Source organism: Panthera pardus, unplaced genomic scaffold, assembly GCF_024362965.1.
Source record: "Panthera pardus isolate Hobbes unplaced genomic scaffold, ASM2436296v1 HiC_scaffold_1, whole genome shotgun sequence".
Lineage (NCBI taxonomy): Eukaryota > Metazoa > Chordata > Mammalia > Carnivora > Felidae > Panthera > Panthera pardus.
Genome location: NW_026526654.1, coordinates 85,315,112 through 86,269,762, shown reverse-complemented (window position 1 = coordinate 86,269,762; position 954,651 = coordinate 85,315,112). Strand labels below are relative to the sequence as shown.

General features: G+C 44.3%; 5 protein-coding genes, 5 long non-coding RNA genes and 1 pseudogene across 32 annotated transcripts; 2 read left to right on the top strand and 9 right to left on the bottom strand.

Annotated features, from left to right (window-relative positions):
• Positions 1–47,199: 47,199 nt before the first annotated feature.
• LOC109266157 (uncharacterized) lies at positions 47,200–54,813 on the bottom strand. Of its 2 annotated transcripts, none has more exons than XR_008421570.1 (3): positions 54,467–54,813; positions 47,873–48,010; positions 47,200–47,326 (listed from the first exon to the last, which is right to left on the bottom strand). It is a non-coding gene; the product is annotated as an uncharacterized LOC109266157 (long non-coding RNA). The 2 variants fall into 2 exon arrangements; XR_008421568.1 differs by lacking the exon at positions 54,467–54,813 and adding an exon at positions 52,333–54,042.
• An 18,612-nt stretch (positions 54,814–73,425) lies between these two features.
• Positions 73,426–75,181, bottom strand: LOC109266155 (methylglutaconyl-CoA hydratase, mitochondrial-like; annotated as a pseudogene).
• Positions 75,182–98,556: 23,375 nt separating this feature from the next.
• Positions 98,557–102,811, bottom strand: AMER2 (APC membrane recruitment protein 2). Of its 2 annotated transcripts, XM_019447953.2 has the most exons (2): positions 101,055–102,811; positions 98,557–100,676 (listed from the first exon to the last, which is right to left on the bottom strand). In XM_019447953.2, exons 1-2 carry the CDS (start codon positions 101,953–101,955, stop codon positions 99,772–99,774), a joined length of 1,806 nt encoding a protein of 601 aa, XP_019303498.2. In that variant the 5' UTR covers positions 101,956–102,811; the 3' UTR covers positions 98,557–99,771. The 2 variants fall into 2 exon arrangements, with proteins under 2 accessions (XP_019303498.2, XP_053756880.1); XM_053900905.1 differs by having other exon boundaries at positions 98,557–102,811.
• Positions 102,812–110,502: 7,691 nt separating this feature from the next.
• LOC109266152 (uncharacterized) lies at positions 110,503–114,101 on the bottom strand. 4 transcript variants are annotated; one of them, XR_008421566.1, is made up of 3 exons: positions 112,562–114,101; positions 112,286–112,482; positions 110,503–110,792 (listed from the first exon to the last, which is right to left on the bottom strand). It is a non-coding gene; the product is annotated as an uncharacterized LOC109266152 (long non-coding RNA). The 4 variants fall into 4 exon arrangements; XR_002079595.2 differs by having other exon boundaries at positions 112,286–112,643; positions 113,809–114,101; XR_002079596.2 differs by having other exon boundaries at positions 113,809–114,101.
• Positions 114,102–170,303: 56,202 nt separating this feature from the next.
• Positions 170,304–210,700, bottom strand: MTMR6 (myotubularin related protein 6). 4 transcript variants are annotated; one of them, XR_002079593.2, is made up of 16 exons: positions 210,525–210,700; positions 199,415–199,531; positions 195,612–195,774; positions 193,102–193,259; positions 192,205–192,333; positions 189,119–189,253; positions 188,351–188,464; positions 186,803–186,935; positions 185,734–185,843; positions 185,182–185,307; positions 181,833–181,882; positions 181,200–181,400; positions 178,887–179,018; positions 178,674–178,800; positions 172,776–172,965; positions 170,304–170,381 (listed from the first exon to the last, which is right to left on the bottom strand). XR_002079593.2 is itself a non-coding variant. In XM_019447952.2 (15 exons), the coding sequence occupies exons 1-15, from the start codon at positions 210,546–210,548 to the stop codon at positions 172,906–172,908; spliced, it is 1,779 nt and encodes a 592-aa protein (XP_019303497.2). In that variant the 5' UTR covers positions 210,549–210,700; the 3' UTR covers positions 172,620–172,905. The 4 variants fall into 4 exon arrangements, 3 of the variants coding, with proteins under 3 accessions (XP_019303497.2, XP_019303495.2, XP_019303496.2); XM_019447952.2 differs by lacking the exon at positions 170,304–170,381 and having other exon boundaries at positions 172,620–172,965; XM_019447950.2 differs by lacking the exons at positions 170,304–170,381; positions 172,776–172,965 and adding an exon at positions 174,242–176,468 and having other exon boundaries at positions 210,525–210,699.
• A 12,989-nt stretch (positions 210,701–223,689) lies between these two features.
• On the top strand, positions 223,690–273,452 carry NUP58 (nucleoporin 58). Of its 4 annotated transcripts, none has more exons than XM_019447948.2 (15): positions 223,690–223,982; positions 228,666–228,808; positions 232,398–232,547; positions 233,233–233,370; positions 236,988–237,098; positions 242,610–242,634; positions 243,735–243,800; positions 244,116–244,290; positions 247,480–247,559; positions 249,554–249,672; positions 250,101–250,183; positions 252,885–253,086; positions 258,469–258,567; positions 260,173–260,268; positions 273,048–273,452. In XM_019447948.2, exons 1-15 carry the CDS (start codon positions 223,876–223,878, stop codon positions 273,128–273,130), a joined length of 1,677 nt encoding a protein of 558 aa, XP_019303493.2. In that variant the 5' UTR covers positions 223,690–223,875; the 3' UTR covers positions 273,131–273,452. The 4 variants fall into 4 exon arrangements, with proteins under 4 accessions (XP_019303493.2, XP_019303492.2, XP_019303494.2 ...); XM_019447947.2 differs by lacking the exon at positions 273,048–273,452 and adding an exon at positions 261,511–263,669 and having other exon boundaries at positions 223,691–223,982; XM_019447949.2 differs by lacking the exons at positions 258,469–258,567; positions 273,048–273,452 and adding an exon at positions 261,511–263,669 and having other exon boundaries at positions 223,691–223,982.
• Positions 273,453–275,777: 2,325 nt separating this feature from the next.
• LOC128776489 (uncharacterized) lies at positions 275,778–287,209 on the bottom strand. The gene is made up of 2 exons (XR_008421541.1): positions 287,029–287,209; positions 275,778–277,898 (listed from the first exon to the last, which is right to left on the bottom strand). It is a non-coding gene; the product is annotated as an uncharacterized LOC128776489 (long non-coding RNA).
• A 179-nt stretch (positions 287,210–287,388) lies between these two features.
• Positions 287,389–923,014, top strand: LOC109266145 (phospholipid-transporting ATPase IB). 12 transcript variants are annotated; one of them, XM_053900808.1, is made up of 39 exons: positions 287,389–287,484; positions 287,968–288,604; positions 298,012–298,149; positions 388,693–388,837; positions 438,199–438,298; positions 438,761–438,859; positions 439,878–439,923; positions 440,561–440,601; positions 445,568–445,641; positions 447,501–447,570; positions 448,585–448,712; positions 449,940–450,051; positions 456,389–456,554; positions 461,488–461,615; positions 462,453–462,530; positions 465,455–465,543; positions 469,809–469,853; positions 471,761–471,836; positions 479,252–479,357; positions 480,382–480,464; positions 483,262–483,311; positions 485,792–485,861; positions 486,793–486,877; positions 487,861–488,000; positions 490,332–490,470; positions 499,601–499,665; positions 592,270–592,442; positions 661,830–662,013; positions 666,953–667,063; positions 718,623–718,697; positions 726,381–726,503; positions 728,385–728,463; positions 743,028–743,089; positions 743,513–743,569; positions 744,955–745,062; positions 835,425–835,513; positions 841,597–841,701; positions 879,380–879,471; positions 885,442–887,274. In XM_053900808.1, the coding sequence occupies exons 4-39, from the start codon at positions 388,737–388,739 to the stop codon at positions 885,537–885,539; spliced, it is 3,447 nt and encodes a 1,148-aa protein (XP_053756783.1). In that variant the 5' UTR covers positions 287,389–287,484; positions 287,968–288,604; positions 298,012–298,149; positions 388,693–388,736; the 3' UTR covers positions 885,540–887,274. The 12 variants fall into 12 exon arrangements, with proteins under 12 accessions (XP_053756783.1, XP_053756797.1, XP_053756788.1 ...); XM_053900822.1 differs by lacking the exon at positions 298,012–298,149; XM_053900813.1 differs by lacking the exon at positions 287,389–287,484 and having other exon boundaries at positions 287,924–288,604.
• On the bottom strand, positions 579,584–582,320 carry LOC128776487 (uncharacterized). Its single transcript, XR_008421533.1, has 3 exons — positions 581,621–582,320; positions 581,388–581,513; positions 579,584–579,700 (listed from the first exon to the last, which is right to left on the bottom strand). It is a non-coding gene; the product is annotated as an uncharacterized LOC128776487 (long non-coding RNA).
• LOC109266148 (uncharacterized) lies at positions 785,729–787,221 on the bottom strand. Its single transcript, XR_008421535.1, has 2 exons — positions 787,152–787,221; positions 785,729–786,601 (listed from the first exon to the last, which is right to left on the bottom strand). It is a non-coding gene; the product is annotated as an uncharacterized LOC109266148 (long non-coding RNA).
• SHISA2 (shisa family member 2) lies at positions 903,044–910,293 on the bottom strand. The gene is made up of 2 exons (XM_019447946.2): positions 908,957–910,293; positions 903,044–905,275 (listed from the first exon to the last, which is right to left on the bottom strand). The coding sequence occupies exons 1-2, from the start codon at positions 909,288–909,290 to the stop codon at positions 904,722–904,724; spliced, it is 888 nt and encodes a 295-aa protein (XP_019303491.1). The 5' UTR covers positions 909,291–910,293; the 3' UTR covers positions 903,044–904,721.
• Positions 923,015–954,651: the final 31,637 nt, after the last annotated feature.

The following is a 954,651-nucleotide window of genomic DNA, read 5'->3' as shown; positions in this document are numbered from 1 at the left end:
AGACCCAAAGGTTCTTCTGGCCCCAAACAGATGCTTTCACCACCAGATTTCCCCTCCGTGTTAAAGTGCTACAGAAAAATCCCCGTTAAGATACAAACTCGTTAGCAGGAACAGGTGACCTGTCAGCATTACCCCTCAGCAATGGCAGGTGATTAGACTTAGGGACTTCAGAAATCCACTCATCCCACAAATCCTCACTGGTGCCTGTCTACTGGTGGATGGTGAGTGCTGGGGAGACCACCGACAAAGAAACAGCCCAGGCCCCTGCCCTGGGAGCCTAACTTTGACTACAGAACAGACTATAAACAAACGAATAAGAGTCAGGCAGTTATTCTTGCTATAGAGAAAAATAAAGCCGTTTAGAAAGGCAAGTGTTGGAATCTCAGAGAGTATGGAAGTGCCATGAATTCTCTGCTGGAACCGGCTGACACTACGTCCAGTTTTTCTGACGGGCTTTTAGGTCTAATCGGGTATATGGGTCTGAGGGTGCCTTTCTGAGTTTGTTGCCTCATCAAGCAACAAACTTGTTTTCAGCAGTTTTTACAGTGGGCAGAGGAAGTTGTACTGCTTTCGTGCACACAGAGGTTCGGAGGGTCCAACAGTGTTGACGGATCGTCAGCCAGCAGATACTGATGTGAGACTGGGCTCCAAATGCATTAATCAGCTGGGCAAGACGTTCCATCTCTGATTCTGGTTTCTCCGGTTGTCAATATGGGGAATAGTACCCACCTCAGGGGTCGCTGAGAATATTAAATGAGACAATGTATAAACATCAGAGGGCTAGCTAGCTGTTCCAGTAACTTCTCACTGAAGCCACTGGCCTTTAGGAGAATAGCCCTGGGGCATAGCCTTTGAAAGCTGAGGTTGCTTGATTGTAGGATTAATTTTCCTTTCCAATTCTTGCCACTCATTGGTAATTGATTCTTTCCCTACAAAAAGAAGTCGGCCGTGAGCGGGGGAAGCCTAATTTACTGAGGCACCCTGCTAGCCCTCTACCCACATGATCTCTTTGTCATAGCTACCACTAACCATTGTACAGATTCAAGAGAGGATCCAAGAGGTCAGTCTCCTCGCCAGCAGCACACAGCACATTACGTGGCGGAGGGAGGATTGCGATCCTTCACCCTCAAAGCCCCGATGTTGCCCACGGCCGTGGCCTCCTTCAGGGCACGTGCTACTTTAGGCAGCAACAAACCACTGTGAAGCGAAAGGAAGAGGTTCTCATCGTTGGCCATTCTTTAATAATAGAATAGCTGTACCGTTGGTGGAATGCACCTGGTGTAGCCATTCTGGAAAACAGTATGGAGGCCCCTCGAAGTTAAAAGAACTGCCCTGGGGCGCCTGGGTGGCTCAGTCAGGGAAGTGTCTGACTCTTGGGTTGGCTCAAGTCCGCGATCTCACGGTTTGTGAGTTCCAGCTGTGCTGACAGCATGGAACCCGCTTGGGATTCTCTCTCCCCCTCTCTCTGTTCCCCCCCTCAAAATAAATGAGTAAACTTAAAACAAATAGAACTGCCCTATGATCCAGCAATTGCACTACTAGGTATTTACCTCCAAGAATACAAAAACACTAATTCAAAGGGATACCCTCACCCCGGTGTTTACAGCAGCATTATCTACAATAGCCAAATTATGGAAACAGCCCAAGTGTCTACTGACTGATGAATGGATAAAGAAGAGGTGATACACACACACACACACACACACACACACGCGCGCGCAGTGGAATACTATTGGCAATAAAAAAGAAGAAAGTCTTGCCACTTGCAAAGACATGCATGGAGCTGGAGAATATTATGCTAAGCGAAATAAGTCAGTCAGAGAGACAAATACCATACGATTTTGCTCATATGTGGTGACTAGAGGGCAAGTGGAGGAGGGTGGGGAAAATAGGGATGGGGATTAAGGATGCACTTGTAGAGACCACCGGGTGTTAAGTGAAAGTGTTGAATCATTCCATTGAACACCTGAAACTAATATTACAGTGTATGTTCCCTAACTGGAATTCAAATAAAAACTTGAAACAAATAATAGCAATAGTATGTGGTTATTTTCTTGTACAAAAATAAAAGGGAGATACGACTTCTAGCTCCTGGGGCCAGACAAATGTATCTCCGGGGTCAGAGCAGCGAATTAGAGAGAAGAGCTGTACCCAAGCTGCCTGTCCCCCCTCCCCCCACCCCCAACCCTGACAGGTGCCATGGAGAGCCCGGATCGCCCTCTGGACATCAGGGGGTAGAACAGGGGACACCCTACCCTCGGTCCTCCCTGGCAAACCGCTTCCCAGAGGGGCCTGGGCAGTGCTTCCGTGGGGTGTCCATTGAAGGCTGCTTCCCACAAAGCAACTCCACTCATCACCCACTTCCCAAACGTAATAATGTGGAAGACACCCAGATGGCTTTACACCAGACATTGTCAGAGTCCGATGCCTAGAAATAGGTCTTTTGAATAGACCCAGAAGAAGAAACCATGGGAATCTTCCAAGGTTCCAAAGCAGTTTTTAGAGCAATCCCTCCATATGGGGTGAGACTTTAAAATGCGTGACAATAGCTGGGCATTAGATGCATCTGAGAAACAGGAGAAATGAAATTGTAGGTCGATGAAAAGAAAAGAGTTTGGGGGATAAAGTTGCCCAAAGGAAGGGTTCTATTTAAATTAATGTGTGCAGATCTAAGAATAAGCTTCTTGAATGTTCCACTTAGACTGAGAGAGAATTTAACTTGCTTCCTTCTCTTCTAGGTTCAAAGCTGCATCTGTGGTTCACTTCTCTAAGCATTCATACTTAGTTTTGTGGGGCGATGTTATTTAAAGTAATATTTTCTGCTATATGTGTTGGAATCCATTTTTACTTTAAACTTTTGGAAACTCTAATGTTAGTTGTCAACAAGGCCTGAATAAATCTGTTTATTGTTTTATTAAAATCACACTTTGGTCCGGAAAGAATTTTAGGTGGCATATATAAATACATCCAATCCAAGAGAACAAGAAAGAGAATTAAAAACAGGCAGATGAGGAAAACATAACTCAAGGGAAATGAGAACAGAAAAGATGAACAGGCATTCATATATTTATATCTATGTAAATGCATACATTTATATCTGTTTTCATCAAAACTCTTTTAGCACTAACTCTGAAAGCAATGTAAGCAAACCGTGCAAAAATGAATCTTTAGCCTATTTAAAATAAGTAGAAAGTCATGATGTATTTCATGAAAACTCTATTATATTTGGAGGAAGAATGGAACTGTGATAAGGCGAGAGATCTAGAAGCTTCCAGAGTGCAAACCATTACAATTATTTCTTTACATTGTACATATTTGTAAAATGTACAATTTATAAAATTTTAAAATTTTTTAAATGTTTATTTATTTTTGAGAGGGAAAGAGTACAAACGGGAGGGGCAGAGAGAGAGGGAGACACAGAATCCGAAGCAGGCTCCGGTCTCTGAGCGGTCAGCACAGAGCCCGATGTGGGGATTGAACCCGCGAACCGCGAGATCATGACCTGAGCAGAAGTCGGACACTTAACCGAGGGAGCCACCCAGGCGCCCCTGTGCACTTTTGGAACATTTACTACCTTTTGTTTCATGATGATAGGAGAAAAATGTAAAATAGCTATACTGTGTGAGCGGTGTGTATATGTGTAACTGTTTTTCCGCTAGCACTAAAGTCACTTCCTAGAGCAAATAAAATCACTTTAGAGACCCAAGGATGCACAAGTAAAGTGTCTCCATTTCCTCTGGTTCTAGTCTACTAGGTAAGTCCTGTGAGCACTAAGTACTTGTTAACTAACTTGCTGATTGGCCTTTCTTCTTCTTTTATTCCTGTGAATGACTTTAATGTTTTCTGGGTGGATGTTTCCCCCATGTCTGTTGTGGGCCTACTGTGAGAGCTCACTGAGAGGAACATTTCTGGCGTCAGCCACGAATTTGTCTGTGAAAGCATTTAGATAGTGCTTCTGGATCGGAGATTGACCTTCGCCCAGAGAATTAGGAAAAAAAAGCCTGAAGGGGGAGAAAAAGAGGCAGGAGCAGGGGAGGCCCCGCGGGGATGAATGGCAGCCCAGGAAAGATAACGGGTAATAATTCAGCCACACCTGGGGGTGCTGACTAGCTCTCAAGTAAGCAGCTCACAAATGGTGGCCGGACACTAATGATACCCCCTACCAGCAGGCACTAGATGCAATGAAATATTTGTTCACTTGTCTGGAGATCTTGCATCTTGTGATGGACACGCTCCTCTGTTAGATGTTATCATTTATAAAATTTAGTTAATGGTTACTCTTGTTAATTCTTTTCTCAGCTTCTGTGATCGTATATGGCTAAGTCATTAGGATAAGGATTTCTTCTGCATTTGAAATACTCAGAAATGCATCGTGTGCCCTTCCTGGATTCCCAATACACAAATAACGGCAGGCTAATTATGGAGGGAGTTCTTTATTCTAGGCTGCATACAGACACAAATACAGGCTTTAGAATCTCTCCGAATTTCCAAAGGTAATACTACTCCTATGAATTGCTCTAGTGCGTTATTGGGACTTGAATTAAATGAAAGGAAATCAAGGGGGGGTGGTTAATAAAGACTCACTCATGTCTACTGTCCTAAATTCTTCTAGGCGTCGAACAAGCATTTTATCTTGGGATCCTAATTAAAGTCACTTTTCATCATTTTCATTGTGTACCCCCGAGAAATAGGCTCATAAATAAAACTGACAAGACCTGACAGTGTTATTAACCACCGATGTCAAACCTGATCATCATAGCACAGAATCCCCCCATGATAGGCTGCTACGTACAACCACCTCCCGGCCCTCGGTCTGCCAGGTGGATACGGAGGAAGGAGAAACCAGATGAATAGAAGTTTCTTTGCAAAACGCAGCCCTTTACAAAAAGCCCTTATCAATCGCCGGTCAGATTTTCCCCAAGAGCATTAATTGTGACCAACCGTGACCAGGGTGCTGTTGCTGTTAACAAATCGAGCTTCCTCACTTTGACTTTGGCTCCTTCCTGAACTTGACAACTGTTTACTGGGTGATTCTGTTTGAAGAAAGATACCAGGCACACGGGGATTTTTCCTCACGGCCATTGTCCATTAGGACATGAAAATATAATGAGAAGATAACAAACATGTGTAAATCTACTTCCTGTGAATTAAATTGTCATTTGAGTGTGACTTTAAGAGAACAATGCGAAGCATTCTGTGAAAAATTCCTTTATGAAGCAAAGATTCCAATTGTGTGGCAAATAACAGTCAATTTGCAAACTGGAATTTGGGTATAAAGACCCACATTTGTAAGATTGAGAGGTTGCAGGTTTCTTTGTGAAAGTTTCTCTAGGTACTAGGTGGTGAGGAAGGCCTTGGAGACAGTGTGGGACCTGTACAAGGACACTGGATGGGGGTGGGGTGGGGAGAAGGCCACAGAGTGGAACATGGGACCCCAAAGAGCGTGAGACCCCATGGCACCAGTTTAGAAGGGTCCTCCGATCTAAGGCAGAGGGGTTTAGATTCAATGACCATTGTCACCCTCAAGGAGCCGGGGGTTGGCATAAAGGGTCTTTAGTCAAGACTATCGTCTTGACAGGCATGCGGCTGAAAGCAGCGGACAATGCTGGTGGTCCGGGAAGTGACACCATGGGGCGGGGGGGGGGGGTCAGGGCAGGGGGGAGACTCAGATTCAAGGAACCCGGGAGAAAGGAGTCGGGCTCAGGGACGCAGATGCGGAGGAAACGGAGAGGCGGCTGAGCCACAGCTCTCTGCTGGCCGCTCCGTGCCACACGCTGTCTGGATTCCACTCGTTCTCCAAGTACCGCAGAGGCAGGCAGGTGCCTCACTAAACATGCAGAGGAACCAGGGCCTCTGAGAGCAGCCTTTCCGGAGAAGCATCTTTACATCACTGGAAACAGCCTCCAATCGACCCGGGACTGTTTGCCCTGGAACCATGAGGGAAGGTGACCAGGCTCTTACTGCACAACTTGGGGTTACCTGGCGCCGTCGCCTTTGTTCGGCTCTCTCCATACGCGCGACTTTGCGACACAATTTGATCTCTTCCTTTCCTAGCTTCCTTCAAATAATCCACGTGGAACCCTCAGCCATGAGCTTATCGAAACCCTTTCTGGACCGGTTCAATTTTTAGCCTGCGCGCATTCTTGGCAATAATGAGTTGTATCTTCTTCGCAATCATCGTAAAATGTGCAATCCCCGCCCCCCTTGTCTTGAGAGGGCATTAGCGCGTCACCCTCATTCAGCCCTCTGCTTACTGCCCTTCATTCATTCATTCATTTGCTCGATAAGCATTGATCCAGTGCACACCACGGGCGGGATTCTGCGCCATGCACGGGAGGAACAAAGCAACGTGCTTCCAGCTCTCGAGGAACTCAGAGAGCACTGGGAAGACAGACACTGTCAAGGGAAATCTGACACTGTAGCTGGAAAGCGAGCAGGAGCGTCTGAGCAAGGTGTCACAGACGCAGCGAGGAGAAGTGCCTTCCCAACTAGTGCGCGATGCTTCACGACCCTGCCTGCCTCTTCCACCCTAGATGTTTTAGATCTTGATGGTCTGGTACTTCCTTTTTTGTTTTTCAGTGTAAATAATCTGTATCTTTTTATCCAGCCCCTTATGAAAGCTTCTTTAGACTCGACTTTTCAAATGTCCGACGGGTCATATCCGTCTTGCCACTTGACTTGAAATGGAAGCATCTTTCAAGTGCGGACACAACGCTAGAAAAAGTTAAGAGGTGGTGCCCTCCGGCTATTTCGCTCTTAGGCATCAACCTAATGGATAATTTTGCCACATGCCCTGTAGATCTGATCTTGGTTTCTTTGGAAATCCTCTTGAATTGTAACTGTTGAGAACCTAGCACTCCAGAAAAGTTCTTTTCTTCCCAAGAACTGATTGTGTGTGTGTGTGTGTGTGTGTGCGCGCGCGTGCCTGCACGTATATTTCTGTCTGTCTTCTCGGTGTGCCGAGGCTGAAGTTGGCTAGATTCTTTCACAAATACTAAATAAACCCCCTGCCCAGAATGCGTAACTTAAGAATGGCGTCCGTGACAGCTGACGTTCTTAAGAGGATATGTGTTTCCTTGTAAGAGAGTTGAGTGGATGTAAAAGATACCGGTGACGGGCCCGCGGGAAAAATCCCGGGGTCACCTGGGACACCAAGCAGTATAGTGTCGGCGACTGGCTGACTTCGACTTTTCCACTCTGACTCTGACGTTTGTGATTTCATTCCATGGACACTGAAAGCTCTCTGGCTGCCCCGACAGGAGAAAGCTCCCGAAAGCATTCGACGGAGTGCTGTTACAATCCCTTTGAGTCCCTTGCTCCAAGGCGTCGGGAGCCACAGACCGTCTTCCCGCTGCACCTGTGGACGCGCCACAGACCTCCTTTTGGAAATGAAGAAATCACACCTTAGGAATCTTCTCCCACGTCTTTGTCTTTCAGGAGCACAGAAGGCTCCATATTCAGTCAAGACGTGTTTATGGCCTGAACAAAGACAAAGCAGCGAAAATATAAAATTAGACACATTGATTCATGCCATTTAACTAGCTATCTTCATGCTTTCGGTCCGTTTACCTACACCGACATGTTCATATTTATCTTTTCCATCCCACTTAAGATCACTGGACGTATTATACGCTTATCTTTTTGTGCATTGCCCCTCCCCTCCCCCACCAGGAAGACCAGTGTCTTTTGTCTATTTTGTTCTGTTATACTTTGGCTCCTAGAATACTTGATAACTGCTCAAAAAATATTTAGTGAATGAATTCTGAATTTCAAAATGTAGGGCTTGCTCCTCAATCCTCGTGAACGTATAAGGAGAAAGAAACTCGGTGTCTGTGACGATTCCCGATGAATTTAGAGGACGCTCAGAAACAAAGATGATGAGTAGTTAGTGGACATACGCTTTTGTTTTCTAGCTACGGTCCCTACTTAAGGAAACATACCAACAATGCAGACATCCTCAGAACAGAGGATCCACTGAGGATTCTCTATATCTGAGTACAGGACTGAAAATCCGTATGGCTTAACGCCAGATCCTGATCCCTGCGTTAAGTCATCTAAGATGACGTCTCTTAAAAGGCAGCTGCATCTGATAATGGATTCGGGAGCAATAAATGTCGTAGACAGAAGACGAGGGTGTTAAACGGAGCAAATCTCAACAGCTTGGAAGGTTGTGAATCGCAGATCAAGTTCTGTCAGACTTGACAGTGTTCTGGCACGAGTGGGCACGCAGCTGTACACCTACCGCCAGGGCCCCGCCTCCCTGCGGCCCTGAGGTCCCCTGAGCTCCAGGAGCCGGAGGAGGAGGGGCACAGCCTCACCGTTCTCAGCCCCCCAGCCCAAACACAGAGCAACAAGGCTGAGGGAGGAGAGAGGCCGAGGTGAGGCTGCGAAGGAGTCGCTGTCTGCTATTTCGTGCAAAGAGCGGCCCCCCCATGCAGACGGCCTCAAAGCCACACCTGAGTCCCAACGTGGGGGAGGAAATGGACTCAGATGAAGAAGGCCCCGAGTCCAGCTGGTGGACCAAAGTGGCTACCGGGCGAAAGTGCACCCCAGGCATGCCTTCCTCGCCCCCCAACCGAAACCTCCATCGGCCTGGCCCTGCCCTTCTTCCGCAGCAGCGAGCCCCCTCCCTGTCGGGTTCTCGGCCAAGAGGAGGAAGAGGTGACCTTGACCTCCTGCTCTTGGGAGATCTTCACCCTGAGGAAGGTTTCAGTGAGACTAAGTGGGCCATGGTGTGACTAAAACCCCAGCCAGCCCATCAGAATTTTCTATGAATACGCAGCTTAGGGTCTCACTCTGAACTTCCAACGTGCTGAGCTCACTGCCTCACTCTCTTCGTGGGGCACCGCAAACCCTGTGTCAAGAAAACCCTCTAGCCCTCCTGACCCACTGGCTTGGCTGAGCTTAGGACCCCTGCCCTCCCAGCCCGGGGCGTCCTGCTCGGTCGAGCATCTCCAGCACGGCTCCCGCACAGCACTGATTTCACTGTTTAATGACCCGTCGGTGCACCTCTCCACCTCCCTGCTCCCCCTGCTCCTCCGACCGAACTACTTACTAGAGGGCAGGAGTCACCCAGAGGTCACCGATCTGAAATGCAAAGGCGCCTAGCACACCGCATTGGATGGTTGCGGAAAAAGAGAAAGAGATGTGTGTGCGTAAGTGTTAAGAAAATTCAGAAAAACCCCTTCCACCAAAGTTTCTCAGGGTGGATGCATTTGCACTATGCCTTGGAAGATGAGACTGGCTGTGGGCAGGTGGAAATTGGGGAGAGGGAGGGGGCTCTGAGAGCAGAGAGTGTAACAAGAAAGCCTGTATAGGGTAGCACCCCTTGGCTCCTGCCTCTTGCCCGCTGAGGTGGTCTCGAGCAAGTTACTTAGTCCCTGTGTGTGTTAGTTTCCTCCTCTGTGAGACGAGAATGATGTTGGATCTGTTTCACCATGTTCTGAGGATCAAATGAGCTAACATTTGTTTAGGCTTAGAACAAAGCTTGGCAAACGGTAAGCATTTATGTAAATATCAGCCATTAGCAAAACTATTATCATCATAAGTCCAAATAAGAAATGTGGCAGGAACTCAGAGACAGAAGAATGGAAACAGTCTGGAACAGACCTGGCTGAGGCTGTCACTGCTGCTTTATTTTTTCCTTTCCTTTTCTTTTCTTTCTTTCTTTCTTTTTTTTTTTTATAGCCTAACATTCTAGATTTTTCTGCGTGTCACTTTCAAAGAGAGTATTCCAATGTTTCCAATCCATCCCAAGATTTCGTTGAGAACAAGAGGGTCATTGTGTCCTCATGAAGAAGTCATTGGATCTTTTTATTTACGTTTCTAAAATAATCTGTATTTTGACACCAGGCAACGTTCCTCCCAATTTCATCCTTGATTGGAAAAAAGGCAGAGAACAAATCAATTATATAACACACACACACACACACACACACGTTAGGGCAATAAAAGAAGGCAAATCATATTTCTCTGAAGATCATGGTTACATGAGATGTATAAACTGGCTAAACTAAATTGTTGCAAATCCCGTTTGTCTGTAATTTTTTTTCTTTAAATGTCCCGGTTGACGTAAACCCCATTTGCATTTACATGATCATAAAAAATCACGAGAAAAATATACTAATGCAGATCGACGTAAATATACAAGATAACAATAATAGACAATAGTGTATCTATGTTTTCCTTAATACCTTCAGCTAAGCCCACATTAGCCTAATTGCTTCGGTTTTTTGTCACTCATTTGTCAATGTCTGGCCCCTTTCTTCAGTTGTTTTCTTTTAGAAAATAAAAGCAAGTTACATAACAGTGTTGGTTGCACCCCAGAGACCATAATGATGAACCCAGAGGCCGGCAAAATGAGAGGAAAAGCCAGTGCTGTGGGCTGACCCCCAGCTCAAGGCTTAAGTTGTGCTCAGTTCTGGACCTGACTTTGTCTAAGTCTGAGAATTGAAACTGATCTACTGTGATCTTGTTTGCCAAGTCTCCCTAGAGCTCCCAGAGCCAGGTAGCTGATCCAGGCACCTGCCCCAAATGCCCGGGTTCCCCTCTCGCCCTCAGGCTGCCGGGCAGGGGGCTGTCAGTCTCTACCCTTCCTGGACGGAGATGCCGTCCATTCTCCCCTCGCCCACTCTGCGTGACGCTGCAGAAAGGGGGTTGCTTAGGTCAGCAAAAGGGTGGGCTTTGAAGTCCAGCCGGCACTTACCAGTTTGAGACTTGAGGCCATTCCTTTGGCCTTTGAGCCTTAGTTTCTCTTTCCTAAAATAGATCCATATGGTAAGTATCTTACGAATGTCTTCACTCAAGTGAGGAAGTAACCTGGAAAAGAGGAAAGAATCGAGACCCCAGACAGGGGATCCAAGGAGAAGAGCAGCAAAGGGGCCTTCCGGGGAGGGCTGGTGCAAGATGACAAAGCATCCCTGGGTGCAGAGGGCAGTCCAGCCTGGGGCAGTGGCCAGCCTCAAAGATGGAGCCTAGGGCCCTTGGCTCGGTGCCCGCCTCCGGGCCTACTTTCATTTATTTATTTATTTATAAATGTTTATTATTTTTCAGAGAGAGAGACAGACAGAGCGTGAGCGGGAAACGAACAGAGAGAGAGGGAGACAGGATCCGAAGCAGGTTCCAGGCTACGAGCTGTCAAGACAGAGCCCAACATGGGGCTCGAACTCATGGTGCCGAGATCACGACCTGGGCCGAGGTCGGTAGCCACCCAGGTGCCCCTGTGCCTACTTTCAATGAGTGAACTACTGGAAGATGAGCCCCTGCCCAACAAGGGACTACAGCAAGACAGAAGGAGACATGAGATCTAGGGAGCAGCAAATGCACAGGGAAGGGCAGAAAAAGTCAGACGTCAGCAATAGCAGCCTGGCCATCATCACCCCAAATGATGGATGGAGACCCTGAGGAAGGTCATGGCCAAGGAACCCTGGAACTCCCTGGTCTTGGCAGAGGCTATTGGAGAATATGAGGAAAATCAGTAATCCGTTGATAAGCCAGGGAATTATTGACTTGCAGAAAACAAAAAGGAAGGAAGGAAATTATCAGAGCACACTAAATATTTAACCGTGGGTAATAGTTGCAAATGCAAGGGCACCTGGGGGGCTCAAGGTGGTTGGACACCTGACTCTTGATTTCAGCTCAGGTCATGGTCCAGGGTTGGGCCATCTAGCCCCACGTCAGGCTCTGCACTGAGCCTGGCGTCTGCTTAGGATTCTCTCTCTCTCTTTCTCTCTCTCTCTCTTTCTGCCCACTTCCCCCACTTGCTCTCTAAAATAAAATAAAATAAAATAAAATAAAAATAAAATAAAATAAGGGCATCTGGGTGGCTCAATCAGTTAAGCATCCAACCTCGGCTCTGGTCATGATCTCACAGTTTGCGAGTTCAAGCCCCACATCGGGCTCTGTGTTGACAGTTCAGAGCCCGGAACCTGCTTCAGATTCTGTGTCTCCCTCTCTCTCTTTGCCTCTTCCCCCAGTTGTGGGCTCTCTCTCTCTCTCAAAATAAATGAATTAATGAATTAAAAATAAAATAAAATAAACTTTAAAAATAGTTACATAAGCAGATAAAGGTGAACAGTGAACACAGATTTAATTTAAAATTATAATTATTTTGAGGGGTGCTGAGCTGGCTCAGTCGGTAGCGTATGTGACCCTTGATCTCAGTGTTATAAGTCGAGCCCCTGTTGGGTGTAGAGTTTACTTAAAAATAAAATCTTGGGGCGCCTGGGTGGCTCAGTCGGTTAAGCATCCGACTTTGGCTCAGGTCACGATCTCACGGTCTGTGAGTTCGAGCCCCGCGTCGGGCTCTGTGCTGACAGCTCAGAGCCTGGAGCACGTTTCGGATTCTGTGTCTCCCTCTCTCTCTGCCCCTCCCCTGCTCGTGCTCTGTCTCTCTCTGTCTCAAAAATAAATAAAAACATTTTAAAAAAATAAATAAATAAAATAAAGTCTTAAAAAATAAATAAAAATAAAATTATAACTATTTTGAACAAAAGGAGAAGAAAAAGCAGAGAATATGATGGTGGATCAGAAGTACAGAAAGTCAGTAAGTCATGTTGAAATTGATTTTAAAAACCAATATACATACACTCTTTAGAACTGTGGTCATGTTTAAGTTGTCAGAACAAACATCTCAAAGAGTTAAAACTGGTTGAAAAGAAAAAGGTGAACAGTGAGCACAGATTTAATGGGGAAAAGTGAAAGCAGGGAATGGTTTTATTTTCTTCTGGGCCTTCCACGTTTGAATTTTTAACCTATGTGCGTACATTACCCTGATAAAAATAAAGGCTAATTTAAAATCCTCACTTTAGGGGGGCGCCTCGGTGGCTCAGTCGGTTAAGCGTCCGACTGCAGCTCAGGTCACAGTCTCACAGTTTGTAGGTTCGAGCCCCATGTCGAGACCACGTCGGGCTCTCTGCAGACCCCTCAGAGCCTGGAGCCTGCTTCGGGTTCTGTGTCTCCCCCTCTCTCTGCCCCTCCCCGGCTCATGCTCTGCCTCTCTTTGTCTCTCAAAGATAAATAAATGTTTAAAAAAATTTAAATCCCCACTTTACCAGATTGTTACACGGGTTACTGACGATATTTACAAAGTGCTTAGCACAGGGACTGGCACAGAAGGACAGGCTCTCATGGGGACAGTGGTCGTCATTACTGTTGCTGGTAACAGCTCATGAGTTGGTCCAAATAAATATGCAACTGGTTACTTACCCCGTGCCAGTGCACTACTCTGAGTTCTGTCCGTGTATGCGAAGGACATTTGCAGAGTGCTTTTATTTCTGTTACAAAATGTTTGTGTTTGAATGCTAATGTTTTTTATTGAGGTAAAGTTTGCGAAGTCGGGTTTTATAATTATATTCCTTGGTAGGATTTAGATCACTCTTTTTCTCTTTAATTTTTTTTAATGTTTATTTATTTTAGAGAGAGACGGGGCACAAGCGGGGGAGGGGCAGAGAGCGAGGGAGACACAGAATCCGAAGCAGGCTCCAGGTTCCGAGCTGTCAGCATGGCGACCCATGCGGGACTCAAACCCAGGAACCTGAGCAGAAGTCGGCTGCCTAACTGACTGAGCCGCCCAGGCACCCCACCTTCTTTTTTTTTTTCGAGAAAGAGAGTGAAAGAAATGTGTGCAGGGGAGGGGCAGAGAGAGAATCTTAAACAGGCTCCACATCCAGCTCGGAGCCCAACATGAGGCTCGATCTCACGAGTGCGAGATCATAATCCGAGGTGAAACAGAGTTGGACATTTAATTGACTGAGCCACCCAGACAACCCTTAGATCACTCTTGAGTAGGGAATTTTACCACCGGATCTTTGTTGTTAGTGAATGAACTTTAATTTTGTAACCTCTTAGAGTTGTAAGCAAAATTTTTGAGAACGTGTGTCAAAAGTAAAGAATCTATACTTTTCGTGAGATTTTACGAGGTTATGAGACCTAAGAGGGCCCATAAAATGTCTCTGGAGAATACAATATGTTGATATGACTTTTAATAAGTTTTGACTGCTGCAGTACAAAACCTTTTTTAAACCCAAACTTTACATTTCAAAAGAGACTAAAAAACAATTCCATTTGAGGCTTGATGGACCTAATAATTCCGTGACTCTCGTTTTTCTGGTGTCACATCAACCGAGGGAAGTTAATAAAGAGAAGTGGTCTTCAGACCAAGCATCATAAGTGACCAATGGCAGAGTGTTGGTCACCTACAAGACAGGGGCTTTGGCTACCTGTGAAGAAAACAAAGGTACGAAAAGTAGTAGGTTTGTTTGCCCATGAGCATGCACGTGTAAAGGCGGGAGTCGAGAGGGGAAAGAAATTAAGAAAGAGAGAAATTGAGAAAGAAAGAGTCTAAAATGTGGAAATTTCCTTAAACCTAATTCTACCTCTTTTTAAAAAAAATTTTCTTAACATTTTTATTTATTGTTGACAGAGCATGAGCGGGGGAGGGGCAGAGAGAGAGGGAGACACAGAATCCGAAGCGGGCTCCCGGCTCTGAGCTATGAGCCCAGAGCCCGATGTGAGGCTCTAACTCACCATCCGTGAGATCATGACCCGAGCCGAAGCCGGATGCTTCACCGACTGAGCCACCCAGGGGCCCCTAATTCTACCTCTCTTGTCTCTGAATTAATCTATTTCTTGGACAGGTAGATGTTCACTTACTTTTAAAAAATCTTCCGGGGTGCCTGGGTGACTTAGTCGGTTGAGTGTCCGACTGTTAATTTCGGCTGGGGTGGTGATCCCCGGGTTGTGGGATCAACGCCCGTGTCAGGCTCTGTGCTGGGTGTGGAGCCTGCCTGAGATTCTCTCGCTCCCTCTGCCCCTCTGCCCCTCTCCCCAGCTCAGGTGCTCTCTCTAAAATAAAGATACATAAATCTTTTATCTGCCTTCAAATCCTCGTGTGATCTCTTCTACAAATGAGCATCAGAATCCTCACAAAAAGGTGCTTGGCCTCTTTCACACCCCAAACCTTGTGGCGCGAAGTCTGCAGGAGCCGTTGCTCAGCGAGCAGGTCATAAGCGGGTGCACGGGCTCTGCCCGGCCTGGGGCTGGCCACTCCGAATAGATGTGGTTTCTGTCTTCTCGGAGCTCGCGACCTGTTGGAAAAGTTCGTCACACCAACAGCTGTGAAACCACACTGGCCGGAAGTGCTGAGAGGGAGGGGACATGGTGTGTGGAGAAACCCAGCGGGTGCTTTGAGGCAGAGCAGGGACTCAGGAAAGGCTTCCCTGGGTGAGTGGTGCTCCAGCAAAGAACCACAGGACGCTGCAAGGAGGAGGCAGGAGTGCTCATGACAGGATGCGCGGCTTCTGCCAAGTCTCGAAGGAACTGGGGGCCTTAACTGTGTCACACTGGGGAGGTGGCTACGATGAGGCCAGACTGCAAAGCAAGAGACCAGAAAGAGTTTTCACTGGTGATCAGACCCCAGGTTCCCCGTGTTCTGGGCACCCCAGGCAGGGTCACTCAGGGGGAAGCACAGGCAGGTGGGGAAAGCCAACTGTGGGCGGGGGGGTTTTCTTGTGGTTTCCGTGGGAAGGAGCGGGCAAGGCGGGATAAGCGGGTTGAGGATTGGTTTGCTGTGTCTGCAGGTAGAGCCCTCATGAAATTCGTGGTCACTGCACCTATTAAAACACGCGGTTGGGGGCTTTCTAAAGTCTCCAGATGGTTGGCGGTGGGTCAGGGCTTACCTGGGACCAGCTAGCGGCCATTTCTGTAGACGTTACAACATTGAATTACAGAAATGACGAGTGTGGTTTTATTGTTGAGGGCGAGGTGACCCAGGAGAGGTGGGCAGGCTCAGAGCACCAAGCAGACAATGTTACAGTTACCTTCTTAACCACGAACACTTTGAAGATGACTGGGGAGGTGGGGGGAGGTATTCTGAAGGAACAGGCCCGCGCAGTGTGGAGACGGGTCATGGAAATTGTGAGTGACCACTGAGGCCTTTAAAATAGTTCGGGAGAGACGAGCCACGGACAGCACAGAGCCTACTGGGAATCTCTGTCTCTGCCCCTACCCCCTCGTGTGCACACGTTCTCTCTGTCTCTCAAAGTCAATAAATACACTTAAAAAAAACCCAAAACACTCTGGGGGTTATATTAAGTTGGCCAAATTCACATGGCTGGTTGAAACTGGTTTACCTCCAAGCTTACACATTCTTCACGACTTTTCCCTGTGTTAGTCGAGAGAACATACATGAAGCAAAAAATTCTCCCTGAAGACAAGCTTGCTCTGATGAAAGCATTTCCTAGTAAATAGAAATTCCCTGATAAAGCCTGAAGAGAACTGAGCTAACACAGGAATCATTCTTTTTTTAATTAAGGCATAGTGCCTACAATAAGCCACACAAATCTTACATGTGGTTTGATAAGCTTTGACAAACGTGCACACCTATGTAACTGCCACCTACACGTTAATTACACGTTAACTACACGTTAATAAACGTGTAGAGCATTTCTCTGACTTTAGAAAGTTCCCTCCCCACCCAGAAGTGGCCACTATTTTGTTTCCTAGCCCCATAGATTAGTCAGCCTGTCTTCCATTGTGCCGGCCTTATTTTGCTGAGCATCATGTTTCTGAGTTTCATCTACGATGTGTATCAGGAATTTGCTCCACTTTACTGCTGAGTTGTAATCATCTGTAAATGGATGCTTAATGGATTTTAGCAGGCTTTTGCATATCATTATTAATAGCTTCTCAACTGAAGGAACCTCATATTTTAAATTTCTCATGTTTGCTGGGATCCTGTTCCTTTTATACAACACAGACCGTAGAATTAAGATATGAATTTCTCTTCTTCCTCCTAGTCACTCATCAATATACTGACAATATCCCTAGGCCAGAATTGCGGGCACTAATTGATGGGTTCAGCTCCCCATTGTTGATAATTAAGGCCATCTGCTTGGAACTGGGATCTGTAGGGAGACTAAATCTCCATCACAAGGTAAAGCTTCTATAAGCTTCGCTGATGTTAACAGATTGTGAGAGTGGGAAGTAAGCGTTTCTGTGGGTGAATTGCAAATGAAGGCAGCTCTACAATGAGGAAAACTGTAACATTTTGCCCTAAAAAAATTAAGAATGTGTTTTTTGGAAATAAATATATATGCCGTTATTTAAAAGGGCATTATGACCCCTGAAAATGAAGCCACCCACACAAACACTGACCACCACACACGTGCTAAATAAAGATAAGGTCTAAGAAGATTGTGTCATCAGAAAGAGGGCACAAAATCTCCAGAATATCACCAGGAATAAAAGATCAATATATCATAGTCATCTTATATCTATATATTAATAGCAAATGATTGAAAATGACACTTAAGAAGCAAATATTGTCATCTTAGAGCAACCACTAAAAACTAATGAAATTAGCTTAAAGGCAATAAAGGAACTGCACAGTCTGCTAAAAAAAAAACACACAAAAAGCAGGGTAAAAAAATCAGGAGTAGAGTAATTTAAAAAAGAGCGAGAGAGAGGTGACGAATAGAAAACTGGCAGACTTAAAATAATTCACATCAAGAATTAAATGTAAGTGGATTAAACTCTCCAATCAAAAGACAGAGATCGGCAGATGGGAATATAAAAACAAAACCAACCTATATGCGGTCTACAAAAGATGCTCTTTAAATGCAAATATGCAAATGAGTTTAAAGTAAAAGAACAGGAAAAGACATAGCATGGAAACAGTCAGCATGAGAAAGCCCAAGTAGCTATACTGTAGGAAGGACTTTTACTGGAGACAAAGAATTTCAAAATGATTCCAAGATCAAAAAGCAGGAATATAGAACATTTACAAATGTGTATGAACCTGATAACAGAGTTCCAAAACATTAAACATTGACGAAAAGGAAAGAAGAAATAGACATATCCATGATTTTTGCTGGAGATGAAACCATACTCTTCTGGTTAAGGACAGAACGTGTAGACAGAAAAGCAGTATAGTGAAAATTTGACCAACATTGATAGAGTAAGCAGGCAGAAAATCAGTAATGATAGATAAAGCCTAAACAACATCATCGGCCAATGACCTAATTGGCATTCACAGAACACTTGCCACATGGCAATACATTCTTTTCAAGTGCATATGGAATACTCACCAATATAGAATATCTTAGCCATAAAAACAAATCTCAATAAACATAAATGTAATGGGATTGCTTAGAGTATCTTCTCAGACCACAACAGAATTTACCAGAAGCCAGTAACAAAAACTCCCTGGAAAATCCTCAAATATTTGGAAACTAAACATGATTCTAAATAATCTCTGAGGAAAAGAAGACATCAGAATTAGAAAATATTTTGAGTTGAACAAAAATGTAAGCACACAGTGAAAATGCTTACAGGAAACTTTATAGCATTAAAAAGCTTATATTAGAGAAGAAGAAATGAATAAATCCAGTGATACAAACTTTTTTCTTAAGCAAATAATTAAAGAGCAAATTAAACCCAAAGCAGGTAAAGAAATAATAGAGGTAACAGTAGAAATCAATTAAACAGAAAATAGACAAACTAAAGAGAAAACCAATGAAATTGGAATCTGGTTCCTAGCAAATCTCAATGGAACATAAACTTTTAGGTAAACTGGTCAATTACAAATGCACAAATTGCCAATGAAATGAAAAAAAATGACAGAGGATTCTCACTATAGTTCTACACTCACTAAAGATTGGACAATAAAGGAATGTTATGAACATGCCAAAAAATTCAGTGCCAGGCGCACCTGGATGGCTCAGTCAGTTAAGCCTCTGACTCTTGATTTCGGCTCAGGTCATGATCCCAGGGTAGTGGGATCAATCCCCAAGTCAGTCTCCGTGTTAAGCTTAGATTCTCTCTCTCCCTCTTTCTCTGTCCCTCCCATATTCGTGCTGTCTCAAAAAAAAAAAAAAACAAAAAAAAACAATGCCATATGAAATATACAAATGCCTAAAAAGACACAAATTACAAAAACAGACTTGGAAAACAGGAGACATAACAAAATGTTTAAATTTCCATCTGCTTTCATGGTAATTCTATCAAACATTTAAGGAATAACTGATACCCATCTCTCACAAATTACAGCAGAAAAAAGAGGAGGAAATACTTTACTGCATTACTCTTTAATACCTAACAAAGACATAACAAGAAAAAAACCTATATACCAATATCCATCGTGGACATAAATGTAAAAACCCTTAAGGAAATATTAGGAAAAAAACTGAACCCAGAAATATATTAAAAGCATCATGAATCATAAACAAATAGGGTTTGTCTAAGAAATGTAGTATTGGGGGAGCCTGGGTGGCTTAGTCGGTTAAGCATCCGACTTTGGCTCAGGTCACGATCTCGCGGTTTGTGAGTTCGAGCCCCGCGTCGGGCTCTGTGCTGACAGCTCACAGCCTGGAGCCTGCTTGGGATTCTGTCTCCCTCTCTCTCTCTCCCTCTCTCTCTGCCTCTCCCCTGCTCACGCTGTGTCTCTCCCTGTCTCAAAAATAAATAAACATTAAAAAAAAATTTAAAAATAAAGAAATGTAGTATTGGTTTAATATATGAGAATCAATTCATGTAATTCATCATATTAATAGAATAAAGGACAAAAACTATATGATCATCTCAACAGATGCAGAGAAAGTATTTGACAAAGTTCAACACCCATTCCTTTTTATTTTAATTTAATTTTTTACATATTTTTATTTATTTTGAGAGAGAGAGAGAGAGAGCAAAGGAGGGGCAGAGAGAGAGAGGGAGAGAGAGAATCCCAAGCAGGCTCCACGTTGTCAGTGCAGAGCCCAACGCAGGGCTCAAACTCATGAACCACGAGATCATGACCTGAGACTTACCCAACTGAGGTACCCAGGCGCCCCTCAACACCCATTCCTGATAAAAACTCTCAGCAACCTCAGAGTAGAGTGAAATATCTCCAACCTTGAAAAAGAGCATCAATGAAAAACTTAGCATGAGCATCATACCGAATGTTGACAAAGTAAATGCTTTTATCCTAGAACATGAACAAGACAAAGATATATACCCTTGCAACTTGTATTTAGCATTATTATTCAGCTGGAGGTCCTAACCAAGTGAATAAGCAAGAAAACATATAATAGAGCATAGAGTTTTTAAAGAAGTAAAACCAAATTTACAGTCAACATGATCACATATGTAAAAACTCCTGAGGTGGGGGTGTATGGTTGCCTTATTTGGTTGAGCATTTGACTCTTGATTTTGGCTCAGGTCGGGATACCAGGGTTGGGGATCAAGCCCTGAGGGGGACACTGCACTGAGCACAGAGTCTACTTAAGATTCTCTCTCTCTCTACCTCTCTTCCTCCTCCACTTCTCTAAAATAAAAAAAAATAAAAATAATCCTGAGGGAATATACAAAATCTACTAGAAATAATAAATGAGTTTAGCAAGACCTCAAGATAAAAGATCAATATGCAATAATGATTTTATTTCTATGCATTAACAGCAAACAATTAAAAATGACATTTAAAAAACCAATACATTTACAACAGCATAAAAAAAAATCTTTAGAAATAAATTTAATGAAAGTTGTAGAAGATTTTTACAACGTTGAGAGAAATTAAAGAAGACCTAAATAAATGGAGAGATATGCCATGTTTAAGAATTAGAAGATTCAATATTAAGATATCAATTCTTCCCTAATCAATAGATTCAATGTAATCTTTCTTTCTTTCTTTTTTGAGCGCGACACCCATCGTGGGGCTTGAACTCACAACCCTGAGGTTAAGAGTCCCATGCTCTACCAACTAAGCCAGCCAGGTGCCCCAGATTCAATGCAATCTTAATCAAAAGCACAGCAGGCATTTTCTTTTGGAAACTGACAAGTGGATTCTAAAATTGACATGGAAATGCAAAGGGCCAAAAATAGTCAAACAATTTTAAAAAGAAGAAAAAAGTTGGAAGAGTTAAACCACCTGGTGTCAAAACTACCACGATCCAGAGTGTAATATAGGCCCACCAATCAGTGGAGTAAAGTCCAAGAATAGATCCAAACATATATAGTCAATTGGTTTTTCACTCAGGTGTCCAAATAATTAAATGATTTAAATTATGGAAAGGATAGTCTTTTCAACAAATGGCTTTGGAACTGTGCCGTACTGTCCATATTGGGGGGGGGGGGCAAAAAGTCTTGACTCTTTTACCATATGCCAAAATTAACTCAACATGGATCATAGACCTAAGTTTAAAAGCTTAAGTCTTTTTTTTTTAATCTTTATTTATTTTTGAGAGAGACACAGAGTGTGAGCGTGGGAGGAACAGAGAGAGAGGGAGACACAGAATCTGAAACAGGCTCCAGGCTCCGAGCTATCAGCACAGAGCCCAACACGGGGCTCGAACTTGCAAACAGTGAGATCATGACCTGAGCTGAAGTCGGCCGCTCAACCAACCGAGCCACCCAGGTGCCCCTAAAAGCTTGAGTCTTAAAACCTTTAGGCAGAAAACATGGGAGAAAATATTTGTGATATAAAATCAGGCAATAATTTATTAAGACATAAAGGCACGAAACAAAAGAAAATATTGATAAATTGGATTTCATAAAAATGAACATCTTTTCCCCTTCAAAAGACTCTCTTCAGAAAATGGGGAAAAAATTTGCAAAGCATCCAACAAAGGGCTTGTGTCCTGAACATAGAACTGTTACAACTTACCAATAAGGAGACACACAGTTCAGTCGAAAAATGGACAGAAGATTGAAACAGACACTTCATAAAAGAATATATATAAAAGGCCAATAAGGAACGAAAAGATGTTCAATGTCACTAGTTAGCAAAGAAATGCAAATTAAAACCACAAAGAGATACTGCTATATACTTCCTAGATTGGCGGAAATTTAAAAAGCCTGACAATATGAGGTATCTGCATGGGGATGAAGCTATTGGAATTTTCGAATATTGCTAGTGGTTATACTATAACAATACTATACTATACTATACTATACTATACTATACTATATCCCCTTGAAAAACAAGTTGGTGCTTTCTTAAAAGGTTAAACACACACTCAATATTCATCCCAGCAATTCCACTCCTAGCTATATAACCAAGAATGAATACATATATCTACACACAAAGATACTGTAGACAAATGTTCATAACAACATTATGCTCCATTGCCCCAAACTGGAAACGATCAATATATTCATTAAGTAGTAAATCGGTGAACAAGTTGTTGTATATCCGGACAACACAACACTGCTTGGTAAGACCATGGAATGAACTACTGATACATGCAAAAAAACATGGATGAAACTCAAAAATATGCAAAGTGAAGCAAACCAGACACAAAAGCCAACAAATTATTCCATTTGTATGAAATTCTAGAGAAGACAAAATCATAGGGACGAAAAGCAGATCAGTGGTTGCCTTGGGCCAGAGCTGGAAGAAGAGATTGACTGTTGAGAGAACGTGAAATTCTTCTGATTTTGGTGGGGTTTGCGTGATTGTATACATTTCCCAAACTCATAGAACCATACTCTTAAACTCTGTGAATTTTATTGAATGACAATGTATCTCAAAAGTTGCCAAAAAAAAAAAAAAAATCTATATGCAAAAAATCAGTATCTTTTCTTTCTTTCTTTTTTTAATCAGCCAGTAGAAGACCCAGTGGAAAAAAGGACAATATGTTGGATATCCTGTCTTGCCCCCCAGATTCATTCTCCACCTGACTCCACCCTGTTCCCCACCCAGATAGGCTTAATTATATTGCCTGTTGACTGTATCAATGGGCTCTCTTATCCTTTTGCCTCTGGTTGGGTTTGGCCAATGGAAAGCTCCAGCAGGAGATCTGAAGGAAAGGATTAGGGGAGGTAACATTTTTTTTTTTTTAATGGTTATTTATTTATTTTGAGAAGGGTGGGAGGGGCAGAGAGAGAGGGAGAGAGAGGATCCCAAGCAGTCTCCACACTGTCAGCGCAGAGCCCGATGCAGGGCTCGATCTCACGATCTCACAAATCAAGTGAGGTTGTGACCTGAGCCAAAATCAAGAGTCGGATGCTTAACCCACTCAGTCACCCAGGTGCCCCGAGATAGCGTGCTTATTTCTTCCTCTACCACTGTCCTCTCTGCTGGAACCACAGTGGGCCAGTGGTGCCCCTGGAGGAAGAGTATGACTCCTATCTGTAATAAGGCTGTGCATGTGGGTTACAGCAACTCCTTGCCCTCTGCCATCCATGCCCAGGTGTGAAGATGACGAAGGACCGTACAACTGCTGCTACTTTCCCGAAGGTACTACTCTGTGCTCTTTGTTCTTCTATACCTTGTTCACATATTTGCCAATACAACTCTTCTCTTATCTCCCCAAGCCATCCAACTGAAATGGGACCATTTGTTTTCTTAAGAGAACCCTTACTGGTACAGAGTTCGCTCACAGCAGCACCAAAAAAATAAAAATCCCACTGGAATTCACAAACTAGAAATTGCAGAAGTCATGTAAAAACACTTCAAAATCAACAGCAACAAAAGACTTCAACAAATGGAAAGATCTCTGTGTACTGGAACAAAAAGACTCAACACTGTAAAGATGTCAATTCTTCCATAGTTAATTTATTATTTTTTTAAAGATTTTTATTTTTTGTCTCTATACCCAACGTGGGGCTCAACTTTACAACCCCAAGAACAAGAGCCTCATGCTCTACTGACTGAGTCAGCGAGGTGCCCTATTCCACAGTTAACTTATAAATCAAATGCCAACAGGTATTCTTACTGTTTTGTTGCTACTGCTGTTATTGTTTCATTTTTTAATTGAATGTGCCAGTTTTAATATTTATGTTGAAAAATAAACAAATAAGGATAGCTAGAAAACTCTGAAAAAGAAAAGCAAATGTTAAAACATAAAATTATCATTAATGTCTTAAAAACCTATGGTACTGGCATGTGAATAGGAGACACCAATGTCATTGAACAAAAAGCCCAGAAAATATACATGAATACTTATGAGACATTACAATAAAACTTGCATCTGGCTCGCTTGCTTGGTGCACCATGCACCTTTTGATCTCAGGGTGGCGAGTTCAAGCCCCACATTGGGTGTACAGACTAGTTTAAAAAAAAAATGCATCTAGGGGCACCTGGGTGGCTCAGTCAGTTAAGCTTCCAACTTTGACTCAGGTCATGATCTCACAGTTCGGGAGTTTGAGCCCCCTGTCCGGCTCTGTGCTGACAGCTCAGAGTCTGGAGCCTGCTTCAGATTCTGTGTCTCCCTCTTTCTCTGCCCCTCCCCTACTGGCACTCTGTCTCTCTCTCAGAAATAAACATTAAAAAACATTTTTTTTAATTGCATCTCAAATCAGTGGGGAAAAGGACTATTTAATAAATGGTTTGGAGACAACAGGGAGCATTCTGGGGAAAAAAATACAGTTGAATCCATGCAGTTCAACATACATGAGGACAAATTCCCAATGAATCAAAGATTTAAGTGTAAATGTGGAGTTGGAAAATATTAAAGGTAATTATGAGAGCATTTGTTATAATTATGGAGTGGTAAAAGACTTTCTAATTATAATTTAAAACCCAGAAGTAATAAAAAATTTTTAAATCTTGTATTACCAAACACCACTGGAAGTAATAATGTTGAAAGGTAAAGTGGGAATCAAACAACATACTCCTGAGATCTATAAGAAAAAAAAAAAAAAGACCAAAAAAAAAAAAAAAGAAGAAGAAGAAAAGTACAGAAAAGAAAGGCCAACAATTCAATAGGAAAATGACCAGAACAATTAACAGAAAAAGAAATGCAAACGAGTTTTAAACAGAGAAAAGATACTCGCAGTGCCTGGGTGGCTCAGTCAGTTAGGGGTCCGACTTTGGCTCAGGTTATGATCTCACGGTTCATGGGTTTGAGCCCCACGTCATGCTCTGTGCTGACAGCTAGGAGCCTGGAGCCTGTTTCAGATTCTGTGTCTCCCTCTCTCTCTGCCCCTCCCCCACTTGTGCTCTGTCTCTCTCTCTCTCTCTCTCTTTCTCTCTCTCAAAAATAAAAATATGTAAACAAAAAAAAAAAAAAACAGAAAAGATAACTCAACTTTTCTCATAATAAGAGAACTGCAAATTGCAACAACACTGAGAAATCGCTGTCCACTTATCAGGTAGGAAAGCTCAAAACCATGGTAAAGTATTCCTGGTGAGGCTGTGGCCAACCGGGTTCTACCACGCACACTGCTCTTAGGAGTGCAAATTGGTACCAGCTCTCTGCAGGGCTCTTGGTGCTATTAGAATTCCAAATGTATTCACTCTTTGTTCTAGCTATCTTCTTCCTGTAAATTTACTCTGTAGATATATTTGCACAAGTGAGAAATTATGTCTACGTAAACTTTCCACTTCAGTATTATTTTTAATAGCAAAACCCCCAAACAAACTATCTGACAATGGAGAACCGGCTGAATACATTATGATGTATGCATACTTTGCAGCCTAAACCAACCTGGAAAATGTGCTCTGTGTGCTCATTGGCATGGAGTTAATTGGAAATGCTAATTGAAAAAAGCAAGGTTCTGAAGGATTGTAGTGTGTAAACAAGAAAGGTAAGTAAGAATATATATCTCTGAAGTTGCTTGTATATAAACACAACGCTCTGAAAGGATAGGCAAGAAACTAGTCACGGTGGTTGCCTGAGGGACAAAGGTGAGGGGTGGTGACAGCTGGGTGGATAAGCGACAGAGGTGGGAAGGAGGCTCGTCATCATATACTTTCTTATATTTCCAAAGGTGCCGAGCCCTGGAACTATATCCCCTATCCACAATTTTCAAAATGTAAAGACACATTATTCTTAACAGCGAAACCCCGGACTGACAGATATTAGTATGTTACTTCAGAAAGACTCCTTAACTTAACAATGGGTTCATCACATTCACTGTCCCCCATGTGGTACAATGAATGTTTTCTGTCCTCATGTAGCAAAAAACAGACAAGAGCAGGTGTTGTAGCCTTTGCTTCCCAGCTTGGTTAATGAGATGTGATTAGATACATTTATTCTTGGGCTCCTAACCCCTCACAGGACTCTGACCCACGAGAATTGCCCTAGGTATGATTCTCTCTCTGCTCATTGGCTTTGAGTCTCTGCATACACTGATTTTCATAGCCTCAAAAGTGTGCGTTTCTGTACTTCCTTATTCGGACAAGTACAAAGGTGTGATTTTGTACTTCTGTAATTTGGACAAGTTAATATACACGGTTGCAACATTGGCAACCCCACCGAACAACTCAACACCATTGACGGTAATAATACGCCATTAGTTAATCTTGACAGCCCGTGTTTGATGCTTTTCATTTTTCTTCTTCTTCCTCTTCTCCTTCTCATACTCCTTCTCCTTCTCCTCCTCCTCCTCCTTCTTCCTCTTCTTTTTCTGCTTCTTTTTTACAGAAGAACCGACTTCACTCTGCCTTATTTGTGCATAAGACAACCTTAAATTTTATCTGCAAAAGCATCTAAGACTAGATGGTTCTCTACAGATCATTGGTTGTCTAGCAGATGAGCATTCAAACCTGTAATTGGTGAAAATCATGAAATGAAAGAAAAGCTCCAAAATAGGGAAGAGAGAAAAGGGTAGGATTTAGGCAAGTGAATTTATTTTCCCTCTTATTTGGGAAACCATGGTGACCCAAGAGATTTGATTAAACCACATAATATGCCAACCAACATAAATCGGAACCATCTTGGAAGAAATATATCCTTTTGACCTATTCAGTTCCTTTTCCTACCAGGCAAAATTTTCCCACAGAAATCAATCTGTTTGCCAGTCACAATCAAAATTTTCTATAAACCATAATACAATGGACAGATTGGCTGTCCAGTGGAAATGACCTTTTAATGCATGGTCTAGCCTTGTTTCAAATGCCTTAGTGTCACTGGGCATGGGGTTACAATCCTCAGAACTTCTGGGAAAATTTGAAAGTGAGGTTATAAATTAAATCATGGGTCTCCAGCCCAGAATTTTGGTGATTCCATCCCAGTTCAACTCCACCCAAGTGGATAGCCTATGAGCAGCATTTTTAGGAAATAAAAGCTAGTCTATATTCACATTTTTGTGATCTGCTTTCCCATCCATTTACACACTGAAATGGTTTTATTGTGCTGCCTTCTTTGAAAGAAAAGAGCATTTTGCATTCGTTAATGAGGCAGAAAATTCACCACACATTTGTAAATAATCACACCCTTCCTGGGCTTGCTTTTTTTCACGACTGCATTCTTAACATGATGACTGTGTTCCTGAAAAGCTGTGTATTGATTTAATTTTTAAACCTCTGATGAATCTTGTGTTAGTGAAGACGAGGATTTGAAGATCTGTTCTGAATTCTTTGTAATATGAACAGACCTTCCCAATTGATCTTCCTTGTAGGGCTGGACCTTTTTAGAAGGGTTTTCTTAAACAGAATGATTTCAGATTGTCAATTACTTACATATGTAACGGCATTAGGTCCTAAGATTAAGGCTGTGTACCTTTGAGTATAAACTTCATACTTAACGTGAATTTCCAGCTGACCTCAAGAGAATATAAAGATGTATTATTAACATTATGTATTGATTATATATTTCACATAGTTATTTTATAGTTATATATTTATATAATATATAAAAAGATATCATTATGTACATTATATAATAATAAAATAGCTATTATAAATTCAGCAACACTTTAAAAATTATAACATAATTAATTTTAAATTCTATGTTTAAAAAAATTTTTTTTCATTTTCTTTTGAGAGACAGAGAGAGAGAGAGAGAGACAGAGCATGAGCAGAAACAGAAAAAATTCTGTTTTTTTAAAGATAACTAATCAAAGATACAAACACATGTAATTTAAAAAGTTTAATTGAATAGGTGGCTATGTCTGCTCCTGATCACAATATTCACTTTCAACCATTTGCTTTTTTTCTTTTTTTTGTAACGTTTATTTATTTTTGAGACAGAGAGAGACACAGCACGAACGGGGGAGGGGCAGAGAGAAAGGGAGACACAGAATCGGAAGCAGGCTCCAGGCTCTGAGCCTTCAGCCCAGAGCCCGATGCCGGGCTCGAACTCGCGGACTGCGAGATCGTGACCTGAGCTGAAGTCGGACGCTTAACCAACTGAGCCACCCAGGCGCCCCCCATTTGCTTTTTAAAAACCACTTAATTGAGGTATGATGGCCAGGCAAAACCTGCATATATTTAATGTATACAATGTGATGAGTTTAGGGCTAACTATATACCCCTAAAACTATCCACAATGGAGGCCATAATTGATTCATCACCTCCAAAAGTTTCCTTCTGCTTCTTTATTTTATTTTATTTTATTTTTTCCTTTTGTGGTAAAGGCTACTTAACATAAAATCTACTCCTTACCAAATATTTAAGAATATAGGACAGTATTGTTAACTACAGGCTCCCTGTTGTACAAAAAATCTCCAGTTTATTCATCTCGCATAACTGAAACTTTGTACCCTTTCACCAACACCTCCCCATTTCCTCCTCCCCCCAGCCCCTGGCAAACTCCACTCTACTTTCTGGTTTCGTGAGTTTGGCTATTTTGGATTCCTCATAAACGTGGGATCACGCAGTCTTTGTCCTTTCCTGCTCGGTTTGTTTCACTTAGCGTTCCTCCAGGTCCAGCCATGTTGTCTCAAGTAGCAGGATTTCCTGATTTTTTTAAGGTGCAATAATATCCAATTCTGTGTATATGCCATATTTTCTTTATCCATTCATCCTTCAACGGACGTTTAATTTGTTTCCATCTCTTGGATATTATAAATAATGTTGCGATGAATACAAGAGCACAGATATCTCTTTGAGATCCTGACTTCAATTTCTTTGGATATATACACATTAGTCGGATTATGGATCAAATAATAACTTTATTTGTAATTTTGTTGAGGAACCTCCCTACTGTCTTCCACAGTGGCTGCACCAATTTGCATTCCCACCAACAGTGCATTTTCTTCTCATTGTCACCAACACTTGTTTTGTTTTGTGTGAGAATAGCCATTCTAACAGTTGTGAGGTGACATCTTGTGGTTTTGATTTACATTTCCCTGATAATTAGAGCATCTTTTCATATACATGTTGGCCATGTATGTCTTTTTTGGTGAAATGTCTATTCCGGTCTTTTACCCATTTTTTAAATAGGGTTATTTGGTTTTTTGCATTGATTCGTAGGAGTTCTTTGTATATGTTGGCTATTAACTTTTTATCGGATATTTAGCCGTTTGTTTTTAGTGTTCTAGTAGTTGGTTTTCATTAATCATAATCATACAGTTATTTCTTGGTTTATGAATCTTGCAGTGTAACTATTGACTTTTTTGCTATGATAGATGAGCATATTATTTATCTATCTATCTATCTATCTATCCCCTCCTCACCTATTCCTCCCCTTTCTTCCAGTTATAAGTATCACTATTTTTCGTTCTTTAACTGGTAATAGAAGTTAATATAAACATTCATATTATACTGTCATTATACTCAGTAATGTTACATCTGGTGAAATGTATAAAAGGATAGCCCACTTAAGCCTTTTCCTTTGAGATTAGCAGAGGCCATGACATTGCACCACAGAGAGAGAAGTATAATCATATGACTTAGCAATATGCTATATAGACAGACTCACTATATATATAATGGGTGTGCATATACATACAAACATTTGCACATAGTGTATATGTATATAACCAAAATAGCATAAATGCTATTTATTGATTTTAACTTTTGGATTCAATCTAGAGGTAAATTACAGAGAACCTCATCATGGTTGTATAAATTCTGTATATATGGTATAATTATACCTAAATGATTTTTAAAGCCCATAAAATCAGAATGTTTATATTTGAAAAAATATAACAAAAGATTTGAATTTTATTATTTATTCACTGACGGATAATGTTTGATGTATATATTGTATATATAACAGCACTGCAACCCTCAGATGTCACTGGTTTCCGAGTTGTTAAATACCAGTTTACTGATGGGCTTGTTAGCAGTACCTCAAGAATTTAAGTATTTTCTTCTGTCTTTTTAAAAGGGCTTATGTCTGACATCCTTATTAGATTATAAGCATCTTAAATTCAGGAAGTGGGTTTCGTATAGCAGGTAATTAAGAAATGCTTATTGGTAGGCCAATATCGTACTTCCTGAGGAATTTTATATACTTAACATTCAAGCGATTAAATTCCGATAACATTTCTCAGAATAGCTGAGGGAACACTGTGTACAGAGATATTCTAGGTGATGTGGGAGGTATAGAAAGAAAGAACTTCCAGTCCACAGTCCTGAGGTTCACCCTGTATGGTTGGAGAGGCGGCCAGGGAAACAAATCATGTCTTGTATCATAATAGAGGCATGAGCCAAGTATGTGGGAGAAGGACAATTAATTCCAACAATGAGATCTTGGAGGACTTTGTGAATGAGATGGCATTTAAGCTGAGCTTTTAAAGATGAGTAGGATTTTGATAGACAGACAGGAAGAGAATAGGTGTTATAAAGTCCAGGGAATTCAACCAAAGGCAGATGACTGCTCACCAGCTTTTACAATCCCTTTCCTTCCATGGAATGCAGTTGTCCCTGGAAAGGGGCTACCCTTCCAAAGTCTGTATTTCCCAGCTCCTTGTTGCATCTAGATATGGCAGGTCACTGGGGGCACCGCTGCCGGGTGGCTCAGTTGGTTAAGTGCCCAACTCTAGATTTCAGCTCGGGTCATGATCTCACAGTTCATGGGATCGAGCCCCGAGCTGAGCTCTGTGCTGACAGTGCAAAGCCCGCTTGGGATTCTCTGTCTCCCTCTCTCTCTGCCCCTCCCTCTCTTGCTCACATATGCACTTGCTCGCTCGCTCTCTCTCTCTCTCAAAATAAATGAATAAACTTAAAAAAACATGGATATGGCATGTCATTAGTTCTCACCCAGAGAGTGTTAGTGGAAGGGATATGTGTCAATTGAAGCAAGGCTTAAGAAACAGGTGTATTTTCCACCCTCCCTTTCTCCATCTCCTGGAGAAAAAGGAACCAGAGATGGATGAATCCTGGGCCCCCAAGTCACCCCAGGAACAAAGCTGCTGACCAACTAGAAACACTTGCCTTGAACTGTCCCAATGAACAAATTATACACTCGACCTCTACATTTGGACATTTCCACATAGTAGGTCGGTCTAAAGGTGGATGGAGTCATATTCCCTGGAATAAAGCTGGAGCTGAATCTTGCACCCAGGACCTGGAGGGAGAAGAAAGCACGAAGTGAGATAAACAGGCTGCAGTCCCATCATTACAACACACAACATTTGTGACACAAAGGGGGGGACACATCAAGAGACCCTTAAGACAGTAAGTTTCTAATCAACTGAAATGTTGAAAGAAAAAAAATATACTTATCTCCTTCGCTGCACATTTCCCTGAAAGGATATTATCCACTGGGGTAGGGGAGGCAAAACAGCCATGGCCTAGAGGTTGAGAGCAAGAGGAGAAAAATGTGCCCCTAAAAGGATGAGCCTCCACCCAAGGCCCCGGTCTGCAGCTGAGAACCCTTAGTTCTTAGTTTCCCTGGGGCAATCAATGGCTGCCCGTAACACTGAGAAAGACTGGATAATTAAATGCTGCGTAAAACTCTCCTCATTTCTAAGAGCTCACTGGGAAACCCCTACCCAGAGTGTCACTCTTAACAGACAGTACTAACAGTGTAAGTAACAGCCACTGGGGCTTTCTGGGCAATTCGATTGATGGGCGATGGGAAGTAATTGGACTCCCTCAAGGAGACCAAAGTCCATGTAGGTGACAGGCCCACCTTCTGGAAGATTGGCCCGAAATTCAATCAGAAAATAAATGTCAACTCTGATCATATCACTGGATGAAAGTTGACACTGACCAGTTAACATTTAACCATTGGCCTTTAGGATAAGTCGAGAAGAAGCTTTTAAATAAATAGTGACTATTCCACTCTCAAATCAAATGTCTGTTAAGACTTGTACATACAACTGCACACAAATCTACATAATTACCCACGATCCTGAAGCCTACACCAATAATGTATGTTGACACAAAGCACCCAGGGCTGTACGAGCATCCAGACACAATTGGGATCTACCACCTGGGTTTGAGAACCACTAGAGTAAATAGATAGCGTTTATTGTAATGATTTATGGAGAGCCACATTGGTAAGCACTTTGGAAAGAAGAGTAACCGACTATCTGTCCCATCCCTCGGCTTTTACTTCCCTTCTGAGGAAAACGGTGAACCATACTAGCCAACGGTCAGCCTAGAGGAGACAGGCACGGAGAAATAAACCCAGGATCTACTTTGCCAAGGGCACGTTTCTGCCCAAACCACGACTTGCCATGAGATGGAGTATTTTCATGAATCGCTGGCTTTACCTTTTTAAAAATACCTGTCATTTTAAGGAAAAGGCTGCAAAGATTTTGAGACTAGCATTCTCTAATAAAGGACAAGGAACTCTGTGTATCTGGATGAGGTTTGTGTATCTGTTGAGTGACGAGCTTTCGCGGTAGCTGGAAATCCGGGGCCTGGATCAAGGGCAATTGTGACTTCCTAAGCCCAAATAGGCAGAGCATGTTTACATTAACGCATTTAGACCACAGTGAAATGAGGTACTTTAACAGCATCGATACAGGCATCGTGGGCTTTCTACGTCAGACTGCTGTCAACAGTATTCGAGGAAGGGACACAACTGTGCCGTTAAGGGGCGGGAAGTCAGTGGGCAGGGAAACCATGAAGCAGCCTCGAGGGGGACTTATGAGAAAGAGAAGACAAGTACCAAGATTGGGCACGGCACATACTTTGAAATATGCTTTGATGTTTCTAACACAATGCCAGGATACGCACGTGAACTAGAACCAGGAGTCTGACTGCCATCATCAGGCGGATGGATCTAAGCAAGCAGCTGGGGAGAGAAACATCAATTGCCCAAGGATATGTCTATCGCGGCATTTTAAAAAGAGCTATTTTCTTCTGATGCATTTTATAAAATAGTTCACGTAACAAACTTCAGAAATCAGCAGGCCACCAGATGTCCACCCAGCCCGCCAAAGTGACACTGGCCCATCTGATATTTATGGATTTGCCGTCAAGAGAACAGAGGCCTACCTATGTCTAAGCACTAAAAGTTATAAATCAACTTAAGAAACAGTCAAATAAAATGTATCTATTACCTTAAAATATAGCTTCATAACAGAGGAATAGGAAAATAAGTGTCTCAGAGCTATGATTTATATATGAGTCAAGTCCGAAAATCACTATTTAGGTTTTTAGCATTAAGACATTAACACAGGAGTGCCTGATTGGCTCAGAAGGAAGAACATGGGATTCTTGACCTCAGGGTTGTGAGTTCGAGCCCCAACTTGAGTGTAGAGATTACTTTAAAAAAAGACATTAACATAATTTCTATTGTTTGGCAATAATAATCTAAGGGATCAAAAATAAAATTTAAAAGCATCAAAAGTATTAAAAGTGTGAAAACTTTCAATATATTATTAAAGTGTAGAGTAAATGAAAAAATTAAAGTATTAGTTTTTTTTGAGAGAGAGGGAGAGAGTGAGAGACTGTGAATGGGGGAGGGGCAGGGAGAGAGGGACAGAGAGAACCCCAAGCAGGCTCCGTGCTAAGGGGGGGCAGGGTGGATGGGGGGGAGAGGGTGTGCCGGCTGGGAAGGTGAATCTGTCTGCCACGGTCGCTGTGCTCCTTCCTGCGTGCGTCTGAGCAACTCGTGAGCACATTCAGAGCTGCTGCGGAGAGAAGGAGGACAGTGGGTGAGCCGCACTGCTGGAAGATGATGGTTCATTACCCAAAACTGACTGCAGTGTGCTGAGAGGGAACCTTCGACGCGTTAGTGAATTTGCCTTTTATCAGAATGCTTCCTCTCCCTTCTCCCACCGCCCCCGATTCTCCCCGGGATCTGGAGCCATCCCCATCCCCAAAGTCAGCCACGGCACCCCCCAAACCTTCGTGGCATTAAGATGTAAGACGCGGATTCTCTGGGGCCTGAACACCACCGGCCACGAGAGCAGATACGTCGGCTTATGGTCGTGCTGTGTCCGTGCCGAGCGCCCCGACTCAGAAGCGCCCGTGTGTTCCTTAACACATTCATCTGTGGGCGAGCGTCGCACCCAGGCCAGCCCAATCCCCGTCAAGTCTACGCAGGCACCGTCTACACCAGCACTATGGCAGAGAACTAGAATACAAGCCGCATGTCTCCTTTTGAGTTTTCTTTTTTTTTTTTTAAATTTTTTTTTAACGTTTATTTATTTTTGAGACAGAGAGAGACAGAGCATGAACGAGGGAGGGTCAGAGAGAGGGAGACACAGAATCCGAAACAGGCTCCAGGCTCTGAGCTGTCAGCACAGAGCCCGACGCGGGGCTCGAACTCACGGACTGCGAGATCGTGACCTGAGCCGAAGTCGGCCGCTTAACCGACTGAGCCACCCAGGCGCCCCTCCTTTTGAGTTTTCTAGAAGCCGTGGTGAAAACTAAAAAGAGGTAAAATGAATTTCAGCACTTTGTTTCTTTAAGCCAAAACATCCACATATCATTATTTTAACACGTAATCAATATAAAGACTATTAACGAGGTATTTTACATTCTTTAAAAAAAAAATCAAACTCAGATTTTATAATCGGGGGGTAATTTCACGCTTACTTCACATCTCAATTCAGACCGGCCACCTTTCCAGCACTCAGTCGTCACATGTGGCTGGTGTGACATGTTAGACAGCACAGGCCCGGACATCCACTCCCGGAACCCATTTTCTGGAATGAATGTGAACACCTTACAGCGGATAGTAATGGCTACCGTTTATTAAGCATTTATTTTACCAGACACCATAACAAGCGTGCTGTGCTAATTTTCTCATTTTGTTCACCCCCAGGTAATATTTCTTGGCCTATTTCAGAGCTCAGAAAACAGGCCCGACAGTAGTAGTTACTGGAGCAAGGCAAAAAGAGATCTTAAGCCCAAGAATCCTCACTCCACAGCCGGGGATGCCATGCCTTTGGCACGCCCTCAGAGTTCTCTGCTGTGCTCAGATTCCCCAGACACACTGCACAAAAAAAGGGAATCCGGAGACAAGAAGTTTATTTTCACGGCTTTGCCCTCTACTGACTCATTTTCGTGAGCTCCATTGTGGATTTCCCCTCGTCGGCTCTCCCACCAAATACAAATGTCCCTCCACCCCTCTGCCCCTCCCACCCCCCAGTGCAAGAGCCAGCTGAAATTCTGCATGAGGATTAATTTATTCCTAGTGAAGGCAGCCAGGCATGTTGAGAAATTACATCCTGTTCTGATGCATGAATAATGAACTTGGAATAAGGACACAGTTACTTGTTAGTCTTGGTCGTAACCAGACAATTTGGATATGCAGCAGAAGTTTCATCAGATCTGTGGATCATGCCAATGTAAAAAAAAAAAAAAAAATGGGCAAACTTTGCAGGTTAGATCATTGTTCTAATAGCACCCACCAATGTGGACTCTTGATAGATCGTGCAGATCGATAAGGTACACAAAAAAGAAAGATTTCAACTCTCCTGCTCACCTGGAGACTAGAAGACACAGGGAATGCAGATATCTATTAATAGCATCGAATAAAAAAAAATCCAGGGGCGCCTGGGTGGCTCAGTCGGTTGAGCGTCCAACTTCGACTCGGGTCACGATCTCACGGTTTGTGAGTTCGAGCCCCGCGTCAGGCTCTGGGCTGATGGCTCAGAGCCTGGAGCCTGCTTCCGATTCTGTGTCTCCCTCTCTCTCTGTCCCTCCCCCGTTCATGCTCTGTCTCTCTCTGTCTCAAAAATAAATAAATGTTAAAAAAAAAAATTAAAAAAAATCCATGGGGTCAGGTTTCTTTTGTGTAAAGAAAGCATTTACAGATGAATGATTTTTTTCTGCTGTGATTAAAAATAAAGAATTATGATTTTGAAAAGAGCCCTCTATCTCTTAGAGGTACATGCTGAAGTCGTTACAAATGAAAGTATATGATGTCTGGGTTTGCTTTAGAATAATCTGTCTAAGTGAGGGGGCCACATATATCTGAGACAAGACTGACAACACGTTGACAATGGTTGAAGCTGGTACATGGGGTATATTATATTCTTCTCTGTATTTTGTATATGTTTAAAATTTTTCCATGATAAAAAAGTGTTTTTTAAATTTTTTTAATGTTTTTTCATTTTTGTGAGAGAGAGAGACAGAGCGTGAATGAGGGAGGGGCAGAGAGAGAGGGAGACGCAGGATCCGAAGCAGGCTCCAGGGTCCGAGCTGTCAGCACAGAGCCCAATTCGGGGCTCAAACCCACGAACCACGAGATCACGACCTGAGCCAAAGTCGGTGTGGTGTGTAACCGACTGAGCCATCCAGGCGCCCTCATGATAAAAAAGTTTCAACAAACCGATCAAAGAAGAAAAGATATCCTCAAAAACAGCCCTTCACTGGTTTACCATTAGAAATGGTAAATGGTACCCCTTGGTTTTCTACCTGTTTGTGTGATCATTGTCACTTTAGGACAGGATTCCTCGGCCTCGCCACTTTCGGGCCTGGATAATTGCTGTGGGGCCTGTCCTGCTCGAGCTGGGACATTAGCAGCAGCCCTGCCCTCTCTCCACCAGATGCCAGGAGCTAGCGAGGGAGCATCTCCCACCTCTCCCCCCAGTCCTGTGACAACCAAGATCAAAACAGCTGCAGACATTGCCAAAAGTCCCCGGGGGGAGCGGGAACGTGCAAACCCACCCCAGATGTGCACCATCGCGTTAGACTGTGAACAATTTGAGGAGCGTTTTCGACTTCGGGTTCCTGGTGACTCCAGCAAAACTGGTACATAGTATCTGATAAACGCTCCAGCCATTCGCCTGGAGACCGTACCAGGAGCTGTGGGTAAAGCAAAGTAAAAAAGAAAACAAACGTACAGAAGGCAGTGCTGGGTGATGGTCAAGTGGTGACAAGGGCATATAAGCTATTCTTGAGAGTAGGGCTTTTAAAAAGATCTTTCTAGGGGCGCCTGGGTGGCTCAGCAACCGACTTCGGCTCAGGTCATGATCTCGCGGTTTGGAGGTTCGAGCCCCGCGCCGGGCTCTGTGCTGACAGCTCAGAGCCTGGAACCTGCTTCCCAATCTGTGTCTCCCCCTCTCTCTGCCCCTCCCCTGCTCATGCTCTGTCTCTCAACAATAAATAAATGTTAAAAAAAAAAATTAAAAAAAAATCTTTCTAACTGATCTGGTTTGTTATTATAAGTAAGTAGAACTTATTAACTGAATTTATAAGCTACAATTTTTAAATTATGTTGTATACAAGAAGTTGATTTTATATCTTATATGAAATTTTTATATTTTCTATAAAATGTGTGCATGACTGGTATTTGACTTCACTATTATTGCTCTCAGTTATTCAAATTTGAATTAAGTCAATTCTGCTTGGTCTGTGATATATTCAAATATCATAATAGTCACTTCTTCAGCGATCTCAATTATTTAAAACAGAATTGAATAACAGAGTGTTATAAGAACAAGGCCTCAAGCAGTCCATATAAGTAATACAAAGACCCTGAATTCATTTCTCCAGGAACAATGGATATACCCTCACTCAGAACTGAGTTACTCTTACTTTGCATATCGTTCTAACAAGGTTGGTGAGCTATTTCTTTCTCATTAAAAACCAAGTTAAGGCAGGGAGCCGGGCGGAGAATGCCGGAAACGAATACACTAAAAGAAGCAAGAAGTAATACTTGGTAGTCAAATACTTGGTAGTCAAGAAAGAGGTAAAAAGCAACATAAACACTCGACAGAAATAACACCAGCAGCAACAATAAAAACCAAACCTAGGGGCGCCTGGGTGGCTCAGTCGGTTGAGCGTCCGACTTCGGCTCAGGTCACGATCTCACCGTCCGTGAGTTCAAGCCTTGCGTCGCGCTCTGTGCTGACTGCTCAGAGCCTGGAGCCTGTTTCAGATTCTGTGTCTCCCTCTCTCTGACCCTCCCGTTCATGCTCTGTCTCTCCCTGTCTCAAAAATAAATAAAACGTTAAAATAAATTAATAAATAAGTAAATAAATAAATACCAAAACTAGTGTGTGATGTCGTTATTAAATGCACTTCATATCCTTTAAATATTACAGCACATTCTAACCAACGGTCATTAATTCATTAACCAGAACAGAGAATAAAAGGCACATAGCAAATATTTGTGGAATAAATGTCCGTGACAATATGTCTCCGCCATTAGGAAAAAATGTAGTTGTGTTCATTATATTATGATTATAGGGGCATAAAAGCCAGCAAAACAATTTAAAAATATTCTCACTGCACCCAAAAAAAGGATTAGAGGAAAGTTTTGTTCTTAGGGTGATAATAAACCTTATTTATATGGAAACCTCTTTTTTCTAGGACTGTTGTTAACACGAAAGATTATTGGGGCTTATTCTAGAAATAAGAAGTTGGTTTAACATTTGAAAATCAATGTAATTCATTATATTAACAGAAATAAATGAGAAAAGTCATATATCCATATATGCTAAAAAAGCATTTCATAAAATTTGAGACCCAGTCATAAAAAACACTCAGGGGGGTCTCCTGGGTGGTTCAGTTGGTTAAATATCTGACTCTTGGTTTCAACTCGGGTCATGATCTCACGGTCGTTGTGAGATTAAGCCTCTCGTCAGGGCTCCACGCTTGAAGCTGAGCTGCTTAAGATATTCTCTCTCTGACTCTCTGTCTCTCTGTCTCTCTCTCTCTCAGAGCCTAGGTGGCTCAGTCAGTTAAGCCTCCGACTTCAGCTCAAGTCATGATCTCACAGTTCGTGAGTTTGAGCCCCGCGTCAGGCTCTGTGCTGACAGCTCAGAGCCTGGAGCCTGCTTCAGCTGCTGCGTCTCCCTCTCTCTCCCCGTCCCCTGCTTGTGCTCTGTCTCTCTTTCTCTGAAATATAAATAAAAACATTTTTTAAAAAAATTAAAAAATTCTCGCTCCCTCTCTATCCCTCTGTCCTCCTCTCCCTCTTCCTCTGCCCCTCCCCCATTGGTGCGTGCGCAGGCTCTCTCTCTCTCCCTCCCCCCTCGCCCCCAAAACACTCAGGAAACTAGAAATAAAATATATTTAACAAAAAACCTAGGATATCGCACTTAATGATGAAATATTAAATGCTTTCCTTATCAATTAAACAAGAAAAAGATATCCATTTTTATTCACATTGGTACCCCACATTGGGTGTAGAGATTACTTAAAAATAAAATACTAAAACAAAAAAATGCCCACTACTAATCAGTCACTTTTCTTAATAAAAATCAGGAAACTGGCCTCAAAAGAATTCCACCCCATGTTCCACCTATTAGGATTATAGGAACATTCATTGGGGGGAGGATAGACCAAGTATATTTAGTGGAATCTCAGGATACTTAGGGATCTAGAAAGAGTGACATTTGAACTACACCCAGGGAATTGTAAACATTTTTAAGTGCTTCAAGGTATTTTTATATCTCTTTCTAAACAATATTCTAAAAACATAAGCTTTTCTTTAAAGATTTTATTTTTAAGTAATTCCACACACAAAGTGGGGCTCAAACTCACAACCCCGAGATCAAGAGTCACACGCTCCACTGGCTGAGCCAGCCGGGTGCCCCAAAAGATAAGCTTTTAAAGCAGAATATCATATATAATCTATCCACGACCAAAGAGTTCTACAGCCAGGCTAGAGGTCACAGTCACTTAAATTGCATTTGATATATTTAGAACTAGCTATAAAATTATTTATTCAATAAGCATGTTGAACACTTACCATGTTCAAGGAACAACAACAGACACTGTGAGTGTAAGAGGTTTTGTAAGCCTTTGTCTTCTACTCCAATGTCTTATAATCTATTTGGGGTGATGGCACACACAGGTAGACAGCGATAACAGTAATGAAAATAATAAGTAGCTGGCATTTCTCTAGCACTTCTTATATGAGGGACATTTTCTATATGTTATTTCACTTAACCTAGTCCTCAGACAACTCTAAGAGGTGGGTGCTCTTGTTTAACAGACGTAGAAACAAAACTCAAGGAGACCACACTGTACCCCTAAAGTCACTCTGCCAGAGAAACCAGGACGGGAGGTGTTCTGTGTATTGCAAAAGCCTGACTTTTCAACCAGCAAGTAGGCCGTGGTGAAAAAAGAGCCAGGAGTCTGGCATCAGTTGGAAATGATTTGGATTTTAGGGGAAAACGTGATCAGGTGGCCCAATAAAGAAAGGCTTTGGGCTGGAAACCCAGCAATGTTGAACGTATTCTCAGAAGGCAGAAATAAGTACACGGAGAAAGAATATCAACAATGCATGAAGGCAGAAAATTCCAAGGCTGGTTCAGGAGATAGAGTATCAGCAAATCACGGATTCATGCTAAGAGGGTGGGACGGGGTCAGGTTATGGGGTAGCAGAAGTTAAAGCACGAGTTTGGAAATTATCACGAAGGTGCTAATGAATTGAAGCTTTTCAGTGGGTATATATGAAGCAAGACTCCTTTACAGTCATAATCCAATATGCAAAATGGATTAAAGATGGGGAGAAACTGGTTAGCTGCTGGTCCTCAGTCCTAGCTGCATATTAGAAACACCTAAGCAGTTTTGTTTTTTTTTTTTCTTTTTTAATGCCAATACTGGGGCCTCAGCCAGGTCCAGAATCTCTGAGGTTGGGACCAGACATAGAATGTTTTTAAAGCTCTTCTAGGTGATTCCAATGTGGTATCAGAGCTGAGAATCACTGAGATTATTGCAGTCATGCAGTGTATGTTTTTGAGCTAGGGTGATAGCAGGAGAAATGATCGAATGCCACAGACATGATGGAGGCAGAGGAGGAAATAATATTTGGGGAGAAATTATTTTTTAATTCAACTTATTTAAACTAAAACAAAAACAGGGGCGCTTGGGTGGCTCAGTCGGTTGAGCATCTGACTTCGGCTCAGGTCATGATCTCACGGTTTGTGGGTTCGAATCCCACATCGGGCTCTGTGCTGACAGCTCGGAGCCTGGAGCCTGCTTCGGATTCTGCGTCTCCCTCTCTCTCTGACCCTCCCCTGCTTGCGGTCTGTCTCTCTCTCAAAAATAAATAAGCAGTAAGAAAATTTTTAAAAAATAAAAGCAAAAACAAAAACAGTTCACCCATTTCTCTCACCCTCAGTCCCCTGTCTCTGGTAACAACTAATCTGTTCTCTGTATCTGTGGGTTTGGTTTGGTTGATTGGGTGATTGATTGATTGATTGATTATTCCACATATAAGAGAGATCATACAGTATTTGTTTTTTTTCTTCCTGACTTATTTCACGTAACATAATGTCCTCAGGTCCATTCATGTAGCCTGTCGTGAATAGCAGTATTTCCTTCTTTTTTATGGCTGAGTAATTTTCCACTGTATATATGTACCGCATTTTCTTTATGTATTCATCTATTGTTGGACACTTAGGTTGTTTGCGTATCTTGTCTATCGTAAATAATGCTGTAGTGAACCTGAGGGTGCAGATATCTTTTCGAGTTAGTGTTTTGTTGTATCTGGATTAACTCCCAGAAGTGGAATTGCTGGATCGTATGGTAGTTCCAGTTTTAATCTTTTGAAGAACCTCCATACTCTTTTCCATAGTGGCTGTACCAGTCTCCATTCCCACCAACAGTGCCCAAGGGCTCCCTTTTCTCTACAGCCTTGCCAACCCTGGTTATGTTTTGTTTTTTTGACAATAACCATTCTAACAGTTATGATGGGATCTCATTATGGTTTTGATTTGCAGTTTCCTGATGATTAGTGATGTTGAGTATCTTCCTATGTACCTGTCGGCCACACGTATGTCTTCTTTGGAAGAATATCTATTTTTTCCCATTCCTTAGGTTGCCTTTTCATTTTGTTGATGGCTTCCTTGGCTATGCACTTCATTATGATTTTGATTACATTTCCTTCATCATCGGTGATGTTGAACATCTTTTCATGTGCTTACTGGCCATTTGCACACCTTCTTTGGAAAAATGTCTATTCAACTCTTCATTTTGACTTGTGTCTTTTATGTAACAAGTCCCTTTTAAGATACGTATATTTTCTCCCATTCTATGGGTTACCTTTTTTTCCCCTTCTTTTTTGGTGGCATCCTTTGAAGTACAAAAGTTTTTTCTTTTGATGAAGTTCAATTTTCTATTTTGTTTTTGTTTTTGTTTTTGTTGCTTGTGCTCCTGGTGTCATGGCTAAGAAACCATGACCTAATTCAAGTTAATGAAGCTTACTCTGGAGTTTTCTTTCTTACATTTAGGACGATGATACATTTTGAGTTAAGTTTGCATGTGGAGTGAGTAGAAGTCAAACTATTTTATTTTAATGCAAATATTCAGTTGTCCTGACACCATTTGTTGAAAAGACTGTTCTTTCCCTGTTAAATGGTCTTGGCACTATTTTCAAGAATTAATTGACCGTAAATGGAAGGGCGTGTCTCTGGGCTCTGAATTTAATTCCATTAACCTCTATGTCTATCTTATGTCAGTCTCATACTATCTTGATTACTGGAACTTTAAAGTAAGTTTTGAAATTGGGAGGTGTGAGTTCTCCAACTTTATTCTTTTTCAAGATTGTTTTGGCTATTCTGAGTTCCTTGCATTTCCATATGAATGTTAGCACCAGTGTGTTAATTTCTGGCCAAAAAAAAAAAAAAAAAGGTAGCTGGGATTTTGATAAAACTGTTAAATGTTAAATCTATGGATCCCTTTGTGGTATATTGCCATTTTGACAATATGAAGCCATTTGATCTATTAACATGGGATGTCTTCCCTCTTAGTCTTCTTCAAATTTTTTCAACAATGTATCATCATTTTTTTAGGGCACAAGTCTCACACTATTTTGTAAAGTGATCTTATGTATTTTATTCTTGTCTTATGCGACTGTAATGGAATTAGGCTTTTTAAATGTTTACATTTTTATTTTGAGAGAGAGAGAGAGAGAGAGAGAGCGAGCGCACACAAGCAGGGAAGGGGCAGGGGAAATCCCAAGCAGGCTCTGCACTGTCAGCACAAAGCCTGACGTGGGGCTCGATCTCATGAACTGTGAGATCATGACCTGAGCTGAAGTCAAGAGTCAGATGCTTGAGCCACCCAGATGCCCCTGAAATTGTTTTCTTAATTTTATTTGCAGATTTTTAACTGCTAGTATACTGAAATACAACTGATTTCTGTGTATTCATTTTGCAACCCATACAGGTATATACGCTTGTTGAGTCATTGAATCTTACGTGTAAGATACAATGCATTTGCCTGCATAAAGCTTACCTCGGTAAAAAAAATTATAAGGTTTTAAAGAAAATAAACAGGACTGGTTATTTTTAGCATGAGATTGTTCTACTAACTGGAAATACTGAAGGTTTATATAATTGGACCGATTAAGGAGGGCTCGTCCGATGGAGAGAAGGAGGTTGTGGTATTCTATAGAGCACAGCTAATGGCTGTTAATGGAAAAATAAAGTCATTCCATATTGATACTTCAGAGAGTTAAGACAACTCCGTAAATCAGTAACCATGGTGATAGAAGAACGCGTAGGCTGTGACTCTCATTACCCTGGCACGTTCCTTGTCAGAGCAATCTCGCAAACGAAAAAGGCTTTTGTTTTCTCTGGTCATAATTGATGAGCACCCAAGTCCCAGAATCTCCGGGCCCCGTGTTCTCTCCCGTCTTTTTGCATCTTGAGGCACCTTGAGAATGAACAGAGCATCTCCACTGTCTCTTTAACCACATCGTGAACACTGAGACTCAGCTGTTTGGTAATCACCGAGAGAAGTTTCAGCTATCAGTCAAGAGATAAGGCTCTTTTGGTGCAGATCTTGTGAAAATATAACACCTATTAGCAAGTGTGCTTACCTACTGGGGCGGGCAGATCCGTCTTGTGTAGTCGTAAATTTTATTTCCTCTCCAGAGTTCGTGCCCTGAGAAACCCTAGCGAACGCTTGGTACCTAGGCCACGTTGCCCATGTTTCTAGAGTTTACAAGGAAAACTTCAAGACCAAAACCTCCTGGAGACATTGATCTTCGAGCCCTTATATTTGAAATTAGAGGAATGAGGACCACAGGGGGTAAACTAGGCCTCAGGGGCCACATGTGTTTTGAATATTTCATCGTAGATATTTCAGGATAATTCATCTTCAAGGTTCTTAGGCCTCATCAGACTTAGGTCTTACACTAAGGTCTAAGAAAATACTGTGTGAAACTAGCCAACGTTCATTGAAGACTATCTATTTCTCTTCAGTCTCCTAATGTGAGCTGCTGTCACGTAAATAATCTAGATATTCCTGAGATGATTACAAATAATCACCCTTCAAGTACACTCTATAAAAAATGGTATTAACATTTGTTGAGTGACTGTGTTCCATGCATTGTTCTGGTGCTTTTAAACCTGGTCCCAAGTTTAATGAAATTTGACAATAATGCAAACAAATTTAGTTTACCCGCCAGACTTATTCAATAAATTTGTGTTCATTAAGAAGACAAGCGAAACATCATTGATATATACATATTCCAATATTTTCTTTCTTAACATTGTTTTCAGCTTCCCCCACGTTACCACGAAGACATCAAAACCCTACTATCGCAGTTCTGTCCTTCTGATTTTCCCACTGAAGGACAAGAGAAGAAAATTCCATATCTGTCATCTAAAATCTATTAGTAACTGCTTTGGCTAAGCCTCGAAACTAAGATGCCGCGGATCGATTACACAGGAATGAGCTGACATTTGCTTCCTGCCAGGAGGCAATCCAGACAGATATAGAGAATTGGTTTTCTGAATGTAGTTACAGAGAGCACAATATTTACCTTTGTAAGGATCTGAGACTTAGGGAGCTAGTACGAAAAGCTGTATGTTAAAAATAAGGACTTAGGTTTTGGGGAATCACGGAAGGCCCACTATGTTTCTTCGATACTATCCTTTTGGCCAGCTTATTTGAATCTGCCGAAACAAAAAGAACGTTCTCTCTTACTTCTGGCAGAGTTGCACAGAAGGAAGGGGAGGAGCTAAATCCTCAATCCTCTCCCAGAACCTCCAGAAGAGGAAATATTGAAATGTGAAAGCTGAAAGAGCCCTTAGAAGCCACACCAGCCACAGCCCTTATTTTATAGACAAAGAAACGGAGGCAAAGGTTGAATGCGACTTTTTTTTAAAGCTTTTAGGCCCTTTATCGTCCCTTCTGCCTGTGTGCCACTTACAGAATACATCGAGAAGTTTCGCTGGTGGGACTGGGATTCAGGTCCTCTGCGATAGAGTTGAAACAATTGTAAAAATGATTTTTCTTAGATGTATGATAACAAAATATCACAGAGTGCACACAGGACTGTGGACAGCAAGAGTCAGCATATTCCATTTTCAGAGAACAACTGTCTCCACCATGGCCCTCTAAGGAATTTCAGGTACATTCAGATGAACTGTCTTTTATCCCAAATGCAATTTCCACCACTCGGGGCAATCTACTAAGGTAAGGTGCCCTGTGCCTCACAGCTCTGGGATTTGCCAGCTACAAACAGCTAGCCATAGGCTGGCTTGCTTTTAAGAATAACACTTGGCTTGGGGCACTTGGGTGGCTCAGTCAGTTAAGCGTCCGACTCTTGGTTTTGGCTCAGGTAATGATCTCACGGTTCGTGGGTTCAAGCCCTGTGGCAGTCTCTGTGCTGAGGGTGTGGAGTCTGCTTGGGATTCTATCTGCCTCCTTCTCTGTCTCTCTCTGCTCCTCTCCCCCCTCAAATAAATAAACTTAAAAAAATACCACTTGGCCCAAGCACAGACCTCTAAGGCAACATCCATCTACAGTCTTAGTATAAAATGAAATTACACTTTAAAGAACTTTTCCTACGATGTGAATTGTGATCTATTTCTACATACCAGAGATTCATGGCAGATATATAACTCTTAAATAAGAAAAATATGCTAAGCTATAAATATATACGCTTACAAAGTACATGCATATACAGACACTTATTTAGGAAGCTCTGCATTTCTTTTGGAATAATAATTAGGTTTATACTTCAGCCTACTTATTTTAACAAAAAGAGCATATGCCTTTCTAGGAATATACTTAACTCATAACCTGTCACTAAAGCAACTGAGTTCAATCTTCTGTTGTCCAGAAAAAAGACCAGTTTACTTTCTGAGACACCCAAAATACTGCACGTCCCTTTTACCAAAAGTCTGTATTACATAGGAGAAATCCAAAATTTCAGTTTTTCAGATCTTAGAGCAAAAGCAAGTCTCCAAGCAAAAGATATTGTTCCTGGTTGAAGCAATGAATTTCAACAGTATTCACCATGTTTATTTTCTGGAAATTGGGACACAAACACACAGCCCTCGGATTAGAGGTTGCAGGAAAAGTGGACTTTCTTATTTCTCTTATTTTACGAGCGAATAAGGTTGAATGAATGACTCATCCTGTTATGACTATAGCACATTTAGTGAATATTTTCACTGGTAATGAGTCATAACACAGGTTCCAACACGAGGAGTGCTGCTCACGCACGATGTGAATGTTCTGGAGTCTGAGACTATGTGGCGCTACTGTCTTAGTGCTGCCATCTACCGGAGACTCCTGTCTCTGCAATGTTGACCAGATGGTTTTAAAACTCAGATGGCCTCTGAATAATTAACCTCACTTCTCCAAAAAGCCGGTGTTGCTACTTTGGTTGCTCCCGGTGTGTTTGCAGCGGAGAAAGCCTGGCTTTCTGATATATGAAAGGAAAATCACGAGGAATCAATCGTGGAGTGGAAGGCATCATTCCTGCTGTCTTGCACAACAGCTAATGGAAAGAGCCTCTCCTGATGTAAACACGCTACCCTGGCTTCTCCTTCCCTTCGGCCGTTTTACTCTGAAACAGGATCAGAGCCCATGAAATCCTGTCTCAGCCCTCCCACCTGCCTCTGCTTCTCTCTCTGCGTCTAGCCTCTGAAGCCACCACTGTCCCCTTTCCTCGACTCCCGGATGCTGCCTGCCAGCCTGGCCCCAGCGAGTGGGCCAGGTGAAGGTTCGGAGAGAGGCTCTCGGGATGTCAGCTTGCCTGATGCGGTTCTGTGGTCGAGGTCATGGGCACGCTCACCATCGGTGGTACTTCCCTCCCCCCTCTGTACAGGTTCCAGGCCATTTCAGGGGAGCTCACTGGGGAGGGCACACTGTGGTCTGCTCCAGGGGCCGGCTCTGACGGCGTCCTCCCGTTCGGCCTGTCGTAACTCAGTGGCAACGCGGGAGACGTCCTCAGAGGCCCCGCTCGCAGTCACCAGCTCACCTTGTAAAGCCTCGGCTGTCACCAAATGTAAATACTGGGTAAACGTCCCATCATAGGAGGCTGCTCAAGAAAGGACTTGCCGTGGAAATGAGGAGAGGAAGTGCTTGTCGGTCAATCCAGGCACCGTCCTCAAGGTTCAGAAACTCAGTGACCTGCGTTCCAAGGAGAGATGTGTGTGGGATTGGTGGTTTACTTTTTATCCTCACTGCACCTCCTCATACAGCCTCGTCTCACCCTTTCTCTATCCCCCAACTACAGAAACACACACACAAATGCAAACACAGACACACAAATGCACGTGCCAACACACACAGACGCAGAAACACACGCAAATACACATACGCATAACACATACAAACACACCAAATGCGCACATACAAACGCACAAATGCACACACGCACGCACGCACACACAGACACTCCTCTCTCTCCTCTGCCTTGAAGCCAAATGCAGGAGTCCTTGAATGACACACAAAAGAAGTTTTTAACGGGAAACTGCAATCTTTGAAGAAGGGAGAAACCTAATAATACAAATTATTTGTGGAAGTTTAATAAGCTGCATCAGCCAGAACGGAGACTGGACCAAGTAAATGTCTGTCTGCATCTTCCTTCTAGCCAGCATTCAGTTAACTGTGCCAGCTACTCAACTGGGCGCTGGGGATGATTCAGACACTTCTCCCGCCTCTCCAGCGACTCACGTGTCACGAAGGCTTGCAGCCTCTGGATTCTTTCTCACGTCCTTTCTCCCGGCAAACATTGACTGGCTGACGCTGTTAATTGCCAAATGTGAACTAATTCTGAATGCACGAGCCTGAATTCTCCAGGCGATTTTGTTTCTAGAAAGGAAAATACAGATGCGAAAAGACAAAGGAAAGAAAGCTTTACAGTGCACAAACACGAAACAGAGAAAGGATGGAATAAAAATGATCTATTCTCATAAACCCAGAGGACGAGGAGATGGGCAGGGGGCCCGTAATGGAAATAGAGAAGTCAGCAGGGCTAGTGTGAGGGGCGAGGTGACATGTGCACTTTGAGACGGAATGACGTGAAGTGACAGGGAGACATAAGTGTCATTGACTGGCAGACCTTCAGATGCGAGGGGTGGGGCTTGGGTCGAGAGTGGATGGGCAGACTAGAGACGGTATTCGGGAACAATCTGTAGGAAGGGGAATTAAATCGGCGGGGCGTGAGATAAAAGAGGCACCATGATTTAATTAAGGAGAAAAGGTCATTTCCTCCAAACACCGTTGGTCCACATCGAATAAGCCATGGGAAGGCCGTCCTGAGGCAAAACTCTGGGCCAAATCCTTCCTTCCGAGCAATGAAGGGGGAGAAGAGGGGCATGGTGTGAAAAGGCAGGGAGTGGGAGTTCTGGCCTTAACTGGGGGGTCACTACAGCTTCACACAGCTCGGGAGGGGCATGCTCTCCTGAGTGCCTCCATAGCCTGACGCGGTTTTGCTGCCTTGTGTTGGGGCGGCCCCCACGGAGCCTCAGTCCCGGGTCCTGAGGTGTTCAAGGCTCCGAGATCACCGAACACACCATCAATGTGATGAGGGAGCGTAAAGCAAGCTGAGGGCAAAGCACAGCTCGCAACCCCTCACCCCCACCCGGGTGGGATGTAGGTGACATTCCTCAGGCACTCCCGGCTGCCCAAGGGCAAACGAAAGGGCAAAATCAATGGTTAACTGACAGAGATTCCAGTCATGCAGGACACGGGTCTCCATCAGTTAACAAATGTCTTCGTAAAACTACAAGAAAAAGGCAATCTTATCAATAGCCTAATCTCCAGAAACCTAGAGACTCACTTTCCTGGAGCCCCAACATCACCCTCTCCTCCGGAGTGCTGTAGGGAACAAGGACAAGAAGGAAATGGCGGGTAAAATTAAATTTCTTTATAACCTACAGCCCATTGACAAATACTTGAGGCAAAAAGAGTCTAACATTTCTCCAGGAACCCCCTACCGCCTTAATAGTAATGCCTGACTGGTGGGAAAACAACCTTAGCCTGACAACAGCAAGGATCCTTTAGCATATGAAAGTCCTTTTGCCTCAACCTCCCCTAACTGCACAGTGTATAATCAGTCGCTCTTCACAACCCCCGTGCAGCTCTTTCTGCCCACGGGTCCTGCCTCCATGCTTTAATAAAATTGCCTTATTGCACCAAAAACGTCTCAAGCATTCTTTCTTGGCTGTCGGCTCTGGACCCCCGCTGCTCCCAAACTCCATCAAATGGACAAAGAACTCAACCACACAAGACACGAGGTGCACACTAGCTGAAATCAAAATAGCCTTTTGCTGTGCTTGTATTGCCAAATCAGGACTTTGGCGGATGAGGTTCATTTCCGTGCCCTTTGTCTTGCCGATGCCCCACCTGACAGCCCCAGCTGCCTTCTGGAAAACCCAGCACCTCCATTCACACATGACACCGTTTCTCTCAATTTCCTGAAGAGTCCGCAGCTCTCTGCTCCGGCTCCGCTCTTCCCCATCGCCGCAGGCTGACCTTCGTGCCCTCGTTACTGGCTCAGGCTTTGCAGAGTCTGGGTTTCAATCCAGTGCAATCAGAGCGAGCCGAACGTCTGAGCCAGCTCAGCATGGGGGCTGTGACACCGGGCCTGCGTTCTATCGCCATCTCCATCAGCAAAACCCGTCATCGTCTCCATCGTCGCCTGCGTTCTCTGTCATAGAGGAGCTGTCAGCCCGCGCGGCCCCGCTTTGCCTCCACCTCCCCACGCACTGTGGAGCGGATTTCTGGGAGCTGCTCGTTCTCCTTGATCAGTGTAGCTGCACGAAGCTCACCCCACTTCCTGCCATCTCCAAAGCAAGGCTGTGCACGGCCCCCTGCACCCCAGTGGGCATTTGTCCTTAAACCACCTGATGACGCTTCTTGGTCTCAATTACTTCTCAGGCAAGTTTTCCATTCTTGATTAAATGCGCCAGAGGAACTCCCCCAAACCCAAAACAAGTTTTAGGTCTGGGTTAATCCCTTTCAGGAAAGACTCTGTTCCTATAAATGCTGATGATCTCATTTCAGCAACATTTATTAGGTGCAACTTGTATGCCAAACTAAGAAGGCCACAGGATAATGGGAATGTCTAGATATATATTTAGAAATCACAAAATAGATATTTTGCTATCCAAGTTATTCAGGGATGCATTACTATAGCAGAAAGAGGCCCAAATTAGGGATTATTGGGGATTCTAATCCCCATTCTGCCAATCAAGGCTACGGGAACTTTCCATGCCTCTGCTTCTTCATCTGAAAATACAGGGGTCGGACCTGATTTCTTGCTAATGTTCCTTTACGTTTTACCATGCTGGGATTTTTCTTTTAATTGTTACCTTCTTATGTGATGTGGTTTAGCAATTAGGAACTCCCAAGCTCCTATTTGACATCGGTGTTTGAGCCGTTAATAATGGAAACACTGATTCCCCTCAGATCAGCTTTGCAGATAATCTTGTGTTTTATGGAGATGTCAAAGAAGGAAGCGCTGTGCCAGAACGTCTGCAGAAAGCTTCGTCTTTCTGCAAGGTCATGATGTTCTAGGTGCTCCTGTGGCCTCTTATTTCACTCGGTAAGAATCTTATTTTTATTTATTAGCCAAAGGTGATGTGGTAAATTCCACAGTGGCTTATCCTCACTTCTGAGTTAGCATTTTTTTTCAAATCTGTGCATCCTGTTTCCTGGGCAAATTCTCCAGGCAGAGTTTGAAAAAGCACTTTTAAGAAGAATACAAAGCAGGGGTGCCTCAGTGGCCCCGTTCGTTGAGCATCCAGTTCTTGGTTTCAGCCCAGGTTATAATCTCACTGTTTGTGAGCTCAAGCCCCTAATCAGGCTCTGCCCTGGTAGCACAGGGCCTGCTTGGGACTCTCTCTCTTCCTCTCTCTGCCCCTCCCTGCTCTGTCTCTCTCAAAATAAATAAATAAATAAAGGCACTAAAAAAAAAAAGAAAAAAGAAAAAAAAGGAAGTTTAAAAGGCAGTCCTCCAAGTGAATCCCAGACCCAGGGAAGGGGGTGTCTGCACTGACTCCCACAGTTCAGGGTCCCCAGCGCTGCAGTGGGGGTGAGCCTGGCTCAAGAGCAGCAACTGGCCTGCGGGTGGGTCTGTGCCATGATGAGCCGCAACTTCTAGACCAGGTGTTGCCAACAGCTTGGGCACATGCTTCCCCAGCAGCAGTTCCGGTTCCCAGGAAGGGTTCTCTGTTTCCCGGGCCAAACTCTGACACCCGAGAGCTTGCTCCAGATGGGCTCAGGCCTCAATCATCCTCTCCCTCTATTTCCCACGCGTTCCCCTATTTGGGGCAGGTTCTCCTGTCAGAACCACCCCCCCTCCCTGTGCAATGGAGACATTCATCCACCCCCAGGACCTTCTGAAGGCACCTCCTTCTCTAGGTCAAGAAATAAAATCCAAGCGCTTGATTTTGTGAGAAATAAGCCCACTGCCCCAATCAAAGGAGGGACACCGAGACTCAGAGCACAGTGAAGCAAGGCTTGAAGCAAGGCTTTAATCAACGTTCTTGCAAGACCGGGTGTCTGATGAACAGGCCTGCTCCGGGCACTTGCAGCAGACAATTTATCTCCTAGTATGCAAGTCCCTCCCCCTAGTATGCTCAGCCTCATTGGCTGAGCACTACAGAGGCAAATCCCTCCCCTGATTCCTCATTGGCTGAGCACTACACAGGTAAATCCCTCCCCTGGTTCCTCATTGGCTGAGCACTACAGGGGTTACAGCCTTACCAGGAAGTCACCTGTGCCCACGTAAGGCAAAAAGTAGGCTGACTGGAACAAATGTACATTCCTTGAGGTGTGGCAGACACTTCAGTTCTTTGGCGCATGCTCATTGCAAAGCCCGCGAAAACTAAGCCCTCGAAATGAAGGGGCAGGGATTAGAACCAGGAAGTGAAGTGTCCAAGCCTTTGCGACTCTGGTTGATGCATAGGTTGTAAGGTTGTAATAGGTTGTAAATCTATTGTAAATAGGTTGTAAACCTTTTGTTAACTAGACAGCACAGCTTTTATTTGGTATTTGAAAATGAATCCTCTCACTTCTCACAATTTCCACCTTTCACAAATAATTTCTAAATACTTGGAGTTTTGGCACCAATAATTCAACGCATGCGTAGGATTTGAAAAACCCATCAGCAAAACGCAACAAAGTACCTCACAGGTCCTGTGGAAGGCTGTGTTGTACTTCACCGATTCCTTTCTCTTTCTTCTTGTATTCATTATTTACTCAACAGACATTTACCTGAGGCCTTCCTGGGTATAAGGCACTGAGGTTTCAAAGACAGAGAAGAGTTGGTTATGGTGGGAGAGACAGACATAAATACAGTACACCACAACTGTTACTGGGCAGAAGTTACAGCAATGGTCCCTGGGGACTGGATCCAGGTCCCCCCCCCCTGGCTCCCGCATTCTGTAATTGTTAAGGAGTTGTGGTTCTGCTTTACAGGGGAGAGAGCAGAGGCTCAAAAGGGTCACTCAATTCCTGCCTTCCAGGTAGAAGTGGTAATGATGTGGAAATGTTAGGGTTCGCAGCCTACTCTTGAGATGTCTTCCGTGCAAAAAGGTAGTTTTATTAAAGCATGGGGACAGGACCCTTGGGCAGAAAGTGCCGCACTGGGATTGTGAGGGGTGACTGATTATATACTTGGGAACTGGGGGAAGTAAAGACGCGAAGTTTCCAAACGGACTTTCATATGCTAAAGACTCCCAGGATCCTGGAGGCCTAGTTATTGTCAGGCTAAGGTTGTTTTTCCCTCCAGCAAAGCATTGACTTTAAGACAGTGGGGAGTTCCCGGGGGAAGGTCACACTCTGCCCGCCTCGAGTCTTTGTCAGTGGGCTGTGGGTTATAAGGAAATTTAATTCTATCTATATCTCTTTTTGCCTCTGTTCCCACATCAGTAACATTAGCTTTGTCCTTTGGTCCACATCTAACACTGACGTCTCCTCTCTGAGATGCGGAAGTTTGCCCTGATCGTGGCATGCTGCTGTTAAAAAGAAATCCACAGGCTTTTCTTTTTCGAAAATGGGTGTTACTGAGACCAAGATCCCAGACCAGGGCTTACCAGCTCAGCTGATTGCAGTTTTAACCTCCCGCAGAGATGCGCTTTTAACCCCACCGTCAGGAATTGTTTAGTCGAGGCTGGTGAGCCAGGTTCTGGGGCCTTCCCCATCCCCTGAAGGAAGGTGAGGTGAACGACTTGGTAAAACCCCCACCTTTCCCCCTAAGGGAAAGGGGCTTGGCCTGGAACAATCCCTTTTTTTTGCTAATCACTTTCTTGCCACACCCTCCTTCTAAAAACCCTCCAGATTTTACAATTCCTCTGAGTTCCCCTCTCCTTGCCAGGTGGGATGCTGCCTGATTCTCGAATTCATTAATAAAGACAATTAGATCTTTAAAACGTCCTCAGTTGGGTTTTTGTTAGTTATTTAACACTGCTGAAGACCGCAAGCCTGCTGGATCCCTTTCCCCGGTCGAAGGGTCAGAGAAGACAGAGGAACACCGTGTATGGGGGCTGGAACTCAGGGTCCCGTGGCTCCTGCACCTGCGCCGGTAACACCCCTTGGGCAATGGGTTGCTCAGAGAATCTGCCCCTTTCTTACATTATTCAAAAAGTAAAACCAAGGAAAACCCCTGAAGCTCTTCTAATAAATTCACCCAGACTTTCATTCCGTGAACACTCATTCATTGAACACGGGCCTTGGGAATACAGAGATTGATAAACTTGTCCACCAGCAGCTGGAAGCCAACACAGACCGCCTCTCAGTGCAGCGAGGAGACTGAGGAAGCTTGGCCAGCCCACACTCTTGTTCTGAGCCCGAAGGCAAGAGCCTGCTCCACTCACCAAGTCCTTCCAGGGCACCTGTTGGGGACCAGAGTCCTCTGACGACGGCACTCCACTCCGCGATGCCCTATGTCTCTCCAAGCCTTGGTCCCAGCATTCCTGGCAGATGAAGGAGACAGTCCCTTGAACTGGGCATCGTCACCATCAAGCTAACACTCGGAGGACGTGATTGGAAGGGGGCTGGCGAGAGGGAGGCCCCCGGAGGTCCCGGCCATCTGAACGCATCGTCGTCACAACACCCGGTGCAAACCAAGAATATCATCTCGGGGAAGATCCCTCAGAGAATATCAAGAAGACGAGCAGGAGGGGGAAGGGGACGTGTGCTCCCTGGGTCCTAGGTCTCCTCTTCTCCATTCCATGAGCTGAAGACATGGAGGTGACGGTTGGGAGAGGGCGGGCAAGAAAACGAAGGGGCAGCCAGAGCAGCAGGGCCAGAGAGCCTTACCTGGATGGTTCCACACCGTGATGGGGGGCTGCCGAGCTCTCTGCCTTCCTGAAGTTCAAGCGATGCCTGTTTCGTCTTCACGGAAGGGACTCTGATCAAAACACAGGTGTCGGGGTGCCCGGGTGGCTCAGTCGGTTGAGCGTCCGACTTCGGCTCAGGTCGTGATCTTGCAGTTCGGGAGTTTGAGCCCCGCATTGGGATCCTGCTTCGGATCCTGTGTCTCCCTCTCTCTCTATCCCTCCCCCACTCGTGCTCTGTGTCTCTCTCAAAAATAAATACACATTTAAAAATTAAAACAAAACAAAATCCCACAGGTGTTGAAGGATGAATAGGAGCTCATCAGAAGTTAGATATAAAAGAGCATAAGATATGGGATGGGGACAGGAGGAAGGTGATATGGAAGGGTCTAAGTTTTCAGTGAGAAGCCAGAATTTATTTTTAGGAAAATCAATGTTCAAATGAATCCAAGAGGAGAGATTCTGGAGGCAGCCAATTGAGTTCACGGCTTCTGACCTGCTGAGAGGTGGTCTGGTAATGACACAGGATAAGAAGTCGGGTCAGTTTGGGGAACAAATCTGAGATACACTTGACACAGCTCAGAACAAGTTGAATAAGGAAGGTGAAGGGCGAAGGAGACGAGGGGTGTTTTTAGGAAGAAGGAAATGAGCTCCATTTTTAACATGTTCGATTTGAAACACCTAACGATGTCCCTCAGGAAGAGGAAATACGGGAATGTGACTGCAGCTCAATTTAGAATAAAAATAAAGCTTGAGGTATTGATTTTGGAGTTGCCGGGGTATACGGTGACAGTCGTAACTGTTTGAAGTAGGTCAGACCGCTCAGAAGGAGCATATAAAGTAAGGAGAGAAAAGGACACTTTCCCAGGTAATAAATGAGAAGAGAGAGGTCAGTAAGGGGATGACAGTCCCCAGGTTGAGGAAGAGAATCAAGAAAAAAGGGGCCATGGAACTCTCAACCCAACAGATAATAATAACACAGGGCGGGAGAGCTGTGCAGCCTTAGAGGGGGACCGCAGGGCCCCAGGGCCAGCTCCTCAAAGCACGGGAGGGCGGGCTGCAGGGTGCAGGCACAGACTCACACACACACACACCCCCAAACAGACACACACATAGACAGAGACACACACAGCATCCAGCCACACGGCAAGGCCTCCCTGGACACTCCGGGGGAGAGGTTCCATCCCACCCGGCCCAGTTTATCACAGCAGCGGATTGTGGCCCTTCACGACCTAAAACCAAAGTACTCTGCACGGAGCTGGTGCCCCACACGTTGGAAAGGTTGGAAGACACCTGCCAGGCCGGTGTTGACAACAGGGAGGCGGACGGCAGGGGTCTTCGTTCCCCTGGGTAGCACAGCCTTCCTTTCCCTACATGCAGATCTTCATTTTATCCACTCTGCAAGGCCCGTTCTTAAAATCTTTCTCTGACCCCTCCAGCTCGATGGGATCTTTCCCCCCAAATCCCCAATCCCCTCAAATATTTATTGTCCTAATTTTCCTCTGACTCTCAGTGCTTGCTGATCAGGCTCTGTCCCCCTCTATTATTACTAATACTTTACGTACTACTGTAATCCTCCAACTAGAGTATATGCCCCTCCCACATTATATCTGCCACATGCACATGTATAAACTCAGTCGTGTGTCTAAATCGATGACTTTCCCGGGCATTTGGACATCCAGGAGCCTCTAGAAGTTTCCAGACTGAAGAGGGGGCCGGCGGCCTTTGAGAATCAGGTCACTCACACCCAGCCTATTTCTGAAGCCTCTTCCCTCTCAGGGGGGCCTCAGGCCAAGAGTGACAGAAGCCCAGAGCAGTATGAGGATATCCGGGGCTCGGAAATTAGAATAGAGCACTTGCCTCGACTATGAGGGCGTGACTGACTCAGCCATTCGCCATTCTTCACGTATTACGATCTTATTAGTACTCAAACGTCCTGAGCGTGGCAGCAAAATTGGGAGATCACGTCACTTTTTAGTTTGATTCCCAGTAAAAGAAGGCACAGACAGAAAGGGAAGAGGGAGGACCGGCCACGAAGACCGTTCTCAGACCACCACACACGCCACACTCTACGACAGTGGTCCAAACCGTGGTTGTCATCTTGGCCTGAATCCTCGCACTTGTATATATGTAAGTTATATATACATTTTTACAAGGGTTGCTGCGGTGTGCGTTCTGCACACAGGAAGGGGGCTCGGTGCTGCCACAATTCTGCTGCCTTGGTAACAGCTCACAGTGTAGGGGCACAAGTCTTGCCCAGCTAAATTCCTTGTTTAACTATCTCCGTTAAAGCAGATACACGTTTAGGGTTCTTGCAAATAGCCCAGGGAGGCAAACTGGTGTTTCCTCTTAGCTCTGCAAAATTTTCAGTGGAACGGATCAGAAATTCAATTAAATACAGGTAATTCAATTCAGACAGAGAGAATCAGGCTGATGGCACATCAGGACACTACCTTTATTATAGACAAAGCCACTCCTGGAGAATGTGCCTTCTGTCTGTGGGACAGTGGGCTTCCTTACGCCTGACCCCCAGTGGGGCAGCTGGCCCACCGGGTCCACGCCCCGGGCGGACGCCGGTAAACTTGCGGCACAAGGAACCGTGTGGAGTGTGTCCTCCCACCAAGGAGCCGGGGCGTCGAGGGGAGGAGGAGAGGACTGGTCTGCGCCTTCCCACACCCCCCATCGGGACACAAGGGCTGTCGAAGCTTGGACGAAGGCACCCCCCTGCACGTGGAGACTGAGAACATGGAATGTGCAGGTTTGCTAAATGAGACAAGAGTTTCACCTACCGGCACACAGCTTCCCTTCTGTGTTCCACCAGCCCCTTTTGCTTTGGGGTAAAAGAGGCGCGGAGGGTCAGGTTCCAAGACACCAAATGACCGAGACTGCAGGGCTGTTCTGAACGAACAGTGGGTTGCTTTCAAGAGATACGCAGCTTGTACTCATATGCCTTCCCCCAAATCGTCTTCATCCCGCTCCCTAAAGAGAAAGACAGGATTTGAGTGGTGGTGAGCATCCCAGAAACGCCAGCATGGGATGGGTGACGATGGGCCCCGGGACTTAGTGGGAGACAGAGGGGCTGAGAGGGAAAGCCGCTGGACCAGAGGAGCTGGGTTCTGACGCTGGCTGCGTGTGTGCATGTGTGTGCGTGTGTACGTGTGAAGTCCCTTAACCTCTGGAGCCACTGCTTCTCAAACTTGAGGGCACTTGTCACCTGGAGAATTTGATAAAAATGCCAAGTGCGGAGTTCTACCACAGGGATTCTGACAAAGATCAGGGACCCAATTTTTAACCAAGTGCTCCCCGTGTGAGTCTGACGCGGGTGACCTGTGGACCAGCGTTGCAGAAGCTGCATTTGGCCTCGCGTGGGGTAGCTCAGGGTGACGCCTTCCTGTGTCCCTGCCAGGGCCTCAGTGGGGATGAAGAGACACCACTGACGTAAGCCCATGTAGTCAATTTAAAGTCCTGTACAACTGCAGCATCATTCTGTGAATAAAGCCTCTGTTATTCCCCAGAAAACCTTTTGTGGCCCCCACTAACATGGTCTAGATTCTTCCCTAGGCGTACAGAGTATGTGGCCACAGAGTCTTTTGTGATTTCTAAGTCGCACTCTGTATTCTAATGTCCGTTACCTTCTTGATGTGTTTTTCTCCCTCTATTTTCCCCAAAGTCAGACGCTGCCTTTGCATGTTGGGTCTCACGTGCTATTTGTCAGCCACATCTCGATTCACTTGCGTTTCTCTTCAGCAGATTCTTTTTGAGCTCCTGCTCTGTCGGCCTCCTGGAGAAACCCATCACTCAGAGACAGAGCGGGCAGTAGAGAGGTTTGCAATGGATTCAGGCCACCCCAGCCATACGGAGTCCCCACTGGGACTTCTCCCGGGCCACAGGACTTGTCCTACCTCAGTCGGTGGTGCTTTTGCTCCTGGCCCCCAGGGCCTCTGCACTCACTGCCCTTGGACTGTCTCTGGCCCTGGGTTGAGCTGACACGGTCCAGTGCCAGCCTCTCAACACGGGGCATGGGGTCACACCTTCAGTCTTTGCCGGTCCCCAGAGGAACGGGCTGGCAGGCAGAACATACCGGACCTCAATTCTGCGCTTCCCAAACTCCTCAACGGAAGACACACACATCGTCCATGTTTAATAGAATTCTCATCTCTTCCTCTTGTTCTGCCGTGAATCTACTATATTGCCTCCTCCCACGTGTCAGCCAGCTAACAGACTGAAATAAATGTTTGCCGAATGGACAAATCGGTGAATAAATGAACGGAACTGACAGGAGAGAGCCACTGATGTGATATCTAATCCCCGAGCTGTGTGGGGTCAGGGTGGGGATAGAGGCCACCATAAAAGTCCCCCGAGAGTGGCCTCGATCCTAGTGCAAAAGTAAATGCCACCGGGGGCTAATTACATCTGAGCCTTGGAGACTGTGTAATATTACCATGCTTTAAGTTATTGTCATTTTCCCATTTTAAAAATACATATTCACAGAGTCCTTTTTCTGTTAATAACACCCTTTTCTGTTACTTTGTGGCTGGGATGTATTCAAGCCAAGTTAACAGAGAAACCTGGCAGTTCCATTTTCCTGCGTTTGGGGGACGTTTGAGCCAAAAGAATTGTGACATCCTCATAAATACATAAGATATCTGTGGCTCGGGCATCTTGGAACAGAAGTGTGGTGTGGGAGGTGGCCAAATTGCTCATGCAAGGTGGAAAGGCACTCACATCCTCCTCACATGTTTGTCGAGGATTGACTCTGCACAGGGGACCTAACAGAGCGAGGGTGGTAGGAGTTCCAGCGAACAAGACGTCCTCGCCTTCATGAGATCATTGTCTCGAAAGAAAGGCAGACGGATCCACAGGCACATAGAATACCCTGTAACACCAGGTTCTGTTTTGTTGTGTTTAATCCGGGGGGAAAAAATGATTCTCCTCCCAGTGTCGTGAGACTCGAGGATGATTTTGAAAACTCTATTCATACTCGACACCTACTAGAACACTCCCACGGGAGGAGGTTCGTTCCTGAGTCACAGAAAACACGAAGAGGCAGATGGAACTAATAACAAAAGCTGGAAGATTCTATGGGTGCAGGGTCCGTCTTCCACAGCTGCCATGCAAGACAGCTGTGACGTGGGAAGGCAGGGTATCTTCACATGGGCTAGACCTCAGGGCTAAAGGAGTTTAAAAAGCAAGATTTGATATAAAGTTGGTTTGGAAGACGATGTTGAAGCAACATATCGTTTAGCTCCGTTACTTCTCAAAGTGATGCCTGGGGCGCCTGGGTGGCTCAGTCAGTGAAGCGTCCAACTCTTGATTTCAGCTCAGGTCATGATCTCACGGTCATGGGATGGAGCCCTGAGTTGGGCTCTGTGCTGATAGTGCAGAGCCTGCTTGGGATTCTCGTTCTCTCTCTGCTCCTCTCTCTCTCTCTCGCTCTCTCTCTCAAAAATAAATAAACTAAAAAAAAATGGACGTGCAGAATCTCAGGTCCTATTCTAGATGTACAGAATAAGAATATGCAGTTTTTAAATGTTTATTTATTTTTGAGAGAAAGAGAGAGAGAGAGAGACAGAGCACGAATTGAGGAGGGGCAGAGAGAGAGGGAGACGCAGAGTCTGAAGCAGGCTCCAGGCCCCGAGCTATCAGCACAGAGCCCAATGCGGGGCTCAGACCCACAAATTGCGAGATCCTGACCCGAGCAGAAGTCGGAAGCTTAACCCACTGAGCCACCCAGGCGCCCCAGAATGTACATGTGTAGCAACATCTCCAGGTGATTCACGTGCTCGTAACAGCTTCCGCAGTGCTGGTCTAGATCCACAAAGATAGAGCCCAAGATAGATTTGGAAAGTCTAGGTCTGGAAAGAAGCTATAATCTAGGACACAGCTGGAAAGAAGATAGAGGGTAGAGACAAGGGTTGGAGGAGACAGAACATGTAAAGATTGCTATAAAGGACAGTCTGGAGGGTGAAGCCATCTCTTGTCTAGGAAACCTCTTCACTGCATTTTCTGAGACCCTGACAGTCTGAAATCATCTGCCTAAACTATAATAATAGCTAACACTTACATAGTACCAGACACACTTCCAAGCAGTTTACGTGCAGCAACTAACTTCATCCCCACAACCCAGAGTGGTGACTAATATTCTCCCATTGCACAGGTGAGAAAACTGAGGCGTTGAGAGGAAGTGCCTCTCCCAAGCCCATACATCTAGCAAGCCCCAGAAATAGGCTTTATTATTTTTTAAAGTTTATTTCTTTGAGAAAGAGAGGGAGGGAGAGGAAGGGAGAGGGAGAGAGAGTTTGTGCTTGAATGTATGCGCAAGCAGGGGAGAGCACGGGGCGGGGGGGGGGGGGGGGGAGGGACAGAGGGAGAGAGAGAGAGAGAGAGAGAGAGAGAGAGAGAGAGAGATTGAATCCCAAGCAGGCTCTGCACTGCCTTCACGGAGCCCGAGGCGGGGTTGAACTCACCAACTGCAAGATCATGACCTGGGCCGAAATCAGGAGTGGGAGGCTTAACCACTGAGCCGCCCGGGAGCCCCAGAACCAGGCTGTAAACCCAGGCGGTGCCACCCCTGCCTCTGTAGCTTTTTATGGCCTTGCTCTTATGCCTCGTAGGATCTTAAGCTGCTTCTATCAGCTTCTTGTTCTTACTGTTTCCCTTGGAGGGTTTTGTCTGTTTGTTTAAGATAACCATCCTGGGATGCCTGGGTGGCTCAGTCGGTTTAGGACCAACCCTCGATATGACTCAGGTCATGATCTCACCCTTGTGAGATCCAGCTCAGCCTCGGGCTCTGTGCTGACAGTGCAGAGCCTGCTTGGGACTCTCCCTTTCTCTCTGCCCCTCCCCTGCATGCATGTACTCTCTCTCTCTCTCTAAATAAATACATAAACTTTTTGAAAAAGAATAAAAGGAGGCGCCTGGGTGGCTAAGTCAGTTAAGTGTCCAACTTCGGTTCAGATCACGATCCGAGGGTTTGTGAGTTCGAGCCTCAGGTCGGGCTCTGTGCTGACAGCTTGGAGCCTGAAGCCTGCTTTGGATTCTGTGTCTCCCTCTCTCTCTCTCTGCTCCTCCCCCATTCACACTCTGTCTCTCAAAAATAAATACATGTAAAAAAATAAAAATAAATTTTTAAAGCTCACTACCTAGAGATAAGCTTTGCTAACATTCATTAATGGGTTTTTTTTGGGGGGTGGGGAGGGGGGTTGCCTGGGTGGCTCAGTCGGTTGAGCATCCAACTTCGGCTCAGGTTATGATCTCACGGTTCGTGGGTTCAAGCCCCGCGTCAGGTTCTGTGCTGACAGCTCGGAGCCCGGAGCCCGGAGCCTGCTTCAGATTCTGTGTCTCCCTCTCTCTCTGCCCCTCCCCCACTTTGCTCTGTCTCTGTCTCTCTCAAAAATAAATAAAATGTAAAAAAAAAAAAAAAAAAAAAAAAAGAAAGAAAAGAAAAGAAAAGAAAAAAAGGATCACATCCTAACTCTGCTGTTCCAAGGAGGAATAAGGGGAAGACGCTGGTGTGTCCTGGGCCATTTCATCCTCCGGCTTCGTGCCCTCCCACCTGTCACTGTCATGTACAAATTGGCAGGCTCCAGGCTGAATTCAGTGTGTTTTGCTTCACCATAAGTGTTTTAAAACTCAGACATTTTCATACAAAAATCTGCATATTCACACTGCTCGCTCCAGATGGCCGCGGTACCCACGGCTCCCTGGCCTGCTTCATTTGTACACACTCAGTCTCCCCTTTGTCCCCGCCTCCAAATGTGAGCGCCGTGAGAATGTGTGTCTCCATCAGGCATCTGGGTTGTTCCTTGAGCCTAGTGCCACGCATCGGGATGGAGGAGCTGTCGTTGATGCTTCTCGGCCTGGGCACCTTGGGCAGGAGCCAAATGGAGAGGAGAGGAGAGGAGAGCAGGGCGCCAGAGGAATGGCCGAGGAGGGGAGAGCAGAGGAATCAACGAGGGGAATCCTAGACTTCGCAGGGGAGGCTTTTGCGAAATGACTGTAAATCAGGGTGATTCAAACACAAATCCTTACTTAGGAGCAAGCTGTTGGGAAAGCCCTGGCGTCTTTGAGTCAAAGCCCATGCAGTCGTCTGTGGAAACGTGCCATGTTCTATCAAGGAGCTGATTTCTTAATAAGTGAATTCATTTTCTCCCGTAACATGCTCCCCTTCATTCACCATCTGTCCCTTCGAACGTGCGTTGGTGGATCCCTTCCAAGAGGTTCGCAGGTTTAGAAGTGGGATGAATGCGCGAGAAAACGCTTCACTGCCAGGAGGGCTGTTCTGTTCCCCACCCTCACCAGTGTGCCAGCGAACGTGTCCTTACCTGTCCTGTGCTTCTCAGAAGCACGAGTACTCATGACACGTGGGTGCAATACCACAGTCGGCGTTTTAAGGGAATATGGTCGTGCTCTGTCTGCGGTACCAGGGAAGCTGATTGCACTGTGACTCACCATTGGCCGGACCAAAGCCTCCGTATTTCCCACCTGTCGGTTGGGTTCTGGAATGCAGGTGCAATAAGGCAAGATTTAACAAGACTGGTGACTCAGCTCGCTGAGTTGTTGCCTAAGTTCAAAAAACAAATCCCCACGTTAACACAAGTGATTATTTCGGTCCGCTGGAGGGAATTCTGTAAGGATATTAAATGTGCCTGCGCCTTGCTTTTCCTACTGGGAAAATATCCAAAGGGAAGAAGTCAGAGGCAGGGTATCATTTCTGGAAGGAAGAAAACCGAACCTCCTGTATTTGGACACTTAGACTTTAATTGGGCCTTAAACTTGAAATGCTATCATTTCTCTTGGTCTCAGATTCTCCCTCTCTCTCTGCCTTTTGCGCTTCCCTCTCTCTCTTAAGCATTTCTTTGAACTGTGTATTTGGTACCATTTATGCCACTTAGTTGTATCCTTTAAAAAAAAATTTTTTTTTAATGTTTATTCATTTTTGAGAGAGAGAAACAGAGCGCAAGTGGGGGAGGGGCAGAGAGAGGAGGAGACACAGAATCCAAAGCAGGCTCCAGGCTCCCAGCTGTCGGCACAGAGCCCAACATGGGGCTTGAACCCACGAACCGTGAGATCATGACCTGAGCTGAAGTCGGATGCTTGACCGACTGAGCCCCCCAGGCGCCCCAAATCTTCATCTTCATACGCTCACTTGCATAGCACCTCCAGAGTATCTAAAAAGCTTTCGGACAGATGCTTAATCTCATGTGATCGTCTCAGAACCCTGTGAACCAGGAGCTACTATTTCCATTTCATGGGGAACCTGAGATGCAGCAAGAGAAAGAAACTTACATGGGACAAATGGCCAGTGGCAGAGCTGAGATTTAAAACTGAGCCCTCTTGGGGCACCTGGGTGACTCAGCTGGTTAAGCATCCGACTTCATCTGACTTCAGCTCAGGTCATGATCTCACAGTTCATGGGTTCGAGCCCCGTGTCAGGCTCTGTGCTGGCAGCTCAGAGCCTGGAGCCGGCTTCGGATTCTGTGTCTCCCTCTCTGTCTGCCCCTCCCCCACTTGTACTCTGTCTCTCAAAAATGAATACATGTTAAAAAAATTTAAAAAAAAAAGCATCCAACTTCAACTCAGGTCGTGATCTCACGGTTTGTGAGTTCAAGCCCCATATCGGGCTCTGTACTGACAACTTGGAGCCCGCTTGGGATTCCATCTCTCTCTCCCTCTCTCTCTGCCCCTTCCCCACTGTCACACACTCTCTCTTTCTCTCCAAGTAAGCTTTAAAAAATAAAAACTAAAACTAAAAATGAGATTTCCTGTGTGCTTCCTTGCATGTTAGAGTGTTTCGATGGATATAATATCAAGAGCTCTACACGCAGACTTCCTGGAGGTGAATCCTGGCCCTGCCATTTACCATCCGGGGAGCTTTGGGCCCGTTACACAGCCTCTTTGTGCCTCCCTCTTCATCTGTAAAATGGAAGTAATAATGTCTACATCATAGAATCACCATGAGAATAAAATAAGCTAACACACGGAAAGCACGTATGAAAGCGTGGACAGGACCCCGCACTTGCCTGTCACCAACCTAACACTGCTGGTGAAGGTTCAGCATAAAAGGCAGTATCCGCACCAGAATCGTATGATCGGGTGTCCATAGCTAAATGACCAGGAAGGAAGAAAACTCAGCAGGTTTTCTGGATATCAGTTTTCCTTAGCTCTCGTCAAAATGCAGTCCAGGCTAGAATTAGCAGAGGCCTGGGATTCAAATGCTTTAAAAGCTGGTGAGGGTGTCCTGTGAACTGCTTGTTTAAACAGCACATATAGTAGATGGAAAGAGGGTCCATTACTGCAGGCTCTTATCTCTTGCAAGGTTAAGAAGCTGTCTCTTCTAGAATCATTAGTCAGTGAAATAAACGGTGACAATAGCTTACATTTCCACTTCAATCTTCTTGCACAAAAAAAAAAAAACACAAAAAACCAGTTTAATCTGATAAGGCAAAATGCTAACATCTTTCAAAGCTCCCATTACACAATTCAAAGAGAGTTTAGGAGTTTTCTTTATTTCTCTTAAATTATTCATAACATAAATCTTTGAAATATTTAAACTCCTTTCTCCAGTAGTCAAAGGAGAATGCTGATGGAAAGCTCTCTGTGCATGCCCAAAAGGGACAGATCGATGCTTGCGGATGGGGGAGGGGGCAGGGGGAGTGGCACCGCAGCCTGGAGCGGGAATGGCCTCCCCATAGAACCTTCAAAGGCTTTCATTCTGCGCGCTCTTGCTTTCTGGGACTGGGAATGTCTTCCTTTTGAGATCCAGGTTTTACCAAATGGGATTTACTTCTTCTAACGTTGTTCTCAAGGAAGAGCCTTTAACAAAACACAAGCAAAACATGCGAAGAAGTGGGACCGTCCTCCTACAGCAAATGAAAAGTCGCTCATTAGCAAAACACCGGGGTGCTACCATCCAGACGCCAGTGCAGCTGGCACCAATTCTGAGAGGAGAATGATTCATTACCATGGTTACTGATGCCCGAAATATTACCTTCTGCAATCAGCACACACAAAGATCCTTTAAAGAGAGTGTAAAAATTAGAGCACTGTAAACAATTAGTGAAAATTGCCGGCGGGCACGGAGGCTGAACTTACACAATGCTGCTTTCAGGGCCGAAAACCAGAGGGGACCACTGCGGCACCAGCAAATCTTGCTCAAGGCAAAAAAAGACACTCCTGTTCAGGGAGCCAGCTGCAGGCCTCGCCCACAAACATTTCTGTACAAATCTGTTATCAGTCACCAGGACGGGTTAGGAACAGACCTATCTAGTTGGTAATATTTGTACCATCAGATTCTAGTTCATTAGACACATAATTTCATTAAAAAAATTTTTTTTTTAACATTTATTCACTTTTGAGAGACAGAGCACGAGCAGGGGAGGGGCAGAGAGAGAGGGAGACACAGAATCCGAAGCAGGCTCCAGGCTCTGAGCTGTCAGCCCAGAGCCCGACGTGGGGCTCGAACCCACAAACCACGAGATCATGACCGGAGTGGAAGTCGGAGGCTCAGCTGACTGAGCCACTCAGGTGCCCCTAAACGCACAGCTTTTTAAAGCTTTAAAAAAAAAAAAAAAAAAAAATTAATAAACCTTATTTAAAAATTTTTTTAAATTTTTTTAAATGTTTATTTTTGAGACAGAGTCAATTTTTGAGAGACAGCGCCCCAATAAACCTCATTTTTAACGCCAGTTTTAAGTTCCCAACAAAAGTGAGCAGAAAGCACAGAGATTTCCTCCCCCCACATTTGTACAACTATCAACATCCCCTGCCAGAGTGCTACATGTGTTGTAATTGATGCACCTATAAAAACTGATGAACTTACACTCACACATCATTATCACCCAAAGTCCATGGTTCACATTAGTGTTCGCTCTCGGTGTTGCACGTTCTACGGTTTGGGGCAAATGTATAATGACACGTATGCACCATGATAGCACCCTGTGAGTATTTTCACTTCCCTAAAATCGTCTGTGCTCTGCCTCTTCATCCCTCCCCACCCCCACTCTCCCATCCCTGGCAATCACTGATCTTTTCACTGTCTCCACACTTTTGCCTCTTTCAGCATCTCTTATAGTTGTAATCATACAGCATGTAGCCTTTTCGGATCGGCTTCTTTCACTTAGTGATAGGCATTTAAGTTTCCTCCGTGTCTTTTCATGGCTCGATAGTCCATTCACCTACTGAAGGACGTTTTGGTGGCTTCCGAGTTTTGGCAACTCTGCATAAGGCTGCCATAAACAACCGTGCAAGGTTTTTGTGTGGACAGAAGTTTTTGACTCCTTTAGGTAAAAACCAAGGAGTGTGACTACTGGATCGTACGGTAAGAGTATGTTTAGTTTTGTAAGAAACTTCCAAAGTGGCTGCACCATCTGTACTCCCATCAGCAATGAGTGAGAGGCCCCCAAGGTCGGCGTTTGCAAAGCATCTTGGAAAATGCTCTGTGTCCTAACACTAATATTACAGTCCAGTGCTGTTGCTTCTTAGTAATAAGATAGGGATGCGAAAGTGGGAGGAAAGGAAGCGTGGTTGTTAAACGGCAGAAGTTTGCCTTTCAAACTGCAGTGGACTCTCTTCCAAGTCTTTAAATAGGAAACTAGATTAACTTCCATAAAAAAAGCTTTCACTGAGTGGATGAGTCATTCCCATACATATCTTATTCTATTTAAAGAACGTCAACACCTTGAGGCAATCTGTGCTTTCCCAAAATCTGGTCCAAACTCAGCAAATCCCAAAGCCCCACCCTGCTCTGCTGAAAATGGCGGCAGTAAAAACTCGGTCATTCAGATCTCTGATTTACTGAAATGTACCTTCCACCGCGTAATTTCTTCACAAAGAGGTGGCTAAATCAATTGGTAGTATAAACAAGATAATAACCTATAAGGAGCAGGCACTTTTGCATTTTGCAATGTAATTTGCAAAGTCAGTTAAAACGTTGATGTTTGGGGCACCTGGGTGGTTCAGTCGGTTGGGCGTCTGACTTCAGCTCAGGTCATGATCCCGCAATCCATGAGTTCGAGCCCCGTGTCGGGCTCTGTGCTGACAGCTCAGAGCCGGGAGCCTGCTTCCGATTCTGTGTCTCCCTCTCTCTCTGTCCCTCCCCCCTCTTGTGCTCTCTCTCTCTCTCTCTCTCTCTCTCAGTAAACATTAAAAAAATTAAAATAAAAACCATTGATGTTTACCATCTATTCTTTAAAGAACAGTGATTCATCAGTGCTTTATTAGCCACTAGTATGGTCTCAAGTGGATGAGATTTGATAAATACATGCATATATGCATTCTGTATATACATATGCAGAAATACAGATAGAGATATAATGTGATCGCCACATGAGCAAGATTTTTTTGTTTTTTGCTTTTTTTTTTTTTTTTGGTTTATATTGTCCATTGTTTTATCCCATATTGTCCATTGTTTTATCCCAAGCACCTGGAAAAGTTGTAGCACATAGAAGACCATATACAAATGTTTATACATATTTGTATATGGTCTTCTATTATCTACATTGCCTTCAAATACACACGCACGTTGGCACACAAGAATGAATGAATGTGAAGGCTCTCTCTCCTCTTTTGAATTCAAAGAGTTGTTGACAGATTTTTGTGAGTTTTCTTTTTCTGAGTGCATGAGCTCTGTAAGGCTCCATGAAGGCTGGAACAGGGTCTCATAGTTCTGTGTATTTTTAGTCTCATCAGATTCTTGCTCTCAGCTTCGCCAATTTCTTTCTGGGGTCCTGGGTCCTGGGTTCTCACTGGGTCCTGGCCTGGCCCTGTGGGCTCCTTCTGCTTCGCCCCGGATCTTGTGTCTCCAAACCCAGTTGGAAAGGGCCCTGGCTTCTTCTTTGCTTCTCTTCGATGTGCTTCTTTTAACCTCCAAAGAGTAACTAAAGGTGATATAACTAGCTTTTCCACAGTGCCAGTGGTTGATGTGCAATTATATGCAACTAACAGCTGACAGGGAACAAGGTCAGCTGTAGGCACGGTCAATGAAAGCAAACTGGCCAAAAGGCTGGGAACTGGCAAAATCGATGGGCTTATCCTTATGTAGCTCCCCAAACCGATTTCACCTGAGGGGACTGATCTAGCCGTCCCTACCCCTGATTTTTTTCTCTTTAGAAGAATTACGTAGGTTCCTGAGATTCACGGGGCCTGAGTTCAGTCGTGTGTCTGCCGGGACTTCAGGGCCAAGGCGTTAAGGACAGGTGTAAGAATTACAAGAAACTTCACAGATACAGGCTGATGATGGGGGCCTGCCCCGTTTCCCACAAAGTGAGGCTGGGGCTTGGCAGGTGTGGCGCTCCTGTAGGGACCCTCGTGTCGCTGCCTCAGTATCCAGGACACCTCTGCCTAGGGAAGAAATCGAAGAACAAAGGAAATTTCCAGTCCTACTCTTCTTCCTCAGCATGATGGCGTAGACAAGGGCGCCGGCTTGCAGCCCATCCCAGATGGATTAACATCTCTGCTCGATACTTACCACTGCGTCATTTCAGGAAAGTTGCGTAACTTCTCTGAGCTTGAGTTTCCGTAACTGTTAAGTGACAAAAGTAATCGCCTACCTCATAAGGTTGTGACAAGGATCGGCTGCCAGTGATATAGTGCGTGGGGTCCACTGGAAGCCCCTGGCGATTCTGTCTCAACTATTCTCCTGATGTGTTCTAACATGCTCTCCTATAAGATGTTACCGTCATAACAGCGACTGGACAGACCGGCCCTGCGTGGGCTGCCTCCGTTCACTCCTCTTACCCACCCTGAGCGGTCTAGACCTTGGCACTCTGACCCATCTCCGGTGGCTGACCCGACTCCACGATGCAATAATGTGAAACATACATATTTCATTAGAGATTTTTATGAGGATTCAGTGCAGACGTCTCAGCACCCAACGCACAGCAGAAACAGTAGAATTTCCCCATTAAACACCCTAGTTCTTTCTTCGAAAGCTTCCCTGGACCGTAATCAACCTCACCTCTTCTCTTGAAACACAGACTCTAAAGACTTTGCCTGATGCCGGGACCGAGCCAACCCCACCCTCGGCTTTATGCCCCACATCTCCCAACACGGGGCTGCGGTCGGCAAATCCCTGCCTGGCCCAACGGCTGGTGTGGTTCCGAAGCCCCACAACCGTGGCCTAATCACGTCTCTCTGTCCTCCTCTCTCCTGTCCTCCAGGAAGGAAGAAACACAAGGCAAACCTAGTGTGAGAAATGACATTCATTCGCAGTGTTTCTGGGGCTGCTCAAGTTTGCATGGCCAAGGGGTTCAGGGCTGCCCACGCCGGCCCCTGATTCTAAAGCCTTAACTTTCTGCTCTCTGTGTTTCCCTTGGGCTTCGAGCAGACAACTGGTTTTTCTGTCCCATCCTGCACTGGTGCATTTTAAGGAGAATATTTAAGGAGAATCCAAATCGACTCCCTCCATCAGTCATGACATGAAGTGAACCAGAGTTCGAGGCCCTTGACTTCCTAAGAGTAACTGAACAAAAGGGATGGTTTCTCGGCAGACCAGACCCTCTCTCCCTTTCAGCCTCCTCCCTGGCTTACCTCTCCGGCCACACCCTGCGGGACTGGATCACACCTGATACCCTTCTGTGTGGTGGTAGGAGGTACGCTGTAAGCTTTACCCTCCTTACTGCTCAGAGTTTGAATCTTGAGTTCCCCAACTTGCCATTGGGCACGTCTCCCTATCTGTAGAACATGGATAGTGTTACCTTCCTCAGAGGTTTATGGGTAAGATCCAATGCCTGGAACAGCACACATTCCCCACAGAGTGGCTATTGGCTCCTGATCTGGGCAGAGCTGCATTTGGGGATCCTGTGCCCATCTGACTGGCTTCACGATGAGGGTCAGGTGGAGAGGTCGGCATGCCTGCCCCAGAGGCTGGCTCCGCCAGCACTGGGGCACATTCCTTTCTGCCTGGCTGGACGTGGGATTTCATCCTTCACACCCTTTGCTTTCCTCAGATAAGGAAAAACGGGCCAGTGGTTCTCAACTGGGCCAACCATATTAAGTCCCGCACCCCTCACCCTCTGGAGGCGTTTTTGGCTGTCTCAGCTGGGAGGGGGTGGGGTTACCCCCTGCACCTGGTGGCGGGTGAGACCAGGGATGACGCTAAATATCACACAACGAACAACAGGACAGCCCCCACAACAAAGAATTAGCCAACCCAAAATGTTGATCCCGCCGAGGTGGAAAACCCTGGAAACAGACCCCGTGTCCAGAATGTATGCGCTCACAGATAAAATGCCATTCTTTATGAAGGGGGGGGGGAAGCTGTTGGAGGCAACTATGTACAAAGTATGCTCATGGACAAATTCTCTGAAAAGAAAAACAAGAATTACCACCGGGAGGGGATGATATCAGATGATCTCAGATGGTTCTCTTGCGTTTTAAATCTTCCTATCGTGTGGTTTGGGCCATAAGTAAAGGAAAGAAACGAATCGTCCCAGACGGTGGCACAGGATTCGGCTACTAATTTAAACAAGATAACCAGCACTTGGAAATTCACTGACCCTCAAACTCTCTCCATTCACCCAGTGGGCCAATTTGTCCCCACCCAACTCACTTTGCAAATGCACGAGATAGAATCACACCAAGAGAAATCAACATTTAGAGGGGCAAGAAAATCCATCCATGCGAAAATAATTTCAGTAGGGTTTTTAATATTCATTTAATTTTTACTTCATTGTTCACTAAACCAGAAAATGACAGCAATCGCCGTGACTGGTTAGGTCACTTGGGCCAAAAAAATTTCTGGTTTGCCTGGCTTTTCCTTTTCAAATTTTTTTTTCCTTTTTTCTTCCCAGAAACTGTTCTTAACTGCCAAGTCATTAAAAACTGCCGAACCAATCTGTGCATAAAACACAACTGAAGCAGAACAGGTCAGAGGGAAAAAAAGGATGCACTGAAAACATCTTCTACATTATACGACGGATGGTTTCCATAATAACAAAAGAAAAAAGAAAATAGGACATTTATAATGAAATGAAGTGGCTGAACATCAGAAGACATTCTTAAACTGAGGTGGAAAAAGACTCCAACACATAAGACAAAAGGCCAATCAGGGCAAGACGTATAAAAGTCCTATTCACTGAAGGCCAAAGAACGGCTTAGCTCCCAACATACTATTAAAGAACCACTCACACCCCACATTTCTCCTTAGCTGAGCGTGGGAGACACAATAACTGCTCTTAGTCACTGTCAGCACGGGGGGGGGGGGGGGGGTAATTTGCATGTGATTTCCATACAATCTTTTTGCAGGCAGATTATGGCATTCACAAGTCTGAACTTTTCATTTTATTTTTTTTCAAAGAGAAGGATCCATTGACCAGCAGTATGGACAGCTGTTGTTATTTCTGCCCCTAACCGCTGGATGTTTGCAAGCTCCCAAATGGTCCTTTTGATTTATGTTTTAACACTCTGATCAATGCAAGGAAACGTGAAAACCTAACCTTTAATCTTGAGATGGTTGAAATGGAACGAGCTTAGCTCTCCACGAGAAAATGCCAAAGTTACGAAATTATAAACTACATTATTTATGGAAGAGGAGTATGTCTTGACAAAAATTAGCTTTAAGGCAGAATTCTGTAATGGGTACAGATTATTTGATCTGCCCATTCTATCCTGTCTAGTCTTGCTGTCATAATCTGTTTATTTATTCATTGATTCATTTATGCCACACTCCACAAATGCTTCCAGGAAGTGCGCGTGTGCGCGCGCGCGCACACACACACACACACACACACACACACACACACACACACAGAATACTTGAGGTGATAAAGCTGAGGAAAAAGAATGAAGCCAGGGAGAGATTAGAATATAGAATATACACCATGAAGTGTTGTGAGTTCCTATGGTGGGTAACAAATTTGGTGACAGTCTTCTTAATAGCCAAAGCAAAAAGCACATTCCCATTATTATAAGGTTCACAGAAAAAGGAATGGTTCAGTTGTTCAGTGTTTCTCAACTATGAAACCTGAGAGAAAATTCTCTATTGTGCCTTGTGATGGCAGTTTCTTGAGGGATTTGTTAAGTAATCTAACAGTCGTGTTTTCTGTTTCATTACTTTCTGCACTTACCTGTATTGTTTTCAAAATAGGTAATAGAACACAATTTTGAAAAATCACTGCCTGGGGCGCCTGGGTGGCTCAGTCGGTTGAGCGTCCAACTGTGGCCCAGGTCATGATCTCATGGTTCATGGGTTCAAACCCCACATCGGGCTCTGTGCTGGGCTCTGTGCTGACAGCTCGGAGCCTGGAGCCTGCTTTGGATTCTGTGTCTCCCTCTCTCTGCCTTTCCCCTCTTGCACTATGTCTGTCTCTCTCTCTCAATAATAAACATTTAAAAAAAATTTTTTAAGTTATTTCTGTGGGGCGCCTGGGTGGCTCAGTCAGTTAAACGTCTGACTTTGGTTCAGGTCATGATCTCACAGTTTGTGACTTAGAGCCCTGAGTTGGGCTCCCTGCTGTCAGCACAGAGCCCGCTTCAGACAGATCCTCTGTCTCCCTTTCTCACTGCTCGTCTCCCCTCTTGCTCTCTTTCTCTCTGTCTCAAAAATAAACATTTTTTAAAGAGTTATTTTGGGGGCACCTAGGTAGCTCAGTTGGTTAAGCATCTGACTTTGGCTCAGATCATGATCTCACAGTTCCTGGCTTCCATCCCCGTTGGGCTCTGTGCTGACAGCTCAGAGCCTGAAGCCTGTTTCAGATTCTGTGTCTCCCTCTCTCTCTCTGCCCCTCCCCTGCTTGTGCTCTCTTACTCTCTCTCAAACATAAATAAACATTAAAAAAATTTTTTTAAAAAGAATGGATAAATTTTGATATAGCCATACATGGGAATACAGGATAACAGTTGAAATAAATAGATGAATTAGATCGACATTACTAACATGGATAAATATCAAAAACATTGAATTTAAAAAGCAAGTTAGAAGGTGATATGTATAGTGTGATTTAATTAATACAGGAGTTTAAATCTCCTTGAATAATACTATATGGTGTCTACAGAAACCTATAATTAACGAAAACACATAAACATGGATAACAATGATGCAGAGCAACTTCAGGATAGTGATTCCTTCCGGGACGGTCATGACACTTTGAACTCTACACAGGCATGCAGGGTAGCTGGGAGCTTCCACTCTATCTGTAAGACTTTTCATTTTTTTGGTAGATAGAAATAATTTTATTTTGTATTGAGGCACAGCAGGCATACAATCCATATTACTTCCTCGAGTGTGTGATATATTAGTTATTCACATTATAAAATTAAGGGCAGAAAGCCTTGTATGCAGGGGATATTAAAAATGTGTGTCTAATTTTGAATCTGTCTCTGACAGCACCCACGACCAGCTTTATAAATCTGAATGCATACGACACGAGACACATTTGGACAAAGTATTCATATGGGTCCACTCCAGATGCTAATTCACTCTACAGATAACTCACTCTTCACCTTGGTCATTGGCACTCCAGGGTCTGAGGCACATGTGGATTTAAAAGACACTTCTGGAAGTACATTTATTACACTGGCCTTGTAAAGATTTCTGTTTCTTCTATTCTCCTTTAGAGCGAGGAGACCTTTTCTCTTTACAAGCAAGAAGACCTTCAAGCTTGTCTTTTGTTGGAAGAGTCTGAGCATAACAAGCTTCTTCTATGGCGAATCCTGTTACTAAATCAATCTCCATCCCTTGATTAATTGCTAATTTTGCCATTTTTATTGCAACAGGTCCCTGAGGTAAAAACTTTCCTGCCAGGTCCAAGGCCTTGCGTGGGCTGGGCAGCATTCCTGTCCTGGTTCTGTTCTAGAACGTGGCGGATCAAGCCCACTGCTTTGGCTTCTTGGCCATCGAGCACACGAGAAGATGAAGTCTTTGATGAGGACCATCCCGATACCGCCTGGCAGTGGCTGTGACCCCCCTGCCTCTATTTCATTCATCACCGCTCTCATTTTGGAGACAAAAGGACCAACTTCACTGGGATTCACTTGGACTCTCTTCTTAAGGTCAGCAGCAGCACAGAATATTCCTGGGACTTCATTCCTATTACCATCCGCGCTTTTGAATCAGATTTGAAAGCATCCACAGCTTTTGAGAGCATTTTTATCAGCTTTTACTGAATGGGTTTTTGGCATAAGCTCTGTTTATCCCAAGCACCGCAGTTCCTCGGTTCTCCTCTTCCAGGTACCGAACAGGCTGCTGGTCCTCTGTCCTCACCTCAGAGCGGTACCCCTCCATGAGGCCGACCCCCTGGCTGATGGCAGGCACCCAGCCCCACCCTAGATGCCTGGCCCACCCACGGGCCGTCAAGGAACCAGGCAGTGCCCCCCCTCCCAACCTGTGGGGCCAATGCAGGTGCCCAAGGTCCCAGGTGTCCCCGAGGCCTTGTCTAAGACTTTCTTTACACAAAGATATGAAACAGATACGGTAAACCAACGAACAGTCTAATTTTTCTTGTGGGCACTTGGGTGTATCATCTTTTTCTCTGAACTTCTCTGTGTATTGAAATCTTTAATATTTAAACATAAAAATTTTAAATCATGAAGTTTGGGGACAGAGCTTGAAGGATCTAGAATGCCATGCCTAGGGTTCTGAACTTTATTCTTTACGCATTGAGAATGTTTGTGCAAACTTAATTAAAAAAAAGAAAAAGCGAGCAGAGGACAGACTGGTCAGAGCTGTGCTCTAGAAAGATTACTCTACCAGGCACATAGAACTTCACTCTCTTGTTCTTCCCATGATACGTACTTAAGTCCATCCGTATCCTCTGATGTCTTCCCTGCCTAGACTCAAAGTTGTCCCCCCACCAGGCTCAGTGTTTCTTGTCTCAGCTGCAGATGCGTGGTGTGGAAGATTTTGGCTATTGTAAGGAGTGAATGGGAAAAATTGAGACCGAGGGCGGGGATGAGTTCGGGAATCAAGAAACATCGCTCCTATTAAGAACACCCTAAGGGGAGCGACATAAAATTAAAACTCAAAGCAGATTCTGTGCAAATCCCATGCCAATTCCCTGGTGGCCCAGCTTTTTCTTTTCTTTTTTTTTTCAACGTTTTTTATTTATTTTTGGGACAGAGAGAGACAGAGCATGAACGGGGGAGGGGCAGAGAGAGAGGGAGACACAGAATCGGAAGCAGGCTCCAGGCTCCGAGCCGTCAGCCCAGAGCCCTACGCGGGGCTCGAACTCACGGACCGCGAGATCGTGACCTGGCTGAAGTCGGACGCTTAACCGACTGCGCCACCCAGGCGCCCCAAGCTTTTTCAAGTCCTGGCTTAGCTACATGTGATTAAGGGGAGCACATCAAATCCAAAGAGGCACACATGTCACAGACCCTCACTCGTTCCTCATCGGGGATCATTCCAAAGTATGTCATTACATTCTTCCCAGGAGTAAATTTGCCTGCGCAGGAGGCTGTGGGCCACGTCAGCTGCTCGACTGGGGACTGCCTATGTCAGAAACGAGTGCCTTCAAGGGTAAGTCGGGGGAATTTCCCACTCTGCACCCTGGCTATAACTCTGCTGTGGGTGTATCCCTTCCTTCCTTCTCCTTCCTTCCTTCCTTCTCTTTCTTTCCTTCCTTCCCTCCTTCCCTTTTTTCTTTCTTTCCTCCTTTCCTTCCTTCCTTCCTTTCAGTTTATTTATTTTTGAGAGAGACAGAGGTAGGGACACAGAATCCAAAGCAGGCTCCAGGCTCTGAGCTGTCAGCACAGAGCCCGACGTGGGTATGGAACCCGTGACCAACGAGATCATGACCTCAGCCCAAATCAAGAGTGGGAGGCTTAACCCACTGAGCCACCCAGGTGCCCCTGCGCGTGTATTTCTATCAACATTTCCTTATCCTCCAGCGCGGGCCAGGAAGTGCTGCTTAACAACAACAACAACAACAACAACAACAACAACAACAAAAGTTTCATAACGGTGCTGACGGACTCAACCAGGTATTTGTGCTAACCTTGGGGCCCTCCTCACAATCCTTTTATTCGTATTTTGCTGTCTCCTCTTCTCGGTGCCGGTGCCGGCGGGGCTGTTTCAGACGGCCAGTCATCCGAAGTTCCTCCCTGGCTCGGGCGGCAGAAGGCTCCCCTTTCCACCTGACGAAGAACATAACGAGCCCTCCTCGTCCGAAACCAATGCCTGGGGTTGGCACTCCACGTCCTTCCCTCCGCCTTCAAGGAAATCGGGTTAGAACCCGTCCCCGCACCGTCCGCGGGGCGGGCTCTTCAGCGCGCTGAAATCCCCCTGCTGCAGTGATTGGGTCAGAGGCGATCACATGTCCTGGGGCCAGCCAATCAGAGTACTCCAAATCTGGGCCTTGGTGATTGGTTGGAGGATGAGTTTAAGACCCAAATTGGTCTGGTCCAGCTCCTTGTCAGCGCTCGGGCACGCCCTCCTCCGGGAGGAAAACGACTCCTTTTTCCCTTGTCAGGGACTGGGCAGTGGTGTCCGAGAATTGGAGCCAACATTAGCAGAGGGAGGGAAAGAAACCGAGTTCTGATGGCATTGTTTGAACTCCCAGGTGCCGCTCAGGCCTTGGACTTTTCACTACATGAACCAGTTCCTTTTTCGTCCCAGGCAGTTTGAGCAAGGTTTTCTGTCACCTGCTGTTGGCCAAGCGTGACAGCTCCAGTGTCCTTTCACACGCCCCAAAGCGGCCTCTGCAGTTCACCACACAGACCCTGTCACCGTCCTTCTCGCCATCAGCAGGTGGCCTGCTCCTCCTCCGCAGAGAAAGGGAAACCATCCTGCACAAAGTCCACACTTCTCTCTGAGTTCTCGTGCATCTTGACCACCATCTTTGTTGAACTGTCCTCGGAGGAGTACTTCCTCCTGTGCAGAGTGAGCTGGACCCTTTTGCTCTGGATCCTGTCCCTCTCTGCTCCGGATCCTGTCCCTGCTGCCCTCCTCTGGGACTTAGCCTTATCAAGTACTCCTTCTTCCTTTTATCTTCAATCTCTCCTGCCCCAGTGGCTCTTTCTCTTGTGTCTATGGACTAAAAAAGAAAGAAAAGAAGGAAATTAAAAGAACTTTCCTTCTTCCTGAAAATCGGCCTATCATCCTTTTTCCTTCCTTTACTTCACAACGTGTTCGCTTCAAAAAATACTCGCTACTCCCTGTACTTTCTTATCGTTCATTCACTTCTCAATTCACTGCTGCAATTAGAATTCTGCCCCCCTACTTCCCTGAACCTGCCAAGTGCAGTGGCCTAATTTCAACACTTCACTCCTCTGTAACAGTTGATTCTGCTGCTGTGTCCTCTTCTAAATGGACCGTTGAGCACTTCCCTCATAGATGTTACTGCTTTTTTTCGGGGCTTCTTCCTCCATTTCCTATCGCTTAAGCCAACAAATGTGTTGCCTTTTCTGGATTACAAAACCTGTTGGAAAATTGACGGGGCCTATTGTTTGTTTCCCTAGAGGCATGTACTTTGCAGGGTATTGATCAAGGTTGTTAGTAACAAACTGAAAAATATAGTCCAGCTGGTGGAATCAAAAGGGGCTTGCCTAAGAGCACAGACAGTTCACATAAAGGTCGGGAGTGCGAAACTTCCAGGAACCCCGCACACGCAACGGAACTGCTCTGCCTCTGCCCAGTGAGAAGGCTCCTAAATCAAAGCCACCGCCAAGCTGCTGGCACCAAGCAGCTCTAGCGGGAACTGTGCCGGCAAAGCGGTGCCCCGCACCCTGTGCCTCTCTCCGCATGCAATTCTGTGCGGATCAAGTCCCTCATGAGGGCAAGTGTCTTCAGACCACCCGGTTTCCAATCAGGGTCTCTCCCAAGCTCATCCTTCTGGCAGAGCCTCAGTCTCATGCGGAATCCTGGCTTCAAAGGGAGTGAGAGATGTGGCTTCCACCTTTCCTGCTGGGGGCACTGTAGAAAGAGGCTAAGCAGACAGCGTTGGGCTAATCAATCAGCTGTTATCACCATGTACGTGTAAAGGCAAACTTCAAACACTGAAGAAACACATTTTAAATGTTGATGTTCCCGAGTGCTTTAGTCATGATTTCTTTCTTTCTTTCTTTTTTTTTTCTTTTGGTTACAAGTGTCAGATCACAATCGAAATTGCCTTTGTTATTATTTTTTTAATCTTTATTTTTGAGAGAGAGAGACAGAGTGCAAGCGGGGGAGGAACAGAGAGAGAGGGAGACACAGAATCGGAAGCAGGCTCCAGGCTCTGAGCTGTCGGCACAGAGCCCGACGCGGGGCTTGAACTCATCAACCCTGAGATCATGACCTTAGCTGAAGTTGGATGCTTAACCAACTGAGCCACCCAGGCGCCCCTGAAATTGCGTTTCATAGGAGAAGGAATTTATTGGCTCAGACAAGAAGTTCAAGAACAGAACTAGCTTTGTCAGAACATGTCCACTCAGGGTCTCTGTTATTGTCTTCGCTCTGCTCCCCACTGCTTCTCTCTCAGGCAAGATGCTCCTGCAGTGACTAGCTGGCCAACAGCAATTCCCTGTTCATATCCTACTTGTACAGCAACCCCAGCAGACAAAGAGCCTCCTTTCCCAAGTAGTTTTAGCAGAAGACCCAGAGTGACGTCTCCTTGGACTAGTGAGTCAGTGAATCTCTCAACCTCGTGAATCAGCCATCGTGACCAGGTTCGCAGCACTCCGATGCACCACGTTTGAGTGATGTGTCCCATCTTAGGTCCAGAATGTGGGGCCATCCCTATATGAACACGTCGAACTGAGGGATTGGAATGGAGGTGCTTTCCAGAGGAAATAGTGTGTTGGTACCCAGAGGAGGGAGAATGGATCCTGGAAAGGCAAATTTAAGAGCTGTCCCTTCCACCAGAATTCTGCATCCTGCCTTCTGTTCCAGATTTCCTTGGGATAATCTCAACTACTTCTGTGGTTTCAACTACTGTCTGATTTAGGACGCTCTTGTCTGGAATAAACCTTACTTTGATTTTTTTTTTTCATCCAGTGAAATAGAAAATTCAACAAAAGACAGTGCATTTGAGGGGCACCTGGGTGACTCAGCTGTTAAGCATCTGACTTCAGATCAGGTCTTGATCTCACGGTTTGTGAGTTTGAGCCCTGCTTTGGGTGAGCCCTGCTTCCCTCTCTCTCTCTCTCCTTCTCTCTCCCCCCATCCATCTGCCCCTTGTGGGATTCTCTCTCTCTCTCTCTCTCTCTCTCTCCCTCTCTGCCCCTCACGCACTTGTGCCCTCTCTCTCTCTCTCAAAATAAAACAAAACAAAACAAAAACAGTGCCTTTGAAAGGAATTTTTTAAAAGGGATTTTTTAGAAGGAGGAAGGGCACAGTCTTTTTTTCCCCCTATTTAAAAACATGTTAAACGACATTCTGAAATGACTCGAAGTGCTTCTGGTCCTCTACTAAAAATGGAACTGTTCGCTGTCAGATAATCCAGTTTATTTTGCCCAAATGGTGGACACAGACATTTTTGTCCACAAAGGGAATATTATTTTTTAATTTTTTTAAGTTTGTTTATTTTTTTGAGGCGGGGAGGGGCAGAGAGAGAGGGAGAGAGAATCCCAAGTGGGCTCCAGACTTGAACTCACGAACCATGAGATCACAACCTGAGCTGAAATCAAAAGTCGGTCACTTAACCGACTGAGCCACCCAGGGGCCCCCACAAAGCGAACATTTTTTAAAATATATTCTTCTTCTTCAGGAATAGGCCTCTTGATCCTTGGGATCTTCAATTGCGATATTTAATTATTCATTTATCTCATTTAAGGAAGGTTCAATGGTCATATCTAATCTCAGTTGTCTTAATTCCCAGCAAGCATGATTTTGAGCAATTGCCAGGGTTGTATTTTCTCTTCCCTTAGTGTAGCTTATCTTCTGGGAAGGAGGCACACAGATCTGAGTAGGTGACTACCTTAATACCAGTTTCTTTAAATGTGTTCCAGGGATAGAGGAAAAAATGCATTATGACCTGGTGTTCTGTCGGTATCCAAAGCAGGATCTCCACCCAGATCCAGGTTCTTTATTTCGTTTTAATTTTTTTTTAACGTTTATTTATTTTTGAGACAGAGAGAGACAGAGCATGAACGGGGGAGGGGCAGAGAGAGAGGGAGACACAGAATCGGAAGCAGGCTCCAGGCTCTGAGCTGTCAGCACAGAGCCCGACGCGGGGCTGGAACTCACGGACTGCGACATCATGACCTGAGCCGAAGTCGGCCGCTTAACTGACTGAGCCACCCAGGCACCCCATCGTTTTAATGTTTTAATTTATTTTTGAGAGAGAGAGTGTGTGAGCAGGGGAGGGGCAGGAGAGAGGGAGACAGAGGATCCGAAGCAGGCTCCACGCTGATAGCAGCAAACTTGATGCAGGAATTGAGCTCACAAACCGTGAGATCATGACCTGAGCCGAAGTCGGATGCTCAACTGACTGAGCCACCCAGGCGCCCCTCCAGTTTCCTATCTTTAAAGGGCATTTTTATCTCAAGGTCCTGAAAACATCACAACTCAACACACCTCGAATGAACTCATCTTTAACATTTGCTTTTTGTTCAATATTCCCTATTTCAAGTAACTAGTAGCTATCTTTCAACAAATTAGAAATTTCTGAATTGTCTGTCATCTCTCTCTGCTTTCATATCCAATGGGTCATCAAGTATTGCTAGTTCCTCCTGAATCTGCCTTGAACCTGTATCTTTCCATCCTCCTCTGCACGAGCCTTAAGTTTTTTAAGATTTTTTTTTAACATTTATTTATTTTTCAGAGACAGAGAGAGACAGAGCATGCGCAGGGGAGGGGGAGAGAGAGAGGGAGACACAGAATCCAAAGCAGGCTCCAGGCTCTGAGGCATCAGCACAGAGCCTGACGTGGGGCTCGAACTCACAAACCGCAAGATCATGACCTGAGCCAAAGTCGGACACTTAACCCACTGAGCCACCCAGGAGCCCCTGCACAAGCCTTAATTAAGAATGCCCTTTTCAGGAATTGTGGGCGACTTATTTGGACATATGGCAAAAGCCTGAAATGCTCTTCTGCATTCCATCTATCACTGGAAAGGAGAACCAGACAAGGAGCTGACTTCATTCAGCTCTGGCTTTAAACCTGCCCCCTCCCTTACCACGTCATCTCACTCACCAGAGGGAAATCACTTTTCCTCTTCGGACCTCAGTTTCCTCATTTGTGAAAGGAAGGGGTTAGACTACATAACCTCCAAGCCCTTCCAGCTCAACAGTTCTGGAATTCTAGTTCCGACAACCCTGTCCCTACCCCATTTATCTCACGGGGTTAGTGTGCAAGTTAAAATTACTGTACTTTCAGTGCCTGTTGGAGGGAACGCTGATGAATTCACACTAATTAATCCTATGCCTAGGGATTTAAAACCTAAGAAGCCAGGGGCTTCCAGGAGAGTCACACGTATTCAGCCCAGGGAGCAGAGCTACTGGACCCCTGTCCCGTCACTGGGGTGGGCTGGGGGACAGCTTCCATGCAGGCCTGGAGAGGTGGCTGCAATCACATAGGCAAGACCTTCAGAGAAGGTCACGGGCCTGAGTCATTATTAGCAGGATCACCTGAGCAGTCTATGAAAGACTCCCCCCAACGCCCCCTTTCACTCCTTTGTTGTTTTCTCTCAATTACTTAGGCAGCAAGGGTGGGGAAATTGTTTTAATAGCTGGCACCAGATTTCTATCAGGGAGACACCTGTTTAGGAAAACCCCTGAACCAGCCTATCGGCCTATGGGGGATAGTGGGAGAGCGTGTTCATCTAGGAGACTGGGAGAGAAGAGGAAAATGGGAGCTGGCAGGGGATAGAAAAAGAAACCCAAATGGCCAATGAGTATGGAAACAGCTGCCAGGTCTCCCAGCTAGTGGCTGCCTGGTGAGGAGCACAAAAACCCTGTTCGCCTCCAGGTGGGATAGACTTTGCAGTGAAGTATATTCTCCCTGTGGAACCAGGCGGAAGGAGCTTTCCCCCAAACTACATCCTTGCTTAACTGGATCTCCCGCCATTTGAAGGATGTTATTTAAACCCAGAGGACCAGGTAACCCCAGTGATCACTTACCTTACGTTAGTAACATAACACAACTGTACTTATTACCTTCTGAGTTTTTTAAATTAAAAATGTAGACGGGAGCCTGCGTGGCTCGGTTGGACAAGCATCCGACTTCGGCTCAGGTCTTGATCTCACAGTCTGTGAGTTCAAGCCCCCTGAGCTCAAGCTGACGGCTCAGAGCCTGGAGCCTGCTTCGGATTCTGTGTCTTCCTCTCTCTGCCTCTCCCCTGCTCATGCTCTGTTTCTGTCTCTGTCTCTCTCTCTCTCAAAAACAAACATTACGCATTTCTTAAATTTAAATTAAAAATGTATTAACCTTGTATTAAGCCTGTGTTTGCTACTACATATCACACTAGAATCCACTGAGATTTATTATGTCAGTGCTCTTGCTGTGATTATCTAGCAGCTCTTGGGAAAGGAAACAATATAAATAGATTTATCCTGATGTCAAGTAGGGAGGATAGTTGAAATTACCGGTCATGGTCCTGAGTTTCCGTAAAATACCAGTAAATCTCACATGAGTCTGGGGACTTCATGACCGTGTGAAGGGCAAGGGCCCCCAAGCTTTTCCTATCACAGCCTTCATAGAAAACAATGATATTTATGCAGCACTGGGGGGCTAACCCGAGGGGAGCCAGGGACAACGCACTATATGGGGCTTGGTAAAAACATTACATTTTGTTCATATCACATCACACAGTTACGTCAAGAAAAATGAGCTAGGAAGTATCAGAGAAAATATTTACAACTGCCTTTCTGTAAAACTCTTCTGTTAAAGGACTTCACTGAGAAATCAGAGCTCCCTCCCCATGCACGCGGCTTTCCTCTCAAGGTTTTAAGCCTTAGAGGGTCCCACCCTCCTTTTCTAACCCTTGATCGCCTCCATCCAGGAGGAAACATGTTCATCCAAATGGGTGATAAAAAATTGAAAACCGTTTTTGCAAACCTTTCAAACATTTATAACAGTTGGAATTAAGTTGAAAGGGTCTACCAGCTCCGAAGTTTTTGTGATCAGGGCACATGGACCTCAGACCCACCGGGACTTGGACCCGCCGATGGCCCCTCAAGCGGGAGCTGTCCCTGACGGATCTCACGTATGCGAGCAGTCCCTCGGAGGACACTGGGTCCGCTGAAAGTGCCCTTGGCCAGAAGCCTGCTAACTGGGGGGACAGAGATCGGGGCCCCGCCGAGCCCTGCCTCGCCTCACACCGGGCTGCCCCTCGGCTGCGGAGCCCTGCTTCTTGCCCTTTTCCAACACAGACTCCCCCCACCCCTGCTCTCCACCCTTCGTCCATGGAGTGGGCAGCAGAGGCAGAGACGGGGTTCCAGGCGCTGGATCCCCCTGCTTGCATTTTCCGGCCCTGCAGGGGGTCCCAGGCTTTTCATCCGTTCGTGAATACCTCGGGATGATGTTAGGCTCTCTACCCCCTGCCCGAGCCACTCTGTGGATCCCCCAACCAGGGTATGGCCAGCCACTCTGGGCCCTACAGGAGATCAGCGCCACCAAGCATACCTCTGAGAATATCCAGTTAAAGCCACAAGCAGGGGGTGGAAAAGTAACTCTGAAGGTTCAGAGAAATAGCCTCATAAAATAACAGAAACGAGTGTAGCTGGTAGATCAATTGGGCGTGTGTGTAAGCTGTGAGACTTTAACTCATAACTCGTATCAATTTATTTATAGCTACTATAACAAAAAATATTGTTAAAAAAATTTTTAACGTTTATTTATTTTTGAGAGACGGAGACAGAGCATGAGTGGGGTGGGAGTGGGGGGCAGAGAGAGGAGACACGGAATCCGAAGCAGGCTCCAGACTCTGAGCTGTCAGCACAGAGCCCAACGGGGCTGGAACCCACAAACCATGAGATCACGACCTGAGCCGAAGTCGGTCACTTAACCGAGTGAGCCACCCAGGTGCACCCAAAAAATAACTCTTGAAATAATGTTTATTTTTGAGAGAGAGACAGAGACAGAGAGAAAGACAGAGAGAGCAAGAGGGGCGAGGGGCAGAGAGAGGGAGACCCAGAATCCGAAGCAGGCTCCAGGCTCCAAGCCCGATATGGGGCTCAAAACCACGAACCATGAGATCATGACCTGGGCTGAAGTTGGACGCTTAACCGACTGAACCACCCAGGCACCCCCAAAAACAACTTTTTAAAAGTGTTATTTGGGCCTGATAAAAATTAAGCCACTCCCCGCCCCCCCCCTTGCATCCCTGCAATACTGCAGTCTAATTCTGATGCTAGTCACTTGGAGTCAGCAGAGATTCCACAGGTGAAGGGCATGGTCCCCAACTGTCCTCATTTCAGATGCCCGCTGCAGGTGTGGTCACCTGCACTTCTGACCAATTGGCTACCAGTTTGGGGGGTTCCCAAGACCCCCTCAGGTTGGATAATTCATTAGAATGACTCCCAGAACCCAGGAAAGTGCTGTACTTACAATTACAGTTATTAAAAAAGGATACAAATCAGGACCAGCCAAGTGAAGAGTCACATAGGGCAAGGTCTGGAGGGTCCTAGACACAGAGCTCTGTGTCCTGTCTCGTGGAATTGGGGTTGTCATCCCTTCCGGAACAATGATGTGTTTACCACCAGGAAGCTACCCTGAGAAGCCTCCGTGTCCAGAGATTTTATTGGGGTTTTATTACATAGGCACGACTGATTAAATCATTGGTTTCAAAGTTGAACTGAGTAAATCTCCAGTCTCCTTCCCCTCCCTGGAAGTGGGGGTGGGGGGGGTCAGGCTGATGTCACAAGGTTCGGGGCCCAGGCTTCTAATCACATGGTTGGTCTCTCGGGCATAACAGGTCCCATCCTGAGTCACTTCCTTAGCATAAGCTTAGGTGTGGATAAGGGGCCCACCACGAGTAACAAAGACATTCCTATCATCCAGGAAATTCCAAAGATTTCGAGGTTATCTTTCAGGAAGCAAGAACATACATCAGACAAACCCTATTATAACCCCTAACAACGCTGGTTTATGGATACAAGACTCTCAGGATAAGTCTCCCGGACAAATCAGGTATTATATGGATTTTCCACTAAAGGAGGACAAACGAATTGTTGGAGATATAATTCTGAGCTAAAAGTCAATATGAGAGAAAGTTATTAGGAGAACAAAGAACAAAGGTGGCAGGAAGAAGGAAAGAGTAAAACCAAAATGTACAGTCATAAAGGATTAAAAAGACGCAAGTCCTTGGGGGTGGGGAAACTCTAGACCATCAGAAAAAATGGAGCCCAAGTAGGGTTTCGCCTCTTTATTATTTTTTTAAGTAGACTCAGTACCCAGTGCAGAGCCCAATGTGGGGCCTGAACTCACAACCCTGAAATCAAGACCCGAGCTGAGATCAAAAGTCAGTTGCTTGACCGACTGAGCCACCCAGGCACCCAGGGTTTCACCTTTTATTCCTATTTAAGGCTGAGAGATGTCACTGTCAGAAGACCAATATTCTCTTGAACACAGTGTTGGATTTGGACTTTGATGGGGCTCTCCACTTAGAAGAAATCTCCCTCACACCCACCAGGCAGGCACAAATTGATGGGTATGGTCATGCATCAGACCTGGTGCATATGTGCCAGACTGAGAAAACAAGATATGACAAGAATCTTCTGCAATGCAGTCCCATGGGCAAAAGAAAGATTTAGAAGCTTGTTAAGAAAAACACATTGCCATCTGGAAGTAAGTACAAGGCATAGATCTAGGAGACATTGGTGTCTTCTGGGAAACACTGAGGTGCTAGCAGAGAAAGGTCTTTTTAGATTATCCCCGTCTTCTCGCCTGCCCCCTTGGAGGGTCGGGTAAATGAAGGAAGGGCCAAAGATGTCAAATGTACAGGCCTTCGTTTTCCTCAAAGTGGGAGCCTTGAAAAACAGCCCTGAGTGCATGTGAGGGTTTTTTTCATGTGCATTTCATGAAAAGTGTATAATTCTGTACAAAAAGGAATATGCAATTTTCCTAAACACTGAGACCTTGCTTGGATCTGTTTGATACATTCTTCACCAAATATTAGTATCTGTAGACTCAACATTTGGATAACTGCCTTTTTTCACATAAACCTTCACTGATAAGTGAAGAATATTATTCTTAAAACTTTTAATATATACATCAATATTTGATCCATTCTAGGATGCATATTTTCACACAATTTTCCATCTCTAAAGCTGGGTACATCTTTGAATCAGTGGTGTCTTACAATTATAATCGCCAGCATTGTTTTTTCTTTTATGATACATAAGAGAATGTACATCTGTAGAACCTTAGATTCGATGAAATATGGACAATTGCTTAAAATGTTACTAGACAAAACGTTGAAAGTTTAAAGAACCCCAGTTGTCCTGAGTAGCTTGAATCCTTTCAGAACATGACAGGAATTAAGTGTCCAAATTCTAGAACTGTTAAAGAACTTTAAAAAGTGCCTTCAGGCATGGGAATCTACGGCTTTCAGATATCATATGCTTCTCCTTTAATCTTTTAATGCGACAAGTTATAGTAATAGACTTTTTTAAAATGTTGAACCATATTTACGTTCCTGGAGTAAACCCAACTTGATATGATGAGTGTTGGTTTTACAGACTACCAGATTCAGTTTTCTTTTTCTAAATTTCATTAAAGAGAAAGAAAGCGCACACACACAAAAGTGGGGGAGGGGCAGAGAGAGAGAGAGAGAGAGAGAGAGAGAGAGAGAGAATCTTAAGCAGACTCCACACTCAGTGTGGAGCCCAACAGGGGGCTCTATCCCACCACCCTGGGATCATGCCTGAGCTGAAATCAAGAGTCGGATATTCAACCAATTGGGCCACCCAGGCACCCCTGGATGCAGTTTTCTGATCTAATATGGAAATGTCGAATTCCATGATAGAGATACATTTTTACTTTTCCTCAGATACATGCAACAATGAATGGTTCTTCCTTCTCTTAAAGAGATTGTGTTAGGGACACCTGGGTGGCTCAGTTAGTTGAACATCCGACTCTTGTTTCAGCTCAGGTCACGACCCCAGGGTTGTGGGATTGAGCCCCACGTCAGACTCCATGCTGAGCACTGAGCGTGCAGCTTGCTAAAGATTCTCTCTCTCTGCCCCCTTCCCCGCTCACGCACACCCTCTCTAAATAAATAAATAAATAAATAAATAAATAAATAAATAAATAACTTTTTTAAAAAAGAGAGAGAGGCGTGCCTGGGTGGCTCAGTCAGTTAAGCGTCTGACTTGGGCTCAGGTCATGATCTCAAGGTTCGTGAGTTCAAGCCCCGTGTCGGGCCCTATGCTGACAGCTCAGAGCCTGAAGCCTGCTTTGGATTCTATGTCTCCCTCTCTCTCTGCCCCTTCCCTGCTCATGCTCTGTCTCTCTCACTCTCTAAAATGGATAAATGTTTAAAAATAAAATAAAATAAAATAAAATAAAATAAAATAAAATAAAATAGAGAGAGAGAGATTGTGTCAGATTAGAGTTACCTGATCATTAGATGTTTGGTAGGACATTGGTTCTGCTATCTGGTTTTACTGTTTTGTCTGGAGGGGGCGGGAGAGTTTTCACTGCCGATTCCCTTGTCTTTATAACAGTTTTGGGACTTTTCATGTTATCTATTTCTTCCCAAGCCACTTTCGGCAATTTATATATTTTTTGGAATTTGTATGTATTGTCTAAATGTTGAAGTTATTGCCATAGCTTTATAGCACTTTTTCTCTTTTTATCGATGCCACAACTGAAATTATGCCCATCTTCCCATTCTGAATCTTTCTCTTTTTTCCTGATAAATACTATAAATGTTTTACAAAAAAAAAATCAATTTTTGTATTTGTCGATCCACTTTAGAGTATCTTTGTTTCCAGTCTCGTTACTTTCTGCTAAGTTATATTACTTCTCACTTAGACTTTCTATGGGTTTATTCTGTTATTCTTTTTCCAACTTCTTACATTAGATTAAAATGGATCCTTAACTCATTAATTCTCAGCCTTTTATCTTTTCTAATGTAAGCATGTTGGGCTGTAAAATTCCTTCTAAGGGGGCGCCTGGGTTAAGCGGCCGAATTCGGCTCAGGTCATGATCTCGCGGTCCGTGAGTTCGAGCCCCGCGTCGGGCTCTGTGCTGATCGCTCCGAGCCTGGAGCCTGTTTCAGATTCTGTGTCTCCCTCTCTCTGACCCTCCCCCGTTCATGCTCTGTCTCTCTGTCTCAAAAATAAATAAACATTAAAAAAAAAATTTTAAAAAAAAGTCAAAAACCATTTAAAAAAAATAAAAATAAAAAATAAAATTCCTTCTAAGTAATCTTTGGCTATATTTCATGTTTGAATATATAATGTCTTCATGATTGTGCACTTCTAATTGTTTTCTAGTATCCATTCTCATTTATTCTTTGATCCACAAGGTATTGAAAGGCACATTTAAAATTTGTCCCAAATGTATGGAGTGGTTTTAGTTATCTTATCTCTACTAATTTCTAGCATACTTGTAGTAAAAGAACATATTCTGCATGTAACTGATTTTTTTTTTTTTTTTTTTTTGGGAGAAGCTTTAAGACTTACTTCATTGCTTAGGATGTAGCCAATTTTAATAAATGTTTTATTTGTACTTGAAAAGAATGTGGATTTTCCAATTGTTTGTTCCAGGATTACATGTGTCCAAAAGTCTTTCTCAAGTCTTTATCCTTACTGATTTTGTGACTGCTTGATCTTCCAATTACCAAAACGTTCTACAAAACAGCTCATCCACTCTGATTGTGGATTCAACTGCCTATTGTATGGTCCCCAGTCCATTCTTAGGCCCTGGAACCAAAAGTTGAAAGTTCTAGGCCTCCAGGAATCAGTAGTAACACCCAGGGATTTCTGGCCTCCCTCCTTTGATAGCTCAATATGCATATAGAGAAATAAAACTAAACATTGGCATTTTTTAAGTGTTCTGTACAAGAAAATTTTAAAACTCTAAATTTCTGTATTGCCAGAAACATGTAAGATCTCTAAGCCTCACTTTTTCATTGAAAAATGGAAATAATAACATCTGAGGTTGAGATTCCCCAGGAAATGACACCAAGACAGAGATTTGTACTCAGGGAGTTTGTCGGGAAGCTTTAAGTGGCCTTAGCAGAGAGTGTTATGTCTCACTCGTGTATACCCACCAAGCTGAGCACGGACCTAACACAGCAAGTAGTCGATGGTTGTTAACTAAACCAAATGACATGAATCTCTTTTCTGATACATATAATGGATATAACTTTTTCATCAGAGGAAAGCTGCAGTTAGACTGTGGCATCAGACCTGGGACCACTGGAGGACCTGGCCAAGAGTTGTCCTTGAGCTTCCCAAGAGAACCAGAATCCCCTAGTAAGTTCCTATGCCCCCTGGGCAACAAAGCCAACGTGGAGGCAGCTTCCGACACCGAGAACAACCATCAAGGACTCTCAATTATTTCTAAAAGGCCACTTTTATACAGGGTATAGGGAATCTAGAAATCTCAGGAGCTAAGAAAGAAATTAAGCTCTCAAATCTTAGACCTAGAAGCCAGAAAAGCATAAAATCTTAAATGATCTAAAATGAGAACCCCCTCCCACCTGGGGGATAACTAGGAAAACGGAATGTGTCTGTAGCTTTGGGTCCTGGTCTTTTCAGACTTCTATCCTTTCTCGGGAATATCCCTTTCCCCATGTGACTGCTGGCTCACGAGCACCTGCCATGTCCTGGAGGGTGCAGGAGTCTGTGAGCACAAAGCATGGCGGGATAGAAAAATTCAAGGGCCGTTTTCCATTGCTTTGTTCTCTTTATGACATTGACCTCTTCCTTCTGAGACACAGGTTTTCACTCCCCTTTGGTTCAGTTGCTTCTTTGGGATTCTAAACCTTCAGGTTAAAGTTCTCCACGCGTTGAAAACAGCATGAAAGGCTGAAATCGTGTATGCTCTTAGAACTCTCCTGTGAAGGCCCACATTGGAGACTGACATCTATCAGTGAGTCTAGTGTGGCCAACTACTCCCTCTGCGTCAGAACAGATGGGTTTCTCTGCGTTTGGCTGCTCTGTCACATGAAAATGGTGCTATCATTAAATCCCAGAATCCCACATCCCACTCAGGGCAGAGCAATATTCACTCTATGAGAAGTATTCAGCAACTGAGGCTGATTCAGTACATGGGCCTTGCACGTCCGTGGCTTGAAATGGTAGAGGCAATTGCTCGCTGACTTAAATTATTTTCTCTCGAGCCCATAGAGTTACATTTTTTTTTTCCGTGTTAAACACATCAATGATTTCTCTCCGCTAAGCGGGTGTGTACTCAACCACCCAGCCACCTGCCTTCAATCATGGTTGCTCTCTCTCTCTCTTCTAGCCCCTTGTTTGGTATCTGGGGAGGGGCGGGGGGAAGCGCCTTTCTGATTTCAGCGCCATCGTGTCTGTTCACTGCTGGTTTAGATGCCAACACTCCAACCAGCTCAGCTACTGTCCTTGATTTCTTCCACAAAGACTACGCTTTTCCCCTTAGTCTCTCCTAATTATATGTAGGCTTTTCATTTCAGAATAACCTGTCTCAGAAGATCATGCTTCAGACCACCTCTACTCCCTTCTGTTTGCTTGTTTGTATATAAGCATCCTGCACCACTCCATACCTCATTCCCAATCCAAGAAATCCGTATTTATCTCTATGCACATAAAAGCAAGTTCTCTGTTCAACTCCAGCTCATGAAATTTTAATTTTTATAAATGCTTTTTTTAATGTTTATTTATTTTTGAAAGAGAGAGAGAGAGAGAGAGAGAGAGAAAGCACAAGCAGGGGAGGGGCAGAGAGAGAGAGAACAAGACACAGAATCCGAAGCAGGCTCCAGGCTCCGAGCTGTCAGCGCAGAGCCCGATGTGGGGCTTGAACTCACAAACTGTGAGATCATGACCTGAGCCGAAGTCAGATGCTTAACCGACTGAGCCACCCAGGCGCCCCTGAAATAATCCTTTTTTATTTCTTTTACTAATAACTCTTTGCCCCACGATCCTTCCTATAAAAACCCTCTATTTTGTACAACTGCTCAGAGCGTCTACTTGCTGGGAGGGAGTGCTGCCTAATTCACGAATTGCTTAATGAAGTCAATTCGATCTTCAAATTCACTCAGTTGAATTTTGTTTTTTAACACCCCCCCCCTCCAAAAAACAGAACAAAATAAAAACCAGAAAACAACTCTTTAAAAGACTCCCGTCGGGGCGCCTGTGTGGCTCAGTCGGTTAAGCGTCCAACTTCAGCTCAGGTCATGATCTCGCGGTTTGTGAGTTTGAGCCCTGCGTTGGGCTCTGTGCTGACAGCTCGGAGCCTGGAGCCCACTTCCGATTCTGTGTCTCCCTCTCTCTCTCTGCCCCTCCTCTGCTCATGCTCTGTCTCTGTTTCAAAAATAAATAAAAACATTAAAAAAAAAAGTTAAAAAAAAAAAAAACTCCAGTTGGTTGGTCCTAACACTCACAGCAGATTAGCCGGCCTCATGTGTGCTTATGAGAAATGGAGATTTTCTGAGCAAAAGGCTCAGAGATCAGATCCACATCAGAATAACAAGGCTTTCGAAAGGCAAACAACAGTTTTTCACTTGTTTACAAAGTGTGAAAAGAAATACGGGCCCACTGTCGGTTTTTTCCACCAATTTCACGCACACGCGCACACACACACACACACACACACCACACACACACACATCACACTGCCATTACCACAATCATTCGAATCAGTTCTAAAAACTGAAAAGGGTGGAAATAAGATTGATCCCGAAAAAATAACCCACAGAATTCACTTTAAATGTAAAGGAGCAACAAAATTTATTGGCTGAATTGAACACAACAGTTAAAATGGCAGTGTTGTATTTTCATTTTAAGATGTCTGAATGAAACAAGAAAAGTGCTATTAGTTCAAGCTTCTTACATTCATTAAAAGAGTGGCTATCAAAAACAGCAACATGCACAATGATACATATGCACAAAATGGAATTATATCAACAAATATACAAAATACCCAAAATAAAATATTTACAGGCTTAAAAATATAAACATTGGTTCATTTATCCCATTAAATCATTGGAGGAAGGAGAAAAGATCCTATTGCTATCTGGAATCCTCTTGTAAAACAAGTTTTAAAAACATAGAGTAGTTCTAGAAGACAATTTTTGATGTTTTGGGGGGGACTTAACATTCTATTATAAAAATAATATCTATAAACCTACTAACCATTTTCCTCCTGTGCACAAAAATAATACAGCCAAAAGCTTGTCCTCAAAGACATGCCTGACTTTCAGGAAAACTAATTATAGAGATGGAGTTTCTCATTTGGGTCTTCTTTGTCATTATTTTCAAATAACCTGCAATTCCCTATAGTACACTGAGATATTTCATATAAATAACTTGGTCAAAACCTGAAGTTAGCAATGAGCCCGGCAGAGAGCTGGAGTCGAGTAAAAATGACAAAAATTTACTTTGCCTATAGCGTCAAAACCATTTTCCCTGACGTTCTTGATAGAACGACCACTCTCGGATCCTTCGCGTTCAGATAACTTCATCCTAGAAGCAGTAACAATGTCATCTATTACTTTGTTAGCATTTCTCTTCCTTTCTTTAGAAACAACTGTGCAGTGGGGGATAAATGGTTGCAGTGTAGATATCTGAGAAGGTTTACTAATTCCTTTAGGCTGCCTAGGGCCATCTCATGGCATGTCACAAGGATTTGCTGTGTTTGTGCTCTGTGCCCCTATGCGGTTTGACCAGGTATTTTTAGTATCTCTGCTTTAGCTTATTAGATGATCCAGGTAGGTATCTGAGAAAGTTTAATATGTCTCTGACAGCCAGTCACCTAGGCTGTATTTTATTAAAAATATTATCTTCCCACACAAAGCAGAAAGTTACTCTACCAATTATTGAGTAGTTACCAAAAAGGACCCCAGTTGACGATTCAATAGAATGACCACCTGTCACCGAACTCTTCATTACATCTTATTAATACGAGGTCTAAAATCCATTTTAAAAGCATCTCGCCAAGCGTAGGCAGGTCATCGATTAGTAAAATAACCTTGTTAATTGTGACCATGTTACAATTTCAAATGGATTGTCCCTAAATACAGGAGTATGAACAGAAGCGGAGTGGAAGAAAACTCAGCTTGCAACCCGCTGGGTTCACTACTGAAATTGTTTTTGGTTTTGTTACTGACAAAACAGACAGCAGATTACAAAATCTTTAGGCAGACCTGCTTGTGTGTAGCTCGAGAATAACCGGGGAATATAGTCCACAATTTTGACTGGCCCAGGTGGGGAAAAAACCTGCTAGACTCTGAGATCTTTTAGACTTGCATGTATAAAAGCCATCAAAGAATTAAAAACCAAAAAACCAAAAAACCAAAACAAGTTCACTTTTAACTCAAATAGTCAGAATTGTCATCGGTTGAATGGTCTCCACAATTATAAAAATCTGGTTTGGCTCTCACAGTTCAGAACTCTGATCAGTTTCTTACTTAAAACGACTTATACAAAAATGGAATCACATGGCTAAAAAAGAAGATGTGTAATTAAAGCAGGAGCTATAGAGTTAGGTTTCTCATTCAAATTCTGTCCATTACGTACGAAATGGGCGACTCTGGACAAGGTATCTCACCTTTGCGCGCATTATTTCCTTCCTCTGCAGGATGGAGCTAATACCCACCCTGCACGGTTCTTGTGGACCGTGGCGATAACAATGCACAGAGGATCGTCCCGGCACAGAGTCGACACCTGGTATATGTTAGTTGTTTTACTTCAATATACAACCCTCAAATTCCCGGTGGCTGACTTTCTAGGTCTTCAGTAAATATTAGTTGAATGAATTAATGAATCAGAAAATAGGCGCCAGAATTCAATGGCCACAGACAGAAGGTAGGATGCGCTACTTTTGAAAGAGCCAGGAGCTTGTCTCCGAAGTGCAGAACTGTATCGACGCGAGGGATCGCTCAGCTAGTTCCTACTTAAACAAGCCACACGGAACACCCAGAGCAAGCCTGGGCTGGGTTGATGATAGAAAACCACGTGCAACGTGCCCGGAATGACTGAAATCCTACAGGGAAGAAATATTGCCATGACAACAGAAGAGATTTCTGTCTATATTTTTGATGTTAAACCCGAGAAAGAGAGGATACCGTCAAAAAAAAAAAAAAAAGCAGAGCGTTTGCCTGTTAACTGCACAGCAGTGCCCGTCTCTCTGCCAGTGATGGGAGCCCCATCGTCTCAGACACAAAACCAATTCTCAGCTTTATGGCTTGGGTTGGCTTTTTTTTCTATTGGAAGTGAGCCGGTCATGCCATGAAGTAGTTTTTAGCTCTTGTGTCACCCTAAGTTAGTGAAGACTTTATATTCCTGTCCCAGACACTAGGGGAAAAGAGAGAAAGGGAAAGAAGGGAAGGGGGAGGGGTAAAGATGGAACGGGATGGAAACAAACATAAAGCAGGGATGAAAGATGGCACACGAGGGGAGTAATATTGCCTAGCCCTCGATAAAAGAAAGATGTTTTTAGGGACTGTGAAGAAAGTCCCATCACGGTACGGCTATGTGTGAACTCCAAGCTGAAGGGGGTTCTATGAAGTATCAGATACAGTATATGCCCCATGAATACAGGTTGCTTTGAATTTAAGTACTTATCGGTCATAAAATGCGCCCAGTTTCAGTTCCGGAGGCTTCGTGGCCATTTTAATCTGTCCTTTTTCAGTTTGAGAAGGGACTCCTTTCCGTAATCATGAAACTATCATTCTGAATCGCTCCTTGAAAGCATTCTCTGCAGTGAAAGAAAAACATTCCTTATAAGTGGACTATTCTCGCAAGAAGCCGACTCCTCTATATCATCAGCACAGTGCAAAGGCTTTGAGAAGCAATTTATGCCAGCCGTCAGGAGATGCTCAGGGCCAGACGCTGCCCGCCCTTGAGGGGGAACCACACTTACCACCTGACCGTGTTACAGACACATCTTTCTATGAAGCAAACGCTTGCCTCTTGCTTTCCCGCACAGGTCTGTATGTCACCAGTCGGCCATGCCAGCGTGTGGTCCCAAGCTGTCGTGCATATTTGTGCGTGGGGAATCAAAAATCCCTAAGGCCGAGTTTCCACGAATAAGAACTATGTTGTTCATCCCTTGGGCTGCCTGGAGAGGACGGAGGGAAACGGGTAGGGCCCAGGTATTTGGGTTCCCCCTGTTACTTCATCCGGGTACTTTAAACCAGCCATTGCCACTGGTGAGAAGAGGCAACTGTGATGCTTTCTCCTTATGTTTAAGAGTATAAAATTCTTTAATTAGTTTCTTAAGAATGCTTAGTTGCTTAAGAATGAGCACAAAGTATATGCAAATATATTGGAACACGCCTCAGTAGAAACGGAGCACAGGGGACCAAGGCCAGATTGTCATCATTCAGGGGAGAAATCTGGAATGACTACCCTCAGGAAATGTGTTCCACTACGCAAGTGTCAAAACACTCCACCCTCGCGAGAAGTGTCCCCTTACTGCCATCTGAGGGCACCAAGTAAACATGGTGGCTACGGAGAGAGCGGGGAGAAAGCTGCTTTAATTACTCACTGCATACAAAGTGAATGGTAAAAAGTCTCGGAAGACTAATCTGACAAAGATGTAAGGAATGAAAACTCAGAAAGATCCGTATAAGAAACCTTGATTATCTAACACAGCCTTTTTACCTTGGTAACTGTGTGAGCAAAGGGTACTTTGAATATTATCCATTCAAGTGCAAATACTTCAAAACTTACTTCTGAGATGAATGAAGAAACCCTTAAAACTCAGTAAAACGTCACATTCATCAACGTGAAACGTTTTGTATTTACATAGGCAGATAATTTGTGGAAAACGTATCTAAAGGAAGCCCTTAATGTCCTCTATGTCACTGTTGTTATTAGGTGAAATAATAAAAATCTATTTCCTCTTGCAATTATCGAAAATGCTATAGTAAAATTTCTCCCGGTCAGTGCTAATGGAAGAATAAAAGCATCCAACTGCCATTAGAACTGATGCCAGAGTAGTTCAAGTAACATTGTGTGATGTAGACATTAAAGTCAGGCTGTCTTTGTGCAGAGCCATTAAACTCACTGATAAATGCAGGGCCAACCATTGATTTGACTTTCTCCTCTCTAATTTGTTCAGCTCTCTGACTAAACAGACTTAATCAACCAAGCATCTCAGAATCATACACAACATAGCAAAGGTATCATCAGCCCACATTTAATCCTTCCCATTAAAAAAAAAATCAGCAAATATGGCCAATTTAGGAAATGCATAATAATAACTGGACTATAAATCTATTAAAATGCTAAAAAAAAAAAAAAGCCAACTCTTCAATCTCCAAGAACATGAATGAAAGTAGCCCTTGGCACAAAAAAAGCAACTATGATTCCTTGCCTATGGGTGGACAAGGTTACGATCCAGGCTTCCTGCATTGGTCCTGATTTCCCATCAACCTACTGAGGCCATTTAATTAATTGCCTGCATCCTTCATTTTGACTAGCGTGGGTGGAATTCTTAAAGATATAGAGGTTTTGGGTTTTTTTTTAATGGAAAACATACGGGAAAAAAAAGGAAAAAAAGAGAAAATATTTTACATCTTGCATAACTGGTTAATTGCCAGGCAAGAGAAAATGAAGGTAAACTTTGCTGACACTTTCCTTTACTTATAAAAGAAGACACAGCATCGCGGTGGAATCGGAGAAAGGAGTCCCAGAACTGTGAAAGCAAAAATAGTTTGTCCCAGTGCTTATAAAAGAGATTTATCAATAGATTGCCTTTACTGTTACAATATTCTCATCAGTACTTCAGGTACACTTAACTTTCCTGTACAGTTGAACAAATGAGCAAACAGAACTTTTGTCATGGATTCACACAGAGGAGACTACAACCCTCACAAGCAAATGCACGAGAAGAAAATCAAGATCCTTTGTTTTACAGCTAGGAATGAAATTTACGTTCTTTACATTCGCTGGGGGACGGGGGGGGGGGGGGGGGGGGGGGGATGAATGCAGCTGGAGTCTAACTAGCACTATCGGGGTGAAATCAAATTTAAATCCGTTTCTCAAGACAGAATGTGTAAAATATTTCCAAGTGTGCAGTAGATGCCTTTGTGTGTTAGTTTGTGCACAGTTGAGTGCATCAGCACGTGTGCGTGCGAGTGGCTTTATGAATTCCTGGTGGTGGGTTCAGAGTGCTTAAGGCTATGTCTGATTATAGGACCTCATCTATAGAAGGAAATTAAATATTAAAACAGTACTTTGAAATGACATTAAGGATCTGACACAATGCAATAAAAGCCAGTAATCTGACTAATAAAGAAATTCAACAAATCTCTACCACCTCTTCTAATTGAATCACTGCAAATTTAAAATGGGAACGATCTGCTTTATGCTACTGGCTCAAACTTGTTTTCCTTTGATGTCTGTTTATTTCGTTCCTTTCGTACTGTTGAAATAGGTTTCCGTATACTTAGCTTGCCTCTTTCTTTCCTTTATGACACAGAACACAAGCTTTAAAAACATGTACCATCAGTTCATTACTTAGGCAATCTCTCTGGAAGATGGGAGCTATGTAGCTCATATAGTGTATGAATATTATGCCGTTCACATGCATGTAGTTTTGCTTGAGAATATCTAGTCATCCTGACACCACGAATCAACTCCTAGTAGGAGCTCTGGTCTTTTGATTACACACACTGAAGAGCATTTCAGAGAGGATATTACATAATCATTAGAGGCTAATAGCGTTCTAGGAGCTGCTTCAGTTAATCACTCAAAGTATCCAGGCATATGGTAACCTGTTCTGAAATAAATGTTTCATCTAAAATAATAGGAAACATACATATAAGGAAGCCACTTTTCAAAAAAAAAAAATCTTGGCATAGAATGTTTATGATACATATGCTTGCCAGTGTCATATTCTCAACATACCTGTCCCAATCACAAGTCTATAAAGCAAAAGTCAACTAACATGAAAAACTGTGTTTTTCTCTTGTTTTTTCTTTATATGTTCCTCATTTGGGACTCCCTATATTGTAGGATAGTGGAATCCAAAATTTTTATAACCAAGGTAAAAATCTCTGATAAATAGTCTCTTACCCAAGACAAGACAGAACCATTCCTCTGGGAGGTCAACACAATAGACTTTTCTTTTTTTCTTTTTTCTTTTTTTTTACCCCTGCATTGAGAGCCAGAGAACCCATATAAAACAAAAACAGAATTGCTTTAGGTTACAGTACATAAAAGAACATCAATAGTTCAGGGACAGTTATCATAACTAGTTATAAAACCAGATTTTAAATTCAAGGTTACTGATAGATTATAAAATGTTAACAGCTGGATAAACTGTAAAATATGCATTATGTACACATGAAAAGGTTACAGTTTATAAATGCTAAAATACTGTGTCTCTTGGCATTTTAGAGAAATCTTTCCCTGATCCTAATTTCTTCACTGGGTGGGAAAGAAAAAGGAGAAAGAAAGAAAGAAAGAAAGAAAGAAAGAAAGAAAGAAAGAAATCCTGCTCTGTTGAGCTTTTTACTTCTCTCCAAACAAATGATCTAGACCAAGCAAACCAAACTGCTCCTTTATGGTCCTGGTGGTAGATAGTGACCTATTTGCATACCCAGCAACTGAAAGTAGGCAAATTTTCTGCCAATCACTGATCCCCTCTGCTCATCAGGTGAAGACCAGACTCTTTCAGCTTTGGGGGTGTTTCCCACACAGTGGTACAGCAAAGGGTCTTGTCTTTTCTTTCTTTCTTTCTTTCTTTCTTTCTTTCTTTCTTTCTTTCTTTCTTTCTTTCTTTCTTTCTATCTCTCCCTCCCTCTCTCTCTCTCTTTTTTTTTCCTGGAAAGAAAAAGGAAAAGAAGGAAGGAAGGAAGGAAGGAAGGTGTCTTGGGAGAGGAGGGGCTCCTCTGGGGTTGGCAGTGGTTCCTCCAGGCCCTCTTTGCACCCTGCCTGGCACGGCCAAGTATCACGGCATGACGCTTACTTGGGTTTGTTTGGGTAAGTCCTGTTTTCTGCAAAGGCAAGTAAAGGTGACTTCCAAGTGTTGAGCGCATCAAAGCAAAAAAAGGAAAACCAAAGATTTTTTTTTTTTTTAAGGTAAAAAAATTAAAAGTGCTTGAAAATAATTCTCAGGAAACTTATCTTGAGAGGAGAATCCCATGTGTAGCACCCCCTCCACGCTGTATCCTGCTGCCCCTGCTGGCCGCACAGGGACCTCCTGGGTCTAGGCTCTGGAGCAGGGACGGTCCTAAGAGCCTCCGTTTAGGGGGAAGCAAAACTTATTTCAGTGGTTCCCAGGGAAAGTTGTATTCCTTGACGTGTGGTCCACGCACGTCGGCCTCGGAGACCTCACAACTTTTTGGCAGTGTCGTGGCACGCCGCTGCCCGGATGGTGGTCCCAGCCAAGCCCCTGTTGCTGACCCTGCGGACCAGCACTTTGGAAACCGGGATTTTTGTTCTGGGCATCTCACTCCTGACCGGTTGCTGGTGCGCTACGGGATGGCTGGACGGGAGGTTCGCGAGGTGCTTGATGCTGATGGGGATTTTAGAGTCCTTCAGCAGGCTGCCTGGTGTGCGCAGCGGGCAGGTGATGGTGACCGGGGACACGGGCTTTAACCGGGACAAGCAGGCCGTCTCCTCGCTGGCGGGGACGACGGCCGGGCCCGCATCCGGATCGGAGTAGAGGTCGTAGAGCGCGTCCCCGCTGTAGCTATCCCGGGGGATGGCCGCCTTCCTGCCGCCGCCGCCGCCGCCGCCGCCGCCGCCGCCGGCGCTGTCCTCCTCCGGGCCCGGAGTGGTGGAATCCCAGTAGCCCTCGTCGCTGTTGGGGACGCCCTCCTGCTGCTCCTTCTCCGGGGGTTTGGGCTCCTCCTTGGGATGGAGCTCCATGGGAACCCGGTTGAGCCTCCGGTGCTTGCCCAACGGCACGTCCTTGGCCCCTTCTGCGCACCTGGCGTCTTTGGGGGTCTCCGGCCCCACCTGGGCGTCCAGGGCCGCCGCCGCCGCCGCCGCCGCCGTGGCCGCTGCCTCCTGGGGCCCTCGGGCCTGGTCCTCGGTCTGCGACAGCATGTCCCAGAACTCCTGGAGATAGGTGTCGTCCAGCTCGTCCGGGCTCGCCATCTCCTCCCCTCCGCCCTGGTAGGCCACCACGCCGGGGTTCTTTTTAGACAGGGCTGGCTTGCCAGGCCCGGGGGCATGCTTGTCGCAGCTGGGACCCGCCTCGTCCTCCGGGTCTGCAATAATATCTCCGCAGCCTGTAAGAGAGTCAAAGCTTTTCAGTGAAGTCACGTCAGAAAACATCAAACAAATACGATCGGCCGACGGGTCTGAGGGCGGATCGACAGAGGAAGGGTCGGGGGCGGCCGCCGCCCGGCCGCCGCACTCCGCGTCGAGCAGGGGGACGGGCGGTGCCGGAGCGTCACCTGTCCTGCAGGCTTCCTCGGCCGGGTGCGCCTCCTCCCCCGCGCCCGGCTCCGGGGGTGCCCGGGGCTCCTCGGCGCGCCGGTGCCCCGCGGCGTCCTCTCCCCGGGCGCCCTCGGCCCGAGGCGCCGCGGGGCCGGGGGCCCGTCGGCGGTCCGGCGCGGGGGCGCGAGCGGCGGGGGCCGGCCCCGGCTGCCCCCCTCCGGGCTCACCTGCTGCTGGCTCTGGCGGCGCGTCCCCGCGCGGCTGCTCCGGCTGGCGCGCGGGCGCGGGCGCGGGCGCGGGCGTCTCCTCCTTGACGCACTCCAGGCTGGCGGTGAGCGAGCCCGGCAGGACCAGGCCGCCCGGCGCCCCCGCGCGCTCGCCCTTGGCCTCCGCCTTGGCCCGCTTGTCCTTCTTGGGCCAGCGCATGCTGCTGAAGAGCCCCTTGAGCCCCCTCTTTTGTTTGCCGCCGGCCCTGCTCGCGTCCGCGGGCTCGCCCCGGCCGCTGTCCGGCCGCCCGTTCTTCCTCAGCAGGGAGAAGAAGCTGTGCGACTTGGCCACGGCGCTGGGGGCCGCGGAGCCCCCGCCGGGGCCCGCCGCCCTGGGGGCGCCCCCCGCCGCCGCCGCCGCCGCCGCCGCCGCCGCGCCCGGCCGGCCCCCGCCGCCCCCGCCGCCGCCGCCGCCGCCGCGCGGCTCCTCCTTCTTGCCGCTCTCCAGCACCAGCACCTCGGCCAGGCCGTCGTGGGTCCGGCTCCTCGCCATCCCCGTCGGACCCGAGCCTTTCGCGTCCCCTTTGTTTTTGACCCCGAAAATGCTGGGCATCGCGCCGCCCGATTTCCTCTTCCTGAACAACTTGAACGCGGCCTTGTTGATCCTCCCCGACGGCTGCTCGGCGGCCGGCGTCTCGGCGGCACAGTCGCAGTGCGAGTCCATGTCTGCCGCGAGGGTCCCGGCCGCGGCCGCCGCCTTCCTCCTGCAGCCCCCCGCGGACGCGCGGTCGCCGCCGCCGCCGCCGCCGCCGCCGCCGCCGCCGCCGCCGCCGCGCCCGCTCGTCGCCATGGAAACCGAGCGGGCTAAGCCGCTTTCGTCAGCGGTGCGCTCGCGCCAGGCCCCTGTCATCGGGGTCTGCATCAACCTGAGCCGCTCGAGCCGCCGCCGCCGCCGCGAGAGACGCACGCATCCAAGACCCTCTCCCCTCCCGCCAGGGGCTTACATAACTCCCCAGCCCGCTTCGGAGCCGGCGCGGCGCGTGTGTGCGGCGGGGGCAGGCGACGGAGCCCCGAGCCGGCTGCGCACCCGGGAGGCGTCATGGTGGCGCTCGGATCCCGGCCAGTGTTGCCCGCCGCCCTCGCGGTCGTCCTCTAGAGATGCTCCTTCCGCAAGCCCGCTCGTGGATCACGGAACGCCCCCGGCACGGACAAAGAGACGCGAAAATTCGACCCAGCAAAATGGTTCCTCCTCCCCGCGCCTGTCCCGGGCCTCATGAGTCTCTCTTTGTGTGTGTGTGTGTGTGTGTGTGTGTGTGTGTGTGTGTGTGTGTGTGTGTGTGTGTCTTGCCCCCAGCCTGTCGTGTCTGGCCCTACCGTTTGGGCCCCAGGCAGCCGCAGGCAGGGAGCGCGTCCGTTCGCCTCTGCGGCTCGCCCGCCGCTGAGCACAAGTCTGCAGGTGGAGGTGGAATCCTCGCTATTGCGGTTCTGATTCTGGCCGCAAAAACGCCAGCCCTCCGTCGAACACCAAGCAGCAACGCTCCGCAAGGAAAGTGCAGCAGTTCTGCAGGGTGGACGTGGACTGGTCCTTAGGGACAGCCATAGATTTTTATCTCAGACTCCAGCTCCTGGGGCTCGGGCCACGGGAGCCACCGCCTGGCCCGCACTGGGCCACGGCGGATGAGTGCAGAGTGGGACGCCCTATTTGAGAATCTCGGGTCCGCAGGTGGTCCTCGGAGGCCAGGGCCTGCCGCCTTCTTTTTCATTCCGCAGGACACGAGCTTTACTCCTGTCCCCCCCCCCCCCCCCACCCCACCCCCCACCCCGTCCCGTTCAACACCCCCAGGCCTTCCTGCAGCCCTCTCCCCCTTCCGGGCGGGGAAGAGCCTGGCAGCATCCCTGAGGGCCCAAGAGTCTCTGCGGCTGCTCCAACCCACATGATCTGGGGAGAGGAAAACCTTGCCCCGGAGAACCGCCCAATCTGGGGATCTTTTCTTCAATCTGACTTGGAAGGTGACTGCTAATATTGTAACCTTCACACCTAATTCCGTGATCCTGGCTGGGGGGTTATTAGCAATAAAAGAAGAAATGTGGAGAAGCATGTACACACACATATATAACATATACATTTACTATTATTTACGAACGTGATAAATACGTAATAATACTTCTTTGCCATTTATTTTATTCATAAATATTATTTAGGAATACGTAATGTTTACATCAATGTGAATAGCCATGTTTCCCCTAATCATCTCGAGATTCATTTTTGTTGTTTTTTGTTGTTGTTGTTAGAGACAGACAGGTGGGGTGGGGGGAGGAGAGCCCTCACACTCGCTGAGCAGGGGAGGGACACAGGGAGAAGGAGAGAGAGAGAGAATCCCCAGCAAGGTCCACACCCAGCTCAGAGGCCAGCTTGGGGCTCTGTCCCACAACCCTGGGATCACGACCTGAGCCTAAATCAGGAGTCCGACTGAGCCACCCAGGTGCCCCTCGAGCATCCTTTTTTATGAGCTTTGCATTTTACCCCGAAACTCCATTCTCTGTGGGTTGGAGTCGCAGTTTTGCTACTAACGCGTTGGCCATCGCAGCTCCTGTAGCACGGAACACAGTCGGTTTGGATTTAGGCCTTGGGGTTGTTAGTTGCACACTTGCCCTTTTCTATTGATTTCGATCAAGAACACTGTTTCGTAAAATTTAAAGAGCAGGGAGTTTGGATTCAGGAGAGGTTTTCATTCTCGCATTTGAGTCCAACCGGGTCTCTGCAATTACTGGCACACGTCTCTCCTGGACAGGGTGTAACATTAAGACCCAGGTCTTTTGCCAGTTCTAACTGCCCACGTGCCATGAGGAATCAGGTTTCACATCACCGCAGGGAGGGAAGAGCTATGAAGGTCTGTAAAGCGAAACGCAAGTGTTATTTCTCCACCAGCCTTTGGAAGGCGGTTGAAAACCTTTCTCAGTTCTTTTATACGCATCCTGAAATTGCTCTGACTGATGGGTTACGACGACGTCACTGTCCGTCCACAAGCATTCATGACAGGAATCTGGGAAAAATGAAGCACTCTATACAAACTCTCCCCTGCTCTCTCCCCAAGCCTGGCGCTGGGAGAAAGCGGACTGCTTATCTACTGCAGAGCTCTGATCTCCCAGGACTCCAATCTGAGTTTCATTAGCATGACAATCCTTGGGTCCCCCTGGAAAAATGTGGCCAGGACTCTGGGATGGATATCATTCCCTTTGAGACACAGAGACTCCAACAAAAACAAAGGGACAAAGCAGTCTTCGGTCCTTGGCCCAGAGGCAGAAGAAGGCAACACACTCAGAACCATCCAAAGGCCTCCAGCAAGGGGAGCTTTAGAAGTCAACATGTGAATGGGGGTCTTCAAATGTCCTCTAACCTAAGGTCCTTGTTACAGGGACTGTCAAAAAGGAGAGTGTGGCCAGCCTGCAAGGACCTTACTAGAAGAACCAGACACTCGGGGAGAGCACCCCTTCCCGGGGCCCAAGAGCCAGCAAGGGAGGTGGATGGTTAAGAGTTCCAGGCAGCCTGCTGGGTGGCAGGTTTAAGCCAAAGGTCATGGTTATGAACCATGGCAGGGGTTTACTCAACCTTAAATCGCTCTTCACAGTCAAGAGTGGGGGAAGCAAAATCTGCATCTGCACAAAATGGTGACTTTAGTCCCTGAAAGACAGATCATGACAGTGAAGATAAGTTTACCAGAAGCATCCCTGTAGGGGGTTATGTTTTCCTCTTTCATTCCTTCTCCCCAACTCCACCGTTGTCCCCACCCCCACGCTGCCACTTGAAAGAGCAAACAGAAAATTCAAGTAGAAAGAAGCTGAGGAGAAATGTTTCAGAAAAAAAGCTGTTCCGGGGGCACCTGGGTGGCTCAGTCGGTTAAGCGTCCGACTCCGGCTCGGGTCGTGATCCCGTGGCTCGTGAGCTCGAGCCCCGCGCTGGGCTCTGTGCTGATGGCTCAGAGCCTGCTTGGGATTCTCCGTCTCCCTCGCTCTCTGCCCCTCCCCCGCTCGTGCTGTCTCTGTCTCAGGATAAATAAATAAACTTTAAAAAACATTTTAGAGAGTGACTCTGTGGCTTAGTCAGTTAAGCTTCTGACACGAGCTCAGCTCATGATCTCATGGTCCATGAGTTTAGAGCCCCTGTACGGGGCTCTGTGCTGACAGCTCCGATCGTGGATCCTGCTTCAGATTCTGTGTCTCCCTCTCTCTCTGCCCCTCCCCGACTTGCACTCTGTCTCTCTCTTTCTCAAAAATCAACAAACATTTAAAAATTGTTTTAATTAAAAAAAAGAAGAAGAAAGGAAAAAAGCTGTTCCAGAATGATAGGATACTTCACAAATGTAAACAGCAAGCTGCCTTTGCTGGAGACATGTGCATGCTTTTTCTGTTTTGGCACAAGGGAGTGTTTGTTATTCAGTCACGGCTTTTCTCTCTGGGTAGAGAGCATCTTTGGAGGAAGACAATCAAAACAAGAGACAAGATAAGAGAAACACAGGAGAAATCATTTGAAAGCTTACCATCATGATCATCATCAAATTCCTCTTCAGGGTGCCTTCTGACCAGCCTAGCTCCAGCCATTGTCCTAAACTCATTGGGTGGAATTTTCTGAGGGGGATCACCCAGAACACTCTGCGGAAAAGGCCATGGTGCAGCAGCCACCGTGGACCTCCCCTTGTCACAGCATTCCCATTAAGGAGGCCACAGGACTTACCTTACATTTGCCTAAGGTCTTTAAAGCAATAATGCTTAATCAATGTCATTTGGAAATGATGCTTGAACTGCGACCAACACTTCCTGGCTCCAGACCACTCAGCCTGCTCTGGACCCAGCCCAGTTGGCAACGCTGGCTTCCCCTTCCTGTCCATCTCTGCCCCCAACCCCACCCCACCATAACTATCCTCTAAGGCGAGCTGAGTGAAGACCCTCAGATATCTTTGTTAAGGGGCCATCCGGAAGAGCCCCAGCTTTGCCAACTTTGACCCTCATCCAGCAGTTAACTCTGTCCATGTAACCACGGCCTGTCCTCGCCCTCCAAGGGATGCCATGGGCAACCACAAGCTGAGAGAGACCACAGGTGAAGCGCCCAGTGGCCAGGGGAGAACTATGTGAATGCCCCTTGGCAGGGAGCTTGGCCCAAGGGCCCATGCTACTGGCATTTTTCTGTGCCCTCCTTTCTGTGGAACACAAGGCTCTAGGTGACAGCTGGCAGAGAAGGACTAGAGAGCTCTAAGCACAGTAAGCCTGAGCTGGACCGAGGTTCTTATGTACTCTTGTGCATATTTTGATTGCTGATCTGGCCTGAGCACCAGCTTTCAGTGTGGGGTAATAGCTGCTCTGGGTATATGCTTACTCAGAGGAGAAATTCATTTCTAATTAGTAACATGCAATGTGAAAAGCCCAGTCCAACTCGTAATTTTCCACATTAACCCTGGAACACAGCTGAGGCTGCTGAGGGGCAAGGGCTTATCTCAAGAGAACACAGAATCCCATGTTGGCTCTGGGATGATGGGAAAGCTCAGGGGGTAAGGTGTTCTGGGTTCCACAGGTCACCACTCAGGTGTCACCCTGGCCCAGCCCCTGTGGGTTTGTACCCGGATCATAGAGCAAGGGGGTGTGAAGAAAAGACCAGATAAAAGCAAAATGAGCACCTATCTGTAATGTTTGTGGGTCTCAGAGGCACGGGCTGTGCGGAAGCTGGTATTTGGGTCATTCCTATGCTTCTCTCATAGCTTCTGCTTCTCGCTGGCAATCATTGGCATCCCTTGGCTTCTAGACACATCATTCCAAACCACCTCCTTTTTATTCTTTTTAAAAAATGTTTATTTTTTTTTAAATGTTTATTTATTTGAGAGAGAGAGAGAGAGAGCAGGGGAGGGGCAGAGAGAGAGGGAGACACAGAATCCGAAGCAGGCTCTGGGCTCCGAGCTGTCAGCACAGAGCCCAACGCGGGGCTCGAACTCACGAACCGCGAGATCATGACCTGAGCCGAAGTCGGACGCTCAGCCGACCGAGCCACCCAGGCGCCCTGAAACCACCTCCATTTTCACGTGATGTTCTCCCCCAAGTGTCTGTGTCTCCTCTCTTCTTACAAGGACACCAGTCACACTGGAGTAAGGACCCCTCTCCAGCCTCACCTCGTCATGTTATATCTCAGTCACAATTGCAAAGATCCTATGTCCACTTAAGGTCACATTCACAGGTACCGGGGTTAGGACCTCCACACATCTTTGGAGCCACCGTTCAACCCACAATAAGCACCGCTGCCAGCAAGGGTGCCAGCATCCACCTCACTTTTATCCTTCAGCCCGGTCACCAGTGCCCTCGGCACAGACAGTATTGTGGCTGGACTCTCTTCGACAGATCCAAACTGGGTATGGGTCGCTCCAGCAAGTGTAGGCCCTCGGTAGATGTCAAGGTCACGGAGGGCGCTCCTGGGGTCGCCAGCAATGAGGGGACGGTACCACTGGCAGCCGGAGCAAACAGGAAAGAAAATGGCGTGGTCCAAGAAGACTAGATGTTGGCGCCCTAGACGTGAGACCGCTGGCGTCTCTTGGCATCATCCGGGAGGATAAGAGGGCTGCCCGAGTCCCCATGCGGTGGACGGGATAGACTAAGAGAAACACCGTGGCCACTGTTCTCCAATTTCTGCGCATAAGCCAGGGTGGCCCGAGAAACCCGTTACCCCGTCACCGCGACTCAGCTCCTCCCCATAGCTCCCTTTTCTCCTGGGTCACTGTTTGGCCAGAGCCCCTCTTAGAAAATATTCTGTCTCAGATTGCAGAGTGGGGTGGGATGCCCTCAAGCTGTCAGCACCAAGGCGGGCACGAGGAAGCCAAAACCAGGCAGAATGAGGCCAGACAACAGGGGCCCGTGTGGACGGGATGCCAGGGTGTGGGGCACGGGTGAAGGCACATCAGGGAGCGGCCAGACTCAGCAGTGGGGATCGTCTGATCCTCGCGAGGGTGGAAACCACAGCCAGACTCCAAGAGGAGGCCCACAGGTGTTAATGGAGGACGCAAGGCACAGGAATTCAAAAGTGAGAGCCCAGAGGGTCTGCAAGAAATGAATTAAAGCCCAAGCACCCGGCCCCTTGGGGGTAACTTTCGCTCGTCTTTAAGGAAATTCTACTGTGTGACGCAAAGCAGCCTCACACACAGGCTTGGCGCGGCCCTTTCCGCAGGTCCACAGTGAGCACGAAGCAGCCCGTGCAGCTAAGGGAGGCCCCCCTGTCCAGGTTCCTCCTTCCCACCTGGTTTGCAGCCACATGAGCGAGGTGCTCTCTGCCAGGGCATCTCCTCATTGCCACCACGATGCCTTCCGGATCACCGGCTCCCTTTCTCGGCTGTTTCAACTTCAGTCCCACAAACACCAAGCTCCCCTGCTTTCCCGGGCCACTCTGGTTCTGCCGCTGCCCCACATCATAACACCTGCTCCCCTGTCCCTTCCGTGATGGCGCAGGGGACATACATAAGGGCTCCAGACAGACAGCAGCAGGGTCCTTTCTGGTCTCGGCTCCCAAGCCCCCCCCCACCCCCCGCGACACGGGGAGGCGTGTGTCATACCCACTCCTTTGTGGCAGGACCCCCTTCTTAAAGACCCTGCCATTCCTTCTCTCCAACTTCTTTTCTCCCACTCCCCAAAGCTTGGGGGTCTTAAGTAGTCTGGGCCAGCAAAATACACATGTGTTCTCTTAAGTTAGTTGCTTAGGTTGGGACCTTGGCCCTTCCAGTTTAAATGACCCTGCCTCGTGCAAGTAAAAAACTCTTATACTGGAGGATACTGCCATGGGCTTCAAAACTTTATTTTGCACTTCACTTGTTTTCGTTTTCTGGCTTCTGCATCTCTGACGACCTATTCGTGTCTAATTTCCCAGCCCTGTCCCATCCCAAACCTCCTACACACAACGCACAAACACTTGCTCTCTAGCGTAGTCTATATTCTGGCAAGTCTGAGCAAATTCCCCGAACGTATCGTTGCCCATCGGCTTGGTACACACTGTAGCTATCACTTGGGGCACGGGAGCCCCACTTTCGCAGCTGACGTACCCCATGCATTCCCCCACGAAGTGGCTGGGACCCCGGTTTCTCTGTGTGTCTAGGAGCTGTAGCAGATTCCCACGATAGGCATTTTCTGCACTGCCTCAATCATCGTGGTGGCCCAGGGCCCACTTCCCATAAGTTGACTCGAACCTAGAGGGGCAGAAGATGCTGTTGACAGGGAGGAGGACTTCCCTCTGTGATAAGCAGAGCCCCCAGCCAGTGGCACTGCGACAGGTGAGGAGCTTTGTCATCTCAATCAGAGGCTGATGACTCACTTTCGGGGCCACAACCTCCCCATTGTGAGTTACACGGGTGTGTGTGTGGGGGGGGGGGTTTACTTCCCTTGGAATTCTAAGCGTTACTTAGGATGGTCTTAGCTTCTGTACCGGGTCCCCCCAAATGATGACTCAACCCAACAAGTGTATGTCTTGCTCAGGTACCAGTTCGAAGTAGGTATTCAAGTCAATGGGGCAGGGGTCTCTTGCGCGTGCTCACTCAGGGTCTCGAGCCTCACATGTCCCCTGGGGTCTTGTGGCCGTCTGCTTCTAGCCAGTGGGAGGCAGAGACCCCGGGAGAAGCTTAGACTCAGGCACCGTGCCTATCCCTTCCTGTCGCGTTCAGAGGGTTACGACCAGTCACATGACCACATCTAGCTGCAAGAAAGGGTGGGAAATCTGGTCTCCCCGTGTGCCTGGCCACATGGCTATTACTATGGAAGGAGAGATTAGAGCGGCCAGCCAGCAGAATCTGCTGCCTATGGGCCCACTCTGCGGCCATGCTGGGGCAAGGAAGCCTTCCCCATCTCGCAGTGGGTTCACTTTCCTTCATGCTCCCTCCTCCTACAAGACGGCACATTCGATCTCCAGACCCTCCCCTCCAACCCCATTCCAACCTCTATCGCCCACTCCCAGCTCCCTTCGTTTCCTTTAGCCTTCTTCTGTGGAGAGAACATTTTCTGGCTAAAGCAATTACATTTAGGGGCGCCTGGGTGGCTCGGTCGGTTAAGCGTCCGACTTGGGCTCAGGTCATGATCTCACCGTCCTTGAGTTTGAACCTCGCGTCAGGCTCTCTGTTGTCAGCGCAGAACCCACTTTGAATCCTCTGTCTCCTTCTCTTTCTGCCCCTCCTCCCCTCAAAAGCAAATATTACATTTTTTTGTAAAAAAAAGCAAATACAGGGGCGCCTGGGTGGCGCAGTCGGTTAAGCGTCCGACTTCAGCCAGGTCACGATCTCGCGGTCCATGAGTTCGAGCCCCGCGTCAGACTCTGGGCTGATGGCTCGGAGCCTGGAGCCTGTTTCCGATTCTGTGTCTCCCTCTCTCTCTGCCCCTGCCCCGTTCATGCTCTGTCTCTCTCTGTCCCAAAAATAAATAAAAAATGTTGAAAAAAAAAATTAAAAAAAAAAATAAAAAAGCAAATACAATTAGCAAATGTTTGAAACGGACTTAAGTTAGTGCTGACTGCGGTTATCGCCACCTCTAGACTGCCTCCATTAGCATTTGTTGAGTGTCTACTGTGTGCTGGGGACTGTCATGAATAATCTATGACACTGCCCTCGAGAGCAACCAGGAGACTCCCCAGTGTGAGCCTTAGTTCAGTGTGAAACTCTCCAGCCAAATGGCCTCACGGCACCTTTGTTTCCTCCCAGGTGCTCGGCCAGTATGATCAGCCCTCCGCAGCTTAAGTGTTCTTTTTTCTTCCTTTGGAAAAAAAAAAAAAAAATCTATGTTTTCCTCCATGATGGGTTAATCCCCAAATAGCCAGGCTTACTTTAGTCCCAGATCCTAACCGCCTACTGGGTTTTCTGCGTGGGCTTCAGTTTCAGTCCCTGATCCGGCTTCACGCGGCTTTCATTTATGTTTCATTTCCATCCACCACAACAAGGTTACTTTTTTCCAAAGAGAGAAATCTCAGCAGATGTATTCATTCTGAAATGTTTCCTGGACACACACCAGTGAGCTCATTAGCCCAGGCTAACCATGAGGTTTACCCTCCCCCCTCCCTGCCTCTTTTCTTCTTCGTCGTCGTCTTTTTTTTTTTTTTTTAAATTTTGCAGTAGAGAGCAAGATCATAGGTCCCCTAGCAGCTCCTTCCTGTATGTGCAGGGAGCAGTGACTGAAATCACCCTCAAGAAGGAGGGCTGTGCTCTCTAAACACGCATACTTCGGAGTATCTGCTTTTGTTTAGCGAAGACTGAAGCTCAAAAGGGAAATTTCTAGGTCAGCTGTACTTTGCTCTAATAAAGGGAAAGTCTAGCCAAAAAGAACAGCAAAACTCCGGCCTCAGCTTTTTGGAGTGTCTTGTCTGATTACCCAATTATTATATTACAGCTCAGATTAGGAAGGGATTAGCCCCCGAGGTCGGACAGATGGAGAACACTATTAAAATACCCCATGTGGGGTTTCAGAGTGGGTAGCAAAGTGACCACCTGTCCCTGTTTCTTGGGTCAGTCTGTCCTCATTTAGAGTCCCAAGATCGCTGTCTTTGATGCCAGTGTGGAGAAGCTGAATAGCACAGGAAGCAAGCTGGGCCCCACTCCCCCAACTTCTGCCCCTCCTCTTTCTCTTTCCTTATCTTGTGCCCTGCCCTAGAATGACCGGGCAAGAAATGGTCAGCTGAATTGCAAGTGACTTTGGGGTTGTCATCTCTTAGGGCCCTTGGGAACAGGTCTGGGACATTGTATTAGTCAATAACAGACAGGAAGGTTTCCATCCCAGATCCCCTTTTCCTTTGTTAACTTCTGAATAGGCACCTCCTCCTTTCTCGAGCTTTTGTAATTCAGGGGCCGCATTGGGCTGTTTCTTGAGCAGTGAAGGAAGGTCTGTCCTGTGTCTTTGTGCCTTTTCACCCCTGTGTTTGGGGAGATCGGGATGGTCTCTGTACCACCTTGCCGGGCAAGGAAGCCTAGTGGCTTGGGCTTTGGGTCCCAGGCTTGAATTCGCAGGCAGAAAGGTGCTCTAAGCGGTTCATTTAATAATTAATAAGCCACTTAGCTCTTCTGCTTCAAGTCTTTTATCTTACAGGAATGGCGATGCTGACCTCAGAAGGATGTGTTCAGAAACATTAATGGCTGATGAGAAAGCATTATGCCAAGTAAAATATGTTGGTAATCTCGACACTGTAATGATCTAGCCAGATGAGTACATCTTCCTAATGAATATATCTAGCTCAGGTCAATTCAGGAAAAGCATACCGAACACATAGAGCGGCTCCTTCCTCAAAGACTTGGCCCCAGCACGACAGAACATAGAATCTTAAAGTTGACAGGGTCATCAATACCCAAAGTCTACAGACAGCCACCATTCATGATCGGAATTCTCCAGGAAAGCGGGTTTCGCCACATCCAGAAGCAGCTTACCCCACGTTTGGACAATTCCATCACAGAGTTTTCTTGAAAAAAAATAGAGTTGAATTACTTTATGTCTTCACAGCTTCTCCCCCTTAGTCCTGCTACTACTCTAGTGCTGACCAGCTCAGACAGGCCGGGTATTATTCCACAGGGTTCTCACGCATTATTTCATCCCCACAATAATCACAGGGGGTTGGCTCCCCTGGTTAAGCAGAAAAGGAAACCGGGACAAAGAAGTAAAATGATTCGCTCAGATCTAATGGCTGGTAAACAGTGTGGCACCATAGTCTACCTTTTTTTTTCTTCATGTTTTTCATTGATTTTTTGAGAGAGAGCACAAGCAGGGGAGGGGCCGAGAGAGGGGGACAGAGGATCCAAAGCAGGCTCTGTGCAGACAGGATGACAGCAGTGAGCCCGATGCGGGGCTCGAACTCGGGAACTGCGAGATCACGGCCTGGGCCAAGGTCGGACGCTCAATGGACTGAGCCACTCAGGCGCCCCCATCGTCTACCTTCCTTATCACTCTTTCGGTTATCCACTCTGAGACGTAGCGGCTTCAAACGACGACCATTTATTTGCTCGGAAATTTGCGGCTCAGATGCTTTGTCAGGGCTTGCAGTGCGATGGCGGCTAGCCCTGGACCCCAAAAGCGAGCATTTCAATCAGCAAAGCTGAAAACTGCATAACTGTTCAGGTCCAGCTTGAGAAGTTACATACCACCACCTCCACCAAATTCTATTGGTCAAAATAAGTCCCAGGGAAGCCCAGACTCAAGGGGAGGATGACTAAACTCGATGTCTTTGTTAAAGAGTGGCAAGATCATAGCGTGAAAAAACATGTGACATGAGAGAGAGCATGGTGACCATCTGAGGAAACACCATCTACCAAACCCACCGTTTATTTCTTCTAGAAAATAAGTTTGCATGTACTTCCAAATGATGCCTCTTCTGGAAACTGCCTTTCGAGTATTCTCTGAGACTTAGGTTTTTCAGGTGAGCCTTTGGTTCTTGAACTGTCCCTTATCATCCTAGCCTTCTCCCGCCATGTACCCCACAATGTAATGGCACATCCCAGGGTATGCCTAGGCGGGTGGAGAGCAGAATGACCATGGCCTCGTGTCTGCTAGATGTGGATATTGAATCAAGTGGGAATTTTTGACTGCCACACGGCATCGCGTAGAAATTCTGACCCCTGAAATTTGTAGCCCCTCACTCCGTACCTGCGCAGTTCTTTCGAGGGACCCAAGTTAAGTTCCATTTTGCAGAATCTGGCCTCGCGCTCTGATTCGTCGGGCCTTTCTAGATCCTGATTTGGGGTTCCGCTGTCTTCACGCTCCTTCCCAAACCTACGTTTGACTCATGACTTACCTCTTCCTTCCACACCGGCTTCAAGCCACTGACAAGACTCCGGGCCCATTCAGGCACAAGAAGAGAGTGCTGGGGAACACCTCTGAAAAGACAACCCCTCTGCGCATTGACATCTCGCCATCGATCTGCAGCTCTGCAAGCCGGTGGGCGGATTTATTCAGGCAGCTGTGGATTCACCACCTCGTCCTGCTTTTCATCCAACCCACCTTTTTACACTTTGTCTCGGGAGGGTCAGAAGAACCACTGCCAGCACTTGAACCAGGTCCTGGAGACTCCCTCCTCTTTGCATTTCTCTGGTAATACTGGCAGCCAGAGAAACTAGGTCAGCCCGAGTTTTCTCACCGAGCCCCTGCTGACTCCTGGCGATCACAGCCTCCCCTTCTCAAATCATCCTGTTGACCCCCCATGCTGGACTCTCTCCCACCTCCTCTGCCTCCTGCCTGTTTCTGAACAGCAGCGCACTGTTCACCCATTTACAGCCTTCCCTGTCCTCTGCAGAATTCCCCCGGGATCATCTCAGTGGTGCAGTCACCAAGCTAAATCGCAGCTCCCCCTAGAACCTGATCCTCTTAGGAATCTGGGTCAGGAGACGTAAAGCTGCCCACTGTTTCCAACAAATGTGGGCTTCTCTGCTCCCCGGCAACATGGATGGCATAGCACAGCCAGTGCAAGAAAGGCAGAGTGGACCTTCAGACCGCTTACGGTATAGTTCAAGGGGAGGCATGTCTGCTAATAACAATAATATAAAATTAACTACAGTCACTGCGTTTAGGGGGTGGAAGTGAGACATTGCAAGGTGCATAAGACACACGATTTCTACGTGGGCAGAAAAAAAAGGTTCCTGGAGGCAGTGGCGTGTGGAATAATTCCTAAATAGCAGGTAAGTTCTGGCGAGAGCACAGAGACGGGCCTCTCACACGGCTGCCTGTTTGCAGACATTCGTGGAAACAACCAGGTGGCGATGTAACAGATTCCTTTAAAATGCTCGCGCCATTCGAGCTATAGGGCTTTCGGTGTCCGAGGAATTAATCCAAACACGACGTTATTCCAACTGTAATCATTTAAATGATGGTGTCCTTTCACGGAACACCGGGCCACCATCAAAAGACTGTTTGTGAACGTGAACCCGATATCAGCTCAGGGCCCGAGGAGGCCCTCCCCTTGTCTCTCAGATATCTGATTAACACACCTCGATTCTCCTCTCCACCCTTTGTGACAGTGCAATTCTTTCCCACTAATTGTGCAGATCGCCAAGAGCTTCCTTCCTTCCGAGCGCTTCTTTCCTGTCCGGGGCCGCCTCATTCAGCTTCCACTCCCCACAGGCATGTTGTGATTTGGGTGATTTCCCCTCGTTGAGAAGACCCGTCAAGGGGGCTCAGACCATGCAGCCCGGCTCCCTCTCGCCCTCACGCACTCGCTGCCTCAACTCCCTGCACCAACTGACAAAGTATGCCCCCTGCTCCTCCCCAGAGCTTTTTTCTCAATAATGGCCAATTTTCCCCTAAAAGGAATTCTTCTATCAGTTGCTAAGAATATACATTTCCCTCTCACATAATTGTACGAAGAATTTTTTATGACGTGAGAAAATGCTTAAGATAACATGAGCTCGGCAGGAAAAAAGCAAGACACAATCGTAAAATCAGACCCAGTATAATCTCAACTGGGTAACACAATGGGCCTCGAAGAGCAAATTGAGCCCAACAGTAGCCGTGGCCGTCCCTGGCGATGGTGGGCTGAGATTTTTGTTCTCCTAAATACACGCTGCTGCATTTGCCAAGTCTTGAAAGATAATGAAGATACTTGGGGCCCAAGTGCTGGGGAGAGTAATGTCACCTTTTGGAAAAACTGAAGTCGAGAAGTGAGGAAAAGCCAGCGCGGGGCAGGGAGGGCGGGCTACCGAATGATGCCTGAATGATGCCCAGCCCTCCTTGCCCTGCGCTGCTGACCGCCAGCCTCCGAGGGAAAGCTTGACTAGTTATCTGACTTCCCATCGTGTTGCCAGACCGGCTCCGTGACACTCGGAGCCTCGGCAGGATTTCTGGGAGGCGGGGGCAGCGGCCGGGTCGGACTGAGGGGCGCACCTGCTGGTCTGCCCGGGCGCGCGCGGCCCGGTCCCTCCCCGCGGGCTGGCGAGGCCGGTGCGGTGCGCGGTGTAGCCACAGAGGCACTGAGGGGCAGCAACGTGTGCTAACGGACCGAGCTCTCAGCCCTTGTGGTCAGCGACGGTCCCTCTTAAGTTAAACATTGCAGGGGGACCTGGGGGGCTCCGTCAGTTAAGCATCCGACTTCAGCTCAGGTCATGATCTCACAGCTTGTGAGTTCGAGCCCCGCGTCGGGCCCTGTGCTGCCAGCTCGGAGCCTGGAGCCTGCTTCCGATTCTGTGTCTCCCTCGCTCTCTGCCCCTCCCCCGCTCATGTGCACTCTCTCTCTCTCTCTCTCTCCTTCAAAATAAATAAACATTAAAATAAATTAAAACAAAAACATTAAACATTGCAAAGCTGGACGTGACATCTATGATGACCAGTCCTACGTTTAATCACTACTATTTAGTCAGTAATTTACTGGGCCCAGGAAAGGAAAATAAGACAAAAGGCCTGTCCTCGAGCTGCTTGTAAAATCTAGAACGGGAGATTCTGCACATGACCAGATGGGACAAGAGCCTTGAACAGTACAGCACACAGGAATTCAGATCCTCTGACGCGGGGGGGGGGGGGGGGGGGGGGGGCAGGAAACGACCACTGCCTGGGGCAATCCAGGAGTGCGTCCACGAAGCAGGCCCAGAGGTGTTCAACCGTGAAGGATGAGGGTCCTGGTGAGCACACACGGGTGGAAGGCTTTCTAGGCAAAGTGCTAGCGAAAGGGACAGGAATACCACGGGGACAGGAAAGAATCAAGCATATCCAAAAGTCATGAGTGGTGGGGCACCTGGGTGGCTCAGTGGGTTAAGCACCCGACTCTTGGTTTCAGCTGGGGTCATGATCTTGTGGTTCATGAGTTCGAGCCCCACGTCCTGCTCCGGTGCTGATGGTACGGAGCCTGCTTGGGATTCTTTCTCTTCCTCCCTCTCTCTCTGCTTCTCCCTTGCTCTCTCTCTCTCAAAATGGATTAAAAAAAAAAGTCACGAGTGGTGGTTGAGCTGGAGGGTAAGATCCACACAAAGGAGTCATTACTGGAAGAAAAAACTGGAAGGTAGATGAAGATCTGTTGAAGGAAGCTATAGATGCAAGTGAAAGAATTTACTCAATGGGCTGAGGGTTTTCGAGCAGGAGAGTATAGGAGCTTAAGAAAGTCTACTGTCTGCTGCAGGTAGTTGAAGGAGGCAAAGCCAGGACTTAGCCAGGATCCCTCCCTGAGCCTTCTTCTTGGAGATAAGAGTCAAAGTAAGGGGGCGCATGAAATTGCCGAGAAAGGATACTACAGAAGCAGAGAGGAGGGAAGGAGAAAGCCCATAGTTAAGGAGTTACAAGAAGAGGGGTTATCAAGACAGTTGGTGGGTATCGTTGCTCGACTGACCTCTGACTTGCTTGGAACTTTATGCCACCTTGACACACAGCTGTCTTGACAATGTTCCGAATGACCTTCTGGCTTGCTTGTCTGGGTATTCTTCTCTACTTCATTGGACGCTCTGGTGCCCAAGGAATATAATTTCCTGTGGCTGAGAGAGATCCTTGACAAAATTTCTGCTGTAGCATTTGGTCCATGAGCTTGTCAGTCCTCAAGTTTGTTTAAATCAGTTGATAGCTTGGCATTTTTAGGCTTCCGGAACTCTGTGAATAGTATTTAGGTCTTCCAGACTATCTCCAAGTCATTCAAAGATATTCAAACCCTAGACTGGTTTGAATATACCTTTTAGTATTCTTTGGTTTGTGATGGTGCTTTTCCTTTCGTGAATACTAACTTCTAGGGATTGTGTCATGCTGTATTTATGTATATCGAGATAAATAAAAAGGTGCCCACCTGGCAAATAATCCAATCATGTACGCACTGTGTACAAAACCCACTTACTACAGACCTCAGCCGTCGCTTCCTGAGTTCAGATCTTTCTTCGCTTGTGATGGGGTTACCTCCCAGTAAACCCATCATAGATTGAAAATATCACAAGTTGGAAATGCATTTAATGCACCTAACCTACTGAGTGTCAGAGATTAGCCTAGCCTACCGTAAAGGTGCTCAGGACACTGACATTAGCCTCCAGTTGGGCAAGGTCATCTAACACGAAGCCTATTGTATAATAAAGTGTTGAATACCTCACGTAATGTGTTGAATACTGTACCCAAAGTGACAAATAGCACGGTCGTGTGGGTTCAGAACGGTTGTCCGTGTATTGGTGGCTTACTCTCGTGCTGGCTGCCAGTCCTGGCGAGGGGCTGCGACTGCTGTCCAGCATCAGGAGGGAGAGAGGATCTTTACTGCATATCCGTCGCCCAGGAAAGGACTGAAGTTCAAAATTCAAAGTTCGGTTTCCAGCAAATGCGTATGGCTCTCACGCCACCGTAAAGTCAAAAATCGTTAACTCGAACCATCGTAAGCAGGGAGCATCTGGGGAGGGTGTGTTCGACCCCGAGAGAAGAAACCCCATCCTAGATGACGAGTCTGTGAACGGTTCAGGGTTCAGACTGCAAGGCAGGGCCAGCTTCTGGGCATGTCCCGCTGCACAGGGCCCGTGCTGGGCTAATGGCCTGCTGCTGCGTCTTGAAATCGTTAACACTTTTTGAACAGGAGCCCTGCGTTTTCATCGTGCACCGGGCCCCGCAGATTATGCAGCCGCAGAGCTAAACACATGTGTCAGTAATAATGGAAAAGGTCAGAGGGGTCTCTGCTGGAAGGAACGTTTGAAATGGCTCTTTAGGTCAAAGCAATGCTGCGTTGCAAGGACGTGGCCCCGTGGGCTTCCCGCAGTCATTCACTGAGGTCAGCTTGGGGAGGGCCAGGGGCTCGCCAGACCTCTCTGGGGCCTCTACCTTTGAGCCCGGCGCCTGGCAACAGCTGCTCGCCCCGAGTGGGTGAAGAATTTAGCTGCAAAAATCTAATTTGGGACTCCCTAATTAAGCTAATGAAGTCAGATCATTTTAATCTCTTCTTGGTCTAGCCCTATGTCTAATCCCCGAGTAAATAGATAATTGTGACTTTGTGACATATGTGCCCTATTTTGGGATCGATGAGCCGAGCGACATCTTTCTGTGACTTTTTTTCTTCAAGACTTTAGGCAAGGAACTGGTTTTCCTCAGCCAGATTGGGGCAAAACTAGCCAGACTGATGCCTTTAAAATGAGTCAATCATGCTCCCGTTTTACCACCTTTTACTATAAACAAGCTGTGCCCAAATTGCCCCTTCATCCCGAAAGATCCTAGATGATCCTCAAATTTCTCTTGTGTAATTAATAATAAATAATTACCATGTACAGATGTCTCCTGAGACGGGCTGAGGTTGATAAAATGGAGACCAAGCCGGCTCTCTCCTTTGGCCTCATAGTTTATAAACTAGGAAAATTCGCTAGTTCACCTTCAAAACAGTATCACGTTGTCTTCCTGGGACACATACATCCTCGTAACATTGGGAAAGCCTCTAAAACCCAGAGACTGAAGGCACCGTTCTGTGTAGTCCCTCCATCTTCCTGCCAGTCCAGATTGTTGTTACTGAACTATTTCCCCTGTCTTTTCAAATAACTGAGAGACAGTCATTCTTCCCCTTTGGAGTTTATTGATTCATTCACCGAGTCTTTACCGTATTAATATTAATATCAGGCGATTTTCAAGTATCACCTATCCCTCCCTTCAGAGGGTTTTGTGTTTCACCCATGCAATTTGATTTCTAAGCATTATTAGAAAATACAGGCACCATTTACAAACAGTCCAACTGGTTAGCAATACCACCACTAACGATAAGGGGTAATGTTCATTGGGAGCTTGCTCAGCACATCCGGCCCTATGCTGAGCGCTTTGTTTAGATTATCACTTAACTTCTCGCCATCACAAGAGGTGGGGACTCCCGCCGTTGGAAGTGAAGAAAGCGAGCACAGACTTCTCTGTCCTCACCCAAGGTGCCCAGCCGGCCCGTCGGGGAGCATCTGAGCCAGGCGGTTCCAGGGCTCCAGGAGCCCCTCAGGTTCTCTTGCGAAGGAAAGATCTCTGTCCTATGGCCTCCGACTTCCCTCCAGCTCAGCTAAGTGTACAGGCAGGGTTGCCACTGGAAAACACTGCTGAGACAGTGTGATGGTCAGCACATGGCATCTCAAATCGTGGTGGAGCCCCGACTTGCCGTGTGCAAGGCCGGAGGCGCCATTCACGGGATACAAAGGTCAGGAGAACACAGACCCGCCTCAGAGAACATACGGAAGTCTTCCAAATCTCCTCGCAGAGACAGCAACCAGCCATCCCGGGTTGCCTGAGGCTGAAAAATGTGTGACTTTCCATTTTAAAAGGAAGACCTTAGCCACACCAGGATGAGTTGGTCACCCCACTAGTGGAAAAGTGGTATCCTGTGTATTTTGAGAAGAAAATCCATGCAGCCCCATTTGTGGACCCTATCTAGACAATCTTGTGGTTTCTGTTTGCCTTTCTGTGTGCACCGTAGGGCCGCAGAGGCTGAATGAGCCCCGTAGGCAAGCAGCGTGCTCAAGACCCACACCTTGAATATCGCGAGTCCCTGAGGACCCCAGAGTGAATATGGCCGGGCTCCAGGAAAGACAAGCTCAGAGGAAGACCTTCCAGAAGCCCCGTGGATGGGAGTAAGGAGAGAACGTGGGTCAGAGCTGCCTGCCTGAATGGGAGTGCTCTGAGAGGAGAATTGCCCCGGGAGCACCATTTGCCCCTTCTTTCTGGACTCACCTCTACCAGCCCATAATTCTCCCCAGTGACCCTCGACTCTTTCAACAGCAGGCAGGAGGGACCAGAGCCACTCCAGTAACCCGCCCCCCCCCATTCTCCTACTGGTGACCCCAGCAGCATTGTTGTTAGAGTCTTGGCCTGTCCCCCCACGCTCGGCTGTCTCACGTTGGGGCAGCTGGACAAAGTCCAATAGGGCGACATACTGGCTACTGGAGGGAGTACATTTTCTCTCAAGACTGAGGTCGCCATCTCTCTCCAGAGAAGCCTTTGAACATTCAGGTGGGAACCGATATGGTGGAGGGTTTCCGTGAAGGCTTGCGAAGGACCCCTGAGCAACTTTTCTGGTTTCTGAACAGAGAAACACAAAACGGCTCTTTCTTTTCTTTCCTTTTTGCTCTTTGTTGAATAGCTCCTTGTTCACAAGCCTTTGGGCATGCGTTCAGTTCCTATGACAATGCCTATGGCGGAGCCAAACTGTGAAATCAGACCCATTGTCAACCACAGATGTGCTGCCAGAGCCTGGGTGGGGTCGCCCGCCGAACCAAAGTGGCATCAGCTGAGCCCGCGACAGTGGTGAGCTCTGTGCTATTTACCACGACATCACAACAGTCCGGATGGGGCGCTTTTCACTCAAGGTTTGAAAATCCTCAGCAGAGAAGATTCGAGAAGGCAACTGAATTTGCGTCGCTGAACTTAGTCTGATTTCAGAGAGAGATGGTACTTCACTGCCATCGGGTCATTTGCTGAGCCAAGAGCAAGAACTTAGGGCGGGACAGGTGACACATGGCGGGGTCCTCTGGGAGACAACAGATGCACGAGTCGGATTAACGCTTAAGCTGATTTAAGATTCATATGAGCTCGGTTGAAGTGTGTCAGTAGACTAATGTGTTTTTACTTCTATTTTAATTCTGAGGTTGAAATGCGAGCAGTTGAAAACAAGCATGAAATTAATTTCCCTATAATCTCTCGGTAGGAATATGACATCGATATCATTGCTTGCATCGAAGGAGCATTTGGCTCAATAAAAATGGAGTGTCAGGCGCTACATTAATCCTGTGGAAGGGTGAATCTCCAAGTAAAATAATTGTCCCACTTAATTTTTATTCCCTAGTCATCTGTGGCCACGGCTGGGCTGCAAATTTCATGAGAGGAGGGGCCAAGTCTAGTCTGTATCTCTTATGCTTCACACAGTGCCCTGAACGTATGTAGTAGGCACTCAATAAATATTTATCAAATGAGTGAACGTAGTGTAAATGACGCGGGATCTCCACCCTTAAATTGTGGTAAAGGAAACAAATACAATGTGGCCATAAAGGCTTTGGAGGGTCTGGAGTGGGTGGGCTGGGAAGTCCCTTCCAACTGTGGGAGCATCTCTCCTGTAGAAAGAGGGGCTCTGGAGGCAGCTCTAGAAGATAAAGCAGGGCCAGGCTGGAGGGGGAAAGGGAACTCTTGGTGGGTCTTCCCCACGACTGACAATCTGAATCTGTCTTCTTCCAGGATGCTGGCCCAGCAGTGCCCAGCCTGCCCTCTGTCGGGCCCCCTGTCGTCCAGGTGCGGTGTGGCTCTGCCTCAGGGCGGGCATCTGGGGCAAGGACGTAGGAAGGAGAACAGCCATCATGAGTCTGCCTGAAATGTGTCCTTTGCTGGGGACACATTTGCTGGTCCCAGCAGCAGAAGCCAGCACCCTTCCCACCACCCATGGACAGGCAAACGCCTCCAAACTTGGAACTCAAATCCTAAAGTGTTTGAAGTTTATTTATTTATTTAGTGTGTGTGTGTGTGTGTGTGTGTGTGTGAGAGAGAGGGAGAGAGAGCAGGGGAGGGGCAGAGAGAGAGGGAGAGCGAGAGACAGAATCCCAAGCATGGAGCCCAATGTGGGGCTTGAACCCACAAAGTGTGAGATCATGACCTAAGCTGAAACCAAGAGTCAGGGATTTAACTGACTGAGCCACCCAGTCTTTGTGCCACAGTTTGCTGCTATGGTACCCCAGGGAAATGCCAACCTGCTGCTCTTTCAATGCCAACCTGCCGTTCATTGGTTCTACGCTTCCCTTCTGACCAATTACCATTTCCCAATGTTCATCCTTCGTCTCAAATTCTCTTCCTCTTCTCTTCCCACCTACAGTCCTCCCCTCTCTCCTCTGGCGTCCCTCTCTTCCTTTGCTTCCTTCTCTGTCTCTCCTTCCTCTTCATAGCACTGAAAACTCCTTCAGATTCTAGGTAACAAAAGAAAAAGACTGGGGTGCCTGGCTGGCTCAGTCAGTGGAGCGTGCGACTCTTGATCTCAGGGTGTGAGTTCAAGTCCCATTAGGTGTAAAGATTGCTTAAAAATAAAATCCCTAAAAAAACAAAAGACCCCTAAGGCAATGTATACCAAAGCAAAAAAGAAAAAAAAAAATCCAAAAGTGTAAAGTTAAACCCATAAAAGTGGGGCACCTGGCTGGCTCAGTTTGTAGAGCATTGACTCTTGGTCTTGGGGTCATGAGTTCAAGGCCCACGTTGGGTGCAGAGATTACTTAAATAAATAAGTAATTTTTTTAACTAAAAAATTTTTTTTAAAACCTTAAAAGTATTAAAAAAATCATAAGTGACCTTAATTAAAAATGTACCAATATCCATTCATGATAAAAACTCTCAGAAAACTAGGAATAAAGGAGAACTTCCTCAACTTGATAAAGAACATCCACACAATATCTGCAGCTAACGTCACACTTAACGGCAAGAAACTAGAAGCTTTCGGGCCAAGATTAGGAACAAGGCAAGTGTGTCCCTTCTCACTCCTTCTTTCCAACATTGTACTGGAAGTCCTACTTAATACAGTACGATGAGGTACAGAAATAAAAAAATCTATCAACCAGGAAGAGAGAATAAGATTGCCTTTGTTCCTAGATGACATGGCCATCTGTGTAAAAAATCTGAAGGAATCAAACAAAACCTCTTGGAACTAATAAGCAGTTATAGAAAGGCTGCAGCAAACAAGGTTAATACATAAAAGGTCAACACTTTTCTATATATCAGCAGTGGACAAGTGGGATTTTTAAACAAAGGTGCCTAGCTGGCTCAGTAGGTACAGCGTTGTGACTCTTGATCTTGCGGTCGTGAAGCATCTAGCCCCATATTGGGCCTAGAATTTACTTTAAAAAATGAAATAAAAAAACCCAATGCCAGTTATGGTAGCACTCCCCCAAACGAGGTCTAAAACAATACCTAAAAATGAGGTATATACCTAACAAAATATGTAGAAGATCTCTATGAGGAAAGATACAAAACTCTGATGAAAGAATCAAAGAACTAAATTAATGGAGAGATAGCCCATGTGCATGGATAGGAGGATCCAATATTATCAAGATGTCATTTCTCTTCAACTTGATCTGTAGATTCAATGCAATCCCAATAAGAATCCTAGCAAGTCATTTGAAGATATTGGCAAGCTGGTTCAAATGTTTATATGGAGACGCAGAAGACCCAGAAAAGTCAACACAATATAAAGGAGAAGAACAAAGTCAGAGGGCTGACGATCCTTGACTTTGAGACTTAGGGTAAAGCTACAGTAATCAAGACAGTGTAGACCTGTTAAAAACAAAACAAAACAAAACAAAACAAATAGATCAATAGAACAGAATAGAGAGCCCAGAAATAGACCCACATAGAGTCAGCTGATTTTTAACAAAGGAACAAAGGCAACACAATGAAGCAAAGATAGTTTTTTCAATAAATCGTACTGGAACTGGACAGCCACAGGCAAAAACATGAGCCCAGACACAAATCTTACACCCTTCACAAAAAATAACTCAAAATGGACCATAGATCTACATGTAAAATGCAAAACTATTAAACTCTTAGAAAGTTTAACTGATGTTGGGTATGGCAATGATTTTTTAGATCCAACACCAAAGACACCATCCAGGAAAGAAGTAAATGATAAGCCGGACTTCACTAAAATTAAAAACTTCTGCTCTGCAAAAGGAAATGTCAAGAGAATGAGAACGCAGGCTACAGGCTGGGAGAAAATACTTGCAAAAGACACAGCGGATAAAGAATTGTTGTAAAAAACACACAAAGAATTTGTATAACTCAACAACAAGGAAAGGAACAACTCATTTTTTAAAAAATAGGCAAAAGTGATAAGATACCTCACCAAAGAAGATGTGCAAATGGCAGATAAACACATGAAAAGATGCTTCACATCGTATGTTGTGAGGGAGCTGCAGACTAAACAAGGGTGAGATGTCCCTACACGGCTATTAAAAATGGCCCAAATCCAACATGGGCATCCCCAAATGCTGGTCACAACAGGAACGCTCGCTTACTGCCGATGGGAATGCAAAATGGTGCCGCCACTTGGGAAGACAGCTGGGAAGTTTCTTACAAAACCCAACATACTCCTACCAAGTGACCCAGCAATTACTCTCCTTGCTATTTACCCAGATGAACTGAAAATTCACATCCACCCAAAGACCTGCCCGAACATGGAACTGCCCAAACTTGGAAGTAACTAAGATATCCTTCAGGGAGTGAATAAACAGGGGTACATCCAGACAGTGGGATCTTATCCAGCAATAAAAAGAAATGAGTCATCAAGCCGTGAAAAAACATGGAGGAAACGTAAATGCATATGACTAAGAGAAAGAAGGCAGTCAGAAAAGGATATATACTGCCTTGATGTCAACTATCTGACATTCTGGAAAAGGTGAGAGTATGGAGACAGTAAACAGATCAAGTGGTTGTCAGGGGTCAGTAGGAAGGAAGAGATGTATAGGGACAGCACAAAGGATTTTTAAGGCAGTGACACTACTCTGTACGATGCTATAATGGTGGATACATGTCATTATACATTTGTCAAAACCGATAGAAGGTATAACACCAAGAGTGAACACTAATGGAAATGACAGTCTTCGGACGATAACTATGGGCCAATGCAAGCTCGTTAATAATAACAAATACATCATTCTGGTGCAAGATTTTGTTAGTGGAAGATGTTATTGGGCAGGTGGGGGCAGGAGGTATGTGGGAAATCTCTGTATTTTCACTTTTTTTTTTTGCCTCAAACCTAAAAGTACTCTGAAAAAATAGCCGATCAAAAATATATAGTGAGGCAAGGAAGCTATTATGATTTGATTATGTGTGGGAGAGAGCCAAAGCATAAGAGACTCTTTAAAAACTGAGAACAAACTGAGGGTTGATGGCGGGTGGGAGGGAGGGGAGGGTGGGTGATGGGTATTGAAGAGGGCATCTTTTGGGATGAGCACTGGGTGTTTATGGAAACTAATTTGACAATAAATTTCATATATTGAAAAAAATAATAAAAAAAAACAAAATAAAATATTTAATTTTTACACCTACAGATTTCTGGAGATCATGCTATGATGATGATAAAAATAAAAATAGAATTCTCCTAAAAAAAGATTTGATTATGTGAAAATGAATAATTTCTGACAGTAAATATTACCATACATAAATGAAATGAAGATTATCTCTTAAGATAAAACTGGAACACCTTCCGCATTTAAAAGTGAAAACGTTTAAAGACAAAACATGCTCAAACGATAACATTATCACATTTATTTGTCACCGTTCCAAATGGAGGACCCCCACGTCCGCAACATTTGCTCTAACACCGAAGGCCTTTCCCTAAAGCACTACCATCGGCTGGTTGTTGCAGCCTGAGGGCGTTCAGCAGGACACCGATCCCGCCTACGTTCTGCTCTCGGTCCTGAATGAAGCCTTTCCCTCCGCTCCCAGAGCCAGAGTGCCTGCTGGTTTTCCCATCTTTGCCGGAAAGGTCTTCCACAAAGTACTTCCTTTGGCTCCAGTGTTAGCCAGCCTCTGGGCATTTTTGTATTTCGGATTGCAGAGACAGGTGTAGCGTTTCACTGCAGGCAGCTAATCACTTCACTTGCTTCCTACCTACTTTCATCGTTCTGGATTTAACTTCTTTTTTTTTTTTTTTCTTGTAATTTTCTTTCTTTATTTGGAGAGACGGAGAGAAAGAAAGCAGGGGAGGGGCAGAGAAGCCGGGGGTCTCCTGGGAATGCCCATTGCTGATGGGGTTTCACAATAACCAGATTTCGGTGTAACCTTCTTCCTCAGTTCTTTACACTTGGGCTCCTGATTTCCCCAGGTCATCCCCCCAGGAGCATGCAATTCAACCAGAACATCTTTGTTTTCTTTCACTATCTTTTTTTTTTTTTTTTTTTTTTTAATTTTTTTTTTTTCAACGTTTATTTTATTTTTGGGACAGAGAGAGACAGAGCATGAACGGGGGAGGGACAGAGAGAGAGGGAGACACAGAATAGGAAACAGGCTCCAGGCTCCGAGCCATCAGCCCAGAGCCCGACGCGGGGCTCGAACTCACGGACCGTGAGATCGTGACCTGGCTGAAGTCGGACGCTTAACCGACTGCGCCACCCAGGCGCCCCTCTTTCACTATCTTATCGAAGCTCCCCGCTACTCCCCTTCACGGGGCCGTGGGGTCCTGGGGGCTGCCACACACGTGTCACCGGAGTAATTTCTCCCGCGTGACAACTGTCTTCTTTTAGCAGCTCTGAAAGCTACAACTTCAGGGGTGTTCTTCCAAGCCACAGATCCGAGCATTTAAGGTCCGAGGTCTCCCGGCCAGTGACGGCCAAGCTGAGATTCATCCCCTCCAGCATCCCAGAGCTTTCATGCCGCCAGATCAGTTCCTGCTCCAGCGATGAGACCCTGTCTCACATTCTTTGCATATGTCCAAGCGGATCATGAGTGAATCATTTCCTTCCACCCGATCTTTACTCTCCCTTTCTTAGGAGGGCACACTGTTTCCCTGAATCAATTTCTTTAATCTGGCCTCTGGCCATGTTTTTCTGCTCTGAGCGCCTTGCAGATGATCTGCTGCTGCAGAAACAAATCACCCCAAAGCACGGGGGCTTCAGACAACCCTCTCTGTCGTGATTCTGTGGTTCTGCGGTCTGGCGGGGGGGGGGGGGGGGTTCTTCTCCCGGCAGGCGGTTCACGCTTCCGCGTCCACGTGGGTGTGGGCTGGCCTGGGAGGCCTGAGAAGGTCCCTCGCACACGGCAGGGCGGGGGCCCAGAGTCCGCCGGAGGGCTTCGGTTCACACGCTCCCCGCGAGCCCTCTTTCTGTGCACATGTTGTCAAGCTCCAGGGCCGCCCCGCGTGGCCTCTCTCCAGCAGGCCGGCTCGGACGTCCTCCCAGCACGGTGGCCGGGTTCCAAGAACACAGAGATGAGGCCCTCAGTCTTCCCAGGGACAGGGCCACGGAGACCCTGTAGCCGCACTCCATCGGCCAAGTGAGTTTCAAGGCCGGCACAGACTCACGGGCCGGGGCAGGTGCCTTCCGCCTCTAGGTGACAGCGGCATCCAAGAGCCAAGAGGCCGTGGCCCTCTTTAATCGGCCAGCGGGTCACAGTCCTGGCCTCAAACTCGCTACCCAGCGGGAAGGACGCACAAACGATGGCCTCTCCAGCCCTGTGCGTGTCCTCATCAGACCCCCCCATCCGGCGGCACTGGTGTTCAAGCCTGCCCTGCAGCTGTCAGGACCCCTGAGGGAGGTTCCCTGAACAGGACTTTGCAGATCCCGGCACCTCAGTTACACGCGAACTGCTCACCTACTCCCTCTGCCGGGGAGGCCGGCTCTGCCTTCTTCTTCAGGTGAAGGACCGTTCCCCCTGTCACAAGCAGCCGGTGCGTCTCCAGCTCAACGTGCCTTCAGGCTAGAGAGCCACTGACTCGCATTTATTACAGGGGTTCTAGCCGACAGTACAGTGAACCTCTTCTAGGGAGGTGCTCCCTGCCTTCCTCACTCTAGGTAAGGCCTTGTGATGGTTAATTTGATATGTCAACTTGCCCGGGCCACGGTACCCCAACAGTCGGTCAAACACCAGTCTGGATGTTTCCGTGAAGACATATTTTAGATGAGATTAACATTTAAGTCAGTAGGCTTTGATTAAAGTAGATTACCTTCCATGACATGTGGGCCTCGTCTAATCAGCTGAAGGAGTCAAAAGACTGAGGCTCCCTGAAGAAGCGGGAATTCTGCCTCCAGTCTGCCTTCAGATTCAAGCTGCTGCTGTAACTCTTCCATGGGTCTTCAGCCTGCCCTGCAAGAACCATCTCACCTCACGGTGCCCTTGGGATCTAACGTTGGTGCTTTTGGGGACTGGCAGGTATTCAAAGCTGACTTTTGTTTGGGGCAGGGCTCTCTCACCCACAGGCACCTTAATATGGGCACTGCCCCCTCAGGCTGGCCATTTGGTACCGCCCCCAGCCCCACAGGTTCCGGATTTCCAGCCACACAACCCCCATCCACAAATACACACTCTCTGTTACTACTGCCCCCAATGTCGTTGCCTGTGGCTTTCTCAGATGAAGTCCTTTTAAAGATGGCTCCAGTCTGGCTCTCTCTTCTATGTAGACCACATCTCATTCTAGCCCAATGCCCCAGGAACAAGATAGATGGTATTCCTTGACTTTGGGGTCCCTTCATTTGTTTCCCTCCCAAATTCTCCCAAGAGACACAAGTAGGTACATTTGACTGAGGTGGTAATCTGGGATGCAGTGGGGACAACTGTGGATGCTGATGTTTCCTGGGGATGAGGTCTAGTGCTGTTTCTTGGCTAAGGATTACCAAAAGGGCAACCTGTTCCACTTTTTCCTATCATCCTTCCTCTCTGCCACGTATGCAACAGGTTTCTCCAGACTAGAGCCACCACTGTGGGCCTCTCCCAGAAGGCCCAAAGGTATGTCAGGGCCTGATATGCCTGTCAAGGACCTTTTGGCAGTAAGTAGCAGAATATCTGACTAAGAGTAGCTTGAGCAATAAGGATTTATTATTACGTATAAGTATAGAGGTAGAAAATTCCATGTTGATCCAGTGGCTTGATGATATCAGGGCTCTAGGTCAACTTCTCTGCATTCTCTTGATTTTTTTTTTTTTTTTTTTATCCTCTTGGTCACAAGATGGCTGCTACAGTTCCAAATATCACATCATCCACCATAACATACAAAGCCAGGAAGGAGAGGACAAATTCCGGTCACGTACCTCTGTTCGCCTCAGAAGGGAAAATGTTACCCAAAATTCTCTAGCAGACTTTCCTTTACATCTCATTGGTCAGGGCAGGGTCACACACACCCCTCTCCCCCCGCCCCCCAGTTCCCTGCTGCCCAAACCCAATCACTAACAAAGGGAATAGGTTAGTCTGAGACTCCTCATGATTCATCCTCTGGAGCTGGTTCGAACTTCCTTCAGGCAGCCAATCCCGGAACAAAACTGGGATTTCGTTCACCGGGGAAAGAAATGACGGAGTGTCGCTAGACCAGCACGCTGTCCTCACAGGCTCCAAAGATAAATGCCACCTCCTTCTACTTCATGACTCTGCCCAGGGCAAGTCATGAGACAGCATGTATCAGTCCTTGTCAGGGACAAAACAGTCACACGCGTGAGTGGATTCTGCCGTTTAAATAGGCTTGTTTCTGCATCCGATGCCCCTCTGAGGTCCCCGAACGGGCTGAATCAGAGAGCAGGAGACACCACAGGGCCCACGCAGGTCCCCAGGCTGCAGGGTCCCCGCCCCTCCCCTGGGCCTCGCTGCCAGCGGGCCCTCCCTCTGACTTCCCTGGTCGGCCGGAGAGGGGCGCTGCTGAGGACTCACCGGGCTGCGAGGTCAAAACAGAAACGCAGATGTCATTTAGGGGATGCCCGGGAGGCAGTGAAAATCAGCCAGAAGCAAGGCGAGGGCTTCTGACAGTGGTTGTTAGACGCCGCCCCCGCCCCCCACTGGGGAGATTGGGGTGGGGGGCCGTCTCTCTGGGTGGAAGCTAGAAGGAGGAGAAAGGAGGTGGAGCGCGGGGGTTGGGGGGGTGGGGGAGCAGGGAAGGAGAGAGGAAAGGGCCCTCCCCGTCTGGATTGGCAGGGCAACTCTTGGAGATTTTACTTCCAGTTCTGTTTTCTACTGCTTTCTGGTTTCTGTCCAACACTTCAGCAGGTCAGGGTGTGGCTTGTTTTAATTCGTTCGCGTATCTGGCAGGCCCTGGGTTTGGGGGTTCATTTAATTTCCACCACCCACCGAGCCTCCCCTTGGGGAGTTTGAATGGGAAACACAAAGAGGGAGCTAGCAGAGAATAAAGGCAGAGCAGCGCAGGACTGAAGGCAGGCTTCGGAGGCCAGCGGGGCAGGGGCCCGGGGTTTGCAGGGAGGAAGCAGTGGCCAAAAGAATCATGAGAGAAAGAAGTCGCTCTGTGATCAAGATGAGCTTGCTAATGTCAGGAACGGAGGTGCCCAGGCCGGGACGGAGCTCAGCCGCTTTCGGGTGCCCGGGGGACCAGGCCATCCTGTCGGGAGAGCCGCTTTGCCGTGCAGAACGAGGAAGCCGGCCTCCTACCCTGTCCTCCGGGGTCCCCTGCCAGGTGGCACCTACCTCACCTATCCCTCCTTACACACAGTAACCAGATGAGTCCCTTTCGAGAGCACTGAAAGGGCTCGTTAAGATCACTGGTTGGCCCTTGACTGTTCTTTATCCTTCGAAGTATTGCTTCTCGATTTTGACCCCAAATCAGTAACATTTTTCTGACCGTGAGCTGTGTTCCAGCTCATGATGCCGTTGTCGGCAGGGCTCGGGGACGGATGGTGTGCGCCTGCGTGCCAAACTATGGATTCATTCATCGGTTCACCCGTTCACGCAACACGTATGTAATCTGCACCGGCTGCCAGGTTATGAGGTTTCTGGGATGAGCAGCGTGGCATTAACGTGTCACCGTTCGATCCGGAATATTTTACGCCTCAGAAAACAGCATAGAAAAGCTGAAACCAGAAACAACAGAAGTATAGAGGAAGAAAGATTAGAAGGACGTTCGATGGCTTCTGGGGAGGAGAAAGGACCCCAAGGCCATCTGCTTCCTGGTGGGGATGGGAGAGAAATTCAGGGATCCCCTGGATGTGTTTGGGTCCTTCCTGGGCAGACGACAGCGCCCATCCTCAATGCCACCAGGTCGTCCCCAGACCGGTGGGCAGGCCTCAGGACAACCCGAAACTCTCCCCCCAGAAACGCTAGTATAGAGCCACCCCTTGGCCCTGGGGCTTCTGGCACGTGCAGGCCAACCCCAAATTAGGCTCTGTGTGCTCCTGACGGGGGGTGTGGAAGGCTCCGGGGCAGCTGGGACAAGGCCTGCATTCTGGACAGTGCTGGCTGTGTGTTTGGCTTTCAAAACTGAAAAGTAATAAAGGTATTTGAGGCCAAGTACGACTATAACGCCGTCGTAAAGGATTAATCCAAAAGAGCCACCTAGATGGGAGAGCTTTTGTGTGCCAGCGTTTCAGATGCATTCCAAGGGAAGGAAATGTGACTTCTAGAAAGGTGCCAGGGTTTTTTAGAATGAGGGATTGTGCCAAAGCATTTGCCGGTTATACTTTGAATAATCAAGAAGGGTCTGCTGCCACTAATTGGCTGATTCAAGGCCAAAATCAAAGACTTGAATGCTGGGTTCAAGTGCACATCACTTAAACTGTATTTTTAGGAAGTGGCGTCATTCAGGGTCCAATTGATTCATGTGTTCTATCAGAATCCTTCCAACCTGACATGAGAAATATGCTCTAGGCACACCTTCAAAAGGAAGAATGATTTTCCTACTTTTTGCCCTACTTTTTGGACATTATACTCCAAGAATTATTATGTGCTCCTATTTGCTATTTTTATATCCCCACTGCCTGGACTGTTGACACCCTGCATGGGACCCACCCAAACACAGTGGCAACTGTCATCGTCTGTGAAACGTCTATCCCACACCTCCCTCAGCAGCTCATGCTTAGGACAATGAGGAGGGATTGTGCCCCGCTTGAATGCCCTCACCAAGAAACATGGATCCAAGATAGAAAATCCCCAGCGGGAAACAAAGCCTTGGCTTCAGACTCACAAACCTTAAAAGAAATTATCTTATTAATCCGAAGAAAACAAAATAGGGCACAAAAATAAAGCACTGAGCTGTAAAGACTCCATGATGTTTTTTGACTCTCCACAATAACAAAATTCTCCTCACCACGCTGGAAGAGCTAACCTGGCCTTCCAGAATGTATTATGCCCATGGAGGGGGGGGGGTCTCCTGAGGGGAAATTGGCCTAGCTCTGTTTTCCCTTATATTTTGTATGCTGACACCCAGATACTTCTTTTTGTCAGGCAGAAACAGCCATTGGTCTGCGGGGACAGAAATCACCACTGGTTTCCCCGGAAAGTCTCTTTGGTACTTGCCCCCCCCCCCCATCCCAAATGGGAGAGAAGAGGCGGCCCGTTATCTGAATGACAAATGGGGAGAAAATACCCAACAGCCCGCAAAACAACTCTTGCTTCAAAAAGGGCTCTTGCATCTCACCCAGTTGGAACTATCGTTTGTCACTACCCGCAGGACGGACTCAGTAAGTTTTGTTGAATGGGTAACTCAGCGTTCGTGTTCATCGCGGAGACTTGTCCTGGCCCAGCTAGCTGCACCCAGGCCCCTGTAAGTGACATCACCTGTACAGGGGGCGCGGAGGTCCTACCGGACGGGCTGGAGAACGAGTGACAGAAACCGCACACAGCCATACTAGCTGTGTTCTAAGTGGTGAGATTCTGGGAATAAAGCCCCTCTCCCGCTTACAACCTTCTGGTCATTTCCCAGTTTTCTGAGGACGGTCAAGTCTGAAATCCTTAACAGGGTCCATAGATCCCTGAAGACATGGCCCTTGGCTCTCTGTCGTACCCCGACTCCTGCCACTGTCCCGTTGTCCCCTAGGCCTCAGCCGCCTGGCCTCAGTCTCCCCACACCCCAGCTCCTCCCACCCCGTCCCGCTTCCTGCTCCGCGTGAGTTTGGCGCTCAGTTCACAGCTTACCAACCCTGAGAACCATCTCGAAGAAGGTCCCCTGCTGAACAGTCACGTACCCTGCACTTTCACAGCACGTCCCTCCATCGGAAACACGTGCTCATTGGGATAGCGGTCCTCTCCTTTTAAACCGTAAGCTTTGTGGGGCACCTGGGTGGCTCAGACCGACTCGGGCCCAAGTCATGATCTCACGGTTTGTGAGTTCGAGCCCCGCGTCGGGCTCTGCGCTGACAGCTCGGAGCCTGGGGCCTGCTTCGGATTCTATGTCTCCCCCTCTCTCTACCCCTCCCCTGCTCACGCTCCGTGTCTCTCCGTCTCTCGATAATAAATAAACATTAAAAAAATTTTTTTAAACCGCCAGGAACAAAACGATGGCTTCGGTAGCTGACTCATTTCATTATGTCCCGTGGTCTACCAAGAAATAGCCACTCCGGGAATTTTTCTCATAATACTATTGGTTTTACCGTCTTAATTACTTTTTAATATCAGTCTATGTCATTAAGAATGAATGTTCTCAAAGGCTCTCCGTCAGAAAAGCGCCCTGGTGCTTAAGCCCCTTAAATAAGCCATTTCTTTAATAAATAATTTCCACCTACCGAGCATAATGGTGTAGATCCTCTGACAAGAGAATAAACAAGGCGTCTGTTGGAGCCTGCTTTTTGCCAGGTTTACACTGAGAGGCTACCCCCCTCCCCCCATGGGACTGGCAGGGGCATGTCCCAAATCTCCCAGTTCTGTGTAGGGACATATATGGCTATAAAACCAGGGGCGACTGCTGTCCTCCTGGGCCTCACCACGTGCCGGGCACCCTGAGAGGCGGGACTGACCAGGGAAACCACCACATGTCCACCGCTCTGCTGAGGGACAAGAGACCTCAGGGAGGGACCTACCCCCCCTGCGCCCCGGCTTTCTCCTTCTTAAAGCCGGGGTTATATTACCACCTCTCTCAGGGGGCTGTAGGGATCCAGCGGCAAATTCACGTCAAATGCTTAGCCCACGGGAAAGTTCTCGACGTGAGTTGACTCGCGTTACCGTTTCACAGCCCGTTGCATCACATCTTCACAGCAAACTCAGGACGGCTGTGTGTGGGCGCTGATTTATCACATCCCCATTGCACAAAGGAGGAAGCTGAGGTTTGGGGGCAGGGGTACAAATCAACTTCCGGGAGGTCAGCCCGACCCCGTCAGATTGTCGGGGCGACGCTGGGACGCTCACACATATTGATCGGTCCTCCAAGCCCCGACCTTCATCCCGGCTGGGACCTGGGAGGGGGAGGGGAGGTGAAATACCAGAGCCAGCGGCCCCCCAGCCCCCCTTGCCGCTCGGGGAAAGAGCACAGCAGGGATCGGGGCTCAGCACCGGCTTTAAACTGGGAGACTGGTCTTTCTGGGCTTCCCGTTCTTTGACTCAGATGAGAATAACACTCCTGCTGAGCATAACCTATAGGCTTCTGGTGATGAGCCCCAGTACCCACGTAGCAGCCCCAGGACATTGATCCACTCTCCTTCCTCATGTGCAACATGGGAGTGAGCGCACCCCCTCCCTGAAGGAGCTCTGTAACCCTAACACCTCACCCCTGGCGGCGGGGAGCGCACTTCTGGTCCCCCCCCGCCCCCCGTCCGTGGCACTGTACATGGCTTGGCCCTGTGCCCCCAGCGCAGGAGGGAGAACTAGGACCTACCCAGGGGTCTTTTCCAATTCTGTCTCAGGCTTCATCCCTTTCCATGCACAACACTGGTGCTGACAGAGCGGAGTAGAAACCAACTTTTCCTCTCCAGGGGTGGCTGTCTATACAACAGCCCCGGGGCCGTGCGTCCGGTCGGCTGGCCTATTGCACGTCTGGCGTGAGACCTACACGCCTAACCCTGATCTCATGAGCGCAACTTCAGGGAGGAAATACAGGCCTGATGAAATACTTCTGGAATACGGATTCCGCAAGCTTTGATATAAAATAATATTTGTGCAATGTTCTAGGCTTTGGGTGAAAAGTGAAACATGAGGGTCATAAATATATCATCTAACTCGTTAGGCCAGCCACGGTGCTCGTGTCACATGAAGTAGGTCTATGGCTCTGGGCTCCATTCATCACATTATTCGGCGATTATCTCGAAGCCAGTAGAGTCCTTTTCGTGGGAGTGATGATTAAAGATGAAATTTATAACGAGGACGCGCGGAAGTCCATCTATACTGCTGATGCTTAAGGATGTGCCGGGCGTGTGAAACTTAGGATATGGCTTTTGGGTTTCCCCCCCGTCGCTGTGGCCCAGGATGTAAACTGTACTGGGATGCGCGGCCCGTGTAGCCCTCCCCGCAGTTACGCAGAGAGAACTGGCCTCTGCAACTTCTCCGCTCCTGAGCCGCTCTTCCTCAGGAGGCCCGTGCCCTGCAGGGAAGCAAAGGCGAGGATCTCAGTTTCCCGGGACTCGGTAAGTTCAGTCTCAGGTAATCACGCAATCACTTAAGCTTTCGCTCTATGCTCAGTCTCTTAAGGAACATTCTGCGTCTCTCTAATATTTCCCCCTCCTCCTGCTCTTCTCCAAGATGGTGACGGAGAGGTAGGGATGGCTCATGACAGTGTGTGGTGCTAGGGGAATCTCACCTCCCCTGGAACTTTCTGGGGGCCCTCTGGCCGCGAACACAAGGGGGGCTAATGGGGCCAATTCCAGATTTGCGGTGGATCCCAGGACCTGTCTGGATTGGGAAGCGTTGGCGGGGTGTGCCAACACCCTCTACAGGGGTCCTTGTTGCTGCCCCTGGTGCTAAGTGGGCTTCCACCTGTCAGGGGGCTCTCATCAGAGACGTGGGCATAGCCGCGCCCCGCGCACACTCTCACAGGGCCATGGCCTCGTGCCACGACCAGAAGGCATCACGCTGGGACCAGTGATGACTGCAAAGATACCTTCGCAGAAAATGCATCTGTTCCTCGGCAACGGCAGTGGGAAGACTGACGTCGTTATAGGCAATGTATCCTACGGCAGATGGCTTCTCAAGGACAGTGGTGCAAATGAGGACGGGCAAAGGGTCCTGGGCCACAGTGTCGGCCCCTCTCGCTCACAGAGGGAGGCGAGCAATCAATTTAGTGTTAAAATGACCTGAGGAAGTGAGGATCCCAGACATGAGCTCTGCCATGGAGCCTTCTTCGGCACCTGATGAGCGGGCAGAACAAGGGCTCACCCCCCCTCCTCCTACAGCGCGGGGCTCGTGGTTCCGACACCATCACTCGTGCGTCCACACGTACCGCCAACCCCACCATGGCCATGGCACGGTCTTTCCCCACGCGATCACCCCACGTTCCCTCCCCCTGATCCTCCCTCAGAACGTGGAAAGGGGCTGAAGTTCTCGTTGTCTTTTGAGCCAAGTCTCCTCCCGGGGCCAGAGGGAAGGAGGCCAGCTCCTCCAGTCAGTCCCGAGTCAGGAGCCAGCAGGGTTCAGGGGAAGCTCACGCCGCCCCCTCCCAGGCTTGCCAGCCCCCCTCCTTCCTGCCCTCCGGTCTCATTGCCGCACAAGACACGAACGCCCTCCTTGACCGAACTTTGGCCAGGCTCCACAGCCCTCTTTTCGGCCAGGCTTCATCTTTGGCCCCTGTTGTTGGTCTATGGAGTCCAGTGTTACTGAAGATTCTAAGTCACTTTATTGAGAGGCCCCCACCCTTGATATCCAAGCAAACTCCTCTTCCCCGCCCACCCCCTCAACTTTGGTACCGAACCAAGTTCCTCCTGGTAATTTTCCATCCACGGTCTCATCCTGCCAGTTGGTTATAAATCCCCACGGTTCCTACTGTATTCCCAGTTGCATCCGGTCTCTGTCCCCTACCGCAGCCCAGTCCTTCTGCGACTGTTTTGAATAAACTCCTTGTGCCATTTTCACGTGTGTCAGAATAATTTCCCTTTAACAGTTCCGAGACCGCCCCCAAACTTACTCTCTGGAAATTACTGTTTGACTTTGCTCACGGTGCAGGGAAGGCGTGGTTGAGCCACCCGTCTCCGGTCCTCGAGCGTCAGGTGAGGAGAGAGAGAGTTGAGGCCACCTTCCAAGCCAACGTCGTCACTCCCACATCTCCTCCCTCCAGGTCTCCAGCCCCTCCCTCTCCACCTGGCATCTCATCGCTGAGGGCCCCTCCCTGTGATATTGGGTCTCTGGGCGCCGCGATTTCTTACGACCCAACAGAGGGACATTCTACAAAATACCCGACCAGTGCCCCTCAAAACCACCGAGGTCATGAAAAGCAGGGAAAGGCTGAGAAATTGTCACAGACCAAAGGCGGTTAGGAACACACGGCACTTACATGGAATACAGTAACCTACATAGGATCTTGGAACAGAAAAAGAACATTAGGAGGAAACAATAAAATCTGAGTAAAGTATACAGGTAAGTAGTGACATACTCAGTTGTGACAGGTAGTAATGTAAGAAGTTAACAACAGGGGACACTGGGTACAGGGTCTGGAAGTCTCTGTGCCATAGACCTAACACTATTCTAAAATCAAGCGTTTTTTAGGGGTGCCTGTGTGGCTCAGTCGGTTAAGCGTTCGACTTTGGCTCAGGTCACCATCTCACAGGTCTTGAGTTCGAGCCCCGCGTCCGGCTCTGTGCCGACAGCTCGGAGCCTGGAACCTGCTTTGGATTCTGTGTCTCCCTCTCTCTCTGCCCCTCCCCCGCTCACGCTCTGTCTCTCTCAAAAACAAACATTAAAAAAAAAGTTCAAAAAAAATGTTTTTATGTTTATTCATTTTTGAAAGACAGAGAGAGACAGAGCACAAGCAGGGGTGGGGCGGAGAGAGAGGGGGACACAGAACCCGAAGCAGGCTCCAGGCTCCGAGCTGTCAGCACGGAGCCCGACGCGGGGCTCGAACTCACGAACCGCGAGATCGTGACCTACCCCGAAGTTGGACGCTCAACCGACTGAGCCACCCTGGCGCCCCCCCCAAAAAAGTTTTTTAAACCAAACGTTTTTTAAACAATTAGATGAACCTAAGCTACAGCAATATAATGGCTTACCATTTATATAAGACTAAGGAATGGAAAAAAACAAAAAACAAAAAACGTCTAAGCTTAACGACACCTGGATCCTGGACCTCCAAGAGTAGTGAAGGTGACACAAATAGAATCAGAAGCTGGTAACGACTTTACCAAATGCTAATTACCTCACATTTGAGACTTAGGATTTTGAAATTTTCAGTGACAGGACACGGAGTAATTAATTATACAAGATTAACTAGACCATGATTCAATTTAAATTTTGAGTTTCAGATGGTGTTCCTTTTTCTGCTGGGTAATCCCGGTTGAATACGTCTCTGAACCGTGAATGGCATTTGCAACGACACCGAAGGAATTTGAATCAGACTGTTCTCCTCCAGCGAGATGAGTTCTTTCCGGAAAGGATGGCCAAGGAAGTCGTGTCTCTTGGCTACCTGATGAAACTCACCAGCAGCAGCAACTGATCTTAGGTTACGGGAGTGGAAAGGGGGACTTAGAGTTTTGGAGCTCTCACTCCAAAAGTGCTGGTGGGGATGATACCGGTAATGCTGGTGGGAGCAGACGCGTTTTCCCACAGCGGCTCCCCAGAGGAGATAGTACTCCAACGCCCACTTGGCCATGGCAACGGGGTTGTTGACTTCCAGTCACGCTGCCATTTGAGTGGCAGCTCAGCGGGGAACCAAGCTCAGCACAATGAAGGTCCTGCTCTTCAGAGCCTACTCAGTCATAAACATAGCTCTTTTCCCAGGCCTTCTGAAGAGAGGAGAGGCCAGGCCCAGGGTGCTGTGAAAAATGCCCCTTCTTTCCGCCATCCCACGGTTTCATTTCCTATCGCTGTCTTTTTCGATGAGCAAAGCATTCATATACTAAAAGGGGTAATATCATGGTTTTGACAGAGTATTTGATTTTGCATTCCCCGTGGTGAGGACAAAGGTTCTTTTTATCACATTCTAGCGCAGCGCACAAGAGGGAGGCCGGCAGGGAAAAGGCGACATGTGCAGTGAGGGGGTTAGTTTTCATTCCGAGTACACTGGGAAGTCATCGGAAGGTGCGGCCATTCAAGGACAATGTGTGCTGGCGAACTTAAGAGACCTGCCCGGAACCGGGGGTGAGTTTATTGGCTCTGTCTTCTCCCTCATAAATTTTAATGACATGTTAGAAAATTGGGGTCAAGAGAAACAATTTCCCAACGTCTTGATTTCCTGAAGGGTTTACCCTACAAGCAGCTATTTTCAGGGGATCCCGCTGTAAGACAGAATCAAGGCTCAATTCAGGAAAAGGACCTTGGCACTCTGGGCCACCATGCAGCAATTTCTCATTCAATCAGTTATCAAGTGCTGATTCAATACTAGCAATGCACTAAGCACTGCGCTAAACATCAGGAATGATGATGATCAAGGCCCAGCCCCTGCCCTTAAGACGCCCGCAGCTTCGTGTTGGAGACAGGAAGAGTGGGTATGGTTGGGAAAGACTCATTGCAATTTCGGCTGGCTTTTAAGTGTTTTTCAAACTCACCCCAAGTGAAAACAGCTACAGAAGGATACCCCGATTGTCTCTGGTTTTGAGATCCTGCAGCTTTTCATGTGTTGAAGTCTCCTTCAATCATCTTTAAAGTCTGTATGATTTAGGAACAAGTTCTTTGGCTGACGCTACTGAATTTACCAAAGTCAACACCTATCCACTCAGCTGCCTGAGGAAAGTTGGGACACTGACAAAGTTTCATGTGGTGACTTCCTGTGCATCTTTCTATATCATTTACACTGTCTTTAAAATCCCAAACTCACTCATTCTCTCTCCCCATTCAGTCTTCTCAGGAAAGAATCTAAGACTTACCCACATTGAGATTTAAGGAAATGTTGAAGCTCAAAGTATGTTTCAATAGGGGCAAAGTTTTGTTGTTGTTTTTTTTTCTTTTTAGTTTTGGCCTAAGATCCACTAAAGTCCATGGTCAGTTAATACATGTTGAATAAAGGAATAAATGAATACACAAGCAAACAAAAAATAAAATAAAATAAAATAAAATAAAATAAAATAAAATAAAATAAAATAAAATAAAACAAAACAATAAGACGTATTAGAAAGAGTGTAAGGAGGGATGCCTGGGTGGCTCAGTCGGTTAAATGTACGACTTCAGCTCAGGTCATGATCTCACAGTTTGTGGGTTCAGGCCCCACATTGGGCTCTGTGCTGACAGCTCAGAGCCTGGAGCCTGCTTCAGATTCTGTCTCTCTCTGCCCCTCCCCAGTTCACGCTCTGTCTCTCAAAAATGAATAAGTCTAAAAAAATGTTAAAAAAAAAGAAAAAGAAAAAGAAAAAGAAAGAGTATAAGGGGAGGCAGAGTTAGGCAAATAGAACAACAGCATCCCGTGACTCCAAGTAAGGTTGTTAAGCAATTAGCTAACAAAAACAAAGAAAAGAGATTACAACAGCTAAAAATCAGAAACAAAGATCATCCATCACAGGAGAAGACAGTTTGCCACCTGATCCAAACACATATATACACACCATGCTGTCCTTCATTCATTTTGCCAGACTGGGAAAACCTTCCCATGGCCTGAAGTCAGCCCACAGGTTAGCTGGTGTTTGGAGCCACTGGGCTGAAAGATGACCCTCCTGACAGGAATGCTCTCTCTTTTTTTTTTAATTTTTTAAATGTTTATTTATGTTTGCTAGAGAGAGAGAGAGAGCAAGGAGGGGAGGGACAGAGAGAGAGTGAGACACAGAATCCAAAGCAGGCTCCAGGCTCCCAGCTGTCGGCACAGAGCCTGACACAGAGCTCGAACCCATGAGCTATGAGATCACGACCTAGCTGCTTAACCGACTGAGCCACCCAGGAGCACCAGAAACTCTCTTTTTTTTTTTTTAACTGGTAGGGATACACAGCATGATGTGGAAGCAACAGAATTTTGCACCAAATGTGTACGCTGCTCTTTTCTTGGAAGCTGAAGCCTCTTTTTTGTCATCTCTGCCACAGTAAAAGTAAGGACCATTAAACTCATAGTCTCCTGACGCCTTTGCTCAGGAAGAGGTTCCACCCTGTTTGTTCCAGGCGATTCCATTGCCTCCTAAAATTGATCATATCCAGAGATGAATTAACTCTTGATTTTCTTTTCCAAAAAGGAACACTTAAAAGTCTTAAATTATTCAACTTGCACCAACGGATATTGACTCCTTGACACTGTGTTGTGTATTTGTGCCCCACCCCCCTCACCTCTACTTCATCTAAGTGCCTCTTAACTTTAAGACTTAAGTAAAGCTGTTGCTTCAGCTTCCAAACTTCTCTGTGGGATGGCATTATATGGTCGACTTCCCAGAGTGAGGAAGAAAACCAATACCACCATCAATGGGGGGATAATATCTTCTCAGTGAAGACAGCTCTGTCTACTTTGGGATGATGGCAAACTCTTTGTTTCAGACCAGGTAAAAACAATTTGCTGGTACAGAAGCAAGCTATCAGTTTTTATATATTTATCTTGCATTTAGCCACTTTGCTGATTCTTTATCAAATGAAATGGTTCTTGAGTTGGTTATCTGGTGCTTTCTTAGATAGACAACAATATTGGTTGCAATTTTTTCCTCCTTTTAAATAATTATAATATATCTTATTTATCTTTGATATCTAATTGTATTGCCCAGAACTTCCAGGCAATGGTGAGTAATAATTATGGCAGACATCCTTGGGGTTCCTCCACAGTTTTAATGGAAACACCTCTAGAGTTTCATATTTAATGTTGTTTAATGGAGTTACAGATTCTATCCCAAATGTGAGCCTTAATCTCCCTAGTGTTTTAAAGATTTTTCTTATCTCAATCGGGCAAGAAGAGCCTTAAATTTCACAAATATCGCTTCCACATCTAACAAGATAAACTGTTTCCTTTGTGAGTTATTGATTTGGTTTATTAATATATTTTAATGTAATTATTCTTGTATTTCTGTAATAAATCCTACACAATCATAATAAATTATTCTTTAAATGTGCTATCAAATTTAATTTACTAGTATTTTATGTAGGATTTCACATCTATGTTAAAAGGTGAGTCTGGCCTACAATTTGGGGGGAAAATTAATTTCTTTTTTCTTCTTTTTTAGGTTTAGGTTTATTTATTTTTGAAAAAGAGAGAGAGAGAGTGCGTGCACACACATGGGCAGGGGAAGGGCAGAGAGAGAGGGAGACAGAGAATTCCAGGCAGGCCCTGTACTGTCGGCCAGAGCCAGAGGCAGGGCTCGAACCCTTGATCCAAGAGATCATGACCTGAGTGGAAACCAAGAGTAGGACACTTAACTGAGCCGCCCAGGTGCCCCAGGGGAAAATAAATTTAAAAAAATTTTTTTAAACTTATTTTTTATTATTGGTCTATTCAAGTTTTCCATTTTGTCCAGTTAAAGATTTTCCTGTCTATTAACATTTACTGTTTTTAAATAATCTTTTAAAACTCCTCTACGCTTATTCATTTCCTCCTTCATTCAACAAACAGCAATTGAATTTGCCTTTATAGAGTCAATTCATAATAAGGTGTCTGCCACAGAGACTCCACATTTTAGGGATTTAATCACTATGCCTGGCACTGATTTAACTGCTGGTGACAGAGCTGTGAATGTGCCTCGAGAAGGCCTTTCCGATAAGAGCTTACTTCCTAGTGGGGGAAACCATAGATGAAGTAAACAGATTGACTGCAGTGACAAAAAGATGGGAAGACAAGACCATGTGATGGAGATGAGGAAGCATGCCTGTCTGGAGCATGGTGGCCAAAGAAGCCGAGATTTCATGAGAAGCAGGCTTCCAAAGGCCAAGGGGCCAGCATTGCCAAGCCTCCGAAGTTAGAAGAAAGCAGAATGAAGAACAAAAAGAAGGACAGGAAGAAAAAGCAGATAGGTAATGATCAAGGAGGCCGAGGGGCAGGCACAGGTGAGATCACTCAATATGGGAAGATACTGGAGGGTTTTGTGAGTGGTTGGACATGATCCAACATACATTTTAAGCAGATCTATTTGGCCGTTATACAAAGTGTTGGGGCAGAGAACAAGAGTGGCAGCTGGGCGACTAGCTGGGGGTTCAGTGGCTGCATAGGCAGAAGTGAAGGTGTTGCCCTATCCCTTTTCTCAGAGTATTCGAGTTGTCTTTTTCTCCCTTGGGCAGCCATGCTGGAAGTTTGCCTACTTGATTGCTCTTGTCTAAGAAACAACTCTTGCGTTTCTTGACTTACTCTTCTAATGTTCTCTTGTTAATAATTCATCAGTGGTGTTTTGACCTCCAGGATTTTTTTCTACTTTTCTCTTTACTTTTTGCCCTCTTGCTCTTTTCTGATTCTTAGCTCATTGTTTGTTGCTTCCTTTAAAGTCAAAAACATTTAGAGATTTCAGTGTATCCCATAAATCTGATAGGAAACAAAATCTTCGTTTCACCAGACATTACCTTTTGGGGTACTGATGGCATCATATCAATGACCCAAATGTCACTAGATCAAGGTTCCATGTGGATAATTGTCATTCTTTCAAGGAATTATCATATGAAACACAACTTGCCTACTCTATATTATTGTTTTTTATTTTTTTAATGCTTATTTATTTTTGAGAAAGAGACAGAGTGTGAGCCGGGGAGGGGCAGAGAGAGAGGGAGACACAGAATCGGAAGCAGGCTCCAGGCTCCGAGCTGTCAGCACAGAGCCCAATGCAGGGCTCAAATTCACGAACTGTGAGATCATGACCTGAGCCGGAGTCGGACGCTTAACCGACTGAGCCACCCAGGCGTCCCTTGCCTACTCTATGTTAAATGCAAATCCCAGATACTTTCCCACCCCCCTTTGCGTTAGGACATGGACACTAGACTCTAAGTTAGAAGCCAGTGACAGGAAGAACCAGTGGCTGTGCAGAGTCCTGTTGAAATGAAACAGCAAGAGCTGCACACAGTGACAGAGGAACGTATAGAAGTTGACAGCAGAAAAAGTTCCACAAACATGTTCAATATTCCTAGAAAACCAGATATGGGGAGCAATGAAAACTTGCCATTGGAGGTGCCAACAGGGAGATCATGGGGGAACAAGAAGCTAAGGCCACTCCTTCTGATGGAGTCTCTGTTTTCTCAGTGGGTGGAGAGGGTAGGCAAGCCATCACCTGCCTTGTGAGGAAGGGGGCACAAGGGAATGTTGGAGGGTTGAGGACAGGTGACATGTGGGCCCACACTGAAAGGGAGACCATCAGCTACTGTGATTGGTAACTTTTGAGACTTCTTGAACATTTGAAACTTCCTTGACATTTCAAATTTCTGTAGCAGTAAATCCCCATAGCATGTGTGTGCTTTTGTTTCAGAGGATGTAAGAATAAAAGCTAGATGGGGCGCCCGGGTGGCTCAGTCGGTTAAGCGTCCGACTCCGGCTCAGGTCATGATCTCACGGTTCGTGAGTTTGAGCCCCGTGTTGGGCTCTGTGCTGACAGCTCGGAGCCTGGAGCCTGCTTCAGATTCTCTGTCTCCCTCTCTCTGCCCCTCCCCTGCTCATGCTCTGTCTCTCTCAAAAATAAAGATTTTAAAAATTATTAAAAAAAAAAAAGAATAAAAGCTAGATAAACTACATCCCACTCTAAAGCTGGTACTGAGAGAGAACCCCAGGTAGCTGGAAAGGTTCATCAGATGCCCAGGGTCTGCAGAGGGGGGCAAGGGTCGCTCAGATAGATAGACTGAGCAGGCTGAGAAGTGGGTCACCTAGCAGGGACCACACTCCCTACATTCCTAAGCAAAGCAGAACCACCCTCCTAGATATGGCCTCATCTTGCGTGAGGAAATTGGACTTAATATGTTTGGAAATTATTTGAATTTCACTAATGCGGACCTCCAATTTTTTTTTTCTCCCGTCTATCCCTATAATTGCAAAAACTGGTGAAGGATTTTACATATTCGCTTTTGCTTCTATTGAATAAACATGTCCTTTCCATCCAGAGCACACATTTTTAGTGTTTCCCCATCAGGGACCTCTTCTTTTCTCTATGGTTCAAACGCTTATCTTTGAATGTACTCCTATTCTATGGATGAGTTGGAAAGAAGTCAAATACATCAATATTTGACATGACTAAAAGCATGCTTTTCCTGTCAGAACAACTATGCTTTACCACCAAAAGTGAATCCCAGAATTGAAAGTCCTTCCCTGCATGCCTCGGACAATCGCTTCTCACCTTGTCCTTTGGCTTTCTGATGACTGACTGTCACTCCGAAAAGAGGGAGGCAGTCTCGTCTTGCACATTCCCTACAATGTCAAATCTCTATGACAGATATCTAGGTATAAATTAGATCTAAAAAATGAATGCCGGAGACTAGAACCCTAGAAGAAGGGGTTTCACCACATTACTATTTAGGAAAGGTCATTTGACCCTCATTTTCATCTCCAGGTGAACTATGAGTTCTACCCAAGAAGAAACAGACACAAGAAGTCCATATTCCAAGAGTGAACTACTACATTTGATTTGGGATGTGAAGTCACATCATCGAGTGGAGATGTTTGCACTTCTGCATTTGAGCCCTGGCATAGGACTCTAAGATAATTCTTTTCTTTTTTTTTTTTTTTTAATTTTTTTTTTTTAACGTTTATTTATTTTTGAGACAGAGACAGAGCATGAACGGGGGAGGGGCAGAGAGAGAGGGAGACACAGAATCGGAAACAGGCCCCAGGCTCCGAGCCATCAGCCCAGAGCCTGACGCGGGGCTCGAACTCACGGACCGCGAGATCGTGACCTGAGCCGAAGTCGGACGCTTAACCGACTGAGCCACCCAGGCGCCCCTCTAAGATAATTCTTTAAGTAGCTCATTCCCATCTATTTTCCAAACGCACTACTAAAACCCTTGTGGAGAACAACTGAGCATTCTCCAGGTCAAACCTTGAGACCATAAGTAAATAGAAGACGACGAAAGTAGATAAATTCAAATAAATAAGAAAAAATATTTAGAGCTTTGATTTTAATGGGGCCCGTATGAACTCAAATCAAGAGACAGAAGCTGGAAGAGATAGCCGTTCACAAGTAAATAATGTGGCCCGAGGACAATGAAGATGGTTTAATTTAAAATGAAAACAAATTTTTTAAAATGTTCGCTTATTTTTGAGAGAGACAGACAGGCAGACAGAGCATGAGCAGGGGAGGGGCAGAGAGAGAGGGAGACACCGAATCCGAAGCAGGCTCCAGGCCCTGAGCTGTCAGGAGAGCCCCATGCGGGGCCCGGACACCCGAACCGGGAGGCCATGACCTGAGCCGGAGGCAGACGCTCAACGGACTGAGGCACCCGGAAGACGGTTTAATCCTAGAATCACACAGAACATTGGCCTTATACTCGAGTATTTTTCTTTATCGCAACTTATTGTCAGGGAGAGGTTTCCGAAGGCGAAGGTTCTTTTCAGGGCGAGTCTTCTTCACCGCTCTGTCGCATTTCACATTGTGGATCGTTCTCCTTTCCAACCTTGCTCCTTCTTGACTTCCCGTGTGTGGTTGTCCATTCGACAAGTCCCGCGGCGTCCACCAGACACTGAGCCCCGGAGTGACGTCACACACACCAACACCCCTGTCCTCATGGGGCACATCTGTTCAAGGAAGCCAACGGGGAGTTTAAGAGGCCTATGCTGCAAGTGGCTCCAAAGGGTGGGCAAAAACAGGGGCACACGGGAGCCAACGTCCGCTCCCACCCACTCTCACCCCTGTTCCTCAGGCAGCCCCTGCCCTGGGGCCTTCCCACCCGATGGCCGACTCCTCATCCCCTGCCCGTCTCTGTTCCCACAGCACCCTTTTCACCCCACGCGACCCACGGCCTTCCCTCCTCCTGACCCCTGGGTTTCTTCGCCGCAACTACCAGCTGCTAGCACACAACATAAATTACTCTCGACGGTCATAGTTCGTTGACTGCCTCCTTGCTCCCTGGCAGCTCCTTCTGAGTCTCCTCCAGTATCTGCCGCCCTACCCATCCCTGACACGTTCCCTTGGGTGTCCTACTCCGTCCCTTTCAACGACGATTCGGTGCCTGGGGCACGTTAGATATGTGGGCATGGAGGAGACAAAGACGGAACCGGCCTCGGTCTCTGTCCTCGAGGAGCTCATCACGTCCTTGAGGCAGACGTGTGCACGCTTTCACTACACGCGGATTTACCTGAACTCCTGGGAGATCACAGGTGAACCACTCAGCCCTGGTCGGGGGTTGCGGGAAGTCCTCCTGCTGGATCACGGGCCCGAGGATTCGAACTGGATCACGGAGCGAGGACGAGGGCTACCCTGGCAGAGCCAATATGCTCCCCCAATTCCAAGCACGTCTCACTTCCCCAGCACGCACTGTCCTTGGGTGGCTGCATTTTCCAACGACCGCCCAGCACACTGGGAGCAAAACCAAGCACCTAACCGAGGCATGAACATGCCTGTCTGTCCTCCTCTACCTGCTGCACCGCTCTCAAATGTGATCAAGGGACTCGATCGGGAGTCCTTTCCTGAGGAAGGCAGTACTTAAACAGAAAGCTAGGAAAATAGAACTTTCCAGAACAAACGCCCTCTTAGGAAAAAACACACGAACAAACGAACAAAACAGTGACAGGAAGTAATACGGTGGGATACAGGAAATAGGGGTACTTCCGGGGCATTCTCAGCCACACCCTTCCCTTTCCTCTCAAAGTCTGGGGAAAGAGTTGCATTTAACTGATGTTAGACACTTCAATAAACATACGTGTATTGAACCCTCTCCTTCTTGTATGCTCGTGATTCACAAAACTGCCAGGTACAGACCTCTTTCCTGAGCTCCAGACTCTTTTTTTTTTTTTTTTTAGTGTTTTATTTATGTTTTGAGAGAGAGCAATTGAAGCGGGGGAGAGGCAGAGAGATTGGGAGACAGAGGATCCGAAGCAGGCTCCACACTGATACCAGTGAGCCCGATGTGGGGCTTGAACTCACAAACCATGAGATCGTGGCCTGAGCCGAAGTCAGACACTCAACTGACAGAGCCACCCAGGTGCCCCGGAGCTCCTGACTCTTAAATCCAACTTCCTACTAACAATCTCTGCCTGTGTTTCCCAGAGTGCCTTATATCCTTCACATGAAAAGCAGAACCCGTATTCTTCCCCATATACACCTGCTCTTCACAACTTTATTTCTCAACTTGGTCAATGACACTACCGTCCCTATCAGCAATCCAAGAGGCATCCGAAATCCCTCCTTCTCCACTCTGCCCATTGAATTGGCCAGCAAGACCTTTCCACTTTCACTCCCGCCACTCTCTCCACTCCTTCCCCTGTGTAACATCTTGGCAATTAATTTTTTGCTTTGGTCTTTCATCATCTTCTCCTGAACTCCTGCAAGAGCTTCTTCTTCGACACTTTCTGTCCCAGACCGGGTGTCCCCCTTTCTCCCCCAAGCAGAGCTTGATTAGAACCCGTGAGTAGGTTCTGTTGACGTTGGAAGTACTCAAGGCAATAGGCATGAGGGAGCTGGGAGAACGGTGGAAGAAAAGCCCATATAAAGATGAGTGACCAAGATCACCTCTGTGGGTAGCTGGGGCTTGATCCCATTCTCAGGCACATGTAGATTTCATCTTGGTATTATTCGTGAAGAGACAGGAGAAGCATTTACCCACGGGCTTCCATTCCTCACCATGAGGGTGTCAAATCTCCTGCACTTACGAGGCAAGGTGAAGGGGTGTGGGGCCAGGCACCCGAAATATCTGCCACCTACTCAGTTGAACCCACCTTTGTTTAAAATGTCTTTCTAGAATATAAATCTGATTATGTAACCTCCCTTGCCCAACTTATAATCCTCCAGTTCAGCGAGCTTGCAACATGGCACCCATACCCATTAGAACAGAGTATACAGCCTGCGCGATCTGGCCACTGCAGCCTTCCTGACCTCCCCTCACACCTACCCATTGCCCCCAATGCCCTGGCCATACTAGAGGCTGGACTAGTCATGATTCTTCTCTTTCCTCCATGTTTGCTCACTCTTCTCATCTTAAATGTTCTTCTCCACCTGGTGAATTCTTACTCATCATCTAAAACTCAACCCAACTACCATTTCTCCTCTAGCACCTTCCTGACGCCTACCGCGTACTCCCAGCTTGGCCCCCAAAGAAAGACCTAAAGCTCCCCCTCCTTTGCTCCTATAACAAATAATTCCAAGGCGATGTTACAGGGGGAGTAATGTACACGCTCTGTAATTCCGCCTACCCTCTTGTATTATCTGCCCCGGTCTCGTGAGACCCTTGAGGGCAAGGAACTACTATACCTCCTTCAATTTTGTATGTTCAGTGCCTTGAACAGCGTTGGACCCATAGGGCATTCACTAAATATTTCTTGAATGACAACACGGATTCGTCACTTATGATGGATCAGCCTCTTCGCTAACTGTGTAATGCATGTGTCACTGAAATGCGTGCAGGCATCAAAAGCTGGCCCAGATAAAGTACACCTGAGACCCTGCCATCACGTGCTCATGGAAGGATGACACGAAGAGATACAAAGCAGCTAAAGGTTCCATCTCTCAACTGCCTCCACGCACTGCACACACACAGCAGCTTTCTCTCTTTTCTTCTGGCATCTGGCCCTTTACACTACGGGAGACCAACTGCTGTAAATATTACTGGCCCAGAGTCCCCAGAAACTTGAAAATGGACCCTAAGCCAGAGGCTTCGGACACAGCACGGGGACAGGGCAACTGGAGACAACGGCGATGCAGAACACGAAACTGGATGGAAACCTTCAGTGGCAACAACAGGGGGAAACAGGGCCAAACCCGAGATCTTCGCAAAGAGGACAGCACTTTGTAGCAGCTGCACGGGAAGGAGGAGCATTAAACATTTATTAATATTGCCCATTTTCAGAAACCATTTGGCCAAGAGCCACCTGGCCTGACTCCTGGCCCCAGCCCCGCCTGCTAGGAGGCTGGCTTCCGAGCACACGGGCCTTCTAAGCGGCGTTCTGCCGAGGGGCACAGGGCTCCAAGCAGCGTCAGCTACATCCCCGCTAGGATGCGATGTCCTTACTCTCTGGTAGCAACATACAAATTTAAAAATCCTAACTCGCTTCCAAGCTCTAGAAGATACTAAAATATTTAGATTCAATACTTGCCTGGAATTATGAGGAAGGGAAGAGAGAGTTTATCAGAGGAGAGCGAGCGATCTTAGCAAACTGGAAAAATAACAGGCTATCTGAAAATTAAAGGCATCCTTCTTGGTATGTATCAATATTTTAACATGGTTCCCTTTAGTTTCCTTTCTTTTAACTCCATCTGAAATTAGGAAAAAAAAAAAACCCTAAAAAATTCTGGGCCTGTAAAATAAATAAATAATTTCTGGGCCTGGGTATTCATCTCTGCAGCCAATCCATAAAGGCCTCTTGTACAATTGCTGGGTGCCTGGAGACGGGCTCACGGGTTTTGGATAAGACGAGGAAGACACTCTTGCCATCAAAAGTCCAGGACCAAAACCCCCATGAGACATTTTCCCCCTTCCATGTACATTCTATAGGCTATGCTCATTTGGGTTTTCTAAATCGGTGATCTTTAGTGTATTTTAACTCTTTTCATAGAAAAGTTATATAGATAAGACATATTTTTCTCCCAATTATGAGTGTGGTCTGTAGTCATGCTCTCTAGTCACTCACCCCCCATTCAGCCATAAAGCTGGCTGAAGTCTGATTTCTGCCCCCACAGTCTGATAGTGAAACTGTTCTTGCCAAACCACAAGGACATAGACCATTTCTACTCTTTACATGAAATGACCTTTATGGCATTTGACACGGTAGATGAAGTTCTCAGACCCTTCCTCCCTGGAGCCTGTCGGTCTCTCTGGTTTTCCATGTTCTCTTTGTCTTGCTATTTTTTCTTTAGCTTTTCTTCTTTTTTCCTTACTTCTCAAGGTCTCAAGCTCTGATCTCTTATCTTATTCTAGGACCTCTGATAAATTTTATGCACACACGTATCTGAATCCTCCGCTAGAAACTGGGGGCTTCCAGACTTCCCTTTTATAACTGAGGTCTCTCCTCTGAATACCAGTCCCATATTCCCATACTCATAAAATATCTTCACTTGGATGTCCCATAGATCTCTTCAGTGCAATATAACTAAACCCAAGAGCATCTTTCCCCCACCTTACTCTCCCCTTCTCTTCCCCACCTAGGTGAATGGTAGTCCCATCTTTAACACAGTTACCCTAATGAGAAATCTGGAAGCCATCACTGACTGGTGCCCGTGCATACTCTCAGGCCCTCAGCAATGATTATTGGTCAGCAAGCTCGTCTATTCTAGCTCTCTCCCTATTCAGCTCCCCCCTTATCCTTCATCAAAATCTTTTTTTTTTTTTTTTTAAGAGATGGGGTGAGAGCACAAGTAGTAGAGAGGGAGACAGAGAGAATCTTAAGCAGGTTCCACACCCAGCACAGAGCCGGATGCAGGGCTCTATCTCACAACCCTGAGATCATGACCTGAGCCAAAATCAAGAGTCTGACGGTTAACCTACTGAGCCACCCAGGTGCCCTTCCTTCATCCATGTCTTACTTCAGGCTTCCATAACTTCTTTCTTGGGTTATCTCAGCAGCCTCCTTTTGACCCCCACCGGTCCAGAGCAATCCCTCCAAAATACAAATCTGACCTTATGTCCCTCTTGTTTAAAATCAAAACTTCAAACTGTCTTCCCGTCTTCTTTGAATTAATACCCAATATCAACTCTTACTACTTTCTAGTCATACTTTTCATTATGATCATATTCTGAACTATTCAGAGCTCCCCATAAAACCCATGTTCTCCCATATTTCTGTGCTTTTGTTCTAAATGGATAACATTCCCCTCTTCTTTACCTGGCCAAAACCTACACATCCATCCTAAACCTCCTCATTCATGCAAACAGTTCAAAACAAAGCCTTTGATGGCCCCTCCCCAAGCAGAAGCAGGGTTTCTCTATGCTATGATAGCAACAACTCACAGCAGCAGCAAAAATAATAAAACAACAACTAATATTTACTTAGGGCTAAACAGTCACAGTGGTTCTTAATTCTAAATGTGTATAAGAATCATCTGGGAATGTTAAAACGCTATCCAAACGTTGAAATGGTATCCAATGGTCTCCAAAGCCCATTCCAATATTCAGATGCATCAGATTTGGGACTGAGATCAGGAACCCACATGTTTAACAAAATATTCAAACCGATTCTGATGCAATTGATCTAGGAACCATATTTTGAAAAACACTGAACATCTAACCGGCTTCCTGCCAATCGACTCAACACATTGCCACCAAATTACTATTCATAAAATACCTCTTATAATTTTAAAACATCAAATAGTTGGCACCAAAGACAATTGTGAGCTTCACACATATCTGTCAATTACCTTAAGCCCACTGGAGTGGTATTATCTATAAAGAAACAGAAAGTTATGGAGATTAACCTGATCAAATTCACAGATAGGAATGACAGGATTCAAGTTTCGGCCTTGTTCCAGGATACCGTATCTTGAATCATTCACTGCCATATAAAAACGATAACCAAAAGTCTCAATGAGTCCCCATGACAGTCAACTGAATGAGATCCTTGGCCTGGATTTAAAGGCCCTTAAGGGTCCTGCCCCTTGTGATGGTTAATTTTATGTGCCGACTTGACTGGGCTTATCTGGGCAGATAGCAGATAAAACATTATTTCTGAGTATGCCTGTGAGGGTATTTCCAGAAAAAATTAGCATCTCAGTTGGTGGGCCTAGTAAAGTAAGAGTTCTTCCCCTTTGTGGGTGGGTGTCACCCAGTCCACTGAAGGCCCAAATAGAACAAAAAGGCAGAGGAAGGGTGAATTTGCTCTTCCTTCCTGACCTGAGACACATGCCTTCTCCTGCTTCAGCTATCACACTGAGTCTGGAACGTACACCATCAGCCTCCCTCCCCCCCTTTCTCATGTCTTTGGACTCAGAACAAAGTATGGCACCAGCTTTCCTGGTTCAACACCAATAAGACAGCAAACTGTGGGGCTTTTTGGCCTCCATTACTTCATGAGCCAATTCCTAAAATAAATTCATATATATATATATGTATGTATGTAAATATATATATTTATATGTAATTTATATATATTTATTAATTTCTATATATAATATAATTTTATGTATTTATATATTTATATATAATATATATTTATATATACATTTTTCATATACGTATGTATGTAAATTTATATATATATATATACATATATATATATATGTATATGTATATGTATATGTATATATACACCCATACCCACACCCACAAACACATAGGCATACCTCAGGGATATTACAGGTTCAGTTCCAGACCATTACAATAAAGTGAGTATCACAATGAAAGTCAAATGAATTTTTTGGCTTCTTAGTGAGGAGCCAAGATGGCAGAACAGCATGAAGTTTTTTGTGTCTCACGTCCATGATACACAGCCAGAGCAACACTAAACCATCCTGCACACCTAGAAAACTGATCTGAGGATTAACACAACAATCTGCACAACCTGAACCACAGAATTCAGCAGATATGTGGCGGGGAGAGGTGAACTGGGGGAGAGAGAAGCTGCAGAGGGCAGAGAGCCACTTTTGCAGGTGGAGAGAAGATGGAGATGGGGGGGAGGAGAATATGGGAAAAGCACCCCCTCCAAAAGCAGCTGGAGAGAAAGTGGAAAAGTGGAAACAGCCGCAGGGACTGAACTAAAAAAGGGAGAAAGGAGAGGGTTTAAATTCCATTAAGACTATAAATAAGGGAAGCACAGAGTCTGCAACTCCGCAGCTCGATACCTGGCAGTACTCTAGTGGGACGGGCGAATCCCCAGGAGCAGAGTGGAGTCCGGGGGTCTTCAGGCCACACGGGGAGATGTGGTTCCCCTGCTGGAAGGACACCTGGTAGAGACTGTGTGGGCCCCCCAAAGGCAAGGCCCCAGTGGACCCAGGAGAACAACCACATTCACTGGTGCTGGAACAAGGTCGTTAAGGGTGAAGCCTGGTACCAGATGTGTGTTGTGATTTTCCATAATCCCTGAAATGCTGCTGCTACGCTATCGTGTGAACTTTTTCTGGGGCGGGCTGGCACCCGGCCGCAGTCTCTGGGCGTCAGCAGCAGCACAGTCTTGCGAACGTTCCTGGGGGCAGCCAGCACCTGGCCGTTGCTCGGTGAGACCCTCCCACAGAGGGGCGGGGCGGGTCAAAGCCACAGTCCCTCAGAAGTAAGGGGCTGGGGAAAAACAGCCACATCAGAGACAAGACTCGGGAGGGAGGGTCTGCCTGGGGCGTGGTCACAGACTGTGTAAAAGCGGGGAGTGGACAGAAGCCGAAGACAGAGGATGGGTGGGTGATTGCTAGCCAGGAAGAACAGAGTTCCAATACTAGAGAATGGGTAGCTGGATGACGCCATTTTCACCGCTCCCACGCATGCGCATACGCACCTATGAGCGCCACAACAATCGACCCCAGTAGGCTAGCAGCGCCATCTAGTGGAGAACGAAGACATTACACTGAGCCCGCCCAACTGGGCCAACCTCGCTCTTCAAGAGCACAAGTCTCACCGCCTGCTTAGTTTATGGACTATAAAGCACTTCACAGTTTGACTTCTAGGGGAAAACAAAGTAATTTCAGTCATATTTCAATCAAACCCTGCTGTTGCTTTAACTACTAAGTTTGTGTAATATTGCAAATCCTTTGCTGTCCCTTCAACAAGCTTCACAGCATCTTCAGCAGGAGCAGAGTCCATCTCGAGAAACCACATTCTCTGCTCAGCGGTGAGAAGCAGTCTTCACCCCATCACGTTCTATCACGAGACACAGCAATGCTGTCCCCCTTCAGGCCTCACTTCTAGTCCTGGTTCTCTCACTGTTTCCACCACATCTGCCGTGATTGCCTCCACTGATGCTCCGAGACCCCAGAGTCATCCCCAAAGGTGGGAATCCACTTCTGCCAAACTCTTACAAAGGATATTTTGACCTCTTCCCGTTGTTCTTAATGGTTTTCCATTTCAGGAGGGATTTAATTTACTTTGCCCAGGTCTATCAGAGGAATCACCATCTATGGCAGCTAGAGCCTTATGAAATGTATTTCTTAAAAAATAAGACTGAAAGTCAGAATGATTCTGTGATCCACGGGCTGTGGAATGGATGCTGTGTCAGCAAGCTGAAAACAACATTCATCTCCTTGTGCGTCTTCAGAGTTCTTGCGTGACCAGATGCATTGTCAACGAGCAATAGTATTTGTAAAGGAATCTTTTCTTTTTTCTGAGCAGCAGGTCTCAACAGCGGGCTTCAAATATTCTTCAGTAAACCTTACTGTAAGCAGATGTGCTGTCATCCAGGCCTTGTTGTTCCACTTATAGATCACAGGCAAAATAGATGGAACGTAATTCTGAAGGGCCCTAGGGTTTTGGGAAGGGTAAGTGAGTTTGGCTTCAACTCACAGTCACCAGCCGCGTTAGCCCCTAATAAGACAGTCAGCCCGTCCTTTGAAGTTTTCAATCCAGGCATTGGCGTCTCCTGTCCAGCTCTGAAAGTCCTCGATGGCATCTTCTTGCAATAGAAGGCTGTTTCATCTTGTTGAAAACCTGTTGTGTAGTGTAGCCGCCTTCATTGCTATCTTAGCTTAGCTCTTCTGGATAACGTGCTGCTTCATCTTACAATCTGATGTCATGGAGCTCGTTTCTTTGCTTAAACTTCAGGAACCCGCCTCTGCCATCTCGTACTTTTCTTCTCGGCTTCCTCACCTCCCTCAGCCCTCACAGAATTGAAGAGAGGTAGGGCCTTGCTCTGGATTAGGCTTTGGCTTAAGGGAACGCTGTGGCTGGTTTGATCACTGAAGCTTTCTCTGTATCAGCAATACAGTTGTTTCACTTTCTTATGATTCATGTGTTCACTGGAGGAGTACTTTTTTAATTTCTTTCAAGAATGTTTCCTTCACATTCATAACTTAGCTAATGTTTGGCGCAAGAGGCCTCGTTTTCGGCCTGCCATGGCTTTCGGCTTGTCTTCCTCATTAAGCTTAGTCATTTCTAGTTTCTGATGAAAGTGAGAAACATGTGACTCTTCCTTTCACTTGAACAACCCAGAGGCCCCTGTAGGGTTATTCACTGGCCTAATTTCAATATCGTTGTGTCTCAGGGATCAGGGAGGCCCAAGGAGAGGGATAGAGATAGAGGAAGGGCCAGTCAGTGGAGCAGTCAGAATACACATAACATTTAGGTTTAAGTTTGCCATCTTACACCAGCATGGTTCGTGGGACCCCCCACCCCAAATAAACTACAATAACAACTTTGACATTCACTGATCACAGATCACCATAACAAATATAATGATGAAAAAGTTTAAAACGTTGCAAGAATTACCAAAAAATGTGACCCAGGGACACGAAGTGAGCAAATGTTGTTGGTGCCAATAGACTTGCTCTCCATGGGGTTGCCACCAACCTTCAGTGTGTGAAAAAACACAGTATTTGCAAAGCAGTAAGGCAACGTGCACTAGAACGAGGTATGCCTGTATGTCCTGACGGTTCTGTGTCTCTGGAGAACCCTAACACACACAGACTTTGGCTCTAGAGAAACAGAATTTTAGGGATGAGTTTTCTGAATTGGCTCTTGGGTTTCTGGAATTGGCTATTAGGTTTAAAAATGTTAATGAGGGGCACCTGGGTGGCTCAGTCAGTAAGGGTCCGACTTTGGCTCAGGTCCTGATCTCACGGTTCGTGAGTCTGGCCCCGAGTCGGGCTCTGAGCCTGGAGCCTGATATGGGTTCTGTGTCTCCCTCTCTCTCTCTCTGCCCCACCCCAGCTCATGCTCTGTCTCTGTCTCCCTCAAAAATAAGTAAGCATTTAAAACAATTTTTAAATGCTAATGAATCTATTTCCAGTAGTTAAGAGAGCATTGATAGTTCATGGTGTGAACTGTCTATAGAAAGATGCAAAATATCTGAATTGGATACTTCTGATTAGCCCCTTACAAGAAACAAGGCAGTAAATGACTCTGTATATGATACCTTGGAAACTTTTTGGAAAACTAAGGCATACAACAACATTGGTCAGTTGATCTTAGAACTCTAAGAAGACTTAGTAAGCCCTGCCCTTTATATTACAGGTGAGGAGAGCGAGACTCTATGGGGAAGAGTCTTGCCTGGGGGGACCACCGAGGAGCTAGGCCTGGGTCCTGCTTCTCCTGGCCCTTGGGGTCAGCGCTCCTTCCACACGAAAGACTGTCTCCTTTCATTCATCAAGAAAACAAAAACACCTTGCTTTTAGTAAGAAGGAGTTTTATGGAGCGACGAAGATATTCTAAAACCGGATTGAGGTGAGGGTTGCGCAAGTCTATAAATGTATTAAAAATCATTGAATTGCCCGCTTAAGAAGGTTGAATTTTAGAGTATTTAAATTATACCTCAATAAAACGGTTAAACAATGAAACCTTGCCCTTAGGGAATGGAGTTTGGTCAGAAGCAGGCTCTATCTAGCACACAACAGACAGCGGTAAACTGAAGATATTGCCTATTCTGTTTCCTCCTCCTCCGGCTGAGGTCCCTGTTCCTCCCTTAGTATCAGCCTCCCTACTTGCTGCTACTAAAAGCTAAGCTTCCCAAGGGCAGAGACTTTTTATACCTTGTCCCCTTCTAGATCGCCAGCTCCTAGAATAATCCTAGAGTAATCTCTGGTACATGGTAGGCCTGTCAAATGTTTGCCGCATGGATGGATGAATGAAAAATATGCATACCTTCATTTTCTTACTGTGTTCTCTACTGCATAGAATCTGGCTTCTTTCTCCAGGGAGGGGTTGACAACTAGCCCAAAGTCCACAGATACTTGGGGGTGTGGGGGCAGAGCTGGGGTCAGCCGGGCTCCAGAGGCTGTGTTCTTAATCACTGCCCTGTACTGCCTTCCATAAGCACTGAATAAATGTTAGCTGCTGTTATCACCAAATCTGCAAACAGCCAGTTTCCCTACATCCCAAGAGATAGCCACATTGGCTCATATCATTTCCTCATTGAAGAGGACGTGTGCATTTCTTTCTCTAAAGAATAAGAAGGGTTTTGGAGCCACGGAAGGAGTGTGAATTTTGGAATCGGAAAAGTAAAGTATGAGTCCAAGCTGCTAGCCGTCGGAGTAGACACGTCGCCTAACTGCTCCAAGTTGGTGCCTTCACAAAACGAGGAAGATGCCACCATCCGTGCAGGGTTACCGAGAGACTTCCATGAAACGATGTCTGTGACGTACCCAGCACCCTACCTGGCATGCACTAGACACTCAGCTCGTGCCAGATGCCCGAACGACAAAGAACGTCCCACTTGAAGTGGGAAAAGCAGCAAAGGAAAGGACAGTGAGAAGGTAGCACGAGTGAGACTAAGATAGAACAACAGAGGGAAGAACTCCACAGGCTTATAGAAACGTTAAACACACGCACCCAAACCCTGAGGACAAGAAAGGCACGTTAAAAACTATGTTTTGGGGATGACTGGGTGGCTCAGTCAGCTAAGCGTCTGACTTCGGCTCATGTCATGACCTCACGGTTCATGGGTTTGAGCCCCGCGTCGGGCTCTGTGCTCACAGCTCGGAGCCTGGAGCTGCTTCAGATTCTGTGTTTCCCTCTCTCTCTCTCTGCCCCTCCTTGGCTGGTACCCCCGTCTCTCTCTCTCTCTCTCTCAAAAATAAACATTTAGGGGCGCCTGGGTGGCTCAGTCGGTTAAGGGTCCGACTTCGGCTCAGGTCACGATCTCACGGTCCGTGAGTTCGAGCCCCGCATCGGGCTCTGGGCTGATGGCTCGGAGCCTGGAGCCTGCTTCCGATTCTGTGTCTCCCTCTCTCTCTGCCCCTCCCCCGTTCATGCTCTGTCTCTCTCTGTCTCAAAAATAAATGAAACGTTAAAAAAAAAATTTTTTTTAATAAACATTTAAAAAATACACAAAAAAATAAATGGATGCTTTGGGGAGTGGAATACAAGTGAGGTGAAAGGGAAAAAGACCAAGACAGGGACTTGTATGAGCTCACGCTGCTGCCGTATCCCTGGAATCCGGACACCCACGGTCCTGCAGCCTGCACTCTCGTGTGTACACATGTCCCTCACACTCACCCATGGGCACGAGAGCGAAGAAAGGCCAACTTCTCTGCCCACTCAACTTTTGTTCCCAATCTCCCTGATGTTTTGCTCCCCTATCTACCAACTGCTCAAAAAATCTACCTCCTGCTGGATCCACTGAGCCTAAAATCTTCAACCGATTCCCTTAGGCCCTCACCTGCCACAACTACTTAGCCACCAGTCCTACTTTGCCCTCCACAAATGCCAAGACCGCTTGCCAAGGGCCTGTTTCTTGACAATTAGTCCAATGTCGGCTATTTCTAAAGAATACGCCATTAGATAAATTAAAGACTTCAGGATTTATACCTTCCTACGGGAACTATCTTGTATAAGAGCATACAGTTGGATCTGTTAAGAACAGAGAGCAGAAAAGCTAACAATTTCATCTGTCAAGCTCTGGAAAATTAAACTGACAAACAGATCTGGGCAAGCAAGATCCCACTGTTTAGATTTTTGCTGCCCAATACGGTAGGCACATGTGGCTACTGAGCATGTAAAGTGTGGCAAGTTGAAGCTGGTAGGTGCCTAAATATAAACTATATCAAATTTAGAAGACTTAATACAAAAATATGTTAAGTATCCATCCGTAACTTTTATATCAATCATGTGTTAAAATGCTAATATTTTAGATGCATTGGGTTAAATAAAATGTATCATTAAAATTAATTTCTTCTTTTTCTTTGTACTTTTTTAAATGTGTTTCCTAGAAAAATTTTAAATTACATATAGGGCTTGCATTATATTTCTATAGCAGAGTATTAATCCGGACTTTCCTCACAACTCTTTCCCATGCTCTATTTCACCAAGGAGCACTCCCTGATAATAACGTCTGATGATCCAGGAACCTGAATAGGAGCTTCTCACTCAACCAATTTCACACTCTCGTGTGCTCTTCGACTTGTCTCCCACTTCATTTCCTTTACAATATTCTGTGTTTGTTTCAGATGGCTACATGACTAGAATTTCTCATATATTTTATGCGATCCTTTTACTCATGTTTATTATTTTAATTTTCATATTTTTGGTAACCATATATATCAAAACACAAATTTGAGATGAGTTGGAAGGATGATGGCTCAGTTAATGCAGTTGAGATATGCTTTTGTCTCTTTTTCCTTGCTGAAGTGTCAGATTTTCATGGCGGTCACTCTTCCTGTAGTTTACCAACCTATACCATGCCAACACGAGAGAACAAAATACTAGCAAACTGAGTTCAACAGCACGTTAAAAAGATTATAGACCATGATCAAGTGGGATTTATTCTTGGAATGCAAAGATGGTTCAACATACAAAAATCAGAAAGAAGAGGAAAAAACTGATTATCTCAATTGATGCAGAACATTCATTTGACAAAATTCTATGTCCTTTCATAATAAAAACACTCAGCAAACTAGGAATAGAAGAAAATTTCTTCAATATGGTAAAGGCCACCTATGAAAAACTCATAGCTAACACCATACTCGATGGTGAAAGACTGAAAGCTTTTCCCCTAAGATCAAGAACAATATAAAAGTTCCTGTTTTGGGGGTGCCTGGGTGGCTCAGTTGGTTGAGCATCTGACTCTTAACTGTGGCTAGGGTCATGATCTTAGGGGTGTGGGATTGAGCCCTGTGCCAGGCTCTGCTCTGGGCATGGAACCTGCTGAAGATTCTCTCTCTCCCTCTGCCCCTTTCTTCTGTTTGTGCACTGTCTCTCTATCTCTAAAGTAAAAGAAAAAAGTTCAATAACAAAATAAAAATAATTTTAAAAAAGAATGCCTGTTTTCACCATTTCCATTCAACCTACTACTGAAGGTCCTAGCTGGAGCAAGTAGGCAAGAAAAAGAAACAAAAGGCATCCAAATTGGAAAAAAAAAAGAAGTATTTCTGTTCACAGATGACATGATCTTACATGTGTAAAACCCTAAAGTCTCCCCCTCACACATAAAACTGTTAGAGCTAATAAATGAATGTAGCAAAATTGCAGGAGACAAAATCAACAGACAAAAATGAGTGGGGGTTTTATATGCTAGCAATGAACAATCTAAAAAGGAAATTAAGGAAACAATTCCAGTTATAATAGCATCAAAAAGAACAAAATACTTAGGAATAAACTTAACAAGGAGGTACACTGAAAACTATAAAATGTTGGTGAAAGAAATTAAAGGAAATTCAAATAAATGGAAAGACATCCTGCGTTCATGAATAAGAATCTTAATAGAGATAAGATGTCAACACTATCCAAAGCAATTTAGAGGTTCAATAAAATGCCCATCAAAAATTCCACAGCGCTTTTGCAGAAATAGAAAAGCACATCCATAAATTCACATGAATCTTAGGGGATCCTAATAACCAAAGAAACTTGAGAAAAGAACCAATAAATAACTTTAAAAAATAATAAGTTTAGACAATATTAATTCAAATTATTATTACCACAGGGCTTTCTTTGGTCTATTTCTTTTTTCCTTATACACACACTCTCTCTCAAAATAAACAGAATAGAAAGACCCTAAGAAGAAGAGATGGGGACTCCTGGGTCCCCACTGGATAATCGTAGCTACCTCTGTTAGTCTGAGTTCTACAGAGAACCAGAAGCAAAAGGATACACACAGAGAAAGAGATTTATTACGAGAAACTGGCTCACATGATTACGTGGGCTGAGAAGTCCCGTGATCTACCATCCTCAAACCGGAGACCCAAGGAAAGCCAGAAACATAATTCGGTCCGAGTCTGAAGGCGTGAGACTCAGGGGGACCCAATAGTGTAAACTCCAGTCCTAGGGCTAGAGAAGACCAGTGTCCCAGCTGGATCATTCAGGCAGAAGAAGAGGGTAAGTTCTTTCTCCTTGTGTCATTCTCTTCATACCTTCAATGGACTGGAAGATGCCCACCCACATTGCTTTACTGAGTCCACCGGTTCGAATGCTATCTCCTCCAGAAACACACTCAGAACACTCCGAATGATGTTCAGCTGAGTATCTGGGTATCCATGACCCAGTCAAGTTGACACACAAAATTAATCACCACAAGCCCACCCCTTGTCAACTTGGGCCCATACATACCTTGTTAAACCATACTTCTCTCCAAATAAAGAAAATAACCGGATCCTAATTCTGCCTAACATGACACAACTCTCCTGCACACAACTGAAAAATGACTAGCCCCTTCCCCAAAAGAGGAAATAAAATCCTTGAGTGATGTTTACTCTTCTCCTTGACGTCCTTAACTTAAATACTACGATATGACATTAACAACACTTAGATACTATGATATAGTGAATACATGAGACGCTATATAATGAGGGAACAAGACAGGAAAGAAAACAAGGATATTTGCTTCATATATATACTCACACAAATGTATTCATCAATATAAGAAGGAAATACTCATGAAAACGATAGTCCTCAATCTGTAACTGGTCACATGGTCATTTCTGGCATTCGTAAGCACCTCTTCCCACTACCCATTCTGTAGTCCTTTTGCCTTCAGCCAGCACCTCAGCTGGTCATGGTTCTTCACCTGCTGGAGTGACCCAAACCTATATTCCTTTAAAAAAACATTTGTTTTTATTTATTTACTTAGAGAGACAGAGAGAGAGAGAGATGGGAAGGGGCAGAGAGAGGGAGAGGGACAGAATCGCAAGCAGGCTCTACACTGCCAGCATGGAGCCTGATGCAGAGCTTGAACTCACGAACTGTGAGATCATGACCTGAGCTGAAATCTAGAGTCAGACACTGAACTGACTGAGCTGCCCAGGTACCTCTCCTGACTTCTCCAAACCTATATTCCTGAAGGGTCTGCATCATCAGTAACTGACTGGATAGGGTTCTTGTCGTTTTCCACTGACCTTAATCACAGGCCATGGTACTATTAAGAGAAGCCCACAAGGATCTGCTGTACTCTAGACACACTCTTCCTCACCTCCGCTGTGTGACAGCAGTCCACTTTCCTCTTGGTAGTCGGGACCAATCGCCCAGCCAACACGGTAACTCCCTTCTTTGCCTGTTGATTCAGAGGCAAGAGGAGCCCAACACGGGCAGGTGGCAGTCTTCACGTCCAGCTCATGAAATCATTGGTGTGTTTCCTGGTGGAGGCATTCCTCCCTCTCAAACTAAGACTATGTAGGCCAGCAGAGCATGACATCATGGGAAGAGAAAGCAAAAGCTTTGCTAGCGGGTCACTAGGAGTAATAGTGAATAATCCTATTACTCCTAGAGGAGTAATAGTGAGCAATTCCTGAAATCATGACTCCTGGCTATGGGAGAAAAAGCAACATATATTGGACACTGATCCAGAGCATGCCCAGCCTTCTGGAGAACCTTGTCCCAGCCCCGCAAGGTATTGCCACCGAACTGGCACTACAACTGAATCTTCAAAGGGCCGTTCCATTGTCCTATCAGGCCAGCTGTTTAGACAATGCAGCAAGGCCAATGAATTCCATGAGCATAAACTTTTCTGCTTGCACAGATCAAGCAAGAATTTAGTAGGTTTCCTATCCATTTCACTTCTGGAAACACCATTATCAACTAGCCAATGCCAGGGGTCTTTATGAGTCGACCACTCTAACTGCCGTTTTGACTCTGCTGTCCGTTACAGTAACCACACCTACCTTGCCTTTGGCCTGAGTGCAACCACGTGACCCCCGCCACCCCTAGATCCAATTAGTCCCATTAGAACTTCCACATATTCATCGGTGTAGCTGTAAAGGTGAACGGGGAGGACAAATTAAGTCCCTCCTGGCACACGCTTGCAGCATAACTGAGAGAATTTCATACATTTCAATTTAAATGTGACTAAGGGAATAAAGATCTGAGACCAGCAGAACTGGTTCTCCACCCAAAGTGGACAGTCAGGTGGAAAATGAATGTGAGAGAGTGCAATGTGACAGTTAACATCAGCTATAGTTCATTCCCATAGAGAATTCCTCTCTACATGAAGAAATATCGACACCATATCTTAAACTATAGAGTCAAAAAGAAGGAGCTTAGGATGTATGTTGCGGTGATCTTAGGAAGACGTTACTTCCAGGGGAAAGAAAGTATCTTGAAAGGTGGAGGTATTGGGAAAGAAGAAGACAGCTAAAGATAAGCCTTTTACCAAGACAAGATAATATAAATAAATCCGAAGACAGACAACAAAGGCACATTTATTAAAGAAACTGTACTTCACTATAGCAACAGAAGAGGAAGTTCTTAAACTAGCAATACATGCTAATTCTTCCATTCTTCTTCATAGGATCACCTGCTACAACTGTTCCAAGAAAATCCTACACAAACGCTTATGAATAGCAAACAAAAACAAGCATCCATGGGAAGTTATTATAAAAAGCAAGCAAAAACGAGAATTAAAACTTTTCAGTAGATGAAATCCCAAAGATAAATGCTACAAGTGGAGGCAAACTGTAGCAACACGACAACATGCATTAAAATATAATTAAAAGAAGTGCTGATATGATAAACAACCACTAATCATAAATTCAAAAACTCAGAATAGAAATGAACAAAAAGATGTGAAACAAGAATTAACAAACTTAAAAGAGAAACTGAAGCAGGGCACCTGGGTGGCTCAGTCAGTTAAGCATCTGACTTCAGCTCAGGTCATGATCTCATGGTTTGTGAGTTCGAGTCCCGCGTTGGGCTCTGTGCTGACAGCTCGGAGCCTGGAGCCTTCTTCAGATTCTGTGTCTCCCTCTCTGCCCGTCCCCTGCTCGTGCTCTGTCTCTCTCTTGCAAGAATAAATAAAACATTAAAACAAAAGGAAAGATACTGAAGCAAAAGAAAACAAATCCAGAAACAAAGATTAAATTTTAAGTTTCCAAAAGGAGAATATGAACAACTAAGTGCACAATAAACAGCATAGAGGAAAGAAATAAAAGATGTAAAAAATTAAACAGAAACGAACAAAAAATGGTAAAACGAGAAACTGATACAGAAAACTAAAAAGATCTAATACTTATGAAATTTAAGCCCCTGAAGAAGAATAAAACAATAAAACTAATATATATTTTTTAAAGTTTATTCACTTCTTTTGAGAAAGAGAGGGAGAGAAAGAGAGAGTGTGTGTGAGCAGAGGAGAGGCAGAGAGATAGAGGGAGAAAGACAATCACAAGCAGGGTCTCTGAAAAACTGAGCACTAAAAGTCAGGCACCCCTAAAACCAGTATTTAAAAAATGATTCTAGAAAACTTTGCTGAAATAGAAGACCTGAATCTGTATGTTCAGCTGGGCCCCAGTGTACCTGGAAAAACTGACTAGAGGAGGTAACTAACTGCAAGATACTAGTTTATAAAATGACTTGACTTTATTTTTTTGAATATGTTTTAATGTTTATTTATTTTTGACAGAGAGAGAGAGACAGAGCATGAGCGGTGGAGGGGCAGAGAGAGAGGAAGACACAGAATGTGAAGCAGGCTCCAGACTGCGAGCTGTCAGCACAGAGCCCGATGTGGGGCTTGAACTCACAGACCACGAGATCATGACCTGAGCCAAAGTCGGATGCTTAACTGACTGAGCCACCCAGGCGCCCCAAAATGACTTGACTTAAAAAAAAAAAACAAAAAAAAAAAACAACTACAGGGGCACCTGGGTGGCTCAGTAGGTTGGGCGTCCCACTCCAGCTCAGATCATGATCTCATGGATTGTGAGTTCAAACCCTGCATCGGGCTCTGTGCTGACAGCTCAGAGCCTAAGGCCTGCTTCAGATTCTGTGTGTCTCCCTCTCTCTCTGCCCCTCCCTTACTTGTGCTCTGTCTTTCAAAAATAAATAATTAAAAAAAATTAACCCCCCCCCCACACACATGCACACAACAAAACCCACTGGGCTTCCAGGGAAAGGACCAAGCCGCTTATAAAGAAAAATATGGCTGGCATCAGACTTCTCAACAATAAATAAACAACATTTCTAAGAAACCCCAGGAAAGAAAGTATACACAAAGGATTTTATATCCAGCCATACTACTCTTAAAGAATAAAATTTATATGAGAATGCAAGCTGGTGCAGCCACTCTGGAAAACAGTATGGAGGTTCCTCAAAAAACTAAAAATAGAACTACCCTAGGACCCAGCAATTGCACTACTAGGCATTTATCCATGGGATACAGGTGTGCTGTTTCGAAGGGACACATGCACCCCATGTTTATAGCAGCACTATCAACAATAGCCAAAGTATGGAAAGAGCCCAAATGTCCACCAATGGATGAATGGATAAAGAAGATGTGGTATATCTATATACAATGGAGTATTACTCGGCAATCAACAAGAATGATATCTTGCCATTTTCAACTACATGGATGGAACTGGAGGGTATTATACTAAGTGAAATTAGTCAGAGAAAGACAAAAATCATATGACTTCACTCCTATGAGGACTTTAAGAGACAAAACAGATGAACATAAGGGAAGGAAAACAAAAATAATATAAAACAGGGAGGGGGACAAAACAGAAGAGACTCATAAATATGGAGAACAAACTGAGGGTTATGGGAAGGGTTGTGGGAGGGGGGATGGGCTAAATGGGTAAGGGGCACTAAGGAATCTACTCCTGAAATCATTGTTGCACTATATGCTAATTTGGATGTAAATTTTAAAAAATTAAAAAAAAAATAGAATGAAAAAAAAAGAATAAAATTTATAGAAAATATTTAAAACATGCAAGAACTAAAGACTGTACTTGCAAGCTCTTCTAAAGAATCTTCAAGGGGATAAGCTCCACTGGGGAAACTTTGGCAAAGACTGGTGTTGAGCATTGGAGACATTTAGTGAAAACTTCTAGAGTAGAAAAAAACGAGATGAGGGTGGAAGGATAGTTTGATAATGTTATATGCTCTGACAAAGTGGAAATAACACAGAAGGGAGACAGAAAAGGAAGAATAGAATAAGCTCATTGACACACAAGTACCACATGGGAGCCAAGGATTACTATATACAGTGGACAATCCAAAGAGCAGAAACCTAAGTAAGGTAAAAAATGAGCTAGGTGCTTCATATAAAGTATCACTAAAGAGGCAACCACTCGAACCTAAGTCCAAATATGTAATTACTAAAAGAAAGGTTTAAAAATATTTTTAAATGAAAAAGACCACATAGTAAACAGATAAAGTAAACATAGAAAGTTGAAGTAAGTGTACACACAATAAAGTTATAAATTATGCAAAGTTAACACCAAAGATGAATCCATGTTAATATAAATAAATGAAATAAACTGAACATTTATTTGATAATAAAAAGGATCATTTACATAGGCTCAAAGGACTTTCCACAAAATACTAATGTTATTAATTTTAAAGACAAAAAGAGTGATTTTACTTTGAAGAAACCTGGAACACACCACTTTAATCAAGGTTCATAATTAACACCACCAGTAGCAGAATAAACTGATTTCACCTGATAGTACAAAATAACTGGCCTGTATTCATCATGAAATTCAAGAAAACACTGAGAAACTTTCCTGATTGAAGAAGCTGAAGAGACTGGAGAATCAAATTCAACATGTGGATTCAACAACTGGATTGTCTTTTTATTTTATTTTTATTTTTTAATGATTTTTTAAAAATATTTATTTATTTATTTTTGAGAGAGCTAGAGACAGAGCACAAGCAGGGGAAGGGGCAGAGAGAGACAGGGAGATGAGAATTTGAAGCAGGCTCCAGGCTCCGAGCCATCAGCACAGAACTGGCATGGGGCTCGAACCATGAACCAAAAGATCATGACCTGAGCTGAAGTCAGACTCTCAACCGACTGAGCCACCCAGGCGCCCCTGGATTGTCTTTTTAAATAAAGGTAATTTGGGGGACAGTTGGAAAATTTAAATGGGGTCTGAGAATTATAGAGTGGTTATGTTAACTTTCTGGTTTTGATGGCTGCATTACGGTTATATAGAAATGCCTTAGTTTGTAGGGAAAATACACTTAACGTGTCTAAAGGAGTAGGGGCAACATGTCGGCATCTTACTTTCAAAGGGGTTCAGGAAAAATGTTTCTTCTGTACTTTCAACTTTTCTGAATACTTGAGATGGCCTCAAAATGAATAATAAAAATAATAGTAAAGAAAACTCTGAGAAAGAAAAGTGCCAAGGCACAGTTCTACCATATAGCTTTGATAAATACAGTTGTACAGTTTTGGTACATGAACAGACACACCAGTGCTAAGGAAGAGAATCCAAAAGTACATAAACATGATGTCTCAAATCACTGATAAGAAGATGAATTTACTAACAAATGACTAAAATAACCAGATAACCATTTGGGAAAAGATAAATTTGAATCCATATTTCTTTTTATATCCAGAACAAACTCCAAATGAACCAGAGAGTCAAATGAACAAACAAACAAACAAAAAAACTCAGCTATAAATACTAAAAGAACATGGGTGAATTATTTTATAACCTAGGATTAGAAAGTAACTAACTCAAAACAAGAAGCAATATAAAATGAATAGAATTCTATCTCCAAAATCTAAAACTCTTTTGCATGGCAAAAAGCAAGAAGCAAATGACAAACAAGGAGAATATATTTGCACATTACATCATAGAGAAAAAGTCAGTCTCCCTGAAGTATAAAAAACTCTTAAGAAAAAACAGAACTTGTTCAGAAAAAAATGGGCAAAAGACATGAACAGGCAATTCACAGAGAAGTGCAAATGACCTTAAATATATGAAAAAGAAAAAAATATATTGATGCCTTATCCATCAACCTACAGCATCGTTACCACACCTTAGCTAGCTAGCTAGCTAGCGCCCCCCCGCCCCCCTGCCGCCACACACACACTTTGAACTACTTGGTAAAATGGTATGTCTGAAATCTGTTTTGATATATGCCAACAACAAAAAATGGCAGAGTATCAATCAAATGTGATTAGCAAACTGCCATTAATAACTGACTCTAGATATATACACAAAGGCTTATTACACTACTCTTATTTTTGAACTTTTGAACATCTGCATAATAAAAAGTTTAAAAAAATAGGAATGAGTTGAATTCACTAGTTTAATAAAATCTATACCATGGAGTAAGTACTATGTAGCCATGAACGAGGACTGAGCAAGCTCCATCTGTAATGATCTGAAGTAATCCTCAAGATTCAGTGATATAAAAAATGCAAGATACAGAATAGTATAGAAAGTAAGCATCTTTTGTTCAAGAAAAAAGCAAATAAATATATATGTACATACATCATATATGTATGCACATTTAATTGCAAAAAAAATATTGAAAGGGTAATAGAAACGAATAAAAGTGGCTGCCTGTTGTGGGGGGGGATGGAAGAGTAGTGGGGAAAAAAACAGGGCGGAAGGGAAAGGAATAAAAGCAAGACTTCTGCATATACCTTTTTATAGAAATTGGAATTTTGAATTATGTTTTACCTCTTTAAAAATCCACTAAACCAAAAAGAGAATTAGCAAATCCTAAATTTGAAAACAAAATATCTTAGTTGTATTTCAAATTAGCACAGTTGTTCCTTTTTTTTATTGCACTTTATAGATAACCACATTTTTTTTTTTAATTTTTACAAATTGAAGGTTTGTGGCAACCCTACATCGAATGAGTCTATCGGCACCATTTTTCCAACAGCATCTGTTCACTTCCTATCTCTGTGTTGCGTTTTGGTAGTTCTTTCAATGTTTCAAACTTTTCATTATTATTATATTTCTTATGGTGAGCTGTGATCAGTGATTATGACTCACTGGAAACTCAGATGATGGTCAGCATTATTTAGCAATAAAGTGTTATTAAGGTATATACATTATTTTTATAGGCGTAATTCTACTGCACACTTAATAGACTATGGTATGGTGTAAGAATAACTTTCATATGCATCGGGAAACCAAAAAATTCATTTGACTCACTTTATTGTGATATTTACTCTGTTGTAGTGGTCTGGAATCAAATCCCAGTACCTCTCAGGTGTGCCTGTAATGTGAACAGAGAAATTATTTCAAGTGACTTTTGAATATAATTCTCTTTATGTCCTTGGTAGGATATACACAAGGATAAAGAGAACTGCAAAGAAATCTTAACTTTTATTCCGTATTTCTATCATTAGTAGTAACACATTGCAATTGTGAAACTATATTTTGTATACTGTAGTATATTGTAGAATAAAACAAAAAATGTCAAGAGATGCCTGGGTGGGTCAGCTGGTTAAGCGTCCGACTCTTGATCTCAGCTCTGGTCTTGATCTCAGGGTCGTGATTTCAAGCTTTGCTTCGGACTCTGCAGGATATGGAGCCTACTTTTAAAAAAAAGGTCAATATACACATGCTATTAGAAACCAGGATTTTTAGTATAAGGAAAAAAGAAATAGACCAAAGAAAGCCCTGTGGTAATAATAATTTGAATTAATATTGTCTAAACTTATTATTTTTTAAAGTTATTTATTTAGTTACTTAGTTTGTTTATTTATTTTGAGAGAGAGAGAGAGTACAATAGTGAGAGAATCCCAAACAGGCTCTGCAGTGGCAGCACAGAGCCCAACATGGGATTCAAACCATGAGATCATGACCTGAACTGAAATAAGAGACGCTTAACTGACTGAGCCACCCGGCACCCCTAAATTTATTATTTTTAGAAGTACAATTTTCTAGTTCTGTCCACTAAAAGGGCCTGGAAGCAGTGACGCTCCAGGAGCAATGAGCACATGTGATGTCCAGAGTTTGGTGTTAAATATTATTCCCCACTAACAGGAACAAAGGTTCCTTGGAGAAATGGCCAATCCCAAAACTGGAGCCAGGAAAGCACAAGATGGGCCTGGGACATCTACTCATGTCAGAATCCAAAAATGTGCTCTAAACTACTTGGTACATGAACGGACATGAAAGGAACTTGAAGGACCTCTTCTGCACAGACAGTGTGCAAAAAGAGCCTTTACGCAACTGATTAGAAAAATACACATCCCTACAGAAAAAGAGAGAAAACTAATTTTTGGAGGTATTACAACTCCTTACTCTGAAAATTAGTGATTAAAGGGAAAGAATTAAGCATTTATCAGGCCCTTTTCCAGAAGAATTTTCCCATTTGATGAGTGAAAGCACTTCTTTAAATACCATCAAATAAATGTAAAAGTGAAAAGACAATTTAGAAAATCAGCATTTTGGAGCACCCAATGAAATAACTGATCCAGGCAAACATTATCAAATGGACAAGTTGTTAGGGAAAGGGATATTCATTTTGATGTCAAAATATCACCTGGCAGATGGGGCGCCTGGGTGGCTCAGTCGGTCGTGTCCGACTTCAGCTCAGGTCATGCTCCCGCGGTTCGTGAGCTCAAGCCCCGCATCAGACTCTGTGCTGACAGCTTGGAGCCTGGGGCCTGCTTCGGATTCTGTGTCTCCCTCTGTCTGCCCCTCCCCCACTCACGTTCAGTCTCTCAAAAATGAATAAACATTTAAAAAAAAAAAAATCACCTGGCAGAGAATTGGCTAAGTGCAAAGCCGGGGTGGGGGTGGGGGGCAAATGTACCTTTAGAAGGAGAGATCAACCAAGTGATCGAATTTATCATCAAAACAGTGGAACAGGCTGATTATTATATCCTCCTGAGTAAGGAGGTACAGGAAGTCGTAAGATACCCTACAGTTGGTCTGGTTCAAGATGTCACTGCAAAGGGTGAGGGGACTGTTCAACGTCAGAGCCTAGAGAGGTACAAGCAAATGCAATGCATGAACCTTAACTGTAGATAGTGCAAAAATAAGTAAAAGGCCCTTAGGAGACCATGAGGGGCTGGAATCTAGATGAAATCAGAGGCTTATTAACTTCTTAGGTGTGCTAATGGTTTCCTCATTCAGGATGAACTAGGTTATGCTACAGTAACAGAGCCCAAACTCTTGGTGACCTAAAACAAAGGTTTCTTTCTCACCCATCTTGTGCAGCAATGTTTCTTAAGTACGATGCATCCCAAATTACTGCTCTTCATGGGAAAGTAATTCTGCGTTTCCTTTAAGAACAGGAGAGACGCTTACTGACCGGGGTAGGCGATTCAGAATGTGATTCTCCTACCATTCTGCAACAGAAGCTCCACAATATTGTTAAGTGCAAATGCTTCTGAAGGTTGCTTTTGGTTACACATTCCACGCTTTGACAAGAGTTGCTGTGCAAAGGGGTATTTGACTTGCTTGGAAATAATTAGAGTAGCACTAATACCATTTAGAAAAATGGCAGAAATTCGTGTTTTATTTTCTGATAAGTACAATAGTATATATCCTTTTCTTAAGATAGTCAGTCATCTTAGTTTACAGACTTTTTCTAGATACAGCCTTCTAAAGCGTATAGTTCTGTACTTGTAAAAACAGGCTCTACGTTTTAACCAACCAAAACATGTTAATGCGAGTTGTACTACTGCACGGAAAAGCCAACAGAATAGCCAAAACACGGCCAATGAAAATGGATCGACATCACTGATAAAAGCCTGCAACTTCTCCTTATATAGTTTTGTAAACGATCAGAATTTCATCCAACTTAGAATGCCAACTGAATGAATTTTCAGTACTCTAAAGCGGACCTGGAAAAAAAAAAAAAAAAAAAAAAAAGAGGTCAAAAAAGGCTATTCAAACGGCCGGAACGCAGAACACCGACAACGGTGAACACTGGTGAGGATGCGGAACAACAGGAAGTCTCATCCACCGCTGGTAGGAATACCACCGGCTCCCCCACTTTGGGAGACGTTTTGGCACTTTCTTACAAAATTAAACAGGCTCCTCCCCCACAACCCAGTAATTACACTCCTTGGCATTTAGCCAAAGGCGTTGAAAACTTCTGTCCACACAAAAACCCGCACAAGAGATGTTAATAGGCAACTTTATTAAAAACTGCCGTAACTTGGAAGCCACCCAGGTGCCCTACAATAGGTGAATGAATCAACCGTGGTATATCCAGACACGGAATATTATTCGGTGAGGGAGCGATCAAGACATGAAAAAACCGAGAGGAACCTGAAGTGCATTTATTAAGTGGAAGAAGCCAATCTGAAGGCTGCATACCGTATGATACCTACTATGCAACGCTATGGAAGTGGTAAAACTATAGAGACGGGAAAAAGATCAGTGGTTGCCAGGGGTGGGTGGGTAGGGAGAGGTGAATAGGCAGAGCACAGAGGATTTGGGGGGCAGTGAAGATACTCTGTATGATACTATAAAGGTCATCATACATTTGCCCAAAGCCCACGGAATATAGGACACCAAGACTAAATAAACCCTAAGGTAAACCGTGGACTTTGAGTGATAACGACGTATCAATTTAGGTTTATCAGTTGTAACAAATGTACCACTCTGGTGGGGTACGTGAGAAATTTCCGGACCTTCCTCTCAATTTTGCTGTGAACCTAAACTTCTCTTTAAAAAATAGTCTTTCAAAAAGGAGGCGGGGGGTTCCTGATACTACCCGCCCTGCCCTGCTACTCCACTAAATAAAGAGAATTAAAAAAAAAAAAAAAAAAAAAAAAAAAAGACTTCCTTCCATCTTTTTTAGCCAGGATTCCCTGAGCTACTCTGGCTTAGCTAACCTGTTCAAAACACCCCCATATAAACTCCTTCCTGCAAGTCACTTTCCTCCTCACATTTACCTCCAGATCTGCCTTTGGCAAGACATTTTACCAAATGTATACACTTACTGGACACTGCCTTCCACCAAAATTAAGTGACTCAACTACATCTGCTGAGCCTTTTAGCCCACTGTGCCTATTTTAAATATTTTGGTAATTATCTTTATGTAAGTTATTATTTATCAACATCAACCTTTGGGAAAATGAACTGAGGAAAGAAAGAACCATCACAACTTGATGCCATTTGTTTTTTGTGGGTTTTTTTACAGAAGAAAAACATTCAAAGTAAAATATGAACATTTAATTACCTTTAAATAACGTATGTAATAATTTACATGCTATACATTCCCAAACACACTGAACATAAATTCAATTTTATAAGACACATACACAATCTGCTTTTTGCCAGCATATACGCTGTAGGTCACTTCAGATGTTAACTGATTTCTCAGTCCATGTGTGAGCACATAAATACACATATATATGCCTGAAGGTGAAGATAAACCAAAAACGTGTGAATATGAGAAGTCTGCCATGGAAGATTCTAAAACCACAATCAGTTAACTGGAACCAAGCAACAAGGCACAAAAGCTTCCCTTTGTGGTCACAAAGATTAAGGTTCCTGTCCCAGTGCTTAATTAAGTATGGAAATAGGCTTGGCTAAATCACAAACTATATTTTATAGTGCATTTCTGTCACTGTTTAAAAAGGAGTATTTTTCTTCTTACATAACGCATTACACAAAAGCATTGGAAAAATAAACAGGATTAGGTAAGTTCCCATACAATAAAGCTTTTTTTTCCCATGTGAAAAAGATACTTGTTTATGCTCAAAACTAATAAAATAGATATAAGCATAGTAAAGAGAAGCATTAGGGATCTTACGCAGGTTTCCTACTCTCCCTGAATCACATCTCTTGCCAGCCGTGTACTTAAACCTTCAGTTTTAAAGCCAGCTGAGTGAAGACCGTCAAATGCATGTGATTTTTTTTTTTCATTTAAAGATATGTTACTAGCACACAGAAACAGTTAACATAACAAGGCAAACAGAAACCTCCTAGCATTTAAGCTGTTTTGCTAAACATTAACTTTGTACTAGGCTATCCTTAATTTTCCTTTTCTTCCCCTATGTTAACGGATAAGATAAAAATGTTCCACATAGAAATGGCTGCTTTAAAATTCATGCAACCAAGCAAAATCTAAACTACCTGTACTAACTTCCCTTTTTTAATCCCAAAATTTTAAGGAAACTGAAAGTTTGTTTTAGGAAGAGCAACTCATTGAAAGATAAAACCGTATATATCTATATACTCTTCACTGTCTCTAAGAACAGTTTTAGAGCCTTAGCTTGTTAAAGTTACACAGTTAAAAAAGGAATAAAGCCAACCACAGAGCATCAAAAGAATGCAGTAATCCATACATAAAAGACAGTCAAATATGTTTACACGTATTCAAGAAATCAGTAATCTAAGTTGTAAGTAATGTCATCAAGTGTAGCACTGCACAAACTGGAATCAGAGTTAAACCTTCAGTTTCATTAATCTTGAATATGGAAGTGGGACCAGCCAACCATGAACTTAACAGGGGACTTGTACATCTGTTTATACAGGAGTATTGTAGCATGCAACCCCTGCAGTAATGAGAGTGCAATTCTTTACAGATAAAACAAGGCTGACCAAAAGAAAAAAACAAAAAAACCTTGCTCTCGGCTATAAAACCTAAGAGTAAAGAATAAATTGAGATTTTTAAGGCTTTCTTAGAAGTATTTTTCATGGCACTTCAACATTAAACATCACTACTAGGCAAAATATGTAAATACTCATGGTTACATAATTATAAGTCCATGCCATGTCAATTATTAAGTAAGGGAGAACTTGGTCAATTAAATTAGAGTTAAGGAAAGTTATTCATGTTTGGCTGTAATTAACATACCAATCATACAGAAGTGTCAATTCACTAGTATACAGTACAAGTTGTGTTCTGAGTAGATCCACCCATACCACTCGTTTCTTAAAGAACTGAAAGTCATTCCTTGCCGGAAATGCAACGAAATGGACTTACTTCTCCCACAACAGCAGTTATTACCCTTTCTTCGACTACTCGACTCCAAAATCATTATCAGACAAATTCCTTTTGGTCATGCGCAAAGACCATTCTCACAATCCATTCTTGCACTACAGTCAGTCCAGAAAATACTCTATGCATCTAACAAGTCATTCTTGCCACACCATACTCTAAGCTGACCACACCGGGTTCCGATTTGGAAAACTCCTCAGCGTATTCACTGTAACGATTATCTGCGGGGTTGCTGCCCTCTATAGTTCGAAGAGCATGATTCACAGGTAACAGAGTTTGCTCCTTGAAACACAAGGAAGTTTTGAGGGTAGGTGATTCAGGATGAACTGAATGTATCAATTCCTTGGTGAGAATTCCATCTGTTGGCTTATTTTTACATTGTTTAATTTTCTAGAACAAATCCAAATTTGAAAAAAATTACTAATTGCACATACTACACGTTCAGTACAGGTTAGATGAAAGAAGAAACCAAGCTTTTGCAAATGTTCTCTTTATGAACAATACAAAGTTAAACCTCAAAAAATTAATAAAATCTACTGCAGAAGAGTAAGACATCATTGAGAATCCTGTTTATACAACTTTTATAGTGAAAAATGGTTATTACACTCGACTGCAAAAGATCCTAAGCCTTCATATTTGAAAAGGATATACATTACCTAGAAAGTATTAAAAAAAAGTAAACATTTTATAATGAAACACATGTGTTTGAGACCTTCACCCTGAATCACAACTGTATAATAAACACACACTTACTTACATAAAGGTTTTATTGCCTAAAGAACTTTCTTACATGGTTTCACTATAATGGTTTGTTAGGTAAGCACAACCAGCTTTAGAACACAAGATTAAAAAAACAAAACAAAACAAAACAAAACAAACAGAACACAAGATTTTAGAAGTATTCTTTGGCAAAGTATCACGCTCTCCAAATCTTTGGACCGCTCTCCAGCCAATCTGCTTGTGTCACCTACGTCTTGGGCTTGCCTCACTTTTTACACATCCTCCTACTGCTTCCTCAAGCGGTTATTAGTTACCTCCTATTCTGACAGATGACTAAGGAACAGTCCTGCTTGATTGGCAGACACGACAGTCTGAGTTACAACTGTCTACGATTTTTAAAGTAGGTACTTGCTGATCCTTTTTGCTTCTATATGATGACTGACAAAAAGATGATACGAAAGTCTTAGAGTGGAGAAGAACTTCTTAAACAAGATACAAAAGAAGGCATAGAACATAAAGACTCATCAATTTGTACACAAAACATATCATAAATAAAATGGAAAAGACAAAAATGGACTAAATGATGCCACTTGTGATAGATAGATAGATAGATAGATAGATAGATATGAAACAAAGAATTAGCATCTGGTATATAAAGAACCCTTACGGATCAATAAGGAAAAGGCAAATATGCCAACAGAAAAATGAGTGGAGGTTGGAACAGGCCATTCACAGAAAAGGGAAAACCAAATGGCCGGCATATATATGAAAAGTCATTCAACTTCATTTGTGATCATGGAAATCCAAAACTGAAAACAAATGAAATGTTCTGCAGTAGCTGAATGGAGAGACTGTGATATATGCATATAAGAGAATATTATACAGTAGTTAATAATAAAACGAATTAAAGCTACATGTATCAACATGGATAAATTTCAAACAATGTCGAGTAAAATGAAGCATGACGATATAACAACCTTTATATACTTTTAAAACGTGCAGCTCCTCAAGCCGGGTGAAGGGTACATGTGCAATCATGTTGCCTGTTACTTTTATACCTTATTAGAAAATATATTCTTTTGTATTTTTTAATAAATATTAAAAATAATATTTTAAATCATATAAAACAGTCTTATAAATTCTGAATAAAAAGACAGACAGAAGTATAAAAATATGCACAGGAATAATTAACGCTAAATTCCGCCCAAATTATGTGGGGATGGGCTGAGCAGAAGTATACAGGATCTTCAAATATATCCCATTTCATTTCTTTAAAAAAAAAAAAAGTGCTGAGGTATGATAAATATTAAAATCTCAAAAAGCGTGAAAGATACCCCAATATTTATTACGTTCATATCTCTACTTTTCTGATGACCCCTGAACAACACAGGGGTTGAAGGAACCAAACCTCCCTGCAACCAAAAACCCACATGTAACTTCTGACTCCCCCAAAACATAACTACTAATAGCCTACCATTGACTGGAATCCTTATCAGTAGCATAAACAGTCAACTGATACATATTTTGTATGTTACAATGTATTATATACTATATTCTCACAATAAAGTAAGCTAGAGAAAAGAAAATGTTATTTAGAAAGGCATAAGGAAGAGAAAGTATATTTACAGTACTGTGCTGTATTTGTAACAAAAAAAATCCACTTATAAGTGGACCTGTGTATTTCAAACCCATGTTGTTCAAGGGTCATCAGATATTGTACATCAGCTGTACAGTATTAGTATTTCAACATTAAAATTCAGGGAAAGCAATTCAAACTTAAGAGGTTTCTACATACCAATTTACACTTCCAACGTAAGGAAATAAACTAACTTAATATTCCAAATGTATTATATTAAGACACTTCAGAATACTTACAGATTCTAAGTCTTTAATATCTTTCTCTAACTGCTTATTTTGCTCATTCATATTCGTAATTATATTAAACACAGACTGTCTAGGATGCAATGTTCGGTCAAATTGGTGGTACATGTTTCTCCAAAACCTTTAGGACAAAACCAAAAAACAACAGCTCAATAAATTGTGTTTGAAAAAAAAACAAGTATAAATACCTCAATGATGCCAACTTACTTAAAATTGAAAGATACTGTATTTGGCTCCAAAACTGTAAATTTTGGAGATTTGGAAGTGTAGAGAGGATTTAAGTACTTCTTCTGGTCATCCAGGAGAAAAGGCCACAGGGAGTAAGTCTTCTCCTTTAACCTTGGTGTAACGAGAAAAACAAAGAGCTTTCTCACAGATGCTAATAATCCTTTTTTATAGATCAGGCAATTCCTTCCCAAGTAGATTGCAGTTTTAATTTTTCCTTCTAGTCACAGTCTAACCTCACCTTGTCTCTGCATTCTGTATTCTCCCTTTCCACTCATAATCATGAAATAAAACCATGTCTCTTTGAACATAACACAGGTCTACCATTTCTCTCACAACCATACACGTTAAGAGATTCCTTTCAACTCCCACAACTTCGTAAACGTGGTCTCTGTGACACCTATCTCAAATCACTATACACATGTATACAGAGGAAGATACTTGTATCACTCTTTGCCTCATTCTTTTAACCCTCCATAGGGGCCGTAGTACAAGTAATTGCGGAGCAGGGACAAATTTAAGTGGGAATGAGTACAATAAAAGGGAATTGGGAAAAATCAAGTCGTTATTCAACAGTAAAAACACACCAATTATATTGCAATTTTAAGAATACGTTAGGTGAAGTAAGTGGATAAAGAGTAGAATGGTTTAGATGGTACGTTTACGAAATAAACATAAAATAGATAGGAGTACAGGGAAAAGGGGAGAGTTTGCTCATTTTTCTATGATCCCTAAGACGGGTAAGTTCTTAGAGAAAGACTAATAGGAAATACATGCTTTTACTACCATCTTCCTTTTTGACAGGATGTTTGGCACTAACTGAGGGCAGTTTTTCCTAAAATAGCTCTGTACTCAGCATCATCTGCTCCAAATTGTGATAAACTGAATTACCACAGCGTGGAGCTCGAGTCTTAATGGTCTTTGATTTGTTCATCTCTGTCATACTTGATTTCAGCTGCAATTCCTTTCACACATCTTTAGAATCTTCCACGTGCTCTCAGTCCTGCTTTTGAGTTGGTTGAGAGTGAGAGTGTGTGGCTGTCTTCAAATTACTATCAGACTTAGCTTCTCTAGTCCTTGGATACGCAAGAATCTATACCTGCTCTTTATTGGCTTGTAAGAAACCTAAACGCAGAAACTCAACCTAAAAAAAATGTAAGAACTTCTCACGGCCTTATCCCACCCACATCTCCTTTGCATCAAAATCTAGCCAGAAACCCCTACTCCCAAAGACTGGTTAGGAAAGAACAGATAGGAGACCCAATTCAGGGACAGACACACTATAGCTAACATATTTTCCCCAAACAATTGTCTGCTTAGAAATGTGAGAACTGTGGCACCGGGTGGCTCGTCAGCTGAGTGTCCAACTCTTAATTTTGGCTCAGGTCATGATCTCACGGTTCGTGGGACAGAGTCCACGTTGGGCTCTGTGATGACGGCAAGGAGCCTGCTTGGGATTCTCTCTCTTTATCTCTCTCTCTCTCTGCCCCTCCCCTGTGAGCAACTGCGTGCTCTCTCTTTTTCTCCCTCTAAATAAATAAACTTTCAAAAGAATTTTTAAAAAGTTATTTTTTTTAAATGTTTATTTTTGAGAAAGACAGAGCATGAGTGAGAGAGGGGCAGAGAAAGGGAGAGTCAGAATCCGAAGCAGGCTCCAGGCTCGGAGCTGTCAGCACAGAGCCCGATGTGGGGCTCGAACTCACAAACCATGAGATCATGACCTGAGCTGAAGTCAGATGCTTAACCAACTGAGCCATCCAGGTGCGCCACCCCACCCCCCGCCCCCCAAATAAAATTATTAAAGAAAAAGAAATGCAAGAAATATAAAGCCTCATCTTACCTTAAAACCAACAGTTGTAAAATTCTTTACCAAACCTTAAAGCTTAGTGATCAATACTTTGTAGGAAATGAAACAGTGTAAGGCTTTTCTGTTCTAAATATATATTCAGACTAGAAAGGAACATGAAGGGGGTTTCCAGGGTGTTGGCAATACTTCTTGTTCTAGGTGCTGGTTACATGGATGGATGAGTTTTAGATGTGCTGAGCTTCGCACTTAAGCTATATGTACTTTTCCATGTGTATGCCACATTTCAAAACAAATTTTTTAAATGTGTTTTTACCATTAACCTGAGGATGTGAAAGATCTTCAGAAAGTACTTAGCTTCGGAAATACAGACAATAAAATTCAGTTCTATTACAAACTGTCAAGTTATTTTATTATGTTCAACCATGACCTATGTTAGACCTCAGCTAAGTAGGAAAAAAAGCCAGTCCATTTGAAGCAAACCATCTTACTTGAGTTCTTCTCTTTCCTTCTGACAATTTCCAAGGAAGTTTCCAAATTGGCATGAATGAATATGTTCATGGATCTGAAGGAGAAACGCTTCATTGAATTCAAAGGCTTGTGGAAACTGTTCGGTCAAATGCCACACACATTCCAAGAACTGAGTAAACACCGGTGAGACTTCCTTTGGGTCACCATCCAAATGGCCACACCTAACCCCCCAGAAAGTACAAGCTTTTGAAAATGCCTCTGAGAGAAGACAAGTGTTCAGGTATTATTAAATTTAAACACACACACAAACACACGAACCAAAAACTTTGTGATATTGGCATTAAAAAAGTATATATATATATTTTTTTATTAAAGCAATTTAAACCTGAGTTTTTCAACCACAACTTTAAAGGGTATGTTATCTTCTAAGTACCACAATCCAGACAGAAGGAAGGTAATGAATTGCCATAAAAATTAACAAAGGTATGAGAATTGAAAGAAGTAACAGAAAAAAATTAAATCAGTTTTCATACAAAAAACAGCACTCTCACCTGCTTCTGGACATGTGAGCTCATGAAGAACAGAAATATTCTGGCACTCTAAAATAGCTTTATTAATTTTACAAAATATATAAGTGTAAAAGTATGACTCACCTCTCTGAAAACTTATGTCCAAAAGAGATCCAATCCTTTTCTATTAAAACCTTAATAAGAAAAAGTAAAATGCAATTTACAACTACTTTCAATTTCTTTTGTTTAAAATGGATTAAAAACTATTATTTTAATAACAGCATTTACCCTTTCAACTTATGGTTGCAAACAGAACAAAACAATTTTTTTTTTAAGTTTTTTAATGTTTATTTATTCTGGAGACAGAGAGACAGAGCGTGAGCAGGGAAGGGGCAGAGAAAGAGGGAGACACAGAATCTGAAACAGGCTCCAGGCTCTGAGCTCTCAGCATAGAACCCGATGCGGGGCTTGAATCCATGAACCGCGAGATCATGACCTGAGCCGAAGTGAGACGTTCAACCAACTGAGCCACCCAGGTGCCCCCAAATTTTTGTTTAATTATAGGCAAAATATAGAAAGAACCTGGATTAAGGGTTGGTTTAACAAAGAGTAAAAATGATGCATAAAAGAAACGGTAGTCCTGTGACTTAATCACTTCAGTTGTATCTATTACATTTTAAATGAAAAGTACATGCTATAAAGCACTAGTACATTTACATTTTTATGTGTAATATCTGCATAGTAAAAAAACTAAGAAAATATAAATCAAAATGGTAACAGTGGTTAACTGTGGGTGGTAGACTGGGATATATGTTTTAAACCTTTTGGCTTATTGTACATTACTTATATGGTGCTTACAAAAAAAAAAAATACACACACACACACACACACACACACACACACACACAGAGGGAGACGGGGAGAGACAGAGAGAGAGAGAGAGAGCAATGAAAAGTTTATATTCAAATTCAAATGTTGATATCAACCTCTCGAATGAACGGTCTTTATCTGTTTTCTCTGTCACAACTCTACTGAAGAGACAGGCTTCTGATTTTTTTCAGTCTAATCTATGTAACGTATCTTCTTAGTATACCACGTAATTTCATTATCTAATCACCAAGTACATTTTCAGTATTAAAACTGCCACATTTAGCTTCTCTGATTTTGTTTTAAGTCTCTCCAGAAGGCCATGTAATGTGATGGGGAAAGATGCAGTTTCTGGAGCCATGTTGCATGGGTTCAAATCCTAGCTTTGCCACTTCCACACTTGTGTGACCGCAGGCAAACGGTCTTCAGGCTGGAGCCCCAAATTTTACTGCAGGCCCTCTGCCTTTCCTCTCCACACCCACATCTAAAACTTCACTCAGTGTCTTTCTCACGAAACTTAGTCATCTGTTTCTCTCAGTAGAAAGAGCAAGACAGCAGCACCATCCATCCTGGCAACTGAGTCCAGATCTGGGAAATCATGCTGGACGGGTCCTCCTCTCTTCTACTGCACATTTAACCCAGGAGCAATTCTTACGACTCTACTTTCTCAATATTCCTGGAGGTTGAACCCCACCCTCTTGTATCTGTGTGGGACTGCCCTACTCCTGGCTGTCTTTTCTCTTCTGAGTTAGCTTACCAGTTTCTACACTGGTCTCCTGCCCTCCATCATCCACTCCCCTCCACCTGGAAGACACCAAGCCACCTTTTTACAAAGATCTAAGCAAGTTACTGTTCCCTCTATTTAAAGCCCGTTAATGGCTCTCACTACCCAAAGAAGGTGAAGGTCAAATTTCAGTCTTCTCTTCCTGAGGCTTTCATCTCACTATATTCTTCTGCACCCAAGTAGCCCACTCTGACATCCTGAGCCCCAGTCATCACGCATACCTGCAGTCCGCTAACGGATCTATGCTTTGGTTCTCATTGCTCCTTTTGCCTGGGAAGCTCTCACTCTGTCCCAGGGCATTTATCACATGACTTCATTTGAATGTCTAGCAAACAATTAAAGCCAGACATGGCACAGAAAATATTCCTCACCTTACACTCTCAAGGTAAGCTGCACATAATTTTATCAGGAGCACTTCCATTCAGCCTATCCCAGATTCGGTATGTTAGTGCCACCAAATAATGGTGCTGAAAGGGATCTGGTGATGGTGAACTTCCCTCTGTCTTAAAGATGGCACTACGTTTAATAATTCTAACTAATGACAACTTTCTACCTTCGCTTCATTTACTTTACTTGCCATGAGTTAAGATGCAAATTTTGAAAATCTAATCACGTTAAAAGACAAAAAACAGGAGCCAGGGCTTTAGCTTCACAGAGCAGAAAACCTAGAGGCGCCTGGGGGGCTCAGTCGGTTAAGCATCCAACTTCAGCTCAGGTCATGAGCTCGTGGTTTGTGGGTTCGAGCCCCGCATCAGGCTCTGTGCTGACAGTGCAGAGCCTGGAGCCTGCTTTGGATTCTGTGTCTCCCTCTCTCTGCCTCTCCCCTGCTGGTGCTCTGTCTCTCCCAGTCTCTCAAAAATAAGTAAACATAAAGAAATAAAAATAAAAAAAAATAACAAAGAAAATCTATTCAACTAGAAATTTAATCTTCAGATATAAAACATGCTTCCTAACGTGTAATTACAATTAACAAATAAAGGAGTTTTAAACAGAAAGTTTCCTCTAGAATATAATTTTTTTAATGTTTTCATTATTTATTTTTGAGACAGAGAGAGAGGAAGAGAGAGTGCAAGCAGGGGAGGGGCAGAGAAAAAGGGAGACACAGAATCTGAAGCAGGCTTCAGGCTCTGAGCTGTCACGATAGAGCCCAACGTGGGGCTCAAACCCACGAACTGCGAGATCTTGACCTGAGCCGAAGTCGGATGCTCAACCGACTGAGCCACCCAGGCACACCTAAAAAATAATTTTTAAGTACTCTTATTTGTGCCTTTACTATATCACTCATATTAGTTAGATAAAAATGAGGGAGAAAATACTGAATATTTCTACTATAACATTTTAGGAAACAACTATTAAATTTAAAAGTTGTTGGGTCACCGGGTGGCTCAGTCGGTTGAGTGTCCGACTTCAGCTCAGGTCATGATCTTGTGGTTCCCGAGTTCAAGCTCTGCATTGGGCTTGCTGCTGTCAGCCTGTCAGCACAGAGCCTGCATCAAATCCTTTGTTCCCTCCCTTCTCAAGCTTGCTCCCTCTCTACAAATTAAAATTAATTAATTAATTTGAAACTCGTTTTCAAAGAGGTGGCACAAATTGAAATCAGTCTGATTCAAGGTTTTTGAAACTCAGCACTATATATATTTTAAGCCAGAAAATTCTTTGCCGCAGGTGCTGTCCTATGTGGTATAGAGTATGAGCAGCATCCTGGCCCTCTACCAGCTAAATGTTAGTTAAATCCTTTTCTCTGTAACAATCAAAGCTGTCTCCTAACATGGCCAAATGTCTCCTGGGAGGACAAAATCGCTCCTATTTGAGAATCACTGGTCCAGCCAAATCACTCCTTACCATGAATCCTTTGATTGTCCTGTAGTAGGAATCCAGTAAGAGAGAGCCAAGGGAACAGACCTGGGACGTCCTATCCCAACCATCAGAACAATGTACCAACACACTTGCGCTTTCAACCGTTATTGCCTGGAAAGAAAGGTCACATACTTAGATTACAGCAGAATACATTTTAGTGACATCAATTAAGTTCTATTTAAAAACGACACTAGCAAGTATTGCATTTCACAGAAGAGCAAGGATTGCAATGGTAATGTCACGGCATAATTTCCAAAAAGAAAAAAAAAAAAAGGCAAAACACAATAAAAACCCAAAGCATACCGACAAAAACCAAAACCAAAACCGCTGTGTCAAAGTATCTGGGGATTTCTTTTTAAGTCCCTACATGAAGTGCCACGTGATCTTTTAAAGCTCAAATGAAAGGAAGCCTCATTAAGCAGGTAACACGTAATAAAACTTATCTGACTGGAAAAGATACCAGGTCCCAACAGAATAAATGTATTCCTTCCCAACCAGTATAAACCCCCAAACCAAATATGAGAAAAGAAGAGTTACTTTGGCTAAGAAGATTGCTGCATCCATAACAGCTTTGATATGGCGAAGCCATCCTGAGCTCTCCAAACCAGAGTAGAAATCACTGACAGAAAGCCCTTTGGTACCATTAACTAGAAAAGAAGGAAAAAATTTTCAATTAGAATGAGGCTACAGTCTCCACTTTTCCTCCTCAAGCTCTCTCTGAGTTAAATGAAAAAAAGAAGAGGACAAAATAAAAAGGACTCTATAAATGAAAAGATGCTAGGAGAAGCTCAATAATGGATTTTGGGGGTATGTTTTTCTGTCATTCTTCATGCTTAAGTAAAGCTCCAATCTCCTCTCAAAAAAACTTAAGTACAAAGTGTTTAATTAAAAAGTCTGATTTTTTTTTTCATTAAAGAATTTTAAGTTTATTTTTGAGAGTGAGCGAGCGAGCGAGCACGAGTCAGGGAGGGGCAGGAAAAGAGGGAGAGAGAGAATCCCAAACAGGCTATCTACGCACTGCCAGTGCAGACCAGCGCAGGGCATGAACTCACGAACCATGAGATCATGACCTGGAGTCGAAATCCAGAGTTGGACATTTTACCAACTGAGCCATCCCAGTGCCCCTGATATTTTAATTTTTAAAATTCCACACCATGACTGGAAAGACACCTTAGTACTTAAATAGAGCATTACTATGATCAATTAATCAATCTAACAATAGCAATTTCTGTAACACCATTAGAACTTTGCTGTCCAATACAGGAGCCACTATCTACCTGAATATGGCTATTGACATATGTTTAGTCCAAACTGAGATGCACTGTAAGAGTGTAAAATACACACTAGTCAATTTCTAAGACTTTAAAAAAAAACAAAAACACCTAAAATGTGTCATTACTAATTTTTATACTGATTACACGTTAACACAATGTTTTTAATATATTAGGTTAAATAAGTACATTGTTAAAATTAATTTCAACTTTTTTTTTTACTTTTTTGAATGTATAGGAAATTTTTAAATTACCTTAATTTTAAATTTTATAATTGGACTAGCATTATATTTCTATTAGACAAAGTTGCCTCCAAGGCAAGCAATAATTCATACCTTCCAATAACTTCTGAAGGCTGGACCGCATGACATGAATATTTTCAATTCCAACAAACTGAAATCTAATATTAGAATAGTTGTCTTCATTTTCATAACCTTTTCCAGCTGCTCTGTTGGCCATTGCATTCAGCTAAAATTTAAAATTTTAGAAATTGAGAGATAAATTGCTTTTATCTTTTAATTTAGTTCACCAAAACATCATGAAAGCACTAAATGAACCATATTTTACCACAGAGTTTAAAGAACACTTTAAAACTGAATATGCTACCATTTTTTAATGAATAAAAGTGTCACATATGTTATTAACAGTAAAAAGGGCCACTAACAACACGATTGCTATATAATGGAAAGTTCAGACAAGAAGTTCCCCACAAATAATTTATGAAACTAATTCACTTATGTTTGTAGTCGGTTTTCCATACGTTTGCAGTATTTCAAAATTTAGAAGAAGAAAGAAATATCTCTTATCTGAATCCTAAATGATTCAGAGATGAGCAGAGCTGGGAAGTTTTTCTGTTGCAGAATGAATGAGACCCACTTCAGAGCAAGCCTGTGGAGCCCTTGACCATCGGAGAGCCACAGGGACCCTGAAGAATCAGATCTGAAATGCACGTCAGGTTATTCGAGGTCCTCCACATTAGAGATTACTGGAGGCCCACATGGTACATACCATGGCACGTAATCCACGAGCCTGATACATCTCCAAGAACTGGGCCAAACTAAGGAGAAAAACAGACTGCCAGTAGGCCCAATGTCTTTGGTCACTAGATCAAATGTAGAAGCTCATTTAAGATTTGGCATGTTTTCATTCTTCCAGACTAGGATTTCATATTACACATTATTACTGTTTACTAAGTATTCTTATCAACTTGGATGAAACAAAACCTAAATTGAAAGAAAAAGTAGCTTTTCATCCAGTGGATGGGGGCCCAGTTTGGTAACGAGAACAGTTCAATTCTAACTGCTGGCTCACTGGTGATTCCGCACCTAAGGTGAAAGTTAGATAGTAAAACGCTTCCACATTATTACTACATAAATTTGAGTTCATCAGGTGAGAGTCAGAGATTAAAATGCTTCCACATCACTACTCAAGTTTAACTAGTATAACAAAACAAAGAGAGAGGGCTGTTTTCTGTGTGGAAGTCAATTATACAAATGAGAGGTATAAGGTCCTGAGGAACAGATTGCCCTCAGGCCTCATATTCAGAAAGTCTTGTGTTACAACAATCGTTTATATCTAATATCATCTAAAAGTAGTTCTGACCTATGAACCCACCTAGATGAAACAAGGAAGTAAAATAAAATTTGTCTTACGATATCACCAACATTCCAGACTTCTAAGAACGTCTTTTCTTGTTAAGATAAAAGATCAAATTATCAATTTCTAATTTTTAATATTTCTTAATTTACTCAAATTAATCTTCAAATTAATCTTCTGTTTCTTCCATTATCTTTTGTGAGAATGCACAATGATGAGAATAACTTCTAGAACAACTACCGTTCCTTTCAACAAAACTGCCTAAAATCGTGTTCTATATCGCTCACTCGCTTTTTCTCATCGCTTTCTCTTATTTTCTCATCATTCCAGATTTTTGAAGAAATCCTCACTATAATTCTGCCAATGTCCTTTTGTGTAGCCCACCAGCTCTGCATGCGATGCTATAATAAAAATTAAAAGTGATGTTAGCTATTACCATTGAGGATTTTAATTACTTTAGTTTCAGGATCCAATATGCATTAGTTGTTTAACGGTGTTTATAAAAAGGAAAAGGGATTCTGACGTTTGGCCCAATGATCAAAATTTAACCTAACATTATAGATGCCTAACAGAACAACCGTTTCCTGTTTACTATTTATAATTCTCTAGTTCAATGTTTCTTAAGTTGAACTCACTATTTTCCTTATTTTCTTGAATATTTCAATTAAGGCCCATTATTTTAACAAAAAGTATTTTGACAATTAAAAATTCTACCAAAAAAATTTAGTAAGATTTTCTAATTTTTCACAACACACATACTATTTAATATTTCTTCACAATAACATAAGACTTACACATCAACAAGAGCTCTCAATATAAAGTTCAGCTTTTCTAAATTTACATATAAATCAAAAGACATAAGAAATCACACATCTGGGAAACAAGTCTCCTAACCTGGCATCCTTTTAAAGGCTGCTTTCCTCAGTATCATTAGCCTCAGTTACTTTAAAACTAGGATTCAGATAGGTCGATTATGGGCAATTAGATCAAATCTCACTAATTAAAGTAACAAAGATAATGAAACAAACAGACTGTACTGTATTCAAGACACGTACTTTGGGCCTGGTATCCATTACATACATATAGCGATTGACTGGGTTGGCTTTACTAATGGCTTGAAGCAAATGTTCATCCTCCAGGCACCTGGCACTGAATCCTGATAGTGGCTGACTACATCGACAAATGGCAGCCTAATTTTAAAAGGACAGAAAACAGATTATTCAGAGATGTCTAAAACATGTCTAAAAAATGCTTAAAAGAAAAACAAAAGTTAAAATCAAACATGTAATCTGTTTAAAAGATGGCAAGACAATTAGAAGATGTTAACTCTAAAATACTATTAGAATTAAACGCTTTTTTTAATATCTTGGTGTTATGTAAATTTTCCCAATATTTTCTTCTAGTAAGAAACTGAAATGCTTCCTTGCCTAGTTTGATGAAAAATTCCTAAATTCTAAGAAGCAACACTTGGTCAATTCTCTATCATGTAACCTACTAAGATACTTGCATTCTATGCTCTAGATTATAAAATACTTTGAACTCAAGTTCAAGTAGGAGATTAGTCAATAAAGGTAGAACAAAATTTTTAAAAATAGCAACATTTGAGCTTTTACTTTCCCAAAGCTTTTAGATCTCTACTGAGAAATCAGATCTTAATATAAAATGAGACATAAAGTAAGAAAAATGAGTTTCAGTTTAAATTTGAGTTAAAACATAGTCAATCTAGGAGGGCAAACATATCTGTAAGAAGTAGTGAATGTTGGATTAGACATTTTAAAGTCTTAAAGAAAGATTGAAAGATTTAGACCCATATACTTTTTCTCCAATCTCATCCATACCAACTCCAACTTAACCCGACCCAACATTCCAACCACAGTGTTTAACATGAAGGAAAAAGAGTAACATAAATTCACACATTCACATATTTTAAATTCATACATAAAACCATGAGAATCTAATAAAATAGAAGAAAATGAGGACTGCTTTACAACATTCTTTTCAGACACACTTTCTGATTTGTTAAATTGGGCACTGAATATCTATTTTCAGCCAAGCTTTCCAATAAATACTGTATACAAATGTGGGTGTGTCAAATAGAGGCCATACCCAGTCATAACTCCCTACGACTTTGTTATGAAGAGTAGATTGAGAATTTCTGTTTAAAGTTTTACCTTTTACCTCTGGTTCCCTTCTAAAATTGAACTAAAATTCTAATAAAGACATCTAAAATGTATAAAATCAAAAAATCAAAGAGAATGGAAAAGAGAAAAGTACAGTAGAAATATTAATAAAATTTCAGTAAATGAAAGCAAATTGATAAGTAATAACCAATTTACTGGAACAAAGAAAGCTGCCAAGTTGTTATAAGTCCACAAGAACCAAGTATTCTGAGCAGCAAAATTTACCTCTGATTTACCTCTGAAAGCTTGACCCAGAGTATAACTGAAAATAGAACTGGCTGAATATCTGTATGGGGACTAGTTAAGGCTCCCACATCTTCCCTCACCCTGAAGACAAAGTTTATCCTATGAAAAGGATTAACCCCAAGACTCTGGACAATAGGCACAGCTGTGGGTGTAACCCTCAAAAAACAGGAGGATGGGGCGGTTGGGGGGGGGGGGGGGGCACCTGGGTGGCTCAGTCAGTTGAGCATCCGACTTCAGCTCAGGACCTGATCTCATAGCTCGTGAGTTCAAGCCCCACGTCGGGCTCTGTGCAGACGGCTCAGAGCCTGGAGCCAGCTTTGGATTCTGTGTCTCCCTCTCTCTCTGCCCCTCCCCTGCTCACACTCTGTCTCTCTCTCTCAAAAATAAACAAACATTAAAAAATAATTACAAAAAAACCCCAGAAAGAATCCAAAGATAGAGATCACACATGCACACAAACTTCTGAACAGCTTTGTAGTACCCCACTTTTAAATATGAGAGGGCAGCTAAGAATCAGGTATTCTGAAAGGCATGAAAAACAAACAAAAAAATAAACAGAAAAAAGGAACTCTGAGCCACAGACAACTAATGTGGGAAGCAAAATAATATCTTCAGAGAACCCAGTCATCACGGCCAAGAAAAGTGTCTAAAAAGTTCAGGAAATACAAAAGAGTTCTTAGATTTAAATATAGTATAGCAAAAATAAAGAAGTGGACTAGAAACGAAGTCGAGGAAATGTAAAAAATAGAGATGGAAAATAGGAGAGAAAATGAAGAAAAACGGAAGTTTACAGAAGCCCATTAGCCCATTTGCCAACACACACACACACACACACACACGTACAAAGGAAAGTAAAAGAAGACAGGAAGTTACTAAAGAAATGGAGAAGTAATTTCCCCAAAGCGAGTTCCCAAAGAGAATTTTTAAAAACACGCCAAAGCACCTCACTGTGAAATTTCAGAACACTAGGGGGAAAAGCAGATTCTAAAAGCTTCCTGAGGAGAAACAATCAGGTCACAAAGGACTGGGAGTCAGAAGTGGCATGGGACTCCCCAACTTACTAGCTGTTAGATCTAGGAAAAGTGGTTTACTCTGCTAGTCTCCCCATCTGAAAGTTACAGGTAGTTAGTAGAGGCTAACTTATCAGATTGTCGTGGGGATTTCATGCATATGAAGCATCTAACACATAGTACCTCGGGGCCTACTATTACAAGCTACAAAGAAAACTCTGCGGTAATGGGCAATCCCTATTACAGCATCTCAGTACAAAGATGCCTCCTCCCCCTCTTCATATTGCAGAATCCTTCTGTTTGAAGAGCTTTCTACAAAAACTGAGAGCCTGAAATACCCTTGGTTTTCTTCTTTTCTTAGCTGGCTTCTCAAGACTGTGGTTTCCCCCAATACACGCAGGATGAAAAGAGAACCACAGGAAAGAAGAACCTATCTGTGCCTTAATCCTAGTACTTTCAGGTCCCTATGAGAAGGAAGGAAAGACTGAAGGAGGGCGGGAGAGGAAAGAAACATGACAAGTAGGAAAGGTTCTGTATTTCAGGCTACTTTTGTCTTTCAAAAACGTAACCCAGAGTTCCCTATCAGCAACGTTATAATAATGATCTCTTGATGTAAAAGCAAGTGCTCTTTAGGGTGCTTAAACCTGAAGAGGGGTTACACGTCGTTTGTAAATTAACAAAAGAAAAAAGAAAACCTTTTCTTACCTCTTTATGTTCATGATAGTAGGAAAGAACTGGGAATCTTCCCTTGCTCCGGAACTTGGAACTACCAACAATTATTGGTTTACTTGCTATTCGGGGAACATAAAGTTCTCTGGGGTAAGTTTCACAAATCTGTAAAAAAACAAGTGAAACATAACCATTCTTCTCACCATTCAAAAACCATGAGGTTGAAAACCACCTTCAAAAAACTTTCAAACTTATTAAATGCAAGTGCGGTACACATACGGACAGACAACTTGCCGCTGGGACACTCTCGGGCTCTGGGACTAACATTTTCTGAATTTCTCCCAAAAGGTTGCTACGTCGAAGTAAATCAGAGAAAGACAAATACCGCATGATTTCACTCGTACATCGAATTTAGCAACGAAACAAATGAGCAAAGGGGAAAAAAGAGAGACAGTGAGAGACAAGCCAGGAAACAGACTCTTTACGGAGAACAAACTGATGGTTACCGGAGGGGAAGGGGGGGGGGGGGAAGGGTTACACAGGTGATGGGGGTTAAGGACGGCACTTGTGAGGAGCCCCCGGTGTTGTAAAGAAGTGTTGAGGGGCGCCTGGGTGGCGCAGTCGGTTAAGCGTCTGACTTCAGCCAGGTCACGATCTCGCGGTCCGTGAGTTCGAGCCCCGCGTCGGGCTCTGAGCCTATGGCTCGGAGCCTGGAGTCTGTTTCTGATTCTGTGTCTCCCTCTCTCTCTCTGCCCCTCCCCCGTTCATGCTCTGTCTCTCTCTGTCCCAAAAATAAATAAAAAACGTTGAAAAAAAAAAAAAAATTTAAAGAAGTGTTGAGTCACTGTGTTGTACACCTGAAACTAATATTACACTGTACATTAACTACCTGGGATTTAAATAAAAACTTAAAAAAAAAGGTCGCTAAGTTACCTTGTATTCTCGGTTGGCATCAGACAGCTGCCAGTTTGAATTTGGCACTCCCATCCTCTTATATTCCTCGGCAAGGTCAATGAGCTGCCAGCCTCGGAGTCGCTCCGAATCGTTTTGTTTGGGATTGTAAGAGAATGCATAGAGATCTTCATATTTTGCTGTAGTATACAAAACACATAAATGTTAAGCTGCTACTATTATAGGATTTATAGTTAAAATTCTACAAATAACAGTTTTTCAGTTGTTGTTTTTTTTTAACGTTTATTTATTTTTGAGAGAGAGAAAGACAGAGTGTGAGCCGGGGAGGGGCAGAGAGAGAGGAAGACACAGAATCCAAAGCAGGCTCCGGGCTCTGAGCTGTCGGCACAGAGCCCGACGCGGGGCTGGAACCCACGAACTGTGAGATCACGACCTGAGCCGAAGTCGGACGCTTAACCGACGGAGTCACCCAGGCACCCCAACAGTTTTTCAGTTTTATCCCTTCGTTTTTCCTTTAAAGTTTTCAGAGATAACTAATACCTGAACATATTTGAACTGAATATTTTCTCAGTCTGTTAATTCACATGATTATATCTAAAGGGATATCAATCTGAGATTCAATTTATATCATCAGCAAAAGCTAATAAATAATATTTTTATATTATCATACCCTAGTGTAATACTTCTTTTTAAAAGTAAACTTCTAATGACGTACACACTTCTCACCCACCACTCTTCCCAAACGAGATGTGAAATGAAAACACTAATGCTACGTTCCTATACATTCCTATTCCACGCTACATTCCACGTACATTCCTATAGGACAGTGTCCACCAAAAGCCGCAATGGTTGTACAGAGCTCCGGACAGCACTTGTTCCTGAACAGCGTTGAGCCCCTAAAGTGACAGAACCATCTTTACTGTAAGATTTGGCGTAACCTGGGACACTGGGATAAATGCTACAGGCTTTATGTGTTAGCAGAGAAGGGCGTACATACACCTGCTCCTAGGTCACTACGGTCCGGGTGTTCAACAAAAAAGTACATTTAGTAACCAGTGTGCTTTGTCTCCCTGGAAAGGTCTATGTAATTCAAGTCAATGTTGAGGGAAGGAAGCCTCCAGATCCTGAAGGCGTAAGTAGTAATAGGATTCTTCTTTTGGGCCTACATGCCTCTCACTCCTACCTCTACTAAAGTTGGATTCACCCTCCCTTTCTCCTTTGGTGATCTCCCTTATGTTCCACTCTGGGTGATTAAATATATTAGTCCCGCTGCTACCAAAGGAGCCCGACCTTCCTTAACTTCTCATTTAGCAACCAATTTCCAAGTCATTGGGATACCTTATTTGTGGGATACCCACTTGAAAAAAAAAAAAAAAAAAAGAAAGCTGTTCTGTTGGCTACCAACAAACTTTAAAAACATTAACATGAATCTATGCTTTTTAAAATCTGTACTCTAAGTGCTTCATTTTTTCTTTACTCTTACCCCTTCTTTGGAAACCATTCTTACAAGTCAGATCAGAAGTAGCTAATTATTTCTAAGCCAAATTTTTTGGAATAGAATGCACAAGAACTTGACTTAAGAGTTAAAGTATCTACCCAAAGGATACAAAAATACAGATTTGAAGGGGTACATGCACCCCAATGTTTACAGCAGCATTATCAACAATAGCCAAACTATGGAGAGAGCCCAAACGTCCATCGACTGACGAATGGATAAAGAAAATGTGGTGTGTGTGTGTATATATATATATATATATACACACACACACACACACATATATATATATATATACACACACACACAATGTAATATTACTCAACCATCAAAAAGAATGAAATCTTACCATTCGCAACAAGGTGGATGGAGCTAGAATGTATTATACTAAGTAAAATAAGTCATTCAGAGAAAGACAAATATCATATAATTTCACCTATATGTGGAATTTAAGAAACAAAACTGATGAACATATGGGAAGGGGGGGAGAGAAGAGAGAGAAACAAACTACAAGAGATTCTTTTTTTTTTTTTTTTTTTAATGTTTTTATTTATTTTTGAGACAGAGAGAGACAGAGCATGAGCAGGGGAGGGGCAGAGAGAGGGGGAAACACAGAATCTGAAGCAGGCTCCAGGCTCTGAGCTGTCAGCACAGAGCCTGACGCGGGGCTCGAACTCACGGAGTGTGAGATCATGACCCGAGCTGAAGTCGGACGCTCAACCGACTGAGCCACCCAGGCGCCCCATACAAGAGATTCTTAATGACAGAGAACAAACTGAGGGTTGATGGAGGGAGGTGGATGGGAGATGAGCTAGGTGGGTGATGGGCACTAAGGAGGGCACTTGTTGTGATGAGCACTGGTAGTATGTAAGTGATGTGTCAAAGAATTGTACTCCTGAAACCAATATTTCACTGTATGTTAACTAACAGAATTGAAATTAAAACACACACACACAAGAGTAACTTAAAGTATAAAGTAACAATGAGATTTAATCCATCACAAAATTAAGTAAGCTTTGGTCTCTCATAACAGTACCTTGTTTTGACAGTTGTAGCAGGGAATTGTAAATATCATGGCAATCTCTTTCTCTGGGAACAATGAAATGCACAATCCTGAAGTTCTTGCACTGAATCACAAGTGGGCATCCAGAAGTAGTCAAAGCTAGTTTCTCCACTAAGGCAATATGGTGATGCAATATCTACAGCATGAAAAAAACATTTGATCAGCGTCGTAAAAAAGTCAACATCGTATTCTCTTCCAGAGCGCATACGTGTTAGAAATGCCCTCTTCAACCAAAGTCCTCAGACTTTGTGACTGAATGCCTGAGCCAGAACTATGCTCTGATACTTCTCCATCGCTCCGCACATTCAATACATCATCAGACCCCAACAACCGCGTCCCCTACATCTCTCTGGAACCTACTTCTCTCGGTGTCCACTGTCACTCCTCTAGCTGCAGTGCTCCCATTGTTTCTCACCTGAGTAACTGTAAGTCACCGCCTACATGCTCTCTCCCTACCTACTCTTACCTTCCTCTAATCCATCTTCTACAGGGCAGGTGATGACTATTAAAAAATGATTTAGAAAACAGCAATCTGGTCATGTCATTTCCCAGACTCTGGGTTCTAGACTCATTTCCAGCCCCTCCCCGCATCGACTTCGAGTGACAAGGGCCCTTTCTGCATCAACCTCCTTCACACACACTCAGTTGTTCTTACTAACTGGCAAACTGTAGGTCTGCCTCTTCACCTAGGAACTTCTAGTATTATTTCTGGCCTTTGCTTAAACCTCACCACCAAGAAAAACAGCCTGACAACCCCCATGGCCTTTCCCATGGGAAAAGTTAGGTCCTCTCCATTTTCTTATCCCTTATCAGCCTATACTTTTCCATCACGGCACTCAGAACACGAGTAATTCCTTGTATACAGTGAATGTCTATTTCTCCAGCTAGATGTTGGGAACTTCATACAGACCAATACCACAGCTAAGTTGAGCAACGTTCTATCTCTAGCACCTAACACAGTATCTGGAGCATTGTAGTGACCCTGCTCAATTAGAAAAAGAAAGTCTCAACTGTTATATCTTATACATCCAAACTTAAAATCTGACCAAACCAGCAATACAGGTGTCACTGCTTACACCTCCCTTACAATGTTTCCTGACTGAATGAATAGAAAGTTCTACTATAAACTCAATACTTGATGGCATTTTAAAGATATAATTATCACTCATATGAGTTCTAATATTCTGCTTGCTACTAAAAAAAGTTTTCTTTTTCTCAATACCATTCCTATTAATTTAAAGCATTTTTTAAAATGTTTACTTAAGAGAGCAAGCAGGGTAGGGGCAGAGAGAGAAGAGACAGAGAATCCCAAGCAGGCTCTGCACTCGGTGAAAAGCCCAACACAGGGCTCAAACTCATGAACCGTGAGATGATGACCTAAGCCAAAATCAAGAGACCGACAGTTAACCAACTTAGCCACCCAGGCACCCCTACTTTAAAATATTTACAGAAAAGTTTTCGGGAAAATAAAAGATCTCAAGAGTTATAGCAGATTCCTGAATGATAAAACTCAATCATGACAAGAAATAAATTCATCCCAAATTAATCTAAAACTTTAATGTAAGTTCCAATAAATAATTCCAAATGGCTTTTTGCCTTTTTCTGTGGGAGGGTAAGAGATGGCTGATTATTTATATACCATACATATGTATTATATAATTATAAAATTACATGCTGGTATTATTAATCACTAATTATATATTTTTTCTAAAGTTCACATGCAAGATTAAATCTATAATATAATCAAGAAAAGCTTAAAAAAGACTAATGAGGAAAGAATTTGCTCTACAGACATTAAAAGTATACATCACACAAATATTTAACACACACTACACATGTACAGCTCACACTTGTGGCTAACATTTAGCACTGTTAACATTGATATTAGCAGGCCTGTGCCAAGTTACTCAAAATGGTCTAATACTAACATCTAAATAGAGAACAAGAGACAACAGCTACTGTAATAATGTCACTATCGCGATTCTAATTACGACCCAAAATTATTTGCAAGAAAATGCTGCAGAGACCGGCTCTGTCACTAACTAGTGACATGACCTTGAAAGAAAAATCATCTGTAAAATGAGAAAAAAGAGAAAAAGTTGGTAAGTCTCTAGATCTAAAATGTTCATTTCTGTGGATCTACTATACGAAATAGATTTCATTCAGGAGAGACATATGGGAATATACTGATAAGAAGGCATTTTAAAGACAATAATAGGAGAGAACAACACTGATATTTTTTCACTGCCCCGAAACTATGTTCTCAACATCCGCAAGAAGAGGTTGAGGGGAAACGTGCACATGTATCGCGAGGAGATGGGTAACATACTGAGAAGGTATTAGGACAGACGGACAAAGGAGGCGTAGATAGAGTGGGTGGTAGCATGACTAAGGATTTTACAAGGCCCTCCTGGCAGCTCCCGGGCCAACACTGCATGGGGAGGAGGTCCAGTGCCTCTTGGGAACACAACTTCTCCGAGATCAACATCTCAGGGAAGTATCTTGACTTACTGCAATCACGTATCAACTGGATGGCCTTCCTGGGAAAATCAAGAGTACAATCAAAGAGAGATTGTATTAAAAAGCTAGAGTCAATCAAGGAATGTGTTACCGGTACAGTGGAAGCAATATATCAAAAGAACAGGACAGGGAGCTTAAAAGCAGGCCCTCCCTTTATCTATCACAGTTGATAGTACACATTAATGCAATGAAACTGTCAGTAAATGGTGCCAGTATCCATATGAAAAGAACATGAAAATGAATCCCTAAGTCATATCATCCACCAAAATATTTCCCAGATATATTAACAACTTATACTTGAAACACAAAATGTAAGTTTTTGGAAAAAAAAAAATAGGAGACCCTTTATGACTTTAAGAATCCCTTAAGTCACAAGACAGCACAAACCATAAAAGAAACAATGGAAATCTAATACATTAAAATTTCAAACTTTAGTTGCAAGACGTATACACATACAAGACAAGCCACACACTGGGAGAAGTTATCTACGACACATACACCTGACAAAACATTAAAAACCAAAATTCCTATAAAGCCAGTAAAAGGATAAACAGCCCAACAGAAAAAGAAAAGGAAACCTAAAGGCCAAAATATCTGAAAGGACAACTTTCTCATAATCAGTAAATTAAAATCACAATTGCACATCCACCAGAGAGGCAAACATTGTAAAGCTGACAATGTCAATGTTGCTGATGATGGTGGACCATGAGTCCCACTCTACTGAGAATATTCTGAAACAACTATTTTGGAGAGGTGCCACACTTGGTGAAGGAAAATATGCACTTATCTTAGACCCAGTAAGTTTACTCTCAGCCAGATACCTCTGAGACACTCTGGCACATATACAGGAAGAAATATATATAAAATATCCATTACTGTACTGTTTGATCTATAATCAATCCACTTAAAAAACACTGTAATTGCAATTTGGTATAAAAATACCACGGAATATGCCATTTGATCTATTAAACATGGGCATGTATTATTTACATTTTTAAAAATTAAAAGGAACAAGTAGGTATTTTATAATTATTTATGCAGATAAAAAGAGTCTTGCTATATTCTATAAAAAATTTCCACATTCCACATGGTATCTTTGTTTTATTAGGAGGGAGGGTAGAGAATAGGTTGTTGAATTTTGTTGAAAGTAGGTAACCAAGGATTAAATTATTTGTACATGACCAAAATAAAACACAGCTATAGGCCAAGTCCATTATTATAAATATGGTAAGCAGCACAGCAGATGTCCTTCTTACCCAGGTTTCTTTCTGATGAGAGTCTATAAATAATAGATGTGTGGCTGTAAGATAGAGTGTTCCTGTTAGAGACTTGTTGCTGGTACTGAATCGGTCAAGTAATTTCACTTGCTCAACCTAAAAAAAAAAAAAAAAAAAAAAAAAAAAAAAAAAAAAAGATGTTATCTCTCATTTCACAAGTAACACAAATTCTTTGTTATCCCAGGATTTAAATGATCAGCTCCAATTTTTTTTCCTCCTTCTGTTCAAACACACGAGTTTATTTAATGTTGAACATTAAATTTCACCTATCTCGGGGAATAGGTACACCATCAGTAACCTGGGTACTTTTTAGAGTTAAAATTATAACCGATACAGGAACTCCGTAAAAAAATATTAACACAGATACTAAGTGGAACAGAAAGGAAGCATGTGGTATAAACAGAAACAGTTTTCATACCCAAGAGTCCATAAATTTTAGGTTGGCAAATTAAGTAATAAATACAAAAGGTCATTTACCTAGGGTCATGGAGGTAAACTACCAGAAAAATTAAATCAGGAAAGTTAAAATGGTTGCAAACTCCAACTGAATTGCTCTATTCTCTTCACCACTCCACCCAAGCCCATGTTTTGTAGCCACCCCTGTGCTTTTCCTCATACCGTTCTCCCTTTCTAAGACAGTCTCGTCTGCTTAGCTAAGTGCTAAGCACTCTTCAAGGCTCACTGATGCCCAGTCTCTTAACCCGAGTCCTTCTCAGAAAATTGATTAATGTCTCAGCTTTGTAGTTCCTCCCGGCTCTGAACGCCCCGTCATGGATTATGTCACACGCTGCTTCCGGGCTGTCTAGTGGATGAGGCAGTGAGGTACCTAGGAGTTCTTTATTAATAGTAAACACCCACGCATGCGCACGCGCACACGCTGGGTTGCCATTGGGGAATGGGGTTAGAGTTGGCGGGAATGTGCAGGATGCTACTGTTGTGAAAACACAGTATTTATGGCTGTGCATGCTCATGGGGACGGGAAAAAAGTAAAACAACCATAACCAACTTAAAATTTTGATCGGCAGCTATAAGAGTAGGCTGTGGATAATTCTTTAACTTGTGTGTCTTCAAAACCGGATTACTAACAGTTATCTCATTAATTCTATACTTTTCCCATACATATTTTGTTCCTTACTAAAACTGAAGAAACAAATGCCCCCCATTATGAAATTATGATCTTCAGTGTAATAACTACCATGTAAAACACTAATTAGCTTCCCCCAAAGAAACTTCCTTCCAGGGTTTTGCACTCATAACAGTTGCTGTCCAAATAAGTCAAAATTTAAATGTAAAAATAAAGCACCTGTTTTTGATAGAAAATTTTATTTGCAAGATTAAGGCAATGAATTGAGTTTTAAGTCTTTCTTCTGGAAACTTATAGAGATATGATCTAATTTATATGGCTCAGTTCTCACAGTTGATTTGACAGGCAAAAACTGCCAGATCATCACACTCCCTGTCCTTTATAAAAGACAATAGGAAAACCTCCTTCTTATAAACCCGTATGAAGATTTCTCTTGGAGATCAGATTTGTTTAGGACCACTCCTTCCTTAGATAAAATTCCAACTTCATTATGCAACACACTTTGAATCCACACTTAAATTTAAACACTTTTAAAACAATGGGTCAATTACTGTTTACCCCTCTTCCAGCTTGAACTTGGCTGTAAGGGCACTGCGGCCAACCAACAGCAATGACCCCAGTATAAAATCTCACCTGCCGCATCTCTGAAGCAATGAAAGCGAAGTGCCAATGGCACTGAAGAGAACTGATGAATATACTTGGAAATAAAGGTGACTATAAAGTGTCGACACTACTCACGCAAACAATTTGTGCCACTTCACACGCTACTCAGAAACGATTAAAAAAAAAAAAAAGGATATTGGCAAGTAGTTTAAAGGGAGTAGGGGCTGATGTTGTTATTACCATTTATTTAAATGAACAGTAAGTTCTTTTTTAAGTCCACGTGAAGAGTTTTAATCTGTGGATTTTTAAAAGGTCACAAGTATTTCTTGTTATGCTCCAATCATAAGCTGTAATAATTTCTTGACAAGGCACCAATTCTCTACACACAATTATCCACATGCAAAACGATCACACCACTTTTCATTTGAATGTTAACCCTCTTCCCTCCATCCCCCACCTGGGGCTCTTGTCCACTGTCATTGGGTTAGCCTATACGTTAATGATTCCCCAAACTAAATGCCAACTCTGAGCTCTCCTGAATTTACACCGTCTGTTATACATATAATAACAATAATTCCTGACATAGTATTGAGGTCTTATTATGTGGCCAGTACTATGATAAGTGCTTCACATACATCATTTCATTGCTTTTCACGATTCCTATGTGGTAAGTACGATCAGTGTCTGTATAAAAAATGAGACTTAGAGAAGTTAAATGTCCCAACACCACACAGCAAGTAACGGCCAGTAAGCGGAACAGCACTGAACAGGAATAGTCTGATTCCTGAAGTAGGACACCTTCCCACCATGCTAAACTGCTCTACTTGTGTCTAAAGAGTTGTTAAGCATGTGAAGATGAAACTGATTTTCCCTCACCCCTCACAAATAAGTTCCCAATCCTGTGTTTCTGAACTGAGTGAATATTAACCCGTCCTCATCCAGTCGCCCACATGAGAAATCTGGGACTCATCCTATGATCCCCAACGTTCAATTAATCACTAATTCCTACCAACTTTATGGCTTGCATATTCTAAAAATCTGCACCTTCCACTACTATTAGGGTAGTTCCTACAATATAATGAAATCATCTGTTCACGTGTCCATCTCTCCCACTCAAGCTGTAACATACCCCAGGGCAAGAACTCTTATTTTTTTAATAAAGTTTTTTTTTTTTTTTTAATGTTTATTTTGAGAGAGGAATCAAGCACAAGCAGGGGAGGGGCAGAGAAAGAGGGACAGAGGATCCGAAGCAGGTTCTGCGCTGACAGCAGAGAGCCCGATGCGGGGTTTGAACCCATGGACTAGGAGATTACGACTTAACTGTATGAGCCACCCAGGCACCCCAAGAACTGTCTCTTATTTATGTCTGACTACCTAACGACTAGTATAACATTTGACACAATAAATGTTTGTTAAACGAAAGTGAACAGCCACAGAGAAATTTCTCACGGGGGGAAAAGAGAAGGTGCCCACAATTTACGAGTGGTCTCTTTTGCTGAAATCATCCAAGAGATTCATTACGTAAAATTCTTCTTTGTAACATTATACTGTCCCTAAGGTCTCTCTGCCACCTTTTCCCTACGCAGTAGGTGAACAGTAGACACTCATTCAGGGGTTTACAACTAAATGAACAAACTTAAAATCAGTGGAAAAACTACTAATAGAGTTCAGCTTTTTTGTTTTTAAATACATGTGTGGACTCTCAGTCTGCAATTCCCAACTCATCACCCAATTAGGACAAAGTCACTCTTCTTCTAGAGCTGCGTAACACTACACGGCTCTTTCAGGCTTGCTGTCTATCAAGATTAGAAATTCAGGTGACAAATACTCTTCCTGGGGCACCTGTGTGGGTCAGTCGGTTGAGTGTCCGACTCTCGATCTCAGCTTAGAGCTTGATCTCAGGGTCATGAGTTCAGGCCCAGTATTGGGCTCCGTGTTGAACGTGGATCCTACTTAAAAACAAACAAACAAAACTCTTCCTAACACTCCAAGCCTATTTCTTGATTCCCCCTAATTTCTATATCCAAAATTATCTGAAACTCCATTTATTAGATCTCTAATTCTGGCTACCTACACACAAGTCCCAAAGCCTACCTGTTCCTCCGAATCATCTCCAAAACTCTACATAAATCTAAATCCCAAGCCCCACTGAACTACATTCAGTCATCTCAGAAGATGGAGACCAATATAAATATAAATACATATACATAAACATAAATACATATGTATAAATACATACATATATTCTTTAAATACATATATGTAGAAGAGGCACACCGACCCAATATTTAAAGAATCTGTATTTTTATGAAGCTCACCGGGTCATTTTTATGCAGCAGGTATTCCTTCTAACTTCAACTCCAAATTAATGCCTTTTGCTCTTAACTCACATTAGGCTAGGTTCCTTCCCTATCTTTATGCTCTTTTCCCAAATATTTAAGGCCCCATCTCGTGTAGTCCCCCCACTTTTTAAAAGAGCTTCTTACAACTCTGGCCCCTTAAAATATGTAACTGCATTATGGGCATGTACATACACTCCCCTGCCCTCCCCCCCCACACATACACACACATCTTTAAAGAACATAGAAAAAGGGGTACCTCGGTGGCTCAGGTAATGATCTCTCGGTTCATGAGTTTGAGCCCCACGTCAGGCTCTGTGCTGACAGCTCAGAGCCTGGAGCCTTCTTCAGATTCTGTGTCTCCCTCTCTCTCTGCATCCTCCCCCACTCTCTCTCACAAGATGAATAAACATTAAAAAAATTATGAAGAGCATAGGACGAACATGAACATAAATATACATTATAGAGAGAGTTTACTAAAAAAAAAAAAAAAAGAGTTTACTAACTCATTCAACACAATTTTACTAGCTATCAATAAAGGTCAATTTGTCTGGGCCTCGTTTTCTTTATCTGCAAAATAAGTACAATAATCTCTCCCTCGAGGGCTGCAGTAAGGTTGGATAATAAATGTAGGTACTTTACCCCAAGGTTGCTTGAAAAACAGTAAGCAATAAAGTGCTCAAATGTTTGCAAAAATTACTACTGTTATTAAGTTAGTAAGCTGATAAGGTAAGTTGAGCCCTGACAGTCCTCTATATTAAAACGATGTCAAGTTCACATGGAGAAAAGGAGGAGGAGGCACACCGACTCAATATTCTAATGTGTGCTACAGCTGGAAAAAACTATGTTTTCCTAATATAATATTGAAAGCAAAGCTCAACAAAATTTTCTTAACTAATACACAGGAAATACAGAATTCTCAATAGAAGAGACAGAACACAAAAGGGGGGGGGGGCATAACATTTATTTGATGAAAAAGAAACTCCCGTTAAAGTAGAGCATCTGTGATGCTGTAGATAAAAGGATACAAAGGGAGGATTTTAAGCACCGTAGCCCATGATCGGATACGGTTTTTAAGATCTTTCCAATGGCAACGTGGAGAAAATGTTGAGTAGAGAAGAGATGGGAGGAAGGAAACCAGGTAAGAGGCTAATGGAGTGATCTAAGGGTGCCTGGGAGAGACGTAATAAGTCCTGGGTTAAGCCACAACAGACAGGATAAAGAAGCCCATCGTGAGATAACAAAACTGAGGTGAGGAGGAAGGAGAAGTAGAGAAATAGAGGCTTCTTGAAGATGTTAATCTCGTCAGACCGGTTGCCATTCACTACGATAAGGTATAAAAAGAAATATAAATCTGAGGGAAGAGAGATTATATATGACTCAGTTGAGGATTATTTACCTTAGTAAATGAAAAATTATATTCACATCAGAAAATATAATAGAAAAATCATTACATGACTGCCTCAATATGGCAATCGCTATATGGATGTGACAGATAATAAAATGAACCTGAACATTAGTCCAAAACGTTTATACGTTTATTTAGTACTTTAGGTTCCGGAGAAACTTTAGGTTCTGAGAAAATTTACGAATTATTCTGTTCTTTGCTACAAATCCTAAGGTAACTGTAAAAAAAAAAAAAAAAAAAAAAAAAAAGGAAATCAGATCTTTTTCTTCGCTAAAGTTATCAGCATACAAATTTCAAAGCAGAGACTCAGCCAACTTCTAAACACCAACTGCTGCCTCATATTTCCCTTTTTCACCAAGGAACTAAAAGTACTTCACAGATGTTGCGACAGATCTTTCCCAGTGTTTTCCTGGAAACGTTTTAAGTCAGGTATTTAGGGAACCACAACTCTTTCAATTGACTAGCACTGAGGCCCTACAGAAATAGTGTTAGGATCCTTTAATTATAGGTATTGCCACGCGCAAAAAGACAGTGGGGAAGAAGGAAAAGGTTTTGGGAACAGAATAAACAAAGAAGAAATGGTGCCGGGAGAACACAACTGGAGGGTATGGTCATTATGGTGAGGATGGGAAACGCCAACACATTACTTTGAGGGCACGTAAGCTGAATTGTTGCCAACTTCGGGCCTGCACTGAAAGGTCCCCGAATGGTCTCAACAGGAAGTTCAAATTTCAGCTGATTACAAAGCTGGAAAGGAAAAACGCAGGGAATCACACATACGCAGAATCACATCTAGAAAATCCAGACACCGAGTGGCCTCTGGGACAAGAAAGGACCAATGGCTACCCTCCAAGTTCTGCATCAAACAGCTGTACTTTACAACTCCCTGACAAAGGTTACTGAAGCAGAAAATGCACTGTCGGGGTTTCTCGGACTTGTCGTGAGCCACCCCTATAGCCAGGCACCCATTGGGACTCTTAGTATCCACACGCCGCAGCACTGACGTCTTTCAAAAAGAAAGAGCGTCAAGCTGCCTTTGTGAGGTGGGAGATGAACCTCAAAAGGGCAGTGACTGCCATCTTTCTTTGTTCGTGTACCCCCAGTTCCCACAATAGCGTCTAGCTGAATAAATCACCAATGAGACCGATTATAAATCCAGGGACGCTTTTCAATCCTGTCTTACTTTGCTTTTCCGCAGCATTGGACACAGCTGACTTTTCACGAATGGCTTCCTGTCTCACTCAGTAAAAGCAAAGATTTCACATCAGCCTTCAAGGCCTGCCCCTTTGCCCCACTTTTAATCTACTAAAGTGCTCTCTCCTTCACTCACTCTACTCTAGCCACACTGGTCTTCTTACTAGTTCGTACTAAGCAGGCATGCCCAGCACGGGGTTTCTGCCCTTGTTGTTCCCTCCTCTGGGACTCTCCCAGCCACCCCTTCCCAGCCCCTGTCCCTGTGCAGACGGCTTGCTCCCTCATCACTTTCAGGTCTCTACTCAAGAGTCACTATCTCTGTAAAGACTTCCCTAACTACCCTACTTACAACCATCCTCCCCCAACCCCACTCTGGCACTCTCCACAGCAGTTACTATCATCTACCATGTTACATATTTGACTCATCAATCTTGTTTGCTGTTATGTCTTCCCCAACGGGCAGATGAGTTTTATAACGGCAGGGACTTTTGTCTGATTTACTGACCACCGTTTCCCCAGTGCCTAAAATATACAACCCTAAAGACAAGGAGAGAGCAGAGGAAGAGGAAGCAAAGAAGGAAATTAGAATAGGGAAAACTGTTCCCTTCCTGTGACTTGCCTCTTCCCGTTTTATCCCTAATACTCTTTCTCTGACTCCTCTTCTCCTGCTTGCCCCCCCTTTGTAAGTATTCTCAGGGCTCTAACCTTCACACTCTTCTCCACAGAGCCTCTACGTGTACTCCTTGCAGAAACTCATCCATAAAAGAAAAAATCAATGATTACCTAAACACTGACAACTCCCAAATCTTCTTCGGGACCACACTCCTCCCCTGACCCTAGACCCTCATAATCGGCCACCCTAGACCCTAGACCCACATAATCTGCTAGACACAACCGGACCACCTAAGTTCCTCTCCTCCATCCCCTACTTTCCTTCCATTTCTACTCATGCTGACCTACCTCACTATTCAAATCTCTTAATTAGACCATTATTCTGTGGAGAAGAGGAGTGTTATGGTTAAGAGAACAGGACTGGTATCAGAAAGATCTAGATTCGGGGCGCCTGGGTGGCCCCGTCGGTTGAGCGTCCGACTTCCGCTCAGGTCATGATCTCGCGGTTTGCGAGTTCAAGCCCCGTGTCAGGCTCTGTGCTGACAGCTCAGGGTCTGGAGCCTGATTCGGATTCTGTGTCTCCCTCTCTCTCTGCCCCTCCCCCACTCACATTGTCTCTCTTTCTCTCCTTCAAAAATAAATAAATATTTAAAAATTTAAAAAGAAAGAAAGAAAGAAAGAAAGAGAGATCTGGATTCACATTTCCACCTCTTACCTAGTAGAGCTAGCTGTTTGAGTCAGGACAAGATATTTAATCCTCTGCAGGCTGGGGTTTTCCCACCTGTCTAACGGGATAATATTAGTGAGTCAAAATGGCATTTCACATGGGGAAAAGCATTCAGGTGCTCCCCACAAACTATTGGTTCTTATTTTTAGTCATTCCCAGTTTTGCATATCTTCCCCTCTGTGTAACTGATAACATGTGTTTGTATACATACGTGTATGATCTTACATTCTAACGACAAAACGGGTAGCAAGCTAAGAACAAACTAGGCGTTACTTTTGGAATAATTCACTTGAATCCTAGTGAGGTCAGATTTTCATAGGACACTCAAATCTTTAGTAAACTCTAGAAAGCAGTCTTCCTTATAGAACTTAGGAAAAACATTCTTCCATTACATTCTGTAAAGTTCCATTCACAAACAGCATGATATCATTCGACATCAACAGATGATGTCAGCCAAAGCACTGGAGCCTGGCAGGGAAAGGAGAAAGACTGTATAAAGAAGTGTCTCTGCTTATTTCCCATTGTTTCTTGGCAAGACTATCTCATTATGGCAAAATTAGAACTCAAAGCGATAGGCATAAGCTTGGAAATGGTCTTTCCGAAATTCAAATTCACACCTGACATCTTTAGTGGTACAGTTCGTAAACCAAATGTGACCAAAATAGGATGATATTCCTGAATTTTATAGCTATAAAGCCATTTAATCAGTACTCAGCCTCTGGTTAGTAAGCAATAATAATAAAAAACCTCACAATGACCATAAACTATACAAAAAAAAAAAAAAAATGCCACATATTATTTACTTATGTCAAAAAGAGATTTGGGGGAAGAAAAAGCTCTTAGAATTACTATTAGATTCATTTCTGATTTAATATTAATACATTTTAACAATTAGATTAAAACTAGAGAAGAAAAAAACATTATGTAATCTTTGGAATTAGACAAACCTTGGCTTCGATCTTGGCTCTACCCCTCATTAGATAATTGGGCAGATTACTTCAACTCTCCAAGTCTATTCCCTCATCTGTAAAGGTTGATAATGTACCCAATTGGCAAGGTTATTCAAGAAATTAGTGACAATTTTGTATAAAAAATATATTTGTGAAATTGTAAGTACGGTAAAGAAATACTGCACAGTTGGCTCTAGAGACATAGAGTTGCTCAAGAAATGGTCATTATTACTTTCCAAATACAGCGGTCTCGACACAGAACAAGACAATCGTTACATTCGACTACAATCAGTTCTTGATCATAGTGACTAAACTGCTAAATTCCAAACAGCTAAGTCAACTTAAAGCAATTCATTTTTAGTTTTGAAATACAATCATTTTTGCAGTAAATTAACCATGTCCAAGTGAAGGCTACGCATACTAGTATAAGAATGCAATAGGCTATGTTCATATCAATCTTTTAAGACTAAGCCATGATTTAAGAAAATATTACAGTAAACGCAATGATCAGAATGTAGAACGAGCTCCAAATCTATCGTGCTTACTACTACATAACCGGTGTCTGTACGATGCCTGGCACGTAACTGGGACCTGGTAAATATTTGTTTAATTACAGTCTGTCTATAGCCACTTAAGATTATTCCAGAGTACTGGTGGTCCAATGCTAGAAAAAGAATTCAAAGTAATAAAAGAGCACAACTTGAGAAGCAATTTTAATAGAAAATTAAATTTTGCTTCTTAAAAAGTCGTAAGAGGACCTGGCTAAACCATCAGCATAGGCCCACTGTGAAAAGCTACTATATAATACACATTCAGAACTTTGGAACCAGGACAAGAACCTGATCTGATGCATACCTCAGCCTTCTTTTCCACCTCTGCATTTTCTACTAGTTTGGTTATTTACTTAATTAGCCTTCTGTTTTCAAACTTTAAGTACCAGCAACTTGAAGAATTACAGAGTTGCTTTACTATTCTTCTCTTTAAAAAAAAAGATTTTTTTGAAAGGCATTAGTTTTTAGCGTCTTCAATTTTACTATAGTATGCGCAGTCAAAAACAAGCTCCAACAAAAATCCGTGACATCTAACAAAGGTTTGTGAAACATTTTAATGGCACAGACCTCAAACTCTCCATGGGACAAATGAAGATAAGGCATGTCTGCTATTTTTCTAAATGAATGGTAACTTTAGGATGTGAGGCAACTGAACAATGGTTTCAGGAAAACACGAAGTCAAGATTCCCAGTGGGTCCCTCTTCCTTGTGTTGTTAGGCGCCCAGAGGTCTTCAAATCATGTTATTCAAGTCTTGTCTCGGTTTGTTTTCTCCCTCCCAAGGCTGAAGCTGAACTTAATTGCTGGTAACGTAATTCGGTAACATTCTGATGCTATCCCCTTCAGTTTTAACATTTGTAATGGAATTATAAGAATATTGTGTGTTCTTAAAGGTAAATGCCTTTCGCACCCAAATGTTAAGCATAGGATTTAATAAGCTCAACTAAAAAAGAGTTTCATCGGACACTTTAAAATATGGGATGCCATTTTTTTCTTCTCCGTAACTGCTCTGTTAAACTAGTCACACTAAAGACAATGAAGTTTTGAAGCACAGAGACGGAATGCCAAATTTAAACGACTGGAGACCGAGACAAGCAAGTGAGGTGGCGCAGAGCGCTGATCGCAGCGTCTCCAAAACTTCCATCAAGAATCCGTGACATGGGACAATTCAACGTGAACAAGGAAAAGCTTACACAGCACCGGAATGCTGGTTTGAGGACCCACCCGTTTTCCGGTCTATGGGCGGCGAATGGCTGGAAGCAGCTGGAGCTAAAACAGCCCCAGTTCTGCCCCCCAAAGAGTGTAGCGCTAGAGGGCGGCGACCGATTTCATGGGACTTAACCCCCCAGCAGCCCAAACCATCCAGACCCCGACACCCAGGGCTGAAGCGAGACTGCCACTCCCGTAGGTACAGGAGGCCTCCGCACCCACCTCGGCCCAAACTGCCCCTACCCTCCCAGACTAGGCCCGGGCAGGCCCCCTCGGGCCTGGGGCCGGCCCCCCCCCCGCCTCCCGCGCGCGGCCGGTCCTTAGCCCCGGTCGGGCCAGCCGAGCTCCCATCGCCTCGTCCCTCTGCCGGCTCAGGCCATGGCCAGTGGCGAACAGCTCTCCGCGTCCGACTACCTTGGTCGTACGGATGTGCTCCATTTCGAGGAGACGGCCGCCGGCAGCCAGCCTCACGGGCGTACCATGGAGCGACAGAACCCCGGGCGGACACAACCACCCAGGTCCGGCAGGAACTATCAGCGGGCCAGCGCCGCGGCCCGTCAGCCCGCCCCCTCAGCCCGCCCCCTGGCAGCGTCAACCGCGCAGGCGCAGCCGGCGTGCGCCGTCTCCAAGAAACCCTTCCCCAAACCGGCGGCCGCGAAGGGGGCGGGGACCGGCGGGGCAGAGCGTCCTCTGGGGGAGAGCGGCGTCTCCTTCTTCTGAGCCACCGTAGATCCTACAGCGCCCCCTGCTTGTGGAGGCTCGCCAACCCCTAGCAGAAGGCGTCCCTCTATCGGGCACTTGGCCAAGGACAAGACATGGAGGCGAGCTCGGTGGTTCATAGACTTTTCTTTGCTCGGGAATGGACTGTGTGGACGTCCTTGTGTGAAGAGAATTTAGTGGGTGAGGGCGAGACAAGACGTCACTGAAGTCCATTACCCTGCCAGTGGACAGCACCAAATTTCAATACTTTCTCTTTAGGTGCTGTTGTACTAGAATCTGTTCCGAGGAAATCATCAAATATATTTAGTGTAGCCTTATTTGAAACAATCAAAATTCCCCATACTACAGAATTAGTTATATAAAAGTGTAGTATGTCCGTACACACCAGCATCCATTAAAAAATTATGCGGTAGATCCTAACAAGTAAAAGCTGAACAAACTTGAAAATCATCAACTTTCCCTAGACCTGCAAGAGAACTGAGGTCACCGGGAATATCACTGCCCCCAGAATTAGAGAGGGGCAGGCAAATACAGACAATCACAACTAAAGGAAACAGACCCACAAGCAGCAACCTTCCTGGGCACCAAGGCCGGGCAGTTTCTTTTACCTAGTAAATCATGTCCAAATACCCAGAAAAACTTACAAGACATACTAAAGGGCAGAAAACAGTGTGAAGAGACACAGCAAGCATCAAAACCAGACTTGGATATGACAGGGATGTTGGAATTATCAGACTGCAAATTTAAAACAATTAGAGTTACTGTGGGAAAGGGTCTTATTTATCTGGACAAAGGAGACAACACGCAAGAACGGATGGGCAATGGAAACAGAGAGACGAGAGTCCTAAGTAAAAACCAAAAAGAGATAGTAGAGACAAAGAACACTGCAACAGAAACGAAGAATGCCTTTGATGGAGTTATTAGCAGTCTGGACATGGCTGAGGAAAGACATCTCTTTCCTCGGAGAGCTTGAGAATATTTCAAAAACTAAAACTTCCAAAACTAAAACACAAAGAAAACAAAGACTGAAAAAAAAAAAACCAGAACAGAATATCCAAGAACATGGATGCAGGACATCTACAAAAGGTGTAGTATGCATGTAAAGAACATCTGAAGAGGAAAGAAAGGAACAGAAGCAAGTATTTGGAACAATAATGTCTGAAAATTTCCCCCGGTTTAATGTTATATGTCAAACCTCAGACCCAGTAAGCTCAGAGAACACCAAGCAGGATAGATGTCAGAGAAACTACACATCATTCTCAAACTATAGAAAATCAAAGATAGAGAAAAAAAAGTCCTGAAGAAGCCAGAGGAAAAGAATAGTTTACCTATGGAGAAGCAAAGGTTAAGTATCACATTTGACTTCTCTTCAGATGTGAAGAGACCGCACAAGCAAGAGAGCAAAGTGAAATAAAGACTTCCTTAGGTAAATAAAAATTGAGTAGATTTGTTGCCGATAGAGCTGCCTTGGACAAAATTGTTAAAAGAAGTTCTTCAGAGAGAAGGAAAATGATACAGGTCAGAAATTTGGATCTACGTAAAGAAAGGAAGAACATTAGAGAAGGAAAAAGTGAAAGTGAAATAAAAACATTTCCTTATTCTTTATTGATCTAATAATAAACATTTTGTTCAAAATAATAGCAACAATGTATTTGAGTGTGTGTGTGTGTGTGTGTGTGTGCACGCACGCACGCACACATGCTTAATGTATAAGTGAAATGAAGGACAGCAATGACACAGGGATGGGAGGGAGGAAGGAGGAATTAGGATTATTTTGTTATAAAGTACTTGCACTACCAAAAAAATTTATACTGTAGAGGAATATTACATAACAAAAATGTTGATTCTGTATTACTGAGTGGAAAATAAGCTGGCTATGGAATGATAAGATCAATGTGACTGTGTTTTGTAATTTTTATGTATACCAACAAAAAGTTTACATTTCTAGATGGGAGGATTGCAGGTGGTTTTTGTAATTCCTCTATTTCAGTGTTTCTCAGCCTCCAGTGATTTTGCCCCTCAGGAGATATTTGGCCATACCCGGAGATATTTTTGGTTGTCACAACTGGGTGCATGGGTGGAGACGCTACTGACATCTAGTGGGTAGAGGCTAGGTTTGCTGCTGAACATCCTACAATGCATACCTACAGACACACACCTAACAAAGAATTGTCCAGAAACATGTCATTAGCGAAGAGATGGAGAAACCCTGCTTTACAGTTTCCCGATGTTCTATACTAAGCAGGTTTTTAAATTTTTTTTAACGTTTATTTCTTTTTGAGAGATACAGAGACAGAGTGCGAGCAGGGGAAGGGCAGAGAGAGAGGGAGACACAGAATCTGAAGCAGGCTCCAGGCTCTGAGCTGTCGGCACAGAGCCCGACGTGGGGCTCAAACTCACGGACCACGAAATCATGACCTGAGCCGAAGTCGAACGCCTAACCGACTGGGCCACCCAGGCACCCCTATACTAAGCAGTTTTGATGCAATTTGAGTTTTGGGTTTAAGAGTGAATGCTAAGAAAGAATTCTTGAGATGTTTTTGGTGCAAAAAGGTGATTTTATTATAGCACAGGAACAGGACCTATGGGCAAAAAGAGCTGTACTGGGGTTGTGAGGAGTAACTGACTATATACTTTTTAATTAGTGGGGGTTAATGATAGCGTAAGTCTCTAAAGAACGTGGAAGCAAGGCTTTCAGGACCTTGAGGGGCTAGGTTCTGTTAGGATAAGGTTACCTTTAGTCTTTTAATAAAACGTAAACACTAAGGCACTAAGGCAACCACGAGTTCCTTAAGGAAGATCACACTCTGCATGTTTCATGTATCAGTGGGCTGCAAGCTGTAAGGAAATTTAAGCTACATTTCTCTTGCCCTTGTTTCCCTCATCAGTTTCACTTGTTGTAACTAGAAAATGCTGCTTGTAAAACATCATTATAATTTTTACATCATCTTTCTTACCATGTTTGATGTTGTAGGTTTTTTCTTCTTTCTCTTTTTTAATGTTTATTTATATTTGGGGGAGGGGGTGGTGTGGGAAGGGGCAGAGGGAGAGGGAGACAGAATCTGAAGCAGGCTCCAGGCTCTGAGCTATCAGCACAGAGCCCTATGCGGGGCCCAAACTCATGAGCCCTGAGATCATGACCTGAGCTGAAGTTGGATGCTTCACTGATTGAGCTACCCAGGTGCCCCTACATTTTCTTTTCTGGTTAAGAATTTGCCAGCATTTCATTCACTTATTTAATTCAACTTGTCTTGGTGTTGCTTTGTCTTATTTTGGTTTGGTTTTTTTTTTTTTTTTAGGTGCCTGCTGTGTTTCAGACAGATTACCAAAGCAAATGAGATGCTTGTTAAGCACAGCAGTCTTTGTGGTGAAATTACTTACTCCTGTAAGGTAAGTATGAAATAAGATTGAGCAACCTAGAGTCCTGGTACAATAGCACATACAAAAGAAACACAAATCCTGCTTCCAACAAGAAAGGAAGAAAGAAAGAAAGAAAGAAAGAAAGAAAGAAAGAAAGAAAGCAAGCAAGCACATTGAAAATTAATGTAGGTCCTTACTGAAGACCTTTTGGGAGATGAGAATAGGGCAAATTATATTGAGTGACACACATCACGCCTTCCTTAATAAAACCTCTTTTTATGATTTTTCCCATGTTTTTGTCATTTTCCCCACTTCCTGTTCCCAGACAGTTTACCCTTACATATCAGGTTGTCTATCCTCCACCTTCTTTTCTCTTGTCATTTCTCACTTTTTCTCTCTTACTGATTCTAATAGAGAGGGAATAACAATGATAATACTTACTACCTGATAATCAGGAGTCAGAAAGTGTACCAGATGCTTTACCTGTATTCTGAGGAAAATACTTTCCTCAGTTTAAAAATGAGGAAAGTAAAATACAATGAAGTAACTTGCCCAATATCATGCAACAGAGAAAGCCTAGATCCATGACGTGAAGCCAGACAGTCTGACTCTAGAGTCTGTATTATTAATAATTATTCTATATTGATTTTCCACAATCCATAGAGATGTTCCATTTATGATAATATGATAGGCTAGGAAATGACCCTGCCTTAAAAAAAAAAAAAGACTTAAAATAACAGGCAAAGTAGAAATCAAGTTCTGTAAAGCACCAGGTAACAGACAAGATAGCGAGGCCTTACTATGCAAACTATAAGGGAAAGTATATACCCAGAGAGGTAAGCGGGAAACTGGAAATGTGGCAAAAGGGCCATTTCCAAACCAGGTGCCCTTAAAGGATGCAAAATTCAGAAGTCAAAAATCTCAGGCCCACTCAGGTGGGGAGTTTAATGAGGCACTCTCTCCCTACGTAAAGCCAGGACCGTATGGAAACTCAACCAACCCAAACCCTAGAATATAGCAGGAAATGTGCATTGACACGGAGAAAAGAAGGGGGTGCAATAATTGCCCATCTTGAAAATATTACAACCACAAAAAGGTTATCAGATGGATGTACAGCCTAGATTCATACGACCTAAAAAAACTTACCCCGAATGTCAAGCTGTGAATGCAGCTGAAAGTACCTGGAATCAGTAATGCCTAGGGCGCTTTTTACAATAAACACAAATCCTTTTATAGTGAATTCTACTTCTACTGTGGGTTTCAAATAATTCTCACAATTAGTTTTCCAAGGAAAGCTGTGGTGATTCGTCAGAGTAAAAAATAAGTAGTACACAAGGAAACAATTCTCAGGAGATAATTGGCAGTTAACAATGCAATAGCAATACAAGATTTTATAATTATCAGGCTTTGTTTCTAAAACAGCTATGCTCATTTTGTTTAAAGAAATGAGACATGTAAAATATCTGCAGTATAGGGGGGAAATAATTAAAAAAATATTTTTTGTTTATTTAGTTTTGAGAGAGAGACAGAGACAGAGACAGAGCATGAGCAGGGGAAGGGTAGAGAGAGAGGGAGACACTGAATCCGAAGCAGGCTCCAGGCTCTGAGCTGTCAGCACAGAGCCCAACGCGAGGCTTGAACCCAGGAACTGTGAAATCATGACCTGGGCCGAAGTCGGTTGCTTAACTGTCTGAGCCACCCAAGCGCCCCGGGGAAAAATAATTTCTGAATGATATAGCAAATATGAAGAACCAAATCTAACTTCTATAAATTAAATACAAAAATTGGAATGGAAAGCTCATTGGATGGGTTTAACAGATTAAGCAAATTAGAAGAAATAATTAGAAAACCAGAAGTTACTAGAAAAAATTATCCACAAAGGAAAGGAGTACAGAGAGACAAAAAGATTATAAATATGACAAAAGATTCAGGAAAAATGAAGGAAAGAGTGCAAAGATCTAACATAAACCTAATCACAGTTTCACAAGAATAAGAGAGAGAAGAAGAGAGACTGGGCAAAAATAACATTTGATGAGATAATGCCTGAATTTTTTTTTTTTTTTTTTTAGAATGCATGGAAGACACCGATCCACAGAATAAAGAAGGCTACAAATTCCAAGTTTGATAAAAAGAAATCCATGTCTAGATACATGATAGCGAACTACAGATTCACTATGGTGACTTTGTTATGGCAACACCAAAGACAAAAATGGAGATCTTAGAAGCATCCAGAGTAAAAGTACAAATTACTTCCAGTAGATCCGTAATTACATTTACAGATGACTTCTTATCAGCAATAGTAGAAGGCATGTACCAAACATTGCAATGGTATCTGCCATTTACTGGAAGAAACAACTAATAATCTAAAATACTTTTTGCAGGCGTGCCTGGCTGGCTCAATTGGTAGAGTATGTGACTCGTGATCTCAGGGTTGTAAGTTTGAGCCCCATGTTCAGTGTAGAGATTAATAATAAAATCTTTAAAAAATCAAATAAAATAGGGAAGCCTGGGTGGCTCAGTCAGTTAAGCGTCCAAATCTTGATTTCGGCTCAGGTCATGATCTCATGGTTCATGAGTTCCTGCCCCACCTGGGGTTCCATGCTGACAGTGCAGAGCCTACTTGGGATTCTCTACCGCCCCCGCTCCCGTCCCTCTCCCACTCTCTCTCTCTCAAAATAAATAAATAAACTTAAAAACGTTTTTTTAACGGGAAATAAATCACTTAAAAAATAAAATACTTCTTCCAGGAAAAAATATCTTTCAAAAAATGAAAGTAGGGGGAAAAAAACTCAGACATCTTCCAAAAGACAAAAACAGAAAGACTGAGTTTGCCATGACCCATGTTACAGCAAATTCTGAATTGTATTTCAGAATAGGGAAAGTGATCACAGATGGGAGATCTAAGATACAAAAGAAATGAAGATTCTTTTTTTTTTTTTTTTACATTTATTTATTTTTGAGACAGAGAGAGAGCATGAACAGGGGAGGGTCAGAGAGAGAGGGAGACGCAGAATCTGAAACAGGCTCCAGGCTCTGAGCTGTCAGCACAGAGCCCGACGCAGGGCTCGAACCCATGACCGCGAGATCATGACCTAAGCCGAAGTCTTAACCGACTGAGCCACCAGGCGCCCCGAAAATTCTTTTTAACATAAAGAAATGAGAGGCGCCCGGGTGGCTCAGCCAGTTAAGCTTCTGTGTTTGGTTCAGATCATGATCTCACAGTTTCGTGAGTGGAGCCTCGCATCCGGCCCTGCGCTGACAGTTCAGAGGCTGGAGCCTGCTTCAGATTCTGTGTCTCTCTCCTCATCTTTCTGCCCGCCTCCCCCACAAACTCATGCTTTGTCTCTGTCTCTCAAAAATAAATGTTAAAAAAATTTTCAAACACAGAAATGAGTAAATGTAAATATACACGAACTGCTTACAACAATAATAAAGTTTTGCTAAGTTGAACAATAATTCAAATACATGAGTTAGGAGTGAAATAAAGTATCCTAGTATCCTTGCATTACCTTGGAAAAGAGTGGGAGTGCTGGTTAACTTTAGCCTTAAAAAGTTGTGTTTAGGGGCGCCTGGGTGGCTCAGTCGGTTAAGCGGCCGACTTCAGCTCAGGTCATGATCTCGCAGTCCGTGAGTTTGAGCCCCGCATTGGGCTCTGTGCTGACAGCTCAGAGCCTGGAGCCTGTTTCAGATTCTGTGTCTCCCTCTCTCTGACCCTCCCCCGTTCGTGCTCTGTCTCTCTTTGTCTCAAAAATAAATAAACGTTAAAAAAAAAAATTTAAAAAAAAAGTTGTGTTTATATGTGTTATTTGCTAGAGTAACTGCTAAAATAATAGAAACAGCATATAAGTTCCAATGTAGAAGGTGAAAATGGAATTTTAAAAAGATGTATTTGCCACAGCATAAAAAGAATATTAGATGTCAACAAATTTAACAAAATATGTGTAAGATATTTATAGAGCATGTTACAAAACTCCATAAATGGATGGATAATAGGTATACAGATATGCAATCTCAATCTTCTCCCTCTCTCTCCACACACACACACACACACGCCTAAATAAATGGGAGGGTATACTATATTCATGGAATAGAAAACTCATTTTTAAAATATATCAATTCTTCCCAAACTACTCTATCTACAAATTCAGGGTATGCCCAATCACTACCCTAACAGTCTTGGTGTGCGTATGTATTTTGGGTGTGGTGGGGAGTTGGCAGTACATATGTGTGATAAGCTGATTTTACAATATATATGGGAATGTAAAGGGCTAAAAATAAGTTTGAGGAAGAACAATAAAGCAAGATTTTCCCAAGGGGATTTTGGAGACATTATAAATTTACAGTAACTTAGGTAGTGTGTTGCAAGAATAGGGCGGATAGGCTTGTGGAACAGAATGAAAGTCCAGAAATAAACCCACATATATAGATATTTGATTTATTAAAAATGTGATATTGGAGATCAGTGTGGGGAAACCCTCTTTTCAGTAAATAGGGCTGAGAAACTTTGGTTTCCATATGGGTATCTATATGGGTAAAAAGATGAAATTTGATCCTTACCCCACACTATGCATTCCCATGTTGATTAAAGACTCAGGTGCAAAAAAGCAGCATAACAGACTTATGGAGGTTAGGTGAGAATAGTCTCATGACTTTATTATGGAGAAAAATATTTAAATAAGACCATAAAAAAACATTTACATAGTAAATTGAACTACATTTAAATTGTATATTTCTATTCCTAAGAAAAAAAGACAATAAGGCAGTACAAAGCAATCCAGTTTGTACAAAAGACATTTTTAACATATATAGTCTACAAAGGATTCATATTCAGAAAATATAGAGTTCCTATAAATAAATTTTAAAAAGGCAGAGGCTCCACAGAAAAATGGGTAAAACATTCGAACAGGACTTCACAACATAGGATATCCAAAAGTTCAATCACTATATGTAAAAGTATTTAACTCTATTATTAATCAGGAAAGTGTTTTGGCAAGGATACGTAACAGCATGGACTCTCAGACCATAGTTGCTGTGGGAGTATAATTTGTTACAAAGCTTTTCAAAGGTTTACCATCACCTTACCTAGTTGAACATGTTCATAGCCTATGAACCATCAACTCACTCCTAAATGTGGACTCTAGAGAATCTTAAGCATATGCAATAGTATGTTATGTATATTATGTATATGCAATAGTATATTATAGAGTATTATGTGTAATAATGTTTTTAGTACCCCATCTGTAATAGCCCAAAACTATGAACAACAGCAAGAGTAAAATAGGTGGGTAGATAAATGGTGATACAGTCATAAAATGGAATAATATGCAGCAATGTTAATGAATATTCAGTTACATATAACAGCAAAGATGAAAATCATAAATATAAGGTTGAACAAAAAATGCAAGACACAAAACAACCATATGCTATGATTCCGTTTATGTTATAGTTCAAAAATAGACAAAACTATGTTTAGGGGTGAACACAGAGGTGCTAAAACACTAAGGAAAAGTAAAGAATATATTCTTACAATCATCAGGAAAATGGTTACCATTGGAGTGTGATTGAGGAAGGGCATAAAAAGAACTTCTAAGTTGCTTGCAGCATCCAGTTTCTTGATGTGGGTGGTGGTTACAATATGGGCGTTTCATGACGTGGATGTTTAGTTTATAAACAGAACTTGTATCCTTTCTGCATTCTTCTGCAAGTATGATATTTTCGTAACTGGGAAAAGTCTATGAAGTAGGACATTTTAACTTCTTTTCAAAGTAATATATACTGTTGTTTTTTTTCTAAAGTCCAAGGGTAGGGGCATCTGGGTGGCTCAGTTGGCCAAGTGTCTGATTTTTTATCTCAGCTCAGGTCTAGATCTCAGGGTTGTGAGTTCAAGCCTCACATTGGGCTCTAACACTGGGCATGGATCCTACTTTAAAATAAACAAACAAAAAAATAAACAAACAAATATGCAAGAGTAGCATAAAGCTTGTAACAAAATTTGGTTATCCCCTGCTTCATCACTGTTCCTACTTCCCCAAAGCACTCATTCTGATTTTTGTCTTTTTCTTGTTTTTACTTTCGTATGTCTAAGTAACATAGTTTTAGGACTCTTTCTTGACTTTTTCAGTTTTAGGTAATTTTTTTCAGTTTCTTCCTTCACTTAAGGTCAGAATTTAGCTCTTGTAGAAAATCCCCTGCTCCCAGATTTGCATTTCCCCTTCCTCTTGTGCTATTAGAGTTTTAACACCTTAAAAAAGTTGAATTCACACTCATGTTTTCATTATTATTCTTATAGACTCTTCACTGTGATTCCAAATTAAGTACTCCACTTACATTTCCTTTCTTATACAATTGAATTTTGTTTTCAATTGCCTCTTTGAGTAATTTGCCTAGTTTTCTTTCTCTCTCATGTTAAGTATTCTCACACTAGATCCAGTATTCCTTCATGGTTAAGTCCGACAGATAATCTCTCAGTTCCAATGTTTTTGCTCGAGACATCTGTCCAGAGGTCCCTAGATATCTCTAAGAGTCTCTTCTCTTCTTATTCCAGGTTGTTCCAGTTGTTCTCTAGGCCTACTGAATTATCTTGGGACTCCCCTTCACCAGTATATGGTGAAGCCAGGGAAATGTCTTGATTAGTCTTTTGTGTTGAATTCCCAGATCTTATGTTGTATTCTTCTTGATTTGCTTACTTTGTTCTGTTCTGTTTTGGTGGAGTATATTATTTAATGACTTCCTGAAATAAGGCAAAAGACAAATCTTTGATGGATAGTTTGGCTGGGTCTAGAATCCTGTGCTGGGAAAAATTTTTTCTCTTAGGATTTTGAGAGCTCCCAGAAACACATCCTAACTTCCACGGTACCTGTTCAGAAACCTGATGACTTCCTGGTTTCCCTTTGGAGGTCCCCACTTTATTTTCTCAGGAAGCTTTTTGGATCTCTTCACCCCCATGATCTGAAATTTTAAAACAAGAAACTTGGTTTTCTCCTCTATTTCCATCCAGTGTTTTCAGAACATGATGAGCTCTTTGAATATTTTGTTTAATGTTTTTTATTCTTGAAAGAGATAGAGCATGAGCAGAAGAGGGCAGAAAGAGAGGGAGACACAAAATCTGAAGCAGGCTCTAGGCTGTGAGCTGTCAGCACAGAGCCTGAGGTGGGGCTTGAACTCACCAGCCGTGGTATCATGACCTGAGCTGAAGTTGGACCCAGGTGCCCCCATGCTGAACTCTTTCAATCTAAAAACACATTTTCTTTAATTATGGGAAATTTTCTTATATTATTTCTGAGATAATTACTGTTTCTTTCTATTATTTTTTTCTTTTTTTCTCCCTTCCTTCTGTTATTGTTCTTCCCATTTCCCTCCCTTTCTCCTTTCTTTTTCAAAAAACATTTTTTTAAATGTTTACTCATTTTTGAGAGGGAGAGAGAGACAGAGTATGAGCCAGGGGAGGGGTAGAGAGAGAGGGAGACACAGAATCAGAAGCAGGCTCCAGGCTCCAAGCTGTCAGCACAGAGCCTGATGCGGGGCTCGACCTGAGCTGAAGTCAGACACTCAACTGACTGAGCCACCCAAGCGCCTCTCTCCTTTCTTTCTTCTATCAGATGTGAAAAGTCCTGGTCTGACTCTAATTTATTATTCTTTTATTCCTATTCTCTAGGCCTTTGTCTCTTTTTTTAATGTTTATTTTTATTTTGAGAGAGAAAGAGAGAGAGCGCGAGTGAGCAAGGGGGGCAGAGAGAGAGGGAGAAAAAGAGCCTGTCCGCTCTGTCAGCGCAGAGCCTGATGCAGGGCTCGATCTCAAGAACTGTGAGATCACAACCTGAGCGGAAACCAACAGTCAGACGCTTAACTGACTGAGCCACCCAGTCGCCCCCTTTGTCTTCCTAATATATTTTCTGGGAAATTCTTACGACTTTATAATACCACCCTTATGGAGTAGGAGTTGTTCTCCCCTTCTTGTGGGGCAGTGTTTCTATATAAATGATTTGGAATGCTTCTGCACAAGATATTTTTCTATTCTTCCCCATTTATTATTTATTCATTCACTTACATCAGTGTGGATTTACCAATGTTCATTTTAAACTTTTGGTTATAATCTGTTATTTCCTTAGTTTCTTGTTCCAGCTTTGGCCATCAGTAAATTTTTCACTTGGCTCCTATGTCCTTTGACATACCTCATCAACATAGGCAGGGCTTTTTTGGTTTCTGGTTTTTTGAGCACTTCCTTACTTTCTGGCACTACAATATGCTCTAGGCTCATCTTGCATCTTTTCCACCCCAACTCTTAGAATTAATAATTTCTCAAGGAGGTCCAGTCCCTTTAATTGGAGAATGATAATAGAATCCAAGACCTGGGCACTAGCTGTTCCTCCCAGGCTAAGAGTTCGTTTGGTTACCTACATTTCCCTTTTTCCTTTTTCTAAAAATTTTTTGTAGCACTCTGTTCTGATTTTGTGGATCTCGTTTCTCTAGGCATAAGATAAAATAAAAATAAAGTTACTTGTTTATTTTTGCTTCCCAAATTATCTCCATTCCTTCCAGTTTTGTTTTGGTTTCTGACTTTCGCGTCAGACCTGTTCTCTAGTATCTGATGCTCTTTGACCATCCTTTCAATAAAATGTTACTTAGAAACAATCTTTGTAGGAGAGTTTGACATTTGACGAGCCTCATGCAGAACGAAGAGGTAAGCATTTTGTTGGGGATCCCCCATACCACTACCTGAAGGTACTATGCGTTTGAACGGGCACAAGGAATTCTAGAACAGTTGTCTTGTTGGTAGCGGCAGCAGAAACTGAGTAGAGAGCCCGTTAGGCACCACACACAGGATCGAAAGGATCCATACCATCTGCTCCTCTGCACTAGCTCTCTGCACAAACTCCTACCCAGCAGGACACGCCGCAACACTTGGACTTGACCACAGCCTTTGATCGCCAGGGAGTTTGCGCAGCACCAACAGGGTCAGCCACAGCGCCCCCCCCCCCCCCCGCAGCGGACTCTCTGAAACGCCGCGGAGCGGATGAATTATTATCGATCGATTACCGAAACGTCAGGGAGCAGACACGCTCCCGGTACTTCCCCGGGAAGGGGCGGTAGCCAACTAAAAACTGAGGTCGCCTCCTTTACTATAAAGGCGCCTGGAATGCTCCATAGGGTCTTCCTCACTCTGGGACTCCGCGCATCCCTTTTACCAGTAGGGAAGGACATAAGCAATAATTGCGATTCAACAACCATAAAGTACAGATTACGTCAACACGTATCCCAATACAGAGCTAAAAAGAAACGGTCCGCCTTGCCTTTAACGCCGGACGCCACCTCCGTAAGAGAGCCGGCGGCACGCCCACCCCGCCCCCTCCCAGGGTGCCTTGCGCGGCGCGCCGACCCACCCCCCCCCCCGTCCCAGGGTGCCTTGCGCGGCGCGCCGACCCCCCCCCCCCCCCCCCCCCCCCCCGTCCCAGGACGCCTTGCGCGGCGGCCTCGCTCCCGGTGGGCTACGTGCGCGCGGCGGGCGCCGGAACGTGCTCTCGCGTGGTGGCCCCACCCACCTCGGCCTTCTCAGCCGCCGGGACTTGAAGTTCCCGCCAGGTCGCGGCTGGGTGAGAGCGATGCTGCGCGGCCCGCCTTGACTGTGAGGAGAGAGGAGCGTCCCCGGCCCCTTGCAGCTTGCTGACGCCTCCGAGCCCCGGCAGCCATGTCCACGGGGTTTTCCTTCGGGACCAGCACGCTGGGCTCCACCACCGTCGCCGCCGGCGGGACCGGCGCAGGCGGCGGTTTCTCCTTCGGGACTGGGGCGTCTAGGTAACCGCACCTCCTCGCTTTCCCCGGCCCGGGTCCTCCCCTTCGAGGCTCCGGTGGATGGGCCCGTCCCTCCCTCTTCCCCCCGCCCCCCGGGTTTCCTTCCCGGTGGGCCTGGTGGCAAAATACTTGCCCAGGGCCAGCTTCGAAGCCCTGCCTTATTTCAGCGCCCTGCCGCCCACCCCGGCGGCCTGGTCGGCAGGAGGGCGGATGGTCTCGGGGCTGTGAGGTCCCCCAGAATTTACGATGGTTCATACTCACACATTGTTCCCACGGAGGGGGTCTGGCTGCGTGGAAGGGCCTGGCATGTCCCGCCGAGCCCCAGCGGCGCGGCAGCCCGAGGCACGGAACGAATGGTGAACGAATGAACGGCACTGGGGCTTACTCTGGGGTTTTAGAAAAAGACAGTGTAATAGAAGATTTTAAGGAGCACAAGTCAGAGTTCCTCCCCGAGAATTCAGATTTCATCGCAGGAGACACGGTGTGGGACTCTCCAGGGCTTAATGATGTTGTGGGATTTTAAACGAGCTCAGGTCTTTGGACCTCATGGGACCCTCTCCTTTGTTGTTTCTTGTTTTAAACACTTGTTACAGCATTTATTGGTGATGATTTTGAACACGATGTGCAGATGAGTGTACATGAGCGAGTGTTGTGTTGTAATGACTTACACTGAAAAATGTAGCGTATTTCTCGTTTTTGTGCAGCCTGCTAAACCACCAGCTCAGATGGCGAAGTAAAGCTAGCAGAGGTCCAGAGACCATTAAAATCGTTAAAGATCATTGTCGTGATGAGACATGGAGTCTTTAGAATTCAGTCTTTTTAAGGTAAAAGTGGAGGAGTTCCTTAAATCCGGAAGAGCGCGTAGAACGCGTTACACGGCATCTTGTGAAGTTTGAGGAATGTGGTTGTAGATTAAAAGGGCAAAAAAAGAATCTTCCTTGGGTTAAAAAAAAGGGGGGGGGGTTGGGCAGACTACATAGTCAAATATAAAATCTGGGAGTCTCTCTCCTTTAATACCTCCTTTTCTTTCACTCTGCACACATAATCAGCAAGGCCTGCTAATTTAAAATTTTTCTAAAATATCTATTTATTTTGGGAGACAGAGAGAGACCGAGCACGAGCTGGGGAGGGGCAGAGAGAGAGGGAGGCACAGAATCCCAAGCAGGCTCCAGGCTCTCTCTGGGCTGTGAGCACAGAGCCCAACGGGGGGCTTGAACCCACGGACCGTGAGATCATGACCTGAGCCGAAGTCGGAGGCTTAACCCACTGAGCCACCCAGGTGCCCCTCTATTTTGTTTTTTTTCAAATGCTGGTTGTGATCTGCTAAATTGATGTTCTACTTCTGATGGGTCCTAATCTTAGGTTGAAAAACACTGCTGTAGCAACTTGGGCATTTTCTTAGTTCCTCAGGTGGGCTTGGCCCAACCCCTTCCCCTTGGGTCAGTTCCCGCTGATTGGAATCCCCCCGCCACCTCCTTGAGTGCCAGGCTAGTGTCTACTGTTGGGACTCCAATGCTTACCTATCCAGAGAGGTCTTTGCAGCTCTGCCAGTGTAGACGAGGTTTCCACCCTCATAGCACCCTGTCACATAGCACTTAACCACGGTTGTAGTCAATTCATTATATTTTTTTTATTAAATTTTTTTTTAACGTTTATTTATTTTTGAGACAGAGAGAGACAGAGCATGAACGGGGGAGGGTCAGAGAGAGGGAGACACAGAATCAGAAGCAGGCTCCAGGCTCTGAGCCATCAACCCAGAGCCCGACGTGGGGCTCGAACTCACGGACCGCGAGATCGTGACCTGAGCCGAAGTCGGCCGCTCAACCGACTGAGCCACCCAGGCGCCCCAATTCATTGTATTTTTTGTTGACTTGTTTATATTCTGATCCCAGCAACGGAACGGAAGCTCCATGAGGGCAAAGACCGTTTCATGTCGTTTTTTTGGGTAGACACAGTGAAGCTCAGTGCGTATTTTTTGAGTGCATGAGTGATTGATTCATTCTCTCCACTGCCTGGAAACTTCCTGAAGTCAGGATCTGAGTCTTACCACTGTCCTCAGTCCCTGTGACAGTTCCTGGCACATGACAAGGGCTTTCATAGATCCTTGTTGAATGACCGAGTAAAGGAATTCTGAGTCATGAGCTGGAAACATGTACACAGTCTTCAGAAGGGCTTAGATAAATGAATGAAAGGAGAGAACATCTGACGTCTGTCTCGTGGAGTACTGGTTTGAAGGCCTAACTACCCCAAGAGCCATCTAGCGATTTGGTCTCTAGGTAAATCGTTTCAGCAACGTTACTGTCCAACAGTTCCCACGTCTGGAAAAGGGGTATCATCTATGTACCTCACAGAGGTGTTGAATCGGATAAAGCATGGAAAGTATTTAGCATCACACCTGGCGCTTGGTAGGTGCTCAGTAAGTGTTACCTCCTGAGTCCACATTAGGGCATGCTGGAGAAGTTAAAAGAATATTCCTGATCTGCTGGAGTCAACTTGGCTTTTCTGTAGCACGTCTTAAAGAGACTAGCAGATAATACCAGGTTGAGGCAAAAATTGGTCATGTCTGGGGTGGCTTTTGGTTTTCATTAAGTAAATTTCTCTGCCACAGAGAAATTTCTCTTGCTTTTCTGAGTAAGAAGATACCACTTTGATATATTTCTTTGGTAATGTTTTCAAATTTCGGTATGAAACACTTCATTGTGTCTTCAGTTATCAAGACATTTTAAATATTTTAATTGTCTTTTTAGACCTACCTTGGCTGTACTTCTTTTGTGTCTTTACGGAATGGCAGTAAAACCAAATGGGATCACTGATTTATTTGGGAGACAGGGGAGCATAATAACCATTTTTTTAATTTGATGTTTGCAAAATTTGCCAATAGTGTTTATTTAAATATCTTTTTTTTTTTTTAATGTTTATTTTTGAAAGAGAGCAGGTGCATGCACTGGGGTGAGGAGGGGCAGGGAGGGAGAATCCCAAGCAGGCTCCGTGCTATCAGGAAGCCTGATACCTGGCTCGAACTCCCAAGTCACAACATCACGACCTGAGCCGAAATTAAGAGTCGGACACTTAACCGACTGAGCCACCCAGGTGCCCCCTAGAATACCATTTTAATGCAGTTGATTAAGTGTTTAGGATTTATGCTTTGTTGGTGAAACTTTGCAACCCTGTTCTGCCAGCCCTCTGTACTGCACACCTGGGACACACATACACCTGTGCTCACAGAAATCATTTTAAAATCAGTGATAAACTAAGACAGAGGGTGTAGTCTTTTTTTTTTTTCTTCCCTACTCAGTGTCGATGACTGATTTCAAGTTCTACCTTCTTAGTAAGCTCGTCTCTATTCCCCTTACAGTGATTAGCTGGCATAATACCTTGTACATAATGTGTTTAATTGAATTTATAAGTGTTCCTTATGATGACAGTAGTAACATTTAATCTCTTAATCTTTCAAAAAATCTGTTAAGTGGGCACTGTTACTCCCATTTTGCAGATGAGGAAATAGAGAATCATAAACACTAAGTAATGTCACACAGGTACCAGGACACTGGGGTGCTGGTACTGGAACCCAGCCGTAACACTACTGCCTTCTTAAATCGAAACATCCCAGACTTTTAAACTTTTTAAAACTGACCTTGGCTTCTCTTATGGTGATTATGTCTGTATGGAAGGTGAGGGAGAAGTAATAAAGGTACGTATACAGGATGAATGGGATCTCCCATTATGTTACATGTTGATATATTCTCTCCTACACAATTTTTGAAGTGGCAAATTGTCAGGATTTCTTGTTTATTTTCATAATTTGCTCTCCCACCCATAGATAGCAAATTTGAGCCCCCGAGTTTTGATAAGAACAGTTGAAAGTTGTGAACTCTGTTCATATCACTTGTTATTATCAGCTGTTCTTGTTAAGCTTTCAAAAACTCTGGATCGAGGGTAATTTTGCTTTGCATTTTACTCTTGCCAGGTTACCTTGAGTCCTTCTCATCTTCTCACCCCCGCCCCCAGTTCTTACTGCTGTTTTGGTGGCAAGATACCTGTGTCCTCTGCCCCCCCACCCCAACTCCATGAATGTGGTAATATAGCAATAGAGAGGTAGTGAAGACCGCTTAGAATAACTTTTCTATTTCTGGGTATGTTATTTTTCTTTACGTTATTATTAGTTGGGGAAGAACAAATGCTTTTGGAAATGTGGACTGTACATGAGTCATTCCAGAAGAAAATGATCCACATTCGTAGCATTTCCCTAGCCATTTAAAAGTATGCTAGCTTTTTTTTTTTTGAGAGGGAGAGACAGAGAGCATGAGCAAGGCCGGGGCAGAGAGAGAGGGAGACAGAACTCCAAGCAGGCTCCAGACTCTGAGCTGACAGCACAGAGCCTGACGCGGGCTCAAACTCCTAGACCGCGAGATCATGATCTGAGCCAAAGTTGGATGCTTAACTGACTGAGCCACCCAGCCCCCCCCCCCCATTGTATTTTTTAAGGCTACTTTTATATGTGACTTATTTTTAAAGGGAACAGGAAAATATTTGAGTTTGGTTGGTTAAAAATGTTAGTTCCTTTTGTATTCTCTGGAGGCATATTGAATATGTTAAATGAAAGAAGGTAATTAACCTTGAACTTTTATTTTTCTTAAAGAAATCCTGGCTCTAATAGACTCTCTTTTGGTTTTTCTTTGTAACAAGCAACCCTTCGGCGGGGCTCAATTTTGGAACTCTTGGAAGCACTGCAACTCCTGCAGCTACATCCGCTTCCTCAGGTGGTTTCGGAACTGGCCTCTTTGGACCGAAATCTACCGCTGGGTTCACTCCGGGAGGAACAAATACAGGTAAGGAGGCTTGTCACATTTGCAGGGAGTAGGTGTGGGCTATTCTTCAAGTTCTGTTCTCTGTCCCTTCTCTTTAGTTCTGTTCTCTATCCCTTCTCTTTACAAGGATTGTCATTGGTGACAGACCGAGAAAACGGTAAATACTAAGATGAAAAAATACATTGGCATGTGGAATTAAGGACCAGTGATAGGCCCGTGTTGGTTATAATCTATTTAAAAGAATTTTTTTTTAATGTTTCTTTCTGAGAGGCAGAGAGACAGACAGACAGAGCATGAGTGCGGGAGGGGCAGAGAGAGGGAGACACAGAATGTGAAGTCGTCTTCGGGCTCCGAGCTGTCAGCCCAGAGCCCGATGTGGGGCTCGAACTGGTGAACTGCGAGATCATGCCCTGAGCCGAAGTTGGATGCTTAACTGACTGAGCCACCCAGGCGCCCCAGTTATAATCTATTTTTGTGTAAAGAAGGAAAACACACACATTTGAAGAATTAAATAAGATCTCTCATAAGAAAAAAAATGTTTTTGTAACTTGACACAAAGATGGTAATGCAGCGTTTTACCTTAGTCAAGATGAGTTTACCAATTTGGACTTAATTGAGCATATGTGGGACAGTTAGCATCTGTTTTACTGTAAAATTATAATTTGCCTTCCTAAGAGATGTTTTAAGATTTTGTATTATTAAAACAACTGTCTCACTGGGAAAAGGTAGACATTTTGATAATAAAAAGTTGTTTGTTTTTTAATACTTACGGGTATTTTATTATTAAGTTAAAAATATGATTCACTGGTACTGCCATTTAAACAGTTTACTTCCTTGTTGACTTTTTATTCTCTACCCTCAGGGCCTCTTGGTCTCTGTTACCACCTTTTGCGTTGACCTTCCAGCTTTGATTGCAACATTTCACAGCCACACATAGAAAATGTAAGAACTGCAGGCGTAGATGTGACACCAACCAGGGAGCTTCTTGAAATAGCTCTGCGTGCCAGTGTTTTGCTCAGAGTAGCTTTTTTTTCTCCTTGCCTGATTTTGTTAGAAGCAGTAGTTGTTTGCATTTTATAAATTTTATTTCCTGATTAATCAAAATTATATACAGCTTGCAATATGAAAACCAGTGCTATAGGAAGAACGTTTGTGTTAGTGGTCATGGTGGGAGATACTGGTCGTCTGAGTAGTGTTATCACACCCTGAAGATGATTCCAAGTCTGCCCTTGTGATAAACCCCCAAAATGCCATCTTCCGCTGATGAATTAAATTTTATTTCTTTTTTTGTCTCCAGGAATAGCAACAACTATAACTACAGGATTAACTCTGTGTAAGAATTTTTGAGGAAAGATTCCCAGATCTGTGGTTTTCTACTCTGCTCGTAATATCTCACAGAGCTGGGGTATAGAAGGAAGCATGTAAGGAACCTAACAGAGATCACAGACACTCATCACAGAACCTTTCAGTACTGGCGTGTTTTAAAAAGTCAGTGACTTTTTAATTCAGAAAAAAGGCCTTAAATACAGAAGTGGTTTTTCTGTGGAAATTTCACATTACAGTTTGCAGTTATTTGAGTCCTTGTAGTGAAGAAAGCACCACACTACATAGCTCAGAAGTCTTGGAATTAAACCCTGCTTATACCTCCCAAGTCGTTGTGAGGTCTTAGGTAGTCATGTAATATCTGGCAGCTTTTAGTTCCCTATAAAGTGAAAGTATTAGACTAGAAAGTTTTTGACTTCCTTCTGGCTCAAAAATACCCTCGTTCTCTGCAGTGAGACGCCAAATGGAACATGAGTAACTAGAATGGCGATTAATAATGTCAAAGGAGAGGAATGAATGAAAGGACAGCGAGGAGCCTCAATTAAAATTAAATTTATTAATTAAAGTTAAACCCAAAGTTGAAATAAATTCAAGATTGGTGGACTTTTTTCATTTGGATGCTACTCACCTGGGATCAGGAGAAAGCATCGCACATGTGTTTACTCCCAGCGGTTTGGACAGGATTGGCTTCAAGGACAAGCAGTTGCATTCTTTCATTTTCTGAGATTGTCGGACCCGTGCAGGATTTCAAAGCACTGTACTCTGGCAGGAACTTCTGGTTGTGGTAAGGACAATCCAGAAGCTTAGTTTCTGGCTTCTTCGTGCTCTCAGGAGAAGCCAAAATGCAGGTTGTTATACATGTCTTCACTTAGTAGTTTTGAGCAGCTGCTGCTTCCGAACCGCGTGGCCTTAGGCGTGCATGACGGTTTGAGCATTTAGTATTAGCTGTTGGTGTGGCGATGGTACTGGTGGTGAGGGCGGGGCGGACGATGTCAAGAACTACAGAGTGTGTGAGCAGGGCATTCGGTGTGTTCCGAGGTGAAGGTGACAGGCAGGTGTAGTAATATGTTCTTGTGTGATCTGATAAAGGCCGTAACAGATGTATGAAAGGCACCAAGGAAGGAAGAGAAAGAAAAGGGTAGAAGTTTATTTGGGGGGCAGGAGACATTATTCCTGATGCAGGAATGGAAAGTGCAAAGGCCCAGTTACAAAAGGACGGGGAAGTACGAAAAATAGTCGGTTCTTAGAGTTTTGGATTCAGAGGTGGGAATGGTACGGAGAGGGGATTTGAGGAGCAAGTTGGGACAAGATAGGAAAGGTGGTTGTGTGCCAGCCCTTTAGGCTGTAGCGTAGAGATAGTAGAGAGCTAACGGGAGCCTTCAGTCCGGGAGAATCAGCAGGGCATTATTTTTTGTTGGTATTCTCGCTTGTTTTTAAAGTAACTAACTGATTCGAAGAATAGATTAGAGGTTAGAAGGACTGACAGCACAGAAACAAATCAAGAGGTTGTGATAATAGTTCTGGAGAGGGAGATGGCCTGAGCTAAGGTTTTTGAAGATGCTTGTAATCCAGGGATATTTCTGCAGGAGCATTGACAGGGTTTGTGGCTAGTAGGATGTAGGAGAGAGGAGGGGCCTCAGGGAGGGTCGTGGTTTCTGGCACGAGCAGCTGAGAGGACCACGGCAGGGGATTTAGGAGTGCTTCTGTCTAGGGGGATGCAGAGGTGCCGAGGGACATCCAGGCAGAGCTAGCCAGGGAGACTCCAGGGGGTGTAAATTTAGACCATGTTTCTGTGGTTGAAATTCTGCGGTTGGGAAGTAAGGAAGCAGGCCTGGTACCATAGGCAGCCTCATTTAAGAAGTGAACAGAGGAAGGAGATGGACGGAAGGAGACTGAAAGGAGTAGCGGGAGCTGACAGAAACCCAGAACACTAGGCGGTACAGAATGCTGGTTTAAAGAGCCTTGGAGGGGAGGGAGACTTTTGTGCTGAGTATAAAGGAAGGGTAAATGCTATTTTAGGTACCTTCAGGGGTAGAGCTGAAAATGGATTTCAACATTACCACAGTGACTGGACTTTTTTTGCTGTTCTTAAATCACAGGGCCGTCTTTTTTAAGTGTGCACCCTGGTTTGGTCCCACCTTTTGTGTTACTTTTTCGTGCACATACAAGTACACGTATCCTTGTTCTGTCTGCAGGAGTAGATGGACTCTGTCTTTTAGGGATCCTGATTGAAACTGGTATGGTGCACACTTACGGTAAAATAGGAGCTGTTTGTCTGTTTGCACAGGAACGCCAGCCACAACATCCGCATCTGCGACGGGTTTCAGTTTAGGATTCACTAAACCTGCTGCATCTGCCACACCATTTGCTCTGCCTATTGCTTCTACCTCAGCTACTGGTCTTACTCTGTCGTCTGCTCTGACGTCAACTCCTGCAGGTGAGGCACCATGGGAGAAGCCGCCTTTTACGGTTGAATTGAATAGTTTTGTCGTTGGTGAACATAGGTATCCACCTTTATTATCAAAGATAACTTTGGTTTCGGAAAGTTTTTATTTCAACCATGAGGCGGTTTTGACCTAGTAAACTACTGATTTGTGAAGAAGGTCATCACTGGTCCTTAAAGCAGGAGGGACCATCTTGGAGGTCAGTCTCTATTTACAGAGCAAAGCAGGGACAGAGTGAGAGGCAAAATGTAAAATTATTAATATCCACTTTGTTTTCAAGGAGCATTTTGGTGACAGGGAAGGGTAAAGAGTTTGCATAAATACTGCCTGGCTTAGGATTCATTCCATTTCAAAGGCGAAGTTGGTGTCCTGGGTGGAAAAACTCCTTATTACTGTCCGGAATCAGTTACCTGATACCATTGTAGTATTACCCAGAACTCTTCTTTCTGTCACTGGGTTTTGCTCTGAAGGTAGGATTTCTCTTTGTTCTTAGGTATATATATAATTTCATCTTTAATGCATAGTTTTTCCTAAGTGAATTTTATCATGGACATGAAGGGTTGTTTGTTGTGTTTTTGTTTTTTTGCTTTTTGCATTTCTTGGGAAGTGTTTTTATTTTCTCTGGTGTTCTTAGAAATGATGTTTCCTTATGAAGCCTTACAATTTCATTTTTTACAGCATCTACAGGATTTACCCTAAATAACTTGGGTGGAACAACAGCCACGACTACTACTGCATCAACAAGCCTCTCTCTAGGGGGAGCCTTAGCTGGTTTGGGAGGTTCGCTTTTCCAGAGTTCGAACACAGCAACATCAGGTAATTGATGGTGTTTACATTCCAGAAATAGTAACTATTTATTTTGAAATTTACTTTATCTCTATTTCAGCCTTTTGAACAGATCATTTTATCTCTTTAACCTATAGATTTTTTGTTCAGTATGAACACTGAATTAAAAAATAATGTTTTTCATACATAATTAGACATCTTAGCTATGTAGAAATAGATTTTTCTGCTCAATATTTTTATTTATTTATTTAGAGCACATGAGCAGGGGAGGGGCAGAGAGGGAGAGAGAATCTCACTCCGTGCTCAGTGCAGAGCCTGACGTGGAGCTTAATCTCATGACTGCAAGAATGACCTAAGCTGATATCAAGAGTTGGGCACTTAACCGTTTGAGCCACCCAGGGGCCCCTCAGTATTGACTGACTAGATAAGGAAGCAAAGAGGGGCCTGTTTAAGGAGGAGTAAACTATTCTAAAATTTTTTTTTTTTAATGTTTATTTATTTTTGAAGGAAAGCAAGACAGAGTGTGAGCGGGGGAGCAGCAGAGAGAGAGGGAGACACAGAATCCGAAGCAGGCTCCAGGCTCTGAGCTGTCACCAGCTCTGACGTGGGGCTCAAACTCACGAACTGTGAGATCATGACCTGAGCTGAAGCTGGTTGCTTAACTGCCTGAGCCACCCAGGCACCTCAGGAGTAAACTATTCTAGGGAAACTTGTCTTTTTAATAAAAGACAGTTGCTTAACTTGAATCATTTAGTATCTAAATTCATTGTAAGACAACTTGACCTTTTAAGCTCTGGTTGTAAGAATGGCTTTCCATTAAAGACATCAGGAAAGGGTATTAGCATGTTTTGAAAGCAAAGTTTTAAAACACAAGTATTAAATTTATTATAGTCAGACAAAATGCTAAAGTATCAATTCACTTGGCAGAGAATACTTAATGTTTTCTATCTTAGATTGAGTTTTCATTTCATGCTTATTTTGAAATGGGCCTTATGTTAAGGATTCTACCTTACCATGTTTTGAATATTAGGAATGTATAATAGAGGAAACATGATAATGTATATAATGTAACACAGTAATATAATACAGGACAGCCATTGGGGCTATGTGGAAGTGAGAAAAGCTTTCCTCTGATTTGAAGACATTGTATAATTATCTCACATAGCAATATAGAATCAAGAATTTCTGTTTGGGGCGCCTGGGTGGCTCGGTGGGTTAAGCATCTGACTTGATATTGGCTTAGGTCTTGATCTCACGGCTGTGGGATCGAGCCCCGTCTCCGGCTCTGTGCCAAGCATGGAGCGTCTTTGGGATTCTTTCTCCCTCTCTCACTCTCTCTGCCCCTCCCCTGCTTGTATTCTCTCTCTCTCTCTCTCTCTCTCTCTCTCAAAAAAAAGGAGTTTCTGTTTCCTAACCTAATTTATGAGTTAGGAAAAGTTGATAACGTGTTGGGGCGCCTGGGTGGCTCAGTCGGTTAAGCATCCGACTTCAGCTCAGGTCTTGATCTCACGGGTTCGTGGGTTCGAACCCCGCGTCGGGCTCTGTGCTGACAGCTCAGAGCCTGGAGCCTGCCTTGGATTCCGTGTCTCCCACTCTGTCTCTGCCCCTCCCCTGCTTGTGCTCTGTCTCTCCCTGTCTCAAAACTAAATAAACACTAAAAGAAAAAAAAATTTTTTTTAATAAAAAAAAAAGAAAAGTTGATAACGTGTTGAAATCACAGAATTTCCAATACGTTCATTTATAATGGCTATTTGATTTTCAGAAGTTTTGCTGAACACCTAATATGTGTCTAATAATTGGTATGTGGGAGAGATGGAGTATGACCTGATGTTTTCTATTAGTTATGGTTCTTTTGTGTCCTCTATTCAGATACTAAATTCAATGAAGAAACTCTGGGTCAGTGGAAAAGGGAAAAAGGAGTTTGAGTTCGTCAGGATAAGCTGTAGAAATTTGTGGTGTTCAAGTTTGCTTTGATCTTTCAAACACTTTATCTTTGTCACTATTGTCTAACCTTTTAGGTACTCAAAATGTCTTCAAAGAAACAAATCAGTGGATGACTATAACGTACATTTCCTTGCAGGATAAATATTTAAACATCTTTTCTAAAGGTTCCTGTGAGAGCAAAACACAAAAATAATAGGGGAGGTTGAGTTTTGTTTTTGTGTCTGCTGATGAGTTTTTAGGTCTGTTCTAATTTTTCTTAGGCTCTAGACACACATCAGTGCTTAATTTATGGTTATGCTAACCTAAAGATGCCATTGACTTTAAAAAATTAACGTATGTTTAGCATTGTTTTTTTCACACATTGCCAGTGTTTGAATCCAGCTTTCAGTCTTCCTGTGCTCAGACCCAGTACATCCTACTGTTTCTCTAAATAGCATACTGTCCGTATTGTCAGCTTGGGAACATATGGACTTCTGTGATTTACCAATGCAAGGTCTCTAAAATTTTGCTACTTGATTCACAAGCATACATTAATAATTTAAGATTAACAGTCTAGCCCCTTCAATTCCTTTTGTCAGTCAGGTGGGATTTAAATACATGAATTTTCTTTTCTTTCTTTTTTAAGGTTTATGAAAAGAACTTGGGAGTATGCAGTTTTGATGATGTTTGAACTGTAAGGCTTCCAACTGTCAGCTCTTTAAATTTCATTAATAGTAAAACTATTTGCTTTATATTAATACTGAAACCTTACAAATCATTACTGTTTTATTTATCTGTCCGTCCCCACCTTCACTGAGGTATAATTGAGAAATAAAATTGTAAGATATTTAAAGTGTAGAGCATGATGATTTGATACATACATATACATTGTAAAGGGATTCTATCAAGTTAATTCACACATCCAGTACTAGGTAATTTTAAAAGTATACGATTCCAAAGCCTGGTTGGAAGACGTGAAGCGTTCACCTGAAAGTGTACAAGCTAAAACTGCTTTTGTAGAGAGGGTTTAAAAAGCAACAGATAAAATGGATTGTTCACATGTATTGAATTAACTAACCTACACTCTCTGATCCTTCTGGTAAAGAAAAATTGCACTTGATCTTAGCCAAAAGGCCGAGAAGCGATGGTAAAGAAAAATTGATACAGATCCGTAAATACAGAGAACAAAGTGATGGTTGTCAGAGTGGGTGGGGTAGGAGGATGGGCAAAATGGGCGAAGGTGAGTAGGTGGTGCAGGCTTCCAGTTGCGGACTGAACAAATCTCGGGGATGAGCGGTACAGCCCAGGGAATATGGTCAGTGGTACTGTAATAAGGTTGTGCGGTGACACATGGGGTAGCTACACTTGTGAACATAGCGTGATGTGTCGACTTGTCAGGTCACCATTGTACACCTGACACTAATGTGACATTGTGTGTCAGCTACACCTAAAAAGATTGCCTAAAAAGTAAAGAAATCAAAATTACATCATCAAACTCCTTATACCATCGGATCCCAGCAAGACTATCAGTCTTTGTCCAAAGCATACTCTAGACTTGTTCTTGTTATTTGCTTAAATCAAGTATGAAGAAAATCCAGGATCCAACTTAAAAGCAATTTGAATGCTTTGGTCATTAAGGTGAAATTATGAAGAGTTTCAGTGAAAAATGAGGCAGTGGATGTTTATCCCTCTGGGCTTATAAATAATATTTGGTTTATTTGTAGGACTTGGGCAGAATGCTTTAGGCTTGACTTTGGGAACCACGGCAGCTACTTCAACTGCTGGCAGTGAAGGCCTTGGTGGTATAGATTTTAGTAGCTCATCAGATAAAAAGAGTAAGTAATGTTACTATAATTTTATGTTCTTACAGTGACTTAAACTCCTGTGTCTGGAAGATGTTAGTTACATATTAAGTAGTAAAGTTTTGACTTTTAAATTTGATTGTATTTCCCAAATGACGCATGTGGTGTGTGTTTAAGATTTTCTTTTTGTAGAAAACTGAGATTTGTATGTGCATATGCCTTACGTAGCTATCTTCATGTGTGTATTAATATATATTCTTAAGTTGGGATCATGAGCACATACTATAGTTGACACTTGAACGACACGCTTTGAACTGTGCAAGTCCACGTCTGGGTTTTCCCAATAAGTAACAGCACCGGAAGTGTGTTTTTTCTTCCTTATAGTTTTCTTAATAGTGTTTTCTTTTCACTAGCTTATCTGATTGTAAGAATACAGTGTATAATATACGTAACGTACGTAGTGTGTGTTCATTGATTGTTTATGTTATTGGTAAAGCTTTGGGTCAGAAGTAGGTTATTAGTAGTTAAGTTTTGGGGAGTCACAAGTTATATGTGGATTTTCAACTGCCTGTGAGGTTGGCACCCCTTAACCCCTGTGTTGTTCAAAGGTCAACTATATTCCTTTATTTATAACCTGTTCTTTCTCATGTGTTCTATCAGAAGTATTTGCCAACTCAGTAATTCTTCAGAAATATTTTAATGTAGCTTAATATCAGTTTTATGAATGGATGTATCATTAGCCATCATTCTATTATTAATATTTGTTTTTAGGTCTTCTGGGAAGTATCAGTGTATCGGGCATCTTTATAGGGAAAGGCAACATAGTATTGTACTTTAAAGATGTACACTCGGGCTGAAATTGCCTGGGTTCAGGTCTGCTCAACTGTTTACAAGCTCTGTGACCTTACTCAAGTTGTTTATGCCTCTGGGCTTTAGTTTCTTTATCTGTAAAGTGGGCCCAATGTAACAGTACCTACTTCATGGTGTTGGTCTGAGGATTACTATTCATAAAACTTCAGCAGAGCCAGGCAAACAGTAAATGCTGTCTAGGTGTTTGCTTTTAGTATAACTTTTCATTCATATTTTCAGTTAATTTTTTAGGACAGATAACCTAGAAACTGAATCATTGGTTTGGAGAGAGAAACAATTTTGGAGACTCTTAGTGTATATTGTGAAATTACTTTCCAGAAAGGTTTTACCAATTTATTTCCCACCAGCCAGTATGAAGATGCCCTTCTCGGGGCGCCTGGGTGGCTCAGTCGGTTAAGCGTCCGACTTCAGCTCAGGTCATGATCTCGCAGTCCGTGAGTTCGAGCCCCGCGTCGGGCTCTGGGCTGGTGGCTCAGAGCCTGGAGCCTGCTTCCAATTCTGTGTCTCCTTCTGTCTCTGCCCCTCCCCCATTCATGCTCTGTCTCTCTCTGTCTCAAAAATAAAATAAATGTTAAAAAAAAAAAAAAAGAAAAGAAAATGCCCTTCTTGCTATGCTCCTGCCATGCTGGGTATTCTTTTTAAAAATTGTCAATCCAGATTCATTTTCAAAAGTTTTTTAGTGTTGCTGGTTCCATGTGTGTGATTGTTTTGTTTTGCAATGTCTCTTCTGCCTCTGATGAAAACATGTTCACTAGGGCATATGCATGCACATTGCATTAAAACCCCATGAAGAATTAAAAATGAGGCAGTAGATGAAGGTGTAAAATGTGCTGTGTCCATATGTGAGAATTTTTTTGTCTTGGACATGGTTATTTTTTTAATTTTTTTTTTTTTTTTAACGTTTATTTATTTTTGAGACAGAGAGAGACAGAGCATGAACGGGGGAGGGTCAGAGAGAGGGAGACACAGAATCCGAAACAGGCTCCAGGCTCTGAGCGGTCAGCACAGAGCCTGACGCGGGGCTCGAACTCACGGACCGTGAGATCATGACCTGAGCTGAAGTCGGCCGCTTAACCGACTGAGCCACCCAGGCGCCCCGGGACATGGTTTTTATTGTGAAGAGATACTATGCTAGGGTGAAGTACTATCCTAAAAGTTGGCAGAATCCTTTTTTTTTTTTTTACGTTTATTTTTATTTTGAGAGTGAGAGAGCATGCATGTGCACGAGCTGAGGCAGGGCAGAGGGAGAGGATCCCAAGCAGGCTTGCTCTCGATCTCACGAACCGTGAAATCATGACCTGAGCCGAAATCAAGAGCTGAATGCTTAACCAATTGAGCCACCCAGGCACCCCTGGCAAAATCCTTTTAAACTTAGAATATTTAGGATTGTTTTTCTTTGAATGAAAATTGACTAATTTCTTTTTTTTTGTTTTAATGTTTTATTTGTTTTTAAGACAGAGACAGAGCATGAGTGGGGATGGGGCAGAGAGAGGGAGGGAGACACAGAATCCGAAGCAGGCTCCAGGCTCCGAGCTGTCAGCACAGAGCCCGACGGGGGGCTCGAACTCACAAACCGTGAGATCATGACCTGAGCCAAAGTTGGACACTCAACCGACTGAGCCCCCCGGGTGCCCCAAAAGTTGACTAATTTCTAAACATAGGGGTGTAGCTCTTGTTTTTAGTTTTCTGTGTAGCGACTCCATACTTAGAAAAAACCTTAGATATTTTAGCAGCTTCTTTTTTTACTCAGCTAGAGCAGCTTGGTACCCTCCAACTACTTTCATTCATGAAACTGCTTCTCTCTTTATTGTAATTGCTTTTAGGCTCCACGTGAAAGGGCTGAGTGAGGCAAAGGAGGAAGAGAAATGTAAGGAGTTAATCTCCCCGCTTTTTCCTGGGCCCTCCCTCCCTTGTCTTCCGCCCACAACCTTGGTGAGCGTTGAGCCAGAGGAATCGTGGAATAAGCGCACGTGACTTCATGTGCCACCTCTGGTTCCCTGTCGTCTGCTCCTACGTGTCAAGGGGTTCTTTTTTAACCTGAGGCTTTCTGTCTTTCTAGTGGCTACATCAGTTAGCCTGGACCTGCGTTACTGGATTTAATCAGATCAAGAGTGGTAGGAAGCAAAGTTGTGTGAGGAGGCGCGGTATGGAGCTGGGCCTGGGGATGACGATGATCTTAGCCCTTTTCTGAGGAACTGCTGGAAGACCAGCTACAGAACAGGACGAGGAGATTGCAGAGGTCACCAAGGGCCTTGGGTGCCACGTTGAGGAGCTTTGGATTACACTGGGGACGGCTGAGACCTCGCAGGGCTGCGATGTGGGTGATGTGACCTGAGATACGTGTTTGAAGAAGACGGTTAGGAGAGCCACGTGGGAGATGGTGTGCGGGAAGGCAAGAGCAGACGCGGAGCTCTAGTAGGACGCTCTCAAAGCAGCCCACGGGTATTAAGAGGGGCAAAGCTACACGCGCTAGTCCGCCCGCCCAGAGTGAGCTAAAAGCAGGCCTAAGTTTTATATACACAGGTTTGTCCGTGTGTAAACTTTTGTAAATATAATAAGAATGGAATGTCAGAGAGCAAAACAGTACTTGAGTCAATAAAGAAGTTGAACTATCTAGAAAAAAATTAAATCCCTACTTTATATTGCTGTGTCTCATCAAATTGGAGACACCCATCTGGAGAACGTGGGTACCGGTTTCAGAAACGTTCAACTGTGAAGGAGAGAAATCTTAGCATCTGTGCAATACAAAATAGGGAAAAAGAAACTATAGTTGGATTAAAGAGGTAAACAAAAGAAACCCCATGGACAAAGGAAGAAGGTAAATGACAAATTGGGACTAAAATGCTTCATTTCTAGATGCTTATATTTTCACATTTTAACATCTGAAACTGAGATGTATCTTAAAAGTAGGATCTAATTTTAGAAATAGACACATGAAATACATGAGACAAAGAATTATATACTTAATGTTGAAATAGCTCTTAGAAGCAATAAGAAAAATACCTCAGAGATACCCAAATAACCTGAACAGACTGTTCACAAAAGGAGAAATATACTTGTTTAACTAACATTTGAAGTATTTTACTTAGTACTGTCAGAAATAGGAATTTGCATTATAATGAAGTGGCATTTTCCACTTAAATACCAGCAGTGATTTTTTTTAAAACATAAGTTCATTGTTGAGAGTGTGATGGGAAAGGTACTTTTTTTTTTAATGTTTATTTTTTATTTATTTTGAGAGAGAGAGCATGAGCAGGGTAGGGGCAGAGGGAGAGAGAGAGAGAATCCCAAGCAGGCTGTGCTCTGTCAGTGCGGAGCCCGACGTGAGGCTCGATTTCACAATCCGTGAGATCGTGACCTGAGCCAAAATCAAGAGTCAGACTCTTAACTGACTGAGCCACCCAGGCACCTTGGAAAAGCTACTCTTATTCATAGTAGTTGGGAGGATAAATTGGAACAACTGTGTTAAAGGATCAGTTTGATAATATGTCAGAGGCCTTCCCTGAAATAATCTTTGACCTATAAATTCTTCTTTTTTGGAATACAAATAAAGTAGTGAACAAGTATTTATGGATAACTATATCGACTGTAGCGGCATTGTTTATGTAGTGAATGGTCATATGTTAAGAAGAGGGTTGGGCATAAAGGTTCCGATACAGCTACATCATCATATCCTATGGTCATTTAAAGTCACGTTAAGTGACATGGAAAACTTATAACGTGCTGAAAAAATGTGTTGAAATATTACTTCTAGTAATCCTGACTGCTTTTAAAAATGTGTAAGTACAGAAAAAGCCTGGAAGACGAACCACTGAGGTTCTTTGGTGGGATTCAGTTTTGTGTGTTCCTATATATTTTTTTAAATAAGCGGGTCTTGGGGCGCCTGGGTGGCTCAGTCGATTGGGCATCCATCTTCGGCTGAGGTCATGATCTCGCGGTTTGTGAGTTCAAACCCTGTGTCGGGCCCTGTGCTGATAGCTCAGAGCCTGGAGCCTGCTTCAGATTCTGTGTCTCCCTCTCTCTCTGCCTCTCCCCTGCTCACCCTCTGTCTCTCTCTGTCTCTCAATAATAAATAAACGTTAAAAAAAATTTTAATAAGTGGGTCTTTATAGTGACAAATTTTGGAAGAGCAGAAAGTAAGTCACTGCATTTTGCTGAAGGAGCTTTTTTTACTTTTCTGCTTATATAGATATATGCTATTAATGATAACTACTAAGTAGGTGTAATTAGAAAGTTGTTGCTATATCTGCACACATTAAAGACTTCATTTTTAAAAAAATTTGCTGCTTTTGTAAAATATTTAGAGATGATCAGGTCATCTGATATATTTTAATATTCTAATCTAAAAAAGTGTCAAGTAGAACTTTCAGGAGTTAAACTGCTAGGCCGGAATATTTCTCATGGAAGACCGTTGAAAGAGGAAGATTCGGCCCTTGAATGAGATAGATACAAATCAACTATATAACTGTCTGTTTATATGTACACAAACATGTCTCCGTAACGTGCTCTGTTTCAAGTTGGTGACACGTCATGGCCTCACGTGCTGTTTAAGAGGCAGTCTAAGAAATGCTGAACAGTTTCTGTATATACCTTAGCTTGCATTAAATTGAAACTTCTATTTGGAAGACATTGTTGAATGACCTGTTTTTACATGAAGCTTCTTGAATTTTCTAGGTGATAAAACAGGAACAAGACCAGAGTAAGTTTACAGTCTAACTTTTAAAATATTTTAATTGAGTTTTATTTATTAAATAGTAGGCAAATGGTATGGTTGGAAGTAAATGAAACCATATAGGCATTTAGAAGAAAAATTCTTTGCATCAGTTTTTGTCAAAAATAAATAATAAACCTATGCTCTGGAAAGATTATGGGATGGTCAAATCTTCAAGTTTTAATCATTTGGAAAACTTACAACCAATTCTTTCCAGAACACTTTATGCCCAATTTTATATCTAAACATACCTTTTAGATGTAAGTTACTACACCAGTACCATTTATTTTATGATGATGAAGAGGGAGAAGAGCCTCCATATACATCGTATGTTCGAAGATCATTATTTTTACTACCACTTGTATTTTCTCACCTACTTTTTACATTAAATAAAACAGTTGTAAATAAATGATCAAGTTCATGCCTCTAAAACATCTTGTGTATATTTTAGCCCTATTACATAAATAGGAAGCTGAAAGAGACTGAGATTTGCCTAGAGGTTATAGCAAGGAGTTAGTAGCAAATCTGTGACTGAAATTTAACTGGTAATTACATTATGGCATGCCAAATTTCACTTATTCCTATCCTCATTACACATGTATGATTTCCTTAAGCTATTCCTAGGTCTTATTTTATTGAAAAACAAATTGAAATTATAAAATAAAGTAAAATATTTGGAGCATCTCATTATGAGAAGTTTTGTAGACTCTAAAGAATTTTTTAATATTTTTTAACCGAATGAAATGACAGTCGTAGAATTTTTGAGCCGGGACAACTTAATTCAATATTTAATCTGTTGTATTTTCTAAATTTTTTTCTTAAACATTTAGTCAAATGCATTTATGTTTACTTGTAATAGGTGCCAGTCTTTTTAGAAAAGATCTCTCTATGTCAGGTGAATTGTTAAAGTTATTTTAAAGGTCAAGAAATTTATAGTTGTTTATAAAGAGCTTTGAAATCATTCATGAAATGTATAAATGGGGAATATTTGCTTTATCTTCTTCTCTCTTAACATACTCTAGTGGAACTCAGCCGTCAGCTTTTTATTACCTCAATGGCTTTAATAACATCTGTGGCATTTTTCTTAGGGATAGTAAAGCACTGAAGGATGAAAATCTACCTCCTGTCATCTGCCAGGATGTTGAAAATCTCCAGTAAGTGTGTCAAACATAATTAGATAAGTCATTTTGAAGAATGCTAGAATATATTTTAGGGGGAACATCTCTTTCTCTTAAACGTTTTAACTTGGGTAAAAATTTTAATGTTTTTAGAAACTAGAGAGAAAGCAGAACAGGACTTAAATTTTTGTTAACTGTCATTCTCAAAAAAGAATGTGAACTGTAGTTGAATTTTTAATATTTCCTTCTTAAAACACCAGGACTCTGGCCAGCCTATTGTAAGGGTACTTTTTTTCTATAGGAAACCAAAAGTGTATTTTTTTTTCAATTTAGTTTTATGTATCTTTTTAGGAAATTTGTGAAGGAACAGAAACAGGTACAAGAGGAAATAAGTAGAATGTCTTCAAAAGCAATGCTTAAAGTACAAGAAGATATTAAAGCTCTGAAGCAGCTTCTGTCACTAGCTGCCAGTGGATTACAGAGAAACACTCTCAATATTGACAAGTTGAAAATAGAAACTGCTCAGGTAAATGAACTTACAGTCGTTTTACTGTAGGGTTTTGTTTTGCCATGTTTTTTTCAAATGAAATCAGTCTTTTATAAAATCAGGATTTACTACGTATAGCTTGTACGGTTTTAAATTGCTGTAATAATAATAGTTGCTAGTTTGTATTGAGTGCTTACTGTGTATGAGGCAGTGTTTTTTTGTTTTTTAGTTTTTATTATTGAGAGAGAGAGAGAGAGCGAGAGCACGAGGAGGGGAGCGGCAGAGAGAGAGGGAGCGAGAGAATCCCTAGCAGGCTCTACACAGTGTGGAGCCCGATGCAGGGCTTGAACCCATGAACCATGAGAGCATGATCTGAGCCAAAGTCAGATGCTTAACCAACGGAGCCACCCAGGTGCCCCATATGAGGCGGTATTTTAAGCAATTTATTAATCCAGTTTAGTTTTCATGACAGCTCTGTGAGGTAGGCACTCTTATCTTCCTTATATAAATAAGACAGTGGGCAGAGAGCTTTGTTAATAAATGGAAGAGCTTGGTTTCTGACCCTTGTAATCCAACTCTAGAGTTGATGCTCCTGACGAGTTTGCTTTCTAAGAGTGACCACTGGCTAAGTTGCTGCATTACACAAGCTAGACAGAAAAACGTTTTTTTAAAAGTCTGTCAGTGATTAAATAAAAACTATATCATGCTTTGTAAATATTAAATATATACAAAAATACATACTTTGTGTGTGTGTGTGTGTGTGTGTATATATGTATATATATATATATATCGTTCTTATCTATTTTGGTGGGGAAGAATGATGGTAGATGATTTACTTTTATATTTTAAGTAAAAATATTAAAGTTGCTTATATGTCTTTTTTGTTTGAAATATGATTGACATATAACACTACATTAGTTTCAGCTGTGCAACATAATGATTCAATATTTATTTTTATTGCAAAATGGCCATAACCAATCTAGTTAACATTTACCACCATGCTTAGCTAAAAACCTTTCCCACTTGAGATGAGAATTTTTAAGATCCACTCTCTTAGCAACTTGCAGATATATAATACATTATTATTAACTGTCGTCGCCATGCTGTACATTATATTCCCCGGTCTTATTTATTTTAAAATTAGAAATTTGTGTGTGCTTACCTTTAAGTCTTTAAGTCAACTATTGGAGAATACTTTCGTGATATTTTTAATGAAAATGTGTTACTAAAGTAGCTATTCTAAACTATGATGTTTAAAAGGAATTCAAGGGGCGCCTGGGTGGCTCAGTCGGTTAAGCGTCCGACTTCAGCTCAGGTCACGATCTAGCGGTCCGTGAATTCGAGCCCTGCGTTGGGCTCTGGGCTGACGGCTCAGAGCCTGGAGCCTGCTTCTGATTCTGTGTCTCCCTCTCTCTCTGCCCCTCCCCCGTTCATGCTCTGTCTCTCTCTGTCTCAAAAATAAATAAACGTTAAAAAAAAATTAAAAAAAAAAAAAAGGAATTCAAAGCCTTTGTTGTCTGCTTTCAGAATTCCTGGTTGCCTACACACATTGGTTAAATACAAATAAAATATTCTCCCATGTTTCTTTTTCTCTTATTCCTCGTGTGTGTGTGTGTGTGTGTGTGTGTGTGTGTGTATGTATGCACATATATATGTATGTATATGTCATATCTAGGAGAAAGAAAATGTTATGCCTCTGGTGGAGAATGATTAGACTCTGATTAAACATTACATGAAGTCACAAATTTCATATGTGAAATGTATGAAATTGTACAAATTCTATGGAAAAGTTCATTAACACACTAATAGAGGAGGCAACTCAGAGGTGAATGTTACAATGGGATCCGTTGTGACTTTAGTACCAGATGATTCTATTCATAAATATTTGGAATACTTTTTATGTACTCGACTTGCTAATAGTCTTTCAGAGATAAAAACACAACCCGAAAGGCACTAAAAGACTAAAAGAGCAAATGAAATAATGAAAGTTTGGGTAGAATATAAAGGTGGCAAATGAAGAAGACGATGAATCAAAGAAAGCTTCCTTAGGGCTAAAGTCCTCTAAGTTGGGTTTAGAAAATTTTGTAGATGATATCAAAGAAATTTGATCTAAACTTATGTTATTTCTAATTTACGGCAATTAGTGCTCTACCCACACTTCAGTGAATTATCTATTGAAAAAATATTCTGATTCCCTTAGTGAAGTTATCAATCTTTAACGCCAAACCCTTTTCTTCAAAGAAAGCCTTTTGGGGAAATAAAAGCAATTCTGAGGTGAGGAGCAGTGTTGTGGTTGCAAACATCAGAACCTTGTGGAAGCAAAGTCTTTTAAATACTTCATTTTGGGGGGGTACATAACTCAAGAGTTTAAACAAGAAGTGTAGTTAAACTTCTTTCTGGGTAGGGTAGGTGCCAGATGCTTTGTTGCGGTTATATCATTGAGTCCGTGGAGTCAGTGAACATTTTTAAGGATCTGTTTTACCACTTCAGCAGAAGTGCTGGGATCAAAATACACATGATATACTAGTGAGAGTGAATTAAGTCAGTTCGGTACTATGTTCTAGGTACAAGGTATGACTGAGGCACAAAGGCCTCAAGAGGGCACTTTTTAAAAAATGTTTATTTATTTTGAGAGAAAGAGTGTGCATGTTTGCACGAGGAGGGGAGGGGCACAAAGAGAGAGAATCCCAAGCAGGTTCTGCACGGTGAGCCCAGAGCTGGATGTGAGGCTTGATCTCATGAACCATGAGATCATGACCTGAGCCAAAATCAAGAGTTGGATGTTTAACAGACTGAGCCGCCCAGATGCCCCTTAAAGATTTTTAAATAATAGCAGAGTCTTTTGCTGTGGATGAATTAACTTCACAGATTGTATAGACGTCCATAGTTCTTAAAATAGATAGCAGCTCATTATAAATTTATCATAACCTTCATTAAAAGTATACTTTGGAAAGAGGTTTTGGCAACTTGTAAAACAGGTTAAACATGACGTGTTCTCGGAGCATGAGCGTGGCATTGTGTGAAGTTTCAGTCCAGAGATCATTGGTATTTTTAACCTGGCTTTTAACTGGTTAATCTTTCTTTCTTTCTTTCTTTCTTTCTTTCTTTCTTTCTTTCTTTCTTTCTTTCTTTCTTTCTTTCTGTTTTTCTTTCTTTCTTTCTCTCTCTCTCTCTCTCTCTCTCTCCCTCCCTCCCTCCCTCCCTCCCTCCCTCCCTCTGATCTGTTAGGAGTTAAAGAATGCTGAAATAGCTTTAAGAACCCAGAAAACACCACCTGGACTCCAACATGAAAACACAGCTCCCGCCGAGTAAGTTACTGGATTTTCTCACTTTAGGAAAGCCAAACAGTACAATATATAGGCCAAGAATTTGTAGTTTACTATGTAGCAAGCCTGGGTTAATAAGCACTTGACACGGATTTCTCCTTTTAATTCTCACAATAACCCTAAGAAGGCAGTTCATTATCTTCATTTTATCGAAGGGTAAGTGATGGCTAAGATCTGAGCTTTTAACCAGGGTTATGCAGTGATACTTCATTTGTATGTTATGGCCTTTTCCACTGCATTAAATATTGCAGATAGTAGATATTTTTACCAACAAGGACTTTTTAATTTAAAAATAATTTTATGATAATCCCTTCCTTAAACAGGGCGTTCTAGAAGTAGTTTAACCCTTTTACTTGTTTGCATAGCTTTATTCACACAGGTAATAAATCATCAGAAGGAGCAGTTAGAAAATGTAGATAAGTTAAAATAAAAAACATCCACCTGCAGTCTTCTCACCCAGGATGTGTGTCTGTCTAGTTGCCAAGTGGTATCTATCTTGTCTCTTTATATTTTTTCATGTTGCTAGAGCTAATGATAGCTAATATTTATCAGATGCTTACCATAGGCCAAGCAGTGCACTTAGCACTTGACATACTTTATCTCATTTTCCACGAAACCTCTACAGCTGTCACCATCCCAGTCTTCGAGATGAGGGGCCCGAGGCATGAGGAGTGGTGGAGGTCTGACTCCTAGTTTCTCACCCCTTTTTTCTTTTAACTTTTGATGGTGACATAATTTCAGACTTAGAGAAGAGTTCAAGAAGGAAACAAAGAATTCCCATGTATCTTTTATCGAGATTCCTTATATGTTAATATTTTTACTATGTTTGTTTTGTTCCCTGCTCTAATATATATACATATTTCCACCCCCCCCCCCCGAACAGTTTGAATTCTTTGCAGACAGATGCCCATTATGCTAAAGTACTTCAGTGTGTATTGCTTAAACATAAGAACATTCTGTTACATAACCACAGTTCAGTGATCAAAATCAGGACATGTTAACAAGGACAGTGATACTCTGATTATCTTATTCAGATTAGCATGGGCTGTGTTCCTCACCGGCCTTCTAGTAGTTTATCCTTCTCATTCGTCATGCTGCCATCAGAGCTGGTTTTGAAATGGGGTGAATTGTATCATTTTCCATTGCAAAAAGCTTTCGTAGTTGCCCATTTCTTACAGAATTACATACAGCACGCTTTGTATACCATTCAAGGTCCCTTTTATTTATCTGGCATTCTCTGGTTAAATTTAGCAGCGTAGTAGCAGTAATTACATGCTTTCCTCAGGCACTATAGTGTTTTCAGATTATAAATATAAGGACTGTAAGTACTTGTAAAATCTGGTTGACAATTGCACTTTTTAAAAAAACTTTTTTGAACTTATTTAGACTTACAGAAAATTTCCAAAAATGATAGTACTTCCTTATATCCCTTACCTTTCTTCCCTTAATGTTAAAATACTGTGTAACCACAGTATAATTATCGAGAATAGGAAATTAACATAGGTGTGGTGTTACTAATCAAGCAACAGAACTTACTTGAATTTTACTGACTTTTCCACTAACGTGCATTTTTTTCTTCCAGTCTCCTGTTTTCCACTAACGTACTTTTTCTATTCCAGGTTCCCATTCACTTCTCATTCATTCATTTCTCCTTCATCTCTCCCAGTCTGTAACAGTTACTCAGTCTTTGTCTTTCATAACGTTGATACTTTTAAAGCATAGAAAGTTATTTTGTAGATTGTCTCTTAATTGGGATATTTCATGATTGGAGTAATTTCATGATCTATTTTTGATACCTTGATAACTCACAAGTTTTGGTTCTGGTTTCAGTAATATCTATGCCATATCCTTATGTCCTCAGACTAAGTCAAAGGCCCTACTTAAATGGGGGCATATGTTTATTTACTGGTTATTTTAATGCAAAGAAAATAGCATTTTTAAAACTTTGATCTGACTTTGTAAATGTTTTTGTATAGCTACTTCAGAATCTTGGTTCAGCAGTTTGAGGTACAGCTTCAGCAGTACAGACAGCAGATTGAAGAGCTAGAAAACCATCTTGCCACACAAGCAAATAACTCACATATAACCCCTCAAGGTAACATGCTTTCTGTGGTGATTTTTTTTTTTTTTTTTTTTTGATAGCACTGTTTTTTAGTAAGAGAGGTTAAGGTGTTGTCACATAATATTCTACATAACTGCTAGTGGTTGTCTTGAGCTGCTATACAATTTCCTTAAGGCTTGTATTAGATATTTATTCTCCATAAATAGAAAATGCTTTATTATGAACTGTTATTATGCTGACCAAGGCAGAAGTTTCAGGGCCTTCTCCCCTCCCCCTGATGACTGATTCAGACACCCTGCTCTCAGTCAACTCGCTGTGCTCTCTTCTCTCAGTCATGGAAATATTGACGTGGTCTTGTGCCTCCTACACTTTTAGTACCAAAAACTGCACTCAAGTCATAGAAAAATAATACTGATTATGTTACATGTATATTTGTGTGATAATATAACTTTCTTTTATAGATTTGTCAATGGCTATGCAGAAAATTTATCAAACATTTGTAGCTTTAGCTGCACAACTTCAGTCTATTCATGAAAATGTAAAGGTAAGTTTTCATTACCAGTTCATGGATCTGTGTATCTAGACCCAAGTGAAGTATTCATTTGCGGAGCAGAAGCATTCATGCTAATTATAGGAATAGCTAAAATTACATATAAGTGATGAAGACTAAAACTAAAACAATCCACAATCATGCTCAGATACAATCACAGATAATATCTGTTGTTTTTTCAAAAAGATCCAAGTGTTCTATGCAATCAGCTATCTTAACTTTTTTCAGTAGTATATTGTAAACAATTTTCTGCGTTGATATACATATTTCTTCAATATCATTTTTAGTAGTTACATAGGATTTCAGTGTATATATATATATATGCGTAGTTTCCTTAACCCATCCTCTTTGTTGGACATTTAGGTTGTTTCCATGTCTTTACAACTAGGAGCAGCACTACAGAAAAGAAACATTCTTAGTAGCAAAAGTATTTTGTGCTGCTTTAATTTTAACATAGGTCTTATTATTTTTTTTTTTTAATTTTATTTTTAATGTTTATTTGAGAGAGAGAGAGAAACAGAGACAGAGTGTTAGCAGGGGGAAGGGCTGAGAAAGAGGGAGACAAAGAATCTGAAACAGGCTCCAGGCTCCGAGCTGTCAGCACAGAGCCCAGTGTGGGGCTCAAACCCACGAACTGCAAGATCATGACCTGAGGCAAAGTTGGATGCTTAACCAAATGAGCTACCCAGGCGCCCCATAAATTATACCAGCTTTGAAATGAGCATGCTTTGGAGCTTTTGCTTTAATATATTTAAAATTCTAAACCAGATTTTTAAAATAGTTTTAAAGGAGGAATTTTTATCGAATTTTCTTGAAATTAGTTTATTAAAGTACTAAAGATGATTCTCTGTTGGTACTTTGAAGTATGTGTTGTACAGTTTTTTTTTTTCCCTTAATTTTTATTATGAAAGTTTTCAAATAGACACACAAAAAGAAGGGCACTGTTGTAATGAATGCCAGGTACCCACTCTCCGCTTCACCCATTATCAGGATCCTGCCTTGCTTTGTCAGTTCCCACCCAGGGATGCTTTTTTCCCCCTGGAACATTTTAAAGCAAATTCCAGACATGTCATTTGTAAGTATACATGCTTTTTCAATGGCAGTTTCTCCTCTCTGGTATTCTTATTTCTTTTTCTTTCTTTCTTTTCTTTCTTTTCTTTCTTTCTTTCTTTCTTTCTTTCTTTCTTTCTTTCTCTCTTTCTCTCTCTTTCTCTCTTTCTTTTCTTTTGTTTTTTAGTAATGTACATTGTAATATACATTCCCAGGAACCAAAGAATGTTCCATGATCAGATATGCCATTTATTTTCAGTTGCATTTAGTGACCAAAGTATAATTTCTAGCTTCATTTACTTACAGAAATCTCACAGGAGGTCGTTTTTTAATTTTTGTTCCTTTTGTATTGTTTTTCATGAGATAATCTGCTGAAGCAGGTTTAAACTACCTGAGCCAGCCAGGCCCCAAGGACATTAACAAAGCTGGACATTTTATCAATTAACTATATAAATCAAGGCTGATAGCTGTTCTTTTTTTCTTTTCTCTCCTTAAACCAATTGTCTTTCAAGTCTCTAAGGCAGGTGATTATTTTCCAGTGTCTGAAGCAGAACAAATTGATGGACTACTAATGCCAAACATTGTATGGCTATATTCATATAGTTACACAGAGAAGAGGATGGATTAGGGGGAGATCACTTCTAATAAAACTCATTCTTCTGACATCACATACTCTACTTCTGACTGCATTTTCCCCAGTTTTCAGTTCTTGGCAGGCCTGCTTCAGTACATTAAAGAGGTAGGAAAGTCTGGAACCAGAACATCAAATACTGACATCCACACAAAAGGGGATGATGACTTTTAAATACTATAAATAGCAGTAAGATTTCTAAGTGTTCTACCTGTTAAGACCAAAAAGACATTACTGCTGAGAATGGTAGGAAATCTGAAAATCCTATATCTTTTTAAAAAGTTGTTTAAAACTGATCAAAATTTGATTAAACCCTTAATGAAAGTATCTAATAATTCTGATGTGAGTTAATGGCCTTAATCAAGGCAGATGCTGCATTGGGTGAACGAGCCCACTTGATGAACGTGGTAATTTTTCTTTCTTACTCTGAAATTATAAACTCACTCCCCCTCCTCGTTTGGTTATGCAAGCTCAACATGAGTCATTCTTGTGGTAAAATAGTCAAACAATATTGATAAAGTGAAAACCCTTTTTAAACCCTCCAAGCTGTCTCTGCCGAAGTCACTTATTTTAACACGTGTCACCCAGGCCTTTTAAAGAAGGCATTTAGCACATACATATGTAGTACATGTTTTCAGCTTTTTGCATCTGAAAGTTATCAAGAGGTTGGATGTTGGAGGGGGCAACAATCGTGAAAAACTAGAATATTGAAAGTGGAATTTTAGATGTTACTAGCTAACTCGTTTTAAAGAGGCCTCGTGGAGCCAGAATGTTTTAGGCAGTTTATTGTAAAGACATGACAAAATTAGGGAAGAAAATACTCAAGAGAGCATTAGAGCTTGCATGCATCATTTCACATTGCATGCATTAGTAGCACTTTGATTTGCCCTTTAGGGGGAATGTATAGCATTGGCAATGTCTTTGATCTTCTTATTTCCTACTTAGATTATTCCCGTATTACCAGATTCAACACAGAACTTGATTGATTAACCTTTTCTTTTTTCTTTCCCTTAGGTGCTAAAAGAACAGTACCTTGGCTACAGGAAAATGTTCTTGGGAGATGCTGTAGATGTGTTTGAAGCCAGGCGAGCAGAAGCCAAGAAGTGGCAGAACGCACCCAGAGTTACTACCGGACCCACCCCTTTCAGCAACATGCCAAACGCGGCAGCCGTTGCCATGGCTGCAACTCTTACACAGCAGCAACAGCCTGCTACAGGTCTGAATGCATTCAAGTTATAGCTTCTTACTGTTAAAATGCAGAACATTTATGTGCATTTTTATAAGTCTTCCTTTTGTGTTAGCACTGAAAAATTTCTATGAGTAGCTATTCCAGTATAATCTAAAAATTATGATGGACACAATTATAAACATATACCTGATAAAAAATGCAGGGTAGTCTTAGCAATAATTATTCATCAGTTAGATACTGAATATTGTGAATTACTTAATGTTATTTGCTGTATTGCTATAAATACCCTTTAGAACATGGTGTTTCACTACCGAATTACATTTAAGAATAACACGTTCTAAAATCGTGATTGTATCATTTATTGTTTTAAAGTCAAAGCTAATTCAGCCATTATTGCATTTCTCATATATGATACTGATAGATGGTGCATTCTTGTTTCCTCATACATAGTGATTACAGAGTACCCACATTTAGGATGAAGTACATTTTTATGACTGAAGGTGTGTTGAAGATCAGTTGGTTGTTTTTATGTATAATGACTAGAAACAGTACAGGTTCTTTTAACCAAATTCGGACGAAAGTACATGCTAGAATTATTTGTACCTTTTCAGAATGAACAGAACAGTAGCAGGAGCAGGAAAAAGATGTTTTGAGATGCTCTGGATTGCACATTAAGAAGTTTGAACTGGGAAAGCTGGGCAGATGATGAAAATAATTGGTGAGATACTAGAAAGCAGATAATTTGAGTCCTTGGTTTAATTCCACTTCTGACAAAAGAAACATTTTTTGTGGTCTAGTTCTGCGGTGTGGAGTTTGGTCCTGTGTCTTTGGGAGATTGTTATCTTTACTCCTACAGTCTCCTTTTTGTCAGGCTTGAAGTATGACAGAGAAAATACAGTCTTAATGGATATTGATTTTTTTTTTATTCATTCAGAAATTTTTGAGTAATCCTTATTATTATCCTATAGCGTGTGTCTTTCTGAGAGTTCCATATAGTCCAAGAGTAAATTACAATACAAAAAGTAAAAAAAAAAATGAAAAAAACAGACATACCTAGATTGCATTCAGGCTGCCTCTACTAGGGAAACATTCTCTGGTTTTCACTATTGGCGGTTTAAAAATTGTTCTTCACATTTGGAGATGCCAGAATCGACTTACCGTCAGTGAATGGCTGGTGATTGGTTTATGCCAAATCCTCCACATTCCGTGGCTGGACCCGTGTGAATAGTGGCTCATAGTGGCGCTATCTACTAGTTCTCCGTGGCTGGAGTGTAGGATTCCATTCTCGAGTTATGGAGGAAAAAAGTCATTATGGAACTGATTCCTATACTGACTTGATAATCATACTGATTCAGTATAGGAATCAGTCCCATAATTGTGATTATCAGTTCTCATGATTATTTAACCAGCTAATCAAGCCAACATAGTACCAACTTACCTTTCAGAGCCAATATTAATCCTAAAAAAGATCAGATAAGCATGGGTTTTGGTTAAGTGTCCTTTAAAACATAAGGGATTTCCATTTTAATAAATAAAATTAAAAAGTCAGTTATTTAAAATGTCATGGGATAAGTGAATTTTATATTCTGTGGTATACAGCTAAATTTGAAGCAAAACCACTTGTCAGGGTTGTTACGTTTTGTGTTTTGGGTTTTTTTTGGTTTTTGTTTTTGTTTTTTAATTCCTTTATGTAGACAGTCTCGAGAGGTTTGTAGGTTTTCACTCATACGTTTTATGCTCATGGACATATGAAGATGTATGTTCATTCTACAAATATGAGTGCCTACTATGTGCTAGGCTCCGAGGGTACAAAGGTAAACAGTGAGCTGAGTATGGCGTTTGCTCTCCGTGGTGATGGAGAACGTTGGCTTAATTTAGAGTGATCATCTTGCGGAGCCTTTGCTCATTTAATTTCCTCTGTGACTTTTGCCAGGCTTCAGGGCAGCTGCGGCCCCCTGCAGTTGTGAAGCCTCTATGAGGGCTTCCCCGTTTACATTTTGAGTTGTGTGATTTTTAGAACTGAGAAGTTAAACAGTAGTAATAAAAATTTTGCTTTTTGTCTTCTGTTTCTCGAAGGCCTTCCCAGCTCCATATAGTGCATTCCTTTACGCGTCTTGTAGTCAGAATGTTCGTTATTTCAGTCCTGTCACCACTGCAGCGAGACGGATGAGGTCTCCTAGATACAGACCGCTTTGATGAGTTACCGCCTGTTGAGAAATATTGTGCTTTGTATTCACTCGGTGACTTAATCTTTGTGTCCTGTGACTTTGAGGATATCTTTTGCTTTTTAAGTGCAAATAATTTTAAAGACCATCTAGATTCAGTTAGGTAAGGCTTGTGTGCTGTTTTTATGTATCACTGTTGATGTGCAAGATTTGAATTGTCAGGGGTTTTGCTTTTAGTTGCATATGGATTCTTCATTAATATAAAAAATGCAGACAGCTTTCTTAGGCTGCCACCTTCTGAAGGTGGTTTCTCTTGGAGGTGGAGGTATGGGTTTAAGTGACTTCTTAACTTTGGTGTTTTTAAGTGAAAAAAATATAATAGGTCTTAGGCCTGCGTGATTTATGGTTATTGTTTCTGAAGGCTGAAGAAAAAACTGACGAAAACCAGCGGGCTAATTATGTGTGAAATAAGCATCAGAACATGGATAAATTACACATAAGTAGATCTTGAGTACACTTGTCCATCAGTGCTTTTGAAGCCTCTTAAAAAGCTTAAGACATTTTACATTAGGATTACCAATATAATTTTAACCTAGCATAGATTGTTCTAAGCTAACGTACTGGGATTAAGTTTTGCTGTTGTGTTTTGACACTTTTAAAAAAGTTCTTGATGTTTACATAAGAAGACTATTCTCGTGTGACTTAGCTGCTATTTTTAAGGAGAGCTGAGACATTTTGTTAGAGTTCCTAATTTCTAGCTTTTAGTGTAGGTTTGGACATTTAAGATGTAGTGTTAAATAGGAAACGTTAAGTATTTCATTTTAGTTTCTTGTAGTTTTCTGGTTTTGTTGTATTTAACAACCAAAGGAACATTCCCCGTTAAATCAGTAAGTAAACTTTTTCAAATTGGGGGAAAAGGCATTTTTTGTTTTTAAGAAAAAATTATTTTTAAAATATGACCTAGGAATAATCATACTAATGACATTAGATATTTTGAGTAATTATTGAAAATTATCAAAAAATTTTAGCACTTTAGTCCTTTTCCTGTGAATGCAGTTTTACTTTTAAGAAAGTAGAATTTATTCTGGAAAATATGAATTACAGTGCTGAACTTGATTTTGTTGTGTGTGAATATGTTATCCGGTAACTTTTGTAAAATGTTACTCTACGTGAAGATTTCACTTTGGGCAATTATTGGGATATATTACTACTAACTTGGTTTTATTTATGGAACTAAGCCTCTCATTGAATGACTATTCAGATTTTGAAACAGATTTCTTGAATTGTTTACGTGACTTTTGCCTGAAGGATTTAGATTCTGCTTTCTAATAGTGAAACTAATTTATATGGTGGCCAGAGTGTAATATATGCTAATACTTTGGCGTGGGAGATATTTATCATGTTTTTGATATTAAAAAATGTTATACATTTGCCTACTAGTTTTATAAATGATGTTGCCTTCAGAATTTGTGTGAAGGTACAAAACTCAAAGTATCATGTACCTGTTGTGCAATGGAAAGTCTTGTCATTGTCAGAGTTCTTGATGACCTATATTCTGAATATTGATGATTAGGGTTACTCTTAAAAACAGACCCACACACAACAAAAAGCATGTTATTTGAGTAACTCTTAACGACTTGTAGGGTTGAGGGCTGTGGTGTGCGTTGTTCTTTAGGGCCTTCCACCAGCAGTGCCTCCTATAAACATGTGACACTTAAGTCTCTCAGTGTTAAAGAAACTGGACGTGTGTTTTCTACGTATTATTTTTGTTAGAAATAAGAAAGTAATATGCTTAGTTTCTTTTTCTTACAGTAACATTTTACAAAAGAGCTGCTAGGCAGGTATTTTATTCTCAAATTGATCTCAAACTGGATGTAAAAATTTAAATCCTTTTTTAATTTATTTTTTCATAGTAGTATAAGAACTCTGGCTGCTATTAGTTCTTACTTTTTATTTTCTGGGTAGAAGCTATTTGAAAAGTCCAGTTTCTGTCCTAGGGTAGCAAAATATAGTTCCTCGGTTTTCTTTTTCTTTTTCTTTTTCTTTTTTTTTTAATGCTTTGTAATTGTACACTACCTTTTGAATATACAAACCTCATTCTTCATTGAACAACTTGAAGGCTTTGATTTTTTTCGAAGAGTTTAAATTTCAATCTGTATATTACTTTGGCAGTTCCCTCAACTTTGAGATGCACTGATCACTGTGCTTGAAAAAGACAAGACTGAAGATTGTACTATGAGATTTATTGAATAATTTTCATAAATTATTTATCAAATGAGAGATTTTTAGATTTTTGTATTCTGCTTAGTTAAAGAAAAAGTAGTTAACAAAAGAGAGGCTAGTAAGTTTGATGCTATTCTTGCCAAACAGACTCAGACAAAATCTTTAATGAATGGGAAAAGGATGACTAATAATTGTTCTGCATCTGAGTACATTTTCCAAAATGTTGGAAAGAAACTTCTGAATTGAAATCTTGAATGTATTGAATCTGTCAAGGTACACAGCGGTGCCTTTGTAAATGTTCATTATCTTATTTAATCAGGTGATAAGTGGTGTAATGTAGCAGAGCTTAATAATAGACTCAATTATCACTTTTTGTGAACAAGTTGGAATTGTCATGTTACTGTGTAATTGATTTGCTTTAAAATGAACAATAAATTTAATGAAATAAAACATTGTCTTGTTTTTTATCTACTTATTGTATATATCATTTATATTTCGTATAAAAAATGCCTAGTTTTTTTGGTACTTACTCTTATGAAGTAACATGATAGTTTTGCCACGTTAGCGTCAGTCTCTGATCAGTTGAGACTTGACTCTAACGATGAGGAGCTTGTTTTAAAAAAAAAAGTAAAAACCTTTTACTGATTACACCAACTAATTTTATCAGAAAACAAGTGGGGAGATCTAAAATCATTTTAGAAAGAAAACCAAAAGAACTATAATTTACAATACATTAAAGATTTCAAATTATTTAGTAGGTTAACATAACATCTTTCGATGTGCTAAGCCTCTTTTAATTGTCTAGTGTGAACAAGTTACTTAAAAACTTTTTTTTTTTGGTTAGGTAAATCAGGCTGGGGAGATACCTGAAAACTGGCTTTTAGCAAATAGAATTTGTTAAAATTAATCACTGTTTATTTTAAAAATAATTTCATAAAGAAATTTTAATCTTGAAAGAGTAAGGCAAATTTGTTTTTTTTCCCCCCCATTTTTTTTTTTTTTTTTTTTTTTTTTATACCAGGGCCACAGCCATCTCTGGGAGTTAGTTTTGGAACACCATTCGGCTCAGGTATTGGCACTGGCTTGCAGTCAAGTGGCTTAGGTTCTTCAAACCTTGGAGGTACACTTTAACTTTTCTAATATTGCCTTGGACTATTATACATTTGAATTGATACTAGCCTGTAAAAAATTTCTAAGAGGGTCTGCTATTTTGGTAGTTAAGGTTCCATCTGGCAAAAATAGCTCTCCAAACATAATCAGTGCTTTTTAGTATTAGAATTAGAACTTAAATCATTTCATCTTCAGTGAATAGTAAATAAAAAAAGAATAGTAAAATTAATTGGTAGGGATGTTCGTATTTTCAAAGCAATATGCTAAAATATGAACTTGCAAATTACTTAGTTTTAATAAATTTAACTTAAAAAAAAAAAACCAGTAGTCTTAATCACATCATTTTAGAGTCCAAACTGCTTCTGGACATCTAATCATTATCTTCTTTTTCTGTAAATGAACACTTTAGATGAGAAAATAATTTTATTATAAATTGGACAGTTCAGCTTCTGTCTTTTGCTAAGCATTTTTGGCATAGCTGCCTTTATGCGTACTTGTATACATAACAATTAATAATTTTATAAGTTAACTCTAGTAAGGTAAGTCTTCTGCCAATCATCATGCTACATATAAATGTATTCACAGTTCTGTGGTATGGGTATTTGACAGTAGAATGTATTTTGACAAGCATATTGTCATATAATGAATATATTATTTCCACTAAAATATATCATCATAAGAGTGGAAGTCTGTGAGCAATCAAGGTTACTTAATATAGTAAACTCTATTGGAATTACTAGAATTATAGTAGACAGCATATTTCCTATAATCTATAATCCAGTGTGCCATCATATTTCTTAGCGTCATAGGCTATAATACTGTCTCAGACTCCTTATTTTAGATAGACTATTGCAGAGTAGCCTAAGAAGAATTTGAATTTTATTTTTAGATCACTTGACTTTGAGGAGAATGGAGACAAGTCTTTAAGTACTTAGCAGAATCTCTTCTTGAACTTCATATGACGAAAAATATTTTTGTATTTAAATCATGACTAGTACTATTAAGAAAGAAAAATGATCTCCCACTCGAAATTTCTCAATTGTCAAATCGGCTGGTATGTGGCAGGAGCCTGTGTTGCTGAGTAGATTTAATGTGATTAACCGTTTTGTAATTATGCAGTTTTTCAATGGTGAAGGTTCTTAAGTGAAAAGGTTTTGGTAAAAAGCAGAGTAAAAGTTGTCTTATGGTACTTGGTGTTTAAATTCTTGTGCATGTCACGCTTACTTAGGAATTTAGTTTGTTTTTGTTTTTTTTTTTCCCAAAATGAAATATCCCTGAGTAGATGTGTTTATATCTGTTTGACCTAACACCATATTTCAGTGGTCACTAAAATTTCTAGTCAATCTGGGAGAGAAAATACTAATACGATCTTGTTCTTTATAGCTTGTTCTGTATAAAAATTACTGATGGGTCTTAAACTTAGTCTCAATAGATCAAAATGTTCATTTCAGAATTAATCTGATTCTTCAGAAGTCTGATGTGCAAGAGTAAATAGCAGGTTTGTGTAATAGCACTGTGTTTATTAGACCTGTGATAATTTTAGGTTTTACTTGTCAGTAACCTTTAATCTCTGTTTTACGTACCATTGTATATTTCTCTATTACCCTTTCACTAGGATTTGGAGCTAGCTCTGGTTTTGGATGCAGCACCACAGGGGCCTCCACATTTGGATTTGGAACAACAAATAAACCCTCAGGAAGTCTTAGTGCAGGTTTGTGTGTTTTTGGCCTGAATTTCAGGCAAATTTAAAGATGCAAATTATGTAATTTAAAAGTATAACGATTGTTATTTCCAGTAGCCAGAAGCAATCCCTGATTCAGTTTGTACCCCCCACAATGAAGCGTGTAAGCCTAACTAATCATACAGTTTTATCTCTCTTGGAAACTAAAAGTCAGGTTTGTGAAATATCTCCAACAAGACTTATTAGTTTGAGACAATAAGTAATGATATCCTCTTTTAACTAAGTAGAGATTCTTTTGAACCCAAAGACTAGTTTTATGGTTAAACAAGTCTCTTCATTATTACACAAATGGTCCCATTGTTGTGAAAGCTTTAACCCAGTGTTTGTTTGTTTAGGAGAATGACTTCTCTCCCAAAGAGATGTTCTTTAGTTGCAAGTCCCTTTGGTTTTAAAAGTCCTACTCTTATAATGGATGATTAATTGGGTTCTTTGTTCATTTTTGAAATAGGTATGTAATCTTTTGACTCCTCTAGTAGAAAATCCCAAATTTCTTCTCCATTTTCTCTATATTTGTAAATAATGCCTTCACTTATAACGTTTAGGGATAAGTAGCATGTCTAAAATAATGACACAATACTTACTGTGTTTAAATTGAGGGAATTTTAAGGCAACTTCATTTAATATTAAGTGGTATTTAAAATCAACAGTTCCCAAAGAGTAAGATAATAGAATTCAGTGATATGGGGATTATAATCTAAATACGGTACTATTAATAAAGTAGGCAGTGATAGCATTTGATCTTAGTTACGCAAGGGTTCCTATAAAATCAGAACAGTGGGTACTACTCTTTGGGGTGTTCATTGTCCTGAAAATCATGGGTTGAGGCCTTCTTGGAGGACTTAGGATTACAGGAGTGGGTCCATCTTCTACATGTTGACGATATGTTTCTGGAGCGGCTGAGAAGGAAGGCACCATGGCGTATCTAATTACCAGGAAAGTATCCGGCAGCTTGAAGTTTTCTAGAGTTCAGTTATTTGTGCTAAGGTTTCTCTTGGCTTGGGTCACTAAACTTAGGTCTCTAAAGGTGCCTCTTAGTTGTTAGCTAAATTATTTTCCTATAAAATTCCATGTTACAAATTTAGTGTTCTAATATATTGGCTATTTTCATAAATATATATTCTTTTAGCTAGAAATTGACCTCTTGTCCCCATTCTTTATATTTGTTTTTGTGTTTTAACTTCTGATGTGAATATTTTCTTCCCTAAACATAAGGCTTTGGCAGCTCAAGTACATCTGGGTTTAACTTCAGCAATCCTGGCATCACGGCATCAGCTGGTTTGACATTTGGGGTGTCCAATCCTGCCTCTGCAGGTTTTGGAACAGGAGGACAACTCCTTCAGTTGAAGAAACCTCCAGCTGGAAACAAAAGAGGAAAAAGATAAACATATGAGTTGATGTGGTTGAGAGAATTCATAGCAGCATCGTTCATTCTATGAGTCTATTTTTCTAAAATTGATGCAGTAATTAAATTGCATCCCAGGAGATTTATAAAGTTTTGATATTTTTCCCTACTCTGGAATCTGAACTGTGTTCTTGTTTGCCATGGTAGACATCTTTTTTTCTTGTGAATTTGAAACCCAGTTGTGTATTTTTCGTTATTTTTTGATGGTCAGTGTGAGCAATGTTCTGATTACATCACTGATAAGTAAAGCCTATTTAACCTAGTGTCATAGCAATGTTTTTGTTGATAAGGTTTACATGATGTGAATATATGCACATTTGTTTCTTACACAGATGGTATGAACTCTTAAGTCCTATACTAGAATCAGTTTGTTCCTTGATAAAGGCCTTTTGAACTACACTGCAGGGCATCTTGTGAATATGTATGTAAATATATACAGAATAATACACACAGTTGTGTGTTCACATAAAATATATATTTACAGACCTACAACTTTTGCCTCAGACTTGTTCCCCTTTTCTAAGGGTATTCTGTTTTTCACCTTTTAAGCTTCAAAGCCTCAGTGCTTGTAGAGTGATGAGCTAGAGGTACCAGGTCATTGCAGTTATTTAATTTACTTACAGACTTAATGAAATGGTTACTGGTGTAAATATTTGACCAACTCCGCTTCGTTGCCCCCAGGCTTTTCCATAGCAGCTGCTCTGAATGAGGAGTGCTGTAAGAATCATCCAACAGATTTTAACAACTTTTATTACCCCATACACCCTCACATTTGCCTGTATGAGATGTTTTCTCATATCCGAGATGAACCTTCAAGAGCATATTTGAACTCCAGGCTGATGTCTGGGGGCAAAGAGCTATTAAGCCAAATTGATTCTATGCAGGTGAAGGATGCACTATTACTTTAGTGGAAACTTTTCTAGCGATTCCAGTACAGAGTTCTTTCTTATAGGGCTATTGATATTGACACCAAATGGAGTGGTTTATCAGCCTCTTAATGTCTTAAGTAAGTGCTTAATTTGGAATAGAGAAACAATATATTTTAAGAAAAAAGTATTCTTTGTAGCAACTATAAACTACCCCATTTTAACAGTGAACAGAGCTCCAGGTAAAAACACATAAGGCATGTCAGATTGCATCTGTGCACTATTTGTCTATATTAGTATTAGTGACATCGAGTGGGTGAAAAAGAAGGCCCTTGGAAAGAGAACTGCCTTAGCTATGATTTCACACAGAAACCATTAAGTAGACCTACTTTATCTTTCAAGTACAGTTTTCAAATGGGATGTGAACATGGAATTTCATTGAAAATAGTATAATTTTTTATATAGAAGGTTTTGTACATAATGTGCATCAAGTGAATATTTTCAGAATCATTTTCACCAAGGCACCTTTTTTTCTAAAATAGGTATTACACACACACACACACACACACACACACACACACACACACATATTTTTAGTATAATGTTAGTTGGGTTTGATTACTAAAGTGTTGTTAAATCTGTTTTATTTATCCGCATATAGCAGTGATTGGCTTTTTGGAATTGAAACTTTTGCGCCTTGATGCATTAAAATAAGGAAAATGCTTTGTTTTGGAACACTGAAGTTTTTATTTTTGCATTCTTCTCTAAAACTGCAATCCCCAGATCCAGATTTTGGGGAAGGGTAGGAAAACGTGGGATTTTTGTGTTTTGAATTACTGTCAGAATTAAATACCCAAATATAGCAAGCTTTTTTTTTTTTTTAAAGGACATTGCATTGTGCTGCAAAAATCTGAATATTTATATTTCTTAATTTTGTTCTTTATATCTTATACATTTTAATATGTTGAGCCACTGGAAATTTGTAACAGATCAATTTGTGATAGGAGTTTAATGTGTTGTCATTGTCTCCAATGTCTTCACTCTGTCCTGAGCGTATCATTATGTAAACAATAAAATTTATTGTGTCAGTTGCTTTGAATCTTTATAGGTGTCAGTAGTTGTTCTAAATATGTAATTTTCTTATTATTGCTCTTTTATTCTCTGTGATTGGTTTTTAGTGTTTTGTTTTTACCAATTTATATATCTTGCTTTTTAGAAAAATTGTAGAGTGAACACAAGATAGAAGGATATTGGGTAAAATGTGAAAGTCCCCTTCAGCTTCCAGGGCCTGATCCCACTTTCTTCCCCCTGAGTATCTTTTCTTCATATTTCGGTGTGTATTCTTTCGAACCCTTTAAAAAATGGCCCTTTTCAACATATGCATATAAATATTTCCTCTCTCTAGTTTTCTCACATTTATCATTCTCTTAGGTCCTTCTTTTTGTAACAAATGGGTTAAAAGAAATCTGTGTACTTTCTGATTTGTCTTCTTTCTCCTTTAACCATAGATCATCAACATTTTTCCATGTCAGTGCATGTAATTTACTTTTTATGTACCATCCCGTGGCATGGATGTACAATGAATTGTTTAAAGTATTTTCTGTGGTTGGGCAATTAGGTTCTTTCCAGTATTTCTGTTTTACAGAAAAAGCTGTATGTGGCTCTTATGTTTAATGTTTCTTTGGGATTGATCCTTGAAGAGGAATTGCTGAAAATGCATATAAATTGTATTTTTTAATGCCAGATTGCCTCCCCAAACTGCTGTATAAATAGTACACTTCTACAGCATGTATGAGTACCCATTTCCTAGTATTCTTTGCAACCCTAGATATTATCAATCCTCATAATAACTACTTGTGAGTTGAACATTTTAATATATATGTTAGTCATTTGCATGTTAATGTAATTGCATGTTGGTATCCTTTGTCCATTTTTATTTAGTAGGGTTTTTTTTGTTTTTTTTTTTAATGCTCTCTGTAGATAATGTACGTTAATGTTTCTCTTATGAGGTAGTTTGGACTCTTGGAGTCAGCTGGGTTCAGACGCTTGCCTTGAACCTGTGTGATCTTGGGGAAGTTAATTCACTTTTCTAGAGCTTAAGCTTTATCATCTGAAAAGTGGGGATAATAAAGATGGGTAGTTGTATTAATAATAGAATCTTCTATAAAGCACTTGGATGGCATGAACCCCTGATACTTTGCAAGTTTCACTGTTCTTGCACCAGTACCCCACTGCTGTAATCAGTGTCCTTGGATGCTTTGTTTTGGTACCTGATGGGGGAGCTGCCCCATCTTGTTTTTGTTTTTGTTTTTGTTTTTGTGCGGGGTGGCTATTTTCAGACACTTACTCTTTAAGATAAGCTTGAGTACCCATATTTTTCTTTCAGAGATCTTACTGGGATTTTGATTGGGTTTATACAAATGAAATCCATTATGATCTGGGGAGAGTTGACACCTTAATATGTATGGCATGATAGGTGCATATATTAGGACTCTTATTCTTTCTGCAAGGTTTTACAGTGTTTATCAGATACCTGTTTAAGCTTTTACTAACTGCGTCTTGGTTTTATTTCTGAGTGTGGATTTTTATCCTGCACTTGGTACAAGGTCATTCACGTTATTACAGAAGCAGGTTAACTGTTCTTTTGTGATGATACAGTAAACCCAAGTTAATGTCTTACTAATCTCAAATATTGTGGGAATTTGAATAATGCTTTTAGAAATATTGTAATGGGATTTTCATGTGTGAAATACTTAGGTTTGAATGATTTATCACATTTGCTTTGACATCCCCTTCCTCCGTGCCTTGCCCTGGTCTCGCCACGCATAATCCTGGCTGCACTGTCCTTTTTGGAACACACGCCACGAAGTTATTTAGGGGATACAGCCCTGGGACTTGGTAACAGGGGGTCAGTGTCCTGGAAAATCTCAGCTGGAGGGCCTAATTTCAATCTTCACAAAGTCACCTTTACCTGTAGGTGTCTCCCATTTATTGAGTGTGTAACACGTCTGTTCTGGGCTCCACACTCGCAACTTAATATACCCTACCCTGTTTAATCTCGATATTACCCTGTAAAGCAGAAAACTCCCAATTACTAGATGAAGAAACTGAGGCTTATTCTATGCAATTTACTGGAGGTCACATGTCAAGTCATGGAGCTGCGGTTTTCTGCGGTGACAGGAATGGCACGCTGATTTTCATGCCTAAGCCCTCAGAGTCTCCCAAGGTAATGTCATTACATGATTTATATGGAAAATTCCAGGTATACAATAAACCATGGATCAAAGCAAGGTAAGTACAAGGGGCTCTGGCACTTGAGGGAGGCATCCTAGGGAGGGTGTTGGGTGAGGAGGTAGCAGGTGCGGGGCTTCTGGAGCCACCTTTCCCACTGCTTCCCTATGAAGAAGCTCATAGAGAAGCATGAGGGGCAGTCTGCCCACCTTAGGGTAAGGGGGAGCAGATTGGACTATCTGAATCTTCGGAAGGTAAGAAGTTTAGCAAGAAAGCTTTTCCAGGAAGGCTTGCCTGACTGCTGTAACCCGAGAGCACCACATGCTCAGAACGGGTGAGACTCGATCCTTTTCTTGCCTTACAGAGAGATGAACCTTACCTGGCACAAGGAGACCATGGAAATGGGCGAGAAGTTCGGGTGCTGAGGGACAGCAGCAGATTGAGGAAAGAGTAGGGGTTACTGGACAAGTTGGTCCTGGGCCAAATGTGGTTTTTTTTTGCCTCTTCCTCCTTTACTCAGTCTAATGCACTCTTTCTCTGCTACCTAATCTGTCAATGAAGAACAACAAAAAACCTACCAGGCTCACAAAGGTCGCAGTCCTGAAGACCAGGCTGTAAATTTAATTTGCAGAGACCTTGTTTTTGTCGTCCTCAACCCTTTGAATCCCCTGGTAGCAAGTCGGTTAAATTCAGTAAAACATTTGTTAATATTTGCTGTGTGCAAGTCAGTGCTGGGAATTTAGAGGAATATAAATAGCAATGGGGTATTTTCTGTGCTCAGTAATGTTAGCTAACATCAGTGCTAAGCGGAGGCAAGGGCCTGCTCTTAAGAGCTTTCCATACATGAACTCATTTACTCCTTAGTCCTATGAGGTAGGTACTATTATTTCTTTTTTACAAATGAGAAATTAGGCACAAGTCACTAGTAAGTGAATGGGCCAGAATTCAAGACCAGGCTGTTTTTCTAGAGTTGAGGATTATAAGTAAGTATACTCTAATGTGAGCTTTTTATTAAGTGATAGGATAAAGATACAAAGAAAATTACTGAGTGCCCAGAGGAGAAATTAACTTGGCCCGGGGAAACTCCCAAGAAAATTGTAATAGGTGGCTTTGAGCAATGAATGAATAGGATTTTTTTTTTTTTTTTTAATTTTTTAAAGTGTGTATTTTTGAGAGAGACAGAGCACGAACGGTGGAGGGGCAGAAAGGAAGGGAGACAGAAGCAGGCTCCAGGCTCTGAGCTGTGAGCACAGAGCCCGAGGTAGGGCTCCCACCCACTAAAGGTGAGATCACGACCAGAGCCAAAGACGCTTATCCTACTGAGCCACGCCCCCTGGCTCCCCTGGGGTTTTTTTGTTTTAGTTGGTTTTTTTTTTTTTTTTTTAACGTTTATTTATTTTCGGAGAGACAGAGCACACTTGGGGGAGGAGCAGGGAGAGAGAAAGAGACCCAGAATCTGGAGCAGGCTCCAGGCTCTGAGCTCTCAGCACAGAGCCTGAGGCAGGGCTGGAACTCACGAACAGTTGAGATCATGACCCCGACCGAACCGAAGTCGGATGCTTAACCAACTGAGCCACCCAAGTCCCAGGAGCCCCTGTTTTTAATGAAGTATTAACAATTTGAATTTGAAGAACCACAGATTTATTTAATTAAAGATAATTTTACATTTGAACAAGATAAAGGGAGAAAATAAAAAGCAACAAATACCTCACTTTCCAGAGGAAGATTCTGTTAAATTTCTCTTCTTCTGTTCCTGTTTTTCTTCATAACTGCATAGCATGTATGTCCACACTCTGTTTCATAACCAGTTTCTTTTGGTGAATATTTCGACTGTTTATATATTTTTTGCTATTAGAAATAATTTTGGTAGGATCAGTGAAAATGGTATCCAGTTTCATTGATATATTTTCTTTATGAGTTTCAACATTTTTGTGTAGGTAGTAACCAGCTTTTAAAAATTATTTGTAAGAGCTCTTTGGATGTAATCCCTTCCTATCTGTAGAGATGTTTGGGAAAATTAACAATTTTAAACCTTTAGTCTTGGAGCCATGTAACTTTTTAATGAAAATTATGGCACTTAAAATAATTTCTTATGTATTGCAGATGTTTTGCAGTTAATCATTACACCTATTTATGGTTTATTTTTGTGCTGAGTAGAAATCTTAAGTTTTAAAATTGCCCAAGTTTATCGGTCTTTTTTTTTAATGACTTCTGGGAAAGAGTGAGAAGTCAATGAGAGGGAAAAAAGAATTAAGACAGTTTAAGTTTTGTTTTATTTTGTTTTGTTTTGTTTGTTTTTTAAGAGAATGTGAGCTGGGGAGAGGGGAGAGAGAGAATCTTAAGTAGGGTCTCTGTTCAACATGGAGCCTGACGCGAGGCTTGATCTCATGACCCTGGGGTCATGATGTGAGCCAAAGTCAAGATTTGGACCCTCAACCAACTAAGCCATCCAGGTGCCCCTAATACTTTTAAAGTTTTACAATTTGTAGTCTTTCGTATTTGTTTACCATTAAAACTTCCTAATTGTATGAAGTTGTCTTTAGAAGATTCAGCTAGGTGGCTGGTGCCAGACTGTAATTGGAGAATGGCAGACCTTGAAAAGAGTTGCAGTGACATTAAGATAGGTGATATGATCATTTCCCTTTTAGAGATGAGAGAAGCAGCTAATTTGCCCCAAATCCTGCAAGTCCTAAGTGAGGATGCTAAGACTCAAAGTCTGATATCCCTGGTGTCATTCAAGTGAAGTCTTTTAGAACTTCATTTTCAAATGATGGCACGTTCAGCTCACTGTCATTTCCAAATTTAATGCATTCTGTATTGTCACATATTCAGAAGGCAGAAGAAAAGTTAAATCCCTGTGGCCAGTGCATTTTTTTTTCTTTTTAAAAATTTTTCTCCTAGATAGACGGGAGAACTTGATTCAAGGACACCAACTCTTAGATAAACAACATGAGTGACAAGTTCTTATCTTACTTGGTGAACTGTATAGGTGCCACTATGAAAACTAAAACTATCTTTTAACTGTATCTTCTAGATTGAGCCCTTGTTTGATGTAATCATTTTATCTTATTTTTTAAATAATCTATTAAGAAGTTTCTAAAAACTACCACTTTAGATTCCTTACACAGTGTTGATCCTACGTGGTCTTATTTGTATTTTTTTTTGCCCTAAAACTGTAATTGTGCGTGAAGTGTGTGTATCTGTGTGTGTCTGTATATATACACAGATATAATTCAAATTATTTGTATATAAAGAAAATTGAAAATGTATCATTGAAAGTCATTCCTATTTTTGATGATATGTAAACATTTAAAGATATATTTTTATATATTTTGGTGTATCATTATCCCCTTCTACCTGACTTAGTTATTAGTTTAGGGAATTTCTTACTGTTGAAAATAGCAGAGGGGCGCCTGGATGGCTCAGCTGGTTGAGCCTCCAACAGATGATGATCGCACAGTTCGTGAATTTGAGCTCTGTGCTCAGCACAGAGCCTGCTTTGGACCTTCTGTTTCCCTCCCCCCCCCCCCCCCCCCCCCCCCCCCGCCCACCTCCCCGCTCATTCTCATGCTCTTTCTCAAAAGTAAATAAACATTAGGGGCACCTGGGGGGCTTGTGGATTGAGCATCCAACTTCAGTTCAGGTCTGAGCCCCACATCGGGCTCTGTGGTGACGGCTCGCAGCCTGCTTCAGATTCTGTCTCCCTCTCTCTCTACCCCTCCCCTACTCGTGCTCTGCTTTCTCTCACTCTCAAAAATAAATAATAAAACATTAAAAAATAAATACTAAAAAAGAGAATATAGCAGAATTTATTATTTTCATGTTTAATTCTTATTTTTTATCAAAATCACACGACACAGTTAAAAGAGTCATGTTTCCATAAGTCTTGTTAAAAAAGCAGTTTCCCTTCTCTCTGTTTGGAAGTGACCTTTTTCACCCCTTAAAGCTTTTGGCCAATTCTGTTTTCAGTCCCACTTTCACCTCTTCCTGCAGTCATCAGTAGCTTCCTTCTCAGCTTTCCCCACCATGGTGAAAGTCAGCTCTCTTGATCTGCTAGTCAGTTACTCTTCCATTCCAGCTCCTAACATTTCTTTGCTATTAACACAGGGGGTTTCTGTTTGCAGGGACATCTCCTTAGTTTGCATGGCTCATATTACTTCAGATACAGGCAAAGCTGCTTTAGTAAGAGACCTGAAAATACAGTGGCTTGAACAAGATGGTTTATTTCTCTTTCCTGTGATGGCCCAATAGCAGTCCAGGGTTGATGTGGCTGTTCAGTTCCAAAGAGAGGGCCTTACCTTAATTGTCTTGAGTACATATTGTATTGAATCTGTCTTATTCCTGATACGGATATAAACTGACCTAGATTGGATTTATCCCAGCAGTGACTTGTATTCTCTTTGGTCTGTGATGTAGTTTGCATTACCCTTTCTTCAAAATAACTGTCCTTCACTAGCTTTCACTTGAACTCTCTTTTGGATGCTGCTCTTGATTTTGACCTTCGTGTAACTTTAGGTTCAGAGGTTGCAAACTAACTAGGGAGCTGTCTCTTGATCTGTTTGGTCCACAGAATGTGTGCTGATTTTTAAAAACCAGATTTTACACGAAATCCCCAATCTCTTATTTGTGAACAAACACAAGCAGACAGATCTGGCAGCAGCGATTGCCACCCTCCCCCCCCCCCCCCCCCCCCAGGGAACTTCCCCTTTCAGAGGTGTCATTGACCCTCCAATTGACCCCCGTCCCCACTGCTCCCTGCCTTCTCTTACATTTACCTCGCTTGTTGAATTACCTGCTGCACCAGTTTCATCATTTGCTCTGTGGCCCACAGGCTTGGTCCCTTACCTTTCTCTCTAACTATCATACGGGTCTTCTCTACACTCTCCTCCGCTAGGGCCGTGATGGGGAAACCAACGCACAGAGAGCCAGGCTCCCAGCCTTCCTCATTCACAGAGATGTGAGAGTGACGATGGCTAGTCCACTCAAATGATCACTAGGAAGGAAAACCTATTCATCGTCTGGCAAGTTTCTCAGTGCTGCGGAAAGCTTCTGACCTTCGACCATCGCTTTGAAAGCAATGACTCCCCAAGTGGAGCTCTGCAGTGCCGGGAAGCTGACAGCAGGGGGCAGAGGAGATGAGTTCGCTCCTGCCAGAGGGCTAGTCAATTTCTTGCACAGTGTCTGTTTCCTGACCTGTTGTTTCATGGCTTGAAGTTCTATAATGGGACTCATTTGTTTGTGTTTTACTATTTGGTAGCTGTGTTAATAACAAATAATTCTTTCCAATCATAGTGTGCATTTTCTACAGTAGCTGAACAAGGGATTGGTCTAAAGAAAAACGGTCTTTTAAATAACTTAGCCCGAAACAATAATGCGCTGAGCATTTATTCCTTTTGGTTTCAAAAAGAACTCCTCCCATGTGATACACTTTTATTTGCAGTTGGTTTAGAATTAGTGATTCTCTATTTTTCAAGTCTATGCTCTCTGATAATAGCAAACGTATTTAGTGAACACCTATGATAAGCCAAGCAGGAGAGTGTGGTAAGTCATTATGCCTTGGTTCAGAATTAGTATTTCAATCTGCACTGCCCAAAATGGTAGCCATTTGCCATACGTGACTACCGAGCACTTGACATATGGCTAGTGTGACTGAGAAACTGAATTTAAAATCTTCATTTGAATCAATTTAAATTCGAAAATGGACGTTCAACTACATATTGGGCAACACTTGAGGGTGTTTGGAACAACCTAGATATACGATTCTACTCTTTGATTGTAAATTTTATGAAATCGACATGCAGGTCAAGTAGTTCCAAAGCAAATTTAGCATTTGAGAAGCTTTTAGGTATAAAATCCACACTGGAGTTTGAAGACTTGTCATGAAAAAAGAATAAAATATTTAATTAATATTTTTATTTTGATTTCATGTTGAGATGATAATGTATCAGGTTAAATAAAATCTTAATTTCATGTGTTTGTCTTGTTTTAATGGGGCTCCTAAATTTTAATTTAAATTAATCTAATCTACATTTTATTTTTTTTTATTTATTTTTTTATTTTTTAACGTTTATTTATTTTTGAGACAGAGAGAGAGAGAGAGAGAGAGAGAGAGAGAGAGAGAGAGAGAGCATCAACGGGGGAGGGGCAGAGAGAGAGGGAGGCACAGAATCTGAAACAGGCTCCAGGCTCTGAGCTGTCAGCACAGAGCCCGAGGCGGGTCTCGAACTCACGGACCACGAGATCGTGACTTGAGCCGAAGTCGGACGCTTAACCGACTGAGCCACCCAGGCGCCCCTGTAATTTACATTTTAAATTACATATGAGACTTGCATTATATTTGTTGGACGGTGCTGCTTTAGACAGTACTAACCACGCTCCTGGGGCCATTTCTCTCTAAAAGAGAAAGAAACCGCAAATTGTTAATTTGTTTCTCTTTAAAAAAGTCTCTGTGTCAGTTCTTACAACAGCCTCCTACTTGGCATCCCTTTCATTGTATCTACCCCTGTGAGTCATCGGAATTCTTCGTTACCCGCCTTGAAATGCAGACAGGGTTCTGTAAAGCCCATGCTCTCTGGTACTTTTTATTCCCAACGCTTTAGCATAATCTGCAAGGTCCGTCAAAGCCTGGCGTCTACTTTCCCAAGCCCTCTTCTGCTCTTCTGCTGCTCTCACACACCGAGGCCATTCCAGGCTACTAAGTTCTTTCCTGCCCTCTGCTTCCTTTGCCTGGAATAGAGGTTAGCCTCTCAGTGCCCTCTGTCCTCGTCCTCCCCATCTCCTCTGGCAAAGTGAACATACACCTCTGCACTCCAGGAGGACTTTGGACCTTGTGACACAGGCTTACCACATATACTTCTGTCACTCGAGGAGGTATTCGTCTCCCACATTCGATTCTGTGATCCCAGAACAAGAGCCCTGTCTGGTTATTATTTTGGTTTGTTTTTGTATCTTCAATACTTAGCATTTGATCGGACTCCATAAATATCTACGAACTGAGTGATTACTACAGTGGGAAAGGGGTTAATTCAGGGACCCACTGTGGACCTTACTCTGCAGAGGGGTTGGAACCATGCCCTCCACCACTCGGCCAAGTTATTTAAGTGCCGCGTTAGTGGAATAGAGATCATACCTATGCTACAGGTTGACTGTGAAGATGAAAATTTACGTATATGAGGTGCTTCAGCAGGTGTCCAGCAACAAATATTAGAATTGTCACCATACGGTCTAAACTATTTTTCTTTTTCTCTCAGGCAACAAATCACAGGTTTTAACAGGATTTCGAAAACCCAGTGTTACAGAAACCAATGAAATAGGAAGAAAAATCCAGTTCTGAGCAGTCACTGAATCAACAAACACCGACTTTGAAGGAACTTCTGATTATCATTTTACCAACGTCACTATTTAAGAATAGAACTGTAAGGCTTAATGAGTTTGGCCAAGGTGTTTTGAATTCGGTAAAGAAAACTTGCCCTTGATGTTTAAGGATGATCTAATGGATCATAAACCAGTTACGGAGAAGGTTTAAAAACACTACTGGGAAGTAGGCCACTAATTCAGTGTCTATAAGGAATCGTGGAAGGTTTACAGATGGGTAGGAAAAGCTGATACAAAATGGAATTGACCAAGTACAGTGAATTAAATCTTTGTTAATGTAATTATGCAACTCATTCGTTTTTAAAAAGCAGCTTTCCTGAGATATAATTTATATGTCCCATAATTCACCTATTTGAAGTATACATTCACTGGTTTTTAGTGTATTCACAAAGTGAGGCAATACTACAGTCTAACTTTATTTTTATTTTTTTAAATTTTTTAATGTTTATTTTTTAAGAGAGAGCGAGAGAGAGAGAGAATAGACACAGAATCCGAAGCAGGCTCCAGGCTCTGAGCTGTCAGCACAGAGCCCGACGCGGGGCTCGAGCTCACGGACCGCGAGGTCACGACATGAGCTGAAGTGGGTGCTCAACCGACTGAGCCACCCAGGCGCCCCCCCACCCCCTCACAGTCTAATCTGAGAACATTTTTCCCCCCTGAAAGGAAACTCCATACACATTAGCCATCCCCTTCACCAGCACTTCCACCACAAGTCCTAGGTAAACTTTCATCTCCTTTCTGTTTTGAACATTTCATGTAAGGGTCACTGGCAGCTTTAACATTTTAGCATAATGTTATCAAGGATCATCCATAGAGCAGGATGTATCAGTTCTTCACTCCTTTTTATTGCTGAATAATATTCCATTGCATGCATATAACATGTTTTGCTTATTCACTCATCAACGGACATTTTGGGTGTTTCTGCTTTTTGGTTATTATGCATAATGCTGCTATGAACATTTATGTACAGGTTTTCGTGTGGACACGTGTTTTCACTTCTCATGGGTGTGTACCTAGGGAAGGAATTATTGGGTCACATGGTGACTCTCTAACATTTCGAGGAACTGTCGAATTTTTCCAGAGTAGCTGTACCGTTTTATAGTCTTACCAGCAATGTGTGAGGGTTCCAATTTCTTCATATCTTGCTATTGTCTTTTTAAAAAATTATAGCCCTCTTAGTGGGCGTGAAGTCGTATTTCATTGTGGTTTGAATTTCCCTAATGACAGATAACGTTGGCCGTCTTTTTCTATGCTTATTGGCTATCTGTATATTACGCACTTGATTCTTATGAAGCATATACCATTCCTGTGTTCATTCTATTAACAAATGTTTGTTGAGCAACTATTATGGGCCAGACACCTTTCTAAGTGTTGGAATAGGTAAGTGAATACATCAAACAGAAATTCCAGCCCTCGTGGCACATATATTCTAATTGGAAGACATGGGCTATATAAAAAGTAATATGTTCAATACGTAGAATTTTAGGTGGCGAGAAGTGTATGGGAGAAACAAGGTGGAAAAGAGGAACAGAGACTGCTGGGGTGAGGCTTACAGTGCTATGAGAAGTAGCTACAGGACGCCTCACCTAGAAGATGGTATTTGAGTAAAGGTAAGAGGTGATGATGCAGGGAGCCAAGCAGAGTCATGGGCAAAAGCAGGCGGTGGAAACAGTGCAAACGTCTCAAGGCTGGAGGACTCATTGGCCCAAAGAGCATCAGATGTATGGCAGGAATGAAGAGAGGGAGGAGAGTAAGAACCTGCGGGAAGATCAGAGGTAAAAATGCCATCGGATTGTGTAGGGCCTTGGAGGCCATTATGTGGGCTTTGCCTTTCAGCACATTATGTGGGCTTACTTTCACCACAGTAAGTCCGGTTAGCATCCATCACGACACATAGTTACAATTCTTTTTTCTTGTGATGAGACCTTGTAAGAGCTACTCTTAGCAACTTGCAAATGAACTGTAATCGCCATGCTGCACATATACATTCCAGGCTTGGAATATGTATATGTGTGTGTGTGTGTGTGTGTGTGTGTGTGTGTGTGTGTATATATATATATATATATATCTATATATCACGTTTTCTTTATCCACTGACGGACACAAGTTTCTTTCATGTCTTGGCTATTGTAAATAACGCTGCAATGAACATGGGGTTGCCACATATCCTTTCAAATTAGCGTTTTGTTTCCTTTGGGCAAATACCCAGAAGTAGAATTTCTGGGGCATCTGGTAGTTGTATTTTTAATTTTTTGAGGAACCTGCATACCGCTTTCCACAGTGGCTGCATGAATTTACATTCCCACCAACAGTGCGCAATAGTTCCTTTTTCTCTACCTCCTCACCAACACTTGTTGTTTCTTGTTTTTGTTTTCTCGTCACACCATTCCAACAGGTATAGGGGCAATATCTCCTTGTGGTTTTGACTTTCATTTCCCTGATGTTGAGTGACATTGAGCACATTTTCTTGTACTTCTTGGTCATGTGTATGTCTTCACTGAAAATGTCTGTTCAGATTCTCTGCCCGTTTTCTAATTGATTTTTTGTTTGCTATAGAGTAATGAGGTTTTTGTTGCCTTTTTTTTTTTTAATGTTTGTTTTTGAGAGAGAGAGCATGCACGCCTGTTCGGGTGCTTTCACATATGTGAGCGGGGGAGGGATAAAGAAAGAGGGAGACAGAGGATCCCAAGCAGGTGCTGTCAACGCAGAGCAGGGCTCGAACTCATGAACCTGAGCGGTGAGATCATAACTCAGCCAAAGTCAGACGCTTAACCAACTGAGCCACACAGGTGCCCCGTGGTATGAGCTTTTTAAAATATGTTTTAGATATGAATCCCTTATCAGATATATGATTTGCAAATATTTTCTCTCATTCAATAGGTTGCCTTTTCATTTTGTTGATGGTTTCCTTTGCTGTGCAGAAGCTTTTTGGTTTGAGGTAGTCTCACCTGTTTATTGTTTTGCCTTTTGTTGCCTTTGCTTTTAATGTCAAATTCAAAAAAATTCATCACCAAGACCAATGTCAAAGAGCCTACTGCCTATGTTTTCTTCTAGGTGTTTTATTGTTTCAGGTCTTACATTCAGATCTGTAATCCACTTTGATTTAATTTTTTGTGTATGATGTAAGATAGTGGTCCAGTTCCATTTTTTGTGTGTATGGTTGTCCAGTTTTCCCAACACCGTTTATTGAAGAGACTTCCCCTTCCCCATCATATATTTTTGGCTTTTTCTTTTTGTCGTAAATTAATTGACCATGTATGCCTAGGTTTATTTCTGGGCTCTCTTTTCTGTTCCGTTGGACTATGTGTCTTTTATGCTAATGCTATACTGTTTTGATTACTATGGCTTTGTAATACAGTTTGAAATCAGGAATTATGATGCCTCCAGCTTTGTTCTTGTTTCTCAAGGTAGCTTTGGCTATTTGGGGTCCTCTGTGGTTCCATACAAATTTTAGAATTGTTTTTTCCTATTTCTGTGAAAAATGCCATTGGGATTTTGATAGAGGTTGCACTGAATCTGTAGATTGCTTTGGGAAATACGGACGTTTGAACAATATTAATTCTTCCAATTCATGAGCATGCTATATCTTTCTATGACTTCCTTCTTGCCAAGATGTTCAGAGATGCCTATGTGTGCATGCATGTAGGTGAGGGGATATTAGTTGTCACAATAACTGGGGACCAGGGATGCTCAACATTTTGCAATATACAATATGTCAGTAGAAGCTGTGCTAGAAGACACTGGTGCAAAGACACAGGAGGTGAACTGAGACACCATTCCTGCTCTCCGACTAAGAAATGAGGGGTACTTGCATCGGGCTGGGGCACTGTGGGTGATGAGGAAGCTTGATGATTCCGTGTATATTTTGAAGCTGGAGTTGACAGGACTTGTGGACCGATGGAATATGAGGGGAAGACTGAGAGAAGAATGAAAGGTGACTTAAGGATTTGGGGAAAAACGGAGTTGACGTTCCTTGGAAGGGCAAGGTTGAGGGAGCGGTGGGGGAGAAGGAGCGGCAGAATCACAGGTGCGGTCAGCTATTGTAAGTTTGAGACGCCTCCGGACATAGCAGTGGGCATCTGGTAGTAGGCAGATGAAAAGAGGCATCTGAAAAGAGATTCGGTAGGCATTCAGTAGGCATCTGAAAAGAGATTCTTGAGGGGGTGATTTAAATTTTGGAGTTTTACTAGGCCAGGTGATTAACAAAAGAGGGAGTTAGAAAAGGGAGAAGCCGTGGGGCTTTCCAACAACAAAAAAAAAAAGTCAGAGTGATGAGCAGGAGACAGCCAAGGAGACTTAGGAAAACTGTCCAGTGAATTAGAAGGAGAAAGAAGGTAACATTGAAGTCAGAGGAAATCTCCAGTCACCTTTGGCAGCATGGGTGGGTGCAACGTCGGGGAGGAAGATCTGCCTGGAGTGGGGTCACAGGGAGGGGGGAGATTCCCAGCCTTCCCCTGATAGCACGTCCTCCCTGCTTAGTACAAATATAAACTCTGGACAGAACACACAAACACTACTTGCGGATGTTGAAAAATACACAACCGAAGGCAGTTGTCGAACAGGGGCCAGTTTCCTTTTTCTTTTCTTTTAATTTTCGTCTTTTTTCTCAATGCTCCGCCCCCAGGGCAGGCTCTACTAGCTTCTCAGTGCATTTCAGGAGACTAAAACTCCAGTAGAAACGTCCCAGTCTTTCTGGCCAGAGGATTCAGGTAAAGGAAGCCCACCAACTGGAAAGAGAGAGTGTGTGTGTTAGCCTGGTGAGAGCGTGCGAGCAGGGGAGTGGCAGAAAGAGAGGGAGAGAGAGAGAATCCCAAGTAGGCTCCACGCTGTCAGCGCAGAGCCCAATGTGGGGCAGGATCCCACGATCCTTGAGATGGTGACCTGAGCCGAAACCAAGAGTGAGACGCTTCCCCGCCTCACCCACGGAGCCACCCAGGCGCTCCCAAATTTCCCTTCCTACCGTCAGTGTTTGTGAGGTTCTGTTTTTCTGCATCCACACTAGAAACGATAATGAGAGATTCCTTAATTTTTGCTGGTCTAATCGGTATTAAACGGTATCTGTGGTGGTTTCAATCTTTACTAAATGACTAATAAGGTTGAGAATATTTTCATATGTTTATGGGCCATTCATATTTTTCTTTCCAGTTAAGTATGTGACATCTTTTGCCCATTTGTTTTCCTATTGGGTTGTTTACCTTTTTCTTATTAGCTCATAAATTGTTAACTGTTCATTCTCTGTTGGTTAAATAAGTAACAAATGTTTAATCACGGTTCGTGGCTTGTCTTTTTCATCTAGAGTGTCTTTTGATGAGTGGAAGCTCTTACTCTTAATGTAGTTAAAATTATTCGTTATTTTCTTTTATGATTTTATGGATCTTTGGGGGGGGGTGTTTAAAAAAAATTTCCCTACTTAGAAGTCATAACAATACTTGGTCTTTCCACCTGAAGCTGACTCATGAGTGGTGTGAGAAACAATTTCATTTTTTTTATATGGCAATTCAGCACCATTTATGGAATAATCTATTATTTTCCCAGAACCTTCCCGGCACAGGTTAAGTTTCACACACGTGTGTGCCTCTTTCTCACTATTCTGTTCCACTGGTTTATTTATCTCTCCCAGTATCAATTCTGTATTGACTTGTTATAGAAACTAAATCACAAACTTAATTGTTACAACTTTATAATATGTCTAGTAGGTTCATTCTCCTATTTTGTTCTTTCTTTTGGACTATGTTGTTTATTCTTGGCCCTTTTCTAGGAAGACGAACATCTGCTTTTCAAGTTTCATGGAAATTCCTGTTGGAAACTTGTTTTAAATTCCATTGACTCTATGGATTAATTTATGCATAATTATGTCATATAACACTGAATTTTTCCATCAATGAGCATGGTATGAGGTTCCATTTTGGGGGGCCTTTTTAATGTCTTTTAATAAAGCTTTATAACTTTTTCCCATAATAGGATTTGCACTCTCTCTATTTGTATAATGAATTTATATTCAGCAAACTTGCTAAACCCTTATTCTAATAATTTAATTGTATATGTGTTACACATTTCTACCTTGACAGTCATATCCTGTGCAAATAATCCATTTTGTTTTTTCCTTTGCAGTCCTTTGATCTTTCACCTGGTTTTATTCTCTTACCCTCCTGGCTGGGTGCACTGGATAATGTTAAATAGGAGGGGGAATAATAGTGTTCTTGTCTTTTTCCTGATCCGTATTTCACCGTTAAAGTTTTATTTTTTTTAAAGATTCTCTTTATCTTTATTTAGGATATTATTCAAAGATTTTTTTTAAAAGATTCTCTTTATCTAGGTAAGCAAATTCCCTTGTGTACATTAAAAAAAAAATCAATAGGTATTGAATTTCTTCCTTTTTCTGCATCCATTGAGATGAGAAAGATTTTCTCCTTTAATCTGTTAATGTACTAAATTTCATGTATTTATTTTCTATTAAACTACCTTTGCGTTCACAGGATAAACCAAACTTGGTCATAATGTGTATTACCTTTTTTTATAAAGTACCTCCGTGCATGCACATGTGTGTGTCTGTCTCTGTATCTTTCTCTCCACTCTCCCCATCCCACTATTTTATTAGTCTTTTGAAGGCATAAACTGTTGACTTTGTTGATACTTTGTATGCCGTCTTTTTTTTCCTATTTCACTAATTTCTCTTCTTATCTCTGGGCTCTTCTCTTTTCTTTGAGCTTACTCTGTTGCTCTTTTCCTAATTTCTAAAAATGGACATTTAGCTAATTACATTTTTGGTTATTTTTCATTTCTTGTTTTTTTAACATAAACATGAGGTCTCTAAATTTTCTTCCTGTGTCAATTTTGGATTATCCCACAAGTTTTGATAATTTTTATTAATGTTCAGTCCTAAGTATTTCTTGTCCAGCGTGCATTCTTTGTCTCTACATTTCCGACCATATCCTTTAAAACTAAAATTTGAAAATTTTATTTTTATTTATTTTATTATTTATTTATTTTATTTTATTTATTATTATTAATGTTATTTATTCTTTAAAATTAAAATTAAATTTTTACATTTAAAAATAAAAGTTTTATTTACGTCGTTTATATCTTCTATGTTTTTGTACATTTATTTGTTTGCTTTCGGTACACTTGACCTATCGACAATGAAATGATGAGCAGTTACACAGCACTTGCTAAATACTGGGTGATGTTTCGGGCTCTTGACATTAGTTATTAGGGAATTATTTTATTTTATTATTATTTTTTAACGTTTATTTATTTTTGAGACAGAGAGAGAGAGGGACAGAGAATGAACGGGGGCGGGGCAGAGAGAGAGGGAGACACAGAATGGGAAGCAGGCTCCAGGCTCTGAGCCATCAGCCCAGAGCCCGACGCGGGGCTCGAACTCACAAACCGCGAGATCGTGACCTGAGCTGAAGTCAGACGCTTAACCGACTGAGCCACCCAGGCGCCCCTAGGGAATTATTTTAATCATCCTTTAAGGTGAATACTATCATTACCTTCATTTTACCTATGAGGAAGTTGAAAGTAAATAAGTAATTTGTCCAAGATCACACAGCTAATGAGTACCAGAATAAGGAATCATACCTGACACTCTGGTTGCACAATGCATGCTCTTAACTGCTATATCATACTATGTGTCAATAACTCTGGTATTCAAATCCCATATTACTGATGTATCTGTCATTTTCACACTGAAGTTCTATCAAGTTTTCATTATACACATTAGGGCTATTATGTTAGGTGAATTGAATCTTTTATCATTAGGCAGAACCCTCTTACCTCCAGTGATATTACTATTATCTGTTTTGTCTCTTATTAACATGGTCACTCCTGCCTTCTGTCTATATCAGCATGATGTAACCTTTCCATCTTTTGCTTTCAAACCTTTGGTGTCCTTATATTTTTGGCATGTCTCTTATAAATAGCAGTTAGCTTAATCATTAATTTTCATTTTCATTTTTATTGGTATATGTGTATCTTATAGATTCAGATACTTAGTGCTTTTCAATATCTTTATTCTGTAGGAGCTTTGTAATTAAAAAATTCCCCTTTCACGAAACTGAGAGTTGTTAAATTTTCACTGGAAGGACCTCTTAAAATATGTTTGTTCTGCCAGGACTCTTTGAAGGGGAAGAAACACACAGACACACACACTCAAGCCCCCTATCTGATTTTAACTTACTGGGTATGCTACATTTGGTTAAGTTTCATCAAATCTCTCCATAAAACTTTCAGAGGCAAAAAAATTCAGTTAAATTTTCAGAGGCAAAAAAATTCATGTATCAATCCCATCAGGACTTGGAAAGTGTCACCTCACCCAGTTTCATTGGAAAATCATAATTAAACCTTCAGCTTCATTTGTAGCCTAGCCAAAAATAACACAAATATCCTTTTAGCGGCACATCAATTTGCTTTTCTTTTTAAATTTTATTTTACTTAATTTTTTTTACCATGATAAGTTTATGTTACTTTGTTTTTTTTAATCTTGATAAGTGTACATTTAATTCCCATCCCCTATTTCTCCCATGCCCCCACCGACCTCCCCTCTGGTAACTCTCTGAACTCTATAGTCAAGAGTCTTGTTTCTTGATTTGCCACTTTCTCCTCCTGTTTTTTTTTTTTTTCCTTTGCTTGTCTTTTTTGTTTTTTATACTCCACATATGAGTGAAATCATATAGTATTTGTCTTTCTCTGACTTATTTCGCTTATTATACTCTGTAGATCCAGCCATGTTGTTGCAAATCACAAGATTTCATTCTTTTTTTATGGTTGAATATTATTCCACTGTATATAAGTACCACATCTTCTTCTTTTTAAAAATGCAATTTATTGTCAAATTGGCTTCCATACAACACCCAGTGCTCATCCCAACAAGTGCGTTCCTCAATGCCCATCACTCATTTTCCCTCTCCCCCAGCCCCCCCATCCATCCTTAGTTTGTTCTCTATATTTAAGAGTCTCTTGTGGTTTGCCTCCCTCCATCTCTGTTTGTATTTCTCCCCCTTCCCTTCCCCCATGGTCTCAAGATCCACATTTGAGTGAAAACATATGACATCTGTCCTTCTCTGATCCACGTTGCTGCAAATGGCATGATTTCATTCTTTCTCATTGCCAAGTAGTATTCCATTGTATATATAAACCCCATCTTCTTTATCCATTTGTCAGTTGATGGACATTTAGGCTCTTTCCATAATTTGGCTATTGTTGAAAGCACTGCTGTAATTGAGGGATCAGAAAAATGGCGACCCCCCAGTCTGTCCTTTATGGGCCAGGTGTTCCAAATCACTCTGTTCAAGCCGTCCTCACTGTGCCACGGGCACAAATGAGGTGATTTGTCCTACTCTCCCGATGCCCATGCCCTGGTGCTTGGCTGGGATTCAAACTCCTGCTCCATGAGCCCTGGTACTGGGGGAGTGCTGCCCCCACGCCACCCACTATATGGTCTCTGGCTGGCAGGCAGTCTTTGTCTTTTGAGCAGATAGAACCCCTCTTCTTACAGCACTCCAGGGAGGGTATCACTTTCTCCTACTGTGGACTGCACCCCTAACCTAGCCATGGAGCCTGGGGCTGGCTCCCCTCCTCTCTAGGTGCACGATCAGGGCAGCCGGTCTGGATCTCCTTGGGTTGATTTGGTTCCGGGCACTCTGTGCTTCCTGGGTGTGGTTTTCTGTTTCCTTCCCCAAATTCAGGAAGTTCTTAGCGATTATTTCTTCAAATAAATTTTCTGCCCTCTTTTCTCTCTCTTCTCCTTCTGTGATCCCTGTAACGCTAATGTTAGTACATTTTTTGGTGTTCCTGTGTTTCCTAAGTCTATTTTCATTTTTAATGTTTTCTTCTCGCTGCTGTTCAGCCTGATTGCTTTCTAGTACTCTGTTTTCCAAGTTGCTGATCCATTCTTCTGCTTCCTCAAATCTACTATTCATTCCATCTAGTGTATTTTAAATGTTTTTTATTGAGTTCTTCATTCCTGATTGGTTCTTTCTTATGTTTTCTCTTTGTTAAGGGTCTCACTGAGGTCTTCCCCTGTATTTTTATGACTATTGCCTTAAAGTGTCTGTCAGGAATATTACTTAGCTCTGTTAGTTAGCTCTCTTACGTGATTTTGTCCTGTTTTTTTCATTTGGGACGTATTCCTTTGCCTCCCATTTTGTCTAACTCTCTGTATCTCTTTCTACGTGTTAGGAAAGTCAGCTATGTCTCTTGCTCTTAAAAGTAGTGCCCTGCAGTGCAATGTTCCCTGTTCACCAGAACCTCACGTTTCGAGGGTGTCCTATGTGTTGCATTCCTCCCACTGTCGTGACTGAGTTGCATTCGCCTTCAGTCCAGTCATGTGCGATGGATCTCTTTGTCTGGTACGGGCAGGGTTTGGTCCCTGTGTTGTGAGTTGGCTAGTCTGGGGCCATCCCGGGCTTGAGTTGAGTCAGAGCAGGTGTTTGCTAGAGATAAGGTAGCACTGAACTGCAGAACCCTTTCCCTATGTTGAGAAGTTTCCTTGGGGGGGCTGGGCCTGCATTCAGACCAGATGAATGGCCCCTACCCCCTGCTGGGGCTGCAGTCAGACTGACACGTGTGGTTATCTTTTCCTCTCCCCGGGTAGGAGTCACTTTGAGGTTGTGTTGGTGACTGCGGGGGCTGCCTGCACACTGCCAGGCTTACGGCATTGCTTCGGACGGGCCCTTGCCGAGGGCCTTCTGGAGGGGGCAGGTCTGCAGGAGGTGCGGGCGGGTAGTGGTGTTAGCAAAGTTTGTGCAGGTCTGCTGTGGGAGAGGATGTGGAGCTTGGGGAAGACTTCGTAAAGCTGTAGCTGCAGGACTGGAGGTAGTGAGTCCACAGGAGAACGCAAGGGCAGGGAAAATGGCGCTAGCGAGGTTTGGGTAGGTCTGCTGTGGCAGAGGACCTCGAGGCAAGGCCTGGCTGGAGGGGCGGGGGGTGTCTGAGGTCACGGGGGTGGAGCACACCGTCAGCAAGTTAAGCGGTGGGTGTGGGTGCCGCCCTAGTTTCTGAAGGTGTCCCTGTGCCTAGGCTGAGGGGCAGTGAAGGGAAATGGCAGCTGCCAGCAATTTTGTTCTTGGAGAGGTGGGCCAATGAGCCCCGTGCCTCCAGTACGCACTCTGAGATTAGTAAACGAATGTCCCTTCCATATCCCCCGGGGGGTTTTCAAAATCCTCCTTCTGTGTTATATCTCCATGAGGCTGTTTGTTGTGTTGTCTCTCTCTCCCTCTTTTTTTTAATGTTTATTTTTTTTTGGAAGGAGAGAGAGAGACAGAGCATGAGCGGGGCAGGGGCAGAGAGAGAGGGAGACACAGACTCCGAAGCAGGCTCTGGGCTCCAACCTGTGGGCACAGAGCCCGACGCGGGGCTCGAACCCACAGACCGCGAGATCATGACCTGAGCTGAAGTCGGACGCTCAACCGACTGAGCCACCCAGGCGCCCCTGTTGTGTTGTCTCTTTAAGGGTGGGGACTCAGTTTCCCCTCGTCCTCCCAGCAACCCCAGAGCCAAGCCCACTGATTTTTAACATTCCACGTATTAAGCCCCGCTGGTTGTAAGAACTCAAAAAATTATGTCTCTGGTTTTCAGGATTTGTCTTCCCCATGCAGGTTCCTCGCATCTGGGGTGCCTAGTTTGAAGGTCTGTTCCTTTCCTCCCTCCAGGCCTCCGGCATCACTCGCTCTCAGGGACGGTCACATGGGTCCATTTAGCTCTGGACCATGTCTCTTCCCTTTCGACCCTCTTCCATGTGGCCTCTTCTCTAAATTTAGCTGTAGAGGGTCTGTTCTACCAGTCTTCGGGTCATATCCTGGATTAGTTACACCGATGGGGGTATTATCTAGTTGTATCCACGGGACGAGGTGAGCTTAGGGTCCTCCTACTCTGACATCTTTCTCAGAAGTCCTTTACCGGTCTTTTAAGCGAGAAAACAGTTGAACGTAGCTCTAGAAATATTTCTTTAAAAATATTTAAAAGCTATTTTCCATCTATTCATTTTCTCAGCGTTCTTTTTCTGGAACCTCTATTAATCAGATTAGTTTTCTAATTAGCTATCCTTTCTCTCTTATTTCTCTAAATGCCTGACTGCCGGGTGTTGTGTGCACGAAATATGCAGACGTGTCTGTGTGTGTGTTTGGGTCTGTGTCACAGTTTGTATCTGTGCTTGTGAGTGTACGTACATGTATGCACGTGTCCTTGTATGGACGTGTCCCACTCATGGGAGTGTGTGTGCACACATTTTTGTGCGTGTGCATGTTTGTGTAGACTATCTGGAGCGTCCCTGAGTTTGTTTGCAGTCGTTCTTTCGACCTGCCCTCCCTCATGCCGATGGCTCTGAGATCTGAACCTTTCCTGGGTACTGGGGGTGGGGGGGAGACAGGCTCTGTCTTTGACTCTGTCCCATTCTATGCTCACCTGGAGGCTGTCGTTTCTTCCAGCCTGCAGAGCCTTGTCCAGGGTGTAAAAGATAATGTTCAGAAACAGACGTAGGTTCTCTACGGGAATCTAGATAGAATAAAGATCTACACCATAGGTGGCATTTCCAATGAGTGTGAAAAAAATGGCTAATTCAAGAAATGGTGTGGGCATTCCTGTTCGCCATTTAGAAGACAACAAAGCGGGACCCCCTGCCTTGTTCTAGAAAACAACATAAACTCCAGATGGGATGAAGAGTCAAATATGAAAAAGGGAACACACAAAAAATACCAGAATAAATGGATCATTGAAAAAAAGTGTCACCTGGAGATAAAGAATGCCTTTGAAAAATGTCACGAAATCCAGAAAGCTGAGGGGCAAAACTGATAAGCAAGCTGCCTTCCTGGACATTACGTTTCTCGGGGCTGGTTGACCTCGCTCCCCATGATCCTCTCCCTCCTTGGATGCTAGTGGTCCTGCGACTGTCCTGCATGGGCTAGCCGCTTCAATCCACACTCCTTTCACTGAGAGTCCCCGCAGGCTGGGCCGCTGACCACACCTTGGCCACTCAGACTCTGTCTGAGAAGTGTGAATCTGGAGTCGGGGTCCACGGGGTCAAAAGCGGAGCCCTTCCCAAGGCTCTGATGTTGCCAGTTGCCTGTGGTTATGTGAGGGCCCATGTCCTCTCATGAGTTCCGTATCTCTTTGGGGCGCCTGGGTTGCTCAGTCCATTAAGCGACCGACTCTTGATCTCACCTCAGGCGATGACCTCACGGTTCACGGGTTCTAGCCCCGAGTCGGGCTCCACACTGGCAGTGCGCAGCCTGCTTGGGATTCTTTCTCTCCTCTCTCTCTGCCCCTCCCCCCACTCTCTCTTTCTCTCTTTCAAAATCAATAAATAAACATTAAAAACATTGTGTTTCTGTTTAAGTTAGCCAGAGCCAATGTTTGTGGCTTCCTCTCAGAGAACTCTGGTAAATGGAGAGCTGGATGGGGTGGGGGTGGGGGGAGCATCCCTGCCTTGCTCCTCCCCACTCCTCCCATAAAGCACTCTAAACCAGTTGAAACGAAAGTAACAAAGTGGGAAAATATTTACAGTAAGAATAAATAAATAAAGAACATTAAGGGCCAAGTCACAAACTGAAAACACTACCAATAAATACATGAGGCAATGGTTAGTCTTTCTAATGAGCAAAGGTATGCAGACTTTAAAAAAAAATCGAGTGTTGCAAACATCTATTAGGCTTTCCTGGTGGCAGAGTAAGCCACAGGCTGTATTTTCCAAGGCACGGTTGATTTTTCTTTCAAGTTTCTTTCTTTTAAGTAGGCTCCACACCCAGCGTGGGGCTTGAACTCACGACCCTGAGATCAAGAGCCGATGCTCTATCACCTGAGCCAGCCAGGTGCCCCTCAAGGTAATCTTTTCTAAACTGCAAATCTCGATTTCCTTACCTTCTGGACGTTTGGTTCCGTTTCCCAATGCCTTGTCTATTGACCGGCTGGCGGCAGGCTTGCCCCTTGCGTCCAAGCTGCACCCGCTGCACCGAGGGGGGCTGGCCTGAGTTGGGAACGCCGTGGGGCCAGGTTGGCCTGAGGATCCCTGCGCATCTGCTGGGGGCTCTCAGCCAGCCGCGACCCCCGCCCCAGACCTCTCCCCCCGCTCCTCCCCCTGGTTTCCCCCCCAGACCTCTTCCCCTGGCCCCGCCCCCAGACCCCTCCCCCTGGCTCCCCTCCCCCCACCCGTCTCAGCAACCCCCCCCCCCCCCCCCCCCCCCCCGCACACGGACCGGTCCGAGGCTCAGAGCCGCATCCCCCCCCTGGTGCTGCCGGCGTGGCTCTGTATCTGGAGCTTTACCGGAGCCCACCGTGCACCTCTGTAAAATTGCCGGCACTGCCCGGGGGCCGCGGGTAAGGAAGGGGTGGAGCGGAGTGCGCCGGGGCGTGCGATTGCCAGGTGGCCGCGGCGGCGGCGGCGGCTGGGGGGCAGAAGCGGAGAGGGAAGGAGGATCAGGAGCCCCAGGGCAACGCGGGTGGCGGGGCGAGGCACAGGGCTGGCGCGTGGAAGGGCTGGCCTGGGCCGGCGGGGGCGTGCGTCGGTCCCTGCACCCGCGTACGTGCGCACGCAGGGGGGGGGGGTGGTGAGGACGCGCGCGGCCTGCCGCGGTGTCCGAGCGTGCAGGCGTGGGAGTGGGGAGCCCCCGAGCGCGGCGGCGGAGCTCCAGGGAGAGGCACGGCTCCGGGCTGCAGGCGGCGTCCAGGGCGCGGGGGCGGGGTGGGTGGGAGGAAGGGAAGGGGCTCGGTCTCTTTGCCCTAACTCCTGCCTTTTCTCTCCTGCCTCCCCCTGCTCTTCTGCACGCACCCCGCCTGTGCTCGTTTCCTCTCACGGCTCAGGACACGCGCAGGAGGACCGCAGGCCTGGTCGCCCCCTTGAACACGGCGGGCTGTTGCCGGGAGAGCCGCCCGGGGACGCGACCGCGTCCTGTGGATGAGGGGTGCCGGCACCCGGGCACGCGCAGTGGTTACCTACGCTTAGGGGCCGGATTCCACGTTCCGCCCGTGAAACGCGCGCCCCGCTCTCCAGAACGGGAGGGGATGTTTACTAGGCATATTGGACAGACTGGTTTTCCGAAGTAAAGTCATAACTGAGATGCTGTATGTTGCCGTTGTGCTCGGATGCGCACTGGTGATGCTTCATCTGGTGTGCGCGCAGCGCGCCTCCATCATCACAGAAGCGGGGCGCAGCGCGGTGGGGAGACCTCGGACACCTCCAGCCGAGGCCACCTGCCACTCCCCACCTTCCAGGGCCCTCCGGACTCCACTTCTCTCCGTCCCAGCTTTCCCACCTGGCTCCTGTCTGGGGGCAGGCCTGCAGAGAGCTGATTCCTGTCCTTCCCGACGGGGACAGTGGCTTGGGGTGGCCTGAGTGCACTCTTGTTACTCTGCCAAAACGCAGCCTAAAGCATTCTGATTGTTAAATAATTCAGAAAACGTTCATCTGTCTTTGCTGCTCCTGTGAAACTCAGATCAAGTAAGTAGAAAAGAGCAGGGGAAAAAAATGTTTAATGTGATGTGAACATTGATCTTTCTAAAGGATCTGTAGCCCACAGAAATGATAAATCAGATAGCCAGCCAAATATTATATGTTAACTTCTCAAAATGTTGTCTTGAAGTTATGTTAATGCAAGTAATTCTCTAATATTCAGGAATCAGTTTGCCAAAAGGGTATTTTGGGGGCTTTATGTCAGTGAGGTCCATCCATATTGTAGCCTGTATTAATACTTCTTTTTCATTGCTGAATAGTATTCCAGGGAAGGATATACCACATTTTCTGTATCCATTCAGCGGTGGATGGACGTTTGGGTTATTTTCAGTACGGGGCTATTATGAATCACATTTGTGTACAAGTTTTTGTGTGGATGGATGTTTTCATTTTTCTTAGTGGATTTCTAGGAGCAAAATTGCTGGGTTTATAGGGTGAGTTTTACTTTCATTTTTAAAGTTTATTTCTTTTGGGAGAGAGAGAGTAAGAGTACCAGTGTGAGCAGGGGAGAGGCGGGGAGAGAGAGGAAGAGGAAGAATCGCAAGCAGGCTCTGTGCTGTCAGCGGGCAGCCCAACTCCGGGCTCGATCCCGTGAACCGTGAGGTCATGCCTGGAGCCGAAATCAAGAGGCGGACATTAACCGACTGAGCCACTCAGGATCCCCATGTTTAACTTGTTAAGAAACTGCCAAGGGCACTCCAGTGGTAGCAGGTGCAGCCTATGATATCGTTAGCCCTCTCCCTCCAAACCCTTGCAGCGGAGAGACGTCGGGTCATAAAAGATGACAAAGCAACAGATGTTCATCTGACGAACTCCAGAATTCAGTCAGCTCTGAGTTTTAACTCATATTGTGTAGGAGAGGGCATGTGTTCAAAGCTGTAATTACTTTTGGTAGTCTTTGGTCCACAGCTGCGGAAGACAATGTAGATACTTGATTAAAGTCTTCCGTTCTGTTTATATAAAACTATGCTTTGGGTTTGTGTTACTATGACGGTCTAGAAACACTTTTTTTTTTTTTTTTGGTAACTTCTCCTCTGTTGAAACGACCAATTTGGAGGGTACGATAATTATGGATGGGGCCACTAGACACGGAATTGACAAAAGCTCGCATTCCGGCCCCACTTAACTACCTACCTGTGTGATCTTGGGTAAACTCTTGAACCTTCCTAACCCCGAGTTTTCTCATCCACAAATTAAGGAGAATCACGTCCTTGTCTGTTTGTATTGTTTTGAAAACGAAGTGAGGAAATGCAAGTCAAGCATTTAGCTCATTGCCTGGTGCAGAGTAAGCACTTAAAAAATGCCAGCTATTTTTATCACTATTATAAAACTAGCTCATCTGCTTTCACACTTGTTCAGTTGTCATCAAGTTGCCGGGTTAGCTGTTGAACTCCCCAATACTCAGCAGCTGTGTTGCGTTTCCTGGCGAGGTGCTTTGCTCTGTTATTGTGACATCCCTTCTGGTCCCCAGTTCAGCTTGGCAACCACCGCTTGCTTTGATCACTCTGCTGTTCATCCCTTGCAACTGAAATTGTAGCATAGCAACGACGTTAGGCTGATAGACTCACTATATTCCTACGCTTCATTTAAGGAACACTTTCTTATTGTAAAATTGTAAAAAATTTGAAAGAGCATGAGATGGAAATAGAAATCACCATCCAGGAATAATGAATTACAGTTAACATTTTAATACCGCTCTCCTTAGATATGGATACACACACACACACACACACACACACAGTTCATATATATGTATATTAAAAAATAGGGCGCACCTGGGTGGCTCAGTCGGTTCAGTGTCTGACTTCGACTCAGAGTTTGAGCCCCATGTCGGTCTCTGGGCTGACAGCTCAGAGCTTGGAGCCTGCTTCAGATTCTGTGTCCCCACTCTCCACCCACCCCTACTCAGGCTCTGTCTCTCTCTCTCTGTCTCTCAAAAATAAACATTAAAAAAATTTAAAAAATAGATCACAACATATATACAGTTTTATGTTGCCCTTTTGTTCATTTAACACTGTGTTATAAATAATTTCTCAAGCCATTACACATTCTTCAAAAAGAATTTTAACTTACTTGCTCATGCTTTTGTCATTGGGCTTGTTTTCCAGGTTTTTGCTATTATAAGATATGAGTATCCTAGTGCAAGCATTTAAAAACATTTTAAGGGGCGCCTGGGTGGCTCAGTTGGTGAAGCGTCCGACTTCGGCTCAGGTCATGATCTCGCGGTCCATGGGTTCGAGCCCTGCACCGGGCTCTGTGCTGACAGCTCGGAGCCTGGAGCCCGCTTCGGATTCTGTGTCTCCCTCTCTCTCTCTGCTCCTCCCCCATTCATGCTCTCTCTCTGTCTCAAAAATAAATAAACATTAAAAAAAACATTTTAAAAGTTGAGGTAAGTTTACAGTGAAACATGTAGATCTTAACTGTACAGTTTGATGTGTTTTGAAAAATGCACACACCCAATATCCATTCCTTTATATAAAAAAAATTAAACCTGTCATCCCAGGAAGTTCCCTTGAGTCTCTTTTCAGTAAGTCTTTACAACCTGACCCTTAGAGGGGTTTTTCGCCTTTTCTCAAACTTCATTTAAAGAGAATTGATAAAAGAAAATTTCCTACAGATGATTTACAGATCTGCTTACTAGATCAGGTGGGTTTTTATTCTGTAATTCATGAATCAGGGAGCATTCACTCCAGCAGATAGAAAACAAACAGCTTTAAAAAGGCAAGAGATTGTTTTTTTTTTTACCAAGGTATCATTGGCATAAAACTTTATATTAGTTTCAGATGTACAACATGATTCAATATTTGCATACATTATGAAATGATCACAAGGGGGCTAGCTAACATCCATCACCACACAGTTACAAATATTTTTTCTTTGATTTAAGATTCGTTCTTTTAGCAACTTTCAAATATGCAATATAATACTTTTAACTATAGTCCCCATGTGGTACATTACATCCTTATTTATTTATTTATGTAATACTGGAAGTTTGTACCTTTTGATCCCCTTCACACATTCCACTACCCCCCCATACAAGCATACCTTGTTTTATTGTCCTTTGCTTTCATGTTTTATTTATTTTTGAGAGAGACAGGGACAGAGACAGAGAGAGTATGAACAGGGGAGGGGCGGAGGGAGAGGGGGACAGAGGGTCAGAAGCAGGCTCCGTCCTGACAGCCGCAAGCCCCGTGCCGGGCTCAACTCCCAAACTGCGAGATCATGACCTGAGCCGAAGTCGGGCGCTCAACCGACTGAGCCACCCAGGCGCCCCGTATTGTCCTTTACTGTGCTTCCCAGCTAATGGAGGTTTTTACGAATGGCAAGTCTGTGGCAGCCCGGTGTGGAACTCGTCCATTGGCACCACTCTCCCAGCACCACCCCCTCCCTTCGTGTCTCTGTGTCACATTTTGGTAATTCTTGCAACACTTCGGACTTCTTCATTATTACTACGTTTGTTTGGTGATCTGTGTCAGTGATTACTGTTTGCTAAAAGCTCAGATGATGGTTGGCATTGGGGGCAATAAAGTATTTTTGAATTAAGGTATGAATATTTTTTAGACATTGCGCTCGTAACAGACTACAGTATAGCGTGAACATAACATTTATGTGCACTGGGGGACCTAAAATTTCATTTGACTCGCTTTATTGTGATATTTGCTTTATTGCAGCGGTCTGGAACCAAATCTGCAATATCTCTGATGTATGCCTGTATGCGTGAGATTTCTGTGACTTAGTTCACTTAGCATAATGCCATCAAGGCTTATGCATGTCAGCAATGGCAAGGTTTCCTTCTTTTTTTATGGCTGAGTAATAGTGCGTTCTATATAATATATTACATGTATATTTTTAGAATATGTAATATATATTACATATGTATTTAGAATATATGATATATAATAAATATATACATAGTATAATAAATATAATATAATATATAAATCTCTACATCTCTATATCTCTATCCTTATCTATCTATGTATCCATGTACCTATCTACCTATAAAGTTGTTTCCATGTCTTGGCTATTCTGAATAATGCTGCAATAAACTTGGAGGTACAGCTATCTTTTTGAGTTAGTGTCTTTGTTTCTTTCACATAAATACCCAGAAGTGGAATGGCTGAATCATCCCACATGGTAGTTCTGTATTTAACTTTTCGAGGAACGTCCCTACTGGTTTCCACAGTGGCTGCACCAGTTTACATCCCCAGCAACAGTGCCCGGGCGTTCCCTTTTCAACAGATCCTCACCAACACTTGTTTCTTGTCTTTTGGATAATAGCAATTCTAAAAGGTGGGAGGCGCTATCTCGTGGTTTTGATTTGCATTTCCCTGATCACTAGTGATGATGAACACCTTGCAAGGAATTTTCATAGACCAAAGTGAGCAGGATTGAGGAAGTTTGGACGGGGCATTTGCAAATAGGTTAAAGCAGGGTTACTTTCCTTACAAGGAGCAAAGGCACTTCTTGGAGCTGGGTTAGGTGATCTGTGCCGGGCAGACCAGCGCTGATCAGTTGACCTAGGCCTTTCTTTTCTGGGGGAGCCAAGCACAGAGCATAGACACTTAAGTTCTGGTTTGCTTACATGGGGCTTAAACCACGAGGATCTTGAAGTTGGACCTAACCTGGTTACTTTAATGGAATTATACTCTATTTACTCTTTTTTATCTTGCTTCCACTCAGCATTATGTTCTTTAGATTCATCTGTGTTATTGTATATATTGGTGATTTATTCCTTTTTATTCCTCAGTCATAGCCCATAATATGAATATATCACAATTTGTTTATACATTTACCTGTTGATGGATATTTGGGTTGTTTCCAGTTTGAGGCTATCATGAATAAAGCTGCTATTAACATTTTTTTAAGTTTTTTAAAAAGCTTATTTACCTGTTTTGAGAGAGAGAGAGAGAGAGAGCGCACAAGTGGGGGAGGAACAGAGAAAGAGGGTGAAAGCGAGAATCCCAAGCAGGCTCCACACTGTCAGCACAGAGCCCCACGCAGGGCTTGAACCCGCGAACCGTGAGACCACGCCCTGAACCAAAATCGAGTTGGACACATAACCACCTGGGCTACCCAGGTGCCCCACCGTTATTACTATTCATTTGTAAGTCTTTTTGTAAATATGTGTAAGTTTCTCTTGGGCAAATACGTAGAAGTGGAATTTCTGGGTCATAGGGAAGGTGGATATGTGACTGTGTAGGAAGCTACGAGTTTTTCAAAGTGGTTATGGCATTGGACGCTCCCACCGGCCAAGTATCGCCACTCCTACAGTATTTGGAGTTGTTAATCTTTATTTCTAAGCATCCTGCTGTGTACTGATACGTCATCGTGTTTGAATCTGCATTTTCCTGATCATTAACGAATTAGATCTGTCTTGGGAGTATTGAGTTGTAGGAGTTACTCATATATTCTAGAAACAGGTCCTTTGTCAGATGTGTGTGCATTGTGAATGTTTTCTCCTGGACTGTGCCTGCCTGTTTATTTTCTGGGTGTTGTTTTTTGATGAACGTAAGTTTTATTTTTGGTGATGTCTGATAAAAGTTTTTTCTTTTATGGTACTTTCCAGGTCTTGTCTAAGAAATGGTTTCTTCTAGAAGCTGTACATGGCTAGTTTTTTTACACTCACGTTTATGATCCATTTTGAGTTAATTATTGTGTTATGGTTAAGGGATCAAGGCTTATTTAATTTTTTTCCACATGAACATCAAGTTTTAGCACCATTTATCGAAAAGACTTTATTTTCCCTATTGAATTGTTCGGGTGCCTTTGTCAGAGTTATTTAGTGGTATTTCTGGACTCTCTATTCTGTTTCAGTGACGCGTCTGTGTACATGTGTCTACACTACACTGTCTTGATCAGCATTAGCACGACAATAAGACTTGAGATCAGGTAATGTCTTTGATTGTCTTCTTTGGGTCCCTTGTTTTCAATGTGGAGGTCTTGCACATCTTTCGTGAATTTTTCCCCATGTATTTTATGATTTTGGCGCCCTTATGTTTTATGAAAATTAAATTTATTTGCTGCTGGTTTTGATAGATTGGATTTCCCCAAATGGCTGCAACGGTGTTTCCGATCCTTACGTTCCACCAGAATCTTGCCTCTTTTCCATCAAGAGCTCGAGTCTATTTCCTGTCCTCTCGAACGGACTGGGCCTTTGCGACTCCGTAACAGGTTGTGGTGGGAGGGAGACCGCAGGCGCTCCGAAGCTAGGTTAGAAAAGGTGACATAGCCCGACTCGGTCTCCTGGGACTGTTGGAAGCCAGCCACCATGCTGTGAAGAAGCGTCAGCTGCCTGGAGAGGACATGTTGAAGGACAGCAGAAGACAGCCCCAGCTAAAAGCCCAGCTTCAGCCAGCGTCACACGCCAGACACAGGTGCTAACGAGTAACGGGAAGGGGAGGGGGCCTGCGACACCCGCCCCTCCGGTCATCAGGAAGATAGTGACCGTTCTACTGAGTATTCCTTGTTCTATGTCCAATTTGGGAAAGTGCTCTCCAAAAACGATGTAAACATTAGCGGAATTTGGAGTCATCAGAATGCATTTACAGAATGCTGAATACGACTGCGTTAGAAGAATAAGGTTTTCTGTTAAATCCTCTTCTTTCCTGGATCTGTTGCCCAATACTCTCAGGGTTGCTTTTTAGCCTGTGTGTAAATAACAACAGGGAGAGAGGAAGGAGGCCTTATGAAGAAAGCCTAAAAGGAAATTGGTCTGGGGACAGAGGGAAAGGAAAGTGGTGAGGGATTAGTGGTGGCTTCCACCCCGACTGTATTGTCCCTTAAGCCGGCGAGGAGGTACACCGATGAACACTGTATGCATATCTATATCTTTTTATTAATTTTTATTTTTTAAATGTTTATTTTGAAGGGGAGAGAGGCAGAGCGTGAGTGGGGGAGGGGCCGAGAGAGAGGGAGACACGGAATCGAAGCAGGCTCCAGGCTCCGAGGCATCAGCACAGAGCCCGACGCGGGGCCTGAACTCACAAACTGTGAGATCATGACCTGAGCCAAAGTCGAATGCTTAACAGTCACCCAGGCGCCCCTATCGATATCTTTTTATATGGTGTACATATGCCATTTCCTTTTCAAAAATGTTTCCCTATGTATAGACATAGGTCTATATACATATGATATACGTATATATGTATACACGTATGACCATTTTTTCATGTGTAAACATTTTAAAAGGAAATGGGGGTTTTCGTTCGAGGAAAGGCGCTTAAGAAATGGGGTCAGGTCTTCATTTGTATGAAAGAACTTCAGAAGGACACAAGCCGGTTGTTTTCTAGAACCACGAAGATTAAGAACGGGCTTGAGTGAAAACAGAATTTTAGGTGGTTATAGGAAGGGAAGGATTGCTTGGCCACCCTAGTTCTTGAGTGTTGGGAGTGTGCTGCCCAGAGAAGTTGTGCAGATTTCGTTCCTTGGAAAACAGGGTCAGCCTTTCTGCTGTCATCCCATACCATACTGTCTCCGGGAGACCGGGTCTGTCGTTGGCTGACCTCACTGCTTAGGGAGAGGGCACACAGAATAGAGAGGATGGAGACAGCTGGCTCTCAGGGACGGAAAACTCGGATCCCCTTTTCCTTTACGTCATCCCTTAGGACAGAAAGGACTGCTCTTAGCTCAGTAGTATTTATCAACCCACAGTGCCAGGAGCTGGGTGTGTCCTTCTTGGTCTAGCTCTTGAGGGTTTTTTCCCTTCTGCATGCTGCTGCTGTCACCTGACTTGTGAATGCCTGGGGGGGTGACTCTAGAGAATGGAGGCGCAGGCTCTTTCTTGACAAGCCTTTGCTTCTATAGGGTAGACACAAAATGCATTTCTCTATTGTATACATACAATATTTCCCTGTCGCTGTCTGTTTTGCATTGGCTCCTTTTTTTTACAAGCGTTTTGGTCTCCTTTTGTTCTAGCCTAGGCTGCCCCTGACAAGCGTAAAAGCATTTCTCTGAGAGGTCAAGGACAGGTTATTGACTGATCCATACTGGCATTTGCGTTCTGAGACTAGTAACAACTAAATACTGGTCATCGGCTAGCTTCTGTCCTTTGTGCAGGTGTATCTTTAGAAGACTTCAAAGGTAAGATTTAGGTCTGGATCCTGTAGTCAAACGCCATCCTTAACTAACTTCCCCAGAGAGATACCCGCCCGTCAGATCAGGGAAGTTAACCACGGCAGTCAATGAAGTGACACAAGTTCAAGCGAGGCGCCCATCTATTGGCCCTCGAACCTACGACGTCATCTTCACAGTGGGCCAACTGGACTGTCTACAAAGTTGTCAGGACAGATTTGGTTATCGGAAGATACACACAAGAAGAAACAGAAGCACTCCCCCGACTTCATGATAGGGATGCAGGAAATCAGGGGAAGGCACTGAGCCAGTCTGTGGTGGGCAAGGCAGTGGCCTCTATTCAACCTACTCAGCTTCTTAAAAATTAAAAATAACTTCTATCTACTCTTTCTTTTCCCACCTGGTTATGGGCAGAAAATTTTTCATCTTAAAATTCGGGGTGGAAAAAAGCCCTCTTTTTCACCCGAGTCCTCTCCCGCTCTGCTTAAGCTCTCAAGGGGGTTGTTCTCCGTAGGAAATTGAATCATTAGTGACAAAGTTTTTGACAGACTCTGCTGGGACGAAGTTGCTTCGCGATCACCCTCAGCAGCTAAGACCCACTGAGAAAACATCTTCCACCCTGAAGCTCTCAACTCCACAACCGAGAAAGTTCTCTTCTTCCTCAATACCATGCTGAAGATTCACACTTCTTATCAGAAACACTTTTTTCCCCCCCTGAGGGCCCAGAATGGGCAGGCAGGGAATCCCACCTGAAGCTAAGGTTGCCAGTCTGTCCATCCCTTCTGCACGTTTTTCTAGGAAAATGCGGGGCAGAGGCTAGCCAGGAGGAGCTGGAGGGATGCCTGGCCTTTTCTCGTGGGGCACCGATTCTTTCTGCTGAACTCTGTTCCTCTGCTGGTCCGTCCCCGGTAGTTACGCTAAATTTAGTGTAATGATCACATCAATAAACAAACGCAAGGTCAGCCTCTCTTACAATCATGTTTCTCTTTCACTCTGAGGTCGGAATTTCATCAGCTACTAAACATTCAGCCTTTTCCCCCTCTCTTTATGGAACTGTGCCCAGAAGGACCAAGTGGGGTTTGAACGCTGAGTAAAAACAGTAAGGAATGGACCAAGTGACCTTGAACAAATCACCTCACCTGCCACTGATTTTGTTTCCTATGGAAGGTGTGTCGGTGTGTGTGCGCGAGTGTGTGCGTGTGGGGTGAGCTAAGCGAGCTAAGTATTCGTAGGGGCTCCTCACAGTTTTAACGTGCCACTAACTAGAATTCTAGGCGGGCTGGGGGCCCGGAGTCTGGACACCCAGGTTTTCTGTTTTCCAGACCCCACACCTTAGAAGTACCTGTTCTTTGCAGCCGATCCCACCACAATGTACACAGAACAGAAAGCGAGAGAAGCCGGCAGAGTCAGGAGTCCCGAACGATTCACACGGGACAAGCGCACCACCTAACAAGGGGCAGGTATAAGAGGCAGCGGGCAGGGGCAGAAAAGGGCACCCTGAGGTGCGCTCGCGCCCCAGAGGAGCCCCCTAGCGCACCGCCCCGTCCCCCCACCCGTCCCCTCTCCGCCACCTAAGAGCCCCCCGTGCTGCGGAACGTTCCAGACTCTTCCCGGCCGCGGCCGCGGCCCGCTCCGCCTCCCGCCGGGCTCCCCGCCGGAGGGCCGGACCCCTCCCCCGCCGCCGCCGCCGCCGCCGCCGCCGGGCCAGCGAGGCCCGCAGCGGTGGCGTCCGCGGGCGCTGCCGCATTGGCCGGCGGCTGCGGCACGGACGGCGCAGCCTCCTCCTCCTCCGCCGCCGGCGGCCCCGCAGTCCGGCCCGGGAGCGCGCCCACCCATGGCCCTCGGGCCGCCGTCCCTGCGCCCAAGCCCGGCGCGCAGCCTCCGCCGCTCGCCCGGGGCCGCCTAGCCCCCGAGCGGGGCGCGATGCCGAACGCCTCCCGCCTGGACAGAGCGCTCAGGATGTCCCTGCCCCGAAGGTCGCGGATCGGCTCGTCCGTTGGTGAGAGGGGAGGGGCGCGCGGCGGGGAGGGTCGGCGGGGCGGGGGGGGGGGGGGAGGCGGGCGCGCGGAGGGGAGCCGCCGCCCCGCCCTCCTCCCGCCTCCCGCCGCCGGTGCTCGCACCTGGGGGTGGGGGTGGGGCGCGCCCGCGCCGCCGGGGGGGCCGCACGCCGGGCGAGGGGCGAGGGGCGAGGGGCGAGGGCGCCGGGGACCCCACTCCGCCCGCGGGGCCGGGCTGCGGGTGCGCGCGCTCGGGGTGTGTGCGTGTGCGCCGCCGCGCGCGTGCCCGGCCGCCCCTAGGCGGGGGGTTCGCCGTCCCCCGCTGGGTGGGCGCGGAGACCGTCGGGCGTCGGCGGGGCCGGTCTCGCCCTGCGCGGTGTTTGCTGCAGGGCCCCGGGGAGCCGAAGGGCCCCCACGAACGTTCGTCGCCACCTGGGCCCTGGGGACTCGCGCGCGCACCCGGCGGCGACGCACCGGCTCTCGACCACCCGCACGGCCACCGCACACGCCCCGCTGCGCTCGGGCGCCCGGGCGTTGGGGCGCCTAATCCTCTAAAGCCCGACACCCCGGTGCTTCCACCCCGGCACCCCCGGCCCCTCCCGTCCGGACGCTCGCATTTTGTTTCTTACAGACTATATTTAGAAAGCAAAGTCGCGTTAAGCTGGATGTTACGTGATTATGATGCACGATGGGTTACCTAGACCCTCCCCCCCGCCCTAAGGAGAAATCTCTTACCATTTCAGGGCGCCCTGCAAGTTTCTGGGTAGATCTTTGATTGGAGGAAGGGACAGGGTCTGCACTTTGGGGCTGGGGGCGTTTGGAATTTCTGTGCAGTTTTTGTCGTTTGTTTTGAGAAAGTAGGCTTCTAAAAATAAGTGACTTTCCCATTTCTCTGGTTGAGTCATGTGAGATGGAAACGGCAGACCAGTGTTTCCACGTTATCGTCCGGGCGCCTTCAGACTGGTTGGAGGAGAAGCCCAGTGCGAGAGGATCGCTGGCCGAGACTAGGCAGTGCCGAGCGCGGGCTGAGGCAGGGAGCCCCGCTGGGAGGGGACGGCGGCCATCCGGGGGCCGGATGGTACCTGTGACAGTGCTTAGGTGGAGCGGAACGGGGCGGAGGGGCGGGGAGAGCGGGCAGGGCCGCCGCCATATGTTGGAAGGCAGAGGCAATAGCATTGTTCCTGATACGGATTGAGGCTTCAGTAAACAGAGAATCAAGGGTGGCTGGGAGGAGAAAGAGAGTGGAAGAAGGTGCCACTGTGTGACGGTGCCGTCGCACAGAGCCCCGCTCTTGCGCGAGTCCTGCGTTGGCTTTAATGCTGTGTTGTCGCTGTCTTGGAGGCCTTAGTGGGTTTTGAATGAGGGGCCTGCAGTTTGATTTTGCAGCGGGCCCTGCAAGTTACGTAGCCAGGGTGTATAGATGTGGCCCAGGAGGGAAAGGTCCTTGGACGGAGCCCTAGGTGTGGTGACATTTCAAGGTTAGGGCAACCGCCAAGGGGCTGAGAGGATGGTCGAGGGGAAGCCCGGAGAGGTCCTCTGAAGCTCAGTGAGCCAGCCGTGCGGAGGGCAGGAGTGCTCAGCTGTGCCCAGTGCTGCTGGGAGCCCAGGAAAGGCACCACCTGCCGACAGTCCGTCATGGAGGGCACGGGTGACCTTGCACGGAACTGTTTTGTGGCCGCGTGGGCGAGAATGTCTACAGAACACCTTCAGAGAGACTTAAGGGGACAGATATTGGAGACAGCAAGTACAGAAAACTCTTGGCTGAATTTTGTAGCAAAGGGGGAGAGAGAGCAATGGAGTGGTAGATGGGGGAGGGAGGGGAGCTGTGAGTTCCAGGGAGGTTGTTTTATTTTAAGACTAGTATTGCAATCGTGCAGTGGATGGTGTGAATGTCAAAGCAAGAGGTTTTTAGGGAGAAGGGAGGACAGTGATCTGAGATCAAGAGTGAAGAGCAGGGTCAAGGCAGAGTAACAGAGACAAAAAGTCCAGAGGTGGGCGAGATAGGGCATTTGCCGATGAAAGGTCGCAAGTTCCAGAAGACAGGAGGGTGCTAAGAGGTGGCATCTATGTGAAGAATTTGCATATGGTGGGAGGAGGAAGGGGGCCACTCCTGTGAATGAGGGTACAGGCCTGATAGGCTGAGTTTGGATGATGATCAGGAGGGAGGGAAGTGCTGGGGCTGGGGGTGCTGCAAGGGGAGGGCCGGTCCATGCTGGAGGGTTAGCCCAGGAGTGTCCTGAGCTTTGAAACTGGTTTGCAGTTGACAGAGGTGCGACACCATGAGTGGGACATTGCCATCAGCAGAACTGGCACTATCACCACCCATTCTGCAGAAACTCTTTTTGGTACTTTACTCCTTCATGTGGAAGAGGTTCTTCAAAGAACCTTTTCTTCTTTCCTTTTCTCTTTGCTTTTCTTTTCATTTCAAACAAGTCTTTTTTTTTTTTTTTTTTTTTAAGCGTTTATTTATTTTGAGAGTGAGAGAGACAGAGTGCAAGCAGGGGAGGGGGAGAGAGAGAGAAACAGAATCCGAAGGAGGCTCCAGGCTCCGAGCTGTCAGCACAGAGCCCAACGTGGGGCTGGAACCCACAAACCACAAGCTCCTGACCTGAGCTGAAGTCGGATGCTCAACCGACTGAGCCACCCAGGCGCCCCTCGAAGAACCTTTTCTAAAATGAAAGGAAACAAAACAACAACCTGTTAGAATTTGGGTTAAATTTGCATTAAGTTTATAGATTAATCTGGAGCGAGTAGACATTTAAAAAATGTTGTCCCTTTAACCATAAACATGGTATTCTCATCATTTATATATGTCTTCTTTTATGTCTTAAAAAATTTTTTTAATGTTTATTTATTTTTGAGAGAGACAGAGCATGGGTGGGGGAGGGGCAGAGAGAGGGAGACACAGAATGTGAAGCAGGCTTTAGGCTCTGAGCTGTCAGTACAGAGCCCAGTGCGGGGCTTGAACTCACCAGCCGTGAGATCACGCCCTGAGTCGGATGCTTAACCGACTGAGCCACCCAGGCGCCCCTGGGTCTTTTCTTAAAGTGTCGTAATTTTCTCCATAAATTTCTATGCATTTTAAAAGGTTTATTGCAAGATACTTCTGTTACTAGAATAAATGAGCTTATTCAAAAAATACATTTTTAATTGGTTGTTGCTGACGTCTAGGAAACGAATTTTAATGTTGACTGTTGTATCAACAACCTAGTGAACTGTCATAAATTTTCGAAGCTTAGGGTTGCTTTAATTTTGTGTGTGTAGACGTTATCTGCAAATATTAATTTCATTTCTTCCTTCATAATTGTTATAACTCATATGTTTTTCTTATTTGATTACATTCATTAGTACTGCCAATAAAAGTTTGACCAGAAGGGCCATTCTTGCTCTGCTCTTAGAACATTAATGCTTCCAGAACTCTCTGTTGAGGAATGGTGCTGGAGTCCGCAGCTGTTCTGTAGGACTCTAAGGAAGCACTCTGTACTTTAGGGCAGAGGCGGGTTTATTGTGCATTTTAAGACACTGGTCAGGGACCAGCGGAATGCTTAAAGCTACCTGGGTGGTTGTGAGGTCTTTCCCTTTCCTCTTTCCTCCCTGGGTCTTTGTGTTCAGGAAGAGTGCATCCCGGCCCCCGTATCAGAATGGCCATAATAAAAAATAGTGACCTCAGCAAATCCTGGCAAGGACGCAGAGGAAGCGAATCATTCCGACATTGTTGCTGGGGATGTAAAACGGCACAGCCACTCAGGAAGAATGTTTAGCAGTTTCTTTTCTTTCTTTCCCTGTTTTGATCGAAGCATGGTTGACACACAATGTCACATCAGTTTCAGGTGCACGACACAGCGATAAGATGTGACATCTCTGTGTGTTACGCTGTGCTCACCACGAGTCTGGCCCCCGACTGTCACCACTCAGCGTGTTGACTCTGTTCTCTATGCTGTACCTTTCACCCCCCTGACTTACTCATCCAGACTTGTGGAAGCCTCTCCCTCCCGCCCTTCTCCGTCCGTTTTGTCCGTCTCCCACTCGCCTCTGCTCTGGCAGCCACCAGTTTGTTCTCTGTATGTATGGGTCTGTTTCTGCTGCTTTTGTTTTTTAGATTCCACAGATAAGTGGAATATGGTATTGTCTGTGACTGCTTTCACTTAGCATAACACCCCCTAGGCTGATCCGTGTTAGCAAATGGCAAGATTTCATTCATTTTACGGCGGGGTATATTCCATGGTATGTATGTATACGTATGTATATATATTTATCCGTCTCAATGATCAGTACACAGTTGTCAGTGGACAGTCAGGTTGCTTCCATTTCTTGGCCATTGTAAATAATGCTGCAGTGAACATAGGAGTTCTTCTGTCATTTTTGAATTAATGTTTTTGTTTTCTTTGGCTAAATACCCAGTAGTGGAATTACCGGGGTATATAGTATTTCTGTTTTTAATTTCTTGAGGAAACTCTGTGCTTTTTTTGTTGGCACCATGCTGCACCAATCCACGTTCCTGCCAACGGTGTACAAGGTGTCTCTTTTCCCCACACCCTCACCTACGCTTGTTATTTCTTGTCTTTCCGATACCGGCCATTCTGACAGGCTGGTAGAGTGACATCTCATGTGGTTTTGGTTTGCATTTCCCTGATGATGAGTGATGTTGAGCACCTTTTTAGGTGTCTGTTGGCCACCTGGATGTCTTCTTTGGAAAAATGTCTATTCAATGCAAATTAAATAAATAAATAAATTATTAATAAAAAAAGAAAGACAAATGTCTGTTCAGGTCTTCTGACCATTTTTAATTGGATTTTTTTGGGGGTATTGAGTTGTATAAACTCTTTATTTTATTTTATTCATTTTATTATTTTTTATTATGACATTTATTGTCAAATTGGTTTCCATACAACACCCAGTGCTCATCCCAACAGGTGCCCTCCTCCATGCCCATCACCCACTTTCCCCTCCCTCCCACCCCCCATCAACCCTCAGTTTATTCTCCGTTTTTAAGAGTCTCTTATGGTTTGTCTTCCTCCCTCTCTCTTTTTTTCCTTCCCCTCCCCCATGGTCTTCTGTTAAGTTTCTCAGGATCCACGTAAGAGTGAAAACATATGGTATCTGTCTTTCTCTTATGACTTATTTCACTTAGCATAACACTCTCCAGTTCCATCCACGTTGCTACAAAAGGCCATATTTCATTCTCTCTTTGCCACGTGCTATTCCATTGTGTGTATAAACCCCAATTTCTTTATCCATTCATCCGTTGATGGACACCTAGGCTCTTTCCATAATTTGGCTATTGTTGAAAGCACTGCTGTTAACATTGGGGTACACGTGCCCCTATGCATCAGCACTCCTGTATCCCTTGGGTAAATTCCTAGCAGTGCTATTGCTGGGTCATAGGGTAGATCTATTTTTAATTTTTTGAGGAACCTCCACACTGTTTTCCAGAGTGGCTGCACCAGTTTGCATTCCCACCAACCGTGCAAGAGGGTTCCCGTTTCTCCACATCCTCGCCAGCATCTATAGTCTCCTGATTTGTTCATTTTAGCCACTCTGACCTGTGTGAGGGGATATCTCATTGTGGTTTTGATTTGTATTTCCCCGATGAGGAGTGACATTGAGCATCGTTTCATGTGCCTGTTGGCCATCTGGATGTCTTCTTTGGAAAAATGTATTCAATGTAAATTAAATACATAAATAAATTATTAATAAAAAAAAGAAAGAAAAATGCCTAATCAAGTCTTCTGACCATTTTTAATTGGATTTTTTTGGGGTATTGAATTGTGTAAACTCTTTATATAATTTGGCTATGGTAGTTTCTTATAAAGCTGAACACACAACCGTCATTTGACATGGCAGTTGTCCTCTTGGGCATTTATTTCAGAGAAATGGAAACCTGTCTTTACACAAAAACTTATGCGTGAATATCCATAGCAGCTCTATTCATAATAGCCAAAATTTGCATGTCTTTCCATGGCTGAAAGGATAAACAAGCTGTGGTATATCCATACCATGTAATACTACACAGCAATACGCAGGAGCCAAATACTGGCAAACACCACCACTGGGGTGGGTCTCCAGGGAGTTGTGCTGAGTACAAAAAGTCTAATTACGAAGCCTACGTGTCACCTTATCCTGTTTATATGACATTCATGGCAATGTCATATAAACATATATGACATTCATGGCAATGGCAAAATTATAGGAATGGAGAATAGGTTGGCGGTTGCCAGAAATGAAGGAGGGTGTACGGGCAGGAAGGATCAAACGGCAACATGAGGGATCCTTGGGGTGGTGAGAATGTTCTGTGTCCTGACTTATCCGATAGCAGTGCCCTGGTGGTGATATTGTGCTATAATTTTGAAAGATGTTTCCACGGGGGAAAGCTGGGCAAAGGGTACACAGAATCTGTGGGTCTTACAACTGCATGTGGATCTAAAATGATCTCAAAACGTTTCATGAAAAAAAAACAACAAGGTAAACTGTAGTGATTTTTCGTCAAAAGAAAATAATTGTCAAGTTTCAGATCTTGTAATAAACTCTCAGTTTAAGACTGGACTGAAATTATTATGGTTTCATTGATAGGATGTTTCCTCGGGGAAATTGCATTGTACATCACCTGTTTCTATAACACGGCAGAGCCTCTGTGTTGGATAAGCTCTGTGCTTGACGCATTACCTCCTGCTTGATGTCATCCTGGCGGGGTCTGGGGCAGGGGTACTCCGTTGAGATTATTCTCATTTTTTATAAACTCGTAGTGAAGGGATCAAAGGCCACCGTCTGCTTCAAGATGATGCGCTCAGCTGCGTACTATTTAGTAAAATAATTCTGGGATTATTATTTTTTGCTCATGAGGTATCTTTGACTCCTGTCTTCATCTGGATATTCAAAGGTACTTTTGCCAATTCTCCCTTTCTCCAAATATGTGTTCGGTGTCCGTGTGGCTCAGATATTTCACCAGGTGATGGGAATACGGAGACTGACCAGGGGTGGCCCCCCGGCCTGTCTGGAGCGTCCCGTTGGCCCAGGGAGGAGCCTTTCAGTCCGGTAAGGGGGACAGAGCGGAACCGGAGCTGTTGATTTTAACAAATACGTACTGAGTGCCCACCGCGTGCCGGGCACCGCTCCCGGTGCTGGAAACGCAGCGGTGAGCGGGGCAGGTGCTCTCTTATGGAGCCTGTGGCCCTGGTGGTTGGATACAACACACGGGGTCGGCGTGCACAACTCTTCCTCTGCCTCACCGTGGCACGCATGGCCCGTGACAGCTCGTGGAGGGTAACACTCGCGGGCAGCGCGCACGGATGAGTGACGAATCTGCGAGTGTGTGTATGGGTGTGCAGGGTGAGGTGAGCTGTGAGGACAGAACGGAAGAGAGAGTTGTTTTTTACAGACTGTGACGTCAGAGGTATCTAGGAAAGAAGCTGCCTCCCTGTTTTATTAAATTTAGGGATTTGGGGGGCGCCTGGGTGGCTTGGTCGGTTAAGCGTCCGACTTCGGCCCAGGTCATGATCTCACAGTCCGTGAGTTCAAGCCCCGCGTCGGGCTCTGTGCTGACAGCTCAGAGCCTGGAGCCTGTTTCAGATTCTGTGTCTCCCTCTCTCTCTGCCCCTCCCCTGTTCATGCTCTGTCTCTCTCTGTCTCAAAAATAAATAAATGTTAAAAAAAAAAATTAAAAAAAAAATTTAGGGATTTGGCTTAAATGACAGAAGATTAGCAATGGAGAGCGGGTGGCCAGCCAGCGCACAGACCAGAGACGGAAACCGGAGGAGGACGGCAGATCTTCCAGAAGCTGTCCCCGGTGTCCTCCTCCCAGCCCCACCCTGGACCCATCCATGTCCTCTGCCCTCTCCTGGTCCTCAAAGGTGGTTTTTTTTTTTGTTTTGTTTTGTTTATAAAGAGTTCCCGTGTGGACTCAGTTTTCCCATAACCACCTGCCCCACGTTTCAAGGGGCCAAGTGGGAAAATGAGGGCAGCGGAAAGTGGAGAGAGCTCTTCTGTTAGAATGTGTGCCGGGAGGCCTAGTTGGCTGGCGTGTTGAATTAAGAACGTGCAGATCATGACCTGCGGAGTGAGGAGGCGAAGGCCACTTGCCTGAGGCTGGCAGGGGGCTCCCTCGGCCCCCAAGCGCCCGCTTTGGGAAAGTGAAAGCCCTCTGGGTCGTTTTGACCAAAGGTGAGGTTTTGGTACGCTTACACAAAGGGAGGAGTCACCAGAGTTATTACCCGCAAAGCCCAGAAATGGGGCTGGGGGTGCAGTGAGCTGGGGGGAGGGCAGTCCTCCATCGGGGGGGGGCATGAGCGAGCCGGAGGCAGAGAACAGGGTAGCAAGCACCTGTTTCCTATAAGGTGGTCAGGGTGGAGGGCACTAACTTCTGACGGCCTTAACTCGAAGGGGTTTTTTTAAAAGATGCCTCGGGGAAGGCACGGTGGGAACTTTCGGGGCCCTCCCAAGCTCAAGTCCATCCGTGAATGTCCAGACCCTGGGTATGAGCAGGGGAGCCATGCCGTAAAATACCCAGGCGGCAACTCGGAAACACTAACGTTGTCTTTCATCACGAAGGGCGGGACGGCGTCTCGGAAATGGCCAGAAAGACAGTTCAGAGACATTCCTTGCCTCTTGGTTAATTTCTGACAGGACCAGCTAATCCCCCAAGTCCAGTGTGCTTTTGGCCACCTCCGGTGCACGTGGTTCAGTATCACACCCAAGCCGAACAGAACAGGTTCTGTGTTTGTTTTCTGTTCCTCAAATGGAAAGACTTAAAGCGTTAGGCCTAATTGCTGCTGCTTCTGTTTTCTCTGTCTATCCTGTGGGTACTCAGAGCTCTGACTGAGCTCTGTCATGGATTAATTTTGGACTTGGTCTAATGGTCTAGATTGTGTTTGGAACTTTCTTAAAAAAAATTTTTTTTAATGTTTATTTATTTTTGAGACAGAGAGAGACAGAGCATGAACGGGGGAGGGTCAGAGAGAGAGGGAGACACAGAATCTGAAACAGGCTCCGGGCTCTGAGCTGTCAGCACAGAGCCCAATGTGGGGCTCGAACCCACGGACCACGAGATCATGACCTGAGCCGAAGTCGGACGCTTAACCGACTGAGCCACCCAGGTGCCCCGTGTTTGGAACTTTCTTGATGGCAGTATGCATCGGGGTTCAAATACCTAGCTTTAGGATCAGAGAGAATTGGATTCAGTTCTGTATGACGTTGGAAAGCTTCCTTTATTTCTATTATAGGTGTGAATGAAAATAAAATTTTGTACCCCATGGGGTGGTTGTGATTAGTAATATGTATAAAAGTGCATGCCTTGGGGCGCCTGGGTGGCTCAGTTGATTGAGCATCTGACTTCAGCTCAGGTCATGATCTCGCAGTTTGTGAGTTCGAGCCCCGCGTCAGGCTCTGTGCTGACAATTCAGAGCCTGGAGCCTGCTTCCAAGTCTGTGTCTCCATCTCTCTCTGCCTCTCCCTTGCTCATTCTCTGCCTCTCTCTCTGTCAAAAATAAATAAACTTAAAAAAAAAAAAGTGCATGCCTTAATTATTTGATACATTAAGAGAACCTTGTGATGCAATCACGCTTGTATTGACAATATACAAGGTAAACTCGTACCCTGCATGACCGCGGAATTGACAGAAACTTCACCTCTCACCATTTCGCCCGGCTAAATCTCACGATGGAGGCCTGCGTAGGACATGAGTGTATGAAGTCACCACTCGAGCATTTAAGGATTCTTCGCGTGTCCTTATCCGGGTGTATGTGATCACCCGCCAAGCACTCTGATATACGTAGAGAATTCATCCTCCAGAGTCTCTGGAGACTTTCCCCTTCTGTTCATTTGTCCTACCGTCAAGGCCCTTTTTTTCCCCTACAGGTGGCCGGTAAACACCCTAGTTGACGGCTTCAGTTGCTTAATAATTGACTTAACTTTTACAGCGGATGTTTTATTTTAAACCCTTATCTGACCGAGGTGCCAGCGAGACTGACGTTTAAATTCTAATTATTCTCTAAAAAGCTTTGCAGACACTTAGGGGAGGATGTGCACAGAACACCTTTAAAGGTGAGCCTCTGCCTTTCCTTCTTGGATCTTTACATTTACTAAATATAACCTGCGGTCAATGCAGCACTAGATACAAGATCTTATTTACATCCATTTAGGCCGGGGAAAGTGCTCAGGGCCGATGCTAACAACTGTTAAGAAAGTCTAAAAATAAAAGTGATGTCATGTTCATGCCCTGGGAGTTCTTCCCCGTCGTTAAGGGCAAACTCCGGAATAAGACCTGGGAGAGAGCCCTCACCAGGACAGAGCACCAAGGAAGCCAGGATGGTTGGTTGCCCATGCGAAATACCCTGACGACCTGTAGGGACACGGTCACACGTGGACACCTGGGTCTTTCCTGCAAAGATGTGTTCATGAGGGTGCACGAGTAGTACTGTTCATTCATCAGTAGTGATTGTGGAGGGCTCCCTGTGTCAGCACGAACGTGTGTGTGTGCGCGCGCCCGCGTGTGCATGTCTCTTCCTCGGACAGTTCATCTCTTACTTTGCTCATTGCTTGTAAGAATCAGAATCCGATATAACATCACCTGTCACCCGAAAAAAGTGACCTAATCTCAGTTAACTTTGAACTAGAGATTTTACATTTGCAAGTAGACTTTCCAGACTTTTGTAATCTCATGCTAAATAATAAGCAAATGTGACATTTCACACATTTCGGTGATGCGTTTGGGGGCCGCTTCTCCCTCTTCTGTCCCGAGGGGTGCTGTGTGAGCGGTGATCAGCACTGGGGATCCCTGGATTACTGTAAATATTTTAAGCACATTCCCGAGACTGGTCGTACGGGAAACTAGAGTAAGCAAATACTACACGGAGTGAGGACCTCTCTGCTCTGACATTTGGAACCTCATTCCAGATCCTAAGTTCAGGGACGGTCGCTTTTTTTTCACCGGCCTTCAGTGATGCCTTCATATCATGGACAAGCTCATTCACATTCAGAGGGAGACACTGCAGACTGGCAAGCTGTTCAGCTTCGTGCCCCACAGGATCAGGCCTCTTATGAGCTATTTTTAGCCACGTAATGATTATCCTTATTTAAGACTCTTCTCCATTTTCTTTTTGCTTTTTTTTATTTGCACCGAGGAAACAGAACTTGGGTTTTAAAACTGCAGAATTTTTGTCTTTGGACCCCCAAAGAAGTAGTTACTGTTTGTCTAGCAAACAAACTAAGTGACCTTTTGTTCTTGAATCTCAGGAGTCTCGCTCCACAGCTGAGTTTAACCGAATTGCGAAGAGTGTAGGATAGTGTGAGGGGTTTCTGTGGTGTCCCCCGCCCCCATGGTCCCTTCCCCAGATTACCCGTGCTGCTCACTTGTGCTGCTGAGAGTTTTAGAAATACGCTCTCGGGGTCTGCCCTACGTTCATGCTCATGATGACCTTCCTGATGCTTGGAAATACCTTCCTGATGCTTGGAAATACGTCTGTTCCACTCTATTTAACTCTTCCACTCTCTGATTTTCAGATGTCAGGGTGTGGGCAGATATTCTGGAAGGGAAGACACCACTGTGGGCAAGTGACTGAGGGGGCCTCAGGTAAAATAAAGTGCACAGGTAGGGGCTGTTAGTGTATTCCAGGTGAGGAATAATGAGGGCCTGATCCAGGGAAGCATCAGAGATGCAAAGAGAGAATGACTGGGGAGCACAGCTGAGTTGGAATGGACGTGGTGTAGAGTTGGAACCAGACAAGTAGAAAAGTCTATCCATCTTGCCTGTCCATTATTTGTCCTTTGAGAGCCCAGGCACTTTGCAGAAGCGGGCAATACTTCAGAGAGTCAGACATTATCAGAGTCAAAGGTGACCCTGTGCCATCCAAGATGGCGGCCACCAGCCGCAGGGGCCTACTGGGCACTTGAGAGTCAGAACCCAGTGTAGTGTGCACACTGCATTCTGAAGGCTTAGTGGGAAAAAAGAATCTGAGACATCGCATTAGTAATAGATGGTGTTTCTTATATATTGAAATCATACTTGGGATTGGTCAAGTTAAATAAAATATGTTATCCCAATTATTTTCCATTTCTTTGTCTTTTTTTTTAAGTGTGCCTATGAGAAAAGTTCAGATCGTATATGTAGCTTGCGTTGCATTTCCATTGGACAACACTGTCATAGATCATCTTGTCCAAGCACTTGTGATTGACTATTCATGGAATTGTAGACTTTCAGCAATAAAATGATCTGGGAGCCCAACATCCTCCCCTCTGGGGGAGGAAACCAAGGCTCTGACAAGTTACATTCTGGAACCTGCCTGGTGTTTGAGGGGTGGTGACAGCCTGGGGTCCATGTCTTTCTACTCTTCCAGTATTCTTTTCAGGCTTATTTTGTCTTTCTCTGGCACTGAGTAAATCTCTATTGGGCACAATGTAAGCGATCCACCTTGAGTTTATTTTGAAAATTAACTGGGTCACAGTGCAATATGACCAATATATTTGGTTTTGCTTTCCACAGTTTCAATCACCACAAGTCAGAACATCATCTGGAAACAGATGATTCTCGTTTTGAGCAGTTGGTAGAGGGTCCACAGTAGCCTAACGCTGCGTCACAACGCCTGTGTCACTGACCTCACTTCATCTCATCACGTGGGCATTTTATCATGTCCCATCATCACAAGAGGAAGGGTGATTGCAGTGTAAAAAGTTATTTTGAGGGAGAGGCCACATTCACATTAATTTTATTGTGGTCTATTGTTGTTACAATTGATCTGTTTATCAGTAGCTATTAGTCTCTTACTGTGCCTAATTTGTAAATTTAACTTTATCACAGATATATATTACATACAGGAAAAACACAGTGTATATATATATATATAGGGCTCAGTACTATCCACGGTTTCAGGCATCCGCTGGGGGTGTTGGAACGTGTCTTCGTGCATAAGGGGGGCTACTGTACTTGAGATCCCGTTATATTTCTTTGAACCTAATATCTAACAAAACCTACTTGCTTGAGTCTTTGTCGTCTGAGATCGTCAGTCAATATTTGCAGAGAGGATCTTCAAATATTATGCACCTGCAATTTATATTAAATGAACTTTTGGCCCCGTGCTGCACGGTCTAGAGAGAGAAGCTGGCAAATCTTACCCACCCATATGACAACCTCCCTCATGACCAGTGGGCATTTTGGTAGCAATTTCCTCTTCCCGGACACCGGTCAGCAATTAGAGTCGAGTTTTTCAAAGACACGTATCTTAAAAATGTTCCCCTCTGAGTGTATATTTTCTTCATAATGTAGTCCTCAAATGGCTGTCCCCCCGAAACGGAGAAAGTAAATACAGAAGCAAAAGTAACCCGAGGGCCATGTTCAAACACCATTAGGCTGTCCATGGCCCTGAGTCTTGCTGGGAAGGCAAGGTAGGTGTTGTTACCGGGGGATAAAGCTAGGCTTTTTAGATCGTCCCTGAACTTTGAGTTTTTGGGAATTTCTTTTAACATCGATGAAATCGTGGGCTGTGATACCAAATGCAGTGTGGGTAACCGAGAGGATACTTGTGCTGTCGTTAGTCTGGTATCTTGTTCCGTCGGCGTGTGGTTGTTTTGCTTGAAGGGGAAGATCTGACTCTCAAGCTGTGTCTGTACGATAGAGAGCTATGTTGTCTGCAGTCTGTGGTCTGTTTCAGCAGAGGTCTTGGCCTTAGGAGCATGGCTGTGGGGTATGACTGCAGATACCCTGGGTAGGAGAGGTATCCCGTGGTTCTACGTCCACCATAAGGCTCTTTTAGGCAGAGTGTGGACAGGATGTATCAACGCGGTGCCAGCAATACCACGCAGGGCAGATGAGACCTCGGATGTGGCGATGGCCGTGTGAACTCAGTGCTGCGGCATCACGCTGTGAGGTCAGCACGGTAGTGTTGCATCGTGACAGATGTCTAATGACATGCATCCACCATTATAGAATCACAGAGTATTGTCACTGCTCCTCAGGTCCCCTGGGCTTTACCTGTTTATCCTCCTCTGTCCCCGGCCCCTGGCTACCACTGATCTTTTTAGTGTCTCCATCGTTTTGCCTTTTCCAGAATATCATTTGGTTGGAATCCTACAGGACATAACGTTTTCAGACTGGCTTCTTCGCTTAGTGATTTGCATTTAAGACTCATCCATGCCTTTTCACGGCTTGATAGCTATTTTTTAAAATCATAATGGTCTGTTGCCTGGATGGACCACAGTTTATTTATCCATTAAGCTACTGAAGGATATCTTGGTTGCTTCCAAGTTTTGGCACTTATGAATAAACCTGCTGTGAAGGTCTGTGTGCAGGTTTGTGAGTGGACATATATTTTCAACTCCTTTGGGTAATCTGATCGTATAATGAGAGCATACTTAATTTTATAAGAAGCTGCCGAACTGTCTTCTAGAGAGGCTGTGGCATTGTACATTCTTACCAGCAGTGAGTAAGGATTCCTGCCGTTGCGCATCCTCACCAGCATTTGGTGCCATCGGTGTTTTGGATTTTAGCCGTTCTAATACTTGCTGTCATTTGCAATTCCCTAATGACGCGTGATGTGGAGCATCTTTTCATATGCTTATCTGACATCTGTATTTCTTTTTGTATCTAAATACAAAGAACTCTTCAATGTTTGTTTCAGAGAGAGAGAGTCAGAGAGACACACACACACACACACACACAGAATCCGAAGCAGGCTCCAGGCTCTGAGCTGTCAGCACAGAGCCTGATGTGAGGCTCGAACTCATGAATGGTGAGATCAGACCTGAGCCGAAGTCGGATGCTTCACGGCCTGAGCCACCCAGGCACTCCTACAAAGAACTCGTCAAACTCAGCAATAAGAAAACATAGAACTTGATTTACAAATGGGCAAAAGATTTGAACCAGTGGTTCACCATGAAAGATATGTTTTGCAGATACCTTCTCCCAGTCTGTGGCTTGTCTTTCATTCTCTAAGTGTCTTTTGCAGAGCGTATGTTTTCCATTTTAACAAAATCCAACTTATCAATCATTTACCTTCACAGATTATGCTCTTGTTGTTTCAAGTTTTCTTCGATAATATTTTTTCTTAGCTTTTTGAAACTTACATGTGTAAAGTTATTCTTCTAGAGGATACTTAAAATTTTTTTTTAACGTTTATGTATTATTTTTGAGAGACAGAGACAGAGCACGAGCAGGGGAGGGGCAGAGAGAGAGGGAGACACAGAATCCGAAGCAGGCTCCAGGCTCCGAGCTGTCGGCACAGAGCCCGGCACGGGGCTCGAACTCATGACCCACGAGATCATGACACTGCGCCACCCAGGCGTCCCTGGAGGGTACTTTTAAATTTTTTTTTTTTTAATGTTTATTTATTTTGGAGACAGAGAGAGAGCATGAACGGGGGAGGGTCAGAGAGAGGGGGAGACACAGAATCCGAAACAGGCTCCAGGCTCTGAGCTGTCAGCACAGAGCCCGACGAGGGGCTCGAACTCACGGACCGCGAGATCATGACCTGAGCCGAAGTCAGCCGCTTAACCGACTGAGCCACCCAGGCGCCCCTGGAGGGTACTTTTAAATTGTGAGTAACACATACTGTTTTTTCCTCCTAACACAGGCGAGAATTAATGAGTACATGAATCCTTTTCCTCTCCACTCTTGGCCCCGCAGACAAAAAGAAGACTGAAGCTTGGCTGTCTGACTCCCTCCCCTACTGCCTTCTCTGCTGAAATCACCTGAGTTGGCTTCTGAGCGTGTTCACTGTTTTCTTTGCTCACCAGGCTTCCTTGTGTACCACTCTTCTTGTTGGAGTAGATCCCCCAGGATCTCCCAGTGACCAGCTGGGAGTGTAAAGGGTTTCTCCGTGTCCCTGAAAATGCTTTTATGTCATCCTCCCAATTAAGCGACAGTTTTGCTGAATACAGAGGTCTAGCCTCCAAACTCTTTTCCTTCAGTGCTTTAAGGAGATCGCTTCATTATCTTCCTGTACCCAGATTTGCTGATGAGAATCTACGTCCATCAGACTCTTGTTCCTTTGCAGCTAAGCTATTTTCCTTTTTGATTAGTTTTTAATGATATATGTGTCCTTGGTGTTCTCAAGTTTCAATCTAATGGATTTTCTTTTGCCCATTAGTTAATTGCTCGGTGCTGGAGGGCCCTTTCAATCTAAGAATGCTATCTTTCTTTTGGGGGGACGTTTTCATCTTGCCTTGTCAATCACTGCCTCCCCTGTCCTCCCCCCCTTCTGCTTGCAGCTTCCTTTACATCAATGTTGGCACTTCTGTGTCCCCCCCCCCCCAGGGGTTTCTTAATTGTATTTATATTCCTTATCTCCTAATGCCCCATTTGGGCGTTGCCTGGCGTTCACTGATGCACTCTTTAGCTTTGGTTTTCCTTTCTTTTCATTTTTTTTCTCCTTGGTTTTTAATATCTACCGACTTTTTATTTCAACATTTATGTATTTCATTTCCAAGGTCTCTAATTGATTCTTTTTTTTTCAAAACACTCTAGTATTGTGTAAGGTCCTGAACACTCTGTTTTCCTGGAGGATGTGAATTACACGTTTCAAAGTATTTTTCTGATTGTTTTATTATTGGAGTGTGAGTTCTGTTTGTTTTTTCCGTTTCAAGGTGTTCATGCACCATGTAGTTCTGTGTGATTCCAGAACTCATTTTTTAAAAGTTGGTTTATTTATTTTAAGGGGGTGGGGGATGGGCAGAGAGAGAGGTGTTTTTTGTTTTGTTTTTGTTTTTCCTCAGTTGAGGGTCCCTGGAGGGGGCTAAGCAAAGCTGCGGGGGATCGGGGATCATCCACACTGTCTTCAGTTGAGTGCAGAGCAGGTGAAACGTGCTAGCAGGTGCCTGCAGGGATGGTCTGCTCAGCTCCTCACTCCTTCCACATAAACAGCTCTGTGTCCCACGAGCCGGAGGAAGCTCTCTGCCAAGGAAAAGTGTGGGTCAGTTTCCAAAGGGCCAGAGTTTCAGTGGTTTAACCCTGGCCAGGTGTCCTATGGGACCACATTAGCCACACAAGTAGTCTATCCTGTGTTTATCCTCTCTTTTCTTTTGCTTAGATGCACGCCTGCTGGTTGCAGAGGGGAAGTCACGCACAGCACTCTCTTTTTGTTTGATCTGTGCTGTAGCTTAGGCTGAGCACAGTCCCGACTGTAGGCAGGGATACAGCCCAGATGACTCTAGTCGGACCTTTTGGGTTCCGACCCCGACACATCCTCGCTGGGCGTCCATGAGGAAGTTAGTTCCCTGACTCCATGAGCCCTGCTTTCCTCGTCCATAACATGCAGGTGGTAATAATACCTCACTGACTACAGAAAGACCTTAAATATAATAACATATATGGAGCACCTACCACTACCCGAAACTTAATGTCATTCATTGATTATTGTAAAATTAAGAATTAAAAACAATGACGTGATATGCTCTTGTAATTATTTCGAGAGTAATATGCTAGGGATTATAGGGCTCTGACCCTCCTCCATTTTATTTTGTCCATAACTAGATTGTTAACTTTTCTTCATGTAATATGAGCTCTGTATGGATACCAAAGTCTTTGTCTGGAAAGTCAAATGACAATCGTAGTGGGCTTAATGAAAAATTTTTTTAAAATGTTTATTTTTGAGAGAGAAAGAGAGAGAGACAGCCGGGGGGAGGGGCAGAGAGAGAGGGAGACACCGAATCCGAAGCAGGCTCCAGGTTCTGAGCTGTCAGCACAGAGACAGATGCAGGGGTCGAACCCACGAACTGTGAGATCGTGACCTGAGCCGAAGTTGGTCGCTTAACTGAGCCACCCAGGCACCCCATAGTGGGCTTAATTTTTAAAGAGCATTGCAATATTCTGCTCACATCACCAAATGCATGGGAGAATTTGCCTCTTGTGAAACAAACCAGTTTCCCACCTTATTATGGTGCTTTGGAAAACTTAGAGGAATGCAGGGATCACATACCCCCCTGCGCCCACCCCGGTTACTGGAAGGGATATGGGGCGTGCCCAGTTGGCCCCATTGCAGACTTGCACTTTTAAACCAAAATTATGCTGAGCTGAGTAGCAGTCTGAACATTAGTAGGAATGGATGTTTTTCCTCTTGGAATCCAAATTGTCATTTTCTCTCATCACTGTACATGGAAGGTGTGACCACCCCATACACTCCAGACTCTGCAACAGTTTAAGGGTGGCTCTCTCTCTTTTTTTCTTTTACAACCTTGATTTCTGCCGCAGAGCACATCTTTCAGGGACCTTCTGGCCTCTCAGCTGATCTTGGAAATACATGATTACATCGTAGTGTCTCCGGACCCTCAGGGGAAAATGTTCCCACTCCTTTTGCACTGGAAATAAAAAGAACAGGTCCATTCTGTGCTTGGAACTAAGGCACTAAGTAACCTGAGGTGCTTGGAGAGAATTTCTCAGGACAGTGTGAGCAGCTGTGAACCTCCCGCTGTGTGTTCTAGCAGGAATTAAAATCGTGCGGACGGTTTTGCGTGGCACAGGGTCTAAATGAACATGTTTCCACATCTTAAACTTTTCCGTTTTCCGTTTACATGTATTCGTGTGTTTTTTTTTAATGTAAAAAAATTGTTTTTCAGAGAGAGAGCGTGCATGGGGGGAGAGAGTCAGAGGGAGAGAATCTTTTTTTTTTTTTTTTTTTTTTTTTTTTAAATTTGAGAGCGAGAGTGCGGGAGAGGGGCAGAGGGACAAAGAGAATCTCAGGCAGGCTCTGTGCTCAGCATGGAGCCTGATGCTGGGCTGGGTCCCACTACCTTGGGATCATGACCTGAGCCCAAATCAAGAGTTGGACATTCAACCAACTGAGCCACCCAGGTGCCCCTCTACGTATTCATTTCTTTTTTTTTTTTTTAAAAATTTAATGTTTGTTTTCAAGAGAGAGAGAGAGAGAGAGAGAGAGAGAGAGAGCGTGAGTGGGGGAGGGGCAGAGAGAGAGGGAGACACAGAATCCAAAGCAGGCTCCGGGCTCTGAGCTGTCGGCACAGAGCCCGACGCGGGGCTCAAACTCACGAACCACGAGATCATGACCTGAGCTGAAGTTGGACGCTTAACCGACTGAGCCACCCAGGCGCCCCTCTACGTGCTCATTTTTAAACACTTGCCTCTGCCTTCGTAGGTCACTCAGCGGTGGGCTGTGGGTCATATGCACGTTGTACGTTGGCTTTAGCACTTTTCTGCTGTAGGAGGTGAAGCCCTTTGTTCGCCTCGTACTGTCTAAGCTTCTGGTTGGTGGGCATTGGGTATTTATGTACACGTTCACGGCCTTAGTGCTTCACTACTCTCTAAAATGGGTATAAATAAAACCCCTTTCGCTAAGTTACTGTTGAAGTGCTTGAAACATTACTTAGAGCTATAGCTTCCTAAAAGTCTAATGATAATTTAGTAACCGTAAGAGTGTTTGTCCATGAGAAGAACTTAAGATAGGTGTTTCTTTTCTGTTACCTGAAAATATTTTCTATGTTAAATGCAATGTAAATGTTTCTATATATTAAGATTTTTTTTTTCTCTTCACTAATATTTTAAGATACGTCTGTGGGTCCCGGTTGTTCCGGAAGAGACTTTTTGTGTTGTCTTTCTCAGTGTGAGAATCTAAGAAGGGAAGGAAGGAAAGGAGGTTGTCAGGCAGGCAGGAAGGGTCTTGCCCTAGAGAAAAGGTGGAAAACTTGCTGGAGGGCAGGTCAAGGACACTGTGGTGCCCGGTGGTCGGGAGAGGGGGAGGAGCGGCCTGAACGCAGGAGCGGTGGGCGGAAGGGAAAGTGGAATTGCGTGAGGGCAGGTGTGCATGGAGAGTGTGCTTGAAGGGAATGTTGCTCTCCCTGTTCGATGGGAAGTAGGTTCACCAAGGTGGCCTGGAGATATCCGAGGGAAACCGATGAAGAGCGAGGGCCAAGCTCTGCCAGGTGATAGGACAGCCTTCTGCTGCTAACGTGGGATTAGAGGAGCACAGGACAGACTTCCTGCCCCCAGTCACAGACTATGGAGGATGAAATTTCCGTTTAACAGGATGCGAGAAGATACACAGTTTAAGGAAGACAGTGGCTCTTCATGAGGTTTGAGGGACTATAGGGAGAGAAGTAACCGTTGGTTTGTTTTCAGGAACTGAAAACAGGCACATTTGGAAATGGGAAATCTCAGCATTTTATTTTATTTTATTTTTTTTAACATTTATTTATTTTTGAGACAGAGAGAGACAGAGCATGAATGGGGGAGGGGCAGAGAGAGAGGGAGACACAGAATCAGAAGCAGGCTCCAGGCTCGGAGCCGTCAGCCCAGAGCCCGACGCGGGGCTCGAACTCACGGACCGCGAGATCGTGACCTGAGCTGAAGTCGGACGCTCAACCGACTGAGCCACCCAGGCGCCCCGAAATCCCAGCATTTTAGATGTAAGGAGAATGAAGTAGAAACTGGTGGAGTTTGTAATGTTAAAAGAGGAACGTGATCGTGCTGTGTCTGGTGAGCTCCGGGCTTAAGTGAGGTCAGCAACGGTGGGAGAGGAGGTAGCCGCCTGTGGTCTACGCACTTTGTGCGAAGTGTCCTCAACTGGGTCTAGGTTCACGTGCAGATCTTCAGTCCCGTAACTTAGGTCAGTGGCGAATCAGCTAGAGGGCTACTGGGAGCGACATACACGAATGATGTCGACAGGCGTAGAGGCTGCCTGGGGGAGCCCGCGTTTGGTGTTTGAAACCTTCCCGTGTATAACGCGTGACCTGGCTACTTTGTGGATAAAGGAGACACGATAGTACACAGTTCCTGTCTCCCGGGAATTGACCATCTGGTTGGGGGAGATAAGACCCAGACATGTGAGGAGGAGGTAATAAAAATAAAGAATATTTGGAGACAACAGCAGGGCACCCACAGGGCGTGATGAATTGCGGAATGAGTCACGAGGACGGTAAATGAACGCTGGAAGCAGAGCCTGGTGATACCGTGCTTTTCAGAGCAGGATTTGAGTGAGGTGGTTATTGTTTGGCTTTTTAAAAAGTCAGGGCAATTAAGGTGTAATTTACATACCACGGAATTCACCCTCTTTAGGTGTGTCGCGTGGCTCCGTGATGTTGACAAATGCACACACCTGCGTGCAATCTAGACCCCGACCAGTTTTCATTCCCCCCAAAGTCCTCCCTTGTCCTTTCGCGGGCAGTTCCCTGCCCCTCCTCTCTCCCAGCTCCGGACAAGCACTGTTCAGATTTGTTCCTCTGTTTTGCCTTTTCCAGACAAATGGCATCCCGTGTATGTTGCAGTCTTTTTTGCGTTTGGCTTCTTTTGCTTTGTGCTTTTGAGCTTTACCCGTGTCTGTCGTTTCTTTCGTTCCTTTGTACGGCTGACCGGCATTTTGTGGTATGGATGTACCACAGTATGTTCATCCGTCTTCCCGGTTCCTTGAGTTAGGTTTCAAAGGATGGGCGGATCTAGATGGAGGTGGTAGTGGCGGGGAGGGGACAAGGTAACTCAGAGGTAGAGTGGCATGATTTAAAATAGAGCAACTTTCCGAGATATATCCCGAGCAGCAGTAAACCAGAGAGGAAGCCTCCTGAATAGGCAGCTTTATCTGCATTTTTATTATTGATCAACCCAGCTTCAGCCTTTCCTCCCCCTTCACAACCAGCCGGCAGTAATTTCTCCCTGCCCTGGACCCTGTCATTCTGTCCACTCTCTGCCCATCTGTTGGCCCCTTCATCCCTCCATTCTTCCATCATTTATTCACTTGTTCTGTTCATTCATCACTCAGCCTTCAAAGTGCCGGGCACTGAGTTAGAATCAGGCGAAACAAATTAGAAATCAAAATCCCTGCCACCTAGAAGTTCTTAGTCTAGTGGGGGACATGACAGGAAAGCCAACAATTAATAAAACCCCTCATCACGTAATGATTTGAATTATTTAACTTTCGATGTGGGTTCTGTAGGGCATGAAGAAGGCACCCTCCGTGTTGGTGCCTTGAATATCCTGAGATCAACACGTATAAAAGATAATTTAAGTTGCAGCCATTTAGATTAGTTTTGGTCTTTGGGAAAGGAAAGAAACCCACTTGGATACATGTTTATTTTTTGCCCTTCTTGGATGCCATCGGGGAGAAACTTTGGCCAAGATGGGGAGCCTGGAGCAGGCTGATTTAGTGGGTGTGGGGCTCAGGGAAGGTCACAGCTTCCAGCAGTTGCACGTTGCTTGAAATCTACTTGTGGTTGAGAATATAGTTTGAAAAATGCCAACAAGCAACAATCCATCGTAATGCGCAATGGTTAAGTCAATGATTAAAAAAATAAAACCATTAAATTCTACCGCGTGGAGGTGGATGGACAAAGGCAGCCAGGGTATCCCTGGATTCACTCGTTTAGTGCTGAGCCCGGGTGCTGTGAGCTGTAGTCAGCCGTAGACCCCTGCCATGGTGGAAGTCCGTGGTGTGGTGCTAGTGATGGACGGGGAGCCCCGCTCCAGCAACTGTGACACTCTGGTTGGAAGGAAATTCTGTTGCTTTTACACTTACCGTGCCTTTCCTTTGCGCCTGTGCACATGTCCCTGCAGACCCCAACGGAGGGACTCCTCCTCCATGGGGCCCTTCTTGGTTGATCAAGATTAACGGGCGTTTCGTTCGTTTGCCTGAGCCACGCTGGCATTTCATGTGTCCCACTTGTTAATCCTTGTCTACTTTCAAACTTCTCAGAATTATTTACATGCTGTTTTCTGTAGTAGACACTTTCATGGCTGTATTTCTCATTGCGGGTTTCTTTGTCTTATTTTCTTTGGATTAATTTCAGAATTATAGAAGGGTTGCAAAGATAAGACAGGTGTTTGGTATGTCCTCTAAAAAAAAAAAAAAAGCCAGCCTCAAAATAGGTTGACAAATGCTTCATCTGCTGTTTTACGAGGACTCTAGCCTGGGAGACAGTGTTATCAGATCACTCTCAAAGAACTTTCTCGAACCTTGCCAGTTTATAGGGGATTATACGCAAAAAGGGGAGGGGTGTGGGTGCTTGAAAGCAGCTCTCCAAGGTATGATTGCATGTCACAAGTAGTAAAACCTGTTGTTTTGTAAAAATTAAGGATTTGTTATAAATTTGTTGCAAAAACTAAGGATTACGGATTCCCTGGTAGATGCACGAAAGACCCTTGGTTCGTTTTCACACATTATGTTTCTACCATATCTGATTGTTCAAAAATATGGCCTGCATGCCACCACTTAACTGCTTTTCTGGTTCTTCTTGTTTTTGGTTTCTCTTTGAGGTCACTTGAGACAGTCATCAGGCTGACATCAGCCCCCTACTGCAGTTTGAGTGTAAGTTCGTCACCCAGCTTCCCTGATTTTAACGTCTTGCTTAACCGTGATGCATTGGTCAAAACTAAGAAACTAACATTGTTGAAATACTAATTAACTAAGCGACGCGTTTTATTCGGATTTCACCAGTTTTTGCCCTAATGTCTTTTTTTTTTTTTGTTCCTAGATCCTGCTCAGGATCTCACACTGTTTTTAGTGGTCATGGCTCTTTTGTCTTCTCTGATCTGTGACACTTGCTGTCTTTCCTTATTTGAAGAGTACTAATCAGTTATTTTACACAATGTGCTTCAGTTTGGGTTTGTCTTCAATTTGGCGTTTTCCCCTGTGATTAGTATCTGCCGAACTGTCTTCCAAAGTGACTAGTATTAACATTTTGCGTTCGTATTTCCCCCAGCAGTGAGGGTCCCTGTTGCTTCTTTGCATTTGGTATTGTTGATTTTACCAACTGTAGTAGGTGAGTGAACAGTGGTGCCTCATCGGGACTTTAGTTTGAACTTTGAATTTGAATTTTATTTTTAATGTTTATTTATTCTTGAGGAAGAGAGAGACAGAGTGTGAGTGGGGGAGGGGCAGAGAGCAAGGGAGACACAGAACGTGAAGTAGGCTCCGGGCTCCGAGCTGTCAGCACAGAGCTGGACGTGGGGCTTGAATCCACGAACCGCGAGATCATGACCTGAGCCAAAGTTGGACGCCTAACCAACTGAGCCACCCAGGCGCCCCCGCTTTTTTTTTTTTGAAAGAGAGAGAGGGAGGGGCGCCTGGGTGGTGCAGTCGCTTAAGCGTCCAACTTCAGCCAGGTCACCATCTCGCGGTCCGTGAGTTTGAGCCCCGCGTCAGGCTCTGGGCTGATGGCTCGGAGCCTGGAGCCTGTTTCCGATTCTGTGTCTCCCTCTCTCTCTCTGCCCCTCCCCCGTTCATGCTCTGTCTCTCTCTGTCCCAAAAATAAATAAAAAACGTTGAAAAAAAAAAATTAAAAAAAAAAAAAGAAAGAGAGAGAGGGAGCAAGTGAGCCAGGGGCAGAGAGAGAGAGAGAGAGAGAGAGAGAGAGAGAAGCAGGGCTCACCGGAAGCGGGGCTCATGTTTTTACCTGAAGTGGGACTCGAGCTCACCCAAAGCAGGGCTCGAATTTACCTGATGTGGGACTCAAACTCGCGAACCGTGAGATCATGACCTGAGCCGAAGTCAGATGCTTAACAACTGAGCCACCTAGGTGCCCCTGAACTTTAAAAAACATTTTTCAATTTTACTTTAAGTAGGTGCGATGCCCAATGTGGGGCTTGAACTCATAACCCTGAGATCAAGAGTCATGTGCTGTAACCGACTGAGCCAGCCAGGCCCCCTGTCTGATACTTTGTGAGCCTGCTGTTTGACTTTGTCAGCTGAAGGGGGTTCATCTGGGACCCATTTCATCTTGTATGGGCCTTAACTGTAATGGATGCTTATTGAAAATCTCATGTAAAAGAAAATATTTTCCCTCCACCCTTCTAGGTTCTTGGCTGAGACCCCTCTCCTTGTAACAAAAGAGCAAATTAACAGGAGTGAACAATTTTGTGTGTGTGCCCTCACAGGAGCCCCACAAAGATGGGAGCCTGGGCGGGCAGCCAGGGGACCAGTGCCCGAGCTAAGGAAAGGGCTGGGGCTTCCAAGAGGGGAGGCGACTCACGGGGAGGCGAGAGGAGAGGGAATATTTGGCAAAGGCTCCCCCTCAGGTGATGAAGTTACTTCTGGCAAAAGCTCTCTTCTGGGTACCGGCCCCATTTCTAATAGAAGTTTCCCTTCCAAAGGCGTCGCCGCTGTTCTGTTTTCAGAGCTTTTCCCGTGTCTGCAGTTTCTCAAAATAATCAACTCAAAATAATGCTTATTTCCAAGAGGCACGCTCTGGGGTCGTATACTCTGCTGCCTTTCACTGACGAGGGAAGAGTCTGGGCTTCCACGGCCGGCAGACTTGAGGTTGAGGTCCCACACTCCGGTCACGAGATCTTGGGAAGTCTATGAAACCTTTCGGACTTAGTGCCTCGACTTATAAAACGTGAATACGATCTCACGATCATTGAGAACAACTAGATGCACGGCACCTAGCGTTCAATAGTTACTCCATAAGTACTGCTTTTATTGTTTTGGTTATTGTCAGTTGAGTGAGTGAATAGTTGAGTGAGCGAATGGTGTAGTTGTCGCGACCTTGTAAGTACATCTTAATAATAGATGAGAAAGATTCTAGTGGACGGTTTGGGTTTTCTGGGTCTCCTTTCTCGGCTGCAGAGGGGTGGGCTTGATCTCTGCAGTGTGGTTAGGCTGAGAGATGGGGCCAGTCTAGGGGGAGGGGAGCTGGGAGCTCCTTAGAAATCAGTGGTGGTGCGGGGAGGTTGGCCTCAGGCGGACATCGGACATCGGACATCGACAAGGGTGTTGCTCTCAGATAAGTCTTCTAGCCAACGGTTTGCTTTGTGTGGTTTTGGGGATTTGTGTTTTATGTTACCATAGAAAACAAAGCCCTTGCCTCCCCCTCCCCCCCAAAAAAAAGAAAAAAAAGAAAGGAAGAAAGAAAAGAAAAAGGAAGAAAACCAAAAACTAACACAAAAGGAGACTTCAAGTCTAATCCCCTGAACCCTCCCGAGCCTAAGGGGGAGACCCCGTCAGAAGAGGCAGATAAGCAGAAAACAGGAGGTTGCAGAGACCAGTTACTGGCCAGGTTGATGACACAGGAAAGATCCAGGCTTCACAGGCTTGACATGCCCTTGGGCCACCTCTCAGTAGACCACTGGTCCCTCCACACTCTGTATCCCCTCCCAGTGGAGTCCCTCCACGCTCCCAGTGGCCAGTTACCCAAGCCAGAGATCTTGTCTCCAGCCTGAGGGGATCTCTCTCTTAGAAGAGGGCCACGGGTCCCACTTGTCGTCCTCTCCCGTGGCTCTGTGGCTTCTGTCTTGGCCTGAACATCTAGTAATGACCCCAGATGGCCTGTGACCACGAGGGTGCTCGTAGATGCATTAATGGCTTCGTGTTTGCACTAGCTTTACCTTGGTGTTTTTAACACTGACCGTGTAGTTGCAAAGCCTGACGCTATGAGCCTGTGTGTCCTTTCCTTTCCACTTTCAGACCAGGCAACTGAGAGAAAAGCTTGTGTGTTTCTTACAGGACCTTACGAAGCCACTAGAGGACTCCAACACCACCAATACCTGGATACTTTTTTCTCAAGTCCTCTGTGGGTGGCAGAGATCCAGAGACGCACAGGGACCTTTGAGCCCGCTCGCTTTGCTGCCATCGAATGATCACTGCAGTTGCCCAGCTGGGCTTGGTTGGGGGGGGGGGGTGGACCTCATTGCGTCTCGCCCACCTTGAGTCAGCTCCTTTCACACTTTAGGACTCGCGACTTGGACTATCCCACTTCTGGGAATCAGTTTCTCTCTTCATTGGTATTCACGGTGTCTTCACTGGTGTTCATTCATCAGCCTGGGCTGCTATAACAAAATTTCATACATTGGGAGCAGACGTGCACGCATTTGTCTCCGTTCCGGAAGCTGAGGAGCCCAAGATCGAGGTGTTGACCAGTTTGGTCCTCCACTGAGGGCCTGCTTCCTGACTTACAGCCATCCGTCTTCTTGCTGGGCCTTTACATTTTGGAGAGGGAGAGAGAGCTCTAGTATCTTTTCCTCTTTTTTTGAGTTTATTTGTTTAAGTAATCTCTATGCCCAACATGGTGCTCGAACTCACAACCCTGAGATCAAGAGCCACACGCTCTACTGTCTGAGCCAGCCAGGTGCCCCTCCTTTCCTCTTCTTATAAGGATACTAATCCCATCATGGAGGCAGCCATCCTCTGGACATCCTTAAACCTAATCACCTCCCATAAGTCCCACCTCCAAATACCATCATAATGGAGGGTAGGGCCTAAAGACAGGAATATTGCGGGGCACAAACTCTGTCCATAACAATGGGGATCTTTCATATAATCTCCTGGAATTTTCCTTTATAATTGGTCATTATACTTCCATGTGTATGATTTTCTGATTGTCACCACCGCAGGCCATGGGTCCGTGGGGACAGCCCGTGTCCCCTCTGACTCACTGTTGTGTCCCTGGTGCTTGGTATATAGTAGATACTCGATAAACATTGTTGAATGAATGCCGGGGGCTGAAAAAACACAAATTTGAATGCGACTTGGTTCCTGTTCTTGAGGAACTCGGGAGAGGACGGAGATCTTTACAGAATATTTTCCGTACCACGTGATAGATTTCATTAAAAGATATGTGTGATGCTGAGAGGCGACAGGGAAGAGAAGAGTGTCCGTGCCCCCTGGGGTGGGAGAGATCAAGGAAACTTCACAAGAGGAAGTGATGCTCTTACAAAGTGTCCTTATGTAACTGAAACGATGACTGTGAGATGAAATAAGGCCGGGGACAGACGTCATAAACCAGGCTTTGTGCATTTGTGTAACTACGTGTGATCAGATTGTTACTGTTTTCGGCCTTTACCTCTGCTTGAAAAGTTCACTGCTGGGGCGCCTGGGTGGCGCGGTCGGTTAAGCGTCCGACTTCAGCCAGGTCACGATCTCGCGGTCCGTGAGTCCGTGAGTTCGAGCCCCGCGTCAGGCTCCGGGCTGACGGCTCGGAGCCTGGAGCCTGTTTCCGATTCTGCGTCTCCCTCTCTCTCTGCCCCTCCCCCGCTCATGCTGTGTCTCTCTCTGTCCCAAAAATAAAAAAAAAAAAAAAAAAAAAAAAACAGTTGAAAAAAAAAATTAAAAAAAAAAAAAAAAAAGAACAGTTCACTGCACTTCACAGCGGCGATCCCCAAATGCCAGTTTGTGGACTGGCTGAGGCACAGTCCCGGGACACGGAGCCTGGGTGCCCGATCCACACTTTGAACCAGCTCCCCAGGGTATCTGACATACCACGGAGAATGGGGACCACTGACGGGAGCTGTGGCTCTCAAGCTGAAGCAAGCACCAGAGTTCTCTTGCTTCAAGCTGTTCTTTACTTAGCGACGAATGCAGTTGAGGCTGGACTGTGATGGACAGACATGACTGCTTTCCGGCTGGGGATGGGGTGAGGGCAAAGGCATATCAGCCACAGACTGGCTTCGTGGCCACCAGGCCACTGCGTTTGAGGATCAGGGTGTCTTTCTGCGTGGGGCGAAAGGACAGGACTGATTTAAAGGTGCCCTTTAAAAATAGCTCCTCTGCTACCCTGGTGGGCCATGGTGCGAGGCGCTGGGTCGGCCTCCCAGCAGGCATACGACTTACTGGTCCAACCTCTTTCGTTGCCTTTCAGGAGGGAGTAGCTGAGTCAGGCTGGGCACCAATTAAAAGGACTGTAGAGGGGCTTCCTTGGTGAGATGGTTCTTTTTCTGTGGAGTGGTCCACCTTGGCTGGTAATACTGGGTTAGAAGACACTGGTTGAACCCAGCAGTGAGAGTAGAGCATCGATTGTGCTGGAGAACATATGGGGGAAAAAGTATCTCTAAACACAATTCAGACGGCCTTGTAAATTTTATATCTACCTTTGCCGGGAACTCACTGGGCGACCTTGAAAAGGTTTCCACCTCTTCTGCATCCAGACTTTTCACTCGGACCAGGCTTCTGCACGGGGAGATTGGGAGCCACCTCTGTCTGTGTGGCAACCACATTTCCCCCCAGCCTGAGGGAACACGTGGTCTGGAAATATTTTTTTCTGACCTGTTTCTTTTTAATTGAAACTTGTCTACTAATTTGGTTCCTTTGGCAGCCAGTGGCATGGACGTTGGGGGGTTTGCAAGAGTGGAGAGCTTGAAGTTGAGAATGTCCAAGGAGATCCTATGGCCGGGTTGCTCTAACCTAATGAAAGTTACCAGTTGGCTGTGTTTATCACGGGTAAGACACATCCTAAAAGCATAAGGGCTGGAGGGGGGCTGCTGCAAGGAATCCATTCATTCATTTATTCATCCCTCTCTTTGGATGTTTACTGGTTACTTGCAATGTGCCAGGCACTGAATTAGGTGCCGGGGATATCCAATGGAGGATGTAAACTTCTGGCCCCGTGGAAGACAGACAGGTGGACAGGCTCTTCCGGAGCAGTGGGTGAGTGCCAGAGCGGGGAAGGTAGAGGGAGCACATGTGAAAATCAGCCACCCGGACCTGGCGGCCAGAGAAGGGTTCCAGGAGGACACAGTGTCTGAGACTGAATGAGGACCGAGTCATGCCTGGGAGGGGGCTGGGGCTGCCGGGAGAGCTCAGGGCCAAGGGGACAGTGTGAGGAGCTGAGAGAAGACTAAAGCCTGCGAGGAGGGGTGCTCCGGGCTGGCTGGTAGTCGAGAGGGAAGACAGAATCGGCTGGAAGGCCTGGCCTCGTTACACGTTTTGACTCTTCATCGACAAGGCGACGGAGAGCCCTCGGAAGGATTTTGAAGGGCCGCAGTGAGAATTCTGCACTAGAGAATTCTGCCCCTGGTTTCATTGTGGAGAGCAATTTGGAGGTGGGAGCGGTTAAGGAAGCAGCAACGGGAGGGCCATGGGGGCGAACCTGGGAGAGTGGCCGTGCGGGTGGAAGGAGGCAGATCGCATGTGAGAAACTTGTTGGGAGGCGGGCCGAGGGAGAAAGAAGGGCAAGCTCCCTACCGGGGCGTCTGGGTGGCTGAGGAATATGGAAGAAGAGAGAGAGAGAAGTGCTTTTATTCCTTGGCCGTGTTGGTTTGAAGTGGCTGCAGGACGATGCAGAGCAGGTGTCTCCTGGGTGGTTGGATCTGCGGGTGTGGCCCGTGGACATGAGATTCGAGGCGTTGACTGGTGCTCCTGGGACGTGACGCTTCAGCGAAAGATGAGGAGGCAAAGGAAGGTGACAGAATGTGTCCCGAACAGAACTTTCCTGAACGTCCCCATGGAAGGGACAGGCAGGGGAGGAGAAAGCTAGAAGTGCTGTGGAGAAGCGGCCAGGGAAGTTGGAGGACACCGGAGGCGGGAGGGGCTTGCTCCAGACGGAGAGTGGCCAGCAGGGCTGAGCGTGCCAGGGCCCCAGGAAGGCAAAGGCTGCAAAGGTTGGATTCAGCAGCAGGACGTGTGGAGACCCTGAGGGGAGCAGCTGGGTGGAGGGCCGGGGACAGAAGCCCGAGAGCAGCGTCCGAGAGGACAGGGATAGGGGAGAAGCCAATGGGCAAGTGTAGACGGTGCTTTCAAAAAGCGCATCTTCGGGGCGCCCGGGTGGCTCAGTCGGTTGAGCGTCCGACTTCGGCGCGGGTCACGATCTCGTGGTCCGTGAGTTCGAGCCCCGCGTCGGGCTCTGTGCTGACGGCTCAGAGCCCGGAGCCTGTTTCGGATTCTGTGTCTCCCTCTCTCTCTGCTCCTCCCCCACTCATACTCTCTCTCTCTCTCCTTCAAAAAACAAACATTAGAAAAAAAAAAAAAAAAAAAAGCTCGTTTTCAAGGGAGGGATGAGAAGAAGCTGTTGAAAAATGAGTGAAAGTACAGAAAATGGAGCCTGGAAGAGGAATGCTACCTGTCACGTCAGGACCGGCCCTGCCCTTGTGGGCTGAATTAAAGCTCGAATTCACAGACATTATTGGGAAGAGCCACCTGCCTCAGTCAGCTCTCCTTCCGCCCAGCTCTGCCTTCTTCCAGACGGTGCCCTCAGCTCAGGCCTCCAGCAGCCTGCACTCTCTGCTTCCCGTCCCTGCGCGCGCTGGGCTTCTGGGCGGCTCCCCCGGGCCCCTTAGGATCTGAGTGGGACCCTTAGCACCCAGGCCCTGCCCGGGCTCGTCACCCTGCACGCCAACCGATAAGGCTGGTTCAGGCCCACACCTTCTGGATCGTGCGTTTTGAATAAATGCACAGAATCCTAAACATCACATATCACAAACAAACTCGGGATGTTCCGTGCAGTGTTTCATTGTGGTTTTTAGGCTGGGCAGTCAGTTACTAGTACTGCCAAGTGTGCATTCTGGGTGGGGAATGTTCTGGGGAAACCATAGAAAAGGTGTGTTACCCACAGGTACACAGCCTTCCCTCCTTCCCTTTAGCTGTTTTTTTTTTTTTTTTTTTTTAAACGTTTATTTATTTTTGAGACAGAGAGAGACAGAGCGTGAACAGGGGAGGGGCAGAGAGAGAGGGAGACACAGAATCGGAAGCAGGCTCCAGGCTCCGAGCCGTCAGCCCAGAGCCCGATGCGGGGCTCGAACTCACGGACCGTGAGATCGTGACCTGGCTGAAGTCGGACGCTTAACCGACTGAGCCACCCAGGCGCCCCAGCCTTTAGCTGTGTTTTGATTCCCCTGCCCCTGGCTTCTCTCATCCTGGCTCCTGGCCTGTTGGATCACGACTCATTCATTCATTCATTCATTCATTCACTCTCTCCGTCCACAGAAATATGTTGAGGATCTGTGTGCCCGGCTGTGATTGGCACTAAGGAGTCAAAGGTGAACAAAATGGGATTTTTTGCCCTGTGAGGGTGATGTGACAAATGCTCCCACACGACCAGGCACACACCCTGCAGTGGGAACTGCACAGAAGGCCTGGGAGTGTACCAAGGGCAGGGCCGGCCTCCCGGAGGAGGCAGCATTTGAGTCTAGCTTGGAGACGAGAGTTGGATTTTACCAGGTGGCTCAAGCTGAGCCTATACTTGGAATCCCCTTGTGCCTCTCCCGAACCCGTCTCCCTGCTCTGCACCCACCCCATCCTTGGAGGGTCAGATTCTGGGTTAAAAAGTTTGAGGAGCCAGGATCATCACCCTTCCTCGGAAACGTCTTATGTCTTTCTTCCAGGCAACATATTTCAATTTTAACAGCCATTGTATGGCTAATGCGTCCCCCCGAGCAGTGGCGTTCACAGGGTGTGTGTTCCCCGGCTGCTATATTGTTGTGCCTCTCACAAGGTCATGCCACCTGCTTGATTGGTTGCAGCCCGTTACCACCGCTGCCAGATTGTCGGCAAAGCGATGGCCATGTTGAGAAGGGACACTTGGCAGGCAGCGGGGATCTGTGAGGGACCTTAAGAGCACCGTGACTGGGTCGAATTCACAAACATAGAAAAAAAGTATCTCAAGGGTCATGCTGATATTCTCAGTATCAACGCCAAATTTCGCTAGAGCAGGTCTTCTATCTTTAAAGCTAATTACACTGGGGGAAATTGATAGCCCCGGCAGGTAATTGATGCCCCGTAATCCTGACAGTATGATATGGTTGGTTTTGTTTTTGTTTTGTTTTTTTTTTTTTTTGGTGACATAATTTAAAGAATAATTTACAGAGAAAACAAAACCTGGGCATTCTTTCCAAGAGGCCTTCTTCAGATAAAGAGGAAGAATGTCTTTGAATTCTGATAATCAAGTTTTGTTTCTAGACTGTATTGCAGACAAATTAGTCTCGGAGGGATGGGAAACCAGGCTTTGCAAAGGATGGGGTGTACGTGAGCCTTCGAAGATTCCAGCATGCAGCACGGCTGATGATAAACATTTGTCAAGTAATGAGAGAACAAGTGAAGGGGGTTTCCCTTTGATTGCAGGGGTCAGGCTGCCCTGAAGGCCGACGGTTACTATGACCACAGCGGTTTTCTGCTTTTGAATTAAGGCCGGGAACGCCCTCTCCAGTTAGGACCTACAGAAGTACAATCAATGAACAGCAGCTGCTGCTGGTTTCCTCTCTTCTTCAAAGCTAATTATTCCCATCTTAGGACTTGGCAAAATCTGTCTTCATGGGGAGGCTTAGTTATGTTCGCCACCCGGAACTCTCCGGAAATCATACATTCTCAAGTAATTGCGGGACACCCTCTGGTGAGCAATCCAAGGTGTCTTTACTCTCCACGCACAGACGCAGTTCTGGCTCTTTCTTGTAGGTCTTAGTTGCCTGGTTGCACCCTGGTGGTTCAGGACCGGGTCCCTATGCAAGGAGGCATCGTTCTCCTTCCCAAGGAGCTCTGGGGGAGCCCTGAGGTCCGGACAAGGCTGATACGATCAAGTAGAGGAGATGCTGTGGTTCATCTCCTCATTCTTTCGGATCCAAGGTCCCCTATGAAATGTCAACACCCGGGAAAGACTCCGTCCCCATTTGGCAGAGCTGATCGACTCGAGAGGACCGTGCGAGAAGGAGGTGCTGATGATACGTGGGCTGCAAGGAAGGAGGGAAGCCGTGCCCTCTGGGGCAGGCCAGGAGACAAGTGAGCCCCATGGCTTTGCTTCTTTCCCACCCTGTGCCCGGAGGCTTCAAGGAGGAGGCGAGTTGACTTTTATGCTCCCTGTGAAGACCCTTACTCACTAAGCGTTAAAAATCCACTGAATGTGGCAGCAAACTTGTAAAGCCAAACTCTTCGTAATTATGTGTATTTTGGAAAATGCAGTTAGAATTCGTGACGGTAATACTGAAATGTCATCTAAATCAGAAGCTTGTGTTCCAAATATCCAGTGAAGGTAGAAGGAGTAAGAAAAGAGGTGTCTTCACTGTCACCTTTGCCTCGTATCGAGGTCTAGGGAAATGGGGGTGGGATTAGAAAATGGGGATGGTTTGGGGCGCCTGGGTGGCTCCGTTGGTTGAGCGTCCGACTTTGGCTCAGGTCACCATCTCGCAGTTGACCGAGTTCAAGCCCCGCGTCGGGCTCTGGGCTGATGGCTCAGAGCCTGGAGCCTGATTCAGATTCTGTGTCTCCCTCTCTCTCTGCCCCTCCTCCACTCATGCTGTCTCTCTCTCTCTCTCTCTCTCTCTCTCAAAAATAAACATTAAAAAAAAAATGGGGACTGTTTGATCCAGAGGAGGAGGATACAAGGGCATTAAGAGGAAAAGGATCAGCTCTTGAAATGTCACAGTAGGGAAACAACCAAAAGGCCCACAAGAAAGTGGATTAAAATCGAAGAGAATGTTTGCCATTAGGGAGAGCTTCCTGCCTGTGCTACATTGTGAGGTTGGATTGGGCTTTTCAAGTAAGCCCATCGTCTCTCCTTCTGTGAATAATTTGAATATATCGGGTGGAAGGCATCACACCGGGGCTGTGCGGCCACCTAGGCGTGTAAGACAGGGTCTCTGGCCTGGGGGAAGCACAAAGGGGCGTGGTGTGGAATGGCTTGAGTTGAGGGGCATAGACTGGGTCATCTCTCAATACCATTCACTGGAGAGAAGGAAGTACTCTTACAGCACTTTTCAAAAACCAGTATGGCAAGGAATACTTTGGCTCCGAGGTTTGTAACTGGCCTGGCTTCTGTTAATCAGTCTCCGTTCCCCCAGGTGTCTCCATAACCTTTCCCAGTGTTCTCTGGGCTTTGGATCTGGCCCCGATCGCCCTTCTCTCTCTCTCTCTCTCTCTCTCTCTCTCTCTCTCTCTCCTTTGTTTTTCAGGTTCACAACAAAATTGGTTGAAGTATAGAGTTCCTTAATCCCGCCCCCTCACTCTCCCCCACCGTCAACCTCTCGCACCAGAGTGGTACCCAGCAGTGACACTTCAGTACTGGCCAAAGTCCGTGGGTTACGTGAGGGTTCTGTCTTGTCGATGTGCATTCTGTGGGTTTTGACAAACGGATAGTGACGGGTCTACCATTATGGTATCACGTGGGATAGTGTTACGGCTCTAATATTCCTCCGTGCGCTGCTTACTCATCGCTCCCTCTCCCTAACCCCTGGCACCCACCGATCTTTTTATTCTCTCCAGTTTCACCTTTTCCAGAATGCTGTATGCTTGGAACCATGTACGGTATGCAGCCTTTTCTGATTGGGTTCTTTCACTTAGTGGTATGCACGTAAGGTTCCTCCCTGTCTTTTCGGGGCTCGAGAGCCCATTTCTTTTTAGCGCTGAAGAGTATCCCAGCCTCTTTTTCAGGCCCCTCTGAGCTCCCCTCAGGCCGCCTCCCAGGCACAGAGATAGCGGTAGAGGAGATAGGGATGTCTAGAGGGTCAGTGTCTTCTGGACCCTGAATTTGAGAGTCGCTCCTGGAGAAAAGAAAAATCCCTTTAAAGATCCATGCCTTTGTGAAATTTATGAATTTTTTGAATCCTCTTTGGACGCGGAGATGAATTCCTCGTTAAGGGTAGGACCCTACCTTTGTAGCAATCGGGGGCAGTTCGCTAGTTTCAGGCTCTGAGCACCCAGGAGCAGGATGACTGGAACTCATTCCCACTCTTGCCTCCCCCCGCAGACTCCTCCCTGTCCGGCCCTGCTTTCTGTGTTGGCTGCTAAGGTCTGCCTGTGGCCGGCAGGCTGCTGCTGTCGGGCACCGCACAGTGGCCTCGGTTCCGGGACATGAGCTGTCCCATCAGATGAAGGGGGCTGGCCTGGATGCAGACTGCCTTTGTTGTCACACAGTTGTTGGGATCTGCCTAATTTATTGAGGTGGAGCTGGTATCTCTTGTGGCCAAAGACAACACTCCCGCTGGAATGAGAGAGGGCCCTCTTTTCCTCTGGAGTTGAAACGTTTGATCGGGTTCCCAGAATAAGTTGGCCCTGCCCTCTGGGGTTCCGGTGCGACAGGATAGGGGGCCATGGAGATGCCTGCTGTGAAGATCCTGTTTCTTGTGTGTTAATCTTGTTGAAAGACATTTTTTCCCCCCAGTGTGCACCCAGTGGATATTTACTGGTGACTAGGTTTGTAGGAGAGCAGAGTAAAAATTCTCAAAGTATACTATTAGGGTCTTATTAATGAGTTCTGTTTATGGATTATGTATATGCTAAGCCATTGCCTTAAACTCTTGTCTCTCCCAAAATAATCTTAGCCTTATTTTCAAAGACTGTCTAAGGGGGAAATCCTCCTGTCTCTTAATGTTTTGGGACAACCCGTCATGGTGCCTTGATTTGATAGTTGAAGGAAACTAATTGCACATCTAAGAATTTTAATTTCTGATTATAGATGCAGGACGATACTGTGATTCTCCTGGAGTGTTGCAAAAGGAACGGCTCAAATATAGAAGTAATGGGCTTTTTGCACACATGCAAGGAATTATAATAACACTTGGAGGAAGAAAGCGTTGTTGTGTCGCCTGATTTTAGTACCTTCAATTATAGTTTGCAGAGTCACATACCGTCTCGTGGAATTGTTATTCAAAACCCTTTCTTCTTTACTTTTCTGTCCCCTGCCTGTGCTGGCATTTATGCCCTTTTCTATTTTGATCTTCCTGTAAAGCTCTCTTTTCTGAAAACGGTTTCTGGAAACATCACCACCGGCTAGACCAGCAGGCTGGCTTTCATCCCGTCTCTGCCATGATACGCTCTGTCTACTGAAATATTGACTTAAAGTCTGCAGGCTTAGTAATAATGTCTATTGTGTCTATTTACAGAAAAGGAATTTGCCACGGCTTCATTTCCTTTTGGGGAGGAAGGAGATGGTCACAGACATTTGTATATCACTCCCCGCATGATCTTTATGAAGCATGACAAACGTAAAACAAAGTGATAAGATCTTGGGCATCCAGGGCTCAAAATCCAAGATTAAAAAAATCTAAAGACCAGGGCAAATAGCTAAGCTGAAATAGGAAAGAGATGGTAAAATCGATAACCTGGAAGAGTAAATGGAAAAAGCGATTCAAGAGAACGATCGTGTTTTGTTTCAGGTTCTTGTAAGGATTATTCCTGACTTTCAAAAAGACAGAAAACACTAAGCCAGGCACCACGAAGCTTGGGTCAAATACGGTCCCGCCTTTGAATCAGCGATGATAACTGGGGAAAAAGATAGAAAAAAGTTGAAAAAAAAAAATTAACGTACAGCCATGAAACAGGATGGACTGCCTTACCATCAGGAGGGACCATTGACAGCAGAAGTAATAGAATTTTCGTGTTGCGCTGGCACCTGGTTACTTTTTCAGCCAGTTGCAGAGGTTAGGGTATTTTCTGACTCCAAATGGCCAAAGAGGCTGAGCCCATTAGCATAGTGCTTCTCCAAAATAAATGAAACGTGAGGGGGAGTCTTGTGCACGGCTCCCGCTGAAGCGATTTGGTTCACAAGACAACTAAAATAGAGGCTATATTTTACGTAAGATATAGGCTACTTTGGAAACTGAAAACGCACCTCAGCAGGCTCAAGGGGTGTGGGGGGTACGCCTCCCACAGGCAGACGGCCGGCCCGTGGGGCAGGCACAGGTGCGGGTTGTGTGAAACTGCTCGGAACGGGAGGAAGGAGCACTGTGCGGGCACTGTGCGGAGTTCCGTGGGGAGCACTGCAGGGCTGTTTAATGATGGCGGCCGTCTACCTGACGATTCCCGCCAGACGGTTGGTGTGCCCAAAGCCCTACTGAAAACAAAGATGTTGTTTACTGTACAAAAGCTACAGCATAAGCCACAGTATTCGGGGACTGGTGGCTAGAAGGATCTATTGAGCAATGCCCTTACTTCCCACTGACAACATGATTTGATTGTTCAGAGACCATCTGCCTTCCACAGCCATAGGGCTGTGCTCAAAATGTATTAGGTGCCAAAGTAATCCAGTTAAGGGAAGCAAAGCTCCGAACTTCTCACTGTCCATATCCGCTCCTGGCCAGGTGGCTACTGGAGGGCTCCTTGAGGCCTTTGGACCTCAGCAAGAAACAGAGGTGGGCCACCTCAGGTGCCGTGTATCAAGTTATATCAGCAAGGAGGAGGCAGGGGCCTTGGGGAATGAAGCATCATAGACCCACAGGGGGCCAGTACAGCCAACTGGTCACCCACTGGCCTGTCCTCTCTTGGACCCCACAGGGTTCGGGCAGGACACGCACGGGTGCACCCCATAATGCCAAACGGATCTGTTTGTTAATTCAGTATACCAAAACAAAAGTTAACTTCATGCTTGATTTTATGTGAAGCGCTCTAGCAAGTCAAGTAGTTGTAGTGAGAGTATCTTTTATACCTGCCGTCAGACTTGTTTTTCAGAAGATTTGCAACCTGATTGGTAATGTGATCATCTAACTTAAAAACTAAGTGAGTCTAGTTACTATTTCTGATTCTGATTTAAGCTCAAATGTGGCATGGGGTTCAACCCACTTTCCTTTTTTCTTCTCTTCTTCTTTTTTTTTTTTTTTAATGTTTATTTATTTTTGACAGGTGGGGGAGAGGGTCAGAGAGAGAGGGAGACACAGAATCCGAAGCAGGCTCCGGACTCCGAGCACAGAGCACCATGTGGGGCTCAAACTCACGAACTGTAAGATCATGACCTGAGCCAAAGTCAGAAGCTTAACCGACTGAGCCACCCGGGCGCTCCCCCCTACCCCTGCGCCCGTCCCCTGCCCCCCCACCACTCTTTTTCATTTTTAATTGAGGAAATGGAGGCCAGAAGTGTTCTGTGACTGGTCCAAAGTCCGCAGTGGTTTAGAGGCTGAGCAGGACTGGAGTCAAGAACTTTCTCCTCCTTCACGAACCGAAGAACTGGTCACCATTTCAGAATAAAGGCTCTTCATTTCCTTGAAGCCTGCTCTATTTTTATTCCTCGATAACTCTGTTTTACTTTATTTACTTTATTACTTTATTTACTTTATTTCTTAGGTTACTGCTGAGGTTTATCATTCTCCCGCAGGTTGACTGAAAATCTTGTAAAAATTGGTGGCTCGTTCTTGTTATTGAATGCAGCGATGTGAGCAGGAGGGCAGGTCAGGGTCGGCCGTGTGGGGTGGTCACCATAGACAGCAGCACCGCTGACAGCTACAGCCAGAGGAGCCGTGGTGGTCACTGAGCCTTTCACTTTCCAAGTGGGAAACTGAGACCCATAGAGGCCAAATAGCCTGTCAAAAATCAGAGCTGTGACTGGAACCTGAGATGTGTGTGGCTGAAAGAGCGCATGCGTGTGCATAAGTTGGGGAGGGGCAGAGGTGGGGGGAGAGAGAGGGGGAGAGTGAGGGAAAGAGAGAATCTTAAGCAGGCTCCGTGACCAGCCTGGAGTTTGACTCGGGGCTTGATCCCACACCCATGAGTTTATCACCTGAGCTGAAATCAAGAGTCAGACACTGAAGTGACCGAGCCACCCAGGTGCCCTGGCACCAGAGACTCTTGATTCTGTGACTGTGTTGTCACAAGGACTATATTTCTAGACAGAAGTATCAATTGTATTAAACCACAGAGATAAATATAATCAGTTTTAGGAGTTTAAGCGGTCTGGTCTTCGACCCAGGATGCAATGTGCAATGTCCTTACCGGTCCCTGGAATCAGCTTACGTATATGCCTCTTTTCCATGAATTGAGTGCTTCCATCTATCTAATTGAGGCTTCCTGCATATTAATAACCCTAGTTATAATATCGATTCCATGCCTTGGAACCACACGTGGCGCTGAATTTCATTGCCTGATTTGTGGTTAATTACCTAAATGTACATTTCATTCTGAGCGTTGCCCTCGGTTCCTTTTGGTCTCTTCCCCCCTTTTGTGCCCCCACCACCACCCAGCTGTTATGTCATCTCTGCATTTGTTCTTTTATCAGTTCCTGGTGGCACAGGGTTGTGTCAAGCGGGTGTGGTGCAAATAATTAGCCAGGAGGGCACACATACTTGAAATTTGCCAGGGAGGAAGCAGAGGAGCATGGTGCCTTCACAGATCGAGCAGGTGCTAAAGACGGGTGGTTTCTGGGAAAACTGACGCCCTGAGCAAAGAGACTATGACAGCCATGAGGGTTGATAAGCTTTTTCGTTAGATTCACATTTCTACCACCGTAGATCCCATAGCACAGAACGTTGTTCACGTTCATATGCTTGCCTCTGAACATGATGAACTCATCGTAAGTCCCATGTGTGCATTAAATTGCACCCATCTCGGGGCGCCTGGGTGGCTCTGTCGGTTAGGCGTCCGACTTCGGCTCAGGTCATGATCTCGCGGTCTGTGAGTTCGAGCCCCGCGTCAGGCTCTGTGCTGACATCTTGGAGCCTGGAGCCTGTTTCAGATTCTGTGTCTCCCTCTTTCTCTGACCCTCCCCCGTTCATGCTCTGTCTTTCTCTGTCTCAAAAATAAATAAACGTTAAAAAAAAATTTTTTTTTAAATAATTGCACCCATCTCACTTCCGCACGTGTTCTCCTTCTTGACAAATGGTACCGCCATTTATCCCGTTATGGAGCACGAGTTCTCGGAGGAACCCTTGACTGCTCTCTCTCTCACCCCACGTAGAACCCGTCCGCAAGGCCTGCGGATGCTTCTTTAGAAATATTGCCCCAGGTAGGACCGCTTCACAGCACCCCCACGATTAAGGCTCCCGTCCAGGCGACCATCATTCGAGTTAAGTCTGCACGGGTCTCCTCACAGCTCCCTTTCGCAACCACGAAAAACCACGTATTTTTCGCAACCATAAAAGGAGCCTGATTGGTCCTTTTATGATTGAGTCAGACCATACTATGTTCCTGTGCGAATACTAAGGCGGCTTCCTACTCCCACTTGGAGTAGAGTCTAAAAAGCACCATGGGAGAGGGCCTCCTGACCAGGCCTGCTCCTACCAGTCTCCTCCCCTTGACCTGCACTCCAGGCACACTGCCTTCCCTGCTGTTTTTCAAATACACGAAACAGTCCTTGTCTAGGGACTCTGCACTAGCTCTGAATCGTGGGTGTGCTTTTCTCACTGGGCTCCTCATTTCCTACATCTGAAATTGAACTCCTTGGTCACTGTCCATGTGCTTACCTTTAATTTTGCTCTATTGCATATGTTATATATGTATTTGTTTGTTATTTGCCCCCCTGAACAACTTGCAGTCTTCATGAGATGGGCTTTGGGTTTTGTTCACTGTTTCTTCTACAGAAAACAACTATTTGTTAAATGAACAATTGGGGTTATCTGAGAACCGTATTGCAGTGGTTAAATTCCTCTTAAAGCCAAAAGCTCTGTTGCGTATTGGGGCTGCAAGGGCACTGGCAACATGGAAATGGTAAAATACTAGGGTTTTTTCTCATTGTCAGTGGGTTCGTTTGTGCTGCTGTTGACCCCACTCCTACCTCCATTTATTTTATAAAAGTTTATCTCTAGTTGGGGCGCCTGGGTGGCTCAGTCGGTTAAGCAGCCGACTTCAGCTCAGGTCATGATCTGGCAGTCTGTGAGTTCCAGCCCCACGTCAGGCTCCGTGCTGACAGCTCAGAGCCTGGAGCCTGTTTCAGATTCTGTGTCTCCCTCTCTCTGACCCTCCCCCGTTCATGCTCTGTCTCTCTCTGTCTCAAAAATAAATAAACGTTAAAAAAAAATTTAAAGAAAAAGTTTGTCTCCAGATTTTATATGAAAGTCTGGGGGCGCCTGGGTGGCTCAGTCGGTTGAGCGTCCAACTTCGGCTGAGGTCATGATCTCATGGTTCGTGGGTTCGAGCCCCACATCGGGCTGTGTGTTGACCGCTTGCTCAGAGCCTGGAGGCTGCTTCAGATTCTGTGTCTCCTCTCTCTGCCCCTCCCTCGCTCACGCTCTGTCTCACTTTGTCTCTCAAAAATAAATAAACGTAAAAAAAAAATTTATGTGAAAGTCTCTTGGATGTCCCAGCACCAGAGTTAGATGGTGAAAGCCCTGGATGTGTGTTTTCCTGTCGTGTCCTAACATCCGTTGACAGCAGGCGTAGACAGTGCGCCATGATTCGCGACAGGCTTGATGTCCACGTGTTCACCTCCTTTACAGAAATTTTAGAGTTTGTATTACTCTCCCCGACTCCTCTCAAGATGAACAGGTTTTAAACCTCTCTGGAAGCATTAGCAGGAGGCCATCACCATCATTATTTGGTTAGTTTGTTGTATCACAGGACTTATAAACTGCCCAGGAGAAGCATAAATTGTCGATAGTTCTTCCAGAATGACTACCTTTATTCATGTTTAAGATTCATGTCTGAAAGGCTTCTTTTAGCTTTCCTGCTTTCTTTTATTCATGGGAGGTACTAAAAGCAACTCGTTGGGGTACATGGGTGGCTTGGTCAATTACGCATAGGACTCTGGATTTCGGCCCAGGTCACGATCTCACAGTTTCGTGAGTTTGAGCCCCGCGTCGGGCTCTCGGCTGACCGTGTGGAGCGTGCTTGGCATTCTCTCTCTCTTTAGGAGTCTCTCTTTCCTTCTTTCTCTGCCCCCCCCCCTCACATGCACACAAGCGTGCATGCTCTCTTTCTCTCTCTCAAAATAAATAAATAAACCAAAAAGAAAGTAAAAGCAACTTCTTTTCAGGTTGAAAATACTGAGACATACGTGAGTTAAAGGCAGTTGAATGAAATAGTAGCTACACCCATACTGTGTCCTCATAAACCGTGTCCCAGAAAAATGTGATCCGAGCTCTTGAGCAACTTTGCTGCTTGAGATTGCCATGTGGTTTAGAACTTGGGCCACCATCGCGGGCGGTTTAGGAGACTGGGCTCCAGATTAAGTGACGCCATTTATCGGGACTTTAATTATGAAGTGTTAGGATATTTAGTTGATTTCCGCTTGTCTGAAAGTATGTCTTTGTCCCCTGGGACCTTCTTTTGCCCCCAGTTTTCCATAAATTTGCGGCTATTTCTAAAGGCGGGCGTGAGTCGCTTTTTCCCAGTTTAGGCTGAACCAGACATTCCCTTCCACCTTTAGCCTGTTGTACATGAAGGCGTGCTCTAACCACACAGGGACCTTTACTTTTATTTTACTTTGTTTTCTGCCGTTTCTCCAGAGGCATGGCCCTGTGTCCTGCCTTTGGGGCCATGGTCTGACGCTGTGATCTTGGCCAAGTTGCTTTGAGATTTTGGCACTCAGTTTCTTCATCTATGAGATAGGATTAGACAGTCTTTAAGTGGATTCATTCATCACCAAATATTTATCTTCTACCATTTTCTCAGGTGCTGGATAACTTTGCATTGATTGGTTCATTTGTTCATTGATATTCTCACTTGTTTCAGAAAGAACTGAAGGAAGCTGGGTAATAATATTTGCTTTCACAGCGTACAAAGCACCTTCGCATATATCATCCATTTGATTATAATAATAGTCCTGAGAGGCCGGTGGTGCTGCTTCATGGTACAGATGGGATAAAAGGTCTTTCCAACAAGCCATAGTTGATGATTGTCGGGGAAGGGTCATCAGGAGGACGTGACCACTGGTTGACCTGTGATCTGGGCCCGACCCTTGGCGGCTCCTCACGTCCTTGGAATATGGCTTCCACGTGCCCTCCCTGCTCCCAGGAGGTGCCCCAAGGACCTAGCCTTGAGATAGTGATACGGCGTTGGGAACCTCTGCACTATATGCTGACTGAGCCCCATTAAGGCCTCTTTATAAACTGAAGATTTAAAAAAAAATGCTTATTTGTTTTGAGAGAGAGAGAGAGAGAGAGAGGAAGGGCAGAGAGAGAGGGAGAGCGAGCGTCTCAAGCAGGCTCCGCACTATCAGCACAGAGCCCGACGCGGGGCTCTGTCTCACAAATTGTGAGATCATGACCTGAGCTGAAATCAAGAGTCCGACGCTTAACCGACGGAGCCGCCCAGGCGCCCCTACACTGAAGATCTGATGGGCAGGCGCAGGGAGGTGCTTGCCTTGTGGCCACCCGCCCTGTAGGTGAGCCCTTGCTTATGGAACCTGCCGCCTGCCAGGCTGTGGGATCCGCCTCTCTCCTCTGCCTCTCCTCGCCATCTGTGGACAGCAGGGCAGGGGTGGGGGGCAGTTTCAGATGTCCTCTGGGCAGCTCCAGATGCTTCAAATCTACGATTCCATGGTCCCAACCGTTCAGCTCAAACTAGAATTACTTTAAGAAGCTCGTTCGAAGTGGAGATTTCTGATTCACTGTGGGGGGTGGACCCCAAGAACCTTCATTTCTAAGAAGCCACGGTGGCAGTTCTGGTCGGGGGTCTGCTGCCTGCACTTTGAGAAACGCTGCCTTCTGGGCGAACACAGCGCCCGCACAGCACAGATGGCCATCACACGTTTACTGGCTCAATCTGCGGGCAACGAAGCTGTGAGAAATAACCAACAGAAATAGAATGAAAACGTTCACGCGTAGATAGACAGGTGACACCCGTAACACTGATGGAATGGGGAAGTCGGCTTTGCCGTGGACCCAGACACTTGCAGTGTTCTCAAAGTAAATTAACTGGTGCTCAGCGTGCTGTGCTCTTAGGCCCCCCTCCTAGCACCCCAGGCCTTCAGATTTTACCTTGCACACCTCTCATACCACCCACACTGCTAATCCACTATCATTTCCCCTGTTAACCAACAGCCTCTTCCAACCCTCTCTTTCCTTCCGGGGCCTGGCGTAGGAAGCCGTCAGCATCGCCCTGCCTGGCGCTCCTGTGTACAGATCCTCCACTGCGGAGGAACGGGGACCTGAATTAGAAGATCCCAACCCCTCTGGAATAATACATCTAACGTGTGCACAGACCCCAGGGAAGCTCTGTCTTAGAGAGGGGTCAGCTGAGATCTTCTTGCGGTCTTTAAAAGGCTCTGTGGAAAGGACAACTCTATAGAAGTTCACGAATAGGGTTTCAGCCGCGCCGCTCCCAGCCCTCCCTCCACTTGGGAGCTCTGATCTCCTCGGACCAGGCCGCTCCCCCTGCCTCTTCCCCCGTTTGCCGTGTTGGAGGACTTTTGTTTAAGTTAAATCATGGCTGTCCTACAGGTAGCGTTCAGGAGGGAGCCGGTAAGATGTTACAGTCCATTCAAAGCATCATCCAAAGAAGACGCATTTCTAGATCAGGAATACTGAAGTGTATATGCGTATAGAGGCAAAATTAGCATTTTTCTGCAGAATGGGGAGGGGGGTGTAAGTTGAACTGCCTGCCATCTGGCAGCATTTCCTTGTCTACAGGCAAGAATTACTTTGAATTGCCTTCAGTTGTCTGCAATTCACAGAACTCAAAGACAATGAGAAGCGAGAATCAACTAACCTGGAAAGACGTGAGCTGGACATTTCATGGTTTTCTACTGCAGCACAAATTTTGTCCACTTTGGCTTTATGCACTTACGTTGAACAGCCCATTTGCAGGAGGCAATTTATCCTAAATTGGGCTGCTCTGAGATTTCTCACCCAAGCCCTTGTGTTGAAACAGGAGCACAGAGTCTAATGAACGGAGGGGAGGGGTCCTTAAGGTAGTGGACTCGATGGCAGGAGGGGAAGGAGGAGAATGCAGGTGGGGGAGGGCCTCAGCAGGTGGTCTCCCAAGGTGACTTTGCTGCCACCCTGCCGCCCATCGTCCTGGGCCTACTGACTTGACCCTCAGTCACCGAGGAGTGGGGGGGCTCAAGATGGGGCACGTACCCCTACGTTGTCCAAATCATAAAACTAATCAGGAAGTTGAACCACCACCCCGGGTACTCTCTCGCTAGGCTCTCCGAGTTTGCAGTCATAGAGGAAGTGCTGTGATTCGAATAGGGAATAGTAATGGGAACTGTCAGCAAGTTTGATTTTTTTTCCCACCAGCTGCAGCGTATTTAGTACAAGCATTGACCCTGGGTAGACTTCTAAAGAACTATTAAGACGATAGGGAACTTATATTTATTACATTTAATTGGAAATATAAGCTTGGCACGTAGGAAATACGAAAGGACTAGAGCAGTAGAGCAGTAAATAAATGATAAATGCAGGAGGTGGTCAGGGAAGGGTCTGGTTCCCTGTGCATCCTTCTTAACAATCCAAATAATGGGCCGTCTTGGCTAGGATTCTGCCACCAATTGATGGGAGCAAAGAACTGAGGCAGGTGTGTGAAGAGTTCTAGAAAGGACTCTCATAGATTACTCATGGAAAAGCACGACTGTGTGTGCCTATGTGCGTGGCTGAGTGAATTAAATCCTCTTCTCAGAGTTCTAAGCTTTTATATTGAAGGGTCTCTGTGGACAGACCAGTCACAGAAGCAAAGCCTTTCTTTCTTTTTCTTTCTTTCTTTCTTTCTTTCTTTCTTTCTTTCTTTCTTTCTTTCTTTCTTTCTTTCTCTTTCTTTCTTTCTTTCTCTCTTTCTTTTTCTTCCTTCCTTCCTTCCTTCTTTCTTTCTCTCTTTCTTTCTCTCTTTCTCTCTTTCTTTCTCTCTTTCTCTTTCTTTCTTTCTTTCTTTCTTTCTTTCTTTCTTTCTTTCTTTCTTTCTTTCTTTCTTTCAGCAAAGCCTTTAAACCAAAGCTTTAGGAACATGTGACATCATTTTCAGGGTGGGGAGCGGCCCAAATGGGATTCCTCTTTTTCCTTTCAGACCTGTGCCTATCTTTGTGTAATTTATTTATTTTTGTTTGTTTTTAGAATCATTTGAAAAGAACTGCTTTAGAATTAATCAGCTGGAGGAGGGTCGATACCGGCAGGGTCACCAACGGGCCGAGGGGCGATGAAATCCAAGGATGGAAGGGGACAGGTGGGTCAGGGGAGGGGGGCGAGGTTTCAGTCAGAGCAGAGACGGGGCTTCGGAGGAAGGTAGGTCTTTGTCTGCATTTTATTTTATTTTTAAAGTTTATTTATTTATTTTGAGAGGGAGAGAGAGAGAGTGAGCACGAGCAGGGGAGGGGCAGAGAGAGAGAATCCCAAGCAGGCTCCACACTGTCCATGCAGGGTCCCAGCTCAAGGCTTGATCTCACCAGCCAGGAGATCATGACCTGAGCTGAAATCAAGAGTCCAACTCTTAACCGACTGAGCCACCCAGGGGCCCCTTTTGTCTGCATTTTAAACCTGTTTTTTCCTTTCCTTTCCTTTCCTTTCCTTTCCTTTCCTTTCCTTTCCTTTCCTTTCCTTTCCTTTCCTTTCCTTTTCTTTTTTTTTTTTAACAGCGATGTGCTATGCCAAGAATTATTCCATTGAATACTAGATATGCTTTTAGATGCAGTGTGTGAGCACTAGACAAAATTTTTGGTGATAACAGAGATGGGCTTAGTATTTAATTTGTAAAGTTTCATGCTTTAATTAACATGGTCACGGATAGTTTTCAGGGAACATCCGGAATGTTGATGGTTGGAACGGAGATCCAAACTGGGGACTTGAACATACGGGGCCCTTTCAAGTCTTCTTCTTTTAGTGAAATTCAAGCTTTAAATGATGAATTTAAGTTTTAAAGATTTAGCTGGTGTACCTATAAACAGCTCGGTACAAACTGCTTTTTTTTTTTTTTAATTTTTTAAATCTTTATTTTCAAGACAGAGAAGGAGAGAGAGACAGAGTGCGGTGGGGGAGGGGCAGAGAGAGAGGGAGACACCGAATCCGAAGCAGGCTCCAGGCTCTGAGCTGTCAGCACAGAGCCCGATGCGGGGCTTAAACCCACGAACCGTGAGATCACGACCTGAGCAGAAGTCGGACACTTAACCGACCGAGCCACCCAGGCGCCCCCAAACTGCATTTATTTTTAAATTGCTTCCTTGGGATATCTCGCTGAAGTTATTTGATTTAAACTGCCTTCCCTTTATTTCCAAAACTTTGATTCAAGTTCCAGGACTGAATATGAATACCTAGGATTTTTTCTATTGTGTAACGTGCATTACAACTCTGGATGGACGGAAATCTCATTCTTTAAAAAAATATTTTTTAATGTTTATTTATTTTTGAGAGAGAGAGAGAGAGAGCGTGAGCGAGCAGGGGAGGAGCAGAGAGAGGGAGACACAGAATCCGGAGCAGGCTCCAGGCTCTGAGCTGCCAGCACAGAGCTGGACGCAGGGCTCAAACCCATGAACTGTGAGATCACGACCTGAGCTGAAGTCGGACGCTTAACTGACTGAGCCACCCAGGCACCCCATCATTCTTTAAAAATATGTCACTACTAAACATCTTGGTAAAGAATGCACAGGTCAGGGGCGCCTGGGTGGCTCAGTTGGTTGAGTGTCTGACCCTTGGTTTTGTCTTAGATCACGATCTCATGGTTTGTGAGATTGAGCCCCGAGAGTTGGGCTCTGCCTGCTTGGACTTCTGTCTCTCCCTTTCTCTCTGCCCCTCCCCTGCTCATGCTCTCCCTCTGTCTCTCTCCTCCCCGCCCCCCCAAATAAAGAAATAAACATTAAAAAATGCACAGCTCAAACTTGATTTCGCATAGAATAGTCCCTTAGTGGTTCTGGTACTTTAGTGGATGACCAGATAATTACTTAGTGTCAACCAAGAAAAAGAGGCAGAACTGAAATAAAATAAAAGCAGTTGTTTGGGGTCTGAGAATTGCGATTTGGAGGCACAGATTTGGGTAACAAATCCCACATTGCATCCCACTAGGGAGCCAAAGTCAGGAGTTTTTAAATATTTTTTTTTCATATATGTATTTTTTCATGTATTTTGAAAGAGAGAGAGTGTGTGAGAGTGGGCACGTGTGTGAGCTAGCAGGGGAGGGGCAGAGAGAGAGAGAGAGAGAGAGAGAGAGAGCATCCCAAGCAGGCTCTGTGTTGTCAGCTCAGGGTCTGATGCGGGGCTCAATCTCACACACCATGAGAGATCGTGACCTGAGCTGAGATCAGGAGTCTGACGCTTAACCGACAGAGCCACCCAGGCGTCCCAAGGCCCATCTCCTTAATGCCCTCCCGACTCCCTTTCAGAACCCCTTGATGTAAGGGACTCCATTTTCTTTCACCTTTCACATTAGGAACGCATCTTGTCTTCAGAGCCTTGTTCTTCACTGTGTGTAACGCATAGCAACTATAGTTTTTACATTTGTCTATGTATTTCTCCATAGCTTATGGTCTCTCTTTTCCTTTCATTTTTTTTTTAATTTTTTAAATGTTTATTCATTTTTTGAGACAGACAGAGCATGAGTGGGGGAGGGGCAGAGAGAGAGGGAGACCCAGAATCCGAAGCAGGTTCCAGGCTCTGAGCCATCAGCACAGAGCCCGACGCGGGGCTCGAACTCATGAACCGTGAGGTCGTGACCTGAGCCAAAGTCAGATGCTTAATCAACTGAGCCACCCAGGCGCTCCTCTCTTCCTTTTAAAGAAGTAAGCCATATGGCAACTTGAGAATTACACAAGTAACTATTACTTTGTACCTGCACAGCACTAGAAGTACACAGCAGACCCCCCAAAAGAAGGAGTCTGATCTATGACTTTGTACGGCGGGCTCTACTGGGCGTCGTGAAAATCTCTGGAGGTGAAGCGATTGTATAGGACGCGTTTGCTGCTAAATGTGGAGCCTGGCGTATTTAACCTCTGACTGAGGTTCCCTGTGAGGATATTTGGGTCTTTTTTGCTCCTTTAGGATTCACCATCTTTGTCCGTATCATGGCGTACCTCGAACTGAGCCCCTTGTTAAATCCCCCTGTAATTGCCGCCAATTATAAAGTGGTGATGATGAGCAATTATTGGGAGGTGATTAAAACAGGCCTGCAGGTACAGGGCTCACACTTTGCTTTCTGGTCCTCGGGAAGGACGAAGCCACAGAACTGTCCTTTTCTGGCGCATTCCTTAACTGTAGTGTTAGTTAAGTAGACAAAACACTTCCGAATCAAGGGGAATATAGAGAATTCCTTAAGGACTTAATAAACACCTTCAGAGGCTCTCTGAGAGCATGTATTATTTACCTGTGGATTTTGACAGAAGCATTTGTCTGTAGACTGAGATGCTTCTTTTAAAAGCGTGGGCTTGGGGGCACCTGGGTGGCTCAGTCGGTTAAGCGTCCGACTTCGGCTCAGGTCGTGATCTCGCGGTCCGTGAGTTCGAGCCCCACGTCGGGCTCTGTGCTGACACCTCAGAGCCTGGAGCCTGTTTCAGATTCTGTGTGTCCCTCTCTCTCTGACCCTCCCCCGTTCATGCTCTGTCTCTCTCTGTCTCAAAAATAAATACACGTTAAAAAAAAAAAAAATTAAAAAAAAAAAAAAAAAGCGTGGGCTTGTTTTTCATGCCTCATGTAAGGGTGCCGCTGAGGTTTGAGAGTGCGCGTGCTTGGTCCGCCATACCCTCTACCTAGAGGTTTGTCTCCATAAGGCCTGTGACTCAAAGTCGTCCTGTCATTGTGGGCTTGTCGGTAAGTGTCCCTACCTTCCCTGTGTTGCAAGTCAAAAAAAGTTACCCAAAGGTATTTAAATAAAGGTCACAAGCAGGTCCCGTTAACGGTCCTCTATTTTCAATAAAATTGCGAACTTGGCCTTCACCCTTCTTCCTTCACCCTCTGCCGCCACCACAAGGACTAATATGCCCGGGCTTCCGCACTCTGGTTCTGGGAGAGGGGAGCGCGTTGTCCTGTGGGACTTGGGGGGGCTCCTGAGTGGGGAGGGCTGGGGCGTGGAGCGGGAATGGGGGTCAGCTGTCATAGGCCGGGGAGAGAGAGGAGGCCTTTCCTCGAGGCCCAGCACAGGCTCACCGAATCCTGTCCTGCTGAAACTGCTCTTCAGTCTGTAATGTGTGTAATGCCACTGATTGATTATGTGATTCTGACTTGAGTCCCTCTTCCTGTCCTGTGGCGTTTCTCTTATAGCTGATGGGTCTAAAAGCACCTTTAACCTTATGGCCTCTGTAACCACATTGTCAAGCAGGGTGCTTCTGGATGTCAGCGACCTTCCAATTTAGGAGTGACTTGATTGGTGATTACTTTCTTCTGTCTCCCCCTCTGCACTTCTGGGCAGAATGTTCCAGGTCTCTGCACACAGGTTTAACTGCTGTTACTCTTTTTTTTTTTTTTTTTTAACGTTTGTTCATTTCTGGGACAGAGAGAGACAGAGCATGAACGGGGGAAGGGTCAGAGAGAGGGAGACACAGAATCCAAAACAGGCTCCAGGCTCTGAGCCATCAATCAGCACAGAGGCCGCCGCGGGGCTCGAACTCACAGACCGCGAGATCATGACCTGAGCCGAAGTCGGACGCTCAACCGACTGAGCCACCCAGGCGCCCCTTAACTGCTATTACTCTTAATGTAAAGTGTATGGCACAACAGATTGAAGCCCCTGTAGGATTTCCTGGAGACTGAATCGTAAAGAAGTCGGTTAAAGTTCTTTTTCAGAAACAAGTTCGCTTAAACCAAGTCATTTTATCGAATGGTCTCAGTAAAGACATGTGGTCGGTTTTTCCCTCCTAGACCCGCGGGCGTTCCAGTGATGATTGCGGCACTTGAGCTTGTGTTTTAGCTATTAAGGGTTCTTGATGGTTCCAAACGCAGCCTGCCTCCTGAATGTAAGCGACCGTCAGAAGCACGGGCCTGAACTACGTGCTCTGTGAAAGTCTCTGCGGACGGGCCTCTCTTTTCCTTCCGCTCCCGTCAGCGTGTCTGTGTATGTGCTCCGTTACCGCTGTGTTTCCAATATACATCTTTCCCATTGGCCTTTCCTCCCACTCTTGTCCAAGATCAATCCTTCCGTTTAAAAGCTAGAAACTTGCCCCCCCCCCCCAAAAAAAAAGTATGGAGGACACACAGTGCTTTCTCAGTGGAATCTATTGAGATGTGGTTTAATGGAGGGTGAGAAGCTGGACAGATTCCTGGGACCATAGTCCAAGTTGATTCTCTTTTCTGATTGTATCCCCACCCCCACCCTAGTTGAGCTTTATTGTTGAACCTGAATAAAGGAATCTCTCGTTATTTTAAGGCCTTTCCCGTTAAATCTTAACGTTTTAAATTTGGAGGGTGTGGGAAGGATAAAACTTGACTCTCTAAAAAATTAGGTATTTGGGTATAATTCCATTTTGTTTCTTGTTTCCCATAACCCCAAGGGTCCCTCTTATTGGAAGCATTAGAATTTTACTCCTCAGGTCTCCTTGGAAGGCAAATCTTTGATAAAGTGTGGGACATTTGAGTTTGTCCTGGCAACCACCTGTTTGTTCTCTGTATTTGAGTCTAGTTTTGTTTTGTTTTGTTTTTTACATTACACACATAAGCGAAATCATATGGTATTTCTTGTTCTGTGACTTGTTTTTACTTAGCAGAATGACCTAGGTCCATCCATGTTGTCACGAATGGCAAGATTTCATTGTTTTTCATGCGTGTGTCTCACATCTTCTTTTTTTTTTTTTTAATTTTTTTTTTTTAACGTTTATTTATTTTTGAGACAGGGAGAGCCAGAGCATGAACAGGGGAGGGTCAGAGAGAGGGAGACACAGAATATGAAGCAGGCTCCAGGCTCTGAGCTGTCAGCACAGAGCCCGACGCGGGGCTAGAACTCACGGACCGCAAGATCATGACCTGAGCCGAAGTCGGCCGCCTAACCGACTGAGCCACCCAGGCGCCCCTCACATCTTCTTTATCCAAGCATCTGACTGTCTATGCCGTTTCCATGTCTTGGCTCTCGTAAATAACACTGCAATAAACATGGGGGTGCATCGATCTTTTCAAATTAGTGTCTTCATCTTCTTTGGGTAAATATCCAGAAGTGGAATTACTGGATCGTATAGTATTTCTATTTTTAATTTTTTTTTTTTTAGATTCCAGGGGAAGTAGGCAGTGAGAGTCTAAAGAAGACATCAAGCATGTTCATTCTTTGGAAAGATTCCTCCAAATCTGGTTGTGGTCTGCAAGGAGGAAAACCAGGCAGCTGAGTGGACGGGTATTCTTAATGCTAGAGCCATTTGTGCTCCTTGAGCGTTCCATTTTAAGTGTGTTAATTATTCAAGAAACTGGTAAATGTAACAGACTGTCAAGTACCGTGTGGGAACTTGGGGTCGTGCAGGAACTTGGCGCATTCAGGATGCACTCATTGCTCCCGTGCCGGCGTGCAATAGTAGAGGAGGCAGGAGAAGTCACTCTGCCTTGTGTGATTTCCACGGGTGTTCAGGTTTATCACGTAGGCCAGGAGGGCCCTGGGAGGTGGGAGGTGCTGTCACAAGCCTGGAGTGATGGGTCAGGTGTCGGTGACGAGGGAGGCAGTCTGGGCAGGAGTCAGCAGGTGTGTGATGATCCAGCCGGTGAGGATGAGACCCTGGAGAGGGATGGCTGGGGGGAGGGGCTGGGCTTCTAGAAATGAAACCTGTGCGGTGCCTCCAAGACAGAAAATCAGTGAGGGCTCCGATGTTTGTGGTTCGAGAGCTTAATATAAACACCAGATTCGATGAGGAAAGCTCAGTTTGGATTTAGAGCGTTGGAGAAGTATGTGGGACCTCTGCGTGGAGATGTCTGCTAAGCAGCTGGAAACATGGGCTCATGTCCATGAGTGAGGTCTGGGACCCAGACCAGCTCAGAAAAGGACGGCGTAATCTTGGGTGAATGTGCAGCCTGGGTGGGAGCTGAAAACAGAACGGTGGAGCCTCACATGTGGGGGGATGGTCAGAGGGGGACATTTGGGTGGAAAGAGAAAACAACAGATTCCTAGAAACCCAAACAGGGACTGTGGTAACACGGAGGAGATGTTACTTTATGAGGCTGAACGCTGCGGAGGGGTTTGTAGGAATGAACATGTGGACAGCTGGATTTGGTAGGTAGGGGGTTGCCCTTGATCTTGGGAAGAGTGATTCCAGAAGACGGTAACAAGGAAGCACTGTAGTGGGTTGAGGAACGGTGGTTAGACATGAGGGTTGTTGGGGATGTCCTGAGAGATGAAAAGGCGGAAGGTTATGGTACAGAATTGAGCGTACTTAACAGGAATGGAATAGTTGGTGCGGTCTCTACTTGCGTGTGTATTCTTACCTCAAACGTATTTTACAAAGTAGGCACTCCTTGTATGTGTAATACATGTGCAATACATATGCGTCTATAACATGTAAATTACTCAAATGATATACACATAGATGTAAACCTGTCTCTTGACTATTTTGATTAAAAAAAGCCTTTGAACGGACCGGAAAACCTCAACACTTAATTTTATATGCTTTCTCTAAACGGATTTTAATTGACACATTCTAATGGGGACCTTTACTTTGGTCGGGGGAAATGCCACGTAGTCACAGTGGAATGGGAATTGATGCCTCCTCCCCCTCCCCCGCTCTAGAAAACAACCCGAGGTTATCTGAGATCCAGTTTTAGTACTTACTTGGTTGCTTCTAATTAGGCAATGGTCTTGCTTTCATATGAGGAGCTTCTGAGTAAAATGTGAACTCGTAGCATTTTTTTAAAGTTTAATTCTTCATTGAGATATAACCTACGTACCGAAAAGTGCATGACTGGTTTTTTTTTGTTTTTAAAAATTTTTTTTTCAACGTTTTTTATTTATTTTTGGGACAGAGAGAGACAGAGCATGAACGGGGGAGGGGCAGAGAGAGAGGGAGACACAGAATCGGAAACAGGCTCCAGGCTCCGAGGCATCAGCCCAGAGCCTGACGCGGGGCTCGAACTCACGGACCGCGAGATCGTGACCTGAGCTGAAGTCGGACGCTTAACCCACTGCGCCACCCAGGCGCCCCGCATGACTGTTTTTTAATGAGCTGTCATTCGTACATCAAATTCACTTCTTTAAAATGTAGACTTCAGTGGCCTTTAGTACCTCCTGAAAGCAGCTATCGCCACTATCTAATTCCAGCACATTTTTATTCCCCCCCCCACCCTCGCCCCCAAAGGCAATCCCATACTCCCCTACCTTCCCTGGAGCCCCTAGCAATCACTAACCTATTTTCTGCCTCTATGGATTTGTCCGTTATGGACCTTTCCCATAAGTGGAATCATCTACTATGTGGTATTTTGTGTGGGGCTCCTTAGCATGATGTTTTCAAGGGCCACCTGTGTTATAGGATGAATTTGAATGTGATTTACTGGTGGTCAGATAATATTCCATTGTACAGACAGACCACGTTTTGTTTATCCACGCCCGTGAGTGACTTTTAACGTTCTCATTTTTAAAGCTTCGGGGCCTGGTTTGTGCGTGTAGAAGCACGTAGGGGCCCGCACAGAGGCTGTGCCATCAGCTTCGCCCACATCACTGGGCACTTGGGGTTCCTATGCTGATTGACCTCGGAGGCCTTGGGCGTCTGCATGCTCGTGTGCCCACAGCCACGGGACAGCTTTGGGTTTTATCTGCACTGAATCCCAGGCGAGGGTGTTTCTAGGGACCCTAGGATGGAGCAGAGACCCCATGCAAAGTGTCCGTTGACTTTCGTCCCCGGGGATCTGCAGACTTGCATAAATGTGGAATGAGCCCCCCCCCCCCGGTGTGGATATTGACTAGTTTGGGAGCTTTGATGGTTCCTAGCAAATACTTGGGGCTGACATCTGGTCATATGTGTATGTGAGCTGAGCAGGGTGTCTCCGAGGCCTGGTGGAGTCTCCTGGGCAGGGACGCCCTGGCCGAGAGCCGGGCTCCTGCCGATCAAGGTCATGTCCCTGAGGTTTGTACTAGTGGACTAGCCTGCTCATTTTCTTTCTGTCCACTTTTTCTGTGGGCGATGTGACCCTGTTTACATCTCTCAAAAGGAAGCACTCCCAGAAAAACCCCTTTAGGATTCGTAACTAAGTGGGCTTGTAGGGATTTACGCGTTCTTAGGTGGGTAAATGTTCTTTCATAGAGCCTAACACCCTTGCTTTTATATTTTTCCCCCTAAGTATACATATTTGACGTCTCAGTAAATGACGCAGACAGTTTGTGACCGAAGTTCCCCAGCACTCATTCTAAGCTCACGAGGTGCACCCAGACATTGGGTTTTCTTGGCTGCACCTGGAAAAGGGGGTCGTCAGCTTTAGGGAGGTTCCTTGTATACTTTGTCAGTTCAGGGGAAATCTAAACAAGTCCAGGAATGACTTCTAATTGTTTTTTCCTTTTGTTTTTATTTTTTATTTTATTTTTTTAATGTTTATTTTTGAGAGAGAGAGAGAGAGAGAGAGAGAGCATGAACAGGGGAGGAGCAGAGAGATAGGGAGACAATCAGAAGCAGGCTCCAGGCTCTGAGCTGTCAGCACAGAGCCCGCCGCAGGACTCGAACTCACGAACCGTGCGATCACGACCTGAGCCGAAGCTGGACGCTCGACCGACTGAGCCACCCAGGCGACCTGCTTTTTTCCTTTTGTTTAAAAAAAATTTTTTTTTATTCTTTATTTTTGAGAGACAAAGACAGAGCATGAGCAGGGAAGGGGCAGAGAGAGAGGGAGACACAGAATCCAAAGCAGGCTGCAGGCTCCAGGCTCCGAGCTGTTAGCACAGAGCCCGCCTCGGGGCTCAAACTCACGAACCGCGAGATCATGACCTGAGCCTAAGTCAGACGCTTAACCGACTGAGCCACCCAGGTACCCCTTTTCCTTTTGTTTTTAAACCATGCGAGGTCTGAGCTCCTGAGCTTTGGCCCCATGTCTTTCTGTGACTATATGGAAAAGGCATTTTGTAATGTGTTTATTCCTTGACTTGGGTGTGTGTGGATGGGGGGAGGAGGGAGGAGTGGTGGCGACTTGATGTGAAGATCTCAGTTGTGTCCTGCAGTTCATATTGTTTCTAGCCTGTTTTTGAAGCGTTCCTTGCATATATGAGAGTAAAACGCACATGCTTGATTCTTGAGTTTTTGACTGCAGTTCTTAATTGCATACAGAACTCTCAGGCATTGGAAGTGGGAAATAGAGGGGCGCCTGGGGGGCTCAGTTGGTTCAGCATAGGGCTTCGGCTCAGGTCATGATCTTGTTGTCTGTGAGTTCTAACCCCACGTCCGGCTCTGTGCCGACAGCTCGGAGCCTGGAGCCTGCTTTGGATTCTGTGCCTCCCTCTCTCTCTCTGCCCCTCTCCCGCTCACGCTCTGTCTCTGTCTCTCAAATAAATAAAAAACGTTAAAAAATTTAAAAAAATCTGTTAATTTTGGAACTACCATTTGGCCAGAATGTTATTTATTTTTCCCCTAGTTTTAGATCACAGGATAAACTGATCTCATGAAAAGTTTTGCACAGTTAAATAGAAAGAACCGCTCTGTGCATGTGTGTGTGTTCACATGTGCATGTGTGTGCCTTTTCTGACTAAATTTAAGCTGTTCGCTGTCTTTTTTTTTATTGGTTCACGACCATAAAATTTAGCACTGGAGATTTCAAATTTACCTTCAGTTATGGTGCAATAATTCGACTCTGAAGATGTATCCATAACCTTCCAATTAGGGTCAGAATTAGTCATTTGGATTCAGAGCAATATTTCGACCATGTAGACATTGTTAATAACTGCTTTAACTGTAATTTAAAAACTCAGATGTTTACATATTTTGCTTTTTTTCCTCCCGGGGCTATGCTTAAGCTAAGAAATCAGATGGCTTTTCCACAGATCAAAGGCCTATAAAATTAGTCTTCAAAGCCTTTGAAGCTGCAATATTTCAGGAAATAGTGTAAATAAAATCCATCGACTCTTTTTAAAATAAAGCTTTTCCTGGTATTGCTAGGGATTTGTATTTAGCATTTCTAAAAGTTTCCTGATGGTAAAAACCTCACCATTAAACAGGATTAGAGCCTCATGTATTTTTTAAAGTCAGGATTACAAGTGGATTTTAAAGAAAATACATTAAGGGAAACTTGTACTTTATCTGAAGCCTAAAAGAATGGGTAGGGGAAGAGAGGCTGAAGGAGTGTATAATCTGCTTTAGAGAGAAAGTGAGACAGACTTTAAACAAGCAGACACTCTGGGATCTTCGTAATTCCCAAAAGGATTCTTCACCATTGGGCAATCTCCAGTTTCGATACAGGACACGTATGTTGATACGATAAGGCAGCCTTAATTTATGAATCCGGTGTTAAGAAGGCAGTTTTTTTTTTTTTTTTTAACATTTATTTATTTTTGGGACAGAGAGAGACAGAGCATGAACGGGGGAGGGGCAGAGAGAGAGGGAGACACAGAATCGGAAGCAGGCTCCAGGCTCCGAGCCGTCAGCCCAGAGCCCGACGCGGGGCTCGAACTCGCGGACCGCGAGATCGTGACCTGAGCTGAAGTCGGACGCTCAACCGACTGAGCCACCCAGGCGCCCCCAGTTTTTAAAAAATAAGAAAATAGAAAGGAAAACAACCTTCCTATTTTAATCTTGTTCTGATCCTAAAATGTTCTTTTAGAAAATGAAATTAAGAACAGGAATAAAGAAGAAATAAGCCGTTTATATCCATAAAGTCTAAAGAAGAGAAGTACTGTTAACATTTTGGAATATGAAGGAATTCTTAAGGAATATGAAGGGTCTTAAGGCTTTTCCCCAGTTTGTTATATTTGTTATTTTTCAGAGTCACCATTTTAAAATCTGAGATGAATGAATGTGTCTAAAGCATTCTGTGATCCTTTAGTGGATTTTTAACCAGGAGGTGGGGGGGGGGGGGCGGAGGGGAACAGGTAAACTTTGAGAAAAAGGAAGTTCTGGGTAGGAGATTTGCAACCGAGGGAAATTCAGTAAATATTTAAGACCGAATCCTGTCTTCAAAACGTATTTTCCAGGGGCGCCTGGGTGGCTCAGTCGGTTGAGCGTCCGACTTCGGCTCAGGTCATGATCTCGCGGTCCGTGAGTTGAAGCCCCGCGTCGGGCTCTGTGCTGACAGCTCAGAGCCTGGGGCCTGTTTCAGATTCTGTGTCTCCCTCTCTCTGACCCTCCCCCGTTCATGCTCTGTCTCTCTCTGTCTCAAAAATAAATAAACGTTAAAAAAAAAAAAATTAAAAAAAAAAAAACAAAAAACGTATTTTCCAAAGAACTCTTAAGGGTGTTATCAACTTTTTCGGATGACTTCTATGGAGGGTTTTTATTTTTTATAAATAGTCAAAGACCATAGAGCTGAATTAGAAAATATAGTTCCCCAGCTTTGAACCAAGTTTGTTAGCAAATTTGGCCTAGTTCATGCTGTTTTGTTTTTTAATGCTGGATTTTTATTTCTAGGTTGCTAATTATTTCATTAGTCTTTTTATGGAACGATTATTTATCAACATGGCAGGGTATGTCACAAACTGGAGATAAGTGAGAAAATTGGGGAGACGAGGAAATAGGAGAAAGAATAAGACAAAATCAGTAGTCAAAATACAGTTGGCTCCAATCCTTTGAGCAGCCTAAGCAAATAGGAGGCATGATCAGTCGGGAGAATTAGTGTCCGTGAGAAGACAGAGACACTGAGCTATTTGGGATACGGAGTCCAGATTTGAATTTCTCTTGGGAATCCCAAAAGGTGCTGTGATAAGGGACCAGAGCGTTTACAACATCCCTAAAGAAAATGTCGTGAATGATGTGTTGGCCTGGGAACGTACCGGTCCGTCACGAGCTCCCCCAGCGCCTGGTGTGTGCCGGGACAGGGCAGGGGCGATTCTGGGGCAATTCTGGCAAACCATCTGGCTCAGGCAGTGTTGGGGGCCTGGGTGCTGCAGGGTCTCCCTAACGGGGAGACAGTGTCCAATCTTCCGAGGAGGTGGGAGGTGCCAGGGGATGGAAAAAAAAAAGTCACAAAATGGAACTTGACTCACCCTCTTACTGATTTCCACAAATGTTACCCGTATGGGGCTGTAGAATCCATCAGGCTATTTGACAGAAGAAGAAAGTCTTAATTTGCCATCCCCTCGAAGGTCACCTTGCCATTGCCCCTGTACCTCCTTTGTGACTTGGCAGGCTTTTAACAGGATTTTTTTCCTTTTCTCCTCATTTGTTTCGGGTTTAGGGTTTTGTTAAATGAGTTTTGGGTCTTACGTTTTCTTTGCTATAAATATCCACCCAAAGCCATCGCGTTGAGAAATCTTTGCAGCCTGGAGTTTTCGGGATTAAAATCCAAGAGCCATTTTACCAGCGGAGGTTAACCAGGGAGCAGCTCTGCGGGGTGCTTGTCTGCCCCTTCTTAAGTGACGGGATGGTGGTGCCTGCCTCGATGTGGCTGAATTCCATGTGGAGGTGCACTTAGTGGGACCGAGCTCTGCTGGGGTGCTGGGGGAGCCAGGGTCTTGGTTGTAGGCTCTCCCCATAACTTCTCCCTATAACTTGCTCCCAGGCTCAAAGATGAATCCTCAGATGAGACTTGGAATTAAAGCAAGCCAAGAAGGCTTCTATTCACCTAGAAATTTTACTGTCATCTAGCAAGATATACCCATGACTATCCTTCCACTGTTTCCTTTGCTAATTTGGTAGATAAAAAGTTAAAAAAAAAATTTTTTTTTTTTTTCCATGAAAAGTGGCTCCCACTCCTCTTTCTGCTATTATGCCACGTAAATTGGAACAGGACCGTTTCAGGGCATAATGTAATTCTCTCAGATTATCTTGGGGATCCGCTTTGAGCTCTTAATGCCTAGACACCTATGAACGCTTACGGCTGCTTTTGTGTTCACGCAGCCCGTGTAAAGGACCGAGCACCATGCCCCTCATCTACGGCTGTAGGAGATGCTGTTCCATAGGTAATAGACTCCATCTACAACGCTGTCCTAATGTAGGTGCAGCCTACACAAGGCACGGGTGACAGAGGACTAGGAGAAGAGCAGCACTACTTTGAGTAGATAGAATCCTCTGTCTTGTGGATCTAAGGGATTCTTCGTCCTGTAGCTTGAAATGTAGCAAGATCAGCTTAGGCGGTTCAAAGAATTTTTCTTTCTTTTCGTAAAGGTCAGCCAAATATATTTTGAATATGTTCAGAGCCCTGAACTAGTTTTTTGTTTTTTTTTTTTTTTTTTGGCAATGAAAATATTTAGGTGAAACCTGAAAATGAAATTAGATGGTATGCCGGAAGCCAGAAACCCAGAAGTTACACGTGAACGTGGACCGATAATATTCTGTCTTAGAATAGGTTGTTTATCTCAGTGAGCACCAGAAAAAGGAAAACCATGGGCTCAAAACTAGAAGCTGCTGATTGGGGGGTCACAATACTCACGCTATTTTAAAATTGCTTTTTCTTAATTTGTTTCTTGGACGAGGAGTTTGAATATCGTGCTGAACGGTCAGGTATTTAGTTTGCTTTTGCGGTTTTTAGAACAGTGATGCAATGGCTACTAAAATACCCAAATCTAGGGAATGTGAATTGGGGTCGAACTTTCTAGACCACTGCTTTTTAATTGGTAAAAGTTATAACTGCTGAAAACTGTTGTGGGGAGAAGAATCGAAAGCATCCTTTGTCAAGATCTGTTGCTTTTGGTAATTGAATGGTTTTGTCCCCACCTTACAGTTGGGACAGTGGGAGGGCCTTGAGTACAGAACTGACCTCAGCTGATGCCAAGGCGGGGGTGGGGGGGTTGGCACTATGCTGTGAAGTGTTACCGGAGCTTTCCTGCTGAACTTTTTGGTTTTCTTTTCTTTTCTTATTTTTTAAGTTTATTTTTTATTTTGGGGGGAGGGGGGAGAGAGAGAGAGTACGGGCACACACTCGCAGGGGAGGGGCAGAGAGAGAATCCCAAACAGGCTCAGCACCATCAGCGCGGAGCCTGACGTGGGGCCCGATCCCACAAACTGCGAGATCATGACCTGAGCTGAGATCCAGGGTCGGATGCTTGACCGGCTGAGCCACCCAGTTGCCCCACCTTGTCTGTGACCTGTTTCCTCATTCACGTTTTCAACCTGGACAAGGTAGGACTCAGATTTTTGCAATTCAAATACAAATTATCCTCTCCTATATACTTTGTATAAGTAGTATTGGGAAAATTACCATAGTCAGCAAACAGTATTGATGGGAAAATTACCATAGTCAACAAATCAATACTCAACACGAAAATGTCCTTATATATAACTTTTTTCAACCATTAGACTGGATTTTTCAGTTTTATTTTGCCCTGAGAACCCCAAGGTAGGTATTTTTCTTGTACTATTATGTGTAACAAATGAAACCTACTGAATGCAAATTAAGAATTTCAAGCTGTAAAGACCACGGTTAATCTTAATGGCAGGTGGAAAAATTTTTTAACATTATAAAAATGTTAAACGGGGCGCCTGGGGGGCACAATCAGTTAAGCGTCCGACTCTTGGTTTCGGCTCAGCTCGTGATCTCCCATCAGGCTCTGTACAGATGGTGCGGGGCCTGCTTGCTTGGGATTCTCTCTCTCTCTGCCCCTCCCCCGCTTGTGTGAGTGCTCGCTCCCTCTCAAAAAGAAAATAAATTAAAAAAAAAAAAATTAAAGTCTCTTAAGCAGGAATACTGTTCATTTCCTGGAGATTTGTTGAAGGGAAGATACGAACCGTATTGGATTTTTCCCCACCTGCGACCTTTGCGGACCACAGAAACTCTTAGAAAGAGGGCTGTAAATTTCAGATCAGGTGATTTGGGAAGAGAGGCAGGAGTGAGTGAGTGCGTAGTTCACAGTGATGACCCGGAAATGCAGTTAAATAAACGAAACCGCCTCACCCCGTTTAAGACGGCTCTTGTGACATACTGAAAAAAAACCCAGAAAATAACACATGTTGGCAAGGATCCGGAGCCCTCGGAGCCCTTGGGCGCTGTCCGTGTAAGACGGTGCTGCTGCTGTGGAGAAGCAGCCGGAGGCTCGCTCAGAGTGCCAAGTGTGAAGTCCCCACGTGAGCCAGCGGCTCCGCTTCCGGGTGTAGACCCCAAAGAATTAAAAGCCGGGTCGTGAAGAGACCCTCGCACACCCAGTCACAAATAGCCGGAAGGTGGAAGCAACCGAGGTGTCCGTTGATGGCCACAACGAACGTGGGGTTGTTTCATCCAGGGGGATGTTATTCGGCCTCAGCAAGGAAGGAAATTCGGACCTGCTGCAGCCTGGATGGGCCCGGAGGGCGTTGTACGAAGTGAACTAGGCGGTCGCAAGAGGCAAATACTGTAGGATTCTGTTTATACGAGGCACCCGGAGGAGTCAAGTTCCTGGAGGCAGAAAGTCGGGTGGTGGCTGCCAGGGACAGGAAGAGAGGGGAATGAGACATATTGGCCAGCTGTGCAAGAGGAAAGGGGTTCTGGAGATTGCTGTGCAACAATGGGAACGTACTCATGTTAGGAGGGGTTTAGATGCTTTACCACAATTGGAAAACTATACATGTAATTTATGGTGTGTGCCTGTCGTGATTTGATTTAAAGTTTATTACTATTTTCTTAAATGTTTATTTATTTTTGAGAGAGAGAGAGAGAGAGAGAGAGAGAGAGAGAGAGAGAGAGAGAATGGGGGAGGGGCAGAGAGAGAGGGAGACACAGAATCCCAAGCAGGCTCCAGGCTCTGAGCTCTCAGCACAGAGTCTGACCGCAGGGCTCGAACCCATTAACTGTGAGATCATGACCTGAGCTGAAGTCAGTTGGTTAACTGAGCCACCCAGGTGCCCCATGATTTGATTTAAATAGTTTAATGAGGTCAGTGCCTAGATTGTAATCTGCTCCCCCATTCCCTATCCTCATCCCCTTATATAATTTTTTTGCTATCTTCTTATAAATACTGTGTAACTTGGGGGTGCCTGGGTGGTTCAGCCGGTTAAGCGTCCAACTTCAGCTCAGGTCGTGATCTCGCAGTTTGTGAGTTCGAGCCCTGCATCAGGCCCTCTGGCTTCAGTTCTGTGTCTCCCTCTCTCTGCCCCTCCCCGTTTGCAGTCTCTCTCCTCTCTCTCTCTCTCTCTCCCCCTCTCTCTCAAAAAAATAAACATTTAAAAAATTTTTAAAAATACTATATAGCTTGTTTTCTTCGTTGTCTCTTTTCCCTCTAGAGTGTAAGCTCCATGAGGGCACAGACTTCTGTTTTGTTCTATAGCTCTGGTGCCAGAAAGGGTGCGTTGGCACATAGTGGGTATCAGCAGATATCTGTGGAGTGATAGAATATTGTAAAGTCAAGTCACTTGAATGACAGTTGCATTTGGGATATTTAATCTTAATGTCTTTTTGAGATTTAACATAAAGCATACAACTCTAGAGTAGATCACTCAATAAATACTTATGCGTCTGTATGCCTGTGGTCAATGCCCAAAGGAAAACGCAGACTATTCCCACCTTAGAAGATCCCTTATGCCCCTCTCCAGGCAGCGCCCTTCTTGCCGGATGTAGTCACTGTTTTAGCTTCTATCACCCCTGCATTTATTTGCCTTCACACTTCAATTAAATGGCATTTTACGGATATACTCTTTTGTCTGCCTTCTTTCAGCCAGCGTGATGTCTGGGAGATCCAGCCATGTTGAGTGTTTTCCTGGGTGGCAGATCGCTGTTGGTTTATCTGCCCCTTGCTGATCAACATCTGAGTTTTTTTCTGTTACGAAAAAGATTCCCGTATATATTTTCGGTGGACATAACTTGGGTGAAATACATAGGGGTAGAATTAACTCCTAGGATAGACCTATCCTTTAGAAACCGCCCAGTGGTTTTCCCGGGTGGTAGAAACGATTTACATTCTCACAGCCCTTGGGCCCCATTCTGGTGAACACGACGAGTGCTTCTCTTTGGAAGCCATGCTTGTGGGTGTCTGTCTAGTGCATCCTCTGTGGTTTTCACTTGCATTCCTCTAACGAGTAAGGTTGAGCGTCTACTCACGTGCTTATTGGCCACTGGAATACTCTCTGCGAAATACCTGTTCCAGCCTTTTGTTCATTCATCTTGTCTGTACATCTTGTTCTGTGTGCAGCCTTTATTTTGGGCACAAGTCTAGTGTCAGATACACGCATTGCAAATATCCTTTTCCAGCCCGCGTCTTTCCTAAAATCCCGTAATGAATCGAAGTCCTTAAGTCTGGTAAAATCAAATTGATCAAGGTTACTTCAAAGATTACGTTCTGTTTAAAAAAAAAAAATGTTGCCTGTCTTGGAATAATTTTAAAACCCTTAATGCAGTTAGCACAATAGAATGAACTCATATTAGACACTCATTTGAAAGGGACAAAGAATTAAGTTTAAGCAAGTTCAGAACCCAAACCTCTTTAAGGATAAGACCAAGACACGAGGCCTCTTTTTAGGTGACGTTTTGCATACACTTTTTAAAAACTGAACTTTGTTTTGTTCAACGTTAAGAGAATCTGGTCTGACGGCCACAGTAGGGGGACAGTGACTTGGGAGCGAGGAGATTGTTTAACTTGGACTCGGAACCTTTGTCTTCTCTCTCCTTCACAAATCGTGGGCCTAACGCTTTCTGTTTGCCCCTCACCTTTCCTTCATGGACTCTGTTATAAACTTTTATTCTACTGTTTTTCTAATGTTTTTTTTTTCCCTTGTTGTTTTCTAATGTGCTAACCCAATAGGAGAGCCCAACAAGACGTTGGAACGTAGCATCTGCTGTACAAAATTAATGGCTGGTAAAACCTGAGGTTGCTGTACTTTGGGGTTCTGTTGAAATTGTTCCCCAACTTTCCCTGCTGCTAGGATTCTTCCTTAAAATAGGGTCGTGAAGGGACTCCACCTTGCGGTTCTGCCAGTGCCCTTTCTGGAGCCCGTATTTCTGCTTGGAGTGTCTTTTCAAGTGAGTTACCTGGTACGTGGTTTTGGAGGAGTGGCTGGGGAAAGCTTTCTATTTTCCTAGGTAATATTTACTTTAACCTTTTTACGCTCGGGTCTCTGCACAGATAACCATTCTCAGAAACAAGTGCCCGTTTGTGAACACTTTCTTTTTGCTTTTGCTTTGTAGGCTTTTTCCCTATGTTCACACCGTCCGATATGGGTGTTACAAATTTTGTTGTGGTTGATTTGCCGTTTCACTGGTTTTTTGTTCCCTTCTCTATTTCTCTACTTTGTGTTTAATTGGCTGTTTCTAGTTTCTGAGGACCAGAGTGTAGCTCATTCATTCGAGACTTCTTTTCCTTTTCAGCGTAACCATTTAAGGCTTCCATTGCCTCTAAGCCGCGGCACTCTATGTATCCAACATCTGTCTTGTTTTTCTCATTTAACAGTCTCTCCTTCTACCATCACTGCCACCGCCCGGCTTCAGACCCTCTTTCCGTGCTCAGGATTCCTTAATCTCTGGTCTGGATTGGACTTCAACCTCTGTGTACGAATGCCTGAATGTATACCAAAGATTTCCCCCTGAAGGCTTTACGGCAACTACAAATTGACCCGTCTACACAGCAAAAGCCCAACAACAAATTTCCTCTTCTTTCTCCGTCATGCTTTTCTCCCTTTGCATCCTTTTCACCCATGCAGACACGCAGACTCATTCTTTCCACAGTGGTTGATGGTGTCCCTTTGACCGCTCCTGCCTCAACCCGGTCCTTCCTGGCCCCGCTTTTCCTCTTTCAGATGTTCCTTCCGATGTGTCCAGTGACTTAGTGGTGTTCCAGGATTCTCTGCTGATTTCAGTTCTGCCGCTGCCTCCTTCAGGCCACCGTCTCTTGCATGGTGGGTCTCCACGGCGATTTAACCTGTCCCTTACCTTCCCCGTGCTCCCCAGGATTCAATCTTCTCCGTCTCCGACCCGAGCGGGGTGGCCTCGCTCAACGCCGGCAAGCCTGATCACACCTTTCACTCCTCGTCTTCGGTTATTTCCTCACCTCTCAGAGGGCTTATGGTGTCCAGCTTACGTCACATGGATTTCGAGGCCCTTCAGATTTGGGTTTCTACTTCCTCCTCCTTCCACGCGTGGCACGTACCTGCGTCGTGGCCACGTGGATCTTCTTGAAGCCTCCAGAACAGGATGTTGCATATTGGTTACTGCCTTGGAGAGATCACGTATGTTGTTGCCCTTACCCAGAATGTCTTATTGCACCCTCTCTGTTCGTCGTCTTTAAACGTGGGCCTGTTTACCCCTCTGAGACCTCTCGTATTGCCCTCCTTTGCCTTGGTTAGGAGGCCACCTGACACGCTCCCGTGGACCGTGGCACCTGAGCCCCTTGTACACTTGATGCTGTCTTTGGACATCGCTTGTGTACAGGTCTCCTTTGACCCTGAGCTGGGGGATCCAGGAAGGGCGGTGTCCGTCTCCTTCATCTTTGTCCTAAGTGCCCCGCATTGCTCTGAGCACAAGCGGTCACTAGTTACGTTGGCGGGACCGAGGTTTGCTGACTTTAGTCAAGGATTTAAAAATCTTCTGCCGCCTAAAATACACATCTTCACGTATTGATGGAACTCTCACTCTGCTCCTTAAATAAGACCGTATGAGAGAAAGACAATTGAAATTCTAAAATGGGCCACGCAAAGGTTATAGAGGAGGACTCTGCTCGGCGAGGAAGGCTCACGTAAAACATGGGTGGGGGTGGGGAGGGGGGGAGCACGAGCGCGGCTGGGGGACTTAGTGGAAGCCCAAGTGGATGTGATGGGCCAAGACTGTGGGATGGTCTGGAGCGGTACGCTCCCTGGAGAACCGTCTGTGGCCTTTCAGGTCGGCAGTGACGAGGAGCTTGGGTTCTGATTTCCTCCCCAGCTCCAGCAGCTATGGTGACCTTGAACAAGTTAACCAACTTATAAGATTCCCGTGCGTAAAATGAATTTCACGCCTACCTCCTGGAGTTGCTATCGATGAGCAACGTGTGCTCCAGATGTCAGTGTGGGTATGACTCCCACTTTGGTTTCTCCTCTGTTCTGGCCGGCCTGCCTCCTCTTTCTTTTTCCGCCCTCGTCCGCGTGTCCACGCCTCCCCTCCTCCTGGCCACTCGCAGAGAGACGGGCTTGGCAGTTTCTAAAGGCCTCCTTCATCACTCACGGTGCTCACAACCCAAGGCGATACATTTTTGTATACCTCCCTTACCTTTCACCGACATAATCCCAAGACAAATGAGGGAAGCAGTTGTTGTGACTATTTTCGGGCGTCTCAGACCACTGCCCTGCCTCCTGGCCCCAAACTAGAGCTTTATTTTCTTTTTTAAAATTTTTTTTTTCCAACGTTTTTTATTTATTTTTGGGACAGAGAGAGACAGAGCATGAACGGGGGAGGGGCAGAGAGAGAGGGAGACACAGAATCGGAAGCAGGCTCCAGGCTCTGAGCCGTCAGCCCAGAGCCCGACACGGGGCTCGAACTCACAGACCGCGAGATCGTGACCTGGCTGAAGTCGGACGCTTAACCGACTGCGCCACCCAGGCGCCCTGAGCTTTATTTTCATTCAGTTCAAAATATTTCCTGCGTTGTCTTCCAGTCTCTTCTTTTACCTACGGTTTAGAAGTGTGTTTAATTTTCAAACGCTTAGGTGTTTTTCAAAGAGCTTTCCACTGTTTCTGCTCATGGTCAGGACATATTTGTATCATTTCAGCCCTTTTAAATGTGTTGAGACTTGTGTAGATGGCAGTTCACCTTGTCGAATGGCCTGTGCGTATTTCTCCTTTGCTGGGTAGAACATTCTCTAAGTGTTGTCAGATTGCTTTATAGTGTTGTTCGTATCCTGTATTTCACTATTGATTTTCTTTCTTTGTTGTATCAGCTACTGAGAAGTATTGTAGCCTCCAATATAGTTGTGATATTGTCTATTTCTGCTTGCAGGTCTAAGGGTTTTGCTTCATAGATCTGTTATTAGATGCATAAATGTTTAGGACTAAGTCCTCTTGGTCAATTGATGTTTTTATGATTATGAAAGGTGCCTTTTTTTATTTATTATTTTTATTATTTTTATTTTTTTAATGTTTATTTATTTTTGAGAGAGAGAGAGAGAGAGAGCGAGCGCCAGGGAGGGGCAGAGAGAGAGGAAGACACAGAATCCGAACCAGGCTCCAGGCTCCGAGCTGTCAGCACAGAGCCCGATGCAGGACTTGAACTCACGAACCGTGAGATCATGACGTGAGCCAAAGTTGGGTGCTTAACTGAATGGGCCACCTGGGCACCCCAACAGGTGCCTTTTTAAAAATGTGTATTTATTTTTGAGAGAGAGAGACAGAGACAGAGACAGAGTGTGAGTGAGGGGGGTGCAGAGGGAGAGGGAGACACAGAATCCCAAGCAGGCTCCAGGCTCAGAGCAGTCAGCACAGAACCCAATGCCAGGCTCAAACCCATGAAGAATGAGATCATGAAGTCAGACGCTTAACCGACTGAGCCACCCAGGTGCCCTGAAAGGTACCTTTTACCCTGATAATACTCTAGTTCTAAAAATCTATTTTTACTGATACTGTGACACTTACTAGAGGTTTCTTTCGGTGGTCTGCTTCATATCATTTTCCATTTCCATTGAACCTATCTGTGTTCTCTATTTAAAGTGGATTTCTTGCAGATTGAATAAAAAAGATCCAACTAGAGGCGATCTGACAATTGAATAAATTGAAGTATGTGGCCCACTTACAATGAATGTAGTTATCACTGTGGTTACATTTAGGTCGGTCATCTTCTTGCTTTCTACTTCTCTAGCCTCTTCTTTGCTCTTTACTTTCCTCTCCTATTGCTTTTTAAAAAAGTGTTAACTGTGCATTTTATGTATTCTGTTTTATCTCCACTCTGGATTTATTAGCTGTAGTTCTTTGTTTGATATTTTTAGGGGTTGTTTCAGGATTTCCTATGCGCATCTTTTCACTCGTTGCTTTCTATAAAATAACAATGTAGTGTCTTACGTCTAGTACAAGAACCTTATTACACAGTATGTTTTTATTCACTCCCCTTCTGTCTGTTGCACTGTCCATTTAGTTCTAAGTATAATTCCCACAGTACACTTGTATGCTACCGAATAATTTTTAAAAGATTTTAAAGGAAGTATCTCACTTGCCTGTATATTTCCAGCTTTAGGCCTTCCTTGTTTTTGTGTGGGATTGTTTTCTATCTAATAGTCTTCTACTTTAGCCTACAGAACTTCCTTGAACTTGCAGTACATAAATTCTGCCAGCTTTGGCCTCTATGAAAAAAACCTTTTTCACCTTCACTGTTGAAAGATGTTATTGATAGGGAATCCAAAATTAACATTTAAAAAAACCCCTCAAAGGCGTTCTGTGTTCTTTGGACTTTCATCATTTCTAATGAAGAGTCTGAGAAAGTTCTTATCTTTCTTCTCCAATATGCACTATGTCTTTTCCAGGCTGACATATTTTTTGTTAGTCCTGGTTTTGCCATTTGCCTATGTTATGCCTTGATATGTTTTTGTTTGACCTGCTTGGGGTTCATTGAACTTCTGGACATTTTGGGTTTATCGTTTTCATTAATCTGAAATATTTTTCCTTTCCCTCCTTGCACCACCCCCATTTTTGTGCCTGGAACTCCAGCTATATATACTGTAGATCCCTGATGTTGCCTCACAGGTCACTGAAGCTCTGTTGATATGTGTTTCTCGGTGCTTTGGTTTGGATAGACCCTCAAATTCATGAATTCTTTGCACTGCAGTGCCTGATTGGATTTTAACTCCACCCGGCATCATTTTCATTTCAGATATTCTGGTATTCATCTCTAGAAGTTCTATTTGTTATATCTCATTTCTTATTGTACCTCCCCCCCTCCCCCCTTAAATCCTTGAACATATTGCATCTACTTATAGCAGTAAGTTTTTAACACCTTTGTGTAGTAATTCTACATTGTTCTCACTTATGGGTCTGTTTCCGTTACTGAGTTATTTTCTGAGTATGGATCCTTTGTTCCATACAGGTTTTCTGTTTCTTTCATGTCTGGTGATTTTTGACCGAATATGATACATTGTGAACTGAGAGCTAGATTTTAATTCCTGTCAGGAGTTTTGGACTTTGCTCTGCTTAGTTACTTGGAGATTGATTTGATCCTATTTGGGTAGTTTTGAAGCTATTATGCAGGGGGTCTAGAGTAGCTTTTCTTATAGTTCTCTTCTAGTCTCACAGCTAAGACATGATTCCCAGTGTAGGCAGTGAGGCCTCTCTACTTTGGTTCATGGCACCTCTGACAATTTCCTGGCTTTGTGTGAACTCTGGAAATTTCCCCTCTGACAGTTCCTGGGCAATTATTCTTTCCCTGGCCTTGATGAGTTTTGCCATATGTATGTGCAGGTTGGAAATTAGCCAAAGGTTCAAGGTGACCCTTTTGCAAATTTCTGGAGCTTCTGTTTTGCATAGCTCCCCGCTTCTACAGCCCTGTAAATTTCCTTCTCTGCCCTGTAAATTCTCAGCATTTTGGCCTCCTCACACTGCGATCTTTGTCTCCTCAATTTAGTGAGGTTGTGAGGTTTTCGTTTGGGTTCTCTGCTCACTGCACTTTGGTCCAGAATTTGTTTTCAGGTAGAAAGATATCATAGGGTTCACCTTGTTTCTCTTCTCTCCAGGATTACTTACACAGCCTGTCACTTGATATCAGAAAATAATTTTTTTTCCTATATTTTCTCCAGTTTTCTGATCGTTTAGTGGGAGGGTGCTAGTCTGGACCTCCTTTTACCCCCCGTGGTCAAAAATAGAAATCCCAATTGGTCTATTTTAAACTTTCAATTTGTGAGATACGGTAATCTCAATTTGTATTTGGGAATTGATGTGTCCTTTTTGTCTTCCAAATTAGCTCAGACTTGTGGGCTTACCATGGTACAGTTTGAGGGAGCCGACTGCTTGGACGCCCTCTAACTTGAGTTGTTCTTAGGGCAGTGGGAAGTCACATCACACCAAAAACAGAGACCTCATGCTGCGTTCAGTTTTCAAAATCTCAATGTAGCGTTTATACAAGACAGAGGATAGCCGTTACCCTTTTAAACAAATACATCTTCATGAATGTAAGAGGTCCATGAGTTTGCCTTGGAGAACTTAGCGGAAGCTCTCGGCCTAGCATAAGCGGTAGTCACACAAGTGACTATTGTGACACGAGGTATGGACACTTACCGCTGGCACCTTCCCTGTTGGGGGCAGTAAGAGGATGTTGCTTCTGTTCTTTGTGTGCCATGGGGCATCATCTTGATTTTTTTTTTTCCCCCACTGGATTCTATTCAGGTGCTTTTCTTTCCTTATAATCTTATGACTGGTTTTTATGTCCACTTGGCTGTGACATTTTTGTATAAATCAACCATCAATATAATACGCTTGAAAAGGAGGCTCTTAAAGATTGATATGCTATTTGTTTTAAGTACGTAATAATAATTCACTGGCTATAAATGCATGTAGAGGCACAGATGTCTTTAAGATCTACTACTGTATTTTGTTTTAAACATTTTATATTTTTAGGAAGATACCAAATATTTAAAATGGCAAACTTTTCTTTAGTTTCATCAGGAGATATTAAATGAAGTGTTTAAAGTTGCTTAAAAATGCAGTTTTGAGAAATTAACAGTTTTGAAAAACATTTACCAAAACATAACAGGAAATTTGGGGATTGAATACATTTGGGCAAAACATCAGGACCCCTAGGAAAGTGTTATACAGACTTTTCTTAATGAGTCAAAATAGTGATTGTGAACATTAGTGATTATTTGGTATTTATTTAGTCTTCCTTGCGTTTATGGCTGGGGTTTTCGGGCTATGCTCACTGTCTAACCTATGGCCTCAGGGTTGCTGTGCTTGGTACATGTGTGGGGCCTGTCTAGTTCTGTGCCCTTCCTTGCTGTGCCCTTCCTTGCCCTGACTGACCAGTGTGACTGACTGTAACGATTTTTTTCCCTCTGATTGTCTCTAATCTGAGATAAGGGAATGTCTAGTTTGTTAATCTTACTAGAAACAAGGATAACCAAAATGTGTGCTTACCTTTAAGGCAGGACTAAGGTTCTTTTATGAGAAAACTGTTTTGATTTTGGTGAAAAACTCTAACATCAACTTGGGTTTCTCTATAAGGCATTTTGGTCCCTACATCACAGCTGGAGGGGTGTTTGCCAACAGGCTAAGTTATATGGCTAGGAAAGGGCTAGTGCTCAGCTTTCGGATGCAGTGATTTTGGGTACAGATCTGTCGTCCCTGTTAAATATTCCTTAAGCTGATATTGAAATTACTTTTCCTCTTTGAGATACAAGTTGAGTCTGAGGGGTGGGGAGGGCTGTGGGATATGTTGACAGGTAAGAAAATAATGGAATCACAACTGCTAAGCCAGTGCTGTAAAATAGAAATTTAACTGAGCATATTTGTACTTTAACAGTATATTTCATTTAATTCCGAATATCCCAAATGTTATTTCAGCATGTAGTCAATATACAAAATTGACACCATTTACTTCCTTTTTTAAATACAAAATAATAAAAGTCTGCTGTGTATTTTCCACTTATAGCATATTTTGATTCTGACTAGCCATATTTCAAGCACTCAGTGGTCACATGTGGCTACCATATGGGACAGCACAGCGTTAGTCTCTGGTTGTTATCTGATCAACGTTCTTATGATTCAGAATTTATACGTGCACACACAAATCGGGATCTGAGGAAAGTGTTCAGAAGTGCCATTTTAATGCACTTTGGATAGCCATAATGAAATAGTCTTTGGTTTTTTGGTTATTCATAATTATCAGTACTCTAGTTGGGGTGTTTATACCTGTTGCGAGAATTAACAAGATCTTTGTGATGCGGTGCCTCTCGATAAAAACTTGAGGGCAACGTTAAATGTAGTAAACATTTTCAACATAAACTGTGAACAGCACAGTAGGTAGAGAAGAGTTTATCAAGTTAGTTAATGTGCAAGTGATTTTTTTTTTTTTTTTTTGGTCAAGGAAAATGGGGGATTTAACCAGAATTCTAAGGTATGGGAGTAATGTGGTTAGAAGGGAATGGCGGACATGTGGAAGGTCCTTGCGATCCAAGACGCAAAATCGACATTCTAAGTGGACCAGCTTAGAAGAATTCCTGGTTGGAATATAAAATAAGAAAATACAGAGGAGTCCTTGGGAATGATAACTCTTGACAAAAAGGGGGTTACAGGAGCTGATGTTTAGATATTTAGCAAGTGCTCTCATAGGATTGTGATGTTTTTGTTTGACTACAGCCACATCACTTAATAGAATCTTTAAATTAAACACTTTATAAGAACAAAGTTATCTTTGGTACCTATATCCGGCACCTCTAAGGAGAGCGTATCAGTGTTTGGGGTCGGGAAGATGGAGAGATTTGTTCTTGGATTTCGTCAAGCTGGAGGTGGATTTGGGACTTTGGATTAGACTTGAGTTAACACCTGGCGTGGCTGCTGCGACGGCGACTGTTGCATTAACAATGTCAATGTTGGGTGTGCGGACTTTCCCTAGAGTCGGTAGCTTTGTGTTGATCCTAAGGCTGAGTTTCTTACCTATGGGAGCAGCCACTTGGCAGATGTGTGTTCGCACAGCAGCGGGGATGGTGACCACACTGATTCGGGCACACGGATTATATGGAGTGAGGCTCTCGTGACGATAAGTCCTTGTATGTTTCATGTAGTTACACTGTATATCCCCTTCAAGGAATTCTTTTTTTGGGGGAATTGCTGTTAGTAAGTTTTATCTTCCTATAAAGCAGACTCTGTTGCTTATTATTATTATTAAAAAATTTTTTTAATGTTTATTTTTATTTTTGAGAGAGGGAGACAGAGCACAAGTGGGGGAAGGGCAGAGAGAGGGAGACACAGAATCGGAAGCAGGCTCCAGGCTCTGAGCTGTCGGCACAGAGCCCGACACGGGGCTCGAACTCACCGACTGTGAGATCATGACCCGAGCCGAAGTTGGACGCTTAACTGACTGAGCCACCTCAGTCGCTTATTAGATCATTAGCTTTGCCTTGTGAATGTTTGCTCAATGTTTTTTCAAATGTCTGATTTTAAGTTGTTCTCAAGGTGAGCATAAAATTGAAAACGGAAAGTAAACAGGTCTCATTTTGAAAGTTACTTAGGCCCAACTAAGATGCTGATGGGCACTGTTCTAGCACATTTATTTTCAGAAATTATATTTTTAAAATCTCTTAGGGTAAGTTGTTCAACCTGGCTGGCCAAGTAACTTGAAACATGTGCAGCTTTGTCGCAATGTGGCTGCGTTTTCAAACCCTATTTTCTCATTCAGCATATTGTGTCATGTTGCCAGAACTTTGTGTTTTCCTATATTCTTAGGTTTGGGCCACATTTAGACACAGGTATTTGTTTTATGGTCCTCATGACTCTGATGGGTAATGCATGGTCTTCTGCATGTTCCAGAAATGCAGATGCGTGCCAAGGCACCACTCAGAGGACCAGACCTTCCCTGGTCGCCTTGTGGGACTCAAACACACTTTCGCGGCGTCATTGTGTTTACATTAAATGTACATGTTCGCTCAGGCCAATAACGTTCTGTAAGTTCTTGGATGACTTTTTAGTATTACAGAACATCTTTGCAAAACAATATTGTCTAAATTCAAAGCCTGATCATGGAAGCAGACAGACCTAGCTCCGCACTTTGGATGTTATTCCCTTTGAGTTAAGTGAACTCCATCAGGTAGTTCGAAGTTTCTCAATTGTCTCATCTGTCAAAGGGTGTTGATGACCCTCACAGGGTGGTTGTGAATTAAATGTGAGTCTGTGTGGAAAGCATCTGGCAGCTGGGATGGGGGGGAGGTCTTAGGAAGTGGAAGTTTAATTATTAGCATACAGTCACTAATGTCTTTGGTTTTATAGTATCCTCCTTATTTTATTATAGAACTTTGTAGTTTACTCACCTTTTTCAAACCCAAGGTCTCAGTTTTAGCATTATAAAAGTATTAGGTAAAGTAGGTGTTATCTTCCTTGCTCAGATGAAGAAGTCAAGTCTCATAGAGTAAACTTTAAATTGTAGGTAAAGCGTTTGTGAAATCAGTAAAATGATGCTCAAAGCCTGGCTTACTGAAGGACAAAATGTTTACTTACGGTTACCGTGAAAAGAAGCAATGACATGTATAATGTTGACATTGCCAGGTGATGAATGAACCTTAGCAACAGAGTTGAATATTTGCTAAGACTTGTTAAAGCAGGTTGAATTCATTGAATCATTCAAACGGCAAGTACCAAACACGTGTACCAGGCACCATAGGGAGAGCAGGGAACCTGAAAATCTTAGCTCACGGAGCTTGCATTCTAGAGGGGTGGGCCGATGACCCGTGGATAAGTAGTATTTACAAGAGTTATCACCCCTCTAAAGAAAAGAAGCCTGGATAGCAAATGACCAAAGGAAAGAACTACCGTAGATGACACAGTTCCAGAAGAACTCTTTGAAGATGGGACATTTGAGCAGAGACCCAAGACGTAAGAAAGCAGAGATGTGAAATTGTCGAGGAAGGCAGTCCCGGCTTAGGATAACCCCTAGGCGGGAGAAATAGTAGGAGCTAAGGAGCTGAGGTGGGGATAAGCTGGACATCTGTGAGGGACAGAAGAAAAGACCAGTGTGTCTGGAATAGAGCCTTGTTAGTCTCTGGTGGGGAGTTTGCTCTCTACTCGAAGTGTGGTGGAAAACCGTTCCACCAGATCTCAGGTTACATTTAAAAATAGGAGTCTGGCTCCTGTGTGAAAGGTGGTAGGAGGATGGGTTGGGAAGTTACTGCAGTGTCCGGGCGAGGAGGGGTTGATGATCTGGGGAGGTAGCAGCTGAAAGAGCGAGAAGCCGTCTGACTCAGGATCTGTTCAGGTTAGGAGCAGGGGTAGAACTGATGGGATCTCCCGACCAACTGGATGTGGGATTGAAAGACAAGCCGCAGTATTTGGGAAGTAATTGCAAGGAAGGATGCAGAACTACTTCTGATTCAGGTCAGTCATCCCTGGAGGGATTCCCTGCCCTCCACAGTAGAAAGACAAGCCATCTATTCAGTTGGAGCCCATGGTAAATGCTAGAGATTCTAGGGAAATGAGATTGTCCTTGACTCCAAGGACCCCCAAAGCAGGGCTTTGTGAACATTGAAGTTACTCTCTAAGAGAAGGAGGGAGTTGAAAGCCAACAGAGGAGGAAGTTCTGGCAGAGCAAGTTTCCCGGGGGAGATGCAGTTTGAGAATGGAGAGGAATAGGCGGGATGGAGGGTGCTTTTGGCTTTTATGAATGTCTTCGCCTCTTGTCCCTGGAGTGACGAATGAAGTTACTTGTCGTCATCTTTGTCATTACCTATTTGGAATGTGTGGCTTAAAATAATCTTTTTTTACATTCATGAACTTATTTTCATTCTGTCTACAAATCGGCAGTGACGAAACTTAGAGGTGCATGTCCCATGAAATATGCAAATGGAAATTTACATAAATAATTTCTACTGCAGGAAGTTAAAAGTTGAAAAATATTTTCTACGCCCCTGAAGTTCACCGTATTAAAGTAAACCAAGCCTTCCTCCTTAGACTTCAAACTGTGTTGTCTCAGCAGAAAGTGATAAAATCTAATCAGAATAAAATAATCCAGTGTCTGTTTTTTATTCAGTGCACGAGTACTCACTGTTTTGGTTTCTGGCTGCTCATGTGTTGAGTCGGCTGCTATATTGCTTCCACTGTAGGCTGAACTCTGTAGGTCATGGTTGCCCGAAGATAGGTTTTCATGGGGAGAAAGGCATTAGCAGGAATAATAGAATTTCAGTATACACGCTGTGGTCAGGGGGGATGCTTCCAGTCACCCTCTAGTCCCCTTGGCCTCTTCTGTGTACTGTGTCTCAGTGCCTGGAAGTCCCCGGGTCCAGATCTGTCTGTCTTTTGAAAGCACAGACTAAGGCTGACCTAGCAAACCTTGATGAGGAGCTCTGTTGCAACCAAATGACCCCAGAGTTTGTTGACTCGGTCTTTATGGTGTGAGAAACGTAGGGGCGTTTCGTGTTCGTTGACGGGAACTCCAGACCTTCTCAGAAGTGGGAGGGAGTCTGTTGGGAGATGAATGTTGCCAGCGAGGAAGAGAAGCAAGCTGGGAAAGGTACGCACCGGAAGGCACGCTCGCAGGTGCATGAGCTGGGGAGGCAGGGTCCCAGCACGGGCCCTTCTGTGTCTGCCGTCTCCTGGCTTTTGCTTCCCAAGTGAAGGAAGAAGTAGGAGCTACAGGTGTCACGCCATGAGAAAAAAGACCTGAGCTTGTTCAGGAGCTGCAAGCAGTCCAAGAAGTCTCAAGTTCAAGTGATGGCCAGAGCAGTAAGAGATAGAGGCTGAACCAAGAAGGCCTGATATATTCTGGGTAATGATTTTTAGGTGAAGCCTCTCTACCTAACGAAGATTTGAGGCAATACATATCAAACCATGCCCTGAAAAGCATTTGTATTTTATTTGCATTTTTCTTAAGAAAGGTCTTTTCAAAAAATTTATTTTTTGAGAGAGAGAGAGAGAGAGAGAGAGAACGAGCATGGGAGAGGCAGAGAGAGAGGGAGAGACAGAATCCCAAGCCAACACTGTGTGATCAGCATGGACCCCAACTCAGGGCTTGATCTCAAGACCGTAGGATCATGACCTGAGCTGAAATCGAGAGTCAGATGCTTACCCGACTGAGCCACCCGGGCGCCCCTCTTAAGAAATTGTCTTCACAGAGTAAGTCCACATGACCTCATCCCTCTCTCTGCCAACCTGCGTTAGTGTGTGACGCTAACATGAGTGATGTCCGTGTGTCAGGGCTGATGGTCAAAAGTGAATTATTTCCTTATTGACTGTGCACTTCTGATATTGGTCTCGTGAAGTACTCGTTAAGGCCTTTACTGCTGGCTTATCTTTGCCCTCCAGATCCCCTGCTTTGGGTCTGTCTGGGGTATGGTATGGTCTTATTTCTTGTGCTCGATCCTTGGTTGCTTGGCAGTCTCTTTGCAAGTGTCGTGTGTGTTTCACTCTGTGGTTGGTACTTTTGTCAACTCACTGTAGAGCAGTTCAGCCATCGCCGTGGTTATTCAGATGAAACCAGAAACTATGCACGTTTCTGTAAAGGGGAAAACGCAAGCTGCAGCCAGGGTACATTAGATCCAGGGACCACGGGCGCTGAGATGGGGTTAGGAGTAGGAGAGGCTCCTTTGGGGCAATGCCTCTGAAAGATGTAGGTGGGGGTGGGATGGGGTGGGATTGAGCAAGGAAAGCCTTCTTGTAGCAATGCTCATCTGCTGCCTGTGATGGAAAAGAGAGAAGGCAGCAGAGCTGGGCTGGAAGAGCCTTGGGCTGTGACGCTGACCCATTGGAAACCTCCAGAACTGGGCTTGGCAAGTTACAGCCTGCGGGCCTGTCACCATCTTCATTAACAATGGCTTGGACTTAACTGCAGAATTTTAGGAGATACTCTGGTCTTAGTAACATTGCATTTACTGAACTTGTGGAGTGGCTGTTTCCCCCCTCCCCCATGTTATAAGTCCATTTTATCTCCTTGCATGGAGGTCCATTTCAGAGGGCGTCCCTAAATTCTGTAGAGGGTAGTCCATTGATTAGTGCTGTCTTCCTCCAACCCCCACATCATGAGCTATAGGTGTGTAGAACTGAGTCAGATTGTCAGCAGAGTAAAAGGAAGGTCTGGAAAGGGTACAGGATTCTCTGGTTGTGACCACCCTTGCTGCTAGTGCATTGACAAAGGATTTGAAGAGTAGAGAGTGCTACAGAAACTTAGTTATGGTCCAGGATTGTATGTCAGACGTCACTGAGAACTTGGGACAATTCTGGCAGGCTTTTGTAACATTCAGTCCATTTAAGTAGTGTCTTCAGTGGACTGAACTCTTGTCTGAGAGTGGTAGGCAATGCTTCTATCATTTGGGCCTCTCAGTTCCCTCATCTTCAAAGAATTATTGGTCATAAGAATATCCTACTACCTAGACAGGGTATTTCATTGTATTTGCTTTACAGTTTCATGGTCCACTGTGAAAGTCCTTTCATTCAAGGGGAAACTAATTGCTTAAGTGATCAGAAATCCATAGGTAAAGGAAGATCATCAGAAAATGACCGGCCTCTGGTCTTTCCCCTCCCTGTCATCCAGTCAACTGCCAGGCTTTGTTCATTAATTCCTTTGATCTGCTTCTAAAATTAGCTGCTGTCCTTCTGGTGCCCAAGGCTCTCTTAAAACTAGAGACCCTTCCCTGTGTGAACACCTTCCCTGATCTGTAGCTCCATTACACCATTTCTGACTCTACGTCTGTGTAATTACGTACATGTTTTCACTTCTAGGTCATCTAGCTTCTTACACCTTGTCTGTCAAAATGGTCCTTCCATTCCCTACTCTTTGCTCTGGTTTTCAGAGGCAGTGTTGTGTAGGGAAGCAAAAGTTAGGAGCTTTTGTCGTTCTTGTGTATCTGGGTGCGGAGGGGAGTAGAATACAGTCCTAAGAGGGCATCCTAGAAAGCTGCGTGAATCAAGTGGCTCACAGCGCATGTTTGCCCATGGCTTTGTCTTACTCTGGATGTCCTTCTCCATATTTACCCTTTGGAGCTCTTTACGTAGAGCTCAGTTGCTGGCTTTGTAGTGAGAGACCTCTGAAATCTCTCCAGTACGACCCCCTTACTACTACAGCTGGAAATACTAGTTTCTCTTAGACACTACACACCCATAGCATTCAAGGTCTCTTTTCCTGCTCCCACAGATGCTGAGGAAGAGTAAGATCAATAAGGCATAGTCTATACTTTTCCAATTAGAGATCTTTTCAACCAGAAAGACACACAGGGTAATTATGACCTGGAAAATGCACAGACGGGACAGTTGGGTATGGTTGTTGGAGGTTGTGTAAGACTGAGAAAAACATTCCCTGGAAGAATTCCCTGCCTGGCCATGTCCGAGGGTCCTGTAAGTAGAGGGGGGACCTCCAACCCAACCTGGGGATGTGTGGTGAGCGAAGACTTCTCAGAAGAGAGTTGTTGGGAGGCAAACACACTAAGAGGAAGAAAATGCAGGTGGAGGAAGACCTTTCACATCCTGTGCTGTAGTACTCTGCACAGATTGGTTTCCTCACCACATTGCAAGTTCTCTGAAGGCAGGGAGAGAGTTTTTGATTTTGACGTTGTGCACATCGAATGTTCTGAACTTCGGATGAATGAATGACTTCCGTCTGCCTCCATCTTTTTGCTTGGCTGCTTGACTTACTGATTTCTTCTGTATGTTCCTGCCTTCAGGGCACTTGACTCTCTAGGGACTTTGTTTTCCTGGGTTAAGCACCCAGTCCTGTAATCACCACCACCACCACCATGTTGCCTGTGAGCCTGGCATTTGGGGGGAGTTGTGTTTTTAATGTGTAGACTCTGGGGCTATACTTTCAGTTAAAGAAAAAGAAATCAACCCAAACCTAATAAGGATACAAGACCAGCAACAAATATTTGTCTATTTTTGGAAACTCCTTGAAGCCCCACCCTCAAATTATTTATAACGTAGGTCATATAAATGACTCAAAACGAGTAAAATTCAACTTACAGATACAAAGCTAGTTGGTGAATCACTCCCTGTTTTCTTTATCTCCAAAATGAACATGCTTGTCATGAGTGGTTTGAGAATTCTATGGGTTAACCCATACAGAGTGCGTAGACCAGGCTCAACGAAAGATTGTGCTTCTTACCGTCACTGTGCATGACCTGTCAGTGACACGGCAAAGACAGCTAATTGAGTTGGCGACACGAGTCGGTGGAAGATGCCGGGATTTCACGGATCCCGTCCGCGTCTCTTTGGCCTCGCTCCTCCTTTATAAAGATTTTCCCATATTTGGAACTTTCTCACCTCTGTGTCTGAGAAGAAACGGGATACACAGAATGGCACGTCAACAAGAAAATCAGGGGAAGCCATCCCAACTGGGAAAGAATGTGTTGTATCCGTGGAGTCGGGAGTGAAATTGGCCTCCTGGTGGACCCTTTCAAATCTGAGTGCCTGTAATGTCGAAGGCTACATTAAGATTGTTGATAGAAGTAAAGAGCGTTAGCGTCACATGACCCGCGGTGAGAAGCACACAGGGTGGGCGGATTTACTTGTGAAACAGCACGATAGTTGGAGCAAATGAATGTGCCTTTCTCTTGTACTTGAGATGTGACTTCTATGCACTCAGTGCCTCTGCCTCCCTGGGGAAGGTTTAGAAGATCCACCGCGAGAAATATCAAGGTGTCTTCCCCTTATGCTTTTCAAAAATAGCAGGGACGGACAAGCCAGCCTCTTGTTAATGAGATTTTGCGGATTAATTGTCCTCTCCGTTAAAGGGTTTACAACAGACCTGGGAGGGCTTGGCTGTCAGCATTTTCTACGTTGAAGAAGAGTTGGGTTTGCAAAGGGTTGTTTGGAATCCAGAAAGAATGAGGTCAGGGACGTACACTGAAAAGCTTGCCTGTCCTTTTGATCTTTAGGAGGTGGAAGGGGGGGTGGTGGTGATGGTGGGGGGCTTGGGAAGGGAAGAAATCCATCTGAAAAGAAACATCTTAATTTTTCTCTCTCTGGGGAAAGTTTCCCCAGTCAAAGAGGGGAGATGTGTGACATATAACTGAGAGGTAAGAAAAAGTTTCCCTTTCCTGAATCGCCCACCGGTACTTTTCGTGTGGTCTGGGAGCAGGTTTAGAAGCTGCTGGGCCCTTCCGGGGCTGCAGAGAGATGACTGATGATGCGGGACAGGCGGGCTGGTTCTGAGACGACACTCCGTGAATCCGAACACCTTTGGCCAAGGTGTTTTGCGTCTTCCGAATGCTTAGGACAGGCAACGTACAACTTCAAAGAAAACTGCACCTCTCCTAGGATTAACTATTCAAAGCCTGCCTTCATGCATATAGTGAAACAGTAGTGAGCTTTTTAAGGTTGGTGCCCTTAATTTGCACCCGGTTTCCTGGCCCCAGGAGTGATGAGTGTCCATCCCCTAGCAACAGGGAGTTGCAACAGAAGTCCCTGGGCTTGTAATTTTAAGCCTCGGCCAATCTGGCCCGTCATATAGAAAAATCCTCTGAATTGACTGTTGCGAAACCTAGCCTTTCTTTTTGGTCGTTTTCGCTTTGGTATATTAAAGAGATTTCCTTAAAAGCACATTTGCCTTCACTTACATTAACGTTCATCATTTGTGAATTACTAAATGATCTAAGGTGTGAAATGCGTTTCGAGGAACCAGAAGCCTGCTTTGCAATGTTGTCCTAGGTGGAAACAAAGCCTCAAATTACTGTGGCTCCATTTCACCCCTGGGTGCCGGAGCCAAGTAGGTTGTATATAACGTATCGCTGGCACGTGTCTTTGCTCGCACGCCATTATTCCTGGAACACTCTGCTTTTTCCACACAGCCAAATCATACTATCCTACTCATTTTTGTAAGCCTGGTTCCGATGCTTCCTCAACAAAGTCACCCTGGTCTTTGGCCTTGGCAAGACTGGCAGTCATCTTTGTCTTCTGGTCTCCTGTATCTCGGTCCCCTGTATCTGTCCCCTGTATCTCGGTCTCCGTTTCTGTTGCTTCTGCTGAAGCGTGAGCCTGGGCCTTCAACTGTGCACTCCTATGCCTGGCAAAATGCCTTAGGTCTAGGAAGGGCCCAATTCCCGCTTGGATAAATTCAACATTCAACAGTATTTTAAATCCTCAAGAGGCCGGGGCCAGTGTCTTCCCTTCTCTGTCCCTGACAAAGAGAAAAGAGAAGCCGATAAGTATTGGCAGTAAAAAGTGTCCCTTTCTCTTTGTGTTTCTTTTAAATTCCTGGACAGAAACGGATCACAGATGCTATACTCGGAGAGCTGTGGTTTGTGCAAAGCGGGGTCTAGAAAAGGCCTCCAAAACGTGTCCGCCGTGGCTAGGACCATCGCATTTCGCATTTGTACCGCATCTTCATTATGTGTGTTTGATTAGGAGCAGTAATGGCTCGAGGGCTTCCCCGGCTGCTGGACTGCTTTGTGTCATTGTGTTCTGAAGGATTATGAAACATCTTTGTAAATATGGAGTGTAAAGGCCAGAGTTGAACTTGAAACCTTTGGGGCAGGGGAGGGGTGTGTGTGTGCATGCACCCACACATACGCATGCACACACACGTGCCTCTGGTTACAAAGCTCTCTGATGATAGTACTGTTTTCCTGGAAACTTCTCTGGAGGCAAAGAGAACCATCTTTTACATACTTTTTAAGTGCATACAAAATTAGGAGAGAAGACCCAATCCACTTAATTCCAGTAACAAAAGGCTGAAGATCCTGTTTGCTATTTATATGTCCTGTTTTGTTGCCGTGGAAGATATTTAATGTTTCCTTGAGGTGGGAGTTGTGATGTAATCAGGTTGGTAAGTGGAAAGAACTTCGTGTGTATGAAGGGTCAGCAGACTGTGTCCGGTGGGCCAAATCTGACCTGTGAGTGAGGAACGGTTTTTACATTTTTAAGAGTTTTGTGTTTAAAAAAGAGAGGCGTATGTAGCCCAAAGTCTATAGTGTTTACTGTCTGACCCTTCACAGAAAGTTTGCCAACGTTTGATTTCTACCATCGATTTCTGTTTTGCGGTTGAAGAGACCAAAGCTAGCTGGTGTCCCGACTTGCTGAGGCCCGTAAAGGCAGCCTGTTCTAATGGAAGGAGCATTGGATTCAAGTTTCTGCAGATCTGGCTTCTCTAATCCTACCTTGCGTTTGACCTGATATACTTCTGTGATTGTTCGTAACGTCTCCCTTTTGGTTCTGTCATTCTAGCGTTCACCAAGTAATGTCTGCAGTTCGGTTGTAATACCAAGTACCCACAGTGAGCTCAGACTTCGCAGGTTCAGGGCACAAGTTTTCTAGAAGACTGCCCTCGCTTCAGACAGGAGCTGCAAGCTCAGGGATGCCTAGACCACTTGTACTTCTGACCAAATGGCTACAAACTCAAGGGTTTCCATTACCCCTTCAGTTTCAATATATGCTAGAATAACTGAGAACTCAGAAAAGCACTATATTTAGGATTACAGTTTTTATCATAAAGGGTGCAAATCAGGACCAGCCAAATGGAGAGAGACACTAGGGTGAGGTCTGGGAGGGTCCCACATGTGAAGCTCCTTAGGACATGTCATCGGAGCTTTGGTGTCCGTAGTGTTTATTGGGCTTTCGTTACATAGGCATAATTAATTGGACCATTGGCCACATGATTGAATTCAGTCTCCGGTTCCCCTTCTTCCCTGGAGTTGGGAGGTCAGACCCCAACCTTCTAATCACATGGTTGGTTCTTCTGGTCAACCCCCATTCTAAAATAGCCTAGGGGCCCACCAGGGTCACCTCATTAGCATAAAATTGGGTTATGGTCCTGGGGCCCCACCGTGAATAGCAAAGACACTCCTGCCCCTGGGGTAGTTCCAAGGGGTTAGAAGCTCCCCCAGGAAGCCCAGACAGAGACCAGCCAAACTCTTTATTCCACAACAATGTCCAGGGTCTGACTTCCCACAGAACTAGTGACAGAGGTTCTAGAAAGAGGCTTGCCCCTTTAATAGGTTTCTGACTTAGGAAGACTAGAGTGTTTCTTTCCCAAGAATTTCTACTGTGAGGTCGTGAAACTTTTTTGCGAGGGAAGTGGACTAGATAAGTCACCAGCATCTTCTGGAGTTCTGAGTTAGAGAAAAATACTGCAGTTCAGAGTGAAGGATTTTATTTCTATGTTGCTTAAGGCAATAAAATGCTTAGTAAAAATTTGCCTTCTATTAACTCCCCTTCATGTTGAACTCTTTGAGGTTCTTAACTCCCTGGGCCTATTTAGTTCACACTAAAATGTATATTAGATAATCAACAGTCATAAAATAATGTATGATTAATTAGATAAGGAACAGATTTCAGAAACCCGTTAAGGTTTTTCCTCCTCTTTCCAGAACCATCTCCATGGAATTAATTTATGTAATGGGGAGACATGAGGCATTGTCCTCACTTCTGTCTGCTCACCTGCCAGTGGGAGGTCCAGCGTTGTCCCTGCTTCCTAGCTGGTGACTTCACATCCTTGTTGCCACAGATATATCGTGTGAGTTAAATGAGACATTTGGGCCATTCAGCGACATGAAAATACTATAAGGACACGAAGAAAGTGAGTGGGAAGAGATTAACAGGCAAGCTGGAGCCACGGGGTGGCTGGGGTCCGTGGGAGAGTCGTAGGGATCCGTGACATGTGTGGCAGAACTAGGCTGCTTTCCTCTGCCCCTTCCCTATTCTTCACCCGTCCTCTGTGCCTATCCTCTTAAAATTCTTTCTCCTATCCTGGCAGAAACTCTGAAGGAAGGAGGGGCTTCTTTATTTAGCCAATCACCTTCCAGCTATTTCTGGGCTTTATCCAAACCAACCAACCCCAGTGTTGCCACAAAAACATTCCTCTGTCAAATGCGACTTCTCTGGGTGTGGGTTGTGGCATCTACTGGCACTTGTGCCAGGGGCATCTAAAGCCTTGCCCCCGCCCCAGGGTGATCTATACGTAAATAGGTATTTCTCCCTCCTCTTTAACCTTACTTGCATATCCGTCTTAAAGGAAACAAATAGGTTCTCTGTGCTCCCTCACGGTACTGATTAGCACTTCTGGTTATTCAGGAGTGGGTCAAGGAACCCAGAGACCCCAGTATAGCTAAGATCTGGGAAGGAAATTACCCAGAATCCAGAAAGCTGTTGGGACAGTTTCTGTTGCTCTCCCTGAAATGGTTTCGTCTTTATTTCAAAAGAAACCCTCTATTTCGCTGCCTACTCCATGGGTAGAAGATGGCCATCCAGAGACCCAGAGTGTGTATGTTAATAGAGCAGCCACATGCAGAAACCTGTCAAAGTTTCCAGAAGACTCCTCTAATGGTCAAACTTGGGTGAAGTCACTATCCCTGGTGCGAAAAGCTGTGATGCGAGGGGATGCCTGGGTGGCTCAGTTGGTTAAGCGTCTGACTCATGGTTTCAGCCCAGGTCATGACCTCACAGTTCATGAGTTCGAGCCCCATGTCATTGGGGCTGATGGCACAGAGCCTGCTTGGGAATTTTCTCTCTCCCTCTCTCTCTGCCCCTTCCCAGCTTGTTCTCTCTCCCCCTCTCTCAATAAACAAACAGACAAACAAACAAACATTAAAAAAAAAAGCTGTGATGCATGCATCGACCCTTTCATAGACCTGTCCGGGGCTCCCTGGCCTGCATATGGGAAGGGAAAGGTTCAGTGACCACACAAGGGAGTCTGTGGTTCAGCAGCTGGGTAGGCATCCTCAAAAGGGACCTGCTACATTAGCTCTTTATCTATATTTACAGACTGGCTACTGTGTGCTAGGCATTATTCAGGATGACAGGGCTAGAACCACGAGCAAGACAAAGTCCCTGTCCTCATGCCCTTGGCCGTCAGCTGTCTTGTCGGCGTTTCTTGTTGTGTAGTAGGCAAGCTTAGTGCTTGTCCCTTTTCCCACTCTCGTTTCCCCTTCTTCTTTTTACCTTGGTTTCTTTCTCAACAGATATTTATTGAACTCCCACTGTCTGCTGACACTGTGCTTGTTTATATGGGGGAGTTGTAAGCATATACTCTAATTTTGCACGGTGGTATTTTCAAAATGCATTAACTCAGGATTCATCTTGGGAGTCTGAATTTGAAACCTTAGTCATGCTGTGCTTCGCTATATATGGTGTAGTGTTTTCTTTAGGCGATATATTTTCGACAGATGTGTGGTATTTGGAAGAGATTAATGCTTTTCTCCAAAGCAGGACTTGGTTAGGATGAGGCCACTGAGGTAGAAGAAAGTTATTGGCGTCCCGGGGAAGGTGGGGGGGCACTATAATGATTGCTATCCAGAATAAAATTCCAGGCCGGCCCTGACGTAGCGTAGAAAGGTGAACTGGCCTCATGCATGGTAGATGCTTGGGAGACATTATTTCATGTAATTCTGTCTCTAATCGTGTAATTTGTTTGCACCCCAATATTCGTTATCCAACACTTAACTTCTTGTTTGGGGAAAATGGTTTCCATTCTCATTTCTATCACTAGTGTTTTTTTTGTCCCAATCTTCTCTTCTTCAAATTCGAATTACCCAATGTTCTTTTTTCTTTTTTTTTCTGGCCCACACATTCAATCCCAAAAAAGTCTTACAGGGTTTCCTTTTGAGATCGTTCTCCTGTCTGTGCGTTTTTTTTTTTTTTTTTTTTTTGCCCATTCTCCATTGAAGTTTTGCTTTTTAACCTCTTGCTTCTAGACTGTCGAATTAATTTCCTACCTGATCTCCTTATCTACAGATCCTCTCCTCTTTCTGCTTTTACTTGTACCTCGCTACCAGCTGCACTTCTCCCCTGCTTAGAAACCGGCTGTGGCTTCAGATGACCTTCAGGATGAAGTTTAAATTTCTTTGCCTGGCATTTAACTCCTCCCCAGTCCTCCCCCCCCCCACCCCCCCACCCCCCAGCTTCCTTTCTGTTTCCCACTTTGGACCCCTCAGTGCTCGTTTTTGTTTGTTTGGTTTCATTGGCTTATACATCTGGTCTACTTGGGCCTTTGCCTAACTTCTTTCTAGTTCCTGCCCCCAACTGTCCTTGTCCTCTTTCTTAACAGAAACCTTACCCACACTTTAATGCTTGTATATCTGTCCTCCAACTCTTTTTTTCACCAGCTCCCCTCACGCCCAAAGAGGCTGCTGACCCCTGACCCTCCTTAGCACCTTCAAGCCCACTCTTAGTCACTTGTCCTGAACCGTAGTGTACTGGTAACCATAGTTCTACCTTAGTACCTTAAACTGGTTAACATTTTGACAGTGGGCGCTAGGCCTTTGTTTGTTTGTTTGTTCCCAGCAGCATCCAACAAGTGATTCTCAACTGTGGCTGCCCACTGGTATCCCTGAAGGCACTCGAGAACAGAGTAAAAGACGTTGGAATCTGTGGGGGTGGGGCCCAGGGCCTATATAATTGTGGGAGCTCCCTTGGTGATCATGTGCACCAGGGTCAAGAGCCACTGAGTGAATACAGTCTAAGCAATGGACTGTTCTGACCCATACAAGCATATGGCGTTTGAGCCCTCTGTGCGAATCATTGCATCTCTGCCTGGAGAATTCAAAGCGACCCTTTAGAAGACTTGAGTGAAAATGACTTATTCGACTAGCAAACGTGAGTGCCCGTTATGTGCCAGGTACTGTTCTAGGTGCAGAGATCACTGTACTGAACAAAACATGTCCCTGTTGTCCTGGAGCTTCTGCTCTTGGCCGTGGGAAGACGGACCATAAAGAAATATCAGGTAATGATGATTGAGGCTGGAGGTGACTAGAGCAGGGTAAATGGGCAGAGAAAAAAAGCGGTATTTTTATGAAGGGAATGGTTTTGAAACTAGCCTATCTGCCTTAATTCAGCAAGTGCTTTAAAACCCAGCGTTCTCTGACTGAAGTGTGGGAGCCCCGGCCGGGCTCTCAGGCCAGTCAGTCTTGAAGTGGGAACTTTTGCTCTCTGCTGCCCCTTGTCAATAAGCAGAGGGCAGAGCAGTCCCCTGTGAGGCCAGACGAACCCTGGAGAGTGGAGGCTGGAGGCAGGGAGCGAGAGCATCTGAGGAGATGGGGGTCCCCAAATGGGGAGCAGCTAAAGCGTTGTGACCGGGGACCCAGCTGTGGATACTCCTCAGGATAATACGCCCGCTCTCAACCGGTTTTATGTTTCGGTTGTTCCCCTCATGTGATCACGATGAATAGGATTATAATCACTTTCCACAGATGTCAACACTTTCTCGTTCAAGATTTTTCTCTGTCAATGAATGTTCGTTGCAGCTGTGAAGTAGGTGTTTGCTGCAATGAGATGTCAGTTTCTTAAAGAGTATACATCGTTCATTTCTTTGATAGGTGGAAAGCATGGCAGTTGGTGCGAAGATGCAGGTTTGGAAAAGGAGAGGAGGCCTCCTCTGCAGGGCACTTATTTTTCTGTGATCCTTTACTTCAGGCATCCCTCCCTGAGGGTCGGTTCTTGAGGTGGGTTGCCCCTGGTGATAAGGGATACACTTGGCCGTTGGCGACGGGGGTGTGTTCCGGTGTAGCCGGTCCAGTAATGGGCGTGTCATTGTTCTCCATGCTGACACCTGCATACGTGGAGGTTATGGCGTGGGGGCGGGGGGGGGTCGGTTGGCCCACAGAGGGGCTTGACTGTAGGACTGAAGTCAGCTCTTAAGGGGATACACTTGCGTGTGCCTTAACCACAGAAACCGAACGGGCGCCATGAAACGCAAGATCACGCAGCCCTCCGTGAACCGGGATGGGTAAAGCTACCTCCCTCAGGTTGCCAGGCACACCTAGGGGGAAGGGCAGCCGGTGCGTTCAGGATCACGGGCGGAGCCGAGCCCATCACCCCCGAGGGTTGGGAATTTCCTTTGTAGGGCACGGAGGTGTGCTTTCGCCGTCCCTTTCCGCGGCGACCAATGCAGAGCACAGCCCCCTTGCTGGCATCTTTGTCCTAAAGTCAATCAGAGCAGCCGAGAAAACCGAGTTCCGGACAGCGCTCCCTGGGCCCGCAGGGGGAGCTCACCGGTGGGGGGGGGGGGGGAGGCCCTGGCCCCGGCCCCGCTGTCCCCGAGGCCCCTCCCCGCCCCTGCAACGGGCAGCGGTGCCCCTGACAGCCAGGCCTCCGGCTGCAGCGGGGCGGGAGGGGGCGGGGCGGAGTCGGCCGCGGGAGAGGCTCCCTCCTCGGCGCCCGGGGGCCCGGGGAGGGGGCGGGGCGCGGGAGGGGGCGGGGCGCGGGGGGGGCGGGGCGGAGCCGGGAGCAGCTGCGGCGGCAGGTCTCCAGGGGGAGCCAAGGTACATAGGCGGGCCCGGCAGCGCCCAGAGAGAGAGCATCCTTCCCAGCCGGTCCCTGCGCGCCAGCCCGCACCCCGTGCTCGCCGCCTCTTGCCTGGCGTGACTTCTTTGTGTTTTGTTTTCTGCCCGCACCCCGTCTCTGCAGGACCTGTTCGTCCTTCTTCGGGCTACAAGAAGGCGGAGGATGAGATGTCCCGGGCCACGTCTGTTGGAGACCAGCTGGATGCACCAGCCCGCACCATTTACCTCAACCAGCCGCATCTCAACAAATTCCGTGACAACCAGATCAGGTAGGGGGGAGGCGGCCGAGAGACACAAGGACAGTTGATTCACGGCTGGGATGGGGTTCATCTTGCTCTTGGCGGCTTTTGCACACACCTAGCCAGCGGTCTCCACCCTCCGCCCCCATCTCTTCCCCCAGCCCCTTCCACTCCCCTCCCCCGTCCCCCTGGAGCCTGACAGTCTCTACCTGCTTCCAATGGGGTCATGTGAATACAGCCTTTACCTTTCTCTTCCTGGGCTCTGTTCTGTGCTCAGGCCCTCTGTGAGCCCCGAGGAAGTTTTTATTATTGTGGCCCTGACAAAAATGAGGTCTCTTATCTTTTCGTCCCTGGGTTCCCTTCCAAGAATTCCTCCTAGTCCTGTTTCGAGCTACATGAGAGCTCTCCTTACCGATTTGCAGACCATAATGTAGGGAAGTGCTTTCTAAAGGACTCCCACAGGACACAAGGACTCGCACTCAGCCCTAAGTGGTCCCCAACATTGGTTACGAGGTACTTATATGCTGGGAAACTTTGTGCGGAGTTAGCTTTCATCCATCTTTCTGCTAACATTTAAGTGTCTGCTTTTTGCTGGCTACCGTCTCGGATGCTTTAGCTGGACTTGGTTAAGGAATCATCAGAACCTCTTAAAGAACGTTACCTTCAGACTAAGAAACTGAGATGTTAAATAATGTCCCTGTGCTCCTATGGTGTCTAACTAGCACCCACCTTCTCAATGAAAGCTGAAGTTCTTTCAGCTGTGCGAAGCTAGATCTTTAGGCACGGGTGTTAGCAGGTGTTTTACATTTCATTAAACTTTCAGACGTAGACAACTTTATACGAGTGACTTCGGAGGATGTGGTTCTGTGAATGGCTCAGAACACCATGCACAGGTATAGAGAAGTTAACTGATCAGGTTACACGTAGATTATTGACAAGCTTGAATTGCAACCCAGTGTTTCTCAAAAGCTCTGGTGAAACTTCGTTGCGTGCTTAAAATTAAATACTTGACAGCAGCACTAGCCCTTACGCAGGCTGCTTAGCCGGACATCCCTATTGAAAAAGGTTTGGCCGTTGGGCATGACTGTAGCTTGATAGAGTTTGTGGTAGAATAATGGCGCATGTTATATGGAGGTGACCCCTCCATTGATTAAGGGACTGTTAGGTTGTTTGGGGCTAGATTATTAGTGTTAGCTTATTAGTGTTAGGCTTTATTTTGGGTTTACAAAACAGATGAACATAGGGGAAGGGAAGGAAAAATAAGATAAAAAGACGGAGGCAGGGGCACCTGGGTGGCTCAGTCGGTTGAGCGTCCGACTCTGGCTCAGGTCATGATCTCACGGTTCACGGGTTTGAGCTCTGAATTGGGCCCTGTGCTGACAGCTCGGAGCCTGGAGCCTGCTTCGGATTCTGTGTCTCCCTCTCTCTCTGCCCCTCCCCTGCTCGCACTCTGTCCCTTTCAAAAATAAGTAGACCTTAAAAAAAAATTAAAAGAGGAGGCAAACCATAAGAGACTCTAAAATACAGAGGACACGTTGAGGGTAGCTGGGGGGGGGGGGGGTGTGTGTTGGGTGGGGGGGGATGGGCTAAATGGGTGATGGGCATTAAGGAGGGCACTTATTGGGGTGAGCACTGGGTATTAAGTGTCAGTGGCGAATCACTAAATACTCCTGAAATCATTATGACACTATATGTTAACTAACTTGGATTTAAATAAAAATTTTTAAAAATTGGAACAAAAAATGACCATTGGGACATACTCTTCACTTAAAAACGTAGCCTAGAGGAATAGCTGAGGTCCCGATAAGAATGAGCGGGCTCGGTTTAAAACGCAGAGCGTCCACCGCAGTGAGTTTCTGCTTCCCAAACTCACACGCTCTAATCAAAAAGACGACAAGCATTGGGTGTTGGTAAGGACGTGGCGAAATTGGAGCCCTCCCTACATTGATGATGGGCATGAACGGTGGTACAGCTGCTTTGGAAAGCAGTTTGGCAATTCCTCAAAAGGTTAATGCAAAATTACCATGTGACCCACCAATCCTCCTAGGTATGTCTCCCCAAGGGCAATGAAAAACTGTGCACACAAAAACATGTGCACAAACTATAGCAGCGTGATCCTAACCGCTCCAAAGTGCAACCCAAATGTCGGTCAACTGGTGAATGAATAAACAAGGTGTGGTCTATCCGTATAAGGGAATACTATTGGCCGGGGAAAGGAATGAACTACATTACCTGCTACGATATGGGGTGAGACTTAAATATGATGTTAAATGAAAGAAGCCTGTCCCAGAAGTCCTCATTCCACTTACAGGAGATGTCTAGAGGGGCAAATCTATTGAGACCTGGATTAGTGATCCCTAGGACGAGGGAAGAGGTTGAGAAACGGGAGTGACTGCTAATGTACACGGGGTTTCGTTTGGGGGTGATTACACAACTCTGAGAATATACTTGAAACCGTTTGGAATCCTGCATTGCCAATATAGTTGCATTTCTTCATACCTTCTATATGTTTCCATTCAATTACTTTTAAAAAGATGGAAAGATTACTTAAATATGTTCTATTTTTTTTTTCTTTGCTTGATTTCGAGGCTCAAGAGATCTATATTTCACTATGCTACACACTTTAAGCAGTGAATGTGTTAGGCCCAAAAATATATACTATATAAGGATGTCGAATTGAAGAATTTTCTTCTTAAACCTTAGGATGTTTTCAAGTAGTATTTTTGCTTAGTTTTTCTTGATTTCTTGGGCTCTGGTATCCATTTAAGCATGCTTAAAGTTGGGAAACTAAGGGTCTTGATATTTGTTTAAACTTCCTATTATATGGAAGAGGATTTAAAACATTTTTTTTTTTTTTTTACATTTATTTACTTTTGAGAGACAGCACTAGTGGGGGAGGGGCAGAGAGAGGAGGAGACCCAGAATCCATCCGGAGCAGGCTCCAGGCTTCGAGCTGTCCGCACGGAGCCTGACGCAGGGCTCAAACTCAAAAGCCGTGAGATCATGACCTGAGTGGAAGTCGGACGCTTAACCGACTGAGCCACCCAAGCGCCCCTGGAAGATGAAGATTTTTAAGAGCTTTGGTAATGTGGATTCACTACTTGTTCCGTAATCAAGATGCAAAACTATCTTTTGAGGCTGATCTTACCAGATTTTTCAAGTGGCTACCCGTTGTACAGTTTCATTTGTACTTTTGGGGGTAGAAGGAGGAGTTAAGTATGGGAATATACACTGGGGTTGGTTAGGAATAAAATAGATAGGTACGGAATAAAATAGATAGGTACCAACTCTTCTATTTAAAGTCTTGTATAAGAATATCATTGCATTAGTTGAAATAAATCCCATCGAATATTAAAAATCATACAGTTTGAGTTCATGGCTTCTATTGGGAACGCAGATTTCAGAAAACACTGAATAGGGTCTAAGAGATTAAAATGTGGCCCTTGCTGTTCCGTAAAATGGCTTTTGAGTATTTGTTTCGCCTCAAGTCTATATTTAGGGGAATTAGTAATGGTAATGTGACTTCTAGTTCATTGAGGGACTGGCTATAAAACTGCTTGCCATTAAAGCTTAAGGATTTTACAAAATGTTGAGCCACATTATTTTAGCATGTTAATGTTGCTGGAGTCGTCTTCTAAAAATCCTTAATTCTTTAAATAAGGCTTTTTATCTTGACTATGAAAGTTTGCTAAAAGTCAATAAAACTGTTCAAAGGAATATTTTCATAAAAGGGGGTTGAAAAAGGATTTTTTTTCTTAATCTTTCTTGAGAAAGGGTTTTAACTTTTTTGGGGGGTACGGAGGCAGGGGCGTGGAGTATTCATTACTGATTACTTCCAAATCAGTGTTTGTAAAAGAGCCCACGTAGGACAGGTGAGACTCACGCTAGCCCATGAGTCCAGGGTACTGATTTTGTGGCTGTTACATAGACCTCAGGAGGCTGGTGTTCCCACTGACCTTCTCCACCGCACGCCCTTTATGACTCAGAGTGGAGAACTGATCATGGAGTGAACTGATCACGGCAGTGGCTCTGTGACTGTCTTTATGGCCACCTGGCATTTTGATTTCAGAAAAGAGATCCGAGTTTGCTGAAGAGGGATGTGGCTGTCGGGCATTGGGGAAGGTTGGTGAGGGGCTGCATGGTACAATTCAGGACAGACCTTGAAAGTCTAGAGTTAATGTTTCAACTAGTCTATCCAAGAAAGAGACTGGGCCTGCTGAACACACAGTTAAGGTCACTGCTGGAGTTGACTGTGGCCCTGGCACCCCTGGGGGATATGCCAGACACGGTAACTCCAAATTCCAAGCAGTTCCTTGAAGTTCTGGGATGATCTGCACCATATTGGTAGATGGCTCTCTAAACCTTATTATTGTTCTCCATTCTGAAAATACTGCCAGTGATTGATTTGAAGCTATGGTAGCTTGAAGTTTCCATTGTTGAAGCCAGTGAATTTGGATTCTTACAATTATGAGGAAATAGGACATGGTCTTTTTCTCCTAAGCACTGCTTTTCCTAGGGCCTTAGTTATGAAGACAGTACCGCTTCACCTTCTAGAAATGAGTAGTAGTTAATGGAATATTGCAAGGTTCACACATACATACATATGTAGGATTGTATATATATATCCACCTAACAAGATCCCTTTTTTTCTGGTGTACAATCTCCTTTTAAATATTTTAATTTTTTTTTTTTTATCTTAGAATGTGAGCAGGGGTGGGGGGGGGGGAGAGAGAGAGAGACAATGAATCCCAAGCAGGCTTCACGCTCAGCGTGTAGCCCCACTTAGGGCTTGATCCCACAACACCTGGGATCATGACTTGAGCTGAAATCGAGAGTCAGATGCTTAACCGACTGAGCCACCCAGGCACCCGCCTCATTTTAAATATTTTAATAGCTTTATTGGGATATATTTTACATCCCATATAATTTGTCTACCTAAAGTATATAATTCAGTGGTTTTTAGTATATTTAGAGTTGTACCACCATCACCACATCCATTATGGTTTCCTCCCCCTGGGCCTGAACAACCACTCATTTCCCCTCTCTGTAGATTTTCCTCTTCTGGACATTTCGTATGAATGATATCATTGCCTCTTAGGTGTTTTAACTGAAATATTAAATGCTTCTAGAAAGTTTGCTACTTAGAACAACCTGGTGGTGAAGCTTTAATTTTGTAAATCTAAACTCTCAAAAATGTTGAAAGTTAAACATTTTTTTCCAGAAAATACCCTGAAATTTGCGGATCGTTGGGATCTCTTTGCTGAGCAAATGGATGCAATCAAGTTCAGGTGTATGCCGTCTTTTCGTGGGATTATCAGCACGCCATTTGTACTAGGTTCAAGGCTACAAGGGAGTTTGAAATGAGGTCTTCAAAGCAAGTTAGGAATGTTTACAGATACTGTGTTTTGAATGAGTCATTTCAGGTGGGAGTTCCAGCTAACAAAAATCTTCATTAAAGCAATAACTTAGCTCGGTCAAGCTATCGCATTTCTTCTTGGTTTGTCTTAAAGGAAAACTGCTTAATATTGCTTTTGCCAAGAGAAGTTTAAACTAGAATTTTGCCTTGCTAGAAAAAGGGACACACTTAAGCTGCTTAAAACGTAAAGAAACAGGGGCACCTGGGTGGCTCAGTCGGTTGAGCATCCGACTTCGGCTCAGGTCATGATCCCGTGGCTTGTGAGTTCGAGCCCCGCGTTGGGCTCTGTGCCGACAGCTCGGAGCCTGGAACCTGATTCGGATTCTGTGTCTCCTTCTCTCTCTGCCCCTCCCCCACTTGTGCTCTGTCTCCCTCTGTCTATTGAAAATAAATGTAAAAAAAAAAAAAAAAAGCCAACGTAACAAACAATATGAGGTTCCTAGTAAGAATCATAACTGCCTTTTACTCATGTAAAGAAGATTGTTTGAAAAACCAAAGTTGACAAATCTGATTTGGGAGCGCTTTTGTCAAGTTTGGCCAAGGTAAAATGTATAAAAATCCTCATCTGAGAAGATATGTGGTAAAAGCACGTGTGTTACCTACCTTGAAACGGCTTCAAGATGTTCTATGTATCCTGCTGTTATTGAGCTGTTTGTGTATTTTTACTTTGTATATATTGAAGATGTGCAACATGATTTGACGCATATATACACATAGGTAAGTGATTAGTCAAGTTACTATCCTCTCCTCACTCAATCGTTTCTTTTTGGCTTAGAGGTGGATATACTTGGTTAATCTCCAAACCACGCACTGTAGTTTCTGCACGTGAATGTCACAGCGTGTTGAGAGTCCCTAATTTGTACATACCAGCAGCCACGAATGCCTTAGAAGTTTCTTGTGATTAGGACGTTATCAGGTTTTCCACCCTTGGACGAGGCTTTTAAGGCATGGTGAAGACTGGGGGACTCTTAGCGCTGTCTTTCAGGTAGCTATTGAGCGCATTAGCTTTCTTGAAATGTATTTTTAGAAACAAAAGCATGTCAGCCTCGGGCTAGTTTTGTGATGTTTTGATGTTTCTAAGGAAACCGCAAATGTCTAGGAGAACAGGCTCACGGGTGATCTATCAAGTGGACCCTTGTATGGGTGGATGAGGAGTATATCTTGACTTCCATCAAAGTCCCATCTGTGCCATTGTCATTGATGAAAATGGGTAAAGGCATTTCGTCTGAGAGTTTGAGTCAGTAACTTATTTCCCTTCTTCCCTATTTCCCAATTTTATTAAACCTCCCTGTCCTCTTTGAGCTGGGGTTTCCGATTCTAGCTGATAAAAAGAATTGAGCATCAGGATTTGTGAAAAACAAGTTAAAATTGAACCAGAGTTAGAGGAGACTGAGGACCTAGGACGACTAAATGTGGTATGAGTTCTGAATCAGATCTTGGAACAGAAAAAGTGCATGGGTGGGAAAACCGAACTTTGAATAAACGATGTGGCCAGACTAGTACTGTGCCAATGTTCTTCTCATATTTACTTTAGTAATTTCTTTGAGCTAGTTGTCATCCAATATTATTAGTTTTGATCCTTGTGCAATGGTCGTATCAACATCGTGGGGAAATTGGGTGAAGGGTATATGGTAACTCTTTGTGCTAATTTTGCAACCCTTCTGTAAAGACCAACTTCTCTCAAAGTATTGGAAAAAAACCATGGGGCGCCTGGGTGGCTCGGTCGGTTAAGCATCCGACTTCAGCTCAGGTCACGATCTCACGGTTCGTGAGTTCGAGCCCCGCGTCGGGCTCTGTGCTGACAGCTCAGAGCCTGGAGCCTGTTTCGGATTCTGTGTCTCCTCTCTCTGCCCCTCCCCTGTTCATGCTCTGTCTCTCTCTGTCTCAAAAATAAATAAACGTTTAAAAAAAAAATATTGGAAAAAACTAGTGGAAGTGTCTGGGAGAGTAGGAACTGAAAACTATACCCCTGTCTTTGTGTTGGTGCTTTGGGAAATATCGAGTTCCTTTATTGGAGACGGACATGGTTTTGGATGGATGATGGTCAGAAGAGAGAGACGGGACCCATCTCTTGGCCTGTTTGTTGTGCTAATCGGATGGGAGAACTCTCACTCCCTGGGTGTCAAACAACATTTCCTTAGACGGCAACACGGAGAGTCCGTTGGCATAACAGCCGACCCACTTGTACAGAACTTGAAAAGTCGGCAGCAAAGTGACTGCAGAAAACTCTGTGGTCAGAGTTGAGTCACGTGAGATTTTGTGTCGTTCTCTAGAAAGTAGCCTCTAAGTGTTCATTCCACTTACGGCTGAGTCACTCAACGGACAGCATAAAGCTTACTCAGAAATGCTAATCAGCATCCCTTTGAAGAGGGACAATGCTTACAGAGAACAAAAGGAGAGGTCTGACCATTGTTGGGGTCAGACACGCAGTGATGTTTTACAAAGAAATTTCCTGAAATCCATGACGTTGAGTTTGATCATTTAAATGCTGAGCTACCCTTTTCTCTTAAAGCTGGCTCTTCAAAACTTGAATCGCCGGTTTTTAGCTACCCTTACGGTTTTCTAGGACACACAGTTAGGAAAGGGTTTGGGGTTAGGTTGGGATGTTGTTGGTCAGTCTGAGGGTTATTGTATATGTCCTTCCGTATTTGTCACATAAACGGTCACTCGGAAGGCGACTCTCAAAGAGCGTTGGCCGGTTTCAGTTTCAGGACCGCCTGCGACCAGATAATCCACTTGAGAGCGGGCTTTGTGCTCTCATAGAAGTCTCAGATTTAGGCCCGTGGTCTCCCGTTTTGATCGCATGTCCCATTAGTAAAACTACCATGAACGTTTGATATGTATATTTAAGTATCTGTGTATATGTTACTGTCATTAGTTATTATCTCAAGACACAGCATGTATTTACCAAGGTTCTTGGTTAAGAATTATGGATGTAAATCCATGTTAATAATGATTATTTTGAATATTTTTGGGTGACTTAATCCAATTTGATTAAATCCTCCTAATGTTGAACTTAGTAAGATGGATTGAAGGGCTTTTATAAGGAAGAGAAGTGTCAATTCAGTTTTTTTCCTTGTTGTTTGCTTACTTTAAAAAAAATTTTTTTTTAATGTTTGTTTACTTTTGAGAGAGAGAAAGACAGCACAAGCAGGGGAGGGGCAGAGAGAGAGGGAGACACAGCATCCAAAGCAGGCTCCAGGCTCTGAGGTGTCTACACAGAACCTGACACGGGGCTCGAACTCACAGACAAGGAGATCATGACCTGAGCTGAAGTCAGATGCTCCACCAAGTGACCCACCCAGGTGCCCCGCTTACTTTCTTGCTTTCAATCTGTGGTTTGTTTCATTACGGGATTCTTAAGCCACGTATTCTTCTTGGGAGGTTTAGTTGAGTTGGAATTGGATACATTACTCCATGAATGCCCCTAACTGGACACAGAAACTGAAATATGTAGTGATAAGCAGAGTGGACAGATGGGAAGGGGTGCCACCGTCGCTCCCTCGTCAGTCCTCTCAGGCCGCCATGAATATACATAGCCGAGGTGGCTTAGCGTTCTCTCCCCTAAGTGTTATTTTTCCTGCATAGTAAGAGGCTGGAAGTCCAAGACCATTAGTGGCAGCATGGTCAGGTTCTGGTGCGGACCCTCTTCCTGACTTGCAGACAGCGCTGCCTTGTTTTGTCCTCACGTGGTGAAGCAAGAGACCCAACTCTCTGGTGTCCCTTCTTATAAGGGTACCAAGCCGTCACGAACCCCACTCTCATGACCTCATCTCGGCTTTATCACCTCACAGAGACCCCTGTCGCCCGAGTATCCTCATACTGGGGGTTAGGGCTTCAACATACCAATTTTCACGGGACCCAGTTTAGTCCACTGCACCCCCTACTCTCTATCTCCCCCTTAGGGAGCTTTCCCTCAAACCTCGTTACATAGGACCAGGTGGGGACACCGGTGCCAATCCACTCAACAAACGGTATTAAATCAAATGGTTGGGAGTGCATCTACATAGAAGCTGGTGACCTCTTCCCACCTTCTGCTTTGGAGCCACCAGCTTTGGGCTGTCTTCTCTTCTTTGGAGAAACCTATCTGGTCTGACTCATTCCGGTTTTGACTTCAGACCTCAGCAACCCTGAGACCGATCACATCAATGGGACTTAGCACCATTTCTAATCCTACCCTACCCCCCAGGGGCTCAGAGGTGTAGGGGCGCCTCTGCTGGCTGAGTCGTGAAGGCGTGGAGCCCTTTGTCCCCCTCTTCCAGCAGCTCTACTAGGAAGTCGCTCCAGCTGTTGTCAGCTCTTCCTCTGCCTTGAGATACGTTCCGTTCCAAGATATTTGGCTCAGTAAGTGGGAACTAGAATAATGTACCTTGTATGTCGGTAGGAATTTGATGGCAGTACGTATGTAACCCAAGGTATGGTATTTGGTATAGTGTCCAAAGAGTGGCTGAAAGTCCAGGCTGGTTATTATTCCCGTTCTCTTCTGCCAGGTGTGTTGCTTACTATCCGATTATTTGAGGCCTAGAACATTCAGTTGATGAGCTATGGGTGGGGGGTGAGGAAAGGAAAGTGTATTTGAGTACTACCCTGGGCAAAGGACAGAGAGTACCTGGGCAGTAAATATGCAGGTTAAAGAATAGCAAGGTAGGGGCACCTGGGTGGCTCAGTCAGTTGAGCATCCACCTTCAGCTCCAGTCTTGATCTCACACTTTGGCTCAGGTCACGATCTCGTGTTCTGTGAGTTCGAGCCCCGCATCAGGCTCCCTGCTGTCCGTGCAGAGCCCGCTTAGGATCCTCTGTCCCCTTTGCTCTCGGCCCCTCTCCCGCTCACGCTCTCTCCCTCTCAAAAATAAACATAAAAAAAAGAAAAGAACAGCAAGGTAGATTTTGCATGTTAGGGGCTTTTGTATATTTTTCCTATATTTTTCTGCAACTTCTACAGGCAAGCGTGCTGTCCCGAGAGCGTAAGACCGGGCTGAGAGGTGTTCAAGTGTGCGTGTGTGTATCATCGTAGCTTCAAGAAATTGGTGCCTGCGTTTGGCTGTGTTGAGAGAACAGGGTCCCGTGTAAGTTCACGTTAAAGTCACTGTGACCTCCTCCTGCGACCAAATACCAGTGAAGGTTCTTGACTACGGGACGGTGAAAACCTTAAACCTGGTCCAAATGGAGAAGTAGAAATGTTCTGAGTTACGAATGTAGAATCTGGAGCTCTCTCTCCTTCCCTCTTTTGTCCCTCCTTCCTTCCTTGTCCTGGACAGTCGGCTTTTCAGCCATTTGGACTCTGCTTTGACCATCCCTAAGGAATACTGTGCATGATGTTTAATTTGAATACTTAATTGTAGATGGAATTCTATAAAGGAGTGTTCTTATCCTATCAAAAATACGACTCCTTTGTTTCTATTCCAGTAAAAGGTGTGGAGGTCTCGAAAGCATTACTGTCTAGCATATGAAATGTGTTACAAAACCCTGACGATTTAAAAATAGAGCTCTTTATTTTCAGACCGTAAGGTTATTTGCTGAGTAGTATCATAATTACTTCCCCAGTATTCCATCTTTGTTAAAACTGCCTCATATTAATTTTTAATGTTCCCTTTACAAATTAGAGTTCCTCAATCATTCCAGTGTTGACGTATCGGTAAATTGAATTATTTCATAGAATGACTGTGCCAAGGGCAGACGGAAACATCCACTTCTCTCAGTCTTACTGTTTTGCCTGCTACCTCTTTCTGGTTTTATTGCCACTTGTATTTTTAGAAAGTTTGTTCACTACATAGGCTTAGACATTACAAGAGAAATAATTTTATTATTTTAAAAATCCTATTTTTTGAACATTTGTCCAGTTTTGAGAGACAGAGCATGAGCAGGGGAGGGGCAGAGAGAGAGGGGGACACAGAATCTGAAGCAGGATCCAGGCTCTGAGCCGTCAGCACAGAGCCCAATGCGGGGCTCGAACCCACCAACCATATGAGCCGAAGTCAGGTGCTCAACTGACTGAGCCACCCAGGTGCCTCGAGAAATAATTTTAAATACAGGAGGGAATGAGTGTGCGTACCATACCGTAGGTATTCTCTATATGGAGGTCTTGATGTGGGTTAACCATCTTTGTAGGCCAAGCAGTGTAGATATTACCAAGTTGTGGAACTCCAAAGGAAAAAAATAACCTGATGGGAGATCCCTACTCATGCCTTTACCAGTTTTCTTCCACCACTTTGTGTAACTGTATTCACATGTGTGTGCACCCTGAAATTCTTAATGCTTGTAATTCATTTGTCCTACACATGAACATGTATCTCCGTTGGGAACTCATTAACTCATCTGGTAAACCAGTCTAGTCCATGTTTAGCTGACGGGGGAGTCCTTCCTTTACGTTGAGACTTCTCTGTGATTCCCCCCTATGAAAAGCAGAACTTGGCCCATAAGCAGCTGTAAGTAGTTGTGGTCACTATAACAAAATATTCTAATATCACATCTGAATTAATATTAATGAACTGTCATGCATTTAATGGTGCCCTTAATGTTTAGTATAATAATCATAGACGTCTGTAGAGATACGGTTTTTGGTACGGTATGAGTTTTGAGAAAATGTTGACACGGTGAGGGGTGGTCAGTCAGTAACCAACAATACTTTCATAGATTTCTCTTGCAGTTTGTCAGGATCACGCTGTTTCTAGTTTTGGGGTCCATTTGGTAGTATCTTTGGATGGTACATGGGCACACCACACTGTTGAAAAAAAAATAATTTATCATATGTCCTACACTTACTTGGACAAGCTATTTAAAAAAAATTTTTTTTAATGTTTATTTATTTTTTTTTGACAGAGACAGAGCATGAGCGGGGAAGGGGCAGAGAGAGGGAGACACAGAACCCGAAGCAGGCTCCAGGCTCCGAGCTGTCCGCACAGAGCCTGACGCGGGGCTTGAACCCACAGACCGCGAGATCATGACCCGAGCCGAAGTTGGACGCTCAACTGACTGAGCCACCCAGGCGCCCCAGGACAAGTTATTTTTAATACAATGGTGGCATTTGCTAGAGAGTAAAATACGTGTCTTCTAGAAATAAACTCATGATATTTAAGAATTTTGGAACAGTAGAATAGCTTTATAAGAAACTTAGCAGATTTTGATTTTAAATCCTAATACTTATATAAGTAGTTTGAAAATACCAATTTAACATCCTTCCCAATCAAATGTTTTCTCACATAGCTGTTGAAGATAAATTGATGGTTTTTGAACTACTGTGCTAAGGGACCTGATGAATTTTGATATTTTGGGATACGACCATTAGAAAAAATATAACTGGGGTGCCTGGCTGGCTCATTTGGTGGACCGTGCAAGTCTTGATCTCAGGGTTGTGAGTTTGAGCCTCGTGCTGGGGGTAGAGATAACTTGAAAATAAAATCTTTAAAGAAAAGATAGAATTATGTCTAGCTTTTAAAAGAGACTCCTATGCTGTTTACTTTCTGGAAACTCACTGAATATTTAAAAAATTAGAACAGCATAAAAATGGGGGCGCCTGGGTGGCTTAGTCGGTTGGGCGTCTGACTTCGGCTCAGGTCATGATCTCGCGGTTTGTGGGTTCCAGCCCCGCGTCGGGCTCTGTGCTGGGGCTCGGAGCTTGGAGCCTGCTTTGGATCCTGTGTCTCCCTCTCTCTCTCTGCCCCTCCCCTGCTCGCAGTCTATCTCTCTGTCTCTCTCAAAAATAAATAAACATTAAAAAAAATTTAAGAAAGAACAGCATAAAAATGGGTCCACATACATCCATGGAATAATGTTTACCAGATAAGAGAGCTGAGGTTGAGTTCGGCAGAAGTGCTGTAGCTATTTAGTAACTTCCAAGATGCAGTCTCTGCTGGGCAAGACTAAAAAGTGAACGGTCTCTGGAATCTCTTTGCCAAGGTTTATGGACCTAAAAACGATCCAGTGCATTTTTGTGGAATCCTCGTAGAATGCCATCTGTGCTTATGTATATTTTGCCCTCCGTTTGTCATTCTCGTCCTGTTTGCATGCTACCTGCCGTGCTGTGCTTCTCTCCTGTGGCATGCGTAGAAAGGTAACTTGATTGGTGAGACCACAGTCTATGGATCATTTTTTTCCTCTAGACTTCACATTGTATAAGAAAAATCTAGGTTTATTTGGTCTGGGGCAAGGCTGATTTCTGTTTGAAACTAACACTCCAGGGGAATTTTTTGAAGGGGGTCCTCATTTACAGTCCTCCCTATCCTCCAGTGCATATTCCATAGGATTATTGTGAAGGCTAATTAAATGAGTTAATATATATAAAGCACTTTAAACGGCGCCTGGCTGAGTGCTTTACAGATTTTGGTGTTCCTGTTGTTTGCGTTTTAGATTATGTATTTGGCAAAAACTCTCCTACCAAACTTGTTACATAGCGCCTGAGATGAAAACAACGAGGTTTTGAATTGCATTTAAAAGGATTAAAAAGATAATGTGCAAACTGAATAGGAGGAGTGTATCTTAAGGGAACAAACACAGACATTCTCTTTGTGCAGCAACCTGATTAAGATCAACTTTAGTGTTTGCCTGAGGTTCTCACGGATAACTTTAAATTATTAAGTGTTTACTGGAAAAATGGTAATGGAAAAAATGAGCAGTTGTAAGCTATGTTTTTTAATTTTAAATTTTGAATCGCCAGAGGGGGAAGGTACTTGGGTCAAGTAAACCAGCAAAGGAAAATTGGTATACGAGTCTTGTGCCCGCCAGTGACTACCTGAATGACTTTTCACCCATAATTTCTCTGAGCCTGTGTTTCGTCACTTGTCTGGCGGGAAGCATCCTTGCCTTGCAGGCATGTCGTGAAGCTAAACAAGGTTACAAATGTGAAAACGTCTAGAACGTAATGCGCCATGGATATGGGTACGTCCCATAACCTATCAGATCGGCTTACTCCTCTTTCTCATGGTGGTAAATACAGGTAACTTGAAAGTTACCATTTGAACCGTGTAGGAGTAAACAACTCAGTAGTGTGAGGCACGTTCACATCGTTGTTACTCTTTTCATCTTCCCCAGGGGAGACTTAACGTCCACGGGACCACTCCCCGTTTCCCCCCTCACCCTGGCTCCTGGCGACCACCGTTCTCCTTTCGGTCTCTGCGAACCTATTCTCCGGGTTCCTCGTGGGGTTCTCCTCCACTGTGGGGAGTTCCCGTTCTCTATCAAGTGATCAGTTTCTACTCGTGAATCCTTCTACGATTGATCTCCTGCCTTGTTGTGCACCACGGTAAACGCCATTAAAATAGATACAGAGGTTTAGAGGAAACTCACACGATTTCTTTTCCTTCCTGCTTCTGGGTGTGGTTGCCTTTATTGTGCCCATCCTGCCCCAGTGATCCTGGGAATGTTGGAGGATTCTGGGACCAGGATGGAGAAGGAGGGCTGCCGAGGGAATGTGGTGGGATTGGCATGGGCTTTTAAGCCAGATCTGCTTTGTCAAGTAGGGGGTTTCTACGGCACTGTCTCAGGCCCTGATTTCTTCACTTCTACCGTGACCCCCTGCCTCAGTGCCCATTTCCTTCCCATCTAGGTTGTTGGAGGTCATGGGTCCAGAGGCAGTTAAGGTGCTATACTACATCTGTTTTGTCTTCAGTAAGGCACATGAGGCTGGCTGTTCTCATTGTCTCCCAGGTTGACTGTCTCCTCTCCCCACACCCCTTCTCACCCTGCATTCTGGCTGCAGGGAGAACTCCCTGGGCCTCTACTCACAGTGCTTTCCCCGGAGTGCTCTCTTTTCCTACTAATGCTGGTCCACGTAGTGAGCTCTGTCTTTTAAGGCTCGGTTCTCCTATCTCTTAAGAAGCATTTTCATCCTTGTCCTGCATCCCCACCCTTCGGAGGTTGAGCGACCCCTGCTTGTGCCACAGCTTCGCATGGACTTTTCTGTTGTGGAGCTTAGCCTGGTGCATCAAATCTATTTTTGTGTCTCTGACTCTCCAGCTCTGCTGTCTCATCCTTGATGGCAAAGTCTGTCTGTTTCATCTTGTGTTCTCCCAGCACCAGGCACAGTTCTGGCCAATGGGAAATGGAAAATCTTGGCTGCATGACTTTGCTCTACAGGTGAAGGTCAGAATTGCACGGAAAATTAGACTTGGCTTGATGTGTTGTTCTAAGATTTCCGTTCACGCTTAATTGCTTATTGAACAAAGTAGAACCCCCAAAGCAGTTACTTAAGCCTCAAAAATTGATGTATTGTGTGGTTTTGATGTGCTTTTATATATAAAATACTCTTGCAAAGGGGGCTGCTGAGTTAAATGCTTTTAATGTCAATTCTTCAGATTTAATAGACTGATATCTGCCCTCAAATGCAGGTGCCTTTGGGACTTAATGTGATTGCTGGCATCCTTACTCCTTTATATTAGTTGAAGTTGAAAGTTTCTTCATTCATCAAATTTATTTTTAGTACCTGGTACACACGAGTCCCTGCGCTTGGGGTTGGGGATGCGGTGGTGGGAAAGCGAGGCTGCCGCATTTGTGAGTCTGATCTTCTTGTTCCATTTGTTTCTCCCCTTTCCCCATAGTTCTCTTTAGCTTTTCGGTACCTTTGAGAAAGGGGACTTAGAGAACGCACGTGTAGCCGCTGCTGTGGGATAAGTTCGTTGCCCCTCTGCTTTTGGGCGCGGGTCCTCGGCCTCTTAAAAGAGGAGCCCCTCCGGGAGAGTGAGAGCGGCCCTCAGGTGTGTTCCCTCGAGGCCGGAGGTGGGAACGGTGCACCTGCCTGAGGTGCAAACAGTGCAACCGCCTGGAGGTCTGCCTGCCTTCCGTTATCACTGCGCACCAGCAGCTGGAAGCGGCAATGGCAGGAAAGATGCTCTCCCTGAACAAGTCTTCCGTCGAGCTGAGTTCTAGACAATGGCTGTGATGATTAAATTTGAAGGTTTTCTGTATATGTAAAATTACACATCTATATGCTTCAAATAAACGTTATTTATTCATTCATTTAAGAGAGAGTGAGTGCGTGCGTGCAGGAGGGGACAGAGGGAGAGAGAGAGAATCCCAAGCGAGCTCCACACCCCATGTAGGGCTCGCTCCTATGACCCTGGGATGGTGACCTGAGCAGAAATCAAGAGTCAGATGCTCAACCAACTGAACCATCCAGGTGCCCCGAGCACATTTTTATTCTAAATAAGTATTGTACTCTACATGGAAGTCGGCACATACAGGTAACCCTCTGGCCCCCAGTATACAAAGACTAGGTTTCATAATTATCTTACAATTGATTTTTCATAACTATTCATGGTTTTAAAATCAAAAAGCAAATAAGGAAAAGAAAATGTAACATTAGTGGTATTATTTACTAGTTGTCTAAATTACTCCTTTTACAGACATTTTGGTTTTGTTAAATTTCACATGCTAGTTTCTTTTTATTTTTTTTAAATGTTTATTTATTTTGTTGGAGAAAGAATGAGCGAGCACGAGCAGGGACGGGGCAGAGAGAGAGAGGGAGACACAGAATCTGAAGCAGGCTGCCAGGCTCTGAGCTGTCAGCACAGAGCCCGACGCGGGGCTCGAACCCACGAACCTGAGCTGAAACCAAGAGTCGGATGCTCAGCCGACTAAGCCACTCAGGCACCCCTTTGTTTACTAGTTTATTGACCATTATTGACATAAATATCATAGCAGCCTATGACCAAAGGATTAAAGTTCAAACTGTTATGGTATAAAAATGATTGAATAAGAATAGTTGTGCTTCTCTCTGCCACAATAAAAATTTACTGACATGATTACGTACAATTTAATGAAGATAATGTTTGCTGTCAGGCCTTTGATTCCTGGTCAGGTTTTTGTTTTTATTTCATGATTGTTACTGAAAGTAATTTTGTAAATTGAGGAGGGGGCTGTTTTAAAAACAACAACAACAACAACAACAAAACCACTTACCCTGGGTGTCAGACACCCTGGGTAAGTGGATCACTGCTGGCAGCTGGCGTCATGGCGAGCCAGCCTTGACCTGGCTCTGGACTGTCACTGTGTCCCTGACCGTGAACCTGCAGCTCCTCCCGCCCCTGTACAGATGGATTTAGATGTAGCACGGTTTCTTCCAGGCCTTTTCAAGGTCTCTTCTAGTTGTGAAATCCTGTGTTTGAGTGGATCCTGAGCTGGAACGTGGCACGGGCAGAGCAGTGTTTGGGTTGACCTATTGGCCAGTTATTGCTGTCATCCTTACTCCTGCTGGTCCCCAGTGCCTGAGGCGGTGGGAGTCAGTTTCTCTTGCCCATTGGTAAAACAGTTCAAGGTGGTCCATGGATGTGGTCATCTCTTCCCTGCTGCTTCAGTCCCTGAGACTAGGAGTGAGGGAGTTATTCTAGATTTCCCTCTGCACTTGGAAGGAAGATGTATTCTCTATAGAATGCAAAGTTCATTTGTTGAGACTTCTTAATTACATTTTTCAAGTCTATATTCTTAGTCTATCCAATTAGTCTGGTAATAGAATTATTCTCCCGTTACAAAGTTTTTGGTCAATTTGCTTAGGACTTTCGTTTTACATGTTTTCATGCTATGTCCTTTAATACATGGAATTTGTCCTATTGGTGGTAACATAGCTATAATTAGTATTTTGGCCTATGTTTGTTATTTTGCTCTCAAACTTGACTGCCTGTTAGTACTACAGCCTTTGCTTGTTTTTTGTTCATGTTTGTATTGTATGATTTTGCTCATAAATTTTTCTGTGTTGAATAACAAAATCCCTTCAGAGATCCTTCTTCTATTCAGTAGGTGCTCTTGACCTATTTTTATAACTTTTTGATCATTTTGTTGGTTATTGTTGTTTGCTTACCTTTTCCTTGACTCTTGGCTTTGGCCAGTGAAATTCATTTTGGGATTACTAAACAAATGGAAGGAACTAGGGGTAGAGCCATTCATTTTGGCCACATTGACCATGTAGGGTCTGTGGGATGGGCAGGCAGGTACGTCCAAAGAGGGCATGTGGTAGGGGTTGGGGGCGGATTTGGTGACCACGGGCACACTGGTGGTAATTTGAACCTTGGAAGTGGAAATGATTTGGATGTTGAATAAGGCCAAGGGCAGAACCTTAGGGAAGATCCCTGTTCAAGGATCCATCTGTGAAAGAAAAGGAGCCATCCGAGGTGGAGGGTGGTGACCAGAAAAGGAGGGCTGCAGAAGCCCGGGATGGCCCTTCAAGGAGACAAATAATGGCGTTAGGTGTGGACAAGAATCCCTTTGCTGTGATGGGTCACTGAGTAGTTCCTGTTAATGAGAGCATCAGAGGCCAGGGAGTGGTAGGTTAAAGGCTAAATGGGAGGTGGGGAGGACGGCAGGGTGGAATTGTCTTCTTGAATGGAGTTGGCAGTGAAGGGAGATGAGGAAAGGCTGAAAGAAGGGGAGGAAGGAAAGGATTTTATTTTAAGAACTGTCTTGGGGCTCCTGGGTGGCTCAGTCAGTTAAGCCTCCGACTTTGGCTCAGGTCATGATCTCCTGGTTCATGAGTTGGAGCCTTGTATCAAGCCCTGTGCTGACAGCTCAGAGCCTGGAGCGCTTCAGATTCATTCTCTCTCTCTCTCTCTCTCTCTCTCTCTCTCTCTCTCTCTCTCTCTCTCTCCCCCCCTCCCTCTCTCTCCCCCTCCTCCGTTCCCTCTCTCCCTCCCTCCCTCTCCCTCCCTCCCTCCCTCCCTCTCTCTCTCCCTCTCCCTCTCTCTCTCTCTCTCAAAAATAAATAAACATAGGGGCGCCTGGGTGGCTCAGTCGGTTAAGCGTCCGACTTCGGCTCAGGTCACGATCTCGCAGTCTGTGGGTTCGAGCCCCGCGTCGGGCTCTGTGCTGACGGCTCAGAGCCTGGAGCCCGTTTCAGATTCTGCGTCTCCCTCTCTCTCTGACCCTCCCCCATTCATGCTGTGTCTCTCTCTGTCTCAAAAATAAATAAACATTAAAAAAAGAAAAACTGTCTTCCTGGGGACGCCTGGGTGGCTCAGTCATGTAAGTTCTGACTCTTGATTTTGGCTCAGGTCATGATCGCACAGTTGTGAGATTGAGTCCTGTGTCGGGCTCCATGCTGGCTGTGGAGTCTGTTTAAGACTCTCCCTCCCTCTCTCCCTCCCTCTCTCCCTCCCTCTCTCCCTCTCCCCAGGCCCCCTTTACATGTGCACACACTCTGTCTTTCAAAAACACCTGTCTTGCCGACAGTGGTGGAGAAGGGAGGTAGGATAGGTTAAGGGCATTGGGCCTGGGGCATCAGATCCCGAGCGCAGGTGCAAAGGTGGAATGGTCCCTTTCAAAGATAGGACGGAAGGGGCTGAGGCTGGATGAGCTGGCAGCCTGGGTGCTATGAGGAGCGAGGTGAATCAAGTCCAACTGACAGCTTCCGTGTACCCCATGTCGTGGGGGTGCACAGCCTCGAAGTGAGGGGGTAGGGGTAGGGTGGAGAGTTTGAAAACACGGAAGGGTTGGAACAGCCGGTGGTGCTTGGGAAAGGGCACAGAGAACTTAGGTGATGTTGGGACAGTGACATAGGTACTTTAGGTGCAGACACCCACTTAGTTTTGCATTGCTGAATAATATACTTTTAGTTTTTCAATCTTTTGGTGGGGGGGAAAACACCAAAGAAAAAATCAGTCTGAGTCTGTTGCTCTTTGTGTGTCGTAGGTATTTCCAAGTGGGGGCTTTGTGTATATTGGGTGCGCACGTGCGTGTGTGTGCGTGTGTGTGCGTGTGTGTGCGTGTGTGTGCGTGTGTGTGCGTGTGTGTGTGAAAGCTTTGACCTTTCTGCCACTGCAGAAGATTCTTGCTGCCAATGTTGGGTCATTTATAAATATTTGAGTAGGTTTGCTGGGAGCAAAACCATGCTGCAAAGGGTATAAAAGCTTGTTTGGCAGAGATGAATGTTGGAAGGATTTATGATAACGGGAGAATATAGGGAACACAGCCTATTGTTTTTTTTGTTTTTTGTTTTTTTTTGATTTGTTTTCGCATTTTTCTGTTTTGTTTTTGAGGGGCAAGGATTCTTGGTATCTGCCGGTTTTTAGAAGAGGTTTGCTGTTCTCCTATTCACCGGACCTTCATCTGTGTTTCCAAAACTGACAACCTAAGGCTAAAAATTGGTCCGAAGCTTCTGATGGTTTTATAATTGTTCTTGAACACAGCTAACTTTACTTTCCTGTTCACTTTCTCAGACGTCTTCTGTCTGAATCCTCCTAGCAGTGAGTAAGGTCGACACTGATGATTTCAGCACAGTGATGTCCCTCCCCCCTCTGGCAACCACCAATCTGCTCTCTCTGAGCCTGTTTTTTTTTTTTTTTTTCCTTCCAAGTAGAAGTGAAACCATATAGTATTTGTCTTTCTGACTTCTTTCGTTTAGCATAGTATCCTCTAGGTTCATCCTTGTCATTACAAACGGCGGGATTTTCTTTTTTTCATGGCTGAGTAATATTCCACTGTGTTAATATACACCTGCCACCTCTTGCTTATCCGTTCTTTGATCACCGGACACTTGGGCCGGTCCATATCTTGGCCGTTGTAAGTAACGCTACGGTGATAGTGTCAGCTTTTTTTTTTGCTAGACGGTTTTAAGTTTTATGTAGTAGGCTAATTGTACAATTCAAGACTTGATGCAATTGCCCGTGCCCTCCGAATGAATAGTTGTTGAAGAGGAGACCACGTGAGGTGGAAAAAAAGATTGTGAGCATCTGCGAAAATGGAAATGGTTGAGTAAGTTACGCAGCCCAGTTGACCTCCGTCTCCCTGGAGCCACCGGTTCTCTGCCACCTCCCACTTGCTTGTTAGACAAGTGAAGAGGTTTTCTATTGATTCTGACTCCTTTCAAAGCCCTGCATGAAACCTGCATGAAAATGAAGAAAATATTTTGTTCATTATATTGGTTAGCTCCTTGTTCAAATATTAGTTAGCTCCCGGCAGGAACAGTTTTTAGTTAAATTTGGGGGGGAAAAAAAAGCAACTTAATCGAAATGGACCTCAGCTTACTCACTAGAGAAAATGAAGCTGATCCCACCCTTGAAGGGATTTTATTTATTTATTTATTTACTTACTTACTTACATCCAAGTTAGTTAGCATATAGTGCAACAATGATTTCAGGAGTAGATTCCTTAGTGCCCCTTCCCCATTTAGCCCAGCCCCCCTCTCTCAACCCCTCCCGTAACCCTCAGTTTGTTCTCCATATTTATGAGTCTGTTTTGTCCCCCTCCCTGTTTTTATATTATTTTGCTTCCCTTCCCTTGTGTTCATCTGTTCTGTGTCTTAAGGTCCTCATCTGAGTGAAGTCGTGTGATTTTTGTCTTTCTGACTAATTTCACTTAACATAAGACCCTCTAGTTCCATCCACGTAGTTGCCAATGGCAGGATTTCATTCTTTTTGATTGCCGAGTAATACTCCATTGTGTATATATACACCACATCTTCTTTATCCATTCATCCATCAATGGACATTGGGGCTCTTTCCATACTTCGGCTATTTTTTTTTTATTTAAAAAAATTTTTTTTTTACATTTATTTATTTTTGAGAGACAGAGCATGAGCGAAGGAGGGGCAGAGAGAGAAGGAGACAACAAAATTCACAGCAGGCTCCAGGCTCTGAGCAAGTGTTCAGCACGGACTCCGATGCGGGGCTGGAACCCACGAACTGCGAGATCATGACCTGAGCCGAAGTCAGACACTTAACCACCTGAGCCACCCAGGCGCCCCCATACTTTGGCTATTGTTGATAGTGCTGCTGTAAACATTGGGGTCATTTGCCCCTTCGAAACGGCATCCCTGTATCCCTTGGATAAATACCTAGTAGTGCAATTACTGGGTCATAGGGTAGCTCTATTCTTAATTTTTTGAGGACCCTCCATACTGTTTTCCAGAGTGGCTGCGCCAGTTTGCATTCCCACCAGTGGTGCAAAAGAGATCCTCTTTCCCTGCATCTTCAACAACATCTGTTGTTGCCTGAGTTGTTAATGTGAGCCATTCTGACAGGTGTGAGGTGGTATCTCATTGTGGTTTTGATTCGTATTTCCCTGATGATGAGTGATGTTGAGCATTTTTTCTTGTGTCCGTTGGCCATCTGGATGTCTTCTTTGGAGAAGTGTCTATTCCTGTCTTTTGCCCATTTCTTCACTGGATTATTTTTTGGGTGTTGAGTTTGATAAGTTCTTTATAGATTTTGGATACTAACCCTTTATCTGACATGTCGTTTGTGAATATCTTCTCCCATTCTGTCGGCTGTCTTTTAGTTTTGCTGATTGTTTCCTGGGACTTTTGAAGACTAAATACACGAGGCAAAAAGAGCACACACACAGATATGCACAGGGAACAGTGCCTGGGACACTTGGGATTTTCAGTCAATGTTGGCCTTGTTATCGCTAAAATGGGAGGTGATGAGGCTTGCGGTTACCATGCGCTAGGAATGCTAAAGCCCTTTGAACTCCGGTTTTGAGAAATGTTTCTATCAATCTTAAGAACAAAATAGTTATTAGCAAATAAGTTTATTTGGGAATAAGGGAATTGCGATTCAGGACACGCAAGCTATGGAAAACCATAGGCAGGTCTGAAGCTGAAGGGTCAGCTTTTATTAGATTTTAGAGATAAATCAACACAGATTAATTGCCCGCTTTGAGAAATTCTTTTAAGTCCCAGGCAGGCCCTTAATATCAGAAAAAGATGGAATATTGTGCAATATTAAAGACACTGAACGAGCTTTTATTTCTTGTGAAGATTATAGGTTTCACATATCAATGTAATACCCATTTAGACTGAGTTACATAGAGTAACTAAAGTTACTATTTTTCAGGTTTGGTTTAGTTATTCAAAATAATGGTTAGTTTTAAGACTAATCGTTGCCTACTGAACTTCTGACTAGGGGGAATAAGTTTGAACAGCTGAATGAAAATTGAATTAAGTTCTTTTTGAATTTAAGGGGAGGATAAAGTTTTTGTTTTTGTTTTTGTTTTTTTTTTCGGATAAAATCTTAGGAATATTTCTGATTTTATGATATTTTTCCTTTAACGAGAGAATTGGTGGGTTGGTTCAGCCGATGAAAGCTAATATCTATAATTTAGACCATTGTTTTTTCGTGGCCTACTTTCCCTATTGAAGATAGGGGTGTAAAAATAAAATTTCATTCTCTGGTATTTGTTCATCGTAATTGTTGCCCATCTTACCTGACTTATAAGCTATATACCCACGTGCATGGAGGCACACACTGAAAACAAATTGACCATGTTGGGTGCCCACTGTGGCCAGATATGTGCTCTGCATTGGGGATCCAAAGGTCAATAGGTTGGAACTTGCATGATAGGAGAGAGAAACAGATGATGGGTGTATGTGAGAAGAGTCTAGGAGGTCAGCAAATGTAGCGTTAGCATTTGTGTGCCTGATGGGAATTTTGGATGGCAGACCTTCATTAATAGAATTTGACCTTTTATCTTTAAAATTTCTCCTAAAAGAGAGAAATCGGGAAGCTTTGTAGTTTGTAAAAGGACCCCATTCCTTCAACAAGCATCCTTCTCACAAACTGTTCTTGTTCTGCACAGGCAGAGCTGTTTCTGGTAGTCACATTCTCAAATAATGCTGCAGATTCAGTCTCTCAGGCATGGGCCCTGCTTTTTTTCTTGCACTGATGGTGTGTCGGACAGTTAGACTTCTCTATAAAAACTTTCCTTTTTGGTTGTAGGATTGGCCGTGTGGATAACGCTGCCTTTGTTAACACTATATTGAGCCAAGCTCGGAAGTAGGACGCAGCTAGTTTCAAAAGGTTTTTGCTTCCCCTGCAGGTGTGTTGAAGTACAAATTTGAAGGTAGAGGTTTTGGAGGATAGATAAGAACGACTATTTGTAAGAGCTAACGTTTGTTGAGAACTTCCTGCATGCCGAACACGATTTCTGTTGACCCAGTATTGAACTCTGCTATTTTACGGTGGCTGAAACTTAGGCACAGAGTGTTAAAATAACTGGCCCAGGATTCTTAGAGTGTTGGGGAGGAACATTTTTCCTTCTACCTTCTAGATTCTTTGGTCTAATTAAGTGGACATAATTAGGTTAACAGGAAAACAATTAGTTTTGTGCTTAAGGGAGACCCATAAAAATATGGGACTCCAGTGTAAGTCAGGCAGTTGAAGCTTTGTATGCCGTCGTAAGCTAAGGAATGGGATAGAAAGTAGGGGACTCAAAGGGGAGGAGGGTGATCCATAAGACAATAAGAGCAGATGTTTGGTCATTAGACGTTTGCCCCGCCACGCACATAGGTCATTCAGATAAAAGTTATCTCTGGTAATAACTTGCTCTCTGAGCCAGGCTCCCTATTTAAATTCTTTTAGGTAGTTAAGGGAGAGAGGGAGGTTCTTCTTGAGTGCTAGGTCTTGATTGCTTTCAGCTCAAAATAATCTATATGGCCAAATGGTATCTTTTGGGCTCCTGTATTATGCTTTCCTTCATAGCAAACCTAGCAGTCTGGCTGCAGAGCTCATGCTCTTAGCCACGATGCTACATCCATTACTGGAATGATACGGAGTCCTGCATCCAGAGGTAATTCACATGTGGGTCATACTGATATTTTGTTCAAATCAGAACATGAGGACATTGACACTTGGCCTAAGGAAAATCAAACTGAGATCTTTTACTTTTGACGATAAAATAGTGCTACGTGGGAGGGGATAAATGTCCCCCAAGATCCATTCCCAGTGGTTCATCCCCATGCTAATTATCACCCCCTTTTGAGCCTAAGGAGGTGATATTATTCAGGCCAACTAGATAGAAACCTACAGATCCTCTTACAGTGACTGGCATAGACTGAATGTTTGTTTCCCTCAAAATTTATATGTTGAGACCTCGTTCCCAATGTGGTGGTATTTGGAGGTGGGGACTTTGGGAGGTGATGAGGTCATGAGGGCTTTAGGGATTAGTGCCCTTTGATAAAAGTGACCCCAGAGAGCTCCCAATTCCTTTTACCCTGTGAGGACAACGCTGGAAGACAGCTGTCTATGAACTAGGAATCTAGCTCTCCTCAGACAACGAATCTGTGAGCTTTCAAAACTGAGAACTAAATTTCTGCTGTTGATAAGCCACCCAGTTTGTGATTTTGTTGTTGTTATTGTTGTTACAGCAGCCTGAATGAAACAAGGTGGTATCGTGGCACCGAATAGTGTCTATAACATTTGGGGAAGTCTTGGTAGCCTAGTGTATTACAATATGGGGGGGGGGGGACCCAAAAGAATATGGACTTTAGAAATGGGTTATGAAGTTGTAGGTTTTTGACCCTACTACAGATGTAGTTGCCAGTTCTTAATTACATCCGTGTAATGTTTTGGAATATGAGATTTGCAACTAAACATACTTGAGTCTTGGCCTGGCTATTGACTAGCTATGTGATCCCAGGCAAGTGCAGTACCTTCTTAGAGAGTGTTTCCACTTTTATAAGTCAGCGCCCAGCGAACAGATTTGTTCCAAAAGTTAATTGCTTGGCAGATGTTAATTACTAAATTGGATGGCAATAATTCCTCCTATGGGCACGGTCTTCCATCATTGAGGAACTATGTAGCTCTTTTCTCACTCTGCCAAAAAAGTACCCATTCTTCTCTCCAGTGTATTCTTTCATTTAATATTTGTTGAATACTTGAGTGTCTTGATTTAGTTAGGAAGATACAGTAAATTGTAAACTTCAGTTTGTATCAAGGGCAAGCAAGAAAATAAGGGAATGTAGGGTACAGTCAGGGTGGTGTGGGGGAAGATCAGCCAGATACCTCTCTGGAGGTGATACATGGGTCAAGATATGGGGAAGGGAAGGAGCCGGCCACTTAGAGAAGAGAGGTGGGGAGGGCACCTCTCTCTTCTGGGCACCTATTCTCTTCTGGGCAGAGAATAGGAGCAGAAAATGGAGTGGCTGAGCCTAGTGAGAGCAGCTGGTGAGAGCCGGGGAGCCACCACCACCTTCAGAGTTACCCCAGCTGTTCACAGCGATGTGTTCTCACCCCCATGGTCCGAGGGCAGGATAGCCCAGACTCCCTAATGTGACCGTCCCACGGTTCACCAAGGATATGCATCCTAGTGGGGAAGAGTTAATTATTTCCTCACAAAGCCTTCCTTTTAAATACTTCCAAAAATACTGTCCCCTTCTGTATGGTAAAAATTCCCTTTTCCCTGAACTTGGAAAGAAGGCTCAGTGTAGTGAATGAGATGCCACACAAGTTACTAAAAATTACCAAAGAGCGTGTCCACGGCCCTTGTTCCCCTAGAGAAGTGAAGTGAACTCTAGATGATAGAGCTCTTCTGAAGGTTTAATTGAAATACTGAAGTGTGATAGGAGAGGACATGCACAGAAGCTTTGTCTCATTTAAAAAACACTTTTAAGCTTGTCAAAGAGATTTAAATGACTTAAGCTCAAAGTCCTTGGTGTTACACTGTGTGCTCAGATCAAGTCCGTGAGGCTGTTTCTGTGGAGGGTTCGTGCAACTCTGGAGAAGCGAGCTAAAGTAGAATTAAAGTGGAAATAGACTGTGAGAGTAATACGTGATACTTGAGGCCCAACAGAGAGTATTGGATTGAAATGTTTATATTTTGATTCTTTTGAGGCATAGATAAATTCCATATGCAGTTTTTGACTTGTATGCTTTAGGTATTCACATCTGAAAACTTAAACGTTCAAGTTTATTTGCCTCTACCCGTGTTTGTATTCCTTTGACCTATTTGACTCCTACCCTGACACTTTTAGTTGTGTGTTTGGGTAGGAAGGGGGAGTCCTGAAAAGCAACATAATGTGGGACACCTGGGTGGCTCAATTGGCTTAGCATCCGACTCTTGGTTTTGGCTCAGGTCATGTCTTGTGGTTTGTGGGTTCAAGCCCTGTGTCGGGCTGTGTGCTCATAGCGTGGAGCCTGCTTGGGACCCTCTCTTCCTCTTCCTCTGCCTCTCCCCTGCTTGCGCGAGCACGTTCTCTCTCAAAATAAGTAAACTTAAAAAAAAAGGCGACACAGTTGATGTGTTTTAACACCTACCCAGGAGTTGCTTTAATCAGGTAGAATAAGGCAGACGCAGAAATGATGTCAGAAGGAAGAAGCTTGTACTCACACTTCCCTAGAAGCAGGAGGCAGGACGTGCCATGCAGGGCCACCTAGGGAAACACCGTGTCATTCTTGTGGCATGATACGCAGATTTCGGCTGGGATTGTTTGAATGATCTCAGCAGCTCTGGGACATGGGACTGCCCCTGGTTGCCTGGTGTCTGACTCTGGGACGACACCAGGGCAGGCGTGATGTGTGAGAGCTCAGTGAAGCAAGTGCTTGGTGGGTGGGGGCTTCCGGTTGGTTGGTTTGCGTATGCAGGATGTGGTCCTGGGAAAGCTGCTTGCTACCTCTAGAGAGAAGGAGGGATGTGATAGCTATGGTAGGGAGCTAACACAGCTACCTCTGAGAGGGGAAGTCTTCCGTGATCGGTGATGCCTTCCGTGATCGGTGATGCCTTCGATGCCAGGACATCAGGAATACAGAAAATAAGAACTATAGATAGAACGTGACGGGAAGCCTTTAGTTAGCTGTAATCAAAGTGAGACCGAATCCACAGACGTTGAATAGCTTGTACTGGAGCAAAACACAAGGCCCAGGGCTGAAGGGGTGAGCTGAATTTCCTCGGACTTGAGGGAAGGGGTTGCTTTCCCCCCCTGGGCTCTGAGGAGAGGTCGTGAAGGATGGTTGGGAGAGCCAAGGGTTTCAGAGGGAAGTGTGATTGCAGGAGAAGGGAAGAGAAATGCGCATGGTGAGCAGTGGTGGCAAGACGTGCCTGGATGCAGGGTGTTGGACCCTTTTTAGTTCGAGGCTGGGGAGCATTAGGAGTTTATCAGCAGTGTGGAGGAGGAGCCAAGATGGCGGAAGAGCATGGAAGCTTTGTGTGTCCGGCGTCCATGAAATACAGCCAGACCCACACCGAACCATCCTGCACACCTAGAAAACTGATCGGAGGACTAACACAGCAATCCGCACAACCTGAACCACACAATTCAGCAGGTATGTGGTGGGGAGAAGTGAACCAGGGGAGAGAGAAGCCACGGAGGGCAGGGAGCCACTTTTGCAGGTGGAGGGAGGACGGAGACTGGGGGGCGGGCGGGGGGGGGCAGAATACGGGAAAAGCACCCCCTCCAGAAGCAGCTGGAGAGAAAGTGGAAAGTTGGAAACGGCCGTAGGGACTAAACGAAGAAGGAGTTTATCAGCAGTGTGAGGCCAGACCCCATGCCCCTCACTTGGCCTCCTGACACTACTGTTCAAAAGCAAAGCACTTTACTCATTTCCAAATACTAGTGGTTATTTGGATCGTGGGGGTTTTTGAATGTGAAAGTAGTCAGCATGTCAGAAAGGAGTCAGGTGCCCTTGTATGGGATAAATTCCAGGGCGTTAATTAGCAGGCATGAGCTGATGAGGGTTTCCAATAGGCTATGATGGCCTTGGGAGTGGGGGGGGGGGGAAAGGAAACAATGGGGGGCATTTGGCTATATTAATTTATCCAGAAGAGACTTCAGGCTGGGAGCTTCATTGTAATCTCATTGTAATGTTACTGGCAAAATGGAAGTCCTATGAAATATCGAAGCCTGGAATGCTGCAGATGGGCCTATGCTCATTTTCTGGTGAGGGGCTCTGTTACTGGCTAGTCTCAAATGGGATTGGAACCCATCAAAAGGAATTTAGAGTCTGGGGTTTAGCAGATCTGGGTTTGAATCCTCCCTCTGCCATTTTTGGAGGGGGGGGGTGGTGGTGGTGATAAAGGATGAATTAAGCTGCCGGCAGTAACTGTTACGTTCAGAAGAGAATGGTCAAACTCAAGAGCCGCGACTTCCTCTGCCTGAAACACTGACCCATTTCTGCGTGCCCGCTGGGCTCAGGTGTCACTTTCTCCATGTCCGGGTTGTGTTATATGCTTGTTGGGGCTGTGGTACCTATCACTGCACTGTGTAATTGCCTGTCTGCCACAGTGTAGACTGGCTGTCTCTAGACCAGCCTCGTGTTAAGTATGACGGTGTAGATATAGTGTTTCGTGGATATTGTTTTGCCATTCCATTTCAAGAGGCATTGTTGGGGCACCTGGGTGGCTCAGTGGGTTAAGTGTCCGACTTCTGCTCAGGTCATGATCCCGCGGTTTGTGAGTTTGAGCCCCGCGTGGGGCTGTCTGCTGTCAGCACAGAGCCCGCTTTGGATCCTCTGTGCCCCTCTCTGCCCCTGTCCTGCTCGTGCACATGCTCGTTCCCTCTCTCTTTCAAAAATAAATAAACATTAAAAAAAAAAAGGAGGAGGCATTGTTGAGGAACCTGAGTGGGGAAGTTTTAGTTTATTAGTTTGGAGAAGAGAGCACTCAGGGAACATCTGCGACCATGCTTTCAGAGGTGAGGGCTCTGGGCTGCCTTGGCAGGTGAACATACTGTCTCAGATGTCCAAGCAGGGCTGTGATGTGGGGTGACACATGTGGGTCTGTGTTCTGATACTGGGGCTAGAGAGGTGTAAGATGCCATCTAGCTTCACCCCCCACCCCCCTTTCATTGTACAGTTGAAACAGAGATTGTGTAACTGAGACACTTCCCCAGACTGGTGTGACAACTTAGGGACAGTTCAACCAGACATCTCCTGGTCGCTTTGGGTAGCATCTCCAGAACTGGGTACTGGTTGAGGTCAAACTGGTGATATATCCAAGTGGGATAGCCCCCAGGGGGGCCGAATAAAGAGGGAAACAATCTTCCCAGGTGTAAGGATGGAGAGGGAGGTCAGCATGGAGATAACAAATGAGCTGTGAAATAGTATTCGTAAAGAGCTTTCTAGTTTTTTTTTTAATTTTTTTTTCAACGTTTTTTATTTATTTTTGGGACAGAGAGAGACAGAGCATGAACAGGGGAGGGGCAGAGAGAGAGGGAGACACAGAATCGGAAACAGGCTCCAGGCTCCGAGCCATCAGCCCAGAGCCTGACGTGGGGCTCGAACCCACAGACCACGAGATCGTGACCTGGCTGAAGTCGGACGCTTAACCGACTGCGCCACCCAGGCGCCCCAAGAGCTTTCTAGTTTTAAGAGTTGTCCTGAAGTGGACGTTTGTTCTTTGGGTGAAATACTGAGCATCGATTGTCTGTTTGGACCATTGGACCCAAATCCATAAGAACCAAGCATCTATTTTCACAGGGGGCCAGAACAAGACCTCATTTGCTCCGCAGAAAGAAATAACTTCCTCTCGGAAGCAGTAAGATGTGAGAAAAATACTTAGACACTCTGGATTCCTTCTCTTGTGGGTCTTTCAGAATTTGAATGCTTGTCACCTACCCTACAATGCTGAAATGGATGGTCCCCCAGTGAATTTTGAAGAAAATTGAAGACCTCGGGTTAAGAAAAAAAAAAAAACAACAAACCACATGGATGGAGTCTGAATACTTAACTAGTTTAGGGTGCCATGCAGCTATGAGTTTGTCGTTGGCATTCGGTAAATACTGGCATGAAGATGAGCGGGTCTGTGCATCCTGGGCCCAACAGAACAGCTCAGGGCCAGACATGGCGTGTAGATGTTTTAAGAGATCTTCTCAGATAGGATATCGAGATCGTGAATTCATCATGCTCTAAGAGACTCCATAGAGCACCCAGGTATGTTATGTGCTGGAAAGCATGTTAGAAACATCCGATTGGGGATTTGCAGTCACTTTCCTGTACTTCATGCCAACGGAATATTTTTCAGTGGTGTTTTTTTGTGTCCCACCACCTCCCGCATAGTCAGGTTTTGGACTGAATATTGTCGGTATTCGATGTTGTGTATATGAAAGGTATGAGGATTCAGCATTCGTAGAATTTTTCGAAAGTTGGTATAGGATTTTGAAAGGGCACGACTGAATTGGTACCCTAGTTTAAAATTCTTCTTCATCTGCCATCTATTCCATAGGGTTTTTTCTTGTTTTTTTGGAGTTGTAGTTACAAGGGATTATTCACTAAGAGCAAATTTTATTTTCCTTTCCCTTTTAGAAAGAATATGTGCCATTCAGACTGTCACTTTGTAATGTGATGGGAAAGGCCACTTACGATCAATACTCCCCTTCTCATTCCTTCTAAAATCTTTGCTTGGGTCGGCCAGTGCGAGGCCATCTGAAGCTGCTAACTTTGGCCCGTGTTCTCAGGATCACACTATTGATGAGGATTGACAGTTACTAAGGGAACTTCTGTATCTTCCCCTATGTAGGGTACTATCCCCATGGCAGTCCCTTCACCAAGAATAGTTGTCTTAAATTTAAACTTAAAACTGTGTCTCAGTTTTAAGGTGATTGGATTGAGTGTGTCTGAGACTATCTGCTTTGGCCCCTAATCTCAGGCTTGCAGATAATAAGACTTATTTTCTTTAGGTTTGTTAGCAAGGTCTCTCTCTCTCCTTCCCTCCTTCTTTCTCTCTCTCTCTCTCTCTCTCTCTCTCTCTCTCTCTCTATCTTTTTTTTGTCACAGCTATTTTCTTATCAGTGGACATGGCTGGCTTGGATCTTTATCTCTATTTTAAGAGACCTACTGGCATACATGTTTTCCTCTTTCTTTCAGTTTCTTTTATCAAAGCCACAAACACCCCCTTGATTCATTTTTCTTTATAAGGCCGTTGTTTTCCCCCTTGGTTTTCCATCGCTTAACCTTAGAGTCTGGAGTTAGTTACAAAGTCTGAATTGTAAAACCCTTTTGCATCGTACAGCTGGTAACGCGGGTCAAAGACACTTTCACATGTGGAATCGTGCATTAACCTCAGAGACTTCTTAAAATACAACCCACTATGACTACTTATCCTTTTATTTTAGTTCGCTCTCAACGCTTCATTTTTCTTGGCTTTCAGTAAATCCAACCTAGAGATACTTTATAATATATGCTTTCCTGGCTCTTAGCTCCTTAGTTGTGCTGAACCTTGTTGATGATGAGAGCCTGTCCATTTATTTCCCTTTCAGAACTGTTGCCATTATGTAACATTATATATTATATAACAATAAGATATTGTTATTCATATCAGACATTCTCTTATCTTTCTTTTCTGTACAGGTCGTCCTTCTTGCCGTAGAATTATAAATTAGCCATACCTTTCTGTTTCTTTTTTTTTTTTTTTTTCCCAACGTTTAATTTTTTGGGGGAGAGAGAGAGAGAGAGACAGACAGACAGACAGACTGACTGACTGACTGACTGTGCGAGCCGGGGGAGGGGCAGAGAGAGGGAGACAGAATCCGAAGCAGGCTCCAGGCTCTGAGCTGTCGGCACAGAGCCCGACTCGGGGCTCGAACTCACAAGTTGTGAGATCATGACGTGAGCCGAAGTCAGATGCTCAACCGGCTGAGCCACCCAGGTGCCCCGTTTAGCCATACCTAAGACCTGTGACCTAGAAAGGAAAAAAGTCTTCACTTAAGAGTGTAGAAAGGTTAAGTGGCTTCTACAAGCTGGAGCTGGGATTCGAAACCAGCTTTCCACATTCCCTGCCTGTGCCTTTTTCTCTTTTATTATCCAGAGGAAACTAGATCTAACAAATACTTGATTACTTTTCAATATAAAGGGCCATTGCGTTCAGCTTTGCTTAAATTCTGATTTTGTGTTTATCGTGGATAATACCTAATTCTGCTGTCCAGAGTCTTTCCTGATTTCATTGCTGAATGTTGCCTGTGCTCCAGTTCAGTGCCCTTTTGAGGGGCTCTGACATCTTTTCACCCCTGATCTCATCGTACGGATGATTTAACAGATGTGATGTTTGTCATGCCCTGAACACAAACCACTGATATTTCCACACTTTTCGAATTTGATCGATATGTGGAACTGTCTGTGTTCAATCCCAACCTCAGTCCATGCTGACTCCCTGGGGCTATGTGCCACCTGCCCAACCTACCGTGGATCACACCAGGAGGCCATGACATGTCTCTGTCATTTGCTTATCTCAGAGAATGGCATGAAGACGGGTGCCAGCCACCACTTTTGTCCCAAGTACTTGGGAGCAGGAATGGTCGTGAGATGTGGGTCTGGCCAGTTAGACGTGCACGGAGGGCATCTGGGGACAGATAGATCACTTCGTGATAGAGGCACACGGCCTTTCTCCTCCTGGAACGCAGCCGGGCATCTGAAGGGGGAGCCACTGTTTTGTGACCATAGTGTGGCAGAATGTAAGGACACCCAGGATATGGACATTTGTGGAGCTGCTGTGTTAGTGCTGGACTGCCTGCCTCTGGGACTTGCGTTCTGGGAGGAAAATCCCCTCTCTCCCCCAGGCGGCTGCGGTGACTTTAGGTGAATTTCTGTTTACAGGGAGCAGAATTCGATTCCTAATTACGAATGTTTTTTGTTTTAACCAGAGCATCTGCTTCTTTTCTAAGAGCTCGCATGCATTCACGTTTGCCTTTCAAAAACTCGGTTTTTGGCAGTAGTCCTTACCATTCTCCTTGGCTTTCAGTAAAAAGGATTTTCTCGGTAATGGCGTCTAATGTGCTTTTCACTTGAAAATTTGCAAGATTGAGAAATTGGCCACCATATTGAATAGATACTGTGGATCGGTCTTAGATTGACTTTCTGTGTTATGACTGCAGTCATGTGACCACTTTGCCACTAGCCCTTAATAATGTCCATTCCTCAAACTAGACCTTCTTTATCAAAACATGACTGGGGCTACTAATTGGAATTACTAATCATGCCAAAAACTGTAGAAAAGTGCAGGTGTGTTTCCCTAAAATGATGACTTACACAGATCAAAACACCAGTCGCTCATCTGAGAATTTGTACCACAGCATAAGGCGTATATGTATATGGCTTGAAGAAAAATCATTAGAGGTCCTTGAGAGGGAACCACCTGTTCTGTAGTATTTCATCTAGTAATCATGTTCAAATCTGCAATAACCATTTTTTTAAAAACAGATAGGGAAACTTACGTTCTTTAGCGTTTCTATTTGTGGTGTGAATTTCCCAGGGAGAACAAGACAATTTTGGAAAAGAATATCAAGGTAGAAGTTAGTTACCTTACCAAATGTCAGGACATATACAAACCTACTGTCAATCAAAATGGTAGGGGAATTGATGAAGATACCGTGGCACTGAAAAACGTGCCAATGTGTTACAAAGTGGTATTTCTATCAGGTGGAATAGATAATTATGCTGGTATCATTTATGAAATAATATGCCTGTCTGTCAGGGTAAAGACAAAATTGAGCTCCTTCCCGTATCAGTAAGAGTAAATTCTGATTGCAAAAATTAAAGACTGATATTGATATCTATATAAAGAGGGGCACTTGGATGGCTCAGTTGGTTAAGCGTCTTACTCTTGACTTTGGCTCAGGTTATGATCTCACAGTTCACTGAGCCCCACGTTGGGTTGCATGCTGAGAATGTGGAGCCTACTTGGGATTCTCTGTCTCATTTTCTCTCTCTCTGTCTCTCTGTCTCCCCCTCTCAAAATAAATAAACTTAAAAAATATCTATATAAAGAGAATCTTGGAGACTACATTTCTATAATGGAAGGATGGAGAAAAATTTAACACCAAACCAAGGTGCTGTAAATTTTGGGGGGACATAAGCGTTGTCCAAAACCTTTTTGTAAGTCAGAGATTCCATTAAAAAATTCACTATACAAACGAGTGGTCTAGAAATGCATTTTATAGAGTTAATAATTAGCTACAACCAAGAATTATTACAGACAGACACTGGACAGATCACCAAACTAATAGGAAAATAGGCAAAGTGTATGAGGAAGTGATAATGGACCAAAGCCATGTGGCGTGCAAATGTATGAAAATATGCTCGACTTTGTTGTAATTGAGGAACTGCAAATTAATTTGGCAATATGTATTATTTGGCAGAAGACTGAGTACTGTAAAATGACAATACCTGTTATTGGCGGGGATATGAAGATAAAGAATACTCCTGTATATAGCTGGTAGAAATGGGAACTTCTACAGTTCTTTTGGGAAATAATTTGCCGTCTATTAAAATAAAAAATTTATGATCCTTTTGGAACAGAAAAAGGATATTAGCAGCTGAGGAAATCTAAAGTATGGGCTTTAGTTAATAATTTTAAAAGCTACATGATCCTTAGATTACCTTAAGTGGAATTAAGAATCTATCTCCTAGAAGTAAACTCACCGGCAATCGTGGATCTGCAAACATGGCTATTTAGCATGACCTGTTCTAGGGTGTACAAGTCTGGAAATAAAGTAAATTCTCACCATAGGATGAATAAGTCAATGGAAGGATATTATATCGTCGTTAAAAATGAATTAGAGCTGTGCCCTTGACTTGCAAGGATTTTTGCAGTGTTGAGAAGAGCAAAATTCAGAAAATGGCATATTGTCCCATTTTTGTGGAACATGGCAACTATATATGAACATGTGTCCATGTCTGTGTATGGCTTTATACACTTTAAAATTATGGAAGGGTATACAGGTTATTAAAATAGCCATATATAGATGGTTTATGTATATGTATTGGGTTATGTATGTATCCACAGAGGCAGATTGACTTGACCCTAATGGAGCTTAAGGTTCAGGATATTTGCTCATTCTCAGGCCCTGGGAGGGAGCCGCCCACACGTTTATTTACATGGCCACTGATTTTTGTATAAGAAGTAGATTGAACCCGGATTGGGTAAGACGAGGGTCTCTTTTCAGTTGGACTTCACCCCTTTATCACACTTCCTCTTCTGTTTGATGGCACTGGAGTGGCATTGTAGGGTTTAGAGATCTATTTACGTGGCGTGCAGTCACTTTGGCGACTAAATTATTAACTATGTCCCAGTATAGGAGTAAGGATCAGAAATGCTTCTGTTGCCAGCACCTTGCTTGGGGTTGTGGGAGGACAGTGTAGGGTTAGAAGTGTGTGGGTCATATTGGAGGGACGGTGTTCGGAAGGCATGGGGCCAGAAGCTAGTCTGTAGGAATTTCTTCTAGATTTTAAGTTTCATTCATAAAAGAAATTTGACAGAAGTTACTCTGAATTTGACAAACAATCAAACATTTCATGAGATCACTGCTGTTCATGAATTGTGAAGTGAAAGAAATATCAAAATTTCAGTGAACAGTAACTTCTTAACCATTATTACAGGAAAGAGTGAATTGTCTTTTATGAAAACTGTTACAGAATTGTCCAGTAAGAAGTGATCTCAGCAAATGAAATAAAAGAATACTAGGGAAGTAGTATTGTAGAATACTAGACAGTTAATAAAAATACTGTATTTTCTGAAAGTTGCAATGCAGTATATTTCAGGTTTTATGAATTATGTTGTGATTCTCCCCCATCATTCTAGATAAGTATTGTTGTTTTTTTTTATTTGTATTAAAGCGGGATTCCCCAAGTTGTATGTATATTGTATACAAATTATATCCAGACCCCACAAGTCTGGACCTAGCTGTGGGTATATAATGAGTACACTAAATGAAAGGATGAGAAAACATTTTAGGATTACCTAGGAATGAACCACAATACATTGTATTTTTATATTAAATCTCCATGAGTGAATATACAAGGACCAATTATTAAACTGAAAAAGCAGCTTTAAAGTTCTTCTCTAAACATTGTTTTTTCTGACAGTTTGCCTTAGAAAATTCCTGAGGATCTTGGTTTTCCTCTGGCTCTGACGTGTGGCTCCTGTTTTCATTGCAGAGAACATTGCTGGCCAGAAGGGGGCACTGTGCTGTCAGTCTAGGTATGCAGGGAGCTCTGCCTGCAAAGCCCGTAAAGGTGGTGAAGAGAATAAATATTGATAGGGCTTTCCAGAGCTCCGGGTGTGCTAGAGGAAAAGAAATTACTTTCTCTTCCTGCCTCCCACCCCCCACCCCACGCTTTCTCTCTCGCATGCATGCACACTGAGTGATGAAATGCATATATTACAGATTGTGCATTGGGTAGACATGAATAGGGAAAAGCTTGCTAGAGAAGATGACCCCTTGGGCTGTTGGCTCAGAAGCGGAGAAGGATGTGGTTTGATGAAAAGAAGAAAGAAAGATGTTCTAGGAATTTGGCAGGGGATTAAAAGAAGCGAGAGAACTTAAACTAATACTCTTTGCCATAAAGTGATTTCTGTTTAAGGGGGAGGAACTTTACTCTCATTTTTCCTGTGGGCTGAGTTACAGGATAAAGACTCCTGTGCTGAAAGCCAGACTGCTCTTCCCAAAGGAATGACTATATAAAAGTTTTATGCTCTGAGTGTTGCACTGATATTTGTTTCTTGTTAGATTCAAGTAGGGTAGATTAGAATTTCCTTCCTTCTGTCCATAGCCTAGGGCCGGGTTGTTGCTGGCGGAAGGAAGGGGCCGTAGGGAATAATATCAGATACGAGTGGTTCCTACAACATTTTATGGTGGGAAGCAGTGTAAGAATGAATTAGGTCTTTAACCTAATTTCATGTTCTGATAAACAGCTTCTTATGTATGCTATTTCTAAAATTAGCCAAAAATAAAAGAACTGATGGTCCCTTGACAATTAAGTCTGGATACTACTAACCTTTATTTAAAATATTAAGTTATTATTAAAGTAATACACATGAGTTGTTAAAAGTTGAAATAGGTGTGGAAGCTTACCATGAAAATCAGTAGTCTCCCTCCTCATCTCTCCCATTCTGGTTCTGTTCCACCAAAGGCAACCACTTTGAACTCCTTCTGCTTTTAATTCTTTTGTGGTTTCCACCATACTTCTTTTTTATGTTTATTAAAAATTTTTTTAACATTCAGTTTTGAGAGACAGAGCACAAGCAGGGATGGGGCAGAGAGAGAGGGAGACACAGAATCCAAAGCAGGCTCCAGGCTCTGAGATGTCAGCACAGGGCTCGACGCGGGGCTCGAACTCACAGACCGTGAGATCATGACCTGAGCCGAAGTCAGCCGCTTAACTAACTGAATCCCCCAGGTGCCTCTATATTTCTTTTCTTTTTTTATTTTTTTGAGAGAGATAGCATGTGAGTGGGAGAGGGGCAAAGGGAGAGAGCAAGAATCCCAAGCAGGTCCACGCTCAGCCTGGAGCCTGACGCAAGGCTCAATCTCATGACCCAAGGATCACAACCTGAGCTTTAAACCAAGAGCAGGACACCTCTGTTTCCGCCATAGTTCTAAATAGGTTTAGAAATAATCTTTCTGAATTCTCTTGTAGATAAATATTTAACTTCTGACTTTGGTGCCAAGTACTGACATAGTATATCATGTTTATTTTTTTCCTAGTGTAACTTGCCTTTTCTTCCTCATTTTTCTGCTACATTTTTTTTTTTTTACATATACTTGTTTTTCCCTTCAGATCACTATTATACAACCTCTCTATATATTGAAAAAAAGATCTCTCAGAATAGTGTCTCAGTTCTATTTGTTTTTCCCCCCAGAGACCTCTTTCTCAGGTAAACTGGCTGTTGTGTGGATGTATTGTAAAATGATCATCTTAGAACTTTCTTGATGTTTTGTTGAGTTGAATTCACTATTTTTTTTTGATAGTGTGTTAGTGTGTTGTTTTATTTATTGATTAATCCCTAATATTGTTAAGCCCATTTTGCAGTAAACAGTTTCCTAAGAAAGCTTACATGAAAGGTAAATTTGAGTGTCTGATAGTTTGGCTAGGTATAGAAATCTAAAGTGTTGCTCTAGCTGAATTTATGTTAAATTCAATGTGATATTTTTTCTCCTTTATAAATAAGTTATTTTTACAGTCTTGTGTTTTTAATAGAAGGATATTTGGTATTCTATAATTTCAGATTTTTGAATAGGTCTCTCGTTTTGGGTACTTAGTGAAGCCTTTCAATCCAAAACTTTATATCTTAGAATTCTGAGAAATTTTCTTGTATATTTTTTTAAAAAATGTTCTCTTTGTCTTACTTTTGTAGAGCTTATAATGGTTGGATATTGAGTCTCACATCAGTGCTCTTAGGTCTCTAATTTTCATCTTTTTTTCTATTTTTTGATATATATTCACTTTTATATTTCACTTCTATGATTGGATTATCTTAGGCTGTCATACTTGTAATTCCTAATAACTCTTTCATTCTGTTACATTTAAAAAGTAGCGTCTTACCCTGGTTTTAGATGAATGTACTCTCTTCCTACAACTCTGAGGATGTTAGCATTTTAAAAAGTACCCTTGGGGTGCCTGGGTGGCTCAGTCGGGTAAGCGTCTGACTCTATTTCAGCTCAGGTCATGATCTCATGGTTCATGAGTGCGAGCCCCGCGTGGGGTTCTGTGCTGACAGTGCAGAGCCTGCGTGGGATTCTCTTTCTCTCTTTGCTCCTCCCCTGCTTGCTTGCTTGCTTGCTTTCTCTCTCTCTCTCTCTCTCTCTCTCTCTCTCAAAAAATAAATAAACCAAAAAAAAAAAAAAAGTATTCTTCTTAAAGTTTGCCGCATTGTGTTTCCTCAGATCTTTTCTTTTTCTCTTTTCATCTTTGAATGTCTTTTTCATAATTGCCACTTTCTGCACATACTTGGTAATCTTCCAAAAAGCATAGACAACTGAGTGGTGCTTTATGAGCATGGGTCAGACAGCAAGCTCTGCTTTAGGAAGGACTTTGAAACATTGAGTATATGGAGGATTTTTTTTTCCTCTTCCTGTGAGGTTTCAGTGTTTGCCTAGGGCATGGTCTTTAGCTCTCCGGCCATGGGTATAGGGGTTTCATTTTATGTATATGCCATGGAGTGCCCAGATATTTGGTCAAATATTATTCTGCGTGTTTCTGTGAGGGTGATTTTGGATTATATTAACATTTGGATCATACAGTAAAGCAGATTGCCTTCCCCAGTGTGGGTGGGCTTCATCCAATCAGTTGAAGGTCTAAATCGAGCCATAAGGCTGAGTAGAGCGGGAGCCCCTCCTGCCTGACAGCCTTTGAACTGGGGCAGCGTCTTTTTTGCGTCTTTTTTTTTTTTTTTTTTCCTGCCTTCAGACTGGAATTCCACTACTGGATGTCCAGCTTGCTGACTGTGGGTCTTGGGACTTGTCAGAATCTATAATCGTGTGAACAATTTATAACCTCTCTCTCTCTCTCTCTCTCTCTTTCTCTTTCTCTTTCTCTCTCTCTCTCTCTCTCTCTCTCTCTCTCTCTCCATATACCTCCTGTTGGTTCTGTTTCTCTGGAGAATCCTGACTAATGCAGTGACCCTCTTGTTAGAACTGAATTATTACTCTCTCAAAAATGGACTGACTTATCTTCTCAGAAAATAGTTTTCAAAGTAGAACCTGTTCTTCTGTCTCAGCCCAGGGCCTTCCCCCAAGCAGTGTTGCCCTCTGGAGGTGTTCCCTTGCTGCGGCTCCTAGAGGCTCGTGCCCAGCTTTCTCGCCAAAAGCAGACAGGAGTCTATTTTAGGAAGAAAAAAAAAATCTCCTCTGCTGATGATTCCATTTCTCATTTTGAAAAACATGGTTGTATATTTTTACATTCCTTTCTAATTTATGGTGCCTGGGTGGATGAGGACGATAAATGTGTGTCCATTTAACAATTGTGAGTCAGAAACCAGGTCCTTAACATTTTTTTTTTTAATGTTTATTTTTGAGAGACATAGAGCACGAGTTGGGAAGGGGCAGAGAGAGAAGGAGACACAGAATCTGAAGCAGGCTCCAGGCTCCGAGCTGTCAGCACAGAGCCCGACGCGGGGCTCGAACCCGCCAACCGTGAGATCATGACCTGAGCTGAAGTCGGATGCTCAACCGACTGAGCCACCCAGGTGCCCCGAAACCAGGTCCTTTTTGGATTGAGCCTTTATGTGTGGGGCTTTAATAAAATGCTCTGTTCCTCATGTCTCTGTGAAGTTTCAGGTAGGCAACTACACGGGTGTGTGCACTTTATGCAAAGCTGAGCTGTATACATGGTTCCTCATGCATACCAGAAAGTGCAGAAAACCTAGCAGAAAAGCTTGAGTTAAACTTACACGTTTGAATAAAGCTTTGCAGTTACGGGTGAGTCACAAAAATGATATCGCTCGCCTTGGGTTTTGATATCCGTAAACTTCTTGGACTCTTCGTAGCACACAGGACTGACCGATTTTGCTTTATTATCCAGACCTTGGTGAACTTTTTGTGCATTCCACACTAGTGAGCCCTGCGTACTCCTCACCACACCTCCTGCTGATTTTCCTGTTTATCCGTGGCTAGGATCCCATGTAGACCTGGCTCGTCTTTGGAGTTCCTAGGCTCTGCCTGCTTGGGAAGTGACCTTTTTTGACTAGTTTTAACCTCCTCCTGGAACGAGCGATACCCCTGCTTCCATGGAGCCTGTGCAGGCTTCAGGTGCTTCTACTGTGATGACTCTGTTTCAGGGTCCTGTCACACCTTGTTTGACTTGTAGTATGTCAGCCCCCAGAGCAGCCTTAAATATCCCTTTCGATTGGGTTTATTTCCCTGGGTTTGGAAAGACCATCGTGAATTCTGAGTGCAGGGCCAAAAGTATGATTACATGCAACAGACTTCGACCTGTTTTGCTGGTCCTGGGGTGGCAGTAGGATTGGGCTTCGTTTGTGACTCCTGTACCTGTTGGTGTCGAGGTCAGGTATTTTCATGATATTTGGTGTTTCTTTTTATTCGAGATAGAATCTCCTTGAAGGTGGTCCTTTTCGCTTTGCTTTGAAATGAGAGTCTCCCAGCTCCCCTTCCTTTGGCTTGATCTCCAAGTTCACAGGTTTTCAGGTAAAGCAATTGAACCAAACCTACTTCTCAGTGATGCTACATCTGAAGATAGTAGCTGTAAGCAACCAGTGTCTTGCATTTGGAACTGTGTATCTCAGAGTTGTCCATGGGCGAAGATTTGCCTGGCAGCGTGCTTTGTGCTCAAAATGTTGTTGTGTCTCCGTTCTCTTCTCCCCTGGCCACATTTTCATCGAAGTATGGAAATAAGCGCTTTGTGCCCAGAGGCATTTATTGAACGATGCATTATGTGTTACAGAAAAGAACATGCAAAAAAGGTCTATGTCAGCCGTCATAAAGTGCTATGAAGAAGTGTGTTACTAATGCCGCTGGCCCAGATCCAATTACTACATTCTGGGAACAGGCTATGAGATAAGGCAGTATCTAGCACCTTTTCCCCAGCTCTGGAAGAAGAAACAGGAAAAGTGTTGAAAATAGAGATTTTCAAAAGTGTTGAAAATAGCGTTTTCATATGAGCTTTGCAACTGGTGGAATTGTAATAGTTCAGGAAAATGATGTGAACGTTTTTAGTGAAGTGGTCCTAGCCCTGTTTATCGGCAGGGATTTCTATATTGGAGAGGATTTCCTGAACATAATTTGGGGGGGAGGGGTGTTGGTTGGCAAAGCATCAGGAGCTAGATGGGGAGGGCCATAGGCTTTGCTGTCCATTGGTCCATCCTCTTGGCTGTGTGTATACCTAAGGGGGATTTACTGCTCCCATTTCAAAGCCGAGTGTTAAGCTAGTTTAATTTCTGGGTTTCTGGAGGCTCGTTTTAGGGGCAAGTTACACTTGGATTAGTTACTGCATTTTAGATTTGCCTTTAGAGACCAGTTGTCAATTTCGGTGTTTCTCACAGCCAGAAAATCCTAACTCAAGCGTCATGTCTGGTTTTTTTTTTTTTTTTTTTTTTTTTAAACGTTTATTTATTTTTGAGACAGAGAGAGACAGAGCATGAACGGGGGAGGGTCAGACAGAGAGAGAGACACAGAATCTGAAACAGGCTCCGGGCTCTGAGCTGTCAGCATGGAGCCCGACGCGGAGCTTGAACTCACGGACCGAGAGCTCATGACCTGAGCTGAAGTCGGCCGCTTAACGGACTGAGCCACCCAGGTGCCCCATGTCTGGGTTTTTTGTGCTGAGTTCTGGCGATGAGACTTCTGGAATGCTTTGTGATGTGTGGCCAGCGTAGCCCCAGACCCACGTGTTTGCCAGGCCCTGTTTCCTGTAGGGGTCGTTTCCCATACTCTCCAGGTGCTAAGAGTGCCCAAGGGGAGCATGCCCCCCCCCCCCAGACACGTGACCCCTGCTGAGCCAGGTTTCCCCAGGGGAGGGGGTTTGCAGGTTGCTGCAGTTGTCAGCTCTTGTCTTCTTGGAATCCAGAGACCTCGGGTTCTCGAGATGAAAAGGCCGGTGTCTGACTCAAGAGGTCTCTCCGTACTTCTGCGCGTGGTTCCGCCCCCGTTGGCCCTTCCCTGCCTCTCCCACGGGAGCGCTCACACTCCCCGCTTTGCCCTTGCTGTTCCCTGCTTCTGTGGCGCTCTTCCCTGCTGTGCCCATGTGGATGTTTCTGCTGCTTCACCTCCCTCAGGGCTTAGCACAGCCTTCACCTTCTTGGTGAAACATGCGCTGACCTTGCCGTTGAGGATCAAGCCCCTTTCCCCAGGCCCCGCTCGCGTGCCTCTGTGTCCCTCTTCCCCGACTGATTTTCCTCCACGGTGTTTACCACATCTATTCTGTCCTGTTTTGTTTTCAAGCTCATTTTTCCTCTAGAATGTAATTCCCACGAGGGTATGCAGTTTTGACCGGTCGGTTCCCTGTCGTGCCTGGCACAGTGCTAGTACCCGGATGGGGCTCAGTGAATATCCGTCGAAGGAAGGTCAGATGGATGTTTGACGAGCCCCTGGTCATTCCTCACGTCGCCCAATTTTGGAAGACGCTGCTCTAACGTGTTTAGAGGGCATCCGAGTGAACCACAGGAAATGCCTGTTTTCTCCTGGTCACTTCTCCCCATTCCCCAGGCTCTACGATGTGCTAACTACCTAGGGCTGCCTGGAGCCAGTGCCCGTCCTTGCCGTGAACAGCCATGTCCGCAGGTGTGCTGACGTGTGGTTTGGGTGGGCATCTTTTGGGGCCGACTCGTTCACCTGGGTGAACAGACTCTTCTGTTGGGAACCTCCTGAATTGGCCCGTTTCACCCTGTGTATGGTTCTTAACCCTGGTACGGGGACCGGATGGTAGAGGTCTCTCCTCCTTGTTAGGTCTTGTAGTGTTCACCTGGACTGACTTCAAAAACGAGATTTGAGCAAAGCTACCTGTTCAAGGGTGGTTGCCGGTCAGGGTATGGTCCTTGGACCGGCACCGTTGACCTCACTGGGAACTTGTTGGCAATGCAGAATCACAGGCCCACTCTAGACCTACCGAGTCAGAACGTGCACGTATTGGGTAGTTTTACGTGCAACTTGACCCGGCCGTGGTGCCCAGGTGTTTGGTCAAACATTATTGTAGATGTTTCTGTGAAGGTGTTTTTGAATGAGATTAGCATTTAAATTGGCAGACTGTGAATACAGATGATCCTCTACTTTGGGTGGCCTCATGCGGTTAGTGGAAAGCCTGAACAGAACGAAGTCTGCCTTTCCTGGACGAGAAGGAATTCCGCCATCAGACAGCCATCAGACGTGAAAGAGCACGTTCGATCTTCCCCTGGGTCTCCGGTCGGCTGGTCCACCCTGCAGGCTTTGGACTTGTCAAGCCTCCACAATTGGGCGAGCCAGTTCCTTAACAGCTCTCTTTCCCTGTCTCTGTGTATACGCTTCTGTTGCTTCTGTGTCTCTGGAGAACCCCAACGAATCCATTTTCACAAGATCCCCCCAGCAATTTATATGCATCTTTAAGTTGGGGAGGCACTACCCTAAACTCTTCTGGTGGAAGGATTTTGAGGTGCTTGCCTTTAGCGGGTTGTAGTTGTGTGTCTCTAAATCTGTACCAGGACACCTCAGGGTTGTCTGTCAAGACCATCGTTTTCAGGCTACGCAGTAGCCATCTCTTAGACCCATGTCGGTTTCTCTGAATTACTGATGACACTCATTCTGTTTCAGTATGAAAATATCTTAGACTCACTTTTCTAGTCTGACTAGAATAAAAGTTAGTATGTTTTCCTCCCGCATCTTACCTTTGGTTTTCTCACATAAATGGGATCTCTGTCTACTCCAAACCTTGACGGCATTTCAGAGACAGGCGGGTCCTCTTACGCACACTTAGTATCTTACCGAATTGGGAAACGTTCACGCGTAGACAGGGGCGCGTACCGTCAGTGTGGGTGTGTCTTTTCCATACAGATGGAATCTGGGGTTTATAGTCACACTACTTTATAAGATGCTTTTTAGTCTTCAAGTGTATGAATTTTCCTGTTTTCTTTATGATAAATGTTGTTTGCTTTGTTTCAGTGGTCAGTACACCATGAAATGCGTGATGTTCCGTTTGAATTTGTCCTCTAAACTGTAGTTGGGAGAACTTTATACCGTAACTTTATACGACATGTACTGTCGTGTACATGAACTCGATATATTTTCCCTACTCTTTAATGAGCTTGATTGCAGCTAGTTCTGTCTGGCAAAATTTTACAGTGACGTCTTATACCCCAACGGGCTACATATAAATGAATGGGGGCTCCATGCAAACGTATTTTCTAGCTAGTTCAGTGATATCCCTTCAAGTGTCAGAATCTTTAAGTTTGAACGGTCTTAGAAGTGGTTTTCATGTAATTGTCTATATTTAATACTGTAAGCAGACGAAGGCTAAAAATAATTCTCTGAGGATGACTCCAGTGTGTATTGTGAAACACAAGGCTGATGCACCATGGGGATGATCTTTTCTGAGACAGTAGCAGTAAATGGTACATGGGACAGTTTCCTGTTTCCTCAAGTGACCTTAAGATGCTATATTTTTTGAGTTGCCCGGTTTTATTATTTTGTTGTTGGGACTTATAGCAGTATATATGCCCCTAGTGTTCTGTCTCCTGAGGCATTTGCTCTATTTTGGTGTTTCTGATTTGTTGTGTATTTGTGTGTTGTGTTGTTCTGCTGGATAATCTTGCTATCCTATATTTCAGTTAAGAGTTGGCTCAGATAGAACTACCCCACGATCCAGCAGTTGAACTGTTAGGTATTACTCAAAGGATACAAAAATACAGATTCAAAGGGGTATATGCACCCCGATGTTCATAGCAGCATTATCAACAATAGCCGAACTATGGAGAGAGCCTAAATGTCCGTCGACTGATGAATAGATAAAGCAGATGGGGTATACATGTATACACACACACACACACACACACACACACCCCATGGAATATAACTCAGCCATCAAAAAGAATGAAATCTTGCTATTTGTGATGACGTGGATAGAGCTAGAATGTATTAATGCGAAGTGAAATAAGTCAGAGAAAGACAAATATGATTTTGCTCCTAGGTGGAATTTAAGAAACAGATGAACATATGAGAAGGGGGGGGATAAAGAGAAGAAAGGGAAACGAACCACAAAAGATTCTTCATGATGGAGAACAGACAGGGTTGATGGAGGGAGGTGGGTAGGAGATGGGCTAGATTGGTGATGGGTATTATGGAGGGCACTTGTGATGAGCACTGGGTGTTATATAAGTGATGAATCACTGAGTTTTCTACTTCTGAAACCAGTATTGCGCTGTATATCCCCTAACTTAAAGTTTAAAGAAATACTTAGACAATAAAAAAGAAGAGTTGGCTCAGAATTAGGTCTTCAGAAGGCAAACTAGGAGCCAAGCGGGTACTTCTTATTGGTAAGCCTTTGAGCAGCCAAAGGAAATCTGGTTCATTTGGCCCCTTCAGCTTCTCACTTTATGCCTTTGGATTATTTCATTGTTCATTGATTATCTGCTATGTAGTGGGAACATAGGAAGTTGAAGTAAGCATCTTAATGTTCCCAGAATCTATTTTGGGGATGGATAAATATACAAAGCAAAGCAGAGACCATATAATGTAGGGACAAACACCATCCTGTGGGCTTGGAGGAAAAAGAGTCTGTGATTTGACCAAATTTAATGGCATATATAAGTTTGAGGGGGTAAGATGGGAAGGGCAGTTTAGTTATGGAGAGACCATTTGGGTGAGAGAGGATGTCCCAGGTGGAAACAAAAATGGGAACATCTACAGATTCAACACAATATTTATCGAGATCTAGTGGCATTCTTTACAGAAGTGGAAAAAACACTGCTAAAACGATATGGGACCACAAAAGACCCTAAATAGCCAAAGAAATTCTGAGAAGGAAGAATACAGTGAAAGGCATTACACTTCCTAAGTTAATGCTATACTCTAGAGCCATAGTCATCACGACAGTATGGGCTTGGCATAAAAACAGACAAATAGATCAACAGAACTGAATCAAGAGCCCGGAAATAAACCCAAGTATATATGGTCCATTGATACTTGGAGAGGGAGCCAAGAATTCTCAAGGGAGAAGAGACCATCTTTTCAATAAGGTGCTGGGATAATTGGATACTCACATGTAAAAGAATGAAACTAGACCCCCATCTTACACCACTTACAAAAATTAACTTGAAGTAAAGACTTAAGTGTAAGACCGCAAGCCATGAAACTCTTGCAGGAGAACATAGAAACAAGCTCGTTGACTTGGGTTTTGGTGATGATTTTTTGGATGTGACGCCTGAAACCCAAGCAACAAAATAAAAACCAAGTGGGACTACCTCCAAGTCAAAAGCTTCTGCCCAGCCAAAGAAACCATCAATAAAGTGAAAAGAGAATCTGTGGAATGGGGAAAATGCATTCGCAAACCAAATATCTGGTAAGGGGCTAGTATATAATATACATAAGAGACTCCTACAACTCGATGGAAACAAATGTCAGTTAATAAATGGGCAAAGGACCTGAGTAGACACTTATCCAAAGAAGATGGACGAAAAGCCAATAGGCACATGAAAAGATGCTCAGCATCTCTAGTCATTAGAGAAATACAAATTAAAACCATAAGGACCTATCCCATCACACGTATTTGGATAGCCAGCATCAAAAAAAGATAACAAATGCTGGCATGGATGTGGAGATATAAACTGGTGCAGCCACTGGGGGGAACAGTATGGAGTTTCCTCACAAAATTAAATAGAACTACCCTGTGACCCATCAGTTCAACTTTGGGGAATATATCCAAAGGAAATGAAAACACTAAACCTGAAAAGATATCTCCACCTCTATGCTCATAGCAGCACTGTTTACACTAGTCAAGACATGGAAACAGCCTAAGTGTCTGTTGATGGGTGAATGGATGAAGAAGTTGTGGTATATGCATTAAAGTGGAATATTACTCAGCCACAGAAAACGAGGGAGCCCTACCGTTTGAGATGTGGATAGACCCTGAAGGCACTTGAAGTGAAGTAAATCAGAAAATGAGGACAGACTGCATGATCTCACACGTAGAATCTAAAGAATCCAAACCCAAACTCCTAGAAAAAGATGAAACCTGTAATCACCAGAAGTGGAGGGTGGGAGGAAGGAAATTGGATAAGGTGGCCAAAAGTTACAGACCTCCAGTTAGGAGATAAACAAGTACAAGGAATGTAACGTACAACATGACGACGATAGCTACCACTGCTGTATGATAGATATGAAAGTTAAAGTTCGCTTGTGCCCATATGAGAAGATGGGTGTTGGCTGAACCTGTTGTGTTCACCGCTTCACGATAGATGTAAATCAGAGCATCATGCTGTGCACCTTAAGTGATACAGTGATGTATATCAATTATTTCTTAGTAAAACTGGAAAACGATTCCAAGCAAGCGTGAGTAAAGGATGTGATAGGAGTGGAGTTTTTTCAGGTGTGGTTGACCAAAAATAAAGCCCCCACCTGTGGTGGGTATCCAGAGGGATACCTTCCTGGTACCCAGGGCATACTTTATGGAATTAACTTGCTGCATTGAATCGATGGCTTTCTATTAAGAACTATCATGCATCACAAATCATGGAGTAATAATTCTACCCCGCTTGTGTGAATTACCCAAGGTATTTCTATCTGTCTCAGTGTTCGTATCTTCTGTATTTGGAATGTGTACCTCTTTCTGTTTTGCGATCCTTGAGACATGTCTTCCTTTAACTAATATTCTTGATGTGCTTACTATAGCTCCCAGAAGGTGGACAAATTTCCCTGCTCACACTGTGTGAATAGTAAATGTGTCTAACTTTGAAAACAAAGATCCCATTGGAAGATCTTCTTGTCAGGTGTGTCCTTTTACAAAATTTTGTAAAGGGCCAGCATGGCAATTTTCTTGTCCTGAAGTTTGAAATACTTTATTTTTAAAACCACTTGTAAAATTCTTGAAACTTCATCTTCTTGCTTTTTAGAACTTAGGTTTGTAACCGACGCTATCATTTTTCTTTGTCCTTTCAGTACGGCCAAGTACAGCGTGTTGACGTTTCTACCTCGATTCTTGTATGAGCAGATTAGAAGAGCTGCTAACGCCTTCTTCCTCTTCATTGCCTTATTACAGGTAATGTTTTTAAAAAAGTTATTTAAAATTCATAATGCTAACTACATGCAAAAAGAGACTTTGCTCAAAGGTCACGTAACTGAAAAAGTGTCATGATGCTTGGATGTAATTTGTCCCCTTATCCAGTCATTTTTCCATGAAGAAACATGATCTTTGCATAAAGGGAGACTTATCTAGATATTGCTGGGAGGACAGTGGCAGTTACTAAAAAGACGCCTTGAAAAATGGCCCTAGGGTGATACTTTTAACCCCCTTTCTGTTCTAAACACATAGCAATGTTGGATAAAATTCTTAAAATACGTAAAACATGTACTTAGTTTTTAAAATGTAATCATTTTGGTTTAACAAGTGGAACAGAACTTCAAAGAGTGGTGAGTGTCCTATTTTCTTTTACATAGAGAGGATTTTCATTTAAAAATTTTAATTTTGTCAGCTTCCCTCTTTTGGTCTCTTGTCTTACAGCAAATTCCAGATGTATCTCCAACAGGAAGATATACCACCCTGGTGCCATTGATCATTATTTTAACAATCGCAGGCATCAAAGAGATTGTAGAAGATTTTGTAAGTTTTTGCTTTCATACAATAAAAATGTTGTATAAGTTATATAGCTTATAACTTATCTGTTGCTTTGGGTTTTTTGTTGAAGACCGGAAACTGGTCGATAGCTTAACTAGCCTGTCAAGGCCCACGATGGTGTTTTTGGGGAGGGAGCGTGGACACACAGTGTCTTAAATCCAATGGCACAGAAGTAGTTCAAACTCTATTTTCTAATGTTAGCTCTGAGGCCCCTCTTTGATTTTCATCACTAATGTTCCTTGTGTCCTGCTTTAGAGCTTGTTAATTTGGGCCCTGAAAGGATTATATTGCTGCCTACTATTGCAGCATTGGGCTGGCTGTGGCTGAGGTAATTTTATGAGTCTTTTCCTCATATTAATCTCCGTGTATTTCCAAGTTCATTGGCTACAGCCGTATTCATGCTTTCTCCCCTTTTCTCTCTCCACCTGTGGTCTTGTCTGCATAGTCTTTCTCTTCGTCTCCACTCCTCACTCCCTCAACCCATTTCTCTCTCTCACTCTCTCTCCCTTCCTCCCACCCCCACCCCCACCCCCAGCGGTGTCTGTGGCTCTCTCCTTCTCACACACACATACACTCACACACACATGTACATTTTTCTGGGAATAGGGAAACAAATAAATGGAATACAAATCAAAGGAAACGTACTTTGTGCCTGAAGTACCCTACCAATAAAATGAATTCGGTTGTTGTTGGGTTTATCATCCTGAGTAATTTTTTAGTCGAGCCTAAAACAAACAAGGAGTGAGAAGTTTCATACTTCAGAGTGCTCGCTCCTTGTTGGAGCCAAAAGGTCATGGTTTACACCTGCATCCACATTTGCTACATTTATCTACTGAATTCAAGCGACGCTGGGTCACAAACCACCGAGCTGAATTTTATAGCATTAATGTTGCTGCCAGTCGGTTTCCTCGTGTCCTGTTTCTTTCCTGATCTATTGTTTGTTGTTTCAATTATTCATTTGGAACTTGTGAATCTAAGAACGTTCTTTTCTTTCTTGTAACAGAAGCGGCATAAGGCAGACAATGCAGTTAACAAAAAGAAAACGATAGGTAAGACACCAGGCTGAGTCACTTTTTCCACTGGAAAACCTAAGACCTGCATTTAAGGCATTTTAAATTAGTAGCTAATGGTACCGAGATAAGTCGAGGGAAGTGATCTATAAAACATTTTCAAGAGCAAAATTACAAACCAGTCCAACAAAAGTGAGTCCTGGCTCTTGAGATTTGAACAGAATTGGTGTATTTTCAAAAAGGTGGTAATTTTCAGGAGCTAGACATATTTTATGTCCAAGAATTCACATCCTTGATTTGTAATTGCGCCCTACCTCTCTCTTTTACTCTATTGATTTCTAGAACATTAGATCTGTGGGGTTGTCTGTGTGTGTGTATGTGTGTTTTTAAATCTCGTAACAACAGGGTGATATTTTTCTCCTGGGATAAACAGGACTAGATTTAACTTATATGCATATATCTATATTTATGTGTACACATTCTTCTACATATGGGACACAGATTTGGGCTCCATTTTGGGGAGTGCTGTGGTATATATACCTTTATGTCTAACGATATGATCATGTTGGAAGTAACAAGTGGAATTGTAAAAGGAGCGTTTTAGATTTTGGAAAGCTGGTTTTATTTTGATTATATCAACCGATGTTGATTGAAACATTTTTTTTTTCTTTTTCAGTGTTAAGGAATGGTATGTGGCATACCGTTATGTGGAAAGAGGTAAAAACGAATTTTAAAGATACGCCGGAAAGTACTGGCTTGGGGACTTAGAATCAATTGATAGTATTGATTGCAGTAGATAAAGTTCAGGTTAAGACATCAGTCCTTTCCCATGGAAGTTTTACATTGTGGAGCTTCCCACGAGGTTTACTTAGAACTGCTCCTTGTTGGCTCTGTTCCCCGCCGTCTTCTGGAAAGTACCCACGGTGTCAGTTCAGTTGTGAAATTCATTGCTCCCGATGGATATTTCTAGAATATCAAAGCAGTCTCTAGCTTCTGACTCCAATCCAAGAGACCTTCTCCCTGGTCTCTGTTCTCCTAACCTAAAACCAGTTTTTTAAAGATTTTCTAACTTCGGAGAGTCTCGCTTCTAACATCTTTGGTGGGAAGAGTTTTAGGTTTAAGATTGACTGTAGAACATAAATAGATGGAGTGGGGGTTGGAGACCAGTGTTGTTTCAGTCCTGAGGTTGGGTGGCACGACCCAAGTCTTAACTTGACGATACTGACAAGGTTTGCCTCCGTGTCCCTAGAAACCTGAGGTTGGGAGGGTTTGGGGCTGGTGAGCGTTTCTTGGCAGTTCATGGTGATGAATAGAAAACCTAGAAGAAATACGCTGTGCCATCTGGGTATCTTGCACCTGATAAAATTAGCTTTTGAAGTGAGCCTCTGTTTTACCTGGACCATCTTAGTGGTCATAAGATACTTTTGGGGGTGACTCTCATGACTTCAGAATTTGAAGCTGATTAACATGATTTCAAAAGGAAACTGCGTTTTAGAGGGCTAACTTAACGATAGTTTCTGCTGTTACACATTTAATAAGCAGTGTTTAAAAATGCCTCTAGGGGCGCCTGGTGGGCTCAGTGGGTTAAGCAGCAGACTTGGCTCAGGTCATGACCTCACGGTTTGTGGGTTCAAGCCCCACGTCGGGCTCTGTGCTGACGGCTCGGAGCCTGGAGCCTGCTTTGGATTCTGTGTCTCCCTCTCTCTCTCTCTCTCTCTCTCTGCCCCTCCCCAACTCGTGCTCTCTCTCTCTCTCTCTCTCAAAACTGAAAAAACATTAAAAAAAACCCTTTTTTTTAAAAATGCCTCTAGAATTTTTTACTTTGCAAAATGTCTGTGATATAGTGCCTGTAGCCCTCAGTTTAGTTTTTTTTTTTTTATTTTGTTCCAAGAGACCTATTAAGTCCCTTTATAGTGTTTTGTGATAACACTTTAACCTTGGTAGCAACCTAGAAATCCTGTATTGCAAATACTAATCGACCTCCCTCTTACTTGGAAGTCTGTGATTCTTGGTCAAGTGGTTTGAAATTCTTGACTTCACAGGTTAGAAATGCTCCCAGTGCTGTTGAGGGGTGGGATTTCCACTGCACTTAGGAATGGCCTCTGTTTCTCTAAGATTCCTATTGCCCGCCCCCGCCTCTTCCCCCGCCCCAGATAGCCATGAACTGGATTTGGGATGTTTACACTACTCGAAACAGTAGAAAGTGGAGTGATGATCTCTGAATTCCGGGTCCAGGAGGGGATGGCCCCACTGACCCCTAAAGCTTGCTACTGTTTCCCACACACACATTTGAAGTTAGAAAAAAATCCCAAACCGAATAACTCTTCTATGCTTTGCCACATACATTTTTAAATTTCATTTAAAACACTTGTGCTTGTTTAAATGGAGCTCTTAGCACGTACTAGAGACTGTGTTAGGCGCTGGGGACGCAAATAACAGTACGGCATGGCCCCTGCCCTTGAGAAACTGCCTACAGTGGTTCTCAGCCCCACTTGGTGTGGGGCATCCCAGCTGCCCTAACGCTGACTGCTGCCCGGGCTGCAGTCTTAAGAAAATGTCTGATTCTGAATTTCCACAGGGCCCTCGAATTTGCATTTGTAACAAGTTCCCAGGTGAGGCCGCTGCGGCGGGTCCAGACTCCTGCCCCAGCACCCCCACGGGTAGTGGGAGCGGCAGGCAGCTGAATAGAATGCAGTGCACGTACTGAGCTCCATGTAGGGGCGGGCTTGGGGAACACACGGGAGGGACTACTAGTCCAGCAGTTCAGAGGAGCGGAAGCTTCTCTCACGGGATGCGCTGGTGTTCTTGCGAAGGATGAACGGGAGGTAACTGGAGAGGGAAATGCTCTTCAGGACAGACGGAGGTGGGTGGGCGGGAAGGAGGTGGGTGGGCGGGAAAGGCGGGCACATCTACACGGTGGCTCAGAGCAAGATTGAGAATAGGGGAGAAGACAGGGGAAGCGATCTTTAAGCTTCCCAGAGCCATGAAACTCCCACCTGGAACGGTAAAGCCGGGGTCGGCAAGTCCCCGGGCTGTGGCTGAATAGTGAAAGCTCTTCTGTGCCTCTCGAGAGCTTTGGTTGACTTGAGGAGACCTTTGAGCTTGTCCTTCAAAAATCAGAGACTTGAGGAAACCCCCTGAGGCTAGAGTGGATTCAGGGGTTCAGAGGGGGGGGCTCTGTCTCGCGTTAATTCTCATTCTGGGTAGTGTCACATGCGCAGGAGACAACCAGGCATAAGAACACCAAATAGAAAACCATTTTCAAACACGTTTCCAGCTAAGTCGTTTTTCATGCACATGAAACTTCTTAGTACTTTGTCAGTGGGCTACAGATGCCTCTGTATGGAAATAACTAAGATGGGGGGGGCCCTAATTCCCCTGTCCTCCCACCGGGTTCACAAAAATGCCACTACCTTTTTCTTATGAAAACATGACCAGGTTTCCTTTCTCATTTTTAACTAAGTGCTTCTTCTGATTTTTTTTTTCTATGCAGTTAAACTCTTCACATAACATACGTTTACGTTTAAAACCATTTTCAATTTTCATAAGCATTCCTTGCCTTTGAACCGATGGTTGTCGCGATAGCTCTATAGCCTCTGTTCTTTGATATTCTTTTTAAAAAAAATTTTTTTTTACATTTATTTTTGAGAAACAGAGTGAGACAAAGCGTGAGCCGGGGAGGGGCAGAGAGAGAAGGAGACACAGAATCCAAAGCAGGCTCCAGGCTCCGAGCTGTCGGCACAGAGCCCGATGCGTGGCTCAAACTCACCACGAGATCGTGACCTGAGCCGAAGTCGGACGCTCAACCGACTGAGCCACCCAGGCACCCCTGATATTCTTTATCATGGAATACGGGGTATACTTTGGTGCCCGCCCTTTGCCGCTAGGTTGATATACAGTGGTTCTGGAATTTAACTTTTACCACCATTCCCTATATCGAGCGCGGTTCCTTACTTCACACGCTTTGGTGAGTGATACAGAGCACTGGCAGGACACCTGTTTAGCAGACCTTCCTTCTCCTACTAGAAAGTTAGATACAGGCACCTGCCAGGGGCATTCTCCCAGCCTGCAAGATCCAGCACTCTTTCATAAGCATCACTTTCATAACTACTCCGTTTGAAGTTCCTGATTTCCGAGAGAACAGAAATGTGTGTTAGAACAAGAAGGAAGACCTGGTGCCCATTTTGAGTTTTGAATTTGTTAATGTGTGCTGAGAGCGGCCTTTGTTCCCGTGCTGTCAAAGAATCGTGGCATCTCTGACTTTGACACTCCCAGTGTTCGTTTGGTGTCACTCCTGCTGGTAGAGACTGGCACTCGGCACATGCCTGTTTCATGCCGAGTGCTTGTATATATGTCCTTAGTCATTGCATCAGCCCTCCCAGGTTAAGGTTGTTCTTTCCCCAGTTAAAAAAAAAAAAATTATTTATTTTTGAGAGAGAGTGAGCAGGGGAGGGGCAGAGAGAGGGAGACACAGAATCCAAAGCAGGGTCCAGACTCTGAGCTATCAGCCCAGAGCCTGACTCCGGGCTCGAACTCACAAACCGCGAGACCATGACCTGAGCTGTGGTCGGACGCTTAACCGACTGAGCCGCCCAGGCGCCCCGAGGTCTTTCCCCATTTTGTAAGTGAAGACGCTGGGGCTCGGAGAGGTGAAGGGCTTTGCCAAGATTGTCTAGTGTCTGTGAGTCTCAGATTTGAACCTAGGTCGGCCTGACTTGAAAGCCCAGACTCTACCTACCTGGGTGCTTCTGTGACGTTATTTAAAGGATTTCCAAACCCTTGGCCATGGTGTTCACGGTTGGCAGATTAGGGCCTCTTTCCTTACCTTGGGGTCTTCTGTCCAGCGGAGTCTGTTTCCTAAAATGGTCTCTGACTTTGGCTATGACTTTGTTTTCGTTTGTTTTTTTTTTTTTTTTTTTGGCAAGTGAGGCTATACAAATCTTCCCCGTTGTATGTGGTATGTTTCCAGGGGACCTTTCAGGTGCCCTGTTCGTGGGTGAATTTAGTATTGCCTTGCAGTCAGACCACGGGCCAGTTGCACGGTTTTGAATCTGGGGTCTAACGCTCATTGGCTGCTGTGTGATGTTGATCGCGTGATTCCTCTTTGAGCCTCAGTTTCCCTGTTTGTTAAATGGAGAAAATCTGTGTTAACTCAATTGCTCCTTAAAATAACCCCATGAAATGTGTGCCGTGAACCTCATGATATACACAGATGCACAGGGGGTTTACATCGCTTGCTCGGAGTCATATAGGGACAGTGAGGAGTCCAGCCGGGGGATTTGAGCCCGGCCTTCAGGCTGGCTCTGGAGCTGTACTCAGCCACCCCCCCACTACCGTGTAGAGCTATGGGATTGTTGTAGAGTTCAGGGGTGGAATTTGCAACTGGATGGAATCCTCATGAGCAAAGGAGACCTTGATAGTTGTTCTGACCCGTGTTTCCTTACTCTCCCTTTCTGTTTTTGTTTTGTTTTTCTTTTTCATTCAGCATCCACTGCAGAGAGGCCATATTACCATTTGTAGTGAAAGACTTTGCTTCCGTTCTTGTCAAGGAAAATAATTTGGGCCTGTGTCTTGAATTTCAGGGCATGATTATACAGTAATGTTTTCTTCAAATATTTAACCACCTTAGTCACTGTTTGTGCTTGCCTTTCATGCTCCTCTGACCCTGTCCCTGGTTTTCTAGGTGGCGGTGGGAGACATTGTGAAGGTCGTCAATGGGCAGTATCTTCCAGCAGACATGGTCCTGCTATCCTCCAGGTCAGCTGTGCTAACGGGCACGTTTTTTGAAATAAACGTTACGAACAATAAAGCATTAAATGGTGACTGCGGGAATCACAAGGCTCCTTTTTGCTTCCACCCTCCAAGGCACCAGCCCCTCTCTCTCTCTCTCTCTCTCTCTCTCTGGCCTGTTCTTCTGTGACTCGTAATTTGGCTCTTTTTTTTTTTTTTTTTTTTTCCCTGCCTCGATCCCGTTTTCTTTCTCCTATTCATTCCCGTGTACTTTTGCAAAACTCTTTTATGTTTATTGGTTCATTTTAGTCTCCTGGCTATTGTGGGCTATTTGTCATTCACCGGAAACATTCCAGAGCAGGGGAGGGATTCCTTCAGGGTACCCAGCTTGCAGCATCTCTGAGACCTGAGAACCAGTCTCCCGGTGGGTCCAGCCAGGAGTCTTCCCGTGGAACCTAGGGTCTCCTTTACTAGCTGCTCAGAGATCTGGGCCGTTTTCGCAGCATAGACACGACTGCAGATAGTGTTGCCCCTCTCTGTCTCCGCGTTTTGTCCCCCTTTCCACCCAAATGCCATTGCCACATTCTCCACGTAGTTTCGTGCTGGAAAGGTATCCCCAATCCCTACGTGACCTGAATCACGGACCGTGTAGTCCTTGACTTCTCCTTGGCTTAATACATAAAAGTGAGTATCAGAGAAAGGATGCTAAAATTAGGATATGAGTAAACTTCTGTTCATGAGTTCAAGATTAAATTATATGAGGAGACTAAAACTTCCTGTATTTGTGTACTGTGGGGAGTCCTAGATACTCACACCGTTTGCATTTTCTCTGACTACAGACAGTGCTGCTTTTATTGGACCTGATCACATATTGGATTTTAAGCCTTAGCGTGAATTGTCTTGCTCGAGCTCAAAGGTGTGACGATAGAGTCCTAGGCCTACAGAGGAGGAAAAATACCAAATACATAGGCAGGATTCACGTCTGTCCCTCTTGATTAGTAATGGCAGAAATAGTGAAATGTGGATCATTTGACAGTTTGGGCTGTGAGTTTTCACCGTAACCCTCAGAAAACCTGGTTTTAATGTGAGATTGTCCCAGCTGACCATGTGTTCCTAGGCTGCTCACTAGTGTTTGAGTCTGTACGTTGTGCTAAGCTGTCCGCTGAGTCTGTCATCACATTTAATATCCCCCCTTGCTGTCCCTGCTATTTACATGAGAAAACAAAGATTGAACAACTTCTAAGTCCATACGCGCCACCAATGTAGCAAGAGGAGATTTGGACTCAGCCAGTGGCTTGCAGGTTCCGTTCTCTTAACCACTATGATTAGAAGTAGAAGTACAGTATCTTCTATGCTTCTTCTTCTTCATATGTTCTGTCCTTAAAAGTAGGTGTTTGGATTAAAAAGTTACCTGTTGACACAGTAAAAGGCACAGGGAAGGCTTGCCAAGCCTGTGTCTTGATTTCTGAACGGTGGCTGTAACGTTCTTCAAGAGATGTGTTTGTTCTGGCTATGCCTAGGGTAGCTCTTTTGGTCGGGAGCAGACTGAGTCTCAGACTCTAAGGGTCATCTGGACACAGTAGTTGGGTCTTAGCTGGAACATCTTGTGTTTCCCTCAACCCACCAATCCCCTTATCATTCTTCTTGAGTTATTTCTGTTGCTTAAGGTCAAGCAGCCATTATGTGGGGCCCATAATGGTGGATACTTGGGCAGACCACTTGATATTGGTGTTGAGCCCCAAAGAGGAGGGTCTTTCTGGTCAGTTACTACTGAAGTGGTTGAAGGGCCAGTCAGCAGACACACTTTCTAGTAGAGACTTTATGAGCTGGGAATTTGGGGAAGGGATCTTACTAACCTTTGGCTTTTGAAATTTCTCTCTTCATAGTGAACCTCAGGCGATGTGTTACGTTGAAACAGCTAATCTGGATGGGGAGACGAACCTTAAAATTCGTCAGGTAAAGTTACCTTTTAAGACTTGTGCGGCTACGGAGACCCCCCCCCCCCCCCCCAATTGCCAATTTGGTCTGCTGTACCAGTCAGTGCTTTTCCTAGAGATAAAAAAGGAATCCCTGGGAAGAATGTGGCTTTTATTCTGAAGGGAACCTCTTCATAGTGACAGCAAAATTAAAATAGTGAGCTTCATCCAAGGATGAGTCACGAAGGGTATCTTGCCTTAATTTACGTCCTAGATTTCTGCCTGTTAGTGCAGATGGAAAGACATCCTGTCAGCTAGGTTGAGTCACGTGGTGGAAAGGGCAGCATCTACATGGGGATATGGAGTAGACAAGGTGTGGGTACCTCACTTTACACTATTGTTTTAACTGAGACTTTAATTCTAGAGAGTTATATGTTAGGGATGAAATTTCTGTGCCTTAAAACTGCTCTTACCATATGTTTTCATTCTAGAATGAAAAGTGGTCTTTAATATAGTATAAGCTGTAAGCATTTGACATGTACATTTTCTGCTGCATAAAGTTGAATTTGATAGTTCCGTCCACGTATTTTTCTTTTCTACCTCAGGTATTTGATTTAGGTAGTTTTTTTTTTTTTTTTTTTTTTTTCTGTTTAAAGAAGAGTTGCTAAGTGCTAGATATGATACTCAGATAATACTATATTAAAAGGCTGCTTTATTCTGTTTTTATGACTTGTGTTACAATAGAACTGAAAGAGTGTTCACTCCGTAAGGTGTTTGAGTACGTGGTTACTTGAACATGGATGTTCCCAGCACAGTCGTAGAATCTGAACTTTGTACTTCACTGAAATCTTTGGAAACTTTTGCATTAGGTTGCTACAGCGAAGGCTGCCTGTAGAGTCTGTCTTGAGGGACCGGTGGTTTGATTTGTTAGCCTCCCCAGTTATTCCATTTTTGCTGATACATTATTTCTTTTGGATTACCAATGGGGTTGCTGAATGCTGTCCCTAAACCTGGAAGATTGTGTTCACGTTCCTCTTTTGGTTTAACATTTTAGGGTTTGAGTCACACTGCTGACATGCAAACAAGGGAAGTATTGATGAAGTTATCTGGAACCATAGAATGTGAGGGACCCAATCGCCACCTCTATGACTTCACTGGAAACTTGCACGTAGATGGGAAAAGGTATCACTTTTCACTTTGCACTTAGTTTTTATTTTTGTTTCTGTGTTGTTGTTTGTTTGTTTGAAATGGAGCTTTGGAAACTATCAGTTTGTTTTTTGATTTCATAATATCTTAAAATAATGAGATTTTATAGGTTTCGCTTAGATATGAGAGACTGAGCTTTTCCCAAAACACAATTTCAGTCCATATAAACCTTCCCTTAAATTTAAGGAAAGAACTGGTTTTTGTCAAGAAGAACAGCCTGAGGGTCTGAAATGAGGTTAACAGCATGGACTGTTTTTTCTGTGTGTATTACCTACCAGGGAGGAGAGACGGTTTGGGCTGCATAAAATTGTCCAGAAAAGCAGAAGAGAAGCATTGAGGGGTATAAGAGCCAATCTGTTTATTAGAGAAGCGTCCTTTTGGTTTTTTTTGGCTAGCATTCTTCTAAGTAGCATTTGTGTTTATGAAGTTGAGTGGAAGGAAAAGCAATTACCCTTTTTTTTTTTTTTTTGAATATTCACGCTCTGTTGTCTGTATTCTTTTGTCTTTGTCCTCTTGACATTTGTTTGATTGTTAGAGAGTCATTTTTGTCCTTACGTTGATGCGCAGTGTCTCCCTTCTGCCCATCTTTAATCTGCGTGCTCCTTATCCATGCTTCCCACCTTTGCATTTTGAACAGACCCAAAGGGAAGGATCTGATCATGGGAATCAACCCAAAATAACTATGACAGCTGTGACTGCTTTCTTGGTTTTCATTTAGCATGCAGAACCATTCTGTGTTCCAGATCTTCATTTTGAATTTCTAAATTATCACCCAGTCCCTTATTTAACCATTAAGTCATCCTTGACAAATTTGATATTATAGCTCTTTTGCTTTTTTGTTGTAATAGTCTCTAAAATAAACTGGGTTTTCCAAATGAATAAGCTTCTGGTTATTTTAGCAATTTCCTTATTGGGTGTGGAGTTTCATAACTGGGTTGTAAGAGAACACGATTCCCTCTAACATTTTTGTAGGAAAAACAATCTATATTTTTTTCCTCGTGGTGATAAATGGATAGGATGACACTTTTTTTTAGATTAAGGCATTGGTAACCTTTACTGCCCCTGTGTCTCAGTGAAATAATTCAAATTTGACTAAAAGGAACAATCAAATTAATAGACTAATTGTGGGTTAATGTTTAAGGGAAAAGCTCATGCTCATGTGTCACACTATCATTAAATATAAATGTTGTTTCTTATTTTTAGCCCTGTTCCCCTTGGGCCCGACCAGATCTTATTAAGAGGTACACAGCTTAGAAACACTCAGTGGGTCTTTGGCATAGTTGTTTATACTGGACACGACACCAAACTCATGCAGGTAAAACATTTCTATGCTGAAAAACAATGCTGGTTTTAGAATTGATTTTTTTTCTTTCCGCTTTTCTAGAGTAGAGAGTGCAAATGCAGGCGTTGCATTTGGGAAGCGCAAGTTTGTGACCTAAATTTGGAAAGGACGTACCTGATTCCTTGGGTAGTTTTTCCTGGATTTCTGTGATCGTATCGCATGTGTATTATCTCTTGCCTGAAATATCGATGGTCTTTGTTTTCCAGACTGAGGGGGACAAACAGTTCTAACTTATTTTATCTTCTGCACTTAAGCGGGGATTCATTCTAACTTCCTTATTTCACTGCTTCTCTTCCTCACCCTGTGAATTAGGATTTTACAGTAAATTGTCCTTTTAATTGGTAAAATTGGTTATTTTTGAGTTAATGTTTATTCTTCATACACCAAAAAAAAAAAAATTAAGTTGAAATGATTTTGCTCTTTCTCCCTGATTGTGATTTTTAAATTATTATTTGTGGGTTTGAAGCAGCCCGCATTTGTATTATGATGTGTTTCGCCAGACAGGTTTTGAAATTCTGTAGAAATCAGTGTCCTGATGTGTCATTTCTTACATTGCTTTGGTTTTGTTTGGCATCTTACTTTGCTAACGGTTGCTGTTCATGAGAATCGGCTTTTTGGCTTGTCTGCTCTTTAGTTTCGCTTCCGAAGCATATATTTGACTGTACTTCTTCGTTCAAAAATATTTAGTGACCACTGTGCACCGAGTCTTGAGCTGGCCTGTATGGATGCAAGAGTGAAAGGCCCAACTCACCCTCTGGGAGCCACATGGACTAAGGAGTAATGGGGAATTACCGGGTAGCGCAGTCAAGTCCTGTGGGTGACTGCAGAAGGGCCAGGCCCCCCAGGATTGGGGCCGTTAGCGACTCCGTGCTGAAAGCACATTTTAGATGGAGGGTTAGAGAGAGGGGTGCTCTTGAGTTGGTCCGTTCTTTTAATCAGATGACGGAAGAGGAGAGAGTTAACTGTTGACTAGAGCAGATGACGCGTTGGAGCCCACGTCCGCCCCAGCTGGGAAATGCAACGGAGTCAGGGTGGCGGGAGGTGGAGGGTGAGGAGGCTTCAGAGGCTCGTGAGGCTCGAAGGCTGCTGCAGCTGCTGCGTGACAGGCCGTGTGGAGTGCTCGTCCTGGGGTTTCTTGGGCAGAGAGACCTGAGAGTGAACCGGGAGAGGGGGAGGCCGACGATAGGACTGTGGGAGGCAGGGAAATACGGGGCCGAGAGACCACGCATCTGGCGGTCGGAGTTATGGTCGTGAAGACGGGATGATGGCAGCCCTGGGGCCAAGATGGATGCCTTAAGCCAAATGCTCACCTCCTGGGAGCGTGGGGGCCATGGCCGAGAGGTCGGTGGACTCGCTGAGGGAAGAAGCAGAAGGCGGTGTAGCCGAATGACGTGAGTGTCACGGGGGAGCGTTTTAAGGTGGCATCAGAGGCATAAAGCGTCAGAAGTGCCACCAGCTTCCGAGGCCGAGGCGTGTAAGCACCCTCTGCTTGAGGGGGCTTCAGGGAAGGAGTGCCCTCACCTGGGTAAGGAAAGCTCCCAGCGGAGGAGGAGGAGGTCGCGGAGAAGTTCCGGGCCTGGGATGGAATGGCATGGCGTGTTGGAATGGCGGCGGGGGAGGGGGGGGTGTACGAGAGGGTGGGGGTCCGTGGCAGCCCGAAGAAAAAATAGTGAATGCTGAGGCCCTTCTTGGATGGCTCATGATCCTTCGGTGAATCCGAGAGGCGTCTCGTCTGTCCTTCCGGCTGGGTCCTCACCAGTCCAGAGCTGATTAGAACACTCCACTAACCAGCTCACTTCTGTTTTGTTTTGGTTTTTGAAAATTTTTTAATGTCTATTTTTGAGAGGGAGGGAGAGAGAGAGAGAGAGAGAGAGAGAGAGTGAGTGGGGGAGGGGCAGAGAGACAGAGGGAGACACCGAATCGGAAGCGGGCTCCAGGCTCCGAGCCGTCGGCACAGAGCCCGACACGGGGCTCGAACTCGCAAACCGTGAGGCCGTGACCTGAGCCGAAGTTGGCCGCTTAACCGACTGAGCCACCCAGGCGCCCCAGATCACTTGTGTTTTGATGGTGACGTGACAGAGGTGACAAAGAGCTCAAGTTTGGGGCCCCGAGACCTGTGTTTAGATTGTGCATGTTACAAATTTCACCCCTCTCCGAGACTCCTTGTATGCCGGTTGTTTTTCTCAGGGTGACATTGGTAGTGTAGCTTTGAAGCTAAGGTGTAAGAGATGATTAAGTTATGCCTAAAAATGATCCCATCATCTTGTTATTGAGCAAGGTGTGCACAGTTACCTCATGAAGTTTGCGTCTCGTGAGATGGGCGCTTCTCATCGCACCTACACGTGATAAACCCATGCGAGGCTTGTTACGTGTTGACTGTTAGAGTGCAGAATGATGGAAAGCCCCAGAAACATCTGTGCTAGATGCACCGCGCCTTTAGGACTGGAACAACAACTAAAAATAAGGAGCTTTTAAGTGGAATATAATCTAACACCTGTAGCTGGAAACCGTTCTGCTTGTGAACTAACGTTTTTGTCTGTACGTGCGCTGCTTGGCCACAGAGAGGAAGCACAATTGCTTTAGGGGTCTGCTACTTTTGTGTTCGTTCTTTAAGCTCTTCCCGCAGTGTCTTCCACTCTTCAGAGTTCCCTTGTTTCAAGTTGGGTGTAGTTACATGTGGAAATATTTTCAATATTACAGTTTCTATTGGTTGATTTAATGGGAAAGGGGTATTATCACATTCATTACAGCAAATACTTAGTGCCTTCATTCATTGTTCTAAGCAATTTGCATGTACTAAATCGTTTATTCCTCACAATGGCTCTATGAGGAAGATACTATTGTTGTGCCCACTTTCTAGATGAGGACGCTGAGACCGAGTGTCTAAGTAAGTTACTGAAATGACATACCCACCTGGTAAGAGGGAGACTTGGGATTCGAACCTAGGCAGTATGGCTCCGGAGGGCATGTTCTTGCTAGTTGCTCTGTTGACTACTCTGTTAGGAGAGAAGAAAACGTGTGAGATTTAGGTCAGTTGGAAGCTTTTTCAGACTCTGACATTTTGACTGGTTTCTATTACAGAACTCCATTACTCAGAAGTAGCAGCGTTTCCTAAGAATTTTGTAGAAGAATTTACTATGCTAGTCAGAATTAACATTACACGCTCATCTCTGCAAGTTGAGATGTTCAGGGAATGGGAGTGAGTAGGCAGAGCTCGGCTCCGCACGAACTACGTGTGATTGAAGCTTTGGGCTCTAATATCGGACACAAGATAGCTTTTCCTAACCCTGTTCACTGGCCAGGACTCAACAGTTGGAAAAGATCAGAAGCCAAGAAACTAATGAAGTCACAGAAATGATGTGTATTGTAATTTTTTTTCTCTCTGTGCCTCCAGTGAATGTTTGTTAAAAACGATACGATCTTGGGGCTCCTGGGTGGCTCAGTCGGTTAAGTGTCTGACTTTGGTTCAGGTCATGATTTCATTGCTTGTGAGTTCGAGCCCCACATCAGGCTCTGTGCTGACAGCTCAGAGCCTGGAGCCTGCTTTGGATTCTGTGTCTCCCTCTCTTTCTGCTCCTCCCCCGCTCACACTCTGACACACTCTCTCTCTCTCTCTCTCTCTCTCTCTCTCACACTCTCACTCTCACACTCTCACACTCTCTCTCTCTCTCAAAAATAAACACGAAAAGATAAGATCATGAGTTTTAAAAGATTGGGATAGGGAGTCTTGGAATGGGTCTCTTGCTCTTTCCATAAGACCAGAGGTGATATGTTGTCCCCATCAACCTGTAGATGGGATTTGATTTTTGATGGGTCAACCTTCACTAATAGACTTCCATTTAGATTCTAAAGGAAATTTTAAAGTCTGTAAAGGACAGGAGTGCCTGGGTGGCTCAGTTGGTCAAGTCTTCGACTTGATTTCAGCTCAAGTCACGATCTCACAGTCATGGGATCCAGCTCTGCATGGAGCATGGAGCCTGCTTGGGATTCTCTCTCTCCCTCTCTCTCTGTCCCTCCCCCATTCATTCTCTCTCTCTCAAAATAAACATTTTAAATTCTTTTTTTTTTTTTTTTTTTTTTTTTACTACTTATTTTTTGAGAGAGAGAACGAGAACGTGCATGAGTAGGGGAGGGGCAGAGAGAGAGAGGGAGACACAGAATCCGAAGCAGGCTCCAGGCTCAGAGCTGTCAGCACAGAGCCCGACGCGGGGCTCGAACCCATGAAGCGTGAGATTGTGACCTGAGCTGAAGTCGGAAGCTTAACTGACTGAGCCACCCAGGTGCCCCATAAAATAAACATTAAAAAAAAAAAAGTCTGTAAAGGACAAATAATTCAGAGAACTGAAGTGAAAGGGAGAAAAGAGGATATAAAGGAAAATGCTGCTGGGCTGTTTAAATACTTAAACACTTCAAAATTGCCAGTAAAACGATTCCCCACCCCTACAGGAAACCAGATCATGAGGGTAGCATTTGTGGGTTTGGTCACAGTTTCAGCGATGTTGTGGCAGAGTATTCTCTAGGAAACATAGGGATGGATTGCTCCCTGTTTTCATCTTGATTTTATTATGTTGTGACTTGATCCATGTTTTTATTTTTGGAGACCTTTTCATCCTAGGTTTTTTTTAATGATCAGATGAAAGAAAAATAGTGAAGAGTCATGAGTTAAGTTTTGAACAAGGCACCATTTTTAAGGCCAGTGAGTGCCCTTCAAGCTTTCAAATCCCCCGATTTTCACAAACCGGTGTTTGCACCTGAGAGACCAGGGTCATGACTCCTGGAGGGAGACTTGCAGACTGCAGCCTGCGTCCATCTGCCCCTATCCAGTTCCTGGCTCCTGATTTAATCCAGGGGCGGCTCACCTCCAGGAATGGACTAGTACGATCTTCGGGGTTACTATATTAATTCCCTATCACTGCTCTGCTGTAACAAATTATAGGGACTCAGTAGCTTAAAACAAAATGAAGTCGTCATGTTATCTAGTTCTTTAGGTCAGAAGTCTGCTATGAGTCTCACCCATGTCACGACCCCTGCAGGACAACATTCCTTTCTAGAACACTCCAGGAGGTTCTAGAGGAGACTCTTTTCCTTGCTCTTTCCAGCCTCCTAGAGGCGTCCTGAACTTCTTGGTTCATGACCCCTGTTTTCCATTGTCAAAGACGGCAGTATTGTACGCCTTGGACTAGTCTTGTGTCTCCCTCTGACGGTAGCCAGGAAAGGATCTCTTCATTTTCTGGTTTTAAGGGCCCACGTGATTAAATTGGACCCACTTGGCTAATCTAAGATAATCGCCCCAAATCATGTCCTTAATTTAATTGTATGCAGAGCCCCTTTTATCATATAAAACAACGTATTTACAGGGTCAAGGTATTAGGGCATGGACATCATTGGGAACCGTTCATTGTTTCGCCCGGCGCAATTAGAATCAGAGAATTTTTAGTTAAGATGACTTCAGGTGCATAACCGTCCAGTGTGAACAGTTCTACTGACTCTTCCAGTGCTAAGAGGATGTAGTCCCAAATTTTCTACCTGATAAGCAGCGGTCCTTGAATCCGGCTTTAACGAATCTTTCTAAACTGACTTGCCGACACTGGCCTCTGTTTGAGCTGGGATGGTTTCCCCACTGGCAGTCAGGAGTTAGACCGTACGTGTTTGTTGATGGTTAGGCTGTCTTTCACTTTTGTCTTACTTTCCTGTCTACATTTTGTTTATAATTCAAGACTGCACTCAGATTTCTCACGACCACTAGAGTTTTCCTCATGTACCTGCTTGTTCCTTGTTCAGTTTTCCAAATGAGCCCTTTGTCCATTTTGACACCTAATCATGACAACACCTATTTTGCATTTTCGATGTCTGTGTGTCTGTGTAGGTCTTTTTTTCCCTCCATTTTGAGGGGAAAATATATACTTGAAAAATAGTTCTTTGTATTTTAATTGTAGAGCTATATTTGGACATTCACTCTAGATTCTTATGGTGCAGAATCTTTAAGTTTCTCTTGCATTAAAAACATCCTGTTTTAAACTGACTTTAAATGATTTAGAACTTGTTTTCTGAGATTGCAAAAGTAGCCAATTTTGTACTAAAATGTAATCCTAAGTACAGATTGAAGCATGAAGAGTTGAAATGTGTTCTTTATCTCAAACATTGTTGATTCAGGAGTGCGGTGCACTTTTTAATTCCATTGGCTATTGGGAAAAAATACAGTCTTTTACTTTTTATGTGTTGAATTTGGTTAACTTACCTCCTTTTCTCCCCACTCCTTAACCTCAAACCTGTTCTGTGACTCTTACTGATTTTCACTGCTGTTGTACAGAATTCCACAAAAGCACCTCTCAAAAGATCGAATGTTGAGAAAGTGACCAATGTGCAGATCCTGGTGTTGTTTGGCATCCTCTTGGTCATGGCCTTGGTGAGCTCGGTGGGGGCCCTGTACTGGAATGGGTCTCAAGGTGGAAAGAACTGGTACATCAAGAAGATGGGTAAGTGTCTGGATGGAGTGCTTGTTGAAGTAAGATTAAACCAGTTTTGGAGAAGGGTGGCCATGCTATCCTTCATTCTTTTGGCTCCTCTCTATAAGGCCAGCCTTTTTGGAAGATTAGGAGTCATGTGATGAAATGAAGATTGACATATTTGGGGATTGTTTTTTATTCAAATGATTATATTTTTAATGATTTTTTTGAGTTACTTTCTTAGTGGTTGCTCTTAGGGATTAATGTCTCAGTTTATGGGCATCTGCCTCTAATACTAACTTAATTCCAGTAAAATACAGAAATTTTACTCCAGTATGGATTCCTTTCTTTGCCTGCTTTGTGCTATTATCATATAAATTAGGTCTATGTTATTAACCTAGTAATACATTGTTATGGTTGTTGCTTTATATAATCTAGTGTCTATTAAGCAAAAAGAAAAAAAATGTAGAGTTGTTTTACATTAACCTACTTATTTACTATTTCTGGTACTCTTTATTTCTTCCTGTAGATTTGAGTTACCAGCTTGTGTTATTTCTTTGCTTCATAATAGCTTGGTCCTCTCATTCCTTTGTGCTGTCCTATATTACATCTGTATATAAGTCCAACGGTGCAATTTGCCGTGTTTTTTTAAATCCAAAAGAAAGGATAAAGAGAAGTACCCGTGTAATTACTTGTACTGATATCCTTTGTTCATATGGATTTAATTCCTGTCTGGTGTCCCTTCCTTTCATCCCGGAGAATTTCCATTGGTATTTCTTGTAAGGCAGATTGGATAGCAACAAATTCTGTTTTCATCTTGGAATGTATTAGTTTCTCCTTTGTTTTTGAAGCAGAGTTTTGCTGATACAGGATTCTTGTCGAATTCTTGCTTGGTGTTCTTTTCCTACCAGTACCTTGCACGTGCCATCTCACTGCCTTCTGGCCTCTGTTGTACTGATGAGAAGTCAGCTGTTAATCCTACTAAGTTTCCCCTTGTATGTGAGTGATTTTCCTGTTGCTGCTTTCAAAGTTGTCCTGGGTTTTCAGTAATTTTGAGTTTCTTTCATTTGGAGTTTGGTGAGCTTTTTGGATGTGTCCATTAATATTTTTCATCAAGCGTGGGATGTTTTTTAGCTACGATTTATTCAAATATTGTTTCTGCCACATCTTCGCTTCCTTCTCTTTCTGGCAGTTCCATTATGCACGTATTGGTCCACATGATGGGACTTTATTAGGCTCTGTTAGTTTTTCTTATTCTGTTTTCTTTCTGTTCTTCAAATTGGGTAATCTCTATTGATCTGCATTCAAGTTTGTCTGTTACTCTCCTCTGCTGCCTCACGTCTGGTCAGCTTCATGGGGATTTCTTTAATTTCAATGATCATACTTTTCTGTTTCACAATTTCCATTTGGTTCTTCTATCTTTTTATCAGTGTTCTCTGATCAGTCATTGTCCTCGTACTTTCTTTTAATTCTTTAAACAGTTTCTTTTAGTTCTTTATAATAGCTTTGAAGTCTTTGGTCCATCATTTGGGTCCCCCTCAGAGGCATTTCTTTTTGTCTCGCTTCCTTGTATGTTTCATATTTTTGCTGTTGGTTGTTGAAACCTGGGTGCTTTAGATAATATGTTGCAACAATTCAGGACGGTTTCCTCTTCCTCCTGGGGTTTGTTGCTGTTTTCTGTTTACCTGTTTAGTGACTTGCCTGGAAAAATTCTGTAAAGTGTTTTCTCCTGCCTCTTACTGCTCAGTTTTAGTCCCATGTTTTTAAAACTGTTGAAATGTATAGTTTAAGCTATATCAAGGTTTTTAGTATATTCCTATTTGTGCTGCCTTTAGCCCTTACCTAACTTGAATGTTTTCATCCCTGCAGAAAGAAACCCTATCCTCATTAGCACTCCCTCTTCTTGGTTTTATCTTTAAGCCTGGATTCCTAGGGTCAGCGTAGCTTAGGGCTCATGCAGTGATTGGTCAGAGGTTGTGCTTAAACGCCTTGAGATAGTAAGGTCGTGCTAAAACTCCTTTGTTGTTTGATCTGTGTGTGGCTGTGGAATACCTTCAGTGTTTGGGGAATTTAAAGTCTGACCATATTCAGCCGGGGACTGGTAGTTCGTAAGTCTCTCCTAAGCAAGTGCAGCCTTGTGCGTGGACGTGATTTTCTGGACCACCAGGGTGGAGTGTGATCTTTCCAAGGTTTCTTCGGTCATTTATTTCCACAGATATCCCTTTTTGATTTCTAGCTGGCCTTCTGTTTTGTTTGCTCCTACTAGTACCGTGAGATGTACGTCTTCCCTGATGGTTAGCCCCTGGGATCCCTATTCTTTGTGGCAGTGCCCTTGGCATGGATGTTTTCGTGCTGTGTTCCAAATAATGACATCTCCCTCAGGCTAGTCCTGTCCTGACAACCTGCCTTCCTCTGGCGTCGCGGCCTGCCTCACCCTGGGATAGAATTTCTCATGGAGCTGGGGTCGGGGGCATGAGAGCCGCAAGTCCCGTCTACCCACCCCGAGCAGGATTTGAGCATCATGGCTCAAAGGGAAAGAAGAGGGAAATAGCCTCTGACTTAAATGCCAGACGTTTCCACTTAGATTAAGTAGATAGTTTTAAATGCATGCTTTTGAATTTTTTTTGTAGGCACTGCGATTAATTTCCAAGCACTTTAACTACTTGTTTTTGATAATTTTGTCCAGTTCTATTGCTTCTTGTTTTGAGAGATTTGCTAAGCTTCTTATAGAGCAATTCCAGAAGACAAATCAATTTAATGACAAAATATTTTGAGAACTAAATGTGAACTTTAAGACTTTTGAATCTTTTCTTGAAGTTTTTGTTATTCCTGTCTTTAAATGTATTTTGGTTAAACCGTCAAAACATTTTTTTTCCTTTTCTAATTATCTCCTGCAGAAAAATCAAACCCTTTGAACTGCTCAGGGGAACTATTGTTGCAACGTTTACAAGTATGACTGGGGCTCGGGTTGTAGGTTGGATCAAAACCCTTGGTTTTGTTCTTAAAATTTGGCTTTGGACCGTATTAGATGTCTAGCTTCAAATATGAAGACTGATACTTTCTGTACATACATAGTTTCAAAATATCATGATCTGGATAAATAAACAGCATTGGCCACTATCTTGGTATACAGGGTTTGTGGGAACTGGCACTTAAATTGCCTAATGTCGGGGTGCCTGGGTGGCTCAGTCGGTTAAGCGTCCAACTTTGGCTCAGGTCATGATCTCGTGGTTCATGAGTTCAAGCCTCCCGTCGGGCTGTGGGCTGACTGGTTGGAGCCTGTGTCTCCCTCTCTTTCTGCCCTTCCCCCACTCTCAAAAATAAATAAACATTAAAATAAATAAGTAGCCTAATGTCAAATTCCAGTACTAGGTGCATGATTTGTGGTGGGAGAAGGGTCTCTCTGTCCCACCCATAATGCTCTCTGCTTTGTTTTCCTATGGAAAAGTTGGCGTAGCTCTGGCAAGAGCCGTCGGACTTCACATTCGCGTTGTCGGTCTCGGAGCTGTGACTTCATCTTCTATCAGCTTCTGTCCTCGCTCACCTCCACTTGATTGCTTTTGTTTGGCTGAATGAACTTTTATGCATAGGGTCTCTCCTGAACGTACTCTACTTACGCTGTCTGTGATGATCCGAAGCAATTTTTGGCCTGTGTTGAAAGCTGACATTTTAAATTTCTTAATACGCGATTCTCATCGGCAGCTCTTCCTGAGCAAATTAAACCTCGGGGACGTTTGTCGACTATTGGTACTTCGAGATGCTGTTTAGCAACTATAGGATTCAAAAGAACAAGATAGCAAAGTGACATGTTAGAAAGAAAAGAAGCATTTGGCGGGGAAAATGGAAGCCTTGGTGGGTGAGAAGAAGTGAAGGGTTGGGGCGAAGGTCACAACAGCCACTGACCAGCTTGTGCCTCCTCCCTGTCATCCTTCACCAGCCCTTTATCTTGCCATCACAACTACCCTCTAGAACTCTACAGATGAGTCAAACCACCACCATTGGACTAATGTCCTGGGGAGGAAAAACTCAACTGGGGCTTCAAGTCCCTACAAACTACTAATCTCCAATCCTAGCCTTTGCTTTCTTGAAACACCCATTCCCCTCAAGAGGCATTTTTAAATCCAAACCTTCAGCCGGCTGCAATCCTCCCTCCCCCCTTGCCAAGTGAAGATCCTACCACTTTTTCCTTCAACCGGAGTGTCATGCTCATTAGGAAAAGAACTTTGCTCTTTTGAAACGGACCTCTTTTCCCTCTCCTGGTCCCTTTTCCTGGCCACACTGACCCTACTTCTGCTTTGGATTCTGTCCTCTAGGGGTCTTGTTCCATCCTTAGGGGTCCTCCTCTGTTAAGATTTCCTTCTCTTACCTTCAGTAAATAGGCTCAAGTCTTCCTACCTCTCTCTCTCTGCCCGCCACCATTGACACTTGGTTTTTTTGTACCTTACACACTCTTTGGAGGATTCCAAATAGACTCTGACCTTATTAGCGAGGCCGTAGATATTCCTTACAGCCATTTGAAATGCCTACTTTCTTTTCTCCATCCTTTTTAGTTAGCTGGCTTGTCTCTTTCTGCCAAAATTGGACTAAAGCCTCCTCCGGATGGCCTTCAGCGACTATGCCTTCCCATTGAAAAACCTCCTGTCTGGGTTTCAGCAATGCCCTACGAACTCCTCCTTCAGTAGATGTAGCCTGTTGCATGGACAGTGAGGGGCGTGCTGGCTCCTGCTTCCTCTCCTCCCCACAACCTCCTGTTAGAAGCCAGCTCTCTGGTGGAAGGGATCCTATTAACAGTCTTGGTATGCACTGTATGCCACGTAGTAGGCGCTCACAGTGTTGTAACTCGAAGCTCTCGATTTATACATACACCACGAACGTCTTCTAGAAAAGTTCCACAAGCATAAAGGAAAGGGAAACCGAGTGGAGACGAACTAAAGCTCACAGATGCTCTGCTTTTCTTCCACAGACACGACCTCGGATAATTTTGGCTATAACCTGTTGACGTTCATCATCTTGTACAACAATCTGATTCCCATCAGTCTGTTGGTGACTCTTGAGGTTGTGAAATACACTCAAGCCCTTTTTATAAACTGGGTGAGTATCACAGCAGAGCTTCAAAGTTGGGTGACCGGAGCAAGGTCAACCAGCGTTTGCTCCCGTTGGCTCAGAGCCTCTCAGGCGAGCTCGCAGAAAAGGAAGAACGTGGTTAATTTAGGATTGGGTCTGGGACTTAAACTGGCCAGACGACTGGCAGGGGGTCTCTGGCAAGGCTGTCGCTGAGCCGGTGGTGGCAAGGACTAGATGCCTGGGACCTCCGCCTCCCGGTCTGTGAAAGGGGAGGACGTGGGTGCCCATTCAGGGGGTCCTTGTGAGGATTAAGTGAGATAATGGAGGCAGAGTGCTCAGCGGGCGCATGTCTTCGGGCGAGTGGGGACGAAGCGGCTGCAAATGCGTTTACAGTCTAATTAGTGCCGCAGGAAAGGTCTCGTAGGTGTGTCTGTTTTAGTGTTCACCGTATTATCAAACTCACCGTGACCATATACACTTGGATTCTGTTGCGAGAGTGGAGGTGGAATTTTTCGGGAGCTCCCATGGCCATTGAGCAGTGAACTTCAGCCAGTGCTTGTAGACTGGGCGCCTTCCTGTGCATTGTTATTTGATCTTGCCGGCAACCCTGTGAATGAGGTACTGGCTGATCACAAGCATGGGTTGGACTGGGTCATGCAGTGATCGTCTTGCAACCAAATCTTCTGTGTATAAATTGCATATTGTCTTCTATCACAGTGTTCTCTATACTAATGGCCATTGTACTTCCCCACCCAAATGAGCATTTATACTATCAGTTGTAGCCGCTTTTCTGCATTGATCTGAGTGAAGGACTGATGGTATTTATTTTCTGAAGCGTCCTCCCCACCCCCCTCTCTCTCTCAGGACACAGATATGTATTATCTAGGAAATGACACCCCTGCGATGGCCAGGACCTCAAACCTCAATGAAGAGCTGGGGCAGGTGAGAGCTTCTCTGGGAACTTTGGTAGTGGTGACACGAGCATCTGGGGAGGCCAGTGCTAGAACCATCAGACATTTTGGAAAAATAGTTCTCTGGGAATGTGGTTTTGATGTCTGAAGATATATATCTATGTTTATATACATCTATATATAGATATATAATATTGAAAGTACAATATTATTAAATAGAAATGTTAGTTGGTTTTCACCTGCTTTTTTGAGGCATCGGTGTATTTTATTACCTAGAAGGTACCTGCAAAAAAATTAACACAAAAACTAAAGTGCAACATTAGTTTGGATATTAAAATTGTGTATCAGGAGGAAATGATGGGGCAAACCATGATTCAGACATGCAGGTATTGGGTAACCTTACAAAACATGAGGGAACTAATTTGCAGGGACGTAAATCTATTACATTTCTCACATGTTTTAGATTTTGTTTCTGGAACATTCCGGGGAACGGGTTTCTTTTCTGCTCTCACCTTTGAAACCCCCGTTGCCTTTAATGAGTTGTGTTTGCGTTTTATCTTCATCCTGTGTTGAAATTACTGTAAGGAAAGCCCTCTTTTGAGCACATTGGAATTAAAGGTTGTAATTTCCTTTTATACATCTTATTTAAACCTCCCAACAGCCCTGCAAGGTGAGTGCTATATATATGTCAGACTAAATTTGCCTCCTCTTTGAATGCTTTTTTAGTTTTTCAGTAAAGTTAATCTCTCTTCCACGTCTCCATGACCGTCTCTCCAAAAGTAAAAACAGTAAAATGAGAGACACGATAGTGACGTGGTATCTATTTCTGTCCTGAACCTTTCGAGTCTATTCGAGGGTGTGGATGTGCCCAATATGAAGTCTTTGGTTGCCTTGGTCATAGTTTAACACGGTGCTCAGTTTACCGTTGTTCTCAGGACCCGTTAAGTTGGATCCGAGTAATTGATGGATTACAAGTGCTCAAGTTGTACCCAGGGTAATAATTCATCCTGATTGGGAACATGGGAAAAGTTTGCTTGGGGTCAAGCTACCTAGTTTTGACTTGGAACTTAAGGATAAGTTAAAATTCAACCGGCAGAATGAGAGCAAATCTTGATAATTCCTTCTTAGAAAGCTTTCATTTTTAACATTGTGATATAATATTTTAATTTTTAAAAAAGAGGGGCAGAAGGAAACTCTGCTTATTGGAAGGCTGATTCTACTGAATTTTTTATACCCCTAGACCTACTGCGTGTAAAAACTTACTTACAGGGACACCTGGGTGGCTCAGTCGGTTGAGCATCCCAATCTTGGTTTTGGCTCAGGTTCGTGAGTTCAAGCCCCTCACTGGGCTCTGTGCTGGTAGCACAGAGCCTGCTTGGGATTCTCTCCGGCTCTCTCTGCCCCTCCCCCACTCACACTGTTTCTGTCTCTCTCAAAATAAATAAGTAAACTTTAAAAAAAAAAAAAAAACTTATGGTTGAAGCATTAATTACCCATACTTTACTGATTTTTATTTCTATGTAATATTTGACTCCTTTAGAACATTACTAATTTTCCTTTACTTGAAGACCCTTTGATTGCTTTAAAAATAATTCATAGTGCATTTGCCTCTATCGTTTCATTAAGAGAAAGTACAGAATAAATATTCACACATTAATCCCTCTTCCATAAAACAGTAAAGCATGGCTTCCCCCTTGTGATCCCTGGAGTACATCCAGTAGCAATCATGGCCGCTCTTTAGAAAACCATCGAGAAACTGGAATTTTTACAGGAGACAATTCTGTTAATTATTCTCCCTTCACCAATCCATGACCTCATTTCCCAGATGTTCTGTATCTTCTGGCCAAACTCTTTGTTTCATAGATGTGGAAAGCGGGGCCCAGAAGGAGGAGGTGACTTTTCCAGAGTCCACATTAACTAGTTTGTGTCCAGAGCCTGAACTGGGCAGCCATCCCCCTATGCTCTTGAGCTCTTTGCCCTCTTCCCCATCACATGATCCACTGGAGAGAACATAACTCGCACAGCACATGTGCATTTGGAGTTCATCTCTTTTCCATTCAGCTAATCGTGACCTCTAGAAATTTCTCTTTTCACCTTTGTATATTGGGAGCTTTGTGTGTTAAATCTGTAAAACTTTGTATCTCAGAAGGTTCTATAACCTATAGCACGTCTATGCTGCCTTTGTGTCATCTTAACTGTTACTATGATGGAGGACCTCCATGTTTGTTCTGTGTTGTTTCAGGATATGCTTTCTTAATCCAATTAGGAGTGGAGTGAGAAAAAATGTCTTGAGGGTTGCCCAAGTCTGAGCTTGTTGTCTTGATATATTGAACGCTTAGACCAGGGTGCTGTATGAGATCGTGGGACTGTCCTGGAGAGTGATGTGTCCTTGTGGAAGGACCTAGTGCTTGTGCTTAGAGACGGATGTGGCAGCAGGACTGTTATCGAGGCCCCTCCTTTGCACGTTTCCACACAACTGCATTCTAGGCTTGGTTAGTGGACAAGGTTTTCTTGTTTTGTTTGTTTTTTAATTAAAAAAATATTTATTTTGGGGGGAGGTAGAGAGTGAGCAGGGGAGGGGCAGAGAGAGAGGGAGACACAGAATCCGAAGCAGGCTCCAGGCTCTGAGCCATCAGCACAGAGCCCGACGTGGGGCTTGAACTCACAGAGAGCAAGATCATGACCTGAGCCGAAGTCGGACACTTAACCTATTGAGCCACCCAGGTGCCCCAGTGGTCTGTGCATTAAACGTATTTATATATTTAATATATAATTATAAAATATGTTGTAACATTATAATATATATAATTATAAAACGTGTTTTACTTGCTTTGAGGGAATTTACCTTTTAAAATTAATGGAGATTTTTGAAAAATAGAGAAGGAAAGACTGTATTTATTTGTGTTGATATCTTACTACAGTTTTGATGTACATTTATTCCGTTCTTTGATTTAGGTGAAATACCTATTTTCTGATAAAACTGGAACTCTTACATGCAATATCATGAACTTCAAGAAGTGCAGCATTGCTGGGGTAACCTATGGGTAAGTTTGTTTATCGCTTAAAATTTGATCTGCATTCTTCCAGCAAAACAAGTTTATTTTTAGTTGCTTAGTCAAATACCTTTTTGGTATTTGGAAAGGATATTTGTAAGAGATTTAGATACGTAGTAACTACTGAATGGGTTTAAAATGTAATGGGTCCCAACTTTGAACAGTTAACACAGTTTATTTCTGCAAATATTTTTCTGGTAAGAAATCCCTGGATTTAATGTTATAAATTTAATTTTAAAACTTTAATTCTATAAATTTAACTTCTTTAAATTTATAACCTAATAATTATAAATGTCTTACTCCTATTTTTACCTGAATGCCATTTTTTTTTTTTTTTTATTGATGTATAGCTGACATGTAACTTTGTTAGTTTCAGATGTATTACATAGTGATTCAATGCTGGTATATATTGCAAAATGGTCCCCACAGTAAGTTTAGTTAACATCTGTCACCCCACATAGTTACAAAATTGATTTTTTCTTGCGCTGCAGCTTTGAAGGTCTATTCTTTTAGCAACTTTCAAATATGCAGTATAGTATTTATTATTAACTACAGTCACAATGTTGTAGGTTAAATCCCCATGACTTATTTTATAAGTGGATGTTTATCTTTTGCACCTTTCACCCATTTTGACCACTCCCCACCCCTTGTTTCTGGCAACCACTAACCTGTTCTCTGTATCTGTGAGCTTGCTTGCTTTGTTTGTTTGTTTATTTTGATTTCACATAAGATCATATGGGATTTGTCTTTCTCTGGCTGGCTGGTTTCACTTAACAATACCTTCAGGGTCCATCCATGTTGTCACAAATAGCAAGATTTCCTTTTTTATGGCTGAGTAATATTCTCTTGTACATATGTACCATATTTTCTTTATCCTTTCATCCATTTATAGACAGGATGTCTTGACTATACCTTGACTATGTAAATAATGCTGCAGTGAACATGGGGTGCAGATATCATTTTGAGTTTGTGTTTTGATCTTCTTAATACCCAGAATCTTTCATAAATACCCAGAATTGGAATTGCTGGGTCATATGGTAGTTTTATTTTTAAGTTTTTGAGGAACTTCCATATGGTTCTCCATAGCAGTTATACCAATTTATAGTCCCACCAGAAGCACACAAGAGTTTCCTTTCCTCCACCTCTTTGCCAACACGTCTTATTTCTTGTAACCATTCTAACAGGTAGGAGATGATAGCTCATTGTGGTTTTGATTTTCATTTACATGATGGTTAACACATCTTCGTGTACCTGTTGGCCATCTGTTTGTATTCTTCAGAAAAATGTCAATTCAGATCTTCTGCCCATTGTAAAAACATGTTTATTTTTGAGAGAGCAAGTGAGCATGAGTGGAGGAGGGGAAGAGAGAGAGGGAGATAGAGGACCCAACGTGGGCTCTGCGTGGACAGCAGAGAGCCCGATATGGGGCTCGATATCATGATCTGAACCGAAGTCAGATGCTTAACCCATTGAGCCACCCAGACATCCCTCCTCCTGCTCATTTAAAAAAAATTTTTTCAATGTTTATTTACTTTTGAGAGACAGAGACAGAGTGTGAGCGGGTGAGGGGCAGAGAGAGGGAGACACACAATCTGAAGCAGGCTCCAGGCTCCAAGCTGTCAGCACAGAGCCCGACGCGGGGCTCGAACTCACAAACTGTTGAGATCATGACCTGAGCCGAAGTTGGACACTCAGCCGACAGAGCCACCCAGGCTCCCTCCTTCTGCTCATTTTTAATCAGATTATTTTTTTTCTATTGAGTTGCATGGGTTCTTTATATATTTTAGATATTAACTCCTTACCACGTATATGATGTTCAAATATTTTCTTTGATTCAGTAGGTGGCCTTTTCATTTTGTTGATGGCTTCCTTTGCTGTGCAGAAGCTTTGTAGTTTGGTGTAGTCCCACTTGTTTATTTTTGCTTTTTGCTGCCTTCGCTTTTGGTGTCAGATCCAAAAAAATCATCACCAAGATCAGTGTCTAGGAGCTTATACCTGTATTTACTTCTAGGAGTTTTATGGTTTCAAGTCTAACATTCAAGTCTGTAGTCCATTCTGAGTGAATTATTGTGTATGGTGTAAGATAGCTGTCCAGTTGGTTGAAGAGATTTATTTATCCATTTATTGAAGAGATTGTCCTTTCTCTGTTATGTATTCTTGGCACTTTTGTCAGAAATTAAGTGACCATATTGCATGGGTTCATGTCTGGGCTCTCCTTTCTGTTCCATTGATATATGTGTTTGTTTTTATGCCAGTGCTATCCTGTTTTGAGTACTGTAGCTTTGTAATATAGTCTGAAACCAGGCTGTGTCATGTCCCTGGCTTTGTTCTTGTTTTTCGAGATTGCTTTGGCAATTTGGGTCTTTTATAGTTCCGTACAAATTATAAGTATTTGTTGTTTCTGTGAAAAATGCTATTGGAATTTAAATGGGAATTACATTGACTCTGTAGATTGCTTTGGTTCGTACGGACATGTTGACAGTATAAATTCTTCTCATCCATGGACATGGAATATCTTAATATTTATTTGAGTCTTTATATTCTTTCATGTCTTACGGCTTTCAGTGTGTCAGGTTTTGCATCTCCTTGGTTGAGATTTTTAAATTTCTCTTCTGGTGATTCATTGTTAGTCTGCAGAAATACAACCGACCTTTGCTAAATTCATTTGTTTTAATGGTTACTTGGTGGACTCTTACAGTTTTCTATATATAGTATCCTGTAATCCACAATTAGTGACAATTTTACTTCTCTCTGAATTGGGTACCTTTTATTTTTCTTGCCTGATTGCTGTGGCTGGGATATCCAGTGCTGTGTTGAATAAAAGTGGCAAGAGTGGCCATCTTTGTTTGGTTCCTGATTTTAGAGGAAAAGCTTTCGGCTTTTCACTATTATGATGTTAGCTGTGGGCTTGTCACATGCAACCTTTATTATGTTGAGGTACGTTCCCTCTATAGCCATTTTGTTGAGAATGTTTGTCATAAATGGATGTTGAATTTTGTCTAATACTTTTTCTACATGTAGTGAGATGATCATATGATATTTATCCTTCATTTTGTTAGTGTCGTGTGTCACATTGATGGAATATAGATGTTGAACCATCCTTGTATCCTGGAATAAATCCCAACTGATCTTGGTGCATGATTTTTTTTTAACGTATTATTATATTCAGTTAGATAATACTTTATTGAGGATATTTGCATCTGTGTTCACCAGGAGTACTGGCCTCTAATTTTCTTGTGGTGCCCTTAACTGGTTTGGGTATCAGGGTAATGCTGACCTTGTAAAAACAGTTTGGGAGGTTCTCGCCTTTTCTGTTTTTAGGAAGAGTTTGATAAGCATTGGTATTCTTCTTTGAATGTTTGGGAGAATTCACTAGTGAAGTTGTCTGGATGTGACTTTTCATTGTTAGGCTGTTGATTACTGACTTGATCTCCTTACTAGTAGTCAATCTAAGATTTTCTATTTCATCATAATTCAGTCTTGGTATGTTGTAGGTTTCTAGGTATTTGTCCATTTATCTATTTCTTACATGTTCAATTTCTTGGCATATAATTATTGATAGTATCTCTTATGAGCCTTCATATTTCTATTGTATCACTTCTTCCATTACTGATTTTGAGTCCTGCTTTTTTCTGCTGAGTCTAGCTAAAGGTTTGTCAATTTTGTTTATCTTTTTAAGAACCAGCTCATAGTTTCATGGATCCTTTTTTTCCCCTCTATTTCATTAATTTCCGCTCTAATCTTTGCTACTTTCTTCCTTATGCTAAGGAAGTTAGTATTCAAAGGATGTTGTCTCATTTGTTCTTTTTCTAGTTTTTTGAGGTGCAAAACTAGGTAATTTGGGATTTTTCTAGATTTTTCGTACAGGCATTTATCGCTGTGAACTTCCTTCTTAGAATTGCTTCTGCCACATCCCATAAGTTTTACTATGTTGGATTTCCATTTTCTTTTGTCTCCCCGTGTTTTTTTTTATTTATTTATTTTTTTATTTCTCTTTTGATTTCTTCTCTGACCCCATTGGTTGCTCAGTGGTGTGTTGTGTAATCTCCGCATAGTTTTGAATTTTCAGTTTCATTCTGGTAATTGAGTTCTGGTCCTACCATTATGGTTGAAAATGATGCCTGATGTGACGTAAGTTTCCTTGAATTTGTGAAGATTCGTCTCGTGCCTAATACATGATCTGTCCTGGAGAACGTTTTGTGTGGGTGCCTCTCTTGATCAGTTTTATGAACACTCTGTTTCCCTTTCTCTGGCAGTCATTTTCCGGAATTGACAAGAGAACCATCCTCAGATGATTTTTGGTAAGTGGATTCTAGCACTGCTTGATGTCTTAGTGGGAAGGGTTTTGGAACAATTCTCTATTGTCATTTTCGCTTAAATATTTTGTTAATAAAAGTTTCATATTTCTTTTTCCAAGAGAGAACCAAACTAAAGTTAAACATGAATATGCTTTTAAAAGTAATAGCGGAACTACACGAATTTAACAAGAAATAGCCAGTCCTTCCCTTGATACCTTCCATACTTCCTGCTTCCCAGCATAATGTCTTCAAAGTTGTGTCATACGTATTGTAGCCTGTATCAGAATTCTATTGACATGAAAGGCTGAGTCATATTCCATTGTATGTATATACCACATTTTGTATAACCCTTCATCTGTTGATGGGCATTTGGTTTTTTCCTGCTCTTGCCTGGTGTGTTTAATGCTGCCGTGCACATTGGTATAGAAGTATCTAGTCTCTGCTTTTAATTATTACGGGTATATACCTGAAAGCGGGATTGGCGGGTCGTGTGGTAGTTTTATGTTTGATTTTTTGAGGAGCCACCAAACTGTTTTCCACAGCAGCTCCACCGTTTATATTTCTGGCAGCAACACGCATTTTCCCCACATCCTCATAACACGTGTTAATTTCTGTTTTTGTTTTCATGTACACAATAGCCATCTCAATGGGTGTGAAATGGTATCTCATTGTGGTCTTGATTGGCATTTCCCTTAGGACTAGTGATGGTGTGTGCTCATGTTTTAAGATTTATATACTAACAAAGCTGATTGGTAGGGCTACATGGGCAGGGGAGACCACGCAGTTGATGACTGACTGGCTTCCCTGTGGGATGATCGGCCGGGACCTGCAGTTTTAGTAGAGGATCCTTGGATGTCAGCCTCGGTCTTCTATGTGATCAGTCGTCTTCTCATGAGGAGAACTCTCCAGGCTGTAAATCTGGCTGTGGCTGTTAAAGGAGCTGAGTAGAGGCAGAGAGTTGATGGTCACGAAGGATGCACTTAAGACTCCTGTCCTGGGAGAGTTCCCTACCCTACCGGCTTGTGTGCCCCGTGTTGCTGGGTCCAAGGCTACTCTGATTTGACTTCTCCAAACTATAAACCTTCCATGGCTTTCTGAGTTCCAAAAAGTTCAGTTATCTGGCTGCATGGGATGAGGGGGAAGGTTCCTGGAGGCAGACTCTTCCTCAGATGGATCTGGAACCCCTCCTGCTTCCCACTTTCCCTTTATCGGATAGGCACCTCAGGCTGCCATTTGCTCAGCTTCCGCAAGATTCTGCAAGGGGCATCAGTTGGTATTCTAGTCTCTTCACCGCACAAGCTGTTGGTTTGTGCTCTGCTAAACTCCCACATCCAGAGTTCAGGCTGACCTTGGCTGTGGTCACTTCTTCCGTCGTCTTTGTTTCCAAGGAGGGGTTTCAGGAGGAAGTGGGGATACAGGAATATATTTAACCCTTCACATTTTCTTCAGTGTGATAGCACACTGCCATCGTATCAAGTTTTATCGTTTCCTTTCTCACAATATTTGCCTCCTTCTCCCTTCTACGTATGAGTTCTGACCATAAATGAATGCCTAGATACAATACAATAATTGTTCTATTTTACCTGCTTTGAGGTAAATACTCAGAAATTTTCCCTGGTAGACGTTAGAGAACAGCGAAAATGACAAAGTGTTGACCCCTGCCTCTGTTTTTTCTTGTAACTATGTCGTTGTTTATAATGAACATATAAAAAAACTCTGCTTATAATAAGGCTAAAGATTTTCTACCTCGAGGTCTGAAATAATATGCATTATTCCAAATCTTTAAAAGTTTAATATAAATCTATAGGCTTTTTAGGTGTGATTCTTCTTCAAGACAAATTCTTACTAGGTGTGGGTAGATTTTAGAGAAGTTTTTGAACTGAATAAGTATTTTCTGTTCTCTCTCACAGCCGGATACCTCCTCCCCCTAGTGACTCATGTGACTTTGATGATCCTAGGCTCTTGAAGAACATTGAAGATCATCATGTAAGGCCACTGTTTTGCTTCTAGAATGTTACATAGCTCATGGTGTACTTTTATTTACGTGTATGTGTGCTGCCTTGAAATTTATAATTTTGGACCTTGGGGAGGAGATGTGGTTTTACTTTTCTGGAGTTAGTATTCAGGGAAGTGATCTGAAATAAATGATCTGTGGTTAACACTCTGCATGGTAACGCAAAACTGAATTAAATATGTGGTGGAGCTCCAAAGTCTCACGTCAAGATGAAGACGAGTCTCAATATGGAATTCGCCAACATTTCGGATTTCTCCTGCTTTTTAAGATTTCTGCAGTACCATTTCTTCACGGTTGTGCATCTAAGAGGTCATGCATTTTGAAGGACACTTGCTTTATGCTTGGACCAGGAGAATTTAGGGAAGAAAAGGAGGGCAGAAGAGCATGTTGCATTCATAGCATCCTACCGTGTGCCAGACATTTGACGCGTATTTCCTTTAGCGCTGGAGTCACCCCGGAGAAGTGATAGGAAGCTGCATGGAAATATCGACTTGGCCAAGAGTTACCAGCAGACAAAAGTAGATATGAGACTCAGAACCTAAGTCTGGTTGATTCTTAACTCTGACATCACATTATCTCTACTATTCTAACAAACCGGGATTAACTACAGGGTCGCCTAAATTCATTTGAAGAGCTACTTTGAAAAATACCAGCTTAGAAAAGTCTTTAGGGATGAAGGCATTTTGCAACCCGTTTAAAGTTAGGTAAACTTGAGCAAAATTAAAAGTTTATCATTCCAACATTTTGTTAAGATGCAGATCTATTTCAAACTTTCTCTAAATTCTCAGTGAGGAAATTTCCTGTTCTCTGCTGCACTTGCCCATTTGTTAACGCTGAAATCTTCCTAGGCACGATTCTCAAATGCGTGCATGTAAGGCACCCACGCCCACTGGCTGGGATGCGGACTTTCTGCCTCAGTCCCCGGTGGTGCTGATGAAGTGGTCCCAGACCACCCAGTGGATGCTGCTGAAGTCCGTGCCCTGTATCATAGTCACAGGCATCGATGTGTTCTCTTTTTTTTGAATTAAAAAAAAAAAAATTTTTTTAACGCTTATTTATTTTTGAGACAGAGAGAGACAGAGCGTGAATAGGGAAGGGGCAGAGAGAGAGGGAGACACAGATTCCGAAGCAGGCTCCAGGCTCTGAGCTGTCAGCACAGAGCCCAATGCGGGGCTCGAACGCACGGACCGCGAGATCATGACCTGAGCTGAAGTCGGACACTTAACCGACTGAGCCACCCAGGCACCCCCTTTTTTTTTTTTTTTTTTTGAATTTTGATAGTAGCCGTAGGTCCAGCTGCTAGGCTAGAGGTCCTCCGAGCTGAAGAGTGGCATCTGAGAAGAAGCTTCTGTGGAGGGTGGCAGCTTAATCACGGATATCCAAGGCTTCATGGGCACAGTGAGGGCTTGCTTTCTGAAAGAGGACTCCAGCATTCCCGAATAGTGTTTAGAGGGTATTTAGGTGACTAAATGTGTCTGTTCAAGTTGGGGTGGAGAATGGGAAAGGAAGAAGGTGGAAGGGTGACCTAGAGGCTTGGGGAACTGCACTTAGTCTCCTTTCAAGTTTGTTTTCCTGGCCCAGATCAGTGGGTGAGGAAACAGCAGAGCAAGTGAGGTGAGCCTCGTGTTCGGGGTCCCTCAGAATCCCAGGGAAGGCTCAGAAACGGCACGCGAGTGGATCCGAATTTAAATAAGAGACTCATTCATCTACTCATTCATTTAGCAAACAGCTTAAGGGCCTGGTTGATATCAATCACCTTGCTAGGTACTGGGGGAAGACACGAGTAAGAAAACATTCAGGGGATTTTTATTAGTTGGGGAAACAGATGTAAAATCATTAGGAGTCATTGTTTACCTTTGTGGCGTGGGTGGGGGGTACGATACCTCTCCCCAAGAAAGCGATTTCATTTTGTGTAGATAGAGGAGTCTGATCTCTTTGGTGGGTGTTGGGGCTAAGAGAATCGTTGAAATGTGGGCATCGTGGGCACCCACAGTGAATGGTAACTCGCATTCACCTAGAGTGTGGGCTGGTGTAGAAAATCAGTGCACAGGGGGCAAATCCTCATTTGGAGAAGAGATCGTGGGGAGACACTCTACATTTGCTGCTGGGATCCCCAATTTTGAAATCTTGCAATACCGAGCTCAGTTAATTTGTATATACGTACAGATGTTCTCTTCAAAGCTGAACCCGTGCATGGGTGCTGTTTCTGACCATCGGTCGCGTGCTCGGTCCTCTTTTGGCATTCGAGTGGAGACCTGAGATGTATCAGGATCCTCTAACAGGAGCATTTCCTGCCCCGGGGCCAATGGCATGCATTTCTGGAAGGAACCCTACTCTCTGGAGAAGTTAGTGCTGCTTTTTTTCTCCCATTGCCACCTCACCATCTGCCGTCCTGAGCCAGATTTCCTTTCATTCCAGTGGGAAGGCCGTCGAGAGTAGTGGGGCAGGGCCAGCACTATTTTCATAAGGGAATCCCTGGCTCAGTGAGGTAATCATAAGCATCGATGAACACATGGAGACTTTAAAAATTTTTTTTTTTTTAACATTTATTTATTTTTGAGACAGAGACAGAGCGTGAACGGGGGAGGGGCAGAGAGAGAGGGAGACACAGAATCGGAAGCAGGCTCCAGGCTCTGAGCCATTAGCCCAGGGCCCGACGCGGGGCTCGAACTCACGGACTGTGAGATCGTGACCTGAGCTGAAGTCGGACGCTTAACCAACTGAGCCACCCAGGCGCCCCAAACACATGGAGACTTTAAAGGGTATTTTAATAATCTGGACACTCACAGTTCACTGAGGGTGTGATACAGCCATGGACTGGAGAATTTATTTTCTATTATTTTAGCAAAAGCCTACTTGCCTATGTTCACCACTTTTTAAAGGTGTGCTTGAAGCCTTCTAGGGTATTCTACATCTTGGCTACTGTGTTAATTACCCCACTGACATTTAACATGTAGCTCGACTATAAATAATGAGGACCATAGGCTACAGTATTTTTCTTTCAGAAAATCGGGATTAGATTTAATGTACTTCATGGATTTTTAAAACATTTTAAGTACAGAGCCTCTTAGATCACTTGGTTATTTTGCCAAAATAGGATTGAGGAGAGGGAAGAAGCATTTCGGGATTTTAGCCTATGGATATCCCACATTCCTATCTAAATTGTCTTGGGACCGTTGACTAAAATTAAAGCATTTGGGCCAAGAAAACCTTTGCTTTCCTCCCAAGGGAGTACCTCCATATGCTACAGATATTTTGTTTTTCCTGGGTCATCATTTCTGATTTTCTGGGTCCTTTAGGACTATATTTTAAGCTTTGTGTAGGCTGATAGCCAAGGTGGAATTTGCCTGTTAAAGAATCCACCTACGGAAAATTTCAAGGAACAAGTTCATGTGGTCCTTTGTTTACATTGCTAACCAATGGCTTCCTATTTGTGGGATAATTTCCCAAAGATTTACCAAGGAAGAACACCTAGGGGTTTTTCTTTCTTTTTTGAGTCATTATGCCTAAGACTTTTGAGCTTGAGTCTTGAAGAAGAAATTATTTGTATATGTATTTAAGTACTTTATAGCTGTGATTTGGCATGCCAATTTTAGACATGCCTACTTTTCTATGTTTTACATTTATCAAATACTCATTTCTAGATATAGAAAGCATTTTGTGCAGATTAAAATCTATTAAATGGAGGACAGGTATTTTATGATTATGAGGTACCTTAAATAGGCGAATTCATAGAGGCAGAGCAGAATAGAGGTTATTAGGGGTCGGGGAAGGTGAGAATGGGGAGTTACTATTTGAGGGGTACAGAGTTTGGGAAGATGGGAGTTTTGGGTGTAGATATAGTCGTGGGTACACAGCAGTGTGTCTTTAATGTCCCTGAATCCTGCCCTTACAGATGGTTAAAATGATAAATAGTATCTATTTCTCCACATGCAAAAGCTTCAACTTCTAAAAAGATACATATACATGCATGCGTGCCTTGTCCAACAATCATTTCTTCGAAGTTATAAAAGCCTTTTCTTGGAAGTTGCAGAAAGGAAAAAGTTTATTTGCAAACATGCAGCACTCGTTTCAAATATGTTACAAACCTCTTATCCATAGGCTGTGCATGGTTTGCCTCCTTTCCCTCATTTATTAGAGAATGCCAGGTTAACTAGAAAATCAACGTTAGAACAGTTTTGTTTTAGGGATTTTTTTCTTTGTGGATCTTTAAGAATGTTGTCTGGCCTACCACTCAAAGTGGAAACTTAATTTGAGTGTGTGCGCGACTGTTCTTATTAGCTGTCAGAAAGATTTTACTATTTGCCATGAATCAAAGACCCTCTTTCCCACTACACTGTGGGATGAGATGTTGTGTCAGATACGATAGTTCTCAGAGGCAGGAGAAAGCGGTCTTTTCTTGTCCTCCCGCATGCTACGTTTTTATGTATCGTGTGTTTCTAGCTCATTAAATCGTTGAATTGTCTGTGGAACCGGTTGTTGCTGAGTACCATTTATATCAAAGAGAGAAAGCAATAAGCTCGGGTCAATTAATTACCAGTGTAAGGCACAGTATGAAAGCCAGAGTCGTCCTTGGGAGCCTGTAAATACTTCCTTCAGTTCCTGCCGCCTAGGCCAATATTGCCAAAGACCAGGCCCAAGACCTAATGGTCAAAGTGGCGGAACTTCTTAGAAAGCTGAATTGGAAGCCTCACAAAGTCATCCGCATCAAAGTCTGGTAGGATTGAGACCCTGGGACTAGCGTTGGGCTCTTCTGGGTAGATGCACCTGAGAACCTGAGACCCTAGGTTCCTCTGTAACTTCTGGGCCTGCGGACGTGGCCACCTGCCCTTAGGTTAAAGAACAGACAAGGTGTAGAGGAAAGGCTAGGACGGACGATGGAAGAGAAAGAGCAGGGACTCACCCGTCTGGTGAGTCCGCTCTCGGTATACTGATCCAACGTAGAACATGCTAGCTTCCTTCCCCCTGCTCCTTGACCAGGTCTCGGCTAAAGCAGGTGGTCTTGTGCAAAGTGCTGATCTTCCTCCGGGTCTGCCCCCACCTCCCACCTGAGCCACTAGATCAAGCCTGGGGGCACATTTCAGCACAGCAGACGGGGGTGATGATGGCCCGCTAGTTTGGAAGAGGGGTTATTCACCAAAGGGGCTGCAGGGCCTGGTAATTGCTACCAGTGAGAACTGGGAGAGCGTGACTGAGAGAGGGACATGATGGAAAGCTGCACAAGAGAGAGACTGTTGGAGTGTGGGACTCTTCTGCTGCTCTCTCTTGGAGAGCCAGTTCTCTGAGCCGCTGTGACGACTCTTAGAAACTTGGAAGGAGTGGTGGCCTTTATATAAAAAGCAATTGATTTTCACTGCAGAAACACTTAGAGAATACAGAGTATTTTTTTTAACCCCCTAAATCGCTTCTGTCCTTTGCTGCCAAGTACTGTTAACATTTCCGTCTATTCCTTTCTGTTATCTTTCTCTGTGTGCACATGTGAACACACACAAAAATTCACTGCAGATGCCGAGATTGTGCTGCATGTAAAGTTTTTACTAATCCTACCTTCTCAAGAAATTAACAGTATAAATGTATCTGCAAACACTGATATTCCTGGAGATGGTCACCTTTAATTTCAGCAAACGATTCCCTGATATGTCGGAGTCACTGGAGGTGATTCCCCAGCACCCTTTGCCGTGTAGACCTTGGGGAATTTGTAAATCCTCTAACTTACTTGATTTCACTGAACTGTAGTTGAACGTGCATTTTCTTTTCCTGAAGGCGGATGAGAAGTAGCCATGTGAGCGGTTATGATTCGCTGCCACATGGCTGCTCTTCAGTCTCATTGACGGGTCAGGGGAGAAACTCAAAATGCTTTCAGATACCGATCACTGTCCGTTTGTGATTGAGAAACTAAAAACAAAAACTCTGCAGAAATCAGAAAACATAGAGTTGCCTGATCAGTGAAAAGACAAATCTGTCTCAAATTTATAGCCAGCTGCCTATCAGAAAGTGAAATATAAAAGACCTTGGCGTTAAAATAACGTGAGGACAAGGAGGCCCGGTATCACCCCTGGCTTTGAACATCGCCCTTAGAGTGCTAGCCTGAGTGGGCCAGTAAGAACTCAAGTGTATACGTTAGAAAAGAAAAGGAAAATGCCGTCATCTGTGGGTGATGTAATAACTGTCTGCCTTAAAACCCAGGAGAGTCAGCTGAAACTCGGAGAGCTGGTAAGGGGTTTATTACAAGCGACATTAAACACACTTACAAAACTCAGTGTTGGTCCTTACATCTGAACAGACTCTTGTGAAATATAATAGAAGTAAGATCTTATTCATAACATAAAAAGCAATAGATAAGACGTCTAGTACAGTTCTCACATACAGTAGGCATGTAGGTATTTTTTGAATGAATAAAAAATTAACAAGATTAATAAAAATATGCCAGGGCCTATAGCTAGAAGTGTTAGAAGCCTTTAATCAATAGGAAAGCTTTCTGTATTCTTAGATGGGTAAACAGTATTACGATGGCATTTCTCCATTATTTCTATAATCTAATCCCAATGAAAATCATGAGTGTGTGTGTAGGATGGGAGAAATATATTAAATACATATCCAGGATGGCTTTTTTTTTCCTTTTTTTTTAAGTAATAAGGATGCACTGCCTTACAGCTTTTAAGCAATTATGAGGTTAAAGAACAGACAAAGTGTAGAGGAAATGCTAGGACGGACAATGGAAGAGAAAGAGCAGGGACTCACCTGTCTGGCGAGTCCGCTCTCGGTATACCGATCCAGCGTAGACTTGAACGCCTTCTGTCTGCTGGGCCTGGGGTTACGTTCTTGAGGAAGACAGATGACCTTCTGGCATGCCGGGGTGTCCCAGATGTGGGGAAGCCGCACGTGAGCGGCAGGATTGTTCGAGGCGTTTGGAACAAGCGAGGCGGGGTCTGGGGGAAGTCTAGGAGGGGCGCGTGCTGCCTCCTCGCTCTCCTCTGACCCCGGGGTTAGTCCATTAAGAACGATGTTCCGAGACGGGTGGTAGGGGACTTCTCAGGTGAAGTGACTGTCGAATGGAAGCAGAGAGGATGAGTAAGAACTGGCTGTGAGCAGGTGGAGGGGGCAAGGAGCAGCGGGACAGGCGGACGCCTGTCGGAAGACCTACGGACCAGACCGGCTGGTGGAGCACCCAGGAGGGGAGAGGCGGGAGGAGGTGGAGCTGGGTGGAGAGCAGCTGCCACCCAGGGGGTGGCATCGTGGGGGACGTGGGGTCCACCCTAGGGCCTCGACCTGTGTTCGAAAGGGGGCGGAAAGCCAGTAGCGGGCTCTAAGCAGGGGATGGCCGAATCTAACCCTGCTGTATGTCAGCGGTGTTTTAACAGATGATCGCCTTGCCTTGTGTCTGTAGCCCACAGCTCCGTGCATACAGGAGTTCCTCACCCTTCTGGCCGTGTGCCACACCGTCGTCCCTGAGAAGGATGGAGATAACATCATCTACCAGGCTTCCTCCCCAGGTGAGGGCTCTGGGCCGGGTGTGCCGTGCTATCCCCTTTTCTGGAGGCTTGGCTGTCTGCATTTCCTTGCGGAGGGTGCGGTAGGGCGGTCGGCTTCGCGAAGACCCCGCTGTTTACCTCTGGCCTCGCGCAGTGTACAGGTTATGGTCACAAGCGATGAAGCCACAGAAAGGTGGCGCTGGGCCCTCCTGACTCTGTAACACTGTGACCACGACGGGTGGCCCCAGGCCATCTTGCAGCTCCTAGCAGAAGTCCCTCGCAAAAATAACGTAGCAATCACTATTGCTCATAATAAGAGACTACATGCAGTGGAAGAGAGCGATCAAATCATAATTTCAGCTTGGAACATACCTGTCTTTGAGTCCTCTGAAAATTTGAAGTGTATTGTGAATGTTGTGCCATGTATGTGTCAGTGATTTTCAGTTTACCAGAACATTTAACCTGAACACTACTATTCAATTCTCCAATAATTTTGAGTAAAGGAAAAATCATCATAAAGCAAAAAAAAAAAAAAAAAAAAAAAAAGTCCCTGCACTGGACAAAACTCTCAGGGGAGGGTGGCCTGGCTTCCCTGTTCACCCTCTGCCCGTCGTAGATTCTCCAGCTGCTGATGAAGCTGGGTGCTGACTCTCGACCCGCTTCCTGGAGCTCTGAATCCTACCATACTAGAAGTGAAACGCTGCCTCGCTTGCTCGGACGAGATGGGTTAGTCAGGAAGCCATGGGAATGTAGCTTAAGTTCCTTAAGGAGAACTTGACCCCAATGGAGGATAGTAGGTACACCAGCACTCTTGTCCCGACGATCAGCTTTAGGTCCTGTCTTTCCCGCCTGACGAAAGTGCTGCCTTCAGGATCCTGGTGGCGGACTGAGCGAGCGCCTCCTAAATCCTGAGTCCTTACCCTTGTGTGCTTAGGCCGGGCCTCTCTAGCTGCTGCCCATCTGCTTAATGTGTAAAATAATACGCGCTCCACAGAATTCTGCCATTACCTGCGATTAGTCAATGCCTCGTCAACTCTATTGACAGATGAAGCCGCTTTGGTGAAGGGAGCTAGGAAGCTGGGTTTTGTCTTCACCGCCAGAACGCCCTACTCGGTCATCATAGAAGCCGTAAGTGACGAGCCCGGGTACCTCTTGACATTGTATGTCGCCTCCTTTTTTGAAGACTGTGTTTGAAATAGCGTGTCTGATGTAAACATGATAGCTACATTTCTTCTTTTTTTTTTTTTCCCCCCTCCCGTGAGGATTAGGCCCCGTTGCGAAACTGCAGGCATGACGGGATTCTGTCAGCTTATTCATGGTGTGTTGCGGGCATTTTTCTCTCAGAGACGCTTGTCCATAAGTCTTGCATGTGCTGGTGTGATTTGTAGTAAAGAACCTAGCAAGCCTGCTCTTGGTTTTGTCATAGGGAAATAAGTGCGTGGCCCACTTGTCCTGAGGACAGGATCTGTGACTCTGTCCCTGTAACCTTGGCACGTAGAGTTCTTGCCCAACACAGCCCTTGGTGCATTAGCTTCGGTCTCCCTGGCCGGGGGAGAGGCGAGTTGGTGCTTAAGATCTTTGTTATTTACACGAGTTTTTCTTTTCCCTACAGTCAAGGGATTTGTTTATTTTATGATTGTTTTGTTTTCTGTTTGTTTGGGTTTTTTTGAGTTTGGCTGCTCAGGAAGCCTGAGGGAGAAATTTGGTGACAGGAAAAAATGGAAATCAAGTGTAACATCCAGTAGGGACCCTTGAGGCAGGTAACGGGGGAGATCGATGGTTGGGACTGGCAATGCCCTGGCATTTTTGATGCTGACCGTTAGAAGGGCTGCATTTCGCTACAGTCTGTGTTGATGAGGGGCCTGGAAGCAGTCACTGCCTTCTCTCTCCTCTGCCTTCCTGCACCCCTCAATTTGGGGAGGACTGACGGATTATAACGGTTTTTGCCTTTATGTATCTTGTGTCTCTGGACCTTGCTGATGCACTTGAAATTCACTACTAACTTACATAGCTGTTATCGTTCTTAACTTGGCAGTGCTCCATTTTTTTTTCTTGTACTTAGAAATGCGAAACCTAGAAAATACCAGACCTCGACAGAGTGCCCATTTCTTGGCGTTTTCGGGTTCCTGTCTTCTGGAGGACAGAGATGAAATCATAATCATTTTTACTTCACTTTAATCACCAGCAAGTCTCGCTTAGGGAAAGGTACAGTCATTAGAGGTGGAGCAAAGCAACGGACTGAATACAGAATTTCCTTTGTGGAAGGTTTTCAAGCCTTCGCCCCCCTCAGTCTGGGGAGACTCAGAACCTTCACTGTACGATCTGCTGTCGCACGGGTGCTGCTGGTTTCTGTGCATTACGGCGATGGGGACTGGAGGCGGGACGGACTGACAGGGCACGAGTGGGAGAGACAAGGAGACAAGGCTGCTTCTGCTTTGCTCACAAGAGCGGCTAAATACAGGGAAGCCAGGGAGCCCACTGACCTTGTCATCACGGTGGTAGATGTCGGTGAAGAGTGGATGGGCACCCCTCTGTCGTTTTATTAGCCCATTAAGGCCACGTGTCTGGGAGTGCATGAGACTCTCTGACTAGTTCAGGGCCATAAATAATACCTTCGCGATCCCGTTCAGCCAGAGTGTCCTCAAACCTCACCTTCTCAAGTGGGTTACCAGCTGTTGCCATGAGGTGGCCGCTACCGATCATCTTAATGGTCGAGTCCGTGGGATGCACTTGGTTGCCCAGTGGTTGATCTGAGAGCAGAGAGGGGTTAGCACCTGGCAGTCACAGCGCTTGGGCCGATTTGCGGGGTACTGGTGGGCACGCTTCTGAGTGGGCCTCGGAGGAAGTTGGGACAGCCCGAGGAGAAAGAACCGGATGAGGAGGGTCACTGGTTGTATCTCTGGGTGTGAGGGGAGTTGTGCAGAGGAGAGTAATGATGCCTCAGGCTTCCCTGGATAATTGGCTTCATTCATTCTCAAGCCTGAGGGACACGTTCGTGAGGAGGCCACACGCTCAGTGGCAGAAATAAGATTCTGACTCCTACCTATGGAACTTCAAGGCCCACGTGCTTTTCACCGTGATGTATTGGGGAAATAGAGAGCAGGTTTGATTAAGGAGTTTGGCAACGGTCCACACAGCCTGGAACCTTCCGGGAAAAATCGAGAACATTGAGGTTCCAGCTTTGAAGAACTTGAAGAAAAATAACATTTGATGAATTGCTCTAAAATCTTATGCAGATCCATAATCCTTATTTCTAAATCGCGAATCCAGGAAGCTTTGGATTCCAAAAAAGTTTTCTCCTGTATTTGGGGAATAGGCATCCGGCAGCAAAACTTAGCCAGAACTGACATGAGGCCGTTTATGGTCTTAGGAATCTCCGTGTCCTACGTTTTGCTGTGGAAAATTGATGTGTTGGATTTTAGGGCGTTGTGGCCACATAAGCCTCTGGGGAAATCATGCCACATGGTGTATGTGTACATTTTTAATAAAATGTATAAAATTCTGAATTCAGAAGCATGACTGGCCCCAAGGTTTCAGGTGTTCTTGGAAGGGAGTGTCAGCCAGCTGTTGTGATGTCCTAGAGAAGAATGAGAAGCTTCTACCAGAAGGGGGAGCTATGACCCCACCTGACTGGCTTGTGGAAACCCTGTACCTGTTGAAAAGGCCTTGGCAGGGGGATAGAGATGGAGAGAGAATGAGGTGGGGAGGAGGGAGAGCGGGAGAGGTAATCGATGTGTATGTATTACATAGAGGGAGGGTGAGAGGGATATGTGTGTGTGGATTATATACAGAGAGAGAGAGAGCGCTGGGAGGAGGAGGAGGGACGGGGAGATGTGTGTATAGAGAGGTTTACGATTGGGGAGACTGTTGTTTTGAGATTTTAATACTTGGCACCTCAGGTAAGAGCCTGTTTTTCTTCCTTTAGATGGGACAGGAACAGACATTTGGAATCCTTAACGTCCTGGAATTTTCTAGGTATGCTTCTCCTTCATGCGTCGGAATAAAATACTTCCATATATATTTAACAGCTTCATCAGAGTGTTTGCAAGATTGTATGATCCGATTAAATACAGCACTTAGGTATTAAAGTTAGTGAGTAGATCTCCACAGTCCCTCTCCTGTCTGGAATTTGGGACTTTCTGTAAAGAGAGTGACGCAGGTCATTTTCCTGTGCGTGTGCGTGTGTGTTTTCCCCGAGTGAAGCACTGGGCTCCCATAGCCTCCTGTTTCTGTACATTTCCAGACCCGCTGTTCCGGCATCAGCCGCGGACACGTCTGCACAGTTTGGAGTGTGTGGTGGGGAGGGCCTTATTTCTGTTGGTTTTTCCCAAGTCCCGTGAGGTGGTGCCTCGTGCTTTAAGCACTCTCATGCCAGACCTGGGGCGCTGGCAAGCCAAGACAGGTAAGATCAGTCCATCCCCGTCGGAGGCTTTGTCTGAGTTGGGCAGTTGTTCTGTCTATATGCCAGCTCGTTCTTCCCCAGGGTGGTTTATCTGATTTTCAGACCCAGGAATATTTGTTGATTATTTGCTTCCCTAGATCATTCCTGGTTTGTCCTTTTGAAAAATCTTAATGTTTTGTTTCTTGCCTTCTCAACACTGTCAGTACGAGAGCAAAGTTCTTTTGCTACCTCGAGAGCCTATTTTCCAATTATGAAACTTTGGGTTTTTTTAATAACCATTGTTAAATGATTTCACACCTTGTTTATTCTGTCTGCTTTATAAGCTGTTTGAAAAAGATCAGTTAAAAAAAATTTTTTTTATGTTTATTTTTGAGAGAGAGAGAGAGAGAGAGAGAGAGAGAGACAGAGTGCGAATGGGGGAGGGGTAGAGAGAGGAGACACAGGATCTGAAGCAGGTTCCAGGCTCTGAGCTGTCGGCCCAGAGCCTGACACAGGGCTCGAACTCACGGACCATGAGATCGTGCCCTGAGCCGAAGTCGGACGCTTAACAGACTGAGCCACCCGGGCACCCCTGAAAAAGATCAGTTTGTAACCCTCTTGTAGGAAATGCTTTCCAGCCCTAGTCTTTAGTTTTAGGACTGAAAACTTTGGTGGGTCAAGAGCCCTTGTGGCTGTGTATTCAGAGGGGAAGAACGATGGTTGGTAACAGCAGTGGTTCATAGAGGGAGTAGGAGACAGTGTCCCCGTGGGTGGAGGTGAGGAACATACTAAACATTGCTCCGGACTTTTTGTGCCCCGTCTCTTACTGGTGTCCTGGAAACTGTGCTGTTATGCGGCCGTGTTAACTGGGACCAGCAGTTATTGGCGGGACGAGGAGGAGGAAAGGGAATTAAATTAAAGCAGGTGAATATGGACGTGAGAATGTTTTAAAAACTTATGGGAGAACCTGCGGGAATAAAAGATCACCTATAGCTGTGGTTCTGTTTCTTTTTAGTGGACTCCTCTTTGTCCCAGCGCCACTTAACCGTGACCACACTCCTTTGCGGTACCTGGTGGCAGTCCTGCTTTGCGCATTCAGACACCGAAGTGCTGGGCAAACAACTTTGCCACGAGTACCCGGCTACTAGGTGGCCGAGGGAGAATTCAAATCCAGGCCAGGCAGAGTGCTTAGGGTTAGGGGGTGGGAACTTACACAGAGCTGGAGAGAGAATGTCCCTTAGTCTCAGGAGCTCATAGTCCATTGGAAATCCCCTTGCTGGGGTGGGTGGTGTGGGGCCCGCTGTGGTTAGGACGTGTTTCAGGAGGATGGGATGTTGTCTGCGAGAGGCGTGGGGCAGGAGCCGTGGAGGGGGTGTGTGCCGTGTCTTCCGGTGTGCTGGAGGCCTGCTGGTGAACGGGCGGGTTCGTGCGAGATAGACCAGGCTGCAGAGGTGAGTGGAGGTCAGCAAGAATTGGAACCTGTAGGCAGTGGGGAGCCACTGAAGGCTCCGTGAGTGACCATGAGTCATGATGAAAGACCAATGTAGGAGGGTCCGTGTCGGAGTGGGGAGGGCAGCAGTGAGGCTCACCTCAGTGCTGCGTGAGGCATGTCCTACGACTTTGTAATTGCTTTCTACTCCAGTTAAAAGAAGACCCAACAAGGGGCTTTTGAGTTCAGCGGATGTCTACAGAAGCTTCCACTCTGTTGCTTACTGGGCAGATTACTCATATTTTGAGCCGTAGAACAAAAACACTTTTACAGAATATCGTCAGGAGTAAATTAGATGTGCGTAGCGGACGGTCAAGTTTTCTGTTTCTGCTCTCCTGCTATACATAACTATATTTGTGAGTTTCCATGGCAGGGAAAAAAATAGGTTTATATCCGTCGTGTATAATAAAAAGAGTGGGAGGTATACAATGAAAGCCCACCTTTGAAGGAAAAGTTAAGGAAAACGGAGTTTCTCCATTTTTAGGGCTACCAGGCCATCTTTTGATGTGTTTGGTGCTTAATCATAGGGCATGGGTCCTACACTACAGACCAGTGATAACTTTTTTTTTTTTCCTACCCTTACAGCGACAGAAAAAGAATGTCTGTGATTGTTCGAACTCCTTCAGGCCAACTTCGACTCTACTGTAAGGGGGCTGTAAGTACTGGCCGAGCGTCTCGTGTAGCAGGTGCCCTTGGTGGCCCCTTTGTGAACCTGCTTCTCCTGACCGCTGTCGTCATCGTGCCCTGGAAATTTGCCCAAGGTTGAAAGGCTCTTTCAGATGGGCCATGAAATTGACTTGGTAGTAAAGGCCTACTGAAGACAGTGGCGGTTCAGGCCAGCGTGGCAACCGTGGCCCCTGAAAAGCTTCCTTTTAGCCAATAGGTGGTTTCAGAAATAGCACTTTGCCGTGTGATGCGAGATCCTTAGGGTGTGACTTGTGATTCTCGTTTTATCAGCATTATGTTGTGACTTCAGGAAGATGGAATGGTTCATAACGACCTGTGATGATCTTTTAAGTATTTGTGTGTGTGTGTGTGTGTGTGTGTGTGTGTGTGTGTGTGTGTGTGTTCGTTCTCAAACAGCTATTCGTAGTTGTTGTGTCCTGTGTTTTCATCACAGAGAGCTTTTCTGGGCTGTGTTGCTCAGTGTTTCTTAGCTGAAGTGGGTTCAGGGCCTAGTGGCTGGTGCACGCCATGGCTGGGAGCTCCTGCAGGGGCAGGAAGCAAGAGTGTATTTGTGCAGTTTAGGGTGTGCATGGTACCCTTTCCGCTTCTGCATAAAGATGTTATACACATCGGTACATATTTTGCAAATTTGGGTAAATGTAGGTACCATTATACCTCTGACAGTTCTCTTGACGCTTACGTAGGTTCTCCCCAGAGTTTTTGTCTGGACACATCCATACCCAGTTTGTTTTCCAAAGCTCATGAGTGAATCTGTCTGAGAACTGTATTTCTACCTGCCCGTTCAAGTACTCTCAAGTATTCACATTGGATAAGCATCATTAAAACAAAGCTAGGTTTAGAATGCTGACCGGAGGGTTTACTTAAAGGTTGGCCAGTCACAACGTTTCTCTATTTTATAGGATAATGTAATTTTTGAGAGGCTTTCAAAAGACTCAAAATACATGGAAGAAACCCTGTGCCATCTGGAATATTTTGCCACGGAAGGTCAGTGAAATTTGGAAATGTTATTTTTAACCATTGAAGTTCTACTTTCGAGTGTTTGCGGCTGATGCTTGGGGGTGAGCGGTCATGGTCTGAATGGACGTGTCCGTTTTGTGCCGTACTTGGCTTGCTTCCTAGGAGTATACTTTCCTAGGGCCAACCCCTGCCCCCACCCTCCACATTCTGTGCCCACGGCCCTGATGCGATGTGCACCAGAGTCCACGCAGAGTTACCTGCACGACTCTGTTCGCTCTTCCCCTGAAGGACGAAGGGAGCAGGCAGACCAGCTCACGGTGTGTAGAATCATTCTGTAGTCATTATTCCCGTTCTCAGAAAACCCATGTCCTCACTTCCCCGTCCCCCTCTCGTGATCCTTGTCACTCTGGCTTATCCATGACTTGAGGAAGCAGTAAGTCACTGAGCCCACAGAGACTGGGAAAGGAGTTCTCCGAAAGGATGGCAGAGATTCCAGCAAGGGAACATGATGAACGTTGGAGCCTTGCCTACGTGCTGGCTGCTGCTTTCTTGGCTTCGTGTGCTCCTGTGGCTATGAGCGTGTGTGTGCCTGCATGCGTGTGCACGTGCACATGTGACTGCTTGGAAGCCTGGGTCTTCCACATGGTAGCCTGTCGGGCTTTTATTGCTATCCTGCCTCCTCTACTTCTGATACCTGCCCACGGCACACGTGCGTATAGATCGTGCCCAGCTCCTGTACGTCTCTGCCGTAGGGAGTTCACGTTCACGGCTTCTCGCTTCTCATGGACTCTCAAACGTATCCTCGAGGTGGTTTATAGCAAAATGCAGTAGACTTGTTTCTACCTTCCCTTTTTCGATGAGTGAAAGTTGAATTAGAGTGACCTAAAAAGCAGATCGTTTCTTGAATTTTTTTTGAGTATGCGGGTATAAAATGGAGCCACGTGATGTCACCTAGGAGGGAAGGCGTCCTGCGTCTTTCCATCGCTGGATACACCATGGCTGTTTTGCAGGCTTGAGGACTCTCTGTGTGGCTTATGCTGACCTCTCTGAGCAAGAGTATGAGGAGTGGCTTAAAGTCTATCAAGAAGCCAGCACCATCTTGAAAGACAGAGCTCAGCGGTTGGAAGAGTGCTATGAGATCATAGAGAAGGTAATTGCACGGGATACACTTGTTACCTGCCCAGTGAGGGGGCTCCACCGTGTATTGAACAAAGTCTTTGGACAGGAATCCTTTTGCTGTAGAGCGGAGAGCGTGTGTGCATAGGGGAGGGGCAGAAGAAGGGACAGAGAGAGAGAGAGAGAGAGAGATAATGAACGAATCTTAAGCAGGCTTCATGCCCAGTGCTGTCTGTCCAGCGCTGAGCCTGGCGCAGAGCTTGATCTCATGACCCTGACATCATGACCTGAGTCAAAATCAAGAGTCAGATGCTTAACCAACTGAGCCATGCAGGTGCCCCTTAACCATTAGCTTTTAATGATGTCTTTCTTTGCTTTAAGAAGCACTTAGGTTTCTTTTTCTTTTATTAAAGTTTATTTATTTATTTTGAGAGAGAGAGAGAGAGCGCGCACAAACAGGGGAGGGGCGCAGAGAGAGAGAGAGACGGGGAGACAGAATCCCAAGCAGGCTCTGTGCTGTCAACATGGACCTTGATCTGGGGATCTAACCCACAAAGCACAAGATCATGACCTGAGTCAAAGTCAGATGCTCAATTGACTGAGCCACCCAGGTGCCCCAAGAAACACTTAGTTTTTACGGGCTACCTGAAAGGTTGAACCAGCTTCCGCTAAGTGTTAATGGTATCTTAAGAAGTATCAGGTCAAAAACAATGTCAGTGACTTTCTGGGTTTGCCTAAGATTAGGCACCCTGTTGACTTACATGAGTTACATGAATCAGACTCCATAGGCTGGTTGGACATTGTTCATTCTGAGAATTTTCACACTTATTCTAGTAACAGCTGCTTTTGCCATTGCTGCTTTGTATTGCCTACTTTGATTTTTGTTGTTGTTTCTGTTCTTTTCAGTTTAACCCAAGGCGTCAGGTAGCTTTCTAGGTATTAGATTCCCTCCCATCTGGGAGCTGGATTTCACCTTTTTCTGTTTCATGTCGGCAACCATTGGCCCATCCAATTTCCAGTTTCTAGAACTCTGGAGTCATTAGCTTTTATCATTCTTTGTGTTTTTTTAAAAGACTCTTGAATTTTTTTATACCCTGTTTTTAGTTGAGTTTTATATTTACTTACGTGTCACTTTAATGGAATTTGGTAGGAGTAGAACCAAATTCAAGTGTACATTGTTTCTGCTTTACTGGAAATAACCAAAATTACTTTAGAATCAGAAAATGATTAAGTCGGGGCACCTGGGTGGCTCAGTCAGTTAAGCATCTGACTTTTTTTTTTAATGTTTATTTTTGAGAGACAGAACGCAAGCAGGGGAGGGGCAAAGAGAGAGGGAGACACAGAATCCAAAGCAGGCTCCAGGCTCCAAGCTGTCAGCACAGAGCCCGACGCGGGGCTCGAACCCACCTGCAAACCGCGTGATAATGACCTGAGTCGAAGTCGGATTCTCAACCGACTGAGCGACCCAGGCATCCCAAGCATCTGACTCTTGATCTTAGTTCCGTTTTTGATCTCAGAGTTGTGAGTTCAGGCCCTGCATTGGGCTCCATTCTGGGCATGAAGCCTACTTAAAAAAAAAAAAAAAAAAAAGAGAAAGAAAAGGAAGAAGACGGTTAAGTAGGTGACGTGCCCATGGGGCACCCTTTGCACCAAGCACATAGTGGATGCTTTTCCCACAATCAGGTAATCAAGCTAAGGTACTCTGTCATGGAGAGACTCAGGGGAGGTAGGTAAGCAGTTAACAGGCTCTCTGGGCAGGGGCTGTGGAATCTGCCAGACCAGCAGGCAAGGTACAGGCTGCTGCTGTCTCCACATCCCCGTGCATTCACACCCATCCTCGCTGTGAACTAACCCTTTGTGGGCCTGGAAGAAGTTTAACAATCGTAAAATCTTAAAATCCTTTGATATTTTTTTCTTTGGCTTTTAAGTTGTTAGCATCCACGGCCTCTTAGCTTTGTATTGCCAGATGTGCGTTATCGTCTAGAATCAGTTTTGCTTCCGTGTTAACTATTGTATGGTATGTCCTTGGCTCATCAGTGGAGAGGGGAGGGCTCACGTACTGTGACTATCCTCAGGACAACTTGCTTGTATGCTTTACCGCTGGGTGATTTCTATTTTAACATGCCCGTGGGCCGGGAAATAAATGATGAATACTGGCTTGCCTCTGTGTCTCGAGTGGTTCTAACACTGCAAACAGTTTTGAAACTCAGCACATGAAGCATCATTCATTATTTGCAGACAAAGGCTTAATGTACAGGAAATAAGAGAGCCGTCAACATTCTGACTGCCTTTCTGGGTCAGTCTTGTGGTTGAGGCTGCTCTTAAGCGTGTACCGATCTTTAACTGACGTTATTTTTCAATCCAGAATTTACTGTTACTTGGAGCCACGGCCATAGAAGATCGCCTTCAGGCAGGTGTTCCAGAAACCATAGCGACTCTATTGAAGGCAGAAATTAAAATATGGGTGTTGACAGGAGACAAACAAGAAACCGCAATTAATATAGGTAAATGCATTTTAAAATTTCCTGATGCTGGTTTTGTATTGTTTTTAAAGTGTCTTGTAGAAGTGCCTAGGGCTTCCTCAAAGGCATTGACAGGTGATGTTTTAAGGCCAAGGAAAGTCTACCTAAATCAAATGAAGATGCTCTTGCGAGCATTATCTGCCTGTAGTAAACACTGAAACTCCTTCTCCCTGAAATGTAGAACATAGAATTCTATAGAATATAGAATTCAAGTTGTGAAAACTTTTTTTTCTCATCACTTTCTTCACAAAGTTTTAGCCTGAGGCTAAGATGTTTTCACTGAGTTTATTTATTTAATTATTATTTTTTGAGAGGCAGAGTGAAAGTGGGGGAGGGGCAGAGAGAGAGGGAGACACAGAATCGGAAGCAGGCTCCAGGCTCTGAGCTGTCAGCACAGAGCCCGACGCGGGGCTCGAACTCACGAACCATGGGATCATGACCTGAGCCGAAGTTGGATGCCCAACCGACGGGACCACCCAATCCCTCACTGAGTTTAATATGCATTATGATTTTGGATAATTATGACCACTGGGATGATTTTACCAACCGATGGATTTTCTAAGAGCGCTGTGTCCGTCTTTCCCTTCCCTGCCTGGGTGGGTAACCTCTTTGCTTGCTAAACATCACAGAAAGGAAAATTGAAGAAAGGGAATTTTAAGTCCACATAACTTCATTTATGTTAAAGAGGCGCATTTTGAGTTTGGAAGGAGTTGAAATGACTCATTTTAGGAGGTCTCCTTTCGATCGCTTAAGTTCCCTTGAAGTCCTCTGCCACTTCGAGTGTCATTATGTAGCACCAGCCCAGGTGCGCATGTGATCAAATGAGTATGTGAGACCACGTGACTTATAACGTCTTTATGGAAACAGACTCTGGGTTACAGCTGACTTCGGAAAGGAACATACTGGAGCATCCAGGTTTAGGTTACTGTTATCCTGTTTGGAGCGGTCGCCTTGGAATGTTATCAACTGAATCCCATGGTGGCCCTTTCCTTAAACCTTCTGTTTTGAATCAACTCTCCCAGATAACCACAGTTGTAGTCAGTACTTACCCTTTGAAGTGATTTTTTTTTTTTTTTATAGGCAAGAGTCATTTAATCATTTCTTAGCAAGGTTGTGACTAATCAAATGCAATTTGGGCCCCCACACCACCGAAATTAAAGTCCCAGGCGAGTGACAGGTGATTCATAACCATCTCTGAAGCTTCAGGTATAGACATTACCTATTGATTTGTGTTAGTTGTCCGTCAAATGCGTGTTTCTGGACAAAAGTAGGATGATATTTCTGTGCAGATCCCTCACTATCACTAGAAAATAAAATTCTGTAGCTTGTAGCCCTTTGGTGATGTCAACATTTTTTAAAAAGAAGGTAAACATGTGCTTTTGGGATAATGCCCCTCTCTCTCTATATGTATGTGTTGTCCCTTCAGGTATGATTTCCCATAAAATTTGGGTTAAAATACCTGCTGCTATGTGGTTCCTTTTGTTCATATAGGGCACATAAAGTTGACCGCTGCCCCCAAATACTGAAAATTTAGGGGTGTGCTCTCTGCTCTCTTAGAGCAATATCAAAAGGTAGGTAAAATTGTACTACGGTGATAAGATCTGGAAAACAGAGGTTGAGTGTTCCTGCTGGACTAATGACCTTTTTATGCCCCTAGCCCCAGACGACTTCCTTAAGTGCTTTCTTGTGTTTGCTGTAAGAAGAGAGTGTGAGTGTGCTGGCCGGAAAAAGGCCACTGTCCCTCTCACGGCCTCTCTGCAAAATCACCCTGTCCTTAGGCAGCACCCACGTCCTTTCTCCTGCTTGTCCCTTTTGTCATACCTGAGCATATCAGGGTCTGGAGGAGTTTAGACTACACGCAAATGAAAGCAAAGGCTTAAAAGTCAACCCAGAAAAAAAATGGATTGTAATTCCTAAAGGAAAGTTTGACTTGAAGGCTGTGAGGCTTGTCTGAGGCTTATGAGATAATTGAAAACCTATCTGAAGAGTTTGTAAAAATCATGGTGATAGTATTTTGTGCTTTTTTATCAAAGAGAGCGTAGCAACATTTGTAGCTTGGGGACCAGGAGTATTCACAGCCATTAGATATTTTAAAATTGATCTTTTCTTAGCAAATCCTCTACAGGACCACATGGAGATGATGCATCCTGTTCATAGATAAGCTGATGGCTTTACCAAAGTCTTGTATTCTGGAGTTTTTTTCTACTCACATATTTTTCTAGTGTGTCAGAATTCAAGCAGATCTTTGGTGTTACTAAGTATGCATCCAACCGCCATGGAACTGATGTTCTTTGAAAGAACTCTGTCTGAGTTACTTTTTCACTTTGCATTCAGAACTCACTGGGAATCCTGGGTGGTGTTGGGTGGTGTTGAGGGAGTAAATGTCGCTTTCTGACTTAGGATTTTGGTTGAGCCCGCAAATGATGCAGAAGGCTCAACAAAGTGTAGACATCCAGACGTTGTATTAGACGTGTCCACGCCAGGCCACAGGTGACAGCTACAAGCAGCATGAGGTCGTGCTCCAAATACAGTGTAGATTGTATGCCTCTGTACTCATCGCATGTTCCTCGTGGCCCCCAAAATATGAGCTGTTACTGATCCATAATACTTGATGTCCTTTACATTTTAGTGCATTTGGTCTGCATTTTCAGGGATTCAGGGGATATTTGGGAAGAAGATCCAGTGTCTAGAGTTATACTTCTTTGTGAAGGAAGGAGAAGAGAGCAATTTTTTTTTCTATTTTTTTAATTTTATTTTTAATTTTTTAAAATTTACATCCAAATTAGTTAGCATATAGTGCAACAATGATTTCAGGAATAGATTCCTTAGTGCACTTTACCCATTTAGCCCATTCCCCCCTCCCACAACCCCTCCCATAACCCTCAGTTTGTTCTCCATATTTGAGTCTCTTCTATTTTGTCCCCCTCTCTGTTTTTATATTATTTTTGTTTCCCTTCCCTTATGTTCATCTGTTTTGTCTCTTAAAGTCCTCATATGAGTGAAGTCATACGATTTTTGTCTTTCTCTAACTTCATTTAGCATAATACCCTCCGGTTCCATCCACATAGTTGCAAATGGCAAGATGTCATTCTTTTTGATTGCCGAGTAACACTCCATTGTATATATATACCACATCTTCTTTATTCATTCATCCATCGATGGACATTCGGGCTCTTTCCATACTTTGGCTGTTGTTGATAGTGCTGCTATAAACATGGGGGTGCACGTGTCCCTTCGAAACGGCACACCTGTATCCCTTGGATAAATGCCTAGTAGTGCCATTGCTGGGTCCTAGGGTAGTTCTATTTTTAGTTTTTTGAGGAACCTCCATACTGTTTTCCAGAGTGGCTGCACCAGCTCGCATTGCCACCAACATTGCAAAAGAGATCCTCTTTCTCCGCATCCTCGCCAACATCTGTCGTTGCCTGAGTTGTTAATGTCGGCCATTCTGACAGGTGTCAGGTGGTATCTCATTGTGGTTTTGATTTGTATTTCCCTGATGATGAGTGATGTGGAGCATTTTTTCATGTGTCGGTTGGCCACCTGGATGTCTTCCTTGGAGAAGTGTCTATTCGTGTCTTTTGCCCATTTCTTCACTGGATTGTTTTTTGGGCGTTGAGTTTGATAAGTTCTTTATAGATTTTAGATACTAACCCTTTATCTGATAGTCATTTGCAAATATCTTCTCCCATTCTGTTGGTTGCCTTTTAGTTTTGCTGAGTGTTTCCTTTGCTGTGCAGAAGCTTTTTATTTTGATGAGGTCCCAGTAGTTCATTTTTCCTTTTGTTGCCCTTGCCTCTGGAGACGTGTCGAGTAAGAAGTTGTTGCGGCCAAGATCAAAGAGGTTTTTGCCTGCTTTCTCCTCGAGGATGTTGATGGCTTCCTGTCTTACATTGAGGTCTTTCATCCATTTTGAGTTTATTTTTGGGTATGGTGTAAGAAAGTGGTCCAGGTTCATTCTTCTGCATGTCGCTGTCCAGTTTTCCCAGCACCACTTGCTGAAGAGACTGTCTTTATTCCATTGGCTATTCTTTCCTGCTTTGTCAAAGATTAGTTGGCCATACGTTTGTGGGTCCATTTCTGGGTTCTCTATTTTCATTGATCTGAGTGTCTGTTCTTGTGCCAGTACCACACTGTCTTGATGATCACAGCTTTGTAGTATAGGACAAGAGAGCAAATTAATGGAATATCTGCCCAGTGCCAGCACTCTGCTAGGAGTGCCTTCTGAACACGGTCTTCAGTCTTTACATCTCAACGGTCTTCTGGCTCAAAGGGGAAGTTCAGTGTTTATGAAAGTTACGTTGTATTTAATGACCAAGCTAGTATGAGGTCTCAGGGCCCCTCAGTTCTGGTGCAGGGCTCATTTTACACGGATTCACATAGCTTCCTCTGAAATTTGAAGACTGGGGGAGAATGGTACAATATATCATCTGTTCCAGGCGGCTCGTTGTTATTATATGGCAGTGTCCTGAAATTGGGATGTCTTATGATCGTTGACTCTTACGGTTTAGTAACATTTTCTTAGTGGTACGTAGAGTAAGCGTTCACCTTTGGAGATGACGCTAGGTGTTTGGGGTTGTTCGTTTTCTTCAGTATTTATCTGTCATACTTTAATACATATTTCTAAAATGTAACTTTTAGTTCATACCTTGGAAATATTTAGTCAAATTAAATTCCAGGGTATTTATGTCTCTGAGGAGCCAGTGAGTACTATACAGACAGTCATCTTGCCTGTGGGTTTTAGGTAGTTTGGAACTGGCACGGTGCCAGAATCCTGCTGCACCAGGCTTGAATTTGTGCTAACTAGCTATGTTTCAAGGAGTTGGCAATTTTCTTTTTTAGCTTAAGAACTTGGCATCCGTTAGTCTAAAGTGAAATTTCAGATGTAGCCTTTGTGAATTGTGTCATTTCCTTATTACCACTGGATATAACATCTATTCAATAGATGTGAAGTCCTCAGAATCTGTGATTTTTTTTTTTTTTTCTAATGGATATAGGATGAGTGAGAAAAAAAATCCTAGTGTGATTCCATTTTAAAGCCATTAGGCGGGAAAGAGCTTTCATTGTAAACTATTCCTAAGTTGTAATTCCGCACCCTACTCCCCCACCCCTCATTTTTTACTCATCATTTAATGCTTCTGAGCCATGTCTTACAATCTTAGAAGTTTAATTTTTAGAAAGTAAATTATGGTGCCTGCTTATCCTATTATTGCCCGTTGCAAGGAAGACAGGTGTCTGTTTTCAGTGAAGCTGGGATGTTGTTTGGCGGTGATCTCAGGCTGAGTGTGTTTTTTTTTTTCCCACAAAAAAGTCAGATACGTTATATCTTGATCACCTGCAGCTGGTGTTGTTGCCAGACATTCTAGTACAGACTTGGGGGACCCGCATTCCCTAATTGGGGCGCGAGTTCATCCTGAGCCAAAACAGAGTGAAATAGATGATAAAGTACTAACTGCACAGCACAGACATTAAGCATGACTGGTGTTACTAATAGTTACCGAGTGAACGTTGGCTATACTGCGCCAAATACTGTGCTGAGTCATTTGTGTCTGTTTTATATTTGATTCCCCTGAGACAGCCATCATTTCCCCCTTTTAAAGATAGAACTGAGGCACAGAAATACCAAGCAACTTATTAGCCTACATCACAGAGGTGGGAAGATGCTGAAAATCTGAGCATGGACCTGTGATACTTGATATTTACTTCCCAGAAGGAAAAATACCTGAGCCAAAAAAGAGAAAGGAAGGCTTCGAGGTTTCCAACTTGAGCCTTCAAGGGTTAAAAAAAAAAAAAAAAAAGTCTGAGCATAGAATGGGTCAGGATGGCCCAGTCTGTGAGGCGAGGCTGAGGTCCTGTGCTCTTACGTGGAGTAGCCTTTTCCTGAGAAGGATCTGGAGGGAAAGGTGCCCAGGTGTGTGGTTTTGGGGATGAGCCCTGGTTCTCTGGATGATGAAGGACTCTGAGCTTCGTTGGCCCCCTCTGGAATAGATTAGGAATATCCTCTTTCATCATCCATTCCTGATGTCTGGCAGTGCGTTTCATACATTTATACTCAAGTATTGGTCAGATTCTCTCTGAAAATAGTTAGGACCAACAACACACTTACTAAGGGTTTGGAACCAGCCTGAATTTCAGGGATGGGTAGGTTGATGAATCTGAGCCTAAGATCCATGGTTAGTAAGGATAAAGTGTACCTAACCCTCCCAGAAATGTCTCCAGAGAAATCTGGATTTAGGTGTCTTTGACGATGTGAGTTTATCTCAAAAAAAAAAAAAAAAAAAAAAAAAAAAAAGAAAAAGGGACCGATTTCAGAATCTGAGAGATTTGGTTTGGTGATACTTCCTAGCGTGGATGATTATTTTCTTAAAATGCAGTCCTGCTCTAAGTACCATAGAATCTGAAATATTTTGATTTCTTTGGATGTTGATTATACTCAGGTAGCAGAAAGACTAAACACTTTCGTAGCGTGCTGTTAATTTCAGCTGTAGTAAAAAGTAAAATCCCAGAGGTTCTCTTCCTAGTGATTTTATGGCCGTTTTGTTAGATTGCAAGATTAAAGAGCTAGACCTCAATTTACAAGTGCGGATTGACATTTCATACCTGGCCCTTCTCCAGGAGTTGATCTCATTTTATCCACAAACATTAGAAATCAAGCACGCCAAACTGGGGTTGACATAATTTAATTTGCCACATTAGCTAAGTCACAATTAACTGTGTTAGACTTCCGTGTTCTGTCTAGTGCAGGTGTTTTGTGTGATAATTCTCTACGCAGAATCTCACTTCATTTTCTAAATTGAAAAAAAACGCGTTTCCAGAAACCTTGAGTTCTGTATATTTAAATTCGCAGAAGTGTCGGTGGCTTTATTTATTGCCCTGTTCCCTGAAACGGCTAGAAAAACATTTAAGAGTTTTTCCATAATATCTTTGTGCAGCTTCAGTTGTCAAGCGGCATTTTGCGTCGACTGAAAAATATAAAATAAATCAGCAAGTTAGGGCTTAAAAATTATAGCTCGCTTCTACAGCTGTTGTTCAAATCAAAATCCACCAGCAAATCCTTTTGCGTTAGTTATACTAAATTTGTAACAGTCTATGTTGCGTGACCTTACTGGAAGTCTCTGGGGTATACAGAAGGAGTGAGCCTACCATAGTGGGAAATAATTAAAGTTGCAACATCGCCTTTTGTAAATGAAAATAAAGTGTAGACCTCCCTTCTGAGCCTAATCTAAGAACTTCGAGGAAAGAAGAATACGTTTGTAAAATTTTAACGGTCAACAAAGACTTCACTTATGTCAATCCTATGAGGCAGGACTTTGAAAGGCATTCTGGGAAAGTCTGATTTTTACTCATCACTGCTGTTAAAATACAGACTTGAAGAAGTTTGAAAATGTGTAGAAAATTGTTAAATGTTTCCGCCTGCCCTCCCCCCCCCCTTTTTTTTTGTCTTCTAGGTTAAACAGGTACTTGCCCATGTGGTCTTACGATTTTAGATTCTTCAGTTTGTTTTAGTTTTTAAAATGATGAGAAGTGGTTTTAACAAGTGAAATAATCTCGTTCCCTTGAGGTAACCATTGTTAACGGTCTGGACTATATCTTTATGGTATTGCTTTTAAAAAATATTCTTCTGAAATATCAAATATTCTTCTGAAATGACAAACGTTAGTGAAGGATATACTTTGTACATTCCAAAATAAACATATTTATTGTCTCTTTCCTAAAAAGAAAAAAATAAAAACCAAAAGGCTTTTCCTGGTCTTAATTTTTCTGGGTGTCTTAAAGTCTGTTTGGTGCCTTTTAATAGGGTTTCCTCCACATCAAAAAAAAGCCCCGCTGAGTAGAATTGTCACATAAATGCAGTAGTTCTGGGACTGTCCCATTAGTTAAATGCTTGTCTCCTTTTCCAGTTAAATATAGCATCTGTAGGAACGGATATTTTAGCTGTTCTGTGGAGAACGATCCAGGCTCCTCCTCGCTTCAGGAATAGCTCTGGTTAAGCCCCTTCCTTGAGATTGTCACCCAGGCACTGGCTCGAAGATTTTAATTCTCCTTGCCGATGATTGGTTTCCTGTCTCCGTAATCATCAATCCTTTATCTTTAGGTGCTGAGGGTGGGGGGAAAAACTTGCTGTGAGGGCCAATTTTCTAGGTGGGAGGATTCTTTCCTTGCCTTTTCTCAATGAGCTAGATTGCGACGAAGGTTGGTGAAAAGCGCCAGTTCTCTCAAGGGGCACTGAAGAGGGGGGACGGTATAGCCTGAAGAGAGTAGACTCCTGACAGACGTCTGGGTCCTAGGACCTGCTGGAGGTGCCTCCTTCCCACAGTGCCTGGATTTCAGGGGGCCGGGCTCTCCTCCTGGTCTGTGGGGTCACCGAGCATCTCCAGATGTTTGGCAGTAGACTGCAAAGCCTGAGTAGGGAAGTGGTTCAGAGAAAACCTGTTCACCTCCTGGGAGGAGAAGTCGAAGAGCCACTTGCTTAACCTATATAGAGAGAACTCTTTAAAAATAGGATGGAAACGATCGATAGGGATCAGTGTGGGAATACATACTTTTTTGTTTCAGGGGAATTTTCTTTTTTAAACTGCATTTGATTCTTGAAATGCACCTTGCTTTGAACTTGGGGGAGGAAGAGAGATTCCCCGGTTGTGTGATCGTAGTCCTTTGAAACCTGATGTGAGAATTACCTGCTTTGTTAAACAAACACACGAGGGCTCTTGATAGTACGGTAGGCTCCTTTATGCCGATTTGCAAGCACCGTTAACGTCCATGTGTCTCCCTAACGGTGCTGTTTTTTACGGATAATCCAAGGCTTATCCTGCCGTCCTCCAAAGATGAGGAAAACTCCACGGAAAATTGACAAATGTGTATTTTAGCCTTTGGTCACGGAAACCTTCCCAACCAGTTCTATCTCAGTGGTCTGCAAGAATCAAAATCTGCTCAAAGAACTCTCTTTTCCTGCTCCTCACGCTTGTGCAATTCTTCTGTGTTCCTCGACAGGCTTAAAATGGTGATAAGGAAGACCCAAGAAGGGAGGATGAGTTTACACAGCTATTGGAAAGTGATGAGTTCGTGGAAGGAATGATAAACTCCCTAATGTTGCTTCTTCCTCTTATTCTAGGATATTCCTGCCGGTTGGTGTCACAGAATATGGCCCTTATCCTATTGAAGGAGGATTCCCTGGATGTAAGTCGTTTTTCAAACGTTGTATGTGTCTTGTACCGTATTAAACTCTTCATGTATTTATCACTACTATAACTGATGAGGGTGTTTTTTTTTTTTGTTTTTTTTTTTTTACTAAAAATTATAAAACTACTCTGTATATTGTTATTTATGAACAGATGTCGTAATCTCTTATCTTTAAACACCAGAATAGTAAATTTGGAGCACTGCTTAAAGGTACTTCTCCTTTGTGCATCTAGAATTGTGCATTTACGATGTTGACAGGACCTGTTACGATTTACGTTAAGTGGGGACGGTCGACTCCAGAGTTACCAAGGAGACTTGCAGGATTTTCTTTCTAGCACAAACTTTAACATAGAGATAATATTCAAGTGTCCAGAGTTGTTTGAATTTATATAGGAATAGGCTGCATTCCCCCAACATTCCAGTGCCACTAGCTCATGCAGAATTGAACAGCATGGTTCTCTGAGCATGTCATAGACCTGTACCCACCTGGGCGTGGCCTAAAGCTTCTGATGAGACCACGGGAACCGATCTGGGGCTAAACAGTGACCTGGGAAGTAGTTTGATATGAAGACATCAGCTGAACAACGAAATCCCATTTGTCAGGACTCGTAACAAGGGCTTGTTATTGCCTGGAACCCAGGGCCACCCTTCAGGCAGTGTATTTAAAGCCTCTTTTAGGAGCAGATGACAGGGTTAGTGAAAAGGATGAGATATAGTACAGAGATGTTTATAGTCGGAGACCGGGGAGGCCGTGAATCCTACCGTGAATGCCAACACACAGAGCGCCTCTTCAGGTGGCGCGTCCATGTGCCCGCGATGCTGTTCGATGGCTTGGGAGCTTCAGGATCGATCTCAGGGTGCCTCTTACCCTTGTTTGTGTCACTGCCTGCCAGAAGCCCAAACCTACCGGGTCATCCCTCCCCTCCTGGACCCTAATTCTCCAGCCCCGGGGGTAGTGAAGAACCTCCCTTCTACCCAGTGTTGGCTTCTCCCAAGCACCCCCATCCCACTTGCCTTTATTCTTGTCTAAAGAACTTCTGATCACTAGAAATAATATATATTATTATTAATAAATATAATAAAAGTATATCAACTGTGACGAAACACATGTAGAATTCGCGATCTTAGGCATTAAGTACACAGTTCAGTGGCATTCAATATGTTGTTGTGTCATCACCATCTGTCTCCAGAACTCTCTTCGTCTCACAAAATTAGAGCTCGGTCCCCCTAAAACAGCAGCTCCTCACTTCCTCCCCAGTGAGCCCCTGGCTCAACCACCATTCTGCTCTCTGTCTCTGAATTTGACTACCCTGGTATGTCCGCTAAGTGGAATCATACCATATTTGTCTTTTTGCGACTGGCTTATTTCACTTAGCATAATGTCCTCAACTCATCTATTTCATAGCCTGTGTCAGATGGTCCATCCCGTATGACTGGATGATATCCTGTTACATGTGTAGCTCATGTATGGCTTATCCGTTTGTTTGTCAATGGCAACTTGGGTGGTTTCTGCCTCTGGGCTGTTGAGAGTGCTGCTTCTACGAACGTGAGCGTTCAACTCTCTCTTAAAGACCCTTCAGTTATTTGGAGCATCGGCTCAGAGGCGGAGTTGCTGGATCATACGGTAGCCTTGTGTTGACTTTTTAAGGGACTGGCTCGCCGTTTCTATGGCAGGTGCTCCGTTGCACATCCCCACCAGTGGTGAACGAGGGTTCCAGTGTCTCCACGTCCTCACCAACACGTGTCATTTTGTGGGGTTTTTTTTTTTTTTTTTTTGTAGTAGCCATCTTGGCGGGCACGAAGTGGTATCCCACTGTGATTTCGGTTTGATTTCCCTAAATGGTTAGTGATGTCGAACGTCTGGTCGTGGGCTTCGTGGCCATTTGTAGATCGTCTTTGGAGAAATGTCTAGTCAGTCCTTTGCCTGTTGAGAAAATTGGATTTTTTGCTTTTTCATTTTTGTGAAACACTTTCTATTGGGTCTGGCTCGCTCGAGTCCCTTAAAGTGTGAAAATATAAGGTTCATAGAGCTAAAAATCTGATTTTTTTTTTAATTTTTTTTTTTAACGTTTATTTATTTTTGAGACAGAGAGAGACAGAGCATGAACGGGGGAGGGTCAGAGAGAGGGAGACACAGAATCCGAAACAGGCTCCAGGCTCTGAGCTGTCAGCGCAGAGCCCGACGCGGGGCTCGAACTCACGGATCGCGAGATCGTGACCTGGGCCGAAGTCGGCCGCTGAACCGACTGAGCCACCCAGGCGCCCCAAAATCTGACTTTTTAAAAAAAACTGGTCATGTCAAAGACAATGCTTTTCACAGGTACTCTGTAAATGTTTGAATGATTGGACCAACTTTAGATCATTTTCCAGTTACCGGCTAGAACTTGTGTTTAAAAGGTCACGCTGATGAGGCAGTGGCTATCTACCACATAGGTACCTCTGTCTGTCTGTGGATGGGCTGCATGCAAGGTGTCTTTAGGAGGGAATCGAAACTGAGGAGAACAGCTTGGTGGTAGAGAGGAGAGGGGAGAGCTGGTGCAGAGAGGGGGACTAGAACCGTGGGGGAGCCAACTAGCCTGTGAGGACACCCAGATGTCTATGCCAGGAGCTTACTTGTTGGCCGATGATCTTCGGGTTCCAAGGCATCCACGATCTTAAACCAAGCCTATTATGTGATGGTAACTCAGAAGTGAGCCTGTATTTTCCTTTTATGCCAAGTGTACTCTGGGACCCGAGAGATGGGCTTTGACTCTACCCGGCACTATGAGGCTCTAAGTACAAACTGGGAATTTTTTTTTAAATGTTTACTTCTTTTTTGAGAGGGGAGGAAGGTGCAGAAAGGGAGGGGGGCAGAGGATCCAAAGCAGGCTCCACACTGACAGTAGAGAGCCTGATGCGGGCTTCAAGTCACGCAGTGTGAGATCGTGACCTGAGCCAAAGTCGGGCGCTCCACCAACTGAGCCAGCCAGGCGCCCCCACATCGGGACTTTTGGTTGACCTAGATCATGGAGTGATTTGTGAGGCCGGACAGGTTTTGGGGGATGTGACTGGCTGCCCTTGGAAGCCTGTTAAGAATTCTTCTTTCTAACCAGTGTTGAACGTCTGGTTTTAGTGTAATGACTTCCACCTACTCGGTATCTGCTGAACAGAGGTACAATTTCTATGTATTTTTTTGTTGCATCCTCCAAGCCCAGGGGGTATTCCCTATTTTTGACTAGAGTTCTTGTGCCCTTCTCCCTCATTCTTTAGTTGGGTTGAAGGCATTCCTGTTCTCAAAATATTTCATTGGTAGGTGTGGAATAGGAGTCCTGGGGAAATAAATTAGGTGTGTACCAGATCCCTGTGGAGCTCCCAAGTTGAGCTTTTTAGGCTGCGGGGCTCTGAGGATGAAGCAGACCAGACAGGGACAAAGGAAGGGGCCCAAGAGTTAGAAGCATTGGGCCTAGGTCCCCTTACTTCGCCTCACATATAAGTGGGAGAGAATAACGGGGATTACCTCAAAGGGCCAGATCTGGCATCCATCACTTCCACTTGACCGACAACTATGTCCGGGGTAGAACTCCAAATGCTTGTAAATGATCAGGATTTATCTCTCTGCTTTGACTTAGTCACCTGTTGCCAAAACAACATCTAAGCTCTGTAATACAGATGAGATCGGGGGTCTTTGAAACCGGGCCGGGAGGGTGGTGGATCATACGTACCCCAGGGGAGCACTAGACGATGATACGTTAGGATGCCAGAAGAAAATGTGCTTTTTCTTAAGTTTAAAAAAAAAAGTGCCGTGAAGTCAGCTTCATTGATGATCACATATAGGTTGGCACTGGCACACCCAATCCTATTTCAGGTGCCCTGGTTAGAAATGGGCCTGGGAGGGGGCGCCTGGGGGGCTCAGTCGGTTGAGCATCCGGCTTGGGCTCAGGTCATGATCTCATGGTCCGTGAGTTCGAGCCCCACGTCGGGGTCTGTGCTGACAGCTCGGAGCCTGGAGCCTGTTTCAGATTCTGTGTCTCCCTCTTCCTCTGCCCCTCCCCTGCTCACGCTCTGACTCTGTCTTTCAATAGTAAATAAATGTTAAAAAAAAAAAAAAAAAAAAAAGGAAATGGGCCTGGGAGGAGTGGGTAGGAGGAGGGAGGCATGGAGTGCAAGGAAGAAGAGTGGACACTGGGGCAATCACTCTTTGGTTTGCGAAATATTGCCCTTTGCGTGTACTGGTTAAGTGGATTTGTGGGCCACGTTTAGTTTTGGGAAAACTGACTCTCCCAAGATACCAGCTTACGTGGATCCCTGTTTAAAACAAAAAAAGGATTGGGGGTAACACTAGTGTCAGCAGAAGCCACACCGATATGGCATGCTAGTTCAGGCTTTTCTTCAGCTACTGGATGAGTTGAGTCAGTTATCAGATCTCCCAAGTTAAACAAATTTCAGAATTACTCAGGAGGCCATTGTCATTAATCTTGAATCTTTTCAAAAACGTATATGGTGTCTTGAAATGTTAGCTGTGGTGACTAAAAAAACCCTCTCAGGATTCATGAGGCTTTTAAAACTGAGAATGAGGAGTATGAGAATAAAATTGTACAGTTTTGTTAGCAGTGGATAAAAACATCTAATATTCAAGTTACTCTCCAAATTTCACAAAACCGGCTAGCTATCGACTGAAGACATCCTTTGATACTTGACAAGAAGCGCCACGCCTTTTTGGGGAGCATTTGTGTACCCTCCAGTAATACAGATAAAATAACACAGCCACAATTAAAACAAAGATGCACGGAAGACCTACAGAAAATCTTGCCGGGGTTTTCTGAGGAACAGGTAATTGAGCAAAGTGTGAGATGTAGGAGATTTGTTCCATATTTGGGTGAAAGTGTAGCTGTTTCTAAAATGGGTTAACTTAGGGGGTGCCTGGGTGGCTCAGTCGGTTGAGGGTCCGACTTCAGCTCAGGTCATGATCTCACAGCTCGTGAGTTCGAGCCCCGTGTCAGGCTCTGTGCTGATAGCTCGGAGCCTGGAGCCTGTATAGGGCTGTCCTCAGAGAGGAGGGTTTGCTTTGGTTGGCAAAGAGGAGGGGATGGGATTTGGAGGTCAAGGGACTTGGAGCCCTTCAGTTTGATACACTCGTCCCCATTGGAGTCTTTCAGATTGAGACATCTGTCTTAAGGTCCCATGTTTTCCCAGTCATTGCCCTGACTTCCACGGGAAGGGACCTAGTAAGTCTGTAACTACAGCCTGCATAGAATTCTACAACGTGAGCGTTTTTATCATCCCCAAAAGTTTCCTCGTTGTCCCTTGGCAGGCAGCCCTCCTCATCCCTAGGCAACCACAGACCTACTTTCTGTTAGGTTAGAATTTCATATGAATGGAACCAAACAATAGGTTCTGTTATTGTCTGGCTTTTATTCAACACGGTAATTTTGATGTTCGTTAATGTCGCTGGTTGTATCAGCTGATTCCTTTTTATTGATGAGCAGTATTTCATTGTATGGATGCACCACAATTTATCCATTCTTCTGTTGGTGGACATTTCAGTGATTTCCAGCTAAAGGCTATTATGAATAAAGCTTCCGTGAGCACTTTTTGTACGGGTTTTGTGTGGACGCATGTTTTCATTTCTATCGGTTAAGTCCCTAGGAGTGGAATTGTGGGGTCATAAAGAAATGTATATTTAGCTCTGTAAGAAACTGTCAGTTTCCATTTTATTTTACTACTAGTACTGAGAGTTTTCATTGCTCCCCATTTTTTTTTCAATATATGAAGTTTATTGTCAAATTGGTTTCCATACAACACCCAGTGCTCATCCCAAAAGGTGCCCTCCTCAATACCCATCACCCACCCTCCCCTCCCTCCCACCCCCCATCAACCCTCAGTTTGTTCTCAGTTTTTAAGAGTCTCTTATGCTTTGGCTCTCTTCCACTCTAACCTTTTTTTTTTTTTTTTTTTTTTGGTGCATGGGTGTGAGGTAAAGATAGAAGTACAGTTTATATCCCATAGGGCTATCTAGTTTTTCCAGCACCATTTGTGAACAATACTATTATTTCCACATAGAATTACCTTGACTTGATCGTATCTGTGACTCGATTTTTAGACCATCTATTTATTCCATTTATGTATACATCTTTCTTTATGCCCAGTTCCTCATTGTCTTATAGTACCTTTGTAACAAGTCTTGGATCCTCGAATCCTTTTTCAAGACTGTTTATTCTAGGACCTTTGGCATTTCTGTACACATTTGAGAATCAGGTTGTCGACTCCCCCAAAAGCTTTGCAGGATTTTTACGGAGGTTGCGTTAAATATATAGAAAAATTGGGGCAATTTGACATTTTAATGGTATTGAGATTTCTAATCCACAACATGATATATCTCTTATTTACTTAGGTCTACTTTAATTTCTCTCAGCAGTATTTTGTAGGTTTTAATATATAGGGCTTGCATACATCAAATATTGTGGTTTTGTTTTCTAGCTGTAATTTAAGAATGATTTGGCTGTTCTCTTAGGCATTGATGTTTTCTTTTAGATCCTTTATTTATGATTTGTAAAATTTCTGGTAATTCCATTTCTTTGTCATTTCTGGGTCCAATTTCTCTTGGTTATAGGTCACTTTTCCTGTCATTTATTGTATGCTGTTTATTGTTAATATTATACTTAGTATCTGGAGTCTGTCATTTTTCTTTAAAGAGTATTGAGTTTTGGCAGGCAGTTACTTGTTCACCTATAGTAGCCTTTACTCTGGAACTACTTTAGCTTTACTACTAAGATGCAACGTTAAGACTGCCACCTAAGACTGTAAATATTCACTTTAGTTTCTCTGCGGTGGATGGATAACGTAAGTTATCTCCCAGTATTGTATGAATGCTGGGAATTTTTCACCTTACGGGCCTGATAGTTCTTTTGTCTGTCTGTCTATCCGTCTATCCATCCGTCTATCCATCTATCCATCCATCCATCCATCCATCCATCATCTGATTATTTACATCATTTTAAAAATTATATTATTTTTTTATGTATAGGTTTTTTCCCGATATGGTCTCTCTCTGTACACATGCATAACTTAGTGTTTGGTCAGAGTCACAAGGGAACCCTTCTAGATTTCTCAAATTCTTTCTGTGTGTAGTTTCTCTTCATAATGCAACTTTGCAAATTCCAATGACCTAGAATTCTCCAGCTGTACCTCCAATCAGAAAGCCTCAGCTTTCTGGTTCATCTCATTCACTTGATCTCTTTCAGGGATCATAGTCCTTAGTTGCCTATTGTCCTGTGTCTAAAAACAGATGTTTCCTATCTTTGTTTCCAATTTTCTAGTTGTTTACAGGTCTGGTGCCTCCGTTACTTTATGATGCCTAGAAGCAGAGTTTGACAAATCCCACTTCTGCCTCTGTCAGACCATCTTTGATACATACTGATTTCAAGTGTAAAGGCCGCTACCACTTGGGTTTTTCTTTTGCAACTGTTTGTTGCCCCTAGAGGTTGGCCAGTTGTCTCTGATTTTGGGAACTCTATGAAAATAGCTGGCTCAGGAGAAAAGCAGAGGGTTGATAGGACCTCCCGGTCCCAGGGAAGAAGCAGGAAGGAGGATGGCTGGAAAAGCAGAGGAAGACCATCGTTGATGTTAATTTAAATAAATGTTTTGGTACTCTTTGTCATGGACAACTAGCATCTTTTTCCCCACTAGTGATGAGATCAACATCACTTCCTTGAAACCCAAGCAGGTGAAATAGTGAATCTCTGTTTCCCATCTTTGGACTGTTTGTTGGAACCACTTCTGGTACCAAATACAGGACTTGGCAGACTTCAATGCAGGAAATACAGACAGATCTGATCAGGAGATAAATACCCCACACATTATTTGAACAGAGTGATTTTAATGAAAAAAAATTGTGAATTAATTTTGGAGTTGTTAATCAGACAACTGAAAGTCTAAGAAGAGAACTCGGGGGCAAATAACAACCCCCAGGAAAAATCTGAGCCCACGCTGTTGTTGCAAATAAAGTTTTATTGAACATTCCCATTTATTTACACATTGCCCATGTGTGCTTTCATACTACGGTGGTAGGGTTGGTTAGAAATTCAGTTAGTGACTTTTGGCACACAAATCCTAGAATATTTACTATCTTGTCCTTTTTAGAACAGTTTGCCTGCTCTAAGGTACCTTGTAGTGGCAACTGAGGGAAGCAGGTACCGCTCATAGGCTGAGGGAACAAAAGGAAAAAGATTGGACTCATTAATACTTTTAAACTTCAAAGAGGGGATTCTCAAAGCTGATACTGGGATCTCTGAAGAGTGGGAGATGGCCGGCTGGTCCAGAGTGTCTGCATTTTGGGTACAAGACAGTGAAGATAGTTTTTGCAAGTGTTGCAGAAATCTGAAAACTGGATTCATCTTCTGCTCTTGGGAGGAACTGAGCTGCCTGGGGGGGGGGGGGGGGGGGGAGCAACTCACAAGGCAATTGCAAAGGGACCCGAAACCCACAGGAGACCAATGGGAAGGAGCAAGTTCCTTTTCCAAGGGCAGCTTCTCTCGGCCGTCTCTTGCGCCACCTACTGGCAGAGCCTAGCACAGAGACCTCTGGCGAATCAGGAGCGTGGTGCATAGAGTTCCTGTTCCAGGATCACAGACTACATGCGGAAAGGCAGTTTTGAGGCTAAGGGTTGTTAACTCGACAACTGGCACAGAAACTAATTTCAAGTATAAAGAAAGTTAAAACGGTAAATTACTGGGAAAGCTGAATGAGCAGAAGTCTGCATGTCCCAGGTAGGTAGGTAGGTTTCCGGTTCATGCATCTGCACGTTTATTCTCAAGGTCAGGGCACTGTTGTTGCTATCCCAGAAGACTTGAGAAAATCACTGCTGATCTTCTGGCTTCCCTACCCCTGTGAAGCTGGCACTAGGTGGTGGAATGTAGGATGCTTCCTCTGCAGATAAAGGAATAGCTGTCTTCATTCTGTCTTCTAAATCTTAAGCAAAGGTGTCTTGTGGATGGAATCTATCCTGAATCCTGCTAATAAGGGAGTCTGGGAAATACTGTTTTTAGCTTTACAGTCCTTGCAGTATAGAGAAGAACATGGAAGAGAATGGGAATAGACGGTGAGAATCCATCAGTAAACTATCTAGTACTGGCTAGTTCATAGGCAAGAAGCGGGAATCAGCACACAGAATGCTATAGGATCTCACGGATGTGGCCAGTTTTATAAAAAGCCTTTAACATACAGTAGATTTTTTTACTTTGTAATGACATGCAGAGTCACCGTGAACATTTTGTGGACCACTGAGAAGTCTATTTTGTTTCTGTTGTTGTTCTCATGGCAAAGAACTTAACAGTTGTCAGACTTAAAGGTGATGAAGAATAGAATAGTGGCTAAGGAAGCAGGCTTTGGAATGCTTGGCTGGGTTCAAATCCTGTTATCTGTGCTTAGAAAAGTCTTTGACCCACAGTGATTTCTCCTAGTAAGTCACAGTTACTATTTTCTGTTTTTCTTTTACAAGAGCCCACTTTCCCAATTTCATCTTTTCTCTGACAGGTGTCTCCATGGTTAAGTTATTTAAAATACATTTAATATATGTAAGCACATTCACATATTCATACCCACAGGCATACTGTCATTATTTGTTGCTTCAAGTCGAAGATGAGATTGCATTCTTTTCTTTATGGCTGATTAATATTCCTGTGTGTGTGTGTGTGTGTGTGTGTGTGTGTGCGCGCGCACGCGCGCGCACGGGCGTACCATATTTTCTTGATTCATTTATCTGTTGATGGATCTGGGTTGCTTCCATATCTTTGCTATATATTTCAGTAAATATGGGGTACGCATATGTTTTTGAATTAGTGTTTTTCTTTCCTTTGGGTAAATATCCAGTAGTGGAATTATTGGCTCATATGGTCATTCTGTTTTCACTTTTCTGAGGAATCTCCATATTGTTTTCTGCAGTGATCGCGCCAATTTACATTTATACCAACAGCGCCCAAGGGTTCCCCTTTGTCCACATCCTTACCAACACTTCTTGTCTTTTTGATACTAGCCATTCTGACAGGCATGAGGTGGTATCTCATTGTGATATTGATTTGCATTTCGCTGATGATCAGCGATGTCGAGCACCTTCTCACGTGTCTGTTGGCCATCTGTAAGTCAGTCACAGAGATGAAGAGTTTAGCGTAGAGGATATGGTTGTTAACGTTGTAATATTTGGGGACACCCAGTGACTACACTTATCACAGTGAGCACTGAGTAATATATAGAATTGTTGAATCAGTGTTGTATACCTGAAACTAACACAGCATCGTATGTTAATTATACCTCAATAATAAATAAAAAAGAAGATGAAGGCGAGAGGATAATGGCTCTTTTTGGATGGAGAAAACACTTGAAAAAGATACGTTTAGAAATGCTTGTATTGTTATGGGACTTCCAGCAGAAAATGTGGGTTGCATATCTTAAGCCATGGACTAAGCAGCCTCCAGAAACAAAAGCTCATGTGTGTTGAGTGCTTCTTCATGAGCGCCTGACACTTAGTGTGAGTTCTCGCTCTTAAACTTCCTAGAAATTCTTAAAGGTAATGAAGCTCTCCTCTTTTAAGGTTGGTGTTCAGATATTTTAAAAAAATTCCTCCCCATTTTTTTCCCCTGCCATCCTGATAGTATTTACCTACTTGGTAGGATCCCCTTATAGCTGTATTTGTTCTTCAACATCTTTCCGTGGTGTACTAGAAATTTTGGTTGAGCAAGTTTTTTCCTGATTTTAGACATGTTCAATTAATAATTATTTTAATCCTTTAAAGGTATTGAACATATAAAGGACAGAGAGACTATCAAGTGTTATCGAGGAACATAAAGCAAGATGAGGGGGACATGTCAGGCAGAAAGGGCAGAGGTGACTATGTTATGTAGGTTAGTTAGGGAAATTCTCTCTGATATGATACCTGAGCAGATGTGGATGATGAGAGCCCTGGGACTATCTGGACAGGGGACTGCACTTCTCACTTTGCCTGGAACAGTCTCAGTTTATACTGTTGTCCTGGCAAACCCTCATCATTCTATATCTGGGGGCCTAGTGTCCCAGGAAGGTGGTTTACCAAGTGCAAAGCCCCAAGGCCGATGCCTTCCTACTCTGTTGAGCCGCAGGTGGCTGAAGTGGAGAGGGAGAGAGGGAGTCCAAGAAAGAGCAGGGACTTCACCTTGTAGTTTTGTAGGTGGTTGTTATGACTTGTCTTTTATTCTGAGTGAGATGGGTGGTCACTGGTGGAATCTGAGCAGCAGGGATACACTGTGGTAGATGTAGATGTGATGGAGGTGAGAACAGAAGCAGCGGGCCCACTTGGCAGGCTATTGTACTAATCCGGGTACCAGGTGATTGGGCCAGTTGGATCCAAATGTCGGCCGTGTTGGTGATGGAAGGTGGTGAGATTCTGGGTGTAGCGTCTTTTCACGGTAAAGCTAACAGGATTTGCTGGTATATTGAATGTGGGATATAAGAAGGATAGGACTCCAAGGGTTTGGATCTGAGCAACTGGGAAGATTGAGTCGCCATTTCAGAGATGAAGACTGCAAGAGGAGCAAGTATGGTTGGGGGAATTAGAAGTTGTTTTGGGGTGTGTTAGGTTGAGGTGGTGATGAGAGATTGTTAGGCAGATGAACCTATAAGTCTGAGATTCAGGGGACACGTCTAGGATGGAGAGAGATCCTTGGGAGTAGTAAGTGTACATTTTAAACCATGAGACTTGATGGGGCGGTATATTTTAAACTATAGAGATGGCAAAGAGTTGAGAACTAGGCTCTAGAGGAGTTTCATTGTGTAATAGCTTAGGAGATGAGAGCCAGCAGAGGAGACCAAGTGGGTGTGGCCATTAAAATAGGAAGAGAAACAAAAGTTTGGTATCCTGGAAACTTCATATAGAAGTAAGGTTCAAGAAGGAGGAACAACTGTATTGGTCGCTGCTTTATGGATCCAGTAAGATGGGGTCTGAGAATTTGTTATTGGAATCAGCAATGTGGACGTCAACAGTGACCTTCCAAGAGTTGTTTGGAGTGGGGGGGTGTTGCAGAGATGAATGCCTGATTGGAGTGGATTCAAAGGACTGGGTGGAGGAGAAGAATGGGAGAAAAACTGTGTAGAGATTTCTGTGAGTTTTACTGAAACTTTCGACAGATCTTTGGTTAGTATGGTGACCTATTTCCTTATTCTGTTAAGCAAATTAATGGGTCACTTATTCTTCTATTAACATATCACAAATTGTGATTTTTAAAAACAAACTTGGTCAATAAAAGGAATATTAACATTTTCTGCTTAAGTGAAAGTGGTAGACATTTGTTTCAAATGGTCTTGGAATAACTGAATCGATCAGACCTTTAAATTTAACGTACCAAACTCTTTATCATGTAACAGTCATGCTTTTATTTATGTTTTTCACAAAATACAGCTGGTAGTACTCGTCTGTTCGACTGTAGCTATGTCAAAAATCATTCCCATCCAAAATGGGCTTATTTATGGTCATCCATGTCGATGGAATCCAGCCTTGGTTGGGGGTGACTTTGAAGGCTTTGTCCACCTCGAGTGCTAATGGTATCCTTGGAAGCATCAAAAGCACAGAGAATAGGAAGGCATAACCTGTCAGGGAGCCTGATGGCTCTTACCACTGCTGGCTGTCTAGATGAAGATAATTGGTAATTGCGTGGTATATAATAAAGACAGATCATGAAAAATGCTTAATGATGGCAGTTCTTAGCCAGAGATAACAACCTTCTTTTCTTGACAATGCAGCCAGGGTATCCTAGGAGGAAAAGTTACATTGGAGGCTTAAATCCGTCAGATGCCTTCATCGATGAAGTTTATTCTGTGTCAAATTTCTCAGCACTGTTGTTCCTGTATGAGGCAACTTAGGTAGACCTGGGCATGTTTTGTTTGGAATGACTTCCAGGTTGTATCTAAGACAGAACCTTTGATGTAGTTCACTTGATTAATGGGAGTGTAATGATCACCCTTTGTTCTGAGGATAATTTAGATTTTATGGCAGTCTACTAGTTTTAATCCTAATTGACTCCCTTTTCAGAATTAATCCATCTAATGTAGAAAATAGGTATAAAGGGCAAAAGAATAAAATTACTTAGAATCCCGCTACCCAAAGAACTACAGTTAAAAATTTGGCTTAGTCTAAGAACTTCTTTTCTGAGGCAAGAAGAAGTATATATTTATATCTGTGTATACATATGCACACACACAGTATTTATAAATTTCTTTGCATAGATACTTATATCTATGTATTTGTATCTAAATATGTTTATATACTTATCTATAAATATTATATATTTGTGTATCTACATATTTATACATGATATTTATTTTTTGGCTCTTTTCACGAATAATGCAACATGTGTGTAGTATGTATATAGCCATTTAAAAAATGAAATTATACACAACATTCTTGTTAACCTGTTTTTTTCCTCTCTTAACTGGAATGCTGTTTCTAGACCAATCAATTTGTAGCTGCAGCCCCCTTTTCGAGAATGACATAGATTCCATTGTGTATATTTCCATGGTTTATTTAACTCTTCACTGATTGTTGGACATTGAGGTTCTCACCTTTCATGTTTGGGAACATAATTGGTTTTCTGCTATTTATTTTCTTAGAGTAAATGCCTAGAAGTAAGGATCCTAGATCAAGAGAAATAGACCTCTTTGGAAAGAGATTATCCATGCACATGGGCACACACATACAGGTGCATGTATTCATACATTCTTCTTTGTCCTCTTCTGCCAACTTATCTTCAATTTTAGTGAATTTAAAAAGTTTTCCACACTGTGCACAAATAATAAAAATGTTGGAAATTTAAGTATCTTCTCAGTATTGCTTGTGGAGTTAAAATACTCTGAATTGAGATTATATTTAATATGAGTTAAATTTGAAGCTATTAAAGCAAAATAAATTCTTAATAGATGGTCGCATAGCTTATAGCTTGAAACAGTGATGAATTTTTAAAATTTTTTAAATGTTTTTTTATTTTTGAAGGAGAGAGAGACAGAGTGTGAGTGGGGGAGGGGCAGAGAGAGAGGGAGACACAGAATCCGAAGCAGGCTCCAGGCTCTGAGCTGTCAGCCCAGAGCCCGACACGGGGCTCAAACTCCCAAACTGCGAGATCATGACCTGAGCCGAAGTCGGACGCTCAACTGACTAAGCCACCCAGGCGCCCCGAAACAGTGATGAATTTTTAACTTGTGTGGCTCGTCTTTGCTTTTCCTATTGGGTGTGTGGTGCTAGGTGACCCGTGAAATGTAATAGCTATCACCGATTCTGTTTGAATGACTATTTTCTTTTAAATCTTTCATGATGAGAGCGGTCTTAAATGCATGATTTAAGAACATGTTGAAGAATAATTCATCGGCAGATAGATTATTATGTAAGTAGGAACATGATTATCTTTTAGAGATGAACTGTCTGCTTTCAGTAGAGAAGTTCTTGATTTATTAAGTTACCACAGTCTCCATTCAGCATAATGGTCTAGTTCGTACTTGAATTTGAATTATAAGCCTACTGGAAAATATTTTGGTCCAACTGAGCATATTTACTTGGCCTTAACATTACTTGGTTCAGATGTGTTGCTCTTTGTTACCTGGAACTTAAATTTAAGAACAGTGTAAAATAAAATGATAGATTTAAAAAACCATCTTCCGTAAGAGGTTGGAAGTGAACATGTTTTTCTGTGCTGTCCATTATGATAGTTGCTAGCCACAAGTGGTTATTCGTCACTTGAAACATAACTGGTTTGAGGAAACACTGATTTTAAGTAACCCATCTTGTAACTAGAGGCTACCATATGAGACAGAATAGTGTAGATTGTTTTCAGTCCCCTTGTGGAGGGGTCAGCAAAACTCCATGAGGCCAAGTTCAGCTCACCACCTGTTCTTGTAAATAAAGTTTTATTGGAATACAGCCGTGCTCATTGATTTATGTTTTGTCAGTGGCCGCTTTAGTGCTACAGAGGCAGGGCTGAGTGGTTGCAACACAGAATACATGGCTCACCAATTCTTACTATCCTAGACTGTTGACTGTCTGGTCCTACACAGAAAGACTGTTGGCTCCTGTCCTGCCCAATGAAAGAGAAATTGGCCCAATTCTACTTCCACAGTTGTTTGTTGCATTTTCTAAAACGCGCTTTGAAATGTTAAGCATTGTGGGAGAAAAATGGGGTCTATGGCTAATTTGGGGGAGATACAGAGTTATAAATAAGTAGGTTTTTCTTTAAGTTTATGCAATCTTTAATACATTTATTGTATTATAAATCTTAAAGAATTAGAGAATATTTGGTTAACCAAGCTTGACCCCTGAATTTCTTTTTTGATGAGTAACTCTTGGGATGGGGAACACAGATTTAGAAGTGGTGCCTTTAGAAGTATGGAGTTTTCCTCTTGGTTGATGTAAGAATAAAAACTGTATGAAAGAGAATGCTCAGAAAATAGAGAAATGCATGTTTAATTTTTAATTTATATTAAATCAGTAAATATTTGAGTGCTTTTAATTGGCCAGATTGCTATTATTATAGACAGTTGTAAATGACAACATATTCTCTACTCAAGTTTCTATTTTAGTGTAAATAACCGTTAAATCTTGACTTTGCCACAAAGGAAAAGTGTGAAGTGCTAAGTACATATAGCTAGGGAAAGAGCAAACTTTCTGTAAAGGACTAGATAGTAAATATTTCAGACTTTGCATGCTACGTGCTCTAGGTCACAACTGTTCAGTTTTGTCATTGTTATAAGAAAGCCATAGCTGATACACCACTCACGTCATACGTCCTTATACGTGTGCATCAATGTACCATATGTAAATACATACATACGTCTTTGTGCTCACATTAAGTATTCGGTAAAAATGACTATATAAGTCATAAAGTGTCAACAAAATTTTAGAGAACTGGTTATCAGGCATTTCCCGTTCTGTGAATACAGCGTACTGAACCAACAAATCAGTGATTTAAAAAAAGATTATAAAAAGGTTGCATTCTTGGAAATTTAAAAACTGCACTTATAAATAATTCAGGAGTCAAAGAGGGAATCACGTTGTAAATCAGAAAATATTTAGAACTGAACGATTAAAAAAATGCCTTGCATCAAAACTCATAGGAATATCTCAGGTAAGTCTGTAGCCTCCCTATTATACTGTAAAAAGAGAAAGGCTTAAAGGTAATGAGCTGTATCTGCAATTTAAGATGTTAGTAAAGAGCAAGAGAAGATCACCGTAAGTAGGGTCTTCAGAAAGACTCTAATGAGATAAACACAAACACATAAACAGAAAAAATTTCAAAAACCGCAATTTTGGGGAACGAGAAAAAGCTACGATAGAGAGCAGTGCTTATAATAATAGAATACTTTGAACAACTTGATGTAAACAAACTTGAAGCTTAGATGAAATGATTAATTACTTAGGAAAAATATAAAACCGTCGGAATCGTACTCAAGGAAATAGGAAACCTGAATCCCCCTACAACTATTAAAGAAGTGGTATCACTACGTAGAATTTCTCCTACAAAGAGAACACTAGATGCTCTTGCAATGCATATGGTCCGGTTTCGTCAAGCATTTAAAAGAACAGTTGCAATTTTATACATAGCCTTCCAGAAAATAAAAGTCAGTCCTTTTCAGTGTAGTTTGATGCTCATGTAACCTTCACCTCAAAACCATTCGGGGCAAAATGGTAAACATTACAGGCCAATCTTAGCTGTACACTGAGGGGTAAAATTCTTTACTGGATTTGGTTTGCCATTCTCTCATTAATGTAAAAAAAAAAAAAAATCATACATTGTGATCTAGTTGTGTTTAATTCCAGGAATGTAAACATGTGTTTCCTTTAAAAACAAATCCTGATAATATACTTCATCTCATTAACAGATAAAAGGGGGAAAAAACCCATACAATTTATCTAATTAGATGCAGAAAAGAAAAAAAATTGAAGGAGCAATTTATCAGTAAGCAACAATAGCAAAAAAACTTGGCGTCCTGGAATAGGAGTAATCTTTCTTAACCTGATAAGGTGCATCCACCACAACCTACGTGAGACATCCTACTTCCTGGTGAAGCGATAGAACATTTCTTTTAAAATACTCATGAGATACACATGTTCCCTGCCAGCAGCCCCTTTTGACATTTTACTAAAGGTGTTAGCTTCAGTGTGACAAGATAAACAAAAGATAAAAGGTATAAGGATTAAAATAAACAATTTTCCAGGCACCTGGGGGGCTCAGTTGAGCGTCCCACTCTTGATCTTGGCTCAGGTCATGATCTCATGGTTCATGAGTTTGAGCCCTGTATCGGGCTCTGTGCTGGCGGCCTGGAGCCTGCTTGAGATGCACTCCCTCTCCCACTCCCTCTCTTTCTGCCCCTCCTTCACTTGCGTGCGCGCTCTCTCTCTCAAAATAAACTTTAAAAAATAAAAGACAGCTTTCATGAATATGATAATGAGTGTCTATATAGAAGATGCAAGAAAATCAGATGAACCATAATTAGGAGTTAAGGTAGACTGGTAAAATGGTTTGTAAAAGGGAAAAAAGACATTACAGAGAATTGAAGGGCCATTACTTGTTTTCCTTTATCCCATTGCCTGAGAGAAAAACCGCCCTCTGGAATTTTTTATACTTTTGCTGTACCTGCGTATGTATCCAAAAGCTATATAAAAACTTATTTTGGATTTTTCCGAATGAAATCCCGTTGTTTGTATCTTTGTGCTGTCTGCTTTTTTCCACTCATATTTTTTGGCATTGAAATTCATAAATTTAGTTCTAGTTACTTGCTGTACAGAATTTCAAGCTTGGTGGTAGACATTTTGGATTATTTTGCATTTTTCATATTCTCGGAAGTGCTGTTGAAAACATCGTAGGTGCTTGTCTCTTAGGTACATGTGTAGGAATCTCTCAGGTATGTGCCCCGAAACAGCAATTGAGCTACTCAGTATTCTCTAATTCCTCACCAGGATGGTTCTACCAATTTCCCTCTCTCCAGGAGTGTGTGCAGATTGTTATTGTGTTTATTGCTTCGTATCCCCATCGATGCAGTTCCTCACCCTCCTTTTTTTGTGGGTGAAATTGTTCTAGACCAACCCCTTTGCTCCCCAAATGGGTGAACATGAATCCTTCCCTTGTTTTCTATTCCCTTTTTTTTTTTTTTTAGTTTTTATTCAAATTACAGCGAGTTAACATGCAGTGGAATATTAGTTTCAGGCGTACGATTCACTGGTTCAACACTTCGTCACCAGCAGATGATTCAACACCGTGCTCCTCACAAGCGCCCTCCTTAATCCCCATCACCTGTTTCCCCTCCGATAACCATTCTGGTTTCCCTTCATCAGTGACGACTTCATGAAGTCTAGGTTTTAAGAGCAGTAGTATTTGGTAATAGAAGGTACAGCTTATCTTGTCCGATTCTCCAAGCCCCTCCGTAGTTAGCTGTTTGGGGATCTCAAAAGAAAGTGCTCCTTCCTGGATGCCTCACTCCTGGAACATTGATTTTTGTCTCTGAATCACGAGTACCAGGAATCCCTCTTGGTTCCTTGGAAAAAAACCCAAAACACAAACATGAGCAAAATCTGATAGATTGAATTAGCTCATAGGGTACAAATTGCTGTGGCCGACTGGCACATGTGGGTCCTGTTGAACGTAATCACCGACCCTTCGACACGTGTGGCGGCGGCTGCCAGAGTCCGAAGCCAGGATCTGAGCGGGAGGGCGGTGCACGTGTAGTTTAAGGAATAACATAGAGATTAAATGTGTAATTGGAAATGATTTTGCAGAATAAAACTGAAGTCTGGTGTATCTCGAAAAGGAAATCACTGCAGACATATAAATCGCTTCCTGTTCGGCTGAATTACAATTTTAGCAGTAGACGAGACGGAACGGAGAGGTCTCCACCAAGAGATTCAGCTAGGGCTAAAAATCCTGCCGCGTGGAGGTAGAAGAGCTATAATGCCAAAGTGAATAGAAAAACAATGTCATTTCCTTCAAGTTAAACTTTTTGATTATAGTTGTATGGCGAGTTTTTATTTCATGGCTGTATACAGCTTCTTTATCGTTGTCTAATAGCATTTGAAGGCCTTTTACTTGCTATTCATGTGGCATTTACAAAGTTGGATACTAGATTTCAGTGTTAGGGGCTGATTATTTTTACATCTCTCTTTAAATTGGGTATTTTCTGTCCCATTGAATCCATGAGTTATAGCTTTTGTTATTGCAGTTCTCTCCACGGAGAATCGACAGGATAGTTTTGTGTGTAGGAAATGATTTGAAAAGTTTGGCAGAATAAAACTAAAATCTGCTTTTAAGGACAGAGGGGAGGACTTCGGTATTGACCCTGCAGACTCCATTCTTACTTGGCGTGACCTTGCCTTTGTTGTTGACGGTGGTTTTCTTACACATTCCTTGAATTTATTTTTGTTAGAATTCCATTATGAAATTTACCTAATTACTTACATTTTTCCATAGTTTCCTTTCATTCCTGCAGAATTGGAAAAATCAGAGCAGCCCTGAGGGGAATGTTTTAAGAAACACCCTTTTTTTTTTTTTTTTTTAATTCTTTCTGGGCTTGCCCTCCTCTGTCTCAATATCTTTACTTAAAATACACATAGTAGATAAAGACTCATAAAGGGAAAGGGAGGAGAAGGCTTCTTACATTTTTGCAGGATAGCAATTGGTGATGTGATGTGTGTTTAGGATTTAATATGCTAAACCTTTTTTTATCTATTTAATCTCCTTATGATGCATTGTTTATATTAGCTAATTTGTGGGTTGCCATATTTATATTATTGACTTAAATCATATAGAAATTGATTATTGGCTTGTAAGCTATGTGCAAGTCCTCAGCAAATAAGCATGTTATATTCATGAGAGCAGTGTTAGAATTTGTGGCTAGATGCCAATCCTATAAAAGCAGCTTTAGGAGCTGATAGACCACATGAGCACATACAGATTTTGAAAGGAGATTTCTCAACATACTTAAGATCTTGATGGCGTAAGTCCCCGTAATTAATTTCACTTAGATTTCTGGTTTTGTCTCTCAGTACGTGGGCATCACTGGCACTACTCTACACTCAGGACTTCAGTAAGTTTCTTTTCTTTTTAAGTTTATTTATTTAGAGAGAGCGTGAATGGGGGGTGGGGGGGGGGGGGAGAGAGAGAGAGAATATCCAAAGCAGATTCCTTGCTGTCAGTGCAGAGCCTGACATGGGGCTTGATCTCACAAACTGTGAGATCATCACCTGAGCCAAAATCAAGAGTCACCTGAGTAATTTTAAATGTTAAAATAGAACAGGCAGGTTGAGAGTGACTTTGGTAACTGGCCCAAGGTTGGTTAGGAGCGTGTGCTTACCTGTGTGAGTGTGATCCTGTGGGCTGCCGCCTGAACGGTGAGCTGAAGAATCTGGGAGGACAGCGTTGGGAGGGAAGAAGTGGAACAGACACTGGAATAGTCAGTTCATGCAAGGTGTTGTTACTCCTCCAAGAGCACCTTGATGTTATCAGGAAAGATCTGTTGTCTTCGGGGAGGGAGTGTGCCGGAATGGGTATCAGGACAGGGAGGTGGCGTGCAATTGGCAGGATGTTGGCGACCTTAGGTTTACCTTGTGAGTGTACTTGTTTAGGGTACTTGAAAACAATCTCATTAGGAAACTTGTTTGTTTTAAGCTCTCGAGCAGCGAAGAGTTACATTAACGTCAATAAACTTCGGTTGAATAGGGAGACCACGCCCTTCTATAGAAATTGTAGGATTTCAGGTTTTGTTAAAAAAAAAAAAATTAAAATTTCCTTTTTTGGCAGGATTCCCTAGGTGAGGCAGGGAGATTTCACGCTGCTGGTAAAAAGGTGATGCCTAGTGGTAGTCAGTAGGTGCCTTAAGACTTTGCTGGAACATGCAGAATAGCATTCTTCTGGACTACATCCAGAATTTTTATTAGGTTCTTGGATGATGGGAACGAGCTTGCTTAACCAGCCTCCCAGCCTTGAAATGGAAAGAACTCCCAATTCTCTAAATGGCAGCAATGTAATTAAAGACTTGAACTTGGGTTTGTTTTCCAGTAATGGCAGGTGAGGTTACCCTAACCAGCTTTCATACTGAAAATAAGTAAAACTGTTGAATATAATATTTTTAAAAGCATTGAAGAAAAGACAAGACAGTAAGGGATTCTCAGGAAAAACTGAAGGGATTGTGGGAATCCAGAGAGGCATATGGGATGCCTGGGATGATGAAGCTGCTGGGGGCCTTGGCAGGCCACAGTCCCAGAGTGAGACTGAGCCACAAGTAAGACTCATTTCCTGTGGGTTTGATGCCTGAGTTCTCTGCACGTGTATGGTCCAGGGACCCTGAAGCCATTCATCTCTAGTAGTAAAGTCAGTTGTTTTTATAGGAGGTCATTTTAATTCTAAGTGCAAAAAAAATGAGTTCACTGTCAAAAATAATAAAGCACAGGGGAAAAGATCCCTCAAGCAATTAGCACACATTAGAAACAAACTACAAAGATTAAAGATAACAGAATAATCAGATATAGAATGTGAAACAACCATACTAGGTTATAAAAAAAAAAATTGAAAATAAACCTAAAGATATCTGTAGGGAGCGGTAAACTATAGAAGATAGCATAGCAAATGTGGGAAATGATTGAATAGAATTTCTGGAAACGAAAAATACAGTAACTGGAAAATTAAATATATCTGGAGAAATAGAATAAGCATAAAATTTCTGGAAATGAGAAAATGAAAAATTCTAAGGATTTAACAGCATATTAGATAACACTCAAGAATGAGTTAGTGAAGTGAAAGGTAGGTAAGAAGGCTCTAGGACAGAAGTCAACATTTTTTTTTTCTGTGAAGGGCCAGGTAGTAAACATTTTAGACTTGGTGGGCCATGTATGGTCTCTGTTGTATATCCTTCTTTATTTTATTTAGGTCTTCAAAAATGTAAAAATAAATTCTTAGGTTACAAGTCATGTTAGGAACAGGCCATGGGATGGCTTTTGGCCCGTGGACGCTTCTTCCCTGGCTCCAATATAGAATACAGTGTAAAGAGGAAGAAGAGGAGAAAATACGGAAGAGGCTGAGGTATGGAGGACAGAAAGAGAAAGTTTGCCATGTACTTAATCCATCCTAGAAGGAGAGAGGAGAAGAATAGACCAGAGAAGTATCTGAGGAAATAAGAGCTAGGAATTTTCCACAAGCGATAAAGGCACTTTTCCATAGATTTGAAATGTACAGTAAATCCTAAACAAGATCAATGGAAACATGATCACCAAGAAACATCATTGTGAAACTTCAAACGTCATTTGGTATTTCCAAACCCCAAGCACAAAGACAAGATTTTGAAAGCAGGAGGCGACATAAGGGAAAGGTTTAGATTACTTCTGTGGGAGAGACAGGTGACTTCCTACCAGCAACACTGGAGCTAGAAGATAGTGGAATGGGATTTTCAATGCTGGAAGGAAATAACTGCCAACTGAGAGTTGTAAAGTCAGACGAATCTTTCAAGAATGATTTAAAATTTAAACACAGAAACATAGGTGAGAAAGCATCACCAGCTGACCCTTATTAGTGGAAAATTTAAAAGTTGCATTTTACCCAGAAAGAAAACGATCCTGGGTGGAACATCGGAGTTGTGCAAAGAAACAAAAAAGCAAAGTATATGTTAAATACGCGATAAGACCTAGATTACTATTGAATGTATCCGACACTATCTGTAGGAGGCAGTGAAGTTGATTTGGAATATAATACAACAATAGCCTACAAGTGGAGAAGAGAAGGAAGTACGTGTTTAAAATCCTCCCATTTAGAAATAGTTTTCAAGCACAAACAGCTTTACAGTTGGTAGGAATCTTAAGACGATAAACTATTGACTCAGTTTTTAATAGGATAATAGAACAAAATGTTAGAAATGGGCACTGTGAAGCATATTGCTTGATTCCTGTAATAAAGGGGAGAAAAGGGAAATCCGTGAACCAATTGTAACTTTTTACTGTTTTCAGTAAAGTTGTGTGAAACTATAGAGGGAAAAGAAACCTGAATTAATAGCAAAACCTTCAACGTACTGTTACGATGATAAGTAACTTGGAGGGAAGTTGAGTTGAGAATTGAGCAGTGTGCTTTCAGATGGGAAAAGAAGGGTTATTGAGGTCGCTGTCTGGGTTCTGTTTTAGTAGCCCCCTTGCTGTTGGAGTTCTTGGTCCCAGCATCTTCTCCAATAAACCCTTCATCCAGGGAATTCTTCTTATCCTGGTCATCTTTGATCTGTGCTCTTCTCCAGGACACAAGAAGGTACTTTGAGAAGTGTCAGGAGATGTTTCCTTCATAATTAGGAAAGACATTCTTTGTATAACTGTTATGTATTAATAAGCATGAAATCTGCAAAGCGTGTCAGATGTCAGATTTTTTATTCACAGGGCTACGTGTTGGTAGAGACACTGGAGGACAGATTAACCCTGAGATTTGGCCTATTTTTGATGGAGTCTGCCCATTTCTCTATTTTTTGTTTTCTTCAACCTTTTTTGCTACGTAGTGCTTTCTTATTTTCTTGGGTTTGTTAGAGTTAAGTGTACTTATTTTAAAATATTATCTGAGGCTGATAATGTCTGTAAATGTTGATCTTGGACGTTCATGAGATACCTTACAGAGGTGAGAGATCAGCTCCTTTCTCTTAAGTGCAGTTTTCTTGGGTTTTATTTAATGTATTCTTTTTATTGAAACATAATTCACATACAAATACAAATTTATCATAATGCATTCTTATTCTTGTATTATAAGACACATGCATTTGGAGTTTTATGTTTAAAAGTCCCCCCCCCCCCCGCAAAAAAAAAAAGACAAAAAGGAAATTCTTTCTCTAATCTTGTAGATTTTGTTTTCAATTGCATGCATGTGGCAAATAACTCACTATCTGTGAGTTCAGCACATGGGGCAAAATATATTTGCTGTAGGCTCTTTTCTCTAGGAACCTCATTAGGTCATTGATAGTTCTGAGTTTGTTGTAATGACCACGAGTAAATGATCCAAAATATCTTCTGTATATCCTCCCAGCCATCCTACCGTTTTAGACTGAGCCCATTTTTCTTCATTCTGGCTTAATCCTAGCTTGATGTTTACCAAATCCAGTCTTGATATCACCAAGAACATTGGCAGTGAGGGGTAGGAGGAAGGTAGGATTGCTTATGTGACAATGGATCCCTCTCTAGCAATGTGGAGCTCCGTTTTTTGTTGTTTTAAGTATCAAAAAGTTGTAGTCAGAAACAGAAATAGTAGAAAGCAAATTTGTGCTGAATCTTGAGTAAATTTACCCCAAAGTTTGATGTCTTTAAAATATATAGTGGGCCCTGAATTTTGTCCTGTGGTTGTGATTCAACCACACGTTGTGCGTTATTTTTTTTTTTTTTTTAACGTTTATTTATTTTTTTGAGACAGAGAGAGACAGAGCACGAACGGGGGAGGGTCAGAGAGAGAGGGAGACACAGAATCTGAAACAGGCTCCAGGCTCTGAGCGGTCAGCACAGAGCCCGACGCGGGGCTCGAACTCACAGACCACGAGATCATGACCTGAGCCGAAGTCGGCCGCCTAACCGACTGAGCCACCCAGGCGCCCCTGTTGTGCGTTATTTTTATACGTTAAGACCTTCAGGGAATTCATGTGCCAAGTGGGAGATGTGTCAGTAAAGTTAAGCAGATTTTTGGCAACTGGCAAATTTAGTTTCTTAAGACAAAACAAAGAAAGAAATAGGAATAGTCAGGATGAGATAAGCACCCAGGCCGAGAGAGATGATGAGAAGAAGTAAGGAGAAGAGACATCAGAAGAAAGTGGGAATGTTGAGGGGCCCTGGGTGGCTCAGTCGGTTGAACGTCTGACTCTTGATCTCGGCTCAGGTCATGATCACACGGTCATGAGATGGAGTCCCATGTCAGGCTCTGTGCTGGGTGTCAGGCCTGCTTGGGATCCTTTCTCTGCCTCTGCCCTTCCCCTGCTTGCACCCTCTCTGTCTCTGTCTCTCTCAGATAAATAAATTTAAAAGACATCATTTCTTGGTATGAGAGAGCTTTAAAATAGTTTGCATGTAAGTGGTGTTTAGGACACTCACTGAGTTGAAATCTCTAAGAAGCATCTTGTCCAGTGGAAACCTTTTTTCTACTTGAGTAGCATAACCATGTTTCTTTCCTCCTGCTGGTCTGTGTGAGCCCCTGATGCATGGCACTTAGGGCTTTGGAGAGATCACGGGTTAGGCCAACGGGCTATAGTTCTTTTATTGCTCGTGGTTTATGGATACAGTAGAGGAAAAGGAGAGAAATTTGGAGGAAATTTGCTTATGCCTGTGATGGGACTGGCTGTGTCTCCATTGCACACACAGAACTGCTGGGCTCAGAAATGACTTCGCAGAGTTCGCCCAAGTAAGTAGAATTGTTGGGACCGTCTCTCCTGGCTCTGAATGCTTGTGTGTTTGTTTCTCACTGTATCTGAGCTGTTTGAGTTAGACGAGCTGATTGAGTTGGAACCGTAACTGTCTGATTTTTTAACTGTAGATGAGTAAGCACTTTACCTTTTTCAATTTCATCTCAATTTGTATTTTGCTTTGTTGTTTAGGAGACCAAGTTAACCTTCCCGAGATACTTAATGTTAGTCTTGTTACGTGTTTTCAATGGCACCTCTATTGTGGAGTTTTGTGTGAAGGTTGAATGATGTACTTTCCCAGCACAAATTACAATATTTCCCCCAAATTATATGTACTAAAGGCAACTGAAGTTTGTGTGCAATTATGTGTTTATCACATTGGTGATTGGCTATTAGCTGGCTAAGTGCAAGTTGTGTGAATTATGCTTGCCTAGGGGTGGTCTTGCCTATGTGAGCTGCTTTCCTGAAATAGTCAATTTACCCAAATAAAGTCATTAGTGCAATTTTCCTGATGACCACCTCTGAGGTTTTTTGTTTTTTTTTTTTTTTTACTTTTTTCAGCTCCCGTAACTTTTATAATTATATCATTTTAAAAGAAATCCCTTCCATCTGCAGGAGTGCATTGCTTATGGCCTCCTTGAATCAGCCGAGGTCTATGAGGTTTTTTGCATTTGAACTATAAAACTATTTTTGCATACAAATATGAAAAGGTTGTGCCTTTCTTTCATGGCGTAAGGCAACTTCATGGCAACAGTGGATTGTGTGCAATCTGTTCTACGTATCACACTTTGGGGGACGTGGACTTTAGGCAGGCAGGGGTGGGCAGTGAGAAAATGTACACTTAGTGTTGGAAGGAAAAAGATTGGTTATAGATGCAAAGATGGTGTTTCCTTCGGCAAACAGAATTGGAGACTCTCTGTCAGCAGGGACACCGGCTGGAGTCCAGGAATCAAGAGACATGAGAAGTGGTAAATCATACGAGAAGATTTTTTACTTTATCAGATCCCTTTCTGAGGAAGGGCAGATGCAGTCTTTGAAATCACCAAGTGTTTGGAAAAGGGTACAGAGATGCAGTGGGACAAAAGTGACTTAAAATATATACTCTTCACGTGCGCGGTTTTCTGCACAGTGTGAAGTAATTGTCTAAAATTACAAGCCCTACGACAGTGATTGAACTCCAGCTGCTCATTGAGCCTTTCGGGTTTAAAAATACACAGGCCTCAGCAATTCAAAGATTATTAAATGACACCTTCTTGTGGGAAGCCCCATTAATGTGTTGGGGCAGTGGGTAGCGAAGGTCTTTGGGGAAGCAGGGGTGATGGGTGTCTCATTACAGTTTTGCTACTGCAGAGCTCTTATGGGTTGCTGCTCCTTCCCAAGAACCGAGATTTTGTCAACACTTTATTCCAGAGGACGTTTAAAAAAGCAGAGATCTCTTGCATCCCTTGACAGTTAGATTTTGCGTTGATCTCTGAAGAATAGAAATTAAACGAAATCGCTCATGAACCACAGACATGCATTGGTCCATAACTTGGTTATTTTCATTGAACCCCCACAACGGCCTATGATGGGACTGCCTCTGCTGGCTCCGAATGTTTGTTTGTTTTCCACTGTGTCTGAGCTGTTGTGAATTTTCAGATGTTTTAGAGTCAGATTGCCTCTAAAGCAGTTTTGAGTTGCCATTCCAACTTGAAGGGTTAAATAAGAGGTTTTATTCTTTGGTTCAGTGAATGTATTGAGCACCTGCTGGGTACGAAGTACACCTAGAGGCACTGGGCATAAGTGGTTAAAAATGACCTCGATGGTCCCTTACGTGGAGCTCCCAGTTTCACTGGAGGGACATGGACAGATGAAAATAAGTGAACCAACAAGATAACATAAATGCCTTGAAGGACAAGTAACAGGCTGGGATAGTAAGGAGTGATTTGGGGGGTAAAGGAGAGCGCCTTCTGATCCAGTGATCAAGGACTCTCTGTAAGGAGGTGACTTTTGGCCTGAGAACCAGCGGTGACAAGGTAGGGCCAGGACAGGAGCATGCAGGCCGGAGGAAACGGCCAGTGCGGCCCTCTCTGCTCCAGGTAGTATACTGGCGGAACACAGAAGCTGTGATGAGGCCGAGCCTAGCGAGCGAGGCTTCCTAGTCCTGGAGGCGGTCAAGAAGCAAGCAAGGGAAGAGCACGCCACACGGGGTCCTATAGGACGTGGAAGGAGGCAGGACTGTTCTAAATGCAGTGTGGCCTCTAATCGATGGTACTGTCATTTCCCGAGATGGGGAAGTTTCTGCACGTGGGTGGGCAAGGCGTTCTCTCCTTTGGTCACTCTGATTGAATGTCTAGACCTCGGTGTACCGATGTATACTCGGTTCTGTTGGGTTCAGACTTGACTATGACTCACAAGTTCTCTGAGTCAGGATGTATAAGTGGATGGATTATCTGGCCGTGAAAATTCTTTGTCTAATAAAGAGGAAGAAATTCAAATATATCACTGAAGAAAATCAGCAAAACATGAAGGAAAGACAAAGGACCAGAGAAAATCTTTAGGAACAACCACAAAACATAATAAAATGACAAAAAATACATACCTATTAATAATTACTTTGAATGTAAATGGACTAAATTCTCCAATAAAAGACATAGGGTAACAGAATAGATTAAAAAACAACAACAACAACAACAACAAGACCTGGGATGCCTGGGTGGCTCAGTTGGTTAAGCGTCTGACTTCAGTTCAGGTCATGATGTCGTGGTTTGTGAGTTCGAGCCCCACACCGGGCTCTGTGCTGACAGCTCAGAGCCTGGAGTCTGCTTCAGATTCTGTCTCTCTCTCTGCCCGTTCCCCCACTCATGCTCTGCCCCTCTCTGTCTCAAAAATAAACAAACACTAAAAAAAAAACAAAAAACAAACAAACCATGTATATACTGCCAAAAGAGACCCACTTTAGACCTAAAGACATCTACAGACTCACAGTGAGGGGACGGAGAAACATTTATCATGCAAATGGATGTCAAAAGAAAGCTGGGGTAGCAATACTTATATGGTACAAAATAGACTTTAAAACAAAGACTGTAACAAGAGGCAAAGAAGGACACTATATAATAATAAGGGGGACAATCCAACAAGGTATAACAAGTGTAAATATTTATGCATCCAATATGGAAGCACCGAAATATATAAAACAGTTGATAACAAACATAAAGGAACATAAATGATAATACAATAAGTGTAGGGGACTTTAACCCTCCACTCACATCAATGGACAGATCATCTAAACAGAAAACCAACAAGGAAACGATGGCTTTGAATGACACTGGACCAGATGGATTTAACAGGTGTATTCAGAACGTTGTATCCTAAAACAGCAAAGTACACATTCTTTTCAAGTGCACACAGAACATTCTCCAGAATAGATCACGAATTAGCCTACAGAGCAGCCTCAACAAACGTGAGAAGATCGAAGTCATTCCATGCATCTTTTCTGACCACAATGCTATGAAACTAGAAGTCAACCACAGAAGATAACGAACACATGGGGGTAAATAATATGCTGCTAAATAGTTAATGGGTCAACCAAGAAATAAAAGGAGGAATTAAAAATTACATGGAAACAAATGAAAATGAATACACAACAAAGATGTGTATTAGATGCAGCAAAGCTATCCTAAGAGAGAAATTTATAGCATACAGTCCTACCTCAAGAAGCAAGAAAAAATCTCAAATATCCTAACCTTACATCTAAAGGAGCTACAAAAAAGAACAAACAAAACCTAAAACCAGCAGAAGGAAGGAAATAATGAAGATTTGAACAGAAATAAATGATATAGAACCTAAAAAAAAAAAAAAACCCAGTAAAACATATCAATGAAACCAGGAACTGGTTCTTTGAAAAAAATAAAATTGATAAACCTCTGTCTACACTTATCACAAAAAAGAGAAAGGACTCAAATTACAAACAAGAGAAGAGAAATAACACCACAGAAATACAATTAGAAGAGAATATTATGAAAAAACTATATGCCAACAAATCGGACAACCTAGAAGAAACGGGCAAGTTCCTAGAAAACCTCTAAACCAGCAAAACTGAAACAGGAAGATATAGAAAGTTTGAACAGATCAATAATCAGCATAGAAATTGAATCAGTAATCAAAAATCTCCCAACAAACAAAAGTCCAGGACCAGATGTTTTCACAGGTGAATTCTACCAAACATTGAGTTAATACCTATTCTTTATTCTGAAAAATACAAAGGGGAGGATAACTTCCAAAGTATTCTGTGAGGCTAATGTTATCCTGATATGAAAGCCAGAAAAAGGCACTAAAGACACTAAAAAAGAGAACTACAGGCCAATATCCCTGATAAACGTAGATGTAAAAATCTTCAATAAAATGCTAGCAAACCAAATTCAACAGTACATTAAAAAATCATTCACCACGATCAAGTGGGACTTATTCCTGGGTTGCAAGGGTGGTTCAATATTTACAAATCAAACAACATGATACATTACGTCAATAAGAGAAAGGATAAGAGCCAGATTATCATTGCAATAGACACAGAAAAAGCATCTGACAAAATACAACATCCATTCTTGATAAAAACTCTCAACAAAGCAGGTTTAGAGGGCACATACCTCAACATAATAAGACCCATATATGAAAAACTCACAGCTAATGCCATCCTCAATGGAGATAAACTGAGAGCTTTTCCACTAAGTTCAGAAACGAGACAAGGATGTCCACTCCCACCACTTTTATTCAACATGATACTGGAAGTCCTAGCTACTGTAGTCAGACAACAAAAGGAAATGGAGGGCATCCAAATCAGGGGGAAGTAAAACTTTCACTGTTTGCAGATGACATGATACTATAGGTAGAAAACCCCCAAAAAACTCCACCTGAGAACTTCTAGAACTGATAAACAAGTTCAGTAAAGTTGCAGGATGAAGAAGCAATGTACAGAAATCTGTTGCATTTCTGTCCACCAATGACGAATCAGAAGCAAAAGAAAGCAATCCCCTTTACGATTGCACCAAAACCCGTAAGACACCTAGAAATAAACCTAACCGAAGAGGTGAAAGATCTGTACTCTGAAAACTATAAAACAGCGATGAAAGAAATTGAAGATGACACAAAGGGAAAGATTCCATGCTCACGGATTGGAAGGACAAATGTTAAAATGTCTACAGTACCCAAAGCATTCTACGCATTTAATGAAATCTCTATCAAAATACCGGCAACATTTTTCACAGAACTAGAACAAACAATTGTAAAATTCACATGGAACCACAAAAGACCTCGAATAGCCAAAGCAATGTTGAAAAAGGAAAGCAAGGCTGGAGGCATCAAAATTCCAGACTTCAAACTAAATTACAAAAGTGTAGTGATCAAAACAGTATGGTACTGACACAAAAATAGACACATAAATCGATAGAACAGAATAGAAAACCCAGAAATGAACTCATAACCATATGGTCAAGTAATCTTCGACAAAGTAGGAAAGAATGGGAAAAGGACGGTCTCTTCAACAAATGGTGATGGAAAAACTGGACCACTTTCTTACACCATACACAAAAATAAATTCAAAATGGATGAAAGACCTAACTGTGAAACCTGAACCCATAGAAATCCTAGAAGAGAACCCAGGCAGTAATTTCTCTGACATCGACTGTAGCAACTTCTTACTAGATACGTCTCCTGAGGCAAGGGTAACGAAATGAAAAATTATTGGGACTACATCAAAATAGAAAACTTCTGCACAGTGAAGGAAATAACAAAACTAAAAGACAACCTACAGAATGCAAGAAGATATTTGCAAATGACATAACCAATAAAGGGTTAGTATCCAAAATATACAAAGAACTTATAAAAACACCCAAAAAATGAATAATCCCGTTAAAAATTGGGCAGAAGATAGGAACAGACATTTCTCTAAAGAAGACATACAGATGGCCAACAAACACATAAAAAAGTGCTCATCGTCACTTAGGGAAATGCAAATCAAAACTACCATGAGATATCACCTCATACCTGTTAGGGTGGCTAAAATCAACAACACAAGAAACGACACATATTGGCAAGGATGTGGAGAAAGGGGAACCCTCTCGCACTGTCGGTGGGAATTCAAACTGGTGCAGCTGCTCTGGAAAACTCTACGAAGACCCCTCAGAAAGTTAAAATGGAACTACCCTATGGTCCAACAATCACATTGTGGGGTATTTACCCAAAGAATACAAAAATACTGATTTGAAGGGTTAGCAGCAGCATTTACAACAGCCAAGGTATGGATGCAGTTCAAGTGTCCATCATTAGATAAATGGACAAAGAAGATGTGGGGTGTGCATGTGTAATGGACTATTATTTGGCCATGAAAAAGAATGGTATCTTTGAATTTGCAAGGACATGGATGGAGCTAGAGAGTGTAATGCTGAGCGAAATAAATCCGAGAAAGACAAATATGATTTCACTCATATGTGGAATTTAAGATACAAGCAAGGGGGGAAAAGACAAATCAAGAAACAGGCTCTTAATTATAGAGAACAAACTGATGGTTACCAGATGGGAGGTGGGTGGGTGTGTGTGTGGGGGGGGGGGGGGGTTAAACAGGTGATGGGGATTAAGGAGCGCACTTACGATGAGCACCGAGGTATGAAATTGTTGAATCACTATATTGTACATCTGACCTCCGGATAGAAGAATTCTATAATTTACATACCTAAAGGCATTGTAGGGTGTGACTAGGTCTGTGTGACAGACTCCTGCAAAGGCTGGATGGACACTCCTATGGCTCCCACCCTTGTTGAATTAGGCGCCCATGCTATCGGCCTCAAATAATCTTTATAGCCCTTCACTTTAGACCAACCTTTTTCTGACCCACAGGTTTTTGTTTTTTTCCCTTGAGGTTAATTCCTTCAGCCAAATTAATGTCGAGGCCCAGTGGCCCGGGAGCCATTCATTGTCTTTAATGTAATGTCATGCAACTTTGCTTCGATCCTTGATGTCGATCATACTGCATTTTCAAGTTCTAGAATCTCCAACCTCTGAAACGCCACTCTAGGGCTCTGTTTCTGCTGTCCACACTTGCAAATACACCACCTTGATTTCATTTCTTCCTGCCTTTGTTCATCCTGATCCGTTTGTGAATACCCTTCCCTCCTCTCCTAACTCATTTTGAGCCACACTGGCTGCACTAGTCTGTTCCAGCTGCTGTAACAAAGTACCATGGGCTGGGGGTCTTAAACTACAGAAATTTATTGTCTCTCAGTTCTGGAGCCTGGAGGTCCAAGATGAAGGTGTCTGCGGGATGGGTTCCTTCTGGAGGCTCTGAAGGAGAATTTGTTCTCAGCTTTCCTCGTAGCTTCTAAGTTGGCCTGAGACACTCCTTGGCTTGGAGATGGCCGTCTTCTCATCGTGTCATCTTCACACTGTTTCCCCGCTGTATGTGTCTGTGTCCAGATTTCCCATTTTCCTAAGGACAGCAGTCATTTTGGATTAGGGCCCCCTTGTGATGACCTCTGCAAGGACTCTACATCCAAATAAGGTCAGATTGTGAAGTACTGGGGGTTAGGGTTCTAACAGAGCTTTTACTGTGGGACACGATTCGCTGTCTCTTCTCCGGTTTCTCAGCGCAGATGTTAAGTGGCCAACATCTTGGTCTCTTGTTTGACCCTTGGGGATGGTTACCTCTCCTACAGGACAGTACGATCTTGCTGTGGCTTATCAGTCGTGTCCCTGTAACTCTTCCATCATGTTTATCCTCTGATTTGTCTGTCACTCTCACTAGTGCATCGTCGTCTTGAGGACAGGGTCCGGGATCAGCTCGGTATCCTCTCCCTGGGCACTTAGAGAATGCTCACAGGGTAACTGTATGGTATCATCGAGTGTACGTGTTGGCTAAACACTGCCGTGGTCTCCAGTCCAGGCATAGTTTGACTCAACAAACTTATTTTTTGGAAGAGCTAGTCCTATAATTCAAGAGAATAGAGGTTTTAAAATTTTTTTAGAAATTAAGACCAGTTAAAACGATAGAATGCAAGCTTAGGTGACGTCAAGTATAAAAGATGAAAAATAATTTTTTTCTTGTGAAATTAAGGCTGCGGTAGGTTCAGTTTAACAACCATCACCATACATAGTTACAAAAATACTTGTGATTAGAACTACTTTCTTAGCAACTTTCAAATAAACACTGCAGTGTTAATTAAAGTCACTATCCTGTACATTACACCTCTATGACTTATTAATTTTGTAACTGGAAGTTTTTACCATTTGATCCATTTCACCCACCCCTGATTCCACACCTCTAGAAAGCACCAGTCTGTTCTCGGTATCTGTGATCTGATATTTTTTTAAGTTTGTTTTTACATTCCACACGTGACATCGCCTAGTATGTCTTTCTCTATGTGCCTTATTTCACTTAGCAAAATGCCCTCAAAGCCTCGAGGTCCATGCATGGTGTTGCAAATGGCAAGATCTCCTTTGTTATGGCTAAATAATATTTCATGGTATATGCGTGTGTGCATTTTGCACACGGCAATGAACTTGAGGATGCAGATACCTTTTCAAGATGGTGATTTCGTTCTCTTCAGATATCTTTCTTTCTTTCTTTCTTTCTTTCTATCTATCTATCTATCTATCTATCTGTCCATCCCACCACTGGACTGCTGGGTCACGTGACAGTTCTGTTTTTAACTTTTTGAGGAATATTAATACTATTTTCCATGGTGGGTGCACCAATTTAAATTCCCACCAACTGTGCACAAGTGTTCCTTTTTCTCCACATCCTCACTGATACTTGTTTTATTTTTTGATAACAGCCATTCTGACAGGTGGTAGGTGCCCAGGTGCCGCCTCATTTTGGTTTTGATTTGCATTTCCCTGATGATTAGTGATGTTGAACATCTTTGCATACACCTGTTGTCTGTCCGGATGTTCTGTTTGGAAAAATGTCTCTTCAGCTCCTCTGCCTATTTTTTTTAATTGGATTGTTTCTGCTTGTTTGTTTTGTTAGTGTTTTTGTTTTTGTTTTGTTTTTGCTATTGAGTTTTACGTGTTCTTTATATCTTTTGGATATTAGTTCCTTATCATATGTGATCTGAAAATATTTTCTCCCATTCAGTAGGTTGCCTTTTCACCTTGTTGATGGTTTTCTCTGCAGCAGCTTTTTGGCTTCACGCAGTCCCACTTGCTTATTTTTGCATTTGTTGTCTTTGCTTTTGGTGTCAGATCCGGAAAAAAACATCACCAACATTGACATGGAAGAGCTTACCACTTATGTTTTCCTCTAGGAGTTTCATGGTTTCAGGTCTTTAATCCATTTTGAGTTCGTTTTTGTGTATGTTGTAAGAAAGTGGTCCAGCCTCGTTCTTTTGCCTGTGGCTGCCCAGTCTTCCCAACACCATTTATTGAAGAGACTCTGTCCCCATTGTATATTCTTAGCTCCTTTGTCATCTACTAATTGGCCATATGGGCGTGGGTTTATCTCTGGGCTCTCTGTTCCATTGCTCTAGGTGGCTGTTTTGGGGCCATACCATACTGTTTTGATAACTAGCTTTTTAGTATAGTTTGAAGTCGGGGAGCTTTGTTGTTATCGATACTGCTTTGGCCTTTTGGGGTCTCTTGTCATTCCATACGAATTTTAGGATTGTTCTATTTCTGTGAAACTTGACATGCCATTGGAATTTTCGCAGTGATGGCGTTGAATGTGGACACTGCTTTGGGGAGTAGGGACACTTCAACAGTATTCTTCCAACCCATGAGCAATGGAATATCTTTCCCTTTATTTGTCTCTTCTTCAGTTGATTACTGTCTTGCAGTTTTCAAGGTACAGGTATTTCCCCTCCTTAGTTAAATATTTTTCCTAAGTATTTTATTCTTTTTGATGTAATTGTAAAATGGGATTATCGTCTTAGTTTCTCTTTCTGATAATTTATCAGTGTATAGAAACACCATAGGTTTTTGTATATTGATTTTTGCATCCTGAAAGTTTTCTGAAGGGTTTTTTTTGTTTTTTTTTTTTTTGGTGGAGTCTTTAGGGTTCTGTCTATATAGTCTCTTGTCCCCTGCAGATAGTGACCCTTGTATTTCTCTCTTTTTGATTTGGGTCTTTTTACTTTCTCTTGCTAAATTATTTTCTTTAATCAGTCATTTGATCTTGTAGATGGTCTTCATAAATGCCTTTCTTCCAGTCTTCTTTCGGAATATTCTTTCATTTTGAAACACTAGCTCAAAATATCTTCTTTTATCTGCTATTTGAAGAGTTGCCAAGTATTTCGCAGTAGGCTACACGATCCATATGATATGTTGAAAACCACGTGGGTTGTGGAGAGACTGTTCTGGTGTGAATGAGATGGCATGAACCAGTAAGAGGGCCCATCCGAGTGTCCTACGTGCTCACCTTTCCTCAACGGTCACCCACCCCCTCTCCCACCCACCGACTTTCCCTCTGCTTTCTCTCTCTGCTCAGGCCAGCGTGGCTTCAATTTTCCTGCATAAAACCCCTGACCTCCAAGGAATAAATGCTGGTTTAACACACAGCATAAATGGCCCTGTTTTCTATGACAACTTTAAACTAATACTTGTATTTTGATAATTGAGAGAGAACTTCAGATGTGGGGAGAACGGGGTAATGTAATATTGCAGTTCCTATGGCAGCCGCAGTTTAATTTTATGGCAAGATCAATGACTTTAGAAATGGTGATGTATTTATAACACTGAAAGCTTTGTGTTGGCAATTCCTTTCAAAGAAAGCGATTCTCATTATTCTATCGTAGACGTGCCCACCACCCTCAGGCTGTTAAAGACACTTTGTTTTGTTTTGTTTTGTTTTTTCTTTAACCTTCCCTGAGCAGGGGACGGGGAGGGAAAACCAGGCGTAGGATTCTTTTGTGCTTGCTTCTAGTGTTTTATTTCTAAGTGAATTGAGACCATATGGTCCTATAAACCCAAAGCTAGGTGGTTCAGAGATTTAATTTTGTGGCCTTGAAATGTTTCTAGTTTTGCCCGCAATTAGTGGAATATAATGTGCTCACAGAACAATTTATAACTCACACACCCCACTGGCGAAAGAGCCCGCTCCAGGTACTGTGATGTATCCAAGAGAAGTGGGAGATCTCCACAGAGATGACTAATCGGTGGAGACTAAGCCCTCTCCCTTGTTCGTGTGACAACATTCGTCGGGTGTGACGCTTACTTCGCAGTGTCAGGTTTCCCCGCCTATATGCTCAGCCCTAATCCTCGCTTCCCGTGCATCCGTGTTCATACCCTCACGGATGAAGCTTGGCTTCAGGCTAACAGTTTGAAGTGACGGAGCTGTGGTTTGCTAAAGGCAGCTTTGGGCTGCTTATGTTCGCTTCTGAATAGGAAGAGCTTCCAAATATGTCCTGGAGGGAATGGTTCTACAGGAAATCTTGAGACAGCTCTTATGTTGATACATGTAAAATATGCTTCTTAATAATACATGTTCGTGATAATCAGATAAATGGAGTGTTGACTGATAACTTGAGCAATGTGATTGGCTAATGAACAGGATGTTTATTCTCTATTAATACTCTGGACATACCAAAGGAAACTGCATCATCTGTTGAAAAAAAGGTCCTTGGGGTCCTATTTTTCAGCCTTCATTTTAATTTACAAGAGCAGGGATTGCTTCTGGGACCGACTTGGAGTAGTTTCTGGGGATGATGTCTGATTTAAAGACCGTTGGCTGTGCCAGGGGCTATAGGCTTCACCTGTGAAATGCCAGGGTGCCTCTCTTGTCAGAGCTTAATTACATTATTTGCATCTTGAATTGTTGAAGGTGGGTTGTCTGAGACGTTGAGAGAGATCTGCTTTTTAGTTTCTGACCAAGCAAGGGAATGATGGTTACATGAGACACTACCATACCTGTGCTTTTCGCGTGGGGAAGAGCGGTCTTTGGAACTTAGGTTAGTGCCGTCCGGCAGGACATTCTGTGACGATGGAGTTGTTCCTTTGTGCCGTGTAAGAGGACAACCCCTGGTCACGTCTGGGTAGTGCAACTGAAGAACTAATTTTGTAATTAAATCGAAATGTAGGTGTAATAACGAGCCACAGGTGGCTGATAGCTACCATCGTTGCACAGTGTGGACACAGAAGACTGAAGACTGTTCTACCTCAGTGGTTCAGAATACATTGAGTGTACTTGGCTCCTCTCCAGGGTAAATTTATGTCTGTGGTCTTAAGTTGATTTGAGAAGAGGCTTATTATGCGTTTGGGGTCATCTAAACTTGATGCAGCATTATTTTTTTGTCAACGGCTGGTTGATGATCGTGTTGATCCTACAAGAAAATGCTTGCTGCTTACATGTGAAGAAGAATTTGGTGGGCTCCGGCTTCATTCACAAGGTCAAGAGGACAAATGCTATGCCCGCATTAGGCGTTATGCTTTCTCGGTTGATGCTTTTACCATACGGTGACCCGTGGACGTTGTTCGTGTGTTTAAAGGTATCTTAAAAATGCTGCCACCGTCAATGTAGGAGTCCTTCCTCCACTTCTTCAGCTTTCTGTATTATTCTCAAATCCCTTGGTTTTTGCCCTAAAACTCTTCTTCTTCACCCACCAAAAAAAAAACTCCTTCGACCACGGCTGGGGTTTACCTGGTTGGCTTGTGCAGCAGGCCACGAGTGAGATCATAGCGTAAGAGCAGCTCATTGGGGGAGACACAGAATCCCAAGCAGGATCCAGGCTCTGAGCCGTCAGCACAGAGCCCGACGCGGGGCTCGAACCCACGAACCGGAAATCATGACCTGAGCCAAAGTTGGACGCTCAACCGACTGAGCCACCCAGGAGCCCCTGTAATTCAGCCTTTTAAGGGAAAGCACAGAGTCATGGGAATATAGTGTCTACGAATGTTTCACTGACTCCCGAAGTCCTGAAGAAGAAGATCCTGAAGATTTGTTCAAGTCTCTGCCTATTCCCATTAGCAAAGCAAAATGAGGTTAGATTTCTCTTGAGCCTGCTGATAGACTCTCTGGCAACTTTCAGAGAATGATCTACATCTAGTCAGGTGTGCTGTCTTTTACAAAGGCAAGGTTTTGCTTCTTAAGTATACACAGCAAGTAAGTAATTACTGCTCTTTCAGAATGGCATGTAAAGAAATTTCTTCCTTCCTGTAGGACTCATTTTATATCCATATTCTCTGTTCATGAGTATGTTTTTAAGGGGATTCATCTTCCAGAATGATTTCTAAGAATCTAGGGGTGGAGAATGTACATCATCAGCCTCAGAATATCTCATTTGAATTCCAGCCTTGCTTTTTTTTCCCCCCCAAAAGAGAAAGAGAATGCACCAGGGAGCATGCATAATATCAACTCTTTGTCGTCTTCAGAGGCTTACATGGGGGCATCAAACTTAATTTCTTACTATGCCCTTTCAACCACAGCAATAAAATAAGCATGGTGAGCTTCATTACGATGATGATGTCGTACCCCCCTTAGGCAGGCATGTCTGTGGTGCAAACACCTCGCAAATATTTTTTGTGTTGTTGACGGAAAAGCCACCCGACTATTTAAAGTGGGCAGGGGGGAGAAATGAACTTTAATGCTGTATCTACAAATCTCCTGGAAACTTCACCAGGAAAATGTAAGAATCTAAAGCAGATTAACTCAGTCAAGCTTGACACACACGTGAGCCGTCTCTACTTTCCGTTGGTTGTTTCAGGAGACAGCATCTCAAAATGAGTTGTCAGAAGAGCCGTCAGCGTCTCTCCAGGGACTGTTACTACAATCAGGAACTGTGCTCCTGATGGAGTAGGCCTCAAATAAATTGGACCCATGAATATTAATGATTTCTTAAAAGTCATACCTAGTAACTACATCACTAGCCCTTCAGAATGGGGCCATTATGCTCTATCTGTGCGAAGTGCCGTTAGAGTGAACGTGTTTCTCGGGCCCAGAAAGCGACCGTTCGCAACTAAGCTTCTAACAAGTTCTGCTCCCGTCCTAAAACTGAGCTACACAAAAATTCACAATGCCTTGAGTCATAGTTAGTCTTAAGGCTTTTAAATGATGCCTGAAATGATCTCTCGCGACTCCCCTCGGAAGTTTGAACTGATGCAGTTTTCTTTTAAATGCCCCTGTGCCACATGGTGGCACTCGAAAGTAAGTCTATGTGTCTTTGTCCTGCCCTCCCTCCTGTGGAGGTGGGGGTGGTGGGTGGTTCGTTGCCAGTGACAGATCTCTGCGAGAAGACCTGTACCAAGCACTTCTTGCGCTGGCCTTCTCCAAAGCGGTTCAAGTTTATTCAGAATTGCCATTTTCCCCCATAGGATATATATTTTTTAATATGAAATTTATTACCAAATTGGTTTCCATACAACACCCAGTGCTCATCCCAACAGGTGCCCTCCTCAATACCCATCACCCACCCTCCCCTCCCTCCCACCCCCCATCAACCCTCAGTTTGTTCTCAGTTTTTAAGAGTCTCTTATGCTTTGGCTCCCTCCCTTTTTTTTTCCCCCCTTCCCCTCCCTCGTGGTCTTCTGTTAAGTTTCTCAGGATCCACATAAGAGTGAAAACATATGGTATCGGTCTTTCTCTGGCTGACTTATTTCACTTAGCATCACACTCTCCAGTTCCATCCACGTTGCTACAAAAGGCCGGATTTCATTCTTTCTCATTGCCAAGTAGTATTCCATTGTGCATATAAACCACGATTTCTTTATCCATTCATCAGTTGCTGGACATTTAGGCTCTTTCCATAATTTGGCTATTGTTGAAAGTGCTGCTATAAACATTGGGGTACAAGTGCCCTGATGCATCAGCACTCCTGTGTCACTTGGGTAAATTCCTAGCAGTGCTATTGCTGGGTCATAGGGTAGGTCTATTTTTAATTTTTTGAGGAACCCCCACACTGTTTTCCAGAGCGGCTGCACCAGTTTGCATTCCCACCAACAGTGCAAGAGGGTTCCCGTTTCTCCACATCCTCTCCAGCATCTATAGTCTCCTGATTTGTTCATCTTAGCCACTCTGAGTGGCCTGAGGTGATATCTCAGTGTGGTTTTGATTCGTATTTCCCTGATGAGGAGTAACGTTGAGCATCGTTTCATGTGCCTGTTGGCCATCCGGATGTCTTCTTTTTTTTATTTTTTATTTTTTTTTAAACATTTATTTTTGAGACAGAGAGAGACAGAGCATGAACAGGGGAGGGGCAGAGAGAGAGAGGGAGACACAGAATCTGAAACAGGCTCCAGACTCTGAGCGGTCAGCACAGAGCCCGACGCGGGGCTCGAACTCACAGACCATGAGATCATGACCTGAGCCGAAGTCGGATGCTTAACCGACCAAGCCACCCAGGCGCCCCCGGATGTCTTCTTTAGAGAAGTGTCTATTCATGTCCTCTGCCCATTTCTTCACTGGATTATTTGTTTTTTGGGTGTGGAGTTTGGTGAGTTCTTTATAGATTTTGGATACTAGCCCTTTGTCCGATATGTCATTTGCAAATGTCTTTTCCCAGCATTGCCATTTTAACTCTCTGGTCTCTGACCACCAATCAGCCTCCCGGAGGCTTAGGACCACGAAGGCTAACCTCCTTGACACTTACCATAGTGGTTAGCAATTGGTTTACAAGCCATAAAAGCCATTATCAGATCATTAGCGAGGACTCTTTTTTTTTTTTTTTTTTTTTTTTGGAAGGCTTAAAGGTATCTCCTGAAATTGCTCTGAGGAATGTCCCTTCTAATTTAAAAGAAGTACAGGAGCAAAACAAGGAAAAAAGTTAATTTGCATTAACCTGTGTGTGCTGTTTCAGTGTCATCAGCGTGGGCAACTTGTGCTGTGTGCCAGGGACTTTGCTCTGTGCTGGGGCACAAAATCAGAACCTGCTCATGGATGGAGTTCAGTCTAAGGGAGGAGGACCCACATATCATTTTATTTTTTAATTTTTAATGTTACTAAATAAACGCGGGCACACCAGTGGGGCAGGGGCAGAGAGAGGGAGAGAGAGGAACCCACCCAGATGTGTGATTTGAATTCATGAATCGTGAGATCATGACCTGAGCTGAAATCAAGAGTCGGGCACCTAACCAACTAAGCCACCAGGCCCCCCGGGGACCCACATACCATTTTAAAAGTGAAAACTCATAACCAGATCATGAGAGTGCCGTGGAAATAAAGGGGAAAGCAGGACAAGAACATGCTAAAATAGGGGACTGTTAAGCCTGACAAAATGAGTTGGAGAGGAAGCACGCGGGGGAAAATGAGGAATGAGAAACCATTCCGTAAAGGATATTGAGTAGTTTGGGGGATGTTTCGCTAGATATTTCTACTGCAGGCTGTAAATATGTGTTCCGTGTGAAAGGGCAGTTGTGGCTAAGTGAGCCTGAGGGCGAAACATCTCAGATTCCCCTTTTGGAGACACTCAGAGCACATAACTGTTTTTTAAAGTGTCTGAGATGTCCCCCCCCCCGCCAAGAAACCAGCTTACGTTGATCTCATCCAGTGTTGCCTGAATGTAGTCGCGCACGGAATCCTTGTGCTGTTGCTCAGAATGATTTCTGATCAGAGGCTCAGGAAGTGTTGCCTGCCGGTGGTGGACGAGGGGCTGCAAAACTTGGCCCAGGCGAGACGCTAGGGAGTATTCTAGGCCACGCTCCAATTTTGAATGTTTCCTTTGTGTAAAAACGTTACAGTGTCTTCACATCCCCTATCAGAGGCAGAATTGCTGTAATTACTCTGAGGCCCTCTGCTTTGGAGAGACATAAAAGCAAGCGGCTGGCCCCTGAGTCAGCAGCATAAGCTATCTCGATACTGGGGCCATTGCTGTAAATGGAACTTTTGCACAATTCTTTAAGCAAGGAGAACTCTCCCTAGTGTCCTGTGGGGATTCGGCGAAGCTTCCTGTCCAGATTTGCATGCCCGGAGGCTGGATGAGGGCAGGGGAAATGATGGTGCCGGGATTACAGAATGATGGAGATCCAGTGCTGAGACCTCAGGGATTGGCGGGGAAGACGCAGAAAGAGCTGGGTCGTGGATTTGGAGGATAGAGAAGGAATATCTTGGAATTCGGAAAGCTTTTCGTCTGGGGCAACGTAGTATCAAATTCTCTCACTCAGATCAGGGCCTTTTAAAAAATTCCCTGCTGTGTCTCCCCCTAGAGGCTTGCCTGGCACAGAGTAGATGTCAAGAAATACGAGTTGACTGATTAAATTATGTTTTATAATGTACAAAGCCCTTAGTATTAATGACCGCCTGCAGTGCACGAGTAATGTCTTTGTTTTGCCATGCTTGTGCAAACCTCATGAAGTCCCATGGTGACTTATGCTGCCGCATTTAAGGTTTGTTAATTGTCGCCTTTAGGTTATTTGCTACCTCGAATTTATCTCATGTTCTTGGTTTTCCTGAAGATGCCATCGTATTAGTTTTTAATTATAACACCAGGGGACACAAAGTAGATAACAGCAAGCTGTGAGATGTAAGCAGCCGTGAACCCCAGCACCCAAGACGGGGCTCCTGCTGAAGACGGCACCGTGTCCTCCTGTGTTCCTACCCCAGTCCTGAAGTTTGTGTTTTTAAAAGCCAGAGAATAACAGCTTTAGCCACGTTACATATGTCTTCTTCAACAACATCCCGTTTAGCTTTGCTCGTTTGTGAGCGTTGCGAAACAGGCTGTATGTGTTCTACTGGAGTTTGCTCGTGATCGCTCAACGTTCTGCTGAAAAACGTGTAGTTCCTTTTCCCTGCTGAAAATGAAGATTGCGCCGTGGGATAATGTTTTCATCCTTTCTCCTGGGATGGACATCTGGGGTGCTCGCAATCTTCTGTTTCGAACGGCGTCTTCCCAAACATCCTTGTATGTGGCCCTAGCTGTGTACAGGTTTCTCTGTGTTGACCCCCGAGTGGAATTCTGGGTAATCGTGTTTGAGCACATTCCACTTTACGAGACGATGCCAACTGCTCTCCAGAGTGGCTGTGGCAACTTACATGCTTTCCTGCATTAGAGTTTCTGTTGCTTCTCCTCTCCAGCCCTTGGGATTTGTAAGAGGACTTCATTTTCGCCGGTCTGTCTTTGGCTTCCTCCCGTGTGAAGTGCTTGTTAATGTCTTTTGCTGGTTTTTCTATCAGGTTGTTTCTAATTTTGTTCCTGGTATGTGTAGACGTTCTCTTATATATTTCGAATGTTAAAATTTTATTAATTGGTGTGTGCGGCAAATATCTTCTCCCACCTTGTGGCTTGTCTTGCCCTCTCTCTGTGGTTTCTTTCGGTGGGGGAAAGTTTATAATTTTATGCAGTCAGATCAGTCGATGGTTTTCCCTCTGATGCTTGTTCTTTCTGTGTCCTAAGAAACCCTTTCCTTGAGATCATAGAGGTAGTTTGCTGTATAGTTTTATACATTATTTTTGGTGTTTTTCACACCTAAGCATTAAATTGATTTTTGTGTAGGATGTGAAGACACAGTCTGATTTTATTCTGTGGGCACGAGCGATTGCTTGTACCTTTTGTACAATTGTACATGTACCAGTAATTGAACGGTTATCCAGTCTTTCCCTGATAATCGTAGACACCAGCCCTTTGCAGTCACATGCCCATATGGGTACATATGTTTCTGACACTTTTGTTCTCTTCGTCGACACTTGCCTCTTCTGTATAAGTGCTCTGTTGGGGTTTTGCATATAATTGCACTTAATCTATGGGTCATTTTCTGAAGAAATGACATATTTTTTTTTTTACATTTTTTTAAAAGTGGGTTTCACATCCAATGTGGCACTTCAACTCATGACTCTGATGTCTCGAGTCATATGTTCTACCAAATAATCCATGACATCATCTATTTAGTATTTCCTTAATGTCTTTCAAGTGAAATTTTTAAAATTTCTCCTTAAAGGTCTCCCATAGAGTTTTAGATTTATTTCTGGATACTTTGTGTTTCTGTGCTATGATAATAACTTTTCAAGAATTTCATATATATATATATATATATATATATATATATATATATATGATACACATATATACATATATGTATATATATGCATGTGTATATGTATTGCTGATATTTCTAAATGGAATTTATTTTAGCATTCTATTTTGTAATTTAGGAACCCTACTAGACTCTAATATTAATTTTAATATGTAGATTCCTTTGGAATTTTAAAAGTAAATAATAATACAATCTTTCAATGATATTTGGGTACATCTTTCCAGTCCTGGTGGTTTATTTCCCTTTCTTGACTTACCTTGTGGACGAGGGCCTTCTAGCACGTTGATGGATAGAAGCAGTCAGGGGGCTACTTTAGGTTTTTTCTGATCTGAATTCTCATGTCTCACTTTTAAGGATGATGCTTATTGTAGATTTTCTATGGATTCCCTCCATCATGGTAACACGAATGGATACTGAATTGTATCAGATAGTTTTTCTGTATTCATTGAGAAGATGTTATGATTTTTCTTATTTAATCTTTTGATATTTGAATTACCTTTGGCTGATTTTCCAATATTGAACCAATATTGGCATTTTCAGAAATACTCAACTTGGTGATGGTGAATTACTTTTTTGTATTCATTATTGATTTTTGTTTGTCAATATTTATTTAGAATTGTATGCCTATATTTGAGTATAACTTGTCTATAATTTTTGTTTTCCTAGGTTTTCCTTATTGAGTTGTGATACCGGAGTGCTGTCACTCACAAGGGAATGTGTTCTCTGTTTCTCTCTGCTCTGACTTAGTTTGGATAAAGCTGGGATGATTTCTTACTAGAACTCACCTGGAAATTTCTTTGTGGAAAGATTTAAACTATTGAGTCAATTTCCTTAATCGTTATAAGATTTATCAGGTGTCTTTTCCTTTGTAAGTCAGATAATTACGCAATACTTTTCTCCACCCCCTCCGGGTTTATTTATATCATTAATTTTTCAACTTCATTGGCTTGAAATTGCTCAAAGCTATGATCCTCAGCTTTATGAAGGTAGCACTTCTCATTTCCATTCAATTTATTGCCCATTTATTTTAGATCTTGTTTATTAGAGCAGTATTACTAAAGAAAGGAGTTTGCTAGATTTTTCAAAGAACAAACTTTTGGCTTTCTTTGGTAGCCATTTTTGAGTTAAGTTGTACATGTTTTTCTCTGTTGTCAATTACAATACAAGTATGGTTCTTATCATTTCTAACAAGTTCTGTCTTCACGTATAGAAGATATTCATCATGTAGCTGACAACTTGGCTGTAAGTGATTTTCTCTGGTCATCTTTCATTTTTATTTCAGTCAGTCTTTTGTTTGTAATTTCTTTCATTGTTTTTAAACTTAGAAAATCATCTTCTGTCTAGATAAAGATTTAAAAATTTCCTTTAACTTAATCGTACATCTAATAAAACTCTATTTTGAATTTTAATCTGACCTATGATGTAAAATAAGACTGCAAACAATGACTCAGAATTCCAGCTTCCTGATCAAATCTGCTGAAGCTCTTTCTATAGAGAACTTCACCCGGTCCTCTTTTAGACGTACTGAGTCCTAAATTTGGGGACGGGGTTGGGTGGTGAAATCCCAAAACGTTTGTTTCTTAAAAATATCACAGGTAGTTCTTTTTTTTTTTTTTTTTAATTTTTTTTTCAACGTTTTTTATTTATTTTTGGGACAGAGAGAGACAGAGCATGAACGGGGGAGGGTCAGAGAGAGAGGGAGACACAGAATCGGAAACAGGCTCCAGGCTCCGAGCCATCAGCCCAGAGCCTGACACGGGGCTCGAACTCACAGACCGCGAGATCGTGACCTGGCTGAAGTCGGACGCTTAACCGACTGCGCCACCCAGGCGCCCCCACAGGTAGTTCTTGATGTGCAACCAGATTTGGGGACAACTCACTTAACTGTATGTTTCCAGTTAAAGGTGTATTTTGTTGTTCCAGCAACAATCATGCAGCAAACTTTTCTTTTACTGATGGTGGAGATTCTTCCCTGCCGTGTGTTCAACTCCAGGGTATCCACGGACTGTCTCCGGGCTCTGCAGTGTGACCTTATTAACATCACAGACTAAGGGAGGGTAGTTATAGAATATGTTCGCCTGTCAGGTGAGGCTGCTCTTCCTTACTCTTATTTTTAAAAAACATTTCTCATCTCTCGGGGTATGTAGTATGCGTTCCCATTTCAACACGCCATTCAAAACGGGGTCTGTTGCACATTTTCACCTTTTTCGCGTACTTTCCATCCCTTTCTTGTTCAGATGACTTCTGTGTGTGCATTTTCGTTAGTCATGGAATTTTCTTTCGTTTTCTCTTCGAGTTTGTGAGAAGAATGGCATTTTCTTGATTTTTCCCTGGCTGTCACCGGTGCCTAGGAAAGCTGTCGATTCTCATTTTCGGTAGAGTGGTGCATTTGGGCTCCATTAGACTTCTTCCAGTTCCCGAACTGAGCCACTTGTCCTTCAGTTGGGCTGCTGTTCCTTTTCTACGTGGTCCTCTCCACTGCCTCGCCCACTCCCGCTCCTGATTATTCCCCACGCTCCCGGTTTCAGCTGCACGGTCATTCCACCAAGATGTCGTCTTGGAGCCTCTCACTAGGTTCTGTGCTCTGCTGTATACTTCGTAACGACAGCCCGTTTTCCATCCTGATGGCTTCTTTCAGTGCGACTGCTTACCTGGTGTCGCTTATCCCTGCCTGCCTGTAAACTCCTTGGGGGCCAGGGACATTTTGGTCGTTTTGCTGCTGTCTCCCAATATGTAGTGCATGGCACACAGTGGGCACTCGAAACATTGGTTAAATTAATGCATGAACCTATGTTTTAGCAGCATCCGTTGGGCAGTGTGGAGACTGTGGTGGAAGAGGAGAATGTCAAGAGGCCCAGAAAGGTCCGTTGCAGTTTTCCAGGCAGAGGAGAGTAGGAACTTTAGGTGCACTTACCCGGGATGGAAAATAAGGATTAGATTTCCGAGTGAAGAGGTGTGATTGACTTTATTTCGGTGCCAGTTAGATGCAGGTGTAGGAGAGCAAGCTGGGTGGATTGAGGCATCTGCGGAGAAGCTGGTCTTGGGAAGAAAGCTGGGGAGAGGTGGTGATACTTGCTTTCTCCGTATAGCCCCTGAAGATAAGGCACGAAGGGCCACACTTTGGAAATCATTGTTTCCCTTAAAACCTAACAAAATGGTCTTGGGCTACAAATGGAGAGCGTTTCTATTTTCCTTATTTGTGCTCTCTGGTGAATTGCTTTTAAAGACTGTGACATATTTTGAAAATCGTTCTTATGATGTTAAGCCGCTGCACTGCATCATTAGGCTGTCTTTTGTCCTTACGAGGTGGAAAATGTGGAAATTCCATCTCCAGACCCCAGCTAATGTGTGGTTTCCTTTTGCATGGACAGATCTTTGAAGGAGGGAGCCCGTATCTGCCCCTCGTCTGTGCCCATGGCTCGTAGGCATAGAAGGCTGCCTCTCTCTTCCTCGTCTTTCTCACTGGGGTCCACTTGTAGGCCTCGCTTCAAGTGACGTTGTGCAGGTGGCTCACTGAAATCCTCATCAGTGATGTGGTTTCGGCGATGCTATGACCCTGAGAAGTTTTCAACAGGTAGCTGCTCTATTTAGGGTACCTTTTTGCACCCTGCTGTATTCAAGAGAAGCCTCCAACATCGGCACCAGGTTCAGCATTACGTTAATCGCCCGGTTGACGGAGGGTAACGTAAATGGGTGGAAGGAGGCCAGGACTGACCTCTCGGCGAACCTAAGTGTTTTACTGCTGGTGTGTGAGGTGGGGGACGACTTGGAAAAGCCTTACATTCTGCATCGGTGAAGGGTGCTGTCACCAGTGACGCATCTAATTTCCTGGCTTCCCCAACAGAGTTCTCAACATCATTAGAATATTACTGCTGGAGTTGACGTCGTCAGGGCCAGAGATGGGAGATAGTGACATTTTGCAGTTGTTGAAATGCCCCCCTCACCCCCGACTGCGATGTCCTTCGTGGTGGAGAGGGAGAGACACAAGTGAGGAGTGGCCGAGCAGCTGTCAGATCTTCCTAACTGGGAAGAGATCCCTTCGATTCCTTGCAGCAGCAGCATATTGCTTCCCAAGTTCATGGCCCCAAACACATCACTAAAGGAAATAATCAACCATTAGATCTTGCAGCATAATTATCTGACTATCCATTTTGTTTGTAGTTTGAATGAATCCTTGCTAAGCTTTATTGTGGCGGAGGTGGCATGCACCCTGTGTAATTTGTTTTTGTTCTAGAAATACTTGTGTACAGACGGGCAAGATGAATGGGGAGTGCCAGCCATTTTGCCAGCTCGTCGGCTGTCACTGTTTAGGTCACTCGATGTCAGGGGATGTTATAAACAGACCCTTCTTTCCAAATGCAACACCACTTGCTATTTCTAAGAGGCTACCAACGAATGGATTAGGAAATAGCAGGAAATCATAGGCAGAGTCAGTGCCTGGTTTGAAATCCTGACTCCGTCCTGTGTAGGCGAGGGGCCCATTACTTAAGTGGTCAGTGCCTCAGTTTCCTTTTTTTGTAAAATGGGGCTAATAGTGGTACTGCAGGAAGGTTATGAGGACTAAATAGGTTCACGCACGGAAAAGCCTGAAGAATCGTATCTGGTAAAGCATAAACACTGAAATGTTAGCTTACGTTATTAGGAAGTCATTTCTAAAATGTAGCTCTCACTTAGTGACCAGAATGCTAACTTAAATGATTCTTAGTGAGTTGTACGATTTAAATTTTGATTATTTTTTTTCATTGAAGGTCCTAGTGGATTCATATCACTAAAATCCATAATCTGTTACATCTGTTACATTCTGTTACGTTAATTGAGGCTATCAGGTGTCCAAAGAGGTCGGAGGAAAGCTTAGAGGAGCTAAACTTGCTTTTTAACCCCAGAGAGCCATGGAAAGTGAACCGAGGGCTGATCTTTGGCATTCGGGTCAGGAAAGCAGGGTCTGAACACAAGAGGAGGAAATAAATGCTTCTCTTCCAGTTGCTTGGACTGGAGACGCGTGGGTTGCTGAGAACGGGTGAGTCTCAGAAGCATCACGATTTAATGAGGACACAACAAGACACCAGAGAATCCTGTCCCTCCCGTCCTAGAAACTGCCTTCGTGCCTCAGCGTCCCCTTCTGTAAAGTGGGAGTTTCCATGCTCAGAGGGCTGCCATGGTGAGATGGGCAAAGTCTGTGACTGCCGTGGGCCAGGACCGGAGAAGACAGAAATCCAGATTTTTACATAAGAGCTCAGATCTTGACATGTTGAAAAGTAATGTTTTAAGGGTTTGGTGCGGCCCAAATAAGTCCTGTCCTTAGCTCAGACCCAGGCTTAAGGCCGCAAGTTTTCCATCTCTGAAATGAGAACAAATTGCTGGTTTTACGTGTGGCACACCAGTTTATTGAAGATCACAGGTCATTTTACTAGAATCTTTGAGTAAAATGATATCTGGTGGACTAGCTGAGATTGTTACACGATGCCTGGTTTCGGTTATTTGGGACATACCTATCGTGTGAGTCGGTACTTAATTCAGGTAATATGTTCTCCTTAGAGTGTGCAGTTGCTGCATGTAAAACTTGGCCCAGAAGCTGCAGAGTGCCGTCCCGTAAAATATTAACTTTTGCCTCTTAGGACCTATTAGTTTTTTTTTTTTAACGTTTATTTATTTATTTATTTATTTATTTAAAAAAAAATTTTTTTTTTAAACGTTTATTTATTTTTGAGACAGAGAGAGACAGAGCATGAATGGGGGAGGGTCAGAGAAAGGGAGACACAGAATCGGAAGCAGGCTCCAGGCTCTGAGCTGTCAGCACAGAGCCCGACGCGGGGCTCGAACCCACGGACCGTGAGATCATGACCTGAGCTGAAGTCGGACGCTTAACCGACCAAGCCACCCAGGCGCCCCAACGTTTATTTATTTTTGAGAGAGAGAATGAGAGAGCGCGTGCGGGTGGGCAGGGGCGGGGGAGGGGCAGAGAGGGAGGGAGAGAGGCGCCGCCGAGCAACGTGCTGACAGCAATGAGCCCGGCGCGGGGCTCAAACTCGTGAACCGCGAGATCATGACCTGAGCTGAAATCAGGTGCTCCACTGACTGAGCCACCCAGGCGCCCCTGGGTTCTATGAATCTGATAAAGGAAACATTGCTTCTGGTTCTTCTGTTCTTTCACGTGTAAGTGGCAGTGTCATCTCCTAAAGAACGTGCGTTTTAGGGCTCGGAGTCTGGAGTGCGGGAAGCTTCGGGAACCAGAGACAGCAGAGTGTGTTGGACCGCTGGCACCCAGCCCACCGGTAGGATGTGCCTGGTATCTTCCGCGTGGGTGCGAGTCGGTGCAACTGTGAGTGGCTGTCTCAGCCGACGGCCTTGTGGTGTTTGTAGCAGATGCCCCACGTCGTGTTACTTGGAGAAGTTCTAAGGATTTGCACGTTTACCACATAGGCAGATACACATCCAGAATTACCTGTGTCCAAACAAAACGACCAGACATTCGCCTTTCCCAGCTGACGTGTGTGGCTGCTGCTGCTTTAGCCGTTAACGATTTAGCTGTAGTTTGGTCTTCCCATTTTCTGGGTAAGATTCCCAAGACACCCAGTCACAGGTTTCACCGCTTCCTGACAGTTCCCAGTCCAGAGCAGATCCTGCTTCCGTGAACCTTTCTAAAATCACGTAACAGAACCCAAATCTGGAACGGGGCACCCCCCAGCCCTCCGCAGCCTGGTTCTCTGATTGCAGCAAGCCAGTAAACCCCAGTGTGGTTCTGCCGGTCTGTCCCAGTGGGCATTGAAACCTATGTAAGATCTCATGGATAGTATCACGCAGGTGTTTACTTTTTGGTACTTGTGAAAATCAAAGGCAGAAGACGTAGGAAAGTTTGTAAAGGAAAGTTAATGTTACAGGCTGAATGATCCCTTTGAATAAAAGCTGTCTTACAGACCGTCTCCCTTTCAAGGTTGGGTATGTGGCGCTGCTAAGGCGTGTGGGAAAGCCGGTCGGTGTCTACGGGCAGAGGTCACGTGATTCGCTATGGCTGTTGCAGGTAGGAGGAGGGCATGACCTTCTGAAACCTAGTTAGAAGAAGCTCTTTCTAAAAGCTGTAGATTGTGCTGATTATGATCCTCAGCAGGCTTCAACCTGCCGTCCGAGTCTGGAACTGTAGACAAATTAAGATCAACAAACATTCTGAGGTCAAGTTTCATTTAATTAGAGTTTGCTGCCAAGTCATGGTTTGGAGCCCAGCCTCCGAGCCAGGTGCCTTTTGACCGTCTTCAGTCTGAGCCGCGGAGAACCCACAAGGAGGCTTTGCTTTTTCTCCGGGCCAGCTCCCTATCAGGCCAAATCCCAGGGGCTTGCCCAGGGGTAAGCTGTCTCTCTGCCTCTGGGTATAGAATGCTTTGCTGCTAATGCACGAAGGCAACACAGAGCGCATAGAAGGCAATAGAAGTGGGTTCCAGTTTGGTAGGCTTTTCCTAAAACCGAGAAAAAGGATTTCTGGTCCTTTCTCGGGGCAATTTAAAAAGAAAAATAAGCTGACTTTTAGTTTTTCAGGTCACTTTTCGAGGAAACATGCAGAGTTCTCTCTCAGGCACTGTTATCTCCCTTTGTGAGGCAAACAGGAAGCTTTCCCTTGCCAGCTTTATTATGTCATTGAATTAATAATGTTGTAAAGACTAGATCAGAAGTCAATTTGGCAGCTGTGCCTTTAGGGAAATTTTTGGAAGAGTGACCTTCCATTTTTAATAAGCATGTTATTGCATTTAGAATTAAATTACCGAGAGCCAAGCTACCCTCTTGAATTTGCTATTAGCCATTTTTTCCCTTTTATTTTTAATGAACTAGAACAAGTTGAAGCCAGTCGTTTCTAACCGTATGCAGTAAGAAAGGAACTCCTCATCTTTTACTATCAGGCCCTTTATTTTAGGCAAGTTTTCCTTCTCTAAACGTTGGGATTTTAAGTCTCCTACAAGGCATCAAGTTCTTTTTTTTTCTCATTGTGGAATGGGAAAACTTGGTACGTTACTTTTACATATGGGTGCTTCCTCGTGCTTGAGTTTTCTTCCCTAAAGTGAAACCTACAATCTTCCTTGAAGTGATGTGATTCTGAAATTCACGCAGAACATACACGGACCAGGGCGTCTAGTAGTGTATGCTGTAACAACAGATCTGGGGAAGAGGTTTAGCCCATCAGATACTAGAACCTAAAACATTCGTCCTTAAGGCGATACGGTGCTGGGCTGACGTAAAATTGTAGAAACCCAGAGGGCGGTTGAGAATCACTAGCTAGCAAATTTGGTCTCTTTTATTTTCAAATAATACTCCTGAGTAAGCCCTGAGAATTGCTCCTGAATGATGTCGGCGTAGAAAAATGGCAATTTGGAGCCAGAATTTAGAAACCTAAACCAAATAAAAGGGTGCTCCCGATTCACTGAACATGACAGATTCTCAGACTGTGGGAAACACAGTGAAAGAATAAAAAGATAGTGTGCTCAGGCATGAAGCCATCAACCAAATCACAGATCCAGAAATACTCCCTTATTGTCACAGGGCCTTTTTGAGAGCAGAGCCTGTCGGGTAAGTCGTCTGATTCTGGCACCTAACACACCTACTTAGTAAAAGCCCACGTTTGCTGAGGTAGCTTAATGAATGCTGTAAACGAAAACGGCAGTGCATGAACTAGCCTGTGTGGATGTGTAAGCAAATGTACAATTTTTTTTTTTTTTTTTTTAATGTGCTGGGGCAATGACATTATGGGTGCTTTTAAAGAAAAATCCCTTGACTGTATTTTCAGCAAATTGGGGCGAACGGTAAACTTACATGACTAAACCTGCTTTTTATTTTATTTTATTTATTTACTTTTAAGTTTATTTATTTTGAGAGAGACAGTGGGGGTGGGGCAGAGTGAGAGGAGGACAGAGGATCTGAAGCAGACTCCATGCCATCAGCCCAGAGCCTGACGCGGGGCTCGAACTCTTGAACTGTGAGATCATGACCTGAGCTGAAGTCAGACGCTTAACTGTCTGAGCCCCCCAGGCGCCCCATATACCTACTTGTTAGCCGACAGAAAGTCTTTGACCCCAGCGATAAGTATATTGCTGTATGTATTTCTCAGGTTGATGCTAACGACCCTATTATAATAACAGACATGATTCGTTGAGTGCTTACAACACGCTGGGCACGTCTAAAAGAATTATCTTTCCTTATAGCAAATGTTTGAGATGTATTGCATTTTTTAATATGTGTTAACAAGAAATCTGTAATGGTAGCTAATTCGTGTGCATACATGGGCCTGGGAGATACAGGGAGAGTTACCTTTGTATGTATGTATGATTATTTACATTCTTTTACTGGAATGTAAATGCCTGGGGGCTTAACAATATTATGAAACACAGGTTCTCTGACATAGGAGTATAACCTGGCCCCACCTATCAGATATTGACTCTAGGAACCATGTGTTTCTATCCTCTTTCTGAAAAAATCTGTCTGGGGGCTACCCCTACCTAGTTTAGGTACGATAAATAGATAGATAGATAGATATAAATATATATGTGTGTGTGTGTATATTACATATAATATATAACATAGTGTTCATTATATATATGTAATATAGTATATATTATATATAGTGTATATTATATATAACATATAATGTATGCATATAACATATAGTGTATATATATTATATGTAGTTTTTATTACATTATATATATGCTATACTTATACTATATTAAATATATATTTAAATATATACTATATTAAATAAGTAAATATAGTATATAATATACTATATTAAAGTTTTTATTTAAATTCCAATCAGTTAACCGTCAGTGTAATGTTAGTTTCAGGCGTACAATATAGTGATTCAATACTTCCCTATAGTACCTGGTGCTCATCACCACAAGTACACCCCTTAATCCCCATCACCTGTTTAACCCTTCACCCCACCCACCTCCCCTCTGGTAACTATCAGTTTATTCTCTATAGTTAAGAGTCTGTTTCTTGATTTGCCTCCCTCTGTGGGTTTTTTGTTTTTGTTTTCGTTTATTGGTCTTTTGGTCCCGGTTAGGACAGATACACAATTTTTGGTTTTGACTGTAATGACTCATAGATCACTGAGTGGAACCTAAGATTTTTCTCTTGCTCATTTGCCTGTGATCTATCAATTACACACGAAATAAAGTGAAGTTTGCTTTAAGAAAAGAGTGGGGAAAATGATTAGGAACGTAAGCAGGATTAAATCCCTTTGCATAGCTCTGGAGAGACCATCTTTCCTTGTATCACTTGTGTAAAGCAAAATTTGAAAGATGTGAGATCTAGTATCTGAAACACGCATGGGGGGGGGGGGGCTACCTCCAGTGCTTTATTTCTAACACCCGGATGGGCATTGAAATTTGATTTAGTGCGTTCTGTTGCATTCTGTAGGGGTGATGAGTCACTTTGTTGTTTGTTTAAAGATAATTAAAAAAATAGGGCAGCAGATGTTAAAGCGAAAAGAAAGGATTAAATGCTAATTGGAATGATTGTGTGAAGCTGTGGTTTACATGCATGGCATCGTGTATTTGATGGGTGGGGAAAGCTAGGGCAAACAGTGAGGATTGTGTACTTTGAGCACTTGTTTCCAGGACACTTGAGGCCAGAGGGTAGTGGTTTACACAAGAATTCCGAGGTCAGACTGCTTGCATTTGAACCCTGGTTCTGTTGCTCCCTCGCTCTGTGACCTGGGGCCAATCATTTAAACTCCGTGCCTAGGCTTTCCTGTAAAATGGTGTTGTTAATAACACCCACCCCATAGGATTATTGTGAGGATTAAATGAGTTCAGATATGCACATTCCTTAGAAGAATGCATAGCGTATTGTAAAGACCGTGTATGTTGCTTACCGTTAACTTGCTATGGTTAATGGACAAAGGTTTACTAGGACACAGAGGAGGTTCACAGCATCAGAGGTGAAGTTATTTTGGGGTTGCATCCTTGGCAAAGTTTAGTAGGTGCCCCAAGATGGTTCCTCGTTTTTTAGAAAGAATTTATAGGCCTAGCATGTGATTGATTTAAGCCTCAGTGCTGACTGACTCTCTATGGGATCTTGATACCCTGATTAACTTCATTGTTTTCCAGCTATACCTCTTGAACTTTTTTTTTTTTCTCCTTAATTTTACTGCACAGGAGAGCGGTCTTGCTAATGTTTAGGTTCTTAGGTATAAAAATAGAACATTCTTGAGATGGTCTGTGTAACTGACAAAAACCTGACTGGAAATTAACCACTGCAGAGCCACTGCCACTGAAACGATTGTTCTGGGAAGCATGAGTTCACAATATAGAGTGAATTAGTGATTAATCTAATCTGGAAAAAAAAAAAATGAGCCCTTGACAACAAATAAACCTTACACATCAAGGTACTTAACATGTAGTTGTCTTTAGGCTGCAAATGCCCCTTAAAACTATCAGTGGATCTGACAAGATGCCCTTAAAAATCTTAGAGAAACCTGGGTCTGTGCTGAGGTTGTATTCTGGTGCCGTGTAATATTTGCACGTAACATCCTTTTATACTACAGAAGAAAATCCTTATACATAGATACTGGCTTTTTTCCAAGCACCCTGTCGGTGAACAGAGGGCAGCAGACCAAATACAAAGGAAAAGAGGTCATCTGAGAACTTAAACAGCAGGCAGAGAGCGAGGTGGACATTGACCTGCTTCCATCGGCTTGTGCTTTGTGCTGGGTGCTGCTAGACAGTCATCCCAGGGAATGCACACACGCATCCCAAATAGGATGTGGTGGCTCTGTTTGGCTTGCTGAAGACATCGAGGCTCAGAGGACGTAAGAATCTTGGCCGAGATCACAAGCACAGAAATGGCAGAGCCAGGATTCAAATTCAGCTCCAAGGTTGATGAAGCTCCTGAATATGTAGGCTTTAATAACATTCGACTAATGCCTCCAAAAGTTAATTTGGTGCAGATGGGACTTTTGCATCGTTATTAATTCAGTTTTTTTCTCCCGCATCATTTCAGGTTCCTTATATTCATAAAATTTGGATTGAACTTTTTATTCCATTACTGAGCAAGTCTCATTTCTGAGTTTGTAGGTGGGGAGAGGTGTTCTTCAGGTCACTCGAAATGGAGTCACAAGAGTACCAATGTCTCCATTTAACCTCATTACCTGCTGTAATATTCAAATAGCCTTGTAATCCACTTTCTTTTATTTTCACTGAAGACAGATTGGGCTACTGGCTTTTATCCCTTAATCTCCAGAGTTGCATCCTGAATTCCCTATTTCAAGCTTGCAGACAAGTTTTTTTTTTTTGTTTTTCCAGGATTAGAATCTTCCTTAACCTAGACCCATTATTTAGTAATATAAAGAGATAAAGCATCTTTTCCCTCGTTTTCTGGCGAAAGGACTTTATTGCAACCCACAATGTGCAGAACTAATAGGAATTTTACCTGTTTTCTAGCCCTCTGCTCAAGGTCGAAAAAATGTTTGGAGGTCTCCTTAAATGGGAATCTTCGCCCACTACAGATGATTTAAAACCTTTGTCAAACCTGTAGCTTTTAGGAATTATCCTAGCAGAACGAGGTTAGTAGGGGAGGGGGTTTGGATTCTGAAGTTTAATTAGAAATTACAGAAGTTACAAGATGAACGATTAAAATAGTAATTTACTTTCTTGCATGTTGAATGAAAGGCCTGAAACGCTGATTAGGTGGTAGGAGAGAGTATGAAATTAGATAGAATGGCGGTAGGATTTGAGATTTTATTGTCGCCTTCCTCACCCCCACCTCCAGCAGCGTGGCAGTGGGTCACGTGACTCTGCCCTTGAGGTTGGTTGGACCATGGATGCCATCGTCGGGAGGTGTCTGTAGTCCTGCCTGCTGTGTTCTGACCTAGACCAAGTCAAAGTCAGACTATGCCAACAAGAATGCCTGAAGATACAAACTTTCAGTTGCAAGAGTGACTTCTGAGGATCTAACGTGCAGCGTGCGACCGTAGTTCAGATGGTGTTGTATTCTCGAAGGTGGCTGAGATCTTAAACGTTCCGAGCACCCAAAAATAAATGAAAAAGTTAACTGTGTGAGGTGTGATGGATGTGTTAGCTATCTTGATCTTGGCCAATCGCTTCACAGCGTGTATCTCTATCAAATCACGTTGTACACTTGAAACCTACACCGTCATATTTGTCAGCTATTCCTCGGTAAAGTTGGGAGAGAATTTTACAAAAGAATGCCTTGAGAAACTGCTCACGACCGAGAGCGCAGTTGCCAGGTGGAGTTGGAGAGCCAAATAGTTGGGATCAGTTTGACTACGATGAGTCAAGTGAAGGTGAAACTGGGTGGGATCCAGTAGATCTAGAAAGGCCTCCAGAGAGAACCAGAAGCACCATCAAAGAGCTGTGAAATGTTTGTCCTCATTTCCTGTTGCTGCCGCAAGTTTCTGGCTTCCTGAGGCTTGGTGTTCGTTTTCTCCTGCATATAGTGACTGTGCACCCTTTCCTTTGAGGGCGTCCGCTTCTCGGATGGTAGAGAGCCTTTCCTGTGAGGAGAAGGACGTTTAAAAAGACGTCTGCTCCGTGCACCCCGGAAGATCCGCACTTTGGTCTAGAATGTTAGAGAATTAAGAAAATAATTTCCCGAGGCATTAGAGACAAGCTAAGGCTGAGAGACGGGAAGTAGCCGGGGCGTGAGTTCCTCCAGAGCTCACGTGTCTAAGGCAATAGGCCACCACGAAGGCTGCACCCTGGAAGTCTCTGTGCTCAGCGAGGTGCATCTCTCAGGAGACAGAGCACTTTCCCTCTCGGGCCAGGGCAACTGGTTTCTGGTAAGCATTGATTTTGCGAGTTAATATCCAACTCTTCAGGACTGTGTCATTATACCTAGAAATCGTGACAGCTCACTCAAATCTTTTGAGTATTTTAGGAAACATAGGTCAGGATTGGGGCAACTTAACGATTTTTATCAGTCATAGAGATGCTGTGTGCAAACTTTGATTCCCTAGTGTATGACTTTCGTTCTGGCCTTAGCAGCACGTGTGAAATGTGGACAGGGTTCTGGGGCTCATGGGGAGGAACGCTAATGTGTTTGCACGGTGGTGCTGATCCGAATCCGTTCATGCCTCCTGTCATTCAGTCTTGAATTCCAGAAATCATGGATTTTAGAATTGTGTACAATAACCACCTTGGCTAGGTTCTTTAGTCCGGGGCTAGGTTTTTAAGCCTCATATGTTCATAAAATGTGTGACAGAGATTTTTAAGATTATTAATGATGTTTCTGTCCTTTTCTTTTTATTGGCCGATGCGAATGGCATCAGGGGATTACAAGCCAAACTTATAAAATATCTATCCCGGCCAAGGCTGGTTTTTGCCTTTACGTTTCCAAGTATTGACATGGTAGGACACAAGTCTTAAACTTAGTGGGAAGAGGCTTTTCTTGGCACATTTTAATTGTCAAATCTTAAAAACGTTGGTTTGTAAATTATTCCAGGTTAAACTTTGCTATCTGACATATTGGGGTTTATTATGGTAATTATTTGGAATTTGGGCTTAAAAGTGAGTATTTTCCCTCTTCTCGTGTGTATGTGAAACTCTCAGCCTTGTGATGACACCAAGCTTCAATATGCCAAATGAACATGAATTTTAACTTTGCTTTTAGGGAGATGAGGGCAAGGGGGTAAAACTTCCAAATGGATCTGCAACTCGATTAAGGCTTTCTGGGTAGAGGCAAGGCTGAGATGATTCTAAAACTACTTCTGGTGTCTCTTTCTGTAGAAAGACCGTTCTGTTCAGTCCGTTCGTACGAGGATTAAGCTTTGGTTGGTTGCTTTTTACTATTGGAAGAATGAAAACAAAATTAGAGGTATTTTTCTTTTTCCAGCTGACTTTTTTTTCATTGAGGTGCAATTAACCATTTCAAAGCAAATAATTCAGTAGTGTTTCGTACATTCACAGTGTTGTGCAACCATCGCCTCTGTCTAGGTTCAAATTATTTTTATCACCCAAAAATAAGACCCTGTGCTCACTAAGTATTTACTCCCCCACAATTCCCCACCCCTGGCAAACAGCAGTCTGTCTCCTGTCTCTCGTTCACTTAGTAACTAACCAGTGCTGCCTTCCTTTGTGTTCGATGTTTTCCTAGTGTACCTTTTTGATCCTATCCTTGCTTTGGTCTGAATGTTCCTGTCCCCCTTCCCCTGCTCCCCCTCACCCCTACCCCCTGCTTTCATGTATTGACATCCTAATTCGCAAGGTCATGGTATAATGAAATGGGCCTTTGGGAGGTGATTTGGTCATAAGGATGGAACCTTCATCATGGGACCCAGAAATCCTCACCCAACAATGTGTGGGCACCCTGATCTTGGACTTTCAGCCTCCAGAATTGTAATATGTTTCTGTTTTTTATGAGCTACTCAGTCAGTGATATTTTGTTTTAGCAGCCTGAACAGACGAAAACACATCTCATTTCCTTTTCCGTATATATTTTTTTATTTACTTAGTGACTACTGTGGGGATTACAATCAACTTAAATTTCATACAGTCCAATTTGAATTGGTGGCAATTTAAATTCAGTAGCCTAGAAAAATTGCTCCCATACAGCTCCACATCTCCTTTATATTGCTGTTGTAGCAAATTTCATCTCTGGACACTGTATGTATACCCATTAACATAGACCTATAATTATTTTGTGCATTTATCTTTTAAATGACGCAGGAAACAAAAAAGAGCTGCAAATCAAAAATACGCTACTATTGGATTTTATGTTTTATGTGTGCAGTTACCTTTAGTGGAGCTCTTTACTGTTTGGTGTTCTTTCATTTCAGCCTAAAGCACTGCTTTTTAGTATTTTTTGGGGGGCAGGTCTAGGAATGAATTCACATTTTGTTGATCTGGGCATGTCTTCATTCCCCCCGCCTTTTTTTTTTTTTTTTTTTTTTTTAGTTATCTCTGCACCCACTATGGGGCTTGAACTCAACAACCCTGAGATCGAGTCATACTCTCTACTGACTGAGCCAGCCAGGTCCCCCTTTCCTAATTTTTTTAAATGGTAGGTTTGCCAAATACAAGATTCTTGGTCAGGTTTTTTTTTTTCTTCCAGAACTTTAAATATAGTCATTTTACTGCCTTTTGGCATCCATAGTTTCCAATGAACAATTGGCAGTTAATTTTTATTAAAGATGCCTTACGCATGACGAGTAGCTTCTCTTGTGTGGTTTTTGAGATTCTCTTTATTTTTGTCTTTGACAGTTTGATTGTAATGCTTGTTTGCATTTGTAGGTTGGATTATAGATTTATAGATTTGCATTTATAGATTTATAGGTTGATTATAGATCGCTTTAAGTCTATCCTGCTTGGAGTTTGTTGAGCTCTATGGACCATGGGATTTTTTCAGCCATTTTTTCTTCAAATATTTTTTTCTTCTCCTCTGTTCTTGTTTTCTCCTCCTAAGACGGTCATATGCAAATGCTGCTATGCTTGATGGTGTCCTACATGTCCTTCTGGCTCTGTTTATTTTTATTCATTCATTCTTTTTTCTTTCTGCTCCTTAGTCTGTATAATTTCAGTATATTTTCAGTATCACTGAATCTTTTTCCTGCTTGTTCAAATCTCTTATTAAACCCTTCTAGTGAATTGTTAATTTTAGCTACTATACTTTTCAGCTCCAGAGTTTCCATTTGGTTTCTTATTATTACTCCTATCTCCTTACTAACACTCTCCACTTTGTCATACATTTTCCTGATTTCCTCTGTTTCTTTGTTTCCTTTAGCATTTTGAGCATATTTAAGACGATTGAAATCTTTGTCTAGTGAATTCAGCGTTTGAGCTTCCTCAGGGTTGACTCCTTTCGATTTTATTTTTCCCTCACAAATGGGGCATTTTCTCTTGTTTCTTCGTGTGCCTTATACTTTCTTGTTGTTGGAACTGGTTATTTTAAATGTTACAATGTGATAAACGTGGAAATCGGATTCTCCGCGTGACAAGGGTTTGTGGTTGACCGTCAAGTGCTGCCGTTTGTTTAGTGACTTTCCCAATCCATTTTTGCGAAGACTGTGTATTCTTGGTCCCGTGTCATCACTGAAGTCTCTGTCGCGTCGATGTGCGGTGACTGAAGTCTCTTCTCTGTTTTCTCACTGGTCATCCAGTAACCTTAAATGAGATTTCCTTAAATGTCTGGAGTCAAAAGGGAAATAAATGGTTTCCCTGTCTTTGAGCTGGAGCACCCCTTCAATGTGGAAGGTGGGTCATCCACAGCTCTGCTTTTGCCTCCTGTTGTGCCAGCACTGACAGAACCACTAGAAGTATAAGTCTGGGCCTCGTCGGGTCTTTTCTGAGTGTGCGTCAGTCCTGGGCACATGTACTACACTATAACTTTCACGGTGTATGTGGTGACCCTTCCAAGCTCTTACTCATTCCAGAAACTTCCTCCTCAGCCTTTTGCTTCCCAGGCTTTTGGGTCCGTCCACTGCTTGCCCCCTCTGCTGTCCCGTGTCCTGGGTGAGCGTGGGGAGCATATCTTTAAATCTTCCATAAAGTGCCACCATCACCTGGAAAAAGCCACTGCCCGGGAGAGCAGGGCGGGGCGAAACAAAGGTCCGACTCTGCACCAGTCCCTCAAGGAACCACAGGATAAGTCAAAATGCACCACTGTAGTATTTTAAGAATAAGATCCATATGAGCCCCTTGGCATCAGCAAGCTGCCCTAGGAATGTCGGCCACCATGCTCTTGGCCACGGTGTGGTGCTGGGGGATGGGGGTGGGCAGGCAGGTAAGCAAAAAGGCCACAGTGGTCTGTTCATGGAATTCAGCCACGTTTGTCTTCACTAAGCACTCCCCCAGTTATTGCAGGTTTTTAAATTAAATCCCAGAGTTCCAGAATGTGATCGTGTCGGGATTTTCATCTTAATCATTGCTTCCGTGGAGGGACTGTTTCTCAGAGCACCCTAGTCCATGGTTTTCTGGGACGTAGCTTGGGACTCACTTGCTTTTTCGGTCATTTTTTTAAAACCGATCATTTTTTTAAGAGCGGTTTGTGGTTCACAGGTGAATTGGGGGAAAGGTACAGATTTCCTGTGTGTCCCCTACCCCCACACATGCAGAGCCTCTCCTACCATCACCACCACCAGAGTGGTATATTTGTTACAGTCGATAGACCCACATTGACTCATCCTCGTCCCCAAAGGCTGTAGTTGTGTCAGGGTTCTCTCTTGGTGCACATTCTGTGGCTTTGGACCAATGTGTAATGCCAGGTATCGAATAGAGTCGTTTCACTGCCCTGAAGATCCTTTGTGTTTCATCTGTTCTTCTCGCCTCCCCCAACCCCTGGTAAACGGTGATTTTTTTTTTTTTTTTTAACTGTCTCCATAGTTTTTGTTGTTTCCAGGTGTCCTATAGTTGGAATCCCACAGATTCTCCGATTGGCTTCTCTCACTTAGGTAATACACATTTAAGATTACTCCGTGTCTTTTCATGGCTGATAACTAATTTCTTTTGATCACTGAATAATATTCCTTTGTCTGGATGTATCCCAGTCTATCCATTTACTTACAGAAGGACGTCTTGGTTGCTTCCAAGTTTTAGCAGTTACGAGTGAAGCTGCTATAAACATCCAGGTGCAGGTTTCTGTGTGGACGTAAGTTTTCAACTCCATTGGGTAAATACCAGGGACTGCAATTGCTGGGTTTTATGTAAAAGTGTGTTTAGTTTTGTAAGAAACTGCCAAACTGTCTTCCAAATTGGCTGAACCGTTTTGTGTTCCTACCAGCAATAAATGAGAGTTCCTGTTGCTCTAAATCCTCACCAGCAGTTGATGTTGTCAGCATTCCAGATTTTGGCCACTCTAAGAAGTGTGGGTAATTACTTTTTGAAGGATGATAGTCCCACTTCATACAAATCTGAGTGGTAATATTTTTATCTAAACATGCTGTTATTAAAGCAGCCTTTCAGAGCCTGGGAAGCGTTTCCTGCCTGGGAGTTATTAAGTAGGCTGTTCTGTACAGCAGCCACTTGCCCCACTGTCAAGGCCATGCAGCTGTGTGGATTGAGTCGGAGGTGAAGTGTGCTCTTTGCTTTCTCTCCCGCCGCTGGTTTCTCAGCTGATTCTCCGTCAACCTTCTCCCCGTGTCGTAGCTTCATGCCCCTTGCTTCTGCCTTCTTCGCTCCGCTGTTCAGTGTTTTGACCCATCTAATATTTTGTAAGCACTACTTTGATCTGGTGACTTTTAAAATACATTTTAATAACTTCAGAAGGAAGCTTCAACTTCTGGGACTCACCTTCAAGATGCTTTAAAAATCCAGCCTGGTCTTATTTGCCCACCAATTCCCATTGTATTTCTGTGTATTCCCGCTAAATAAAGAGCGTCACCATTTCTGGTGTAGAAACTGAGGGTGCCCCTTCTGTGGTTTCTTTTACTTCAGTTTTCCCCTTCCACACCTTTCTCTTCTTCACGTGCCCACAGTCTGCCTCTCTTTCAAAAACCTAGCCCCGATGTGAAGGCTTTGTTAAAGTTAATATCTACTTAAAAAAAATCCTTATTACTTAACCTTACTACTATTTGGTTCTTAATACTCCGGTCCCTTGTAGTATAGTTATTTTTGGAATCTGATTTCCAGATTTATCACGTTAGAACATTTAAAATGACCAGTTTTGGGGGCGCCTGGGTGGCTCAGGCGGTTGAGCATCCGACTTCGACTCAGGTCATGATCTCACCATTCATGGGTTCAAGCCCCACGTCCAGCTCTGTGCTGACAGCTCGGAGCCTGGAGTCTGCTTCGGCTTCTGTGTCTGCCTCGTCTCTCTGCCCCTCCCCTGCTCACACTCTGTCTCTGTCTCTCTGTCTCTCAAAAATCAATAAACATTAAAAAAATTTTTTTTTGAAATAACCCAGTTTTCAACAACAAATTACAAGGCACACAAAGAAACGAGAGAATGTTCCATTCATGGGGAAAAAACAAATTGAAAGACATCATTCCTGAGGAAGTTCAAACACTACACTTAGTGGATATAGACTATAATTCAATCTATGTATTCTGTCCCTTCTCTTAGACTTTCAGATGTATGAAGATGGCTAGGGTACTTGGGTGGCTCAGTCAGTTAAGTGTCTGACTCTTGATTTCGGCTCAGGTCATGATCTCACTGTTTGTGAGATCGAGCCCCACATTGGGCTCTGTGCTGACAGCACGGAGCCTGCTTGGGATTTTCTCTCTCCCTCTCCATCTCTGCCCCTTCCCCACTTACACATGCACATGCATGCTCTCTCTCTCAAATAAATAAACTTAAAAAAAAAAGACATATGAAGGTAGCATGTATTGGTTCATTTGACATTCCCTGAATTTCTTGGCATAGTGCCCTACTGTTTTAAATGTTTATTATTTGCCAAATAAAGGCATATTTGAGTTTAGCTACATAGAAAGAAACTATTTTTGTAAGAATGTTTTATCATCTTATAGCTGTCAAACCAATATATCCGATAGTGTGATTTTAAATGGAAATAAACTTGCCGAGCCTGACTGGGAGAGCTCTTAGTTTGGTTTCCTTTGACTTCCTGAGGTAAAAACTGGTAGCACCTCTCAGTGTCTTCAAGGATGTTCCTACTGATACTTTAATTAGAAACTTCTAGATTTCCTTGCAGGCTACTTGTGTGCTTAGATGCATTATTTTATCTAAACTCTTTACCTGGAATCACAACTTGATGGTTTTCCAACTTGATTTGGGTCCCTAACACCGAAGGCTTGGACCATATGTGAAATCACGATGCTGTTCCCTTGTCTGTGTCATTCCTGAAAGTTTTTTAAACTTCATTTCTTATTCACATTTCTATCAGATGTCATGCCTTAGTCATACCCTCAGCCTCTGGAAAGAAAGCAAGGGGCAGGGTGTCCAATGGGGGACCTTGTAGGTCTTAGCCTCCGCCGTGCATGGGCATCTCCTTGGAGTTAGTGTCTGCCTGGCTGACTCTCCTCTCTTTCTTTCCTTCTTTGCATGCTTTAGTCTTGTTTGAGGATTCTAGCTTGTTCCTAGAGGGGTAATACAAGATATCCAGGGACACTGATTCCATTTCAGCTGTCCTTCCAAGATACCCTAGCAACAGTCTCTTAGGTCTTCTGTTTTTTCCATCACAAACCTTTTCCTCAGTATTGGACTCCTCTCATGGCATCACCTTAATGTGTTGCTGTGCTAGCAGGGTCTTTCCATTTCTCTGTGAGGCTGGGATTGAGGGTAGGAAGATCGTCTTTACAAACACAGTTAGCAAGGGAAGTTAAACCACAACTGTAAGGGATCCATTTTTTTTTTTTTTTAATATATGCTTTTTTTTTTTTTTTTTTAAGGCACTTTTTTTTTTTTCCCCTCACTTCCAAACTTTTAATTCTGGCTCCCATTTATTTTCTTCATTTTCTAAGTTTGTTTTGTAGCAGTTCTGGAGCCACCTATGCCCGTGGCCAGGAACCGGCTTTATTCCTCTTTGAGTAAAGACAAAGTTGACTCTAGGATAGGGTCAAAATCCGTACCAGTAGGTCTCAGTTCTGCCTTTTTGAGCTAATCCATTCAATCTAATTTCCCTTGCATATGATAGCTATTAAAACATTTCGAGACTGTGAACATGCTTATTTAAGACCGGAAAAGCCCAGGTCACAGAGGAAGAAGGAGGCAATTACAGAGTAGGAGTGGACAGACTTGAGTGGTTTGGGAGACTCTGGGAGATGCAGATAATATAAGGCATTGCTGGGAAAGATGAAAGGAGCGGGGCAGAGACAGAAATGTTTGTTCATCTGGTAGTTTTTATGATCAGTATTCCCTGAAAAATAATTTCTGCAGGTTCCTGCTTCACAATGAAAATAGGAAGAGTGTTGTCGATTGAAAAAGCTCAGGATTCCTGCATTAGCACTGCCTTTCCATTCAGCCGCTGCTGCTTTCCCCCCAGGCCAGAGGAGGCAAGGAGAGCGAGAAGGGGCAGGCCTCGTTCTTCTCTCCCTCTGGTTGCCCTGTGGCTTCCAGACGTCACCGTCACCAGAGCCCTGTAGGACTTCCCAGTGCCCCCTGATGGCCTTCCATACATTTGTATGGGATTCTACGTGATAATTGCTGTTTAACTGCACACAGATTCTGGACGGGTCACGAGATTAACCATGATGTGGCAAACGAGACCAATTGCTGTAGCTGCAAAGCAGTGACTCTGGTTTCTGTATTCCGCTCAGGAAATCGAGTCTCATTACTCTAATCCTGTCCTGCATTAATACCGATGTAATTATAGGGCCAGAAGTTAAAAAAAAAAATTCCAAAAAATGTAAGACTGAAAGTCCTGCAGCCTTACTGACTAATTGAGCCTAATTTCATGATAGTTTACAATTGCTGTCATTTGTAGATAGCATTTATTGCTCCCCGTGTACCCTGCACGTTCTTCCAGTAGGTTCGCTTTCTTACCCTGGACGCTAATTTAATCGTGACTCTCCATCTACCCCATCAAAACAGCCATCGGTGAGTAAGGAGAGTGGTTTAGACGGATGAAGGATGACTCACAACAATGGAGTTTACAAAAAGAAAAATGGTGACAGAGCTAACTTATAAAAAGAACCCCATAATCCAAAAAGTGTGTTTATTTGCTTGTGTGGTCCTAGTTATGTTTAGTTTCACATAGGGACTGGGGAAAAGGATGAAAATGATGGGGAACGTGGTGCAGAACGTTCGGTTGAAAATGATACAGTCCACATGTTGCTGTGTCATCATTAAGTGTGTATTTTTGAAACAAATTGATTTTTTTGTGGCTCAGCAGATGATAGTCAAGGGCTTGACTGCAGTACGGAATCCCATTTGGTTTTGGTTGCACTGTGGCTATAACCCCCATAAGAATGAATCTTAGGAATGAATTAGAAATTTTTGTGATGTAGGGGCACCTGGGTGGCTCAGTCAGTTAAGTGTCCGACTTTGGCTCAGGTCACAGTCTTGCGGTCTGTGGGTTCGAGCCCCGGTTCGGGCTCTGTGCTGACCGCTCAGAGCCTGGAGCCTGCTTTGGATTCTGTGTCTGCCTCTCTCTCTGTCCCTTCCCTGCTTGTGCTCTGTTTCTCTCTCTCTTAAACATAAATAAACATTAAAGAATATTTAAAAAAAGAAATTTTCGGGACGTTGATGTCTTAAGTTAAAACCCAGCCATTAAAGGACCCCCATTTTCTGCCTAAAGTAAGATTTCTGCATTCGGAGAAGCCACCAGACCTCCATGTCTTTTTAGGTTAGTGTGAACAAATTCATCCTGCTTTGGCATCTTTCCAGGGTTCCCACTGAGGGTCCAGATGCGTGCCCCCATGGAACTGTCTGTTCCATGAGGACTTTCTTCTGTCTTCAGCCATGCATAGGATAAAGCATGCAAATTAGGTTTGTTTTTTTTTTTAAATAAATTATGCCACCTCCAATAGTTTGTTGTTTCCATTCTAGCCGGTTTTAGGCCTTTTGAATTGTTGTTTGAAACAAATTGGTTTTGAAATCTCCCCGATGCCTGTTGGCCCACATTTTTCAGTAGGTGAAGGTCAGAATGGGTTCCCTACCACAGCTGCCCTCTCATTTCTTTCTCTCCGGGTAGGTAGTGTATTTGCTGCTTTTCAATCCCTGCAACAGACTGGAGTTTCTTATTCTTTCTCTAACGAGTATAAAACTCCCTTCGGACTCGGCGAGCAAAGCGAGAGTGAAACCTTCACGAGAAAGAGTGTTGATTGACCTGTTCTCCCACCCCCATGTCCTCACCACTGCATTCCTTCCAACATCGTGGCTATCAAGAAAGTGAAACTGGAATAATTTTTCAAAATTGCAGTGTGACCATGGTAGCAAATGGAATAGAGCCGGAAGCAGTGACGAAGCAAAGAGTTGCTTGTGGGCTGAAACCATGTGTATGTCGTTTCCCCCCGGCCTCCAGAAGGTGATCTTCCTGGGGAGCTTTCGAACATACAAGATTCACTCGTAATTTCTCAGAGTCATTTAAAAGCAAACGGTGGTCACCGAGTGAGTATAAGGCAGCCATAAAAGGATGCTTTATTCTTTCTCTTTTCTCTTTACTTCTCCGTTTTCAGGGGAGTATTCTGTAACCAAATGGGGCGATCCTGCTTTTTTCCTCATTCCTCCGTCCCTAAATTCCAATCGCTCCCCTGAGTGTGCTTGCCACCTTGTTAGCATTCAGGTTTTATGACAAAGGGGAGCGTATGAAATAGATGTGGTTCTCTCGAGGTGAAGGAGAGGCCCCAGCGGGACAGAATTTCGGGAATGGCAGCAATGTGCCCGTCTGTCATGTTGGCTTTGTCCCTAGGATTGCATCGCGTGACCCGTGGAGCCAGGTGGCTGAGCAGGAGCCGGGTTGCATTTCTCCAGGGCTGCTGTGCTACAGTTGTCACCCTCAACTGCTTAGAAATGTCTAACATTCTTGCTTTCCAGAGGGCTTCCTGTGTTTACACATTGATGCTGTTGAAATCCGGGCCGGTCGATAGACGGGTTGTAGAACAGGACGGACGGAACCAAATCAGGCCAGGTGCAGAGCAGCACCTTGGGGAAATGCCTCCAATTATTTTCAGACGCTGGCACCTCTGTGGAAGCTACACGCCTTATGAAGTAGCTTTCTCATGTTAGGATTTGCGGAAATGTGCGGACACGACCTTCTCTAGTTAACGTCTTGTGTGTCTGTGATAGACTGTGGAATCATTCCACTATAACTAGGGAAGGACTATGAAAGAAGAATATTATACACACAAATTTTGGAAGGTGTGGGTGATCATTTTGTTCTGCTGAGTATATTTGAGAGAGCGACGGTGTTCGAAGAGCACTGAAAGTAGTTCCCCAGGCTCTGCTGGAGTTCATGAGTTGGGTCAGCTCACCTTCAGGAGGCAGGCAGGCCACAGAATGCTTCCAGTGGATGGATACCGAGGCCTCAAAAAAGAACATTTTATTTTATTTGGTCATTTATTTTATTTTATTTTATTAAAAGAAAATCTTTTTTAATGTTTATTTATTTTTGAGAGAGACAGAGATAGAGTGTGAGCTGGGGAGGGACAGGGAGAGGGGGAGACATAGAATCCGAAGCAGGCTCCAGGCTCCGAGCTGTCAGCGCAGAGCCTGACGTGACGTGGGGCTCGAACTCGCGAACAGCGAGATCGTGACCTGAGCTGAAGTCGACCGCTTAACCGATGGAGCCCCCCAGGTACCCCTATTTTATTTTTATTGAAGTGTAGCTGACACACGGTGTTACATTGGTTTCAGGGGTACAACATGGCGATGGGACAAGTCTACACATCACTCAGAGTGTAGCTTCTGTCACCATACCGTATTATTTTAATACTGTTGACTATATTCCTTGTGCTGTGCTTTTCATCAAAAAGAACATTTTAAGTGGAAATCCCCCAATTAGTGCTTTTCCCCTTTGATTTATATTAAAAAAAAAAAGTCGAATTGATATAATTAACTTACCTGTTTGTTTAAAAAATCAGTAGTGCCTTGGAGGGTAAGTATTCTGACAAGTAGATAAAGGTTATAAGACGATCTGATTGGCGGTACACATCAGAGGATTAAAATGTCAGGTTAAGAAATATGTTTCTGGCTTGAGAACTTAAACGTATCTTAAAATGCCCTTAAATTTCACAGGTATCCGAGGAAGGATGAGCTAGATTGTTTTTGTTTTGTTCTTTTCCTCGTCTGGCTTAGATATTTCTAACTTGGCTCTACTCAGTAGCTCTCCCTCCGAGTTGGGTTGTGCTGGAGACGTACAGACTGCTGTGTGAGGTGGGGGATGGAAAGGAAACGAGTCATTTCAGGGCTCTGTTCCGAAGCGTGAGATCTAATCTGGTTCAGAGACCACACGTGAATTCTACCTTAGGACATTCGAATCATTTCTCTGGCAACTCGGTTTATTGTATGTGAGCGTATCAGAACACCCTGCTGTCTCTCCCCAACCTCACCGTGCTTCATCAGACATCTCTTGTTTTACGTGTGCCACAACAAAAAGCTTGAATTTTGCCCAAGTGAAAAGGAAAAAGTAGAGAGCATATTAAGTGACTCTTTTACGTCTTACGCATTTTTCTCTAGAAAATAACTACGTTTGTATTTGACCCGGTGAGACTGTGAACTTACTAGTAAGGGATGAAAACCTCTCATTGGTAGAAATTCAACAGGAAACTCAATTTGACAAGTTAAGACTTGCACACAAAAAAGTGTCTTCTGTAAGAAGTTTTGTTTCTTATTTTTTAAATGTGATTGAGTGTGTTAGAAAGCCTCTCACTCCTTTTTGTGTGTGTGTGTGTGCTTTTCTTTTCCTAGTGCTTTGGTGTGAGGGCAGAGTCCTATAGTTCTTCTCCCTTCTAGAGAAAGGGAAAAGCCTCCCATCCAGATCTCTTCCAGCTGGACTTGTAGCCAGCTGGTTTGCCTTGCTGTGCCCTCTTGGCACACCGTCTTTTGCCCCACTCCATCAGGACTCACCTTTAACAAAATTCTTCTATCACGACACCAACTAAGTCTAGAAATCTGCTACTCCGGTTGCCACCAGGTACATGTGGCCATTTAGATTAAGTAAACTTAAAATTTTTGTTTCTTAGTTGCACTAGCCACATCTCAAATGCTCAAGACTCACACGTGGATGGTACAGAAGATCATTTTCATCGTCACAGAAAGTTCTATCGGACAGTGCTGGTCTAACACCCTGAAGAGTTTCCTTTTTTTTTTTTTTAAAGACTGTAATGTAAGCCCTTAGCCTGGCTTCCAAACTTTCCCAAATCTTGTTTATGTGTACAGATTGAATATAATTTATTAGAAGGTTATCAGAGAAATCGTTGTGCTCAGTCAGGGGAGACTTGGTGGAAAAGGAGAGGCATCTTACTCCTTTTTTTAAAAAATTTTTTTAACTCTCTTTATTTACTTTTGAGACAGAGAGCATGAGCAGGGGAGGGGCAGAGAGAGAGAGGGAGACACAGAATCCAAAGCAGGCTCCAGGCTGTCAGCACAGAGCCCGATGAGGGGCTCGAACTCACGGACTGTGAGATCGTGACCTGAGCCAAAGTCGGACGCTTAACCGACTGAGCCACCCGGGCCCCCCCATCTTACTCCTTTTGGAACAATGAATGGTGCCCCAACAGGCAGGAGGTAGTAGAAGAAGGTTCTGGGGAAATACGTGAATGTGAATATCATTTGGGGTGTAGAAGACCTCTGTCTGGTGAGGTATAAGGTGAGGAAGGGGAAACAGGTGAGAGACCGATGGCCTGTATCCTCTGTTAGGGATTTATACAGGCACGTGTCTTCTCATGGTCTTCAGCACCCAACCATCTTTAATCTCCTCTGTCTTCAAAAAGAGAACATGAAAAAGTTGACTCAGTAATTGCAGAGAAGACGAACACGAGGCTGTTAGTGGATAAACGTGTACTTGAAGGAGAGGAGAGATGGTGGGAGTTTCGAGGTCCCGAGATCTGGGGGGATCACGGTGTGCCTCTGGTGCAAAGGAGAGAGGGAGAGAGAGCAGGAGAGACAGAAACACAATTTAGGGGTATGAGGCTAGCGCTGCCTTGAGAGCAAGTCCTTTGAATCGTGACCACAGCGCAGGAGTTTGAGAAGCTTAGGGTGGAGGGAAGATGAGTCACGACAGCCCAGGTTCCACGGGGTGCAGTGGCTAGAGAAGTGGAGGTGCAGGTAGTCTATGGTGGCAAGAAATTGGCCCTCAACTTTACGTCCCTAACACCCGCAAAGCACTTAATGGTTACTGGGTTGCTGCGAAACACTTGTGGCCTGTGTGGGGGAAGGTCGGCCTCCCCAAACCGAACAGCCGTGGAGCCTGGTACCAAACAGATTTCCACGTGAGGGGGGGAAAGGTAGAGGTCCTTAGCGATTGGGCTGGCGGCAGGTGGAGTGTGTGGCCAGGAGCATTGCTGAGTTTACGGAATGAAAAAGCCCCACCGGGGAGTTGCTGAGTTTATTGAATGACCTAGACCCAAGGTGCCAAAGTAAGCATTGCTGATTTGGCTACTGGCGTCTGCCTCCCAGCCCTGGCTCTGGCCTGAGAGCGGCTCCAGTGGATGGGGTTCTCTTGAGGCAGGAGGCCAGGACTGCTAGAACCAAGGAGAGGTGGCAGCCGCTGTAGTCATCCCGGGAAGCCGAGGCCGGGAGGTGGCTGGCTTTCGAGCACATGTGTGACGGAGGGATCTGGACTCCGAAAAACTCTACGGGAGGATGGCTTTGGCAACAGGGTGGCTGGTGAGCTCTCCTTTGAAATCAAACCCATTACTGAATGAGTGGTTGCTCTGCCCTAAGTCACTGCACCTCTCAGGTCGTTTCTGAGAAGAATAATTCTTACTCGACCAATCCGTCGTAGGCTGACGGGACAAAAAGCAATTTTTGTGAAAGCATTTTATGAGTTGTAACATGCCATAAAAATTCAAGTTACTTGTAAATTGGATTGCGGAGGGTAGAGATCTGAGCAAAGGAAACCCGGTGAAGGTATCTTTACAATAATCACAGGGAATTAATGAGAACATGAATCCAGGCTGTGACAATGGTGGGGGGGGGGGGGGGGTGGGGGGAGAAAGAACAGATGTAAAGCTTTCTACTAAGGATGTAAAACTTGGACCGGGAAGCCAATTAAGCACTAGGGGGAGGCAGCGGGGTGAAAGGAGGAGGAGGACACCAGGATTCCGAGTTTGAATGACGGAGAGCATAGTGGTAGCGAGACCTGTCGTGCAGGGAAAGGCCAGCGGTGGAGGGATGGCCTTTGTGTCGGGCTTATGGGATTCCAGGCACCGCTGGAACACCCTGCCAGAAACGGCTGGGAGAAATCTGGTTGGAAACCCAGAGGGATAATGGAGGCTGGGGTTGGGTGCTGACCTCTAGAAGCAGTGTTGGCGACTTTGGACTCGAATGCTGACACCAAGGCAGAAGTATCAGAAGAAGACCAAAGTCACACTCTTGGGGATGATGCAACTTAACTTCCTCTGGTGTTAGGGTTTCCTCAATGCGTGTGTAGCTTCCTCAGCCTTCCTGAATCACGGCATTTAGCACCACGTGTTCACTTGCTCAAATTCCTGACATACGCTTAATTCTGGGAGGGAGGGATTGCATTCATCTTGTGTGCTACCAATCCTGCACGTAGGTTGAAATGCCTAGAAGCACACAGTAAACATTGGCAGATATTCTTTTGAATGAATGCATGTTCTGAAACTAAGGTCATTGTGATGAAAGATCAAGAGAGCCCTGGCTCGAAGGTACAATCCTGGACCCGTTCCAGGTCAAGTGATATTAAATGAGACCAGTTGATATTACTAGTGTCTTTCTTCCCTAACGCTCTGCAGATTGAGAATGTGAGTTGAGAATACAGGTTGTTGATTGTGGATTAGGAAGACATAAAAATAGCAGAAGGTGAAGGGGATTAGGACAGCATCAGTATCCCTGAAATCCAGGGTAGTTGGAGTGGTAGGTCAAGCCAAGAAAGACCTGAGGGTGAGTCCTCGGTGGTTTATGGAACAAAAGACATTTTGAAAACAAAGCAGGCAGTGTTGACGGGGGTGGAAGAAATTGAGAGGGAAGGAAAGGGAAATTTCATGCTGTAGGTTCTTGGGTATGACTATGCTAATTGTGTGGTTTTTAATGGGTTGAATTGTGTCCACCCCAAAAGACATGTTGAAGTCTTAATCCCCAGGGCCTTAGAACATGACCTTGTTTGTATACAGGTACACTGCAGATAGGATTAGTTAAGATGAGGTCATGCTGGAGTCGAGGAGGCCCTGTGCACTGACTTGTGTCCTTATGAGAAGAAGTGACACGCATGTACATAAGAGGGGGAGCAGTGGCAGAGACAGAAGTCCCTGAAGCTGCAAGCCCCAAATTGCTGGCAAGTCACCAGAAAGTAGGAAGGCACTAGGGCCTGGGAAGTATTCTCCCCTACAGGTTTCAGGGAGAACATGGCCCTGCCGACACCTTTGCTTTCAGACTTCTAGCCCTGAGAAGTGGGAGAAAATTTTGTTGTTGTTTTCAGCCACCTCATTCTTGGTCAGTTAGGGCAGCCCTGAGAGACTGGCAGTGGCTAAGAGGAAGTGAAAATGAAGGTCATGGAGACCAAGGTGGTATGAGATATGGTTGCCATGCTCAAGGTTTGAAGAACAGTGGAGAGGGATGGAGGGAAGAAAACCGTGTCGAGCACTAAAAGTCTCAGATAAGGGGAGTGTCCTGTAGCCTCCATACCCATAGCTAAGTGGCCACATAATCACGAGCTCTCCATACCTCAGTTCCTTTGAAAGTAAAGCAAGGGGCTTCACCATCATCAGGAAGGTGACTTCTACATTCCCGGTTTTATATATCTCCAACTAGGTCTGTTAGTTCCTGGCCATTTGGGTTTAGGTTGCAGTTGGTATGGATGTTTGGTTTCTTTTGCAGGTATTGTAATAGGGGCTCTGTGCATCTTAAATAGGACCGATGTCTTCAGGTTGAATGAGTTCAGTGTGCCAACCACTCCCTGCCTAAATTCTCATTGCAGAAAACACGAGTGGTATGCCCTGGTACATATTTCTGAAGAGAGGGAAGCAGTTGGTATTGAAGTGACCGGTTCCTTTTGCAAGGGCATCCATGAAAACTGGGAAATCTAGACTGCTTTCCAGAGAAAAAGAGTCTTTGAAGATTGGGAAGCTGGGGGAAAAATTAAAAAAGAAAAGCTGTGCCCAGCTTACCAATATTGAGGGCAGAGGAGTGGCATAAGACCGGCATAAGACCCTGTGGGTTCCTTGCTTTGTCTCCCAAGCCTGCAGCCAGTTTGGGTATGGGGGAAAATGAAGGTGTTTAGTGTGTTCCCCTAGAGCTCCCGCATTGGAAATGAACTTGGGATGAGTGCTAATGTTTTAGATTTTTCTCCTATTGGTTGCAAAATGAAATGTTTGTGCACCCCTCACTTGGTGTTGACCTTGGTATTTCCACGCTCCTGATTTTCGCAGATTGACAGGTACATAATTTTGGGTAACAGCGTGACCTGTGTGTATTCTTCCAGTCCTGACCGCCGTGGGGTTCGGGGCAGTGGTCCCTGTCATTCAGTCCACTTCTAGGGAAGTCAGCCTGCAGGGAGCCCTTCGTGCAGTTTCCAGTGTTGTTACAGGAATGGCACTTGGCTCCTAGTGGGAAGGACAGGTTTGTTTCCTTCTCCTGCTTAGATACAAGTGTTCAATTTTTTGCTTTTTCTTTCCCTCCTCCCCCTTATCAAAACAAAGCAAACTAGTCTTTGAGAACACCTCAGAACGATTTATTTGCTGAAGATGCATGAAAACAGTGATCTAAGAGGTCGGGAAAAAAGAAACCTCAGTGGTTCCATCCTTGTGTACCTTTTAAAACAGATGGGAAGAGAGGACGACTTTGGACTGAGTGCTTGGGGTGTGATCTTGTTCACCTTCTGATAGAAGAATGAGTCTTTACCAAGTGACTGTGTTTGGCTAGAACCCAGGCCCAAAAGAACACTCTGGTCTTTGGCAAATGCATAGAAGAAAAACACGTCAAAATGAAGCAGAAGTACCGTATATCAGTTTCTATGTGTGTAACTATAGCCGAAGGAAAGCAAAAATTAAAAAAAAAATGACGGCCATTCCTTCTAATTTAGACTGTATTGGTAAGAAGTGCCATGGAGCTTTGCTGAAGATGCTAGAAGACTTAGACAAGAGTCGGTATCAGCCTGACTCCACTTCCAAAGTCTGTCTTCCCGACCTTTCTGGTGGGTTCCTCTTGTCAACTGGATCCTTCTTCCACACGCCTCTCCAAACACCTTATGGTTTGGGGAGGTGGAAATCAGGAACAAAATCCTTTCCCAGAGTCTGGCTCCGGGACCCTATCACCTTCCAGACTGAGTGACTGGAGCGGCCTGGTGGTTGTTTTTCTTAGTTGTATTGCTGCTTTAATTGGCCTCAGTTCCCTTCATCTGTCATGAAAACTCTTAAAACTCATACGAGAGTAATTTTCCCCACCTTCTTTATTGCGGGTTATTTTCTCTCCACGGGGCACGCTGCTGGGGATTCGGCCCGCGCCCTCCGGTGCCCTCCTCCGCTGGCTTTCTTCGGGAGGCGGTCGTTTGGTGAGTCTGTGCAGGCTGACCGATTGAGTTACACCCTGAGGAATGTTGAACCTGGTTCTCAGCTGCAGGATGTCTTTCCCGAAAGTTCTTACAGTGCGGGGCCTGCTTTGAGGATTCACATTTGTGTATTGGTTTACAGCAACGTGAAAGCCTTCTCCCCACAGTGGATGGGTAAGTTACGTAAGGAACGTGACATAGCCCTCTCCCGGGGCCCGGAGCTGAGGACAGGCCAGGTCCTTCTGGCTGGTTTCACATGTATTTATGACTTTCTTTTATATCTAATAGTCTTGCCTTGGATTTAAAGGAGAAATTCTTAAAAAAAATTTTTTTGTTAACGTTTCTTTATTATTGAGAGACAGAGACAGAGCGTGAGCAGGGGAGGGACAGACAGGGAGGGAGCTCTCAGCTCTGTGGCCATGTGCTGTGCCGTCAGCCCAGAGCCCGATGCGGGGCTCGAACTCACAAATCGCGAGATCATGACCTGAGCCGAAGTCGGACGCTCAACCCACTGAGCCCCCCAGGCGCCCCTCCCCCCCCCCCCCCAAGGAGAAATTCTTAAGGAAAGATTCTGGGTCATTTCCTGTAAAAGGTTGGAAGCTCTAATACTTTAAATTATAAAAAACAAGAAGAGTAAACATTAAGTCGATCTCCAAATACTGCATTCGATAGGACGTAAATTGAGAGCAAAAGGCCACAAACAGAAAAATGACCTGCTAATAGCACAATCTGAGGTTATTTTAGTAACGTGTGGAGGAGGAAGTAGACAAGGGAAGGATTAGGAGGCAGGCCCTCTCTGAACATATTGCCCTTAGGCACGAAGCTTGTGGCCGCCGCAGCGTCCAAGGTGAGGCTCTTGGTTGAGAGCGGAGGTGAGCAATTTGCACTCTGTCTCTACACCAGGCCTGTGTCTACGGGCTGCAGTGGGCCCCGTTGCTGGTTAAGTCTTCTGTACACATAAGATCCTCAAAATGCTTGACTCGGTAGGAGAGTAATACGCTTCTACTGGATTTAGTGTGTACTTTCGTGGGCGTGTGTCAGTATATGTGTGTGTGTTCGGGCTGCAGATCTGTATTTTATTTTTGTCATCAGAGCTCGGAAGTGATGGTAGGGATGAGGCCTTGTCTCCGTTGAATTGCCCAGAAGCCATTGCTTTCCTATTAGCAGGAAGAGGATAACGTGCGATTACAGACGGTGGTGTCGGCAAAAGCATTTTGTGTTGGTTGCTCAGAAAAAGAGAGTACGCTCGTGAGCACTGAGTGGTATATACAGAATTGTTGAATCCCTCTATCACATACCTGAAACTAACATAATACTTTGTGTTAACTCTACGGGAATTAAAATAAAAACTTAACAATAAAAAAAAAAAGAAACAAACTAGCTTGTGTAGGAAAAAAGGTATTTGCCGTTTTGGGAAAATGCTGGGTGAATCATCATTTCCTTTTTTTTTTTTTTTAATTGTGAGTCCCTGATCATGCTTGATTTTTGTGTCAAACCGATGGTCGGTGAGCCGAATTCGGATTGCAGTAGTGTTCTGCTTGGATGGCGTTGTGAATAATGGCAGGTGGTACAGGACATACCCCAGTCGGCCACTGACCCCGCCCCACCTTCATGTCCGAGCTGTACCTTTATTACCTGTCTGGTGCCCTGAGATCATTTACCTACATGGTACCCAACGCATATTTTCAAATTCTTTCTCAAACAGAAGCAAACAGATAGTAAGGCGTACGTCTGTTCAATGTATATTTGTATTTTGTCTCTCCAGATGTCTTCTGACAATGGTTTAATAAGAGCAGTGACACACTCAAAATTGCTAAAGAATAGATTAAGAAGGTTTAGGGCAAGGATTATATATTAACTACCTAATTAGCCCTTAAATCTGTGGCACTGATCTTAATGACTGAGTTTAGCAGAGTGGGAAAGCTTGTATGTTTCCTGTTTCCTGAGTGAACAATCCTGGTATTGAATGATTCTGGCTTAACCTTTTTCGATCTCCCTGGAAACATTTTTGCTTCTAGGTTTCCCTTACTCCTCAGACGTTGCTAAATTAGCACGGGCTTTGAAAACCCCCCAAAAGTCCTCTCCATTTCACATGCTTCTCATATTTGTTCTATTGAAAGTGTTGATCGCAAGACAAGCTCAAGTCTGAGCCCGGATGGCATTGATCTGATTGATTCCTCTGTGTGCTCTCTCTGTGGCCATGGGCCTTCTTCTGGAAAGACCATATCGAGTTCGTCCACTGTTGTGAATGAAAATAATCAGCTGGCGAAAGCATAGAATTAGAAACCTCTTGGTATATTTATTTCTGTGTCCCAAGAATTCTGATTTAAAGCAGACTTTATTTCAAGTAATGTGAACAGTAGGTCGTTCAGGAGTCTCAGATGAATCAATGTTTTCTTCCCTTCTCTCCAAGAAAATCTATTTAAAGCAAAGGTCAAATCTGTGCTGGATTTAGAACCTATTAAATGTAAGTCTGGAGAACAGGGCCACTTCTTTTCTATTCTTTACATACTTTCAAGCACTAGGGACACTCCGGTCTTCTGCAAGCCATCATTTCCCACATTTTTCTGGTGTTTGTACTTGGGTTTTTTGTTGTTCTGGAGGATAGGGTGTTACCCGGAGCCTCTGGACCCAGTGAATTTGAGCCCTTGTGAGTCTTTGAGCTTATGTGATTTAGGAGTAACTTAAACCTTTAACAATTGCCTCGGAGGAGTTGATTAGGCTTGAAGTGTATCTAAGAAAGATATATTAATGCATGTATTAATGTGACACATTTAATTGACATGCTCCGAAATTGAACTCCTATGTGCCCTTCCTCTCTCTCCCCCTTCCCTCATCCCTCTGTCCTTTTCCATCTCCATGAAGGTTGTCAGGCTGTTGCCCGTATTACCATCCCCACGCACTGCCCTCACATTGTTACCAAACCCTGCACGTTTTACCTCTGAAAAATCTTCTTTCACTTCCTCAGTCCAGGGCTTGCTGTAGGTGTGGGTGTTGGCATGGTGTCCGAACTTGTCCCTCAGCTCCCCGTGGCCTTTCGCTCAAGAAAGATTCGGATAAATCAGTGCCCTGAGGGGCATAAATCGGGAGAGGGAAATGGGTGTGCACAGGGGAGTGTGCTTTTAAGTAGAGTCACCGAGAAGGATCTCATCGGGGAGAGGGGACGAGCCATTGGAAATCTGGGAGAGAGCTGGAAGGGAGCAGGAGGGCGTATTTGAGGAACACCAAGATGTCAGTGGGTGCCGTGGTCAGAGCCACAGTTCGGGGGGGTTGGGCCCCACGGGGCAGGGTGAGGCCCTGGCTCTTGAGAAGCTTCTGAAGACTGAACCGAATGACAGGATCTGCCTTTCTTGTTACCAGGACTCTGTTATGTTGAGAAAAGAGAACAGGGTGGGGGTGGGGAAAGGGCCAAAGCCGGGAGGCAATTTAGGAGTTTGCTATGATGGTGTAGGAGAGGGAAGGTGGCTTTAGCAGGGCCTTGGTGAGAGGTGGTCAGGTTCTATATGTATTTCAAAGACATAGGTCACATTGTTGACTGATGGATTGATTATTTAGGGTGTGCAATAAAGGAATAAGAATAAGCCCAATGTTTTTGGCTTGAGTACCTGGAAGGTTGAAGGAGGGAGTAAGGAGCCCAGTGTGGACATGATGTTTGCAGTTCCTTATAAGACAACCAAGTGGAGATGCCAAGTGACGTTGTTGGATATTCGGGTCTGGAATTTGGCGGAGAAGTTCTACCTGGAGATATAAACTTGTGAGTCTGTCATATTTAAGGACGTAAGACCAGCTGAGATCCCCAAAGATACACGTAGGAAATGTCCTTGAACTGAGCCTTGAATCATTTTTCTTATAGGATTCAGAAATTCAGCTTTCTTAATGTGGGATATCCCCTTTGTCCCAAGCCCAGGTTTCAGGGGCATTTCTAGGTGTTCTTCTTACATACACGGACAGGTGAGGACAGTTGTCAGGCCACAGTCCTGCAGAGTTGTTTTCAAAGGAGTGCCCTTCTGTCCATTCCTAATCTCTGCTAAGCGTTCCAGTGTTAAATTTGCCTTTTGGTAGTTTTCTCCTGCTCCTTGCCCCTCCCCTGTTAGAGTCTATGTCTCTGTCATGGATGTTATTATTCTTTTCTTCACAGTCCCCTATATTAGCCCTTAGCCTGTGTTCTCATTCATGTGCACCTGGTGGAAGGCAAGGGAGTTCTCTTTTTGTCCCCACGACTTTGAATATCACCTGCATGTAACAGCATAGCGTTTGTTGAATTGAGTTTAATTTCTTAAGGCTCACAAAAGTGGTTTCTGTTTTATATTATACACACACGCATATATGTATGTATTATATGTCTACACATACCCATATATACACATGGTATTTGGTATTTTATAATAAATATTTTATATATTTTATGTTTTTTCTAGGATATCATGTATATCGTGTATGTGTGTGTATATGTGTGTGTGTGTGTGTATGTGTGTGTGTGTGTGTGTGTATTATTTATTTTCTTCTCAGAATAACTTTTCATCTCTTGTCTCAAGCATTTAGTACTAAGGCTTAGGAGCCCAAAAATGTGTACATGAAGAAAGAAGTTCTTATAGGGGCGCCTGGGTGGCCCAGTCGTTTAAGCGGCCGATTTCGGCTCGGGTCATGATCTCGCGGTCCGTGAGTTCGAGCCCCGCGTCGGGCTCTGTGCTGACAGCTCAGAGCCTGGAGCCTGTTTCAGATTCTGTGTCTCCCTCTCTCTGACCCTCCCCCGTTCATGCTCTGTCTCTCTCTGTCTCAAAAATAAATAAACGTTAAAAAAAAAAAAAGTTCTTATAGACACATTCAGAGTTATTCCTTCCATCCAATATGCCATCTTATGCAAAAATTTCAGTACTACAGCTGACACTTCATTTTTCCCTATAGAAATTCTAGCCATCTGGAAAATGTGTGTGTGTGTGCGCGCGCGCGCACGTGTTAAAGGTGAAATCTCTACTGAAAGCAATTTCAGGAGCTTCAGGAAATCCTCATTCCTCTGGACAGCTTTTGGGTTTTCAATCTGGGAATTTGCATGTTCTCTCAGTTTTACTAGTTTAATTTTAGGGGCTGAACCTTCATCAACTAGGTAGAATAAAGAATCTGGAACCGTGCCTGGATTGGCAACGGCCCACGACAGCTGTAACGAGAATGTGGGCAGAGCCCCGGTGGGACCTCGACTTGTGTCCAGTTAGAAACCAAAGAACACGGTGCTCATCGAGCTGGGAGCGTGGGGCCCCGGCCGGCAGGGCCAGGGGCATGGTGGGAGTGCTAACGTAGCTCTCTGTCTCCCCACCCCCCCCCCCCACCCCGACCCCATCACCAGCAAGCTCTGGCCCGCCCTAGTGATTTTCGTTCCCACTTTCAATGGAGAAGTGGGTCAGAGCAACCACAGCACATGCCCACTGACCAGTGATACTTGGCCTCCCAGTGTTGGGGTGACAGTAGGGACCGGGTGGCACCGTGGCCGGCAAGCATTTGTCGGGGATGGTTGGATGTTGCTTCGCAGGAACCACGGGTCTAGGCCTCCCAGAGACTGTAATTTTTCAAGAGACACCGGCTGTCAAAGCTCTCGTGGCTTTTAAATTTTGGATAAAAAATTTTTTTTGCCAAATGTGGGATGAATACTTAACCTAAACTCACCGTGTTGGTTATGTTTCCTGGCCGCTCGAATCAATTGTCAGGACCTTTTCTCCAGTTGGGCATAAACTGCTGTACTTCTGCCCGTAAGCCAGTCTCGGTCTCCTTGGCCGACGCCCTTGTCCGGCTTCCGATGGACTCCTGCTTCTTGAGCCCCGCCGGACTTCGTTTGTGGCACGTAAAACTCACGGCAGGTGTGAGGTATCTATTTGCTTCATACCTGTTTCCTCACGAGCGCGTAAGTGCCTCGAAGAGAGCTTTTGCAGTTCTGTGCGTGGCTGCGTCCTCACATTTGGCGTCCCACGGCCACTTCACGTGTGAGTGGTCTGCCAAGCTAATGTCTCAAGTGCCTTAACAAACTATGAATAGAAGGCCCTTGTCACCAGACGAGTGCAGTGGTGTGCAGAAGGGACAGCAGGAGCAGAGAAGAGATGATTCACACCAGACAGTGAGCGATTGTTCTGGCCAGGGTCAGGAGTTCAGGAAGCAGCAAATATTCCCCCCAGAAGGGGTGGCAAGCGTTTTCTCAGCACCTGCTGTATGCTGAGTGATTTGTTTGTTTGCTTTCTTCACCCAGAGGGAGTGGTAAGGAAACTGCCCAAACGGTTTCTTTTTCCAGTCTTCGGCCGGCATTGATTGAGGGGTTACATGATCCACAAAGGACAAGCGGTGGCTGCCGGAAGTTCGCTCTGAGCTCCGCAGACTTCGGAGGGACTTCTGATAGCGGTGTCCCCAGAGAGCAGTGCGGGGTAGTCCAGGGCCAGAGAGGCTCCCTACTCCACCCCCCACCCCCCGTCCCCCCCCCGGCGTTCAGACCAGTACTTACAGGGAACGGTAGGTTGCTCTTGAGCCAAAGAGCCACCTGTCTGTACGCAAAGTGGAAGTATCTGCTGTCCCCCAGTCACAGACCCCTCCCCGCGTCCTCCCACATCCGTTTCCCAGCCACTGGCCTCTTTTAGCAGGCCAGACAGACCCTGGCTACCCTCCCCATCTCCTCTCTTGCCCTCTGACCATTCACCAGACACCACGCATCCTTCTCGTGAAATGCGTTTCCTGGTTTTGTCTCTGTGACCCCAGTCAGAGGTTAGACTCTCGTCATCTGAAGGCTCCTTGCTGGTCCGCTTCCTGTCCCATTCCGTCATCTCTGCTGTCAGTGGGTGAACATCTGAGTGTGGTATTTTTATATGTAGAAGCCGTTGCTTTGCATTTGGTGTACAAATGCTTCCTTCTGTCCTCCCAGCCTCGCCACCCCCCTCGGCACCTTCCCAGCTGTGCCCGTGGTTCCCCAGCCTTACAGGCCTGCGTCGGTACCCGCTGCCCACAGTGGTCTTTGGCTGTCGTGTGCCATTGTCGATGTTTCTCCTTCCTTTGCTCTGGGCCTCTCCACCCCTACAAACCTGTGCACATAATAAGCTCTTAATGGCTAAAGATTCATTAAAGGTTTTTCTTTTTTTGTTCTATATTTCAATGTAAACTTCTGTCTCCGTGGCCTTGAATCCTTGTCAGTCTGTGTAGACAAGAGAATGGTGAGGGGTGTTCCAGCCTGACTCCCGGCCTGCCCCCCGCCCCCCCCCCCCCCAGTTCGTTAATGGATTCTGCACAACTGGGGAAGCCTTCTGGCCAGGCGTATGTGCTGAGAGTTCCTCCTTGCCCAGTCATCAGTGTGGTGATCTCCAGTGGAAATGGGACTTATTCTACACATTTTTGCTTACTTATTTGGTTTTGTTTTAAAAATCCATGTGTAATAAAATACACCACTGATTTTATTCCCAGTTTTAAATGTGCTACCATTGTTCCACATAAACACGAAATATTTTCCTAACATAGCAGGGGATTTGTATACAGCTGTTCTTTCCTCTCATATAACTCTCTCTCTCTCCCCCCGACTCCTACTGATTCAAGGAAAATCGAAGAGGTCCCACTGGTAGGTGCTTTCCAGAACTTGTCTGAGGTGGCTCAGCCACAGCCGGGGAGCTGTGGGTGGTGGGCCAGTCTCAGCAATTTGTGTGTCGTCTTTTTGCTCCAGTGGGTCCTAGTGGTGAGCCAAAGGTCACAGTTTCTTCGTGTGGCTAGAGCCTTCATGATTCCCTGTTCACTACCTCAGACCACAGCTGCCACATGTGGATTTGGGATTTTTTTTTTTTTTTTAATATACTGTCATGTGCTGTTTGCATGAGTCACACACAGCCTGGGCACATTGTAATTCCTCTGAGAGTTAAGAAGATTTTAGGAGTAGTAAGTGTCGTGGCTGTACTATTGAAATACTAAAGTTAAAACATTGAGTCCTTAAGGGCAGGAAATTAACTAGTTAAGATTATTATGTTCATTTTCCTACACGGCACCTGTAAGGGTTATTCAAAAAGCGAGCATATGGTTTTAAGGAATTGGGCAAACCGTAAGAGACTCTTGGGTACCGAGAACAAACTGAGGGTTGATGGGGGTTGGGGGAGAGGGGAAAGTGGGTGATGGGCAGTGAGGGGGGCGCTTGTCGGCAGGAGCACTGGGTGTTGTATGGAAACCAGTCTGACAATAAGTTATATAAAAAATTGGTTTTATCGTAAAGCAAGGGAGTAGCTCAGAAATTGAAATGACTTTGCGCTACTTATGCTATGCTTTCTATGATGACTTAGCAGATACCAGCATTCGTCACTTGAGCCACATGTGGATCTTTGGTTTGCTGTTGGTACTTTATCGTTCCGTGTAAGATGGCACTCTGTCTTCCTTTGCTAAAGTTTATGTGACATAATTAATCACGCGGTTCATTTCAACTACTTTGCAAATTTTAATTGTCTGGGGATGATTTTCTGCAGTAGTTTCTTTTTAAATTTATAAACGTGATCACCATTGTGTTTGGTCTGGGCATTTTAAAATAACTCCAAGTGTCGAGCAGATTTTAGAGATGGCTAAATAGGTGGTGGCTACGAATACGCCGAAGGTCAAAAATGTAAATCCCCAAAGGTCAGAAAATTAATTAAGTTAAAGTGTTTGTGTTCATAGTAAAATTATTCCTAGTTAGGGTGATATTAACCGTGGCAGTGATTCATTGCGTCTCTGAAGTCTACGGTGACTCCCAGAGATCCAGTCTGGACAAATGTATGACAAGCAATCGTTCATGGAATTATGGAGGGTCATTTTATACACAGCTGCATGATCACTGACAAATGCTGATTTTGCATTCTTCTTGCGGGAGGGTCACACTTTGAAATCGTTTTCTTAGAGGAAAAGGGTTATCTACTTGAAGAAGAATTCCCCATTTTAACAAATTGAAAAAAAAAAAAGATTCTCAGTCCATATTCAAATAGCGATGCTTTTTAGAGCATATAAATTATTTTTGAGATCTCCTCATATATAGCCATTCAAGAATATATTTGTTTAGCATGTAAGACGATTCCCGGTACTAAAATCAAAATACAGCTTTTTGAATAAAGTAAGCCTGCTAGGTTTGCTATTTAATATCCTTTGTGATAACGAAAGTGCATGTTTTCGGGGAATTCTTTAACCTGAATGATTTGAGCTCAGCCACAACTGTTAGTCAAATGGTCTTTCAATAAATAGCAGTGATTGTAGTCTTCAGACATTTTCTAGGCCCTGAAGGCTAAAAATAAGTGGACAGTAAATGGTCCCCCCCCCCCTTTAAATAAATGGTACTTGTTCATTTACAGCTGCTGCCAGTTTTCTGCCATATTCCCCACCTCCTGTGTCCCCCTTCTCACGCTGTCTGGGATGCCTTTCCACGAAAACGTGGGTCTTCTAGAGACGAGAGATGTGAAAAGAAGAAATTTGAAAAGCAGGATATCCCAGCTCTCCTGAAGAGGAGGGGTTCTTGGGGCTTAGCAGCCTGCACAAGAACGGCCCCTGTGTACTCCCTGAATTATTCCACTTTGCTTACTTGTGTGTCTTAAAATCCCCCCAGACAGAATTCGTTTAATTCATTAAGCATTAGGAAATAGTCAACACCATTAGTCATTAGGGAAATGCAAATGAAAACCACTAAATCTGACACTGCACGCCCACGAGAAGGGCTGAAATCGAAAAGACTGATGGTGCCCGTGTGGACAAGGATTGCGGGGAGCAGCCAGGGCGTGCACATGGGCCTGGGAAGAAGGCGAAGTGCCTCAGCCGTGTCTTTTTAAGTCGGAAACAGCCCCTCCCGGTCTCTTTAAAGTTAGATGAACACTTGGGGCGCCTGGGTGGCTCAGTCGGTTGAGTGTCCGACTTCGGCTCAAGTCATATCTCGCAGTTCGTGAGTTCAAGCCCCGCATCGGGCTCTGTGCTGATGGCTCAGAGCCTGGAGCTTGCTTCAGATTCTGTGTGTGTCTCTCTCTCTACCCCTTCTCTGCTCATGCTCTGTCTCTCAAAAATGAATAAGTGTTAAAAAAAAAAAAATTAAAGTTAGATGAACACTTGCCCTGTGTGTCTGTGTAGGTGGTAGGACAGAGTGGTTCCAATCTTAGGTGTCTACCCAGGAGAAGTAGGAGTACGTGTCCACACAAAGACTCAAATACTTACACTAGCATTATTCATGATCTCCTAAAACCGGAAGCAACCCAGATGTGTAATAACGGGTGAGTGAATTAAACAAAATGGGGCATATTCATACAGTGGAATACGACTCAGAAACAGAAAGGGATTGATGAGTGCAGAAACACCGGACAGATCGCAGAGCCTTAGGCTAGATGAATAGGCCAGACAGAAGACACTGTGAACTCTGATTCTATTTATATGGCATCCGCAAAAAAGCAAAACTATAGTGACAGAGTGGATTGAGGATTGCTAGGGAATGGGTTGGGGGTGGGGTGGGGGTGGGATTGCCTGCAGAATGGCAGGACGGAACGTTTTTAGGGTAATGGAAATGTTCTATGTGTTGGTTACGGACAGAGTCACATGACTGCGTACCTTTGCCGAAACTCCTTGAATTGTGCATTTAAAATGGCTCAACCTTATATTAATTATAGCTCAATGAAGTCGATTAACCGAAACAAAACCTCTGTAGAGGCTTGTCTGTTGCTGTGAATTCAGTAAATTGAGTTGGTTTACTCTCAGAAGATAAAAAAAAATTTTTTTTGTCAGCAATAGAACATTTTGTGGGAGGTGGAGATGGCCAGTGTAGAGAAATGCTTGAGGGGGGGTGACAATAAGAGGTGACTTGAGGGTACCAGACAGGTACTTGGGTACATGGAGGCAAGAGGCCAAATTATCTCTTAAGAAGGTTTGCTCAGTGCCTGTGAAATAACATCCTATCCTCCTTGAAATTATTAGCATTCTAGGAAATCCTTGAAACATTACACACTTAACAGAGATTCCTCTTACTTTTTAATGAACCTCATTAGATTAGAACAAAGCAACATCCAGAGCAGAAAGGTATCAGCTCTCCAGGCATCAACAGCTGCCAGTAGGGGCCATGAGTAACTATCTTGTCTTCCCAGCCTTGACTTTCTTTATTTGCCTGTCATGGGTTTGCCGGGTTTGTGCTTTGTCTTTTAAGTGTTACAAACTTTCATATCCATTAGGATTTATAAATGCCAAAGTATTGTGCGTGTCAATGCTGTCAGGAAACAGGTGTGATTATATTGGAAGTGAAAATGATAGTAAAATAAAGGCAGTGGCAAGAATAAGAAGAATGCTGCTGTGGCTGTTCTGACAGTCTGGGCAGCGGAAATGGGTGGAAGAGTGGTAGAATGCAGTGGCGAGAGAAGTGACATATGACAGTGGGCAAGAGACAAGAAAAACAGGCGGCTGGAATGGAAAAACAACAAAACCCTTTTGAACCCCTGGTCTAGAGGATGAGCATCACCATTAGATCCTCATTAGCCCGAGGTTAATCCAGGAGAAGGGAGTTTGTTCTCGAAGGCGTAGTATGATTTGGCCGAATTGCTGCTCGTGAAACTTGAACCATCCTGGCTTTCAGCATGGTCAGCTCTGAGCCCGTTGGAATTTGCAGAACATCAAAGTGGGGTCTGAGGCAGCTGCTGCTACCTCAGCGTCTAAGAAATTCCTCTCGACACTTGCCAAGCTCACGGGGGGAGAGGGTTGCCTACCTCGACATTTTTCAATGTTGCTGGAACGGTTTCATTTTGAGGAGAGATTCCTGCTATCTGCAGATCGGTAGAAATGCATCCAGATTCTAGAAATCTTCATCTTTCCGGGTTGATTAAACCCGGAGTGATGAACCGGAGAGCCACCTTTCAGATCCCACCTGCGCATAAATTCAGATTGAACTTCAGCTGTACTTCAGATGAACCTGCGATCTGTGAGCAGACAACCATTTCCTGAGATCAAGGGTAGCACTGTCTATGCTGTTTATATAATTAAAAAAAAAAACAACTGAAAATGGAAAGGCCAGCGTAGAGCTTACTGATAAGAGATGCAGGGCTCCCAGTACAGCTCAACCAAGGGAGCGGTGAGTGTTTGCTGCACCTACAGGAACGGTCTGTAGTTGCCCTCGCTCGCTTTTGGCTATAAACCGTGTGTGTTTTTAATTGCAAAGGAAAATAAAATTGTAGAACGTGTATGAAACCCTGGAAATAGATTGTTTAATATTAATGCCTAAAAGGCAAATTCTAGCGAAGGGTTTTGGAATGTTCTGTATCTTTCTGGGAATGAAACTTCTAGTCCCAACTCCCCGTGCCCCTCATAACAGCTAAGTCCATTGTAACTTTCAGTAATTGGTTTTTTATTAAAATAAGAGACTGCAGTATAAAGTTTAGCGACTAGGCTAAATAGGCATTAACAGGCCCTGGGATCCAACCACAATTTGTAACATCGTTCCTTTGGGAAAATAGATTCTAAGTGCCCAATAACCGACTTACAAATAGACTTTTGAATCATAGTCCATTTGAGAATAAGGAACTGTTTGTGATAGTAATACCTTCGATTGGCTTGCTTGAGAACTGCACAGAAGGGACCTATATTCTGCCACACATGTGCAATGAACCCAACCAGTCTGGGTTTGATCAAAGATTATTGCTGAGTGGGCATTGGAAGGAACTGAAGTGGAGGCTGGAGACAAGTCAAGGGTGGAGTTGGGAGGATGGGGAGTTAGGAGAGGTTTTAGTGGGAGGGAAGGTTTTCAATCTCAAAGGCAAAGGTGCGATTCCGTGTAGATGAAGTGAGAGAACAGGACGGTTTGGATAGGAGCGGCGGTTAGGAGTCGAGAGCGTGGCAGGCAAAAGGAATAAGAAGGATCAACCAGAAGACAGCCTCTTAATTATAGAGAACAAACTGAGGGTTGCTGGAGGGGAGGGGCAGGGGGATGGGCTACATGGGCGATGGGTATTAAGGAGGGCAGTTGTGATGAGCCCTGGGTGTTGTACGTAAATGATGAATCATTGGGTTCTACACCTGAAACTAATATTATACCGTACGTTGACTAACTGGAATTTACATAAAAACTTGGAAAAAAGGGAAAGGAAAATGTACCAGGAAGGCCAAATGGCCCACGTAGTAACAGTCATGTTTGCTTCAGTCTCTGCAAAGGGAAAACGTGACTGCTGCGTTTCTACGGTTTGCAGCTCAACTCGGCCAAGGGGTCATCATTCACTTCCACGGGCATCTCCTGCTCCAAGAGGCCTTGTCCTGCCTCCCCTCTCCCTGCGCCCCCGTATTAGCAGCCTTCTCTTCCACGTTCGGTACTAAGCGCGGATCTGTCCTACGGCTACTATGTTAGGAGGCTCATTCCGGGCAGTAAACATGATGGCAGTTGTCGTGTGCTCAGTCTGTGTGTTGCCTTGGTCACAGGCCACGTCTTTTCGTATCCAAATCCATTATGCCAAGAGTAGTGCTGCATCACCGGTGGGCTCAAGGGGTCGTCTTTTGTCTTAGCTTGGTCCGTTGGCCCCAAAACTGGGTGGCTTAACCAACAGAAATCTATTTCTCATGGTTCTGAAGGCTGGGAAGTCTAAGATCAAGGTGCCGGCAGATCCATTGGCTCCAAGGACATTGGATCCAAGGGCTCTCCTCCGGGTTTGTGGAGCAGCTGTCTTCAGCTGTGTCCTCCCGTGGCTGGAGGGGGGAGAGTGGGCGGGGTAGAGAGAGAGAGAAAGGGAGAGAAGGAAGAGACTCCCTCGTCTCTTCTAGTAAGGGCACTGATCTCATTGGGAGTGCCTCCCCCTCTTGACCTAGTTACCTCCCAAAGGCCCCACCTCCAAATAACCATCACATTGGGGATTAGAGTTTCAACATATGAGTTTTGGGGAGATACACACAGTGAGTCCACAGCACTTTTCCCAGTACGACTTGGAAACCTGTCAACTCAGTGTCATCCATGTTTCCCAGGCCACTGTGGGCTGTGGCAGACGAGGCTCTCAGGAAGAGGGGCCATGTGTGCGACTCTGTGTCCCTGCCTGCCACTGTTGAAACTCCACCTCCCTTTCGGGTCCTTCCCTATAACTGCTTGACTGATTGTGGGGGCAAGGGGAGGACTGTCTGTGTCTGAGGAGCATGGTTTCCTCATTAACCGTATTTCTGCCATTCCCATTCCCAGTGCTTGGCACCCTCCCTGCTCATGCCCCAGAGCCTCTCATGCTCGCGGGCGGTCAGCTGCCAACCCTTAGGCTGAGGAAGAAGGCTCCAGTCTGTCTTTATGAGCAGGACAGAAATAACCCTAAGTGGAGAAAGTACCCTCCGTGATCTTACCGCTGTCGCGTATCTCCATTTGTACTGTGCCTCCTTAAAACACAGCCACAGGCAGGGGTCTCCTCATCTCAGGGATTTGAATTCTTCAACCTTTTCCTCCATAAGTCCAGGGGGTGGGGTGGCAGCGAGGGTAAGTTTCGCTGGGCTAGACGGTGCCTCCACGACAGTATTAGCACGTTGTCCGAGGACCAGTTCCATACATCTTGCCTCGTCCCTTTCAGTAAGATATTTTCCAGGAGGTTTTTCTGTGCCCCCTGCATCGACCTCTGGCCAGCACCCTCTCCAGAATTGCCCAGACTTGTCTGAGTTTCCCGGTGCACACACCCAGGCTGCCACACCGGGATTTCTCTGAGTGGGTGGGATTTTCTTCTTTCCACCCAGATTCTAAAGGGCAGGCTGTTGGCACAGATGAGGTAAACGTAGACGTTTTATCTGAGATTCAGAATTATGCAACTAATCGAGAGTTAAAAAATGTGTAAAGTTTCCTTTATTTTACTGAAAGTCAACTTTTATTCTTCGGGCACTGTTCTATCCATTATGCCTATGTCGCTACGCTGACAAGGAAGGCATTGTCAGCAACAATGGCATTTATTCACTGCCCAAAGTAGCCCAACTGTGTATTTTCCTAGATGTAGGGTAGTAACCAGAGGAAGAATGGGCTTCATTGAGTGCTTATTATCTGCCAAGCTCAGTGTTAAGCAGGTTGCCCTGATTAGCTCATTTGTTTATAACAAAAGTGCTGTGAGGTAAGTATTCTTAGCCCCGTTTTACACTTGAGAATCGTTGTTGAAAGAGGTTAAGTAACCCGCCCAGGGTCACAGAGGTAATAAGTGGAGAGCTGGGACCAGTCCCTGGGCCATCTGACTCCAGAACGGGGCCCTAGGCCACAATTATGCCTCAAATACATCTTTCCGATAAGTGTTGTTGGAAGTCTCTTACTGAGAATGAAAACTGAGCCGTAAGACAGTAGAACCTGTTTTCCACTTTGTGGTAGTAGCTGATGCTCGGTTTAACCAGCGGTGGAAAGATTCCTGTCCATTTGACATGTTTCTTGAAGACGGTAATTTATGTTATCGTGTGGATCAATTATATGTAAATGTAGCTTAATAGCCAAAGGACAGTCGTCCAGACGATAATTTCAGCAGACTTTTGTGTTTCCCCGATTCATTTAAACCGTATATTTTTGTGAGCCAGAGATTTTATTCTTCTGTTTGAAGCAGATATCCTACTCGTAGTCATAAATTCACCGGGAAGTCAGACATACTTTTTTTTTTTTAATCCAAAGAATGATTCTATGCTTTAGTTCTATCTGATAAGAGACATCACACCAAGGTGCTTATTTAGGCTGGTACTAATATCTTAAAACATATTATTTTAAAGTGTTTAATTTGATTAAATATTTTCTGGAACGTGAAAAACATGATCAGTTTGTTTCTTCTTGTGACGACCCATGGGGAGAAATGGTTTAATCTGAAGATCTCAGCAGAGAAGAGAAATTAATCTTTTGTATTAACTTTATATCCCCTAATACTTTTTGGAGGCTTTAAAGATTATCTTGTGCAAACTGAGAAATGTTTGCCATTTAAGTTTTAGCACCTTTATCTTTTGGAAATAAAAAAAAAAAAAAAAAAAACACCACCACCCATTTGTTTGTATGGAGTCTCCTGTTCTAGAGGCACTGAGAAAACTCCATATGGAGTATAAAGGAGTGGGGAGAAAAACTGTCCTCAGAACCTTAGCAATTAAAATTCCAACGGAGAAGAATTTGGATGCCGTAGCTCGGCCTGGACTGTAACTAGAGTAGGTTATTTTAAATGTCAAATGTAAATATCATTAAAGGGGATACGTTCATCCATACGACAGACCTAGCAGGCATTCCAGCGAATTCCAGACACGCGCCACATCGGACTCTGTATGCGTTACATTAGAATGGGTATGGCACTCTGTTTTTGACATATTAAGCACCTAAAATTTGAAATACTAAACACATGCCCCCCGCCCCCCAACTCTCGTTTCAGGCAACAAGGGCAGCCATTACGCAGCATTGCACCGACCTTGGGAATCTGTTGGGCAAGGAGAACGATGTGGCCCTCATCATCGATGGCCACACCCTGAAGTACGCACTGTCCTTTGAAGTCAGGAGAAGCTTCCTGGATTTGGCGCTTTCGTGTAAGGCGGTCATATGCTGCAGGTAAGCAGATGCAGACTGTGCGGGGTTCGCGTTCCAATGGGGCTGTAACCTGTGCTCTTATTAAAAAACAAAACAATGCGGGGCGCCTGGGTGGCGCAGTCGGTTAAGCGTCCGACTTCAGCCAGGTCACGATCTCGCGGTCCGTGAGTTCGAGCCCCGCGTCAGGCTCTGTGCTGACGGCTCGGAGCCTGGAGCCTGTTTCCGATTCTGTGTCTCCCTCTCTCTCTGCCCCTCCCCCGTTCATGCTCTGTCTCTCTCTGTCCCAAAAATAAAAAAAAAAAACAAAAAAACAAAAAAAAAACGTTGGAAAAAAAAAATGCATGGAAATTCTAAGGGTAAAGTTTCATTTGAAAAGGAAAACAAGCGAAATAGAGGTGCCTGGGTGGCTCAGCCCGTTAAGCATCCAACTCTGGATTTCTACTCAGGTCATGACCTCACAGTTTGTGAGTTAGGGCCCGAGTTGGGCTCTGTGTTGATGGTGTGGAGCCTACTTGGGATTCATTCTCTCTCTCTCTCTCTCTCTCTGCCCCTCCCCTGCTTGTACTCGTTCTCTCTCTCTCTCAAAATAAATAAAAACTTTAAACAGATTAAAAAAAAACCAAGCAAAATAAAAATACTAATTTAACCATCCATTCACAGATTTCAGGTAAGGCAGTTAGTGGTTTTTACAGTTTTGTTTGTTGTCTCCTGAAAACATAAGAGAAGAGCTGGGGCCTCCAGTCTTACTCGCCCTGGGAGAGTAACTGGAATAAGTCTGCCCTGAGCAGGTGTGGCAAGGCCCTAGCTACTTGGTTCTTTGGTTCTGGATGTCTGGGCTCAATCTCCAAGACTCGAGGAATTTGGATGCCTCTTTTCTGACATACAGTAGGTATTTCTATTCAGTAAGGAGGTTTGGTGGGGGCCACGCTATACCAGCTTTTGTGTTTGGACCCAGCCAGATGACTTTGTTGTTGTCTTTTAAGCTTTCATTTGAATTCCAGTTAGTTGACACACAGTGCTGTATTAGCATTCAGGTGAGGGACTTGGTTGTTTTTTCAGGAAATCTGGGAAGGTTTCTGAGGGTGGGCGTTGCTACTTTCCGCGGGCTACTGGCCATGCAAGGTCCAATTCTGATAGAGATTTGAGGGTCACGATTATAAAGAAAATACTAGAAAGATGAGCGGCACCACCTTGGTTGTGCAGCAGACGACTTGAGAGCTGAGAGGAGAGCTTTCCATCTCCGAAACTACTGTCCTTGGGCAGTGCCTGGTACATGGTTCAGTGCACCGTCCAAATCCTTGGATTAATAATCTGATCTGTGCTTGCTCTTCTATTTTAGGGTTACACGTTTTTTATACGTTGTTTCCTTGGGTTTTTTCTCAGAAATCAGTTATCAGGATGCTTTTAAATTCCTCACCGCATTGATGCTTCAAGAAGGCCTCTTGTGGGTTCAAGCGTCGTCCGTTCAGAATAATGGCTGTCACAGTGACAGTGCTGTTTCTGCCTGACTAAAAGGCCCTAGTGACATCATCTGCCACACCTCTCTACTCAGACCTCTCGTAACACTGCCTGTTTGGGATGGCCGGCAACTCTGGGGGACAGCTACAGGAAAGTCTCTCCCTTGCCTCTCCAACCTTGCTCCCCACTCTAGTGAGTCTTGGGATTCTTCTTGGAGACCAAAAAATCTGTTGCCATTTTCCCGTGAGTACACATACTCAGAACCCTGAACCGTCTTCGGATGCTGACAGCATCGAACCCTTGAACCCTTTTCATAATTTGGAACACGTCATCAAAGGCCAAGGAGAGCCGGGGTGGCGGCCGGTGGGGCCTCCGTGGTGGAGAGGAATGTAGCTGTTGTGCTGTGGTTGTAGGATGTTCAAGGACCCCAGGGTGAGGAACAGATTCAAAAGTGTTTACAACAGTGAATAGGAGCTGCGTGTTACCTCTACGTCCGGAAGCTTGGCACGGTAAGAGGGACCCAGAATAGTGAGGAATGACTAAGCATCTGGACGTGAAAGGCCAGGCTTCCGAGTTTTATAACGGTCTCCCTTTCTCTCTCTCTCTCTCTCTCTCTCTCTCTTTTAAACAATTTTCTTGAGATACAATTCACCTTTAAAGTATATAGTTCAGTGTCTTTGAGGCTGCTCACGACGTGTTGTAACCATGACCACAACCAATTTCAGACTATTTTTAACCCTCTTTTCTCCTGTTAGTCAATCCCCATCCTCCTCCACCCTCCCCCACCCTCCCCCAGCCTCGCTCAGTGCTAAACAACCACGAATCTGCTTTCTTGTCTATACAGATTTGCCTATCTGGGACATTTCGTATGAATACAAGGATATGAGATGGGGTCTGCTTCTGGCTTCTTGCACTTAACGTAATGTTTTCAAGGTTCCTCCGTGTTGCAGAATATATCAGTACGTCGTTCCTTTTCGTAGCTGAATAACGTTCCGTTGTATAGATATACCACTGTTAGTCATCCGTCTTGATTACCCTTGGATTGTTTATACTTTTTGACCACTATGAGTAATGCTGCAACGGAGATTCATGTATACGTTTCGTATGGACATCTGTTTTCGTTTCTCAAGGAGCAGAAATGCTGTGTCAGCTCGTATGTCTATGTCTGATCTCTGGAAGAACCATCAGGCCGGTTTCCAAAGTGGCTACACCCTTTTACATTCTCACCAGCAATCTGTGACTGTGCCAGCTTGGCCATATCCATCTACTTGTTATGTGTCTTTTTCACTGTTTCGCCCAGTGGGTATAAAGTGGTATCTCATAGTTTTGATTTGCATTTCCCTGATGGCTAATAGTAATTAATTATAAAACATAGATAAAAGAGAAAAATTGAAATACTAAATCAATTGAAATATTAAAAATGAATCATGTTGAGCATCCTTGCATGGGCGTAACGGCCATGCCAATGTCTGTTCGAGTCCATTTTTAAGTTGGATTATTTGTCTTCTTGTTGAGTTGCAAGAGTTCTTTATGTTCACCGTATATATACGACTGTCTTATCAGAAATAGGATTTGCAAATATTTTCTCCTGTTCTGTTGGTTGTCTTTTCATTTTCTTGAAGGTATTGTTGGCAGCACAAAAGATTTCAATTTTGATGAAGTCCACCTTATCTGTTTATTCTTTCATCCTGTGTTTTGGTGTCCTGTTTTACTTATTTAATCTTTTTTTTGAGAAAGAGCACACCTGTAGGTGCGTGGGTGTGAGCAAGCGGGGGAGGGGTGGAGGACAAGGGCAAGAGAGAATCCCGAGCGGGCTCCACAGCCAACGGGGCACCGGATGCAGGCTTGATCTTACAACTGTGAGATCGTGACCAGAGCTGAAAGCAAAAGTCAGAGGCTTAACTCACTGAGCGACCCAGGTGCCTCTATCCTGTCTTTTTTTTTTTTTTTTTTAATTGGTTTTTGAGAGAGAACAAGCACTGGGGGGGCGGGGAGGGTAGAGAGAGGGGGAACAGAGGATCGGAAGCGGGCTTTTTGCTGACAGCAGCTAACCCGACGTGGGGCTTGAGCTCACAAACCGCGAGATCATGACCTGAGCCAGAGTCTGACGCCCAACGGACTGGGCCACCCAGGAGCCCCCTCTATCCTGTCTTTTTGAAGCAGCTGATACTGTGCTTTCTTCCCTGGGTTCCATTTGGGCACGTTAGCTCAGGGACGTGGCAAATGGCAAGAAGTGGAGAAGGAGTAGTGGTGAAACGCTCTTTTCTCATAATTTCCCCTTTGTGTCTGTGCCGTAAAGCTGCCGACTTAGGTACCTGGTTTCTGCGAGGCCCACAGCACTAGGGGGTTGTTCCTCTAGTTCCACCCGGAGCCAGAAGTCATGGTGAGGACGTCCCTCTCCCTTGCCAACCGCGAGTGGGTCAAGGGGCCATCACCCTGACTTGTCGGTGAGCAGAATCAAGCAACAAGAAACAACATGGGCAAGTCTGGTAAACTAAATCAAAGCAAACGTGCTCTCACTTCATGGTTTTTCAAAGGGAAATCAAAACGAGTCCGTTTGGATTCTCCGGGGAGAGCAGGAATGCCTTCAAGGCTTTACAGGAACACGCCGCTTCCTTGCCAGGTGCTTGATACTAAAGAAAAACATCTTCTCCCCCTTCTTTCTTTGGCTGCTTTCAGAGGGCTTTGTGTATCACATAAAGCTGTGCACTCAAAGACTTCACAGGAAGGAGTTCCAACTGGAATTGGCACAGAAAGAGGAAATTTCAAATTAAATACTGTTACTGTCTACAAAATAGAAACACTAATTGAAAAAAGGAGAGCGTATCACTTTTGCTACTCTAGGAAACATTTCTTGGCTGGTTTCACACTCAAGATTTTAAGAACATCAACACCTACTTTAAAAAAAAAAAAGCACTCGTGTACTTCAGATGTTGCTTACTATTCGTTGAGAATTTAACCGTAAATTAAATTTAACGTGACTTCAAACATAAGGTTGACCTTAATTCTCACTTTTCATCTTTAAAATGTAATCACTGTAAAAGTTCCCCCTTTCTCTAATAATAGAAGAAAATAATTGCTTTCGGAAAATAACCTCAGTGAGCTCGTGAAGCCCCGTGTCCTGTCAACGTTGATTCCGAGACTGGTGGGTGTTGTATAAAAACTGATAACACCTTTAAGCGAAAACAATATTTTAGGCAGAAAACAGGAAATAATGTAAGAATTTGTTACCTATTTTGCGGACACTAGACTCACACACATTTAGCTAATCATACCTTATTATACCCAAAATATTTTCCATGTAGTTAAAAATCCTAGAAAGGTCATTACATGGTCAGCAAAACAGGTACAGGTCAGAAATCTCCTGAGGTTTACTGTTGTATCTGCCAGGGACCCTGCCACATTATCTATCGAGGTAAAAACTGGTTGGTCTAATCACATTTTTGTCGGAGGCTTGATATGTGCATCGTGTGTCTGGGAGAATAGTGACATGGTCTGTGCCTGTTAAGAGCAAAGAGTAAATAAGAGTATATGGCAGGACTCACGTATCTTCTACTTTACATCTTATGTGGGCCCCGACTCCTTGTAAGCAGGGCCTCAGAGAAACTAGCAGGTCCCCGACTCCAGTGACCTGTATCTTGCCATATGCAAAGATTCTCAATTTCTTTCTTGATTCCTCCTCAGCAGCTGAAGTCAGTGGCTCCCCCCGCTGGATTCTCATATGTTTCTGTGACTCCTCTTTTTCCTACATGTCTTCCTTATGGGATCTTTTCAGCAGCCTTTGAAGTGTCCTGTTTCCAAGGTTTTGCCTTGGCCTCGTCATACCACCCCCCCGCCACATCTTCCCCCTGGTGCGTTCCATTTATTTTCAGGGCCCCATTCATCCTCTCCGTTCGTGAGTCACGACACCAGCTTTATCCTGAACCATCTAGAGAACTTAAACAATTTTTGTCCTCAAAAATTTAAATACAGGATTATCCTCTGACCCAGCAATTCCACTGCTAGGCGTATAACCCAAAGAATCAAGAACGGGTAATCAAGCAGATACTTGTATGTTGATGTTCACAGCAGCGCTATTCACAACAGCCAAAAGGTAGAAACAACCCAAATGTCCCCTGATGGATGAATGGATCAACAAAGGGTGGTATATCCATACAGTGGAATATTATTTGGACATAAAAAGGGAAAAGCGTGGATACACATGGTACAACATGGTTGAGCCTCAAACACATACCTAGTGAAAGAAGCTGTTACAAGAGATCACATTATATGTTTCCATTCATATGAAATATTCAGAATAGGTAAATTCATACAGACGAAGGCAGATTAGTCGCTTCCAGGGACTACGGGAGAAGGAACATAAAGTGATTGTTGAATGGGTACAGGATTTCCTTCTGGGGTGATGAAAACGTTTTGGAACTAGATGGTTGCACAAGGTTGTGAATATACTAAATGCCACTGAACTGTTAACATTTTTTTAGTTTTATTTTATTTTATTTTTAACGTTTATTGATTTTTGAGAGAGAGAGAGACAGAGTGCAAGCAGGGGAGGGACAGAGAGAGAGGGAGACACAGAATCCGAAGCAGGCTCCAGGCTCCGAGCTGTCAGCACAGAGCCCAACGTGGGGCTCGAACTCGTGAACCATGAGATCATGACCTGAGCCGAAGTCAGGCACTTAACCAACTGAGCCACTCAGGCGCCCCTGAACTGTTACATTTTAAAATGGCTAGTTTTATGTTATGTGAACTTTCTCTTAAAAAAACAGTAACAAATGAAGGGGAACCTGGGTGTCTCAGTCGGTTAATCGGCTGACTTTGGCTCAGGTCATGACCTTGTGGTTCACGAGTTCGAGCCCTACATTGGGCTCTGTGCTGATAGCCCAGATCCTAGAGCCTGCTTCGGATTCTGTGTCTCCCTCTCTCTCTCTGCCCCTCCCCTGCTAGTAATCTCTCTCTCTCTCTCTCAAAGATAAATAAAACATTAAAAAAATGAATAAAAGAATTCATCCATTTAAATGTATGTTGAATGAACAAAACAAAAGTTTGAATGAAAGTGCCCTTTGTTTGAATTAAATCTTTGTGGAAAAGAAGAAGAAGAAAAAAAAAAAAAAAAGACAAGACTGCTTCCCAGGCTCTACCCAGAACAATGAAATCAGAACTCTAGGGATTATACGAGCCACCCGTCCCCAACTTTGATTCTAGTGAGTATTTGGGGTTGAGAGGAGAGGACTTCCCCAGTCTGTCAGCATGTCCAGCATAACCCCTTTCTTCAGCACCCCCGTGTCTGAGACTTTTTCACACTGACCTTGGCATACCTTAAATTCAAAATGTGTAGGCTGAATTGGTCACAATCCCTGGTCTATGCGCCTCCTCCTTTCTTCTGGGCTTCCCCACTAGTTTTTGGAGTTTTCTGTCCCAGGTGATGGTACCACGCACCTCACAGCTACCAGAGCCTTTTGGTAACATAACAGGCACTGTTCTGTATTGGAGGGACCTGTAAGAAACGAAACCATAGAGGGGTGCCTGGGTGGCTCAGTCGGTTGAGCATCCGACTCTTGGTTTCGGCTCAGGTTCTGGTCTCACGGTTCGTGAGTTTGAACCCCGCATCGGGCTCCGTGCTAACAACAGGGAGCCTGCTTGGGATTTTCTCTCTCTCCCTCTCTTTCTCTCAAAAAAGAAAGAAAAAAAAAACCAAACCTGAACCATATAAGTAAATTATTGTATTGAATCAAAAATTGCACTCTCTTCATTTGTTGATCCTTGGTAAATATTGTCTTTGTTTTCATAAAGAAGAAATAAAGGCCTCAGAAAAATTAGTGTCTCGCCCATGACTTCACCTAAAATAGTAAGGGAGGCATTGTCAGTTTATCCTGGATACGAACAGTACCAGGGCCCGTGCTCTTAAATCATGTAGTCGGCTCTGGCAGCTAATTTATGGTCATGTGTTGATTACTGTCAGGACTCGAGTTTTATATGAAGTTTTTGCTTTGAACATGTTCCACCTGAAGAATTTGTGTGAACCTATTTAGCATAAAGTCTGGTAGGATTTGTCTTTCTCCAAGGAGTCACGTAGGAAATGTGTAAACCATTTTTTACATGTTCAAGAAGGAGTTCTCTGTTCTCTGTTCTTTCCTCCCTGTGTCCTTGGAACTACCGTCTTTCACGTTCTCTCATTTTTCCTTTTCCTCCGACGTTCTTGAGTTTTGTCAAAACGGAGATAAATTTTGTGGGCACAGACCTGGGATGGGGCGGGTCTTTGGCCTCTTGAGAACATTCAGAAATTGAAAATGTTAACATGTATCGTCAGGAAGAAAGTCATGAAAGAATCGTCAGGGCTCCCCTTGTGAGGAAGTTGTGGCCCCGCCACGGTCCCCCACAAGCGCGGGTGATGCTCGTTGTCCCCAGTGCCACCATATTAGCAGATGTGATTTAGGACTGTATACCTCTGGGCAGGAGGTGGAGCGGGAGGAAAACACCACAGCAGGGTGGATGTGCAAATGAAGGGTTTCAGAAGACGTCATTTATTTTCTTGGGTGTGTTTCGACTTCTGCCTTTCAGGGTAGATTCAAAGATAAACATGTGTGAACCTACCATGATACCATAGAAGTACGGCAAAGAGAAAGAAGCAGATTGGGCACAGCAAACGTTTCTAAAAAGCTTTTTGGGTTTATTTTTCTAACTTGAAGAGTGATTTATATTTCTCGTAGGGAAAAAATAGAAAATTCAGATAAGCGAAAAGAAAGAAATCAGAATTCACAATCCCAACTAGAGTTCATCACGGTTAGCAGTTGATATTTAAATCTAGATCTCTCTCAGTTAAAATAATTTTTATCAGAAGTGGTTTAGATTACTTACAATATGTGAAGCGAAAAAGGTTATAAGCCTTAAAGATGGTTATAAAGGTTTAGTTTCTATGCGAAATCATGATATAAAATGTTTTCTAAAAGCTTGCTAATCTTCTGTTATGAAAACACCATGATTAATCTATTCCTATTGTTGGGTATTTGGGTTAACACGTTATTTTTTTACTGTTAGGAATATCGCTACCATAAGATTTTTATAGCTAAATCTTTGCGAAGACACTTGATGATTTCCATAAAATAGCAATTCAAGAGTAAGCCACGTAGAAATTGGCAGAAGTGTTTGTACCCTTCACCTAAGAAAGGGAAGTTATTTGATTGGGAGTGAGGGAGATGTGGTCAGGAGCTCACTCCCTGCTGGGACAGATGTGTTCCCCTCGTTCGGCCAGCTTGGTCTGGGGTTTATTTTCCCCACCAAGAACGGGGAGCAATTGAGAGATTACTTTGTGGCAGGATGCATACGGGGTTGAAAAAGAAATCACAGCATTTTTAGTCAGGGACAGTGTATCATCTCCACGGCTGGTTCGACCTTATACTTGTTTTCCGGACTCTCGGAAGCCTGTGACTCACTTAGCCTGCATCCCCGAACCTGTACACTGGCCCTACCTTCAGACTACTTAGGGTGGAAAAGAACTGGCTCCTTCCCCTTGGTCTCCACTCCAGCTTAGCTTTTTACATTAATGAGGCATGATGGATAATAAGAAATCTTAGAACATTATGCATTTTGCGTGTGGTATCTTTCAGCCTGTGAACCACACACAAGAATTCTATCCAAACAGAGTTCAGACACACTAATTAGAATTGTACCACCAATTGTGTTTTGGTTGGCGTCCACATTGGTAGGGGGCCAATCATACACTTGCAAAAATAAAACTTTTCTTTAGTTTCTTTCATGATACGATTTCTCAGCATCATACATGTTTAGTTAGAAGTCAGCTTCCACCTTTGACATTTCGTTCCAGAGAACATTATTAACTTGTCGAGGGTGTAAGCCTATCCTTGGGTTGTTTGTATTACAGCTTAGCATGTATGCCCGTTTGTTGATTAAATGCAATTAAGGTAGAATTCATTCTTAGACAGGGTTTTGTTTTGTTTTGGTATTTTTTTTTTCATTGAGCTCTAAAATGAATGCTATTATTTGAGTGATTGTGGCAATTTTATTTGGTCCTAACTGGCCTTTTTGTTGCTGTGCTCAAAGTGAGTGTGCTCAGATGTTATGATTCCTCAGCAACATGTTGAATAAAAACAACGTCCAAAAAGCCCGCCGTTTAAAAAAATGTTTTCCGTCCACAGGTTTCACCATTATTTACTCAGAATGAAAATTAGATTGATGTAGATTCTGTACCATAGAGAAATCGCTTATTTAATCGTTGTATAGACTGGCATATGTGGGAACTTGGCAATCTTAATAGAACAAGGAATCCCTTTCTGAGTAATTCTAGCTTAGAAAAAAAAAAGCCATTTTATTAAACATTTTGGAATCAAAGCCGATTTTGATGACACGTTTAGAAATGGAGGACTGTTTTCGTCTTAAATAACTATTGCGGGATGTAATTTATACTAGTCACTCTATAGTATCAACTCTTGACTATGAAGGATTTCTGGGTTTTTTTTTTTCCTCCGGCTAAAAGTGACATATTATCAATATTTATCTGTAGCTCCTAGAGGTGAAAAGTCGAAAGATAAATTAACCCGTCAACTTGGTTACTTGTGTCCTGAACTGGCAAACTGCTTTGGTGGGAAGATACAGTACTTGTGACAAAATAGAAGCAAATATTTTAGTATAAGATTTAAAATACAGAAAGTTCTTCTGTAGGAAAATCTGTTAGATAATCCAAATTAAAAGTTAGCACCTGTGACATGTTGACATGACAGAAATCTCTAGCAGGGGGCATTTAGTAATATGGTTTGATCTTTTAATAGTGTGCTGTATAATTGTGAGCACGTTTCTTTTTATTTATTTATTTTTCAGTATATGACATTTATTGTCAAATTGGTTTCCATATAACACCCAGTGCTCATCCCAAAAGGTGCCCTCCTCGATACCCATCACCCACCCTCCCCTCCCTCCCACCCCCCATCAACCCTCAGTTTGTTCTCATTTTTTTAAGAGTCTCTTATGCTTTGGCTCTCTCCCACTCTAACCCTTTTTTTTTTTTTTTCCCTTCCCCTCCCCCATGGGTTTCTGTTAAGTTTCTCAGGATCCACATAAGAGTGAAACCATATGGTATCTGTCTTTCTCTGTATGGCTTATTTCACTTAGCATCACACTCTCCAGTTCCATCCACGTTGCTACAAAGGGCCATATTTCGTCCTTTCTCATTGCCACGTAGTACTCCATTGTGTAGAGAAACCACAATTTCTTTATCCATTCATCAGTTGATGGACATTTAGGCTCTTTCCATAATTTGGCTGTTGTTGAGAGTTGTGAGCACATTTCTTAGGAAATTTTTTTTTTTTTTTTTTTTTTTTTTTTTTGGTTATAAAATGGGTGTTACCATACCACTTTTCTTCTCTCGCAGAGCTGTCCTTCTGAACGGTTCTGAGACGTGGTTTTTGTGGTAAAAGTTCCCCTTGGTTTCTGATCTTCACACTGTGTTGTCGACACAGATACAAAATGGACAATGGAAGTAACGAGGCCCTTCCTTCTCGTCAGGCACTAGTCTAAGAATTATGGTAATCGGGCCTGTGTGATCTCCCATCTCTCCGCTCTGCCGCTTTCAACACATTGGGACCCAGATGAGGCGCCAGGAGAGCTTGTAGACACATCACTTTTCAAGTTTTTTCCTGTGTTTCTTCCTCTTCCTCTTTTCATGAATGATTAATTCATCAGCGCGTGTCATTTTTGACAACAGTGCTCTGCCAAATGAAACAAGGTGATGTTAGGTCAAACCGTGGTCCAAAATTCTGAAGTAGAAGCTCATAATATTTGGCATCTTTCCTCCTAGAAAAACAAACCAGGAGAAAAAAAAAAAGTCAAGAATAGAGCCTAACTAAACATGTGGAATGTGTCATGAATATTTATATCCCCAAGTCTTGCCTTGTGATAGTATTTGTGTTTAAGGTGGGTTTTTTTTTTCTTTTTCCTGTGAAATAGTTCAGAATGTGTTTCATTAATACAAGTGTCATGTTAACTTTCATTAGGAAAAAATTCCTTCTTCTGACAACATTGACACCTTTCTGATGGAGCATATGCAAAGTAGCTCTTACGTTAATTGGTCCCAAAGAAAATTATGTTTTCCAGTTTCCTGCCTATACATCTGACACTTTCCCTCATTTAGTACCTGCTCAATTATCGATGCTTTTTCCCTTTCCTGATCTTGACAGCCAGTATTCCTCCTATGACTTTGAAAACCATAAGGAATACCCCATCCTGGAAGCTTAACTGTCCTCCAGTTTGAACAGGAAGTACCAAGACGACCGTTAGCAACTATTCGCGGACTGCAGCCTTCTCTGGTTTGTTTGTTGATTGGTCGGTTGGTGGTTTTTCCGGCTTTATTGAGGAATAATTGGTATACAGGAAATTGCATCTAATTAACACGTACAATTTGAGTTTGAACGTATATATACACTCGTGTTACCGTCATCACAAGCCAGGTAATGGACCTGTCCATCCCGTCCAAAAGTTCCCTTGTGTCCCTTTGGTTTGGGTAGTGTTTTTGTGGGTTTTTGGGTTTTTTTTTTTGGATTGTTGTGTGTTTTGTTTTTGGGTGCAGTAAGAGCACTGAGCAGGAGCTCCACCTCCTAATAACTTATTAAATGCACAACACCTTAGTGTCAGCCGTAGGCACTGTGTGCTATGGCAGGTCTCTGGAACCTGCTCTCGAGTGACTGTACCTTTCTACCCATCGAGCGATGGCTCCCAGTTCCCCTCCCCCCCAGCCCTTGGTGACCACCATTCGTGGACTTCTATACCTTTGATTATTTTATGTGCCTCCCATAGACGGACTCGTGCAGTGGTACTTGTCCTTCCGTGACTCACTGACTTCACTTAGCACAATGTCTTCCAGGTCCGTCCGTGCTGTCACCATGGCAGGAAGGCTTCTCTGCTTGAAGTGCCTCTGATTCAGCTTCTTACTTGTTTAACTTTAGAGAGGAAATACCTGGCAAGAAAGGAATGTTTCCGTTTGTTGCGTCTCAGAATTCTTCCTATTCTATTTAGCCCCATTTAGGGCCACAGGTAAATTGGCAACATGAGATACTTCAGGTTGATGGAGCTAACTTAAGTTGCCAAATTTTGGAAGTTGGGCTTGGTTTGAATTTTATGGTTGGCGATTTCTGAGCTTGATTATCATTGCCATCTGCACCGCTTTGCTGGGTCAGCAGAGACTAAGAGCTTCTGCTGAAAGATTTGGTTTCTGTTGTTTCTTGTTAATCCGCTAACTGAGCTCTGTTGGAGTTCGGGGGCTGAGCGGTCCTCAGTGGCTTAGTTCCTGATAGGCCAGCAAATGGGAGAGACGCAGGCAGACGGACAGACGGATGGACAGACAGACAGCTCCTCTGTCTCCCGCTACTCCATCAAAGTCTTGACACCTGGGTCATCTGAGAAAAACAGAGTGAGCATTTTTCTCCCACTAAGCAAGGATTCATGGCGGTGCCCTTTCACCACTTGGACATACCGGTCATTAAAGACCAGAGTAAATACACCAGCGTGAAGATAATCCTTTCTCAAATATACAAGTGCCAAGTTGAAACCATCTGTCAATCGTTTGTGCATTTTCCCCTTACTTTTATTTGTCTTAGTGGGTAGGTATTGTTTGGAAATATTGGAGCTTGAGAAATTAGCAGTCCTCTGTTATCACGGTATTTTGCCAGTTCACAGATAACTAAACCGTTAAGTTCATGTTTTCTCTTTGTAGAGTCATGACAAATATATATTGGGTATTTCTTTTTCCTGCAATAGAAAATAATGACAGGGATTGATGCTTATTTGTAGATAATTGAATACATGGGCATAGGGGTATGTTCAATGGTTTTTCAAGCTCCGTGCCTCACATCAGGATATGAATTTTGAATGGTCAAATCTGGGAACAAATATAAGATTAACATAGAAGGTAGCGAAGGCTTTTTTAGAAACGGAGAAAAGAATAAGTGGTGAGTGATGTTCATTTATTTGAACAACACTTGGGATTTGAATTTATATCGCTCTGTGGTTGTAGTTGTGTATTAACACGTGTCTGTATAAACATAGCTACTTAAAGAATAGTATCTGACGGATGCTTTAATACCAACACCTCATGAAGGTTAAAGATAGTTATAATGATAGAAGCTAAAGAAACAAGGTAGGGGTTTGTTGCAGTTTTGTGTTTCCTCTGTTTGAAAACAGCTGCAAAGAGTCTTTGGTATGATTCCATTGTTGGGTGCCTTGCATTTCTATATTATACTTAAGACCGTCTCAAGTCAAAGATTTCTTTAGATTAAATATTACGGTGTTCAGATAAATTGTGAGGAAGAAAGAGGACTTTTCCCACATCTTCTAGACCTATTTTAAGGTGATTTCGATGCATCTTATCCTGTTATGTTTTTGGAACAAGCTGGTTTCCGCGCGATGGACCCGGTAACTGCGTCGCCCCCAGTCGGCTCGCTGGCCCGCCCAGGCTCCGCACGGTGGCCCAGCCGAGGAAGTGTCTCCTGATGAAGGTTGATGCGTAAGCCCAAATGGCACGGCCTCTGCCTGCAAAGAGGACTGTGGCGGGAGGGCCAGCCCATAAAGGGCAAATGGCGGCGCAGATGACAGCATTAGGTGCCGTAAAAGTCAAATCTGGGAAGCGAGGGGGCATCGTTAGCTCCAGGGGTGTGTGTCTGGTGGGGAAATACTGATGATGATACTGTGGCGCTAACACTCAAGTCGTCACTGTGTCCAGACCGCCTGTGAGCATTTAACATCTCTTACCTCGGAAAATCCTTCAAGCCGTCCTGCAGAGAAGAATCTTAGGGTCCGTCCTTTAGAGTTTGGAGAGCAGAGGCACAGAGGACTGAGGACGTTACCCTGAGTCCTGTAGCTGTAACGAGTAGGTCCAAGGTTTGAACCCCGGCAGCCCAGCTCCAGAGTTGATGCTGGAAGACTGCTCTCGAGATAACGGTGAGGAGCTGAAGAAGGGTTCAGAGCAGATGAATGGAGCTTGCATGTGCTTAAGGACGATTCAATATGAAGGCCAAAAACAGAGTGTATCTGCGAGGTGCGAGGCCCTTTCGATTCTTCAACTCGGCGACAATGGGGACCTCAAGTAGGGTGGTGGTAGCCTGAGTCTCTGACACATAGTAGGTATTCAACAAACTGTTGGGCTGGATTTCTAGACTTCCTGCAATGGGTTATGATCCAAATACGCGGTCATTAAGGAGTTCGAATCAGTAACTTTTAGCGAGGGAGTGAATGTAGGAAGATTGGTAGGATGGGGGAGACGTTAAGCCCTTAATGATACGGCCCTTAACGTTACAGACGTTAAGCTGTAACACGGGCCATGGCAGAGGGGATGCTGGTGGAGGGATTAATTTCCAGCATTTCTAGGAGCTGCATCATCTCCAGCAGCTGCCGAGTCTGGTGCAGGTGGGTGCTCTCGAGTCCAGATTCCCCCTGGACTAAATCTAGTTAGCATCTATGCAACACGCGTTCTGGATCGGTCACTCTAGTTTGTGCTGCTCCGGTAGGAAAATGAGTAAGAGAGACTTTGCTGATGGTCTCCCTTCACATACGTCTCTGGTGGAAGAAAGTACTGTGACTAAACGGAGTGTGACTTTAGAAAACACACAAAACCACGCGTGCAGAAGACAAGAACGGATGGAACATTAAGTACCATAAAGCTGGAAGTTCAGTATTTGTTACTGGCATTTGTCTCCTCAGGGCAAGGTTTCTCATGAAGGTGAGCTCCCTTTGTATCTTGCAGATAATGATGGAAGTTTTCAAACATGGCGGGCGGGGGAGGCGGCAAACACTTGCCTCTTAGATGAACCAGGCTGGATTTGAGAAGGGTGAGACTTCGGAAGGACTATGAGTATCACAACTGGAGCAATCTAGAAGACTAGATGCCATGTCCTTTTGGGACACGAGTCACAGTGGCCATCTTCACTCATAGAACACGTTTGTCACCTTTTATTTATTTTTACTGCAGAAGGAAATGCGAATGTCTCCTAGTTGACTTTGAGGCGGTACTTCCTTTCCCGTGTTAATTTTCCCGACGTATAAAGTAGTGCCTTAAACAGCCACTCAAAATGCATGCTCTCCTCTGTCAACTTATTATTGCTTCAATAGCGTGTATTTACTGGTCTGCTGTTGGACTTTAGGTTTCTGAGCCAGAGTTGTTTGAGCAGTTCCCCCACTGGAGAAAGGTTCTCGAACTCCTCTTGGTTTGCACAGACACGGCGGGTCTGCACCTTCAAGGTGTCGAAATGATCCTCGCCGGTTAGTGCCATGGCCTCTAGGACTCCAGACCCCAGTCTTGGAGGACACTCCTCTTTCTAGATACACACTCAGAGGAGGAAGAAGTGTTGAGGAAGGTAAAGGTTTCTCCATAACGCAGTCCCTTTGTCAAGATGAGTGGGAGGCAGGGCTTTGGGTGAGGTCAGACTTGCTTGAGTAGTAAGGCCCCTTAGGGTAGGATCCATAGGCTACCCGTAGCAAGGCCAGTCCTGTTGGTTCGCTAAAGCTCTGAGGGCCCAAAGGGGCGAGAGATGATATGTGAAAAGGATCTAAGTGACTCCCCTAGTGTTAGGCCACGTCAACAGACATAGTGAAAGTAAATCTGATTCAAGTGCTAAGGACTTAATTATGTCCTCCCCAAATTTATATGAAGTCCTAACCCCTAATGTCACTGTATTCGGAAGTAGAGCCTTTAGGAGGTAATAAAGGTAAAATGAGGTCTTTTAGGATGGTGGGATCCCGATCCTGTAGGATCAGTGTCCTTATAATAAGAGACACCCTGTCATGTGAGCATATGGTAAGAAGGAGCCATCTGCAAGCCAAGGAGAGACCAGAAACCACATTGGCCGGCATCTTGATCTTGGACCTCCAGCTTCCAGAGCTGTGAGAAAATAAATTTCTGTTATTTAAGCCCCCCAGTCTGTGGAACTTTGGTACGCCTGCCTGAGCTGACTAATACGCTAAGTTCAGGTTTCTGCATTGCCCAAGCTAATTAATAAAATCCTTACTGTAGTTGTTTTTCAATCAGCTGGAGTTGCCTTAATCAGTTCTGGGTTTGCGAATGTAAAAGGATTGGAAAGGGGGTCATGAGTGAGGTGAGGGATTGGTGAGAAGAATTGCGTGAGTAGGGGATGATAGCCTTGAAAAGTAAACCTGGGAATGCTTCGTATTTCAAACTACGCCATTCCAACAAAGGATAAGTCATTTTATGTGATGAGAGCAAAAGTAAGGAATATCATCGTGGAACTAAAAATTTAGTATTGTGTTTAGCTTACTGCACCAGTCTTCCCTTAAAACTATCCTAGGATTAGCTTGATTTGTTTGATTTTAAGGTAAATTTAGCAACTCGATCCCTAAAATTATAGATGCTGACCAGTGTGCGAAATTCCCTCTTTTCCCAAAATGATGTCTGTTTCTCCTTCATTACGTTCCTAAGCTTTGTTCATTCCATATTTCAGTTTTGATGTGAGGTTTAAAAAACAGAAATTGCTTCTTCCGTTTCCAACTTGAAAGGCATTTTGACAATTGTGTGTAACAAATGCCATCATTCTCACTGGGTCTGTTGTTTCTGATAGGACAAAGAGGCACGTTTTGCTGGCCTAGAAATTCTTGCCAGTTTTCATGCACTGTACCGTTCGAGCATGTCTTTATGTATGAAAGGAGAGTGATTTAGAACAAATTTATGTTAGCCCGATTCTCAAAATCCTGAAGTTAACCAGGATTACTTCGAGTGCTACAGCTTTCATGCAGATATTCTGCAGAAAAATTTAAAGATCCTCATTGCCCTGCATGGAGATCCTCAGTCACGATTCTAGAAGAGCCCAACCTGAACCTAGTAGCTGTGAGGGACTTGTGAGTTCTCCTGGTTAGACCTCAGTACTTTGCTGCTATCCCAGCAAACTGAAAAGTCTCCGAAGGATTATTTTAAATGTAGGTCACGTTGTGTTTCTTCAGATGAAAATCAAAACGAAATCTGCATATATGCTGAATGAATTAAAGGTATGCGTTACAAAAAGATTTCCCGTCAGATACTTCTGTGGGGCTCCTGCTTTGTCCTGGGGATGAGATTATACTGTGGGTGGCAAGATCAGCACAGCCCCCGTCTCTGTGGTGCTCGTGGTCTGGAGGAAGACCTGGATGGTAAAAACCGTGGATTGTACAATTTGAATTGAATCCTTTACTCTCTTGTATTTCTGTGTACAGAGTCCTTGATCTTAGGTAGATTGACTTCTTAGATATGCTAGCTTCTCTAATGCTGTGCTACTCTTAATGTTCAGCTTTGATTGGCCCAAAGTTTGGCTAAAAGAGAAGCTATATGTCTCTGCCGAAAACCCTTCTAGAGGCTTCTCATGGCTCTGAGAATCAAACTAAAAGGACTTAATGGGAGAGTGCTTCCCCATCGCTTACCATGCCCCAGCCACATTGGACTCCTTTCTGTCGCTCTGCAATCCGAGCGGGCTGCTGGCTCAGGACCACCATGAGACCTGTTCTCTTTGCCTGTAAAGCCCTAACCCCTGATGCCACATGGGAAACACGGTCCCTTGATTCAGGTCTCCCCTCAAATACTAACTTGTCAGTGAGGGTGTCCTTGAATACCTGGCTAAATTAGCGCCCTTCCTCTTTCCTCAGCTTTAGTTTGCGTGATAGCGCTTATCCCTACCTCACACACTGTACTTCTGTTTAATAATTGGTAATCTGTCTCCACCCAATAGAATGCAAGTTCCATTAAAGCAGTGATTTTTGTCTCTTTGGTCCTCTGCTCCATCCATGGTGCCTAAAACGATGCCCAGCACATAGTGAGTGCTCAGTAAGTATTTGCAAATGAATGAATGGTGTGATACCCTCCCTAAACCTTTATTTTTCTGGGAGACAGCCAGCCCCCTTCTCGTGACAGTTGCTGAAGTTATGCCAAGAGCACTGATGGTACAACAATGAAGAGAAAATGTTGGCAGAGTCAAATTTTTTCTCTTTCCACTATTCTTCCTATTTGGGAGCACCCGCTTAGGTGGTCTACCCACCTGTGTGTAAAAAATGGCCTCCAATGTGAAAGAATATAAAAGTCCTTGGAGCAAACAAAGAGCCTTTTGTATCAGAGTTAGCATGTAATGCTGAGTTTAGGATGCTCACAGGATCTCCACATGGGCACTAGAAACAGAAAAAAAAAAGCATAGACTGGACATGTGAACAAATGCTTCCTTTGAAAGTAACACAACTTACTTTTCCCTTTCTCGTGCTCCTATCCCTTCATAAAGGCGAAGCTGGCTTTATTGACAGCTAGTACCACTGAATGCTACTGTAAAGTCAGTTTATGAAGCTAAAGTTTATTGAGCAGCTACTATGTTGCCTGCAGTGAGGCTAGAGAAGCAAGCTGGGGCTCAGGCAGGCAGGTCTGTCATCACGTAGGGATTTGTACTTTGTCCACAGTACAGCGTGCAACCTTGACATTTTCTCACCAAGGAACAATGTGATCAGACATATATTTTTTAATGACTGCTTTACTGAGATGTAATTCACATGCTGTACAATTCACACATTTGAAGTGTACAGTGTCATCCTTTTTGGAATATTCAGAGTTGTGCAACTATCACGGGAGTCCATTTTAGAACATATTCGTCACCCCCAAAATTTCCGCGCCTGTTAAACACTCTGGATTCCCCTCTATCCCCAGCCTTAGGCAACTGCTAATCTCCTTCATGTCTCTAGATTTGCCTATTCTGAAAATTCCAGAAAAATAGAATGATATGTGGTCTTTTGTGACTGGTTTCTTTCCCTAAGCATAATGTTTTCAAGGGTCATCCACGGTGTGGCATTTTACTTCTTAGGATGGGTATATCACATGGTTTTTTTCCCATTCACTCACGGATGGACATTTGGGTTATTTATACTTTTTGACTGCTATGGATAATGCTTCTGCGGACATTGATGCATCAGTTTTTGTATGGATGTACGTTTCCAGTTGAGTATATACCTAAGAGTGGAGTTGCTGGGTCATGTGGTAACTCTGTTTTCTAAACATAGAGGAACCGCCAGACTGTTTTTCTAAAAGGACTGGATCATTTTACATTCCCATTAACAATGTATGAGGGCTTCAATCTCACGATTTTTGCCAAAACTTGTTATCATTTTTTTTTTTTTAATTATAGCCACCCTAGTCACTGTGAAGTACAATCTCATTGTGGTTTTGCTTTGCATTTCCCTAATGATTAGTGACGTTGAATGTCTTCTCATGTGCTTACTGGCCATTTGTGTATCTTCCTTGAGAGAGATCTACTTAAGTCCGTTGCCCATTTTTAAATTAGGCTGACTTTTTATTATTGAGTTGTAAGTGTTCTTTATATGGTCTGGATACAAGTATTTTATCAGATATATAATTTTCAGATATTTTCTCCTGCTCTGTACGTTGTCTTTTCCCTTTCTTTCTCTCTTTCTTTCTTTTTTTAAATGTTTATTTTTGAGAGAGAGAGAGAGAGAGAGAGTGAGAGAGACAGAGCATGAGCGGGGGAGGAGCAGCAGAGAGAGAGGGAGACACAGAATCCGAAGCAGGCTCCAGACTCTGAGCTGTCAGCATAGAGCCCAACGCGGGGCTCAAACACACAAACTATGAGATCATGACCTGAGCCAAAGTCAGATGCTCAACCGACTGAGCCACCCAGGCTCCCCTGTCTTTTCTCTTTCTTGACGGCATTGTTTGCAGCACAAACAAAAGTTTCTAAATCCGATGAAGCCCGCTTTCCCACTTGATCTTTTGTTGCATATGCTTCTGGTCATGTCTGAGAAGCTATGGCCTGCTCCAAGGTCATGAATATTTACACCTATGTTGTCTAATAAGAGTTAAAGCTTAGGGGCGCCTGGGTGGCTCAGTCGGTTAAGCGTCTGACTTCGGCTCAGGTCATGATCTCACGGTCCGCGAGTTCGAGTCCCGCATCGGGCTCTGGGCTGATGGCTCAGAGCCTGAAGCCTGCTTCCGATTCTGTGTCTCCCTCTCTCTCTGCCCCTCCCCCGTTCATGCTCTGTCTCTCTCTGTCTCAAAAATAAATAAACATTAAAAAAAAAAAAAAGAGTTAAAGTTTAGCCCTTACATTTAAGTCTTAGATCCATTTGAGTTAATTTTTGTATATGGTGTGAGGTAAGGTCCCGTTTCGTTCTTCCGCATGTGGCTGTCCAGTTGTTCCAGCACCACCTGTTGAAGAGACTGTGCCCCATTGAATGGTCGCAGCCAGGTTTCTGTTTTTAGAAGTACACTCAAACTGGTGGCGGTATGGCTTAAAGGAGGGGTAAGAGTAGAGGAAGGGAGATCAACTGGACAAATACTGTTTAGCCCTTATCCTGTGTTCAGTATTACTTCTAGGCACTGGGACTGTGGTGATCAACAATAGGGCCGGGTGTAGCCCAGCCTCGTGCTGATACTGAGGATTAGGATGCAAATCTATAGGAAAAAGAAAAAAAGCAAAGGAAATGATTATGAATTGTGAAAAAAGAAACAGGGTTGTTGTACATACAAATCGTGTAGCTTATTGAGTACATAAAATGTGAATTTCTTTGTTTTTTTCCCTTTAATTTCAGAGGCGTCTCCACCCTTGGGTTGAGTATGCCACCTCACGCAAGTGGGGCAGAGTGGACTTGGGTGAATAGCCTCCCGTGGAAAGAAAGACGTCGTTAGTGTCATTGTGCCCTGCATGCTACTTCCCCCCCCTCAGAGTTTGACTTCGTGTGCTTGTTCACCTGCTGGCAGCATTTCCAGGCTGACAGACTGAAAGAATGACCACTCCATCCATCCATTCATTCATTCATTCATTCATTCGTCTTTATTAGATCAGGGTAGCTTGGATCAGGGAGGCAAAGAGAAGAGGAACACAGATTTGAGGGAGGTGTAGATGTAAAGTGGAGAAGACTTTGTAATCAAGTAGGAAAGGTAAGAGTGAAGAAGGGGGAATGGTCAAGAATGGGGTCAGGGATTCTGCGTTTCGTGGTAATGACAGCAACTGAATGCTGAGGATGGGCTCTCTGTTAGCATTTTCCAGGCATGTGTCTGTGCTGCTCAAAAACTCCCCCCAAGGTGGGCACCACCAGTACCACCATAGGACAAAACCAAGGCTTGGGGAGATTAAGCAGGTATCGCCAGAGCAAGAGTGGGCAAGCATCCGACTTCGACTCCGGTCACGTTCTCGGGGTTTGTGGGTTCGAGCCCCTCATCGGGCTCCGTGCCGACAGCTCAGAGCCTGGAGCCTGCTTCCGATTCTGTGTCTCCCTCTGTCTCCGCCCCTCCGCTGCTCGTACTCTGTCTCTCTCTTTCTCAAGAGTAAACATTAAAAAATTAAAAAAAAAAAAGAATTGAGCTTAACCTTGCTTATCTTTGGCATTTTAACTTCTTTCTCTTACTACGTGACGTATGTTTTTAGTTATAGCTCTTCAAAGTCCAGGCTAACGAGATAGAGGAGAAAATATTGTCTGTAACACCTGGGGCTAGGTGAGAGTAGATGACAGGGGGACTCCGGAGTGCGGTACGTATTGCCTATTCCTCAATTATGTCACGTGTGCCCCGGCACTTGACTTCCTCGCTGTTGGAACTGGTTAGATCACTGGATTTTAATTTGTGTGGTGTGGTGCTCTTTTTTAGAGCAGGATAATGACATTAGGAAAGTTGGATCGAGGTGATTTTTTTCATCATAGTAACGGAATACAGCAACAATTTCACAACTGAGCATTTGTGTCATTCCTTGAGTTGGAGCAAGCCTCAAATTATAAAACGTATTAGGGAACATTTTAATATCTCTGAGACTGGGTTCAGAAAAAATGTAAGTAAGTAAGAGTCTTTCATTTACTGTTTTTTTTAACCTTTGTTTCCTTTTTGTGGACCTATTATTCCGAATCTTGTGCTCCTTTTTATCACTCTTGTGGTGATGGATGCCAGCTGGTACACACAGTTGTTATTTTGATTCCAATCTGCTGTGTCTTGGGGAATATGGACTTTTTGCTCTTTGAGCTACAAAAATCGGTATGTACTAAAAACAAAACGAGAGAGAGAGATTGCTAAAGATCCAGCAGCCATCTAGGAAACATCTGCCAAGAATGCCGATACATAGGCCCAGCCTCCTGAGACAGAATGTGAATCAGGAAAAGAAAACCAGGTTTTGGGGGTGTGTGTGTGTGTGTGTGTGTGTGTGTGTGTGTGTGTGTGTTTTAAGCCAAGAATAACAAATGAAAGATCAAAACACACAAGATTAAAATTGTTTTGAGTTTTTTTTAAAGTTGGTCAGAAGTCAAGGCTTAGAAGCACGTACCATTTTATTTAGTGAAAAATGAAATTTGGGATTGTTTCTTCTCTCTCTCTCTCTCTCTCTTTTTTTTTTTTTTATGAGCAGGGGGTGGGGGGAGGCACACGTGTGAGCTGGGGAGGGGCAGAGGCAGAGGGAGAGAGAATCTTAACCACAATGTGGAACCTGATGGGGTGGCTCGATCTCATGACCGTGAGACCGTGACCTGAGCTGAAATCGAGTCCGGTGCTTAACTGACTCAGCCCCCCCGGGGTGCACTGGATTGTTTCTTCTGTTGTAACTGGCTTTTGGCATTGGTTGGAAATAGCAGAATGAATGAATGAATGGACACATGGCCAACGCTGGTGCAAAATGGCAGAGGACCTGAAAGGGAATGGGCCATCGTTCATGTAAAACACACCTGTGTGCACGTGGATACCCAGGGACATTTTCCGTGTCTTGCAGGGTTTTAAAAGATTTTTGCCCTGTTCTGCCTTTTTGAATTTGAACTCGTGGATCAAGCTCGTAGGTCAGTTTCTGTGAACGCTTTTCAGCCTGGACTACCTCAGCTAAGCTCTTAGGTTTCGTGAATCCAGTTCAGTGCCAGAGGAAGGCTTTATGATTTGGCTCTGGGCTTTCCTTACGAATGCCTTCCCATTTCATTTCTTCCAAAATAAAGCACTTCCATAGCATCGCACCCCTGTTCTGGTTGGGCAGCTGCTTGTGCTCCTGCAGAGATTGCCAGAAACACTGTAAGTGGTCCATTCACGAAGGAGAAGGAAAATCAGATTAACTGTTGTTTTGGCCTGATTGATTGACTTTCTCAAACCCAGGGAGTGGGTTTTTCTAGGGGGCCACAGCCTGCCTGGGTGTATGCGGACAGTCAGTGAGAGGAACCGTCCTAACAGCTCTGAGGGTGAGGTGAACATTGCCTTTTAAAGTTGTTTTTTTTTTATATAACGTTTATTCATTATTGAGAGACAGAGGCATGAGCAGGGGGGAGGGGTAGAGAGAGAGGGAGACATGGAATCTGAAATAGGCTCCAGGCTCCGAGCTGTCAGCCAGAGCCCGACGCAGGGCTCGAACTCGCGAACCGTGAGATCGTGACCTGAGCCGAAGTCGGTCGCCCAACCGACGGAGCCACCCAGGCGCCCCAAACATTGCCTTTTAAATTGGAAATATAGGTTACATAGGTAGAGCGATGGATAAATAATTCCTGGGAAGGCATTCCAAGAACATTTACTACCTCTCTGACTTCAGCCACTGTAATTTCAAAATGTGGCTGGTGACAGTCTCATTTTCCCAGCTACTCCATGTCAATCTTTGGCGTTTTGCCTTCCTCCCTCCTCTTACCCCTCGTAAGAAGAATTCCCCATTCGCGGTTATTGATTCTTACTGGTTTTTTTTTTTCGTTTAAATCTCACTTTTTTCATCTCTTCATTCGGCCTTCAGCAAACTGTGCTCCAGCCTCTGCTCAGAACCTTACGTCCCTTCTCTTATGAAACCCTCATCATAACCCTGCAGAGGCAGGTTGAACAGCTTGTCCCGGAGCTGAGAACAGAAGCCCAGGTTGGGCTTCTATACCAAACAACTCAGCCTTTTAGGGGGACCATCCCGTGGCTTTCTGTATTCACAGATGTGTACAACCATCATCACAGTCAATTTTCAAACACTTTCGTGTCCTCAAACAAGAAATCCTGTACACTTAAAACCCCAGCCCCCAGCCTGAGCAGCCACTAATCCACATCTGCCCCTCTAGGTTTGCCTGTTCTAGACCTTGTGCATAAATAAAATCATAATACATGGTCTTGCAGGGCTAGCTTCTTTCACTTAGAATGTTTTCCAGGCTTATCGACGTCCTAGCACATATCACCATTTCCTTTGTATGTTTCAGTAAAATTCCATTTTACTGAATGGAATGGGTACACCCCATTTTGTTTGTCCGTTCGTCGGTTGATGAACGTTTGGGCTGTTTCCACCTTTTGGCTATGACGACTAATGCCACCGTAAACATCCACGTACAAGCCTTTACATGGACATCTGTCGTCACTTCTCTAGGAGGCCACTTGTGGAGCCGCTGGTAACTGGATGCTTACCTCTTTGAAGGGCTCTCAGGCTGTTTTCCCCAGAGGCCGTACCATTTGACATCCCCGCCAGCGGTGTGCAAGGGTCCCGCCTTCTCCCCTTCCTCGCCCACCTGTTCTTGTGTGACTTTGTCAGCACAGCCGTCCCAGTGGGTGTGAGTGGTTTGGCGCTATGGGGGCTGTGGGCTGTGGACCCCTGGCAGCACTCACCTCCACTCACATGCGCCTTCCTTTCCTTCTTGATGGCAGTGGGAGTCCCTTCTCCTTCCAGCCCCCCATCGATGTTGCCCTCCCAGAGCCTTGCTCAAGTACTGTTTGGTCCTACAGCTTACCTGACCAGGATGCTCAGGGGGTTCCCCCCTTTCCTTCAGGGTGCTGTCTGCATTTCTTTGGGGTTACGAGCACTGCTGTGGCCTTGCATTCCTCTCTCTTCTTCTGGACAGAGTGGAGACTCTAACTGACGAGACTGGTGTATTTATTATAATCTGCTTGTGCTAAGTATGTTCACACTTGTGAGCCTTTGTTCCTGCAATTCTTATAATTCTTCTTCTCTTCTATGAGACCCTTTCTGCCAGATGTTATGGATTTCTTCCACGTTCCTTCAGTACTTACTATTACCGACACACACACACACACACACACACACACACACACACACACACGGCACTAATTTATTGCTTTGCGTTTCTTATTTAGGCTTTCGTCTGTATATACCAAAAATGCATCTAACAGCCACAATAAATGCCACTTCGTCACTCCCTGGTTACAAAACTGAGCCTTCCCAGCGCTGTTGAGGACCCCTCTGTACCTAAGATCACACCTCCCCCCACTTCTGTTCCCACAGAGGTGACTCCTCTCGTCAATTCTGTTTGGTCATCCACTTGCTTTCTTTCATGGTTTCCGTCTCTCTGTGAGTGATATCATTTCCCTGTACATGTATTTGAACTTAGAGCAAATGGAATTGCACGGCAGTATCACTTAGTTTGTTCCAGGCTGTTTGAATTTAATCCACGTTAATTCACGTGGCCTTAAGTGTATTCATTCTCGCTGCCACCTGAAGTTCCATTGAATGGATATTAGCACAACTTCTTTTATTATTCTCCTGTCAATAGGCATTTGGCTGAGAAAATAGTAAATGTCTACTCGTGCACATGTGCAAATACTTTTCTAGGGTATGAAACTTGGGAGTGGAATTGCTCGGTAGTGCGGAATATGCATTTTCAACGTCACTAAATAATGCAGCACTGTGTTCTTAAGTGAATTGCCAACAGTTTATAAAAGTGTTTCCTCATCTACATCTTTGCCAAGACCTGTGTTTTTAAGGTGTTTTAATCTTACCAGCCTTGCAAGTGTGAAACGGCTTATCTCCTTGTTCCAATTTTCTGTTTTCTCACTTGCTAATGAGAGGACTTTAGTTTTCGTGCCTTGTCTCAATCTGATATTAACTTAGCTATGAGAAGTTTCTTTTAGTTAGCATTGGCCTAGCACATCTTTTTTTCTGTCCTTTTACTTTTGGCTTCTCTGTATTCTTTTTAAACATCGTCTAGCTGGATTTTGTTCATTTTTTGTTTCTAACTCCAGTTGGAGGGCCTGTGTAGCGGAGAATTTTGTCCATTTCCACAGTGTTTGGGGTGATTGTCGTTTGGGGTCTGTGAAGAATGGGAGAAATGAATTTGCATGCGGCCATTGTTCTGGGCAGCATTCCAAGATGGCCCTAGGGTTCTCTACCATCTGGTGGACACCCCCTGCATAATCCCCAAGACTGGGAATGTAATGCTTTTACTTCCACGATTAGGTTATGTTTTATAGGAGAGTGGACTTTAAGAAAGGGAGATTATGTGAGTGGGTCTGACCTACCACATGAACGTTTTAAATGTTGTTCTAAAGGTCAGAGATGGGGAAGCCAAAGAAATTTAAAATGTGAGTAGGCTTTGATGGGTGGTTGCTGGTTTGAAGATGGAGGGGGTCTGTACAGCATGGTGACCTCCAGGAGCTGGTAGTGGCCCGAGATGCAACCAGCGAGGAAATGCGGATTAGCCCTAGGAGACCACGGTCAGGGAATCCAGTCGTACGGGACCTGGACTTGTGACCTACGAAACTGCGAGCTAACAAATTGGTGCTCTTTGAGGCAGCTAAGTTTGTATGGCTTTGTCATGCGGCAGTAGAAAACTAATACAGTCGTGTGCCATCTGAGAGAGCTTTGGGACAGCGTTCAGGCCTTTCCAGAAGGTAGTTGGGAATAAACACCTGTATTTGAGAGAAAGATCTCGCCCGGGGACAGATTTACAGCTGTTGTTACAGAAACGTAACGTGTAAATGAGATCGGTCAGAAAACGAGCCGCTACACGGAGCACCTTGGGCAATACTCACATTACCCGCTGTGGAATTGTGAATGAGGGTCTGACGGGTGAGGAGTCAGAGCTCAGAGCAGCGTGAGTTGCAAAAACTGTGTAAGTTTTATCTCCTTGGGAAGTTACAACGGGGTTGAGAGCTGAGCACATGTTACCGTACTGACCGTTTCGGAAATATACAAAGGCCCCCGTCTGCGGCTGTGTCTCCATTTAAACCATCCACCTCGATCTCTTACGGTCCCACAGCCTGAACAGACGGCTGCCTTCTCCTCCGGTCATTTAGTGGGAGGAGGGAAGAGAAACAAATGCCCGTTATCGAGCTCCCTTTTGGCAGAAATACGTTAAGAATGGAAAAAAGGAAGAAAACCAGACCCGTGTCTCTTGGTGTCATAATGACTGGAGCTTGGGTATACCGAGGGTCTGGGCGGTCAGCTCATCAACATAAGGGCCACTGATGCAAAGTTCAGACTGACTTCCTCCGGCACCAAGCCCAGGAAACAACGGACTGCCCCGGTTTCGAGGTGCCTTAAACAAACACGTGTTCCCTGAACGAACACGTGATTGAAGTGCTTACGAGTCAGCAGCCCTCGCCCTAGCGCCTGGAGGTTAAATGTTACCCAACGCAGGCATTTCCCCTGCCCTCTCCGAGCTCACCGTCTATCAGGCAGGGCGGCATGCACACCAGCACCTTGCAAAAAAGCGGTTCAATATGCTGGCTTCTCTCTTGTGTTGCTTCTTTGGGGGCCGTTGCTCACCTGGCACACACACCCTCTTCCGCCAACAGGAGAAAACACAGGAAGACACTAGCCTGGCAGTAACATACCGTTCCCTTAAATCCTCCAGTTTCTCTGAACTGTTCTGGGCTCTGTTTCTTGTCCCCCGCGGACCCGTCCAGTCAATCGTACCGCAGAGCTCCTCCCTTGCCTGTGAGGATGGACCCAGACGTTTGGGGCAAACTTGAGTGAGGAGCCCGGTGCCGAGCTTGCAGACCGGGGTTAGAAACGGGTGGCGGCTGACCAGCGTGGGATCTAAGGTCCTTTTCAGGCCCAGGGTTCAATTTTGCTGACTCGGACCCTCTGAGGTGGCCATTCCCAGACCAAAGACCAGTGGCAAGGATACCAGGGAACTTTCTCTGGTGTGGAGGCCAGGAGGGAGGGAGGATCGAGGGAGCGAGCCCGGTGTTCTCAACACCTGTGGTCACCTCGTGCTGTGGGTCGAAAATTGAGGGTCTATTGGAGGTGGCCAGGCTCCTGAGTGTGACTGCCAGACAGATCCAGCCAGACCGGCCTGGTGACCCCGTGTTTGACCAGAACTGTCCAACGGCGTGGCGCTCTCGCCTGCCCTAGCCGTGGACGCTCTGACCCTGCCCTGCCCGAGGCTTTCCTGGGTTTATTGCTAGAATGATGTGCTTCGGCTCAGTTGACTTCCGGAAACGGCTTCCAGCCTCGCTTTTCCTTTATCTCGCTCTGTTGCTTTCTCTACCCTGGCTCTGTTCCCGACGTTCGCGGTGTCCGCAGCTCATCATTCCTGTGTGAGTTCCTGCATTGTAAATGACCATTCTGTTTCTCGTGGCACAGAGAAGTAACCAGCCCGAGGGGGAAAACAGCATGAGTCCCTGTGTGGTTAAGGCTAAAAAGAAATCAGCCTGTTTTTTTTTTTTTTTCTGGCTGAAGTCTTGTCTTCATAAGGACCCCAGAAGATCAGTCTTAAGACCTCATGGCTAAATGTCACGTGCTGTGGCAATGACACTGATACCAGCACATACTGAGTGCTTATCATGTACCTGACGTTAAACTAGAAGGTTATTTTTTAAATTTTTTAAATTATTAAAAAAAATCTTTTTAAGTTTATTTCTTTGGAGGGGGGGCAGGTAGGGGCAGAGAGAGAGAGAGAGGGAGACACAGCATCCAAAACAGGCTCCAGGCTCTGAGCTGTCAGCACAGAGCCCGACATGGGGCCCGAACTCATGAACTGCGATATCATGACCTGAGCTGAAGTCGGACGCTTAACTGACTGAACCACCCAGGCACCCCTAAACTAGGAGTTTTATATATGGTGTTTATTACATTTGCAGGGCAACACCAATTTTCTGATTTCAAACAAACAAACAAACTGAAGCTCAGGAAGAATAACTTGACAAGCAAATGCTGATAGAAATCCATTGAATGCAAAGCGAAGGTGAAATACTGTAGCCTTATTTATTTCAAAGTCATCGGTGGTATGAGAATTATTTTCCAAAGAGAATCATTTTCTGATTTGCGTAGAATAGATTATAATGTTTCGTGTACCCGAGCAGAAGCCCCCTTGTGTTGGAGGAGGTAGATGAAGGCAGCAGAGGGTGTCTCTGTAACTAAGAGTATGACAGGGGCGGGGCTGGGGGACAGGCAGGGCGGGGCCTGGGAGGTTGGGGGTTCGGGGAGTAGTTGCCTACTGCCGAGCACTAAGTAGCTGAAAACAACACAAATCTATTCTCTTACAGTCCTGGAGGCTCCAGGGGAGTGCAGGCTCCGGGAGCTCTTGAATTCTAAAGGAGTTCTTTAAATAATAAATTCCCTGACTTGTGGCCCCTTCTTCCATCTCCAGAATATATCACTCCACTCTCTGCTTCTGTCATCACATCGTCTCCTCCTCTTCCGAAGCAAAACCATCCTCTACGGACACTTTGTGATGACATTTAGAGCCACCCAGATAACCCCAGATGATCTCTCCCTCTCAAGGTCCGTAGTTATAGCCGCAAAAATGCCTTTTTGGCCAGATAAGGTAACGTTTACAGGTTCAAGGGGTTCCGATGTGGACATATTGAGAGGCTGCTCTTGAGCTTGAGAGCACATAGGAATTGATCCCTTGCAAGGAGTTCTTTTCATGAGAAGGTGCGAGCCCCAGGGGTCTGGAGGAGATCCCAGAAACAAGGCAGGAGTGCTGGCAGGCTCTACAGGGAAGGGCAGTGAAGAAGGGCCCTGAGGGGTGGGGGTAGGGTGCATTTACGTGTGCCTCTTGATTTTCCTTTCCTTTGTGTTGATTTTCAGTGTAGTAATCTGGTATCTTTAATCTGTAATCCCCATCTGCCTCCAGCCGGGGCACAGGTGTGTACAGAGGGGGTAAGCACAGCCACAAAGTGGGGGTGGGGGGCACATTTTCCCTCAGATCTCAGAAAAGAGCATTGACCTGTAAGTTAGCCTGACTATGTGGCATGACAGAGAACTCAGGTCTCCTGAATTTTCAAGGTAAACTGTTGGAAGACATCCGAACTGAATCTTTGCGTGACAAACTTTGATAGTCTGAGAAACGTTTATTGGAACATTATAGGAAGAAGTTTAGAGAAGTTTTTTTTTGTTTTTGGTTGTGTTATTATTTGTATTCTCTCTTGTCAAAGCCAAAGCATCCACCACATGGCAAGAGCTGTGTTTGCAATATTGAAAAGCAGGGGCGCCTGGGTGGCTCAGTCGGTTGGGCGGCCAACTACAGCTCAGGTCGTGATCTCGCGGTCTGTGAGTTCGAGCCCCGCATCGGGCTCTGTGCTGACAGCTCAGAGCCTGGGGCCTGCTTCTGATTCTGTGTCTCCCCTCAATCTCTGCCGCTTCCCTGCTTGCTCTCTGTCTCTCTGTCTCTCTCTCTCTCAAAAATAATAAACATTTAAAAAAATTTTTTAAAGAAAAAAAAAGAAAAGCAAATAACGAGGCCACTGGACAACATGAGAGCCTGTGCCCTGGATGATTGGAAACGCTCATGGCGAAAGCCGGCCATTATCTGGAATAAACTTCCCCGGAGGGAATTTTTCAGACTCACTCAGGGGACCGCTAATAAAACACAAACTATAAAGTGTCCTCCAGCAACAAAAACACGTGGGATGTTTTTCTATATAATATTTCACATTAAATGTAATTGTAGATTAACTTTTATAGAGAAAATATTTGTTCAAGCCAGAGATGCTTAAATCCTTTCATTTCCTCAAGTATGACAAAGCACTGGGAATATACTCCCCTTTGTAATTTCCTACTGATTTGCCCCAGTTACGGACAGAACATTAACTCTGCAAAGTCTGCACTTGGGAAACTGCCCCAGACGGAAATCTTAAATTGGCCAGACCCTGAATCTGGAGTTGAGGCCTCTGTGCTCTGGTCCCAGCATCGAGGCCCACCCTCGCGGGTGGCTCACCAAGCGTGGCTTCCCGGCCTCACGGTGCTGTCCCCGGGGCGGGGTGAGGGCTAGGTCATCCGCAAGACTCCTTCCTGCTCTTAGCTCACACACGGCTCAGCTATCCCAGAACCACATGCCCGATTTAATTAACACCCAGACCTGTTTTTATAGTCTTTATGAAACATTAAAGCTTGGACTAATGTTTATTAGTTGATGCAGTCTATTTGTTAATAAACAATAATAATTGGCAATGTCTTATTACTGAGAATTTCACAACCTCCAAATTCCCAGCGTGAACAAAGTTCGAAACTAAAGGGATGAGACGAACGGAGTTTGAAGGGCAGCACGCCTGGCTTTGAACCTGGCCTCTACCGCTTACGAGCTGTGGGCCTTCATCAGGGAATTGGCTAGAATCTCGCGTTTTCTCCCGTGGGAGGTGGGGACATCTACCGGCAACTGTCAGGTGCTTCAGTGCCCTACGTGGCTGATGACATCGCCTGTTTAATAACGGAGGTCGACGTAGCATCAGTGTTGCTATTTTGTCTACACGGGGCCTCGCCTCTCGAGTAGAAGCCACCGATACTTAGAGGTCGAGTTACTTTTCAGGACAACTTAGGACTTGATCCACGAGACGGGCAGATGAGCTGTCCCTGCCTGAGGGAGAAGGTAGACGTGGTGTGTGATAAGGTTTGCATCACACTGTCGCCAGCAGACGTTAGAGGTGGTCGTCTGAAAACGGTGGGTGCGGCCTCTGAGCCTCCGAAACGGGTCTGCTGTGTCCTGGGTGCCGTGGCTTCGTGTGACCAGAGCCGCTTCGGTCCTGCCTCCTGTCTTGTGCTGTCCCCACAACTGTGGGCTCTCAGGTAGACCTCCCCACTGCCGCCACATCAGTGAGCGTTGGGGAAGTTTGTAATTAGCACATACACTCAAGCATAGAAACGTGTGCCTCAAACCTGTTCAGTTAGTTGTGATGGCACTCTCCCTGGGACGTGGCTCCTCTCTTTTTTTTTTTTAACTTTTTTTTTTTTTTTTTAACGTTTATTCACTTTTGAGAGACAGAGAGAGAGAGAGAGGGAGGGAGACACACAATCCAAAGCAGGCTCCAGGCTCCGGGCTGTCAGCACAGAGCCTGACACAGAGCTCGAACTCACCAACGCGAGATCAGGACGTGAGCCGAAGTCGGACGCTCAACCGACTGAGCCCCCCCCCCCCCCCCCGGCGCCCTGGGACGTGACTGCTCTTAATAGCACCTCTGAAAACTGTCTTTCAGAGTTCCAGTGCCACTTCGTTTCAGGCCCTGCCAGGTGGATGTTCTCTTCCTCTTGCATTCATATATCCTCAGCGCTGCCCTTCGGAGAAGTCCTAGATTTCAGCCGGTTTGTTGAGTTATTCTTACAAGGCTATGCCCTTGAGTTGCTTCTGTCGGTTCCCCTGTGCTCCTCCTCGTTTCTTCCGTTTGTGGACATAAACTGGGCACCTTCACTTACTACCTTGTAAGACGGAATCAAGGGGACCTTGCTTTGACTTCTGCTCTGTTCTCTCACACTCCCTGTCCTCTTGGTGCCTGTGTCCTACAGAGAACTGGGGAGGGGGGACCTGCCGCCGTGTGGCCGGACCAGGCGCCGTGGATGTGCTTTCGTGTGTCCTCACTTCACCCTGATTCGTACCCCTCAGGGCAGGCCTTGATATTCCCACTGAACTGGGGGAAGTGCACGTAAGTAGTTTATGATCAGAACTCAGGTCTGAGTCCAACCCACTGTATCAATTACTTGGAGTCTGTTGTGACATCTGGATGTTTTTCTTGGTGTGGTATTATTATTATTACTGTTATTATTGTTATTGCCCTAGCAAGGCTTGGATGAAGTGGGTCCTGGTCCTACGCTTGTTTGGCTTGTCTTGCTGGATCTGTTTCTTCGCCTTTGCTCTCAGATGACTTTGTTAAACTGAAAAACCCAGAACTGGTGATAAAAGATCTCGAAAAGACTTAGGTGGCCCTCCGACTTCCCACTTCATCAATTACGATTAAAGGGAAATTGTTGAGGATGCTAACGGCAATGTGAAAGAAAGCGCTTCCCTGCACACACACACAAAAACAAAAACAAGTACGATGGTTGAATTTGGTGGCTTTCCCCCCCGAGTCTTTAACGTGCTCGTGTGGGTCGTGTCAGAAGGGAATGTAGCGTACGTGCTTCTGAAACTTACTCTCGTCCGTCCACATCTGACTTAATTTGTTGGAAAGCAAAACTCAGATCGAGGCGGATTTGTCTTCAACTCCATCAAATTGATTCTACAGAACAAAAGGGACTAGTGGTCCGCGACTGTTAGCTGGGCGTGCAAATGCCCGCTGTGTGTCAGGACTACCTGCTGTAATCGTGGCATTCTCTGCTTTTACGGCGGGCGTTTAAAATGTAGTAAACACGTGCAACAGGGCTCCTGTGGTAGCTTCTGCCCTTCTCAGAAGTTGCAGCCTCCGGTGATAGGCAACCTCGCACCCTCGCAAAGAGTACCCGGTGCTGAGTTCTCCTTACGGGTTGACATTTTATCCTGTGCTCTGTATTCTTACTTTGCAGTTTTTCGTGTGTCACAGACCTAACGTGAATGCCATAAAGAAGGCCAAAGTAGACTCCCTGCTCGACTTCCTTATCCCAGAAGAGCTTACTATGGAAGGTGGGGGTTGAGGAGTTGTTGGATTTTTGTGGTTTAACTGGTTAAAGGAGGGAATACAGATAACTGTGAAAGCGGTAATTGTTAAAATATTTGCCAGTTGGATTCTCGTGCCTGTGGTTTTCCCCATCCTCTTCCCAGACGTTGTGGCCATAGAATGCTTTTAATTTGGAGTGACCCCCTTCCAGTCTTGTACTTTCATTTTTCTGAGTCAAGGCACTAAGTCCTCAAGAGCCGATGGAAGATACTTAGCAACACCCAGAGGGTTGGTGGAAAATCCCTCCGGTGTAATGAAATTCACAAAAAGCATATAATGCTCCTTTCAATTTTTTTTTTTTTAAATGGAAGGATGTACAGCAGAATCTAACACACAACACACATACCCACGAGAAATGGGGCTCGTTCCGTGACTCACTGAAGGTGTCACTTAAAACTGGGAAAACACATTGTTGTGTGCACAGCAACCAACTTGTTCTTTCTACTCGAAGATATGCCACAAAACTGTGAACGTCTGCGTTCAAGACTTGATTTCCGTTATCCTGAGGGTTGTGAAAACTTTAGGCTCTGAAAATGAACACGATCGATTTGTAGGTGACAACATAAAACCGGACGACTAGACTTTTTTCCCAGGTGGGCTGCGTGTCCTCTCAACTCCGGTGTCCTGGAGAGGTCCCCAGCGTCATGTGCCACTTATCTGTGCTACGGGCTTTTCCCCTCCCAGCCTCCTTCCCGTCGCTCCTCTGCTCACATACCTCAGACATACTGTTCTATCGCCCTCACGTCGGGGATAAAACTGAGCTTTTCTCTTCCCAGCCCAAAGAGCTGGGCTTTTCCCAAGAGGAAAGAAATCCCTACTCCGAGTCATTGGTATTAAAGGAAAGAAGCAACTCCCCCCCCCCCCCCACCAAAAATAGTGTTTGGAAGTAAGGAGTCCTGATGGTCCCTTGCAGGCTGTTCCTTCCAATGTCACAGCAGAGGCGAGCAGCGTTGCATGATTGGCAATCATCTGCACCGGGACTCCCAGGACCCAGAAGATGTGGTCGTGGCCACATAGCAATTCCATCACTAGCCACCTACGATGCCTTGAGCAAGCTGTTCACACTTCAGGCCTCCGTTTCCTGCTCGTGAAATCAGGGGGATAGACTACATGATCTCCAGGGAATTATTTGTTGTTGTTCCAAAAGTCTAGATATTATTTAAATTTTAAGACCTAAGATAAATAAATGACCTGTCTCCTGAATTTATTTTTAAAATGTAGTTCATGGCCAAGAATATTCACTGCCGTAAAGGAATCGTTTGAAGAAGTGCTCTTTTATTTTCTGTGGGACTGTATTTGACTTGAAATGTTTTATTTTTCGTTGTGTCCTTTCAATGGATTTCAGCATGTCTATGAGCTGAGTTGGTGTAACAAACTAAGTGATAACAGAATGGATATTGTTTTTTACGAGTCAATCAGTCAGGTCTCGAAGGGATAAAAATTATGAAGAAAATACGCAATTTATCCCGGTAAAAGAACTAACTTCTGCCTGAGAAAACATATCATACCCTGTATTATGGCATGACGCTGATTTGTCCCACAGGTGTGAATAAACCTGGAAAGCATAAACATTTGGAAGTTATTGAAAATTTATTGAAAATGTAGTACGAAACTTCCACCCTTCCTTTGTTCCCATCCAAAATACAGAGTTATTGTAGTTGGCTAAGGTTTTTCTTAAATCTCAGAGGTGTCATTTCCCCACATGTGAGAAAATTGAACGGGTTGGATCTAAGACTAATAGTACATGCCTTTATGGTGAAATATAGACAATGGGAGGTGTGTGTCATAGAAGTCTTCAATGCCTAATAAGGAAATAATCTGACTAACAGCAGGTGTTTTGATTAACAGAGAAGGTAGTTTATAGCGTAATAAAGAACGGCATGAAGGATTATATTGCCCAAAGAAACCAAGACAGATTTTGGGGTGGGGGGAGGGGAGTAACTTCTCCTTCCATGCCCCTGTGAAAGTAATACATATTGTTGAACTTGAAAAACAACGAAGGAAATAGAAATCACTGACGGTGTCCCCATCCTCAGACAACTACTGTTTCTTGTACTTGTTTGCACGTGCCTATATGTGCGTGCGCGTGTTTTATTTTTCGTGACGTACTCTGGAGCATGCATTTTTCATCAAGTTAAATAGGTTGTAAACGGCAAGCAGAGATTAGAAGACCCAATTTATATTCTTTCCGTTAGGAATCTTTAGCTTTTAATTCCTGCTAATTTAGTAGTTATTTGTTCTTTTCGTCATACTTTGTCCACCGTCTCACTTACTGGATTTCAGTAGTTTTCTTTTCCAAAGGGTTTGGTGTCGTGGGTATTGAGTCACTTAATCTATTTGATATGTGGGCCCACTTAAAAAGAAAAAATCAGCCATTAAAAAAAAAAAATCAATTGTGGTCCAGAGAGGTAGCTTGAGAGTTTATCGGTTCCATCTCCTTTCTTCAGCCAGAACTGCCCAGATGCTCTCTGTTTTAAGGACCTCCTGACAATAAAATTGTAAACCACAAATAGTGTTTAACACCCTTTGATGTCAGCCAACTATTCCTTCCGCCTAATTTCAGTACCTTATGGCACAGCTTAACCCCCTTCCCTTTTGATTTTTCTCCATCGGAGGTAGGGGCACCTGGTTACCTCTTTTGTAACATTGCCTTTTCCCAGTGAACAAATAAGAGCCAGTTACCCTCTAACTTTCTCTTCACGTTCAATTTCTTCTTTTAGTCCTCTTTTACCATGACAAGCTTGCCACGAAGACCACAGGCGTAGCGCCCAACATGTGGTGTACGTTCAAACGTGAAGATGTGGGTAAACTTCGGGATTGGTTGTGAGTTGTTGTGTACATGAAGCATCGCCTTCCATCCTAATTCCCTTCTCCCCATCCCAGTCCCCATTTCTGTTCCTGGTTAGTACTACTTGGAAAGGCCTCTGTGGCTAGCCAGGAGTAGGAACCGGGCCCATAGCTAAGATAGCACTTGGAAAGGCTATCTGTAAGTACTGAATGAAGTCCTTAGCCAAGGGCCGTTCTCCATCTCTAGTCTGTGCCCGTAGCATCAGAAGTGGGTAGTAAACCGAACAGAAGATGTTAGGTAACATAGATGTCTCTCTTTTCCGACTGACGCTCATGTGGTACCTTACGGTTCACAAAGCACGTAGGGTCTTTGCAAGCATTTATCGAGGTTCTACTGCACCCTACCACTGGGTGAGATACTGGACCTCCAGGGTTTTTTAAAGCAGCTCTTACCCTCAGAGTTCACAGTTCAGTAGAGGGGACAGAATGTAACAAACCATCATGAGCCATCGAGGTAAGCCTTCTAACAGGTAAGATCAAGGTGCAGCGGTGGCAGAAAGGAACAAGTGATCGGTCCTATCTGACAGTCAAGGGCGACTCAAGAAAAGATGGCCGACCTGGGTTCTAGCACAACACCTAAAATGTGATTTCACTTACTGAGTGATGTGGTCCCATTCCTCCACTAGAAGGTGGGTATTGGACCTTCCATCTTGGAAGTCCTAGGTTGCTGGTTGCTGTAGCCGGGTCGTTAGATGTGAAGGGAGGAGCAATGTTACGTGTACGTGGAGAGTTAGGGGCTATGTCTCAGAGGACACTGAGTGAGAAATATTTTTTAAGTTAGACAAGTAACCAACAGGAGGAGGAGGAGAACTGAGAGGAAGGTGAATCAGGAGGGCAAGGAAAATAGGAAGCGTCGGTAGCCTTCCAAGGGGGAATGGGTGGTAGCCCGGGAGAAGGCTAGACAACCGTGGGGATGGGGCCGTGGTAGGGATTTTGAGAGCAGGAGTAAGGATGGATGTGGTTATAGAAGGCCTCTTTTGAGATAAACCCCACATGGGTCACGTTTCCATTACCTCCGAGTGCATCGTGATGGCAAGACGCCAATAGGTGGTCACTTGGAGACACTTGGAGAGTGGTCTTGAGACACGGTCCACATAATTAGCTGGAATGACAAAAAACAAGTGTGACCGAGGATACAACCTGCATTTAGGGCCGGTGAATGTTATCTGTGATGAACCAGATTGTAAATATCCTAGGCTTTGTCGTCTCCCCACATCTCTATTCTATTTTTACACAGAAGCAGCCAAGGATAACACATAACTAAATGGAGGTGGCTGTGTTTCAGTACAACTTATTCACAAGAATGGGCAGTGGGTTGGATTTGACCATGGGTTGTAGTCTTCTGACTCCTGATCTAGACGGTGGAGTCTGCATGTTGGCGACTGTAGTTGATTGGAGGCGTGGACCAGAGTACATGCTCTCTGGATATACCTCACACAGAGCCCTGGGGAATGCAGACCAGCAATCGTAGAGGAGGACAAACCGGCAAATGAAACTGAGATCACTGTCAAGCCAGAGTGGGGAGAGGTTTTCAGTGTTAGGGGGTGTGCATCACAGTCAGCTGACATAACCTAAGTGCTAGGATAATGATATTCGGTAGGAGGGAAGTTTTTGTGGCATGATAAGGACAGAAGTACTCTGAAAGGTAAATACAGGGCGAGCAAGTAAGGGCATGGGTTTGTTTTTGTTGTGGTTTCTGTTTTTTTTAACCCCAAATGTAAATATAAGGAAACAGACCCTTGCAAAGGTAGATTACGCAAGCCAGCGCCAGAACACGGACTCGCGTATTTGCATCTTGCAGTTGTGTGCGGTTTTTAAAAACCATGCCCCCACCGCCACCAGGCCCTAGCTCATTCTCTTGATTATTTTGTGACATCCCAACTTAAGAGGATCCCTTCTGGTTGGACCAAGAAGAATAGCTACCTGTAGGTCTGCCAGTATGCAGATAGAGCCGCCCTTCTAGAAGTAACCTATAGCCGACCCCGCTCCTGTAAACCATCCCGAATACTTGCAGAGACCAGGCAACGCTCTTTGTAAACACGACACTCCTCGCTGAGTCTGAAGACCGTCTCCTGCCCTGGACCGAGAGCATCAAGTGTGCTAGCTCCTCATTTAATCTGGGCACCAGCCCTCTGATTTCAGAAGTATTATTTCTCTCTGATCCATGAGGAAAACCAAGATGCCACCCCCCCCCCCCCTTCCCCCAGTAAGTGGCGGGCTGGGATTTAAACTCCCATGTCGCTGAGACTTCTCACAAGTAGAGGGACAGGGACTGCCAATCTGGAGCACAGGCACGGTATCCCCGTTGTCTTGTCCGATCCTACGGTCTCTGCCTCCTCCAGCCCCATGTCTTTTTCCGACAGTCGCTATGGTTTAATCTTTAGGAAGGTTGCAGGGCTGTGGAATTTTGTTACATCCCATATTTTCATTCTGAGGTCTACCGCCATGGCTGGGCACGAGAACTTAGCCGGTAGTAAATGATAAAAATGTGTTGCGATGGGAGGAAGGTGGGGAGGCAAAGCGTGTGGGTGTGGGGGAGACACAGAAGAGGAAGGAAAAGGGATTTGTGAGCAGGGTAGGGAGAGGGCCGGGCCTGGAGGGCCCTTCGAACGTGTCTGTGTCCCCTAAACACATCTGTTTTTAGCTGGCTTGCTTCTGCTAACAGTTTCTCAATTTACATATGGAAGAACTACAGGCAAAAAGACTGGAATCGAGGGCTCATACCACTTGGCTCCCCGCCAGCTTTGATTTCAAGCTGACAACTTTCTGGAAGTAACACAAGATTTATAGTTGTTTGTTTCCCCTAATGAGGTGGCAAGATAAGGCTGCATCTGTTACGGCTGCTCAGCCCAGGGTATGTGAACATTGCTCTTCTTTTTAAAAAGAAACACGAAAACGTAAAACTTTCGAGGTCTAAAAGTGGTGTAGATTAGCACGCTGGTAATTGGGCTCGTTGCACGTCAGCTGCTCTCACCTGGTTGGGGAGTGCTGGTGTGGAAGGTGGGTTGGCACAGGAAGTTGGCGGGTGAAAGCTCTTCCTTTTCTCTTGAGCTCTGGAGCAGGAGAGTCACGCCACGCGTTAAAGGAGGGGAAGGACATGGCCCGGTGTTTCTCTCCGATGTCTGAACAAGCCCTTCCTGGTCAGAGCCTGGACGCCACCCTCCGTGGCGCTTGCGAACAGGTCGCTAGGCATCTTGGCGGTGTGTCAGGGGGCGATGGGGACAGCCGTTCATCAGAGGCCTTCCCCGCATCCCGCACGACTGCTTCTCTGTCCTGCCTGGAGCTTCTTGACCTCGTGCTCTTACTTGCAAGGGAAATTCTGTTCTCCCTTGGTCAAATCATATGGAAACAGGGACAGAAAGGCTTAAAGTGTGAAACCTGTGGCCGTTTCTTTCTTACGCTATAACCGGGTAAACTGAGAGATGAGAACAGCCTTCGCATAGCACAGGAGGAGGCTTTCTTTTTCTTTTCTTTTTTTTTTTTAATAGCACTTTTTGACCTTATTCCACTGCAAAATAAGTTCAACTTGGTTTGGAGAAGAGCCACACAGATGGAAAATCGTAGAAAGACAGTAAATAAAATGTAACAAAAATGGCAAGTTTACCACTTGGAGCTTGATGTTATTGGGTTTGTATGCTGTCTCCCGTTTTATTTAAGGAGAAATAAACTTCACGTTAATGAAGTTGGCAGATGATCCCAAATCAGAGGAGATTTCAAAAACGTGGAAGGGCAGAAATATTATAATTATGCCTTTAGGAGATTAAAAATATAGGCAGGAAATAACAAAATGAGATACAGCTTGTAAAATGCACACTCATGCAACTGGGGAAAAATAATGTGAAATGCAGAAGCTCAATGAACAGAAGAAATATGTAACAAAATGCCAAAGAATAACAGTACGTGCCGGTATCCACCGGACCCCGAAGTATACTGCCGTGGACGGACCATTGGGGGCCACCTACGCTGCTCATCCGCAATAAAGAGACGGTTTGGCCTGCAGAAAGGACAGTCGGCGGTGTTTATTTTGGTTTCCATAATTTCCCTGTTGAGGAGCTAAGGAGACCAGAAGGCGGTCGCTGGTAGAAACCGACATAACACCAGGGAGGATGGGAGTGTAACAGCAGAGGTGAGGAAGGGCTGAATGCAGACTGATACTGGGGTTGGTCAACAACAGATGGGCCTCAAGGAAACCTAGGAGGCGAAATCAGGCTGAAGATCCAAGGAGGAGGCAAGAGAAGTTGCAGATGGCTTCCCGCGGGGGCTTGGTGGAGCAGGTGTCACTGTGATACCCACAAGAGGGTTAAACAAGCAGGTCCAGGTTGGCAGGAAAGATAGTCTCACGTATGTTGATTGGTGGAAGCCAAGGGGCTCTTCAGCTGTAGGACTTTCTAGTATGCAAATGGATGTTTAGTCCCGCTGGATGAGTTGTAAGCTAATTTGATGTGTCAGTGATCGATACAGAATGTCAAGTCCTTCTATCAGGTTGACCTTTACATTTTATCCTAGAAGGCCGAAAAATGTGAGCATCTCAGACATCTGGCCAAAACAAGAAAGCCAGTCTTTAAGTATTCCTTTCTTTCCATAAGACAACGCTTATTCACTTTTCTTAAATATAGCTATAGTAGACCTGTTTTAAAAATCAGACACGAACACACATGACTTTTCGGAACTATGTAAGAAAATAGCTATTTTTAAGAATAAAATGAGTTCTTGGACCCCCAGGTGGCTCAGTCGGTTGAGCATCCGACTTCGGCTCAGGTCGTGATCTCACGTGCACTGACAGCCCAGAGCCTGCTTCGGATTCTCTGTCTCCCTGTCTCTCTCTGCCCCTCCCTGCTCTCTCTCAAAAATAAGACTAAACAGTACACATTTTTAAAAAAATAAAATGAGTTCTCATATTTTAGTTTTACAGGCAAGACCTTTGTCTGAAGAGAGAGTTTAAAAAAGTTGATTTTTAAACTCTCTCTTCAGACAAAGAGAAGTAGTTGAACTTCTAGAAGATGATGGAAATGTGGATGAGTCCAGGATGTAAATTTCACATTCTAAGAATGCTGATGATGTGTGAACCTGAAATCAGATTGTTGCTTAGTTTCTCAAAATATTGGGATTGCTAATCTCCCTTGGTCATAATTAGCAGTTAATGAGCAGAGTATCCAAAATAGAAGTGTCCCTGAGACAAATGAAACATACACGCAAGCAAAATTTTCCTGAATTTAAAAGCTTAGGGAAGTTTAGTTACTGATTCAAGTAAAATGCAGCCTTCACGAACTGAGGGCTCAATGTCATGACATATGCGGGAAGGCACTGGACCCAGGAATCAGGAGAATTGTGTTCTGAGGCGGGATCTGCCCCTTTCACTGAGTTTTGACAAGGCTCTGGAGATGCCTGACTCTAAGTCCACCGTACCTCAGGGCAGGATCCTGCCTTCTTCTCATTCTTTGTGGTAGGAGGGCTAAGTGATTACCAATGGAAATCTCAGCAGCCTTTCTTAGGGATATTTCTGAAAGTCAAATTCCTCAACGTGACTCTGAGGTATATAAGATGGGGTACATATTTAAAATACCTTGTTAATGTCAGCAACGACCGTGTGACTCAAGCAGGTAACAAATAGGGACACACGTGTGCTTCGTCACAAGATAGTTATGTGGCAAGGCAGGGGCTCGTTAGAAACCAAGGCTTTGACTTGCTTGAATCCCACCCCCCCTACTTTTCTTACTGGTGGTGAATCTTTTGGATCATTTATTCTGAGGAATATGCACTGGGACCTCATAACCAGGGATTTTTTTTTTAGAGAAGATGGAAGAAACAGTGGTTTGGAAAAGGCCCTTGGAAGTTTAAGAGAAGGCCACTGCTGCCCTTCTAATCTCAAGGACATGACATGGGGGCAACGTGTCGTGCACACAGGGGCGGGCGTGGCTTTGTGGCACAGGCTTTCCTGGGGGAGTCAGGTTCTAGTTTGGGAGGTGGGGGATTTTTGAAGACGTGGAAGATGGTAGGGGGCGTTATGGGCTGACTTGTGTGTGTGTCCCGTCCAGTAGGCCTCCCCTTCCATAAAGGGGAATTTTGAACACAGGCACATGGGAAGAACACCATGTAAAGACAAAGGCAGAAATCGGCATGATGTTTCTGCAAGCCGAGGAAGATTGCTGCTAAACCACCAGGAGCTGAGAGAGGCAGGCATGGAGCAGGTTCTCCCTCACAGCCCTCAGAAGGAGCCTGCCGACTCCTTGACCTCAGGCTTCCAGCCTCCAGAACCGTGAGACCAGACATTTCTCTCGTCTAAGCCATCCAGCTTACGCCATTTTGTGGTGGCAGCCTTAGGAGATGAATACGAAAGGAGACGGTGTCCCGAAGGAGAAATTCTTGTAGGATTCTAACAGTGGTGGAGGTTGGGGTCACAGGAAAGGAAGCTCAGAGAGCAAGCTTGAGGATGCGGACGAGATAACAAGATTTGCTCCCACTGTGGGTGGCCACAGTATGTGAGGACATAGCTTCGCTTTGACATGTGGAATCTACCGGTCACATTTTTCACGTGTGGTGCTGGGGGTTGCGTCAGGTTCTGGCAGACGTGGGACTGGAAAAGCTTAAAGAAACATCAGGCAAATGCGTCTTGAGGTGTCGAGCAGCACCGCCGACCGTTCTGCAGCGATTTGTTCTGAAGCTTTCAGCAAGTTGATCAATTTCATCCACTTCACCTGTTGCTGAGTTTTTCTGAACCTTAGCAAGAATGCTAATTAGTTGTGAAAACCTATATTGATGAATGAGGTGAAGGTCCCCCGAGGAACATGTATCCCATCAGTTAACAGTTGATTTATTCGTTGACGGAATGTCCTTGGAAAGCATATTGCGGGTTATGAGGAAAGTTTTTGAAACGTCGTAGGATGTAAGCTAATCCTGTGACCACATCTATTCAAAGAAAAAGCATATACTGCCTTTTCGCATAGTAGAAACTTTTAAAGTCATTTATTGCTTTCTATTGTGGCTCTGGTTTCATAATTGTTATCAAGCAACATGCCCCAATATGTGCCTTGACCTTATAAGAGGGAAGAGACCGCGGTCCATTCACCCCAAGTATGAATTTTCTGGAGCAGTTGCCCGATTCTTTCTGGTTCCTCAGCTTAAAAACCACTCTGAAGGCAGTAGATTTTATTTAGCCCCGAAGCTGTAGTTAGAACATTTTTCTTCCTTCCCCTCTGTTTTTGTCCCTAGTAAAATAAACGGAGATACGTGGCGCTCACCCGCCCTGCTCGCTCTTTCCTGCTCCCCCCCCCCACATGTGTGTGTTAGCCAAATATGCAGGTTTGTGGGGTCAAGAATGCCAGCGGGAAATGCACGCTGCACATACAAATGTGTTTTCAGACATTTCATTTAGAATGCGCTTTCCTTAGCCCTTTTGAAGGGACAGAGATGGAGGAAAGACAAATGTCGTTTTTATGCACTTGGTTCCATATTTAGACATGATGAGATCATTTCGGTTTCATCGGTGATGTTAACAACTAAAAGATAATAGCAGGCTGATACTTAGAGTGAGAATTAAGATGGCCTCATTGATCCCAACCCAGCTGTGTCCTTATTATGTGACCTTGGTTAGAAATCTCAAAAGCCACTGTGGTGAGAGGAACGTGCATCAGACTGTGTTTGTAAGAACAAGCTCATTACAAGGCATACAGGGAAGTTAAAAGTATGTTCATCCAGAGGGAGATACCTGAGTTTTCTTATCTTTGCTAATTGGACACGGGTTGCATTTTCAGAGGAAAAGATGTTAGATACATTTTTAAGACTGTGGTGCCATTTCCCTGCAGACAATACAAAGGGCAGTCGTTAAGTCAGAGAAAGACAGAAAGCGTATGATAGCACTTATATGTGGACTTTAAGAATGCCGAACTCCTAGAAACAGAGACTAGAATGGTGATTATCAGCGGCCGGGGAGTAGGGAAAAGGGGAGGTGTTGGTCAGAGAGTATAAACTTGCAGCTGTAAGACGAATAAGTTCTGGGGATCTCATGTACAGCATGGCCATTAAAGTTAACAATGCTGTGTTACATGCTTGAAAGTTGCTCAGAGAATAGATCTTAAATGTTCTCGCCACAAAAAAGAAATGGCAATTATGTGATATGATGCAGGTGTTCCCTAAGACGACGGTGGTAATCATTTTGCAGTGTATCTGTACCAAATCAACATGTTGTATGCCTTAAACTTATACAATGTTACATGTCAGTTACATCTCAGTAAAGCTGGGGGAAAGGGAAATTAACACCTTTGGAGAAAACTACAGTGATTTTATGGTTCTGTTATGTGACTGAGAGGAATACACACACACACACACACACACGCAGGAGAGCACTAGAGCAGGGACCCACCTGTTCTGATTTGACTTTGGAATCGTACGGATTAGGCGGGAGTGTTGATGGCACAGGATTCGCCTCCCCACTTGTTGTCCTGGGGCTAATGACAAACCATGTCCATTAGGCTGCAAGCTGATTTGTGTCAATGCAAAGTGTCATGCTTGGTGAGAGGGAAGCCAGCCCAGAACGTAAAGTAAATCGTACCATTAACTTGTCTCTATTTATATCCTGTTTTGGTTCTAAAAACCAGACATAAGATGCTTACGTTTGATTTGGCATAATTCTCAGGACTATCTTCTGAGGACTTGGGAAATCTCATTTGCTTGGTCTAAATCCATCAATGTCCTGAGCTATGTATCTGCTCTGTGACTGAGTGTGGAATTTCCCTAGTGACTGGGGACACGCTGGGGTGTTTGCATATAAAGGTAAATATGAATTCAGCCAAGATCTAGTTCATACAAAGGTATGGTAATGGGGTAATATTTAAGGAGTGAAGCAAATGTTGCACGAGCGAAGTAAGTGCCAGGATCCATTTCGAGTAGAACTTTATTGCTTATGCTTTTTAAATATGATTGTTTTTAAGCAAACAAACACAAGCCCGAGTTTCATCCTCTAGTTCAGTTTCGTAAGGTTATTTTATGTGTATGTGTGTGTGTGCCTGTATGTGTGTACGTGTGCACCAAAAAGGATATTTTAGTAAAAGAGAAATAGTGTAAGAATAAATTTCTCTGGTTTTGACAGAATGCTAAGCATAGGGCTGACTAAATCCTGTAAAGTTTGTGCCCTGTGTTGTTTTCACCACACTGTGGGTGTGACCTCTCCTTCTCCTGCTGTGACCCTTTATCAGAGTGCCATTCAGTACCCGGGAGGGTCCCCATTGCGTGTACTCTCCAGAAGAGACTTTAAAACCCAGGTAGTGTAATCCGTACTCCTCATTTTTCTAGCCGCAGGTGCGATGCTCAGCGACGTTCTCTGTGTCATTCTCCAGGAGCTAAGGGTAAAGCCCACTCAAGACTAAAAACCTAAAAACGGAAGCTCCAGTGACAACACGGAAGACTTGTGTAGCGCGTTCAGGGATTTGCATACTGACATAAACTTAATGCAGAATGGATGTCAGGTCGTGGGCGTCTTCCTTGGTTATTTGACTTGGGAAATGAGAAGGGAAAATAAAGTAACAAAGCGGTTAAAAGAATTTGAATTTCAGGGGCGCCTGGGTGGCTCCGTTGGTCAGGCATCCAACTTCGGCTCAGGTCATCATCTCGCGGTCCGTGAGTTCGAACCCCGAGTCGGGTTCTGTGCTGACAGCTCAGAGCCTGGAGCCTGCCTCAGATTCTGTGTCTCCTTCTCTCTGCCCCTCCCCTATTTGCGTTATCCCTCTCCCTTTCTCTCTCTTTCTCTTTCTCTCTCTCCCTCTCTCTCTCTCTCTCTCAAAAATAAACATTAAAAAAAATTTTTTTTTTGAAACTTGAGTTTCAGCTCAGACTTTATGGTCCCTTTTTGTACACATAACAATATCTTTTTTTTAAGGGAAATGTTTAAGGTCACTTTGTGTACTATAGGTGTTCAAATATTTATTAAACTATTTTCGTTAGTTAGAAAAACAGTTAACCCAGGTTGAGTCTAGAATGTTCCTTGCTCGTTCACTGGAGGGCTGATGATCAGGTACTGAAAGGAAACTTTACCAGCACATCCTTACTCTTGGACAGATGTTACATATGCCTCAATAACAATAGCAGCAAAACATTTCCTCAATAGCTAAAATTCTGACCCCTTCTAGTTGAAGGATATTTATTTAGAAAGAAGTGCATTTAGGGGCGCCTGGGTGGCTCAGTCGGTTGAGCGTCCGACTTCGGCTCAGGTCATGATCTCGCGGTCCGTGAGTTCAAGCCCTGCGTCAGGCTCTGTGCTGACCGCTCAGAGCCCGGAGCCTGTTTTGGATTCTGTGTCTCCCTCTCTCTGACCCTCCCCCTTTCATGCTCTGTCTCTCTCTGTCTCAAAAATAAATAAACGTTAAAAAAAAATTTAGAAAGAAGTGCATTTAAGACTAAGCTGTATAAACAGGTCAGAGTGAAAGGATTTTTTTTTTTTTTTTTTTTTTTTTTTTTTACAACCAGAGTCAAAATGACTGGAATAATTCATACGTATTTCTTAATTCTGTACTTCAACATCGTGGTGTCACCCCCAGCTTTTCTGCCTGTGCTTTCTAGATACCCCTGTGACCAAAGTTCCTTAGCTCGGGTGCGTTTAGTTCCAGCGGGGAGCGTCCCGGCGCCCACTGAGGGTCCTGTTCATTCTGTGCTAAGGTCCTCTGCTTCCCTTGTAAAATGAGAACCTTCTTCCTTGTGTTTCCTGATCTCACCCAGGAGTTTTTTCAGTTTTTTGTTGTTTTTTTTTTTTTTTTTTTTTTAACAAGGGAGGATGTTACCATCTTTGAGAAGACTTAAGATGGCAGTTTCTGTTTTTCTCTACACATATAAGAGATCAGAAATGGGAATCGGTAGAAACTTACATTTGCCTCATCTACAACCCGTTTATTCTATCCATGAGGAGTAATGAGGGATCAGAGCCCATTAGAGCCTGAATGTTTGGGAAAACGTGCCTATGTGGCCGTGCTCTTTGGGCCCATCGATCTTCATGAGAGGGAAAGAACTATGGGAAGGTCAGTAGAAGAGTCAGTTCTCGGGTTTGTATTTCCAAATGTTTGTGGTGCTTCCACATGAGAGTTTAAAAACATGAAGTGATTCAATTTTAATTTTATAAAATTATAAAATTGTGACTTTTCAGCAAGCTGACATTTTTAGCTGGCTTGGTTCAGATATTTTCCTACAAATAAATTAGTTTTGTTTATTCTAAAGAGATTCATTGGGTTTTTAAAAATGGATTGAGCTAATAGTTCAGAAAACCTGAGAGTTAGCTACTAACATGTTTGTACTTCATTCTGATTTGAGAGTCAGTTTGGTTTAAATTCCAGCTTAAAAAAATTAAGGAGAGGGGCGCCTGGGTGGCTCACTTGGTTAAGCGATTAAGCGTCCGACTCTCGGTTTCGGCTCAGGTCATGATCTCCTTGTTCTCAAGTTGGAGCCCCTCTGATGCTTGGGATTCTCTCCTTCTCTCTGTGCCTCTCCCCTCCCTGCCCTCCACCTCTCAAAATAAATAAGTAAACATTAAAAAAAATTAAGTAGAGATACACTTGGACCAGATGTTGGCTCTGTTTTCATGACAGTCTGGATAGATGGTATTATTGAACACTGTGAATAGACTAAATAATCTCAATCAAGAAAATCCACTCCTAGTAGAGAAATTATTTTTCAGTGGAAGGAGGTGATAGGATTTTTCCCCATGTTATTTCACGTGGAAGATTTTTCAGCAGACTGGTCAGAGTTCTGCCCAATTGTTTTGAAGGTTCCTAAGAACCAACCTGATTTTTCTCCTCACTACACGTCTGAATTTCCTTAAGCTTTTGGAACCTTTTTCCGTTTTAAATGTTACACACACTCTTCGCTTTGACCATTGAATGAAATGTTTTGACATTTAAGGGGAAAAAATCCTATAAGCATTAATCAACGTAAGATATTTGTTGCTTTTTCATTCGACCCCATCCAGCTTTCATCCTGACACGCACCATCCTGGAGGCACCGGCGGCTGGTGTAATCGTTCAGTACAGAACGCGGTTTGATCTCTTTCTTGTGCTTTCAGTACTGGTAAATTAATCAAAAGGAGTTACTGCTCTGCTGGGCATTAGCATGGGTTTAGATGTTTCTGCTTCAGGGCCTGTTCATCAACGAAAATGCTTTTAAGCCCCAAATGGAGAGTAAACAGTATCGTTGCGGCCGCTTTGAGGTGAGCCATTACTTGTGACCCGCTTACGTTGGGGAAGAGGCCCGTTTGTATTAGCGGCTCTTCTGGTTTGGGTTGTAGCATTTCCAAAATGCTTTTTCTCCTTTTATTTTAACGTCCTTAGTCTTTGCGAAGAGCCACTCCTACCGTCATCACCGCACATTCATACCAGAGGCATTTCGATCTCGATACGTGGAAATCAAAATGAGGAAACCCTGGGGCGCCTGGGTGGCTGGTCGGTTGAGCGTCCGACTTCGGCTCAGGTCATGATCTCACGGTCTGTGGGTTCGAGCCCCGCGTCGGGCTCTGTGCTGACAGCTCAGAGCCTGGAGCCTGTTTCAGATTCTGTGTCTCCCTCTCTCTGTGACCCTCCCCCGTTCATGCTCTGTCTCTCTCTGTCTCAAAAATAAATAAACGTTAAAAAAAAAAAAAAAAAATGAGGAAACCCAGTTTGGTCCCATGCCAACATTCCTATGAAGTTTGAAATCTAACGTGTGTCATAACCAGCGTTTGTCGTTAGAGGACAATGAAATTACACTACCAACTGAGACAGAAGTCATCATCTGTAATACACAGCGGTTCTTTGGGGCATGTGGGTGGCTCAGGCGGTTGAGCATCTGACTCTTGATTTTGGCTCGGATCATGATGCCCTGATTGGGATCCCATGCTCAGTGTGGAGCCTGCTTAGGATTCCCTCCCTCTCTCCCTCCCTCCCCAACCCCCCCCCCCCCCGCCCCTCTCCCATGGGCGCACTCTCTCTCAAAAATAAAAAAATAAGAGCGGTTCTTATTAAAATTGTAGTTGGTTTTTTTTTTTTTCCCATTAGACAGAAGTCGATACTCTTATTATCATTGGCACTCTTTGTGCCAAGCATTGTACTAGGTGCCAAGATCCAAAAGAAAATAGTCTTTGCTTTCCAGGAATTAGTCCCTTGAGAAAGACACATATATGAGTCATTTCAGGGTGATGAGGGGTGTGTGCCCATTGAGGGATTGACCAGGGGGCTCTAGGTTAGGTCGAGAGGGTGGGTCCTCTCCCAAGGAGGAGATGACGTTGAAGCTGGTCTTCAAAATGAGTGGAAGGTAGTGGAGGGGTGGGGGGAGACAGGGAGTTGGAGGAGAAGATTTGTCAGGAAAAGCAGGGCAGTAAGACCATAGGTGGAGGGGGTAGGGTGGGGCATGGGTGTTGTCAGGGAGGCAGTGTCTGGAAAGGAGCTCCGTGAGGCACGCGGTGCTCAGGAAACTTTTTTTTTTTTTAAGAAATTTATTGTAATTTAATATAGTGGTCTGAGTTCAGAGAAATAAAGGGGAAATTATGTGTTTGAAACATTAACTTTGCAGCCCAAATATGGAAGAGACTCAAAAAACCAGAAAATAAAAATAAAACCAGGCATACACAGGAAAGCGGACAATTCTAGATATGGACATAATGCTCCCCTCAGGGCCCATTACTATTACATGGTTTTAGCAGTTTTGTGGAGGTATAATGGATATGCAAAAATGGCAGGTGCTTGGTGTGTACGATTTGGTGAGTTTGGACAAACGCAAATACCCATGAAACCATCACCACAGTCAAAGTAATGGACGTGTACTCATCACCTCCTAAAATGTGATCTGGAATGGTGATCTACCAAACCTAGGCTTGTTCCTGGAGGGGAACCCTGAGGAATTCAAGAAAGTGCGGTAAAAAGATTGGCCTTATGAACACAGCAAGGCTGTGGTGTAGACAGGAGTTGGGGTGGGGGTGGGGCAACAAACCCATGGTGTTTCTTCAGATTTTCTTTAAAAATGAAAAGGAAATTAAAAAAGGAAGTTCTGGTCATGACTGAGAAGAATTACTTGAGATAACGGTACATTGTCTCCTTCATTTCTGATCGGTGACGTCTAAGTTTGCTTTAAAAATAATTGTTTGCATGTAAAGAGCTCCTACCTGTGTATAGAAAATTTCTGTTTTGAACGAGTTGCTCTGGAAAAACATAGAAGCCCTTTTGGGATTACATTGGTAGTTCGGTAAAGTAACGTAGCTGGAACACATCTGTTTTTGAAAACTGAGCATTTGTTCTGTTTGTCCAGGGTCTAAAGTTGAAGTGCGTTTTTGGACTACACCACAGCATCCTGGAAAACTGAAACGGGGCCTGGGCACACTGTCTATCGGGGTGCCGGTGAGCTCCCAGCCAGCACTGCTGTCCTCAGGGTACAAACTGCACATTTTTCTGGTGAAATTTACCTCACTGTGTAAATGTGATTTATTTGGCGGGGCGGGGGGGGGGGGGGGCGGTGCAGGAGGCGGGAGGGGGCCTATTTCTCCTACAACCTTCTCTGGATTTATTTGAAGGTAACTAAGGTAATCCCACGCCCTCGGCTTATTTTGAATTCAGCCTCATCAACAGATGTTTAGTGAGGCTGGATGGTGCCTTTAATGAGAGGGCTAGAGGCACGGTGCGAAGAAACGTCAGCATCTTCTTTCTTTTTCTGTATACTTTGGTATTTAGAACGTTGAGAGGTAGCTCTTTGAGTCTAGAAATATCTTGCAGTGTAATATCAGTCAAATGGCTACAGTCAAAGGCAAAAGTGGTCACAAAAGCTTTCGGGGAGGAGTTCAATTGAGGAAAGTCTCCGGGGGCATTTAATCAGCTTTTGTTTTTAAGAACTTACGTGCTTTTTCATCGTAAGAGTAGTACACGTTTCTGACGTGAACCGGAGAGAACAAAAATGCAGGAATAATTCACCTAAATCCATTCTTGTCAGCGATAGCCACTTTCTAACTTACTTCCTCCTGCGATTGTATCTCTGCGTGTACACGTGTATGTCCATTTAATGGTGCACGCCCCAAACTGGATGCCACTGCACCTGCAATCGCCCAGCTTGCTGTCTTCATTCAATAGTGCACAGTGGGTGTATGCCCGTGTTCCATGTGGGCACATTTTAGATCTTCAGCATTCTCTTTTTTAAGATTTTTTCTTAACGTTTATTCATTTTTGAGAGACAGAGACAGAGCACGAGTGGGGGAGGGGCAGAGAGAGCGAGGGAGCCACAGAATCCAAAGCAGACTCCGGGCTCTGAGCTCCCAGCCCAGAGCCCGAGAGGTCTGCGTTCCTAATGGCGTGGGGCTTACAGACGATGCTCTCGGGCTGTCTGAGGACTATCACCTTGTCTCCTGATCCGTTCCTTTCTTAGCATAAATTCTTGCAGTGGAGTTGCCCGTTCAGAAGTCAAACGGAGTTATGTATATGCACGTCGGTAGTATATCAGGGTGCTTATTTACCTCCGCATCAACTTGTGTATCTGTAGTGTGTTCAGTTTTTGACAAACTCTGTTCACGCTGTTCCCTTCCCTTCTCCTGAGCTGCTCTTTCGTCGGCTCTGCCCACCATCTCCTCCGGTTCTCTCAGAACTAAGAGGAAGACCTCTGTGGGGTTTTTTTGGTTTTTTGGTTTTTGTTTTTTTTACTGGCTCACCACCCTCCACTGTGTCTTTGGCTGCTCTGTCAGGCTCCAGCAGCCCTCAGCTCAAGTGCACCTGGCTGGAGTGGTGCATGAATAGGTCTTAGGTTTCCTGCTGGAGCTCACAGGACTGGCCGCAGCAGGTATAAGAACGCCGTCTGGGCCGCGAAGCCCGGAAACCTGGGAAGTGGCGTCACAAACAGACCTGTACGATGCACGTTGGGACTTGCAAACCGAGTGATACCACTCGAGGGGCGTGGCCCCACAGCTGCCTTTGGCTCAACCCATACACCTTTCGAAAACCCTTTTTCGCTTATTCAGCACCCAGCTCAGTGCTGATTCGTATGAATGTTGGCCAGACACTCTGGTTGTGTGGTTATTCGCTTCCCGTTCCCTTTTAATGAATGCGACGCTCGGCCTTTTAGAGCAATTTACGTAGCAAACTTACGTAGCTGTGAATTTGGAGACTCGTTCCAGGTGGGGTAAGAGTGTCCACAGCCATTGTGTGAGTGCCAGCCACGAGCCTTCACTACCAGCCGATAAAGAGTTCCAGAACGTAGAGAGAAAACTGGCACACGTTGGGGTACGTTGCAAAGCAGCGAGGGTGGTGCTGGCCTCCGTGGGGGGGGGGGGGTGGGATCGCAGAGGAAACGTTATCCTCGGCGTAGAGGGATGGTCCTGCCATGTCTGTAATGAGGTTTCCTAGCTTCTGTTTGGGACACGTGTTGTCAAAAGTACTGGCAACCCCACGAGAGGCTGGGAATGTCCTGCAGCGAAGCATCTCCCTGCCTGTGGGAAGGGTCTCCTCTGCCACGGTGCTTGGTGGGTGGGTGTGCACAAAAAGAAACACCACCTGTGTCAAAACTTAGCTCCCAGAGTTAAGGAAAAGTCTGCTTCCTGAGTGAACATAGCATCTGGGAGAAATAGAGAGGGGCTGTTTCCTAATTGCCATTCAAGTGTGTTAAGCCAAGGGTCCTGCATAGTTTTCTCTCCTTCATTCACTCGGGGACTTGAAAAGAAATCGTTCCCCTTGCGCGTAGCATCACGTGTGTACCACGTATTCCAAGAGCAGTACCGTTTGACTCGGTCAGCATTGATAGCCCCACCTGATCACCGTAGCACCCCAAAAGCGTGAGGCTGTCATTACAAATCTGACTTAATTTGCCCGATGCATTTTTAAATTTTTTTTTCAACGTTTTTTATTTATTTTTGGGACAAGGAGAGACAGAGCATGAACGGGGGAGGGGCAGAGAGAGAGGGAGACACAGAATCGGAAACAGGCTCCAGGGTCCGAGCCGTCAGCCCAGAGCCTGACGCGGGGCTCGAACTCACGGACCGCGAGATCGTGACCTGGCTGAAGTCGGACGCTTAACCGACTGCGCCACCCAGGCGCCCCTTGCCCGATGCATTTTTATCGGTTGGCTAGTTTGCCCCACTCTGTGTGGCTGGATTGCTGAATATAGTTTTCTTTATTCTGTTGATGGCCTGAACTTCATTACCAGCTGATAGGGAGTTCCAGAATGTAGGAAGAAAACTGGCCAAGAGTATTGGTGGCTTACTAAACTGACTGGCCCTGGCCTCTGCTTTGTTCCTGATGAGATTATCAGAGAGCAAGTCACACAGAGTGTGCTCACTGCCATGGTCAGTGCCCAGGCCCATAAGGCCGTTATCTTTCCAGGAAGCTGTGGCCTTCTCTATTTGCTCCTTAGGAAAATTTCAACTTTAAACATTTCAAATCGAAAAACCCTATGTGATTTTTTTTTAAAGCTTTTACTAATATGATTTAATGGGCTATAGCTAGCTTCTTAAAATCAGTCAAAACTGTCTTTTCAATAATGTTGAAAAATATTTTTCTTTGAGTAAAAATTAGTCTCTTCAATTTTAAGATAATTTCACTTGCAAGTTTGGAGCTCAATAAAGTCCTGGGTTAAGTAAGTGCCCTGGAGAATTGTCTGATGTCAAAAAGTAGGCAAAGAGGTCCTAGCTTTAAAATTTGTTGGGATCTGGGGCACCTGGGTGGCTTAGTCGGTTAAGCGTTCGACTTCAGCTCAGGTCATCATCTCACAGTCTGTGAGTTTGAGCCCCGCATCGGGCTCTGGGCTGACAGCTCAGAGCCTGGAGCCTGCTTCAGATTCCATGTCTCCCTCCCTCTCTGCCCCTCCCCTGCTTGTGCTCTGTCTCTCTCTGTCTCAAAAATAAATAAAAACATTAAAAAAATGTTTTTTAATTTGTTCAGATCAAATATTAACAAATTTGTTTTAATTGAATTTTTGTATTATTTTATCATCATTTCAGAGATAAAGTGCTTTCGAGATTTTATTTTTTACCATAACAACAGATCATCTGTGACGTAAGAGAATACGTAATTACAGATTTCATTGGGATTTTTAGGTTAACTGAAAATGGTCATGTGTTGGAGGGGGCATTTCTGTTTTTGACTTGTTCACTGGTATTATTTGACATAATGAGGCTTCTTTGAAATTTGTCTTCTACCGATTTCTGTCCTTTTTCTTTGGGAAGAGTAAAATGGATTCTAGACTCCCGTTTTATTAATTACATTCCTATTGGGCTATTTGCTGTTTTGTTTCATTTTGGGAAACCAGAGTAAGCGGAAAAACTATTTCTAGTACATGAATGAGAAAGAATCATACTCCCATGTTTGATCCTGCTCGAGGGGGAGAGCATCCTTGTGACGGCTAAGCGTCTCTTGAGTTTATAACGTGTTCTAGTGAGCAGCTGACATGATTTTAAGACAAGAGGACAGACTAAGCTGATCACACAGTCCTAATCATTCAAGAAAACTCTGATATGATTACAGTTCCATCTCTTGAGGCAGGCTTTCCCCACTTTGACTCACGACCGCACCGAGGGACAGAGCTATGGAGGGAGGTGTGCTGACCCTCGTTTGTTCTTTGTTCCCACGCGTTCCCTGCCCCAAACCTCCACGGGCTCCATTTCCCTCCGCAGCATCTAGCACAACTGCTTCTATCGTTTCTGCAGTGTGACCCGTGGAGGTAAACTTGGCAGTGGACCCTGTGTGCCAAACACTTTGGGTGTATGGACAGTTAAAAACGGAAGACGTAATCTTTATCCTGCAAGAACGCACAATCTTATTTGTGTTTACATACGTTCACAGTCAGTATGTCTGGATAGTGGAGTGAATTATTGTGCAATTTAACGGGTCGGCATACAAAGAAATTAGGTAAAATTATACATGAAAGCAATCAGATACAGGACGTTAAGGTGGGGGGTGGTAAATTCAAATAAGGACACATCAGCCAAAATTTTCTTCCCTGCTGTTCCGCATCCCACCTCCACCCTGAAACGCCGGGAGGCCCTGAAGTCAGGAACTTAGGGGAGGACCTTCCCAGCCAGGACTAGCATGGAGCCTGGATGGCGTCCTCAATGGAGAGGTGGTGAGGGGTGGCTGGCACTTAATCCAAGAGTCAGGAAGAAGCTAAGAGAGGGGTTTTCCCCATCTTTCAAAATGCTTACCCACTGATAGCGTTCCTTTGGTCTTTGTGACTCTTCTGTGAGACACATGGCAGGGGTGACTCCCTCAAATGGAAAGCAGAGAACCGAGAATCGGGATCAGGTAACCTCGTGGGGCTCTCACCGTGCTGGGAGTAGATGATCCGTGCCCGTCCCCCAGCCCGGCCTGGCCGGATTGCTCAGCGGAAGTGTGCGACACTTCCCGAGTGGGGGTGTGTGCACAGTAGCCGGGAGTGTAGCTGAGTGGCTAAGCGGGCAGACCCTGGAGTGCGACGGCTGTGGTCACGTCCTGCCTTGGGTCGGGCTTTGTGACCTTGGGCACAGTGCGCCAGCCTCCCTGGCCTAGTTTTCCCACCCTTGAGTCGGTCAGGATGGCCCTGCCGATTTCTCGGAGTCGCAGCGAGGATTCAACTAGCTCGGTCACGGAGGGCCAAGTACCGTGTGTTCAATCAGCCACAAGTCTTTTATTATTATCGCTATAAATAAAATAATAATAAAATATCAATTTTGCTTCCAACTCGAAAATATAGGTTTTAGTGCTCGCTTTGGCAGCGCATATACTAAAATTGGAAAAATGAAAAGCTTCGCGGGATCCCTTCTGGGGATGACACACAAATTTGTGACGCATTCCATTAAAAAACCAAAACCAAAACAAAGCAGCGTAAGTCTTAGAACCTAAGAAATATCAGAAACCCTCATTGTTGGCCACAGAGGAGAGAGAAAAACTGGAGCGGCCGCCTGCCTAGATGAGAAGAGGCAGGAATCCCATTTATGCCCCTCTCTGGGGGGCCCTCCCACTCGAAGCCTTCCCCCTTATTCCTCCTCGTTCGTGTGGTCACGCGGGGCTGTCACCTGTGTCCTCGCCTCCCCACAGTGTGAACAATGAGCACTCTGAAACCCTGGGCGTGAACAGACTCTCCAAGGGATGGGGAGGGTGGGAGCTGTTGGAAGAAGGATGGAATTTTCCCCACATGTAAGTTATCATCACCTCGGACCTCGGGTCACGGAATCTGGTTCTGGGCCTTATACCACTCTGAGTGTGGGCCATATGATTTTTAAAAAGGCACCTGGGTGGCTCAGTCAGTTGAGCGTCCGACCCTTGGTTTTGGCTCAGGTCATGATCCCAAGGTTGTAGGTTGGAACCCCAACCTACACGTCAAGCTCTGTGCTGAGCCTGGAGCCTGCTTAAGATTCTCTCTCTCCCTCTGCCCCCTCCCCGCTTGCTTTCTCTCTCTCTCTCCCTCTCTCTCAACCTCTTATATCAAACTCCCTTATCTGAGGCTGCGTTTGGTTGATGACTCCCATTTTAGCTGGAAGGTGGGTATGATTGCAAGATTTAAGCATTTCTCGCCATCTCCTTTGTATTTCTAGCTTTTTATGGGACGAGAGCCCTTGCTGAATGCGCTCCTGGTACCTTTCCTCGACTCCTCAGGTCTCCTGGCTGGAATCTTCTTCATCCTAAACTCCCCCCTGGCCCTAGCCCTGGTCCGAGTGGGCATGTATGTAGCTAGCTCTGGTCTTGATCTCCTCGCCAAGCTCAGCATCAGGCCCTCCGCCCCGACAGCAGCATTGATCTTTCTCACTTGTCCACCGCAGCTGCCAGCCAAGGTGGACGGGGCAGATGTTGGTAGCGCTGACCCCGCCTATCGAACCACATAAATGGCAAACTGGACTTTCAGGTGGTGGCTGTTGCTTAGAGGAGGTGGTAACCTGATTAATGTGGTTGTTGGTGTATTAATCGACTCTGAAAAGTATAGGTACCAGGTGGACTTGAAGGTTGAGGTTTGGGCTTCTCTGAACAGGTGTTGTAACGAACAAGTCACTTTCATCTTTCTTTTTCTTTGATCAAAACTGAAAGATGATCATTATTTAGTATGATAAGTGTGTTCTCGAACATGAATTGGAAACAATGAAAATGAAGAATAAGCACAAGGAGAGCTGTGTTTGAAGTCCAAAAACAATCATTTAAAAATGGGTAAATTCAACAGGCATTTGTTACCTATTGTATTTGGTGCTACGGGTTTTAAGGATGAGTAAAAGAAATCCCTAAGACCAGGTAACTCATAGCCTAATTATGGAGACGAAGTACCACACAGCAAACTATATTCCAGACCAGACTTTGTCCAAAGAAGTGTTGTTCTGCTAGTGTTCAGTCAGTCAGGAGAGCAAGTCACAAATTAAACTTGCAGTAGGTCCGGTCTATTACTCTTAGACTTGGCTGCTACAGTTGATTTCTCCTGTGGGTGCACGGCGTCTCGGGCTCACGTTCTTTCTTTATGCAGACCCGCACGTGGTTGGTCACGAGGCCCAGGGTCGCTCCTGCCCCACACCAGGCGCTCCTGCCCCATCTGCCTGGTGTCTGTCGATCTTTCTCGACCGCTTTCCAGGACTTCAGCGGATTTATAGAACCAGCACGTTCATCTTCCTGTTCTGCTTTAGCAGCGGTAGAATGCTGCTGCCTGCCTCCCTCCCCCTGATAGACTTTATTTTCTGGAACAATTTTAGGTTCACAGCAAAATGGAGTGGAATGTACAGAGATATTTACAACACATGCAGCGCCTCCCCCCCACACCCCCCCCCCCCCGTCCCGACAATGGTACATTTGTTACAATTGATGAACTACATTGACCTGTCCTTATTACCCAGAGTCCATTGTGCACATTAGAATTCACTCTTGGTGTAAATTCTCTGGATTTGGACAAATGTACCCCCAGAAAAGCGTGATCATTTCTCGCTATTGAGATCAAGAATTAGTGGCTTATTAAATACGGGCTTTAGGTTTGAGAAGGGGTGTGTGGTTCTTGGAGAAAAGAGTTTTGTCTGACTTCTCTGCATTTCTACCCAACAAATTCCACTCCCAGATTTTCAGATTGGAGAGAGTGGGTGCATGTGGTGCTGGTCACTCTCATCCCTGTGGCTCTTAAGGCTCTCGGTTGCTTGCATGAGGCCTGGGGTCAAGGTCAAGAGGCACACAGGCTGCCCCGCTTTTTCCAGGGTACAGATAGTTACAGTTTGGCTTATTTCTCAGGTTGGTAATCTGGTGACCTTTGCGCCAGGTGACAGGTGAAGGGCAGGTCTAATTAAAATCAGTCTATTAAGCATCTCGGTCGTCATTTATTTTTAGTGGTGCATGAGCTCATGATGTGTTGGCCCTGAAGGAGCTATAAGCTTGCTCTGAAATGTCAAAACTCAAAGCCTTCTCAGCTTTCCTCTCGGTTCTATTTCCTATTCCCACTATCCCCACAGCAAAGGCCAGGCACGCTGTTTTGAAATACTAGTGAAATTTGCAGTGGAGAACAATAAATGTATGTTAACCCCGAGGAAGGCAGACACTCCTGAGAGAGTTTGGGGGGCTTTAATAAAGCATTTCAAGGAAGCAGAGTATCGAATTAATGCTTTTTGTGCTAAAAACATTAAGGTATTTAAATGTGTTATTCTAATCCCTGCTTCAGCCTGGGAACAGAAGGATCTAATATCTCTTATTTAAATCCCAGCCTTCCTAGTCTGGGCCCTTCTTTTCAGCCTAGCACAGGAAGAAACAGGCTATAGGCAGTTGACTTCAGTGAATAGAAACCTGTGTGTAATTGACAACGTACGACCTATTAAAATTTTATATCAAATGCGGCTGCCCGGATCTTAACATATTCTGTATTGTTTAGTGGCGATGTTAGGTTTTCAGAAGCTAGACTCCTGTCTGAGCGCCATTTTAATTGTTCTGTTTCCTGGACACGCAATAAAATTGTCATGGACGCAAGTACAGATGCATAAATCCTGAACCCCCAAGCAGGGGATACTTATTTCAAAGCGAGCCCTTTCTGGTTGTGGAGTAAACTGATCTTGGGCAGACAGGGTGTCCTCCCTTTCTCCAGAGCCACTCCGAAAGCCTCAGCTGCACAGGCAGCATTTATGGCCAAAGCACAGGATCAGGTTATAAGGTTTTTGTTCGGTGAATAAAGAATATCAGGTTCCCTCACGACTCACAACTGTAGGATGGCTGGTCTCTACCTCCTAGGCTGGGAGGAAGAGAATGCTCACGGGACAGTGAAGGCAGTCTGCAGTCAAGTAGTAATTAAGATCAGTGGTAAATATATCGCCCTGTCCCCAGATCACTCATTAGGGTTTTTTCCGCCTTTAAAATTCTTGTTTGTCGAGAAGTTTTTTTTTAGATTTTGGAATCAGGATTGGGGGCCATAGAAGGGTGACTTCAGGTGACTAGACTATTTAGTCGTAAAATTATTCATGTTGAAACTCTGGGTCACACATCCAACGTGAAAGTGCAGAATACTTTAAGATACTGGCAAGATTGTTTTTCAGAGTTTGATACTAAAAGGAGAATCAAGACCACATTTTGTACACTGTGTTTGTATGTGTGTGTGGTGTGTGTGTGTGTGCGCATGCACCAAACACTGAGATAATCAGCAACCCCTTTAAGCTTTAGAATTAAATACTGGAGGAGTTAAATGAACTTTTTAAGCAAGGAAACTACTGGTAGTAATTGTTAATATATTGTTATAGTGGCAAATTTATATAAATAGCATTTTTAAAAAGCTCTCACCTTCTCTCTCGATTCCAGGCCTGCCTGGCTGCCCCTCCTGAGAGAGGGGCAAGGAGAGAGTGTGAAGGAGGGCTCATCTCCTCTTTCTGGAAGTCGAAGTCTATTCTGGTGGCGGAAACATTTAGCCTTAGTATTTTTGAAAAAACGAATACTTAACACCATGTCGAAAAGAGTCTTTGTACTTTTAGGATGCTTTGGAGATTTTAAGCTTTCTGCAGTTTAAATTTAATATATGCCCAAACATGTGTGTTAAATTCCTAAACTGACTGGGGCATCTGGGTGGCTCAGTCGGTTGAGCTTCGGACTCTTGATTTCGGCTGAGGTCACGATCTCACGGTTCATGAGTTCGAGCCTTGTGTCGGGCTCTGCACGGATGGTGCGGAGCCTGCTTGGGATTCTCTCTCCCTCCTTCTCTCTGTGCCCTTCCCCACTCACTCTGTCTCTCTGTCTCTGTCTCTGTCTCTGTCTCTCAAAATAAATAAACTTAAAAAAAAATTTACATTCCTAAAATGACTGTGGAATTGCACCACCAACATATACAGCAAGATGATAGCACAGCTGCCTGTTTTTGGCCTTACGTGGCACAGTCAGACTTGTCACATTGCGCCAGTAGCCTGCGTTCAACCTTCAGTGTACCTGAAGGGGGACAACCTCCATACAGGGAACGTTATCAAAACATCTCCAAATAAGCGATGCCTCCTGAGCTCTCCGATTAGCGGCTCAGCAGATCCTGTGACCATATTGGCCTGTATTTCTCAAGGGTGGCTGGATCAGATGAGGGCTCATAGTTATTTCGTGCAGATTTGTATCACCAATCGTGAGATCTAGGTCGATCATTTTATTCAACCAGCAAGTTAAATGCTTACTCTACTGGGTACTGTGTTCAAAAGTTAATAGGGCAAAGGTCTGGAGGAATTGGGGCTCGCGAGAGAGTATAATTTCAGACTGAAATCACCGTGCAAGGAGCAGATATGTGGCGAGGTGCTTACACACAGACTTTGTTCGGATGGTTTGCGTCGCCCGATATCCCCGAGACCACTCGAAAAGACCCGGTAAGCCAGTTTGTGCTAAGCCCTCAAAGTGCTGACGCAGGATGATACTCAGGGGCTTACTGTTGGCTTCTCATAGTCAGAGCATTCGGATCGAAAGAGCAGGCTTCTGGGTTAGCCCTTCCCAGGCGAGCCCTGTGTGAAGCCAAGGATTGTTGCCCTGCTACGTGTCATTAAGAACTGTCGCAAAAAGCCTCTAATGAGCCTATAATGTTTTTAAGGATGTTAGTAGAAAACAGAACCAAGAGCCCTGGCATGTTTGGCCAGGAAGTTTGCAAGAAGTGCCCACTGGCATTAGTGGTCAGGAGAAGTGGGGTGTTTTGAACTCCTCTCCACGGGCGATGGAATGAGATCTCGCAGAGGTGCACAGTTGCTTTTGTACTTCTTCCAGTCTCTCCGTCTGTGAGTAGGAGTGCTCTTTCAGGATTACACACCGGTAGCACGTTCCCATTTATATGGAAGTTGATGTACTTTTAAGTAGAACTGTAGTTTTCCTATTATTCATAATTACGGTTAGAGAGGTAATTAGTCCTAGAACCATGATTTTGGTAGGTAGTCACCATTTATGAATGTCCACTGGGTTAGCATGTGGGGTAGGGGATGGAGAGGGAAGGATGGAAAAGAAGGAAAAGGTGAAATCGAGGGAGACAAAGACATTCCCCCATAATGGGAAAATCATCACACTGGATGCACTGAGTTTACTTTAAGAGAGATACCCGCTAAATAGTTTTGGGATCAATTCTTTTTTTTTTACTTGTTTTAAATTAATATGTTTGTTTTTGAGAGAGAAAGAACACAGAAGGGGCAGAGAGAGACAGAGAGAATGAGAATGAATCCCAAGCAGGCTCTGTACCATCAGTATGGAGCCTGATGTAGGGCTTGAACTCAAACCGTGAGATCCTGGCTTCAGCCAAAGTCGGACGCCTAACCAACTGAGCCACCCCGATGCCGCCTGGGATCGATTCTTGAAACGTCGGTGTCCGTGATGTTCCTGCTCGTGGTCTGTCATCCTCTCTGCTCTTTTATGAGGCAGCTCTTTTATAAGGTTGGGGAAAGGACAGTAACTTCCGTCATCCGGCATTTTGTAGGAAACCGCGTCTTTGATATTGCCACGGTGTGGTCCGAAATTTTTAAGGATGGAGAGAAATCCTGCCACAGGAGGGCCTCCATAACACCTCAGATGGGGGGGGGGGGAGATGCTAGGGTGGGTGGAACCCTTCACCGCCGAAGCCGCCGAAGCCGGACACGCTCATCCCTGAAAGTCTGTGAATGTTGCTCATTTAGAACTGGGTCTATGGTGCTACCCTATGTATGCAACCCATTATCTCACGGATGGTATTTTTTCTCTATACGCACTCCTTCTGCTTTCGAGAACGTGCTCCGCTCTAGTCCCGACCCTATGAGGCTGCCTCGTGGTCAGGCATTGAATTTTTGCAATAAAACCTGAACTGTGGTTTCAGTTACGTCTTTGTGAGGTGCCATCCCTAATGGCTTCCTCCTGTAGAAGATAGCTCTTTTCTATGTGTACGTTCAAAAAAAATTTTTTTAATGTTTATTTCTTTTTGAAGGAGAGAGAGAGAGAGAGAGAGACAGAGTGTGAGTGGGGGAGGGGCAGAGAGAGAGGGAGACATAAGAATCCGAACCAGGCGCCAGGCTCCAAGCTGTCAGCGAGGCTCGAACTCACGGGGCTGTGAGATCATGACCTAAGCTGAAGTAGGATGTGGATGCTTAACCGACTGAGCCACCCGGGTGCCCCTCTGTGTGTACATTTTTATAATAAGGGAGCACTTGAGTCTAATTGAGAGCCCCTGAGTGAGTTTAAATGTCACTTCTTTGTGCCTATACGTAAACTGACCTCAGGTACCTACTGGGTCTGCCCAGACACACCCTCTTGGCCCACCCTTCCCCTACAGCCTCTCATATCTGTCCCTCTGCTCTAGGGACTGTCCCAAGCTGCCAACGTTATTTGCTTTTGGAGCTAGGGGCTACGATCAGATGCACTAAGAACTGAGACATGAGATTAAATTTGAGAGAGTCACACATTTTGGGTCAGAGCACAGAGATAGAATGTTCCAGAAGGGGAAAGCTTTCCAGGAGGCCTGGACAACTGGTCCTGTATCAAGTGCACTAAATGCATCTAAGGAACAAACACAGGTCAGGACGCATATTGGTCAGCCAGGGAGGCACTTATTAAACAGACACATAGGATAGTTCAATTGTTTTGAGATTTTAGACACTTTTTTTTTTTTTTAAATTTCAAAGAGAGAAAATGTCGGAGTGGGGTTGAAGGGCAGAGGGAGAGAGAGAGAAAATCTCAAGCAGGCTTCATGCTCAGCATGGAGCCCAACGCAGGGCTCAATCCCAGGACCCTGGGACCACGACCCAAACCAAAATCAAGAGGCAGACGCTCAACCAACTGAGCCACCCAGGCACCCCTGGATGTTAGGCTTCTATGTTAGGTGTTTGTGTATCTACAAACAGATTTGTTTTTTTAAGATGTCGCAATTTTTGAAACTTTTAAGATTACTGACTGCTATAAGAAATAAGGTGTAATATTTTAATGTTTTTTAACTAAAGAGTTTCATAAGGATGTTATCTTTAAATTAATAGGGAAAATGGACATTTTCACAAATTAAATCACAGATGTTGGTCTCTGTGACATTAAAAACAACTTATAAAGTCCTATAGACCAAATTTTGGTTAGTATTTCCTCCCTCTCACCCTCTTATGTGAGACACTCAGATTTGAAGACTATTTTAAACGACATTCCAACCCTAGTTTGTACGTACTAGTTGAGGGTTAAAAGCAAAGAAGAGGGCACCTGGATGGCTCAGTGGTTAAGTGTCTGACTTTTGGTTTGGGCTCAAGTCACGATCTCATGGTTTGTGAGTTTGAGCCCCACATCCGGCTCTGTGCTGACAGTGCTTGGGATCCTCTCTGCCCCTCCCTGGCATGCTGTCTCTCTCAAAATAAATAAATAAACTTAAAAAAAAAAAGCATAGAAGAACATACAAAGCTTGAAAGAAGGGGATGAGATTCAGTGTTCCTGCTAATTGTTAAATGTCACCTTCTGAAACTTTTACATGTATCTTCTGCTTTGGAAATGTAAGCCGAGCTAATTAAAACATTTGAACAAGAGAGATCTTGTGATCTTGTCCAGGTCAGTGTTGACTACTTTGGTGTTGTCCAGAGGCAAGCAACATCACCATCACCTGGGAGCTTGTTAAATGCACAACTTGTGCATCAGAACCTGTATTTTTACAAGCTCTCCAAGTGATTCTGATGCTCACTTAAAATTTGAGACCCGTTGACCTAGGCCAGTGGCTTCAAACTTCGTTTTCCGTCATAGGGACTATACAGAATAAATAAATTTAAGAGTCCAATTAGTAAATGTGCTTAGTGAATCTGGTTAATGAGTAAGTGTTGAAGTTCTCTTGGGTGCCCCTGGGTGGAGGGAGTTTCTTGCAACTCGCCTGGCTGAGCTGAGCTCAGTTTGCAAATCAGTAATAGAGATTCACCCCACTTTACAAATGAGATCTCTGGGCTCTAAGAAGGAAGGGATTTGTTTAAACTTGCTCAGATGATATTGCAAAGCAGAATTTAGAAACTTGTTTTGAGACCGGGGCTTTTGTAGATCAGATAAATTAATGCATGATCATTAATTCTAGAAAAGCAGTTACCAAAGGTACTACTTAAGCATCATAGTTGAAATAACTTTAGAAAGTACATTTTCAAGTTTCAGGAACACATATCCCATGAAATTAGATACTCCAGGATACTGAACTTTTTTAAGTCTCCAAAGGAAAACTTATTTTTTATTTTAGAATCTATTGTGTTCGCCAAAAAAGTAGGTAGAATATCTCTCCAGTTGATTAAAGATCTTTGATTTTATGTTTTTATTCACAAGGCACTAAAGTAGTTATAGAACTGTCCCAAGTGCCTAGCTTAGCTCAGATGTGGCCTGGAATTCTTATTTTATGGGTTGAATGTACTATATGCTGGGAAGTGTGGCATGTGATTCCAGGTTACAAATTAAGATTAAAAAAGGAGCTGGTTTGTGCTTCGTGGCAACTTGGCGTACTAAAACACTACGTATGACCGAGGCGTAATGGTGCCTATTCCGTTTTGTAGAAATTAGCTGTTTGACATCTGTTTTGAACCCCTCGTGTGTGCTAGAATTATATTTTCTCAAGGCATCGCAGCCGAGGGCATAATAAATCCTTGATGAGAATTTCATGCTTCTAAAATGCTGGGATATGACTCAGTTTATATATCCCAGTCAGGTTTTCTCTTTATTCTTGCTTTTTTGGGAAAACGCAGCTTTGGACTTGCATAGATTTTGCTTGAAGCCATCGGAATCATGACTCAACTCGTCTGAGATTCAAATCCCACAGTGGCAAATGTAGTGAGTGGATCTGACTTGCTACTTGGCTCTTGTTGGTTGGCTTACTGCTAAACCCGATAATGAGAAAACACCTTAAAAATATTTTTTAATGTTTATTTATTTTTGAGAGAGAGAGAGACTGCGCGCGCGTAAGCAGGGGAGGGGCAGAGAAGGAGGGAGACACAAAATCCCAAGCAGGCTCCAGGCTCTGAGCTGTAGCACAGAGCCCGATGCAGGGCTCAAACCCACGAACTGTGAGATCATGACCTGAGCCAAAGTTGGACACTTAACCGACTGAGCTACCCAGGCGCCCCAAGAAAAAAAACACCTTTAACCTCAGAGAAAACCACGGACTTGTTTAGTGGCTTCCCTGTTTGGCCACCACAACCCGTCCAGCCTCCCACCACACATGTTCTTGTGGTTGAGATTTCTGCCCTACAGAGTCGCCTTTTGCCCCGTATACCCCCTTTTGCTCTGAATCACTCCAGGTCAGCTGGAGACCAACTTACTCGATGACTTGGGTGGCAAGGAAGATTCTCAAGTCGTCGTAGCCCCAGACTCCCCAGGGCTGTGTGTCTGTCCCTTGTGCTCCTGTACAGAAGACGAGTTCGAGATTAAACAATAGTGGAGTTTCACTTCAGTGAGTGAATGAATGTATTTGAAGAGCCAGTGATGTAATCATTGAGAGGAGTGATCAATGCAGAGGCTCCCAGACTCCCTGCGTTCGCAGAACTGTAGCGTCTCAGTGATTGCTTTGCAAAGCCCCTAGGCCAAGAAAGAACATTGAATACATTGAGCAGTTTCTAACTACGAGGAAGGTAAGGTCAAACAACGAAAGAAGTATTTATGTTCTAACAACTTAGTAGACGTTCGAAACAGTCACGGACATAGCTGGAAAAAAATAATACTTTATCTCACCCTTACTAACCATAACCAGTCACCGATGCTCTGGTGTGGGGCACCTGTTGAGCCTTGGCCAACTTCTCAAACCTCGAAGAAAGCATGGATGTTTCAGCCCTCATTTCCTATTTCACACTGATTTCTGCTTTTTATCATAGCAGCCGTGAAAACTCGGCTTCACAAAGATACGTCATAAAAAGGAATGTAGCATGATCTAATATTGGAACTGTGAGCTCCTTCGAGCTAGTGTTTCGTGCGGCTACCTGAGGGATATTGCTGGTTTTCCCTTGAAAATCCATAATTTCCCACTGCAGCACTGCAGGGCCCTTACGGGGAACCCTGGGTTGGGTGGTGTTCCGTTCTCAGACGTGTCCGATTTTTTCTAGCAATTGAAGTTTTGCAGATGGGGTAGGAGACAACATTTGTCTCACACAGGCAATGTGTGATTTCACATAGTGATTTCACATAAATATATCAACCATCTCATGAGGTAGGCTGTTCTCATTTTCCCCATTTCATTGATGGGAAGACAAGGACTCAGAATTACTTCTTCTGTGTAAATAGTATGGGGAACAGAAGAAGGTCACGTTCAGTTATTTAACTTTGAATCCCACATTGGTGTCTCCCTACCATATATGACCTCTGCTTCTGTTGAGCTTAGAGAAGAAATGGGAAATCAGAGTCGTGTAGCAGATGAGAATTGTGGGGCTGTGTCTGCCGATCAGGAGCTTAATGAGAGAGGTACGTCAAGGTCAGCCCTCGGCTCTAAGTAGCCCTTGCACAAATGTGGAAGGAAGAGCTACAGTTTACATCTCTGGCCGTTAACATTGCTTCCAGTAATTTCCCGTTAGGCTACATTAAAGTAAGTCTAGCATCTGCTACCAGGGAGATGGGGATTCTGTTCCGTTCCGCTCGTAGCTCTCTGGAAGATCATACTTGGGAGCTATTTGTAAGCTCTGAAGCGTGTCTGTTAAACAGTGGGTGAGGGACCTGGGACTGTTGAGCTCGTAGCCCCTGAACTGTGGGAGGAAGGAAGTGATGGATGTCTCTCTAGTTCAGCCTTCCTGACATTTGAAAGATGACTTCTACTTGTTCTAGCCTAACCCAAAGGACAGAATTCGTGCTTTTAGGTTATCAACCACAAAAAAGTAGCAGTAATGATTTTTGGTTGCAGTTGCCCTAGGAGACCATAAACTCCCGTTATCGAAAGTCACTGTGAGAATGATTAAAGAGATAGTAGATTGTACAACATGGCTCCTAAAAGCCTTTCGACCCCCAGATTCTGTTTTTCTAATTTGCTAATTTCCATTCCTTTGAGCTAAGGCTCCCAGAGTACCTGTGCTTTAAGTTCAGTTTGCTGTCTCACCAGACACAGAACGGTCTCTGGGTTGGTAAAATTAAATGTAAGGTAAATTGTAAGTTTTCCGTTGGAAACAGGTATCCTGGAGGTCAGAGGCCATATGAGAAGTCATAGGTGTACTGAGAAGGTCCTTGCATGTCTATTCTAGTTTACAAGTACCGTGCGTATGTGGGTGCAGCCAGCATACCTCTGGGAGACCCAGACAGGCCTTTTACTGTGTGTGTGTGTGTGGGTGTGTGTGTGTGTGTGTGCGCGCGCGCGTGCGCGCCATTCGGGAGTTTACCCGTGAATTTTTTTTTCACCCAAAGTGACTCTCAGCTTACCAGTTCAGAATTTAAAATAAATCAGTCCCGAGGTACTAATAGTTTTACCATGTCATTGTACTATCTGGTCTTACACTCCAAACAAATACTTCGTTATAATGAACTTTGCTGTGCTTTAGAGCCCGTAGATTTACTTTGGGTCTTCTTCCCAGACGATTTGAGGGCTTATAAGAAATAGCCCCCATCCTTCGATTCCTTGCGGAAACAGCCCGTCTTCCTGCAAAGGCTGTCTTATCTTTGGGCTTTGGGCTGTGCTCCTGCACAGTTCAGCTTTGGTAGTCCTGTCCCGGTGACCACCCCCCCCCCCCTTCTTAAATCCTTGTGCCTTGGCTGCCCTTCAGACACTGCCTCCATTTCTGAGGTGGAGAAGGGAAAGGCTTTCTTCTCCCTTACCCTCATCCTCTTTCTGCACTTCTCAAGCCATGCCAATTTTCTTTCCCTTCTGTGAAAGCCGATTTTACAGACAGTTCCCTTGCCAGCCCTAGGTTGCGTGTGATGTACAGCAAAGCAAAAATGGGGTCTGTGCTAGTTTTCTGATTTATTTGGAAGACGTTTCCTAAGACCTCTGTATCCAGCTTCCCTGCCTTTATCGTTCGGCGGGGGGACACATGTGCCCCTGAGGAGTTTGCACGTATGGTTACCACCGTGCAGAGCGATTACAAACAGGCTGTGTTTTCAGTTAGTTTTGACTTGTGTATTTCATCTGTCAAGTTGGCAACTACTTGAAAGCCACAAGCTACTGTTTTCTGAAAGCTTCTTTGCACATGAGCATAAAACGTATGTATTGGATTTGGAAATTGTCCAATAACTGCCCTTTTAATGCAGCTCAATGTAGATTACAGCTGTTTCCTCTGGAAAGACGCATCCAGTCATCACTTCTTTCTTCTCTTACAGAGTGTCTCCTCTGCAGAAGTCTGAGATAGTGGACGTGGTTAAGAAGCGGGTAAAGGCCATTACCCTGGCCATCGGGGACGGTGCCAACGACGTTGGGATGATCCAGACCGCTCACGTGGGCGTAGGCATCAGCGGGAATGAAGGCATGCAGGCGACCAACAACTCGGATTATGCCATCGCGCAGGTCAGAGGCGCGTTGACCTGCTGTCCCGTCCCGTTGGCAGAGGTATCAGCCGGGCATGAAGGCCTGGTTGGTGCTTGACCTCGGTCCAGCCCTAAGAACCCTGCCCCCTCTTTTGAGGTTGTGTCTAGACAAACTCGCCAGAGTATTTGCATTTCCCTGTGGTCTTGCTCTTGTGCGGCTTGAGGGCCCTGTGCTGCGGGTTGTTGTGGTTGTCGCGGTTGTATTTGTCAGCGGTGAGGTTGGCCGAGCTCTCTGTCCTCCAGACGAGGCATCGTCCCTGACGGATAGGTCTCGGGTCCTGCTGATGAGAGCCTCTCACCCTCAACTCCCGCATGGGCTGCCTGTCCTGGTCCTGTTCCTTATGGCATCCCTTGCTGAAGGATGGCCATGCTCATAACATTAATTCTCTACCGTCCCCATCCCAGAGTCTCTCCTCTTTTCAGAAGGCGCTAGAACACTCTCTCATCAGGCATTGAAAGTCAGGGGAAAGCAGTGATTTACAACCGCCAGCCACCCTTCTCTATGGCCATAACCAGGGTGCTGCCCAGACCCGCTGCTCTGAGATGAACCCATGGTCAACAGCAAACAGCCTCTCGCTGCCAGACCAAGTGCAGCCCATACCTCTCTGGATCACGTGTTGCCCGCAGAGGGGCCCAATGTACTTTGTAGTTACTGAGCAGATGACCTGACAATGAGAGAGATGTCTGCTCCTCAGAGAGAGCCAAAACCTGAAGGAAAATAGCCAACCGCCTCACCCTACGTATGACAGATCCAGATCATTTGCCCCCCTTGATCATCCAGAAAATCTGGACCTCACATTGGACACCGATCATGGCCTCCTGTCTACAGGTTACAGTAACTTGTGATAAAACGCCTGAGCGTTTGGTGGTCAGCCAGTGTTTTGTCATTTCAAGTATGTGTTAACCTTAATCACGTGAACACAAGTAATAGTGGCGTTTTCTCCCTTCAAGCTGAAATCGGGGGCTGCGTATACAATGTGAAAGAGCTTCCAACGCCCCCAGGGCTGCGGGCTGGTGCTGCGCAGCTTGGGGGCTCTCCCTCCCCGGAGCGGGGTTCTAGAGCATGAGATCACCTCTCAGACTCCCTCCCGGCTCGTGGTTCTGCAGACACAGGGAGGAATTTACAAAATCCTCCTGGCTCCGGAAAGCCCACAAAATCAGTCTTGTTTCTCTGTTGATTTCAAAGAAATCCTCAAGGTAATTGCTAAAGTTGGTAGGGGAAGGAATTCTGATTTTCCAGGTGGGAACACTGGGGCTCCTTCCCATTAGGTGACCTGCCTCGGGTCCGAGCACCGGGGGTCAGAGAACACCAGACCTGCACGTGACCTTGGGGACCAGTCCCGCACACCTGCCCGTTCACTCTCCCGAGTCCACCACTCCGAGGCCTGTGAGACTCCCGCTTCCTGTAGTCTGTCAGCAACTGTAGATGTTATACACCCCCAGCATTATTAAATACTTGAGTTATGGCATCATGTGGCTGGAAGGGATCTTTAGAGGTTTCCTAGGAGTTCCAGGCAAATATTTGCCTGTCTTTTTCTTTAAAATGTCTGGGGAAGGGAGATTCCATGACCTGCTTTATTGAAACTGCATACTAATAGGCTGTAGGATATGGAGCAGTGATTGCTCTCTTCAAGTTGACAGCATGAAAGCAGGGTAGGGAGGAGAGAGAGACAGACAGACAGACAGACAGACTTAGGGGTCTCCTTCCCCTTCCAGTGTTATAGCCGCTGCCAAAGGAACTGATGCACAGCCCCATGTGTCTGTGGGTCTTTGTTTCTCCTGTCCGTGGTCCTGCCCATGCCTGGGGAGGGGTCCTGCTGCTTCAGGGTAGCCTTCCTCCTGGCCTTACACCTTCCCCACCCGACACTGTGCCTCAGCCGCTTCAGTCAGAAGTTAGAGATGCCACAATTTTATGAGTCCCGTTGCCCCTCGTGAAATGATAAACGTCTCTGGCAGAAGTTAACATCGTGTGCTTTGTCTTTTCATTTCACGTGGATGAATACATTTTGGATCGGATCTTTGAGGAAGTGCCCCGGAAGGTTGTATACCGAAGGAAGAAAATGTAGCTCACAGGCTTGTCCTTGGGAAAAACGATGAAAGAGGCCAGGCTCCGGTTCTACCTCTTTTCCGCCTGCCTGTGCTTTTATCCTCAGAGGCAGCTGCTAGGACTCACGGCCGCCCCTGTGCTGCTGCCTTGCCCGTGGGCAGTCTGTGCTGGCGACTGTAGCCCTCGGCTGCCCGTTCCCCTCAGGAGAGGATCCTTCCTGCCCCCAACCTTCTTAGCGTCTTTTGAGCGACCTCATGAAAATAGCATTTTGATTTAGGGTGTGTGTGTGTGCGTGTGTGTGTGTGTGTGTATATATTTCCTGAAAACAGATCATTGTAGCGTTACACTTGAGTCATTCCGGATGACTCTAGCAGATGTTCTCTGTGCCCACCGAAGTTTAGCATCAGGGGGTCCAGGTCAAATGCAAACTTCCTTTTTATTTGTTTAGCCAGTTATTTTATGATTCCCCAATCCCCTTTGGAATCCTTAATGAGCTTTTATGGGGAGTTTTATTTTTCCATATGAACCTACTCCTGCCATTTTGAAGTGGCCATTTAGCTTTTGGAGTATGTAGTTGAGTGACCGCCCTACCCCCATCTCCTGGAACAACTCATGAAATGTGATGTCGTGTCAGATCTTTAGGGCTAATGGGAACCTACTGTGTGGTTTCCTCTTGAAACAGAATGGTTTTGTTTTTAAATACTGCATTTCTAGTCAGAAATTTTCTTTTCTACAGTTAAATTTAATTTCAGAAGTAATCAGAAATAGGCAGTTTGCCATATCGAAAGAATTTTTTTTTTGCACGCATCACTTTTTTTCTACTTAAAAAATGTTTGTTTATTTTGAGAAAGAGAGAGTGCACACAAGCAGGGGACGGGCAGAGTGAAAGGGAGAGAGAGAATCCCAAGCAGGCTCCACGCCGTCAGCACAGAACCCCATGTGGGGCTCAGTCTCACAAACCATGAGATCATGAGCTGAAATCAAGAGTCATATGCTTATTCGACTGAGCCACCCAGGTGCCACTCTACTTTTTTCAATTTAAATTCGAGTTAGTTAACATAAAGTGTAGTATTGGTTTCAGGAGTAGAATTTAGTGATTCATCACTTACATGTAACACCCAGTGCTCATCCCAACGGGTGCCCTCCTTAATGCCCCTCCCCCATTTAGCCCATCCCCCCACCCACTACCCCTCCGCAGCCCGCAGTTTGTTACCTAGATATAAGAGTCTCTTATGGTTTGTCTCCCTCTCTGTTTTTATCTTGTTTTTCATTCCCTTCCTCTATGTTCATCTGTTTTGTCTCTTAAATTCCACATGAGTGAAATCATACGATATTTGTCTTTCTCTGATTTATCTTGCTTAGCGTAATACACTCTAGTTCCATCCATGTTGTTGCCAATGGCAAGATTGCATTCTTTTCTATGTCCGAGTAATACTCCATTGGTAATATATACACCACATCTTTATCCACTCAGTTGATGGACATTTGTGCTCTTTCCATAATTTGGCTATTGTTGATAGAGCTGCTGTAAACATTGGGGTGCTTGTGCCCCCTTTGAATCAGCACTTTTGTATCCTTTGGATAAATACCTAGTAGTGCAAATTGCTGGGTCATAGGGTAGTTCTCTTTCTAACTTTTTGAGGGACCTCCACACTGTTTTCCAGAGCGGCCGCCCCAGTTTGCATTCCCACCAACAGGGCAGGAGGGTTCCCCTTTCTCCACATCCTTGCCAGCATCTGTCGTTTCTTGAGTTTCTAATGTTTGTGGATATTCTCAATATAGCCTGATGATCTCTCTTAGGAGAATGAGCCTGAGGACGACGACGACCCTCTGACTTGGAGTGGGTAATTGAGGGTTTAGTTCTAGGCAACCGACGGGACATCAGTGTGACACAAGACTAATTAATGCGTAGACATTGTGAGTTTAAACAGGATTGCCCCTAATGGTGCCTTTGTACCGGAGCACGACACGGTCCACAAAAACAAACAACAGCAACAAAGAACAAACCTTATTTCCCTCCCTCCAGCTCAGTATTCGCTTTTGGGGACCTTTGTGGGGTAGGACACAGAAAGCCAAGCCAGGCTAAGAGGAAGCTGAAGGGATAGGATTCAAGTGGCGCCCGAAGACCCTCCTACCCCAAAGAAGATTCAAATATCTCATTTAATATTGGACATCGCTCAGTATTTCAAGCAGCAAGAGCCATTATATCATCGTCGACCTCGTACCCGCTGCCTGCTGGGTTTTTGTTTTTCTTGACTGCATAGCACTCTAGCAAGAGGTACTGTGCCCTGGTTGGGAGCAAAAAAGGAGGACACAATGAGTGTAGAAGTGAAGGCTGTGTGTGTGTGCCCGAGTGCGGGTGCCCCTCTGTGCACGTGCAGCTGCTTTTAACCTGCAGGCTGATGGTGGAAATAGGTCATGTACACATATGTGCATCCCTGTTGTAAAAAGGGTACTGGTGCCTGAGCGTTCCTGTCCCTTGCTCCCGAAGTCACCATAAAATCTAGTCGAAGAGAAGCATCTGGTCGCTTTGCTTTTCTTCCAATTCAAGTGGTCACCTTCTCCTAAGAGTTGAGGACCCTCCCGCCCCGGCGAAAAAAGTATTTGTGTAAGCAGGACGTCAGGAGAATAGCAGTTGGAGGTCCACTGTTGTGTTTGGGGGAAAATAACAATTAGGTGGATCTGAGACGAGATTTTAGTCGTCCTCACTGGACCGGAAAGCTTTGCCTTTTGTTTTCAGGAGGGAGCGGTTTTCTCGGGTTATCTGCACACTCCGCTTTCCTCTGCTCCCTTACCCGTCTCCCAAGGCCATTTTGCGGCTTCTGTTCCTAAACGATGGGCGGTCCTGAACTTCGTTCTTTTTCTTTCTCAGTTTTCCTACTTGGAGAAGCTCCTGTTGGTTCACGGCGCCTGGAGCTACAACCGCGTGACCAAGTGCATACTGTACTGCTTCTACAAGAACGTGGTCCTCTACATTATCGAGGTGAGCAAGGTTAACCTCTTCGCCGAGGCAGAAGGCCTTCACGTATTGAAGGTAACTTCAAGAGAGGATGTTGTTCGTGTAGAGCTGAAGAAAAGGTGGGGGGGACATATGGGAAAGCCGTGACGCACGTGGCCTCTCGGAAGCAGGGGGCACCTTGCAGGTGGAGGTCCTCATGCCGAGCCACCGGTGCACGGAGACTCTGCATCTGGCCCGAGTGGAACTTCGCTGTCACTCACACCCCGCGCCCCCCAGGGTGGTCAGCGCCTGGGCGGCAGATGCTTGCACCTGTCTTGGTGGCCCCTGGGACGTTTCTAGGCAACCCAGTCATCCTTACCTTCCCTGGAATGAAAGGGTCTGACTTCTTGCTGTGTTTCTCATGGAACCTGCATGTTACCCAAGCACTGATTTGTCACTTGTGGGATATCTGGACCGTACTATTTCAATGGGGTAAGGCTGGGGAGTAAGCAACTAAGGTAATTAAAAATATCTCTTGAACTCACTGGGTTGTGAAGCTGGTTTTCAAGATGTTGATTCAATTGCAGGTGGACTTATTTTACTTATTAGGGGGACTAGAGCACGAGAAGGGTGGGCCCAGGGAAAAGTGGAACGGGCCCTTTCTGTGTGAGCTCAGTGGGAGTACCAGCCAGGACAGCTGTGCTGCAAGGGGGTGGCTTTTGAGGCCATCTTGACTCATAGGTTTCCAAGTGTGTTTAGAAAGGAGGAAGCAGGTGGTCGCTCCAGAGAGATAGAAAAGCAACGTTAATTGTGGATGGTGTCAATATGGCATTCTGTTACGAGTTATTTTGTGTCTGATTTCTCAATGCTTGGCAGAAATAATAACCAAGGCATAGATCAACGTTTTCTGATGCGGATCTTTAATGTACTCAGCTCGGGAAATTTGACAAGTGGTTTGACTAGCCATTTCTTTACCAAATTGTCTACCCTTTCCTATCAAATATTCGGGTCAGACACATAGGTTCACATCACTCACTCTGTAGCTAAACTATTAGTGGGTAATTTTCCTGAGTTGTGCAGGTTGTTCACTGTACAAGGCTGCCCAGCCGAAGGGGTAAATGGGGCAGAGATGTAGGAAAACCAGGAAAAAGAGATGCGTTTTTCTAATTTGCACAAAGGCAGTCGACTCACCGCGTCTGCCCCTCTTGTGCGGTAATAACACAGCTCAGTCCATGCCACGTAAGAACTTGTAGATATGACGGGTCTCATAGTTTGTGTCTTCCTTTTGTCTGCATTATTACATGGTTTTTTTGGAGGGGGGCACTTAAATACGTTTGCCCTTCTGTTTCTGTGACATTTTTTTCCCTCCGTGGTAGGAGTCACTCCTGAATGTCACTGGGGGTCATAGCTAACCAGTGCTGTGGTCTGCAGGAGTGTAGGAATCCCTGCTCCCACGTGCCATCCGAAGTTTTACGTGCACTTTCAGCTCCTGTAGCATTTGGCCTCACAAGATTTCTTAACAATCTGTTTTTCCTCAAAGTCAGCAAATTACAGATAGTCTAGACTTCTTATCAGGACATTTTACATGAAGCCCCCAACCCTTTGGCTTCCCAGAACTTCTTCCCAGGAAGTGCTTAGTCATTTACACCTCCTATCTTGCCCCCCGCCCCACCTTTTTTTTTTTTTTTAATTTCAAGAGGGCTAAGGATGAGAAGAGTATAATTTTTGTCTGTCTGGAAAATTCTCTCTGGAATGAAACCCTGAAAATGCCGTGTGAGTTCCTTAAATTAATTTTTCGACTGTAGCTGAGCCACAGCGGTAAACAGTCTTTTGTAAACAGCCTTTAAAAACATTCTTGGTAACATTTAAAAATGAAATAAAGTCTCCACCACTCTGGTCTCCATTTTTTATTTAGTATTTCTAGGAGATTTAATTCGAAAGCCAAGAGAACAAAATCCTCGCCTGTGCCCGGAGCATTGACTCGGTGTGTATATAGCCTCTGTGCCACCAACATGCACTTTAAGTGTAATTTTAAAAACGGGAAATTTTAGTGTGTTTTGAACCGAAAGATCAAACCTTATCGTACTTTGATTTGCTCCTTTGCGATGAATAGTTTTGCATTCTGAGGGTTACCTTGTAGCTAATTGAGAAGGAATTCTATCGCATATTACTCTCAAATGGTTTTCTTGTAGCTCAAGGAGAAACCCTTGGCAACAACCAGTAAGTTCTCGTGTCAAACGACCTCTGATATATATACTATCAGTCATTTAAAAATAGAGTCTAGAGGCAATTTGGCGGAGTGACAAAAGGCGCACAGGTAGGCATGTGCACGCACACACACACACACACACTTAGAGTCTTAGGCATTGCCGTGAGGATTATGGTGATTTGAATTACCAGTGAAGATTTTATGGTACACCTATGAGCCTGTGATGCTCACTTGGTCCACTGACCTATGAAACTTGATTTTCCTGCGGGACCCACGGCTCTCTCCTCACCTCAAGATGGAATGCAAACTGAAAGTCCCCGCCACTCTCGTCCCCTGCTCGCTTAGGCGTATTCTTTCGGGACCCTTTGCTGTGTTTACGGACGTGTTGACATATACAAGCAAATCAGTGTTTTTACACACAGGCCCTCATGCTCTGTAATACGGTCTGCAGCTCAGGTTAGACCTCACACCGTACTTTTGGGACCATCCCCGTCACTACACACAGGTTCATCGCGTGCTGTTTCACAGAGTAGCTTCTTGATCTGTTTCACCTTTCCCAGATTGATGATCAAGTCCTCTCCCTCCCACCCACAAAAAAGCCTTGCGGAATAACAGCTTTCCCTCTAAGGAGGCCATAAATACTCGACCGAAATGATAGTGATCTAATTCGAGCGTTGCCACCACAGTGCCTTGACCGTCACGCACGATCAGTTGATAAGTCTGTACCACGGGCTCCTTCTTGCTGACAAACCTTAGTGCTATTTGACGTATCATGTAAAATTTCTTCGGGCCGAAGTAACCGACGGTTAGAGTGATTATAAAATAGGAACAAAATGATGGGATCAGTGATTTCATGGTCACCCTATTAATAAGCAAAACAAAAGATACATAAACCTTGGCTCTCTGTTCCCTCCACTACTGCCTTTATTTAGTATTTCTTGCCTGCGTGATAGCAAAGACCGCTGGCTTTGCTCCATCAACCATCTATATGCAGCCCGGATGAGCCTTCTGACATACATTTGACTCATTCCAGTGACTGGCACAGTTTCTGGAACATAGACACTCAGAAATGGTGGCAGCGAGTAAACAAATGTCACTGCCCCCCTCAGACTCAGACAAGCAAAGGAGGGGCGCAGGGAGAGAGAGAATCTTAAGCAGGCTCTGTGCCCAGTGCAGAGCTGGACATAGGGCTCGATCTCAGGACACAAGGTCATGACCAGAGCCAAAATCAAGAGTCAGATGCTTAACCGACCGAGCCACCCAAGTGCCCCATCCTCGAACTCTTCAAGGTTCTTATGGCTCCTGATGGAATCCCCAGGTCTGCCTTCCTGCCCCTGCCCCTCGTGGTCTGGATCCCGATTGTCACCGGCCTTATATTTCACTCCATCCCTCCTCATCTGTTATTAGTGCTGCTAATGGACAGTAAGATACACCTTTACTATGCTTACAGTTCTGTGCATTAAAACTGGATTTTTTTTTTAAAGTTCATGTGTTTTTGAGAGAGAGAATGCAAGTTGGGAAGGGACAGAGGGAGAGGGGAGGAATCCCAAGCAGGCTCTGCACCAACAGCACGGAGCCCGACGTGGGGCTCAAACCCACAAACTGTGAGATCATGACCTGAGCCAAAGTGGGACATTTAACCAATTGAGCCACCCCTACGCCCCACATTGGATTTTTATCATTAGAAACCAACTGGCAGTTTTCTGTCTGCCTCTTGTAGATGATGCCCAGAATATCACAAAGAGTGTCTGGAGATGGGTGATGATGGCTGGCCAATGGTGTGAATGTACATTAAAACGTGATTAGGATAGGGACGTCAGCATGGCTCTGTCGGTTGAGTGCCCGACTTGGGCTCAGATCTGTGAGTTCGAGCTCCGTGTCGGCTCTGTGCTGACAGCTAGGAGCCTGGAGCCTCCTTCACATTCTGTGTCTCCGTCTCTCTCGCTCTGCCCCTCCCTCCCTGCCCCTCCCCCCTCTCCCAAGAATGAATAAACATTTTAAAAAGATTAGTATGGTAAACTTTATGTTATGTGTATTTTACCATAATAAAAAACATGCCAAAAAATTTTAAAAAGAACATCACCAGCACTTTGTTGGTTGAATCACATGGAGGGAAACAAAAACGTGTAGCCAGGACCCTATGCTTTGGAGAGCTCATTGAAGGTTTTTTCAAACCTTCAATGTAGCGTAGTTTATGTAGTTTTGTTTACGTGTAGTTTTGTTTTGTATCAGCGATTAAATGCTAAGTTTGTGGCTGTGACCAGATGACCATATTTCTCAGAAGGTAAATTTCCGCTGGGGGCTAGACCACGCAGAACATCTTAGCCTTGTGGGGCAAACGGGGCTCTTGTCAGCCAGCTAGAGGGGGTGCGTTCCTTGTGTGTCAGAGGTAGGGATAAAATTAGCTAAGGCAAGGAGGTAGGGTTGGGTGGGATATATGAGTGGCCAGAGAAGGGGATCTAAATAACTAGACAGGAGTTTTGTTGCTATTAGAAGCTGGGGTTCCTTTTTCATTCTGGAATAAGCAAGTGACATAGTAAAAGCGATTTCAGAAAACTCCTATGTCAATATGTAGGGCAGATGGCAAGCAGAGACCTTTAATGTAATTTTGTAGTTTTAACCTGGAGCATAAATCATGACCATTATGTAACTATTTCCCAGCATAATTTATAAGCAGAAAGGAACAACTGATTTAAAAAAAAAAAAAACTCTTTGATTTCCACAATGGTAGGCATTTACCGTAAATGTAAAGATTGGGGAAAAATCCGTATACATTTTTGAAGTCCTCATGCGACTGCTTGGTGATAATTCCCAAAAGAGAGAAGGGTCGATTAAATCCTTTAAAGTTCCTACGCTATTTAACAAAGTAGGGGTTCGCTACTCAGAATTTCCTGAATAGGGTACAAAGCCTAAGAAAGTTTCAAAGGATAACAGCTTCCGCGTGTTAAGCGTTTACTAGGTGCACTGGTTTGTCCTCAGACTTTCTGAACCCCTAGGGAAAGGTAATATTCGGAATGGAGAAAAGTTTTAATGATAATAAAATTCAAATAGGAAAATAATAGGGAAGTTACTTGAATTTAACCTGCATTTCAAAAAATTATGGTACGGATCCCTTATAAACTTTGATGTGTGATGTAAAGACAAGACCCCAAATCATCTTTGAAATAGATGAGACTTTGAAATTATGATTATTATTATAATTACGATGGCGATGAGTTGGTGGCTCCTAGTATAGAGAATAACAATAACTTAGGTATTGATGTGAAAAATGGGAATTTTATACTACTTAGAGTGTCTGCTTATTTTTGGCAACACGTATAAGGAATTTTAATGTTTTCTTGGGGTCATTAGACTGGTATGGGATACTGGCCAGGAACTGGGATGCATATTTGGCATGGAGGTCTGGAAATATCACTGAATAAGACAGATTTAAACCCCTGCAATTTGAGATCAAATGCAACTAACCAACAGAATTTTGTTGAAAGCTAATTAAGACTTGTCAGTATCTGACAAGCCTAACACAAACAACAAAAAGCCTGTGCTCTAGAACGTTCCAAAATGTTTACCAGCATTTCGTTTTCCGTACCTTAAAGCTAAAACAGTAAAATGAATTATGGTTCATGTATAAACTGCCATTTTCACCCAAAATATTCTCAGAGAAGTACTTTGAATTTGTTTTTTTTTCTGAAAACATACACATAATCTTTTTTGTTGTGATATAGTTTTTTGCTGTCGGACCTCAGAGGTTTGGGGTTTTTTTTTTCCCTCCATTTTTTAGATCATTATTGTTTGAGAATAATTATATCTCAATGACTTGTAGGCGGCCCCTTCTTTCATTTACCATCTGACTAGCTTCTCATTGTGGAGCCTTAATGTGCGAGAGATGCTGCAGATTTGGTGAGCCCTGTTCCAAGCTGGCATCTGTTTCCCAAGAGTAACCCGGGCTGCCTTGTAAATGGGCTTTGGGCAGATTTTGCTTTAAATCTTAGAATCAACAAAGAATAGACATTTTAAAACTTTAAAATATTATCCAATAACGTTTTCTCCTTTTAGTTACAATGCACGACTTAAACCTGCCTCGAAAAAAAAGAACGTATTTCATTCTTGACACATAAGAGATCTCTTTATGGTGAAAGACCAAATTCCTGGTAGCTAAGCTTCCCTCTTCTGAACTGTCCATCTGCCTTGTGAGAGGTGGCTTTAGGTTTCTTGATAAAGAGCCCTGATTTGAGGGGCTAGATTGCAGTGACGAGCTTAAAAGTTAGCATGTTAATAGGTGAAGGTGAATCGAGACCTATCTGTACAGGCTGTGACTTCATCACATATGAAACCATCCGTTTTCTGGTAAAAGCTTTAAGCATTAGGTGTTGACTGCCTACTCGATAGCAGGTGGAATGCTGGGACCAGGGGCCCAAACTGTGCAGAGTTCCCCACTTGACGGGGCTGGTGGCACAGCGAGAGAAGGGCCCCGGTGGCAGATGTCTGGGGCCAGATCCATTCCAGGAACATCCCAGCTTGTGGACTCCGTGACCGCCTGGCTGTTTCCTGTCTGGAGCTGATAGTTACTGAGTAATCTTTACAATTTTAATATGTTGGAAGGAAAACTGTCTCAAGAATGGCTTCCCAGTGGGCAATTACAGGATGGGAATTCACCAGAAGTAGGAATACTCTGAACAGTACTCTCCCCGCCTCATTCTCCAAGCACTCTGGGGTCCTGGGATCCAGATGAACCCGACTGGGCCCCTGCTCTTGGAAGAAAGTAGGGGATGCAGGGAAGACTGGTGCAGTTACGGTGCCGGGTGCCGGCTTACAAATAGACCGCGCGCGGTGTGCGGGGAGAGCTCTCACAAGTGGTGCCGTAGGGCCGTGGGGGCCTCGGCTTGCCAGGAGGAACTGAGCTAGGACCTGGCGGGATGAGTGCAGGCTGATCAAGCGAGGGGGGCTGGAGGAGAGACTTCCGTTGGCCTGCCAGAGAGAGGCCCGCACCTGTCTGCCCCACTTAACCCTCCCGGTGTATTCCAGCTCCGTGATAAGTGCCAGAAGTCACCAGGCCCCTAGTAAACAACAGGGAAGAAGTGTAGTTTGCTGGGTTTTATGTTTCAGTAGGAAGATGGCCGCAGAAGTGACGGCACACGGGCGCAGGAATGTTCTCTCCAAGCCTACTTGGTTGCTGCCCATTTACGGAGCTGGGAGTTGATCAGCAGAAGGTAGAGGGGTGGGGAGGGGTGACGGAAAGGAGTCTTTATAAAGCCACAGAAATATTAGCAGTCTGGAGGGATTCCCCTACAAGATACACCATCACTTTGAACTTTACAAAAATAGACTCTTGCTGCCTTTTCCATGTGACAGTATATGCTTTTTTAATGATGTTTTTGCAGCTGTGTTACCTGAAAGGCTCATTGTAAAGATCCAACGTTCTACCAAAAAAAAAAAAAAAAAAAAGAAAAAAAGAAAGATGTATTTAGGCCCTGATGTTTTAAAGATTGAGTCTTTAACTCCATAAAACCTCCCCGAGGGGGGAAAAAAAGTGCGAGTCCAAAAACAAAATCAAGCAAAGGACTCACGGGGTGATGTGAACTCTGAGAGGTCTGCTGTGTGCAAAACCGTGCCTTATTCTGGAGCGCCCATTCTTTCCTCCCCTCCTGGTGCTGTGGCAGAGACAAAGTCACCCCAGCAAGGGGGGGCCACCTCATGGCCTTGTGCCTTAAAGCTCCCTTATGCCAACTTGCTTCCTTTCCTTTAGGTCCTGTTGCACTCAGACGTAACACCTGCATAATTTAGTGCTGGGTTCTCATCAGGGGGAATGTTACTTCTTTTTACCAAATTGCTTGTGACTTCCCTAAGGGCAAGGACCCTTTCTTTCTGACTTTGCCCCTAGACCGGACTAAATACACACTGCTCAATAAACAGATAATCAATTAAACACATTTCAGTAGAGGCTGACATGTCAGAATCTCTTGGGCTCTGTGTGTCTGGGTGGAGTGGTGATGAATGTGTTTAGAATACAAAGGATTATTTAAGTAGCATATATTTAAAATTTTTTTTAACATTCATTCATTTTTGAGAGAGAGATACAGAGCATGAGCGGGGGAAGGGCAGAGAGAGAGGGAGACGTAGCATCCGAAGCAGGCTCCAGGCTCCCAGCTGTCAGCACAGAGCCCGATGCGGGGCTCGAACCCACGAACCGTGAGGTCATGACCTGAGCCGAATCGGGTGCTTCACCGACTGAGCCACCCAGGCGCCCCAGCATATTATATTTCTGATTTCTGTTTAGGAAATATCTTTCTGGTCTAACTTAAATCTTTCCTTGTGGAATTTTCATACAGAGAATAGACCCTCTAAAGTACGTATTAGAAGATTAATTCAGGTTTAGAATTTGTTTAACGTCATCTTTTGAGAGAGAATAAAGGATAATTTTGATTGCATTCTTTAAACACATTCCTACCTTACACGACCTTTTATTTTAGCTGAAACTCTTAGATTTTCACTCTGGTGAAAGTGATTTTTACCAATTGCGTTTTTCTTGCCAGTTTACTCTGCGTTGCTCTCCTAGATTTCTTCCTGTCCTTTCTTCCACTAGTAGAGACCAGCTGTCCTAAGACTTTCGAAATCAGATTTCCTTGAATTCTCGGTATCAACTTTGTAAACGTGTCTCAGCACAAATGCCCTGATCGTGCCTGTCTATCCATTTTCATCTCTGTGCACCAGAGTAGCACTATTCTGAGCAAGTAAATTTCCATGACATTTGATTGCAAGGGGTTAAAAGTCCAAGATCAAGAACAGAGACTTCAGTCACAGGTTGTGGAAAAGAGAAGGGGACAACAGAAAAGAGCACCTCCTGTAGCAGACGAAGGAGAAGGTAGTGGGAAGAGGCAAAGGGGGTTCATAGTGTATCATTCCAGTTATGGAAAATGATCACCTGTTTTTGTTTTTTTGACTTCCATTTGCTTTGAGAGGATCAGGAGCAGGGACCCTCTCTTCTCCTTTTCTCTAAACTTGTCGGCCTGACTTAGGAAAGAGAAATAGACTTTGGCCCATAGTTTTGAATACTTTTTTTTTTTTTTTTTTTTTTTTACAAGCAAGCGAAGTATGATTATAAGAATGCAATTCGTCTTTCTTTTTCTTCGACTGAGGGTTTTTTTGGATTTGCCCTTTAGTTGAAATAGCTTCGGTTAAAAAAGCATCACATCAGGAAGCTCATCTCAGTCCTCTGGTAAATGCCTGTACTTTTAGGTGGTAAATAATCTGCACTGCCTACTGACAAGTCACTGGAGCCAATATATTGGTTTTCATTTGAGCCACTATATTGGTTTTCCAACAGGTGTTCTGGGAGTTTAACATGCCCTTCATTTCTTAGTTCCAGTGCCCTGACAGATCAAGTGGGCTATTTAAAGAAGGCTCACAAAGTGATGTATGTGCTTTCTTGCCTGGTCTTTCAAAGCGAGGGGAGGCAAAGTACATTAGTGTCATTAAATTCTGCGTGTACCTCCTGAGCAGGCCGGTGAAAGAACATTGATTAAAATGTTGGCCTCTTTCATCCAAGGGTCAGAGGATGAGGTTTATTATTGTTCCTTTAACTAAGCTGCATGTTGTTTGGATGGTCGTTTTGTCAATCACTTGTCCATCTGAAAGTTGCTTCTTCGTAACATTAACTACTAACTAGGAGCTTTTACCTCCTTGTTAGCCTTGCTTTATTGGTTTTCTTTTTTCTTTTGAAGGTTTTTATTAGTACGGTGCACTGGTATACCACTTTATTTTTTTGTGAGGTATAATTTACATGCAATAAAATAAACCCTTTCCTTCCGACTTCGGCTCAGGTCATGATCTCGTGGTGCTTGAGTTCGAGCCCCACGTCGGGCTCTGTGCTGACAGCTCGGAGCCTGGAGCCTGCTTCGGATTCTGTGTCTCCTTCTCTCTCTGCCCCTCCCCTGCTGACGCTCTGTCTCTTCCTTTCTCTCAAAAATAAACAAACATTAAAAGAAAAGAAAAAAATAAACCCTTTCTAGGGTACAGTCTGTGAGTCTCAACAAATGCATATGATAGTGTCATTGCCATGACCCTCAGATAGAGAGCACTGTCATCACTCAAAACAGCCCCCCAACGCCCCTTCTGTAGTCCGGAACCTACCCTTACACCCAGTCCCTAGCCATGACTCGTCTGTTTTCTGACCCTATAGTTTTGCCTTTCTTAGAAGGTCATGTGGGTGGAATTCTACCGCTCTATGATCTTTGGCATAACCCATTCGAGGTTCATCCATATGGTGGTGAGTGTCTGTGGTTCATTCTTTTTTAGTGCTGAGTAGTATTCCACTATAGAAATAGGATTTTCCATGGTTGGAGAGTTCTGGAAGCCCAGTTCCACGGGGTTGTGAGCCAGGGACCAGGAAGACACCGGACTGCAAGTAATACTGTGGTTGCAGGAAGAACTTAAATGAAATGCGACCGGAATAGCCCTGATCATAATGGCGATGATGATGACGGAGGGGTGAGTTGGCCTGGGGAACACTTTCTGCTAATCCTTCTGGGGGAGGAGAAGGGCCAAGAACCCAGACTTGTCTTCTTCCAACCCCTCCTCCATCTGCTGTCTCGCTGGGGACGGCGGTTAGCAGACAGCAGCAATGTTAGGTTGGGGTGGGGCTCTGTAGTCAGACCGCCTGGGGGCTTTGCTTCCAGCTCAAGCCCTGCAAATCTGGGCATGCCTCCTGGCTACTCCCAGCCTCAGTCTCCTTCTCTGTAAAATGAGGGCAATAAAGCGCATACGTCAAAGAGTTTACGAGGATTAAGTAAGACCATACAGGAAAGCCTTTAGCCTGGGGCCGACCGCAGAGAGCCCTCAAGTTAGCCACTGAGCATTAATTTGAAGGTATTTCATATTTGACCAATCTTTCGACTACAGTGTTGTAGGGCCCGAGGCATTTCTAGTTCATCCTTCTTCCCAGAATAGGAATCTGCCCTGCAATAGCCAACTCTAACCCACCCTCTGCTGGGAACCTTCTAGGAGGAGGTAAGTCTTCCTTACTACCTCTTTAGGTAGTGCCACCTTAAACACAGCTCCTGTTATATGCTGCAGTTGGATATAATCGCTGCAGAGCAAAACAGCCCTGAGTAATCCTGTTCGATTAACTTGGAGTTTGCTTGCCTCCTGCCCGTGCATTGCTACCAATTCAGGTGCTCATAAATAACTGCAGTCCAGTAACGTGGTCATATGTTTGTGACTGAGAAATAATTCCTCCGGCCCCATCTGTGGCCTCGTGTTCTCCTCGCACCCAGGGGGGCATTTACAGATGTCGTTAATTGGCCGAGAATCCTCGATGCTGTCACACGTTGCCCGAGAGCATTTAGATGAAACACTGTATATACAAACCACGTGGATAAAGAAGATGTGGTCTGTGTATACGATGGAATACTACTTGGCCGCGAGAAAGAATGAAATCCCGCCATTGGCAGCAACGTGGATGGAACTGGAAGGTGTTATGCTGAATGAAATCAGTCAGGGAAGGACGGATATCGTATGTTGTCATTCATATGTGGATCTTGAGGAACTTAAGTCCATGGGGGAAGGGAAGGGGGAAGAATACTTACAAACAGAGAGGGAGGGAGGCAAACCACGAGAGGCTCTTAAATACACGGAACAAACAGGGTGGATGGGGGATGGGGGAGAGGGGAAAGTGGGTGACGGGCATGGAGGAGGGCACCTGTTGGGATGAGCAGTGGCTGTTGCACGGAAGCCAATTTGACCATAAATTATGTTCATAACAAAATAGAGAAAATTGTAGCCATTAAAAAAAAAAATAAATGAAACACTGAAACTGATGTACTTGTCCCCTAAAACTCCAGCCCCTTAAACAGTCCACTCTCTGGGGGTTTGCTTGAAGGAATCCATGTGAGTTTCCTTTGCTCCCAGAGCATGAGTCTCACTAGTTTCTCTCAAGGCCAAGCCGTCTCCTGTTGGCTGAAAACAGTTCTCCCAGGCTGCCCTGGACCGAGATGTATGCGTGCATTAGAGTTCAAAAAAGAGCCTTTCCTCTAGGTGAACCAAGTCGGAAGTGTGCCGTCCACAAAGACAGGGTCAGTACTTGCACGGGGCAAAGTGCTAACGCCCGTCTCGGGTATTTTTCACCCGGGCCAATGGTAGCCTTAAAGTATGCAAGGGTTCTATCAATTACACCCGCCTTCAGGGTGCCCTGAAACTCATCTGCTTTGGAACCGATAAGAACAAACAACAGTGGGGCGCCTGGGTGGCTCAGTCGGTTAAACATCCAACTTCAGCTCGGGTCATGATCTCACGGTTCGTGGGTTTGAGCCCCACCTTGGGCTCTGTGCCGACAACTCATAGGCTGGAGCCTGCTTCGGCTTCTGTGTCTCCCTTTTTCTCTGCCCCTGCCCTATTTGCACGCTGTCTCTCCCTCTCAAGAACAAACATTACAAAAAAAAAAAAAAAGGAAGAAACAACAATGAACTATATCCTGGCGACTACTATGCGTTGGTATGAAAATGGAAAATAAACGTTCCTGGATTCCAATTGCTGTTTCCGTTCCCGAGTATATTTTGAATCAATAAAAGCTGGGTGCATTTTGTATCTGCTGCCTTTTTTGTTGTTGTTGTTGGAGAGACTTGCCAGAGAAACTTACCCAAAAAGGCAATGCTGTGAAAAATTTCCTTGCTATTTGGTAGGTCATGATAAAGGCCACTGGTAGCTCTCTTGTTCTTGATCTGTGCATAATATCATTAGCTGATGGGAAATACGCATTTGGCTTGATAATTCTTGCTGGAAATTTTAAAAGCTCCCATTAAATAGTCCTAATATGTTGTTGCATTAACCCCAAAAGGATCTGAAAATATTGATGGAATACTCACTATAGGGAAGTTAAATAGCCACCATGGTTTTTTCTTCCCACCTAAATGACACCAAGCAGATGGCTGTTGTTTTCACACTGGTCTTGGGGGCCCGTCTTTGTAGCGGTGCTTCCCAGAACGAGCACTGCCATGTACTTACAGGAACCACGTATCCGATGGAAGATGGAACCATGAATGCGATGGAAGTACCCGGGGTGCCTCCCAGAGGAGTTCTCATGGGCTACCTCTGCCTGCGTCACTCTCCCCCTGGAGCTGTGGCCGGTGCCATGGTTCACCTGACTCTAGCTGGAGTCCGTGCAGATAGGAGTCACGATTGATCCTCTGCTTCTCCTTTGGTTCCTGCTTGTTAAATTTTTTTAATGTTTATTTATTTTTGAGAGAAAGAGAGGGAGAGGCAGAGAGAAAGGGAGACACAGAATCCAAAGCAGGCTCCAGGCTCTGAGCTGTCAGCAAAGAGCTGGACGTGGGGCTTGAACCCATGAACCAAGACATCATGACCTGAGCTGAAGCTGGACGCTCAACCGACTGAGCCACCCAGGTGCCCCTTTTTCTCCTGCTTCTATAGCATCTGTCGCAACATTAATCTCACAACATTAAGTGATATCTGCCTACATCAAGAAATGCTAATCAATGGTTTCTGAACAATAAGCATAAATGGGAAAAAAAAAAACAAACCCTAAATTCTACTCAAACCAACTAAGGCTTTAATGTTGCTAATTAAGTTAGTAGAGTAAATTCTAAAGAATAACATTGAAATAATAATTAAAATCAAGTTTTTCTGCCTACAATGAGTCAGAAAAGATTTAAGTATTAATTAAAGTACATATTACTTAAAAATGAAGTTAAATATATCGGAGGAATAATAAGACCAGTCTCACTCTAAAAGTCAGTGTGAATAAATAGACCTACCCCACTCTTGGACTACGAAGAAATATGTGCACACAGAGACATACACATACATTTTTACACATAAAAGCATCAAAACAAACAAGGAAATGCTAAAGATCATAAGAAACTACATGATAAAATAGCCTGGACATCTTGAAAATAAAAACATTAAGAGGATTTGTCAAGCTGGATGTTACACATAGTACAAAGGTGTAACAGTAAAAGCAGTTTGGGGCTGTGCATGGACAGATCAATAGAACCAAGTGGAAAACACAACAACCAATCCAAATACAGCCGGATCTTTTGTTTATGATTAAACTAGCATTTGAATTGAGTGGGTAAAAGATATTTTACATAAATGGTGAAGGGCCACAGAGGCCACTTGGAGAAAATATTACATCGGATTCATAATTCTTTACTCTTTCCACCAAAATTAATTACAAATGGATTTGGCGTTCATGCGGTGAAAAGGTAATGCCTTCCCATGGTTTCTAAACTTGAAAACCCCAGTGAAAATTAAGCATCCTAAAATCGGCTATCTCTGGCTCTGTCCACGTCACTGTCCCCTTCCCTGTAGAGGTGTCCCTGATACCTCCTTTCAGCATTTGTTTATCCAGACGCCAGCCTGTGTGATTATTTGCCTTGTGCGTTTCTTTTGTACGCAAAAGATTGCATTCCAGAGACCTGTTCTGCCCTTTCTTTTGTGCCATAACAGTATATCCCGGGGTCTTTCCACGTCAGTGCTAGAGGGCCTCCTCATTCTTCTTGCAGTTGCAGATTATTCAGTTAGGTAAATAGTTTACTTAACGAGTCCCCTATTGATGGACACTTGGGTTATTTCCAACCTCAACATTTTCCTTCAACAAATTATGCTCCAGTGTTGGATAAATTCCCAGAAGTGGGACTTCCATGTCAAAGGGTAAATGCATTAATAATTTTGATAAGTATTGCCATTTCCCCTCTTTCTCCTACATTTCTAGGAGTTCTTTACGTATTGGGGGGAGATTAAGCTCATTGTCAGGGGCATGAGTTGCAAGCATTTTACTTTTCATTATAGTAAAAGGCTGGGATCATCCCAGACTGTTCATTGCGGACTGGGTTCCCTGGGAAGGACACTCGGATGGAGTTTAGCGTGAGGGATTTTGTGCCCTTGAGGTCAACATGTGTCAGTGGGAGGGAATGGAATCATGAAGAAGCTATGGGTCAGGTAAATGAATGAGACCCTATGTCAGACAACCGGCCGGGGGCCAAAGCCAGGGTGAGAACGCAGATTCCTGCTCTTGCTATAGCAACATTGCAGGCTGCTTCTTCCAAGGAGAGCATCCTGAAGAAGGCCGTGGCTCAAGAGAAGTGATTTCTTCTTTTTTTTGTTTTAATTTTTTTTTTAATGTTTATTGATTTTTGAGACAGAGAGAGACACGGCATGAACGGGGGAGGGGCAGAGAGAGAGGGAGACACAGAATCGGAAGCAGGCTCCAGGCTCCGAGCCGTCAACCCAGAGCCCGACGCGGGGCTCGAACTCACGGACCGCGAGATCGTGACCTGAGCTGAAGTCGGACACTTAACCGACTGAGCCACCCAGGCGCCCCTAGAGAAGTGATTTCTAAAGAAATGAATGAGAGTAAGCAAAGAAAAGCAAAGAAGGAAGTATTCCCTTGGAAAAGGGTATACCCGTGAGTCTGCAGAATTGCAAGTAGTTCTGAATAGTTGAAGGTTGGGTCTAAGAAGTGTCTAGAAATGCAGTGGGAGAGAAAACTGGGGTGACATCAGTTAAGCCCTGGATATATATGAGTCTTGGCATCTTAAACACAGTAGTAGTGATGTGATGTTAGTGGCATTTCTGAAAGATCATTCTTGTACTGTTCATCTTGGTGGCTCATAACAGAGCAGCAGAGGATAGTTTCCAAAGATGGCTACCTCAATATGTCTTTTAAGTCCCATGCTCTTCATGCAAAGTGCTTCTGACACTTTTCTACTGAGCGGTGGTGCTGTGTTCCCTTCCCTTGGGTCTGGATGGACCTTTGTAACAGCTTCAAGCAATAGACACCAAGTGACTTCCAAGGGTTGGTTCCATTGGAACCCAGCTGACCTGTTGTGGGAAGACCAAGCCATGTGCAGAAGGCACATGAAGCTTTCTGGTCAACAGCCTTTCTGAGGTCTCAGCTGCCAGCCGTGTGAGCACACAGACTTCAAAGAACTCCAGACCCCAGTCTTCTAGCTGATGCCAGTGAAGCAGAGATGTGTGATGCCTGCTGAGCCCTGCCCAGTTCTAGATCTGTGAGCAAAATCAATGGTGTCATTGTTTTGAACCACTAAGTTTGGGATGGAGGGAGTGACTTGTTAAGTAGCCATAATCCCTAGAAATATTTAGGCTGATTTCGGTTTCAAGCAAATTAACTAATGTCCCCTCAGGCCAACAGGTTTCTTTATCTTTTGGGTCATGTTCCTTTGAGCCAGTCACTTTTGGAGATGCAGAAGAGTGTTTCGCATAGATCATAAATATTACCGAAAAGAAACGTAGTTTCAAAGGACTTGTCACCATGAAGTTTAATAATTAGGCACCGAGCACACTGTTCGATGCCATTCACGCGATCTGTTCTCCCTCTCCCGGTATTCTTTTCTCCTGGACCCGACCGTGGCACTGAAACTCCTAGTTTGCTGATGACAGAAAAGTATCAGATTTTCCTCTTGCCATACAAGTGTATGCAGTGGTCAAATTCATAGAGCTGTACGCTGAAAAGGGTGAATTTTACTGCATGCAAGTTATATCTTTAATACATATCATAAAGTATATCTTAATAAGCAGATATTCTAGTAATTGCTCCTAGATGTTTGAATCGGGCCTAGCGCCACATCTGCCAGAAAGGTCTTTTGTTTATATCGAACTTCTCCCTTTCCTTCCCTTCTCCATTCCACCACCCCTCCCCCCATTACATCCTCTCTCTCATAACCCCACACTTTCTTAGAGTTTAGTTTTGGGGTAGGCCTGCTAAGGGTGATTCATGCATCCATGCCCAAGTTTTAATTCGACAAATAGGGCTGTGATCAAAGTATTGGTTCTGTACGGTAGAGACTTGGGAACATTTGACAGAACTAAACTTAGTTCTCCGCTGAGACAGCCAAAGCCTGGAGACATCATGCGTGCACTTTCGGTATGCATACGTGAACAGTAGCAAGGAGTTTTCTCCCACTCTGTTTTCTCATTCCTGCGAGGCTAGATGGCTCAAAGGTGTTGGGGCAGGAGTTTACTTGGGTATCATTGGGCTGTCAGAGCCTCCTATCCCTCATTGTTTTTGAGTTGTAAGAATATAGTTAAAATGCTTGTGTTTCTGTACATTTCCTTAACCTTCAAATGTGAATATTACAGTAAATCATAAACCACAATTCAAAAATGCAAACACCTTCTGTGCCCACATTTAGTATATTTAGTCAATTTCTTTTCCATATCCACTCAATGACAGCTGAAGGAATTTCTTTAGGATGACAGATTGTCAGCACATTGACATAGATTGTGTTAGATGTATATTTTTAGTGGGAACGAATGATTTTTCAGTGAGCTTTTCTCAGAAATATAATAATAGGGAGGAGAATTGTTATTCCATGTGTCAAGCCTATAGAATTTTTTTTTCTTGTCGGTTATAACGGTCAACCTAAAGAGTAGTTATTAACAAGTAGTTTACAAAATAAAGAGGAAAATCGTAGCTTGCTAAAAACCATTCTCGCATTTACTAGAATAGACACATGAGTAAATAGGAAAGGAAGTTATCTTTAGAGAAAAAATAATTTTAAAATAGTTTAGAATTGTTTCTCGTTCTTTGTTATATTCCGCTACTTAGATAACATTTGGGAAAAGGGACGGATCAAAACTTGCTACATGGAAAGGGCATTTCTTTACATTTACTTGTGAAATTGAACTAAAATTCGTAGTATAAGAACTATGATCTCTGAATGAGATCCTGATTTCTTATGAATACTTTCCTGGAATCAGAGGCTAAATTGTGCGGTTATGACCTAGTTACTATCTGGAGGTACTGCAGATTGTTCAATCAGAAGGCCGTGTGTTGCTTTCTGCCTCTGAACATTTGGGACCATCCCTTTCCTGTGTATGAGCCCTGGGGAATTGAGATAGGAGAGCGGGATACATGTTAAATCGCTTTTCATGTAAGGAATGCCCACGTTGGTTCCCAGAGGACAAAATTAGGCAAGGACCTAATGGGGAAGAGCTGTTCTCAGACTGGGAGAATAGGCCTGGCTTCCTAAGGGACTGCCTCTCTCTTGAATCTTCAGCATTGGCCCAAAGGGATGTGTTTCTTCATAACTCACTTTGAATGGCCGTTGTACCGCACAACAACATGACCTTCCATAACTTGATTCCTTTTACGCTGGGAAGATTTTCAAGGAGAAATCTTTAAGGACACGGAACCAGGGAGGAGAAAACACCGCACGTTGTTGAAGAAAGTAAATCTTATTACAAAAGAAAGCAGTCTTAATTTTTCTCTGGAAAATAATTAACAGCTGCCAAGGGACCATCAGTCCTTCAACTGCCTACATACAGCTCGGTTTCCTTGGTGTGATCATTAGTGGAGATTTTTCAGGCGAATCCACAAATATCCTGTGGGAAAGGTAAATCTGGTTCTATAGAACTCTAGCCCTGGGGTGGCTGATGTGCACCCCTGAGGTTTCACTTCTCCTTGTACCCGCCCCACACCATCGTGATCCTCGGTGCCTGTCAAAACAGGAAGCCTTTTCCTACTCCCTAATGGAAGGAGGCCCCAGGGCATTATTACCACAACCAGCCACAGGGATAAAAGAGGCCTCGAGTGGTAATATAAATATGGTGATAATAATCAATCCAAAAAGAACACAAAAATAAAACCACTAAAACATACTTGCAAACACAAGGGTCATTCACAGCTTCGCTTCTCACCGTAAAACTGTGCCCCTTGGCCACGTGGGGCCCTTGGTCTTCGCTGGTGTCACATCCTTTGTAGGGTGAAGAGTGGTGTGGTCAGGAAGCATTTTGAAACTTGTTTGCAGTTACTGGGCCGCTGTAAATCTATATTTAAAACTACGATTACCAAACATGTTTAATAACCAAGAGAAAGCTTTGTTGAGACAGGGACGGTGTTGTGTACCCTAAACTCAGCGATGCAAATATATGAGCGTATAAAACAGACTAGAAGGAAAAACCCAATATATTCATACTTATATTTGAGTCAGTAAATGTACGAATGGTTTTTTTCTGTGTGTTTTATAGATATTTTTAAACAAATGGTATGTTTTTATATGCAGAAAATGTCAATGCGTACATGTGTGAATAGATGCTATAACGATGGGGTTTAGGAAAAAGACAAGTAGAAGTTACAGTTGACATGTGTATTAAAAAACCAAATCAGGGGCGCCTAGGTGGATCAGTCAGGTAAGCATCCGACTCTTGATTTCAGCTCAGGTCATGATCTCGCGGTTTCGTGGGTTCAGACCGCACATCAGGCTGTGCGCTGACAGCGTGGAGACTGCTTGGGATTCTGTCTCCCTCTCTCTCTGCCCTGCCCCCGTGTGCGCACTCATGCTCTCTCCCTCCCTCGAAAATAAATAAATACAATCACCCCAAAATCCCTGGAAACAAAAGTTAGGCCATTGCAACAAAAATCAGGATATGGGCAAAGCATTACTTAGGGAATCTTACATTCTTATGATACTTTTTGCTGCCAATAGTACGTATTCCTTGCAAACAGTTCTCCCTGAAAGGTAAATACCGTTAAGAACTTTTCCAAAGTGGCACTCAGCTTGGCAGGGTTTCACGAACTCTCTCTTGAAGCATCTTATTTTTAAAAAAAATTTTTAACATTTATTTACTATTGAGAGAAAGAGATAGAGCATGAGCAGGGGGGAGGCAAAGAGAGGAGGAGACACTGAATCCGAAGCAGGCTGACGGCTCAGAGCCTGACACGGGGCTCGAACTCACAAACCGCGAGATCATGACCTGAGCCGAAGTCGGCCGCTTAACCGAGGCGCCCCCCCTCTCTTGAAGCGTCTTAGTGCACATTAGGTAGTTCATACCTCTGCATGAGCTGAGTTCTGAACACACCCAAATAATTATCCAAACTTCTATGATGCAGGATAAACAAAACAGCTCTGTGGTAAAATTGAAATCTGTCTCAATCACGAATTTCATCTTTTACTTTTTTGAGTCTGAGGTAGTGTGCTCATCAGAAATGGACATTGTACCCCAGAACAGCTTTGTTCCCACTGCACTCAGAAGGGCTGTATTTTATTGAGTCCTTCTATGTTAATTTGTTCCTTTTTGGTTTAAAAATGTGTACGTAACAAGTTATACTTGAATGATAATTGATCATAGTAATTGGAGTGTCTAAGAGAAGTTTTAGTCCAAATAAAGCTTTGCCTTAACTAACATGAAGGAAACGATTTCCTCAGCAACTATACAGACTATCATGTCAGGTGCATGTGCATTTTTTTTTTTTATTTTTTTTTTTTTTAGGAATTTGATGTAGAGGTTGTCTTATGACTATAGGTTTTATTCAATTTAGGTTCTGTTTTATCTATCTTTAAGTTTTGGAGGGGCCGAGCTAGTTTTATTTGACGGCATGACTTAACGGGTGGAGTTTGCGAGGGCTCTTAGCTGTTGCGATGCTCCTCACAATGGCACGGTCTTGAAGTGTTAGTTTTGTTAGACATTCCGTGCTGAATTCGTAAAAAATTAAAGGTCTTGACACTTAATTACATTCAAAAGGGGAAAACAGTGTCGCATTCGCAGACTGACCCCATTGAAGTCTGAGTGGTTATCGATGGGCACGGTGCCTTGGTAAATCGGTCCCGTGTAGAGACAAATGAGTCGGAGGTGCGTAGATGGTTTACGCAGATTGGATCTGTATCCAGTAATAACAGATGCCTTTTGGTGTCCCACGGTTCATTTTATTTCAAGAATTCTTTAAAACCTGTGCTATTTTCCCGGTCTAATTTTGCCCAGACCAGAACACCCTCAGCATGATGTGCTTTCACCCTTCGGCATCTCCAGTTGACGTACAGTGACTAATGTCTGCCACGTGTCATGTAATGAGCTCCCAGACTGCTCTCAAACCGTGTTTGTTTCATTTGACCCACAAGAAATGGTAGTTATTTTACTGTGAAGATACTTACCACAAAATGATGAGCGATTCACGTAACTCTGAAACTCCCTCAGGGAAACATCTATTATTTGTGGAAAATGTCACCTCATTCTCTAAGAACTTCCTCAGCTTTCTGTGTATGTTTTGGGGCGAGGTGAAGAACACAGCGGGAGGTATCTACACTTGGAGATTCTGTGCACACACGTCAAGCGGTCACAGGCTTCCGTGTAACTTTTGCCCACCTGGCTCACGGAAGGTAAAGGTTTCTTTTTATAGACGCAGTTTTTGTTGTTGTTGTTGTTTTTGATAACTGAGTGTCCAGTCCTTAATAGGGAAAGAGTATTTCAAGCAGTTTTAAATACTTAGAAAATAATATCACATTTCTGTGCATTACCTCGGGACTTGGAAGGGGTATTTTAAAGGCTGGTCTTGAGAAGGAGGAGGCTAGGAGGCATGGCTTCCGACCCAAATTCCAGTTATGTGCCCTCTCTTCCCTTCAGTGTCCTGTTATAAAATGGAACTTAACCAACCTCTCAGGACAGTCGTGGCAGTTCAGTGGTAATAGCAGATGAGCTCCATCCAGAGCCTAAGTGCCTAAATGCACTCCCCTCCTAACCGGTCGTTTTGGAGGATAATTATTCGGGGGTATAACAGAAGTTCATCGCTGGAAAACAGTTTTAAACAAGTCTGCCTCATCGAAGGGCAGGTACGGGGAAACGGGAGCCAGCACGGAGGAATCCGTGTGTGTTGCTCTCGACCGCAAGTATAATCAGAAGGACGCGGGACTTTTTCTCAGAATGGATTTGTAAGGACTCGTTTCGACGCCAGCTCTCCAGTTCGAGAATTCCAACTGCTCTTGCTGGTGGCAGAGGAAGCCGTCTTCGGGCACAAGGGAGCTCTTCAGTGGTCTATCGCCACCCTTGTCCTTTGATCTAGGAAAGCGAAACGGTGACTCTTCTTCCCGAATAAGTCGTTTGGACGTTTCCAACAGAGCATCCGCAACCTCAGGAAAAGGTAATACGTTTCCTAAAGGACGTTAAAAAGGTGCAGTGTTGTCTGATGACTCGATATATTCACTAGTAATTATAGTCACAATAGTAGCTGGCACTTACTGAGCCATTTCATGTGCTATCCACTGCTGCATGTGCTTTCCACGTATTATTTAACACCCACCAACCCCTATTAGACGTTTCCTACTACTGTGTCCATTTTACATGGGGAAACCGAGGGACGCACAGGCTAAGTAACTTGTTCGTGGTCAAACAGCGGCCGAGCCAACGTTTTAAACCAGCCATTCTGATTCTGGAGCACTAACTCGTATCTATACCAAATATTTCTGGATGCAGTGGGAATGAGGACCGGGTATCTGCCCTGACCTGGTGAGGACGAAGCTCGGGTAGGTTGTTGACTAAAGAGAAGGGTAATAAACACAGTTGATAAACCCAGGTACCTGATAACAAGGTCTCAAATTGAATCATAGGCCAGTCCTAAGAAGTCAAACAAGAGATGCACTGGACATTATCACACAGTCACTTGAATCAGGTCTTGGTGTCTAATATAATCTTCTGTCCAGTTATTTTCAAAAACCTGGAATATGGTTTAAGATACAGCTCCTTATTTTGACTTTAGAGGGGTTGTACAGAAGGTTTCTGAACACCTGGAGGCACTCTGTGGATTTTTTCCCCTAAAAACTTATCCCCAGGGAAGAGATTGCTGAGCTGAGGAGCTGGGCGTCTCACAAAGAACGTATCTTAATGCCACGAAATAGTGCCCCAGCTGTCACAATTGTTTGTGCTTTTCCGTCTCTAAGCCGTGCTGTGCCTGCCTCCCCGTCTCCATCTCTGCTGGAAAAATTTCACCTTCATGAAATTGTCAGAAAGCAACAGCAAGAATAACCATAGAGTGTTATGGTTGTGGTTTCTGCAGCCACAGGGGCTCATGATGCTAAGAGTTTTCCATAAAAACCGTAAGTTGCCCAAATCCGTGTTGATCCCGGGCACAAGCAGCAGAAAGCATCTCTAAGGGCCAAGAATTGCTGAGATTTTGACCCTGGGCAAAACTGTTCTTCCATTCAGCCGTGGAACCTAAAGCTGAGCCCTAATCTTGCTTGGTTTTCTGATGTCTGTCTGTGCCAGCACATTGGGCTGTTGTCTCCATAAGATACATATATACGTAAGATACCACCAGGCAGGGAAGAGAATTCTAATTTGTTGGGTGGAGATTTCGCCTCTCTGGTTGCATCTCTGGGCAGTGGGCTACTTTTCTAGGTCCATGTGGAATCTGTGCTCCCTCTTCTGGGTTGGCCGTGGAGCCCAGGGCATCTCTCTCACACACGTCTTCCATGTCTGGTAGGCTGTCCAGACACGCTCACCTAGAACGCGTTCGTGTTCTGAGCCCAATAAAAATCCCCTTGTTTCTCAGTTTCAGGCCAAATTCTTTAACGCTTCAGTACTGCTCCATCATTCTCCCTTAACGGCTAAACACCTAACTCTTTTGGAAGCTCACACGGGTAAACTGTACCCAGTGCTGCTCTTAAAATCTACCTCCCACGTCCCTGTCTGTGGGTGGGACTCCGGCAAAGATAGCAAACAGTTCCAGAACGATCAGAGACGAATTGCTTCTGGATATTCTTCCTTCGCCTTGCCAGAGTACTTGGATCGGCCATCGGGAGATTTTTTAGAAAACGCTTTGAAACTCAATTAAGTAGCCGGACATGAACAAATGTCAAGCTTTGGCCACTTAAATATTCACGGCACTATCCACGTGGTAACCTGCATTAATTACACGTTCATTCTTGGGATAGCAGAACTTGCGAAACTTCTGCCTTGCATTTGAGACACTTCCCGTTATTAAAAATAAGCATACATCATTTGAGAACCTGTCTTCACAAATGTATGCAATGGATAATCGCAGTGAAACGAAACCAGTGACCAACATTCAGTACCTGAGGCACAGTCTCTGTAGTGGCAACTTCCTGGAGACCTCACAGACCAGAAGCTCTGACCTCTATCCTGTTCCTCCGGGAGTAGGCAAAGGTGACGGGAGACAGGGTGACTGACGGTGCTTGAGAACTTTTTCTCAAGTCAGATGGAAAACAGCAGATTGGGAAGGAAAAAGAAGGCACAAACAGAGAGGGAGACAAACCGTAAGAGACTCTTAACTACAGAGAACAAACTGAGGGTTGCTGGAGGGAGGTGGGTGGGGGGATGGGCTAAATGGGGGATGGGCATTAAGGAGGGCACCTGCTGGGATGAGCCCTGGGTGTTATACGTAAGCCATGAATCCCCGGGTTCTACTCCCGAAGCCAAGACTAGCCTGCATGTTAACTCACTTGAACCTAAAAAGAAGGGAAAAGAAAACAACATGAAAGAAAACAGCAGACTGGGAAGCAGTAGAAAATGTTACCCCTGGAATTCTGTGACCCAGCGCGGGCCGGTTGTGATTTTATTTGTCAACTAGAACGCCTGGAGGCTAGGCACTAATTGAGCAATCGGTAAATCTGAAACTCGGCTTGTTTTTAATTTCGTCATAAAAGTGAACGTCTAATCTTCCACAGGGAAATTTTGTCTCCCCCCGGTGTGAGGAAGAAACGTGAAGTTGTGTTTCCCTTTCGTTCCGTGTGTGCTTTCAGTGGTTACTTCTTACCAAGTGTGCGGGCTGTTACAACCATATAGTATGAACTATTATACGACACGATGAAATACATGTGTAGAAAGTCAGGGAGCTGTGTTGCTTTCACGAAGATTAATTTGTATGTTTTGGAAAGACTCACCGGTGAGGGTTTTTGTTTTTTGGGGTTTTTTTTTTTTTTGCTAATTACTAAGACAACTGAAAAAAAATTGGGGAGCTTTGTTTTTTTAAAATCACAGGTTTACACTCCAGTTGCCTCTCAAGTTTTCCCTTTACTTAAGAAGCTCCGAAACTGGGCATCTTGTAATTGAATGCTATCGATAGGTTATAGTATCTCCATGTGATGGACAAAACGGAACCTGAAGCAGGAGAGCCTGTGAAATCAAGTTTCGGTGAAGGCATTTACGTTTCTGTATTCATAGTGAAATATTTATTTACCAGGTTTGACTACTTTTTTTTTGAAGTTTATTTATTTACTTTGAGAGAGAGAGAATCCCAAGCAGACTTTCCATTGTAGCGTGGAGCCCGACACAGGGCTCGAACTCACGAACTGTGAGATCATATTGCCTGAGCCAAAATCAAGAGTCCGATGCTTAAATGACAGAGCCACCCACGAGCCTCTTGACTACTTTTTTAATTAACTGACTTCCCGCAGGTCTCAACTGACTAGAAGATGGGATTGTAACAGATTGCTGAAATGAGCTTTTTAATATAATTGACACGGAACATTGAAATTATACTTTAGTGTCCGGGGTACAAGTAAGTCTACGGCACAGTGATTTAATAGAGGTTCATGCTGTCATTTTAAAGGACATCCTGTACTATACGAATGTGTACGTGTATCCTATAAATGATCTATTTGTGAAGTCTTGGCCCAGATAAGAAGTTTTCTTTAGCTGCAGTCCTGTAATGAGTAATTATGACACAGCTGATGTATATGCCACGTTGCTCTCACGCTTTTGTCTATATGAGCATCTCAACCCGGAATGCCGGTTGCCTCTTATATCTTACTGTTGAAATTCTACCGTCTTTCAGAAACCAGGTCCAATGTGATGCTTTGCCTCAAAAGTCTTCCCCAGATTCTCCGTGGAAAGCTGCGGGAGACTCCTGAAGTGTGTTCGTTGACAGCACGTTGCAGTACTCCCTGCTGGCTTGCTTAGAGATGCTCCCAGTGCTGGGATTGGGGGAATCCTGTTAGCGCCGACGCCCTTGCACCGTGTGTATGTTTGTATACACCTCCACGTCTCCGGGTAGCTCTGAACACGGTCATCGGCACTTTCGCCTGACTTACGTAAGAGCCCGCACACCGAAACGCTGCAGGGCAGCAAGAACTTCCATTTGTGTATCAGGAGAGAGAACAGATCCTTCCCCACAGCAAGCACAAACACACATTTTTGGAGGGGAAGAGAAGCACTGTGCTGACATTCTCTTGGAGAAGTGACTGCCTGTACGTAATAGGGCTCTATATGCTTTGGCGAAATGTTTGTTTAAGCTTAGAGAGCCTTTCAGGTTTTGTTAGGATATTTAAAGGTGCTTGTCTTGTAACCATTTTCAGGGGTGTGTGAGGAATGGTCACTAGTGAGAGCAACATAGAGAAGACTCTTGGTTGGGAAGAAATGTTACTATTTTACAATTTATAATAAAAGTGTGGTATTAGAGATAAGTGCTACCTACTTGGAAAGCTATGAGCCTCGAAGCTACCTGCTCTCTCCAGGGATCAGGGAGCTAATTTTAACCCTGAACTATAAGCTCCACGGGTTTCGGAGTTTAATTTTCTGTGATATTAACCAATCTCGTGTGGTGAGTTTTGTAGCTTTGTTAGTTGTATTGATCTAATAGTGAAATACAAGTGCTTGGGTCTGTATTTGTAGAACTAGTATATGTGACTTGCTTCTCCATTATTATTGGGTCCCAAAAACTGTCAAGAGCTTTCTGTAAACACATTCTAAATCTGAAAGTATCCTTAAAAATGAACTTTTTCCCTTTGAGGCAAAATTCCAGTCGGCTGGCAGTTTTCTTTCCTATGAAGGGGCTCCTTAGGGAGAAATGCTCTGAACGGAACGTGGCCTTACCACCACCCTGCCACGGTCTGGATTTGGTGGCCCTGTTAAATCACTTCCTTCGTGTATAGAAAAATGGATTCCGCAACCTTAAAATTATAGCCCTTACCCAAGAGGACTTCTAACATAAAGAAAAAGCAGAAGCTAGCTGAGGCTTAAGATGTCTATATAAGGAGAAAAATGAGGTGTTAAACAGTTAGACACTGCCATCAGATTTTTCGCATTGATTAATAGTTCTGAATCGTTTGGGCCTTCGGTCCAGAATGTAACAGTTATCCAACCCGTGGACATTAAACATTCAGTTGCCAGCTTCTGAGTTTTTTTTTTTTTTTTTTTGATTGTTAATTTTCAGTTCATGTGTTTTAGGTGCTTGGCTAAGGATTTTGTGAAAATATCTTTTCTTGTTTGAATTCATTTTTCTGCAAATTCCAACTGCTTTAAAGGTGGATGATACAGTTAGCTTATTTTTTTCTTATTTACCCTTATTTAAGGGTAATGAGGCAATTAATATCTTTTATTTGCTCATAAGAAACTGTAATATATATAATTTATTCAAAATCAAGGTTGCTTTTGAAATTTCCACATACTTGGAATCTCAAGCTATGCATGTAGTTACCGTCTTCACAGGTATTCCCTAGTGAAAACCATGCTGGCATTTCAGAAATTAAGTACAAAGTATGTTTATGAAGTGGCACTTAATTTTGCAACCGTGGAAATGTTGTTATCTTGATGAAGGCTACAGCTGTTACAACATTAAGTTCTTTTTTTTTAAAATTTTTTTATGTTTATTTTTGAGAGAGAGAGAGCGAGCAGGGGAAGAGCGGAGAGGGAGACACAGAATCCGAAGCAGGTTCCAGGCTCTGAACTGTCAGCACAGAGCTGATAAATGTTATTGAAAACCAAATAAATTAAATATCTCTGGAAGAAATTGTGTTTATAGGTGGCAGCTAAAGAGCCAAAATTCTGGTAGAAGCTGGACATTAGACATGGTAAACAAAGATGAAAATGGACCCAAGACCTTGATTATCAAGAAATAGTCTAGAGGGGCGCCCGGGTGGCTCAGCCGGTTGAGCGTCCAACTTCAGCTCAGGTCATGATCTTGCGGTTCGTGGGTTCAAGCCCCACGTCGGGCTCTGTGCTGACAGCTCAGAGCCCGGAGCCTGCTTTGGATTCTGTGTCTCCCTCTCTCTCTGCCCCTCCCCTGCTCGCACTTTGTCTCTGTCTCTGAATAAATAAATATTAAGAAGGAGAAGAAGTCCAGAACCTAGAAGGAAAATTCGCAATGAAACAGAAAAATATATAAGGTGGTTTAGTGTGCCTGCCCGGAGAGATTCGGGGTTACAAAGAAACTAGATGGGCAGATTAAAGTTATATCATCTCTACCTCTTTAATAAAGTAAGAGTTCAACCTACCTGACAATTATTTGGTGTCTGAGATATTGGGGTCGACCGGGGCATGGCCAAGATAAAGTTTCGAGGCAGTTACATTTGAAGTCCCCACAGTAAAGTGATCTGAAGGTACTGCATAGAGACATCGTTTTTCGTCCAATAGATCCCATAGACGTTACCAGGCCCAACCGGTTCTTGTTTCCAAGGACAGTGGTGTTAAGAGAACGGTTCTGTAGATGGCCTGAAGTCCCGTGGCCGTTCAGGGGCAGAATCAGGACTATTACGGGAGTCTTCTCTCGGGCAAATTTTGTATTTTCTCCTCCACATCACTGCAGCTGTGCAGATTTTGAGCTGCTCCAATGAGATGTCTGGTAGACCGCTGTAGATTGAAATATAATCACATATCATAAAATTTCCCCCTTGAAAGAGGACATTCGAGGGGTTTTAGTATATTCGTAGACTGGTGCAACTATCACCACTGTATGATTCCAGAGCACTTCTATCACTCCGAAAAGAAACCCCATAGCTCTTAACGGTCCCTAATCACCCCCTAACCCCCTCTCCGGCCACCACCACCACCAAAAGCCTCTGGCAACCTCCAGTCCACTTTCTGTCTCTATGGATTTCTTCGTTCCAGACACGCCGTATACGTGGGAATCATGTAGTACCTTGCCTTTGTGTCTGGCTGCTTTCACATAGCCTAAGGTTTGCAAGGGTTCATCCGTGTTGTAGCACGTATCAATGCTTCGTTTCTTTTTATGGCAAAATAATACTCCATTGTATGGATCTACCACACTTTTTAATCCATTTGTCAGTTGACAGACATTTGGGATGGTTCCACGTTTTATACATTATGCATAATACTGCTATGAACATTTGTACGCAAGTTTTTGAATAGGGCTAAGTTTTCAGTTCTCTTGGTGTTAACCTAGGAATGGAATTGCTGAATCGTATATAAAGTAACTCTATGTTTCGCTTCTCCGGGAAGTGCCAAGTTGTTTTCCAAATTCGCAGCACTGTTTTGCACTCCTACCAGCAGTATACAAGGGCTCCAATTCTCCATACCCTCACCAACACTTACTTCTTCTGGATTATCGCCATCCCGGTGGGTGTGAACTGGTGTCTCATTGTGTTTGGGGTTTGCGTTTTTCTGATGACTAATCATTTGAGCGTGTGCTTGCTTATTGCTCGTCTGTAAGAAACACATGGCTTCTTTGGAGCCATGTCTCCTTAGACCCTTTGCCTGTTTTTCCTTTGCCAGTTGGGTCGCTTGTTTTCTTCTTATTATTATTCTTGAGTCGTAAGGGCTCTCTTTGCATTCTGAATACAAGTCCCTTCTCAGCCGTGTGATTTTTTTTTTAATATTTTGTTTTTCCATTCAGTGAGTTGTCTTTTCATCTCAAGGGTATCCTTTGAAGCAAAGAAGTTTCTAATCTTCCTAGAGTCCAACTTTTTCTCCTTTAGTCTACTATGTTTTTGGTATCCTGTCTAAAAACCGTTACCTAACCCAAGGTCACAAAAATGTACTCCTATGTTTTCTTCTAGATGTTCAGTAGGTTTAGCTTTTAAATTTGGGACTACTGGGGGAACCTGAGTGGCTTAATTGGTTAAGCGTCCGACTTCGGCTCAGGTCATGATCTTGCGGTTCGTGGGTTGGAGCCCCGCATTGGGCTCTGTGCCAACAGCTCGAAGCCTGCTTCGGATTCTGTGTCTCGCTCTCTCTCAGCCCCTCTTCCACTCATGCTCTCTCTCCCTCTCTCTCAAAAATAAACATTAAAAAAAATTTAATTTAGGACTATTGTCCATTTTGAGATGGACAATATGGTGTAGAGTAGGTGTCCAGCTTCATTCTCTTGCATGTAGATATCCAATTGTATCAGCATTATTTATTGAAAAGATTCTCTCCGTCATTGAATTATCTTAATCCCCTTGTTGAGAATCAATTGAACATAAATGAAATGGCTTATTTCTGGACTCTCTATTCTATTGATCTGTATGTGTAAACTAAAAATTCTTTTAAAACAAACAGTGAGACACTTAGTCACATTATTCAATCCATGTAGAAAACAGAGAATAGAAAAGTATCTATAACTTCTCACTGTGTTTTGCCATATTTCCCTTGAGCGAGACTTAGACCATTTAATTCCTCTACAGTTGTTATTCTTACCTTTAAAAAAAACTCTGCTCACACCGCTCATTTCTTTTCCTATGCACTGCAGAAGACAGAGGGAATGGACAAAGCAGCAGGACTCCTAAAATCACTTACACACACACACACACACACACACACACACAGGAAGGGGTAAAGGTTATATTTCCTTTTAATATTTTGTATTTTGCTGTCCCTGTTTCTGCTGTAAGCCACTGATTTACTGGGTGCAGTCCTGAGGCTCAATACCAGCTGTGCACGAGTGGACTTTTATAAATACTTTCATGAGAACTTGAATCACGAGTTACCTTAATTTAAGGGCAAGCAAAGAACATTCTGAACAAAACGTAAACCTTTACTGAACCCAAGTTCAAACTGGTTTCTTTGCTCCCCAAAGACTTTTTGTACCTGAAATATCAATCGAAAGCATATTTCTACTTGAATTTTTTTAAAAAAATCCTTCAGATATCTCTACTTTAACTCCTATGATTTAACTTTTAGAAACCTCCGTGACCTTATAAACAAAGAGATCTCTTGAGAACCGAACTGGGAAACCATATTTTCAGAGAGCGTAGAGATTTTTCCAGAAAGTTGAAAGAGATCTAAGGAATTCAAATCTCAGAAGGAAGGATTGTGTCCTAGGTAAGAGCTACACCCGAAAAACATGTAATATTTCAAAAATTTATGGTTCCAGTGAATATTCACATGCTACATTGTAAATTACCAGATCTTGACAATGACTTGGCTTGCATATGAAATAATATTAGCTTAAAGTTGTTAGACAGTGAAAGATACAGAAAGCCAGACTCTGTAGAGAACCAACAGAAATAGGTGAAGGGGACTAAGAACACTTACCATAATGAGCGCTGAGTGACGCCTAGAATTGTTGAATCACTGTGTTTTACACCTGAAACTAATATAACATGGATGCCAACTATACTGGAATTAAAATGTTGAAAAATTATTCGACAGTGACATACTGCCTTTTAAAATGCGGTTTCCTTTTTAAAATCTTTTTTTTTTTTGTCTTTTTTAAGTCTTTTTGCCTATTTAACTTCCAGTTTGTTAACCGACAATGGGATATTAGTTTCAGGTGTACAATACAGTGACCCAGCACTGCCATGTAATACCCGGTGCCCATCACAAGCGTCCTCCTTCATCCCCATCACCTATTTAAAATCCACAGTTTTGCCCTCTCGAGCCTACCATGTCCACAAGGCTGCTGTCGATTCTTCTCAGAACCTATTCTTGTCCCTCCTCTCCCCTTCCCTTGTGACGCGTCCTCGCAAATGTTCCAAACTGTGTGCGCCACTCTCCCGGTCGCTTGTAAAGCTTCCGTCCAAGTGCTGTCTTTACCGTTATGTGAATAAACTCTCCTTTCTCTCGGAGCTGTTCCCATCTCCTCTTGAAAGGCTGGTTGTTCTCACCTCCGGCTCACAGTGCCCTGCTTATTTTCTTCACGGCCCTGATGGTCGGATTTGTTGGTTTACTTCTGCGTTACCCGTGGCCCCCACCGGTCCACAACGGCCTCAGTGGCAGAGATCTTTCTCTGTTTCCCCCTAAATCTCCAGCACCTGGAGTAGAGCCGAGTACACAGTTGGTGCCCCGTAAATATGTGTCCAATAAATGATCAAACAGTAGTGAGTTACAACCAGAGTCAAGACTCCCGAGAATCTGAGAGGGTGTGTGTATGGTAGAGCCATGTAATTAGTATATTGCAGAGAGCGGGTCGGCTAAACTCATTTCCTGGAGGGAGTCCACTTAATGACATCTCTAGCCATTTGAATGCAGGAGAGGAAAAGGTTGTTTTTGTTTTCTTTGGTTGTGTCTTTCACCGGGCTTTGGACCCTAGAAAAGTAATTGTAACAGCTTGTGTTCAGCTCTTAGCGTCTGAAGCCTTCATTCAGTGTGGCCTGTTGTGGGGAAAGCACTTTCTCTGAATGAGGCGTCCTGTGGTTTCTGAATTTACCCCTGTTTTTCATCTTCTTGCTCATGAAGTTGCACAAGGTTCTGTTTCTTTATATAGCACATTAAACATTGCAGTGTGAATGGAGAGCGCCCACTTCTCAAACCTCAGCTCCAGTGGTCTTTCCTCAAGGGAGCCTTGTTTCACATCCTCAGCAGCCTTTACTGTCTTTGACGGCGTTTGTCACGTTCCAGACGACAAAGTCAAGGTTCCGTCTGTTGGGCCCAGCCCCCCGGTCTAGAGAACTCCATGGGGCCAGAGAACATGTCCGTCTCTCTTAAAACAGCTCTATTTCTAGGCAGCACTCAATAAACTAAGTTGAATCAATTAATCCTTTCCAGCTTTAAAATGCTGATCTCTCTGATTCACGAATCCGTTTTCCAGCAGCAGTCCTATGTGACTTTGTGATATTAAATACATTTCCAGGAAGCTCAAATACAGGGACATGAATGGCTCAGTGAGAGGAACAGGTGTTTCACGCTTGCGGGAGAAGCCAGGTATGACGTTCACTTACAGACTTGCAGGCAGAGGTCATTTGTTTCCTGGGTGGACCATTTGATTTTTTTGAAAACAATTTTTAAAGTGATTGTGGTATATTAATACCATTAAATCATTGATGAATTTTGCCAAGTCTTTGGAAAGTAAATATTAAAGGATCAAATTATGATCAGGCTTACATTTTATTTCATCGTTTTCAGCTTGTCCTATAAATTTTGTGCATGATGTTATAATTAAGGATCTTAAGGGATGAATTAAATAGAGAGTTATACAAAATTTTTGCCACTTGTCTTCCCCAAAAGAAAAATATCTGTAACTATAGTAAAAGACCCTGTCATCTTAATTAAGAGGCAGCTCTTTTCCTGTTTTTTTTTTTCCTGTCTTAATTATATAAGCTGTGCTGACTGGGATGTAATAACATGATTTTAAATTGATAATTCATGTGTAGAAGGCACTTGGCAGTAAAGTACAGAGCAGTATCAGTGGCATAACGTTGGCAGTAGAAAAATATAAATATAATCCAAATGCCAGCATAGAAATAAAGCCAGGACCAGGTAGTCAACGATTTGATAAAATGTTTTGGGAAATGCGGTCAATTACATTAATTTTTACACCAAAATAAAACATGTAGTTTACTTAGAAGTCATAGGACCTGGAAGTGTGTGTGTGTGTGTGTGTGTGTGTGTGTGTGTATCTACATACCATTAAAAATGGTAATCCTTACGTTTACTTACACTTCTAGCCATCATCCCTAAAGAAAACCTTTTTTAGATGTTTCTTCTGGAAGCTATCAGCTTGTCTCCAAGTAACATGCTTGTGCTATGTGTTGATTTCTCGATTTCAGACGTTGCCTTTTGACATCCTGTTCTGGCGGGTGAGGATTTCCCTCCCATATGTTACTGTCTGACCTCCCCTCTTCCTCCCTTCCAATATCGTTATAGCTATCATTTTAATTAATTTGGGGGATCTGTGTGAGCCTCTTTAATAGTACGTAAATAATGTTCACTGTAGAGCCAAAAAATATGATTCTTTTTCCTTTCTTGCTCATGTTTCAGTGTTTCCCATAGTTTCAGAAAGCCTTTCTTTTTTAAAAAAAAATTTTTTTTTAACGTTTATTTATTTTTGAGACAGAGAGAGACAGAGCATGAACGGGGGAGGGTCAGAGAGAGAGGGAGACACAGAATCGGAAACAGGCTCCAGGCTCTGAGTTGTCAGCACAGAGCCCGACGCGGGGCTCGAACTCACGGACCGCGAGATCATGACCTGAGCCGAAGTCGGACACCCAACCGACTGAGCCACCCAGGCGCCCCAGAAAGCCTTTCTTTTTTTATTCAAGTGTGTGTGTGTGTTTGTTTGTTTGTTTGTCTGTTTGTTTAGCGGGGGTGGGCATGTGTGCACAACAGGGGAAGGGCAGAGAGGAAGAATCCCTGGCAGGCTCCACACTCACAGTTCTGAGCCTGATGCAGGGCTTAAACTCATGAACCAAATCGTGAGATCATGACCTGCGCCTAAACAAGAGTCAGACACTTAACCAACTGAGCCACCCAGGCACCCCATCAGAAAGCCTTCCTCTTTGTCTCTTGCTCTAACTGAATTCCACATACTATTAATACTCTCCAGAAGTTCCATTATGTTATGTATTTTCTTGAATCTCCTATCTACTGCTCCCTCCCTTTTTTTTTTTTTTTTTTTTAATGTTTATTTATTTTTGTGAGGGACAGAGAGAGAGAGGAAGCAAGGCAGGGGCAGAGAAAGAGACACAGAATCCAAAGTGGGCTCCAGGTTCTGAGCTGTCAGTGCAGAGCCCGACATGGGGCTCGTCATGAACCATGAGATCATGATCTGACCCAAAGTCGGACACTTGACAGGTTGAGCCACCAAGGCACCCCATCTCCCTCCCTTCTGAAGACCCCTCTCCTCTGGACTGCTTATTCTTTAGGCCTTATTCCTGCTACACAAATTTGTTTCCTGGATTCCTTGTTGTCATTATTCATGACTTCTTCACTCATGTTCCTGAAGCACATATATCAGTAGTTCCTTCAAAAGTGTTACATGGGTAGTATATTTCTGAGACGTTGGATATCTTTATTACGTGATTACATGTGATTGGTAGATGGTCTGGGTATAAAATCCTAGGCTGAAATTCTTTTTTCTTTCAGAATATTCTCTCTCCTTTAGCCTCCTCCTAGCTGGCCAAAGAGAAGCTCGATGCAATTCTGATTTTCAATACTTTGTATTTACACATCAGAGTATTTGTCTTCTCTTTGTTCAGTGTTCTGAAATTTGCAAAGATGTGTGTATGTGTGTGTTAGTGTGGATCTCCTTTCCTTTATGTGCCTTTTCAACCTAGAGACTGGCTTTCTTTAGTGTGGGAAATTTTCTTTTATATATATTTTTGTAACATCCTCCTTTTTATTTTCTGCATTATATCTTTCTATAGCTAAGTCGTGTAAAGAACCTTCTGGATTTTCTCCCAATCTACCTATGTTCTCTATAATTTAACTCTTACTCTCTTGTTCTCTTTGAGATTCCTTGACTTACTTCTAGACCCCCGCTATTGTGATTTGGGGTTTTTTTTTTTTAATGTTTTTCTTTCCTTTTAATTGGCAAGTCCTTTACTTTGTTCTCCCTGCTTTTATAGTAACACTCTGATCTTAGTTTATAGGTGTAATATCTTATTATACCTCCTTGAGGATATAAAATAAAATCCATATAAAGTTTTATTTTTTACCCCATATTAGTTTCTGTTTTATCTGAGTTTCTTTTTTTTTTTGAAAGTTCTTCTTAGATGCTCCAATATGTGGTTTTAGTCTTTCCTCAATTAGATTTTTTATTTCTTATTTACATATTTTAACCTTCACCTAACAATGCAAACATTGAAATACTGAATAGTTAATACATAATAGTCAAAATATCCTTTAATACATTTCAGATTTGAATAAAATTAATGTGTGCTTAAAGTAATTTCGCTGCCTGATAAAAGGTGACAACTTTTCCCATTGTTGATCATATTTACTTTTCCTCTCCTGGAAGAATTTCCAAAAAAAAAATCATGACAGTAATAGCAAACTTCTTAGCACATCTAGATGATGATAATTACTATGTCTGCTTCTTCAAATTCTATTGTGAAAAAGAGATTTACACCATCCAAGTATGAAGAGCACATCATTAATACTATATATGTTCATACACACTTGGATAATAACCAAGAGGACCTTCTCTGGAATGAATTCTGGAATTGTTCCCAGATGTTAATAATTAATTGTGTCGTATATAATGTTCAGGTTAAATTATGTATTATCTTATTTAGTGGAAGTCTAAGATTGACAAGTATCTGTAGCAAGACAGGATATTTTGAGAATTTAACTACTCATAAAACACGTACCATGCAGTAATTAGTGCCTTCAGCAAGTGCTGGTACTCTATTTAGTATTCTGGGTCTTTTGGCAAGATTGAAAAATGTTTCTGCTACTAGTTAAACTGTTACTCTGAAATCATAAATATACACACTTAAAATAGACAAGTTAGCTGTACCAATACCTTAAAATTATACTAAGTAAGCAATATTCTATTCTAAGTATCAATAATGCCAAAACTGGGCAAAGGCAATAGAATGGCCATCATAGTAGCTTGATTGCTATGAATTTATTAAGAAAATATTACTTGTTCCTTTTCAAAATAATAGCCACAAACAAAGAAAAGAGGGAAGAGAAAGGAAAAAATGCTCAAGGATGCTTTTCCACACGAACCTCCAAGTTTAAGTGACCAACATCATTCTGCCTTATCTTAGCAACTTCGTGAGGCCTGGGACTGATGGGTGTTATCCACAGAGAGAAGTGATGCTCCTAACGTTGTCCCCCGTTTTAATTCATTCCTAGCTAAGCCTACTGAAGCAGCTCTCAATGTGGGGCCTCTGAGGGAGGTGCCGCGGCTAAGGGCCAGAAGTTCACGGCTGGGAACACTGCACATCACGGCTGGGACAGAGGGCAGAGTGGGTGGGTGCTTTTACAAAGTATGGCATGACTTTACCTTTTAGCGCATTATGCAGTTTGGCTCTGATGGGACAGACAGGGTTGTTGGGCTGGCGTGACCTCGTCTGTAACCTCCTTCCCCGTGGCCACTCTCCATGGTGGTTCTGGAGGTGGCCGTGTGATCTTGTTCTGGTCTGTCGTGTGTAAGTGGAAGTCTCTGGGTGGGACTTCCAGAAGTGCCTGGCCCGTGAATAAATATTTACTCAGGGTTGAAGTAAATGAAGTATAAACCTTAAGTACCGGTTATGAAATTTAATACAAAGTGCCTTTTCTTTGCTTCTGTCTATCGCCCCTGAGCTGTAGACGTTGCTGTCGTGCCAAAGCCCATCCCCGGATTTCTTGCGTCCTCCTTGCACAGGGTCCCTCACTGGATCACTTCTGTTCCTGTTGATGTGATGGGTGTCTATTTACTAATATAGCAGATGTTTTTCTTATCTAAAACTCTCCCCCGAGCTTCAGCCTCGTACTTTGGATTTCTTCCTGGAGAGCCCACAGGTACTACATATTTCACATGCCCCCAACGTGAGCTCATCTGCTGCCCTCCCATCACCAAGCCTCACATCTAATCATGATCATGGCTGTGACTCCAGTCTCCCTTCAGAAGACTCTCTGAATCACCTGCGGCTGCCACTCCATATTAATCCCCTCAAACAGGACTTCTCAGTGTCTTTCTCTAAGAGTGTTCCCAGCTGTGATTCCTTCCCTTCATGCCTCTCGAGTCTGCCTCCTACACTCTTCTATTAGGTAAACTTCCAGAAAGGCAAGTGGCCTGTGTCACATTCCTGCCGAAATGCAGTTGTCCTGGGCTCCTGGTTGGCCTGAACAAGCACGTGCTAGAGCGGAAAGTCCTCCTGGGAACATATGAAGACCCACCCCCCCCCCCCCCCCAGGAATCCATTGCCAGAGCTCACTTCCAGGGCACGCTCCTGCCCTGCCCCCCTCTCCATAGCCAACATGAAAAGCATACATCTCGCCTCTTCAGAAGCTCACTGTGGGGCATGCTCCATGGTACGAACAGATGTCAGCCACAAACCCAGGAGACTGCATTTATTGAAAAAATAAAACCCCACCTCTTCTACCCCACACAGTGGTCAGCAACACACGGCTCCTGAAGAATTATCCAGAGAGCATCTCAGTAAGAAGCAGAGAAGGCGGCTGTCCCATATTTCATGTAGATGCCATATCCATGACAATGCTCTGTTCCTCCCATTGATCTGTACCGGTGCCTGGAAGCTCAGAAGTGGCATGGTCATCGTGGATATGGATATGAACATGTCTATTTCAAGTGCAAATTGAAGCCAGAATTTTTTTCTGATGTAACCAGTTAGTTAAAAAGTGAAGGTAGGTGTTGGCAGTCAGGTTTCGGTGACTCTGTCCTACACTCAGAGAACCTCGTGCACAGAGAAAGCAATATAAGGTGGCCCTGTGTGGTCAGAGGCAACTGTTTTGTCAAACAATCATGTAACAGCAATAGTGTATTAAAAACGAAAAAGGTTCTTATTTTTCCCCAAAGTTTTATTGTGTCGGGTGAAAAAGGTATATCTAAATGAAACCATAGCAGGGATAACTAGAAGTTACCTGAAAATTCTTGGTATAGCCTTGAGGTATACTTCCTAGAAGTTACGAAAGAATTACTCTGGTGAATAGGTTAACAAAATCCTCTACAAGCCAATGTTTTTTGTTTCTTTGCCTTCGGAAAACTTCAAAAAGGACCTAATCAAGATGTCAGCAGATAGATTATTTCCAATAACATTCGTATTAGAGCACTGTTTTCTTCTTTGGCAAGTGGCTCAGAGATCCAAAGTATTGATGGATATTGCTCTAACAAAACTTTGCATTCTCATTTCCTATGTGAGTTCTATTTCTCGGGACTTAAATCTGTAGAATAGACATGATGCAACGGGAATATTCTTCCACAGCTGCATAAACTAACGGGCTGAGAGGGGACCCAGCTCCATCTCTCTCATTAAAAGATGTATTTCCGACAAAATTTTATTTATTATTTAATGATTATCAAAATGTGTAGTTTTTTATCAATTATATACCGCTAGTAATCGTGATGAAAACTAAATCACGAACTCTTTAGCACTTATAGCTATATAGCCGCAGAAAATTAAAGGAAAATTCATTGTAATTTCTATTCTTGTGCAGTGTGATAGGGTGATCAATATAAGACTTTAAAACAAAAATACATTAAATTTGGGTTAAATCGTATCTGAGTCAAGTGGAATGGAAAACAAGTTCAAGACAACAAGAGTGATGTAAACTTTGTGACTATTAAAAAAGTATTTGTAGATTTCTTAAAGTGGATTGTAATGGGCATCCACTTGTGGTACTTAGAATCCATTGAGTAGGTTAAAAAAGATTACATTTAATGTAAAATGCCAATCTTTACATATGCCAGAAATTATATCCTTTGCAACTACTTGTCCTTGTCATTAGAAAATTTACACGACCTTAAAAATGTATTGAGACCAAAGCAATCTACAGAGTCAATGAAATCTCTATCAAAATCCCAATGACATTTTTTTGCAGAAGTAGGAAAACTCATCCTAAAATTCCTGTGGAATCTAAAGGGACCTCACGTGGCCACAGCGATCTTGAAAAGGGAGGACAAAGTTGGGGGAATCATACTTCCTAATTTCATACCTTGCTGCAAAGCTACAATAATTAAAATAGTGTGGTAGCAGCATAAAGACAGATATATAGAGCAATGGAATAGAGAGCCCAGAAATAAACCCTTACATATATGGCCAAATGATTTTTGACAAGGATGCCAAAACCTTCCAACAAGGGAAGGACCATCTGTTCAACAAATGGTGCAAGGAAAACCACATGCAAAAGAAATTTGGATCCTTACCTTACACCATATAGGTGTAACTCAAAGTGGATCAAAGAGCTAAATATGAGAACTAAAACTATGAAACTCATAGAAGAAAACATAGAAGGAAAACATGACATTGGATTTGGCAGTGATTTCTTAGATGTGGCACCAAAAGCACAGACAACGAAAGAAAATACAGATAAATTGGGCTTCCTCAAAATCAAAATTTTTGTGCATCAAAAGATACTGTTAATAGAGTGAAAAGGCAACCCACAGAATGGGAGAAAATATTTGTAGATCACGTATCTGACAAAGGAGCAATATCTAGTATATATAAAGAACTCCTACAACTCAAGAAGAAAGAAAGAAGAAACAAGAAGAAAACCTAATCCAAAAATTATTAAAGGACTTGAATAGACATTTTTCCAGAGTATATAAATGGCCAAGAAGCACATGAAAAGATGCTCAACATAAGGAAATGCAACTCAGAATCACAATGAGATGCCAATTCACATCCATTAGGATGTCTACTTATTTAAAAAAGAAAGAAAGAAAGAAAGAAAGAAAAAAGAAAAGAAAAGAAAGAGAAGATAGCAAGTGCTGGTGAAGACATAGAGAAATTGAACATTTGTGCCTCACAGGTGGGAAAATAAAAGGGTCCAGCCACTGTGGGAGACAGTATGGAGGAACCTCAAAAATTAAACATAGAACTGCCTTATAATCCAGCAATTCTACCTCTGGAAATATACCCCAAAGAATTGAAAACAAGTACTCAAACAAATATTTGAATACTGGGGTTCATAGGTACGTTATTTACGGCAGCCAAAAAAGGTGGAAGCAACCCAAGTATCCATCAACGGATGAACAGCTAAGCCAAATTCTGCATTTATGTGCAATGAAATAGTACGTGGCCTGAAAAAGGAATGCAATTCTGATCATCGCTACAACGTGTCTTGAAAAAATTACGTTGACAGAGACAAGGCAGACACAAAAGGACAAATGCTGCACGATTCCACTTACGTGAAGTAACGTGAATAGTTACATTTATAGAAACTGAAAGAAGAACAGTTACCAGAGGCAAGAGGGAGGGCAAATAAGCTGTTATTGTTGATGGGAAATTCTAGAGGTAGAAGGTGGTGATGGTTTTACAACAGTGTGAATGTACTTAATACCACTGAATTTTACACTTAAAAATGGTTAAAGTGGTAAATATGAAGTTATGTATATTTTACCACAATAAATAAATAAATATTAAGAGAGTTTTTCAGATTTGCAGCTACACTTAGGCAATAGATGCATAACTGTTCACATATTTGAATAACACCTGTCTAGTGTCCTTCGCAGTCTGAACCCAGCCCTCTCCTCTCACTTCATTTTCTTTGTAGCCACCTGGAAATTCACATCTGCTACAATTATGTACCTGTAAGACCCTTTCTCCCCCCACCGATTTGATTAATGGAATCTGATACTCCCAAGTACCCACCACCTTCCAAAAAAGGTTCTTCCCATAGAGAGAACCCATCTCTGCATCTATTGTGTTCCCAAAGAACTTCTCCATACCTTTGATCCGTGCCAAACCTGTCCTCAACCAGACCGAATTCTTTAAGGGCCAGGATGTTACGTGCTCCGGCTTTGTGACTCCTACGCATAGCACAGAACATAATTTGGAGCAGGATCTTAGTAAATAGTTCGGTAACTGAACTTCTAAAAACATACGTGATTCTTTCCTTATAATTCTCCTCTGAGAGAGAAGGCAGACCTTTTCCCCACTTCCCAGAACAGGAAAATCAGCAAATGCCACACCTCGCTCGAGCTACAGGCGTCAGGTGGCTGATAGGGATGGAGGAAAACATCACAAATCTGCCTTCTTACGACTGGGTCTGTGGAGCCAGGCACTAAATCTTATCGTCAATATGTTAAGAACATTACTTTATTGGCTGTAAAACACATGTTTTTGAATATTTGCCGTAGGTTTTGTCCATAAATGAAATGATCTTCTACATATTTCTGCTACCCCTTCCATAATAAGCCCCCTGCCGCTGTTCCAACGCCATAGTTTGGAAACAACTGTGTCATTAATGAACGATACCAGATCCTAACCAATGACCTCCAGATGAAAGGCTCATTATTTCATTACTGGTCTCCAGAGCTGTTTTGTCCCCTAACACTGTAGTACAGAATTTAGACTGAAGAGTTTAAGCCTTGAACTATATAAAAAAAAAAATGTAAGTAGTCCTTGACATAATTTGGAGTGATTAAATTCTATTGTGCCAAGAATTCCTTATTAAAAATCAATTTAATTGTGCATATACCATCTGGTCGGTATTATGGTCTTTTATGGGAAGGAACCATGATTTTGTATTTACCTGATGTTCTGTTGGATAAGCATGTAATTTTGTAAAAAGGGAGAATGTTGTGGCCCTGGAAAATCAGTAATTAAAGAAACTTTAAAGGTGTTTACTAGACTTCACTTTTGTGATGTTTGAGCTATAAGATTTAATATTTTAGGATTTTAATGGAAAAGAAAATGTTAAAGTAAGAAATGTTTCTGTGCACATCATATGCTACATTTATTTGCATGAATAATTTTTATCATATATTTTTGAAACTCGAGTTCCCTTAAACATAACTTAGATTGTCACATCAGTATTTGTGTTGTCTTTTTATTCAAAGAATTTGGATAATGAATGGTGAGAAGTTTGCCTTTGATTGTCGACTAGCTTGGTTTGAACTATATTAGTAAAAGATTGCCACAGTTTAGCTCACAATGTTGCAGGAAAATGTTTCAAGCCTGAGCGACTGCATTTTGTTATACAAAATTGGGAAGTTTTTTGCCGCCTGTTTTTCAAAAACACTTTACACCCTAATGTAAACAGGATCCTTTAGTTTCCTTACATAGCATTAGAGGCTTAAGATTTGGGTCTTTTCCTTAAGTTTTTGGTCTGCTTATGTGCTTGTGGATGTGAAGCAGTTTGTTCATGTTACAATCTTCAAACGTCAGCGTTGTAAATTTGCAGCCATAAACATTGATTCAATTCTGAATTGCCTTAACTGCGATGTCAAAAAAAAAAAAATCACTTGTGGGGCACCTGGGTGACTCAGTGGGTTGAACGTCTGCCTCTTGATTTAAGCTCAGGTCATGATCCCAGGATCGTGGGATCGAGCCCCACATTGGGCTCCACGCTGAGCAGAGAGCCTTCTTACGATTCTTCATCTCTCTCTGTCTCCCCGGTTTACGCTCTCTCACTCCCTCTCTATTAAAACAAACAAACAACCTTGTTATATAGGGCCTAGTGTTAACAGCTACCTATTTGGTATCAGCCATAACATCTCTAATCTTCCCTGTGCCCTGATTTCCTCGTTTGTGAAACAGGCACAAATGACCATCCTGCAGTGTGTGGTTTTCTTTCCATTTGTTTATTAAAAGAAAATGAAGCTAGGGGATTCAGAAAGTTGCCTGTGCACCCGTAGCAATTAAGTGCTCCAATGAGGATGAAATCTGTTTGGTCAGTTCCATGATCTGTCCTGTACTCCCTCTCAGCGACCTTTCCCCTTTCATGTTAAATGTTAATATTCTGCACGTATTCATTTATTGAGTACCTGCACCGTGCTAGATTCTGAGCATGTAATAACCAGTGGGATCTCTGCAGTTCTCTGGCTTCATACGTCTTATCGACGGGGTGGTAGACAGACAAGAGCGCAACAAAAGCTACAGGACATAACAAGCCAACGGAGAAATGAGCGTGGGACAGTGATAGAGAATGACAAGGTCTTTCCTCCTACGTAATTCTTTAACACTGATTTGTTGGAATAATAATAGAGATGTCTAAAGAAAAATCATTTCCCCTCCTCTGCCTCCGTTGCTGCCCAGGCGTTCAATAGGAGCAGTTTAGCTAGGCTACCTTTCTTTGCGCTCGTACAAACATGCGTAATTGTATGGCGTCTTTCTCGTGGTTTTACCAAAAAATGGATTTTATACCCAGGCTTAGTCAGTAGAGCATGTGACTCTTGATCTCACTGCTGTGATGTCAAGCCCTACGTTGGGTGTGGAGACTACTTAAAAAAAAATTTTTTTTTAACTGGATCCTATACACATTACTTCATAACTTTCTTTTCGTTTATTTGCCTTAAAAAGCCCTTTGAAGTTGTATAAGTGTGTGGTGTTTGCCGCTAACATTGTACCTGTCCAGGACCTACCCAGAGAACATTCTCCAAAGATTTGAGAGCTGAAGCCTTGCCCATTTATTACAGTAGTTGCCATTTAATGCTGACCACTCGATCCCGTAATTCACTGGACTGAAGACACTTGCCGGGAAAGTTTTTGGAGTATCTTGCTGTTACTACTGTTTGTTTGTTTTTTTTTAAGTTTTCTTTATTTTGAGAGAGCAAGGGAGGGGCAGAGAGAGAGGGAGAAAGAGAGAATCCCAAGCTGCTCTGCACTGTCAGCGTGTCGAGCCTGACGTGGGGCTCGAACGCATGAACCGTGAGATCGTGGCCTGAGCCGAAATCAAGAGTCGCTTAACCTAATGAGTTAAGTCGGTTAAGGACTCTTCACCGTTTGAGCCACGTAGGCATCCCCTGTTACTACTGTTGTTGTGGTTGTTATTATCATTATTATTATTATTATTGCCATTATTATTTCTGATAACTCTAGCTCTACACTAGCATCCCTGGTTTTTTTCCCCTTGATTTCCTGTCCACCTACCTACCTGTCTACTGACCCATCTATTTATTTTGCCTTTTCTTTTGTCAATCTATTTCTTTGGCATACATTCCTTCATTTACACGCCCATAGATGTAACATTTCAAAAGATAAGTGCTTTTATAGATTTGCTACATTCACAGCCTAATAAAGACCTTCAGGGGCTTTTCTTCCCTATGCCTTTTGCTTTGTTTTCTTTTTGCTTTCCACTATTAACAACACTGCAAACCAGGCAGTGTTTTTACATACAGGTGCTTTTATTTATGAGAATAAATAGAATTTTTAGGCAAAGTCTATGCTTGTTTTTCTATCTTAATACACATTGCCAGATGAAATTCCAGAAAGATTGTGACACTCTGACTTTTAAACAGGGTATCTTTAATGCCACTTAATCAGCTCAGACCTGATGTGCAGACCGGTAGATGATGATGTCATTGCCACTTCAGCAACAAACCATATGGCTGATTCATTTAATTATTCCCTCTCGGGTACTTTTCCCGTGTCAGTCCTCTACCACGGGTCTTGGAAGAACAGGGTAAACCGAGGAACAGGTCCCCCCCTTTCCCAAGTGAGGCAATCCTCTAAGTATGTCGGCTGTTAGCTGAGAACCTGAGTGCAGCAGGTCCGGCCCGCTGAGATCGTGCAACGCGGCCAGGACCTCTAGACGCGAGTCTGTGCAATTAGCCAAGACGGTTACTGCGTTTTTGGCAGTGAAGCAGCAGTTAAAGCAAAGAAGGATCTTTTTCCAAGAAGGAAAAGCCATTTAATAAGTTTGAGTCAGTTTGCTCGTAACAGCGCTGCATTTGAGGACCAAAAACCCCAGGAGCTTGGCAAGGCACAGTGCTTGGCTGGTGTTCCCACCAACTTACCAAGTCTGAGGCCAGCCAGGCGGAGCCTGGCTCCCTGTGCTTTGCCTGTATTCATTTAGTAACATTCCTAGTTAACAAGAACGTAAAGGCGGAGGAATCTTGCTCCCCATTAATCCAGAAGAGTGAAATGTAGTGGCTCTAAGCAAGCCGTGGTCCAGGGAGCTGTACATGGGAGGGGGGACGGGCCATCTGTTTGCACTGAGGGCTGTGTGTTGAGTGCAGGTAGCTTGGAGCTCGTGGTCCCACCAAAACTGGCATTGATGTTTAGGAACTGGGCGGTGCTTGCTTTTTTTGTACACGAACTTACCATTTGCGTACGGGTGCCCGGCGTGAAAGTCTGATTTTGTGCTGTGTCAGGGAACCACGGTGTACCAGTCTCATGAACGAATGAAACAAAAACTAAGTATGCTTGTATAAATTATTTGAAAGCACAGTGTGTTCTCATACTTTTTCCGTTTCACCTTTGGAACTCTTGCCAAAACGAAATCAGGTTTGAGCCTTTACCACGTAAGAGAACACCCGGCTCGTGGGTTTTGAGATTAGGGGATGGATTTTTGTTTGTTTGTTTCGTTTATTTTGGTTTCACTTTTTTTTTTTTCTCCACCAAATACTTCCAATGAAATAAACAGGTCCAATGGTCTAATGATGGATCATTTGAATGAAGGTTGAAATTGAATTGGAAATGTTGAGAATGAGCTTGTTTATACTTTTCAAAACTGCATCACCACCTGCAACTGATAAAAATTAGTACAAACATAGCAAAAATCTTTAAGGAGACGTGTGGCCAAGCAGTGCCAACTTGGACAGAATCGGAGCCCTGTTTAAAGGGAATATCCCCACATTCAACTAACCAAGGACGTTAGTCTGAAGTAAAGATTACAATTTTTCACATGGTTCAGGATCGCTTGGAACAAAGGTTAATGCCAGGAAAGAGAAGGTCGATTTCTCAGGATTTTTCCCCCTTATTGTATATTTTCTGCAACGTGAGTGTCTTAGTTACACGAAATTCACTCTCAGTCTTTAGGGTAATTCCTCATTAGTGATTTATAAAGTTAGGTTTCTGACATAAGGATCTACATTTGTGAAGTTCTGGGTTCATATCCGGTGCTGCGGTGGCCTCTCGAGAACAGCGCCTGTGGTTCAAGGCCAGGGGAGAGTTCCTCAAAAAGAAGTGAAGCTCTTTTCATCCACACCCCGTCAACACGAATATAAGCATGGCTTCGCATAGTCTGTCACGTATCATTGTTTTGCTTCTAATAAACATCTGTTTACATCGAGATTTCTAAGTTGTATCAGTTTGACCTAATAAATGTATTTTTCATCCAGTAGTGGCGCCGTTGACATTTTGGACCAGGTAATTCTTTGTTGTAGGGAGCCGTCCTGGGCACGGCAGGATATTTAGCCGAATCTTTCACCTCTACCCGCGAGATGCCAATAGAACCCTTACAGAGATTGTCAGTGTCCTTCGAGACAAAAATCAACCCTAGCTGAGAATTACCGCTTGAAATAGTTATGTAAATAAAACATGAACACGTTTTTAAAATGTTGGGACTGGTACAAGAGGTAGGAGACGCCACACCTCCTGTTGAAGAACACTGCTACTACCAGAAGATAATGGATATTAAGTTTCTTATGTGACCTCCAGAAAATTACCGTGTAAAATCTGTGCCGTACCGTCTATTCTGTGCTGTCGTGACCTTTCAGCATATACCTTGATATTTTTCATTTTAATACATCCGTGAGACTTTGGTATTAAAGCACTTACAGTTTTGTATCACTCTTTTTTTAACGTTTTATTTTTGAGAGAGACAGAATGCACACAAGTTACGGGGGGGGGGGGGAGGGGGGGGAGGGCAGAGAGAGACCAGGTTGGAGGTTCCAAAGCGGGCTCTACGCTGACAGCAGTGAACCCAATGTGGGGCTTGAACTCACGAACTGTGAGATCATGACCTGAGCTGAAGTTGGATGCTCAACTGACTGAGCCACCCAGGCACCCCTCACATTACTCTTTCTAATGTCTGCACAGTGTCGCATTGTTACAGATGAACCATAATTCATTTAGCTGTCAGTGCACAATGTAGGTTCTAACTTTTTTATCCTTCCGAATACCACAGTAAACCTGCTTGTATTTTCATGTTGAATACTATGTGATTACAGATATAAGATACAATCCAGAGTATATCCCTAAAAATGGAACCCCTAGATCAGAGGAAAAGTACATTAAATGTATTTATGGACAGTGCTCTCTACGTTAGCATCTGGCTATGAGGGTAGCTATTTCCCCACATTATCAAACTTTGAAATCTTTGCGCATGATATCCCTGTGTTTGTATCATAAAAAGTGAGATTTCCTGTATTTATAAGTTGTTTTTTGTCCACTGTGATCACATTGTATCTGTTCTTTGCCTATTTTCCTAACAGCTTATTGGGCATTTTCTTTCCCATTTGTAGGAACTCTTTATGTATTAAGGAAATTAGTCCTTTGTCTTCATAGATGTTACAAAAATGTTTGAACTAGTTATTCCTTTTCTTTCAAGTTTATTAATATTTTTTCTATAGAAATTAATTGTTTCAAATTTAGCCCTCCTTTTGTACAATTTCTGAGTTTAAGGTCTCCAGAGAGTTTCACATACGAAAGCACTTTTTCCCCCCTGTTTTCTCTTAATTCTTTGAATTTGGTTTTTTATGTTGAAATAGGCCATCCGTAATTAACTTGAGTATACAGAGTGAGAGCAAAATACCGCATAATTTTTTTCTAAATAGTATATCATGCTGTGAACAAAATTACCTCATATTTGGGTGCAAAACACTAAAACTAGATTCGTACTTGGTGCTTGCAAAGAACCAAGGAGAAGCCATGCTGTCAGGATAGCAGGCAAAGACCTACCTGGTCTGTAGGGCTTTGGAAGTCAGGGTTGTGAATTTGTGATTATTCAAATAGTATCTCTTTCACATGTTACTCTGTACACAGCACATATTTTAATTTTTTTTAATCCACCAGGCATTAAAATTTTTTTGTATTATTAATACAATAGACACACTTAGTATTACTTCCGTCATCGCGTTTTCATCCTGTTTTGGGCTCTTAACGTTTCCTTTGTTTCTGTCTTTGCCTAAGATTCTTGTCATGCTTTGTTTTGCTAAGGACGTGTCAGCATTCCCACTGGCCTCTGGTATTGTCTACTGCTGGAGAGGAATGATCCTTCCCCTTGTAGGTTAACTGCTTTTTCCACCAAAATATAATAAGAATTGATCTTTCAAAATTTTAACCCATTAATTGACATATCAGAATGTGGGTAGCTGTTGATCTTTCTTTATCTGTGGTTTTGTTTCCTGGAGACAAATGGTGCTCAGTCTGTTGGCTGAGCAAGGTATTGGAATATTTCAGAATTTTTCTTTCATTATATCTTCGAACATTTTGTTTTCTATCCTACTTGTTCCTTTATGTTTTTTTAAGGTACACCCTTTTGGAGTTTTCCGGTTATCTTTGAGAGATTGTCAGCTCTTACAATGAATGTTAACCTTTTGTGCTTTGACATTTGTTCTCCCAAGCCCTCCCCACCGCCATCCCTAGGTGCGCTGTGGGCACTTTGAGTTCTGGGTGCCTCCCCCTTTATAAAGTGCCTTTAACCTGCAACATTGACTTTGTCTTACTTGTTTCCTCCTTTGATAGCTTATACATCTTACTTTAGCTCTTGTTTCAATGAAAAGTCACATTTTCCGTAGCTCTTTTATGCCTGTCAAGAACATTCAAGATATTCTTCTGCCCTGTGACCTGGTTTTTTCAGTAAAGATTATTTCATATTCATGTCATGTATAATGTATGACATTATATATTTTATATGTATATAGTTATACACAATTATATGTAATATGCGATGTCATACATAACATATACATATTCTTTCATAAACCTATGTTTTCCTTATTATTTTGTGAGCATATCTAGGGGGCAGGGGCTGCAAAATTGTCTCAGAGTGCTTGCTCATCAAAGGTTCTGCCTCACCTACATTGGTCAGCTGTCATTTTGCATCAGTAAGCCCCTCTCTCCCCCCGTCTCTTCTTCTTGGGCGCGTTGGAGGGCGATGTGTCTCACAGTGAATGTCTGCATGTTACGGGTTTTCTGTTGGACGAATTTGCATTTATTTCTTTTCAGGTTCCCTCCATCACTGTCTGCCAAGTTGTCAGCCATTTCTGCTCCCAACTTTACCCTGCCATCCCCCTCGCTTGCTTCTTGGGGGGGAAACGGCATATGTGTGTACATTGTCCTTCAACCTCAGTTTGCTTGCTGTGGTGAATGGGACAAGGGACCTCAGCCGTGACTTGTCCCTGCCTCTAGATTTCTCCCTTGAACGTTTTCTTTTAATGTTTTATTTATTTCTGAGAGCAAGAGAGACAGAGCGTGAGTGGGGGAGGGGCAGAGAGCGAGGGAGACACAGAATCCGAAGCAGGCTCCAGGCTCTGAGCTGTCAGCATAGAGCCTGATGCGGGGCTCGAACCCATGAACTGTGAGATCATGACCTGAGTTGAAGTCGGATGCTTAACCAACCGAGCCACCCAGGTGCCCCTAGATTTCACCCTTTAAATGAGAGTTGGTCAGCGATTTCTTGGATTGTTGCCCTGTTTCCTGGAAAATTTTTTACTCTGTAGGTATATTACTCTGCTGTTGGCAGTCCCCCTTATTTGAGCCTATCTTGTATTATTTCTATGCTGTGTCATGTGTAGTTTTAATAAAGGCTCTCCTATAGTTTCATTGAAAATAGCTGATTCTGGGGTGCCTGGGTGGCTCAATCAGTTAAGCGTCTGACTCTTGATTTCAGCTCAGGTCATGATCTCACAGTTCCTGAGATCAAGACCCGCATCAGGCTCTGTGCTGATAGCACGGAGCCTGCTTGGGATTCTCTCTCTCCCTCTCCCTCTCTCTCTTCCCTTCCCTCCCCAAAATAAATAAGTAAACATTAAAAAAAAAGAAAATAGCCATTTGCTATTTTCAATTACTTTTGCTGTTTCCAGTGATATTAGGAGTGTCAGTGTTTCTTGACAGAGAACAGCCGGGCCTCATGGGGGCCTCTTGGGAGACAGTTGGGTTTAAGAGTGAGTAAGCGTGTGGGAGGACTTTTGAGGGTCCGCAAGGTCAGCAAGCTTATCTCAGGTTTAGGAGGGATCCCTAGTAGTTGTTTGAACTAGGGGATGAGATAATCAAAGCTATGCTTAAGAACACTTCATCTGGCAATTGAATTGAGGTGTATTTCATTCGACCCTGTTGGGACTCGGCGAATCCTTTGTGCTAGCTATCGGATTCTGTACAGTTGTGCAACGTAGGCAACGGTTCCTCTCTCAAGAAGCTGATTTTGAAAAATCAGACTCGGCAAAATTTGCGTAGCAGAGTTGGTCTCAACTCTTATTATCATGAGGTAGCTGTTCTGTGTTGCCCGTGTATTTCTCCCATAGTAATGGATTCAGTCTGTCATGATTTTATACCACTAAGGTGAATTCCGTGATTCCCGTGGGATGCTTTAAAGTCTAGCCCCGGATCACTGGAATCCTGTTGTATCCCATAAATTTAGATGACTTTTGAAACAGCAGCATGTTGTATTCCGTTCTTCCATATTCTCTCCCTTCTAAATCAGGGTTTTGTCCATCCTCGCGATGGCTCACCCCTTTTCTGTTGCACTCTCATTGCTCCATAGCTTCTCCTGGTTATGCCCGTCTGATGGCTCCTTCTCTAACGTATTTTTATCCCCGGGTATTTTGCTCTGCAGTTGTTTTTATGTCAGTCGTGCTTAATCAATTAGAATTATAGTCTACTTGAAGACATAAATAATCGCCTACATTTTATTTATTTATACACCCATGTTAAGAAGATGATTTGAGCATGTTCCTTTTGTATTACTGTGTTTTGACCTTTGCTGAGGTGGTGGACGTTTGATTGAGGAGGGTCGCTATTTTATGAGCTAAGAACGTAAGTGACCAACAGAGGAGTTTTTGTTGTTTTTTTTATTTATGGTTTTTATCTGTTTGAAAGTCCTACAAAGATAAATCGCCTTTATCAAATCAACTCCATGGGGAAAAAGAACACGAACTCTGAGACTCTTCCAGTCAATGAGAAAGCGTTGCCACGAAACATAGTCGATGTAAATGAAATATAAGTTGCATTTCTGTAAAGATGTACATATTACCTCTTAAAATTGATGTATGCGTTAAATATAAATTTTCCTTAAAATACCGGTATCCGTAATATCGGGAACTTGCTTTTTATGGAAGAACGACCGCCACGTCCTGTGGCTCCTTATCCCTCAGCAGCTGTGTCCAGCTGGTGGTCCACATTCCCCCCACTCCTTCTTCAGTGAATGGAAACATTTAGGTCAATATTGATATAAAACTTCTTGAACTTTCTTCTCTTTCAGCTTTGGTTCGCCTTTGTTAATGGATTTTCTGGGCAGATTTTATTTGAACGCTGGTGCATCGGCTTGTACAATGTGGTAAGCATTCCCTGTCTCTATCTGATAGCATGCGAAACTTCAGTGACATTCCTTTACTGTTTACGTCTGGGAAGTGTATCTAAGTCAATCATCTGTATACATAGCGGGCAGCACAAATACATCTTTAGAGCCTTTGTTGCTGCGACACATCCCGCAGAAGCCCAAGCTCTCCACACATGGTTTCAATCATAGCAGATCATTCTTGAATAACCCCATGAAATTATTAACCCATATATCTTGATAATAGACCCTTGTTACCTCCTGACTGAATGCCTGCACAACATTTCCATGTTTTTAGCTCAAGTAAAAATTTCTGAGCTACATCTAAGCCTGTTCCGCTTCGTAATTTTATTTCTGAATTCTTAAACATAGATAATGCATGTAGAGTATGTAACCCGGTGTCCATTCGTCCTTCTTAGAAGAGTATCTGTCCTTGTGGGAGAATGTTGTCTTCCACAGCTAGTGCTGCAGTCGTGAACGCTGACTTCCAGCTCCCATGGTGAATGATAATCAGCTTGTTTGGTATTTTTCATGATTTTAGAGTTCTTTTTTCATTACTTCCCTATAGTGGATTCAAAAGCTAGAAAGAAATAGAAACCATAAGCCAAAATGGCGAAGTATAGCTACTTAGCTGTTTGTTTTTCTGGCAGGAAGAACCAGGGTGCTGTAGCCTGGTGCTCTAGAGACCCCAGTACACAACATTGCGAGTTGCGCTTTCCCACTTCTTTTGGACGCTAACTCTGGCATCGCCTGCCCTGTGGGAGTGTATAGTCAGAAACAGCCATCATAGGAAGCTATAGATGGAACTTACCAGACATACAGTGTACATTGTGGGGCTATAAATATTTATACCTTGTATATACGTTTTTGGCTGGATGTTCTAGTCATCGGCTCACACAATCTTTTTTTTTTTTCTTCTTCTTCTTTTTCAGTAGCAACCATGCTAGGGGCCAGGTATAAAATGCTGCATAAGATAGGTTGCCCCAGCCCTGTGTAGCTTGACGGGATAAGAGGGTCAAATGGGTAGACTAAGCTGCCACTGGGCCTGAGTTCAGATCTGATCTTGGGTTTACACAGTGTTGGTGAGTTAGTCGGTGTGCTGCTAGCTGCTAAGTATGCTGGCACATTTATCGCGAATACGTAGGCTCAAAAGGCAAAGGTGACAGGTGGGGAGAGTGGGGCCGAATCAGTGCCCGTTTCTCACCTGTGCTGGAACAGCTGTTCTAACTCACCTACCACATGGATAGCGGCTCGAGGACCTCCCCTCGGACGGATTGCTAACTTTGCAGGACCTAAAACTGTTTGGGGCAGATGAAAATTAGTCTCTGCTCCATAATGATTTAGTGCTGGAAGGGGCCACATCCATGCCCGCATACGGATTTATAAATAGGAAGCTGAGACCCGTGAGGCTCTGCCTGAGAGCTAAGGACTGGTGTAGTGTCGCCTGGTTGGATGATGCATGGAGGTCAGCCCCCCTTTTGTGTTCAGGCCTGAGAGCTGGATCCTTTACTTAGCTGTGTGCAGCCGTGGACAATTCACACCAATCCAACAAACTTGCGTTGAGGGCCTGCTATGCATAAGATGCTGATAGGCTTGGACAGTGTCGGTCAGAATGCGGTCCTCACACCACTTAACCAGGATTTGTGTGAAGATGCAGACGCCTGAGCCCCATCAGAGCTTCTCAGAGAAGTTTGAACACACTTTTTTAAGGATGGTTGTGCGTATGAAAGGTTACGACCCATGGTGACCTTTGATCCCTAGGGCTGGGGATGTGTTGTGTGCTCTCTGTGTCCCCCAGACTATAGAAAAGAGGATATTGCACTAGAGAAGTAAATTTCAAGGTAAAATGGCCCTGCACGTCTGTCACTAAGACCACAGCACAGGTGTTGGAGGGAGCCACCGTGCAGAGCTGGGACAGTCAAGGATCTGTGAAGTCAGAGGGGTTCTGGCCCCCAGAAGTCAGTCATGCTGGAAGGGCCAAACCTTTTGAGAACATGGAAGTTTGTCCCCATAGAAATTATTTTGGTAAATTTAAAAAAAAAAATTTTTTTTAATGTTTATTTTTGAGAGAGAGAGAGAGAGACAGAGCGCTAGTGGGGGAGGGGCAGAGAGAGAGGGAGACACAGAATCCAAAGCAGGCTCCAGGCTCCCAGCTGTCAGCACAGAGCCTGACACGGGGCTCAAACTCACAAGCCGTGAGACCATGACCTGAGCCAAAGTCGGACGCCCAACCAACTGAGCTACCCAGGCACCCCTGTTCTGGTAATTTTTGTTTGAAATAAATTGAAACTAAGAGAAATAGGGGCGCCTGGGTGGCTCAGTCGGTTAAGCATCCGACTTCAGCTCAGGTCACGATCTCGCGGTCCGTGAGTTCGAGCCCCACGTTGGGCTCTGGGCTGATGGCTCAGAGCCTGGAGCCTGCTTCCGATTCTGTGTCTCCCCCTCTCTCTCTGTCCCTCCCCCATTCATGCTCTGTCTCTGTCTCAAAAATAAATAAACGTTAAAAAAAAAATTAAAAAAAAAAAAGAAACTAAGAGAAATATTGCCAAAAGAGTACAAAGAACTCCTGTATTCACATTCATCGATTATTACCATTTTGCCCTCATTTGCATTGCTCTCTCCTTACGCGTGCATAGGTGCAAACGCCCACCAAGGGCACGCATGCACACACCCACAAGCACGCATGTGCACGCACGCACCCACCCCCACAGGCCCTCATGCATACACACACACCAACACAATTATTTTTGAACCAGTTGAAAATAAGACATCAGGCTCCTTACTGCTTAATGCTTTGGAACACAGTTGCTAAGACCATTCTCTTATATCACCACAGTATAATGATCAAAATCTAAAATTTAGAATGGATATGGTACTATTCTCTGATCCTTATTTGTTCATATTCCAGTTTTACCATTGTTGTTCCAATAATGTCCTAGTTAGCAGTTTTTTCCCACTCCTGCCTCAGTGCACAGAGACCCAGTACAAGGGTCTCTGAGTTTGGGACAGTTTGGGACGTCTGAGACGTTCACTAGTGACCCCTATGTGGGGCTGGATTTCCTCTTTCCATTTTCTCCAAACAGCATTTCTGTCTTACTTTTTCTTCTTCTGTACATGCTCTTTAGATTTGATTCCCCAGGCCAGCTAAAGTAGCGAGTCATGGTTTATCATAGCAGATTAAATAGCATAAAAACTGACCTGAAACTCTTAAATCTCTCCAAATAATGAATGAATGCCATCCATTGGATTCCCATCATATCTATAGTCAAATTTCTACATCATTTTATTTTATAGTGACAAGAACCACCATGATCAGATGGATTTCAGCTAGATTTCATCTCTTATTTTATTGAGGTAACTCTTAATGTGCTTTGAACTGTTTGGAAAATTATCTTATTTAATCTTCTCAAGCCAGCATAATTTGAAGGAAAAAAACTATGGGCCAGCCTCATTTGTAAACAGAAATATAAAAATTCTAAATAAATTGTCGGCAAATAGAGTTCAAGAGTGTATCAAAAGAGTAAAATATTTGACCAAGTAGGATTTATTTCAGGAATACAGGAGGTTCAAAATTTTTAAATCTTTCTAAATATCAACAAAAGAAAAAAGAAAAACATGATCCCATCAGCAGATGCTGAGAAAGTATTTGAGGCAAGTCAGCTGCCATTCCCCAAATAAGGACTCTTAAGTAAAATGGGAAAGAAAAGAAGCCAATTAACTATAATCCAGACTATTTATTAAAAAAAAAAACAGTAGCTATTACCATAAATGGTAAAATTCTTAAACTATTTCATTTTAAATAAGAAATTAGTCAGGGATGCCTGAAATCACTATATAATTCAGCACTGGTTTTGGAATTTTCAGCAATTGCCAAGAAAATTTAAAAACTATTACTAGAAAAAAAATGACTTCTGTGCTTATACAAATATGCACACAAAAAGTGGCCTTTTAAATGTGTTCACATATGGCTGTATATCTATAAAACCCCAAACATATCAATAAATCCTAGAATTATAAGAGAATTCATAAGGTGACTAGATCCATAACCAATAACTTCTTTCTATCCTAACAATCGATAGCTTTTTTAACTCTAGCAAGGAGACTTAGAAATGCAAAGGAGTAGTAATTCCTTTCATATACATTGTATAGGAGTAATTTTTATGGTACCAAATAGAAAAAGAAATCCAAAACCTTACTGAAGTATACAAAATAGAGGAGAACAGCTAGCAAGGGATATTATTCTCTTGTATGAGAAGACAGTATCATAAAAAAAAAAAACAAACTCCTCTAAATTGATATATAAATACGTGTATTCCAAATAGAATCCCAGTGATTGGGGCGGGGGGGGGGGGGGGGAGTTGCTCAAAATGATATCGAAGTATAAGTGAAATTAACAAGTACTTGAGAACAAATATGCAGAGTACAAAAAAAGAATCACAAGGGTCAACTTCTTGTCACTAAACATCAGACAGTATTGGCTCAGTTGGTTGAGTGACCGACTTTGGCTCAGGTCATGATCTCACGGCTCCTGAGTTCAAGCCCCGCATCAGGCTCTGTACTGACAGCTCAGAGCCTGGAGCCTGCTTCGGATTCTGTGTCTCCCTCTCTCTCTGCCCCTCCCCCTCTCACTCTCTGTCTCTCTGTCTCTGTCTCTCTCAAAGAATAAATAAACATTAAAAAAAAATTTTTTTTTAAACTTCAGACAATACTATAAACCTGTTGTAACCAAATCAATATGATCCTTACATGAAACTGCACCAATAAGTTAGAGAATCCAGAAGAAAATTCCAGTTTGGGATTCCAGATCTACAATATGTGAGAATTAAATAAACGTCAAAGGTGCTATTTTAGGAAGAGTTTGGATTAATTGTGTTCTGACAACTGGCTCTTTATTTGGAAAAAATAAAATAAAATTGGATGCCTATCTTATACCACATAGATAAATAAATTCCAGATACGTTAAGACTTACATGTGGAAAGTGAAACTGTAAGATTCCTGCACGAAATTCCTAAAAACTTTGATAACAATAATTGGGCACTCAAAGCTCTTCTTGACCATAGAAAACTTAGGCGCTTTTGTATGACAAGAGAAACCATAAAGAAAGCCAGGAGACAGAGTGCATCCGGATTAAAGACAGAGTTGGTATCTGCTATACTCTTAAAAAGTGGATAAACCACAAGTAGAAAATGGACAAAGGGCCTGACTAGACCGTTCACAGAATTGCAAACCCAGATGTCCAACAAATATATAAAAACACGCTGACACGTGTTGGTAGTCAGGGAAATGTAAGTTTTCTTTTAGGTAAGAATTAATATCTTTAAGTTTTTAGCCTGGAGGATATTAAATGTAACACCCAGTGCTGCTGGGGAAGCAGGGACAAGATTACTGTTGTCCTTCATGAAGGGAAAGGTAAATGATTGGAAACTTTTTTGGAAACCACTGAGCAAACATCTTTTAAAATTTAACATGTATCTTTTTACCCTGCAACCCTATTTCTGGGAATCCTTCCCACAGAAATAAAAGATAAAGGTATCTTTGTTATGATACATTATGGACGTTTATTACGTAATGTGTGCGGAAACAAAGGAATACCTATCTGTAGGCGAATGGCTGAAAAAATACGGAGCCTCCGTATTATGAATCACTGTGTGGGGCGGACAAATACTGCTTTAGTGTCAAACCCAGGGGACATGTGAAGCATCCCACAATGTATTGTTTTGCGAGAAAAATACGAAGAAAAATTTGTTTCTATAAAACAGAGAATGGGGGCGCCTGGGTGGCTCCCTCGGTTAAGCGTCCGACTTCGTCTCAGGTCATGATCTCACAGTTTGTGAGCTGGAGCCTTGCATCAAGCCCTGTGCTGACAGCTCAGAGCCTGGAGCCTGCTTCAGATTCTGTGTCTCCCTCTCTCTCTGCCCCTCCCCTGCTCATGCGCGCGCGCTCTCGCTCTCTCTCTCTCTCTCTCTCTCTCTCTCAAAAATAAGTAAACATTAAAAAGAATTTAAAAAACAAGGACAACAAAGAATGATCTATGTGTGTGGTGTGTTAAAGCAGGGGGAGAATATGATAGATCCTACTGGGGGTTGGCCACTGGTGAAGGGGGGACGATGTGAAGTGGGTAGAAAGTCCCGTAAAAAAGGAAAAGAAGCACTACGGATGGTGACGTGAAGCACGCGTGAAAGCACATATAAGGGGAACAACGAGGGTGGGTGGACGTACAGCTGTGCACGGGTTCTGAGATGTTGGCTGGGAGCACCTCCCTTAAACAGATAACTTGTATTATTGTGAGAGGGCCGAGTGCCAGCCCTCTCGATCCTCTTATCCTTGAAATCTGGGGGAGGTTGACATCCCCAGGGCCGTTTTCCTTTCTGCTCCAGGGTGAACGAGGATCATGGGAGTTTTGTGGGCCTTATTCCACCACATCTCTGATTGTTTTAGCCTAATAGATTTGGAAAAGGCCTATTTATCTGGACTCGGGCTCCCGGTAGCTGGTGACACAGAGCTCTCAGAGACACGCATCCAGTTCCCACGGGCTTGAGAGTTTGCTGGGTTTGTGGGCAGGGATTTGCTCGGTGCTGATGCCGAGCAGTGAGTGACCCGGCCTGTGACCTCTTCCCAGAACCACGTAAGAGAATGACCTTACTTTCCGGGCTGAAATGGCATGCTGAGTCCCAATTTCTTCTTTAGGATCTGGCCTTCTCTTTCCCAGACTCAGTCAGGAGCGTGCCAGTCCCCTGTAGATTACAGGTAAAGGTCGTGGTCTCAGCAGGCACCAGGAGACTCGTTGTCGTGGCAGGTTGCTCTGTCTCCTTCCCAGCCTCGTCTTGTGCCACGTCCTCAGCCAGCCACCGTGCCGGAAGTCTTAGGAGTCCTCACCCCACCCCCGAACGTGCCACCTGTGTTCCTACCTGAAGCTTTGCGAGGGGTGCTCGTTTCACGGGAGTGTTCCCTTCTGCGCCCCTCTCCCCGGCCTCCCTCTTCATCCCGCCAAATCCCGTAGGTCCAGTACCTTACAGGTCAGGCACTCTTTGGTCCCAGAACCCTTTCCTGACTTTCCCTTCTCCTTCCCCATCGTCTCCCCCATGAGTAGTTTCGCAGAGCACCGACTCGTAGGTGTTTATTTATACGCGGGCTGCCTGCCGCCCGTCTCCAGCCCTGCAGTAGACAGAGCTCCTGCGGGTCAGGGACCTGCTTCTTTTCCTCCGCCTTCTATACATATTCCTGGTGCTTATCACGGCGTCTGGCCCATAATTCATTCCCAAGAAATGTCTGTCAGATGAATAAATGGGTGAAGTACCTCGTGCTTCCTGAAATTTGAGTATAAAATCAGGATGGGAAGTTGTAAAATCGCGCCTCGGCGACGCTAACAGGAAGGCGCAGCACCCCACAAAGCCACCGAAACCACCGCTCGCTTGACAAAGGAAGGTAGCTGTTAATTGAACGTGGTTTCTTAGCTAATCAGATATTTATGGTGTTGCGTTTCGCGTCCAGTGCATTCGTTTTATGCTGATGGAGTAACAAGTAAAAACGGTCTCTCGTGTATTCTCTTTGTTTGGAGGGTGCCTGGGGAGCTGTGAATCACTGAGGCTCAGGTCTGGACTTGACTGAAAATTAAGTCATCGTTCCGTGGAAGCGAAACACTCGGGAAGGCCTCTTTTAATGGCTCGTTGTTCTCCACACAGATTTTCACAGCGTTGCCACCCTTCACTCTGGGAATCTTCGAGAGGTCTTGCACCCAGGAGAGCATGCTCAGGTTCCCACAGCTCTACAAGATCACCCAGAACGCGGAAGGCTTCAACACAAAGGTAAATGACGCTCGCCCACAGTCGTCGCCTCAGAAGCGCGTAAGCGGCGTGCTTCGTCTTCCGGCTCTGGTTACCTGCCTGAGAGGTCAGAGAGAACGTTTGAGAAGAGTTGAGGCCCCAGCCCTCTCCAAAGTATAGCCAGCCGGTGAATTCCAGATGCCGAGTCGGAAAGGAAGCTTCCGCGTTGCACGTTCAGTTCCTGTTTGTCGACTCCTTTGCTCTTGTCCCCGTGTGCCTTTGATTGCACCTGAGTAGAGGTGTCCTATAGGTTCAGCCCATGGGGTCCTGGGGCCCAGCAGACATTTAATAAAACCCGTTGGGGATGCGGTAATTCTCTATGTCTACTTAGTTTTTTGGGCCATTGTAGTCTACCTGCAATTGGTCTGGCCAGTGGCGCCCATGGCCCTGGGTCCTGTGGGATCAGCCGTCAGAGACTCCCCTTCCCTTCATAAAGCCCCACGATGAGGCCAGTGGGGAGCTTCCCTAACAGACTTCTCGCCACCTGTGGCTTGGTTTTTCAGTTACAAGAAAAGGTTTCTTTAGTCAGTGAGTAAAATTGGCCAGATGTCAACACGGGAATCAAGGCATTGGTGGGTATTTCTTTTTCAGCCTGGAGAATCAACCAGAAGAGAGAAGGCACCTAGACCTAAAAGATGCCTAAAAGGCATCTAGACCCAAGCAGCCCTGCAGAGGGCCGAGCGGAAGCTGGGTTAGGCTAGGGGTTGCCGGGATTCTGCCATCAAGCCTGGCAAGGGGGACCTCCCAGGGTCTGCCAGTCACAGCTAAGCGGCAGGGTGGTTGAGTCTCACTGGCCAGAAGGGAAGACCTGTGCCTGGTTTGGTGCAGGATGCCTCCTTTGCCATGTTTCTGTCTCAGATTTTTGTGCAGGAGGGGGTTAGGGGGTTGAAACAGAGGTTCATTTTAACATTTTAACAGAGGTCAGTTAAAACACAGGGCGCTGGTTGTGTGCATGATCTGCTTGGGTAGCCACCGGGGCCTTGGTAAGGGTGACAGAGGGTGAGACTTATTTGCGGACACCTTGAAGATTTTTTTTTTTTCTTTTGAGGGGATAGGTGAGGCGGTCAGGGAAAAGGCAGGAAAAAAATGAACTTTTCAAATGGGAAAATCCCATTGTCTTATCATTTTTTTTCATTATTGTCTGTCTCCCCACCACTACTTAGGATCAAACTGTAGGACAGTCCCCGGAACAATCTGTAGATGTTTGAATAAACTCAAGCTGGTGTCAGTATGGTAGTTCGGTCATCTGAGTAGTTAAAGAGATCCTCGAAATGCATTTATGAAACTCTGGTTTGGAAGAAACTAAACTTTGCGTTCTCTTGTTTGACCTTTCAAGTGTTAAAGAGTTTTAAACGTGGATGATATTAACCAAACTCCTAGAAGTGAGCAAGTTGGGCGGGAGGGATTTCAAAAAGCAAAACAAAACAGCGAGAGCGTGGTGTAGGAATCCACGTTTAAGGCGTTTTCAGCGTTTTCAAAACATTTCTGTCTCTTGTTAACAATTTTGACCTAATACCCTTCTCTTTCTAGATGATTGTACAATTGTGTTGTCTTTTTTATGATTATTTAAAAAAAGGATTGTAATTCATTTTTTTGGATGTGGACCGATTGTATATCGCTCTATGTATATGGCCATATACATTCAGGTCTTTGTAGTAAGGTGATATTATCTGGAGATCGTCCAGTCATTTGTACGTAAAAATGAGGAAATAGGTATTTTTTTTTTTAACTTCAAGAATAATACCGTGCTTCTGCAGCGACGCAGCACCCTGCCAGTATCCTTCACAATGAGCAGTCTGTTGAGTTGCACAGAGGTCAAGAGTTGTGGGCAGCTCCTGACTCCCTTGGTTTGTTTTCCCTTAGGTTTTCTGGGGTCACTGCATCAACGCCTTGGTCCACTCCCTCATCCTCTTCTGGTTTCCCATGAAGGCACTGGAGCATGGTAACGGCTTCATGACCTCAACTGTCAGCAAGTAGCTCTGCGGTCCCCCTGGTGCCAGTTGTTCACGATTTCCACCCCCCCCCCCCCGGTTCTGCAGACCTAGAGATCACAAGAACACATTTTCGAAGAAAAACATACCTAAAATCTAATGAGAGCGAGGGCTCAGGTTTATAGCTTGTAGGTTTCATCCATTCTGGCTCCGAGAGCCCGTTTTCTTTCCAGTTGCCTGGAGAGTTTAAATGCTAGGAATTCTAAACTTTCTTTTTAATAACCGTTTGAGGCGAGGATCTCGAAGCAAAGCACGGCACTGTAATGAAACATCGATGCCTCCCGTCCGCGAGTTTGACATTTTCGGTTAATTACTTGGGCTTTCGTTTTCCACCCTCACGGACCTATATGCAGAGTAACTCAAATCTCGTGAGAGCCTAACCTCACACCCCATTTCCTGAAAGAGTTGCCTTTCCTTGACATACACGTTTCAAGCAAACTGTTAAGGTTTGAGGACTGATTCTCTCGACTGGGTTTAGTCCTCCCTCCAGCTGGATGAGGGCATGTGAGAAATGCAGCTGACTCAATATATCCAAAATGTTTCCTCCTAAGGAGAGACACATCTTTTAGTCCCAGAAAAGGAAAATGTATCATGAGAATGCTTCTCTTTCATCCCTCTCAAATAGTAATAATCCCCCGGGGAAAAATTACTCCGAATGTTGACTAGACAAGGCCTTTTATTGTTCAGAGAACCAAAGAATATGAAGCCTACAAGCCTCTTTGTTTCTGTGTCAATGTGTTTTGTGCTTCAAACAGAAATGATTCATCCTCGCTGATAGTCTTCAGCCTATTAAATACTGACAGTTGGAGAATATGCATGCACAGCCAATTTATTATACCCTGTGACCTGTTCTCTGAGTCTCATCAGACCTCCTTGTCCTGGAAGGGTCCCTAAGTCTCCAGATCAGAAAATAAAATGTCCTGCTTCTAGACCCACCCCCACAAGGGACATTCTAGCAGAATCGTGTCCTTTTAACTCTAAAGCTTTCCTGTGATTCATTTTTACTCAGAGTAGATCTTCACATATTTTGAATGAGCAGGGGTTCCAAAGAGTGCTGAGTGTGGTTTGTTGTAGAAGCCCTGCCAATTTGGTGATAGAAGCAGCCATCACTGTGTCAGGACGGACTGGCAATGGGAAGCAATGGGAACAATTTGGGGGGGGGGGCACCTGGGTGGCTCAGTTGGTCAAGCATCCGACCCTTGATTTGGGCTCAGGTCATGACCTTGCGGTTTGTGAGATCGAGCCCCACATCAGGCTCTGAACGGACAGCATGGGGCCTACTTGGGATTCCCTTTCTCCCTCCCTCCCTCTGCCCCTCCTCTCTCTCTCTCTCTCTCAAAATAGTAAAAACAAACAAGCAAACAATTGTGGCAGTTGTCCCCTTGGCCCACACGCAGGGAGACACAGGGAATGGTGTGGACTGAGCACAATGGCTATCTCTAGGCCCCTTCCCCTTCTTATCGAGACGTTGCACTCTGGTCCTAACTCCAAAGTGCTTGCCTTGGGACTCTCAGAAGATTTGTAAGATGGTCATTTGCTTGTCTGCTTCCAAAAGAACTAACGTGGCCCATTCTGCGGTAGGGGCAGGGGTTTTCCAATCCTAGAGTTATGATTATGTGCTTCGAGCTTGTGGCTTGTGGTTTGTGGCAGAATTGTTACAGTCAAGCTATAGTCCATTATGTAGATCTATTCGTTCACCTCACGCAGCCTGTGTTGAAAAGCAGACAGACTCCCGAAAACTTACTTTACCTGAGAGATAACACCACATGAATTTCAGGTTCGTTTCTGCCACCCTGTCTGCTTCCCTCAAATTTGGCAATTTGCCTAACAGCCAGCCAATAACATGAGTTTTTCCAGTTTGCGTTATCATCACCAATGCCATTATTTCATTGTGTTCAGTAAGCCCGCAGCATGGGGTTTTCTTTTCATTGTGTTGTAAACATTAACCTATTGAGTGAACCTGTGTAAGACAAAATAAATTGCAAATATTAAGTATGTTTGGCAGAGAATTGTAGGAGACCATTGGAGTTCTTGTTCATTAGTTGACTTCCTGTAACAAATGAATATTTTAGAATGAATTTCTTAATTCTCACGATTAATGGGTAGCAAAAATGGTTGTATACTGCTGCTCTTTAACCTCATTCCCGTGATGCTGATGTCCACTGCTGCTCTTTAACCTCATTCCCGTGATGCTGACGTCCAAGGCACCGTGGTGGTTGATGAGGGTGACAGGTAAATAAATCAACGTGGGTCTTACCATCACAGAGTTTGTAGTCTGATAAGGGAGACTGGATTCACACGTGGAAGCTTCTAGTACAAAGTAGAATATTATTGCCTCAAGTAAAATACGCCTGGCGAGCTATGGGATTTTGGAGGGCTGAGAGAGAAATGCCTTTCATTTGGAATTGCTGTTAGAGAGGACATTTAGGTTTAGCCTGAAAGTCCAAGCAGGATCGAGACATGTAGGCATGGAAGGAGGAGCCGGATACAGTGGGGAATTTCAGGGCTGATGTGGAAAGCTTCGAGGAGCTGATCCCTTCAAGGGTAGAAGACCGGAAAAGGTTTGAGAAGGTGGGTGAAAGCCGGACGGCACAGGGCTTTGCATGCGAGGTGAAGAAGTTGGGACTAAAGATGTTAAGTGAAGAGTCACGTAGCATTTAGATCAAGGAGAGTATTATGATCAGAGCAATCTGGGGTGGGGGGGGGCCAAACGTGTGATGTCAGATAAGGTGAGTGGTAGAAGGAAAACCATTTGTGTCTCCAGGCATCGCAGGGAGCGTTTCAGCAGAGTTAAACCCAGGAAATGGGAATGTGTTTAAGGAGGAGGGAGCATGTGTTGAGAACTTCTGTATTCAGAACCGTGGCGTCTCTCTGACGTGCCCTGACCCCGAGAGTGCGCAGATATAGATTCCGCCTCTCTTACCCTCTGGCGGCTTGCGGAAGGTGGGAGCCGATGACCAGCAAGCACGGATGGAACTACTGAATGGCCAGAGTGCTGAGTGCTACGGGGACACAGCCTAGTCTAGTGGGTCGAGGAAAAGGCTTCTCCAAAGAAATGACATGTATGTTTTTGAAAGTTGAGGAGGGGGTGGCCAAGTGGGGCAGGGGAGGTGTGGGGGAAGGTGGGGAGAAGGAGCATCCCTGGCCCAACCAGGCAAGCACGCGAGCACCCGCACAGGCCGTGGACAGTATTTACCGGTGTGGGAGCCGGGGAGGGGGCGGGGACCCGGACTGCAGACTTTGTTCAGCCTCCGATGAGCATTTCAGGATGCTGGACAGTGAATGTCAGTAACCTCCCCTCCTTGTCTCCCAATCCTAATGCAACGATAATAAACCGAAGCACGTCTTCACGTATTTCCAATGTTCCCTCCGGGGTCAGCAACAGCACCCACGGTCGAGACAGCTACAGCACAGAGGCGGCGGGAGTGGCTGGAAAGGAGGGCAGAGAGGTTAGGTGAGGGTCGCGTCACGAAAACCTGGGTGGGCACTTTTCTCGGGGAGGGGTTGGAGGTGAGAAAACTGCTGTGCAGAAAAACACATGAGGGTTGGCAGGAAGATGAGGGTTTTCTTTGGGCGTGGGTGCGGGTAGGGAGAGGAGAGTCAGTGGTGGAGATTCAGAAAGGTGGCAAGTTTGAGAAGATAGGGACTCTTGCTGGGATTACTGGTGCGTGCTGATTGACAGTCTCAGATAGAAATGAGTTCTCATGACACTTTGAATTTCCGCTTAGAGCAATGTTATCACCCAACCCCCAAAGACACCTGATCTGAGACAAATTAAGGCACTTCCAAGGCAGGGAGGGTCCTGATCTGACAGAGGAGTCCCTCCTTCACCCCCAGGTCCTGCCTGAAGCTGTTCCTTGGACTCCTCCCCACACCCGGGGCCTTAAAGGAGTTTTGCCTGACAGGCTAAGGTCCCTAGAGTATTTCATTCCTGTCATCGACGCACGCTTCGTGGATTATGTCCCAAAGACAGTGGATTTTACTAGGGAGTTCTCTGTCCACCATCCGTGAAGAGAGGCACAGGTACATACCAGCGTTGTTCACTCTGGGCACGTGGTTGTTGGGAAGGAGTATTTTTGAGAAGGTGTGAGCACGCCATTCATTCCTTAGAAAGGTTCCAGGAATCTTGCTTTGCTTATGTCTGCGTGGTTTTGGATAGACCTTTCAAAGCACTCCTTTGCTGATGGAGTTTGTGACGACTCCTTTCAAGTTTCAAAATAAAATTTTCCACTCGGGCAATTCAGCAAATCAGATTTCTCCCGACCATCACAGCCTTACGCTCAGGCCCGTGGCCCATCTGCAGCTCCCACGCTTTGACGTGAAAAGCGATTCTAGGTTAAAAGCAGAGATGTCACCTTTGCAGGGACTGAAATGCATCAAGACCCTTGATGTCAGGCCACACTCAGGTTTTCCATTGGTGGATCCAGTCTGCATATTTGAGCAATCCTCCTTGAAGTGGAATGTGGCGATTGGCAAAAGAAAGCAAAATCAGGTTTGACTTACCAAAAGGAAATTTTCAGATTTTTCTTGATGAAATTTAAGAGGGGGGAGGGTGTGACGAGAAAAGAGAATACACTTACCAGCCGAGAAAAATTCCTGAAACGTTTCTCAATTCTTCACAGTCTACACCCTGGAAATCACTCCCACCCCTTTTCAGAAGGAAAAGTACCACAGGGATACTTATTCCTCTGGCATCATTAAGCAGCAAGGTCTTTTAAGATTTCTGGAAAAGGCTATTTTCTACTTTTTAATCAACGTGCTGCTGGAAGATCAGTTTTACAAACTGTGCACACGTATAACATGAAACGTGACATACTTCTCTGCCTGTGGCATCACTGGGCCGTTTTCGCTTGAACTATTTACGATCTACGCCCAGTACTGCAAAGTTGGCTCTGTCACGTAAATCCTAATGACTTGCCTTGCTTCCCCTTAAGCTGAGTGTGGGCAAGGCTGCCCTTGTTCTCTGGGCTTGCAAGTTCTTAAACTCAACTATTCGTTCATTGAAAAGAAGGCGCTAAATGAGTCTGTTCTCTGTGCCAGGCCAGCACTGGTTTCTGGGCATCCCGTAGGGAGCCAATATTGCTCTAATGTTCCCCTAACCTACCTGATGGCACTACATCCTGGACCAGTCGGGAGGGTGTTGCTACTACAGTTTATCCACAAAATGCTGTATTTGTTTCTTTAAAAATTCTTATAAAGTTTGTTTATGAGAGAGGGAGAGAGGGGAGGAGTGGGGGAGGGTCAGAGAGAGAGGGAGAGAGAGAATCCCAAGCAGGCTCCACGCGGCCAGCACGGAGCCCAGTGCGGGGCTCAAACTCACATGCCTGAGCCAGAACCAAGAGTCTCAGACGCTCAGCCGACTGAGCCACCCGGGCACCCCCAAAACGCTGTATTTTCAAGTAAGGGATGTGAAACAAGAAGCCGATGTTTCGTTCCCCTTGAAGAGTCACGGCTGTGCTCCGCACAGGTTTTAAAAGATCTACGACACGTGAGAAAGATCCAGGGACGAACGTCAGATGCTAAGTGGGACGGAAAGGGGACTGGTAACCCTCCATATGTCCTCTGCCACTTGGAAACTTCTGAGTGGCCAGGGTAGCGGAGGATGTTCATAAGACCCTGAAGCATGTACGTGAAGTGAATGGGCCTTGCTCACTAAAATCTAGAAAAATGGAATGTGTTGGGAGCTTTTTAGATGTTTATACAAATGAAACTACTGCTTATAAATCTAAATAACTCATCACTAATCCAATCATAATATACTGAAAATAAAACCAAGTCTCCAAATTCAAATTCAGAACATTTTTTTTCCTATTTGGGTTTGTTTTCAACCCAATGACCCATTGAGGGAATGCTCAGACTTTGTCCTTTTATCTGTCGCACCGATGTTTGGAAACACAGAGCTGGGCTGGAGCCTCATTGTTGTCATTCAGTTAAATATTTCTTATTTTCTTAAATATCCGCTGTCTCTTTTTAAAACATATTTTTAAAGTTTTATTTATTTTGAGAGCGAGCGCGAGAGAGAGAGACAGCACAAGTGGAGGAGGGGCAGAGAGAGTGGAGAGAGGGAGAATCCCACGCAGGCTCCACACTGACAGCATAGAGCCCCACGCAGGGCTCGAACCCACAAGCTGCTAGGTCGTGACCTGAGCTGAAATCAAGAGTTGGACAATTTAACCAACTAGGCCACTCAGGCACCCCTCAGCGTCCCTTCTAATAAACCCTGTGTTACATGTATTTGAAACAGTTGGGTTTGGTGTAATGCTTGTAAGAAGCGTGAGCCAGAGTCCCAGATTTCACGAACCCTTATAACTTTATCAGGAAGTTGAATTGAAGTGCGTTAGCAAGGGTGGGAATAGACTGTAACAACCCCCAGATCTTAGAGGCGTAACCCATTAAAAGCTTATTTCTTAGTCGTGTCACCATCAAATGGATGAGTGCATTGGGCATATTTTCTTTTCTTTGATTTTTTGGTTTATTTTTGAGGGAGAGAGAAAGTGTGCATGCACAAACGGGGGAGGGGCAGAGAGAGAGAGAGGGAGGGAGAGAGAGAGGATCTGAAGTGGGCTCTGTGCTGACAGCAGAGAGCCTGATGCAGGGCTCAGACTCCGGAACCATGAGGTCATGACCTGAGCCGAAGTCAGGCGCTTAACCAACTGAGCCACCCAGGCACGCTGAGCATATTTTCTCATTTTCCGTGTTTTTGATGCTCTGATGACTGGGGCCTTGATCCTGAAGAGACCATCCTTCCCAGGGCTACCTAATTCCTAGAGAGAGCAAAGGACTCCCTTGCAACAATGTCTGTGATACTCAGATCAACCAGTCCGGAGCCGACACCCCCAACCATCTAATCTATTAACTTTCACATACCAAGCAATATTCTCCCTGCCCTGAATCACCCCGGGGCCAGATACCAGACAACTAGGGATCACCCCTGTAACCCAGAGTCTGCTGAAATTATTCACACCATCCAGTCCTAAGCTTACACAGCATACCTGCCCTGCCTTGCCCATTCCATCCCCCAAAAACCCCAGTAAAGGCTCTGGACCATGCTCTCCCCTATCGTCGCCTTCCTCCTGACTGACCCTGGTGCTTCCCCGTGTGGCCCTGCGTGGCATCCATGGCTCCTGTTTCTAGGGATCTGTAAGCATGAACTTCCTTCACGACCTCGTTTCCATGTCTGCATATCTTACCATACCTCATTAAAACAAATCCTGGGTGCGTTTCAATGTAAGGGGGCAAGGGGACTCCACATCATGACCCCTGAGTTCACCCTCAGCCTTAACATCGGCAGGGCAGAGAGCCAGGAGAGGGAGTGGTTTCTCCTGATCATGTCTGGCATCTCCTGCTCATGTGTGATTGGCACAGACTAGTCACAGGGCCCTCCCTAGGTATGAGGGGCTAGGGAGTGCTATTTAGCTGTGCACCCGAGAATAAGGCACAAGTCTGCGGCCTTTGACTTTGACATTCAAGTTTACTTTCCACCGTTTTTACCACCTTTTTTTTTCTTAACTACCTTTTTGAAATCCATTTTTAGTAAACAACAGTGAAAAACACATTAAAATTTGAGTTTCATCCTTAACTTTCTCCATCAGTAACGGCAGTAGAGAGGAGAAAATCCAGCAAAAGGCTTATATAACCAGGAACTCAACCCAGCACTGGTTATGAATGTAATTATAATCACTAACACTTGTATAAACTCTACCTTCTGTAAACTCTTTCCAATATTTTATACCACTCTTTACCGAGAAAGGAAAAAATAAATTTTCTCTTCACGAATACATAGCATTGGAAGCAGAAAAGAATAGTTTCAATCACAGAGCCAGCAGTCAAGGTATTTGAGCAGGGTGAGTTCTAAAAGTTTGTCAATTAGTGAGTTGACATTTGAGATACATCTTCACTTTCAATACCGTACTAATCTAGTAGTACCTGGTTGGGGAGTACCTCCTCGAACGTCTAGAGTCTTAAGAGGCCCAAAGAACAAGATGGAGTAATGATACCCTGTTAATATTCTGGAATAAGGGCTCCTGGAAGTTCTGAAGCCAAAGGGCGGGGAGAGGGAAAGCAAGAGAAACTTGGCATCCGACCTTCAGCCAAAATTCTTGGCAGGTGCCTTGCCGTCAAGGGAATGGTGCCCCCCACCTCCGTTCTCCCTACTGAGTCATAATGTACGTGAGGTGCCTGGGATTTCTAATTCAGGTGTTCCACAGATTCTTACGACATTAAAAATGCACATATAAATTCACCATCTGTTTTCTTGATTATTAAATCCTGTCTTCCCTGACTGTACGGGACCGTGCTATAACTTTGTCTTCAGATTTTGCTTTTTGTCAGAGCCATTTCTGGATACGTTCTTGTGGTTTAATGATGTAATGCTTTTAACAAGCTTTTAATTGAAATGGCATCTTTATAAAATGTCACCAACCTAGCCCTTTGGAATACTCTGAAGTAAGTTCCTTGATCATTCTGTCTGCTTAGAAAATGAGACATACTTTCCTTACAAATCACGGGTTTTCCCACAAATATTTTCAAAGAGGTTCTTGCATGCAGCATTTCTGGGCTGTCGCTCCTGATGTGGAGAGTCCGTGTGGTTTTGTCTCAACGGTCCACAATAGTCTGTTTTAGTGACTTTTTCTAAACCACACTTGGCTGATCTTACGCTACGTTGGCCCCTGGATCCGACCAGATATTGCAAATACTGTCAGTCTGGAAGAACAGTGTCACCCACTGCGGTGGGCCAATGGATCCTGAAGCCCCAGTGTGATATCGGCCTTTAAGAGAATGTGCTAACTCTACCCGGGACAGTGTCTCCAACTCTGTCACTTATGTTTAACCCTTTTGATGCATATAGTAAACCCCATCGTTCTAGTAGGCTTTATGTCACATGTAGCCACAGTAAAATCATTCTAAATTTTTCCTCTTCCTTTAGGTTCTCCACTGTATGGAAATCTTCCGATGGGTTTTGGAGAGAGGCGAGCATCGCCTCTCTCATTTCATCTCTCACCCGGGTGAATTCGATCCCCGGTTGGCAAAAGGCTGACTGGTCCCAGTTTAGTTACATGCCAGCTGTTCTGGTGCCGTAGGGAGCTGAATCCTTCTTGCTGCTACCCCTGCTCGGCTAAGCCTTTGTGTGCTGATAATGATGGCTTTCTGGTGGGAAGTACACCGCCGTCCTGCTGGTGAAGATAGGGAAACAAAGGTTTGGGGAGATTACATCGCTCCGCGTGCAGTCTTGACGGATCTCTCGTGTTAGGGACCTTTTGAGAGCCTTGCGTGGTTCGGGCCCTGCCCACCTCATCATCGTGGCCCCACGCCCACCCTGCACGGCTCACCCCTCACCCCCCTGGGCGGGGGTCTGCCTGCATGCCCCTCCGCAGGCTCATTTCCTTTTGCCCTTTCCCCTCTCACCGCCCCCTTCCTCCCAAATAGCCATCTACCCCACCCCATGCTGCTCTGCCTGAAGTGGTGTTCTCACCGTCATTTCCACAGACGGTGGCCAAATGATGTTCTGAAGGCTGGCTTGGGGACCTCAACCACTCACCTGGGTTTGGGGGCTACTTTTTCCCTTTGAAAAAATCACTGGAGATGTTACATGTCTGAGTGAAATAAAAACAGCCAAACGACAGGAAAGATGTTTTCCTGAGTGGGTTGTTGGAGTCATAACAGTGCTATTCGGTTTAAGCAACGTGGGAAGAAATAGTTTGTCAGCAGCGTGCTTCAGGAATAAACCGGATTGTCGAAATGGGCTTTTCCACCCTCGAATTATCAGCAAGCCATAGCTTACTGATGCGTTCATTCGCAAATGATTTCTTAGGACTTCTCGTCTCTTCTTCTGTACGTTATTGGCAAGATTTAACAAAGAACAGTGCCCACAGGTATTTGCCTCTAACGCGGTTGAAATAAAACCCGGACGAGAACGATCCATTCCATGGGAATTTCCCCAGCAGGGTGTACAGAGCGGTCTTGTGACTTATCTAAAGGATGCTATCTTCTTTGAGGCTTTTGGCGTGTCCCAGAATTCTCCAGTTGGCTAAGGAGTTTCTCCTTCAAGGAATAAATTATTCCCAGATGGTAATCCATTTTGACCGAGGCGGGAGATACTGTTTCCTCGGAAAACGAAGATGCACGCTGACTTATCCTTCCAAACTAATGAACAGAAATAGAAGGTTTATCCTGTCTCGTCTAAAAGTCACTTTCAGTGTATTCAGATCACCTCAAGTATAAACATTTAATGCCAGGGAGCATTTCACTTTCTTGACGGTGGAAATTAATGCATCACCAGACTCTGGAAGCTATAGTTGGAAAAGGTCTTTTAGTGTTCCCTCTTTTTCTCTCCGCGCCGCGTTGCCAGCAGAGCGTTGAGTAGTCCTGAGGGGCTCCATGGAGGCGCCGTCCTCGTACGTGAGCTCTCAGTCCTACAGGTAATCACAGTCCGCCCCCGTTTAAAGGCCATCAGGCATCGGGTGTTGCACGCTTTGTGCGGAAGTCTCCCACTGTTTGTGCCCATCGGTCGGGGGAACAGTTGGGTGTCACTGCATTCTTTCCACAGTCTGACTGGAGAGAAGAGGGTTCTCCCAGGTGAGACACTGCTTCAGAGTCTATATTCTGTATACTTCTGGGTATTTCCAGTTCCTCTTTTGCCTGACTTCCAACGCTGTGGTTCTCAGTCTGGGCGATTTTGTCCCCGGGGGACATTTGGCAACGGCTGGAGAAAGTTTCCGTTGTCAGCTAGTGACTGGGTGCTCCTGGCATCCAGGCAAGCCGCCAAACATCCTGCGATGCACAGGACAGTCCCGCGCAACGAAGAATTACCTGGAAAAATGTCAGTAGTGAGTGCCAAGGTTGAGAAACTTGGGACTGATGCAGTACGCACCCTAACTCAGGTTTCGGGGGTTTACTGCTGCTCCCCAGGTTTGCACACGCGTTTACTTCCATATGTGGCCCAGAATTCCTGTCCTAGGAATCTAATTTTCTGTCCTCCTCAATTCTCTCCTGAAAGTTCTTCCCGTTAGGTGCTGGTACTTCAAAGGAGTCCTTTCTAATGTTTTTCCCTCTTAAAATTGTTTCCTTTTTTTCTCTGGGATCCATTTTTCTAGCTCAGTAAGGAAAACAATCTGTTATTTGCAGTTTGTTGCAAAGTGGGTGATCTTTTTCATGTCACTTGACTTCTCTTTGCTGCCCTAGTTTTCTCGTCTGAAACATGAAGGTGATGATATTATTTCCTACAGTTGTTAGAATATCAAAGGAATATCACGTATGTCAGTATTACATATTAGTAACACTAATAATTATGCATTACTATTACGTATATTGGCAAGCATACGAATATACGTAAAGTGCTCAAAACCGTGCCGGTCATATAGTGGGTAACATGTTCTCTCCTTTCATTGCAGAATTTCTTACCATGCTTTACAATGTTCTCTTTATGTCTATAAAATATGAAACACGTTCTAAGCCCTTCATGTTAGACCAATGCTTTGAATGTTTAATTTCTTTTAGTACATGAATCAGCCAACATTTGAAACACTAGTACTAAAAGGAAATTCAAACAGTTGTCGAACCATAATTGTGAACTTTGATTGTCAGGTTCGTCTCACACCTCTTCTAACTTTTCCATCTGGTCGGCATGGACTCTGAACTCCGTTAGGGCTTAGTGTAGGTTGAACTTCAGGGAACTTGGGTCTTTGTTGTCCATTCATTTACCCGTAGACTGTGACAAGGAAATCCACCTTGACCTAAATTGAACAGGAAGAAGCTCTGAAACTCTCCAGTTTCTACCATTACCTACCTGGGGCTGATGTAGCACCTAAGAATGCAGACCTTATAGTCTTTGAATTTCTATCTTAGAGGAATCTGGGTGACAATTCAATCATCATCATTGGTATCTGGTATAAAATCCCTGGCTTATAGGTGGGGAAACTGAGACTTAGAAGCTAACATTTTAAAGAACATAAATAACAGCAGAGCTGGAACCAGAGAACGGGGCTATATGGTCTTCTAATGCTCATTGCTGGGATTTTTTTTCCCACTAACCTTGACTCCCTTCTCACCACCTCATTTTTCTCAACATGCTTTTGTTTCTCCCTCAATAGCATTATGTGTCTTTGTTATCTGTTCTTTCTATTGTGACTTTAAGATGTTGACCACTTGGTGGGGGTGGGGTGCGTGTCTAGGTGGCTCAGTCGGTTGAGCATCTAGTTCTTGATTTTGGCTCAGGTCATGATCTAGCAGTTCGTGGGATTGAGCCGTGAGTCTGTCTCTGTGCCGACAGCACGGAGCCTGCTTGGGATTCTCTCTCTCTCTCTCTCTCTCTCTCTCTCTCTCTCTCTCTCCCTCTCCCTCCCTCTCTCCCTCTCTCCCTCTCTCCCTCTCTCCCTCTCTCCCTCTCCCTCTCCCTCTCCCTCTCCCCCCCCCACTCTGCTGCTTGCATTCTCTCTCTCTCAAAATAAATAAACATTTAAAAACGAAGGAAGGAAGAAAGGAGGGAAGGAAGGGGGAAAATACTGATCACTTGGTACCAAATTTTAATGTGTCACTCTTTTTATCAGTATTCCTACATTAATATGACCAGAACCAGTGTTCTCCATCCCAAGTAAATGATATCACCGTTGGCCTAGGTACTCAGGCAAAAACCTGAAATCACCCTTGATTCCTCATGTTTTTTTCCACCCCACCAAGTCCTAAATCCTGTCATTTATACCTTCAAAATATGTGCCAATTCCTATCGCTTCTTTCCACCTCCAACATAACCACTCTGGCCTGCAATGTCCAATAGAACTTTCTGGACAGTAGTGACACTCTGTATTCCCTTCTGTCCGACATAGTAATCACTAGCCACCTGCAACCGTTGAGCATTTGAAATGTAGCCAAGTGTATCCGAAGAACTGAGTTGTTTTTAATAACAGCTTTTCAATACATAATTTACCTACAATTCACCCAAATGCTATGGTGTTTAATATATTCAAATAGTTGTGCAACTGTCACCTTAAGCAATGTTTGAGCATTTTAACCTCCCCCAAAAGAAACCCCATACCTGTGAGCAGTTACTTTTCATTTACCCCCCTTAAAAACCCACCTCCTGTCAGTCACTAATCTACTTTCTGTCCCTATAGACCGGCCCATTCTGAACAGCTCAGGAAGTACAGTCCTACAATAGATGGCCTTTTGTGACTGGCTTCTTTCACTTAGCACGAGATTTTCAAGGTTCACCCACGTTATAGCATATTTCAGTATTTTATTCCTATTTATTGCCCAATAATGGAATAGTAGGTGTTTTGACATTTTTCCTTCCTTTTAATGAAATTCTGCCTAAGTTTCAAGTCTCTCCCCCACGCTTCGAGATCATCCCTTTGTAAGTCTGTGGCCATCCCTCTGTGGATAACTCCTATGTTCCCCAACAGCCGTCCCTTAGTTTAGGTGTCTAGCTAATGCAGCCCATAATGTCACTTTACAGTTCATCTTCCCTTATATCCACAAATTTACCTATCTGGAATCAGGAGAAAGGCCATGCCCTGGAGCTTGGTGTAGGGCCCCACGAGCCCCAGATTCTGCCTATGATGCTACTCAACCATTTTGGTGTTTTAGGAAACTGAACAGATCTTGAATCTTTCATGAGAGTCAGATTCCTCAAAGCAGATGTGTAAATCAGCAAGCCCAAATATGTATGGCGGCCACTGGGCTGGAAATTTGAACACAAAAATCCCTATATACTTGGCCTGTAGGCCACAGATCTAAATTTGAGTATAGAAGGACATGAGAGGAGATTGGCAGTGGCATCCAAAGAAACCATTCCTGATGTTGAAACAGCCTTCAGCCCCTCAGGATAATAACCAGACTTTTCACAGCCGGCAAGTTAGACAGTTCTATTAGAGTTCAGCCTCACTGATTGTTTTATCCATTGTGATAGTCATCCCTGAAAAGAAAAAAAGTGGAAAAGGTTTAAAAACAATTGAAGCTTCAAAAGCCTCGCTGTATTTTCTAGATGTCTCTCGTTGGATTGTCCACATTCCTCCAAATGATAGACTTCATGCGGTTGCATATGAGAACATGAGTAGTGAATTCTGAGTTCGGCAATCATGAATTGATTTGTATTCGTGTAATTATCTTCCTTTATTGGCCTGTAATTCCAACTTAGCAAAAATTAAAAATGCAGAGTAAGAGAACACTCAAAAAAAGTCTAATGCTGGCATTCAAAAAGATAGACTATTATGTCCTTACCCTTCCCTGTGTTTAACCCAACAAAGGGACATTTTAAAATTTATAAAAATGTAAATTTCAGTGCAGTTCAAGTGTTTGGTTCAGTATGTTGGAAACCGGATTTTGTTTGCTTCATTTGGAGAAAATATCAGATGAAAAAACTCACCGTTAGAAGTAGGAGGCATTAGAATCACAGATGATGCAATTTTTGAAATTCCCTGACGATTTAATAAATGTTTCCAAAGTTCTGTTTTTGTGTTCTGAACAAGACAGATTGCAGTGCTCTTCCCCAGAAGTTAGTAATAACTTCTTTGTTTTTCAGATACTCCGTTGGCCAGTGGCCAGGCCACAGACTATTTATTTGTTGGAAATATTGTTTACACGGTAAGTTTATCTCTGTTTACGGAACCGTTCTTAAGTGGCATATGTGTGGGCTTGGCCTCTGAAAACCCTTTATATAAGGCCTTCCTTCATGTTATTTGTTTCAAATCGTTAAACCACATAGTATAGATTCCTTAGAGTTCAAAATGGTTGTGAAATGCTTACCTCACTTTTTTAGTGGAGATTTGACAGAGTCGATTTCTGGACAGGTGATTAACAGATCACCCCATTCTTCAAATGACACTTTCACATCTACCTGTGAAAAAGGCAACGCTGAGAAAGGTTATTTTCCCTAAATCTTTCCAAGCTAAGAAAAGGACAAAAGTAACTCCAGCTGCCTCTGGAGGGGAGATTTGCGATTCTCCTAGAAAGTAAAAATAAGTCACCGAGGATAATACGTTTTCCCCAATTCCTTTGTTTTCACAGTATGTTGTTGTCACTGTGTGTCTGAAAGCTGGTTTGGAGACCACAGCTTGGACTAAAGTAAGTTTTCTCTGGAATTGTTTCTCTATCCTTGTAGGTATTTTGATGGCATGCGATCTTTTTAAGCCTTGGGAAAACAATCAACAATATTTGGTTTGCTCATTTAAATTTTGCACGTAAAAATCGTCTTTTTATCTTTATCAGGGCCAATCTGCAACCCAAACTTTTCTGATGATTCATTTGCTTGGCACTTAGTAACAGCTCTAAACTCTTAACAGTTTTCTCATGTCAAATATATATGCATGTTTTTAAAACAAAACAAATACAGAAGATACAGAAGGACAAAAAGGAGAATTTTTAATTTCCTTCACTTTACCACCAAGAGACAGTTGGTATTAACACTTTTCTGGGTAACGTTACAAACTTTGTTCCATGTGTATTTTTAATAGGAGAACGCATTACAGAGCATATGGATAGTTTGGTGATCTTTTTTCAGTTAAAAATACATCATGAACATTTTCCATACCTAAAAGTATACTTGCACAAAACCTTTCTTCATGATTAAAGAGTATTAAGTTTTATCGATATCCAACACTTAATCATTCCCCAACTTCAGACGTTTTGGTGACTTGCCACGTTTCAGGATGATGACCCATGTTTCATGTTTGTCTGTCACTGCTGTTTTCATAGGCTTCTGCTTCTGGGAAAGTGAGGGAGGAGGTTGGAGCTGGATGTGGAAGGAGGGAATCTATTAATAGACAATGGCAGTTAATCCAGATGAGAGGTGATGGTGGCTTGACCCGGGGTGCTACAGGAGGAGGTAGTGAGAAATGGCCAGATTCCAGATGTATTTTTTTAAAAAGCCAGCAGCCCTTGATGATGGATTACATCATGGGGCGCGGAGGAAAGGATGACATTGAGCATCGTCATATTAAGAGGATGGAGGAGAAAAAGCTAACAGCTCAGTAGGCACTTAAAGGATTGTTAAGACATAATATCCATCCCAGATTTGTAAAAAGTTCTTTGGAAAATGAAGAGAACGGCCGAAATCTCAATAAGTAAGAACATCTTGTTCTTTTTGTCCATTCGGTGCTTTCTTACTGGATTAACGAGGCCTGGCTTTATGTAGCTCCGAGTTGGAGCAGACGCTGGTGAGGACCAGCGGGGGGCCTACTAGAAGTACAGGATGGGTCTAGGAGAAGGTCAGCTGCGGCAGCAAAAGCACCTTGATCTTAGTTTGGGGCCACCGGTTACTTGAAATCATTGTTAAATATTCTGAGACGAGGCCATTAGAAGATGGAACTTTGCAATGGCGAGTGATGGGTCAAAATGCTTCCCATAAGGAAGGGTGGCTTGGACACAGGGATTCTGCTGCAGGTGGGGTTCAGGTGGCTCTCCTGGGCCAGCGGACAGGCCCTGCCTTGAGCGTGTGTTTCCTTTTGCAGTTCAGTCATCTGGCTGTCTGGGGAAGCATGCTGATCTGGCTGGTGTTTTTTGGCGTCTACTCAACCATCTGGCCCACCATTCCCATTGCTCCAGATATGAAAGGACAGGTCAGTGCTGCTAATTGCGAATGGGCTTTCCGTGTCCAGTGTCCGATGGTGATGATGCTTTCCGCGTGTGGGCTTCTCCAGTCTCGTGACGCTGATGAACTTCAGGAGAGGCTGGTATTGCCTGCTTCCGTCAAAATTCAGAGGGAGGGAAATAAACCAGATCAGAGCACCTGGGAGAGGTGGTCTTGTCCACACCAACGGCATCTGAAATTTTAACTACTGTAAGTAGTCAGCTTAAATCCGCTGACCTACCTGGCGTGTCCTCATTTCCATAATGGAATGTGTGTTGATTACACACAGTTCTGATGTGTACAGGTAGTTTTTGGCCCTTGGAAAACTGGAGTTGTTTTGAGTCATTCACAATCCAATGATTATGCTGATGGTAGCTGTGAGGTTAAGTGTATTGTTATTCTCTGACTGATAGTCTCCTGTGCAAGATAAATCTAACACCTCTATGAACCAGATCATGAATTCACCGGAATATCTTCTTGTTCGTCTCTTGAACTAGAGAGGCTGAGGTTGAAGACCTGTACGCTTGTTTGAATTGTTTTAATATTTTCTTTTCTTCTGTATTTGTCCGGTGTTTGAGATTCAGCCTTCAACGGTGATGGATCTTAGAGTCCCACAGTATTGGTTCTTGAGAGGAGTTTGACAATCCTAGGTTCCAAACCACCCCAGGTTACAAATGAAGCCATTCAGGCCCTGACACTCCAGGCTGACCCTACAGACCCCATTTCGGGGTCTGCCCATAGCCAGAGCTGCCCAGAGACCCCCGGCAAGTGGCTGCCCCGGGCCCTGTGCTTTGGAGGCCTCCGTGATGGCTGTCCCTGGCTGGGTATGTTCCTCTTCGCAGGGTGAGGAGCCCATGGTACACAGAGCCAGAACCCTTACGTCTAGTCCCTTCCCTGGGTTCCTAGGACACTGAGTTTCCTTCCCGAACAGCCACAAAAGCCAGCTTCCCAGGCCTGCCTGGCCCTCTTCCAAGATCCAGGCCTGTGTGAACACCCCTTGCCCCAAGGGGCAGCTGGGTGCCAGGTACGTGCACTGGGCCAGCTGGCTGTTTGCATCTTTACACCCACCCCCATGTGCATGAGGCAAGGGATGAGAAGAGAAGGCCTGGGGGTCAGGGGTTTCCACTCGTGTCCCTGCACCAGGAATACATATTTTAGGGACAGGCCTGTCTGTGGCACAGCCGACTGCTGTCTTAGCCTCACTTACTCTGCCGAAATAAGCCGAAACTCCTGGGTCTACCCAACGCGAGATACATGGGCAGCGGCCGTGTCATGTGAGATAATCCGGGGGTGGCATTGCTTGTCTCTTTTGCTTGGCGAATCAGTAGTCGACATCCCAGGGTGTCCGGGACCTCCCCTGAATGTGGGTGCTGAGCAGGGCAGACGTGTTCTTCAGGAGTAGGCTTGTATGTCTCCTGACGCGTCTTTGCCATCCGTAAGCAACGAGGCCAAACATACCTCTTCCAAATCCGAGTGACCGAGGAAATTATAGAAGATGGGTGTAGCAAGACAAGCATCTCCCGGCAAAGATACTTTGTACATGTAAAGAAATCAGTTCTACTTTAAAGCAATGGGCTCCATCCCTAAAACAAACCAAGTGCCTAGAATATCTGCTTCACATTCTCTTCCTTCTGGGCGAGGGCAGGTGTGGTCTCATGACTGTTTCTCTCGGGGAGTTTTTACGGTGCGGAGAACAGCTGATTGCTGAAGGGACTTTCTTATGTTAGAGAAAAGTGATGGCTGGCAGAATGGAATCCGTCCACGCGTGGCCGGCCAGCAAAAACTGCTAGTTTGGAAACCCCTCCCGGCATCTTCAACAAAGAGAAGCTCGCATGAACCCCCTTTGTATGCATTTGTAGCCGCAACTCCAGTCCAAATGTGCACGAGCTAGTCTGGTTTCCAACTCTCACTCCGATCAAGAGGTTACTTTCCACGTTCAGAGAGGCCACGTTTGCCGGGCAGACCCTAACAGGCCACATTTTCACTATCCAAGTTGCTTCCTGTGTGAAGCCTCGACTGAAATTTCTGTCGTTGAGGACCTTTCAAACACATTTAACCAGGTAGTCCTACCACCCCAAAGCAAAGAAACGATAATATCAAACCACATTTCACTTTGGCATACACATGGTTTTATTTTTCACGTATTCCCCGTCGTTCTAACTTTTTTGTGGGTTGGTTTGCGTGAGGCAAAGGAAGTCTTGAAATCCAACATGGCTGGCCGGGACTGAGGTTCTCGCTAGACGTTGAATGAGATGATTAACGTAGTTTTCATGTCACAGGATTTCTAAGTCAGTATTCTGCTGTCTGTGTTTAAAGAGCTGTTTATTATCGCTAGTCTTCGTCTGGGGGAGACCTCTTAGTGGGGACAGGTGTCAGAGAACAATGTCAGAGCCAACCCAACGCTCTTTCACCTGCTGTCTGCTGCCCAGTGGTTTGTTCATCCTTTGAACACTTTTGAAGAAGCCCTTGCATGGAGAGTGGCCAACACTAGCCTGAGGTCTCCCAAAGACCTCCTGCTGACTCTGAAGGGATTTCAGGCTATCGTAAAGAAAGATGGGAGCCAGGCTCAGGTACAGGCAGAAACAGGGCTCCTTAGGGTTACTGTCGAAAATGTGCCCAAGCCATGGTCATCCCTTTGGTTCTAGGTTGGTATTATGGACTCAGTGTTTGTTTCCCTAACCTCTGATTCACGTGGTAAAGCCCTAACCCCCAGTGTGATGGTATTTGGAGGTAGGGCCTTTGGGAAGTTATTAGGTCATCGAGGGGATTAGTGCCCATAGAAGAAGGGGCCAGAGAGCTAGCTTCCTTGGTTTCTGCCATGTTGAAGCTGTGATGAAAAGTTAGATGTCTGCACCGGAAAGACCAGGCTGGCACCCTGATCTCAGGCGTCCAGCCTCCAGAACCATGAGAAATAAATGTCTGGGGCTGATAAGCCACCCCATCTATGGTATTTCCTTATAGTAGCCTGAGCTAAAACCATTGGCGAGTGCTTAGGAGTGAGGGGTACTCTGGGAGAAGACTGTTGTTGTTGTGGCTGTTACATGTTTTTAGTGACTTGTAGAAACCTTTTTTTGTAGTTCCCAAAGCGGTAGGATTTTGGCAAATGAAGATGGTTCTTTTGAGCTTGGGAATTCAACCAGTGTAATGGCAAACGGCATTTCTCACTGAGGAGCCCAAGACAGATACCCCACACAAAACATTCTGTCTATTCATAACATCCTAAACTGTTGAAAAGATGCATTGTTTCTGCTGGGGTTTCCTAACAGATTTAGTTCAATATTTCTTTCTTTGTCTCATCCATTATGTTTGGAGTTTTTCTCATGGCAGGGAGAAGGCAGGTTTTCCCTCGAGGGCAAAGGAGGAGAAGGCTCTAGATGAGAGTGATTTTCCACCGTCAAAGGGTCTTTATCTTCCCTCCAGTACCTCATGATATGGTACTCGAAACCCAGCCAAACAGTGAGCCAAGAAGTCTCAGTGGCAGTTTCTGAACTCAGAGAAGTCATCTGAAAATATGCAACATTTGTGGGATTTTTAAGGGACACCCTGTTTTTCTATTTTTCTAGGCCCATGCTAGATCGAAAGCGAATTAAAAACTCAAGTTGCGTCTATCCTGGTTACTGCCAAAGTCCCCTACCAGGGAAAATATGTGCTGATGTTTTCCCATAGAGGACCGTATGTTTTTCTTTCTCCCAGTAGCATAACCATGGGTTACAGGCGTCTCCATAATGGGTCCCCAAAGCCAGTGCTTGAAGGTGGCTTAGCCCAGAGTTGCCTGCTGAAGGGAGAGCTTTCAGTTAGAGGAAGACTTTATCTAAAACTGGATCGGGAAACATATTTACATTTTCTTCGTGTATTTCTCAAGGCTTTTAACTTGGAGAGTATCTGAGGGGATATCATCTTATTTGACCTCTGTGTAAAAGTCAAGAGACCTGCCCTAACTAGCTTTATAACCTTTGGTAAGTCCCTTAGTCCGCGTTAATTTCCTTATCGGCAAAGTCAGTGTAATATTACACTAATTACCTCAGAGGCACATGGTACAGATATAACAAGAAAACCTGAGGGAGGTAGAAGACATGCCTGCTCTTTTTCCTGGAGTGACCAATTATTTTTGAACTTTTGTAAACAGAGATATTGTACACTCGGCTCCCAATTCTTTTGGCCAGAGGATTTTAACGTTTTATAGGTTCTAGATGTGATATTTATCCGTAAGTTCAGGTGACTACCTGCATCTGAATCATCTGGGTTGCCTGTTAAAAAACAACCTCCTCCCCACCCAGAAAATATGTTCTTCCAAGGCACGCGTGCACGCGCACACACACAATATCACAGTCCCTGGGTGTGTAGCCCCAACCTCTGAATTTTAATAAACCTTCAAGCTATTCCTCCCTTTGATGTTTGAGAACCACTGCTCTAAGACACCTAAAATATTACTCCATCAGTGTTCGAGTCATGCAGGGTGTTATAGGGAGAACATGGTATGTTTAAAATATTCACAAATGATTTATGTCTCATGGGCAGTGCTTACGTAAGACATGGCGGGCATCGCCAGTGACTGCTTTAAGGCAGCTAGCTTTCCAAATAGAGAATTATACCAGAGGACATTACATCGTTCACCATGGAAAAATATTCCTCATCAACTTTGGTGCTTTTCCTTTAACGTTCCTTTCATTGCTAGTAAAAGAGGAGAAAAAAACCTTTCACTTCAAAGCTTACAAACTGCTAACTCTGTAGTGCCAAGCTCCAGGCTTCAGCCAGTTTCTGGCCTATGACAGGCTTTTTTTTTTTTTTTAATCCTAAATACAGGAATGGGTTTACGTTTGAGTTTTATACCCACACTCGTGTATACACAGTGCAAATCCCAACGGACTAACAGTCTACAGAATGGAGGTATCATTGCTGACCATCGTTGGTCAAAGAGATCCACTACTCATCTTCCCTAACTGACTACTTTCTCCTGGACTTGACAACCTAGTAAGATCTCAGGCCCAGGTATTTTCCACACAGAATGTTAAAAGAGGGGTTTTTGTTTCCAAGTGCCTCAGGGAGGCAAGCGAGGGAGAAGGGTAACAGCCCCATCGGCCACCACCTTTGCTCAGCTGGAGTTCTAGAACATCTCTGCAGGACAAAGGCCCACCCAAGGGCCAGGAGGGAACTTGTGCCCGGCTTAAGTTTCCTGGCGTGGGACAATGTTGTTCACCCCCAGCATCCATCCTCCTCCACGCTTTCCCGAGGGGCCTGGTTCGTAGGCACATACAAGGCCTTGTGCAAGAGGTCCAGCACCTTCGGGGACTCATTTCCCCCCCTGACTCCTGGGGAGAGCTTGATCCCAGCCCCTGCTGTCGTAAGTGATTCAGAAACCCTACGGGGGACACAGGAGACATTCTCTGGGGGCTTCTGCGAGAGAAGCATGTTTGCTCCCGGAAGAAATCCATCAAAGAGATGGCTTTCTCCTGTGCGTGATGTGGTTGCTGCCGTGCCGGCCAGAGCTGTTCAACCATCAGGAGGGAAGCCCCTCCAGAATCCTGCTGCCGCCATGAAAGATGTGATATAAAGACAGAAGACCACCAGAGTCTCTTGGGTGAGTGTTGAGCCACCAAATGAAGCCAGCCTTGTAGTGCCCCCACCCTGCACCCACGCCCACTCTCCAAGGAGCACCTCATGCATGTGCCACCCGTACTCTGTCAGTAGCAGGTGCATCGAAAAGGCACTTGACCCTCATGTCGGTGTTGGGACGTTTCTTTTATAGTCACCAGTATGCAGTCAATCAAGGAAGTATGTGCTTTTAAAAAAAAAAAACAGGCTTAAGGCTTAACATTGCATATTACACCGTATTCGAACTTGGGCGCTTATAGATTTATTTAAAGATTTGGTAAAAAATTACTTTAATATCACAATCGTTAGTGTTTTAGGTAATAACATCCCAGAAACACCTAACATGAATACTGTAAAGCTTATTGGAGTTCTCTTTAATATAGCAATATTGAATAGAGTAGGTTCTATTTTCCTCAAATAATGTTTATTTTAAAAGCCTGTGGCCCCGGCTTATATGAGAAGGGGTCAGCCTCAGGAGGTAGAAAGTTCCATCAGTAGAGACTTGTCTCTTGGCTTGAAATAACCTTGTGGTATCTCCTTTGTGCAGTTTTCTTGTTTATTGAGGTTGGCCAAATTATTTGTGGAAGTCCGATTTGTATTTTGGCTTTTAAACTTGTACATTTTGGGGGCGCCTGGGTGGCTGAGTCAGTTAAGCGTCCAGCTCTTGATTTTGGCTCAGGTCATGATCTCCCGGTTCATGAGATGGAACCCCACGTTAGCCTCTGTCTATGCTGACAGGGCGGGGCCTGCTTGGGATTCTCTCTCTCCCTCCCTCTCTCTCTCTGCCCCTGCACTCTTCTCTCTCTCTCTCTCTCTCTCTCTCTCTCTCTCTGTCTCTAAATAAGTAAATAAACTTTTTTAAAAATATATAGTTTAAAAAAATAAAAATAAGGTTGTACATTTTGGGTGATAATAAGATTGACTTGCTCTGTTTCTGGATGACATTCTCTGAATACATAACAATGTGAACAAAACTAAGAAGGACTCCCAGGTCTCTCCAGTGTCTGTAACTCTCGTCATCCACGTCCAGGATGAGTTTGTCCTGCTTACAGGCTCCCCACACTAATCCCTGTTGGAGACAATCACTAGAACCGAAAAGCATGAACCGAACTATAACCAAAAATTCTTCATTGATAATGAAGAGAAAAACAGACACAGTTGCTTGATTAGGGATATCAAGATGAGTTCTCCCAGGCCTATGAATATCTGGGCTCTGAGATGAGAAAATTCAGGCATCGGATAACAGGTCTTTGTAGATGTTACATGTCATGCCAAGTTGTTTTTGTTTGTCGTTCCCTGATGATCACACAAGGGGGAGAGTATATTTTTCAAAATGTGGTAGCTCCTTAAAGCAATTTCAGATTCTTTCTACGGGCAGCAATGGGGCCAACACCACTTGGCCTGGTTGCTTCTGTGCAAGGCCTGGCGGGATCCACAGAAACAGTCTGGGTTAAAGTGACCAGGATCAAACCTCTCTCCTATTCAGTGCACATCCTAATGTTGAAAGTGGGATTTGAACTCAGTTAACCTAATGCCTAAGAAATACGTAAAGTGAAGTCTACTGTTCATAACGTCTGTAACTGTTAATTCTGAGTCTCCGTTTCATCGGGTATGTGGAGTAGATAATATCTATCTCTGGAGCTAGTTGATTGAGGAAAAGAAGGCATGTAAATAATAGTAGGTAATGTTATGGGGGTGGGGAAAATGGGTGGTGGGCATTAAGGAGGGCACTTGTTGGGATGAGCACTGGCTGTTGTTATGTAAGTGACACATCAAGGGAATCTACTTGTGAAGCCAAGACTACACTGTATGTTAGCTAACTTGCCAATAAAAAAAGAAAAAAGAAAGTACATCACTGGTTAGAAATATGGCACGGCCTCTAGGACCATTGCGTAAGTGAGGGTTAAAAAGTGGGCAAATCCGGGTGGCTCAGTCGGCTGAGCGTCCGACTTCAGCTCAGGTCACGGTCTTGCAGTTCGTGAGTTCGAGCCCCGCGTTGGGCTCTGTGCTAGCAAACAGCTCGGAGCCTGGAGCCTGCTTCGGATTCTGTGTCTCTCCACCCCACCCCACCCCCCTGCTCATTCTCTGCTTCTGTCTCTCAAAAATAAATAAATGTTAAAAAGAAATTTTTTTTTTAAAGTGGGCAAATCCAGCAACTTAATGCCCAAAGGCATCCCAACTGGGCCTGAGTTCCTCTGGTTCTCTGCAGACCTACCAGAAGTCCCGCCCTGAACCTCTCAGCAAACGTTCCGCGCAAGGTCTTTGTCAGAGCGCTGCAAAATAGGTTGGGTGAACAGGTCGTACAACTGTACCAGCAGGCTAATAAATGTTTGTACGCTTGGCACAAAAAAGTAGGTAACGTTTATTGAGAACCTACTAAGTCTCAGACAAATGTGCATTCATACAAATGTATGCTGCACACAAGCAGTTACATAGGGAATCAAGCATTAGCTCACCTGACGATCTACGAGCCATAGGAGGGCACAGAGGCTTAGCAACAAAGCAGCAGCACCTCGGTCGGTCTGGGGAGGGCAGTAGCTGAGACTCGGCGGCTATGGAGAGCACCCAGGGTGATTGACACTGGGTACAAGCCAGATGTCACCTAAGTGTCAGGCGAATCTCCTTGAAATTGTGCTTTGATTAACTTGCCTTGGAAGACGCTTACCCTGCAGTGTAGTCAAATTTTTAAAAGGTAACTGCAGAGTCAGAAACAGTACACGTACCTTGTGTGTGAGTTGCATGCTTCTGCCCTTGAACCCCGGGGAAAGTAGGTTTCAGACCATGTCTTTTTTTTTTTTTTTTTTTTTAAGGTATGTCGTGGAAAGCCCTTTTTTTTTAGTTCCTACTCCCCCACCCCCAACACCCCTCTTCTCTTTCTTTTGGCAGTTTATTTTATTTTGGCCTCTCGTTTCAAGGATGCTGTGTGCTAATTAGAGGCCAGGCGGCTTTGATTGTGAGTTATTTTTCTCCTCGGTGAAGGGTTTTGTTGTGGTGTTGGCATTTGCCATTCATTCGGATGTTAATTTTTTTAAATATCTGTCAGCAAATTAAAGTACACATTACATGCTGATTTTGTTTGTTTGTAATATTTATACTCCGCGGTCACTGAGTATGTTTGATGTGGTTTTGAACTTTTCCTTTCTCCAAACATGTGGAAATGCGTATGTGGGGCGCTGGAGTTGAGACTCTACGCAGGAGTTTCCTTCTCTGACATCTGCAGAGAAAAACGGCCTTGACTGGTGACCACGGTGTGCAACTGTGGTCCTCCCGCCCAGGGACACCCGTGTTCTTTAGGCTTCTTCTGTTTAAGAGGTGGAGAGCTGCCTGGGAGAGGCCAGCAGCGAAAGGGTTTGTGCAAGGAAAGACAAACCTTGCAAGAAAAGTTGGGTCAGACTAAAGAGAATCACAGCCTGCGATTAGGACTATGCCACGGCTGTCGTATTTTGTGTAAACAACGATACAAAGCTGCTGTTGACAGAATCCAAGAGGACCAAAATAGTGAAAGGATTTAAAGGAGGTGAGATCTTCAGTCACTCTTGTTGCGTCGTAAAATATTAGCACCCATCGAGGAAATTGTATGCTTCTGAAACCAAGATTAACCAGCTGTTAGAGTGTTTGGCATTCCTTTGGCTAAAGACAGGAAAAGAGAAATCTAGGGTTACCTGTATCTGTGCCTATCGTGCTCATTCATTCATGGGTTTTGTTTTCGTTTTTTTTAAAAAAAATTTTTTTTTTTAATGTTTATTTTTGAGAGAGAAAGAGCGCGAGAAGAGGAGGGGCAGAGAGAGAGGGAGACACAGAATCCAAAGCAGGCTCCAAGCCATCAGCACAGAGCCCGATGAGGGGCTCCAACCCACAGACTGTGAGATCATGACCTGAACCAAAGTCAGGTGCTCAAGCGACTGAGCCCCCCAGGTGCCCCTGGTTTTGTTTTAGTTTTTTAATTGCTACACCCTGATTGTAATAAAGGATAGAACCTGAAAGAAGGACGTGTTTAAATGTGGAGATTTCAGAGTGCCGGTGAAGGCAAGCCCCGCCCACCCTTCTCAGCCTCAGCAAACAAGCCTTTTGCCTCCTGGGTGGAGGGCCCTCTTCTCATCAGTCACCCGCCCTACATCTTTGTGGTCACAGCCCCTAAATCCCTTCCCCTCTTCCAGAACATGTATTTAGACAGTGCTGGTTCTGCCTCTGCTCCACATCTGGTTCTGAACTTGGCATCCAGAACCAGTCAGCCAGGATGTCCGTATCGTGGACCATGGTGACTGATTCAGGAATGGGCCTGGGGACCTGCACCAGGCCACTTAGAGGCAGTTCAAGGATTTGTTTTTAATAGAAACTAACAGGGGAAGGAGAAGGCACTCTTGCTGCTGGTTTGTCATACGGGGATGATGTCAGCCTGGGGCTGCCAGTGGCCACTGTGGAGAGAGTGCCTGGCTGGGGATGAACCGAGCACAGAGGAAAAGCTGAACCAGGAGAGGACCGCTTCGAGTGCACTCCTGGATCCAGCTCTTCCTGAAGCTAGGGCCATCTCCAAACTTTCGGACACGCATAAACCAGTATATTCCCATTTTTGCTTCAGACGGTTCGAGTTGGATTTCTGTTACTTCTGAGAAGAGTCCTAATTAATGAAGAAATTGCTGAGTTGCAGACACAAAAGGGAAAAGTGACTGAGACAAGTTAAGATAGGACTCTCCTCTCCTTCTGGAAAATTGACAGGCATTGTTATGTTGTAGAAAAGCAGCTGGCCAACTTTTCCCACTGTGTCTCCAAGTTGAGTGCCATGGGACACTGCCTACTTTTTGTAGCCGCCCTCCCCTCCTTCCCCACCCAGAACAAGAAGACAGCCTTGGGTGGAACTAATCGTTTGCAACAGAGATGGAAGGACATGGAACATTTTCTGAGAGAGGCCTCTTGGAAGCCAATGATTCAAAATGTCTTAGAGTCTAATGGTCCTGTGCAGATCTGTCCAATAGAAATATGGGAGACACATGTATAGCGTTCAGTCTTCTAGTGGCCCCATTAAAAAGGTAAAACCAAACAGTTAAATTAGTTTTATTAATATACTTAGCCTAACTTGTGATCAACATTTAAAAAATTATTAATGAGATAATTTACGTTCTGTTTGTACTAAACCTTTGAAATCCAGCGTGTGTGTTAAACTTACAGTACATCTTAAATCAGACCAGACCAACTAAGTGTTCAGTAGCCGCCTCTGGCCAGTGGTCACTGTGCTAGACAGCACAGCTCTTGACCAACAGAGATTCGGAAACCCAGATTCATTCTCCAAGGCTAAATATAGTTCAAGCAAGATTAAGAGATGAGGAAACCTAGCCCCAGACAAGCTTGGTCCCCTCCAGGTCCCTCCCCTGCATCCAGGGTGTGGACGGACGACCTGACTTTAATTTCAGTCCCTTGTACTTAAAAAGATCTTGACTCTTCCACAAGGCTTTCCCTAAAAAATAAAATCTGGACCAACTGAGCTGTTAATCTATGCTTATTAATTGCCTTAAGCAGAGTTTTTGAAGCACGGTTTATAAAGTGTGGGTCTGATTTTAAGTAGTTGGCTAATAGCCCAGACATTTCCTCCTGCATGTGGGAGGGAAGAGGTCAGGATCCAGGACTTGGGTCACGTTTATGTCCTGCTGCAACCAGCTGAGCAGTAGTCACCCATGCCACCAAAAATAAATTAGATCTGTTCCTAACAAATGGTTAATTTGTTCAATAAGTGGCAATTTCTGAGTAGGATTATTATGTCATTTCTGAGATTATGGGAACCCTTTTGTCCTTTTTTTCCCTCTAGAGTCCCAGGCGCCTTTCTCCATCATGATGCTTAATCCAAGCCTTCTATCATTTTTACCTCCTAAATGTCTTTTATATACGTATCTTCCTCCATCCAGCTCTGGTCCTGTCCCGTTAGGTTAGTTGATGGTGTAGCAATTTTTGCCTGGGCTGTTGCAGTAGCCTCCTGATTAGCTAATGAGCATCCAGTCTGTCTGGATCCATTGCTCTACTGTAGTCAAAATAGTCTTTCAAAACACAAATCTGATGTAGTTGTCCCCCTGGCTTCCCGTTGCCCTCAGGATAAAGTTCCAGGTCATTTACCTGGTCCCTTGGGCACCATGAAGCCCTGACCCCCCACTCCTGTGATATCGTCCCTCACTCCTCACCCACCCCCCCCCCCCCCCCCACACACACACTGGTCTTCTCTTGCTTTCTGGAGTGCCCTGCTTGTTCTCTCACAGTGCATTTGCACCTACCCCCCTCACTTCCTGAATGGCCTGGTCTCCGCCTTCCGCCTAGCTAATGCTTACCTAGTTTTCAGACCTCACGTGAGTCACGACTTCCCGAGGGTGCCTTCTCTTGCACCCCTGACCAGGTTACATCCTCCTAATACGGGTGCCCTTAACATGACTCTCCTTTGTTATACTTACCACGATTAAAAATTTACATTTGTATACGAGATAATACCTTAAACCCATTAGGATGACCTCTACTTAAAAAAAAATAACCAGTATTATGAAACTATAGAAAAATGAAATCCGGGGCGCCTGGGTGGCTCAGTCGGTTAAGCGTCCGACTTCAGCTCAGGTCACGATCTCGCGGTCCGTGAGTTCGAGCCCTGCGTCAGGCTCTGGGCCGACGGCTCAGAGCCTGGAGCCTGCTCCCGATTCTGTGTCTCCCTCTCTCTCTGCCCCTCCCCCGTTCATGCTCTGTCTTTCTCTGTCTCAAAAATAAATAAACGTTAAAAAAAAAATTAAAAAAAAGAAAAGCACAAGCATGAGAGAGGCAGAAGGAGAGAGAGAGAGAGAGAGAGAGAGGGAAAATCTTAAGCAGGTTCCATCCATACTCCGCGTAGAGCCTGATGCAGGGCTCGATCCCACAACCCTGGGATCATGACCTGAGCTGAAATCAAGAGTCAGATGCTCAAGCGACTGAGCTGCCCAGGCATCCCAAAAGCAGGATCTTGAAGAGATATTTGCACACCCTTGTTCATAGCAGTAGTATTCACAAGAGCCAAGAAAGAGAAACCATCCAAATGTCTGCTGGCAGGTGGATGGATAACCAAAAGGTGATCTGTACATACTAAGGAATATTATGCAGCCTTTAAAATGAAAGAAATCCTGTCATGTGCTGTAATACAGATAGATAGATAGATAGATAGATAGATAGATAGATAGATAGAAAGAAAAATAGATAGAAAAATAGATAGATAGAAAAATAGATATAGATGAGCCTTGACATTATGCTAAGTGAAATAAGCCAGACCCAAAAGGACTAATACACTGATTGCATTTGTATGAAGTACCTAGAGAAGTTGAATTTATAGAGACACAAGGTAGAATGGTGGTGGCCAGGGGCTGGGGGGACAGGGGAATGAGGGGTGAGTAACACTGCTCAACTAACTACATCCCAAAAAATGGCTAAGCTGCTAAGTTTTGTGACGTGTTTTTTACCACAATTTAAAAAAATGCTTTTGAAGTACATTTATGTGATTTCATAGTTTATGTCCGTTTCTTCCTCAAAACTGTAAACTGTGTGGGGAAAGTGAATTCTCTTCAGTATGTCCTTGGACTTCTCTACCCTCTTTTCTAGCATTCAGTAAATATTTAAATGCGTGAATTAGTACAATGAAATTAAATACCTCTCACGTAGAGTTGAGGGATGGATTTGGCTTTGTGTGATAGGTTCTTAGTATCTGTTGGCTGAATGGATGGCCAAAGTGGATACCAAATACTTGAACATTTGGAAATAGTCTAGCTCTGCACACGATAAGTGATTGACAGCTTAACGAATTCAGCAGTGTTCTCAAGTGTGCTAAGAGCCAGTAACACAAGCCGTGCATTTTTCCCACCCAAAGAATGATTTCCAGTTGAAAGATTTTTAGAACATTTCCAGTTGAAATCATACTCGGACCATTTTGGCTACATGGGTGCTATCTGGGATATAATATTTGTTGACCCTGGTATTTGCGAATATTTGGTATTTATAAGGTTAAATTACTTCATGGGAAGGGGCGCTGGGGTGGCTCACCGACTGAGCATCTGACTCTTGATTTCGGCTCAGGTCATGATCCCAGGGTTGTGGCATCGAGCCCTGCATCAGGTCCCATGCTAAGCCTGGAGCCTGCTTAAGATTCTCTCTCTCTCTCTCTCTCTCTCTCTCTCTCTCTCTCTCTCTCTGCCCCTCTGCCCCTCTGCCCCTCTGCCCCTCTCACCCACGCACACACTCCTTGTCTCTCTCTGTCTCTAAAAAAGGAAGAAATTCAGAAGTGTCTCTTTTGGAACTGATAGTAAAGGAAAGGCAAAAATGGAATAAAAATGAATTCTTGAGTACGTAATTTGAGGAAGTGCTAAGCTAATCAATATCCAGTGGTCTTATTATGGGAGATAAAACTGAGGAAGACAGTGAATGCATCTAGCAGAAGTGTAAGTTCTCTAACCCACTACATCCTCGGATGGCATTCTCATTATTCCATTGAAAGGACTGATATATTTGGAGTAATAAATACAAGCACACAGTTGGAAGAAGAGGTTTTGATTTTTTTTAAAAAAAAGTCAAGGTTAGGTAGAGTTTAGGTAGCAGCTGGCCTCTGATAAATCTGGGATGATTTCATGGAAGAAAGCGACCTTCTCTGGGGGGCACTGGTCCTCTGTCAGATGGTAGAGCATTCCAGGTTTATGGATTGCCTTAGAAGAGAGATTTAAAGCATGGGTACATCTGGCACCAAGAGCCGAATTAGGGCACAGGATTTTTGTGTCAAGTAAAGCGATAACTACAAGAAAAGGTTTACGATTTGAAACTCGTCTATCTTCAACACAGCATCATAATTAAGGGAAAGAAAAGCAGTAAGGAAAGTGATTCTACATCCAGGAAAAACAGAAGCGGCTGGGGGCAAAAAGAGAACGAGGGGAGGAAAAGTGATTGATAACGGGGAGCATCAGAAGTCTTCATGTGACGAGGAAGGCCAGGTGGGTAAGGGAACCTGGGAGGAGAGGGTTTTATCATTTCACCAAAGGAAATTGCAGGGCTGTGGAGAAATTTTCCTAGATGTGGCATTAAGAAAGAAACAAATTGACCGTGAATATAGGTCCTGTAACGCAGTAGGTCAGAGTTTTACCTCTTTATGATTAATGTGGGAAAAGTAATTCTTAGAAACAAAAGGAAATAGAGGACATATGAGTGTTATTTTGTGTTAACCTATCTGACTGCTAGCTCATTTAAAATGAACCAAAAAAAAAAAAAAAAAAGCCCTGGTCAATGTTATAAAACACACACACACACACACACACACACACACACACACACACACACACACACACTGAATTTTCTTACCATTCAAAGAGAATTGCATCAGGGTATGATAGTAGTTTGCTGTAATAACTTGTTGATCTATATGAGACTTTTAAAATCTGAGATGACTGTGATTTTAGAAAACGGCTTATGATGTCAAAATAGTTTACAGGAAATATAAAATCAAGCCATTTTTAGATAACTAGCAAAATTGTCTCCTTGGGGATTTGTTCCTTTTGTTAAAAGAAAAAATAATCCTGTGTTTTTGATGGCTCACATGTAGTGGACTGACTTAGTGAAGATAGTATTCTCATACACAGCATGAAAGTGAATTCCGTTCAAGCCTTTTTGAAGTTCTTCTGACACAGGTCTTAGTGATAGATGCTATTTTAGGGCCATTTTATCTCAAAAACAACCTTTTTCTTTCAAAGAAATGCAATTAGTCCTTCATTCCTCAGTATCATTTATGTACCTGCAATACTGGGTAGTTGCCATTCTAGAAAATTGGAGTTTGGGTCCTGGGGGTCTCCAGGGCCTGCCTCTTCACCCTCTGATCTCCTGGGACGGTGAAGGGAGCGTCCGCAGCTCAAAACTCCAGACATTGAACATCTAATAGAGTGACGTGTTTGAATCTGTATTTCTGAACGCTCCATATCATTTTGCTTTCAGATTCATAGAGATGTCTCCATTAGTTCTGTATATATTTTGCCTTCCTTAAAGCGAGTTCTTGACTGTCTGTCTCCTTCTGATGTTCTGTCATTTCCACCCCCTGCTCTTCCCTTTCTCCTAACCCGAGTCCTCTGTCAGTAGGTAGTTACCTTTTCTCCTGTTCCTAGAGCAACTCTCTTTGCAAAGTTTTGTCCACTGCTATAATGGCATAGGTTTACATTGTAGTTTGTTGATCACAGCTTGCCAAGAGGGCCCTCCCACACTCTTCACTACCGAAACTACTATCTCTGTGAATTCTGAAGCCATTTTGCAAGCCCCTCATCCCTTCAGACATGGCTTGGGAAATCGTTTTATTCATTAAGGGCTCATGAGGACATTACTCATTGCATGCAATTGCCAACAAAGGGAAGCATGCTCCTTTCCCAGTGGCTTCCTAACAGAGCCTGCCCTATACCCAAAAAGACAACCCTCAAGGCCTGGAATACATGTCAGTCTTAGAAGATCGCCTAAGAAAATATTCGGTGAATAGACTGTAAGCAAAAGGCTGATAGCTGAACCACTCACTTGCACGCCACATTGGAGAAAAACAGGTTTGCAGTTCTTCCCTTGTGATGGAAAGCTTCTTTTTCTTTTTTAATGTTTGTTTAATTTTGAGAGAGAGAGAGAGAGAGACAGAGCGTGGGTGGGGGAGGAGCAGAGAGAGAGGGAGACACAGGATCTGAACTAGGTTCCAGGCTCTGAGCTGTCAGTCAGCACAGAGCCCGACGCGGGGCTCGAACTCACGAGCCATGAGATCATGACCTGAGCTGAAGTTGGACGCTTAACCCACTGAGCCACCCAGGCACCCCAAAAAGCTTCTTGAGGACAGCCCACTTCTTGGCAGGTAGAAGACACTTCAGTAAGTGCGGAAGGAACAGATGACTGAGGTAGGAGGGAAGGGCTAGAATATAACCCAAATGAGTTGCCCGCCCCCGCCCTTACCCCCAGTCATCACCAGTCAGGCTCCCTCAGATGTGCTGGGTGACTTGTTAGTTGTTGTTCAATTTGCATCAACATTAAAGAATAATGTTATAAGATGGTACGAACCATATGGTGAATCTAAATAATTTTGACTAGTTCTGTGTCATCCACATGCTTGGCCTCTAGAACCTTCTTTGTCTTTCTCTGGCTTTCGTGTGTTCCCTCATGCGCCCCGTCCAGGGGTGTCTTCGCCCTCTGCAGTCACACAGGCTTAAACCTTTAACCTACTTCCCCTTGCCCCCCCCCATCACCAGAGCTGCCCCCCCCCCCCCATTAATTTTCACCTGTGCCGCTGGGCTTGTGTTACAGCCTTTAGAGCACTGTACCCCCGGCCTCATGGCAGATAGTCTATGTTATTTGCCCCAAGAGGGCTCACATGGTCTGCACATATATTTGGTCTACAGGGAATGTTCAAGTGGCAGGAGAGGGGAGAGACCCTTTGGCCTTGACGACAAGATTTTAAATGAACTCAAAGAATCAGGACTCTGGATATTGTCTTTGGTTGTGGCTTATTTCCATGAAAAAAGAATCTTAAAACTTCAACTCTTGTTCCCCGCTAGTGTCTCTTTCTTAGAAATTATTCAGTGAACACCCAGGAAGATATCTCTAGTGGCGGCAGTAAATGAAGTCTGATGGAGAGCAGGTTTTTCTATCAGCCATTAGCCTTGACCTTGCCCATTTGGGGCTATACCCCAACATGCCCAACTTGTTTTGTTGTTGTTGTTGTTTTTTAAAATTATACCGGTCAGGGTCCTTGGGTGCAGTGAACAGAAGAAAAGAAAACTGGCTTTGACTTAAGAAACAGAAAAGGAATATGTGGAAGGAAATGATACAGCCACAGAATGTAGGGAAAGGCTTAAGAACCAGGCTCAGAAAGCTGGTGGAACTCGTGGAGGCCACCCTGGGGCCATGTGGTCAGGATACGACCCGGCACTGTGACCGTTAGCTGTGTGCCTCTGCTGGTGACGGACTTTGAGCTCTCCCTCTGCAGATACTCCTTGAGGTGCCCGAAGCGCGGGCAGGAGCATCTGACGGCTTCCTGCCTGGCACCAGCCTTTTCCTTTCTGTGATGGTTTTTCTAGCAGGTTTCTTATCAGCTGACCCAAACGTGTTTTATAACGGTCCTGGCAGTGCCCACAGTCTCCTACAAACAACAGGAAGGGAAAGCCTCTTCCACGAGGCTTCCATTTGGGGAAGGAGTGAGGATCCCAGACCTTTTCTGGAACAGCTTCTCTCGAGGAGACGACAAATTTGCCTAACTTACCAGACAATTGGAGGAATTTCGGGAAGTCCAGTCACACCATATGATACTCAGTAATGAGCAGAGACAAAGCAAGAGTCTTCCCTGTAAGGAAGCTTAAAGAACAGCTTGGGGAAAGGCAGGCTTCAACTGAGTAGGCTTAGATGCGTCGATGGGGACGGAGGTGGTCTCCCTCACAGAAGCGGTGGGGTGAGGAACCGTCCATGGCATGAACTGTTTTGGGCAGAGGGACTGTGATGGGTAATCAGATCTCAGATAACCCGAAAATCAGAAATTAATGATGTACAGATAATCACCTGTAACTTGCCATCATCTATAGCAATTCAAGTAACAGTTTTCCTCTTCCTTGTGTGTCAAAAAGACCCAGTAGCTGATCCGTAGAGGGTTGCCTCTTGGCACACTGGCTTCGTGTGAAATAGCTAAACGTCCCATCAGTTGAAAAATGTGTACTCAGGATACCGTCAAGGCAGGGGCAACCAAGAAAGAGGAGAGAAAAAACGTGATTAGCATTATTTTGTCGTAATTCGGCTTGAGCGAATTAGTTACCGAAACCAGGGGAAGTTGCTATCCCATTTATAATCCCAACGGTGAGGCTCTAAGTGGTAATGGAAAGTTTCAGATGAACTTTGGTTTTGCAGCAGAATTTCGGCATTGTGAGGCTCTTTCTGGAATACGCTCAGATGAATTCACGTAAATCTGCTGGAAGAACCTTTACAGCAAGGAAAGAGTATTGAGAAGCTACCCTTTTTCCTCTCCCAGGAGATACTATTTGTCGTTACAAGTTATTTGCCCCTAGATGGAAAACACAACCTCATCTATCCCTGCATGCCCCTAAAAGCTATTCAGCAGAAGTTAACCTTTTCAATAGAAGCAGCCAACTTTTCTAGCAAAGGAATTTGCAGTCTTTGTGGTTTGGGTAAAAAGGTGGTTCATTTTACTGGTTTCTTGGTGAAAAATGTTTCATGATAAATTCAATCTTTCCTCAAAAAAAAAAAAATCCCCAAATCTACTTTTCTGTGCAAAATTCACCATGAAAGCCTTTCTCTATTGAAGCAGCCGAATGTGGAGTTGTGTGGACCCGGGCAAACAGTTTTGGGTCCAAGGTTAAGGATATTTATTGCCGGAGGTATTACGTGTTCGTATCCAGGAAGAACAAAATCTAGTTCATCGACAGTGGTTTTCAAATGCGTTCATTTACTTTCTTTTGTTTTAGGGGGAATGTTTTTCTCCTTCTCCTTTTAATCCTTTTCCACACACTTGGTAGAATTTGGGAGGATTTCTGCCAGGGATAACTAGCAAAGGTATACAATGTGCGAATACACAGGAGATCTGCTGGTTTCATTGCACAGACTTCAGAGAAAGTTCCTTACACTCTGACTTTGGCATAGCATGCAGGAAATTCCTCGTTGGTCTGCCCGATGCAATAAACAGCCCTCCTGCATCTAACCGCATCCACGCTGAAAGTTTCTTAGGTGGGGTTACTTTTGCTCTTTGTGTAAAAGTTAAGGGTCCCAGGATTCCAATTCCACACTCTCTTTAGCTCCTCGGTTTGGAGTTTGTGTAAGGACTGTGTTTAGGAGTTAATAGGACTTGCGGTTGGACTTACTCTAGTGTTTTCTTTGTGCACACGGGAAGGGTAGACAAGGTAAACAGATCCCCTGTGCGGATGCTTTCGGTAAACCTTCCATTACATCAGACAGATCAAAAACATCAGAAGTTCGCATTTGCTTTTCGATTACTCATTGAGGACGTGGCTTATTATATTCAGTGCCGGTGAGTCCTTCAGTACCCCTGCTACTCCAAGGGTGGCCCCCCGGCCAGGTGGCCTCAGGATCACCAGAGGGAGGGCTTGTTCAAATGCTAAATCTCAGGCCCCAACGCAGAGCTGCTAGACTGGACTCTGCATTTTAACCAGAGCCCCACACGGTTCGTAGGGCATTAAAGGTGGAGAAGTCCCGAGTCCTGTCCATGCTAGCAGAGTGCCTGAGTCCGTTCCAGTAAGATCTCCATGGGAGGGTGTGAGGGAGAAAACAGGCTGGCCAGCGGGGCAGAGGAAGGAGAGCCCGGGAGGACATCGCCTGAGTTAAATTATGCTCATTAATTCAATTTGCGGCAGGAATGTGTGTAAATAAACGCGGGCCGCTGCAGAAGTTCTGTTTCCTGAAGGGCTTAGGCAGGAATGCAGGGGCCAGTGGCCGTGAAAACCTGAGTGGAGATCAGTCAACCCTGCAGCCACGAGACAATGACAGTAAAGAGGGCATTATCTTTATCGTGTTAGGGAGGTTTTAAATGCAGGGTTTAGTGCCAAACCAAGTGGAACAGGAGAGGCTGTGCTAGCATAGATAAAATCTTAATTATTTGAAAAGATGAAGCTCGCTTGGCTGTTCCCTCCTCCTTTTTGAAATCAGTGCAGGTCAGATTTCCAAAGGGGTTAAATGAAAAGGACAGTGCCACAGTCCTACGCGGCCCGTCAGCGTTTCACGTGCGCATTTTCCCCGCAAAACTGAGTCCATGGAAAACAGGGAAGAGAAAATGGAGTTCTCCAGGTTAAGAGCAGCCCCTGCCTACCATAAACCTGGAAGATGTTTATGGGCTTGATTTTTGGCACTTCGTGTTCAGAAACGGTTTGGGGGGCGGGGGCTGAGCAATCGTCTCTGGTTAATCTTTATTAAACCCCATGGGGCATGCTGGGCAAAGATGCCCGCCTAACCATTAAAAGATGGCCTGCGCGCTGTCATTTTCGGGAGCTCATTGAATGTTATTTATGCCAAAGAGACATCTGCTTTCCAGCTTAAAAATTAGCCACAAGTCCCTCGTCCCTACTCACAGATGGGATGATCTAGAGGAGAGTCCCGTCCTTTCATTTTACCTAGAGATGCTTTCCTGAATGCCTCTGTGCTTAGGCCGATGCTAATGATGATAAGAATAACGCACCAAGTGCCGGGCGCCTTACTGAGTGCGTTATGTGTTTAATCTTTAGTGCCCTTCCTGTCTGATGGACACGAAACCGAGTCCTGGTAAAGTTAAGGAACCTACCCATGGCCACGTGGTCGGGAGGGGGCCCGGCATTTGACCTCAGGCTGCCTCGGGGGGCCCCTAACCGCGGCCGTTCACCCCTCAATACACAGCAGCCCCATCTCTTTCAACTGTGCCCGGAGTGCTGTGCGCCTTCTCCGTCTCTTAGGAGCCCTCCGCCTCATTCTGTCGTGAAAAAAACATTTTTCTTTTTATTAGTGCGCACTCGTGTGTACCCAAGTCTTTCACCCACTGGATTGTTAGAAATTTGAGAGAAGGGGGGCACCTGGGTGGCTCGGTCAGTTAAGCATCTCTCAAAAAAACAAATAAACATCACAAGTACTTTTAAAGAAAGAAAAGAAATCCTAGAGAAGAGACTGGCATAGACGAGGCCCTCGGTGAACAGTAATTCGTTCCTCCTGAATGCTGACAGGCCAGTGACTTCAGTCCTGAGCCTCGCCCTGGTTCTACAGGAGAACTTACAGGTGATTGCACTTTCCCAACACCGAGTGGCATTCGGGGGAAGCACGGAGAGCCCTTGCCTCTCGGCTGTATCCCTTCTTCTTTAAAAGGCTAGAAAAGTCCTCTCCTATACGCCACTGCAGGTAAACCTGGAGGCCACTTCTTGGTACCCACATGGGACTCCCGTTAACGCGGACGCAGCCCGTGTGCGTCAAGGGGACACAGAAACATCCTGCAGATCGTTGAGGCCTTGATGGACAGTCTTGTTGGCCGCTCAGGGCTCGATTTAAACTCCGGCAGAGAGCGACAGGAAGCAAAGCGAGTTTTCACTCCTAGTTATTTCCTCGCTTGTGTATACACTGGCCTTTCCCTCGGGGGCGCAGAAGGGGCAGAGGCAAGAAAGATGAGAAATCAAGCTCTTGGGGCCCATCCCTCTGGGCCACCCTCGGTGTTCTAACTTCCACACCATCGGGCCCAGCCTGGTTAATAAAAGGACCTTGGGCATCCCGCTCCTGCCTGCTGTGAGTGCCCACCTCGGGGAGGGTCCGTGGCCTTCAGCAAACAGCACGAGCTCAAGTCGGGTTGGCCTCTGCTCCCTCGGCCATCACGGCAGCGTCGCAAAGGGACTCCACAAATCCCACCCGTCCTTGGGGGTGGAGGATGGCAGTTGAACAGTGTTGCGGGGGGGGGGGGGGGGAATCATCTCAGGATTTCGCTCTCTGTCACTCATCACCCACACTCCCAACTCGCCAGTATTCGGGGACTGATGTATTTGTGGAGAAGCGCCACTCCCCGCTTCTGCTCCCACTCTCTTTTCCTGCCTGTCTCTTCCCGACTTTTCTGCTCATTAGCAGGCTCTCAGAAAGCAGGCCGGGGAAGGAAGCAAGAAGATAATTCTGAAATCAGTGTCAGTCTTGGCTTATGCTCCAAGTCTGCCTCCTTGGGAAGGGAGGGGGATCCTGAGCTGGGTGAGCCCTTTCTCTGCTGGGGTTTCCCCAGGTGATGTGGCTATTTTCACTTCCAAGTTCATGCTCCTTCCCTCGGCCTGAGAAGGTCCTGAGCATGCTTCGAAGAGTCCGACGTTGGAGGAATGGGGCCCAAGTCAGAGCAGCCGGGTGGACAGAACTCGATTTCCCTGCTGCCTCTGCTTCTCTGTCACTGTTGACCTCTGCCCTTGAGCCTTCTCACGTGCCTCCTCCCTTCGTCATCGCCTCTCCTGTCTGCTCACATCCCTCTCCAGGCTCTGCTGACTGCGTACTCCCTGAGACCGAGAGACCTTTCTGTGGAGATGAAGGGGGCTGGGCCCTGTGGCCTTGGCCTTTCTGTCCCTCCCGGGCCCTGGTCTCGGCAGCAAGGACGTCGGAGCAGGCGACACTCTCCTGCCCTTGCTTCCGCTTCCTGCTTTGCCCAAGATTCCCTTCCTCACCCCAGCCTACAGCACGTCCTCCTTTCATTTGCCTCTGTTCTCCTGTGTCTCTATCCCAGACTCTGCCCTTCTCTCCTTCCACCTGGCCTGAGAGGCATGTTCCTTGAAGCGGGGAACGTAAAGGCTAAATCCTGGGTCCACTAATTGTCCGAGGAATGTCGCTTGCCCTTTCCAGCTCATTAACAGAACGGAGGGTGGCCAGTGGTAGAGCCACCGACGGCCTAGATCGATCGGCCCTGACCCAGAGGACTCTCAGTGTCCCCCTGCTGCTCGCGATGCTGTTTTCTCGCTGTTGCTTCTGTCTGTCTTGCACTAAAGCAGTCACAACCTGATAGGAGGGGAGTTGAAGCAGAGCAGGGTATTTGTAGGTATTTTTTTTCTCTTTTAACATTGGCCTTTTACTGAGCCATGGGGATGGTTTCCATGCATTACTCCTTAATGATATGTTTATTTACCTAGACCCACACATTCTCCCTTGCCCTATAATAATCCGATATTAACTTGTAATAACCAGGATGCCTATTGCAGGAAGGGGTGTTTCAAAGAGAAGCAAAGGGAATTGCAGGTTCAAAATTCCTGAGAGAAACTGAATAGAACCCTACGGAAGAGGATGTGGGAAAATGACGGGCTCAAGAGGGCAGCCTTCCAGACTAACACATCGCTAGCTATCTCTGCTCGTACGCCATTGTTCGAAAGCTGCCTTTGGTTTGAAGGAAGTTTCTTCCTCTGAGCATATTAAAGTAGGTAGTTCTAAAATTGGCTGGCAATGTTCTATCGTCTCTTAGATAAGAGGTATGTTCTTTGGTAGCTGTAACTGAACAGTAATGACACTTGGGCGCCTGGGTGGCTCGGTCAGTCAAGCGTCCGACTTCAGCTCAGGTCACGATCTCACGGGTTCGTGGTTCGAGTCCCACGTCGGGCTCTGTGCTGACCGCTCAGAGCCAGGAGCCTGCTTCGGATTCTGTGTCTCCCTCTCTCTCTGCCCCCTCCCCTGCTTGCACTCTGTCTCTCAAAAATGAATAAACATTTTAAAAAGATTAATGGCACTTGAGATTTCCAAATTACCTAATATGGCTCCCACCCCCACAACAGAAGTTGGGACGTCGGGGCCGTGCTGGTGGAATAAAGCATTTGTCGCTGCGATTAGTTCATAAATCTAAATTAGCTCTTTTTCCGGAAGATTCTCAGTGTGGAAATGGTGGCATTTGGCTCTAGCTGGATTTGAAGGCACATGTTTTGTGTGTTTGTACGATTAGAAGGGGATTCTGTGCCCCTGTTGTGTATACAGTGCCTGTCATATGCTGTCCACCCTTCTGGCTTCCCTATTTTTTGTCACATCTGCAAGTGCTGTCTGCCTTTTGTAAACAGGTCACTAATCCCAGACTAGAGGCATGAAATACAGCTGACGCCTTACACGCTCCACATGTGCTGAATGCCGACAGCGAGAGAGGCAAGGGCCTGAGGACTCAGCCTCACGCAGGGAAATCCCTGCCAAGCAGCAGCCCACAGCCTCGTGCCATCTGGTAGCTGTTGAGTAGCATATAGGAAAAATGTCCTGAGACCCAGGGCCTTCTCCAGAGGGAGCGTCAGAGTTTTACTGCCACGAGAGTGGAATGAGAAAAATGGGATGAAGCTTTCAGATTCTAGCCCCTTCTAGCCCAGGCGCCCCCAAAAATCATTTGAGATGCACACCTCTGATGTGTGCACTTTGTCGTTGGGTATATCTTTTACTCTGATAAAAGGTTTCCATTTAAAGATAGGACAAGTGTGTAAGGAAAAACGTCTTTCCTCAATCCAACTTTCGCTAATAATAAACTGAATCGAGAGGGGAAAGAGAAGGCGGCAACAAATCAAAGCAGGTGTTTCCATGTTCAGGACCCTGAGATAGGAACTCGCTTCCCATCTGCCCTGGGAAGGCTTCACTTGTTTTGTTTTGTTTTTAAGATTCTATTTTTAAGTCATCTCTACACCCAACCGGGTGGGGCTTGAACCTACAACCCTAAGATCAAGAGTCTCATGCTCTACCCATGGAGCCAGCTGGGTGCTGCGGGTGGTGGGGGAGCCTTCACTTTTAATAACTCTCCTGCTTCAGTTTTCCTTTGTCTATTAAGGGTTCCTAGTTTGCTTTGTTAGTTTGATATTTTTTTAACAGAATAATAGTAAGTACATCAATATGTGTTTGAATCTCAGTAGAATGCTTTTGAATAAATGTTTCCACGGCTGCTTATGCATCGAGTACTCTAACAAAAAATCTAAAACATTTATTTTAATATACTGACTTGGAAATTACCACTATTTGGACGGTAGTTAGAGGCGTGGGAGTAGATGATACTGCCAGGGTAAGTGGGCAAAGAGATTTAAAAAAAAAGTAGAACAGAGCCCCGAGCCCCCGGGGGAAAACTGGCATCTCCAGCGTTGGTAAACAGCCTTCTGCTCACCAAAAGTAGCACACGTTAACGAGACAGAGCACACTGATCACTCTGTAAAGGCTGCCTGAATAATTCAGTCTTGTTTTCTCTTTAAAAAGTGAAATAGCTTTGAGCTGCTCTAAAATTCCTGGTCTGAAATTTTACATCAGGACCAAAACAGTACCCAGACTAAGAATTTTAGTACCACCCGTTTTCCTTGCTAAAGAACTTTTAAAATGTGCCCATAGATATGTTGTCTAAACTTTCTGAAACTGACAAGGAAAATGTCTTTAAAAAAAAAATTTTTTTTTTTAATGCTTATTCATTTTTGAGACACAGAGAGAGTGCAAGCAGGGCAGGAGCAGAGAGAGAGAGGGAGACACAGAATCCCAAGCAGGCTCCAGGCTCCGAGCTGTCGGCACAGAGCCCGACGCGGGGCTCGAACTGACAAACCGCGAGATCATGACCTGAGCCGAAGTCGGACGCTTAACCGACTGAGCCACCCAGGCGCCCCAAAATGTCTTTTTTTTTTTTTAATTGACAAGGAAACTGTCTTTTTTTCTTTATCAAGCTTAGAAAATGCTAAAAACAAAAGGGCTAAAAACACATGGGTATTGTGTGCAGAACCTAGTCAGGAGGGTCGCTGTGCTTGGCCCACGCAGGGCATCTGAGTGTTGGTGGGGGCTGGGCTGTTGAACCGGTGGGGGGTGAGTATAAAGTGTGCAGGCTCCTGGGGGCTTTCTTGTAGGTGGATGTTTTATTGGAATAGGTGCATTTCTTTGCATATGTTTAATCTTACGTGAAAATACTACCTCTGAAGCTTTCTTTTTCCTCGCTTCAATGTGACATTTTTTTCTGTGACCTCTCAGACTATCACGAGAACACAATTTAAATTCCACCAACTAAGGGAGACTTCCTTTTGACAAATAATTAAGTACTATTTGTTTTCCATCTTCCGACAATAATTTGTTCTCCTGTTTTGCTGTTGTTGTTTTACGTGTAGTAAACAAGTAAATTCTGATCTTCTTCCCCATTTCCCAGCAAAGACCAGTGTCTGTGCATTGCTGTTAAATCTGTATTATCGTCATTTGTCGTATATACAATTTAAATGAATTTTTAAAGATATTAAAAGGTCTTAAGACTTCAGGAAGTTGAAAACCCCCTGGGCAGAGCATTGTATGGATAACTTTTGTTTAAATCACCTTCCCCCACCTCCTCTGTCTTGGCTTCAGGACTCTTTAAGAAACAACTTCAGGGCTCTTTAAAAAAAAAAAAAAAAAAAAAAAAAAAAAGTCTTCGAGATGCGGTCTGATCATAACTCTCTTCACACTTGCTCAAGGCTCAATAACAGATTAATAACATATTCTTTAAGGAGGACTATTATTTTAGTCTCAGCATGGGTTTTCATGCAAACCTTAGCTCTTTTCCTGTTGGATATTATCAATACCACTTTCGCATCCTTCCTCCCTAATGCAAGAACCTCTTCACCTCAAAGTGGTTGATCTCCTGGCAACACTCAGCACTCGTTGCTTCTAGAAGTTCTGTCTTCTGATACATAATCCTTTCCTGTCTCTCCTGACTGTGACTTTACTGTATTTCCTTGGTCTGTCCTACTCCACGGTCCATCCCTTTAAATGTAATTGGTCTGAAGGATTCTTTACTCACCTTTTTTTTTTTTTTTAAATAAACTTTCTCCCTCTGTTATATCCTATATGCCAAAAGCTTCAATTCCAGCTAAAAACAATCAACTTCCAAGAGTATATCTTCAGGCCAACGCTGTATAGTTGCCGACAACTCGACTGACTTGGAAAACGGAAACATATCTTTTTCCTCTTCTGTATTTCTTTAAATACCTAACAGACTACCTGGGACCTAGTACATATTAGATAGATGAAAAACATGCTCACAACAGTGAAACTTCTTAATTTCTGCATTCAGTTCTGTGATTTTCACTCTAACGAAATAACCCTCGAGGACGTACCGGAAGAACGAATATAGATATTTCCTCTCCCCGATACATATTTATACTTTAGCCATGACGATCAGTAGGCCACCCTCACAAATGGTGTATTTCTAGCTCTACCTATCAGACTTCTTGTAGAAGGTACAGCTTGGGGATCGACACTTGGCAGAATATATTTTTTTTCCCCCTGACTCTTGTGGGACTGGCTGATTTCGAATATAAGCCGTGGAGCAGAAATGTTAAAACACTTGGGAGCCCCGTTCCCCCCCCCCCCCAATCCCCGCAGTGGGAGTCTTTTATTGCCAGAAGTGAATATCCCATAGAGCTGAAGAAAGTCCTATGAAATTTAGCCTTTAAAAACAAAGCTGTGTTTCAGTTCTGTGGAAACAGAAGGGATTGCTTAAAAAAAATGACATGGCAGATGTGATGAGAATTTGTTTGAAGGCATTTCTCTCAGGTTAAGTCACGTTCGCCAACTTACAACCTGGAACACATTTTGACAACTCAGCAGAGCTCCAGGGTGGAGAGTCCGCGACGGTGAAGAGAGTTTGTGCCGTGGGACGGGCTGGGGGCCGGAAATGGACTCCCCCTGCTTGAGAAGTACCCGCTCCTCTCCCTCCGTCGACTGAGCAAAGCCAAGGAGCGAACTTGAAAACACGAGCTGTGTCCCCTCTCCTCTGCAGTGATGCATTCAGTGCTGCAGGTGATTCGCACAGGGTCGCGGGCCGGGTCGCCTTGGTGTGAAGCACAGAGGTGTTGTTTTGTGTGCTGGCCTTCCGTTTCTTGCATAAACATGAGGGCCGGATCATTAAATGACCTCTAGTGGAAAGTATTCTTCCACCGCTCCCCAGGGAGGAAAGCATTAAATGCCAGCACCGAGTATTGAGTGTTGAGTATTGAGTTAATGTCAGATAGGCCCGGGTTTGGGACCGTTGCCATCAAAGAGGGTGGCCATCTTAATCAGACATTGCCTTCGCGTGGGTCTGGGACAGGATATCACTGGAGAGCGTGATGCATCTTTTCCTCAGCTCTTCATCCGGATGCCGACGCTCCGGAGAGCCAGGGCACCTCGGGGTGGCCCACCGCCGTGCCGCCGCGAGCCTGGATAAGAGGGGCCACCGTCTCAGCCCCACCTGGGAAGCTGCCCCTTGCTGTGGGACATGCCAGGGCTTACCCACCCTCCCGAGCGTGTCCCACAGATGGAGGGTTTAGAGCCCCGTTCATTGAGGATTTTGCGCGCTCATACATAAAAGTGGTAGCGTCCCTCCGGTATTTGCTTGGTAAATGGCACTTATTGTAGGACTCTTCTCAGTTCTTAGTACCGACCTGTCAGAAATGGTTTGGGAGCATTTTTGGGTCAAAAACTCCCCATGTGGCCTTTCAGCACAAATTCATTTTTGCCTGTGATATACCGGATACTTTGTAGGACCTGGAGATACAACCAGGTTGAGGACTAAGAGCCCCTGTTCCCGTGGAACTCCCATTCTGGTGATGTCAGGCAGAAACCAACGAATAACGTATGAAGAGGATGAAAAATCGTTCTCACACATATGCAGAGAATTACAAGTGACCGTGTGCTTCCTTCGGATAGGGTGCTAAGAGGGGCATCTCAAGGGAGCCGCCATCTTGGCTAGGGTTGGACTGAGAAGCAGGAGCCCATGGTGCCCAAAGTGGGAGAGAAGGTGCAGACACTGTTGTGTTCTGTGTAGAGAGCAGAGGTCAGTTTGGTTGTAGTGGGAACCGGGGAGAGTGGCGGGAAATGAGAGCACGGGGTGAGCAGTGGCCAGAAATAGGGGGCCTTTATCAAACACACAATGAGAAACTTGGATCTTACTCTAGATGGGATGGAAAGCCTTTGAAAAGTTTTGAGCAGGAAAATTACATGATCCGATGTACATTTTTAAAAGGTCAGCTCGCTGCTCCCTGGTGCTAAGAGGAGGGAGTTGATGGAGAAGAAGCGAGAGAATCAATGAGTCTTCATGGAGTTGGGATCTGGAGGAGAAAAATGGCTAACTCCCTGTTCGGTACAGGACGGTGTCTAAGGCATGACTGAATTTGGAGTCAAATGGGTAGTACAGTTAGCCTTGTGTTTGGAGGTGGGCCCAGTGAGTGGGTCCCGTTGGTGTAGTGAAGAAGGAGAGGCAGAGGGGTGAAGGGAGACAGAGTAAGGGAGACAGTTCTGGGGTTGCACAGGAACTGTCTGAAGTGGGCAACTCACTGAGGCTGATGAGCTTTCCTGAAAACACCAAACCTGGGAGAAGACACCCTTTTGCATGATTCTGCGAGCCCGGGTGGTGCCAGAAGTGGCCGAAGAATGGCGTTGGGCCAGGGGATTTTGTAAGAATTGGGGTAAGGAAAGCTGAGAGTTAGCCTGAAGAGGAGGAAAAGGGAAAAGGGACCAAACTGAAAGGGCCTTGGGAGTTTTGTGGGATTGGAGAATTTTTCCTAAGGAGCTCCAATAGCTTCTGTGCACATGCAGAAGAAAAGAAAAGAAATCCCATCGTACTTGGAGCTGAGAAGTGTTATATGCATGTGTATGCCTTTAAAGGAGTTAAATTTTACACTCAGTAGATGCATATTTTATGTAAAAATTTATCATAGCTATGAATACAAATTCATAGGTATATTATATACACCTAATTTAAAATGTGGTTCTTAGAAGAAACTAAATCAACTAAAAAGGACAAATTTAAATTTTTAGTTATTTTTCCATTGCTTTCCTACACAGATCTTAGAAACAGGAACAGAGTTCTTTCAGAAGTCAGTTTCTGGGAGGAGGAAGGAGGAATGCTTTAAATTGCCGTTGATCGCAAAGAAACTGGCATGGAGGGCTGAGGTTTCAGAATGAGATTAGATTTCACTCTACAGCTTATTAGCTGAGCTACAGTCACACCGTAGCCTATTAGCTGGGAAACTATCTCCAAACAGGATATGGCGATTATTTGTAAATGATCACTGAACTGCTGATAATAGCTCATCACTGGGTACTCAGGGGAACAGCTCCTTTTAAACGTGCATATAAAGACACTGTGAATGAGAATATCATAGGTACAAGCACGTAAATACCAACTGATCTACTAGGTTGGAAGATTCCTAAGTAAAGATAATTCACAATAATTTAGATATAATAGACTGTAGATTAGGCATGTTTTAAGTAACTAGTATTTATGGAAAAGGATAACAACAAATTCTTGGCAATCAAATGAAACGAGAGCATGGGATTCAACAAAAGGACAGTGAAGAAGTTCACCGAACAGGAAGGGGAGATGGCTCAAGAGATCTGTAGGGAACCATTTTTCCCACTATCCTCTCTGCATTTCAAAAGGCGGATGCAATTACAGCTAGAAGACATCGTCTGAATGTGGAGTGAGATGCTAATAGTCTGCCCTTTTTTTTTTTTTTTTTTTTTTTTTTACTGGCAGTGAAGTTTCAGTAATATCTTTACTCCCCTCCCCAAAGCTTTGGAGAACATCGGACATTACTCGGTACGAGCAGATTGAGTTATTTGTTCGAATGACCAGCGTTTTTGAAATAGGGAGTCCAGCTTCTGTCCACAGGAATCCCCATATCTGGCGGGCAAAGAATAAATCCCATGCATCTGGATACTTCTATTTTGGATCATGAGTATTTGAAGTAATCATTCATAACCATTTATTTGAAATACTTTGTTACATCATAGCTAGGTGGTATCCATAAAAAAAAAAAAAAAAAAAAAAGATTTTCCAAAGCGTCTGTGCATGTTTCTCTGTAAGCATTTTGCATCATGCTTAAAAAAAAGCTCCTCTTAGGGGCGCCTGGGTGGCTCAGCCGGTTGAGCGTCTGACTTCGGCTCAGGTCACGATCTCACGGTTCGTGGGTTCGAGCCCCTCGTCGGGCTCCATGCTGACAGCTCAGAGGCTGGAGCCTGTTTCGGATTCTGCATCTCCCTCTCTCTCTCTGCTCCTCCCCTGCTCACACTTTGTCTCTCTCTCAAAAATAAATAAAAATTAAAAAAATAAAAATAAAAAAAGGTCCTCTTGGAGCACGTGGGTGGCTCCGTCGGCTAAGCTTCCAGCTCTCCACTTTGGCTCAGGTCGGGATCGCGCAGTTGACGTGTTCAAGCCCCACATCAGGCTCTGTGCTGACAGCATGGAGCCTGCTTGGGAGCCTCTCTCCCCCTCTTTGTCTGCTCCTCCCCTGCGGGCACACGGGTGTGTACATGCACGCGTTTGCTCTCGCTCTCTCTCAAAATTAAAAAAAAAAAGGCTCCTCATCCTGCCTTTGCCCTGGAATGTTGGTGCCCCAGGCGCTGCTGTTCAGTTTCTTCCTTAACGTCTTTTTGTTCCCATGCTGCTCTTTCAGCCACTGCTCTTGGACAGTGACCCCCACTCCTTGAGCAGTGAGGACCTCCTCCCGAGCCCCAGGCCCACACTTATGGAATGAATTCGCAGCCGTTTCGACTGGCCCTTTCCTCCTAAATGTCTCCTGGTCTCTAGGCCTCTCGAAATCAACCTGTCACAGTATCGACTAACTTTATGCACCTTGCACACGCACACACACGCACACACATTGGCACGTGCGTGCGTGCACCGGAGGTGGGGGGTGGGGGGGGCCACAGCAGAAATGAGACTTGTTTTGCCTGCTGTAAATCCTGGCTTGGTTTCAGGTAACTCACACCAGGAACCCAGCGTCTCCCTCCTGACCTGTCACCCTCGGCGCGAGTGGTTCTCCAGCAGGGCAGTGTCACCCCTGACCTCGTCTTCTGACTCATCTTCCCTTCCTACCAGCCCCGCCACTTTCCTCCTCAGCCGGAGCGCCGACCTCACCACCGGTCTGGCTGCTGCTTCCCTCTTCCTTCCCTTCGTCTCAGCCCTCCCTGCAAGGTGCGTCCGGTCTCCATCGCTTCCGGCCAACCCCACCCCTACCCACCCTGCGTGCCTGCTTCCATCCTGGGCCCTTAGAATCTGTTGTCATCCCAGCCGCCTGAGTGATCCTTTCAGGACCTGAATGGCTCACGTCAGCGTCTACGCAGAAGCCTCCCGCCTCATTCAGACTGAGTCCTTGTCGTGGTCCGTAAGGCCACTCCTGACCGTTCTCTGTTTCGGCCCTCCTCACACGCTCTTGTCAACCGCAGCGGTCTTGTCCGACTTCCCAGGCCTCAGGCTGGAGGACTTGCCGGGCCCTTTGCCGACAGCCCCCTTGCTCAGAAATTAGTGTCCTGCCTCGTCGTTCTTTGCGTGCTCGATTCTTCCTCATAGCTCTGCCCACCTTCTGGTCTCCCACATAAGGTGCGTGTGTCTTTGATTTGTCTTCCCACACAGAGAAGCTTTGTGAGTCTGCAATTTTGGTTTAGTCCCTGCCGAATTCTCAGCTTAAAATACTAGGAAGTAAACAGATAGTTTCAAAATAAATGAATGGGAGTCGTCTGGGGAGCATTTAAAAACACGGTTGTGCAAACTCCACCTCAGACCTAATGAATCAGCACCTCGGGGCGTGCGGTTCAGAAGTTGCTCTGTTTCCAGGGTCCCCAGGTTGGGGGCCACTGCGGCCAGAGAGCTTTCTGAAGCCTCAGGTGTCCCCAGCTTCAAACCCTCTACTGCTGTCCATTTTCCCCGCGGGGTCGTGCCCAAACTCCGTGAGGTGACAGCCAAGGCCCTGGGCCAGTCAGACCCCTGGGGGACTTTTCAGCCTGCTTCCCTCGCTTCGGGTGCCTTTTCTCTGCTGAAGTGTCATACTCCTCTCTGTTTGCCGAATTGCTCGCGGTTAAAGTTTTGATTCAAATGTCAGTGGTTAAGTATAATTTCCCTCTTTACCCTCATTTCTCCACAACCATCCCAGTGATTGCGGTCACTTTTGTGGCACATTGTGTATCGTATCCATGACCTACTCTTTTGGAATTGGCCTCCTCGGGGCACCTGCCTGGCTCAGTCAGAAGAACATGATACGCTCGATCTTGGGAGTTGTGAGTTCGAGCCCCATGTTGGGTGTGGAGATGACTTAAATGAATAAAACTTTAAAAAAAGGAATTGGACGACTCCCCGTTAGACTCTAAATTACTACAAGACGACAGCGACTTCCTTTGCTTTGTCCTCAACATCTAGCAAACTGTTAGACACAGTTCTTCCCGTGCACCCGAACAGAAATTATCTGAATGATGTGAGATACCTTCACTGGGTTTTCTTGAGTATTGAGCACTAGACATCTGCACGGATACGGACACACGGGCCCAGCTAAGCAGACGTGCGTGAGTCCAGCCCTGGGCCCTCGGTCCCCTTCTGCTATTGCCAATCGCCCGCCTTCTCGTGCTCCCAGTTTTGATGTCTTAACTACCGTGTCTCTCGGCAGGCCACCTCCTTAGGCACTTAAAGAAACGGTTTTAAAGGAAGATTCCCTCGTGTGATCCCTTGTGCGCTCGTTTCTAAACGGACAAGATTTTCTCTTCCTCTCCAGATTCAGCTTCTCTTCCTGTTCTCTGATTCTGTCTTCCATCACTGCTTGGTGGACCTTGATTCCGCTTTCATCCCCGTTCACGCTCTCGCTCTCGTCTCTGTCGCTCCCGCGTCTCTGTCTCTCTCGCCTCCCGTCTTTTAATATTTCGGCCTCTCTCCTATCATTTGAAAAGTGAGAACAGCTGAGTAAAAAGTCCGGCCGTCCCTCTGCTGACCTCCGCCTGCTGTGTCTCCCTTCTGTCGCTTCGCTCTCCTCTGCTGGCGAATTGGGGGGGGTCACCAGCTGCCACGGGACCCCAGACCCTGTGCCCGTGCCCACCCTGGTCCTCCTCTGTCTGCTGGCGCGAAGCATCAGCCTCTGGCCATCTGCTTCCCTGAAGGGCACTTACTTGAGGGGCTCCTGTGAGACGGTGCTGCCCTGGGTCCCCTTTCTGCCCCTTCCATCTCATCCCCTCTCCCCGCCCGCCCCGCATAGCCCTGCCCCGCTGCTGCACCGTGAATGACAAAAGTGGCAAGAAAGCCTGGGGCCGAGTAAACGCTCATGATCAGCGCGCTCCCGCGTCTGGTTCCCAAGTCTGGGTCCTTTTGTGTTTGTTCTTCGCTGCCACCCCTCAGGAAAGCCTGTCTCTGAAAAGGGGCCGGTCACCTCCGCTCTCTGTCCCTTCCAGCTGCCCGCCTGACGTGCTGTGTCCTGACCTTCACCCTTGCAAGTCTAAACCTTATCTTCTCTCTCCCTCACCCCCTTTCAAATAGATTTTTCCTAATTTCTCTGCTCCTGTCTTTCTTCTTCCGGCCCGTGTCCCGAGCCTCTGATCATCTCACGCCCCCCCTCCTCTATCTGCCCTTCACAGTTGATCAGTCTCCACACCTCGTTGCCTCTCCTCCCCTCCCCCCACCGTCACCTTCGTATCCTTTATTGCTTCCGGTCTTCCCGCCTTCAGTCTCTCCTGGGAGGGTGCACACAACGGACAACCGTGCCCAAGGTCCCACTGTCACTCAGCCGCAGGGATTCTGGTAACGCCACCCAGATTTGGCTCTCCGCAGCCTGTCCCACTTTGCGGATTCCCCGGCACCCCACTGGGGTCCTTTCTGCACTCTCATGAATGCTTCTCTTCTTCCCTGATGAAATGCTCTCGCCTCTTCTCCTCGCCTCCCCAGAGCTGCCCTTTCTTCACGTTCTTGTTCCTTTGGGAGTACTCCCTCCCCAGGTTTTTGCTTCTTCTCCTTCATTATTGAGATGACAAAACGAGAGCCTTAAGACAGGTTCTCTGCCGTGAGCTGACAGTCCTGTGCGCTTCCCTGACTAGGCCTCAGAACTTGGTCTCTTCCTCCCACAGTGTCCTTAATAAACATGTTTTGTTGACGAGCCGTCAAAACAGGGTAGAAGACACTCAGAGAACTGGTATACAGGTGCATTCCAACAAATGATAGCTTTGAAGAGGAAGTAAACTAAAATCAAACTCCCAGTTTGACGACCATTTACGATCGCTTGGAATCTTGGCCGCCTCGGTGGGTTCCTCCATGATGGAGGTCTTAGATTTCTCTCTCTTGCTTTTCTTATTTGTGCAGGAGAAGGGCCTATTGACTCAAGCGTTCAACAGTCACTTCATGACACCTACGATGGGGATGTGTGGATGTCTTTCAGCTGCACAATAGCAAGTGACATTTTCTGAAGACAGAGACCTTATCGATTAGCAGGCCTCTCAGGGATTTTTTTTTTTTCCAATTTTCTTTTTGCCATTACAGTCTTTCTTTATACTCCCACCCCCTTTTTATGGTCCTAACTTCTAATCTAAGTCTAGGCCCCCATGCTTTCAGCTATCGTACGTCATACTATGCTCTTTTTTTTATTTATTTCATTTGAGAAAGGGAGCAGACACATGAGTATGGGGTGCGGGGGGGGGGGGAGAGAGAGAGAGAGAGAGAGAGAGAGAGAGAGAGAGAGAGAGAGCGTCCTAAGCAGTCTCCACGCTCAGCATGGAGCCCAATGTGGGGTTCAATCCCAAAACCCTGGGATCGTGCCCTGAGCCGAAATCGAGAGTTGGACACTGAACCAACTGAGCCACCCAGGCAGCCCCATCACACTACACTCTTAAACAAGCACAGTAGAATATGGAGTCTGTAGAGATTCTGTCTGAGTTCCGTGATGGACCAAAGCATGAAATGCTAGAGCCGGCTCTTAATATAGAAGCTAAGGCCTTCTAGGTTCTTCCCAGGAGTGAAACAGTCCTATTGCATTGCTTTTTTTTTTTTTTTTTTTTATTCTAAGACCTATTCTATATCCTTGGCAGATTTATTCAGATGAAGGTTCTGTGATAACACATCAACTCTGTGGTCTAGTACCTCGCCTGTCAAACTCTTGTAATTAAAATAACGTGTATAAACACTGTGACTTGAGATCAAGCTTAGAAATCTCATTTAGAGATAACGCTCTAATGGCTGATGGTTTCCTCCCGAGATAACACCGCATTTGCTCCCTTGTCTATTCCAGCAGATCTTTTAGTGGAACGGTTCCAGTAATGTCTGCAAGTCACCAATTACGACGTGCCCGCTGGGCTGTGGGTAACGGTGACTCAGTTTCACTACGTTGCGCGTAGTTTCGCTCATCGGGTTGTCGTGTCCGGGCCCGCGCTTGGACACTTTTTCATCTTTGCAACCTTGTCTCCCGAGGAAGCAACGAAGCGGTGACTGGCCTCCCCGTTCAGAACGGACGAGGGTGTCCCCGAGGCCTCCAGTCCCCCTAGGTGTCTTGTAACAGCATTCCACAACAGCTGTTCTGTTTTAAGGCTCAGTGCCCTCAACAAATTCCAGACGCCCCACGGCTGCGGCAGTTGCTGAATGGTGACTTCAGGGTTCACTTGGTTCAGGCCTCAAGGGGACGGAGTCAAAGCTGACATGACTTACTGTTCAGGCAACAGTTTCCAAAGAGAGAAAACATTTCAGATGCCAACTAACCGCTGCTTTCTTCCAAAGAAGAGGACTTTAGAGGAACGGCTCTGTTTCAGGCAGTCGTGATCCTGGTTCCGTTTGCTTGGACGGCATTTTAGTTTCCCGGCCCTTTCGTACTGGGGACGCTTGACCCAACGCTTTTGATTTTTTGCGTGTGATACTTTTAAATAACAAGTCCGTAAAGTAGAAAATACCATTTGGACGATAAGAGGAGCAAACAGTGTTAAGGATTATTTTAAAAACTATCTCATTCATGGCTTGCCTTGAACTTCGAGGATATTTGTTTACCAGTAATATCTGTATTTAAATCTGATTCATTTGGGGCGCCTGGGTGGCTCAGTCAGTGAAACGTCCAACTCTTGATTTCAGCTCAGGTCGTGATCTCACGGTTTGTGAGTTTGAGCCCTGCATCAGGCTCTGTGCTGTCAGCTGGAGACTACTTGGGATGCTTTGTCTGTCTCTCTCTCTCTCTCTCTCTCTCAAAAATAGATAACTAAACATTAAAAAAATAAATCTGACACATTTTAGCCGAGTATGAAAGCTTTGCAGATATACTTTGAAGTTGTTGACTTATTTCTTATAATTTGTTTAGTTTATTAAAAAGAAAATTCTGAGTAAACATCAGTGTTATTATAGTTATAATTAAATTATTCCAGGTAATAGTTTCACAAGCTTAATGACATGCGTTCCCAGAATAATGCAGCTAATAAAAAATATAATTATGACTAACCACGTCATACTTTATATTCTAATCATTTTAACCATTTTTAAGTGTACAATACAGTATATTGATAATGTCGTACAACTGTCACCACTGTCCACTTCCAGAATTTTTTTTTATCATCCCAGTCAAAACCTCTGAAATAATTCCTTATTCTCTCTTGTCCCCAGCTCCTATGACACTTTCCCTAAGAATTTGCCTAGACGAGGCACCTCATATATAAGGTGGAATTCTACAATATCGGCCCTTTGTGTCTAGCTGGTTACACTTAGCATGATGTATCCAAGGCTCATCCATGTTGTGGCACATGTCAGGATTTCCTTCCTTTTTAAGGTCGAATAACATGACTCCACTGAATGTTTCATAGAAGAAGAAACTCTTGCTTGACCCTCCTAGGGTCCCCTGCCTGGGTCCGCTAATTAAGCTGACAGATTAACAGGAGAGAAGCATACAAATGTATTTATGTAACTTTTATGTCACATGGGAACCGTCATAAGGACATAAAGGCCCAAAGAAATGGTTAAACCCGAATGGTTCTACACCAGGTTTGGTGAAGAGTGGAAAGTCATGGAAAGTTATGATAGGGCGCAGGGTCTAAGCTAAGTGTAAGAAACTGGGGGGCATTTAGCAAGGTCTGTTGTCTGGATTCTTTGCAGCGGGTCCACGAGTGGAGGGAGGAGACCTCTTACCGGAGAGTCTTAGGAACTGCTTCAGGGGAGAAGGGGGAGAACAGGTCAGAAAGAACCTCTCTTCTGCCATTTTCTCCAACGCCTTCAGCTTAAAATTAATGTGCCTGGGTGCCATATTTCCAGGCAGCCTGTCTTGAACCCCGCCACGGTGTACTACATTTCGTTTCTTAATTCACCCGTGGATGAACATTTGTGTTGTTGTTTCCGCTTTTCGGCCATTGGGAACAATACTGCTGTGAACATTGGTGCACAGGTTTCTGTTTTAGCGTCGACCTCTCTTGCAATGTGCCTTCCTCTTTCCCTCGTGATAGGAAACACTAAATATTTCTTCCGAAAGTGGTCCAGGCCTGGCTTGTTTTGTTCTTCCCAAATGAAACAATCATTCAGTGGGTATAAGCTTCCTGTTGGGAGGTTTAGGCTGACTAGACAATTGTGTCTTCGTGTCTCATTGTAAACACCATCTTGAGGTAACCACAGGGCCATTCACAGAACCCTGGAATGATTAAGTAAATATGAAAAGAAGACTAATTATCCCCCTCAGATAAGGCTGGGAGATTTGTGCAGAGAGGTGTTTATGTCAGTGCGGCGTCTTGCTTGTGGACAAAAGATTCCCCTGTTTTCCAGGAAGTTTGCCTCCCAGACCCGGTCGGTCATGAATCTTCCTGGGGCCGTAGCCCCTTGAATCGCTGTGGTGCTCCAGGCCAGGTGGTCCCCCGGGACAGCGTGCCCTGGGCTTCTGAGATTTATGCAGAACCAGTTGAAGCCCAAATACCTATCCCATTCCTAGCCACCCGTGTGAGCCTAGCCCGAGTTAGGCGGAAAGCAGTAGATGGTGTTAACCAGACTCAGATTTTTTTTTTCCCCCCCTCTTAATTCCTGTGTTTGAAAAACAGGAGCAAAATGTGTCTTCTGTATTTAGCTGGTGCTTAGATCTGTATTGGGGCCTGATGAATGTGTTTCTGTTGTTGTCCTTCCAGTTACTTAGGAAAACAACCTGTTTTGCTCCCAAGGTTGAATGAAGGTGGTGGTCTTTGCTCAGTATCGTGGAATATTAATACATTAACAACAACTGAGCTTATAATAAAGAACGGTGACCTTTCAAGTGATCTGAACTGTCTGCTGTATGTCACATTTTCCCTTTTTAGAGAAGTGCTAATTCATGTTAAGTCCGCCTGAGAGATTTGTTTAATGAGCAGATTAAACATGAGGGATGATTATCCCTCTCTTCACTTTTTTTTTTTTTTTTTTAAAGGAAGGGCTTCTTGTGATGGCCCTCTGCTATTTGGCACAGGAACACAGAGGGGTCTTTTTAAAATTACCCCTGCAGGGTCACTGGGACCCAAGCTGTTTGCTTCATTAAACCCTGGTGGCTTCCTTAGAGCCAGCACCCCCCCCCCCCTCCCAAACAGCCCTGACACAATTGTATCTAAATTAGCATCTGACTGCCTCCCCCCAACCCTTCCCTCCCTATTTAAGCTCCAGCTGACAGGGATTGGCAAAGATGTTAATTGGTTGGGCCTGGCTCAGAACAATGGCCTTGCCAAGACGACAAAAGGACTAATGTTTCTTTCAATACGCACCCAGATTCACATTAAGTACCTCTTTTAATTACCAGGAATTATTGTAATGCCTGGTCAATGGAATAATTGACCCTCAACAGCCAGCGCTGATTGGCACTAAATAATGGCACCGGCCTCGTCAGAGTAGCAGGCAGGAGGGTGATTTGGAGGGACTGAAGAGAGATTTTCTCAGCCGGCGCTCTGGGAAGTTCCAAGCCAGCCCAGTGGGAGCCCCAGAGAGGGGACTCATTCGGGCTTACCCAGGAGGAGATACGCTGAGAGCCATTAGGATGTTATCCTCCGCATCCTAAAGGGGTGCGTAAAGGAATGAGTTAGGAGTGTGAAAGAAATTAGTCGGGAGCTTGGCAGTTTAGGACTCGTGTGGTCAGCGAGAGGCCCCAGCGCAGGTGGAAATGTTCCAAACTTCCTCTACCCAGGAAGGTTCCTTTCCAGCCCACACCGCAGTTCCGCCCTCCCTTTTTAAAAAGGGACATTTTGATTTCAAATGTGGGGTCAAATGAATCCCCAAACTTGGCGTCATCTCATTCTCTATTATCACAAATCGTTAGATACCTTACAAATCATTATCACAAATCATTAGGTATCTCACAATTTTGTGCCGTATTGAGGTTCATAGACAATGTGTTTTTAAAAAATTGACTATGTCCGGATGGGATCGAACAGCACAGTATACACTACCTGGTACAATCCTTACTTTGCGGTTGATGTCCTAATTCTAAGCAAGGTTAGATTTTAAATTTTTTAAGGGCTCTCGAGTGCACACACACAGGGGAGGGGGAGCAGAGAGAGAGAGAGAAACAGAATATCTTAAGCAGGCTCCACACTCAGCGAGGAACCCGACTCAGGGCTCAATCCCATGACCCCGGGATCATGACCTGAGCAGAAATCTAGAGTCGGGACTGAGCCACCCAGGAGCCCCAAGGTTAGATTTTAAACTACCATCCCCCGATCCCCATTAGAATGTCCACCTATCCACCCACGTTACCTTGTGTTGGGCATTTCACATGGAGCTTTTACTGAGTGATCGTAACCACTCAGTCTAAGTAGTAGTGTTTGTGAGGCTGCTGAAATGTCATAGCTGGGCACTGTCACCGTTGAGGTCGGTCGGAACCGAATCCTAATCTTAACCGAGCTGCAGTCAACCAATGTGACCTTTAAATAAGATACTAAAATGCCCAAACTTAAGTTTCATCCATCGTTTTATTCAATATAGCACCAGGTAAAGAGTAGCACCTGCTGTGTTGCCTATTATAATTATTGCCCCCAAGACTGCATAACCAGGAAATGATGGAGGGACAATCTGTACTGACTGTTTTTTGACTCCTAAAGCTCGTGCCTTTCCAGGATGCCCTATCACGGATCCATCCCTAGAGTTTAAGAGAAAATATGAATATGCTTCAAAAATGGTGAAAAATAAAACAGCAGTGCTTGCTTTCATCTTTAAAAACAGTAGATGAGAAAAAAATGTCAAATATAACAGAAAGTTTCACAAATACATTGTGATCTTGGCCAGGAAATTATTTTCCGTACATAACACTAGACATTCATTTACCTCTAGCAAGTTTCAATCGGGGAAAGGAAAACATTCGAGTATTCACTGCTGGTTCTCAAGGTAGCTGTGTCTTTCCCACGAAGGAAAGGTACAATGTCCAAACAGATTGTACGGGCACGTGCTGACCCCCGAACTTGACAGAAAGGATCGTTTAAGTTCAAATGCCTCAATTAGAGGTTGATTTTTGTATTTGTTTGGATGTTTGATCTGGTGAGTAGGTTCAATTTTTAAGAAGTAAGTTCTCTTAGGTTCCGTGCATAAATATAAAAAATGACTAAATAAAACACCACCACCAACAACAACAGCATCTGCATTTCTTGCAGTGACGTGAGTTAGGGCTTTGATGTAGACTGCCAAGTCTTTCGGAACTTCTCCTTGAGAAGCTTCAGTTTTTATCATGGAGAGTGGACTCTTGGGTGGGAAACATTCTTACTGGTCAGCAAAAGCCAAAGTTCTGGTCCAGCTTTACTGTTCCCTAGTTCTGAGTCCTTGGGCAGTTTAACTGTAAAAGAATAGAAGATGACCTCCTACAACTCAACAAGTCAACCTGTAAAATAACCATCCCAACGCCGACCGAGAGACGTCGCAGTCATGATCTCGCTTGATATCTGTGCTCTTATATGTTCCCGGCCACCTTCTACTTCTAAAACTTCTCTCTTAACACCCAAATTATTTCCCTTGCCTAAGTTCCTATCCGTGTCTTTCCACCTCCTTGCTGGTTCTTTTCCTTTCTGGCCATTACGTGTGGTGTCCCTCAGAGTTCAGCTGAGTCCTTCACTAACTTGTTATCACTTCCTGTGGCCACCTCGTCCATCGCCATGCCCCGACCAAGTAGAAATATTTACGCTGCAGATATAAATCCCTAACCCTCACCTCTTCCTGAGTACCAGACTCACATTTCTAAGACCCTCTTCACACTCCCCACCCCAACACTCAACATACTCAAAATTCAGACTCCTTGCCTATAACCTATGGGCTTAACGCATCATTGTTCATTTCTGTGCTTCGACACGGAACATGGGATTTTTCTTACACTCTCGCGACTCCCTGACCTACAAATCCATCTTTTCCTAATCCTGTCCTTCTCTTCATCAATACGTCTGGCAAATCCGCTTCTCTCCGTATTCTCAGCTGCCGTCACGATGGTTGTGATGTCATCACCTTCTGTTCGACTCTAGAAGTTACTGCGGATGATCTCCATGTCATAACCTCCTTCACTCCAGGCTTTACGCCAGAGTGCAAACTTGTGGCTGCTTAGAAACTTGTTAAGGGCCCCGCTTCCCTACCGAGTGATCTCAAACTCCTTGGAAGGGCTTTCAGGAGCCTCACAATGGAGCCTTTCTGTACCCTGTTTGCTACCTCTTTTTTTCACTACACCCTGTGCAGAAACATGCAGCATATTTCCAAGCTTCTGGTTATTGCTGTTCCCCCTATGGAATGCCCTCCTTCCTCCTCCCTCAAGTTAAGATTTCGCTCACGTTTCAAGGACCAAACCCTTATCATTTGTCAGTGTTCCATCATGATAGGGATTTCTACCTACGTGAAGTTTTCTCCAGACTTCCAGCAAAATTCATTTCTTTCTTCATCCCTGCCCACAGCTCATGGTCATTTTTGCTGGAAGAACATCTGTTCTGCTTTGTTAGCATCAAGGGATTGTATATCCGAGTCTAACCAGGAATCCAGAAGCCAGGCTAATTATTTAAAATCGCGTGTTTTAATTCAAAGAATTGGTTGCAGAGGCAACACAAGGTCTGAGAGAGAACGTGGAGGTGAACCCCCACAGAAAGTGCCCCCCGCCCTAGGCTGCAAGGCCAAAGGGAATACACGGTAGTATGGGCCTAGTAGCTGGGTCACCCTGCGGGAGTGGTCTGTCCCGGGAGGAGCAAGATCCCCAGGGGAAGCGGGGCCACTTCTGGAGACCTGCAGGCAGAGGGGAGAGATCCTGGCTTCTCCCTTCTCACCCTCTAATCTCTTGCCAGAAGCTCTCATGGCAGAGCCAGTTGGGACCCCCCAGAGCACGCAGCCTGCAGGGGTCAGGCCGGTGAGACAGAGCAGAGCAGGGATTTGAGCGCAGCAGAGACCCAGCACTGGCACGGGTTACGTCTGTCTCCGGAACATATTTAGAGTAGCTTAAAAACAGGGCCTTCATCTGGCGTGCTTTTGTAACCGTACTGCCCAGCACCAAGAAGGTTTCATAAATATTTAGTGAATCGAAATGAGCTCTAAAGTTTCCTTCCAAGCCTAAAATCATGCTTTCACTCCCCGTGCATTACCTCCATTTATCATAACCTTGAAACAAAAACATGAAACATCTCCATGAAATTTTTCTTTATCACATCGCCGATTTGCGCATAGTTATTTACTTAAACCCCGGCTTCAGTTCAGTCTTCGACCCTGTTCCTTTATTACCCTCGAGCCGGTGCTATTTATCAGCTCGGGGTCGGTTTTGAAGCCTTTTCCGCCAACTGGGAGTCAGATTAAGATACAGGAAGGGAAGTGGAGACATTGATTTGAGAAATGCTAACAATGTGAGGGGGAAAAGGGGGAACAGAAAGCGTTGTTGCGGGCAGTTTTCACATAACTCGTCTTAAATGTGCCTTTGAACAGGCCCCCACGCTGGTCTGTGGCCAGGCTCCCCCGCGCCCCCCAGAAGAGACGTTGAGGAGCGTGGTGGGCTCCCCGTGGGCGACGCCCAGCAGGTCTCAGGCGGAAGGCTCGGTGGCCGGTCCCTGCCTGCCTTTTTAAGTTGTCTTGCCCTCCCTTTGGAGCCATTCCAAAGAAGAAAGGCGTCACCACGGCGGCACCCGGGGGCCTGGCGTTCGGATGCACGCACCTTCCGAGATCGTGTCACCTCTCGCTCAGGAAGCCGCTTCCGGCCTTCCTCGTCTGATGGCACCTGCCTGCGGCACGACCGTCTAGACCGGATGGGCTAGACCCCGGGTTACAGCCTCACACGCGTCACGGGGTCTAATGTTTAAGATAGTGGCCGAGCAGAGCCAGAAGAAATCTTAAGGAACATCCCGAGCCCTTTGTTTCCTGGTGAGGAAATGGAAGCTCAGGGAAAGGTCCCTCTTCTGCCGCACACGCTCCAGAAGTTGTTTGAAACCCTCACCTTGAACAGAACGTCGCAGTGTTGTCAGTGTCATTGTTAATCAATTTGCTTGTCCTTTCTACGTGTCTCCTCTTATTTCGAAGTGAATTGTAGGCGTTTTTTTTTTTTTCTTTCTGTATGCCTCCTTTATTGGCTTCTTTTAGGTTTGGACTCCGAGATCTCCAGACAATGTCCCGGGCCCATGTTTCCTGTTTTGTCTTGTTTTTCTTTTTTTACCCCAGCACCCGTGTCCTTCTTTCTCTTCAGTCCACTTGCTCTCACCCCCAGTGCCTCAACTCTCACACTCGCTCTGACGTTTCACTGCATGAACAGGTTGTACTCAGCTCAAAAGGGTTGCAGCTGGGGGCACCCAGGTGGCTCGGGTAAGCGTCCACCTTCGGCTCAGGTCGTGATCTCACGGTTCGCGGGTTCGAGCCCCGCGTCGGGCTCCGTGCTGGCAGCTCGGAGCCTGGAGCCCGCTTCGGATTCTGTGTCTCCCTCTTTCCCTGCCCCTCCCCAGCTTGCACTCTGTCTCTCTCAATAATAAACATTTAAAAGAAAATTTTTTTTTAAAGAAAAGGCTTGCAGCTAAGCACACACAGCTGATAGCAACCTCTACACGTAGGTAGAATTTCTGTGTCTTTGAGATCATCATCCAGTTCAGCTCCTGGCCAGAGCTGTGGTCTCCTCTGTCCCAGAGCAGTATGGACACAGTTCGTCAAAGCTGACCCCAGATGTTCAGCATGATGACATTACAATATTCTCATTTTCTCCCTTCCCATTTCTTCCCTTCCCTTCCCTTCCCTTCCCTTCCCTTCCCTTCCTTTCCTTTCTCCCCATTTAAAGACCCTGTAGACCTGCAGAGGACCAATTTTATCTTTAATTCTGCAGGTTAGATCAGTAGATGTCTAATTCAAGCCAAATACTAGTTGTTTTACATTGATCAGATCTGTCCTTCACAGTAACCCTAAAGTGCTGGTTTTAGTGTCCATTACTTTATGAAGAAATTGAGAGAGAGAGAGATTGATTGATTGATTAACTTACCCAGCATCACAGAGATATTAGCTACACAGCTGTGGTTCAGTCCTAGGTGTGACTGATTTCAGACCTGCTCACTGCATGATATTATGACGCAGATGGCTATGTCAACCAGAATTCATATAAGTACCTATAATTTCAGGAACAATCACTAATTAATATTGACATAAATTATTTGCTAGAAAATTCTATCTTGGTAAAGCTTAAAAATAACCTGGCTTCTATGCTGGTAACTGTTTAAAGAAACGTGTATCTTTTCCCTCCTTGTAAATATAAAAATAATTTCTTCATAATGGCGTGTATTATTTTCAAATGTGAGTTGATAGCTCATAGCAATGAACTATAATAGAATAGGAGAACTTATTTAATTCTAAGATTTCTTCAGTATTACAGAATACATTTTCAATCCTTGAGTATTAGCCCTCACCCCACCAAATTGCTGACCGTGAAGAAAGAAGATGAGAGAAAATAAGAGAAGGCAGATGTTTAAAGGGAATAATTAGCTCTAGGAGGACATATGTTTTTAGATTCAGTGAATTCATCTTTCATGAAGTGGAAATCCTGGCCAAACCACATAAATGGACTTAAACTGACTGCCAGATAAGGAGCATTTTAGAAACGAAAAGGCACTGCTACAGCCTGAAGGATAGGTTTACCCAAAACATTCTGATAAAAGCAAAATACTAGAGGTGCATGAGTGATAGATAGGAAGTTTTCTCGGGAAGGACATCAGTTACTAAGATAGAGGAAGGGAAATTTGTAACGGGAAATGAGGAAGCCAAAATGTTGTATTTGTGGATTGGGCTCCGCAGGCCTCCAACCACGTGATGTTCCCAATCACAAAGTGACTTTTTGCTGGTGACTACATGCTTGCACAAAGCGCCAGATCCCTGGGTAAACGGGAGAAAAAGACCAACCAACGTGGTGTAGAGCATTCACCAGTGTGAAAACTATGTCTGTTGCCTGTGGGCACCAAAGGGAAACGTAGAAAAGAGAGCCCACTCTCCAATCAGAAGGGGATGAGCCGAAGTCTACGTGATACGACAGTGCTTAGTTTATTTTATTTTATGTGTTTTATGTTTACAATGGCTTATTTTAAGATTTGTTCTGATTTGTGAAAGTTTGAGGACCGCCCCCACGCCCCCCCCCCAGGTTAACGAATCAGTACACGGAAGATTAGGGCCCAGTGGAAGCAAGGACAGCATGAATTCCAGTGTCACCATCGGGACTTGTCTTCCATTCCTCCCAGCAGCCTGTCGCTGGACATTTCATTTCACTTTGTCCCCCACTCGTAATCTGATGTTAGGGGGTACTATATTTGTTACCGTGATGGTTTTAAGTTAACTGCCCTTGTATTCTTCGTAAAAAAGTTATTTAAGAAAGCACATTGCTATCTAGGGTTTGGTACTGGAATGGAGCGTTAAGCAGTAGGAAAAAGTGGTTGCAAATACTATTCCTCTTAGGCAGAGGTAGTAATCCGTGGGAGTCCTGAGAGTCGCTATGGACACCTGTGTTTCTCTAGACCTTGTACAGTCACTGAATTGGAGGACAGAGCCGGAAATAATGACTTTGCTTTTTAAAACTAAACTGAATGCTGCCTGGAAAGTGAATGCAATTCACCTTTAAAGGAATGTGTATTTTTCCAGATATGAAATCATTGGTGTCTTCGTGTATTCTCTTCCCAAATTATACATTGTCCTTTTTACTGGAAACGTGCAGGTGAGCTCATTGTTAAGACTTCGATGTAGGGAAAACTACAGGCCTTTATCTGGGAAAAAACACACGAAAGGTCTCGGCCGAGGTATTTGGCATTATGGCAAATGACTTATCCGCCATCTTCATTTTTTTTTTTTTTTTTTTTTTTTGATTCCTTGCATTTGAGCTAAGGGGTGGGAAAAAAGAGCCTATGACTACTCTTCAAGAGTAAACTATAGGGGCGCCTGGGTGGCTCAGTCGGTTAAGTGGCCGACTTCGGCTCAGGTCATGATTTCACAGTCCGTGAGTTCGAGCCCCGTGTCGGGCTCTGTGCTGACAGCTCAGAGCTTGGAGCCTGTTTCAGATTCTGTGTCTCCCTCTCTCTGACCCTCCCCCGTTCATGCTCTGTCTCTCTCTCTCTCTCAAAAATCAATAAACGTTAAAAAAAATTTCAAGAGTAAACTATAGGATTTGAGACTATAGGCTCACCATGACATCTAACTCTTACTAGATATTCTAAAAGTAATATTTGATGAATCCTGTACACACACACATACACATATATTATTAGGCGCGCGTGCGCACACACACACACACACACACACACACACACACTCACACTTTATTAAGGTGCAGGAAAGCTAGAGCTAGTCATTTCCTGGGAGTATAAAGCCTTTACAGGTATTCATAACAGGTGGTCATCCCCATGAGATTGGGTTCCGGTACTCCCAAGGAAGTCTTGCTAACCAGAAATAGTTCAAGGACTCAGAGCTTTGCCCACAATTACGGTGGTGTCCTAGAATGCACTTCAATAAACACTTATTGAGTATCTGCTGTTTTGCAAGCCTCTGTGCTACGTGTGTACAGTTTAATTGATCAGTGATTAATTTGAAATACAACACTTTATGTGGTTACTATTATGACAGTTACCTTGATTGCAAACTTTTCACTGGATTTTGAATTTCAGTTTGAAAATATTTTTCTTTCCAAAAGCTAAGTGTGCTGGTTATAATATGTATATTACCTATTATAAAAATTACACCGAAGCCATTGGCCAGGAATAGCAACTTTTAACGTTTAGGGTTGGTGTGATTCTTAGCTGAGGTGTACCACCTCCTTTTTAACTGTATTCCAATCACTATCCCCAGGAGGCTTGGGGTGTTTAGGTTTTCTTTTTGTCTTGGACATAAAAGAATTGTTATGTTTACGTTCTGAGGAAAACGGCCCCCTGGAGAGGTGCATTCTCTAAGCTCTAAATTAGGAAGTGCAGTGAAGTGGGGTTGCCCTCTGGATTTTCTACACCCCCTACCCCCCACTATAGTCCTAAGAGAATCCCCGCTTTTAGAGGAAATTCATCCTTATTCAACCCATTTTCTCACTTTCAATTTAGCCTTTAACCTGTCAGAACCCTCATCATTCCTGCCTAACGATTCTCACCATCACCAGTTCTTAATTACAATTCTAAAGAATATTTTCTCTTTCTTACAGACCTCTCTGTAGTGTGTTGCGTTTTCTTTTTAAAACTCACTTTTTTCTTCTTTCTTCTTTTCCTTTCAAGCCATCTTCTCTGGGACTCTTTCTATACTCCGGCCAACCCTTTGCTTCTCCATGCTAGACTCCCTTTCCTCCTTGGTAACTTACATGCTGAAGTTCCCCAAAGTTCTACCCTCAGCCACTGGCTCATTCTTCTTGACTGGTCTTATCCACTCATCTGTCGTCTACTAATACCTCTGGACTTACGACCTCCGAGTCTAAATCTCTGAAAGGCAAAATCACTCTTCTAGGTGCCAGTCTCAGTGACCCAGAGCCTTTCAGACTTCCCAACTTGGATCACACACACACACACACACACACACACACACACACACACACCCTGAGCTCAGCATGTGTGAGACATCACATTCCCCTGCACACGCCCTCACCTGTCTACTTTTCTGCCCCTGTAAGTGGCTCTACCCTCTACTAGCTCACATAGCCAGGAGCCACAGTCTTCCCTCTTGCCAGGCTCAACAGTCACCAAGCCTGGTAGGTTCTACTTTTGAAACTTTGCCAGGTCTCCCTGCCTTCTACTCTGCATGGCCTCGTTGGAATCTCACCGTCCCTGGCCAGCGTGGCCACGGGAGTCCCCGCCCTACGGCTTGGCCATTGGCCCCAGCCCTCTTGAGCTCCCATGCCTTTCCTCTTGCTTGTAGCAGACTCCTTTTCCTCAATATTCCCAACATTTTATTCTGCTTTTACTTATTTGTAGAATAAAACTGTAAGGATCCAGAGGACAGAAACTCTATCTCCCTTGTATCCCAAGAAGTAACTCTGTCCTGTTTTCCCTTTCCCACAATCCCATTAAAGCAATGTCTAATGAATAAGATCTAACAAAATTCAACAGCAAAGCTAAAAGACTTCTCTTCCAACACAATAAACTAGTATGAGTGAGTCTCAAGGAAAACGTATGGTGAGCCCTTGTCCCTTTAAAATGTGTAAGATGATCAGATATTGGAAAAACTGAACTGAAGGTGAATTCATATTTATGTGTTCTATTTAATTTATTTACCTGTAAAATCTTGTGCTGGCATGAAAGATTTGAGCCTAAAAGCTTAAGATTTAAGCTGAGATATGCTATTTTGATTGATTACATGTCATAAAACAATATAATATTTATGGTTTGAAGTATAGTTTTTGGTGTCTATTTGATCGAGTGCGTGTAAAAGGGAGAAATATATCGCAATGTTTCTAAGCTAGAAATAAGCTAAATAATTATTGAGGTAGAGAATGTCTTCTACAATTTAATTTCTTAAGACTGTTGAAACTTAAGAAGAGTGACACTCTTGTCAAGTTCGGAAGGTAAGAATTAACTGCATTTAGTTTTGGAGAGTATGAATTAGCCACATTTTCCGAGTTGTAGCATAGAATAGGAAAATCCTGCCTCAGCGATTGCTGTATCAATAAGAGGTCACCTCCAGGGGCGCCTGGGTGACTCAGTCAGTTAAGTGTCTGACTCTTGGTTTCAGCTCAGGTCATGATCTCGCGGTTCATGAGTTCCAGCCCTGCATCAGGCTCTGTGCTGTTAGCACAGATTGGGATTCTCTGTCTCCCTCTCTCTCTGCCCCTCCCCTCGCTCTCTCAAAATAAATAAACAAACTTAAAATAAAAACACACAACTAAAATACTTTAAAAAAAAAAGAGTTCAACTTTAAAATTCTAATAGGTCCATCATCCTAATCAGTAACATGCAGTTATTAAAATTTTTAAAACTTTTTAAATGTTGATTTATTGTTTTGAGAGAGAAAGAGAGAGAGAGACAAGAGTGTGAGTTGATGGGGGCTGGGGGTGGGTGCAGAGAGAGAGGGAGACACAGGATCCGAACCAGCTCCAGGTGCTGAGCTGTCAGCACAGAGCCCGAACTCACAGACCGCGACATCATGACCTGAGCCAAAGTTGGATGTTCAGCCGACTGAGCCCCCCAGGCGCCCCAGTAACATGCAATTTAATAAAATCTCCGTGGTCAGCTTATTGTGTGAAGAGTTTTTATTCTAGACACTCAGAATTTTATTGTAGCCTTCACAATCTGGGTGTCTCGAGGGAGCCTGAGCAGAGCCCCGTGTGAATTTGGAGGAGTTCAGATTAAAGGCGTGATGTTCCAAGAACAAGTCGGATCGGTCTGAGTATTGCAAGATTGTTTTCGGCATTAACGGTGGCTGGTGACAGAACGATGAGACCTTCAGGTCCTGGAGTCTCAGCGAACCACCTTGGAAGGAGATAAGCGGACCGCTGTCACATTGCGGAACTGTAGCTATTCCCCAAGAGGACAGAAAGGACCGCGTGCTTCCGGTCGGTGGGCAGGGCCGTGGGGTTCCCTGTGGCCAGCTGTCGGCTCCCTCCGTGGAAGGCCACCGAGTGCTCGGGGGTTATAAATGAGCAATTGTTGGAGCCCCTGCGGAAAGCATCCGGCAGAAGGGTTAGCATCCCTCGTGTTGTGTTTTTGGCCTGCGATTACAATCAGTGCGCCACATCTCATATGCCTGCATGTGTCCAAATACCCCTCGCCGGGGTGCGGTTTCCCGCAAAGGGGGAGGTCGGGGCCGCTGCGCGCATCTGCTCATCTGCTCTCATCTTGGGCCAGTGCCAGCCAGCCGCACTTTGCGACTGTGACACGCGCTAATTGTAATCCTTGTAACCTCGTTCCCACGATTGTACACAGAGCCCCGCCTGCCAGGAGGCCCAGGGAATGCCTCCTTTTATAGGGAACCAGGCTTGGACCCTCTGCCAAGCGGGTCCAGATCTGAAGTGCGGCGTCTTCTTTTTATTATCAACTTGAAGGGCAAGGACAGGTGGGGCTAACCAGATCCAGACCCGGCTACCCTGTTTACCGTAGAAAGCCAGGGAGCGACGTAGAAACACAGGCCTTGGTAGGAATACACCGTAAAACTGTAGTGCCCCTCCTCCCACCAGAAAAGCTTGGGCAGTTATCATTTTTGGCTGAACGGGCGCAGTCAAGTTTTCCCATCACCAGATCCACCAGCGGAGCCCGGCCAAGAGCCGCAGCCGCGTTCCTGCCAGTTCCTGGAGTCTTCTCAAGTGGCGTTTTATTAAAGTCTTTTATTTCGCTTTCCGTGAACATTCATTTCTTCTGTTTGCCTCCTGCAAGCCAGCGCTTTGACGGGCGCTGCGGCCAGCAGGGGTGAGCCACGGTCTGCGGCCGCCGGGGGCCGGGCCAAGCAGTAAAGGGCACGAAGTGCACAAGGCGTGAAATCCTTCTCTGCTTTTTACCGTTACCGTTGTTAAGTTCGGAAAAATTACTCTCACTGTCGAGGTCCGTCCGGATGACATGTATTTTAGGAAAGCGACGGAGGCTGCAGTCCCCGTGATCAGGTCCAGATGCCATCCTCCCACCTACTGACGTGGTCGTCTGGGATAACACCGCCTCTAGCCTGAACTTCCCTTCTGTAAAGCTGTTAAGTCCCCTCGCTCCTAGACGTTACCAGAGTAATGGAGAGGGGGGTCCTGGGCGGACTTCTCAGGGACAGCGCTGCCCACACCCAGGCTAGGGTATTTCGTGGTAAGTTTGGTCATCCGCTTTCTGCCTGCAGAGGGTTGAACAATTTAAAGCCCGTCTGGCTTTTATTTTTTCTAAAAATATCATCCCGACACGATTATGTAATTTTAGCATTTACTGTGAAGTTCCTCTCTGGCAGCATAAAACACTACAGAAAACGTTAGTAGAAGTTTGGGTGTCTAGCTTTTTAATGGGTGGATTTGTGTCACTGTCGAAGAGTGACTCTTTTCCAAATAGCTGACATGGACAGGGGAGGTAAACCCTGGCCAGGAAGGCGCCCCTCAGCATGCTTTCCCTTGTCTTTGTGAGACTCAAGTGATAATGTTGATAATGGATTGATAATGGCCCACGGGCCACATCCCGTAACACAATTTCTACCCTCCCTTCCCTGTTGTCTCCTGTGCCTCTCTCATTCAGAGCACAGTAATTGAAGGCTTGGTAAGAGCCATTAACCTGTGAACAGGTGACCACCTCTTAATATCTTATTCATTTCCAAGGCTTGTTAGCAGAATTGGTCTGTCAGGGCTGGAGGCCGCGAGTCTGAGATCAAGGTGTTAGCCAGGTTGGTTCCTTCTGAGAGCTGTGAAGGAGAACCTGTCCCATGGCTCTGGTCTCCTAGAGGTATCTGGCCATCTTTGACGTTCCTTGGCTCACCCACACATCATCCTGATCCCTGCCTTTGTGCTGTCCCTGTGTTCATGTCTGTGTTCAGATTTCTCTTTAAAAAAAAAAAAGTCGGGGCACCTGGGTGGCTCAGTCGGTTAAATGTCCAACTTCGGCTCAGGTCATGATCTCACAGTTCGTGAGTTTGAGCCCCGCGTCGGGCTCTGTGCTGACGGCTCAGAGCCTGGAGCCTGCTTCACATTCTGTGTCTCCCTCTCTCTCTGCCCCTTCCCTGCTCATCCTGTGTCTCTCTCTGTCTCAAAAATAAATAAACATTAAAAAAATAAATAAATAAAAAAATTTTTAAAAATTTTTTAAAAAGTTTATTTATTTTTGAGAGAGAGACAGAGAAAGAGAACACAAGCGCGGGGCAGGAGCAGAGAGAGAGGGACACAGAATCCAAAGCAGGCTCCAGGTGCTGAGCTGTCAGCACAGAGCCCAATGTGGGGCTTAAACCCATGAACTGTGAGATCATGACCTGAGCCGAAGTTGGATGCTCAACCCACTGAGCCACCCAGGCGCCCCCAAATTTCTCCTTTTTCTAACACTGGTCATATTGGTTTAAGGGCCCACCCTAATGACCTCATCTTAACTAATTATATATCTCCAGTGACCCTGTTCCCAAATAAAGTCACATTCTGAGGTACTAAGTTTTAGGACTTCAATTTAAGAAATTGGGAGGAAAAGGGGTGGAGCATGTGACTCTTGATTTGGTGAGGTTGGGAGTTCAAGTCCCACCCATGCTGGGTATAGAGACTACTTAAAAAAAAAAAATCTTAGGGGCGCCTGGGTGGCTCAGTCGGTTGAGCGTCCGACTTCGGCTCAGGTCATGATCTCACGGTCTGTGAGTTCGAGCCCCACGTCGGGCTCTGTGCTGACAGCTCAGAGCCTGGAGCCCATTTCAGATTCTGTGTCTCCTTCTCTCTCTGCCCCTCCCCTGTTCATGCTCTGTCACTCTCTGTCTCAAAAAAAAATAAACATTAAAAAAAATTTAAAAAAAATCTTAAAACAAAAAGAAAAAGAATTTGAGAGGGAGGTAATTCAACCTATAACACTATCATACGTTGATGTTTCCTTGAAGTATTTTGGGTTCTTACCACCTATAATTCTCCCTAAGAACTAAGCAAGTAAAGACTGGATTGTGCTTATTTCGTAAGTTGCATAGTCTATTTCACAGAAGAATCCTCTCTGATTTAGGCCTGGGGTGTCACAAGGACTTTCAAATGCTTGCTGTTTTTGCTAAATTCAGGTAAAATAAATACGAGGTCTCCTTTCTGTCAGGCTTTGAGCTTGGTGCTGAGAATATAAACATGTGTGGTCATTGCCCTCACAGAGTCAGGGAAGAAAACGAAAGTATAGCACAATATGTTCTGTGTAATGCGTATGAAACTACAAAAGGACGTGGTCAGTTTGCAGGTGGAGTAAAAAAGCTGTGGGGATTCCTTAGGGATTGCCACGACTCCCCTCAACAAGCTCCTGAAGGAAAATAGAGATTTCCCACCCCCTCTACCCCCAAGATTTAAGAAGTGGGAAAGCATTTCGGTGGGAAAGACCTGTTCCAGGACCAGAGAGATGGGCAATAAGGAAGGGGAGGGAGTGGTTCACGGCAAGAGTAGTGAACGGACTTGGGAGAAAAACGTGGAATCAAGTGTTCAGGGCAAGGCGATGGCTTTGGACAAGAAGGGAAATACCTTGTGTCTATGATTAAAATGAAAGTAATTGATACGGGTGTGACTGTAGGTACATTTAATGTTTTCAGAAAAGTTCAGAGTCAAAGATTTGAAGCTAAAGTGCCCGATTGTTAGAGGAAATTTCCATGGTTAAATCATCTTTCTTAAATATAAATTGGAGTGTCTCATTTTGCGGCCTAAAACCCTGTAATAGCTTCATCTTGACATTTTGATGTAGTCCAGGATTCTTAACAAGATTTAGAGACCCTCCACAATCTAATTTTTCTTTGTGTCAGCTCTCCCTTGCCCTCTCTGCTCCGCCATATTAGCTCCTGGAATGTTCTGGGCCTCTGCCCAGGCCTGGAACGGGGCCTTGTTTTCCTTCCAGTGGCATGCCTTCCCCTGTTACCCAATCCATTCCCTCCTCCTCCTCCTCCTCCTCCTCTTCCTCCTCTTCCTCCTCCTCCTCCTCCTCCTCCTCCTCCTCCTCTTCCTCCTCCTCCTCCTCCTCCTCCTCCTCCTCTTCCTCCTCCTCCTCCTCCTCCTCCTCCTCCTCCTCCTCCTCCTCCTCCTCTTCCTCCTCCTCCTCCTCCTCCTCCTCCTCTTCTTCCTCCTCCTCTTCCTCCTCCTCCTCCAAGCTTCTGCTGAAAAGTGGCACACTCGGGGGGGTGGTTCCTGATGGCTCCCTACTCCTGCCCCAGCTGCCATCACCTCCCAGAGCATGCTATTGTCCACTTTGTTACTTGCATGGCACTTATTCACCGAACATATTTCTTTTCCAATAGATGGCAAGCTCTGGAGGGCATAAACGGTGTCTTCCATACAGTTCACCATATCTCTGGCATGCCGTATTGTGTCTGGCATATGGCAGGTGTTCAGTGGATGTTTTGCTAAATGAATGAATGAGAAACACATAACTGATGGGTCGTGTCTCAAAAATAAGCATGAAGTTAGAAAATAAAAATAAAGTACTTACTACCGGTCACACACAGAAAAGTTAAATTTTAAATTCTTGCCAAACTAATGTAGTTTGTATTTAGTTAACTCTCGGGAATGTTTGAAAGAACGAACCAAGGGACTGAAGAATGACGTGGTCAGAACTGACCTTGAGGCTGGAAAGCCACAGAGGACCATGGGAACAGCTGGATGTGTGCGGTGCGTTCCCTAGATTCTCCCGGACTTCCTCGTCTTCTCTCCTTTCTCCTCTGCGTGTTTATGTTGTATTTTCTTTTCCTCCCGCCCACTCTCCACTTTTTCATCCTCTTTGCTTTCCCGTGTGTCACCTATACCGTTGGTTCTAATGCAAGTGCCTAAATGCTAGTTCAGCATCACCCGCCCCCAACCCGAACTATATGGCCGGTCTTTGTGCTAGGGAACCCGACAGCCATCGTATTTACACCTCTTGTCCTCCTCAACCCACTGGGAAAAGCATTTAATTTAAAAAAAAAAAAAAAAAAGGTTAGAATTTTGCATTTTATCACCTTTATTGAATGAGTTTTAATGGCCCCTTCATTTCAGAAGCAAGTTAGCGTTTGGTTTTCCTCTTTAAGAAACAAAAAAACTTGGCTCTTTGTGGAACCTGAATCATTTTCAATCCCAAAATAGGCTGGTAGCTGTCTAAGTCAGCATTCTGCACTGCTTTTGTCATAAAGCCAGTCAGTGTTTCTCCAACCGTGGGGCTGCTCCTGCGCCAGCAGAAGTGGGAAAGAAAGAATACGATGCGTGCTGTAGTACACGGGTTCATGTTGAGAAGTGTATGTCTTGGCACAGGAAGATTTCAAAGGCTTGAATATTCATAAGGTCTCTTATCTAAGCCACTCACCGGTTATTAGTGCCTCACGTTAAATTAAAGATATGTAAATCCTCAGAGGTTCGTGGTATATGTGGGCTGACTGAAGCTGAACCTCGGAGAAAGAAACCACACACTGCATTTTCAGGCGGGGTCTGTTCTCTCTTCTCTGCGCTGCACTCGTTATAACAGCACTTTCCTCGCTCATATAAAATTGTGATCACTTCGCCTCCAGAAGCCTATTTGACTTAGCCTTATATGTATACCATTTCTCTTCCTGTGCTTCAAACGTTTTACGCGGATGAAGCCTGCTTTGAAGGCAAGAACACCCACGTTCGGTACCACTGCGTTCATTTTTCTTCTGTTTTGGCTTCAATTACGGTGCTTTTAATATTCATGAGGTCTGAAAAAATAAACATCCTAGACCATTTCCTCCGAATGGAAATATTATGGTTTCAAACCCCAGAGAAAACAATTGGTAAGTTTTCTACCAGCCCACATTTTCTCTCTGTCAGTTAGAAAGTAGCTCCAGCCTGGCCGAAGGAATAACCTGACGCTGGTGGGCTTCCCAGAGCAGATGGCCGGGGGCCTGCTTTAAAGACGAGTCAGAGAGTCAGCAGACATGCACATTGAAAGATTCCCTTTAGAATGAGAGGTATCAGAACCCTTTCAACTGACTCAAAATGACACCGCTTTTGTCACTGAAGAACGTAGAAGAATTCTCTATTCCGTCTGCTTTTCTGTGTTCAAGTGAAAATTGTTGACCATGTCACTCCATTTTGTCTCCTTACTTTCCATCAGGGCCTGTACTGGTATTTCCTTCTCCAGGAGTATGCTCAACCAGTCCCTTAAATATCTTAAGGAATATAGGGCAAGACCTTCCCACAAATGCAAAGGCCAACCTTTTAAGAAAAAGGAAATGGTTGTCCTCAATAGTTAAAAGTGATCGTCAAAAGTGGCGTTTCGGTGTGAGAACGTTGTTCTAGGTCCCATGTGCTGGAGCGGGCCAGCCCCAGCGGGGTTACGCATCCCATCCTGTTGACTCTCTGTTGTGTTGCCCCGGGTGAGATTCTCAAGGCCTTCGATTCTCTCCCCAAGGGGTAGCTCTAGAGTTTTCCCTCACGCTCGCTGAGAGCATGGTCCCGCGTCCCACACTGATGACCCACCTGTAGTTTCACGGTTCCCTTTCTCAAAACATCTCTGTAACCTGTCTTCTCTTTCCTTCTCAGGAACTATAATTTCTCTAGGTGCTCAAGGCTAACTACCTCTTCCCCAGATCACGTTCTGTGTCTCTATGGCTGACTCAGACGCCATTAACAAATCTTTCGTTCCTACCTCCTCCCACGAAGGGTGCTGAAAGGACGAACATTTGGGTCCCAGCCTCCTTCGCAGTGAGTGATACCCGGCCGCATGGGCCAGAAATGGCCAGCAAACACTAGGGAAACTTGAGTGGGGGTTTCCTTCATGACAATAAGCGGTGGGGGGGCGGGGGGCAGCCTACCTTCTCTCCCTTCCTTGAAGGCAGATAGCATGCCTTGCACAGCACCCATTTTGGGACCATGAGGCCTCAAGTAAGAGGACAGAAAGTCAACACTGAGGGTGGTAGTGCTACGGGACGAAAAAAGCCTGGGGACTTCACAGCACGGAGGAGCAAGCACCTACTTCCAGAATTATTCGGGGGGAGCAGCCGGCAACCATTTGTTGTTTGAGCATGGTTGGTTGCATTTTTAGTTACACGCGGGCAAGTACAACCTAGCAGATACTCCCCTCTCCCCAACACAAAGCAGATATAACAACCTTGCCCCATCCTGGGACTTCTTGTACATTTTTAATTTCTCTGTCTTCGCTGGCTATTTCCCTAACGCGAGCTCCCCAAACACCTTCCTTGTCCTTGCCCCTCCCCGCCATCACTTCAAATACTCGGTGCTCTACGTCACTCCCAAGCTTGGTGAAAGAATCGGCTCTACTTGCCCTCCTGAGCCCCTCATGTCCCTTTAGTCCCGGCGTTGGACTTAAGCCCTCACCACTTCACCTTTTCTCTCACAGGTCGTAGGTGTCCTTCTAGTCTCGAGCTGTGGGTCTGAGTCTCGATCTTCCCCAGCCTTTCTGCAACACTTAACACGGCCGGCTTCTCCTGCCATCTTGAAGCTCTCCTCTCACCCTCTAGTCTTCCGGGTTTTTTTTTTTCTTTCCTTGTTCCCTGAAATGTAAGGGCCCCTCAAAGTTGTGTCACACTTCTCTTCTCTCTCTGCTTTCTCCCCTGCCAGTCTCCTCTAACCCCAGCTTCAAATATCATTTCTGTGACGGTGTCTCCAATCGGCCCCACTTTGGCCCGGTGTTAAAAGTAGTCTCTGTTGCCAGCTGTGGATTGTAGATCGTTGCTTCAAGTCACGCTAGAATCTTCCTCGTCCTTTTCCTGCCGCCTTGTATTCAGGTATCAGATCTCACCGATTTTTCCCTCAGCAAAAATCTCTCACACCTTTCCTGCAATTTACATGTATAATGCTGCCCCCCCCCCCAATGATGGCCTGTAGTGTAGGAATATCCTAATTGCTTTTCTTATGTGAGTCTACCCTTGTACAGACCACCATCGTGGCACCTCCCTCACTCTAACTCACGCTTAATCCCTCACTGAGTCCTGTCCATTCTTCCGCCCAAATATCTTCCCCATCTGTCCATTTACCCTCCTTTCCATGCCACCGCCCTAGCACAGGCCACCGTCTTTGACATGGCTCTTGGCTTTTAGTCTCGTTCCTCTCGATGTTCTGCACGGCATCTGGAAGGTTCTTTAACCAGTGTGAATCAAATTATGCTCCTCCCCTTTTTCAAGCCCTTTAAGGAATCAGAATTGAGAATCTTGTACGTGGCAGAGGAGGCCCAGGCTGATCTGGCCCCGTGAGTCTTGTCAGCTGCATCGTAAAACACTGTTTGGCCATCCTGCTCGCCTCTTAGTTTCCTCATATCGACTCAGGTCTCTCGCACTCAGGGCCTTGGCATGTGCTGTTCTTTCCGTGCACAGTACTCCCAACCCCTTGCCCAAACTGTCTTGCAAATTTCTACCATTCCTTTGGGTTCAGCTCAAATGGTACTTCTTAAAAGAAGCTGTGGGCCCCCTCATTGTTCTTTGTAATCGCATCAGAACGTTTTCCTTCGTTGCCGTGAATGAAAAGAATGTCAGTTGTGTTAGTTGTTTAGTGTTCTAATTTCCCCACCCTTAGACTGTCAGCACTTTGAGATGAGGATCCTTGCGTGTTTTTTTCTTCATGGTATGCCCAGCGAAACCAGCTCAGTGCCTTACCCATAACGTGGGCTCAGAAGTACTTCTTGCGTGAATAGCAAAGGCTCAGTGTGGTCTCACCGCCTGTCGAATAGAAACTCAGCCCCTTGGCCTCTTTGCTCAAGGGAGTCTAGAGTCTGCCTTCTGCCAACCTTTCCCACCTCTTCCCTCACAACACCCATGCCTGTGATGTGTGACTGAGCAAATGGAACTTTCCCCTGACACATGTGCCCTTTCTTGTTCCTGGTTCTCCCCTGGGCTTCCCTCTACTGTCATGTTTTATATCGTAGCCCTACCCGTCCATTACCAGTCCAGCGTGCGTCCCTTTATGATGCGTTTTTGGACCTGTCCCCGACCAGGGGTGATCTCTGCCTCCCTTGCTGTCCCAAGTACCTTGCTGTGTGTTCCTTTCTGCTCTTATCTTTTCTGCTCTACAGAAAAGCTGTATGTTTTTCCCTCTTGAACTAGCGTGTCAGATGCTAGAGAGCAATGTGTCCTGTTGGTCTCGGCACCTACCACACTGCTGGGCTCAGGGCCTGGTTGGTTGGCGTGCTGGATACACAGGTGGGCTTCGGGCCTCGGTGATCCGCCTACGGTCGAGGCGGGCAGAGCGAGCTGAGCCCTCTGTTTGAAACTCCCCAGCCAAACTGAGGCAAACTTGGGGAAGCATCTTGAAGTTCTTGGCCAACCCCGGAGGAGAAGATACTTGATAAGATGTCCTGAGTGGCATTCAAGGTAGAGCAGAGACAAAGAGCTTAGGTTTTTACAGTAAATTTATCCGGATGGTGTGCCATGACATCTAAAGTGGCATTCCCCTAAAGGAGGGGACAAGCCCTACAGTATGTTGGCTCAGCTGGCTGAGCGGATATTGCTCTGACTGTGGATCTCAGAGAGAAACGCAAAGGGAGAAGCCCCAGTGTGGTCGTTGAAAGAAGAGAGCGCCCATCCCCAGTCTCTTGGGATTGGTCACAGAAGAAACGCCAGTCTGCCTGGGGATTGCCTGGTGCCTGTTTTGTGGCCGCCTCCCACAAGAAAGAAACCTTTTCATCACTTGAGTAATCCCTGCCCCCTCCCCACAAAGGAAAATAAACAGAAAATTCTCCCTTTGGGTCAGCTTTGAGCATCAGCTGTAGCTGCTCTAGCAAAGATCAAACCAGAATGCTTGCACCTTGTGGTCATTGGCATCAAAGGCCGCAGGTTTTCTTTCTGCCTCATTTTAATATGCTTGTGAGCCTTGGGAGGCTTAATTAAAACTGCAGGGGAGCCAAAGTAAGCATATAAAGGAACTGTTTTGATGCTTCAAAAACCCAAGCAAACAGAATCTGGATTATTCAATTAGGTATGCTTATGGGATTTGTCTTGGGTGTTTTGATTGCTCAAAGCCTGCTGGGGAAGGCAGTCATGGGGTTTAGACCTGAAAAGAACCATATTTAATGCCCCCCAAACTTCACTTCTTATCTTCTTTATTTAGGTTTCCCATTACCAGTGCGTTATTGTGAGCTGCACATGAACTTTTCCTCTGACTTCTGTTTGCTCAGCTTCTTCCCCTGATACCGGATTACACGGCAGGGCCAGCCCAATTTTCCGGCCTGGTTTGGCAGTCTCGTTGCTGGATCCCTTTCCTGCTTTTTCGCTGATGGTCTTTGCTTTAATAAGACGCAGGGCTGCCAAAGAGGCAGCGTGGCACGGCAGCTCACAGCGCAGGATCCCCAGCTAGACCCCTTCTTGTCTGTTTGGTCTTAGACAAGTCCCCTAATCCCTTCCTGTGTTTTTATATCATCTACAAAAGGGAGATCGGGGTGGTGGAAACATGTGCCAACATCACAGCGTTTACCGTGTTAATTCAATCAAATCGTTCGTGCCAACGTACACTTAGCTCCGTGCCTGGCTCAGGACGAGTGTTCAGTAAATGGCAATAATTATCATGGTTCTCCCAGGACATCGGTAGACATATCTCCCTTAGCTGCAGCCAGTGGATGAGGGAAGACGGGAAGGGCTGTGAATGTGGGCCCTCCAGAGGCATAGGATGGATAGACCCAGCTTCTATGCTACAAACAAGCCCAGTCTAAGGCCTCGAAGGTCACATGAGAGACCACACACACACACACACACACAGCTAAGGTCAGCAGAACGTATATCATGTGACCAGTTTTCCCAGCAGGCATTGACATGACAAGGACTCCCACGGTAAGATCAACTGTGGAGCAACTTTGTCATTACACTATGGGACTCTCCCTCTGAAGACACCATTCAGAGTCAGGTCTCCAGGAGAATTGATTGCCAGGACATGACGGCTGTGGGCACAGAGGCAAGCAGCCATATCTCCCAGGGCCGTGGTGGCCTGGCCTGGTTGTGAGCACACTGCACACTCCAGAGAGTGTATGCTTCCAGCTAATCAGCTTAAAATAGACCCGTGTGCCGAGAGCCTATCCTGATATCTGACCGTTGGAAAGCCACCTGAGAGGAAAGGTTTACCTGGTGTCGATGGGAGAATCCTTAAGAACCCAGACAAAAATACTTAGTGTCAGTTGCGAAAGATTTACAAACGGGTGTTTCTGGATGGTACTGCTGTGCTAGGCTTTCGCTTCCTTTCCAGATGGTTGTACCCCAACAAGGCAGGTAGTATAAAATGTTTGTATAGATGGATAGCCTATGCAGGACAGAGTTTCCCCTTTCTGGTTTCTAGCACATCTGTTAACAAGTGGCTGCCTGTGACTAACCAGCTGCTCAGATAAAGGGGTGGACAGAACACGTCCGTACTGTTAGGAGGTTGTCAGTCTAATGAAGACACGTAAACAAGCCTAACGTTGAATGTAATGCAGAATCACGGGAGCAGTGAAAAGAGCAGGCACCTTGAGGTCTATGAACTTGGGGCGAACAGTGGCTCTTAGCCCTGGCCAGCAGCACCCCCTTAGGAAGATCATGTGGCCTCTCTGAACTTTCCATGTCTCCAAGATGGAGGACGGTGTGGTGTTTGTAGGGCCACCCTTGTGTATTAAATGAGGGGAGGGTAAGCTACAAGCACAGTACCTGACAAATGGTAGCTATGCAAAAAATGGTGCTAGGAGGAGTGTTATATGAAGGACACAGGGGAGGGACACAGGGGAGGAGCCGAAGGGGTGGTATTTGAACCGAATCTTGAGGGCGGCAGAATTCTCAAAGTGACAGAATGGAGCGTTGCCAGCTGCGCAAAGAAAAAGATGGGCAAAGGCCAAAACAAGAAGAACGTTCCGAGAGACGCAGACAGTTCAGCATGGCTGGAGTGCAGGGTTCTGGTCATGAAAGGCCAAGAGCACGGTCTTGATGACAGACAGGGCCGGACCATGAATAGCCTCACATTCCACGCCAGAGAAGTTAGATTTTTGACCAAGTTTGCAGTGTACTAAAAATTCCAGTGCCAAGTACTACACGAATCTATTTATATATGCTCCTGCCTGCCCAACAGCCACCTTAACAAGGATAAGATAGCCCCATGTTGTAGATGGGCCAACTTGGGATTCAAGGAGATTGTTACTTTGAACTTAACCGTGTTAGCTTGTGGTGAGTCAGGCAGACAGCTTATCTAATGGGCGTGTTGTCTCGTGGGGTATTTCATGTCCACTTTTGTTGCCTTATTTTTACTTTCGTTTCCTATTCTTTGTTATTCCACCTCGGATACGGTTGGAACCAAGCAGTACCACAAATACGTAGAACGCCTCTACTGATAGTCCAACTGAGTGAGTCTGGCCACTTTCCCCAGCTGGGCAGTTGATGAGGGAATTGGCTCGCTAGTGTAAATCACCAGGATACAAAGGTTCATTTTTACTTTGGGTCATATTGTTCTCCCCCAATACATCAAGCAGTCTATTAAAAATAGCACACTATGTTTTATTTTTTTTTTTTTATGATCGGTATCAGGCTTGAGTCCAAACTAAGGTAATGCGGGGCATTTGGTTAAAGTTGAAGCTCTGGATTTCGTGAAATGTGGTATGACACCCACAAGGGAAGACGAGTCAACCCAACTTTAGATGGGCCATCCTCACTCAAAATACTGGAAGTACACGTTAGCATCACCTCTAGGGATTTGGGGTGCGTGAGGCACCCAGAGCTCTGCAGTCCGAATGGCGGCGATCAACCCCACGCCCTCAAATTGCTCAACGCCGTTGGTTTTGGATGACTTCTAAACAGGTGTTTCCTCTATGTCGCAAATGGTTTAAACTGGAGCCTAGCTTACGTCCGGCTCGTTCAGCTGAAATCACAGGGCCAGCTGACGCTCCGTGTGCGTGTCTGCTCATCTGCGTCCATGCTGACAGCTGGTACTTGCTGATTCCCACGTTGGTCAGCGCTGGACGTAGAACAGATGTTGGGGATTACGGGGAAGGATTCGGGGAGGCTGTGGGCCTGCGTGTCCGCGGAAGTAATTCATTGTGGCGACGCAGACAGGCCCTGCTGAACCTTCAGTGAGAAGCTCTACGACATAAGCCTCGGTGGGCCTGTGCATCAGGACTCGAAACAAATGTCTTCCTGTGTCCTTTAATTAAAAGAAAAATGATAAATCATCTTTAAACGGAGAAGGGAGGGAACCTAATCCCACAAAGTTCATTTAAGTTCTAACTTCTGAATTACTTAGTGTAGAATCCTCTAATGGATCCCCTTGGTGCAGCATTGGAAGACCGTTTGCGGGGGGCTGGAAGGTGGGCTGTCCCATCCACTCCCATCCTACCCCGCTTTCTGGGAAAATTCCTGGAAGGCTGGGCTCAGTTTATCCCATACACCACAAAGCTCTTTCTTCCTGGCCGTCTCTGGCTGTCCTGCAGGTTCTTTGTCTCGCTGGCCCACCAGTGGTACTGTCCAACGCTCAGCTCACAATCCCAAGATGCTCAGAGTTAGAGGTCCAGACTGTAGAAGGCTGTAGGTTGTGACAGTTTTGTGTCTGCTCAGCAGGGCACTGGGATCCTCAGCTCTTACTGTGGCAGTGCTCTGTGGAAAACTAACCAGAAGGTAACTTCCTTTTTTCTTAAGGGTTTCCAGGTAGCATTCTGTAGGGTTAATGAACTTCGGTTCGATCCTTCTCATCACAATCCAATTATATTCGTTGGTACATTTCAGGAAGTGTGCTGTTGGTTAAAAAAAATCAGATGATTTAAAGAGCCAGAAAGAAAGGGATGATACAATTAGGACTGTTTCAGCCAGTAAGGGTCATCAAAGAAAAATTTAGAAATCAAGCGAAGTATGTAAACAGAGTTTCTAAGAAGAGTAGAGTTCAGGTTTTCTCTTTTACTGGTTTCATTGCCCACTTACTTTATAGCCCCTGGTCAGTGGTCAGAATTACAGGCAAAACGTAACCTCAGCTGTTACCGCCTTAGAGTTGATTTGAGTGTCTTATTTTTTCCCCCAAGAATGTAGCATATATGTTGCTTTCTCTGCATGTAAACATTAAAAAGTTTCTGCTGGTGAGAAAGCACATTGTTAATATGGAGAACAAAGAAATTGACAATAGCTTACTAGTGAATGTTTTTAAAGAAAAAAGAGACAAAAGACATAAATTTGTATATCATTGGCCTTAAATACGGTAGTAAATAAGCAAATAAAAATACGAGGAAAAACATAATGGATCCTTGCAATAAACATTCTAAGATTCAGAATCTCAAATGCATTAGAATTAGGAGGGCTTTTTTTGTTTATTTTTTTTTAAATAGCAACTCACAGTAACCTCCTTGGTTTTCTTTTTGGAAAAAAAAATGGGGAAGAAGGCTAATGACTATATTTTGTTTTTCCTCTGAAAACATCTTCCTTTCTCCCAAATCTACACAAATATAAGAAGACAATTCTATCAAAGCAAAGAAATGCCTCAGATGCTTCAGTAACATTAAGGGGAACAAAGGCAAAAAGAAGGTCTGGATGATTTTAGGAAGAGCATTATTACATATTATTCACATATTAACCCAATTTGAACATGGGAGAATGCCACAAATGTACCAGGCTCTCTGTGGAAAGAACAGTCCAAAGTGTTTATGTTTGGTTGCCTCTACGAATTTTTAAACAAGGGAAGCTGTATTGAAAAGATAAATTGAGATATATGGGAAAGGAAAACATCGCTGAAGTGCTTCCATTAGGGCATGATGAAAAAAAAAATGGATCTGTTTTATGTAAATTTTCAACAGTGACCTGGTAAAGAAAGTCAAAAGTACATTAATTAAATTTACAGAGCCAAAAAAGGCAAAGACCCAGGAGGTTAGATGTAAAAAAATACAGATGGACTGAGAGAGATGAGGGGAAATAGATAGACTTTTACAACATGATATTCAGCTTGGAAATATGCAAGCTCTAATACGCTGGGGAATACCAGCCAAAAGACAGATAGCTGGTTTAAAGGAAAAGTTAATAAAATGTCGAGTCTGAAAAACTATACACACCAAAGCCAGGAAATTACAAAGTTATGGATCCCGCAGTAACTGTAAATTAACCCCAGTGCACATATGTAGTATTTCATATTACTGTATATGGTGTTAACTTTCACGCCTAAACATGCAGGCGTGTGTGTGTGTTTCGTCTGAATTACGGTTGTAATGGGAACGAAGGTGCAAACAGGACACGTAATGGATTGCCTGCTCCTTTCACAAGTCACCCAGGAGCCCTGGAGCCCAGGCTGGTCATGCGCCTTGGAATAGAGCAGAGGAAGAGTCCGGCACTGATTCAAAGTCCAATTGTTTGCCAAAGGCACTGGGAAGATAGACACATTTCTTAACAGTTGTGAAGAGGTCATGAGCGTCCTGGGTACGTGGAAGGAAGTCCATAGTACATTCCCAAGATAACACGTAGGATTTAAATGTGTCTCCAGTCTAATTTCTCCTTTCCTTTTCCTTGCCTCATGCAAACTACCCAGTATCTCTCTCATATGCTCCCTTTACTCCTATTTTTTTTTTGCCCAATGACCATCCAGTTTTTCTCTCTCTATACCTGGTGTCTTACTGAGCTCAGTACAGGAGATAGGATACAATGTTTTTCTTTTAAAGCATCCAACCTACCAATCTGGTTGTTGTTTGCTTTTTGTTTTTTCTTTTGGTCGTTCGCTTTTTTAAAAATAGTCCAGTCAGGGGCGCCTGGGTGGCTCAGTCGGTTGAGCATCCGACTTCGGCTCGGGTCATGATCTCACAGCTCGTGAGTTCAAGCCTCACATCGGGCTCTCTGCTGACAGCTCAGAGCCTGGAGCCTGCTTCGGATTCTGTGTCTCCCTCTCTCTCTGCCCCATCCCATTTGCGTTCTGTCTCTGTCTGTCTCAAAAATAAATAAGCATTAAAAAATTTTTAAAAAATAGTCCAGTCAACTTATATGCTGTATATTCTAATACATTCCTTCCTTCCAACATAGGACCAGGACGAAGGAGTCCACAGACCTCTTCCTGAAGCATCATACAGGCCATTTCTCTTCTAGTTCATGCGTCTTCTTTAGCATCTTCTACCCTTGTCATAACCACACGCTGATTTTTCCCTCTTTACTGGCTCCATCATTGGGAAGTTGTCCACCTATGTAGATAATTCTTCTATTTATCTGATCTTTGTAATCCTTTGGCCTCCTCAATGCCTGTGAGGTTCTCTGCAGCCACCTTCCCCTTCCTTGGCCAGGCCACACCTCCACGACCTGGTCACTGAAATCTGTGTCTTCTGCAAGATCCCACTATCCGATTCCCCTGGGCTCACAGCAAGCCCTCGTTCTTCTACTGCCTGTGGGCCCTCATTCCCACTGGCCCTGCTGTCCACCTTCACTGTCGTTATCAGATGAGATCGGGCACGGTCAGGGGGATATGGCCGTGGACGTCACTGTCATTATCAGCCTGTCAACCTTGTAGTTGGGTGTCCAGTTAATACTTTCTGAATGTTCTCTCACCAATTCTTCCAGCCTTCAGCTTCCTTTTTCACAGCTGGGCTCCAAAATCAGCGATTTAAGTGGTTTTTTTCCCTCTGGTCCTTAATTCCCATGCCCTCTTCTGTTCTGATAGCTTCACCTGTCCCTCCCCACCATCTGCTTGCGTAGCTGTGTGCTCTCTGGGTGTCCCACGGTTACGGAGAAAGTCAGATGGCCTGTATCCTCATCAGGGTCATCTGTTCATGCTAGCAGTTGGCTCTGATTGGTATTGTAAGATCTGTTTATCTGAATTCCCATTCTCCAGGCAGCATTTTCTAAGGCTTCTTCTTCCCCTGTAGCCCCAGACTGCTTTGGCCCCACCAAAGTAGACTCATGGCCCCACCGTCTACTTACAGAGATTAAGGTCATTTCGTATGGGTTTCTCCAGTTGTCTCGCCACCCAGAAACCCCGGGGTTCACCCATCACTGCGGTACGGGTGACACCCAGATACGTAGGGCTTGCCCATCTCTCTTGTGACAGACACGGGCTCTGGGGGCAGACGGCTGGCTGTACGCTCTGGCTCTGTCACCTGCCGGCTGGGTGGCCCTGGCCGAGTCCCGTGACCTTTCTTGCCCGAGGCACCCCACCCCTAAGACGGGGCTGACAACGGCAGGGCCCAACAGGCAGGGCTGCCGAGAGGATGAAACGCACCGCCTCGTAGAGAGGGCTGAGAACATTGCCGGGCACTCGGCGGACACGGGAAGTGTGGCTCATCTCTTGTCGTGGCCCTTTTTGCCAGTGTCCATGTGTTAATCTTATTGTGAGCCCCTCAGCCTCCCTCCAAAATCAGTTGGAGCCAGTTGGCCTCCAGCCTTTGGTCCCACCTTCCCCTTCACTGCTGGCCTCTGCAGCTACCCCTCTCCAATCTTCCGCCTCTGCTGTGGCTCCCACCCAGCGAGGCTCTCCTTTGTCTCCTCAGCTACGTAGAGGCCCCTCTCTCGGCCCAACAGGCTCCACCCTCCCTTCGATGGCTCCTGTAGGCTCGTGCCTTAATATTCTCTGTTCCAGATGCCTCCTGTGGCTTTTTATCGTCTCCTGAATTAAATCTAAACCCCTGAGGCCCACATTCAGGGCTGCCTCCCTACACACGGCCCCAACCCAAGCACATTTTTCTCTTGCAGAGAATATTCCCGTCACTCCCACCTTGGGTCTTTGTTCCAGCTCTTCTTCTGGCTGGAGGGTTTCTCATCACTTGTAACTATATGGAATCTCAGTGAGCCCCACATGAGCACCCCCCTTAAAGACCGCTTTGCCTTCCACACACCTATCTTCTTTCTCTACCAACCAGAAGCTGCTAGAAGACAGGCCTGGCCCTCCGGCTCCCCATGTGGCCCCAGCATCACACACACACTGAATTGAACTCTGTGAGTTCAGACCTGGACACCCCCCTCCAGCACCTCGTACCAGGCCTCACACGGCTGTGCCATATGCTGGTGCTGTTGGTGGCCTAAAAACGGAATTTATCAACGTTGTGACATCTCTCACACGTAGGGACAAAGGACATGGGCTCAAATACGCAGCCTCCTCACATATTAACATGCCATGTGCTTTATCTCTTCTTGAAAAGAAACAGAATGTTAACCATACTGTTGGGTGCCCCTGGTTGCCCTCCCAATCTCGTTCACTCTGAGATAGAAACACTCTTGTGCCTTTAATGTTTACTATTTTTATGCATGTATTATGTACCTAAAAACCTATAGAAAATATAAACACTATATAGTGTTGATTTTTGCAGGGTTTTGAAGCTTTATAAAGATTGTATCATATATACCCTTCTCTTCAACACTGGGTGTTTGGGTTTGTTTTTTTTTCAAAGCTATTTTTGATGTTTACCCATAGTTACAGAATTGTACTTCATTCATTTTCATGCTGTTTGCGGTTGTATAAATATGCCAGAACTTATTTATTCTCCTGTTGATAAACACTTAAGTTACTTTTTTTTTTTTTTGCCATTACTGAAAATACTATAGCAAACTTTCTTGTCTATATCTGCAGACATGTTATGAGTTTCCCTAGAGTATATAACCAGGAATGGAATGAGCATTGGAAATTTCTCAATGCTTTTAATACAGATCTTTTCATGCAAAACTTTTTCACTTTAATGCATTCAAACTCATCTCTTTCCTTCATGGTTTCTGCTGTTTCATATCAAATTTTCTTTTTTTTTAATTTATTTTTTATTTTGTATTCTTTTCTCAACATTTGTTTATTTTTGAGAGACAGAGACAGAGCATGAGCGGGGGAAGAACAGAGAGAGAGACACACACACACAGAATCCGAAGCAGACTCCAGGCTCCAAGCTCTCAGCACGGAGCCTAACGCGGGGTTCGAACCCACAAACTGCGAGATTATGACCTGAGCCGAAGTCGGATGCTTAACCGACTGAGCCACCCAGGCGCCCCTCGTATCAAATTTTCTAAAAACTAATCAAGGTTATAAAGGTATTCCTCCACACTTTGTTCTACAAGTTTAAAAGTTTTGCTTTTCACCTTGGAAGTGACCTGTGCATGGGGCGTAAAGCAGGTGTACTTGGATTTTTAACAACGACATAAACAGGACCACGTCCCGGCGAGCCCTCCTCCCCCACTGATGCACAGGATACTTGACTGCTAGGTTTCTAGTACCGTCATATGGGATTCTTCATGTCCAGACTCTCTGGTGTTGCATCTGAGGGGCAGGGTCCGAGCAGAGTGGGGCTGGTGACGCCCTGCTAGGGGAACATGAGCATTTGCCTCCAGACAAATGGGTTTGAACCTAGAGAGCATCTGAGATGCACCACGATCCCTGCACCGGAGACTTTGTCTCTCTAGAGAGCCTCAGAGTAGCAAGACCCCAGTATAGTGACGTCTAAGCATCTATAAGCTGGACATCTCTGGAGAACCGCCGGGCCATAAATTACAGGCATCCTCTCCTCACTCAAATTATTTCCGTTTTATAAAAATGATTCTTTTCTAACTTTTAGATGCCCTCTGGGATGCTTTGAAGGCCAAGATATTATTTTTGTTTCATAGGTATCAACTTTAATAAGACTTGCCCAACTGAAGAATAACGAGGAACCATAAAATCTCAACGGATCCTGCGGTGTATACACACACACACACACACACACACACACACACACACAATGTGGGACTTGAACTCATGACCCCAAGATCAAGAGTCGCACGCTCCACCGACTGGCCCCCGCAGACTGTGAGCCGTCCGTTAACAGACATGTGCTGTGTTGTCTGTTACCGAGACATGTGCTGTGTTGTCTGTTACCGAGACATGGCGGGTTTTGCTTTATTGACTGAGGATACAGGACGGCTTTCTCAGCACGACTGCACTACACTGGGGAAATAACATTCCCATGGAATAGTCGAATTGTTTAAATCATCTAAATGTGTCATTTTAAGATGCTCCATTTCAAGCAGCATAGAAAAAGACAAGGGTCAGAAAAAGACAAGGGTCAGAAGAATTTATGTATGGCCAAGTCAGACTAGGATCTCTAAGCTAAAAACGGAAGCAGGATTTTACAAACTTAAAGGCTTGCAATGTATTAAAACGAATGTTATTGAAATGCTAGTAAATCATAATAAAATACTAGCCAATTATGAGCAGACAGCACAGCCCTTGTCTGTTAAGAGCATGACTCTCATACCATGGGACAGGCAGGCCCTGGCTCTAGAGTCCAGAGAGACCTGGGTTCAAATGCCACCTCAGATCCTTGCCATGTGACCTGAAATTGGGCACTTAACCTTAGCCTTAAGTTGTATCATCTGTAAAATGAGAACAGTGAGTTTCTTTCTTGCAGGTGTTTCTGTGGGGCTTAGAAATAATAGATGTGGGAGGGGCACCTGGGTGTCTCAGTCGGTTGAGCGTCTGACTCCTGGTTTCAGCTCAGGTCATATCACCATCATGAGATTGAACCCACATCAGGCTCTACTTTGAGTGTGGACCTACTTAAGATTCTCTCCCTCTCTCTTCCTCTGCCCCCTCTCCCCTGCTCACGTGTGCTCTCTCTCTCTCTCTCTCTCTGTCTGCCCCCTCTCCCCTGCTCGTGGGCGCGCACCCTCTCTCAAATAAATTTTAAAAAAAGAAAAAGAAATAATATACCCGGGAGTACCTAGGAGGAGAGGTTCCATAGAAGAGAGCAGAAGCTCAAATAAAGACCTACCTCCCACTTGGGCCAGAGGCCAGTGGCGTCTTTAAGGAAAACAGAAAATGCCAGGGAAGGGTTGGGAAGAAGTGAGGGTTGGTTTTAGAGTAATACTATACATTTATATTGTTTGGGATACCCTTGCTGGGAGTTTGGAGTTCCTGCAGCGTGTGCTTGTGAATCCTTACGTGCATCCGGCGGCGTTGTGCATAGAGACAGGTGAGTAGTTCAAGCAAATGCCCCGCATGCTGTCCATGTGTGTAGATGGCTGCGGGTGCGCCTTGGAGGAGCACGCTCCCCCTTCGTCTTTGTGTCTCTTGTGAGTAACCGAGAGGTTGACGTGGAACGGGTGCTCAGGCACTGCTGGTTGTTGCCGTGACGCGTTGAGCTTTGTGAAAGAAAGAAACCGACTCGATGAGTAGAAGGCGTTAATTTCTTAGTCTGGTACTTGGCGTTTTGCAGTGCTCGCTCGGTTATCGCGAAAGCTTGACTAAAGCTAGTCTCTCCCCCCGCGAGAATACTGTTTCTGTTTAAAAAAGGAAATCTGAACTTTGGTGTGGGGGAGCAGTAAAAAGTAACAGCAAGAGTGACTGAAAGAGAGAGAGAGGGAGAGAGAAGTAGGCAGAAGACGTCCCCGGGGAGCCACAGGCTGCTGCTAAATTTCAGCCGCAGTTGTCAGAGTTAAAGAAAACATCGGAGAAAGTGTCTCGTCGCGGGGTCCCCGGATTGTTCTGCTGTGAGTAAGGCCAGCTGAGGGGTGGACCAAGGCCAGCTGGCAGGGGCTCAGACGACCGGGCGCCATATGCACCAGCCACTGAGCTCATTTGCTCCACCTCGGTCACTTCATAGTCAGAGCTGCTTCACGATCAGCACAAGGCACCGTGCAGATGTTTGGGGGCTGGGAAAGCAAGGCAGAGTTTGAGGAAGGAAGAAGTACATGCTTAGTGCTGAAGGGTGAGCCCAGGCCTTCTTGGGGATTTGGTAAAATGTGTTTGAATACAGCTAACTGGACACTGGGCTCAACAGCCTTGGGAGGGAGGTGCCACTGCTCTCTTGGTTCTACCAGGAAACTGAGGCATGGTGAGGTTAATTAACCCGTTGAAGTGTCATGGTCTAAAGCACAGAGGCGGAATTCTATCCCAGGTTTATCTGAATCCAAAGTCCTCATTCTTCACTACCGTATTTAGCTGCCGAGAAAATCCCTACAGGAGCGGTAAGGAGTTAGCCCAAGGCCGCCACATTGGGTTCTAGAACTCTGCTCCCTCAGTGAACGTTCATTGTGACTTTGTGAGGCAATGGAGCCCAGCGTGTGTATCCCCGAAGAGATGTCCGTCTCCTCCTGAGAGCCCTTGTGGTTGTGGATCTCCATTCTGGGAAATAGATTGAGAAGCACCCCAAGGACTACTCCAACAGGGTGGAAAACAGAGAAGCTTGGATCCATAGCAGTGATCAAGAACCAGTCGAAGCCTGGATCTAAGCAAAAGGGGATATAAAGTTTGCTGATTCAAGGGCTTTCCATGTCTGCCCCCACCTCTGCTCCCAGGCCCAGTAGGCTCCTGCTTACAGCTCTACCTGGGAATGTCCTGTGCCTGCTGATCAGCTATCTAGTGTACAAATTATTTTCAAATCCAGGTATGTTTTTGTAACTGTCAATTCCATTTTCCTTAAACTTGTTCACGGAACACCCCTGACAGTGGAGGAAAGTGAAGATTAACATTCCCCAGGGATGCCTGGGGATACACGCTGTGGCATTGCATCTCAGAAATGATATTGATTTGCAGACTCTGGTTTTAGGAAAAGAGAAACCATGCAAATCTATTACAAAAATGTTCTTGGTTTTATCTTCTATATCATTTATTTCTGCTCTAATCTTTATTCTTTCCTTCTGCTGGTTTCAGGCTTCATTTGTTGTTCTTTTTCTAGCTCCTTTAGGCATAAAGTTAGGTTATTTATTTGAGGGGTTTTTTTGTTGTTTCTTAAGGTAGGCCTATATTGCTTTAAACTTCCTTCTTAGAACCACTTTTGCTGTGTCCCAAAGGTTTTGGGCCATTGTGGTTTCATTTTCTTCTGTTTCCAATGTACTTTATCATTTCTCCTTTTATGTCCTGGTTGACCCTTTCATTGTTTCGTAGTATGTTATTTATCCTCCACGTATTTATGATCTTTCCAGATTTTTTCTTGTGGCTGACTTCTAGTTTCATAACGTTGTGGTCAGCAAAGTTGTGTGATATGACTTCGATCTTCCAAAATTTGTTGAGGCTGTTTCTGTGGGCTAATGTGTGGTCTATTCTAGAGAATGTTCCATGTGCACTTGAAAAGAATGTGTATTCTGCTGTTTTAGGCTGGAATGTTCTGAAGATACCTGTTAAATCCATCTGGTCCAGTCTGTCATTCAAAGCCATCATTTCCTTGTTGATTTTCTGTTTAGATGATTTGTCCATCGATCTAAGTGGAGTGGCAAAGCCCCCTACTATTATTGTGTGACTATTGATTCGTTCCTTTATGTTTGTTATTAACTCTTGTATGTATTTGGGGGTTCCGTGTTGGGGACATAAATATTTACAATTGTTAGATCTTGTTGGACCATCCCCTTTATTATTATGTACTGTTCTTCTTTATGTCTTGTTATAGTCTTTGTTTTAAAGTCTATTTGTCCGATCTGAGTATTGCTACTCTGATCACTTCTGATGTTCACTTATATGACAAATGTTTCTCTATCCCCTCACTTTCAATCTGCAGGTATCTTTAGGTCTGAAATGAGTCTCTTGTAGGCAGCATATACATGGGTCTTGTTTTTCTGTTTTGTTTTTGTTTTTATCCATTCTGTCACCATACATCTTTTGATTGGAGCATTTAGTCCATTTACATTCAAAGCAATTATTAATATATATTTATTGCCATTTTATTACTTGTTTTGTGGTTGTTTCTGAAGATTTTCTCTGATCCTTTCTTGTCTTTCTCTCTTTCATGGTTTGCTGGTTTTCTTTAGTGATATGTTTGGATTTCTTTATTTTTATTCTTGGCATATTTGTTAGTGGTTTTTGATTTGTGGTTACCATTAGGTTTGTATATAACATGTTCTGCATATAGCAATCTATATTAAGTCAATGGTCATTTGGGTTGGAACCCATTCTTTACTCCTCTCTTCCCCACATTTTAGGTATGTGGTGTCATATCTCACATCCTTTTATTTTGTGATTCCTTAACCGACTTCTTACAGAAATATTCATTTTTACCACTTTTGTGTTTCCTACCTTCATACTGACATTTTGGGTCTTTCCTTTCCACTCAAAGAGTCTCCTTTAATATTTCATGCAGGGCTGGTTTAGTGGTCCAATACTCCTTTAGTTTCTGTTTGTCTGGGAAACTCTTTATCTCTCCTTCTATCCTGAATGATAGCCTTGCTGGAGAGAGTATTCCTGGCTGCAGATTTTCCCCATTCAACACTTTGAATATATCATGCCACTTCCTTCTGGCTTGCAAAATTTCTGTTGAAGACTCTGCTGATAGCCTTATGGGGTTTCTTTTGTATGTAACTGTCTTCTTTGGTCTTACTGCTTTTAATGTTTTTTCTTTATCCCTATATTTTGCCATTGTAATTACAATAAATCTTGGTATGGGTCTGCTTTTATTGATTCTGTTGGGGGTTCTCTTTGCCTCCCGGACCTGGATATCTGTTTCCTTTCCCAGATTAGGAAAGTTTTCAGTTATTATTTCTTCAGATAAATTTTCTGGTCCCTTCTCTCTCTCTCTTCTTCTTCTGGGATGCCCATCATATGAATGTTAGTACCTTTTGTGGAGTCACTGAATTCCCGGAATCTATTCTCGTTTACATAATTCTTCTTTTTTCCTTCCTTCTTTTTTTTTTTCCACTTTTGCTCAGCTTGCTTACCTTCCACTACTCTGTCTTCTAGGTCATTAATTGTTCTTCTGCTTCTTCCAGCCTACTCTTCATTCCATCAGGTTTGTTTCTCATTTCATTTATTGAGCCCTTATCTCTGCTGTGTTATTCCTTATATCTGTGTTAATGGTCTCACTGATGTCCTCCACTCTTTTCTCAAGTCCAGTGCTTTAAATTCTCAACCAGGCATGTTACTGATATCTATTTCACTTAGGTCTTCACCCATGGCCTTGTTCTGTGCTTTAATTAGAGACAGATTCCTCCCTCTTCTCATTTTGTCTAAGTCTCTGTGCCTATTTCTGTGTGTTAGGAAAGTCAGCTACGTCCCCTGGTTTTGAAGGTAATGACTTTATGAAGAAGAGGTCCTGTAGTGCCCTGCTGTGTAGTTTCCCTTGTTCCCAAGGGCCTCGCGTTTCCAGGAGTGTCTCCACTGTGTGCTGTGTACTCTCTGTTCTTGTGTCCTGGCCACTTTATCCTTCAAGTCAGTCACCTCCAGAAGCTCTCTTTGCCTGTTGTGAGCAGTATTTGATCCCTGGCCTGAATGTGGTGCATTTTAACTAGGTGTGCCCTGGTCTGCTTGTGAAATGAGACCTGTTGTCACTGCCACTGGAACCGAGGCCTTGCAAAACTCCCTTGTTAGGAGATTCATATTAGCAGAGATTTGAGCCAGTGTTTTGGGGGACCCCCCCACCACCACCATGCTGGGACTGAGGCAAGCATGACTGGAAGGAGCACTTCCACCAGAACATCAGGGGCAGGGCTTGGTGTAAGCAAGTTAGGTAGCAAGTGTCAGCACTTTGCAGGTTCCCAGGTGGCCCTGGGCTTATGCTGAGGGGCACAGGAGGAAAATGGCAGCAGCCAGTTCCTTTGTTCTCTGAGCTATCCCTCTGTGAATGCCGTCTCTCTGGGTCGTGCTCTGAGATGAGTGAATAATCTCCCTACCGTGTGCCGTAGTGAGTCTTCATATCCCTATTTCCATTTTCCATGGTGTATGTCCGTGAGCTGTTTGCCCTGCCTTCTCTGCAAGAGCAGCACAATGCCCTCCGAGCTGTCCCAGAGCCAAGCCCACTGACTTTTAAAATCCAGGCTTTAAGCCTCACTCGTTGTAAGAACTCACACAGTTTGGGCCCTCTCGCTTTCCACGCCAATTACCATGGGGATTTGTTTTCCTAGTATGCTTGTTCCCTGTGTCCTAGTCTGTCTCTCGCCCTTCTCTGCAACTGTGGCTCCCTCCTCGACCACAGTGACCACAGTCTCTTTCTCTCCCAAGCCACGTCTCTATACTTCCTGCCTTCTTCGTTGTGGCATCTTCTCTATCTTTAGTTGTTTGTTATGCCACTCTTCAGATGGATTTCTGGGGTATTTAGGATGGCTTCATAGTTACCTAGTTGTGTTTCTACAGGATGAGATGAGCCTAGGGTCCTCCTGCTCTGCTGCCATCTTCCCCTTATCCTCTTTTCTTGCCTTTAATATGAAATCATCTATTTTTCAAATCTTTGGGTAAGGTTGAAGATCGAGAAAGATGTGTCTTGTTAATCCCATGGATTTTACTCTAATTGGGACTATGCAAATCTTCCAGGTCATGTTAGCATTTTAAAAAGTATTCTAAATGCACAAAGTAGTGATCAGTGGGGACTTTTCAGGGAGATAAAATGTCTCATATTTAGGATATGTGTGTGAGTGTATATATTCTATTAGTTATGTGGTTCCCATTGTCTACCTCTGCATTAATTTCAGTAAAAGTTGGGGAGACAATCCTTCCTAGGGTCAGTCCTGTCAGGCTACATGAGTGGCTGCTGGCCTTATGTACTCATAAGGCCATGTCCTGGGTAGAAGTTTTTATCGTCACTTGAAACAATGATTCAAAGTCTTTTAGTCTGTGGTTCCTGCCACTGAGGAACCTATGAGAAAACCTGAAGCCGACAGGATCTCCCATCTCTAAATTCCTTTCAATCTATGCTAAGGATCAGGATGGTTGTGGGCTGTTTATTCTACAGTTTAATTCTGCATTACTGGGGAGATCTCACTCACTCCTCAGCCCTGTGGAAGCAGCTTAGGCTCTGTGACAGTCTGGGTTGATCATTTTCCCCAGCTTCCTGGACGGGGACTCAGATAGGCACATTTAGCCTTTTGACGTGTTCCCACACAGAGAACATTTTTCATGAGCAATTAGCCCCTACTCTTTTTTCTTTTCTACTTGGGTACAAAGTAAGTTATCAGTAGACATCTTTCAGCATCGAAGAGCGACAGCTGAGTCTGTGCTCTGAGTGGTGTTCTATAGAGATGAGAGCCGGGCTTGGCCTGGTATGATGATAGGACGCTCACCTTGATCAATTAAAAATAGAAGGCACCCTGTCAGCAGTCAGCACCAGTGAGTGGTGCTCATACTTGAACCTAAAGAATAGATCTTAGCTATTTCACTATTTAGCTTTTTTCACTATTAACACCTGCTGCCCATCACCCACAAGCAACCTGTTTGCAATATAACTTGGGAATCCTGCCTCATACGGCTCAACCTGTCCAGCCACCTGAGAGCAGTGACGCGTGAACCTCCTGACAGCTGGGACAGATCGTCATCTTCTGGACCCAGCCCCCCTCAAAACTCACTCAAGAGCCACTCTCTATCGCTATTGTTCACTGCTAGGATACCCAAGTAAGATTGGGGCTTCTACCAATAGGGTAAAAAAATCAGCTCATTATAGGTAACGTGTATAGTGCTTACCATGGGCCACACACTGTTTGTGGTACTTTCCATTTGTTCATTTAGGACTCATGGTATCCCTAGTGAGTTAAGTAATATATATTTCCCATTTTACAGAGGAAGAAGCCAAGGCCTGGTGATTAAATAAGAGTAGGCGGCAGAGTGGGATTGAGGTCCAGGTAGGCTGTCTGTGCCTGTTAGGGACTGGATGTCTGTGTCCCCCTCAAATTTTTATATTGAAGCCTTAACCCCTAACGTAATGGTAATTTAGAGATGGGACCTTTGAGAGGTGATTAGGTTCAGATGAGGTCACGTGGCAGGGGCGGGGGGCCTCGTGGTGGGATTAGTGCCCTTGTAAGAGGAGACATCAGAGAACTTGCTCCTTCTCTTTCCCTCCCTCCCTCCCTCCCTCCCTCCTTGCACACACACACACACACACACACACACACACACACACACACACACGCAGGTCATGTGAGCACAGTGAGAAATCAGCCTTCTGCGAGCCACAAGAGAGCTTTCACAAGAAAGCAGGCTCGCGGGCGCCCTGCTCCCAGATGTCCAGCCTCCAGAACTATGAGGATGAATGTCTGTGGTCTACGCCCACAGTCCCTGGCATGCTGTTACGGCAGCTCGGGCTGCCAGTGCTCCGTCAATCCCACCTCCCACAGAAGCCCTCACAGCCCCTCAGCTTTTCAAGAAACACCTGCCGATCGTTCTCGTTGGTCCTTCAGACGTCCTTCCTCGGCAGTGCCTCTTGGTTCAAGACCTTGATTTCGTCCGCCTCTCTGGGAGGAGGAGGGAACCAGCTCCTATTCCACCTTAGGAAGTGCAGGCGACCCACAGGCTAGGTCACAAGGGTGTATATTCTGGCACCACAGCGGCCAGTGAATATGCATGGAGTGAAAGCGGCACCTGTCTGTTCCAGAGCCCTGGGCTCTGCGGGGACCATGTCTGTGTCTCTGGATCTTCCAGATTTGAGGGCCAGCCAATAGTAGTCATGGTGAGGGGCGCTCGTCTCTCTTCGGGGGGCTCGTCACTCAGGCGGCAAATCGAAGAGGTGGGTCATCTTTATTGATATCTGTCATAAATACTGTGCTCTAATATCGAGCCTAATATTCTATATTACCGTGGTTGTTGCCACTGTGAGACATCTAATTTTTCTCCTCAGGGAAATGGATAACTTTCTGTGACAGCACAGTTGACTCTTTCGGCTTTCTGTAAAATCACGCGAGAATCACAATCTAGAAATAGTGAGTGTTGAAATTGTCTATAAACACCCAGAAGAAACACTGTACCACAGACACCCACAGAATAATTTCTGGAAGCCTGCAGGCCCACCTCTAGGGGAGGAGAGTCAGAACTGGTACCGTGGCGTCCCTGCAGCCCTCCCCATCAGCCCCTGCAGGATTGAGCCCCATGTCCGGCTCTGCACTGTTAGCGTTTGGATTCTCTCTCTCCGGCTCTCTCTGCCCCTCCCCCACTCACGTGTGCATGCCGTCTTGCTCTCTCTCCTTCTCGCTCGCTCTCTCAAAATAAACAAATAAATATTAAAAAAAATTGTACAGCACCAGTTTTAAACCTGTCCCTGTTCTCACCTTGAACGCGAGTCCCACATTTCATAGCAGTGATAGCTGATTTCCTTGCCTTAATTTCCTGCACCAGGCCCTGTGCAGAATGGTAAGAATTGTTTTCCCCTCCGGAAAAATCGTTTCAGGAAATTCGTGGTCTCTAAAATGGGGTGCTAAAGAGCGAAATGGGAAATCAAAAGGACCACTACCCGAAAAAGGATCAGTTAATAATCCAAGTAAGCAAATCATAGCATCCACACTCCACGTCTTCACAGCCTGTTCCGGAAACATCGGGAACTGCCGTCTCGTCACTGGCCGGGGAATAAATGAGAGTTGAAATGTCGCCACGGATTTGTAAAGAATCGTCCCGTTCCACGCGCCCTGAAATAAGAGTTCCCTCCCTTGGGTAGGGGTGGGGTGGGGTGAGGGGAGTCTGTGTTTCCTTCAGAGTTTTCTTTCTGGAGCTTTTGGCTTTGTCAGCGCTGCCCTGCCAGTTAGTGGGGGAAGGCTCCCCACTCCTGTGGCTTCTGTCATGAGTAGCTCACGCGGTGATGACGGTGTTTGTGAGAGCAGAGCCCACACGCAAGGTGTCACGACCACAGTGAGCCGCTGAAACGGCTACCGTGAAAGATACGGACAAGACCAAGCGTGGTGAGGACGTGGGACAGCAGAGCTGCCCAGACATCCATTGTACTCGTGCAACTGCTTTGGTGACCTCTTGGGACGTCTCTTATAAAGTTCATCACACACAAGCACACCTCGTTTTATTGTGCTTCACGGATACTGCATTCTTTACACATCGAAGGGTGGTGGCAACCCCGCCTTGAGCGAGTCCGTTGGTGCCATTTTTCCAGCATTTGTTCACTTTGTGTCTCTGTGTCCCGTTTTCGTAATTCTCACAAGATTTCAAACTTTGTCATCATTGTTATTGTTTAATTTATTAAAATGTTAATAATTTATAATAATTTATAATAATTTATATTAATTATTTATAATAATTTATAACATATAATAAATTAAATTATATTCCATAAATATATAGAATATATGTTTATAGATATATTAATTATAGATAATTAATAATAGATTAATTAATCTATTAATTAATTAATAGATTAATATAATTAATTAGAATAATTAATATAGATATATTAATTATAGATAATTAATAATAATTATTGTTAAAATAAACAATGTTTATTTATTTTTGAGAGAGAGTGTGAGTGGGGGACAGTCAGAGAGAGAGGGAGACACAGAATCTGAAGCTGTCAGCACAGAGCCTGTATGCGGGGCTTGAACTCACCAACAGTGAGATCAGACCTGAGCTGAAGTTGGATGCCTAACCAACTGAGCCACCCAGGGGCCCCTCACACTTTGTCATTATTATGTTTGTTATGGGGACCTGGGATCAGTGATCTTTGACGTTACTCTTGTAACAAGAGTTTGGGGGTGCTGCAAACCACACGCATGTAAGACAATGAACTCAATCCACAAATGTGTATGTTCTGACTGCTCCACCCCCAGCCAGACATTCCCGGTCTCTCCTCCTCTCCTTGGGCCTCCCTGTTCCGCGAGACACAACAATATTGAAATTAGGCCAGTGAATAACCCTATAGCAGCCTCTATGTGTTCACGTGTATGTGTTCACGTTCACGTCTCTCGCTTCGAATCAAAACCCAGAAATGATCGAGCTTGGTGAGGAAGGTTTGCCCAAAGCTGAGCCAGACCCAAAGGTAGCCCTTTTCCACCAGACAGCCAAGCTGTGAACGCAGAGAAAACGTTCTGGAAGGAAGTTGGAAGGGCTTCTCCGGTGAACACACAAATGGTGAGCAAGGGGAACAGCCTTATTGCAGACCCAGAGTCACCTGGAGTGGCCTGGACAGAAGGTTACATCAGCCACAACATTCCCTCCAAGCAGAGCCTAACCCGGAGCAAGCCCCTAATTCTCTTCAGTTTTATGAAGGCCGAGAGAGGTGAGGAGGCTACCAGGAGCAGAGTTGGAAGCTAGGAGAGGTGGGTTCGTGAAGCTTACAGAAGGAAGCCTCCAGAACATAAATGATGCAGGGTGAAGCAGCAGGTGCTGATGAGAAGCGGCAGCAAGTTTCCAGAAGGTCTGGCCAAGGTAGTTAATGAAGGTGGCTGCACCAAACAGCAGATTTTCAATGCAGACAAAACAGACTTCTATTGGAAGAAGATGCCACTGAGGACTTTCACAGCTAGAGAGAGGCCACTGCCTGGCTTCTAAGCTCCAAAGAACAGGCTGACTCTCTCGTTAGAAGCTAATGCAGCTGGTGACTTGAACCGGAAGCCAACTTCGCTGAAGTTGAAGTCCGTGAAGTGCTCACGGACCGTTCTGAAAATCCTAGGTCCCGTTAGAATTATGCCCAGTCCACTGTGCTTTACCAGTGGATCAGCGAAGCCTGGATGACAGTATGTCTGTTTACAGCACGTCACGTTTACAACATGGTTTACTGAATATTTTAAGCCCGCGGTTGAGACCTGCTGCTCAGGAAGAAAGATTCCTTTGGAAATATTGCTGCTCGTTGCCAGTGCACGTGGTCACCCAAGAGCTCTGATGGAGACGCCCAAGGAGACTAACGTTTCCACGCCTGCTGCCACGGCGTGGATTCTGCAGCTCACGGATTGACGAGTCATTTCCACCTTCAAGTCTTACTATTGAAGAAATGCGTTTTGAAAGGCTATCGATGTCATAAAAAGTGATTTCTCTGATGGATCTGGGCAAAGCAACTTGAAAACCTCCCGGAAAGGATTCGGCATTCTAGATGTCATCAAGAACATTCGTGATTCGTGGGAAGAGGTCAAAATATGCACATTTGCAGGCGTTTGGCAGAAGTGGATTCCCACCCTTGGGGATGACTCTGGGGGCTCGGGGCGTCGGTGGAGGCAGTCACGGCGGATGTGGTGGAAACAGCGAGAGAACCAAGACTGGAAGCGGGGCCTGAAGGTGGACGGCGTTGCCGCGATCTCGTGACAGGACGCGATGGGGTGAGGACTGCTTCTCACCGCTGAGCAGAGAACGTGGTTTCTCCAGATGGACTGTGCTCCTGCTGAAGATGCTGTGAAGCTTGTTGACATGACAACGAAGGATTTAGAATGTTACATACACTTGGTACTTAAAGCAGCGGCAGGATTTGAAAGGACTGACTCCAGTTTTGAAAGAAGTTCCACTGTGAGTGAAATGCTATCAAACAGCATCTCATGTGACAGGGAAACCACTCATGAAAGGAAGAGTCCCTTGCTGCAGCAAACTTGAGTGTTTCTTCTAAGAAATTGCCACACCCACGCCAGCCTTCAGCACCCGCCGCCCCGATCAGTCAGCAGCCATCGACATCGAGGCAGGACCCTCCCCCAGCAAAAGGATTACGATTTGCTGAAAGCTCAGATGATGGTTAGCTTTTCTCAGCAGTACAGTACTTTTAAATTAAGGTATGTGCATTGTTTCTTAAGACCTAATTCCATTGCCCAATTAACAGACTATAATATAGCATAGACATAACTTTTATATGCAGTGGGAAACAAAAAAACCTCATTTGACTTGTTTCATTGCAATATTTGCTCTATTGTCGCGGTCTGGAACTGAACCCCCAACATCTCTGGGGTATACCTGCGCATGACAGAGCAACCCCACTCTCAGGTGTTGACCCCAAAGAAACAGAAACATATGTACACAAAAACGACTCTGCACACACGCGCACAGCAGCGTTATTATTGATAATAGGCCCAAACTAGAAAGAACCCCAAGGTCCATTCACAGGAGACTGGTTAAGCAGATTGTGATATATTCACACAACAGAATACCGCTCAAACATTTTAAAAAGAATAGGTTATAGATACCCGCAGGAACACGCATGAATCTCAAAGGCATCATGTTGGGTGAAAGAATGTCTTCCTGCTTACGTGAAGTCCTAAAACAGGCAAAACTTAGCTGTTAGTGACAAATCAGGGCAGGGGAGGGATCAGGCAGGTGTAGTTATACAGATGTACACAATTGTCAGAACTCTTTGAACCAAAAACTGAAGATTTCCGCATTTGACTGTATTTAAATTATAATACCCCCCTTCCCCGGAAAGCATTCCTTTATCCTCCTGGAGGGGGAATACAGTTTTTTTTTTTTTTAATATTTATTTTTGAGAGAGAGAGAGACTCAGTGTGAACGGGAGAGGGTCAGAGGGGGAGACACAGAATCCGAAGCAGGCTCCAGGCTCTGAGCCGTCAGCACAGAGCCCGACGCGGGGCCTGAATTCACGAACGGTGAGATCATACCTGAGCCGAAGTCAAACGCTCGACCGACTGAGCCACCCAGATGCCCCACATTAATCATCCACCACTCACTTTTGAGGGTTTCAAAATAATAGTGTCCATTGATAGAGCCACCTTATGCTTTAGTGACAAAAAAAAAAAAAAAATTAATAAAGCCCACTGTCGAAAAGAGAGCGTTTGTTACATGCTTGGTTCTTAACGACCCCACGTTTGTGGGAATGATATTTTTAGGTGGTTGCTTCTTCTCGCCCATCTTCAGGGATCACAGCAAGGCTGAGGTAGCAGCTTCTTGTGCCGGGGGTTATGGCTTCAAGTCCCCTTTTGTGCAGGTAGATCTGGACGTGCCACTGGGCCGGCATTTAAATGTCCAGATCAGGCGTGTGGGGTGGTTTCTGAGTTAGCACAGGTATGTAGGCGCTTCTGGCATCGCTTGGTTGTTTTTCCAAAACTTCATTTGCATTCCGAGCGCGGGGGAGGAGAGTCGTCTGAGGACGTTCTGTGGGAGACAACTGAGACGTTACTTTTCAGTAAATCTAAGCGTGACATTGGCACCAGCGTTAATGCCGTAGGTATTCTGTGGAGGAGAACTGTGGGCACACGTGACTATGGGAAGGGAACTCGATTTCAGCCTGAAATTGCGCCCTCCTTCCCGAAGCGAGTGGATGTGGTCTCAGCTCAGTCCCTTATCGGGCCACACAAGGGATAGTCTTCCCTGCACCTGTCTGTCGTTGCGCCTGCCCCAGAGTTCCCTGGGGAGGATGGATTTGTGCCGCGCACCTGCCTCTCAGCCTCGGCGTGGGGGGGGTGCACAGCTCCTAAGCAAACGCGTCGACTGTCCCACAGTCACCCAGAGCAAATAGTGCGAGAACGTACATCGCCACCCTTCCCGAAACGACTCTCGCAGAGAGAAAAGCGGATTTAACTTCCCTCGTGCGCATCCGTGGCAAACAAGGTTTTTGGAAAGCCAGAGCTCACCGACAAAACTAGGGCTCCCTTGGCCTTTGAACAGAAACACAAATTTAGGAAAGGTGAGGGGTAAACAAGACCTAAGGAGTAGAAATCACAAATACAAGTGTCCCTACCAGGCGGATGGTCCTTAGACGTTTGGCTTAATTTTGTTACTGTGGCTGGCGGGGGGGTGGGGGGGGGGGCGCAGGGATTGGGGGGCGCGGTTCTTTGGTTCTGTTTTTGTGACACTGAAAGTCCTCCAGATTTTCTTTGACTTACAGTTTGAATTTGGTGCCCTGTGTGTCTGGTGTTAAATGGAAGTCAGACTTGGGGCTTGAGTGTTATTGCCAAGCCTGTGCTGGGGGACGTTCGTTCTCTCCTGCCCCGGGACGGGCGGGTGCGGGAGAAGGAAGCCCCTCGTTGCTCACGTTTAGGGGAGGCAGTGGGGCTTGGGGACAACCAACGGCTTTGAATGTGGCAGCAGATCCTGGGGGGAAGTTGCAGAATTAAATTTCCTTCCGTGCAACGGGAACTGTGAGGGGTCACATGGGAAGTCCTGCACATAGAGATGCACAAAGAAGCCCTAGTTCCTTCTCTGGGCAGGTGAGCGGTTGGCTTCCGCTGTCAGCACCTTGGTTCCCATGCACCCCGCACTGGGAGCACGAAGTACCTTACCTGGCTCTGGTTACTTCTGCTTCCCTTTTGAAACTTCTCGTCTATTGGTCTCTTGGGTGCCTCTGTCGGTTGAGCGTTCAACTCTGGATATCATCTAGGGTCATGATCTGATGGTGGTGAAATCAATCCCTGCATCAGGCTCTGCAATGACAGCATGGAGCCTGCTTGGGATTCTCTCTCTCCCTCTCTATCCGCCCCTCCCCTGCTCATGTTTGCACACGCATGTGCGCTCTCTCAAGTAAATAAAACTTAAAAAAAAAAAAAACAACAAACTCCTGGTCTATCACCATGTTCCTGGATGGCTGGACCTGAGTTTGCGGGTGTGTGTGTGAGATTAGTAGCACTGTAGCAAACAAACGCACTAATCCCTGATCACTCCTATTGTGGGTGCCCCTGGTTCATACTTCTAATCTAACTCAGTGCTGTGCTGGGCAGCTCATTATAGTCAGACAAACCTCCAGTCCTGTCTGGGCTCTCACCTTTTTGCGCCCTAATGTATCAACTCATTCTACCCACCTGAGCCTCAGTTTACTGCAGTGGGTTCCTGTGCATTTGGCACCTGAGTGGCTCATGTCTGTGCTAGTAAAGATGTGCTAACTGGGAAGAGGGGGTCCCTTCTTCCCAACAGACTGTTAGCACATCAAAAGGATATTTTTAAAACCTCACTCAATAGTACTTAGGAGAGGGGAGGGGAAAGAGTAATTAAGTGCCATTTGTCACCCAGCCCAGCTCAATAAACATTTTGTGTGTGTGTGTCATGCTTAAGAGAACAAGAAAATGTAATTAAGTTTAAATAACTAAAGCTGTGGCCTTAGGGAAGCTTTCAGGACGTTGGGCCTCAGTCATTCCGTGAAAATCTGTAGAAACTTTTCTGGAACCACACTTTTAAGTTATATACACGAAATCTTCCCGGCTCCAAGTTTTAAACACCAGCAACAGCAACAACAATATTTGCAAATCTCTATATAACTTTCGTCAATTTGGGTGGGAGCTTCATATTTCCAGTAGGGCAGCTCAAAGTTCACGGTCCTTACTTCGCTCAGCAAGTAAAATTCTTACTGAGTTTCATAATCTAGTTTAAATCATTGCTGTCAAGTGTTATTTTTAAATGACCGTACCCTTTGGTAAATACACCTAGCAGATGATCCAGGACGTACCCCCGGTAAGTATAGCTCAAACCAGTCCCACCTTCCATGGGCAAGTACCACCCCAGGCGGGTACAGCAGAGAGCAATACCCAAGGTGCCAACTCAGCCCTGCGGCCGGGGACTCAGCCAGCCATAGAGGCAAGAGGGTTGTTGATGGGCTCCTTCCCATGGTTCACTTGGGAGGTGGAGGGAGGGGTCGGGTTACATCTTTCTTTCATGTGAGTAATACATGTTTTCAGTAGAAAAAACGGGAAGTAGAGATAGCCAGAGAGATATGCAAACACCAGTCACCGTCCTCCTGTATCCCAGATGCATTATTCACGAACATGTCAGCAGCACGTATGAAAGCGGGTGTTAGTCTCCAGCCTGGCAAGGCCGGGACCACTCCACCCCTTTTGAAGTCCCAAAGTGCATTTGTGAAAGGTGAGCAAATCCTAAAACACGACCTACAACAATCGGAGTGTATATTGACGTATATAGACACGTGCTGAAGGCTTCACATTCAAAGACACGGGAACTTGTAGCAGACTGCATCAGGACATGGCATCTCAAGTTCAATTTCAAGATTTGGCCCAGTTGTGCTGCTTTTCCCACACTCCCATTGCCATGGTGGGTCCATTGGAAGAGGTGTCAGAACCGGAGTTTGCATTAGCCTTATAACATTCCTCTGTGCCAACGAATCTAATTCTCTGTCCCTCTTAATTGCCACCCACGAGCCCATTGTCTGTAGGTACCACAATATAATTAAGTCCTGTTCTTGGACGTTTCTTTCTTCCTGTCTTTGGTAGCACAGCACGGTGTGAATATTCTTGCACTTACTTCTTTGGACACTTTATTACTTATTTCCTGAGGATGAAGTGGAAGAGACGTGATTGATGGGGCGCAACGCGCTCCCATAGTTTTAAGTCAGAAAACAGGCACTTTTTTTAGAAAAATCAAAGCAAGTCCTCCAGGCCCTGGGTGGAGTTCAGCTTTACCCCAGACCTCACTGCGTCTCAGACTCATCGTCAGAAGCTCCGAGTCCCGCGGAGAGCCACGCGACAGAGTTCGGAGGCAAGACCCGAGCGGTTGGGCGTGGGCTTTGCCGTGGCTGCTCGGGACAAGGGCCGCGGTGGGTGTGGCGGGCCCACCAGAACAGAGGACGGAAACCAGAGAGCGCGTTGAAACTAGCATGCCGCGTGGGGGCCAAACCCCGCCCTCTGCACTTGAAGAGAGCTGCCCTGAGTGCCCCCTGATTCTCAGCCCTGCCGCGTCCCTGCAAGTGTCCCCCAGCTTACGTGTGCCTCGACCCCACTGCCCGCCCGCCCTCGGAAAGCCTCCGGCCACTTGGTAATGAGTTGTGGCAAAACCTCTCTCTTCCCGTGGAACCAAATGGTGAGGACTCCAGAAAAGCAAAGGAACGAACGTGAGGGGTTCTGTCACCCCTGTCCCTTTTCGAAGTGGCCCACCCTTCCAGGCCAACTTGCCGGTTGCCAGCCAGCTCCAAGCTCCCAGCCCGGCTCACCGGAAACCCCAATCTAAGGACTCCCTACTCCCCAGCCCCCACATTTGCTTAGAGCAAACTTGTCCGCACCTCCCTCCCCGGCTTTTGCCCTACATTCTCTTTTCCCCTCCTCCCCTGACATTTAACTTGGCCCCACAGCTCTACACCTTAAAACCCTCTGCCCCAAACTGTCTGTGACGCAGCATGCCAGGACCAAGAAAAGCTCATCAAAGGCTGCTGTCCTCGCTGCCTGTCCCTGTCACTCATCGTTCCCCTTGGAACTGCTCTCCCTCTACCCTTCCCTAGCTGCCGAAACCCTGCTTATCTTTCTAGACACATCTCACGTTCTGTGTTCTTTAAGGAGCCTGACCAGCCTTCTGAAACCCCCTAGAATGTGATCGCAATACATGTCATATTCCGCTGTGTCGTGTACGGACGGTCCCTGACTTAGGATGGTTCCATTTAGGATTTTCCAACTTGATGATGACGTGAGAGCGAGACGCATTCAGTAGAAGCCGTACTTGGAGCTTTGAATCTGGATCTTTTCCTAGGCCAGCGGCATGTGGTACGATTGTCTCTCGTGACGCCGGGCAGTGGCCACTCCCCAGGCAGCCGGCACAGCCCCGAGGGTGAATAACCGACACGCTCACAACCATTCGCCGCCCAGACAACTACCTGTCACTTTTAGCACCGTATTCAGTACGTCGCAGGAGATTCTCGTTTTTTGTTTCTTTTTTTTATCAAAGCATAGTTGGCACACCACGTTATGTTAGCTTCCGGTGTGCAGCGTAGTAATGCAACAAATCTCTTTGTAGTATGACTGCCGCGTGTCACCATACAACGCTTCCCGTCCCACTGACCGTCTTCCCTAGGCTGTGCCTTTCATCCCCGTGATGGAAGCCTCTATCTGTCACCCTCTTCGTCTGTTTTACCCTCCCCCCCTGCATTCCCGCTCCCCTCCGGCAACCACCAATTTGTTCTCTGTACTTGTGGGTCTTTTTCTGCGTTTTTGTTTGTTAATAAGTTTGTTTTTTAGATTCCACGTGGAAGGGAAAATATGGCTTTTGTCTTTGTCTGGCTTCTTTCACTCAGCATTATACCCTCTGGTACGTCCATCCACGTGGTCCCACACAGCAAGATCTCATTCGTGTTCACGGTTGAGTAATATTCCGTTGTGTGTCCGTACACCCCCCCCCCCCCACCCACATCTTCTGGATCCGTTCATCTGTGGATGGACACTTAGGTTGCTTCCATATCTTGACTATGGATTGTAAATAATGCTACAGTAAACATAAGGGCACATATATCTTTCGAATTAGTGTTTTTGTTTTCTTTGGCTAAATACCCAGTAGTGGAATTTGGGGACCCTATGGTTATTTCTATTTGTAATTTTTTGAGGAACCTCCATACAGTTTTCCACATTAATGCTTTATTATAAAATAGGCTTGGGGCACCTGGGTGGCTCAGTTGTTTGGGCTCCCAAGTCTTGATTTAGGCTCAGATCATGATCTTATGATTTGTGAGTTCTAGCCCCACGTCGGGCTCTGCACAGACAGCATGGGGCCTGCCTAGAATTCTGTCTCCCTCTCCCTCTCTGCCCCTCCCCAGTATGCTTCTATATATCTCTCAAAACAAAAATAAACTTAAAAAAATAAAACAGGGTTTTGATGATTTTGCCCAACTGGCTATGGTGTTCAGTAAGTTAGGTATATTAACTGCATTTTTGAGTTATGATATTTTCAACTTATGATGGGTTTATCAGCATATGACCCTGTTGAAAATCAGGGAATATCTATAGATTATACCACGTGTGTGTGTGTGTAGGTGTGTGTGTGTGTGTACTTAATGATTTTAAGTTCCTGGGAGGCAAGGACTATAACCATTCATTTTCCTCTTCTGGGTGTTCAGAATCACTGTACCTTGCACCAAGGTACTTGTTCTACGAACGAATGAGCAGCGAAGGAACATGGGCTGATGTATAAGGGAAGTGGATGTAATGAGCCTCCTAGAGAAAAGTTGATTTGATAGCAAGCTGGCTCCAACCTTTCCATATAGGAGGGATTTGGGGACAGCGTTCTGATCAGAAAGAGGCTTAAAAAAGCACTTTTTAAAGAGGGAGACAACAACGCTTGTTAAAATGAAAGGAGACCAGAGCTGATGGAGATCAACAGAGAGGCACATTTTCGCTGTGATTGAATGTCTGGTGTGTGTGTGTGTGTGTGTGTGTGTGTGTGTGTGTTATGGGATGTTTTCCATTGATTAAATCACGTAGGTTTTTTGAAAGAACAAACCTAACGCACGTGTCACTTCTCTGTCTTGCAGGCAACCATGGTCCTGAGCTCTGCACACTTCTGGTTGGGATTATTTCTGGTTCCCACGGCGTGTTTGATCGAAGATGTGGCGTGGAGAGCGTAAGTGAAAAGTGAAGTGGCCGCCCTAAGTCTTGCTCAGCTGCCCTTGCAATCACCTTTTGTGAACCCTGCGGTAGGGTCCTGCATGCTGTGAGACTTCTCAAGAATCAGGTCTCCTGCCTGGCCAAAAACTGTATGTGGAGGTCATTTCAAATTAGAAAATACTTGGAAGGAAGGAGTCTTCATTTTCCCAGTAACTCACAGTAGGAATCCTTCAAATATAATTTATTTAGAGTGTCCGTGTACAGATCTATGTGAACATTAATCACAAAGATGAAATTATAATGTGGGTCAGACAGGAAACAATTCATGCTCAACTTTTGCTTACGTTTCAAAATAATATTGTTTCTGAAATGTCTTGTGTACAAGGTAAGTGAAGCAACTACGTTCCAAGAGAATGTAAATTTTAATTTTATCCATGAGAAAGAGACGGAATACTCCAAATGAGGTAACACTGAGTTTTGTTTGGGGCAGGCCTGATCCCTCCTACAAACAGTTGCCGACTTCCCTGAAAATTGAGCCTCCTGGATTGGTTTTACTTTAGGCAAAGCATAATTATTTTGGGGCCCTGAGGTAGAGAATTGAGACTTTAATCCAAACCTTCCAGGAAAAGACATCAGATTTCATTTTTATTTCCCCCTTCCTCCCACACTCAATGAGAATTGTTCTTGCCTGACAGTTAAGGATGTCTTTTGAAAAAGTCTTCACTTTGGCATTATCTTGACACCCGATGATGCCTAACGTGGAGAGAGAGAGAGAGAGAGAGAGAGAGAGAGAGAGGAAGAGAGAGAATTGTATAGCACATATTTTGGGTGCGTTTTTTTTCCTCTTCACTAAGTTTTGCAACTGTTGGTAAAAACTAAATAATTCTAATTTATTAAATGGCTTGATTTACCACTACTTTCCTTTTATCTACTAAACCCGTGTTTTGTAAATAACTGAACTAGAATCTTTGGAAATGAAATTATAGCCAGGAAAGATGTTTTCTTAATCTAATAAATGCACTGAGAGAAAATGTTCTGTTATTTGTTCTTATAGCACAAAGCCCAATTGTGGCATACCATTTTACCTTGCTAAATTTCTTCAATTTCACATGACAGTTGGGTTAGTTTTAGGTAAATACAGCATGACGTTGGTTACATTAGATCACTTTACAATTTATACTGATTGAGAATAGTGATGCAATTATAAATTAATCTCAGCCTATTTTAATTCAACTATCTAGATTAATGCCATGAAAAAACATGTTATTGAGACTGTATTTGCCAAGTGAGACTTTAGCAAAAGTATCTTTCTACCATTTCGAAGAGTGTTGGCCGATGACAGTGTTCTCTACCTCCTCGTCTTTTCCAATCCATTCTGAGTAAAAGTTACCGGTCACCAAGGAAGCAAATTATTCCTTCAAGCGGGACTTGTTTTTGGTTTCCCCTGGCACTGTAAAATTAGTGCCATTTACATTTTAGCAAGAATAAATCAAAGGACACTGCCTCCAGCTCCACCGGAGGGAAAGAGCAAAAGTCACTTCATTTCCAAGAAGCTTGCCAGCCAGGTAGGAGCAGGGGCCGTGCTCTGTGGTGAGGAGGCTGGTGGGGGGCCAACAGAGGCAGACAGACCCCAGGCATTGTCCCACCTGCTACCTCCTGCCCGGTAGGGGCCCAGAAAACAGCCCTTCCCAGGAGCAGACGGCACCTCGGCTTTGGGCTGAGCCGGGAGGGCCGCTACCAAAGTGCAGGGACACTTACAGAAATGTACTTTTGTCCCTTTCTGTTTGGAGAAACCAGGGAGGGTGTGTACCTTGGCTCTCACCTGCAGTATTTGGCCAAAGAATATGCTCAATTTGTAGTACACATTTCACATCTAAAGTACAGTCACCTCTGTCCTCAAAAAACAAGAATTTCACAAGTTTACTTGGGAATCCTCCCATGATCACGGGGCCCATGTTTACACTCCCGCCCTGACATCGATGTTGTCCCGTAAATTCAGAGGCTTCTCTGGGAAGAGAAAGCCTACTATGAGTCAGTCGCACTGTGATTTCTCTTTCTGAGCTTTAACTCCCGGGACGTGTTCCGGTTTTCCTTCCTGCACACTGAGCAAACACACGAACCCTGCTTGTCCACAACCTCCCTTCACTGGGTTCCGGGTGTCAACTATTCATTGAGACACGATGTGCTGTGACTGTCCTTGGGCTTCCAAGGAGAGTTTTGAGTGAAGTGAATCGGAATTACCAAACCAAAAATTACCACAGGCTCGGAAGAGCCTGTGGGGCCTGTCAGAGTCTCTCACGGGATGACTCTCTCATCTTGCCTTGGCCCAATCTTACTGGACTTTTTGTTTTGTCTTGAATGTTGGAGGTTGACTCTCTTTTGAAAGAGCTTTTAAATCCCAGCAGGAGGCAGGCCCACCTTTTTGCATGTATTTCTATGAGTGTTGAGGGAAGTGAGCTGCTCTTTCTACATTTTCCCCCCTTAGCCTCCCCAGTCCCCCTCTCCCATTTCAGGACCTAGACTGTTTCAGAGTCAGGGAAAAAAAAAAAAGAAAGAAAGAAAGAAAGAAAACCAGCATGAGGTAATTCAGTCATTTTTTCCATGAAGTCTGTCAGCTTTCTGGTCGAAGATCCGTGAGACTATCTTAAGTCAGATTTGGATGCCATAAAGTACCTCCTCTGTTATCCTATTAACCATAATTTTCATCAGGGACCGAACTAACACATCTTTTACTAAAATAATTGACTGATTATATGTGATACCTGGCTAATGAGTATTTTTATTAGAAGCATGAAGTTTAAATTGCCCAGAACTATTTTAATACACTTGAGCTTACACGCTTCCAAAATGTTTACCCATGACCACATTCTTAGGTAAGCTGCCGTGCACTCATTCTCATTTAGGAGAAATTCGTTAGTTGCTTTGTAGAAATAATATAAAGCTCAAGGCCACTGGGCACAGGAACCCGTCTCCTTTTATCTAACCGTATCTCTTATACTTTACCAGTCAGCACACAATACGTTCAGCAATTCCAGAATGATTTCATTTCCTTATTATAATCCCAGATAGGCAGTTAAATGGAAATAAAAAGTAATAAGAAATTTCTGTATACAAATGAGTCTTGATTTCAAAAAAAAAAAAAAACCAACTAAACTAAGTTTTTGTGAACCAAATTGTATTTACATTTTCATCCACATTTAGTGGAATCGAACATCTCCTTGACTTGCTGCTTTTCCATGCAGAGGAGGGAGTCAAGGAACAAAGTTTCAGAAACAGAAAGATGAAAAGGTCAAGATGCTACGTCGATCTATTTGTGTTAAAAACCCCCAAATACGTGGAGATACCCATAGCCGTATCTGGAGGCTCCCAGCCGACTCTCACGCTCTGACAGTGGCTAAGCAACCCACGCTACCCCTCGTGGGATCATCTGGTCTTTTGGTGCGGGGTTGGATGGAGCAGCCCCAGACCACAGCGGGCCAGCCGTTGGGGGACAGTGGGGCTCACTGTGTCACAGCTGTGACTCAGAACAAGCCACACCCCGGTGCCTGGTGAGACCGAACTCGCATGCCAGTGGCTGATGCTTAAAGGCCGGCTTTTCACATGTGAACTTTGACAGGGGGAGGAGAGCCATTCATCTAACGAAGAATTTATGAATGAGGTAAAGGCCCTTGAAAAAGCAGTTTTGCGTTGCTAACATCACTTCTACCCCAGTGCCACACGCAGAAAGACTCACGGAATCATCCCCGAGCGTTGCCATACGGTGTTCTCAAATAGTGGTCAAGTCCCATGAGCTAGGCTCGTGGAAATACTGAAAACTTGCTGAGTAATTCTTGGACACCGATGAGTTTCATCCATTAAAAACATGCCCAGTGTCTGGGGGCATTAGGATACTCAGATCATTTCACCCTGAAATGATTTTGTGAATGAACCAAAACTGGCAGTTTCAATGTAGTGGGTCAGATTCGTTTTCCCTTGGCCTAAGGTGTAGATTTCCAGCCCACTGGCCCAGCCTCCCTGTTCCTAGCCTACTTCTTGGTGGCACCCTTGTCCCCCAGCCCAGAAGATAACTCCGAGGGCTGTTACAGAGGTTGATGAGCCCTGATTGCTCTGTGTTGGGAGAAGGAGGGAGGAAGGAGGGGAGGGGTGGATTGAGGACCATCCTGAAACAGAGCACATGTTCATCCCCCAGGACCCGCAGATGTGTTCTCTGTGTATTTGGGGACCTGTATATCTGGGGTGAATCCTAGCGGAGCGGGGCTTGCCCCTTAGTTGTCTCCCTATCATCCTAGCCCCGTGAGCCCATGAGATAAAAGTTCAAGTTGGGGGCCCAGCATATTCAATAATAATGAACAGTGCAAATTTCAACATTCTTTTTTTACTGTCTCCGGCAAAACGCTAAACGTTTTCTCATTTCTTGTTTAAATTAAAATTCCACAGTCTCTGCTTTGAACTGCAGTATTGTTATCACTACTGAGTCCCGGGACTCGGCTTGATGTAATTAAGGTATTATGTGTTAAAACCTGTGTGGCTGAGTTCTCTTGTTTACTTTGGGGAAAAGGAATGACAGGCACATACACAGTGTCTTAGGACTAATACTCCATTATAGATTAACTTGGAGTGTTAGGGGATGACTGGGCGTTATCTTAACAGACTTCTTCCCTTGAAGGTGGAGGGTGGGAGGAAGAATGCGATTTCACTGCAACGGCTTGCGTCTTCAGAATGTTCCCGTTACGCTGTTTTCTCTTCCTTGCAGAGATGCTCCGTTTTTGCTCTTGGTCTGTCTTTGAGTCCTGGCACTTAGCAGGGTCTCCACATCTGTTTACACTGAAACTAATGAAAAGCTTTTTGTAATACAGAAACCTGCCCTATATTGCTAAGCAATGAGCCCTTTTTCTTTTTAGTTGTACCCCCCCCCCCCCCCCCCCCCGGTTTCATACCTGTGTCTAGTCAAATGGCCTTTTCCTTCAGCGGTACCGTTTCCAACCAGTAGCTCCGTGTTTAGTCTCAATTTCAGGAAGATCCTGAGATCAGCTGCTTGTTTGAATGTTGTAAGGTATTCTTAGTTTAATCAGAAAAAGAGGGCAGGCGGTTCTTCCTGCAGTTCGAGGGGGGTGACCTGACCAGGCTGAGGTTTAAACTGTGGTGCAGAGGCCAGCTTATTTCCGTTGCTACATCAGTTGCTTTACGCCATGGAGACCCACATAGATGGGCCCTGAGGGTAAGTCTCTGCAAGAGAACAGTGGAAAAGCTGTGCCTGGATATTTGTATTGACCCTAAATTTCAGGTCCAGAGTTTGGCTTGAAGAGCATGAATTCCAGCATTATAAACCCCATTCCCGGGGCACCTGGGTGGCCTGGGTGGCTCAGTCGGTTAAGCATCTGACTTCAGCTCATAGTCATGATCTCACGGTCCATGAGTTCAAACCCCACGTCGGGCTCTGTGCTGACAGCTCAGAGTCTGGAGCCTGCTTTGGATTCTGTGTGTGCCTCTCTCTGCCCCCCGCCCCACCCTCTACCCCCTGACACCCGCCGCTCACACTCTGTCTCTATCTCTCAAATTAAATAAACATACATACATACATACATACATCCCATTCCTGCTGTGACAGTGGCTCTTTTGACGCTAAAAAGAGAACAAACTACTCACCCGGGGTCTGTGATCCCAGTAGGGGCCAGGGCTAAGGGATCCGCATACATCCACTAGGGTAAGGATTTAAAGCATCTTCTGGGTTCTTAGGTTCTGCAGTGAAACCCTTTGGAGATGGACCCGTGAATATCCACGGACCCCGGTCCTTGGTCTGAAAGGCTGGGCCCTCAGCCAGATTCTCGGGCTTTCAGCAGCAGGCAGTGTTCCTTGGCGGATGTGGGCTAACTTCTGAGGCTCACGGTCCAAGTGTGTTCTGGGGGACTTGGGATGCTTCCCGGTGTATGAAAGTGGAGCCCCGGCCACGCACCGGGACTGTGACTGTTCCACGACGTCCGGAGCTGCAGCCTCGGCGTCCAAGGGCATCCAGATGTGGCCCCAAAAGGGAGCAGCCAGGCTTTAATGCTGTATAAAGTTCCTATGTCATGCGCTTTTTGTCTTTTCCTTCCGACGCAGGGCCAAGCATACCTGCAAGAAAACGTTGCTGGAGGAGGTGCAGGAGCTGGAAACGAAGGCCAGAGTGATGGGGAAAGCGATGCTTCGGGACAGTAACGGGAAGAGGTGGGCCAGCGCCGGCCAAGAGCGTGGGGGGCGCCAGTTCTCCCAGCCCTGCTCCCTGCTTTTCCATCCCACCTTGCTTTTCCTCTCCTCAGTTTTCCATGAGAGCATGGCATGCTCAGTTTGAGCCGTTTTGGGGATTCTCGAAGAATATAGTCACAGGCAGATTTAAATCGCATTTTCTCAGTGGCCACGTGAGATGCGGCCTGTCCCCAGGTAAAGCTGGGGGTTTTCACGGGGTCTGGGCGTGGCCAAAACAGCCCACGTGCAGAAAACAGAAATAGCAGCGATACTATCCCAAGGTGGAAAAGGCCTGTTTCAGTCTTGTTACCAAAGCTAGGCCTTTTGATGTTAGGCCCAATTATTATACTCAATGATGAGTATCTACCATGAAGGTTTGCATGCCGAATAATGTGTGTTTTTCATGTAAATCTTGTTACGGTTCATGGCAAGTGTACCTGGGGCCTTTCGTTGTGCTTTTACCGAATTATGATTTTCTACTGGTGTTGAGAAAGTATCATGTGACGTATGGGCGAGTTCACAGGAACAAATGCTATCGTTCCCTCTCCTTATTTCCCGTGGGACATCGGCCTCCTCTTTCCCGTACCTAAAAGTTGGGCATGTGAACAGCTTTTGATTAATCCTGTACGTCACAGTGTTATTAGATTGCATTTAGTTAAAGCCCGCGTACTACCAAAGGAAGCTGACCTGGACCCAAGAACAACTTAGTATTGCTGTCTTAGACATATGGAATGTCTGGAAAACTCGGAGTACCACTCTCCTATACGTGGGTTTAAGGAAATCTGTAGCTCACTGCCAGGAAAACCGAAATCTGCAAGCTGAAGACGTCTAGAGATTCCTACTGTGTGTCTTAATGTTTCAATTCTGTTCGATCCTATCATCTTCCAAAGCAATGAAGACAAAAGCATTTTCTTTTTTAACCCAGAGTTTGAGAACTATTAGGAATATAACTTCAAATAACTTCAGATACTTCAGGGAAGGAGTTGTAGAGCGTGTAGTTCAAGTTGTGGTTTTTGTGTTTGTTCATGACATTTTTTTTAACAAGTGAGGCCATTGGCATTCATTATATGGCAGCTGTGCCAGTCGCTGTAAAAAATAATCTGTCAACAAGACAAAAATCCCTGTCTTCAATAAGCTGAAAGCCATGACTGGGTGGGGACAGCGGCCGGGCTTGAAGCAGATCTGTATAGAAGGGTTACACACGGTAGCACATGGCTAAGGCCTGCTCTGTCCGTTAGATACTTTAGGTCCAGTGCTTAGCACCTACTAGATTTTCAAGGGCCTACAAAATTCTTTGAGACCTGGAAAAAAAAAAAAACAAAAACGTTCCTAGGCTCTAAAAATAGGGAGAAGCCTCGGCAAATTGAAATTAATAAGGGTTTAAAACTCTACAAAAGGCAGATCAGTCTTAATAACTGTTAGATGTAATACGCATGCTGAGTTTTAGCGTCTTTGAAAACAACTCACAGGGCCTTCTAGATCCCAAGCATGCTCGCATATACCCAGTGACTGCTGAGAGATCATAGGTAATTCCTAAGTAAAATGAGACTTTCAAAGCAAAATTCTAAAAACTCTTCTGCAGCATTTGACAGGAACACCTTGCGCCCGACGTGGCATAAGAATGCGCTTCACCGTGTTTGATCCAACGTGGGGCCGGGGTCTCGTTCTGGCCCGTGAGGTTAAAACAGGCCTGGACATGGGGTCGGTAGCCTGGAGGGCGTTCAGAGGAGGTGACAACCCGGGAGGTCATCTGGCGTGGGAGATGAAGGGCTTCACGTTGGAGATGGGATGGGAAACAGGGCTTGGAGGAGGCGGGCAGATGGAAATACTGAGTGTGTGTTTCCAGCAGAGGGAGCAGCCCGTGCAGAAGCACTGGTAGGATTGTGTGCCCGTGTGCATCCCACGGAGATCTGGAGCCTGCGTGTGAATTCTGGCTCAGCTGTTTGCTGCTTAGCCGCGTGACCTTGGACAAGATATTTTACATAGTGAGATGGTCTCTTCGTCTGTAACCGAAGACCATTATTTGGGAGAAGGTGGGTTGGGACTTAACGAAACAATGCGGACCACACGGCAGGTCGCCTGACCCGTGGCAGGAGCACAGTGTCCCCGCTGCTGGTCTTTAGTTTGGCTGGAGAGCTGTGATGTTGAAGGCGGATGCGGGCTGTGAGCCCATCCCTCCTTACGGTTCATAAAAAGAATGTCATTGTTAAAATTCACGTGTCCTGTTCAAAATGCACTTCTCAAGGTTCAAATGAGTGTCTGAAAGTAATTAGAGTTTAAATGGGGCTTCCTACCTTCTGCACCTTCAAATCTGTTTTCTGATCACTCTGTAAACGTGACGATTGTGTGGCTGGAGTGATTGCGCAAGAACGTGAGTGTGCACCCCCGCTCCGTGGCTCCGGTTCCCTTGGGCTCTCGTCGCGGTGTGTTGCCTCACTTTTGTGTTCCTAGCAGAAGATCATTCGGGGATGCCCCGCCTCCCATCATCCTCAGACCACCCCCCACCCCCGCCCCTGACCCACCACCATTTGTTTTTCCTCCCTCCTAATTGCTCCCAGATTTTCTGGGTGGTCCATTTGCAAACTAGATAGTGGCTACGGGCTGTTCTGATTTTGTCCTGCCTGGTCTCACAACTTTTCGTTCATCGCCTTTGTTTGCTCCTTTCACACCTGCCTGGATTCCTGTGCACCTCTGGTGCAGGGAGGCGTGGGGGCGGGTCAGCCCGGGAAGGGGTGGGGGAGGTTTCTTCCGCTCGGCCCTTCCTTGTAAAGACTTAGAGACGCCGTCGTTGAGAGATCCTGAGTACTCTTCTCACATCCCCGTTTCTCATTCCCCGCCCCCCATCTAATATTTCACTTCACTGGTGCATCTGTCTTTGGCTGTTAGTCTGGCGCGTCGTAGAAGCTCTGTAAATATTTGTTGACCGCCTGGAAATGTGAAAGCCCTGCGAGTTGATGGTTGGGCGGGGAGAGTGAGCCTGCGCTATCCGTGCGGACCTCCCAGTCCCTGTTGTGTGGGCTTATGTGGAACGTGGCCCCAGAGAGATGCTGAGAGAGACGTAGGTGGCCACTCGGCCCTTAGTGAGGGGCGCTTTTATCTCATGGCTTAAGAATGGAGCTAACAGAGTCACACGTAGGACATTAGCCTATGCATGCGCGGATGACAGCCCCCAGCCCATCCTGCTCGCCAGGTGTCCTCAACACCCCTAACCACGGGAGAGCTCGGAACGCCTTCCCTAGGGCCTCTTCAGGACATCCTGCCAAGTCATAAAAGCCAGGTCCAAGTCGCTGGCAAATATCGTAGCAGTTTTTCTCAGGAATGTAACTCACAAGAAATGGAGCAAAAATGTTTATGCATTAATCTTGAGAAGCCCTCTTGTGCCAAATTTGCAAGTATAATTTTGAAACGGTAGCTAGGGATTCTGTGTCCCTCTGTGCTCTTTAGCCATTCAATAAAATACTTTTAACTTACCGTTTGACTGATCTTGTCGAAGCCCCAAACTTCACACTCTTGGTAAACATGAAAATGTCATTAGCATGCTTCCACACTCCTGCATTAGTAAATCTTGACTTCTGAAATGAACCTGTGTCGTTGATGCATAATTAAACCTGTCCTCATGACTTAGAGAAAACAGGCTGATACAAAGATGACATCTGAGAATGAGATATCCAGAAAGTGCAGGGCAGTAAGAAAATGCCTACAGTGGTGAGCAGAAGTGTCTTGATTTTGTTTTGTCCTTCCCCGATGAAACATTTTTCTTGACGTATTGTTTGCATACCTCCCAAATACCAGACGCTTGTTAATATTTGCATTGTTAAGAATACCTTTCCCCAAACCATCTTCCCCAGAAATCTTTACCAAGATATCACCCCCCCTGTTCGGTGTGCAGGGTCTGTTATGCATTTTGGGACTTTGCTACAGGGAATAAAAAGGAAAATAAATGAGCTACAGGGAAGAATTCCTTCTTTCAGTGTTTTGGTAGTATTTTCTCTCTCTTTATTCCTGAAGTGTAACTCACGCGGTTTTTGTTTTTCTCTGGTGGAAGAAAATCTTCTAGTGGCCACTTACCATTACAAATAGAATTGTTCAAAATGCCTAAGATGTCACGTACGGGGGACAAACCTTTTTCCCCCTTACCTTGTTTTTCTTTCTTGGTACAAGGTAGGGGGTGTTCTGATGTTTTCGGTATGAGGGCAGTCAAGAAGAAAGGGGAATATATTTGGTGAAAACATCCAGTTTTCCAGTTATTTAATCTGAATAAACAACAAGGAGACCCTTTTGTTGTACAACTTCTTTCTCCGCATCACAGTTGGTGGGAGGGGGTAGGATAAGGCCCTGTGCCGACTTTCTCCAGTTTCAAGGTCAAGGAGTTCTGGTTGCTGCCCTTGGCTTCCCCCAGCAAGTCGGTGGGATTCTCTTTCACTTAAGTGCTTCCCTGAAATATACTTCACTCTGTGCCCTGGTGAAGGTAGCAGGTGACTGGTCTTTGCCTCATGGTGAGCGATCACTGAGTCTCTTATTTGGTTTTATGTCCTCGTGAATGCTGATACATGGGCGCTGTGACCCCGGGGCTGAGCCAGCACACCCAGGGTAATCTAGACAGCCTGTCTGCCTCTTGGGAATTCAGGAGGGAAACGTGATTCACTCCCGTGTGTGGGTGCCACAGCCTGTGCTCACACAGCTTCCGTTTCATCAAGGGCTACCTCTAGGCAGATAGGCGGGGCGCTGGGCCAAGCCAGCCATCTGGGAATCCTAATGGAATGTTATCAGTGGAAAAATAGAGGCCGGAGCCTGAAACACATCAGCAAGATTTTCAAACACACCGAAGTTTATTTCTCCAGCCATCGTTCACCTGGTGCTCTTTTAAAAACCAACCATATGAAAAAACAAAAACTCCCCAATACATTTTGAGGTGAGTACTCAATTCAAAAAATATCTACTCCATGGGGCGCCTGGGTAGCTCAGTTGGTTGAGTGTCTTCCTTCAGCTCAGGTCACGATCTCGTGTTCGCGAGTTCAAGTCCCGCACTGGGCGCACTGCTATCAGATCTCACTGCTTCGGATCCTCTGTCCCCCCCCCTCTCTGCCCCTCTCCTGCTTGCATCCTCTCTCTGTCTCAAAAATAACAAACGTTAAAAAAAATAAATCAATATCCACTTCGAGCTCTAGACAGAAATCCTTTGATGTGTAAAATAATATTTAAAAGCTGTTTGGTGTAAATACACCTCCCAGTCACAATTGTACAGCTGCTGAGTCAAAAGTGAGTGTAAGCGAGCCTCAAAATGTGAGATACACCAGCTTGATTGTATATTTCCCCAATATAGACTTTATGTCATTTTAGGAAAAATGTTTTTTCCTCCTAGTATTGGCTGCCGGCAGCACCTGACTCTGTCTTCCCTTTGTTTCCCTTTCCCACACTTTTCCTCTCCCTAAAGTATCTATTAGTTTTTTATTAGCTAAAAGGATAGGAAATTATGGCATCATTTTAGCAAACCTCTCCAGGCCAGGTGGCAAATGTCTGCTTCCAACACCTGGTTAAGATTTCTTTCACTTCCAGCTGCATTTTTTCCATCACTGTGTCATGAAGCAGAGGAAAGAGTAGCGCACAGAGATAGACAGACCTGAGTTGGGCTCTAAGTCCCCCCCCCACCTCACTTAGCTGTGTGACCTTGGCTGGGTTAATAACTTCTCTGAACTTTAGCTTTCTCATCATAAAGTTACTTTGAGGTTTAAATGAAATAATACAGATTAAATCTATAGCATATGGAGACGTTCAAAAAGTGTTAATACCCATGTTGCCTCCTAACGTAGAAGCTGAATAACAAAGTTTCACTGGCCATTTTAACACATGTGGGTTTTTTTCAGAGCTCTTAGAGTGTGAGTCCAGCAGATTCTCTGGCTTGCGTCTTCGGGGTACGCCGCCCTTCCTCCCAACCCCCCACCAGGCTGGGGCAGAGGGCAGGGCTCCAGCTGAGCCCCAGGCGCATCAGAGCTGTGTGAGCAAGTCACCATGAGTTTTGGGTCAAGGACACCGGGAGGGGGAGAGAGTTCACAACCCTGACAGTTTCCCTCCCGAGTCAGCCTTGCATTTCTGCTTTTACTGACTCTACTTTGCAAAGAAGAGGGGTGCTCCCAGCCAGGCTGTGTCCCAAACCCAGACTGTCTGTCCGCAGCACGTCTGCGCCTGAACTGGCCGTCTCCCCTGAGAACCAGCCCATCCCTCAGAGTTCCCTGCCCCCATCGAGGACTAGTTGCCGCAAGACCTCAGATACCCTCTCTGCGTCATCCCGTCCCCTCTTTGCTGTCACGCACGGCCGGGCTCCGGGGCTTGTAAACAGACCACCACTCCGCCACCTGGGCCAATCCCCTGTTTCCGAGGCCAGTGGCGCCTTTGGTGCCCTGTCCCCCGGACCGGTCCCCCTGCTGTGGTGCCTGCCCGGCTCACTCCAGCCTCCGCGGAGCCAAGACTGTTTCCTGCCGCTCCCTGGTCTAGAACCTTCCCTATTAGCTGTCCAACTGAGTGCAGGACAGGGACATACACTGATTTCCGCCTCCTCTCCCTCTTTTTACCGGCATGGGTCTTAGCCTCCTGCCTCCCCTTGCCCTCCCAAGCTTCCCCTCCCCAAGTTTGGTCACACTCCTCTGCAGCCCGTGCTGCCTGTGGCCCTTTCTTTTCTTTTCTTCTCTCTTCTGTTCTTTATTCTCAGGTTCGTTAACATACAGTGTAGCCTTGGCCTCAGGAGTAGAGTCCCGCGATTCATCGCTTACATGCAACACCCAGTGCTCATCCCAACAAGTGCCCTCCTCAGTGCCCATCAGCCACGTTCCCCTCCCCCCTCTGCATCAACCCTCAGTTTGTTCTCTGTGTTTGAGAGTCTCTTATGGTTTGCCTCCCTCTCTGTTTGTATCTGATTTCCCCTTCCCTTCCCATAGGTTCATCTGTTAAGTTTTTCAGATTCCACATGAGTGAAATCACGTGATATCTGTCTTCCTCTGACTTATTTTGCTCAGCATAATACCCTCCAGTTCCATCCATGTTCTTGCAAATGGCAAGGTGCCATTCTTTTTCATCGCCGAGTAGTATTCCTTCATGTATCTAGACCACATCTTTATTCATCAGTTGATGGACATTTAGGCTCTTTCCATAATTTGGCTATTGTTGAAAGCGCTGCCATAAACATTGGGGTGTGTGCGCCCCTTTGATTCAGCACTCCCGTATCCTTTAGATAAGTTCCTAGTGGTGCAATTGTTAGATCGTAGGCCCCGTGGGCCTTCTCTGTTGGCTGGTTTTAGGCAAGGATGTCCACACTGGGTGGAGCTCTGGGCGCTCAGGGACAAATGAAGCAGACCCTTGTCCTGGAGGGACCCGCAGCCCTGAGGACAAACGTTTCTGCCTCCAGACACACTCTGACATCACTGAGTTGTCTCTAATTTCTCGCCACTATGATAATGTCAGCTTGGGCCACCTCTAACGCATTCGTTTTGAAAGTCTTTTCAGTTATTCAGATATTCAACATATACGGCAATTAGTGCAAAGAACCCCCCACCCAGTTCTCGCTGCCCAGATTGAGCGCTTACCAAGATTTTGCCGACACCGCTTCATCTAGCTCCTTTTGGGCCCCATTTTTGTTTCGCTGACGCATACAAAGCAAGTCCTAGATATCACATCTCTCCCTTACTTACTTCACGATGCAGCTCTAAATATCACACCCTACATTTTCACGTGTATTATCGTTAATACGTTTATACTTGCTTATGCTGTTACCTATAAACACTGTAACTCCAACGCCTGTTATCACATCTAAGAAATTAACGCTAATCCGTTGATATCGGTTGATACCCCGTCCACAAACAGATTTTCTGGATCCTGCCAGGCCTCCCTTTTTGGGGATTTGTTAGGTTTGTATGAGGGTCGAGGCAAGGGACCCAGGTAACCTTAGGTTGCTGTGTTTTCAAGTTTCTTTTTGTCTCCAGAAGCCCCCTGCCCTTCCTTGTTTTTCATGCCATGGGCTTAACAGAACGTCTGCCCCATTTTCTTTTTCTCACGACGGTTGTCACCACATGCTGGAAATGAGTTTGCTCCTATCCGAAGAGGTGGCCCAGCCTCAAGGAGATGGGGTCGCCTTCCCACCACACACCAGTGTCACCCAAGCAGAGTCAGAGACCAGACCCTCATCTTCAACTCCAGGCCTCCTTCCACAAAGCCAAGGTTTTGAGAGCCACCCAAGTGCATCCATTTCTAATTACATCTCATTCGGAGTGCCCGGAAAGCAGTGGAGCCCCCAGAGAGCAGGAGGGGTGGCCGCCTGGGAGCAGGCATCCGATCGATCGGAGGCCAGAGGCCTTGGGGGGGAAGGTCAAAGTCTGCGCTCCAAGGAAGCTAGAAAATAATAGTCGAATGCTGGCGTCTTTTCCATCCCTAAATGCAGAAGGAACATGGAACAGACATGGAGACCGCCCTCCTCTAAAGGAATACGGAAGCCAGTCTGTCCACATCAGAGCAAATAAAAACAGAGGAGTTCACAAAAGCTGTCAGCTGTTGTGATCCGATTCAGAAAAGAGAAGCCTTATTGAGGAAGGTGATTTCCAGCCAGAATCACCTTAATGGAGACGAGGATGGTCTATAAAAGAAATCAGTTGGGTGGATTTAATCCTGTGTAGGGAAGAACCCTGGGCAAGGCCTGAAGCAGCAAACGTGTCAGTTGAGACAACAGGGAGAGCTGCTCAGAACAATCGGAGAGTCCACTGCACCCCCAGGCAAGGCCGGTGAAATCTGCAGCCTTGCTGACAAATAGCACAGGTGAGGAAATGCATTCTAGAACAGAGGGAGTAAAAGGTCCAGGAAATTACAGAAAGGCTCACTGGATTACCCAAATGGGGATTTCTGGTGACTGCATCCTGGGCACAGGAAAGAGAGGATGAGGAAACTCAACTCGTAAGGAAGTAAAACACCTAATTAGCATTTACCTAATGCCTAAGCTGCCTGTGTCAACTAAAAATAATTGGTTCTCTGTTATTTTACGGACGGGAACTCCCAAGTGCCTTTGTTGTTGTTGTTGTTGTTGCTGCTGCTGTTGTTGTTGTTATGGACAGGTGTTCAATAATTTAAGAAAACTTTCATAAATACCTTTTGTCATTTGTTATGAAGCAAGAAAAGGACTTCTTGTTCCCTTTAAGTGGCACGTTAGCTGTGCTAGAAATGGGCGCAGCAGCTGAGCCACTGTAGTCAAAGTGTTGCAGAATCTTTATGCGATTTGTGCAAGAGGACGAAGAAACCCTTGTCTCCCTGTGTTGCAGGGAGTGAGTTGATGGATACGGAGGCAGGTTAGTGTCAGTCCGTGGTTTGCTAGGAACACGTCCCCAGAATCTAGTTCCAGGATGAGTTCAGAAAATTTATTTTTCCGACCGCGACTTAAGTTAGTTTAATGTCCTCTTTTCAACAATCATTTTTACTCGAGAAGTTAACGTTCAGTAAATAGTGCTGGTGGTTCATCACATCCCCTGTAAAGCAGGACAAAATATTCTAATCCTTTTTTTTTTTTTTTTGCAAGTCAGTTTTATTTAACCCATTTGAACAATAGAAACAGGAGGTAAATTTAAAGAAAAAAAAATTTTTTTCATGGTGTAGGTCTTATCATTTGAATAGTGATATTTCACATTCCAAGCAGAGATTAGTTCTTCAGGAGGTTTTTAGAAGATCTTGGCTAATCACTTCTCTACTTCATTATCAGTGAGTGTCTGCTTTTTAGTTTGACTCCCTCTTCCTCCCTACCTCCAACTGTGATGGTAAAGCATTCCAGCCAGCAGAAAACAGATGACCGCAAACACCCATTCTGAAATCGAGTTACAATTTAAACATGATCCAGGAATAGCCAGATTCCTCTGCTCCTTTCTCAATGGGCCCGTCCTGACTCCTTTGGGAGACTGAGGAAAGAAGAAGAGACCTTCTGGCCCCGAAAGTACAGATGCAGAGTTGCTTTTGTAGTACATTTAAGAGAATTGTTGAATCCCCTGGATGTATCAGACTTCTGGAGGAAAAAAGAACTCAAGGGGCAGTGCTGGACTTTTTTTTTTTTAATTTTTCTTTCTTTCTTTCTTTTCTTTCTTTCTTTCTTTCTTTTCTTTCTTTCTCTTTCTTTCTTTCTTTCTTTTCTTTCTTTCTTTTCTTTCTTTCTTTTATTTCTTTCTTTTCTTTCTTTCTTTCTTTCTTTCTTTTCTTTCTTTCTTTTCTTTCTTTTCTTTCTTTCTTTTCTTTCTTTCTCTTTCTTTCTTTCTTTCTTTTCTTTCTTTCTTTTATTTCTTTCTTTTCTTTCTTTCTTTTCTTTCTTTTCTTTCTTTCATTTCTTTCTTTCTTTCTTTCTCTTTCTTTCTTTCTTTCTTTCTTTTCTTTCTTTCTTTTCTTTCTTTCTTTCTTTCTTTCTTTTCTTTCTTTCTCTTTCTTTCTTTCTTTCTTTCTTTTCTTTCTTTTCTTTCTTTCTTTCTTTCTTTCTTTCTTTCTTTCTTTCCTTTCTTTCTTTTCTTTCTTTCTTTTCTTTCTTTTCTTTCTTTCATTTCTTTCTTTCTCTCTTTTCTTTCTTTCTTTCTTTCTTTCTTTCCTTTCTTTCTTTTCTTTCTTTTCTTTCTTTCATTTTTGCACCCGATGCTACTCTGAACATGCACACCCAAGTCCCAGGTGTGGTCCTTGTTGTACGGCACAGTAGTTTGGCATCTCTGTGCCTGGAACCTGGAAAGCCACTTAAGGGCCATTTGGTCACCAGGTCATTAGGTGACTGTGACATCACTGACCTTGTAGTAGACGACTCAGAATTTGTAAAAGTTATCGCTCGGAGATGATCATCGTCGTGGGAATTGTTGCATTTAGCAATAGATGTGTTGAACTTTTGGAGAGATTTCTCTAGTAATAAAAGCAGGGGGGGGAATGGATGTGTCTCTGCTAGTGAACAGAAGAGTAAATCCTTCTGGAGGCCAGGACACGGCAATGACTGCTTATTTAAGAGCCTTGGTGGTTTAGCCATCCAGTTAGTTGCAATTATGTCTTCCCTAACAAGGCAGTGATAATACGGTTATTCAGTGTTTATTCTCTTGCCCTAGCAATTAGGATCGGCTCAAGGCACCTTAGGTGGTGGTAATTGGGAATTCACACTTGCTAATGAGTAAACACGTTGGCTTCATAGCAAATAGAATCACTGATTGGCTTAATACGGGGCAAGTCACTTACTCATCATGCAACAGACATTTATTGAAAACCGAGGACGTGCCAGGCCAGGGTGTGGCATAGGATGAAACAGACAGGTCCCCACCGTGTTAGAGCTTACATCCCAGTGAGGGTCACACGCAGTGAACAAACAGCGAATAAACTCGAGATTCAGGAGTGACTGGTGTGAGGAACGTGGAACAGATTGTCACGGGGAATGAATGGGTTTACGCGTCAGGCAAGTCTCTCAAGATGTCACTTAGAGACCTAAATAAAACACACAGCCAACCCAACGAAGATCTGGGGAAGCAGCATCCCAGACGGTGCAGAGTGTTGGTGGTCTGGCCGGGGCCTGTAAAATTCAGGGCAAAGTCACCTAAGAGGCAGCAGAGAGATTTGCAGGGAACGATAACGGACCAGGATTTCAGCCAGCAGGAGCCGTGGAAATGGCTCAAGCAAGAGAAATGCGTGACTCGATATTGGGAAATACACGATCGCCATGCCATTTTAAAGCCACAGTAGAACAAATATATATATATACATACATAAGATATGTAAATGTAAAATAGTATATAAAATACAGATAAATAATATATATATAATATATATATGTAAAAGTGAAAGTAAAAAAATAAGAAAGTATTTTGGTATGAATTTATTGTAACAGTTAAAATTAACACATTTGTTTTAAGGCCAATTAGTAGTAACGGTGAGAAGATTTTTAAAATGACAGAAATTTAAAATAAGTTTTATGGAGGACAGATGTCTTATCTTATTTTTTTTTTGTCTACTTTCTTTTGGGTTCTATGGAGAAAAGCCCTGATGTACAAAGAGTAGTTGCCATTCATAGTTAACCATGGGAATCTCAGACTATGTTTCCTTTTTTTGTTGTTCTTGATTATATTTAATGTCATGATATATTTGCTTAATATGTAAAGTAATATAAGTAATATATAAATATATTATTAAATAATTGTGTAATCATTTTTATAAATATTAAATATAAGCATAAATAATATAGAAATAATTTATGTCAATAATATGTTTGCCTACATTTCTTATATACGTATATCATATAAAGAGGCTACCGATGGTTTACATAAGCACTACACTTCTCTAAACTAGCCTCATCTGATAAAGTGATTGTTCTCTTGTTACGCGACTGACTTATGCAGACAAGAATATGGTCAAGCAATGAACTTGGGACAGAACAGGCTAATTGCCAGTATTGTTTTAGCCATAATGGACACATAATGCTTTTTTAAAAATACCAATATACAGTTACAACCTTTCTAATACGTGACCTGTTTATAAGACTGAATGTAAGAAACTTTAATCTGAGATCTTTATAGAAGCAAGTTAATTTGAAAACATTTGCAGCGTTTAATATTAAGGTCTGGTGTGTCTTACATGAAATATTTATAGGTTCTTATTTTATATTCTTAATTTTTTTTTACGTTTCTTTTTGAGAGAGGGAGAGCACAAGCAGGGGAGGGGAAAACAGAGAGAGAGAGAGAGAGAGAGAGAGAGAGAGAGAGAGAGAGAGAAACCCAAGCAGTCTCCTGCATTGTCAGTGCAGAGCCTGATGCAGGGCTTGAACTCATGAATCGTGAGATCATGACCTGAGCCGAAACCAAGCATCAGACACTCAACTGACTGAGCCACCCAAGCACCCCACGTTCTTATTTTAAATGTTTTTACAAATATTCAATGTATAGAGAATGCAACTTATATGCTAGTGGTTGAAGGGTAGTAAACAGTACTATAACCTTAAAAGCACTTATTATCCCTGTATTTCAATTGAGTCACAATGTCCAAAAGCATATGTTCAAAAAATTTGAAGGCTTTGGTAAGAATATACACTTTAGGGGGGCACCTGGGTGACTCAGTTGGTTGAGCGTCCGACTTCAGCTCAGGTCAGGATCTCACAGTTTGTGGGTTCAAGCCCCGTATTGGGCTCTGTGCTGACAGTTCAGAGCCTGGAGCCTGCTTCAGATTCTGTGTTTCCTTCTCTCTCTGCCCCTCCCCCGCTCACACTTTGTCTCACTCTGTTTCTCAAAAATAAATAAATGTAAAAAAAAAATTTTTAAAGAATATACACTTTAGAGAAAGTAAAACACGCATAACTATTTTAATATCACTTACATATCTAGTTGAGGCATATAAAATGAATGGCTTAAATTTTTTTTGGTATTTAAATTAAAAAATATAATTTAAGCAAGAGTTTTACATGCACTCATTTAATTCATTGATAAATATAACCTTTCATCACCACTGAAATAAAAAATTTTCAATTCTGCTGCACATTTCTTTTTTCCAGTTTGTCACAAATAGTTAAGATTCCAGATGGAAAAAATGTTAGATAGTCTAGGTATTTCTAGATTGATAGTTGTTTATTTTTATTTTTTTTTAAGTTATTTATTCATTTTGAGAGAAAAAAAAAGATCCCAAGCAGGCTCCACACTGATAGTGCAGAGCCCGACTGGGAGCTCTGTGTCACGAACCCTGAGCTGGGACCAGAGCCGAAATCGAGTTGGACGCTCAACCGACTGAGCCACCCAGATGGCCCCCATGGTTGTTTTGTTCATTAAAGCATTGGTATGTCACCCAGACCTTTTGTCATCCTGGCTATATATCCTACCTGTTCAGAAAGCATTTGCTTTTCTGAAAAGACCCGAGGGCAGGAACTTGCTGAAGGTGCTTTTGTCACATGTAGACATGCCCATTGTCCACGCTCACACGTCTGTTGAAAACTGAAGACATAGCCAAGTTGCCACAGGCTGGAGACAGAGCCCTTTGCCTGCTTCCCAGGTGACACAGCGTCTCTCACCAGGTGCAGAAGATCAAAGACACTTAGAGCGCTCAGAGCACAGGGGCGTCGGACGGGATTGTGAGCGAGCTGCTCCCTACCATGTTACTGGACAAATTGGTTGTATTCTTTGACCGGACGTCTACAGATCTTCTCTATGCGGGAGCGTTGGAGACATGTTGGCTTCCCGAAGTAAAACCCAAGTGAGCTTTTTGTTCGATAACCCAGCGAAATGCTGCAGCCACAGGTTTCTGCTCCATTTCGGCCCCTGCTCCTTTGTGTCCACAGACCACACGGGCCTGGGTCAACCGGCTGAAGACCACGTTGCTACTGTTCCTCAAAGCTTTTCACGTTAGTTTCTTCGGTACGTGGAAATGAAAATACATGCATAGCCTCGACAACCATTGATTTGTATGTGTTCTCTTTTGTTGAGGAATGTCTAGGGGAAGAGTGCACCGTGTCTCATTCTGGATAAAGAATTTTCCTGAGGATCTTCAGGGACTTTTTTTCCATTAAGCCCAGCAGACATCCTCATTTATGTACGTCAGATGCTCGGTTCTTATTGTTCCTTAGGTGACTTTTTCTTCTTCTTCCTTTTTATGTAGTATTCTCCGAGGACATAACCACACCATTCCATCAAGTTTACTTCATTGTTCTGTCACTGCTGGATTCCTTGCATTAATTTCTTTCTCGAACACGCCAGCTTATACTTAAACCGCGCATAGATCTCCCGTTTTCTGACTTTAGTTCTTTTATAGCTCTGTTGGAACATGTCCAACGTATGACATCATTAGAAATGCTGCGTAGGCTCTGAGATGGACCTTCTGTTTATCGCCTTGATTTTCTGTGCTGCCATTCACGTGTGTATATCGTGTGTGTGTGTGTGTGTGTGCGCGCGCGCGCGCACAGCACGTCTCATCTGCTACCATTTGCAACAACAAAAGAACATCTACCATTTACAAGAACAACAACAACAAAAATGAAGTTACAACAAAAGAAAAACCTGATCATTGAATTTATAGTCGATTTTTGTCATTTGTTCTCCCCAGACTGTGTCCACCCATCTGTGAGCAGGACAGGACATGATGGCACCTCTCATTTTTTCCTTCTATAAGCCATTACCCATTCACATCCAATCTCTTCCAAACATTTTGCACAAAAATGCCGACAAGTAGTTTCATGGCTTTTTTTAATGTCTGTGAGTGGGTATATCCTGTTGTTGAAGGTCACGTTATAAGAGCAGATTTCTCTGACGGAACCTTGTCTTCTCAGAACCTTCTTTGATAGAACCTCCTTCTAGTCTTCAGGGGTCAGCCTGGATAAAAGTGCAGCTTCTGGTAACTTTCCACACCCGGTTTCTCGTACATGTTCGCTCACTCAGAGATGCCAATATTGTCATCCTTTGTGGTGATGCTAATCCAGGCAAGAGCACGTATTGAGCCGTGCGTTTTGCCAGAGATCATGCTAGGTGATGAAGAAACAGGAAAAGAGTAAAGTGATGATGTCAGATGGGCAGGTAGAGAATGGGAATACAGTGTGAAAAGTGTTTTAAGAGGGTATTGGAGAGACCGAGAGAGCCCAGTGCAAGTTAGAATTTGTTAGCAGGGGGCAAAGCAGGGGAAGGGGATTTGGGCTGTAGAGAAAAACTCTGCAGAGTTCTCCGGGCACAATGAAAAGGTTAGTGTGATGGGCCAGGAGTCCACGTGGTGGTGAAAGTTTAGGTTGGATAAGTAGGTAGGGGCCAAATTACATGACCTATGATGAGGCTGGGGTTTTATTCTATAAGCCACAGGGAGCCATTAAAAGCCTCACTAATTAGAAATAGCTGTAGAACGAGGGGCGCCTGGGTGGCTCAGTCGGTTAAGCATCCGACTTCGGCTCAGGTCATGATCTCACGGTTCGTGGGTTCCAGCCCCGCGTCAGGCTCTGTGCTGACAGCTCAGAGCCTGGAGCCTGTTTCGGATTCTGTATTTACCTCTCTCCCTGCTCCTCCCCTGCTTGTGCTCTCTCTCTCTCTCTCTCTCTCTCTCTCAAAAATAAACAAACATCCAAAAAAATTTAGATATAGCTAAAGGCTGAGATCTCATGAGTGACGAATATTAAACAGAATCACTTGGCCTTTCTTCACCAAGATCTCTACAGTTTGCCCATGCAAAAGCAAGTGTAGATGTCTCCAGAATGTCTCTGTCATGCAAGGTTGTACCAGGACATGCCTATTTAATCCCCTGCTCTAAAACGATTTACGTTATAGGAAGGTTTTCTTACAGTGGTTTCACACCCTTTCTGAGGAGAGAGAAAAATTGTAGGTTACTACCTGCTTGACACCTAAGCAGTAAGCAACCAAATATGCAAACGTAGGGTAATGCCCCCTTGGGCTGACCTCCAGCCCTGGGGACTTCATGACTCTCCTAATGTGAAGAATGCAGTTTCTCACATAAAGCCTAATGGGTAGCTATTCATGTAACACATATGTTACACGTTCATAGAACATATATATTACATGGTCATATAACATACATGTTATACGTTCATATGACATTATGTCCCATGTTCATATGACATACACGTTCTACGTTCATATGACGTAACAGTTATAAATAATTTATGCTGATTACAAGAATAGACAAAATGGTAAAACCTAGATTACTGTTATGAATTATATCCAAAAACTATACCTATATCCCAAAACAATAACTATATGCAAAAATAACTGCTAGGTGTACCTCAGGGTCACGAGGCCAAGAATAAATAGCCAAGTCCCATCTCCTCCTCTTCATACTTTTTCAACTTACTCTCCCTGTCGCTCTCCCAGGCATACATTCTTGGTTCCTCAAAGTCTGTCCTTGGGCCAGTGGCTTGTCATTGTTTTGGAACAAGAAATCTTGTATCAGTAGAGACTGCCTCCAGTTGCAAATGACAGAGGCCCCCGTTCAAACCACCTTCCAGGTCTTGAGAAGTCCCGGCTGGTACAATTTGAACATCCCGCTGGAGGGCAGTCATGGCTGATGGATCCCTGGCCAGGAATGTCACCAGGACCCAGAGTCTTTCCACTTTGCTCTAATACTTCATACTAAGTCTGCTCCGGCCCCTGACATGATCACAGGGAGATCATCCCACATGAACCTTGTTCACAACCATTGAAAGGAGAGTTTGCCCCTGACAAACAGTTCACGAGTTTCTGTTTTTCTGGAAGGGGCCATCCTGCACCAATCCCTACAGTCAGGGAAATGCCGTGGTGGATGCTTGAGGTCTGGATTACCAGCATCCATCCATGTAGGAATGCAGGAGTGCTCCTCAACAAGGGAGGAAAGAAAAGGATGTTGGAGAGGACGTTACATGCAACTTACATACATACATACATTACGGGCCTCTGAGAATCTGATGAAAGCATGTCTTGTCTCTCTACATGTCAATTTTGCATTAGATTTTTAGGGGATTCACTCACCTCCTAAAGACGGTCATTCTTTATCTCAGAGAAATTACATCACTTCCAGAGCAGAGACGCGTGTTTCTCTTAGATTTTCGCATTCTCCTGTACTCTGTATCCATTCTGGAAGTGCACCGTCTAACACTGGACGTCAACTGTGGTTTTTATTTGCTGTTTCATAATTTTTACGGATGACCCGGAGACAGGTCAAGTAATAAGATGTGAGCGATTAATTGCAAACATCCCATTCGTTCTTTAAATCCATAACCCAAGGTTTTTTTCCATTGGGAAAGAAAAGGAAAATGTGTTCTCCCTGCCCTGTGCCCCACCTGTTTTATTTTCTACCACATCTTTCCTAATGCTATCCCAACATCAGCTGCAATGAATCTTTCCACAGACTGGTAGGAACCAAGAGTAAGGTAATCGGCCAGACCTGTCAGAACAGCCTCACGCTGTGGGATCCCGGTGAGCCTTTTCAGTGAGAACTCTTCTCCAACCTGGAAAACATGAGCAAGCCGTGCTGTGGACAGCCATCTTATTTTGAAATTTGAAAAGAAAGGGTTTGCCAGGAACACCAGGCAGGTTTCGCAGCTCTTCTGCCTGGAAGAAGCCGAGGACCTGACCTCTGGAGAGCCCCTTGTGCATTGTCTGTCCGTGTGCTTATCAGTAAACCCTGCTTTAAAAGTAATAAAAGAAGACCCTGGCAAAGTTTGCATGGTGCTGCCTCACTCCCCGTGTTCGCCTTGAAGACCCTTCTTTAAAGAAGAGACCAGAGAGGATTTGACGGATTGCCAAGCCCATCCGTGGCCACCGGCCAAGTGGAGTCGGGGGGTCGTATTTCCCAGCTCTCTGCAGCCCAGGCCGTGGGTCTGGTTGTCAATCTGGACAGCCGTCAAATGGCACCAGATAACTAAATGTTCATTTTCCTTTTCTGTTTACCTTAACGATCAGCTCAAAAGTTTTTTAAAAGGCAGCTGTGGTATGGTTCCTGCTTGTTCCACACAGAATTGTTCTGCAGGTGTGGCCTCAACTTGAACAATTTTTGCACACTTGTTCTCAAATGGCTGATTTGAAAACCCACTGTTTGCAGTCACTTCCTGCTGAAGAGTATGGGTTAATTTTTTTTTTTTTTTTTTTTTTTGATGAAGCAGACATTTTTTTCAAGAACTACTTTAAGATACTTAGCCTGACTACTTGGGCCACAGGAAACAAAGTTGTTAGTGTCCATACAGGATTATGGAAAATGGGATTCTAGTTCCAAATCCAAAGCAACTCAGCTGGTTGATGGAGACCTGACACAGGTTAGTGACCGAGGAGGGCCCAGCGGAAGCCCCTGCACGTCCAGCCCTGGCTAAGTGTGGGCCTCAGCCTCAGAGGGCAATGTTGACCGCCTGTCCTGCGGTGTCCTGTGACTTAGATGCCGTCTCTGCCTTGAGAGAGAAGACCCTGGGCCCCAGCACTTCTGCACACAGAGCTGGGAAAAGGCCTTGACTCACAAATGGTAAGATATGGCAGCCACACACGGAGAGGAAGCGTTAGACCCCATGCTACCTCCTAGTTCCGACACGTCCGTTGGGAAAGGAAAGGGAGCTCAAATGACTTTTTTCGGGGGCTTTGAGTCTACCTAGGACTTAACTGATAATACTATGTTCTCCATGTGGGAGGAGGTGGAAGAAACAGGAAAATACTTCCAAATGTTGGTTGTGGCCTGGCTGGATTCCAGAGTACTGGCGATCGTGGGTTCATTCACCCCTTCATAACATCTTCCTTGCGCACACCCCGACCTTGTTCCAGAATGGACTTGAAGCAGCTCAAAAACATGAATCGAGTGTTACAGTGTAAAAGGTAATTTGTTGAAGGCCTGTAACTCTCTCCATGGGCTGGGCCGAACTTTGAGTGACTCACCCCTGGTCTGAAGTCCTATAAACAAATCCCCTAGGCTGAGATCTGCAAATTTTCCTCTGTGTAATTCTCATAAAGAGAGTTTATTATTATTCCCCACCAATCGGGCCGTGCATTTTCCCAGGGAGACAGTACAATGCAGGCACCTGTATGGGCCATCAGACTCCTGTGAACTCTGGGGGGAACACAGAGGTCAGGCTATGCCAGGCACCTTGATCCCTCGTTATCTTTAATTAGTGTTTAGGAGGTTAATCGGGAGTGAAGCTTATCTTTTGTTACTTCAACAATTGAGTCAAGGGGGCACTATGGCCAAATTCGAATTGTTTGGGTTCTTATTTGAATTTGTAAAGTCAGATGTTTATTGCCCAGACCCGTGCCTTGGAGAGGTGCTGGAAGAGAAACAAGGGTACAGGAACAGTTATTTTTATTGTAATTAATTTGCAGCTTAATAGACCTACTAGAAAGTTTGCTATTTGAAAAGAAAATAACATTTGTGAGCGTTCTCAGTGGTTTCAGACTTGACCCAAATCTTCTTAAGCTCAAATAGGCAAATTTGCTTCATTTTACATATAAAGGCAAGCTCACATTCAAGGAATTTAATTGATTAAAATACTATCAAGTCATTACGCCCATGTCTCCCCTTCCTGTAGTAGATGCTCTGTCAAATCATATTTTCAATAGTTTCATGGTAGAGCTAACTTTACTCTCAGGAAATTGTATGTCAGCCCAATAGGCTTCGTTGTTCACAAACTGTCCTTAATCCTGGTTTAAATTTTCCTCTGCTTCTCTCCAGCACCCTGTGCTGTTTCTCTGCAGTTATTATCCATAAGCATCAAGCACTTTAAAAATAATCGTTGCCTTTGTATAAATACTCTTTTCACCCTCCCACGTTCTTTTCTTCCTTCCTTTGCCACATTCACATACTTGCCCCTTGTTGCAAGATAAACTGAGGCAAGTTAAGAATTGCAAGATTGTTGCATGAGCAACAATCAAATAGAATCAGAAGCAACAGACCAGAAGTGGCTAGGAGCTCTCTGCTAGGAGGAAGGAGCTCAGGGAGAGATTTCATAAAGAAAAGGCAACAGCAAATGAAGGAGATTATTGATTGGCTATCGCTTAAAGCCTGGTCAGGTTTGTGATTGGTTGTCCTTAGGCGTCAGTTTCATAACCATGAGGTATTTACAAGCTTGGATTTTGGTTCGCCTATGTGCGCCACCGTGGCATTAAAACCGCATCGGTCTGAGGGCTTCCTTGTTTAATTAATTTAACACCCTTAAATGAAGGCCATTGTTTTCAGGCTTCATGGGAGGGTGAACTTTGGACCTGCGCTGAAGTGCACGGTTTCCATTGCACAAGAAAGCAACCCTTAGCCAATGTGTACGCCTGCCTGAGAAGGGTCGGCCCTTCTTTGGCGAAGTTAGAAGGTAGGCTTGGGAGTCCTGTGGCCCTGGAAACTCTCTTCTTCACAAAGAAGCTCCCTGTGATGAGACCCTGGGAGGTCACACCAGCTCCTCCCTTCCTCCAGGACGAGGATGTGCTTGCTCGGCCTTTGGAAGGAGGAAGACGAAGGGCCCCGTGGGCTTGCCATCCCTTCATTTCTTCAATCCTTCCACGTATAGCCCTTGAGTATCTTCCTTGTACTCGGCACTGTTTTTGGTGCTGGGCATATGACCGTGAATGAAAAACATCGAACTGACCCTCCTAGAACGTACCTTCTGGTGGGGAACAGAAAGGAAACACAAACTCTGTGGTGAAAAGTGAGATAAAGCAAACTAAACCAAGGTACAGATTTGGAGAGCGAGTAGGCGGAGAGGTTATACAGCAAGCCGCTCTACGGAGAGAGCCACCCACCGTGGGAAGAACATCCCAGACAGCCAGCCAAGTGCAAAGACCCTGATGTGGGAAACTAGTTAGTGTTCCCGGAATCGCGAGAAAGGCCATGTGGCTGGAGCGGAGGGGGGGAGGGGGAGCCTAGTGGGGGATTGGGTGTGAGAGGAAGCCAGGGTTTTGCATTTAGCGTTTGATTTTGAGCAGGGAGATGGCATGGTCCAGTGGGTAGAAGTAGAACCTTAACAGAACTTTACTCCTGGAAAGCAGCATCTTCCCGACCAGCTTGGTGCTTCACCACGGAGTTGTTTTGCCTTGTCCTTTCCCAAACGCCCCGATCAGGAAATACACAGAGCCTAGACTATTCCTCACTCCATTACACCCGGGGCTTCTCAACCCACCGCCCAGCCTTTCACCGAGGCCTCTCTGGGTCAGCCAGGTGCCCTGCTAATTTATCTGTTCCTAGCAGCCCCGTGACTCTGACCTGACCTTTTCATAGGCTCTCCGACTGGACCACGGCGCTCAGCCTTGTATAAGGGAAACCTCACTACCTCATTGCAAGTTGTGGAATGAGGTAATGGTTTCCATATGTGCTGGGGCTGTCATTCAAATCTGACTTCGCCTGCTCTGCTAATGAGGTCAGACGGCTCTGCCTGTGGTGGACAGCCTCTCCCGGGGGGGAGCACGGCTCCAGGAGACGGATGACAGTCTCCCACCCCCTTTCAAGGAGCTCAGGGAGGCCACGTTTCTTCCCACTGCAAAGAAACACAAAATAAAAGGCCGTGCATACATTGTTTTGTTTAAACGTTTTATTTGGGGGATAATTGCAGTTTCACGTGTGGTTGTAAGAAATAATACAGAGAGCGCCCCCCCTCCCCCCTGCCCCTCCCCCCGGTAGCCTTTGCTCACTTTCCCCCAAAGGTGACATCTTGCAAAACTATACAGCGGTGTCACGGCCAGGAAACTGACATCGATGCAGTGAAAATAGGAAACATCTTCATCAGCACCAGGATCCTCCTGTTGTCTTTTTATGGTCATATCTACCTTCTACCCTCTCCTCAGCTCCTGGCAGCCACCAATCCGTCCTCTATTTCCGTAATTTTGCCATTTCAAGAATGTTATATAAATGAGCCCTATCATGTGTAACTCTTGGGACAAAAAAAAAGCTCCCTTTTTTCACTTAGCATCATTCTCTGGGGACTCATCCGGGTTCTTGCATATTAGCAATGGTTTCTTCCTCTTTCTCGCCGAGTAGTATCTCATGGCCATGGCCGTACCACGCTTTGTTCAACCATTCACCTGCTGAAGGATATCTGGGTTTCCAGCTTGGGGCCATTATGAATAAAGCTCTGGAAAACATTTGTTTACAGGCTTTTATGTGAACATACGTCCTCGTTTCTCTGGGATAAATGTCCAGGAGTGCAACAGCTGCGTTTTTTAGCAGTTGCATATTTAGGTGGGTTATTTTTTTTTTTTTTTCTTTTTAAAAACAAAAACCATTTCTTGGCTTCCATTCTGTGGGTAGGCAGCTTGGGCTGCACATTAGCTCAGGTTTATCTGATTTTTTTTTTTTTTTTACATCAAATGCATAAACTTTACCTTTTTAAATTATATAATTTAGTGGTTTGTAGTATTTTCACAGAGTTGTGATGTGTTTGGTTTTTTAAAGAAATGCCAAACTGTTCTTTCAGAGTGGCCACGGCATTTACATTTCCACGAGCAGTGTCTGAGCGATCCAGTCTTTCCACATCCGTGCCAGCACGTGCTGTCACTATTTTTTTATGTTTTTTTTATTTTTTTATGTTGGCCGTTGTGGTAAGTGTGTGGTAATAGCCCCTTGTGGTTTTCATTTGCATTTCCCTAATTGCCAATGGTGCTGAGCCTCTTTTCACGTGCTCATTTGCCATCTGTATGTCCTTTCTGACGAAATGTCTCTTTGTACCCTTTGCCCGTTTTCTAATTGGATTCCTTGGGGTTTTCTTCTGTTGAGTTTCAGTAGTTCTTTATATATTCTAGACATTCATCCTTTATCAGATAGGCGTTTTCAGAAAACAAATGTTTTCTCCCACTCTGTAGCTTGTCCTTTCGGCCTCAGGAAGACAATCTTTCTCAGGGAGAAAAGAAAAAGGTTTTTAATTTTAATAAAGCCCAAATTAATTTTTCTTTATGGATTTTGCTTTTGGTGTTAGGTGCAAGAACTCTTTGCCTAGTCCTCGATCCCAAATATACAGTTGTATTTTTTGTAGAGTTTTATAGTTTTGTATAGTTTTATAGTTGTATAGTTTTATATTTTACTCTTAAGTGTGTGTTTCATGTTGAGTTAATTTTTGCATAAGGAGACTTCTATAGAGGGTTTGTTTTTCTTTATGTATGCATGGTTGCTCCCGTATCATTTGTTGAAAAGAGTATCTTTCACCGAATTGCTTTTACGCCTTTATCAAAAATCAGGTATATTTTCGTGGTCTTTTTCCTGGGTTCTCTATTCTAGTCTATTCTACTAATCTGTGTAGCTATCCCTCAACCAATGCCACACTGTCTTGATTACCATATCCTAGGTCTTGAAATCAAGTAGACTGATCCCTTCCATTTTATGCAAAATTCTTTTAGCTACTCTAGGTCCTTTGTTTTTCTGTACATTTTTAGAGTAATCTTGTCTATACCTACAAAAAAATCTTGTTGGGATTTTGATAGGAATTGCATTAAACCTATAGATCAATTTGGTAAGAATTAATATTAAATCTAAATATCAATTTGGGAAGAATTAACGTTTTTATTTTTATTTATATTAATATTTATGTTGAGTGTTCCAATCCATGAAAATTACATGTCTCTCCAATTATTTAGATCTTTGTTTTGTCAACATTGTGTAATTTTCAGTATATAAGTCCTGTATATATTTTGCTAGATTTACACCTAAGTATTTCTTTTTTTTTTGAACAAACATATATGCATCATGTTTTTAATTTCAGGATTCACATGTCTATTTATAGTACATAGAAATACAATTGATTTCTGTGTGTTGGTCTCATAGCACGCAACCTTGCTGAACTCACTACTTCTGAGAGTTTGATATGTGTCTGTGTGTGTTTATATTTTCTTATCTATATTTATATTTCTTGGGATTTTCTAGACCATCACATCATCTGCAAATTGGAACATTTTTATTACTTCCTTTCTGATCCATATTCTTTTATTTCCTTTTCTTGCCATATTGCATTGGCTATAACTTTCAGCACTATTTGAATAAGAATGTGAGAATGGACAACCTTACCTTGCTTCCTATCTTAGGGGGAAAGTAGCAGTCTTTCATCATAAAGTATGGTGTTAGCTGTGGAGTTTTCGAAGATGCTCTTTGTCAAGTTGGAGAAGATCCCCTTTATTCCTAATTTCCTAAGAGGTTTTGTTTTGTTTTTTAAATCATGAATGGGTGTTGAATCTTGTAAAATATTTTATCTGCAGCAACTGATATGATCATGTGGGTTTTTTTTCCTCTTTAGCTATCAATATGGTGGATTACATTGATTTTTATATATTGAACCAGTTTGCATCCCTGGAATAATGCCCACTTGTTCACATTGTGTTATTCTTGTCATATATTGCTGAACTGAATTTACTAACATTTAGAAATTCTGCATCTATACTTAGGCGAAATACTGGATTGTGGTTTTCTTTTTTCTTTGTTATATCTTTAAATGGTTTTGATATCAGGATATTAAGTGAATTAGAAAGAGTCCCCTCCTCTTTGATTTTCTGGGAAAGATTGTGTGGAATTTTTTAAATAATTCTTTAAAAGTTTATTTTCATTTATTTTGAGAGAGAGATAGAAAGCAGGAGAGAGGCAGAGAGAGAGGGAGACAGAATCCCAAGCAGGCTCCATGCTATCAGCACAGAGCCTAATGCAGGGCTCGAACTCACAAACCGTGAGGTCATGACCTGAGCTGAAATCAAGAGTTGGCCACTGAATTGATTGAGCCACCCAGGTGCCCCAAAGGTTTTGTAGAATTGATGTTAAGTCTTCTTTAAATATATTTGGTAGAATTCTCCAGTGAGAGTAGAATACAGCAGAATTCTCCATTTTATCTTTTGTTTCCTGTTCTGGTTTTCATTTCTCTGTGTGGTTTTTCCTTCCTTCTTGTGGGTTATGTGAATGTTTTTTGGAATTCCATTTTGGGGGTGCCCAGGTGGCTCAGTTGCTTTGGCTGAGGTCATGATCTCACGGTTTGTGGATTCGAGCCGCACATCGGGCTCTGTGTTGACAGCTCAGAGCCTGGAGCCTGCTTCAGATTCTGTGTCTCCCTCTCTCTCTGTCCCTCCCCCATGCATGCATGCTCTCTCTCTCTCTCTCTCTCTCTCTCTCTCAAAATAAAGAAACATTAAAAAATAAAATAAATAGAATTCTATGTTGATTTATCTGTCATATTTTTGAATGTGTCTCATAGTATAGATTTTTTCACTAGTTCTGGGTATTATATATATATACATATATATATATTATATATATGTATATATATATTATACACACACACACACACACACACACATAACTAGTCATAGTTTACTGGTGTTGTAATTTTACCAGTCTGAGTGAAGTCATAACTAAACTAATCATAGTTTACTGGTGGTGTCATTTTACCAGTCTGAGTGAAGTACAGAAACGTTACCTCCTTTTACATTTCTTTACCCACCCCCATTTATAATATGCTTTTCTTAAAAATTTTTCTCTGTATACATTTAGAACCACATCAGACAGTGTATAATTTGTGTTTTAACTTACTCAAATATAATTCGGGGAATTCAAGAGGAAAGGAAAAAAGCCCATTGTATTTACCCATGTTTTTGCTTACCATGTTCTTTCTTTTTCCCTGATTCCCTAAGATTTCTTTTTTTTATCATTTCCTTTTCATTTCTGAAATTTCCATTAGCTATTCTCGTAGGGCAGTTCTGATGGTGACACATTCTCTTAGTTGCTTCCATTTGAGAATGTCTTGATTTCTTCTTTCCTGAAAGGTATCTTCACTGAGCGGACAGTTCGTTCCTTTCAACACTTGAAAAATATTATGCCACTTCTGGCCTCAGTAGTTTCTGGTGAGAAGCCCACTGTCATTCCAATTGGTTTTCCCCTACAGGTAAAGTAGCATTTACATCGGGCTGCTTTTGAGATCTTTTCTTTGTCTGCAGTTTGAAGAAATTTGAAGAAAGAAATTTAATATAATCTATCTTGGGCTGGATTTTTTGGGGCTTGTCATATTTAGAATTTGTGCAGCTTCTTGAATCTGTAGGTTTATGTCTGTCACTAAATTTGGGAAGTTTTCAGCCTTTATTTCTTTCAGTGCTTTTTCAACCCCATTCTCCTTCTCCTCTCCTTCTAGGACTCTGAAGACACGCATGTTACTTCTTTTATTCCCACAGGTCCCCGAGACTCCGTTAGTTTTTTCCTCAGTCCATTTGCCTGTGTTATTCAGACTCCATCATTGCCACTGTTCTGTCTCCCTGTTTACAAACTCTTTCTTCCGTCCCCTCCATCCCGCTCTTAAACCCATCCACTAAGTTTTTCTTTGTTATTATATTTTTAAGTTCTAACATTTATAACCGGTTCTCCTTTCTGTCTTCTTTTTTGAGGCTTCCTTCTTTTATTTTTCATTTCTTTTACACATATTCCTAACTGCATGTTGAAGCATTTTTATTACGGCTGCTTTAACATCTTTGTCAGATGATACCACTGTCTCTGTCGTCTTGATGTTGCCATCAGTTGATTTTTTTTTTTTTTTTTTTACATTCATTTTGACATCTTCCTGGTTCTTGGTATGACACGTCACTTTCAATTGAAACGTAGACATCTTAAGTGTTAAGTGTTCTGATGCTGGATCCTGCCAGGTAGAAGTGCTCTAGACCCCCTACTCGACCTCTGTTGAAGCCTGCTGGGTGGGGATGGGAGTTCCTGCTGTCCGCATGACCTCCACTGACACTGCAAGGGATAGGTGAAGGGTGGGGAGGAGACAGGGGGTATGCCTTTGTTACTCCTGGGCAGGGACGAAAGTCCTGATCTCTATGAGGCTTCTTCTGACACAACCCCACCGAGGAGGAGAAAAAAATGCCTCCTTTCGCTAGGTGGGGCTCAGAAGTTCATTCTTCTCATGTTGTCTCTGAAGATACCACAGGGGGCCAGAGACCTCATTATCGGCTGACAAGGATGAAAGTCCCAGCTCCCTCCTTGATCTCCTCTGTTACCACCTCATAGGACATGCTGTTGCAGCCTCATAGGAGTGGAGGTCTAGGCTCCCCACTTGGTCTTTGCCGGCATGGATGGGAGTGAAGCCACAGGTTTTTTTCTGTGGTGTTGGGCTAGAGTAGCATGATCATGGTCTGAAAGTTTTTTTTGTCTTGCTAGGCTGCCCCTTTCCTGCTCCTTTGACTAGAGAAAACAGGCTTTTTTCTGGGCTTTTTTGGTTGCACCCATGGGCATTTCTGGGTTGCCAGACTTTTTAGCTCCAAATATGGGATCTGTGTGGCCAGAAGGAAACTGAGATTTCTCATGCCCCGAGGTTCCTAGCTGGTCTTCCTTCCACTTTCATCCAAGTTGCTATTTCAGGTGAAAGGACAGTGGGGTTGCCAGCTCCTGGTTTCTTTCTTCTTGAACTTTCCTTCTAATTTCACTGATTTATTTAAGTTATCACTCCAGTTAGCAGACACAGTGGAAAAGGATCACATGTAATCTGGTTTTGCTTTCAGATCTTTCCAGTGTCCCCTGCCCCTTTTGTTAAAGGCTTCCCAGGCAGCTTTGTCCTTCAGCATGGTTGGCTTACGTGCATCACCTGTGTTCTAACCCAGGTGGTTGTGGACAGACAGATTCCATCTATCTTGAGCCTGCAAATCTGCTGTTGCCTCTTGCAAACTTATTGCTTGATTTAATGCTACACCTCCTTGGAGGACAAACTTTTCTTTTTGATAGAAAATCACCCAATCCACATCATAGAAGAATGACATTTCGCCCAATACCCCAAACAGCCCCCTGACCCCCACTTTCCAAAACTTTGGACAGAAGAAAATAAGCAACTTGTTAGTATAAGCCTTTCTTCCCTCCAGTTCCCGGTTGTGCTGGTCAGAGGAGACTTGAGACCAGAGAGGACAGGACAGATCTATCCTCTTATTTTTTTAATGGAATTTGAATTAAGTTAATGAACCTTGTGTCCTATCCTGTCCTCAGCCAGACCGTCTTTCAACTCTTCCATGTAATCTGAATTCTTAACAAAATACAACGTCCTGTCTCTGTAAAGGACACGGGGTTGTTTTGTTAAGTTTTGTTTCTGGCAGTGTCATCTAGAATTTGGAGGGGGCTTTCCTCCTCTGGAGGAGAATTGGGATTCTATCATCTGTAGAGAACAATACAGAGGAATTCATCTCAGTTATTATTGGAAATCCCACTGCATCCTAGCCCAGTGTTGGGCATTGTGGACAGATACGGAGACCAAAAAGACCGCGAGAGTAAGACTGACCAAATCAGTAAATACAGAGGACAAATGCAATTTTTTGTATGTAACCATGTCCTCTGTCCTCAGCCCTGGGAAAAATGCAGAGACAGTATAAGACTTGGTCCCTGAGAGAACAGACCCTCTGGTTGAACACTCAGAGGACGTGTTGGTGTTTCTGGGAATCACCCCTTAGGGCGCCTTCTCACCCCGCCTGTTCTCCCTGGGTTTCTACAGGCTGAGGAATCCAAAGTGGCATCTCTGGCTTGAATCTCTCTAGACCCCAATATCTCATGGCCCCCTAAATGCTTCAAAGGCAACTCAAAGCCTGACATCCAAAATTGGACTCATCGTCTTTCCTACTAAACCCATTCTTCTCCTGCATTTCCAACTGGATGATCAACAAGGAGTTAGCCGTTGTTCAGGATGTAGCTTCAATGTTGATTCTTCTTGAAGGCTTCCTGAACTTTCTCCAAGTTATCACTCCTCAGTTTTAACGCTGCTGAGGCCCGTGTCATCTCCATTCTGGTACTCATCACCTTTGCCATGATATGTGTCTACCCAGAGAGATCACCTCAGAGACTGTGAGCTTCATAAGGACAGGGACGGTGTCATAGGCGGCTTTGTTTCCAGCACTGGATCTCACAACAGGTGCAGCATAATTGTTGAATGAAAAGAAGTCAAGTTTGAAAAGTGGAAAGTGTATGGTTTGGCAGAAAGGAAAAAGGAGAATAATTTACTACCATTTAATGGAACAGGCTTTACAAAGGTCTCCTTGCTCCAGGGTCGTAATTCCTATCTTACTGGAATCTTAGGCTAGAAAACCTATTTTGTTTTTATTCTTGTTATTTTCCCTCATTACACTGGTCTGTTTAACTAAGGCAAAGTTTTTGATCCTACAAAGGCCTAAGTAGGTCTGGAATGCACTTGAGCCTAAAAGGTTCTTAGCTTCTGATGTTCAGATTATAAGGCGTAAAATAAGTTACCAATTGAGGCTATGAAATCTCATTCTCTAGGGCGCCTTAAAAATAGGTTAGAGTTTCAGTAGTCTGATAGATTGGTAGATGTTTAGCCTTACCTGAAGGAAAAGGAACTTTGGACTAGCTGTTTTCTTAGAGAACCTGTCAGATTTATGTTTTGAATGTGGTCCAGCAGTAATTTAAAAATAAGTTTCTAAAAATACATATTTGTTTTTGGCTTTGTACGTCAGCTGCAATTCCTAGCAGCTGTAACTACTGACAAGATCTAAAAACAGATTTGCAATTATTTGCTATATTCTCCATGTTCCTGCTCTTTGGCAGTTATGCATGGGTGATTTTTGCAGGAATAGCCTCCTGACAGAAATGTGGACGTGAGGGTTTGTTATTCCCCAACATGATGCTTCTCAGCTCCCCGCTCCCTCCCAAACTGCTCAGTTTTTGAGACAGGAGCACACCTCCCCCTCTAGGATATGTCAGCTTCTGAACAGCGCCTGCCTATATGGAGTTGTGTGAGGTTGGGTTTCACCATCATTACTGGGGAGGCACCAAGAACGCACGCTCCGTTGGTAAATGTATGTTTACGTGTACCTCTCCTATCGTTAAGTCTCGGTCAGCGTGCGTGCTTCAGCGAGGACAGGGCACCATCAAAGAACACACGTTGACTCCAGGATCCCCCACTGTGGGAAAAGTAAAATGTAAAGATTGCATCATTTACCAACAGCTCAGGCAGTGGGAGGGAATTTACTCCCACTCAGGACCCATTCCCTCTCCTTTTTAACTGAAATTTCTTTTTTTTTTTAAGTTGTGATAAAATTCACACAGTGTGAAATTTACCATCTTAAAGTGTACAATTCGGTGGCATTTAGGACATTTACAGTGTTGTGCAACCATCACCACTGTCTACTTCTAGAACGCTTCCACCTCCCCAAAGGAAACCTTACGTGGTTTAAGCAGTCGTGCCCCATTCCGCTCCCCTGCCTACCCACCCGATACTCTCTGGCAACCAATACTCTACTTTCTGTTTACATACTGGTCCATTCTGGACATCTCATGTAGTCATGCAATACATGGCCTTGTGGGCTTGACCTCTTTCAATTACCATAATGTCTTCAAGCCTTATCCCTGTGGCAGTATGTCCCTCCGCACTCGATTCCCTTCCGTGGCTGAGTAATAGTCCACTGTGTGGAATATACAACGTTTTGTTTCCATTCATCGGTTGATAGACATCTGGATTGTTTCCATCTTTTGGCTGTTGTGAATAATGCTGCTGTAGATATGGGTGTACAGGTATCTGTTTAAGACCGTTTCCATTTCCTTGTTTTGCAAGTGTATGTTGGAGTGGAATGGCTGTGTGATGCAATCTTCTGTGTGGAACTTCATTGGCTGCACCATTTTATAATCTCACCAGTAACGTGCTAGGGTTCCAACTTCTCCACACCCTCTCCAAAACATGGTGCTTTCTGTTTGTTTGTTTGCTTGCTTGCTTGTTTTATAATTACAGCCATCCTAGTAGATATTAAGTGCTATCCCTTTGTGGTTTTGACTTGTATTTCCCTAATGACTAATGATGTTGAGTATCTTTTCATACATATGCTTTTGGCCATTGTATTTAGTCTTTGGATAAATGCCTTTTGAAGTCCTTTGCCCATTTTGTAACTGGGTTGTTTGTCTTTTTTGTTGTTGAGTTTTGGGGATTATTGATATATTCTGGATACTAGACCCTCATCAGATATGTGATTTATAAATACTTTCTCTCATTTGGGGTTGCCTTTTGACTTTCTTGATAATGTCCTTTGATGACCAAAAAGATTTTAATTTTGATGAAGTCCAATTTATTTTTCCTTTTGTTGTCTGTGCTTTGGGTTCATATCTATGAAACCATTGCCAAATCCCAGGTCATAAAGATTTACTCTTTTGTTTTCTTTAAGGCATATATATAGTTTTAACTCTTATATGTAAGTCTTTGATCCGTTTTTAGTTCACTTTTGTGTATGATTGCAGGTAAGGGCCCAACTTCATCCTTTTGATGTAGAAATTCAGTTGTTCTAACACCATTTGCTGAACAGACTATTCTCTCCTCATTAAATGGTCTTGGTAACTTAGCCAAAAATCTGGGCTCTTAATTACATCACACTGATTTATGTGTCTATCTTTGTGCCAGTGCCACACTGCTTTTATTACCATAGCTTTAAAATGTTTTTATGTTTTATTTATTTTTGAGAGAGAGACAGAGCATGAGTGGGGGAGGGGCAGAGAGAGAGAGACACACACAGAATCTGAAACAGGCTCCAGGCTCTGAGCTGTCAGCACAGAGCACAACGCGGGGCTTGAACTCGGAAACGAGCTCATGACCTAGGCTGAAGTCGGACGCTTAACCACCTGAGCCACCCAGGCACCCCACCGTAGCTTTATGTTAAGTTTTAAAATCAGGAAGTGTGAGTCCCATAATTTTTTTTGCAAGATTATTTTGGCAATTTGGGGTCCCTGTGGATCTTAGGACAATTTTTTCCATTTCTGCAAAAAAGACTGTTGGAATTTTGCCTGTTTTGATTAGAATTTCCAACAAATTCATCAGATAGAAGGGTTAATGCAGGCTTCCTTTGTTTTGTTCCCGGTCATAGAGAGCTAGGTTTCAGTCTTTCACCATTGAATATGATGTTAGCTGTGGGTTTTTCATAAATGAAAAGGACTTTATGTGTTGTGGTGAGGAATTTCCCTTCTGTTCTCAGTTGCTGAGTAATTTTTTTATGAAAGGGTGTTGGTTTTGTCACATGCTCTGTCTGCACCAATTGAGATGATCACATGATATTTTTCCTTCATTGTATTAATGTATGGTGTATTGATTGATTTTTGTATGTTGAACCAGCCTTGCATTCCTGGGATAAATCCCATTTGATCATGGTGTGTAATCCTTTTATTACACTACTAGATTTAGTTTGCCACAGTTTTCTTGAAGATTCTCTCTCCTTTTTTAAACCAAGATCTCATAGATATAAATTGTCTTTCCTTGTACTAATTTGTACTTCGTTTTTCTTTTCTTCCCATTATTCAAAATTAACCAAATATTTGGTTGTGTTTCCTTCACCTTTTTTCCAATGTCTTTGTGAGTATACAGCTTCCAAAATATGCATAGATGATAGAATACCATAAAGGGCAAATGTTATTATCATCCCTTTCTATCTTGAGTTTTTTCAGCATTATTGTTCAGCATTTTTTTAGGTTTATTTATTTACGTGAGAGAGACAGTGTGAGTGGGGAAGGGGCAGAGAGAGAGGGAGAGAGAAGCAAGCTCCATGCTGCCAACACAGAGCCTGATGTGGGGCTCCAACCCACAAAACTGTGAGATCATGACCTGAGCCAAAACCAAGAGTCAGACGCTTAACCAACTGAGCCACCCAGGTGCCCTTTCCTGAGAAGTTTTAATAATTGTCAGTAATAATGCTTTTTTCTTCTGCAAAGAAGAAAATGGGAAATTGGGAAAGTACTATTACTTGACATTTCAACTTTGGAGCACATAGAGAAGCCAGTGGCTCAAACATCTCCACTAGAGTGTTTTATGAGCTCTCAGACCCTTTTCATCACCTAAACCTTTGTCACATCTGCCACTTTAAGGGTCTCCAGAAAAGGTTGTTTCTGAGGATAGCGAAGCTTGAGAAAGAACAGTTCTGTGATCATGTTTTGTAGCCATAATGTTTTCCAGTAATTGGGTCAGGGGAATATAAATTATTCACAGAAACCAGATAAAGTCAATATGGTAGACTCAGCTGACTCAGGACTTTTCCAGATGCATAGAAATGCTCAGTGAAATATGAACAAAGAAAGGCTTTTAATACATAATCAACTTCAAATGGAACACAGAAACCTAGGTGCCAAAATGGAGACACAAAAGCCAGTAGGCCAAGAGGGAGATAAAGCTGAAGAGGGGGTATCAGACTGCATGAAAGGCTCAGGGACTGAACGTGCAGAGATTAATATAGGGAAAGGAGATAGAACCTCAGTCCCAAGTGAGACAGAACTCAACGCATAAAGCTACAGATTTTGTAGGGCTGCTATTTTAATGAAACAGAAACGAGAAACATTTTTCTCACTAGATTGACAAAGCAGCAATGGGGAAGACAGAATTACCCACCAGAAACTGGAAGCCCATGCTTATGTATGAGGTCCAGTTTTAGACTCTTCCCAATGCTATGGGAACTAAGCTAAGCTAATATAAAAATTGATGCAACCCACAGGACCCTGGCAGAGGCAAAAGAAAATCATTCTGAAGCATGACTTCGTAACTAGAGCACACACAGTAAATGAACCACAGTGACGGTGGGTCATGGAATACTGCAGACATTTATTGGCTCTCCACACCCCCAGGAACTGGATATGTCAGGAATGTCTGAACAAACCTATAAAATACTGGGGAAAGAAGATGTGGAAAGAGTAAAATAGTGTGTGAGAACAGGTGGATCTAGAAGATAAATAAACTCTTGTAGACATGAGAAGGGTTCTAATTTCAATTAAAACATGCCAGTCAGTTTAATGATAGTTCAGGTAAAACCAAAGAAAGAAAGGAAATGGAAAATGTAGAGGAGACGTAGAGATGTGGAAGATAGGATTATATATATAAGAAGATCCTGGATAAGAAAAAAACAGAGAACTGGGGACAGGCAGGATTCAAAGTGTTTTCCATACATGAAGATAAACTTCTGAGTTGTAGTGACTTTCCAGGTCTCAGCAGCTGAGCAGATTTAAAAACACATTTGGGCGCCCGGACGGCTCAGTCGGTTAAGTTTCAGACTCTTGATTTCGGCTCAGGTCACGATCTCCCAGTTCGTGAGTTCGAGCCCTGCGTGGGGCTCTATGCTGTTGGTGTGGAGCCCGCTTGGGATGCTCTCTCTCTCCCTCTCTGCCCCTCCCCCACTCACATGCTCTCTCGCGCTCTCTCAAAATATTTTGGAAAACACAAATCTACATCTAGTCTTACTAAGTGTCGTAACAAAACTGCAGAACACCAAGGACAGAGTAATTATAAAAGTATCTAGAAGGAAAAAGACTATCTGCAAAGAACTGGTCCTCTAAATGAGTAGATAATTAAAAAGAATGTAAGAAAGGAGAAAGGGAGCGAAGAAAAATGTGATACATGAGAAGCCGAAAATAAATGACCCTCCTTAGATATATTTTAAAACATGATGAAGTGTTAGTTGTGATGCATATATACGTAAAACAAAAGTACGAAATAGAGATGTAAGACTATTTCTGATTTATTATAAGAGAGGGGGAATAATGGGGTCTGGGAGGAGGGCAACGGACTTCGTATTTGAAATTTCATTCTTTTGTTCACATTTGAAGTAGGGGCGCCTGGCTGGCTCAGTTGGAGGAGCATGTGACTCTTGGATCTCAGGGCGTGAGTTCGAGCCCCACATTGGGTGTGGAGATTACTAAAAAAATAAGCAAACTTAAAAAATTTTTTTGAAGTCATTCTCACAACTAGGACAGGACTTGGTGCAGGAGTGCAAATGAGGTACCATGTCTGAGTATGTGAAAGTCGTAAGTCAAGCTAACAAATAGCCATATACCTTGACTAATATACCTTCATAAAGACTGTGGTGTTTTGTGATTCCCAGATTCTCTGGAGTTTTGGAGCCAGAAAGTCATGGCATGGGGAAGAGTTTGCTGCCCTGTGCCCTCCCCCCACCCTCCCAACCCCAGCTCGGTCCCGCACTCAAGGGGGTTTACTTACACGCATGAGTTTGGGCATCACTATCCATCCGATGCAAAAACCCACCCATTGGCCACCCACAGACCTAGGAGTGTGAATGCTGGCTCTAAGGTCTGCTTTTAGGAGGATAGTTTGGCCTTGGGTGCCAGCTTGGAGAGGTGTCACTCAACAGGAACTTCTGGGATCCCAAACACCTGGGGTGGAGGGCAGGCGTGGACTCTGGGTGGACATGTCCCACTGGCCCTATGGACCCTTCACCACGTGGAAGGAAGGGCTGCAGGACAGAGTGGGTCCCTCTAAAACAAGGGGTCAAGCGGTCAAGCAGAGGAGCTCCATTTTCTAAAGCTGAGCCGGTGGGTGGACATTCACCATACTAGTAGTCCCTATGTGTTTGGAGTGTCTTGTTATAAAGAGAGCGAGAAGAACGCACCATTTCACAAGGGAAATAGGGACATCTGTAGAGCCCAAAGGCAGGGGCAGGAACACTGCCAGCAGAGCATCCTGTGACCTTTGTATTTGCTACAGCTGAGTCTGTTTCCTCACCTGCCCAGGCAGAGACTGGGATGTGTGACTTCCCACTTGCATGGTCCTGTGAAGTTCTCATTCGCCCCATCACTAGGCAGCACCTTCCACGGAGGAATCCTGGCCAGTGCTGGGTCACACAGGGAGGACGGCCCTTCATTTCCTCCCCCACGTCGTAAAAGCAGCCAGCACAGGGAGCACTCATAGGCTCCTCCTTGTGTATCTGCTCCTCTCTGCTTTGTCCGGGCTGTTGCCCAGCAGAGCCCAGTGAAATTAACTTGGCCCGTGGAAGAAAAGGCCATGAGAGAACGGAAAGCTGGTGCCAAGGGATAGGAAAGGTGTTTTTCCTCATCAGCCATCATGCATTTTGCCAAGCTTAGCTAGCCGAGGCTCACCTCCAATTGGTGATGAACAAACATCATCCTTTCAACTGACGTAATCAGAAAGCGTTCTCTTCTGGAAACTCAAGTGCAAAAGGAACTTCAGCTCAGAGAACTACTGAGAATACCTTGGGCCCCACTCCTCCTTCAAGGCCCTTGAGTCGCTGTGAGGTCGACTCCTGTCAGGAGACCATGGTCTTCAGGCTCGAGGCTCATAGACGTGGGATGGGGGGGATGTACTCGGACGGCCCGTGGCCGCAGCTCCTCAAACAACTTCTGTGCCCTCACATTCCCACAAACGGCAGATCGGGGCGTATTTGTTTGCTAGGGTTGCCATCACAAAGTACCACAGACTGGGTGACTTAGCAGAAATTTGTTTTCTCACTTCTGGAGGCTGGAAGTCCAAGATCAAGGTGTTGGCAGTGTTGGCTCCTTCTGAGGTCTCTCCCACTGGCTGGTAGATAGATGGCTGTCTTCCTTGTCTTCAGACGGTCTTCCTTCTGTGTGTCTGGGTCCTAATCTCCTCTCCTTAAGAGGACACCAGTCATGTTGGATTAAGCCCACCCTAGCGACCTCATTTAACTTAATCGCCTCTTTACAGACCCTGTCTCCAAATACAGTCCCATTCCGAGATTACTGGGGGTTAGGATTTCAACGTAAGAATGTGGGGGGATCGCAGTTCAGCCCATTATCAGAGGGCATTGGCAAACTCCCACACACCAGGAACCTCCTGGGGCAAGCAAAGTGACCTCGTAATGGTGAGAAATCAAAGCCCTTTGGCCTACCTGGGCAACTTTAAAGCACCCCCTTCTGCTTTATCAGAATAAACAAAAGCTGTCCCAGAGGACCGCTCCGTATTTCCTTACAGCGGTGGCAACCTTGGAGGGAACCCTTTCAGGAAAGGCGAGAAGAGCTCCTAATCCTCGTGTGTTGCAAGAAAATTCACCTTGACTTTTAAAATAACAATCAGGTTGTGCAGAAAGAAATCAGTCTCTCGCGGGGGCCCCAAGGCACCTCGGGGAGGCTCTCGTCCTGGTACAGTTTACCTGCTCAGGGAGAGGCGGCTGCAGGTGGGACTAAGGCTTTTAAGGCATTTACCATAGAAACAGATCACTGCTTGCAGAAGTGTTCTGGAAAGCCAAGGGTGTGCCTGGTATGAAAGGGCACTTGCGGTGCACTTCAATTAAGAGGCAGGCCGCGTTCAGAGGCGTTACGTACAGGACAGACTGGAAACAGAGCGCCTTTCAGAAGAGGGAGCAGTGCACTCAGGGTGTCGAGATAGCATCTACTGTAAATAATAGAGCTACTGGCCAAACTGGACATTTTTCTTGACACGAGGAAGCCTTTTCCCCCGGTCTCTTTTATTTTGAAACCTAAAGTCACTGGGTGAGGCATTTTGAGAGGCATCCACATGAACCGGGACTGACCGCGTTTGATCCACCTGCAGGATGAATGAACGTGACCGCCTACTGAGGAGGCTCAGCAGGAAGACGCCCCCCACACTCTTACGAGGAGGCTCCCTCCAGCAGTGTGTCCCCCGTAAGTAGCCCTCACCCCCTTCCGGCCAGCCAGACCCCAGTGACGCAAGGAAGGCGGAGGCTTCATTAAAGCATGCTGGTGCTAAGAGGGACGGAGACGCTTGCCAAGCCAGAGCCCCACATTTGGACGTGGAATTTGTGCATTTGGCTCGGGGCGAGTAAGCTGGAGTCTAGGTAGTGCCCTGGGACCCAATCAAATGCCTGAATGACAGAACCCTGAAACTTAAAATCCTGATGTGCTCGAGATCCTTCTGTCAGCCTCCCAATAGGATTTTGTTCCAAGGCTCAAGTGACATGATTTTTAATCATTTCCCCCAAAGATAGCCATGTGCACTCTTTTATTTCATACTAGCATGTTAATTAAAACAATGACGATCACCGGGGGAAAAAAAATCTCTGTTCTCTTCCCAGGAAGGCTGCCTCTGCCCCTAGCGCTGGTGTCCCCACTCAACACCAGAGGCCAGGCCTGATTTCTGGGGAGGCACCTGACCCAGGCAGGGGTCAGTGGGGGTGTGCCAGACCCCAGAGGAAGGGTGGGAGGCCACGAAAGAGACACAGGTGGCACAGCTCACAGAGGTTGTAGGCCTATTTCAACAATCCAGCCAGTTGGCTCGCCGCTGAGAGGTGTTATTAGCACAGGTTTCCTTGGGCCGGAGGGGACGTCACCTGCCTTCCCCAAGGCGAAGCCTGTTGGCACCTGTCGTCTGTCACCTGCTTCTGCCCCTCTGAACCCCGCCTCTTCTCCCAGCACCCCCTCTCTCGCACATCACTTACCATCTCTTCACCTGACATGTTTCTTGCTTCCTTTCTCTCCCCGAGGCGTTCGGGAGGGAACAGGAATGGTTTAGGAGAAGTGGAGAATTGTTGTGTCCGTAGTAACAGGTATTGAGGGTCTGTTTCAGGCTCACCTGAGCTCCACCCATCAACAGATCTTCACAGACTTTCCAACAGAGAGAAGGACAGGGATGGACTCCCTCTCCTCACTTTCCCACACGGAACACCAAGTTCCCTGTGGTGCCTCACATGCCGCCCGTCCTGCCCCAGGAAGCAGGCAGTGTCCGCCCCAAGAGCACTCGGCAGAGGCTCAGGTCACTACAGTAACAGGCGAGCAAGGCCCAGCGATCTGGGTCACAGCCATTGTCTCTCTGATCCAGGAGAGAGGTTGAGTCAGGAAGCTTGATGGCGTGGTCCAGAGAGCGAGGTCTGCAGGGTCCCGCTTCTGGAGCTGGACTGCCTGGGGGTCCTGTCCCAGCAATGTCACTTTTTTTGTGTGACCTTACATCTCTGTTTCTACATCTGTAAAATGGAGATGATGTAAGAACTGGGTTCGGGGGGAGAATTAAATGAGATGGTTTATACCAAGTGCCTAGAACTGTGCCTGACACTATGGAGTCCAATAAAGGTGAGGTATTACTGGTTTTTTCTGCCACTAGGTGAGTAACTTTGGGCAAGTTACATATTTCTCTAAACTTCTGTTTCCTCCACTGGGGGAACAAAAGAATTATAGTAATATACGTCTTACACACCCTCTGTGAGGCTTCAGGATGATGTGTGTAAAGCAGCTCTCTGTCGCAGGCACAGAGAAAATGGATACTGATTCTGTAAATGATGATGTCTAGGCCCCACTGCTTCTCTAATAAATGTTTCAGAATAACCCGAGAAAGACTCTATGTGATGCATATATGGAGATCAAAGATCAAGTAAGAACGTTTGCAGAAGAGTCATAAAATATCCTGCAACTGTTAAACGTTTTTCTTAACTCTCGGTGTTTTGAAGGACAAAAGAAAATTCTAAGGAACAAGTACAAGGAATAAAAAAAAGACCTCTAAAAGCACGGCACGTTTTAAAAACACCCAGCAACTAATAGCAAGAAACCGATCGGTAACAGAACATTCTGTCAGTAACAGCTAGAGAAGGCCATCGAGCTGTGAGAAGTGGTCCTGGCCTGCGAGAAGGTCTGCGTTCTCCTCTTGGCCTCTGCTCGCCCGCCCTGGGTCTGTCCGTCAGCTGTCTTGGCCCTGTCTTCCCAGGAAACTGGAAGGAAGACTCTCATCTTGGCGGGATTTTCAGTTCCTTACAGGCCACCGACACGCGGTATTGATAACTGAGATCAGCATTTTCCTACAGTCTAATTTCCTTGTCATCCTCAAATGGGCTACCCCCATTTCTGTCGCTTTCAGGGAACATCTACTTTCATGAAGCTGTTTTATCAGAGCTACTTAAGGGGAGTTTTATTCCAAAATAATTTTTAAAAAATGACATGATTTTATGGGTTTCACCAAATGTTCTATCAGAGCACAAACAACGAAGATGCTCCCCTACCCTTCCAACTCCTCTCACCTACCCCGTTCTGCCCCCAGACTCTGGCTGTGGCTGAGCATTTAAGGAGCAGATGCCTTGGGAAGCCAGCCGGGGGAAGTTTATGAGTGGGGTCCATCCAGGGCTTTCCCCACGGCCCCATCATTACTTTCTGGCTCTCGGGACTTCCTGACAGATGGAGCAGATCGGGAGAGGCTAAGGGTTGGAGGCTTCCTCTGAGCTCCCCATTTGGATGCAAATGGCGGCCACTTGTTCATCGGACAGAAGCTGGTGACCTGATGGGGCATCTTTGTTGGGGTGAGGGGTGCGGGCTGGGCAGGCAGAGGCTCGTTGGGTGGTGATAGTCCCTGTGGCCCCACTAAACACTTTTCCTCTCACGGTCCTCGCTCCCGCCAGGCCTGGTTTCTGAGAAGACCACATTGTTGTCTGTAGGAGGGGGACACCCCTGCCCCAGGGTAGCCCTCCCAGGCCGCCCTCCATTCCTTCTTGAGTTACACGGCTCACTTCATGTCTCTGTTGAGGCCAAGAAAGTCTAGTGAAGAAGGTCTTAGTGGGTCAAGTTCTGGAAACATGATGGTAGACGCAACCCATGGGAACTGCGGGACAAGCCCTCAGGGAGTGGCCTCTGGGCGCTCAGCTGACCCTGGGAGAAGAGATGTGCTACTGGACCAGAAGGTCCTCTCCGATGGACGCCTGGAAGCCCTTCCCAGTCTGGAGTGGAGGGGTAATCCTGCCGGAAGGCCCTTGTGCCAGTGAGACAAATACAAGCCAAGGATGCCTTACAGCTCCAAGCTATGTCTGTGTCCCAGTAGGCATGGGCAGGATATGAATGAAAAACAGAATAAGTAAGACAAGGCTTTTGCTCTTTGCACTTGAGCAAGGAGCAGACGATTCCACACGCTAAGATAACTTTCCCGAAAGGACACTCCCAAACAATGTTTCTATGTCTCAAAAAGTCCCCTTCATTTCTTCCTCTCCACCAGGCACCTCCCCCCTCCAAAAAGCACATCAAAAAAGACGGGTAGCAGTTGTTCTACTCAGATGGAGTGTTGAGACTGCCTCCATTCTTTTCTGGAATGGAGGTAGAGGCTTCCTCCAGTGGTGCCGAGTGTGAATCGGCCCTGAACGAAGACGAGCGTTCTGTGGCCTGGCTGTAGTTCGCCATGGAAACGCCTGGCACCCATGTGGAGGGTTAGAGCTCTGAGGACACTTGGACCTCACCTGGTCCAGGCCCTTTATTTTACAGAACGGTCAACTAAGAAGACCCAGAGAGCTTAAAGAACCCATGGTCCCGTGGCCACGTTACTGCCACGCAAGGACTAGAAGCATCCCTTGCCTCAGGCTCTGGGCCTCAGGATCCAAGATGGAAGCAGAGCAGGTGAGAAAGCCGCCGTCGGGGTGGAGAGCTCACAAGCCACCTGCCCGCCACCAGACGGGCTCGGGAAGAGCACTGACAGGGCACTCCCATTGCTTGGGATCAGAGCCACTTCTGCCGGGTTGACGAGCATCCGCCTGGGGTGTCACGGCAGGCCACCGACAAGGGCTGCGTGGCCCCCTCAGGAAAACATGGGATGTTGACTAGAAATGTTCCTGTTGAAAGACCAGAGAGTGAAAAGTATCCAAGTTGACCACAGAACACAGCCTTGTGACCGGAGGAGACGGTGTTATTGGCTAGATTTTGCTTTGAAACATCCCACGGCAAGATGTCTGGTCTCAGACTGCAGTCAAAGAGCTGCACAAAGAGCATCTTGCGCGGGAGGGGCCTCAGCACCCGGGAGGGAGGGAGCCGCCCCTCGGAAGCTGGGCAAGGGACGTCTCCTCTCCCCTGGCCCTCACCAGTCAAGCAACTCACTCAGAGGAAACCTAAATCAGAAGAACGGAGGAGAGAGGAGGCATTTCCTCTTCAGGTTCCGTGAAGCCGCTGAAGCCTCCTTGTGTGGAAAGCCAGCATGAGAAAGTTCAAGTGCCCTGCACCCAGCACCCCCAGGGCCTCCCTCCCCAGGCCCGCTCCTGCATTCCAGCCCAGGGACCCCGCCTGCTCTTGGACCCCGCAAGATGGGGCTCACGCCAGCTGCCACATGGTGTGATGTTTTGGTTTGCGGATTTGGTTTTGTTAGAGATGGAGGTGAGCCAGGGGAAGAAAGCCCCCCCTGTGGAAGATTCCTTTCGGTTCTTATCCTTCCCTAGTTCTCCCTGCACTCCCACCCGCCCCTGCTTTCCAGCCCATGTCCTTAGCTGCCTCCCGGGCCACCTGTGCAGAAGAGCCCTGGCCTCCCAGGGTGTCCTTTCTGAGCCCTGGGGTTTACTCAGGTGGTGGCTGGGAGAGCCGGGAAGCCAGCCCAGGCTCAGAAAGTCTGCTTTATGAGAGTCTGGTTTACGCAGAGCACAAAGTCACCCTGTGCACCATCCCCACGAAGACGGCTACGCGTTGCTCTTACCTGTCCTTACGGTTCAGAAACTCTCCTTTGTAAGCCAAGTGTCTTAGTAAAATACTCACCCCCGCGAGGTGATACACGGCCACAACTTCTGATTTCTTTTTCTCCCTTAGAGAACGTGGCCGTGAACTAACATGTCCGTTGATAAGTCATCCACACACGTGGATGGGAGTGACCGTTGTCAGACGTTTTACCGCGTTGTCTTTTGGTTAGAATGTCCAATCCAGCTGTGGGACTTCGCCATACCCCTGACCCAGAGGAGTCAGCCAGCAGAGACAGTCTTGTAGACGCTCCTTCTGTGGGAAGGACCCTTTAGGAAGGAGGGACCTAGTCTGGGCTTTCGAAGGCTATACCCCTCTTGGAACCAGAGGTGCAGGAGAGTGTGGGTCCTGCAGAAGTCCTGCCTGGGTTTGGCTCCCAGCCCTGCCACTCACTAGGTCTGTGAAATCACCCTGCTCCTCCGTTTCCCCATCTGTGAAATGGGAAGAATACTGTCACCTAACTCATAGGGCTTTGGGGGAGGAATAAATGAGCTATTCGTGCATAATACATAGAACAGAGCATTTAATAATTGTTGGAAGCTGGGGCATTATTATTATCGGAACTGATTGTAAGACCCAGCCTTCCTGGGGGCTCTGGAATTTATCTTGTGATCTTTTTCTTTATGTACACAAAAATAAACACACTGTAATTTCTTATTACCAGTCCGCATCAGTCCGCTTGAAAGGCGGGAATGCCGCGAGCGTCACACGCACATCGCCAGTCTTCGCTCCCGGCGTTGCTGGGTGCTCCCCGGCCAGCCTGCCAGCTTCAGGCAGATTGGGACACTTCTGGAGCAGGGCAGGTGGCCTTGCCTCCCGGCTGGCGCTGGGACAGTGCAGACATGGACCAGTGACCTGCCGTTTATGCTTCCCTGGCTGAGCTCCCCCGCGGCGAGGCCGGCCCCCGAGCCTTTCCCATCCGGGCGGCGGTGGCGGCCAGAACCAGTCAGGCCCTGCTGGGTCAGGCCTCGTCCCACCCCGCCCCACACTCTGCCCACGTTTCCCTCCCCGGCCACGGGTCTGTCCGTCCCAGGCTCCCACCTACCCAGGGCCGGGGAGCCCAGTGTGGCGAAACTGAGCTCCCGTGTCCCAAAAGAGCATTTTCTTCTAAACCCAGGGTGGCCCCCCCGTCCCCCAGTTCTCCTCTCAACCAGTCCCCGTGTGTTCCTCCTGCAGATGGGTACGCCTTCTCGCAAGAGGAGCATGGAGCTGTCACTCAGGAAGAAATCGTCCGTGCTTACGACACCACCAAGAAGAAATGCAGGAAGAAGTAAGACGTGAGTTGTCCCGATGGGTCCCAGGAAAGAGACGTGGTTTGTCGCGCCCGGTGTGATCCCATCTCTGCCCGAAGAGACTGGCGTCAGCAGCCAGAACACCATAAAACACATTTCCGTGGCCTTAGCCAACCGGTTTGTTAGTCACGGCCCCTCGCAAACCTGCAGTAGATCCCGCGGGGGAGGCCGTCTCTTCCCCTTCCCGTGTGTCCGCAGCGCTTGGCCCGACTTCCGTTCCCGTTGTTGCGAAGCATTCAGCTGTGCTCTGTGAGCCGTGAAATGGAAAACGTGACGTTTCATTTAAACATCAGTGCTAGCGGTCCTGGGAGAAAGGCAAGAGAGTGCCATGCCCGGCTCGTGGAATGGGAGCGGGGGCGCGCTCGCTTCCTGTCGCGGTAACTCACGGAAGCTGCATTCGGGGCAGGCCGGCGTCTGGCTTTGATTCCTCTTTGGTTTGTATGACGTCGGCGTAAACTTCTCGACTGCGGTGAAATCGCAAAAACGTCCATCAGGGTGGTAAGCCTGAGGACGCCTATCGTAATGCGCTCCACCGGCCCGGCAGGGCGGCCGGGTCGGCGTGCCAGGATTCCCCTGCACCCTCCGCAGGTGCCCCCTGTGGCCCGGCGGGCTTCCCCGTCTCCGACCTTCTGCATGGCTGGCCGCGGTGCTCCGTGCATGGCCGCTGGTGGGCAACCAACCGAAATCCGCACGGTTTCTTGCTCTAGCACAGATTCAGGTTACCGATGCGAGAAATCCCCTCTTCCACACCGCCCTTTCCCTCCCGTAACTCCAGAAAAGAAAACATACCCCGCATGTATCCTGAGCGTCTGTCTGCCTCCTTCCGAGGACGAGGACGGAAGCCTGCGGGGTCGGGGGTGGCAGAACGCCTCCGCCAGCCTGCTCCGGTGAGGCTCTCGGCGCTCACTCCCCAACCTCCAGGCCACTGGACCTTTGGCACCCATTTAAGCCAGACCCACGCTTGTTCTCTGGGGAGTTGGGAGCACATTTTGCGTTTTCGCTGCTGGGAAACCACTGAATTTATAGCGTGTCTCCCCGGAGAAGAGACGCCCCTGTCACTCTGCCACTCTGAAAGCGGAGAGAATGAGGGAACCCAGTGGGAGAGTAAGGGACCCTGAGGCTGGTGGAGGAAGAAAGCCGTCAAAGGAGAAAGCAAGAGGCAAGGACACAGAGACGCGGGGATGAGGACGCGGGGGGACATTTTAGCCCAGTCTCAGTGGAAACCGGAATCAAGCCCGGAAGCCCAGGCGGTCGTGATGATCTGCCTCATGCATACAGGAGGCGAAACAAGACCTTGACAGGCAGTTTTCGTTGAAAAGAATTCTACAGGTTTCAAGGAAACGCCCTTTTCTATAGGGATGAGGGTTCCTTCCTTATCGAGTCGGTGTGATATATACGGGCACCTCCCGGAAAGTAAAGTGTCCTGAATCTAAGGCAAGGAAGAGAAGCGCTGAGTCACTGACTTTGCAAACTGCGCAGTGCCACCTTCTAAATTTGGACGGAACTTGTGAGCCCTCAGGCATGAATGTCAGCACCTGGAGGCCTTAATAAATGGCCAGCCTGGAGGCACGTTCCTCTCCTCTCCGCTTTGGTTGCCAAACCAGATTTTTGGATGGCTTCACATAAATACTTCTGGGCAGCTGTTACTGCTTAAAATGGCACAGTGCTTCTGGGGATGGCTGTGCTAAATGAGGAAATAAAACAATAGTGCACTTTGCTTCCTTATCCTTTATTTTTGGAACATCCACATCTTATTGGGCATTGTAATAACTGAGAGTATGATTTGCTTTGACTAAGAAAACTAATCCTTTACTTACGGCATGACCAGGATTCAGAGAGGGCTTACGGGGAAGCGGAATGCCCATGAGGCTTAGAAAATGGCCCTTCCTCCTTCCCCAGGATGGTAAACCATTTTTAAATACTAGAACACCCGGTGACATGAATCACCGGAGGACTGTCATGCAGGAATTGCGCCCCCCAGCCCACAAAATGTGCCTGTAGTTAACACAACAGACCAAGGTAAATGTCTTTATTGGACACCCGGAGAGATGAGGTCCTAAATACATAGGAGGAATGAAAGTTTGAATTGAATGTGCGTTAGGCATCCTGACTGTTTGGTTTCATTTGGAACTAAGCCTGTCTGGAAAGGGGAACTCAAACTCATTCTTTGTCAGATACTTAGTTCTTTCTTTCACTTGAAGCCTTCCAAATTAGATTTGTGAATTACGGGGTGTGTGTGTGTGTGTGTGTGTGTGTGTGTGTGTGTGTGTGTTTTGTTTGGGCTTTTGGTTTTTTATTTTATTTTTTACATTAAAATGCAGTTCAGATTTTCTGAGATTTTAGTATATTTTCCAATTATTTTGAAAATGGGACTAAGCAGTCTTTGCAAGTATGAAACATGCACACAGAAGAAACCGTGAGATGGGATACCTTTCTGTTCTCTTATGTGGTTACGCCGTCTGGTAGCCAAATGACTAAATTGGGCTTCGAGGAGGAACAGCTGTCACTATGTGCAGTGTGTAGTATTTAGCCGCGGCCAACTCGGGGGCTGTGTCATTTGTCCTGTCTTCAAAATCGAGGTCAGAGTGTCACACACAGCCCCTCCCCAGGGAGCAGGGTGGACTGGAGCAAGTTGCATACTCTGGCTGTCAGCTCAGTGGAGATGCCACATGGGACTTGTCACTCTGCCACATGGTAAGTGACATACAGGCTGGCAGGTCATACTTGGTCAGCACTACGGGGCCTGTTCCTGATTGGGCTAAAGTAGCAGCATCCACTGAGGCCCAGCCTCGGTCTGGGGTTATGCACAGACTGCCGACTCTTAAATTTGAGTCCACGTTCCATTCCGGCTGACTCCGCAGAAAGAAAAGACTGGCCGTTCTATGCACTGAGTTTTGAGTTCCACTGCACACTCGCACGGGCCAGCAAGGGAGGCTGTGGCAAGTGCACATTAAGCGGGCAGGATAGGAGAACAGAATAAGCCAGCCATTTCTGCTTGGCTGTCTGGATTAGCACTTGGTTGCTGATCAGAATGGGCTTTGTCATCATTTGGGGATGTGGCTGATGTGTCCATCCTGTCTCTGCGCAGACTGTTCAGGGCTTCTCGACCAGCGTTATGTTCTCCCATCTCCCCAAAATGTGATCATCTCGGGGGGAATCGTAGAGCATACGAAATCCGTGCTTTGGAGAAAGGAGGTGCTGTTGCCTTAACATTCGTGGAGTAACATCCTCAAACGTGAACCTGAGTTTTGGCAGAGCATGGCTGGGAACTCTGTTGACGTTTCCTTTCCCCTGACAAGGCTTCAGGTCTTGCTGTAGGGAGCTGGCAGTGAAAATCAGTGATAACTTGTCAAGAAGTGGTGAATAATGAAAAAAAAAGTGAGTATGAGCAACAAATGTCTGAAAATGCATATAGATGTACATATGACAGGCGCTAAGACTGAATTTTTTTAAAGAAAACTATCGTCTGTAATCTCCATTTGTTACAACAATGACCCTTTATTTCCTTTTTTGAAGAGAATCTTCTATCGTATTTCTGTTCCTAGGAGTTTCTGTCTTAGACCACAAGTTGGGTAGAATGTTTGCAAAACTCCACTGTAGGATGAGGTAGCCTTTCGCCTTGACCATGTGAAGGAAGTGCACACGTTTCAGCTGGCATCTGGATTACTACCGAGGGCCATTGTCCCAAAGTAATTCAAGGAGTGATTTTGCCTCAGCATTTGAAATGTAGACTTCATCTCCTGGGATCCATAAAAATGGCGAACGGGGGGAAATCTGGTTAAGCAGAACCCAAAATAATAACCTGGCAAAGAAATGAGTTTGTCAGGTCAGGTTCAAGGATGGCGTCCCCCATCACATTCGTTAAATACTTTCTTCGTGCAAATGCTTGTGTTAGCAAATACAGTAGTGATAGAGAGAGTGAAAATAAAGCCCTCCCCGCTAACAAGGGAAGGCATACCTCGGTTGGCTTTGTTGCTGGTTCTCCGTTGGCTCTAGGCAGTTGTTGGTCTAACTGTAGCCTTGGGAGAGATTATTTAGTCTCACCCTAGCCATTTTCCCATCCTTAAGGGTGAGGAGGATGGTTACAAGAGCTTCCACGGGGTTGTAGAGGTGAGAGTCCAAGATCCCCGCCATGATGATATATTAAGAAGTATCTCCAAAAGGAATAGCCCTGGAACACTCTACCCGATGGGTGGTATTCTTCATTTGTTTATTTTTTTTAGCATCCCAACAGAATGCTGTTGTCCAACAGTACACATTTGCTTTGATATTACATGAGCTTGATTGACTGCCAGGCCTCCACTAGCACTCTGTTTGAAGCTCTCCCTTAGCTTGTTGGGTATGACTGTGGCAAACCAGGATGCAGTCTTCGACAGGAATAAAAGGCCACGTTGGCCAGCACAGTGTTCGGAAGCTACAAAATGAAAGGGGGCAGAAAAGAGGGGCGGCTCACCCTGCTGTCCCACCCCAAGCAAAATTCATAGCTGTTAACTCTGACAAACACCTCTGCTCCCCTGACTGAAGAAGGACAAAAGAGTGATTCTTTTACACCTTGGCTGGCTCATTTTCAATGACAATCTCTTGCCCTAGTTGCCTTAGAGACATCCACTCTGCTCTTTCTCTCAGGCTCCAGACCAAGAAAAACACACTCACAAGATTAGCCCATCGGCATTTCTTCTGACCTGGCTAAAGAAAGAAAGGAGACCTGTTCCTTTTAAAAGTCAGGAACTACGTGTCAGGTGGCTTTGATTTATGACAGAAAAAGGAAGAAGAAAGTTGAGGTAACAGCACTATCCAAATAACCCTGCCCAGGAAACCGAGGGGTCAAGAGAGCTGATCAAGAGCCTTTTATAGGCAAGCTCTTCTGTGTGGCAGAGAAGGGGCCAGAAGGAGGCGGAAAGCCTGAAGGTGAGGATGTGAACCCACCTCCAATGGGATTCGATTCAGTCATCTCCCTAAAGGTCGCCAAGCAACTACAGGTGGCTCATCGAGCACCGATTTCAAAATGGAAAAAGAAAATCCATTCATAGGGTTGAAAATCCTGTCATAGGGTTTCTCTCCTTCCCACAAGGTCCCTGCACCGGTAGATACTTTCCGGGTTTTTCATTAATAAAATCAGCGTGTGTGCTGACACGTGCATTCCTCCACCTTCCTTCTCCCATGTTACCAATGATCGCTGAGTTCAGAAGCACCCCCGCTGCTTCCCCAGGGGCCGCCCTCTGCAGGGGCCTTGCTACCAGCTGCCACCCAGCCAGCTGCAGGGGTGGCGCCCTACCCCCCACCCCCCCACCCTCCCATCCCCGGGCCTGCCAGGAGCAGCCGGGTCTACAGCCTGCCTGTGCATCATCGTTCCCGCAGGTCCCTGAATTGCTGTTTGAATGTAGCATCCTTGTGGTGTCTTTTTCATGCAGGCAAAGCCACGTGCCCTCCTGTCTGCTGTCACATCTGTGCTCAGATTGCCTAAATATTGTTTGCGACAGGGAGGTTTTAATCTGGTTATACAGAGGGAAGCGGGGCTGTGGGGGCACGTTTAATTGGCTCCCAGCAGAGTAGCGAGCGCGTCTGTGGAGTGTGGGGTTTTTTTGTTCCCTCCCTCTAGAAGTGTTACCATTTTCACGTCCTATTAATGTCCTCTGGTTGTTAAATTACAGCAGCACATTATAGCCGAGCCGGGTTCCCTCCTGGAGTGAATACAAATGAAGGGCATTTACTTGTATTTTTAGAGGTTTTGGAAAATGTAGTGATTTGTGGCTTTGATCAATCCTGTTGACTGGTATATGTCTGCACAAACCTGTTTCAAATAAATCTTTTGTTAAAGTAAATGATTGGGCCGTGATTTATTTTGGAATTTTCTCTTCCACTAATAAGCAGTTACTGCCATAGGGACTTGGGACAATAACACAGAGGTTTTGTCTGCAGGTGCGGGCGATGTGTATGTTCTGCCTCAAGAGCTGATGGTCAAGGAAACCCTGTTCTATGGCAGGAGCACAGAAGAATCTGAATTGTAGATTAACGTGAGCTCTGTGAGTCCAGGTCCCTTTTATGAGAAGAGGGTCCAAGAGGCCACACGGAGTTTGGACTGATCACACAATGGAGAGAATTGTACATAGAGGGACTTCTCCCATCCATTCCTGCACTTTCCTTGGTTTATCTCAGTTTCCCTGCAAACTGAGGTGTGAAACGTTCAAAGTCTGTTGTCAAGCATGAAATTACAACCCCGTCGTTGAACACGCCATCCCAAAGCATGCCGCCTCGGCACGTTGACTATTTGAGCTGAAGGCCATTGAGAAACAGCAGGTGCAGGAAGGGCTCTGTGACCTCCCCCTTCTACCCAAAGGCAGGTCACAGCATCGCCAATGAGAAAGGTAGCCTCCCTGCACTGGGAGGAGAAGAATGTTCTTATCACTGGGGACTGGGGGTCGACGCCGGAATGGATCTGTACAAACAAACCTCCTAGAATAACCCCGACCTTCCACTGGCTCCCCCCATATGTTGGTTTCCCTGTCTACTGCCCCTATACTGCAAGCCTCTTTGTCCAGTCACATGCCCACAATTTAGCTTTCTTTGTGTAAAAGGTATATAAGCGTCTGGGCCTAATGGCTTCTTGGGGTCTTCAGTTTTCTTCTGAAGATTCCCATATACACGTAAAAATATTAAATAAATGTGTATGCTTTTCTCCTGTTAGTCTGTCTTGTGTCAGTTAAATTCGTAGGCCAGCCACAGAACCTAAGAGGGTAGAAGGAAGTTTTTTCTCCCTTACATTATTTTACGGAGAGTAAGGAGACACCTGCCCGTTCCCTGTAGGCTCACCAAGCCACGTTTAGGTAAACATCCACGACCTTGGGGTTCCCTGAGATGCACAAGTCACACAGCAGAGGCCACACTGAACCTGGGGTAAAGTGGGAGCTAGAGGGCCCAGACATTGACCTTGGAAGCATGGAGACAGGGGCCTTCTTCCCTGGAAACCAGCCTCAGGCTCTGGTTCATCGCCTGCCTGCCTGGCTCTGTGTGGGCAGCTCTGCACTTGACTCATATGCAGTGAGGACAGACTCTGGGGGCGGAGGACAGAAAGGCCACAAAGCCTGCAGAGGCTTAAGTCTGGAACTCCAAAATCTCCTACCTGCCCACTTCAGATTTACTACAGATCCCCACGGTTGCCTCCGATTCCTCCCAGATAGTTTTGTTAGAACTGAGTTTGGCCAGTCACGACCTTGGTGGCCACATCCCCAGGCTTGGGCGGGGACAGGAGGCTGGGCCTCATTCCAGGCAGAGCTCTGGCCAGAATGGCCTGCTGTACACAGGCCCAGCCTTATTTTTCGTAAATCACGCAAAACTGAAAATGGTTTAATACGATCAATAGCAAAGTGTTCCATTCCAAACCTTTGCCGTGTGCGCTTGGTTGGTTCTACAAAATCTGCCTTTGCTGCTACGGTGATTTTTTTTTTTTTTTTTTTTTTTTTTTTGAAATGCCGTCCCTCACTTGGCTCACCAGAAGAAACTTGCATCATTGAGAGGCCATTAGCAGCTGAAGACAGCTTCCAGACCCTACATTTCTGCCTACAGCACTACTCTTTGGCATAGTTTTCCCTCTGGAAAAGACTCAGGCCACTTTGAAAAATCATTCAGATTCTATTTATTTTCAACGTGTTTGTGTAAGAGACGTATAGAACGTGAGGGATTGAAACGTGTATCAAAGCAGCAGGGCCCATGACAGAAGCCCACTCCAGCCTCTAATCTTTCTCTTTCTGCCTACGTTCTATTCCACGTATGCATCTTTCAAGGGAACTTGCCAGCAACTGTTGAAAAGACAAGCCATTGTCGTAACGGGGACTGTGGATGCCGTCTGGGACTTTATTTTTTCCCAGAAGGAGCACATGCCAAGGCGAGAAGCACCAAACAAACACGGTCCAGTTCACAATCATTAGGCTTTCACTTATCCAAAGTAGGCCATACACATAAATAAAACGACTCACAGTTCTTGCGGGTGGGCCCCAAACTCCGCCTTCAACTGTTGGCCTCTTCTGGCACCGCACTGTCCTTGACTTTAGATTGCAGAGCGATGGACGCCGAAAGCAAGGTGCACAGGGGCCCTTAGCGCCACGACTTTGGCTGAGCCCTGAATGGGCAGGGTCTGTCCCAGTGGTTTCTATGTAATTGCTATTAGCCTTGTTGACATTGAATGCTACCTGTACTCTCTCCGCAGCTCTAAAGAAAATGTGTTTTGATTTGAAATAGTCTAACTGCCGAGAACCTTACGGATTTTTCTCCCGACTTTCAAAATAGCGGTTGTGCGTATCTTAAGTCTCATTTGACTTAAAACTCTTGTGCTGACCTAACACACCTTGCCCGTGGCTGGGGGCCCCCGTGGTTGTCACCGTTGCTTTCCAAATAGCCTTGAGTGGGGGGGGGGGGGGGTGTGAGTAGCTGCTGTGAGCCGAAGTAGAACAGCCCTTTAGTCACGAGCAAAGCTGTTAATGTCATTTCTCCCCCCTTCCCGATGTCCTTAAGCAAGCTGCCTGCAAATCACTTCCAAAGATGGCTGCAGGAGTAGCCCTTGGATTCGGTTTACTATTGCATTTAAAACTGCACGGAGGGGAGAATAGTGGGGCTCGGGGAGACCCTTACGCAGCGGTAAAAGAAACCACCTCTAAGTGAATTTCTTTAATACTTGCGCTGGAGAATGTTTGAACGGAATCTCACTTTCCGGTCTACGTGGTGAAGAGCCCCCGTGGGCTGGCTGCCGACGGCAGGTCCCCAGGAGCTGGGAGCTGAGGGTGCCCCACACGCCCCCTGCACGAGGGAGACCCACTCGCACGTGCAGGAGGCCCCTGGGCCTGTGTGCGCGAAGCTCACGCGTGCGCGATCACGCGCGCCCCTCAGCTCTGCGGGAGAAGATGGACCGGACACAGACAGACATGAGCGCTAAAGAAGAAACTCCCTTCTCAAACTTGAGAACGTAGCAAAGCAGGGGAGACGATGCCACGGGAAGGGTACGAGGGCTTGACGCGGTTCTCACGCGAGGAGACGAGAGAAAAGCGGGCAACCGTGTGTGCTAAAGGGAGATGTTGGCGGGGCTCTACCGGCCCACCTGACCAGACAGCCGGACGTTTGCGAACCTGGGGACTTTACTGCTGAAAGGCCGAGGCCCCCGCTCCCAAAGAAGGGCCTCCAGCGGCCGGCGGAGGTGGGAGAGCACTGGGCGGCCCAGGTCAGGTGTACTCCTGCCCTGGCTGACACCAAGCAAGGCCGGCTAATGATCTTGAACTCTGCCCATCCCAGGCAGCTGCAGCTGGGAGGGCTCTCAGACGCCCTTTCTCACGGCCCTTCAGAATCCGAGCCGTTTCCCAACACAGGTGGGGGGTGTGTCGAGACGCAGTGGACAACCACACCGAGTCCCGGCCTCACGGAGCTGACATCCCAGTGGGAGAGACGGACCGTAAACAAAAGAACGTATAATCCGACACCGGGTTCTGCAGCATAGATGGTGTCTTAGCTTGGGCTGCTACAGCAAAACTACCATCGACTGGGGGGCTTAGAAGCGACGGATATTTATTTCTCATAGTTCTGGAGGCTGGAAGATGGAGATCTAGGAGTGACTTCAGCAAGACTAACGTGTGGGGAGAGACGCGTGCCCTTCAGAAGTCACGTGCTCTGTGGACGATGTCCACGTGGGGCTCCTCACTCTACAGCAAACCAAAGGCCACTGACACGCATCGAACACCACCGCCTACAGTGCCCTCCAAAGTGACTTACCGCCGTGACGTCCTAACACAGTTCTGACTCATTTTCTAGTAATCGTAGAGACGGATGTGGGCTTCAATACGACTGGTCAAGCACAGTGTTTATATAACCACGTTGTGAAAAAGAGAAGTCGGTGAATCAAATGAGTTTCTGACACTTCTCAGGAAAAGACTGCTGAACGAATACTGACCCTTAGTCAACAAAGGATCTTTGTGTCCCAGTACATCTTGCGTTAGGCATACAATTTCTTAAAATTAATACAGAGGTATTGTGCTGGCTTAAAAAAAAAAGAAAATGAAAACTAATAAAAAATAAACGAAGAGTGATCACCCCAGATTATTCTCCGCCTTCCAATTTATTGTCAGGAGAAATGGTTTTAAGATGATTCCAGTGATTTCAAACTTTTGCCATCCTCACATAGTTATGTTGGACCAAATATTTCGAGTCAACCTGTGACCAAAGTCTAGACAGAAGCTGCAAATATCATTCTCACAGAGGTCACCATGGGTCCAAGAACAAAGCCAACAGGACCAACATTCTATTCTGTCTCCGGTATTGTTAACTGAATGGCCATTTGAAATTTTTTGTAAGCAAAGAAGAATCTGTGTGCCACTCCAAATAAAGTCAAGCTATATTGGATGTTCCTTTTCAAGAAGTAGGGCGTTGCCTTGGCCTAAGGAGGATTCAGCTCATTCAATTCCTTTTGAAATACTTAACATCTTTATGGCCAAATATTTTTTCTACCTCCGCAAGTGTTAATAGCATGTGCACTGTGTGCAGGCATTGTGCTGGGTGCTGAGGAGTCATTTAGAGCTGTAGAAGTCTTGGTGTCTATCCTTGAGAAACTCGCTAAGGGGACATGTACACAATTCAACATGGCCCCGGGCAGCATGACACAAGGGTACCAGCAAGTGCTGTGGGAACAGGGAACAAAGAGGAATTACACCCAGCATGTGTGCAAGGAGCAGAGAGTAGCACTGTCCCCTCCCTAATCTCTACTGCTCTCAGTTCTTATAGCCCAGTCTCTCAGGGTTATTGGATGACATGAAAAACAGAGGAACGACAAAGGATCCCAGTAGAATGTGGCTAGATGAGGTGGTTTTTTTTTTAATTTTTTTTAATGTTTATTCATTTTTTTTGAGAGAGACAGAGCATGAGTGGTGGTGGGGTGGGGGGGGGGTGGGCAGAGAGAGAGGGAGACACAGAATCCGAAGCAGGCTCCAGGCTCCGAGCTGTCAGCCCAGAGTCCGACACGGGGCTCGAACCCGTGAACTGTGAAATCATGACCTAAGCTGAAGTCAGACACTTAACCAACTGAGCCACCCAGGCGCCCCTAGATGAGGTTTTAAAGATAGTTTAAAATGTAACCAAAAAACCCTACTTACATAAAACCAGAGCTGCTGGAAATAGCCTATAGAACCAACACCACCTCGGGAGAAAGCTGAGGTGGCCGGCCCTGTAGCATTATGTCACTTAATCTGCACAACTGCCCTGTGGGTGGATGACACAATGAGTCTCATCTTAGCCAACTGAGGTTCCACGAGGCTTCCTGACTTGCTACCTACTTGTCAGGGATGGAAGAGGGATTCGGAAACAACTCCCACCTCCTCCCAAGCCCATCCTTTACGTCAAAGGACCATGCAAAAGACGACTGCAAAGTCCCCAGAAAATGCAGCTGTCCAGGGAACGCTGTTAAACCCAACTCCCATGGAACGTTTAGTTTCTATTTTTGCCTTGAAATGAGACGTATGAAGCACTCTGAGTTCAGTCACCGACTTGATACACAGCTGTCCTAAGTAGATGAATACATTTGCAACATCCATGTCAGAAAGATGAGGAAAATCCTAAGAGTCATCCGGCTACAAGGCATAGTGTCAGCTTGAAAGATGCCGGTTCCTGACTTCTGCCCCACCCCCCCCTCCAATGCTGCCGCCCGATGCTCTGGGGGGCGGCCGCACCCCTTACCCTTTGCCCACTGGCCATACTAGGCTCTGCCAACAGGGGGCGCTAGAGGGAGCCTGAAAGGTTGGGGGAGCAGAAGGGCAAAGACCTGCCCGTCCACTGCCTTGTCTGTGACCACAGATACAGCACCAGTTTCCAGCTTTAAAAAAAAAAAAAACTGGCATTTCCTGGGGCACCTGGGTGGCTCAGTCAGTTAAGCACCCAACTTCAGGTCAGGTCATGATCTCATGGTTCATGGGTTCGAGTCCCATGTCGGGCTCTGTGCGGACAGCTCGGAGCCTGGAGCCTGCTTCGGATTCTGTGTCTCCCTCTCTCGGTCCTTCTCTTGCTCATGATGTGTCTCTCTGTCTCTCGTAAATAAATATTAAAAAAAAATTTTTTTAACTGGCATTCCCAGAATGGGCTGCATTGTGTCCCCGGGGGTACCAGTCAGCAAGTGCTGCCTCTCTGAGCGGACAGGGCCCTTCCTTCAAGCCCTGGATTCTAATACCCCCAACTTCTTCCCTTTGCTCCTTTGGCCTTAGGGATAGTAACTGCCTCAGGCAATCATCAGCTCCGCATTGCCTCAGTTTCCCCTTTTGCCCTTTCAGTGCCCTAGCACCTGTTTAACCAATTCCTTTCACAAATTCTCTGTTAAAAATAACTGGTGTGACACTGGTCGTATCTACTAAGGCAAACATCCATATGTCTCCTATGACACAGCACTTCCTGTTCTGAAACTCCACACAAGAGGGCTGAGGGCTCGTGTTCACCAAAACACCTTTAAAACGTTCCTAACCGCCCCAAATGGAGAGTAACCCAAATGTCTGTCAACAGTAGAGTGGATAAATACAGTGTACGTATGGTATTTCTATATGACGAAATACTACGCAGCGATGAAAAGGAACTGGGGCTCCATTCAACATCAGTCATAACAGTGAGGGAGGGAAGCGTGTGATTCCATTGTTACGAAGTTCAAAACCAGGCAAAGCTAACGTATGGTGATAGAGATCAGAGGAGCCCTTCCCCTTGAGGGGAACTCTCGGCAGGATTCTGTCTCTCTCGACCTTGATGAGAGTTTATTGAGTTGTACATTTAAGATTTGTGTCCTTTGCTGCGTGTCGGTTATAATTCAGTGGAAAATTAAAATGATTCAATCTGTGTTCCCGACCGGACCCCAGTTGGTACAGAGAGATGCCAACTGGCAGACTAGAAAGGTTCTGTAGGTGTAGCTAAACACAGCAGACATATAGGGAGGAGAGAAAGCCTGTGAATTTACAAAGCAACAGCACGGAGAACTAAGACAGGCCACTTAGGGCATTACAGAGAACGGTACTGATTCGAGGCTCAGAGAAAGCCAGTGCTGTGCACGTCTCTTGGGCAACCTAAAACCATTAGAAATATAGACTAACCCAGATAAAACTGGTTATTGAAACAAAAATAAGGAAAATCTAACATAGTTCTGTTATAACGATCCATCTATCTGTAGTTGACATATTTTGTCAATATAAATTATGTATTTTTATCAGGCAGGTTGAAAATATCTGAAAAGAAATTTAATTATATGTGTATTATAAACACCTCGTAGATGCCACTATGTTATGTTCTTTATCTCCGCACCGACCCTAGGAGGTGGGTGTGGTGGATCTCCTGTTCCAGAAGGCACACTTGAGCTCAGAGACGTGAATGCTCACCATTGGTGTTAGAGGTGGATTCTAACATAGGTCCGTCCGACTCCAGAGGAAGTTCGACAGAACCAGTTCTGGCTGAGACAAGGAAAGCTGAGCGCTGCAAACCAGCTCCAGTTTAAAAAAAATCAGTCAAGAATTGAGAACAGAGTCTCGGATGAGATAGCCTCACATAATAAGTTATTTCTGTTTCAGATTTTCCTGTGATCATTCTGTACACGTATGTATACACACATGTGGTAATTTTATATACATGTTACAGATGGCAATCAGTCTTCTACAGCTGTTATGTCTCCTCAGTAAATAATGTCTTGTGTAACCTATGATTTTTCTAAATGAAAAGACCTACATTTCAAGATGGTTGAAACCAAGATGCAAGTTTGATGTTTGAAATCAATCTTAAGGCCGCCACCATAAACCGTTTACCCCCTTTATCATCCCTCGTTTAAAAGCTTTCTTATTTTTTTTAATTTATTTATTTTGAGAGAGAGAGAGAGAGAGAGAGAAAGTGCAGGAGGGACAGAGAGAGGGGGAGAGAGTCCTAAGCACGCTCCGTGCTGTCAGTGTGGAGACCGACTTGGGGTTCCATCCACAAACCATAAGATCATGGCCTGAGCCAAAATCAAGAGTCGGTTGCTTCACTGACTGAGCCACCCAGGTACCCTTAAACTTCCCATTCTTGACTTGAGTCCAGTTCCTTCGATTGGGGGTGTAAATGTCGGAGGCATTCTGAAGCTTTAACTGTGAAAGGCACAATGACCCCCACACAGCCACCTCCCTCCATAAAATTGTAATTTTATCTCAAAGTTATTCTGTCCCGGTTGCTGTGGGGTTATAGTGAATAGTCAAAAATACTGAACATCTTGGACAGGAGTAACCGTGTCTCTAGGGGTTTATTCTTCCATTTTCACTGATAAAGGATTCTATCCAAGAAGAACAGAGGGCGAAGAAAATCAAGGGCAAATCATGCACTACGTAAGAACTGTTTACCTAGCCCATCTTCAGTTTTCAGGAAAAGAGGTAATAATTTCTAACCCTTTGTCATCTCTCACTGACTCAACCTCTTCAAGGCACTTGAAGCACAGTAACATGCATGTTTTCAATTAAGAAAACCATTTCAGAAGGCAAAGAAATTTTCTGTGTAAGTATCTTGGAATGAATGGGCTGAATGAAAATAGCTGATCTCCGGCTCTTAAAAAAAAAAAACAACAAAAAAAAAAAACAGAGAGAAAGGGTGAGGGGTAGCAGGGTGGAAATGTCCTCACGGCTCTACCAAATAAGAAGGAAAAGAAAAGGAGGATTAAGGTTGAGTGATGAGAAATGGTGTTCTCATTTGCATGCATGATTTATTCCTCCTGGCAATATTTAGGCTGCTCCTTTTAAAAAGGAAAGGGGCTCTCACTCTTAAAAACTGAGAACAAACTGAGGGTTGATGGGGGGTGGGAGGAAGGGGAGGGTGGGTGATGGGTATTGAGGAGGGCACCTTTTGGGATGAGCACTGGGTGTTGTATGGAAACCAATGTGACAACAAATTTCATATATTGAAAAATAAAAATAAAATAAAATAAAAAAAGCTCTGAAAGTTGGGTCTAAAAGTCAGACCCACTCCCCGGGCTCCCAGGCCCTTCCCTGGGCAGGCCCCGGGGAGCCCACACACTTCCCTGGGTTGTCAAAGCCACAGCCACCACCACCCCCTGCCTTGAGCTCGCTCACGCGCTTTCTTTGTGTCCTACTCAAGAGGCAAGGGAAATCAGCAGAATGGGGAAGTGATCGCATGTTTTAAAATCCTAGAAAGTCCCCTCAGCCCTTACATTATTTACTTAGCGGCAACTCAGCAAGATCTAGTAGGGCCGGCCCGGTTCCCGGGCTGCTTGTTTTCCATCCTGATGACTGACAGGGTTCGTCAGATGTCTGGGCCTGCCCGTCGTAACCCCTCTCCCCAAACTGCGCCAAGCTTCGCCAAGCACATACCTCGAGTCGAGGCCTGCGGTGGACAGTGCAGGCGAATACACACTGCACATCCTAATGCTGCAGTTTGGACGGGAGGAGGCCCGGGCTAAGTTAGTGGGAAGTCTTGATTCTGAAGGCCCTTAAACAGAAACAAGCGCATTCCTTTTAAGCACTTAAAAGGCTTAATTAAGCAACTAAAAGCTAGCATTCTGTGTATTCATTTAAATGACTTGGGTGACTCACGGAGAAGACGAGTGGCAGACATAATGTGAATTTGCGGGAAACAGAGCCTTTACCACAATCCAGGAGTACGTGTGAGTGCTGTCACGAGGCGGGGGCCAAACCCTTCGCTGTCCCAACTGTTAGCACCACTTTAATTTTTCTCCCCTGGGTCCAGTCCACTTGGGGACATCCGCCCTGACTTTTCCTCCCCAGCTTTGTTCCAATTTTCAAGGTTTCCCCAGGAAATCTTTTTTTTTTTTTCCACTTTTACAGAATTTATTTTACACCTATTATACCAAACAGCATTTAAACACTGACATATAAACTCCCTTTGAACTGATGGCTTCCGCCAGACGGAAAGGCTCCCCAGGAAATACTTCTGATGGAAACTTAAATTATAATTTGTATCAAAATAAGGAGAAAAGATCATAGAATTCGCAAAGTTGTGCAAGCCTGAGAAAAAAAGAGCTCAAGGTAAATTCACTATGAGATACTAGTATTTCACAAGGTATTTCATTATGAAATACTAGTCAAGCATCTAGGATCATAATCAGAAGTGGAGCGCTAGCCTGAAGCGGGGAGTATGGCCCAGGAAATACGCCAAACCCACTTGCATTTGTCTCAGGGGTCTTCTAGCCGCTCTGGATGTTGACATTATTGTTAAATTGTAACTTTTCCAGCCATAGCAGGAATGATAGGAGAGGAGTAGTTTCCTGGCCCTTCAATGGACAGAAAGAGCTGGTTCATTTCTTCCTCCTTACAATCAGAGGGTCTGACCTTCCCACACAGAGGGATACAGGGATACAGTCCCCAGAGCCATCATGACAACGCTGAAGGTTTACATACAGAAGAAAATGTACAGCAGCGAACTATTTTCCTATCTGTAACTGCTTTTTTCTTTTTTTTTTCCCCAGCACAACTTTAAAATAGTTCTCCTGGGTGCAAATTACACCTTACAGATTCCGATTTCATGCCAGTAAGGAAGGTATCCTTAAACCAGGTATCTGAACCTTTTACTTTGACAGCTAAACGTCTCTAGTCTCTATCAAAATTGAAAAGATCTGAGGGTGCGTCCAATGATATTATTTATATTTGGGGGAAGACCAGACAGCACTAAGTGAAGAACTCATTTCGTTTATTAAAGCGCATTTTTGCTTTAATCATATTTAGTACGATGTAGAAAGGAAGGAAAAGTTACACAATTTTAGAGAAGCTGGCACTGTATGTTTTAAAAAAAAAAAAAAGTCTGTTAAAAATGTCATAAAGGGACTCCTTCCTGCATCAGGTAAGGATGGGCTAGATTAGGGGTTGGTGAGCTAAGACCAACTGCCTCATTTTTACGGCCCGAAAGTTTAGAATGGTTTTTACACTTAGAAGTTATTGAGAAAAAAAAAAAAAAAAAATCAAGTATTTTGTGACATGTGAAAATTGTATGAAATTCAAACGTCGGTGTCCATCAGTGAGGTTTTATTGGAACATGGCCATACTCCTCTGCTGTTTTGTGACAGTGGCAGAGTTGAATAGTTGGTAGAGACCATCTGGTGTGCAAAGCCTAAAGGATTTACTCTCTGGCTCTTTCCGGAAAAAAAAAAAAAAAAAAAAGTTTGCCAATCCTTAGGCTGAGTGATCTCTGAGGTCCTTTTCGCCTCCAAGCTTCTAGGAAGTTTACTTCTTAGATAACCCAGAATCTTCCATCAAAGACAATGTGTGGAACATACCTGAACCTGATAATACCGTAATCCCAAAGACTCTCTTTTGTGTCAATACTCACAGAACGTACATAGAAACTTCCAAGACATTACTTTTAAAGGTACGCTCTTGGTCCTAGAAAGCAATTCTTTATAATTTTTAGCAGTTTTATCACATTAACAAGTTTAAAAGACCATCCGAAGAGTTACCAAGTAAAACAAAAATGAAAAAAAAAAAAACCCAACTCCCTTGGAATTCATACCATAAAATATTTATTAATAAGTAAAAGGATTCCCCTGCCTTTGTTATTAAAAAATTTTGAGCATCTTCGTGGATACCAATTGCCAACAATGGTTTTATATCATTCAGTCATGAGAGAGAGACAGAACAGAGAGAGAGCTGAGCAAAAAATAGGGTAGACAGAAAATGGATGGATAGTTGGATATATAAACTATCGACATAAATATAAATGTGTGAAAGACCATACCTTACAAATGGTTTGTTTAATTGCAAATCTTGGTTGTGCCAGCAGATGGAAATACAGTTGCACATACTTATACTTACTTCTTTTAAGCAAACAGTACAGATTCACTTGAATTTCATAACTCAGAACATTAGTAATGAATACAGTGCTTGTTGAGGACTACAAGAGAGAGGAAAACAAAAACTAACTGTGAGGGAAGAAAGGCAAGATCTCTTTGAAAAGCTTTTCTCTTGACTCAGTAGTCCCCCCCCTGCCTGAAAAATAAGCCATTCTGATAACAAGAGTATGAAAAGCCTCATGATTTGCAAAGTATATTGTATTTGTGGTTTAAATTTCATCCCAAGTCTCAGATTATGGCTGAGAAGTTATACGAAGTATCGTTGTAAAGCATTTCTTTGAATTTTTATAGGAAAACAAGAAAATGTTTTATCAGATCTAGGCAGAAATGCTGATCTTCATTTATAACAGTAATTACCCGCACGCGGTACCATATAGACATGGGGATCCGAAAACCGAATAGAACAAAATGCCAAGCCATACCACACGGTAAAATTCCAACTCACTTGGAGAAGTAGCAGGTGGTAACTTATGATTTCAATATAAAATCATCTAATTACGTCTTCTCAGATGTCACTATAAAGTCAGAAAATTAGATGATACGATCAGGAATGAGATGAACGGTTGTATTACTACACCACCCGCTACTTAAAAGATTAAAATAGTCCCAGAGTTCTGAAATGTCATTAGTTAAGTAACTATACAATTTCTTTCAGTCTCTTTTTAATGTAGAAAATCACTTTGTAATAAGATCTCTACACAAGGTAAAGCACAAAATAGACCAAAAAAAAAAAAAAAAAAAAAAGCACAAAAATAGACAAAATATATCTATCTTTTTACAATGAAATTAAGATGTGCCTGTGAAACACTGAGATCAAGGACCCAGCTCAGGGAGTTCGAACTGGATCTCCTTTTATAATAATTCTGTCTTTACATCTTCCCCTGAACCTTGGATGCTTATAAAACTCTTACCCAGGTAAAAGGGAGGGAACAGGTATTCCGATCTTGGACAGTAAGAAACAAAAAAGAAATAATCGCAAGGATACAATAGAAACCCTCAATCTGTCCGTTCACAAAATCCTTCCGGCAGTCGTACCTCAAGGGCCCTTACGGCCTCAAGTGTCTGTCACACAACCACGGGCAACAACACGGGCATCTCCAGATGATGCTTTTTTCCCCATCGTAAATCAATCCCGCACCGGGACGAACCACATCCAGAAAGGCTAACGTGGAAAGAGGCGTTTTCGTACGGCTGGGGGCAAACGAAGCCATCCAAGAGAATCGGGCCGTCCACACCAGCCACACGGGCGGACTTCCACTTAGAGAACTCTTCCCGCATCCCCGGCCTCCCCGTGCTCCTGTCCCGTGCAGGAACCCGGCGGGCACCCTGAGCTACACGGTCACAGCTGGGTACATCTTCTGCTCGCTGTTGGTGTGGGGGAAGGGGGCTTGGATCTTCCGGTAGCCCGTCTGCAGGCTGTCCAGGAAGGGGGGCACAGGAGTCATAGGCCCCGAGTCGTGCTGCACCGCGTACCCCACGTAGGGGGGGTGCAGGAACTGCCCCTGATGGGGCACGATCTGGGTGGCCTGCTGACAGTTCAGCACGGAGAAGTTTGTGGGCATGTTGACATACACGTTGTTCATGGTCCCCTCGGGCAAGCAACAGTTGGTCTGTGACCTCGTTGGGGGCGCCCGGGCCCCCGAGTTGGCGCTGGAGCTGGAGCTGGCAGCCGTGCTGGACTGGCGGGAGGACGACCCTCGTGAGGTGCTGGCACTGGGGATCATGGGGATGGTCTCCATCAGGCGGCTCCCTCCGGGGGCGCGGCTCTGCTGGGGCTCCTGCTTCGGCCGGAGACACCTGCAGCAACACGCTGCCACCAGTGACCCCAAAATGATGAAGGCGACGAAGACGGACCCAACGATGAGGAACGGTACGTAGATGGGGACTGAAGGATAAAAAAACGGATCATCGTTTACTGTAAGAACGCAGTAAAAATCAGCGCTTGGAGTAAGTGTGCCACGCCCATACCCGGACCCGAAGGACCCAGGCTGGGCCAGTCTCTACTTTCTAGCGGCCCATAGGATGCCCGGTCCCTCATCAAGTACGCAGGGAGGGCGGTAGGGCCCTGTAGGCGGACCGGCCCCCAAAGCAAAACTGTTAACGTTCACAGCTGAGGCTCAGCAACTGCAACACTGAGACGAATGTCCAATTTAGCAAAAATACGAATTGAATGTTTTGAGACTTCTAAAATTCCTACAGTAACTGAACTGCCTGAACTTAAGTCTGCCCTAACAGATACTTGTCGGATCTGCATAGAAATGAATTAAATTTCTGGGGGTGGCTCAGTCAGTTGAGTGTCCGACTTCAGCTCAGGTCATGATCCTGTGGGGTTTGTGAGTTCGAGCCCTGCGTCGGGCTCTGTGCTGATGGCTCGGAGGGTCTCCCACTCTCTCTCTCTGCCCCTCCCCTGCTCGCACTCTCTCTCCATCTCTCTTTCTCTCTCTCTCTCAAAAATAAACATTTAAAAAAAGTTTTTTAATATTTTTAAAAAAGAAATGAATTAAATTATTTAAGAGTGGTCCCCCCCCACATACACACACCCCCTGGAAGTTATGTTCTCTGCAGACTTCTCTTGCCATTCTTGAACTGTTATTTTTTTCACAGGCAAGTAAATCAAAAACTTAGGTCTAGCCACAGCCGTTTCCAAATCTGTAACACAAGGCACAGGGGTCATCAAAGAAGGGTTAAAAAAAGAACAAAAAACAAAATACAAAAAACCACCACACACACTTGCCTCGCTGAGGGCTGGTCCTTGGGCCGTGGGCCCCCCCGTGGGCACTGGATGGTGGAAAGGTGACGTGACTCACAATAAAGGGAAGCTAGTCCAGACACGTGCAGGTCAGCATGAAACAAGGTACCGAACAGAACAAATGTCGGGAGCAACAGGACATCTGTTCCAGGGAGAAGGGCAGCCCCCATGATCAAGAAGGGACCCAGGCAGGGCCAGGGTGGCTGGAGTAGGGCAGTTACACCCGCAGTTAACAACACTGGGTTCTGTATGAAGAACTCCAGGGAAAGCCTGCAGACCGTGGAGCGGTGTGCGTCGTGTTTAACGAGTAAGGTTGCTTCTGAAAAATAACGTACAAGCGGAAAATAAAAAGCCTGCCTCAAGTTGGCAGCGAGTTCCATTTTTACACTGTCGTACTGAGAACAATCTTTTGGAAGCTCTGGGGATGGCACTCCAGGACTTTCAGCAGCTAGATGCGGGCTGCCGGGGACGGAGAATCGGGAGACAGGAGGCTGCACGGTGCTTCAGAGCCACTTTGGAATTCTACCCCGTGTCACCGAGAATCTGTTTTCTGATGGGCTCCTGCCTGTCGCCTTGGCTTTTCGATTGGAAAATACCGAAGGACAGGGACTAGGGCTCCCAGGTCTCGGCAAAGCCTAGAGCACAGGGGTGCAGGGCAGCACTTGGGAAGAAGCCCAGCTCTGAGACTCCTCAAGTCAGTGTTATTAGAAGACACTGCCACACGGAGTCCTGGAGGAATGATGCCTTGTTAAGTAAAACGTACTTTATAGGTAGGTCCCAAAGGCTGACCTCTGAAGACTTCCTAAACCTTCAGTGCTGAACACTGTATTTATGTCGCGCCCCGGCAGCACGTAGAAACACTCGCTACCGAGTTTGCAGCGCAGAGGGTTTTCAGATGAGGGTGCTGTTCTAACAGCATGATCTCTTCAGCAGTGGACGCTGGGCTTTTCCGTATGCACGTTATAATTATCTCATTCTCTAAATTAGGATACCAGCCCTAAATGGGTAATTGGGATGTAAACAAATAAAAGCAAAAAAAAAAAAAAAAAAAGAATACTCCAGACATCACAGCAGAAACTAGCTGAGTTCAGTGTAAGTCCACAGAACGAGTTTTGGGGAGAAAGAATTGTTTTCCTTCCAGGATTTTTCATGGGGGGTGTAAATAACCACACAGAGGTAAAGAACGCAGTGCTCCCATAAAGCCTGGGCACAGCCTGATTAGACATGTTGACCGTTTTGACTGCAGAAGTCAGGGGAACAGAATGTTTAGGAAAAAGGATTTAAAAGAGTGAAGGAGGCGTCCACCTCGCAAGAAGCCAGCCGCCTTCTGGTCTGTCCAAAGTCAACCCAACTTTTTTTTCTAAACTTTTTTTTTAATGTTTGCTTATTTTTGAAAGAGAGACAGAGCGCAAGCTGGGGCAGAGACGGAGGGAGACACGGAATCCAAAGCAGGCTCCAGGCTCCGAGCTGTCAGCACAGAGCCCGATGCGGGGCTGGAACCCAGAAAGTGTGAGATCATGACCTGAGCCAAAGTCGGACGCTTAACCGGCTGAGCCACCCGGGCGCCCCTCAACCCAACTTTTTAGAGGTCACTCATGAGCCCAACTTAGCAGATACATCAAGGCAGCAGTTCTGTCTTTGGCTCCTTTCTCAAGGCTTTCTTCCCCAGTCACACGCCCTGCAAGAGTGAGCTGGAGCTTTAAGATGGCACCTTTTCTGGAACTACCCTCAGTTCTCCGCTCTTCAGACTCAAGGCAGCGGGACAAGAGGAGTAGCTTGCTAATAAAATGCTTGACTGCAAAGGGAACAGCACTGAAGAGAGCTGCCTCTTACCAGGCCCAGGAGACAGTTCTGGAAACACAGGGGCCACTCAGTGCCAAACAAAGCTCAGGTAGCTTAAACCCCCGCTCAGGGCGCTGCTAAAAAGTCCTCAACATAACCAGCTGCAGAAAACCGAGGAGACGTCCATTCTGTGTTTGCCATCCGACCTCCACCTCTACCCTGGTGCTAAATCCTCCCTCCCGTACGTGGGCGGAGACCCTCAAGGGAGGTGGTCTGGAAGGTTTCTGAAGAATGGAGGAAGTGGAACTCATCAAATTCGTTTGTGGATGTGTGCTCTCTCTTCCGCAACTTGAAAAAAAAAAAACTATTAATTTGAAAAAACCAAAGCCACGAAGAGCAAGCTTGGGCACGGTTTTAATCTCACACCTACTAAGTCTGACGTGGTAAGGAGAACTGTCCAGAAACCAGAGAGGCCCGGGCCGTGCAGCCAAGTGTTCCAAAGGATTAGAATTCCCCAGTCTGTTAAAGTGCATCACCCACAGGAAAGCCCTGAGGAGCTGCCTGCCTTCTGCGGAGCCTCTATGGACGAAGGGCCCTCGCCAAACCTCTCGCTGCGGTCGCGCCCTCACCGTTTCCCGGGGTCCCACCAAGACACTCACTCTTACTAGAAGTTAGACCTATGGAGACAGGAAGCATGGGAGAGGGTTTCAGAGGTCCCCGGCCAGGAGGAATGCGGGGCTGTCTGCACCCCACGCTGCCTTATGTTTGTGGTTTGCTTCTGAAAATCCAAGCCAAGCTGTTCTTTAGGGGGCAGGTAGGGAAACTGAGGCTCAGGGCAGTGAAGCTTAGCACAAGTTAAGAGCTGCTCCAGGATGCAGACACCCCCCCCCCCCCGCCCCCGCAACCTCCTGGTCCAAGCCCTTTTCTGAAATTCCATCGCCCCTAACTCCTCTCGGGTCTCCGGGCTCCCGGGCCCGTGGCGCGCGGGCAAAGCCAACCTTCCTCCCCTCTCGCGCTCCGACCCGCCCGCCCTACCTGCCGAGCCGTCTGGGCCGTCTTTGTCCGCCCGGCCAGGCTCGCCGGCGCCCTGCTGGCGGTCGTTGTCGCAGCCGCCCTGGTCCAGGCGCGCCTCGGCGCTGGAGCAGCAGTAGCGCAGCGCGCAGCTGCCGCAGCAGATGGTGGCGTCGCCGCCGTCGAAGCGCTCGGGGCACTGGAAGCCGATGCGCCAGACGCCCTGCGCGTCCAGCCAGCCGTGGCAGTACTCGCCGCTGGCCCGCGCCCCCGCCGCCAGGAGCGCGGCCAGCAGCAGCTGCAGGAGCGAAGCGGCGTTCCGAGGGGAAGCGGCGGGCGAGCGGCGTCCGCCCCACATGGCACCACCCTGCGCGCGGGCGGCGAGGCTGCAGAAGGCCCAGAGCGGTCTCCGGGAAGTCGCGGCCCCGACGACCAGGCTCCCGGGGCTGCGGCGGCCGGGACTGGGACGCCTTCCGCGGCGCTCTCCGAGCGGGCCTCTCGTCCTCCGCCGCGACGTCCAGGAGCCGACGACGCCGGGCTGCTGGGGCAGGGGTCCTAAGCCATCCCTCCCTCGGCCGGGGCGGGATGCCGCTCGCCGGTCCCCGGGGGCGCTGCCTTGAGAGCGAGCCCTCGCCGATGGAACGCTCTGGGCGCAGAGTCAGAGGGGCCCCGGAGCCGCCGGCCCGCAGCCCCCGGAGGCTTCACCCGCGACGGGAGCCTCCGCACGCATCCCCGAGGGGACGCTCACTCCCGCCGCCGACCTGAAGCCAGGTCGTTGCCGCGGAGGTTCGGCCTCGTGGTCCCGCGCGCAAGTCGGGAAGCGGCTCCGCTCCTTTACTGCCCTCTCGGGCGGCGAGAAGGGGCCCAGAAAGGTGGCAGCGCGCGCAGGGCTCCGGGCAGCAAGTGCAGCGGCCGGCCGCGCTCAGGCTCCCCAGCCCCGAACTCGGTCCGCATGGCTCCGGCCGCGCCGCCCGGGCAGCGCTGCCCTCCGCGGGGCGGACGGCCGATCCTCCCGGCGCACGCCGGCGTCCAGGACGTGGGCGACGGTCCGGCGCGCCCCCGCCGCGGTCCCGGGAGCCTGCCTGGCTGGCGGCGGCGGCGGCGGCCGCGGCTGCTGCCGGGCGCGGGTCCAGGCGGGCGGCTCGCCCCCGGCTCCCCCGCTCCGCCTCTCCCGCTGCAGCTCGCTCCCACGGGCGCCCGGCAGCCTCCGTCCAGCTCTCCCTCTCCCCCTGGGCGCCGCTTCCCTCGGGAGGGGCGCGCACCGATGGGAGCCTCCCACGGAAGTTTCGGTCCTCCGGGCTGCGGAAGAAGCCGAGGGCGGCAGCCGCCCGCACGCTCACGGCGCCCGGCACCAAGCCAGCTCCGACTGGGCTCGCCGCGGCGCTGCACGGCGTTCTTATTAGGGGCCGGCGGCTCCCCGGGCGCGCATGCGCGCTAGCGCGGGCTTCCCTCCTCCCGGGTACGCCCCGAGACGCCCGGAGCCCTTCACCTTCCGACGCCGGTGGGGCGGCGGGCCGCGCGGGCAAGGACGCGGCTCAAACAAACTGGGCCTTGCTAACGCAGGAACGGCAGTAATCGTAATAAAAGCAAACTGCACTTGCTTATGGAAGATCCTCGTCCTTCCGTCTGATTCTCAAGACTTCCCCCGCGAAGGGTTATAGTCACTTCCCATTTTACAGAGGGTGAAGTTGCCGCTCAGATTAAGTGTCTGTCTCAGCTTCCAGCAGCTCGCGTCCTGGCCGCGGCTGGTCACGGGCCACAAGCGTGGACGTGTGTGAAAGCGTTCGCATGCCTGGGGCTGCGCCTGGTGGGCTCCAGGCCTCCGCCAGGTGGAATGAAGAGACTTCGGTGAAAGCATTATAAATTTGGCCACTGTCTAGATGACCCGTGTCGAATTTTTTCTTTCCATATTTGGGCGTGGCGATTTACTGGATTTGAGCAGAAAGGTGCCTCTGTTCACCATTTGGCCTTACGGGTGCAGACAGCTGCAGCGGAGAGGAAAACAAGGTTCAGACAGACCAGAAATGCGGCTTTGATGAAGGAGAAATTAATAGCTTCTCCCTTGCGGAAGCTAAAACAACAGGTGCTGATGCTATTAAAGCGGCAGTGATTATTTTTAAAAGAACTAGTGACCCTTCCGACACGGTCTGGAAGTCAGCGGACCTGGTATCTAGGCCCAGCCCTACCAGTAAAGAATGACTGCATTTTCTTGGCCTCAGTTTCTTCGTCTTTAAAGTGGACCATGGGATACGATAACCACCAAGGTCCCTTTCAAGGAGGCGACTGTAGAACACAAGGCAATTTCGTTCACGGCAAAGGCACTGCTGTTCAAACAATCATGGGGCACTTGTGAATGCCTGGTAAAGGCCCAGATTCAGACATGGTTGATATCCTTCCACTCTCCCCAACAAAATCAAACGAAAGGAAAGTACCTACCCTCTTCTCCCCCACCCCCCTATCCCAAAGAACACCTCATTCTTTTCACTAAGCCTCTCTCCGAGCATTGTGCTTAAATCCATTGTTTTGGGGGAGTTATTTTTAGCTTCATAAAATTATGTATTTTTAAGTTTATTTATTTTGAGACAGAATCCCAAACAGGCCCCTCGCTGTCGGCAGAGCCCCCCACAAGGGGCTCGAACTCACCAACCCAGGGAGATCATGACCTGAGCCAAAACCGAGAGCCTGTCGCTTCATCAACTGAGCCACCCAGGCACCCCTAAAATTATGTATTTTAAATGCACCAGCCACCAACTCTTTTTAACCTAATATGTTAACAAAATTTCAATGTGAAATTATTCATTCAACAAAATCACGCTGAAGTCTTCCGGGAAGCGTATGGTCCTCTGTGTTGGGTACTGGGGATGCGTCAGGAAGCCAGACATCATGGACGTTTCCTTCAAACAGAGCTCAAAGTCTCTGGGGTAAAACAAATTGGACAAGAGACGAAGAATTGAATAGGCAAAGATAATATAAGTATGATAAAAGCTATGACTGGTGGTGTAGGTGTACAGGTTAAGCACATAACCTGAAGGTCAGGAAGGAGGGAAGGTCAAAAAAATCCAGCCCAAGTTCTGGCCCAACTACAAAGCCTGCCCAGCACACTGCTCGTCCCCACAGCGCCTCCTACAGAGGGCCCCGGGACTAACTGTGAGCTCTATACCAATCACCGGGTGCTTAGGTATCATTGTTTTCCGATGGGACCATACACTGATTTGGGGGGTGTTCAGAGGGTTAATACTTTACCTTTTTATTCCCCCTTTGGAAAAAATGAATACAAAAGAACTGTACATTTCTCCAGACAGTCCCTATCCCATACCCTTCTTCCACTATCCATTAATCCTCCAAAAACTCTGAGAACTTGTCAGAGTTTATTTATGACGAGAGCGACGTTGCCCATTTCCACATTGGGATTGCTTTGGTGACAGGGTAGGGCCACAGTTTCAACGCAATACGTTTTTCTCAAACAGTTCACAATTTAGTCACCGGCAAACCTAGAAATGCAGAGCTAGCTTGGAACAAATTCGTTGTCTTTTCTATTGTTGTGTTCCTTTATTCTTTGAAAATTAAGGAGAGGCCCATTTCGTAGTTACTTTATGTGGTGGTTGATTGACTTCAAGGCTCACATCCTTAAAACATTCTGTTCATTCCTCTGGCTTGTTTTTAGTTTTTCTTTGCGTCTCTAGTATGTCATATTGAAATTTTATAAGATGAGTTGTCAAATACTTTTTGAGCTTCTCTATGGGAGGTGCTACTGGGGGATGTTAAGTTGGCCTTGTTCCTTTCCATAAGAAATAAAAAGAAATTCCCTCACTGTCCTTAACAGACAGCCTACACTAATTTTACTACTCTCTTCTGAGAAACCATGGCTAGAAATCAGAACATATAGGTAGTAGTAATAGTAATTTATTATAATCAAAACTAAATGTCAGGCAGTCTGCCAAAGTATATTTAAACACATATGAAAGAGTGCCCTCTTCTCTTTCAAAAAGCTTAATTCTATAGACACTTGCTGGGGAAGTATATTTTCAGATAATTTTGTCTTTCGGTCTGTGCCTGTGTATATGAATAAAATGCAGTTGATTCAAATACAGATTTCTGACATATCTTCAGAAGTACAAGTAGAAAGTCATATAACTAAAGAAATGATTACTTATACCTCTGCTAACTGGAGTTGATATAAATCATATGGAGGTAATCATATTTCATTTGGCTAGCAGTTCTAAACGCTGCAAAATCTGGAGAGTTTTTCTGCAAGTTTCAGCAAGAGCAGAAGGTTTTTACCATCTGTACACCAGTCAGCAGTCTGTTTAGGAAGAATGGCTTTCACTGGGTTCATTCATTTTTTTTTCCTCCTCTTTTATAAATAGGAGTAGTATTGAAAATTCACATTTGGTTTACCAGAAGTTCTTTTAAGTTAAAAGTGTTTGTGTTAACAAATGAGACCTCAAACCCAAACAAATATGCTAATTTACATTGCTTTTAATTTTGCCTTGTGGTTACCTAACCTCATCTGAAAATAAAAATGGTCTTAAGGTTTTGAAAACAAACATCTCTCTTGTTGCTTTTAAATTTCTCATCTTTCATCCTCCTATTTTTCCTTGTAATTGATATACTGACTCTCAGAAAAGTAATTTCCATATTTTAAATTCTTTTTTTTTCCTCATCTGTCGTTAACTTTAAACATTTGACATACTTCTCTCCCTCCCCCATCCTCACCCCTAACTCCAGAGTTTTAATGAACCATTTTTCCGTTGATTTTGGTATTTACTACTGATATGTTTTCTTTTTGGAAATACAGAGTTACAAACCATCCAGGACTTCTTCCGACAATGCTGGAATATCTGAAAGGGTGGCGTAAACAAAATCAACCTGGCATCCAAAGCCTACAGCAAATATCTGCAAATCATGTAACTGATAAGAGCCTAATATCCAGAGTATATATATTCAAATCAACAACAGACAAGTGACCCAATTCAAAATCAGGCTAAGGGCTTGAACAGACGTTTTCTCCCATAACCAACAAACGTACGAAGAGATACTCAATATCATTAGTCATTAGGGAAATGCACATCAAAATCACAGTGAGATACCATGTCGTACCCGCTAGGATGGCAAAAATAAAAATAATCATAATCAGGAAATAACAAGGATTAGAGAGAATGTAGAGAAATGGGAACCCTTGTACCCTACTGGTAGGAATATAAAATGGTGCAACCACAGTGCAAGGCAGTTTGACAGTTACTCAAAAAGTTAGACGTAGAGTTACCATATGACCCTGCAATTCCATTCCTATGTATATATATCCAAAAGAAGTGAAAGTGTATGTCCCTGTATATATTTGTACATAAATGCTCATGGCAGCAATATTCATAATAGCCGACAAGTGGAAACAATCCAACGTCCATCAACTGGTGAACAGGTAAACAGCTTGTGGTATATCCATGTGATTGGAATATTATTAAGTCACAAAAGGTAGAAAGAACTGATACGTGCTACAACATGAATGAATCTTGAAAGTATTATGCTAAGTGAAAGAAGCCCGACAGAAAAGGTACATGTTGCATGACTCCATTTATAGGAAATGTCCAGAGTAGGCAAATCCAGAGAAACAGAAAGTAGATGAGTGGTTGCCAGGGGCTACGGGGGAGGGAAGAAGGACAGGGACTGCTTAATGGGTATGGGGTTTCCTGTAAGGTTGAAAATGTTCCAGAACCAGATGTGAGCGATAGTTGCCCAACATCGTGAGTGCGCTCAATGTCACTAATGGTAAAAGTTACGTTATGTGTATTTTACCACAATAAGAATCCAGAACTGAAAGAAAAAGCCTGTGCCCATGAAACTAGCTATGTGCCCATGACGTCACATGAAGGCTCTGAAGCAGGTTCACCAGTTTTAAGTCTCTGTTCTCTTAGAAATGAATAGTGCTGAAAGATAATCAGTTAAGGAGTCCTGTGACACAGCCGGGTACTTCTGAGTAGAATTCTGAGCCCCTAGGTTAATGTTGCAAATCCTTTGTTAGAGACTAACTTATATCCCCAGCCACGTTCATAGGCTGAAGCCCTCATCCCCAGTGTGACTGTCTTTAGAGACAGGGCCTTTAGGGAGATGATTAAAGGTCACAGGAGAATGGGCCCTAATCCAATAGGACTGGTACTGGTGTCCTTATAAAAAAAGGAAGAGACCCCAGGGATGTATGTGCACAGAGGCATGACCATGTGAAGACACGGTAAGGAGGCGGCCATCTGCAAGCCGAGGAGAGAGGCCTTGGGTCAAAAACAATCTCGCCAGCACTTGATCTCAAACTTCCAGCCTCCAGAACTGTGAGAAATACTTTTCTGTCGTTTCAGCCTCCCGGTCTGTGCTATTTTGTTGAGGCAGGAGAGCAGACTGGTGTACCGTGTTCTGCCCAGTCCCTTCAGCCTAGAACACCAGGAATGCCCTAAGACAACCGCGAGGGCCTCCTGAAAACGCAAGGCAGCTTGGGTCCGAGCTCTACCTACGGACCAGAGAGGAATGACTTGAGGTGACAGGGATACGCCCTAAAAACTGTGAGAAAACCGCAGGCCCATCTAGAATAAGCCACAGTAAATGCGTGCTGATTCAAAATGGTAGGAAGATAGAGTCCAACTCTTCGCCAAAGTGGATTATCACACAGATCTGGTTTCAGTTTACCCCCAGAACCCTTTATTTGTGTCCCTACTGATGTAACTGGAATTATGGTTCCTTTGGTCTTCCTTTCTAGGCCGTGAATCCTTGAAGGCAGAAGTCAAATCGTACTCACCTTTGAGTTCCCACCGTGGTGGGTGTGGAGTAGGCTCAGTCTACCCAGTCAATAAACGTTTACTGAGCGTGTGTGTGCCAGGCACAAAAATACTCGATATTGAACTGAAGCGTTAATTGTAAGGAATTTTAAACCTTACCTAAATAGGAAAGGCGTCCTGAGTATAGAAACTTGGATATGAAGTATCTGGGAAAATTAGGCTAAAGAGAAGTGGTGCTCAGGTGAAAATCCTGGTGCAGTGAGTTCAGAGGGAGAGAATTCCCAGCCAGAGACTCGCGTGGCCTCACCTACGCAGACTTAAGGTGAGAGACATTTTGCAACGAGAGAAGATGCAAGAAAGGGGCAAGCTGTGCTTGGATGTCACCACGTGAAAATCGACACATAAGCCGCCCACGGGATTGGTGCCAGCAGTCTTCACGGGTGGCAAGGGTAGCTCCGTTGTGCCGCCGTCGGTGGTCTTGACGTTGCCTCAGTGCCAGGTTTGGTTGGGGCAGTGACGGCCCCAGCACCTGCTGCAGACGCGAGGGGCATCGCTTCTGTCCTCTGCGTCTGAGAGCCAGCGGTGGCAGGAGGAAACTGCACCCGCCTCGGGGTCACCAGAAGAACGAGTTTGAGAAGGGGACGCTCTGCAGGGGGATTCTCACAACTAAGAAGAATCTCTGGGTCCGGTACGGCTCCTCCCTGCAGAGCAAGAGAGGGTGAAGAAACGTCTAATCTCGTTATGTAGCCCGGAATTCTGTCGTTTCATGTCCAGGCTAAGAAACTAGATTCCTTGAATATAATTTCCTATTATTTATGAAAATAATTCAGGAGGCACTCTGGATCACAGGTTCCTTGGGATTGCACGTTATTAAGATCATCGTTTTTATGACCGGGTCACAGGAGGGAAAAAAAAGCCCATTTATCCTGGGTGTTTAGATTTGATGTAAATAGGAATTTCCTTCATCAAAGCTGCTTCACCAGTCTCCTGGTAAAAACATAAAAAGATAAAAGGACCACTGTGCTGCTTATTTTAGCAGAAACGGAATGATGGAATTCACAGCGCAGCCTCCCGGTAATTATCCTTGTCCAAAGACTTCAACTTTTCTAAACCAAGCCCTCCCCCGTTTTATGGCTTCGACCTTCTTTTTGTACCTTTTGAATTCGTAAGAGATTTTCTTTGGCTTTTGCAAGAAGTCAATCTCTCAGGAAACAATTGAATTAAACTTCCTATTTGTTTAAAAGTCCTTGGGTAGTGGTTCACATCTGCATTTCCTCAAAATGTCTCCATTGGAAGAATAAAGAAAGAATGTTCTGCATTGTGTAGTATTCAAATGAGCAGAAAAATGTGTAATGAGTTCCATATCCTACAAACCTTAGCGTCCTGATAACACCTTAAGACTTGTTAAGTATTTCAGACCATTTCACAGCCTTACAAAATTCAAACATTTCTTGCTGGATATTGTAAGTTCTTATGTAATGTAACAGGTGCCTGGAGAGTCTCCAGTTTACTGGCCTTCATTTCTTAATTAGAAAGAAAGTGTTGTTTTCCTTTTAATGTTTTCATGTTAGAAAATATACTTGAATAGCTATAAGACTGAAGCCCAATCAGTTAATAACTACTATTTATTGAGCGTCTGGTATTGAGTGTCAAATATTGTGCTAAATTCTTCGATATCATGATAGTGTCTCTTCTAATGAATGTGTTATTAATAAGCTAAAAAAGGTTTAAATTCATCCACTTTTCTAAAATGTCCTAATGAGTTAAAAAAGAAAGCCTATGCAGAATGTCATCCAATTAATTTAATACAAGCATCGTTAGTATTCCTTTCCCAGCTTTTATTTTCAATGAACCAGTTTCTAATGTTACACACATGAGACGAAATGTCTTAGAAAAAAATGCACAAATCACTGGCATTCTTAATTTGTTACCAATTTCCGTTTTGGCGCACGGTGGTTAGCTTTTATAAGGTGCGCATATTTTCAGTTATTTTATTTCTGGAAGTAGGTCAGTTTACTTTGGAGATATGAAGCCCGGAAGAAAATACTAGAAAAATAGAAAGTGGAAAAGCACAGGAAGGTCTAAGATGATGAGGATATTCTGTCTAAAGAAAATAAGGTGAAGGAGGTAGTTTCAAAATCCTTTCAGTGGGAAGGATTATTTCAGGAGGGCGCTTAAACCTCCAGTACAGAGAAGACAGACCGGAGAAGGTGATCTTTAAAGAGCGCTCTCTAGCCAGTGTGGATGAAGAGGCTACAATGCAGATGATGAAGGAGGTAGTAGAAACTAGCCCTCTTTCCTTAGGAACCTGTTCAATAAACTGTAGCCTTGGAAGGAGGAGGGGTGTCTCAGGAAAACTGTGCCAATGGACACAGCCAGGACTAGTCAAAGTCTTGAGCTAGTATTCCTTGAATCTGACCATGCCGCGTAAAATTCTTACACTTACGATAAAGGAAACAGCAAACGAGGTTCATATTTGTTCTTTTGACATTGATCGAACTCCCTGACTTCCTCAAGCAAGTAAAATATTTTAAAACAAGCGGCATTTGGGTGGCTCGGTCGATTAAGTGTCCGACTCTTGATTTGGGCTCCAGTCACGATCTCACCGTTCATGAGCCAGAGGAGCCCTGTGTTGGGCTCTGCGCTGATAGCGTGGAGCCTGCTTGGGATTCTCTCTCTCCTTCTCTCTCTCTCTCAAAATATATAAATAAACTTAAAGAAATAGATTTTAAAACAAGACAGGAATGTTGCCTCTATTAATGTATCTGGTATCCCCTTCTGATAATATTTTAAGGTTCTGGGATCATACGCATTTTAGTGCTTCTGGGAGCGGGAGGAAAGGGGGAGTGGGAGGTGATGGGCTGCCTGGGGGTTACCTTGAGACCTAGACCGGTGTGCAGAAGTCACACGGTTCCAACACTCAAAAGCCATCCGGGGTGAGTTTCAGATGTAGGTAATTTACATTTATAGACTGGGTCAAGCAAATTCGACAGTTTAAGTGAGCCCTGAATGAATGGGAACATAAATATGTTGGGGCCAATAAATGGTCATATTTATAGAGTGCAGTAAAAGCCATATCTCTCACTCCACTTGGAGAAATCCTGCCAACTGGATTTGGATTGAATGCAGTGGTCATGATATTGAGTGCTAAAACCACAGGAGAGGTGAACTCAGCTCTTTAAACTGAACTTTCAACTTCTGTAGTACTATTTCAGATGTGCTTGAATATTCAATATCCTCTTGGTAGAGAAGGAATAATTCCAAAGACACAGGAGACAAAACAAAACAAAAAGCACAGCCAAACAAACAGGCAAAAACAAAAAAGAAAACCAAAGACACACTTCCTTTGAAACTCATTCATACATTTCCAGAATCTAAACGGGGCCGCCAAACTCTACCTAATTTTGGAGAAAATATAATCCATATGTTGCCTGATAGGAAGAGAAGGATTAAGCCAGCCTCCAAGTAATAAAAAAAATGGGTGACTGTTTCCAAGAAACAGCACTCACCGCTGTTTTCTTCATTATGGTGAGTCCTGTTTTGGTAGTCTTGGAAGTGACCCTGAAGATCAGGGCTTGGTTTACTTTCAAGTCTGAGCATCGGAATCGATTTAGCCTCCCCAGTACAAGAAGCACAGCCCCCCACTTGTCGAGTTCCTGCCCGAGGAGCAGAGGGCTCTGCCCCACGCTGGTATTACAGGGGCTGAGTCATGAACGCAGGGCGAGCTCACTAAACCGAAGATTCTTTTTTAAAACACAAGCAGAGAAGTCCAAGAGCAGTCTCCTCACCCTTTCCACGTGTCACGGAAAGTGAACGCTGCCTCTCTATGGCAGCGTTTCGACGCTCTTTGCCATATCTCCAGCTCACTGGAGAGTCCAAGATTCGAGGATAATGAAAAGTTGGAATTCTGATAAATGACACACCAAATCTTTGAACTCCTTTAATTCATGTTCGTTGTGTTAAATTTCACAAGTGGCTGTAGGTTTCCACAAACTCTGGTACTTGACTGTTCTGTCCCTAGGATGTAGGTTAAGTGGTGTAGGAGCTGTTGTTTTTAACTGAATGATGACATCTTGCCATGTCTAGTTGACTAAAGTAAGAAATCCGGGAGGTCCTTCTTTTCAGTTTTGACTTGCAAGTAATTTCAAAGTTGGAGAATGGGTTGCGAGGGTATGAATCACACAGAGAACACTTGGGTACCCCTTTACCACAGTCACCACTTGTTACCATTTGGGAAATGTGTTTTATGTCCAAACAATGCCTCCTAAAAATGGCTTCATCCTCCTCCTCCTTCTGATTTGGGACTATCTGACCTACAGATATGAGAGAAAGGACCAATAGCACTAATTGTACCTTACTTGTTAGAACAATACCAGAACCATTTTCTTTTGCTGGTCATTGATTTATACTCCCTCCCCACCACCCCCACCCCCGGTTGTCAACAAATTATTAAATCCAAATCATACGCTTGTAAAAATGCATTACTTGGGTAGCCCTCTCCTAACAGCTTGGCTAACTTTACATGTATTACAATGCTAAGCATTGAAGAATAGAATTTCAAGCCTCTCAAAACAGAGAAAAATATATGCAACCCATAAACTTCCCAAGACTTCGGGTCTCTGGCTCTTGCACTCCATCTTCTGGCTAAAAGCTGGCTGTGAGATGGTGGAGTTGAACACACCAACAACCGTTATAGGCAATTGTGGCACTAGATGTAAATGAAAGAGACGCATTAACATTATACCAGCAAAAATGTACTAGGTCCACAGGAAAAAGAGTAATACACAAGATCAGACAGGTGACTGCCGCTGAAATGACACCCCTTGCTTACCTGGAATGTCAATCTGAGAAGCCTATGCCCAGGTTTTATGACCCAGCGGTTGATAGGTAGGGGAGAATGACTGGGGATAGAGTTTGGGAGGCCAGGCATGGGGAGCCATCAGCTGGTCGTCACGATCTTTAAATTTTAGGTAACCTTTCTCCAAGTCACTGCTTCTAAATCCCTTTGAAGGGAAGGACTGAGTCCATTTTACCTTTCCATCACCCTAGATAGACTGTAGACTTTCTCGTCAAATGAGTGAAGAACGAGAAACGAATTTCTTTGCTTCTGTTTAACACATGCAGGCATGCTGTTGAGGCTTTAATCTGAAATACAAAGATTAAAGTAATGAACGATTACAGCACACAACAGCAAAATATCTAGGAACTAATAGCTTTTCTGTAGCCCCAAATCATACACGTCTATTTAGTCAGATTTTCAATTTCCATCCAAACTATTTGCAGAAACAATCTACTTAGAATCCTCATTTTAGACTTGGAATGGGTTATAAAAACTACATACTTTACATCAAAAATCAGTAAGTTATCCATTTGGCTTTGAAATATTATCATAAATCACTCTGCAGATTCCCTTTAAAGATTCCATACTCTTTGAAAGCCTGTTCTAGGTTTAATCATATTTGCAACATATCCTTAAGACAGGCAAAATAATTGTCATGTGCCAGAGTACCAACAGTCACACCAGAGTGAGACATGGAGATTTTGGTGATCTGAGGCAACATGGACACAGCCTTTCCTGCAACATGACATTGAAATCTCCAAGGGACCAGATCTTTTTTGCACAAACATTCCCCATTCTTAACTTCCTGTCTGCTTAGACTCCAGAAGACTTGCTGGCAAGTTTCACTCGGGGTTAAACTATAATGCAACAATAGTAGAATTTCCAAAGGGAAGGTAAAAATAGTAGAAAATAGTAGCTATTTATTGAAGACCTATTGTGTGCCTTAGATTGTTTATATACATTGTCTCATTTAACCTTCCCAAACCCATTTGGGAGCAAAGTTACCCTGGACCTCCTACTGACATCTGCCATTTGCCTGTAGCTTCAGCTTTGGAAGCCGGCGTCAACAATATCTCCAGCATCCCTGAACTTGTGCGTGATCAGTGGTCACAATGGTCAACTGCTCGCATAGGCTACCATCATATCTAATCCTTATAACATGTTTGTAGAAATACAGACGTGGTGTGACATTGGGGTTCGTTTTTACTGTTGAAATATAGCATTTACTTTCAAATATAGGTTAAGTGTGGGCTGAAAATCTCTTTGGGGCATTTAGAGTTTGGAATTCTATCAGTCAATTGAAGTATGAATCTCTGTTTATTATGGCAAGACTATGACAAGTGTGGAAGGCAGAAAGATTATTTAAAAGAAGGCATGTTCGCTTCAAGACACATTGTTTTTTGAGTCAACAGATGTTCATGCAAATTGAAATAATATGAGGCAGACGAATAAGGATTATCAATTATATCATAACTGTAGACTTTTGTAGAATTGTTTTTGTGTATTAGTATTCTTAACATTAAATAAAGTGACAAGTAAGAACTGTATTCATTTTTTCTTCAATTCTATGTAAGCCATGATCCCTTTAAGGAAAAATACTATTCAGAATTTCTTTTTATGCATGCTTTGGAATCAGGTGGTTAACTTTGCCACTAAAAATTTCACAGGAAAAACTCCCAAATCACTCTACAGCAACGTTCAGGATAAATCATCTCTGATCTACACATAATAAAGACTAAAGGAAGAAGAATAGAATATTTACTTAAAAATGAGCTGCTCAAATCCTTTGCTTCTCTACCAAAGGTGAAAATGGGTTCTATCTAGTATCGTAAAAATGTAGGTAGCTACCAGAAATCTAGCCGCTAATGGTGAAGAAATTATTGTTTCTTGCCCAGGATGTTGAATTTATAACATGTAACTGATAAAATCTTAGTAATAAAGCTTGTTAATGTAGTATGTTGACTGAAAAAAAAAATGACTCTAATTCTCTACCCCAACACTATTCGTAGCCTTTGCAATGTGTCTTTGGAGACCTTCCCTTGCAGAGGTGGAATCTATTTTCCCACTCTGAATCTGGGCAACTTTGCGGTTTACTTTAGCCAATAGAACGCAGCAAAAAGACTGATGTGCCGGTTCTGAGCCTAATCTCTGGCGGCCTCACTGGTTTGCACGCTTCTGCTCGCATTCTTTGAACCCTGCTGCGCCCTGAGAACGAGCTCAAAGTTCTACTGGAGTAGGAGAGACCACTCGAGCAGAGACTGTGATGGCATCCTAAACCAGTCAGCCCCCCGCTGACCTGCGAGGTGACTGCAGCCAGGTGAGTGAGCAGACTGGAACCTAGCTGAGATCCTCTGGGATCTCAGAGCAGAGAGCAGCACAACCACCCAGCTGACCAGCCGGAATGCTGAAAGATGAATGTTTATTATCGGATGCCAATGAAGTTTTGCAGTTACTATATGCCATGGAAGTTTGTGGTCGCCCAGCCCTATTGTGACAATAAATAACTGATACAGTTAATGGCTACTTTTTTTTTTTTTTAAGAACATTTCAGGCTTATTCTTTTATTCCAGAAATCCATGTTAAGACGGTGATATTTGGCTTTGGCTTCTGTGACTTTACCACCTGACCATTAAAAATTCAACCCAAAGCATGGATTCAGTGCTTCTCCGTGAGTTAAGAATGATCATCTCCAGTTTAGAACTTAAAAAACACACATGCACACAACTGAGGGTTTGGAAGATTTCCCAGGTCCAAATCAGATCTATCTGCCTCCAGAACCATGTTCTGGAGTTACAGAGCTACATTCTCTAATACAGTCTCTGGGATGAGCTCTGGCAAGAATGGAGTTGGTCATTTACAGGGAGTCATCCTACGGCCTGATGGACAATTTATTCTGGGTAGGAAATGAAGAGGGTCCATTCCATTTGGAAACTGATATCTGTGCATGAAAGCCAATTTGATTGTCTGGGAAAAGACTCTGGATGGAAGGAAATGTTGGTAATCCCACCACAGACCGGCACAGGTACTCAGGAAAAGTGTACTGAGTTCATGAAAGTTACTTATCAATGGAATATGCTTTGCGGCTTAAAGAAAGGAAATCTGTTCAAATTAGGATTTTATGTGACAGTCCTCTCTATTATTCTTCCGATGCATTCACTCTAAAATTAGGCAAGAATAATTATTTGACCATATGCTTTGTTAGTCCGCCACCTTCCTCTGATTAGACTAAGCTGACATCTGAAGAAAGGTGTTGGGAATTGAAGCAGTGTGAGAAAGACACAAAGGAACAAACTCTCTTGTGAGTAAATACTCGAGGGAAAGACAGAACACTGATTGGATAGAGAAGAGGAGTGGTTCTCAAGGTGTTTCCAGGGTCAGCAGCCTCAGCATCATCGGAGAATGTGTTAGAAGTGCCGATGCTCAGGTTTTACCTCGGACCCACGGGATCAGAGCCCTGGAGAGCTTCCATAGACCTTTTAGGTGGTTCTGACGCCCCCTGAACGTGAAGAACCACCAGGTAAGGGCCATTCAAAAGGAGCATTTTTCTTCCTTGTACGCTTTCAGTTTGGGTCTTGTGCACAGTCGAGAGATAGAACGGGACAGCTCTGACCCTCCCAGCTCTCTGCTCCCGGAGGAGGCCGGTGGAAGAGTTGCAGTCTCCCTGTTCCTTGCAAGGTCTGTGAACAATGAAAGCGGGCAGGGGAAAGGTAACTGGCAGAGGAGCCCAGTCCTTGTGGCCCCCTCGCTCCGCTCCAGCTTCCCTTACTCCTTAAGCTTAACCCTCTGGCTGCCCCGACAAGGTCAAAGCACCTTGTATGTCATGCAAAAAATATTTCCCAGCAAAGTGCTTTGCCTCCAGCTGTGAAATTGATTAGTGGCCACAAAATCCCTGGGGAAGGGTCTCTGCTGGCAGCTGTAGTTGCTATTTGGAAACTGCAGAAGAAAGGAGTTCATGAGGGAGGACAAGATCCTGTACAGGAAAAAAAGTTTTAAAGTATCTTTTCCTCTCGAAGGTAAGCAATGACACACCCAGGAGAGGAAATAATTCTACTTCCTGTATTCGAGTTTTTTGTTGGAATAGCTTAATATTTAGTTAATCGTTACAAAGCTACTTCTGAAATCAGTATCAAGAAAATTAGCTTGTATGTATTTGAGAGCTGTGGAATTAGAAGATGAAAATCAGCCGGTGCACATCCTGGGAAGGCGTGCTCCTTGTGGAACACTTGGCCAGAGTGAACTGTCTCCATGTATCCAGGAACACTGTCTGAAATATGGGAAAACCAAAAATGTCTTATCATGACAGGTTCAACTCATTACTCAGATCTGGAATTCTTTCCTTAAAATACATTGCTCTCCATAAAAGTGAGGCAATTTAATTTAATTTAATTTAATTTTGAGAGAGACAGAGATAATACAATTGGGGGAAGGGCAGAGAGAGAGAGAGAGAGAGAGAGGGAATCCCAAGCAGGCTCCATGCCACCATCACAGACCCCTACATGAGGCTTGAACCCACCAACCTATGAGATCATGACCTGAACCAAAACCGTGAACTGGAGGCTTAACCAACTGAGCCACCCAGGCACCCCATCCATAAGAATGAGTTTCAAAGGTCCAGTTAAACTCTGCAATACTTCCTACTACCACATTTCCCCCCCTAAAGCACCTTTTGAACATATCCTAATATTCTGAAGTAGAAGAGTGCTGCTTGACCCAAGAGAGAATGCATGTCCAGGCCTCAGCTACTGCACTGGGAGTAAGTTACATGAAACCGACTAATACCAATTTATGGGCCCAGATATTTTATTTTCAGTTAATACATAGCCAGTTAGATTTTTACACAGTGCAGGGGACAGAGGTAAAACCAAGATTCATAATAGGAAAATATATAAACTATGAAAAAAAAAAAACCAACAAATACAGGTATCCTAGGTGGAAAAGTTACAAAGCATACCATGGGAGCTAAGTGTTTTCTTCACAAATTACTTGACTGGGCCAAAAGTGGGGGGAAAAAAAAGTGTCTCTCACGCCCCCTGGTGTCTTCTGGTAGGACTTGCAGCGTTCCAAAGTTCTTCAACAATTCCTATCAGAGTGAACAAATTCTAATTCCCTCTTTTTATTTATGAGAGACTTTATTAATTATAAAAATAATTGAAATATCTACCTAAATATGAGAGACAGGAAAGCCTGGTGTTTGCTGATGACTGTCAGTGAGTTTACCATAAAATGGGGCTAATCAAGAATGCTAAGAGCATGAGGTCATGACCAGATGGCTGCCGTCAGTGAACACATGTCTGAACTAATTACCAGGAGGGGACAGGGACAAAGACCAAGTGCCTATAAAAAGCAGTAGAGCTTGGTGAGCCAAGGGGCCAAATTAAGGAGGTAAATCAGGAGGACAGGAGAACCAGAGTTAGGAATTTTGTGGAAAGCACAAATACAGACTAGACCATGGGAGGAAGAAAACCCTGAACGGATTGGAATTTTGAATGTCGCTCCAATCTAGTTTAGATCCTACATAGGCAATCAAATAAGCATCTATCAAAACAAACAAAAAGAGGCCATTGAGGGGCAAAAAAAAAGAAGAAATCCCATTTCAGAGAAATAATCAAAACAATGTTATCAAACCAGTAAAGAACGTGGTTTATAAACATTTGCTCTCACCGCTTGTACTAGAAGCTTCAGAAATTTGTTTAGAATTTTACAATATCTAAAGAAAATGAACAAATTAAGGACCAGACAACGGATTTTGGAAACACATTTTTCATGTAGGTGATTTTGGGCTGGAGGAGGAAATAGGATACATGACTCAGTGACTCTACTGGTTTACTGTTGCCTTGAAAGCCAAATCTCCTGGCTTTCAATTTTCCTGGAAATTCGAAAGGTAAGAATGCCTTTTTCGAGTTTTTCAGCATGCAAGTCTCTGGGAAACGGGTTTCTATGGCATGGCTATCTACACTCACAGCTCAGCAAAGATCTGGACTTCTAAACAGCCGGTTAAACTGGCAAAAAGCGAAACACATGAACGTGTGATCAGTTTGTGGGTCTGTGTTTTAAGTCTCCGTGTGTGCTCTCTGCGTATATCGATAAAACCCAAAGGAGGGCCCCTATGGGCGCGGGTGTGCATTCCTAGCGTGCAGAAAAATCACCTGGAGACCTTGAATAAACACAGATCCGGGCTGGGGAGAGTCAACCAGTGACTGAGCGTCTGATGCAGGAGATCTGGGGTGGGGCTAAGAATTTGGGTTGCTGACAAGTTCCCTGGTAACACCGGAGCCCGCACTGAAAACTGCTGCTGTGGGCGTGTGGAGCTTTTGAGGCGCTAGTTGGGTGGGTGAGGAAGGAGAAGGCTGGATGTGTCCAGAACATTCCCGGAGACGCTCCGAGGCAACCCTCTGCACAGAGCCGACCCATCCCCAGGCCTCCAGGAGCAAACGGTTTGTTAACGGGGTTCTCAGGCACTCTCCACTCTGTAGCGGATTAAAATGCACGGGCAGGCGTGGCTCACACCCCTAAGCACACGCGGGCGCCAAAGTCCCCGGCTCCTCCCCGGCGCCCCACTGTGGATGTTCTCTGCAGGGATGCAAGGAGGGTGTAGAGCGAGGGCCCCTCCCCGGCTCCGGGCAACCCTGCCCTTCCCCCTTCCCACCTGCGTTCCGCCCCTCCCCTTCCCTCCCGCCTCGCGTCCCACCGAACCCCGCCGGGCCCCGCTCCCTCTCCCACCCGCACGTGCGCCGCGTCCAAGCCCCGCCCCCCGGCTCTGCCCCGCCGGGGCCTCGCGCTGCCCTCCCCTGCCCACCTGCGCCGCGGCGGCTCCGCCCGAGCCCCGCCCCCGGCGCTGCCCCGCCCCTCCGCGCCCGGGAGCCCCGCCCCGGTCCCGCTCCGCCGGCGCCGGGACGCGCACTCGCGCCAAGGGCCGGAAAGGAGCCCGGAGTCGTCGAAAGGGAGAGTGGGAAGCACGCGCTGTGGTGGCCTGGCAGCAGCTGGGGCGGGGTGTGCTGGCGGGGGCGGCCCGTGCCCCGAGCTCTCGAGGCGCGCGGGAGGCGTGCTCCTTGCCCTCGGGCTTCTCTGGCGGGTTGACCAGCAGTCCGAGCGGAGGAACCCGCGGCGGCGCGAAGGAGGCCCCGCGCGGAGGACGCGGGCCCGGACGCCGTACGCGCAGGGGGCGACCCTCCTCCTCTGGCCGGCTTCCCGTCCCTTCCCTCGGCCCAGCTCACGCACACACCCTGGTAGGTGCTGCGCCGGCTCGTCCTCGTGGCCGCGTCCCCAGCTTCACGGGCCCCGGGCCAGGCCCCGCCTCTCTGCCCAGAAAAGGAAATTCCTAGATGTTAATAGGGGAGGCCTCCTTGTTCTGCAGAAGCAAAGTTCTTGAAAAGCGACGTGTCCAAGGGTATCTGAAGCGGTTTTGTTTATCTTTAGGGTTTTTTTTTTTTTTTTTTTTAAGTTTTATGTAACGCATTCCATTGTATGTAGGGTAGGGGCCAGTAGGGGCCCAAGTGCAGAAGTCAGCAGAATGGATGCAGCGCCCCAGGCCACGGGTGGCTGTGGCCGGCCTGTTTGGGGAGGACGTGGACAGAACAGAGGTTCCACCTCGGATCCTAGTGCTTACGAAACCAAACGGCAACAAAGTCTGAGCCATCAGCCTCGAGAGATGCAGGCTGGCAACAGGCTGCAGATGTGTTTGATAAGCTGCGTTCCACGGAGGCCTCCAAGGAAGACCTGCGTGGAAATGAGGTTCTAATAGGGAGCCTTGGGACGGGAAATCTTCCCAGATGATTTCCAGAGGGTGGTCCGCAGCTGGGCTAGTTTGTGTGTCAGGAAATCTTCTGAGCAGCCTCAGTGGCTGGGAAAAGCATCGTTTTTAGGTAACGGGCAAGACTCTGTCAGAGTAAATCATGTATTTAATAATTTTTCCCTCACCAGATAGTAACCCATAGGAAAATGACCTGTGTAACCCCCACGGCAGCGGGGGGCAGCTTCTTTATTTGCTGTCATTTGGTTCACATTGACTCAGTCCTCTCCCATCCTCCCACCCCCACCTCCTGATGGGAGCACGGCCCCCTTTCAGAGATTTCACATTTCAGGGTGTTCTTTCTACCTCTGGAAAAAGTTCCATTCTGCGTGTGCTGACCCCAAGACAGAGCCCAGGCATTTTCATCTGACCCCCCCCCCCCCAAATTCTAGTGAGGTAGTAATGTGTTTTGGACATTTACTCAAGATTTGGGGGGGTTAAGATAGCAAGTTAAGACGCCTAAAGATGCAGGCCTCGGCTTCCTTCTCTTCTCCCTCAGCCGTCCCCTAAGCAAGGTCATCTCCTGACCTAGAGATCAATGCCAATAGATCTGCATCAGAAGCCCCTTCCCTCATCACTCCTTCTGTGTGTCCAGCTGCTTCCCTGATCGCTCCGTTTGGCTGTTGTAAAAGGCTCCTCGTACTTAGCGTATCTTTGGCAAAACCTGAAAGAGTAAAATTATTTCCGGAATGTGCCCAGACCCTTGCAGGCTCTGGCCGCTGTGTGATGTCGCAACCATGGCAACAGTGGAGGGACTTAGATAAGTTGCGACAAAGGGTGAACCCCTTTTCAGTATGTTCTGCCATTTCTTGGTTCCCTCTTGGCTCACTTCGTACACATCTTTTTACTGCCTTTTCCAGGAATACTGCCAAAATATTCTTTGAACGTAGAGAGGGGTTGTTGTCTATGTGAATGGCGAATACAACTCTGAAGAGTTACCAATAACATCATGGCCACTGTTGAATGGTATACCTTCTTAACCTGAAGATGATTTGTGTGCTAAGACATGTTGGCATGGCGGGCCCATGAGGGTTCTCTATCGGTGGCGTCACAGCCCTCTCTGGAGCCTGCCCCTGTCCGCAGAGGGCAGGGAGAGACCAAAGAAAGAGGCAGGCCGCTCCAGGTTGGTAGGTGACAGTTTTAATAATAGCAAAGGGAACAAACATATGAGATTTGTCTTGGGCTGTGGCAAGACGAACGGATACCTGCACCCACCTCCAGATCTTAAAACTCCTAATGAGGGGCACCTGGGTGGCTCAGTCGGTTAAGCGGCCGACTTCAGCTCAGGTCACGATCTCGCGGTCCGTGAGTTCGAGCCCCGCGTCGGGCTCTGGGCTGACGGCTCGGAGCCTGGAGCCTGCTTCCGATTCTGTGTCTCCCTCTCTCTCTGCCCCTTCCCCGTTCATGCTCTGTCTCTCTCTGTCTCAAAAATAAATAAACGTTAAAAAAAAAAAAAAAAGTTAAAAAAAAAAAAAACAACTCCTAATGAGGCCCTGAGTGGGCTCAGTTCACATATACCATGCAGGTGTTTTCAACATCACATCCACATCTCAAGGCTCTGTCCTTGGAGCTGCCTCTGGGAGCAGGAAAGACAAATGGAACCCACATTCCAAGGAAGGGGAGGGAGTGAGGAGCCTCGGAGTGCCCTGATCCAGCTCATGGGTCACTTGGTGATCACGTTCCCCAACATACCCACATACCTATAGTTTCCACTAGAAAAAGCATGTAGAGATCACCACTTAATACGATTACGATAAGGTCTGTTTAGCAATCTACTTAGAAGGATTAAGGTTGGTCAGTTTTGAATACCACTAGTATTTCTGAGTAAGAATGACATGATAGGGGCGCCTGGGTGGCTCAGTCGGTTAAGCGACTCACTTCGGCTCAGGTCATGATCTCACAGTTTGTAGGTTCAAGCCCCGTGACGGGCTCTGTGCTGACAGCTTGGAGCCTGGAGCTTTGGATTCTGTGTCTCCCTCTCTCTGCCCCTCCCCAGCTTGTGCTCTGTGTCTCTCTCTCAAAAATAGGTGAACATTAAAAAAAAAAAAAATGACCTGATACATCTACCAACAGAGTTACCTTAGGAAATGTAACGGGATGAAAATTTAATCATTGGTGCCCATAAAAAGAGTGATAAATAATATTTTACTAAATAACTTAGTGGTGGAAGGTGGGAAGTGACCATGAAAAAGGAGTTGGTTCTGAAGCATCTGAGTGGCTCAGGCGGTTAAGCCTCTGATGCTTGATATGGGCTCAGGTCATGATCTCACAGTTCATGGAATCGAGCCCCGAGTCAGGCTCTGTGCTGACAGTGTGGATTCTCTGTCCCCCCCTCTCTCTCTGCCCCACTCATGCTCTCTCTCTCTCTCTCAAAAATAAATTTTTTTTTAAAAGGAGATGATTCTGCTCTGTGTAAGAGATGAATAGGAACTTTTGAGTGGGAAAGAGTAGAAAAGGGACAGAGGGAAGTGGGGAGAAAGGAGGCAGGGACTGGACCATGTGGTTGGGATTGGAAACCAGTGTAGGGATTTATATTTAATTCTACGTGCAGTAGGAAGTCGTCAAAGATTTTCAGCAGAATAGGGCTAATCTCAGTCGAGTAGAAATTCAGAAGGTCTTTTGGAATTTCCATGGCTTAGCCGAAAACTTCCCTGATAGCACCTGTATTTTCCACTTACCAAGCTATTTTCTTAGGTTAAAAGTGAGAGCGGAGTTGCTATGCCAAAGGTTGTAGATATATTTTAAGGCATTCAGTATGTATTGATATATTTAATTCTTTATTAAGTGACTGATTAAGGACCATAATTTTATATATTTTATTTATTTATTTATAAATATATACATTTATTTATATATTTTATTTACTTATTTTATTATATATTTTATTTTCCCCTGTACTAAATGTTCTAGAAACATCATTCTTTTTATTATAAACAGAAATTTGTGAAAAAGAGAAAATAAGTTTCTTGTGTGATAAATACTCTTTCATAGGGGATATCAGTAGATACTGTGAATTCAGAATGTGTGGCACAGGGAAAGCTTTTAAATGGTGAGCTCAGGCTGAACCACCTACATCTCAGCAGCAGCCGTGCCAAGGACCTGTGTTTGAGTTAGGAACTAAGTTTGGCTGCAGGTAACTCAAACCTGACAAACAGCGGCTTAACCAAATTAGTGGCCTTACGATGGTCAGATTAGGGATGGTTTATGCTTCCAGGATGCCTTACAGATTGGACTCCTGTCTTTCCACTCATTCACTTGTAGGAGGTACCTGTTGCCTCACAGTGCATCATGGCTGCTGCGACGCCAGCATGAGGCCCACGTAGGAATGAAGCAAGAAATGAAGAGCAGTAAAACATATGGGCCAACTGGGTATGGTCCTCTTTTAAGGGCCTTTCCTGGATGCCCTCTCCCCCAGTCTGCTTTTAGATTGCTTAGCCTAAAGTGTGTCACATGGGCATCTTCCAAGGAAGCTAGGAAATGTGGTAAAGGTGATGGGACTGAGTTAATAGGGAAGATGAGGAGAATGATTGTTGGTAGACCAGTGGCAGTCTCTGTCCCGCCCCAGATGGGACCTTGGCCACAACTCCAGATGAGAAAAGTAAATCAAAATTGAAGTCCACAAACGATAAAGAAATTTTTATTAGTTACTTATTGCCAAATAACCATTTACTCCAAATGTTAGAGACTTAAAAACAACGAACATTTATAGTCTCACAGAACGTGTGGGGGCAGGAATGCAGATGTGCTTTAGCTGGGCCCTCTAGATGAAGGTACCTCGTGAGGTTACAGTCAAGGTGAGCCTCGTCTAGGGCTGCATCCCATCTGGAGGCCCAACCGGAGGAGGAGGTGTCTCCAGGCTCACTCACGTGCTCGTTGTCTGGATTCAGTTCCTCACGTGCTGTCAGATTCAAGGCTGCGAGTCCTTGCTGGCAGGTGGCTGCAGGCCTCAGCATCTTTCTGGATGATCTTTCCCGCAGAATAGCTCACAACCTGGCAGCTAGCAGTCAGCAGAGCGAGCAAGAGAGAGACCCAGAAAGATGGCCAGATGAAATCTGGAGTCTGTCATTGAACCTCATGACCTCCCACGTACCTTTGACCGTATTCTGTGGATAATTTACACAAGTGCGTGAATGCCTGGAAGCAGGAACCACTTCATGACATGTTAGAATCTGCTGATCACAATTATGCGTCTCGAGCGAGGACGCGTGGGCCCCATTTCCTTGTAGAGCTCTGAGAAGGTTGCCCAAGAGCAAGGACCATTTATTCTCCTCCCTCCTGATGCATTTTCTCCTGCCTGCTTGAGATAAGCATTTGTTTTGGAACCACACATAGCACACACAGACTCACCCCCCTTTTTGGGCCTCCATTTACAATAATTACGTTACTTAAACATTTTCTCTTGGTCACCCACCTTCGTAACTTTATATTTTTAAACTTCCACTGTTCTTCCATCCGCATCAGTTTTTTTTTTTTTTAATTTTTTTTTAACGTTTATTTATTTTTGAGACAGAGAGAGACAGAGCATGAACGGGGGAGGGGCAGAGAGAGAGGGAGACACAGAATCCGAAGCAGGCTCCAGGCTCCGAGCCATCAGCCCAGAGCCCGACGCGGGGCTCGAACTCACGGACCGTGAGATCGTGACCTGAGCCGAAGTCGGACGCTTAACCGACTGAGCCACCCAGGCGCCCCATCCGCATCAGTTTCTTGACGCCCGTGTTAGGCTACTCGAGCTGCCATACCAAAATACCACAGGCTGGGGGGTTTAAACAACAGACATTTATTTTCTCACGGCTCTGGAGCCTGGAAGCCCGTGATCCGGATTCCGTCAGGTTTAGTTTCTACTGAAGCTTTTTTCCTTCTGGCTTACAGATGTCTGCATCCTCGGTGTCCTCACGTGACATCTTCTCTGTGCACAGAGAGATCTCTGGGGTCTCTTACTCGTAGGAGGACACTAGCCCTGTCAGGTTAAGGCCCCACCCCTGGGAACTTCAATGATCTCCCTGAAAACCTTATCCAGATACAGTGACACCAGGGGCTAGGGTTCCAACATAGGAATTTTAGGGAAACCACTCGGTCCATAGCAACTCTATTATATAAATGAATGCTTCTGTAATTTTTCTCCTTCTAGGAACTGCACCTTTGCTTATACCTGTCTTATCTCCTCTTCTGTCAACTACACCTTTGCTTTACATTTTCAGAGCTGTTAATATTTGCATTCTAAGCATCGCGTGCTTCATTGAGGGCTGAGTGTAGGCATTGAAAGCCAATGAGAAGTATTTACATTCCTTTTATTCTGTATATTCCTTGCCGAGCTAGGTAGTATTTTCGTATTAACTTTCCTTCTCTACAGCTCTTTGTGTTCAATTTTACTGGCTTCAGGTCAACTAAACTGTGACAGGCTCTGAGGACAAATATATGCTCTCTTTTTTTTTAATATTTAGCCTTTAAAACAAATTTTTTTCTAATGTTCATTTTTGACAGAGAGAGAGAGAGAGAGAGACAGAGCATGAGCGGGGGAGGGGCAGAGAGAGAGAGGGAGACACAGAATTGGAAGCAGGCTCCAGGCTCTGAGCTGTCAGGACAGAGCCCGATGCAGGGCTGGAACTCACAGACCGTGAGATCACGACCTGAGCCGAAGTCGGACGCTCAACCGACTGAGCCACCCAGGTGCCCCCAAATATATGCTCTTTATTCTTCTCTCCATCTCTTTCTTTTTATATGCCATCAACTGTTCAATGTCATGCAACTTTTTATTTTCCTTTATATTCAGAAGCATAATTTTTTCAATAGTTTTTGGGTTTTACAGAGGCTTCTAATTGCCTTTCTTTTTTTCTTTCTCCCTTTTTAAAAAAAATATTTTTAATGTTTCTTTATTTTTGAGACAGAGAGAGACAGAGCATGAACGGGGGAGGGTCAGAGAGAGAGGGAGACACAGAATCCGAAGCAGGCTCCAGGCTCTGAGCTGTGAGCACTGAGCCTGATGCGGGGCTTGAACTCACAGAGCGCGAGATCATGACCTGAGCCGAAGTTGGACTCTTAACCAATTGAGCCACCCAGGCGCCCCTCTTTTTTTCTTAATAAAAGAAATACATGCCTTTTTCATGTCTTTAGTGTAATCCCACTTCTCGATTGTAGTATCTACTGTATAAAGTCCTCTCAATTATTTTCAAACATTATAATTCTCCTGCCCCAATCTGTATGGGAAAGCCAACTCTGTGTGTCCACCAAACTGTTTCATCTTTAGAAAGATGATCTTTTCCAAGCTGCTGCTGCTTTTAGTTAAAAAAAATAAAATTATAATTGTATATACATACCACAGTTGGGATGCTTCTGTATGTTGGCTATTGTAAATAATGCTGCAATAAACATAGTGATGCATATATCTTGTTGAATTAGTGTTTTCATTTTCTTTGGATAAACACACAGTAGTGGAATTACTGGATTATATGGTAGTTCTGTTTTTAATTTTTTGAGGAAACACTATACTGTTTTCTACAGTGGCTGCACCAGTTTGCATTCCCACCAACAGTGCACAAGGGTTCCTTTCTCCCTGCGTCCCCATCAACACTTGTTATTTTTCATTTTTTTAATTTTTTTTATTTTACTCATTCTGACAGATGTGAGGTGGACAACTCATTGTGGTGTTGATTTGCATTTTGCTGATGATTAGTGATGTCGAGCATCTTTTAATGTGTCTGTTGACCATCTGTATGTTGTCTTTGGAAATATGTCTGTTCAGGTCCTCTGCCATTTTTAGTAGGATTATTGGTTTTTTAATATTTATTTATTTATTTAGAGCAAGAGCAGGCTCAGCGTGGAGCCTGACATGGGGCTTGATCCTGCAGCAGTGAGCTCATGACCTGAGCTGAAATCAAGAGTCAAACACTTAACCGAGTGAGCCACCCAGGTGCCCCAGATTATTATTGTTTTTTAATGTAGAATTCTTTATATATATATTTTGGATATTAACCCCTTATTAGATATTACATGCAAATATTGTCTGCCATTCACTAGATTGCCTTTTTGTCTTGTTAATGATTTCCAAGCTTTTTATTTTGGTGTAGTCCCAATAGTTTATTTTTGCATCTGTTTCCCTTGCCTTAGAAGGCATAGCTAGAAAAATGTTGCTATGGTTGATGTCAAAGAAATTACTGCTTATATTTTCTTCTAAGAGTTTTATGGATTCAAGTCTCACACTTAGGTGTTTAATCCACTTTGAGTTATTTTTGTGTATGGTATTAGAAAGTGGTCCAGTTTCATTCTTTTGCATGTAGCTGACCAGTTTTCCCAGCACCAATTGTTACGAGCCTGTTCTTTCCCGGTTGTATACTCTTACCTCTTTTGTTGTAGATTAATTGACTGTATAAGCTTGGATTTATTTCTGGGGGTCTCTTCTGTTCTATTGATCTATGTGTCTGTCTTCCTGTCAGCACCATACTGTTTTGATTACTGTCGCTTTGTAGAATATCTTGAAATCTGGGATAATGATACCTGAAGCCTTGTTCTTCTTACGATTGTTTTGGCTATTCAGGCACCTTTTGTGGTTCCATACAAATTTTAGGATTATTCTAGTTTTGTGAAAAATGTTGTTGGCATTTTGATAGGGATTACATTAAGTCTGTAGCTTGCTTTGGGTATTACGGACATTTTGACAATATTTGTTCTTCCAGTCCATGAAATATCTTTACATTTATTTGTGTCTTATTCAGTTTCTTTCATCAGTGTCTTATAGTTTTCAGAGGACAGGTCTTTCACTTCCTTGGTTAAATTTATTCCTAGGTATTTTATTCTTTTTGGTGTGATTATAAATGGGATTGTTTCTTAATTCTTAATTTATTTCTTAATTTCTTAATTCTTAATATCTTTGCTACTTCATTATTAAGGGTATGGAAATGATACAGATTTCTGTATATTAATTTTGTATTCTGCAACTTGACTGAATTCATTAATCAGTTCTAGTCATGTTTTGGTGCAGTCTTTGAGGTTTTTTCTATATAGTGTCATGTCCTGTATATGCATGTAGTGATAGTTTTACTTTTCCTTACTGCTTTGGAAGCCTTTTATTTATTTTTCTTGTCTGATTTCTGTGGCTACAACTTCCAGTACTATGTTGAGTAAAAGTGGTGAGGGTGGACATCCTTGTCTTAGAGGAAAAGTTTTCAGTTTTTCACCATTGAGTATGATGTTAATTGTGGCTTTTTCCTATTTGGCTTTTATGTTGAGATATGTTCCCACTTTGTTGAGAGCTTTTATCATGAATGGATGTTGAATTTTTCAGTGCTTTATCTGCATCTATTGCTATGATCAGTTTTTATCCTTCCTCTTTTTAATGTGATGTATCACATTGATTTGCAAATAATGAATCACCTTCGCATCCCTGGAATAAATCTTACTTGATCATGGTGAATGATTTTTTGTAATGTACTGTTGAATTCAGTTTGCTAATATAATGTTGAGGATTTTTGCCTCCATGTTCATCAGAGATATTGGCCTGTATCTTTCCTTTTTTGTAGTGTCTTTATCTCATTTTGGTATCACTGTAATGCTGTCCTCATAAAATGAATTTGAAAGTTTTCTTCCTCTTCTATTGTTTGGAAATAGTTTGAGAATAGGTATTAACTCTTCTTTAAATGTTTGGTAGAATTCACCTGTAAAGATATCTGGTCTTGGACTTTTGTTTCTTGGGAGGTTTTTGATTACTGATTTAATTTCATTACTGTAATTGATCTGGTCAGATTTTCTATTTCTTCCCGATTCAATTTTGGAAAATTGTATGTTTCTGGGAAATTACCAGTTTCATCTAGGTTGGCCAATTTGCTGACATATAATTTTTCAAATGAAGATTCAAATAAATAGAGTAATAACCCTTTGTATTTCTGTGGTATTGTGTTATTTCTATGTCTTTGTTATTTTAATGTTTACTTATTTATTTTTGAGAGAGAGAGTGAGAGCTTAAGCGTGAGCAGGGGAGGGGCAGAGAGAGAGAGAGAGGGAGAATCCCAAGCAGGCTCCATGTTATCACCACAGAGACCGACCTGGAGCTTGAACTCCCGAACTGTGAGATCGTGGCCTGACCCAAAATCAAGAGTCGGATGCTTAACTGACAGCCACCTAGGTACCCCGAGATTTTTCTTTTTTCTTGAGGTAGGCCCATATTACTGTAAAATTTCCTCTTAGAATTGCTTCTGGTGCATCCCAAAGATTTTGAACCATTGTGGGTTTTGTTTTGTTTTGTTTTTTTTAAATTTTTTTTCAACGTTTTTTATTTATTTTTGGGACAGAGAGAGACAGAGCATGAACGGGGGAGGGGCAGAGAGAGAGGGAGACACAGAATCGGAAGCAGGCTCCAGGCTTCGAGCCATCAGCCCAGAGCCTGATGCGGGGCTCGAACTCACAGACCGCGAGATCGTGACCTGGCTGAAGTCGGACGCTTAACCGACTGCGCCACCCAGGCGCCCCTTGTTTTGTTTTTTTAAGTTAATTCAGAGAGAGGGGGTGGGGGGAGGTAAGGGCAGAGAGAGAAGGGAGGGAGAATCTCAAGCAGGCTCTGCACTGTCAGCGCAGAGCCCCATATGGGGCTCAAACTCATGACCTGCAAGATCGTGACTCGAGCTGAAACCAAGAGTCAAATGCTTAACCAACGGAAGCACCCAGGCGCCCCTGAAACGTTGTGTTTTCATTTTCATTTGTCTCCATGTATTTTTAAATTTCCTCCTTTTTAAAAATTTTTAAAGTTTTTATTTAAATTCCTGGTAGTTAACAAAAGTGTAATATTAGTTTCAGGTGTACAATATAGTGATTCAACACCCCCATACAACACCAGGTGCTCATCACAGGTAATCCCCATCACCTATTTTGCCCATCCTCCCCCCGACCCCGTAACCATCAGTCTGTTCTCTGTAGTTAAGAGTCTGATTTCCTCTTTGATTTCTTCATTGGCCAACTGGTTGTTTAGTAGGCCTGTTGTTTAGCCTGCGTGTGTTTGATTTCTAGTTTCATACCATTGTGGTCAGAAAAGGCGTTTGATATGATTTCAGTCCTCTTAAATTTATTGAGACTTGTTTTGTGGTCTAAAATGTGATATATCCTGGAGAATGTTCCATGTGCACTGGAAAAGAATGTATGTTCTGCTTTTGGCCGAAATATTTTGTATATATTGGTTAGGTCCATCTGATCTAATGTGTCATTCATAGCCACTAAACAGTCATTAGCATTCTGTCTGGATGATCTATCTAGTGATGTAAGTGGGATGTTGAAGTCCCTTACTATGATTATTGTATTACTGTCAATTTCTACCTTTATGTCTGATAATATTTGCTTATGTGTTTAGGTGCTTCCGTGTAGGGTGCGTAGATATTCACAATTGTTCTATCCTCTTTTTGGATTAATCCCTTTATTACCATGGGATGCCCTTCTTTGTCTCTTGCTACAGTCTTTGTTTTAAAGTCTATTTTGTCAAGTATTGCCGCCCCACTTTATTTTTTGCTTCCATTTGCGTGTTACGTTTTTCCATCCTTTGGCTTTCAGTCTGCGTGTGTCTTTAAGTCTGAAGTGAGTCACTTGTAACTAGTATATAGATGAGTCTTGTCTAATCCATTCTGTTATACTATGTTTTTCGATTGGAGCACTTAGACCATTTAAATTTAAAGTAGTTATAAAAAGGTATACGCTTATTGCCATTGTGTTGTTTTATGATTGTTTTTATAAATCTTCTCTGTTCCTTTCTTCTCTTACTCTCATCCTTTGTGGTTTGATGGCTCTCTTTAGTGTTATGTTTGGATCCCTTTCTTTTTTTGTGTGTATCTATTACAGGTTTTTGATTTGTGGTTACCGTGAGGTTCATATATAACATCTTATGTGCATAACAGTCTGTATTAAAGTTGATGGTCACTGAAGTTTGAATACATTCTAAAAGCACTCAATTTTTACTTCCTTCTCCATATTTTATGAATATGTCATATTTTACATTTTTTTATGCCGTATACCCCTTGCTTGATTTTTGTAGATGCAACTAATTTCACTATGTTTGTGTTTTAACCTCTATACTGGCTTTATAAGTGATTAATCTAGTACCTTTACTATATGTTTGCTTTTACCTGTGAAAATTTTCTCTTCCATAGCTTCCCTCTAAGTACGGCCTTTTATTTCCACTTAAAGAATTTCCTTTAACATTTCGTATCTCTCCTTCTATTCGGAATGATAACCTTACAAGGTAGAGTCGTCTTGGTGTAGGTGTTTTTTCCTTTCAACATTTTGAATATATCATGCCATTCCCCTTTGACCTGCAAAATTTTCGCTGACAAAGCAGCTGATGGCCTTATGGGGTTTCCCTTGTATGTAACTGTTTTGTCTTGCTGCTTTAAAAATTCTCTCTTTATCATTACTTTTTGCCATTTTTATTATTATATGTCTCCGTGTGGATCTCCTTGGTTTTATCTTGTTAGTGGCCCTCACTGCTTCCTGGACCTGAATGTCTGTTTCCTTTCCTGGATTAGGGAATTTTTCAGCTATTATTTCTTCAAATAAGTTTTCAGCCTCCTCTCTTTTCTCCTTCTGGGATCCCTAAATTGTGAATCTTAATATGCTTGATGATGTCCCAGATTTCCCTTAACCTATTCTTGTTTTTTATTGTTTTTTCTTTTTGATGTTCAGCTGGGTTGCTTTCCGTTACTCTGTCTTCCAGGTCACTGCTGCTGATATCCTCTAGTCTGCTATGGATTCCCTCTCTAATGTGTTTGTTTTTTCAGAGATTGAATTCTTCAGCTCTGCCTGGTTCTTTTTAATATTTCTTAAAAATTTCTGTTGAGTTTCTCACTGAATTTATCCACTCTTCTTAAGTCTCGCGAATATCTTCACGGCCATTACTTTGAATTCTTTATCAGGCATGTTGCTTGTCTTTTTTTTTATTTGGTTCTTTTACTGTGATTCTGGTTTGTTTTTGTTTTGTTTTGTTTCCATTCAGGACGTCTTCTACTGTGTTTTCATTTTGTCTAACTCTGTGTTTGTTTCTATGTATTAAGTAGGTCAGCTTTAGCTCTCGGTGTTGAAAGTAACGGCCTTGTATAGAAGAGGTCATGTGCTGCCCTATAATGCGATCCTCTTGTCACCAGACCCAGGTGCCCCAGGGTGCCCCCTGGACGGACTGCGTGCACCCTCCTGTCATGTCTGGGCTGCAGTTGTCTTTAGCGCAGCCGACTGCAGGGTCCCACTTTTCCTGGTTGGGTGCACCTGGCCGGGCTTGCTTCCTGTGCCGTTGAGGGGCCTGTGTGCAGCCACTGCTGGCTCTTGAGTGGGCTTTAGCCAACTTCAGTTCTTTGAGTTAACTCACAGCCACGGCTACAGATGCGCCGAAGGGCAAGGCTTGTCCCCGACACAGCCAGCCAAGAGGCCACTGCGGGGACCGCGGGCATGCTGGCGTGTGGTGTTGCTTTCCACCCCTCCCTCCGCAGGAGCCGCCGGGAGTGGTGCTGGCTCTGGCTGTGGCTTCCGCCGGCTGTGGCAGGGCAGGAGCTGCTTTGGAGGGACACCTCCAGGGTTGGGTGGACTGGATGGGGCGGGTCCACAGGGGAACGTCCGGCGGGCGCGTAGTGCTAGCAGGGCAGACGGGGAGGGTAGTGTTGTCTCCCACGCGTGTCCGGCTAGCTAGGCTGGGCGGAGGGGAAGAGAAGTGGCACCCGCCCGTGCTTGTGTTTCTGGAGAAATGTCCTGTAGGTCTTTGCCCTTCCAGCACGTGTTCTGAGATTACTCAATAAATCTCTTTCGTGTGTACTCCATGCATTTTAAAACTAGTGCTTCTGTGCTGTGTCTCGGGCTGAGTTATTTAATATCTTGGCTCTTTCAGGATGGGGACTCCATTTCCTGTTGCCCTCTGGCTTTCCCAGAGTTAAGCCCACTGATATTAAAGTACCCAGAGTTAAGCCCTGCTGATTTTAAAAGTTCCCTGAGTTAAGTCTTCCTGGTTTTCAAAGCCAGACATTATGGTCTCCAGCCCCGAGTGTGCCTGTGTGGGGTCCGAGCCTCTCATTTTTTCATGCTTGTGATGTCCCTCCCGTTTGTGGTTAGTCTCACTGGGGGGTTCACTTCCCGGTGGCGTCTCTGCCCCTCCTGCCCATTGGGTCTTGGCCTCTTCTCCATGATTAGCTGTGGAAGGACTGTCCTGACCGTCTTCAGGTGTCTTCAGAGTTAGTCACCGAGGTGTAGCTGTTATTTCGGTACGTACATGGGATGGGGTGAGCTCGGGATCCTCCTATTTTGCCCTGTTCCCCAAATTCCTATTAGCATTCACAACACTTTTTTGAGATACATACTATTTTATCCTCCTTTTACAGATCAAGAGACCGAAGTACAGAGTGATGAAGGTAACTGGCCTGGGTCACGTGGTGGTGACCATCACCACCAGTTATTCCTTAATGACCTCTGTTTCCTCTCTGGATGCTTCCAGCAGCATTTCTTTGGTGTATGAGGTTGTGTATACAGCTGTCTCTTCTTTTTCATCTTGGTCCCCATCAACAGGTTCTTTTCAGCAAGGACTGTGCCTTTCTTCAGCCTTGTAAGTACTCTTCCAAATGCTTTTCACGGATTCCCCATCTTCCCTGTCCTGTCCCTTCCTTTTTGTACTCACTCTTAGTTCGGTGTTGAACATTCTCGATTGATTCTCTACATTTCCTATCTCTTCTTTCATAACCTCTTCTTTTTTCTCTGTATCGTAGGATATTGACCAAACTCTATCTTCCAGACCCCCGTTTGTATTTACTTTATCTTACAATATTATTTTTAATTGTCAGGAACTCTTCTGCATTTTTTACTTTGTCCTTTTCATACCATTCTTTCTTTGTTTTATGGATGTATTCTCAAAAATGTCTGAATGCATAATTGCAATTTTTTTTTTGTTAAAACGTGTTTTAGTTTACAAATTATTGGTGTAATTTTAGAAGTGATTTGGAAACACTTTGCCTTTCTATTCTGTGCTGTTGATTTTCTAAAATACTGATTAAAAGTGGCAGGATGTCTCTGAAGAGAATTGCCTGTGAAATACCATGACGGGCCATTTTGGAGCAGTACGGTGAAGTGTTTGAAACAAAGACATTGCAGCCGGAGTGCCTAGCTTGGAATTCTCACGTCATCATTTATAACTTGAGTGACCTTGGGAAAATTACTGAACTTCTTTGTTTCACTTTCTTCATTTGTAAAATGGGGATATTAACACCCCCTGCTTTGTAGCACTGTTGTGGTGATGAAATATGATCGTATGTGTAGGGTGCTCAGGGCCTGGGACAGAGTAGGGCCTATATTAAGCGTTGCTCCTGCCACTCCTGTGGTAATAACTATAATCATGATGATAATGAGGGTGAGGATGAAGAGGTGGGACACTGCTTGTGAGACCTTAGAGTCCAGCAAAGTGAATCAAATTGCTTTGCAAAGTAAGCTATGAAGACTTTTTAGTTTGTGTGGCATCCTGAGAAGTAGAGTTAAAAGGCTAGAAAAACAGGAAGGCTGGGTGGGAGATGAGAAGTGAGGACAGAAACTGGGCTGAAATTGGCAGTAAGGAAGCAGGAGTCCAAGAAGGGGCTAACTGGAAGCTGACTTTGGCAGAAGAAGCCAGAAAACTCACAATGATAAAAGTACATACCATTCTAAGTCTCTTGTTTTGCTGGTCCAATATGAGCTGGGAGGGTTAACCCCAGCAGACCTGGAATTGACCTGAACTGTTGTACTGAGGACCATACAGGGCACTAACCCCTGGTCAAGCTACGGAATGTGCTGTAGGGAGTGATAGTGTTTCTTTGTAACCGTGGGTCTGATGAGTTTGTACCAGCTTGTCAGCGTTGTTTACTGATAAAGGTAAGAATCATGATCTGCACCTTGTCTCGGTGAGACCCGCTTGTCCGCAGGGCGCCTTGCTATGTGGATTGGTTCTATATCCAATCAAGAGCATGCCTAGAGGGCATAAGAAACAGCTCGGGGCGCCTGGGTGGCTTCGTCAGTTAAGCATCCGACTTCGGCTCAGGTCGTGATCTTGAGGTCCGTGAGTTCGAGCCCCGCGTCGGGCTCTGCGCTGACAGTTCAGAGCCTGGAGCCTGTTTCGGGTTCTGTGTCTCCCTCTCTCTGACCCTCCCCCATTCATGCTCTGTCTCTCTCTGTCTCAAAAATAAACGTTAAAAAAAAAAAAAAAGAAACAGCTAAGGTTATATTTTGGACTCTGGTTTTGAGATTTTCCGTGCACAAGTCAGTAAATTCCTATCCGAGACAGAGAAAGGGTCTGCACTGGCCCTCACAGAGGGAGATTCTGGGAGCTGGTGCCTGGCCTCTGGGAGCTAGTGTTGCTTTGGGTCCGCATCTGACTGTGATGTATTGCCTTACTTCAGTGCTATTGCTAAAGTATATCCTTTTCCTGCAATAAACTGTAAATGAGAAAGCTTTGTCACGTTGAGTCCTGTCTCTTTAGCAGTCAAACTTAGGATGACCACTCCATCCCTGTTTACCCAGGGCTGTCCTGATTTTAGCACTGGAAGTCCAACATCCCAGGAGAACCATCAGTCCCAGGCAAACGGGCGTAGTTGGTCATCCCAACATTTGTGCAAGTATATTTCCCCTTCTTCCTTACCCACTCCCACCCCATATTTCAAATATTCAGTTAAAAAAAAATTCCGTTAGTTGTTTTGTGTTTGGGACATTTAAGCAAATCAAAGAAAAAAGACAGTGCTCCAAGTTTAAGTTGAAGAAAGGTAGAGAGAAGGCAACAGCTTCAAGGGGTTGAAAAAGAAATCAAGGATTCTACTTGAGGTGAGAAATGGGAGAGGAGATGAGTAGTAGAAACCAGATCTGAGGATCTTTGGATGGATTGAAGAAGGATGCCGTATTTTCCCTAGTAGTCTGACTGTGGTTCTATCTAGTTTTATTTGAACACCAGAGGAAGGAAGGATTTGAGCAGCTGGAGGAGGCGAGAGCACCCAGAACTGCAGCCTTGAGCGGCGCGATTGGAAATGTAGCAGTGCTCTCTCCCTCCTTCTGTCACCCGAGGCCCATGAGGAGGGGACATCCGTGGCCGTGGCCACAGGGGTATGGGCCTCAGGTCAGCAGAAAAGATTGATATTCTTGGAGGGGGGATTCCCTTCTGGGAGCATGGCAGCTGCATGGGATTCGCGGGGTCCCTCTTGCTCGTGCCCAGGACACGTTGGGAAAGGCAAGGTCAGGGGGAGAGGCATCTGGACAGCTTCACTGCCTGGCTCATCGCGGAGGGGGGCGGGGGGGGGGGGTTTACACTGCATTTGTTCTCCCTAACGAGGAAAATTACAACTTTCTAAATATAAATGACACATATAAAAGGGGAAGGACTCACTTTTCTAAGAAGGTGTTGGTGTTGTTTCCCCTAAAGGCACACAAAATTGTGACTAAGTTGGCTTCTCAAAGTCCTTGGGTCTAAGTTTATTATCTTGTTTTAGGGGCATAAACTGGTTGAAGTAGGTTTGCTCTTATTTTCAACTTGGAAGTCCAATAAACTGTGCTGCCCAAAATGGGAAAATAAATTGTAGATATTTAAATAACTGGAGATTTCTTAATCCTGGGTCCTTTTTTTAAAGTTGAGATATAGTTGACATAACATTATATTAGTATCAGGTGTACAAGGTGATGACTCAATATTTGCAGATACAGCAAAATGATCACCATTATTGTGACTTACTGGTCTAGTTAACATCCATCACCACACATGGCTACAATTTTTTGTGGGTGTGGTTAGAACTCTTAGGTCTACAGCAACTTTCAAATATACAATGCAGTATCATTAACTGTATCGTGTTGTACATTGTATTCCCAGGACTTATTTATGTAATGGGATTGTTCTTTGTGTATCACCTAGAAAATTCAGTAAGTTTTGACTAAAATCATCTGCTATTTTCCAAAAATGAGTTGTAGATACATAAAAGGGACTGACAGAGCAGCCATTTATATAAAAATAATGCCATTCAAGATGGCAGACAAGTAGTTTTGCATTTCTAAGAAGGATCACTGCCTAAAGTATCATTTGACACAGTGTCATGCAATTTATGATGGCGGGGGCATTTACTCCAATCTGAAAAACATGATTTCTTTTTCAATTAAAAATAGGGCACCTAGGCAGCTCAGTCAGTTGAGTGTTCGACTCTTGATTTCAGCTCAGGTCATAATCCCGGGGCTGTGGCATTGAGCCCCATGCCAGTCTCCACGCTAAGCACGGAGCCTGGTTGGGATTCTCTCTCTCTTTCTCTCTCTCTCTCTCTCTCTCTCTCTCTCTCTCTCTCTCCCCCCCCCCTCTCTCTCTCTCCCCCTCCCTCTCTCTCTCTCCCCCTCCCTCTCTCTCTCTCCCCCTCCCTCTCTCTCTCTCCCTCCCTCTCTCCCTCTCTCTCCCTCTCCCTCCCTCTCTCCCTCTCCCTCCCTCTCTCTCTCTCTCCCTCTCTCTCTCTCTCCCCCTCTCTCTCTCCCTCTCCCCCCCCGCCCCTCTCCCCTGCTTGTGTTCTAATATATATATATGTGTGTGTGTGTGTGTGTGTGTGTGTATGTATATATAGTAATGAAAAATTAAAAAAAAATAACCCATCTGGGCACATTATACTCTTTCTTGGCAATTCTTTTTTTTAAGTTTTTATTTATTTTTAAAGTTTTATTTATTTTGAGACAGCACAAGCAGGGGAGAGACAGAGAGAGAAGGAGAGGGAGAATCCCAAGAAGGCTTTGTGCTGTCAGTGCAGAGCCCAACGTGGGGCTCGATCCCATGAACCATGAGATCATGACCTGAGCCAAAATCAAGAGTCAGACACTTAAGCAGCTGAGCCACCCAGGTGCCTCTTTAAGGCCTATTAAGAGGCACCCAGGTGCCTCTTTAAGGCACCTATTAAGGTGCCTATTTAAATTTTAATGTACAGTATAATAATAGTTTCAGGTGTACAATATAGTGATTCAACACTTCCAAAAAATACCTGGTGCTCTCACAGCAAGTGCACTCCTTAATCCCCATCAGCTATTTCATCCATCCCCCCACTACCTCCCTTCTGGTAACGACCAGATTGTTCTCTGTAGCTAAGAGTCTGTTTCTTGGTCTGCCTCTCTCTTTCTTTCTTTCCCTTTGCTCGTTGGTTTTGTTTCTTAAATTCCACATACGAATGAAATCATGTGGTATTTGTCTTTCTCTGACTGACTTATCTCGGTGAGTGTAATAATCTCTAGCTCCATCCACATTATTGCAAATGGCAAGATTTCATGCTTTTTTATGGCTAATATTCCATTGCATACATATACCACTTCTTTTTTTTTTCCCTTCAGATCTAGGGTTAGGGTTAGGATCAGGTTTAGGGTAAAGGTTAATCTTAGGGGCCAGGGTAAGACTATGTCCCTGATATCCTGGTATTCTTTACATAAACCTGTGACCGTTTACCCTGAGGTGCTAGAAAGGAAGCATCAGTTATGCCTCTGACAATAGTCTTCGATAGCAGAAAATATAAAAGTCCAACATTATAAGACCTTTTTGATGGCTAGCAAAAATTTGGACTTGAACTTATTTTTTTTTTAATGTTTTTATTTTTTTTGAGACAGAGAGAGACAGAGCATGAACAGGGGAGGGGCAGAGAGAGAGGGAGACACAGAATCCGAAGCAGGCTCCAGGCTCTGAGCTGTCGGCACAGAGCCCAATGCGGGGCTCGAACTCACGGACTGTGAGATCATGTCCTGAGGCGAAGTCAGACGCTCAACCAACGGAGCCACCCAGGCGCCCGTCGAACTTATTTTTTTTTAATCTTTTAATGTTTTTATTTATTTTTGAAAGAGAGCACGAGCAGGGGAGGGGTAGAGAGAGAGGGAGACACATGGAATCCGAAGCAGGCTCCAGGCTCTGGGCTATCAGCACAGAGCCCAACACAGGGCTCGACCCCATGAACCGCGAGATCATGACCTGAGCCAAAGTCGGACACTCAGCTGACAGAGCCACCCAGGGACCCCTGAACTGGAACTTATAAAGAGAGAATTAGTCATAACATACAATAATATTGAAACGCTCATACATTCCAATGTTAACATAAGGGGCATATGATTCCACTCTTGTCTGATGTATCTATAGATGTGTGTATACGCCCATACACATAAACAGGATCATAGTAAACATGCTATTTTGAAGCTTATTTTTGTCCCCCGCCTTATAAAATGTGAATATTTTCTCATTTGGGTAAATACTCTTTTACAACATGATTTTGAATGGTTTCTGGGTATTTAAAATAAGATTATAATGAAATTACATATAATTTTTAAACATTTAAAAAAATATCTTTTTTTTTTTTTTAACGTTTATTTATTCTTGAGACAGAGAGAGACAGAGCATGAACGGGGGAGGGGCAGAGAGAGAGGGAGACACAGAATCGGAAGCAGGCTCCAGGCTCTGAGCCGTCAGCCCAGAGCCCGACGCGGGGCTCGAACTCGCGGACCGCGAGATCGTGACCTGGCTGAAGTCGGACGCTTAACCGACTGAGCCACCCAGGCACCCCCCAAAAATTAATATCTTAGTTAATATACAGTGCAATATTGATTTCTGAAGTAGAATTCAGTGATACATCACTTAAATAAAACACCCAGTGCTCATCACAAGTGTCCTTAATATCCATCACCCATCTAGCCCGTCTCCCCCCAACCACTACCTCTCTCCATCAACCCTCAGTTTGTTCTCTATCATGAAGAGTCTCTTGTGGTTTGTTTCCATTTATTTCTCCCTCTTCCCATATATTCACCTGTTTTGTTTTTTAAACTCCACATATGAGTGAAATCATATATTTGTCTTTCTCTGATGGACTTATTTTGCTTAGCACAATACATTCTGGCTCTATCCATGTTGTTACAAATGGCAAGACTTCATCTATTTTGATGGCAGAGTAATATGCTATTCTATATGTATACAACTTTTTTTCTGAGCTAACTGGTATATTTTATTTATTTAAAAATTTTTTAATTTATTTAAATTCAAGTTAACATACAGTGTAGTCTTGGCTTCTGCAGTAGAACCCAGTGATTGATGGTTACAAATAACATCCAGTACTCACCCCAACAAGTGCACTCCTTAATGCACATCGCCCATTTAGCCCTCCCCCCCCCCCCCCCCCACCTACCACACCTCCAGCAGCCCTCGATTTGTTCTCTGTGTTTGGAGTCTCTGATGGTTGGCCCTCTCTGTTTTTATCTTATTTTTCCTTCCCTTCCTTTATGTTCATCTGCCTTGTTTCTTAAATTCCACATATGAGTGAAATTACGTGGTATTTGTTTTTCTCTGCCTGACTTATTTCACGTAGCATAATCTACTCTAGTTCCATCCACCTCATTGAGAATGGCAAGATTTCATTCTTTTTTTTAACACAGAGTAGTGTTCCATCGTGTTTGTGTGCGTGTGTGTGTTGCTTCTTTATTCATTCATCAGTGGACATTTGGACTCTTTCCATAATTTGGCTTTTGTTGATAGCAATGCTGTAAACACTGGGGTGCATGTGCCCCTTCGAATCAGCGTTTTGGTATCCTTCGGATAAATACCTAGTAGTGCAGTTGCCAGGTTGTAGGGTAGTTCTATTTTTCATTTTTTGAGAAACCTCCATACTGTTTTCCAGACTGGCTGAGCCAGTTTGCATTCCCACCAACAGTGCAAAAGGGTTCCCCTTTTTCCACACCCTCGCCAACATCTGCTGTTTCCTGAGTTGTTAATTTTAGCCATTCTGATAGGTGTGAGGTAGTATCTCACTGTGGTTTTGATTTGTATTTCCCTGATGAGGAGTGATGTTGAGCATCGTTTCATGTGTCTGTCGGCCATCTGGATGTCTTCTTTGGAAAAGTATTCATGTCTTCTGCCCATTTCTTTACTGGATTATTTGGTTTTTGGATATTGAGTTTAGTAAGTTCTTTATAGATTTTGGATACTAACCCTTTATCCAATATGTCATTTGCAAATAGCTTGTCTCATTCCATTGGTTGCCTTTTAGTTTTGTTGATTATTTCCTTTGCTGTGCAGAAGCTTTTTATCTTGATGGAGTCCCAGTTGTTCATTTTTGCTTTTGTTTCCCTTGCTTCCAGAGACTTGTCTACTAAGAATTTGCTGCGGCAAGGTCAAAGAGGTCGCCGCCTGTGTTCTCCTGTAGGATTTTGTCTCACATTTAGGTCTTTCATCCATTTTGAATTTATTTTTGTGTGTGTTCTAAGAACGTGGTCCAGTTTCACTCTTCTGCATGTCACTGTCCAGTGTTCCCAGCACCACTTGATGAAGAGACTGTCCTCTTTCCATTGGATATTCTTTCCTGCTTTGTTGAAGATTAGTTGGCCATACATTTGTGGGTCCATTTCTGGGTTCTCTGTCTTGTTCCATTGATCTATGTGTCTGTTTTTGTGCCAGTACCATACTGTCTTGATGATTACAGCTTTGTAATACAGCTTAAAGTTCAGAATTGTGATGCCTACTGCTTTGGTTCTCTTTTCCAGCATTACTTTGGCTATTCGGGGTCTTTTGTGATTCCATACAAATTTTAGGATTGTTTATTCTAGCTCTGTAAAGATGCTGGTGTTATTTTGATAGGGGTTGCATTGAATGCATAGATTGCTTTGGGTAGTATTGACATTTTAACAATATTCTTTCAATCCATGAGCGTGGAATGTTTTTCCATTTCTTTGTATCTTCCACAGTGTCTTTCATAAGCTTTCTATAGTTTTCAGCATATAGATCTTTTACCTCTTTGGTTAGGTGTATTCCTAGGTATCTTATGGGTTTTGGTGTAATTGTAATGGGATCAATTCCTTGATTTTCCTTATTGGTGTATAGAAATGCAACCGATTTCTGTACACTGATTTTATATCCTGTGACTTGGCCGAATTCACATATCAGCTCTAGAAGTTTTTTGGTGGAGTCTTTTGCATTTTCACGTAGGGTATAATATCTGTGAGAGTGAAAGTTTGACGACTTCTTTGCCAATTTGTATGCCTTTTGTTTATTTTTGTTGTCTGATTGATAAGGCTAGGACTTTCAGTACTATGTTGAACAACAGTGGTGAGAGTGGACATCCCTGTCGTGTTCCTGACCTTAGGGGGAAAGGTCTCAGTTTTTCCCCATTGAGAATATTAGCTGGGGGTCTTTTATATATGGCCATTATGAGGTTGAGTAATGTTCTTTTTATCCCTACTATCTTGAGGGTTTTTATCAAGAAAGAATGCTGTATTTTGTCAGATGCTTTTTCTACATCTATTGAAAGGATCATATGGTTCTTACCCTTCCTTTTATTAATGTGGTATATCACATTGATTGATTTGCAAATACTGAACTAGCCCTGCAGCCCAGGAATAAATGCCACTTGACCATGGTGGATAATTTTTTTAATGTACTGTTGAATTAGATTTGCTAGTATCTTGTTGAGAATTTTTGCATCCAGGTTCATCAGGGATTTTCGCCTGTAATTCTCCTTTTTAGTGGGGTCTTTAGTTTTGGAATCAAGGTGATGCTGGCTTCATAGAATGAGTTTGGAAGCTTTCCTTACATTTCTATTTTTTGGAACAGTTTGCTAAGAATAGGTATTAACTCTTCTTTAAATGTCTGATAGAATTCCCCTGGGAAGCCATCTGGCCCAGGACTCTTGTTTTTCGGGAGTTTTTTTGATAACTGATTCCATTTCTTTGCTGGTTAGGGACTATTAAAATTTTCTGTTTCTTCTTGTTTCAGTTTTGGCAGTGTTTGAGTTTCTAGAATTTGTCCATTTCTTCCAGATTGCCCACTTTGTTGGCATATAATTTTTCATAGTATTATGTTATAATTGTATTTCTTTGGTGTTGATTGTGATCTCTTTTGTTTGTGATTTTATCTATTTGGGTCTTCTCTCTTTTCTTTTTGATAAGTTTGGCTAGGGGTTTATAAATTTTGCTTATTATTTCAAAAAAAAACAGTTTTTAGTTTCATTGATCTGTTCTACTGGTTTTTTCTTTTTTTTTTTTTTGGTTTCTATATCATTTATTTCTACTCTAATCTTTATTATTTCCCTTCTTCTGCTATTTTTTGGACTTCACTGACTGCTCATTTTCTAGCTCCTTTAGGTGTAAGGTTAGATTGTGTATTTGGGACCTTTCTTGCTTCTTGAGATGGGCCTGAACTGCAATGTATTTTCCTCTTAGGACTGCCTTTGCTGCATCCCAAAGGGTTTGGACTGTTGTGTTTTCATTTTTATTTGCTTCCATGTATTTTTTATTTCTTCTCTAATGACCTGTTTAGCCCATCCATTCTTCAGTAGGATGTTCTTTAACCTCCATGTATTTGAGGACTTTCCACATTTTTTCTTGGGTTGATTTCAAATTTTATAGCATTTTGATCTGAAAATATGCATGGCATGATCTTGATCTTTTTGTACCTTTTGAGACTGACTTGTGACCCACTATGTGATCTGTTCTGGAGAATGTTCCATGTGCACTCAAGAAGAATGTGTATTCTGCGTTAGGATGAAATGTTCTGAATATATCCATTGTTAGGTCCATCTGGTCCAGTGTGTCATTCAAAGAGATTGTTTCCTTGTTGATTTTCTACTTAGGTGATCTGTTCAATGTTGTAAGTAGGGTACTAAAGACTCCTACTATGGTTTTATTACCAATGAATTTATGTTATTTATTGATTTCTGTATTTGGGTATCTCCAAGTTGAGGGCATAAGTATTTACAATTGGTAGATCTTCTTGATGATCGATCCCTTAATTATGATACAATGCCACTCTTCATCTCTTGTTACAATATTTGTTTTAAAATCTAGTTTGTCTGATATAAGTATGACTACTCTGGCTTTCTTTTGACATCCATTAGCATGGTAGATGGTTTTCCATCCCTTCACTTTCAATCTGTAGGTGTCTTTAGGTCTAAAATGAGTCTCTTGTAGGCAGCATATAGATGGATCGTGTTTTTTATCCATTCTGATACCCTTTGTCTTCTGATTGGAGCATTTAGTCCATTTACATTCAGAGTGATTATCAAAGGATATGAATTTAATGCCACATGCTACCTGTAGAGTTGGTGTTTCTGGTGATGTTCTCTGGTCCTTTGTAGTCTTGGTTGCTTTGGTCTTCTTTTTTTTTTTTTCTCAGAGAGTCCCCCTTAAAATTTCTTGCAGGACTGATTTAGTGGTCATGAATTCCTTTAGTTTTTGTTTGTCTGGGAAACTCTTTATCTCTCCTTCTATTCTGAATGATAGCCTTGCTGGATAAAGAATTCTTGGCTGAATATTTTTCTCATTCAGCACATTGAATATTTCCTGCCACACCCTTCTGGCCTGCCAAGTTTCAGTGGACAGGTCTGTTGCTAACCTTAGGTGTCTACCCTTGTAGGTTAAGGACCTTTTGTCTGTAGCTGCTTTCAGAGTTGTCTCTTTATCTTTGTATTTGCAAGTTTCACTATGATATGTTGTGGTGTTGACCTGTTTTTGTTGATTTTGAGGAGTTTTCTGTGCCTTTTGGACTTGAATGCCTGTTTCCTTCCCTGGATTAGGGAAAATTCTCAGCTATAATTTGTTCAAATAAACCTTCTTCTTTTTCCCCACTCTTCTTCTTCTGGAACTTCTATGATACAGATATTGTTTCATTTTATTGAATTACTGTTACTATTGGATTACTATTGAATCTTCTCTGCTTCTTCAATCTTCATTGTGACTGTATCCAGCCAGTTTTGCATCTCAGTTACAACATTTTTTATTTCAACCTGACTAGTTTTTAGGTCTTTGATCTCTGCAGCAAGGGTGTCTCTGGTAGCTTTTATGCTTTTTTTTTTTTTTTTTCAAGCCCCGCTAGTAGTCTTATGACCGTTGTTCTAAATTCTTGTTCAGATATATTGTTTATATATGTTTTGAGCATGTAGAGACTGTGATTTCTTCTTGGCCTTTCTTTTGGGGAGAATTCCTCTGTCTTGTCGTTTTGGCTGTTTCTGTCTTTTGCGTGTTTTAAAAGCTTGTTATGTGTGCTGCACCTGAGAATACTGCTATATTAAAAAGGGGTCGTACACGGTCCAGGACCTGGCACTTCAGGATGTGTTTCTGGGGTGTGCCGTGTGCAGTCTGCTGTTGCATTTTGGCTGCTCTTTCCCACCGGTCAGTCCTCTGCCGAGCTCCTCCTTGCCTGCAGTGGGGAGTGTTTGGGCCTTTCACTAGGTGTGCTTTGGTTTGTTTGTTAAGATAAGACTTGCACATGCCATGCTGTCTCCCTCCGACCGTGGAGATCCTTTTGCCAGTCTGCAGACTGATTTCCTGGGTGTTCCAAAGGATCTGACCTCACTACAGCTGTGTTTCTGTATTTATATTTAAAGTGCATTTCTCGCCACTGCCGTATTGTTGGATCTTGCTTTCTTGTTGAGTCTGACAATATCTGAGTTTTATTTGGAGTATTTAAACCATATATATTTAATGTAATTATCAGTGTAGGTGGGTTTAAATCTACCAGCTTTGTTTATTTTATTCCTCTTATTTCCCATTCCCCCCCCCCCACTTTCCCTGCCTTCTTTTTGATTATTTTTAGTATTCCATTTTATCCAGTAAAATGTTTTATTAGACATACCATTTTATTTAAGCTTTTAGTGGTTGTCCTACAATTTACAGTGTACCTCTTTAATTTTTCACAGACTATGTTTAAATAATATGTCATGTAAGCTATAGTGTAAAAACTGTATGGTAATATTCTTTCCTTTTCTCTCTCCCTTCCTTTGTGCTATTGTTGGCATATGTTTTACTTCTACATATGTTATAAACCCTACAATACATTGTTACTAATTGTGCACTAAATAGAAACAAATTTTTTAATTAGAAAATAAAATTCCTTATGTTTATCCAAGAATTCACCTTTTTGAAGTTTTTTATTCCTTTGTGTAGATCAGATTTTCCATCCCTTATTACCATGTTCTTTCTGCCTGAACAACTCCCTTTAAACCTCTTCTTTCAGTTCAGGATTGTTAGTGATAAACTCTCAATTTTTGCCTGAAAATACCTTACCTTCCCCTTTCATCTTGGAGGATATTTTCATTAGCTATAGAATTCAGGTTGACAATATTTTTTCTTCTTTCAGCAAATTTCCTTTTGGGCTTCTCTGAGAAGTTAATGGTCATCTATTTGCTTTTCCTTTCTTAACTTTATAATGTGTTTTTTTTTAACCTTCTGGCTAATTTTGAGACTTTCCTCCTCATCCTTGATTTTCAGCAAATTTATTATGCTTGGTTTGTTTGTGTGTGTTTAGGATAGCCATGGGTTGGCTATGCTTCTCAGATCATGCTTGGAAAATTTCCCACCTTTATTTCTTCAGTGATTTTTTTTCCTGTTACTTTCTCTATCTGCA

Bases quoted from the DNA above. Each gene is read 5' to 3' on its own strand.
- AMER2 (XM_053900905.1), bottom strand. From the start codon at position 101,955: ATGCAGACCCCGATGACAGGGGCCTGGCGCGAGCGCACCGCTGACGAA.
- MTMR6 (XM_019447950.2), bottom strand. From the start codon at position 210,548: ATGGAGCACATCCGTACGACCAAG. The intron at 195,775-199,414 runs GTAAGAAGGACA...TTCATGCTGTAG, and splicing joins CTCATCAGAAAGAAACCTGG to ATATTGCATCACCATATTGC. The intron at 189,254-192,204 runs GTAAGAAAAGGT...TTTTAAAATTAG, and splicing joins ACTATCATGAACATAAAGAG to GCTGCCATTTGTCGATGTAG.
- NUP58 (XM_019447947.2), top strand. From the start codon at position 223,876: ATGTCCACGGGGTTTTCCTTCGGGACCAGCACGCTGGGCTCCACCACC. The intron at 249,673-250,100 runs GTAACATGCTTT...TTTCTTTTATAG, and splicing joins CTCACATATAACCCCTCAAG to ATTTGTCAATGGCTATGCAG. The intron at 250,184-252,884 runs GTAAGTTTTCAT...TCTTTCCCTTAG, and splicing joins CTATTCATGAAAATGTAAAG to GTGCTAAAAGAACAGTACCT.
- LOC109266145 (XM_053900789.1), top strand. From the start codon at position 298,613: ATGCCGAACGCCTCCCGCCTGGACAGAGCGCTCAGGATGTCCCTGCCC. The intron at 448,713-449,939 runs GTATCACTTTTC...TCTTATTTTTAG, and splicing joins TTGCACGTAGATGGGAAAAG to CCCTGTTCCCCTTGGGCCCG. The intron at 718,698-726,380 runs GTAAGCATTCCC...TTCTCCACACAG, and splicing joins GCATCGGCTTGTACAATGTG to ATTTTCACAGCGTTGCCACC.
- SHISA2 (XM_019447946.2), bottom strand. From the start codon at position 909,290: ATGTGGGGCGGACGCCGCTCGCCCGCCGCTTCCCCTCGGAACGCCGCT. The intron at 905,276-908,956 runs GTAGGGCGGGCG...TTTATCCTTCAG, and splicing joins CGGCCCAGACGGCTCGGCAG to TCCCCATCTACGTACCGTTC.